The sequence below is a fragment of the Sorex araneus genome, chromosome 2, assembly GCF_027595985.1.
Source record: "Sorex araneus isolate mSorAra2 chromosome 2, mSorAra2.pri, whole genome shotgun sequence".
Taxonomy (NCBI): domain Eukaryota; kingdom Metazoa; phylum Chordata; class Mammalia; order Eulipotyphla; family Soricidae; genus Sorex; species Sorex araneus.
The window spans coordinates 285,343,356-286,496,788 of NC_073303.1; the positions used below are offsets into that span (position 1 = coordinate 285,343,356).

At 38.8% G+C, this 1,153,433-nt stretch overlaps 2 protein-coding genes and 1 pseudogene across 4 annotated transcripts; all 3 read left to right on the plus strand.

Annotated features, from left to right (window-relative positions):
• Positions 1–1,209: 1,209 nt before the first annotated feature.
• Positions 1,210–126,593, plus strand: MB21D2 (Mab-21 domain containing 2). Its single transcript, XM_004602999.2, has 2 exons — positions 1,210–1,821; positions 123,690–126,593. The coding sequence occupies exons 1-2, from the start codon at positions 1,617–1,619 to the stop codon at positions 124,952–124,954; spliced, it is 1,470 nt and encodes a 489-aa protein (XP_004603056.1). The 5' UTR covers positions 1,210–1,616; the 3' UTR covers positions 124,955–126,593.
• A 54,908-nt stretch (positions 126,594–181,501) lies between these two features.
• FGF12 (fibroblast growth factor 12) lies at positions 181,502–762,066 on the plus strand. 3 transcript variants are annotated; one of them, XM_004603002.2, is made up of 6 exons: positions 181,502–181,660; positions 181,844–181,986; positions 553,063–553,173; positions 587,470–587,573; positions 737,358–737,556; positions 754,880–762,066. In XM_004603002.2, the coding sequence occupies exons 2-6, from the start codon at positions 181,974–181,976 to the stop codon at positions 754,996–754,998; spliced, it is 546 nt and encodes a 181-aa protein (XP_004603059.1). In that variant the 5' UTR covers positions 181,502–181,660; positions 181,844–181,973; the 3' UTR covers positions 754,999–762,066. The 3 variants fall into 3 exon arrangements, with proteins under 3 accessions (XP_004603059.1, XP_004603058.1, XP_004603057.1); XM_004603001.2 differs by lacking the exons at positions 181,502–181,660; positions 181,844–181,986 and adding an exon at positions 398,404–399,000; XM_004603000.2 differs by lacking the exons at positions 181,502–181,660; positions 181,844–181,986 and adding an exon at positions 501,844–502,919.
• Positions 762,067–1,039,868: 277,802 nt separating this feature from the next.
• On the plus strand, positions 1,039,869–1,040,349 carry LOC129401577 (60S ribosomal protein L21-like; annotated as a pseudogene).
• Positions 1,040,350–1,153,433: the final 113,084 nt, after the last annotated feature.

Here is a 1,153,433-nt window from a genome sequence, read left to right on the forward strand (position 1 = left end):
GTTCAGGGATCCACTGAACAGTTTCCAACCCCTCCAAAACACTATGTCAATGGTGTTAGAAAACCAAGTTGAAAAAAGTGGGAAAATTAAGTTTAAAATAATAATAATAGCAGCTAAAACTTAAGTAGTTATTTTCTCAGGCATTGCAAGAAGTACCGATTGGACCTTATCTCATATGATCCTTCAAACAATCTATGAAATGAGAATTACTGTGTCCGTCTTATAAGGCAAGGCTTGGTTTGGTCTAGTTTCCAGGCCCAATGAAACAGTATATTTGGCAGTGAGAACCCAGGTAAGAAAATGAAAATGCTTCTATCTAAACCAGAGGTTGAGGAATAGAGAAGAGATGAGTTTTGGAAAATCAGGGAGAGAGACAACCTTTGTCTTAAGAACCAAGAGACCTCCTACGGATTTAAGTCAAAATCCTTATAGTCAGAGAAAACATGTGAGATCCTTTTCTGACTACAAGACCTCGGCTTAGAGGAAACCTGCCTTGTTAAGGAAGTATAACTTACTTGTAGAAGCCAGGACTTTAATCACTGTCCACCCAGATCCTAGCGCTCAGCCCGGCAAATAACGGGTGTTCAAATTGTATTTGTTGAATGAGACACTTCCCCCATCCACGCTAACACTTTTGTTTCCCCATCTTTTTATTAGAGCATGCTGGAGCTCATGAATCCATCTATTAATGCGAATGAGGTATTGTAAAGGACAATTAATTACCTAGCTCAAAGGTAGAGATATTTCACGGTTAATGTACAGGTCGGTAACGGGGCTGGTTTGATACGCTCAATCCTATTATGTTCAGCAATCAACCCCGAAGAGGGCAGGAGACAGATGTCATATTCCTTAAAGCAGGTTCCTTCACTATTTAAAAGGCATCGGAGTTGCTGAGATGGAAATGCGTCCTTAGAGATGCTTTCGCTCCGGACACCGCCCTGAAAATCAGACAAGAGGAAGACTCCCTTCTCCTTGAATGCGCTTGGCAAAGCCCTGCCCCCAAAGGGGGTGGAGGTAAAGAAAGAATACGTCCACACCTCGCACGTCTGCCGGAGTGCAGATTGGCAAGTGGCATACGCGCGCTAGACCTCTGTCAATTTATTTATTTTTCCTTTCCACTGGGTGCGCTGTCCCTTTAAATGGGGACGCCGGCGCCGGCTCCGTAGCCCGGGAGCCCGGCAGCTTGTTGATTTCAGAGCTGGTGAATTTCACATTGTTTCCACTTCACTTTCCTCGCTCCGGGGGCGGCGGGGCCGCGGGTTCTGGGGCCGCGGTTGCTGCTGCCAGGGGAGGGCAAGGACCTGCAGCATCAGGGACGGCTGGAAGGGGTGTCGGGGACACACACACACATACACATACACACGCGCACACACACGCACAGACACAGACACACACACACACGCACACGCACACGCACCCGCGCTGCAGTCGGCTCCTCCAGGAGCGGGGACGCCGGGAGCGCACAGCCCCGCACGGCCCGCCTCGCCGCCCGCGCTCCGGGCCGGGGCCGCGGCCCGGGAGCCGGCGAGGGGAGGAGGCCCCGGGGGGCGGGGTGGGGGGCGGGGGTGGGTGCCGCCGCCGCCGCCGAGCTGCTCCTCGGCGCCTTTTGCAGGAACATGGCGGCTCCCACCGCCAGCAAGGCAGCCTCCCTGGGCTGTAACAACAAGCCTGCGTTCCCGGAGCTGGATTTCAGGTCGGGAGCTCGGGTGGAGGAATTGAACAAACTCATCCAAGAATTCACCAAGCACGACCAGCGCGAATACGACGACCAGAGAGCACTGGAGATTCACACCGCGAAGGATTTCATCTTTTCCATGCTGGGTAAGGAGGGGGGAGAAAAAAAAAGCGCGGGGAGGGGGGGGAGTTGTATGTGTGAGCATGTGTGCATGGGTGCGTGTGTGCATGTGTGTCTCTGTGTGTGTGTGATGGGAAGTGGGGTAGAGAACCCTATTCCCCTTCGTGCGCTCTCGTCCCTCCGCGGTTTCCTTCTCCAAGCCGGGTGCCCGGGTTGGAACCATCTCTGCTCCGCCACTTCCCTTCATTCCGTGCCGCAAGCCCAGCCGCCTTCCCTGCCCTCCTTACTATACTTTGCGCCGGCCCCTTCCGAACCCCCCTCCCTCCTTCCCCGTTCGCTGTCTCTTTTGTTAATTTCTCACCGACCCGACGCTAGCGGGCAGGTACGGTGTCAGTGGTGGGACCGCTCTGCCCCGTGGCGGCATCCCGGGATCGCATCCCGGGATCGGGCTCCGCAGGCTCGGGACTTGCCCCTGCCCACCGCCCGGTCTCGGTCCCTTGCTGAGCTCCGGGCGGGCACCGAGACTGCTTGGCGCTCTGGGCTCGGCGTCCGAGCGACAAGTTGCTTCTTTCTAGTCTTTGCTGCGCGGCGCTGTCACGCCGAGCCCCCGGTGGCCCAACTTGTTGGGTGTTCCCTAGTAACCCGCCCAAGTCGGCCGGGCGCCCGGAGTTCCTGCAACTTTGATTTGCACATCGACTTGCCTTGTGAAGCCTTCGGAAGCATTTCCGGTACTTCTCCCCAGTCCCCAACTGGAGCTCGCAATTCCGAATTCCCATTCCCGGCCTCGGAGAGCACTGAACTCCAGGAACTCTGACCTACCCCGCCTCCCCTTCACTCTTTTGTGCATTGTCCTTGCGTTGCGTCCAGAGCCGTGTGTTACCCCCCCACGCCCCCTCCCAGTTTCCAGCCGCGGGGAGACGTCCGGATTAGAATAACGCCTTCACTCCAGCCCTTACAGGTCCTTGCGTAGATTGTTGGTGTGTAAAGGAAAAAATCATTAGCGCCAGGCCTGGGACCCGGGACCCGGTTTCGGGTGTCCTGTTCGGACTGAATGCTCTTGCGACCCGAGTGTAGGCGTGGAGGCTGCGCGCAGCTGGCGGTGGAACCCTGGTCTGCAGGGCTAACGTGGCCTGCGCTGAACAATTCGGCCGAGCGTCAGCGGGACTTTAGCGAAGCGCTGCCCCAAACGCGTGTCTCTGCTGCGCTCTTGCACAGACTTCCTCAGCCAATTTCCCGAGACTGGGAAAATTTGATTGGCAAAGGTCTTTGACCCCAGACAAGACAAAGCTTTCGCCTTTCCCTCGCCGGCTCCTTGAGTTTCAGCCGTCTGTCTGTCTGTCTGTCTGTCTGTCTGTCTGTCTGTCTGTCTGTCGCTAGTTATCCCAGACTCCAGGTTTTGTTCCTTCCTACCCCCCTCCCCCCCCTCCCAGTGAGGGGTCAAACTGGAACTCGGACCCGCTGCGGGAAGTTGAATAAAACATGTGAAAACTTGGGGTTGGTTTTTCTCCTTTTTCTCCACGCTCCCCAGGTGTAGCTTGTGGGACTGAAAAGCTCTCGGTTGAGATATTTGACAGTTCATCTCTCTTTAGATGAAAAAAATTTTTTTTTAAAAAAAGCATTTTTGAAAGCAGTTTTTAGTGGCAGCGAGCTTTCAGAGGGAGGCTCTCAGCCTTACACAAATCAGAAAATTAGAGCAGTGATGCGAATGTGAGGGTGTCACGCAGCGAGAGATAGCAGAATACTGAGAGTACTTTTTTGTTCTGTTTTGAGTGCCACACTCGGAGGTGCTCAGGTCTTATTCTTGGCTGTGTGCTCTAGGATCACTCCTGGTGGGACCAGAGGACTCGATGAGGTGCGAGGATTGAACCCTGGTGTGCCGTGTGCAAGGCTAGCACCGTATCTGCTGTACTATGGCTCCCACTCTTGGGAGCACTTCTTTAAGATGCTTAATCAGGCCACCAATCTCTTTGAATAAATAATAGAAATCTGCCATTGTGTTACAGCCCACAATCAATTCTCATGCCTATTGCCCCAGGTCAGTCACTCGATAAAAGGTCTATGCTATCAGTCAGTAGACCGGGGTTTGGGGGAGGAGTAAGTTTGAAGGGTGAGCTCATTAGAAACTTAACCGCAAAAACCCTACAGCTGATGCACAGAATTGGTGAATCCTTTACCCAGATAGGATGTGTGAATTATTCCCGGGTACTTAATTTACACATGTGCTCAGCGCAATAGTGGCTTTCCATGGCACTTCTACTAAATTCTCTTCTTTTCCGTTTTACCCAGTTGGCCTTGCAAGGGAAGCCCCACCCCCACCCCCAGAATTTGATACGTCTATCTGTGGGAGAGAAAATTCAGGAGAGTGTTGATTAAGTGATTACTCTTTTTTGCCTCTCTGGAATCTAGAAGGTTTGCCTGTGTGTGGTGCTTGTGGGCTCTGGTGGAACCCCACTTTCTATTAATGGGGTGCTGGCTGCTTTGGACAAAGTGAAGGTTTGGAGACAGCAAGGGTCCCCGTGTGTGTGTGTGTGTGTGTGTGTGTGTGTGTGTGTGTGTGTATGTGTGTGTGTGTGTGTGTGTCTTTTTCTAAAGTGGAATACTTGGCTTCAAAAACTGTCTCTCTCTCTCTCTCTCTCTCTCTCTCTCTCTCTCTGTCCCTCCACCCCCCCCCCCCGTGTGTGTGTGTGTGTGTGTGTGTGTGTGTGTGTGTGTGCACTTTGTTTCACTTGCCTTAGCCCTGAGTCTTTCATGAATATGCGAATGAGGTGTCTTACTGACCCTCAGCTTGTTAAGGTGTGTCTGTGGTGGCACTGGGCCTTTCTTTCTGGCAGTCCTGTGTATGGTGGTACAGGGGGAAAGTGGGGGGTGGGGGGTGGGGGAGTCTTCTTGTAAGTTATCTTGGCTCTGTTCCCTGTCAGTCTGAGCTGTACCTGAGGATTGTCCGCAGCTTAAGATCCCGTCACACAGAATGAAAATGGCAGAGGATTTCACTGCAAGCCTCTTGACGGAGCTGAGGGTAGCATATCTCTCTTTTTAGGGAGAGAGGTGGCAGCCCCTCTGCATAAGATTGTGAGCCTGGACGGAGCCCCTGAGCCCCCTTTTTTTTTTATTTCGTCTAATTTGGAGGAACTTTACCCAGAGGAGTAACGTGGTATGGATTTGTCATCATAAGTGACCAGAAATCTTCATTGTTCTATCAAAGCAGGGGTTCTGCCACGGACTGTGGCTGGATCTACCTAGCCTGAGGATCACTCTGGTCTCTGTGTTCTGTCTGGCCTTTTGCAGCTTGTACTGAGATGCTGATCTGCCTGCCTCTGCGGGCAGGTAGGTACTTGCTGGAAGCATCCAGACACACTGCTTGCTCTCTATACCTTGGTCTTTCAGGAGAATGATTGCTGTTATTATCTAGTTAATATTTGAGAGCTCGGATTGTGTGAAAGGCTGGCAGTGCATAATAAACACCATTTATCAAAATTCAGGGAAATTGCCAGAGTTCATTAATGTTTTAATAATATTTGGTATTTGCATAATGTCTCTGCCAACTCTTTTGTTATCTTCATTCTCTGGAGAGGTTGGACGGAGACTGGTTGTGTCCCCCTGCCCCCCCCCCCCCGGACAGATGCAGAACTGGGGGGTATGCAGAAGCTAGAGAAGCCAGGGAGGAGATGAGGTACTTTTCCCCCACCTCCATTCAAATGGTCACTACACCTGGTGTGGTACTTAGCTACGTCTTGTTTATTCGTCATCGTCTTGGGACCAGGGACTTCAGGAACACAGCCTTGGAGTCGGTGACATGATTGTGATTCCATGACACAGATAAAGGTACTAAAACTCAGTGAGTGTAAGAATCATCCAGGGAGCTGGAGAGATGGCATAGTGGATGGGGCACTTGCCTTGCACACAACCAACCCTGATTGATCGTCACACCCCCTGTGGTCCGTGAGCCCTGCAAGGAATGATCCCTGAGCACTGGGGCTAATATCTGGTAGCAGTATTGGTAAAACTCCCATTAGCCTCACTCTAGGACATGCTTTTCTCCTGCAAGAGACTATGTAGAATAGGGGAATTAAATTCAAAGCAGGGGCTCTTCTTACCAGAAGTTTCTTATTTTAGCTATGACTTCTTGAGTAATCCGAGCAGCGTCAGAAGTGATTTCTGAGCAGTCTGAGTTTGCTATTTTATTCTACACTAAGATCACTTGTGTGAATATTTGGTTGAGAAGATGCTGGTAATTTTAATGAAATGTTTAAATGCAGCAAGAGGCTGGGCTCGCCGTCTGCCTCTTACCGGCTGGGTGGTCTTGGGTTTTATTTTTTAATATGTTAAATGTGTCTAACACCAATGCATTCAGAATGGTTATGTGCATGTGAATTAATTTAGTAAGCGGAAAAGGAATATGTGTGTGATTTTATTATAAAGAAGTAGACAGTACTGGTGAACTAATGGGAATTGTTTCTGTAGCTTGGAGTGTAATTAGAGGCAGCCTCGAAGGACATGGGCTCTGACTGTAATGGACATGATTAAAGCCAATATACATTGCCATTTTTTTAAAGCTTATTTTGAATGCTGGCCATTGTGCTAGATATTTGCATATATCATTTAGTTCATTTAATTTTCTTCTAGCAACTCAATAAGGACAAATATCACCTTCCCTGATTTGGGCGTAAAGTAGGTGGTATCATCCCTTTTAAAGCTAAACACCGAGGCTTTCAGAAGACAGATACTTATACCAAGATCATAGAGAATGTGCATTTGAACCCTGATATGTCTGACTCAAAAGCAAATGCTCCTGTTCCTTCCATATGGGCAGTCAGTTGTCACTGCTCTTTAGTTAGACAACCCAAAAGTTCCTGGGAATAACTCCTTCAGCAGCTTCTCTGCAGGCAATCGGAGGCATTCTTTTCCCCTTGTCTGATGATCTGTCTCTATCGTACATCTCTCCCTCTCTTACTTTCCATGCATTCAGCAAGCATGTACTAAATGCTATTTTTTTTTCTTGCTTTTTGGGTCACACCTGGTGATACACAGGGGTTACTCCTGGCTCTGCACTCAGGAATTACTCCTGGCGGTGCTCAGGGGACCATATGGGATGCTGGGAATCGAACCCGGGTCAGCTGCATGCAAGGCAGATGCCCTACCCACTGTGCTATCACTCCACTCCCAGCTATTTATTTACAAAAAGGTCATTGTATCAATCCTGAAGTGAGCAGAACTTTTGAGCAATTTAACCTCCTGTCCTTTGTCCACTAATTCTAGAATAGTTTTCTTTGACTCTTTGTCTCCTTTTAGCCCCATCAATACCAAGAGTCCACTTCAAAGTTCTACACTTTTGCTGTGGTGCTTCTTCTGAGTGCTGTAAGACCTGCCGTAGTTTTGGGTGCTTTCTCTATCTTCAGAGCGGGCCCTTTTAAAACCCCATCTTCCCAGTGTTTTGCATGCCACTTTTCTCTCAATGAATTCATCCAGCTGCATTTATTGAGGTAGTTTCCTGTGAATTGTTGCCTTAAGGGCCTCTAAGTCTCTGTAAGTGCCTTAGAGTTCCAGTCTTTAATGTGCTATCCTATATAACACATGATCATCTCGCAGTCCATTTCAGCTCTGAAAACATTATGCATTGAGGGCAAGGAGGGCTCTCTATGAACATTTGTTTTTTGCTGCTGGTTTGGGTTGTTTCAGCTCTGCCATTGTTCTGGGCAGTGGCTGCCCTTCTTCCCAGACCCGAGAGCCCTGGCACCTTTGATGAGCCTGGACTTTCCCATGATGCTTTGGGCTGCCTGGGAGGGTGCAGGGCTTGTGATGAGAAGGGCCCCTTTTCTACTCACAGAAAGATTCGATTCTCCTCCAGGTGAGAACTAGTCCCTGAATGTGACGCTGCTGGTGCTTTCTCACAATTTGGAGTCTCTCCTCCCATTGTAGACCTAGAGACTCAGAGTGTCCGGAGCTTCCTAAATGGCCTGCTAAGCACTCTGACATCCTGTTCCCACTCGGCCTTCGGTTGGGCATTCCCTGCCCGACAGAGATGCCCTGAAGCGTGCTGTGCACGATCCCAGCTAACCCTAGCGGTTACACTGAGCTGCCCAGGCTAAGGAGCATTGTGTCTGTTGCCTCTCCTGTCACTGGAGTTCTGGACTGGAAGCGAGGAAGCCGTAGGATGGGAATGATTCGAATGATCTGAATGTTTACTCTGGGTCAGAGGTTGTAATAGGGCTTTGTATCATTGTGTCACTGAATGGTCCTCAGAACCTTTCAAGGCAAGGGACTCTGGGAGATTTCAGATTGGAAGCATTCAAGAATTTCCCAAGTTGACCAGAAAGGAAGTCCAAGGTCAGGCTGATGCAAAACCATTGCTTTGAACAGCAACTCTGTTCGCCCTCAAGGAATGGCAAACATGGAGATTCTAGCCCAGGCCTTCCCGTGACTTGCTCTGTGACATTAGGCCAGTCACATAGCGATTCTGACCCTTAACTGCTGAATATGTACATTGGAACCTCTCTGGGAACACCCAATTCTGAATGTAAATTTTTTGTGCAGGACAAAAGGACATTTCTGAGTTCTCACATCACCTGTTTTACCAGTGTGTGTGTGTGTGTGTGTGTGTGTGTATGTGTATGTGTGTGTGTTACCCTGAATATATATCTTAACCTCTTTTAGAACTTTTTGTTTTGTTTTCATCCACTCTCCCATGATTGAAAATACCAACTGTCACTGTCACTGTCATCCCATTGCTCATTGCTCATCGATTTGTTCGAGCGGGCACCAGTAACTTCTCTCATTGAGAGACTTATTGTTACTGTTTTTGGCATATCCAATATGCACGGGTATCTTGCCAGGCTCTGCCGTGTGGGCGAGATACTCTTGGTAGTTTGCCAGGCTCTCCGAGAGGGGCAGAGGAATCGAACATGGGTCCACTGCATGAAAGGCGAATGCCCTACTGCTGTGCTATCGCTCTAGCCCAGGCAAAAATACAAACATGAAAGTAAAATCACTCCTCACATTTTATCACTGTTGGTATGTTGATGTATATTTTTTCTGCATAAATGTGTTTTTATGTGTGATTATGTCCACTTATACATATATGGCTCTATAGACCAGGAATCATATTGGATGATGGTATTTCCCTCCCTAAGGTATTCAGTACACTGTCATCTGAGACAATTTCAAAACTGAGCTATAACCTGAGATCCATGGAAAGATGTTTTCCTCGCCTCATTTATTCATCACCTTTTATTCCACAGCTGCCATTCTGGAACCTGGAGCACATTCAGTGATTTCACAATTATGGGTGATGAGCTCGCACACTGCTCACCTTTGAGCATTTAGCCTGCTGTTGCATGCCAGCTCCTGTCTGCCTCTTTGCATGTTCTACCTGGGCGCACACCACAAACCACATTGGTCACTTTCTTGGCTGAGATCATCTTCTCTCTCTGGAATTTTTGACTTTCTGTTTGTTTTGGGTCTGGTAGTGCTCAGAAGTCACTCCTGGCTCTGCACTCAGGAATTACTCCTGGGGGTGCTCGAGGACCGTATGGGATGTGGGGGATCAAACCCAGGTTGGCTGCGTGCAAGACAGGCACCTTACCTGCTGTACTGTCTCTCCAGTTTCACTCTCTTTTTTTAAAATTGATTAATTAATTAATTCATTTATTTATTTTTTGCTTTTTGGGTCACACCCGGCGATGCATAGGGGTTACTCCTGGCTCTGCACTCAGGAATTACTCCTGGTGGTGGTCAGGGGACCATATGGGATGCTGGGAATTGAATCTGGGTCGGCCGCATGCAAGGCAAATGCCCTACCTGCTGTGCTATCACTCCAGTCCCAATTTATTAATTTTAATTGAATCACTATGTGGAAAGTTACAAAGCTTTCAGTCTTAAGTCTCAGTTACACAATGCTCAAATACCCATCCCTTCACCAGTGCACATATTCCACCACCAAGAACCACAGTAAACCTCCCCCACATCCCCCACTCCCCCACCTCCCACCCCACCTGTGTAGCTGATAAATTTCACTTTACTTTCTCTTTACTTTGATTACATTCAATATTTCAACAAAAAACTCACAATTATTGTTTGGAGTTCCCGCCCCCAAAGTAATGCAGCTGTTAGAAAGCATGAAGTCATGAAATTTGCATATAAGTGGATCAACATGGAAAGTATCATGTTGAGTGAAATGAGTCAGAAGGAAAGAGACAGACACAGAAAGATTGCACTCATATGTGGAATATAATGTAGCAGAGAGGTATGAGCTAGCAATGATGCAACTTCTGGCAGAAATTTCTCTAGACTTAGTTACTAAAATACTTAAATACAGAAATCTAAAACCTCAAGACTGCTATTGTGGCCACACAACCTCATATCTCTTCATTCTCTTTGGTTTTTTAATCTGGGTCCGTGGAAACAAAAACAGAACCTGTGCCCTTAAATGGGTGCGGAAAAATCATACCTTTATTTTTACTCGCCTCAAACATCAATGTAGTCTTTCCTCCCATTACAAATGTGGGTAATAAGCCATAATATAGTATTAATTATGCCTAGGTTTTGGGCTTTTATTACTAATAGGAGTCGCAGACACTTTGATATCACATTATGGCTGTTTGGTTGTTGCAGATACCTCAAAAACTCATTGCTGCTTTGATGTTGCAGTGGTTTATAAGAGGTGTTGCTCAATTTCATTTGATGCATTAATAAGCAATTGCCTGGCTTTCTCACAAATTCAGTCTTAAGAGGAATTTGGTGGGTTTTTAAAAATTTGTAATTTTCACTTTATTTGATTTACAATTATCTTGATTTATTTGATAAAAGTGAGCATAAAAACACGAAAAATTAGAAACCTTTCATAACTGTGATATAATGTAAAAGAATGAATTTAACTGAACTTAAAAATTATGTCTATAGAGGCACCGTGATATGCAGTGCTGCTCAGAATAGAGTTTCAGGTTTCCAGTGCTCCAACTCCACACTCATGCCGAGAGTCAATTCCCTCCACCAGTGCCCCAGCTTCCTTCCTTCCCTCCCCACCCCACTTCCTTATTAACTCATTTTTAAATATTTAATATTTTTTAGATTGGGACATATATTTCCAATTCAAAACTCTTACAGTTTGATGCTAAAAGTTTTGTCCTCTGCCTCAGTTTGATGTCCAAGGCACTTCCCAATGTCCCTGCATTCCCACCAGTCTGTAAAAGGCATTTTGCCTTTTTATGCTGATTTTCTTTGAAGTTCTGTGTCGCTTTATCCTTTGCATTTAAATATGCTATGCTTTGCAGGTGTCCATGGGCCTCTCCAGTCTGTCGGAGCTGTGTCTCAGATTCTAAAGATGGCTTGCTCGGACTCCCTATCTCTGCTTTGTTTTCCTCTTCCAGCTGAAATGCCACTTGACTCATGAAGCTTCCTTATCTCTTTCCAAGGAGAAAAACGAAGGGGGAAAAAAAAAAACAAAAAAATGTGCCTTCTGTGTTCTCCTAACATCCGTTCCCCTTTTATAGCTCAGCGCACATCCTTCCCCATTCTGCGAGTTAAAGATTTCCTGGCTTATTTATCACTGAGACGTCAATTGGGGCCGTGTATACAGGAGGTGCTTACAGAGTATTCAGTGAACTGATTTACTTGAAAAGAGTTCTTTGGTGGGAAGCTTCTGATGTTCCAGGTTCATATTGGAGTGGGTGGGGGTGAGCTCCTTTTAGGTTTGGGGGCCACACTGGTGGTGCACGGGGCTTATTCATGACTCTGCACTCAGGAGTCACTCCTGGCAGGGCTTTGGAAACTCTCAGGAGTGTCTTGCCAGCTGTACTTTCTCTTTGGCCCATCTGGAGTGAGCTCTTCGTGACAATTTCTCTTTATGATCCCCCCCCCCTTCTTGAAGTTGACACCAGTGCATACCACTAGTGGCTCACACTTGAATGTGGTTTAATGAACAAAAAATTGCAACATTGTTGTCAGTGTGTTAAACCAAGCCCTGCCATCTTTCCGGGAGTCAAGAAATAATCAATCTGATCTTATGTGGCAGAGAGATATGGGGGAGGTTTCTCTTAGGATTCTAAGAATAACATCCTTAAAATTTATGAGGCAACTCCAGAAATGACTCAAAGAATGACAGTTGCGTGTTGACTTTGAGTTGCGTTTGAGAGCTGCAAACAGTGAGTGGAGGGAACATCCCCTTTCTTGTAGACTTCATTCTCCCACGGGGACCCAGGAACTGAGCGGCCTCTTGCAGGCCCTTACCTGGGGTTTCACAAAACATAGAGAAGACGTAAGTCAACTTTCCATGAAGGGTTCCTTCTGCTCACCAGGAACCAACTCCCCAAGTGTCCAGATACCTACTCTGGAATCCAACTGTAGACATCCTTAACTATTGCTTTAATTTTTTGAGCTTTTTTTAAATATTAATTTATCATTGTTCATTATTTCCCCTCAGTGATAATATCACTTTTGTATGGGATGTATGGATTATGATGCTTAGTTACGTGGGGTCTGATATGATAGTAATCTCAGGACAGGTCTCTGAGTAAGGTTGTGGGTGGGGACTGAGAAATGGGGAAACTGAGATTCTAGGAGGTGATTCGACTTTGCAAGAGCGAAGTAAGTCCCAGAACAGGGCTTTCTCTCCATCTCGAGCACCTTCTGTCATAGCACACGGCCTCCAAAGAACCTGCAGGCTTTTCTTTTTTTTGGTTTTTGGGTCACACCTGGCGATGCACAGGGGTTACTCCTGGCTCTGCACTCAGAAATTACTCCTGACGGTGCTCAGGGTGCCATATGGGATGCTGGGATTTGAACCCGGGTCGGCCGCGTGCAAGGCAAACGCCCTACCCGCTGTGCTATCTCTCCAGCCCCAGAACCTGCAGGCTTTTCTTTGCCCAGACATCTTTCCAGGGCTGGCTGGGCGCCTCTGTATTCCCAGAATAAGACAGCTGAGCGGGATCCTGGGCTTTCCACGCTGATCGTGTGGGGTTGGGTGAGCCTGACGGAGGGTGGAATCGGTAAGTGCATGTCCTGTAGCTACGCGTTCTGCACAGCTGATTGTTAGGCCTTGCCCAACTGGTTCTTAAGGTCTGCATCAGTGTTTACAGAAGACCCTGGCTGACCAGCTGAGGGATCTCTTTAAGGGCAGCTCATAATTATGCCATTAAGTGAGGCCCCCACCTCCCATCTCTAGGAAACAACTCTCTGCTTTTTGTCCCTAAGTAGCTTTTCATGAATTCCCTTCTGCACCAGCTAAAGAGGCAGATAATGAATGAGGGACAGTGGTGCTGTGAGTCAGGGTGGCATGGAGATTTGATGTTCAACTCACTTTTTTTCTTTACATTTGTTTTCCCCTCACACAAGAAGACATGGTTATTGTTTCTGGATTAAGGCAAATAGGTAGTGGGAGTTGGTCTGGATAAGGTTTTTCTTTTCTTTCTTTTTTTTTTTTTGCTTTTTGGGTCACACCTGGTGATACATAGGGGTTACTCCTGGCTCAAGCACTTAGGAATTACTCCTGGTGGTGCTCGGGGGACCATATGGGATGCTGGGAATCGAACCCTATTCAGCCTCATGCAAGGCAAACGCCCTACCTGATGTGCTATCGATCCAGTTCCCTGGAGAAGGATTTTATTCTCACGGGTTTTCGGATAGTTCCAATGAGCCTTGTGTGGTGTTAAGCCTGCAGTCCGTCATTTATTTATTCACTCACGTTATGTTGGAGGGCCTGCCAGGTGCTAGCGTGACTATGGTGCAGTTACCATTGAAGAGACGAGTGTGGTGACTAGAAGAAGCAAAGGCACTACATCTATAGGAGTTTTGTTATGTGGGGAATGAAATTAAACATGCAAGTAGAGATGTGCTATTTAAAAAAAAAAAAAAGCAACCCCCAAACCAGAGTATTATGATGGAGGATAACTGGAATGAATGGAATGAAGTAAAGAGGATTAGAGAAGGCCTCTGAAGCAAAGATACCAAAATAGAAGAATAAGAAGCATTGACTACCTGCAGACTGGCGCTCAGAGGATTTCTAGTAGTTAAGTGCAAAGGCCCTGTGGTAGAGAGTAAAATTGAAATCAGCTTTAAAAACTGTATAAAAGTCAGCAAGTCTGACTTGGCCTCTCCCAGCAGAGTGATCTATAATTAGATCAGGCCCTGGGTGGATCCAGCGTGCTGCCTCTACCTGTCTTGGAATGTGGTGAGCTGCCCGCTGGCAGAGATTTTTGAGGTGGGGCCACCCAATGGCTTGGTTAGATTCAATGACTGGGGCAAAGGGAGGTGGTGGAGAGAGGTTGGATTATAGGTCCACAAAGGCTTTTTATAGCCATGTGAATCTTTGGTTTCATCTCCTATAACCATAGACTCAAAATTGTTCTGTCTTTGGTGATTTATAAGCCAAACTACTGTGTACATGTGACAATAATAATAACAACTATTTTTTTTATCATGTGGCTATAGTTTACCACTTTCAGATGCTTTATCTCATTTTTATTATTGTTTATTTATGTATTTATTTTTGGCCACACCTGACTGTTCTCAGGACTTATTTCTGGCTCTGTGCTCAGGGATCACTCCTGGCAGGCTAAGGGGACCATCTTGGGTGCTGGGTATTAAACCTGGGCCAGCAGGTGCCTTCTCTGCTGTACTCTCTGACCCCCAGTCTCATTTCATTTTAACGTTTCACCATGAACCTATGAAGCAGGACTATCTCCGCTTTTAGCTAAGAAGAGAGCTTTGGTCGGGTAAGACATTCAGTGGTGAGGTAGGGGAGTGGGGACAGACTCAAGTTGTTTGAAGCTAAACTCAATTCTTTATATTGTGCGACTTCTAAAATCCATCTCCCAGACCTTGCCCCACCTTACCCACCCTTTCCCCCCGGGTTTGGAAGGCTGAGGGTTTCTGGCCCAGAGCGAGGCACTAAGGATCCGCAGGAAGAACCCAGCCCACAGACTGACTGCAAGTCTGCACGTGCCCGTGATCCCGATTCAACTTGTAAGCACTTTTCTGGGCGGCTTCAAGATCATCCTTTTAGCAACCACAGCTGTTCCTAATAGCAGCTGCTTGTTGGGATTGTGTTGTGATTAATAAAGGAAATGCAACAGTTTGTTCTTTCCACGGTGCCTTTGGCACACGCAGCCTGCTTCTGTGGAGGCTGCTTCTGGGAGGAATGTGTGGAGAAGCAGTTTCCCATGGCTACTTCTGTTCTCTGTAAGATTCGATTGTGTGACCCTATGAACTCCATGGCGTTAGTCTACACACTGTGCGTGCGTGTATTAGTGTGCATTGTTGCTTAGGTGCTAGGGATTGAACCCCAGACCGTACACGTGCAAGGTGTGTGTTGTCCTGCTGTATTCCCAGCCTCGGCTGTTTTGGGTTTGACGGTTGACGTGACTCCAGGAAACGCGCCCTGGGGGGACCTCCCGGCCCGCTGTGGGGAGAGCTGGTCCATCTAGATCACAGCTGCCGAGCCCACCAGACACACGGATGAGGAACCTGAGCACAGGGCAGCGTGGTCAGTGACGCTGGTCCTCCTTGCTAGCGTCAGAGATGATGGTGTTGGATTTGCTTGCGTGTGTGGGGGATGGCGGGCGGGGAGTGGGGCTGTACCTGAGAATGCACCCCCTCTCGCTTTCTTGTCTGAAACAGCATCTCTCAGCCGCTGCTCGCCGCTTCCCTGTGCTTCAGGCTCCTGCTTGCTCAACCCTGGGAGGCTGGGCCCAGAGTTCCTGATTCAGCAGGTCTGAACCCAGCCCACAGGGTTTATGTTTCTGCGCTTGGGAGGGATGCGGCTGTCAGCCTGGGGGTCACCCCAGGAACAGCAGGACACCCCGGAAGGGGCCAGTGCTGGGTGACTGAAGAGCACCGGGGAGCATGAGGTTTGATGGCACATGCCCAGATTTTAAATTACCGAGTCCCATGAAATATTTAAGAAGTACAATGTGGCTGAAACTGTAGGTCAAAGAGAATGCCGTGGCTGCCAGTTTATGACCCCTGACCCGTTGTCAAGGAAATCCTTGCTCTGCCTGTTCTGAGAATTGAAATCCAAAAGGGGAGGTAGTTCTTGCCAGTGCAAACAGCTAGTTTGGGGGCATGATCGTTTCTTCCCGAGAAAGAAGGATATTTCTTCTCAGCCGGCGTGGGGATATAGCTTAGTTCGGTCTAGAGAGATGGCTACCATTTTGATTGCCTTCAATATTTCAACAAAATACTTACTATTATTGTTAGGATCACCCACAAAAGTCCGACCCATTAAGAAGGAACCATTACATACTGCTGATACTAAGATGACATTAGGTCGCGTGGCCGCTGCTGCGGCCGCGCGGTTCTGGGTTTCTGTCTAAAGTCCAGGGAAAAAGTTGAAGGAGAGAGAGAGAGATTTCCGCACGGGGGACCTGGCGGAAACTCTCAAGTCACATACTGCAGGTTGCTGGTGGGCTGCCGGTGTCCCAAGCAGCTCCATCCTCTTCGTCAGTCATTCTGGGGGTGCGGGCGCGGAGAAATGGGAAAGCCCACGTGGCTGCACTCTCTTTAAGTGTCCGATGTGGGCGGAGACCGGTACTTCCCCGCCCTCGATCCCCCGCCAGCCGCGCCCCGCACTTGGGTGCGTCTCTCCATTTTGTGCTCAGAAGTGGGGTGGATGCTGTGCTGTGCCCAGAGGTTGAGGGGAAGAGAGATAAATTAAAGAAAAAAAAAAAGAGAAACGCCAGGCCCCCGCTCGGGGGACCTGGCGGAAGCTCTCAAGTCACATACTGCAGGTTGCTGGTGGGCTGCCGGTGTCCCAAGCAGCTCCATCCTCTTCGTCAGTCATTCTGGGGGTGCGGGCGTGGAGAAATCTGGGCTTAATTATTGAGAATAAAAAACAAAGCCCCATGCTGGGAAGATGACTCAAAAGCACTGGAGACTGGGGTGGGGTGTATGCTTGTATATTGGGACCCCCGATTTTCTTCTGTCACTCCTGGTCCCCAAGTACTGCCAGAGGTTGGCCTGGTGGCCTTCAGCGCTCTTGGCTCTGAGCAGCTCTGGGTCAAGTCTTGACCCCAGAGTGGCCTCTGCATCCCCTGGGCATGCCTTGGGAGGTCCCTCCCTCTCCAGATAAGGACCCTTTTTTCTAGAAAGTAAAAATCTTCAAGAGATGACTATAGTTTTAGTGCCACTGGGAAGATTGGGAATTTTATGCCCGGAGTTCCTCCCCCCTCCGCTCTACTTAAGTAGAAAGTGGGACTAAAGGGGGCTTGGTCATCCTGAACCCTGACTTTACTTTGGGCAGAGTAGAGGTTAAGCAGTGTCTGCCAAGCGACGGTTCCTGCAAAGGTGTTTGCACCTGTGATGTCTGCTCGGTGGGGTCTGCCTGGTTTGAAAGGACGTCGCTTGAGAGGCAGAGAACTTGTTCCCAGGCAGTTTGAAGTTTCATTAATTGCTGTTAGATGAAGGATGCTAAATAAATGCCCCGCGGGCCATTTCTGGTGCGTTTCTGGTCTGTCATGTTGGCTTTTATCTTGTGATTTCTCCCTCTTGATTCCGTCTCTCTAGTTTCTTCCTGTGAAGTGTGTTCTTCCCTCCTACCGGTGCTGTTTCCACAGCCGTGAGCCCGAAGATGCGTGTTTTCAGCTCTGAAAAAGCCGGTTTGTTACATGGCTGGGGGCTGACTGGGCTGACCCCTGGATTCCAGACTCAGGGCCCCGCTAGTTGTCCAAGGAGTTGGTGTTTCGTGGACTAGAAGGTTTCCTGCAGGCCTTAAGGAGAAGGATAACGACCTTGCTCCCAGCTGTGAGTCTGGGGTCAGAGTTCAAGGAGGATTCAGAGAAGAGGAGTCTGGGCATTGTAAAGGGGTTAAACGGGTGGGGATCTTTTTATGGTCACTTTATTCAGCCCCAGTTTGCTGGTGGGAAATTATAACCCCATGACAGACTATGACTTGCTTAAGGTCCAACTGTTGGTGATGAAAATGATTTAGGGAAGCCTTTCCCTACTCTTCTCCAGGCATTGTTCTGAGTGATTTAAGGCTGTGAACCATTCAATCCTCACAGGGATCCTACAACTAGGGTCCCGAACCTGTCTCCACTTTCTGTCTATGAAACTAAAGTTGTCGGTTGCTTGTTTAAGCGGGGAGCAAAGGAGGAGACTCAAGCAAAGAGTTTCTACTCTCTGCTCCACCCAGCTGGGCCACCCGTGCCCAGGGAGATGCCAGGCTCAGATCAGGTCAGTCTGAACCTCCTCACAAGAGTTCTGGGTCAGTGACCTCTCCTTCACAGAAAAGATTTGCAGGAAGAGATGAAGTAGTGGAACCAGTTAGTTTCCATGGAATGAATTGATTTAGAAAGATGTTAGGGGTGGGAAAGAGAGCGTGTGTTCAAGAGAGCACACAGGCTGCTCCAGAGTGAAAGAAGCTATTCAAGAGACATAAAGAGAAGCGAATGTCTAGGTATGTGTTCAAGGGAGAAAGTGGGCTTGAGAAGCAAGCATGCAGTGGCTTTCCAGGAGAGCTTTTATACAGTTCTTCCAAATGGGTTTTTCCCGGAGTTTGTGTACATACGATTTCATCTGGGCATTGTTGCAGGGAAGCCTTTCACTGTTGATGGTCTTCTCATAGTCTCATCCCTTGCACTGCCAATGGTCTCATCAGAATCTCAGAGATCTTTCCGTGGCTTCCGCTTTTCTGAGGGGTCCACCCTTCTTCAGGTGAGGCCTTGGATGTCTGCATCTGGATAGTGTCTCAGTTTCTCTTCTTCAGGGACGTTGGGATTTGTATGACAGATGTGGTCTTCATGCCTTTGGACTGATGTGACCTCAGGGCTAGGAAATCTCTGCAGTTTTATTATTATTGTCACTGTCACTGTCATCCCGTTCTTCGATTTGTTCGAGCGGGCACAGTAACGTCTCTTAATGTGAGACTTATTGTTACTGTTTTTGGCATATCCAATACGCCACGGGTAGCTTGCCAGGTGCGATACTCTCGGTAGCTTGCCAGGCTCTCTGAGAGGGGCGGAGGAATCAAACACGGGTCGGCTGCGTGAAAGGCAGCCCTACCGCTGTGCTATCGCTCCAACCCTTATTATTATTATTTTACAAAAATAAATTTCCAGGCACCCCCTCATCCCATCTTCCTGCAATGAAGCCATTAGCATGGTGATCCTGTGCGTACTGCTCGTGGCTCATGCTTGGATGTCAGTTAATTAACACAAATTGCAGCATTATAGTCCACATGTCAAGACACTTAGCAAGCTGGATAGGGAGGCTGGATTCTAAGGCACTCAGCTTCTTTCTCCCTTCTAGAACATGAGGATCATCTCTGCCAGGCTGGGTGTATAATCGTGAGGCAGTACTAGACACTGCGGGCAGAGAATCACAGTGAGAAAATCGTGGGCAGAGTAGAAAGAATGCTTTTCCTGTCCTGGAGGCCAGATGCTAAAATGATTCTTCTGGCTTTTGGTCAGCATTTTTTTCAGTGTATCCTTTGGCTTTCCTTGGCAGCCTGTAGAACAATCTTTTGTTAACCTTTGAAGTTTATGTTCACTGTAAAGTCCATCGTAGGGCATTCATTCCTTTTTTCCTTTTTTTTTTTTCTTTTTGGGTCACACCTGGTGATGCACAGCGGTTACTCCTGGCTTTGCACTCAGGAATTACTCCTGGCCATACTCAGGGGACCACATGGGATGCAGGGAATCGAACCTGGGTTGGCTGTGTGCAAGGCAAACGCCCTACCTGCTGTGCTATCGCTCCAGCCCCAGGCATTCATTTCTTATCCATACTCTGCTCCTTTGGAAAGTGAGAGGGTGGCTCCTAGCTAAGAGATTGATTAAAGGCTGCATAAAGGGCACCAGGCCCTTGAGGTTGAATTAAATTAGGTCAGCTGATGAAGACACAGACATTTCTCTCCCCTATTCCAGTCTTCTACCAACCAGTCCTGCATTAGATTTTATCTTGTATTTAGAATCTTTAAGATAATGGAGAATTGGGAATAGATTTTTTTTTTTTCAGTGAAAGGCAGCAGATGCCTTTCAAATAAGGTGAAAGTTACTTTGAAATAATGATTCATCAGATGAGGTGGGTTTATGTGAATTCGGGAGTCTACTTTATTGCTGCAAGTACTTTGGAAAGCTGTCATTCTGTCTCCAATCGCCCTGCTTTGCAAGAAGGGCCTATGTGTGTCTGTGTGTACATGGAGTTTTCTTTGAGTATGGAAGCACATTGCCATCAAATTTCAAAGTCAGTTCCTGGGATGAGATGCCACCTATTGTTGTATTATGTCTTGGGTCACACCCAGTGGTACTGGGGCCTTTCCGGACTCAGTGCTTCTGTATCCTTGCAGCCAGAGGCAGTGCAGTAGTGGGAATAAACCTGGACTTCCTATATGCAAAGTTGGCTCTTAGCCCCTTGGGCTGTTTCTCAGGCTCAGAAAAAAAATCTTGATTTAAGTGTTCATAGTGTTCATGGAGCAGAAGATTGGAGTTAGCATCCTCAGACAAAGCATATACCCACATTTTTTACTTAAGATTTTCCTACAAGGAAAGCTCAATAGAAATGGAAACTTTCTGGATTGGTGAAACCATGTAGATGATGTTGCAATGCATGTGGGGGGAGGGGAGGGAATTTTATTATCTTTGGTTCTCGGGAAGAAGGGCTGATTGTAACTAATCCTTCCTGAGTGTCTGTCATTCCAGACCCACCATCTGCTTTTCCTGTCCCTGGGCACGGTTCTTTGGCCATTTAGCCCTTTCTCCTAGGAATTTTCCCTTCCCCCTTCACCTGCAGCTTCTCCTTCATTATTGAATCTTTCCTAAAATACATGAAATGAATGTATTCTCCATTGAAGCTTTCAACAGAGATCTTTTAGAACCTCTGGTCCGTGTCCCTTGTTCCCTCTTGCCCTCCGTCCCCATCCCAAAACCATGTTGTAGGATTCCTATAGGAGAGGGACAGATATTTGTACTATTAACACAAGATCATCAGTGAAGAGAAATACACAGCTATGACGGAGAAGCCAAGCCCCAAACCCGTCATGTCCTTCCTTTCCTCATTTGACATTGATGAGCATTGCCTCCTAGACTCTTCTGCCTTGGCAACCAACTCATTCTTTTTTCTCAGTTACCCTGTGGATGATGGACTTGTATTCCTTTGTGCCTGCTGTTGGCTCTTCTCCCTCATACGCTCTCAGTTTTTTTTTTTTTTTAGGACAGCACCAGTTTCTATCTCTGCTGCTCTCTCCCAGGCCTGTGTCCCCCCAGGGCCTCTTGACTGCCTTTTTGATAGTTCCAGTGGATGACCCAAAGGTGCCACAAACGGAGTATCTAAAGTGAATTTGTGCCCCAGACTTGCTCTTCCTGAGTCAGCCACACCATCAGTCACTGGCCAAGACAGGAGCTTGGCAGTGGTCCTGAGCCAACTCATCCTCCTGCCACAAAGCCGAAGAGGAACGGAGAGGGTCCATTCTGCCTCTCTCTGTAGATTCCATCTTCTCTCGTCCCCATCTCTTGCCACCCTAGTCCTGGTCACTGACATCTATTATGCAGATGACTGTGGTAATCTCACTGGGTTTTCTGCTTCCAGTTTTGCATCCTTGAGTTTTATTGTCCATGATGAGTCATCTTTCAAATATCCCTAAACCTTTCAGGGAAGCTCAGTACTCATCCTATACAGTTCAAACTCCTCTGAGTATTGCACAGTCTTTGGAGATCCAATTTCTCCTTCCATCTCCAGCTTCCTCTTCTGAGACCACTCCAGTTTTACCGAATGTTTCTTTGTCTACCATGACTGTGAGATCAGCATTGCAGCCTTCCTTAAAGTAAAAACCCGAATGTCCGAATGTACTTTGAAAGCCTGAGTGCTCTGTCTCCTAAATGCAGCTTCTTATGGCTTTATCTCAAACCTCAGATGCTTTAAGACTCTTGGTTTCAGCCATATTAGCCTTTCCATTAATTGGAAGAAGGTCATCCTTACCCTCGAAGGCCCTTTGCTGGAATGCCCCATCTGTGTCCATGCATTTGTCTGTGCTTCACTTCTACCTGCCCACAAGGTTTCAGTTCAATCAAATCACTTTTTTTTTTCTTTGAGGGCCACCCCTGGTGATGCTCAGCGGGTACTTGTGACTCCACTCAGGATTTACTCCTGGTGGTTCTTGGAGGACCATATGGGACACTGATAGTTGAACCCGGGTTGGCCATGTAGAAGGCAGATGTCCTACCCACTGTGCTATTTCTCCAGCTCCTCAACTAAATTAATTTTTGAGGAGGCCTTTCAGATTCTCTTGACCTGACATTCGAGCTTTATGGTATCTCAGCTGCAGGATCAATCATGAATTTGCAATTAATGGTCATTGATGTCTGACATTTCTCACTACCGTAAAAACTTGGTAACAGATTTCTCTATGTTGTTTGTCTTTCACTTGCCTGAAACTGTTAAGTAAATATTAGGGGAAGGTTCATTATATATTGCTGATGACTACTTTGCTTTTATTTTTGGACTTGAGTTTTAGTGGGGGGGGGTCCATGGTTCACAGGGAGACATGAGGTGTGCATCATTCAGGGGGACTTCCCTGGTGGTCCTGGTTTTCCACTTCTCCACAGCACAGTTATGGTATTATAAAATGTGGACCATAGAAATTATCTTGTTTAATTGTTTCCAACCTTTGTTTTTACACCTAAAAGTAATCATCAGAATAGTGGTTTTATTTTTACTATCAGTTCACCAGGGAAAAAAAGAAAGCTAGTATAAATTTAGATAATCTTGTAAAGTACCTTGAGTTTTATCACGATCATGATCACAATCACGAAATCCCGTTAATTGTCGATTTCTCGAGTGGGCTCAGTAAGTTCTCAGAAACGAGAGCTTGCTTTTAATTCTGTTTCTGGATGTTGGCCGTTAATGGGATTACACACACCTGGGTTCCTCTTCTGGTACCTTCATGTGTGAGGCCTGTCCGAACGTGTGGAGAGGGGCCTCGAGCATGGCTGTAGCTAGGTTCTGGTGGTCTTCGGCTGCCGGGAGCTCTGCTCGGGGTGGGGAGGGAAGCTTGAGCCCATCCCCTCCGAGGGGTCCCGGGGTGAGTTTCATCATAAAAACACACACATATGTGTGTGTGTGTGTGTGTGTGTGTGTGTGTATGTACATAATATATGTGGATACATATATATATGCACACATATATTACTGTATCACTGTCAGTGTCATCCCGTTGCCCATCAGTTTGCTTGAGTGGGCACCAGTAACGTCTCTATTGTGAGACTTGTTACTGTTTTTGGCATATCGAATATGCCACAAGGAGCTTGCCAGGCTCTGCCGTGTGGGCGAGATACTCTCAGTAGCTTGCCAGGCTCCCCGAGAGGTATGGAGGAATCAAACCCGGGTTGGTCATGTGCAAGGCAAATGCTCTACCTGCTGTGCTATCGCTCCAGCCCATATATACATACATATATATATATATATATATATGATAAATAGTATTCTATATACATGAGAGGTTATGCTGACTAAACATATGGATTTATAGTGCCAGTAACTAATTCCAGGGATCCCTTAATCGGGAATTAGCTACTTGATCTTGCACTTCACAGCCCCCCTCCACACACACACTTTAAAAAGAAATATTAATAGCAGATTTAGGTCTGTTTAACTCTAGACCCAATTTTCTATCTACTTATATCTGATTTGGCCAGCATGATGTTTGTATAAATTTTGGAGCTGCTGAGTGATAGTACAGCAGGTAACGTGATTGGCCTTGCATGCAGCGCCCTGGGTTCAATCTCTAGTTCCCCGAGCACCACCAGGATTGACAGAGCACAGTGCCGGGAGGTGACCCTGGAGCACTCCTGGGGATGACAAGTCCGTCCCTCACTCCCCACCTCCATCATATAGAAATTAGGAGAACAGAGCTCTTAGTTCTCCCTTAGATTTTTCTCCCTCACACCATACCCCATTTTTTTCCCTCCTATTATGTCTCGGGGCTGCTCTGTCATTTTATGGCCCCTGCACCTGCTGGGACAATGATACCCAAGCCTCCCCAAAGGTGAGTGCCAAATTGCAAAGACTTGCGAGTTGTGTTATTGCCTTTTTGAAACACTCCACGATAGCTCCTCCTAGTATCTGTGAAATGCCAACAGGGCACGAGGCTGCCAAGAAGGATTGCGTTCAACCTGAGTCCTTGGAGGTCAAATGTGTAGTTCTTTTTGTTGAAGTTCATTGTTGGACAGGACCGAACAGTGCTTTGATCCTTCTGGATGTGGAAAAGAGGTGTTAGTGCTGCACAGAGGAAGTAAACCAAGACTGGTTGTGGCGTGTGCAAGGCTGGCGGCACAATGGAAGGAAGAATGTGGACTTTGGAGCAGCTGACCTGGAGGGGCCCCGCTGAGAGCCGGTGACCATATGCAGATTCTCCTCTCTGAGGTTCTTTGCTTCTTTAGAAAAACAAGGGTGAAAGAACAGGTTCCATCTTTTATGCTTTGCTTCTTAAAGGCTTTGACGGTTTGATGGGGGGTGTCAGTGAGATAGGTTGGTTTTAAGGCTGAAATCAGTCCAGGTGTGGTGTGCTGTATGAAGCGTGTTAGGGAAATGGAGCTTCCCTGCCATGTTTTTGTTGAAAATCCTCCCCCCACCTTCCAATAGGATTAGTGAGTCTGTTTTTGAACAGAGAAGTAGAACAAAGTTGTCTGGATACAGATCTCTGTGCAAATATTTGGTTCGACATTCTCCTGACGAGATACAACGGAGTTCATATTGATTTCTTTCTTTTTTTCTTAATAAAAGCAAGATTTTCTGGGATACAGGAAGCAATTTTTCTCCCCCCTGTTTTTTGTAGTTTCTGAGACATTTCACAAAGTATAGGATTGACCTATAAGCAGGGTGCTTCTTCCAGCCACTGTTAATTCCTCCTGAAAGGGACTTTGGGAGAGGAACAGATCTATGCCACCATCAGGGGCAATAAAACTCTTGCTCGGCTATATACAAGGAAATGAGATCTAGCTTTCTTCTGCTGCTTTGTGGTTGCAGGGATCACACCCAGGACTTCACATAGACAGGGTATGAGCTTTACTGCAGAGCCAATACCTGGCCCTTAAAAAGGAGGATTTCAGTCTGTTGCTTATGTGATGTGGGGAGGTGGGGGAGACAGCCAGACAGCCAGACAGAGAATATCTGATTTGGTGATGGTTGAGGTGTATATTCCGGTGTGGGAGAATGTGACCTCCGGGACTTTTGAGAATTTAGGCTGGTGCTGGAAATTGAGTACCTGCTAGTAAAAGGAATAAGGGGGTCTTTGAACCCCCATTTAAGGTGGTCAGAGAGATTTTCCCAATAACCTTGAGAAGTGGGGCCGTGGAGAGACCCCCCAGGATCCGCACCCACTTCCTTTCGTTCCAACCTCTGTTGGGCTTGGTAACTGTGTGGAGCTCATATGAATGCTGAAGAACTTGCAGTAAAAGAGGAGTGAAAACCAAGAAGACTGTTGGGGGGGCTGGAGCAATAGCACAGTGGGTAGGGCGTTTGCCTTGCATGCGGCCGACCTGGGTTCGATCCCTAGCATCCCATATGGTCCCCTGAGCACTGCCAGGGGTGATTCTTGAGTGCAGAGCCAGGAGTAACCCCTGTGCATCGCCGGGTATAACCCAAAAAGAAAAAAAAAAGAAGATTATTGGGAAGACTGAGAAGAGCTGGGGTTGGGAGGGAGTCCTGAAATATCTGAGCAGGGTTCTTCCCAACGTTGTCTCACATTTTATGTTGGCTTGACTGAGCACAAGCCTAAAGGGGCACCCTCTGCTTCCAGGGAAGCTGCCTTGTGAGAATCCCGTAGCCCAAACCAGAGGGTCTGTTTCTCGTGGGGGATGGGGACTGTGTGTAGGTGGGGGGAGAAGAGGGCTTCTTAAAGAGTGCAGGGTAGAGCTTCCTCCCTCCTTTCAGGAATAGAAGCTCTAATAACATCCTCAGAAAGGGAAAAAAAAATGAGACGACATTGAGAACTCTGGGCACACTGTACACTCTGGCCTCTTTTATAAATTATTATTATTATTATTATTATTATTATTATTATTATTATTTTGTTTTGGGGCCAACCAGTGATGCTCAGGGCTTGCTCTTGTCTCTGCACTCAGTACTCAGGGATCACTCCTGGAGGTACTGGGACAGGGGGCATGTGGGGTGCCAGGGATCCAACCTGCATCCTCTGTGAAAGGTCTTACCAGCTGTACTATCTCTGTGGCCCCAGGTCTCTTGTTTGTTTGTTTCTTTGTGTGTTTGGGGGCCACATCTGGTGGTAGTCTGTGCTTACTCCTGGCCCACAGGGATCACTGTGGCAGTGTTCAGGGGATTATAATATAGGTGCCGTGAGTAGTATCCTAGAACGAGTGTCAGCATTGTAAGGCAATGCTGCCCCCTGGTCGTTTTAGTATGTTCCTGGATGTGTTTTAGTGACCTGTTGCTTCTCTGTGATATTGAGAGGTTGAGATGTCAGCAGAGTGAGAAAGGGTGAATACTTGGTTTCAGGGGAGTCCATGTAGAGGATGGAGCATAAAGCACGAGGGAAGAGCACGCTGGACTCAGACATCTGTTGGAAAGAGATGACCCAGCCCTGGGCAGTGGTCAGTGAACCTGCCTCCTCCACAGGCTGAGGGTTGTAAAAGATGTTTCCAGCCAGATAGTTGGTGAAACAGTGTTGTCTCTGGCGTGTTGGGAGACCCTGTTCCTTTTCTTACTGCATCCTCAGAAGCAAGTCACATTCCCTTCCTGTCTCTAGTCTATAAAATGAGGAAGTGGGATTGGGTATTAAACGTCTCTCTGGGAGTTTAGGATTCCATAAGTGGGATCATCTCTATTGATGTCACAGCTGTGGTCATGTAACTATACTAAGGAAATTGTGGGATGGATGAAGTCATGTGCTGTGGTGGTTGGTTTGGGTAGTTCCTTTTTTTTTTCTTTTTTTTTGGTACCATATCCGGCAGTGCTCAGGGCTTATTCTTGGCTCGGTGCTTGGGGATCATGGGCAGGGCTCAGGGAACCCTATGGAGTGGTGGGGATAGAACTTGAATTTGCCTCATGCAAAGCAGGTACTTGGCCCGCCTTGCTATCCACTCTGATCTCCTAGTTCCCTTTTAAAAAAGCATTTTTGTTTATTTTTGTAGCCCATGAGCATGCCGTAGTGTATCCGGCTACTCCTGGCTCAGTGTTGGTGGAGGGGACTCACTCATGATGGCGCTCAGAGGCCCCTGCAGTCTGGGGACTGACCCCAGGCCTCTTGCATGGAGAACTTGCACGCCAGCCCTAGGAGCTGTTTGTCCATTGGGTATTTCCTTTCTGAGGGAATTTCTGGAGAGCAGTTTCAGTTGTCCTCAGAACACTGGGCACAGAAGAAGCGAGTTTGCAAATGTTTTGGAGTTAATCAGGCAGCTAGCCAGGGCTGGGGGCCTACCCCCTTCCCGTTTGACTCCGACAAGCTTTCTGTGCTCAGCTCTTCTGCATTCCAGCCCCTTGCCAGGAGACAGACTGACAGCAACAGCTGTAAAGTCCAAGATCAGCCAACCCCAAATCTTGCTTGAGTTTTTGTCTCTTAATTGGCATTTCCTCTGTTCAAAAAGGTTCCTGCCACAGAGATAAGTTCAAAATGTCCATATCTTGCTTCGCAGGATACCAGGAATTGCCATCTGTCCATTACAGACCAAAGATAAATATTGTGACTTTGAAGGGTTTTCCTGGATTACGAAGAGCCTGGGGCTAGGGCTGTGGTTCAGCCCTCGAGCGGTATAGAGCCTTGCCAGCTGGCCCCAGGTGTGATCCCTTGCTCCAGCCCACTCCACACTAATGAAAGGAAGGAATGGCTTGCTTGCCCTGATTGTATACCCAGCGGGGCAGGGGAGAGAAGGGGGAATAGCCAGCTAGGACTCTTGCTGTGTTACTTTCTTCCTCCAGGCAGACCCTCAGCTTAACTGGTTGGCGGACATTGCTGTTTGCGTTGAGTGGTTGAGTAAGGCACATTCAAATGTGAGTCACCTTGCTGTATCCTGGAGTCAACGTGTTAAACTGTGGGAAAAAAAATCAACAAAAAGTTTCTTCTTTCTTGCCTTGGTGGCATTTTATTTTGTTTTATTTTATTTGGAGTTTGGGCTCAGACCAGCAGTGCTCAGGGATTGCTCTTGCCTGTGCTCAGAGATAGCTGCTGGTGGAACTCAAAGGACCATTTGTGATGCCGGGAATTGAGCCCAGGACATCCACATGCAAAGCAAGTACTATCTCTGCAGTCAGGATTTTATTTCAGTTACCAGTACAGTACCTGGATCCCCTCTTGAGGCCTGGAGAAGGGTGACTCATTAACCCCCATGGGACCTTTCACCTGTGAATGGGTGGTGGGTGAATAACCTGCCCCCCACTGTTGGTGAAATATGGGCTCAGGGCTGCCACTCTCAGTCTGTTGCTCCATGTGTGGCTGGCTTCATGGACTGTGTCTGCTAAGGGAGCCTCCAAAAGGCCCCAGGCAGTTTACAAGGAAGGTGACAGCCAAATATTTTCATGCAAATTAAGTAGGACACCAAGTGGGAAATTTGTCTTAATCTTCTTTAAATCCTCATAGCTTATTTGCCAAGGTTTTAAGTAATACAATTTTAGAGGTTCAGAGGTGTCTAACACAATCCCCACCCCACCCCCGCCCCCTACATAATTCTGTGCCCATTGTGTAACTCTATTAGAAACATTAGGGTAATTATAGAGCTTCTTTCTGCTTTTCAGTTACAGTAATATTGGCCCTGAGTCTGCCTACACTTGGCTGTATTAATAAGCAGTGACTGAAAATCTAAATGAATTTAGTAGATTGCTAAATTAGAATTATTTCTTTTTTAAGATTTTTTTTTTTAATTGAATCACAGTGAGGTCGACCCTTACAAAGCTGTTCATGCTTGGGTTTCAGTCAAACAGTGTTGCAGCACCCATCCCTCCTTGGTGTACTTTTCCCAGCATCAATATTCTGTTTTCCCTCCCACCCCCAAGTCCGACTCCCCAGCCTGCCTCTTCTCTCTCTCTCCCTCCCCACCCCTTTCTCCCCCTCTCTCTCCCCTCTTGGGCATTGTGGTTTGCAATACAGATACTGAAAGGTTATCATGTATATCCTTTTTACCTATTTTCAGCATTCATTCTTGTCCATCATGATTATTTAGGATGGATTCTTTACTCTCTTCCTTCTTCCGTTCTTCTAATCCAGGTGTTGAATATCACTTCTCTCTAGCCCGAGTTTGACTTGACTTGTGGAACTATCATTGTTGGCTCTGATTGTTTAAACAAATATCCGGTTGAATTAGAGAGCCACATCTAAAATTCAGGTTGCCTGGAAAGCACTGTAGCACTGTAGCACTGTCATCCCATTGTTCATCGATTTGCTCGAGCAGGCCCCAGTAACATCTCCATTGTGAGACTTGTTACTGTTTTTGGCATATTGAATATGCCACGGGTAGCTTGCCAGGCTCTGCCATGGGGACGAGATACTCTCGGTCGCTCTCTCCGAGAGGGATGAAGGAGTCGAACCCGGGTCAGCTGTGTGCAAGACAAACGCCCTACCCTCTGTGCTATCACTCCAGTCCAGCTTGAGAGCTTGACTGGAAATCTAGTCAAAATCTAGATTCTTGGCTTTTCATTAAAAAATTTCTGGCATCAGGAATCTATCTGCCTATGTGTCAGTTTCAAATCATATCCTTTACCCCAGAGATGATTTTAATTTTTCTCCCTTCATCTTCTATTCCTACCCTCCAACCCAGCTGCCAGATGGGGATCCTTAGGAGTATGTCCTTTATGTGGGATGGAAAAAAAATCCTGGCATAGAGTCTGTAAGTATATGTTGAATTGTAGTTGGGAGCTTAAGGAAAAGTCGCTCAGCTTGGTAACAGTGTGGAAAAGTCTCAGCTTGGTAACAGTGTGGAAAAGTCGCTCAATTTGGTAACAGTGTATTTGTTCTTTGTTAGGTAATGTTCTCATAGTTCTTTCTGTCCAAGTGGACATATTACATTTAATCTGTTATGCAAGAGAAGAAGGGTTCTGTCCTGTCTGAAAACCTGTGACTCATCAAAAGTTAAAAGGGTGACATACTTAGTTGTGCTCTTGATAAAATTACTCCTATTGCATTTGGCAACATGTGGAAACAGTATTTTCTTCAAAACAGATTAGACTTGATGAGTTAAATGAGACAAAGTATGTGAAAGCACTTTGTATATTACTGGGCACTGAGCTCATAAATTATTTAGAGATTTTTTTGAGTGCGTCATCCCCTTATTTAAATTTTACAAACAGACTTTTTTGTCTTTGCTCTTTGCCACTTTAAATCTGGCGTGACAGCCACTTAACCTCTTCCGGCCTTGTCCATATAGACGTACGCAGGCACATGCCAACCCACTGCGCTGCTTGGCGTAAAGTGCTCAGTGTTTATGCTGAATATGTGAATAGACAAATAAGGACTTTCAGGAACTAACGCATGCAAAATTGCAAGTAAAGAAAGCATCAGCATATATTCAATAGTTTGCAGATTTTCACTGTCACTGTCATCCCGTTGCTCATCGATTTGTTCGAGTGGGCACCAGTAACATCTCTCATTGAGAGACTTATTGTTACTGTTTTTGGCATATTGAATATGCCACGGGTAGCTTGCCAGGCTCTGCTGCGCGGGCTTGATACTCTGGGTAGCTTGCCGGGCTCTCTGAGAGGGGCGGAAGAATCGAACTCGGGTCGACCGCGTGAAAGGCGAAAGCCCAACCACTGTGCTATCGCTCCAGCAGTTTTTCATCTAAGCTGTTTTCTAAAAAGTTTCTTCTGGACACAGGCTGGGGATGTGGGATTGGCGGGGGCGGGGGTATGAGGGTGGACGGGCAGACCTGCTTTGCTTTTGCATGAACAGAGGTGAGGGTGGATTCGCAGCAAGCAGGTAATGGGAGGTCTCAGTTACAACTCGTGTGAGTCACAGGCTGCACAGAAGCACACTCCTCCATGGCTGGAGCTGCCATGATGATGAGAAGGGAGGGGAAAGGTGAGTTCAGAGGTGTGGAATTTTGGCACTGGAGGTGAATGTTATTGAAAATATGATGTCAGGTGTCTGAGAGCCCCTAGCAGTCTCCAGGCTCAGCAATTTCTTTTTCATCCATGCTGTGTGGAGACGGAGGAAGAGCAAAAGTCGAGGCCTTTGACTTTTCCTGTCTAAACATTGATGGTCCCCTTGATTCTCATGGCCCTTCACTGCATATCTGGGAGGGGTAAGTCATGTAGACAAAACATTCTTTGCCTTGGGCTGGAGCGATAGTACAGCAGGTGGGATGCTTGCGTGGCATGTGGTTGACATGGATTCTGTCCCAGCACCACATATGGTCCTCGAAGCCCACCAGGAGTGATTCCTGAGCACAGAATCAGGAGTAAGCTCTCAGCACCGGAAGGTGTGGCCCCCGAACCAAACCAAAGCAAAAAGACCCTCCTTCGTGCCTGACATACAGTTGCGACAGATGAAAAGTGGCAGCTGTCATTGTGACAGAAAGGATGTCCAGAGACTGGCTGGCTCAGAGTGGCAGCTGTGGGGTGGGACGTGGTGGCACTGGGTGTGTGGATGCATGGGTGGGGTGGGAGGAGGGGGTGAAGAGGGTGGGACGGGAAGGTGAGGTGTATTTTTTCATAGTCAAGATTGAAGTACATCTTTGGGGAGTGACCTGACAAAATGAGTTTAGGAATATCCAGTCAGGGCTTGCCTACCTATTTGACATAAATGTAAAATGGTTCCAGGCGAACTTTATAGAAGTCTGTGATGTGTATGTTTTATACTCTAAATAAATCTTGGGTTTTATCTTCCCCTGACTGGTGCTTTATTTCTTTGAGCTAAGTAGTTAAGCTATGATGAAAATGACCTCTAAAAACACAACTTCAGATGTGAAGAGAGTCTGTCACTGTCATTTCTCTGGCCCTATTCAAGACCCTCTTTGTTACCAGTTTTAACTACTGTGCTTGGGCACTCTGTCTCTGTCTCTCTGTCTCTGTCTCTGTCTCTCTCTGGTCGCCATTGCTCTGCTTGAACCTGCTACTTAGGACTTTCAGGAGGCATGACTTTCCCTGCGAGTAACCACCTGCCTTGAGGAGATGGGGTTGATCATTATGACTTCATGTCATAGTCTCACCCTATAAATCATTTTTGTTGAAATTCACTTGTTTCAAAGGTTTTTACAGATAGAAATCACTTGGCTTCATGGCTTTCAGGATTTATGAGTTTGTACCTGTGCAGTCAGGAAGAGGCCTGGGATGCCAACTGTTAACTTTATAGGTAAGGCGTTTCTTTAATTCATGGCTTAGGGAACAGATTGCATCAGACTCTTTCAGTCCCTAGAAAATTATGCATGGAGCTCAGATTTACCTTTTGCCGTGCAGCCTCATCAGGCATTTAAGTTAAGGCTGCTACCCTCTTAAACCTAGACTTTCTTTAAAGGACAAATACTAATGCGTTGTTTCCTGTTGTCTTGGCTCTTCAGGATAAACTCATATCATAACTATGTCAAATTTCTGGAGTTGAGGATGCCAAGAAAGATCATTTCAATTCTATTGTAGGTAGGAATGTCTCTTGGCATCTGTGATCTCTGAAAATAGACTTTATGAAATGATGAGACTTTTGATTTATCTGCACATTACTTAATCATTAGTGGTCTACTTAATCACTAGCAGTCTACTTTTTTTGAGGGGGTTATGGAAGGGGTTTCTGAATTGGTTCTCAGGAGTCAGAGGTGGAGGGGATCCTCAGCCAGCCAGGCCAGTTGTTCATGCATGGGCCTTAGGATGCCCTGTTACTGGTCTCTGTGGTGTTGGGGATGACTCAGCCACACAGGTGCTTCTGAGGGGTCACCAGGACTGCAACCAGAGAAGCTCAGGAGACTATATGGTGCTGGGGTTTGGACCAAGGTCACACACATGCTAGACAAGCGCCCTAACCACTGTACTGTCTCCCAGACTTAGCAGTTTACTGTTATTTATTTATTATTGGACAGTCTCTTGCCCCCACGCCTGGCTGTCTTCACTGGGGCCCCTCGGAAGGGGTGGGTTCAGTTTCCCTCCCTGCCCCAAGCAGGGCCCCCCACGGTCGAAGACCTCTGGAACCTAGCCACAGCCATACTCAAAGCCCCTCTCCATACATTCAGATGTGCCTCATGCATGAAGAAACTGGCAGAGGAGTCCAGGTGTGTGGGTCCCAGGGCTGAGATCTCCAAGCCTGCTCAGATCGGGACTGGGCCTCTTCTGCCCAGATCCCCCATTTTCCATTAGCTAGATGGTCACACCCAGAAATGGCCAACATCTAGAGACTATAAAACCAAGCTCTTGGAAGCTTATAGCCTAGTTCTCTCTCTTGGAGAACCTGGCAAGCAACAAATTTCGTGCCCACATGGGAGACCCTGGCAAACTACCCATGGCCTATTCATATACCAAAACCAGTAACAATGATGGGTCTCATTCCCCTGACCTTGAAAGAGACTCCAATGGGGCACCGTTGGGAAGGATGAGTAAAGAGAGGCTTCTAAAATCTCCGGGCTAGGACAAATGGAGACATTACTGAGACTGCTCAAGAAAATTGACGATCAACGGGATGATGATGATGATGATGATGATTTATTGAGTTTGGGGCCACACCCAGTGGGACTCAGGGCTAACACTTGGCTCTGGGCTTAGACATCACCTGGTGGGGCTTTGGTGATAATGGGGTGCCAGGGGTTGAGCTCAGATTGACTGTGTGCAAAGCAAGCACCTTACCCACTATACTATCTCTCCAGTTCCCAATAGTCTGTTCTTTCATCATTATAGATGCTTCAGCTATTTAGCCCGAGGAAGCATTTTCTTAGAAACAAGGAGGGGTGTTAAGAAATGGTTGGTTGGTTTTGTTTCTGTGTAGTCCAGAAATGAGAAAAAAAAAAAGAATAGTTTTTTTTTTTTTATCATTAACTGTTCTTTTTTCCAAAATAGCATGAGGCATTTCTTCTTTCTCAATCTCCCTCCTGCACAGAGAGGACATTTCTGCCATACTAACTGTGTTATCAGATTTTGAATACTACAAATAAGTAGTTAAATTGTGAAAAGATGTTTGAGAATGACTCATTTGAGGATAGAAATCATCTCTCAAAGTGACACAAGAGTAGAATAGAATAATGACTATTTGTAGTTTTTCATTCTTTAAAACACTCCATAAAAGTACGAAACAAGATATACTAAGGCTTCCTGATGAGTACCTGGGTACTCATAGTATTATTATGTGTGTTTGGAAGTACCACAAAGTCAATATCATTTTTTTTTAAAATCGGCCAGTTTTTCTGTGCAAACTATTAGCAAAATCAAGTACTCTGAAAGTATCAATATCCCCAATTCATCCACACAGAAAGATAATGCACAAAAATGATTTTAAAAAATAGAACAAAAATGATCTTAACAAGTTTCTGGTGGGGGCAAAAGACTGAAAAATAACATTAAAAGGCATTATTTAAGTGCGCTGCCCATTCTAGTTAGGTAGATGCTGTTAAAATCCAGATTTACAATGGTCCCCGAGGCCAGTTTCATTTTTATTGGAATTTATAGCTCTGCAGCCTTTCCAAGACAGATTTGAAGTGACAAAGTCCAGGTTTCGAGCTTGTGGCTCTGTGGCCAAGGAAGCTTTTTATACTCAGAGCCTGCATGTCCTCTCACTGTTCTTTGATCCTGCCCCATCCCTAGGCGGCACTCCTTCTGAGTCATCTGTGACAGTGGCTGATTTCCAGGGTCACTGACAAACTGCCTCCTCTGACTGAGAACTGCTTCCTGTTTGCATTTTATCACCTTCCCTTGCGGGACAGCCTCCCTCAGCCAAATTTTCCCCTCCCGCTGTGCAGGTGGAGGCAAGTGATCATTGGTCTCATTATTCTAATCCTTGCCTCGAGGGTCTGATCAGGGTCCCAAGTTTGATATTTATTCATGAGTAGCAGTTCTGTGACTGTTCTTTCTGACCATGGGGGGTGGGGAATGGGGGGTGGGGGGAGGGGATGGGGCTTATAAGTCTAAGTGTGTGTGCCAGGGTAGGGAGCGGAAATATTGCTAATCAAATCATATTAACAAAGAATGATAGGTAAGTCTTAGCACGAGCATAAATCATGCGCTATTTCTGCAGATTGTCTCACATCAAGAGACCTTAGTTGTGGATGTTTGATTGTTAGTAATTAAATTGGGTTTACGAGTATAGTCACAGCCAGTACCTTAGGACAGCCCAAGGACTTCTCCTAGCCTTCTCTCCCCCTTTCTTTCATGTCATCCCCACCACAGAACTGACGCTTGATCCCTTAAATCATAGTTAGTGCTTTGATCTCAACGTTCAAATACCCCCAATTTCCCCCAAACCTATATAATGATCTTTTAAGTGTCTGCTGCCTGGTGCCAGATGTAGCAGAAGACTTACTTCCTGGCTATTGCATGACTTTTTTTTTTTTTTTTAATTAAGGCACTGTGATTTATAAGGTTATTCACGTTATTTGAGCCAGGCATGCAGTGTTCTAACACAAGTCCCACCACCTGTGTTGATTTCCATCCACCAGTGTCTCCAGGCTCCCCCCCCCCCCCGCCCCCAGCCTGTGTCCTCAACAGACACATTTAAAAAATTATTCTGATAGTTTAGGTGTCCTACTTTCAGTGTCGTTGGCTCTGTGATTTAGATATTTACACAGACCACACTTCTGCACCACCTGTGTGCCCAATGTCGCTACCAGTGTTATTTCCCATTCGTCTCTCTCTCTCTCTTTTTTTTTTTTTTTGCTTTTTGGGTCACACCTAGTGATGCACAGGGGTTTCTCCTGGCTCTGCACTCAGGAATTACTCCTGGCAGTGCTTGGGGGACCATATGGGATGCTGGGAATCGAACCTGGGTCAGCCCCATGCAAGGCAAACGCCCTACCCGCTGTGCTCTCGCTCCAGCCCCATCCCATTTACCTCTTTTTACCTCTCCCCCTCCATGTCTTTCCTTCCCTGTCCTCATTTTTATGATCTAGGGTGCATAGTCCTTTTTCTAGCAAGTTTTTACCTGTCTGGGGTGGAACTACCCCTCTGTGCATCTCTCTTTCCCAGATTCATAGGTGTGTCCTTAATTTTTTTAGTTTTGGGGCCACACCTGGCTCTGTGCTCAGGAATCACTCCTAGTGGTGCTTGGGGGATCACATGGGATGCCAAGGATCGAACCCAGGTCTGCTGCTTGCAAGACAAACGTCCTCCCTGTTGTGCTATCTATCACTCAGGCCCCAGGTATGTCCTTTCAATCAATTCTCATCAGCTCTCATCACTTCTTGAGCTTCCTTCCACCCCTCCACCCCCCAGTGTAGGCTGCTTTGGCACATGCTGCGGGAGACAGTTGCCGAGAGCGGGTTTGGACACAGACATCTCCGTGCAGAGAAAAAGAAAGAAGTTGCCAGCGCCCCCTCAGAGTGTTTGTTTGACTTTGATCAGGGTGGAAGGGTTGCTGGTTTTCAGTCAAACGCCAGTGCTGTAGCTGCCCTGAGCCCCACAGCAGTTCGTTTTGATTTTTGATTGTAAAGAATCGAAAGGGGCAAAGGGTCAGCACATAATCGAAGAACGGTTTCTCGTTTGCATGGTAGAGAAATTAGGCATGATTGGTTTAAAATACAAACAATAACACCAGAGACAACGGTGCAAGTCTGCATTGGCTTCCTATTGTAGATGTTCAGCGCGAAGGTTGAAAGGGAAGGGAACGGTTCCTCTGCTGTCTTTCCATGCCAAGGGCGTGGGACCTGCTTTTCCACGTTTATCTATCTATGTCCTTGTGACTCTAACTGATTTTGACTCATGTCCAGCTCCTTTGCTGTGACAGTTTCAAATACCAGGAGACAGCCACACAAAGAGACCGACTTTGAGTGGGTTGTGAGATTTCACCTGGGTTTCATTATCACCTTCAGGCAGTACCAGTATCATTAACAGAACAGATTAAAAAAAAAATTTCTTTTTTAAAGGCAAATTCGAGACTTTCCTTGCTTGGTCTCCACAGTGAGGTGTCTCTAAAGGAGAATGAAAGTAATTGGGAGAGAGTCAAAGTCAGTCTGGGCCAGAGTGATAGCACAGCAGGGAGGGCAGGGCGCTTGCCTTGCATGCTGCCAATCTGGGTTCGATCCCTCGCATCCCATATGGTTCCCCCAGCACTGGCAGGAGTAATTCCTGAGGACAGCTGCGTGTGCCCTGTCCCCCAGCCTCCCCCCGAAAAAGAGCCAAGAAACTCTTTTGAGGTCAGAGAAATATTCAATAATCATACAACAGTGGAAGCAGAAACTCGCATTGAAAAGAGCAGTTGTGCAGCCGATCCCCGGGAGAGAATTTCAGTCTCCTGCTCCTTCTTATGAAATGACAGCGGACATAAGCAACTTCTCACGGACGGCTTCTTTCCCCCTTTTCTTGGCGGGGAGAGTCAAGGAACCTTCTTGACAATAAATACCAAACCTAGCTGGTAGCTTAAGCTAGAAGCACCCGCTTGACTTTTCCCTACTTGGCAGTTCGGTTCTATCTATCTCCTTCACTTTTCTTGGTACCTTAAAATAGAAGTGTTTGTATGCTTGCTTTAGGGAGTCTGTAGACATACTGGATGATAAACCAGAATTTTTTTCTTGTGTTTCTCTTGGAATGGTACTTAAAAGTTATAAACATGACTCATAACAAATGTGAAATGAGAACCCATCAAAGAAATACTTCTCTCATGAGGAAGGGAACCAGTGGGAAATAGGGCTTCATCCTTTTTTTGTACATAGACTTTTGAGGAACTGTACCTTGACAGGCATTGAAGAATATGGGAATAGTGCTGGTGGATTAGAAACAAAACTGGTTAATGACCCACAGTGCTATAAATCAACATTTGGGGCCCTTTTTCTCAGTCACAATTCATGCATTTAGAATGGAGTTAAAAAAAAATGAGAGGTGGGGCCAGAGTGATAGTATAGTGGATAGGGCATTTGCTTTGCACGAGGCTGACCCAGGTTCTATCCTGGGCATCGCATATGATCCCTTGAGCACTGCCAGGAGTCATTCCTGGGTGCTGAGCCAAGAGTAAGCCTGAGCATTGTGGGTGTAAGCCAAAAACAACAAAAATTGAGTGAGGATAGGAAGCAACTTCCTACAACTTGCAGATCAATGGTGATCAGCAGATCAAACCCAGGCCTATTTCCTAGAAAAGCAAGCACTTCTGAGTGTACCTGTTAGAAATTTTTCCAGTATGCCATTGAAAGTACATAGTGGCCTCCTTTTCCATATTTCCATGTGTTATTTATTTTTTTTTAATGATCTTGAGTGTTCTTGGTCTTGGCCATGGAGCTTATGTATCCATTTGTTTAGTTTGTTTCATGATTATTGAACATCAGTTTTGTGCCAAGTGACAATGAGAGAGATATAAACAGGAGGCAAAGGAACCGTGCTCTCACAGAACTCAGAGGTTATTGCAAGAATATCCGATGAAGAAGACAGGTTGTTCTTTTTAGGAATTGGATTTATTAAAGGAGAAGCACTAGGAATCATCCTCAGGGTTCCATTCTAGCTCAGGTGTACGCTTCTTTTTTTTTTTTTTTTCTTTTTGGATCACACCCAGCGATGCTCAGGGGTTACTCCTGGCTTTGCACTCAGGAACCACTCCTGGCGGTGCTTGGGGGACCATATGGGATGCCGGGGATTGAACCTGGGTTGGCCGCTTGCAAGGCAAACGCCCTACCCGCTGTGCTATTGCTCCGGCCCCTCAGGTGTACGCTTCTAAGGCGAGGACAATAAGACAGCTTCTTCAGAGACCGGCATTAAGGGCCCGGTGATTTCAGAGGCCAGGGTGGACATGCTGAGACTACTTCCTTTTGTTCACAGGACATAGCTTTCAAGTGATAAAATTTCATAGGTTCAAGACCTAGAGAACTCTATCTAGCCAGTTCGGCCATGTTTGGACCGAAACGAGGCCTACCTTGGGCCTCATTCTGTTCGCCTCCACACGTGCTCATGTCTTTTGTCTGGCTTGACCAGTTTGTGACATAAACTTCAGCAGACCTGCCCTTCTTCTCTCTAGCTACCAATGGTAGTTCACAGGCTGCTCAGATTTTTTTGTCACCGGTACTTTATTTTTTACGGCAAATTTATTTTGTGTATTTTAAAAAAAATGTTTTTTAATTGAATCACAGTGAAATACAGTTACAAAGTTGTTTGGGATTGGCTTTCAGTCATACAGTGTTCCAACACCCTTCCTTCACCAGTGTACACCAAGGTACATACCCCACCACCAGTGTCCTTAGTTCCCCTCACCCCACCCTGTCTCTATGGCAGGCATTTTTTACACCCCACACCCCGCCTCTCCTTTTTGGCATTGTGGTTTGCAATACAGATACTGAAAGTTTATCATCTACTTTCAGCACTCAGTTCTTGTCCAGAGTGATCATTTCCAACTATTATTGTCATACTGGTCTCTTCTCTATCCTAACTGCCCTCCACTCCCCCCCCTCCCCGTATACTTGCAAGGGTCCAGCTAATCCTCCTGGTCCCTGTTTTCTCTGGCCTTGGATATTAGTCTCATACTATTTTATTTTTTATATCCCATAAATGAGTGCAGTCATTCTATGTCTGGGTATTTATCAAATTAAATTTTTCACTTCAAATAATAATAGTGCTGGGTCAAACTGGCTCACCTCCAAACCATAAAACACAGTTGCAAGGTGTCATGCAGATCTAGCTTTATCTAGAAGAATATTCTAGAAGCTAGAACATGCTCTCCCCACTGCCACCATGTTGGGGAAACTGAGATACTGGCCCATCTGAGCTTAGCCTTGGGTCTCCCAGTGAGTCCCTATCATCCTAGGAGACTGTTCAGTCTTGGGATTCTTCTTTGTAATGATGGTTCTCCCTAGGATCCAGGTGAGGGACATAGAAGTTGTCTAGAAAAGTTAGAGGATGCTTTTGAGTTTGTCGTTTTGTCTATTTACAAATGTAGTGCTTATGACATACGATTAAAAATTAAAAGTGCTGGGGCTGGAGCAGTAGTAGCACAGCGGGTAGTGCTACCTGGCCGTGTGGGACCTGAAGGCCGGCTGGGACCAAGACCTCATGCACCTGGACCCAGGCTTTGTCTGGTTTCTTCGCTCTTCTGCTCCTTCCTCTGTCCAACCTGGTTCCTGCTTTTTTTTGAAATAAAGTTGGATCCCTGCTCAGCATCTTTCACTACTCTATCTCAGCTTCTGCAGAGCCCGACATGCGAGGATGCATTTGATAGTTTGTGAAGTTCCTGCTGACGTCCATCGCCCGGAGCCATCCCAGGGCACCTGGACCTTTGGGGTTCTCTCTCTCTCTCTCTGTCTCTCCCTCTCTCCTCTCTTCTCTCTTCTCTCGCTCTCTCTCTCTGTCTCTCTCTGTCTCTCCCTCTCCTCTCTCTTCCCTTCTCTCTTCTTTCTCTCTCTCTCTCTCTCTCTCTCTCTCTCTCTCTCTCACACACACACACACACACACACGCACACACATGCACACACACACATCTTATTCTCACCTCCACTGACCTCCCTCCCTCTTCAGAGCATTAGAATTTAGCTGTGAGGGGGGCGCTGAAAGGGTGGTTTTGAGGGAAAACTTAAAAGGCTTCCTTGCTGTGGGCATGCTTTACAATAAAGAGCTACTTTAATTGTTTATGACACTAATCAGTTGAAGATTTATATGCTTGGGGAAAATTTCCCTAGAACAATGGTAAGCTCCTGCCTAACAGTGGATGTATGTTAAGAATTTTTTTTTTGCGGGGGGGGGGGCTCCCACAGATACCCCTTTCTTTAGCCCTTCCAAGATATACCAGGATGAAAGGGTTCCCTCTTGAGGGATTCGATTTGCATAACTTCTCCAGTCACTTTTTTTTCCCAGCAGAATTGGTAATTTCATTAATTAGATGGGGGGGAGGGGGAGAAAGGGAGGGAGGGCGAGGGAGGGAGAGAGAGAGAGAGAGAGAGAGAGAGAGAGAGAGAGAGAGAGAGAGAGAGAGAGAGAGAGAGAGAGCGTGTCCTCAGAGAACACAGTATTCATAGGAAGGGACTGGAAGCAGCGGAGTAGCTGGGTCAGGTGGTTACTGATCTGAGCATCAGTGGAGCTGCCGCTTCCTCTCCCTTTGGTCCTCGTGGAGACCTTCATTTTAAGACTGTCCCTGCTGCCAGCTCTTTGCCTGTGGCACTGGGTTGGAAAGACAGGTGCTCCTTGATCCCTTGAAGTCTCCCCTGATGTTTTACTGAGTCCCACTGCGAGCACAGGGTCATTCTTCACCTTCCTTCCTAACCTCCAGGATTCTGTTGATGTTGGCTTACTTCAGTGGTTTTCACCTTAGCTTTAAGCCAGCAACTGTCGTGTGGATTTTAGAATCTGTGATGGGGTGGGAGGGGGTGGGCATTGGAGGGTGTTGTCAGGCCACTCTGGTGCTCATTCGCTTGGTGGTGCTTGGGGGACTGGAAGTTGAACCACATGCAAAGTGGGCACCTTACCCTCTTGACTGTTTTGCTGATGCCCAGAATCAGAAATTTCTTTGCTTGGCAGGGGATGGTAGTGGGGTTTGTACTACATCTGGTAGTGTTCAGGTTTTACTCCGTGTGTGTGTGTGTGTGTGTGTGTGTGTGTCTGCACTCGTGTGTGCAAACATGTGTGTGTTTGTGTGTGTGTGTTGGCGGGGGTGTGGTGTCCTGTGTGGTGTTAGGAATTCAGTGGGCTCAACCATTGCCAGATAAGCACTTTAACCCCTGTACTACTATCTCCCTTGCTGTAGCATTTATATTTTAAAGAGTTAAAGAATGCCTACTGAAGGTCTGTCCATATCTTCTTTAATCTTTCTTGCTGCTTGCTTTATATTTTTTGGTTTTTGCGCCATGCCTAGCGGTACTCAGGGCTTACTCCTGGCTCTGAGCTTAGGGATCACTCCTGGCAGGGATCAGGGGACCATATGGGGTGCCAGGGATCAAACCCAGGTCGGCTGCATGCAAGACAAATGACCTACCTGCTATGCTATCGCTCTGGCCCTTTCACCTTTGTTTCTTAAAATTGTACAGACACAGTGATCCTGGTCTTCAGTACAAAGTGGCCTCCCCATGTGACCAGCTTGTACGCGGGCTGGGACTGGGGAGTGGAAATAGGGTTTTCACAGTTAGGTCTGTGCGACATAGTTCATATAAATGCAGATGCTCAAAAGCCTCACTGGCTTAATGGATGTTTTTTATGGCTCTAACAAAAAGTTGGTTTTTCATGAAAGGTCAGTCCAAACCAGAAGAGGCTGCGGAATAAGTCTTTATTCTATAGAAGGTAATAGGCACAGACCCGATATCAAAGAAGTTGTTAAGCTTTTTATTTCTTGTTCAATTTTCTCTGTAGGGAAGACGGGTCTATAAAGGCACTCATCTGTGTCCACCTTTTTAATAACTTAGTCCTGCCTCTGAATTTGCTTAGGGGAAGAGCAGTCATAAGTAGATAATACACCACTGAGTCAAGAAAGCTTTTTGAAGTCATTTAATCCACTCTCTTCATTTTGGGAGGTAGGAGTCAGGGAGGGACTCTTTAGAGACAAACATTAGTAGGAGTGCTCCCTACCCCTAATTCATCTCCTTCTCCCTACCGTCAGGCTCCTGTAGGTGTAACTTTTTCCCAGTAGATTTATATGAAAGGAAGTTATTGTTTACTTGGGAACCCCAAATTCCTTTCGGCTGCTATCTTTGGCTTTTTCACGTTATGAAGACAGAAAAAAAATCATTTAGCATTTCGACATGGAAAGTTTTGGAGAGATAGACGCATAGAACATAAGGCATCAATTAGCAATATTTGCGTGTGTGTTCTATAGACTAGAATACCCAACTGGTTTTACTCACTTGTTAATTATTCTCGGTAATAAAGTTGCACTGGACAGAAGTTTGCTATAACTTTCTTGTGCAAGCATTTAGGTAAATATAGGTAGGTGAGACTACAGGGTGACAGCATATATTTGAGGAATTAAAGATGCGCAGTGTGGGAAGTTATGTGGTATGTGTATAAATACTTGCTGGCAAACAGATGCTTCTACCTGTTGTGTCACTGCTCTGTGTAGCCTGGGCAACTGGTGCTGTTAGTCCTTGAGATGGGCAGAATTCGGAATAGAGATGGGAGTCATTGAGGAAAGTTGCAGATTTGTCAAAGAATATGCCTTTTTTGGAGTTGGAGCAACAGTGTAACGGGGAGGGCTCTTGTCTTGCACATGGCCAACCCATATTCAATTGTTGGCATCTCATCTGGTCCCCGGAGCACAGCCAGGAGCCATTCCTGAGTTCAAAGCCAGGAGTAACCCCTAAGCACCACTGAGTGTGCTCCAAAAAACAAACAAAAGAAATACACTTGTTTGGAGGGGATTAATTGGCTTAAAATCTTGTCAAGCATTGAATGATTGTCTATTCCATTGCTTGGAGACTTTAAAATCAGATTTTAAAAAATTGTGGCATAGTTATTATTTTTTAAAGATAACTTGGACTCGACTGGGAGATATTACAAGTTGAATGTAATATGATATACACGGCAATCTCTGAGAATTGATTCTTCTAAGTGAGAACATAAGAGTATCCAGCCAAGGCCTGAAATTAATTTTCAGTGTTCTGGGTAGTACAGGGTCATGCTGGGACATTGCTTAAAACGTAGTAGCTTCTCATTCCTTTCATCCTTCCTCTCTCCCCATATTTATCCATAAACATGTATTAGTGTCCAATATGACTATTCACTCTGGGCAGACATAGATGTTGGGGTGGAAATACCTAAGCAGACCTCTATCTTCTAGCTTTACTCAGGAAACAAAATGTTACCATTGTGAGTTACAGTTACAGATGCTACAAAGCACATAAGAAGAGTCCCTAACCCACTTGTTTTAGAGCCTAGGGAAGTTTTTGGCGATAAATGGGTCCTGGAGGGGCAGTAACAAAGAGCAGGCAGACCGAGAGGAAAGATGGGGGAGAGAACAGCACATCACCCCGTGAACAGGAGCATTCAGAGAAGAATCAAGATTTCTCAGGGGGTCCCAAATAAATCGTTATCAAAATTTCTATCAGAAGACTTTAGACGGGACAGAGGATGAGCATTTTGAAGACAGATGCAAGGTGTGTGTTGTGGAGGACATACAGGAGGACATACATACAGGTGCCTGAGCTAGAGCAGGGGCAGCATTGACAGGAAGACTGGACAGGTTCAAGAGAGAACTGGAAGGTCAAATCAGAAGACGCACATTTCTGATGTGGGTGGTCAAGGAGAGACAGAAATCACAGTTGGCCTCCTGGCCGGTATCTTGGCCCCAGAACAACTGGCAGAGCCATTTACAGAAAAAGAAATACAAGAGGCAGAAAGGGGAGGCGTTTCTGGTGAGCCGGAGAGCCTGGGATTGGTCCTTTTGAGTTGGCAGTGAGGGGAACATCTGAAAAATCACACCAACATCCTACCTGTACCATCAGCGTGTAAGAAGTACTGAGTGTTGAATGGCAGAAATTGGGTTTGGCAAGATGGCTTTATTTTATTATTATTATTATTATTATTATTATTATTATTTTTAATTCGGCTGCCGGGAGCTCTGCTCGGGGTGGGGAGGGAAGCTGGAGCCCATCCCCTCTGAGGGGCCCCGGGGAAGACAGCAGGGATGCGGGCAAAAGACTCTCTGCCAAAGACCACCGGAACCTAGCTACAGCAATGCTGGAGGCCCCTCTCCACACATTCGGACAGGCCTCATGCATGAAGGTACTGGCAGAGGAACCCAGGTGTGTGTAATCCCATCAGCGGCCAACATCCAGAGAGAGACTTAAAAGCAAGCTCTCAGAAGATATCTTGTAACCTACTTCTCCCTCTGGGAGAAACTGGCAAGCTTCTGAGAGTTTTCTGCCCACATGGGACAGCCTTGCAAGCTCCCCATGGTGTATTCATATGCAAAATCCAGTAACAAGCGGAATCTCATTCCCCTGACCCTGAAGAACCCCCAGTGCAACATCGTTAGGAGGGCCGAGTAGAGATAGACTTCTAAGATCTCAGGGAAAGGACAAAATGAGATGTTACTGAGCCCACCCGAGAAATCGGTGATTAACGGGATTTCGTGATTCGTGATTATTTTTATTTTTTATTATTTAAATTTATTTATTTTTTAATTAGAGAGTCACAGTGAGGGTACAGTTACAGATTCACACATTTTCGTGCTTGTTTTCCCCTTATGCAATGTTTGAGAGCCCATCCCTCCACCAGTGTCCATTCTCCACCATCAATGAACCCAGTATCCCTCCCACCCCCCCCCCAACCCATCTCCCCCACCCCACCCCGCCTCTGTGGCGGGGCATTACAATTTGATATCTCTCTTTCCTTTTGGGTGTTACGGTTTGCAATAGGGGTATTGAGTGGTCCTGTTCAGTCTCAAGTCTACTTTAGGCATGGAGTAAGATGAAGATTAAACAACTTGCTTAGCTGGTGTCACAGAAATACTTACTGGTTTATTACATCCAGTGTCCAAGTCTGTAGAATCAGTCTAGAAGTGTTTTATTCCTGTTGTTGGTTTTTCCGATGAAAAAATTGTGGGAAAAAAATTTTGTAGCCGTGTTTTCTTGCTTGGAAAGAACTACTGTCTGATAATGTGGACCATGCATCCATGTGGGGACTATGCCCCATTTGCATCTCATTTGATTCCATCTGCCCTGTCTTACCATGATTAAGGCAACTCTCTTAGGCAAGTGGTTGCTTAACACAGTGGAAAGTCTTAATTACTCTTTAATAGCTATGTACAGCGGGAAAGTCAACTTTAATGCTTAATCATTTGGTTGTCTCGAGTAAGTTTTAGTATTCCATTTGTATATCCATAAAATATATAAATGCATATTTGGTACATTTTCATTTTCTTTCCAGATTTTAGTAGCACAAAAATATTTTCCTTTTAAAGCGTTATTGCTGTGTAAACACATGAAATTTAATGAAAAATTTAAATTAAAAATCCACCCACAGTCTTTCCATAACAACAAAATTCAAGCTTTGCTTTTTTTCCCCATTCCTCTCTATATTTTTAATTTACATTCATTTTCTTTTTTCTGCCTCTGTTTACCACATTGTTTGTTCTTTGATTGGTTTGTTCACTCATTCATCTACCTACACATCCTTCCATTCTTCCATTCTTCAAATAATCTGAGCGTCTCCAGCCAGTCAGGTTTCCTGAATAGTATTAGGAGGAATGTTCATGTCCATCTTCATGAGACTGACATTGGAGAACTGGAGTCCGTTGGGTGAGTAATAGATTAACAGGTGACAAATAAGACCTAATGGGAAAAGCATGCAGCTGGGTAATGCGCATGTTAGCCAACATACCGTGTGTGGCATGTACTGCAATACATCTTCCTCGTTAAATATCTTTTAATCAGGATTCTCAGAAGGAAGTAACAAAGCCAGTTCAGGCTAAATAAAGGAAGTCTTTGACAGGGATCACAGAGGTGTGATCAGAATATCAGGGTACAAGTGTCCCTGCTGTTGGCTGTGGAGCACTGGTTCCGCCAGGTCAAGGGGAGAGGTTTCGAGAGCAAAACCTTTCACCCTTCCGTGTCTGAGGCAGGCATTTTTCTCAGTGCTACAGAGAAGTCAAGGCGAGTTTTCTGCCTGCAGAGAGTGACACTCACAGACCAGGCTTAGACCTTGGGCAGAAAGAAGAAAGTCCTTGTATCTTAGGTGGTGACATGACTGACTGGTGTGCAGGAGGGCAGGGAGACCGTCGTGCATGCAATTGTTCCTTCGGGCAGGACTTTCCTGTTTGGAGCCATGACTGGGTTATGGATGGGGAAGGTGAGTGTGTCAGGATGTCTCCAGAGGCAGGCCGTGTCTAACCCCAGAAGCCTTCCCCTTCTGCCCAGTAACCAACAATTCTCTCTCTTCCTGTGCTATGACATGATAAACCTGGGAGGTCGCCAGGGGGTTCTTCTAGCCAGTAAATGCCTCGCTTGCAGAAATTCTCCCTTCGGAGATACTCAAGTGTCTCCCTCTCAGTGTGGGGCTACCCGCTGGAGTATTGGGAAGTGCTCATGTTCCCATCTACAAGTGACCGGGGACACGGACCTGACTGTGGGGCCCAGCGGTGTTTGGAAACCACCAGGGTTCCATCTGATTGTGCTTGGGGACCCATGCAATGCTGGTGATCAAACTCAGGGCCTCAAGCATGAAAGACAAAGGCTCCACCTCTAAAATCTCTTTCTTGAGCCCCTGCTTGTGTCTTTGTGAACTAGTGTTTTGGAATTCTTCTGCATAGATGCCTTAGGGTGGTACTAGGGGCAGCCGGGGTGCTAGCTTCAGAAGTGCACACACACACACACACACACACACACACACACACACACAACTCCCTTATTATGGGTGCCTAGGACAATGGGGTTGATTTCTAAAGTTTGGTGCTTGGCCTAGCAGTATCAGCTTGAGTGGTGCTGAGACTGAGGCAGAAAAGAAGGAAAGGTCAGAAAACAGTAGCATCTTTACAGGTGTGTGTGTGTGTGTGTGTGTGTGTGTGTGTGTGTGTGTGTTTGAATAAAACATTGATTGTGTGTGTGTGTTTGAATAAAACGTTGATTGTGGTCTCCATATATATTTTTTTCTTTTTGGGTCACACCCAGCACTGCTTAGGGGTTACTCCTGCCTCTGCACTCAGGAATTACTCCTGGTGGTACTCAGGGGACCATATGGGATGCTGAGAATCAAACCCGGGTCGGCCACGTGCAAGGCAAATGCCCTACCCGCTGTGCTATCGCTCTAGCCCCAGTCTCCATATTTTTAACATTTAATTTTTATTGAGATAATGCTGGTTTATAAGACTGTATGTTTTAGGGTCACTGTTTCACATCTTCTCAAAATGTGGCCACCTTATACCTACACCAGTATCTCTCTATCACAGTCCTGTGGACCCAATATTAAGCCCCATTTCTTTTCCTCTCTGATAACTTTATTTCTGTGACCAGAATCCAAGAATTTGCCCATGCCCTTGCTTTGCTTCTTTATATATAGCCCACACATGGGTGAGATCAGTTGTCATTTATCTTTCCCATTTTGGCTTATTTTTTACTTAGTGTATTCCCCCCACCCTTAGTTTTACTCACTTTGGATTTCACCTGTCTTCCTAATTGAGTGGTATTTTATTATATATATAATATATATGTGTGTATATAAGTATACATATATTTAACTCACAAAGGTTTTTTTGTGATCTTGGACTTTGGGCTCAATGGGACCGGGAGCAGAGATTCTCTGCCTACTTTCCACAATCTCTGCAACCCCACAATCTTTGTCACACCCATAAGCCACCTCCTGCTGGCGCCAGATAATCTTCTCATCAGCCACCCTCCAGAACTCATGGCTGCTTCTCCCAGAAGGGAGCATAAAGTGAGGCCCTCATAACCATGCCACCAGACTTCACACCAGGGGTGCCCCAGAGAGGGGTAGGTGAGAGCCCTCCCCGTCCCAAGGGACCTAGCCCCAGCAGCTGACCTCCACTACTCAGCTGCCACCATGCTCCAGGCCGCTTTCCACATGCTCAGGCCGAGCCTCACGCATGAGTGAACATGTTCCTGGACTGTGTGGCCGTAGACACATCATCATAAAGGGAATTATATATATATATATATATTATATAATATATCTGCCTCTCAGAGAGCCCTGCAAGCTACTGAGAGTATCCCGCCTGCATGGAAGAGCTTGGCAAACTCCCTGTGGCGTATTCAATATGCCAAAAACAGTAACAATAACAGGTCTCATTCCCCTGATTCTGAAAAGAGGAACCTCCAATCACTGGATAAAACAAGTAAGGAGAGGCTGCTAAAATCTCAGGGCTGGGACAAATGGAAACATTACTGGAGCCCACTCAAGTAAATAGATGAACAATGGGTGACAGTGATGCATTGATACAGTGATACACACACACACACACACACACACATATGGGCAACACTAGCATGCAACAGGGACAAATGGAGATGTTACTACTGCTCGCTTGAGCAAATCGAAGATCAACGGGAAGACAAGTGATACAAGTGATATATATATATATATGTATATATATCTCACTTCATTTCTGGCTTTTATGACGTAGGGTTTGTCCTCTCGTGGGATTATTTTTCCTGGTGAATTGCAGCTCTGATAATCATTGATAATGAGCTACTTTTTCATGAGCCTGTTGGTGGCCTGTTTTTAAAAAACATTGTGTGGCATCTTTCCTATGATGTGGTCGCTGATTTTTGCGTTTTGTTGTGGTGGTTGTGGTTGTCAATGCTCTGGCCTCTTGAAGGAGAGAGAGGGCCATGAAGAGTTAGAAATGAATGCCAACTCCCTTATTTCAGGCATCCCCTGATGCATGATTTTTTCCTCTGCAATGAAATATTTGTCCTTAAAGTCAGAGCTTTGTCCCTTTCAAACCCGAGTTCTCCAGGGCTAACACAGGGCAGGATTCGAGAAGGGAGCTCTGCTTTATTTTCGGGATGTGTTTGTCTTTACCTTTTTGATTGTAAGCTGCCTCAATTCCTTTGGCAAACCCTGTAGGGGTTTGAGTAATAACTAAGTAAATTTTCCTTTGTCTAAATCTAAACAGTGAAAAAGCTAGGCAAGGATTACTTCCATAATTCTGTCTTTGGGGAGACATACTTGGATCGTGATTATAAAAACAGAAATGAGTAAAATCTCTAGCTTATGTTACAAGATGAGTTCAGCTCAGCCTTAATCAATCACAACATTTGATTCTTTTTTCCAATATCTCAGAACCATGTGATATTTCTACTGAGTGCCTGGAAGTATTTCTAGTTACTGAAGTCTCTTTAGAACTAGCTGAATGAGTTTGGTATGTATTCTCCCTACCAAGAGTATGTCTCTGTTTTCTTACTCCTTTTTTTTTTTTTTAAGGTGGGGAGGTATTTCTGGTTCTTCACTTGGGAATCACTCTTGGCTGTGTTCAGGGGACCAGTGGGGTGTGAGGAATCTGGGTTGGCTGCATGCAAGGACGCACTCTGACTGCTGTACTCTCTTTCCACCCCTTTTGTCACTCTCATGAGAATGTGTCCATGCCCATTATCATGAAATGAACTTTCACCTGAGAGCCTTACATCAGTACTTCCTGGTTTCTATTCAGCTCACTAAGTTCATCATCCACTTCCATGTGCCCCTGTTCCTGCCATCTGGGTTTCTCTGACCCCTCTAGCCTGTCAGAGGACCTCAGAGCCTCAAACATTCTCTTTGTGCCTTCCTCCCCTCCTCATGCTCCAACTTTGCTCTTAGCCCCATATGGTGAGGCTGGATGTTTATGTTTTACTCCTGTATCTGTCCCTATGGCTTCTTATAAAATGTTTGCCTACTCCATGAGGACAGAGTCTGTGTTTCTTTGCTTTTTATTGTATCCCTGCCCATTCTGCTTCTTGCTCAGGCAACAGTATATGTTCAGGAAAGGTTTGTTATAAAAATAAAATGTATTCTTTATAGTAAGTTAGAAATTTTTGGAGATTTTTAAAATATATAATAAATTCAACCTATTTTTACTCAAGAATCATTTGAAGCAAGTTAACTTATGTGTTTTTTGGGGAGGGCCACACCTGGTGGTGCTCAAGTAAGCTCAGGGCTTACTTCTTGCTCTGTGCTCAGGGATCACTCCTGACAGGCTTGGGGGTGGGGGTGGGGCTGGGGAGGGGTTGGACATCTGGAGTGCCAGGGATCAAACCCTGGTTGGCTACATGCAGGGCAAAAAAAAGCCTTACCTGTACTCATGCCCTGGCCCCCAAACCAGTGAACATTTGTCCCTTCCCATTAAATCTGGTAACTGTCACCCTGCAAATATTTGTGACTTTCTATGCCAGGTGACTCAGGCACTACTGATGCAGAAGGGGTAGGTGGATTGTTTGTAGAAGTGATGACTCAGCCCCTGCCTTCGCATACATGCCCACCTGCCATGTAGGTTAAAGCTTTAAAATTGGAAATGTACACTTGTATAATCTCCACTGAGGACCTTCTCATTCCCTCCGAACTTTGCTGAACAAGAGTCTTTGCCTGCATGGGACAGCGAAGAGATGCTGTTATTCCTGACAAACCAAAGGATGAGTGTCTCATGGAGAAACTGCATCGGGCATTTGCTCTGTCTGTGGTTGTGGGTGGTGACCTCGCAGTCGAGTTCCAAGCATGGGAAGGAGAGCAGGAGAGTTAGAGATCCACGGGAGACCTCAAGGCATTTGATGTGCCTTTAGGTCTGCCTACTGCAACTGGGACTTTGCCTTTGCAACAGGTCAACACAACTGCATGAGTTGCGCTCATCCAAGTGGGAGCCGCTGGTGGTGCGCACTGGTGTTAGCGGTTGTTCAGTGCAAGAATTGCGTCACCCAGCTGATCTAGCCACTCTGTGCATAGCTGAGAGTCGGAGGCATCCTTTACCCGGGGATACTCAGCAGGGAGATGCACTTGGGCCTCAGAGTCAGGTTTTCTGACGTGCCAGGAGAGAACTGTGAAATTGAGGGGCAGCCCTGATTGCATGGCTTGGGCCTCATTGTGTGTCTAAGCCAGCCTGGGCTAAGATCATTAGTATTTGGTTGTGTCATTTATTTCATGATGATGATGATGATTAACCTTTTCTGGCTGGCCCTTGTGATAAAGCCCGGGCCCTCTCTCCATTCAGGCATCCTCCACCCGAATACAATTGCCGTGCAATTTATTTTCCCCTGGGAGTCACTCCGCAGGCCTCTAATAGAATGTGAAGGCTGCTGCTGCCTTGTTTCCTGCTGTTAGATTCCCTTTCTTAGCTCTGCTCAGCAGATTGTAGACAGTGCTGGTGGCGGCCCAGAGAGCCTGCGCTTCTCCATTATTCATCATGTTAGTGGCAGGTTGCTGTGACCTGGGCAGCCTGCAAGACGCTCATTGATGGCTGCAGGAGCAGCGACTCTTCCTTCCTGTCGGAGTTGGCCCTAGCCCCAAGTGCATGTGGAGGTCAAGGGCTGTTGGGGGAAGCGGTTTGCAAAGCAAAGAGCCTAATGTGGGTAATTGGCAGCCTTCCTCCTCTCATTTAAGCATGGGTGGGAAACCCAGGTGTGATTTAGCATCTAGATACGGCCAACCACCCACAACATTAGTTGTCCTGGGTTAGCTGTTAGTCTTTGGAGCTTGTTCCGGTGACGGAGGAGAGTGGAAGGATCAGAGCTTTTAGATTTTGTATCTTGTTCATCTCCACCCCTCAGTTCTGCCGTGTATCTCTCTTCATTTTAATTTCATTGCTAAAAACAGGCTGGAGCATTAGCACAGCAGGAAGGGTGTTTGCCTTGCATGCAGCCGACCTGGGTTCAATTCCTCTGTCCCTCTCATAGAGCTCGGCAAGCTACCAAGAGTATCCCGCCTGCACGGCAGAGCCTGGCAAGCTCCTCCGTGGTGTATTCGATATGCCAAAACAATAACAAGTCTCACAATGGAGACATTACTGATGCCCGCTTGAGCAAATTGATGGATAGGACAACAGTGCTACAGTGCTAAAAACTGCATTTGATGATTATCTGTGGTTTATTTTATGGACCCATGTTCGGTCAGCAACATGGTGTTCCAGACTTGGAGTTTCATTAGTCCAGTCATTTCCCACCATGATTTTGAAGTTTCCTTTGCTTCTTGCCAAACCTCTGGGTTATCAGCAGTGCTTAACTGGTACAATGGAGAACATGAAGGGTTCCATACACAGTCCTGGGGATGTTATAGTTTTCCTTTCCCTGGATATCATCCTGTGTGGACTCATCATTTTGATGACCAGAAAATAAAACCTAGGTAGGTCGTATACCTCAAAATGTGCCTACTCCCAACTCTGATGTGATTTCTTCTTTGTCGCTGATTTCCCCTGATGACTGGCTAGAAACCGGAGAAACAGCAGTGCCGGTGACACCCCTTTCTTCCTTAACTGGCAGTTGGGAATTTTATCATCAAGGTGTTGCAAAAGTCAATACAAACGTGAGTACACAAAATATTGATTCAGTGACAAGAGTCTAATGATGTTATCACATCCCCCCCCCTTTTTATATCTCTCATTACTCTAACTGCATTTGGAGAAAGTGTGGAGAAATTGATCTTCATCCATCTGCCTTAGTACGCAGTTCTGGGGGATGGGTAGGAGGGAACTTTGCTCTTCTCTGGTATGCCTGACAAATAATTCCTGTCTCATTTGGCTGTAAGTAGGTCATTTGACCTATCCCCAATGAGTCAGTCTGGTTAGATGATTGGACCAAGGGACATAGGAAATAGGATTACTCCAGAAGTACTAGAGGGAGAGAGATGGATGTTGAAGACTCAAAACAGTGATGATCCAACATCCGCTGCACTCAGACAGGCTAACTTCTAGTTCCAAGTGCCCTGATGAAGGGATCACCAAGAGGAAGTTCCCCTTGTTTGCCTCACCCCACCACTGGTGCAAAAAAGTTCACAGAATCACAGTTGGTAGAAACTAAAGGACTTTTCATAACTTCCTATTTCAGTTTCTGGTTGCTGCATCAAGTCACCACCAAACTTTATAACTTTTTTGAGAATTCTGTGCGACAGCACAAGAGGAGATGGCTTGTCATTGCCCTCTGACCTGTTTCTTAGATGCCAACAGGCCAGACAGCCTCCTCCTGGCTGCTCCCGGTCTCTCCCTTCACCTGTGCTATGTCTGCCTTCACTTTTTCTTGTAGTATCCAGCCTCAGTGTGAATTAAACTTCAGCATGGAAGATCAAGGCTGCCAAAGAGAAAGGTTCCAGGAACCAGGAACGGCCAGCTCCTTACGCCCTGCAGCTGACACTCTGCAAAGTCAGCTTTCTCTGTGGTGTGCTGTTGATCAGGGGCTCCCGGAGGCCTCTGGATTGAACACCTAAGGATCGTAGAGATAAGGACCAGGAGGTTAGTCGCTCCACTCCACAGCTTGGGAGCCGATCTCATGTGCTAGGAGAAAAGGCAGGTGGGATGGAGAAGAGACCACTAAGTAAATAATGGTTGGAGGGGTCTTTCGAGATGGTAGATGCGTGCTAAAAGTAGACTATGGACCAAACATGATGGCTTCGTGCCTATACTGCAAACCATAACACCCAAAAGGAGAGAGAAAGAGGGAATGTGTCTTTCACAAAGGCAGGGCGTGGGAAGGGGGTGGTGGTGGGAGGGACACTGGGAACATTGCTGGTAGAGAATGGACACTGGTAGAAGGATGGGTATTCGAACATTGATTGATTGAAATGTAATCACGAAAATTTTTAAGTCTGTAACTGTGTCTCATGGTGATTCATTAAAATAAAAGAGAAAAGGAAAGGAAATGGAAGAAAAGAAAAGAAAAAATAAAAGAAGAAAAGAAAAAAAATAAAAGAAGAAAAGAAAAGAAAAGTAAGGAAAAGAAAGGAAAAGAGAAGAAAGAACAAGGATCCCCTTCACTCCCAGATGAAAGACCCAAGGTGGAGGCCCCCTGTGATGTGAGTCCTTACCTGGTCCAGCCTGTAGTCACCACCCCTGGTCCCTTCTCTCCATCATCATTAAGCTCTGGGGATCCAGAGCAGTGTGGCCTGGGGTATACTGTCTGCACACCACAAATGAGAAGGGATGCATAGCAGCTTCTAGGGGGCTTTCCAGTCCATCTGCCCTCGCCACCCCCCACCCCAGGCTGCTGGGCTCTATTAGCTGGGTGCATTTCTCCCCCTGCTGGAGCAAGGACCCTGGTGAACCTGGGCTGAGCATGGTATGATCACCTGAGCTGCCTCTTCCTCCCATCACCCCAGTGCCCTCTTCTGAAAATACCGGGCTGCCGGCCCCGTGCTGTGGGAAAGCAATCCTTTAGCAACCTACTATTTCAGTAGTTGGGCGAGGGGTATTGTCTGCTCCTCCCTCTCTCCCCCAAGAGCTTCCTGCCATCTGCTGTGTGTGAGCCGTGAGTTTGGGAAGGGACTGCTTTCTGTGTTTCTTAGTGCCTGTTCTTCTGTGTTCCGGCATTCTGGGAGGAGGGTTAGCCTGCAACCTTCCCTCACACAGCTTGGGTGTCTATTTCTGGGTGAGAGTGTCAGAGAACATAGTGTACGCTCTCTTCATCTCCAGATGGGAATTGTCGGAGCTGGAGGGATAGTACATTGGGTAGCGCATTTGCCTTGCAGAGGGCTGACCTGGGTTCAATCTGCAGCACCCTGTATGGTGCCCTGAGCACTGCCAGGAGTGATTCTTGAGCACAGAGCGAGGAATGAGCCCTGCTGGGTATGACACCCCCGCCTCCCAAACTAAGAAACGAAGGTGGGAATTTTCTTCTCCTTCTGAGTTTCTCCTCAGATTTGTGGACAGATTGGGTTTTATAATTTTATGTTTCCTGTGATTGCCCAAATATCTCAAAGGTAAGCACGCTCTTCATGAAAATGCAGATCCTTTAATTTAGAATTCATTTGCATTCTGGAGCACCTGGAAGAGAAGGAATTACATTTTAGAATCATGCATGGGTCTGTTTATGAATGTGAGAGTGTGTGTGTGTGTGTGTGTGTGTGTGTGTGTGTGTGTGTGTATGTGTGTGTGCTGAGACTCATGGTTCTTAATATATCTGCTGGTGCTCAGGAGGTCATGCATATTGGGCATTAGTTCAGGGCCTCACACGTGCTAGACTTGTTTCCTGTCATTTGAGCTGTCTTTTGGTCCTTCTGTTCTTTTTTTAAATTCTAGTTATATAGGGTGCTGGGTATTGAACCCAGGCCAGCCACGTGCAAGGCAAGAGCTCTCTCCCTGCTGTACTCTTTCTCCAGCTCCTAATTTTTTAAATTGTTGCTATTCTGATTTGGGGCCACCTCTGGTGGTCCTCAGGGTTGACTCCTGGCTCTATACTCGGTGATCACTCCTGGCAAGGCTTGGGAGACCATCTGGGGTTCCTATTTTTAATGAACAAAAATGTGACTCCTGTTTACACACACACATGGTAATTTTAGTCATATAAATTTCAGTATACTTTCAAATGTGCCATTGCTTTCTTAACCTGAGCATTGAAAGAAGTTATGAGCCCTGGAGATTAAAGAATTACCTTAATAATATTTAAGGAAAGTCCCTGACACAGTGCCCTGTTCTTAGTTTTGCTGAGGTGATTTTATTATTATCTTTAGTACTAGCAATTTCTACGCCCTTACATTTTATTTTTCACTTTTGTTTCTGTAACAAATAAATAAATAAATACACAAACAAACAAATAAATAAATAAGAAGCAAGCTGTTTTACGGATTCACCACCAGGATCTCACCATTCTACAAGGAAGTGATCATTGACGTAAAGAGAGGGTTCGGCAGAGTGATACCATTTCACCGAAACTCTTCAGTGCCACCCTTGAGAATGTCATGTGACAGCTGGAATGGGAAGGAATGGGAGTGAAGATAGACAGTCGGCAACTACACCACCTCCACTTCACTGATGACATCGTTCTAATAACACCAAACATTAGCCAAGCGGCACAGATGCTGGCCAACTTTGACCGTGAGTGTGGAAAGGTCGGATTGCAACTGAATCTCACCAAGACAATGCTCATGAAAAACGAACTTAGTCCCTGACGTTCCATTTGTTCTCAAAGGAATGAACATCTCCAAATGCAGCAGCTATGTGTACCTGGGTCAAGAACTCAACATGAGGAACGACTTGGCGTCAGAACTGCACAGGAGGAAGAGAGCAGTGTGGAACTCCTTCAAGAGTGTGAAAGAAGTGGTTAAGAGGATGAAGAACCTCTGGCTCCGGGCACATCTTGTTGATGCCACTGTTCTTCCTGCACTAACATATGCCTCAGAGACCTGGGCCCTATGAAAACAGGATGAGAACGCTATTCTGGTCTCCCAAAGAGGAGTCAAAAGAGCTATGCTTGGAGTATCACGTTTCACTCAAGTGAGAGAAGGAATCTGGAGTTTGGACCTCCTACCTCCATTGACAATCAAGAATCGGGGATAGAGGATGGGGGGTGGAGGGGGAAAAAAAAGAATTAGGGATGCTGTCTCGTTTGCCAAGGCATCGAAAATCAGATAGGCTGGATACATAGTGTAGTTTAGAGATGACTGCTGGACTAGAGCTGTTACTGACTGGATTCCACGGGACATCAAGAGACCGCATGGCCACCCACCTACGAAATGGTCAGACTTCTTTGTCAAAACCCTGGATGAACGGTTTGAGGCTCTTCATATTCCTAAAGCGAGCAGATACCACTGGGCTATAGTGGCACTCGACAGGGACGAATGGAGATATTACTGGTGTCCACTCGAGCAAATTGAAGATCAATGGGATGACAAGTGATACAAGTGATACAAGTGCTTTTTATTTAAAATTTTCGTGTAGGGGGGCTGGGAGTGCAGGGGCGGAGTACACCTAGCAATGCCCAGGAATCACCGCTGACTTTCTATTCAGTAATTGTTCCTGGCAGTGCTTGGTGGAGTTGGGTTTGGGGGACCATATAGAGTGCCAGAAATCAAACCCAGGTTGACTGCATACAAAGCAAATGCCCTAGCCACTGAACTATCTCTCTAGCCCTATTATTTTGATTTTTTTTTTAAATAGGTGTCACAAACAGCTATGTTTGGGGAGGGGCTCAGGACCACACCCAGCTGTGCTAAGGTTGGGGTAATGCAGTGTTGGGAGGGGACTCAGGACTTTGAACACGTTGGCCTACTTTCTGTCACTTGAGTTCTATTCCTGGCCCCAGCCTTGGCTTTTCAAGGTGGCGGATATAGTCAACATATAGGACATGGGATTCATATATTACCCATAGGACGGTAGAATGAAGGGGGGCGGGGAGAAGTTAGGAGTCTGTTTCTGGAACCCCATGGCTGTTGCATACCCCAGGACTTCAGCTCAGATGTGTTCTAACTCTCTGTTCCTCCCGACTGACCAGTGAGAGTGTGGAGTCCTTCTCATCCTCACAGATACCTGGAGTGTCTTACGAGGGAGGAGCAAACGGGGACTTGCTCGTTGTTGGCCCTTCTGGTAGGATCTTCCATCTGTGTGATTCCAGCAATTTCCATTTACTCCTGAATCCCATTCCCAGGACGTGATCTCAGAAGTTAGTATCCGAAGGAAAATGGCCGAAGCTCCTTTGGGTTAGGAGTCAGATGTCCGATCCCGAGTTAGACCTGGTACTCACTCGCACTCCTCCAAGGATGGGACTCAGCAACCCCCGCTGCTAAAAGAAGAAAGTCCGGAGAGGTGTGAGCGATGCTGGATTGGGGCGGGGAAGGCTCCGGGCCAGAGGTGAGGTGATGAAGGGCTGCAGACGCTCCCAGCTGTCCCCCGTGACAGCTGCCTGCAGTCCTCTGCTCTTCTGCTGAGGGAAGCAGCTGCTCGTTTCATTCCGGCCTTTCCCTTCTCCATCTGTCAGACTGAGGAGACATGAATGGATTGAAAAGCTGCTGGGGGTAGGGGAAGCCATCTGATGTAGCTTCTGCCTCGCTGTCATCAGGGAGCGTTTTAAGTTGTGATAGCCTCCCTCCATCGACAAGGTGGCGATGTCTCCAGTGGCGTCCCTGTGAAATGGAATAGTGAACATTGACCCCGTGTGAAGGGGGTGAGGGCACTCGCTGGAAGCGAATCTTCAGAACTGGAATTGGAGTTGCCCGAGCTCCGGTGAGGGGGCCCGGATTCCTTTATTCCATGTTGAGGTCCTTCTACACGACTCTCGAGTTGTATTTCTCTTTCTTTCTATCCGTATCTGGAGGGCTCGGTTCAAGCCTTTGAACATGGGGTGCCATGTTTGAAAAAGCACTTCCGTTTTCCTCCCTTAAAGAACATCTTTTAAAAGAAGACTTTTAGAAAGCTCCTATGCACCTGTAAGCCTTAGCAAAAAGTCTCCAATACACACAGTCACAGGTGGCCATTGTCTCCTCCTAACTCTGCCAGTGCAGCCAGTGCAGCCGTCACTGATGGAGAAATGGCTGCTAAGCTATGGCGGAAGGTGAGTTCTAGAAGGGAGGATTTATGTCTCCTTCATCCCGTGTCCTCAGGGCTTCTCACAATTTGGGTTACACATTAAGTCTGCAAAGAGCTACGATGAATGAATTCGTTAAAAAGATAAAAACTCCATCAAGCCCATTACCAGACATTCATTCTGAGTTGAAAATTAACATCGGTACCCCCCCCCCCCCAAATTCCCACTTGGAAAATAACTCTCATTTCCCAAGACACAGACAGAATGGCAGGTTCAGGAAGGAGTGCATTAATTTCCTAGGGCTGCAGTAACACGTTGTCATAATTTGGGTGACTTATATGAACGTGTTCCCTTGGAGTTCTGAAGAACAGATGTCTGAAATCAGGGAGCTGGCAGGGTCCTGTATCATCAGGAGACTCGGGGAGTATCTTTCCTTGCCTCTTCTAGCGGCTGTGGTTGCCTACGGCCCTTGGCGTTCTTTGTCTGGGAGTGACATCATTTCTTCCTGCCTCTCTGTCAAAGTGGCTGTTTGAACTGGTTGTACTTGTGATCTCCCTCTTTGAGGATCAGTCATTGGGATTAAGACTTACCCTAACTCATGACAACCTTATCTTAACTTCTGTATCTACAAAGGTTCTTCCAAATAAGTTCACATTCCTAGATAGGGGATCAGTAGGATCCTTTAGGTCTTGAAGACACGTGGAGCAGAACACAGTTCAGCCTCATGTCATTCTGACCACTTCACGGTCCCCTAGCTGGTGACACTCAGGGATCACTCTTGGCAAGGCTGGGGATACCATATGGGATGCCCACTACAGGGATTCCTCCAGAAGCTAATTTTCTTTTCTTGGGCAATATCCTTGGGGAAATGTTTCCTCTGATTGGACCCAAGTCTAACTTCCATATTGGCTCCATCAACCCACATTCAGGGTGAGTGTGAAATTAAATAATTTCCTTCTTTGAGAAAGGGTGTCAAGGAGAATTTTTAAATTTTGAAGATGGTGTTCCTGTCTTCTAAGGCTTCTTCTTTTCCAGATCTTACCAATGTTTTCAAAACTTCATCTAGGATGTAACTTAATGACCCAGCTTCCTCCATGCTGACGGTCCTTTTTGTTTGTCGGTGTGTTGGGTAAAACTCACCGAGAACCTCCAGACACAATCAAAGTAGACACTTCTGCTTCCAGACCCACTTGTATTTAGTCATGCTTCAGTCATGCCATCCTGGAGGCCACAGAGCACTCTTGAAAGATTTGAATTGATTCTGGGTTTCATAGGATGCACTAAGCCCTTTTCCTCTCATTTAACTTTTAGGCCCTAAAATCAAGGCCTGACCCTTATGTGATTGTACTTCATCCTGTTGCACTTACCCGTGGAGCTGGCTCTAGGCTTCAGATGAGATAACTCTATGTAGTGTCACTAAGTTGTGTTTGGTGATAATGATTATTTGCGTAATAATGAAGCGCCATGGCAGAAGGGTAGAGGAAGGGACCATCATGATGCTTCTTCAGGCTAGATCCTGATGAAAACAGAATCCAGGTATGACTTGGGGATCAGAGTGAAGAAGACTCCAGTGTCATTCTATACTACTGAGTTGGGGGCCAGCTACTTCATACCTCTTCTCATGCTTGGGTGCTAGTCGGGTCCAAGTGAATGCTGGTGCCCCAACGCTTTCTGTTGGAAGGGTGTGCCCCATTGCATTGAAGAATAATGTGATGGTGAGAATCCGGAGGGGCTGCTGATAAACTGTGGGCTGCAGGGCCTGGAGAGCAGGACCATTTGGACTATTGTTTGTGACTTTGAAAAACTGCTTTGTAAAGTGGGGTTAATAGTAGATTGTCACAATACAGTGGAACCTGGCATTTACCATATTCTCAGGAAGACATGGGCAAGAAGCTAAGCATCAAAGAAGGCCATTGTGAGCTCAGGGTCACTTGCCGTGTACCGCCCCAAACAGGAGCCAAGGTCCACCTCTTTGGTTTCTAGCTCAAAATTCTTTCCTCTGACATTTCAGAAATCATAAACTGCTTTTACTTATTTTGATAGGGGGACATTCAAAATCAATACACCTGACAGTACTCAGGACTGTTACTCATCGTCCAGTGCTCAGGGGTCACTCAGGGGTCCTGGTGGTGCTTTGGGAACTGTAAGTAGTGCTGGGGATTGAACCAAGGTCAGCCATGAGTAAGGCGCCCATTTTCACTGTGGTTATTTGTGAATCTGTATTTGTTTACAGAATAAAGTGAATGAAAGAAACTGAAATTGCTACTCAGACTCTTCCTTGTGAGAACGTGATGTAGTATTCCCCTGTAGCACACAAGTGTTGATTTCAGATGTGTCTGGATCAGCTGTGAGAAACAGTGGGTCTCAGATTATGGACACATAAGGAGTTGCCCCCTTCTTGTGAATGTCAGAGCTGCTGTGGGGGTATCCAGGGAAGTGCTGCCCTGGCTCAGCTTAGAGGTTCTCTGCCCTTTCAGTGACCACCAGCAACCTGAAACACGTTATCTCCACTCACTCTGCAAGGTGGACTCTATTTTCTCTCCATTTCCTGTGAACTGGAGAGGTGCCTTGTGCCAACTTCCCTAGATTGCCACAATCAATATTCTACTGCCTTTACTTTTTTATGTGTGGTAATGATTGTTTCTCCTTTTGAAATGTGCTTGTTTCCCAGATCAATCTTTGCAACATTAAGCAAATGATAAAAGAATAAAAAGGAAGGAAGGAGAGAGAAGAAGAAAAGGAAGAAAGGAGGGATGGAGGGATGGAAGGAGGGAAGGAGGGAAGGAAGGAAGGAAGGAAGGAAGGAAGGAAGGAAGGAAGGAAGGAAGGAAGGAAGGAAGGAAGGAAGGAGAGAAGGGGGAAGAAGGAATGGAAGAGGAAGGAGGAAGGAAGGAAGGGAGGGAGGGAGGGAGGGAGGAAGGAAGGAAGGAAGGAAGGAAGGAAGGAAGGAAGGAAGGAAGGGGAGAAGGAGAGAGGAGAAAAGCCTTGTAGATCTTGTTAGGTTTCTGCTTAGAGTTAGAAGGCCTGAGTCTGAACAAGGGTCGGAAATTCTGTCTGGCCATGCTGAAGGGGGGAAGAAGGAATGGAAGAGGAAGGAAGGAAGGGAGGGAGGGAGGGAGGGAGTGAGGGAGGGAGGGAGGAAGAGAAGGAGAGAAGGAGAGAAGGAGAGAGAAGGAGAAAAGCCTTGTAGATCATGTTAGGTTTCTGCTTAGAGCTAGAAGGCCTGAGTCTGAATGAGGGTGGGAAATTCTGCCTGGCCATGCTGAAGAGACCCGGGCTGGCCTTTCTGCACTGGTCAACCCAGAGCCAAGACTAAGTGAAGAGGGAGGGGCTTCTTGATGCAGAGAACCACTTTGCCTATGGCAAGGACTCATTCCTTTGGCCTCTGCCAGGGACTCCAAATAGCCACTACATTCATTACCTCTCAGGAACCACCTTCTACCCCCTTTTATCTCTTCCCCATCCCATTTCTACAAGCTGAATTTCTTTCTTTTCTTTTTTCTTTTTATTATTATTATTTTGGTTTTGGGGACACAGCAGAGCTCGGGGCTGACTGCTGGGCTCAGCCCTGGTGGTGCTCCGGGAAACCCTATGAGGAGCTGAGGATCGAAGGGGCCAGCTCTGTGCAGAGCCACGGGCAAGTGCTGGACGGTTGCTCAGCCCAAGCCAAGTGGCTCTCTGCCAGGTCCCAGACCTGCGACTCCCCAGAGACCCCAGAGACTGGGTGCCAGGTACTCTTCCACCCCAGTTGATTCCGTGTGCGAACATGTCATCCGTCCTTTGGGGTCATCTGCATCCGCTCTGCTTTTGTTCTTTTAATTCATTCTGCCCATCACTCAGGGAAACTCTTCCTTGGTGTCACACTCATTTTCCACCCTTTTTTTTTTTTTTGCTTTTTGGGTCACACCTGGCAATGCACAGGGGTTACTCCTGGCTTTGCACTCAGGAATCACTCCTGGCAGTGCTCGGGGGACCATATGGGATGCTGGGAATTGAACCCGGGTCGGCCGCGTGCAAGGCAAACGCCCTACCCGCTGTGCTATCGCTCCAGCCCCTCATTTTCCACCCTAATGGCTCTATTTAAAAATTTTTTTGACATTATGATTTACAATATTAATAGTAGCAGGTTGCATGCATGAAACATTCTAGTTTTATATGCCATGAAACATATACCACAACCCCACCAGCCTGTCTTTCCTTCCACCGTTATCCCAGCCCCCCTCCCACACCTGGCCCTCTCCTTCCGTCCTTCCTGTTGTGATTTGCTTCCTACTAAGACCAGTTCTGAGTTTCTGTTGCCTTTGGGTACTTGTTTCTTTGTTCTGTTTCTTTACCCCACAGAGAGCTCTCCCAGCCCTACATTTCTTCTATGTTTGATTAGGAAATCCTAATCCAGTCTCATTTGGGCCGATGTTTTGCTGTTGGTTCCAGTCCATGATGGCTTTGTAACTTCTACTGTGTGTGGTCTGTACCCTGTAGGAAAAACCTAAAGGGCTTTGGGTTGTTGGTGTATGTCTTGAGAATGGTTTCTCCAAAAAAAAGTATTGGTATTTACAAGCAGACTTGGGAATGTATCTTGTATCCTTTTCAAACAAGTTAGACACTGTTCCGGGCTTGGTGATTCATAACTTCCATCCATTGATCTGCCCCGTATTTATTGAGTACCTTGTAAGTCTGATAGAGTCTGTGTTAGATACTGGAAGTACCTTTCAGAGGCTCTTTCAGACATTCACATCAAGTCAGATGAGTAATCCTATTCCAAGCTGTTTTGTTATTTTCATGGTGCTTTTATATCAGTTTTGCTATCTTGTTCTTTAGGTACCCCTGTTACTGAAGTAGACTCTATCATGTGAATTTCTAGTTTGTGTCTTTTGACACACTGGAGTGTAATAATATGACTTGGGAAAACCAAAGGGAGGGAGAGCAGAATGTATGGGACAAGTGATACGGTCTGGACACCCAGCAGGAAGCAGAGTCTGTAGAGAGGGTGATGGCTGCTGAAGCCAAAGATCTGTTTTCTGCATTGTGCTTGGATCCCACGTGCCTCTCGTGGTACATGCATGATAACACATGAACCTTACCTTTTGGTTGATTTTAGGGATTGCCAATTTGCAGGTGTTCGGTTAGGTTTTTTGTCTTTGGTTTTGGTGTTTTTGGCCTTCCTCATTGAATTAGGAACTGAATTGCTGGGTTCCCGGACAGGATGCATGCCCACCTTGTCTCCTGTCAGAGGCAGGGAGTTGGAAAAGACTTCTCTGCCGGAGAGGCAGAGTAAGAATCGATGCTGTGAGTCTCTGCCCTGCAGCCAGTTCCTTTCCTCTTTGGCCTCTTGTCTGTGTTTCCACAGGGGTCTGTGCTTAGCGATGCCTCCAGGAGGAAGGGAGCCCAGAAGCAGGTAGGATGTGCACGGGGTGGGATGATAAAAAAGTGTGGGCTTCCCTTTCGTCAGCTCAGCGCTGCCTTGGGCTGCTTCTGGCCTGGGTTTGGAAATGTGTAGCTACTTTTCCTCGGGCCGCTAATGAATTCTGACGGATGGTGAAGGCTTGCCGGGCTCCGCTGCCGTTCTTGAAAGCCCATCTTCCATGTGGAATTGGCAGGTTCATTTAATTGTTTGGGAGGCAGATTAAAAAAAAAAAAAAGCTTTGTTCCTTATTCCTGCATTATGCCATTTCACAATATCTCTTCTCCCACAAATTGCTGAGACCGTTCAATTTGGCCCTTCAATTGGTTTTCTCTGAGCAGATCTTTCCATTTTGATCCCAGGGCCTGTTCTTTTCACTTAGACATTTAGTCTATTGGTTAGACTTCTTAATCTATTCATTTAGAGGTCCTTTCGCCTCTCTCTTTTCTCTCCTTAACTCCCCAGTGAGAAGTATGTAACCGTGGATACTGTCCTGAAATGTTAAGGATTTCAGATGACCTGTTTGCGAGCTGTCGTCGTTTTAGTATTATTCTTTCTTAATTTTCCCCTTACATTTGAGGGTGTTGTTAATGATACTAGAATCAGTGATTTTCGCCTTTGTCAATTTCTTTCCCTCGGTAAATCAGTTCTGACACTTAGATCTCAACAGTTTTTGTGGGGTAAGACAAACACCTAGAAAACCATGATGCAGACTTCAAAAAAATGTGGATCTGCCTGCCGGCTGCTGGGCGGAGGTGCCACAGGCCAGCTCTTGGGGCCACACCTGGGGTCTCTTCGCTCCGGAGCTGAGCCTGGCTTCCTCGTGTCTTCTTATTTCTCAAGAAGGTGCTGGGACTCGTGGCGGATCTTCACCTGCTGCCAGAGTTAGCAAATGGCACCATTGAGTTTTCAACGCTGCAGACTCCAGTGTCTGACCCACTGTGCTCACGGGAAATGTACCACATCTTCCCCCCCCAAACTTGACCTCCAGTAAGACTAGGTGGAGACGGTGCTGTGCCCAGCAACCCCAGCGACTCTTCCAGTTTCCTCTCAATCTGTGGTTCAGAAAAGTTCTGGCTGTAGATCTCCGGGTCCCCTTTTGTCTTGCTTTATAACTTCCCCCCTCCTTGTCCACCCGCTGAATCAACCAGGAAGGATATTCAACGGGATACAGCCCGGGAGGATAGAGGTTCCTACTGAGAGAGGGACTTGACAGCACAGATCCGGCACAGAAGCCTGGCACAGACGCCTGGCACTGCTGTGGTCTGTGGTCTTCAAAAAGGTGAACCTCACTTTCCTCATTTGTGTAACAGTGATGACCTTGTTTCCCTCAAATAGGAGGATTTTGAGGATTGACTTAAAAAGAGAGAGCAGGGCCAGGGAGCTGGCTCAAAGGTCCGAACATATGTTTTGCACACAGGAGGTCCCGTTTGAGAGCCAATTCCTGTGGTCCCCTGAGCACAGCAGCGGGGAATAACTCTCAACGCTCTTGGGTGTGGCTCCAAGCCAAAGGATCCTCAAAGTGTGCATGAATGTTGATATTGCACCTGACGTTTAGCACAGTACAAAAGAAACGTTGGTAGCTATTACTTTTTGACTGGGATGGTTCATTCAGTGATCGAACCCCACTTGTAGCCAATCTGAGTTCTCAGGGAGGCTTGTAAAGACACGGTTATGCTGGTGAGTGTCAAATGATGAAAGTCACATGGCATGAAATTTTTTCATGTCACAGAGGCACTGTAAAGGCAGGAGTGTCCAGACTTGACAGGTGAGGTGGGGCTGACAGGTGAGGTGGGGGGAGGGAGGGAGGGAGGGAAGGAGAGAGAGAGAGAGGCCGCTGTGTGGGGGAGGGGTGTGCATTGATGTAGCCTGAGTGGGAGATCTCAGAAGGTAGTTGGTGGGTCTGACTGGTTTTAAACAGGCTGCGAGCCCTACCTCCACCTTTTTTTTCCCCCTCTCTGTCCTCCCATTTTCTTCTTTTCCTTCTCCCCCTCTTCCTTCTTTTCCCCTTCCCTTTATCCATTTATAGTATTGCAGTGAGTGGGAAATGGATCAAAAGCTCCCACTGTCCTCAAGAAAAAAATAGACTATTGGTGATTAAAATTACCTCAGTAGAGAGACGATGAGGGTTGGATTTGAGGTTGTGATCAGGAGAAAGAAAAGTGGTTGAGAGTCATCAAAGACGTGTAAAACCCGTGTAAGGCTCGGGGGCCTGGAAGCTATCTGTCTCCAGCGCATGAAGCACCTGCCTTGCAAATGTGAGGCCACAGGTTCAATACCTGGTGCTGCCTGTATGTGTTGCACCCAATCACAGCCTCTCAGCTCTCTGGAATTCCTGCTGTCCTCAGCAGTAAGACTGGGCCACTCACCCCTGTGAGCACCACTTCTGAGCTCTGTACCAACACTGCTTCCAGGGCCTGGAGCAATAGCACAGCGGGTAGGGCGTTTGCCTTGCACGTGGCTGACCCGGGTTCGATTCCCAGCATCCTATATGGTCCCCTGAGCACCGCCAGGAGTAATTCCTGAGTGCATGAGCCAGGAGTAACCCCTGTGCATCGCCGGGTGTGACCCAAAAAGCAAATAAATAAATAAATAAATAAAAAATAAAACCAACACTGCTTCCAACACGGGTGCCAGAATGTGTGAGTACAGCTGAGTGAATGGGACCCCAGTAAACACCAGTGTTGGGTGTGTGACTCCCGTTGTGGAAAGCACAACAAATGGCAGAAAAGGAGGTATGGAGACTCTGATACCCAGATGCTTGAGAAGATAGAGTCAGAAACATGCAGACGATTAGGGGATGCATCTAGAGACAGACAAGTATGTGGTGATGGGGAGTTAGTGCTGCAAATTCCAAGACCCAGCTAGGGAATTTGCTGGACCACTTGGTTCACCTGCTTTTTTATCCATCTTCTAGTTATATGTGTCATACTGATAAATTCTCATTTATCCTCATTGTTTTAAGTTTCCTGTATTTATAGCCCTCGGACTCTCGGGATGGCGAGAAAGAACATTTAATTTTTCTTCCCACTGTACGATGAGAAAAGATTGTTTTCCTTTTCTTATTTGAAGCCATACCTCATTCCCCCGTCTATTTTCCTTGCTTTCAAAATTTCTCCTAAGAAAATGACCTCTAGACATGTCACCGGGTACCGGATGCAAGCCTGCTTCAGCCAGAGTGCTGGCATATATTTAAGAATTCTTTACAGACTGCCAGTTCAAGCTAAGGAGCTGTTGCTTTGAAATATGAGCCCATTTGTTTCCTATGGCAATCTCTCCTCTTACAACCTTCTTTCCGGTTCATTTATTTTTGTAGCCATTACATCGATTAAAGAGCCACAGTATAAATAGTCCTGCAGGATGGGGCTGGGTGCTGTGCTAGGGGATTGCTGTCTCTGATTCCGCATGGCCCCTGAAGGACTCAGGGTGGCTCTGCCACCCGCCCCCTTAGCGCTCCCCGAACCGGTTGGCCTGGGTTCGTTCTGCTGCTTGCTCGTTTCCCTGTTGGCAGAGCTTGCCTTTGACCCTCAGCCACTGTGAATCACTGCGTGCTGGATCCATTCCAAATCCCAAGGGAGGGAAGTGGGAGGGGATAAAATTTGGCCCTCCTTGGACTGTCATGCCTTGCCACTGCTTAGCTGTCTGAGTGTTTGTTGATATTTCCTAGAAAATCCTGGCTGCTGATTTGCCGCTGGTTATTTAGTTCATTTGAGTGCAAAATGCCTTGCTTTTTCCTGGGGACATCAGAGGAACCAGTGATGAAACTTGGGCCCAGTTCTTGAAGAGAGCGTAGAAGGTGGAGGAGAGGAATAGTGCCGGGAAGGGTAGGGGGGAGGGGAGAGAGGGAGGCGCTGGAGTGATAGCACACAGGCAGGGCGTTTGCCTTGCACGTAGCTAACCCGAGACCGATTTCTCCCTGCTCTCAGAGAGCCCAGCAAGCTACTGAGAGTATCCTTGCCGCAGGGCAGAGCCTGGCGAGCTCCCCGTGGCATATTTGATATGCCCAAAACAGTAACAACAAGTCTCACAACAGAGACCTTACTGGTGCTCGCTCGAGCAAATCGCTGAACAATGGGACAACAGTGCTACAGTGATATTTGGTGCGGAGGGTGCAAAATAGGTGTTCCCACTGCAGTTCAAGGGCCTCAGGGTCTCTCTCAGCATTGCTCCGAGACTGTGTGGCCCCTGAAGTCGGACTTTACACCCCAACTTTGGTGCTCTGTGACTGTGCTCCATCCCCCCAATCCAATGACACCTTTAAAACAAGGACAGTTTAGTGATTTCAGTATATTTGCAAAATTACACAGTGATTCCCAGGATTTTATTTCCTTTAATTTATTTATTTATTGGCTTGGGGGCCATACTCAACAGTGGTCAGGGCTTACACTCAACTCTGGACTAAGGGACCCTGTGGTTCTGGGGAATCAAACCTGGGTCAGCTATGTGCAAGGCAAGTACCTACCTCCTATACACTCTCCAGCCCTTCACAAAAAATGTTCTTGCCAACCATTTTAATTGAGATGCTGTGATTGACAATACTGTTAATGTTCATGGATACATCACTCCAACACCACGCATTCCAGCATTGTTTCTGCTTCCCTCCACCACTGTTCGAAGGACCCCTCCCACCCCAAGCCCCATCACCCCAGGTAAGCTCAGTTCTATAAGACCAAATCTTCAGTTCAGTTACCTTTGGCCATTTGTTAGCAAAAGGTTTTAAGGGTCCTTTCTGCCATAACCTGTAAGAGTGTATACTTTTTATGGCCAAATAATATTCCGCAGTGTGACTTTCCCACCTCTGCCTTATAGGAGTAATGGCTTCAGTATTGGCTTCCTACGTGTTGAATTGTTCCACGAGCAGTATCTTTTCTACTGCATTTATGGAAGGTACCATTTTCATCACCATTTGCCCTTAAGGAAGGAGGCAGGGATGTCTCATGACTAAATAGCTAGCTTTCACTACAGGATCTGCATGCTTTTCCTCTTAAAAATAAGAGAAATACATGTGCTGGGGGAAAGGCATCTGGGATAGAGAAAGGACCACTAAGTAAATGATGGTTGGAGGGAGGGCTTGCTCGCGATGGCAGATGCGTGCCGAAAGTAGACTAAAGACCAAACACGATGGCTGCTTAGTACCTGTATTGCAAACCATAACAGGCATGGGTACTTGAACATTGTATGACCGAAATGTAATCATGCAAGTTTCTAAGTCTATAACTCTATCTCACGGTCATGATCACGATCATGAAATTCCGTTAATCATCAATATCTCGAGCAGGCTCAGTAACCTCTCATTTCATCCTTTCCCTGAGATCTTAGAAGTCTCTCTTGACTCTCCCAATGATGTCGCACTGAGGACTCTTTCAGGGTCAGGGGAATGAGATCCAGCTTGTTACTGGCTTTAGCATATGAATACACCATGAAGCTTTCAAGGCTGTCCCAGGTGGGCAGGAAACTCTCAAAAGTTTCTCCCAGAAGGAGAAGTAGGCTACCTGCGCGCTTCTGAGAGCTTGCTTTTAAGTCTCTCTCTGGATGTTGGCTGTTGATGAGATTACACACACTTGGGTTCCTCTGCCGGTACCTTCATGCGTGAGGCCTGTCCGAACGTGTGGAAAGTGGCCTCGAGTTTGGCTGTGGCTAGGTTCTGGTGGTCTTCGGCCGCCAGGAGCTCTGCTCAGGGTGGGGAGGGAAGCTGGAGCCCTTCCCCTCCAAGGGGCCCCGGGGAAGACAGCCAGGCGTGCGGGCAAGAGACTCTGGTCCTTGGCTCGTCCGAGTGCAGTGGTGTTTACAATTAATTGATCACAGCCAGCATCTCACGGTAATTCATTAAAAAAAAAAAGTACGAGAAAATAAAACATTTTTTTTGGTGGGGGGATGCAACAACCATAACCCTGGGACAAAGTTGACAAGGTCCTCAGTAAGTTTCTGTGGGTACCAGTGTCTTCAAAGCTGAGAGTGGCCGACCATTTGAAGGTACAAAGCCTGCTGCGTTTGGAGCCACCCTATTTGGGGGAGGGCTGGGAAAGTTGGTGCCACACCCTGCAGTGCTCAGGAGCAGCTTCTGGCTTTTTGCTCCGGGATCTCTCCAGGTGATGCCTGAGGACCTGAGGAGGGCTGGGATTGAGCGGGAACATACAGGGTAACTGGCTTAACCCCCAGGCTATTTTTACCTGCGCTGTGGAGTCTAGAACACCCTTGGGTCAGGGCAGCGCAAATGCCGCACGCCGCAGGAAGATGTGGGGTTGGGCTCTTGACCCACTGCCAGTTTTGGTGCTGCTGACTCAGACAGCGGGCAGGGCTGCTGCCAAAGCCAGGTTTTCAGAGAGTGGGCACCTGGGGCGTGGGGGTTGCCCAGGCCGGTTCTTGGTAGCAAGCACCCCCTTTCTACTGCTGGACTGTGGCAGCTTGGCGTCCAGCTCCCTGCACCTGTGGTGAGTGAAGGGATGAAGAGGGACCCTGGTGGGTGCCAGGTCTGAGAGCCCGGAAAGCCGAGTACGATGAATGTGCAGTAGGACCCCGAGAAGGCACCGAACCCCGCAGTGCTCTGAAGATGCCTTTGTCCTGCCAAGTCTTTCCCCCTTTCCCTTGTTCGGCCTCAGCTTTTGTCCAGCATCTGCCAGAGGACACTGTCCAGAGAGCCACAGGCTCTGGACTTGGGAAGCCTCACACACTCCCACAGTAGAATCTTAGTGAAATCCTAAGGGGGGTTTCTGTGATAGAACATTTCTGCCTCTGGAATTCTGTTACTCATTCAACAAGCTTCAGGCCCCACTGCCTGCCAGAAATTCACACGACTGCTTGCGTTTCTGCTCTCTTGGAACCTGGATGTTCTTCCTGGGAAAGCAGACCAGAAATAGTTGGCGTAACAACAAATCATCCTGGTGTTTCAGTTGTTGTTGTCATTGTTTGGGCCATACCCAACAGTGCTCTGGGCTTATTCCTGGCTCTGCACTCAAGAAGTATCACTCCTGGTGGTACTTGGGGGCCCATCTGGGATACCGGGGATCAAATCAGGGTTGGCCACGTGCAAGAAAAGGGCCCTACTTGCAGTACTATAGCTCCGATCCCAGCATCATGTTATTTTCTATTTAATACAGTGTCCTCCCAAGGACAGTAGATACAAGGGCCAGAGGGATTGCCCCATAGCTGGAAGCTGCTTCATGAGCGGAGGGGAGAAGGCAGATGGAATAGAGAAGGGATCACTAAGAAAATGATGGCTGGAGGAACCAGTTGGGATGGGAGATGTGTGCCGAAAGTAGATAATGGACCAAACATGATGACCTCTCAGTGTCTGTGTTGCAAACCATAATGCCCAAAAGTAGAGAGAGAGTATGGGGAATATTGTCTGCCTTAGAGGCGGGGGAGGGTGGGAGAGGGGGAGTATACCCTGGATATTGGTGGTGGGGTATGTGCACTGGTGGAGGGATGGGTGTTTGATCATTGTGAGATTGTAACCCAAACATGAAAGCCTGTAACTATCTTACAGTGATTCAATAAAATTAAAAAAAAAAATACAGTGTCATGGGGGAAGTAGAGCAGGGTATGAGGGGGAGGGGGAGGTTCAACTTGTAAACAGATTAAGAGGAGACTGGGAAGCCAGAATTTGCAGCTGGTTGGAGATGAGCTATGAGAACACCATGGGGTGAGTCTTCCCTTCCAGAGTTGTTCAAGGCAAGAGGGGCTGGTGAGGGGGCCTGGGTAAAGGTGGTGGGGGTGAGACTTTCCACCCCTCCAGTGGTCAGGAGACTCTGATGTATTGCTTTGCAACGAGAACCCTTTCAGGTCTGCTGGGAGACTGAGTCACACTCTACCTTCAGGCAGTCTCTCTGGCTGCACGTTAGGAGTCTTATGATGTTGGGAAGTATATGTGGTGTTTTACATACTTTCCAGAGTGGAAAGATGAAGCATTCAAAAAATACAGGGTCATGCCTGTGACAAGGGATGTTCCTAAACTTGGGGAATCTTGGACTTTTCTTTTGGGCTGCCTTTTCTTGTCAGTGGTTCATCAGAGGCCCCAGGGCAGAGACCACCTAGTCTATCCTGGTTGGCTGGGTGGGTTCACCCATAGCTTGGGCCTGGCTGGAACTTGGGGTTCTATTTGTTCTTGGAAGATTTAACAATGAGGACTAGTAGTTTGTATGCTTGGAGTCATAAACATGTGTGTATGCCACAGAGCTCCTGGATATTGGTATATCAAACTGTTATCAATAGATTTTTCCCATTTTCCAGGGTTTGCTTCAGATGAGACCGAGAAACTCAGAAGTGGACTTTTCAATCTGCAAAATTCTGAGTGTCACACAAGCCCCACGGGTTTGGGGGGCGTTGACAATGGGGTCAGACGGTAATCACATTAGCCACCGTACGAATGGGTGACTTGAGTGAGTAGGGTGCTGCTTTAAGGTCGTCATATCCCTGTGACAGTGCCAAGGCCTTCTCGGAACCAGGGTTCTTGCTTTGTAAAGGTGCCTGCAGTGTTTGGGATTCAGGCGGCAGCCGCGCTCCTTTCCCCTCCTCGTTAGATGTTTGTGGGATAGCTCTTTGGCAAAATGTCAGTGCAAACGTTTGTAGAGGTGGGTGAGCGAGTTAGAAAGCAGAGTAGACATCTGACTGGCAGGCTGCACGAAAAATGTCAGTCTCTGTGGGCTGAGCGGGTGCTCTGTGCACAGTTAGCACTTGACTTCTTCCAAATTGGCTCCGTGAAGTAACCTCTCTGTTTCCACACATGAAGTAGTTGAATAACTTTAAAATATGTGTGTAATGCCGGGTATGTGACCAGATGGGAGAGCGTTTCTTGGCTGATACGTGTAAACAAGCTGCTACTAATGTTAATGTGGTATAAATATTGTTGAGAGTGTACAGCGCTTGAAAGCGAAGTCTAAATTGAGTTTCCCTTGGAATTCTGTTGATGGCGCTTTCATTTCTGCATCAACTTCACCTGACCCTATTTGGCTTGAATATTTTCATGTTCTCTATGAAATGGAGGCCACAGTTTACATTTTTCAGGTGGTGTCTAAAGAATTGTTTATTTCCTCGTCTACTGCCCTGGGGAAAAGTGCTATGCAAACAGCCCTTGGATGTTGCAGTCACTAAAAAGCAAACCATCAGTTAGGTAGATGATTAGGTAGATAAGCTGGTTGAGAGTCTGGGCAGTTGGTCTGTTGCTCTCTTGGGCTGGGGGGGTTGTTTTTTCTGCAGGAATCTGGGTTTTGTGATGTTATCAGGTCTGGTATTCCATTTTCAGAAACTAGAAATGCAGGAAGATAAAGTAGTTACTGTGTGTTGTGAATCCTACTGGCCCATGCTCTCTGGTGTTCTCGAAACTCTTCCTGGGAGTTCTGGAACTCAACCTATTAGTAGTTTTTACCAAGAAAGAAGTTTTTGTTGCCCCTCCTTTTCACTGAGATACTCAACTTGATGTATAAATTTTTTTTTTCTTTTTGGGTCACACCCAGCGATACACAGGGGTTACTCCTGGCTCTGCACTCAGGAATTACCCCTGGCGGTGCTCAGGGGACCATAAGGGATGCTGGGAATCGAACCTGGGTCGGCCGCATGCAAGGCAAATGCCCTACCCACTGTGCTATCGCTCCAACCCCGATGTATAAACTATTAATGATAGTTTCATGCATGCATCCTTCCAACACCACACCCAGATCCCTAGCTACTGGTGAATAGCAGAGCCAGGATTTGGGCCCCATTTAATCTTAAAAACTCGTTAGCTGTTCACTGTCTTCTTCTGTGGGGAAGGAGCAAGGTAATGTTTTTTAAGCATGTCTCCCCAGATTGGATCTGACAGGTCTATTGTTCCTTAATATCTCCATAATGAAATGGAGAACTTCTGCCATTGCCTGATTATGAGTTTTCAACAGTTTATCAGGAAGGTAATGTTGAGTTTCTGACACACAGTCCTCTGGATCTTGTTTTGAAAAACACAGGGCACAAATATGGGAGGGGCATGTGCCTAGTGAATCCTTAGAGTTCCTCCAGCATCAGGGCCCCGATACCTCTGGAGACGCACGAGTATCTTTGCTGGTGCTTCTGTCTCTTTGGATGCTCGTCTTCTTCAACTGTGTTTTCACGCTCCGAGTAAAGGCATCAGAAAACCCTGAAACCAGGTTACTTGGGAATTTTTTTATTTGTTTGTTTTTTTTGTCCACACTAAAAGGTGCTAGGGGCTTACTCCTGGCTCCGAGCTCAGGGATAGCTCCTGTTGGGGCTCAGGGGACCATAATGGGGATCCCAGGTATCAAACCCAGGTCGACTGTGTGCAAGACAAGTGTCCTATATACTGTACTATGGCACCAGCCACCCACTCATTTGGGCAATCTTAATTGACATTTAATACCAGTGTCTGCAGGAATTAGGTGTTCATGCACAGATGGGCTCAGTGACTCTGCTATGTCGAGCTGTGAAGGTAGGGTAGCCCAGATTTTGTCTGTTCACACTCGCTATCACCAGTGGTAAGTGCTATGCATGTGGCTTGGTCAAAGGATGGTGATTTCTTTGATTTTTTTGACTGAAATGACATAACTTTCTTGTGCAGAGTATTTTTGGTATTTTACTAAAGATTTGGAGGCTCAGATAAGTATCTTTTCATGGGTAGAATACCTAAAATGTAGATATGTACCTAGATCTCTAGGTTCCACAAGAGATCATGCAAGGAGTGAGCTCAGAGTGAGGTGAGAGGGAACAGCATTCCAGGAATGAGGAACATGGAAAGTGGATTTTTGCATGTGTATGTAGGCATGGTGAGTCAGGTTCAGCGGCCAGGCGGGCAGGAGGAGCTAGGCGTGGTGGGATATTAGATAAGAAAACAAACAAATTACCAACACGGCTTACATTGTAGGTTATTTCAAGAACTCTAAGTCTGGCAGTTATTAGATACTCAATAAATACTGCTTTAACGTTATGACGGTTGCTTCTATTAGTGTTTTATTATGTATGTCCAGTGCAGATGGGGAAAAAACTTGTGAATGAATATGCTGTATTGTTTTATAACATCTATAAACAGTACAACTAGATGATGGTTGTTTCGTATCTGAACCAGACAGGTGAGAGGGTTGGGTATCCAATCAGCACGATTTGGGGAGAGAGATTTTGTTTTGAGGCCACATCCAGTGGTTCTCAAGCCTCACTCCTGGCTCTGCGTTCAAGGGTCAGTCTTGGTTCTGTGCTCAGGCATCATTCCTTGTGGTACATGGGGTATGAACGCGGTGCCAGGAATCCAACAGGGGTCATCTATGTATAGTACCCTGGATTGTCCTTCCAGACTCATAGATATATTTTTAGCCAAAAGAAGGGTGCAGGCTCCTGTGTGTCACTTTTTCCAGACTCTGATAGAGGGAAAGGCCATGGGACAACTGAGCTGTGGATTAGGGGCTACACAGGCCAAGGACTTCCTCATCTTTGCCATCTTTTGCCATCTTTCTGCCCCATGGGGGGATTGTATGATTGGCATCTAGAAGGTTCACTCATCAAGTCAGGAGCTGAGGAGGGAAGAACGTTTCTAAATAGCTATTGCGATTATAGACACAGGAGGGTCTTTACACAGACCACCCTTGGCTCCACTGTGACAGTCTTTGGGGTGCCTGGGACCACCTTGTTCTTTTCTCAGCTCGTAGTGGAGGGGAGTGGTTGGCATCTCTTTTTGGCCCGGACTCCTAATTAGCAGGGGAATAAAAATCCTTCCCCTGGAGATTATGTCATTTGAAGAATACGTGCCTGTCACCCCCTAATCCTTCTCTTACAGTTCTCTCTGTGGCTGCATCACTTACTTAGTCTACAACTTCCGAGCTTCCCAAGGAAACGGGGACAATGAATACATGTGTTTTCTCTTAATTTTGAAGCAAATGTACTTAGCCGCCAAATCTATAGTGAGTCGACGATCACTCTTGTCTAAGAGGCTGTTAATCACCAACTGTAACAGTTCCAAGGGGGGTGAGGGGGGGAATGGAAGGAGCTGAGCTTTCATCTTGTTGGCCTGCCTTTGGAGGGAAGCAGCAAAGAGGCTGCCAAGAGCCTGGCTGAGAAACGGGCAGGCAGGCTTCGCGGCGGACTTTCCCCTGCAGATCAAAAGAGGACTCCTTGCTTATTCAGGCTTCTCCCTTTCAGGCCCAAACATGGCCCAGTGTGAATGGCACCCTTGTGAGGGACAGGCCAGAGCGAGGCTGGGAGCTCACCCAGGGTGGGGGCAAGTTCCCTGTGCGAGTGGGGAGGAGAGTACAGAAGCATGTCCTGCTCCCCTTGATGGTCCTGGGAGTTTGACTTTGAGAGAGCTCTTGTAGCCGGGCCTGTTCTGAAGGGTCCATCGAATCTCTCGGGGAGGGCGTTGGCTGGCTCCCTTTGCCACAGGGAAGGGAGGAAGGGCTAGTCAGTCAAAGTGCAGGTCGCTATCAATTTCCGGGGCCCTCCTAGCTCTGTCACTGCGGTTGGTATGCTCGCCTCCCCAGTGGCGTGACCCACCACCTCTGACTCACCCATCAGCCTGGACCGGAGAGGAGCTGAGTGGTGGGAGAAGGGTTGAACTTTGCCACACATCTTGGGGCAAGAGCCTAGAGGCTGAAGCAATCCCCTCAGTTTGAGGGCCCGGCTCACCAGGACAGTGAAGATAGAGGACTTAAATTCCCATGAGCACTAACGCCCGTTGAGCGATCATATTCCCCCCATCACCACCAAAGTTTGAGAGTCAAAGGGAAGTAAAAGGATATGTGGCTGGGCGCTATGTCTGGCTCTGGTGAGCACTGAGGAAGGGGCAGGAAAATGAGAGGATCTCTGGCTACCTGTGTCTCTGGTTGGGTGGCCGCCCCGCCCCCCCCCCCCCCCCCCCCCCGTTTAGGAAGTTTCCCCACAGGCTTCCTTGTCTAGGGAAGCAGAACAAGGAAGAGTCAAGTTGGGCAGGAGTCAAACCCTCGGCATCAGACTTTGTTTCCACAGCAACAGATGAAGCGAGCATGCGCAACAGGAAGTGGTGGGTCCGCCCTCCCGCTCAGCCTGAGCCGAGGGCTGGGTCCCTCTGGAGTCTGTCCATTTGGGGGCCCGGTTTGCTAGTGGGGAGCAGCGCTAGGGGGCGCCCTGCCTGCTTCTGCTGAGAGTACGGTGTGGGCTGCTCACAAGCCTGGCTGGGGACTTGGAGCTTCTCTCCTGCAGCCTTCCTTTCGGGCGGGCAAGGCGGCCGGTCTTCATGTCTGTGGTCGGAGAGAAAATCAAAGCTCAGGACAGCGAATCCTCGCAGGCTGTATCCCTGGGTCGCGGGCAAGCCCAGGCGAGAAGACAGGTGCGCTGTTTAATGTCCAGATCGCATTTTCCCTAATCCCCCTGGCTTATCGTGTATAAAGGACCCAAATATGGGCACAGAGTTCACTGTTCCTAAGTATAGGAAGATATTCTATGAGATGACATGAGCAGATGTCCCTCCTGGCTCTTGATTGAGGGGGCCAGACTCAGTGGGTTATTGGGGGGGAACCACCCAGTGCCAGAGATCAGACTTGGGGCTCAGCCCTTTGAATATCCTCTCCAGCCCACTTGGGCTGATTTTGATTTTGGTTTGTTTTTTTTTTTTGGCCACACCCAATGGCCGTCAGGGCTGACTCCTGACTCTTAGCTCAGGAGTCACCCCTGGAGGGGATCAGGGGACCATATGTGGGGTCAGCTGCATGGAAGGCAAGTGCCCTACCCACTGTCCTATCCACTGCTCTACCCCACCCCCTGACCCCTTCCATTGATTTGGGGTTTTGTTTAGTTTCGTTTGGGTTTGGGGGCCACTCTTGGCCGAGGCCAGGGCTTATTCCTGGCTCTGCACTCAGGGATTACTCCTGGCAGTGCTCAGGGGGACCACATATATAGTGCCAGGGATTGAACCTGGGACTCCCATATGTAAGGCGAGTGCTCTCCCCACTATACTCTCTCCCCACCCCACCCTGACCCACTCCATCCCACCTCTTCTATTAATTTTGAGCTTCAAAGTCTACTAATTATCCCCAGGGTGCCAGCACCCTTCCCTCCACACTGTGCTCCCCATCCCGATTATTGTCACAGCAGGTGAAGGCACAGGTTCTCAGCACCCGAGGCTGGGGCGTACTCCCCTAAGATGTGCCAACACTGGGCTAGGCGGAGCTGGCTTTCAGCGTTTGTCTTTCCAAGTTCCACTGATGGATGGGACAGTGCAGTGACAAGACTTCCGTTAGCCAGCCGCCTTTGAGGGGATGGCGCCGCTGCCTGGAAGCAATCAGCCTTCCCATTGTGCACGAGGTACGGTTCAGACTTGTGGCATTCAAAGCCTCTGTGCTTGGCTTGAGTATCCTTTTGCCACGGGCCTTCCTTGAGCTCCCTGCCTGGCCTGCTGCCTCTTTGGCAGCTAAGCCAATTCACTCAGCCTTTAGTTACCCAGCAGGGACCCTCTTCTGCCATCTCTGACCTCACATGGTCCCTACCCCTGGGACTCACCTAGGGTGCTGGGTGAAGCTGAGGTTTATCACGTGCTGCAAACCAGGGTCCCCCTTTTCTTTCGGGGTGAGGTTAATAGTTCTCCAAGCATAGTGCATTCACTCGAGGCTCGTGGCAAGGTGTACCCTTCATCTTTCTCCTCCTGTCCACCCAGGTGCCAAGTAAAGCAGAGTGGCCGGGGGTAAGAGGAACCCAGGTACCAATCCTGATGAACAGGCCAGCCTGTGTGAGCCAGGCCAGCACTCCCACCTGACCCTCTGCTGCAGTTTCCCTCCCTGTAACTGTGTTTGGGCAGGGCCAGCTGAGCTGGAGGGACACTAGCCTTGTATGTCCGGGAAGGAGAGGCCGTATGGACCCCCATGGCCTGTGGCTTCCACCCTGATGACACGTGACTTCTTTTCCTTCTGACCCATCAGACGCTGAGGCGGCCTTAGTCTAGGTCAGTCTGCCCAAGAGCAGGGCACCTCTGTCTGTCCTGGAACAGCAGCTGAGCCACGGCTTGGACACCAACCAAGGAATTTGGATAGTGTCCACTTTCTTGGGAATTCCCCAGCTGCCCCTACAAACAAAATAAAAATGTTGTCGGAGTCTCCGTGTGCGCTTTGGTGGTCTTTCTCTCGTTCCCGAGGACGGCTGTTGGCGATGATGCTGAGGTGTCGCTTCTAAGCCTTCTTGCTCACACTGTCCTCACTTGGCTTTGGCTTTATTAAAAAACATGGTGTCGTTGGGAGCCACGCCTTGCAACTGGGGTGATTGAAAGGGAGGCACAAGCTTCCACATTTACTCTCCTTTTATTTCTGGACCATCCAGGATTTTTCCCATGCTCATTTTGTCATGCGGACTGGCCCATTCCAGATGGCGCACTCCAGTGCGTGAATGGGCGTGCCCAGTTAAGTGCGGGTTCTGGGTGAGCTTTATTCTCAGACGCGGTACTGGATCTGCACAGGGGGAATACCTGTGGGAGTGTAGAGAGGTTTCATCTCAGCCAGCGGCCCTGGGGGCTGGGCCATGGCCATGCTGCATCTGTCATTCACCTTTTCTCCTGAGCCTCCTTCAGCTGCATTCTCCTCGTCCCACGTCATTCCCCAGGATTCCTGTTGGTCTTTCCTGCCGCTGGTTTTCTTGGGTGGTCCACCTTCTACCTGCCCACTGTGGGGGACTCTTTTTTTTTCGCTTTTTGGGTCACACCTGACAATACACAGGGGTTACTCCTGCCTCTGCACTCAGGAATTACTCCTGGCGGTGCTCAGGGGACCATATGGGATGCTGGGAATTGAACCCCGGTCGGCTGCGTGCAAGGCAAACGCCCTACCCGCTGAGCTATTGCTCCAGCCCCCTGTGGGGACTCTTATTGCTGGTCACTCTCTAATCCTCTTTGTGCCCCTGGGGCCGTGTTTGCTCCAAAGGTGTGGCTACTTTGCTCTTGAACCCACACACCCTCCACGTCTCCCAGGCACCTTTCCGAATTTGCCCGTCCCTCCTGGCTCACGCGTCTCTGCCGCATTCTGTCAGATTCATCTGCCTTCAATTCTTTATTTCTCCGACAGACCCCCAGCCTTCAGGACCTTCTTCCTTTTCCAAGCTTTACGTCTCTAAGTGAAGCCTATTCTATTCCTTAGAATCACCTCCCACCTTCTCACCCCGCCATACACCCCTCATTCATATCCAGGGGTGATGTGCTGAGAACATGCTCTGTAGTTGCCTGAAGCTGTGCCAGTTCCAATCCCTATATGGATACTGTTGTTCTGTTTTGTCTTTGTATAAATACATGCCTTTGATAGAGTCTAGTGTACAAATTCGGCCCAGTAAGAAATTGGCAATAAGTAATAATAAGGTTATGTGACTGTATTCTTTTTCTCTGTTCTTGCCCTTCTCAAAATCTTGTGGTTTCAAGCCCCAAAATGACTGCAGGTAAGTGAAACCCTAGATCACGGGAACCTGCCGTCTTTGTTGCTGTGTGTCTGTTTATGCCACAACTTAAATACACAGCAAGTGTCCCTTTTCTACCCCAGTTGGGACAAGAATCCTGGTGCGTGGCAGTCACTTAGAGTCGCTCATGATGTTATATCAAGCCATTGGCTGAGCAGGAGTCCCTGGAAGGCATGGCAGGGCTGGAAGTGGTTCTCCAGCCCCTCTCCAGGGAGTTGTTCAGTGATAGGGAGCTGGCTCTCACCAAATGAGTGATCAGAAAGAGAAAGACTCAGAAGCTCAGTGCCCTCTGGAACTCATCTCGAAAGCATAAGGGTTTGTTCTGTTGGCCACGCTGACCAGCCCCCGAGCCTTTGTGATTGGTACCACTCAATGATTTGGCTTGCCAGGGGCTGGAGATAACGCCCAGAGATCACTGTACATGCACGAGGGTCTGAGTTTGAACCCCCTTGCCCTCTGGGCATCTCTTGGAGGTGGCCTTGGAGGTCTCCTATAAATACTGTGTTTGTGGTGTGATCACCATAAACATTATTGCGACCACAGCAGCGACACAAAGGAAGGGCAGAGGAAAGGCTTTTGAGAATACACTCTGGGCTTCCTGGATTTGGAGGGGTGGAACCTCACTTTGAGTCGGAATAAATCCTCTTGAAAAATTGTGCCAGATACAGCAAAGCAGCTTTGTCGGGAAGTCGGGATGGTCATAGGGTTCACAGCGGGTGGTGGAGGAGGGAAGAAAAGAAGAAAGGAAGGAAAAGGCCCAGCTGGTCCCTCAATCCAAAGTTCTGGTGGTGGCATTAAAGGAGCTTTGATTTTCTTTTTTTCAATTTCAACAAAACTCTGGCCCTTAGTTGACTTTCAAAATGTGGACTGACTATAAGTGTTTCTAATTTCAGTAATTTTCCTTTTATTCTGTGCAAAAAGGGGAACACTGCAGGTGGCTTTCTGAAACTTGCACACCTCAAGGTTTTGTGATCCCTCTCTTGAGCATCTTTTATGTCTGCGGGGGACAGTTAGACTTATTCTTTAAATGCATCTTGGATTTTTGACTTCCAGGCTAAAGATGCTGAAAAAAAAAAAACACAACAACAACAAGCTTTTGATCTATGTACATTACCTACCTCTCCAAATGCTTTGGAAAGTTTTGAGTACTGTTTTGCAAGCTCTTTTCTTATCTCTGCATGGGGATGCTTTTCATTTTTATTTTTTCCTCTCTCCTGACCATGGGGTGGTTTAATATTGCCTGCCTCACCACAATGACTTGTCCCCGAATGGTAAAATTTCTTAGATCTCTTTAAAGAGCCTGAAAACACTGGGGAGGAGAGGATGAGAGGAGGGTTTGAAAAAGAATCAGGAATGAGCTTCCTCCGACAACTTTCATTCTCCTCGGTGGGTAGAAGGTTGTTTTCTGTGTTGATTGACATTTTTTTTTTTTCCGCAGCTGTGCTTGGAGCCAAATTATTTCTCTGGATCTCTGAGGAAGTTCCTGTTCTGATAACAGACAATTCTGTGTTGCTTTTTTTGTTTTTTATTTTTGTAGATATCTGTATCTGTGTCTAGGTAAATACTTAAACATTCGTGTGTGGAGATGTACCCACCAGCACAAAACACTTTCCAGAAATGGCCGTATTTACTGGCCCTTCTTGCTCACCCTCGAATGGAAATGCGCATTGGACAGGGAAGCAATTGTAAATCCATGAGAGAAGTCACCAAGCCAAGTCTCTTTGGAGAGTTTAGGTTGATTTTCCTGAGCCTGGCCAAACTTAATTGTTGAGAATACTGCCACAGGTAGAACACATCACCTGGAAAGAAAACTCAGTCACGAGCAGAGAGATCAGTGTCCCCGCTGGTCAGATTTCCTTAGAGAAATGCTCTGCCCATCCAGGAAAGGAACATGTACACAGAAGGAGTATCTGCAGAAGGAACTTAGAGACCTGCTGTTAACGCTTCATTCCCTTCTGGTAGATACACCCTTGTGGAGAAGAAACTAGTAATCATTCGTCTTAAGTGTATGGTACTTAGCTATGGGTCTATCAGGATCTCGGATTTTATATTCTTTGGCTCTTACAAATTCATATCCCAATTCCTTGAACTCGCCACTGGAATTGTGTGTGGTAGTTAATTATCTATTATCTATGGGTCTGTTACAATCTTGGATTTTATATTCTTTGGCTCTTACAACATTCATATCCTAATTCCTTACACTCATCACTGGAATTGTGTATGGTAGTTGGTTAGCTATGGGTCTATCGCAATCTTGGATTTTATATTCTTTGGCTCTTAAAACATTAGTATTTCAGTTTCTTAAACTCCCCCCTGGGAAGTAACAAATACTTTTTTGTCAAGAGAGAGGGTGGTAGCTTATTGGCTAAGTGATGTGCATAATTAAAACAGGTAAAGTAGGGTTGCACTGTCACATCTTTTGGGGTTTTAATTTTGTATACATACATGCTTCTGCTCCTAACCTAACTAAGCCTGGGAGGAGAGGTGAAATAAAGGATCATGGTATCCAAATGGGAATTATATGTTGGATACCGTGGTTCTTTATTCTTCCTCTGCTCCAGGAGTCCTTGAATATTATTGGCTTTCCAGAATGAAGAAACAATACTTTGGAGCAAAACTGTTGATGCTTTCACATTTCTAGATTTGATTTTATACTTGGAGTAACACACAGTAAATTTTCTGGCGGTATAAGATATGTCCACAAAGGCTGAGATGCAGGGGTGAAGGCAACCTGCTTTAATCCCTGGCACTCTATTAGGTTCCCAGAGCACTGACACAAGAGTTGCCCCCAGCCAGCATGGGGTGAGGCCTAGAAGCCTCCCCCCACTCATAAAACAAAACCTAAAGTAAAAATATATCCATAAATTCTCTGGAACTCACTTCAAAAGATAAAGTGTGATTTAGACTTAGTGACTAAGTCTAAAGAATGCCAAGGTGAAAGTGATGACGTACAGTTTTAGACATTAGATTTTAGAAGGCAGCATTGCTTCCTTCCTTGGGAGCACTTGGCTGGTCAAGTCAGCTGCCAAGTCATGAGAACACCTTGTGTTTCCTGTCGAGCGCCCATGTAATGAAGAACTAAAACTCTCTGCTAACAGATCGGGACAACCTGAGGCTCTCACTGGCAGTTGTTGATGGTTGCCTCGGCCCCAACGGAAGTGAGTGCAGGTGATCAAAGCCCCAGCCAGTAACTTCCCTGTGCAGACCTGGGCTAGAAAAATCTTGCCATGCCCAATTTCCTCTTACAGAATCAGAGATTAAAAACTCTTTCTACTTGGGGATAAAAACTGTTTCTAACTTGGGAAGTCTTAGGTAGTAAAATATGGAGGGATGTTGCTCAGAGACTCCAGACTTAGGACATTTCTGAGAGTTTGTGAAATAATTCGGCGATAGAACTGTGATTTACAGTTACCAACGTCTTGTTTTCTTTGAAGTCTGAAAAATGTACAACATTCTTGAGTGCTTTCCAACATAGAGACTCACCTGGGGACGGAACATTTAAAAATATGTAGTCTAAAGCCCACCGGAACGATGAAATGCAGTGATCTAAAAAAGGGGGCTGGGAATTTCTGGGTTTTATCATTGTCTTTTAAGCCTGTGTGTGATGACTCAAATAAACAACAACCTGAATGTATCCAAGGCGTCACACACTGGGACCTTTGCCTTTCCCTTCATTTGATTCTGATAATTAAAGTTTGCAACGAATTATTTCATTCTAGTGCTTTTTAAGGGCATCCTCTTAATGTCTTCTGTGGTTGGAGCACAGACCTACAAATGGTGAAGTGCTTAATGCGTGTGGGGTCTTACCTTTGTCTTTGTCTTCTGTGTGTATCCAGTGAGAAATGGGGGACTGCCTGTCCAAGGCTGTGTATGAGCAGGACTAGAGGCTGGGCACAGGTTCCACATGTGACTCTTGGGTTTAATACCTGGTGCTATTCTCCAAAACAGGCGTGTTTATGTTCAGATCTTCTGACTTCTGCTGGCCCCATTAGAGAGAAGCAAGCTCAGAGGAGAATCAGTAACTATGGCGAACACTCTGGGGACGCCTTGTTGGCTTTCTAGAGTGAAGGAAGAACCGATACCTTCTCAGGTGAATAGCCTCTGACAGATTCCTGGGCATAAACAGAGCGTATTTCAAATGTGGGTCTTCATTGTTTGGTGAAATATATTGCTTACTTAAAATTGTGTTTTTAGTCTCCATGCTTAGTATAGTTTACAGGACGCATAGTTTGCATCTACTCCGTTTCAGTGTTCTTATTGTTTTATTTCATTTTATTTTATCGAACTAGCTTTGGCCTATCTCATTGTAAGAGTGTGTATGTTTGTCTAGGAGTACAGCCTCACACCTCTTCAAAATGTGATCTGAGCAATAGTACAGTGGATAGGGCTTGATCCCCAGCACCACATATGGTCCCCAGAGTCCCTCCAGGAATGGTCTAAGAGTGATCCAGGAGTGCAGAGCCAGGAGTAAGCCCTGAGCAAAGCCAGGTGTGGCCCCATGACCAAATAATGATGATGATGATGATGATGATGATGATGATGATGATGATGATGATGATGATGTTGATGATGATGACAACAATGACAGTGCTTAGAGCTTACTCCCAACTCTGTACCCTGGAAACTACATGCAGTGCAGGGAATTAAACCAGGGGTCAGTGCTCACAAGGCAATCACTTTAACCTCTGTACTGTTTCCCTGACCCATGGGGTTATTTTCTTTCAGCCTTTTCTCTTCCTTTGTTAGTCATTTGCTTTAGGTTTTGTTTGGGGGACACATTGAGGCAGGCTTAGGGCTTACTCCTGACTCTGTACCCAGGGATCATTTTTGTCAGGGCTGAGGGTGGGGTGGGGATGGGGCAGGAATCCAGCCCAGCTCAGCTGCAGGTAAGTCAGGGCCCTAACCACTGGACTATCTCTCTGACGGCTATAGATCTGTTTTCAATATGAGACCCCTCCCTGCAGTTTTCAATAGGTTCTGTATCAATTTGCTCTTCCGTCAACAGAGTACACATGTTCCTTTCTCTCCACACCCTTAACTTTTTTTTTTTCTTGGTCATTTTTATATAGGCCATCTTCACAGATGGGAGGTGAGATTTGATTTGCATTTTCCTCATCATACTGATACTGGCTTTTTTTTTTTTTTAAATGTGCCTGTTGGCCATCTTTGTCCTTCCTGGTGAAATGGTTGCTTAAGCTGTTTTTCCACCTCTGACCTTCTTGGTGAAATGGCTAGTTAAGCTGTTTTTATTTTTTGTTGGGTTTGTTCTTAGTGGTGATTGTTGAGTTTTGTAAGTTCTTTATTTTGGAGGGCGTGATTGTTGTTGTTGATGCTGCTGCCTTTTGTTGTTGTTTTGTTTGATTTGGGGCCACAACAGGGCTTACTCCTGGCTCGGAGGTCTCTCCTGGTGGTACTCAGGGGCCATATGCTGTGTCGGGGATCAAACCAGGGTCCACCATATGCAAAGCAAGTGCTCTACCTACTGTACTATCTCTCAGGCCCAATATTTATGTATTTTTATAGTATCCCTTTGTTACATGAATGGTGCAGTGTTTTCCCAGCATCTTTTCATTTTAATCATAAGTTTCATTTGCTGCACAGAAGCTTTTTAGTTTGAAGTAATTCCATTTGTTTATTCTCGCTTTTATTTCCCTTGGGACTAGAGTCAAATCCTCAAAGATAACTTCAAACATAAACTCTGAGACTATCTCTTTGTTTATTAGAGTCACACAGTGCTAACAATATGTCTAGACCTTTGCATTTTCCCCTGATTTAGTAATAAAAGGAGATGAGATCAAGGGAATATTGTGCTATACTTTTGATTAGGTGTCTTGACTTTCAACCCAGTTTTATCCACTGGAAGTCAAATATGAGCATTTAACCACATTTTCTGGTCACACTCTTACCTTATTCCAGCACCTCTAAGATACCCCAACTTTGCAGTGATACGCCATTTATTTTCAAGTGCCAAGGAGGGTGTAATGTACCAAAATTAGGAAGGTGCTAAGGAAAGTCCATTGAGTTTCTTGCAAAGAGGGGGCCTTTTCCAGTACGTTTTCTTGGTCTTCCACTGGAGGGCAGCGTTCTCACCCTGAGTTGCTGGGCCAACTGCTTGAGGCCAGGGGAGTTTTATTACACTCAAGCCCTTAAAGAACAAAGGGAAAAGATAAAATCGTGCAGTTTGCCATTGTGTGAATGGATCTGGAGAGTATCCTGCCCTGAGGAGTGAACTCAGTCGGAAGAAGGACAGACACAGGATGATTTCTCTCACATGTGGGATATAAGGAAACGGAGAAGGGAATAACCAATGGCCCAAGATGATAGAACATGAGAACTGGTCTGCAGAACGGAGTTGAGGTGGTAGGGTGGGGTCAGGGATGGGTGTGGAAGGGAGGAGGGGACGCTGAGACAGTGGTGGAGGGCAGCAGGCCTCTGGGTGTGGTGTGGGAACATTGGAAGTACGCAGTCCCATCGTGAACGATACTGTAAATCAGGGGTCTCCCAAAGGAAAAATAAAGAATCGCGCCAGACGAGAGTAGAAGCAACACATTTACTTCTAAGGTTTAGTTCCAGAGCTCATACTGCCAATAAGTGTTTGTTGTCTAATTAAATGATTTTTGGATTCCCTGGACTTAAAAAAAAAAAAAAGAAATTGAAGGAATTGTAGTAAACTGTTGTCATTTCTTTCTAGATTCAATAAGAGATTTGGTCACCAGAGATGGAACTTGGCACTTTTCTCTGGTTATGTGAAATATAATTTGCAAGTAGTGTTACATACCTAAATTTTTTTCCCCAACATAATGGCCACATCAAGTAAAATTAATCCTCTTAAATACCTAACACAGAGAGCAGTTGTCTTACATAATTCAGCAGACACTTCTCTGTGTCCTGGCAAGGAATTCTGGTCATACCAGTTTGTTTTGCTCATGATAAAATAACATTTCCTTGTTCTGAGCCCACTGAGAGGGAAAGGGTGCCCATACTTTTACTAGAGTCTACAACGGAACATCTGTGCTTAAGCACTGAGTGCACGTTATTTACAAAGTCAGTTATCTGAATGCAAGAAGAAATACCTTTTAATAATGTACAAGAACAATATGCCACCTTTTCTTCAGCTCTTCGTGAGACAGATTCTGTGCCACGGATCCATTTCCCTCCTTTTGGAGAGCTCCTAAGTGATTGATTTATAAATGCAACAAATGTGTAGTGAGGATTCCGGTGCTATTAACTAGTTACAAAGACGTTTTCTTACTTGGGGAGATTCTATATTTTAATAAGAAAGATAGTCTTTAAAATTCACATTTCGAAGGGGAAAAGTATTATTGGCATTTTTCTTTCTTTCTCCCTTTCTTTTTCACACAAAGGAAATGAGCTTGATTCTATGATTCTAGGACACGGAGGAACAGATAACAAAGGGGACCGGCCCAGGCTACAAGCTTTCCCCCTGAGACCCTAGTTCTGCACTGAGAAATGATGGATGAGTGTACGGCTAAGGACGTTTGGAGGGTCTGAGAGTTGGTGGCAAAAGAGAAGGGTCAGACAGAGAGAACTTGTGCATAGAGATGGCACAAGCAGTGATTGGGAGTGAAGTAATTTGGACTTTTGTCTGTCTTGTTTCCCCTTTTTTCCTTTTGATATATCTTTGGGGAAAGACTGTTCACTTCCGTAGGCCTCATCTCCTTATTTGCATAATGACGGAATGTGATTCAGAGGATCCAGGGGACTTCTCTCATTCACACAAATTGACCGAGCACTCCACTCATGTCCCAGGTAATCCGATTGATCTGTGTCATAAATGAATTAACTGGGATTATTGACTTCCACAGCAGAGACCCCCAGATGAGGCTACTAATGTCGCTCCCGCAAGTGGGAGGGTCATCGGAAGAGAGATAAGAGGGCTTAATCCTGAGGGGAGGAGAAGGCAAATCAGGAAGATTTCGGGGAGCCAAAGCCCATTTCCCAGAAGAAGGTCAAGTTAGCCAGGGACATCCGGCTGTTCTGAAACAGTTCCTGGAGACTGGGACTATCCATGGGGACCACGAGGAGAAGCATAGCTCATACTTTGAAGCATCAACACTCAGTCATGTTCTTTTATTATTTTGAGGCACCGTGATTGGCAGTCCTGTTGATGGTAAGGTTTCATTGATGTCCCCACACCACTCTCTCCATCATTGTCTCAGGATTCCCTCCATCCTCCTGCCCCCAACCCCCGCCCCCCCCCAGCCACAAAAGAAAAACCCAGATCTCCAAAAGCCCCAGTTCTCAGGATCCGCTTTCTCCATTTGTTATTCCTGTGTCCTTTTAACTCTGCCTGCACACCACTGCCCAAGGTTAGCGGTTGAAAATCCTTGCCCTGAGTCCCCTTGCTCCCTGCATCTGGGAAGAGTGGAAATGCTTCCCGTGCTCCTGCCTGACTTTCCATCTGTCAGAAAATGCCCTTTTCACAGCGGGGTTCTAGTGACTTAATTATTGTTTGTGGGCTATTGAAAAGTTCAGTTCAAGGATGAATTTCTATTGCAAAACTGAAGGCACGTCAGAAAGCTGTTTAAAAATGAAGTGGAAGGGTTTTCTTTACTCACCCTCTCCCTTCCCCTCCCTCCTCCTTTGCTTTTTTTTGTTTTTACAAGAAAGGATTTTAATGACTTGACTTTGCTACCACAGTTGGATCAGATTGTCAGGAAATTATGCTCCATGCCAGACAGAGAGAAGTAGGGATTCCTGTGGAGTTGCTCTAAAATTATTTTATTTGCAAGTATTTGATTTGAATAATTAATAGAATTTTTTTTTTTTTTGGTCAAAGCTGGCTCAGTAGCGGGCAGGAGACGAGACAGACCCTCAGCCTGGGGAAGAATTCCTAGAAATGGGGTCACTGTCACCTAATCTCAGTGGGAATTAGACACAGAAGTAACTATTGATTTTTCAAATACATTCCTGCTCACTGCTAAAAGAACCTGCAGCTCTCAAGACAAAAGACACAGCTTTGACGGGGCCATTAAAAATAGAAGACAGAGTCAAAATTCACAGAAGATTGTCTGCACTCACTATGCCTGTCTTCGTTTTGGTGTATGTGACGATGGTTAATATGATCATTGTTTGGGGGCATGACATTTAAAGGAAAGAATCTTAACAAAGCTGAAAGGAACACAGGTTTGCCTGGCAACTTTCACCAGCTGAAAAAGAAGAAACAGATCAGCTGGCAGGAGATCATTTCTTTAATACACTCGCGATGCAGATGTGTTTGGTATAAGCTGGCCCCTGTGTTTGGAATCCCCTTCCCGTGATTCCAAGAAGGCTCCAGTTGATGGTGGACTCCTTAGTCCATCTTCTTTGTTGCTTTTTCCAATATTGACCTTCAAGAAAATGTTATCGTGGGTCTGGGGTTGAAGCATAGCATGTGGGCTGTCTGCCTTGCACACAGCTGTCCTGATTTTTATCCCCAGTGTTTCATATGGTTCCTTCCCTTATTCCCTCCCTGTTTTCACTGTGAGGCACACCTGGCCGTGCTCGGGTGGGAGAATGTGGGACTGGGGATAGAACCCTGGGCCTCACCTGTCAGAGTCTCCTGCTTTCCCGAATGAGCTGCATTCCAGATCACCCTGGGATTTCTCATGCAGAATCCACTTTAGGGGCCACGGCTGGAGTTGTTTTCTCCTTGACCATTTTCCCCTCTCAGTTGGGCTCTCTAGCAGTCTCCTTGATCATAAATCGAAGTCGGCACCTGAGGCAGTGACATTCAGAGTGCACTGAGGCAGCGCCATCGAGCCAGGTGTGAGTTAGCTGGTCGGGAACCCCAGTGGCATTTCCTTGAACCCTGGCCTTCAGGTCCCTCCAGGTGCCTGCCCTTCCGCCATGCCATCAGTCCTTAGAACATCCGCATGTGAGTAGCAGAACAAATGCAGAGCTGCATTCGACTGACTTGAGGATGCACAGTTTGCCACAATTTACATCTCTAAAATTAGTAGAGAGGGGCTGGAGCGATAGTACAGCGGGTAGGGTGTTTGCCTTGCACGTGGCCGACCCGGGCTCAATCCCTGGCAGCCCGTATGGCCCCCCAAGTGCTGTTAGAAGTGATTCTGGAGTGCAGAGTCAGGAGTAACCCCTGATTATCGCCGGTACGACCCAAGAAAACATAAATAAATAAGTAAATAAATAAATAAATAAATAAAAATAAAGTAACAGGACTGTCTTTTTTAAAAAGTATGTCAGTATACACTTTTAGGACTGGAGTGATTCCACAGGAGGTAAAGTGCTTGCTTCAAGCAGCCAACCTCAGTGCGATTCCCATTTGCAATGCCCTCCTCCCAACACACACACACACACACACACACACACACACACACACACACACACACACACACACACACACACACTACCCAGCGTAAGTCCTGAGTACAGAACCAGGATGAAGCCCTGAGCAAGCATACAAGGTTGCCCCAAAACAAAAGATAAGTATATAAAATTAATTAGTCCACATTTTTGAAAAACCAATGACTTACAAATTGGTTGATTTATTTTTCACATGCCGTTCTGATATATAAATTAATGGTGTATGTCTATACTCAGTAGTGTCGGATTAGATGAAGTGTGGTCTTCGGTTTTATAGACAGGAAGGTGGTGATGACTGTGCAAAACTCATTGCAACAGTAAGATCCTGCTCCGTCCTTTTACTCAGTATGTATTGCTGAGTACCCAATTACCTTAAGACATAGTGGCTTAAAACATTAAACATTTAAGGGCCACAGAGATAGTGCATCTTACCTGGCAGGCAGCCACCTCTGGTTCAATCTCTTGCATCTGTAAGGGTCCCCCACAGACCCCAGGTGTGAACCCTGAGTACAGCCAGGTGTAAGCCTTGAGCACTGCCAGGGCCCACAGACAAAAGCAAGCAAACACAGCTCACGTCTTAGCTTCCATAGTTTCTTGGATCTGACATGTGGCCTTAGCTTACACGGTTTCTTGGAGTCAGACATTTGTGAGTGACTGAACCAAAGCAGTCTTGGGGTCACTCCTGAAATTGCAGACTGGGTGTTCTCACCTGAAAGCTTGTCTGGAGCTGGACACCACTGCAGGGACACTCACTCACACACATGACACACACATGACCTGTGGGCTCTGGCTTTGGGGGACGCTCTTGACATGCCTGCAGCAGTGGCTGGTCTCTCACAAGCTTTCTCTGAGGAAAACCGCAGACTGCCTGCACAGCCTCACCTCAGAAGCTTCGTGGAGTCTCTCATCCACGTGACCTCAGTGCCCTTCACAAGCCCTCCAGGCTCAGCATCTGAGGAGCTCCTCAGGGTGTGCACATCGGAACTGAGAATTGGACACTGGCCGTTCCCGGCACACCACACGGCCTCCCAGTTAGTCTTGTCCTGAGCGCTTGGTCATCTCGGTCATCTCGTCTACCCTTTGGCTCTGGTTCTTAAATGGAGCGAATAAAAACTCCCCAGAGATTTCAGCCTATTTTAGCACTTCTCAAATGTTAACGCACCGACAGATTCCCCAGGTCTCCTATTAAAACCCCGACTTTGGATTCCATCCGTCTAGGAATTCTCCTGATATTCTGCCCTTCCCCGAGCAGCGCTCTCCTCTAAATGCCCTTGCTTCCGCTCGGTGAAACCTGGAGGTGGCAAAAGGCACAGAGCCAGGCAGACCCCTGCTGCACTCTCCGTGGGGTCCGGTGAGCTCTGTGCTCCAAGGGGTACCACTGACCACAGCTCCTAAACTGGGCAGAGATAAATGTTCTGGGCAGAGGGAACTGGGAACGTGGCCTACTTCGCTTCAGTCAGGCAGGGAAAGGAGAGGAGCGAGCGAGGCAGGCGAGAGCGAGCAGAGCGTGGCTAGGGAGGCAGCTCACAGCTGTGAGCCTCCCCTCCTGAAGGATGGCGTTCAGACAGCAACAGCTGGGCGCTCCGAATGGAGGTAATTAGCTTGCACCAAGAAGGGGTGGGCTGAACACAAACAGTGCTTACAAGGAAACGTGCCAATGCATTATTCAGAGCTCACATGCCCCTGGGTGGGTTCCCAGCCTCCTTTCTGCATCTCTTTCTGCTCTTCCTTTTACACATGGACACACTCGGGAAAAACTTGAGACTGGCAGTGTGCTTCCTGGAACACAAGGAAAAGTAGAGCTGCAACAGTCCCATAAATGCTAACGGATTGGAGCATGCTGACCCTGGTTTTCTGCCTTTATTTTATTTTTTGTTTTGGGACCACACTCCACAATGCTCAGGGTTTTCTCCTGGCTTTGCACTCAGGAATTAATCCTGGTGGGGCTCAAGGGACCATGTGAGATGCGGGAGGTGGAACCTGGGTCAGCTGCATGCAAGGCAAGCTTCCTACCTGCTATACTATCTTTCTGGCCCCATATTTTGTCTTTTTTTTTTTTTTAATTCAGCCTGTGTTTTCCTACATACCAGTTAAAAGCAACCTGTTAGACAAGAACTTTTTTTTATTTTTAATTTCATTAATTTTTTCAGTATAATTCATTAGGTTTTGTTGGTTTCATTTGGGGACCACATCCAACAGGGTTCATAAACTGCTCTTACTCAGTTCCCAGGAGTCACTCCTGGCAGTGCTTGGATGATCGTACAGGAGATCAAGGGTCGATTGAATTGAAGTTGACCTACATGCAGGGTAAGTGCTTAAGCCCCTGCACTATCTCTGTGGCCAAAATTCACTCAACTTTTAAAATATCTGACAGGCATTCCATTCTCCTTAAAGTGAAGTAAATTGCTTATGAGCAATTCAAAAGCATTCAATCTGGTCAGTTAATTGCACTGAACTTTTAGGATAGTGTCGACTAATCATTTCCTCATCTTCCCAAAAATGATAGTTCAGTGCAAATGATTATTAATGACTAGTACTTCATTATTTTTTTCTTTCTTTCTTTTATTTTTATTTCTTTATTTTTTTTTTTTGGTCACACCTGGCAATGCACAGAGATCACTCCTGGCTCTGCACTCAGGAATTACCCCTGGTGGTGCTCAGGGGACCATATGGGATGCTGGGAATCAAACCCGGTCGGCCGTGCACAAGGCAAACGCCCTACCCGCTGTGCTATCGCTCCAGCCCCGTACTTCATTATTTCTTGAGTAAGCCTCCTCTCCCCACTGAGGAAAGTTATTCAGTGAAGACTACACAGACTACACAGCCCTTTTTCTTACGCTCATTTTTTCCACTTCCAGAACATTCTGTTTTCCAGGTTGGAATCAACGATAAGCTTAACAAAAGAGAACTTACTTGTTTTGTTTCTCTCCTCTTCCCCTGACATTATACAACACACACACACACATTGTGTGTGTGTGTGTGTGTGTGTGTGTGAATGAACCAACATAGTATGTAGTGAAAGGGGTTTCTTACAGATTGAATTCTGGAAAAAATTTCTGTAAGAAAACATATGGAACTCCATTTTTACATTGTACTGGTTCTAGGAGAGACTTGGGGAAGGGAATGAAGTCTCGCCTCTGCCATTCTGGAGGCCCAAGGGCAGCCTACAGCTGTGGAAGGCGAAACTGCTACTTCTTCAGCACTTACATGATGTGCACCATCCAGTGTCCTAAAAATGTGAGAGGATGCTAATTATCACCCCCGGTGTCCAGAGAAGGAAATCCAGCCAGTGTAGGTGAAACTGTTTCCCTTACCAGTGTGGTAGGTGATAATTGTCGGTCTATCCCAAACTGGCTCCAACCTAAAGTGTCCATCAGCACAGCACAGGTGTCCAGAGAAGGGGAAGGAAGGAATGATAGAAGACAGTCAGAGCTGACAGTGTCTCAACACCATTGCTGCACTTTGCCTTGGACCTTGGAGCCGTGGGGGACACTGAGATGCTTTCATGAACCCCGGTGTAGCAGAGTCCGTGATGGCTGGTGGACAGTGCTGAGCAGCATAACCGTTGTGTGAGGGTGAGGGTGACCAGGGCTCATGGAGCTGCGGGGGCGGGGGCGGGGGGGGGATGCGGAGTGGCACAGTTAGGTTGGAACATCCGCCCTCGGAGGGAACGAAACACAAACCACACGTGCAACCACGAACAGAGCTGGCACACTTCTAAAGAGTTCCCTGAGAAAAATGGGCACGCAGAGGCTTAGGACCCTTTCATTCATGTTAGCCAGAAAAGTAGAACCAACCCAAACAAGCCGGCATCCGCTGCTGAGTGGAGAAGCCGAGCGTGTCGGGTCCACACTGTGGACGAAGAGGGGAGCGTCTCTGCTGTCACGAGGAGCCCGTTACTCTGAGGAATTCAGCAATTCGAGTAGATATCCAAAGCAAGGTGCTGAAAGAAAGGAGCTCATTGCAAAGGACGCCACTCTCCTTGATGTGCCGTCCCCGAAATGGCCAGCCCCGGAAATTAACCTGGGCCCAAGCACATTTTTGTGGAGTTGCATCTTGGTCTTTTTTAAAACATTATTCTCAAGTGAAACAGTTGCATAGTGTAACCTTAACTCGCCAGGTAGCACTCTGCAGGGAGTGTTTTAATACTCTCTCTCTCTGCTATGCTACTTCCCAGGCTGTTGGCTTGTACTTTGGCTTGAGGGGTTCCTAATAAGAAATAATAGTAGTTTCGTTCAGCCAGAATTCAAAGAACATAAAACTTCAGTAATGAATTCTATACAGTGGGTAGGGCGTTAGCCTTGCATGCGGCCGACCTGGGTTTGATTCCTCCATCCTTCTCGGAGACCCCGGCAAGCTACTGAGAGTATCTCACCCGCATGGCAGAGTCTGGCAAGCTACCTGGCATATTCAATATTCCAAAAACAGTAACAATAAGTCCCAGAATGGAGACGTTACTGGTGACCGCTCAAGCAAATTCATGAATAACGGGACGACAGTGCTAATGAATTCTTATCTATGCATTATATTTCATACTCTTTTTCAAAATGCATTTGCCTTATTTATTTATTTATTTTGCTTTTTTAGGTCATACCCAGTGATGCTCAGGGGTTACTCCTGGCTCTGTACTCAGGAGTTACTTCTGGCAGTGCTCTGGGTACCACATGGGATGCTGGAGATTGAACCCGGGTCAGATGTGTGCAAGGCAAATGCCCTACCCGGTCCAGCCACACATTGTATACTCTTTCTGAAAAAGGGAGGGATGAGAAAAAGACAAAATCATTATTGATTTATTGGAAACTGTGCCTATGGATACCCTTTGCTGATCAGCGCCCAGTTCAAACCAGAGATGGCCTACTTTCCTCTATTTTCTATTATCTTAAACTTGGTCTTCTTGTGTAGAGGCTGGTTTAACACTAATGGAAATAGGATGCATTTTTTTTTTTTATTAAACTTAGCTTTCCTCTTTCACTGTAGCAATAACATGACAAGAAATTTTTCCTCTTCACTTGAAAATAGTTCTCATTCTCGCACACCATCAGTATATGCCTGGATTTACAAAACACCAACTTTTTTTAATGAACTAAGGCAGAGCAGAGAGATAGTCCGAGGGTAGGGTGTGTGTCTTGTATGTTGTGTGACCCCTGCTCAATCTCCAACAATGCCTTGCGTCCCATAAACATCAGCAGGAGTGACCCCTGAGCCCAGAACCAGTCGTAAGTCCTGAGTGCCACCAAGTGTGCCCCAGCCCAGCCCGCCCAATAACAACCAAAGACAAACTGGCAAAATAACACTGGCAAAACTGACCATAGAATAGAATAGGTTTGTCTCCTCGTTATGTTTCTGTCGGTTCCTGATAAGCATAATATGCCTGGCTCAGTTTTCCTTTCCTCACCACTGTCTTTCAAAACGAAGTGGTCAGCTGGATTCTGGACCTGAGTACAGCTCTCCAGCACCACGTACCAGTTTGTGTGAGTTATTTCAAGGTAAGCGTAGCCAGTTCTAATACAGAAAGAATGAAATAAATATAGAGCTATGTAAGCAGGGGAAAGTATGTGAGGGTTTTTTTTTTTTTTTTTGAGTGGGGGACTCGCTGGAAAACTCTCTCTAGCCTCTGCTTAATTTATTCTCTTAAATAATTTAGAAGCCTGAGGGCAAGAAAAACGAGTCATGGCTGGTGTGGTCAAAGTGGAATGACAGCACAGTCCCCAACACCAGCCCAAATCTGTCTCCCACTAGCCCACATCGCATTCCCTTTGTGTAGGTTATTTAATAAATTCATTTCACAACCCGTGGAGCACAGTAGGAAACAATGCAATTACTGAACCATAGGAACACAGCTGCCAACATCTTGTTGATTCAGAATTGTCCAAACACTTCCATGTGGGGGCAGGACTGATGCAATTTGCTGGTTCAACAGTTGACATTGATAAATTGGAGTTTCATTTCCTCAGCCTTCTGTTGGAGGTGCTAATGAGCATTGAAAGGCTGGAGAAACACAGGAGGAGATGCAGGGAGAATCCCGCCTGATCTCCATACTAAGTAATTGAGCCTGAATCGTGTGCACTTGACAATGCTAGGTAATAGGTGGACACATCGGAAGGCACAAATAAAGTCCAAATAAAATTAGTGCTGTGAACAATTTAAGTTTCATTGCAGACTCTGTGGGCTGATATCTTCCTTTATTGAAAAAAGAAATGTTTGCTTTTCCCACATCCTTTTCTGTTTCCTGAAATATTCTTTTCTATTTAATTGGGAAAAATGCCAAGGTTCCTTGGCTTCTGGAAAATGAGGGGGTTGGACCAGATCATCTCTGAGGTCTTCCATGCTCCATTTTTTTTTACTTGCTTGGCAGGAGAATTTGCCTGAAATGAATTGTTTTTCATTATGTGTGTGTGTATGTGTTTGTGTGCATGTGTGCGCGTGCTCGTGCATGCACCCGCGCACATATGCATGCGTACATGTGCACAAGACACGCACACACATTTCCCCAAGCCTCAGTTTTAATCTACATACTTTCCATTTACTTGGGTGTTGACTGTGTGCCAGTGACTGTGTTATGAGCTGGAAATACGGAAGGGAATAAATGGGAACACTTCCATCAAGGAACGCCACTCAGAAGACAGAATATTTGAGGTTGTTTCTTAAAAGGGTGAATGGAGTCTGGGAAAAATAAATCTGTGGGTGAACTTTGCTCTGTGTACTTCTCAAGACTTCCTAAATACCTATTGTGAGAATGTTATAAAATTAGGTTACACTTGGTGTGGAAACACAGGGTAGGGAGAAAAAGGAATGAATTTTGGAGAAAGGTTGGCAAAGTAAACATTGGTCAAAGGTTTTTAAAAAGGTGAAAATCCTAAATATGTGTATTTTACAATTTTCTCCTTGTAAACGTATACTATATCACCATCTTTCTGGACATCAGGTGTTTAATCTAGTAATTAAATTTAAGAAATCACCTACCCAGTGAGAATGGCCTATATCAAAAAGACTGGAAATAGTCAGTATTAGCAGGATGTAATGGAAAACTCATTCACTGTTGGTGGGAATGTCATCTGGTTCAGCTTTTCTAGAAAAGAGTATGGAGACTTCCTTTTTAAAATAAAAGTAAGAATACAGCTTCCATATGACCTAGCAATCCTGTTTCTTGGCATCTATCCCAAGAATACAAAAAAGAGTAATTCAGAAAGATGTACATATACCTGTGTTCACTGCAGTGCTTAATACGACAGCCAGGGTATGGAAACCAGTGACAAAGGATTAGATAAAGAATCTCTGGTCTGTATATACATTGGAATACTATACAACTGCAAGAAAAGATGATGGCTTTCGGTTCTCTGCAAGTTGGGTAAAATTGGAGTGTGTTATATTAAGTGAAATAGATCAGTGGGAAGGGACAAATATTGGATGATCTCAGTCATCTGTAGTATATTGAAAGACAAAACAAGGCAATAGACTTTGTTGAACAATGGCAAACCCTTGGTTTTGGATTACAAAACTGAGGTTGCCAAGCAGTGTGTGAGAAAGTGGGAGGGGAAAGGAGATGGACTAGAAGTAACATAAGGACTTTGATAGTGGTGAGGTGTGGTAAGAGACCATCAGCACCATTAACATTTGCATCATTGTAAACGTAACTCCAAATGCAAAACGTGTAAAAGAAAAGATTCATGTGATTACAATTTTATATGAAGACACAAGTATTCGCCTGAAAAGTTATTTTTTTCCAGAAATAAGTTTGATGGCAGGTCCAACTCTAAAACCTTCTCTCCATTACTAGAAATGACCTTTTTTTTTGTTTTTGCTTTTTGGGTCACACCCAGCGACGCTCAGGGGTCACTCCTGGCTCATGCACTCAGGAATTACCGCTGGCCATGCTCAGGGGACCATATGGGATACTGGGAATCGAACCTGGGTCGGCTGTGTGCAAGGCAAACGCCCTGCCCACTGTGCTATCACTCCAGCCCCACAAATGACTTTCTTATTTGAATGTATTACCTCCTCTTGAAAGATTTATCTCCAGTTCTTCACTTGCTCCCTCCTTTTGGGGAGATGGTGGTTGGGTCCATAGTGCTCTGTAGTGCTCAGGGGTTATTCCTGGCTCTGCCTCAAAAATCACTCTTAGCAGTGCTCGGGGGACCATATGGGGTGCTAGGGATTGAATCCCGGTCAGCCACTTGCAAGGCAAATACCCTACCCGCTGTGCTATCATTCTGGCCCTGATCCCTCTTATTTTTGATAATTCAGACTTTCCCTCATTTAACAAAATTTAAATCTTTGACCAAATTATTTGTTGTCTTGCTACATCTCCCAACTTTGTTTGGTAACTTTTTTTTTTCTTGTTTTATCCAACAAGTATGTGTTGAGCTTTTAGAATGAGGGTCTTGGGCACTGGCCAATCTTACACCTGCTCTACTGGTCTCTGCAAGGAGATGGAAACATGATTTTAAAGGGCGCACTTTGAATTCTTCTTTTGAAATTTAATGTCCTCAGGAATCTGACTGTATTCCTAGTGTTCTGCTGATTCTCTTGTTGAAACTGAGGAGATTTCTATTTCGACTCATTTCTCATAGAAACCATGTCTCTCTAAACATCTGTCAGTGTAGAAAGGAGTTGCAGTGATTTTTAATTGCTGTTCTGCCCCAAAAGTTTCTTAGACTTCCTGTGGAAAATCTTTCCAGGGGCAAGACATTCAGTTATGTTTTGGAATAGAAGCCAGTTGTTATTTTTATGATTTTTAATATTTTCTTACCCTTTTAATTTGTTTATGTTACTCAAGAACAGAATTGATTTTAATTAAAAAAATTAGCACGGGGAATGAGCTTTTAAAATTAGTCTTTTGCATATACAAATGTGTATCTCCAAGTCCAAGATGGCTATGCATAATTTTGTTTCAGCCTATTCAGCTGTCATTTCTAAGTTTTGGTGTACCTTGGAGAAATGCATGTTGTTCAGCAATGTTTAGATGCTGATAGGAATTCTACAGCTGCAAGTCATTTTAGGGCTTATTAGACATTTATTTACTCAGTGTTTTAAAAGCAAATTGGATCCAATTTTGTACAGCGTTAATTAAAGTTAACCCACCTCTAAACAATTTCTTTGCAGGTAATCCCAATTTTCTTTATTTTAAATATTACTTGGTTAAAGCATAATAACCAGAGTTCATTTATAAATAAACCAGAACTCGGGCTATTACTGTGAAATTATTATGCTTAATTTGTTTAAAATGCAAATTTAATTTTGAACAACACTGGCTTCTAAGTGTATCCGATGTGACTTATTATGCTCTATTCTATCATGTCTGTTTAGAAGAAACTGGAAAACAAATGTCAGTGATGGTTGGCAATAAATAGTATGATGGCCGAGCAGTCGTGTCAAAAGTGGGTCAGAGGGGGAAGGGAGGGAGTCTGACAGAGAAGGGGCCACTTTGGCAATCATAGCTGGAAATGACCACTGTGGACAAGAACTGAGTTCTGAAAGTAGGTAAAGGGATACATGATAGTCTTTCAGTATCTTTAGTGCAAACTCTAATACCTAAATGGAGGGAGGGGCTGTGGGGAGAGAGAGAGAGAGTGAGAGAGAGAGAAAGAGAGAGAGGCAGGGGAGGGAGGGAGAGAGAGAAAGCGAGAGAGGAGAGAGAGCGAGAGAAGAGAGAGAGCAAGAGTGAGAGCGAGAGAAGAGAGAGAAGAGAGAGCACGAGAGAGGAGAGAGCGAGAAAGAGGGAGAGAGAGAAGAGAGAGAGTGAGAGAGAGGCAGGGGAGGGAGAGAGAGAGAGAGAGAGAGAGAGAGAGAGAGAGAGAGAGAGAGAGAGAGAGAGAGAGAGAGAGAGAGATAAGATCCTGCCATGGAAACAGGCTTTGGGGGCGGGATGGGGACAGTGATGGTGGGGAATGTACACTGGGGAATGTACAATCATGAACAGCTTCGTAACTGTGTATTTCACAGTGATTCAGTTAAAAAAAAAAAAGATAGAAAGAAAGAAAAGAAAAACAGTGTCCAGAGTGAATTCTCCTGGTCTGTGCCCACATCTCCCGGCCAGCCCCCGTGGCCTTTGGAAGCTCTGCCACTTTGCCGTCCCTCCAGGCCTTGGTGGAGTGGAAGCTGGGACAGCTGGGGACCCTGATGGGGCTGCAGCCATGGAGGGGTCTCCCCGGAGACCTGACGGGGGCTGCGTGGGAATCTACTCGCATGTTTGAGTCGGACACCTGGGTTCCAAGGTCACACCCACGGACCATGTCGCGTGGGGCATTCTGAGCTCAGGCCTTGTTTACGGAACCTGTCTTTTCTCTGGTTCCCTCGGACCCAGGGGCCTCGAGCAGACGAGTGACAGCAAGACAAGGCGAGGCCATTGCCCAAAGTGCATGGTCAGGGGGTGGGCAGCAGGAGTCCGTGGCCAGTGGAGGCCAGTTGGGGCTCGCTGAAGAGGGCAGCAGCTGATGAACTCTGTGTGTCCTGCACAGGTTTCCGGGGTGGGATGGCAGGTGTGGGGGGGGGCTGCAGGGTGGGCACCCCGAGTGCATTGCTCCAGCTGCAGGAAGGGTGGAGCCGTGGCAGCCGGCGCCTGGGGCAGCAGCCTGAGCTGTCCCCCAGCCCCTTGCTCCTCAACAGTCATTTGCCATCTGTCGGAGGCGAGAATCAATACCGGAAGGAGAAGGTGACAGCTCGGGCGCTGCCCAGGGCCGGGCTGCACATCCGGCGCCTGTCATCTCCTTCCTTTACGGGAACTTCCACGCACCCCCCCTTCCCTGCAACACAGACCCTCAGTCCTCACCTCGGGGTCACGCATGACCTTGGGCGCGATCTACAACTCCCTGTGTTTGGGGGAGCGGTTCTCTGCGGGGTCTTGGAGATGGATTCCGATTCATTCTGCACAAAGTGCTTGCAGCATTCATTGAGGTCGTGTTTGTTGTTGTTGTTGTTTTTCTTTTTGGGTCACACCTGGCAATGCACAGGGGTTACTCCTGGTTCTGCACTGAGGAGTTACTTCTGGCGGTGCCCAGGGGACCATATGGGATGCTGGGAATCGAACCCGGGTCGGCCTTGTGCAATCACTACCCACTGTGCTATCACTTCAGCCCTGTCGTTTTTTTTTTTTTTTTTTTATTTGCTCCCTCATCCTCCTGAATTCTGACCAGTCCTCAGTCTGGGACTCTCAGCCTGCGTCTGTGGCACCTGCCCACGGGCCCGGTAGCTCCCACTTGGTACAGCCTCCGCCTGATGCATCGCCTCCTCCTCCCACTCAACTCCCTTTTTCTGTGTGGATCATCTCCTTCTCTCCTGCTCAGTTGCTAGGGACGCAGCAGTGGCCCCAGCTCTGGGCCTAAACCTGCTTCGGAGCACTCTTCGGCTCAGAGCCTGTCTCTCCCAAATGCCCCCCAGTCCGCAGTCTCCCGACGGCCCTGAGGGTACGTGGCAAGGCATAGACTCGGCCAAGCGGGCCACGTGGGCAGAAAGCGAGGTCATTCTAGACAGTCCGTCGTGATGAGTGCAGGGAGTTAGGGACGCCCCCTCCCCCCACCCCCAGCACTCTGCATGCAGCCGATCTTTTGTAAGCACTGATTTATTTTGCTGCTGAAGGCCAGCCTCAGGCAGAATTGGGAACTAGCCAGCCTGATGGGATGCAGTGATTTCCAACCCTTTTTCCTTCCTTTTAAAAACGGTGGGGCTCTTACTTCAAATGGCGGCATCAGAGTCAGTCCCGCCTTGTAAAGCAGCTCGGGAAGGGGGTAGGTGGCCTGGGTCTGCCCGTGTGCGGTGCTGTGCCAGTTCTTTACATTTTGCAGCCCTCACCCTGCATTCAGAGGGTCCCCAGGAGGCCTGGCCCCTGGCACGCACTTTCAAAGCCTCCGCTGCAGGGCAGAGTCAGTGTTTGGGGGGCCAGGGATACCAGTGGGAGAGCACAGGCCTCGTCTGTGTGATGCCCTGAGTTTGATCCCCGCATCACTGGGAGCAGTCCTGGGGTCTCTGGACCAGGAAGTGGCTTCTCCCCCAATTCTAGCTTTTCTGGGATGAACTCTGATGTTTTTCTTGTTTTTCTAACGGGAAAAGTAAGTGTTTGAAACTCTGACAGAGCTGTTGGAGTCACGGGAGGCTAATTCTGTAACTGTTGAGCCAACCCTTTTTGGGAGGCTTTGGTTTTGGCTTTGGCGCCACACCTGGCGGTGCTCAGAGGCGGCTCCTGGCACACTCAGGGGACCGTGCACAGCTTGGCCACTGAACTGGGGGGAGGGGGGCATCACACATGTAAAGTACTTGCTAGTCCTGTGTTCCATCTCCCCAGCCCGTGCTTTTCTCCTAATTTGAGGCTTAAACATCAGGTTGAACGATTTCTGCATGCCAGTCCTGAGATGACAATCATGATTTGTAACATCATTCTCTTTTGTCACTGTCCGTGTTCCCTCCCTCTGTCAACACTGTCTCCCCGTAGATGCTTTCTCCTCCAGGAAGCCCGTAACTGCTGCATTGCCTCTCTCCAGGAACACTGTGAGTCACTTGGATCCCCGGGTCAGCTCAGGTCATCGCTGGGACATTTCCCCTCCGACCGCCAGGTTCTAGCACCAAGAGCTGGATCCCGCCTCTCCGAAACTCCCTTGAAAGTTTGCTGGCACCGTTTGACTAGGCAATTGCACTGGCCCTTCATAATTATTCCTTTCTGACGTCTTTGGTTGAGTGCTGGTCTGGGCATTTAGGTAAACATCATGTAAATGCTTGTAAAAAGCATTTAAACATCATGTAAAAACATTCCGTAAAATGCTTGCATTCTGAAAAAGTGCATTTTAAAGAACACCCGTGCTGCTGTGGAAAGGGGTTATGAGCAGATGACGCCGAATCTATTTGACTCGGTTAGCGGGATATTAACTGGGGTCGTAGCAAAACTGAAAAGTAAAGCAGTGCCAGGGTAAGAAAAAAACTTAGGTTTTTTTTTTCAAAAAAGATTGAAGGTAGCTTAATATAATTTTATTCCCTTTTTTATGGTGCTGCCAGGAAGCAGACCCAGGGCATCACCCGTACAAGGTCTGAACTCGATCACTGAGCCTCACCCCCAGAATACAAGGGCTGTCATCTGAAGGTAGGGATGAAGTCATGGCATTTCAGAGCTAAGGATACACTTTACTAGAATCATAGAAAACTAAGTAGAGTGGAACACAAAGCAATACCCACGTGCCAGTGAGCACCAACAAGTGTTGACACCTTCCACTGCTCAGGTTTCTGCCTTTCGCTGTGTTTTAGTACATTTAGCCATTTCTTGGTTGTGTAAAATAGTAGCGTTCAGAGAAAACCACACGTGAGCCATGAGCAGTGCTGTTCTCACTGTGCTGACACAGTGCCTCTGTTTACCCGTCCGTCCATGCTCCTCTATTACAGTGACACATTCAGGCTCACACAGACTGTCCCTAGATCTCAGTAGCCTCACCCGAGACCGAGAACTCGGGGGGGGGGGGCGGGGGGAGGCCCACATGGTGAAACTCTATCCCAGTCTTTGAAAAACTCCTGGTCTTGAACCCACAGAGCTGCTATACAAGTTATACTACAAATCTCAACATATCAGGTTAATCAGTAGGTCATGTAAGAAACGGAAGGAAAGAGCCTTGACTGGGCAGATATTAGGAAGAAAAGAAACTTTTAGGAGTAGAATCGGCAGAGTTTCGACTTGCTGGGATTGAGGGGAAGAGAGGGAGAAGGAAAGAGGGAGAGAAAGAAAATGAGTGAATGAATAAGCTAGACACGAGAACTAGAAAGTACATTTTGGGAAAGCCGGTGTAGTTTGAACACACCCATTTGAATGCTAGAATCTTCTGAAGAGCTGCCAAGGGCCAGAGGGAGCTGTCCAAGGACCCTGATAGAAATGGAGATTGGCCTCACGGTGTGGGAGACTGGACACAGGTGTGGTGAGCACTATCTGAAGATGTGGTGAGATATTCTCTTGGATTTGAGGTGGATTTTGTTTCCGTGTTTTGGGGGGTTAATCAGTTTCGATTCCTCTGCCCCTCTCGGAGAGCCCGGCAAGCTACTGAGAGTATCCCACCCGCATGGCAGAGCCTGACAAGCTACCTGGGCCGTATTCGATATAACAATAACAATGGAGACGTTACTGGTGCCCGCTCGAGCAAATCGATGAACAACGGGATGACAGTGACAGTGACCATTTTTTGGGGTACACCTGGTAGTGCTAAGGGGCCATTCCAATCTCTGTACTCAGCAGTGACCCTTCGCCTTGTTCAAAATTTTAGAAACATTATTGGATTATTGGAAACTTTATTTCAGCCTTGGCTCTATGCTCAGAGATGATTTCTAGCTAGCTCAGGGGACCGGATGGGTGCTAGGGATCGAACCCGGGTCATCAGCATGCATGGCAAGTGCCCTGCCCATTGTACTATCTCTCTGGCCCAGTGTTCTCTTTATTTATTAAATGAGGAAATACAAGTGTCAAAAGCCAAGAAATAATTTACCTATATATCATATAAGTCATAACTCATAAACTGGACTCATTTTCAAACCTTTAAAAGAAGTAGTTTTTTTTTTAACTGTTGTAGTTAAGGTGATGTGTTTACAGCAGTGTTTATCTTTAAATCCTTGAGCTATAGTTACTGCACTTCCCCACCGCCCACTGGCTCATTACCCTCCACGTGTCCTTCTGTTCCACCCAGCCCACCTCATCACTCCACCCCTGACCTGCTTTCTACCCTCGAAACGCTGGATGCTTTTTGCATGCTGAGATGCTGGAACTTAATCTGACGTTTTCACCACTTCAGTAGAATCATTATAAACAGCATTTGGGATTCACCAACAAGCACTGTTTATGAAGCCCAAATCCATTTCTTATTCACTCTGAGAGGATAACTGTAAAATTAGGAATGATTAAAAGAATTTATCTCCAAATCTGCAGGTCTTTATTCATCTTTCTCACTAGAGCCAGAACATTCCACAAGGAAAATTTAGGGAACAATGCCCTCTAGTGGATTTACAGGAAACTACATCTGCCTCATCAAACATCCCTGTAAGCCTGTCTTTCTGTTAAAAATGGAATTAGGAATTTTTGATCTAAAATTTACTTGCATGACGAGACTTGTGTCTGTGCATAAATGACATTGTTATCTCTCTCCCGTTCTGCCTATCCCAATCATGCCACCCTTTTATTTGAGCCCTTTACTAACCTTTCTTAGGCAGGCGTCAGTGAACTTTGAAAAGAATGCCTGTCATTTAATCCTTTTCCCGACTTAAGTATAAAAACCCAACCTGACCGAAATTTTGGAAGCAACACAATAGGATTATGAGTGCCTGTATTTAAGTGGTTAGTGTCTAGGTTCATCTCCGTGACAGCTGATAGCTTTGGAAACCTTAGAATTCTATTCACACTACATTGTCTTTGAGTTCCAAGACTGATCTAGGCCTCTCTGCAGTCCCACGGCTGACACTCCCTGCCCCACATAGATGGTCCCCGATGAGGACATGCTAGTGTGCAAAGTGCCTCTGAGGATTCTTGATTGTTTGCACAAGCTTCAAATTGAATCGAGGACAAAAATCTGCCACTATCTCATGGGCAGTACAAGACAGTGTGAAAGAATATCTGGGAGCATTCGGGGGGGGGGGAGGTGTGTGTCTTTTTCCTTAAATGTAGAATGAGTGGCCAGAGAGGTTGGAGCTGTAAAATGAAACTCTGGTTGTGAGTAATGAGAATAAACCCATTCTTCCTGGGTTCACTCCTGAATCTCAATGATTATTTCTTTTCACCAAGTCCCTTTGCATTGAGCCTATCCTCATTTGAAGAGTAACTCGTCTCAGCCTTTGAAGAACTTAGAGAATTACTTGTACAGCGAACCCACTCCTCTGACTCGACAGCCTGCCTTTCTTGATTTTATGTAATTAAACTTTCTGTCTCCAGGTGGAGGAAGGTAGCATTGTCTTCAGTTTCAAGGGCATTTCAACGTGATTGGCTGCAAGTGCGCAGGTCTCTTGGAGATTGGGTTGTGGGTCCTTGCGGGGACATGGGGACTGTATTTCTCACTCGTCCCTTGCTTCGTAACACCCCAAGTGGCGACATCCCTGAAGCGAGGATCAGGTCTTTGGATTCTGTTCCCTGCATCTGTGCCAGGTGATGCATTGAGTCACCTTCGCCATTTGGCACTCGGTGACCTGATATCTGTCACAGCTGTTAGAGTAGCTGAACTTGAAGTTGTGTTCCGGCCTCAGAATTCTATGATTGCATCATTTTTTTTTTTGTAGGGGCTGCACATGTTTAGTTTAAACTTTATCCCCTCAGTCGAAGAGGTACCAATTTTGCAGTGGATTTAAACCACATCTGTCAACAATATGACGTTAATTAATTTTTTTTAAAGACCCAAGAGTTATTTCTCCCTTGTCACTGTTTTAATTTGCTTTTTCTTTTTTGTTAGTTTTTTTAAAATAATTTTTTTTATTAAAAACACCACGATTTGTAAGCATTCAGTGTTCCAACACCACCGGTGTGACCGTCCCCTTCACCAGTATCCTCAGTGACTCTCCCAACCCCACCTGCCCCCTTTGGCACATGGCAAGCCTGCTTTATATAGCTTATTTCAACAAATCTTGAAGAACTGACAAATAGGATGATCCGAAAACAAATCAGTACGTGCCAATTAGTGATGACTATATGATCTTGATCTATGTAAATGAGAAAATTAAAATCATTTCATACAATAGCATAAAATGCCTCTTTTAATTTACACGTATCTATTTTCAACTCTGGAATCTCAAGCATCTCACAGTAAATTTTATTTTCTACTTGGATCTCATTATGGTAATCATCATGTCTCACCTGTCATTATAACACTTTGTAGCCCTTCTGTGTTAATATGTTTTGGAGCTTACATGGACTAGGCCTACCTATGTAAAATTTCCCCTTGTTCTTTTTGGTTCTGGGGCGATACACAAGTCCTGTGCTCAGGACTTCATCTGACTCCATGCTCAGGGCTGACTCCTGGCTCTTTGCCCAGAGATCACTCCTGGCAAGCTCAGGGGACCATATGGGGTGCGGGGGATTGAACTGGCCCAGGCGAGTGGAAGGCAAGCGTCTCCCTGCTGGAGCAACGCCGTTTCTGTTCACTGTTTCTTGCGGGGAGATTGATTGAATCTTGTGACTCTTGTTTTGTTTTTGTTTGGGCTAGGAAGCCTCTGGTGAAAGAAGCTGTTTTCAGGGGCTGGAGGATAGCACAGTGGGTAGGTCGTTTGGCTTGCACGCAGCCGACCCGGGTTCGATTTCCAGCATCCCATATGGTCCTCTGAGCACCGCCAGGAGTAATTCCTGAGTGCAGAGCCAGGAATAACCCCTGTGCATTGCCGGGTGTGACCCAAAAAGCAAAAAAAAAAAAAAAAAAAGCTCTTTTCAGAATACCATCTTCCCGCTGACAGTTGTCTCACTTTTAAATTTTCTCTTTGAGTTCCCTGCTTGGCGGCACCCCTGTGGATTTTGGAGCACCCCGACCTGGTGGCCTACAGTCACGTGACCTGCTCTGAGCAGCACATCTCAACCTTCTCATGGGGCTGTGGTTGTTTCTCACGTCGGACTCTTTTGAAGTGAACCTTTTCAAGCTCAGACAAAGTGGATTTTGTACCTGGTGCTCAGCCATGATCAGGGGCGCAGAAGGTCCTGCTCTTGACTCATCCGACCGGCTCTCGGGACTTTTTCCCCATCTGTTTTCTTTGGAAATATTTGATTCCTTAGCCCTCCCTTGAGTTTGAAGTATGGGTACTGTTCTGCTTTGGAGCATTCCAGTTTTATATAATCGAAAGATTTGATTTACTCATTTTTAATTGTAACTTAGATAACATACAGTTGTGTTACCTTTTTTTTTGGGGGGGGGTGGCGGTGCCAGCTTACTCCTTCCTGGCTCTGCACTCAATCACTTCTGGTGGTACTCAGGGGACCCTGTGGGATGCTGGGGATGGAACTCTGGGTGGGCAAACACCCTACCTGCCGTGCTTTCTCTCTGACCAGTATTGTTAACTTTTATGGTTTTGATGTGCAAAGTTATTAGTTTTCCCTTTCCCTTTTTAAAAAAAAATTATTTACTGGAATCACAGTGAGATATAGCTACAAAGGTGTTCATGATTGGGTTTCAGTCATACAATGTTCCAACAACCATCCCTTCACCAGTGCACATTTCCCACCACCAATGTCTCCGGGACCCTCCGCACGCCCCACCCCCCAGACCTACCTCTATGGCAGGTACTTCTCTCTCTCTCTCTCTCTCTCTCTCTCTCTCTCATTCTCTCCCTCCCTCCCTCCCCCCCTCTCCCTACTCTTTCTCTTCCTCCTTTTGGGCATATGGTAAATTTTGAAATGCGAAGTCATTTGTCTCTCCACCACCGAAGTGCCCCAGACCTTCTAACACTGCCCTCCCGTCCCCTCTAATCGGCCTTTCTTCCCCCTCTACCACTGCTTGGCAATCTCAGTTCTGCCATCAAAGGCCAACGGCTTGTCAGATTTGATGCTGCCTATTCCCCTGTCTTATTTCTGTCTAGATCCTAGAGGAGTGAGATCATCCAGGATTTGTCCTTCTTCCTCAGACCTCATTCACTTAGCTCTGGTGCTGTCTAGTTCCATCCAAGTTCAGTAACCTTCAAGTAAGCTTTCACCTTTACTCACACCAGTGAAAGAGCTTTAAGGACCTGTTAACTGATTGGGTATTTGGGATTTTGTTTTGGCTTGTTTTGTTTGAAGCTCGAAGAGATGGATACTTGAAATAGCACTTGTTATTTCTATTATTTTTGTTTGGAAATTTGAGAATATTGATATTTGAGCACCATTTGAGTAAAGATACAGACAATTTAGGCAGGGGAGCACCATGATGAATAGGGAGTGTAATGGTGAACTATATGCAGAATTGATCAGTAACTGTCTAGTATTTAATTATTTAACGCTTCAAGACGACTCGTTTACTAGTTGATGTATGTTTAGCTCAGTGTTTCCCATAGTATGCAATAGCCTGTCCCAGGGGACATTGGAAAGATGGGGGTGGGGGATGGGGGACTATAGTAGACTTGGGTGCAATTGGGGGGGGGGGTGCTTTCTGTTCATTTTACAAAGGTACAAAGGTAGATCTCCAGGAGGGCACAGGGTTTATTTATTTATTTGGAAAGGAGGTCATGGGTTGAATAAGTTTGGGGACCACTCATTGGTTGGTGTAGACAGGGAGAGAGGACATCTACCAGTGACTTGGTACATCTAAGTATCCCTGAGGCCTCCTGAGTTCACCGTTGACGGATTCCTGGTGGAGTCAATTTTACACTGGGAGTCCTTCTGCCATTTGTTTCGTCAGCCACACACTGATAGCCTGAGAAGACCCTCAGTGACACACTCTCCCTCCCTCCAGAACGCTGTGGATACACAGCCCACTGGGTCTTGTAGCCACCAGGAGCCCAGCCCCCACCCCCGTGGAGAGAGAACTGTGACGCTCTTCACCCTGAGGGCGACCAGCACTCTGCAGCCACCTCTCGGCCACACGCAGATGAAAGCAGGACAGAGAGTCCACGGACTGCTAGCGCAGACATCTTCTGTTAAAAAAAAGTAATAATAATGGTATTTGTATCATTTTAAAATCAATGTCTGTAATAGATCCACTATGATCCAGGTGTACAGTGCATCAGGCGCCAAGCACTTTTTTTTATTTTTGTCCGTTGGCAGCAAGAGTGGATAAAAGCCACGGGTCGTAGTCATTTCTCAGAGATCGATACAAAACGCTGTTTATTTGGATTATTCATTAAGGGGAGTGAGGCGAGACATCGATTTCCTTTTTGTTGATCACCTTGACGCCGAAAGCCTTCTCGGCGTGTTTATTTGTGGTCAGCGTGAGGTGGGTCTGCGGAAAGAGCGGGGCCTTCGCGCCAGGGGCACCAGGGGCCGCCCCCCCACTCCTTTCCTCTTAGCCCTGGCGCCTGAAACGTGCATCTTTTATTTCATCTCAGCGGCAGCAAATGATCGCTGGATCCCTGTGCTTTGTGACAGCCGCCGTTCCCTGCCGGTCCATGCGCCCCACTCTGCTCCGTTCCGCTCCGTTCTGGTTCTGTCCCATCATATCCCAGCGCGTCCACTCCTGGTGTTTTCCCATTGCTCTGAAATACTCTTTCTGTCTTGGGTCAACCTCCCGGGAGCCGTCAGCTTCTGAACAGCAGGAGCTTAGCTCGAGGAGAGCCAATGGCAAAGCTCGAGCCACTGGGTGGAAAATATGTACAAGGACAAATAGGCCTTGGAGTGATGCTTTTCACCTAGTCTCACCATGCTGCTGCTTCCCTAGAACTTTTACTTGAGGATTTTCTGCCTGACTCCCAGCTTGAAAATCTTAGTGTTTGGAGTGTGGGCGCCATCTCCTGGCAGGTTTTGGAAATGACTTAGTGAAATAGTACACAGATTTCCTGCTAGGTGTCCATTTTTTGCTTACCAAAAGGGGAATTAAGTACACCCTCGTGATATTTTTTAAAAATCTGGTTTGATAATCTGATTTAAATTACATTGTAGTTGCATAGTAGTTTTTCTCCTCATCTCAGCCATGATTGTTAGTTGAAAATCAGTGCTTTAGAGAATGCCTTAGAATTAAATTTGTTCTGAGAAAAAGAGAAGAGTCTGTTACTATCAGATGGGTGAGTTTGAATGTTGCCTAGATTCATCCTTCCAGCTCTTCTGAGAGTGTCAGATGAATCCGTTGTTTTCAGACAGTGTCTTCTAGGGTCTTTCATGGCTGAAATCGACAAGCTTAGGTTGTCGTTGTCAATTTATGTTGTTATTGGGTCATCTTGAAGATTCCAATAACTGTCTCTAGACTAAACCATCTATTCATTCATTCATCTGACATCTCTTGAACTTTTGTGCGGTAGGTTCCGAGTCTTGCAAGTCGTCAGAGAGAGGGACACGGGAAGTTCCACGGGAAATTGGTAGCTGGTCTCACTACTCCACCAAAGAAAATGCAGATCAAGACATTGGATGGAGAGATTAAATCTGTCATCGTTTTAGAGGAACAGAGGCAGGGAAATCCCAAGCAGAGGCTGAAAGGGAAATACTATTTTTGTCTTTGAATTTGACTTGAAACTTCGATGTATGAGCGTGGTAATTCTTCTTGGCAGGTTGGTTCCTGATGTAAGCTAAGAACCTGGACTTCACCACATTGCAAACTTTTGTCTCCCCCAAGGTAGCTCCCTCCTATTTCCTTTGCAGCTGGAGGAAGAAATGCCTGCTTTGTAGTGTAAGTCTGGATTTACACCTCTCCAAAGCTCTCTCTCCAGTTGGAAGAGGTGGGGAAAGACAAGAGCTGGAATATCTACGGTGCCACGGATGAGTAGATAAGGTGTTGATCACTCATGCCCAAGCTAGCTGGTGTAGAAATCTAATACACTCTTTTTTTTTTTGAGAATTGTGTCAGTTCTGGTTTTATAAGACCCACAGGGACTAGATCTATAATTCGAACGTGGGACACAACAGGTCTTCTGTGACTGGCTTATGTCATTTCTGTCTAGATGATGGATGATGAGTTGTGCGTCTGAGGTGTTGTGCTTTCATCCAGAATGATTAGTGAAGCTGAACCTGTCTGCTACCATTTTGCACACTCGCTGTTTCAGACACAGGCATGACCCTGGTGTGGTAGCTCCGCTAGGAGGAGCCTCTCTTAAACACAGTGAACTAGAGCAGTGCAAGGGGAGAGGAGAGTCAGCCCAAGTGTCGTCAAAGCTGGCAGCTCCATCTCTCTCGAGGTATCAGTTCTCCAGCACCCACCCCTCCATCCTTCTGGGATGGGATGGGATGTGACCGCGGTGATGACCGTCAGACAGAGGAGCAAAATCACCATCCCGGAGGAGAGAGGCAGCCACAGCCCCCAGGAAACTGTGAGAACTGGAGACTGAGGCAGAACAGCAGTGACAACTCACAGAGACACACACACAGTGTGCTCACGTCTGCATATACGCTAGGAAAGAGGTCAAACCAAGCGCAGTCAACCGTAAGAATAATGAATCATGAATTTTGTATGTGAGAACACATGACAAATTTTCTTTATGAGTTAGATTTTTTTAAATTTATGATTTTTTTTTTCCTGCAGGGAGCACACATCAGGCTGTGCTCAGGGCTTACTTCTGGCCTGGTGTTCAGGGATCATTCCTGGCGGGGCTTGGGGGACTCTGTAGGGTGCTGGAGATCGAACCCAAGTCGGTAACGTGCATGGCAAGCCCACGTGTGCTGTGCTCTCTCTCCAGCCCCTGTGAATAAATAGCTTTGATTCTTTCAGGCAGATCCCACAAAGTATTTCTAAGTGAAATTATTTGACAATTAGGACTTCTTTAAAATTACACAGCGAGGGGCTGGAGCAATAGCACAGCAGGTCGGGCGTTTGCCTTGCACGCGGCCAACCCGGGTTCGATTCCCGGCATCCCATATGGTCCCCTGAGCACTGCCAGGAGTAATTCCTGAGCGCATGAGCCAGGAGTAACCCCTGTGTATTGCTGGGTGTGACCCAAAATGAAAAAAAAAATTAAAATTACACAGCGAAAAATACAGGACAAATGAAACAAGAATGGTTAACTGAATTATCAAAGATCAGTGATGTATACATGTGAGTCATTATACTTGTTAAGGAGAGAGGTTGCGGCCACATCTGGTTGGTGCTCAGGAGCTACTCTTGGCTCAGTGCTCAGAGATCACTCCTGGCAGTGCTTGGGGGACCTTGTGAGAGGTCAAGGATCAAGGCAGGGCCAGCTGCTTGCAAGGCACTAGCATCTGATCCTCTGTACTGACGCTCTGGCCTGAGCCATTATATTTTGATTTCTATTATTGGGAATGTTTGAAAAGTTCTCATGTAGGATCACTTTAAGACAAAGCCTTGCTAGGTATGGATCATTTTCTATCCTTCAGAGGAAGCTTCTTGCAGAGATAGGTGTGATTTCCCTAACGTGGCAGCTTTGAATGTGTGGTGTAGACTAAAGTTATAGTCAGGGCCGGAGCGATAGCACAGCCGGTAGGGTGGTTTTTGCCTTGCTTTGCATGCGGCCGGCCTGGGCTTGATCCCCAGCATCCCATGTGGTCCCTGAGCACCGCCCAGAGTAATTCCTGAGTACAGAGTTAGGAGTAACTTGGAGCTTCACCGTGTGTGACCCAAAAAGCAGTAAATAGGGGCTGGAGCAATAGCACAGTGGGTAGGGTGTTTGCCTTGCATGCAGCCAACCCAGGTTCGATTCCCAGCATCCCATACGGTCCCCTGAGCACCACCAGGAGTAATTCCTGGGTGCAGAGCCAGGAGTAACCCCTGTACAATGCCAGGTGTGACCCAAAAAGAAAAAAAAAGCAGTAAATAAAGTTAGAGTGTCTCCTTCTGATGGGCTCCGGAACTCAGGGAAGAGCTTCATGGTCCCCTTCGGGTTTTTTACTGACTGTTGTAAGAGAAGGCAGAGAATCATCTGTGTCCTTTTCTCATGTCTCAGAGTGCCGGAGACAATGACAAAAAGACGGTGCCGTATTGACGAAGGAAATAGACGCTCTTGCTTCAGAATTCAGTGAGAACTCCTTGCTCTGTAGTCCGGTATTTCCTTGGGGGATGACATCCCAGCCCCTCTCTTTTCGTCTCCCCAACTTCGTAGTAGACATTTTATGAGTTTGATTGTGAAAGGAAGGCTTTGCTGTTGAATTGAGATATGCTAAATGAGACTGTATAATCTGAATACAAGGGATGATTCTCCAAGTGGTCTTGGGGGAACCTGAGAGAAGTCAAGGGTGCTGTTGTGGTTATAACACTGGTGAAAAACTCCTCGAACATTTGTCTTCAGAGTTCAGTACACAACACACATATGCACAGGGGTGCACAAAAGCAGATGTCACAGCCCTGCTTCATTTGGGAGCAGGGAAGTCATTCATGCTCGGGTCTTATTATAATCCTTGACCTATTTTGCTTTTATACTTCATTCCCCAGGGATGGCTAAAATAGGACTCTAATCTGCCTTAGAAATCGTTTTTACTCCAAAATAGAAAATGTATTTTAATTTTTGGAGAGAGAATAAAAATATTTTCACTGTGTTCTTATAGTGTCTTACGTAACCATTTTAAAGGCCGGAAGATACTGAATTGTTTGTTCTTTGAGGAGAGTTGAGCTAGTGCTGCAAGGCAGCGTGGGAGCATGAAACAAGGATGGAATCCACCCGAATTTGGATCCCAGCTCCCTCTTATGGCCCTGCCCAGGGAACATGTCCTCTTTATCTTGATTTCCCCTTCTGTAAAATGGGAACAGTCCTGACTTCCTTGGAAGTGCCAAAAAAAGGGCTAGATGGGGCAACATGGGTGAAATGTCCAGCCACCATTCAACTCAGTGGGACGAAGAATGTGGAGAGGCTCTGCCTTCCTCCCACACACCTTGCCCACAGGCTCTTACAGAGTCATGAAGTCCCTAGCTCTATCGTTGCTACTTCTGCCCCCTCACGGTCAGATTTGGTCAGATTTGTGAGAGCAGGTAGGTGGGACACAGTACCAAGGACGAGGGCAGAACCCATTAGGTTTCTTACTGTCACTGGTTAGGGCCCCACATCGGTGGCCAGTGAGAGGCCACTTAGAGCTGTCTCTGTCCAGTCACAGGCTTTGGGGCAGGGCAGCCCCCTTGGAAGCCCCCTGTTGCGCATATTCCATCCCAGCTGCATGGAGCACTTGAGTCTCATCCTGCCACACACTAGCCTTGACCCTTCTGCTGGGGAGGCCACCTCATCCTCAGAGGCATGGGCGGGGCGGCTCCTGGCCATGCGCAGCCAACTGGGCTAGGTTATCCCATGCTGGGAACTGAGGGTGCAGCAACGCTGGGACCCTGAGGTGCCTGGGTCCGTGTGGGTCACCCTGCCAGTGCTGGGAGCACTCAGGCCATCCCTGTACAGCTGTGGTAGCCGCTAGGGCTGTACTGGCAGGAGGAAATCTAGTGCCACGATTGAATGGGGTCCCCACTGGGACCTGTGCTGTCTCTCCAGCCCCCTGTCATTGGCTGTTTTGGGGGGCAGGAAGTGCATACCCTCCACAGGAAGTGTTGTTTCAGATCCCGACTGGTAAGCGAGCCTTTTCTTTCTAAGTGAGACTCTTTTTATACTTATTTTTTACTTATTTTAACACTTTTTAAAAAACCAACTTTCTTTCTTTCTTTCTTTCTTTCTTTCTTTCTTTCTTTCTTTCTTTCTTTCTTTCTTTCTTTCTTTCTTTCTTTCTTTCTTTCTTTTGCCTTTTGGGTCACACCTGGCGATGCACAGGGTTTACTCCTGGCTCTGCACTCAGGAATTACTCCTGGTGGTGCTCAGGGGACCATATGGGATGCTGAAAATCGAACCCGGGTCAGCCATGTGCAAGGCAAACACCCTACTCGCCGTGCTATTGCTCCAGCCCAAAACCTTATTTCTATACAAGAACTTTTCTTACTTGCTGAAATCACAGGGGTTAAATGTCTATTCCTGATGGTTAGATAAAGAAATTATGATATGTGTCTTTACTAGAATAGTACTTGGCTATTAAGAAAGTGGAATCTTGGGGATGGAGAGATAATCCAGTAGGTAAGGCTCTTGCCTTGCATGAGTCAGACCTGGATTTGATCCCCAGCATCTCATGGTCCCCTGAGTCTGCCAAGGGTGATCCCTGAGCACAGAGCCAGGAGTAAGCCCTGAGCATTTACCACTGTGGCCTCAAAACAAAAAAAAAATTTAAAAAGAAATTTTGCCTTTTGCAGCATTGTAGCTGGAACCTGAAGTACCAAACAAAGAATATGAAGGAGAATTCTATCATGTTTTATCTGACGTGTATTATTAAATAGCTAAAGCAAATGAACTTTTTTTTTTAAGCACACAACCCATAAAACCCTCCTAGATTCTGTGAAAAATATTGATTATCAGAGGGAATTATTTAGGGGCCAAGGAAATGATACCAGGGACTAGTTTGCTAGTATGCTAGTTTGCTAGTTTAATTTACTAAATTACTTTTTTTCTAATTTACTAGAACTTTGGTTTTGAGTGCAGTGAGGTGTGTATTCATTAAGAGGTGTGTGTTGTATTCCTGAAATATATATAATGTTATAAACAAGTGGTAAGCCAATAGCGCTTTCATTTTTGAAAAAATCATTCAGTAAAAGCCCATTTTTCTTTCCCTGGCATTCATCAAATATTTGAAGGTGGATCTCGTAGCCTTCTTGAATTTTCTGTCCCCGAGGCCAAACAATTTTCATTCCCTTTCCTCCTCTGTGTTTTGACTACGACCTTTGTTCATTTTCCTCAGTGTTACTAATTTCACTTATAATTATATGTTCATGGCTATGTGATTATTTGATTAGTGTAGGAGTTTTTCATGCTTCTTATCAACTATTTCTGGCTCTCTGACTCCCAGCATGAGATAGAATTGCACTTTTTTTCCTTGGGTGGGATGGGACCAGGTGACTTGGGCCAGAGATTTGTGGGTGCAAATTACTTCTGATTATTATTATTTCCAGGTCCAAGGATCCAGCTGCTGAAATAGATCCTCTGGGACTTTCTTGTCCTCCAGCCTAGTGGCTATAAAATCCTCAGAGGGTTGTTCATGTCACCTGGGTCCTGAATTTAGGGAAATAGATTCCCCAGCCCACCCTGATAGTCAGTCCTGCAGCACGAGTGAGAATTGACTTTGCTGAGTGACCACACTGAGATTTCAGGTAACCCAGTATAACCTCAGCCAAACTTAATTGATGCCATTGATGTCACTGAAAATTATTCACAGGCAGTGGGGACTGTATGTGCCTCCCTGCAGCTTTGTGTTTCAGTACCTGTCCCCGTCCTTGTTCAGAGGAGACACCAGTCCCTCTACGCCACGTTGATGAATACATCAACCCTGCATTTTGAACTTCATCTCCATGGCTGCCACCTCCTGATACAGGCTTACTTCATTGTTCTTTTGCGAAAATGCAGAGCTCCGAGGCTAATTAAGCCTAGGAGTGACTCTGTGGTTTGCCCATTGATAGGCGAATGAAAGCAGATTGCCGGCCATCCTAGACAGGTCACGGCAGAGGCAAATCCTGCCTCATCGACTGAATTCTGAGTTTCTCCATGACACCCATATTGCTGGTTCTCTGGACAGGAGAGAAGACATCTATGATAAGATTGTGTTTCTTTTTTCCCTGGCTGCACAGTGCATGTGCAGCCTCTGGGACTGGGCTCAGAGCCTCACATTCGCCCTAAACACTTGTCAAGCTACCAGTGAGGACTTTGCTCTCCGGGGATGCCAAGAAGCAGAACTGTCAGCCTCAGTGTGCGGAGTCTGCCCTGGGGTCTCGTCCCACCCGGCAAAGTAGGTGAAGCCACTGAGTAAACTTCCAGGCCCTCGCATTGTAGATCTCAAATGGCAGACCAGATTGCCTTGGCACAGAAATATCTGCCTTAGCTTGGCCCTTGTCACCTTCGGAGCCATCTTCTTATCTAGACACCCCTGCTCCCACTATCCTGTTCTTACAGAACCATCAAGAGGCTATATTGGCTTTATTCTCACTTTCTGGTTGCTACAGAATTTATCTCTTAAGAAAGTATCGCTATATCACTTGTCATCCCCTTGTTTGTCTATTTACTCGAGTGGGCACCAGTAATGTCTCTATTCCTCCCAGCCCAGAGATTTTAGCAGCCTCTCTTTAACTCGTCTTTCCACATGATTGTAGGCTTTTTCAGGGTCAGGAGAATGAGACCTATCGTTACTGTTTTTGGCATATCAAATATGCCACGGGTAGCTTGCCAGGCTCTGCCTATGCGGGTGGGATACTCTTGGTAGTGTGCTGGGCTCTCCAAGATAAATATATATATATATATATATATTTTATATATATATATATGTACATATATATATGTACATGCAAGGCAACGATTTAACCCCTGTACTGTTTCTCTGGCCCTATTTTATATGTTCTTAAAATATGTGGGGGACAGAAGTTATCCCTGAGCACAGAAGTCTCATATAATAACCAAAGACTTTGGGAAAAAAATGTGTCTAATTCATAGCTTTAATTGCAAGACAAAATTTTATCTCTTTATTATCTTCCTCCCTTCAATATAATTGAGAGGATTTTGTTGTTGTTATTGTTGGGCAGTTTGTTTTAGAAATCTACCAGTACTATATAAGTGCAAATAAAGTAGTAATCTTATTTATCTACCAAGAACATAAGAAACTGCCTGCCTTCATTCTCACTAGGAGTGGAACCATGAAGCTAGGAGACCCCCAAAACCATCATTTCATTGTTCCCTGTGCTGATGCTGACTCTCACATTTTAGGTTGAGGGGCGGAGGTTAGTAATGACAAAGTTGAGTTCACTAGAATGCCAGGGAATCAGGAGCAGAGCTCCAGTTTTCACTTTCTGTTCTAAAAATAATCAGTAAGAGCTAAGCACGTGTCATGGAACTCATTTCTTCACGGATCCTGAGTCTATATAAAAGATCTTCTATATTAAGTCCCAACGCTAAGGTCTTCTGAAGTAGAAACTTTCATTAATCAAAATCAAGGCATTGCTTCACCACAGGGAGTTCAGGAGGCAGGTTAAGCTGATGTTAACGGCAAACACATGCCAGTGCTTGCATGAAGAGTCCCATGGGGTCATCAGCTGTTCTCCATCCCTCCTCTTTCTTTGCTCGCTGTCTCTGTAGTAGGTGGACATTTCCCCATCATTCTCCCTCATCATTTTGGATAGTTTACTAATAGCCAATGAACTGAGTCTCTTGTTTTTACCTTTCCTACTTGCACAGACCTCTTGGAGAGCCCAGAAAGCTATTGAGAGTATCCTGCCTGCACGGCAGAGCCTGGCAAGCTACCTGTGGTGTATTCAATATGCACAAAACAGTAACGATAGGTCTCATTCCCCTGATCCTGAAAGAGCCTCCAATCGTTGGGAAAGATGAGTAAGGAGAGGCTGCTAAAATCTCAGCCTGAGTGTAATAGAGATGTTACTGGTGCCCGCTCAAGTAAATCGACGAACAATGGGATGACAGTGATACAGTGACAGTGATACATGCACAGAAATCTTTATTTTTAGCTTTTGGGGTCATACCTGGCAATGCTCAGGGGTTACTCCTGGCTCTGCACTCAGGAATTACTCCCGGTTGTGCTCGGGGACCCTATGGGATGCAGAGGCCCGAACCCGGGTCAGCCATGTGCAAGGCAAACGTCCTCCCTGCACAGCAGTCTTTGCATTAGTTCAGAGGTGGCACTTGTTGGAACTGATGTTTTAGAGCCAAAGTATAGGTTAAAATTTTTCCCTCCTCTGCCCTTTTTTCTCTTGGGCCCTGGCTGTGTTTGTTGCTTCCTGGCAACGCATCTGTCACGGACGCTGATGTCAGCTCATTTTCGCTTAAACTCCATCCAGGGAAGTTTTCCAGGAGGGCACTTGAGTTCGTATGATGCCAGAGAAGGCTCCAATTTGTGTTAGCAAGTCATTTGTGAAACTGCAGACTAACGGGCTGCAACAGGCTGATGCCAATAAGGATGACACAAGGGATTCGTTTCCCGAACATTGTTGCCTCTCGGGGACTGTTTCTGACTTCTAGGATCTTAGCACATGAGCCTTAGCAATATTCTCTCTGAAGGAATAAGAAGTGTCCACAATTGCCCTAGGTTCTGAATTTAAGAACTGAGCCAGATATTTTATATGACTCCTTTGAAAGAGGATCCAGCATTTTAACCAGGATCATAAGCAACCAGTTGGAAGAACTTAGAAATACTTCATATATGCTTATATATAATTAATTATTATATAGAGTAACTAGGGAACAACTCTTACTTTAATCCAGTAGAGGGCAGAAGGGAGTAGTTTTAGCTTTTACTCACCTATGACCATCCAAACATTGTGACACTGTAAAGGTAAAATTCACTGGGCACTCTTACAAGCACAATATTCCCTACCTATAAATGCACATTTTTTTTCTATAGGCAGACTCCAGTCAGGGTACTCAGAGCCAGTCTGATCCCATCTAGAACAAAAGAAAGTAAAGAATTGTGAGTTACGTATGTTTAAGAGGGGGCTTAGATGTGTGTGCCAATAATAATACCAGTTCTACTTTACTGATAAATCAAAAGGCATGACTTCTTTGTTTTCCCATATTTACTTCAAGCATTCCGAATGCTGTAATAAAGCTAATTCAGAACAAATAAATATTTCATTCAAAACAATAAATATTTCGTTCCCAAATATCTCCCTTTTTTCTAGGGGTCTCCCGGTGGTGCTTGGGGATCTAGAGACCAACCACTCCTGTATGCTCAGCCCAGCAGTGTGGATGGGACATTTCTGTATGCAGGCCTGCTCTGGGGGCTCCAAGCCTGCAGCATTGTGGGGGAGCATGTGATACTGGGGGTACAACTTAGTGTTAGTTAATATCACGTGAGCTAGTTTCCTAAGACACATTTGAAAGTGATTTTTGCAACTCAACTCTGAACTCTGAGAAGTCAGTTTTTTATAGCTACAGCAAAACTTGGGATGGTAGTATTGTTACTTGGTAAATATGAAATTAGTACTGACATAACAGCAGAGAACAGATCTTTTGTCTTGGTATTTACGATAACTTTCTATTCTGGTTGCTGAATTTGGCTATTCCCCAAAAACCCTACTTTAAGAACATGAATGGTCTGTGCTGAATTTGTAGTGAATGCCTTGTTCCCTTGGGTGCTACCTTATATGTCAGATAGGGTGCCTCCGGAAATAGTCCCGGACTTGGAGTTATGATGGCCAGAAAGAGTCCGTGTAGGATGAGCAACCATGGAAGGGAGGAGAAGGATGTAGGGTCAGGTGAAGGGAGAAGTCACGGTTCTTTGATTGCACTCATGTATGGGATAGAAAAAAAATGTGATACAAGAATAATACCCGAGGACAGTAGAAAGAAGGGCCAGGAGGATTGGTTCATGGTTGAAAGCCTGCTTTGAGTGCTAGGGGAGAAGGCATTCGGGATAGAGAAGGGACCACTGTGACAAAGATGGTTGGAAATGATCACTCTGGATAAGAACTGCCGGCTGAAAGTAGGTAAAGGAACAAAATGGTAACCGCTCAGTATCTACATTGCAAACCCCCAAAGGGAGAGAAAGAGACAGGGCGGGAGGGCGGGAGGGCAGAAGGAAGGAAGGGAGGGTGAGAGGGAGGGAGGAAGGGAGAGAGGAAGGGAAGGAGGGAGGGAGCCCGCCAGCCCACCATAGAGACAGGCTGGGGAGGGGACTTTAGTGGTAGAAAATGGGCACCGGAGGAGGGATGGGTCTTGGAACATTGTATGACTGAAACCCTGAAACTTGAGCATGAACAACTTTGTAACTGTGTACCTCCTGGTGATTCAATTAAAAAATAAGAAAAGAAAAGAAAGAAGTCAGAACTTTTTCCAGGCTCAACTTCAACTAACCACAGGGAACCTGAACAAGAGGGATTTTTCTGAGTACACGGAACTTGGACACGTCCACATTTGCCTCTTACTAGACATGTAATCCCGCCTACCATCACCCCTGACACAGGACATGAACTTGGTTGAGGTGGGTGGTTCATGGGAGCCAAGATATTCCTCCAGGAGACTGTCCTCAGAGCCAGCAGCTGGGCCAGGATGTCCCTTTTTGAGGAGGGTTCTGACTGGCATATCACACACTGCCTGCACACGGCTGGCGTTGCTCCACATCACTATGAGACCCATCACACCATTATCACCCTCCCCATTACCGTACCCACCACACTCTCACCGCCTTCACCATCACGGCTGCAACCACCACATACCACCACAAAAATGAAGTGGTTCATATGTTTGGATTTAGTAAAATTAATCCACTTTTCTTTCAAGGATTTTCTTCAGTGAAACTGGATTTTTGAAATATTATTCATTTATTTTAGATTTGGGGTCACATGTGAAGAAGCTCAGGGGTTACTCCTGGCTCTGCACTCAGGAATTACTTCTTGCCGTGCTCGAGGGACCCTATGGGATGCCTGGGATCAAATCTGGGTTGGGAACATGCAAAGCAAGCGGCTTACCCATCATGCTGTCTCTCCAGCCCCAAGGTTTTGGAAAAAAATTGTCATTGCTAGTGCAAGTCACTGGTAAAGAATCCAGTGAGTATTAGCACAGTTTGATGCCATGAGTCTTGACTCAAGCTTGAGTGCCAGAAAGCTTTTTGGTACTGGTGGCGGTTTTTGTTTTGGGGTATGTTAACAGTGCTTATAGGCTGCGCTCAACTCGGTACTCAAATCTGTGTATTGGGTTACTTCTACTGGTGCTCAGAAAACCAAAAACAGTTCTGGGGATCAAAACTTGAAATTCTAAAAATGTTGTCCTCGATCAGGTTAACACTGCGAAAAAGGCAGACAGTATTTAGCATTCCTGTGAGAAAAGGCTTGACCGAACTACCCCCCCACACCCCCCCACACACCTGACCCCCATCCATAGCCCATATTGAAAATCTCTGATAGGTTTGGGCAGGGGAAGTTTAGGGAGAAATCTGCTCTGCAGAGGATGAGAAAAGCCTTGCTTGGGGCCAGAGCGATCATATAGTGGACAGGGCACTTGTTTTGCACGCAGCCACCCCAGATTTGATCCTTGGCACCACAAAAAGTTCCCTGAGCCCACCTGGAGTGACCCCCGAGCACTGCTGGATATGGCTCAAAAAACCAAAAAAGACACAGAAAAGCAAGCCTGACTTTATATAATGACAGCAGGGGTGGAGAGTGAGAAAAGAGGAAGTAAAGATGTTGAGGTTACATAGATATGATCTACGAGATTTATTGGCAGTCGGAAGTCAGGGAAGAAGGGTGGCGAAATAGATGGTGACCTCGGTGAAGACCAGCGGGAGGGGAGCCTGGCTGGGGACTAGAAGTCCTGATGCTTTCATTGTGAGGATTCTGCTCAAACCCTCCTCCTTGGAAAGGGATGGACTCTAGTGTAGATGGGAGAGAACAGAGTATCCTAAGTCAAGTGGCCCACGGCTGTTAAGCGCGTTGCCTCCGAGCGCCCGAGTCTCTGGGTCTGTGCTTGCTGTAATCGCGTCTTCTCCTTCTCTCTCCAGGCATGGTGCAAAAGCTGGACCAAAAGCTCCCAGTGGCCAATGAGTACCTGCTCCTCTCCGGAGGCGTCCGGGAGGGCGTGGTGGACTTGGACTTAGACGACCTGAACGTCTATGCCCGGGGAACCGACTACGACATGGACTTCACCCTCCTGGTGCCCGCCCTGAAGCTGCACGACCGCAACCAGCCCGTGACGCTCGATATGCGCCACTCGGCCCTGTGCCACTCCTGGCTGAGCCTGCGGCTCTTCGACGAGGGCACCATCAGCAAGTGGAAAGACTGCTGCACCATCGTCGACCACATCAGCGGTGCCACCAACTACTTCTTCTCCCCGACCAAAGTCGCCGACTGGTTCTACGACTCCATCAGCGTGGTCCTCTCGGAGATCCAGAAGAAACCACAGCGCGGGATGCCCAAGGTGGAAAAGGTGGAGAAGAACGGGACCATCATCTCCATCATCCTGGGGGTGGGGAGCAGTCGCATGCTGTACGACATCGTGCCCGTGGTGTCCTTCAAAGGCTGGCCCGCCGTGGCGCAGAGCTGGCTCATGGAGAACCACTTCTGGGATGGGAAGATCACCGAGGAGGAGGTCATCAGTGGGTTTTACTTAGTGCCTGCCTGCTCCTACAAGGGGAAGAAGGACAATGAGTGGCGGCTGTCCTTTGCCAGGAGCGAGGTGCAGCTGAAAAAGTGCATCTCCAGCAGCCTCATGCAGGCCTACCAGGCCTGCAAAGCCATCATCATTAAACTGCTGTCCCGGCCCAAAGCCATCAGCCCGTACCACCTCCGGAGCATGATGCTCTGGGCCTGCGACAGACTGCCCGCCAACTACTTGGCTCAAGAAGACTATGCGGCCCATTTTCTGCTGGGCCTCATCGATGACCTCCAGCACTGTCTGGTCAACAAGATGTGTCCCAATTATTTCATCCCGCAGTGTAACATGCTGGAGCACTTGTCGGAGGAGACGGTCATGCTCCACGCGCGTAAGCTGTCCTCGGTCCGCTCGGACCCCGCGGAGCACTTGCGCACGGCCATCGAGCACGTCAAAGCCGCCAATCGGCTGACGCTGGAGCTGCAGAGGCGGGGGAGCACCACCAGCATCCCTTCCCCGCAGTCCGATGGCGGGGACCCCAACCAGCCCGATGACCGTCTGGCCAAAAAACTGCAACAGCTAGTGACTGAGAACCCGGGAAAATCCATCTCTGTCTTTATCAACCCCGATGATGTCACGCGGCCCCATTTCAGAATCGATGACAAATTTTTCTGAGCGTTTCCCCTGCCTATTGTTCTCCTCCTGGCTGGTTCTAGAACTCTCTTCCTGTGCCGTGTGGTTTGTGATGCTGTCTTTCCGTTTTTTTTTTTTTTTTCCTTTTTCAATCTATCCAGGCTAAATGGGGTCTGTTAAGAACTCAGTTCTAAGCTTCCTGATTCTGCAAAACGTGCAGATTCTGAAAAGGTGTATCGCTATTTCATATTCTGCCTCTGATCTTTGTTTACTTTCTGTGGTCATTGTCACAGAACTTGTTTTATTTGTTCGGCTTGCTTTTCTTAAGGAGAACTTGAGCCATAAAAGAAATGCCCATGAATTCTCTTGCTTCTTTGCTCATACTTTGTACAAATTTGTTCAAGGGGATGGGGAAGCAAATCTCTTTTTGACAACGAGTTTTTTTGTTGTTGTTTTTATTATTTTCTCTTTTTAAAATGAGCTTTCATCAATACAGATATTTGAGGAGCATCTGAATCTCGGAACTATCTGAAAAGTTTGCTGGACTTATTTCTTTTGACCAGTGATCAGAGTAGTTTTTAAACCCCCTTACCATGGGCCAATACAAACTTTGAAAGTGATCAATGCTACAAATTGTGTTTTGCAGCAACTTCATTGAATGTAATTGTCCTCAGATCAGAACTTTGGATGGTTCGGAGGGTGTGTTTGACAACTTTAAAGACAAAGTTAAGGTTTTCAAATGGTAGTATTAGCATATGTGATTATTCAAAGCCTTATTTAAATCCTATTACAGAACATACCGTTATAATTGTTATTTGCACTAATGAAATCTTGGCCATTGTCAGACTTCCAATGTGTGTGTTTTAGTATAAATTGATGTCCACTGTGGAAATGCTGTCTTCTCTACTCCCCACCACCCCACCCCCCTCCACTTAGCCCATTTCTCTTAATGGACAGAATGGTTCTATATATTTGTTCAGTTCTCCTTTAATCACGGGAACCTATTTTTCCCTTTTTTGATATTCCTGGTTCCTAACTTACTGAGAGAACTTTTTAAAGCTTTATATGTGCTCAGAGACTTAATGGGGAGGTGGGGAGAAATACCTACTTGAGAGAGTAGGTGTCTTCGTACGTATTTCTTTGGGGGTTACAGAGGAAAGTGTTTTTGTAAAGTCTCTTTGCTTTTGCTGGGAATTTTGAGGAAAACTGTCAGCAAGAACTTGTAATCCCCTAGTAGAAGATAACATATCTGTTCAAAAACAGGTTTTGCCCTGGAATAGGAATGGGGAAATATCTCTGGGTAGCAGATTTCATGTGGAAATGGCCTGTCTTGATAAATGAAATTACTTGCCAGGTTGAGGGGCCATGGGAGTTTTACTTCCTATTTGGGTATGAACTGATGGCAAGGTATGTTTGGGTATGAACTGATGAGAGCTTAGGAGGGCTGGTGATCTCTCAAAGGATGATCATGGCATCTGTTCTCAAAAGATTTAGCAACAGTTTGGTTTTCATCTTGAAGGTGCAGACTCACAAGTTGGAATTTGGCTGATTGAAATCAGGCATTTGCGGTCTTGGGTTTTGCATGGGAATTAATGTAATGCTTATCAATGAAAATGAAATCATTGAACCATCTTGAGTCAAACACAAAAATAATAATAAAAGAAGCTTATTGGCCTTGGAATTGTGTTGTTCTGAGTTTATAATCTAGATATATATATTTTTTATTACCTGCTGTAACCTTCAATGACTACACCCTCGGGCCTGCCTTTCATACGCGATGCTCATGTAATACCCAGTATTTATTGGCTTTTTATTCACTTCTCTTGCTAAGACCTCCCTATTTTTTCATGACCTGTGTTCTTCTCAAGACGCCAGCCTCGACTCCAGAGACCTATCCTGCTTGTGGAAACTATTGTCACCATTTGTGTGATCAGGCTCATTAGTAAGGGATTGGTCATAGATAGGGTTTTCCTGCCACCCCAGTCAGGGCCTGCTCGTAGTCTAGCGTGCAGTGCTGCACAGGTCTAAATCAGAGTGCACCCTGGACCCGGGAGAAGAAACCCTTTGCCTCTGGGACTCCCACACCTGTCAGGTAATCATGACTGGAGCCAGCCTGAGGATGCACGTACCATGGAAAGCACCATGGACAGATAAGGAAGAGAAACATTAGCCACCACATAGGCCCGCTCCCACTGCTTACCACCCCCCTCCCCGTACTCGCCAGGCTCAAGGCTTTTCTTCGTTCTAGTTAAATGAGTCAATATTTATTTCTTTTAGCCAAAGTCAATTTAGTTCAATTTACTAAAATATTTTGTGTGTAGTGTTAGGCCAGATTATTCAGTGTGTTAATACTATTTCAGTTAATGTGTATCTCTAGGAGTAGGAAATAGAACCATAGAATATCTCTAGAAGCTGATGTATGCTATCTGATTTGATTAATTCCAAGTAAAATCATCGCTTCTACAACTAATAAAAATGTACCCACTGAAATCCATTAAAATTATGCTTTGACTATCTTAAATGCCTAAGTTAAAAGACACTGTATAAATCACTAACATAGAAGGCACATTAAAAGGTTTTGCTCCCTTAAAAGCAACCATAAAGTGCCGTAACAGTTTTAATTGGCATCACAAATACAATTAGCCATGTTGACAATGTTGTACATGTTGTTTGTAGATAAAATGCTCTTACAGCTGCATAAAGAATCTAGTTTCAGTAATCCTCTTGGTACTGGTTTTTGGTGTTTTTGTTTTCCTTGATACCTTTAGTCCCAGTGACAAGCAGTACAAATTTTTTGTTTGTTTTTGGGTCATACCCAGCAGTGCTCCAGGATAACTGAGCATCCCGGTGGTGGTTGGGGGACCATAAGGGATGCTGAGATAGAACCCAAGTCAGCCATGTGCAAGGCAAGAGCCCTGCCCGCTCTACTATTGCTGCAGCCCCTCAGTACACACTCTTGGTTAAATTTCATTAATATGTCAGTATTGGAAATTTCCTTTTGCCTCTTTGTTTTCCTCCTTCCTTCTGTCCTTCCTCTAGTACCAGGAACTGAATGCAGGGCCTCTTGTGAGGAAAGCATCTACTCTACTGCTCTGCCTCCCCAGCCCTGGATCTCGAAATTTTTAGACTTTATTATTTCTTTGCATAATATGCTGTGACTATCATAAACATAGGACTTTTAGGCCAGACAGCGTTGAAGACAGTATAGAAATAGGGAAGAATATGATACCTTTTCTTGTTCTGGAACTGAAGGAAATTATAGATTTGATAGCTATAGATAGATTTGATAAATTTTTGTCCTTCTGAAACCCAGAAGATTGGTTAAATCATGTGTGTCTCAAGGACAATATAAATTACTGCCTGTTGGAGTCATAAGTTTGGCATGATGCGGTTCATTGTGAGAATTTGCAGGTTGTCACTAAACTTATCCCAGCATCTTAATCCTCTGATGACATCTGATTTTATGAATTCCAAGAGTAGATTTAATGACCCCCCCCCCCGCTTTTCTTGCCTTCTCATCCAAAATAAAAGACAGATGCAAATCAGAAGGGAAAGATAATACAGTAGTTGTGGTAGTTGTGGCACTACTTTGCACAAAGCCCACTTCAGTTCCTAGGCATCATTTGTCACCCCTGGACCGTTCCTGGGTATAGATCTGGAGGCCCTGAAACATCACCAGCTGTGGTCCAGAGGTGCCTGAGCACAGCTTTATGGCATCATTCTCCCCTCCCCCTCCCCCCAAGATGCCAGCCAAAGTTAGTGTTTGAATGTATAGATCCAGATAGGACCAGATCTTTTAAAAAAACAGAAGACTCCTGTGATTTTCAGAAAACAAGGAGAAATAGGCATATTTGGTTACTTTGAGGAGTTCATTCCCAAGTGCTTGGAGGGACTTGTGGTGACAAGGATCTGCAGCCTCCATGCAAAACATCTCTCTACTCGTGTATTTTTAACTGATTGGATAGGATGATATAATTAATGTCATCACTAAGGAAAATAGCTAGCTTTATAAATACATCTCTGTGCTGCTCTTCCCTCCATAAGTAACAATATATGATCTAGATATTATTTAGAATAATTGCCAGTGGAAAATTACTTACAGCATGTCTAAAATTTTACATTCTGCTGAAAACACCTTTTTCAGAAAGTATAAAATAGGACTGGAGAGAGTTCAGGGTTGAGGTGCTTGCCTTGTATGTGGCTGGCCAACCCCAGTTCTATTCCTGGCACGAATCCTGTTCTCTGGGTACCACCAGAAATGACTCCTGAGCACACAGCCAGGAGTAAGCCCTGAACACTATGGACAAATAGTAAAATATATGTAAGGTAGATTTAAGTTGTAATAATTTAATTATAACTAAATTATATGCAGTGAGATCCCATTAGCAATAAATTTAACAGCTGTATCTTCCCTGAACTGCACCATTTGTTGTAGGTCACTGAACTTTCTTACTGATGCAGTGTGACCTTGAAGTTTGGGTTGACAGTTTGCAATGCACAGTTGAGTTCAGACACTCATCAAACATCAGGGAGATCATATGCCAGGGAGGGGGTGGGTACTGTTAGAAATAAGCAAGAACTTTCAAAATAGCCAGATACTCTTCTCCATATAAAAAGCATCATTGTTCAAGGGTCTTCACAGACACGTTTTGCCTCTATCTGGATGGCACGTTGGTGTCGGGATGTGGAACTTTCTGGGCCACTTTCCCTCTCATCTCAGAATGAATGATTTCTTCCTCTGACTTTGGTGAGGGTGGAAATATTGATATTCTTCATTCATTATCTACTGTTCCCCTTACAATAGCTAAAATGCTGAAGGTGGGCAGAGTTTATAAAAACTTGCTTCTTTTGAATGACATTCTCATGTATAATCTAGTAAAATTGGGGTAGCTGTTTTATTCTGAGTACTTCTGTCTCCAAATTAATTTTTGGTCTACAAATCCCTATCTCTACACACCTGGAAAGCTCTTGTTTACATAATATTTTTTACATAATATTTTTATTAAAAATGTATTAAGTGCACCAGCATATCGCATACCTAGGGAGCCACAACAAACATATATTGAATGCTTGATTGTACAGATCTTGCTAAATGCTTTATACTTGTGATCATATTCCAGAATGAGCATAAGTACCTATAACAACTTAACTTTTAAGCCAAGACTCAGAAATTAAATAACTTGTTCAAAACCCCATAGGTGATTGGTAGTGCAGAGCCAGAGTTTGAGCCCATTTGATTACAGAATTAAAACCTTTCCCCTGTATCTGACACTAGAATCTATACTAATTATTTGGGATGAATTCCTTTATGAGCACTTTTAAAAGACCTGCATTTAGATGACCAGATAAACCACAAGTAACAGAGCTTCGCTGTGTCTGTTTTATCTTGACCACTTGGATCATGTGTAGAAAGTAAATTTATTATAATTGACAGATAATTGTAGAAAACAGATGACCACGGTGGAAAACTTTCTGATTGGGATAGAAAATGGACCAAATGATTCTTCTGATTGAATCCCTGACCTCAAAGGAGTAGACTATTAAAAAAAAAACCCTTACTGTTTAGCAAAGTACTTTTTTTTCAAACTTAGGTAAAGAGATGTTTGTCATCTTTGAAAAGGACAGACTGTAGCATTGAGCACTTACATTTAAATATTCTTTATAGTATTGGAGAGGTAATTCACAGAGCTGCTTAAGATGTTCTGAGCACCAAGCTGGGAGTAGCCCCTGAGCACAACTAGGTCTAATTTTTTTGTTTGTTTTTTTAGGTCACACCCGGAGATGCACAGGGGTTATTCCTGGCTCTGCACTCAGGAATGACTCCTGGCGGTGCTCGGGGGACCATATGGGATGCTGGGAATCGAACCCGGGTTGGCCGCATGCAAGGCAAACGTCCTACCCGCTGTACTATTGCTCCAGCCCCTAGGTCTAATTTTTTAAAAAAATAAAACAGATACAAATGATAGGTGAACATGCAGGAATGGTTCCAAGGCCCACAACAAATTTAATAATTTCATTTAAAAAATGGGGGCTGGAGAGATAGCACAGCGGGTAGGGCGTTTGCCTTGCACGCGGCCGACCCGGGTTCAAATCCCAGCATCCCATATGGTCCCCTGAGCACGGCCAGGGGTAATTCCTGAGTGCAAAGCCAGGAGTAACCCCTGTGCATCGCCAGGTGTGACCCAAAAAGCAAAAAAAAAAAAAAAAAAAAATGAAATTCAATGAAATGCAAATATGCCATCTTTCTTTTAAGACAACTTGTATGATATGCAATTATTTTATTTGTGATATTTTAGAAAAATACCTTTAGGTGGCCTCACAAGTGTTTCTCAGGGTGCCCAGGGCTCTTCCTGGCAAATTTTTGGCCAACTAGACACCAGCAGTTCACTGCAAGGGCCCGTGGATGCGGTGCTGCCATAACCCTTTGGTGCTGGGAATTACCTCACAGCGCTTGGGGCCCTCTAGGTAAATCCACATCCGCCTGTGTTTGCAGGACCACGTGGTGCTGACATTAGTCCAAGGTGGGCCGTATGCCAGGGTACTATTTCTGCAAGCCAAAATATGATTTTTTAAAATGTAGGTATTTGTTAAAACTTTAGATGACTAAACCCACAGTACCATTATTGATGCTTACATTTTATAAATCTATGCATTCACTATCTGAATTTATAAATATTTTATAGAAATCAAATCTTTAGGGGCCGGAGTGATAATAGTACAGTGGATAGAGTGTTCGCCTTGCACGCAACTGACCCATGTTCGATTCTCAGCATCCCACATGGTCCCCTGAGCACTGCCAGTAATAATTCCTGAGTGCAGAGTCAGGAGTAACCCCTGAGCATCGCCAAGTGTGACCCAAAAAGCCAAAAAAAAAAAATCAAATCTTTAGAGCAGCTTTCATATCACCAAATTGAAACTGTGAAGTGATTTTATTATATCTTACATCAAGGGCCCCAAAAATGAGATGACATGATTGGTTAGGGCCATCGAAGTTGCCTTCAAATTAGCAGAAGTTAGTCCTTACTTCTTTCAACACAGCCTATACTTGGAGGAGTAAAGCAAGTTTCCATCAACTGTTCCAAATATATAGGAATAAATACATGTCACCAAGCTTCCATTTCACGTGCTAGTCATGAAGTAGTGCATACCGCTGGGTGTTTGTCCACAGCCCCTTCAAAAAATAGATGAAAATTTAACACATCCCATCTTTTACGACTGGCATGTGCTTCTTATGATGATCTTTGAAATTCACCAGGTGACTAGATGTTGAAGAGGACTCACTTGAAGGATGAACAATCTTGAGAAGACTAAGCTGAATCAATGTGCACCAACAGAGAGCACTGGAGCAAGAGCTGGATGACCTGTCCTCAAATTAGCTACCTGACTGGACAAAGCCCGTCGCTACTCTGAGTGTTTTTGTAAACTGAGGGGTGATGTTTATATCCTCCAATTTCCCCAACATGAAGAGCTGTCGAGGGAGACTGTACAAAACTAGAGACTAGATACAAGGGAAGCTTGACTGATGACAAATAGTTATAGGTAAATGCAGTCTGGAAATGCATGAGAAATTATTCTAGATGAGCTGAGAGGGATGGAATGGGCGGAAAGATCTTAGGATAGAATGAGAATGAGAGGACCTGGATTTTTCTAGTACTCTTCTTTTAATTTTTAAAAATCCATTCCAATGTCACATTGTTCTGAGAACTCTTCAAGTTCTCAGCCTCGTGCTCATACCATCCACCCTTTCTGCTCCCTCCGTGCACAGCTATGTGTGTCTACTTTTATAAAGCTACCGCTTGCAAAGGACTTTATTGGAAAATTTAAATCCATGTGGAGTATCAGGTTGCTAAATATAGCTTGAGAATTAACCTTGACAAATGCACTCAAGATATATATATATGTATATATATATATATATAGTATAATAATTCTGAAAGGAAAGATTTTTTTTTTGAGGGGAGATGGGTGAGGGAGTTGTGTGAAAAGCAGGCAAGACTCAATTGAATACATAGTGCATTTGCATTGGTCCCTATCTCCAGAGGTATTCTCATGGTGGGGCTCTTTGGACATTGTCATCCTTTTACATCCTGTGATGCTGATATAACAGTGGCCTGATTCCAGCCAATCAGGTCCTTCCTCACTGTCACATCAGCCTTCGAGTCATCTAGGGTTTTCTATGGGAATAGAGTGGAGATGATTAGAGCAAAGTAACAGCAGAGAACAGAACCAAGTGACATAAGCTAAGAACACCCCTCATTTTCACCATGAAGGTACTGATCTACGTTTCTGAATTTTGACATTGGCTACTATGACCTACAGTATTATACTTAATCTCAATTCTCATTTATTAGTACTATGATTGTTTTAGCTTTGGGCTTAACTCCAATGATGGGCAGGGTTTGCACATGACTCAGGGGGTGGGGGTGCCTTCTGTGGTACACAGAGAACCATGGATCACCAGGGATCAAACCAGGAGCTCCTGCATGCAAAGCATATGTGCCAGCCCTTTGAGCTATTTCTCCATCCTTGTATCATACTGGGGGGATATCACGTGGCGGTACTCGGGCTACTCCCTGTTTGACGCTTGGGGGTTCATATTCAGCAGTGCTGAGAAGCTGTGCAGTGCCGAAAATCGAACTTAGGCCTCCTGCACGCAAAATATGGACTCCTATCCAATAAGATGCCTCTCCATACACCTCCCCCTATGCCCATTGTTGTTGACAAGTTTTTTAGAACATTGAATGGTGCCAGTTCATTAATGAAGTTCTGTGTTTTCTATCTCCCACCATTCAATACCCTACAATCTTTTCCTAAGCACAATAACTTTGCGTTTCAATCTTTTTATGTAAAATTTCTTTAGACCTCATTTTTATTTAACCTTTCTACTATTTTTTAGAAATTTCATTCTTCAGGGGCTGGAGTGATAACACAGCGGGTAAGGCAGCTGACCCAGGTTCAATTCCCAGCATCCCATATGGTCCCCTGAGCACTGCCAGGAGTAATTCCTGAGTGCATGAGCCAGGAGTAACCCCTGTGCATTGCTGGGTGTGACCCAAAAAGCAAAAGAAAAAAAGAAGAAAAGAAAAGAAAAAGAAATTTCATTCTTCAAAGTTTCCCCACAAGCCAGCCAAGAATATTTTGACAAGCTTTCTGAGGCTTGTACAAAATTTGTATCAACAGGTTTTGTGAATAAATGTTCAAACTGCCATTTTAGGAATGTATTGGGATCTTTTGAAAGTCACTATGTTAAAAAATATTTTAAAATAAGTAATGATATCTCTAAAGGCCCTTTGAGATTTCTCAAAAGTCAGTCTAGAGAAAGCAAATGCCATGCCACTGTGTTGGGGAGTTAATGATGCATAATATTTCAGTGCTTAACTAATCAGTCCACAAACATTTATTGAACAAGTTATCTCAACAAATATTGCGTCCCTCACAGGAAGAAGGATGAGTCTCCAGCCTTGTGAAATTGTTTTAGTAAAGTGGAGTGAATGCCGGGAGTCCTTTATCCTTAGATCATCATCATCATCATCATCATCATCATCATCCCATTGATCATCGGATTTCTCAAGTGGTCTCAGTAACCATTCTCCATTCGTCCTAGCCCTGAGATTTTAGAAGCCCCTCTTTACTTGTCCTTCCCAACAATGGAGGCACTTTCAGGGTCAAGGGAATGAGACCCATCATTGTTACTGGTTTTGGCATATGAATACACCATGGGGAGTTTGCAAGGCTCTCCCATGTGGGCAGGAAACTCAGGAGCTTGCCAGGTTCTCCCAGAGGGAGAAGTAGGCTATAAGATATCACACGCTTCCGGGAGCTCGTTTTTTTAAGTCTCTGGATGCTGGCCATTGGTGGGATTACACGGTGCCGTGGTGGTGGTGGGCGGGGGGAGCTCGGGGGCAGTGCCTGGGTGTGACTGGAAATACTGGAAAGTGGGAAATATATCCTTTGATATTCTTAGATAGCAAAGAAATATAAAGATTTTATAACTCAGAAGATAAAAGATTGAATAGTTTTTGTTCTCTTCCCATATTAACATTGTAAATAAGACCATCTAAGTCTTTTACTATTAGCTGTTAAGTCCATATAATTGTTGTGGGCAGCTGGTACCCAACTCTGTCTTGGGAGCAGCCCTGGGTTAGTCACTGTCAGCCAGTTGGTTCTTCCATTTTCCATGTGCAACAACAACAACAGAAAGTGGTTTCACATTGCCAAATTACTTCTAGTTAAGAACCATTGCAGTCAGTATAATTCTAACTCTTCATTTCTTGCGGGTAAAGACCATTTCAGGTTCATTTTTATGACAAGCTAAAAGTAAGTAAATTTGTAGGACATACTGTTTGAATTAAATTTGTAAAGTCTTGTTATATCTTTCCATAGTCACTTCACTACATTACAGTCATCAAATATAATTTGTTATTATCAAAATACTTGCCTAAGTCATTAGTCTACCAACATTTCTAATATCTGGGGATAGCCAGCTTGGCAACATGGGGCTTTGTGTCACAGACAGCAAGATGGAGCATTTTCTTTTTTTTTTTATTTTTAAAAATTTTATTGAATCACGGTGAGATAGTTACAAGATTTCATGTTTGGCTTACAATCTCACAATGATCAAACACCCATCCCTCCACCAGTGCACATTCCCCACCATCAATATCCCGGGTATACCCCCCCCCCCTTTCCCACCCTTCCCCTGCCTCTAAGGCAGACAATATTCCCCATACTCTCTCTCTACTTTTGGGCATTATGGTTTGCAACACAGACACTGAGAGGTCATCATGTTTGGTCCATTATCTACTTTTGGCATGCATCTCCCATCCCAACTGGTTCCTCCAGCCATCATTTCCTTAGTGATCCCTTCTCTATAAGATGGAGCGTTTTCCCTCAAAGAACTTAGACTTTATTTGGAGAGACACTGACTGTTTAGGCATCTCTCCATAAGAAAGAGAATGCTACAAAAATGGGTCCCATGGAAAGATCAGAAAACATGACAGTCTAAGAAGAAGTCTTACACTGGAATATTTAGGGAAGTCTTTGAAAGACAATAGAAAGTCTAAAACTGAGTGCCAGAGAGATAATACAGCTGACTCGGTACTTGCCTTGCATGAGGCCTACCAGGGTTCAATTCATAGGACCCCATGCCCCTCCAGGAGGGATCCCTGAATGCAGAGTCAGGAGTCAGCTGTGACTGAGCCCCACGGGGTATGGCCACAAAACAAAACAAAGTCTAAAATTTTGTAGATGGTCAGGTTGTACACTCAAAGTGAATCTCAAAGAAGGTGTGAGGGAATGCTACATAGGGAAATGCATTATAAGAAACGCAGGCAGTTCTAGATCTTTCTTATATTTAGGTCTGAAATATGCTTCAGAGGATAGTTTGAACTTGGAAAATACAGAGATCGGAAGTGTGTGTGGAAATAGAATCTCACTTCTTCTTTTAACTTTTAACAGCTTGGAAATATTTAAGGCAGCTTTATAGTCCTTGAGATTCAAACGTTGTCATTGGAATGACTTGACTGCGGAATGAGTGTCACATGTAAGCTCTCTTTCACCCTGCTGATTTGGGTTGAAATCATTAAGGAACATCATCATGTTTGTAGCAATAGCTCATTTCCAAAGCGATTCAAGTTTTAACAGTAACCACTGTGGATGGTTCTCATTCAGAAATATTTCATTATGAATCCTGTACCCCAAACTGTCATAAAAATAGAAGCCTACCAGCATTAAGTATTTTTTTGTGGTTAGACAGTTAATTCAACTATCCAGTTGTGAACAATTTGTGAATAAAATAGCTCAGAATTGCAATTGGTTATCTAGAAAAGGAGATTAAATTCACTCTTGGTGTCTCTGTGTTCATAATACACAATCAATTCAAATATTGGGACTGGAAAGAAGATAGGAGGTAGGGCATTTGCTTTGCATGTGGCCAACCAAGTTCAATCCCCAGCACCACATAGGTGCCTAAGCATGTCTAGGAGTGCCTCCTGAGCACAGAGCCATAAATAAGAACCAAGCAGAGCTGGGTACGGCCTAAACTCCTCCTTAAAAAAAAAAAATAGATACTTTACTTAAAGTTCTTGCTGACTAGTAAGTACAGTGAATGATAATTAGTTTAAATTAGAATTATAGGCATGAAAAACATTATTAATAGTATTGTTAAACCACAAAATCTCAATCAATAAAAATTAAATTTAAATAATTTTTTGTAAATTCATCCATCTAATCTTTTGTTCTCTCCACATTTTTTGAACACTCCTTGGCAGATTCCATTTCTGATTGTATAGAATTCGTGCTTCTCTTCTTTAATGTTTTCACTTATAGTTTTTCTAGAGAAATTACTGAAGACCGACTCTTTAGTCATCTCAAAGTCTCCATGCGTTTCTCAAATAAACAGTGCAACAGACTGAAAGCATGCCTTGCACGTGAAAAACTGAGGTTCAAACACCAGCCATGCAATGTTCCCCAAACAACATCACCAGGAATTAACCCTGAGCACTGAACTGGGAGTAGCTCCTGAACACCACCAGTGAGACCAAGAAACCAAAACAAACAAATAAGCAAAAACAACTGAGTGGTATTGATATTGCTTAAGCCTCATCAAGAAGAAAACATCAAAATAATTGTTATTTTAGTTTTATGAAAAATTGAAATATAATTGATATATAACACTATTTTAGTTTCAACTGAACAGCATCATGTTTTTGATAATTATATATACTGCAATGTGATCATCACAGTAAGTCAATTAGCTTTTCTTAGCAACTTTGAAATTTGCATGTTTTTGTTGCTATGTTGTTGACTATAATCCCCCTTCAGTATATAGCTTTAAATTATATTGTAACTGCCATTTATTACAGAAGAAGAAATGGATCCTTTGATTCCCTTCTTCCATTTTACCCATCTAATCCCAACGTTTTACTTCTCTGACAATCACCAGTCTGTTTTTTAAAAATTTTTTTTTACAGACTTACAACTTTTGGTTCTTGTGTTTTGGGTCATACAATGCTTGAGAACCCATCCCTCCACCAGTGCCCATTCTCCACCACTGATGATCCCAGTATCCCTCCCACCCCTCAACCCCATCCCCCCGCCCCACCCACCTCTGTGGCAGGGCATTGCCTTTTGTTCTTCTCTCCTTTTGGGTGTTGTGGTTTGCAATAGAGGCAGTGAGTGGCCATCATGTTTGGTCTATAGTCTACTTTCAGTGTGCATCTCCCATCCCCAGTGTGACTCCCATCCTCGAGTCACACTTTACCTGGTGTTCCCTTCTCTATCTGAGCTACCTTTTCCTCCAGCGTGTGAGGCCAGCTTCCAAGCCATGGAGCCAACCTTCTGGTACTTATCTCTACTATTCTTGGGTGTTAGTCTCCCCTCCTGTTACTTTATATTCCGCAGATGAGTGCAATCTTTTTATGTCTGTCTCTCTCTTTTTGACTCATTTCACTTAGCATGATACTTTCCATGTTCACTAGTCTGTTTTATGTCTATTACCTTAATTAAATTCAGTTTGAAATTTTTAGACTGCACACTTAAATAAAAATATGATACTTCTCTATGTATGATTTATTTAAATAAGCATAATATCTTTGATGCCAATTCATGTGTCACAAGTGGAAAATTTTCACTATTTTTAATGATCAAGTAGTAAACATGCATATATGTATGTATATACATAGATTCATTCATCCATTGATGAGTACTTGCTTTAATATCTTAGCTATTGTAAATAATAATGTGATGAAGGACTAGAGCAATAGCACAGTGGGTCGGGTGTTTGCCTTGCAGGTGACTGACCCGGGTTCGATTCCTTTGTCCCTCTCGGAGAGCCTGGCAGGCTACCAAAAGTATCCTGCCAGCATGGCAGAGCCTGGCAAGCTACCCGTGGCGTATTTGATATGCCAAAAACAGTAACAACAAGTCTCACAATGGAGACATTACTGTGCCCACTCAAACACGGGACAACAGTGCTACAGTGCTACTGTGATGAACAGAGGAGCTATGGAGGAGGATGCAGGCAGTGGTAATAGTGTAGCTGCATAGCACAATAAAATAATAATATTTGTTCTATTGTTAAAAGTAAATCATTAAAGGGCTGGAGTGATAGTACGGTGGGTAGGGCCTTTGTCTTGCACGCAGCCAACCCGGGTTTGATTCCCAGCATCCCATATAGTCCCCTGAGCACCATCAGGAGTAATTCCTGAGTGCATGAGCCAGGAGTAAACCCCTGTGCATTGCCGGGTGTGACCTAAAAAGCAAAAATAAATAAATAAATAAATCATTAAAAACTACAAATCATTAGGAAAGTGTAGTTAGATGCTACCTTTTTTTTTTTTAAAAGAAAAAGTGATAGTAGTCAAAACAGTATAATATTGACTTCAGCCTTAGAGATATCTTTGGGGTTTCTATGTAGGGTAGGGAAACAAAGGCAAAAATAAATAATAGGATTACATAAACTAAAAGCATCCTCACAGTAAAAGAAACTATCACCAGCATGAAAAGACATCCTAAAGAATGGGAGATGATAGCTGTAAATCAGACACCCAGCAAGGGAATAATGTCTGGCTATGTAAAAGAACTCAGAAAACATAAGAACAGCCACAAACCCAAGCAACCTAATTTTTTGTAAATGGGTAGAAGATCTGAATAGACACTTCTCCAAGGAAGACAAATAAATGGCTGTCAGGCATCTGAAATATTTAGCATCTATTGTTAATAGGTAGTTGCAAAGCAAAACAGCTACTACTCTCACATACCTGTATTCTATTATTCAAAATGTAAGAAACTGCAAGTGTTGGGAACGTTTTGCAGAGGAGGCCAACCCAGCCACAGTTGGTGGGAATCTAAAGTGGTGCTGTTATTACGGAAAACAGTATGGAGATTGCTTAAAAGAAACAAAGCCAGAAATCCCATACAACATTGGCAATGTAGAGATGTCTCTTTGGAACAAGTTGCAATAAGCAGGGTTCTTAGGGGCGCTTATAATCTTCCTAGAAGGTGCCAGTGAGTTGTAGTGAGGGTCTAGATGGACACAATTTGCATTTAATAAAGGGAGTTTTCCTAGACTGTCACTGTCACTGTCATCCCGTTGTTCATCGATTTCTTCGAGCGGGCACTAGTAACGTCTCTCATTGAGAGACTTATTGTTACTGTTTTGGCATATCCAATATGCACGGGTAGCTTGCCAGGCTCTGCCGTGCGGGCTCGATACTCTCGGTAGCTTGCTGGGCTCTCCGAGAGGGGCGGAGGAATCGAACTCTGGTCAGCCACTTGAAAGGCGAACGCCCAACCGCTGTGCTATTGCTCCTTAGAAGGAATTTCCTAAGGGAGAGGAGGATGAGGTACATTATCTTTCCGTACTTCAAAGGCCAATGACCCCATCCCCTGTCCCCCACCTGCCCCCCAAATATTAATGATGCCCTTCATGATGCCCTTCTCTGCTATTACCATGTGTCTAAAACCAATCAGCACCTTCGCGCCTTGGACGCCCTCTCCTCAATCACAGCGAATGAGACAGACAAACCCTTCCCGAGACAGACAAACACAAGGACTGACCAGTAACTGCCACCTGGGTCGTTTTTATTTACTGAATATAGTAGCACTCCCCCACCCCCACGGGATTCCCAATAGGTGAGCCATTGTCCACACAGACATTAAGGAGAGTTGGGAAGCACAGCAACTTTCTGATCTGAGTGCTGAGAGTAGGTGGGGGATATTCGTGATAACCTGTATTCAAACCATAATGCCCAGAAGGAAAGAGAGAAGAAAAGTGCCTGTCCTAGAGGAAAGAGGGGAAAGAGGGAAGAGAAAGCGGGGAAGGGGGATTCATGGTGGGAGGGAAACTGGGGACATTGGTGGTCCGAAATGTTCACTGATGAAGGGGTGAGTATTGAAACATTGACTAAAGCCCAATCATTAACAGCTTTGTAACTGTGTGTCTAACCCTGATTCAATAAAAACAAAAGACATTCAACAGGTGCATGAAGGGTAGAACATTTTATATGCTGTCAGAAGGCACCTTAAAATATAAAGTCCTGATGGTTTCCTCTTCTATCTTGCCCATGTAGTCTCTACATCTGAAAGACCCTAAACAATCTTGTACTATACTTGCCTGGTGCATTTTTGCAACCTGCAGATAGTTGTTACATATTCCATTCTTTCCTGCTCTATTATTCTTTTCTGAGTGCAGTTTTGCAAACGCATACATTCTCAGACCTGAAATATTCTACCTAAATGCATATCCCATCCTGGGGGTGGAAGTGGGTTGTTGGGAGATAATTGCCTATAACCACGGAAATCTTGACTAGAGCCTCTTTGTGTAGCCTTGTTGGATTGAGATGTATTGGATTCGAGGTCCATGAAGGATTCACAGCATTATCTGCCTCTAGTCTGTTTTCCAGCCTCTATAGATTTTGACTCCTGATTTGTGTTCCCTGCTTTAAATTTTATGTTCAGGGCCTTTCCAACCTGACTATCGATTTCTCTGTTTGTTTGTCTGCCTCCCTGCCTGCCTGCCTGCCTACCTGTCTGTCTGTCTGTCTGTCTGTCTGTCTGTCTGTCTCTGTCTCTATCTCTGCCTCTCTGTCTCTGTCTCTGTCTCTGCCTGTCTGTCTCTCTATCTCTTACCTTTTTTTTTTCTTTTTTGGTCACACCTGGTGATGCACAAGGGTTACTCCTGGTTCTGCACTCAGGAATCACCTCTGGCGGTGCTCAGAGGACCATATGGGATGCTGTAATTGAACCTGGGTTGGCCGTGTGCAAGGCAAATGCCCTACCTGCTGTGCTATTGCTCCAGCCCATCTCTCTCTCTTATCCTCATATTTTCTGTGCTGTTCACTCTATTTTTAATTTCCAATTATTTTCCCTGAAGATGGACCTTTGTTTTTCTGGACGTAAATGCTTGGGGATTATATCTGAGATCTTCATGAGTTCATTGACCTGAGCACTTTTTAAACTGTATAACCTTATTTTATTTTTTACTTATCAAAACTCTTACCTTGTGAAAAAAATTATTTCTCTGTTTATCTTCAGATCAGTACAAACTGATTTCCCATCAGGCTCATATTTTCTTGTGGATGGTTTTATTTCTTATTGTGTTTAAGACATACCAGCAGATGTCCACACACAATTCTTATTCCATGTAAATTATGATGTTATTTATGGTTTAATTAAAATAATTTTAATATCTTTTTAGATAGAGGTCCTCATGAGACTGAAAGTACTTAATTTCCTTGTACAAATGAAAGACTCAAGAGGGCAGGATCAAATCTAAATGTTTGTTTCTGAGCTACTGGGGCCAGGCTGAATGCCTGCCACATATGATACAGTCAGATTACTTGACAAGTGAGATGGAATGAATGAGGAAAATGGCTTTGAAGGGACTTTTCCTGGCAATGTTTATCCTACCACAGCCACACTCCCCCACTTTGTGTCATATTAGGTAATGTGTCTCATTTTCAGGGAGTCTTGGTAAAAATTAAACCTTGTCATGTAATACCAGCCCACAGAGAATCCCTTGGATTTTGGGGGAAATGATTTTTTTTCCTGTGTCAGTTATTTGCAATAGTCTATGTGTGGTGGGCCAAGGATGATCTCTGGTTGAGAATGAAACCACATATGAAACAGGGGTTCTGGGTGGTAGGAGCTAAATTCTGCTTTTCACTGTAACAACCACAGAACTTCTTGTGCTTTACTACCGTGGGACAGCGAATGTGATGAGCTAGAAGTTTCCCGTTGCCCTTGTCCGACTTGTCCTAAATTCCTCTGTGTTCCAAGGGATTCAGTATGGTTCCTTCACAGTGCATCTCTTTTTTCAAACATTGATTTTGGTGATTGATTTTGTGCACCTTTTCATGTACCTCATATTTCAGAGTGGACTGTGTCAGCTGTTTACTTATAGCTCTGTGGAGAGTTCACTCTCCACACCCCTCTCCTATGCCTAATTTTCTCTGGTGATTCTTGAAATGATTTTAACTTGAAGACGTGTATATTTCCTATTTTTGCCTCGGGATTTTCTTTTATTCCTCATTTCAATTATTCCTCTTAATGGATAATGAAGTGGACAAACGTCTCTGCGTCACCATTTTACATTTATTCCGTTATTCTTCACTGTTTATCCATATGCAGAAGTTACTGATATTGTTTATTAAATTTACCAATCACACTCATAATTACTGCTCTTAAAGTTATTTTTAGAAATGTCTTGATTTCAAGAAGACACACATATTTTATTTTCATGCTTTATTTATTTTAATCAGTATTTGGTATTTTAAAAATATTTACTTCCCTAATCCTGGAGTTAATTTTTATGTAAGTTTTAATGTAAATGTCATTTGCTTATTTTTATGAATGACTAGTCCTCTAGCAATTTTTATGTCTATATTTTCCCCATTCTTATATAATAGCACTGTAGCACTGTCCTATTGTTCATCAATTTGCTGGAGCAGGCACCAGTAACCTCTCCATTGTGAGACTTGTTACTGTTTTTGGCATATTGAATATGCCACAGGTAGCTTGCCATGTGGGTGGAATACTCTTGGTAGCTTGCTGGGCTCTCTGAGATGGACAGAGAAGTAGAACACGGGTCGACCGCATGCAAGGTAAAAACCTTACCCATATATATATATTTTATATATATATACGTATATGGATGTATATATACATATATATATCTTCACGGCTGGAGCCTTCTGGAGCCTAGCCACATCCATGCTCAAGGCCCCTCTCTACACGTTCGGACAAGCCTCACGCATGAAGGAACCAGCAGAGGAACCCAGGTGTGTGGGACCCGGGGCTGAGACCTCCAAGCCTGCTCTGATAGGGACTGGGCCTCTTCTGCCCAGATTCCCCATTCTCCAGTAGCTAGGCGGTCACACCCAGAAACTGCCCTGGTGCCATGTAATCCCACCAACGGCCAACATCCAGAGACAATAACACCAAGCTCCCGACATCTTTTAGCCTAGTTCTTCCTCTGGGAGAACCTGGCAAACTACCGAGAGTTTCCTGCCCACATGGGAGAGCCTTGCAAACTCCCCATGGTGTATTCATATGCCAAAACCAGTAACAATGATGGATCTCATTCCCCTGACCCTGAAAGAGCCTCCAATGTGGCACCATTGGAAAGGACATGTAAAGAGAGGCTTCTAAAATCTCAGGGCTAGGATGAATGGAGACGTTACTGAGACCGCTCAAGAATTTCGACGATCAACAGGATGATGATGATATATATAAATTTTTCTTCCTACTTATTTTTTTTATAAAAAACTTTTTTAACATCACAGTTTACAAAATTGTTCATAATACAGTTGTTTCTGGTATTCAATGTCCCAAGACCAATCCCACCACCAATGTGACATTCTTTTCACCATTATCCCCAGTTTCCCACTCTGCCCACCCCCACATCAAGCCTGCTCCTCTGGCAGACACAAAATTATTTATTTTATTTTAAAATTTGTATTTATTTGTTTATTTTGCTTTTGGGGTTATACCTGGCAACGCACAAGGGTTACTCCTGGCTCTGCACTCAGGAATTACTCCTGGCAGTGCTTAGGGGACCATATGGGATGCTGGGAATTGAACCCCAGTCGGCCTTGTGCAAAGCAAACCCACTGTGCTATCACTCCAGCCCCCCAAGTCATTTTCTTAATTGCTTGTTGCAACAAAATGGCAAATGCAATTACCGAAATATAGTTCAGTCCATGAAACTTGGTATATCTCACAATGGGTTTTTGGGACACACCTGGTGATGCTCAGGTTCACTACTGCGTCTGCTCTCAGGGGTCTCTCCTCACAGTCTTTGGGGACCATATGGAGTGCCAGAGATGGAATCTCGGTTGACCGCATATGCAAGCACCCTACCCACTGTACTATTGCTTTGGCTTCTCTCCCTACTTGATAATTGGCAAAAACTGACTCTTAGAATGACTTTTCCTAGGTCTAGGAAGGTCGACCTCGTAAACTTGATAGTGGTGTGAATAAAAACCAAATTCCAATTTCTTGACCCCAATGCCAAATACTTTCAATTAGTCTAAGAGTTGCTTCGTTGAGTCTCTTTAAAGATCTGAAAAGAATATAAATTTTAAATTGACATACTTTCTACTACTAGGGGCCATCAGATTGTTTGGGCATTGTTTGTCCTGACAGAAATTGTAGGAATTGTTCGTTCATGAAGATATCTTGCCTTATCTTACTTTGCTCAGTTTTTTATTTGCAATCTTTATTCTTGCTGAGAAAGGGAATAAAGTAGGCTGTATAAGAAGTAAGTGGGATAATAAGTCCCTGATGTGATAATATTTTTGTCTATTTCTCCCTTTAGATCTATTAATATGTGTAATGAGAATAAGAGGCAGAAATTATTGAGATATAATTTTCTCCTTTATTTTGTATTTTATTATGAAATGAGAACTTTAAAATTACTCCATACCTTTGGGATAATAGTCTTCAAGAAAGTGAGATAATACTTCTCAGAGTCAGCATGTGATTATGGGACAGGAAATAAAAATGAAATTTCCCATGGAGTATTTTCGAACTATTTTTGTTGTGAAATGTAATACCATTCAGAAGAATGCATAAAATGTAAACATGCCATTTAACATCTACGTTTTTTTCATAGAAGGGAAGATTTAACTACCATCTAGATCAAGAAATAAAACGTTACCATCTCCTCTCTGGGTTTGTTCACAATTAAAGCACTTCTTGCCCTAAGAACTGTAACTTGCTAAATTTCTCTTTATCAATTTTCTAACTGTCTCTGTTCTTTTAGCAAATACTGTTTGGCTTGTGGTCTGGATTGTCTATAAATGTAATTACCCTTACTCTTTTGGTGTCTGTGAGTCCATTTGTGTTGTGACTTCAGGAAATGGTCCTTTGGTAATTTCCTGTGCCATCTGCTATTTCATTCTGTGAATATGCCATAACTTGTTTAACTCTTTACTGCTGGTGGATATTCAATTTGTTCCCTTTTTTTAGTCATTTAAATATTACTCTTAAGAACATTTTACTCATGTCACTTGGTACTCATGTACTTTATTTTCTCTCTCATTTTGGACTAACTTCACTCAGTATGATACCCTCTAGCTTGGCCCACTAAGTTGCAAATTGCGTGTTCTCATTTTTTCTAACAGCTATGTAGTATTCCACTGTGTAATTATGTAAAAACAGTTACACATGCTAGAGAAACATATACATCTCGATACTTGATGGATAGTGCTTTTTTAATTAAAATTTTTTTGAATCACTGTGAGCTACAGTTATAAAGCTTTTATGTTTGAGTTTTAGTCATGTAATGATTGAATACCCATCCCTCCACCAGTGTACATTTTCCACGACCAATGTGCCCAGTATCCACCCTGCCCCCATCATCCCACCCCTCCCCCTGTCTCTGTGGTAGAATATTTCCCTCTTACTCTCTCTCTCAAGCGAGTCTCTTGCCCGCACACCTGGCTGTCTTCTCCGGGGCCCCTCAGAGGGGATGGGCTCCAGCTTCCCTCCCCACCCCAAGCAGAGCTCCTGGTGGCCAAAGGATCACCGGAACCTAGCTACATCCATGCTCAAGGCCCCTCTCCACATGTTCAGATGGGCCTCACGCATGAAGGTACTGGCAGAGGAACCCAGGTGTGTGTAATCTCATCAACGGCCAACATCCAGAGACTTAAAAGCAAGCTCCCAGAAGATATCTTATAACCTACTTTTCCCTCTGGGAGAAACTCGCAAGCTACTGCGAGCTTCCTGCCCACATGGGACAGCCTCGAAAGCTTCCCATGGTGTATCTATATGCCAAAGCCAGTAACCAGCTGAATCTCTTTCCCCTGACCCTGAAGCCTTTAGAGGCTTCTAAAATCTCAGGGATAGGATGAATGTAGAGGTTACTGAGACCGCTCCAGCCACTCGACGATCAACAGGATTTTGTGATTCGTGATTCGTGACTTTTTCTTTACTTATGGGCATTATGGTTTGCAATAGAGATCATGAGAGGCTGATGGATACTTCCTGATCCATCAGCTCATAGTTGGGCATTTGGAAATAGGACTAAGTGCTTCAATAAACATATGTGTGCATGTGTATTTTTGAAGTAATGTTTTTATTTGTATTTCTCTTAAGCATATTCTGTTTGGTCAGTTTGATGATATACAGTTTTGTTAGTAGACAGAGTTCCTTGGGAGAAGAAGTGAATTATTATTGCAAGAGATCATTGAGAGGAGGTAAACCAGTGAGTTAGACCCAGGCAACTGGAAGCTCCAACTTCTTCCCCTGTCCTTGGAAAGTGTGTCTGCCCACCAGTCTCACACCCAGAACTGCTCAGTCTTGAAGAAGTGATGGGATATTGAGGTCCGAGTCCATATAATTGCATACATGGCTGAACCCTTTGAAAGTCTCCATGTAAATTCATGTTTTACTATGTAAGTAGAGATCTTATCTTGCCTCTGCAAACAAGCATGTTGTCTTGCTCATTAAAGAAGGGATCACTAAGAAAATGATGGTCGCTGGGATTGGTCGGGATGGGAGATGTGTGCTGAAAGTAGATAAAGGACCAAACATGATGGTCTCTCAGTATTAGTATTGAAAACCATAATGCTCCAAAGCAGAGAAAGAGTATGGGGGAAATAGTCTTCCATGGAGGCAGGAGGAGGGTAGGGCTGGGGGCTACACTGGGGACATTGGTGGTGGGGAATGTGCAGTGGTGGAGGGATGGTGTTTGATCATTGTATGATTGTAACTCAAAGATGAAAGCTTGTAACTGTATCTCATGGTGATTCAATAACATTTTTTAAAAAATTTAAATAATTTTACCTAACAATCTGGAGTGACCTGCCACTTTGTTTCTCCTCACCTTCTATGTGCAGTGGCCAGGTTCAACTTTCACCTGAAGCCCCTTACATTTTAAACCAACATTTATTATAACTTAAAGTTGTTTGATCAGGTCATTTTAGTGGAACAAACCAAATAAAATTGGATCTGACTAATTATCTCAGAACGTTTTTCCTATATATATGTATATATTCTTTCTTTCTACACTAAGTTAAAAATTGAATAACATCAAATCTAAAAGTAAAGAAGCATTTTCAGGTTTGGAACTTTAAAAATAGCCAAAATATGTTCAATCAATTTTTCCCCAGGCTCTGTTGGGAATCTCTGGTGATATAAATTGTTTCTAGTCTTGGGGAGAGAGCAGTGGGTAGGGAACCTGTTTTTTGTGGCTGACCTAAATTCAATCCCTAACTATCCCCGATGAGCCTCTATACCTCACCTGAGCACAGAGCCAGGAGTAAGCCCTGAGCACAGTTGAGTGTGACCCACAAACAAACAAACAAACAAGTTCAATACTATAATCAATTCTTTTGTTTATGTTCTTTCTGTGACAGTAATCAAATTGCTGTCACTAATCAGAAAATTTATTCCAAACTTCTAGTTATCCTAGTGGTAACAAAGAAACTATTTTGCTTTTGTGTGTAGTGGTTGCTTTTATTAGAGATTTTCAGAATGCTTTTGAGTCATTGGTGGAGTAGCTATTATGAAGTATCCTCTACAGTTAATTTACACATCACTTGTATCACTTGTCTTCCTGTTGATCTTCAATTTGCTCGAGCGGGCGCCAGTACCGTCTCCATTTGTCCCCGTCGTGTGCTAGTGTAGCGATTTACACATAATTTCATTTACTTGTGAAACATAATACCATTTTCTTACTAAGAGGAAAGGAAAAAAGCCTAAATGATTCTGAAGGATGAAAGACTAATATAGAATTGCTGTTTGTGCTTTTTCTGGAAATAAAAATTTAGATAAATTATTTAAAGATGTTAAAGATCAACCAGAAAGAAAATCTTAGAGATAACAGAAATTTTGGTGGTACTCAAAAGAGGGTCTGAGATAAACATTTCCGTGAACAACTCCATTTTATGAATCAACACCACCTCTTAATAAAAGGGGGGCATTATTTTTATTCTTTTTAAATTTCACTCCTTCTATTTATCAATTTTGCTATTATCACTCTTTTGTAGATCAGACTGCCAGAGACATTACCCTAAATGGCAAGATGTTCTTATTTGGTAAACAAAAATAACATTTTTGACCGCCAGGGTCTACACACAAGATCCATAACCCTGTACTGTGAAATGTAACCCTATGGACAATGAAAATACACTTAATTATCCACTGCCTAAGCTTCACTCCCCACCTGTTACTGAACACAGGACACATGTGACAGATATGAAGAATGACTGAATACACTGGCAAACTCAATACTGATGCATAACTATCCCATAAATATCATCCACTAAAAAGAAATACTATTATAAGCCAGAGTGCCTGGTTATATCGTTGCTCTTAGGTCATAGAGGCTACCTATACCTTACATAATCCAAAAATATTTCTGCTGATAGCCTCAGATAGATATCTCTTATTTCTCTTGACATACCCAAAAAACAAGATTGGTATTTGTGCCTTCACTTATTATGAAACACAGTTTCAACCTTGAAGCTTTAACTTGCCGTATTTATATCTAACTATACCTACTATATCTATTGCATGTGATTACTTACAGAGACAAATGTTTTTCTGCTATCATAGATGCATTAACTGCTTGGACACTTCCCTTGAAGTTCATTACATCACCAGAACAAAGCCTTTCTCTGGCAGTCAGTGTCCCCTAGGGGGCAGCAGAGGGGCAGTCAGTAGTTAACTGGCTGTGTCTTCAGGAGTCTTGATTTTTGAGGGGAAGCCCCTGCCTTAGAAGACCAGAAGACAAGAAAAAAAAATGAGGGGACAGTTTCTAGCTAGTATACAAGGAGAAGAATATTGGCTTTCTCTAATCGAATGGTTCTTGACTACCTGATCTGCAGTAGGCCCTCGAGGCCGTGTAATAAAGGATTTTCTGCTTAATGCGGTGTTAAGACATATACACAAGTAATAAAATACGATTAAGTGCCTTGAAGAAATGCACAAAATATTGTCGGAACTGAAAAACAGTAACTCTAGGAGAGAATAAGCGCTGGAGAAGGAGTGGGGAGGTTGAAGCCCTGCAAACAGCTCCTCAAATGATGTCTTTTTGTTCAGTAGCATTTAATCATAAAATTAGGGCCACAGAGATAATGCAGGAGGTAAGATTCCCTCCTTGCAAGACACCAGTTGGAATCCTGAGCACTACATATAGTCGCCCATACTTCACTCCCCAGTACAGAGCCAGGAATAGCTCCCGAGTACCACTGGGTATGGTCCTGTCCCCTCCCCCTCTCCTCTCTAAATATCAATTCTTTGTCAAGCCACATCAATGTGGTTCTCCCCGCATCTGTGTGAGATTTGTCCAATATGTGGTTTCCTCTCACATCTCACAAATAAGCACATTAGATTTATTGTTGTGCCTCAGTTGTTCCAGCATTTTTACGCACATGCACCCTTCGAAGAAAGAATGTACTGACCTGAGCAGAGTGGGTTCCTGCCTGCTTCCCTGAACTGCCAGGGCAAAAGCATCACCATCCTGAATGGGAATCAGCAGGGTGGAAAATGAGTGACTGAACGAGCACAGATTATTGTTCGGCATTAGATATGCTTTAGTTTTTAATTTACAATGTGGAGATTTGTGTGTGTGTGTGTGTGTGTGTGTGTACATGTGAATCAGAGATAGGCTGTTGGAATTTTACTCATATCTATTATTCTCTGGCACAATTGACTTCATTATATGACATTTCACTTAAAGTTGTAGTTTCCAAAAATGTATTTTTTTTTATGTTAAGTGTTGACTTACTGTATATTGCACAGCTGGGTAATGGTGAGCTATTTGGCTGAGCTATAACGTTCTACCCACATCATACACAGGGAAACAAGAAAGCCAAACTTGCCATCTGTGTATCTTCAGTCAGAAGCATAATTATGGACCCCTTTCATCAATAGTATTGGTTTTCAGGATTCTTTAACGTGGAAAGTATTGAATACCAGGCCTTGTGCTTCCATCTCATTAGCTCCCTCCCTAAGAAATGGAAGAATAACTTGGTTTGGAGACTATTGGGAGGTTTTGTTATCTGATTAAACCTCCAGTGTCATAAGCAATTCTAACTCCCATTCTGTTGCAGGCAAGTACATGGGGGTGTGGAGGAAGGACTTCACCAGGGAAGACAGATGTTGACTTATCATACAACCATTGCTTGTTGTTCCATTTTTAGCGCTTCTTGTGCATGTAAACGTTCTACATACTAAAGTATTCAGGGTTCTAGAGATTGTATAGGGGGTAGGCCCTTGTATGCAGCCAAGCTCGGTTCAATCCCAGATATGCAAATGGACCCCTAAGCACCGCCAGGAGTGATTACTGAGTACAGAGCCAGGAGTAAACACTGAGCACTGCTGATTGGCCCCCAAATGAAACTAAATTATAAGACCCAGATCTTTAGTTGTCTTGATACTTCTTAGATACTTTCTCCTCACTTGGAATATCTATCTATCTATCTATCTATCTATCTATCTATCTATCTATCTATCTATCTATCTATCTATCTATACTATATATAATGTAGTACATATATCATATATATATATCCATTCTAAATAAAACTAAGTGAAATTTACCTTTGTTTAGCTTGTTTGAGATTTAAAGCAATGTGAGATAGAGATATTAACATTGCATTATCCTATAGCTAAGAGTTCAGATTCTCATGGCCTGAGTGAAAAATCCCAGAATTTAGCTGCTGTTCCTTCCTTCCCTCCCTCCCTCCCTCCCTTCCTTCCTTCCTTCCTTCCTTCCTTCCTTCCTTCCTTCCTTCCTTCCTTCCTTCCTTCCTTCCTTCCTTCCTTCCTTCCTTCCTTCCTTCCTTCCTTCCTTCCTTCCTCTCTCATCTTTCTCTTTCTCATCTTTCTCCTTCTCTCTCATTCTCTTTCTCTCTCACTCTCTTTCTCTTTCTTTCTTCCCCACACCCAGTAGTGCTCAGGGCTTATTCCTAGCTCTGAGCTTAGGGGATCACAATTGGAGGGGTTCTGGGACCAAATGGGGTGCCTGGGATCAAATACGGGTCAGTACCATGTAAAGTGAGTGCCTACCCACTGCACTATCTCTCCATCCCCCTGAAATATTTGATATAAAGAACAGATTTCACTCAATCCCCACTTTGGTGCTATATAAAAGTAATTTTAGGTTTGTTAATGGAAGGCAAGGAAAAGTTAGATCCTTTAAGAGTAATTTTAATTGTTTTAAATATTTATATGTAGGAAAAAACAGGAGCTTTAAATTTTTTATCATCTACTTTTGTGAATGATTTCTCATCAACAATGACTATTAAGACTTTGAAGAGCTCATCATTAAGAAGTCTTGTCAGGTATCAGCTGGCAGCCCTTTCAGGAATTACTTTTAAGCTCACTGTCACAGTTTCAAGTTTGTCATTTTTGTCTTAGACATTTTAAAATAAAATTTGATCTGATATGGATCTGATATGGATCAATCAAATCTGATCTGATATGGATCTGATATGGATTTGTTTTATCATCTGCAGTCTTGCGGATTTCCTTCTTGCATTGTTTTTAAGGACAGGAATTCTCAACTGCAGTTAACAGTTATTTTTAAGACATATTAGAACTACTGAAACTTGCTATTAAAATGGAATAAATTAATACAGACAAGTAAGACATTTATTATCCACTTCCATTACGAAGGATTTGATTTATCTGAATAGAAGAACCTTAATCAAGCAGACTGATCCACATGCAGATTTTCATTTTCTTTCCTCGCTTTACTTCTTACATAAAAAAAAATTTTTTTTGGGGGGGGCTGGAGTGATAGCACAGCAGGTAGGGAGTTTGCCTTGCACACAGCCGACCCGGGTTTGAGTCCCAGCATCCCATATGGTCCCCTGAGCACCGCCAGGGAAAATTCCTGAGTGTAGAGCCAGGAGTGACCCCTGTGCATTGCCAGGTCTGACCTAATAAGCAAAAAAATAAATAAATAACCCCCCCCAAAAAAAACAAACAAAAAAGAAACCAAAAAAAATATTTTTTATTCCAATATATCAGTCATGCCTGATATGGTTATTAAGAATACATGCCATACATGCCATCCTTCCCATCCCATACATTTCAAAGTAAAATAATGTAGCTCAGAACAAACCAAGTTACTAATTATGACCTAGGAAAGTTGAAATGGTCTGAAACAATGCAAGCTATCTTAAGATTATTTAGAATAGAAAGAAAGAACTGCAAGTCCTGGATAGCAAGGGCATTGAGAGTGTTGTTTCCTGCTACACTTAGGAAAGAATTTATAATTTCTTTTATTAATGTGCTTCGAATTTCGAATTTCGTATCTGAGGCATAGTTAGGACGATGCATTGTCATACTGATTCTTATACAGAGACCCGTGTGATAGGATTGTCATTTTCCAAATAACTGCCACCCAACTTTGTTCTTCCTGATTGTTCTCAGTACCACTGATTTCTAGTGACTTTCTCTTTCTAAACTGTATCTAATATATCTGTCCTCTCCTGTGTGTACTATTTATTAGGAGTTCCCGACGTTTGAAGAGGAACAGAATCAACAATGGCTCTTTTCTTAGGAATAGATTTATTTTAGATAAGGGCACCATTTTTCTTTCTGTTATTCTAAATAATAGAAATTCAACTGCGTTCTAGTCTTTCATGTGGGTCCACCTCAGTGTTTCTGTTTGATTACCTTCTCTTTCAGTAGTGATTTTATCATTTAGAACACTCTATCAACCATGAGGAAGAGATAGTACAGATACCCAGCATGTGGCAGACACTGATTTGATCCCTCATGTCACATGGTCCCTAGAATCCCTGGAGACCTCTGAACACTGCAGGGTTTACTTAGGTAATACTTAGCACCCCAAGGCCTAAGGCTCCTCCTCGTTTAGCTTTCACCTAGTTGGCTGAAAATGAATGAGAAAATTTTGGGCTTCTCAAGCAAAGCTTGGGAGAATACCCCCTCCCTCTTCAAAACATCCAACATTGACCAAAAATTAAAATATAGCAATCAATGAATCTAGTATATTTTAATGAAAAGAGTGCCTATGCAATTCAGCTCTGACTAATAAAACATGTCTTTGAAAGACATTTGGGCAAATCAGGATACTAGGCCTGAGAATGAAAAGAACCCTGTATTCTGAAGTCTAATGGTTAGAATTTTTCCTGTACAATTGTATTTGCCAACATTTTTGATGTATTTTTTTTCTGTGAAATATGGCTAGGGGGAAAGATGTACTCTAAAATTGATGCCATTGTATGACTCTGATATAATCCTATAGTTCTATAAAGCTTAAAATATCTCATATTAGTTTTAGTTAAAATGAAAATCGAAGGATGAAGTTAAAAATTCTATTTTTAAGCAGGAACCATGATTGCCTGATAAGTTGTTGACACAAGTGCTTCTGAGAATGGAAGATGAAGTAATTACTCGTTTATATTTAAATAGACAAAGGAAAAGGTGAGTAAATGTTTACACAACTCCATTTATTCTAAAATTAAAGTAAATCTGTTCTTACCTATGTGTAATGATTGAAACAATTAGAGTCTCTCTCTTAGTTTACTGAAAGCAAAAATGAGAAGCTCTCATCATTGCAGGTGGGAGAAGGGGTTCTTACCAAAACTGGGTTCCCTGGTGGGGGCAAAGGGGGCTTGAGAATTATGCAGGTCATCTGAGTCCTGGTTACTTCACCAAGTGATGCAGTGATTTGGGTGAAGTAGGGATACAGGAAAGTACCCCCAAGAGATGAGGGTTAACATTTTCTCTTCTGCTTATCTCCATCCCCCCTGCAAGTGCTAGTGAAGTTGGCTGTGAGGGATGCTAACCTTTCACCAATCCCACAAGGCAGCTGTCAAGCTGTGCCTGGAATCTGTATGATCTACCTGGCTCAGGAACTGTTCCCTACACCAAATTCTCCTTGAGGAAACTGTGGACTCAGTCTGGAGCTAGGAATTGCTCTTCACACGAATAAGAAAGTCAGCCTAAGGTCTTGCCAAGGTTCTCGAGGATCGATCTTTGTTTTTTCTTACAGAAAAGAATTTCAGGAGATGAAATTGTGAAATAAATTTCACAAGTTTATTCAGATAAATGTAAGGGGAAAGAAAGGGAGAGAGAAAGAGAGAGAAAGAGAGAGAGTTCACATTAGAGGAGATGAATTAACATATGCAGGATTTGGGAAATGATGGCTACAACATTGAAGAGAGGAGGAAGGAGGAAGCCTGATAGAGTCAGAAAGACGCAGCAAGTAGATATTTAGATGATTGTTCAAGATGTGGGATACAAAGAGTACTAGAGATGAGTTTATAGTTGTTCTTGAGTCTAGTTGCATTCTTTATCAATGTTACACAATTCACTCCAGTGTTCCTATAATACATCTCCCTTTTCGGTTAAACAAGCTATCGGTATACATTTTCATATGCTGTAAATATTTAGAATGAATGCCAACATTAAGATTAAAGACATGGTGGGGGCTGGAGCGATAGCACGGCGGGTAGGGTGTTTGCCTTGCCCAAAAAGCAAAAAAAAAAAAGATTAAAGACATGAAGTCTCTGCTTCTGTAAGAAGCGAAAATATGTATTTTTTTTTTTTTTTTTGCTTTTTGGCTCACACCTGGCAATGCACAGGGGTTAATCCTGGCTCTGCACTCAGGAATTACCCCTAGTGGTGCTCAGGGGACCATATGGGATGCTGGAATTCGAACCCGGGTCGGCCACGTGCAAGGCAAACGCCCTACCCGCTGTGCTATCGCTCCAGCCCCAACATTTGTATTTCTTAAATGACTGATGATAGGTCAATTGATGAAGAAGTTCTGGGATGCTGGCTAAACTATACCCAGACCCCAAGTTCAGGTTCAAGATGTCTGTAATGTGGCCTGGAATCCAGTATTTTATAGGAGGCTCTCAAATGAGTCTGATTCACAGTCAAAATTGGAAACTCTGGCAAAAATACTTTTGTTAATGTTTTGAGGAAGTGGTGATGCAACTTAAAGATGGTGTGGGTCATATCAATTATGACACATCAACTATATTGCTGTTTGAGTACTGATTAGATGGTAAAATTAAACATTCCCTCTTACAGGATTGCTATTTTTGTGATGTGTTAGGATAAAGAGAAAGGAGAAGCTATGCAATCAGACTTGTGGAAGAAGGATTTAGTGGAAGGACAGGGACAAAATGAAGACCCAGTGCAAGATGCATTGGAAGAAAGGAGTAAGATGTGGTCTGTGAACAGTGGAAGCAGAATTTGTCTTCAACGCAACCCAGAACGGAAATCACAGTCCCCTTGGCCAGAAGCATAGGGGAAAACAAAGACAGAAGCATCTTCCTAAATGAAAGAAGTCATTTCCACGTCCTTGACTCTCCTTCCCTGATCTAATAACTGCAGGGAATCTATTAAGGGTTACTTCCTTGATATTTGCTCCCCAATTTCACCAGCTATTGCCTTATGAGTATCTTGGGAAGAATTATTTATTACCTCCAAATTGACCCTGTTGTAATATACATTTGCCTCAGCGTCTTTGAGAGGTACAGGTGATCAGCAATCCGCAGAGCAGCTTTAAGCACACTCAAACTGCAAGGATACCCCTGAGTAGCTTTTCCGTCTGAGAAATACAAACAGCTCCATCCATCTTACTAACACCCTAGGGGTAAGTGAGAGAACAATGAAAATGGTTTTGGGGTGGAGTGAGGAGCAGGGAGAGCCTAATGATATTTGATTTGTGCCCTGCCTTTGCCAAAAAGCATTACTGGGAAATGGAAATTGGGTGTGGTGAAACTTTCAACATCATAGTCTGTCTTTGCTGGAAGAAACCATAGAGACGACCTAGTTCATTGCCCTCTGAGTTCAAGAGAAAGGAAGTAAACTGTTTGGGTTCATATATCTAGTTGGTGGCAGAGAGAAATCTAGAATGTAGAACTTTTTTTTTTTTTGGCTTTTTGGGTTACACCCGGCGATGCACAGGGGTTACTTCTGGCTTTGCACTCAGGAATTACTCCTGGCAGTGCTCAGGGGACCATATGAGAAGGTCGGAATCAAACCCGGATAGGCCACATGCAAGGCAAACGCCCTCCCCGCTGTGCTATCACTCCAGCACCAAGAATGTAGAACTTTTTTTTTTGCCGTTTGGGTCACACTCAGCGATGCACAAGGGTTACTCCTGGCTCATGCACTCAGGAATCAACCCTGGCAGCACTCGGAGGACCATATGGGATGCTGGGAATCAAACCCAGGTCAGCCGAGTGCAAGGCAAATGCCCCACTCGCTGTGCTATCGCTCCAGCCCCCAAGAATGTAGAACTTTTAAAGCCTAGCTTAGTGTTCAATAAATGTTGGGCAAATAAGAAGGCATTATACCTTGTAAGCCAAATAAAATTGCTATTAAAATCTCATGATTATGTCTGTCTCTTTCTTTCTGACTCATTTCACTCAACATGATACTTTCCATGTTGATCCACTTATTTGCAAATTTCACGACTTCATCTTTTCTAACAGCTGCATAGTATTCCATTGTGTACATGTACCAAAGTTTCTTTAACCAGTCATCTGTTTTTGGGCACTCCGGTTCTTTTCCAGATTTTGGCTATTGTAAACAGTGCTGCAATGAACATACAAATGCAGATGTCATTTCTACTATACCTTTTTTGCCCCTCCAGGATATATTCCCAGGAGTGGTATTGCTGGGTCAAATGGGAGCTCAATTTTTATTTATTTTTTTGCTTTTAGGGTCACACCTGGCGATACACAGGGGTTACTCCTGGCTCTGCACTCAGGAATTACTCCTGGCAATGCTCAGGGGACCATATGGGATGCTGGGATTTGAACCCGGGTCGACCGCATGCAAGGCAAATGCCCTACCCGCTGTACTATCACTCCAGCCCCTCAATTTCTAATTTTTTGAGAATCGTCTATATTGTTTTCCAAAAGGGCTTAACTAGTCGGCATTCCCACCAGCAGTGAAGGAGGGTCCCTTTCTCCCCACATCCACGCCAATACCGGTTGCTTTTGTTTTTTTTTTGATGTGGGCCAGTCTCTGTGGTGTGAGATGGTATCTCATTGTTGTTTTGATCTGCATCTCCCTAATGATTAGTGATGTCGAGCATTTTCTTATGTGCCTCTGAGCCATCCAGATTTCTTCTTTGAGAAAGTTTCTGCTCATTTCATCACCCCTTTTTTTGTTCGGGTTGGCATATAAAGTAGCAAAATGGGAGACTAACACCCAAGAGTAGTAGTAGAGATAAGAACCAGGAGGTCTGCCCCACAGCTTAGAAACTGGCCTGACATGCTGGGGGAAAAGGCAGCTGAGACAGAGAAGGGAACACCTAGTAGGGAATGTTGGGGGGACCACTCGGGTTGAAAGCTGCGTGCTGAAAGTAGACTATAGACCCAACATGATGGCCACTCAATACCTTTATTGCAAACTACAATATCCAACAGCGATCGAGAACAAAAGGGAATGCTCTGCCGCAGAGGCAGGGTGGGGTGGTGGTGGGTGTTGGGGTGGGGCTGGTGGGAAGAATACTGGGAACATTGGGGCTGGAGTGATAGCATAGCGGGTAGGGCATTTGCCTTGCACGCGGCCGACCCGGGTTCAAATCCCAGCATCCCATATGGTCCCCTGAGCACCACCAGGGGTGATTCCTGAGTGCAGAGCCAGGAGTAACCCCTGTGTATCACTAGGTGTGACCCAAAAACCAAAAAAAAAAAAGAATACTGGGAACATTGGTGGAGGAGAATGGGCACTGATGGAGGGATGTAAACGAAATGCAAACATGAAAGTTCATAAGTTTGTAACTGTAACTCACGGTGATTCACTAATAAAAATTTCTAAAATAAATCTCATGATTATAACAGGACTCGAGAAGTAGACTGTACGAGAATCAGAGAAGTCGCTGGATGACTTGAACAACACAAAATTGCTTTCTTATGTTCTGAAGGCTAGAAAGTTCAAGGTAAATATGCTGGTCAGTTCAATTTCTGGTCAGGACTCTGTCTCACAATGGCTCACAAGCAGACAGCTACATCTTGTGTCAGGGGGTTGGGAGGATAGAGGGGAGGAGAAGAGAGGAGCAGGGAGGAGAGAAGAGTGAAGAGAGGAGAGGAGACAGGAGGAATGCCCTGATGCTCTTATACTTTTCCCATCCAACCAGGTTATTCCTTTTATAACCTCATCCAACCTGAGTTTCTTCCTTATAGACCGTAACTCCAAACACAGTCACATAGGATAGGGTAGGGATAGGGCTTCTACAAATGAAGTTTTGAGGGATAAAATACAGTCTGCAAGCAACACTCATCTTCAGAATAGCACTCATCCTTTTATACCCTCCTATTCCTGTGGTCAGTAATGAGTGAGAAGATGGCAGGTACTTAATCACAGTTAACAACCAAAATACTTTTTTTTAAAAGGGAGCAAATGAATTTATCTATAAAGACATATCTCTTCTCCCTTTCTTCTTTTTTCCTTCCTACCCTTCCCTCCCCTCCTCTCCCTTCCCTCCCATCGCCTCCCCTTCCCTTCACTTCCCTTTTCTTTTTTTTTTTTTACTATTCTTTTCTTTTCTTTGATGTTTTCTTATGGAGATAGAAATGGTCCAAGGGTAAAACTAACTCAATTCAACTAACATTGATGATACTCTTAGAGATATTAATGTAAATATTAGTTGACTTGAGCTGATTAGTGGTAGGAAGTTGTAGAGATCCATGATTTCTTACCTGAAATTCCAAACTCTAAAAATATTATTTAAAGTGTTACTTTATTTACATGGGCAACAAATTCACTTGATGCCAAAATCTGTCCTGTGCTGATGTAGGGATGTAAGGCTATTTATAGTTTACTATCCCACTTATGGAGAATTCTCATATGTTTTGCTGAAAAAATATTACAGTATTTTATTTGAGATTCTTACCCTAGATTTTGTTGGGGTATTTGAAATGCATTCTAAAAGGCACCAAATTAAAGTTCAAAGGAGTATGAATCCTTGAAATACATCTTGCCCCAAAGGTTTTAGACAAGAAAATCAGAGATTGTATTGAAGAAAATATTCTGTTCCAAAGATTGAAATTACATGCATTATGGTAGAGGGAAAAAAAATATCAAGGTTAAGCAAAAGTGACTATTGCCCAAAGCTCCTAGGAAATTAACTGATGCTGACATCATCTGAATGGTAAGGGTGAAAAGGTTGCATAGTTGAGCAGAAATGCAAATCCTACATCTCCCTGACTCTGATTATTGCAAATGGGGTCATGGATTTTTTTCAGATGAAAATTTTAGGTCAAAATATGAGCATCTGTATTGTTTAGGTTTCTGAGGAAGAGATCTGTAGGGATTTGAAACAATGTTTTTATATCAGGAATATGGTAGCTGTCTCATGTAGCTAGCTGATCTCCAGGGAGAAGTGTTGATCTCCAGAGAAAATCCTGACTTTTTGTTATTTCCTTTATCTCTTCTTTCCCTATTCACTTCTTGTTGGAACTTGACAAATCATTTTATCTATGTACCTCTTTAAATAAAAACAAAAGATCAAAAAATGAATGCCATGAGTGTGAATAACTTTCTTTACTATGTTCTGATTTGATGCACTAAACATTGATTTTTTAATTTTGTTTTCAGGCTATACCCAGATATGCTCAAGGATTACTCCTGACTCTGAACTCAGAAATTACTCCTGGCAGTGCTCATAGGACCTCATGGGGTGCCCAGGATCAAACTTGGGTTAGCTGCGTAAAAGGCAAGTGCCCTACCTGCTGTACCATCTCTCCAGCCCCCACATAAATATCATTTTCAAAAGACAATAAGTTCCACCCTGGCCTTATTTGGAAGGTCACTTTGAAGCAATATCTGAGCTGGAAGTTGGGAGTTATGGCTTCAATTCTGTCCTCATGTTTTGTTTTGTCTTGGAGCCACTCCCACTGGTGCTCAGGGCTTACTCCTGGTCCTGTGTTTAGGAATCACTCCTGGTGGATTAAAGGGTCCACATCGGGTTCCAGGGATTGAACCAGGGCCAACTGCATTCAAGGAAAATGTCTTACCTGCTGTACTATCTCCCCAACACTTGAGTTCAATCCTTGGTATTAATCTCCGTTGTGACCTTGAGTTGTCACTTTATTTTGTGACCTTGAATTGTCACTTTTCTCTCTAGACTTGATTCTTCATTGAGAAAGAGGCTTGAAACTAAAGGGCTCTGAAATCTGTTGTAATTAATATTCTACTTATAAACAAGAGGGTCATGGTTATTATCACAGACCCCAGTTTACTTCACAAATTGTAGCTTACATGCAACTTTCTCATCAGATCATTATAGACTTATAACAAGGCTGCCAGTATGTGCTAGGCAAATAGTATTATTTTTTTTTCTTCTGAAGAAATTCTGAAAGAAGGGAAGGTCACAGAGAAAACTGGTGGCTAGTAAAGAAAAGTCCTGAGGTGATAGTACAGGGGGTAGGTTTTTTTGCCTTGCATCTGACTTACCCAGGTTTGATCCCTGGCACTCCATATGGTTCCAGACTATAGTCAGAAGTGATCCCTGAGCTCAGAGCCAGGAGTAAGCCCTGAGCACTGTTGGTTGTAGCCCAAAAACTAAAAAAGAAAAAAACATGGGTTGGGGCAGAACTTTGATTCCTGAATAGCTTCAACTGTGTTCTTTCATTTGGTCTTTGATCTTCATACTACACCCATTTCCAGAAATGAATGAAGGGATGGATGTGATCTAAGATCCTTTCCTGCACTAAGATTTTATGATCAAAAGCAATATATGCTGTAAAGCAGATCTGCAAGAATTCATTTAGAAAGAATACTCTTTGTTACAGTTATGATTGTAACTAATTGAGACTTATCCAATCAAAAATACTATTGTCTTCGATAAATTCATCTTATTTCTTCAGGAAAAAAATCCATTTGAAGCCAGGTGTGGTGTTGTAGAAAAAGAAAATCACTGCTAGAAAAGTTAACGTTGAGATCTTGGTTCTGTCTCTTATTAGGGGTACAACTTTAGACAAGTGATGTCACTTTTCTGAGTTTTATTTCTTCAGCCTGAACATCATGAAATCTGTTTGATGGCATTGTTGGAAGGACTTAATGCAATAATGGATACAAGAGTTCTTTAAAACTGAAAGAACTCTGCATAAAAGGCGTTATTATTATCGTTATCATTATTATTTTTTAGAAGTCATTTCCATAGAACATAAGTGCAGTCTCTAGAGCTCCTTTGAGGCTCTGAGTGTACAGATTGCATTTAGAGATATATTTTATACTCAGTGTAGGGTTGAACAACAGCCAATCAACACTAATAGCCCTCGTTCCTTATTTACAGAGTGCCTTTCTTTTGAGCTCATGGCTGTTAAGAGCTGGATCCATCGTTCCTCAATCAATTTCCATTCAGTCATTAATTCAACTAATGTTTACTGCTCTGTGCCTTCTATGTGTCAGGAAATATTTTAGACAGAGGAGGTGAGTTGCTGAAATTGTTAACATCCTATGACATTAAGCTTCATAGGGAAGACTTTTACAAAGTTGCAGGCATAGACTGTCTGGGGTTTGGGAACGGCTTTCAGATCTTAGGGCAGATCGTTTGCTACATTGCGCTAAGAATCATCGTGTGTCAGGAACCGAAGCTGAATCCTTTGACTTTGAGTCACAAAGCTTCGTCTACAGCAAGCTGGGCCTTGGCATTATTTGCCAATAATGAGAAATGATGTCAGTGGCTGAAAGGCACCTGGTGTGACCCAGGTTACATGGGTGAGGTTTCTGAACTACTTCCATCTGCTTGGTTTCAGGAGCTTTGTAGAGGAAAGTTTAAATGTAGCTATTGATTGATAAAGATTTGAATCTGTCCAGAGCTGCCTCCTGCGGAGCTATTGCACCTGGCTGCAGACATATTTCACAGAGCTGCAATTTCGCTTTCATCCTCCCCAGAGAATAGGCTCTTTTTTCTAAGTAGAGGATTTTTAAGATGTTGGGATAAAAGCACCCTTTCATGTGCAGGTGACTCAGAGAACAGGGAGTCAGCAAGGATGTGGTAAGCTGACCCAAGGTGCTACAAAGGAGCAGGAAGCAGTTTCCCATTTTCCACCTTAGAGTCTCTTCAAGAGTTTTTCCTCTGAAGCAAGCATTTTCCTCTGCTCTGGAAATATCTCCAGCAGGGTTAGCCAGAACAGACAAATGACATCAGTCATTCGTACTGTCTTCAGTGAATTGACTGTTTGATAGACAACTTGACACATCTGCTGAGAGATTATGGGTCTACAGAAAGATACAGAAACGTCCGCAATGTTTTCCTTTTGGGTCACACCCAGCAATGCACAGGGGTTTCTTCCTGGCTCTGCACTCAGGAATCACCCCTGGCAGTGCTCAGGGGACCATATGGGATGCTGGGAATCAGACCCGGGTCGGCCGCGTGCAAGGCAAACGCCCTGCCCGCTGTGCTATTGCTCCAGCCCCCGAAATGTTTTCCTTTAAATGTTCATTTTGGGGGGGTTACAAAGAGCCTCCAAAAATAACCAGAAAGAGCCACTCATTCCACAAATGATTGTTGACTGTAAGGCAGGACCACAGACAGCTGAAGGACTTGACCACCACCTATGGTGGAAGAATGTGGCTAACAGGTTTTCCCGAGAAAAGGAGGAACATCTTTTCTTGAACCATTAAGCCCCAGCTAAAGGTGAGGATGCGGTTTGAGGTGAGATGGCCCTCCCTCCCTTCCTCCTTGCTTTAAGAGCTATATAAAGAGTTTACCCAGTCTCCCAGCGCAACACCTTGGCCCTAGAAGTGTCTGCCCAACAACCTTTTGCTTTTCACTAAAGCTTTTCTTGCTTGCAAGTCAAGTTCACCCTGGTTTCTGGCAGCCCAGTCTAACACTGATACAATTTGTTTACCCAAAACCCCCTCTTTAAAAGTATAAAGGATTTTGTGGACCCAGGAAAAGGGTTTTGTTTTTATTTTCTTTTGTTTCTAGAATATGATATATAGTTTTATATGTAAGAAACCTATTTATCTATAAACTATATGTAGTTTATAGATAAATCAATCTTCAGTGGGGATATAATTTTCTGTTATGTGCCACAGTGCTCATTGTGAAGAATGTTGCACTGTGCAGCTGAACAGTTAAGAGGAAATCTCAGGATGTGCTTTTATCACAAAAGAATCAAAACAAAGAACAGGAACAAGAGAAGAAAACTTTTCGATAACTGATAAATATGTTTATTTTTCTGATTGTGTGGGTGACATCTTCACAGGTGTACACATATTTTCAAACCCAGAGAGTGATATATGCTAAACATGTGAAGTTGTGTGTACAAATTATGTTTCAATCAAGCAATTTGAAAACAAGACAGATGGGAGGGTTGAGTTTCAGATGTCAACCAAGTCCTATCGCCAGGGAAGTAGAGGCATTTCTGGGCAGGTGGAGTGGTTCTGTGAGGTGGAAGGGACCACACAGCAGACAAGGTGAGGCTTGTGTTTTGTAAGGAAAGGTTCTCTTGAGTCACCCCATCAGCCTTCTATGTTTAATTGGATAGGAAACACTGGAAAACTTTGAAAGAACTATTTGGAAGCATTTCTTGCTTCTCTCTGTACATCTTAAATTCTTGGTCTATATATAGTTCCTATTTCATAATTTGCCAATCTTGTATATGTCATGGATTGCTCTGAGCGACTGGAAATCTGACCTCTTCTCAATAAAAATGTCACTGTAATCACTGATAATGAAGACTCAGTAAGATTGACCACAGGGTTTTTCCAACCACTATTTAATTGGGATTTCGTGTACATAACATAAAAATGTTTCTTTCGAAAATGGCTCTGGATTTTTAATAGCTGTAATTACTTATTAGTTATATTTTAGAAGTTTCCCGTATTCTTTTAGAATGCCCTTATTGATTTATAATTGATATGATCAACTGGTTCTCTAGTTTTCATTTAACTTATGTATTTACCTCTTAGTATCTGATCCCCCAAGAATTTCATCAAATGAGTATGTAGTTATAGAAAGATATAGGCATGTATACACATATATACATCACTGTCATCACTGTCAGCGGTTGGGCATTCGCTTTTCACTCGGCCGACCCCAGTTCGATTCCTCCGCCCCTCTCAGAGAGCCCAGCAAGCTACCGAGAGTATCGGTCCCTCACGGCAGAGCCTGGCAAGCTACCCGTGCATATTGGATATGCAAAAAAACATTAACAATAAGTCTCTCAATGAGAGACGTTACTGGTGCCTGCTCGAACAAATCGATGAACCATGGGACACATATATACATACATATGAAAATAGCTTTACTTTTCATAATAAAATACTCCAAGTCCCAAATTAGTAACAGTGTAGACTGGATCTGGCGCTGAGACATAGAGTAATGGGTATACAAGGCCTCTGCCATTTGGCAATTTTCAATGTGGGACAAATCACATACCTGGTGTGAGCCTAAATTTTCCTCAGGAAAATCTCTCCCTTTCCTATTGATGTGGGAGTGTGACATGGGTCTCTGAGTTGTCCATTGTTCCCAGGTTTTTCAATGTTTTCAAGAATGAAAATATTGAGTAATGAAGATGCTCAGACTCTGAGTTGGAAATAGAAAGGTTATAGTAAAGTAGAAGGAGAAGGGAAATGTTCCAACTGGGGAGGAACTTAGTAAAGGATTAGGTTAACTCTGACTGCTTGTGGGCTTTTTCTCGTTAAAAATAATTTTTTAAAAAATTGAATCAATGTGAGATACACAATTACAAAGCTTTAATGATTGGGTTTCAGTCATACAATGTTCCAACACCCATCCCTTCACCAGTGTACATTTCCCGTCACTGATGTTGCCAGTATCTCAACAACCCCTCCTCCCCCTGCCAGCCTGCCAGCTACCTTTATGGCAGACACTTTTTTCCTTCCTTCCTTCCTTCCTTCCTTCCTTCCTTCCTTCCTTCCTTCCTTCCTTCCTTCCTTCCTTCCTTCCTTCCTTCCTTCCTTCCTTCCTTCCTTCCTTCCTTCCTTCCTTCCTCTCTCTTTCTTTCTCTCCCTCTCTTTCTCTCCCTCTCTTTCTCTCTTTCTTTCTCTCTCTCTTTCTTTCTCTCTCTCTTTCTTTCTCTCTCTCTTTCTTTCTTTCTTTCTTTCTTTCTTTCTTTCTTTCTTTCTTTCTTTCTTTCTTTCTTTCTTTCTTTCTTTCTTTCTTTCTTTCTTTCTTTCTTTCTTTCTTCCTTTCTCTCTCTCTCTCTCTCTCTCCCTTTGGGCATTATGGTTTGCAATAAAGATACTGAGAGACCATCATGTTTGATCTTTTACCCACTGTCAGCATGCATCTCCCATCCAGAGCTATTGCTACCAACCATCACTGTCATAGCTCTCTCTTCTCTATCCCAACTGCCCGCTCCCCTGTTTGTGGGATTTTTGTAGGAAAAAATGGGTCTTTGAGTTTCTTATTGATTGGCAGGGAAAAGTGAGGGTTCCGCTTTCATTATGTTCAACTAAAATTTATTGGCATTGGTGAGGTACAACATCCACATTTGTACATACAATTCCATGGTGATTTTCTCACAAGGGTTAATGTCTGAATGGGGGAAACCAGTTTACATCCTGAAAGAAGAATGTCTATGAGAGATGAGTGAAAAGCATCAAATTGCACGGGGGGGGGATATGGAAAAACTCTCTGGAGGGTTTGGCATGTGCTGCATTTAGAATTAATCATGAAGAAAAGGTATATAAAGTCCTCAGGGCAGAGAGAACAGGATGGATGAAGGCACAGGGGTGATGGCTCATGGTGGAGAGAAGTTATTATCTGCTAGGGAAGATGGGACATGGGATGGCAAGAGGAATAGCAAGGGCCCTTTTGGGCTAAGTTGGTTTTCTCTCTTTTTTAAAAAAATTTATTTTATTATATTGAATCGCTGTGAGAAAAAAAATACAAAGCTTTCAGGTTTAAGTCTCAGTCATACAATGATTGAACCCTCATCCCTTCTGGGCTAAGTTGGAAATGTCACTGCTGCTAAAATATCTACTTTCGGTTGACTGCATAGAAGATGCAAGTAAAGCACACTTGCAGATCTTAGGGATTGGCAAAATTAAATCAATATTGTACTGTATTGTCTCTTACCCAATAGTCATTCAAAAATATGTATTATTCCCCTTTCAAATGTAGGCTTGTATTAAAAAGATGCACTGTGTAAACCACAATGCCCAACGAGAGAGAGAGAGAGAGAGAGAGAGAGAGAGAGAGAGAGAGAGAGAAGAAAAGCACCTGTTATAGAGGCTGGCAGCAGGGGTGGGGGGGTGGGGATGATGGGAGGGAAACTGGGGACACTGGTACTGGGAAATGTACACTGGTGGAGGGATGGGTGTTGGATGAAATCCAATCATAAATAGCTTTGTAATGGTCTATCCCACATTGATTCAATAAAGAAGTTTAAAAAATGAAATAAAAAGATGCAAGCTTTTTAATTGCTGGCTTACTCGAGTCCTTTTCTTATGCCAGGAGTTGAGAAAGTATGGAGATGTTGATGTCCTTCCATAACATAAAACTTTGCAACTGCTTATTTAAAAAGCCACCAGACTATTTTGATAAACTATCCCAAATATTAGCATATTCTTGAGCATAATAAGAGATCAACTCTTAGAAAGTATTTGAGTTTGAGTTCCTGAGCAGAGACATTCAGGTTATTTTTCATTTCTTGACACAGTTTTATGAGCATACAAATTAAACTTTCTTCATATTTATTATAGCAGCAATATACTGAAGACAAAACAAAATCAAAAAGGATAAAACTGAAGCTAGTATGGGGAAGAAGTGTTGAAATTCAGCGCATACATAATCTCCATGCCTTGTTAGTCCAACCCTTTTGTTAACTTGTAATCTTATGAACTTTAGGGATAATCACTTACAAGGTTGAAGATTTGCAAAGGTAGAAATAACATAGATAAGTGAACGGTGTATAGAATTAGTGCTATTCAACGGTATACTCTCTAGACTCCGTGCCAAATACTTTCTTGATCCTGCCTCCAGGGTAAGGCAGGTGGGAGAAATGAACCAAAGGATTTTCTGTGGAAGCAGAAGCCCAGGGAGAGCCGAATTGGCAGCGTTGCTATTCTGAAGGTTGTTCTAGAATTTATGGTGATAAGGAAGAGAGAGAAAATTCTAGCTGGAAGGTCAGAAGTTGAATCATGCTGATTCAGGAAGGGTGGATGCAACTACAAGTCAGATGCAAAACTGGTGGCCACACTGAAAGAATCAAGATTAAATTGCTGAGTGCATGAGGTCAAGGGTTAAGATAGAAATCTATATGACCTAGATTTTTTTTCTTGCACAGTCTGTGCTACTTGTTAAATCAAGATTGAACCCCCCCCCCCACCCCCAGGAGCTGTTCCGGGACAAAAGACATGTCTCGGAGAAAACGCATGTGCAAAATTCAATATGGAGTTATGTCTGACAGGACAAATAAAAATGTAAACAGTGGTGTTAAACCCTAGAAAGAACATGTCCTGGGCTTTGTTAAAAGAAAATAATTCAAATGGGAAGGCCCTTCTCTCAGATAATTCCTTTGCTCCAATAATGTAACCACCTAAAATTTCAGTTTAGAGCATTCATATAAAATTTAAATTCTGGTAGAAATTAAATGATAATGGCCATGATTCAGTGAAAATATTGCAAGTGTGAAGGTCCCATCCTCAATTCTGCATGCTTCCTTCTCATTTCTCCCTTCCAGCAACACCAGGCTACTTGCTTTATAATTTGCTCCACTCCCTTTCTCCAAGCTGAAACTTCTTCCGGAAATGGCTTTCTCTTTGCTGAGAAGATTTTGACTCCTTCAGGGAGCACTGCCGTTTCTCTAATTGGTTAAAAAACCACATTTCTCTATTAGGCTCCTACAGGGCTGTATTCTGTTTATCCAAATGCTAGGTATAGAAGATGTCTTACCAACTATGTGTCCTTAAGGTGTGTGCAAGAGCTAAATATTTAAGTTCTGAAAGTGACTGATTTGATTTCCAACTTTGTAGGTCAGACCTGTGTATTTGGATGAACAACATGCCTTTTAGAATCTCAGTGCATTTTCAGTGTTATTTAGGGGATTTAATAAGAGAGTAAATATAAGACACTGAACATGATGTCAACATAATTAAGATGATTGTTAAATTCAATATATGGAATTCACAATATAAAAGAACATAAAAACAAACTAATCAAGTACCTTATACTGATCTTTAATGACCATCTTTAACTGATGAGGTTTCACTTCCTATATCATCACAATCTCTTTTTAAATAAATTTTCTGTTGCCACACAAAAACATTATTCTCTCATCGTTTTTATTTGAGTGATTAAATATTGATATCTTAATATTATAGATATACAATCTGCAAAAATACTTATGTTAATTTTATAAACTTATTTCATGTTCTCAGTGATTATTTTTTGGAAGGTAGACAGAATTAACCCCAGGATTTCACATATATAAATAAGTGCTTTACCACTGAGCTCTGTCCCCACAAATCTCTTCTGAATCCTGATGTTCAGTTATTAATTAAGAAAGAGAAACTATCTTATTTATTGATCCTTTAAAACTTTAATTTGCTTGCAATAGACTGAGATTCAGCCAAATGTGGATCTCCAGCAGAAACTGCCTTGGTGTATGTTGAACATAGAGGTGCAATGTAACCACCTAAAATTTTATGTATTTTATGAACAGAGCCTTTTGGCCTTTGGTGTAGATATCAAGAAATGGAATTCCCTGATCATACTGAAGATCGATTCCAAGCTTTCTGAGGTGTCCATATTGTTTTCCAGAAAGATTGAACCAATCATCATTCCTACCAGCAGTATATGGATGTTTTTTTTTTCCCCCCATCTATGTCAACACTGGCTGTTTTTGTTCTTTGAGATATGTGCTAATCTCACTGATGTGAAACGATGTCTATTGTCTTGATTAGTATTTCCTTGATAATACATGACAATGAGCATTTTTCATATTCTTTTGCCATTTGTATGTCTTATTGGAGGCAGTTTCTGTTCATATCTCTCCCCCCCTCATATTTTTATGAGGTTGGTTCTTCTTTTCTTGTAAAGTTCTACCAGTGTTTCCTAATCATCCAATTTTGAAAATAACCAAGTGTCCAAGCACAGATGATTGGATAAAGAAACTATAGTACACATAAAAATACATAATAGAATCCTAGTTGGCTATAAGAAAAGACAAATCATGCAATTTGCTGCTAAGTGGATAGATCTGGAGAGTATCATGTTGAATACGGTTAATCAGAAGTAGAGGGACAGACGTAGAATAATCTCAATTGTATATAGGATATAAAGAAAGAAACACAGTAAGGAAATAACAAATGCCCCAAGACAACAGAAACTGAGAGCTGGTCCTTAATAGGAAGCTTACCACATGGAGGGAGGAGGCGTGGGGTGAGGGGAACAGTGGGACAATGGCAGAGGGTGTGGTGTTGGAATGTTTTGTGTATGAAACCCTGCCATTATCAATATTGTAAATCACAGTGCTTAAAAATATATCCCCAAACTCAAAAGACACCATTTTTTGGAGGTATTCCCATCTCTTTTTGTGCTGCCCAAAATGTCTTCTTTCTGTATTTACAAAACATTGGGCTCTTGGCACTAATATCTGGAGCAAATAATAGTGTATGTAATAATAGCAAATGGATGTAATAATGGCATGTGTAGCAATATGGAAATAGAGTTTACAAATGCACAGTAATGTATCTTGCAAGAATGCATCATCTTTCAATATGTGTTTCTCAAATATACTTATATTCAATTGAGAAGATACCACACTCATTGTTAGAAATGGAGAGGGAGTGGCTCTTCGTGTTCTGGGAGGATTTTTGAGAGAGGATTGCTAAATTTAGCTCAGGAAACTAGCATCTCACTTAAGAGGAGAGAGCCGTCTGTTCAGGAATAAAACCTAATATCAAGGTATTCCAAGTTCACTGCTTTAAAGGGAAGTAATAATTAGGACAAAACACAGGAAAGCAGATAGCATAATCAAATATTAATATTCTGATGTTATAATCAGGTATTGAATCTAAAATATGCAGAATATTTGTCATTCATGCTTTAGTTTGCCCAAATCATTCTTCCTTCCCTTGATAAGTCAGGTTGCTGACTTAGCTCACAGAGGTTTATGTAGCATGCAAGGAGATTGTCAATGAGTACTCTGTGTGTGTGTGTGTGTTTCTGTGTGTGTGTGTGTGTGCAAGCATGCACACTTACATATCTGTGGTAGGTAAGGGGAAGTGATCCAAAAGGGAGCTGAAAAATCCCAACAACAAAGAGAGGAAAAGTAATGAGGAAAGCACACGTTTAGGAACACAAGAGTGAAGACCATTGTTTCCCCAACCTGAAGATTCAGAGAGCAAAGGAAAGAGAAAGGTTTATACTCAACAACAGAAAATCCAGTACTTCCATTACTACGCAAAGCTGAACTTCATTTATTCTAGGAATAAAATGAATTAAATATCATCAGAAATTAAAATTCCAGGAAACTCTAGATTGTCATTTATTTTGTCATTCATTGATTTGTTAACTGATTCAGACTGTAATTATTTCTACTAGGTGCTGTATAGGACTGGAGTGGTAGCACAGCGGGTAGGGCGTTTGCCTTACATGCGGCCGACCTGCGTTCGATTCCTCTGTCCCTCCCAGCAAGCTACCGAGAGTATCTGGCAAGCTACCCGTGGTGTATTCGATATGCCAAAAACAGTAACAACAAGTCTCACAATGGAGACATTACTGATGCCCGCTTGAGCAAATCAATGAGCAACGGGATGACAGTGACAGTGACAGAATTTTTTGATTTCCAATATTTTTGGAAGATTTCATCTAATTCCTTTGCTTTTCGAGACTAAGTTTGTCCTTCTTTATACAACTTGAGTTGTTGACTTGATGTAGTGGGTAGAAAAGAAAGAAGTGAAAAGTCAAGAGGCAGTGAGACAGATAGGAAACTACTTTGTTGAGATCTATAATCTTTTACTTCATGTTAAGAATGCTGCTACTGGACCCCAAAGACTTTTTCACTTCAGTTTTTTGTTCATATTCAAGTGCTTTCAATGCCCCCAGCATAGAGCAAGGTCAGGTAGTAAAGGTAAGACATGGTTAATAAAACTGAGATAGGCTCACCAAGTTCCAAGCTCAGTTCTAAGTGATTTCCTTCCTGGGTTTCAAGTTTCTCATATAATTTTAAGGAGCTCCAGGATTACTAGCAGCCCTTTGAGCTCAGATATTGATCCAATAAAGGAATGTGACATTCCTATGATAGCCAAAACTACCAAACTCTCTAATGAGGTATGATACTGTGGTCTACACAGAGAAATAGCTGCTGGAATGGTTGGAAGAGTCTTTACACACTGATTTGTCCAATCCCTTTATTTTATGAAGGATGAAACCAAGACCCTTTCTAAAACATTTCTTATAATACCCTTTTAAGTATTACTCATTAATATCTTGCAGTTATTCAGAGGAAATCAAATAATGTTTATGGAGTGAAATTGGAAGAGATTTGAAATACCAAAGGTCTGCTTGTAGTATAGCAACATAAAGTAAAAATCACTTGAAAAGCAATAGATACTTTAAATGGAGAGATGAAAAGTTTAATTGCTATTTATTTATTTATTGTTAGTGTTTAGAAAAGATGCTTACAATGGTGTTAAAATATATGGTATTGATGTACAAACTTATACCATCAAGGTGCCTAAGAGCTCCTCTACCACTTCCCTGTGTCCCTTTAATAAGGTCTTTTTTATTCTCTACAAATCTCTACACCACCCACCCCACAATCCCATCCCCCAACCCTATCCCACCTCTGTAGCTGGCTATTTCCTTTTGTTCTCTCTCTCCTTTTGGGTGTTGTGGTTTGCCATAGGAGTATTGAGAGACCATTGTGTTCCATCTATAGTCTACTTTCAGCACGCATCTTCCTGAGCGGGTTCTCCTGAGCAGGTTCTCCAACCACATTTTACTTGGTGTTCCCTTTAGAGAACTCTTTTTGCAGAGTATTTTTCCCATAACTACAACACTTGGCCGCCTTAATGGCTAAGTCCAGTAAAGATGTCTCAGTGGAAATAAAAAGACAAAGCAAAACAATATGGAAAAGGTTTTTTTTTTTTTTTTTTTTTTTTGCTTTTTGGGTCACACCTGGCAATGCACAGGGGTTACTCCTAGCTCTACACTCAGGAATTACTCCTGGCAGTGCTCAGGGGACCATATGGGATGGTGGGAATCGAACCCGGGTTGACCATGTGCAAGGCAAACGCCCTACCCACTGTGCTATCACTCCAGCCCCGAAAATAGTTCTCTTTTTAAAAAACATAGACAATGTAAAAACTCATTGTTTCCCTTTTTTGGTAGAGTATCAGTATTGTCAGCAATTGATCACAAACCACCAAGTCCTTGTTAAGAATACCCAGGGGTTCAAACACCTGTGGGATCCATTATGCCATCGTATTCTTTTGCTATTATTTAATTTCAGTTGAGTGAAATTTCTCATTAATCTTTTCCTCCCTTTTTAATAGCAGGGTTTGGCACTAGTAATATGGCTAATTGCTTCATTTCTCTTTTACTTTGCCCCAGCCGCTTATGTGATTTGGGATTTAAATATAAACACAAATAGAAAAGTTCTTCACCAAGTAAGATGACTGTTTATGAAAGAAAATTTTATAACTATTCACCACACAAATGATACACTTGTGTTCCCAGCAATGAAGCATAATGTTATACACATTATGAAGGCTGTTTATTGCTGGCAACCCATTACTATAGTTACCATTTTGCAGCCCAAACATGAACTTCCTCTTTGATTTTATGAAATCAAGTGAAATAAACAAAGTTCCGAAATAATAGTTTTTAAAGTGGTATAAATAGGACAAATCCACCAACCAAAATAATGCACGTAAATGTGCCATTACGGAGAACACTGTAATGAAATAAGGCATCAAAAGACTGAACTTATCTTGTGTGTAACTTGCCACTGGACTTGGGAAAAGTTGTGTTTTCCCACTTTGGCTACCAATTCACTTTTCTGTTTTTGCCTAGTAAATGTCCACACTATAAGATTTCTGGTTTCTTTAAGTTTGAAACGGGGAGACCACAAGCTGCTGGTCTACCCTGAGAACTGGGTATTGACTCTTGTGGCTCAAGTGAATCGACTCCGTGATCATGGAAAAAAACTTGATTTCATTAAATGTATCAATTTGCTCATCAGATATATGCAGTCAGTTCTTGACAAATATTTACTCTATAAATTATAAGACTTTGATTTTATTTGTTAACTTGAACTTAATTTAAATAAATTATTTATTGAAATTTTGAGCCATACTTGAGGTGCTGGGGGTGAGGAGTGTTTACTACCTATTCTGTGCTTGAGGTCACTCCTGGTGGTAATTCCTTAACAGCAGTCCTGAGAGTTGAACAGGTGTCAGCTACATGCAAGGTAAGCAAGCAGCTTACGTTCTGTACGATCTCTCTTATTCTTGTTGACTTTTTTAGAACTACTGATTAGTGAACCAGTTTAATAATTCTGTTATATAATACATATATAATATAATACTGCTAATGGTAGAATTTCATACGTACACTGTTTATTACAACAACCTCCACCATTGTTCACAGTCTGCTCTCTACCCTTGCATTCATATATTTGGAATTTAAAGGGAAGTACAGGATGAGGAAAGGGCATAGCTTTGAGACAGTGTTTTTATAGGGCATCTTTAGGCCAAAAATGATGCATATCTGATTTATTTGAATCACCAAAATACAATGCTTAGATTTGCCTTTGAAATGATCCTAATCTGATTCACAAAGTTACTTTCACAAATCATTTTTTCATATCATTTTCTATCTCCACACAAGCTAGCCAATTGAAAAGTGTTATTTCCCAGTGTTCGGTGTTTATTTGGGATGTAAACATTAATTGGATTGGTACACCCCGTTACAAGTAGGCATCATGCCAGCATAACAGATGGGCCTTGAAATATCAGTTGATAGCTTCTGTATAAATGTCTGATATTGTCAAGTGGACAAAATGCTTAGTAAGAAATATAAAAAATATTTGTTAGTTGACCACCAGACACTCTATTCATGCATTATTTCTCTGCCCTTTTACTCTTCCAATGCCTTAGACTCTTTTTGTCTCCAAAAAATGTAATATTAAAGTGAGCAAATGATTCTTCAGCAAAATACATCCTGGTATTCTACATTCTTCTGCTACATTTTTTATCCTTCATTGACTATCCCTGTCTCCATTTTATTCCTGAACTTTGAGTTATTATCATTGAAACTTTATCACTTGCCATTTTCTTCTTAGGAAGACTGTTAGTTCACCTTCATCCAAGGAAGATAATGAAAAAAACCCAATACTAGGTAGTCAAAATATATTTTCTCCTCAGGCCTGATCTCTAGTACTTTAATTATCACATTTATCACTTTGCTATGTTGACTCAAAGTTTTAGTGTTCTGGAAGTTTTGTCATAGAAGGTGTCCTTATTTCTTTCACAGCAAATTTCTTCTCATTTTCTATACTCTTTGTGAAGGTACGGCCTTCTTATTGGTATGCCAAGAGATACTGGAGCTTAGATATGTTACTTATGGCTTTGCCTAAAAGTAAGCACTGAGAAAATTTGCTAACTACCTTGTGATGATCTTGCTATTTCTTGAAAATCATATACGATCAGTTTTATGCAGCAGGATTGCTGCCTCTCACTTTCCAAGGGAATTGACTCTGTGACCATGGGAAAAACCCTTAACTTCTTTAAATGCATAGATTTTTCTCATCCAATATTAAATAAGACCTAAATTCCACAAATTAGACTAGGCGCTTGAGATACAATAGTAAACAAAAGGAAAAGTCAGCAGTGAAAGGGTTTTTGTCCTTGGGATGTTTATATTCCATGAACATTTGTAACTGGTCCCTTATATAGAGACTGTGAGCTGATCACCAGTCCCATGTTACAGAGAATATTAATTCATAGTGGTGATTGACCAGATATTGTCAACAAAACAGTTTTAAATGATCAACTGTTATATTTAATTTGAGACTCATTTAGGGGTCACACTTGGTAGTGCTCAGGTTGTTTTTCTGGATCTAAGCTCAGGAGTGACTCCTAGCAATTTTTGAGAGAACTTATGTGCTGTAGGGAATTGATTGACTGCATTCAAGACAAGAGCCTGTACTGTATCTCTGACCTTTCCAAGTGTTACAATTCTTTAAAATAATAGATTGTAGGTTATAAGTGATGAATAAAATAATTGGCAAAAAGTAGGTCACAGACTTCTCTCAATTTATATTCAGCATACTAGGGATTGAATCAGGGTTGGCTGTACCCAAGGCAAGTGCCTCACATCCTATAACATCTCTCTGGCTTCCTCTGACTATAATTTTTTAAAATAATAGATCATAAGTTATAAATGATGAATAAAATAAAATAATTGGGTTAAAAAACTAAGTCACAAACTCCTCTCAATTTACATTCCACCTTTCTGAAAGAGCATAGTATATAGAAACAAACCTAGGTGAGCTGGCATCTGACTTGACATATTAGCAAGGCTCTTTTTATTGCTAATTATAATTCATACATTGATATTAATTAAACCCAATCATTAAAATGATTTCTCTGTGGTATGAACTAAAGCTAGAGACTCTAAATACATAGCTAGATAATTGCATGGATTAACCAGAATCAGGCAGCAGTATCAATGTTGGTGGTGATATTCTCATTCAATTGTGCATTATGATTAATATGGTCTTAGAGTTTATTCTCAAACTAGGGCAATCTTTGAAGGTAAATGAGGTCAGGGGAGCACCACAAGTATAAGGAATCTAGTCCCACCTAAATTTTTGCATATTCAAAAAACAAATTGCCAGGTTACTAGTTTATTTCCCCTTTTCTAAGTTACCACCATGCAGGTTCCTCACAACTAGGTAAAATGATTTCTTTTTAATATTTTCATAAAGCAGTTCTTCCTTTCAATCTCTTCCACTTTGTTCGTAGAGGGGGGTGTGGGTGCTGGATAAATAGACTCCTTTCTTTTTTAAAAAGGGATGAGAACTTGAAGTTTTCCAGCCCCTAATAAGAATGTCTATTTGTTGAAAATAATTTATTGAACTGACATATTAGGCATTTATACATACTGCAGTCAGTTATCTTTCATGTTTGTTGGGCTAGACTGGCAGTGGCTGGGAGCTGCTATGTGGTCAGGATCACTCCTGGCATGAGTAGAGGGAAATCGTTCTATGTTGGGGGTCAGATCCAGGTCTCCAGCATGCACTAGTCCATCAAGCTTTCTCCCTGGCCACTGTGGTCAGTTCTTACAGAAACTCTTCTTGGAATATACTTTTACCTTGATAAATGAAGAAACTAGGATCCATAGAGCTTAATCAAATTACTGAAGGTAGTACCATGAACAATAATTGCTGATTTGTATTTTAACCCACATCTGCCTGGTTTCCGATCACTCCAAACGAAGTTGCTGTTCACTATGCTATTTCTCTACTCGAATTAATGGCAGAGTATTGAGGAGAGATAAAGAGTCTGATCTCATCAAGTTACAATGGGGTTGAAGCACTGACCCCAGACCAATACTGAGAGTTTTTCTGTCTCCTTACATTTTCTTTTCTTACATTAGAAATGTAAGAATGGAACCTAGGTGCACAGGACCTGGGACTGAGATGTCCATGGCTGCTCAGATCGGAACTGGGCCTCTTCCACACAGATCCCCCATTTTCCAGTAGCTAGGCAGTCACACCCCAAAACTGCCCCCAGCACCATGTAATCCCATCAACGGCCAACATCCAGAGACTATAAAACCAAGCTCCGGAAAGCATGCAGCTGCGATGTGGCTGCAAGACATCGAATAGCCTACTTCTCCCTCTTGGAGATACTGACAAGCTACTAAGAGTCTATTGCCCACTCAGGAGAGCCAGGAAAGCTACCGTGGCATATTCATATCCCAAATACAGTAACAGATATATACATACATATCTATCGGAGACCCCACAAGCTACCGAGAGTATATCAACCACACAGCAGAGCTACCTGTAGAGTATTTGATATGTCATTGACAGTAACAATAGGACTCATTGCCCTGGCCCTGAAAGAGCCTCTAATCATTGGTAAAGATGAGTAAGGAGAGGCTACTAAAACTCAGGGCTGAGTGTAACAGAGATGTTACTGGTGCCCGCTTGAGTAAATCAATGAACAACAGAATGACAGTGACAGTGATACAGTGATACATTAGAAATTTGTATCTAGCCAAACATTCTATACAATGGGTTCAGAGAGTTAATACAACCGGTACAGCACTGGTTTTGCATGTGGCCTGCTTGGTTCAATCCTACAGTGCTACATATGGTCCCCTGAGCACTGCCAGAAGTGATGCCTGAACACAGAGCAAGGAGTAAGCCCTGAGCACTATGGAATGTGGCCTCCAAGTAAAAATTAAATCTGTAAAATGATAGCAACTTTTGTTGAGAAGCACTTTAGGCAGTTTAGACGGTTCCTGCTTTCCTTCCCATCTCCAGTCAGGTGAACCCCAGGCTTCAAAGATAAACTCAATGTTTCTCCTCCAGGAAGCTTGCTTCTCCTCCACTTGTGGTTATCCCTGCCTTATATATTATCTTTTAAAATTATTTGTGCTTCTATTATCTTTAATGATTAACTTTGTTTTCAGAGCCAAGAGATCATGTTTTATTCATACTTTAATTCCTCAGTGACTTATTTTTTTTTCTCTTAAAAATACAGGGAACAAAATCCTCCTAGTGTAGTAAGTAGGGTGCTTGTCTTGCATGCAGTTGACTTAGGCTCAATCCCTGCCACTCAAGATGGTCTCCAGAGCCTGCCAGGAGAAATGCCTGAGAAAAAAAGCCAGGAGCAAGCCCTGAGCACTGCCTGGCATAGTAAAAATAAATAAATTAATTAAAAACCAACCAAAAATACAGATAATAATAGTACTATTCTCATCGAGTTTTACAAAGATAAAATGAAAACACTTCGTATCCTGGCAAGGATAAAATTTAAACGCTCGGAATCATGACAGGCACATAATACTCTCTGCATGGTGATTATTACTATCATTATGGTCCTTGTAGTTAATGTTACATAGAAAAGCACACAAAAACAGTGTACAGAACATTATTCATTTGCAAACATTTATAATTTCTTATATTCCGGATGCTCTTAGGCAGCATGAATGAATCAAGAGCTCCCCTCTCCCCTTTTTTTGGTAACAAAGAGGGAAACCAATGAGGAAATGACTCTGATGCAAAACGGAAAGTAATCAATGAATTGAAAGATAAAGACATGATGACATTTTTCCTTCCAACCAAGTTCCCAGCAATCTTCAGATTGAGAGAATGAGGGAAGAATGCAGACTTAGAGTTTTAGTTAAATCCTAAGGAAAATACAAGAAATATAAGATTTGGATGCACACATATATGTACACATATATGCATTTCATGAGTGCTAGAAAATTTTGAAGATAATTCAAAGATAACTAGGCAAATATAGGTACAAAAAGGAAAATCTTGAAGTCTAGTTAGGACAATAGCAACTGTCCTTTTTGAGTTAATCTGGGAGAAGATTGGAAAGGTACATTGGATCCAGACAATGGAAAAATCTTGAATGTCAGACCACAGATTCAACTTTAAATTGGATTATTTTCTATTTATTGAGGCATCTGGTTTTTGAAATTGTGAACAAAAATAATATGAAAGTTTATGAACTAGTTGCCTCTTCCGGTTCACTGTAATTAATGGGGAGGCATTATATAAGAAATTCTTGTGAAGAAAATAAACAAACTGCATTAGTCTGTGGGGTGCAAGACTCTTAGGGTCTGAGCCTGTCTGCACCACGTGAATCTGATCAAGCATCAACCTTACATTTCCATAGGTAAAATAATAAATAATAAGGGCTCCTATAGAGACACTCTAATGGTACCTCCTTTCTAAAATTTTTTGAGAAGAAAAGAGCATATCATAGGATACTGTGTTAGAAACAAAAATGATTTGTCTCAATAAAATAGATCTTTTCCCCCCATGGGAAAACTCCTTCTTCTTCTTGGCCTATTCTTACATCTATGAACTTTAAAGAAAATCTTGAGTTCCCCAAATATCCACTTGGGCATGTAGTAGGAGAGAACGTGGGTTACTAGTAGCTTACCTAGAATCTGTGGTGCAGTACTGGGATGGTTTTCATCTGCCTGGGCGCCGCATCAAACGAGTCCTCCACTAAAAAATGTCCATGTCTGACTGAAACATCATGATGCCTATTTGTAATTGTGAGCTGGAAAATCCCAGGATGCCTTCTGGATCACTGAAAGAAGGCTGAATTATAGTCATTCTCAGGTCTGTTGTTGGTTGCATCTTTTATAGCTTGGAAGAGCTGGGATTCAATATCTATCATGGTGGGTTTTTTATGTTCTCTTGACTGTGTGATTCACTGGCTCACCTCTCTCGCTAGCCATTCTGGATAAGAGTTTTTTCTATGTCAATGCTTATTCCTGAGAATACAGTGAATATTCTCATGGAGAGAACCATCTCTTGGGAGAACTTGAACTATTGGAAAAAAAACCTAGTCAATAGATGCCCTCCTCTTTATTTTACATTATACAGATAAACTGAATATGACGTGGGCTTTAAAGATTCTCAGTTCGGGCTGGAGATATAATACCGTAGAGTGCTCGCCTTGCATTCAGCAGACCTGGACCAACGCAGTCAAGAGTGATCTATGAGAACAGAGCTAGTAGCAAACCCTGAGCACGGTCAACAAAATAACCAAACCGAAAAACTTTGTTATGCGAGACAGTGGTGGAGGGTGTGGTAGTGGAAGTCTTTTAAGCACGTCATTAACACTGGTGGAAATCATCGTGCCTTAAATCAAAGGAAAATAAACCGTACTCTGATCTGAACTTGGACTTCAAGGGATTTGAGCTCTAGAGTCCTCCTATACGAAAAGAAGTCTCTGCCCCTGCCCCTTCCTGAAAATGATCCTGCGTACAATTTAAAAGTTCTTATCCAGGAGGCGCCGCCTCATCTTCTGGGGCATCTGCTTTTTGATCGGTCCTTGCAAAGAAGCTAGAAAGAGCACACCCAAATGTCCTCAGTGGCTTTATTTGGAAAACTTTACACTCTAGAGCCCGTTCGCGGAACAGTTTGGAGGCGGAGGCCAAAGGATCTCAGGGAGACGACAAAATCGCGATTCTGGGCAGCAAAGCACTGGCAAAATATTATTAACCTTTGGGAGTTCCAGGACTCCCCCCACCAGCCAAACAGATGCAAATACCGGGATGCGAAGAGGACTAGTGGGGTGGTGAGGGAGGAGAGGGCGGGGACACACACAACACCTGGAAAGTTACTGCAGCAACTAGGCAGAGGACCCCAGATGGTGACTACCAAGTGTCATAAATCCCCTTCTCCCCCTCTCCCTTCCTGCCTCGGGAGTAACACTGAGCCTTTCCCGGAGACCCTGCTCTCCTCCAAGGCTTCCGTAATCCGGCCCCGAAAACCAGACAGGATTGCTGCACAATCCCAATCCAATCCGTTTTCTAGTTTGCAAAGGAAAATCCGGTCCGGCATTTATTTTTAGCAGCGCTTCCCTGTGACCGAATGCTACAGCTCATCAGCGGGGATAACTGAGGACCGTATTGGGGAGAGATGCGAAAAGGGGGGCGGAGGAGCGGAAGGCGGCGAATAGGGTAGGGGGGACGCCCTGCGCATGCGTGCCAGCGCCCATGCAAATCTGTACATCCACCGAGCAAAGTGGGATGATCTGTCACTACACCTGCAGCACCACGCTCGGCGGACAGCTCTGCCTTGCAGCTCCCGGACCCAGGTAAAATAAAATTAAAAAAAAAAAAAACCCGATTAAATAAATACATCGAAAACAATCCGAGCGGGCACCGTGCATGCTGCGCGTCGCAAACCTCTCACCCCGGAGAGACAATCTGCTGCTGGCGGTAAGTGTCCTTTTTGTGGCTGATTGCAGCTTCAAGATTAAAGAAATCCCATCTTTCAGGAAGCCCGAAAGGAAGGAAGGAAGTCCGGGCGAAACCAGCAGATTGGCTTCCTAGATTTGGGGATCTCCAGCGGGCCCACATCTTCCGGCCAACTTCCATTGAACTTCCCAGCACTCGAATAGGACCGAGATGGAGAGCAAAGGTATGTGGCTGGCCCCCACCGGAGGGTTTACCGTCGCCCGTGCGTGTGGCCAGGCAGTCCTCAGCGAGGGGACTGCAGTGCTTGGGGAGCGAGCCTCAGACTAGGTCGATAGGAGGAGATGCTCTGTCCATTGCAGTACCAGGGAAGTGTGGCAGGAAGGCGACTTCTTTTTTAACTCCCACAGCTTGGAAGACAGTGTTTAATACTCCATCAGTTGCGTAGTGAAGTGTGATGAGTGTTTTTTTTTCCTCCTTTTCTTTTGGGGTGGTGGAGGGGGGAGCCTCTAGATACTGGGGGTGGAGAGATCTGTTAGTAAAGCATCTTTCTTTTCTGTAGAATGGCTGGTATCATACATATATTTTTATTTGTCTTAGAATTGCTGACAAGCACGTTTGTCTCTGATATCCAATAATGCATTGCTATATTTGAAAAAAAAATGTTTGGATTTCTCCACCCCCAACCTCTGAAGATGGTATTTCTGGGTGTGTATGACCACATCCTACTGCATTTTGAATATGTATCAGCAGAGAAATTGGGTCTATTTGAAACTGTGCTTTAGAACTGACCTCTAAGAACAGTGTATCTGAGCACTCCTTGGCTCCCAAGCATAATGCATTACTTGCCCCGGACATGTATATATTAATATCCTTCTCCTAAGCAAATCTGCATAATGTGCACACACTGGTAAGCGAACTGTAGAAATCAATTTCAGATGACATATTTAATACACATAAACAAAATGGCTATGTAACTGTAAGCCTGGCTTTGGATTTAACTCTTATCTATGCAGGTCTCTTTCCTTTCCTCTTCTTCATCCCTAAAACGCCCACCAGGTTGCAAGAGCTTTGAGTGATGTGGTCAGATATCCAGTAGGAAACGATGTGTATTTAATTTTGGTGAAATCAAAAGAAATAATGCCAACTTTTGTGAAACTATATTCATTACCCTGAACTCGAGACGCTATATTTGAAGCAAGGTTTTATTTTTAAACCGGGAATGTCAGTCACTGTGGTGGTATGCTCAGGATGGATCAGGGAGTGGTGGTGGGTTACCTCTTTCTGACTGATTGATGAAATGTGCCGAGTGAGAGCAAGAATATGTTCAGCAAAGTATTCCAAGTAATTCATTAGTAGAGTTAAGTATTTGAACCTAGGTAATAAGCCTTAAAGTATGAGAAGAACTGAATAGGCATAGATGTAGATTAGCTGGCAATTTTCAGTTGAGACAAATTATTCTTATAATTAGCTGATGGATATGTTCGTGACTCACAACCCTGAGAGAATCCATTTCCATGTATATACATAAAGATATAGGATTACTAAATCTATAGTAGAATCCATTTTTAAATGAAAATCCTGTCCAGTCCATAATATTCTAGTTAATCAAATACTTTGGGGACATAATGTTAACACAGTATCGTTTTACTATGAGACATAGTGTGTGTGTGTGTGTGTGTGTGTGTGTGTTCACGTGCAAGCGGTCATGCTCGTGCACACATAGATGGACCCTTCTATTCGGTGATTAACTTATTTGACAAGGGACTTTAGTAGTGCTTCTAGTACAATTTATACACTAATTTCTGGTGTATCATAAAAAAGATTTATCTCTTAGAAACAATTTTTATGACCTTTCTTTGCCCATAAAGTATGCTACATGCCACTCAAAAGTTCCAGGTGGTTTATATTTCAGATCAATTAAAATAGTGTTTTAAGTCTTCTGACAGTTTGGGGAGTATGGGAATGAGAAATAATCTCAGAAATATATTTGAGAATAGATAGGCTGGGCTTCTATGCTAATATAGATAGTGATGATAGATACATGAATCAAATATGTGACCCAAACAAAGAATGATTTTCTTTTTTTGCTGCAAGTCAAAGTTGTGGTCATTTTGCAGAAGTAATATTACTACTACAGATGAATGACAAGATGGTAGGTAGTCCTTCTGCAAGCTAGTTCTGGAATTTCCTTCATATAGTTGCATTAGGTAGTGATCACATTAAGAGTGGGTATATACTTACTAGGCTCACATTTGAAATTGATGTAAATGGAAAAAAATAGAACATTTTATTAAAGAAAAAAGTGCATTAAGAGGAGTGAATCCATACCCCATTCTAGTAGGTGTATCTTTAGACTTTATACTGCCATGTAATAACTTTTTTACCCCCTCAGATTCTAATATAAATCCAACAAGACTTTCTCAAATATAAGTTCGTATAATTATAATTGTTTTCTAGAACTTTAAAATAGATTCAAAGAATGTTATTGCTTGATTGAATTGAGGGTTCATGAGTTTTTTATTCCAGAAAAAATATTGATAATGACTGCTCCATTTCATCTTGAATCCTATTTCCAGCATTACCTTTTACATTTGAAAATCTTTTTTAGAGCACTTTCCACAATTTTAGTCAGTGGATCGTTATCTACAAATGAGATTTTGTTTTTGCTTCCTTATTGGTTTACATCATTTCCTGTTGTTCAGAGTAAAGATTAGAAGAAAATAAATCAACTAACCTAGCAATAAATTCATAATCTAATTTCAGCTATCTTTATGCACAATCATAATTAATATTGTTTCAAATACTTAGGTTGGTGAACAGTATGAACAAATTTGACAGAATTTGTGTCTTGCAAAGGATCACAAACTGCTGCATAGTAGAATAATCTGGCATAGTAGAATAATTTCTAAAAAACATCCGATGCCTGGTCGCAACCCCATATTATTCACTTCAGCATGCTAAGGCAGAAGAGAAATATTAGTGAAAAATTAAAAGGAAAATACTCCCAAGTGCAGCAATGTTTGACCGGTTTAAACTCAATAATCAAAATCTAATTTACAGACTACTTTTTTAGAATTGCAGAATGTCGAGCCCCACTGTAGGTTTATTGAAAAATAATCTGATCTAAAAAAATCCCTCCGTGATTTAAAGACACATTGAAGTTTGAGAAGCTTTGATGTAGAGTGAAGAAAAAATGTTTCTCTGTCTTTCTTTCATTTCCTGCCATCTTTACTTTGTTAAACTGGGATCTCAGTTTAAGACTGACACATTAGAAACACCTGTAGAATTTTTAAAGCAAGATGAAGCCTAGACCAGTTGATACCTGTTATGGTTCAAATGGTGCTGGAGGGAATCTGGGCTTAGATATTTAAAGAATATCTCCATTTGATGGTAATAAATAGACAGAGATAACCATGAATGTAGACCTTTGCTAATTGTGATCTCCAGAGAAGAAGTATTGACATCATCTGGGAATTAGAAATGAAGGAATTAGAAATAATTTATCTCAAGCCCTATCCCACTGTTAATTATATCTGTATTTTGGCAGGATATGCTGGTTATTCGAATGCATATAAAAGTTTAAGAAGCACATGTTTAGATCTTAGGGAATTGACTGCATCTAAGAATGATGCCACCCTGGGCACCTCAGTAGAGATTAGATATTATTGCACTGCACAATATGGAAGTCCTGGTTATGTGATCGTGGGATAGCCTTAGCACTGGTTTTTCAAAGAAATGGAAATGAAGTGCAAAAGAAGCAGTTTCCTCAGTTTGAGATGAGGAAATGGACTCACTTTTAAATAGCCTCTCTGCTTTTTCTCAAGTCATTTGCTTTCAATCCCCAATTATCTTCAAACATTTATTATGTAAGTTCATTTTGGGCTCCTGACAATATTCTGCTATTAACCCATGGTCGTATGAATTATGCTGCTTAAATCAGGGCACATCTGAACAGAATGAGTACAGTATTACCTTATTTCTGTCATCATAAATCTCTGTTCAGTTCTTTGGAGATTATTTTGACATGTCCTTTGCTCCAAAATATCTTCACTGTGCTCCTTCAAATATAATAGTTTGGGCATACTTTATAGGAATATTGTCCTTCAAAGGTTGCATATTTTTTTTACAATAAGCATTGTAATTTATGTTTACTTTTCTTTCTTTTTTTTTTTTTTTTGCTTTTTGGGTCACACCCAGCGATGCATAGGGGTCTACTCCTGGCTCTGCACTCAGGAATCACCCCTGGCGGTGCTCAGGGGGCCATATGGGATGCTGGGATTCGAACCCGGGTCGGCCGCGGGCAAGGCAAATGCCCTACCCGCTGTGCTATCACTCCAGCCCCTATGTTTACTTTTCTTAAACTCAGTTTAACTGAACATTTATTGTGTCTAATGTATTTATTTCTAATAATATAAAAAAGTGCAATCTCTGATCTTAAAGATAACCCTATAAAATATACACTAATAAATTTAACCTCATTATGAGAATAACCCTCTTTTGAATAATCTGAACCTGTAACTTTCATGAGTCTTGCCTCAAACAAAACATTTTCACTGGCATAGTAAAGATTCAGATTGTGTATTGTAAGTTGAATAATTTTAATTAGCTTTTCATGCCAAGGTCATGCATTCAGTAAATTTGGAAATGTAAAAGTATTGCTACCTGAATCATCTGTTTGATTCCAGAATATAGAAAGAATAAACCCTATTCTCCCCATAGAAAACTGTACATGTGTTCTCAGTGAAGATGGAACTGCTCTGGGTATCATACCAGCTATTAAAGTTGAGCCAGAGGCATGAACTAACATAGAATCATCATTTTCTTTGCAACCAGGTGGGCCAGGATTGTTCACCTAGAAGGAGGAAGAAGGACATGTCGATGGAGGAGATTCTTTATTGTACTAGGGAGTGATTGGGGTTAAAATAGCAATAACTGAAACACGGAGGCCATTGTGGTAAAAACTAGTCAACTGCAATAAAACACAGGCAAAAGAACAGGCATTACACAGAGAGATTACTTCTCTTTCCCCAGCTCTGTGTAATCTTGAGAAAATCACTTTTCTTCTCAAAGATTCAAGATTCTTATGTTTAAAAATGTTCATTTTATTGAATTCAAAAAATTTACTGAACTGACACTTTGTTTCAGGCACATTGTACAATGCCCCAATGTAGTTATAAACAGTGTCTTGGTTTGCCCTGCAGGAGCTTACAGTATAGGGTGCTGCACCCCTAGGCACCCCTAGGCTGGAGAGTTGTGGATTTCAAACGCTGGAAATCTTCTCTATTCATTTTTTAGAGTTTTAGTAGGCTACCCAGGAGGTTAGAATATTAAGTCCTACAGTGATTAATGACCTCTATGGAGGCATTTAACATTTCACAGCAATAATACTTGCTTCTTGTTCCTTTTTGATTTCTTTAAACAAAATAGTTATATGGGAGAGCACTTGAACTCTAGCTTAGCATATAGTCTACAAAGAGTCAACTGATTAGTCACTTAGTAACCTTTACCTGGCATAGGTTATGATGAGGCTTGTTAGCATTATTACTATGTCTGGAATAGATGGCTAGTGATATCCTATTATTCCTTAGTCCTGCCCTTTTATGTCTTTAAGTTTTTCAAATACTGACTATTTTAGGTATGGGGTTTTGTTCCTACCAAGTGATCAATAATCCATATTGGATTTGTTAACTATTTTTCCTAATTTGTTACATAATAACAGTTATAACTAACACTCATGAGGTACAACTTTTCCCAAAGGACATTAAATATATGTAATGTATTATATATACTATATCTCCCCTAAATCCTGCAATTAGGCATTTTCATGTCATGTTATAGATGACAAAACAGAAGCTCAAGGTGTCTCATTGACAGGTAACTTCACCTTTATTTTTTTTAAATATGAATTATTATACCCACCTCAAGCTCCATAACGTATTCCGTTTATAAAAATTAAACTCATAGCAATAAAGCAATTAAAAGTTCTTCAGAATCGGGAAATTTCTGAAATTTCCCTTTATGAGCTATCCTTGTCTATTCATAAGATTGTACAATTCTTTTTGGAAGAGCAATTGGTCCTTTGCCATGCATTGCTATCCACCAGTCCTTTCCTTTGACTTGAGCTAAGAATTTCATTTACCAACAGCAATTTCTCTTTTACTTATTCTATACTTTCTATAATAACTGCTTGAGTACTTGACTTCTTCCCTCCCTATCTCTCCTATCCCCCATGTTGTTCAGACTCACTTTTGTGGTAGTAATATGATTGGTGGATAGGAGGACTGATGATATACTGGCCCATGCATTACCTATTGGGTGGTCATTCCTGGTTTCTTTTCATCAGGATACAGGGAGCTTAGGGTACATGGGAGTTGGATGGTTAAGAGGCACCCCACCCAGGTGATTAAATGGACTCAACTGTGAATCAATCGATGAGTGATGGGGTAGATAATAATAATACAATAACACATGACTGTGTTCCACATGAGGAACTCCATAGGGCTCATGAGACCTGGGCCTTGTCTTTTCATATGAACCACTTTCCTTTGAAAATGTTACCCATGGAGATGAGATTTAATTCTTACAAGCTTGCGATAGAAAATAGACATGTAAAATAGATGGTGAGTGTCTGAGACTAAGAAGACACATCATTTTCCCCAAAGTGTCTTCATCCTTATCTTCTCATTAGCATTCTTGCATGCAGAGTATGGTGGGAACTTTTCCAGGATCTATGTCTCTAGCTCTAATTTTAGTTTGCGCTTCTCTCCAGTCACTCTTTGAAATAGTTTCTGTCTCCTTGTCTTTGGGGATGTGGGACTCCCACCCAGCGAGGCGGTGGCATTTAGCTGCTGTGATGAAACTGACACTATGTTGGCAGGGGTCCCAAAGATCACCTGTCCCCTCATCACAGGTCTTTTTCTTTGTCCTTTCTCTTTTTTGCTTTAACACAGATTCTGCGCACATTTTATCTGAAACAAATCCTAGCCACTGATTCAGAGACAACAGATAATTGAAAGTGGGGCATTAACTTTGTATAAGAAGTAAAGGGAAGAAGCTACTCTGTGGTTAGATTTTTCTCTCTTTCTTCATTGTAAACTGGCCATTAGCCTGAGAAGTAGCCCAGAGGGACTAGATGGTAGAAAAGAAGAAGAAAAAAAAGTAAATCACCAACAAGAGGCTTTCATAGGCCATTCAGAAGATAATTATCCACATTTTATTCCCCTCCAAATGGGCAAGAGAAAAATCACAATACTGATTTGCCAATACAGGTATTTATCTTTCCCTACTCTATTCCTACAACTATCACTGTGAAACAGTGTTTTTGTTTGTTTCTTAAATTTTCAAAAACTGATGACAAACTGGCTAACAAATTCCAAGGCAAGGCAAAGTGAAAAACTCTTTAGCATTTTAAAAAATGATTTTTTTTACTTCCAAAAATATGCCCTTAGTTTTCCTCACATTAAATTGGACTTAGAATTTTTGTCAGAAAAACACCTAAGACACATTTTATTATTATTCTAGTGATTAAAATTTAGAAAATTTGAAATTAGATTATTTAAGTGGTTTTCTTTAAGGACACTTTTTCTCTCAAAATAGTTTCATTTTCAGCATTACTTAAAATTGAATTTGCTATCTTCTTTCTCTTTTAGGACTAAAAAATAAAAACTATTTGCTCTGTGTCAAAAGAAAGGTTTCCATGTAGCTCACAGCTCAGATGTAGGCTTATGAATGATTCAAAATGAGATGACATGGTTACTTTTTATTGATCATGCGAGTATAATGCAACTCTAGCAAAACATTTTAGTACTACTGAGACAAGGGAAATATCCAAAGCAATTTCAAAACATTGATGGGCATATTTTTCTGCTTTGCATTAGATTCCGTAAAGTTGAGTTTACAAACTGGGGAATATACATTGGTGGGGTCATGAGATTGTATACTCCATCACCAACGCATGGAGAACATGGAGCAGTTTTGATGAAATAAATCCAACATTAGACCAGATTCCAGAAAACCTGGATGTAGGTTCCAGTTCTTGTATTCTCTGGAAGAACCTTATAAAAAAATCTCTTCCTTTCCTTTGGATCTCCATGCACTAAGGTTTTGTTTATTTATTTATTTTTAATTTTCTTTTAACCTGTTTAGTCTATTTGTCCTTTAATTTCTGCTTTTTTGTTGCAAAAAAATTGCTTTTCCACTTTGTAATCTTCTTCTATTCAATTATATTTAGAGTTGGCGTACATAGGAGCTCAAACAGGGTGATCATAGTTACCACATTGAATTCTAAAAACTGCGTGCAGGTTTCAGTTAGCTTTCTAGTGGCCTGAGTTATGCGATTGAAGTTTGTGCATTAATAGCTGGGCTGAATAATTGAACTAAGTTGAGAAATTTATTTGGAACCAAGGGATTAAAACACGAAAATCAAGGAAAATCGGCTGTTTGGATGGAATCTGTAAGCTGTCCATAAGTCTAGATTGAGGTATGTGACTGAAGTGATGGGTGACTGACTACGGTGGCCTCATGGGAAAGACCCTGCCTTAGGAGGATAGTGCTGAATTTATTGATTCTTGGTTGATTCATTTTATTAAGGTAACACTGATTTATAAGACTGTGCATATCCTAGCCTTTCCACCTTTTATGAATGTATCATACCCATCATCAAAGTATCAAAATATTTCAACCACCATCCTTTGGACCCTCTTCATCCTTTTAAGCTTTTCTTCCCTACCCCCTTTATGGTAATCTCACTTTTTTTTATCTAACCAAGGGTTTTTTTTGTTTTTATTCCCTCCCCTGTCCTCTCAATTTGTCTTTGTCTGTTCCTCTACTTTGATTCTTGATCTCCTACATAGGAGTGAAATTATTTTGCATTTGTCATTCTCTTCTGAGTTATTTTACTTAGTACAACCTCCACCAGTTCCCTCCTTTTGTCATAAATGGTAATATTTTTTTCTTGTACTTGAATAGTATTCCATTCTATATGTATACCCACAACTTCATTAGCTACTCTTCTGAGTTTTTCCTGGAATTGAACTTGTGTGTGTGTGTGTGTGTGTGTGTGGCTTTTTTGGGTCACACCCAGTGATGCTCCAGTGTTACTCCTGGCTCTGTACTCAGAAATTACTCCTGGCATTAGTCGGGGGCCCATATGGGATGCTGAGGATCAAACCCGGGTTGGTGGCATGCAAGGCAAGTGCCCAACCCACTGTATTATTGCTGTAGACTCTGAACTTGAATTTTTTGGTACACGGAGCTGCAATGAATACAGGAGTGCACATATCTTTTTTGATGTCTGGGTTATTTTGTTCTTTGGTAGATACCTAGGAGTGAAATTACTAGGATCATATTTTAGAAATATTTTTAATATTTTGAAAAACCTCCAGACTTTCCACAGAGAATGGAGCATTTTATAATTCACCAACAATTTGCTATTATTCCCTTCTCTCAACTGTGCCAGCACTTGCTTCTGCTGTTTTTGTTGTTTAATATATGTATGCCATTCTCACAAGCATGAAGTGATATCACCTTGTAGTTTTGATCTGAATGTTCCTGATAGTGATATCAGCTTTTTATTTCCCACATGGCTGTTGGTCATCTTTGATGAAGAGTCTCTTCAGCTCTTTCTCCTCTGTTTTTGGATAGAATTGTTTGGGGTTTATTCTTTTGTTTTGGGAGGTTTTTTTTGTATCTTGGTTATTGCCTTTTGTTGGATGTGTGGTTATCTTGGAGATTTGAATTTAAGTCCCTATTCCTTCCCCAATTCCTGAATGTACTACATTAATTTGAGCTGGTCACTTCCTTGATTAGTGCTTTTTTTTTTTTTACAGTAAACAGGATTATGCGTTCTATTAAGGATCACTTAAGGATACTTTTGGTTTTCCTTACCCCTTTTGCTAAATCAGTGGCAGTTTTACTTAGTGAACTATAATTATGATTTGTAAGTTTTTCACCCTTATTGATATCTTTACAATTAATATTAGTTTACATCATTTATTTGGTAGATATGACTTTCTTCTCTCTTACAATCCTAATCAGCGTCTTTACCTAAAAAAAAAAGACAAACAAGGAGGTTTAGGGTTCCTCATACTGAGTACTCTACTGATGTTATAGAAAAGAGGTTTTCTTTTTTGTTTTGTTTTGCTTTGTTTGGGGGCCACACTCAGCAGTACTCAGGGCTTACTCCTGGTTCCTTGCTCAGGGATCATACCTGATGGGGCTCAGGGCACCATATTAGTAAAATATTATTAAAAACAGCTATATTCAGCCTTTTACTATTTTCAAATAGTTTAATAACAAACTGTTATCTTATATTTGATTGACTACAGGTTATTTTATATATTAGAAGCACTTTTTAAAAACTGAATCACTGTGGGGCTGGAGCGATAGCACAGCGGGTAGGGCGTTTGCCTTGCACGCGGCCGACCCGGGTTCTAATCCCAGCATCCCATATGGTCCCCTGAGCACCGCCAGGGGTAATTCCTGAGTGAAGAGCCAGGAGTGACCCCTGTGCATCGCCAGGTGTGACCCAAAAACCAAAAAAAAAAAAAAAAAACTGAATCACTGTGAGATACACAGTTACATACAAAGTTGTTCATGACTGGGTTTCAGTCATACAGTGTTCCATCACTGTCCCTTCACCAGTGTACATTTCCCACCACCAGTGTCCCCACTTTTCCTACCGCCCCCCTCACCGCAGCCTGCCTCTATAGCAGGCACTCCCCCCATCTCTCTCTCTCTCACTCTCTTGCTCGCTTGCTCACTCACTCTCTCTTGCTCGCTCTTTATCTTTTTAAGCATTATGGTTTTCAATACAGGTACAGGTAATACATGTTTCTCCCTTTACGTACTTTCAGCACTCACCTCTTTTCTAGAGTGATCATTTTAGAAGCACTTTTCGTTTCCAGGTGAATGTAATCTTAACTGCAAAAGTTTGAGAGGGTTAACAAAATGAATTGTTTTTTTTCTTTTTTGGGTCACACCCAGCAATGCTCAGGGGATACTCCTGGCTCTGCTCTCAGAAATTTTTACATCTACAAATGAGGAATTGGTTTTAATATGTAAATAATGGTAATGTTTGGGTAATGCTGATTGTATTATAAGTGCAAGTTTTTTCTTGTACAAAAATCTGATCACTATTTTACTACTGATCAAATATATACAGGCATATTAGCACTGGTCTTAGTAATACACATGTAATCATATATGATTAAATTGCACTTGAGCAAATATCTTCATAATTCATGGTTTTATGCTTTACTCATGTGAGACATTGAAAGGACTTTTGAGGAGATAACTGAGCCTTTGGAAATAATACTTTCACTTTGTACTCAGCACTGTGCTCTATGTATAATCCTTAAAACAGTCAAATGAAGCAGGCATTATTGCTATCTCTGCTTTTTTTTTTTTTTACATTGAAACTCAAGATTTACAGATACCAAGGAACTTGCCCAGGTGACAGAGTTAGTAAATGGCAGACTGGCTTTGTAGACTGTGAGCTTAACTATTAACTGACCATGTGAGGCATACTTTGTGTTGTCTGGTAAGTCACTTAGTTTTCTTTTGTTGCCAGCAAAACCTAATCCATCTTTACACGCACACAGAATGTGCACATTTTATAAATTAAATAAATTAAATAAAATAAATTAACCCTCAGGATAACCTCTCTCTGTCTCTTTTCTGATCTCAGGCTATGAGAATCAGACTTAGTTACTGTCAGGTAGGAGTTCTTCCTCCTCTCAGGTAGATTAAAGAGGTTCTGCTACTCTCATTGCTACTCTCATGTGCCTTAACTTGACTTTTGACACAGAGGTTTCCTTAACAAAGGATTGTAACTTCCTTTTTTTTTTTCTTTCAGTTTTACTTTGAACAGCTATCTTGCTTATTTGGAAATTTCAGTGGCTGGGTAGAGGACAACTCTTGAAATCAGACACACAAATATAGGACTAGTTAATCTTTGTGACTTAGGAAAATACATCTCTGTCTTTGCTTCTCATGTATGGCATTTTGAGATTCATGGAACAAGTAAAGAAAACATACTTTAGTAAACAACAACAACAAACCCCATAAAGCAGTAATCAATCATAGAAGTTGTTGCCTATGTGGTTATTATATGATCTTTACGCTTGTCACTTCCTCTCATTCTCTATGGAGATATATTCTTGCCTTAAATTCCCCACTTTTATGTTATCCCTCTATATAGAGCTAGAGCAGTGTTTGGTAACCATCTAACAGTCACGGTGAACATTTCTGATGTCAGAAGAGTTCTACATATTGCTACAAGCCATTGTCTTTCTTACTCGTATTGCCATATTCTTTCCTTCCCCTGTCATTGTCACACTTTTTCTTATGACCTTAACTGTGACTGATCTCAAACTTGGTCCAATTTTTCATACTTTGCACTATTCACCTTTGATTCTCTCATTAGTTTTCTTCTTTATTTTGCCCAGTTCTAGTTCAGTTACTTTTCTCTATTTGGAACAAACCACCCTAATATCATATAGCTGTGGTTTACAGTTTAAAATAAGATTTAGAAAAGACATTGTTTTGGATCAAGTTATAAAAGCAAATTAAAATGATTGATTATTTAATCTACAGATCTTTTGTATGTATGTGTTTGTGTTGGGAATACACTGATCTTTTTTTTTCTTTTTGGCTCATACTTGCAATGCACAGGGGTAACTCCTGGCTCTGCACTCAGGAATTACTCCTGGCGGTGCTCAGGGGACCATATGGAATACTGGGAATCGAACCCGGGTCGGCCGTGTGCAAGGAAAACGCCCTACCCGCTGTGCTATCACTTCAGCCCCTACACTGATCCTTATGATCAGAATTTTACTAATGTATTTCCATCATCTGACCTAAAATAAAATCCATTTTCCTCAGAAGAGAGAATTTGACTGTGGCGAATCCTGATATCGGTAATGTTGACATTGCTGATTAGGTCCAGGAAATAGTGAGGGCAACTTTTTTCCAACTTATGCTTTGTCAGGAGATTTGAAACTTAAGTGTGTATTATAATAACCTCTAGACTTCTTTAAAGGAAACCAGGAATTTCTAAGTATAGCTCCCACAATTTTTGGTTCAGTAGTTATAGGATGGGCCAAAGTGCTGCCATATCTAACAAGCTCTCAAAATATGATGCTGCTGCTAATTTAGGCTTTGTAGTTTGGGAACGACTGAGATCAAGATTTGCTGGTGCTTCGCTTTTTTTTGGTATACAAATAAATGTGGCTGAGTATATAGAGTGTCAGAATAAAGGAGTTTAGAGTAGCATTCTCGTGAAGGAGTTTCATAACTTAAGAGAATAAACAAAATCATATATAGAAAATTGCCTCATAATCATCCCAAGCCGTAGTGGTTAATAAGGGTTACAAGGATTCTGTTTTGGTTGTATTCATTTATCTATACCATGAACATTGCTCTCTGTTGAGACTATAAATAAACAACAACATAGATTTAATGCTCAAGGAGACATCCCAGATTAGCTTTTAAAGATAGACACAAACAGAAGCTTCACTGACAGTTGGCAATGTCAGTGGAAAAATGAGATTACATTTAAAATTTACTTTAATTTTATTTCTGTATAAATGGCTCTAGCTAAGTGTTGTAGGTCAAGAATTGGTGAATAGATTGTACCATCTACTCTGATACCAGCTAGTGACAAAAAGCTGACGCCTGAGTTTAGTCTCACAGAAGGGATAGAATTAAAATATTGAAATTTATTTTATCCTGTTGGAATAGTAAAAGAAAATATAGAGTCAATAATATATGTGTATCTGCTAGGAAGAGACTAATTGCTCAATTCATACAGTTCAAATATTTGTTGACTGGACACTCTTAGGTACTGAAAAAGGAAGTGATGAGATGAATTCTTTGTCCTCATAAAGCAGGTAGCACTGTCTGAAGCACTGTTGTTCATTGATTTGCTCGAGTGGGCACCAGTGACGTCTCCATTGTGGGACTTATTACTGTTTTTGGCATATTGAATACGCCTCGGGTAGCTTGCCGGGCTCTGCCATGTGGGCAGGATACTCTCAGTAGCTTGCCAGCTCTCCAAGAGGGATGGAGGAATCAAACCCGGTTTGGCTGCATACAAGGCAAACGCCCTACCCGCTGTGCCATTGCTCCAGTCCCATAAAGCAGGTAATATTGCAAATGAGATACAGTGATGAAACATGAAGGAAAGATTGAGGGAAAATTATAGAGCCCTGTTAATATAGAATATAGAGAGAAGATAGCTTACATTTGAAATTATTTCTTAATATATTCATCATTTAAAATGAAGATCCATAAGGATTCATAAGAAAACAATTTTATAATTACAAAGTTTCAGCTATCCCGTAGCTTTTCAAGAACACATCTATGGTCTAAGCAAGACATAGCTATAAGGACAAAGCAATAGCCAAAGGAAATGCTGTGATTCAGTACTTCACTCTACTACTGCTGACACAGTTCCTTGCTTAATTGAACACTGAGTTTCATTTCAATTCAGTTGTGGTTTGCAATCTTTGGAAATTTTGCTTTGAAATTTACAGACTGGCATTATAGGACAGGGACCCAATGAAACTTTCTAAAATGTGTTAGACTCAAAAATTGATTCCTAAAGATCTGTAAAATGTGAATCAGTATGAATTATAACAACAAGGCAAAAACTATTCAAGGCTTACAATCCATAGATGTTGCAACATTTTATATGGAGTTCCTTAAATTCCCCATTTTATTAAGAATACAAAGATTTGTATAAGAAATGTTTGTCTTGAACATCACTGTCATTCTTTTGGTATTCTATTCTATCTTCATTCTGCTGTTCTATCTTCCTTTAGGGAGGATAGAGAGATTAAGAGATGTTCCTGAATCAAATTCTGGTTTTGATATTTGTCTACCTACGGTAGAGGAGAGACTGATGATAACTATTCATAGAACCTTTCTGAGGATTAAATTGATAACAAGTGTGATTTGTTTTCTCATTTAGTATAACAAATATAACACAATGCCTGATATAGAGAAAGCATGCAATAAAATGTATTTTCCATGATCTCAAAGCTATTTCACTATAACTTCCACACAAAATCCTAGCCAAGGGCTTTTACCGTGTCTACTGCTTTGATGTTTACTTATCATTTAAAATTATTCCAAGCATCATACTTCTGTTTTGAGATTCTAGTTGTAACCCAACATAAAGTTGTAAAATACAGTAAAATCCATAAAGATGCTTGATTTTGGTTAGTCTTTAGGCTGTTCTAGGAAGACACTACTTGTCAAATTGGACAGCCATGATCAATAGTTGAAATCTTGAATAGCACCTTGTATTAAGAAGGTTTCAGTCTGGTTGATGAAAGATTTATGAAGAAGATTTTGAAAATGAAAATCAGCAGATAATTTTCATCTCATGACCATAAGAAACAGCCAGATGACAGGTACTGACCTGTCTTTTCTCTGAATAACCTCTTTTGATCTCAACTGGCCATCGCATCATATCTTGGTAGAGATGTAAGGGTGTTAAGGATCTCCAGGGCTCACAGAGCAGTCTCTTGTGCTGCCCAGCCCTTCAGAAAGGTTTCTAGGGCAAGAGAGGTCTAAAGACAATCCCTCATGAATAAAATCTGAGGTGATTTCTTTCTTCTCCTCTTCATTTTCACTTGCTATTTTTGTCACAGTTATTGAAAGTGTATTATCAAGGAAAGCAGTTCCTTTTCTTCTTATTTTGTTTTTTTTTCCTCCAGAGACAATTATTTTTAACTCTTTTTGATAATTCACCTCCAGATTCCAAATGATCTTCGCTTATCACCTGCCATTTTCTCAGCTTGATTTATTGATATTTCGCCATAGAAATAAAGCTTTTCACCCCTCATTATCATTCTTAGCACAAGAGCTACCTTTTCCATGCCACCTTCCTCCCAGGACTGTTAAATTGTTATTTTGGCTAGACCAGTATTTGTTAATGATGTTATCATGATGACGGCACTACTTTTCATGACCAAGATACTTGTTTATTTTTTTGCATATCTATGTTCAATACTTTAAACTCTGATTACTGTTAAGATTTTGCTTATTTACTGTTATTGAAGGACTGGAGTGATAGCACAGCGGTTAGAGTGTTTCCCTTGCACACGGCCGACCCGGGTTCGATTCCTCTGTCCCTCTCGGAGAGCCCGGCAAGCTACCGAGAGTATCTCGCCCACACGGCAGAGCCTGGCAAGCTATCCGAGACGTATTCGATGTGCCAAAAACAGTAACAACAAGTCTCACAATGGAGACGTGACTGGTGCCCACTCGAGCAAATCGATGAGCACCCGGACGACAGTGCTATTGTGCTACAGTGCTATTGTTATTGAAAACTGTCTTGTTTTTAATTTATCAGCATCTATTTTCACTATTTAGCTTCAACTCTCTGCAAATGTTACTCATCTCAAGACATTCAGATACACAAATATTTTATCAGATTCATCTTTTTGAAGTAATCTCTCTTGGGACCTCTGACTTGATTCTATGTTTGCTCTTTCCTTCTATGTTGTGAAAACTATTGATCTTCAGGTCTGCCTTTTCATCACCCTGGAAAATCTCCACAGGACTCTGCTTGGATCTCATATTTTCTGTATCGTCTGTATTTCTTCTTGGTTCACTTTCTTATTTTAGTTGAATAAAATTTCCAGTAGCTTCCTGAAAAAAAAATATATGGGTAGGGTGTTTGCCTTGCATGCAGTCGATCCAGGTTCAATTCCTCCATCCCTCTCTGAGAGCCTGGCAAGCTACTGAGAATATCCCGCCCACATGGCAGAGCCTGGCAAGCTCCCTGTGGCATATTTGATATGCCAAAAACAGTAACGACAAGTCTCACAATGGAGAAGTTACTGGTGCCCACTGGAGCAAATCGATGAACAACGAGACGACAGTGCGATCTATAATGAAATTTTATGGACTTGACATATGAAAATATACTCATTTACTCTACATATTTGGACAACAATTTAACTAGATATAGAATTCTCAGTTGAAAATCATTGTATTTCCTTATTTACACAGTCCCACTATAATGTCTTCTTCCAGATGTGTTCTTGGTGTTATTCTGATTCTGTTTTCGTTTGTTTTCTTTTGTTTGGAAGCCACACCTGGAGATACTCAGGGATTACTCCTGGATCCATATTCAGGAATCACTCCTGGCTATACTTGGGAGAACAAATAGGAATTTGGGTATCAAATCTCAATTGGCTGCGTGCAAGGCAAGCACCCTATCCGAGGTACTATCTCTCCAGCCCACTGTTCTGATTCTGAACATGCCTCATTTTTTTCATTTCTTTGCTTTTTTGTTTTTAAAAACATTTTTTAAAATTTTTACATAAATCACTGTGAGATACAGTTACAGACTTGCAAACTTTGGTGCTTACATTTTAGTCATACAATGATCGAGTAGTACCCATCCCTCCACCAGTGCCCATTCTCCATCATCAATGATCCCGGTATCCCTCCCACCACCTCCACCACCTCTGAAAATTTGTAGGATCTATTCTTTATTCTCAACATTTTTGAAAATGATTTTATTTTTACCTGTGACAAGTGGGCACTTAGAAAGCTTCTTTGATATGAAAACATTTTTTTATGTCTGCATATTTTGTCTGAATATTTTATAATTTCCTAGTTTTTATTTCTTCTTTTTTGTTGTTCTTTTTCAGATTTTTAAAAATCCTGCTGTTTAATGATATCCTGAATTTATTTATTTTATTTTAATACATTTTATTTGCATTTTTCGTCTCCTTTGCTCCTATCACCCTGCTTTTTAGGTAATAACCTTAATTTTATTTTCTAATTCCTTTGTTGAGGAATTAGAAATTAGGAAATTAGGAATTTTCTAGTTCCTTGCAATCTCCCCATGGCGTAATCATATCCAAAATACAGTAAAAGATGTATACATACCTCTCGGAGTACCCGGCAAGCTACCAAGTGTATCCCGCCCGCACGGCAGAGCCTGGCAAGCTACCCGTGGCGTGTTCAGTATGCCAAAAACAGTAACGATAGGTCTCATTCCCCTGACCCTGAAAGAGCCTCCAATCATTGGGAAAGATGAGTAAGGAGAAGCTGCTAAAATCTCAGGGCTGAGTGTAATAGAGACGTTACTGGTGCCTGCTCCAATAAATCGACGAACAATGGGATGACAGTGATACAGTGAATTCCTTTGTTACCTGGTGAGAGAGTGTGCAGCTGGCAGTGCTCAAGGATCATTCCTGATTTTGTGTCCAGGGATAACTTCTGGCAGTGCTTGTGGGACTATATGAGGTGCTGGGGAATGAACCCGGGTTGACCATGTGAAGGCAAGCACCTTCCCCGTTGCACTGTATCTTGAGCTCCTCTATTCTGTCTTTAATTTCTAATATTGGAGTTTCAGTATTCAAGATCTTTATTTGTTGGTTTTCTTTAAATATTTGATCACCTTATGTAATCTTGCTTCTCTTAGGGGAGCATGTGGAGAATATTAATATATTTTACAATTTTTCATCTCCTTCTTAGTTCTTTGTTCCTAGTAAGTATTTTTAAGTTGTTTACTTAAATTTTTGTCTTTTGCATTCGAAACTCTGCAGTTGTTATATTTGGATGCCAAATTTAAGGTAAGTATGGAACCTAAAACGGTTCCTGGAAGCTCTGGGGCTTATTGACAATGATCTTAGTTTGAGGATAATTTGTGTGGGATTTTCACTATGGAACTTCTGGTTCAGAATCTTTTAGTATTTTTTTTATTACTTGCAAGACTCCTCCAGGAAGACTCTCCTATCTGGGTGGTAAATACCAGCAACCAGGATTAGTATTTCTAAACAATCAGTGTGTAATTTTTCACTTATTCTAAGTAATATTTTTTTTGTTTTCTCTGCAGAGAGCATCTGTTCTGTCCTTTACCAAAAAGGAAAAAAAAAATTCAGTTTTCTACTAGGATTGGGGAGGGCAGTTACATAATGTCTGGGGTTAATGAGAATGTTTTAGATGACTTTTTTTTCAGGGGGTGATTAGTTTTTTATTTTGGCCACAACGAGTTGTGCCTAGAGTTCACTCCTGGCTCTATGAGCAGGAATCATTCCTGGCAATGCTCAGGAACCATATCAAGTGACAGGATTTGAACTCAAGTAAGCCCTAGGCAAGACACATACTTTACCTTCATCTCTCAGGTCCTTGAGATAATTCTTAAAAGTATCTGCAGGGATCCAGAGTGATAGTATAGCAGGTAGGACATTGCCTTGCATGTGGTCAACCAGGGTTCGATCCCTGGCATCCTATATGGTCCCCTGACCAATGCCAAGAGTAGTTCCTGAGTGCAGAGTCAGGAGTACGCTCTGAGCATCGCCGGATGTGACTCAAAAAGCCAAAAAGAAAAGGTGAAAAAAATAGAAAAATTACTTTTCACCTACCCACAAATTTTGCTCCTTTCCTCTTCACGTGACTTCTAGACGAACCTGGTATAACCACTGCCTAAGTGTTCGAAGATTCTGTCTTGTATGTTAGTTTCCTTTCTTCATCTGCCAACTGAAAAATCAGCTTCGTTAGTTCTGCTAAACACTTTGTCCTCATTAGCTTCTTCCCCATTTCTAAGATTTGGCATGGAGTTGTTTCTCTTCTTTTTGCTTCATCTTCATAAACTTATCAAACACAGCCACACACACCCCTTCCCTATCTCTTACCCCCAACTCCTCATTTTTATTAAACTTTTAATGGCATTTCAGGAAGGAATCAAAGTGAAGCCAGTGTTAAGTCTCCCATATTTACTTAGAAGTCTCTTTGCTTTCAGAAGATACCAGATACACTTGCTGAAAGATGTCTCATCTCAGATGACAGGCCATTGTACAGTTTTCAGCAGTGCTCTGGCAGGCTGCCTCTATTCATCCATTTTTTAGGATTTACTCTTACTGTGCATTCTTAAGTTGCTACACAACAGCATAATTTAAGAAGTACTGATTGAGAAAAAATATAGTTATATTACTAGTTAAAGCTTTAGATAATTATCAACATCATATCTTGGCAATTTTTAAATGTTGCCTTGGCATATTGGTTCAGTAATTCTTATACTATCCTGGACATCCATTGGACAATTAATATGAGTCTTGCCTTGCAGGATACTGGCAAGGTGTTAAATAAAGACAGTTTCTGACCACCTGAATCCTCCACACTCAAGTGGTCATTCTACCATTCTCAAGAGATGACTGCAAATGTCAGGAGACATTCACAAATGCTAGGGCCTTTACGGGATGAAAGGGATTAAATATGCCTCCAAAAGCATCACTTGGAAATGTGTCTCAGCTCTCACAAATCAAGCACTAATTTCCTAGAAATATGATCTTGCCAATTAGTAACTGGCAAAATGACTAACTCTCTAATACTGTAATAGTCATTCTGGGAAGAAGGAACTTTGAGTGTCATTTTCAGCTTCTTCATTTTACCTGGTAAAATGGAGGATGAGGGAAAAATGGAGTCAATCCTGGTCAAGTCAGAACTAAACAAAGGTTTATTGATTGCCATACTATGATTAATCTACTAAATCGTATTGAGTCTCCATCCTAAATTCCAGTCGGATATAAAGAAAATAAAGTATTTGCATTGCAGACTGTTAGAAATACCTGTTCTGAAAATTTCCAGATAATTTCTTTAAAAACAGGGTTTAGTGGGGGCTGGAGGGCTAGTACAGTGGGTAAGGCACTTGCCTTGCACACAGTCTATCCAGATTTTATCCCTGCCATCCCATATCATCCCAAAGCACTGCCAGGAGTGATTTCTGAGTGCAGAGCCAGGAATAAGCCCCAAGCAGTTAGGTTTGGAACATATCAAATCCTAAACTTCATATAATGTAATGGAGAGAGTGATTTGTAGCTATTATTATTTCAAAAGCAGAGTCATGGTTTAATTCATTTTCAGTCAAGCAAAATTGTTTTATTTGGATAAATGAGGAGGGGGGAGAGACACACACAGAGAGACAGAGAGACAGGGAGACAAAGAGAGAGATGCAAAGGTGCACATCACAGACTGAGATGTGGGCCAATTTCTAAGGTAGGAAAATGCACTTTTTATACCTTTACAAAGTTGGTTTTATAGTAAGGCTTTTTTTCTACCCAAGGCAATTAAAAAAGTCACAGTTTTAAGTTGAAAGAATATTGATTGAATTTAAATACAGCCCTGTGAATTCGAGGGACAACTTCCCCAAAGAAGCTTTGGTTATGCCACTTTGTTACATTTTTGAGCGTTTTCCATGTTTATGTTGTTTTGAAAGTACACAACAGATGTACAAAAGCAGAATTTAAACATTTTGGAGAGGCGGAGAATGTTGTCTTTAGCGAACACTTAAGAATGTAATGTATTATGTTAAATTTATGGTTTCGTGACTTAATTAACCATTAGAAAATGATATGATGTAGGGAAGCTAAGAACTATAAAAAACAATAGTAGTTCTTTATCAGTAATATAATGCTAGCAATAATTGCATTACTCATTGGAAACAAAATTTTAAAGAGATCTTATAGTATTCCAAAGTACCTTAAATTTTTATATCCACTAATAACTAGATTGTAACTTTTTCAATAAAGTTTTTCTTGGCCTTTCTCAGCTGAGTAAGTCTTTTCTTCCTTTGGTCCTCTGAGCCTGACCTGCAATGCCATTTTCCTTCTGCACCCTAGTATAGTTTTTGGGGGGGTTCATGTTAGAGTTTTTTTTCTAAAGGAAAGATTCTGTATTTTTTTATAATCCAACTTACATGGCAAAATTTAAGTGCACCACAGAAAATTGAAAGAATCAAAATATGTCTGTGATATATAACAATATTGCCTATTTGATTTTCATAGTATGTTTTTATTATATCTCATGTGTCAAAAGGCTAAAGAATCCAAGTTGATACATAGACAACACTTAGCTCCCATTTCTCCTTCCTTCTTTTTTGGTCAGATTTGGAAATAATGGATCATATTTCCTATGATTTCTCTTTGTCTATGTATGGCAGAGAAGCATCAATCTTCATCTCTAGGAAATCTAGTTAGACATAAAATTTTCTCTTCTACCTTATTTAGAATCTGTTTCTCTGCTATTTCCAACACAGGAGAAACGAAGTCTCTTCTCTGTTAGAATCTTCCCTTTATAATGTGTCTTGTTGCCAATTTTCTTATATTTCACGAAGACTGTTCCGAACACCTCATGACATTCTAGTTTTTCTCTTTAGATATATTCCTAGTGACTCCGAGTTACAGATTGCATTCTCTAGACCTTTTCCAAATGCTAACAGAGACTCCTGTCTAGGTTCAAAATTGTAACAATTCTAAAGCCATGACTTTCATTTCATTTGTTCTTCAAAACATCACAGGATTTCTATTTTGTGATGGTTGAGGATAGAGGTACTTAGTTATTTCAGCTCAAAAGCGACAGCTGATGATTTCCCTTGCACTTGATGTCTGTCTCACGTCTAGAAAATGCATCTTTGTGGCTGTCCTGCTTTTAATTTTTTTCTCTCAGTTCATCAGTCATGATGATGAATAGTCAAAAAGACTATTCATCCAGGTTAAATTAAGGTTCTTTTAAAATCAGTTCCTATGTTCACAGTTCCTTCATAAAATCAGTTCCTATGTTCACAGTTCCTTCTCAAACTTACAGGGTCAGGCTCCTTGAAGTCTTGGCTTAACAGGATACAGATGAGGGTTACTTTGGAGTGATGCTTTTTATTTAGTGATTTCTCTCCATCAAAGAAGCTGGAATGGGGCTGGAGAGATAGCACAGAGAGTAGGGCGTTTGCCTTGCACGCGGCCGACCCGGGTTCAAATCCCAGCATCCCATATAGTCCCCTGAGCACGGCCAGGGGTAATTCCTGAGTGCAGAGCCAGGAGTAACCCCTGTGCATCGCCAGATGTGACCCAAAAAGAAAAAAAAAGAAGCTGGAAGTTTTTTGTTGGCTTGTTTAGTTTCACTTAGGATCAGATTTGTAGTGTAAAAAAAAAAATCCGGATCCTGATTTAGGTCTGTGACCTTGGATATATCACGTTACCTTTTAGGCTTTTGTTTTTTATAAATGGAAGTGTTCTATCTCTGGGTTTGGGGGAAGAATTCAAGGAGAGAAAATATATGGGGAGTGCTTTGTAAAACTCTATAGTACCATATAAAAGCAAGTTGTTATTAATAGAGGTCTGACTATTCCCAATTGTTTCTGCTTCGTCAGTTAGTTCTGGATGAATAAATCGGAGAGGACAGGAAGGAAGGAAACAGCTTCAGGCTGGGAGTCGGGTGATCTGGAGTCCATCCTGGTAGTGTTTAGCACTCAGTCACCGACTTAATGCGACCTTGACAAAGTCACTTTATCCCATGGATTTCTGTTATATTATTAGTAATCAAAAGCGAGCTGAAAAAAAAGAGGTGCTTAAAAATCATTGAGCTTTTAAAATTGAATTTAGGCAGTAAGAGATATGAGATATTAATATTCTTAAGTGTGTATTAATCAGAAGCCATGCCAATTATGACTCTATATACAATTTATTTTTTTCTGAGAAGGGCCATGTCCAGCAGTGCTCAAGGCTTATACTCCTCGTTCTATGATCAGGGAAGGAGTCACTCCTGGCTGTGCTCTGGGGACCATATGTGGTGGCAGGTATCAAGCACCTTAATCCTCTGTACTATCTCTCTGGCCTCAAATAAAATAGTTTGAATACGTTGTTTTAAGATGTCATTTAATTTTTATTTATTTTTGTTTTGGGGCTTATTCAACTGTGCTGAGAGCTTACTCCTGGCTCTGCACTTACAGATCATTCCTGACTGAGGGGACTAAGGGGGCCAAATGGGATGCCAGGATAAAATCCAGATCAGCTACTTGCAAAGCAAGCAAGTGCTTTACCTATTGTACTATTTCTTTAGTCCTTTTAAGACATTGTCTTGAGTAAATGCCAAAGCTTCATCTTATTAGTACTGAAAATAAATAATAAATCGTTCATCCACTTGTTCCTTTCTATTATCTTTGGGAAGAATGTGTGTATATAAAGGGGGCATTAAGTATAATAACAAGAAATTCTGTATGAAAAGTCAATTGTCTCTAATGTGTAAAACATGTTTTGTTGTGAGATAGTCTCCCAGTCATTTTTCCAGTCACTTTTTTTCATCTTTACTTTTATTCAACCTAAAAGTATGAAGTGTTTGTTCAAAATCTAGCACAATCTAAAGCACCGTAAGTGCAGAAATGAATAAAACAATACCTAATAAAATGAATGATTGATGTAGTGTAGAAAGGAGCATGTATTAAAAATTGTGAGGTGAAAATTCCAAGAATATGAGATAAAGAGAGATTAATTTTGCTGAGGAGATGGAGAGAAAGTAGCCCTCTGAGTGGCTATTTTTACATATGAATATGTTAATTTAAAATGAAAAGTCTAAAAGAAACTAATAAAGAGTAATCGTTTCATTCCATATCTGCTTGTAAGGTGACTAATATTTATAGCTCATTAGTTTGTGATCACAAAACTAGGAGACCTTGGTTCAGTAATCCAACTTTACAGATAACCAGCAAAGTGTGCACTCCCCCACTTAAAAAATTACTTTTGTTACAAAAATGAAAAAATACAACAGGTGTCTTGGTTGGGTTCAGTTGTGGCCACTTTAATATCACCATTCCATAGCCCCAAATCTGGATAAGGGCAGCAAAAAGTAGACATTTTTCTTTCTATGGTAGATTTTTAAAATGGTCTCAATTTCTGCAATAATGATGTTTTTCTAGTAATGCTTTATTAAAAATGTTATATCCAAATCTATTAGTATGGTGCAATTTTACTTTCTTGAGCAAAGTGCTTCTTTTGGCACCAAATGATTTTCTTTATAAATTTTTCATTAATGTAACTGCATTATTACATTTTGTTTTAAGAATAGATTACTATAAGTCAACATCTGTATAGGCTACATTAAGTAAATGCCACTGAAATATAGCATAGATGTAACATATACCAGCAAAACCCTTCAAATGATTCTAATATTATATCTGTTCAAATATGATGAATAATATCCACTACTAAAGCAGGGAAATTGGGAAATTTGGTGTTGAATAGTCATTACTTCACCTTATTCTCATTTTCAGTGACATAACTTAAAACCGGGAGATCTTTCTTTTAAATAATGCTATTACAGAATTTTACATTTATTCTGTTTCAGAGGAAAGAAATAGTTTTATATTTTCTGTACCCGCACGGCAGAGTCTGGCAAGCTCCCCGTGGTGTATTCGATATGCCAAAAGCAGTAACAAGTCTCACAATGGAGACGTTACTGGTCCCCTCTAGAGCAAATCGATGAACAACAGGACAACAGTGCTACAGTGCTATTTTCTGTACATATTGACTAGCAAATCTTAAATTTCAGTAAATGAATACAATTAATCTTTAAAAAGCAAACTTTTCTATGTTTATAATTGTGATTTCTTGGTTATAAGATGTTATTTATGTATATTTAAAACATTGTGCTCATTTTCAAACATTGAAGTTGAGAAGACCTTATAAAAATAGAATATACATATGAACTAAGTACGTTAATGACTGATTGAGAGAACTAGAGTTGCTTAACCTGAAAAAGAGAAAGTTCAGGAAATGTGCTAATTACCATCCTCAGGATCCTAAAACAATTTTTGAGCAACACTGTAGTTTTCCTTTCCACTAAGAAGGCAGCTTCTTGTGTTGCATTACTGGTGATGAGGCATAACATGGATTTCAGTGAGGGGAACACTTTTTGAATCATAATTCACATCTTAAAGCAGGAAATAGTGAAGATCAGTTTTCTAAGTCACTTTTTCTTATGTGTTTGAGTAAAAGGATCTCCCAAGATATCTTCTAGTTCTATTGTTAGTTTTGAAGCAGATTGAAACCAATTTCTCTTGCAATAATAATGATTCAGTGAGCTGAAATACCTAGCTAAAGAGCCCAGTAATTGTCTGGCAACTCTTTACCATACAGAGAGCACACTGGAGAAAAACTTAGATGAAGGTGTATTGACTCAAACATCATGAGTGTCTATCTTTAAGTATTAATTCTGAATATTTGGCTTTGTAGTCCAACATGTAATGGATTTGATTGGTCATTACCAAAATAATGAGTGGGATGGAAGTTTATCCTCGGGATAAATTGGGAAATGTTTCTCTATCCAAGTATTGAAGTGATGCTTATGTTCTCAGATCAGTAACTTTCTGCTTTTGCATCTAAGGAAGAATATTTTTGTTGATTATAAACAAGTAGAAGTTACAAATTAAGGTATTTAATGTGTCCCAGGTACTCTTTTATAAACTAGAAATAAGCAGAGGAATGTGTCTTTTACACCCCTCCACAACTGAATAGATATAACTTGCAATTTTTCATGTTAGTAGTGGTGTTAAAAATTCCATAAGATATACCTTTGTGAATGCCACTTTTACAAAAAATGCATTCCTTTCCATGACTCCAGATTGTGTAGGCAAGGAAAGTACAAAGAAGTCTAACAGACTTTCTTGCAGAATATATAAAAGCAGTGCTCGCTTTACTTTTAGAGTTACATGCTATCACTATTTGGAAAAGACTTACGTTTGGTATAATTCCTATATTCCTAATTTAATAAAAATTCCTAAATTTAAATATAGATTTAAATAGTTCCAGAGCTGTAGACAACAGATAGATATACCTCCTTTGTTTATCTTCAAGTTCAAAGCAGTAAAATTTTATGTAAACAATTTTGTTTACATGCATATGTATACATATTTGTATTGGCAGCCATATTATCAGAAACTTAAGAGCTTAGTATGCTGTTACTAACCAGATCATTAAAATATGTCCTTATTCACTCACCAATATTTCCTGAGATATGTTATATGTGAAGCACTGGTCTATATAGAATAACAAAGGGAAATAGCAAAATATTCTGATTTCATTTAGTTCTTTGTGTGTGTGTGGTGGAGCTTAATAAAACAGGTTTATTTTTCTATATTCTATTTTCTATTAGATAGTGAGAGGGACAATGAGAAAATATAATAGGCAGGAAAGATAGATGCTAGAGAACATTGCATGAGGGGCTAATATAGAATTTTACAGAAGTAGGTATGAAATATCTACCAGAGAGGTGCATTTGGAAAAATATCTAAATTAGGGAAAGGATCAAACAATGAAAAAGCTCATCTAGATGATTGGCATCCCACGAGGAGGAACAGCAAATACAAATACGTGGAGAAGAATGAGATATAACCTTTCTAAGCAGCAAGAAGGCTAGCAAGTGAGAGAATGTTGGAGATAAGCTTTGTTGACACGAACTAGGTCTCCATCCTCATGGCCCATCTTTTCACCAGTGTTTCCATCATAGTCAAATCTTGGAATTACAAGAGAGTGCCCTGGGACCAGCCACTTCTCCCACTCCCTCTTGTAGGGTATAACTATTCACTACAACCAGTTGTTCCTTCAGACAACTACTTCTGAGCACTCTTGAATTCTGAGCCTGGGTTGAGAGTTGACCTGCTGTGAATGTCTTTGTCTATCAGAAATGAGGGACAATACCAGTACATTTTTCTTAGAATGTTTCAACATCTCTTTCTATGTAGTCAGAGTCTCACACTGCTGATGGGAAAGAAAAAAATGCAAATGAGTACGCAAATAGTGAAAGTCTAATGATGATTTCACAGGTACTGTCAGTACAGTGGATCCTTTGAAGAACTATTATAGGCCTGAAGCTGTTTTACCTTTCAAGGAGCTGGTCTTTTTACCCCACAAATGTTTTTCAGACCGGCTTCTTCTTCCCTGTCCCCTACTCTGCTTGGGGACTCATTGCATTGATCAATCACTGCATTAGTCTTCTGGAAAAAAATGAATTCCACTGCTTCTGTCCTCAGAAGTCAGCTCTTTTTTATTTTTTTACCCTCATCTTTAAAATTTTTTTTATTAGAGAATAACTGTGATGTACAGTTACAAACTTATGAATTTTTGTGTTTGCATTTCACTCATACAGAAGTCAGCTCTTTAATGGGACCTACTGCACTGAGAAAAAACTAAGTGGTGAGGGTGGGAAAAAAGTCTCAAAAATTGCTTCAGATTTCATGGTATGGAGGTGGCCAATTATCCTAGTGAATGCTGTACTGAACTTGACTTAGCCTAGCATCCGTCTCCATTACTGCTTTTTATTTTTTTGCTTTTTGGGTCACACCTGGCGATGCACAGGGGTTACTCCTGACTCTGCACTCAGGAATTACCCCTCGCAGTGCTCAGGGGACCATCTGGGATGCTGGGATTTGAACCCGGGTTGGCCCCGTGCAAGGCAAATGCCCTACCCGCTGTGCTATCTCTCCAGCCTCTCCATTATTGCTAACCATCTCAACTTTCTACAGTACACTGTAGATTATTGGACATTTTCCTCTTCATTTCCTTATATTCCTTTACAGATACTTATTCCTTTAAGTATCTGTAAACTTATGTGGCCTTGGTGACAAAATGAATCTATACAGAAATAGATCTGTATCACTCACAAGCTTCCCAGAATTAGTTCACTAAAACCTAGATCCCTGGTCCCTGAATAATGTTCAGGAGGTTTTGCTGGAAACTCCATAGGATAGTCACTTCTCAATATGGCAAGGAAGTGGAGGATCATCATGACTGGCTGATAGAGATAATATCACCTCTGTTAGTGATAATGAGGAAGGACTTTATAGTCAGGCTTTGTGCTTCTTGGTCCCCCATGGGCACAGTGACAGTTTGTCCTCATGAGAGCAATGACTCTTTTTTAAGATCACCTACCTGATCGGGATTGGGACTAGCTCTTGGTGGAAAAAGCACTGCTTCTATGAACCCAGACTTTCATCTTCTCTCCCCTCAGATGACCCAGGTTTTTACTTGCTTGCTCTTCCTCACTGCTTACTGTTTCTAGACATGCAAACACCCTAAAGCACCATGCAGTACTGCCCATGTGAAACCAATAATGGGTGAATCTGGTTAGAATTGCTGGAAACAGTCACTTGTACCAGGCATCTGTGTAAAAGCTTTTATGTGCTTCATGGAAAGAAGGAGGTGCATTGGAGTCTGGCCATAGGCATGGTGGCAGTGATGGGGTTTGGTTGTGACTACTTGGGAAAATGGAGACAGTGGTGGAGGCAAGGGCCCTCTGGTAGTTGGATTGATGTTGGAATATTGAAAGCTCATTACAACTGTGTTAGGAACAACTATGTAAACCATAGCGTTTAAATAAAGTCTTTTTTTAAAGGAGATGCAAATTCACAAGTGAGCAAAGCTCACTTGGACATAAGTGGACATTTTCCACTTTATCTCATGATTATAGGATGGTGGAGGGAATCCTGCTTAGTACCAAAGAAAAACAAATGCTCCACAGCTTTCTCAGGTCTATGGAGAATTTGTAGCCTGTTACTTAACCAAGGATCACTGCAATCCTGAAAATATTAGCATTCCCATTTTATGATGTAAAAGGATACCCACAGGAAAAATGGAGCCTACCAGGTAGACAGTGACTTGACTATGGAAATCATACTTTGGGTGAACAAAACTCCTAATAGAATTTTAAAGACAGGCATGACTCATAGATCCTGAGTTACTGTTCGTGAGTTAGCTAAAACTCACTGATTGCCTCTTAATATTGTAGTTGTTGTTTTTTTTCAGTGAAAATGGGGTGAGATATATATGATGAACTTACTATGTCTATGGACTTTATAGTAGGTGGTGGAAGTTTCAGAAGTGAATGCAATCTTCTCTAAGACCCTTCAGATTTAAGAAGAATATTTGTAATATGTGTAATGCAGACTATACTGGGAGACAAAGAACGCAAACATCCTGATCCTCCTCTATCCGGAGAATGAAGGCAAACCTAAAAGATCAACCTTGAGTTCTCTCTGAACAGAGATAGAGTTTGAACAGTCAGACTTTTCAGAGTAGAAAAAGAGGGAGTGGTTGGGAGACAGTGAGAGCAAAGACACAAAATGAAAGAAAAAAACCAATTAGGTTCTTGTTTGGCACAGTAAATGAGCAATGTAGTGCATATGACTTAGGACATATTAACTTGGAGGCAAAAGAATTATGCATTAATTTGCCTTTTATTAAATCAACCTAAATCTTTTGTACACTATCCCTGGTAGTACTTCATTATTGGATTTTTTTTTTCTTTTTGGATCACACCCAAGCAATGCTCAGGGGTTACTCCTGCTCTGCATTCAGGAATCACTCCTGGCGGTGTTTGGGGGACCATATGGGATGCTGGGAATCAAACCTGGGTTGGCTGCATGCAAGGCAAACACTCTGTCTTCTGTGCTATCGCTCCAGTCCCCATTGTTGGGTGTTATTTTGCCTACCAGGCTAATCTAAGATCCTGCTTTGGTCATCAGTGCCTCAGAGAATTTTCTATTTATTTATCTGCATTCTCAGGCATATTCATGCCTAGGGCATGTCGTTTTTCTGTGCTACTGAAGAAATATTCTTGACTTGGGGTTCAGCTCCCTAGGGAAGTCATATAACCTTCACTCCCTGAGGCCTTCCTGCTCACTTCCAGCCTACTTCCATTAGGCATATACCAAGTTTCAGTCCCCAGGAAAATATTCTCCTCCATTTAAATAGCCTGCACATTTTCATAGCCTCCTCAATGATTTCACTCTTTTTCCAAAAGCTCTGATCTTGAAATGCTTCTATTTTCCTCTCCAGAAACATCCCTGAGTCAAGGAAATTCTACCATTAAGTGACCTACTTCTGATAGTAAAGGAGAAAGAGAAGAATAAATGTAAGCTAATATGTTAGTAAATAGCTGGATCATCGTCAAATTAGCTGGTGTGTGAAGTTGAGTGAAGGAGAAGGGTGGGTACTCATCCTAGAAACTTTGTTGGAGTACGGGAGAGATGGAGTGGTCCCTCTTCCATGAACTCCAGGGAGGTTTGCCTAAGATTGGAAAGGCCTTCATATTGATCTGAATCAGACTTTTCTTACCTCCCTCATCAGTTATGAGCCTTGCCTTATCTTTCCTCGTGCTGAAACAAGCTGAACACGGCCTTCATTGGAAGCTGGTCAAGTTGTGCTCTTGCCTGGTCCTTTAGGTGTTCTGTAGGTGCCGTGTCAGCACTTCTGAGTCTCTGCAGGCATTCTCATCCTCTCTGAAGACTTCTTAGCTCATCTCAAGATGTCTCTCAATACTTCTCAGCTTACCACAGGCTCAGGCCTATCTTATTTAAAAATAAGATAATTAGCATATGAAAAGTCCTTCTCTCTCTCTCTCTCTCTCTCTCCCTCCCTCTCTCTCTCTCTCTCTCTCTCTCTGCTCCTTCCCTAATTCTCTCCTTCCTTTAGGAAACCTTTGCTTAAATCAGGACTTTGGAGTGCCTGAGAAAGAGCTTGTATATCTCCAGTCTTGTGATGGACTAGCCATTTGACTTTTAGTATATTCTTTAGCATGTTGCACTGTCTTCCCATTGTTCGTCGATTTGCTGGAGCAGGCACCGGTAACGTCTCTATTGTGAGACTTGTTGTTACTGTTTTTGGCATATCGAATACACCACGGGTAGCTTGCCAGGCTCTGCCATGAGGGCAGGATACTCTCAGTAACTTGCTGGGCTCTTTGAGAGGGACACAGGAATCGAACCCGGACCAGCTGTGTGCAAGGCAAATGCCCTACCCGCTATCCAATAAGTGGTCCCGAATCTCAAGATTTTAATTTCTAAAATGGTAACAGTGAAGCCAACCTTGAGGAAGTGCTCTTGTGAGGGGTCAGTAATGTGGAGATAAATTATGAAACAAAGTCCTTGTATAAATAGACATTAAAAATAAAGCAATTTTGGGGGCTGGAGTGATAGCACAGTGGGTAGGGTGTTTGCCTTGCATGCGGCCAACTCGGGTTCAATTCCCAGCAACCCATATGGTCCCCTGAGCCCTTCCAGGGGTAATTTCTGAGTGCAGAGCCAGGAGTGACCCCTGTGCATCGGTGGGTGTGACCTAAAAAGAAAAAAAAGCAATTTATTATTTTTCACATAAATTATTCAATTTATTATTATTATATTACATCCATGACCTAAAATTCTGCTTGTTTTTTCATTGTCTTCTAGTTAACCTGGCGACTTCCTATTCATCCCTTTATTCTCTGCCCTATATGGACATCTGTTTCTGTCTTTTCCCTTTTCCTCATCTTCTTCCTTCCCTCATCTTCTTTTCTTCCGTTCGTCTTAGTCCAATATGTTCTGACTATCCGTTCACATTATTCAGAAGTTATTTTATGTTTGTTGACTATCTCTCTCTGTTACTCTGGGAAGCTTCTGAGAACAGGGATAAGGGCTAAATCTATCTCCATGTTCATATTCAGGGCCAGCATAATTTAAACACTCAGATGCTGGTTAACTTTAGTTTTACATCTCCAACTTTTAAGTAGAACTGAGCACGGGCAGGCACTTTATTTTTTTTATTTTTTAAAATTTTTTTTATTTTTTAATTAGTGAATCACCGTGAGGGTACAGTTACAGATTTATACATTTTCGTGCTCGTGTTTTCCTCATACAATGTTCGAGAACCCATCCCTTCACCAGTGCTCATTCTCCACCACCAATAAACCCAGCATCCCAACGGGCAGGCACTTTAGAAGTATTAGTGTACTAAACTTTATAAAAACACAGATCTTCATTCTGCATTTGAGGAAACTGAAGCATGGGGAATTTAATTTGTTCAAAAATATATGGCAGGATGTACAGTATCTGAGATTTGAACCCAGGACATTCCCATTCTTCATGTCTGGGATTCATACCATTTTCCCTGTGATAATATTATATATCTTGTTTATTTGGATTATTATTATAAAGATATATATGAAAAATATATATGAAAATTATGTAAGCTACAAAACATTGATCCAATAAGGGAGATAACTTCCTTCATGTTAAAAGTGGTCTATCAATATTTGTCATGATAACCTAAGGACAGTAGACACAAGGGTCTACTGGAATATTGCTCCATCGTAGGAAGCCTGTCTCGTGTTCTGGGGGAGAAGGCAGCTGGAATAGAGAAGGGATCACTAAGTCAATGATGGTTGGAGGGATTGTTTGGGATGGAACATGTGTGCTGAAAGTAGATAATGGACCAAACGTGATAACCTCTCAGTTTCTATGTTGCAAAATGTAATGCCCCAACACACAGAGATAATGGGGAAAATTGTCTGCCCTTGCGGCAGGGGGAGTGTTGGGAAGTGAGGAAATTGGTGGTGTAGAATGTGCACTGGTGGAGGAATGGCTGTTCAATCATTGTATGACTGTAACTCAAACATGAAAGCTTTGTAACTGTATCTCATGGTGATTTAATAAAAAAAAAATTGTCATGATGATAATGAAAAAGAGAACACGGTAAACAATACTTTATAAGGATTTGATTGTCATTTCTCCCTGAGTTTAAATTATAAAAAAGAAGAGAATACTACTCATATTTATTTTGCATCAAAGGATAGCAAAAGTGGAAAATAATTTAGCATATGTCACCTCTGAAGTATGGTCCCACAGTTGATTTTCTGCAAGTATCAATTCTACTTGTGAGCAGCTGTTTAGAGCAGATGAACTTCCTAAAATGGCCCTGGAGAGAAAAAAGAAAACGGGCAGCTGCTTGACCTTTCACAAATGAAAAACCAAACAAACCCTGACCAGTTAGTCTTGATTGGCACGTTCGGAGTCAAGAAGCCTTTGATCAGTTTTTATAACAAATTATCTCTGATGATTACTCCCTGCCCACTAACACTGTACTATAGACATCTTAAAGCATCTGAATGTGTCTATTTTAATTCCATAAAGGCAGTCATCTATGGACAGCACGTGCTGGTGCCTTGCCCATGATCATCTCTGGGGAGAATTAGGCCTATTTCTACAGATCACCTGTGTTAGGATTATCATGAAGAGTTGAAGTATGCAGGGTATGGCACTCAGCTTGGATTTACTGATTTAGAATATCTGGGGTAAATTCCATGGAGTATCTTTTTAATTTAATTTTTTAAACCTAATCACCATGAAATACGCAGTTGCAAAGTTGCTCACGATTGGGTTTCAGTCATACACTGTTCTAATATCTGTCCCTTCACCAGTGTACATTTCCCACCGCAAATGTTCCCAGTTTCCCTTCTGCCACCCCTCCCCCACCCCTGCCTCTATGGCAGGTACTTTTCCTCTCTCTCTCTTTCTCTCTCTCTCTCTCTCTCTCCCTCTTTCTCTCCCTCCCTCTCCCTCTCCTTCATTTGGGAATTATGGTTTGCAATACAGTTTATGACAGTTTATCATATATTCACGCATATCCCTTTACCTCTTTTAGCACTCAGTTCTTGTCCAGAGATCATTTCCAACTATCACTGTCACAGTGGCCCTTCTCTATCCTAACCACCCTCCCTCCATCACCATTTGTGACAGGCTTCTAACCATGGACCAGTCCTCCTGGCCCTTGTTTCTACTCTCGTTGGATATTATTCTCATACAGAATTAGTGTTCTTAGTCTGATGGAGCTGCTATAACAAAATACCACAGACTGGATGACTTAGGAATAGACATTCAGACATTGATTTCTCACAGTTCTGGACATTGGAAATTGTGTGTTAAAAATCCCTGGAAAATCCAGGGTATGCCAGAACTGTCTAACTCATGTGATCAATGGAGGGAAAGAGAGACAAAAAGAGAGAAATCCATACATACAGACATAAAGACACAGAGACAGAGACAGAGAGATAGACTGGGACAGAAAATGTGTACAAGAGCAATGGGTCAAGAGAGCTATCTTCTTATAAGGGTACTAAATTCCATCAAGAGGCTCCAACTGTCATAACCTCATGTTGACTTAATCTCTTTCTATGGGTCTCACGTCTAAGTACCATCACATTGGGGCTGCAACATATAAATATGGGGAGAGGTGCAAACATTCAGTCCATTGCAGAGCAAGAGGTGGGACTGTGGTCATAGAAATGGAAAGAATACATTTGTAATGTCATGGAGAGAGGCTAGGGCAATAATCCAGTGGGTTGGGTGCTTACGTTGCATGAGGCTGACCTGGGTTTGATCCCCTGAACCTTCCAGGAGTGATCCCTGAGCACAGAGCCAGGAGTAAGCCCTGAGCATCACTGGGTGTGGTTCTCCCCCACCCCGCCCAGCCGTCAGCCCTACCCTACCCAGGCAAAGGAAAGTCTGAAAACCTGTCATGGAGAATGAGCTGCCTCTAGAATTTCATTTGACCTCTCCTGAAAGGATGCCATGTGTCTTTTTTTTCTGCTGGTTTTGATCAATTAATTGATGTTTATAACTGTACAGTAGCTTGGAAATTGAGTTTACATTAGAACAAAAAGGTATTCTGAAATCTGTTTTGGCTTGGTTGTGTCAGTGATTTCAATTCTGCTCTCTGTGCCTGTAGGAAAGGAAAACGGAATGAATTTTATGGATGGCCAGCATTTGAATTGCTTGAGAATGATAAAATGAGCCCTGCAGAGCAGTGGTTAAAAAGATGATGTATTAGGCATGTGAGTAGTCAACACCTGAATGATGGCAGCTGCCCCCCAGGAATTTTTTTCAAAGTTTGTGACAGCTGCTTAATATAGCCCCAAAAAAGAGAAGCATTTTCTTTAAAAGTCCTGTTTGGAGGTGCCAGTACAGGCAAGTGTGTCCTCTTTGACATCTCAAAAACAGTTTTCATGTCATTCATCACACCAACAGAACCACATGATTTTAAAACTATGGCAGCAGCTGATCTCTTGTAATCACATCACACCGTCCTAGTGTCAGTGTATACTGTGAACTGTAAGCCAGAAAGCTCTTGTAGATGGTATCCAGGACCCATTCATGTATCTAGGACATATTTCAGTTTAATTACCATCCAATTGATTAACATCACAATTCAGTATTAACACTATCTGGGTTTAGCACCAAATTTCTCAGACTATGGGTTTCACGCCCAAGATTACCCTCAATTTGAATGCCAACCATAAATTTGGGTGTTCCCTGGCCAAGATACTTTCTTTCCAAATGACTACAAATTTGAAGGAGAATTTCCATGATGCTGTCAGGTTAGTTAATTTAATAGAAGGATTCACTGAACTAAATACAACACTGCATTTACAATTAGACATAAATAATACCAATAGGAATTTGTTTAAAGAGAAAACCCAGAGGGAAAGGTCTGGGAGGATCGCAAGCATGGACCTTTCCTGTTCTTTGTGGCATTGGGACATCTCTCCATTCTGGTGTCTCTATATTTGAGCAAAGAAGCTTGCACAATCTCATTATGGAGAAGTTTTAATTAGAGTTTCATTACATAAATGACATTGATTGAATCATTGACCATTTGAATGAACTCATCCTTCAGTTCCCTTTTCTTCTCAAACTGTGTTTCAAAGCCCACATACTCTATTATAGAGTTGTTTTTTTCTGGCTCAGTCCACCTCCATCATGAGTTTGCACCTTACTTTTACTCAGTTGTGCTTCGAGGACCCATCATGAATTACAAAGATACTCATCACTTGGGAAATTTCAAGGATAGAGCCCCCATTCCAGGAACACAAGAGAGAGACCAATGACATTCTTTATAATATCTTAAAGTTCAAAAATTATATTTATTATTAAATGAGTCTAGCCATTGGAACTTCATACATTAGAGGAGGACTGGGTCTTAGAAGTTATTGAATTCAATCCTGTGCTTTGACATATGGGAAGGGGAGGTGACAGAGTTCCAGAGGTGAAGGGAATTCCTGACTTAGTTATAGCAATAGAGTCAGAACTGCAATCAGATGAATAGTTTTGGGTTTTCTCATCTGGAGCCTAGACATTTGAGACCAGTTTGGAAAGTGTCATAGAAGATGTCTATATCCATTTGGGAAACAATAAAGATCAGAGGGAGGGGCAGGAGAGAAAATACATATTTGGGTGCACACAGACATATGTACTAAGAGGCTTGTTAAAGAAAGGCCAAAGAGATGCAGAGGGCACTTGTCTGCACACAGCTGACCTGGTTTGACCTCCAACATCCCAGATGGCCTTCTACGCCCTGCCAGAAATGATCCCTGAGTACAGAGGCAAGAATAAATCTGAGCATAGCTGGATATGGCCCCCAAACCCAAATCAAATAAACAAAAAATGAGGCTTATAGAAAAGACTGTAGGTACCTTTTGTTGACCTTGACTATACTAGAGATGTTATCTTTTAGGACCTTTGCTGGAAGAAATTACTAAAACAAACAAAAAAATGGGATAGTATGTTCTCTATACCTGGAAAAACTCTTATTATGGGAAAGAAATGAACAGCTTGACTCTGTACTCAGTCAGTTCATGAGATAATGATGAACAGAAAATACTATATCCCACTTTTTAACATTTCCATTTTATAAAGAAGAGACAGATAGGAATAGCAGCATCATATTGTGACACTCTAGATAAAACAGTCTAAGAGTTTTTCAGTTTGTTTTTAATGGACATGCAAATGAAAAGAAATTGTGAAGAAAATGTGGTCTGTTGTATTGTGACCTTGGGCATGACCCTTTTTAGATTCAAAGATAGGGCTGATCAGATGATAATTATAACTCCAATTGCTTTTATGGTAAAATATATAGGTAGTCATTTTTGTTCCCTGCACTTCTCTTTAGAAACTTGCTTAAAATAAAATTTGTTGCAACTTGAATGGAACTGGAGAAGATCACATTAAGCAGAGTAAGTCAGAAGAAGGACAAATACCGGATGACCTCACTTATCTGTGGTTTATAGAATAACAGGATAAGAGAATGTAAGGGATACCTAGATTATCCTGAACCATAAATTATAGAAATGAGGACAGGAAAGAAAAGACATCAAGGAGAAAAGTAAGAAGAGATGATAGGAGTTAACAGGGTGAAAGGGCAATGTAGAGGTCTGTTATATCTAGATATCTAAACCATGGAGCAACAGCACTGAAGGCCTATGCTTCAAATAACAACCAGACTTCACAGTGAACCTGTCAAAGAGGCATTCTGGGGGGGGGAAATGGGAGTGAATCTGGGAACATTAGTGGAGGGAAGTTGACCCCAGTGGTGGAACTGGTGTTGGAACATTGTATGCCTGAAAGTCAACTATGAATAACTTTGTAAATCATGGTGCCTAAATAAAAAAAATGAAAACAAAATTTTATTTATAAAAGAAATATTTTAAAATAATATTTGAGATGAAAAAACTTTTAAAAAGAGCTTCCCAGGTAGATGACTCTTTTAAGACTTTCTGCACATTTTTCCGTTCATAATCAAAAAGGAAATCTAAATCCGATCAAGAAGAAACTTTGAAAAATAAGCATCCTCTGCTGCTAAGTCTTGTGTTTTCAGAGAATGGTAAGGGAAAACAGAGGGTTTAGTTGAGCAGCTCACTTTTGAAGGTGCCATAAATCCTTGTCTTCAAATACCTCTTAAGTTCTGATCACTTACAAATTTCAATTCAAAAATTTTGTCCTGAACTTAAAAACTAAAACAAAACTCTACCGACTCAAATTAAGCTCTTTTCTTCCTTTTCCATTATGCTCCTTTCCTGTCTTCTTAATTTGCTAAAGGCACTGTGATATACCCAGGTGCCTGATGAAGAAACTGAGAGTCATTCTCCAGACTTGCATTTTGTTACCAATTCAGCTTTAGGTGCTTCTCTGTCACCTTTAATTTAAATTGTGATGTCTCTTCAGTTAGCTTCTCACATTTCATCACCCAACTTGATCTTCAGTGATGGACAACTCATTGTCCTTCTGTTCCTAACAGCACCCCTTTCCCTATTACTATCTGCACAAACACCATCCTCTTCCCTGTTACATTTAGCCAGATGACTTTCAGTCAGGAATGGAATTGCTTACAGGGGCCATTTTCAGCCGACTACATTATTATTATTATTGTTGTTGTTGTTGTTGTTGTTATTATTATTATATTAAGAAGTCACTGTCATCCCATTGTTCATCAATTTCTTCGAGCAGGCACCAGTAACGTCTCTTATTGAGAGACTTATTGTTACTGTTTTGGACATATCCAATACACACTGGTAGCTTGTCAGGCTCTGCCTCACAGGCTCAATACTCTCGGTAGCTTGCCGGGCTCTCTGAGGTGGGCTGAAGAATCGAACTTGGGTCGACCGCGTGAAAGGTGAACGCCCAACCGCTGTGCTATCGCTCCAGCTATTATTATATTATTATTATTATCATTATTATTTCTTTTTTGGATCACAACCAAGGATGCTCAGGGGTTAACTTGTGGCTCTGAGCTCAGGAATTACTCCTGGCAGTGCTTGGGGAACCATATGGGATGCCAGGGATTGAACCCGGGTTGGCCGAGTACTATCACTCTAAGCCCCGAGCTGGATACCTTACTGAGCAACAGAAAACCTTAAGGACCTGGTCAGCTGAGTGTGACTGCAGGTTATTAAAAGTCTTGGTCTAAAAGAAATTCTCTAGCCTAATTAGGGCAGACTCCAAATCTTTCCACTCTGCTGGCATTTTCTGAGGTTGGTTTCTTAAGGATAGGGTTCCTTTTCCTTTTTATGAGTCTGGCATCTTACTACCCGGTAAATAGTAGGTGTTTATATTTTTTCATAAACCCAGAAAGTGCAAGACTGTCATCCCTTAGGTACTTGAGAGCTAGGAGACCCTTAGAGAATATTTAAAAGAGTCCAATCACTTATAAATGTAGTTATGGTTAAGGGTGAGGAGGCAAGTGACATTGTGAAGCAGAGCTTGTCTATCCCGGCTGTTCTGATGCCTCTCACGTCCCCTGTTGGGTTTCCTGCTGTGCAAACCTTGATTTTCTTTCTGTTGCGGAGTCTTTTCTTCTGTCTGCACCAGACCTCACCTCTCAGTCTAACCTCTTTGGCTTTCACCATGTAATGACCTGAATAACCCCTGTGAGAACTTGCTTCTTTTCATTTTCCTTTCTTTCCACCACATCCCAATCAAAGGCCAACACCTCCAGCTTTCCCGTCTGAGTCCATTCAGCTTATTGCATCTCTGACTCCTCTGACCTCTTCAAATGGGCGCTGGGCAGCCTCTCTTGTCCCCTTTTGTGCCACCTCTATTTTAGTCACCCAGACCCTTTCCATTTTGTTTTGCCCTCAATGTGACATGCATTTTCTCTTCACTCCCCACGCCCTCTAATTCTTTGTTGGAGGCAAGATTCAGAGCAGGGATGCTCACTTCCAGATTTTGCTGAGGATCTAGCTCAGTTCCTCCCCTGCTATATGTCTATTTCTGTTTTTTACAAACTGCTTTGTTAGCATTGAAGGAATAGGACACATGGGGTAAGCTATTTTTTTCTATTGACAGAAGTCCACAGTATAGATTTTTTTTTCCCTTTTGCTCACACCGGAGCCAAAGGAAAGGTTTGTTTTGTTATTTCCAGCTCTTAAACTGTGATGTTCTGCTAGCATACATACACCTGGTGGCAAAGAGAACGAGAGAGAGAAATACATACTTTTTCAATTCAGGAAGAATTACTTGCCCTGTCTTACCATTGTAAAATGTAATTTCTCAGACTTCACATCGGAGGCTCGTTCAGCTGGACCCCACAGTATCACAGAGCTGTTTTGAGAAACCACCCAAAGCAGCTATTAATGGTTTGGAAACTTTAGAACATTGAGATGTTTGGTTTTTAGTTATGATCTTTGAATATGGGCTTAGGATTGGAGCTAGAGCTTTCTTTCATGAGAAGGTGAACCCACATTTCCTTAAAGCTGAAGATAGTGCCAAACTACTTATTTTCTGGGTTGTTCAGATTTCTTGCTTATTTTCCCATGTCCCTCTTTGCATGCCTCACATATTAGCCTTCCTAGCTCCTCACATGAACCACCTAAGTTCAGTCTTCCTTATCTCCTTTATGCCCTTACTCCACCAGGGAATCAAATATTTATTTCTTACTTAAAATACTTGGTCTTCAAATGGGGGTCTAGAAGGTGTGTGTATGTGCATTCTGACTGATCAGATCTTCCAAAGCTACTTAGGGAAGCTGACTTCCATTTCTGAGAAAGTAATGCCAGGGAGTCTTTCGTATCCTCTATTGGTCTCTGGGTGGGCCAGTTTGCATTTAAAAACAAAGAGAGAGTGTGGTGATATTGCATGCCCAATGAGTGCCAAGGCATCCTGTTCAAGAACAGATCAAGTGGCTTTTTTTTTTTAGTTTCTAAATTTAGGGTTTCCTATTCTTTGGAATCATTTGCATCTGCCTGCTAGAAGAAAATGAAAAACCAAACAAAGCAAAAACCAAACCAAAACAAAGAGCCTCATAAAAAAAACTATATTATACTAGCTATTAAAGTGACTAGGCAATATTATTCGTGTTAAAACAATGGGAAATACAGCTCAAGGAGGAGTCTTTTCTCCGTGTATGTATGAAATGCCCTAGCTCACGGTCTGGGCACCTCACTGCACAGTCTTGAAGTTTGCCTTACACAACCTCTAGGGTTTCTCTTTTTATCTAGCCTCTTGCAGAGGTCAGATAAGAAATGACCAGCCTCAAAGTCATCTCAAGCTAACATTCACAGGTTATCATAAAAACTGAGCTCAGGTTTACCTCCAGAATTAGGTGTCATCAACACTCAGCACAAAAGGGAAAGCATTTATTTATTTTTGCAAATAATATGCAACTGCACTCAGCTCTTACTCCTGGATCTGTATTCAGGGATCATTCCTGGTGGACCATAAGGGGTTGCTGAGGATTGAGTCTAGGTCAGCCGTGTGCAAGGCAAGCACCGTGCCCACTGTACTATCTCTCCAGCCCCCTAAAGCAAAAAAGGATTTAGCTGCTGATTGTCTGGAGAGACTATAGTTTGAAATGAGAGGAAGGAGTGAAGCCACTATTTAGAATACTATTTTTCACTGGGAATATGGATCTTCATACTGCATGAAGCTAAGCAATCTCTTATAGGTGCTTGTGCTGGGGTCAGGAGGACAGACTGTCATTACGCAATGAGTAAATCCATCTGCAAGCCAGGGGCTTATTAGATGCAGTGTGTGTGTGTGTGTGTGTGTGTGTATGTGTGTGTGTATTCATACAGTATCTAATGAAAATACTGTTCTTGTATTGTCTTGCTAGGGTCAGTCTAATAAAATATCACAAACAGAATAACTTGATCACCAGAATGTCATTGTTTCAGAGTCTGGAGATTCAAACTTAGAACTGATGTGCCAGTGAATGGGATTTCAGCTAAGAGAGTTGTTACTTTTGAGGTGGGATTTCTCCCGGGGTGACTTACCCCTTGATTCTGGAGTTCCTGGCAACCTTTGCCATTTCTTGGAGAAGCCGCTCTGCCTCTGCCTTCACCTTCACTGGTTTTCTCCCTGCGCATATGAACACTCCTCCTTTTTCAGGACACTGATTGTATTGGCTAAGTGCCCATCTTCCATGACCTCATTGCATTTATTTATTTATATATCTACTTATGGCTGGAGCGATAGCATAGCGAGTAGGATGTTTGCCTTGCCCGCGGCTGACCCGGGTACGATTTTTCCGTCCCTCTCAGAGAGCCCGGCAAGCTACCAAGAGTATCCCATCCACACGACAGAGCCTGGCAAGCTCCCCGTGGCATATTCAATATGCCAAAAACAGTAACAACAAGTCTCACAATGGAGACGTTACTGGTGCCCGCTCAAGCAAATCGATGAGCAACGGAGGACAGTGCTGTTTATCTACTTATAGGGGGTGGGTGGTTGTTGGACCACACTTAGCAGCAGTCAGAGGCTACTCCTGGTTCTGTGCTCAGAGGCAGTCTTGGTGGTGCCCTAGAAACCTTATTGTGCTTAGGGAACTGAACTGGGGTTGGCTGTACACAAGGCAATGCCTTAATCTCTGCACTGTCTCCCCCACCCCCACCCAACCAATCTCATTTTACACTACTTTTAAAAACAATCTGTTGCCACACCCAGCATTGCTCAGGGGTTACTCTGGCTCTGTGGCCCTGACTACACTTTTTAAGACCCTGTTTTGAAATATGGTTAGGCTGGGCACAGGGAAAATATCTCCACCCCCTCTGCTTTGTTCTGAGGCTGAGTGAATAAATAAATTAATAGCAGACAGATTAAAAGAAAAAGAAGGCCAGCTTTAGTATCATACATGTGGAAACTTGACATAAATGCAGATTCTAGGGTGAATCTGCACCCTGTGTGTGTGTGTGTGTGTGTATTCATACAGTATCTAATGAAAATACTGTTCTTGTATTGTCTTGCTAGGGTCAGTCTAATAAAATATCACAAACAGAAAAAGGGGAGTCAGGAGTTGAGACCCTGAGGTCAGATGTTGAGAAGTGAGTGTTACACATGAAGAGGGGGAAGTGACTTCATCCTTACTCTGAGGAAAAAAAAATATGCTTTTGCATCTAGAAAGGATATGCTTACCAAGAACCTACATCTGAATGATACCTGCTGACCCCACTCAAACTATTTCTTCTAGATCATTAGAGAGTGATTGTTTCTTCAGTTGGGGCCCAAGATGAAGGGGTTATGGGAAAAGCAAGAATTTAGTCTTCAACCCCCATTAGTTCCACCTACTAAAGTGACATACACACACACACACACACACACACACACACACACACACACACACACACATATATATATATATGGCCCATCCTGATGAGCTTCTTGGAAAAAGTCTTTCTGTCCCCTTTTGGTCTAACACTTAAAGTATTACCACAGTAACATCTTAAGTTAAGACTTCAATATGGAACTTCTTGAGAACTACAGTACAGTCCATGTCATCACATATAAAGAGCCACTTGAATTCAGATCTTTACACTATTCTATAGAGAGAACTGGGGACTATGAAATAAGGAGCCTTGGGGGTGTTCTGACTCCTCTAACTTGCTCAGGGGCTCAGACACAGATCCGGATACCCCTTTGCGCTCTGTAAAGAGAGATCAGTGTTGTTAGCTCATATATTTTCAACCCTCGTCTTCTAGAACTCTGTGTCTCTTCCTCTGAGCTTCTCCTGTGCTGCCTAAGAAATCTTGTATTCCTTAGTGACATTGTATTCACCCTTGGCGTATAGTCTTGTGAGCTGGGCCAGGCAGTGCCTCATCAGACAGAGAACTCCGGGCATTTATTACGGTAGAGGGTGAAGAATGGAGTTATGTTTTATTTGAACATGTCAGAGGTTTTGAGATCTTCTAGTTTTGTGGATGTTTGGTGGGTTCCAGCAGTGTCTTCATTATCCTTTACATTCTTCAAATAAACTCACCTTATCAAAAGTATAAATTTCCAGTTTCCCTTTCCCTTGGATGTGTCAATTGTATGAGACAAATCCTGGAACTTTAGGTCCTAATAGAGTACAGACACTGATGTATCTCACTCTACATGGCCATTCTTAAGTATCATATGAAATGCACGTTGAATTTTATTTATGTTGTAACAAATTTTTAATATGTATGTATGACCTTTTGATCCTTATTTTTTTAAAAGTATATACATAGATGCATATTTTATCAGAGCTTAAACCCTCAAGTCCTGTAAGTGGACTCTCTTTTTCTTGTGGGAGTTTCTTCATGTCTCCAGTGTTCCTAGAATCCATTATCTGTGGCATAGACATAAGTACCTCTCATTTGGACTGCTTTCTAGGACTGTAAAAATAAATCAGGTGAAGTCATAGATAATGAGCAAAGACCTTTATGGACAAAGTGACCGTGTATTTATATTCACGCCTATTACTTTGGGCTGTTATTTAGTAGCAGCTTTTTGCATTCTTAGAACTGAGTTTGTGTAACAAATTATATAATCATCTTACAAAATATAAAATGTAAAAATCCTACATTCTATATTCTCATCATGTCACTATGTAGATGATCTTAAGCAGTCTTATTTATAAAGTTTAGGGGACCAGAGAGGTAGTACAGGGGGTAAGATGCTGACCGTGCAAACAGCAGTATTTCCATCCCTAATACTCCATCTCTCAAACCCTGCCAGGAGTAATCCCTTATCACAGAGCCAGAAATGAGCCTTGAGCTCTGCCACGTGGGACTCCAAATCTCCCCTCCCCCCAAACTTTCCTTTGCTTACTCTGCAAGTCGGAATAGTCAATGTAATAGAAACCGTGCACACTCATCCAGATTCATTCATGTGATTGATGTGATGGACCATGGCGCACTCCAGGTGCACCCTGCTGCTATTTTGCCCCAGGACTCTTCCAGGCCCTGCTGGTGCGCAGGCTGACACAGCTGTAGTCACTCCACTGATTTTCCCCGTCACTCACTCTGCCCGTAAGACTGATTACAGAATGATTCTGGTTTCCCTAGTTCATTTATTCCTTTTGACTCCTAAGACCAATATTCAATCACTGTATATTTTGTCGATAAAACTTATAGGCAGAGATGGATATAGAATAAAGCATGGAGAGGCTACCAAGATTTAGCAAGGACTTGGTCTATATTTCTCTACTCCCTTTGCCAGTAACTGCAAATCCCTGTGGCCTTCTATCCTCTCCATTAGTGCCTAAGGCTGGAGCGCAAAGCAATTGTATCTTTTCTTAGATTCCATTTGTCCCTTTGAGAAAAGTCATGTCTCCTTTCATGTCTGGTCCCTCCTATAAGACTTAATAGTTTAGAGCCTTCACTTGAATGAAATTTTAAATTTAGAAACTGGAGAATAATCATCTGGGATCATCTTTTATGTGCTTAAGTGTATTTTTAAACTTCTATTTTTATAAAAAAATTAGCAGTAAAAAAAAAGTTTAAGAATTGCATAATATACTATGCTCAACTCCTTCTTTGGGTTGTTAAGAACTGTATTCTAAGATTAATGCCCCTCCTTTTGACCCAGAGGATGGGCCTCAGATTGTGTGCTGTCTCAAGATTTGTTCCTAATATATACTTCACTGTCATTTATTTATCATTTACACAATATATTGGATACATTATTCCTGAATAAATAATGATATTCCAAGTGGACTCTGTACTTTCTAAATGAGTATCTCAAGAGCTGGGTCTACTGCTTCTATAAATTATATTGACCACTTTTTAAATCCATGGTGTTTTGATTATTAATAGAGCAGCTTACCCCAGTCTAATTGTAATGCAATTATTATGTAATTTTCATGCAATTATAGTATGTAATAAATTGTTATGAGCCTAGTAGCTGCCACGTGGTTTATAATAGTGTTAATATTTATGCTATTTGTATATAAATTAATTGAACCACCAATGTACCCCAAACCATCCACCACTATCCCTAGGTCCCTTTCAGTCTGCCTCATTTATCACACACACATGCACCTCCAACTGGGTAACCCTAGTTCTATTTTTAGAGTCCAAGGGTTTGTTTCTTTGGACACTGCCCATTAACCTTGCTTTGTTTCTTTATATCCACATACATGTGAGTTCATCTGACATTTTTCCTTCTTTCTCAGTTTATTTCACTCAAGATTATACATTAGTTCCTTCCAAGTTGCAGCAAAAGGCAAGAGCTCATCTTTTTCACAGCTGAGTAGTGCTCCATTGAATATACATACGAAAATTTATTTATCACCTCATTTGATATTGAATATTCAGGTTATTTCCTGATCTTAATTATTATTAGTACTGCAATAAACATATATATGTGTGCATATACATTTTTGAATTAAACTTTTGCATTCTTAGGATAGATGCCAGGAAGTGGAATCACCCTATCATATGATAGATCTGTCTCTTTACTTTTTTGAAAAGTTTCTATATTGCCTTCCAAAGAAGTTGAATCAGATGACAATCCCACCAACAGTGAATGAGGGTTCCTTTTTACCATACTTCAGCCAACACTGGTTATTTTTAGTCTTTTGGATATTATTTTCATTGATGTGAGGTGATACCTTTCTGTCATATTCATTTTGGTTTCCCTAATAATTAACAGTAATGAACACATTTTTATAATATTGATCTCAATATGTCTGTCTTCTTCAAGGAAGTGTCTCCTGCTCCTTTCCATATTTTTCAAGATGTTCTTTATTTTTTTGTTCTTTCTTTACTTTCATTTTTTTAAATTCTTTTATTGAATCACCATGTGGAAAGTTACAAAGCTTTCAGGTTTAAGTCTCAGTTATACAATGCTCAAACACCCATCTCTTCACCAGTGCACATATTCCACCACCAAGAATCACGATATACCTCCCCCCTTCCCCCCACCTCCCCAGCCCCCCACCCCGCATGTGTAACTGGTAAATTTCACTTTACTTTCACTTTACTTTGATTACATTCAATATTTAAACAAAAAATTCACTATTATTTATTTGGAGTTTCTCCCCCCTAAAGTTGATCTGCTGAAAAGAAAACATTTGATAATTTGTTTTCCATTGCTGAGAATGAAGAGATATGAGGTCAGGAGGCCGCCCTAGCAGCAGCACAGTTTTGAATTTCTGTATTTTAGTATTTTAGTAACTAAGTCCAGAGAAATGTCTACCAGCAATCACAACATTGTAAGCTTGTACCTCTCAACTACTTTATATTCCACATATGAGTGCGATCTTTCTATATCTGTCTCTTTCTTTCTGACTCATTTCACTCAGCATGATACTTTCCATGTTGATCCACTTATATGCAAATTTCATGACTTCATGTTTCTGACCCAGCAATACCACTCCTGGGAATATATCCCGGAGAGGCAAAAAGGTATAGTAGAGATGACATCTGCATTTCCATGTTTATTGCCGCTCTGTTTACAATAGCCACAATATGGAAAAAACCAGAGTGCCCGAAAACAGATGATTGGCTAAAGAAACTCTGGTATGGAATACTATGTAGCTGTCAGAAAACATGAAGTCATGAAATTTGCATATAAGTGTTCTTTATTTTTATTCAGTTTTGTAAAAAAATAAAATTTATAGCTGAATATTAGCCCTTTATCAGCTGTCTGATGTACAAGTATTTTCTCCCATTCAATCATTTTATTTTAGTTGTAATTACACTTGCAATAAAAAAAAATTTAGTTTTCTGTAGTCCTATTATTTTTGCTTTTGCTTCCTTTACAAGTGGAGTCAAATCACTGAAGACATCTCTGAAGTTCATGTCATCGAGGATTCTGTTTTCCTGGATGAAATTTATGGAGTCAGGCTTAATATAGGAAATTTTAACTTTGAATTGACTTTTGTGAATGGTGTGAAATAGGTGTTTATTTATGTATTAATTTTTTTATTAAATCACGGTGAGATAAACTGTTACAAATTTGTCCATGACTGGGTTTTGGTCATACAATGTTCCAACTCCTATCCCTTCATCAGTGTATATTTCCCATCTCCAATGTCCCCAGTTTCCCTCCTTCCACATGTCCCCCTCCCCCAATGGGCCTCATACACACAGCTCTGCCTCTATGGCAGACACTTTCCTTCCTTCCTTCCTTCCTTCCTTCCTTCCTTCCTTCCTTCCTTCCTTCCTTCCTTCCTTCCTTCCTTCCTTCCTTCCTTCCTTCCTTCCTTCCTTCCTTCCTTCCTTCCTTCCTTCCTTCCTTCCTTCTTCCTTCCTTCCTTCCTTCCTTCCTTTCTCTCTTTCCTTTTTTTTTTCTTTTTGGGTCACACCCGGCGATGCACAGGGATTATTCCTGGCTCTGCACTCAGGAATTACTCCTGGTGATGCTCAGGGGACTACATGGGATGCTGGGAATTGAACCTGGGTTGGCCGAGTGCAAGGCAAACGTCCTACCCGCTGTGCTATTGCTCCAGCCCCTGTTCTCTCTCTCTTCCCTCTCTTTCTTTCTCTCTCTCTCTTTCTTTCTTTCTTTCTTTCTTTCTTTCTTTCTTTCTTTCTTTCTTTCTTTCTTTCTTTCTTTCTTTCTTTCTTTCTTTCTTTCTTTCTTTCTTTCTTTCTTTCTTTCCTTTCTTTCTTTCTTTCTTTCTTTCTTTCTTTCTTTCTTTCTTTCTTTCTTTCTTTCTTTCTTTCTTTCTTTCTTTCTTTCTTTCTTTCTTTCTTTCTTTCTTTCTTTCTTTCTTTCTTTCTTTCTTTCCAGACGCTTTCCTTCTCTTGGGACATAAGTGCTTAATTTCTCTCTCTCTCTCTCTCTCTCTCTCTCTCTCTCTCTCTCTCTCTCTCACATGTGACTGATTGGTTCTCCGAACACCATTTGTTGAAGTTAAATCCTAGCTCTTTGTCTAGTTATCTTAGGGCTTGCTATTAGGTTTGGAATTCTCTATTTCATTGGTTTGATTTTATTCCAACTTCATACTTTTCTTTATTTTTTTCTTCTATACCGTATAATACAGTTTAAAGTCAGTTGTTCAATGTCTCTTATCTTCTTTTGTGTGTGTGCCAGAATTACTTTGGCTATTCAGGAATTTTATACTTCCGTACACATTCAGTAGTATTTGTTCTATGTTCTTTAAGAATACTATTGGAATTTTGATAATTATTGTACTGAGTCTGTATAATGCTTGGGAATTATGATCATTTTAATGATGATAATTCTTCCAATCCTTGAATATGAAATGATTTTCCATTTTTCTTATGAAGAGGTTTATCTTCATTTACCATAGTTTTATTTGTGATCATAGTTTTTGACATATGAATCTTTTCCATTGTACTTGATGTTTTTGAACACAATTTTAAATAGGATTATGGGGCTGAAGCAATAGAACATGTGGTAGGGCTTTTGCATTGTACGTGGCCAGCTGGGGTTGGTTTCCCTGCACCATGTATGGTCCCTCACACCTCTCTGGCAGTTAGCGCTAGTGCAAAGGTAGGTGTAAATCCTAAGAACTGGGTGTGGCTTAAAGACAAAACACAATTAAATTACATTTTTTTCTTTGTCTTCTAGATTGCTGATTTCATATAGAAATGTCACAGATTTTCATGTGTTGATTTTGTGATCTGCTGGTTTATAAGCTAATTTTTGGTCAGTGAAATTTTGTTTGTGTGTAGTCTTTAGAAGTTTCTACATGTACTATCATGTCATCTGCAAATAGTAATAATTTCACTTCTTCCAGTTTGAGTTCCTGAATTCTTTTTCCTTCCCAACGTGTGACTATTAGAACTTGCAAAACCACATCAGATAAAAGTGGTAAAAATAACCAATATTAGATTTGAATGAGTTGGATTCTAGAATTATATGTCTTGGAAAGATCTATAGATGTAGTCATAGGGAAGTATGTAGCCTATTGTAATTCAAGTTAATAGTATTCCTTGTTGCATTTTTCTCAGCTGGGGTTTCTCAAAATAATCTGCTAACACGAGCAAGTTATCTACAGAGAATAAATAATGACGAGAACAACCCCTAGTGTTCAGCAGGCCCAGAGAGGTCAATCGCCTACTCTTCTAATCCTCAGTCTGTAATCAAGATGTGATCTGAGTATGACCCTTTAGAGCCTTTAGCTTCAAGTAATAAACCATGTGTCTAAACTGGGGCAGCTACACCCCTTGTACAATGCCCTTTATTGTTTTTAATATTATACTCTGAAGTATGCCTTAGTTTTTGTATATTCAGTATATTTTGATACATAGTAGGCTCTCTTGAAATCCACTCTGAAATTGAGTAGGAGAGATACATTGAGCTAATAAAATAGATCAGGACCAACTCTTTATTCTTTATGGAATATTTCCAAATCTCCTTATTGCCAAAGGTTCTAAAACTTTATCTTTGTACCTGAGCTGCATATTTCTATGGTTTTGATGGGTTTCTTGGCAGAAGAGAAGCTCAACAATGAAAACATTTATGGAAATTTAAGCAAATTGATTAATTAAAAGGACAAAATAGAAGTTCACACAACTTCGCCTCCTGCTCTATCTTTTAAAGAAGCCTGTTTATGTTATCACCTCAACTCTTTGGCAAATATCTATGCCTTCTCACTGATGTGTCCTCTTGTGCTTACAGTGGTAAAATGTGATGATTAGTCATGGGTAAAGGCCATATGCGTCTTTCCAAGCTGCTTGACAATATGCATTTGAGGTAAACAAAGATGAGTATGAGGGTTTTAGCTTAGACTGACAATTTTGATGTGTGTTCATTGAAGTGGAATTTTGGGGTTTGTTCATTTCATATTAAAGAAAAACAAATACTCTGAAATTGTTATAACTTTATTTATTTGTTTATTTTGGTTGCAGGAGGACCTAATTTGATAGTTCTTTTTTTTCTTTTTATAAAAGTTCTGGAATTGTCCTCAAAGTAATTGTGTTGAGAGGTATACATTGGTGGGTTTGCCTCTCCTTGCTCAAACGTTATTGTTATGTCAGCCCTTTCTCATAACTACTGAAAACATCAATGTAATATTACTTCTCATCACTACCATAGACCTGCAGTTTGTTAGAGCAGACCATTGGACTGGAAGGCTAGGAAAAAACTTCTTGTCCTGACTTAGTCATCAACTGATTGTGACCAACTGTGTCAGCCCAATTCTTCCTGTGGATCTCAATTTCTTCATTGATGCGTTAAAGGGATTTGTGTATATGAGCTCCTTGTTAAAGCGACTTAACGATTGATTTTTTTAGTCTATTTTTAGATATTAAATTATGTACTCATTTAACATTAACTTAAAACTGCATGTTTTAGAATGGGATTTGGTCTTGCTTATCCAGATTTCTTAGGTGATATTGAAATCATATTTATTTTCACTAGCCAGAATCCTTATCTGTAGAGTTCCACATAACAGCTTCTCACCCAACTGAGTGGGTTTCCAGATGTAAAGAGCTATCACGTTCATCATTTTCTGCCATCTTTATGGAACTGTGTGAGGCATCATAAAGAGTATTTTATGTCTATATTATAATAGGAGAAAAGTCGAAGATTCGACTGGTCCTAAGTCACACATTTGGTAAGTGATGGTGGATAGTTATAGTTATTCACCCATTCACCCAGTGCTTCTTGTATTGAGTTAACTTTTTCTTTTTTTTGAGGGGGGGAGTTGGAGCCACACGTAGTGATGGTAAGGGCTTACTCCTGGCTCTGCACTCATGACAGTGCTCAGAGATCAATCCTGGAGGTGCTTGGTGTACCCTATGGGCTGCCAGGGATGGAATGCGGGTTGGTCGCAGGCAAAGCAAACACCCTGCTTGGTGTACTATCTCTTGGGCCCCTTCCATTAGCATGTTTTTTTTCCTTTTTGGGTCACACCCAGAGATGCTCAGGGATTACTCCTGGCTCTGCACTCAGGAATCACCCCTGGTGGTGCTCTGGGGACCATATGGGATGCTGGGAATCGAACCCGGGTCGGCCTCGTGCAAGGCAAACGCCCTACCTGATGTGCTATCACTCCAGCCCCTAGCATGTTGTTTTTAATGATTGACTTTGATGGATCCTATTTTCCTAATCCAGAAAAAATGACAAGTAATCTCTAAGAAACTTAACTATTAACCTGTTCTCCTCCTTGTAGAGTCTCTCACCTAAAATATATGCTTTATTGTCCAATAAAATCTATTCATTTGAAAGCATAAAAATAATCACATTAGCCTTTTAATGTTTTTCTAATATACTCTTGGAAGTTCTTTAGGATAATCTTAATTACTTGACCTATAAAATTAAGCATGTACTGGTCTTTGCCTTTTTAAACCTATCTTCTATGCTCATATTTTCAGTTATTTATTAGAAACATGTTTACTCTTAGTACTTCAATTTTCATGGTAGAATGTTAATGAAAAGCAATAGTTTTATCTGATCCCTATTTGAGATAATAATCACAGTACATATGAGTCAAGTCATGTACATTTGACTCTGCTCTTCTGTTTGATCCATACTCTCTCCCCTAAGCAAACATTTACTCATGTTCAGAGCTCAATCTTTCTTAATTTTCTGAAGTATTCTCTTGAGTTTCAAGGAGGATTGGACTGTGCCATCCTTTTGTTTTCCATTATACTTTGCATATAATTCTATGAGAGCAACAATAATACTTTATTCTATGGCGTATTACACCAGAGCTTACTAAAATTTGCCATTTGTGACCTTTTTTGCCCAAGATGTAGCATAGTCAAATGCCATCAGAAAGTCTCAGATTTTCTGGGAATTTAATTTTGAATTAAATTTTGAGTGTAGCCTGTTGCTATTTGATTGTGGTCAAATTTTTCACAATTCCAGCATTCAGTGACCACCTATTGGGTCGTGACCCATAATTGAAGAAGCGAAGCATTAGACTGTAGATACCTTGAAAGTAGGAAATTCAGTAAACACTTAGTGATTTAGCATTTTGTGAGTCAAAGTAATGTGCAATCAATAAATCTGTCCAGGAACACAAAGTCATTAACTGTATTTATGCTATTTTTAAAAAGGCTGATCTGCCTATGTATATATCTCTATATAGTACCCTTTCTTGAATCATATACTAGATTATTTGCAATTTCAGCAAAGTGTGCTGAAAGACTTACTAATGTTGTTGAGTCAAGCTTTAGAGACTGCTAAAGTGTCAGCTAATGGATGAGTTATGTATGTTACAGGCATTTGCACTGTGCAAAAACCTTCCCATTGCAGAGCTGAACAGGAGAAAATGGCTAGATATAAGCCATTTTTTGTGTCCAATTTAGTTTGCTCTGAAACAAATGCCATTATGTTGTTTTTAAAAGTACATGTACACAAAACTCTTGCTTTGTTAAGGATGCAATGTATATACTTCAGATTTTTTTAAAAAAAATCTTTAAAAATTAGCACACTTAAATACAAGGGTAAAGAATTAAGGAGTGAAGATGGGATTCATTTATAGTGTCCTTGCATGCTTGAGTCCCTGGATACCTGGATATTCTCCATCCCAAAAATTTCCAGAAGGTAAAAGGAGAGAATTAAAAATAAGATATTAAGATAGCAGGTGAAAAACTGAACATGCATATCTGACTTGGATTCCTTTGAAGCTGTTGTTTAGTTCATATTATTGAGTATACCCATATGATCTGACCACCTTCCCTTTTCCAATAGAAAACTTGAAAGAAATGGAAATACAGTGGCGATTAGAAAACGAGACAAGTGCTGCAATTTTTCCATTTCTGATAGATTTTCTTTTTTTAAAAAGAATTTAATCTCTGTATAAACCTTGTGCATTTAAATTGAAAAGTAACCTTTTTTGCCCCCTCTCCAGATACAGGCCAAATGTCATTTCCTTTAAATAACTTCTAATTGACTCCACCTATCTTGAAGAGCGACCATATCTCCTTAGCACTGATGACATATTTTAGAATTCTATTCATTGCTACTAGTTTGCATTTTTGATGTGTTTGTCTTCTGTCTTGTTTTCATGCTTATTCAATCCATTTTCACACTACACCAGAGTGAGATCTATCACCCATCTGGCGATCTGTCTTTCCTTATTCTCAAATTAAAATATCTTCGCTTTTCCACAGTTAGCTTTATGGAACTAATCAAGATTTGGTCTAGAAAGATTGTATAGAGTTAAGGTGATTACCCTGCATGTAATGACCAGCTTGATCCCTGGAACCCCATATTATCCCTCAAGCACCACCTGGAATGATTCTTCAGCACAGAGCCAGGAGTAAGTCCTGATTATTGCAGGGTGAGACCTCCATCTCCCACTAGAAAACTAATTAAGATTTGTAGTTTTACATTTAAATAGTATATGCATTTGGCTTATTCTTTATTCCTTATTAGACTGTAAGGTCTATGTGATAATGTCCTTCTCTGTTTAATATGACTGGGGTGATAGCACAGTGGGTAGGGTGTTTGCCTTGAACATGGCCAACCCAGGTTCGATTTCTTCATCCCTCTTGGAGAGCCCAGCAAGCTACCGAGAGTATCCCACCCGCACAGCAGCACCTGGCAAGTTCCCTGTGGCTTATTCGATATGCCAAAAACAGTAATAACAATTCTCACAATGGAGACGTTACTGGTGCCGACTCGAACAAATTGATGAACAATGGGACGACAGTGGTACATTGCTACCTTTTAATTAGCATATTCAATAATATATTTTTTCCGATTTTCACTTGTTTTTCATTGTGTTGAGGAAAGCTTATACCATGCTGCTACAGGATAGAGTGTTAAAATATGTAAATATAGGGGCTGGAGAGAGCACAGCAGGTAGGGCACTTGCCTTGCATGTGGCTGACCTGGGTTTTATCCCCACAGGTATCCCGTAGGGCCCTCTGAGCACACCAGGAGTAATTCCTGAGTGTAGAACTATGGATAAACCCTGAGCATGTCGGCTGTGGCCCCCAAATAAATAACAACAACAATAACAAAACTAGTCAATATATAATAGCTGTAGCCCTCTTTAAGCTTCCGCCCCTAACTCTCATTCCCCACACAGGGACTTCTACAGCTGTACTATATGTTCATTTACTCTGTGCTATACCTGGGATGTTCCCTGTCTCAGAAATACTTTCTCCCCATCTTTTTGCACGGTGATCCAATTATTCTAAAACACCTCTCAGGGGAGGCCTCTGCTGTGAAATATTTTTCATAGTGTTCTTGTGAAGACCTTTGCAGCAAACCGAATCTCTTTTCTGTGCTTTTATAGCGTCTTTTCTCTCAAATACAGTTTTTCTATTACAACATTTACTGCAGTTGTTTACATGGTTGTCTGCAACATGAGGTTGTAAATGTTTGTACTCCAGAACTTAGTGCAGCGCATAATATCTAGAAGATGCTTCCCTCAATGTATAATTGATGGATGAATGTACTATATAATGAATCATATTATTTTGAGTACTACATTTTAAAAAATAATTTTTGGCTTCTCTAACCACATACCAAGCTTGTTTGGGTGATAATTGTATGATGGTATCCTTTGTTTGTATGTATATATGTATATCCATTGCTGTTTCCCTTAGTATTTGTTGCATTGTCATCTCTTTTTGTCTGAAATCTTATTTTTAATATGCAAATGTAGTACCAGCCATACTCTTGGGAGACTGGTTATTTATTATTTGACTGAATATTAGTCTAAATTTTAGTACTCATAAAAATGGAGAAAATTCACTGTGAACTTCTACTGCAGGTCATTAGTTACTAGACTGTCAGGACATTTACATTTAATGCCTTGGAGAAGCCACATTTTCTTTCTGAGTTTCTTAGGTTAAACAAAGGCTTTGGAGCTTCAGTTCCCCAGAACAGCACTTTCAATGCTAGTAGTTTACATTATTACTGATAAATACAATCTAGTGCCAAAATCCTAAACTGTGGTTCCTATTTTATGAAAATGAGTGAACCACATGTTTTATAATAGTTCCTGTGTGTAGTATAGCTTTAGAATGCTAAATGAGAAGTCACTGTATCACTGTCATCCCATTGCTCATCGATTTGCTCGAGTGGGCATCAGTAATGTCTCGATTGTGAGGCTTGTTGCTGTTTTTGGCATATCTAATATGCCATGGGTAGGGATATTCCACAGGCTTTGCTGTGCAGGCGGGATACTCTCGGTAGCTTGCCGGGCTCTCCTAATATATACTTATATATTAGGGGCTGGAGACAAAGTAGACTATGGCCCTTGCCTTGCACATGGCCGACCTGGGCTCAATTCAAAGGATTCCGTATGGTCCCTGAGTCTGCCAGAGTACAAATCCAGGAGTAAACCCTGAGCATCACCAGATGTGGCCTAAAAACAAACAACAAAATATTTAAAAGGGGGAAAGAAATCTTTATTTTTGACCTGAGCCGTGGTTCAGTGGTAAAGTGCTTGATTTGCGTGCAGCTGACCATCTTTCAATCTCCAGTACCCCAAGCCCACCAGAAGTGATCCCTTGAGCACAGAGCCAGGAGTAAGCACTAAGTATCACTGGGTATAAACCTGCCCCCCCCACCAAAAAAAAAAACAACAACCCACCACCAAAACGTTTATTTCCTTGTAGGTATTTAAGATTTTTTGTTTTTTGGTCCTCACTTGGCTCTGTACTCAGGGGTCACTCTTGGCAGTGCTTGGAGGACAGTACATGGTACTGAGGACTGAACCAGGATTAGTCACATACAAGGCAAGAAGTCATAGCATTTATATTTATTCTTAAGTCTATATTTAGAGATAAATTTATGAACGTTCTGAGATGCAGACTTATAACCCCTCCTGAAATATTCTGACTATGAATGAATGTCCATCTCAATTGTGGCGAATTTGAAAATAATAACATAATTGATAACTTTTTGCTACTTCTGAGAGTGTATCCATGGACCAAAGATAAATTGCTAAGTATAGAAAAAACAAATAAAAAATAAGTGAAAGGCAGCTATAAAATTCAAGACAGTATACTTGTTAATTCTGAAATCAGAAGGTATAAAATAATATGACATTCATTTTCTTCATGTCTATTTTATTGTTATCAAATTCAGACTTACCTATTGTTTGGGGTTCTCTAATTTTCAAATATCCATTTATCTCTTCCATTTAACAAACACCCTATATTGGTTTTGTTCTAGTTCACAGTTCTATTGTATTTTTATTTATGAATTCAGGCAATAAAGAACTGTAAACAAGAAATGCGGGCTGGAGTGATAGCACAGCGCATAGGGCGTTTGCTTTGCAGGAGACTGACATGGGTTCGATTCCTTGACATGGGTTCGATTCCTTCATCCCTCTTGGAGAGCCCAGCAACCTACCAAGAGTATCTCGCCTGCAAAGCAGAGCCTGGCAAGCTACTCATGGTGTATTCGATATGCCAAAAACAGTAACAAGTCTCACATGGAGATGTTACTGATGCCCGCTTAAGCAAATTGATGAGCAATGGGATGACAGTGAAACAAGAAATGCAATAAGCCAGGCCCTTTGATAAACAATTCAGTTTCACCATTACTGATTGTGTGTTTTCTCTATGAAAGTTCTTCTTTCATAATTAATTGAATTCAATGCATGAGCCAGAAATTGTATTCTAGACCCAATTTAAGACCTTAGAAAAACCATACACATTTATTGATTTCAGATTTATTGTATAAGCTGATGGTACAGCCATTTGTTCTTCTTGTGGCCCAACTATGGTTCAAGCTTAATTAATTTTCTTACCATTTCCCTTACCATAATTATTCTCTGAACCATGATTTGGTCAATTTTCTCATACATAGACATCTTTGAAATCCTATAAGAGGAATTGTTTTTTTTTTCTTTTTTGGGTCACACCTGGAGATGCTCACGGGTTGCTCCTGGCTCTGCACTCGGGAATCACCCTTGGAAGTGCTCAGGGGACCATACGGGATGCTGGGAATTGAACCCGGGTCGACTGTGTGCAAGGCAAACATCCTACCCACTGTGCTATTGCTCCAGCCCCCAAAATCCTGTAAGAAGAATTGTATCAAATTCATTTTTACCTGACTCCTGCCCTCCCAGTGCAAATAGATAGCATACATTTAGGGAATTTTTAGAAACAATGGACTTCCGTAAAAAGTTTCAGCTTTGCAATATTTAAGAAAAACCCTACTAGTGATTACTCTGTAATAAACTATGGCCTGACTTTTTGGGATTTTTAGGATTAATGCACTAAAACTCTCACTCTCTAGGTGAAGTTTCTGGGTGAATCATTTTGCTTCATTATGCTTTCCTGTTTCTGCTAGTCCGTTTATGCCAGGTAGGTATTAATTAGTTATACAAAACAAAATGTTACTAAAATTTTAGAAAGCAGATGGCATAGAAACATTTGTACTGGAGCTATGTTTGCTGCAAATAATAATATATAATCAAATGTATACTTTTAAATGACATTTAGTAATGCTTATGGTAGTTTTATCTTCATTTATTAATTTTTAATTAATTTATTTTTATTAACTGAATCCCTGTGAGATACACAGAGTTATTCACAATTGGGTTTCAGTCATCCAATGTTCCAACACCTGGTGTGTGGGACCCGGGGCTGAGACCTCCAAGCCTGCTCAGATCAGGACTGGGCCTCTTCCGCCCAGATTTCCCATTTTCCAGTAGCTAGGCGGTCACACCTAGGGACTGCCCCCAGTTCCGTGTAATCCCACCAACGGCCAGCATCCAGAGACTTAAAATAAAGCTCCTGGAAGTGCATGGCCGAGACATCTTATAGCCTATTTCTTCCTCTGGGAGAACCTGGCAAGCTGCCGAGAGTTTCCTGCCCACATGGGAGAGCCTCGCAAACTCCCCATGGTGTATACATATGCCAAAACCAGTAACAATGATGGGTTTCATTCCCCGAACCCGGAAAGAGCCTCCAGTGTGGTATCATTGAGAAGGACAAGTGAAGAGAGGCTTCTAAAATCTCAGGGCTAGGACGAATGGAGACATTACTGAGATCGCTTGAGAAATTTGACGATCAATGGGATGATGATGATGATGATGATGATGATGATGATGATGATGATGAATGTTCCAACACCTTTATCTTTACCAGTGTACATTTCCCACCACCAATGTACTAAACGTTTCCCTCCCATCACCCCAGGCCCCCCAGCCTGCCTCTGTGGCTGGCACTTTTCTTCTTTTTCTCTATTGCTCTCTCTCTCTCTATTGCTCTCTTTCTCTCACTTTTTTGGGGAGTGCTTTATGGTTTGCAGTACAGGTGCTGAAAGGTTGTCATGTTTATCCCTTTACCTACTGCCAGCACTCAGTTCTTGTCCAGCGTGATCATTTCCAGCTATGACTGTCATAGTGGACTTCTCTCTCTTAACTGCACTCCCTGGGGGCTCCACCTCTTGTAACAAACTTCCAACCGTGAGCCAGTCCTTCTTGTCCTTGCTTCTGCTGTCTTTGAGTATTAGTCTCTTGTTTTGTTTTTTATTTTTATATCCCACAAAAGAGTACAGTCATTCTGTGTCTGTCCCTCTCCTTTTGACTCATTTCACTCAACATGATACTCTACATGTCCATTCATCTATAAGCAAATTTCATTATTTTATTTTTCATGGTGACTGTATAGTGTTCCATTGCATGGATGTACCATAATTTCTTTATCCAGTCATCTGTTCTTGGGCACTTGGGTTGTTTCTGTATTCTGTGTGTTGTGAATAGTGCTTCAATGAACATAGAAGTGCAGATGGCTTTTCCGAAGTATGTTTTTGGGCCTCTGAGGCATATTCCCAGAAGTGGTAATGCTCTGTCATATGGAATCTCAATTTCTAGTTTTATGAGGAATGCCCATATTGTTTTCCAAAAAAATTGGATCAGTCAACATTCCCACCAATAATGAATGAGAGTCTCTTTCTCCTTGCATCCTTGTCAGCACTGATTGTTTTTGTTCTTTTTGATGTGTGCCATGCTCTGTGGCATGAAATGATATCTCATTGTTGTTTTATTTGCATCTCCCTAATTATTACAGATATAGAGCATTTTTATATGCCCTTTGGTCATTTGTGTTTCTTTGAGGAAGTTTCTGTTCATTTCTTCTCATTTTTTGATGGAGTTGGGTTTTTTCCTTGTAAAGTTCTACTGGTTCCTTATATATGGTTGTTGTAGTTTTAATGCTGTGATCTAAGACTTAAAAGCTGAAGCTACATGATCCTAGAACAATTTTTCCAAGAAGTTTTACCATCTGACAAATTGTGCTCATTTAAAATATGAAGTGGATATACTTGGTGCTACTCAGTTGCTAGCACTTGCTTAAGTTGTGCTGAATATTTAAACAGCAACAATTGCATTAGGTTATAAGATCTCTTTATTTTATTATAGAAATATCTTTTATACTCCATGATGAAATATTTACTTGGCACAAAAATGAAGTGTTACAATGTTACAATGAGTAGTACATTGGGTTTACTTAAAAATTCTAGCCACTTCCATCTGCGTGTTCCAGAATCTGAACCTGGACAGTATATAAAGCATAAAAACCTGGAATTTGATTTTAGTTCACCACGTTCAAGGATCCAGGATGCCAAAAATATGTGTGAACATTTGAAACATTTTTCATTTGCTGCTTTTTACCATTTGATCTAGTTAAAAGAATGTATTGTCAATTGGCATACAGTACTGCCTTTAATAGAAAATATAAATACTGGGACACATTTCACATATTGACTACCTGAGAAATTGTTTTGTGTCCCACTGTTATTAAAGCAAAAAGTATAATGTTCTTCACTTGAACTAATCAAATACAATAGATTATAAATTGTGTATTGTAAATAAAAGTTCACTCTGTGAGTGCACATTTTGGTAAATATTTATTTATGTTAGCATTTAAAAGTTTAAAAAATATGCATTTGACCAGGATAAATGAGGTATGTTGATCATGGCTTTGCTTTATACCTTGATATTAAAGCTGGTTTTTCATCCTGGTATTTTTAAAAAAAAATTCTAGCCACTTCCTTTTCCACATACTTTGAGAGAAGTAGATAGAGAGAGTATATATTAAAAGGTGAGTTTCTGTGCGTTTCGAGACCCATGTCTACTGAGTCACTCATGAGTGGTAGGAACTGGAGCAGCTCCTGTGATGAGTATCATGATTTTTCTATCTAGCTGGATATTACTTCCTGCCAGTCTATCTAATCGAGTTATGCAATGCAAATGAAAATGCTAGGTAAATTGCAAAGCACATAGCAAATGGGTGTTGTTATCATTACTGTAGTATCTATATGTAGGAGTAAATGTGAAATCACTGGAAACAAGTTAGAATATGCTTTTCTTTAGCATCTCTTCTGCCAAAAATGTATATTGATTGCAGCTGGAAGGAAACCATTTCAGTAGGGAAAATGATACTGAAGAGGAGTCAGAGCCTTTTTTAATATTCTGACAGCTTGAACATCTTTCTTTATGTTCTGTAATAATAATCTAGCTTCAAACTGACTTCTCTAATGCAAGAGTTCACTAAATCAGGAAAACTACATTGCTGAATGACTCTCCTCAGATTGACGACCAGGAGAGGGGCAAATGAGATTAGACCAGTTTCTTAGACTCTGGAGACTCAGCTACTCTGGCTTTATTATAGACTTTGAAGGAAGGAGGTTAACTGGCACGTGAAGGACTAGGGAAGTAGTCATGCACACGCTGTGGGTTTAATTTCTTGCACCCTAATATATGCTATCTTCTGTGGAAGGAACTTTGGCCACACATTTGGCCTCCAATAAAGAGTTGTGTATTACCATTAGTGTATTCAGAAAATTGGTTCTCAAAGAGAAACTTTGACAGTCCCTAAATGACAGATATGTTCAGGCCTTTCATTCTAAATCCAATAATTTGTTTTAATTTCAATTTTATTTTAAATAAATTTGATCTCCCTTTGTGACAATTTGAAATTCACTCTGTTTTCCTTATAAAAGTATAGCAACAGTACAATGAAAAATCACACAGACAATACTAGGATAGTTACATCCTGCTGGTTTTGAACTTACATGTCAAACCCATCTCTCTATAAATGAAGATGAAATGAGTCTTACTATGCAATGTGAAGTGTCTGTCCGCATCATTCATCACTGATAGAACAATTAGGAGTACTTACATGGTTATATATAAAAAAGAGGCTTCAATAAAATTTGGGTACAAATCTAGCAATTTGGGAAGAATTAATCATCTTCAATTTGATAAAAAGGAAATATGGAAGCAGTGTTAGCTAATATCATGAAAGGGCTTACTCCTGGCTCTGTGCTTAGGGATCACTCCTGTGGTATTTGCCTGGCCATATTTGGTGCCAAGAATCTAACTGAGCTTAGCCGAGTACAAGGCACACACCTTTCCTGCTTACTATCTCTCAGATCCCAATATTTATTTTTCAGACCCCATTCCCACTCCCTACCATCTACCATTATATTAATAGCTATGCACTCAAAGATACTGCCACACAAATTACCTAACTTGATCGATATGTCTCTGATCCCCACAATCCCAAGCCATACTTGTCTGTTGTTTCATTGAATTATGGTGGGTGGTTGAAGCACTGAAATGAGAAGTAGAATGTTGGCCTTGTTTTCTTTACCTATTGACTTCGATATCTCAAACCTTGAAAGAGGAAAGATTGTCTCTAATCCAGCTAGTTGGTAGAAGTTTCTGGAAGGCTGGGTCTTCTAAGGTACTCTAGAGATAAACATGTCAAATAGCTAAGTTTTTGTGTGTATGTGTGTGCATTTCTTGAAGTCATTTTAAAATTAAAAGATATAATTCTGATTTGTTCCTTCATGTAGTAGGTAAAACTTTGACCATAAAAATGGACAAGGGAAATTATCAGCAGGGATATGAAAACAAATATTAATTATAGAGGTTTAATCCTAACCAGTAGTTATGTGGTGCTGGGCATCAAACAGGAGTCAGTAGCTTGCAAAGCAAGTGCACTACACGTGGTACTATCTCTTCCAGCCAGCTGTTGCTTGTTTTTGAAGTCAGGCATTATACTTGGAGAAAACATCGTAAAGGAATCCCAGCTTTAGGGCCCAGGGGTGTGGCTCGGTGGTAGAGTGTTTCCCCCACAATTATGGATCTCCAATTTGCAAGGCAGCAGCAAAGGAAAGAGATCGAGCAAAGGACAAAGAATCCTGACTTTTCTTTTAACTTCTACAACTTTGCAGTAGATACTTCATATTTTTCCTTTATTTTATTTTTTTCCCTTTTTTGGTCACACCTGGTGATGCTCAGGGGTTACTTGTGGCTCTTGCACTCAGAAATTACTCCTGGCTCATGCACTCAGGAATTACTTCTGGTGGTGCTCGGGGGACTGTATGGGATGCTGGGAATTGAACCTGGGTCGGCTGCATGCAAGGCAAATGCCCTACCCGTTGTGTTATCACTCCAGCCCCTTTTCCTTTATTTTTGCAATTTTAAAAAGTGCTACCTGTAGTCAAAGAGAAGAAGCAGTTTAAAGCCTGAATTATCTATAGAAGCCCCAGGACTAACCTTTGAATTTGTATAAAACTTTGAAAAAGGAACACTTTCTGACTATATTTAGGAAAATATGAGCATATCGAATGTCCTTTGTGGAGGACCCAGGTCAGAAATCTCTAGCAGCCTGTAGGTCAGTCCATGGAAATGATAATTTTTTGACACATTATTAATTAATGTGATATTAGATGCATAGATCTTTGAGTATGATGGGAATGTATCCTGATAAACCCACTGTAAACAAAAACATCATGTTAAAAGTGCATTTAGAGGTCCTAAATTTCTGAGCACCGTAACTGACATTAACCAACCATAAATATGCTTCAGACACTAACACTTACCTGCAGTTATATGAAATTATTTTTGGAAAGTTAATTTTTTAAGTATTGATTATTTTTTTTTTGCAATTTATTACATAGTTTTCTAAAAGTGAAACAGTCAGTGGAGCATTGGTTGTTTATCTTCATGATCTTGTGGTTGATCGGGAGCTGCAGGTGACTTACTGCCACATCACAGCCTCACGAGAGAGTAACATACTGCATATCATTAGCCCTGGAGAAAATCAAAACTCAAATTCTCACCAGAATTTCTACTAACTACTTGGCCTTCACACCACTGTAATGTTGAAAAAATAATTAAGTCCAGCTATCTTAAGTGAGGCTTGTCTGTGGCTAGTGGAATTATTAGAGGGTTTTAATTTGGATTTTGCAGTGATTCAGATTTGTGGAAATGAACTTGTAATGAAAATGAATGGCAGAAATATGCTAGCAAGCAGAATGTTGTTTAGTCTATCCCAGCAAACCTGCCTTTTTAATAATCCAAGGATATCAACCATGGAGAATGAATTGAACATGTCTTTTGGTGATATTTTATTGTTAGCCATGATTCTTTTTTTGAGACCAGCTGTGACTACCCCAGGGAGGATGACCTTGAGTTACTTCTTTCTCTTGGTTTTCCTTTATCTTTCTTACACCTTTTCCCCGGAAGCATCCCAGTGGACAGAGGCAGTGGAATACAGTGAGGGACTATGAGGCCTACCTATTCAGAGGGAGTGAGATGCCATAGTTCAGTGACAAGGATTTTACATTAGGGAGTGGTGTGGTGTGGATGAGTGTCTTCTTATAGTAGCATTTTTGCAACTTTAAGTTACTTACCCATCCTGCACAGTTTCTAAGTAGAAAGCCATGATTTGAACTGGCTCTAAAAACTCTAACTCTGAACACAGGTGCCCCGAGGAATTACAAGGTGTGAGCATCGGTAGTTTTGGGGCACAGAAGGTTGCCACTTCAAATGCCACTTGATGTTTTTATTACATTAATTGCATAGAACTCTTAGAGTCTGGTTGCTCCTCAAGTTGGGAACTAGTTCCTTTATTTTTAATTAATATTTTGTTTCATTACCTAAGACTTGTTATTTAGAGACACAAATTTGAAAAGATACAAGCATAGGGACTGAAATGATAGCACAGCAGGTAGGGCATTTGCCTTACACGCAGCTGACCCGGGTTCGATTCCCAGCATCCCATATGGTCCCTTGAGCACCGCCAGGAGTAATTCCTGAGTGCTGAGCATTAGTAACCCCTGTGCATTTCAGAATGTGACCCAAAAAGAAAAAAAGGATACATGCATGTACATATATAATGTTTGTTGTTTTATTACTTTTCATAACACCACAAATCTGTTTGTGCAGAGAATTTATTCTTCACATCAGTGACATAATTTTTATAGCAAAAAATGTACTTTTCATTTTCATGTATGTACTTTTTATTTTCAGTGTGAAATGGAATTTGGGTTTTGAAACCTTGCTTTCAGTCAAGTTCCTTTATGATTTCTGACATAAGGACTTGTCATATTTCTAATCTCATTCTACATTACTTATTCTAACAAATAACCTTTTGCATGTATTTGCCTAAACATCAGAGAAAATATCCTCAGATCTAATTTTCTTTTACATTTTAACGTTAAATAATTAAAAAAAAAAAGTTCTTGCTGCTTCCTCCCCTTTCAGAGCAATTCTACCTCATTCCCACTGTGCAGAATGGATCCTACGTAAAGAGCTTTTGCTATCTTTCTCCTGATTCTGTTTTCTTCACCTTGAGCATAGATCCAAGACAGAATTTTCTTAAAACTAGACTTCTATGTTTTTCTTTATTGTCCAAGAATTTCCATGTGAAAGGGATATATTCCGTTGCTCAGACATTAAACTAGAGGCTTATTTGATGCGCAGAGCCATTTATTAAAATAATCAGGAGATCTATTACTTAGACTCTGCCTAAATAAGGGCATATCTTCTACTTCTAAAGCCCATTATTTGGGATTACCCATTGAAATAGAACCAGTACATTACATATTGGCTCATGTGGTGATGGAGGCTTAGTGATTCCACAACCTGTTTATTCTAGCGGGTGAACTAGGAGAAAGCCTTCAACATAATTCAGTTTTAGTCTGAAGGTCAGAGAAATAGAAGGACTTTTTTTTCCCCCGAGGGAAGGAGAAAGAGGATATCTCACCTCAAGCAAAGCAGAACTTCTCTTTTCTACTCCTTTTTGTTCCGTTTGGTTATTTGAGGTCCATCTGCCTTGCTAATCTATCCGTTTCTTTGAGAAACTTTCACACAGCTCCAGAAATCATCTATCACCAGCTACTCAGACTTCCTTGAACCCAGTCAAGTTGACATATAAAATGAGTACCACAGTCAAGTTTTTTGGTGAAAAAGTTATTTTCCCCCAGAATGATCAGAATAAAATTCCCAACAAATGTGGGTTTGAGGAACTAGAGCTAATCCACTGTCAAGATTGTTCCATTTTTTCTCTATCACTTTACAGGACTTTCTTAGTTGGTCTTTTTCACTCCTGGGGCATTAGAGTCTACCATTTTTACGTAAGGAAGGACCAAGAACTGCATTGGGAAGGGATAAATGTTAGGGGAGAGAAAATCTTAGAGAGTGGAGTCAGCTATTTCCTTCTTGTTTGTTCAGGTGTTGTCAGACTTCAATTCCTGCCTCACTGGGATGGGGGGGAACACAGTGAGAGGCCTGGGGGCTTCTACTGCCTTTCTAGCCTTGCAAATACACCTCACGTATAAATACATCAGCAGGAAGTGAGGCCACATGCTCAGCCCAGATGCCAAAAAGAAATCATTCAGATATATTATTGGTTTCTATTGTTACTGTGAAGTAGGGTCAAGTTCTTTTTTTTTTAAGTATTTGGATGAGATATGTCAAGAGAAAATAAAGCACCAGAGATGTACTGACTCCTTGTCATTCAATAGTTTGTAACACTGAGGCATTGTCAACGATTTACCTTTTGTCATTGCAATTTCCTAGAGTACTACTGGGAGAGAAGGTACTCATTCTTTAGATTATGTTTTGTTGGTGGTGTGCACTCTCTCTTTTTCTCTCTCTATTCTCTCTTAACAACTCATCAACTGAATTTACCAGCCAGATTTTCAAACCTGACTGGGCCTGTGCACGGTCCTCTCATGGTATTGGCAACTTGCATCCAGACTAGATTACCAGTCCTTGAGAGCCATTGACCGACCGTGACTTATCTTTGCATCCTAAGTACTCTGCAAATGGCTCACTACCAGGGTTTCTAGAATGTATGAGTAAAGGGTTACTATAGAGCAAGTACAGAAGCCCATAAGAAGTCTCAAGAGAAAACGCAGTCACCTTTTGGGCCATGCTATCTGCAGTTCCTAATTAGATCATTATTTTTGGTATGTAGCCAGTGACTTGTTCGATTATGTTAACTGCAGTGGTAATTTTGTACTCAGTCTTCCCCTGGAAAAAATAAATCATTTTCTTTGAAAAATTATGCTACATGAGAGAGTAAGGCAGAAAAAATATTCTCTCTTTTTTTTTTCAAATAAATCTAAAGACCTGCTTTCTAGGGTAAAGCTAATACTCTCTAAAATTTCATTTACTAGTTACCATCCTCCGACCTCTGCTTCTCCCTGCTTTCCACAGCAGTCTTGGTGCAAAGGCTACTGCTCGCTCGGCTTCACAAAGTCATGGAAGGATGTAATAAAACTGCTGTCAGCAGCGTTTGGGTACCCAAGGGAGCGTTCTTGTGAACCAGCAGCTGATCTTGAGTTGATAGAAGGCAAACAGCAAGGCCACAAGAGCAGCCCTCTGAGGAATTGCTGGATATCTGACCACCAGCACTGGCCATACCTCATTTCTGCCTTCCCAAATGTGAATCGGGGTATCACCTACCTCACTGGCAGAAAACTACATTAGATAGCTATTTAAATCCAATACGCAGGAGCCAAAAATCATAGACCCCTGGAGTAGATTGGCCCTGACTCTTGGCAATCTTTAAAAATCACAGATGTGTCTGTTTGGATTCTGCCCTGCTTGATAAACCTCACAGCATCTTTGTGAGGGCACCGTTTTGCATCTGCAATTGCAACATGCTGTTAAGTATGTGCTCTGTTCTCCGAAAGGAGCAAGGATGGAGCGGGAGTAAATCCCAGGACACTCTCTAGGGTCTCATGGAGAAACAGTTCTGGAGTAAAACAGCCTTTGAAATCTTATGTTACCTTGTTACACTTATTGCTTTTGTGTTAGTATTTTTATCTCTGTGTTTTATTTATAGAGGAGGAACTAAACGTTTAAAGACTAAAGGTGTTGGTTTGATATATTGAGATGTGCTGCTCATTGTAAATTTGAGTTTATAAAATGATGCTAATTAAAACGTCCTTTATTATATAATACCTCGCAGATCTGAAGTTCATAGATTCAGGAAGTTCAGCTGGCCTGAATCCAGCTACAAACCAAGAAATTAAACCAAAGGCATTTAGAAGAGAAGCGGGTACCTTGAAGCCTGTATGTTCTCACTCCCTTTTCCCTCCTTCCCTAGACCCCCTTCGTGAACATACTGTGGGAGATTCTTGTACGGTCTAATATTATATGCAGTTCTAATAAACCTAGTCGTTGCTTTTTTTAAATCCCCAAGATGATTAGAGCATCTGAAGACAGGCAATGTATATAGAGAAAAGAGACAAATCACAATTCTCCTGGAAAAGACAGAGAAAGAAAAAGGTGATGAAAACCAGGACAAACCTCTATAAGCACTGGGGCCAAGTACTATAAGCACAGTCTCTCAGAAGACAGGAAGCCCTGTGTGTGTCAGGAGAAACACAGGACATCGTGGATAGTCAGTATAACTCTCTGCTCTATTTTTTTTTTTTTTGCTTTTTGGGTCACACCCAGCGATGCTCTGGGGTTACTCCTGGCTTTGCACTCAGGAATTGCTCCTGGCAGTGCTTGGGGGACCATATGGGATGCCGGGGATCGAACCCAGGTCGGCCGCGTGGAAGGCAAATGCCCTACCCGCTGTGCTATCGCTCCGGCCCCTCTGCTCTATTTTTAAATCATTGAATTATGTTCAATATGTGTGCATCAAAAGGAGCAGAAATGTATAGTGCATTTCAGCAATAATTTTGTGCTTGAAAGTAATTGTTTTTATGAACTTAAAGGGAAGAAGCATCTCTTAACTCACATAGGTAAGCAGAGTAGCAACCATTTCATGATTGTGTATTAAGCTCCCTCTGGTTGGCAAAAGTCTTTTGTTTTTTCACAGTTTCTGTGACCTTGGGCATGGGTTTATCTGTCAAGTATCAGAATTCTTTTCAGTAAAATGATTATCTGCCCTCCCTTCAGAAATGTTTTGTACAATTGGTAAGATTTTTTTGGGGGGTGGAGTTTTTTTCTTTTTCTTTTTACATTGTACCTGCCACATAATATGTACTTAATAGTTGTGGCTATTATTTATTTCCAGTTGCCTGTGATCAGTTACAAGTTAAATAGTACCCAGATGAATTACAGACTATACATCAAATTTTTACGATCCCATCTGAAGATGTTAGATGTTTTCTTGTTCATTGTGTTGAAAAATTTCACATGAACTAAAAAACCTATCAATGCCAAGGAGATTATACCACAGCCTTGAAGCAACTGATAGTCTTGATATATTTTGGGTGGGTTAATTCTTTGTTGGGTTAGGAGTGGTCCTGTACTGAGAATGACTCGTTAGCAACACCCACCAGATGGAGGGAGAGTCTCCATTCCCACCTTCATTGTTAAAACTGCCAAATTCCTAAAGATGACACTGCCAGATATCCCTGGGAAGGAATGGGGCAAATTCCTCTGATTTGAGAACATTTGTGTTAAAGAAACTGATGTGTAAATATCAAGTGTAGCATTTTAAATAGCAGCCACAAAGTGTTTTTTAAATTTACTTTTCCTTTGTGCTATGAGGCTCTGATGACATGTTTCTGCTTAATTGTAATTACCAATGTTCCTCTTTTCCCCTTATAATTTACATGTTCTTTAGTGACAGTTAAAGGAGAGTGAGAACAGTTTGAAATAGTATCTTAGACATTTTTTTTCCAAGTAAGGTTTCCCAGGTAAACTTCAATCACTGATTTTCTAGATGGCTCTAAATGAATCATCCTATATGCATCTTTTTCTCTGAGTCTTATGCCACATATTTCAAGAGAAAGAAGCAATTATTTTTTTCTAAATCTGGACAAAGGGAACATCTTTGCTGATGCACAACTTTTTTTCAGGTCCTATGCTTCTGGTGCAGATTATACTAGATTAAAAAATTTTTTTTATAATTTATTTATTTTTTAATTGGTGAGTCACAGTGAGGGTACAGTTACAGATTCACACATTTTCGTGCTTGTTTTTCCCTCATGCAATGTTCGACAGTCCATCCCTCCACCAGTGTCCATTCTCCACCACTTATGAACCCAGTATCCCTCCCACCCCCCTATCCCATCCCCCCCACCCCCCTCCGCCTCTGTGGCAGAGCATTCCAATTTGTTCTCTCTCTCTCCTTTTGGGTGTTGTAGTTTGCAATAGGGGTATTGAGTGGCCATCAGTTTTTAAGTTTTAGACAATTTGCTTTCTTTAATCCCCAGCTTCACTACTCTGCCTCAGTTCACCTCTCTAGCCCCTACCCCCAACCTCTGTCACATCATTATGCAGGACTCTGAACACCATCATTTTCTGTTGGCGTGACTCAGACTCCTGATAAAGTTCCATTGCTAGTTTCCTCATTTAGAGTAAATTATCTGCTTCTTTTAGCGCACATTAGTATGGAACACTGGTCCACCTATTTCTCACTTGGCCTTTAATTCTAATATTCCGTCATAATCAACATTTTCTGTCTCTTTATCCTGTCTCTATTTGGTGGCATTCGGTTGTGATTAATTTGGCTAATTGCTAGCAGAAATCTGAAATAATAGTGACAGCAAGTAAAAAGAGTTGATTTTCCTTTAACTTAGAAGTCAAGAGGGGGATGTGTACATTTATTAGGAATATATTTAGGCATGTGACGTATATGTGTAATAGAAGTCCAAGGTTGGGATGATGACATTTCGATTTTACCAGGCTCTCACTTTTCCTCTTTCCTTCTGCTCTGCTGTTCCTATTTGTAGATTCCATTCTCAAGGTCACTTCTTGGTCCAAAGATGTCTCTCTATAGTAGCTCTGACTCTGACAGCTGAGCTACAGGCTACAGGTGAGGGGAAAGAAGGGATGGGGAAAGGAAGGCTCACCAAAGGCATAACTTCTCTTTCTCCAGAATCTCTCTGAAGAGAGTTTTATGTACGTTTTAAAAGCTGTCTACAAGTGTGGCTAGGATATGCAACTGGGTACACTGCCAACCATCTAAAGATGTATTAATTAGAAGGACGTGAGAATAGACATTGCTCACACCTCAGACCTTTCTGCCACAGGGAGACATCTGAGTTTATATCATTGACAATATCTACACAGTGTATGAAGAGAGACTTCAGTAAGATGTCTTCAATGTTTCATATTCTGTACTGCAAAGATTCTGATCTGATTTGTGCTGCGTTATTATCCCCAATACAGGCTCCTTGTACTTAAGCAGAGAACTGGAAGGATTCTTTATCGTTGCCCCAGGGAACGAGAGGGAAAACTATAATATTTCTCTGAGAAGTAAAAAATGTGGTCAATCAATCTGGCTGACTATTTTTTCCCTCCTGATATTTTTCAGAGGTAATAGCTGAGTAGCTTTGGGCTTTCCTATATAGCTGGAAGTACATGGGGAAACATCAACATACATGCAGTGACACACACACACACACACACACACACATACACACACAATGAATAGTTTGACATGCATGCCAAGTAAGAAGTGCTATTTGGGTTTGTCAAACTGTGAGGCACTGTGGGGTGGGAGAAATGGTTAATATTCAAGACTCACCTATATCCTGTCCTAATTTGCCTGACTATTCCCTGACTCTGACTTTCTCAGGCTCTATATTGCATCTGAAAAATGGGGCTAGTGATCTTTAAACTTCATGTTGTTTTGTTCTTTTTCAAATATATATTAAATATGGCAAGACACTGTGGCAGGACACAGCCCATGTGAGCCTCGAATGAAATATCTCAAAAAGCATACGTAAATTTCAAATGATGCTGAGTTCTTAGTGAGGATTTTATCAGATCCAGATATTATTTAGTAATTTTGGCAACCAAAGGTAGTAGACTAAAAATATCTTAACATCAATCAATTATATCATGAATTCTCTCCTGTGTGACACTTGTACTATGTATTATCTATAATGCTAACAAAGCAGTACCTAGAAAGAACAACTAGATAATCTATAGTCTACAGTTTATTCCCTGGTCCTTTTACTTTTCCCACATCATTTCACAAAACATTGGGTTTCTTCATCTTCAGTTCTACATCTAAACTTCATTTGTAATAGACTAGAAAAAAAGCTGAAGATCCTTCATATATTTGTTTTGCATCATTCAGTATTTGTAGTCTGAGTAGCACCATGATCTTAAGAAGTCCAAAATAAGGAATAAGATATTGGAAGTTGTGGGTTTCATTTATTTATTCTGGTTTAATGAAAATTTGATCCTTTGTCTTTTTCTTAATTAGAAATGATTTGTATCAAGGTTTTCTTGTGGGATTTACAGGAACTAATTAGAATATTTTTAATAATACAGATCTGTACTGTGCTCCCAGAAGGGCACACAGCTCTGGAAGAGAGAAATAATTCTTTGGTATGTATTGTCAAAGAGATTTTATCTGGTTGCATGAGAAACAATAGCCTTTGAATTCCACTTTGACAGATGTTGTTGGGTGGATAAAGTGAGTCTGGACTAAGTACACCAGGCAGAAACTTCTGGGGTAGCCCCCAAGGAAACTTCGGAGTAATTGGGAGAGGAGTGTGTGTGTGTGTGTGTGTGTGTGTGTGTGTGTGTATGTGTGTGTGTGTGTGTGTGGTGTCTCCATTCCAAAAGAATAAACTTGAAGACAAGAACTGTGACTACTACCATTATCAAATAAACTTAGTTATGGCAATAACAGAGAGAACTTGGTGCTTTTCTGTTCTTATGCAAAAGAATGCATGAGAATGGTTCTGCCTACTCCCCTCTTTGTCACTTTCACTCTTGGATATGACATGGAAGTTCCTTAAAGAATATTTCACATTTGTGGATCATTTGGAATATGCTATTAGAGAATGGCTAATAAGTTTTGTGTCACATAAGTTTACCCTGGGGAAAGTAAACCATAGATGACATTTATTCAAATCAAGAGTGAATGTTTTAAATCTCCCTTGCAATAGTTCTAAAAGGTCGCAATTACACTCCAGCATAAATTCCTACTGTAGTCTGAATAGTCTATTTTATCCTATGATTAGCAAACTCACATGTCCTACCACTTGCCAAACACAAACACCTAGAGTGAGTATGAAATTATAGAGGTTGGGTCAATGCAATAAAGATAAAAATCTGAATGTGCAGAAGAAAGCTTTCCACACTGTGGTTCTCAAGCTTGAACAGGTAGCAGAATCATTAGTAAGCTTTGGTATGACATAGACCACTGGAGCTCAATCTCCAGAGTTTTTTATTTGTTAGACTTGTGAGAATTTGCATTTATCAAAGTTGTCAGGCAATGCCAATGCCAATGCTCTGTGGAGTCTGAACATTGAGAACAATTCTTTAAAGATACTACGAGCCATAAGCATCCTCTTGGGGAAAATGGACCAGATGCCCAGGGAGGATGTTTTCCTTTGCCCTCAGAGCTGGTCTGGTTTTTCTCTGAACAAAGCTGCTGCCCATTGAGTCTTCATCTTGCCATGTCCCAAAGAACCACTGCTTTCAGTAAGCCCCCCATTGTTCTTTATTTAATAGTTATTTTAATGGTGTTTTTTTTTCAATAGTGGTGCCCCTTCCCTTCTTGTACTCACCAATTGAAATTCATAGCTTCAGATTTCAACTAAAGGCTAGAGGCTTTCTTTGAGTCTTAAAAACAGAATGGACAGTTTGAAAAATATGCTCCCATAACTCCTTGCTTATACTAGTTTGAGACACATACATCATCTCCCCTCATCATATTGGCAATTTTATCAAATCCAATCTCTTCTCTAAGTATAAGTGATGAAAGTCAAGGAAGGCAGGATTTGATTGGGGCTTGACAGTCTCTAACACCAAGCAGGAAGTGCTAGGAAATGGTTCCTGCATGAATCCCTTTTAATCCCTTTCCCTCTAATTTGCATCATCCTAGAAATGAATAGTGTGACTGGAAGGAAAAGGAGCATGATTAGAGAATCCAAGTGAATTTGACATGTTGAGATTGAGTTGATAATTGGATTTTAGTTTCACATTTTAGAGTCTGACGTCAGGCAATCTATTGAAACTTTTGAACTTCAGTTCCATTCTCTGATATAAAGAATCCTAACTTTATATCTAGTTTCAATAAGATCCTGAACTTGAGAATTTTGGAAAACTGTAAATATACAAATTTTTCTGTTAGTTGCTTAAAGTTTCTATGTATAACAAAATGTTATGTATCTTCCTGATTAACCCTAAGTATAGTAATTTGAATACATTTTGTACAAAAACAACACATTGAGTGCCATGTATTCTTCATGTAATGTTGTTTATAAAAAAAGTGTTTGGGATTTTGTTTCTTTCTTGTCTTCAAAAATGGAAAAATGAGATGTAAGCAGGCCTATTATTTGCTATTTATAGTTGTTATCACTCAATTGCCCTTATCATTTTCTAATATAGTCAAATATACAAAACCAGATTGTAGGACAAGGGTTTGGGGTGGGTGAGGGGCAGGGTGATGACATTGAAACCCCTGTTATAGAGGAAGACCAACAATTTAGAGGAAACTCTCCCACCCAGGTTCACACAGTTGTTGGTACTAATTCACCTTACCAAAAACAATCATTGTCTATTTATCTAAGAATTTCATGTTATGTTCTTGATATCTTAGTTGTAAGGCAATAGGTTTCTATCAAGTAATTCTGTTCAAGTTTGAACAGTTTAGTGAATAAAAGTGAATAGTTCCTATTCAAGAAATTCAAGTGTTTTAAATATTTTTGGTTGGTGAAGTTTCATCTGAATTTATGCTTAGTAACTCTTAGTAGATGTCCATGAATAGAGGAAAAGAAATATACAGATTTCAGCTGAAATTTATTTTCTAGTATTTGGGTCAGTTGTATCTTCCTGGTATCCTGAGAAATGAAATAAGCATAATTCAGTAGATTCTTATTGTCAGAGTTAAATGTTGAGCAGTGAAACCTCTTTGCATTTTATATTTATGTATTAGTATTTCTCCAATAAAAAGCTAGGATTTGATAAGATAGAATATTACAATCTAAGATCATTAAACATACATTAATGTTATTTATTATTTTATTTTTATTTAGAAAAGCATTATTAGTATAATAATCATTTTATTTTTACTACTTATTATTAATTTACAATATTAAATAATTTCAGGGGTTAGTATAATACTTTATATGTGTGTAATTATAGCCACTCACTCTCACCATAGAACTTTCAGGGCCATCCTGCCACCAAGAAGATCCCTTACTCATCCCTTCCCAATTCTTCTGTCTTTCTTTCCCTCTCCCAAACTAGAAAAATTTCCAACAGGATTAGAAGTTTTTATAGTTTCCTTTAAGTTGTTTCCTTTAAGATTCATATTCCACATATGAATGAAACCTCTGAAATTTTCTTTTAATTTTCTTATTTATTTCACTAAGCATGATCATCTCAGCATACTCACCATCCATAAACTACTTCATTCTTTTGATCGCAAATACCTCAATTTTCCCTCAGAAGCTCTGTTAAAAAGTTTTCTAGGCTAGGGACAGTGGAATTTGCTAATGACACGAAGTTTGATAACACTTATTTGGGAGAAACATATTGATGAGGAAAATGCACTTACTACAAATGATTGCATTGAAATATTATATAATGCAAAAGTGGAGGAAATAATAGGTAGAGGATTGGCACAAGCAAAATGGAGTAGGCAGTTGTTTGGGTGGCTCAGTGACGCAATGCAAATGGGAATTCTTTCAAAATGAGTAGGAGCTCATAGGACTAGAAGGAAGGATTCCAGAAATAACAGGTATATAAGGGAATGAAGTGATAATGCTAAATGGTATATTCAGGTGATAAGTTTGGAATAAGGACATTGTAGGTTGGTAGTAGAATGTAGGAGAGGAGAGAGATAGGTAGGGGGCAAATTTTTGTAAAATGAGAAGGATCTCTCAGTGATCTGTGCTTCATTTTGGAGGTAGAGAATTTTTCAGTGTAATCTGGGACTCATGTGATATGACTGGTCTTGTATTGAATATTTTTATGCTGGAGATAGGACTCACCGGTAGAGCTCATGCCTTCTACATGAGGCCCTGCATTCAGTTCCCTGCATTGGAGATGGGGAACAGGGTTGCGTATGTAAGATACCTGCTTCCTTTATTTTCCTCATAACTTTTGATTCCTATTCACTTAAGTCTTTAAGAGAATAAAAAACACTGTCTTACTAGAAGTAGGCAAGAGAGGAAGTGAATAGGGTTTATGTTGCCAGGTTCTGAAAGAAAAAGCATTGGTTTTTGTTCCATCTTGCTTTTTTTTGTTTTTGTGGCACACCCAGTGGTGCTCAGGGATTACTCCTTGTTCTGTGCTCAGGGGTATTTGGCAAGTCAGATCATATGTTTTGCTGACCAGTGATTGAATCTGGGTCACCTGCATACAGGGGTAACCCTTTAAGCTCTGTGCTCTCGCTCCATCTCTTCCTAAACCAATAGTTTTCCCCAAAATCGCTAATCAAAAATATATTAGGAATGAAATATACTACAGAATAAATTCTTGATGCATCTTTAAATAAGGTTATAATTTTATGTGACAAGAATTCATAAGTAGAAACATGAAAATAAAATCTCAGTGTAAGTTTTGTAACATAGAAAACTCAGGATATTTATTATGATGCAAGCTAAAATAAGATGGAGAAAGCTAGATTGCCAAGATCATCTGTGACTGAAATTTTAAAATTGTTGCTAATTAAGCAAGAGGACTCTCACAGGAAATAATGAAATCTGTTGTATGTGGAAGAGTCAGTAAGTCTCTGCTTGCTGAATAACCTTATTATTGTTAGCTATAATAAACAGGGCAATGCTAGCCATTATACATGACTCGGGTTTGGGCTTGGGCAAGTAATTCTTTGCTGACAGATGAAGAGTAGATGACATGGCTTGCTGGGTCACAGTAATAAATTTTCCACTGTCTGGGGACTTTCAGTCAAATCAGGTGAAGACCACTTATAAGTGTATTGATTCAAGAACTGAGAAAACTGCATTGGGATAGGGCAACTCAAAAATCTATAACTTTGACATCCTTGTGCTGATGTCCAACATAATGCAGTGACCTTTCAAGACAGAAAACTTCCCTTTCTTCATCCCAAGCAACATCTATTCTTTATTCCAAATGATTTGAAATAATTCCAAGAGTGAATTCATTCATACACTTGAGAGCACATTTTGGGGATTAATCAACTTCAAGTTTGAGGAAACCCCAATTTGCCTTCTAAACCCATATTGTAAACTTAGTTTATATTGGATTGCCGCACAGTTGAAAGCCTTATCTCAAGGATAAAATAGTCTACATTTTGCAAGCATTATGCAAAATGCCCCCCCACCCTTTTCTTTCCATTGATTTCTCCTGCCACTATTTCTCAATTTTCAAGTTGCTGCTAAATTGTAGGTCACAGGGCAGAAACAAGAGTAAGCGATCAAGTAATGATAGCATATTTAAGAGATGCTTATTTACTTGGATAAGTAGAAAAAGACAACATCATCTGGCAATTTGGTGGTTTTCACCTTTCATGTTTTTTTTTAAATGAGTAGAGAATTAGGCCACACCCATTTGTGCTCATAACTTCCTCTGGTTCTGTGCTCTGTGATCAGTCTAGAATGAGCTCAAGGAATGCTATGAAGTGCTTGGGATCATATCAGGACCAACTACCTGCAAGCAAACCCCTTACTTTCTGTACTAACCCACTCGATTTGGTGGTTTCTAATTTTTATCTGAAGCACTATAATTTACACTGCTGTTAATGATACACAACTCTCCAACAGCACCCCTGATCCAGTGTGTGCACTTCCTTTAGCCACTGCCTCAGGGTCACTTCCTATTCACTCCCAAACCCTGGCCTGGGTAAGCTCAGTTCTTTAAATCAGTTCTCAGGTTCTGTAGCTTTGACCATTTGTTATTCTCTTAATGTTAGTTAATATCCCACATCCAAGATGAATCATTCTGTACCTGTTCCTTTCCTTCTGATTTACTTCACTCAGCATGATGCCTTCTAATGGCATGACTTCATTTTTTCATTTTAGCTGAAAGGTCGTTTGTTGTGTCTTGTGTATATACATATATGTACACATACATACATTTATGTATGTATATGGTGAGTTAAAAAGATGCTGCTTCTGGTAAAAGGGAAATATTTTAAATATTATGAATTATAAATTTGAAGATATTGAATAAATTCTAAATATATTTTTCCCTATCAGTCTGGATAGTTGAGACGATATTATAGTGGGAGGCATATATATTTTAATACACTTATTGACTCTCAACTATAACAGGGCTTCCGTTATTGTCCTTCCAGCACCTCTGTGGAAGACCACCGTCACTGTCACTGTCATCCCATTGCTCATCAATTAGTTCGAGCGGGCACCAGTAACATCTCTCATTGAGAGACTTATTGTTACTGTTTTTGGCATATCCAATAGGCACAGGTAGCTTGCCAGGCTCTGCCGCGCAGGCTCGATACTCTCCGAAGCTTGCCGGGCTCACGGAGAGGGGCGAAGGAATCGAACTCGGGTCGACCACGTGAAAGGCGAACACCCAACCTCAGCGCTATCGCTCCAGCCCCTAATTTTTAAAAATTATTTAGAAAATGAAATTTTTAGTATGTATTCCACTAAGCTACTAGTATCTTTTTATATTATAAACCAGTTTTTTATTACCATAAAATTTTATTTAATTTCCATCTGATGTATTTTTTAATCTTATGATTAGTTAATGTTAATAAAATGCTAAAGATAATGATGGAATACTGTGCCACATCAGAAATTAATTGACTTTCATATTAGGATACATTAGTTACAAAAGTAAACCTCACATGCCAAATATGTGAGTCTCCACAACCACTAGTTGTGGCCCCCAAACAAACAAAAATGAGGCTGTCTTTCTGGACTGTTTATTTCACCGGGAATATGGAAATATCAAGGTTATTAAGAGGAAAATACTTTGAGACATAAAACATATGAACCATTTCATTTGTAAATACTTTCAATTCTTCTTGAGCAGATTTGTTACTTAATTTGCTTGCTCATATATGTATGTATGTATTCCCATCTTTTTTTTTTTTTGTCTGTTTATTTTTTGGCCACATCCAGGGGTGTTCAGAGGTTACTCGTGGCTCTGTGTTCGGGAATTAGTCCTGGCAGACACTGGAGACCATATCGATTGCTAAGGATTGAACGCCTGTCTGCCTTGTGCAAGGCCAATGCCTTCCCTCTATACTAGAGTTTCCGCCCCATATTTCCATCTCATGTTCCAAGGAATTTGATAATGTGAAGCAACTCAATGATAGATTTTCATAAGTCCTCTTATAGCCGACGTCTCCCTCTCAGAGAACCTGGCAAGGTACCAAGAGAATCCTGCCTGCACGGCAGAGCCTCGCAAGCTCTCCATGGCATATTTGCTATGCCCAAAACAGTAACAATGATGGGTCTCGTTCCCCTGACCCTGAAAGAGCCTCCAATGCGGCACCACTGGAAAGGACGAGTAAAGACAGGCTGCTAAAATTTCAGTGCTAGGATGAATAGAGACGTTCCTGGTGCCCGCTTGAACAAGTTGATGATCAACAGGATGACAGTGTTATAGTGATACAATGAATTGTCCCTTATGAGGGTCTCAATTCACGTTTATTCGGTATTAAGAAAATAGTATCTTGATAAGTCACTGGGTTTCTTAAATTGAATATTTATTAAAAAATTTAATCTAATCTAGCAGTTCTCAAAATATTAAATACATGTAAATCTTTTATTCTATTGATGGAAATAAGCTGTAGGTTAGTGCTGGAAGGATAAATTGTGTAGAAAAACATCATCTGGCTCATTGATACATATGTCGTGTGGGATAGAAGCCAATGCCTCATTAAAACACCATATATTATAATTCCACCTTAATATTTATCTTCCATCCTTATCACTTCACACAAGGAATGAGACTACTTGGTTGTTCGTAATACATATGAACTGCCCTTTTTGAATTATTTATATGATGGATTACTGAGAGCTTTTTCAACCCCTTTCCAGGTAAAAATATTAATCATATAAGACTGAACTTCCAAAATAATTATTAAATGTAGACATAACTCATTCAGTCATAGCTCATCAAGAAAAATCACTGTCACTGTATCACTGTCATCCCGTTGTTCGTCAATTTACTTGAGTGGGCACCAGTAATGTCTCTATTACACTCAGCCCTGATATTATAGCAGCCTCTCCTTACTCATCTTTCCCAATGATTGGAGGCTCTTTCAGGGTCAGGGGAATGAGACCTATCGTTACTGTATTTGGCATATTGAATACGCCATGGGTAGCTTGCCAGGCTCTGCCGTGTGGGCGGGATACTCTTGGTAGCTTGATATTTTTCTTGATATCAAGAAAAAGATCATCCTTAAAGTAATGAATCCTGGTAAAATCATATTTAAGCAAAGTATTCAGAACATTTTTTGTGCCTATCATCTGTTGAGACTAATTATAGTGAGGTGTCCCGTCATTTTTTTTTAAAAGCAGCTTTATTCATATATAATATATATGCCATGAGTTTTCTCTTTTAATGCATGCATTCAGCATTTTTAAAATATAGTTGTTGTGCATTCAGTATTTTAAAAACATAAAATTGTGCATTTGTTACATCTATCACATTCCAAGAAATTTTCTCTACTGCAGAAGAGAGCCCCATATCTACGTAGGATTCACTTCCTACACCCTCTTTATCCCCCACCTTGGAAACCATTACTGTATTTTTTTTCTCTGGAGAGTTTATTATTTATGAACATTTCAACCAATAAAATTATACAATATGTGTCCTTTTGTGCCTAGCTTATTTCACTTATGACATTTTCAAAGTTCTTCTATGTGTAGTAGATATTGGTGTTTTATTCCTTTTTATATCAAAATGATAGTTCATTGCATGGATCTACCACATTTTATTTTTTTATTCCATAAGATATTTTCCAGAGTACTTCATGGATTGTCTTCTAACCTTTCAGAAGAGAACATTTCCAGTGGAGAAATCAGTCTTGAGTGGTTGTTCTTTGATTTATATTCATTGAAAATAGGTAGTGTGTTGGCAAATACCAAACTTCTTCAATTACAAAAATTTATGTTTCATTTGTAAGCTTCTCTTCTCCTGCTCCTTAATTATGTGTTGATTCTCTGTATTTTATAATATAATTAATTGATTGATACTGTGTCTGAAACCATAGAATTTCCTTGGATTAATAGGTTTTCTTCAACTACCCCCTTCCTTGCTCTTTGTCCTTGCTTATGCTTTATGTTCTTACCACTCTGACCTGTCTTGAATACAATTAACTCTAATCTCAAGATTTCATATATTCTGTTCCCACTTGGCATATTCTTTATTTAGCTAACCTTTTATCAGGTCATAGATCTCAGAAAGTCCTTACCTGAGCATCCTCCATTCTCCACCTTTGTTATTTTTACAAAGAAATTTATATTGGCCTTCTCTAGCACATAATGCAATTTATAATTGTGGATATATATGTGTGATCTACAACCTCCATTGAAATGTTTGCTCCACAAAGTCTGACTTTCATTTTTCAAAACCCCTGTTCTGTTCAATGTCGTGTACCTGGCATCCAAAAACAATTCGTGGCACACAGTATGCATTCAGGTGTTTGTTAAAGAGACAATTAGCTTTAATTACTATTTGCCTCCCACTGGCTTCCGACATGGCCTCTTTCTCCCAAACCTATCTACTGCTCAGTTCTAATGTGGACTGCAGTCTTGGCATTTCTTTATCCTAAACAAATAGTCTCGCTTATGTCAAAGTCGGCAGAGAGTCTCTTGCACGCACGCCTGGCTGTCTTCCCCAGGGCCCCTCGGAGGAGATGGGCTCCAGCTTCCCTCCCCGCCCCAAACATAGCTCCCAGCGGCCAAAGACCACCAGAACCTAGCTACAGCCATGCTCGAGGCCCCTCTCCACACGTTCAGATGGGCCTCACGCATGAAGGAACCGGCAGAGGAACCCAGGAGTGTGTAATCCCATCAACGACCAACATCCAGAGACTTAAAAGCAAGCTCCCAGAAGTGATATCTTATAACCTACTTCTTCCTCTGGGAGAAACTGACAAGCTTCTGAGAGTTTACTGCCCACATGGGACAGCCTCGCAAGCTTCCCATGGTGTATTCATTCATATGCTAAATCCAGTAACAAGCTGGATCTCATTCCCCTGACCCTGAAAGAGCCTCCAGTGTGACATCGTTGGGAGAGCTGAGTGGAGAGAGACTTCTAAGATTTCAGGGAAAGGACAAATGGAGAGGTTACTGAGCCCGCTCAAGAAATCAACGATTAACGGGATTTCGTGATCGTATGATCGTGATGTCAAAGTCAGCATTTCTAAAGTGGGTTTATCATTTTACTTCTCCAACTCAGTCTGCTTTTACCTGCCATCTTTTTTGACTTACTATCTGAGTCAGACAGCATAGAGATAGATGACACGCATAAATGGATGTGGTATGTACGTATGTATGTGAGTACATGTATATGTGTGTGTATCTTTCTAGTCATCCATTATGGATAAATTTCAATTATTTTCAGAGCACTAAAATAGCAAATACCTGCCCTAATAATTTAAATTTTCTGTTTAGGGATGTGTGTGTGTGTTTCGAGAACACAGTGGTGTTCAAGGGCCCAAGGACCACTCCTGGTGATACTCATCTTTATAATGTGGGTTTAACATTTCGGTACTCAGGCCCAGCAATTTGGTGCTGCCTAGACATGGTATCATTGGAAGTCACCAGTGCCACAACTGGCAGTCTGAGGTGTCATGTGATGCCAAGAGTGAAACTCAGGGTCTTACAAATGCAAGACACATGCTTTGCGACGTTAAATTATCTGTCTGGCCCTGAGTCTGAATTTGTTTTAAAAATCATAAACTCCAACTAAGTGTAGACAGTTCCTTGGTGCAATATCATTTCTTCAAGAAACACATGTTGCTTATGAATATGCTACAGAAAAATTTGCCACTGATAAATTGTTAAGCTGGTATTACATAATAATGCTTAACATTTTAGCACTTGGTAGTAAAAGTGAAAAGAAAAGAAAGAAAAAAGTAGTATTCCAGATGGATTAGTCAGGACCCCCTTTTGAGTCTCTCGTCATTTGTTAGTGTTGGCATGGTGACAGAGAGCACTGATGTCCTCCATCATTTTCTCTAAGCTACAAGTAAATGGCCCATAAAAAATGAACCTCATCACAAGTGCTATACTGACCTTAGATTAACATTTAATTGGAAATTCTCTTTTCCCTGAGGACTATTGGAACCATGTGAAATATATAAAGGGGCAATTCTCACTGGCAGGAGGTACTGTCCCTTGGTTAGCCTATGACAGTTTGAAGATACAACAACCCTCTGTTTTGAATAAGTAATATATGTGCATGATGCAAATTGCCTAAAAAATTAGTAAGTACCCCTTAACTCCCACTTCACCCAATCAGTTGCAAAAATCCCTTCTATATAGCCATCTGGAATCAATATACATAGGATACCATGAGCACTAATTTTAAAAATAATATTAACTCTAATTTTGTTTTTGACTTCCCTAAGGTTAGCTGTAAGTATATTTTTTCTTTCAGATGAGGTGATGTTTCCCGGGAGTGTCCAATTCTGGCATCTATTACTTAGGATTTCATAGTCTTAGGCAAGTTATTTCAATCTCCTCAGCCTGTTTCCCTCTGCAAGTCATAACTAGTAATTCTTTCCATGGGTACCACATATGGTTTTGGTGAGAGAGGGATGGAATATGTGGGAGAGGCTCTGAAAATATTTTAAACAGTAAAGAGATATATTTGAAAAGAGGATGATAATGTTGAGAAGTCAGGGAAAAATCTTAGATAGTTCATATCTTTGATGAAATGCTTTGATAAAAGTCTTGCTATAGAAACAAAACAGAGAATTCTGAATCTTCGTTGATAAATAAGCAAACAAAAATAACATTTTATCAGACACAAATATTTAATATATCCCTAAGATTATTTAGAGGAGTAAGCCAACTTTTTTTGTCAAGAAGTGGAGAGTATATTGAAGGCTTGAAAAGCTATGTGGCATCTGTTGTTACTCACCTCTACCATTGTGACAATAAAATAGAACTATGCCACAGTAAAACTACAAAAGTTGTCACGGACAATGAACAAACAAATGATCATATCCTGTGTCTCAATAAAACTCTATTTACTAGCACTGAATTTGAATTTAATCTTTTTATGTATCAAAACACATGATCATTTTCTTAGTTTTTATTTATTAAAAATGTAAAAATCTTTTAAAAATCACAGCTTATGCAAATATAGATTGTAGGTTATATTTGGTTCATAAGCTATGGCTTGGCAGCTGCAATTTAGAATATATTTGGATAAAGAAAAAAAAAACTTTTACCAATCTAAATTTTCATCTTCCTACTCAAGTTTGTAGCATGTGTTATACAGCGCTAACTTGTTAGTGTGAAGGTCCTCAGGCTCTTATTCTCTGAGCTCATTCTGCTTTCTATAAAGCAGGGAAGAGACATTTGGAATCTCTTAGGGGTTTTCTTCTCTCACATCTGATAGTTAGATAGCCTCCCTTTATTAGGCAGGGGACATATCTTTATTTCCATGTCGTATATAAAATATATCCACGAACATATTTATCCTGCCAGTCTTTTGTTATTTTTGTGGTGCTGTCGGGGATCACACCTGGTTTGACCCCTTACGACAGACAGCAGGGGCACTCAGTTCCAGGGATCAAACCCAGGACCTCCAAGGCCTATGCTCCAGCCGTTGAATCACATCCCCAGCTCTCCTGACAAACTGTTGGCTCCACTACTTCGAATGTATTTATAAATATTGATTTCTGCATTTTGATATATTTAGTCATCTTTGGTTCTCAAATTTTCCACGCTAAATAAGATGTTTGAGATGTGCATTAATTTGTTAATGGCTGCTGGATGTGACAGGTTCACTGGCTTCTTATCTTTACATTGCTCAATGAGTCTGAAAATGTTCTATTTTCATGGGAGCTTGCTTATCCAATATTTACTTGACTCTGGGTTGTATATGTCATACTAAATGAGCACATCAAAAGAAAAAAAAAAGAAAAAGAAACAAACAGGAACTAACACCTTCCTTGTAGGCATGTAATGAAACTTAGTTAATGATTCTAAAGTACTTTCAAAACTGAGGGTAAAATGTATTATTCAGTGGCTAAGAGCTATTATTGTTTATTATTTCTTCAAGAGATTTCCCAGTAGGTGTGTTGTTATTAGACTATAATGGCAGTAATTTTGAAACAAGTTATATTTGAGTTTGTGTGCAGAGTACATGAATCTACAGGATTACATTTTTATGAAATCTTCTCCCCCTTCTCCCAGAGACAGTAGCTAAACAGCATTTGCCTTCTTGGAGATGTCCTTGCAGTGAATTGGTATTTAATAGTAATATCACGATCAGAGTGAGAATCAGATTTTTTTTCAATTAGATTAAGAGATTTGATAGCACATTTATATTTATAATTTTCTTAATGTTGTCTGAATGGAGAAAAAAGTTATAACAAGTAATTTACTCATGCTTATAAGTGAATTTTAATGTTGGTTAGCATTAGTTTGGATAAAACTATTGGAGACAGTCTTCCATATTATATGAAAGAGCCAAGAAGGGCTCCCAATTTTCAGCTGTGGTGTCATTGTCATTTAACACCCACTTGCAAACATGGAAAGGTCAGTGGGTGTGAAGTGATAGAAAGAATGCTGGGTGGAGGTCAGCCACCCCTTTGGAGACCCAGCTCTAATGTTTCTTAGCAAATTTCTTCCCTCTCTAGGTTTCAATTTTTTACTCAGTTTGACAGCACTCTCAGTTTTTGAACTGTGCCTTTTGGGTTTTAAGATTCAGAAAACATACTTTAGGGTTTCTAACAGTAATTAAATATTTTCTCAAAAAAATGAACCAAATTAGTTCATCTGAAGATTTTTCACTGCTTAGAAAAGCATTTCAAAAATATTTTGTGTTCTTAAAGATGTCCTCCATGTTGGATTCTGCTTTTCTAATGAAGGGTGTGTGTGTGTGTGTGTGTGTGTTGTGAGACCGTGCGCATGCAAGCACACATGAAAACCCACACACGCAGCTATTAAAAACAATCTTTGAAGATTTCAATTGTAGTTTCTAGGACCATACACAAGTTTAATTCTTCAAGCTTATGCATGATAAAAGCTCTTTTAAATAAATAAAATATTCAATAAATTGCACTTAAAAGGCACTCTATGAAACTACCACTGGATAACTTGGCAAATGATCAAACTTATTATTTTTTAAAGTATCTTTTTATTTCCTAAACACCTATATAGCCTATTGTTATTTCCAGTCTCTGAACTCATTTGAAGTCATGTGACTCAAGTGGAAAAGAGAGACATAATATGCTTAAGTGTCTACTGTCTTGGGGAGTAAGTTAAGGCACAGAGAAGGGAATTCAGTAATTGCTGCTGTATTTGCATTTATTGTTTCACAAAATAAAGGCTTTTTTAGTGCTAGTTCTAAATCTATTCTTTTTTTTTGTACTCACTGTCAGTGCAAATAAATTATTCTTTAATAAACAAGGTTTTGCTTGTTTTTTTAAAATTCGGTGCTTAGACGTATATGTTGAATTACACCAATGCAGTAACACTCAATCTGGGGTTCTATTGTTTGAAAAATTCTTTGTCTTTAATAGTTTGCATGATACTTCAGGTGAACTTTCTGAAAGTCAGGATTCCCAGGGTGCTGTACTCATTATCTGCTACTTGTGAAGAAAATTCATTGACACCATGACTGGGGTATGATGGTCTCTATTAATATTTATAGGCCTTACATTCTCAGTTGCTTATACAGGAAAGAGAAAATTCTTTGCCGAGCTCGCTATGTTTATGGCATATTCTCTATGTTGGAAGGAAGGCAGCATGAAATGGTAAAACCTACCACTAAGAAATCCCTTCTCTATTGTGTGAACTTGAGCAAGTATTGTATCCTATGTGCATTTCAGTGTTCTCCATGCAAATGTGAAGTTTGTGCAAGGACATGTTTAAAAGTCCTCTTATCTGTAAAGTTATTAGGCTCAGAGCAGGTCTAAGCAAGTGGATTTGACCAGCAATAATTTAATGCCCAACAATGATCATTGTGAATATTGACCTTATATTAAACACCCTGCTACGAATTTCACTTTTACAATTTTGGACTTTACCAAAACTCCCTGAGAATACTATTACCCCATACCACAAAGTAGGAAAATGAGACAGAAAGTAGGGATGTGTGTCTTTCTGTAAAAGGCAGTGCCAGCAAGAAATTGAGGTGAAACGCCCACCTCGGCAGCTCACAAAGCAATATCAGTTTCATATCAGTTCTAATAATTCAGGGACCATCCCTTGGAATATCATGGAGTACTAAGATCAAGATAGCACAGATCCTTTCTCCCAGAGTTTATAGTTGTATTTAAGGGAATCAGACTATGAATGAAAGGGTTAAGAGAAATGTCAGTCTGTGCATTGGTTGGCAAAGGGGAGGTGCAGAACACGGCTGTTATAGGAATCCTGAGACGAGGGCAACGGGAACTTGGCACCACTGGAAGTGTCATTACAAAACCAGCCAAAAGCATTGTCAGCAGTTAGTAAGATTTCCTTTGCTTGATCCAAAGAATAAGAGCAGAAGAGAGATGTCCTAAAAGGAAGAGTAACGGTATCTCGGTATCTTCTACTCATCAGCTGTATTATTAGCCTTCCTCTGTTGAGGGAAGCTGATAGTTCAAAAGCTTCAGGTCAAACAAAGGTGCTTTTTTTTTTTTATCTACTTTCAGCACCCATCTACTGGTGGAGGGATGGGTGTTCGATCATTGTATGACTGAAACTCAAACGTGAAAGCTTTGTAACTGTATCTCACAGTGATTCAATAGATAAAGCTGAAAATCAGAGTTAAAAAAAAAAGAAAAGGTAGTTTCCAGGCATTTTGTACAGTCCAGTTTGTCTTTGACTTCCTTCTACTCTTCCATCAGCAACACTCTTCACTGCAGCTGCATCTTATCCTTTCCTGCCTTATGTCCCAGATAACATGAATGTATCCAAGTTTCTGTTTATTCTTTCAGTTTAAGATTATACAACTTTTGAACAACTTTTGAAATTTTTTTTTTGCTTTGGGGGTCACACCCAGTGATGCTCAGAGGTTACTCCTGGTTCTGCACTCAGGAATTACTCCTGGTGGTGCTCCAGGAACCATATGGGATGCTGGGAATCGAACCCAGGTCGGACCGTGTGCAAGGCAAATGCCCTACCCGCTATGCAATCACTCCAGCCCCCAACTTTTGAAAATTTTTGAAAAGGTGTTTCTGATAACACCTTTGTTGTTCACCTTGATATCTGTGTCTTTGGAGAGAAGTGCCTTGAAGTCACATCTGATGCTTGAAGGGTTTAGTCACCTTATGTTAGAGAAAGTCTCATTGAGCAGAGCAGTTCATAGCTACACCTTTTCACCCTTTGCCACATGAACTCTGAGACACCTCATGTACCCATATTCATTATGGAGAAACAGCCATCACTACGTACCTAATCAGAAAAGAAAAACGAAATATGTTGGAAAACATTCATGAACCATTTCTAAGAGTTGACATATGCAGATTTCGATGTTATGAAATCATATTGTTTGGTTCTTATTTTTGAGGCATACCTGCCTAAGCTTAGGGTATACTCTTGACTGTGCTCAGGTACCATTCCTGGCATGCTCAAGGGCCAATGTCATGCTGCAGATCAAGTTGGAGTTTAGGTGTATGCAAGGCAAGGGCCTCTGTACTATCTTTCTGGCCTGAAATGATGGTGTTTTATATTGGTTGTCAGCTTTGCACTGCTGCAATGATGTGTTGTCCAGCATAATAGCTGCTGGCAATGTGGCAGTTGGCACTTGAAATGTAGGCCTTAAAACGATATCAAGGAGATAAATTTCAGGTTTTATTTAATGTTAACTAATATAAATGCTGGGAGTATTTAATATAATATAAGCTCCCAGCCCCAAGCAAAGATCCTGTAGCTGAAGACCTCTGGAACCCAGCCACAGCCATGCTCAAGGCCACTCTCCACATGCTTGGACGAGCCTCATGAATGAAGGAACCGACAGAGGAACACAAGTGTGCAGGACCCGGAGCTGAGATCTCCAAGCCTGCTCGGACTGGATCAGGACTGGGTCTATTCAGCCCAGATTCCCCATTTTCCAGTAGCTGGGCGGTCACACCCAGAAACTGCCCCAGGCACCATGTAATCCCATCAATGGCCAATATCCAGAGCCTATAAAACCAAGCCCCCGAGTGACATCTTATAGCCTAGTTCTTCCACTCAGAGAACCTGGCAAACTACTGAGAGTTTCTTGCCCACATGGGAGAGTCTGGCAAGCTCCCCATGGCGTATTCGTATGCCAAAACCAGTAACAATGATGGGTCTCATTCCCCTGACCCTGAAAGAGCCTCCAATGCGGCACCGTTGGGAAGGACAAGTAAAGAGAGGCTTCTAAAATCTCAGGGCTAGGACGAATGGAGACATTACTGAGACCGCTCCAGAAAATGGACGATCAACGGGATGATGATGATGATGATGATGATGATGATAATGATGATATAAATGCAGGTAGATACTGGTGACTAGTAGCTACTATATACAGGAGGGTGGTTTTAATTTAACGTACCCAGATACTCAGAACTGACAATTTAGAAGGCACTAGTCTACTAGTGTTGAGGTTATATAGGTGTTTTCTTAGTCATATAACACAAAGAAATTGAATGTAGGCAGAAATGCCCAGAGTATATCATGGATTTAGATTTTATAAATTTTTGTTGGAAGTACACATATGCCATTTGTCTTCCAGTTCCTAGTTTAAATAGATTGATGCCAAAAATCTTCCTTAATGCATTGCTCCAGGTATTTGAGCAATGACCAAAAATACCAATTGGTCAAATTTGTGAAGATGGGCAAGCTTCTGTTTCTGGTATTGAGGAAGAGACTACTTGTGTAGTGAAGTTGATACAAATATCTTCAATTAAAAGTAGATGACCAGATATGTTTTAGAGATTTTTAAAAACATTTTATTGATTCACCATGAGATATAGTTACAAGCTTTTATGTCTGAGTTACAATCACGCAATGATGGGCACCCATCCCTCCACCAGTGCACATTCCCCACCACAGATATCCCCAGTATACCTCCACTTTCCCACCCTACCCCTGCCTGCATGGCAGACAATATTCTCCATACTCTCTCTCTACTTTGGGGCATTATGGTTCGCATTGCAGATACTGAAATGTTATCATTTTTTCCTTTATCTACTTTCATATCTCCCATCCTGATCAATTCCTCCAACCATCATTTTCTTAGTGATCCCTTCTCTATTCCAACTGTCCTCTCCCCGCCTGCTCATGAAGCAGGCTTCCAACTATGGAGCCATCTTCCTGACCCTTCTATCTACTGTCCCTGGATGTCATTCTCATGTTATGTTATTTTAAGCTGCACAAATGAGTGCAGTCCTTCTGCATCTGTCCCTATCTTTCCAACTCATTTCACATTGCATGATACTCTCCATGTCTATCCACTTATAGGCAAATTTCATGACTTGTAGATGACCAGATTTAAAAGAAAAAACTTATAATGAGATGTCAAGTTAAGGAGAATTATTTATCAATAATGTCTTTACATCTTAGTAGAAATTCAGTAAAGGAAGCCATTCCTGTAGCACAAAGATGGTGCCCCTTTGGCTTCCAGAAAATCACTTTTCCCCACATAAAGTGAGAAAAAATAACATGCTGAGATTTTAAACTATTTGCTTTCTTTTTTACTTTCTCCCTCTCTCCCTCCCTCCTTCCTTCCCTTCCTCCCTCCCTCCTCTCTCCCTCCCTCCCTTTCTTCTTGCCTTTCTGATTTTTGACCACAACCACTGGTGCTCAAGACTTATTAATGCCTCTAATGGTGTGTGACTGATACTATCACACACAACCATTTAAAAATATTGTTTATTATTTTTTGGCTTTATACCTGGGAGTGCTTGGGGGTTATACCCAGCATGGCATTTGGAGGTTGCTCCCAAGCAGTGTTCAGGGGTAAGTAATCTTTTTGAAAAGTATGTAATTTAGATAAAAAGAAATAGACTTTTGTTTGAATCTTATCTCCCCAAACCTATTGGTTATATGACTTGCGATAATCATTATACTTTCTTTTAGTGGACTGAATAGTGTTCCCCGCCACCCCCCAAATTCATGTTCATCCAGAACTTCAGATATTACCTTATTTGGAAGTAGGTCTTTGTAGATGCAATTAAGATGAGGTCACACTAGATTAGAATGGGCTCAAAATCAAATGACATATTCTTGTAAGAGGAGAGGACATGCCATGTGATGAGCAGGAAATTCTGGGTGATGACAAAGGCCAACTCCAGGGTAATGTGCCTCTGAGCCCAGAAATACCCCAATTGTTGGCAACCACTGGAAATTAACACAGAAGCTAGATTAGATTTTCCTTCAGAGCATTCAAAATAAACCAACTCTGCTGGTGCCTTGGTGCTAGATTTCTGACCTATACAGCTGTAAGAAAATACATTTCTAGTATTTTATGTCCCTATATGTGTACTTTGTATGCCAGTCCAAGGAAAAGAGTTCTACCTCTCAACTTAAATCCTTCTTTATAAAATGGCAATGATAACAAAAGTTTTCGGGACAGGATGAAATAAGGAAAAAGTGTGTCCATTGTGAAGTGTTCCACAAATAAATTAAATATATCAAATTCTAGAACTGGGAAATATATTATCAGTTACTGGGAATTATCTATATTTCAGAGTGTCAGACATTTTCTGCCTCTGCCCCAGGGTAGCAATAGGAAGGTATGTCTAACCTCATGTCTTTTTGCCTTCTTGAGATTTAAAACTCTATAGTGCTTTGCACAAAATGGGCTGGTTCATACATCTGTATTCTCTGTCAGTGTTTATCATTTACGTAGAACCATTTGTTTTCCACACAGATAAATAAAATGGCTATAGTTTAATAAATAAAATACGCACATCAGCTTAAAATAAAAACCAAAGTGGGTGTTTGCCTTCCGTGCTCAGCTTTTCAACTACAAATCACCATTTCCTAGTAAAAGCACAGTGTCATTCCTGGAGGCTGGATTAGATGGAGGTCAAGGAACGACATGTACCAAGAAGTAAGTCTAATCTGGAGTCCCAGGGGAAAATGTATATAAAGCATTATTTAGCTCGCCTCATTTTCTGATGGTTTGGTAAATATTGGCTGATTTGTTCTTATTGGTCTCCTGAGAGAACTGTGAGCTGTGTTCTTTTGTAACACAGGAGCTGAAATTGAGCAGTTCAGTGATTTACTGAATGAAACAAAAGGAATGGGTGGGATAGCCATAACTGGACTCTTGGAAATTTAGGATTCGACTCACTCTTGGGCTCCCAGGGCAGACCCACTGTGTGAGAAGGTCTTGAACAACCCCATCTTGTCCCTCCCCCAGTTACTAAAGTGCAAAGAACATTCTTAAACTTGAGTTCATTCCATCTTTATTGAAAATCTCCGTTTTCTCTTGAGCCTCTCAATTTCTGTTCCATTGCTTTATGTCTGAAAACATGATTGGAAACATAATTGACTACCCCCCCTGCCTTCATTATGCTGTGCCTAGTAGGGGATAGAAGCAATTACAGCAAATGTGGGAAGTTGCATGACATTCATCAGAGCTCAAGATTAGCTAGACAGGACCACTAGCTTTCAGCAAATGTGGCAGGAATGAGTTGGCTAGAACATCCTGGAGCTAAACTTGTCAACTGGTCTCACAGAAGAATGGGGAAAATTGCCATGTTGAGTGTAAATAAGGGTTCAATGTGCTGTTCAGAGGGATGTTTATAAGAGGCTTATTAGAGTTAAGCAGTCTATGTTAGAAACTGGCAGTGAGAGAGGGGCTGAAGTAACATTTTATCTTGATTCTTGGGCTAAATATAGTGATGGTTGATCTGAGATGAGTCAATCTCAAATGATCTGTGGTTTGCAATAGGTCTGTTGAAAGGGAAATGAAAAGCAAACTAGCATTAGATAATGAATGAAGGAAATCAGAGCATGAGAGAGATTAATGGGAAAGAACCCATGTTCTGAGAATAAATGGCAAAAAGAGTGAGTGGTCATGGCTGAGCAATTGGGGTATGAAAATAGGCTGAGAGCTGGAAGATCAGGACGTTCAGTTACTCCAGAATGGGCACCAGAGTCAGCAGAGCAATTTAGCCAGGAGAAAAAAGTTGGAGGAATGATACAATCATTAGACATGTGACAGTCGGGTCAGAGAGATGGCGCAATGGATGGGAGCGCATACTCTATAGACAAACTCAGGTTTGACCCCCAACAGCAGTGCTGGGAACAGTCCTGAGAACAGAGTTAAAGTGTAGTCAGAGCATACCCAGATATGACAGAAAAGAAACAGAAAGAAAAGAGAGGGATAGAGAGAAAAAAGAAAGAGAAGTAAACAGAGGAGAAGAAAAAGATGAAAGAAGAGGGAGAGAGAAAGAGAGAGAGAGAGAGAGAGAGAGAGAGAGAGAGAGAGAGAGAGAGAGAGAGAGAGAGAGAGGAAGGAGGCATAGTCTTCTCAGCTATTGGGTGCATGAGGGATGAAAATACCTAGAAGCAGGCTGGACATCATATAGATTCTTTTATACATTTGTTTTGTTTTGTTTGGGGCCAAACCCAGAGACGCTCAGGGCTTACTCCTGCCTCTGTGCTCAGGCATTAATTAGTCTTGGTGAACTCAGAGGACCATGTGGGGTGCCAGGGATAAAAACAACTTGGCCACATACAAGGCATATGCCCAGACTGCTGTACTATCCTTCAACCCCTCCCTCTATATTTTTATTAAAAATCTTTAGTGCCAGGGATCAAAAACAGAACCTCATTTTCTTTTTTCCCCCTCATTTTCTTTTTAAAATCGATATTTCAATTTGTTGTAGTTAGAATGGTGTGCCACAAAGGGTTAAACCTCTATGTTCTAGTTAAGCCCCAGTAAGTCATTTAATGCATGACCTTGTCTTATTGGGGGAATCTCTCTAACATTGATTTTCCTATCTATAAAGTATATATATATAAATTATTATTCTACATCCAGTGGTTATCAAATGCCAGAACATGGGTCAGTACTGAGATGCTACTGAAATTACCTGGGGTGCTTGTTAAAAATACATACTCCTATTCAGAATGAATTAAAGCCCAAACTATAAAATAAATAGAAGAAAACATGGGTGATATGCTTCTTGACATCTCCTTATAGTTGGTTTTGTTTGTTTGTTTGTATGTTTTTTGTTTGAGGGACACACCCGGTGATATTCAGGGATTACTCCTGGCTCTACACTCAGGAATCACTCCTGGCAATGCTTACGGGACCATATGGGATGTCAAGATAGAACCCAACCCGGGTTGGCTATGTGCAAGACAAGTGTCTTACCTCCTGTGCTATCTGTTGGCCCCTAGAGTGATTTTCCTTGGAATGGACTCCAATAGCAAGGGAAACAAAATAAAACATAAATAATTAGAACTACATAAAACCAAAAAGATTTTGTATAGGGAAATAAATCAATATAAGATTAAAAGGCACTCTCCTAAATGGGAAATGGATTTGCACTTTATCTGACAGTAAATAATAACTGAAATATAAATACCACATGAAGGTTAAACACCCCCCAAACCAGACAACTCAACTTAAAAAATGGACAGAATATATAAATAGATTCTTCTTTAAAGAAGACATGCAGATGGCTAATAAGGCATGAGAGATGTCCATAATCTTTTATTATTAAGAAATTTAAAATTCAAACAATATTGAGATACAGCCTCACACCTGTGAGAATGGTCATAATCCAAAAATAAAAAGAGGAAATACCAAATGTTCAAGAGGATATGGAGAGAAGAGAACACATATATACTATTGGTGGGAATATAAATTAGTTTAGCCATTATGGAAATCCTTATTGAATTACATTAAAAATTAAAAATAAAAATTTTATCTGATTCTGTTATCCTACTTTTGGGTATTTCCCATCAAAATACAAAAAAAACCCCACCAAAAATAAAACAACCTTCTACCAATTCTGAAATATATTAACTCCAGGTTTATTGCAGGTTCATTTACAATTGCCCAGGGATGGAAAAAATTCAAATGCCTGTTAGTAGACAAATAAAGACAACTGGCATATATAAATGATATATTTTTACTTAGTAGTAAAAAATAAAAATAAAATAAATCCTGCCATTTGTTAAAAAAAATGGATAGCCTAGAACTTATGATTTGTAAAATTTCTCAGATAAAGACAAACACCACATGATTTTTCATTTCTGTGAATAAAGAAAAACAATCAAGTGAACTAAATAAAAGAAAAATAAACATCAAGAATAAAAGATCAATCAGAGGTTACCAGAAGGAAAGAGGGAGAGTCACAGGGTGAAACAAGGCAATCATATGATGGATATGACTATACTTTAAGTGGTGAATTTGATGTAGTAAATATACAAATTGATTTTTAATGATGCAAATCTGAAACATATAATATACTATAATACAACATTACTTCAATGAAAAAATAAGTGAAAGTGAAAAATACATGATCCAAGATATATTCGCTAAGATTTTATGTGAAATAGGCAAAGGTGAATCCTATAAATCTATGTCTAACAAATTCTCTGCTCAATTCTTTGTAGGACTAAGATTTTTATTATGGTTTCTTCATAATTAAATTTCTATTTTTTATCCTCACATCATTTCACTTTGAGTATCTGTATTCATAGTCTGGGCTAATTCTCAAAGATTTAATAACTGACACATAATTTCATCATTAACACACAAAGATTTAACTACTGATACACTTTTTTTAACACTTGAAATTTAGGGGCTAAGTATTGAACCAAAGATCATTTTTATGGTAGCAGCATAAACCATCACAGCTCTAATGTAGAATTTGCTCTTCTTCAACTTCAGAGCCTAATTTTTGCAGAGGTAGAAGTTTGGCTTTACTGAAATCTCTGGTGTCTCCTTTATATGCCATGAAATTTTCTGAAGTTTAATTAGAAGCAGCTCTAGCATTTCAGACTCTTTAGAGAAAGTCTTTATGAATAAATAAAGAATAACACTTTTGTGATAGATAACTTTCATGCCAATGTAGGGAAAAAAGAAGACTTCATTGGAGTTCATTTCTAATGAAACAAAGCAACTTTAATGTGCAGGAGGTTATTTAGCGAAAATAATATAGGATTTCCATATTACCTAATTCCTCATAAATATTTTTCCCAATCTTTTAGAACATTGATTCTTTTTCTGTTAGAAGAAAAATAAAATATAAACTTTTTAACCAGTCATCTGTTTTTGGGCACTCCGGTAAAGAAACTTTGGTACATCTACATAATAGAATACTATGCAGCTGTTAGAAAAGATGAAGTCATGAAATTTGCATATAAGTGGATCAACATGGAAAGTATCATGTTAAGTAAAGTGAGTCAGAAAGAGAGAGACAGACATAGAAAGATCGCACTCATCTGTGGAATATAAAATAACAGAGTGGGAGACTACCACCCAAGAGTAGTAGAGATAAGGGCCAGGAGGTTCTACCCCACAGCTTGGAAACTGGTCTTACAGGCTGGGGGAAAAGGCAGCTCAGATAGAGAAGGGAACACCAAGTAGAGGATGTTGGGAGGACTCATTCAGGTTGGAAGATGTGAACTGAAAGTAGACTATAGACCAAACATGAAGGCCACTCAATACCTCTATTGCAAACTACAACACCCAAAAGGAGAGAGAATAAAAGGGAATGCCCTGCTGCAGAGGCAGGGTGGGGTGGTGGGGGATGGGGTGGGGGTGATGAGAGGGATACTGGGATCATTGGTGGAGGTGAATGGGCACTGGTGGAGGGATGGGTAAATGATCACTGTATGAGTGAAATGCAAACACAAAAGTTCATAAGTTACTATACATCACAGTGATTCTCTAATAAAAATAAATAAAATAAAATAAAATATAAAATCTTTCTAGGTTCTAACATTTATGATCAACGATGGACACCTGTTCTTATGTTGACATTACATTGCTGAGTGCCACACTCAGTGATATTGTAGACTCAACTCTGAACCTCATGCATGTTTTGGCTGTGCTTTACCACTGAGCCATACCACCAGTTCAAGTCTGTTCTTACATTGAAGATACTTAACTTAAAATGATACGGACTATTATAATTTTTCTAGCTAGCGTACAAGGAAACAATGTGGGAGAAAGTAAATTATTTTTTCAAAATAACTTAGAAGATATATCATTGCTGTTTTGATTTGCATTTCCCTGATGATTAGTGATGTGGAGCATTTTTTCATGTGTCTTTTGGCCATTTGTATTTCTTTTTTGAGGAGGCTTCTGTTCATTTCTTCTTCCCATTTTTTGATGGGGTTGGAGGATTTTTTCTTATGTAATTCTACTAGTGTCTTGTATATCCTGGATATCAATCCCTTATCAGATGGGTCACTGTCACTGTCATCCCGTTGTTCATTGATTTGCTGTAGTGAGCACCAGTAATGTCTCCATGTGAGACTTGTTACTGTTTTTAGCATATTGAATACACCATGGGTAGCTTGCCAGGCTCTGCCGTGCGGGCGAGATACTCTCGGTAGCTTACCGGGCTCTCCGAGAGGGACGGAGGAATCAAACACAGATCAGCCATGTGCAAGGCAAAGGCCCTACTTTCTGTGTTATAGCTCCAGTCCTTATCGCATCTCGGCCTTTTGGCTAATATCAAGTGCAGCATCTGTTCTTATCAGATGGGTATTGGTGTAAATATTCTTTCCCATTCTGTGGGCTCTCTCTGCATTTTGGTCAGTATTTCTTTTGAAGTGCAAAAGCAAATCAAAACAATGATGAGATATCATCTCACACCACAGAGACTGGCACACATTCAAAAGAACAAAAAAAAAACAGTGCTGGTGTGGATGTGGGGAAAAAGGGGACACTCTTTCACTGTTGGTGGGAATGCTGACTGGTCCAGCCTTTTTGGAAAACAATATGGACAGTCCTTCAAAAATGAAAAATTTAGCCTCCATATAACACCACAATACCACTTCTGGGAATATATTCTGAGGCTGCAAAAAAAGCATAGTAGAAATGACATCTGTACCTATATGTTCATTGCAGTACTGTTCACAATAGACAAAATCAGGAGACAACCCAAGTGTCCGAGAACAGATGACTGGTTAAACTTTGGTATATCTACACAATGGAATACTATGCAGCTGTTAGGAGAGATGAAGTTATGAAATTTGCTTATAAGTGGATAGATGTGGAGAGTATCATGCTATGTGAAATTAGTGAGAAAGAGAGGGACAGATATAGGACTGCACTCATTTGTGCAGTTTAAAATAACATAACATGAGACTGACACCCAAGGATAGTAGATAGAAGGGATAGGAAGATTGCTCAATAATTGCCTCATGAGCAGACAGGGAGACGACAGCTGGAATAAAGAAGGGATCACTAAGAAAATGATGGTTGGAGGAATTGAAGAATTGATCAGGATGGGAGATGTGTGCTGAAAGTAGATAATGGACCAAACATGATGGCTTCTCAGTATCTGCATTGCAAAGCATAATGCCCAAAAGTAGAGAGAGAGTATGGGGAATATTGTCTGCCATGGAGGTAGGGGAAGGATGGGAAAGGTGAGGGTATAAACTGAGGATATTGGTGCTGGGGAATGTGCACTGGTGGAGGGATGGGTGTTTTGGATCATTGTGTGGTTGTAACTCAGACATGAAAGCTTGTAAGTATATCTCACGGTGAATCAATAAAATAAAAAATAGCTTAGAATAAAATTAGTAGTCAGATAAATTCAATATCTAGTTCTTAGTTCTACATAAGTTGACCAATAAAAAAATCTTCCCCACTTACCAAATGTCCTAAAGGCAAAGTAATGATAATAGTAGATAATGTGAAGGATATATACACATTTGTATAGGAGTTCTAGAAAATAAATTAGAATTTCTTACAAAATTAAACATTAAATTAGGATAGATTTGTTCGAGCAGGCACCAGTAGCGTCTCTCATTGTGAGACTTACTGTTACTGTCTTTGGCATATCCAATATGCCACGGATAGCTTGCCAGGCTCTGCCGTGCGGGCTAGATACTCTCGGTAGCTTGCCGGGCTCTCCGAGAGGGCGGAGGAATCGAATATGGGTCAGCCGCGTGGAAGGCGAACGCCCTACCACTGTGCTATCGCTCCAGCCCCTAAATTAGGATATGATCCACAATTGAACTCTTGAATCTTTTGTCCGTAGGTAAATAAACACCATGTTACATAGAAACTGCACTAATGTTTATATCTTGTTTATTTGTAATGGCAAAATACTGAAAGCAGCCCAAATATCCTTTACCATATGAATGGTTTAACAAACTGTGGTACAGCCCCTTCTGAAATGCTACTTAACAATGAAAAGAAGCAAATTATTGACACATGCAACATTCTGGATCTATCCCAGAGAATTATGCTGATTCAAATAAAATTAAAATCCATTCAAAAATTATTGTATCTCTTTATTATCCTAAATGCATTATCATATAATTATTAGTTATTAAGAATTAAATATTTAAATGACACACTTAAGAGATTGAGAATTCATTAGTGGTTCCCCATGAGTAAGGAATAAAGCTGTGTGGTAGGCAGAGGAAGGTAGTATAGTTGTAATAGAACAGCATGTATCATTCTTGCAGTCTTAAATCATTATCTTGATTATGGTGGTAGAATATAAATTTACATCTGATAAAAGTGTGTAGGACTAAATACACATGAATTCTAGTCAAACTGGAGGGCTTGTGGAGTTTATAAATGTCACTGTTTGGATTGTGATATTATCATATGATATATATATTTTTTGCTTTTTGGGTCACACCCGGTGATACACAGGGGTTACTCCTGGCTTTCCACTCAGGAATTACCCCTAACAGTGCACAGGGATCATATGAGATGCTGGGAATCGAACCCGGGTCGGCTGCGTGCAAGGCAAACACCCTCCCTGCCATGCTGTCACTCCAGCCCTCGTGTAATATTTTTGAGAATGATTTCCTTGGAGGAAATTGGATTAATATACACTGGATTTCTGTATTATTTTTCACAATTGCATGTGACTGTATAATTGTCTCACATATAGTTCCTTTATTTTCAGCAGAGAAATAAAATTTGTTTTAAAAGAAATGAAAGAGCCTCCAATCTTTGGGAAAAACGTGTAAGGAGAGGCTGCTAAAACCTCAGGACTGGGAGGAATAGAGATGGTACCGGTGCTAGTTCAAGTAAATCAACGAACAATAGGATGATAGTGATACAGTGACAGTGATACAGTGATAAATTTTATGAGTGAAAAAGTAAAATAGCCAAAGTTTAAAATTCTTTGAACTATATAGAATTGAATAACGGGAAAGAATGAGTGAACTTGAAAATAGAGCACCTGTTACTATTTTCCTCCTCTCCCACATTTTATATTTTTTGTATCCTACTTTCAAGTGGGGTTTCTTTTCCTGAAATATTTCTAGTAGGGTTGCATTGATGGTGATGAATTATTTACACTGTCAGTAAAGCTCCTTATTCCTCCTTCAAATCTAAGTTTACTATTTTCACTTGGATTCTTGCATTCTGATAGTTCCCTTATTGTGGATTGTGGGGTGTGTGTGTGTGCGCATGTCTGTGTGTGCTTTAGTAAAGATACTGTATTTTTCTAATCTATGGTTTTTATTTGAACTTTTATTGAAATTTCTCCCACAATTTCTCTGTCTGTTGAAGTTTTTCTTATACTGAGCTCCAAATTTCAGCAAGCACCATGTTGACTACTGTTTAGAATATTCTCTGGGTAGTTTGTATAGATCCATTGTATTGCAACATTTTTCTAGGCAGTTGTCTTGATCTACAGAGTGAGTTCCTCCATTTCCCCATGATGTCTGATGTTTCTGTTTGAGTGGTCCTGGGTTGCTACCCTCGGTTACTAGGGATTTAGGACCTTGGACAGCCACAGGCTGCTGTGCTCATGCAGACACTGGCAGTTGTATGGGGAATCTCTCACTGAACGGGCTTAAGAGGCAGCTGGGGTCATCAGTCCCAATTGGTGACAAGGTATATAGAGTGGATGGTAAAAATAAGTCTGGATGACTATGAGGACATGGGAGCACAGCTACGGGGATGGCTAAATGAGTAATTATGTTTTGGGTTGCTTTGTCTGTAGCTGCAATGCCTGCTAGAAGTACACTGGAGGGACTGGATCTGTTTTCCAAGAAAATGTAAAAAAAACAAAACAGTCTTGATAACTGCCTTTAAGGGTGACTGGAACTCTCTCCAGTAATTCATCTTCAAGGATGGTAATTGCAGTTATTATGGAGAATGAGAGAACAATGTGGTATCTACCGCGAGGTCACGAGAGGTTACCAAGATGGTATATGCCCGAGACTCCAACCCAGTTTGTACCTTACAGTTTCTGGAGGCCTTTTCCATTTGAACGAAGGTTGTAAATCCTGCATCATAGGATCAGAGAACTAGTGTTTGATAGCATTGGGGGCCGCTTGCTCTACAGCATGAAGTGTTGTACCTTAGAAAGCTCATTCTGATCCCAGCCGATCTCAAGGATGGGCTTCCTTTCTTGGTAAGGCATTTCTCTCTGCAGTCCATCTCGATACTGTACCTCCCCCTATCTGTGAATATTGGTTATAAGGGTTTCAGTCAACGTCTCTGCAGATTCCTCTGAGTTTTGGTGTAGTGATCTAGATTTGCCGTGATCAATGGAGGAGATAAATACAATTTTTTTCCCATTTTTAAGCTGAACTTGGTCCCACTTTGTCTTAAAGAAATTTCAATTAAGTAAAAGACAATCCTGCTAATAAACATATTTCTAAAGACTGGACAGAAGGAAAATGAAAACATAGTGTTTAGCTTATTCCAAAGTTGGTGAGGATAGATTAAAGTATATACTTTACTGTACCTTTGAGAGTATATATTGGTATACTTTGGAAAGTAATTTTGAAATTATTTAACCCTATTAATTCATGTCTATAAGCTCTCCTATAAGGAAATCACATATGAACTGAATTTATGTGTAAATACTACTTATTGTACTATATAGTGTAGTATAGTACTTTGATAACAATGGAACACAAAATAACTCACATTAACAAAAGATTGACTTTTTGTACAGATGATTCAATGCAATAGAGCATGTGTTTCGCCAAATTATCATTAGCTGGGAAAGTGCCCAACACAAAAAAGTAAGTGCATAATATAAGATATATTACTTCTTATATAAGCCTGTGAAAATATTATTTTGGAAGAGAGCATTTAAGAATTTCATTAACTTCTCTTGATATTTGTGTTTTGGCATATTATTCCATGGCAGATCAATCAATGAATAGCGACATTTAAGCGAAAACTCTTCAATTGAGTGGTTGTATATTTAGGGGGTTCCTCAGCAGTGCTTTGGCACCCAAGGGTGCCCTACATTATACTGCCTATCTGACTTCCAGATTGGATGGTCGGGATGGGTGGGACAGCAATGCTCTGCCACTCAGCCCTCGGAAGTGTCAGGGGCCATCAGGGTCACATCTGGTATTCAGGGGCTTCCAGAGCGACACCAAGAAACACTCAGAGGTCATGCAGTGCTGGGGATCCAATCCGGCTCCTTCATATCCGAGTCAGGCAGGTCTGACCACTAATCTATCTCCATAGGTGGATTTTTAAATTAATTACGTTCATTCTTTATTTTTAGAGAAGTTTTGGACTCACAGGAGAATGACAGAGAAATTTCAGAGAGATCCCATATGCTTCCTGCCTCCGGATACACACTGCTCCACATCCCCCTCAGCTAGGAACATCCACACCAGAACGGTACATTTATTCTATCTACAAATGCACACTGACACATTGCTATCACCCCAAGTCCAAAGTTTCCCTTACAATAGGTGTTTCTATTCTAAGAGTTTGGGCAAATATAATGATATGTAACCACCATTATAGTAGCATCAGACTATTTTCACTTGTGTAAAAGTCCTCTGTGTCTTGGCAATTCATCGCTTCTTTGCCACTAATTCCTGACCACCTTTAAATATTTTACAATCTCCTCAGTTCCACCTTTTTCAGTATGCAGTCTTTTCTGATGAGCTTCTTTACTCAGTAGTACACATTTAGCATTTTTCCATATCTATTCATTTTCTGATAGTTCATTACTTTTTCTGTGCTAAATAATATTCGATGTTCTGGATGTCCTAGTTTATCCATTCACTTACTGAGGACAGCTTGTTTGATCCAAGCTTGGGCAATTGTGAATAATGCTAACATAAAAATATTTTTGTGCAGGACATAAAATTTTTCCTCAGTTGGGTAAATGCTAAGGAGCATGACTGTTGGGTTGTATCACTAAATTATGTTAAATTCTGTAGAATGTGTCAAGATAGCTTCTGAAGTAATGGTGCTCTATTGCTATTACCACCAGCTATGAATGAGAATCCCTGTTCAAAATAATTGCCAGGTTTGTGTCATCATCTTAAATGTTGGTCATTTTAACACGTGTTACCATCTCACTGTTGAATTAGTTTATACTTTCCCCTGACATATAATAATAATGTTGAACTTCTTTTCATATGCTTATTAAGCAGTTTTTTGGGGGGTCATATGAAGTGATGCTCAGGGGTTACTCCTGACTCTGCACTCAGGAATCACTCCTGGTGGTGCTCAGGGGACTGTATGGGATGCTGGAGAGGGAACCTGGCTCAACCATGTGCAAGACAAGCACCTTATCCACTGTATTATCTTGTCCTGGTCTTGCTTATTTAGCATTTCTAAAGATATTATTTTTGTATCACAAACTCACATCTATATTACCTTACCATATATGTACTGCCTGCGAGATTTTGAGTATTTTCTGTCCTTTCTGTGGACCTGTCCTTTGTACAGAGGATATGTAAAAATGTAAAAATGTACAGAGGATATGTAAAAATATGTAAAGCAGCTCATTCTCTCAGTAGCTTGCCGGGCTCTCCAACAGGGGTGGAGGAATCAAATCGGGGTCGGCCTCCTGTGAGGTAAATGCCCTACCTGCTGTGCTGTTGCTCCAGCCCATGAAATAAATTAAATAATAAATATGATTGTAGTTTAGGAAAGACTCATACTATATAATGTTGATAAAAATGGTCACTAGTTTACTAAGCAGGTTGTAAAGAATTTAATAATTATTCTTAGTAAACTTTAACATGTCCTAAAATGGTAGCTATTGTAGTGGTCATAGAAAATGTTATAAATCTGATTCATTACAGCCTCATGAAGGAAAAGAGTGCTTTAAGAGACAAAAATGCGTATAAATAAGGCTCTAGCCCAACAAAAGTATAATTAATCTTACACACCAAGCTACCCACCAAAATCTCAAGTTACTTATTGTTAACCTTTCACTTTTAAACCTGAAAACCTGTGAAAAATTCCAGTTTGAAAGGAGGTTTCAAAGTTTAGATACATGTGGTATTTGGTAATCATTTTGCCCATCTGTTATTCTCATTTTTAATTTTTTTAAGTATTTTTTGGAGTATTGTGTTAATGTTTCAAATTTTAATACTTTTTGGTATAATCTGGAATCTATACATGTTTTTGTTTTTTTGTTTTTTTTTTAATTTTTTATTGAGTCACCATGTGGAAAGTTACAAAGTTTTCAGGTTTAAATCTCAGTTATACAATGCTCGAATACCCATCCCTTCACCAGTGCTCATATTCCACCACCAAGAATCCCAGTATAGCTCCACCCCGACCCCTCACACCCCTAACCCCCCCACGCCCCTAGCCCCGCCCTAAGCCCCCCCCCCCGTGTAACTAATAAATTTCACTTTACTTTCACTTTGATTGCATACAATATTTCAACAAAACTCACTATTATTGTTTGGAGAGTCTCTCCCCTAAAGTCAGACCTGCTGAAAAGGAAGCATTAGATAATTTGTTTTCCATTGCTGAGGATGAAGAGGTATGAGGTCGAGTGACCACACTTAGCGGCCTCTCAGTTTTGGGTTTCTGTAATTTAGTATTTTAGTAACTAAGTCCAGAGAGATATCTGCCAGAAGTTGCATCGTTGCCAACTTGTACTTCTCAGTTCCATTATATTCCACATATGAGTGCAATCTTTCTATGTCTGTCTCTTTCTTTCTGACTCATTTCACTCAACATGATACTTTCCATGTTGATCCATTTATATGCAAATTTCATGACTTCATGTTTTCTGACAGCTACATAGTATTCCATTGTGTAGATGTACCAGAGTTTCTTTAACCAGTCATCTGTTTTGGGGCACTCTGGTTTTTTCCAGATTCTGGCTATTGTAAACAGTGCTGCAATGAACATAGAAATACATATGCCATCTCTACTATACCGTTTTGCCTCTCCAGGATATATTCCCAGGAGTGGTATTGCTGGGTCAAATGGAAGCTCAATTTCTAATTTTTTGAGAATCGTCCATATTGTTTTCCAAAAGGGCTGAACCAGTTGGCATTCCCACCAGCAGTGAAGAAGAGTCCCTTTCTCCCCGCATCCACGCCAACACCGGTTGCTTTTGTTTTTTGGGATGTGGGCCAGTCTCTGTGGTGTGAGATGATATCTCATGGTTGTTTTGATCTGCATTTCCCTGATGATTAGTGATGTGGAATATTTTCTCATGTGCCTCTGAGCCATTCGGATTTCTTCTTTAGGAAAGCTTCATGTTTTTAAAAGTACTTGTAAAAATTATGCTTATTTTAAAATAATTTGTTTTCAGAGAATATGGAATTTTCTTTTCTTTTCTTTTCTTTTAAATAATGTAGGAGTACTGCTATTTGTTCAGCCATCGACTAAGCTGATTGAATTGGGCATAAACTCCACATTACTTTTTTTTTTAAATTTTATCACTGTGAATAGAATTACAAAGCTTTCATGTTTGAGATTCAGCCATACATGCTGGAACACCCATCCCTTCACCAGTGCACATTTTCCACCACCCACATCGCAGTCCTCACCCTGCCTCTATGGCAGACAATTTCCCCAATATTCTCTCTCTCATTTTGGGCATTATGTTTTGCTCAAAATTTCCCACCACCATTCAAGCCTACCTGTCAGGGGCAGACACTAGATAATTTATTTTCCCTTGCTCATTTTGAATATCATGAGAGCTTGCACGGCGGAGATTGTAAATGTAAATTTCTAGATTGTAAATGGTTGGGTTCCAGAGACATCTCTGTAGGGCACTAATCCATCTTGGGATTCATTTGGGAGTCTCTGGGCCAGGGCTGTTGGTGCGCTGAGATGGTGCCCAGAGGCAAATTTTGGGCGTGACAGCCAGTCTGCTGGGCGGGTGGGGACACGCTGAAGGGCAGCCCGGGTCCTCTGGTGCCATGGGGCCTGGAGATTTAGTCCTGGAACCCGCACACGGCGGGGGGGGGGGGGGGGCGGGACGGAGGGTTAAGGGTGGGGCTTGCTAGTGAAAGCTCTTGCTCCCCGGGATTCCATCTGGAGTAGGCGGGGAGACTGCACTGCACCTGCTCCATTGGTGTGCTCCGGTGAAACTGGTCGGTATGGGGCCCAGAGAGATCTCTGGCACTGTGGTGTCTTCTAGAACTTGCTGCTGTGTCTCTGGGCAGGGCTGTTGGTGCACTAAGATAGCGCCGGGAGGCAAGTTGTGGGTGTGACAGTCAGTCGGCTAGGCAAGCAGGGTCACAGGGAGGGACAGCCCAGATCTTCCGCCCTGAATTTTCTTTTTGTATGCATTATGAAAAACTTTAGTGCTTGTCACTAATGTTTCCTATTAATTTAAGAAGGCATGAAAGAAGCTTGAATTTTCTTCCTATTGTTACAATAACCCCAAATTATAATTTTTAAAGTAGAGAAAATTCGGATGGGGCTTAAACATTTGGATCTACGTTTAATGTCACTTGCAATAAGAAATGAAAAGTTAAAATAATCACTGGTAGGCTAACACTCTTAACTGACTGGGCTAAACTGGAAATTGGTCCTCATGTTAGACTAGTGTGAGATTAAATTATTGTGCTTATGGAGGGCAACTTGAGCATGTATGTCAGTGTAGAAATATGCATCTTTTATCCCAGCAAATCTATGCTTAGAAATTTGTCCCTTTATCATGAAATAATCACAGTATCTTCTATAAAGACAAAACGTTTAATTTGAGATAGTGATTAGTTTAATGGGCTGGATCTATAGCACAGCAGGTAGGGCGTTTGCCTTGCACTCGGCTGACCCGGGTTTGATTCCTCCGCCCCTCGAGGGGAGCCTGGCAAGTTATTGAGAGCATCTCACCCACATGGCATAGCCTGGCAAGCTACCCATGGCATATTTAATATGCCAAAAATAGTAACAACAAGTCCCACAATGGAGACGTTACTGGTGCCCGCTCGAGCAAATCAATGAGCAATGGGATGACAGTGACAATGCCAGTGACAAATTAGTTTAATATATGACAGTGCTTCTATAAGGTGGATTCTTATGTATCTGAAACAATAGAGCTTTTTATGTGCTGCATAGATTAATCTCCAAGATATCATGTCAAGAAAGGCAGAGATACAGGAATGTGAGACGAGATTATAGCCTATTTCCTCTGCACTAATACATTCATCTTTGGAGAAATATATTTAATACAAAGAGGGTACTCATGAGGAAGAGGGTAGAGATTTTTAAAGAAAAGTTTCTTCAACCCAAGTGCCCTAGAACAGATGACTGGTTAAATAAACTTTGGTACATGTACACAATAGAATACTATTCAGCTGTTAGGAGAGATGAAGTCATGAAATTTGCTTATAAATGGATAGACATGGAGAGTATCATGCTATGTGAAATGAGTCAGAAAGAGACAGACAGACATAGAAGGACTGCACTCATTTGTGGAATATAGAATTACATCACATGAGGCTGATACCCAAGGACAGTAGATACAAGGGCCAGGAGGATTGCCCCATAGCTGGAAGCCTACCTCATGAGAGGAAGGGATAAGGCAGCTGGAATAGAGAAGGGATCACTAAGAAAATGATGGCTGGAGGAATTGAAGAATTGATCAGGATGGGAGATGTGTGTGGAAAGTAGATAATGGACCAAACATGATAACCTCTCAGTGTCTGTGTTGCAAGCCCAAAAGTAGAGAGAGAATATGGGGAACATTGTCTGCCATGGAGGCAGGAGGAGGGTGGGAAAGGGGAGTGTATACTGGGGTATTGGTGCTGGGGAATGTGCACTAGTGTAGGGATGGGTGTTTGATCATTGTGTGATTGTAACCCAAACATGAAAGTTTGTAACTATCTCATGGTGATTCAATAATTTTTTTTAAAAAAGAAAATTTCCTTATACAATGTGAATTTCATTACATTTTATAGGGGGCACACCTCAGTGGCCCTAGTGGTGTGGTCTTGACATTCAGTGTCTGGACCTGTGGTTATGGTATGTAGGGCAGGTTATGCTGGGCAGTCACTAAGACAACACCCAGAAATGCTTGGCTTCTATCCAGTACTGAAGATTGAACATAAAACAAGCACATTCTCCACCTTTGAGCTGTATCCCTGTCCCTATATTGTGAATTTTAAACAATTAAAGTGTATTACCTAACCAGAAAGTAGATTAGCTTTTTTTACATGATATGACTTATATGCAAGATTTCTAATAAAAGGAACTGCTTAAAACCAACTTGCTTCTTGTTAATAGTTCATTTTCCCAATATCTGTCTTTGAAAAAGAAGGACGCATTAATTTGTAATGGAAAATGGCTTTGAAGTTTAAACAGATATGAGCTTTACTGCATTAAAATAAGTTTATTATTTCTATTCATATGTAAAAAGCACAAAGTAAAAGAAATTCAATCCTTTCTCTCTGCTTCTGCTATTCCTCCCCTTTATCTTTTTTCTTCTTTTATTCTTGCTTGGCTTTCATCTAGCATTGATTGAAATATGATTTTCAAAGGGAGTCACCAAAATGTGGACACAAATGAATTAATATTTGAAGATTAATATTTATTATATTCTACATATGTTTAGCTTTATTTTATCAGTATTAATTTTGCTTTATTTGATATTTGCTAAAAGAAAATACTCTAACTTTACCAGGGGGTTGTTTGCCCTTGCATTTTTTATAGTGCTAATCAGTGCATTTCACTAATTTTTGCTGTCAACTCTTGAGAAGATATGCAGAATATGAGCTTAAAACATTTAGCTTCCTAATTCCATCCTGATCTGTCTCAGTCTGTTTTACTTCTATTGAATCAACCTTCTGTATAATATTGTGATAATCCAATCTTGTGATGGATTATAGACTCTTGGCCATGCTTTTAGGGGATGCCACAAAATTTTCAAACATGTGATTAGGCAGTGAATCCTGTTTAGTTTTCAATCTCCCAGAATTAGACTGGCAAAGAAGAGCTCGGATCTTTTCTACCTCAAGATATAATGACAGTGAAAAGGAGACAGGGTTAGTGGACTATCATGCCTACTTTTATTGGTCTCTCATTCTCATGCAGCATCTGCACCAGGAGAGACCCAGTTTTGTCTTTTCTACCCAGAACATCTACACTGGGCAAACAGGAAAAATACCATGGAAGTCTGACTTCTAGAAGTCATAATGAATCAGGCTTTCCTACAAAACACCAACCCTTCTGAATCAACAGCATTGTGCAGGTATTACACACCAGGCTCTTTTGCACAAAACAAAGGTCAACCGTTTTTAGAGCATAATACTTAGAAGAGGTTGGAAGTAATAGATCCTGGGGAACAAAACCAAAGCAGTAGCAGTAGTCACTTACTCTTATATTCAGCTGTTAAAATATCAAAATATATTTCAAGTAAACAGTTAAATCCACTGATTAGAAATTTAATGCCGCACTGTTAACAGAAACTATATTTGGCTTGCTTCAACTATTTGTCTTTTGTGTATAATTATGAAAAAAATGATACCTTGATGATCCTCTCCTGCCAGTTGATACTTTACTTTCTTGTCTTGCTATACCACTGGTTATTCTTATGGTTCTTTTTCTCGACTGGAAGGCAAGTAAACTGAGGGCAAGGGGTATGCTTTTTATTCTTGATCCCTCCCTGCAATCCCAGACAATCCTAGTAGAAGACAGGGTACATAGTTGTGAAACAGTTGCTATTTGTTGGATTGAATTAAATTATGAATGGTTTTTGATTATTAAATGCAAATAGCTAGAGGGGAAAGGTAGGAAGGGAAAGTCAGGTATGAAAATAAATAGATTGTGTTACTAATATATTAAACTCTGAATACAAGCGTCATAATCAAGTAAAGTGTTTAGCCATTCTTGGGTGTCAGTGAGAGGAGATATATCTATCTTTTTTTATTTGCCAATCTTTTATATTACACATGTAAAGAAAACAATGGGACCCTGACTTCAACCATGAGTGCATGTGTGTATGTGTGTGTGTAAGAGAGAGAGAGAGAGAGAAAGAGAGAGAGATCATGCATGCACAATCGGTTTATAGGATACTTCACAGATTCTGAAGCACATCTGTGCTTGCTAATAACCATAATTTATTCCTGTGACTATATGAGAATACATTTTACACATACTTAAATAAACTAAGAATTAGAGCAATTGGATGACATAACCATATTCTCCTAGTTAGTAAAGGACAGGGGACAGAATCAGGACTGGCCCTCATCCTGGGATGGAGTTCACCGAGAATTAACCTGCCAAAAATTTAGGTTATTGGCTCAAGAAGTAAGTGAAAACCTCTGGACAAGAACCGAGTGTTGAAATTAGGCAAAGGGACACACATGATAAACTTTCATTAATACCCAAGTGGGAGACAGAGAGAGAGAGAGAGAGAGAGAGAGAGAGAGAGAAAGAGAGAAGGAAGAAAAATCCCTGCCATAGAGACTGGGGAGTTGGGGTGGTGGGAGGGAAACTGGAAACATTGATGGTAGGAAATATACTCTGGGATGTGTGTTGGAACATTGTATGATTGAAAAACCCAATCATGAACAACTTTATAACTGTGTTTCTCATGGGTGATTCAATGGAAGAAAAAAAAAAAAGACTGGCCCTTGAATCTGTTATTCTAAAGAAAGGGGAAAGTAATGTTCAGAATTACCCAAAGCCCTTCAAAATCCACCTCCATTGTCTGTATGAGACCAGCCCTGCCCCCTCCTGTCCAGGTTATGATTCCTCTCAAACACTGTTGCATCCTTTGGGTGTGTAAGGGGTGAGTGAGAACTGAAAACCCCTGACCAAATGACCGAACTCATTTTTCAGTTAATTTTGCTTAGGATGTTTCCTACCAGATGACTTCTCTGTTGTCTGTTTCTTAGGCAATAATGCTAAGGACTGTCTCCGGCATGTTGACAGCACCCCGAACTCGGTTACTCAGCCCCAGTCTGCCCCTCGCTTCCCTTTGTGCTCTTTCACATCTGAGCTGCTGCATTCTGCTCAGTGCCCTTGAACTGAACGAAGCATGCTGTGTGAAATGATTACGTCTACCTGCCAGTTGGCACAAGGAAATCGTGCTGTGCATATTTATTTGTGCCCATGCCACTTGACAACAGTAAGATTTAGAATTTGGCTTGCAGTTTGAGGGAATTGGGAAGGAGGCTTTTTCTCAGAGGGCCTCTAACCAACCACTGTAAAGATCTGAATTTTCAATGCTAGTGAGCTACAGCTTCCTTCATGTAAGTCTGGCAATGGCTGATTTCTCTGTGCAGCATAACTGTTTAGAATGGCAAACATATACCTATTTACCTTGTTGTCCCAAAGATCATTTGCAAGCATGTTATTTACACTATTGGCAATAGAGTCATTACCCAACATCTTCCCAATATTTCTTCCAGATTTCTTGACATCACATCTGATTCTGAGATGATTTTTCTAACTAGAGATTGGGAAGTTTAATGTGTATGTATGTGTGTGTGTGTGTGGTGTTCATGCATGCTTTTTTTGGAGGGGAATGTGAGAGGTTGCACCATATCTAGTGCTGCTCAGATACCATAAGCAATATCAGGGATTGAACCAGGTCATCTACATGCAATGTAAGCATTTTTATCCCTGTACTGTCTCTCTGATTTCACATGTGCTCTAAAAACAATTGTATTTGGTTTTTTATTTTCTCTACTTATTAATTTAATCATGCTACTTCCCTACATTGAAGACAGAATTTTCCTACCAGTAAGATAATCTTCTTTGTAATAGGCACTGTGTTCCATAAATTATCTCTACAACCTCTAATTCTTAAAATATCCCCCAAAGAAGCATGGAAGCTATTATTCCCAAAGATCAGTGGGGACTCTAAGAGACACCAAACTACAATATCTAAGCCCATTGCAGTAGAACTTGAATTCCTGTTCTTTCTGTTTGTTTGCTTGGTTTTTGCACCACACCCTGTAATGCTCGGCAGTTACTCCTGTATCTGTGCTCAGGGATTACCACTATGGTTGGTTCTTATGGGACCATTTGTGGTACTGGGGATTGAATTGGGGCCAGCCTTGTGCAAGGCAAGCACCCTACCCTCTGTACTACCTATCCAACCCTAGAATTTCTATTTTGTTCTTGTTTAGTTTAACACTTTTTCTCCCCATATGCAATATTGCATAGTTTAAGCAAAGAAAATTTTATTGTTTTAAAAAAAGGTAATGATTTCAAACAGTATTTCTTATTGAGTAGCTATTTATTAGGTAAAATGCTTTTTGTTTGGAGAAAATGAATCCTCTATAAGATTGAGTAAAATACAGGCAGATCGTGTGGGAGAAAAATACAGACAAGACTTTGGGAGTGGGTGAAAACAAAGCAATGGATAAATCTAAAGTCAGACATGTATTACTTTAAAAAATGTGAGTTTTAAAAGGATATTTTAAGTCTTCCAGTATAAAGCACATTGCCCTAGTTAACCTGGCCAGAAGCATAGCCTTTCCATGTTAGAGTCAGATGGTGCTGGGACCCGAGAAGATGATGACCTACGAGCCTATCCTGGGACACAGACACCAGAACTCAGCCTCCTGATGCCAACTCAATGCAGTTCTCTTTTTCAGCAATACACTTTGATTACCCTCAAAATGTGGATAAGCCAGTATCCCATTTATTTACTGTCTTGTCTCAAAGGTGAATTAAGAGCTCACCAATTGGATACAGTTTTCTGAGCCTAGAATGGCATTTTAGGCATTTTGACTCTAATATACCTGAGAACTAATGGACAGAAGGACATATTCTTATTTTTTTAATATCTTTTAAAAAATTTTATTAAATCACTGTGAGATAGTTACAAGATTTCATGTTTGGATTACAGTCACACAATGATCAAACACCCATCCCTCCACCAGTGCACATTGTCCACCACCAATATCCCCGTTATACCCCACCCTTTTCCACCCTCCCCCTGCCTCCATGGCAGACAATATTCCCCATAGTCTCTCTCTACTTTTGGGCATTATGGCTTGCAACACAGACACTGAGAGGTCATCATGTTTGGTCCATTATCTACTTTCGGCACACATCTCCCATCCCGGCTGATTCCTCCAGTCATCATTTTCTTAGTGATCTATAAGGACATATTCTAGGACCTAATGAGCATTATAAATAAAATATGAATGTAAGATACAGACATAGACTACTATCCTTAGTGAATACTATATCCAGGGGAAGCAGAATCTATTAGGCATGCCTTTTTCTCTGGTCCAAGGACTGAATTCAGACCTCACACACATTCTCAGGGCCTCATACATGTTCTCTACTACTGAGACATATCCCCAGCCTCACCTATTAGGTTTCTTGGCCAGTCTTGGTGATTTATTAGGCGAAGAACTTGAGCTGTTGGTAGGAGGTATGCTGACTAGGCAGGGTGACACTTAGCCTACCATATTGCATAATGCAGAGTATATGCCAAGCAAATTATTCTCAGCAGGGAAGGATGCGGATTACTTCTTATGTATTATATCCACTGGGAAAGATAAAATATGGGTCCCAAGAGCATTTTTGGCAAACTCTCCAATTACTTCAAGGAGTGCTTATACGGTAAAAATCATGACTCTTTTATAATCTATTGAAATCATGAAAAAAATTTTTTACTTGGAGCGAGAGAGTGAGAGAAAAAGAATTTAATCTTGAACTGCTGAATCATGATTCTTTTTTCTAAATTCAGAGCCAGAATAGATTTGCATGTTTTGCCCAAAAGGACCATGGAGATGGGTAGGGAGAAATTGGGTGATAGCAGGAAGTAGAAGCCAAGTTCACTTGTACCTATGGGAAGTCAGAAGAGTTCCATGAGTTCTTGTCTTTCAGCATAAATGAACATTTGGGCACTGGTGGAGGGATGAATAAACAATCACTGTATAAGTGAAATGCAAATACAAAAGTTCATAAGTTTGTAACTGTACATCACAGTGATTCTCTAATAATTTTTTTTTTAAAAATGAACATTCTGGCCTGAAAGGATCCGTAGTTTTCCCAGTAGTTAATTTTTGTCCTACCAACCCACCTCAACTACATCTACTGGGTTACATAGAAGCCCTTGCCTAATCTGGACTGGGACCAGTTATCCCCAGGTTGCTACAGTCAGTCCTCTCTGCTCTTGCTAGAAAATCCAGCTATAGCAGCTGGAGATACTATTTTCTAATTTAGGACATGACCAAAGAAAGCATTGCTCTCAGATATACTACCAGTTAATTTTTTTAGTAGGACAAGTCTTTAGCCAGATCGTTTGAAGTGGAGAAAATGTATCTCAGATTTATTGCATAGTAGGAAAATTAAACAACATCAAAAGATTTGTTCAGAGAAAATGTCATGAGTTGGTTTAATATTCATGTTCCAAAACCACAGTCAGAGGGAGAAGTTGCCCTCAAATACACCATGTTGAGAATTCCCAGGAAAATCGCTGGTGTGTACGAGAGCCACAATCTCCAGACATTCTCAAAATTGTCAGCAGGATGTGTCCAGGGGAAAGTGAGCTGGGTTACCTGGGAGGGGTGCCAGGGAACACCCCAAAGTACTTCTCAGCCTCAGCACCCTACCCCAAGCCCCTGTTAATTTGGTCTCTGCTTTTGCGCATGTTCTTTCTGCTGTCCAGAAATGGCTTCCCCTTTTTTGAGACCTAACAAATATTTCCTTATACAGGGGCTGTGTTTCTTATATGTCTCTCCAGGTCTCCACCCCTAAGGGGAGGAAAGAAGATGAAATTTTTCCTTCATCTGTGATCCAAGATCATATGTATAACTCGATGTTAAGTAGTTAGAATGTTATATTACTTTTAATTGACTTTTTTTTTAATAATGTAGGAGTACTGCTATTTATTCAGCCATTGATTAAGCTAATTGAATTAGGCACTAACTCCACATTACTGTTTTTATTCTATTCTGAATGTTAACTTTATTTTATTATTTTATTATTATTTCCCCCCCCCTTTTTTTTGGATTCATTGTGAGATACAGCTACAAAGCTTTCATGTTTGAGCTTCAGTCATATAATCATCAAACACCCATTCCTTCACCAGTGCACACTTTCTACCTCCAAAATCCCTAGTATTCTCCTGCCTACGTCTGCACTACAAGCTTTAACTGCATCTTTTGATCTCTTTCGAGATTTATGGGTATCTGAAATAAGGCCAATAAAGGAACTTATATAGCTGAGTCGGAGGTGGTTTGTGGGTGTGTCTCTCACATACATAACTTTTGGCCATTTAATTCTTGGTAAACTTGGCCCCAAGTTGTTGGGGTCTGGCCAAAGGCACAACAGCAATTTTGGGGTATCTGGAAGTCTGAAGGCATCATCAAGCTACTGATGCACTTGCCCCACAGGTACAGGTTTACCTGCTGTTGGCACCATACCCCCTAGTTGACTATTTAACTGTAACCTTTAGTAGACATTAAACCAGGTCTTGTCTGTACATTTTCGATCCCTATAATGTTTTTAACACCTACTCAGGATTTAGTGGTTTTGGTAAATCTGAAGTCTTTTTTTGAAAGCTGTGCTTAATGAGTAAATATTCTAACTTTTTCTAATGTTTGAAAGATGGTCAAACTTTGATCACTGAAAGTAGACAATTGTAATTGAGCAAGGCTATTTTCACTTTTATTTTACCTGTAAATTTGTTTTGTTTGGGGGCTGGGGTGGCTGGGGCCAAAACTTGTTTTAACTCCTTTTTGTAACCAGGAATTCTTCCTGGTAGCACTTTAAGGATATCTGATGTGGTGATAGGGCTTGAATTGGGATTTGCAGCATGCAAGGAAGTGCCTTGGCCCCTGTACTAGCCTATTGGGCCAGAATTCGTGAATCTAATCTGAGAGTTTGAATAAGCCTGAAACTAAGATTTTGAAAACTTAAATTTCTGGTTCAAAATGTTATAGAGAATATTTCTGGCTCCACTTCTGAGCAGAATATTTAACATGCTATCTTTCCACAAATTGCTAGCTCTTTGCATCTTACTTTCATCTTATTACAGAGCATAATATACAATGAGAAGAGTTAATATGTAAAAAGACAACATTATGCCCTTTAATTTTTTAATTCTTCCTTTGTCTTTTATCTTCTTACTTTGAAATAGTGATTAATTTTTTTAAAAAATCTATGTATTATTGTCCTGTACATTCACCTCAAACCGGGTCCAGATATCTTGTACAAATCTAAGGTCAGAGAAAGTACACTGGGTTTAGAAACATCTATAGATTTAGAATATAATTTTACTCCAGCATTTTCTACTTAATTTAGCTCACTTTAGCATATTTTATAAGCTTCTCACATGAGCTTTCATCACATTAAGATCAGATTATAAGTGTTCTTTATAGTTTTGTTGACTCTATTGTAGAATAAGAAAAGGATAAGATAAGGAAGGATCTTGGGAATTATTTTAAAAAGTCCTCGACAATTTCTATGAAAAGTATTTGCTGTATTTAATTTGAACATTTCCATGGAAAATAATTTATTATCTTCTAAGTTGACAGATTCCTTTGTGTTAGCTGTTATTCTTCTTTTCTATCCTGGGAATATAGATATAATCATATTTACATTCATCAAAAGATATATTATCATATCCTCTTTCTCTCTCTATGTAAATGTATATAATAACCCTATTCTTACTGCAATATTTCAAATGCTTCTCTGTGTGTCTGGATTTAGATAGAGGGTAGGTTTAGAGTATTTATAAGCCACTGTGTTGACTTCAGACTGTTCAACATCTACTTAGTTCTTTCTTACTCTGGATTCACCTTATCAGCTTCTTCTCATAGTAAAATTTCCTCCAAAATCATGCTGCCTAATGATAGTTGGACCAACACCATGAGCATCACCTGAGGGCTTGTTGGAAATAGGATATCTTTGGATTCCACCTCACAACGATTGAAATGAATCAGCATTTTTTTCAAATTCTTCAGTGAGTTTTTTTAACATTTTAATTAATTAATTAATTAATTTTATTTTAAAAATTTTATTGAATCACCGTGAGATAGTTACAAGATTTCATGTTTGGGTTACAATCTCACAATGATCTTCAGTGAGTTCTATGGGCATTAAGGTTGAAAAGCATTGTTCCATCTAGATAGTGCCATAGTCATTGGAGCCTTTCCACGATTTTCACCTCAGTGCCAGAACTAAAGGAGGTGCTGCTGGATAACTCCCAGATCAGAATGCCCAAACTGAGATAAGGTCTGTTCAGAAGATGTCCTCTCTGGTTTTATGAGTCACATTGTCACCTGAGCAGGGACCAAACAGACTCTCCCCCACTTCCCCAGAATGCTGATCCTCAGCCTTCCTTCTGCCCAAGTTTCCTTTTCCAGAGGTATCTAGAGAGTAATCTGAACTTCTAATCAGATGACCTCAGATCATTTCCAATGACCTTTTCAATCCTTATTTCAGGTTCTCCAGATTGAAGGAAAAATACCTCCCTAATGAATAGATTTGTATTGACTTATTAATTTTCAATATTACATCAGAAACAGTGAACATTGTGCCTTATCATTCTAAATTCCCTTTGGATTTAATTGGACCATTCTGGGTTCACTTATATGGAACTGACATATATGTTCCAAATTTCTCTGTTTTCTCATTTCTGTCTTTTGGAAACAGGAAAAAGATATTTCACATCCCTCTTGATTTCCCTTTAAGTATTCAAGAGGACTTTTATGCCTCTGTCTCTGCCTTCTCATTTGTCATGTAAACATTCCTTCTGACTTTTCTCATATTGGATTTTTTCAGCTAAACACTCTAAGAGTGGGTGATAGAGAATATCATAAGTAAACTAATGAGCGTAAGCAAGATTTAGTGGTGGCGAGTCAAGACAAAGGACATTCACACAATTAATGAGGCTGCATATAATATAGCTGAAAAATTTTAATAGTGGCCATGCTGGGAAGTTATTATTTTTTACTTCCTTGCACATATAAAGCAGAGAAGCTATTGATATACTCTTTGTTTTGTTTTGGTTTTGTGCCACACCCAGCAATACTCAGGGGTTTACTCCAGGCTCTGCTCTTAGGTGGTGCTCAGGGGACCATATGGGATGCCAGGGATCAAACTGAGGTTGGCCACTTGCAAAGCAAGTGCCTTACCCACTGTACTCTCTCTCTGGCCCCTTGGTATTCTCTCTTTCAATATCAATGTCCAAATCATATTTTGAACATTATTTCCATTCTGCAATTTAGTTTCTTAGAGTATATTCTACATATACTTCAAACTGTAGAATTTGAAGAGTTTGTGCTTCAAAGGCATTGAGTACCCAGGGCTATTAAAATGACTGAATATTAAAATATTCATATTCATAATAAGTTTAAAGGTCATAATAATAAATCTAATATGAGAATTGTTATGACAATTAGAGTCTTTATAAGTTGATGAGGTTTATATATATATATATATTTTTTTCCTTTTTGGGTCACATCTAGCGATGCTCAGGGGTCACTCCTGGCTCTGCACTCAAGAATTACCCCTGGCTGTGCTCAGGGGACCATATGGGATGCTGGGAATCGAACCCGGGTCGGCCGCATGCAAGGCAAATGCCCTACCCACTATGCTATCACTCCAGCCCCAGATGAGATTTATATCTTAACAAACACTAAATTTTAGAATTATAGACAAGAATCACTTTTGTCTTTTGCATTAAAAAATAAAAAATGTGCCATAAAACACAAAAATATTATCAGTGATTTTGAAACTTCTGTGATTCTGAAACAGGGTGGCAACACTATTTTCTTTGCCAATGATTCAAATAATCATAATCTAAGAGACTTTTTTACTTTTTGGGTCACACTTGGCAATTTTCTGGCAATTTTCTGGGGTTACTCCTGACTCTGCACTCAGGAATCACTCCTGGCTGAGCTCAGGGGACCATATGGGATGCCAGGGTTCAAACCCAGGTCGGCCTCATGCAAGGCAAATGCCCTACTCATTATACTATCACTCCAGCCCCTCTAAGACTTTTTTGTGTGTGAAATTTCTCCACTGGAGAACAATTGCGTAAGGACAACTAGGAAATATAGGACTTCCAATATATTTACATGCATTCAAACCATAATATTTATATGGGCAATTTATGTGGCTATCCAAAAGTAGGGAGAGAGTATGGAGAATATTGTCTGCCCTACAGGCAGGGTGAGGGTGGGAAACTAGGGGTATACTGGGGATATTGGTGGTGGGGAATGTGCACTGGTGGAGGGATGGGTATTTGATCATTATGTGATTGTAGCTATATCTCATGGTGATTCAATAAAAAAATTATGTGGCTATATGTTATCTATGTTCTATGATTTCTGCAAGACTCCCAACAGTACTTAGGACCTGGGGCAGGGTCAGAGGTGGGGGTGGGTGAGTTCTGGAGAAACTTATTTCTGCTTTGTAGTTCTACCAGGATGTAGTGATGTGGTGCTGGGGTCCACCAGTACCATACCACGTATGGCCAGGGACCTCCAGGTTTACACACCCAGTGGTGTTCAGGCCCTTATGTGATGCCAAGGATAGAACTTGGGGCATACATTATAGCCTTTGAATGTCCAAACAGCCCAGGTGTGTTATATTTTGAAACAGAAAATTTGGAAAAGCAAGGAAGAGAACTCAAGGGGTAGAGGAGATGTTTATCAACCTTAAGACCCCAAGTTAGATCCCTGGCACTGCCTGGCTTCCTGATAACCACTCGTTATATCCCTGCTGTCCCCTAAGAACCATTGTCTGAGAAGCTCTGCATCAGCTGGGCAGAGCACTGTGCTCTCAAGCCAAAACCCTGGGCCCAGCATCTCAGGGAGTGGCCCCAGTATTCCAAACTCTGCTGGGAATGGGTGCGATAAGAACAATAAAAAACAAATTTTAGTGACTGAGCGATAGCACAGCGGGTAGGGCATTTACCTTGCATACGGCCGACTTGGGTTCAATTCCCAGCATCCCATATGGTCCCCTGAGCACTGCCAGGAGTAATTCTTGAGTGCAGAGCCAGAAGAAATCCCTGAGCATCGCTGGGTGTGACCCAAAAAGCAAAAAAAAAAAAATCAATTTTTAAATATCAAAGTTTTCTAAGGATAAAAATGTGTAACTATTATAAAAAATTTTTAATTATAGTTGATTATGCAATCATGGAGAAATTAAAATCATCCACAATCCCACTACTCAAACATTTAATATTTTGGTATACTATTTTCTCTCTTTTTTGGGGGGGAGGGGCTTAGGACCACACTGAATAGTGCTCAGGGTTGACTCATGGTTCTGTGCTCAGAGATCACTGCTTGTGGTGCTTGGGGAAACAGTGGTGCTGGGGATGGAGCCAGCGTCAGCCGAGTGGGAGGCAAATGATTTATCCATTGTATTATCTCCCTGAAGCGATAGCGCAGCAGGTAAGGTGTTTGCCTTGCACGCCGCCAACACTGGTTCAATTCCTTCGTCCCTCTCAGAGAGCCCAGCAAGCTACTGAGAGGATCCCACCCGCACAGCAGAGCCTGGCAAGCTACCCATAGTATATTCGATATGCCAAAAACAGTAACAAGTCTCACAATGGAGACATTGCTGGTGCCCGCTCGAGCAAATCGATGAACAATGGGACGACAGTGCTACAGGGCTACTATCTCTCTGGCTGGCTTTTACCAACACTTTTTGAGAGCATACCTGCTGCTGCTTTAGGGATACTCCCAGTTCTGTGCTCAGGGGATTGTTCCATCTGTGCTTGGCAAACCCTGTTATGCCAGGGTTCAAACCCAGGTCTCCTGTATGTGAGATATGCAGTCAGTCATTGAGCCATCTCTTTGTCCCCAATCATACTCTTTTCAAGTCCTTTTTTAGACCATGAAATGTATGTCACATATCATAATTGTTATTGTTGATTATATGCAATTCTATATAATTTTGTATTCTGTTTTTATTCTGTCATGGTTTCCTGTCATTGAGTGTACTTCAATTTTAATTATTGCATAATAGGCCAGTACATCACTATACCATACTTTATTTTGCCATTTATTTGCTGTTGGATATTAGGTATTTTTCAATGTTTCTGTCTTTTTAAAAATATATGTGTAATTTGATTGATTCTGTGATTATTTCTTTATGATGGGCAACTTGAGATTAAGTAGAAATGATGGAAGCGTCTTATATATATCTTACATGTCTGTGTTTAGTTTGTTAGTTAATTAAAATGACTTTCCACACATGCTACTTGGATTGAAGTAATATGTATGTATATGAACTTACATATTTTCAAGGAAAGCAAAAGAAAAATCCTTTGTTAATAATTGTTCCACAATCCTACAAGTTAATTACTTAGAATAACTTAAAACTATGATTTTTATGATGGGATATATTAGTTCTATACTTAGAGAAAAGGGAATTTTCCCATTTTTCCTAATAAAAACATACATGTATTCACACATGTTTTAGTATGTAATTAGCAGTTTTATATAACACTATGTGCTGTTATCAAATAATCTTTCAATTTCCTAGAGAAGGCTTATATAGTTTCCTCTTGTTCATAAAACAAAGTCACATTAAAAACAGACTATAGAATCCATGTGGGCAGTGATGGTGGTTGTTCAAGCTCCCCATCCTCATGAAATATTTGAATGGTACAAAATATTTCCTTCTCGTGACCTAAAACCGTAACTTACATTCATGGCAAAATAGCTAAAACATTCCATATTAGCCTTAAAGATCCTTTGAAGAACTTGATCCTAGCAACAAGAGAAACGAAAGTAAAAATAAACATGGGGGTTACATTACCTGAAAACTTGTGTGCAGAAAAGAAAATATAAAAGAATTAAAAGCCAATTGACTGACTGAGAACCTGATAAAGGGTTAATACCATAGGTACATAAAGAACCTGTACAACAACAACAATAACAGCAAAACCAACAAAAACCAATCTAATGCACAAATGAGCAGAAAATTTGAATAGAGATGTCTTCAGAGAACAGACATATTAAAAATTGCTCATTATCACGATTTAGGAGTAAATGCCTCTGCAGATATCACCTCACATCCATGAGAATGGTATGCATCAAAAGCAAAAATAAGGGCATTTTTCTTGCATGTGACTGACCCTCCTTAGATTTTCATTACCACCAGAACTAGCCTTTGAGCCCCAACTGGGTGTGACCTAGGCCCCCCATCCCAGTCAAAAACAAAAACAAAACAAAACAAAACAGTCGGGCTGGGAAACGATACAGCAGGTAGGGTACTTGCTTTGTAAGTGGCCAATTTCAGTTCATTTCCTAGTACCCCATATCGTCCTCCAAATCCAAAGATTTATCCCTAGGTACAGAGCTAGAAGTAAGCCATGAGCACTGCCAGGTGTAGCAACAACCCTGTCAAAAAAATCAAAGTAACAGCAAATATTGGAAAGAATGTTGAGAAAAGAAAAATCTTGTGTGCAGGATTTCTCTTTTGAAATGGTAATGCAAACTTGTGCAACCATTTTGGAAAATGGTGTGGAATTTTCTTGAGAAGCTAAAGATGAAGCTATTACATGAACCAGCAATGTTACTTTCAGGCGACTATCTGAATAATGTGAAGAGTTTTTTAAAATTTATATTAACCCCAGTGCTTATTCCAGCACCTTTTAAAAAACAATAGCTAAAGTATAGAAACTTCCAAAATGCCCATAGATGATTTTATAAAGAAAATGTCCATTATATATAATAGGATACTGTTCAGCTGTTAAGAAAAATGTAATTTAGTCATTCACAGCAAAATGGGGAAAGCCTGAGGGAGTGAAGCAAAGAAAAATAAGTCATAAGAGAACAGACAAGTAGGGGGTTATTTCACTTTTATGTAATAAGAATAGTCAATTGGACCCCAGGGAGAGAATTTAAAGGGGCGCTGGAGCACATGCTTTGCATATGAGAATCTTAAATTCAATCCCCAGCACCACATGGTCCCCTGAGCCTGGTCCCCCAGGGAATGAACCCCACCAAAAAAACAAAAAGAAAAAAATCTTAAATTTATGAATTGACAAAACAAAAAGACAAGTCATGGATATTGATTACAGAGGTAAATTTGCCTCAGGACAAGGCAAAGAGGGAGAGAGAGGGAAAGTGCAGAGGAGAGAAAGAGATTACGCCAATTAAAAGATTAATCTAGGCACTAAGAAGTGAACATTCATGCGATAGCTCAAAAACAAACTGACTCATAGACTTGAAATTTTATTTTAAACCTTTATACCTATAGCAACCTGAGGAAAACATCAATAAATGTGAGATGATTGATTTATACAAATATCACCAATACATGTGAGATAATGAATAGTTTACAGAAATAGCACCCCCAAACAAGACAGATGAATGAACTTAAACTAGTGTTTCTCTTTCCTGTACTGGTTCAAATTCTTTTCTAACCTCTAAATTCCTAAAATTCTTAATTTAGGAATTTTAAAATTCAGAATTTTAGCAATTAAACAACACATAAGGGCTATACTTCTTTTCTCTTATAGCCAGTTAAAAGCATTATGAATAGTCAGGTCCCCCGATACTATTATCTCAATTTTTGTCTGGATTTAGAAATATAAAGGTGGCAGAGCAAAAAATCCATTCATTCAATCTGTCTATATTTAAGGAGGGTTAGCATTTTAGATTTAACTATGGTGATTATAGAACCCTCAAAGGAAAATCCTTAAAATATAATTAAAAATGTGAACTGTCAATTTGAAACAAAGTAAGCCATAATAGGAATGCATTGAACACTATAGTCCAGGAGCAAGTCTGTCTGTGTGGAAAAGAGGAATATTATTGTTTTGAGGAAGGAGAAAAGGGGAGGAGTAAAGAATGCTGGGATGCTTGGGAATTTCACACCCTGTGACTTTGTTCCCATGAGTAATCCATCTGTCATTCCAAGGTTGATCATTCTTGCTACTGATAAGTGAATTAATTTACATTCCTTTATTTAAGGACCTGATTACAATTGTAAATTTAGAAGTGATGTTTTGGGATCTTATACATAATTCCTGAAAAAAGTTTGCAATTTTCAAGCCTGTACACAGTGTTGAAATTTTACTCATCAATAGTTTTCTGGATATTTCCAATAATATGAGTGTTGGTAGAAATATATCTTTGTGAATTTTTATACATTTGTGTATGTTGTTACATTTTGAACACTGAAATTTGTGAGAATTTTGTGCAGTGGTTGTTGTACATTTTAGTGCATTTTTTACTTATTCATTCTTATTTCCTTGGAAATGTGAGGAGTAATATTGCTTTAAACCTGATGAGTGTGTGTGTGTGTGTGTGTGTGTGCACACGTACGCATGCACGTGTGTGCACTTTAACTTCGGGCAAATATTTGTAGGTCTCTGAAAAAAAGGTGTTGAAAGTCTATAGATCAAAGAACATTTGTTCTGTAGAAGGGTACTGAGTAGACTGTTTTTACATGAATTAGGAACTCAAACAGAATAATCCAATTAGCTCAGGAGAAATGAGTCCTTTAGTACTAGTCACTTAGTCTTCTTTTTCATATCTGTGCAACTTTCTCATCACACTGTTCTAGGGAAATGGCAAAATCCCTGTGGTACACCATTGAGGAGGTTGCTTATGCTATTTTCTCTGTTATAAAAACCATTTATATGGAAACACTTATAAACAAAATAGGAAAAGACTTGGGCAATCAATAAGGCACAAATTACATGGTAATGTTACCAATCTCTTTCCCAAGAAATTTTTCAGCAAGGATATTGTATAAAGAAAGTCTTCAAGGAATAATTAACTTCAACAAGTTTTCCACTGGTCAGCATAAACTTTTAGGTTTGAAGTGAGAAACAAAAGAAGCGAAGCAAAACAAAAAAGATCAGCAAAAGAGCAATAAACAAGGAATAATACATCTTTCCAGCAAGAAAAATGAGCAAAGAAAGGTCACCATCTTGTGTTTTCGGTATTATTTATCTATCTCACAGTTTGTGGCTCTGAAGTATGTTATCCATTAATTAGTTCTCTTCCTTAGAAAATCTGGGAAAATTCAACTCAAAATAGTTATGTCAATATAAATCTCAAAATAAAATGTTGGGAAATTAATAGCATATTTATTTGAGGAGGTCTAAATATAAACGATTTATATTTATTTGATTTTCACTAAACTTATCACAAATTATTTATTGTCTTTTGTTTTAAAATCAATATAAGTTGACAGTTGAAGATGTATGAAATCCAAAAATAAGAGAAATAAATAACATTCATAAATTATTCTATAGATAAAACTTTTATTTTATACTATAGTATCAATATATATGTTTTGATATTATATTTTGATATAATATATCAATTCTACCTTTTATGTTATTATAGTGAATATTTTCCTATGCCATTTCCAATTCCACAAAGCATTCCACACTATAGATTCATCGTAATTTTTAATTTCCTTTATGAATAGTTTGTTTTAATTGGGAAGCATTGTATCCAGTAAATAAGTTCATTCAGATAATTCAGATATATGAATAATTCAGATAATGCCCATTACAGATTCTATTTAGCATTATATAACAATTTTTGATTTCTCTGTCAAATGATTTACTCCAGAAATCACATATGAACTTGACAAACTGACAAAAGAGTAGTCCCCAAACTGCAAAAGCCTGGCTCAAAAATGTGAAGAAAATATAGATAACTCTAATGAGTTAGAGTGACCATGGGAAAGGATCGTGGAAGGAAATACAGAGCATATTTCACCTATGTGGTTGAAAAATTGTTTCTAAGATGTAGTTCTTAGTCGACTTCTCTGGTTGGCTGGTTTTTGTGACAAAGAACTGGTTTAGGTTGCAACTCTTTCTTGGTGAGATGAATGGCATTTAGAGGACTATATGATAACATGGCATCCCCGCATAATTACAACTCAGGAAACCCTATGACTGTATTAGAATTGAGTTTAAGGGAGATTCTTTTAGAAACTCTAACTCATCTGTTTTTACTTGAATGCAGAGAAATTTTTAATACAGTGAACGCCAAGGAGGAAAATGGTAATCAAATAATTTTCCAAATTTATTTGAATGTGTGGATATTTTCCCCCAAACCCAGCTTTAACTGTTTCACAAATGACTAATATTCTTTGAAACACAGTTTGAGGGGCATTGCTCTGGCCAGAAGTAATTGCTTTCTTTCTGGCACTCCATTAGCTCTTATATCTATTACTCCCTCATGTCTATCCTTTTTATCTTACAGCAGAGGTAAAACCTGTGATGAACATTAGAATCAACTGGGAAAGATTTAAAAATTCTCCTTTGCTCTTCAGATTTTTTGGAACAGAGTCTCAATTACTGGCTTGTTTTGTAGTTTCCTGAATTGCTCCCTTGTGCCGAAAGGTCGGAAACTACAGTTTGATGTTACACTTTTCTGTATATGTTTTCAGAAATGTATCTCATATAATTCATATTCATTAAAGGCTAATTTGGAATCCTGTAGAATAGATTCTCATGAAACACTTTGTTTAATGGATGAATATAAATCTTAGGAAATAATAATGCAAAAAGTGTGAAAGTTCTATTTACAAAGATAAACAACTCCATAGTTGCCTTCTCTTCTTCTTTCGAAATAGGTAGAGTTTAAAAGTTAGGAAAAAATCTCACTAAGTAATGTTGAATACCTCCTGAAGATACTCTAATCTTTTATTTTTATACTATTTTATTGGGACTGGAGCGATGGCACAGTGGGTAGGGCTTTTGCCTTGCATGCAGTCGACCCGGATTCGATTCCTCCACTCTTCTTGGAGAGCCTGGCAAGCTACCCATGGTGTATTCAATATGTTGAAAACAGTAACAACAAGTCTCACAATGGAGACCTTACTAGTGCCCGCTCGAGCAAATGGATGAACAATGGGGCGACAATGCTACAGTGCTACTATTTTATTAAGATCCTGGGATTGACACTATTAATCACATTTTTCATACATCCATCATCCCAACACCACACCCATCAGGGCCAGTTCTCTACACCAGTGTCCTAAGAACCCCTCCCACCACCACTCCTTATATAAGCTGAATTAGATAGACACAATCTTCAGTTTCAATGATTTTGGCTATTTGCTGTTCTCTTCTTATGTTTATCCCACCACCTTCCCTCTACCACGCACAAATGGGAGAGAGTTTTTGTTTGTTTGGTTTTTGTGGCTGTGGTGAAACCTGCATACATATGAATGAATAGAGCAATCTTTCTTAATCTGGTAGTGGGAAACTATAAATTCCATGAGTGAGTGCTGTGCTCACTGCCACATGTCAGGAACTAATCTTTTAAAAGCTTAAGGAGTTTTAATTTTTTCTCACAAATAAATTATAAAGCAGAATCCTAAAACTTGTTGAGTCAGAAATTACCTGAGAGTCATTCTTTCAATTTCCTTCCTTCCTTCCTTCCTTCCTTCCTTCCTTCCTTCCTTCCTTCCTTCCTTCCTTCCTTCCTTCCTTCCTTCCTTCCTTCCTTCCTTCCTTCCTTCCTTCCTTCCTTCCTTCCTCCTTCCTTCCTGTCAATCCTTCCTACCTAATTAAGTGATAGCTATATTATATACTCTTTTCTAGGCTTTGAGACTAGATCATCAGTGATCAAAACAGGAGAAGGTTCTCCTCCTCATAAAATGAACAATTTAGTTAAGAAAAACTGAAATATCTCAGATGATAATAAGTACTGCACTGCACTGTACTGTCTGCACAGCACTGTCATCCCTTGTTCATCAGTTTGCTCGAGTGGGCACTAGTAACGTCTCCATTGTGAGACTTGCTGTTACTGTTTTTGGCATATCGAATATGCCACGGGATATGTACTAAAGAAGAAAAAAATTAAGTTGGATTTTCAACTTTACAAAATGTGCTTAACTTGACTAACTTGCTATGGAATGGATACAGTGATTGTTATTTAAAAATTAAACAATCAAGCAAGTGATTATTAAAAATATTGATCAAATACAGTAAAAATCTGTATTATAGAATAGGCATTGAAGTGAGGCTGTAATTTTCAAGTGAAAATGGGTTAAATGGGTTAAACTATACCTCACCAAGAAGATGATAGTCAAGTAAACAATTGAAGGAAGTGAAGGAATATCTCAAGGATAGATTTTCCAGATGCAGGAACTATAAAAAGCAGATGTTTTCAGACATTAGCACACATCTGGTACAGTACAGATACATTCAGGAGATTAGGAGTGGGAGATAAAATCAGAGGAGGAATATAATGTTTGTTCAGTTATTTTAATAATTTATACATGAAAATTATCCTAACTTCATAAATATAAAGGCATCCATGGAACCTTTGTGCCTGATGAATGACCAGACCCCGTCTAACAATTTATCAGGCTCATTCCAGTTGCTGTGTTGAGTAGTTCACAATGGCAATGAGTAGAAGCAGAGACCAATTAGGATACAATTTCAGCAATCTAGGTAAGAGGATGATGGTTTGAACTGGGATTTTAACAATGAAAGAAAAAGAGTCATGAAGTATTATGTAGATCAGGTTTTTAATCTATTGACCAGAGTAATGAGATTGAAGAGAAAGTGCGGTTTCCATTCTGGACCTATACCAATTCTCATCATGAGATTTTTCTTGGACCCCTGAATGAAAGAATGATTCCCTTTTTGTAACTGTAAACAATGTAACATAAAAGTAGAAAAAGTGATTTGTTTGCAACAAGTCCTCAATTTTTCATTTCTTGGACTCATTTACTTGGAAGAGTTAAGGAGGGGATATCTGAACCTAGAAGATAGTAGGATCAGACGAGCTTAGTTTGAGTCTTCTTCCTTCCAATACTAATTATTCAGTAATAATGAAAGGAGTGAATGCTCAAGAACTGAAGTCTCACCATATTATAGATGATAGTGACTCACAGTGTCACAATAAGTTGAAAATGTACACTAATGATCATGGATGATATTCAGAATATTTTACAAATGACTCAGTACTGAAACTGTTTAATCAGAGCAAAGGCAGCTGAAATAATAATGCCTTGCACCTTTCTCAGTACCAGTTCTGCTTATAATCAAGTATGAATCAAGCTTGATTGTAAGTTATATCTAAGCCATTGTAAAACAATCCAAGTGAGTGAGTGAGCACAGATTCGATGTCATTCTTTGTGTTGATGCTCAGAGGAACAGGGAAAAAAAGTATGAGGTAGTGTGAAGAATAGTTGTGACCTTCTAGATATGTTTTCTTGGTATCCCACAACTCATGAGAACTTGACTTAGAATTCAAAACTGATTAAGAATTGTGAAGCATTTAGTACAATAATAACTTCTGCTTTTTTGACCCTCCCTGTCCTCCCCCCGCCCCAATGTCTCCCACCTTAGTGGCTGTGTCCTCGCTGAATTTCAGAGTAGTCCAATGAAAGAAGAAATAAACTGATTGATAACAGTTTAGGGAATATTGTTGACCTCATAATGACTAGAGCATGAAATGTGGGAATCGGTATCTCCAGCCAGTTTTCATTTCACTAACTGGCAGAGCAGTCAAATGATCAGGGCTTCTTAAACTTTTTCCACTGATGACTTTTATTGTATTTTTATTTTTTGGATTTTAGGGCCACATTTGGCAGTGCTCAGGACTAACTCCTGGCTCTGCACTCAGGAATCCTTCTGGATGGCTCAGGAGACTATAAAGGGATCCTGGGGATCAGAGCCAGGTGGGCTGCATGCAAGGCAAGCACCCTACCTACTGCACTCTGGCCCCTCTTGACACTTTTTGTCCAAGAAATACAATATAGGTGAGCACTGTGAGAAACAGCATCTCAAATTCACTACACAGTTGATTTTGAATGGATTTGAGGTTGCACATTCAAAACTTTTCACTGTGGCCCAATTTAGATCTAATGCTTCTCCCACATTCCATTATGCAACCCTATCTGGGATTCTGACCCAGAATTTAAGATGTTAGATATACAGTAAATCACTTTTCTACACCTGTGATCCCTTCTGAGTGTGGGGCCTTTGTAGCATTACAGGGAACAACCAGCCAAATCGATGGAGTAGTGTCAGTCACGGGGGAGAAGCAATCTTGTCAATGCAGCCTCTTCATCTGCTTAATTCAATCGATGATTTGCTTTAGGAAGCTATTTGCTATCTGGGATTCGACCAGTGTGTTTCAGGTCTGAATGAGCTCCATTCCCACTCGAAACAATGATCTGGATCAAGATATGACTACTGTCCAAAATCAACACATAGGTTTACGGAACAACTATACAGAACTCACAATTTTAGTTCGTTGGACCTATTTGTACCTCAATCATTCAAAGCAACCTAGAGACAGAGAAGAGTGATAAAAACGTGATAGAGAAAAAGAAAACACCAGGATTTCCAAAGGAAACTGATAATGTATTTTATCCCTTAAGCTGGTTGTCCATTATAGCTCAGTCAAGTGATATTTTTTATGTCTTCCTACTTAAGCCTGCTTCACTAAGCTGGTTAAGTGCCAGAATATGGGGAACTGATCAGGTCATAATGGAGTTATTCTACATTCAATCTTTCAAAGCTGGTAAATCGGACAACCAAAGATCCATATTGTGCCTATACTGCTTATCAAATTGGCATTGGGTGAGAGACTTAAAACTGGGACCTGAATTTTCTCAGAAGACTGAATTATTTAACTTTCAGCAATGTTCAGGGTCACAGTAGAGTAGAAATAGTGGAATGACATGCTTTTAGATGCACAAGTGTTTCCACAGAGGGTCAAGAGGAAAGTACATGCTTCGACCTTGCCCAAGAGAACTGTTCACCTGACCATACATTCTGTGAGAAGATTCTACCATAGTAGAGAGGTTTCTTCGTTGGAAGCTCTTCATGTTGTGTTATTCTCTCTTTCAGAAAACATTCTTTCATATTGCTATGGAGCTATGCAGTTCATGTTCTGAATTGTGCTTCTACTATCTACTAGATGTGCAATTGAAAAATATTCTTTCTCAATATTCCCATTTTCTGATCTGTAGAATGGGGATGATCAGGGTTTGCCCCTAGCAGAACTGTTGTGAGGGTAAATTTAGTCGCTGAGATAGTGACTAGCTCAGGGAATGCTAAGTGTTTTTATTTGCAGGTATTAAATGGAGAGGTCCAGCAAGGAAATAATCACTAATGAAAGTGTTATGTCTGGTCTTTACATTGCCAAAGTTTTGTTGACAGCAGCCATGAAAAACAGGGGTCAGGAGGACTGGTCAATGTTTGGAAGCTTACCACAAGAGGTGCGGGGGACAAAGGGCAGTTAGAATAGAGAAGGGACCAGTATGATAATAATAGTTAGAAATGATCACTCTGGACAAGAACTGAGTGTTGAAAGAGATACTCATAATAACCTTTCAGTATCTGTATTGCAAATTATAATGCCTAATTGGAGAGAAGGGAGGGGGGTGCCTGTCACAGAGGCAGAGAGGGTCGGAGGGTGGGAGGGAAACTAGGGACATTGGTGATGGGAAATGTACATTGGTGAAGGGATATGTGTTGAAACATTAAATGATTGAAACCCAATTATGAGCAACCTCGCAACTATATATCTCACTGTGATTCAATTAAAAAATTAAATTAATTTTTTTAAAAAATTTTAAAAATGTTTTTCTATTGAAAGAGATTTGCTGAGCTGAGCGGGCACCAGTAATGTCTCCATTGTGAGACTTGTTACTGTTTTTGGCATGTTGAATATGCCATGGGTAGCTTGCCAGGCTCTGCCGTGCAGGCAGGATACTCTCGGTGGCTTCCTGGGATTCCCAAGAGAGAGGGAGGAATCGAACCCGGTCGGCCACATGCAAGGTAAACACCCTACCCACTGTGCTATTGCTGCAGCTAGTGAAAGAAATAGTGAGTTTAAATAAAATGAATGAAGAATGTACGGGGCAACAAGAGTATAATAAATGGTTTAAGACAGTGTATTGGAAACGAGACCAGGGCATTCATGGAGTGTGTGATGTGTCTAGCGTATGTAGTAGCAATCTGGTTACCCAAGAGCTGCCATCTGAACTGATAAAGAAACCGAAATTCCAGTGAGCTGCAACTTGAAAACTCACCTGTGACTTTTTTGGAAACCTCTTCTTCCAATTAGTTCAAACACCACCCATATCTTCCTTCCTCTATTTCTTAGCCCAAGTCTCAGTTTTCTTTCTGTGATGTTGAGGTATGCTCCAGTGGTGCATCTGACATGAGATTGAGTCCTCAAATAAGATCTCACAGGACCCAAGTGGATTTCTTGGGTGCTGCTGCACTGAGATATGGCAGATTGAAAATGAGATTTGCCCTCCCTCCCACACTGAAACCTTAGCTAATCAGCAGACTTCTTCCATCAATAGTTAGTGCTAGTTAATAACTCACTTTGCGGTCCCGTAATAAAAATTGCAAAAGTAGTAGCAAAGTGGTCAGAGATGAAAGGTGAAATTGTGGTAAACTTTGTGTGTGGGGGTGAGAGGGGGTGGGGTGGCAGGGAAGTGTATTTTTGTTGTCCTTGAAGCTGTGTCTTTGCAGTCTTATATGTCCCGGTAGTAAATATTTGTATTAACATGGCATTCTTACTCAGGTATCGGAATTGCTTTAAGATACCGGATACTGGAAAAGGAAACCTTATATTCCTGGGTTAGAAGGAAGACTGGGGGAAATTTTCTGGATCAAACCTGAGTTATATGTGCAATGCAAATGCCCTACCTGCCGCACTATCACTTTTTAGCAGGGGAAAATTCTTTTTTTGGAAGTTCTTCGGAAGTCAGGACCTGGGAGTGACATAGGACTGGGCTCAGATATTCACTCTGCATTTAAAAAACACCATGATTTTGGACCATTTACAGAATTCTTCTTTTTCTCCCTGTAAAAGAGTTTTATCACTGTATTACTGTCATCCTGTTGCTCATAGATTTTGCTCGAGCGGGCACCAGTAACGTCTCCATTGTGAGACTTGTTACTGTTTTTGGCATATCGAATACGCCATGGGTAGCTTGCCATGCTCTGCCGTGCAGGAGATACTCCTTGTAGCTTGCCGGGCTCTCTGAGAGAGGTGGAGGAATCGAATCTGGATCGGCTGCATGCAAGGCAAACACCCTACCACTGTGCTATCGCTCCAGCTCAGCAAAAGAGTTACCATATTTTTAACCTAGAATTCTCTGTGGTAATCAGTGAGATCACGAATCAAGAATCACGAAATCCTTTTGATCGTCGATTTCTCGAGCGGTGTCAGTAACCTCTTCATTTGTCCTGTCCCTGAGATTTTAGAAGCCTCTCTCTACTCTGCCTTTCCAACGATGCCACATTGGAGGCTCTTTCAGGGTCAGGGGAATGAGATCCAGCTTGTTACTGGCTTTAGCATATGAATACACCATGGGAAACTTGCTAGGCTGTCCCATGTGGGCAGGAAACTCTCAGTAGCTTGCTAGTTTCTCCCAGAGGGAGAAGTAGGTTACAAGATATCGCTTCCTTGCTTTTAAGTCTGGATGTTGGCTGTTGATGGGATTATACACACCTGGGTTCCTCTGAGGGCACTTTCATGCGTGAGGCTTGTCCGAACATGTGGAGAGGGGATTTGAGCATGGCTGTGGCTAGGTTCCGGTGGTCTTTGGCGGCCGGGAGCTCTGCTCGGGGCGGGGAGGGAAGCTGGAGCCCATCCCCTCCGAGGGGCCCCGGGAAGACAGCCAGGTGTGCGGGCAAGAGACTATCAATGAGAGTCAAATCAGTGATTCTCATAATCAGTGAGATAATGAGAATAAATCCATGGCACAGAGATGAGATAGTACCCAGTGGATGGTGCTCACTATTAATATACACGGATTTACTTAAATAAGCCTGATAAGCAAAGGTAGCAGTGTGTTGCCGGGGTCATACACCCATCTCCTCTCCAAGTGCACTTTGATGTCATCCTACTTAGAAACAGAGTTGCAGCAGGGCTGCAGCAGCAAATGGTACATCCCTCAGAGTTGACACCTCTCCTCAGCCTCATCCCACTCTATTTCATACCTTTGGGAATCCCTGTAGCCTCGACAAGCACACAAACACAATGTGAACCTAAAATTGGGGGAACAGGTGAAGGGTCGGCTTCATGGAGTTGGGTTCTTCTCGTCATACACATTTGACACAAATGCCATCTCCTCAGAAGGAACTTCTCTGGCCAAAAAATTTCAAATAGCCCCCTCTCTACCCATCTCAGCTTCTCTTCTTCTCTGACTCCATGACTCTGTTTTTTATCCTCTCTTTCTCTCTCTCTATCTCTGCTTTTGTTGGTTTCTCTTTGGGGGCCACATCCATCAGTTCTTGGGGCTTACTTCTGACCCTGTGTTTAGGGATAACTTTAGGTGGTGCTCAAGGCAATGTATTTCATGCAAGAATTGGCTGTATATAAGGCGAGTGCCTTAACCCTTGCACTATTTCTCTGCCCCCTCCTCTTTTTTATTTGTTATTTGCTTTAGGACCACATCCAACTATGTTCAGGGCTTACTTTTGCTCAGTGCTCAGGATCACTCTTGGTGATGCTTGGGGGGACCATTATAGGTACTGGGGATAGAACCAGTGTCATATGCTGCAAAGCAATGCTTTAACCCCTCACCATCTCTCGGGTGCTTCTGGTGAGATTAATTTTAAAAACAGCTTTAAATCCATAGCAAAATTTATCAGAAAGTGTAGAGAAGTTCCCACATACCCTGTGCCTTCAGGATATAATCTTCCTCATTATCTACACCCCTACCATATGGGTGCATTTTTTACTTGAAGAACCTACACTAGCATGTCACAAACACCCAAAGTCCATCAACAATATAGAGGCAGTTGGTGTCACACACTCTGTGCACTTAGACCAATGTATAACATGCATCCACCTTCCAGTGGATTCCAACTGAACAGAACATTTCCACTCCTTTAATAATCTTCTCTATTCCACCTATTCAACTTCCATCCTACTACCCCTTAACCCTTGGAAACTACCCAGTTTTTTTATTGTCTTGAGAGTTTTGCTTTATCCAGAATGGCATACAGTTGTTTCTAAAATATAATTTGTCATTATTTGTATTTACATATATTAAATTATTTGCTGGAGCAATAGCACAGCGGGTAGGGCGTTTGCCTTGCACACGGCCGATCCAAATTTGATTCCTCCGTCCCTCTAGAAGAGCCTGGCAAGCTACCAAGAATATTTCATTCACACAGCAGAGCCTGTCAAGCTACCCATGGCGTGTTTGGTATGCCAAAAACAGTAACAACAAGTCTCACAGTGGAGACATTACTGGTGCCTGCTTGAGCAAATCGATGAGCAACAGGATGACTGTGATACAGTGATGTTTCCCCCTTCCATTTGAATGGCCAGTGTCATTTTCTGACTTTTATGTTTTAGCCACACTTAGTGGTGCTCAGGACTTACTCCCAGCTCTGCCTTCAGGGCACCACATGCAGTGCCAGGGAATGAATCAGGGTCTACTGCTTACAAGGCAAGCATCTTAAGCCCTGTACTATTCCTCCAGCCCCATTTTTTTTTTTACATTTTATTCTTGGTGTTAGACTCTGCCTTGGCCCACTTAGCCCTCGAGAAATATATATTATGAAAACCACAATGCCCAAAAGAAGAGAAAGAGAGACAGAGAGACAGAGAGAGACAGACAGAGAAAGAGACAGAGAGAGAAAGAAGCACCTGCCATAGAGGCCATAGAGGTGGAATGGTAGATGGGGGGGTGGGGTGTGATGGAGGGAAACTGGGGACAACGGTGCTGGGAAATGTACACCGGTGGAGGAATGGGTGTTGGAACAATGTACGACTGAAACCTAATCATGAACAGTTTTTGTAAAGGTCTATTTCAGAGATTGTATATATGTATGTATGTATAGATAGATAGATAGATAGATAGATAGATAGATAGATAGATAGATAGATAGATAGATAGATAGACAGATCTATTAGATTATAGGTTAGAGTAAAAGTACAGCAGGTAGGGCTTTTTGCTTTCACAAGGCTGACCCAAGTTCTATCCCTGATGTCACCCCCATATAGTCTTCTGAGCCCACCATGAATGATCCCTAAGCACTGCCAGGTGTGAACCAACCTCACCCCCCGCTGTGCCCAAAAGAAGAAATATATATTGATTTCATAAATAAGCAAATCTTCCCCACCACCAAAATTTTTCTCATCCTTCTGCTGATGTAGAGAATTGGTCATCGAAGATACAGAAATGCAATAAAATATTGACTGGATTTTATATTATTTCTCAGCTGAAAATATGGGCACTGTATACTATGTATTTTAATTATATTGTTTAAGTTAATCCCTGTGACTAATTTCTGTCGTAGGTATGATTTCGCAGGCAATATGGGGTAGTATATAGTTGACTAACCAATTTACAGATTAAAAAAATAGATTCAGAGAATTAACTAATCCAAGATCACAGATATTGTAAACAGTGAAGGTAAGGCCTGCATATGATGGTAGGAGTCCAAAGTTGATGTAAACAATACATTCAGTTGGAATTTAGAGCTTAGGAAGCCAAGCTAATCCATTTCATTTCTTGGATCCGGAGCACAGTTGACTAATGTAAGTCTCTTGACATTTGCTCTGGTCCAGTTCACATTTAGACAGCACCTGCTATTTGCTATGCTTAATATTCCCAGGCATCACTTGCATATTCTTAGAAATCCCTTCTCTTAGGGTCTGCTCATGACCTACTGACACTGACTGCATTAACACAATCCCTGGGAGATTTGCAGGTGTGAGATACTATGTTTGAGAAATTAGACCCTGTATGGATAGAAAAATTAAAAATAAAAACAAACAAAAAAAACTTCCATGCCCTGAACTACTGAATCAGTGAGGGTTGTATATTGCAAATCTGCTGGTACTTTAGAAAGGGTACACTCATCTTTGTAAAGTGATAATCTCATTTCCGAGCACCACTAGTACTACTATTCAGAATTTTTCATGACACAAATAATAAAATATCAGTCCAATAGAGCACTAAATGGAGCTGAGTGTGAACAAACCAGCCTCCATGTACCAAAGAGTACAAGATACATTCTTTCACTAACGCATAGAAAAAGCAGCTTATTTTTCTCTTTAGTGGTGATGTTGGTATCTGAGGGACAGGGTAATGTCAAGTTTTTATTAGTATAGTCTGTTAGGGTTTTGTAATACAATTTATAGCATAGCTGCAATCATATAGTAACGAATGTTGCTACTGAGGGCTGATGTTTTACTACAAATCACTGCATTTCCTCTAGGGAAGTTGTGGGTGGTCAATTTTAGCACAACTGCAGCCTGCAATGTTCTTACAATAGGGAGCAAAGTGTTATCTGTTTTCTAGTATCTCTGTTCCAAACAGACTCAACCTCACTTATCCACATTACTGTTTCTGAGTATTTACCGCAGGGAACAGGCTTTTGACTCCTCCAGGTAGACCAGCGATCCCAGCTTTGTTTGCATCCAAATGCCAGGTTGTCATCTGACTGAGACTCCTGTTTTCTTGTAAGTTGTATTTGAGTCAGAGGATGAATTCAGCTCTTTAATCAGTGCATTTGTTTTCTGCTTTGTCATATACATAACAGGCAAGTCTAGCCAGGGTGCTGTTTGCAGAGGAAATCTTTCTGTGTCTGGAATGCAGAGCGGCCAGTTTCTCGGATTTCTCTTCTCTTTTTCCTCAGCCACCCTTTCATTTTGTTCCCGGTTCCATGCAGACTGTAATTATGTATATTTCCTTTTGTGCCACTTATAATTGTATAACATTTATGCATCCAGGATGAATGCAATTCATCCCATTGTCTCCCTGTTTTCTCCTTTGTAACTCAAGCTGTTTCCTTGTTCTCTCTCATTGATTCCTGTGCCACAACACAATCAAATGAAAATACAATATGTTGCACCTGACTTACCCTTTAAAATCACCTGCCACGGTGCTAATAAATACTGATGATTTCTTAGCGAGGCAGTCAATGGCAAATTATATCAGCACTGCAAAGTTCTGCCAGTAGTTGCTCTTTCTAGAATATTCTGTGGGATTAATATACTTGCACAATTAAAAAGAAACACACTGTGAGGATTCTGTGGGAAGGAGCAATTGCTATTCACCCAATATTGTTCTTACTATTTAAATTCTAGCAGCGCCTGCTAGAATTCTCTAGAGGTGCATTCTGTTGCCCTTCCAGAGTGGATGTAGGAACTAGTCCTCCTTGGGTACTCCCTGTGTTAAAAATGCTAGAATACCTAATTTATGTATTCATTCTTATCTTTACATATATTTTTGCTTAATCCTTATAAGAAATGTAGGTTTGTCATACATGCATGAATTTATTTAGTAAGCAAGGGAATGGAAATTTATAGATGTTAGATGATTTCTCCAGGACTGGAGCGATAGCACAGTAGGTAGAGCGTTTGCCTTGCTCGCAGCCGACCAGGGTTTGATTCGTCTGTCCCTCTTGGAGAGCCCAGCAAGCTACAGAGTATCCTGCCTGCATGGCAGAGCCTGGCAAGCTATCCTGTGGTGTATTCTATATGCCAAAAACAGTAACCACAAGTCTCACAATGGAGACGTGACTGGTGCTCACTCGAGCAGATCGATGAACAATGGGACGACAGTGCAACAGTGCAGTGCTACAGATGATTTCTCAAGGTTTTCCAGCTGGTTAAGAACAGAATCGATATTTGTTTTGATGTCAGTGGGCCCCACGGGTGACTTACATGAGGTGGGGAGGAGAAAGACGGTCACTTTCTCCCCAACCGCCTCTACCACCCGGGACCCAGGGTTACTGGGTTCTTGTCTCGCTCTCGGAAAAGAATTCCAGGAGTATACAAGCAGTGAAGTAAGTAGATTTTACTTAGAGGTTTCTGAGGGAAGGAGGAAGGGATAAGTGGGAGAGATAATAGTGGAAATAACGTGCTCAAGAGAGAACACAGGCTTTTCCAAGGGTGGAGGAAGCCCCTACACATAACCGAGATTTACACACAGAAGTATGAAAGCATGAAAGCACACATCTCAAGAGGGGAGATGCGGGTGACACATGTGTTCGGCCAAGTGGGCACAAGCAGCATATGCGCCCCGCCCCCTTCCTTTGTTCAAGGTGTCTTTTATAGGGTTTCTTCAACCTGCCCCCAGGTGGGGCTTCTATCCAGGTAAAAGTTCGTTGCTAAGGTTACCAGGGAGGTTGGGAGTGGTGATGGCCTTCTTTGGGGAACCTCCTGGGAAGGGGTCCATTATCCTCAGGGTCCGCTGATGGTTCCGGGTCTTTTATTTTCTTGAATCTTCGAGTCTTAAGAGTCTCCTTCCCAGAGACTCTGTTAAATCTCAATTTTCATTGCCAAGGGCCTTTCCCTATCTACCTACCTACATCAGTTTGACCCTCGCACTTATCCCCTTTCCACAGACTGCTTCTGTCTTTGAAAAAAGTTTAAATTCTATTAAGGCTAGCATGACTAATTGGATGTTTGGAGTTTATTTTCTTCTTAGTCGAAGTGGTCACTGCCAAGTTGCATGTACTATGTCTTGTAAAACCATATTCTGGGTTGTCTTAGCCTTTTTTTCCTAGTTGTGAGATAAAGTTGCTGAGAATGGGCAGTCTCACTTGTATCCTAAGTCTTTTTGCTACCATTTGGCTTTACAGTGCTATCAATCCAGTCTTTGATGTGTGTCAGTAAATAATCCGGCTGAGCAGCACAGAAGCCAGTTCTAGTCCCGGCATTGCCAACTGTATTCTGTTTACTAGGGAAAGCTTCAGGACCTTTCTGAGAATCATTAAACTCCATGACCCTCTGAGAATCGTCTAACTTTTCTATGATATCTAACTTTTTTCTATAACACCTAACTTTTCTATATCCTCTAACTTTTCTATAAATTTTCTATTTTTTTGCTTTTTTGGGTCACACCTGGCAATGCACAGAAGTTACTCCTGACTCTGCACTCAGGAATTACTCCTGGCAGTGCTCAGGGGACTATATAGGATGTTGTGAATCAAAATCGGGTTGGCTGCTTGCAAGGCAGCCCTACCCGCTGTGCTATCACTCCAGCCCCTTTATAACTTTTCTGTAATATAATGTAAGTCCTATTTCTTCATGGTGTTTAAGTACTGACTAAGATAATAACTGTGAAAGGACTTGGGAAAACATCAGAATACGTAGAAATTTATCCACGTAAGCCAATAAGATTTGACTGGTTCATACTCAGATGTTAGGCACTGCTGAGAAGGCAGATGTTTTCGAAATACAACATACTGCTCTGTGGTTTGCCTTCAACTCGTCAAATTGCTGCAGTAGAAAGTGCCTTTCTACTCATCGTGACAAAGATCAAGTCCCAACATGGACTCTAACAACTAAGTTCCAAATGCAGTTCCTGCATCAAAGGGCCACTATCACCAAAGAACCTGTTAGAAATTAAAAATGCTATTTTTCCCCATTTTTTACTGAGGTATCATGGTTTGCAATCTTATTATAATAATGTTTCTGGACATAATGTTCCAACACCGTACCCTCCAGTAGAAAGTCACTGACTCTCCGGCAAAGCTCTCAAGGTCCCCTCCCTCCCCCACCTACTCCACCCACTGGGCAGACTCAGTAGCCCAACTCTCACGTCTCCTACCCTTGTCTAGTTCTTATTCCCCGACTATGTTTCTTTATATACCATATATGAGAGAGATCAGCATGTGTGTACCCACTCCCTCTCACTGACTTTACTCATTTAGCATGATATCCTCTAGTTCCACCCACATTGAGACAAATTGTGTGATTTCATATTTCCTTAGAATTGAGTAGCATTCCATTGTATATATACCACCACTTCTTTTTTTTTCTTTGCTTCTTGGGTCACACATGGCTATGCACAGGGGTTACTCCTGGCTCTGCACTCCTGGTGGTGCTCAGGGGACCATATGGGATGCTGGGGATTGAACCTGGATCAGCCTCGTGCAAGGCAACCGCCCTACACGCTGTGCTATCGCTCTAGCCCCTACCACCATTTCTTTATCCACTCTTTAGGGTAGATGCCAAGAAGTTGAATTAAAGACTTAGAAAATGTGGTCTCACAGGAAAACACCTGCCTTACATGGGTAAGGCCCTGGGTTTGAGTCCTGGATGCACAAGAAGTAGAATTGCTGGGTCATATATGGAAGCTCAATTCTAAATTACAGATAACATTCCCACTGGTAATAAATAAGGGTACCTTTTCCTCTACATCCCCACCAGCATTGTTTGTTTCTACTCTCTCTGATATGTGGCAGTCTCACTCGTAGGAGGTGATAGTGCATTGATTTGCCCTTACTCAATATAAGTGATGATAAGCACTCTTTCATAAACCTATTGGTCATGTCTATGTCTTCATTGAGGAAATGTCAGTTTAGTTCTTCTCCCCACTTTTCGGGATGGGGTTGTTTATCATTTTTAGTCATTGTTGTTTTATGAGTACTTTATTTAACTTGTTGTAGTTAGCCCTTTGTTAGATGTATGATCAGCAAATATTTTCTCCTATAGCATGGCTTCTTATTCTAGCCATTGTTCCTTTACAAATGCATTTTCTCTTCTGGGACAAGGGAAAAACTGGTGGTGCTCAGAGATTACTCCTGGCTCTGCTCTCAGGGATCACTCCTAGCTGTGCTCAGGGGGCTCTTTGGAAGGCTGGGGATCAAACTGCTGCATCAGCCTGCCTGCTGTACTATCTCTCTGGCCCTCCACAAATATTTCTTCTTCCTTTCTTCCCTCCCTCCCATCAACCCTTCCTCCCTCCCATCCTTCCATCCTTCCTTCCTTCCTTCCTTCCTTCCTTCCTTCCTTCCTTCCTTCCTTCCTTCCTTCCTTCCTTCCTTCCTTCCTTCCTTCCTTCCTTCCTTCCTTCCTTCTTTCCATCCTTTCTTCTTTTGTTCCTTTCTTCCCCCCTTCCTCCTTGCCTTCCTTCCTACACTAGTTGTGCTCAGGGTTCACTTCTGACTCTTGTGAGGAGTGCTCTGGGATTACTCCTGGTGGGGCTCTGGACTATCTGGGGTGCAGAGTGGGGGGATCAACTACATGCAAAGTGAGCACCCTACCCACCATGCTATTGCTCTGGTCCCCATAACTGCAATTCCTTGACTCCAGTCTGAGCCTGCTGAGTTAGACTTTTTGAGGATGAAGCTCAGTTACTCAATTCTCTTTGTTTGAACGAGTCCTTCTGGAGATTATGATGCATGATGAAGTGTGAGAACCTCTGCTCTACTAATAGCTCAAGATACAACTTGGAAGTTTTGAACAGAAAAGTAACAGAGGCCAGGAAGACACATGGCAGAGAATAGGACTATAACGGGAGAAAGAGAACCTATACTGAAATAGAAAGCACCCCCCCAAGCCCCCACTTAATGGAGCAACCACAATTTATTTCAGTCATTGGTACCAGCTGGGAATGTGATCAGGTCCAAATGTAATTTTCCAAAAGATAAAAAAAATTACTGTCTCATAAACATACAGTGAACTATATCAGAGATAAATTTAATTCATTTTTGAGACATTAGCAGAATGATGAAGCTAGTTTTAGAGGGGGAAATTAGAGGCCAGCATATGATCAGTAGAAGAATGCTGAGATAAGATTTTTAGTTTCTTTTTTTATTAAGTAGTTAATGCCCACAGAACGATAAAACTATTTTCTAGGGCCTTATTTTGTCTATAGGACAAAATAATTTATAGTCAATCAAGCTTTGATGAGTTAACATCTAGCTTTAAAGAGTCTTGACCCAGCCTCATAGGACAGGGGAGGACTGGGCCCTTTTCTTTCCCCGCCCCAATGGGACTCTGAGATGATGCCACATCTGGCCACTGTCTATTTAAGCTCCCACATGGTCATAATCCTGAGACACACAAACGAATCTTGGACCCGAGCAACTTGCTGCAGCGATCTCTTCAGACCCTAATTATTAAAATTTTAGAATCCCTAGAGCATGGCCATGAGACATTATATTGTATCCATAACAAGCAATACAAAACACATTGTCTAGCTTTGCGTTTTCAGCAGGTATGAGTGGTGGTGGGTCTAGTCTCGATATATCGAAGGTAACTAAAGTAGAGAAAGAAAGTTTTGTGCAAATTTTTTGACACACAGGCAGGGGGAGGTGTGGAAGCAGAGAGGGGGTGGATACTGGGGATTTTGGTGGTGGAAAATGTGCATGGTGAAGGGATCGGTGTTTGATGACTGTATGATCAAAGCTCAAACATGAAAGTTTTGTTACTGTACCTCACGGTGAATCAATAAAAAAATAATAAAGAGTCTTGTCACTAATCAATAGTAAACAGTAACTCAAACAAGCTTGTATCCGTTGAGTCTGTGGCTTAGTGTTTAGTACAAAGCCTACTGTAGAAATGTTAGGCAACTTTACCAGGTAATACTTTTTTTTTCTTTTTTGGGGTCGCATCCAGCGATGCTCAGGGGTTACTCCTGGCTCTGCACTCAGCAATTACTCCTAGTGGAGCTTGAGGGACCATATGGGATCCGAGGATTGAATCCAGGTTGGTCTTATGCAAGGCAAGCACCCTACCCGCTATACTATCATTCTGGTCCCCCAGACAATACTTAAAAAAGACCAAAATGACAGATAGAAGTTTTTTGGTGTTATTTCCAATGTTTGGATTTTTTCCCCAAGCAATTATAGAAGGCCTTCCAATTTTAAAAAGAAAATGAGAATCAGAATTTACATGTGAAATTCCCCATTAACCAGTAAGAACTAAATAAAACATGCATGGGGACTGGAAACTATAAATTGACACTTTGCAATACAGGTATAAGTCATTATCAGATCCACAAACTCCAAAAATATTCTATTCATCCTTTGATGCCACTCTTTCTATTCATTTCCTTTGCTGCATCGAGTTAAGCTTTCTGTGTCTCATTATTAAAGCCTATTATCCAGCTCCTGAAAGCAGGGTCAACAGCGCAGTCTCTTGTTCAAATATCTTTACCAGATATTTTAGGTCTCAGCCCCCCTGTGTTCTTTGGAAAATTTCGGCAGCTTTGCTTTCTTTCAGCTTGCTTGATTTCATAGCTTCCATCTAAGAGGCAAGCTGCTTACCCTTTCAATATTTTAGATATTTAAGACGAGATTGAAAACGAAATGTGTCTAGGCGAAGTAAGACCCAAACCATTTAAATCCTTATTACAACATCCTAAGCAGAAGGATGTTGTCTGAGGATTTTATTTAAAAAAGAGGGTTTTTCTTCCTGCTCCTTTCTCTTTATTTTCTAGAATCTTCTACCCATTAAGCTGCTATCTCCAAGCCTCAGAGTGAGAGAGAAATATGCCATGGAACAAAGAAATTAATGTTTAGCTTTGAGTTATAAAATATAATTTTTAAATTGCACAAGAGAAAATATTGAACTCAATATATACTTTTATGGGATTTGTTTTTGTAGTTTTGAAATATTAACCACAAACAAAATAACTGAGAATTCCCTTATAGATCTACTCTTTCAACAGTCCTATAGTTATTATCTAAAATGTACCAGGCATGGAGTATATAGGAGTGAATGCAACAAAATGGAATTTACTATCTGTTGGGTGTGACTGGGCAACAAATCACCATGAATAAATGAATGAGTCAAGTGGGAGAAGGTACCACAGGAGAAAATGGCAGAGAGAACAAGATAAGGAGGATCATGGAGCAGGTGCAGTTGCTATTTTTCATCTGGTTATTACAGAAGAAAGTTCTCTCTGATGTGTGATAGTTGATCAGACCTAAAGGCAGTGAAGGAAAAGCCATGCAGGTATCTAGACTCTGAGCCAGAGAATAGCCTGTACAAAAGCTGACTTAGTAGGCAGCTAGAACAGAAGGCTGGAGAGACCAGACGACTTAGAGCTTCACTGGCCTCTAGCAGACTAAAGTCCATGAAGGGGAAGCCACTGGAGGGAAGCCAGCTAATGGAATCATTGTGGCTGGTCTGAATATAGAGTTGAGAAGACTAATTCAGGAAACAGAGGGACCAGTGAGGAGTCAATTGTGAGAGTTCAAGGGAAGGATGATGGTGATACAGACAACAATGGCAGTGGTGTTGGGGCTTGGGAGGTGTCGAGCAAAAAATTATCAGCTTTTGGATATGTATTTCTGAAATAGATATGTTAATTATTTTCTAATTGATCACCATGAGATGCTACAGTTACAAATTTGTTCATGATAGGGTTTTAGTCATACAATGTTCCAACACCTGTCCTTCCCCAGGGTACATTTCTCACCACCAATGTCCCCATTACCCTCCTCCACCAACTCCCCTGCCTCTATGGTAGGCACTACCCACCCTCCCATCCCCACCTCTCTCTCTCATTCTGGGCATTAATGACTTGCAATACAGACACTTATAGAAAAGTTATCATGTACATCCCTTTACCTTCTTACAGCACTCAGTTCCCCTACAGAGTGATCATTTTCAACTATTATTGTCATAATGGTCTCTTCTCTATTCCAACTGCTTTGGATATATTTTAATATTTTAACAGTGAAGCATAACTATTAACTATTGACATCAATGAACAAAAGATTGCAGCTACAATTATTAGAAGGGGTGATAGAGGGTCTGTGCGTTGAGCTGACATGTACCAAATCACCAAGACATGCCACTATCTTTCCCCTCAGGTCAAGTTCTGTAGATTAAGGGACGATTTGATCCTTGGATAAGCTTGAAGGGGTAGTAAAGAGAGGTGTTTTTTCTTTCTCTTTTTGTCTTGCAGAGGTAAGTACATGTCTCATCGAGAAATACTGCATTCTGCGTGATGCTAGGATCATGGAGGAGCACCAGATGGGTGAAGAGTATGAAAACATAGACAAAGAGCTATTGCCAGCCACTTTTATGATGACTAGGCAACTAATGACTTTGCCAACCCTAATATTACCTTCATCCTGAAGGAAATAATGGTAGTAGGAAATAATGCAACACACAACCCCTAAAAACCTGTGGTCAATGCCAGAAGAACATAATGGTTTTTATTTACCAGAGCCCATGACAGGACTGAGGCATGGGGAAAGTATTTCCACACCCATACCAAGTATTTCAGGGAGACACAGTAATGATGAGGGTTTCTTCACCAGAGCAAAATCTCCTTTCTTAGATAAGAGAACTTAACGGGTGCCAGAGTGATAATAGTGGGTAGGGGATAGTACGGTAGGAGCAATAGTGCAATGCTTGCCTTGCACGTCGCTGACTGGGGTTTCATCCTGGCAGCCTATATAGTCCCCCAAATCTGTTAGGTGCCATCCCTGAATACACACAGCTAGGAGTAAGCCCTGACAGCCAAGTGTGACCCCCAAAATCTGCCCACACGCACAAAAGAAGAAATTATCCTAATAGAGCTTTCTAAAAAATATATGCATTTTCCAAGAACACTAGGTCACGACTGATGAGTAGGAACTCCAGAAAAAACTGCTGTTTACCAGGGTTGAAGTGAAGGACAAGCAGGCAGAAGTCTGGAATGTAGAGTCGGTTAAGATATGTAAACACAGGGTTATTTGCCCTAATTGAGATTATCCTTGCCCTGAACTATGGATTATAAATTACTTTGTTCTGTAGACAAGATAAAATCAAGTAAAAATCTAGCAAAAGTCTTGACTATTTCATAGCCAATTAGGCAAAGAAGCATAGTCACTTTGTTGTTCATATACTTTTTTTTTTTTGGCTAGGACACAGTGATTTGTTAAGTGCGGTAGACAATAAAACAAGTGCTAATAGAAATCCTTTGAGTTCAACTTTTCCTCTTTGATATTCACAGACCCATCCTAGCCCAAGCTCTTAAATTCTTCACCTGTAAAAGGACTGGGGCAGAAAATATTTATGATTCCTTTAAGTCTAAAGGTATTGACGTTTCTTGCTGTATAACTTTGCGGGGAGGAGAGTTGGCCACAGCCTCCATTGCTCAGGACTCCCTCCTGGCTCTGGGGTCAGTGGTCACTCCCAGCAGTGCTTGGGGGAACATGTGTTGCTGAAACTCGATCAGGGCCTGCCGCATGCACGTAAAGCAAATACCCTAACCCCTGTACTATCTCTCTGGCTTTTGCTACACAACTTTTACAAAGTTAGCCACACTAGGGACTGGAGTTATGATAGCACAGCGGGTAGGGCGTTTGCCTTGCACACGGCTGACCCAGGTTTGATTCCCAGCATCCAAAATGGTCCACCGAGCACCTTCAGGAGTAATTCCTGAGTGCAGAGCCAGGAGTAACTCCTGTGCATTTCGGGGTGTGACCATCTCCCCCCCAAAAAAAAGTTAACCACAAGATACCATCTCTAGTCACTCTTCCCTATCACAGCCTTGCTCCTGTTGAGTTCTAAATAATATTTACTTGTGTGAGACTGATGAAAAAAAGGGTGATAGTAGACCCATGACTCTCATTGAGCTGGGAACCTGGTTTAGCTTCTTGCAACCTTTCCCTCATCAGTGCCGCCACTGATGTATATTCTGGTTCCTTTGGAAATACCATGTGCGTACATGAATGCTTCACATCCCTCCTCTTTTCCTTCACTCAGCTCTTCTACTTTAAAGTTGGGGGTTGAATATGTCCTGAAGCTAAAGACTCCCTGGGGTCTTGCCTGGTCCTTGTAGATGCAGCATTCCTGACGAGCTTTATATCCCTCTAAACTGCATGAACACTCAGTCTTGCACAGAGATCTTTCTAGTGCTAGGTGAATAGAAAACACTGAGGACTGAAGAAAACAAAGTTTCTCCAAGAGATATAATGATGGTCTGTTTTGTTAGGTGGATGTGTTTTTGTGTTTTTGCTGTTTGCATTAAACCCAGGGTCATACAATATAAGCACGAGCTTCACCTCTGATGCACTCTCAGCCCCCTTTAGGAGGTTGTATTGGGTGGGCGGGAGCATTTGAGGTAAAGGATCTGTCAAAGACATATATGGAAGGGAGGAGAGGAAGACCAAGGATGCAAAAGGACTAAAAAGTGATGAAATTGTTTGTCTGGTGGATCAGCTCCTTATTGAGACAAAGTTTGTGGTGTCATATTTAGATTTGTTTCAATTTGGAGGCCAAAAATGTTTATATTCCACAAAGCAACTAATTCAAAAGATTTAGTAAAGTGCATGTGATCATCTCTTTGATGTGTGGAATAGAAAGTAATAAAGCATGAGTAATTGTGACTCAAAGCTATCTCTCTCATTGGCTTTTTTTTTTTTTTTTTTTTTTTTGCTTTTTGGGTCACACCTGGCGATGCACAGGGGTTACTCCTGGCTCTGCACTCAGGAATTAACCCCTGGCGGTGCTCAGGGGACCATATGGGATGCTGGGAATCGAACCTGGGTCGGCCGCGTGCAAGGCAAACGCCCTACCCGCTGTGCTTTTAAACAAATGGAAGTTATGGTTGTGTGAGTGATTTTTGACAAATTGTTAGCAGCGTTTTACTTCTGTGAAGTTTTTTTTTAGGTGTAATGAAAAGGTGTCTATGTTATCCAATTTCTTCACACTGTTGGGAAAATGTTTTGAAGTTGACAAAAAATTTTCAGAACTTTATAAACATTTCTAAACTTTGTAATTTGTATTGACATAACACTTCGGTTAAAGATATATGAATTAAATTTTTCAGATTTACATTTTTTGGAGAATTGTATATGTTTGTGAATGAACTTATCTAAAACTCGCCAACAATGTGTAAATCAGTTTAGAAATAGTTTTTCAATATTTCAGACTTATCTTTCTTCTCTCTTTCTATTCTGATACAGCACACCTCCCAAGTTCAATATGCATGGTAGTTCTAGAATAAAACACTCGGATGTCTAGATTTTGACACTCACTCTATGCTATTTGCATGAATTAGATATCTTTAGCTTGAGTTTTATTTTGTTTCTGGATATTTTAATGACTTTCCTTTTTCTAACTTGAAGTAAAATTAAAGTAAAAATTATACAGTGAAATGCACACATCTTAAGTGTACACTTCGTTGGGTTTATATTCTAAACCTCACCTCTTCAGAGGTAATCACTTTATCATTTTAATGAGCATTGTCTGTTAATCTCTCTATATAAATACATTTATGTGCCACGTAATTTTACATAAGTGAATTTCATGATTATTTTAATTTTTATTTTTTGATGGAGCTAGGGGAAGGGTTGGGGGCATGTCCACAGTGCTCAGGGTCTACTCCTGACTGCTGTTGTCCTGGCAGTGTTCAGGAGATCCCATGTGGGGCCAGGGATGAATCCAGGGTCAGCTGTGTGCAAGGTCAAGTGCTTTAATTCTTTTATTTTTATAATTGAATCACCATAAAATACAGTTACAAAATTTCATGTTTGAGTTTCAGTCATGCAATGATCAAACACTCATCCCTCCACCAGTGCACATTTCCACCACCAATGTCCCCTTTCCCACCCTCCCCCTGCCTCCATGGCAGACAATTTTCCCCTTACTCTCTCTCTATTTTGGAGTATTGTGGTTTGCATTAGAGATACTGAGATATTATCGTAAGTGCCTTAACTCTTATATTACCTCTTCAACTATTGTTTTCCCCTTAATCTTTTAAGTCAAATGAAATGGAAGTCTTTCATGCTGATAGTTCTACATTGTCTTTTTATAAAGAGGGACCACACTCAGCTATGCTTATGGACTAAGAAACAGAGTTACTCCCAGTGGTGTTTGGGGAGTCTATAGGGCTACCCACTCCCCCCCGCACCCCCCCCCTCCGCTCCACAGTTCCAGGGAACCATGAAGTGTTTGGGATTAAACTAAGATCTGTGCATGCTATCAAGTTCAATCACTTGAGTTATCTATCCGGCACCCATATCATTCTCTATTTTATAACATATACAATGATAGTAATAGATAGTAATAATGAATAACCGTGCGAAGGAAGAATTAGAATCAGAAATGCCAGGCAGGAAAAAAATCTAAACATCCTAAAGAACTAGATCTAGTTTTGAATGTGTGGTGAGTCATGAACAAATGAGAAAATGTAGCAGTTTGTGGCATGGAAGGTAGATCACAGTCAGGTTCTGAGATGTCTAATGCATTATCATCATATTTTAATTGAGTGTGCTGCTTCTCTGTTAAAGTAAGTTCATATTACACTTGTATCTTGCATTTTATATTAAGTTTAGTTGGTATTTGAAAAGAGAAAAGGCCTTAAAATAGAACAACAAGATCCAGAATCACTGCCTCAGCGAAAGTTTAGTGACTTTGGGCATTTAAAATAAATTCTCCCACGACCATTTATCTCATCTATATATTTGTACCAACAATGCTAATCTTTAGTTTATAGAGTGAACCTGGACTTTGGTAGGTGCTGGAGAGTTACTCCTCTTTCATTTTCTTCCCTCCTTCCCCTTTAACTTTCCAGTAAAGCAGGGACATGCTTGCTCCATTGTTTTCTGCTACATTTCCCTTTTCACTGAAAACCACCATACAGTGTATGACCTTGAGGAGGTAATTTTTGTCCTCTGAGTATCAGCCACTTTCATTCTGTGGGGAGACCTAGCCATGATTGCAGAGAGATTTTACTCTTGTCTCTGACATTCAGTGCATTTGGGAATCTCACCTATTTCCTGGGTCAGTTTTTCTTCAACTGGACAGTCCTTTCATGCCTCTCAGGAATTCGCTTGCTATACGAGGTGTTCTGTATCAGATACACAGTGATTAGACTTAAGCTTAGAAATAGGCTAATATTACCGAAAACTACGTATATAACAGTGTTGGTGTGTTTTTCTTTTCTTCCCTGTGAGCTAGCTTTCTTTGTCATTTCAAAACATTATGACTTTCAAGTGTATGAGAATATTGTATCTCTGGCAATCTAGTGTGACCTGTTTGCATATAGTGTCTTATAATCCACTCTTATGGCAATTAATTTCTGATGTTATATTGCTAGCATAACTATAATTTATTTATTTTTAAAATAATAATGGTATACCCAAGCTTAGAAACTAAGCCAGTGAGACAAGAAATTCTTTTTGAAATTATTTTTTTAAATCATGGGCTTTCTGTGTAAACCCATGTCCTCCCTTGAACATGCATCTTGCTTGCTTGTCTCAACATATCTGTTTGTGTGTTTTCCACTCTGGAGAAGCTCATGTTCTTTCTTGAACACTACTTTGTTTCTTTCTCTCTCTCCCCCCCCCATATCCAAGTAAGTTTCAATTTAAAAAACGATCTTGTTTTACCAAAATAATAAATACATTTAGTTATCATGAATGACAAAGGTATCATGGTTTGGCTCTTGGCCCTGACCAGGTTGACAGATTTCCATGGATTTTTATCCCAACTCTTAGAGGCCCAGAATAAAGTTATGAAAAATGCTGGTATCAAATTTGAAGTTTTTATAAATTCAACTGCTAATAAGATAAAATGATAGCATTTTTGTTCTATTCTCTAGTGTACTATGAAATACTTGACTTTCAGCATAAGGAAAATTCTCGACTTTTTCCGGATGCTTTCCATATCAAGAAAGGACTCTTGAACCCGAATGCACTGACCTAGATATAAGTACTCTCCCACTTTCTAGTTGTGTAAATTGGAGTGTGTTAACTTTCTGAATCCAACATTCATCATATACTAATTGGGATAAAATCTTTGTTGTCAGATGGATAAAAGGAATTAAGGAATATAAAGAACTATTGTATCTAAAGTCTAAAGCACAGATGTCAGCATATAAAGTTTTTTCTTCTGATTCGTAAGAATGTTGGGGCTGAGTGATAGCACAGCGGGTAGGGCGTTTGCATTGCACTCGGCCAACCCTGGTTTGATTCCCAGCATCCCATATGGTCCCCTGAGCACCACCAGGAGTAGTTCCTGAGTGAGTGCAGAGCCAGGAGCAACCCCTGTGCATAGCCGGGTGTGACCCAAAAATAAAAAAACAAGGAATGCGACTATTCTTTAGTTTTATTATACAATACCATTGTATGGCATGAAAATGCTGTAAAACGCAAAGGAATCTTACATGCCTAAAGAAAACCAGTAGCAAAGACTGATCAAATACCTAAATTAAGTGTCAAACAGGGAGGACAAACAGAAGTTTGTTTCTTAAGCCAGCGAGAATAGTCCAAAGGGCTGCAGCTCATGTGGAGGCCCAGAGTTTGGTGTGTAGCACCACAGAGTCCCCAGACGACCACTGTGTGTTGTCCTGATAGCCCTGAACACCACTGGGCCTGAGCACTAACCCTTCAGGCCTGTGTAGCTGGGTCCAGTATTGCTAGGCTGGCCCCGGGGCCCCAGAGCAAGGCTGAGGGCCCCAGTGATTTCCGCAGCATTGCAGGCATCATTCTGATGGACTGATGGATGTGTCAGCAGAAATGAGCAGTGACTGTTCTGAATAAAGACCTCCGTTCCCTAAATTTCATACTGGAAGCTGAGTAGCACCATTAATTACCGCCAGAAGGTAATATCTGTTCATTGAGAGGAGTGTTGTAATGAAGAGGATATGAATAGCTTAATCTCTTGTAGTCTCCTTGCATTAATCTTAAAGCTGTAATGAGACTCTAGAAGTGGTGTGAGACTTGAGGTTTTCAATGAGAATGCAAGTTTCCAGGACTTAGACAAGTTATTTTGAATATGGGTGTATGTGTTTGTGTATGTGCTATGTATATAGCATATAATACATGCATATATTATATACACATGCATAGGCACCTAAACATTTTACACATATATGAATATATACAAGTATCACTCTGAGGAAAAGTTCCAGAGGTCAGTGATTATAAAAACTTTACATATCATGATGTTAGACTCTTTTTATCTCAATATAAATAACTTTTTCAGGATCCAGAGGATAGATCAGTGGTTTCATGTGCCTGATTTTCAAGCATAAGTCCATGAGTTTGATCCCTAGGACCACTGCAAGTATTGAGTATGACACTGTAAACTCTTCTCTCTGTGATCCTCGCACTGTAAATGATTTCAGGCCGGGTTGCTGCCAGGTGTGCTTCAAGTACCATAACTAAAGAGATATATACAAGTGCCATAACGCTGACTGTATAGCAACTAAAATGGTGTGTGAGCATTACAGCCAAGAAGTGTAACCTGGGCACGCCCTGGAGAGTGCCAGGGTGTCAACTGGTGAACACTTGAACCAGAATGTATGGATGTAAGCACAGAATGAAAAGGAGTCTGACCCTCAGTGAGTGCATAAGCAAGCCTCACAATGAAAGCAATGCACCCCTACCCCGCTGAGCACTGAAACTAAATGTGCAAGAACCCAGCTAGGCATGTGTGTGACCCCTGATCATTCATGAAAAGAAAGGTGGCAGGGAGAATGAATAGACTTTTAGATTTATAAAAGAAAGGTAGGAGGAAGCAAGTCCGAGTGGAAACCTTATCAACATAAAATATAGTCAACTTTTTAATAGAAATGCCTTGCACGAGTCTTGAACAATTTTACAGAGAAATTAAAATGAGTGTCTTTGAGTCTGCCGCTAGACACATGCACTTTGCAACAGAAACAAATGAGCCTTTATGGAGTGAGCACACTGGCAAGTATATTTACTAAAGTCTCACTACTAAAGTCAGGGCATCAATTTACTCTTTGATACCTTCATCTGAGAAAAATGGAGCTCTAACGGCTGGCTTCCTGCTGCATGTCATTTCAGCCGCAGTAACTCTGCAACAGAGAAAATGTTGGAGGCAATCAGGCTCTTCCTGGTAACATGAAAAGTCAAATTCAGAAACATCATTTTTGAATGAATTAATAATAACAATAATTATTAGTATAACTACTAGTTACTAATAATTTATTATCTTTTTATTTGCCTTCTTTTATTTAATACTCATAGCAAATAGTAGGCTGAATGTTACTATGTCCTACATGTAGATTAAATAAGTTGAGGTTCAGAACAATTAGCTTTTATGATTTTACAAAACTAGTAAGTAGCAGACCCAGGAATCCAGCGTAGGTAAATCAGTTTGCCTCAGTGTTTCAATGATCTGGGTAATTCTCTGCGTTAATTTCAGAGGATTTACATGTTTTTATATATTTGTCTTATCTGGGCATTTTACCCACCCACTTTAAGAAATAGTCATAAGAAGATGTTAAACAATGACTTCAATTATCCATTCAATAGATTACATAGTATCTTTGCACAGATACATTTGGCGAACTTTTAATATACAGTAATCGTGGCAACAACTTTTTTCTTTTATGACTTGCTCCCACTTTCCAATATTCAGTTCTTCTGTTTTGCTCATCTTGCCCAGTAAAATATTTTTCCTCCATATATTGTTACAGGTGCTACTTTAGACTCTCTTCACTTGCTCCTAGCAATGTCAGATTTTAACTTAATATACATGAATGTTTTCAATTAATTCTAGAAATCTCAATGTTTCATCAGTAAAGTTGGACTCTCAGCCATAATATTCTACTTCTGTAAGGTCAGTTGCAGAGTAATAATAATTGACAATGGATTCTAGTCTTCCCTCCTGTAGCTGGATGCTGGCGGTGGGGTTGTGAGCAGTGGGGGTATGAAGGGAGTTCATGAAGGGAAGGAGACACAGGTGACTCCCTTCTCTGGTATTAAGGAGCTGATGAGTGGTCCTAACGTTCCCAGAATTCTACAGGCCTTAGTCTCAAGGTTCTTATAAAGTCGAAGTCAATTTAGTAAAGCTGGTACAAATGATCCGGAAGCCTGGTGCCAAGTATTTGCTAGGTAGTTTTTGCATGGCGTTTTGGGTACTGACCTGGAAAAAACTGACTTCTCATGAAATTTGTTCCTTAAATATTGAATTAGCATTTGTTGTTACTACGCTTACTTTATTAAAAGCAGTCTGACCTTTTCTCTCTTGATATTGACTCTAACAGAATAAGCCTGATTCGGTAATGGGAATCAACTGTAAATAATTGAATCACATTTTATCTTTAACTGATCCAGTGACTTCAGCAAGACACCCAGTTAGGGCCTGGAATAAATTGTTGAAAAGCAGATGTCATATTCCAGATATCTGGTGCTGAGAATGTGGAGAAGCAGACTTTAGCTAGTTGCTGGAAAATGACTCATCAATAGAGAAAAAGCAATGTTGAATAATAGCCCGAGAGACTTCAGTCCTGCTAATGCATGTTAGTCAGGCAGAGGCAGAGTAGAAAGGAGAGAAACTGGTTGTCTTAGAAGTAGATAATTTGGGAGGAGAATATAACAGATTATACAGGTAAATGGGAGTACCAGATTTTTATCTGCAGAATGTGGTGCTAAGCTCAAGAATGGAGGATAAATAATGACTGGAACTATGACTAAAATTGTGGTGCATTGCAAAATAAATATATAGAGAGAGATAGAAAGATTGATATATCATCATCATCATCATCATCATCCCGGTGATCATCAATTTTCTCCAGCGATCTCAGTACTGTTTCCATTTGTCCTAGCCCTGAGATTTTAGAAGCCTCTCTTTACATGTCCTTTCCAGTGGTGCCACATTGGATGCTCTTTCAGGATCAGGGAATGAGATCCATGATTGTTACTGGTTTTAGCATATGAATACGCCACAGGGAGCTTGCCAGGCTCTTCCATGTGGGCAGGAAACTCTCAGTAGCTTGCCAGGTTCTCCAAGGGGGAGAATTCGGCTATAAGATGTCAAGTGCATGCACTTCCGAGAACTTGGTTTTATAGTCTCTGGATGTTGGCCGTGGTGGGATTACATGGCACTGGCGGTAGTTTCTGGGTGTGACCATCTAGCTACTAGAAAACAGGGATCTTGGTGGAAGAGGCCCAGTCCAGATCTGAGCAGGCTTGGAGATCTTGGCCCCGGGTCCCACACACCTGGGTTCCTCTGCCGAGGAACCGAGATAGATAGATAGATAGATAGATAGATAGATAGATAGATAGATAGATAGATAGATAGATAGATAAGACAAGCTCTGCATGTGAGAGAGAGTTAGGTGGCTCAACAGATAAAAAGAACTGAAAAGTTCTAAACATACAGATTAGAATCAGCTTCTGGCTTGGGCTCAGGTATAAGATGCAACTCTAAACCACAGGGATCTCCAATGTGTTTTCTAGATAAAAATTAATATGACTTCTGGATATGAAAATGAGTATGACTATTCTTCAATAGGCTCTGGTGCCCTTTCACCTGAGCTAGGAGAAAACTTATATACAGCAAGAGAGATGACAGTTTCTCCACTCATGCAGTGAGAGACCCTAGCCACTTCCCCAGGAAGGCCCAAGCATCTAAAGGGCTGACAAAGTTGTCGAGAATTAATATGGGAGAATTCCCATAACTCTATCATGCATAATTTTATCACTCATATTCAGAGAAGGAGCATAGGAAGTGCTAGAGGAGGCCCAGCTGTGGAATAAAGCCGGTCTAAGATCTTTCAGGTATTTTCGTTTTGTTTTTAAATTCAGACACATCTTAACTATCCAATTCTCTGGCTGTATAGTACATCACTGTGATGTTCCTAGGCGTTTCTAAAGAAGATTATGAGCTCGTGTGTGTGTGTGTGTGTGTGTGTGTGTGTGTGTGTGTGTGTGTGTGTGTGTGTGTACTGTGTGCTTTTCTTACTCTTCAGAGCAGTTTGGTAAGCTTTCTGAAGCTCATTAGATTGAATTTTCCCTAGGATTTAAATTATCAGAAAAAAAGATAAAACAATGACTTTAGGAAGAGTTTCCCTAAAGCCTATGAAACAAGCTAAATTTGACATTCAGGATTAGGAGATGTCTAGAGACCAAATTGTGCTGGCGACGTCTCTTCTCAACCCAGTCCACGTAGGCACACCCAGGACCCAGGGGGACTGCGGAGGGGGACAGCGACCCGGCAGCCACAGCACAAAGACGAAGACAGAGGATGGCAAATTTACAGTTATCTTTGTCCTAACCCATGTTTTCCAAGAGCCATGGTTAATATCTACACGTTCAAAGCAGCTTTGATCTGTTTCTGCTGTCACTGCGGCTTAATATCCAAGTTTAGACTTTCTAAAACTGTTATTTCTTACCTCTTTTGAAGGGTAGAAAACACCCACAAAAACAAGCCTACCCGGGGCCACAGAGAGATTGTACTGTGGGTAGTTACTGGCCTTGTCCATGGCCAACTGGGCTTGCTCCTTGGCATCAGATAGAGGCCCCCGAGCCCCACTAGGAATGATTCCTGAATGGGAAACTAGGAATAAGCCCTGGACACTGCCAGATATGTCTCAAATGCCCACCCTCACTTCCGATTTTTTTCTAACAATTATAAAAAACAAGCCAAACTAACTTCAGTGGGAAGTCTCACTCATTATGAAAATGATCCTTTTAGGACTAGCAATGTCTTCTCTAGAAAGGGAAATGGATCATACATATTGTGAAGATACTTTGAAAAGTATACATTATTTTAAGCAGCATGATCATTAACCATCTGCTTGTATCAGCTTATATCCTGCATCCCTTCTATGTTTTCCGCACTCTACATTAAGTCTTCATTTAACGTTTTCTGGTAAGTTCTTGGGAAATGCAACTGTTAGTGAAGCAACATATAAAGAAATTAATTTAACCACAAGTTAGATTGATATAAATAAGAGTTAAGATTTTATGGTATATTTATGGTCATCCACACATAAAATCACTCGTTTTAAATAAAGGCTGAACACCAACTGAAAAAATAATAGTAACTTGTATTCTAGCACAATACACCCAGTGTTGCTGATTTTATTAACAATGCACTGCCACTTTGTGCATAATGAATCGGTCTCAATTATTTCAATAGATAGCTCTAATTCAATAGCTATCTATTTGTATCTTTAATTGTATGTTAATACAATACAGATTTGCCATGAAGAAATAAAGGCTTAAAACATTTATAATATTAAGCAATAATTTGTATTTGTTCATTCATTTAGGCTGCCACTCATTGTCAGTCTACCTATTTCAGTTTACTACTGGGGGTAGCCAGAGTTTGTCTCAGCATCTCAGTGTCCTAAGGTGGGGACCAACCTGGAGTAGCAGTTCTGCTCCCACTCACTCAGACCCGGACAATTGAGACACAGTGAAGAACATGTACATCCTCAGGAGAGGCCTTCAGAAAAACCCATGCACACATGGAGACACCATGTCAATTTTATGTTGTGGCCTTTACTGGAAGTCAACTTTTAAAAAAATTTTCTAGTCCACTTTATATCAAAACCCTGAACAGAACAACATTATAACATTATTCAAAGATCTGCTTTCCTAGGTTCTGTAGAGTTGGAGAGAGTCAGGTTCCCTAGTGACTGCTAAAGAATTTGGAGATGCATATTAATTAGGCAGGTTTGTAATCTGATGGCAAACTGATTGCCACTTAACAATGTGTGTTACAAAGGTTTAGAAGTGGGAAAAATGAACACAAACCAAAGTAGTCAGGGGTCACTTTAAGAGAGTAGTAGGACATGAGTTTGTCTTTCAAAGAAAAGGAATCATTGGAATAATAAATGAGGGGCAGAATTTATTTATCTATCTATTTATTTATTTATTTATTTATTTAGTGGTGGGTGGGGCATACTCAGCTGTGCTCAGAGATTACTTCTAACTCTGCAGTCAGGAATTACTCCTGGCAGTACTCAGGGAACCATATGGAATGTGTGGATTGAACCCAGGTCAGCCACGTGCAAGGCAAGTGCCCTGCCCGCTGTACTTGAGGCTAAATGGGATGAGAGGGATGGAGGAACACACTGGGAACATTATAGATGCAGCAGTGAAGAGTGTAGATGTGTGTCTGTGTTGTGAAAGGGAAGAGAGAAATGAAGAATGAGGGTCTGGCCTGGGCTTACCCTTTGGCAATTCAGGGTAGATAAGGTTAAGTGCAGTTTAGCAGAGAGTAGCACTGTTTGTAGCACTGTCCTCTCATTGTTCATCAATTTGCTCGAGCGGGCACCAGTAAGGTCTCCATTGTGAGACTTGTTGTTACTGTTTTTTGGCATATCGAATACGCCATAGGTAGCTTGCCAGGCTCTGCCGTGCAGGTAGGATTCTCTCGGTAGCTTGTCAGGCTCTCTGAGAGGGACGGAGGAATCAAACCCAGGTTGGCCAGGAATCAAACTCCTGACTCATGCACTCATGAATTACTCCTGGCGGTGCTCGGTGCTCGGGGGACCATATAAGATGCTGGGAATCAAACCCAGGTCAGTGGCCTGCAAGGCAAATGTCCTACCCACTGTGCTATTGCTCCAGCCCTGACAGTAAGAAACTTTTTTATCTCATTTCACACTTCTTTGTTTTGACTAGTCTACTCCCATTTCTTTCTAATCAGTGCTCACCAGGACAGTGAAACAAAGTAATTTTTTAATTAAAAAAAATGTATTAGGTCTATGATTGCGTGACTTTGAAAGCATTCAGGCCAGGCTGGGGTGAAGCAGTTTGGATAGAGAAGGAACCAGTAAGACAGTAACCACTGGAAATGATCAGTCTGGACAAGAACTGAGTGCCATGAGTAGATAAAGGGATATCCATGATAATCTCTTATTATCTAGATTGCAAACTATATTGCCCAAAAGGAAAAAGAGAAGGGGGGTGGGGAGAGACAGACAGAGACAGAGACAGAGAGACAGAGAGACAGAGAAGAAAGGAAGAAAAGTGCCTGCCCTAGAGGCAGGTTGGAGTTGGGGGGACAGGAGGGAAACTGGGGACTTTGGTGGTGGAAAATGTACACTGGTGAAGGGACTGGTGTTGGAACATTGTATGACTGAAACCCAATCAAGAACAACTTTGTACCTGTGTATCTCATGGTGATTCCATAAAAACAAGCAAAACTGAACAAATTATTCAGGCCATCTTGGCCTCAAGCCCTCATATCTGCCTTTAATTCTCAATGTTGTTTGAACTCTTTTCGTTTCTCTTTGTGCTATAACAGTTCGAAAGGCTTCATCTTTGTCAGTATCAGTCCATTCCTTCCATAGCTTGTTGAATTTGATGTTAAACTGGTGAATAGTAATCCAGAAACAAAACTAAGGGCTAATGATATTGATACAAACTTTAAGAAGACAAATCTTTTGTAAAATTTTATAAGTCAGTTGCTTCCATTTATATTTATAGTACACACTTTGGAAGGGGGAAAAATAAACACAAATTTTTATATTAATAGTCTAAGCCAGATCTGCTAGAAGTCCAAAAATAACTTTATAGAGATTCTAAATACACAGTGATAATTATTTTTAAAAGCTTTGAAGCTATTTTTAAAGCTGTCATAATTTGAGTAATTCTGAAATAAAACAGCAAGACTTAATACAAAGGTGAATTACATTGAACTCAATTTAGCACCTGTACAGTTGTTATATATAGCTCTTTAATATTCAAGATTTTGTAAGGCTCTATTTTACTGGACCTAGCATTGTTTTATTTTCTAAAATTCCTGAACAATTATAATGTAGCAGAAATATTGTTACTAGGTAAAATGCTGTGTCTCTTAAAATACTTAACACTAAAAAAAAGTAAGGTGTTTTAGACATTTTGTATCCATTTTGTATCTTTGAGCTAATTTCATGTGATGGTTATTTTAAAGGATAATGTACTCATCACATTGATGGATTAAAATTTTGCCATGCCAGTTAGATTCTGAAAGATTCAGGGAAATTTTGAATTATAGTTTCTTAGACAAATTAAGAAGCCATCATGCCATTTAAATTCTGAAGGATGGAAAATTTTGGATTCGTCTAAAATGTTTTCATTTACATTTTAATGAAGATCTTCAAAGGCAATAACAACATATACAACATTTATCTTTTCTTTACTTGCAAAAGAAATGGATGTTTATTGAAGAAATTGTGCATAATCCTGAGTAGTGATGAGTTGAAAATGGAACTATTTTCTCCTTCTATAAACTTTTTTTGAATTTGAGCCGTATGTGTCAAATGTGGTCATGGTAGATTTAGAGGTAAAACATGTCCTTAGACTTAAAGGAGCTAACTTTTATTCTTTTGGATGTGGGCCAGTCTCTGTGGTGTGAGGTGGTATCTCATAGTTGTCTTGATCTGCATCTCCCTGATGATTAGTGATGAAGATCATTTTTTCATGTGCCTTTTTGCCATTCGTATTTCTTCCTTGAGAAAGTTTCTGTTCTTTTTATTGCCCCATTTTTTGATTGGGGCAATAAAAAGAATGTTGGTTGGATGTTTTCTTCTTGCAGACTCCAACCAGTGCTTTGTATATCTTTGATATCAACCCCTTGTCAGATGGGTATTGGGTGAATATTCTTTCCCATTCTGTAGATTGTCTTTGTATTTTGATCACTGTATCTTTTGTGGTACAGAAGCTTCTTAGTTTAATGTAGCCCCCTTTATTTATCTCTGTTTCCACTTGGTTGGTGAGTGGCGTGTCATCTTTGAAGATACTGTTAGCCTCAATATCGTGGAGGTTTTGCCGACATTGTCTTCAATGTACCTTATGGATTCTGGTCTGATGTTGAGGTCTTTAATCCATTTTGATCTGATTTTTGTGCATGGTGGTGTTTGGTCACGGTCTAAGCCCATTTTTTGCATGTAGCTGTCCAGTTATGCCAGCACCATTTGTTAAAGAGGCTTTCTTTGCTCCACTTCACATCTCTTGCTCCCTTATGAAAGATTAGATGTTCATACATTTGGGGTTGTGTGTAGGGATATTCTACCCTGTTCCATTGGTCTGCAGGTCTGCCTTTGTTCCAGTACCATGCTGTTTAATTATTACCACTTTGTAGTAGAGTTTGAGGTTGGGGAAGGTGTTGCCTCCCATTGTCTTTTTCCTAAGAATTGCTTTAACTATTCTCAACCACTGTTGACGTGGATATAGGGAGAAAGGGACTCTCCTACAGTGCTGGTGGGAATGCTGACTGGTTCAGCCCTTTTAGAAAACAGTATGCGCACGTCTCATAAAATTAGAAATTGAGCTCCCATTTGACCCACCAATACCACTCTTGGGAATATATCCCAGAGAGGCAAAAATGTACAGTCAAAATGACATCTAAACTCTAATGTTCATTGCAGCACTGTTTAATAGCCAAAATCTGGAAAAAACCCAAGTGCCCAAGAACAGATGACTGGTTAAAGAAACTTTAGTACATCTACACAATGGAATACTACGCAGCTGTTAGAAAAGATGAAATTATGACCTTTGCATATAAGTGGACCAACATGAAAAGTATCATGCTAAGTGAAATGAGTCAAAAAGAGAGAGACAGACATAGAAAGATTGCACTCATCTGTGGAATATAAAGTATAAAGTAACAGAATGTGAGGCAAGCACCCAAGAATATTAGAGATAAGTACCAGGAGGTTGGCTCCATGGCCTGGAAGCTGACCTCACATGCTGGAGGAAAAGGCAGCTCAGATAGAGAAGGAGACACCAGGTAAAGTGTGGTTCAAGGACCCGCTGGGGATGGGAGATGCGCGCTGAAAGTAGACTATAGATCAAACACAATGGCCACTCAATACCTCTATTGAATATCACAACATCCAAAAGAAGAGAGAGAACAAAAGGGAATGCCCTGCCACAGAGGTGGGGCAGGGGTGAGGGGGTGGGGGAGTTGGAGGGATACTGGGATCATCGGTGGTGGAGAATGGGCACTGGTGGAGGGATGGGTACTCGAGAATTGTATGACTGGAACACAAGCACGAAAAGTTGTAAGTCTGTTAACTGTACCTCACGGTGATTCACTAATAAAAAAATTTAATTAAAAAAATAAATAAAAGAGCTAGCTGTCTTTTCCATAAATGAGCTACCAATGGAAGTCAAGTATGCTGTAGTGATATGATGGACAAGAAGTGCTATGGGCCGAGCTAGTCTAATAGGAGCACTTGATAGTTTGAGTCTTGTGGGATGTTAGTGAGACCTAAACAAAGAGCTCAAGGATGAGTATTGATTCTGTAAGTGAAAGTGGTAGGAATTGAATATTTTAACAGGAGAACATTTGAAGGCCTTACTTTAGAGAGAGCATGAGAAAGTTAGGAAATTTTAGAACATCTAATTGTATAATTTCTGTTGTTTTTTTGGAGGTGGATAGTTTGCGGGGGGGAGGGTTGTGCTAAGGGGTCACTGTGAGTCTGCTGGGAGGATCATACATGGTGCTGGGGATCCAAGGATATCAGCCACATGCAAAGTGTCAACCCTTCTATTATCTCTGGGTCTCAAGAGTCCATTTTTGACAGTTTCACATTTATCATTTCCATCTCTTTTATTTAAAATTGGTAAACTGCATGGCTTGGAGGCTGTTCTCTCACTCTGGGCAACTCAGAGAAGGGAACAGCAAGTAAAATGTGGTTGTTGGTCATGTGGGGGAAAGATGATGCGGGCCAAATATAGACTAGAGACTGAACGCAATGGCCACTCAACACCTTTATTGCAAACCACAACACCTAACCAGAGAAAGAGAACAAAAGGGAATTCCCTGCCATAGTGGCAGGGTGGGGTGGGGGGAGACGGGACTGGGAAGGGGGGGTGGGATGTTGGGTTTACTGGTGGTGGAGAATGGGCACTGGTGAAGGGATGGGTTATCAAACTCTGTAAGGGAGAAACATGAGCACAAAAATGTATAAATCTGTAACTGTACCCTCACGTTGACTCACTAATTAAAAATAAACTATAAAATAAAATAAAATAAAATAAAATAAAATTGGTAAACTGGAGCCAGGGAGAGAATATAGTAGGTAGCTTGCCTTGAATGTGACCAACTTAAGTTTGATCCCTGGCACCAAATCTCATCCCCTCTGTCATCCAATATGGTCCCTCTATCACCTCCTGAGTGCAGAGCCAGGAGTAAGTCCTGAGAACTGCTCAGAGTGGCCCCAAAGCAAAAAAAAATAAATTAATTTTTAATTGGAATAGCGATAACATACTAAATAGTGTTTATGTTTATTCTTAAAATGAATATAGTTACTACTCCTTCAGCACCACCAATGTGCTAATACCCTCCAATCACTGTCATCATAACTGTCATCCCGTTGATCATCGATTTGCTCGAGCGGGCCCAGTAAAGTCTCCATTCATCCCAGCCCAGAGATTTTAGCAGCCTCTTTTTACTCATCCTTCCCAATAGTACCGCATTAGAGGCTCTTCAGGGTCAGGGGAATGAGACCCATCATTTCGGTGTTGAAATATAGTTTAGCACACTTTGGAATATAAGGTGTTCTACCTACTTTATTTACTTTCTAATAAATTGTGCTATTGGCACACATTGAAATTATTCTATATGTTTAATGGCAGCATAATTATCCATATAATTATAGTCTCCAAATGAAATGGCTCCTTCTGATTGAATATTTATGTTCAGTTTTTCTTCACTATGAAAGATAACATTTTAATAAATGTTTTACATACATCTCTGATTATTTAGTTACTATCAAAAATATTGTATATTTCAAATAAACTACCTCACCCTCAAACTCTCACTAATATGAATGTTCTTATAACTCTTTGTTTTTTTTTAAAAAATCATTTTATTTTGAACCATACAGGCAATGTTCAGGGCTTCCTCTTGGCTCTGCACCCTAGGGATCACATCTGGCAGTGCTCAGGCTTCCAGGGATCTATTGAAATGGTTCCAGGTTGGCCATTGAAAGACAAGTGCCTTATTCCCTGTTCTTATACTATCACTCCAGCTGCAAGCATTTTTTCTTGGGGATCACTCTTGACAGTGCTCTGGGGGCCATTTGTGGTATCTGGGATAGAAGTAGAAAAAACCACAGGCAAGGCAAGAGCCTTATTCCCTGTACTATCTCTCTTGCCCTTTGAAAAGCAATTATTTCTTAAGTTTCATGTGGAGAGCAGACTAATTGCTCTCAATAGGCTTAACTGACTTGGAATCCTACTCTCGTTTTAATATCATGGCACGTTGCTTTAACAAAGATTGCTCCTTGCTTCATTGGTCTCTAACTGGGTGCTTTTTTTTTTCTATTCTTCTGAGTCTTGGGTTGAATTTCAAGGAGAAGCTGAAGCAATTTCAGTCTCTGACCACGTTTTTTAAAAATAAGGATTTTAGTAACATTTTTTAGAACAATGTAGAGATTTTGACTCAATAACCAATTCCAGTGGCTCACTCTAATATCACAACGTAGCGACCCGCTTCAGCCAGGGAGGTGGCACTCTGGAACTTGAAACTATTTTTGCAATTGTTCTGACATTGAATACTTCCACAAATGGAAGGAAATAAACAAACTAAGAAGTGAGCTACTGAACTATGTGTCTCATTTTGCGGGGGTGGGTACTCCTGTTTTGATGCTCAGGGGTCACGCCTGGCAGTATTCTGGTACCAAAGGTAGTACTGGGGAACCTAGTGGGGTTTGGCCACAAGCCATGCAAGTCCCGTATCGCCTGCACTATCTTTCTCACCCTGTGTCCTATCTTAGTTTAAAAGCAAGGAGTGAGCAATACATTGAAAGTCAAGAGACCCAGTCCAGGTCTCCGTCCCTCCCTCCACTGAAAATTCCATGAGGATTACAAGCACACACTGTCATCTCATTGGCTCTCTGCTGCCTGTGGGAGTTCCCAGGAAGTACCATTCATCAGAGTCCAACTGAATGGATGAATGAGGCCGTGAGTGAAAGAGTCAACATTAAGCTTGATGCCCTTAGGAAAGTAAAATGTGGTTATTAGCACTGTTGCAGTTTTTTTTTTTTATTGTGGGGAAACTCTCAAGCAGTGCTCAGGAGACCTGAAGGAACCCCTTCGGAAAATCAGCCAATCCAGTTAGACGGTTCAATGTTCTGGACACGTGATGCTAAGGGGCTACAGGAACCACACCCCCTAAATGCTTATGGAGTCTCAGGGATATAGTCATGCTGCCTGGGGAGAATATGGGGTGCTGGTGGTTGCAATTAGGTCTTTGCACGTTCCAGGCATGCACCCTCCTGACCTCTGCATGAGCTCCCTGGCACTTACATGCCCTGAGCCAACTTGAGTAGGGAGATATTCATGGGGGTGAGGGTACACGCTCCAAATACCTGCTCGCTCTGGGGATGTATGTGCAATTTAGTTTTTAAGTGTCTTAACTATATCTTGAGCTAGGGAGATAGTACAGTGGCTAGGGCACTTAACTCACATACAGTCAACCTGAGTTTAACCCCTGGGACCACATAAAGTTCCCGGAGCCTCGCCAAAAATAATCCCTGAGCACGGAAACAGGAGTAAACTCTGAGCACTTCTGGGTGTGCCTCCTCCCCTCCAAAAATATATAGCTTATGGAAATAAGCTTTGAATTGATCAAGAACATGCCTCATCAGGGGCTGGAGGATGCAACAGGGTGGGTGTTTGCCTGTCATGTGGCTAATCTAGATAGGATCTCCAGCATCCCATATAGTCTCCTGAGCACCACCAGGAATAATTTCTGTTTGCAGAGCCAGGAATAAGCCCTGAGCACTGCATGCTATGGCCCTCAAAACAAACAAAGAACATGCTTCACCAGTGTTCCTCATCCTTGTTACCCCTGTGGGCCAGCACTTGCCCTGTATAACTGATAACAGACAAGCAGTTATAACCAAAGTGGTAGGCCAGTGGTTTCAACATTTCTACACTCATGGACAAGCACTGGTCTTGAACCAATGATGGAAAAACCAATGCTAAGTGGTAGATCAGTGGCTCAAACTTTCCACACTATGGACCAGCACTGGTCTTGAAATGATGAAGGAAAACCATGGCTCTATAGTTGTGTGTGTGGGGTGTGTGTGTGTTTGTGTGTGTGTGTGTGTGTGTGTGTGTGAGAGAGAGAGAGAGAGAGAGAGAGAGAATATGTTAAGGCATATTCTTTTTTCTTCAGTCTGTCTGTCTGTTTGCCTCTCCCATACAGTATTATTGTAAACAATAATTTTTATTTTTTCAGAGAGACAGCATCCTAATTTCTCTCCTTGGAAATTGTGTAGTACCAAGTCACAAAATTGCCTTTTTTCCTCACAAAAATTTCATTAAAATGTAAATAATCCTAAATGGAAATGACATTGAAATCCTGAACTCTAAAGATAATCATCTGTAATAGTTCACCTCTGTGATGAACATCAGGAACTTGAAAAAAAATTAGGGAAAACCATTATAAGAAAAGTGAAAGGAAAAGAAATCATAGACTTAAAGAAGTCTTGGAATAAAGATTTGGTGATAGACATCTTACAAATCAGGCAGCGTGGGAGGCCTTCGATTTATATTTTTAAATATGAGCAGATGGGCTGAGCATTCTTATAGAAAGTGGATGTGTGTGTCTATGTGATGAAAATGTAGTTCATGAAGGCTGTTCCTTTGCAGGTGGGAATAATATGAGCTTACTCACTTTGCAGTGATAGAGGAGCTAAAATCAACCCCCCAAAATATTTCACATATGGTGACCCAGTTCTTATTTTCTTATTAATTGTCTAAATAATTATTTCATTGCACTTGACATTTTGATGATAGAGGTAATTTTTTAAAAGAAATTTCAAAAATTTTAAAGAAAATTTAATGTTAAGCATTAACCACATTAGACATATCTTCACAGAACAATGTCTATTGTGTGAAAAAAGTGTTGAATATTGTGGGAGCTTGGGGAAGGCACAACCTGGCAGGCTACCATACAATCAGTGACTAAGAGCAACTGAGATGTTTCTCAAGTGTGAGTAGGCGTATTCATTGTTATTTTTTGTTGCCCTGCCTGAAAAGGTACTGTATAGTTGTGGTATCTGTATATATCTAAACCACAAAGTCATCGATACTGTCAGCCTGGGACTCAAACCACAGTCACTGAACTTGAAGATGATACCAGTTAAGGAAGAAGGCGTGGAGGTGAGAGGGTAACGGGACAAGGGTGGGGGAAAGTTGACACTGGTGGTGGGACTGGTGGTGGGACATTAGGTGCCTGAAACGCTGTTATGGACACGTTTATAAATCCTGGTGCCTAAATTTTAAAAAATATATAGTTGGAAGCAAAAGAAAGATAAATAGGAAGGTAAGAATGAAGATTCTGGAGCCCAAAGATTTGAGTTGAAATTCTGACTCTCTTACTGCCTAGTTGTATGGTCTTCAGCAAATTCTTCTGCTAGTGTAAAGAAGGAATGAAAAGCAGAATAGTATCCATTAACAGGGACTTTTAGGGAGGACTGAATTGGTTAATGCTATATATGTATATATATATATATATAATTTACATATATTATGTATTGGGAAGGACGAGTTGGGAAGGACGAGTAGAGAGAGGCTTCTAAAATCTCAGGGCTAGGACGAATGAGACGTTACTGAGACTACTCAAGAAATTCTACAATCAACGGGATGATGATGATGATGATGATGATGATGATGATGATGATGATGATGATATTATGTGTATATCGTATATACACGTAACACATACTATATAATGGTATATATAGCAATATATTAAGTGTAATTAATAAATACATGTATTTAATGTGTTGAGAAGTGTTCAACACATTAAAATTGTGCGCATAAGCTGTGAAATTGTGTTATCCCCCACCTCAAAAAAAGGATTAAAAAAATAGAAAATAAAATGCACTGTTCTTCCTTTCATACCTCATAATACTCTGATGTGCCTTCATCTTTGACCTTTTCTTTATTGGAGACAGATATTTACTCACATTTTCTGCTTGCTGTTAAAAAATACATCCTTTAAAAAAATTGCAACACTTTATAGGGCTTCACTAGCAACCTTTCATTATATTTTATGATTCGTTGAATAAATTCATGTTTATACAAACACTAAAGCTAACTCAATTTGTATATCTACAATTTTCTGACCCCATTGTGAGGTCAGAAAGATGAATACGATTGTTGTTAGATTGTATCCTGTGGGATTCAGATAGTCACATATCTAATTTTACAAACGTTCGCACTTCAGTCACATTCCTTTCATCTTCACTTATCTCCACATAAAACTCCTAATTTCAAGATGAGTTACTCTGTAACATCTGGCAAAATTTTCTTTGCTTTGTCCTCTGTTTCAGCATCATGTCTAAGCTAGTACACAAATGCACGCTCAATTCCAGATAAATTGGGCAGAATCAAGTTTCCACTTTGCTACAAAGAGCTCATCTGAGGGTTATGCTGTAAGAATTGAACACAATAGTACAGAGATTGAACACAATAGTAGGGAGGGCCAAATGTTTAGGAGGTCATGCACAGTGTCACTCAGAACCAATGGTTTGTCTGAAAAAGCTCTGTGCTTTCTCTACAGATGGCAATATATGCTTACAGTTTAAAAGCAGGAAAGTAGCCCTGTCAATGACAGATTTGAGACTGAATTGTTATTTTCTACACTTCCTACTTAGCATTATTAAAATGTAGGCACAGTCCTCATGCCATTAAGTATCCTTAAATGATACAGATAATGACTTTAATTATGACTTATTTATGATTTGTTTAAACATTCTCTTTGATATAAGCAGAGTTCTTTGTATTAAGATCATACCCTGACCTGGTTTCCCCCCCATCCCCCGACACCTAAATAAAACATTGCTCTTTCCTCTGAGTCACAAGGTACTTCCTTATCTCATGTTCTTTTCTAATCAGTCTTTCTCCTAAAACACTTGAGTGTTACAGAAAATGTACAAGACTTAGGGTCAGCTATTCTAATTGACAAGTCACTTCCTCTGATTTGGCTCTCTCATCTTTAAGATGGGGCAACACTCCCTTTCTTTGTTGCAGTATAGTAGGTATGCAGATGAGATGAGAAGATCAATGTCAAATAGTTTTATACATTATAAAACCAGGATTCTTCTCCCTGAGGTAGGCTGTGTTTAGGTGCCGAAAAAACAGCATTACCCAACTAACTGATTCCCCAGAGGATTTGTTAAAGTTTAACCCTGACTCACCCCTTTCCATGATGACCTAAATGATCTAAGCATAGAAGAATAAGGTTACTTGAATCTGTGAAAGTCCAATTTTCGAATGCCCATTAGGAAGAGTAAACCTATTAAAGAAAACTTTGGTCATTTCTTTCAAATTATTTTCCTTTTCCTTTTCTTAAACTACCTATCACCTTAGAGTGTAAGCAATGATATTAACTCAATAAGTTACAACAGATTAAGAACATCCAGAGTGCTGGCTATAGGTGCTCCAGACATTTGTTTAAATCCTCTTAAAAATCATATGAAAAATATATAGTGGGGTAAAAAAGGATGTTATTAGGACAAAAACCACTTAATGCATAGATCCAGGCTAGACCTTATATATAACAGTTTAAATAATAAAGAAAATAGACTTAGTACTCCTACTAAGAGCCAGAGCAGCAGGGAATGTGCTCGCCTTGCATGCAGCTGACCCGGGTTGATTCTGGGCACTTGAGCACTGCCAGGTGTGGCCCCAAACAGAAACATCCAAACCCAAACAAACCTCATGGTAAGTGGACCAACAAAATGAAAAGGAAGAAGAATGGCAAGACTCCAACCTGGATGCCCTCTAGTGGGAGTTAGAGAGCAGGAGCCATCTGAAGCGGGTGTCCTGGTGTGAGCCCTGCTTCTGCCGCATTGGGGGCGTTGGCCAAGCAAGTGTCCTTCAGCCCAAACCTGAGTTCACAAGGACAGATCCAACGCGCTGACTCTTATAAATTATTTAGAGCTCTAATAATTATAGGTATACTTGACATCAACAGCGCACAATTAAAATTTGATAAGTTTTGGCCTGAAACCATCACAATTAAATAAATAATTTTCTCACTCACACTTCTTTGAGCACCCCCGCCTTTTTTGCCCCATTTTAACCCTAGGAAATAATCCTCTACTCTTTATTTTGATGAGTAGCTTCTTATTCCTGAATTTCATGTCAGTGAAATTATACAGTATGGACAGAGCATGGGCATGCGAATCATGGTATGGACATACCATGATTTGCACATGCATCCGTCTCTTGATGAATGTCTAAATTAGCCATTGTTGCATAACAGATTATTCCAAAACTTGGTGTCTTAAAAACAAACATTTATCTCCCAGTTTCCCTGAGCCTCCCCTCTTTGGGAGAGTGTTACAGGGTAATTTTGCCTCAAGGTATTTTCTGAGACTGCAGTGAAGGTGTTGCCCTGGAATCATCTAAAGCTTTTACTAGGCGTGGAGGAAGAACTTCCAAGGTGCTTTTACCTGGTCCATCCTTTCTGGAAAACAATATGGGCATTCCTTCAAAAACTAGAAATTGAGCTTCCATATGACCCCACAATACCACTTCTAAGTATATATCCCGAGGGTGCAAAAAAGCACAATAGAAATGACATCTGTACCTATATGTTCATTATAGCACAGTTCAATAGCAAAAATCTGGAAAGATCCTGAGTGCTTGAACAGAGCACTGGTTGGAGAAACTCTGGTACATCTACACAGTGAAATACTATGCAGCTGTTAGGAGAAATGAAGTCATGAAATTTGCTTATAAGTGGATGGACATGGGGAGTATCATGCTAAGTGAAATGAGTCAGAAAGAGAGGGACAGATATAGAAGGACTGTATTCATTTGTGGAATATAAAATAACATTAACATGAGACTGACACTTAAGGACAGTAGACACAAGGGCCAGGAAGATTGTTCCATTGTTGGAACCCTAACACATGAGGGGGGAGACGGGAGAAGGCAACTGGAATAAAGAAGGGATCACTAAGAAAATGAAGGATGGAGGGATTGGTCGGGATGGGAGATGTGTGCTGAAAGTAAAGGACCAAACATGATAACCTCTCAGTATCTGTATTGCAAACCATAATGCCCAAGAATAGAGAAAGAGTATGGGGGAGATTGTCTACCATGGAGGCAGGGGGAGGGTGGGAAAGGGGGCATATACTGGGCATATTGGTGGTGGACAATGTGCACTGGTGGAGGGATGGGTGTTTGATCATTGTGTGATTGTAACTCAGACATGAAAGCTTGTAACTATATCTAACGATAATTCAATAAAATAAATAATGAAAAACAGTGTCTTTACCTACTATACAAATACCATGCTTTAAACAGTTTATATATATATAATATAGTATATATATTACTGTAGTAGATTAGGCTCCTATATGGGTATCCTTCAATTCCAGGTGAAATAATCTAAAAATTCCCCCATTGTTTACCGCTTCCCATCCATTTAAGCAGTAAAGAACCACTACAGAATGAGGAAAACTATGATAAGTAATGAGTCAAATTTCAAATAGCTCTTTAAGGGAGAAGGTAGAAAAAACACTATCAAAATATGAAGTATACTGGTCATAGAAACTGGGAGTTTGGGGCTGGAGTGACAGTACAGCGGGTAGGACAATTGCCTTGCTCATGGCCTACCGAATTCAATCCCTGGCATCCCATAAGGTCCCTCAAGCACTGCCAGGATGATTTCCTAAGTGCAGAGCCAGGAGAACCCCTAAGCATTGCAGGATGTGACCCACTCCAAAAAAAAGCCAAAAAATGAAAAAAAACCCTCAGAGTTTTGTTTTCTTCATTTTATCCTTTAAGCAAAAGTTGCTATGGAAAAGGTCAGAATCATAGGTTTTCATGATACACATGATCATTCTCTTTTATTGTTGAATATCAAAAACATCTAAGAGTACATGCTTCATCGATCTTACAAAAATTGCTCTGTATCACAGACAAGTTGTGGTTTTGTTTCTGAATCTTGCTTTCCCCATGCCCAAAATAAACAATAATGACTAGTTAACTTCTTTGTATCGTATGCTAGGAGCTAACCATCATAGATACACTATAGTGCTTAAAAACAATGAATGATACAAATTATCACCCCCATCCTTACAAATATTCCACTGAAGACCAATCCATAAACACTTTGGGAACATTCGAGAACCAGAGCCTCAATCCTATAAGACTGGGTCATCTTTCCAAGTTTAGCTTCCTTGAGGAATGAAGAGTGGTCCTCTTTATTACTTGAGTCTGAGATAAGGAAAAAATCTCTTCTCCATCCCCCCCAATTCTTGCTCTCCCTTCTTTTTGTTGTTGCTTTTGCTATGACAGGTTTACACAGTGGGTTGTGCTTTTCACTTCATTTGCAGAAACTTGCCAGGGATGCTTCTTCAGTTGTGCTTACACATTCCTGGTTGCAGTTCTCCAGAGAACTTCCACTTTGTCACAGTACCTAAGGCGCCTAATGGCAGAGTTTCTGAGTTCTTACTCAAGCTTGGTGGGGGTGGCAGGAGGGGGAAATGGCACCAGGAATTGAACTGCTTATGAGGCAGACACACTGCTATGGAGTTATTCCCAGGCTCTAGAAACACCTTTTCTAAATGTGATTCCTTTATTCCTAGAGCAATATCTTCATGCGCTTCCCTCCCTCTCTCTATCCTCTTCTCACACTTCTTATATGTGAAGTCATTCTAAGGACTGAAAAAAAAACTAGGATTCCCATTGGATAGTCCATAGCTTTTACATTTATTTCGCTTTGTTCGGTTTGGGGGCCACACTCACCTCTGCTAAAGGCTTACTCCTGACTTGTTATAGGAATCACTCCTGGTAGTGCTATAGGTGTGCGGGGGTCAAACTGGGATTAGCAGCAGACAAACAAAATGCCTTAATCATACTATTTCTCTGGCCTCTGTCTTTTTGTTTGTTTTGTTTGGGAGCCACAATGACTGTGCTAAGGGTTGACTGCTGGCTTTGCAATCAAGGATCACTCCTGGAAGGCTCAGGGGACCATATGGGGCACCAGGGATTAAATCCAGGTCAGCTTCATACAAGGCAAGGACCCTCCCTCTGCACTATTGCTCTGATACTCTACCTTGTTTTTTGTTTTTATCTTAGGTATTTATATGTTCTATAAAACCAAATGGAGATAAACATGAGTCTTTATTTTAAATTTTATGTAAACACTCAGGCATTTGGGGTGAATTGTCGTGAATGGTCTATTAAATCCTTTTAGAGTTCTTACTGGGGTAGGATAGTAGAAGACTTTTTAAAATACTCTAGGTCCATTTGTAGCATTATGTTCTTGTTATTTGCACTTATTGAGTGGCACTCACCAATATATTATTTTAGCAAAGAATCATTGAGTTTAAAAAAAAGAGTCGATATACTATGCAGTTTAGCTAACTTTGTATTCTTTTGTTATTTGTTGACCATTGTATAACTTCTGCGGCTCTTACATGGCACACTTTCCTTGATTATGTCATTCTGACGAGTTTTAGTGGCCATTATTCTTTCCCAAATCACCTGTGAGCTCATCAGCACCATTAAACAACAATAGGTACATTGAACTTGATCTGGATGTGATCCGCGTGGAATTTCCCATTACAAAGCTTTCTCAAATAGGCCTTAAGAAGAAGAAGTGGGTACTTCGGGAAGAAAATCTAATTAAGTGTTAGAGACCAAGGATCATTTACAGAAAGTTGTCAGTTTTATGTTTATGAGACAATGGAAGGAGAAGAACTCATTTTCTGCAATTAAAAAAATCTCTTACAAGAAGAAATAAAAAATCAACAAAGAAGGAAATTAGGAGGTATCTTTATTAATAACTTACATCCAGGTTATGGAGTACTATGTGTGAGCTCTCATGACAAATCCATTTCTGAACTTTCCTCCAGATTCTTATTTACTTCTGATTCATGAAGTGGTTCATGAACTCCTTAACAGTTTGAGTTTTTGGAGCCATGTAAAGGGAACTTCTTTCTTTTCAGTTTGGAAAGCCGGGGGACAGGGGAGAGAGATGTTTGGCAGTGCTCAGGGATTACTCCTGGCTCTGTGCTCACTCTTGGCAGGGCTCAGGGGAACTCATTGATCTTGTCAGTGTTCATATGTCCACTTCCCAAATGCATTCTGTCTTGCAGCTGTAATGGAGAAAGAAGTAGTTTTGCAATATTGAAATTAGTTTGCAACATATCAAGGTGTTGGGAATTGAACCCGGGTTGGCTGCATGCAAGGCATGATGTACTATCTCTCTGGTCTCAAGGAATATTTCCAAGTCTAGTGTAGTAAAGCTAGAATGCAGAGAAACCATGCTAAGTACCTCTGCTATTTCCACTGGAGAAAAACAGTGACTTCCTTTAATTTGACTAAGGTATGGCACACGTACCCATACTGAGCCTGAATTTCAGGTGAATGCACCAAGGTGACTGCCCAAGAGGGTCACCCATTCATCATCACCAGCTAGAATCAAGTCAAGTGGAGAAAAGAGGAAGATACTCTCCAAGCCAACTTTTTTTCTTCCCTGACTCCATGGACTGTTTATTGCTCTTGTTTATTATTTGACCAAACCTAGCACTGACTGGCCTGACTCAAGCACAGCCCTTTTGCCAGTGAGGACCGGATGTAGCTTGGTTGGAGGACAGAGCATGAGAGGATGGAGCCAGAGCAAAGGACCCAGGTTCAGAAACCAAAGAGGGGGGCCGGAGAGACAGCACAGCAGCCACCTGGGATCAATCCCCAGCATCCACTATGGTCCCCTGAGAGGAGCAGGAGTGATCACTGAGTGCAGAGCCAGGAATAATCCATGAGCATCATGAGGTGTGGCCCCCAAACAAAAACAAAAACAAAGAAAGAGGGAGGAGGGAATCCCACCAAGTTGCCTGGGGAGAGAAGCAAAAGCCAAGATGTGCACTAGGAGCTCAGGCCTTCTGTCTTGCGCCTTCTCTTGGTGTCCAGGTTCAGGACAAGAGGCCCCCGGCGAGCCCTCATCATCTGGTCTGGAACAGAGGGCAAGGGTGCCAGGCTGCAAGGAAGCCGCGTGAGGGCCAGAGAGCCCCGCAGCGGAAAGACGCTGCCTCAACAGTGGCCGGAGGCATTCGGGAACCTTCTAGAATAGAGTGGTGGGCACTGAGGAAGGAGGCTGATTTAAAAAAAAAAAAAACCTACGAGATCATTGCTGCTTCCTGGGGTCTTGGAAGAAGTGGAGGTCCGGCTTCGGATGTAGAAAAAAACTTCTGCCCTGCTTTGGTGTAGAGGAGCAAGTCCTCGGGGGACAGGAACGTGCAGACTTTCAATCCCGCCCCCAGGACCACCTTGTAGACGGGCAGGCAGACGCAGAGGCAGGATGTGACTGTGACAGATTTCTTCGGTAGGATCCTGGGAAGCCCACTCAGTTGCCTCTCTTCCCGGGAATAAGATGGATGCTGCAAGCTTTCACCTCCGTGGCGGGTGGGGGGAAGCCAGAGAGCCGAGGGCCGTTGGCCGGGACCCCCCGGGCCCCGTCTGCCTGGGGAGGACCGCGCGGCTCCCGTGCTCCCTGGGCTCTGGCAGCGCTCCCGGAGCTGCGTGAGTCAGTTTTGCGCTGAACCTCGGCATAATGGAGGAAGGTGCTATTTTTGGGCTAACAGGCATATGATCAGCTTTTTTGGGGCAGATTTCACAGGCCGCGATGTTTGCAGAAAGAGTGACTTTCCAGAAGCCCTCCCTTTGCACAGAAAACAATGGCACGGGCTCATTGTTGCCTCCCAGACGCCCAGGGCTTCTCGTCTGATCCAGTCCATTCATCGTGTGCGCAAGACCGGCTCCCGGCCCGGGCGTGGACGGTGTTTGTGTGCAGCTAGAGAGCCTCAGTCTCCCCTTCCGAGGCAGGGGAATGAAAGCAGAGACTAATTCGGAAGGAGTGGGGAGGCTCTGAAGCAGTGGAAGGTTAATGGAATCACAGAACCGAGATGAATAGAACCTCCTGGTTCCCCCTCCCCTTCTGTTAGGACATCATGTGCGTCCCTGCCCTTCCCTGGGTGCGTGCCAAAAAAAGCCAGTTACCAGTTTTACAACAGTTATGCCCAGGGACGTGTTATAGACAAACAATACTTTTTTTTTTTCTTTCTGAGATATTTTACTGCTCTTGCCTAGGGTAAGCATGTATTCTTACATGGGCTAATAGAGCAAACCCCAGGAAGGTGCTATAATTTATAGGAAAGATAATACAATGGTGTGTGTGTGTGTGTGTGTGTGTGTGTGTGTGTGTGTGTGTGTGTGTGTGTGTTGCTTTGCAGGATTGTGAACTTCGAGGACCTGAGGATACAGGCTTCATAATGGTATGAAGATCCTGGATGTGAAAATTGCTTTTGCGTGGTTGTATATGCTCTGGTGGGTTTTCTGGCTCCTAAAGGGAGCTGGTTATACCTGGGAATTACTCTGGACTCAATCCTGAGTTAGTCTGAGTGATGGAAGGTGATGATAGTAAAGTTCTATATTCTGCTGAGTTTTGTTCCTTCACTGTCTTTTTCCCTTTTTTTCCATCCTTAGCAACTTTATCAATTAAATGTTAGGGTCTGTCACTTTTGCTTGTTTCTCCCTCAAAGGAACCATAACCAAAACCTTTTATGATAAACGTACTACACTTATCTTATAAATGTATTCATAGGATGAATTTGGCTTATAATACAAATGCCAACATGCCTGTTGGGCTCTAATTGGATTTTTCAGGCAATTCGAATTCAACCTGTTCTGATTTGAGCCATTCTGATCCTTAGCCATGTTATCCATTGTGCCACTAACCCTCACATTGATTTGAGCTCTTTTGGTCCCTCCCACTGCAAAGAAAAACAAAAAAAACACAACCGGCCTGATGGTGGGTCCTACTCCCATCTCACTAAACAGTTTTGCTGCTTGCAAGGCCAGGTCCCTGCTTGTCATCATATAACCTGAGAGCCAGAAACTTGGAAGCTTGGTGGCCTGAAAACTCTGCTGTTCCCACGCAGGCTGCAGCCACTGCTCAGTTTAGCTCGAGGCGTTGTCATTTCACTTCTGAAAATTGTCACAGATCCACTGACCTCCCAGTTTCCATCTTGTGTCCCCATCACTGTTGTCACACATCTTTCTAAAGTGCAACTGTGATTTGTATGATCCCAAATCCCACTTTCGCCGCCTCCCTGTTCCCCATGGGGTGAAGTCAAAGTGCACCTGCCTGGCAGCAGCATTTCTCGGCAAAGGAGAGACCAGGTCCTGGTGTCACATGGGAGTTTCAAGACCGGCTTTGCCAACTACTGGTCGTGTTGATGCCGATGGGCACTACGGGTGGCTCACATGAGTTGGGAAGAGAAAGAACATCACTTTCTCCCGATCCACCTCTGCCGTCTGGGGCCCAGGGTTACTGGGTTCTTGTCTCGCCTCGCAGAAAAGAATTTCAGGGGTAGACAAGCAGTGAAGTAAAACAGATTTTATTTGGAGGCTTTGAAGGGGAGGAGAGAAAGAGAGTAATGTGCTCAAGGGATAGTGCGGGCTTCCCCAAAGACGGAGAAGCCTCTACACACACCCAGCATTAGACATGAACGTATGAAAGTACACATCTCAAGAGGGGAGATGCGGGCGACACATGTGCTCAGGCGACACATGTGCTCAGGCACCACATGTGCTGCCTGGCCACGTGGGTGCAAGCAGCACATGGGCTCAGGCAGCTAATGAAGGCTCTGCCTTTGTTCAAGGTGGATTTTGTTAGGTTTTTTCAACCTGCCCCCATGTGGGGCTTCTGCCTAGGTAAATTTCCATTGCTAAGGAGGTTACCAGGGGGGTTGGGAGTGGTGATGGTCTTCTCTGAAATTCCTTTCCTGGCCTTTTTGTTTCTGCTGGAGCTTCTCTGGATCTGTTGCTGATGATAGGTAAGGGTCTTATCAGGCCTTCGTTCCTGTTTTTTTCTATTTTCTGCAAGTTCGGCTTTTGCCATTGCCTTGGGACGGGGCCTTCCCTACCCTGCCTATATCAGTGTGACCTTGAGGGACTTCTTTGTGTCAGACCCCATCCTGCGGAGGGAGGAGAATGATGCTAACAACCTGTTGAAAGCCTTATTTCTGGTCTCTAGCACAAGCCTCTCTAATCTGGGAGGTCCTGACTTCCGGTCCTCTGAAGGGAGATGAAGCTGGTGACTTGCACAGCCAAGGAACTGTACGAAATTTCTTGTGTCACTTCTCTGTGGCTGCTTTCCATTGCTCCTGGGCTGTCTGGACCATTTTCCCTTTGATAAAAGCAGGGGAAGGGAAAGTAATAGACAGGCAGGTGTCTTAAGAATTTAGTGGGCTGAGTGCTGAGCCAACACAGAGGAAACAGTCCTGCTGGAGAAGGAACCACCACTGAAGAGGCAAGAGAGGAGCCTTGTCCAGGGTCCCCTGGAGCTCAGGCCTGCAGTCACCTGGAATTTGGACTTAGGGCCCCTAATACCATTTTAAGCTTTGGAGTTTTTGAGATCATCCGAGTCGCCCCAGAAAACTAATGCCAGTATCATGGTAAGGTAGATTGGTTTTCCCTGGGGTATTATTTATTTCCACGTGTGCTTTCTGTAATAGTCTCTAGGAAATTCTTTTTACCACTGTTATAGAAAGATGAGGGCTCCTTCTTTTCCTTATTCCTCATTTCCTCTGATGATGGCAAGCCCACAGCTTTCTTACAGCTGAGAGCTGTTTCCTACAGCAATCAGTGCCTTAAAGGAAACTCTCAATCCCTTTAAACAAGAAAAGAGGGGCCAGAGTGCTGGTACAGCACGGAGGGTGTTTACCTTGCCCACAGCCAACCTGGGTTCAATCCCCAGCATCCCATATGGTCTCCTGAGCACTGCCAGGGGTAACCCCTGAACATAGCTGGGTGTGACCCAAAAAGCTGAAAGCAAGCAAGCAAGCAAGTATGCAAGAAAGATTGAGAAAGCGAGTGAGTGAGCGAGAGGGAGAGAGAGAGAGAGAGAGAGAGAGAGAGAGAGAGAAAGAGAGAGAGAGAGAAAGAGAGAGAGAGAGAAGGCAAACAAAAGCTCTTGAACTCTTGAGTTCCCTCTGACCCTGTTGAGGTTGAAAATACCCTAAGTATGATATCCTTAGTCATAGTATATTTCAATCCTGGAGCAAATAATCATAGGTGCAATTGCACAGTTTGGAGCTTCAGAAACATATCTTTCTTTCTTTCTTTGTGAAGAAAAAAGGTTTTTTGTTTGTTTTAAAAAAATTTAGAAAAGTGTGAGGGGAGAAGAAAAGAAAGATCTGTGTTTAAGAAGAAAAACAGGCTTTTTTAGAGATCGGGAGTGAGAAGAGCAGAGAAGGGCGTTAGGGGAGAAGGTCATCTAAATATTTCCAAATTGTCCTAGCCTAGAGTTCTTTGCAAATATAAAAGTTAATCTGATGCTGCCACAGGGAAGGCCTGTGTTCTGCTTGCTCCTCTTCTGGTCCTGTCAGGACCTTTAGACTCTCCCGAAGCTTCTTTCCTGAGCCTGTCCACCCTTCTCAAGGGGGTGCCTTGGTCTCTGCATCTCCAAAGAGCTCAGGAGTTGTATCTCAAAGGGATGTGGCCTTATTGTCTTTGGGCTAGTTCAGGGCCCGGCAGTAATCTGTTCTTAAATTTTATTATTTTCCCAAAACCTGCCTGCAACATCTCATACCCGCACCTCAGATTTCACCCCCTTAAATCTTTAAGTTGTACATGGATGAAGCTCTGGCTTCTGTGATTTCTTCATGCTGACTGACAGTAAGGCACAGACTCTGCCTGTAGGTAAAGGAGTGAAATTTCATGCCAACTTAGTGTTAATGGGGTCCAGGCAATGGTTACTGGGTTTCAGAGTTGTGAGTCTATAAGAGAAATTAAACACCTTTTTAAAATGTTAGGCCAGGGAGGAGAAAAGCTTTACATAGCCTGAGTCAAATATTTTAACCCTTGAGATACCTTTGGAACCTGGAATAAAACTGATTATTTCCCACAAATACCAGAATCTTCGTACCATGGAATTCAGAACGCTGCTAAGGTCAGGTAAGGGAAGCATTTGTTGGAATTTTGTAAACTGCGAGGTGCTAGTGATGAATGAACAATCTTCTAGTTGTCGATTTATATGTACAAAATGCATACATGCAGAATGTACGAAATCTAAGAACATTTACTACAAGATGTCCTCTAGGACATTTGCCCAGCCTCTTTTTACACTGTGCTTTGCTGCCATCTTGTGGCGTTTTCTGACAGTCGTCAGAATTAGTATCAAGTAAACTGCTGTTGGGCATTAGGAAGTTGAATTAGCCATTCTCTTTCTAACTACAAACATTCAGAATTTTTTAAAGTTATTATTATTATTAAATGAAGATAATGAATTGAAAATTCATAACATCTCTCTATGTTCTTATTGTAACAGCATCGGAGGGACTAGGTTTAGAAATATCATTTGAAAAAATGATGGCAGGTGAATAGAGGTTAAACTCAGGCTGGTTGATTACAGCAGACACATTGGAGTGATACAGCCACTTTCCCTATCCAAGTGCCATCTACAAATATTCTTATTGAAGTTTCATCATTTGCTACATAAAATAATATCTCAAATATTCCTGTACTTCACGTGGCACCAGGCAATATTCTGGTTTTGTAAACCCTTTCCCTCCAGTTTTTTTTTTTTCATCTATTGCAGCTCCATGGGAATAGCCTATTTTTTGTTCTCATCATTTCTTGGTTTGGCCATTCAGTCCCTAGTCTCTCTGCGTCTAATATCTCCTCTTCCTTTCATTTTGCATACAATGCTGGATCCATTTTCATGAAGGATCTTGAGAAGCTGTACACGTTCATTCTTAAGAGTAAATTCTGGAGCCAGACTGCTAGGATTTGAATCTTAGCTCCCTCAGCTAGGTTCTGAGTGGACCATCTGTAGCACATTATCTAGACAGTTCATATTTTAATTTTCTCATCCGCATAATGGTGGTAGCAGGGCCTATCTACAGTCTGTATATGACAAAGATTAAATGAGCTAACCTGTATCAAAGGTTTCTTAATACTTAGTATTAAGTATTAAGTGTGGAAAGGTCAGACTGCAGCTGAACCTCAACAAGATGATGCTCATAAAAAATGAACTAGTCCCTGATGCCCCATTTGCTCTCAATGGAACGAACATCTCCGAATGCAGTATCTATGTGTACCTGGGTTGAAAACTCAACATGAGGAACAACTTGGTGCCAGAACTGCGCAGGAGGAAGAGAGCAGCGTGGAATGCCTTCAAGAGTGTCGAAGAAGTGGTTAAAAGGGTGAAGGACCTCCGACTCTGGGCACATCTTTTCGATTCCACTGTTCTTCCTGCACTAAGGTTTGCCTCAGAGAGAGACCTGGGCCCTATGTAAATAGGACGAGAACGCTATTCGGGTATCCCAAGGAGCAATCGATAGAGCTATGGTAGGAGTATCACGTCTCACTCAAGTGAGAGAAGGAATCCAGAGTTCCAACCTCCATCTATGGTCAAGAATCAGGGATGCTGTCTCATTTGCCAAGACATCAAAAATCAGATGTACCGGACTTGTAACGTGATTCAGAGACGACCACTGGACTAGAGCTGTTACCGACTGGATTCCACGGGACATCAAAAGACTGCGTGGCCACCCACCAACGAGATGGTCAGACTTCTTTGTCAAAACCCTGAATGAACGGTTTGAGGCTCTTCCTGCTCCTGGAGCAAGCAGATATCATTGGGCTGCACTAGCACGTGACAGGGGCAAATGGAGAGGTTACTGGCACCCACTTGAGCAAATCAAAGATCAACGGGAAGACAAGTGATACAAGTGAAGTGATAGTATTAAGTGTGTACTCATATTTTCCATAATTTTCTCTTTCCATGAGACTGTGAATTCCTTGGTTTGTCTATGTATTTTTAAATTCACTCCTCATTGTTACATCATAGTCATTTTATAACATTTTTGGTTAAGGAGATGAAGAGTCATGAAACTTTTAACATGTGTACTCAGTTCACTTCTTGGGATTCTCATAATATCAGCAGTATGTACCCAAGGCAACAATATAGTATCTGGTACTAAAATGTAAAGAAAATTGTTATGCTTATTTGTATTTGTAAAGTGGTGATTGACATTTATTGAGCATTTACTAAGGATTAACTCTGTTCAGATGCTTTCTGTGAAAGTCTCATAATACTGCAACAATTTTAGATTAGTATTAAGTAAAGCATTCTCATTTTTGGTTAGAGGAAACAAAAGTGTAGGGAAGTCCTTAAAAAGGAGACTAGATTGGAACCAATGCAGTTTTAAGCCACATTTCACATTACTCTGGCAGTGCTCAGGGAACCATTGGTTGCCAGGATGAAACCCAGATCTCTCAGATACAAAGGAGGAACTCAACCCTATGACGACATCACCATCCCAGAGCTGGAATTATTTTCTAACAAAATGATGATGAGGAAGACCTGGGAGATTGTGAAGTGGTAGAGCATGTGTCTCACATGTGTAAGACCCTGAGTTTGTCCCCACCACAACAAGACCCCCTGAGCACCACCAAGTATAGCTTGGATGGCCCCTGAGCATCTCCAGAGGGACCTCTATACCTGTATATAAATCAGAGAGGGAGTTTTGTGAGTTCCACCCATTTGTTCCATCATAACACAGAGGGGGGGAAACATCTAGACAACTGTAGTTAGTCAGGCCTGTCAGGGGCAGTTGCTTGGTTATCAAAGCATGCTTGCCCTGCGTACCTCACATCCTTAAACATGTGCAGATGTGTTGGAAGTGAATGGATGAGTGCAGTATGGCCCTATAAGCCTGCCTGCCCTTAACCTCAGCACCGTTTGGGTAGCAACATTATTTCTGTTCTGAAAAGTTCTTTCCCTTATTTTTTTTTAATTTAATGTAGAAGTACTGCTGTTTATTCAGCCACTAATTAAGCTAACCGAAGCGGGAATGAACTCCATATTGCTTCTTTAAAAGAAAACTAATTGGCTATCCAAAAGACAGACCGTTACAAAGCTGTTTATAACTGGGTTTCAGTCATATTTGTCATATGACTGAATATATCAGTCATATTCAGTCATATATTTCCCACCACCAATGTCCTCTCTTTCCCTCCCACCATCCCCCCACACCCCGCCCCCCAACCCCAATCTCTATGGGAGGCACTTTCCTTCTTGCTCTTTCTCTCCTTTTCCTTTTGTGCATCAGGGTTTGCAGTATAGGTACCAAGAGGTCATCGTGTTTGTTCTGGGCATTTGGTATTTCTATCGGGATGGTCAGGCTGGAGCAGCTTTTGAACCGGGTGGCAGCTTTGGGTTGTCGAGTCCTTTCCCTTTCTACCCTCTTCACTTGCCTGCCTCCAGGAAGGATTTGGGTTGCCTAAGGGAGATGGTGGCTGCCCCTGACCTACAGCTGATGTGGATGTGCTTGTTTACATTTCTCCCCGCCTGCTCCCTGATGAGACTTGTGGAGATTTGTCTTTCTAAGTTGAGGTCCTCAAAGCTGATGTGTTGTAAGGGATGTCAATGCTTTGAACCTTCTTTTCTAATGCCTCATTTCAATTCTGAGATAGTGAACATCAAACCACAAAGAAACTATTTTGAAGAAACCTTCCAAACCTTACAGAAGGCATCACGGCAGTCTTACTGCATCAGGCCTCAGCTTGCAGTAGGGTCTGATAATGAACTGTGATCGCTGATTTCCATTGCCCTTGGATTGTTGCAAGTGCGGTGATAGGATACAGGCCACAGAGGCCAACTATTTTTAAGCTCCTTATAGTAGGTAAAACCGTTGTTCCAGTTCAGTAGCATCTGGTCGGACATACCTCACTTGCTGCGCCAACCATGAGCTGGTGTTAGAACATCTTGCTAAGAATACTGGCTCCGCTGAAGCATGAGATGGACTGAGAAAAGTGCATTCTTGGGGCTATGTGAAGCCGCCTGAGTTTCCAGATATTTCAACAAAGACTCTACCTGGTCTAGTTTTCAGACTTGGTACTAGAATCCGGAAGAGATCACATGTCATCAACTCTATAAATCATTATTAAGCATCCTCTCAATTCAAGGAACATTAAGATGCCATGGAGATAGCATCCCTAAGGGGAATTCCATCTATCTCACACACCTACTGCACAAAATAGTTATCTTGCTTATTCAGTCAAAGTTTATTCAAAACTATATGTGATCACCAACTCTATGGAAAATGATGCCATGAATCATCAGGGCTACTAAATATGTTAAAGTTATAAAAGGCAAATATAAATATAAGCTGGAAATAATTTTGCTTCAAAATGGAAAAAAATGTACGAAATTTTTATCTACCAGACCTCATCATTTTTTCCAGGGTTTGCCAGGGGAGCTGTGTTTCTCTCAGACACCTCCAACTCAACTCATTGCTTCTGCAGAATTATGCCAATTTTGGAATCCTTCTTTCCATTCCCATTGTAGCTCCTCATTGGTCACTATGCCTTGCCTTCGCCTTCGTTCCTGAAACAAGACTCAGACTGGAGTCAGGTTTTACTGGCAATGTGGGGCAAGAAGGGAGAGTTATATTCAAAGTTCCTTTCCCTAAGCCACTGTTTGGGTTTATCATGGACTTCTTTTCAGGGTGAGCTCATTGCCACAAGCCTCAGCATCACATGTGTGTGTTCTTCTTTTCTCTCAAGCGATTTTATTGAAAAGCTACTACTCAAGGTGAACATATTAGAAAATAGTAACTTTGTGGGGTGATTAGGTCCTGAGGGTGGAGCCTTGTGGGCAGATTAGTGCTCTCTAGATGGGGACTCAGCTGAGAGGCTTTTCTGTGAACTAAATAGCAAACCTTTCCCAGAGACTGGACTGCACTGCCCTTCTGACTCCCCAGAGCCCTCGGGCAAATTCTATTCTTGCTTTTCATATCCTCTTTCCTTTCCTTCAGGACCATCTCCTCAGTTCTTTGGAGATAAAATTCTAATTTTAAGAAGTGATGTTGGGGGGCTGGAGCAATAGCACAGCGGGGAGGGCATTTGCCTTGCATGAGGCTGACCCAGGTTCGATTCCCAGCATCCCATATGGTCCCCTGAGCACCGCCAGGAGTGATTCCTGAGTGCAGAGCCAGGAGTAACCCCTGTGCATCGCCAGGTGTGACCCAAAAAGCAAAAAAAAAAGAAGTGATGTTGGGACGAGAATGATAATACAGAGAGTAGGACTCTTGCCTTGCATGCTGCCAACCCAGGTTTGATCCCCGGTATCCCATAAGGCTCACGGACCACCACCAGGAGTAATTCCTGAGTGCAGAGCCAGGAATAAGCCCCTGTCATTGCTGAGTGTGGTCCCAAAACAAAAATAAGAAAAGTAAAGAAGTTATGTTATTAAGAAAGCTTTTCTTGGGGCCGGAGCTATAGCACAGCGGGTAGGGCATTTGCCTTGCATGCAGCCGACCCAGGTTCGATTCCCAGCATCCCATATGGTCCCCCAAGCACCACCAGGAGTAACCCCTGTGCATCACGGGGTGTGACCCAAAAAGAAAAAAAAAGGAAAGCTTTTCTTGCTGTTGGAGCATTAGGACAAGGATAAGGGTGCATGCCTTCCATGTAACTGGCCCCAGTTCCATCCCAGACACTACATGACACCCCCTGCCCAGGCAACGCTGGGTATAGCTGGTGGTTCCCTAGAACCACCGTGATGGCCTAGATAATGCCACATACTTTGGGTCCCAGCAACTTAATAACTTCACATTTAGTACTGAACCACCAGCCAGTTGATTGAAAATCACCTGGAGAAAGTCTTGGCCTCCTGGGCATTGCTGAAAAGCTTCCCTCCCCCAGCAAAACCTGTCCTTCTATTAAGCCAAACTTTTATATTAATATTAATATTTCTTGCTGATATATAAATTCAAACTTTGAAAGATATAGGCACACTAAGGGGTAATCATCTCTTTCATCACAAGATAGATGTCATCACAAACATCTATCTTGTTCCACGATTTTCTTTTCCTATCTGAATGACTTACTTTACTTCTTCTAGACTTGCTTGGTCTAAGCACCCTTCCCACCCACTATTTCATCAAATAAGGAGACTGAGGAACAGAGAATGATGATTTCAGACTAATGCTCATTCCAAAGTCTGTGGTATCATCGCTAAGGAAGATTCATTTCTATAGCCATTTCTATGCACTGTAGCACTGTCGCACTGTTGTCCTATTGTTCATAGATTTGTTCAAGCGGGCACCAGTAACATCTCCATGGTGAGACTTCTTGTTACTGTTTTTGGCATATCGAATACACCACGGGTAGCTTGCCAGGTTCTGCTGTGTGGGCGGGATACTTTCAGTAGCTGGCCGGCTCTCTGAGGGGGGTGGAGGAATCGAACCCGGGTCAGCTGCATGCAAGGCAGATACCCTATCCGCTGTGCTATAGCTTCATTTCCATATTAATACCAATTTCTATATTGAAAACAGTAGAGTCAAAGTTGAAACAATTATGTAGTTTCTCTCTGTTTCATGATAGTTATGATATATATTGTTGTTAGAAACCAACACGCAGACCCTCTGTTTCAGTGTATCTGTGGTCACACATTTAAACTTGCCGAGTCCTAGTCAAGACACCATGCTCAGTCTCTCCCATTCTCTCTCTTTGGGTTTAGCATGACCTTTTTCTCTGTCCTGAATAATAAAATTGGAATTAACTTTGGTTCTTCTCAGTCTCCAATATCAAACCATTGGAAGCAGTTGAGAATAAGCTAGGATAAAGACGTGTCATATGTGCAGAATCTTAATTGTATGAATAAGTGTGGAACATGTGAGTTTCATATTAGGGTTGGGGGCCAGATAAAGCATAAGGATTTTATCTCCTCATGTCCTATATAATTTTCAGATGGGAGGCACCTTACTGTGTGAGTTGTCTAACCAATCATGATTAAATTTTTATCTCCTTGACCATTTTCAGCTTATATCACCTCTGACATATTTCATTAATCTTTGATAGACCTAATTTATTTTAAACTTAAATCTACCTGCCTCCATTCCACCACCCCAATATAGGAATTATCTTCTGTGGTGCTTGGGGCCTCAGCGGACAATCTTGGCAATTCTTGGATCCTCAGTGTTGGCCACTGTCTGGTGTTTGGGAGACCATCAGGCCACACCTGCTGGTATCTATGGGTACTGGATTAAAGTCAGTCCCTCACATATCTTGATATGTGCTCTACCATTTGCACTGTCTCCTGGACTTACACCCTGCACCTTTGACTTCTAACACAGCACTCAATGATAAGGCCAATCTTATTTCACCTGGTATGTAAAGCCACTTATGTGAACTTCACGGGTCTGCAGTCTTCATGTTTCTTTGACTTGTTTCATGACAGAACTTTGAGTCACAAATCTGACATGAAGCCATCAGCCCTGGCTTTTCAGTCCAAATGCCCTCATGTTAAGGAGCTGCAGGGAGTGTATCAGATGAATCACATGGTTCTCCAGTGTGTGTGTGTGGGAGGAAAGTTTGATGTTCAGTGTTTGACTCACTAAACATACAGACTTGTTTGCAATAGAAAATTAAGATTGATACCCCTAACATATTTTATTTCCTCAAAGGTGAGAGCTAGAGATTGTACTGATTGATATATCTGTTTACTCTTCACCAACATGTTTTAGGGAAAGTAATATAAAATTCAAAACCATGATTTGCCCCTTGGTGGCAAGATGGCGCATGTGCATTTTGTTTGTTAAGATCTTATCTGGTACAATTCTCTAGTTTATTGTGTGTTTTAATTTTATACAATTTTAATGAAGTAAAAAGTATTTTTTTAAGCATGAAAGTAGAAGTGATATTGCCCCAGTTTTACCTTTTGTCCACAGATTTTTTGAGAGCTGGTCATTGTATTGACTATAAGTCATTCTGCTTCTCCCCTATTCTTTAATCCTGTAAATCATATATTTCCATCTTGACACATTGGGCTATTCTGGACAGGTCACATAAATCCAATCAAATAATTTTTTTTTACAGCTGCCTTTTTTCATGAAGTATGGTGTTTTCAAGCTTTGCCCATGTTGTAACATGGATCAATACTTCATTCCCTTTAGTGACTGAATACTCTGTTTGTTTACTTTGTGTATTTTGCAATTTTGATTTTCTAGAATTTAAGGGTGTTTTGCTCCCACATTTAAAAAATATTGATTCGTGCTTTATTTTTATTAATAGGTATGCCAATTTTCAGGAAATTTTTCTCTCTCCTCTAGTGATTATGAAAATTTGTTTAAAGGTAGTAGTATTGTGTTCTGCAATGTTTGATATGGTTTAGCAGTGATAAAATTCAGCTGCCACTTTGTGGGAAGACATTGATATACAAATTAAATTGATTCGACTTAGGGTTATGCATACTTTCTCTTTCTTTTCTCCATCAATATTGAAAAGATGATTTAAAAATGGTTGAATCCACTACCCCTAATTACCAGCAGGTGGGTGGCCTAATGATCTCCCAAACACCAAATCGTGGCCAGCATTGAGGAGTCAAGCATTGCCAAGATTATCCCAAGCACTACAGCAGATAATTCTTATATGGGGGGGGGGAGGTATATTTAAGTTTAAAATAAATAAAGTGATTTATATACATAGAAGACTTATAGTGGCATGCCTTATTTTATTTATAACTGTAAGAATTTGTGTTTTCATTCCATTCACTTCATAAGTTTAATAATTTTATTAGTGTTTTCCAAAACATTATTTGCAGGGCCAGAGAGATAGTACAGTGGGTAGGGTATTTGTCCGGCACACGGCTGACCCGGGTTCGATCCCTGGCATCCTATACCTTCCCCAAGCACTTCCAGGAGTAATTCCTGAGTGCAGAGCCAGGAGTAATCCCTGAGCATTGCTGGGTGTGACCCAAAAAGCTAAAAAAAAAAGAACAAATCCCAAATGTTACTTGCTTGTTAATTTTATATATTGTTTCTGTATTTTCAGATTCAGTTTAATTTAATTTCTATTCTTTATAATAATTTCTTCTATTTGATCTATGTAAACTTCATTTACTCAACTTATCCTCAAACAGAAAAATCTTAGATATTGATTTAAATATTTCCTTATTTTGTAAATTGAGAGCTATAGCACAGCGGGTAGGGCATTCGCCTTGCACACAGCTGACCCGGGTTCGATTCCTCCGCCCCTCTCGGAGAGCCCAGCAAGCTACCAAGAGTATCGAGCCCGCACGGCAGAGCCTGGCAAGCTACCCGTGGCGTATTCGATATGCCAAAAACAGTAACAATAAGTCTCACGATGGAGATGTTACTGGTGCCTGCTCAAGCAAATCGATGAGCAACAGGATGACACTGACAGTGACAATGATATAGCACATATTATTTATTTCTAAGACCATCTTAAGCTAGCTTAAACAAAGGTACGTTGCTTCATTTTCATTAGCATACAATTTTTAAATAGCTTTAATTTTTTTGGACTATTTATAAAGTGTTGGGTTAAACTTCAAGCAATTTCTGATGTTCTTCGTCTTATTGAAGTTGAATCACTGTAGTTAGCAAACATATGTAGTGAGATAAAACTTCCAGATGATACTGAGCCTCGTGGTGTGGCTAGGTGGTTTAATGTTCAGACATGCGGATGCAGTGCTTCTTGAACCCAGTGATGATGGGGGTCACTGAGGTTACAATTGGTAGCGCTGGTGCCAGGAGCTATGCACTGGGCTTGGGGGTCAAACTCAGGGCCTCACGTGTGCAAGGCATGTGCTTCATCCCTTAGAGCCGTATCCCTGACACACGAATTTTATAAGTAAAAATATCTTTAGAGCAGTTTAAGGCTCAGAAAAGTTGAGAGAAAGGAACAGAAATTAGTCAGTGTGTACCGTACCCATGCGTAGTCTCTCTGATTACCAGTATCCCCTTCACCAGTTGCACATTCGTTATAATCTAGAGCCTCCATTGACATAACACACCCACGGTGCTCACAGTTTTTATTAGGTTCACTCTGGGTTTGCATATCCTGTGGCTTGGAATAAACTCAAAGTGAAATGGAGCCATAATTATATATCACAGAGTATCCTTGTTGCCCTAAAAATCCTCTGAGTTTTATTTATCCTTTTCTCATCAAATGTGGACCTTGTTTGTCTTTTTATTACCTCCATAGTTTTTCCTTTTAGAATTTCATGTATTTTGTTTAAGACAGTATGTAACCTTTTCAGATTTACTTCTTGGACTTGATCATATGCGTTTAAGGTTTAGAGGCCAGAGTGGAAGTACAGCCGGTAGGATGCTTTCTTTGCATACAGCTGACTCAGGTTTGATCCCCAGCACCCCACGTGGTCTCCCCTCCCCCGACCCACACAAGGAGTGAATCCTAAGTGCAGAGCCAGGGATCAGCCCTGAGCATGTCTTTGTATCTAGTAAAAGTTCGTTTTCTTTTAGTGCTGAATCATAATCTATTGTCTGGACATACCACAGTTTATTTATCTAACCACCTACTGAAAGACGTGCTGGTTACTTCCTATTTGGGGCTATTAATGAACAAAAACTAACTAAATATCCTCTAAATATCTAAGATCTTATGTAGTTATGTTTTCATTTTATTTGGGAAAATAATAAAACATGCAAGTTTTAGCATGAGTTCTCAACTTTATGAGGTACTGCTACACTGCCTTTTAAAGAGGCTGCACCAACAATTCCCACCAACAATGAGTGAGAGGTCCCCACCAACATTTGCTGTTGCTAGTATTTGTAACTTTGGATACATATTTATTGGTATCTTGATGCAATTTTAGTTGACGATTTCTCTTTCTTCTTTTTGGGGGTGAGGTGGGGAAGGGAAACACAACTGGCAGTACTAAGTACTTACTCCTGTCTCTGTATTCAGGGATAATTTCTGGCAGTATTTAGTATTTAGGAGCATCATATGTGGTGCCAAGGATTGAAGCCAGGACTGCCACATGCAAGGCATAAGGCCTAACCCACTGTGGTAACTATCTAGTTTCAGTTGGCAATTTCTTAATGACATATGTTTTGAAAATCTTTAAATACTTGCCATCTATGCATTCTTTTGGTTTAGCTTATTCATTTTACTTAGCATAATCAATTCAAGTTCCATCTATTTTCCCCAAAGGGATGGTTTTAATTTTTTAATGTCAGAGTAGTATTCCAATGAGGATACATACTGAAGTATCTTTATCCAGTCAGTCATCCTGGGATATTTAGATTGAGTGCATTTTTTTATGAGTCATTATTCACATTCTTACTGTTGAGTTCTAAGAGTTCTTTACATAGTTTAGACATAGTACCAAATGCATTAGATGCACATTTTGCAAATATTTCCCCCAACTATGTGCTTTTTATTCTCATTCCCTGGATTTTTACATAGACCAGAATATTTTAATTTTAATAAAATTGTCTTATGTGGTGCCAGGGATTGAATGATTGCCAGCTTGTCAGTTATTTCTTTCATAGACAAAGCCTTTGGTGCTGTGTCTAAAAATACACATCTATGCTCAAGGTCAAAAAGGTTTTTGTTTTACATTTTCCTTTCAGGTATATGATAAATACATTTCAAGTTAATCTTTGAGAAAGTTTTATGTTTTTGTCTAGATTTATCTTTTACATGTGAATATCCCATTGTTCTGGGACTATTTGTTGGATAAAAAAAGCTTTCTTTTTTCTATTGTACAGCTTTCTTTCCTTTGTCAAAGATCACTTGATTATGTGATTCTGTTCCTGGGCTATATTCCACATCATTGGTCCACACTTATCTATTTTCTCAGTAACGCAGTCTTGATTACTGTTAACATTACAGATAAGTCTTGAGGTTAATTTATGTCATTTCTCTGACTTTGTCTCCAATGTTGCATTGGTTCTTCTGGGTTTGTTGCTTCTCTTTCTGAATTCATATTCAGTTTATTATATTCACAGACAGTTGGTTGGGATTTCTACTAGACTAAATTTAATCTGTAGATCAAGTTTAGAAAACCAATATTTTGACAATATTGCAGTTTCCTATCCTGAATATATAATATTTCTGTTTAGTTCTTTGCTGCATTTTATTAGGGTTATGCCTATTTTGTTAAATTATATATTATCTATATATTAAAATATGTCTCCTATGTATTTTTTTAATTTATGCTTTTTAAGCATAAATAAAATGTGTTTTGTTTCAAATTATAGATGTTTATTTTTAATGTTTGGGAAAACTTTAATCTATAGATTAACTTTGTATTCTGCAATTTTGCTGAAAATCACTTCTTAGATTTTTAAAAAAGTTTTAATTAATTAATTAATTAATTTTATGAAGTGCTTTGTGATTTGTACTTCAAAATTCCAACATGAATCCCACCACAATTGCACTTTACCACCTTTCCACAACCATTATTTCCAATTTCCCCAACCACCTCTCAAGCCTGCCCCTGTAGCAGGCCCTGAATTATTTACTTTGTTCTAATATAGATTATTATAAAAATTTATATTGCTTGTTATACATAATTCCATAAAAATGATCAAAAGATATTTCCTTAGAAGAAAGTGTGTGAAGATTGTTGTATCTTACCATGGAACCATTAAGCCCTGCATACAGGAGATTGCCAACATGTTGTTGCAGATTAGACTTATGTGTTTATATTTTGTTAGTTGAGATTGGTTGTTTGCTGTCTACTTTACATCCCATCCAATGTGGTGTGCTACTCCTGGTTTATCAGTCATTAGAGCTTGAGATGTATCATGGCTGTGAATCATGCTCCAGGAATTCAAAAATTTTGAATGCAATGACACAGCTGGTGTTAAATTTTTAACTGGATGGTGACTTTGGGTGCTCCGGACAACTCAGTCTGGCAAGGGTCCGGAGGAATCTCTGCAACTTGTTGATTTCTTTCAAGATTTATTTACAACTCTCTGGATCATGGCCAGTTAATGAGCTTGCTTGACACCAGAGGCAGTTCATGGGTGTGACTGCTGAGGTTTCTGGAATGGGTAATTTTTTTAAGAATTACCTACATAGCCAAACATGTCATTGGAATAAATACAATTTTTGCTTATTTTTCCACCTTACCTAATATTTCCTTTGTGGTGTGTGTGTTTCTTATTTTATGAGCAGTATTTCTGGTCTGATGTAGAAAATCAGTAGTGAAAGAGGACATTCTTTATTTATTCTAGTTTATTGGGAAAGTTTAAAATTTTCACATTGTTTAGTAATTGTTACTGTAGTTTTTGACAACTATTCCTGATCAAATTAAGGAAGTTTCCACCTATTCTGAGCTTGATTTGTAATGCTTTGGAGTCAGAAAGTATGATAGCTCTGTAGCACTGTCGTCTTGTTGTTCATTGGTTTGCTTGAGCGGGCACCAGTAACGTCTCCATTGTGAGACTTGTTACTGTTTTTTGGCATATCGAATACGCCACAGGTAGCTTGCCAGGCTCTGCTGTGCAGGTGGGATACTCTCAGTAGCTTGCCGGGCTCTCCAAGAGGGACAGAGGAATCAAATCTGGGTCAGCCGCGTGCATGGCAAACGCCCTACCCACTGTGCTATTGCTCCAGCCCAGAAAGTATGATACTTCTAATTTTGTTCTTTCTCAATGTTCTTTTACTGATAGGGGTCTTCTGTGATAGTTATATGTTTTGGGGTTGCTTGCTCTGTTTCTGCAAAAAAATTGGGGGGATATTAATAGATATGTTATTGAATTTGTAAATTGACTTGAATTATAGGTAAATTTTAGCAAATACGTCTAATAAATGAATACAGAATGCATTTAAATTCATTCAAGTCTTATTTAATTTCTTTCAACAATCACTGTATCACTGTATCACTGTCATCCCATTGCTCATCGATTTGCTCGAGTGGGCACCAGTAATTTCTCCATTGTTAGACTTGTTGTTACTGTTTTTCGCATATTGAATATGCCCCAGTGAGCTTGCCAGGCTCTGCTGTGTAGTCGAAATATTCTCTGTAGCTTGCTGGGCTCTCCGAGAGGGACAAAAGAATAGAACCCAGGTCGGCCTCATGTGTCAAGCGCCTTACCCGATGTGCTAATACTACTAATAAAATAAACATTCCTAATTAAAAAAAGTAATATGGAGTTCATGCCCAGTTCAATAAGCTTAATCAATGATTGAATAAATATCAGTATTCCTTCATTTAAAAAAAATGTAAAAACTAAAGGAAAAGACTGCTCTATCTGAAGATAATTAAAAGCTCACGAAGCAATAAACACTATAAATTATACTAGGGGAAACAATTTTATATTTCAAAAGACTCTTAAAAACCACATAATAAGAATGCATGAAGGATAAGTAAAGCACAATGTATGGCACATCATAAAGTTCACAATTTAAGAAATACAGCTTACAAAATGGTGTTTTTTCTTAATTTACTTTTAAATAAATACTTTTTATTGTATAAAAATATTTTTCCTAAACCCGAGTGTCAGAGAACAGATGACTGGTTAAAGAAACTTTGGTACATCTACACAATGGAATACTATGTAGCTGTCAGAAAACATGAAGTCATGAAATTTGCATATAAATGGATCAACATGGAAAGTATCATGTTGAGTGAGATGAGTCAGAAAGAGAGAGACAGACATAGAAAGATTGCACTCATATGTGGAATATAATGTAACTGAGAAGTACAAGTTTGCAATGATGCAACTTCTGGCAGATATCTCTCTGGACTTAGTGACTAAAATACTAAAATACAGAAACCCAAAACCATGAAGCCGCTAAGTGTGGTCACTCGACTTCATACCTCTTCATTCTCAGCAATGGAAAACAAATTATCTAATGCTTCCTTTTCAGCAGGTCCCACTTTAGGGGAGAGACTCTCCAAACAATAATAGTGAGTTTTGTTGAAATATTGAATGCAATCAAAGTGAAAGTAAAGTGAAATTTATTAGTTACACAGGCGGGGGGGGGTAAGGGTGGGGGGACTAGGGGTGTGGGGGGGCTAGGGGTGTGAGGGTGCGGGGTGGAGCTATACTGTGATTCTTGGTGCTGGAATATGTGCACTGGTGAAGGGATGGGTGTTCGAGCATTGTATAACTGATACTTATACCTGAAAACTTTGTAACTTTCCACATGGTGACTCAATAAAAAATTTAAAAAAACAAATAAATAAATAAATAAAAATAAAAAAATAAAGAAACTTTGGTACATCTACACATGGAATACTATGCTGCTGTTAGAAAAGATGAAGTCATGACCTTTGCATATAAGTGGGCCAACATGGAAAGAAAGTATCATGCTCAGTGAAATGAGTCAGAAAGAGAGAGACAGACATAGAAAGATTGCACTCATCTGTGGAATGTAAAATAAAAGAATAGGAGACAAACACCCAAGAATAGTAGAGATTAGTACCAATAGGTCTTCTCCAAGGCTTGGAAGCTGGCCTCACACGCTGGAGAAAGGGGGCAGCTCTGATAGAGAAGGGAACACCAGGTAAAGTGTGGTTTGAGGATCCGCACGAGATGGGAGATGTGCACTGAAATAGACTAGACCAAACATGATGGCCACTCATTGCCTATATTTCAAACCACAACACCCAAAAGGAGAGAGAGAACAAAAGGGAATGCCCTGCCACAGAGGTAGGGTGGGGTGGGGGAATGGGGTGGGAGGGTGGGAAGGATACTGGGAACATTGGTGAAGGAGAATGGGCACTGGTGGAGGGATGTAAACAAAATGCAAACATGAAAGTTCATAAGTTTGTAACTGTACCTCATGGTGATTCACTAATAAAAATTTAAAAAAATATTTTTCCTAATTTTATTATTTCCTATAATAAAAATTATCCTATAATTTTGCTTATTCCTCTACTATAAATGGAGTGTATAATATTTAGTATCTACATATAAAATAATTTTACTTCTTCCCTCTCATTTTTGGTAGTTTTTATTTCTTTTTCTTTCCCATTTGCTCTATCTAGGGCTAAAGTTTTATGCTGAGTAGAATTTAACCTCATTATTTTCCTTTCTCTTGGGGATAGTATCTAATGCTCTTTGCTATCCATTGACTAGAAATAACTTACTCATATACTTTCCTACTTCTACTATTGCTTGTCATAATTGTGAGTCTGATGCTGTTTCCTTTGTCCTGACTATAAGCAAAATTCCTGTGTTTTTATTTAATATGGCACACAGTTTTTTGATGCCTAGATTCTTGAACTAGGTGACTCTAAATATTACAGTCACATGTGTTATATGTAGTAGAAACTGAGCGTGAAAAATTTTGCTCTCGTATTCATGAAAGATAATGTCTGTGAACTTTAATGTTTTTGAAATATATTATTATGTTTCTAGGCCAACACCTAGCACTACTCATGAACTACTTTCAGCCTAGTGCTCATGGTTTAACTCTGGTGAGAGACATGTGGTGACAGGGATCTAATCTGAGTCTTCATACAAACATGTGTTCCAGCCTGATGAACTATCTGCATTTTGCCCTTGTTGTACCTGTACTGGTCTCTCACTCTCTCCTTCCTTCCCTCCTTCCTTCCTTCCCTCCTTCCTTCCTTCCTCCCTCCCTCCTCCCTACCTCCTCCCTCCCTCCCTCCTTCCCTTTCTTTCTTTCTTTCTTTCTTTCTTTCTTTCTTTCTTTCTTTCTTTCTTTCTTTCTTTCTTTCTTTCTTTCTTTCTTTCTTTCTTTCTTTCTTTCTTTCTTTCTTTCTTTCTTTCTTTCTTTCTTTCTTTCTTTCTTTCTTTCTTTCTTTCTCTTCCTTCCTTCCTTCCTTCCTTCCTTCCTTCCTTCCTTCCTTCCTTCCTTCCTTCCTTCCTTCCTTCCTTCCTTCCTTCCTTCCTTCCATCCTTCCTTCCTTCCTTCCTTCCTCTCCTTGTAGTACTCAGTAAACTATATACAGTGCTGTGAATTCAAACCTTTGTTAGCCCATGCAAGAAAACATTTATCTTCTCTCTGATCTTTCTGCCCCTCAGACTATTTGTTCTTTTGAAAGCAAACCCTCTTCCTTTACACATGACCTAGTAAACATGATATACTACCATAGTACTTTCTTTATGATAATTTTTTTCTTTATTTTAAATGTGATCTCATCCTCCTGTTGTTTTCAATAGATAGTAATTCACATTTTGTATTGTAAACTGTCATTTTTATAAGTAAATTAAAATTTATACATATGTATCTTTTTCCTATTGTTAGCTTCTGTTTTGTTGTATTTCTAGAGGTGTTTGGGGGACGACATGTAGTTCAGGGAATAGAACTGCGGTTGGATATATGCAGGACAAGTTCCTTAACCTTTATACTACTTCTTGAGCTTACATTTTTTGCTTCTTTTCTATTAAGCATAACGACAGGGGCTTAGACATAATCTCTCCTATCTTAGTGTTTATATGCAATCAGTTACCAAAGTTCTATCACATAACCCATGGTCTGAACAATCATATCTGTTCTCTTATTTTTATCTGCATTGCATTTGCGATTGTTTATTCTTGATGATTTCTTTGGGTTTTTTTGCTTTTTGGGTCACACCTGGTGATGCACAGGGGTTACTCCTGGCTCTGCACTCAGGAATTACCCCCGGGCAGTGCTCAGCGGACCATATGGGATGCTGGGAATCGAACACTGGTCGGCCGCGTGCAAGGCAAAGGCCCTACCCACTGTGCTATTGCTCCAGCCCCTATTCTTGATGATATCTTGTCAGAACAATTTCATCCTCTTTATTTTACTTTAGAGAAATCCCTTGAAATCCTTCTTAGAGAATTACCTTTACTACATTAGATTACTACAGCTAAATTAGAAGCTGTCCATTATTTTGTCATGATAAAAGTTCAGGTTTCTAGCTTGTCCTACAAGTGGAATATTTAGTCTGATATGCATAATATATGCAATTATATGTGGGATGCATAACCTCAAATATCCAATTTCCTGCTTATTAAGAAAAAGTAGCAGTGGTTTGTAGTAGGACAGTAATATAAAATCCGAAAAAGATTTTTTTAAAAATTGGGATGTAAGTAACATTTACAAAAGGCTTTATTTTTCCTAGAAACAAATCAAGTGGACCTTTCCCCTAGTTTCAAGGAAGATCGTTCTATCTTAATGAGATATTGCCATAGGAACATATTGTAGATCATCAGAGATACAACACATTTTCCTCCCAGATTTTTAGGTTAATAGCACCAGTTTTTTTTTAATACTGTTTGTTGTTATTGATATGTAAAAATGTCAGTCCATGTGTTTGGAGAGATGTAACGCTGCAGTTCAGTAAATATACGCCTGTTGCCTGTCTTTCAATCTGTCATCTTCTCACACTGGAGGGTGACATTATTAAAAAATAGTTACTATCAGAATTAGTAATCATGCTCAGAATTTGCTAATATATACTTTCATGAATTCATTGAAACTTTTCTAGATATGGTAGATGAGTCATGGTCAGACCAAAAAAAAATACAGGTGAAAAGTCATACAGTTGGTGAATACAATCAACTGTATGGACATTGGAGACAATTAAATGGAGACAACCAACTGTATGAAGATTGGAGACAATGAAATGGACTCTTAGGAAGGAATTCAGAAATAAAAGGCCTAAAGGTTTCTCCAAGTGGGTCATTAAATTGTTAATTGTTAACAATATGAATGATACATGTCCTTATCTCTGGGCCTCTCTTTCTTCTATTTGTACATTAAATTGGGTAATATGTGAAGCATGTCTCAATATCTAATATTCTTTCAAAGATCTCTTGCTCAGGGCTGCAGTTCTGGGCATTGCCCAGCCATCCTTCCCTTTGCCCAGAGCTGGGGACCTTCAAGGCCACATCTGAAGATGTTTGGAGCTTACCAAGGCTGGACACAGTGAAGCTGGGGGTCTGTGTGGTGCCGAGAATCAAGTTTGGGTCAAGTGCTTACTAGGCATGGGCCCTGATTACTGTAAAGTCTTCTGACCCCTGGTTTTAATATTCTTAAATTAGAAAGTTTAAAACTATTTTCGCTCAATATTTTATTTTAAGCACATGAGTTAACTCTTGCCAAATTCGACCTTTAATTTGCTTCTTGTTATCTCTTGTGCCAGTCTGGTTGACAAGATCTCTAGGCCTGGCTCTGCATTATCCCCCATGTCTCTTGCATAATACATGCTAACACTTACGCAAAAGGAAATGAATCTGCTCTTGGATAGCGTTAAAAATAATTCACTTAGGGAATAAGTGAATAGCTAGGGAACTTATACTCAAGTCCTGCAATAATCTGGACATTTCTTTATTTTATTTTTATTTTGTCACTTATTTTCTAGTTCTCTTCACCTACCTTTGGAACCTTCACAGGCTTCTATTAAATTAAATAGCTTACACTTGGGAAGTATTTTTTTTTTTGCTTTTTGGGTCACACCTGGCTATACACAGGGGTCACTTTTGGCTCTGTACTCCGGAATTGCCCCTGGTGGTGCTCAGGGGACCATATGGGATGCTGGGAATCGAACCCGGGTTGGCCGCGTGCAAGGCAAACGCCCTACCCACTGTGCTATCTCTCCAGCCCCTTGGGAAGTATTTTTAAAGAAATATAACATTCTCTCCTAGCATGTGTTGAAGAAGAAAAGGTGGAAGGGACTATAAAGAAGGAAATTATTGGCATTGCACTGATTAAGAAATGGCAAAGATCAAATATTATGTCAGTGGCTCAACTTATGAATCTCAAACAAATATTTTGAACAATTATATATTGGTAAATGTTTAATGCAGATTTTAAGTTGCTTTGTACCCAGTACACTGTATAGAATCTAATATTTCGATGTGGCCAACTTTCTACAATGAAAAACTATGATTTGTTTAAATGCGGAGGTGTTTTAATTATACTATGTTTTTGCATATACCTTCACCTATTATAATGTATGATCCTGATTAATTAGAAACAACTTAATATAAATTAATAGTCAAGAAGTACAGGGAGGTGGGGGGAAGTAGCCCATCCCAACCCTGAGAAACCCTGGTGATTTCAGTTACAAAACCCACATACATGAATTTTCAGCAGATTATATATCAGGGAGGTCTGTCTTGAAACAGTGGAATCAGTCTGGTGGCTTCTAGAAGCCTTGACATTCATGTCCACACCCCAAAGCTGCCACCCAGTAAAAAAGCTACTTCAACTTGACCATCCTGATAAAAATAGTGAACACCCTGAACAAACACTATTACCTGTACTAAAAACTATAATGCACAAAAATTAATTAGAGAGGCTGGGGTTGGGAAGTGGAGTGTTGGGGGGGTGGAAGGGAAGTGGGGGACATTGGTGGCAGGAAATGTACTCTGATGGAAGGATGGGTATTGGGTCATTGTATGACTGAAACCCAATCATGAAAAGCGTTGTAATGGTTTAGCTCATGGATATCAATCACTGTCACTGTCACTGTCACTGTCATCCCGTTTCTCATCGATTTGCTCAAGTGGGCACCAGTAAGGTCTCCATTGTGAGACTCGTTTGTTACTGTTTTTGGCATGTTGAATACCCCACGGGTAGCTTGCCAGGCTCTGCCGTGCAGGTGAGATACTCTCAGTAGCTTGCCGGACTGTCTGAGAGGGGCGGAGGAGTCAAACCCGGGTCAGCCACGTGCAAGGCAAACACCCTACCTCTGTGCTATCACAATTTTTTTTAAAAAAGTAATGTGGAGTTCATGCCTGCTTCAGTCAGTGTAATCAGTGGCTTAATAAATAGCAAATACTCTTACATTAAAAAAATTAGTACAGTCAAGGAAATAATAAGAGAGACTAGAAGTTTGCTGGAGGAGAGGTTGGTGTTGTAAAGAAAAGAATAAACTTATGTGAGTTGGGAACACAGTTTAGTTCTGTTAGAGAATTATCTAAGAAATATCTGGTACATAGTGACTAACACACAAGAAGCAACATTTAATTAATGAGTCAAAAGTCAATGGATTAATTTGCCCCAGGACAGAGACCTTCCTTGCTCCACTGTCATTGCAAATTGCCTCTGTTTTCTCTAAGGGATTCTATGTTTAGTACACGAAGACCCTAATAGCCATCATAAATTTTCTTCGAATATATGTAGTGTTATAGGAGATTTGGGTGTTTCTAAAGAAAATTGTGGAAGTCAAGCTAGAAACTGGATGGTTACCTGTTTCTTGCCCCATTATCAGAACAACCTCTTCATCTCCTCCTCCTCCTCCTCCTCCTCCTCCTCCTCCTCCTCCTCCTCCTCCTCCTCCTCCTCCTCCTCCTCCTCCTCCTCCTCCTCCTCCTCCTCCTCCTCCTTCTTCTTCTTCTTCTTCTTCTTCTTCTTCTTCTTCTTCTTCTTCTTCTTCTTCTTCTCTTCCTTCTCCTTCTCTTTCTCCTCTCCTCTCCTCTCCTCCTCCTCCTCCTCTCCTCCTCCTTCTCTTTCTTTTTCTTCTTACTATCCTTCTCTTCTTTATCTTCCTTCTCCTACTCTTCCACCTCCCTAGAAATGCTCATGGATTACTCATGGCTCTGTGCTCAGGGGTCAACTCCTGGCAGAGCTCAGGGTACCATCTCGAGTGCTGGGGATCAAACCCAGGTCTATAGTATGCAAGCCAATAGTCTTACCTTTGCCCCCTGAACATCTTTATGTTTTATGGGTACATAGTGTATAGCACACATTCATTTATTGCTTAAATTATGAATAAATATTTACTGACTATAGTGTATGTATTTGTCAATGAGATAAAGTTTCTGCCTCCAAAAAAAACCTTATAGGTAAATGGATAGGGATTTAACCAGATAAATGTCATCAAATCTTTACTGTTCAATTTGGGTATTTATTTAAATTGTGAGAATATCTTTTTTTCCCTGAAAAGCAACTGTTTCTCATGACAAACATGTACTTATAGCACCCGGAGAAAATCTCTCTAAAGAGAAATGCCATAAACTATACTGAGATTTTTCATTGGAACAGTATTGTAATATTGGTAATATTGTAATTCTGTGTGGTGGTTCCCTGAAAACTCAGGACAAAAAGCCGATACTTTCGGGAGATGATTCCCAATTCAATGTAAGAGAATATACATGCTCTTCAAATATACCCTCAGCTGGAGCTCTTTATCCTTGCTCTTTCTGGTTTCCTATTATTTTAAAAGAACAGTCAAGTCTTGGGCAATGAAAGTTGAACCATGTGGCCCCATTTTCCAAGACAAATAAGTTCTCAGAGATTTTGAGAAGAAAGGTAGTTTCTCAGTTTTATCTAAATATAATTTTCATCTAAATATAGATAAGAATACCTCATTACAGAGCATTGTAAAGACTCTGTGATATATTATGCATAAAGCATCAAGTATAGTTCTTCACTTAAAATAAGAGCCAACTAAATTACAGTTATCATCATTTATATAGCAAACGGACAGCACAGTAGTCTTAGCTTTTTATTGTCTATGATCTTCCATGAGAAACCCAATTTCAGGTACATTCATAAATAAAAGAGACAAAATTATTATTTGACCATGTGCCAATTCATTCAGCAATGTTTAGTTATCTACTAAGAGCACCACAAAATAAGACACATTTAAAATCCACCCAGGTCACTTGTCATCCCATTGCTCATCAATTTGCTTGAGTGGGCACCAGTAACATCTCCATTGTGAGACTTGTTGTTACTGTTTTTGGCATATCGAATACGCCATGGGGAGCTTGCCAGGCTCTGCTGTGCTGGCAGGATACTTTTGGTAGCTTGCCGGGTTCTCCGAGAGGGATGAAGGAATCAAACCCAGGTTGGCTGTGTGCAAAGCAAACGCCCTACCAGCTGTGGTATCGCTCCACCTAGGTGCTTCAGCAAATAATACAAATAAGTAGATAATTAATTAGCAAAGAATAAAAATTGATATGTAAGGGGAAAGCCATTTTTAGCTCATAATTCCTAGATACTATACTAAAAGAAATCTGAGTCTGCTCAGAGAAAGTTTGAGAACTTGGATAGAAAGCTACTAATTATACATTCAGTTTTTCTTAGCAGCAGTAGAAAGAATCTAACCAGAGAAGATAGAACCCCAGTAAAAACAAAGAAAAGCATGCGGCCTTATCAACTTGGAGATACAAAATGGACTGCTTCAGTTTGTTTTAGTTTGTATTTTTGCTTTTCTGGCTCATTTCATTGAATTTGTTAACTTTTTTTCTCTCTCTCTGAAAAGAAAATGCATTGCAAAGCATGCCAAAGCAAAGCAGACTAGAACTATTTAAAAAATATTTCTTACTATTCTAGGGGTCCAAGCAATAGTACAGCAGGTAAGGTGCTTGCCTTGCATACAGCTGGTCAGGATTCGGCTGTGATACCCCACTGGAAGTGATCCCTGAGCAATGCTGGGGGTGGCCCCCAAAATAACAAAAATTTTCTTGCTAATTTAGATGACTATGTATGCAGGTAGCCCTCAGAGAAAAGCCGGGCACTTCTGACTTCAGACCTACTACAAAAGAGTTGCGACTTGAACTGACCTATAACCAAGTTAGTGAACTAGAAGAGGTGTCAAAGAAATTTTTTTTTTTTAGTTTTTTGGGTCATGCTTGGTGATGCACATGGGTTACTTCTGGCTCAGCACTCAGGAATTACCCCTGGTGGTGCTCAGGGGACAATATGGGATTCCTGGAATCAACCCAGGTCAGCAGCATGCAAAGCAAATGCCCTACCTACTGTGCTATTGCTCCAGCCCCTCAAAGAAATTCTTGATTAAAAGAAAGTCATATTGAAGTAAAGTAAGTGCATGCTCACAATCCATATCTATATTCCAAATCTAAGCTCTTCTGAAAACCATTGTTTCTCTCCACTCATCCATTCACCTTAGATCTGCAGCAAATTTAGTGACATGGCTTGAACTAAACTGACCTGAGCCTATTTATAATTTTTATTTCTGAGAATACTTGTAGATGTTGCTGCAGAATGTCTATTTTTACACGTTCTGTCCCAACATACTGGAATTTTGCAAATAATGCACATTGTCACTGTGTATTTTTTAAAAATACCATCTTGAACTTCCCAAACCAGAATTTCAATGCACATTTAATTTCAAGTATTTCAAACATGTGAATTTGGACATAAAAAATTGCAGGTGAGATGGTAATATGGAAGTTGTGGTCAGCAAGTGTCAAAAACATTATGCCAGTTTTTGAATACCAAGATAAAAATATTGGGAGGGGGCTGGAGAGATAGCACAGTGGGTAGGGCGTTTGCCTTGCACGCGGCCGACCCAGGTTCAAATCCCAGCATCCCATATGGTCCCCTGAGCACGGCCAGGGGTAATTCCTGAGTGCAGAGCCAGGAGTAACCCCTGTGCATCGCCAGGTGTGACCCAAAAAGCCAAAAAAAAAATATTGGGAAGCCTATGTTGTTCTGTAAAGAAGAACTATATGAGGGATAAAGGGAGTGAAGTAGTTAACAATATTTGCTCAAAATTTAGTTTGTATTCCTGAGCATGTGCTTAAATTTCCTTCTCCATGCAATTCTGAAGTCTGGGGTGTTTTCCTTTGAGTATAATAATGACCAGATAAAAAGTTTTTGAAAATAGTTATTTACATCCATCATTTGCTTCCTGGCAAGGTGTGTGGGAGAAATAGAGTTAGAAAAAGCAATTTCAGACTGTGTTTGCAACTTGCTAAGTGTTATACCATGTAAATATGATCTGAATTGGATGTCCCCAAGTGACTTCACTTTGAAAATGTAAAAGTTCATTCCTGAAAGAAAAATAAACAGACAAAATCACAAGAATCAGTAATTTATTTCATTTTCTCACCTTCCCTTAAAATAATTTGATGTTAACTAGGCTAATATAATTAATTGAAACATCCAAGATGTTATTTGTCGTGGTGGCAGCATGCATGTCTGTGTTCTCGAGCATGCATGCACTTTCTAAACTCTGCTATTGGAAGCACATAGCAAACATTAAGAAGCAGAAAACTTGGGGGTATGGTGCCACCAGCAGATCAACCTGTACCTTCGGGGTGAGTGCATCAGCAACCTGTTGGTGCCTTCAGGCTTCCTGATACCCCAAATTGCTGTTGTTCCTTTGGCAGGACCCAACAACTTGGGGCCAAGTTTACCAAGAATTTAAATGACGAAAAGTTAGATATGTGGGAGCCATGCCCACAAACCACCTCTGGCTCAGCTATTCAAGATCATTTATTGACCTTGTTTCAGAGACCCATAAATCTAGAAAGAGAGCAAAGGCCGCAGTTAATCTCAGTCCTGTGCATGGCTGGACAGACCAGGGTAAGTCAAAGGGTTGGACGGGGGCCCGCCCAAGCAGAGCCCCCAGCAGTCCCTTGCTTCCACAAGCCCAAATCACCACCATCCCCGTGGCCTGACTCCACCGTCTCAGGAGGGACCTCACCAAGACATTATCTGCCAAAAATTCAGATCTCTAGGCTTTCTTAGAGTTGAGATGGGCTACCTCCGCCACACTTCCCAACACCTCTGGAAGAACTGGCAGTCACATCCAAACCCCAAACCAGCCACACAATTGAAAAGCTACTTCAGCCTGACTGTCCCACTAAAAATGACCAATGTCCTGAACAAACACCATGACCTCTTAACACCTGTCTTGCAAACCATAATGCAAAAAGGAGAAGAGAGGGAGCAAGAAGGAAAGTGCCTCCCTTAGAGGGAGGCTGGGCGTGGGGGTGGGGTTGGGTTTGGGGGATAGTGGTAGGAGATGGGGGACTTTGGTTGTGGGAAATGTGTACTGGTGGAGGAACAGGTGCTGGATCATTGTTTGATTGGGACCCAATTATGAACAGCTTTGTAATGGACTAGATATCTCATAGATATTCAATTAAAAAAAATTTTAAAGTAGTGTGGAATTCATGCTCAATTCAATCAGCTTAATCAATGGTCGAATAAATAGCAGTACTCCTACACTTAAAAAAAGAGATTTCTGATAGAAAATAATTGTGTTTTCTTAAAGAGTAAATGAAAAGGTTGACAGTGAAAAAAAAAAGAATCAGGAAACTCTGGAATATGTCTATATCTGCTTTACTTTCTTAAAATACCCACACAATTAGTCTCACTGATTCCATGCTTGTAATGACTGATCCTAAGCTCCACAAATGAAAGTTTTATTTTATTTTCATTTCTTTAAAATTTATTTTGAGAGACATATGAACTATAACTGCGACAGCTATGTTTTTTCCAAAAGAATCTTTAGTTGTTTTCTTCAGACTATTACTGAAGCTACTTCCTAGAAATGTTATTTCCAATTCTTAGAGGTTTGTTAAGGGAATCAGTATTCCACCTATTTTACAGCTTATTCTTCCTAGGATATTTTATTGTTTTAGAAGAATTGCAAATAATATTAGTACGTTTATAGGCATTCTCTCTCACTGGAGCCCAACAATGAAACACACGTATTAGTTTTTGGAGGAAGTTTTTTGTAATATTCAGACTATAACCTAAGAGTTGTAGTTTGAATAGTTTATAGTTTATTAAGTTAAAAAGTTCATAGCAATAAAAATAATAATTTCAAAACCAAATCATATTTATGACAGCATCCTATATCAATTATAGAAAAGTTAAAAATACAGAAATAGAAATTAGTGATATTTGCAGTGTTTGAACATTCATAGGCATAGTTAAACCTTTTTTCTGAGATATTTTTTGCTTTGATATTTATAAATAAAATCTAATGACTAGAGATGCTAAGGACTTCCATGAAGTCATTTTGCTCAGAATGTCCACTTCCTAAGTTTATGCTCTGAGCAGCTATCGTCTACTGTTTATAGTCACCAATCACCCACCAAAATAATCACCAAAACATAACCATTAGCATATTTCTGTGTATATGCCTTCAGTCTTTTTTTTACCTTACAGTCTTTTTTTTTCCCCAGGTGGGTGGGAAATGGACTCACACCTTGAGGTGTTCAAGGATTGCTCCTGGCTCTGTGCCCAGGGATCATTCCTGCAGGCCTCGGGGACCCTATAGGGTATCAGTGATGCAAGACAAGTGGCCTGCTCACTGTACTATTTCTCAGACTCCTTCAAATGCATATTTAAAAAAAAACACCAACAATTGCTGAAAATCTTGTGTAGCTAGTCTTTTACCCTTATTATTGATGATTTTGGTTCTTGAATCTATTAGTTATTAAAATGGCCACAGTGGCACTTCATACTAACCTAGAATGTAGGTCTAATGTTGAATGTCTAGATAATATCTTGAATTAAAAAAATACAAATTAACAACAACAACAGAAACCACCAACAAACACTCTCCCAATCATGGGCTTCGTGTTAACACCTCTTCCTAGGCCTGCGCACTTCCTCAGCTGGAGGTGTCAGTGACGACAGGAAGCAGGTGGAAGAAGATTTTACCTTCAAAAAAGATAAAACTTCTTTTCTGAGTATAAGAACCCCAGATGTTAATACCTTCAAATTTTAGGATGTACCTTTAAGACAGAAATTTCTACTTGTGTTTAAGGACTAGATATTAATTTTTTAATTATTCATTTTTCAATGGAATCATCATGAGATACACAGTTTCAAAGTTGTCCATGATTGGGTTTCAGTCATACAATGTTCCAGCATCTACCCCTTCACCTGTGTACACTCCCCCCACCCCCCACACACACACCAGTCACAAGTTCCTGCGCCTCTCACCCATGCTGCCCTGCCTGCCTCCTTGGCAGACACTTTTCTTCTCCCTTTCTCCCCTCTACTTTTTTCTCTGTCTTCACTGCACTCCTTAACCTCCCCCCACCCCGACCCTGTGGCAACCTACCTTTTGGTACACATTTCTATTGTCTATTGTCTCATATTATATACATTTTTTATATCCCTCAAATGAGTACAGTCATTCCATCTCTCTCTCTCTCTCTCTCTCTCTCTCTCTCTCTCTCTCTCTCTCTCTCTCTCTCTCTCTCTCGACTCATTTCACCCAGCATGGTACTCTGTGTCTATCCATGTATAAGCAAATTTCATGACTTCAACTTCCCTAAAGGCTGGCAAGGCATTCCATTGCATAGAAGTGTCATCATTTCTTTCTCCACTCACAGATGATATATTTTAAACATTATTGGCCCCCATAGCCATGTCACCGGAATCTGTGCCAGGCTGTTTTCACTCGGGGCACCCCAGAGGGGTCGGGTGAGAACCCTCTCCGCCCCAAGGGACCCAGCCCCGGCAGCCGACCTCCACTACCCAACCGCCGCCATGCTCCAGGCCACTTTCCAGACCACACCATATTTGATGGAGTTCAGACAGTAAGCAACATAGAGAGTTAGATATATATGTATATATATATGTAAATATGTGTATGTATACATACCTCTTGGAGAGCCTGGCAAGCTACTGAGAGTATTCTGCCTGCATGGGCAGAGCCTGGCAAGCCAACCATGGCATATTCGATATGCCAAAAACAGTAACGATAGGTCTCATTACCCCGACCCTGAAAGATCCTCCAATCGTTGGGAAAGACGAGTAAGGAGAGACTGCTAAAATCTCAGGGCTAGGAGGAATAGAGATGTTACTGGCGCCCGCTCGAGTAAATCGTTGAACAATGGAATGACAGTGATACAGTGATAAAGTGATTATTGTCCAGTAGGTAATTTATACCACATCTTCATAAAACAAAAGCAAAACAAACCAAAATTCTTTTCAGATGTACTAACAAAACAGAACTCTTTGTGGCCGGAATGATAGTGTAGTGGGTAGGGCATTTGCCTTGCGAGAGGTCAACCAGGGTATGATTCCTGGTATGCCATATGATCATCCAAGCACCACCAGGAGTGATTCCTGAGTGCAGAGCCAGGAGTAACCAACCCCTGAGCATCATAGGGTGTGATCTCAAAAGCCACAAAACAAACCCCCAACCCCCCAAAAAACCCCAGAACTCTTTAAATGTACTAGTCTGTTATAGATCTGGCTGGGATAGGGAGGTGGTGGGAGAAGTTTGGGAGTTTTTCTTTGTGGAGAGTCTTTTAGTGCTATAATTGTTTCAAACACTAATCTTTCCTTCTACTCCAGAACCACAATAGTTTGTTGCCACAATTCTCCCCAAAAATACTTGAAGTCAAAGAAATACAGAACTCTGTTGATGACACTTATAGATGGTAACAAGTCAAACTAGAATTGGACCTTGGAATATACAGCTGTGAAGCCTTGAGTGTTTCCTACGAGTTTAACAATCATAATCTTAAGCACCTAGAACTTTTATTTAAATAAGGAAGGTAATTAAAGTGGAAAAAAAAGGATCAGCATCTGGAAAAAAATGTAGCTACATATCATCTTATTGAAGTTTTAATTATTTTTCTTACAGAGTTTTAAAAAGGGTTATAAGGTGTCAAAAATGTGCCCATTCAGAGTATACATGTGAGTAGTTTTTGTATTTTGATAAGAGAATGCAGTCATATTATTTAATTCTAAAACACTTTTTTTTTTCTTTTTGGGTCACACCCAGCGATGCACATGGGTTACTCCTGGCTCATGCACTCAGGAATTACTCCTGGCAGTGCTCGAGGGACCATATGGGATGCTGGGATTCTAACCGAGGTCTGCCGCAATAATTCTAGAGCACTTTTTAATCAGCCCCAAAGATACTTTAAACACATTGGCAGGGATTTTTTGCTTGTTTGTATTTTTGTTTTGTTTGGGGACCACAGCTGGTGATATCAGGGGTTACTCCTGGTTCTGCACTCAGGAATTATTCCAGGCAGTGCTGGGGGACCAATATGGGATGCTGGGAATCTAACCAGTAGGCCTCAGATTGGCTTCCTGCAAGGCAAGTGCCCTACCTGCAGTGCTATCTCTCTAGCAGTCAGTTCTAAACTAGTTTAGATGTAGCAAAGGCTTTCTGAAAGATCTTTGGGCATGTAATTTTAAATTTGAAAAAGAGTGAATGTTTCAGATTTCTGACACTCAGGACTTATTGTTTTTAATTTTTTTGAACGCATTCCTTTATGTTAGAAGTTCGGGCTCATCAATACCAAAACTTTTTGCTTCCAACACTACTATGTTAGGCAATCTGGCTGATTCCCAGGACATTCACATTCTACCTTGCTTTGACTTGAAAATGACATTCCTAAATCTAGTGTCTCCTTTCAGATTTTTTTCTCTCCTTCTCTCTCTCTCTCTCTCTCTCTCTGCATTTTAATCATGTTTAGCATTAATGCTTTCTAACTTTAGTTGAAATACACAACTTTTTTAAAATATATTATTTACTTTAAAGAGGCTATTACCAACTTTTAATGAAAAGAAGTCCAAATCAGTCACCCATTCTCTCTTCTGAAGCTCCCCAATTCTCTCTAAGATATATTTGATGTTAGTTTTTGGTTTACTCTTTGAGATGATATCAATGAATTTATGAAAATAAATATAGGCATTCATTCTTTATCTTAAAAATTATAGCATACTCTACTATTTTTATGAGCTTATTATACTTAGCAATACATTTCAGAGCTTTATTTATATCAGTGCATATCCATTCATTGAACTGTATCCTGATTAGATAATGAGTTTTAACTATTAAGTTAATGTTGCTCCTTGAAATAGATAATGTAGCCCTCTTGGGTTGACTTCATATTTTCCACAATAAACAACTTATACTCGGATATCTTAAAATAAAATCACTTTCCTTCTATTTGATTCAGATAGTTTATCATTCTCTTCCTTATAGATGATGTTCTCTGTATTTAGTCAAAACAACAGCTATTAGTGTTATTAGAAGAGAATGGAAAATGTCCAACTCAAACAGAAAATGCTTAAGTGCTATTTGTTTGAAGATTGTAGATAAATATGGAGAGACAGGCAGAAAAATCAGAGAAAACCTGACTTAACGAGGTTTTTATCAGAAAATAAACTCAAAATGGCATTAGTCTCCTACCCTCCACCCTTTTTTTCTTGAAGCTAGTAAGGTAAGATGTACTTATGGTAAATGAGAATTAGCATCCTTTAGTTAATGGTGATGACCATTGGACAGATTAGAGGTAAAAATAGAGCATGGATTATGGATGCTTTTTCTTTTCAAAACCAGGGTTTGTTCTTAGGTCAAGGCAGTTCTTTTTATTTATACCACTAAGTAGGCTATAACATTTACTCAGCATCGGACAATTGTACATTCGAATGTGAGGCAGCTGTTTACTTCTCCTCAAAAGATAGAGTGAATTCTTCCTTTATTTAAACCTCCACTGAGTTTTGCCAGTGCTCTCCATACTGCAAAGCTGTCTTTTACCTACATTTTATCTTACTTGCTTTACACATCTTTCATCCTTTGCTAGCCTTAAAAAGAAGGTAATTTCTAAATATTTGGGAGGAGGTGAATGGACGAGTGGCTGGATTAAAACTTACCTTGAAACCTCATACCTTTTTTCAGTGACATGATTTTTTTTTCTTTTTTTGCACCCAGCAATGCACAGGGGTTACTCCTGGCTCTGCACTCAGGAATTACTTTTGGCGGTGCTCAGGAACCATATGGGATTCTGGGAATCGAACTTGGGTCAGCCATGTGCAAGGCAAATACCCTATCTGCTATGCTATTGCTCCAGCCTCGTGGCATGATTTTTTAATTCCTATCTCAATGTGTATTACAATTTAATTTAATTTGCTTTCCATGCACTTTTTGATATTAGACTTTATAAAGAGATTTTGTTTTCTACCAATGAAAAAAATAATAGGGACAGGCAATTACTCCCTCAATAAGCTCTCGAACATATGGAAAAATGTTCTAATTCTCTCGCAATTAGACATGCAAGTTGAAGTGACATTATAATCAAATTGACAGAAATGAAAAGGTATAATAAGATGTTCTGATAATGAGACTATAGGAAAACAAGCCGTTTCATATATTATTGGAAAGAATTTAAAATTACAAACCTTCTGAAGAGAAATTTGATTGTTTCTAACCAAACTAAGACTACCTACGCACTTATGTTTGATCAAATGTTAAAAGAATTTATTGTGAAGGTACACATCCAACAATGTAAAAAATAGTGCAAGTGATATTAATGGGGCATTTTTTGTGATAGCAAAATATTGAAAATATTATTAAAAAGAGAATCTGTTCACTTCTGCAAAAGAAGCATAGGTTTTTTTATTTTCTTTTACCCAATCTTGTCATCAACTTATTCTTTAAAAACTAATCTTTTTCATTGGAGAATAAGTAAAAATATCATTTTCCAAAGGGACTTAAGTTACTTATTTTCTTTGCTATACTTCAGGGTGTTTTACCTTCTGTTTATAAATTAGCTAAATTCACTTATCATTACTTGTATTCCATACTGATGAGTTTTAATGATTTAATTAAGTTAATTTTAATTACTGATTGGTATAACAAATATTGGTGTGGTCCTAGGACTTAAACTTTTATTTGTTTTAGAGAGTGTCTTTCTACAGCTACAGAGGGTCACCCAAGCTTCACGGGGCAGTGCTCAAGAGGTCACTGCACTAATGTGGAACTCAACTCCCATCAGACGTGCTCCAGCCCTTAATCTAGCAAATTGGCTTTATAAAACCCAACTCTTTTTCTCTTTTAGAAAAAAAATAGGTTTTCTTTTATCCTTCCTAGTCTATTCCTCTTGCACTATCTTTCTCATTTCCCCCTTACTCACCTCCTAAGGTAACTGTTCTAAATTTCTAATTATCTACACTTATTTTTGTTGTTGTTTTCGGGGCACTCCTGTCTGTGCTGATGGTATCCTCCTGGCCTTGTGCTCAGGGATCCCTTTTGGCAGACTCTGGGAACCGTATAAAGTGCTGGGGATCAAATCCAGGTTGTCTACATACAAGGCAAATGTCCTACCTGCTCTATTGTTGCTCCTGTCCATTTATTTGGTCTTGTTTTCAAATGTTGGGGGTATATAAAAATGCATGTACCTTACATATTGCATATTCACCAAAATATTTTGTTTTGTTTTGTTTTATTTGGGGGGGGGGGCACACCCAGCATTGCTAGGGCTTATTTCTGGCTCTGTACTCAGGGATCATTCCTGGTGGGCCCATGGTCCGAGGCATGCAAGGCAAAAGCCCTAATGACTGTAGGCTATACTATAGACTCCATCCGATCCAAAATGCTTTTTTAAAATGATTTGGCTGCTGTGGAATTATATGTCATCTTAGGATTTGGCATTAATAATCATGTATATTAAATCCTAATAAAGGTAAGAATCTTTATTTTAAATTTAAAAAGTTGTGTGTGGTAGGATGGGGGTTGAGGATAAGTTTTTGTTGGTGCTCAGGGCTTAATCTGGGCTCTGTGCTAACGGATCACTCCTGAAAGTTAAAAAGTTAAACCCAGGTCAGCTCTTTGGTGTGTGTGTGTGTGTGTGTGTGTGTGTGTGTGTGTGTGTGTGTGTGTGTGTGTAAGGTAAATGCCCTTAACCCCTATACTATCTCGTCAGACTCTTGAACCACTTTGTTTTTAGTCTGTATTAAAATTCTTATTAATTCCTTTTATAACTAATCAAAGTATTTGAGACTTCAATGACAACACAAGTTCTATAAACATGACCCCTAACATACTGTCAGTTCCTTAAAATTTTTCTTTGAGATGAATATATTTGCGATGATACAATTCCTTTGAGAAGTATGCACTTGAACATCACATGAATAACCACAGCAACCATTTAAGCAAGATGCCAGGTCATGTGCATATATATTATAACAGGGTGGGTTTTCCTTTCTTGCCTTTTGAACAGTTTTGAATCCAGTCCGGGAGACAGAAGATTTTCATATAATCCATTCTGTAATCAAATACAAGAGCCCTGATGTTAGAGCATGAAGGAGCACCTTGTACCCAAGGAAGTTGGTTTTAGCATTTTTTCTTACACAGACAGATAATTAGAATCTTCAGAGCACTTTAACTTGCTTCACCTCATTTAATTCTGGCAAGAGTCTTGCCAGGTAGAGGTTCATCATAGATATGAAATTTGATGCTTGGGAGGTCTTGTGTGTTTTTAAATCACACACGAGCCTGCTTATTCTGTTCCAGATCTTCACATGTTATTCCTCTGCTATCTTTCAAGCAAAACATTTCCTTTAAAGAAATGTTTCTGAAAATTGGGTTCCAGAGCAGGAGAGATATATGGAAAGCTCTCTGACTCCATGGCAGCATGAAGGACTATTTTTAGATGTTTTCCTTTTGATAATTGTCTCAACCTCCATGGGGGAATTTCTCTGGGTAGAATCCCCAGATGAACCAAGTTTCTCACTAATTCCCGCGGAGACCGGAAAGAAGAAGGGCACTGCTCAGATTGTCTGGGGGCCTCAGAGCATCCCCAGTGACGACAATGCAGTGGCTTTAGTAAAATCTTCTAGGTCCTGAGGACACACGTGGCTCTGACCATACCCCACTGCCCTGGCAAAAGGACTTATGCATCTCATATCTGAAGACAGGCTTAGCTGGACCCGTCTTCTTGAGTCTTGAAACTGCTTCATGTGATCTTCCTGGTGTTTAATTCTAAAATGAATTAAGAGGACATGGAGTCAGGGCTGACTGTGGGCTCAAGAGGCTTTGAATGTTCAGACTTTCTTCCACCAACTTTGAGAGGTAATGAGTCTTCTGAAAGTAACCCCCACACGAAACTTCAGGTTTCTACTTCAAACTTTGGAAAAAGCACGAAAACACACAAACATGGTGTCTGAGAGAGAGGCCATGATTAAACTCTTTTGTAGAGATAAGGAACCTGAGGCACAGAGGTTAAATGATTTACTTAAGGTCATGTAAAGACTGAGAATTTGACTTTAGAGTGTTTTACTGAATTGCTGTGTTCTTTAGGGTCCTTTCATGTCTTAAGATTCTGGGTAAAGGGGCCGTCGGGGAGTGTAGTACAGCAGGTAGGGTGCTTGCCTTGCATGTGACCCACCTGGACTTGGTTCCTCAGCGCTCCCCAGGGTCCCAGAACACCACCAGACCATCCGAGTGACGTAAGGGAGTGATGTACAGGCAGGAGCAATTCCTGAGTACTGCTGGGAGTAGCCCTACTCTCAAACAAAAGAAAACAAAACAAAACAAAACAGGTCTGGGCACTGGGTAAAGGCTTCCCCAAAGGCACTGACAGTCTCTGGAAACAGACAAGTGAACAAACAAGCAAACGAGAAAGGGGAGATAGAAGGGTGGGAAAACGGAGGAGGGAGTCAGGGGAGCAAGAAGTTATGATAAGAGGAAGGAAGGAAGGGGGGCATGGAAGGGAAGGAGAAGGAAGGGAAGAAGAGGGAAAGAAAGGAGGGAAAGGAAGAAGAAAGGGAGGAGGGAAAAACAGGGAGGAAAGGAGGCAGGGGGGAAATTTGCTAAAGAGGTCGCTGATTGAAAAAAAACAAACAAACAATCCAACCAGGTCCTTTAGAATCGCCTGAGCTTACCGGGAATTTTTGGTGTTGGTGGGCAGAGACACTATCTACTAGAATATCACCCCTGAGCGATTTTAAAATTTCCCGCCTCCTCTGCCTCTCCTCCCCGCACCCCTAGCCTCCCCTTCTGGCCTCCCCCCCACCCCCCGTCACGTCCCCCCCGCACCTGCCTTCTCACTGCACCTGCGCTAAGCATTTCCCGGAGCCCGCGGCCGAGCGGCACCGCGACAAACAATCACAAACAAAGCCGCCGGGGGCCGCTTTCCCGCAGCGGCGTTTTTTCCGTGGAGGCAAAAGTGTCGCCTCGGGTGGAAAGTGACTTATCCAAGGTCACCGAGCCCGGACCAGGAAACATTCAGGTGTCCCGGACCACCCCTCACCCCCGCCCCATCCCCACCCGTTTCGCGCTCCGCCCACGCCTAGACACACCTTCTCTCTCCCTCCCGCTCCGCACCCCCCGGGGCTTTCTCCAGCGCCGCGTCCCCGCCTCCCCGTCCCCTCCCCCTCCCCCGGGTCCCCGAGGTGGCCTCCGGGGTCCGGCCCTTCCTGCGGGCGCTTCCCTTCCGCCCGATTCCCACGGCCGCTCGCCCTTGGCCGGCGCGCAGCCCGCAGGAGCGCTGCAGCCGCGGAGCCGCCGCGCGGGACCGCGGGGGGGACCTCGCCGGGGGTGCGGGCGCCCGGGACGCCGAGGATCGGAACCGCAGGAGGGTGGGGGGGGGTCCCGAGCATCCCGTGCCCCCCGCCAGCCGCCCTCTCGTCGCCAGGCAGCGGCGAGAGGTCACCCACCCGTCGTGACGTCCGCTGCCCGCCGCCTCCGGCCCGCCGCGAGTCCCCAGGTGTCCCGTCCGAGCCCCCTGGGGTGTGGCCGCGCCTCGGCGGTCCCGGGGGGCTGCCCCCCAGCGGAGCCGCGCTTCCTCTTCTGCTCCCCGCACCCCCCCGCACCCCATCCCCACCCCTGCGGCGGCGGCGGCGGCGGCGGCGGCGGCCGCGCTCCTGCCCCGCGCCCGGGCTCCCGGCGGCTCCATGTGCAAAGTGCTCGGCGCCCGGGACCCGCGCGCCATGGACTCGGGACCCCGCCGGCCCGCCGCGGCCGCCTCTTGGTTGGACCATTAGCGGAGGTGGGCGGGGAGTTGAGCCACCCCACACTCGCGCCTCTCCATGAAGATTCTTGAGCTTTCTTTGAAGAAAGGAGTGCATATGCTGCAGTGTCTCTGTGGAACGAGCCTGAGGTCCAGCAACAGCCTAAGTGGTGAGAAAAATGTTCTTTTCCCCACGCCCGGGATCACTGCAAATGCTCCCCCTCCTCCCCTTCCTCCTCCTCCCTCTCCTCTTGGTCGTCGTCGTCCTCCTCCTCCTTTTCCTCCGGGTCCCCAGTTTCCGCGCCCTGAGTGGTGGAAGGAGGACGCGCTGCCTTACTTGGGTCACACCGGCCTGACGCCCGATCTGGCTTTGCGTGGTTTTATTTCATTTTATTTTATTTTGCATTGTTTCTGTGTGTTTGTCTAACACTCCTGAAGTCAGGGGCACTTTAGGCAAGGTTTCAGCGCGGGCCGGGCGCCGGGAAGTGGAGCCCGTGGGTCTCTTTTTCCTGGGGTGCTCCAAGTGACCTCCTTTCGCACTTGCGCGCGCCTCTCGCCTTGTGACTTGCGAGGGCGGCGTGCGACCGGGAGTGGCTGCGTGTCTGCGCCGGGAAGTTGCTTTTGCCTTCGGCCGGAGAGGGGACTTTTAAAACAGGTGGCTGCAGACGCGGGTCCCTTTTATTTTTCTTGGCCCTGGCTGACAGGTAGGCACCTGGCCAGGATCCGCAGGGTGTGCGTCTGTGCCCTGGAGATCTAGCGGTTTCTGTCCGAGGTGCTGGAACAGAAGCCAATTAGTCTTGGGTGTAACCAATCAGGTCCCCGAGGAAAGGCTCCGGAAGGGAAGGCAAGTCAGCCAGGCTCCTTTAATGACCTGCGATACTGAGAAAAAACGGTCACAAGTTTTAATGAAAAAAAAAAAAAAGTCCAAGCTGAAACCAAGTAAGTGGAGTTCATTTCTGCGAAAGCCTTGCAAGGGTTCAGCTGAAGCATATTTTCCACTGTACAGCTCTATTGTTGTTAAGTGTAAGTTCTCTTCGAAGCCGTTGTGCCTATTAATATAGCGGATTCTAACCCATCTTTTAGTTGTTTTTGGTTTACTCTTTAAAACGTGGGTGTAGATTGTGAAGATAGGAAAGGAGATCCTATTATCTAATCAAGTAACTCTTTGGTAAAACAGTTTTAATCTCTAAATTCCAAATAATTTTAAGGTTCAGAAGTTTAGTAATAGTTTTAGTGGGTTTCATGTTTAAAACTTCTTATGCTATTTTGGATGATCTGATTCATTTTTTTTCTGTACCTATTTTCACTCTGTTCTACAGCTTTGAGAATTATATTTGGGAAGATGAGACTATTTAAAGATTTCATTCATCCTTTCTAAAACTTTGGCTTTCTGGTTAGGACTGTCTCGGTGAAAAATAAGCTATTTAAAATAGCTTAGTTAGATAATTTACATATGTGACTTACGAAAACATACACCTTTGAAATGAAATAACTATGAGCTCTATTTTTGCTTCTGTTCAATTAAGAAGGTAATTTGCACATTTGGCGCTAGGATTTTACGTGCTATAAGATATCAAGTCACTACAATATAAACTAACATGTATATGTATTTGTATTTCAATATGTATTTCAGTCAATGGAGGTGTATGTTAATATCACTTTAAATTTCTTCATCTACATTAAATGAAACATGTCAAGGTTATTACTTATATATGTTTGCTAGATTTCAAGAATGTGAGATGGATAAAAGATAGAGTACTTCCTCATGGAAATCTAGATATTTTATTAACCAACATGAAGAATCAGTTCCCAAATATTAACAAAAAGAAGAGATCACATGTGATGGGATAGCATAGATTGTTGAAAGATCATAAAACTTAGAGTCAGAGGGCCTCAAACAAATAGTTCAGCCTCAAACAAATCACCGAGAATATTTAAAACTCAATATTTTTATTAAAGTGGAAATAAATGATAGATTTAGCTTAATTTTTCTATCTTATTTAATCCTAGTTGTGGTATGTGCTCTGATAAAAACTATTGGACTTATTTTAACTATGCATTTTACTTGTGGAATATTTGGTTATTTATGGGAACTATCACTAGAGTTAGTCTACAAAATGGTATAGTCACAAATAGTGATAATGGTTTGTTCACACCTTTTCACAAAGGTAATACATAGGGAGCTCCTAAGAGACTGTTTCTGGAAACAACATTACATTACTATTGTTTAAATTCTGGCTTTTCATATTATAGATAACTTGCATGACCTTGTTGTTTCTCAATTTATACATAAATGTAAATTAGTATGTTAATTTTATCTACCTCATTGGTTGTTGAGAAGATTAAATGAATTAATAATAGAGATTTATTTAACTCTCAGTATATTCCAGGCATATAAATTAATAATTAAAATATATTTTAAGCATTATTGGGTCTCTTTTTAAAGTGGTTTATTTCGTGCAATTCATAGCACTAGCTTATGTGCATTAAAATTCAGGTAAAATTGTTAGTTATATTTTCCTGGAACACATTTATAACATTTGAACTGGAAAGCACTATTTTAATTTTTTACTTGGTTAAATAGAAGTATGATACTATGGATGGCATCATGGGGTACGATATTATGGCATCATGGAGTAAAATAAATTTGTGCCAGTTACTTTTCCATTATTTTATGGTTGTGGGAAGAGAGACCATAGGAAAGAGGTGACATCATTTGTTATAAGGTGTTAAGAGTACAGTGCATACCCAAGTGTCTGAAGTCCTGGGTTCAAACCCCAGCATAGAAATAAATGTTGTTTTTTAGTATTTTAATGGCTGTTTTTCTGGAACTATAAACTACTCAAATAGTGTGGGGTTTGTGTTTGTGTGTGTGTGTGGAGTGGTGTGGTGGTGTTTGGGCCACACCAAACTGTGTTTAAGGCTTACTTCTGGTTTGTGTTCATGTATCACCCCTGGCAGGCCGGGGAACCATCAGGGGTGCTGGGGATCCAACCTCAGTCAACTCTGTGAAAGGCAGTCTACCCACTATACTATCTTCCAAGTTCACCAATTCAACATCTTACTTAAATTTATTTAATAACTGTGGTTAAGAAAATACAATTTTTGAACTTCTCAGTATCATTAAAATATTGCTCCTGTCTTTCTTTTACATCATTAAATATTAATATTTTATATAGTGTAGTCATTATATTAGTTTATAAATCCTTTGTATGTCTGTAGAATAGTGAGGATTTGAGTTGACAGAACAATTGGACACGGTTAAATGAATTATTTAAAGCTACTTAACCCGTCTCATATGATCCTCCCTTTTTTATCCATTTCTCAAAATGTTATTTTTAATGCATATGGAACCTATCTATTAAAGACAATTAATAAGTTGAAAATTTGAAATAATTCTGCTTAGTGCGTGCGATACTTCTATTAACCTCATAAAATTCTAAATTTTCTTTCAAAGGAAAGGAAAGCAGATTAATCATTCTCTCCAAAGAGACATGCGCACAGAAGATTATGCCTGCCTCTATTTTATTGAAGGTCTAGCTGGAGAGAAAGTCGAAGCCAAGATCTATCCTCATACCAAGATAGGGTATGAAGGTTACAGGTTTCTTATTCCCTCAGTAGAAGTGCCACTGACTGTTTTAGAAGAGGGTGTATTGTTCAAAGAACCACACTCCCTGGAAAGCTGCATTGTGTTTCATTCTGCATTTTGGGTAGTAAGTCCCTAGCGACAGTAAAGTAAGTAAATGTATATGACTGCGCACAAACCCAGAGAGGGGGAAACTGTGATTGTCTCAGCATCAAGACAGATTTCGATAATCTGTCACTTGGGTCTCCTCCTTCTGTCTGTAGTCATAATTCTTTTGTGGTATCTAGTCAGTTATGAGCAACTGAGACTCAGCAGGAGGGATGATCAGATGTCTGAAGATTAATTTATGCAATCACAACCTGATTTGCCTCTTTCAAGTACAGCACTGCCGTCTAAGTTAAAATTGCTCACGAGCTGGAGAAATAGTAGAGCAGGTAGGAAGCTTGTCTTGCATGGAGCCAACACAGCTTCAATACCCGGCAATGCCTGTGGTCTCCCAGGCCCCTCCAGGAGTGATCCCAGAGTGCAGAGCCGGGAGTAAGCCCCGAGCACCAAAAACCATGGGAGGAAAAAACCCAAATAACTTCCCTCTTATGTATCCGGATCACAGAAAATACTATATATCTAAGGGGTATGGCACTCCAGGACAATAACCCATAAAAGAGTAGTTGCAAGGTAATTATTGTTTTAAACTTTTGTAGTTCTCTACTATCTTTACTTTTTTCAAAGATGTAGATCACAGGAACACTCTAAAGATCGAGATACTTGACAATAAGGTCTTTTTAATAGAAATTATTTTGAACTCGATTCATAGTTCAGAAATGTACCAAATCAAAAGCTAAATGACAGATTACCTCTTAAGCCATTTAATTGGGATTTCATTTTGTTTTAATTTTGCAGTATGGATCTCTACCATGTGTAACTTCTAAAAATAACAATTGGTTGTAGAATTTTTCTTTGACAGAGTTTTATGCCATGAACTTGAAATTCTCTTCTATTTCAATGGTGCTCTAACATCCAAAGTCAGTATGAATTTACGATGGAGTGTTCAGTCTCATAGCTTTTGTTTTTAAAGGTTCTTTTGTTGGAAATCCTTACTGCCAGAAAATTGAAGTTAGTCATTGTCATTAGTTTATCTTATAGTACTTTAAAAATGCATAATTGCCTGTAGTGTGCAACTGTAGTCATTACTACTTTAACTCCCAATGTTGCATTTTCTTATGGACACATTATAGGGTGACATTTCTTGATTCTCATTAAGGTAGGTGGGGCCCTGTGATTTGTATAAGCAAATGAAATGTGGATAGATATGACAGGTCTGAATTTCTTGTTGAGATTTTGGTCGATTGAACACAGTGAATTTCAGAAGCTTTTCTGCCGGTTATGCCCTGGCAATTGTTGCTCTATCAGCCCATGAACTTGAGTGTTTGTAATTAATTGAGCACTACTGTTCCTCCTGGGGACATTTAGTATAAAAGCTCAAACCCATGTGGCCTATGGAAAAAAGTCTTAAATAATGAAATGTGATGGAAGGTTATTCAACTTTGCTTTAGGCTCTTTCCAGCCAACATTTCAACATTCCTTATGATAGCATCTATCGTATATAACAAGTATATTAACTTAACACACTAAATTTTAAGGTTTTCTTATCACCCTTCTAGCTGGAGGGTGTCATAAGCTTAGAGAGTTCATTGTTTCTTAAATCATATTTTCTCCTTAAAATGTGATGAAGCTCCACTGTTGTTTGGGGTTACCCTTTTAAAGTAGGAATTTGATTATAAGGCCTTTAAGAACTGATTCGGTTGCTCTTATCAGTTTATGCAAAAGTGGAAACTGATGTGCCTCAAAATATATGTTGGCAAAAAATAATTCATATTACCTGAAACTCAGTTAAATGTGGCAGCTTCCATCACTCTTGCAGTTTTGACTGACAAATGAAAATGAACATTTTTTTTTTCAGTTCTCTGGGCCTGTAAACTAGGAGCTATGTATTGAGAAGGAACCCAGTAGTACTTTAAGATGAAGTGGTGGAATTCAGTATTCTTATCTAGCTCATAAAATTGCAAAACATTAGTGTGACTGTGGGTTATGTTCAGAAAAAGAGAGAAAAAAAGCCAAACTTTGTAGAAAGTAACTGAAGTCTAGTATATTTATATTATGCCAAATAACACTCCACTTTTACTTAGCATCCCTTTATCTTCCTGTCTTTCATCAGAAAATAGACATTTATGAAATGTGTCATATCATCTGAGGTTGTCATCTTTCAGTTTAACAAATCCAAAGATTCATGTCCAAGCAGGAGGTATAGTACTATACAGGCTAACTATTATCCATGCCCAAAGTTGAGTCCTTGCAAACTTAGTTTGTTTTAGTTTATCAACATCTTGCCTAGGCGAATGTTCTGTGATGATAATCACTCCACGAAAAGAATTGATTCTGCTAAGGATGTATGCTAATTGACCTGACCTGAGCTTGAAAAGTATTTAGGAATTCAGAAGGTAGCACTGGGTTGGGGCAGATGGGGCCTTTAATAGAAAGTAATAGTATCTTTAAAATTTTGCTGAAGAATATGTTTGAATAAAAATATGGTTCAGGTATTAAAACAAATTTTTTTAAAATTTATTTATTTTTAATTAGTGAATCACCATGAGGGTACAGTTACAGATTTATACACTTTTGTGCTTATGTTACCCCCATACAAAGTTTGAGAACCCATCCCTTCACCATTGCCTATTATCCACCACCGGTACACCCAACATCCCTCCTACCCTCCCCAATCCCGTCTTTAAAACAAATTTTGACAGAAGCAATTATCCTATAACTCAGTTCAAACCTATAAGGCATTGCTCATATTCACATATATACCTCCTCAATGGCTACTTTATATCTTTCCTCTTCCTATATTTCACTTACTCATCCACTTACTCATCGTCAGATATAATGTGCAGCTGTTTAGAAATGTGCGAGTTATATTCTCTGATATCAGAGTGATAAAGGGACTTCTAGGATGATTTGTTTTTAAATTTCCATGGACTACCTTAAAACATCAAAACTTTCCATTGTACAATTGAATGGGTGAAATTTCTTTCTTCATGCCACATTTTCATTGTGCACTGTGAGAAATTCCATGCCTGACTAGTTCTTCTTATATTCCCCTCAAATATTGTGGGGCTTGCATTTCCTATGGTTTTAATCAGAAAGATACTGTGAAGCTGCAAGACATTCTCACTGAAATAATCTTTCTTGTTTACACATAAGCTTCGAGTACCATCCTACCCCCTCCACTCATTACTGTTTATAGAAACCATAGCATTGCAGTTGGTATCACTGATTGCCCACGTTGTTACTTCAATGAAGCCAGCTGGGATTCAAATGCATGGTCCTTAAATAAAACTTATTGGCACAAAATGAAATTCTCTTTTTAGGGGAGGGGGTCGTTGCTAGCTGGATCATTCTCCAAGGCACTCATTATTTGCTTAAGTAGAAGGAACTTGAGTGTCTGAATCGCCGTGCTGGCTCCGTGTCTGACATTGCCCCAAAGCAGCATGTGGGTAGGTAGCAAAGTTTAGTCTTTATGATGCCACTCTAAAAGTGATAATGATGAACCTTATTTCTCTAATATAACTCATTGATTGGACCGTGTGGGTATTGTTTTAGCAAACAAAAGGCAAAGGCTACAGAATAAATTGTGATCAAGAATACTAGCCAGTGATGTACTGTGCCAATCTAGTGCTAGTTCTACATTCACAGGCAGCTTGGAAATGACCTGAAAATGATGTGAGAAACAGAGTGAAAGGAGAGTATTGCATTTGCTAAAACTGCTACAGAATGGAAATTGGAAGATCTAATCACTGTATTTGGTTCTTTTGCTACTAAATTGTACTGTTAAGATAGACAGGATGACATTTGTAATTATAAGCCATATTAAGACAGTAAGGATTACCTACGCAAAGCTTCCTGTCTTCAAATATTTGGGAGTTTTTTCAGAAATAATGATAAGTTGTTAATAGTGTTTAATGGAAGAAACTTTTGGGGCAATAAAGGCATTTTTTTATTAGCTGTGCATTTCTGTGCTGTTTCTAATAATGTATACATATTAACTTTAGTTAAATATAAATATATATAAATGATGTTTTGTGTAAAATTTTAGGTCATTTGTATTTTTGAATTTACATACTTATGTTTAAATAATATTAGATATATCATTTTTCAGAAAATCCTCCTAAAAATTTTATATTATCTTAGATATTGGTATCACATATAAACAAAATTTATGCTATAATTATGTCTATGCATAGTAACTGGATATGTAGATGACATCCATTTTTCTATGCCTTTAAATTTACTTTTTTTTAAATTTTAAATGATAGTCTTATATAGACATCTTTGCATGTGGTGATCTTGGAAGTGGAAGCCAGTGATAACTTCTTTCTTCTTCATTCTGCCTCTATCCTTAATCTTGCTTGTTTGTTTGCTTACTTGTTTTTTGGCCACACTGGTGATGCTCAGGTCTTACTCCTGGTTCTGTGCTCAGGGCATTCCTGTTGTGCTTGCAGGATGGTATAGGGTACCAGGGATAGAATCTGGGTCATCTCTGTGCAAAGCAAGCACACTATCCACCATGCTTTCACTCTGCCCTCTTCATCTTTTACTAGATTGTAGAAATGCTTAAAATAGAATTTAACACTTTTCTCTCCAAACTAAATCTTGACATGTGCAATTCATCTGATAGAGAAAGTTTGAATTTTTAGAGCTGATCTATTTTGCAGAGCACTCTGGATTTAGCCCATTAATGGAGTCAGAGAGGGCAGGTGTGTGGCCAACCCAGAAACTCAGAATATGTTCACCTAATATGCAGGCAGATACTGAGAGAGTCAGAGAGGCTGGAGATGGTGGTTTCATATTAGAAACTAATATAATTAGCTAAAACAATGCAAAAGAGAAAATCTGAATAGTCCTAAAGAAGCACAATGTTTTATCTTAAAAAGGGGAATATTGGTTTATATTAGAAAATATTATGGATAGTGCTCAAGTGTCTGTTAATGTGGACAAAACATTGCAAAAAAACCTCTGGACACATAAACATAGAAAATTTAATATAATTAGTCATTAATTCATTTTTGAAAAATGTGTGAAATCCCTTAGGAAGCTAGGAGTGGACATACAGTCTTTAAGCGAGTTAAGGACTATCAAAAGCACCATGGGTGAGTGCCATATACAATGCCACATGCTGAGAAGTTTGTCCTGCCTTTTGTTTCATTTTTAAATTCAAGCTAGTTTGTTTTTTAAGTTGAATTACCATGAGTTACAAAGTGAATCATGATTGTTTCAGGCATAGAACGTTGTGACACCAGTCCCTTCATCAGTGTCCACTTCCCTCCACCAATGTCCCTATTCCCCTCCTGCCCTCTAGCCTGTCTATGTGGCATACACATTTTTCTTTTTTCTTTTTAGGAACTGTGCTTTACATACTGTTACTGATAAGGTATCAAGCATATCATTCTATCTCCTTTCAGCAGGACTCTTGTTTAGAGGGACCACTTTCTCTATCATTGTTATAGTTATAGAATTCCTGGCCTATTCCCCTCTCCCCTCACCCTAGTAAGCCTCCCACTAAGGACCAGTTCTCTTACTCTTCATTTCTAATGTCTTTGGTCGTATTTTCCAACTATGTTCCTGTCCTAGCATTTACAACAACTGCTGTTAATCTGCTCTTCAGAGCGAGCTTCTATGGAGTTTTTTCTATTACCTACCATAGTCTTCATTTCTGCTTGTAGTTTTATTTTTTTTTATCATTTCCGCACTCATACTTTCTTCCACACTGCTGTCTTTGAGACTACCTGTGCTATTGTTTCTTTGAGCTCATGAACTGTCGTCGTAATGGTGTTACTAACGTCCTTGTCTGAGGACTTACTGCACTGGTTGAGCCATCTGAGTTCTTTCCCTCATTGAGCTTGGTGGATCTCTACACATCTTCTTCCTCATTGGGTGTGCAGTACTCCAGCCATGCTGTTAGTCATGTGAAATTTGGAGGAGCTGTTGAACTGTGCCCATTGAATTGGTGGAGTTTGTATGTGGAGATGGGTGGGCCTAGCTGGAAGGGAGGGAAATCCACCTGCCCCTGTTCGGAAAAGACCTTGGACTTGTAGGCCTGGTGATCTATCTGCCTGTAAGGGTGTAGTGGAATCTAGAGGTTCAGGAGCTATGGAGCTGCGCTCTCTGGTAGCATGTCCTCTACTCTTTACAGCCACAGAATACTTTGGCTCAGTGTGTGTGACTATGAGCTAGTTTCGTAGTCACCCTGTGCCTCATAAGTAGAAAAGTTAATTGTTTGGTTTCTAAGGATTGTTTATGTCTCTAAAACTCTTAGCCTGTGAACTCCTGAGTACCTAGTATTTTTCTCCTTTTCTTTCTCTTGCTTTTTATTCATGCTGGTGTTATAAAATAATGCACTTTTTGTGTGTGATTATTTGACCACCTACTTTCTCTTAACCTAAGGTGAAAAGTATGTACACCATGCTAAATCTTAGGATATATTAATTTTTTTGTATGTTTAGTTTCCCTTATTCTTTGGCTGGAGAGATAGCATAGAGGGTAAGGGGGTAGGGTGTTTGCCTTGCACGTGGCCAACCCGGGTTCGATTCCTCCGTCCCTCTCAGAGAGCCTGGCAAGCTACTGAGAGTATCCTGCCTGCACAGCAGAGCCTGGCAAGCTCCCCGTGGCGTATTTGATATGCCAAAAACAGTAATAACAAATCTCACAATGGAGACATTACTGGTGCCTGCTCGAGAAAATCGATGAACAATGGGACAACAGTGCTACAGTGCTATTTTTTAAGAAGGGACTTTATTTTGGGAAAAGGTAATAGCAGTTAAGTCAGCTTCATTAGCATACTTGTCTTTTCTCAAAACTAATAATTACCATAATTGCCAAAGTATTAAGAAAAGTTCTGGGTTTTACTTCACTGTTAGACATAACTTTATAATAATATTGGGGTGTTATTAGACTCTTGCTGGTAATGTGGATGATGTTTTTAGAGTGGTCACTCTAGTGGTGTTTTCGGAGACTGTGGAGGCCAATTTCCTGGTGTTCCAACCGATTGTATGGATCTGACGGATTCAGTGCTTAGCCTTATGGCATTGCAATACTTGGGAACCACCAAGGCCATGCTATTGGGTATCAGACATATTGGTATCAAACATAAAGGGCTTCCGATATCATAGACAGTTGTTCTACCTCTTAAGCTATGCCACTAGGATCTAAGAGGAATTTGATAACTAAAGTTTTAGAATCACACATACCACACTAACTTTATAAAACTTTACAAAAATTTTATTTTTAATTACTCATGATGTTCAAGCTTCAACTCTTATATTAATATATAACTTAGGAGATCTAGACATGATCTTTATTAAATTTTGACATTGTAAAATCAGTGTAACTGAAACATATAATTTGACCTCAGTTGTTTTTTTGTCTTTGCTTTTTGGGTCACACTTAGCGATGCTTCGGGGCTACTCCTAGCTCTGCACTCAGGAATTACTCCTGGTGGTGCTTGGGGAACCATACGGGATGCTGGGAATCGAACCCAGGTCTGTCGTGTGCAAGGCAAACACCCCTACCCTCTGTGCTATCGTTTCAGTCCCTGACCTCAGTTTTTAAAACTAAATCCACTTTCATTTTCAAGGCCTGAGAGGTTCAAGACCTGACAGGTTCTTTCAGTAGCCTTTGGATTTTTCAATTTGTTCGCTATGTTTCTTTTGTCAAGTATTTTCTAGGAAATACTGAAGAGATTTACACATACATTCCACAAGTTTCTCCTGGTGGATTTTTTTTTTTGCCTTTCGGGGATCATAGCAATGCACAGGGATTACTCCTAGCTCTGCACTCAGGAATTACTATTGGCAGTGCTGGGGGACCATGTGGGATGCTGGGAATCAAACTCGGGTCAGCCGGGTGCAAGGCAAACGCCCTACCCACTGTGCTATCACTCCAGCCCCACCCAGAGTCTTTTGACATCTGTAGTTTTTAAAAAATAATTTCTGAATCAATAATATGCAAAAACTTTGAATCATTCATCTTTTCATCTTAAGGAACAACCCATGGTGTATTTAAAATAAGTAACTGAATACCCAAGGAAAAGAGAAGTATATAACAATTCAGAGAATGGAAATCTGAAGATAGATATTAGAGAATTTAGAGCCCTCAGAAAATTTTCTGGTCTTTTAGCCCCTACTTGTCTATCTCTACATATTTGGTGTTCTTGTTTCTCCCTTGTTAGTAATTTTTCCTTTGTTTCTGGTCCCAAAGAGACAATGAGGATTTTGCTGCTTTCTTTGCAAGGTTTATTGCTTGTCTTATTTCTGGATGACAGAGAGCAAAAATATCCTGATATTATAGGAAGGACACTTATTCCTAGCACAGGACCTGTTTTGACTGCTCTTGATACAGAAACAAACAAGTAAATATAGTAGTTTGGATACTTTTCTAAATGCTAGGGTTGTTTCACTTTGAATGACACCGGGTGAGTAATGCTAGATATACATCCAAAGTAGCTTGTATTTTCCCACCATCTTTCAAAAACAGACACAAAGATGATTAGTCTGGCATGTTCTTCTTCACATGATCTCTTCTCATAAACCCTTGGGATAAATGTGATAGCATTTTATTTTAGAATAAAGGAAGATATTCAAGGGGCTTCCTCCTTGTAGAGGGAAACTCTTGAACTCAAAATGAACTTAACACTGCTCAAACTATATCCAATTTAAATTACTAAATAAAATACTTGGAACATTAGTTGGAAGCATTTGCCTTAGTAACAGACAAAAAAAGTCACTGAATTAAATTTGTAAAATTAGAAAAGCTTGACAAATGGGACTGGAGTGATAGTACAGTGGATAGGGCACTTGCCTTGCACACAGTCAACCCGGGTTCAATCCCTGGCATCCCATATGGTTCCCTGAGCACTGCCAGGATAATTCCTGAGTACACAGCCAGGAGTAACTCCTGAGCATCTCTGGGTGTGACTACAAAAAAATAGATAAATAAAATTGTCTTAAAAAGGCTTGACAAAGTAACTTCTTTGTTAAAAAACAAAACAAAACAAAAAAAGCAAAAGCAAAAAATAAGCAACAAAACAAAAACAAAAACACAACCCAAAATAAACCTGAGCTGGAGAGATAGTACAGCAGTGGAGGCAGTAGTCTTGCACTTGCTGGCCCAGGTTTGATCCTGCCAACCCATGTAGTCCCCAAATTCCTGCCAGGAGTGATCCCCAAGTGCAGAGACAGGAGTAGGCCCTGAACACGACTGATGTGGCCCCAAACAATAAATAATTTTTACAATAAGGGAAAATTCTAATTTATTTTAAATGGTATCTATCTATGAATTTTTTAAGGTTAGCCTTCTTAGTTACTTATTATCGGAACAGTTGAATAATTTAGGTTTGGAAAAGTAAAGACATTATGGGACACTACTTCATTTACATATGTGTTAAGTTAGAGTTTACAGAGACCAGCACATTATGCTAAGCAACAGGCCTGGACGAACCCGTATCTAATGTTTGAAATAGAGATAAGTTATCTCTGATAATTAAGCTCAACTGCTATAATTGTTAGCATCTGGTGAGTTAAAGTTCTAGTTTAAAAATTGCAACTTGGGAGGCCAGACTGATAGTAGGGCATTTGCTTTGCATGTGGCCAACCCAGGTTCAATCCCCGGCATTCCATATGGTCCCCCAGCACCACCAGAAGTAATTCCTGAGCACAGAGTCAGGAATAACTCCTGAGTATCACCAGGTGTGACCCAAAAAGCAAATAATAGATAGATGAGTAAAAAATTACAAGTTGATTGTTAACTTGCTTTCACCACTCTCAACTAGAAATATTCTAGTAGTACTAAAAATTATGTTAACTATCCAGGATGAATCATTATTAAAATTTCATTTTCCAAAACGCAATATACTGGGCTCTGTTGTTTCAATTTGAAATGGTGTTTATGACATTGGAATTGGGAGATAACAAGGTGTAGCAGGCAAAACACATTTAGTTTGTTTTTAAGGTTAGTACGGAAATGGTCAGACTAGTGCAGCAAACATTAATATACCTAGAACCCTGAAGACATTTAGATATATGCCTTAATTCCCATACTAGTTCCCGGGTCCTGATCATGTGTATTGACTGAGTGTAGCCTTTCTATATGTATATGTATGTATGTGTTTATATCCAGCACTATGTTACCTATGGAAAAACTCCAAGTCTGTGTTTGGATTTGAATGGATCAGAACAAGAAGGTTCCTGAGCTGGAGAGATTTATGGATCAGTAAAAACAATTTCTTTGGACTCAGACTATTACATAGTGAACTGGCGTCAAAGGAATTTGCAACATCTATGGAAAAATTGCTTCTTTGTGGGTCTGGCTTTATCGTGTCAGTGGAGCTGTAGGGACACATGAAGATGGTGTGAAGTCCAATTTCATTTCCCTTTGATTGTATGAGTCACCTTCTTGTCCTCTCTCTTGGGGGACCACAACTTTTGCACATTGTTATCTCACCTTTTGAGTTGAGAGAGAATGGTTCTTGGTTGGGCTGAAGCTCAGAGTAGAGTGAGGGCTTGAGACCGAAGCAGTTCCCTCTAGAGGTCTTATAGGAAAAATAAATGAAAGAGAATTTGCAGAGCTGAGAATGTCCGGTGACCTCAGATCTGTGTCAACTCATTCTGAGTCACCCAGGCCTTCTCAGCTGGCTCATTATATCCATAGCCTGGTTTCTTTAAAAGATGGAGGTATGTTTTCGCAACTAAACATTAAAACGGAGTAAAAGCTGGTTCTGATTCTCTCCATCTCATGAAAATTTTTTGGCTCATGACCACATTTTAACAATTCTAATTCAATGTTATTATTATAAAGGTATTATGAAGCAATAACACCTGAATTATAATTTTTTATTGAGGAGGTATCAGTGATTATATTATTTGTAATATATAAAAGATTCAGAATTCTTAATCATAACATTTATGTAACTTTTATTTGGCAGAAGGTACTCTGCCAGCTTGAGGCAGTTGTTTAAGTTCCCATGTCTGTGAGAAAATATTTCATCAGTGATGCAGGTTATTAAAGCTCTTGCTAACTTGGGGTATAGGAACTAATGACCTAGATTGAATTCTGGTTATTTCATTTATGCATATTTCTAACCTTTTGAGCCTTGAAATTACCATCTAGAAAGTGGGCATAGTCATCCTTCGGAGCATTGTTGGAAGTCCAAGTGAAATAGTGGATATGCATCATCATCATCATTATCCTCTCGATTGTCGAGTTTCTCGAGTGGTCTCAGTAACATCTCCATTCATCCTAGTCCTGACTTTTTAGAAGCCTCTCTTTACTCGTCCTTTCCAATGGTGCCGCATCGGAGGCTCTTTCATGGTCAGGAGAATGAGACCCACCATTGTTACTGGTTTTGGCATATGAATACGCCATGGGGAGTTTCCGAGGCTCTCCCATGTGGGCAGGTAACTCTTGGTAGCTTGCCAGGTTCTCCCAGAGGGAGGAAGAGGCTATAAGATGTCACTTCTGGAAGCTTGGTTTTAGTCTCTGGATGTTGGCCATTGGGTGGGTTCACATGGCGCTGGGGGCAGTCCCTGGGTGTGACTGCCTACCTACTGGAAAATGGGAAATGTGGGCGGAGGAGGCCCAGTCATGATTCGAGCAGGCTTGGAGGTCTCAGCCCCGGGTCCCACACACCTGGGATCCTCTGCCGGTTTCTTCATGCGTGAGGCTTTTCCGAACATGTGGAGAGGGGTCTTGAGCATGGCTGTGGCTGGACTCTGAAGGTCTTCAGCCAAGGGAGCTCTGCTCGGGGTGGGGAGGAAAACTGGAGCCCACCCCCTTTGAAGGATCCTGGGAAAGACAGCCAGGTGAGGGGCAAGACTTTCTGCCAAATGGATATGCAAAGCAGTAAAATTTTAAATGTGTAGGGACTGGAGAGATAGTACAGGGAGTAAGGCACATCCACATATGGTCCTCTAGCACAACCAGCAGTGATCTCTGAGCCCAGAGCCAGGAGTAAGTCTGAGCACTGCTGAGAGTTGCTCCAAACCAAACCAAACCAAAATTTAAAGTATAATTCAAATGTAACTTAACTGCTATTATCTTGATACATTCATAATAGGAGACTATAGAAGAGATAACACTAACTTCAATTTTATACTGTCTTAGAGAGGGAATAGGAGGAAAGGAGTTTTATCCACATGAAAATCACAGATCCTTTGAAATAAGAATTATATCTTCAAGTAGCTATCTTGTCGCACAAAATTTTTCTGATCTACCTTATGCTGCTTGAAAAGGATGTTATTCCTGTCTATACCATAGATCAGTGTTGAATTCCTGGGATCTTCAAATATTTTGTCTGAGATAGAGCAAATAACATACTTTTAGATAGGCAGAATCCAATAATAAATATCAGCTTCAAATGAAAGTAATTTAGTCCAGACAAAATAAAATAATAATAGTTCTTGGGAGTAATAGTAACCAGAAAATATTGTTCTTGGGTATAATAGTAACCAGAAAATATTGCTTGCAAAATAGTGTGCTAATATCTGCCCATGTAAGAGCTCATGGATTGCCGTGAAAACAAAAATGTGAGCAAAAACAATGCTGTAGGGTAGGTCAAGACTAATGGTAGGAACTATTCATCTTGGAAGCTAAAAGTTAATAAAAGATCCCTTCGCAAGGTGGTGGTGGTGGTGGTGGTGGTGGATTGTGTGTGTGCATGGGGTGAGGTGGAGGTGGGGGTGGTCAAGAGAGGCTCATTTAGGAAAGTCATCAGCTTTGGATCAGAAAGAATACAAAGTCACCTGCCCTCATAGGAAATGATGAGAAAGGACATTCGGATAAAGGGAGAAAAGACAGTAAGACACGGAGCCAAACAAGAGCGTGTGTTTCAGACTGAATTCTTTCCTTCATTCTTTTTATTCATTTGTTGATGGCCTACTCTTTGCCAGATACTATTCTAATTGCTTTGGATTTGGTGTTGAGCAAAGTAATGTCTATTTTAAGAGCTCAATTTTATAGTGTAGAATTTAAAAAAAATTATAAATAAGTAACTGGCATGCCTATAATATAATGTCAGGTGGTGGTGAGTACTATAAACATATTAAAGTGAAAGAGTAAAGGAGAGAAAGTCCTTTACATACAGAAGTACTCTCTGGGGTAAAGAAAATGTTGGTAAATGCCAAAGACCATGAAGTCAACATGAAGGAAAACTTGTTTCGGCTGGAAGGAGTGTTAAGTGCAAAGGTCTTCTTGCAGACCGTGGAAAATGGTTTAGAATTTATTTTGAGGATTATGGGAAGTTTTGAAAGGGCTTTTGTACAGCAGCATGATAAGCCATTTATATTTTAATGGATCCCTTTGGCTACCATATGAAAATAGACTATCAGGAAGGCTGTTTATGGAGTTATAACAGTCTGGCAAGAAAGTTGGAATAAAGTCATAATGTATTAGGTAATATGTAGTTTGATTTGTAACATATTTAGTACTACAGTATGCAGGAATTGCTAATCAGATGAGGAAAGTAGGGAGGTTAAGGGCTCCTGACCTGAGAAACTGTGTAAAAAGAGATATATTTTATTTAGTTGGCAAACAAAAAAAGAAAAGACTTGCTTAGCTCAAATGTTTTGTTTAGAATCTGTTAAATTTGACATGGGCTAGAAGAAATATTAAGTCTTGAACCTGGGATAAATCCCAAGTGGTAAGTACATGCCTTGCATAGAGGGGCTCTGGTTTCTCATTCCCACAATATGTGCCCTCTGGGCTTCATCACTACAGCAAAAAGATGAGGGCATGGAATTTAGGGGACTCTAGAGCTGAGGATATGAATGTGTGATTCATCAACTTGTACATACGGCTTAGCATCCCAGAACTAGTTGAGTCACATAGAGACTTGTTTTTGATATGGACAAGATTCACGAAAGAGCCTGGCAAGCTCCCTGTGGTATGTTCGATATGCCAAATGCAGTAACAATAACAGGTCTCATTCCCCTGGCCCTGAAGAGAGCCTCCAATCATTGGGAAAAACGAGTAAAGAGAGGCTGCTAAAATCTCAGGGCTGGGACGAATGGCGACGTTACTGGTGCCCGCTTGAGTAAATCGATGAACAACAGGATGACAGTGATACAGTGATGGAAAAGATTTCAGGATGAAATCTGTGGGTACCTGTTTTTAGCCATCAGAAGCTAAGTCCTACCAAAGAGGCTTCGAAGCAGTAGTCTGAGAAGTGGTGGGAGTTCAGAAGAGTGTGACACACATTAGTTAAGAGAAGAAAGTGGAATGAAAAAATGATCTTCTGGGTCCCAGGCTGTTTAGAGTGATCTGCAAATAGAATGAATATTTAGATGGGAAATCATTGGTGAACTTGACAAGCCATTTCAGTGAAGACTGGGTTGTGAAAATTTAATTTAAATGGGTCTAAGAGATTAGAAAGGTGAGGTGATGGAGACAACGGGTAAAGAAAAATGTCTGGGAGTTTTGCATAAAGTATGGGGAAATAGCTAAGGTATGATGTTATTATTTTAAATACAGTATCTTTCTAGGTCAATGAGAATGATTGACTAGAAAATCAAAAACTAGTGATGCAGGAGAGAGAATAAAGATAATTAATTCCAAGTTTGAACCTGCTATAGTCATATTCTTACTAAGCCTTCTTCCCTGGTAGTTCTTTTATTTTTATAAAGGTGTCATGTGCTTGTAATATTTTTTTTTAGTTTTTGGCCTATACCCAATGGTGCTCAGGGCTTACTCTTGCCTTTGAGCTCAGGGTTCACTCTGTGTTGCTAGGGAACCATATGCCATGCTGGGGATGTAACCCAGGAGTGCCACTTGCAAGGCAAGCCACCTTACCCACTGTGCTTGGAGTTTTGAGACGTTTCCCCAGTGACGATTATATAGAGCTAGATGCAAGAGCTCTTCCTTTAGGCAATGCAATGTTTTGTTGTGCTCGTTGGGGCCATTGGAAAGGCCAAAAGAAGAAACATAAATTTTGACATTAATATTTAATCTCTTACTTTTGGCTTTGCTTGCTTTGTATTTCCCTCCCTAAGCGTGATGTTAGCGGTGATGACTGGAGAATGCTAATGATTTTTGGAACCCATGTGATTTCTCTGGGGGGTGGCGGTGGTAAATCGTCTGAATTTTGCTGCTGTGACTAGAAACACTTTACAATTTTAAGTAGTTGCCCATTGAAAGACGATGGTCGTGTGCTTTTCTTTCTTGTAGTAATAAATAAAATAACCATGAGATTACCAATAGTCCAAACATGAACAAGAAATTGGGTTGAAGGTTTATAAATACATGCCCATATCATCTGTATGTTATCTTTATGTCTCTCTCATCACTAGCTCTATGCAAAAGGGAAGGGTGTTAGAGTCACCTTCTTTTCCATTCCCTTCCTTTATTGTTGTAGTAGTGATCAGAAATCGCTCACACTTTGTTTGGGTGCTCACATACATTTAGTGCAGTGCTGGTGAGGGTTCACTCCCAAACTACAATTCATCCTAAAAATGTACCTGTTGAGGAAACAAGCTAGAGGATAAGGGGAATCTGGGAACACTGATAGACAGAAGTTGACCCAAAACCTAATGTTAAAGCATTGTATGCCTAAAATTCTAGTATGAGCACAATTATAAACCATGGTGTCTAAATTAAAAGCTTATTAAAATACACTGTGAATTTTGATAAGTTTTGTGTGTTCTTAGGAAATAACATGTTATCTTTCTCTATTTCCAGCCTAGAGTAAAAGTTCACCAAATCACCATAAGGTGGAACATTTTTTTTTTTGATTACTACAGGTTTACAGCTATCTGTCTATCTTAGGATAGGTATGTAGTTGTTGATATAAATTTTGAGTTATAGCTTTACAAATGCACTTTCACACTATGTATCATAAATATCTCATAAAACTGGCCATTACACTCTAGCACCATTTACAATATAAGGTAGGGGTAGTTAAAATAACATATATGTAGATATAAACATATATTTATGCATCACTGTCCTCCTGTTGTTCATCAGTTTGCTAGAGCGGGCACCAGTAATGTCTCCATTGTGATACTTGTTGTTACTGTTTTTGGCATATCAAATATGCCACGGGTAGCTTGCCAGGCTCTGCCGTGTGGGCAGGATCCTCTCCGTAGCTTGCTGGGCTCTCCAAGAGGGATGGAGGAATCAAGCCCAGGTTGACCACATGCAAGGCAAACATCTACCCGCTGTGCTATCACTCTAGTCCTTACTTATGCATATATATATACAATTAATATAATATGTAATACATAAACATGTGTAAGTGGATATGTAAGTGACTATATTTGTTCAGCTTATTTTTGTTAGATTCCTTTAGTGGTTAAGATATTTGAATTATTGCTTAAGTGATTACAGAAACTCTGTCCCCTAAATTCAGTGTTTGAGTTTCTGTCTTGTTTTGTTTTGTTTGGGGGTCATACCAGTAGTGCTCAAAGGTCACTCCTGATAGTGCTTTGGGGACCAGATGGTGAGAGGAATTCAACCCAGAGTGTCACACATGCAGAGAAATTTCTCTAAGACTCACTATATTACATCCTTCACTTTGCAAAAATTCTGGACATATTCCTCCACAGTTGTTTGAGATCTGGAGATAAGTCTTAGAACTTTGTTATTTGGCACTCCAACTTTCTATGGATGTGTCCCAAAAACTTTAAAAAGAAATTATATAGAGTAAAGGGAATAGAATAAGGTTATATTGCACTCCCTACTCTATCGTGATCCCTATATACGTAGGAACAGGAAGAAGATGCTATCTGGTTTAGGGTAGCACGTTTTCTAAGGGATATTTTACACTGCAGCATGCAAGAGATATGGCTAGGAGAGCTGTGATAGTAATACAATTTGAAGTCATGACCTATAAGAAATAGATAAGGGACATAACAATTTTTAACTTGGAGAAAAAAAAAGATTGAAGTGAATATATTCTGGCAACTTCAAGAAAATGGATTGAGTTTGATAGGCAGCTGTGGATTTGTCAGAAATTTCAATGACTATAATTGCAGAGAACACATAATGCCTGTTTTGATTGCTTTTGACTTACCAGTTATTGTTGTTTTAGAGGCCGATGCTATCTGACTGAAGGGATACTGCAGAGGGATTTTAAACATCTAACATGAGGCAGAATAAGATGAACCATAGAATGTTTTCTAGATCCAGAGTCACACAACAGCTATGTGAGGAAGAGTTAGTGAATTTTCTGAGCTCTAGTCGAGGTTGAAGAAATATCCGGATTAAAAGGAGGAATAGTTACTTATACAAAACAGTATGACTAAAGAGAATTTTCAGTTTCGTTCAGAAGGTGCCTAGTAATTCATGATTTTCCATTTCAGTTCTCCAATAGTTAGGTAAATTCTGACTGTAATTTGTTCTATCATTCAATTCAGATTCAAGTCTGTCTGAGGGTTATAGCTTGGTGACTTGTAAAGGAAGAAACTTTTTTTGGGGGGGTGAAGGAACTGAAATTCATAAAAATAAAGGTATAAAGAAAACCTTCAGGGGGCTGGAGTGATAGCATAGTGGGTAGGGCGTTTGCCTTGCACGAGGCCGACCCGGGTTCAAATCCCAGCATCCCATATGGTCCCCTGAGCACCGCCAGGGGTGATTCCTGAGTGCAGAGCCAGGAGTAACCCCTGTGCATCGCCAGGTGTGACCCAAAAGCCAAAAAAAAAACCTTCATTATTTTTCTATTTATTCTTTACTCTGACACTACTACATTCACAGTACTTCTGACAGTAGATATGCAAGTTAGTTTTTACCAATACCAAGCAATTTTGCACTATCAGATGACTTGCCTACAATTTCACTCACATTTAACACTACCTATCAGATTATTTGCCCACAACTTACTCACATTTAATACTGGGGAGAGCCTCATCTACCACAGGTTAGGATCTCAGTCCCCAAAGCTAATCACACACACTTGTCAACTTTAAGTCCAGTTTATCATCTATGCTTCTAAAGATTCAGTTATTAGTAACAGATGCCTATGTCCTCCTCCTTGATGGGGATCGGGAGTCCGGGGTGGGGGGTTGGTGCTGGGGAAAGGATGAAGTAAAAGGGAGAATTTTTTGAAGCCTCTTCCCAGCCTGTTTCAAAGGGCAAAATTTACTGTATAATAATAAAGTTCTTTAACACACAACTCTGAATAAGTGGTAAATTGAGTGGAAGAAGCAACAATTGAATTTATAGGTCACTTAAACAATAACATTTGACATAGTTAACAGCTAAATGATTCTAATGCAGAGTTAATGCTTTATAATTTGGCTCATAGATTGATTCAGCTGGAGGGAAACTTAGAGACACTTAGTCCTTTTATAAATGAGCAGCTAAGGTTCTAAGAGGAAATCTGCTAAAAGACACAGTCTCAAAAGTGAGACAAATACTCTGGACTCCTGCCATCCATTATTTGAGTCGGATTCTCACTACTCTTCTCTTTGTCTCCTAAATTTGAAGCTTTATGATCACATCTGGAGGTAGTTGGTTGGTCGTTTTTCATTTTTCTTGGAAATAACTTTGTCTTGCAGTATCACTTCTTACCTTTACCATTCTGTGTGTGAGTTAAAACAGTTTCTTGGGACTGGCTTAGAAAAGTATCCTTATGAAGATTTTTTGCCACATCTAATGATATGTAAAATGCTACTATAAATAAACACCGTTATTCAAAGCTCTAGACACTGATGTAGCTCTTGCACAAGTTTATTATATATACGCTTCTTACATTATTTTTCTTTAAGTCAACATATTAAAATCAATTATATGTGTTTTTTTAAAAAACACATGTAAAATTACAAGTTTAATATTAAATATTTTAATGCTATCTCACATATATAATTTTTGCATTTATTTATTTATTTATTGGGATTTTGGGGTTATACCCAGTGGTGCTTATGGCTTACTCCTGCCTCTGCACCCAGGGACCACTCCTGGCAGGGTTTGGGGGACCATATGGGATGCTGGGGATAGAACCCAGTTGCCCAGGAGCAAGGTCAGTATTGCTGTTGGCTCTAGTTCTTGCATTTAAACTCAGTTTACTAATGAAAGCATCTGTAGTTCTTAAGGGGAAAAAAAAGGAGCTCACACACAATACATATGTTTCGAATGAATTCTTTAGAAGGAAAACTATTCAAAGAACATTTCCTGAGCTCTTTTTGATAATTGCAATGAGATGATTTCTCTTGAGATCGTTATCTTTGGGGCAGTGGATGGGGCAATGTTACATATAAACCACTTTAACCACAAAACATTCTGGGATGTGTTGAAAGATAGCTATACACAAAATTTTAGGTAGAAATAAGAAAATGTTCATGTTGAAATAAAGAAGGAACCAGAGGAAATTATAAAAGGATTATAAGAAATGTAATGATGTTAAAGATTCTTCTGCCATAGATAAACTTTTGTGTTATGTTTAAAAATGTTTTATTTAAATAATACATATAAATCATAAAGCTTGGTATAATTTCACAAAGTGAACATACCCATATAAGTGACCATTACGGAGAATAAAAGCATCACCAGTGAATCAATGTATTGCTCCTTATGCCTCCTTCCTTAACTTTCCCACAGCAGCAGTTATCTGCCTCTGAAACTAGATTTGTCTGTTTTTAAACTTTAAGTGAGGTTATTCCAACCTATTATTTTATGTCGGGTGCTTTGTTGGGTATTATGGAGATCTATCCACTATTGGATGTGACTATAGTTCAGTTTGGATTTTGTTGCTACAAATGTATCATACATTTATCATCCGTAGTGCTGTTGGCAACATTTAGGTTTTTTGTAGTTTGTGTTCATTATGGATAGTGCTTCTTTGATCTTGTGCCTTTCTTCTCATGAATTTATACAAGCCTTCCTATTGGAAATAGTTCTAGCAGCAAATTTTTCTGAGTCATGCGATATGCCTATACTAATGGAACTTTTGATGATGAAAAATAAGGATAACAGACTTCAATGATGAAGGAAGAGAATTTACAAAGACTTGTTATTGTCAAAAAATTTAGGTGTCAGAGAACTGTCTTCTATCTATATTGGAATAAGTATTGGGGGTATAGGGGGAGAGAGAGAGAGAGAGAGAGAGAGAGAGAGAGAGAGAGAGAGAGAGAGAGAGAGAGAATGCAAACAGGACACTTGTCTTGCATAAGCTAACTCAGGTTTGATCCCTGACACCTCATATGTGGTCTCAAGTTCCAGTAGTAGTGATCCTTGAGCAGAGAGTCAGGAGCAACCACTGAGCACTACGGGGTGTGCCTGCCTCCTTTGCAGGAAAGAAAGAAAGAAAGAGAGAAAGAGAGAGAGAAAGAGAGAGAACATGAATCAGGTATCTCGCCAAAGAATTTCTCCCAAATCTTGTTAGTAAAAGTAACTGACCTCCAGCTGAATGTGAGGCTTGGAAATTGTAGAGGAATAGTAATAAATTTGGCTTTATTGATTGACTTATACCGATTAACTCACCTTGATCCATTGCCTGCACCTAAACCTATTACTGTCTTGAAGATTACTAGAACCCCTTTAGCAATGAATAAAAGGAAGTTGCTATTAAATAGGTAATTAAATGGGTGTTCCTTTGCTGTGAAACAGTGAATGGGTTTCAGAACAAAGAGTCTAGTGAAAAGATCTTATGTGATGTATAGTTTTATATTTGTGTATGAAAATTGATATGTACAGAGAAAATTGATATTTTATTCATTTGTTGATTTATAATTCACCAGTGATTTTATTATTTTTTAAAATAATAACAAAAATTTATCATTAATAATGAAAATTTTTAGATTTTAATAATACTCAAGTTATTATTTTTGTGATTATTATAAAGAGGAAGAAGTGAAAATAAGCAGATAACATCTCAAGGTGAGCTTGCTCTTGCCAATTATCAGTTACATAAAGTGACATTTTTACCAGTTTTTCTAGAATAAGGGGAAGCCAAAGAGCAAGCATTGTGAGCTGCTGCAATTACAGGCAGAGTGGTGTAAAGAGATTTCTATGATGCATAAATTAAAACATACCATCATAAGGCTAACAGATCTAAAATAGCCCCAATTTGGTCTCTCATGTGATTTTATTTCTATCTCTAACCTGCAGTTGTTGATTACTGACAAATTCATTTGTCATGAAATTGGATGAGCTAGAGCACAGTAAGACTGAACATTCAGATGTTCTCTCAAATCTCATATCTATGCTTTATAGAGAGAGAAGTGGTCATGTGAGTGGGTTTTTTTTTAGCAAGACTTAAAAATAAGGTCACTCTATACCTTCAGTTTCCTGACAGTTTATTCTCTACATCAGCAAAATAGTTGCCCCTTCAATTGGGATTCACAAATTATCCTCTGTGTCTTGTAGTTGTTCATTATTTCATTTGATAATATGTCGGCATTATTAGTTTTTTTTTTTAAAGATTGAATGCTTTTGTTGGGCAGAACTGAAAAGAAAAAAACTCAACCAATTGTATCAGCTCCAAAATGTTATTGATAGAGGTTGAGCTCATGGACTACAGAGACTTGCATTTCACATTGAGTGTGACAATGTCTGTTCAGTAGAAGTTTTGCTAAGAGAGAAGGAATGTAAATGTGGTAGGAAGGTATGATTCAAACTCAAGTTCCGCAACATTTGGATAAGATATTTTCATTTCTTCTCCCCATTTTTGATCATGTTGGATGTTCTTTCTTGTACTATACCATTGCCTTATATATCTTTGATATTAACCCCTTATCAGGTGGATATTAGGTAGATAATTTTTCCCATTCCATGGGCTGTGTTTGTAGCTTGGTCACCGTTTCTTTTTGAGGTGTAGTAGTGGCCAATCAATGGAAGCTTACCACAAGTGTGTGTGAGGCAAAGGGCAGTTAGGATAGAGAAGGACTCAATATGACAATAATAGTTGGAATTGGGGGCTGGAGCAATAGCACAGTGGGTAGGGCCTTTGCCTTGCACGCGGCCGACCCGGGTTCGATTCCCAGCATCCCATATGGTCCCCTGAGCACCGCCATGAGTAATTCCTGAGTGCAGAGCCAGGAGTAACCCCTGTGCATCGCCAGGTGTGACCCAAAAAGCAAAAAAAAAGTTGGAAATGATCACTTTGGACAGGAACTGAATGTTGAAAGTAGTTACAGGGATGTACTGATAACTTCTCAGGATCTGTATTGCAAACCATAATGCCCAAAAGGAGAGAGAGAGATCAAGAGAGACAGGGGGAGAGAGAGAAAGCGAGAAAGTGAGAGAGCTCAGAAAAGTACCTGCCATAGAGGCATACCGGGAAGGGGGGTTGGTGGAAGGAGGGAAAATAGGAACATTGGTGGTGGGAATTATATGCTGGTGGAACATTATATGACTGAAACCCAATCATGAACAATTTTGTAACTGCATATCTCACAGGGATTCAAAATCACGAAAAACTTAGTTGACAAATTTTATTATTCCAAAAGATGTTACAGTTTAGATTATAAATAGCCTTATGAAAGTAGTAAGTACATAAAAGCCTTAGCTCATAGTTAAGAAACTGGGTGTATTTGAAGAAGTAGTTAAGACTGTATTTTACTAATTTGGATTTTGTTCCAAAGTACAGCTAGTTAAAAAGTTAGAGCTCTTTTAGCTGAAACAGAATATAGCTGAGTGTCCAGTGACATTCGTTCACTACTGCAATAGAGTATCTACTGGGTAGCTTTCCAATGTGCCACTGTCTATGTACCAGAAGAGGTAGAACAATGAACAAACAAAAATTCTTGACCTAATGCTCCTACTTTGTCATAAGAGCACATATTTTCCATGCAATTTTCACGACGATAAAATTGCCATGCTTTCCAAGCAGATGAAATAAAGAGATAATGCTAAAAGCATGTATTGCTGTTTCTTCACCCAGGAAGTTTCTCGAGGTATATAATGAGTTATGTGTTTCTTACCTTTAAATTTGCAATTAAAACATAAGTAAAACACACTATAAATTAAGTAGCATGCACATTGTTCTACAACCCTTGGTTATGTATCGCACCTCTCAAAGGACTCGGCAATGACTTGAACTGGACAAAATCATCTGGGAATAGTGAAGAGTTCAACTGTGATTGTATCCAGAGAAAAGCATTTCTAAATAGATGGGCTTGATCCTAGCTCTCATAATGGCTTGCAGAACTGCAGCCAGAGACTGGCTCAGAATGCCTGTGAAAACAGGATTTATTTGTATTTTTTGTCTAGATGTGGTCTTGGGAGGACAAATGGATGAAGAACCTGGAGCTGTTAAATGAGCAAAGGTCAGATCTATATAAAAGATCAGTTTAGGTGTGACGTAAGCTTCTGAGTCAGCGCTAGGAACAGTGGTAATAGTTAGTTTTTGTATTCCCTAACAGGAGGTGGCAAAATCAATGCATCTAGGGACATTCACCAGGTGAGGAAAGTGAATAAAGCTGGCTAGTTCCTAGACAATGGGGGAAAACTGTGAAAACAGGAAATTACAGTCCACTCTAAATAGGGATATGGAACAGCTGCTACTCGGCCCATCATTGATTCTAGACAGGCTTGGTTTCACTGGATTTTCCAGAAATCTAAAAACTTTCCAGAGATGCAGAAAATTCCATTATGTTAGATGTGCTGTCTTAATTTTACTCCTGTGCCAACTCAAATTAAAACTTAAAGCATGGGGGGCTGGAGCGATAGCACAGTGGGTAGGGCGTTTGCCTTGCACGCGGCCGACCCGGGTTCGAATCCCAGCATCCCATATGGTTCCCTGAGCACTGCCAGGGGTGATTCCTGAGTGCATGAGCCAGGAGTGACCCCTGTGCATCGCCGGGTGTGACCCAAAAAACAAAAAAAAATTAAAACTTAACGCATTGTTTTATGCAATTGCCTTAGTTAAATTCTTGACCTAATCCTTCTAACTTTGTTATAGAAGCACATATTTTTCATGATATTTTCATGACAACAGAAGTGCTGTACTTTTCAAGAAGATGAATAAAAGTTATAACAGCAAATTGTTCATCTCTCTTCATCTCTCTCTCTCTCTCTCTCTCTCTCTCTCTCTCTCTCTCTCTCTCTGGGGGGAGGGGGAGGGGAATGGAGCCACACCTGGCAATGCTCAGGGCTTATTCTTGGCACTGCTCAGTTATTACTTCTGACCGTTCTTGGAGAACCATATGGTATGCTGGGTTTCGAACCCAGGTCATGTGCATGCAAAGCCAATGCCTTATCTGTTGTCCTATTGCTCACCTTAGCTCTGGTTCTTGTTACAATTCCAGATAAAGGAGTATGCATCCTTGTCTAACTGAGTCTTTTGTCTTTTGTCAGTAACATATCTAGCTGTTTTATGCACTGCAGTCTGAAATTTTTAAAAATATCTTTTAAATTATGTGTTTCCACTGCTTGTATTTCTCAGTGACTTCTTGATTCACCCCAAATGAAATTGAAATAATAAAAGTATATAATGAAATTCAAATAATATATAATTGAAATAATAATGACTATAATGACCCTGTTTGCTACACCATCCTTATCTCTAGAGATTGATCTCAAAGTTTAACTTTATTCTTTCGTCTAGGGAACAGCGTGAATAGTTTCTTCTACCAGGAGTGTTCCACCCATCATCTATTTTTCCATTTATTCTTTAAGTTCCTATGCATATCATGGAACCCTCTTTACTTCACTCATCTTATACATTGAGCGCTATTTGGTTTAATTTATATATTTTTAGCTTTATATATTTGGTTTTGGGGCCACACCAGCAGTGCTTGAGGGGTACTCTTGGTTCTGTGCTCAGCTGTTGCTTGCAGGGCTACTCAGACCAGGAATCCAACCAGGGCTTCCCTCACACAAAGCATGACCTCAGAGTGTTGACCTTTCTTTCTGGTCTTACTTATTTTTCAGTTACTTGTTCACATGTTAATTAGCAGTCTCACTCATTGATTGTAAGCTTCATAAAAATAGAAATATATCTACCTTTATCACTTGATAGAACCAGTATTTAACTCATAGTGGGCTGAGGATCTAATACAAAGATAGGAATGAATGAGTCAAGTTGCTCAAGAGAAACTTGAAGTATCTGCATCTTTCATATGCTTATGTGGTACTCAATTCTTGGGACGCAAATCTTTTTAAATGTAGGTAAGTTACCTCTTTTAATATCAAATCATATTAATGACCTTACAGTGTAATTTAAATTATTTTAATCATATAATATTTGCTTAGATGTAATGCACACATAATATGTATATCTGGGCATAGACTTCTCTTGCTCTTATAAAATTATAAAAATAAAACATTTGAAAATAAAATAAGCAAGAGTCAAAGGATGAGATACCAGAGTCAAGCCATTTAATTTTATATGTAAAGCATGCTCCTTAACCCCTGTACTGTCTCTCTGGCCCCTTTCAAACTAATTTTTACAAAGCAGCTCAAGTCAAATTAATAATAATAAATAATATTGATGATATTTTACTAATACCAAATTGCCTCAGTTCAAATTCTGTTTTTGTTTATTTAGCTATTCATTTTTTATACTTCCGGTTTTTGTGCCACATTCAGCAGTGCACAGGCCATACTTCTGGCTCTGTTGTCAGAGATCACCCCTGGCATGACCATCTGCAGTGCCAGGGATCAAACATGGGTCTGCTGTGTGCAAGGCAAACACCCTACCAGCTGTAGTATCGCTCAGACTCCACCTATTATATTTTTAATCTTGATGGGTTTTGTGTATGGTGAAGATTAATACAAGAATATATGTTCATAAAAGTTTATTGAATAGAACGGATAACTTCTCAGCTTTGTTTATTGAGAATGTTGGACATGATGCCTGCTAAAACTTTTGCTTTCTGTATATATATTAAAATGCTTAATTTAATTATCTATCACACCCAATTTTTTTCCAGTTCAAGCTTCTCAGACAACATTATTGAAAAAGACATTAAAATGTTGCTTGAACTACTTGCTGGAATTGGAAATAGAGAAATTTCTCACTGTATATTTCCTATCTATTCTACTGTGAATGAGTTGTTGAAACAAATGTATGCTCTGAGTTGGGGGTTTCTACTATACATCTGCCTACAAGAGAAAATGTCTTCTTAGCATGGAGGAAAGAGCATTTTTGAGCTTTCATCATCACTCCTTTTTCACTATTTGAGCCACCAAAACAGTGTTTGTATGCCAATTTGATTTCATCTCATCTTTCCTTTGTGAGTATTCATTTTTAAAGTTTTTTCTTTCTTGGGGCTGGAGCGATAGCACAGCGGGTAGGGCGTTTGCCTTGCACGCGGCCGACCCGGGTTCGATTCCCAGCATCCCATATGGTCCCCCAAGCACTGCCAGGAGTGATTCCTGAGTGCAGAGCCAGGAGTGACCCCTGAGCATCGCTGGGTGTGACCCCCCCAAAAAAAGTTTTTTCTTTCTTTTTCTTTTAAGTATTTTTTAAAATTTAGGAAGCTTGTAGGGTCGGTAACAGTGTTGCAGTCATATTATATTCCAACACCAATCCTACTGCCAGTGTCAGTTGCCCTCCACCACAGCTCTCAAGTTCCTCCCCTGACCCAGCCTGCCTCCTTGACAGGCACATTGTAAAGCTAATCACTGTGGTTTGGGTGGGATATATATTCACAATGGAATACTATGCATCCGTAAGGAGTGATGAGATCATGCAGTTCGATGCAACTTTGTTGCAACTGAAGATACTATGTAAAGTCAGATAAGTCAGAGGAGAATGGTCAGTTAGCTGGATGATCTCACTTATCTGTGAAATACTGAGTAACATGACAAAGAGACGCAAGGCAGCAAAGGTGGCTGAACCCTTGACCCTAGATAACAGAAGTGAAAAGTCCAGGGAGAAAGAGAAATGAAGAGAGGGACCAAGAAAGGGTGCACAGGAAGTAATTGGGACCAGGATCTGGGACCTTGGATACATCAGTAATGTTGAGTTACATTATATATATGTGTGTGTATGTATTTAAAGCACAGAGGAACCATCACTTAGATTTTCAATATGCAAATATAGGCTGAGGCATTTGGATGGTGTCTCAAGTTCTCTTTGTAGAGCAGTCTCACAAGCAAATTAATGTTAATAAAAATCAGATGTCTCTTTTTTCGGGAGAATGGGATGATCCCCTTTGGATTAAAAGAGCCTCTGATGGTTGGGTGTTCTTTCGCATGGAGATCAGAATATTTGCGCCTTAGTAGTGATAATAGAGTGTGTTCACTCTGGGACACAGTTGCTTTCACAGTATCCATTCTCCCCAGGATGTCCGTCCTCTTTGATTTATCAAGACTGAAATAGAGTTTGTCATCTCATCGACCTCACTGGGCTGCTTGTGGGAATTCTTCATTTCTATAAGAGATATAATCAGATACCAAATCTTCTATTCTCACAATTTTGGATGTACTTTGAATTCATAACTCTATTTTTTTGTTATTGATAATAACATTTCATTCCACATTATCTCACATTATCCACTTAAGAAAATTAGAAAATTAATATCATTATCCTGTTTATTTTTAGTCCTAAGGGAGCACACCTCAGAATGTTTGAGTAGACTGCACGTGGATCCACAGATCAAAGTACAGAAACATGATTTAAAAAAATGTAAGACTCATGCTTTTCTTCATTGCCACGTTAACTGTCTTTTTTCTTAGTTGAATATTTATTCTTTGACCAAAAGTTTAAATGCTCACTCAACAAAAACATGGAATAATATGTTATTTTTCTCATGCGCATTTTGATTAGTTCTTTTCAGATCCTAAAACACTGAAGCTGTAATCTCTTCCATGATTGAGATTCAAGGCCCAAGTTTGAAAGGTACAATTATCCCTATAATAAAGTGTAGCACCCTCATTCTTCCTAGCAGGGAGGAGGTTGGATGTGATGATACTATTAAACTTTTGGGCCCAGGAGACCCGATTGGTTGCAACTTCTAAAATCATCTTATCTTCAAACGTGCTCTCTAACTCTTCATCTTTGGACAAATAAAAATATGCTTGAAGACTCCTTTACTATTCATCTTCTTAGTGTCTGAATAGGACAGGATGTGAGATAGGTTGAACAACATACATGGTGTGGTAGTAAAGATTCTCTGGACGAGACCTTTCAGGTATATTGACTTAATATAACTTAGGTTATCCACATTATTCTACTGAAACATCTAGACATAGACCAGATGTCAGGCTTTGCCTTCAAATGTGCACACTCAAGAGTCTGATTTCTCTTCATATTTTATAGTGTTGGCAACTCCATTCTTAGGTAGATTCCAGTTTTTATGTTTTAAGCTATGTTTATATTGGATGCTTCTTGATGTAAGCTGTGTGACTCCCACTAGAACAATTTTGACACTAATCAGCAATTGAAAGTCTCTGTGCCCAGATCACTTGTTGATTGATATTGTCCTTGTTAATCTCCAGCAGTCTGTTATAATGCATTCTCTTTTGACTTCATTTTAAAGAGGATATTGGTGTCATTAATCAGTGTTAGCTCAGCATGTTGACAAAGAAAACACTGCTTACTCAGAAGCAATTGGCATATGTCAAAAGTTAAATCATAAACAGAAAGGCAAACACCATATGATTTCAATCATGTATAATGCATCGAGAAATCAAATAAGTTAATTAACCAAATAAAACAAATATAAACTATTAGGCTATAAAAAAATTAGTGGTTCCCAACGGGAAATGAATGATTCAGTTAAAAGGGGTCAATTATGTGGGTAGGCCAGTTCTCTCGAAGGAAAAAATTCTTCTTTTTCTTTTTTTAAGTGGTGAACTTAATATAGTTTACACATGAATGCATACCTGAAACTTACATAATTATATAGTGCAATGTTAATTCAATACAAAGATAGTTTTTTTAAAAAGGGAATTCAGTTAAGCTGATTTTGATTCATTTCTAAGTTTTAATTGTATTGACCTGTTAGTTTTTAAAATGTAGGGCAAATACTATATTACAGAAGACTAAAACTTTTGTTTATTTGATACTGTTTATTTGATTTTGTTTATTACTTGATACTGCTATTTAAGGGCTCTCATGCGTACTATGGCATTAAATATCTTAAACATACCTAGAATAAAATAAATTTATTGCTGATTTCTAAGGCATGGTTGTATTAGGTAGAATGTTGGGTTTCCAATTGTTCTTTTTGGTGGCAGAAATAATTTCTCAAGCAAGAGTGAGAAAAAATGGTGAAGTGCATTGGTGAAATGCAACTCCTTTGCAAAGTTTCATGATCATCTGGTTCATCTTTCTTTGTCTCTATGACCATCAACTGTTTGCACCAAGATTATTTCAGTAGAGTCTTCATTAGAGTCTTTGATTTCTTTTCTCAATCTTCACATCTTCAAATTATTCTACATAGTGATGTTAGCTAAATATTCTCAGGATAAGGCACTGGAGTGGTGTACGACAGGTAGGGCATTTGCCTTGTATGTGGTCAACTCAGGTTCCATTCCTGGTAGCCCATATGGTCCTCCTAAGCCCACCAGGAGTGATCCCTGAACATTGAACCAGGAGTAATCCCTGAGCACAGAGTCAAGTATAAGCTCTGAACACCTCCATGTGTGGTCCAAATATTCTCAGAATACTGATGTCTTCTCTGTTACTGCCTTTCACTGTCTGCATGGAGACCCAGAAGATCTTTCTCAATCCATGTTCTATTTGTTTGTTAAACCTTGGCTGGCTCATATCTGCCATAAGCCCTTCCTTCTTGGCCAGAGTGGAGGTGATAAAATTCTCTGGGGTCACTGGAAAGATCACTAATGTACCTGAGTACATTAGTGGCCTCAGGTGCAGTTTTGGTGATACTTTCTGTTTGCTAAAGAATGTAGATTTCTAAGAATATACTGAATGACTTTTTTCTTTAAAAGTTAGTGGTGGGTCTAATTGATTTGGAAACCTTTGCAATAGGCTATACTAAATTCCTGAATACAAATGCTTTAGCATCTTTGGTACTCATATTTTTAGTCCTTAGCCCATCTTGTTCTTCTTATGAATATTATCTAGCTTAATGTTTTGGAGGATGGGGAATAACATTTAAATTTTTCAACAATGGTTACACAGATTGCAGTCAATCAATTCGATGTAGTGAATGAACCAGGAAGCATTGCTATGAGAAAATAAAACATGATTTTATTTAACTAGACTAGGATTATAGATTTATTATATTTACCTCTCTTTATACCCACCATTCAGAAATAAGAAAGATGACCTTATTTGTTTTAGTGTATTAGTTGGAAATGGGAGGTTTGTAATTTTTAAAAGTTAATCATGTTACTTAGTAACAAAGAATCTAGATAGTTCAGTCTCGTAGGTGTTTTAGAGTTAGACTAAAGAAAGGAGTTGACAAAGATTTTGTTTGATCTCACTGGGTCTCACATAGCAATTCTATCTGATCCAGATGGACCGGGACTCAGGGTAAGGTGGGCTGTTGCTCTGCTTGATGCTCCCTCCTAGCTCTGTATACCTCGAGGTGGCTGCAGCCTCCGGGGATGATGAGGAAGTTAGACTCATTGAGCCACTAATGTGATCTTTTGTGGCCTTCAAGAGACGTGGACATAGTATGATTCACTTTATCTAAGGGGATGGAGGGAGGCTTATAGATACTGCCTGTTGAGTAGAGAAGGCGTGTTCTCTCCAGCAGAAGAATCACTGAATGGATAGCAGAATTCAACATTGAGGTGAGCAAAGGTCTACATGATGTCTGGAATGCTTTCCCCATGACTTGCCTCTTGAAGGCTTTCATACTTAGTCGCTGTGTATAACGAGGGATGTATTTTGTTTTAATAATGTTGCTCTATAGTTAATATGGGATACTCATGTTTCAAGCAGAGAAACGTATAGCTTAAATTATAGAGCATAACATCAAGATAGTGACAATGAAATAAGTGCATGATTGAACATGAAAAAAACCTCTCTCTCAATATACTTTTTGCTTTTGGGGCCACACCTGGTGGTATGAGAGCCTACTTCTGGCTCTGTGCCCAGGGTCCACTTTGGCAGTGTTCAAGCACTGTGTGGTGCTGGAGGGTTAGACCTCACCTCCTGCATGGAAAGCATGAATTTAGTCCTATGAGCTATCACTCTGGCCCTGAGACATGTTTGCATTTAATACAAGTCAGCATTATGCTGAAAGAGTTAACATAATTCTAACAAATAACTAAATCAATACTCTACTAACAATATTTGCATTTTGAGTTCTCTAAGTTTCCTTTTCCTCTCAGTTCATGTTAATCTTTCCATTGCTTCCAGTATGCTGCCAAACTGTTACTTAAAAATTCTCTTCAATGTTTTGATTTGCATCTCCCTGATGACTAGGGATGTGGAGCATTTTTTCATGTGCCTTTTGGCCATTTGTATTTCTTTTTTGAAGAAACTTATGACCCCACAATACCACTTCTGAGAATATATCTCGAGGATGCAAAAGAGCACAGTAGAAATGACATCTGTACCTATATATTCATTGCATCACTGTTCACAATAGCCAAAATATGGAAACAACCCGAGTGGCCTAAAACAGATGACTGGTTAAAGAAACTTTGGTACTTCTACACAATGGAATACTATGCAGCTATTAGGCGAGATGAAGTCATGAAATTTGCTTATAAATGGATAAACATGGAGAGTATCATGATAAGTGAAATGAGTCAGAAAGAGAGGGACAGACATAGAGGGACTACACTCATTTGTGGAGTGTAGGGTAGCATCACATGAGGCTGATACCCAAGGACAGTAGATACAAGGGCCAGGGGGATTGCCCCAATAGAGAAGGGATCACTAAGAAAATGATAGCTGGAGGAACCAGTTGGGATGGGAGATGCATGCCGAAAGTACATAATGGACCAAACATGATGATCTCTCAGTGTCTGTGTTGCAAGCCATAATGCCCAAAAGTAGAGAGAGAGAGAGTATGGGGAATATTGTCTGCCATAGAGGTAGGGGGAGGGTGGGAAAGGTGAGGGTATACCTAGGATGTTGGTGGTAGGGAATGTACACTGGTGGAGGGATGGGTGTTTGATCATTGTGAGATTGTAACCCAAACATGAAAGCTTGTAAAAATCTCATGGCGATTCAATAAAATTTTAAAAAATTTAAAAAATAAAAGAAGGAAAAAAATTTGCTTCAAGAGCTGGAGCGATAGCACAGCGGGTACGGTGTTTGCCTTGCACGCGGCCGACCCGGGTTCGATTCCCAGCATCACATATGGTCCCCTGAGCACCGCCAGGAGTGGTTCCTGAGTGAAGAGCCAGGAGTAACTCCTGTGCATCGCCGGGTATGACCCAAAAAAGCAAAAAGAAAAAAAATTGCTTCAAAAAATTAAAAAAAAATCACTTCAGCACAGCAGTATGGTAAACCCTTCACAGATAATAAAGGTATTTATGTGAAGGGGTTGGAGAGATAGTCCAGCAGGGAGGGTACTTTTCTTGTCAGTGGCTGACCTGGGTTTGATCCCTGATACCCCATATAGTCCCTCAAGCAGACCAGGAATGATCCTTGAGTGCAGAGACAGTAGTAAGCCCTGAGCACTGCCAGTGTGACCTGAAAACAACAACAAGACAACAGCAGCAACAGCAAATTCAGTCAAAAGAGAATGCTCTGTAACAAGTTAAATCTAATCATTAAGGAGGGAAAATGAAAGGCATTGGCTAATGCTCCATTAATTTAATTTCAGAAATAGCCAGTTAAACCAGGAGACGGCCCTGAGAATAGCTCCGGGTACCTCTCCAAAAAAACAATCCAACAAGGAAGTAAAGATGAAGAATGATTTCTTTGTAATGGATGCACTGAAATTATGGATCCATGTTAGAATTTTTCTTTTATTTTTATCTTTTTGGTTTCTGAGCCACACCTATGCTCAGTGTTTCCTCTGGCTGTGTGCTCAGGGATCATTCCTGGCAGCGCTGAGAAGACTTTTCGGGTGCCCAGGATCAAAGCCAAGTGGGCTGCATGCAAGGCAAGCAACCCTGCCTGCTATACTTTCTCTCTGACCCCGATATTAGAATTTTTAAAAAACTGTATATGATGCTTTACCTTTACACAGTTCCATATGACTTTTTCATTTACTTCTGAAAGATTATTTTAATCTAGGAGAAAGTCTATGTTATTTTGCATGTGGACTTAAGCCCAAGACTGGGTTCAAATCCCAGATGTATCACCTACTAGCTGCAAGGTAACAGATAACCCCCTTAACCTGAGCTAACCTTGCAAGAATTAGTTACCTACATCTTGGTTGTGGTGGATAAGGGATATAAACATTGTGCTTATAAAATAGTAAATTCTTAATGCACTTTTTTTTCTTATAAAAGAAAAAGAAATTCACTTAAAAGGGTCAAAAGAATTGCTCATAGTTACAAAGTTGAAGTGGGACTCGGTGTCAGGTCCGTGGCTACCGAGGTTATCTTAATTTTGCCAGTTGTTGTTGGAACTATATTTAGACCTTTGACCTACATTTTTTTAATAAACCAGTGTGTGCATCTGTGAATGTTCTTTCCTGCTTAGCTGCTTGAAAATACAGCCTTTGGATGGCCGTATACAAAAGCTATGTCCTAAGATTTGAATAAAATCACTTCTCAGCCTTTTGGCTAGGATCAAGTGTCTAAGATTTGAATAAAATATATAATTAAATGGTGAAAATGTAATTGCTTGGCTACTGATAAGGAGGCATGAAAATTTACTTGTTGGGCATTTAAATTTCATCATGAATTCAAAGACATAATTGATCATACAGCATATCAAATTATTTATATCAATATGTGGCTTCAATCATTTTTATTTTTTACTTTTTATTTATTTTTTATTTTGTTTTGCTTTTTGGGTCACACCTGGTGATGCACAGGGGCTACTCCTGGCTCATGCACTCAGAAATTACTACTAGTGGTGATCAGGAGACCATATGGGATGCTGGGAATCAAACCCGGGTTGGCCGCATGCAAGGCAAAACACCCTACCTGCTGTGCTATCTCTCCAGTCCTCTTCAGTAATTTTTAATTATCTATGCTCACTCATCTATTACAAAAAATTTGTAGCTATTATTTTTTACACCAGGTTAAATTACCTTGTGTACACTTCTGAGATGTTTGCCTCGTTCTTTCAAAATTATTTTTCCCTTTGGGTCACACCTGGCTCTGTGCTCAGGGGTCACTCCTGGTAGGGGTGGGGGGGACCAAATGTGGGGACGGAGATGGACCTGGGTCACCATGTGCTGGGAAAGTCTCTTAGTTGCTGTACTATTTTTGGTCTTGTTTTGTTTGGGGACCGCGTGCAGAGATGATCAGGACCCCCTCCTGGGCTCTGTGCCCCTGAAGCCCTCCTGATGTTGCTTGGGGGTCCATAGGTGGTGTTGGGAGTCGAATCCAGTTGACTATGTACAATACACACAGCTTCCTGCCTGTACACTCACTTCCAGCCTGCTCTCTTAAATATTTTTAACTGAAATTAAGGTCTTATCTTTTCTGGTCTCTCAAGCAGTGCCCAGAGAGCCAGAAGGTCACTGTCCATGATAGGAGGGCAGCCCAGTGAGTGGCCACAACTAAGCTCTGAGGATGCAGTGATGCTCCACCCTGCTGGCTTTGAGGACCACCAGGGCTACCCCTACATGTTTTGGGCTTCTAGGATTTTCAATAAAGCTTGGGAGGCCTTGAGGTGTCAGAGATTACACCTTCGTGGGGCACATGCGCGGCATATACCTTAGCCCTTACATCATCTTATTGGTCCTCTTGACACTCCTTTGTTTCTTCTGCTCACCCCCATCTCAGTATCTGGCACACTTACAGAGACTTGAAATCCATTGGAAACGATGATGTTTTAAAAGAAATATAATTATATTGCATAATAAGTAGAAGAAAATAACTTGTATCCTGATAGTGATTTCACCTGTTCTCATATAGTTTCGATTTATTCTTCATATGTGCTCTTTATTTTTTTTTATTTATTTTTTTAAATTTTTTATTGAGTCACCATGTGGAAAGTTACAAAGTTTTCAGGTTTAAATCTCAGTTATACAATGCTCGAATACCCATCCCTTCACCAGTGCTCATATTCCACCACCAAGAATCCCAGTATAGCTCCACCCCGCCCCCTCACACCCCAAACCCCCCCATATGTGCTCTTTAGACAGATAACACTGCTTGCAAACTCTAGATCAGTGTCGTTTTCCTCATCTTTTGAAAGACCTGGAATGAAATGTTTTCTGTTTGTGCTTCCAGTTCCCTTCTTCACTCTCCTACTTCAACATTCTACCTATGCCTGGCGCTGGTAGAATTCTATGAGGGGCTCTGGCTATTGGGGGTGTCCAAAGACAATCTTGACAGGAGATGGAAGGGAAAGAAACAGTATATGGGATGAGAACTTATTCCGTTTCTTTTGGGAAACCCTCTAGCTAGCCAGTACTCCTTTTTGAATAACCTGCATTTCACAAAATTTTTTTTCTGGGTTCAGTGAACGCTCTTCTTGTCTTTTCAGGCAAGTAGAGTTCCATTTGGACTGGACCCAGGTTTCATACTCTTTGTAATAGTTGTTTTTTACCTTGCTGTTCCCTTTGTAATCAGTCTTTTGGTGAGTGAACCACCCTCAAACTATTCTCACTGATTTTTTCTATTTAGTTAAGCCTTACAAACTCTAATTGATCGGTAAAACCATCTTTGAATTTGTGCTTTCTTTATATTTTCTACATTTATATTAACATGTCTGAGAATCAGCTGGGAATATGCAGTTTCTCTATGATTTGTTCTTGGATCACCACATAAGCTTCATTGACATCTAAATAAGACATAAATCAGTTTATTGTATAAATGCATCACCTAACTGAACAGTCTTCTGTTTCCCAATTTATATATTATTAAGGAGAATGATCTCTCCTGGCTGTTTGTAAAACTCTGGCATGCTCATAGGGCATTATGTTTTACAATCCAGTTTCTTGATTTGTTTCATGTTTGTTTATAAAATCAATAGTTGGAAACTACTTAATTTTCAATGCATAGATAAGATTTCTTTAGTTACAAAACTTAAATTTAAATTCACTTAAACATAGGGGTTTTTTGTTGTTTGATTTTTAAAAATTCTAGTGTTGTTCACAGAAAGAGGATTATATGAGTGATGATAAGAAATTTGAGAAAGTGGGAAAAGGACTGGAAATTCTCCGAAAATTTAATTACTATTACTGCATCTTTTCCCTCCCTCCCTGCCTCCTGCCTCCCTCCCTTTCTCCATCCCTCCTTCCTACCTTCAACTTTCTTCCTTCCTTCACTCCTTTTCCTCCCTCCTCCTTCCCTCCCTCCCTCCCTCCCTCCCTCCCTCCCTCCCTCCCTCCCTCCCTTCCTTCTGTCCCTTCCTTCCCTTACTCCTCTTCTTTCTTCCTTCATTCCTTTTCTTCCTCCCTTTCTTCTTCCTGGCTTCCTGCTTTCCTTCCTGTCTTTCTGTCTTCCTTCTCTCTTTCCTACACCCTTACCCTCTCTCTATGGGCTTTGTCATCTCCTTTTTTTCATACTCTGAGCATACTTTTTGAGCGTTGCTGCAACCTGCTCTAGCTGTGTATCCAGAAAAAAAATGTAGGTGTTTTGTCCAGTTACTTCAGTTGATGAAAAATGCATAGAAAAGGTTGACTCATGTTCCTGTCCTTGCACATGACCATGTTCCTGTCTGTGCACTCATCACTGTGACAGAGAGAAAGTGCTGTGATTAGCCAGATGAGGACTTTGTGTGGCAGGACAGTCAGTACCCTATGACTGGGAGCCTTTTAAGAGTCACTTGCCTCTAAAGAGAGATGGATATTGCCACTAAAATAGGGGAAGAGATTCTGAACTGTGAAAAACAACAGATGTCCAATGCATGAGAGAAACTAATTTTTAAGTTTTAATTTCTACATAATTAAACAAAACCTGTTTTATCATATTACAGAGTTCTATTCATCCAAAATATTTATTTAGTACATTTTATGTGTCAGATTATGAAAAGACAAATAGGATATGCTCCCTACCCTTAAATTAAAAATCATCAAGTTTTCAGTAATTTACACTGTCAGCCAGGTTTTCTTCCATGTGCTGTGTAACAAACAAGCACAAAGCTCAGTAGTTTCCAACATAAATATTGGAAAATATTGCTTGCTTTCCGTGAGTGCTGCACATCTCAGTTTTATTCTGGAAGCCAATCTAAAGAGTAATCCGTAGCCTAAGTAATGCTATAGTGGGTTAAGTGCTGACCTGGGTTTGATCCCTGGCATCCCATATGGTCTCCCAAGAACTTCCAGGGGTAATTCCTGAGTGCAGAGCCAGGAGTTACCTCCTGAGCATTGCTGGGGCCAGGAGTTACCTCCTGAGCCTTGCTGGGGCCAGGAGTTACCTCCTGAGCATTGCTGGAGCCAGGAGTTACCTCCTGAGCATTGCTTGGTGTGCCACCTACCACCCCTTCCAAAAACAAACAAAGAAAGGATAAAAAAGACTAACTCCTATCTGGGACATGATGTTTTCCTGGGGCGGTGGGGAGTAAGAGCAAGAAGAATGCTCGAACCCATCCTAATGTTGTTGAAAGATTCTGTTTAGTCAGAGGACATAGGCTCTAAAAATTCCTTTTGTGGGGAAAAAGGGGAGAGTCACCCAAGCAATACATGGAAAGCCCAGGACCATGCCTGACAAATCTCAGCCAACTGGGTTGGCGGTTCTATGTGAGGGCCCAAGGATGCAGTTCTGCTAAGTCCTTGCAGGATCAGGGATACCTGGACCAGCCAAGTGGTGTTTGGGGGAGCCACACCCAGCAGTGCTCAGCATCTGCCAGAGTTGAAGCCAATAGTGTTTGTGACACTATGTGGTTCCAGAGATATAAACTGAGGCCAGTCACATGCTAGGCATGTGTTGTAAGCCCTGGACTACCTCTCTAACTCTGATGCTCCCGATTCTATGCTGAATGCCTGTCACATGATAAACTTACAGTCAGTTGTGTAGAGCTGGTGCCTTTGTATGCACAGAACCTGGGGCAAATCAGGTGACCGCAAGCAGAGAAGGAGAATCCCATTTCAGAGAGGGAATAGTGGTTGAGGATAGTAACCCAAACTGTGTAGCTTTATAAAGCAACTTGTGTTTCTCACACTTAACTCTTATGAAAAAATAAAGTGCATGCAAAAAAATTAAGAATTTCAGTCCCTTTTCTTTAAAGTAGGTGGAGGTTGGATGGAGGGTGGTCTACATAACACCAATGTTCATTCTGTAGTTAGTCACCCGAGTTCACTGCTCCGCTCTGTATTCTTGGATTTTCTCTGTTTCTTTAGTTTCTCATTTAAATGTAATAGAGGATTCAACTAAAACCTGCCTCTGGGGGTGGGGGTGGTTGGGTAGGGAGGGCACATCTAGCAGTGCTCAAGCCTTACTTTTGACTGCCTGCTCAGAGATCGCTTCTGGAGGGGCTCAGGCGTCAATGTGTGGGCTGACAGGTGTCAACCCCAGATCATGCAAGGCAAGGGTCTTACCCATTTTTCTATCCCCTTGGCCATTTATAAAACGTTTTTGGAAGTAGGCATGGAGATAAATCAGTGAAAAGATACATATACCTATCTCAACCATTCCAAAGATTGAGTTAAACCTTCCTGGTTTGAAGGGTTAGATATGATGGGGGATTTCTTTGTAATACGGTTTCATTTGACCTCCAAATATACCTTTTGTGCTTTCAAATAACTCTTTTCTGTCAAACATTTGTCTGTATCTTGAACACATCTTGTTAGGATTACAAGGATAATTAAACCCACAGACCCACTATCTTTTTAAAAAAAATTCTAGCATAGAAGCATGTAAGTTCTAGAATTATTTTCAAATACAAAAATAGCATTAAAGAAAAAGTAAATAAATGACTCTGGAGCTTGGCATGAGAGGTAAACATGAAGACAGGTTAAGGCTCCTAGAACAGGTGATATTTGGTCAGAATTGTGAGCAATGAATAAACAATATTTAGAAATTGAAGTTATAAGACAAGTGATTAGGATAGCAAGTAGGAACTCAAAATCATAGTGATATAAATTTGTTCATAAAAATCAAGGATATATTATGGAAGAAGATAAGAAGAAAGGCTAGATTATACAACCATGTTAGAGCAGGAGAGTTAGAAAAAATGAAGACTAGATTCTTGTTTTTATTTTTCGATTCTTCTTTATATAGTGAAAAAAAACATTCCGTCTCCTCTCCCAGTTAATATTTTTCCCTTTTCTTCTTTTTAAGAATTTTGTGTTATAGGTGTTTTGGGAATCCATGGAACATTTTATTTCTTCAACAGTTTATTTTGGAGCTATGGGCTTTTCAGTCCCTTTGTACTCTAGGAGATGGAAGAATTCAGAGAGGAAAAACTTAGGTAGAAACATAGAGTTTCATGCAGATTTCGTGTCAAAGCGTAATTGTTATCAAAGGAACGTCTCATTTCATTTTTGCTATTTGAACCTACATTGTATTATAACAAGAGTGCAGGATGACTGGTGAGGTCAATCCCAGTACAAGCAACCAGGAAAAAATATCTGTAAAAGACTAATAAAGAATGACAGTGTTTGAAAGATTTCATTATTAAACATTGGTAAAACCAAATAAGGTAATATCCTTTTTGTTAACAGGCAATTCTAATTAGCTTCACTGATGATATACTCCACTCCCCAAAAATGTGGCACAGATTTTTTACTGTTGAGTGTCAAAAATACATAGTTTGAAATGGTCACACTTTAAAAATTGCTCATCAAATTTTTAAAAATATTTAAACTGATAATGAATATAAACAAAAAACATATTAAAATTCAAAACAGTAAAATAGAATATAAATCATGGTAAGTGATTTTCCTAGAATGTTTGTTAATGTAGCACTATAGCACTGTCATCCCGTTGTTTATTGATTTGCTTGTTAATATAATTTATTATTATTATTTTGTTTATAATAATATACAGGTTTCATTGCTTGGGGGTAATACAAAAGAGCTTGCTTTTTGAATTTTTTCCTATTGTTAATATTGTTACTGAAAATATCATAGTCTATTCTAGGTGTCAGATGTGCTATTTATATTTGACCTATCACCTGAATAGAGGAATAGCTTAGGACTAAAGGCAATGACCCAGGACTGTCCAGGGGTGGGCAGTGTTTATGTGAGTTGTGGCAGCATTTGCCTTGCACAGGAGAGAGAGAGAGAGAGAGAGAGAGAGAGAGAGAGAGAGAGAGAGAGAGAGGGAGGGAGGGAGGGAAGGAAGGGAAGAGAGGGAGACAGAGAGGAAGGGAGGGAGGGAAAGGAAGAGAGGGAGAGAGAGGAAGAGAGGAAGAGAGAGAGAGGCAGAGAGAGAGGAAGGGAGGGAGGGAGGGAGGGAAAGGAAGAGAGGGAGAGAGAGAGAGGAAGAGAGATCCTGGGAGAAATTCCTAGCACTGGAAATCAAACACAAACCTTCCCCACGCAATTCAAGTCTGTGACTTGGTCAAGACATTTAGAGAGCATCCGGTCCCTGCCAAGTTCTTTTCTGGAACAAGCTTTGAAAGGCCGTACATTTAAGTAGAGAGGGGAGGAATAACTTCATGTGAGCTAAAATAGTTTCAGTTAAAATATGCACCAGTAAAATTAAACGGGTGGTGATGCAAGGTTGTGGGGAGGTCATTGGGATAGAAAGAGGGCCAGACTACATTTTCGAGCACTGTTAGTTGATGAGAAGGGGAGATGCGAGCCTCTGGCAGAAAAGCAGTTAGAAGATCCAGCTGTAGCCTAAGTGGCAAGAGACAGGACTTTGTGAAAAACACTAAGAAAAGACCACAGTGACCAGAGTATGATGAGTATGAGAAAGGAGATTTGTTTTCTCTTGTGAAAAAAAAATTGACCTTCCAGAGCATAAGTAAATGGTAATGATGGAAATTCATGATGCTGACCACATCCCACTGTTCATCTGATCCATTCAGTAGATCTGTTTGGAAGTTAAGGGCATTGGAGTGTGTTCATGCCATTCTTGGTGATGTTTTGAGTTAAAATAGAGAAGCGATCACTAAGAAAATGATGGCTGGAGGAACCAGTCGGGATGGGAGATGTGTGCTGAAAGTAGATAATGGACCAAACATGATGACCTCTCAGTGTCTGTGTTGCAAGCTATAATGCCCAAAAGTAGAGAGAGAGTATGGGGAATACTGTCTGCCATGGAGGCAGGGGGAGGGTGGGAAAAAGGGGGTATACTGGGGATATTGGTGGTGGGGAATGTGCACTGGTGGAGGGATGGGTGTTTGATCATTGTGAGATTGTAACCCAAACATGAAAGCTTGTAACTATCACACAGTGATTCAATAAAATTAATAAAAAAAAAAGTCTTCAGCACTGAACTTCAAAAGAATCTTTCTTACCCTTTAACTTTTTGAGTCTTGGAAAGTTAATTAAATAGGATGAATTTTTACTTTCAAATTAAATGCTTGATTTAGTTTGGGCCTTTTGATTATTTCACTGACTTCTTATGTAGTATTTATTTTCATTTTTACTTCAAGTGAGAAAACTCAAATTATACCCTTCATTTCATCACACATTATCATGGATGAATTAAAAATGCTTCTTTTTTGTTTTAGTGTTTCCTGAAATACTTTCCCCATTGTGTCCAATTCCACAAATGTTTCTTATCCCATCACTATTTGTAGGATATAAAATATGTCATATAGGTATGTCTTTGTGAAACATATATTATTTAATGTAGGAGTGTGTTTGTAGTTTGGGTGTTGTACCGTTATTTATTTCCTCCTGATTTTTCATTCAGCCCGGTGTATGGGGCCTACTCAAGGTGTAGGCATGCCGCTGTATTACTGCGCATGCATTTTTTTCTACCCTTCCAGACTCTTTTTCCATTATCCTAGTGATGGGCAAAGGAGGACAAGCACTGCAGGGACCGTTGCTTTATACATTCCACTAGTGACCTGCCTTCTATGCAAAACGGATTGTTTTGAGTAATAAGCATAGAGCCAATTAATTTCACTCAGCCCCGTTGCCGTCATGCTCAATTACAGTGTGTGAAGACACACACCTTCATCTCAGCAGAACAGGTGACACTGTGAAGATCAGTCTGTGCACTTATTGCTCAGGTACCATGTTTCTGCTTGCTGGAGAAGAAATTTAAAATGATGAAGGCAAGAAAGCACATGCTATGTGAGACACAAGTGAATTTGGACAATATGTACTAAAGCATTTATTTAGTTTTGGGGGTTGGAGATCAAACCCAAGGCCTCCTACTTAGCTGCACCCCAGGGCATGCATACATATTTTACATACATATTTTGACATACATATTTTACATATATACATATGTTATATACATACATATATTTAACATACATACATATATTTAACTTACATATAAACAGATTAACAAGTAGAGATGTCTAAATAGACAGGTTTTAGTAAATTTTCCCACATTTCCTAACCCTCGGCTTAAAGGTTCTAGAAACAGCAGTCCACATGCAGCAAACGCTCTTAGCTCCAAGTCTCTTAGCTCTGAGTCTCTACACAGTGCTCTCCAGTGGTAGGAGTTATGGCATCATGGAGACTCAAGGATAGACTTAGCAGGATACAAAAGGAATAGGGAACATTTTATGGTCTCAAAAGATATAGCAAAGCTCAAAAAATCAATGGGAACTTACTTGTAAGTATACAGAAACCAACCTGAAGAATTTTTTTTTTCTGTTCATTTTTGGTAACACCTAACAGTGCTCAGAGGTTACTCTTGTCTGTCAATCCACCTGGGTCACTCACTCTCAAGGATGCTCAGAGGACCATGTCGTGCTAGAAATTGAACCCAGACCTCCCAGCATGCAAAGGATGTGCACTATTCCTTTGAGCTCCCTCTGGTCCAGGAAGGGGCCTTTCCTGATCACTGCTGGGGCGATTTGAGGCACAAATAATGATGGTGTTAGATTTCAGTCTATAGGAAAGATATTCATGAGTTCATACTGGCACACATAAATATCTCAGTAAAGAAGTTAATGGAGTAGAAGTGATTGTTCTTCCTACAGAAGAATTCAGTTAATCAGCTTAGAGGGAAAGAAGAAAACAAAAAAAATCATCATTAGATAAGCCCCACAGTAATTGTGTATATCAGTAAGGTGGATATAAACTTTCAATGGGTAACTTTTTAAAGTGAAACAGGATTACTTGTATGGTTTCAAAGCATCTCTCTCAAGATATGTTTTAACTAAAAATGGAAATAGAGCTTTGTGGCACCCAAAAGGTGGCATCTGAATCAAGCTCTCAAACTTAAAAATAACTGGTAATAAATAACACTTACTGGCATCGTTAGCGACTTGAGTGATGATTTAAGAAAGACACACCATTATTTATGTGACTGTCATCCCCCACACTATGCAAAAGCTAGTCTAATCATGGGAACACGGCTTCTAGGAGTTACAGGACAAGCTGCACGATTACTGATCAGTATTCCTGAGACGTGCCAAGGACACCAAAGACAAGGAAAGAATGTGGGACTATTAGAGGCTGGAGGAGATTAATGAGAAATAACTAAATGCAATTTGGGATCCAAAATAGGATTCTGAAATATTAAAAGAACATCAACGGGAAGTTGGGTAAGACTTGAATTAAGATCAATAGTGTAGGAAGGGCTGGAGGGATAGCACAGTAGGTAAGGCGTTTGCCTTGCATGCGGCCAACCCGGGTTTGATTCGTCTGTCCCTCTCAGAGGGCCTGGCAAGCTACCCATGGTGTATTCTATATGCCCAAAACAGTAACAACAAGTCTCACAATGGAGATGTTACTGGTGCCCGCTCGAGCAAATTGATGAACGACAGGATGATAGTGCTACAGTGTAGGATAGTTTTAAAGTGCTGGTTATAACAATGTACTCTGTACATGGAAGGGGAAACTGGATGAACTAGGTATGGCAATTCTACTAATAGTTAAAACTTTGTATGCGCATAAGATTAACCTAAAAGTCCTTAGTAATAACAGCAATAACAATAAAAACAATAATAATAATAATAATTTCTTGAAACTGCAGAGGAAGTCTGGAACTTCTAGTTACGGGACCCCTTTAATTATGCTTATTTTCATGGTTGTTTAAATCTCCAGGTCAGTGTCTGTTTACTGTCCATGTGGTCACTCACTGTTGGAGTCCGTACTGAATCCAAGTGCCTAGTAGCGTTAGGGCACAGAAATTCCCTGTGAACCTTCTCCCGTTTCAGGTCATATTCACGTTTTGCGAGAGAGCTTTGCTGTTAGTGCAGAATTTGGACCTGGAAGTTTCTTTTCAAGTTGAGCTCAGCCTTTGCTAACAAGGACACACATGACATTGAACACACAGTGTAGTTCTTTGCACTCAAGGCATGTCTCTCTTGTAGGGAAAAAGTTATATATGTATACATATAATTTTGTATATGAAGAATATATACATATATATTCCTCAAAAGCCCTTTTCAATTTGTTTGCGTTTGGAGACCTTCTCCGTGGCACTAGCTCTGTTTCCTAACACAAGCACGTAGGAGGCAGCTACCATGTGAAGCTCCCCCTTAATGAGGTAATTGCTACATAACTTTAGCTGCTTTCTCTCCAGCAGGAAGCGCAGTCTTGCCCTCCCACGCTGCTTAATCTCCGGCTAAAGTGACGGTTTGCTGCCACCCTGCGGCCTTTTCTAGGTACTGTAAGATCAGGTAAACAACTTTTCACAGTGAAAATAGATCCAGGGACTTCTGGAAAATAGCCCTTGAAAGATGAAGGATCCTTCGGAATTCACCTAAAAAAATACTTGCGTTAGTTCAGAAGCTTTATAGAAGGAGAGTGACATGTTCTCTGCTGTGTATAATCGGTGTGTGTGGGGGGATGAGGGAATTCCATTGTTGTGAAATTTGCCTAACAGGAAAATTCTAAAACCTATTCAGCAAAAAGAGATACAGGTCCATCTTCCCTTTATTTTCTTTTGAAAAGCATGCAATAACGCAAAATACCCCCACCAAAACAAAAATCAAAACCTGTAAAGTAATTATGATAACAGCGACCATTAACATTTGTACAGAATTCCTAACAGGCCATATTTTTACCTTACATAAGGCAGAACATAACCAAGAAGATGAAGCCATTATTTTGTTCTGCATCTATATTTTTCACCTCATTTCACTTGGAGCTAATGTAACTTCTTTGCTAGTATAGATGCATTGCTTCAAACTTGGTGTTTGTTGGTTTAGAATAACATCTTTTTGGACTCAACATCGCTTTGTTATAAGAGGGATAAGAAAAATAAAATTTCTTAAATGAAACACTGTTATTGGAGGACCTGCTTAAGTTAGTGATGTTTTCATTCACAGTTTCAAGAAACTATATTAGATAGGACTTCCTGCATTGCAGAATCCGTATGGAGACATACGGATTTAAAAATTTCTATCTGATTTTCAGATTCATCTTCTATGAATGCAACTTTGTAATATAATCTTGCATCATTTTTACCTTGATGAATATCCTGTTTTCTCTGTAGTTTTATGTATTAGTGAATATATATACATATATATATTTCTTATCCATCTTGGTGATATCTCTCTATATATATATGAGAATAACACACATATATGTAACTACCTATAATAGTGAAAACTTTTCTTCATGAGGACTGAAAAAATTAAGTTAAAATTGATTGTAAAGCATAATAAAGTATTTACTATAATCATGGACTCTATTGAGATGAAGGCAAGGCATTTATTAATAATATGGAAATCCATTAGGACCAGGGAAGGAAGCTTTGGGAAGTAGAATCCCATTTGATTACCCCCTGTATAAAAACACATATCATAATTGCTCTTGCGCAAGTGAATGTATTATACACTCAAGTTTGTCTCCAAGTGTTAAGTGTCATCTTGGAGTGCCCGTTTTATCCACCCAATTCATGATTCTGTATGAAGACTCACAGGATGTTGCTCACTATTGAAGTTATTGAATAAAAAGGAAACTGGTGGTGGAAGCAGACAGCAGTCAGAAGAAGCCCGTGTGCAGGATTCTAATATGATTCTTGTTCAAGGAGGGAGCACACAGGAATCTTCTGTTCAGCAGATCAACCCCACCTCTTGCCTTGTTTCTGCCTATGAAAGTCCGTTAGCGGCAGCACCGAAAGATTTTCCTGTGGGACTGGTCAGGGGCACTTTGTACTGGGCAGCTGCCCAGACACCCACTTGTATCAGGGACTTGTGGAAGCACACCAGGCTTCCTGATGGCTGGCTGTCAAAGGTCACCCTGGCGTGTCTGCCTCTCCAGAGACAGATGCTTCGGGCCTTATTCGTTTAGTTTGATGCCTGGTACCCCAAACCCAACAACCTAGCCAAGGCTGTTTCTACAGATTCTGAGTGCAGAGTAAGCCTTGGATTTATTTGCTTAATATTGTCACATCCATTATTCAAATGCTGCATGTTTGCTACTTCTGGCTTCTATCTGTACTATTTGTATATTCATATATATTCATATACAAATAGTATATTTGTGAATGAATATGCAAATAGAATATTTGTATATATGAAAAGTGTAGTATATAAATTCACATGAGTATTTGTGTGGCACTGTAGCACTGTCATCCTGTTGTTCATCGATTTGCTTGGAGCAGGCACCAGTAATGTCTCCATTGTGAGACTTGTTGTTACTGTTTTTGGCATATCGAATACACTACAGATAGCTTTCCAGGCTCTGCTGTGCGGGTGGGATACTCTCAGTAGCTTGCCGGACTCTCCGAGAGGGATGGAGGAATCAAACCTGGATCGGCCACATGCAAGGCAAATGTCCTACCCGCTGTGCTATTGCTCCAGCCCGAGTATTGTGTAAGTTCTAAAAATAAATAAGTGAAGATGGGCGGTGGTGTGGTCTCTCTCACCTGCCATGTGTGTTCAGTGGCCATGAGCCGTTTTCCCCACCTCCATCTGCAGCCGCCACCAACAGACGCATGAAGGAGGGAACAGGGCCACCAGGCTCTTTGGTGATGAATTTTTGTTTATTCCATTCTCCCCACACCCCTGTTCCAGTCTCACTAAGCGCCCCATTCCAGTCTCATACCGCCCCTCATTCCCTTCTCCTCCTGTACCCCATGCTTATCTCCCCATGCTCTGTCTCTCAGCCTTGGTCTCTCAACCTCTGAAGGTTGGGGGAACAACTACACCAGGTGAGGTAGCACAATCAATGTATGAAAGCCCTTCCTTGCAGGGAAACTCTTCTAAGTTAAGACAAAGATCCCCTGCAGCTAGGAGATCACTCAAGGGCAGGTGAAATACCTTCTATGGGACCATTTATGGGTGTGTTTCTCCTTTCCTTAGTCCAACAACCATTTAAACAGTCATCTTAATCTTACTTCTTAATAATATTAGTCTACCTAATAATAATAGTAGGTAGCAGCTGCGTGACCTCTAGTAGTCTAGTTCTCCTTCTTGGAGAACTTTGCAAGCTACCGAGAGTATCCTGCCCGAACGGCAGAGCCTGGCAAGTGCCTGTGGTGTATTCGATATGCCAAAAACAGTAACAATGGGTCTCATTTCTGGCCCTGAAAGAGCCTCCAGTACGGCACTGTTGGGAGGGACGAGTAAAGAGAGGCTGCTAAAATTTCAGGGCTAGGACTAATGGAGACGTTATTGTGCCCGCTCAAGCAAAGAGATGAACAATGGGATGACAGTGATACAGTGAATAATATTAGTCATTTTGTATGGACACTACAAGAGATACATTAAACTTGTAGGGTGGCTCTCCTGGGAACATCTTGCTATAGATCCCAGACTACAGTGCTCAGGCCAGATAAGTTTTTCCTAATCCTAGCACGGTCCTAATCTAGTTGTTACTCTTTGGATAATGACAGAATTTTTCCATAACCATGCTCTTAATTTATAGTTAAATATTATGGTCCTTGGCCTGGCCTGTTTCGATGCCAGGGGTAGCTCAGAGATTCCCCTGGGTCTATCAAGTCTCTCGTTGGCACCCTGCTTTTGGGGTGCTAGGAACTATGGTCAACTGAGGCTTAATTCGAGAAAACAGATGCCCAGGAATGAATATTATTCGGAGTCAATTAACTTCCAAGTTACAAAAGCATTCACTGTCTTCCTGTGTCTATACAAAAAGGACAATGCTCTGAAATAAATTATGCAAAAGAACACAAGGGAATGAGAAAAGCAATATTTCACTTACAAATATGAAATCAGGGATTTCTGAGGAATTTGACTTTACAAGTCACAGGTATTGCTTAAGGGAAATAAGTGATTAACCAGTTGAGGAAGAGAGCACAGAGAAGTTAAAGATAAACACAGAGGAATGGGAGTGTTTCAGGAGCACTGTGAATGGTGTAATCCAATAAACCTAAGCTCCCTGAAAACATTTTCCTTAACTCTTTCACTATCTAGCCCCTGCAATACTTTCTTTTTTTTAGTTTTTGGGACACTCCTGTCAGTATCGGGTACTCCTGGCTCTGTACTCAGGAATTACTTTTGGGGAGCTTGTGGGGATGGAACCTGGATTCATTACATACAAGGCGAACACCCTATCCATTGTTCTCTCTATACCATCTTCACTAGCTAATTTGTATTTATCTTCCAAATAAGTTTTGCAGTATAGAAATTCTCCTACCGACTTCATTCAATAATTGGACTTCCCATTCCCACAGTTTTATTGAGATATAATTGACATATAACTGTGTAAATTTGAAGCGTCCAAGCATTGATTTAATACACTTACATAACAAATGCATTCGTGCCTTTCTGTTAGCTAACACATCCATTGTGTCCCGTCATTATTGTATCTTTGTTTGTGGTAAGAAGATCTAAGAGGTTCTCTATTAGTAACTTTCTATGTATAAAACAGCATTATTAACTATTTTCACCATGCTACACATTACATCCCAAGAGCTCATTCATTTTACGAAAGGGAATTTATATGCTTTAACTGAGCCTAATCTGTTCACATTAAGATGGTGAAGGAAATTTACATGAACATTCATCCATTGAACCCTTACTATATTATGTTAACTAAAAGTTGTGCTCTGTTTTTCTAACGATAACATATGTGATCTCTAAAAAGATAAAACCTAATTGTAAAAGAACTGGACATTTTCCCATTAGTTTTAAAACCATGAAAATTAGATGGAAGTCCACCCCACCCCACAACACAGTTTTATGCTTAAACATTTTGTATTTGAACAAAGACCATTTTTTTCTTAACCTTACCTCTAAGAGGTGTACTCATCTTTGCCGCTTCATGCCTTTCACTCAAAAAAAAAAAACCATAAAAAAAAACAGCCAAAGACTGAGCACCTTGTCTCCTTCATTCTCACCTTCTCCTCTGCAAAGATGCGCCAAACAGAGACTGCCACAGGAAACCAGAGAATGAAACAGATGAATCGTACCTGCTAGGGTTGAAGTGAGAAAAGAGAATAAAGCTCTTCCCTGAGACACTTCTTTCCTTTCTATCACTTTTCCCCAAGTGATTCTTTGTCATCCTGAAGATTTCCAGAAGCAGTTTCATGAGCACTCTTCTAGAACAAAGCCACACAATGTGGTCCTGAGAAAATGCCTGATGCTCGTTTGAAATAGAATTGACAACTGGCAATTGCAATTCCTAGCCTATGCGATGATTTTTTTTCCAATTGCTGAGTGACTTATGGACATTTGGAGTTCATTCCCTTTCTGCTACATTGTGGAATCTACTTGCTAATATTTTTGTTGAGGATCTTTGCATCTCTATTCATCAGGGATTTTTGTCCAATGTTCTGTCTTTTAGTTTTCTCTCTCTCTCTCTCTCTCTCTCTCTCTCTCTCTCTCCTTTGGTGTCAGGGTAATGATTGCCTCATAGAATCTGTTTGAGAGGAGGACTCCTGTTTCCTTCTCTGTTTGGAAGAGCCCAAAAAGGGTTGGAAGCAGATCTTTAAAGATTTGGAAGAATCTACTAGTAAACATAATGATTCAGAACTTTTGTTTTTAGGGAGACATTTAATTACCATTTCTTTGATAGTTATTGGTCTGTTCACATGCTCCAATTCCTCTTAATTCAGCTTTGAAAGTTTATAGTTTATATATGCATATAAATGTGTTTATTGGAAGATTTTATATTTAAGGTCTGGAGTGGTAGTATGGCAGCTGACCTAAATTTGATCATCGGTATCCCAGAAGTCTCCCCTGTCTCCACCAGGAGTTATCCTTGAGCTCAGAGCCAGGAGTAAGTCCTGCACACAGCTGATTATGTACTTATACACTTCATATATATTTTATATATTATATAATTTATAAGATAAATATATTTTTCAATATGTAGGTTTTATGGTTTCACGATGTGAAATTTGTATTTTAAGACTGGAAATGGGCATGTGAGGTCTTAATTTTGCCATATGTTCATATATCCCTCTTAAAATGTGTCCCTGCTAAACTCATTCAGGGTGCATTTGTCATTCAAAACCATAACAACTATTCTACCATGTTAATTAAAAAAACAACTGTTATTTCTCTGATATTCTGAGTGAATTCTAGTTTGTAAAATATGCATCCTTAATGGATTGTATATTTTCTCTTTCTGTTTGTTTTTTGGGTGGGGCACACTTTGCAATATTCGGGGACTATTTCTGGTTCTGCACTCTGGAATCACTCCTGGGGGTGCTCAGGGGACCATATGGGATGCTGAGGATAGAACCTGAGTGGGCCGTGTGCAAGGCAAACACCCTACTGGCTCTACTCTATATCTCCAGCCCTATATATTTTTGTAGTGAGTAAACATTAAGCTATTTTGCTTGCTTGGTTTTTGTTCTGGCAACACCTGGCGATACTCAGAGTTACTCTGGCTCTATACTGAGGCATCATTCCTAATGTTCTTGGGAGGCCATAGGAGGTGCCAAGGATCAAACCTGGGTCCACTGGGTGTGAGGCAAAAATTCTATCTCTGGGAGATCGCTCTGAACCTGAAGGTTACACTATTTTAGGCAAATATCTTGGTCCTTAATTTTAAAGCTGTGGCCCTTTTTATGTCATCTAACATAGACTCTGAACCTGACCAACTGTTGATAAATATATGGACTTTGACAAATTAGGAACAGCACTGTACAGGAAGTATACGTGGAGTTTCATTGTTTAGCTTTTTGCTACAATTCAGGTGACAATGAAAACTTTAATCCTCTGAGTCCAATAATCCTTGACTTTAAAAACCTCTTAGAATTATTCTTACAAGAAGCAAGATGAATAATTGGTGGGAAAGACATCAACTTTTAAAACAATGTCTGTATTCACGGTGGGTGTTTTGCGGGGTAAGAATAAAAAGCCTTAAAATGTCCAGCAGAGAAAAGAAAATTTTATTCCTTATTCCCTCTGCCTTTTATATTAGATGTAGGTAACGTTTATTGAACATTTATTTATTTATTTATTTGTTGCATTTTGGGTCACACCCGGCAATGTACAGGGGTACATTACCTGGCTCTGCACTATGGAAATACTCCTGGCGGTGCTCAGGGGACCGTATGGGATGCTGGGAATCGAACCCGGGTCGGCCGCGTGCAAGGAAACGCCCTACCCGCTGTGCTATCACTCCAGCCCTTGATTGAACATTTAAGTGATCATTGGTGGGATCAAGTTTATACACACTTAAAAAAGCATGGCTCCTGAAGGTCAGGTGCCTGGCATCTGTTGGGAGAGGGCTAACACATACCTGGGACTAGGGCTATTGCTACATGCAGGGTCAGGGAGCATAGGGAAGTGTTGACTAGGGATTCTGAAGGCAGATTAGCAGTTAGTGAGGTCCCGGGCTTCCTACCTGTTAAGGAAGCCTCTACTTTGGAGTCTAAAGGTTTACGTAGCATTTGTTTGAGCGTCAATTCCCAAAGACCTAACAGTCGTGCCATACATCTCCCCATCTCCCGCATATGTCACACTGCATATTTGTGTGTTGTTTGTTATTCAGCAAAACAGCAAAGCAGCTTTTTTTCTAGAAAGTGCAGTGTCTTTCAGTTGATTGTTGGGTCTTCTGTTTACTAACGTCCCCATCCCAGACAGGGCTGAGGGTTTTTCTGAGGTGCCCGAAATTGAACTCCAGGCTTACCCACCTTCCCTTCTAGACCCATATGATACATCTTATAGATGCATCATGAATTCACCAGGGAATCGACCGCTTCCTGCTGAAGTCACTCGTCTCAACAGCTTTGCTGCAAACCTCATCTCAAACCTCATGGGAAAGGGCCGTAGAGAACATGGTAAACTGATTGCCATTGTGCAAAGGAGGAAAATATGTCCTGTCCCCTGAGAGTGAGTCAATTCAGCAAAAGCTTTCATGGTAATCATGCAGAACTTGTCATTTAGGGGGTGAAAATGCTGACAATGATGTAAGAACAGAAACTTCATCATTAACAGTATTGTAAGTCACAGTGGCTCGGTAAACATTGGCGGGAAAAATAGCAAGAAATCAGGGCCTTGATGAGCCTGGGAGGGTGAGGGTCCCTGGTGTAACAAGAAATGCATATTTCATTACCATCTCTCCAGCCTACACATATTTATTTTCACACTGTTTTCCTCTTAGCATTCTGTGTTTGCAGAATCAGCCATTACTGCTTGGGTTTCTCAGGAAATCTAATGCCTTTTTTCACGGTTCCCCTCATCCACTTTAATGTAAATACAACACTAAAGCTTGGGTTTCATTTGGGTGAGCTTTTTGCTACTGTTTCTCTGATTATTTAGGATTAAAAGTTGTTAACTTTGAGTTCAGTTCTCCTAAGCAGGTGAAGATGGCTTGCTCAGAACTAGTCTGTTGTGGTCCAACGTATGGTTTGTTTGAGTTTCCCTGTAGACAGGAGTCTTTGCTGATGAGCTGAGCCTTACCTAGCTAGAAGATCTCCAGTATGAATCATCAGTCTTCTGTTCTGTAAGTTCCTTTTTCCTACGCAGGTTATTTTATTTCTGCATGTAGAGATAAAACTCTTCTTTACTTAGGAGAAGAATTATGCAGCTGCCAGGTCCCCTAGCAGATTTTCAGTGAACATTCTCCGTTTCATTGTCATAAACTAGTATGATTCTGAAGCTCCAAGCAGAATTAAAAGGCGTCCCCCACCCCCTTTCTAGCCCAATTTGGAGGGGAACAGAATTAAATTTGTATGATCCAAGTGGCTAGGACAGTTTGCTCACTTGGGAAAGAAAGTAATTTAATATTTTCTATTATATTTATATATTTTACATGCAACATTTTTATATTTTGTGTTTAATCTCCAAGCCAAGGTCAAAGATTGGAGCATCCTCTTTATTTCCTTTGCTTATTTTCTTGCCAATGTAATCAAAGATTTGATGTTGTCTTTTCTCATTAAATCCCTAGTAGTTATCAAAGTGTTCCCCAGTTCATTCGGTTCACAAAGTCTATCATTTTATCTTCTCTCTTATCCATCCAACTGGTCAATGTACTTCCATTATTTCTGTAAAATAAATTCATTTCTTTCAGCTTTTCCTACAAGACTAAAGATGGAATCTGATTTAATTCTCTTTGTAGCTTAAATATTTAACACAACCTTCCTTACATGGAAGGTGCTATCCATAGGGTTGGTATAATTTGAAAAAGAAAAACACAGAAGTGATCATCATTGTATTTTAACTCATTACATTAAATCACAAACATCTTCAAAATCATCCCCTCCTTTGGAAAGCAGTCAGCCATTCTAAAAAAGTGGTTGTGTTGTTACCTATTTGAAATATTATACATGGGGTGCAAAAGTACAAAACACACATTGTATTTTCTTTTTTTTTTTTTTTGCTTTTTTGGGTCACACCCAGCAATGCTCAGGGGTTACTCCTGGCTTTGCACTCAGGAATCACCCCTGGCGGTGCTTGGGGGACCATATGGGATGCCGGGGATCGAACCCGGGTCGGCCACGTGCAAGGCAAACGCCCTACCCGCTGTGCTATCGCTCCGGCCCCCACACATTGTATTTTCTTTTACAAAAAAGAGAAGGGTTTAAAATGTGTCTGATTTCCATGGCAACCAAGCAACTAATGTAATAGATGAAATGAGGTTTCCAGTTTGTTTCTATAACATGAAATTTTTCTTGAATATTTTTTGGAATGTGGTGTGCACAATTAGAAGGCATGGAAACAACTATAGCTGACCAAATTTTTCCTCTCGAGTGCCAGGGATTTTTTTTTAATGGAAGAGAATCAGAAATAGAAAATGAAAAAATTGACAACTTGTCATTTTGGGTTCTCCCCCTACTTATTTTTTGGTGGAGGGTGTTTGTGTGATACCCCACTGTGCTCAGGGATTACTCCTTATTCTGTATTTAGGGATCACTCCTGGTAATACTTAGGGAACCATGCATGATGCCAGATATTCATTAAAAAGAAGACATTTGACCAACATCATTAAACCTCTAAGAAAATCACAGCAAAGTAATTTTGTGTCATCACATGGCCCATGAACTGATCAACTCTCAAGGTAGTACTTGGTACCACTCATGCAGATTTCAGTTTGCACAGTGATTATTGGAGCAGGGCAAAAGTAAGGGGGAAAAAAGCTTCTGGCAGTGTGAACATAATGTGCACGCTCTATAATTAGGTATTGTGCTTTGAGGCAAATACTAAAAATCACATAGGCAGGGGATATGGTTTAGTGGTAGAGCACTTGCATTGCATTTGAATAGTCCTAGGTTCAATCTCTAGAACCACATAAGAACAAATTACAAAACTATCACACATAACCAGGGAGCACATGTAAGAATATTTAGAAAGCATGGTTACACTAACAAAAGTTTGTAATCTAGGTTTCATCAATAACGAATGAAATAAAGAAATTTTGGCAGTGCAGCAGAATCGTAGGAAATAAATAAATTGTGGTTCTAAATTACCAAATGCATGAATCTCAGAAATAGATTGAGTCACAAAGTAAATTTCACAAGATTACATGCAACATAGTAAATACATACAAAGCTTTACCAAGGTCTTCACAGATTCACTGTGTTTGGGTTTTTATTTTTTGGCAGGGCAGGGTGGGGTGGCCATACTCAGGGGTAACTCTTGGTTCTGCACTCAGGAAATGCTCCTGGCGGCGTTCAGGAGACCATATGGGATGCCAAGGAATGGAGCCCAGTCAGCTGTGTGCAAGGCAAACACTGTACCTGCCATGCTATTGCTCTGGCCTTTGGGCTTTTTCATAATCTCTAGACTCTGCTTATAGCCTAAATCCGTATTGTTACTTATCTCAAGTTCTTTAGAGTCCTGCAAACTTTGTTTTTATATAGCTCTTTTGTTTTTACATAGCTTTTTTTTCTCTCTAATCATATTGATACCAAATAAATTATAAGGACTATACGCTGATTTCAGTCTTCATGGCTTAGCAATATTCACCGATTTCACTTTTTAAAAAATTTTTATTAGAGAATCACTGTGATGTACAGTTACAAACTTATGAACTTTTGTGTTTGCATTACACTCATACAGTGATTGATTTCACTTTCACCATGATCGAACATAATGTATCCTGTTCATTAAACTGGTAATAATTTTCATAACCTGTCCATTCTTCCAGCCATTTCTCCCAAACCTGACAGTATTATCTTCAAATTATTTCTTTTTTAACATACTTATTATGTTATAAGAAGTTGTATAATATAAGTTGTGTTATATAAGTTGTGCATTCAGATAATATGGAGTTTACTATAAGTCATTCTGGGTACATGTTGTGTGATCACAGGAAATGATGTAGCTATTGTAGCTGTCAGTGTGAAAACCCTTGTGTTTGCAGTTTTGACAGTATACCAACACAACACTATACATACAACATAATCCAATATTAATGCAAATGCACCAAAACAGTGTTTCCTGTCCCCAAGTAACAGAAAGATTGTACAGAGAAAAGGGAAACAGGAGTGACCATATAAAACAAAGCACTGTGCACAGTGAAAACGAAGCACAGATCATTTATGGAACTTATAGTGATGGAATGATTGTATTTCATAAGCAGAGGCCAGGAAAAGTTTCATAACTGTGATTGTGCTTGAAGTGCTAGTAGGAGAGTAGAGATTGAACATTGGAAGACGCAGACTCCAGGTAAGGGACAGAGGTCCCCTCAGGTGTTGAATGTACAGGGTACACTGCAATCACTGGGAATGTTCTGGGCAAGGGTTCTGAAAGTGGGAGGAACTTCTGAGTTGATATGTAATTTGTAATTAGGATTATTGGAAGCAGAAATTGAGATAGGACTATAGGACTGGGTGTCTTGGATACTGAGTCACGGAAATATAGTCTATATCAATGCTCTTTTCCTCCCCACTTTCTTTAAACGCTGTGATTTGCAAAGTTGCTCATGATGCATTTGTTACAGGCATTCAATATTCCGACCCCAATCCCACCACTACTGTGACCTTCCCTCCACCACTGTCCCCATTTCCCAACCACGCCTCAAGCCTCACCCCGTAGCAGGCCCCAAAAATTCATTTTCTATTGCTTGTTACCATGAAATGTATAATGGAATTGTCAAAACAAGTCACTGCAGCAAAAGGAACTTTGTGAATATTGTTGTATCTCACTGCGAGGACATTAAGTCCTGGTCTGAGGGTTCACTCACTGTTGTTGAGCCGTCAGTGTCCATCGAGCTTAGTTGGCTTCTGCGTTGTATTCCCATGCAATCTTGTGTGCTCCTACTGGGATGTCAGTTTTTTAGAGTTTGGAGATTTTTCCCATGTGCTCCAGAAAATCCAGAATATTTAACCGGGCAGTGAGCTTCCATAGTTGTGGCAGTGGAACATGGGTGTGGCTGCTGTTGCTTCCAGAAGTATGTGAGGGCATTGGGGGGAGTCACCAGCTCTGACTTTGAGAAGGCCTGGAGTTTTCCGCAACCCCCTACACTCCCTCAGTGAACCTGATATTTTTGGCAGTTTGGCATCTCTTTGTGATGAAGTGGAGTCCAGCCATGGGCATAGTTGTTGGGAAACATTGGCCAGGTGTGAACTTGGGTCCCCCTCCAGAGATCTCCCCAGAGGTCTCAGCTGGGGACCTGTGTATCCGGCTGGCTAGTTAATCTCTAAGGAGATTTAGTTATGAATCTCTGGAGTAAGCCTGGTAAATGAGCTTACACAGCACCTTCCTATTTGGTTGCTTTATTTGGGTAAGCCTATTGCACTGTATTCATTATAGTTCTAAAGTCATTTCATCAAACATTAGGTTGCTAATTTACTTGGTGCCCATGTTGAGTTTTACCTGTGTTCATTATCATGTGTGATTTCCAGAATTTGCTTTGCAATAGAAAAAGGGGGGGAGGGCTGGAGCGATAGCATAGTGGGTAGGACATTTGCCTTGCACGGGGCCGACCTGAGTTCAATTCCCAGCATCCCATATGGTCCCCTGAGCACTGTCAGGAGTGCAAAGCCAGGAGTAACCCCCTGTGTATCGCTGGGTGTGACCCAAAAAGCAAAAAAAAAAAAAAAGAAAAAAGAAAAGAAAAAAGAAAAATTGGTTACTCTGCATTCTTTTTTCTCCTTAACAGTCCTGCAAATTTATCTATGTATTGAGCAGTCTCAGTCTGGTATATATCATGGCACAGTGCTTTTGTATTTGAGTGGCTAAGAAAATAACTTGGAAGAGAATTGCTATAAAATGAGTTAATCTGCGGCTAATTATGTTGTAGAACTCACCATTTTCCTTTTTTGTCTTGATACACGTTTATTCATGGAGAGAGTATATAAATGCAATGGAAAAAATCATGAAATTTTTAGAGTTGGAAGATTTAGATTTTATTCTAGTCTGTCTGGGTTGTTTGACTCTTGATCTTGTAAGATGATATATCAGAGTCCAATAAAAAAAAACAGTATTTTACTCAAACCATAATGCCTAAAATGAGAGGGAGGGAGAGAGAGAGAGAGAAAGAGAGAGAGAGAGAGAGAGAGAGAGAGAGAGAGAGAAGAATGGTTCTGCCATAGAGGCAGGTAGGGGTGGGGGGTGGAGGGTAGTTTGGAGGATGGAAGGAAACTGGGGACACTGGTGCTGGGAAGTTGCACTGGTGGAGGGATGGGTGTTGGAACTTTGTATGATTGAAATCCAATCATGAACAGCCTTGTAATGCTCTATCATGGTGATTCAATAAAATAAAACAATTTAAAAGAAACAATAATTGGAAAAGGAAAAGTAACATGTAGAAATTCTGTGTTCGTGGTGGGTCGCCACTCAGCTATAAAAGGAAATCTTGCTGTGTTTCTGCAAGATGGATGGAGCTACAGGTGGTCAAGGTAAGTGAAGTGTGTCAGACGGGCTGGACGAATGCAGGGTGATCTAGGATTCCATTCCCTCTGAGATAAAATAGGAATCATTCCCTAAGATTGACTTGACTGAAGTTGGGAGAAGCCCAGTGTAATATAGAAGTACAGATGGCAATTATATCTGGTCTAAAGAAACAGTAATGTTGTTGCTGGGGAAAATGTTATTTGTTTTCTTAAACTTTAAAAAAATTATTAAGGCACTGTGATTTTCAGAGTAATTCATTATTGAGTTTTAGCCAGACAGTGTTTTAGCACCAGTGCTGCCACAAATTGGACATCCCTCCACCAGTATCCCCAGGTTCTCTCCCATGGTCCTAGCGTGCCCTCTTGACAAGCTCGTTTTTAAGTTTGGTTGCTGTAGTTTGGATCTCCTCTTCAGTTTGTTGGCTCAGAGGTTTATGAAAACACACATAAGTGTGGTAAATAACCACTGTTCAAGGCCACTGACTGACTGCTACCTTGGTGACTTCCCATCTTCTTTCTCCTGTATTTTGTTCCTTCCCTATCCTTATTTCTATAATCTAGGGGTCAAGGGTAATCTAGTTACACCGCTCTCCACTGAAATCTTGCATTCCGTCATCCTGTTATTCTATATACCACAGATAAGTGGTATATACAGTTAAGTAATTTGTCCTTCTTCTTTTGACTTTTCTTAATGTGAAACCCTCTACTTCCATCCAAGTTACGGTGAATTGAATGATTTCATCCTTCATTGCAGCTGTATGGTACTCAACCACACACACACACACACACACACACACACATGCGTGCACACACACATACACGCACACACACAAACACACACACATCACCTTTATCCTTCATTATCCACTCATCTGTTGTCAAACATTTAAGCTCATTCCATATCCTAGTCATTAAGCTAATGGCTGAAATGAATAATGGTGTACATATGTCCTTGGATGGAATGTTTTTATGTCCTGGGATAGATACGATGCAGTGGAATTGCTTATGATAGCTTATGAGAGTCTCATGCTAGCTCTATTCTTTTTCTGGGAAATCTCCATACTGTTTTCCATATGGGTTGAAGCAGGCAATATTCCTACCAGCAGTAAGAGTTCCTTTTTCACCACATCCTTGTCAACACAGATTGTTCCCAGTTTTTAAAATATGTGCCATTCTCACTGGTGTGAGGTAGTATCTCATTGTCACCTCAATTTGGATTTCCTGGGTAAGTTATGATGAGCAATTTTTTTATGTGTCTGCTGGCCATCCATCTGTCTTCTTCAGGAAAGTATTCATTTCTGCTCCCCACGTTTTTGGTAGGATATTTAGATTCATTTTTATTGATCTTTAGGAACTACTTCTATATCTTGTACATTAATCTCTTTTCTTATGGGTTGATTGTGGATATTCTCTTCCATTCAGTTGGGTGTCTTTTAATTTTAGTTTGTGTTTTTTTTCAGTCATGCAAACTTTTAGTTTTTTTAAAGACTATTTTTTTGGGGGGGGGGCGGTGGCTCTGTTTCCTTTGACAATGGAATCATGTCATTGAGAATACCTTTGAAGTCCAAATCTTGGAGTAATTTTGCATATACTTTCCACAATGTAGTTTTTTGGGGGGGTCGGTCACATCTGGCCAGGATTACTCCTGGAGCTACTCAGGGGGCCTTATGGGGACCTGAGCTGGTCACATCCAAGGCAAGTGCTCTTCCCTGCTGTACTATCTTTCTGCCACCCCTAGCCCCCACAATATATTTTATTGGTTTTAGTTTGACCTTAAGGTCATTTATCCACTTGGAACTGATTTTATTTCTTTATTATTATTAAAATAATTTTTATTAGTGAATCACCATAAGGTACAGTTACAAACTTACGAACTTTCATGTTTGCATTTCGTTTGCATCCCTCCACCAGTGCGCATTTTCCTCCACCAATGTCCCCAGTATCCCTCCCACCACCCCCACCCCAACCCTTACCACCCCACCCTGCCTCTTCGGCAGGGCATTCCCTTTTGTTCTTTCTCCTGTTGAATGTTGTAGTTTGCAATAGAGGTATTGAGTGGCCATCATTCAGAACTGATTTTAGTGTAGTGTGAAATATGGATACAGCTTCATATGTTTACGCTATTTTTTTAATGCCATTTGTTTTTAGGTTTTCTGTTTTTATTTTTGTTTTGTGCTCCACACCCATCTGTTCTCAGGTTTACTTTAGGCTCTGTGCCCAGGGATCATGCTTGGTGGCCTCAGGGGACCATGTGGGCTGTCAGGGATTGAACCTGGGTAAGCCACTGTCCTATCTCTCTGTGCCTCCCCACCCCCATACCATTTGTTGAAGAGGCAGTATTTCATGTACCCAGATTCTTTGTTGAACATAGATCTGGGGATTTGTCTTTGTGTATCAATTCTAACCCACTTGTCAATAGGTTATTCCAATGCTAAGCTATTTTGATCACTATAGCCTCCCAGTATAGAGTCAAGTTAGGTAATGAGATACCTACCAATTTCTTATCTTTCAGTATGGTATTGGCTCTTCAAGGTGCTTTATGATTCCATACAAACTTTATTCTTGATAATCTTAACTATTGAGAATTACTGATAATTGTTGATTGATAATCTTAAATTCTTGAAGAATGTCATCAGATTGAGTTTGCATTGAATCTATCTAATAATTTAAAACTCAGTGCAGTCCCAGTCCAATCTACGCAATAATTTTAGCAAAGATCGAGATGAAGCTAAGTTTGCTGCTTGTGAAAGGACAGGAGATATGCTGGTGGAAGGTGATAGGAAAGGTGGATGATGCACCTCAGTGATCTGAAGTTGGGCGGTAGAGGGCAGCATTGGAAGAATATGAGGCAGTGAGTCAGAGTTGGATCTTTGCAAGGAGGAATTCAAAGGTGTTTTCTGTGGAGAGGGATTGCTAGGTGGAGTCAAGGATAAGATCATTCAAAGTGAGGACTCTGGTGAGCTGAGAGCTATTTTGAGATGGGCTATAACACTTGTATCACTTGTCATCCTGTTGATCTTCAATTTGCGCGAGCAGGTGCCAGTAACGTCTCTATTTATCCCTGTTGCATGCTAGTGTAGCCCAATGGCATAAGCTCGCTCCAGGAACACGAAGAGCCTTAAACCATTTGTTCAGGGTTTTGACAAAGAAATCTGATCATCTTGTAGGTGGGCGGCCACGCGGTCTTTTGACATCCTGTGGAATCCAGTCGGTAACAGCTCTAGTCCAGCGGTTGTCTCTAAATCACATTACGTGTCCAGCCCATCTGATTTTGATTCCTGATTTTCAGGATGGACTACATACATTCAGAGACTGACCATCCTGAGAAAGAAGAGAGGGGAGGAGCGGGAAGAAGGGAATATCTCAGCTGCTGACTACCACTGCTGTTTATGCTACTTCCTCTGCCTCAACTTTAAACACTGCATCCTTTAATACTCCCATAAAATATGACTTATTCTTCCAGACTGCCTGAATGCAACCAGTTTGATGCATGCATCATTTATTCTTATTCCATAAGATTTGGTGCTCAATAAGCTTTTGCTGACTTTAATCTTTTCATGAAGCATCATTATTAGAAATGGACACATTGAACCAAAAGAACTGTGTTTAACCAGGATGCCCCAATGTTGTACACCAAAATTGCAGACAAATACGGTTATCTATTCCGAAAGCATTTTGGTCTAGGAAATGACAATCTGTATTTGCATTTCGAAGACAGCAATATAGTTGACAAAAGGAAAGTTTCTATGCATTTGTGCTTAAGAGGCAAAATTATGGTTTGTAAAATAGTTATTTAATGCGTGTGAGTCTGTGCAGTCTGCTTAGAGTCTCAGTTCTCTGGAGATGAACCTGCAACATCCAGTGAAATGCACGGATTCCAGACAGATGCCTCCAGTGTCTGAAATCAAGATAAATTCTATCACTTGGCTGTCACAAAGGATGCTTTTTCAGACGTTATGGAGCAATTTGTTTAATGACACAATTGCTGGGCTGAGGAACAAATGACTGTCTTCTCTGTCACTCAGAATTTCTGGGGCATTGCAGAGAGCCACATAGTTGCCACGTGTGTGGTGTGTCTGGCTCACTGCAGCCTCGGTGGCCGAGAGGGAGCTGGGCGGTGACTCTGTTCCATGAGGCCCAGCTGGTCTCTGCTTTTAGGTGGGCCGTTTCCTTGGGACTGAGCTGAAGTTATTCTCACTTGATGTTGAAGCTGGAAGCAACAAAGTTTGTGAGGAACTTTTAAAATCCTACCATGTGTAACGTGGCATTGCATGATTCTGTTGCGGGGTCCCTTACAGAGAGGGCTGGCAGATGGCTCCTTTCAGGATGGCTCGGAAAAGAGGCAGATATCTGATGAACGAACATGGAAAAGATTTAAAAAAGAGAAGATGCCTTGCATGGTGAAGGATGTGACTTTATAGGCTGGGGGAAGTATCTGTTTAGTTAAATAGGTAGATAGGTCAAGCTTTCTGGACAAGAGGTTTCAACATGTTGGCTAGGAAAACTTAATAATAGTTGACTATGCAGAACAACAGAGCAAATGTCTTTTGAAATTACGAAATTTCTGGATTCTGTAGAGAGAACGGCTGGATTTCTGATTGGACTCCACGGTACACAAAAGAATCAGCTGGAGTCTCACTTCAAATGCCCATCTCCTGTGCTCTGGTCCCAGAAATTCTAACTAAGGGGCCAGAACGATAGTACAGCGGGTAGGGCGTTTGCCTTGCACTCAGGCGACGGGTTCAATCCCTGGTGCCACATACCTTCCCTTGAACACTGCCCAGAGTGATTTCTGAGTGCAGAGCTAGGAATGACCCCTGAGCAAGGTGGGGTATGATGCAAAAAAGGGAGTTGAAGGGAGGTAGGGAAGAAATTCTGATTAAATCATTGTAGGCAAGTCTTTTGAAGCTGGGGTTGAATAAAATATTCTAGCTGATTTCAATATAAATGCTATGTAATTTCTTTGACAGTCATTGGTGTTAACTCTGGAAAGGTATTTAAAAAACAATAAAATAAGATGTCTTCAGGAAAACATAATGGAAGAATCTTCATTAGAGCTTTACTTTAAAGGCTTGGATGGATATTATGTAAATTTTAATTTGAATTTGATTTGCATAATTAGCGTTCCTCTTCCCCGTTTTGGATTTCTGACTGCTTACACACACACATACATCCTTCACTTAAGGAAGGAAAGGTAGAATTGTCCTTCACTCTAAATTTCACCCGAGGACATATTCACGGTGCAGATATTTCCACTGCTCAGAGAATACCTAGGATGGAGAATTTATAAATTCAGGCTTCGCTTCAGTGACTGGAAGGTGTTCAAGCCATTTTAAAATATGGCTCTCTTAAACGTGTTTTGAGAGCTAAATGGAAACTGTCTAGTTCACAGAATTGAAGCATTTCCCACAATCCCCACAAGGTGGCGATCTCTCACCACCTCGGAATCTCTTATTCTGCAGCGGGCTTCTCTGGAATGGTGTGTACAACCGCAGAGAGAGAATCTGGGGAAATCCTGTCAGCATAATGGAACAGCCTTCCTTGAATTATTCTTAGAACATTAGGAATGACAATATACTCAGGTCTCTCCCCACTTGTTCCAGTCTTGTCTAACTGCTGAAGGTCACAATACATTGTTCCAGAAACATTGTTAGAATCAATTGGCTAGATACAGAAAGCCAAGACAACTTCACACAGAGACAAGAGGGAAAATGGCAAACGGGGGGATGAAGTGAGTTCTGAGCATGAAAAACATATAATCCTGCTAATGAACACACTCTGGGGGATTTGAGCAGAGAGGGTAAGCATGGCCGATGATGAATTCATGTTAGGAAAAAATTGGAACTCCCCATCTTTCTTCTTTTCCCCCCAAGGTCAACTCTCAAGGTCAAACTGAAGAGCACTGGGAGGAATTTGGTAGATATGACAAACCATAGCATGCTGCTCCATGGCTAAAGATCTCAGGGCAGCAGAGCTAATAATGATCCTTGTCCTATTTCTTTCTCACAATCAGTTCATGAATGTGCAAACGAATGTCTGTGATCCTCTAAAACCTAAGGCGTTGTAAAAGGCTAAGGGAATTCTGCAGCCTTGGGAAATCCCGGCTTTCTGACTTGGAGGACAGGTCTTTGTGCGCCTAGGAGGTACATCACACCTGGCAGGGACCGTTACCACCCTCCTTATACCAGCACTTCTCATCTGTTCCACCTGGTCCTCTCGCTGCACACCAGCTCTTGTCACTGTCCCCCTGCTTCTCATGAAAACAAGCTCCTGAGTCTTGCAGGCACATCTGGGAACATGCCAGGACGGGGACTTCCCATCCACTCCATTCCTGTGAAGCAAATACCTGCATTTGAAGAGAAAAGGCAAAGTCCACACCCAAAATGCAGGTTTCCCTGAGAAACAATTTTTAAAACAAGTAAGGTTTTTATAAGGACTATTGAAATTCATTTCTTGAATCCAAGTCTTAATTACCCTTTCTGCTCACTACGTTCTCCCTCAGCTTCGTAATCCAGATCTACATTAATTTCTGCCTTTACATATTTAACATTTGCTCCAGAGAGATAAGGGAAGGTGTTTGGCTTTTGAGTTATGTGTCTATGCTTTAAAGGTTCAGAATTAACTGAATTAAATCTAAGGAGATTGATAAGAAAGTCCACTGAAATCCAGGGGAGAGAAATAATTTGCTAACAATTTGCTCACTGTGACATAGCTAGTTAAGTGGCATTGGAACTCAAATCCCCCAGTGCATTTCTGTTTTGATTATGCTATCATCACACCCGGATCCTACCCAAAGCATGTGGAAGTTGGGGATGTATCTGGTATTTATTTATTGGATTGTGGTCGAGGCATATTTCTACAAGGATGAGAAATGTCAGCTGCGTTTCCTACCATCGGTGAACCTGCACTTATTTTGAGCAGAGATGCTTATAATTTTAATAGGAGTGTAAGTCTGATGACTTTATCAAATTGGTGTACACTGTTTTATACGATGGAGAACTGTTATCAGCCTTACAGGGACTGCTGAGTTGGTGTGACTGGTGAGCAAGGCCACCGCTTGCTTTATTTTCAATTTGCTGAGTGATTAACATGTATTAGAAGAGTAAATAGAGTTAGATTTTCAAAGGTGGCAGATGTTTGAAAACCTCTTACCATCTGCAAAACAGATTTAAAAGGATGCTGCCCTGTATCTTTGTGCCCTCTTTCTTTTTTATTTATAGTTATTCCAGAACCATGTTTTTTTTCAACGCTAGGAAATAGAAGAGGGAAGGAAAATCTTGATGTTCCGCACACCAAGAATTCCAGCTTAGGAGCTGGAGAGATAGAAGGAGAGTGAAAGTGTATGTCTTGCTTGCAGCTGACAACCTTTCGACCCTGGCAATCCGAAGCATTGCCAAACATGCACCCCACCACTACCAGAACTATTCCTAGAACTCCGGTGTTGAACTGATGGCCAAGAATTGATGAGATGGGCCCCCACCAAAACAAAAAAGAATTCAAATTTGTGACATTTTCCCTTTACAGTGAGTCTGTTAGTATTATTGCTACATGCAGAGAATGGTACACTTCAGTACTGGTCCTGTTATTCTAGAAATCCAGAGATCATTCTTGAATCACTCTATTTATCTCACTCTATGCCTCATCTTATGAATCATTAATTGTGCAACTTCTACCTTATTAATCTTATTTCCTTTACCTTGACTACTGAAAAATAGACTTTGGGCTTAAATACCTGACAGGATGATCCAATTCTCTTCTGTTCTCTCACCACTATATTATAAGCCCATTTGAGGTAAAAAATAGAATCTGGCTTTGCTCACCGTTGTATCCTCATATTTGGCATAATGCTCTACTCAAGGAAGGAAATTACTAAATATTTGTTGAGTGAAAAAGAACACGGATTTTGGGAGAGGATATTAAAGGGATGTCTCAAAAGGTATCTTTGCTGGAAGTGGTAGTCCCTGGAAAAGGTTTGATTTTCTTTTCAGCTCTATTGAGAAAGAATAAAATAACACTGGATTGTGCAGGACTTGAAGAATTGTAGAAATGATTTACCAATGGGGTCTCTAAAAGCTATATAATAAATACTGACAGTAGCACAATATATGTTAACTAGAAAAGAATGAAGATGGGACTGGGGGGCCTCTAAAAGAGCTCATGTGGTAAACAATTCAGTACAAATTTTCAGGGACTTTAAAATTCCTTCTTGATTCATAGACTGACGTCTGATCTGATTGTCCTACACAATTATCCGAAAGAAAGTGATGAAGGCAGACAGTTCCATGTTCATTCCACTGCGCCTTGGATAATGCTTGAAGACCCATTGCAACGAAAAGTCACAATTGTACGTAGACCTAGATACTTAGTGTTGCAGCTCAGGACGAAGTGGCCCTGGAGGATTGCCCATCCTCTATGACTCACTGGCCCAAACTGTCTTGTTTTAGCTTCAGCCCTGCGGAGGTGCTTGTCTCAGCCAGCCTGTGTTCCTTTGGAACCGGGGGGCTTTCTGAAGCCAGAGAGGCATGAAGTTGTAATGACCCGTTGAATGTCACCAAACATGCAAATTCACTTCCCTAGCAGCACTGCAAATGCCCAGGATGATGGACTGTTGTTAAAATAGAAATTTCTTTTTCTGGAATTTTGCTAAATTCAAAAATTTACACTAGTGTGTATTTCACTTCTTTGCACTCTCTACTTCAGAGCAGCATGCTCATCCTTCTCCAAACACTTGAATTCATTTGAATTTTACTTGTGTGTGTGTGTGTGTGTGTGTGTGTGTGCGTGTGTGAAGCAAGATAGTTTTTATTGAGCAAGCTTTAGTTACAGAGTCATGAAAAGAGCAAAAGTGAGGAATATGTGTTCAAGAGACAACCTTCTCCAGAGTGGAAGACAGAGAGAGAGAGAGAGAGAGAGAGAGAGAGAGACAGAGACAGAGACAGAGACAGAGACAGAGAGACAGAGACAGAGAGAGAGACAGAGAGAGAGAGTGTGTTCAAGGGAGAATCCAGAGTTGGAAGAGCAAGCTGTTCAGCAGGTAAAGACAACGTAGAGAGATGCAGAATGCAATTAAGTTCGTGGGGGAACAGGGGCTTGAGAAAACACGCCCATTCTAAGCATCTGGTTCTGCCTTCTACCCTTGTGAGACTATAGCAAGTGGCGTACTAAGCAGTGATCTGATTACACTTGCTCCAGAAGATAAAAAGATGGGGAAATCTCTGGCTATTTGTTTTGACTGATGAGGAAAACCAAACCTTTTGTCCCCTTTTCCTAAGAATAAGTTATGTCAAGTGTAAATCTCCAGGAAGCATGTAATAGTGATTTCTCTCAATATTAGTATTTTATTCTCTCAGGTCAATGTAACAAATGAGAAGTACAAACCTCAGGCTATAGGTGTGTAGACCAAGGAGGCAAGCCCAGGCTTATTAATGACCGTAACATCCGGGTGAGAGGGAGGGCTAATTAGAATTTTGGGAATCGTTATAATGTTATGGGAGAGAAGGGTCTCCTTTGGACTTATTTCTGGCATAGCTCTATTCCCTCCAATTCAATCCAAGTTGAATCACAGGCAAGATTTCATCCTCTCCGGTGGCTTAGTAGTATTTCATCATGCAGAGCCACCATTACATCTTATCCACGCGGATGGTTTTTTCTTTTTCAAATTAATTTTGTGGTCACACCCTGTGGTGCTCAGGGCTCACTTCTGACTCTGTGCTCAGGAATCACTCTTGGTGGAGCTCAGGAGACCACATGGGTGCTGGGCACTGAACTCAGATTTACCATGTGCAAAGGTGAGTTCGCTACCCACTGTCCTATCTCTCCAGCCCTCATCACTCGTATGTTATTGGGCACTTAGCTTATATATCTTCTTTTCTTAGAAGTTTGAACATGCAGAAATAGAAACCTTTACTCAGGACAGCTACACAAAGAAAAGACATAAACATTTCTATTTTTACTTTTGGGTTTTGGGTCACACTTGCTCCCAACTCGGCATTCAGGACTCAGTCTTGGCAGAGCTCAGGGGACCACATGTGCTTAAGGGCATCACACCCAGGTGAGCATCATGCCAGGGAAACACCCTACCTGCTTTACTACCCTGCACCAGCCCCTAGACTTTCTTGGAAGTGCAATTATTTGGAGCAAGTACTCTAATCCAACCCAAAGGCTTCCATAGCCTCGCTGCACGCTAGTCCACCCGGGGAGTATTTGAATTGTCCCCATGTCAGAGTCTCATTCTAGACTCATTAGCTCCATTCATTGCTTCCACAGAGGTTCTCCACATGGAACACACCGCAGCATCGCCCACACCTGGGATCTTGTTGGAATTACAACCTCTCTGCTGCCCCATCTTCCAAATGAGGAATGTAGGAGTAAGGGCCTTAGAATCTGTGTTTTAACGCAGCCTCCAGCAGATTCTGTATGTGAACTTTTTGCCAATCACTAAGGTTCAGCACTTGAGCTCTCTGCCTTTGTATGTCAAGGGCATGGAGGGAGAGCAAAGTTAGCCACAGAGGAGAGTGGGAGAAAGGACCACGATGACAGTAGTAACTGGAAATGACCACTCTGGTCAAGAACTGAGTGCTGAGAGTAGGGAAAGGGGTATGCATGATGACCTGCTAGTACCTGTGTTGCAAACCACAGTGTCCAGACGGGCAGAGACACAGAGAGAGACAGACAGAGATAGAGATAGGGAGAGAGGGAGAGAGAGACACAGAGACAGAGAGAGACAGAGAGAAGAGAGAGACAGAGAGCAGGCAGAAAAGTATCTGCCATAAAGGCAGACTAGGAAGCAGGTGGAAGGAGAGGAGCTGGGGTCATTGGTGGTAGGAAATTACAGTGGTGAAGCCCTGGGTGGTGAAACAGTGGAAGACTGACAGCCAATCACGAACAACTTTGAAACTGTGTATCTGACAGTGTTTCAATTAAAAAAACAAAAACAAAATCAAAAACACACTGAGAAGCACCATGCAAAAAGAAAAAAGAAAGGAAGTATTTTTTCCCCTCTGGTACTTCACTGTAATATGATGTACCATTTTATTTTATTTTATTTTATTTTATTTATTTATTTATTGCTTTTGGGGTCACACCCGATGATGCACAGGGGTTACTCCTGGCTCTGCACTCAGGAATTACTCCTGGCGATGCTCAGGGGACCATATGGGATGCTGGGAATTGAATCCGGGTTGGCTGTGTGCAAGGCAAACGCCCTACCTGCTGTGCTATAGCTCCACCCCCTTATGATGTACCATTTTAGACACCCAGGACCTCTTCTTATTCTTTTACCTGGGGTTGTCGTCTAGAAGGAGAGAAGCTTCTTGAAGAAGCAGACTATGACTGGAATATTCTAGGGTAATGTTCTTCCCTCTGCCTTAGAGCCCTAAGCATCTAGCACAGGGCCTGGTACTGAGCAGGTGTTCTGGAAAGGCCAAAGTGGAGGGAATCGGATGCTTGCTTTGCTCACGGCCGACCCTGATTTAATCCCTGGCACTGCACATAGTTCTCTGAGCACTGACAGGAGTAGCCCTGGAACACGGAATCGGGAGTAGCTTCTGAGCACCATTTGGTATGGCCCAAAAATAACAGAAAATTTAAAAAACTCACAGAAATAAACCAAAGCTTCTCAGGCTAATATAAGAAGTAGATTCTTTAGTTATGATATGGGTGTACTGTTTCATTAAATAATTTTAAAATCATTTTCTTCTTGTTTTTTTTTTTGGGGGGGGTGGGGGAATCACACTCGGCAGTGCTCAGGGCTGACTCCTGAGTCTGTGCTCAGGGGTCCCTCCCAGTGGTGCTGAGGGGACCACTTGGGTGTCTAAGGTGGCATCCAGGTTGGCTGCGTGTAAGGCAAGTGCCCTGCTGCTGTGCTATCACTCCAACCCGCCAATAAGCGATTCTTTGAATTTCAGTATCAAGAAGTTATAAAACTCAGACAAATGTCATTTATCACTTTGCTTCTGAAAACATGACGGGGAGGTCTAGCCTGGTAACAGATTGGAAATTACTGTGCACAGAAAAACATTACACAAACAGCAGAACTGATACAGATCAAGAAAGAGAAATTCTATTTTCAGGAAGGCACAGCGGCAAAAAGCAATAGCTCATTTCAGTCCTCAGTAACTTGCTTTTAAAAAGCACAATTTCTGATAGTGGGGAGGACCGAATCGTGCCCGGCTTCCTGCAGTTTGGAGTGAAGGGGTCACTGCACTCGGAAGCATTATAATGGGAAATCATAGAAACAGAGAACCAAAGGCCAAACTGATTTCAGAGGTTTTCCTGAGATTTCCTTTCTCTTTTAAAAGGCTTTTAATTTCAGATAAAAACTCCTACCATTTTTCCTTTAAAAATAAGATAATTTCTCCTCTAAGATAAAAAGAAAGCATTTTTTTTTCTTTTTAAGTGGTGGTGCTGCTCTAAAGGTGAAAAAGAAGTCTGAGATAAATCCAGGTACTATCCAGAATTTCTTTTGCCTACTTGCAACGTTGTCTGTATTCTGAACTTTCAAACTGTGCTTTAAAGATTCAAAACAAAACAAAACAAAAAACCCAGGGCTGAAGTGATACTACAGCAGATAGGGTGTTTACCTTGCACCCCACTGACCTTGGTTCGATCTTCAATGTCACATATTGTCTCCCTAGGACTGCCAGGAATGATTCCTGGGTGCAGAGTGAGGAGTAAGCCCCTAAGCACTGCTGAGTGTGCCCCACCTACTCCCCCAAAACAGAAGAGAAAAGATAAAGAACAGGCCACGCAACACTGAAGCAGTTCTATAGCTTCCAGTTCCACTGGGGAAACTGAGACCGAGAGACGAAGAAGAGTCATCCAAGTTGGGGCTGGGAGATGGGACAGCGGGCAGGGAACTTGCCTTGATTGCAGCTAACCTAGATTCAATTTTCTGCACCGTATATGGTCCCTGGGCTCAGCAGGAAGGACACTTGAGCACAGAGCCAGGATGAAGCCCTGAGCACCCCTGGGCATTGCTCTGTTACCCCTGCACCCTTCTCCCGCCCCCCCCACCCACAAAGAATTATCCGAAGTACCAAGATGTACCAGAGAGGAATAGTCCTAAGAAGAATATATAGATTCCTTTCAAATATCCGGTGGCTAAGATGTCACTGTGAGAAACTTTTTAGAGATCTCTGAAAAGTTGTCAGGTGAATGAAAACTGCTCAGTTCACTACATGGGGTGGGGGGGGGAGAATCCTTCCTGAGCTATGAGCCCTTCTCTGAGATTTGTGAAACAGGGTCTTAACCGGTGTTCCTGATGGCCCTAATGTCCTATTGGTCAATTTCTCCTTTCCTAATGAGAAATGCCTTGAGGTGGGGTTTATAATGAAATCAAATCCAACTAGTTTTAGGATCGCACCCACTGCTCTTTCTGGTCCTCAAGATCAAATGCATAACCTAGTTCCTGTTCCTGAACTCTAGCCACAGAGAAGAAGGACAGAAAGAATCAGCTCCATAATCAGACTGCATCACGGAACCCTTGCTTCCTCTCATCTCTCCCAAACACACATGCATGTTTACCTGTATGCACACACATGCACAGCCACAAACTTACTCCTTTAGCAAGTCCAAGTAGAATAATGGTATGGAATGGGCCAGTCTACATTCAGTGTAGACTGCCTGCATTCAGGACTACCTCCACCCTTTATTACTGAGAATCAAGAGAAATTATTGGTTTCTTGTTTGAATTTCCTCATTCCAGAATAAAAGCTTGATTAGACCATGATTTTCAGGGGGAACCAATGACCTGTACCTTCCTGATCAGAGCCTAGTCAGGCTTCTGCTTCCTGGTTTCATCATTTGTGCAGTTCCTTCCATGGCTCTGGGAGGGTTCCGATAGGTTCACATGTTCAAATGTTTTTATGAATTTGCAAATGTCAGATAACTAACTCGACCATCGAGGATTAAGGTTGCTGTGTGTTTCTCTGCACCATCTTCTTTTCCTATTGAAGGAAACTACCATTTCTGGGGTCTGACTCCAAGTCAATTGCCAATGAGTTGGCAGTCCAGTTCATTAGAGCTTAGAAGAATTATTAGCAGTTATTCTGGTAGTTATCCTGAGCAAATTATTGTCAGCTGACCTGCTGCCAAATGATCAGAAATTATGTTAATTGCTGGTGAAAACTGGCCAGAGGTGCAGAACCAGAGATTGCATTGTGATATTGAACTTATCACAATTCAACTTATCACATGTGGTATATAGGAGACATAAGTTAGGGGATTTAGACACATTTCCTTTCTTTTTTTTCCTTTTTTTAAAAAATCGTATCATTTTGAGATACAGTTACAAAGCTTTCATGTTGAGTTTCAGTCATACAATCATTGACCACCCATCCCTCCACCAGTGCACATTCTCCACCACCAATGTCCCCAGTATACCCCCCTTTTCCAGTGCCCCCTCCCCGCCTCTGTGGCAGACAATTTCCCCCATACTCTCTCTCTAATTTGGGGCATTATAGTTTGCAATACAGATACTAACATGTTTGGTTCATTACAGCACAGTTCACAATAGCCAGAATCTAGAAACAACCATAGGGCCTGAGAACAGATGACTGGTTAAAGAAACTTTGGTAAATCTACACAGTGGAATACTATGCAGCTGTTAGGAAACATAAAGTCATGAAATTTGCTTATAAGTGGATGGTCATGGAGAGTATCATACTAAGTGAAATGAGTCAGAAAGGGAGGGACAGACATAGAATGACTGCACTCCTCTGTTGAATATAAAATAACATTTGTTTTCAACATGAAAATTCCCAGCTGACCCAGATCCACTGTTTCAAAAGGCAATTCCCCTCCTCTTGGGTCAGTGTTACCTGTGTCAAAAATAAGGTAAAAATGTAGTTGATGTGTTTCTGGCTTCTCATCTATTCAATTGGTTAAATTGTTTGTTCTTTTTAATATCTTACCATTATTATCACTATTCCTTCGTAATAAGTATTCTTAATTCATAGTGTAAAGTCTCTCACCTTTTTTACTTTTCAAGACTCTCTTATTTTTCCGTGGTTGATTTCACTTTGATGCCATTTTGTACTTAGTTATGGATTTCAATCTGTTTGTAGGTCAGTTTTGGAAAGATATGTCTTTTTCAACATTGAGACTTCTAAATCATGGTCATATTTCTTATTTATTTAAATTTGTAATTAATCTGTTTTGTTGTTTCCTAGGTAGGCATCTTTTAAAATAGCATATTATCATTTCTATAATCTTTTATTTCATAGGAGTACTTCAATAATTTTTATAAGCATGGGATAGATTTAGATGCTGCTACAAAAGGTGTTTCTTAAAGTAGAGCTTTTCTGATTATTTTTCACCAGCATATTAAAAACATACATTCTATATTTGCATCTTGTAATCAACAGTCTTGCTAAATTAACTTTTAATTATAATATTCTTTGTAGAATTATTTTTTTATTCTATACATGTTATCATGTCACTATAACTCATTTTGTAGGCTATCACATATAGGCTATTAAAGGCCCTTTAGGAGCAAAAGGGAAGTAATGACTATCTTTGAGAGATTAGATGACCCTAACTTTCAGGAGCAAAATTTAGATGAGGTTGCATTACAGAGGACCTTGTTTTCATGTTTCCAGGCCCTTTAGAGAAGAAGGGGCCTCTTAGAACAGAGAGAGATGCTCGCCACTTAATTAGGCATTATTTGTGGAGAGATCCCTGGATATTGAGTCATTTCCATTGTTCTGTGTTTCATGTGCAACCCTGATCCATTTAATTACTTAAAATTCACTGGGTGCCTCTCTGTAATTACCGTCATGATCACTTAAGCTACTTCAATTTGGGAGTCCTCATCTCACTCTCACCCTACCACACACAGTTCCAAGCACAGAGTTCCAAATTCTCAAGCTCAAATTATTTTTCAAAGATGTCGAGCTTAAATGCATGCCTTTCTTAAGAACTCACAGAGCACAATAAAGTAAGCGATGAATTTTTCCTTCAGAAACATAGGATAGATATCTACACAACTGGGGATAAGATTTAAAAAAAAAACATGCAGAATTGTCTTTCTTTTGCTCATTTTTGTGAAGCAGAAGAGTTTAGTTCAGAGTTTTGCAGAACACTGGGGGATAATGTTACAAATAACTCTTTGGGGGAAGTGGTTTTGGAAGAATGGCGCAGTATCCTGAGTGGGCAGAAAGAAAAGTGGTATCTTCAGGTGGTTGTATAGTGTTCCAGTGAGCACTTCCCAGAGATCATCTGTTCATTCAGTGTCATTTCTATAAAAATGATCATAGGAAGGAAAAGACTCTCAGTTATAATGATAAAACTTGTCAATTTTTATAGAAAGATCACATAGAAAAAGTTGAAATAATTTATAGATTTACTAAATTGAGTAAAACATGGTACATATTTGCTATTTGTAATCTATTCTTTATGTATTTATATAAATATATTTCCTATTTATATCTCCATAATAAAGGAGATAGATATTTCCTACTTGCCTCATGAGTAAATTCACTATAAATTCCTATATATTTAGAGACAGCCATAGGCATATATGTGGATTATATTATTTCAGATAAATTGAGATAAAACATATTGTAAGGTTTTGCATTCTGTGTTTTATCTTAATGCAATTTTTATTTGGCACTTTTGATTGGGTAATATAATTTTTGAATATTGATTCATCTTTGTTTATGTCATCATTTTTAGTTCTTCTACCTTTTGGGGTGGGTTAGACTGTTAGTTTTTTACTGTATTTTAAAATGTATTTCAGATTATCTTCTAAAGTGGCTAAAACTGTCTTAAATGTGATCTACTATGCATATCCCATTAAGCCTACCTAATTCTGCTCTTCACTTTTCAAAATGAAAATCCTTTTAAGTGGTATATTTTGGAATATTTCTTATTCTTTAAGTCCCATCTTTACTGCCATCTCTTTCATATACAAATCAGGATTCCTGCAGTATTTTGGACACTATCTTACTAATTTATTCATCCCTGTAGCATAATTATTCATTAGGTTCTGTTATGTCTATTAGAGTTTCAAGTACTTGAAGCAAAGCTCAACATTCATTTGTGAGTGCTGATTTTGTTAGCACTTTGGAAAGTGCTTGGAATATGCTTAATGTCCATGAAGAGCAAAAGTTAATTTATAAATTAAGGTCTTGCAAAAATGGGGATTAGGGTAACTGGCAGACAGACCTTGTATTCTATGGTGCTGCCCAGGTGAGCACTGACAGATGGTTGGAACTGGAGTCACTAGCAATGGAAATAAAAAGGAGCCAAAAAAAAAACCCGCTGTGGGAATAACATCAAGCATTGTTTATCGATGTGCAGATGAAGGGGTATGTGCCCAGATGCAGGAATGTGAAAGAGAAAGTGAAAAAGAATGCCTCTTGTTCTTGCTTAATGATCAGGTGGAGATTTATGCTGTTTCCTTTAGGACAGCAGATGGGAGAAGTTAGGCTGGTTTGATATATTGAGTCTTATATTTCACTAACATTCCTAGCTCATAAGAACACGTGGTCTTATATAATAAGCTGTATTAAACTATGTGTAAGTAATTTATAGTCTTTTTGAGGCAGTTTATTCAGTCATTGTTTAATGAGTAAAGCTGAGATGCACTAATCCTCAGATGGTTAAAATTTTGAAAGGAATTTAAGACAGTGCATCCACATAGGAAAGGCTAGACTGATTCTCTGAGGAATGATGGAAAGAATCAAGGATGTCTGTTAGGAGGCTAGAAGTGATAGACAGGATAACTTTGCTCTCTGAAAATATCTGCTAGGAGGTCCTGCAGAAGAGGGGCTAGAATTATTTTCAGTGCACCCAAGTTGTAAATCTAGCTCCAGGGGAGATGGGCACTCTCTCAGTATTAGGAAGACATTATTCAAGGTAGAACAAATTTAAGATGAAAACGAACTCTTGGGAGAAATTGACCATCCATCAGAGGGGATTTTCAAGAAAAAAATAATCAGTAGATGAAGGAGAAGAACAGCCTAGCCTTCCAACCCCAGCATTCTGATTCTCTCAAAATTGTTTTCTGTTGAGCAGTTTTAGATTTCAGACTGATTTGTCACTTTTCCCTGTCATTTTTGATTGTAGGAAGTAGAATAATGGGTATAAAACAGTCACTTGGTTTTCATTAGCTTTCCAGACACATTCACAATAGAAATACTGGATAAAGTGGTGTGTGTCTTTTAAATTCTCCTTCACACTTCTTTTTTTAAAAATACAGCTTTACTATCAGGGAATCCAGCTATTTTGCTGCCCCTCCTATAGCTAAGATATAATCAACTGCTTTCTATTTTAACTTCTGAGTAAATCAACCTGATACAAACTTTTAATGGAAAGGTTTCACCTTCTCCTTATTGCCAAGTTTCTCTATTCAGACCCTGCTCTGAGGCAGTAGAGAGATTATCTCTGAGGTTCATGGAGGGTCAGAAGACAGTGTTTGCCTTTGTGGCTTTGATCCAAGTAATTTTTCCATTTAGATCTCATTTATGTCATCATTCTTGGGGCAACTCCTGTTATCATCTTTTCCTTCATTCTTCTAGATTACCTGGTATTTTCCAAGGAATGTTTGACGCTGGGAAAAGTGGCTGGACTCCATGGGAGCTTGGGGCTGACAGACTTTCTCAGATGTCTCTGCTTTCCGAGAATTTTGCACTTAGACCTATTGTTCGATAGACCCACGTTTTCAGAAATTTAAACATTCTGGCCCTAAATATGCATGGGATCAATATACTGGTTGCACTTTGGAAGCAGGTTTCTTTGTCTTTTTTGGGTTTCGGGGCCACATCCAGTTGTGCTCAGGGCTTACTCCTTGCCCTGTGCTCAGGGTACATCCTTGGTAGTACTCAGGATACCATATGTACAGCAAGAGATTCAAATTTGGATTGGCCACATGCAAAGCAAAGACCTTAACCCCTGTACTAGCCTCTGGTTTCTTGAATGTTCCTTAATATGGATTTTGTGTTCCCTTATTTTTGTTAATTACAGCTCACCTGAACGACTATCCTGTAACGTTTTCTGTTAAAAATAATAGTTAAATGAGTTTCCTCCTTTCTCCATTCAAATGGAGTCAGGTACATCCACTTACACATAACAGGAGCGCAATAACTTCTAACCAACTTTGATATTACTTTGAGAAACATTTGTACATTGTTTTTTTGTTGTTGCTTATTTGCTTTTTGGTTTTTGTGTCATACCTGGCAATACTCAGGCCTTTACTCCTTCCTCTGTGTTCAGGAGTTACTCTTGGAGAAACTCTGGGGACCATATGGGGTGCTAGGGTCGAACTCATATGCTATGTGCAAGTACAGAAGTGAGTCTGACCCAAGGACAGTAGACACAAGGACCAGGAAGATTGCTCCATGGTTGGAAGCCTGTCTCATGAGCTGGGGGAGAAAGCAGCTGGGATAGAGAAGGAATCACTAAGTCAATGATGGTTGGAGGGATCGTTCGGGATGGGAGATGTGTGCTGAAAGTAGATAAAGGACCAAATGTGATAGCCTCTCGATATGTATATTGCAAACCATAATGCCTCAAAGTAGAAAGTATGGGGCAAATTGTCTGCCATAAAGGCAGGGGGGAGGGTTGGGGTGGGGGGGGCGCAATACTGGGGATGTTGGTGGTACAAAATGTACACTGGTAGAGGGATGGGTGTTCGATCATTGTATGACTGAAACTCAAACATGAAAGCTTTGTCACTGTATCTCATGGTGATTCAATAAAATAATAAAACAATTTTAAAAAAAGAAGTGAGTCTGATGCTGACATCTTCTCTGATCTCAGTGAAGTAGAATATTTGAAGTCAGTATTCATTTGTAACGTTCCTTTACTTTACTTTCTACAAATTGTTCCAGGAGTGGGTGAGATAAACACCGTTCTTACCCCAAGGGAAATCAAGTTCGAGCTGGGAAAACCAGTAGATAGCAGTGTATAAATTTGAGTGTATAAAGGTGACTCAGCAGGCTTGAAGGAGGGGTAACACAGTGAGGGACTCATGAAATGGGTACCGGTGGAGTGACACTGCTTTGTGTCAGACACAGGTAAGATGCTACCAGGGAGGACCGTTACCAAAATCAGGTTCCAAGGTGGATTAAATGAAAAGAGCTGCCTCTGCGTTTGCATGAAATAAAGCGCTGGCATAACTGATACCTGAATTATGTTAATAGAGAAGCTTGTAAGGTTTTAGGTCTTTCAATGTTGGTTACATTCCAAATAGGGATTTTTCTTCTTTTCTTTATGGCAGTTATACTCTGAAGCTTTTCTTATTTTTATATTATTTTTTTAATTTGGTGCCCGCTCGAGCAAATCGATGAGCAATGGGATGACAGTGATAGTGACAGTGATTTTTAGTTTGGGATTACACATAGCAGTGCTCAGGACTTGCTCCTGGCCCTGTGCTCAGGGATCACTTCTGGTGGGCTCACGGGACCATATAGGGTGCCAAGCATAGCACCTGGGTCAGCCACATGCATGGCAAGGTCCCTATCCTCTGGAATATTACTCCTGCCACTTGGAAGGCAAGCTCCCTACCCACTGGATTATCACTCTCAGAATTTTTGCTTGGCAAACTAAAACTGTAAGAGTCAACATCTTACTGGGGTGCTTGTTTTACGTCATGTCAATTTCTTCATTTTATTTTCATACACGTGAACTTTTTACCCTCTCTTCCCCTCTCCCCCACTGCTTCCTTCCTTCCAACGACACCTTTAATGAGAACACCTGCTTCTGAAGGAGGATTGCCTTCTAGGAAATCAGAGTCAAGCAGAGGCGAGAAAATACGACCAAGACACATATCAATAAAATGCAAAGCAGGAAACTGCCTTTGCTATAAGAAAGTGCCATTTGTATTCAGAAAGGGAGTCCTGTTAGAAGTTCACAAGAGAAGTTGCGATTTGGCAGGATCCTGAGGAACTTGAATAAGAAAGCATTTTCTCCCTGGTGCCACTTTTTGCAATAGAAGCATCTTTTTGGTTTTGTTTGGAAAAGTCACAGTTTTTAGATATTCTCTATGACTGCTTACTTGGGTACTTTGTGTGTATCTGCTGTAGACATATACAATATAAATGGGGGCATAGTTTTTAGATTCCAACAGACATAAGAAGGAGCCAAGTCCCCAAACCTACTACTTTGCAGTGGCCGCTGGAAATGGACTCCTAGCTTCTTGGAAATAACACAGAAGAATTCTGCTCCCTGATGCTGAGAAAATTCCATTGATGCTCTCTGTCAAGGCTGCACCAGGAGCACATTTTAAGAGTCACTCAATGTTTCCTCTTAAAAAAAAAAAACTCAGTGCATTGTTTCTCTCCTCTCACAAACACATATGATTAGGCCACTACAAAACACTATGATAAACACTGTCATTACTTATATTTCTTTTACAGATGAAACAATTTTATTGTATTGATTAAGATTACCTTCAAATTGCTCTATCTATGTGTTTCAATTCAGATAACACAAATTATGTATAGAATATCCTCCAGAGGATTTAAAATGGTGTTTTTGTGTTTATTGAGTTCTAAATGTATATTAAGTCAGACACTATCACACTTAAAGAGAGTGTTATACTTACTCTCATTTACTCTCATTATGCTCTACAGATGTTATTGAAAAGTCCCAGGTGATAATACAAGCCACTACCATTTCCTCCACATACTATGTAGCATGAACTGTGCAATTATTTTAGTGCATTCTTGTGATTGTTTCTTAAAATAATCATATTGATGTTTTATTACCACTTCCAACGTGACTACCAAACTAAAGAAATATATTAGTCATTAAGCTCATGTTCTATAGCTATATGAATAATTGAAAATTTAAAATCAGGATTCTGATTGGCAGTCAAATCCTCTTCTGCTCTTGAGACATTTAGTTGTTTTGAATCCTGACACTTATGTAAGGGTCTCTTCTGTAAACAGAGCTAAGGATAAAAGCAAATGTGTGCACTGTCTCTCTAGCGCTTAATATTGCTTACATGGGTATGACCATCTTTCTATTGTATCTTTCTTTTTTTAATCTCTTACAATTCTGAGATAATCTAGGAAGTTCATAGGGAATGAATATTTCTATGATACTTGTTAGTTACTGATAGGGAGTCATTTGGGGGTAAAGTGAAAGAAAAATCTGTCTAGATAGTTACACCACTTTCTGTATATGAACCATTATAGATATTCAACAGCATTGTTTAGTCTTGTAGAGTATTTCTATTGACTTAGTCCATGGATTCCTATAAGAAATGCTATAGCTTATAACTATGGTATGATAAATATGCCATTGCTCTTAATAGCTGCTTATGAACAATAGAAGTTTATTTCTCCTGGTTCCGAAGACTAAGAATGCGAAGACACTAGCAGATTCCATATTAGGAGAGAGCTCACTTTCCAGATCAGAGACGGCCTTGTAGCTACCAAGTCCTATGGTAGAAGCACGGTCTCTGGGGTCCTCTCAAGTGTCCTTGCTCGAAATACACCACTTGGCATTCAGTTTTAGCCTATGAGTTTTGAGAGATCTCACGGCATCTATATAACTTCATGTCTCATCTACTTTACACCATTATTTGGTAATTTTTGGGAAGACTAAAACGGTTATGGATTTTTTTCTATGGTGTTCAGCACTCAACAAAGTATACCCCCAATGACTGCTGTTGCTAAGGGTGGGAGCTGCAGGAAGTGATCCCTGAGACCCCAAGTCTAGTGACTTCAGTGGAATCATAGACCCTCAAAAAGAAAGAAACTGAGTTTCTCCATTTTCAGGGAGAGTATGGTCACCCTCTCCTTTCAGATGTGAGGGGACTGGGACCTAGAAAGAGAAGAAAGACCGAGGATGTTTGGGCAACCTAATGATACAAGGAAATTAATGGTAAAAGCGTGACTAAATCCAGGTGATACCTTGCTGGTTCTGTGCAATTGCTTGTGTCTGTCCTTAGGAAAACTTATGAATATCGGTACATGTTCTTGTATATAAGAAACAGATAAATGTGGCCACCTGGAACTTTAAAAAAGCACTTGTAGGAAACTGTTGAGTTGGTGTAAGTATAATACATCTATAACTTGGTGTCTTGGAGATTTGTCTCATTTGCTGTTTACATCCATTTTAAGAAACTGTAATGAGTCTTCTATTCCCATATAATTTTAACATATTGAATTATAGCTTTATGTAAATTAATACAGTATAATGAATCTGCTACAAGCTCCTTTGTACCACATTTATCTCAATTGCTTTTATTAAAGGATGCAATAGTACAGGCCTTTATTGATTAAATTGCGTCCCAATCGCATTTTAAATGTCTCACAATCGTTCTCTGCCACCTTCAAGATGAGGCACAAACTCTGGAATCTCCCTGCATCTTCTTTTATGAACTCAACAAACCATTTATTGATGCTTTTCAAATACGGTGGATTATTTTATTTAGTTTAGTCATTCATCATGACCTTGTCATTTAAGTTACAAGTAGAAAAAGAAACACAGGCCGTCTCTGTGTTCTAAGGATTCCACAACCTGACACAATCCTGGCGTTTGACACTTCTCTGCTCTACCTATCCACTGCTTTCGATGCAGAAGGATTTCCTTTTTTTGCTTTCCTTCCAAACCGGGTTTACCAAGGGCTTAGGATGGCTGTGGGTGGGAAATCTGGAGGCATTGGTGGAAGGATGCTTCAATGTCACGGTGGGAGTGGTATTGGAATCTATTAGATCTGAAACTTTATCATTAACAGTATTATAAGTCACTATGCCTAAGTACAAACTGGGGGGAAGATGGAAGGTCCATGACAGAAAGATAACGAGGCTTAAGGCACTTGTATGTTGAACTTTGATTCGCATTCCAGGCGCCCCATATGGTACCTGGTGTACTGCCAGGAGGGATCCCTGAGCACAAAGCCGTGAATAAACCCTGAGCATCAGTGGGTGCTCCCTCCCATAAAACCACAAAAAATTAACAAAAAACAACCCCCCCCACAGAAGGACTTTTAAAGGTTTTTCTGGGAGATTATATCTGACTGCGTAGGCAGTTCTCATGTCATTCATTCCCTGAGGAAAGCTTCTGCTTGAGGATGGTTGTGTTTTCTTTAGAATATCTCAACACAGAGCCGCCCTCTCATTAGAATGTATTTTATTATGACCATTGTCACATAAAAGTCAAGTTCATTCAGGAGAAAGTCAGTTATCTGAAGTAATAAACATCTTCATTTTTATGCCACTCCATATAATAAGCATTTGGCATGTGGCGAGTGCCAGGCAGAAGGATGTGTAGCACTGTAGCACTGTTGTTCCATTGTTCTTCGAGTTGCTCAAGCGGGCACCAGTAATGTCTCCACTGTGAGAGTTATTGTTACTGTTTTTTGGCATATCAAATATGCCATAGGGAGCTTGCCAGGCTCTGCCATGTGGGCAGGATACTCTCGGTAGCTTGCCTGGCTCTCCAAGAGGGACGGAGGAATCCATCCCTGGTCGGCCGAGTGCAAGGCAAACGCCCTACCTGCTGTGCTATTGCTCCAGTCCAGGCAGAAGGATGAAGTAAATGAATTAAAATGGAGGTATAGATAAATGTAGAAAGTCAAAGGAACAAATACCTTAGTAGAAAATTTTCAAAACATTTTATCCCTTATCTTATCTTTAAATTTGGCAGGGGAGCGTGAGAGGCAAAGAGATAGTACAGCAGCTAAGGCACTTGCCTTGCAAGTTGGCAACCCAGGTTCCATCCTTGGCACCATATATGGTTCACTGAGATCTTCCAGGACTGACCCTTGGGCATAGAGCCACAAGCAAGCCCTGCACACTGCCACGTTTGGACCCAAATCACACCCCCCGCAAAACTGAAAAATATATAGATACACTATTTGTAGCTCTCATATGCCAGCGTGAGAGTCCAATCACACATGTTGAAGTCCTTGGCACTTTCATTTCTTCAATGAATTTTCCCCTAAGCTATGGTTGTTTTTAAAGATAACTTGCAGGCTAATGAATGCTCCAGCGACGAGTTGTGAATTTTACACTTAATTTAATCTTTAAAGCCAAAGAAGCGCAGGGGATGAACTAATTAAAGAAATTATTTATGTGACCATCAGATGCTTCAGCATCTAATACATATATTAAGGGTAATGCCTGCCATGAAATTACTTGGTGCCGAATATCCAGAGGAAAAGCTCCTGTCTTGCCTTTCAGTTCACCTGGATTCTGAGTGTGCTGCACCCGATGTTTTGCAAGCAGCATTAGCTGGTGAAGAAAATTCTCATTAACATCACAAAGAACTCGATATTTTGATGTTATTTCTGTGGTTACAGAGAGAATTGAGTCTTTCATCCTATGCAATAAACCAGCAAGAGAAATTCCTCTGGTTCTGAAGAATTGTGTTTCATTTGAAAATAGATGTTGAAGGAAGGTGAGGAGGACCGAGTGGGCAGTATGATCAGACAGAGGGCATGCTAATTGGGGCAACTGTCGGGAAGCGTTAATGTTCTTTAATGGTGATTTTATAATGCATTTGATCTCATCAGAAACAGGTACATTTAAAGGTGGAAGGGGAAGGAAAAGTCCAAAGCAAAAAACAAACAACCTTAAATGTAGATCAGAGCTGGAGTGCTAATGCCATCATTTATTTATCTAGGTTGTGACCTTGGCCACCTCCCTCACAGTCTGGCCTGCTTTCACTTGGTGCTCATATGAACGAGGCCTCTATTTCCTACTATTATCATGGGTGACAATAATAATGAATAACTCTCTTAATAGGTGATGGTGGGGACTCAAAGAAAAGTGTCCTCTACCTAAGGATTTTTACATTTAGAGTTTTTCAAAAAGCGAAGTCTAAAATTTGATCTTTGAAAATTAAATCTTATGTCAAAGATTCCACTTATCTTTGAATCAGGACATTTCAGTTGCCTGCTGGCTTCAGTCACCTATAAGGATATGAGCTAAGCAAAGTCGTCTCAATTCTTCTTAGACTTAAATTTCATAACCCTTATGATGAAGGCACGAAACTAGATGATTCTTTAGATTCCATCTCCCCTTATTTTCTGCTCAATGACTGTATATCTCTTTTTCTGGTGATAAATGTCTATGATTTTTATTTTCCAAGTGATCCCAAGAAACCAAAACGTTAAACTGTTTGCTTAGGCTCTTTCAATAAACTCACGGCAATTATGAATTAAACTGCAAAGCCTTAGAATTTACTGACTTAATGCTGCGTTGTCACCCTGCTAGATACACGTTTATTCTCTGGTTCCCTAAGATTGATACTCTGAAAAGAAAACCAGAGGTTGGCGTTTTATGGATACTGCCAGTATAATTCTTCTAAATTGTACATACATTTGTACTGGCAGTAGGAGAATCGGTTAGCAAAGCCACACATAGTTTAATTACACAGATTATGCAACAGGGGGCTCCCTAACAAAGAAGAAAATTAGTTAGATACACATGGAGGCCTGATTTTGCTTCAGAAGCAGAATAAATTCTGCTCGCAATTTTCAAGGAAGTAGAAACTAGATGCTGTGCTATTACAGGACTCAGTCAAGATTATAAACTCATGGGGATATCGGGATTGAGGATTATTTTTCTAATGATTGCAGGACAATGAATGTTGAGTGATTAGTGTTCTGTCCCATAAAGCAGCCATACTGAAGTCCTGGTCAGGTTTTCTGAGTGAGCTCAGGCCTGCCGACATCCCCTTAGTCTTGTCCAGTGCATCAGAGGAAGCTGACAGCTCTGGAAAAGGTCTGCAGAAACCTTTGTAGAGTTGTAGAATGAAAACAAGCCTTTGGGAAGTCACCAAATGTTAGTTCTTGCTTCATCCCCTCGATCTATGATCCTGATCGAATTTATTCCTCTCACAATATTTTTCTCTCTAGTAGCCGAGTCTTAATAGTAACCTCTCTCATGCTCAGCCCACAGGGCTATTTTCAAAATTCAATGGAAACACTTAATGTTATGAAATATAATAGAACTTTTTCTCAATCTGGTCTCCCTGTTGATAACTCCATTTATTATTTAGAAGAAAAAAGCTTACTTAGACATGCTTCCAGCTTCCTCAACTACAAGCATTTGCCACATCATGTTTCTCCATCCTGACCAGCTAGAACTTTTCAGATTTGATTTAAAAGGAAGAATTAAAAGAAAAAGAAAAAATTCAAAAGAGAGAAGAGTTTCAACAAATATCACTGTCATCCTTTTCTCTCCCCTTGAGCTAGTGTTCCTGTACAATTAAGAAATGACTGATCATTAGTAAGAGGGTGGAGCCAGATTTCCTCTACTCATTTGCTTAACAAGTTAAATGACCTTGGCCAAGATGCTTGCCTTTTTTCTTCCTGTGTTTCCTCATTAATAATGTTGATACCGACTCATAAGAATTGTTTTGAAAAGTAAATTGATACATATATAATGCTTAGGTCCATTCCTTGTACATTAGTACTAAAATGTTTTTATCTTTTATTTTAATTATTTTCTATCATTTTGGGCCTTTTTTAAGTGTTTGATGTTAAGTGATTTACTGTCAGACTTAGCTCTCTTAGGGAAAGTGCGTTTAGCCATGAACTAGGTGATGAACGATTATTCATATTACTTTAGTAAATTGTCACAAACCTTGGAAGTTGAAAAAAATCCTAGTTTCTTTGACATGAGAAATATAATTTTGGTGAGCATGCATTATGGTTAGTGCCATAGGACTTTAGATAGGTGAAGATATGTCAACAACTATGCAGTAAACTTCATTTTTAGAATGAAAAAAATGGAGACACAGAGAAAAGGAATAATTTGTTCAGGATTTCTTACTGGTGGGGTTTATGGCATGAGAATGCAATTTCGTTCAGTCAAGTAGTAGACCAAACAGAAAATTCTACTTCTATTGACTTTTCTGATGAGTTATCTCTTTGTTTATCTTAATTATTATAAAACTGTTGATTAATAATCATATAAGACTTCTTGATCTATTTTAGATATTTCTTAACAGTAAAGGAAAAATAACTCTGAATTTTACTTGAAATGGAGCAGCTTTTTAATTTTTTTTGCCATATATTCAGTGAACAAACACTTTATAATTTGTCTTCTTCTTTCCTTCTATTTGTGCGTCATACCCAGCTATTTCCAGGGTTATTCTAGGTTCAGAGCATCAGAGACCGTGCAATGCCAGGAATCAAACCTGGACTCTTTCATGTAAAGCATGCATCCCAGTTCATTGAGCAATCTCCCTTCATCATTTCTTATTCTTCCCCTACTACTTCCTCTACATTCACCCAGAGATAGAGAGATCCAGTTGGAACATAAATTGGGAGAACATAGCAGCTTTTGAGAGTATCACAGCTCTAGTTATTTGTTATCAGCACAGTTTTTGCAATGATGATAAATATCCCTTATCATTTTTAATTAAGTGATCATATTGAACATATTTAAATACCTTAAACTCCTTTCTGTTCTATTTTCAGTTCCTAAAACTGAATCTTAGCCCTAGATTCAGGATCTTCCAAAAATAACCTTCTATTAGAAGGTTATATTATACTACATAGCTGTTATACTACTACATAGCTACTACATATATTATACTACATAGACTTTCGCACTGTCATCCGGCTATTCATCGATTTGCTCAAGTGGGCACCAGTAAACGTCTTCATGGTGAGAGTTGTTGTTACTGTTTTTGGCATATCGAATGCGCCACAGGGAGCTTGCCAGGCTCTGCCGTGTGGACAGGATACTCTTGGTAGATTGCCTGGCTCTCCAAGAGGGACGGAAGAATCAAACCCGGGTCAGCCGCATGCAAGGCAAACGCCCTACCTGCTGTGCTATAGCTCCAGTCCATTATACTACATATAATTTTTATATGTCATGTTATATACTGTATATAGCCTTGTGTTATAAACAATTAATAGTATATGTCAATGCTAATGCCTTATATTAGTTACATTTAAAAAAGTTTTCATTTTTGAATGAGTGAACCAAAGTATATATGTTAAATGACCGTCTTTATTGACAGACAAATTTCTTCTCAGAATTCTTCCTAGTGCATATATGCTTATTCTTTCATCTTGTAGATAATCTTGTAGCCCAAGTAAATTAAAGTTTGTCAAGAAGAAAATGGAATAGTTGCCTTTTAAAATTCCTACCCTCATGAATTTGACAAGTGCCAATTCATTATTTATATTTCTTTCTCATCATATTTTGGGATATTTAATTGGTATGTTGTTATGACAGCTTTCCCCCCTCAATTTATAGTAATTTTTGCTTTTCTTTTAGTGGCTTCTAAGAAATGAAACCAAATATGGTATACTAAAAGCTATACCATGGGTATATGGATTGAAATCACTTCTTTTTTCCTACCATAAATTGACTTTCTAGATTTCTACCTGATTCTTGATTGTGGAAATGTAAGACCATGTAGCTGGTAATTACAACAGCTGAAATATTTGCTTTCCACACTCTCTGGTATGAAAACTTTAGTATCAACCCACAGAAAACTTTATGTGTAGAGATGGTCCTAACTCTGATATATTCTTGGCCCTTGAATCTTCTCTTTGGCTTTCTGTTCACCTCCCTTACCTTTTGTTTACTTTAAAGTCTCTTTTCTCAAAATGGGATGTTTCCTACATGTGAGTCCAGAAGTCTCCTAACCCTTCTCCACACCAATCCACTACGGTTTTGACTGATACCATCGGGGCTCTTTGCATTGGTCTTTCCTGGAAATCTTTCCTCACTTATATTTTAATAAACTAATCTGTTCTTTTCCTTACTCTAGAATACCATAAATTAGAGAAACAGTTTCACATAATCTTTGAACTGTTCATTAAAGAGAAGTTCCTTTATCAGCTGAGCCTGCCTTCACAACATCTCTTAAGGCCATATAAATGAAGTGTTAACCCTGTGATTCCTTCAGGGCATTATCTTGATTGGCTTTGTCTGATAGTCTCCTTGAATGCTGAACCTTGTTCCAGTCTACTGTTATGTTTTTCCTACTAGCAATCAGGTTTTCTGTTCATTGATCCTTAGCTCTACAGTTTCTTAAAACAGAAAAAAGAATTTGTGCCAAGCAGGGATTTGGATATGATTTATTATGATTTTGATTCATTCTCCATGCCCACAATGCTGGCCATAACCATCTCATGGAATATCTATCTTGATGCTGAGAACTCTTCCTCTGATCATTGCTTAAACTCTCTGATCATGGGAAACACATTCCCCCATTTTGTGAAGCGGTTTAATTCCTGTGTAGTCTATCTTTTCTCATATATAAATGCTTCATTAAATTCAGGCTTGCTGTTAGACAAACCATAGAACTTTGAATTTTTCAACTATTTGGAGATAGAAATCACTTTCTTCAATATCTTTTTCTGTTTCTAATTATTAAACTAGTATTTTGAGTAGGTTCCTGGGTTATTGGATTACAAACAGAATGGATACTTGTGTGTGAAATTTGAAGAATGTTTAACTCATAGGTTATCCTTAGACTTTTTTTTAAACTCTGCCAGAATTCAAGGATTCTTTTATAACTTCATTACTATCATAGTCACCATCAAAAATAATTATGTAGAGAGCTTGGATTTGAAGTCAACTACTAGATTTAACTCTTAACATGACTGAGCCATACTTCAGACTATTAATCTTCTTGCCTTCATTTTCTCTTTTTATTATTATCAATAACAGTATTGGTCATATGAAGTTTGGGTGTGAGCTTGAAACTAACTGTATAAAACCTAGTACTGTGCTTGGTGCATTACAAATGCCTAAATAAATCTTATTTACATCTTATTTCTGCCTTATTCTTTTTTTCCCCTCAAATACTCTCTTTGTTTTTGTTTGGGGAACTCTTCTGGGCTTTCTCCTGGCTCTTATGCGAGGTGTGGGGCCATATGCAGTGTAGGGGATCAAACCCCGGCTTGCTGCATGCAAGAAAAAGCACCTTGACCTTATACACTTTCCCTGGTCATGCCCTGAAATACATTTTTTGGGGGCTTTTTTGGGTCACACCTGGCTATGAACAGGGGTTACTCCTGGATTTGCACTCAGGAATTACTCCTGGCAGTGCTCAGGGATGCTGGGAGTTGAACCTGGGTCAGCCATGTGCAAAGCAACGCCCTACCTGCTGTACTATCACTCCAGTCCCTCCTTGAAATCTTTACATTTGACCTATACTTTGAGCACTGAGTTTTCAGTTAAGATTTTTGTGGGGTTCAAAAACAAGGTATAAGATCTTCCTGAAATTATATAAGGACTCTGTAAGGAAAAATCCAGTGACTAATTGACTAAAATCTAACTGTGATTCCTCCAGTTTGCAATGCAGGAGAAAAATCTTGTAGTAAGGGCTGACTCATCTTAGATAGACACCTTTGAAGCTCTCCGTAATTATATGTTATTTCCATGGTGCCTCAGATTATGTGCTCTGGCTTCAGCATTGACATGAAACTTTTCCATTAATTATAGATAGCACAAGAGAGACTGGATAGGGACATCGATATAAGACTTACTGAAGGGCAGTGTGCAACAAGGGAAATTACCATAAGGAGAGTAATTAGCTGCTAGCATCTAGATATCATGATAAAGTTCACTCCAGAGAAAGTTCACAACTTCCTACCAGTTTCCTCATGAGATTGTTTTGCTTTATGCTTTCTGACTTGCATTTTGTTTGGTAGAGCTCTTCCCTTTACATTCTGGATAATTGTCAGCATAAATGGATTCTTTAATATCCAGGTATAGTACCGAAAGGATCTGCTCTTCCTTGAGTTTTTAAATACACCTACCCAGTTTCATTTGCCTTTTTTTTCAGTATTATTACTAAAACTATGACTGTTCACTTTAGGGAATAACAAGAATGGTACAAGTTCATTGTGGTATTTTATCAGGGTAGCATCATCGGTGGCTGGAGCAATAGCACAGTGGGTAGGGCGTTTGCCTTGCATACATCTGACTTGGGTTTGATTCCTTCCTCCCTCTCAGAGAGCCCCGCAAGCTACCGAGAGTATCCCGCCCGAATGGCAGAGCCTGGCAAGCTCCCCGTGACGTATTTGATATGCCAAAAACAGTAACAACAAGTCACACAATGGAGACATTACTGGTGCCCGCTCGAGCAAATTGTTAAACAATGGGATGACAGTGCTACAGTGCTGCAGCATCATTGGAAAATCTAGTCAAGCTCCTTGTTTGATATACAAAAGGGATACCAGAAACACTCTCAGAGTAGGAACAGGTGTTTTCAACACTTTTTCTTACTTTTCTTTTTTTACTAAAGCCACCACTACTTAGATGTTGCTATCAGGGTGAAAGGTGATAGAGATGTATCAAAGCATGTCTGATGTTTGGTTTAAGGTAAAAGCTGAGATTGCTCTCAGTTAACCTGAATATTTATTACTTTTAAGTCAAACTTAAATCATAAATGTTTACAAAGTATCTACTGTAGTGAAAACACTATTCTTGATTGTTAGAACAGAAATGTAAATTATAGTTTTTAATCTTATATGTCTCATAGAATATTTAAATATTTTAATTTAGACTGAAATCTTTATGTTTCCTTTGACTTTTATCCTCACTGTATCACTGTTGTCCCATTGCTCATCAATTTGCTTGAGCGGATACCAGTAACGTCTTCTCCATTGTGAGGCTTAGTTGTTACTGTTTTTGGCATATCAAATATGCTATGGGTAGCTTGCCAGGCTCTGCCTTGTGGGCGGGATTCTCTTGGTAGCTTGCCAGGCTCTCCGAGAGGGACGAAGGAATCGAACTTGGTTGGCTGCGTGCAAGGCAAATACCCTACCCGCTGTGCTGTGTGTGACTTTTATCCTCAATAAATAATAAATGTTACTTATCTTTAAAAGGCCAGCTATGGCTGTTTCATTGTCTTGTCCCTTGTCCCTTCATAATGATAGGAGGAAGCACTGTCAAAATGTAGATAAAGGAACATTCCTCTTTTTGACTGCTGTGATCTTGACATATTAACCAACCAGAGACAATTTCTAGCTGACTTTCAGGGAAGTTTATTTTCAATGGTCTCTGTTTATAAAATGTCTGCATTTTCTACCATGGCTGATTATGTTGGCATTATCTAGAGTGGATTAATGATGACCTCAAGAGAAATATTCTAACGTTTTAAATGGAAATACTTGTATTCTGTTCCAAAATATAACTTCTTGTTTAAAATGCTATTAAAAACAGTGATTTATATCATAACCTCTTTATGAACTTCTGAGCCCTCAAGTGTGTGTTTATCTCTACTTAACATTTACATATCAGCTATTGGACTGGAGCGATAGCACAGCAGGTAGGGCATTTGCCTTGCAAGAGGCCGACCCGAGTTTGATTCCTCTGTCCCTCTCAGAGAGTCCCTCAAGCTACCGAGAGTATCCCACCCACACAGCAGAGCATGGCAAGCTACCCATGGTGTATTCAATATGCCAAAAATAGTAACAACAAATCTTATAATGGAGATGTTACTGGTGCCTGCTGGAGCAAATTGATGAACAACGGGACGACAGTGCTACAGTGCCACAGTACTACAGTGTTATCTATCATAAATATCTATCTTTGAGGCTGTAGACATCTGATTTAAACATGTCTTGTATCAATACCCACTTTGATCTTGTCTTTAATATGCCAGTTTAGAGGCAAAAATTAGACACAGGAGAATAGAGTTTTATGGAAAATAATACTTAAGTGAATGACTGAGAGTTTTACTGTGAGCTTTTATTTACTATCCCATAATTCTTGAAACTTTTTTGTTGGCTGTATACACTGCTCTAAAAGTTCTTTTAAAAATTTTTATGTGGTATGATTTTGCTTATCATAGCATTGTGACTTGGAAACAATTAGGTAAAAGTTGATATATTTAAGCCATCTATTCATTTACCCATCTGTATATTTATTACTTCTTCATTCTTTACTTTAGAAAACAGTGTATTTTTTTCAATATATTATTTTAATTAATTTACAAATTCCTATAGAGTAGTTCATTTTGCAGTAAAACTTAGGCTTAGTCAAACTTAGCAACTTTATTTAGGAACAAATTAGCAAATTATCCAAGTTCTATTTTTTCTAATTAACACTTTTTAAAGTGAATTCTCTAATCCTTCAAGTAAGAATGACCCATCTTGCCCAAACTCCTAGTTTATCCAGTGGTAGTTTTCCCTAACCAGTCTCTATAGTTTAGGTATTTTTCAATAAAATATTTGTCAATGTCAAATATCTATGGGCAAAAGATCAGTGGGTCCTTTACCAATTGTTATTTTCATAGCACCCGGCGCAATGTGCATGCAGAGGACTAAAATATGAATTTATTATAATTTTAATAATATAGTTTGAACATCAGTCATGTGCTGGGTGCTGTAAGAGACTGCTATTTCAAAAGTTCCATTCCCTGAAAATCTGCAACCTAAAATTAGAAATGGGAGCAAATAGGAATGGTCCATGGAGAAAGCAGATCAGTAAAGATGGGTGACAGCATGAACGTTTAGCAGCCCATTTTAAGGTCAGATTGATCAGATTCTGCAATTTAAAAAGGGACTATGCATTTTATCTAGTGTCTATCATCTTTTTTTTATTGCATTCTTTTTCTTCTGTTAGTGTATGTGTGGGTGAGGGAGAGAGGAGAGAGGAGAGAGGAGAGAGCGAGAGAGTGAGAGAGTGTGCGAAGAGAGGAGATAGAAACAGAGACTTAGAGGAAGGTGGGGAGACTCAGAATTAAAACTGTAGGTCTCAACGTCACAGACTGGTCAGTAGCAAAAGCTAGATACCCAATAGTTTGTGTACCCCTTTAGACTATGAAATATGTATATACATATGTATCACTGTATCACTGTCATCCCATTGCTCATTGATTTGCTCAAGCGGACACCAGTAATGTTTCCATTGTGAGACTTGTTGTTACTGTTTTTGGCATATCAAATATGCCACAGGGAGCTTGCCAGGCTCTGCTGTGCGGTCGAAATACTCTTGTAGCTTCCCGGGCTCTCCGAGAGGGACGGAGGAATCGAACCCGGGTTGGCCGCATGCAAGGCGAACACCCTACCCGCTGTGCTATCTCTCCAACCCATACATATGTATACATATGAAATATGTATATAAATATGTGTATAAATATGTATATAAATGTATATGTATATAAATATAAATAAATTTTAACAGGTGAATTGACTTTTGAGTTTAAAATTTCGACTAAGAATTTGAAAGGGTATTGAAAAAACAAAACGATCAATCTGGAGATGTAGGAGATGAACCTCATTTTTGTTGAGTTTATTTGTTCGTGTGTTTCTTTTTCTTTTAAAAGATAGACGGAGTCAAGGAATCATTTCAAGTGTTCAGAGTATTTACTGTATGCTAATTTATATTTAAAGCACTGGAGACAGAAAAGTAAACAACATAGATAATCTTTCTGTCCTTATGGGTTTCTGAGCATAATGGGAATCTTTATTCATGAGGCTCAACTTTCATGACGGAAGTGAGGATGAGAGATTTGGAGCCTGTACTCTGAGAACCAGTGGATATCCTCTCACCATCAGATGGAGGAAAATGATCAACTCAGCTCGCTAGCTCAGAAAAAGTGAGAGCTGCAGGGGAAGAAGATTTAGAAGACTTGGGTCCCCTTTCTTTCCAGTTTTGTTTTATCTCTTCAAGGTTATTTGCAAAATGTGGTGCCCTGCCAGGAGCAAATTGGAGGTCCCTTCATAGACCAATCTGTTATCTGTTTTTTTTTTTTTAATACTTTTTCCTCTGTGACATCTTCATTGACATGAGTCACTAAGGTCAGCAAACCTAGATTAAATTCGCAGATCTGCACTCATTTTTTGTGTGATATTAGAATAAATCACTTATTATAGTATTGTAGACATATAGAATTATTATCTCTTTACTTAATTTTCCTCATGAGGTTGTTGAGGGTCTCATTGAATTAATACTTGGAGATAGATGATTTTTTTAAATAGTGAAAGACCATATAAATATAAATGATAGTTACATTAATTTAATTAACAAATTGTAATTATTCATGGGATCATGTTTTTATTGGTATATCGTATATTTACTGCAGGGAGTTTGCTCTTTGCCAGATTAAATAATTTTTTTAAATAAAGCAATCTACAAATTATTAGAAAGCAACTATTTGTATTGCTTTAGCCAACCTATTTTAACTGACAATCTGGCAGAGAATAGCAGAGGGAAATAGAACTCCTTCTTGGACTAAATTTCATGGAGGAAATCATCTCGAGCACAGTAAGCTTGTGTTGTCAGAGCCTGGTGAGCTCATACTCACCAAATTCGAGTCAGGGGCCTGATCTCAGCAGCATGAACAGAGTTAAGATCTCATATGTTCCCAGGAGACAAGAACACTGATATTGACAATATTATAGTGATGCAAATTTTGCCATCATAATGTCAAGTCAATTATTCTTTGTAAATTAATCTCTAGTCTTTCTTAAACATGTATGTCCCAGGTTGAATAATGATGTCGATGAATCACAAAGTATGTTTTCCTGTTAGGGGAAATATGGCTTTTTTTTTTTAGCAGTGACCTTGCTATACATGGGTACTGTAACAGTTGTTTGCTTTCTAATATTTTATTAGTGCGTCTTCCTTGAGTCTTGCAGAAGTTTTTATTTGGTGCTGCTGTGTCTGCTATCACTGATCTAACTTGCAGATATACTTTAGCAATATTGAACAATTTGTCCAGTTGCATATATATGATGAGTGACCAATAGCCTTTTGTGATGAGAATGTCTTGAGGGACTGAGGGACAGAAGGTTCTGGGTGTCTATAGAGGTCCCCTTGGAAACTGAAACAGTGCTATGCTGCGATTTGTATTTAATACAAGGTTTCAAGTGAATCAGTTGGTCTTAATCATTTAATTTGGGAGTTGGAAAATTTTGCATATAAATAAGAACAAGTCAGTTAAAAAGCCCTGGCTTTTCCATTTAAAGTATAGAGAGATGATGAAAACTTCCTTGTTTTATTTGTTTAAATGGAAATCAAACATTGGCAGTGAAAATGCACACTGGTGAAGGAATGGGTGTTGGAACATTATATGGCTGAAACCCAATCATAACAAAAAAATAGTGCTTGTCTGCTAAGAAAGAACATATGTAAAGTATCTCCAAATCAATCCACTGAGATTTTATAACTAATTCTTTCAATTTTAATTTTGACTATGTAATTCCATGCTTGGAAAAGAATGTGTCTTGCTGAGCCAGAGTTGTTAGAGTTGTTATAGGTCATATGAACACTCTTGGTTCCAGAACCTAGAATATACTAGAATGTTAGGCTCTATCCCATTGTAATATATCTTATAAGTGGACACAAAGAAATACCTAAAGTAGAACTTTTGAAGAAAATAAAATGATTTGATGAATAATTTTTAAAAAATGGAAGTCAGAAATATAATTATCCTTTTGATAGTTATCTGTGAACTTCCTTCAAATCAATTAAAACGGCTTCTACCTATGGTGTCTTCAGAATTATAAAGGATTCTCAAATTGTTCAATAAAGTGTAAAATAAAATCAAAGTCACGCCCATTAAAATAACCAGATTTCCCCCCCCACCTAAATAATCAGTACATATTTAACCTCATTCCTATCTCCAAAATGCAAAGACAGTGCACAGTTACTGTCTTAGTTTTGAAGACGGATGAAATTGAGTGGGTCTGATAAGGAAATCATGTTCTAGATTGAAAAATGTGAAAAGCTAAGTATTGTTACTGAGTTCAGTGGCTTTGTACTTAGTCCTAGATGACTTCTTAATTTTCTCTATATTTACCTCTTCTTAGAGTATCTAGTGTAAGTGATAAAGTGGCTAAGGAGCCCAAAGCACCCTCGCTACAGGGGTGCAAGGAAAAGGCAAAGTCTTTGTTGTCTAATTGAATCGCAAACACCAAGTTCTTATACTAAAGATCTAAAGACAGAATAACGCCGCTCTCACACAGCTGGCATTTATTGTGTTTTGCTTTGTTCCTCAAATGCCCAACTTGATGTTGTCCTGTGAAGACAGAGAGAACTCCAAACAGCAATTGCCACCTGCTCTTTCATCTTTCCCCTGTTAGCACTTCTTTCCTGCACCTCTGGGCCTCTACCCTGGTTCGCTTCACATCAAAGCATATTCATTTCTTATGAAAGCTACAGGAAAAAAAACACAATGCACTCAAAGATGAGAGAATGTACACCTTTATTTTTTTAAAAAATTACAGGGCCTCTTTAATTTTCTTTTTTGGGTGGGGTTGACTACACAAGACTACTATTTTGGAGAATGTGCTAGGTCTGAGATTAAGTTTTAGTTTGTGTGCATCCACATTTTTGAAAAAAAAAAACATCTTGGAAGAATATTGTGCATTTTCTTAAAAAAAGAATAAATGCAGTCATCATCTCTTTCACTCATTTGGCATTTCCCAGTTTTCAAAATGCTTGCACATACATATTCAATTCTATGAGGTAGATAGAAATGATTATTCCCATTTTGAGGATAAAAAAGAGATTCAGAGTTTAGCAATGCTTTTCTCAAGTCTTCACTATACTCCCACTGTTACCAATTTCCCTGGATTCCTTACCTTAGCTGACCTTTTCTTTTGGGGTGGGGGCTGGAGCGGAGGGGGGTGACAGATCTGCAAAAGACAAGACCACAGTGCCTGCCACTATTATCAGTACCTGCCTTTTCAAAGTTTGAGACAATTCTGGTACCCAAGGTGGAAAAAATATATAAATCTTGGACATTTCTTTAATTAATAATGTTCCCAGTGGATTTTTTAAGTAATTGCTGTCACGTCATCCATGCACTTTTAATAGTGTTTTGTAGAATCACAACTCTACTCTTTTTATTCATCCACATAACTGTTTGTCTTCATGGACTCTGTGCTGTTTGTCTTCATGAACTCAGTTGGGATTTTCCCACTCAAACCACCTTTCCTTCCTGTGTAAGCCTCGTCCTCCTGATCTGCCAGGTAAGGGTGTGTCTGTTGCCTCAGTTAGTCTTAAATGCTGTTTAATGCCCAGGTTCTCAGCATACAGACTTAAGGATTTGTGTAAGCATCCTCTCAGGCCTCCAAAGCCCTGTTGCCTTTATGAATTTCTGCTAGGCTCACAGCTTTGTGCCTCACATTGAGAGTTTCTGGTGTCTCTCTGACTCTCATGTCTAATTTTAAGTAGTTTCTAGCACCTGCATTTTCTTTGCCCTCTATTAGTGTATTTCTAACATTCATCTGTCTGCTTGGAAATCATCCACGGAATCTTTTGGCACTACCTCTGATGATTAGCAAAGGGTGCCTCAAGTCGAGGTGAGGGTGGGGAGGCTGGGATATTTGAAGACAAGTTGGAGAGACTGCAAGTACAATAGCCACTTCCAGGCCTTGGATGGAATATTCCTTTGGTGTTTCCCAAATCCTTCTGCTCCATGTTAACTTAGGTGACATTATCTCCTCTACCGAGTTTCTGGCATCTTCCAGCAGTTACCGCAAGCACTTTGAAGACCCCATTGTACTTCAGACCCGACTCTCTGCCTCCAGTTACTCTCACGTCATCTCCATTGATGCAGGCTGCGCACTTGATCTCTCATTTTAGGATAGTTAGACCTGAGCCCGTTTTCCAGAAAGAGCCAAGCAATCTGCGATTCAGGAATGCGGAAACACTACCTCCCCGCCCCAGACACACATTCCAACCTTTACAAAATGAGCCAAAGGTGGGGCCCCACAAGAAGGATTCAAGAGGCCACTGTGACTTTCTCTAGTGTCCCCTGCATTCCTCCCCAAACCAAGTGTTCGAGCTCGTCCCACCGCCTCGTCCCAGCTCCCCCGACCCCCGTAGTCGTGGCTTTGCAAACCCAGGGTCCTTTAACTGGCCGGTGATTGTTTTCTCTTGGGGGAGGGATGGGACAGAGTCGACCCGAGCTGCAGTTCCCTCTCTCTGCCTCTGAGAATTTCTCATCCAAACCTCAATCACGTAGGATTGCGTAGAGAGGAGGAAAGGGGAGCGACACAAGACAGAGAAGGGGGAGTGGGGTGACGGGCGGGCGGGCGGGAGGAGAGGGCGTCTGGGAGCCGAGGGTGCCAGCGGGGGGAAGGCGGACCCGGGCGCGCTGCGCTTCCCTGAGCTCTGGGAGCCCGGGACCCCCCTTCTCCCCCCCAACCTGGCCCCACCTGAGCGCGCCTGAGCTCTAGGGCAGGTGGGCGAGCGGGGAAGGAGGGACTCCTGGCGGCTGCCGGCCGCGGGGTTCCACCCGCCTCCCCGACTGTCCTCTGCGCCCCGAGTTGCCTGCAGAGCCCGCGGTCCAGCCGAGCGCGTCGGCGGGGCGGCGCGCGCCCCAGCCTCGGCCGGTGAATGGGACTCCGCCCTGAGCGCCCCCTCGGGGGCCCGGGGGAGGCGACGGCGCCGCGCCGGGGGACGCCCCGCTAGCAGCCGGCAGCAAGTTGGCCGAGTTGGCGGCCGCCCTCCCCTGCCTGCCCCCGACCCCGGCTCCGGAGTCTGCGTCGGGTCCCCCCCAGCACCCGGGGAGGGGGCGCGCTCGAAAGGAGGACCCCCTGCCACCCCCACCGCCCCTGCCACCCCTCCCCGCGCCCGCCACCCCCTCTAGGCGCCAGACCATGGTGGGCAGCTCCGGGCCGGAGCCGCAGCCACCTCGATCCGACGTCGCCTGCAGCCAGCGCCCGCCCCACTCGAGCCGCCGCCGCGCGGGGCTTTGCAGCGCGCCGGTCACTTGCTTCCTCGGCCGCCGGGATGGGCCGCGCGGGACTGAGTGAGCGGCCTGGCGTCGGGCGGGTAATCCCCATCTGATCCGCGCAGCCGGGCGGGGGGAGCGGGAGACGGGGGGCTGCCGGAGCCCCGGGCGGGGTGGGGGGGCGCGGGCCGCGCGGCGATGACCTGATGCCGAGCCCCGCGAGGGCGCCCCCTTGCTCCGCTCGCTCCCTCTGAGCCGGTGCGGCGACCCGGGCGCGGCGGGGCCGCTGGGCGGGGAGCTCCCGGGCACTGAGCGTGTGCGTGGGGGGGGCGCCGGGCTGGAGCCGACCCCTTGGCGGCGGCGCTGCCTTTGGCCGCGGGGGGCGGCGGGTGGGGTGGGTGGGGGGGCTTCTTGAAACGACTGAGTCATTCCAGATTTTAGGATTTCCCTAAAATAATCACCAACTGTGCCCGGCTCGCGCGCCCGCCAGCGCGGCGAGGCATTGGGGAAAGCGCGCCCGGCTCTCGGGACCCCGCGCCGCCCGGGCACCCCGCCTCGCTGCTCCCGGAGGGGTGCTCGGCCCTCGAGGATCTCCCGCCCGCCCGCCCGCCCGCCCGCCCGCCCGCCTCCCTCGCGCCCCTCCTTCCCTCCCCCTCCGCCCGCGCCTCCCGCTCTCTTCGCAGCGCTGCCGGCGGGGAGTCGCGCTCTCCGCAGCTGGAAACAGCTGCCCCCGCCCGGCTCCCCTTGCCCCGACTCGGGGCTCCACCGCTCCCACTTGGCGCCTCTCGGAATCCCCGACCTCGGGCGGCGGGGGCGCCCCGGGAGCACCGCAGCCGCGACGATGCATTCCGTAGACCTCCCTGCTCGGCCGGGACGGACCTCCTAAAGCCCCAGAACTGCGGGCCGCCGCGGGGGAGTTCAAGCGCTGCTTTCCTCTCTTCCTTCTCTCTCTCTCTGGCTTGTTTTCTCCTGGAACGTGGTCTTCACTTTTTTTTTTTAAGTGTTTTTTTATTTTTGTTTGTTTGTTTGTTTTCTTTCCCGACCGGCGGGAGCCCGGCGGAGCCGCCCCGGTGTGCGACTCAGCTCCGTAGACGGGTTTTCTAGGTCTGTGTAGCATCTACTTTGGACACCTGAGCACGCTGGCGCCTCTCTCTCTCTCCCACGGGGGGCACGGCTTGTTGATTTGGACGTCCTCCTGCACCCTGGCACTTGCCACTCCGAACGCAGTGTGACCCAACTCCCCAGTCCCTTGCCCTGGACGCGGATCGCCGGGCGCTGCACGAGGCTAGTTTAGCTGCAAGGCCTGGGACCTCCCCGTCCCCCCACCCCCCACCCCGCCGCCAGCGGTTTGGGGGAAGTTTACATCTGGATTTTCACACATTTTTTTTTTTTAATTTGGTTCGCCACTGCCCAGACTGTGATTTATCCTTGTGGGCGCCGGGTTTTCGAGACTGCAGCCTCCTCAAATATTAGCACTGCCTTCCCGCGCCTGCCCCGTCCCTCCCGGCCGCCGAGGTCCTGCCCTGGTCCCGGCGGATCGCAAGTCCGAGGGCGCCGTGGAGCCCAGGGCCTGGGGCCCGCGCTGAGCAGCTATGGCTGCGGCGATAGCCAGCTCGCTGATCCGGCAGAAGCGACAGGCGAGGGAGTCCAACAGCGACCGGGTGTCGGCCTCCAAGCGCCGCTCCAGCCCCAGCAAAGACGGGCGCTCCCTGTGCGAGAGGCACGTTCTCGGGGTATTCAGCAAAGTGCGCTTCTGCAGCGGCCGCAAGAGGCCAGTGAGGCGGAGACCAGGTCAGTAGCAGCCCCCAGAGTGGGTTTCTCCAGACATTGATGCCCTTCTCCCCACCTCCAGGGCACCTGCGGGCAGCCACGGAAGGGATCCAGGAACCCCCTCTTTCATTCTGGGTGCCCCTCCACTTTAATTTCCAGACACCTCTCTTTTAGTTTGCCTATCAGTCAATACCTTCTTGGCTCAGTATTCAGAAAACACTTGATACCCCGAATTCATGGTTTGATTAGGACAAGGGCTCCATGTGGAACATGTAATACGCGTTCCTGGTTCCAGGTAACCTGTAGAGACCAGGGTTATCTCATGTTCTCTCTTTCTCTTTCTCACACTGTCCATCCATCTGTTCACCTATCCATCCATCTACCCATCCCTCTGTTCACCTATCCATCCATCTACCCATCCCTCTCTCCCTCCTCTTCATTCATCCATCCATCCGTCCACCCATTTATCCACTTTCAGCATACTTGTATCACTGTAAATCAGTACCTACATTTAAATAATTCTCCCTACATTTCTCATAACATTCAGCATAGTTTTGAACACATAAATGTACTTTGTAAACACCACCTGGACTTAATTTTCTTTTCCCCAGCAACACATCATTTCCACTTTCAGACATCCAAATCAATTTCTCACCCCATCTTCCCACCTGCCCATTCATTTCCTTCCTACATAGACTTCCTTTCCCAAATCCCTTCCTCCAACTATTTTCACGGTTTCCAAGGGCTCTGCTAGTTGAGTTTTCTTCCCCTTAACTCCCATTCGTTGCCTTCTCACTCGCCTAGGGGGATGTTAACAGACCAATGTGAATCTGCAGTTTGGTGCCAAGGAGAGTAAAGAAAACTTCAGACTTTTCAGGGTTATGAAGCTGGCTCTCTTCTTTAAACTCAAACTCAAAAGGTTGTTTTTATACAAGAACGTGGGTTAGTTTGACTTTCTGAGTGATTATCTCTAGCCTGCCAGGAAAGTGTCCCAACTTGAATGAATGAGTAAAGAATTGCTAAGTTCTGTACTTCCTCCAGACTTGACTGGCCTTCTGGGTATGACCTGCAAAGCACTGAGATGACTGGGGACCACTTTGATGCAAAGACTGTCTGGAAAACCTGCACTGGGATCAGTTTACCAATCAGGATGGCATCTTTGCAACTCTGTGGTGTTCTCATGGTTTCCAGGTGGAGTTCTGGGGCTAGCTTCAGTGAAGGGAGAAAAACACTTGTGAACTCTGGATGACTGTGGCTCTGGGTTAGGTTAGAAATTTGGGATTAAGTCTTGTGAAGAAACCATCTCATCTCCTTTCTTCATTGGTTCTGCATGGCATTATTTACTCCTTAGTGGGTTCATTTTCTTAGCCTGTAAAGTTCAGGAGTGAACAAAAATTATGATGATACCTATGTGGGAGCCAGGAGTGTGTGTTATTTTGCACCCAGTCAGCATGTCCTGTTTGTTTCTTAAGGATTTATGCAAAATATAGTTACTTATGATTAGCACAGCATGATTAACACAGTAAATAATTTACATAAGGAAAACTTAAATCCTTTTTGTTGTTGTTGTTGTACAGAGATCCTTTATAAGCTGTTTTCTCACTGTGTTTCTGCGGTCTTTAAAAAACGTTTTCAAGATTCTGAATGTGACTCACATATCAGTTTGGGGAATATGTTCTTAAAGTCTGTTTGGGGTCATTATATGATTCTTGTGAATAAAACCTACTTCATGTACTCAGTTAAAAACAAGTTTATAAAACAAATGATAGATTTTATTTGTGAATAGATATAAGTTTTTCTTATATCTATGAAGTTGATTTGGAGATGACTTATTTGGATGACTTAATTTTGCCTGGGAAGGGAGGACTGTCTTCTTTCTTCCTGGTGTCCTTTTCTTTAGCATCTCATATGAAAATAGAGAATTTAAGGCAATTGGGAATTCCTTGTTTTCTTGGGTGTTCAATTAATCTGCTCTTCTATCTCACCTACTTGGCATATGTCTTGGCAGAGAGGATCCTGACTGGTGACTTTCTTTAGTTGAAGTGTCATAGTAAGAGTCTGGAAGAAATATCACAGGATCTGCTAAGATATGCCCAGTGCAAGAGCAACATGTGTGTGCATTGCTGCACCCCTGGCTGAATATGTTCTGAAGCATAGCTTGGAATAATGGATATGTGGGGTGCTGAGAAGCTTTTGGGGAAGATGATAGTGTGCTATTATTGTTACTAACAAAGCCAAATAAACTGTTGATTTGCTGTCAGCAACCATGATTCACATAGCATGGGAAGAGCCTATTTATAGAGAGATAGCGCCATCCACATCTCCATCCAGAAAGGATTCTTTAACTGGATTGGGAGGCATTAAAAGGAAAACTATTTGGGAGAATCTGTCTGATAAGGTCTGGGATGATATTTTTACTTAATATTTGAATTATAACTGAAATCACTAACCCTCTAAGCCCCAGTCTTATGAATTACTAATTGAGTCACAAATGGCATAGCGGTTAAATGGAATAACTTGTGCTGATAAACAATTTCCTCTTCGAATTTGTCATAGAGCCACATGTTTCATTAACTAGACTTCCAGTTGGGTAAGGCTAAGATAGTGAAGCCAAGTCAAGTATTGGATGGGGAGGGCTATTGGTTATAATTCTGGTTTCAGAACCAACCCATTCAATGTCATAACATTCTGAAATGTGTAGTGTTGTGACTTTAATAGAGAACTTGGGGATTCCATGGCAGGACACAACCTCACATTGCACAGTTCCAAGGATGTGATGTGCATTAGATGGACTCAAGATTGTGTGGTAAAATTCAATTGCATGACAAATTCTAGAAGCAGAGTAAGTTGGTGGTTGAAATGAGATTATACAGCTAGAACTATGGCAAAACTGAGACTAGAGATAGATCCAATTTGTTTTTCTTGCCTATGATATTTGCCATATAACTCTGAGTGGTATAAGAATGGAGTACTCTTTGAGAAGCAATTTTGTGGATCATTTATTTATATTATTACTGATGATGATGATGATGATGATGGTGATGCTGATGATGATGACAAAGAGGATTAGTCATTAGAAGAGGAAGAGAGTAGAGGAAGTAATTGGTAAAAGGAGGTTGCATAGAATAATCCACTCAATTAGAGTTCTAAAAGGACAATTTTGCACCTAAGACACATAGCAAAAGTAAATTTGATGGTGAAGACATAGAGCGAGCACAGAAATTTTTAGCCCCTTGGCATTGTGTGGGCTATAGCTCTTTGGATACAGTATGTTGGTGACCTCAAACTGGCAAGTTGACCGAGATCATTCAGCTATAAGAAAACCTTAGCACATTTAAACAAAGGAAGGAACATTCAGTTTCATTTGCTTGGTTTGTATTTTGGGCCACACACGGCAGTGCTCAGGGCTTACTCCCGGCTCTGCACTCAGGAATTGCTTCCAGATGGGCTCAGAGGACCATACATGGTGCCTGGGATCCAACCCTGTTTGGTTGCATGCAAGACAAATACCTTACCTGGTGTTTTATCACTCCAGTCCAAGGGATGAACACTCCTCTGGTCGTTACTTAGGTCATTATGGGTAAATTTATCTGAATGAACCAGGCCTGCTGGAATATGTGCTTCAGTATTGATGAGGCTTCCCTTACTGTAGCTGGTCTGTTAGTATCCTTGTGATTTATTTGATGTATTTACTTCTGACATTTGTTTTACTTTTGAATAGAAACACCTGTACACATGATTGACTCCAAAATCTTTTCTATTTTGATGCAGAAGTTACTGCAGGTAGTGGATAGCATTCAAGATCAAGAAAGAGAAGGTGTTAATAGAATCTCTGAATGTTAGAGCAGCTGTAAACCTTGGAGGTCATCCAGTACCACTCTTATTTTTCAAATGAAAGCATCTGAAAAAAGTACAGAGTAATTGGATAAGTAAGATTATAAATAATTCAATTGATTTTGTGTTTTTAATGTTTTTCTGTATAATTTACTTCCTTTCTCAAAACAAGAGGGTTAAGGGGAAAAAAAAGTCAGCAATCAAATCATTCCTCACCTGAAAATTGTTATATTCATTTTTGTAATTTGAATGTCTTGTTTTATATTCATCTCTCTTTTACTTTATTTTAGTTTGTTTGTTGGAATTTTGGGGCCACACCCAGCTGTGCTCTGAGCTTACTGCTGCTTCTGTGCTCAGGCATTACTCCTGTCAGGTCAGGGCTCAGGGGACCATTCGGGGTTCTAGCGGATGAACGAGGTTGGCTGTATGCAAGGCAAGACCTACATACTGTGCTATCTCTTCACCTCCCTTCCTTAAAAATGATGTAGTATATAGTTTTACTAAATATTACTGCTTTTTAACTTGTTTTTTTGAGTCATTTGTGCTCTTATTAATTGGAGTTATTAAAATATTTCAACATTATTCCAACTTACTTTGGTAGATGATGGTATTTTTGCTGACACTTTAATTGAACTATTACTATCAAACATACCATTTTACAGAGATAAAGAAAGCAGCATTTAAAACAGACTTGAAGAATACTGATAAAGAGAAAATAATACTCAACGGATTATAAATTAGGCCTTTATAACTTAAATAAATTTAGTCAGTATATGGACCAAGACGGGATTTATATGATAGGTGTGGTTTTACAATTATAGCAATTACCTTCATTGCATATTTTTAAAAGTATGACTCATGTTTGCACTACAGAATCAGCCTAATTACTATTTGTCTTGATGTCTGTTAAACAAAAAAAATCAACAAAAACCAAAATTTTCTCATCAGAAACCCACCCTAGGATTTATATTTGTTTGTGTTTTTTAAACTATTTTTTCTATAGCAAAATTCTCATCAAATCATGTTTCATTGTAAGCCTGTTTGCAAATAGCACGTTCTGTGATCTCTTGCTTTCTTCCATCCCACAGAGACCTCATCCAGCCACAGCTCATGCTTAAGCCTTTATAATTTTAATGAAGATGATATTGTTGAGCAGAATTAGAAAAAACAATTTGCACGGAATGAGGCAGTTTCTGTAATTGATGAAACAATAGGAAATTTTGGAATATCTGTACAAACACTTTTACTTGTTACGTTATTATTATTATTTCACAGAGCTAGGATTTCCAGTAGGGAATCGCTATATTGTTTTTCCTCTTCATGAGAGGATGCTTATGCATGTTCATTGCAGCAGTGCTTTTATGTGGGGGACATATTAAAAGAGCTATTCATTTGCTTGTCTTTTCCTTAGTGGCTTTTTCCTAATGTACAGTTGTTATTGATGATTGTCGATAACTGTCTCTGACAGTCAATCTCATTAGATATAGGGACTCCAATAAGTAGACAACATTATAGATTTTGTTTATTGACTTACCCCTATATTAAAGAGTCTTATTTTGTCAAAAGTAAGTTCCACATCTGGGGACTTTAATTCTAAAGTGATCATCTAAATGTCTGTGTGTGTGTCTGTGAGAGTGTCTTAGGTGAATAAGCTACACGTATGTATACCATATCTAATAATAATTTTTTGTTGTTGCTGTTGTTTTGGGGCCACACTCAGCAGTGCTCAGAATTCACTTGCCACTTGCAGGGCAAACACCCTACCCATGGACTATCTTTCTAGTCCCTGTAATAATCATTTTAATAATAGGAACTAACTTGGAACTGTTTGACGTCAGAATTTAGTTTCTTCACAAATGTGTTCTTCCCTCCTTCCTTCCTCCCTCTTTCCTTCCTTCCTCCCTCTTTCCTTCCTTCCTTCCTCCTTCCTTCCTTCCTTCCTTCCTTCCTTCCTTCCTTCCTTCCTTCCTTCCTTCCTTCCTTCCTTCCTTCCTTCCTTCCTTCCTTCCTTCCTTCCTTCCTTCCTTCCTTCCTTCCTTCCTGTTTTTTTTTATGGGGGTCGCACACAGCAGTGCACAGGGGTTACTCCTGACTCAATCAGGACTCACTTTTGGCCGGCTGGGGGTGGGGAACACAGGATGCAGGGGATTGAACCCAGGTCATGCAAAGCAAGTCTTGTCCCTCTGTACTATCACTCTGGCTTCTGTGTCTGTTCTTTATTTCTTATAGCTACCCACTGACAGCTAATCCCACTGTAAAAATAAGAATGCCAAGATTCAAAGTGGCAGAGAGATAATTTCATGTTCATAGGCTTGGAAGGTGGCTAAGCTGTCACATGGCCCTGCGCCCACACACTGCAGATCAGGTCATTATCTTTGACCATGCTGAGTCAAGAAAATGGAATCTATTGAAATAACCCAATTTGTTTTGAAGCTGGACAACTCTTGTGGGGAGGGATCTGTGACAAGTTTCAGGAAGCACGGAGTGTGTTGGTGGCATTTGCTTCACTCTGCTTGTGATCAGGAGTGCTCAGGAAGGAGCTCGGGAGAGGCAGAGGGAGGGCAGGCACGAAGCGGGAGGCTGGTCTAAGTCTTTGGTCAGTACTGAAGAAGCAAGAGTCTGGCTTTGTTATGATGTGTGATCTAGGTCCCCTGGCTTGGATGCTCTTGTCTGTATGCCAAAAGCCTCAGAAATATCAGGGGAGGCCTCGTGGGAGCACCTAAGGGCCTGCTGGGACACTTGAATCTATGGGGATAGACTTTCTTGACTCTAAACATAAACAATTGCTTCAGGTGTTTTTGATTGTAAAGAAGTTGATACCAAGGTTAGGAAAGCCCTGTAGGATTTAGTCATTTTTGTTCCTTGGTTTGTTTTTATTTTTTGGTTTAGTGCAAGGAACGGAGTAGCTCAGAGCTTTAAGTTACATGCATGTCCGGACTTTGGTGTGGAAATCAGATTCTGGGGAATATTAGTTCTAGGAACATTCAGCAAGCTTCTTAAAAGTTTTTGTGCTCCAGGGTGCTGGCATCTAGCATGAAGTCAAGAAATGGCTCTCTGAGAAGTTATTTAAGCTGAGTGCTGAAGAAGGAGACAGACAAAGAGGGCTGGGGAATATTCAAGACAGAAGAGAACGGTGTGCAAAGTGGCGAGGAGCTTGATGATTTTGAAGAAGCTAATGTGTAGGTGGAGCCGTGAGAAGGAAAAGAAGAGGTACAGGCGATGTTAATAAGTTCGACAAAGGCTGAGTTGTGCCTTGAAAACCCTCAGAGGGATTTCGTATTTTAATCTAGGATTCGGGGAAGAGTCAGAAGTAGGAGGTGACATGATGTTCGACTGGCGTCTTTGAATAAACATCCTGGCTTTGGAGAGGAGAGTAGGTTGCAGAGGAGACAGAGTGGAAGAAAAGGAAACGTGAGAGGCTGGGCCACTCTTCTGGGGTAGCAGTACTCCAAGTGTGATGCTGAGGGCTTGGGAGCAACCTAGATCCTTTAGTTGGTGACAGGATCCAAGCTATTTCATAATGCTGCCTTGTAATAAGACCAGTGATTTGATTTTAAATTGTTTTGTCACAGGTTAACCAGTGCAGTTTGCCAGATACTATGTGGTATGTCTACAATCATCTGACAAGACTGTTCATTTTCTTCTCTTTTCAGCCACATGAGGCCCAGTTATCTTTACATATATCGACTACAATGTTATATCACAAACACTTGCACATAGCATTTCTGAAATTTCAGCTGATTACTCAGCCTGACATTAAAGATGTACATAAATATATAAAATACCTTTCTTCCCTTGTTCATAGTCAAGAGGCTAGAGCGATAGCACATCGGGTAGGGCGTTTACCTTACACGTGGCTGACCCGGGTTTGATTTCTCCCACCCCTCTTGGAGAGCTCCGCAAGCTACTGAGAGTATCTCGCCCACACGGCAGAGCCTGGCAAGCTACCAGTGGTATACCCAATATGCCAAAAACAGTAACAAGAAGTCTCACAATGGAGACGTTACTGGTGCCCGCTTGAGCAAATCGATGAGCAATGGGAAGACAGTGCTACAGTGATTCTTCCTTTGTATAGCTTTGTCTTGAATGTTCATTATGCTTCATTACAGTATGAAATCTGTGTTAATGTGTGGGGGGGTGCTGCCCAATAATATTCAGGGTCATAGGGACAAACTGTAATGATGCTAGGACAGCTACTCAGTACTCAGCCTGACCATACAGCACTGTTGAGGCTGCTGAAGCTCAGGGACTCCTGGGTTATACTCAGTGGTACTCTGGGCACATGGTGATGCTGGGGTTTAAAATCCAGACCTTGCATGTGCAAGGCATGTGCCTCTGACAGCTGAGTTATTTTCCTGGCCCTTCTGAGTTTTTTTTTTTATTATTTATGATCTTTAAAATTGTTAGTAAAGTTTTGTGATTTTTAACAAGTACGTATTTGAAAATGTTTGTTGTCATTGTTTTACATGAGAACATCGAAAGTTAGAAGCCACATAAACCAAACTTTGAGGGCTTACTCTAAATTAGGGAAAACCTATGCATCCTACATATCTTAATGGAGGATGTTTAGGAAAACTGAGAACAAAGAGTCTTAGAAATACCATTCAAGGCTATAGATAATGTTAACACAAAATATTAGGGCAATGGCAATGAATATGAATAAAAGTTGGTGGAGGTAGAATAAGAAGGATGTCATCATACATGTTTATGAGTGTATGGAGATCATGAATGTTAAGGTACCTGGGTGATTTCTGCTGAACAGTAGTTAGTGGCATCTTAGCTGAGATGGGGGAAGGCTGGGGAGAAATAGGGCTGTTATCAGTAAAATAATAAAATAATAAAATTCTCAACTATGAATCACTGTAGAGTACTAAACTCTTACTAGTAATATTTATTTTCCAACAGTTTTATACAATGTTGCAGATTTGTATAAGGCTATCTACTTTATTCATAGATGACTTTTTAAAATTGTTAAAGTCCTTTTCTTTGGCCACTGTCCATTCATTGACTTTCCTGTTTGCTTCCCTTGGTGCTGTTGCTAGGACCAGCACGGCACACACTGGAGGTAGTGCATGCTGAAGGTTGCACACTTTAGCTGTACTCGCAGATTCCCGGTAATGGTGAACTGGAGATCACGCACCAGCTGTTCCGACAGCAGTGACCACAAGGCCCCATCATTCCTGCAAAACTACTCACCCTCTCCCATCAATCCAGAGCTATTACTTTTCAAGGTTTACCCCTAAGCACTCATACTACAGTTAGAGAGAAATGTTAAGAAAGATGGGGGGAAAAACGTGAATAATTTCCCGAAAATTTTAAAATTGAGACAAAATATTTGTTGTTGATCAGACTCCCAGGAACATTTGGATTCAGCACCATAGATAGCCTCACAGGTGTGACTCCTAGTGGATTTTACATGTGTTTGGGCCAAGTTGGTTGACTTGGTACTAGCAAAGGACTTATCCAGTGGCTTCCCGCTTCTAGTTGTGCTGCTTTTAAAGTCTCTTCATTGGAGTTTGAGTATTCATAGTGTTTTCTTAATGTCTTTCTGGGGGCCGGAAAGGGCCCCAGTGCTCAAGGCCAAGTAGTTTCCTCCAGGAAGCAGTTTTGATTGCCTCTAAGGAGAAAAAAGACCTGGGACTGATAAGGTATGTAAATTGAATCACAAAACGTTATGCTTTGGAGATTATATAGGCCAGCAGTTCTTAGTCCTACCGCAAAGTGAAATCAACTGTGAGTTTTATAAAAAAAAAATGAGTAATGCCACACTCGAGAAAATTCAGTTTAGTGTCTTTACTCTGGAGTCCAGAAATCGATTGTCAGTTTTGTTCATTAGTTTGTTTTTAACCCCATTGGTGATTTTTATTGTGCAGCTAGGATTGAGAAGTTCCAACCTGCTCCTAGCCCTATTATTTCATAGCTGTGGTTCTTTAACAAGAAAAAATTGCTTTATTTATTATTGCCTTTAGGAACACATTTATATGCCTGAAAGTGTGTATGCTAATTGAATGATAATGAGCACTTCCTTTTGCTTATTTGTTGAATCTTTCAAGTGTTCTATGGCATCTAAAACCTGTGCCATTTCTGTGATATTTGGGTGCTTCATCTTCCTGTCCAGTATGTGAGTTCCTAAGGCCCATTTATCATCAGACTCTCCACCCTGATTTCTGGCTATGCCATTGACATTCTTTAATCACTATTACAGAAATGAGTACATGACCAACTAACTCATTGGGTATTACCTTTACAACAAGCTATGGGGTAGAAGGATTCTTAGGTTGGTCTCTTCACTTTCTCATAGAACATTGCTGAGATCTAGTGAGTCTGCAGCTTAAGTTAATAAGATAGGTTACTAGTGGATTCTGGCTTTGAACTCGGTTGGTTTTTACCATATTTTTTTTTCACTCTGCCAGTACTGGACACGGACTTCAGTTTATTTCTTTGGAAAACTAGACATCTAAGTGTTCTTTTAGCTTGAGAAGTCATCAAGAGTGCCCTTTTCCCCAGGAGAAACTCACATCACCAGGGCTATGGAATACCCATTGGATTATTGCTTCTGACTTAGATAGGCATTGCAAAAACTTTTCCTAGAGTGCTGGTGTGGGTATTGCTAGCTGTGCATGTTTTATCATTGTCTTGGGTTAACAAATATATATCTCTAAAATGTAAGAAAATATCTTCCCTTCCTTCCTTCCTTCCTTCCTTCCTTCCTTCCTTCCTTCCTTCCTTCCTTCCTTCCTTCCTTCCTTCCTTCCTTCTTTCCTTCCTTCCTTCCTTCCTTCATTCCTTCCTTCCTTCCTTCCTTCCTTCCTCCCCCTCCCTCCCTTCCTTCCTTTCTTCCTCCCTCCCTCCCTTCCTTTATTCCTCCCTTCCTTCCTCTCTTCTTTAATTTTTGGGCCAGCTGTGCCCAGGGCTTACTCCTAGTTCTCTGCTCAGGGGGTCACTCCTGGTGGTGTTCAGGGTTACCATATGTAGTGCTGGAAATGGAACCTATGTTGGCTGTGTGCAGGGCAGGTACTTTGCCTGCTATTATAGCTCTCTGATCTTACTCTGATCCTAACTTAGACCTGTTCTGTCCCTTCATTGATTAGGAATTAAATCCAGCATAATACAATATTTTAGTTTTCTTTAAAATAAAGGCCAGAGAGGATTTAAATGAAAAATAAAAGAGATTCAGGAAGGGAAAAATTATCTTGTACAAGTTTTTATTTTGAAAAGGCATTAAAAAATTTACCCGTGGCGTATTCTATATGCCAAAAACAGTAACAACAATTCTCATAATGGAGACATTACTGGTGCCTGCTCAAGCAAATCTGTGAGCAACGGGGTGACTGATTAAATAATTTGGGGGTCCATATCCAGTGATGCCCAAGGCTTACTCCTGGCTTTGTATTGAGGGATCACTTCTGGTTGGATTCTGGGGACCATATTATGGAGTGCCAGGGATTGAACCTGGATGAATCTTGTGCAAGGAAATTGCCCTACCAACTGTACTATTTTTCCAGTAACATAAAAGTAAATTTATTTTTTAAAGAGCCAGAAGAGATTTGGTTCTTGTTTTGTGGCCATACATTTTCGCGGTGCTCAGATCTTACTCATGTCTCTGTGCTCAAGGATCACTGCTGTCAGGGCCTGAGGGTCTTGTGGGTCATGTGCAAGGCAAACACCATATCCCCTTACTATCTTCTGGACTCAGAGATTTTTTTGAACTGCCAGTGCTCATGTTTACATAAAAAGTAATATCCTAAAAATGTTTCACATAAATAATTTAAATTAAGATTTGTTGTGAAATACTAACCTGCTATCAGGACTCTCTGTGGAGATAGGGAAAATACATGGAGTATTTTGGGGAAATTAATCTCAGCGGCATGAGCCAAAGATGTGGCTTCTTAGTTTTGTTACTGGTGATTTAAATATTTCATTTTAATTTTAAGAATTATAAACTGAACCAGATCACTTACTTAGTAACATAGAAGCAGTTTATACTCCTCAAATAATTATGAACAGAGGCTGGGGCTGGCAAAATGATACAAGTCAGGGTATTTGCCTTGCATGCAACTAATAACCTGGGTTCCATTCCTGGCACTCTGTATAGTCCCTGAAGCCCCATGAGGGAAGATTCCCGAACTCAGAGCCAGGAAAAAGCTCTGAGCACTTATTCTGGGTATGCCCACCTCAAAAATACCAAGGGGGGTGGGTTGGGGAAAGAACAGAGGTAATTTTAAATAAGTACCCCAACTTAGGAATCCATATTCAAATTTCCTGGTTAGAATAGTCATTAGTTAGATTCTGTTTTTAGACCAATAGTTCTCTCTGAACTGTTCACCTAATATCCATCCCACATGTCCAGTTATGTTGAGGAAATGACTTCAAGAAAGAATAGCTGTCCACCTTACCTAATGAAACCGTAGCTGAAAAGTTTGGCCAGCGTCTGACTAACTAGTATAAAATAGCGAATTAGGCAAATTTCAGACTCCATGGAAACCCACATTTCTCAGTATGGAGAGGTTTAAAGTTATCATCAGGCTTTTTTTGTTTGTTTTAAAGAATAACTGCTGTCGATTTTTATAGTCAGCATGGAAGTAAGTAGGATGTCAAGACGAAGTGGCAGGGAAGGTGAAGATCCAAGAGGAGCTGAGACTTCTAGTAAAGAAAGTTCTCTTGTGGAATACCCCTCCGAGACATAAGAGATTGATGTTCCCTTCAGAATAAAAGAGTTCCAGTTTGCCTTTGCTGAAACTATCTTTCCCCAGCAGATCCCAAGGCCAATTTCCTCTGCAGCCTTGGCTCCAGAGAGCCTCTGACAGCGTCTTGGTTGGGCTGCCTGTATGTTTTGTGCTCTGGTATCCCAAGAGAGGTCTGCCTACTCCTCCTTCTCCACCTACGGGCCCCGAGAAAAGCAGCAGTGAGAAGGAAACTCATTTTGAAATTTTATTTTTCCCAGTGTTTGCACTAAATAATCTTGCGACTCTTGAGCTGCAATTATGGATGGCTCAGGGGTTTTTTTGGAGTTCAGCGTTCCATTCATTATGACTTTGCTCTTGAAACCACCATCTTAGTTGCAATTGGCAAGTGGAGAATTCTTGCCTATTGCAGCTAATGCTTCCTTCTTTTCACCCGAACAGCCACCAATACAGTCCTGCTGCTACCTTTCTCAGGCTAAGCAGCCACCTTCCCTTTGAAACTGCTTTTTCCACTGAGCTGGTAGGTACACCTTGTGTGGGCTGGAGAAAAATGAGCTTTATGCATCTTGACGCATACTTGAATTCATGCATTTTCTGAAAATTTTGATTGAAAACTCTAACTAGGATTGGCACTTAAAGATTTTGCCTCGTGCCACTGCATATCGGCACTTGAGAACGTGTGTCTGTGACGTTAGCACTGAGTGAGTGTCTGCCTTCGTATGTTGATGCTACCGGAAAAGCAGAATTAGGACTGAAATGGAATGAGCCTCTGCTTCCTGCCACACCACAGCTGTCTTCTGTGGTAACTTGCCCAATGCTGGAAGCAAGGTCTCTCTTGTTCTTTTTCCTGAGTAATTTAAATATAGATGTTTTTTAGGATCTGTCGTCAAGTTATGTTGCCAGACACCTATAGAATATCTGTTTGTCATATGTTTGGGACTTGGATACAGCTATAATTAGGAAGTCCCTGTTCTTTTTCTATAAGGTAATATGTAATTAAGATTTGTTAACTCTGGCCAGATTTCTATTACTATGTTCTGAGCTGGAGTATTTCCTTTGTTCTCTTGGACAGTTCCTCCTTTAGTATCTATATTTGAAGGAAAACAATAATTCCTTAATTTGAGAAAATTAGCCACAATATAGCTTTTAAGAATGAACATGTAGTTCAAGGCCTGGCTGGCAACATGCTGTTTTATTATATATATATCATCAATATGAATTGGATGCACAGTCATGCTTTGTTTTTCACTCCTCGACATAGTGCTTCAGCCAACTCCAACCTTGAGACATTCAAGGTACATTGGCTGCATCTATTCATTTCAGTTCTTTAGTTTATAGTGGTTTATACAGTGAGGGATAGAGCTACCTTCAATGCTCATCTTTTGCTTACCCGGACACGGCCCCCCATTTATTCACTCGGCAGCCATCCTGTCCAGGACTGGAAACCCAACTCAATTCTCATGAATCTCTTCTGCCATATCTTCTCAGATCTTTCTTGGTTGAATGAATCACGGCCTGCCCCAGGCTTCATTTGATTTATCCCTGTCTTGTCAGTAGTTTAGTCTGTGTTGTCTCCTATTACTGCATAACTATCTGGTTCTGCACTGGGAGTGTGAGTTCCTGTAGGAAAGGGACTCTGTCATTTCAATCTCTCTCCATAGTAGGTGGTCAGAAATAACTTGCTAAAGTGAATTCATCTTGGATGGTGACTAATGTGCTCGCAGCATCAAACTCTCCGGGAGTTTGTGCACAAATATAAAAATGTGGAGCAAAGAATGGAACTAGAGTCTTAGGCCCGCATTATTTTCTTTCACTTAATATTAAATTATAAAATAATGTGAATCCATTTTCATTTGATATATAGTATTGGATTTTTTAAGTATTGGATACATATTTAGAACCTCTTATTTTCCTGTTTGCCTTTACACAACATCCACTTACTTCCTGTCTTTATGTCATGCAGTATCTACTATCTTTCACGGTAGAGTACTACTTATAATTGTAGTTGTCTCTGAAGACATGCCAGAAGAGGAGATATTGTTATATTTGTTTTTACCTCTCCCCCCTAAACCAAGAGGAACTGTGTGGTAGAGCCAATTTAGTAAATGGCCTATATAGTTTTTTGATTTGCTTTGCTCTCTTAGCATTAGATTAATGAAGAATAACCTTTGCCATTGATTTCAAATTTGTTTATGCCTGGCATTTACATTTAGGGTTGAGATCAACAAGTCGTTTTAGTGTAAAATACCCTTGAGGGGATATATTCACTCTGGTTTCACTTTCCTTGCTAAAGCTCTAAGTGATGGGGGAATTGATTGAGACTAATGAAAAAGCTTCTTTCTGTCAATTTTTTATAGCTCATTGGCTTACTTTTTCCCCTCTTCTCTTACTCCTAAAGCTATTGGTACCAGCAGCGTGCTGTAGTCCTCTGTGTATTCTTTTTTAGCCTTTTTCTTAAGATCCTAAGAATCAAAGAGAGCTCTGATTCAGGAAAAGGTAGCATAATATAGAAATAACATTAGACTGGTAGTATACTTGACCTTGAGGAAGTAAATTTTCTTCCCTTCAGATAAGATTTCTCATTTTCAGAATGAAGGGGTGACATCAGATGTTTCTGAGATATTCAGATGTATCATTCTTATGTATATTTTGGCTAATAATAATAGAGGATAGGTGGTTGGATTCCGAGATACCTATATGTTCAAATATGAGAAAAGAGTGTACCAATATGCAGGATATAAAATTCTAAAATATATGGCAGTTGTGTTAGAATAGGTTTGAGGAAATTTGAATTTTTGTTTAATTGCTCTTTTCTTGAGTCTGCTTTTAGATCTTTTAATTGAGCTTAAATTGACACTATTTTAAAATTTTACTTTTTTTAAAGAAAAGTTCTTGGCATTGCATTGGGCATCCAAAATAGATTGTTTCATAAATTTGGACTTCAGCATTGAAAGAATTTAATAGATGGTGAAGGTAACTTTTGTTTGAATGAAAAGTACTTTCATTTGTTAGTGGAATTTCAAAGAAAAGCTAACAATACAAAATAGATAAGAAAAGGAACTATGTGATACTGTAAAGTTGAAGGCTAATTACTTAATATTCTAATGTGAAATGTCCTATTAAACAACAGATTTAAATGTCACTGTCACTGTCATCCCCTTGCTCATCGATTTGCTTGAGCGGGCAATAGTAACGTCTCCATCGTGAAACTTGTTACCGTTTTTGGCATATCCAATATGCCACGTAGCTTGCCAGGCTCTGCTGTGCAGGCGAGATACTCTTGGTAGCTTGCCGGGCTCTCCGAGAGGGGCGGAGGAATCAAACCCGGGTTGGCCATGTGCAAGGTGAATGCCCTACCCACTGTGCTGTCGCTCCAACCCAGATTTAAATGTAGTAATGGAAATTTAGTAAAATATAAATAAAATGGTAGTGTAAGGAAAATGGGTAGTAGAGAGGAAAAATCCTGTCTTAATTATTAAGTTTTTAGATTTCCCATGCCTTTGTATACAACTTTTGATACACTTTCAATAAAGATTTCCTCATTGAAGGAAGGAAGAAACCACGTTTGTAAAAATATCAGAATTGACCTAGTCTTAGCATTTGTTATAATTGACGTCTATAATACAAAACAGTTGGCGAAATATAATTGTGTTCACTCGTGGTTAAATAAGATTTAGAAAGGAAGGACATAATTAAAATATTGCTTAAACAATAATTTTATATTCTGTGAATTTTACTCATATTTATGTATGTACACATATATGTGGGCTGGAGCCATAGCACAGCAGGCACAGTGATAGCACAGCAGGAATCGACGCGGGTTCGATTCCTCTGTCCCTCTCAGAAAGCCTGGCAAGCTACAGAGAGTATCCCAACCTGCACGCTCAGCCTGGCAGCTATCTGTGGTGTATTTGATATGCCAAAAACAGTAAAGAAGTCTCACTATGGAGATGTTACTGTTGCCTGCTCAAGCAAATCGATGAAGAAAGGGATGACAGTGCTACAGTGCTATGTATGTATGTATCTCTCTCATCTATCTATCTATCTATCTATCTATCTATCTATCTATCTATCTATCTATCTATCTATCTATCTATCTATCTATCTATCATCTATCTATCTATCATCTATATATCTATCATCTATCTATCTATCTATTTCTCTATCTATCTATCTATCTATATACATATACCTATCATCCATTATCATCTCTTCTCACAAGTATGGCTGATATTTCACCCATTCTCTTCTTTAGCTTTTCCATTTTTCAGTGTATTGGGGTATAATATACACAGAAAAATTTTTTCCTTTGCACCATTCATGTCATTTGGGCTATTTCCCTAGTTTACTACAAAGTGAATCTTTTCTTTGGGGTTGGGATGGGTGGCAGTTGGTGCATTCCTATGCTTGGGGCTTTCTCTAACCTGCTCAGCCATCAGTCATGGTCTATTTAGAGACCATATGTGGTTCCAGGGATTGAACTGGAATAGGCCATGTGCAAGGCCTTCACCCCTCTGCCATCTCTCTGATATCCAAGATGTTAATCTTAATGCTTTTGAGAAAAGAGATATTATTTTTTTGTTTGTTTCTAAAGTGAATGTCATAATAATCTCTAGAGGCTACACTATGGTTACCAAGTAAAAGGAATCTTTTGGAAAACAAATGATATACAATAAAATCATTAAAAATAAAAATAATATGTAACTCCCCCCGTTTCATCTGACAGGTCTGCAATATAATATTCTTAAGTCATGCGTGGAGAAATAGCTCAAAGGGATGGAGTGCATAACTTGTTTGTTTGAGTCCCCGAATTATGATCCTTGGTAAAACATGGTGCCTACATGCTGCTGAGTGTGACCCTGGTGACTGCTGGCATTGCATCTCCGGCCTGAGTACTGAGACATCAGCACTGCTGGCTTAGCATTGCATGGGGTATCCCCCACCCCCAGCATCACCAGGAAGCCCCTAAAAAAACCCCTAACTTAGATTAGGATTTCAGGGAGGCTTGTAGGAGGTCATTTTATCCCTACGCACACTATTATTTAGTTAACTGTTCTTGGAACTGCTATTTATAAGTGATTTGAGAATAGAACTTTATAATTTCACAGTGGGGATTTTATTACTTTTTAATGTTAACACAATTCTTAGGATTTTCGTAAGAGGTTTTTCACCTGTATTTTGAATTAAGTCTCCAGTTGGTCTAGACCTTACCGGAATTGATTTAGAAACTTTCACTGCTAGATTTCACAGCATGTGAGCTATATGCTTGAAGACCTTATTGTGTTTAATATTAAGAGTTCTGAGCATACCCTGGTTTGCAATTTCATTGTTACAGTCTATGCACTAATGTGATGAGGAGATAAACATTTTTCTCATCCCAAGACAGTAATTCGTTTTTGTCTACCTTCTGCTCATGTAAGCTTCATTTATCATTTACACCTATTTCCCAAGAAAATTCTGCACTTTATCCCTTATGTACCCACTAAATCTGTAGATACTTTTCTCATAACCTTCTCAACACTTATTGAAACTGTTTCTTGTAGTATAGGTTCTTTTGCTAAGTACTGAACCTGTTCGTGGCTAGGTCTATTTTCATGGTGGAATAATGTATTTAAATATGTGTGTGTGTGTGTATGTGCTTGTGTGAGTATGTGATTTTATTTTTTAGTTTTTTCCTCCCTTTTTTCTCTATCATAGCTTCTCCTTGGACATGTTCATCTTTATCAAGCCGCTATATTTCTGACTCACAAATTGACGTGTGGGGTCCTCATTCAGATTCCCAGTTATTTACTAGGTACATAACTCTCTGTAGCTCCACTTGTAACTCAAATGCAACTTTCCTCATTTTGCACTTATTATTTCCCTTTTTTTTGTTTCCATCTTGCACTTATTGTTTCCCATCATATTGAACACTGGCTCGGAGGCACTTAACAAATCTTTCTAGTTTTCTGAGACCAAGACGAGCTGGAATCCCCACTCATATTTCCTTATATGCCTCTAGCCATGTACCTCTTCAGTTTGTTCTCCACAAACTTGCAGTTATTTATTTGTTTATGTGGCACCAAATGGCACTATCTGGGAGCCAGAATAACATGAACTGTGGATAATCATGAACATCATGTAAATCTCACAATTTTTGTTCCATATTATCTTTTTCTTCTCTCTCTCATTACTGACATGATTTAGAAACTTACTTCCTCTTGTAATCTGGACTTCTATAAAGCCTCCTATCTGGTATTTAAAGCTCATTTTATTTGAATGCTTAATAATTTCTTAACATAATTGTTTTTGGTTTCAAACTTGGGTCTATGAGATGCAAGACAAATGCCCTACCTGCTATTCTATCTTTTCAGCCCCTACACAGAACTTAAAAACAAACCAGCCAACTCTGTTCCTTCTCCACAAAATGTTTTGTCAGGTTTACCAGTTGCTCACAAAACTCCTTTAAAATGGCGATCTCTAACTGATTTCCTGTGATCGGCACTGTCAGATTTGCTGTCCTCCTCTTTCGTCATCAATCTACAACCTTTAGGGTCTGGCTGGCATTTGACCCAAATCAGGAAGATGAGAAGAATGTTGAAGAAGATTAAATGTGAGTGGTGGGAACAAAACCAACTGAATAAAGATGGGGGCTGTCTGGCTCCCTGTCAGCAGTTACTGAATCAAAAAATACACTGCCCAGACGGCTTCCCCACCCCTCCATAAGGACGTTTCCCATGCAGTTGGTGAACAATGCATCCATTTTGGGTGTGTTTTATAAAAAGGAGACACAAGTATTTGAAGATTTTTAACCAATGAAGGGAATTAAGCTAGTGATTATGAGTCACCCTATGAGAGAGTTCTTTCTTTACACATCTGGGTCACTATAGTCCCTTATTTGGCTTAGATAAAATGTTTAAAAAGTTAAATGAGAACTTTAGAATTTATTTAAATATGGGTAGTTTTTTTATTGTTGTCATTGCCCAGACATTATGAACGATGGAACAAGTGATATTGTTTCATCATTTTATTATTTCTTATGTTGAATTTTTAAGCAGTTATCTAATTGTGATAACTAGTGTATTCTTAGCTTGTGTTAACCTGCCTTAAAACTAGTTAGAGAAAGAATGCACTTTGAAAGTTGCATTTGTACATATGCTTAATTTACTTAAAGGAAAATGCCTGTTTTTAAACATTTGTGTCCAGTAAACATTTAAGACAGATTTTAACTAGACTCAAATGAGATAGAATTTATTTGAAAATAATTATTGTTGTTGTTGTTGTTGTTGTTGTTCTTCTTCTTCTTCTTCTTCTTCTTGTTCTTCTTCCTTCTCTTCCTCCTCCTCTTCCTCCTCCTTTTGCTCCTCCTTCTCCTCATCTTTCTCTTCCTTCTCTCCCTCTTCCTCTTCCTCCCTCTCCCCCACTCATTGTTTTCACTTTATGAAAATAATTAAACACTAAATACCAAAACCTCTTCATTTTCTCTTCAAATTATAGGAGGGAAAAAAGTGTTGAGGGGATAGCATTGAAATATAAACAGCAGTTTACAGTCTTTTCCTAGAGAAAAGATTTAGACCATATGGTTCTAGTTTTCAGGAGAAAGCTGTGGAATAGATATTATTACATTAAGTCTTTTCTTATTTGTTGACCTCACAATTCTGTTTCATTCTATGATTCTTTCTTTCTTTTGTTTAATATTTTGGTTGTTTTTGTTTACTTCTCATTTTTTTCTCACTTTTTCCTTTACTAATTGGGTATCTTAAGCATCAACTAAGTGATGCATTTTTGCACAACTTTTTTTTTCCTTTTGGGTTACACCCGGCAATGAACAGGGGTTACTCCTGGCTCTGCACTCAGGAATTACCCCTGGCGGTGCTCAGGGGACCGTATGGGGTTCTGGGAATCGAACATGGGTCGGCTGCGTGCAAGGCAAACACCCTACCCACTGTGCTATTGCTCCAGCCCCCTGCACTACTTTTTAATTCCTAAGATATAGTAAATTTTTCCTTCATTCTGTTTTTATTTTTATATTTTATTTAAAATTAAATCTCTCATTTGTTATTAATTTGACTACTTCTTATACTGCTTCACAATTAGATAATATATGCAAGTTGCATTGAAATGGAAAAATCTGAATAAAATTATAATTTAAATTAATAGATTGTATTACATTAAAATTTTCTTCTATAATCCTGTAATGTTCAATTCTATTTCTATTTACTGCTATCTTGAAATGTATTGTAACTTATAGAGATTCCATATTAGGTTGTATTATTATTTTTTTTTTTGGTTTTTTGGGTCACACCCAGCGATGCTCAGGGGTTACTCCTGGCTCTGCACTCAGGAGTTACTCCTGGCGGTGCTTGGGGGACCATATGGGATGCCGGGGATCGAACCCGGGTCGGCTGCATGCAAGGCAAGCGCCCTACCCACTGTGCTATCGCTCCGGCCCCAGGTTGTATTATTTTTAAGGTAAGACTTCTAACTGCAGGCCTAATAACAGTTCAATATCTGGTCCTTCATTGTATTTCACTCTGTAAGATAAAGAACCGGAAGGCTGGAGTGATAGCACAGGATTTAAGTCACTTGTCCAACATTGCCAAACTCCAGTTTAATCCCCAGCGCTGAGTATGGTCCTCTGAGCACCACTAGTAGTAAGTTCTTGAGAGTAGAGCCAGGACCAAACACTGAGCACCAAAGGGTGTGACACTCCCCTGCCCTGCCAGAAAAAAAACCCTCCAGAGCATGTAATATATATGCAATATATTTCAATTTTTGTAAGTTCACATGTCTGAAATATGTAAATAAAATTTGATATAAATCTTGATAGCCTCTAACATAATGTTCAGTTTTTGTAGCTCAAACTCCATTATACTGATTTGGGTTGTTTTTGTTCTTTGCTTATTTTATGAACACTTATGTTTTATGTACTTTAATTACATGAAATAATTAAGAATGGTTGCAATCAGACTGTAAAGCTGATTCAATTTTGTTTCTCTCATTATTGAAAATAACTGTCCTGATTTATTGAAAAAAAAAAGAAGCAAGTGATAGAATGGAATTTGTGTAAACATTTAGTAAAGATTATTCGAGCAGAACTTGGCTTTCTGAATATATTAAAATGCATTTTCCTTTTCTAAACCTAGAAAAAAGGGAGAGGCATCCTTGAATGCCTAATCATCTTAATAAAATGGTTAGTTATACTTTCAGTTTATTTGAACCTTAACATTCCCCGCTTCGCAGGAGCTCCTAAACGGTCTTACACTTGTCACATCTATTCTCTGAAATCACAAAAGGCCAACTATGAAGTGTCATTCAAATTCTTCCTCTGAGATGTCATCATAAAATATTAACCAGCTTCTCTGCAGGGCTTTCCCACATGGATGCATGCCTGGGTATATTTTGATCCGCTGATAATCATGGAGTCTGAGCATAATCCGAGAATTTGCAGCGTAGTTATCTGAGACTGAGATACTATGGATAGTTCCCTCTGTTCTTCTCAAGGGTAGTACAGATCCCTGCTTGCCACTGTCCTTTTTATGTTCATGTAATTGTTATTCATCTTATTCTGCGATGCCATAGTAGCTGTTTCAGCCATCTGCAGTTTTAGAGACAAAGAAGTGCCTGACAAGTTAGTGCTGGCAATGCATAAAACAGTACAAACTCTGTGCCCAGTGCTCAAAACGTTTTTGTTACTTTTGGCTGTCAGCTTTTCACTCTAATTCCAGTGTTTTTTTCATTGTACTAGGTTGTCTCTCACAGTAGTCTCTTTACTAGTTATATCAGAAGTAGTTTTGTTCACCTGCTTAGCCAACTGCCCATTTTAAATTCATCTCTATATACTTCTGTTCATGCATTGCTGTGTATATAGAAAAAAAAAGTGGGGAAATGGTATTAATGCTAATCAGAACTATAATGCACTCTTTTAATGCTCACATTCTCTTTTACTTGTCTGAATTTGAGTGGTGATAGGACTTTATAGCTACAATAAATTTGAAGCACAAGAAAAGTAACTTTTGATAAGATCTGAATGTTGTTTTGGAGGGTGAAATGTCTAAGTTTGCATGTTGGTTCATAAACCTATCAGAACATAGATGAAATCTGTGTTTGGAAAACATGAGTAGTAAAATAAAAGTTAAATAATAATTGTTATAAACCATATATGATATATGCTCCTAGAACACATGACAGCTAGAGAAAACTGTGTACCCATAAACACACATATTTGTACATGCTAGCAAGTATAAATGCACAAATAACTGCACTGTCATGAAGGATATCAGAACCACAAAACGCACACATAATGGGATGTATTTCAGTCAGCTTTGGGCCCACAGTATTAGCTTTGGAGAGAGTGAAAGAATGCTCATGTCCTGACAATAGCACTCTGAAGGTTTGTGTTCTTTATCCATTCCTATTGAAAGCTTACCGTGCATTAGTAAAGCTTACCTCTATTCAAGGAACAGATAATTACTTTACTGAATTCCAGTTAACTTAATCTTAAAGAACATAAGTTTCTTTAATCCTTTGTCAGAGGGTCTTTGTCCTTAGTACACTGATATTTCTCCTGGTTAGCCTTTCCTCATGATCTCCATGAACTTCAAGCAGCTAAGGGCTCCTGTTCACCTGAAGCTTGCAATTCTTCATTCTCTACCACATGGGTTAAAACAATTCTAGAAGTTTCTGCCCTCTTGTACTCAGCCCTTTGCCAGGGTCTGTGTCATGGGAGGCGTACTATCCAGGGCAAATTGAGTTGAAGGTGGTATGCTAACAAGCCTGAAGAGTCACCCAGGATGTTTGCAAGAGTTTTGAATGTTGGTTAGACATGCGGGATTCTATGTCCATGTTCATCCCCGTAAGGTGTGATTCAGCGCAGGAGAAGGTGTGAACGGAGCTGTGAACTGGAGCCTACGTTACACCACTGTTTCCTGTTCAGTGAAAGATTGAGGAGCGTGGGGATTCTAAGTCATTAGAAAGAAAGGTCTAATTTTCAAGTATCAAAGCCAGTTAACAGTTACCTTGATTTATAAATTTTAATGCTTGAATTATGGTAGGTAGTTCTCTATTATTATTTTACCCTGTGCCCTAGTCCAAATCTTAGGAGTGGGTAGTAATACCTTAAATTTATCTTCCAAATGGGACATATCTATGATAAAATGCTATTTGAATTAGAAAAAAAATCATGTAAGTTCAGTATATCATAATAGGAAAATAAGTAGTAATAGGAAGCCAATGTTAGTTACTTGATGATTTTACATATAATCCAAGTACTCAGTGCTTAAGACATGGGCTTTTCCTGCCACAGTCACACTGAAAGTCACTAAACAACAATGAAAAATTCTCTCATACATGTGTTTGCACGCAGTTTCTGAAAAACTTTTCCTTCCCAGAATTTTCCTACTTCTCTCTCTCTCTCCATCTATCCACATTACCCTTTTCCTATTCTATACAGATGGGGACAAAAAGAAAAGATTAATGACTCACCCAAAATGAGTGATAGAGTCTGAAATTGGGTCAAGTTCTCCTGACACTTAACGCAGTTCCTATTTTGTTGTTCTCGCCTGCTTTTGTGATACACAGGGAAATGGCTGTCTGCTGTGCAGATGGTGCTCTAACAGACACCCCTAAATCTTGGCAAGTGAGAAACCTACGGCAACTCGGTGATGAAGCTGAGTAGATAGTAGATATTTAGTGCACTTCAATGTGATTTTTCTTCTTTGCAGAATTCTTACATATGTACTGGAAATCTTGAGTGAGAATGAACTGATCCAAAGTGAGCCTCCATGTATAGGAGCTTGTCAACACTTTTGCAACTGAATAAGAAAATGGACATCAGATCTTTTTCTTTTCTTCTACTAATAGTGCATATATATACATATATATCCACACATATACATACATATCCACATATATACATATACATATATATGTGTGTATACATATGTATATATATATATATATATATTTCTTTTAGCTGAGACCACTCTAGTGTTATAAATTTTATCTCTTTCTTCATAGGAAGAATAACTTATGTTTAATCCCTGGCTGTTTACAATTCTAGAGATGTATATCTTTCAAAGACATAAAATACAACCTTACTGCAATTCCCAGAATTTTGCCAGGAGTCAACTTTTCATTCTGTTTACTCCCAATTGTAACCCTCCCTTTATTCACCACCAGTCTCTCCTTACTCGCCACTCATTTCATATCATCCTAATCTGGTTTCTCCCCTACATAATAATACTGTTTTGCTAATGAGCAGTTTACCAGTTATAGTGAGTCTTTTTTCAGTCTTCGTTTTTATGACTCTTGTAGTGATCCTGTTTTTAATTTTTTCTCTTGACTTAATTTATGCTCTCATGTTTAACTCTCAAGGCTGAGTCCCGAGATTATCACTCATAACTTTACTTGCCAGAAGTCATTCTGGTCACATCCACATTGCCATAATGAGCATTCTTCTGAACTTTGAGTACGCTAGTATATCCAACTACCACTTGGCACCTTAAACTGTAGATACACCAAACTGAATCTGTAAATTTGCTCCCAGATTGTTCCTCTTTCAAAATTCCCTTTCTCAAGGAGTCAGAGACATAGTACAGCAGGTAGGGTGTTTTCTTTGCATGTGGTGGACCTGGGTTTGATCCCCGGCACCACATATGGTATCCTGAGCACTGCCAGGAGTAATTCGTGAGTGCAAAGCCTGGAGATGCCCCGGAGCATCTCCAAGACAACACAACACAACAAACAACAAAATTCCCTTCTCAAACAATAGCTGATATCCATCGATGCTTAGATCAGAGTCTTGGAATCATCCTTGACATATCAGGCTAAGTTTGACCATGACAATCTATAGAAGTTCAGGGACTGCTGACAAAGCTATTTTAGATTTGTTTCAAAATTGTCTTTTCATCCTTGATGTATTGCCACACCTGCATAGGAGCATGCAAGGGTCATTATCAGAGAAAGGATACATGTCCCCAAGTACACAGCCTGCCCCGCTGCCTCCCTCATATTTCATGGAGACACTCCAAACTCAGTGGTCACTAAGGATCACAAGGATAGAGCAATATTCACTAGGTCAGGAAATATAAATGCTGAGTTTTACCTTTTATGTCATGCTGGGGATATGTTATTTTTGGGGAAATATGTCACTTAAGGATGTATTCTATTTTCTCTTAAGAAAATTCTGGCTGTGCCATGGGTTCATACTTCCTCTTTCTATTTTTATAGCCCTCCCATGCATCTTTCTGCCTACTTACAATTAATAACTAAGTCAAGGCACTTTTACATTCAAAAGTATTTTCTGTCCCTAGAAAAATCTCTAATCCATGTTGGCCATCTCTGTATTAGTTTGTGACTGTTGTTTTCTAATTTGTCTTTATAGTTTGTCCTTATCTTTTCTTTTGCAGTCTCTAGTCAGATTTTATTTTATTTTATTTTTTTTGCTTCTGGGTCACACCCGGTGATGCACAGGGGTTAGTCCTGGCTCTGCACTTAGGAATTACTCCTGAAGGTGCTCAGGGGACCATATGGGATGCTGGGATTTGAACCCGGGTCGGCCGCTTGCAAAGCAAACTCCCTATCCACTGTGTTATTGCTCTAGCCCCTCTAGTCAGATTTTAAAATAGTTTTGATAATACCCTCATGCTTAAAATTTTTCAGTGTCTTTCCATTGCTTCTTGCCAATGTTAAAAGTTTATAGGCATTCCTTCTTTTAAAACTGTCGTGCTTTTATAGAATAACATTTTAGTAATATTATATAATCATATATTGATTTATTGTGGTTAATATATGGCCAATATAAATGATACAGTTGTGAATAATAAACATTACATGAGTTATCTGGATTGATAGCTTCCTCTAGTTTAATAATATCAAAAGAAGAAAAATATGTCTCTACTTGGAAAGACCAGCTGTTTTTTAAAACAGCTTTTCAGGTTTTTTAATTTTTCAAACATTCAGCTTATTTTATTATTGACCTGTTCTACCTTTATTATTATTAAGGTACTGTGATTTACAATATAAATAAGTATGGATTCATGCTTACATAATTTCATAAAATTCCAACATTATACTAACACTGGGTAACCCATTACCCTCCCCAAAGTCTTAGAGGTCTCTTCCATTCAATTCCTTCCAGTTTTGCTTTCTTTTAATACATAGTAATGCATTTTGTTATTGCTATAGGAAGTACAAAAGCAAACTACACCAACAACTAGCTAGTAAAGAAAGGCTATTATTGAAAGAAAGGTGCTTAAAATCAAAGGCTAGATTCGTACGATGGTATTTTGCTTCTTACAGCTGTGCACTAAAGTTCTGTATCACTGGCATGCATAGAAAGAGGTAGTCAGCTTTGGTATAATGGAGCACTGTATAATGTTTAGTTGCTGGATAAGTGCGGTTATTAGCTTTACATAGATTACTGTTTCTATCTCTTCCTGTATCTTTGTTTTCTTGTTGTTTGGTTTTGAGCTTTTAAATACAAAGTTTTCCAAATGACCCTTGCTTTCACACTGCTTTTCCAACATAGTCTCTAATATTTGGAATCGTTTAGACTGACTTTGAAACATGTTCCATTTTGAGTATGTAAACTCCAGGTATATTTTCAGTTGTTTAATAAGAGAAGTTTTTTGCCTTTGAACTTTTTATCTTACACTGATATATTTTGGGAACATAACTTTCCATTTCCTATATTTTCTCTCACCAACTGCTTCATCTAGCTAAATTCCTTCTTTCTTTTTAAGGCTTTTTACTACTCTCAGTCATTTTGGGTAGCTCTAACAGAAATACCACTCATGACAAGGCTTATAAACAACATATATTTATCCCTCGCTTTTAGTGACTGAGAAAACTGATGTGTTGGCACCCATAGATTCTGTGGCTGCTGGGAATCTTCACTGTTGCTATGGTCTTACTGTGGTTCTGCATGGTGAAAAAATCAGAGGGATCCATCTAGGGCTTCTTTTATAGAGGTACTGGATCCTACAAGAACTTTTATTATCTCTCTCTGTCTTAATGTGATCAACTCTGAAAGGCTCCATGACCTAATACTGTCGCTTTTGGAGTTAAGGATTTCAACACACATATTTTGAAGGACACAAACATTTAATGTACACTCACTTCCTAGAGACAAGGTCTGGCCCATCCTTTGTGGCAGCCAGATTGCCTTCAGACTACTTTTTGTACTGTAGTTAACTATTGTCTCATTTGGTTAAGGCCTACTTCTTGAGAGCAGACACCTTCCTGAGAGCACTTACCATAATTGCCTTGTTCACACCTGTTTTTCTTGGCCAAGTACCAAGGGCAGAGTCTTGATAAAAGTGAGGAGCAATGTCTGGGCTGAAAAAAGGAGGCAAGTAACAGAAATATATGCTTTGCCTTGTGTCTTCTCTTGACCTGAATTTTTGGGGACATAGGTGTTTTTTTTAACCTTGTTATTATGAAGTTTACTGAGATTATTATTGGTTTATGTAATATACACTGACAGAGTAGTTGGAGAAATATGCCAATCAAAATGTGTAACTATCTAAGCTGATGCTTTTCATTATGATCGCCACTACTAGCTAGTGTGAGTTTGAGTACTTGCACATGGCTAGTTTGAATAGAGATATATTGCAATTATAAAATACACAGTGAATTTTTAACACAGCATGCAGAAAAATAAAATATCTTAATAATTTTACAAGGATTATGTATGTCGGCCATGCTAGGCTAAATATTACAAAATAATTTTAGTCATTTAAAAATTAAATATTATTACTATGACAACTATACATTAACTTTGTAGCTTGCATCACACTGTCTTTGGATAAGCATTGACTTCAGTAGAGATTGCAGTATTCTTTCTCTTGTTACTCGACACAGCAGGAGATGAAGACATTCTGGTGAAATGAATTCCATATTCAACTGTGTTGCTAAAGAATCCCAAAAGGTCCTGTTGTACTCTTTACCACACAAATAGGTGTGATTTTCTCAGGGTTAATATTATTATTATTATTATTGTTATTAATTTTTTTACTATCTCACTGTCACAAACAGAATTTCTAGACAAGAAACTTTACAAAATAATAGCATCGTCTCCTTCTCCTATTTGAACTTTACTCTTGTAAAGTTCTACTGTTATATTTGTCTTCCATACTCCCTCTACTTGATTTTAGAGGGTTGCTTTGTAGGATTTCATTGAATCTTATGAAGCTTAATAAAATTTTAGGCTATGAAATAGCCTGAGTTTTTCCAATGTGGAAGAGGGTGTTGAAGCCAACCATTTATTATTTCGCCACCAAAATTAAGTTCCAGACTCTGAATTCCAGGAATATGCCAGTCCATTAAGCAATGAGATGAAATACGCTTTGCCTAAAGGTTTATCTGCAGCACAGTCAATTGTAACTCTTAATAATGAGACAAGAAACAGAAGCTTGGGCACCCGGAGCTGAAACTACACATCACCCACTTAATTATTAGCGGATATTAATTATAATTATTTAAAGTTGGAACTGATTTTATGTTCTTCCAGATTTCTGGCACAGCCTTTAATTTAAACCTTGTTATTAATTTCTAGTTACATTTCTCCACAAGTATTAAGCTCTAAAATATCTCTGCTATCTACCATTGTTGTTTTTGGTATGTGTTTAGAGCTGGAGATTTCATGCTATCTAATCATTGAAGGATAATAAAATAATCATCAAAAGCACCACTATACTTATTTTAAAACCATAAAATATATCCTAGTAATCAAGTTTCTTTAATCTTTTATGATAAATTTGAGCTTTGAAGAGAGTATCCAAAGTGGCAGAATTGAGATTAGAAGTATAGCCTTTTTCTCTCTAGTGCCATCTGCTGAAGAGTGGTGATTGAGAGAATATTGTTAAGCAGAGTTTAAGGAAGCCCTCTCAGGCATGTGTTATAGGCATGTGATATTTAAGAAAAAACATAGTCATATGTGCCTATGAGTGAGACAAACTCTTGCACTTTGTATGTTTGTTTCATTGTTTTCTTGAAATTAAGTGAAAGATCCTTTTCCAAAAGAACAAATATTTTCTTGTGCCCCTCAAGTTCTTGGGACTTCATTTTATTATTGAAGATGTGAATACTAAGAACAATTTTTTATATAGCAGAATGCTTTAATATGTATTTGTTAGTATATTTAATGCATTGCCATATAAATTATATAGGAAATGCAGACATAAATTATTGAAATTAACTATATACATATGTAGAGCCAGGAGAAAGAAGATTAAAAAAGGAAAGTATAAATAAATAGTATTTTCTTAAACTGGAGACTTATGCCCATCCTAGCATACCTTGGTGATCTATGTTCTAAGTGCAGAGAATGGATACCTACTCTATTGTTTTCGGAAGTTTTCAATTTAAGTTATTAAAATTATGCTCATCAGTAATCTGGAAATTGTTTGCCATCTGTAAAATGAGTAGTAATGCATTTTAAAAAATAAACTAGTGTAATAGTTAAGGAAGACATCCGAGGACCAGAGAGATAAGACATGGATTAAAGAAAGTGCCTTGTATGTGACTTATTCCAACATAGTCCCCAGCTTTACAATCACATGCTCCCTTGAGCATCCCAGGGTGTGGCCCTGTTGCCCCAAGCACCACTATGGGGACCTGGCTAACTCCTGGAACCGTAGAGCCCAAGGAATACTACATCCTCAAGGCCCTTCCGTTGAACTGCCAGTTTGGTTGTCTTTGTGAATCCCCGGGGAGAGCCCTCCAGCCTCTTGAGCCCCTTGGGAGCACTCTCAAAAGAAAAGGAGAAAGACTGATTGTGATGAGCATGTCACATAAAAGTCATTCTAGCTCTGGGGCTCTTGTTTGAACTCTAAGGAGGAAGGGTGAGGATAGCCTTTTCAACCGGTGGTTTATGGTCATGTAGGGAAAATGATATATGTTTTCATGTATTCGTCTTTTGAAAGCACTCAAGTAAATTATTTATTTATTTTTCCTTTAAGAATTAAAGTTTGGTGCCCCAGTGGCACCTCTTACTAATGGCCCCCTTACTTTAATCTCTTTGCATAATACCTGGTCCTGGCGTGCTCTCAATTACTGTGTAAATGGCCGCTTGGATCTTAGACAGGAACTAGTCCTGTGCTGGTGACACAGTCCTTCAAGATGTTGTTTTTTTTTTTAGTTCTATTTGGTTGATTGCATAGTTCTAGCTACAAACTAATTTCCAATATATTTTATTTTTAAAGCGACCCCCATAAGGTCCCATTTGTTAAAGAGAGGAGGCATTAGAAACATCAATATTGAAACAAAGTATTGATTATTGAAAATCTGAGTTGTTACCAAAGGACCCTGCCTCTCACTTAAAACTAGGCGGATCTGCTGGAGAGAATATAGCAACAGTAAAAATTAGAATGCAAAGTTAAGCTTTGAATCAAAGAAGTGCCAGGAATTAAAAGAAGACATATTCATAAGGAGGAGTCGGAACTGATTTCATGTACTTGTGGGGGTAGGGAGTGCCAGTAGGAGGGAGGTATCAGAACCATCCCTAGGCACGCAGAGTAGAACACTAGGTTTAACCTTCATACTGACACATGATACAGTACACATGATACAGACACATGACACATGACACATGACACAGCCTCAGGTCTGTCTTAGGTAGGCAGGTGGATAGATTTATCTGAGATAATACTCTATATGATAAATGGTGAGTTAGAAAATTTTCATCTTTCAAAGACTAGTGGAAGTAATGTGATTCTGATCTAGGTAATATCTGGAAAGTAAACCCATGACACTTCCTGGGTGAGGCACAGTATCAAATAGTAAAACATTAAATCATCACCCTGTTAAGCAGGAATTCCTGTCTTCAACATTAACATAAAAGCTTAAAGTTATGGAGAAGCCCACAAAGGTCCTGAGAGGACAATGTAAACTTTTCTTGTTCGTTTCAAGGCAGCAGCACAGTTCAACTCTTTCTGAAGAAAATGTCGTACTCTGTCAGTAGAAACCGTTCATGGATAAAACACAGCTCTTTATTCTGAGATGCATTTTAAAGATAAGAAAATTTGAATTGCTTAATGGTAGAGAACAGAAACAGAACTAAGTTGGGGAGAGTGTAGATGGAGAACATCTAACAATGATTTTATAGCAGTTGCAATATTAGAGAAGAAAAATTGGTGCATGTATTCAAAAGATGGCTATAAACAGTAGTAGAGAAAATAAATTTGAAATCAAGACAGGAGATCACTTGGAATCTCATTTTGAGTGACTGAGTGATAGAAAACATTTAGTGGCAATTTAACAAATACATAGTATACTTAGATATAGCAATAGCACAGCGGGTAGGGCATTTGCCTTGCACGTGGCCAGCCCAGATTCGATTCCTCTATCCCTCTTAGAAAGTCTGGAAAGCTACCAAGAGTATCCCGCCCGCACCCATGGTGTATTCGATATGCCAAAACTGCCAAAAACAGTAACAACAAGTCTCACAATGGAGACATTACTAGTGCCTACTCAAGCAAATCGATGAACAACGGGACAACAGTGCTACAGTACTACTTAGATATCTATCAAACACCACACAAACACTAATTTAGTGATATCTATGGAAGCAGGGGAAGTTGAGATGGGTAGAACATACCTTGTAGGCTCAGGTTGTGAGTCTGGTGCCTGGCACTGAATGCCTCCAGCATCAGCCCAGCAGTGAACCAATCTGATCTGTATTGTCTATCACATCCCCAGTATGAGTACCAAAGTATCATGCTCAGCACTACTGGGCCAAGGATCAACTGGAGGGTCCCTTCCAACCATCCAAAGACCACACCCACCTCCCCAAAAAGGCATGACTATGCTCACTGAAGTACACTATTTACAAAAGGCCACCTCTGGAAATGACCCAAGAGCTGAGACAGATGAGTAGATAAAGATGTGGCATATATACACAGAGGGATACTATACAGAGAGATGTAATCTGGCACTGTGCTACATGAGTAGGCTTTGGATGCTAAGTGAAATGTCAGTAGGATAAAGACACCAGATGCCCTAATTCACTGGGACGATAAAGCAAGAGAAATGTCAGTATTCAATGGAAACAAACTCTTAGACTTTGTCCACCGAACAGAGGTCACTAAGTTAGAGGATGGCTGCTGAATGTGTGCTAAGAAGGGTCCAGTGCACTGTGCTGTAGAGATATTGGCTCTTTGGTAGTAGGTATGTGTGGTAACATTGCATTCCTAAAACAAGTGTTTATATTCTAGTAAACCAGTGTTACCTCAATAAAAATTAAGTTAAAAAAATTGGCACATAGTATTACAATAGGAACAATGTGTCTTAAGATCAAAGAAGAAAAAGCTGATAAATTATGGTAATAAATTGCCTTACAGTGGCTTTGTCATCAGTAGTGAGGGATACTTGATAACTTTGAGGAAAATGAAGCCTTCACACCCAAATCAGAAATGAGATGGTTCTGATGAAGAAAGTATTGAAATAGAATTAAGGTTCCTGTAATGTTTTGATTCTGTAAAATATCTGAAGCAAGTATAGAAGATGTTAGTATATTTTAGATATGTATAGATAATTGATGGACTTTTGAGGGACAATAAAGAGCAGTAAGAGGGCTGGGCAAAAAATTTTAAGGACTGGACTGTGTGAGAGGTACAGGTTTTTGTATATGGCACCACATGGTTTCTTGAGCACTGCTGAAAAAAAAACTCTGAGCACTAAACTTGGAGTAGCTCCTGAACACCACAGGGCATAGCTAGTCCAAAGCCAAAAAAAGGGGAAAAGATGACATTTGGTGCTAGCTTAGGAACTAGAGTGTGTTTTGTATATGGAGGAGTCCGGGCACCTCATGGTCCCTTGAGCACTAAGGGTTTGAACCCAGTCCATCAAGCATCGATCTGAGATTAGCTCTCATCACCACCAGGTGTGACTCGTCCCCCAAATATATAGCAGGCTGCACTGTAGGTTCTAGAGCTAGATTGCCTGTGCTTAAGTCCCCAAAGCACTTCTATTATGAAATGTGGGACCTTTGATCATGACTTTATTTCTTTGTGATTCAATATCATCTGTAAAATAAGGAACAAGTTCCATAGACTTCATAAATACTATGAAGGAATGGATAAATGCTATGCATAGATTTCATTTAATAGTCCCCAATCCATGGTGAACTCTTACCAAGTGTTGTTGCGTGAACGTTCGTGCAATCGTGACGTCGGTGGGCCCCACGGGTGACTCTCGTGAAGCGGGGAGGAGAAAGACGGTCACTTTCTCTCCAACCGCCTCAAACACTCGGGACCCAGGGTTACTGGGTTCTTGTCTCGCTCGCGGAAAAGAATTTCAGGAGTAGACAAGCAGTGAAGTAACAGACTTTATTTAGAAGGTCTTAGGGAAGGAGGAAGAGATAAGTGGAAAAGGAAAACCAGTAGGAGTAACGCGCTCAAGAAAGAACGCGGGCTCCTCCAAAGATGGAGAGAGCTCTACACACACCCTAGCACTGGACATGAAAGCATGAAAGTACACATCTCATGGGGGGAGATGCGGGCGACACATGTGCTCGGCCACATGGCACAAGCAGCACATGGGCTCAGGCAGCATATGCGCGCACTTCCTTTGTTCAAGGTGGCCTTTATAGGGTTTCTCCAACCTGCCCCCACGTGGGGGCTTCTTTCCAGGTAAAAGTCCGTTGCTAAGGTTACCAGGGAGGTTGGGAGTGGTGATAGCCTTCTTCGGGGAACCTCCTGGGGAGGGGTCTATCATCCTCAGAGTCTGTTGAAGGTCTTATCGGGTGCAGTTCCTGTGTCCACAGGGTGGGTCAGTCTCAGGATGCTCCTCCCCGGAGACTTTGATGATCTAAGTTTCATTGCCAGGGGCCTTTCCCTATCTACCTGCCTACATCAATCTGAGGCGCTGAGATAGGAACGCGGAAGAAATGTATTGATTGGAGGACTAAGGCTTGCTCTGGCTCTTAGCAAAGGCAGAGGGCCTCGTGGACCTCCTTTTATTGATCATGGTAGCTCTAAAGGACGCAATATAGTGACGTCACCAAAGGCATCAAAATGTTACAGGGAGAACATTGAGACAATGGAAACATATTGTTTCCTTGTATGGGTAGGCCTATAGCCTCCGGAAAAGAATACAGAACTCAGAAGGGAAAGATACAAAACTGAAACTGAAACCTTCTACAGGCACCTGGATTTACATCCCAAAGACAAAGCTGGGCCTGCACCTGAAATCTACAATTTACAATATCAAAGGTCAGGCCTGGCTAACACCATCTGCATGTCAAAGACCAGCCAGGCTTCTGTGAGAGAAGGAAAAATTGCTCTTTTCAGTATGCTGAAATTATTTTTCTGAAGGCAGCTTGAAGGGGGAAAATGTTCAGCTTAATCCAAACCAGTCAGGACACAGGAGAAGTCTTGCCCATTTTCATGGGTCCCTATGTTCCTGTCCGTAGTACAGTACAGTATACATGGGCTCGCCCTGATAGCTCAGTCCAGCCCCAACAAAGTGCCATGGCTATCTCTATTATTTTTTAATGTATGGAATAATTGATCTTAAAAGAGAATTCAAGATGGCGCTGGAGCGATAGCACAGCTGGTAGGGCGTTTGCCTTGCACGCGGCCGACCCAGGTTCAATTTCCAGCATCCTATATGGTCCCCTGAGCACCGCCAGGAGTAATTCCTGAATGCAGAGCCAGGAGTAGCCCCTGTGCATCGCCAGATGTGACCCAAAAAGCGCAAAATAAAAAAAAAAGAGAGAATTCAAGAAATTAAAGTGAAAAAAATGGCAAATTTTTATACATCTCCAAATGATAATCAGGAGAATCTTTAACAAAGTTGAAAGCCCTTAGCAAAATACCTACCTGGCGTAGGAGGAAAGTTTTAGGACTTTATTATCAAAGTTTGAAGATGGAACCTAATGTGCATTCTAATTTTATTCCACTTGCCACCGTAAATATAGTCCACGAATTGAATGGGTTTTCCGAGGATACATTCATGCACAGGTCCTTAATTTATTCACTTATCTTTCATCTAATTGTAAAAGCAGAGATTCTAAAATTGAACTATTTGGAGGTGGTTTGGAGAGACACCCTGTGGTTCTCATGCTTATTCCTCAAATTATGTCCAGCGATCACTCTTGCTGGTACTTGAGGGAACATACTCAGTGCTGGCTGTTGAGTCTGAGTTGGCTGCACATAATGCAAGCATCTTAAGCTCCACACCATCTCTCTGGCTTTAAAATTAAATTTTTGTTTGTTTGTGGGCCACACCTAGCAGTGGTCAGGGATTCCTGCTTACTCTGAGCTCAGGTATCACTGTTTTTTTTGGGGGAGGGGTGATCACATTCAGTGATACTCAGGGGTTACTCCTGGCTCTGCACTCGGGAATCACTCCTGGCGGTGCTTGGAGGACCATGTGGGACGCTGGGGATCGAACTCACATTGGCTGCATGCAAGGTGAATGTCCTACTGCTGTACTATCGCTCTGGCCCATAGGCATCATTCTTGATGGGACTTGGGGGACCCTGTGGGGAGCCAGGGATGGAACCCAGGTAGCCATGTGAAAGGCAGATGATTTACATATGGTACTACCTTTCCAGCCCCCTAGTATTATTTTTTTTTATAAAAATAGAACCAAGATTAAGATTTTGGAAACAGCAATTAAAACATGTTATTTTTACAATTTTGGTTCTATAACAATAGTTAACATTTACTGTACATATTAATGTTTAACTGTTTTCCTAAATAGACTTAATAATAAAAATTTGATTGTTTGGCCACTCATTCCTCTTTTTGCCAGATCTGTCACATACAAATGAAAAACTATTGATGATTTTTCAAAGCTGTTACTGGGTATTAAAGTCAAATAAGTATCTTTCTCAAGATTTTGGAGAATTATGAGCTGGAGAAGTTATGAATACCTTAATCAGTTGCCTTGTAACTGACAGTGAACAATGCAGGTCCCGTCGCCTCTCCCCAATAGGTATCTAGAATTATAGTATGTCTCTTGAGAGAATTGTCTTGGTGTTGTTATCTAGAGCCTCTGGTTCATTTCTTTGTTTATTGGAGTTTGCATCTACTTGTCAGTGTGAGGTTCACGGGACAATATGGGGTGCAGAGAATCAAACCAGGGTGGTCCAGGTGCCAGGCCCATGTACCTTACCCACTTCACTATCACTCCAGTCCTTGTTGGTTATATTTTTCATCAACATTTCAACAATCTCTTATACAGTGGCTTACATTGTAATTCATCAAAAATTTTCTCCATTTTTCAATCTTAACTCTTTGAGGACAGCTTGTAAATACCTTTCTTACATGAGTTCTGTAGGTTTGGGAGATACTAAGTTACCAATATTGTCAGACACATGGAAAACCTGAAATTCTGAGGGGAAACCAGTTCATTGAGCAAATTTGTCTCCTATTTCTGTGTTGTGTTAGTAGTCATGATTCTAAACACTGGCATTTCATGATGGATACGAGAATCTTGGCTTCACCCTCATCGGTGCCATAGAGGAGGGGGATGTATTAAATAAAGGAAAGGAATGTGTACTTATAAATTAGGAATAGTTTTCTGAAGGGAAAATGTGTGCTGACAGTGATAAGACTAGAAGATAAGACTAAAAGGCAGATCTGTGTCAGGGTTCTTGCCTCTAGGAAGTGGTTTAATCTGTGGCTTGCATTTATTATATTTATTATATTTATTATAAGAAGAAATAAGACCAGGCCAAGGCAGAACATGTGCGAGGACTTTGTCTGAAGAGAAAGAAGCTGTGTGTGTGTTTAGAGCTTTCTGAGCCAGGGAAAGTAAATTAAGATGATGATGAAATGTAGGCAGGAGCCAGATGGTACAAAGTTCTCGAGGCCATGCTAAGGGTTTGACATTTTATTGTAAATAAAGTGGAAAGCCATTAAGGAGTTCAAGCCGAAGAGTGACATGATCCACTTTATTGAGTAAAATATTACTTCCACTGTAGTGTGTTTGGAAGGGGGAAAAGGGCATGAGTGTTAGTGTGGCGACAGTTGGAGAACAACTTCTAGCAACTTCTAGCCGGAGGCCATCAATAGCCCCGACAAAGAAGGGGGAGACAAGCAGACAGTTGGGCTCAACTTTCCGTTGTCTTGATTCCTCTCCAGTGCATCCCCCCTGAATCCACTCCAGGCCTGAATTTGCCACTGAGCTCTTGGAACTTGCCATTCTTTGTTTGCAGAGAGTGTTGCTTTTCGTCTATTCACTCTGGTTGATTCTGCACATTTTCCTGGGTGACTCTGAAAAATGAGGGGAAATATCACATTTACAACTATAGCATTTTACCTGCAGGTACTTTGGATTTGTGGTGTATGGGTAGATGAGGGAATTCCCCAGGTCTGCTGTCTCAAAATTCATTCCAGATCTCCTCTGAGATGCAGGACAGTTTTAGGACAGACGTGACTTTGTAGTAACTCCAGTGTCAGCAAACTGTCATTCCTGTGCTCTTCCATATAATGAGTCCTTTTTTTAAAAAAAATTCTTTTTTTTTCTCATGCTAAAAGTTGTGTCTGTGGAAAAGAGGACTGAAGGCTTACCAAGACACATTGCCTGGCCAAAAGAGGATGCTTTCATTTTTGTGTGAATAAGAGTGCCTGATTGTCTGCATTTGGTCCCCCCCACATTTTGTCTGAGGAGTCCAAAGTTGTGTGGTCAGCTGTAGTTTAATGTTTGTTGCTTATTACAGATTCCTTGCTTTGTTGTTACTACTATTTGGGGGTGGGAGATCAATGAAGGAAAAAGAGGAAGAATCAGCTTATTTGACTTCAAGTGACGGCTGCTGCTCCATGCTGAGAAGGGCAAAAAAGAAGATGGCATTTGGGTTCAAGGATCGAACCAGACATTTATGAGCTCTATAATTTTGCACAAACAACTTCTTCAAGCCTCAGTTTCCTGATTCATAAAACAGTTTCTGTGACAGTGCCACAGTACTTCCTAGTCTGAAGCTACACTGTCATATTTCTCCCGAATTCCTAGAACAGCCTTCAGAAGCAGGACCCATTCACTGAAACAATTTCAAATAACCAAATTAGGTGCAGGAAGAGGGAAAATCGCTTTCTAGATACCATACCGCTAGTTTGGGACCAAGCCAGGGTACCTCTGCAATGATGACAAATGGCTTTCATTTTCATTAGCTCAGCATGGAAAGATCGTGGTGTATTTGTCAAGTGCCCAGACAATAAAGATCGGAAGATGTACTTCCAGGTCGTCTCTCCTCTCCCTGCTTTATCTGCAGTGTTGATAGATGCACAATATCCTAGATGACTTTTCTGGTTCTAACATTTTAAAAAGTCTAGCATTATTTTTAATGTTTCATACCTCTTCCGGTCTGCGTTCTGCAGAGGTCATTCTTTTTTATGCAGGGGGAGGTTGGTGGTAAGTGGGTGTTGAGCCATCGGCAGCAGTATTCAGGACTTTATCCATTTATGCTCAGTATTCAGTCCTGGTGAGACTCAGAGGACCATATGGAATTCTGGAAATCAAACCCAGACCAGCCAGGTTGAAGGTCAATGTCTAACTCACTGTACCCTCTCAGTAACTTCATGCAGAGCTCATTCTTCACTTGCCTGGAAGTTAAGTTGGTTCCAGTGTTGGTTCCATTGTTCTTCTCCCATGGGTGAGATAGTCTGCAATAACCAACGGTTCTGACTTACATAGACTGGACATAATCAAATTCCCTTTTATGAGCAGGAATTCTTAGAAAGGCAAATGCATAATACGACTTTCCTCACTGATAGCTTCCAAAATATTGTAATCCTTCAACACATATTGCCTCATCATCAAAGTGGCTGAGTGGCTAAAGCCACTTAGGTGACAGCCAGGACCACAGTACTACCCACTCTATTTTATTCTTCTTTATTTCCCCCAGTTTGTTTTATAAGGTATTACTTCCATCATTTAATTTTGGACTTAAAATTCTTCTGTGTTTCCCCTATGACAGTCATGGCTTATATTTCTGTCTGAAGTGCTTGCTTCAGACCTGTCCTATGACATGTGGAAAAGAACTAATTTTAAATAGTTTCTGCTTAGTATTGGTCTCATCTAAAATTTCAGCTTTTATTTATGATGCATCCTTATGTTATCTAGTAATACCTATATGCATACCTATCACATGGAAAGGTATGCATACCTATTACATACATATCACATGTATGTAATACTTATATTACATACATGTGCATATTTATGTATATATAGACAAGGATGGAAATAGAGAGACATAGAGATAAGAGAGACTGGGTACAAATTAAGATTAAAAATACAATAGTAATTAATGGAATGATAGCACAGTGGGTAGGGCGTTTGCCTTGTACATGGCCAACCTGGGTTCAATTCCTCCATCCCTCTTGGAGAGCCAGGCAAGCTACCAAGAGTATCCCACCTGTATGGCAGAGCCTGACAAGCTACCCGTGGTGTATTCAATATGCCAAAAACAGTAATAGCAAGTCTCACAATGGAGATGTTATTGGTGCCCACTAGAGCAAATCGATGGACAATGGGACAACAGTGCAACAGTGCTAATCTTAATAAAATTAAGATTTTTACATATAGAAATGTAAACTCAAAAGTGTTGGATATGATTGGCTTAAAGGGTAAGGTAGAACTTGTTAGTGTTGCTTCTGGGACTTAAAGAGTCCTGAATTCGTCATTCCCTTTGTCATTTCTAGCCATGTATTTCTCCAACATCTGACTATACCCATGGGCTTGCGCAGACGCTGATCATGCTTAGCTCTGTGTTCTTCTGGGTCAGATTTCTAGCTGGTGCTACTCAAAGCAAATTCCCTGTTTATTCAATGTTAAGTTGAAAATGTTGCCTCACCATAAGAGTCTTTCTTTACTCCCTCTTACTGCAGAATTATCTTCCTGGTAAAATTATCATCCTGCTCTGTGACTTCCCGGCATTTTGTTTGTTCTTCTGTGACAGCACTTTTCATGTTCACTGCCAGAAAGATTAGTGGTGTGTGTGTGTGTGTGTGTGTGTGTGTGTGTGTGTGTGTGTGTGTGTTGACAGTGCAATAAGTGCCTTCAAGGCAGGAACTGTTTCTTACTCATCTTTGTACCTCATACCCATGTCAGCAGTCAATAAATGATATTTGAGTTATTTTAAATTTCCATGTGCATGCTACAGAGAAGCTGGGAGGGTAGGGGCCAGTGACATGAGAAGTGAAATTGGTTCAGGACAAAAACCCTATCCCTAGGGGCATTTTAGTTGAGCTTAGTATTCCTGTACTGCTCTGTCTTGTGCGCAGACTGCTTCAGTGAGGAGGAGACTCCAGGAAAGCAGGTGAAAGCAGGTCCTTTTCTCTCCATTTGGCGCTGAGGCTGTGTGAAGGTGAAGGATTTCCCATCTCAAGGTCACTCGACTGCCAGTGAAGTAGAAGGAATGCTGGGCTTTAGAAATTGTGCAGTTTATGAGGGATTGAGAAGATTGTGTTCAGAGATGGAGGGGATGAAGGGGAGGGGGAAGGTCTGGGACTGAAAATGGAAGTGGTGCACTGAGGACCGAAACATTATATTAGCCGGCTGCAAATAATATGTCTGCAGATCAGAAGCTCCTTGGAAACTCAGGGGTGACAATGAAATATCCCAGATATCACTTTTTTTTTGGTCAGCTTTCCCCGCTGATCCTATACCTGGCACTGTGTTGGGTGCTGACACAGAAAGATGAATGATTCAAGGTCCCTACCCTTGTGGAACCCCCAGTGTCATGAAGGACTGTCATGTAAGCAAATAGCTCTAACAGTAAGTGGACTTAGTTCCTAAGATGCGGACAAGGGACTCGGCCGGGAAAAGGGTCAGTCCTGCTTTAGGACATCAGAGAACCTGAGGAAGAAAACTGAGCCTTCAAGGCCAAAGAGGAGAAAGACGAGGATTTGGTTCTTCAGGCAGGGGAAACTGTACAACTCTGGAACTGGAAAAAGAGTTGGCAAACCTTCTCTTTAAAGACCTCTTAGGAAATATGTTAGGCTTTGCGGCTGCAGAGTATCTGTTGCAGTGACTTACCTCCGTTGTCATAGTAGCCATGGACAATGTGTGAATGAATGGGCATGGCTGTGTTCCAATAAAACTTTATATACAAAATTGGCAGAAGCAGAGAGACAGTTTGCCAACTTCTGGTCTAGAGGAAGAATGTTCAGGGAGCCTGTAGTCTGAGAGTGTCTGGTCTTAGCAAACATTTTGATTACTTTGCAGCTGGTGCTCCCTGTGCCCAGAATGCACTTCTTACACTCTTTCTTTCCATTTGTCTTTTCTTTTCTTGGATCTCCCCAGTGGTGCACTCTCTGTGAAGTCATCTGTGAGCTTCTCTGTCTGCAAAAATGCATGCATTCGCCCTACACTCCATCTCTTTTATTGCTTTCATTTTCATCAGAGCACTTACACTAACACTATTGTATAGAGATTGTTTATCTGTTTGCTTTCTGCATCCTACTAAAATATAAGTTTCATTTTTTTTCTCTGCCATGGTGTGTTGGAGCTCACTGTGCTGGTCTTTTCCCAGCTCTGAGTTTGCATTTCACTGTTGTCAAGGATTGGCTTTAATTCTGCCATCATGGGAAAATTTGCACCATGGAAACCAGCTACAAGGGACTCAGATTGGAGAAGTTTTAACAAAAATCTGGTTAACTAATATACCACTGGTTACCTCCTGTGTTCAGAGAAATGACCTCCCTCCAAATCCGTAGCTCAATTAATCCTTTAAAAAAATACAGCGTGTCATAATGTCTATTGGAAGAACATAGACAGGTTCTTACAGATTCGGAATTCTTTGGTAATTGTTAGTGCTTCCCAGGGATTTCCCTGGTCTTCAGGCAAGTCCCAGCTGATGTTTTTCTTCACCTCTATTTGTGGAGTCTGAGGACACATGCAGGATTTTGTTCTTTCTCTCTTTGTTATTTTGTGTCTGAGTCTTATAGGCTTTTCTAGAGATCACCAGGGCTACCCTTGGCAGTGATTTGCAGACTATACAGTACCGGGGATCAAACCCAGGGCAGCCCGCATGCCAGGGCTGTACTCCAATCCTTTGAGTTACCCCCTGGCCCCTGAGTGAAACTCTTTTCACCCTGCAAAGCACATTCTGTCAAGTCCTGCAGATACTCTGCTTCTTTACACGTTCCGGTCTATGAAATGTGCCTTTCCAGTGTCCCACATAGTGCACTGAGGGATTGAGGGGCTTCAGGCTTGCATGTCTTATACTAAGCAACATGTATTCTTAATGAATTCCCACAGCTGAGTGTGGCTATGATTTTTATAGTGTGTTCAAAAGCCATGATAAATTTTAGCCTTCTTAAGTGTCTTATTGTATCCCATTTAGGATTTGTCTGGGTCTTTGATTTGTGAATCTGTCCTCATCTTTACCCTTTATCACTGATTGGTCCGAAATGTATCTGTTCATGAACAATTTTCCAACCATAATAGTCTAATTTTGAAATCTGCAGCAGTGTGAAGCCCCAGAAGCACTTGACAAGAATCACAGTTAACAACCTCTTCAATCTCAGTTCCTTTAAGTGGGCTACATTAAACCTTAATACTGCAGGCCCATTTGTAAATCCATAGAGACTGATTAAAAAAAAAATCAAATTATTCAAAATCCATGTTTAACATTTACAAAGAACTTTGAAATTTCAGGATGCCTGCTAAATAGTCTTTTAAATTCCCTGTCCTAGGCATACACTAAGACACAGAAAAATGAACTTGCATTTAGCAGACCATCTGGCTTAGCCAAAGCTTTCCAGGATAGCGGGATTGGAGAGGACCTTGTCTTGTCAGGCAACATACCTTAGCACTTGGCGACATCTCTGTCCTTCAGAGCTGCTCTGCCTTGAAGTTTTGTAGTTTTTTTGCTTCTACCTGTTCCTCTGACCAATTATAGAATCTCCCCCCACCCCTTGTAAAAAAAAAATCAGCTAGACTACTGTTGAAGACAATTTACCAAAAGGTTTTTTTGTTTGTTTTTGTTTTGTTTTTAACCTCCTTCCCAGTAACTTTTTCCAATGCTCTGAATTCTAGCTCTTTGGAGCTACTTGGAACAAATTGGCTTCTTACCTCTGTCTCTTCTCAAGAAAGTGGGGGACAGCTCTCTTGCCCCCTGAGTCCTTCCTGTTTCAGGCCGCACGTCACCATTCTCTTAGCCTTTCTTCTTCTGACAGTCCTCTGTACCCTCTTGATGGTGGTTCTCTTCCCTCTGGACATATTTAAGTTTTGCCAGTGTCCGAAAAGGGAATGACAAGTGCTGGAGAGCAGCGAGGGCTGTAGATTCTTCAACAAATTTTTCCTTTTTATTTTCCAGTTCTGCAACCTTGGATAAGAGACAGCATTCCTATGAGTCATTGAATCTGAAAATTTAAAAAAAAAAAGTGCGCACACACATAGTCACACACATTAAGCTTTTGTAAGGACTAACCTGGAATAAAATCATCAGGAAAAATGTGTAGTTAAAAATAGGTAAAATAAAAATTGATAAAATAGAGCCAGTCTTTCTATTGCATTCATTCTCCTGGCATGGTGGCAAAGCTTGGATCACCTTTTTTTTTTTTTTTTTTTTTTTTTGCTTTTTGGGTCACACGCAGCGATGCTCAGGGGTTACTCCTGGCTCTGCACTCAGGAATCACTCTTGGTGGTGCTCGGGGGACCATATGGGATGCTGGGAATCGAACCTGGGTTGGCCATGTGCAAGGCAAACACCCTACCCACTGGACTATCTCTCCAGCCCCACTTGGACCACCATTATATTTTATTTTTACAGTTTTGTTTGGAGTTCCCAATTATGCTCTGAAAGTCCAGGTCCATCCTTGCAATTCTTGACCTGCATGACCCCCGGTAGTTCATTGAGAAGGTGTGATTGTGCTGTGCTGCTTGGGCTCTGCAGTGCCCCCTGCTCCCTGGTCTGCCAGAGGGTGCTCAGGGATTCCAGGCCTGCATGCATGACAGGCCCCGTAACAGGCTCTCTGGCTCTGCATTCTACATCTGACACGGGAGTTTTCATGGGGGCACTTTAAGTGGAGCCTGCAATTTACCAGGTCTCATAAGCAAAACTCACTTGTAGTATCAAACTTATCTGCACACAGATATACATACACATTTTTTTGTATATTCCTATAACCTCTCATCACCCTCATACTCTACTAGCACAACTCAGTCATCTATCCTCTCCTCTCTTTCTGTTTAGACGCCAATCTCTAGTTTGTATAAAATAGAGATTTTTTTTTTTGCCTGCTCTTGATAAAGGGAAGTATGGTGTTAATTTGATGTATGAGACAGATTGTTAGCCTAATACTTCCATGTGTTAGTTGAACATCAACAAGACATTTTTCTTTAGACCTCATTTAAATTTAAATTTTAATTATTAACAAAATAATGAAATATTAACTAATAATAGTTATTATCAAATCTGGGACCACCTGCCAGTGCTCAGGGTTTACTCTTGCTCTGTGCAAAGGCTTCACTCCTCAGTGATGCTAGTGGAGCCATATTAGGTGCCAGAGATTCCAACTGAGGTGGTTCCCATCCAAGGTGAATAACTTATCTCCTGTAGTATCTTTCTGGCCCTTTTAACTTTCTCTTTTGTTTTGGGCCCATTGCTGTTGTTACTTAGGGCTTACTCCTGGCTCCAGGCTCAGGACTCACCCTTGGTGATGCTGAGGATCGAACCAATGTGTGCCATGTGTAAGGAGAGCACTCAATTCATTGTACTTTCTTTCGGGAACTTTGAAAATGTTGATGAGGAGGAAAGAAGGTGTTTTGATGAAAAAAGGTATTATATTCCAAGGTCTTTTCTAATTCTGATTTTTATTGTCTTATCTCTGACATTCATCCTGACCCATGATCAGGTTCCCTTGGCTGTGACTGTTTTGGGTGCCATTGTACTCCTAGATAATTATTCTTGCTCCTATAGTTTAAGCCATCAGGAGGTCTTTCTAGATAGTGTCTCCAGTTCTTGCTAGTCTCAGTGTGTTGAATTTGAGCCTTCTGTTGAACTTGCATGATCATCCTACAGAGAACCAGGGTTGAACATAAGTTCCTATGCTTTCCCTGGTTTCCTATACATTTCTGAATCGTGTTTGGAGCAGTAAATACTACCTTTACGACAATTTTTATTTTAAAATTGCTTTAAATTTAACTGAAAAATTAAGTTACTATTTGTGACACTTCATAAATCAGTACTGGTAAATTATGCTTTGCTAAAGCCCATATATGTTCAGATTTCCTTAGTTTTTACCTGTTTTTCTAAATATTGTACAATAGGATATGTTTTCTAAACAGAATTAAGTTAGGTCACCTGTTTGCTTAAATTCCTCTAGACTAACATTTTCTCAGACTTCGCTAGACTAGAGGCCGGCTGTCACATAGAAACAGTTTTTGAGTTGGGATTTGTTACATGTTTTCCTGATGTTTAAATTGGGCTTATATGTTTTGGAGATCATGGATATAAAGGTCACTTCTTAACATATCGTGTCACAGATACATGCGATTAGTATAACGTATGACTGTTAGTGTGATGGTGAAGGGATGGGTGTTTGAGCATTGTATAACTGAGACTTCAACCTGAAACTTTCGTAACTTTCCACATGGTAATTCAATAAAAAAAAAAAATGACTGTTAGTGTGAGCCTTGATCAACTGTGAACCTAGCAAAGGTTGCTTGTTAAGTTTCTTTACTCTCAAAGTTACTGAGACCTCTACCCCACACTTCTATCCTGTTCTTTGGATGAAGTCACTGCATGATCACTGAAAGTGGATTTCTTATTCGCCTTTTTTTTTAAATGGTCAAATGTGGGTATATTTGACCCATAATGTTGGATTATTGTTGTCTTTTCCTCATCAGTTATTCAGGGACTCAGCATTCTTCCATTTTGTTGATGTTCCATGAGTTTTTGCCATCGAAATCCAGTCAGTGTTAAGGAGAAGAAAATGTGGAGGAGAATGTGTGCTTTTAAAAGCTTTGGCCTGAAAATGGCACATATCACTTCCACTTACATTCCATATGACACTCATTCATCTGCCAAACCTAACTGCAAGGGAGGCTAGGACATATGGTCTAGCTGGGTGCCCAGGAAAAAGAGGAAATGGATTTGGGAGCAAAGCTAGCTGTATTTGCCACACCATTTTCGAGAGCAAGAGATAAAAATCCGACACCCCTGATATACTAATATAACCATCATTTTCATAGAGGTAAAAAAATATTGGAGAAGCATGATCTTAGAAACAAGGATAAATTGAAAAAATTAGTTTACGAAGACTTATCTCACTAATCTTATTCTTATTTTACTGTTGTCCTTTGAGCATTTATTGAGAACACACATGTAGTTGCGTAGCATTTGGGAACTTCAGTACACATTATGTGGATATCAGAGTGTATTTTATTTCTAGAAAATACTATGAGTATTTTTCTTTGTCCTTTCTTCTATCCATTTCTTGTCTGTCTGTAATGGCTTGTTTCTGCTTACTTTGCCTATAAAATGGTCAGTCTGTAACACAGCAAAGTGGTAAAGTGATAGATAAGTTGCCTTCACATGGCCTTGGCAATGTATTAGTTCATTGCCCTGCTGTGCACACAAACCTCCATACCTCTATCCCTCATTGAACATCTATCCCACACTCATATTATGTAAATTAACTTCAGAATTAGTGTGATTCCTGAGAACAGTATGCTTTGTTTCTCTTTAGATATCTTTATTCCACAAATAAATTCTATATTTAATGAACGCATCCAGGATGCTACAGATGCCAAGAAGGTTCGGTTTGGGTTTGGATCATGACCACTGGTGCTCAGAACTTACTCCTGGATGACTCCTGGAGGGGCTTAGAGGTGGTGCTGGGATAGATACAGGGTTGGCCCCAGACAAGACAAGTGCTTTACCCTCTCTACTATCTCTTCTGCCCTAGATTTCTTACTTTTTTAACCCTTCCACTTTTTCCCTTTCAGGAGTAACATCTGTAGGGATCTTGATCTTGAACCTGGAGAGACTTACAGAGTTTGATAGATAGTAACAAGGGTGTAGACCTAGGCTTTCCACAGCACAGTCTAGCTCAGGTCATCTTTTCAGTGTACAGTCCGGTCTCCTTTGAAGCACGGACAGTGCAAGACATTCACTTTTATGAATCATCGCATAATTAAAATACAGACTCTGAGCTTGTAATCGGAGCAGACTCTGTTGCTCTCGAGCAGTAAAGCTGGATGCTCATTATCCTGAACAGGAGTTTCCAACCTGAATTCCCAGAGCTCCAACAGGGGGATAGTTTCACCATAGCAAAAGATGTGTTTAATTACAGCTACTGAAAGAGGAGCATGAAGAAAACAATCATTTGCAGGCATTAATTACTCAGCCGCCATGCCTCTTATTATCAACAAAAACATGACATCTTCAAGTGACTTAATCAAACTTATCGGAAGTAAAATATGAATTGTAGGATAGAGCTCTTTCTTCCATTCTATCATTTTAGTTCCTATTTCTTTCTTCTACTCTGTTCTCTTTGTCCGCTGTTCACCTTAGGGACTCTACAAGCTCAATTAGTATTACACTAAAACAGAAATTAAAAGACATAAAGTCTATTTCAGAAAGCTTGTTCTATGTCACTTTCCCCCTCATTTCCATAGAGGGAGAATTAGATCATAATTTTAATTAGATCTAATAAATTGTGATTTATATTTTAAGAAGGTTTCATACTTTAGATTCTACTCTTCCCTTCTCAGTAATTATAATTAAAACATAAGGATTGTTTTTACCACTAAACTGGAAGAAACAAATTTCAAATGTTGAATGGTTTTCTTAGGGCAACACAGCAATTGTGGTTCAAAGCTGGGTTGGCTAATCCTATTTCTAGAGTTTATGGGGTCTCTCTGGCACCTACCCATCAACCAGTGAGTCTTGTGGCAGAGGCATTCATCATTTTTTTTTAATTTAGCTATCTTCATTTGCAATAATCAAAGTTTCATAGAAGAGGTTATCTTGTACTGACCCTGTGTAGGACTTTTAGATGGTAATAAGGATACTGGCTATTATTTTTTATGAGTTTTTTTTGTCAGCTACATTCATCTCTAAAAAGTCTATGGCATGTTGGGATGGAAATCAGTGATTAAAGATGGAGTTATCACTTTAATTTTACCACTACTCAGGACAGTGGATTATAATGCACTCAAGCAATTGAGGGTCCCAGCAATTACTTAAATCACCTCCTACTTACTATTATTAATAATATTATTTAGTTAATAATGGAATTAATACTCACAATTTATTGACATTTAACTATCAATCATAATGCTAAATTTTACGTGTAGTTGTTTCTTTGTATTCCTTTTCCTCATTCTCAACTTTCTTACATCTTTTCTTCTGTTTAGAGCTGCCTAGAAGAAGACATGTTCGCATAGGCACTGTCTCATATATTTAACTGTCTCTGACTATCAAATTTGCCAAAAACAACCATCAACTTGTATTAGAGGAGCAACTCTATTCTCCAAATGTTAGATGCACTCACTGCTTAAGTACCAGTCAACAAAAAATAATTCTTTTTGGATCGAAGCATCAATAAATTTGAATAGTTTAACAGAGTACTTATTTGCATGTCACGTGAAAAAAGAGATTTGGTATATGTATTGGTTGGATAAGTGGGTGAGGGAAGAAAGTTGTCATTTGAAATTCAAGGTTTGTCCTTCTGGGAATAATATATTGCTACTTCAGCAATCGTAGGGCTTCCATTTTGCTCTCCGTTTTTATTATTGGAAGCAGCATTTTCCTGTTTCTGTTCATTTTTAGGAAATAGAGCAATAATGCATTAGAAGAATCTAATTTTTATCCAAAACTGAATTAGAAACAAAGATGGTAGTAATTCTGTAGAAATAAGATTGTATACAACAGCATCGCACTAAGAAGGCTTTAAATATTTGCTGTCTGATGTCCAAAAACCCAGATGTGGCATTCAAAGTTCAATTTGATGGTATTAGTTCACAGAGAGTTTTTTTAAAGTATAAAAGATTTTATAAAGTTTTTTAAAAGTATACACCTCTTCCTTGGTTGAAATATTTAGAGAAATATACATGACTTCATTTTTGTTTGTGTGTGGAATGGAGAAAGGACATTGGCCATATATGAACTCCTTTCTGATGAGGTATATGCTGAAGTGAAATTCATTTGCTCACCCTTTTCAGTGACATTTCATGGTCATAGAGGTTTTACTTTTCCCTCTGGTTCTCACTGAACCATTCTTTTGACTAAATTTGACCAGAATTTAAAATCCAGGAGTTTCTGATGGACAGTTCATATTCAGAAAGAATAGATAGCTGTCTTCTGTGTCCTATATTTCCTGTTAGAAGCTGGGGAAATATGATGGCAGTTTGTCTAAACAGACATTTTGGAATGAGACCATAAACTTGGTGATATCTTGCAGTCAGATATCAGAGAGGCACAAGGATAAGAGACAATTCATCTTTTCAGGATATCTCTGCATTTTTCTAATTGAAATTAACTTATGATTTACTTTTCAATTATGATTGCAAATACAGTGGGTCTTCCTTTAGAAGGGAAAATCAAAGATGCATTACTAAAATGTTCCCCTTTCAAGTACTTATTTTAATAGTTAAACTACTAGTATTTGGGTGTTTACTTAGAGAACTTTTTGACAATTTGCAAGTGTATATTTCTATGAGCCAAATAAAAATCTAAATAATCACTTCCTTTTGTTTTGTAGAACCCCAGCTGAAAGGAATTGTGACAAGGTTATTCAGCCAGCAGGGATATTTCCTGCAGATGCACCCAGATGGTACCATTGATGGGACCAAGGACGAAAACAGTGACTACAGTAAGGAACATTAACTTTTTGAAATCCACTTATAATCAAATATATGGCCCAGAGTATCTGAGACTCAAAACAAGGGCAGGCTGCCATTTGAACTGTTTATCTGACAGTAAGATGGTGACTTTTTCTTTACTCTTCTTGCTAAACTTTCTTTTAATGAAGGGGCAGATAAGGGAGAGAAGTTTTTATGTATAAATGAGTAAGTCGGGGACTCAAGAGTTTCAAAGGGACTCCATGTCTATATTCAGGAATGTAAGTATGTAAATATTCCATAGAAACAAGACAGACCTTCCAACCCAAAATGGTGTTCTAATCATGAAAGAAAATGGTAAGTATATTTTAACAATTCTTAGAATATAATTCCTGGAAGACACACAATTACTTCTTGAGGTAAACATTAAATACACACAATTTGTTACTAAATGTTATTTTCTTTTTGAGTAAGGGCCCGGTTACTAATTTTCAAAGAAATGAAGTAATTACAATTCTTTTTATGCTGTATGATAACAGTATAATGTGACATTTTAGAGCACATAGGATAGTAACAGTAGAGTAAAGATGGGTAAATATCACACCTTGTAGAGTTTAAAACAAATAGTGAAATATTAAGATCATTAGTATTGCTGGAATTTTGTCATAACTGATTAAATTATATAGTTGGCCAGTTTACTAATTAGAGAAAAATCATCAAGTTATGACAACATATTTAATTTTTAGATAAAAATTTGAAAACAAACATCAGAGCAAAGAATGACCATTCTTGTCATTGCTTTCATTTTTGCATTAGTATGTACAGACATTCAGGAGGAGTATTTGGCATTCTAAAATTATATTCGGTAGCATATTGCTTTTGAAAGTTTATTTGTATTCACTGCTCAATCTTTAGCTAGCACATAGTAGGAATCTATAAGTACTTATTTAATCAAGTTGCTTCCTAAGGGGTGTGATTTTGTGTTCATACTGACAGTCTAACCAAACTGCATAAGGTAATCTAAGACTATATTTTGGGATGAGATAGCTCTTACGTTAAAAATAAAAATTTAAGGAAATATTTATAATCCCTCAAGTGTAAAAATGTTCTTATCTACTCCTTCTAAGTTATTATTTTCCCACTTAATATTCCACATCACAAAATATAAATTACAATAAAGTAAAGATCTTATTATGAATAATTTCTTTTTGGTTTTCTGGCTCTCAGTTGCAAAGTAGTTGATTAGCTTATTGTGTTTTGCTTTGTTGGTGTTTATGTGAAGGCATCTTTGAGTGATTCAAGTTTTCAACTTAGTACAGAACAATGAGGATACTTTCCTTTTCATTGACTTCAGCTTAACTTGAATGTGGAGTTAGTGAAGCCACAGGTATAGATGGAAAGAATTGGGATTTCTTAGTTTTGTCATCTACACTGTTGGAAGGGAGTTTCCAGAGTTTATCTGAAATTTCCCCAGAAACAGAGCAAAGCCCAAGGGAACAGGCAGGCCGATCCAGATTGGTTAGAAGTAGTTTGATGAATAAAATCTTCTGAAAAACTGTCTTGGGTGGCCTCAAGACCAGTAAGTTTGAAACAGAAAATGTAATATGGGGTCAGGCTCTTGCTTTTTATGTGACTGGCCCTGGTTTGAACCCCAGCACTACATGTGACGCCTCCAAGCACCACCAGGATTGATCCCTGGATATAGAGCTAGGTGTAATCTGTGTTTGGCTGCAAAACAAAACTAAAAAAAACCAAAATAGACCAGGGGCTGGAGTGATAGCACAGCAGGTAGAGCATTTGCCTTGCATGAGGCCAACCTGGGTTTGATTCCCAGTATCCCATATGGTGCCCCGAGCACAGCCAGGAGGAATTTCTGAGTGCAGAGCCAGGATTAATCCCTGTGCATTGCCGGGTGTCACCCTCCCCCCAGAAAAACCCAAACAACAAAAAGAGAAAATAGACAAGTAAGTTTTCCATGCATCCATGCAACTCCTGCCTCCACCTATTTTTATTTTGCTTTGTGGTCACACTGAGCCTCCTCGCGATCTCAGCATGGGATATGGGATGCCAGGGATGGAACACTGCATGTGCGGATGTCTGCTGCATATGAGGCAAGCACTGTATTCCCTGTACTATCTCTCTGTCCCAAATCTTAATAGATATGTCACTGTCACTGTCATTCCGTTGTTCATCGATTTGCTTAAATAACATCTCCATTATGAGACTTGTTGTTACTGTTTTTGGCATATCGAATCCACCATGAGAAGTTTGCTAGACTCTGCCGTGCGGGCGGGATACTCTCGGTAGCTTGCCAGGCTCTCCAAGAGGGGCGGAGGAATCGAACCCCGGTTGATCTTGTGCAAGGCAAATGCCCTACCCGCTGTGCTATCACTCCAGCCCAATAGATATGTATATAATACATATATAAATAAGCACATATCTGTATATATATTTATATATACACACATATATATATAAAGAGAGAGAGAGAGAGAGAGAGAGAGAGGGAGGCTTTATACAGTCAGTCATGTATGATATATCCTTGAGGCAGCTTTTGATAATGTGCATTCCAAGGGGAGGGGATGAGACACCTCTGAGTGCCGGAGTCTAGCTTTCTAGTCAAGAGGCTTTTACTGTATTTTGATTGCCTCCAACATTTGCTAACTCTGATTACAGATCACATTATTTATTATTTCTTGATCACAGGTTTGTTTTCTATAGAATGAGGTAGCTGAAGATGATAGTAATAACATGTCAGGACCCTCACAAACTTAAAAAAAATTGTAAAATTATAAATTGATGAAAATAGATTCAAGCCCCAAGTAGGCAATTCCACAAGAGGTGACTGGAACTTGCACACTGGCCTTGGGCATGGAGCATCGGCAGTGTGGGGATGGCTAGATGCCAAATGGGGCAGAAGGGGCCAATTCTAGCAAATATTTTTTTGCATATTTCTAGAAAAGTGTTTCTGTTGTCTGTCCTTCAGCTGAGTCAGGGTAAACCTGATATGATACATGCATATTGGTATATAGACATATCACAAAGGGTACTTTCAGAAACTGAATCACAAATTAAAAAAAAATCATACTTTTTAAATTAAGCTAAAGTACTAGACATATTTTTTAAATATGTTATTAAAATTTAAAATATGTAAAATATAAAGATTACTAGGATAAACTTAGCAGAATTTTAATTTAAAGAACTAAGTATTTGGCCTCCCTGTGTGAATTCTTAGTAGCGGAGTTCTTGTTTGGTTTGTTTTATTTTTCATCAAATTTAATAACTATCCCGAATTTGCTGCTCTTATTTCCATTTTAATAACATTTTATAAAAATACTTTAATTATGGGGCTGGAGCGATAGCACAACAAGTAGGGCATTTGCCTTTCACACAGCCGACCCAGGTTTAATTCCTCCATCCCTCTCGGAGAGCCCGGCAAGCTACTGAGAGTATCTCACCTGCACGGCAGAGCCTGGCAAGCTCCCTGTGGCATATTTGATAATAAGTCTCACAATGGAGGTGTTACTGGTGCCCTCCCAAGCAAATCAATGAATTATGTATAATACTGTATAGGATTTTAAACTTTTTAATAAGTGAGAGCAACACTATGTATTATTTTAAGGTTTTCCCTTCTGATATTATAGTGGGAGAGATATATAGTATCATATAAGCTTATGATTAATATTTTATTTTTATTTTGTAAAATTTATTGCATAAATATAACATATGTTGATCCATCTTCTTTTAGGTAGATAATTATCATTTCTATTTCAAGGCAGCTCTAAAGACTATAAGTAAGATGTTTCTCATACATTTTTAAAAGGGCTTCCCTGACTATTTTTTATAATATCACACATTCTGCTGTATATTTGTATATTCTGATATGCATCTTTTATTATTCATCTCATAGCTACTAAGATCACATGACATAGATTCTTGCTGTTTATTTGTTAAGCTGGTTATAAGTATTTTAAGTTCAGAGATGTTGTTTTAATCCATTCTGTGTCTTTGGAACCCAGAATCACCTGTTTTTTCTTCTTTGTTTTTGCAACCATACCTGGCAGTTCTCGGGAGCTCCTCCTGGCTCTTTGTTCAGGGTTGCTCTCATGCTTGAGCAACTGTGCGGTGCCAGAGATCAAACCTGGGCCTCAAGCATGCAAAGTATGTGCTCAGCCCAATTCCAAATGAGTGGGTACTAAGGTTTCCCCTGATCAAGAAACAGTTTCCCTTACCAAAAGACAACCATCGGGATGTTCAAGATTTCAACTTGATTCAGCCTAACACTATTGTAGCTGGTGGGAGAGTAAAGGGTGAGAGAGAGAGTGCAGATAGACACCTCTCTGGCTAGGCGGGTGTGATTCCAGCACCTTCCAGCTTGGCCCATCCCAGCCTCACCAGTGAGGTGCCCTGGGAAGTTTAGATCCTGACTTCCCAGGTTTCCCAGGCTTGTTGGCTGTTGTTACAGAAAATAATGCCAGGAGAAGACAAATGGTGAATGAAAGTATTCTTTTTGGACTATGCAGGGATGGGGCAGGAGGCAGGGGAGGCAGCGGGGGTGGGGGGCAGTGAGGGAGGCGGTGAGGGAAGCGGGGAGGAAACCTGTTTCAGAGTTAACATGAATTTCTCCAGAGAGATCGTGAGAGCATTGTAAAGGAATAAGACACCCCAAATTCCTGCAGGTGACTCTCAGGAATTAAGTTTGCTTCATAAAGTTAAAGAGAATGGAGGTACACCAGGTTAGACAGGTGTGGGTGACTCTGAGACAGGGTGGAGTGTTACTCCCGCTACTAGGGCCCATTGCTAGGGCACTGTCGAACAGGACTGCTGAATCATCCCTTGGCGGCTTCTTGAAGAACTTGAGCTGCTTCTGTCTTTATGGAATTCACGCCACCTCCATTGCCAAGGTGACTTGCTACCCGTTTGCCTGTTTCCCTACACACCTGTAGGTGCTATATTCCACAGGAAAAGAACTCAGTCTTTCAACACCAACTCCTCTTCAGATGCTTTGCTTACGACCCTCTCTCTCAGAACAGAGATTCCCAGAACTCCTTTCTCAGGCTGGGCTAATTTTCTAGAGTGCTTCAGAACTCAGAACTATGTTTTCTAGCTCCCTGGTTTATTCACAAAGAGAGAACACAGGAAGAGCTTGGTTGAAGAGTTGCAAAGCAGAGAGTCTGAGAAGGACTGGAGAGTATCTGGAGAGTATCTTCTCCCAAGTGCCCATCCTTCCCAAATGCCCAGGTGTTCACTACCCTGCAAGCTTTTTGAAATTTCTTCTCTGGTGTTGTATGGAAGCTTCTCTACTGAGGTGTGATTGGTTCAAGTGATTGGTTCACTTCGACCCCTGCTAATTCTTTACTGGCAGTTGAATTCCATTTTCAGCACCCCGCCCTTCCCTGGATAGCTGAGTAAGAGAGTGGGACTGCATGCTCCCAGCCCTTTCTTTAATCAACTGACTGCTCTTCTTTGGCAAATGCTTCTTTCCTTAGGTACTTCTCCAAAAGCCATCACATTCACTTGACAAAAGACAATTTTATCACTCCTAGCATTTAGGGAATTCCATGCCATTTGGGAGCTCTGGAATAGGAATGATGGATGAGGTGCATATGTTTACGAGACATTTATTTGGGGCATGTGAATGATAGAATAATATGCCTTTATATGCAATCTATGTATTTTTATAAATCACAATATTCTATTTTAAATAAACTCTCTATCCACTCACCCCCTTTATTTAAGTAGAACATTTTATTAGAAAATAGAAGAGAAAGAAAAAGGAACTAGCCAAGTGGAGAGGAGCTTGGGATAGGACTAATTTAGCTATGGCCCTTTTTTTTAAAAAATGTGTGTTTTTAATTGAATCACAGTGAGATAATGACAAAGCTTTTTTTGGGGGGGAGGTCACACCTGGAATTGCACAGGGGTTACTCCTGGTTCATGCATTCAGAAATTACTCCTGGCGGTGCTCGGGGGACCATATGGGATGCTGGGAATCGAACCCGGGTTGGCCACATGCAAGGCAAATGCCCTACCTGCTGTGCTATTACTTAAGCCCCGAGATAATGAGAAAGCTTTGATGATTGAGTTTCAGTCATACAATCCCATCCTCCATTTTAAAATTACTGTTGTTTTGGGGACACAATCAGCAGTACTCAGGACTGACTCCCGACTCTGCCCTTTGGGATCATTCCTAGAAGGGCTTGGGGAATTCTATGTGAGGCCAGGGATCAAACCCTAGTAGGTGACATGCAAAATAAGTGTCCTACCTGCTGTACTATTGCTCTGGCCCTACTCACCCATTTAAAAAAAATGTTTCTTTTGAAATAAGTTTAGACCAGAACAATTATAAAGTAATCCAAGGGTTACTGTTTACTATTCACCCAGAATTCCCATATGTTCCACTATTTTTTGTAGCAGGAGTACAATGATCAAAACCAGGAAACTAAACTGGTTCAATACAGTTAACCAAGCAAAGACTTCATTCAGATGCCACCAGATTTTTTGACTGATTCACTCTCTTCTGATCCCATTCCCAAACTCATCTTTTAATTGAAAAACTTCCAATAAGGATGAAAATTATAGTTTTATTCAAGGTCTTAGTAGTAAATATAAAAGAGTGGTTTTAATTCTATGTGGCTTTGCAAAATAAAAAATTATAAGTGTTTCTGATGGTAAAACTCTTTTCTCCCCCCTTTACTTTGTATATAGTGGCAAATGCATTTGATATTTAAAAGATGTCTTGTTACTATTATTATCTGTTTGAAATAAGTTGTTTGGTTCACTAGACATCATTAGGGCCAACCAACCTTACCATAGCATCTTGGATAAAATTGATAAAAGCACCTGTTCTTTTGTTCATGGAGAAAAGACTAATTACATGTAATTGACTATAAAAACAAATGGATTTGTCAGCAGCAACAGATAAGAATCTTTGTGAATGTAATGATAACAAAAGATTCAATTCTGTGTTGGAGCACTGGTACAAAAAAGACAATTGCAGTTCTGAGAGTATTAATAGGAATATTTTACATAAAATTAGAAAGGTAATTATTCTGCTTCACTAGTTACAATATGAGAAAGATACATTTGAAGAGGTCAAACAATCTGGGGTGAAAACAATTAAGATATTATAACCAAATTCATTGTTCTCTTTTCATCTATGCAATATATATAACAAACCATTTGACTGTGGAAAGAGCTGCCAATGAACTAATATAACAGGCAGACTAGGGATTTTCAAGCAAATTCTCTAATGTTATTTGTAGTTTCTTTTTTTCTTTTTCCTTTGTCAGGAAAACCCTATTGGTGTGACAGGGGAGGAAGGTAATGGTGATGATGTTAGTCTTAGAACGCACAGATTTTTATGGTCCCTTCAGTTGTGAGATTTAAAAAAAATTGTTTTGGAACAGGTAATATATATATATATATTTATATAGCACAGAATTTTAAAGGTACAGAGGAAGCTGCAATTGAAAAAGTGTCAAACAGTCCGTGACAACTAGGAGCTGGACTGGAACGTTGGGACGTCCTAGCAGGCCATTCTATGTTTCTCTTGGATGTATCAAATTGCTCATAATATCAAATCAGACAAGGCCACTGGGTCCAGACAAAAGTAGATCCACTCCATACTATCTGGACATGCACAAAAACAAGAACATTGTCCAGATACAAAATGGACAAATATTTCTTTATCTGAACTTATGTGAGTAGCTGTTGTTTTACTCACATATACCACCTTTACCCTTGCTCGTTCTTCTTGCTTACAGATAGAATAAGACATTCAGTCATAGAGCTGCATCAGTAAAAAGCAGTTTGTCTCTCTCTTTTTTCTTCCACCTAGAAAATTCTTGGTATTATTCCAGGTAGTCTATGCCCTTGTCGACAATATTATATATAAAACCGAAGCCTATAGATACATACCTATTTATATTTTTAGTTTAACACCTGTTTTAAAAACTTGTCAGTTATATCTGAGTTTTTTTTCTTATTAGTATAAATTTAGATGGGCTATTTACTTCAGGTTTTGATATTTTCTAGTGCAAACAAAGCTATAAAGGATACTCCTAGAAATGTCACTTTACATGTTTGCTGATGGATTTGGACAGATACTGAAAGGTAGATGATTGTGTTAAGAGTTTGTATGCTTTTCACGAAAATGTGTAAATCTGTAACTGTACCTCATGGTGATTCACTAATAAATTTTTTTAAAAAAAAGTGCAGAGGAAAAAAAATAAAGATTTAGCAGTTAGCATTCATTAAGCACACGCATTTTTCTAGGTATTATTCTCAACAGGTGTCATAACATACAATTATTTAAAACATATATTTAGGGGCTGGAGCGATAGCACAGTGGGTAGGGCATTTGCCTTGCACATGGCTGACCCGGGTTCGATTCTCAGCACCCCCATATGGTCCCCTGAGCACCGCCAGGAGTAATTCCTGAGTGCAGAGCCAGGAGTAACCCCTGTGCATTGCCAGGGTGTGACCCAAAAAGCAATAAATAAATAAATAAAACATATATTTAAAAAAATTAAATAACCCTCAAATGTACCATAAAAAAAGAGTTTGTATGCTTTAGACCCCAAATAACTGTAAGGGTTGGAAACAGGAGGACATTGTATGGCTGAAACTCCGTTGTCTCTTGTCAACAGCTTGTAATTCATGGTATCTAAATAAAAATAAAAATTAAAAACAAAGTGTACGTATGTTTCAAAAATTTTGAAAATTGCATATGTCCTGTCCATTATAAAGATTTATATTGAGAATGTCTGTCAGTACTATGAAACTGATTCATTTTTACCTAAAAACATAGAATTTCATTTTTCTTATTTTTTTTTCTGTTTGGGGGCCACCAGTGACTGTGCTCAGGGCTTACTTCTGTCTTTGTGCTCAAGGATCATTCCTCTTGGTGCTAAGGAGCTCAGATGTAGTGCTGGTTTCTAAACCAGGTCAGCTGCATGCAGTGTGCAAGCGTGCAAGCCTTATCTGCTGTACCATCTCTTTGGTCCTACTTTTTCTTGTTAGGAATTAGGTTAAGTACTTGTTAATACATTTTAGGAGCCACCAGCACTTATTTTTTATTAGATGCTTGTTTATATATATTTCTATTTTACCTGCTTTTTCATTTGTAAAAAATGTACTTGTATTTTAAAAATAGTTCTTTTTTATAGAAGTTATAAATTTTCAGCTTATTTTGTTGCCTATCTAGGATTTTTTCCAAGTTTATTAAATAAATAAAATTATGCTATTTGTAGTTTTAAATCTATATAAAATAATGATAATGTAAAACATGCATAATTTTAACAAATATAATTTGAAATATACAGATACAAATTTTATATTTAAGTATGCTTTTATACCAGAATTCTTTTCTTTCTACTTAGAAAGGCCTTACTCATTTTATCATTACCAAAATTTTTATTTTGGTGTGGTTTGATAATGTAATAGTTTACTTTTTTTTTTTTAATGCTTGGAATTCTAAACTGCCAACACAGGGCAACAAGTTTTTTCAGATTTGTAAATATTTTTTATTCTCTATAGATTCACCATAAAAAAATTTCAGAATAATGTATATTTGTTTTAGAAATACAAAAAGAAGTTTAAAATAATTAGTCATTAAGTTATGTTTTATATATGAAGCCAAACATATGATTTTTTTTTAGTTTAATCACCAAAAACATACAGACATAGTCAAAGTGAACAGAAGCTATGTATTGCTAAACTATGAACAGAACCGTGAGCCAAATTGTTAGTTGAGCAACAAGATCCAGAGCATAAAGAATACTATGAAGGATTACAAAGATTTCTTCTCTTTTCTTAGCAAAGGATCTTTCTGGATAAGGAGTCCCCTTACATCTGTCAATCATATAACTTATAATATTCAATACAATACAAAGTACAGATCATACTAGAACAAATAATAGTCCTGTAATTGCATATAGCACAGCTCTACTTTTCTATTATTACTCTCCTATAGTATATGCAATTATAGAGCTATTATTTTTTTCTTGTGTCATATGTACTTTAAGAATATGTCATCAGTTTGTATGTGTGAAAGCACACCTACCACTTGAATTAAACAAAAAAGAAATGTGAGTTTTATTCTGCTGCTTTTCTTTAAGCAAGGTTATTTGCATAAACATGAGCAACACTTTTGTACATGGAATAGAGTTACTTTATAGTGTATTTCTTCTCAAGTCCAAAATTAATAGTCAGCCTTTTCAATCATTTCGCTTGATTTAATTTTATAAAGAATATCGTGCTTATTCTTTTGATAGCTAAAACAGTAATAGACATTTGTAAGACTTTTGTTGTTGTTGTTGAATGCATATTCAAGATTTTGCTTCCAGAAGATGTTCATGGAAAGGATGAACAAGAACCATTTACTTTTTTGAATAGTTTGCCCACTCATATAAAATTATAGGTAATAATAATATTTTTTAAAAATTCATGAGCTCTTATCTTTTTATTAAATGTGTTTATTTTTAAAATATTATTTAATTTTATGTTTTCATTGTAGTCTGGGTAATGTTACAGTAGTGTTCTAGTTTGTTGCCATAGGAGAAATGACTCTCACCAAAGGAAAAGGAGGTTTCTTTAGTAGCTTTTGTGACATGAGGAGGAGGGAGGTAGCATCCTTTAGAGGGCATCTGTAATTTCCCTTTGCACTCACATCTGTCAACACAGGAAGCACCTGCATAAATCAAGGACTGAGAATGGTCTGCTACAGGGTATATACAGAATTTCCTAAACTAACCTCATGGCTGGTTGAGATGCACCTGGATTCCTCTTTTCTGCCTGGCCCAGGGAATGATCACTGCCACCTGATTTCTTGGGGAACTGTATAACTAAGGCTGAGTGAAGTGTTTCTTTTGTGCTGGAGAAAGTCAGTTCAAACTCTTACTCAGTCTTTCCACACCTGTTGCCTTCCCACACAGAAAATAATTGCATGGAGATATAGTTGCTGAGACTCTACTCTCCAGATTTCTACTGTTTCAAGTTACTAGTGCAGATAGTTTCTTTCGTGATGCTGCACACTTAGGTATCTGATTTCTGATAAGGAACAAGTGAGTCTTTAGTTATTGTACAAATCAACATGGAAATTCAGATTTGCTAGCAGCCTTAGAGGTGAAATTGTCCCATTTTGATTGACTGCCTGAGTTGAGCTTAAGTCTAGACAGATATGTGATGTTTTAGAGTTTTTGCACATACAGCATTCTTTCCTGAAAATGGTCATCAGTTTTAACTCCTGCTAAGGCAATCCTTGCATTCATGTCTCTTCTCAACTCTTTTTTTTTTCATGGCCAGTGTGAAATCTCTATCCTCTGCAACTGCCTTTCAACCACCCACTCATCATTTCCTTTGTTCTACTGTATTGGAGACTGGTGTGTCTATTGACAGCTGAAATAGGCACGCTGGACTCCAATTTCTCATCTGACTTTGTGTCCTCCCCGCCCTCCCCATCAAAATTCAGCTTGCTTATTTGTACTTTTGCCTAGTACAGCACTGGATATTTTCCAAAACCTCAAACAGGAAGGCTATGCAGAGATGTTTCATTAAGCTGTCATATATCAGAGAGGAAAATGAGTTTATTCAAGTGAGGAATGTATCCATTTTCTTTGCTGCCTATATTTTCTTCCTGTCAACATAGACTCTCTACCCTAGATTTCTGAGTTTACCACAACTGTTGCTACCACTCAGTGTCTGTAAAGTCAAAATCACTGAATGCAGCTTTAAAGCTAAGTCAAAACCTTGAGTTTTGAGTTAGATAACCTTCACGAGTCCTGATCTTGTCCCTTACTTCTCAGTGAGATCATTTTCATTCATGCATGTATTTCTAATCATTTGGGTGCTTAGAGAAGTTGATCACTAAAGTCCAGTTTAACAGACCTCAGATTTTGAAAGCCCATAAGTTGGAAGTTATTTTTATTTTTACCTTTGAAAAACTTAATACTTTGAGACATCTTACAGAAAGATCAAAATTCTAAAAACAAATGTTAAGATAATTTTTGGGCTGAATTTGAAAATAATAGTAAATTCACATATAATCTCAAATATATATATACTGAATTCAAATATTTTCCAATTTTAGCTTGCACACAGCTATGGCTTTCTCAGTAGCTTCCTAACTTTTTATTATTTAGCTTGTTAGCTTTCTTGTTTGTGGTCCACAACCTTTCTGTTGCTCTCTCTTCTTTCAACAGTGTTCTTTCTATTTCACTCACATACCCACTATGCACAGAGGGTAGGGTGTTTGCCTTGCACATGGCCGACCCGGGTTCGATTCCTCTGTCCCTCTCAGAGAGCCTGGCAAGCTACTGAGGGTATCCCGCCCGCATGGCAGAGCCTGGCAAGCTACCCGTGGTGTATTCAATATGCCAAAAAGAGTAACAACAAGTCTCACAATGAAGACGTTACTGGTGCCAACTTGAGCAAATCGATGAACAGTAGGAGGACAGTGCTACAGTGCTACCCACTATGCAATCTCAAAACTCAAGTTACCTCCGTCTTCCTAACATGGCCTTTCTCCATATATCTAAATTATGCAATCTTTTCAATTTTTTAATTTGTTTTTAGGTCACAACCAGTGGTGCTCAGGGATTACTCCTGATTCTGCACTCAGACACCTGGTCACTCTTAGCCTGGTTTAGGGAACTGTATGTTCCCTAAACATATAGTTGTGCTGGTGATCTTATCTGGTTTGGGTACATGTAAGGCAAGCTCCCTACACCCTGTTCTATGGCCCTGCAATTCCTCATCTCTCGTTTTTATACTTTTACTCAAATGAGGTCTTTTTGAAGACCTTTCATGAAGACCATAAAGACCTTTCTCGGTTAACTTATATAAATTCCTGTCTTAACATTTCTGCCTCCCCTGGCAACATGACTTTTTCCACCCTCCAGACCATTCACTGCCATCTGATATTTATATCATCCTTGAAAAACAGTTTTCATTAAATTTTGCCTTTGAAAACGTTTTCTGCTCTTTTTAATTGCGAGTTCTGCTTTTAAATTCTGTATCACTGATACTTCTCTAAAAATTTTGTGTTGTTTCTTCTACATATACCATTATGTATATAACTTGTTCAATTTCTTTAGACTGTGAGTTTCTTAAGTACGAGAATTACCTGACTTTTCTCCGTTGGCATTTAAGAAGGGTGTAATAGTGAATAGGTTAATTATGGTAAAAATTACACAAGTCAGACTTCTATTCAAATTGAGAATCATAGTTAGGATACATTCTTCATAGGGGTAGGGAGTTTGGTCTGTTTTTTTTTTTTGTACTGTGGTATCTTCAACATCTAGATACCACATACTAGGTTTTTAGTATCATTGGATAAATGGGTGAAAGTGAATTCTAAGAATAGCCTTATCGGAAATGAATATGATCTTGTATAACACACCCAGCCTGAAGAATTAATGCAAATTGAATAACATTTGCATTTTGTTTTGAGAATGACAGACAATTTAAGAGAATTCAAAAGACTGAAGAAGGAAGTCATTTTCCATTATGAAAATAGGAAGAAAATTGAGTGTGCTCAGTCTGAAAGAGTGCACTCTATTGCAATAATAGTAAAAGAAGACATCTTTCACATATGAAATGTATCTTCAGGCATTGTGTAGTAATTACAGAGACATATTTTCTGAATCTGTGTAAATGATACCTTTATCCATAAGAGAGGGAGTCATTGTTTTTATTATTCAATCAGGACTCGAGGCTCAATTTAAGTGTATGTTGCTAGGAAAAAGATATCACAAACTATTTTTTTTAAAAAGCATATGGAGGTATTCTAAGAACAAATAAAAAGGGATGAAGGAGTATTTAGAGTAATAACAGTATATTAGAGTTACAGTGAACTAGACAATATTAAAGTTTCATGTTAATCTCCTGATTTTCAGGCTCTGAGATGTGTTAATTTGCTCAAGGTAAAAATATTCAGTGCTACTAAATTCTCCATTTCGTAGAAGTCATTGCTTGAGTGTTTGAACAAATCTGTCTATATTCTAAAAGTAGGTGATAATTCATGACAGTGGTGATTTTAGTGGCTCTTTAGATTAGGTATTCAGTTCATAGATAGGAAAACTTATAGGTAGCCTATAGGTAGTAAAGAGATATTAAGGATATCCAGATTATAAAAGAAGATTAGTTCTCATGATTTGAAGAAAATAAGATAATATGCTTAGAAAACCTTAAAGATTCTACCAAAAATGTACCTAGAAACAATAAACTCTTACAGTCAAGTGGTAGACTACAGAATCAAAATGCAGAATTCTATGGCATTTCTATTTGCAAATAATGAAATAAAGGAGAGAGAATTTTTTAAAAGTCCCATTCACAGTTGTGCCTCAAATAAATCCAGTACCTGAGAATAGGCTTAACAAGACAGGTGAAAGAGTATAAATCTTAACCTGAGAATAGGCTTAGCAAAACAGGCGAAAGAGTATAAACCAAGAGAAATGAAAAAGAGACTCAAGAAAAAGGAAACACATCCCTATTCATGCATTGGAAGGATTAGTATTGAGTACTGGGGGTAAGAGGGGTGGGTGTGCCTGTGTGTGTGTGTATGTGTGTGTGTGTGTGTGTGTGTGTGTACTTCGGGTAAAAGAGTGTGCCTGTGTGTGTAGAAAGTAATTTTTTAAAAAATTTATTTCTTTGTTTATCTCTTAAGATTTTTTTTTTTTTTTTTTTTTTTTTTGCTTTTTGGGTCACACCCAGCGATGCCCAGGGGTTATTCCTGGCTCTGCACTCAGGAATTGCCCCTGGCGGTGCTCAGGGGACCATATGGGGTGCTGGGAATCGAACTCGGGTCGGCTGCATGCAAGGCAAACACCCTACGTGCTGTGCTATCACTCCAGCCCCTATCTCTTAAGATTTTTGCAAGCATTAAAGCATCCGTGATTTGTGTTTCTGTGGATATGTCCTCTGCTGCTGAATATTGCCAAATACTAAAGTGCGTCCAAGTGGCAGGCATTATCATACATTACTCCCGTATCACATTTACCCTCCCAACATACTGCTAACAGCTGTAATTTACATATAATTTTGGATGTGGTCACTTAAAATTTTGTTGAACAAAACTTTTTCTTTTTTCACATCATTATACTTCCATGTCCCATGCCTTTGTGGCATTTGTTTAATGCTCTATCAGTTTGCAACTGTTTCTACCACATGGAGTTAATTCTACAGCTTTCATAAGTAATACATTTATGTTGATGTCATGTTAACTCTTTTCTGTTGTAAGATGAGTCATTGAGAGAATTTTAAGGGACTGTCAGTTTTGGGATAAGACAGTTACTTGTTATATATAACAGACATTCTATTGTATAGGAAAGAATCATAACGTGCTTTCTATCGACCTCTGAGGGTCAAAAGAACTAATAATGAATATAATTTAAACAACTGGCGAATATATGTTAATGTTATTTGTATTTGCATATTACTATATTTTGCCATGTGCTTTTATTGTTGCTTACAAAGTTTAATACTTATAAAATTAACATTTATAAAATATTAAAATACTTATTAAACACTGAATATGTCACGAGGAGAAAAAGTAAAGCAGGTAGGGCATTTGCCTTCCCCATGACGGACCCGGATTAAATCCCCAGAACCTCATGAGTCTCCTGAGCCCCACAAGGAATGATCCCTGAGCACCGCTGGGTGTTGCCCAAAAGAAAAAAAAAATATCTTTTGGATACATCTAGAATTTATTTGACTTTAGAGTTGGAATATTAATGTTCCATAAAATTTTCATTACAACATGCTGGTCTACCAAAAGCTTGCATTTGGTAGACTGGGAACACCTGTAAAGGTGATTAGAGGCCATCCCAAAAGCCTCTGTTCCCCTTGGAGAGCCTGGCAAGCTACTGAGAATATTCTGCCTGCACGGCAAAGCCTGGCCAGCTACCCATGGCATACACGATATGCCAAAAATGATGGTCCTCATTTCCCTGATCCTGAAAGAGCCCCCAATATGCCATCACGAGATATTGGGATGAACAGAGATGTTACTGGCACCCGCTCGAGCAAATCGATGAATAATGGGATGACAGTGATATAGTGACAGTGAATATTGTCAAAATGACAAAAATAACTCCCCTTTCCCCCAATAAACCAAAGCCATCCTAGGAAAAAAAAAATTGGGAGACTTTTCTTTTCCTGATTTCAAACTTTACTATATAGCTGTAGTAATCAAAATAATATGATACTGGAATCAATGCAGTGCATCAAAGGAACAGATTAACAGAACAAAATTGTGAGTCCAGAGACAGTTTGTCAGCTATATGAACAGTTAATCTTCGATAAACGAGTAACATGTATGAAGTGAAGCAAGGAAAGCCTCTTTAACAAACAGTGTTGGGAAAACCAGTTGGTCATGTGTCACATGCAACAAAATGAATTAAGACTCCTTTCTAATCCCATGCACAAAAACAATATAAAAATGGACTTTTATACCAGACCTGAATCCATATTTTATATTGAGGAAAATATAGGTATAACAGTCCTTGTCACCAAAGTTAGAACTATCTCCAAGGATTCAAAACTATTGGCCGAACAAATGGCACTACCAACAGACAAATAGGACTACAATAAACTAAAGCATTTATGCACCGAAGAAATGATGACCAGAATAAAAAGACAGCCCACAGTCAGGGAAAAAAATATTTTCCCAACACTCATCTGTTAACGGCTTAATGCCCAAGATGTATAAAACACTGGTAGAATTTTACAAGATAAAAACCACCAACCCATCAAAATAATGAGGTGATGATATGTAAAGAAACTTCCTCAAAGAAGGCATACAATGGCCAAAAGGCATATGAAAAAGTGCTCTGCATTAGTAATCACTAGGGAGAGGCAAATGACAAAAAGGAGATGTCACCTCACACCTGTGAGACTAAAATATACTGCAAAGGAAAAAAAAAACAACCAATGTTGGTGTGGACGTGGGGAAAAAGGGACCTCAAAAAGGGACCTGTTGGAAATGCTGACTGGTCCAGATTGTTTGGAAAATAATATGAACACTTCTCAAAAAACTAGAAATTGATCTTTCTTATGACAAGGCATTTGTACTTCTTGGCATCTTCCCCAAGGCTCCTAAAAAGATCTATTCAGAAAAGACATTTGAACTTTTATGTTTATTGCAGCTCTATTCATGATAACTGATGTATGAAACAACCCAAGTGCCCAAGAACTGATGACTGGATAAAGAAACTATGGTCCATATACACAATGCCATATGACTTGGCTATAAGAAAAGATGAAATCATGCAATTTGCAGCTGTGATGATGGATCTGGAGAACATCATGCTTCAAGAAGTTAATACAAAGAAGAGAAACAGGCACAGAATGATCTCTCCAGTAGGTGGGATATAAAGAGATAAAGTCGAGGAATAACAAAAGCCCAAAGGCACCAAACCTGAGACTGGTTTCTAGTAGGAAACTTCCCCCTTTGTCAGAGAGAAAATAAGAGGAGGAAGGGATGGGGGAGAACACTGAGCAACATACAGGGAAGTAGACAGTCTGATGAAAAGGTCACTTAGACAGTTGGGTGTAGTGCTGGAATGCTTTGTGCTCGAAATCCTACCATTAACAATGATGTAAACCAGTGTCTAGAATAAAATTAAAAATAAAAGAAATTCAGTGCTACTACATTCCTTACTCTTTAGAATAATTGCTTGAGAGTTTGCACAAGTTTGTCTATATTCTCAAACAAAATGTAGGTGATGATGGCAGTGGTGTTTGCTTGTGATTGTTTAAATTCAATTTATAGCCACTTACTAAATAAGGAATGTGTCATAAAATAGGTGGCTATGTAACTCGTGTTTGCCAACACGTACACCCCTGAAGAATAAAGTAAGAACTATATGTTTTCAATGAAGGATCTGGCAATAAAGAGTCATATATATGCCCAATATTATTTATTGGGCTATGAGTTTGGGGCTTATCAGAGAATTATATTTAATATTTACTGAGTACTTCTTAAGTGCCTAAGTTTAGGAATGCAGACTTATATAAATTGTATTCACTTAAGTCTAACAGCTTTATAAAATTTTCTATAATCATTCTAATTTTACAAAACATGAAAAAGAACTGAGGAAAATTGAGCTTTAAAGATTAGCCATTGGTGACACAGGTGTTAAGTCTCATACAGGATTTGAAATACAAAATCAGTTCCAGAGATACCTTTTTCTACTCTGCGTTTACCCTAAATTTATTGTTCCTGATTAATACTTCTTAGTGCATAAACTTATTCCCTACAGTCATTCTATCATACGGTGTGTATTTTAATGCACACATGTGTGTATTTGTATCACACTTGTCATTGTTCAAGGACTACTTCCGCCCTGTGCTCAAAGAAAATTCCTTGCGGTGCTCAAGGGATTTTTCAGCACCAGGGATCAAACATGTATTCAGTTAGTCTGTTGACCCATTGCTCCAGTCCCTCTGGCACTCTTTTACCAATAATTTTAAAAATATTATAAAAATTTGGTTTATAAAACAGTATGGTGGTTCATTTTTGACAGATTGAGTATTGAAATTGAGAGGATTTTTAAAAAATCACTGTTAAGTAGTTGAACTATAATTTGAATATTATTTTGGAAAAAGTGAAGCATTCTACAATAATTGTAAATATTTTAAATCATGCGCTTCATGGGAAATTTATGATATGTTGGTTGTTTTATGTGTGTGTGTAGGAATATGTGTAAATTTCCATGTATTATTCAGTAGCCTAGATAGACTGGTACTAAGCAGGCACATTGCCAAGAGCTAGTGAGGTTGCACATAGCCCATCTGCTTTCTCTGACACTAATACAGAATGTGTGTGTCCTCAGGTCATATATGTCTGGACTGCACTACTCAGCCCACTTCATATTATTATTATTATTGAATTTTAAAGATAACCAAAAAAAAAGCTCTTGCCATTGCCTCCTCCTAAGTATTGACAGAAGACATTTTTATTGCTCCTTTAGTAAATACCTAGGGTGAGTCTTAATACTTAGGAAACAATTCTGATATTTTGAACAATTCTGATATCTTAAAATATTTTAAATATTTAAAAAATATTTAAATAATTTTAAATATTTAAAAATATTTGAATAATTTTAAATATTTTAATTAAAATTGTTTAAAATTTTTAAAATATTTTAAAATATCACTGATACAGTGATATAGTGGCATTTTAGAGACGTCATGGATAGTCATATACATATCTCTATTTGTCAGTGATCATTTGGACAGATTACTTAGCACTTTGAAACAGTAGTTTCTTACCTGCAGAAAAGAGAACTACATGTAAAACATATATACATAATATCAAATTTAGCTTCATGGAAGGAAAGCATAAAGGGAATAACATATATGCTGGCTGAGTTGACTCAAAGTAGTTTTTAAGAAAGTGTAAGACTTGTAGAGGCTTTAAAGAATGGTGTGAAAAAAAACAACAACCCTTTTTGACCTTATATATAATTTCAGCACACTTTGGACTAGATTTGGCTTTTTTCTTCTCAAGGGAATTTGACCCACTTAGATAGATCAAATCCCTCTACACTCGCTATTTTCCTCTAAATTGATTAGGATGAACACAATTGCATACAGTCTGTTCTTTGCTTCTGATGATAATCTGATCATAAAATCACCATAAGAGGGGCTGGAGCGATAGCACAGGGGTTGGGCCTTTCACGCGGCCGACCCGAGTTCGTTTCCTCCGTCCCTCTCCGAGAGCCTGGCAAGCTACCGAGAGTGTGGAGCCCTCGCGGCAGAGTCTGGCAAGCTACCCGTGCGTATTGGATATGCCAAAAACAGTAAAAATAAGTCTCTGAATGAGACATTACTGGTGCCCGCTCAAACAAATTGATGAGCAACGGGATGACAGTGACAGTGACTCTTTACTCATCCTTCCTAACGATGCCACATTGGAGGCTCTTTCAGGGTGGGGGGGTGAGACCTATCATTGTTACTGTTTTTGGCATATTGAATGCCCACGGGGAGCTTGCCAGGTTCTGCCGTACGGGCAAGATACTTTTGGTAGCTTGCCGGGTTCTCCGAGAGGGAGAACTAGACTATGAGGCATTCGCCAAAGTGAATACATAGGGAAGTTATACTTCTGTGATAGCAGGTAACTTATCTGTCTTTTCTTATTGCTGTACAATGCCTAGAATATATATGGGGAATCAATAAATAATTCTAGTAGGTCATAGTGTCAATTTTGGAATCACGGTGTTTGATGTGTGGAGATACAAATCTAAACCATTCAAAACAGGTCAAAATTTCTGGGAGGAAGTTTTTGCCCATTGATCTTATGGGTGACACTTGTGCTGTTCACTGAATTCTTCAAATGGAGTGTGAGACAAGTCTTCTCTCTAAGACAAATTGGCTGCAGAGAATGAGTGATGATAGGCATTTGCTTTCATTATTGATAGTGATATGCTTCATTTTTCATCTTATGAGCGGAGAAAAAAAATCACATTGAATTGACTTGCTAATTATGCAAGTTTTTGAACATTTCTAAAGTAACACAGGAAAGGTTATATGATAATATCAGGGTTACAAGCCATTACAGCATATCTAGCAGATCTAAGACAAACACTTCTACTAGCTTTAGTCAAAGAAAGGGATCGTCATGGTGTTCACTTTCACTGTTGAAAATCTATAACATTTGCTGAAAATCTATAATGTTCACTCTCAGTACATGCTTACAAGAAAAAATCTTAAATCTCCAAGACCCCAAATGCAAATCAGTTTCCTAGGATATGTAATTCAGTGTGTGGGGGGGAAAACTCAAGCTGAATTTTTTGAAAAAATATGTATAAAATAGAGCATCCAACACAACCTCAATTATGTGAAATTTTGAATTTCATTATAGTATTTATTTATTTATTTATTTATTTATTGTTGGGTCATACTCAGTGATACACAGGGGTTATTCCTGGCTCATGCACTCGGGAATTACTCTTGGCAGTGCTTGGGGGACCTTATGGGATGCTGGAAATCGAACCCGGGTCGGCCGCATGCAAGACAAACACCCTACCCGCTGTGCTATTCCTCCAGCCCCTCACTGTATTTTTTAACGCTAGTTATTTTGGCTTACCAGATCCTAAGTGAGATGATATATAGTATTTTTATTTTTCATCATGATATTTTCAGACATTTAATTGAAGCACAAGATTGTAATTCCATCCTTTGTTCTGCCTTCCTAACGAAAGCTCTAGATTTGGAGGTTTAAAACCACCTCCAGCAATAACCGTCACATCAAGAATAATGCTTTGACTTATATTTTAGTATTGTAACAAGTGTTTCATTTAAAAATGATGATCTTAATCTTCATAACAAGTCAGTGAAGGAGTTAGCAATATTATGAGTCACCAAGTGACAAAATTTACATTTTAGAACAAGGGCTCTGGACGAAGAATTGTGACCTCTGAACTGAAGTTCAGTCCCCTAGTCTTGTCTCCTTCACTTAAAAACCTAAAGGGACACTGACATCTTTATTTTACTTCCTTTAGGAATTCAGTGTTAGAGAATTCAATTTAATGACCGCACTGTTCAAGCATCTACTCCTCTGTACTTTCTAGGTGGAACAAACAAACATGCAATCTCTACTTCTAAAAAACCCTAGTTTGAAGGTAGAACTTAGAAAAATACAAAATGTATACAAAGAAGAGTGTTGGACCAGAGAGAGAGAGAGACAGAGAGATAGAGAGAGAGACAGAGACAGAGAGAAACAGAGATAATGAGAGAGAGAGAGAGAAGAGTACAAGATTAAGGTGCTTACCTTGCATGTAGCTGACCCCAATTTGCTCCCGAGAACTGCATATGATCTCCTGAGGATCTCTAGGAGGGATCCATCAGCTTCGTGGTAGGATTAAGTCCTGAGTGAGAGTGTGGCCCTAAAACAACAACAACAACAACAACAAAAACAATGTTATGAATGCTGTATATGAGAATCTGGGGAGTTAAGATGAAGGAAAATAATTTGGATGAATATTTTATTGTACTGCAATTTATATAACGATATGAGGGTTGTAGGATTTAAGAGCTGATTATTGCTTTGTTTGCTGACTACTCAGTGACAGCATTATCTTGTTGAAATGTGGAGGAACTGAATTTCGTAAATGACAAATAAATGTCATACATAAATATTAATTCCGTGGCCGATGGAAGACGAATTGAATGGCCTTAAATTTTATCACAAATATTATAATTCCAAATGCTGTTCCAATAAAATATAAGATTGTAAGGAAAATAAACCTAAAACTAATCTAGGTTAAGATTTTGTGGATTATAATGTTATTTACTCTAATAAAATAGCCCCATTGAAAACATTTTGAAATGTTGGAAACAATATTCAACTTTCAGGGCTAACTTCTACTGAGAATGCTCAGATAATAAACTCTGATCTCTTAATTCTCAGTATAATTCTCTGAAAAGGTATCATAGTCATCCTGTTGTTCGGTCAATTTACTCAAGCAGGCACCAGTAACATCTCTATTCCTCCAGCTCTGAGATTTTAGCAGCCTCTCCTGTTTTTCCCAATGATTAGAGGCTTTTTTGGGGTCAGGGGAATGAGACCTATCGTTACTGGTTTTTGCATATTGAATACTCCATGGGTAGCTTGCCAGGCTCTGCCCATGTGGGTGGGGTACTCTTGTTAGCTTGCAGGGCTTTCTGAGAGGTATGTATAATATATATATTACATATATATATATATATATATATATATTACTCTCTATGATTTGTTGCCTACTGTCTGAACTCCATCAAATATGGTGTGGTAATTATAGGAAATGGGTAGGAAGTATCTTTATAATGTGTTGCGCAGCTGCTTTGCGGCCACGTGGTCCGGAAAGTGGCCTGGAGCATGGCGGCGGTTGGGTAGTGGAGGTCGGCTGCTGGGGCTGGGTCCCTTGGGGTGGGGAGGGTTCTCACTCGCCTCGCTCCAGGGTACGCCGAGTGAAAACAGCCTGGTGCAGAGTCTGAAAAGGTAGTTTGGTTTTTAATGGATCTTAAGATATAGTTTTCATTGCCTATTTTACAAAATTAACATGCATTTCAAAATAAAACCTGTCCTCTGTAAATAATGTACATAATTATACATTATTAAAAACAGCAAGGAGTCTGATTTTATAACTTATGAGGAAAGATACTAGATTTTTCTGTTGTGAAGGAGAATTTTTTAATGAGTTATTTTCTTCCTCCCTCCTTCCTTCTTCACTTCCACTTTCACTCTTCCCTTTTTACCACAGCTTCGTTGGTTGTTACATTAAGTGCCTTATGATATATTTTGTGTTGCTTATCACCTTTTGGTCACCAAAATAGCTAATCTGGATTGAAAGTAAGTTTAATAAAAAGATACATTTTTAATAGTTTTTCATAGTCCAATGTAATTTTATATCAATCAAACATCTTAGTTGATACAGATATTTTTCTTATTCATTCCTTCTAACCATTATCATTCTACACACATATGCACACACACCACACACACGCACACACCACACCAATTTCATATGTTTGCCCTTTCAGAATTTGTACAATGCAAATTTCTGAATATATTCTGTGTGCAGTAAGTGAAAATCTTCAATTTTTATTTATGTGATCAATTTTGAAAATGCAGCGTAGGGAAGCTGTGCACAAATAAGGTTAAAGAGACCATGACTGACTATTTATTTAGTGAACATTGGATAGAAATCCCTAATACCAAGAGGCTATGATAGGCAGTTGGAATAATGCACATTTCCAATGCTTTCAACTTGCCTGCAAAATAGTGCAATTTCTATTCACAGGTGAAATTACTTTCCCAAGAAAGTACATATGTTTGAAACATCATTTTTTCCTCCTAGTCTAATCATAACTTTTACTGGCATATAGTAAGTCTTCAATGAAAAGGCCTATGGGGGCTAAAGAGATGATCTAGTGGATTGGATACCAACAGACCTGGATTCATCCTCTGTACCTCGTATGGTCCCTTGAGCCTGCCAGGATTGATCCCTTAGAGCAAAGCCAGAAGTAAGCCCTTAGCACTGCCAAGTGTGACCTGCCAAAGCCCAAACAACAATAACAACATACACTTCTGAAAACAACAAATGATGTTTTAATCAGGGGCGTGATGTATATTTAAATGATGCTGTGTTAGGAATTTAACTAAGGCCATGGAACTTTCCACCAAAGTCAAGAATAGTGCTTTTCAGGCCTTTTATTTATTTACTTTGTAACCAAAAAAAGAAGTCTAGACTTTTTCTACCATGAAATAGTATTGAATAGTCAGATACTTAATTTAAAAATTATGTTTTGCATGGAAAAATTCCTACTGTACTTTTTGAAAATATATTAGACATTTAAGTGGTATAATTACTATGTTTCCTCCCTTTTGTTACTTTTTTAAGCACTTCTCTCATTTAAATTTCAACTTGAGATTGACTTATGTTTTATCACTATTGCATATGATAAACCATAAGCATATTATTTGGAGCACTGTGCTTGAAAACATAAATGTCCCATGATGAATGAAGATTGTATACAAAAGTTAATAAGGTGATAAAAAAATTACCGAAATTAATTTTAAATGGATGCAAATATTTATTTCTTACATTATTTTATATATATGATATGTATCATCTTTGAATATTTTTTGTATAACAGCAATTTTATATTTTCTGAATAAAATATAATTATTTTGTAGCTTAATTTGTCAAAATTAGTACCACTATTTAACATAGAAAAGTTTAATTTAGTCATATAATTTATAATTGGTGATTTCATACACATTTAGAATTGGTATCAAAATTTGAAATTTTTCATTGTATAATTTCAAGATTTTTCAAATTCATCACCCACTTCTTCCCGTAAATAACTTTGCTAGTCATTTTCACGGTGCTGTCATCATATCATGTACCCTATATTCATAATGTCTTTGAACCACAATGTTACAACAAATGTTTGCATCTCATGTGTCTTAAGTTATTGGCAGATACCCTTGTGTATCTTTTCTGGGCACATATCTTGAGATCAGGTATCTATCAGTCAATGTAGATTATTCTTGTATGGATTATTGAGCCCATTTGGTGCTGTTCCAGCTGCTTTTCTATATCTTTTTCCTAGAATTGGTGGCATGGTTTATTTTTTTCTCAGTACAGTAACAGAGGGGAAATTGCATAAGTTGCAATACATGACCTCTTTATTTCCAAGTGTCTACTTGTCTGCATTAACAGCTATAATCCAAAGCAAAGTTATATGGCTAGGCCCCATAAGGCTTCCCATGACAGAACATCGCTTCAGTGTATTGCAAATTTATATGCTAAAGTAACATAAATACAAGGAGGAATGTGAGTTGGCTGTGTCAGTGAAGTTCATCTGTGAGGACTTTCAAAGTTGCCATTTTTCTTCATATCCTTATTGTTGAACTATACTCAATAAATGAAAAACCCACATTATCTAATATACACAGTTTGATGTGTTTAGATATATACTCTCAAATCCCGATTTTAAGGATTTTAGTTGCATTCTAGAAGTTGGATTGCTGAATTTTGTGTGGCTCTTTCTTGAAAACTTTTGAAGATCCTCAATACTATTTTCATCTTTTGCTGCATCATTTTACATTCCCACCAAAAATGCAGGAATTCTAATTGTCCTACATACTCATAAGCACTATTTCCTTTCTGAGTTTTTAAATATGTTTTTATATAGACAACTGCCAGAGATGCTGGGTTCAGTGACTGGATGGTTTCATTCCTAGGCCTGCAGTGTTCACGTGTCACCAGAACCACATTCAGTGGTACTTGAACATCTGGGTTGTGCCTGCAGTGTGACTCGAGGCTTCACACATTCTATGCATGAATGCATGAAATACCACTGAGATTTCTTCTTCCCCAAACCTCCCCATTTTCTTTTACAGTGGTAATCCTAAAATGTATAATTGGCATCTCATTGTGATTTTGTATTTCTCTGAGGATTAGGGATCTTGAACATTGTTCATGTACCTTGGTTATGTGCAGATCTTCTTTGCTGAAATATTCATGTAATTTCTTTGCCAATTTTTAAATTTGATTTTTCCAAATTTTATTTTATTAAAGCACCATGAATTAAAAAGTTATTCATAGCTGCTTTTTTTTTTTCTTTTTGGGTCACACCCAATGGTGCACAGGGATCACTCCTGGTTCTACACTCAGAAATTACCCCTGGGGGCTGGAGTGATAGCACAGCGGGTAGGGCGTTTGCCTTGCACGCGGCCGACCCAGGTTCGATTCCCAGCATCCCATATGGTCCCCTGAGCATGGCAAGGGGTAATTCCTGAGTGCAGAGCCAGGAGTGACCCCTGAGCATCGCTGGGTGTGACCAAAAAAGCAAAAAAAAAATAAATACCCCTGGCATTTTTCAGGGGACCATATGGGATGCTGGGAATAGAACCCTGGTCAGCCGCGTGCAAGGCAAATGCCCTGCCCACTGTGCTATCACTCCAGCCCTTGATAGCTGTTTATTTATTTATTTTTTGACACATGATGTTCCATCACTGATCTGACCGTAAGTGTCAACTTCCCTCCACCTGTGTTCCTAGATTCTCTCTTTCCTCCCCCCTCCCCTAGCCTTTCCCCTTAGCACCAACTTGCTATCTTGACAGGCATCTTTTAAGTTTGGTTGTTAAAATTTCGGTTTCATGATGTCAGTGTTGTTGACTCTGAGGTTTGGATATTTAGCTCTGTCATTCCTTGACACAATGAAACTATGTGACTCTCGAATCTCTCTGACCACTACCTCATTGCTCCTCATCTACCTCTTCCCTCCCTTCCCCTTCACTCTCTTTCCTTATCCTCCCTATACTCTGGGACCAAGGGTGATCTAGGCATTTTTGCCTATCTTTAATTGGATTATTTGTTTTTGACTATTGAGTTGCAGGCATTCCTCATATATTTTGGATACTAACTTACTCTCAGACAAATGGTTTGAAAATACTTTCTTCTATTCCTTAAATTGCCATTTAATTTGGTTGATTGTTTACTTTGCTGCATCAAGGCTTTTTAGTATGATATAGTCTCACTCTTATATCATGGCTTTTCATTACTTGTGCTTCCGGTACCCTTACAAAGAATAACTGCCAAGACCAATGTCAAGAACTTTTCCCTATGTTTTCTTCTATGAGTTTGATAGATTCAGGTTTTATGTTTAGTTCTTTATCCCAGTTTGTGCATGATACATTTTAGCTGTAAGCACCCCATTTTATCAGTGCAATTTGAGGCAAATATGTTATTTACCTTTATACCTTTGTCCTTATTCACATCCTCCAAATATGGTTCAGTGATTGAATTAGGTTTCTGTAATCCCCCCAAGTATCATCATCATTATTCCAGTGTTCAAAATATAAATCATATTTATAAACTGGTTTAGAATGATATGTAATCACCAAGTGACTGAGAAGCCCGCGGCACTCTCTCTCGCCGCCTTTGTTCTGTGGTCTCTGGCCGCTTTCCCACCCGGGGCAGCCAATGCCATGGGTGGATGAAAGGAGAAAGGAGGGCCAGCCCGGTTGGTGATTAGTTGCTGTTCATTCCATTCTCCCCACGCACTTGTTCCAGTCTCTCTAAGCCCCTCATTCCCGTCTCCTTCAGTCTCCCTCGCTCATCTCTCCATGCTCCCACTTCCGCCTAGTCTCTAGTCTAGTCTCTCTCAAACTCCCCAGCACTGGGGGTAGCACAACCAACATATCAAAGCCCTTTCTGATCGTGGATCAGTCTCAAGGGCAAAGTGCCACTTAGGGGTTTTTCTCCTTTCCTGAGTCTAATCACTTAATTAACATCATAATCAACATCTTAATTCTACTTCTTAATATCAGTTATTTTGTGTTGACACAGTAAGCAATACATTAAGCTTGTAGGGTGGCTCTCCTGGGGATATGTCGCTATAGATCTCAGACTACAGTGCTCAGGCTAGATTTAATCTTTCCTAACCCTTGAAGGGTACTAATCCAGCTGTTACTTTTTGGATCATGACAGAATTTGTCCATGACCATGCTCTTAACTTATAATTAAGTATTATGGCGCTTTAACCTCATCCATTTTGGTGCCAGGGTAGCTCGGTTCTTTCCCTGGGTCCATCTGGTCCCTCGTTGGAACCCTGCATTGGGCGTGCTAGGAAGTAAGGACAACTAAGGCTTAAGTTGGGAGAACAGATGCCCAGGAGTGAATATTATTCAGAGTCAATTAATTCCAAAGTTACAAAAGCATAGCATTAACTGTCTTCTTGTGTCTATACAAAAAGGACATTACTCTGAATTAACTATGGAAAGGACTTAAGGAGAAGAGAAAAGCAATATTTACAAGTTAAAAGAGTCTGATTAGGAGATAAAGGTGATTGACCAGTTGAGGAAACAGAGCACAAAGAAAGAGGTAACAAACACAAAGGAATGGGAGCACTGTGATGGGAGTAACCCAATAAACCTAAGCTCCCTGTGGCAAGGCAGAAAGGACAAATCAATGTTATCCTACAGATGATAATTCCTTTTGGCAAGAACAAGGTAAAAGTGATGATTGAACATCAGATTAGATGCTTGGACTCAATTCAGCTGATCATTTTATTTTTATTTTTATTATTTATTTATTTATTTATTTTTTATTGAGTCACCATGTGGAAAGTTACAAAGTTTTCAGGTTTAAATCTCAGTTATACAATGCTCGAATACCCATCCCTTCACCAATGCTCATATTCCACCACCAAGAATCCCAGTATAGCTCCACCCCGCCCCCCCACACCCCTAACCCCCCCACGCCCCTAGCCCCCTCACCCTTAGCCCCCCCCCGCCTGTGTAACTAATAAATTTCACTTTACTTTCACTTTGATTGCATTCAGTATTTCAACAAAACTCACTATTATTGTTTGGAGAGTCTCTCCCCTAAAGTCAGACCTGCTGAAAAGGAAGCATTAGATAATTTGTTTTCCATTGCTGAGGATGAAGAGGTATGAGGTCGAGTGACCACACTTAGCGGCCTCTCAGTTTTGGGTTTCTGTATTTTAGTATTTTAGTAACTAAGTCCAGAGAGATATCTGCCAGAAGTTGCATCATCGCCAACTTATACTTCTCAGTTACATTACATTCCACATATGAGTGCAATCTTTCTATGTCTGTCTCTTTCTTTCTAACTCATTTCAGTCAACATGATACTTTCCATGTTGATCCATTTATATGCAAATTTCATGACTTCATGTTTTCTGACGGCTACATAGTATTCCATGAGATATCATCTCACACCACAGAGACTGGCCCACATCCCAAAAAACAAAAGCAACCGGTGTTGGCGTGGATGCGGGGAGAAAGGGACTCTTCTTCACTGCTGGTGGGAATGCCGACTGGTTCAGCCCTTTTGGAAAACAATATGGACGATTCTCAAAAAATTAGAAATTGAGCTTCCATTTGACCCAGCAATACCACTCCTGGGAATATATCCCGGAGAGGCAAAACGGTATAGTAGAGATGGCATATGTATTTCTATGTTCATTGCAGCACTGTTTACAATAGCCAGAATCTGGAAAAACCCAGAGTGCCCCAAAACAGATGACGGGTTAAAGAAACTCTGGTACATCTACTCAGCTGATCATTTTTGTTCAGTAAATGATGCTTATTAAGATCCTGAATATAAGTAGGTGGTACACTACTCCTCTCTTCATCTTCCTGCCCTCTTTCTATCTTTTCATATTCTATGTGTGATTTAGCTGTGGTTCTTATTTTGAGGCGCTTACAATCTTACAGTTGGTAGGAAAAACATTTTTAAGGAAGAAAATTGTAAATTGTGATAAAATAGTCTGGATGTTGGATCAGAACAGCTGGCAAGTGAGAGGAAACTTGGCAACTGACATGTCATTCTTAGCATGACAGGAGGTCTAGTATAAACATATGTAGAAAGCAACATTTGAAGCAGAGAAAATGAAGCAAGCGAAAACATGGAGTAAAATGATACGGAAATGGAGGTCAAGCTGTGGAGAGCAGGAAGTATATTAAAGTGAAGTGTTTTCCAGGGATGTATGCTTCAAATATCAGTATAACTATGTAACCTTGAAAACCAAGCTAGGGAAGTTTTAAGTCTTTCACTTATTTAGTTTATTATTTTATTGGCCTCCCAAGTGTTACTGATGAAGCCCAGGGATCTAGCTAGTGATTCTTGGTTAACCAAACCAGCCGTTCAGTGCAGGACCTAAGGCTGTGCGGTTACCTGGACCACCTGTTCTCAGCAGCTTCCAGGGCAGGGACAGATGATATTGTACAATTTCAGGGATTAAACCTAGTCTCATGCAAGCTAGTAACAACTATGCTATCTCTTGGCCCTTTAATCTTTTATTTTTATCCTAAAAATTGTTTTCATTTCAGTAAGAAAGCCCAAATTTCTAGAAATAGTAAATTTTCAACACCCTTGAAATTAACAGTATTTACTGGAGTAAAAATATGTTCATATTATTCAAACACAAATTGCAAAGGCCTAGTCTTAAGAGTTTTCATTTTAAGAACAGAGACAGATGTGAAAGGAAATAACAATAATACCATCTTCCAAAGTCATTACCAAGTGATATCCCTAGTGATATCCCAAAACTAAGCAATTATGAAAAAGGAAACAATTATGCCTGAAGTAAGATCATGGGACCATTGAGTAAAATAGGCTTAAAAGGATGAAAGTAGCCAAATTTGCAAGTGGGAAGTATTTCTAAAATGAGAGGCAAAGTGGGGGGTGTGGAGGATCCAGTTTTGTGAAGGATCAAGGAGGAACTTTGTAAATGGCAGAGAAAAATCTCTGTGAAGTTGGTTATCTTCGAGGAAATGAGGTTCAGACAATGAGTTGAAATGTATGTTGATACCGTTTAAAGAAACTATGGTACATCTACATAATGGAATACTATACAGCTGTTAGAAAAAATGAAGTCATGAAATTCTTTTATAAATGGATTGACATGGAGAGTATCATGCTGGTGTAATGAGTCATAATGGGAGGGACAGAGAATGATGCACTCATTTGTGGGATGAAAAAAATCATAGTAAGATACTAATTCCCAAAGACAGTAGAAACAAGGACCAAGAGGATTGTTACTCTTGGAAGCCTGTCTCAAAGGATTAGGGAGACAGCAGTTGGTATAGAGAGTTGGAGGGGATCACTCAGGATGGGAGATGGTGTGCTGAAAGTGGGTAAAGGACCAAATATAATGGGCTCTCAGTATCTGTATTGCAAACCATCATGCTCAAAAGGTGAGAGAGAGAGAGAGAGAGAGAGAGAAGAGGGAGAAGAAAAGTGCCTGCTGTTGAGGCAGACTGGGTGTAGGGGATGGGAGGGATACTGAGATGCTGGAGATATTGAGGCTGGGAAATGTATACCGATGGTGGAAGGATGGGTATTGGAACATTATACGACTAAAACCCAACCATGAAAGCTTTTTAAGCATATCTCATGGTGATTCGGTTAAAAAAGAAAGGAAAAGAAAAGAAATGTGGGTTGAGACCAGGTTGTGAAGGACATTGTAGGTGAGACTTTGGATCCACCTTACAAATACAGATAGACACTAACGGTTTAACAAGGGAAATGACATGTGTGTGTAGATCAAGTCTTGAAGAGTGATGTGGCCTAGTTTTACTATGATCTGGGACAGTCACTGTGAATATGGAGATGATAACTGGAGACTAATAATTCTTATTGTATAAGCATGGGGTTTTGTGATACAGGGCCAGATTATGTGCCACACTATCATAATATTTTAAAAAAAGGTAAGAATGAGCCACTTGTCACTTTTTGAGACTTTAAGGGCCAGATACATATCTTCTCAAAGAGAATTGCTCTTAACTTTGCCAGAAAAAAGGTGTCATATCAAATTTTACATTTATTTTTTAATGGACTTGCTGTTTCCCAAAGCATACCATCTAAAAGCCATCATCACTTTATGATTCACATAAAACTTTCATAGAAGTTCTTTGTTTGCTGCCTGCGTTTAACAGTTTTGTAACACTTCTCAGCTAGGAAAAGCTTTATAGTTGCTTTGTTTATTCCCATCTCACCTAAATGAATCTATGTTCTTAGCATTTGTCTTAGAAAATTTTTATTTTATAGAGAGACATGCACAATTTTGGGTTGCATTATTTTTCTCATAACAGTTATTGCTGATGTGCTAGGAAAATGGCGTAGAGGTCAGGAATGAATGCCTTACAGGTACATGGCTCATGATCCTTCATCCAGGCTAGTTGTGTGTCTAGAAATGGTTCCAGGGCCTCTGGACCCCAGAGCTATGTTTGGTAGTCAAAAACAAATAAAATAATGACACTAGAGAAAGGAATTAACATTGAGCTTTGTACTTTTCAGTACTTATATTTATTTCCAATACATCAGTACGTTCCTCATACAGAGTTTGTTTCCTAAATCTGCTTTTATTAGCTATTGGTGTCTGTGAAGATTAGAATCAAGTCTGTTTGGTACAGGGGAAATAACAAGGCCTTATTTTCTCACATAAAAGCTTGAGCTAAACAATTGAATGCTGGACCTGAGCTCATGCTGCACACAGTCCCTTGGGACCTATTCTTTACAGCTCACCTGCCACCACTCCCCTAGGAGTAGCCCTTGTTTTCATGGTGTGAAATGATTCAGTTACCCCATAGCCAATTCCACCCAAGCAGCCATGAGGGAAGGGTTGCAAGGAGGGCAAAAGACACCTATAAGATCATTTCAATGAAGCAGCTTGGAACATATAGCGACCCTAAGGCTGCACATCATCGACAGTGATCCTGTAGTCATAGGAAACTGCAAGATATGTAAGAAAATGTAGCAGGACCATATATTACTTTGTATGAAGCTGAGAATAGAGATTACATTTAAAAGGAAAATGATGAAATATGATGTTTTGCTCAGAATATCACAGTCGAGTGTTAGAAAACCATTGTCTAGACCCTGTTCTGCTGCTATGGATTCTTTATACCTTTGCGGTTGAGGGCCGAAGTATCGACACTTTGAAAAGCAGTTTTGCACAAAGTATTAAGCAAACTTGTGAACCTGAGCTCAATAGACATGACTGAAGTGATATATCAGTTTTTATATCAGACACTAGGTGCATATTATTGAAAAAGCAGATGAATCATATATTAATTAAAATTAACTTTTATATAGATAAAACATATACCTGTCTAGAAACCACTTTTAATAACATGATAATGAATATTCTACCAACTATACAGAGATTATTATGCCCATTTTACGGTTAGGAATTTAGGGAAGAGAAGATGAGTGATAAAGTTACATGGCTACTGACTGCTGGGATCAATGTCACTTGAAAATCTCCTACCTTTTTTATAATTCCATTTTTCTAATTTTATAAGCCTCAGTCTCTATACTTGAACCTCCTATTGCCCATTTGGTTAAGTATATTATGGTATTTTTCTTGATTTTACCTACAAGACTCCCTCACCACTTTCTCCCTAATGTGAACTACAGACTTTAATCTGAACTCTTTTTTATCATCCCACAGAACTACCTAACTTTATATAATGCTGAACTGTCATTTTATTCTGGATACTTCTGTGCACTAAGTCTCAACTTAGTCTAAATCTTCTGTGTCAGACATTGCCTGAATACTTCAGGCCACAAAGATCTTTCATTTTCTTGAACTTCTGTAACATAGGGAATATATATATAGAAATGCATATAGTACATTTAATTATAGAAATAAATTATACACTGTATCAGATTATTCCATATGTCTTGAATTTTCTCTCCCTGACTAGATTTTAAGGTCTTGTACTTCCTAAGTTATTTTAGGAACACAAGGACAGTGGTAAAAACATGAGCAGAATAGTTCAAATGAAAATTGAGTCTTTTATTGAGCCTCTACTTAGATCTAGTCTCCATAAATGAGAAAACAGAGCCAAAGAGCACTTCCCCCTCTCCCTTCCCCCCTCCCCACCAAAAATATCTCTGTTTCAGTTGCTAGAAATTGAATCCTTCTATACCTATAACATTTGGGATTTACTTCTTGATATTTGCTTATGACTACAAATTCATTTCTTACTCTTGCAGCAATTCTTTCAAGTTACTTATTTTCAAAAAATTTGTCTTTTATTTCCCCACTGAGTATGTAAAAAGTCTGGATTCTCAGATGCAAGTGAGATCCTTAGATATCATCTAATGTAGCACCGTTAATGCAGTTGAGTTTATGAGACTTACTGAAGTCACATAGATGATTAATGCTGGTGACAAAAATTCAGTTCTCACTCATCAACCAAAACCCACTGTTCTCTTTCCCAAGAAACAAGCATAATGACTTATTCAAAAGGTCACTAACACCAATCCTTTCTTTTTGTTCTCTCCCTCCAACCTTAGCCCTCTTCAATCTAATTCCTGTGGGCCTTCGTGTGGTGGCCATCCAGGGGGTGAAGGCCAGCCTCTATGTGGCTATGAATGGTGAAGGCTATCTCTACAGCTCAGTAAGTACCTTTCTCTGTGTGTGTGTTTGTGTGTGTGTATGCGTGCATCCAGGCATGTGAATGCACATATATCTCTGTCTAACATGTTAAGTGATAATATAACAACCATTATATTGGGAATGAAATTGGAAATTGAAATATATTATATTTCCTGACATAGTTCCTCAGAAATATCCTGAGCATTTTATAACTTAGCATGTTAAAGGTTATGTTCCATGGGGGGAAAAAAAACTAGTAAGCACTAATGTTGTCATTATTAGCACTGACTTGTTTTTCAAATTTAATAGTATTCTGATTCCTCTTTTATTATCAAGACAGTTTTTGCAGGGTGAGAAAGATTGTATGTACAGTGGTTAAGGTACTTACCTTGTAGGTGACCAATCATGATTTGATCGCCAGGCACTGCATATAATCCCCCAAGCATAACCTGGGTCATTCATCACCACAGAGCCAGAAATAACTCCTAAACCTTGCAATGTGTGGCCCCAAATCTTAAAAAATGGAAAAAACAAAAGTGAAGATAGCTTTTGCCCTGAGAGGATGTGACGGTCCTGGATGTTGTATGCGTATTAATGTATTTCATATGTGTAATCCCACCAATGGCCAACATCGAGAGACTATAAAACCAAGCTCCCAGAAGAGAGTGACACAGAGAGTCTCTTGCCCCCATGCTTTGTTGTCTTCACTGGGGCCCCTCGGAGGGGGTGGGGTTCAGTTTCCCTCCCGGGCCCGAACAGCACTCCCATGGCCAAAGACCTTTGGAGCCCAGCCACAGCCATACTCAAGGCCCCTCTCCAAACGTTTGGACAAGCCTCACACATGAAGGAACCAGCAGAGGAATCCAGATGTGTGGGACCAGGGGCTGAGACCTCCAAGCCTGCTCAGATCAGGACTGGGCCTCTTCTGCCCAGATCCCCCATTTTCCAGTAGCTTGGCAGTCACACCCAGGGACTGCCCCCGGTGCCATGTAATCCTACCAATGGCCAACATCCAGAGACTATAAAACCAAGCTCTCAGAAGTGCACAGCCACAAAGTGGCTGCTGGACATTTTATAGACTAGTTCTCCCTCTGGGAGAACCTGGCAAGCTACCGAGAGTTTCCTGCCCGCATGGGAGAGCCTTGAAAACTCCCCGTGACATATTCACATGCCAAATACAGTAACAATGATGGGTCTCATTCCCCTGAACCTGGAAGAGCATCCAATGCGGCACCATTGGAAAGGACGAGTTAAGAGAGGCTCCTAAAATCTCAGGGCTAGGACAAATGGAGACGTTACTGACTGCTCGAGAAATTTGATGATCAGCGGGATGATGATGATGATGATGATGATGATGATGATGATGATGATGATAATGATGATGATGTACATATTTTCTCTCTTATATGAGATTTACGCATTCTTTAGGTCATGATAATGGGCTTTCATTCCTACTGATAATCCTAATGATTTTAATGTCCACCTTGTGTACATCTATATTTCAAATGCAAATCTTAACATAAGACAATAGAGATAACAGGTCATTCTTCTGAATAATTTTAGTTAATTAACATTTACTTTTAATTTTTCTGTGTGGTTTTGGTGCCACTCCTGTCTTTGCTTCGGGCTTACTCCTGACTCTGTGCTCAGGGATCACTCCTGGCAGTGCTTGGAGGCCAGATTTGGTGCTGGAAATAAAACTAGGGCAGCCTCATGCAAGGCAAGTCCACCCCACCTGGCCCACAGCCTGCCACCTTGACAGGCAGAGTTTAAAGATTGGTGGTTGTAGTTTGGATCTCATGTTTTTGATGTTGTGGACTCTGTGATTTGGATCTATAGCAATACCACTCCCCCACATTACTGATATACCTGACTCCTAGACCCAGGCTTCTATTTCTCTTGAATGGAGAATTTTACTGTAACAAAGTTTTTTGTTTTTTTTTTTTTTTTGGTTATTTTCTTAATAAAGGACCCTACCGGGGCTGGAGTGATAGCACAGCAGGTAGGGCATTTGCCTTGCATGCGGCCGACCCGGGTTCGATTCCCAGCCTCCCATATGGTCCCCCGAGCACCGCCAGGAGTAATTCCTGAGTGCAGAGCCAGGAGTTACCCCATAACCCCTGTGCATCGCTGGATGTGACCGTCCCCCCCCCCAAAAAAAAAAGGAAAAAAATGAAGGACCCTGCACCTTAGTGAAACCAATAATTCCCTGCTCCGTAACCTGTTTGGGATAGCTAATTTCTGAGCCTTGCTCTTCACAGAGTCAAACTTGTCTCCTACCAAGAGTGACAGCACCTTATCTTGCTATAGTACTGCAGAACCCCAGGAAGCAAAGCCTGCATGATAGATGTGATCATTAGGGCTCCTACGTTCAAAACCATTCCCTTTCTGCGTAGGATCCCGGGAGTGAGTGCTGTTTTCAGTTTTGCACAGTGCGGATAGGACGGACTACTTACTGATAGGAACTGAAAGGAGATGTTATAGGGGGAGGTAGACCTAAAAGAGAATTGGGTGTTTCATCACACTTACACTGCTGGCTTTTCTCCGTTTAGGAGAGCATCGGGGCAGTCAGCAGTCTTGTGAGCACTTAAAGACAGGCTCTTAGCACGGGCTTTCTGGAAGTACTTTTGTTCCATATTCAGGCTTGAAGTCATTTGAAGAGCAGCTTCCTACTGAGGAGGAAACTGAGTACTTGGGTACACAGATCAAGGCCGCGACTAGAGTATCGGGCACAATGTGCACCGGGGGGAAAGCTGAAGAGGTCCAAACAAGCTGACTTATCATCAAAGACGAAAGTACAAGTGTCCCTGTCTCTCTAATATCCTGGACTTGGTTGGTAGTCACATTTAGGCTAGGGATTTTTTTAAATTTTCCTCTGATTTTAACCCCCACCCTCTGCCACCACATGTGAGAGGAAATAGTGGTGCATACTGAGGAACTTTAGAGGATAGTCTTGAGCTTCATTCTGAAATGCTTGTGTTTCTGAGGTGCTGGAGAGATAGCACAGTGGTTGGGCGTTTGGCGTTCGCCTTTCACGCAGCCGACCCGTGTTTGATTCCTCCACCCATCTCGGAGAGCCCAGCAAGCTACTGAGAGTATGGAGCCCGCGTGGCAGAGCCTGGCAAGCTACCCGTGCATATTGGATATGTCAAAAACAGTAACAATAAGTCTCTCAATGAGAGACGTTACTGGTGCCTGCTTGAACAAATCGATGAGCAATGGGATGACAGAGCAGAACAGAATACCTAATTGGATTATTGATGTCTCTGGGTATATTTTTATCATCATAATCAATTTTTTAAATTTTATTTTTACTCTTGGGATTTGGACCACACAGCTGTACTCCAGGCTCACTCCTGACTATGGTCAGGAGTATCACTCCTGGCAGCGTTTGGAGGACCAAATGGGATGCTTGGGGTCTAACCCAGATCAATGCTTGCAAGGCAAACACCTTTCCCATTGTTCTATCATTCTGGCCCCATAATTTACATTTTAAACCTTTGTTTCTCAGTATGTTTTAAAATTTCTTCACATGACTGAAAGCTTTTGCTGCTGTTTTTTTCAGCTGATTTGAATCAAAACATAGGTGAATGTTCATTTCTTTAATCATCTTTTTCCATTTGACCCTTTTAAAAAGATATACTCAGAAGCATATCGTTTTACTGCATTTTCATCTTCCTTTCAAACAGACTGTAACATGTTTTAGTGCTGAAGTCATATGGACTTTTACTCTTCAGACCAATTTGATTAGTTTTTACTTTAAAATAAAATCATATGATTCCCTTGCCACAAGTGATTTTTGAGTGCAGAGCCAGAAGTAACCCCTGAGCACTGCTGAGTGTGCCTCCCTCCCACCAAAAAAATTCACAAATTCACATTAAAAAGTAGTTATTTCATAGTTAAGTTATATTTAGTCAATATTTAAATTAAAAGGATGGAAGAAAGAGTTATAAGATTTTTGGTGGGATTGGGGTTAAAACATTGTGTCTGAAACTACTATGGATCATTTTGTCAATCAATGATAAAAAGAATAAAATCTGGTAATAATTTTGTAACAGTATACATACAGGAATGAATTGGACAACTTAGGAGCCTTGCAGATAAATGTGGGAAATTGTACTTACATATTTTGAGTAGGTTGAAATATATTTAGGCCATTTTTTATGTTGGCTAATACTATTGGCTAAAATATTCATCAATATTCATTATTTTATGAGCTTAGCACACTTTTAACTGACATTTGGTGAATGATAATGATTAAAATTTTATTAAAAGCTTATTTTTCTTAAAACAATTATTTGTTTACTTTATAAAATTGAAATAATGTTGAGAATGTTTTGGCCTAATATCATTCATTTATCTCTAAATTCTGATTTCTATAATTAGTGATTTTGATAACTAGTAAATTTTTTTAATGCAAGATAAACTATGATAAAGAAATTAAAGCATACTTTTCTTGTTCAGCATTAACTTTACTCACACCAATTATATTTGGAGTTCAATCAATGATTAAATGATAAGTCAGTAGATTCTAATGGGTATGTAATATTGTTGCGAGATTATCCTTTGTGATTGATCCTTTGTGATTGATCACATCAGCAGTGTAATTTACTGTGATGGGTGGGCTGCAGAGATATCACAGGGGTTAACCACTTGTCTTGCCCACGACCATCCTTAGATTGAATTGTTTGCATGATGTATGATCCCCTAAGCACTGCCAAGACTGATTACTGAGCACTGAAGTAAGCCCTGAGCACTGCCAAGTATGGCCCCCAAACCATATATACATATGTGCATATATGTGCAGTATGTAATAAAAACCTGATGACTCAAGATATATATTCATTTTTGTTCTTTCTAAAGGGTTGTCGATATGTACTTCCTTTTCAAAATACCTCTGTAATGTAGGATGAGTTTTAAAAGATTGTTGAATTAAGCCCATTCTGGTGAGTAACAGAACCAAAAGTAAAAAATTTAGGCCCAAACTCTATGAGGTTTTCATAATACCAGGCTGTGCCCCATATATATGTATGTATATATATATATATATAAGACACAATATATATTACAATATATATATTACAATCTTTCCATTGTGGAGCATTTTTCATTTCCCCCCTGAACTTTCATATAAATAGACTCTCTTGAGCCTTGAAATAACACTGTTATTACTACCGAATGGTGGATGCTATACTGGAAAACAGAAAAGTTAAGTGAGTGAAATGAGGTCACTCAGTGTAAGTGAAGTAGGTTAAGAAAAGTTCAGTCTTCATTTTTAAAACCTATATTGCTCATCTGGACTTGTTGTCCCAATTGAGGATGCACTACCCATACCATTACTATTTAATGCCAAAGCTCAGTTCTTTGAAAACAAGGGCAACCTATCCTGGTTTTGTGGAAAGCTTTATTTAGAGGTATCAAGAATACAATAACAACAAGAATGAAAACATTTCTCAATGGCCTCATTTCCTTTTGTACAATTTAGAATTCCATGCCTTACTCTGGTATTTCAGTGAGAGAAGACACTGATAAGATTCTCCCCCAAAGTGGATTTTATATTAAAAATAAGTCAAAAGTTACAGGGAAAATTGAAGTGGTCTCTGAGGAAAAAGAAAAGGGAAGGCCAATATTGAGAGCAATAAGTCTATTTTATGCCCACAAGCTGTGCAATTGAAGAAGGTGTATTTTAGTTTATCCCTCTGTCTTCCTTTTCTTTTCCACTATCATACAGATAAAGCACTTCACATTATTAAAGGTATGACAAATATTTTTTTCTATTTCTGTAGTCAAAAATAGCATCCATATTTTATACTCTAAAGTATTTATCTGTGCATTTCTTTTTTTTTCCTTTTTCTGCTTTTGTTAGAATTATTTGCTTTTAGGCCCTATTCTATTAAATGCAAATTATCTGAAATTTGACAACATATCTGATATAGAGCAATATAGATATTAGCACTGAATGCTGCAATTTCCATGTGAAATGTATCCGTTCAAATCTTGTTGATTTGGTTGATGGATATATTTCATGCAGTTTGATTTTGGCAGCATTCAGTGGCCATCTGGTTTCATTGTTTTTGTAATTTTTTTTTAAATTGGGACTACGTATTTTCTAGTTCAACTAACTGGTTCAACTTTGAATAGGTTATGAAACAGGAAAAGTTTTCAGGTGAAATCTGATTGTTAACACTTGGCTAAGGCTGATATTGTGTAGCAGATACTGTCATTTTCTAGTAAAGTAAATACTGCTTGTGAAAGTAGTAAAGTTGAAGCAAATATTAGCCAGCAAATCTTTCAGAGGAAGATACCTGGAAATATTTTTGTTCTGTGTTAAAAAAGAATTATAGATTTAAAAATATGTATCTCAAATAGAAGTACAAAAGTTTTCCATGTCAGAATTTTAATTTCCTCGTCAACTGACTTCCTGACTTTAAAAATGGAATATTTTTAAATGGGAGGCATATACAGAACTATTTCTTGGATCTAGTAGTGTCTCTGAAAAGTCTTTTACATTTGTGGAGACAAAGAGAAAGGGGGAGAAAGAACACCTTGGACATTAATGTCTAGTAATTTATAGAATTGTAAACTTTATGGCAGCTGAACATAAGGAAGTCAAAGAAAAATTGCAAAGACTTGTTCAGCAGTTAGGTCATTATATAGCCAGTGTAGCACTGTCTTCCCATTGTTCATCGATTTGCCTGAGCGGGCATCAGTAACATCTCCATTGTGAGACTTGTTGTTACTGTTTTTGGCATATCGAATATGCTAAGGGGAGCTTGCTAGGCTCTGCCGTTCTGGCGGGATACTCTCGGTAGCTTGCTGGGCTCTCCGAGAGGGACAGAGGAATCGAACCCGGGTCAGCCACATGCAAGGCCAATACTCTACCTGCTATGCTATCTCTCCAGTCCTATTGTCAGTATAGGACATATATACATATATATATTATACATATATAGACATATATATATATTCCCATTTTTTCTTGACGTTCCCTTGAATTTTACAAACTTTTTTTCTATTTTTTTAAATGTTAAGTGAATATTTTATTCACAAAACCTATAACTCATTCTGTTTCTTTAGTTTTACTCCAGTATATTTTAATGAACTAAAATGGGATTTTCTTTTAAAATGAAAATGTAAAAAAAAAAAATGGAATCCTGCCCACCTAAAAATCTGGCAGTTTTTGCCTGCAAACATTTGACATGTGTTCATGTATCCATCCGTTGAAATTAGGTTGTCTTTCTTCAGAAGGAAACAAATTATTTATGCTTTCAGTAAGGACTGATTGATGGTAAATACGCTTTATGGTATTTTCAGAGTAAGTACTATTGATTTTATTTTAGTTTACAACTTGTGGGAAATGTTAATAAAGACTTAGTCTTAGTTGCAAAACTTAGCATATGTGTTTCTAATAACATTCTTCATTGAAAATTAAAAATAGTATTACGCTTTGAAGAGCAACATTAACGAGGACCTTTACTTGAATCATTTGAAAATGATGCTAAATTCTATATTGTTTCTTTCTATATTGCCATTAGTCACAGTAAGTCAACATGTGGTCATATATGAGACATCTTGATTGTGTTCCTTTAGTCATTTATGAGTCATACAGTGTTAAGCAATATTTAAGAAAATGAACACTAGAACAAAATTGAATTTAAATCATAGCTCTATCCTTCCTTTGTGTTAATGAAGATCCTTCTAGATTTCATTACCTACCTGTAAAGTGGTTATACCGATGAAAGATTTTTCTGTGTGGAATTGTATTTAGGGTTGAATGAATAGATGCATGCAAAAAAGTGTACGTCAATTATAGTTAATTCTCAGTATTAGTCATAATCACCATCAGCAGGACCAGTACTGGTAATTAAAGAAGATAGTATGTCATCATTGAGTTTCATTTCATCAATTCATAAAGTTCAGGAAGGGTTAATTCTATCCCAACATCTAATGATAACTGTTTTGTTCCTAACCCAATTTCTTTATCCACCCTTCCGCCCTAACCACGGGATATTAAGTTGCATTGTTTGTAAATAGTTTTTATCAATTTGGGGGAAGTTAGCATCAGATGCAATACTTTATCTGTTGAAGAAGAATTGCCCTTAAAAAAAAAACCAGAAAACTAGATTGAGACCTCCAGCCATCATTTTCTTAGTGATCCCTTCTCTATTCCATCTGCCTTCTCTCCTCCACCCATGAAGCAGTCTTCCAGCTATCGGGCAATCCTTCTGGTCCTTGTATCTACTGTTCTCAGGAAATGTGTGCTGAAAGTAGATAATGGACCAAATATGATGACCTCTCAGTGTCTGTGTTGCAAGCCATAATGCCCAAAAGTAGAGAGAGAGTATGGGGAATATTGTCTGCCATGGAGGCAGGGGAGGGTGGGAAAGAGGGGTTATACCTGGGATATTGGTGGTGGGGAATGTGCACTGGTGGAGGGATAGGTGTTTGATCATTGTGTGATTGTAACCCAAACATGAAAGCTTGTAACTATCTCACGGTGTTTCAATAAAATAAAATAAAAAAACTCTCCATAAAATCTGTTCTACTTAAAAAAAACCCTAGATTGAGATCTGAGGAGATAGAAGGACTATAGCCACTTAAAAGTCCAAGGAGCAATCCATAGGTATTCCTTTTTTTACAACCATCGAAGTGGTTCATGAGGTCACACCTGACCCAACCTCACTTCTGAACTTTTTAAGTTTCCTAAGCCAACAGCTGCCTTTCTTGTGTGAACTAGTTTGTTATAATATTTTTTTAAAATCATAAATAGATAAAGTGATGGACCAGTTTTCAGAGAGGTCAAACTTTCTGAGAAAGCTAATGCTATGTTTGCTTCCTGCTTCTGTTGCTCCTGCTGAAAGATTACCCAGTACCTTTCATCTGAAGAGTTATAACTGTACTGTCACTTTCTGTTCAGACCTAATTCCCCAAAGAGATTCCCTGCCCTTACAAGTTTTTCTTCTTTTCCTGTTTTTCTCCAAAATCAGTGTAGGAATTAGTAATTCACATGTAAATGCTTCATGATTTTAAACAACAATAACATGAAAAGATATGGATCCATTTTCTAACTCTTTTACACCTCTCTCTTTACATAAACCAGTTCTTCAGCTTTGGGGTACTTTTCTTTTACAAAATGTCTCCTTATATAACTCACCGGGGGAGAAATATATTTTATATGATATGTCTATATGCTGTGGTGTTTTATAGACTCTAGGGAGAGGAAAAGAGATCAGAATTATGAGTGTTAAGTATAAAAAAAATTCAGTGGACTTTGAGCCAACAGTCTTATCATCGAGTCTGCAGAGAATTGAATATTTGAACAGAAAGTGCTGAGAAAATGAATGTTAAAAGGCAAAACGAAGCAGAAAAACTTTGTTAGGTGTCCAAATCAGAATAATGGTAGCGGAGACAGATCACAAAGTACTGCATTTTAAATCTTCAATAGCTTTTTTATGGTACACCTAATGCTTGTTTTGCATCACAAACGTTTAGTATCTTATGAGCTGGGAAATCCATTAGAAACATAGAAATGTATCTGAAATATATTAAAAGTGACATATTTCAACCACCTCAAAATTTCTTTTGAGGCCATGGCGAGTACAATCTGCCCTGGGCCGCTATGTCCTGGTTCATCCAAGAGATTCCCTGCATATGCCTAATTTGTTAGAGTAATGATTAAAACAAATTCTGTGAGCCTTAGGAAAGAGTTGGACAATGAATTGGTCAGTAATTATGTTTTCCTGTTACTCAGGTTGCTACATATAACAATTTAAGTGTTTTGCAGTGTCAGTATATGCACTAATTTGATCACCTTTTCCCTTTGATTTTCCTTCCCAAGACAAACCGTTAATGAAAAAGTTCTTGTGCTCACTTCTGAACATCATTTGGGAGGTTAATTAAATTGTACATAAAAGAGATGTTTACCACAGTGTTTTAAAGGGATCAGAAGTTCATGTTTTGTCTCATAACTAGAAGTCTGGAGATAGGAAATTATTGGTGTTGCTTCAGTAAGTGACCCACCGAGCCCAGGAGGTCCAAAGTTGTCACGTTTACTTACCTTACAAGTGAACTCTTATGACTCCAGGTAATGTGTATTTGCTGGGTAATAAAAGTCAAGGGACACAGAAAAAGAGAAAGTACCTACATTTGGAAAACATAGTTCTCCAGAAGACCCAGTGTGCATCCACTTATGGGAGAACTAGGTCACAATAGCAAGAATGTAGAGAGATGTCTACTTTTGTTTGATTATTTTAAAATTTTAAGCAACTTATATTGTCATATTCATCAAGCCCAGCAGTGATGATGCGAAGAGGCAGTGTGCCTGATATCTGACACACCTAAAATCTAAGTTATAATGTGATAGTTTTTTTTTTTTTAAAGGAAGGCTGAAGGAGCCAGGACTATCGCATAATGTTCATCTTTACACAGCCCACTTGAGGTAAATCCCAATCACTACATATGATCCCCAAACCCCAACATGAGTAATCCCAGTGTGCAGTCAGGAATAAGCCTGATAAGGTTCGACTGGCATGGACCAAAAACAAAAACAACAAAAACAGGAGGGCTGGACAAGATAGTTCAGTGGATTAAATGCGCTCCTTGCCCACACTGTACCCGTGTTCAATTCCCAGAGCCACCTGTACCATGTGAGACTCTAGGCATGGCCCTAAAACAAGATAAAAGACTTTAGAAAAAAGAGAACACATTAGCAGGTTAAAGCATAGGTCTACACCTGTGGGATGCCAAAGAGCTTCTGAATCACTATGACTATTAGCTATGAATAATATAATCATAATATGAATAGTATGAACTTGAAGTAGCAAACTAATTAGTAAACTCTAAAGACTAGAAGGAACAAAGGTAACCTGTAGTTTTGCTTATTTCTACATAGTTTAGGAATCACCTGCTATTTGGAGATAGTAATATTTCTACTTGCTAATTTTCTATTATTGATTGCTAGGTTGTTTCTTTTAAATTCATTGCGTTAGCTAGGATGAAGATGCATAAGCTTTACTCCCTTAACATTCTATTTCACTGACTGAAAAGCTGATCTCTCCAAGGAATTGTGAAAAATAATGAGGGCACAGCAAACCACCCTGAAAAAGACATTACATTGAATTTGTATAGATGTGGTTCTTTGTTGTTTCAATATAGCTTTTCTTAAAAATCTAGAAACCAGGAGCTTTTCCCAAGCATCTGTTTTCCCTATTTATTTAGAATTGGTAAGGTGATACAGGTTTTCTTGTAACTGTCACTGTCATCCCATTGCTCATCGATTTATTGGAGTGGGCACCAGTAATGTCTCTCATTGTGAGACTTATTGTTACTGTTTTTGGCATATACAATATGCCACGGGTAGCTTGCCAGGCTCTGCTCTGCGGGCGCGATACTCTCAGTAGCTTGCTGGGCTCTCCAAGAGGGGCGGAGGAATCGAACACGGGTCGGCCACGTGAAAGGCGAACGCCCTACCACTGTGCTATCGCTCCAGCCCACAGATTTTCTTAGGCACTGGAAATAAAATAGAAAAATGTTTCAGTGTAGCTATAAAGTAATGCAGAATAAAAAGAAAGCCAATTTAGATAAACTATCCATGAAAATGTTAATAAGTTGGCATTTTGCCAAACTCCAAATTAAGGAAAAAGAAATATTAGTAAGGGGAAGAATAAGCACAACATATTTGTAAAAATCTTTCTGTCATATTTTTCACATTTTGTTGGGGGTTCAGGGCAGTGTCAGAGCATACTTCTGGCTTTGTCCTCAGGTATTACTCCTCACAGTGCTTAAGGGATCACAGGCAGTTATGGGGATTGAACTGAGGTCTGCTGTGTACCAGGCAGGTGCTTTAACCCCTGTATAAATACAAATACAAATCCAGCCCCATGTTTTTCACATTTTGGATACCAGTTCTAATATTTCATTTATTTTCATTTGCTCATCTATTTCATTAAAAACATTTTCACTTTTGTGCTGAGTCTTTTTCAAACTTATGTATAATCGAAGTAAAATTTCCTCCTATGCCTCTTCCTTCTATCCTTTGCCCCATTTCCTCTTGTAACCAACCTATATTTTTGTTTCATTTTGTAAGTCTTGTTTGCTTCAGTTATTTATATTCCACATATGATTGATAGCATCTGGTATTGTTTTTGATTTTCTGACTTATTTCACTTAGCAGTTACCTTACATACCATATCTATTGTGGCAAAAAGCACAATTTTGTAGTTGATGTTGTGTATTAATCTATTGATTATATATATATACATATATATATATATCGCAGTTACCTTATTCAATCTTCTGTCACGTGCACTCCATATTTTGGCTTTGGTGAAAATGTTGCCATGAAACTCTTTGTGTGTGTGTGTGTGTTGTGTGTATTTGTGTGTGCTTCTAGGGCCAGAGAGATAAAACAAATGTCTTGCACGATTCCATGCAGTTAACCAGGGCTTGATCTCAGCACTGCATATGACCCCTTAGTCCTCATCTGCAGTGAACCCTGAGCACAGTGTTAGGAGTAAGCCCTGAGATCAGCTATATGTGGCCTCTGTCCCCAGACCCTGCATGTGATTTTATAAGTTTTGTAAGTGCCTAGGAGTGTTATTTCTGCATCATATTGCATTTCTAGTTTTAGATTATTTCCGTCTCATTTATTATGTATTCATATTTTATTGCTATATTATATATGTAGATTTCTATACTCTTTGTACTTTATTGCCTTTATTTCTATTTCATTTTTCTCTCTAGCTTATTTCTACATTAGTTTCCATGCTGTTATCCATATAAGTTGCACCAATTTACAGATATGCCAATTCTAAATAAGAGTTTCTTTTTTGTCCACATGTTTGACAACTTTTGATGTATTCAGTTCACTCAGATCAGAAACAAGACAAAGATTTCCATTTTTATCACTGCTGTTCGACATAAATTTGGACTTTCTATACATGCAGAACAATCAGGCACATATAAAGAGGCAACATTAACCAAAAATGTACTTATATGTAAGAGTTAAAACTATAAATCTCTTGGAATAACTCACATAGATATAATTTTGTGACCTTAGACAAAGTAGTGGTTTCATAGTTATGATACCCAGAACACAAGTCACAAAAGAAAGGTGATTTTGTTTTTATCATAATTTAAAACATTTGTGCTTCAAAACACACAAGCAAGAAATTAAAGACATCCCAGAACCAGAACAATTGAGAAAAATTTGCAAGTAATTAATCTAAAAAAAGTACATCTATAATAGACAAATCACCACAAGTAAAATATAAAAAGATAACCTAAATGTGCAAAGAAATGGAATAAAAATGTTTGTAAGGAATAATATCAAAACAACCTCTCTCAGTTGATAAGATTCTCCACACAATAGACTGTGAAAGAAATACAAATAAAGAGGTAGGAGATAGCTCAGTGACTGAGCGTCTGCCTTGCAATCAAACATGCGTGCACGGGATCCCCTGCTCAGGGAAGGTTGGTACCTAGCATATAGCATGCAAGTGTGCATGCTACTCCGGGAAGGCCCCTATTTCAACAAGAAAAGGAAAGAAATACAAACAAACCAAAGAGAAAGACAAATCAAAAACAAATTAAAAACAAGGAGAAACAACCTCATACCCATTAGGAAGATTATGTCAAAAAAGACACTTGATATTAGGTGCGGGTGAAATACGGCAAAAGTGGAATCTTCACTCCTCTGCTAGTGGAAATGCCAAATGATCCAGCGAATTTAGAAAAAAAGTGAAAGTCCAATAATTCTTCAAAAGATTAAACACAGAACTTCTTATGGCCCCACAATCTCACTGTTAGGAATATGCACCAGAGAAGTGAACTTTGTCCACAGAAAGGCTTCTGTAAAACACTTAGCAGCTTTATTTTATAATACCACACAGTGGAAACAACCCACATGTTTATCAGGAACGAGTAAGTGTTAGAACATGAATAAAGCATGAAAATATTATGTTAAAAGGACGTTGAAAAGAAAACTAAAGAAAACAGCCACAAAAGATAATATATTTGGCAAGAAGAGATAATACAGGGATTAGGGTGATTACCTTGCACATAGCCTGCCTGGGTTCCATCCCTGGAGCCACGTACGGCTCTTCAGCACTGCCAGTTGTGACTCTTGAACCCAGAGACAGGAGTAAGCATGAGTACTGTTAGATAATGAGAAAGAAAAATACATCTTTCTATATCTATATCTATACGATATCTATATCTATGTATATATTTATACACATATGTGTGCATGTAAATATATTTACATGTATATATTTACATGTATATAGACCAATAAATAAATATATTTTTATATAAAACATCCAAAATAGACAACTCTAAAGAGACAAAAATAAAATATGATTTTATTAATAATAAATTTATAATCAATATAATTTTTTTTTGGTCACACCTGGCGATGCACAGGGTTTACTCCTGGCTTTGCACTCAGGAATTACTTCTGGCGGTGCTCAGGGGACCATATGGGATGCTTGGAATTGAACCCAGGTCGGCCGTGTGCAAGGCAAACACCCTACCCGCTGTGCTATTACTCCAGCCCCTAATAAATATAAATATTGATTAGTGATAGTTGAATGAGAATTGATTACTTTTAGAGTATGAGGGTGCTTTGGGGGAGTAATAAAAATTTTCTTGAAGGTGATTGTGGAAATGTTTGTACAGATCTGTGACTGTGTTTAAAACCACCATGCTGTACATTGTGAATAAATGAATTGTCACTGTCACTGTCAATGTCACTCTCATCCCGTTGCTCATCGATTTCTTCTAGCGGGCACCAGTAACGTCTCTCATTGAGAGACTTGTTACTGTTTTTGGCATACTCAATATGCACGGGTAGCTTGCCAGGCTCTACCTCGAGAGCTCAATACTCTCGGTAGCTTGCCGGGCTCTCCGAAAGGGGAGGAGGAATTGAACTCGGGTCGGCCACGTGAAAGGCGAAAGCCCAACCGCTGTGCTATAAATGAATTGTATAGTATTTATTTGGTTCTTACGGCAATTGTGTTGTTATGTGTGTTGTTGATGGAGGGACTATGCCTGGCAGTGATCAGAGCTAGCACAGCTATATTCTGAGTTGCATGTGGTACCAGGAATGGAGTCCAGGACCGTGTACATGCAATTATATGTTCTACCATTTGAACCACATCCCAGGCCTCTCAGTAGCACTGTTATTTTAAAAGCCAATTTTATTTAAAATACCAATGGAATCATTATAATGATAGTTTAAAAAAAAGTTAGTTTTCCCTAACGGATTCAATTAGCATTAATTAGATTATATTTTTTATTTGCTTAAAGTAATGCAAAAGTGTGAATTTTCTCATAATTGGAGAGGGATGACAAAATTTTAGCACTTCGATCTGGGGGCAAAATTTGAAAAGAGGGTTGATAAAAGAGTAGAATCTGTTTTTATTGTGACATGAACTCTGACTGTAATCACCATAGGATGGTTTTAACCACAAACTACTAGCTATGAAGATCATTTTTATAATAGGATTATTTGTTAGTACCAATTATATGTTAATTTATTTGCTGAGTATGGACTTCAAAATTATAATTTTTAGGACTTCATATATATAAATAATAAGGGAGAACATTTGGGTAAGCGTATGTTTAAATCATAGATTTTTGTCTTCTTTTGACTCTATTTTAAAATGTTTTCTCATATATTTTTAAACATTTAGCACTTTAAAATTGAATCTTGGGGCTATTTAATGAAAAAGGTATAGAATATTATGTATCTGTTTAGCAGTGCACATTCTAGTCCCTTGAAGCAGAGGTCTTTATATATATTTGGAAACTTCAGATTATGGGACAGCTTAAGTATGAATATTTTAAGCAAATTTTAAAGTCCAAGCCAGTTTAATATTTAAAGATATATAACATCCTTTTGTAATTAAATATCTATTGTGGTTAATGTTAGAATGTGATTTATTTTTTAGAAAAAAATAGTGGCATCTGCTAATTCATCATTCATTTAGGAATTTAACCTTATAATCTGAAATTTTTATGATGCACAGAGTAGTAGATTTTTATAATAAGATGTCTCTATGAAGGCTTACCTTTTTGGGGGTGAGTATTTTAGCTACATTCAGGGGTGATAATGTGAATCCTGCTTTTGTGCTCCTGAGTGACTTGGTGGTGCTTGTGCGGGTACGTGGGCGAGCGATGCAGTCTGTGTATATGCGGTTCTGCGGATACAGCTGGGTCTATTGCATGCAGGACACATGCCTTAATCCTTACACTGTATCTCTAGGCCACACATGTTAAGACATCTTAAGTGTATTTTTGGTCTTCGTATCTGTATTAACAGATGGGCAATATTTTGACATTTTATTCCTCACAAAATAGACACAGGCATACTTGCAACTATTTAGGATAGATCATATGAGAATGAAAAAATGAAGTTGTTCAAACTTTTAAGTCTGAGATGAAAATGAATAAGGAAGTAATTGACCACATTTCAAATTATTTTGGGAGACTGATTCAATAGTTTAATATAGAAAATAAAGCTGCATAAAAGCAGTATCTTCAAAGAAGAATAATTAAACTTGTGTGTCAGCAGATAAAACTCTTTGATCACTGTTATTTATTTAGTTTCTTAATTGTATCTTAGTCTATCTATCTGCAAATAAGTTTTCTCAAAAACACTTAAATCTCCGTCCACATATTTCCCCTGATGATACACTTTTTTGACTTTGTTTTGTTTTTTAATTCTTTTTTTTTTCAGTAATGACAGATCATCCAAATCTACCAGTTCTATCTTTGCTATCTCTCTAGCATCATGCCCATTCTGGTTTAATTTTTATGGAATTTCAGTAAATCCTGACTGTGGAGATCAACTAGACTATCTGAGTGATTTCTTTTTCTAATATTTATGAAAATTAGAATCCAGTATGTACTGAAATAGCTCTAACACTGTGAACTTTGCTTCCTGAATTGTTTACTAAAGGTGATTATAGGATCATCTTATCTTTACTTTGCTTATTTTGCCCTGTTTCTGGAATCTGGAATCACTGAGAAGATAAATTTACTGCTTAGCAGTGCTGGAAACATTGTTCTAAAGCCATTGATTATTGTGAGATCAAACTAATTTTTCTATTTTATATTCTTTGTATCTTTAATCATCACTCATATCATATCCATATATGTGAGTACATATATATATTAAATATGCATATTCTGTATATGTATGTGTGCATATGTATGTGTGTATATTATATGTATATATAGAGAGATTAAAGGCATTTTATTTGCTTTTAAAATCTTCAGTATGAATCAGGCATTATTCTACATGATAGATTACACACTTTAAAACATTTTCCTGATATATTTAAATACAGGAAGTGATTCTAGTTCATATGACAATTTTAACCAGTAGTCTACATTGTATATATAGGGATTTATATTGCACAAGATCATTATTATTTAATAAGAAGCAATGAACAGTATAATCATTAAATTGCATAAATTGAAGGGAAACCATAAATCATTTGGCTTAGATTAGAAAACAGAAATCTTGAGTGTTTTCATTCTTGTCATTCAGAGCTCACACACATATATATGTTTTCTGAAATATGATAAAATATTTTATGAAAATGATAATTTATTCACTTCTGCACTTGGTTAGTCCTTGCTGATTACACAAAGAAACTACTATTCATGACCAGTGTGTATTGATCAGTGTATTTAAAAACTATCTGATAGTGATTTAATTTAAAATATTGATTAACTTGCCCTTAAATATAACAGTTTTATGACCATTATGGTGGTTTCCAACATTAGCTTTTAGCTGACTTTCTTATTACATATATAGAAATGTAGTATACTTATATAGTAATTTTTCATTGACATGATATTACCCAATAATAGCCTTGATCCTTACAGTTTCAATGGATAGTTTGAGTATCTGTGTTAACCTAAATTCATGCTAAATACAACTGGAAGTTACTTCTGAGCACAGGGCCTGGAATAATCTGAGGGCCTGCATTGTGACCCACATCTTCCTAAAATGCCCCAAAGGAACGTTTCATTGCCTCAGTAGTATTTGAATTTCTTTCTAAGAGAATCAATCATTTGTTCATTATGTTTTTTATTTGAAACAAAAATATTCACTGGCTTTTGAGTCTCCATTGATGAAGACAATGCTTAGAAGATGTAAGAACTCTGATGAAGAGTGTCTGGCCGGGAAAAGATATACAAGATAGTGGGAAAGCAACTCAGCCAGTATTTCTGGGAAGGAAAGGAAAGCAAAACCCCCAAACTGCATTATCTGTGTTATTTTTTTCTTCTGCTTAGTTTTTTAAATTAGTATGGGAATTAATTGAATTATTCCCATCTACTTAATTTCCATTTTTCTTTGGCTCTCTGGGTGGTACCTTTTATTTAAGTATCTAGAGATGGTACAGAATGTAACACTAAAAGACAATGCCATATTCTGGGAAAAAGTGATTCAAAGATTTTATTTAGTCAACCATCTGACACCTCTGTTCCTATTTTTTATATTCTTCTTGTTTTATTTCCATCTACTCTTTCTTCTTCCTCCCTTCTTTCCATTCTTCATTCCATTTCATATCTCACTTATTTTTATTTTTTTTCATGCTTGCAGTGCATCCTTATTCCTTACTTGGGGGAGCAGTAATATTTAGTGAATTTCCATTGAGCTCATGCAATATATTGAGGATCTAAATGCTTTGGGTATGTGTAAGGCAAAGAAGGATATTAACATATCCTTTCAAAGGAGCTAATAATCTGGGTAGATGGTACAAAAAGAAATGAAAACATTCAGGATGGGGTCAGCCAAAGTTCTAAGAATGGAATAGCAATAGCTCAGGTATTCAAAGTGGAATACTAGGGTTGTGAAATGGGGGCTATTTTAGAGTGTTGGCCTGGAAATACGTTCATATAAATAAGTCTGATTTGCATTCAGGAAAATCCTCATCATTGTAACCTGTTCTGAACTGTTTTTAGTGTCTTCTTACTCTACCACATATGCAGGATACATGTGATATCATAATCTTTTAATATTATGAACTGTTATGTTAAAATACAGTGGAGTGTAAAATAAGTGCTGTAGGTTCATTCATACAAATTTACCCCATATCTCTTATATTGTCACTGTCACTGTTATCCCGTTGCTCATCGATTTGTTAGAGCGGGCTCCAGTAACGTCTCTCATTGTGAGACTTATTGTTACTGATTTGGCATATCCAATACGCCACAGACAGCTTGCCAGGCTCTGCTGTGTGGGCGCAATACTCTCGGTAGCTTGCCAGGCTCTCTGAGAGGGGCGGAGGAATCGAACACGGGTTGGCCTTGTGAAAGGCGAAAGCCCAACCGCTGTGCTATTGCTCCAGCCCCATATCTCTTATACAGGAAAGTAAATGACAATAAGATGAAAAACAGATTATTTTCTAGAAATTCCTAAGACGAGTTCCTTGCTTATCAGGATATCATACTCAGAAGGCTTACCTCATATTTGTATTATGACAGGGTAGTGAATTGGGGTTGTAATAGAGAGGTTACATAGCAAAAAAGACAAGTGAAAGCAATGACAGTGTTTAATGCATAACAGCACAGTGTCTCTAGAAAGTTAAGGGATAAACCACAAGTGTGTATAATGTGTCAACTAGATGCAGAGTGTTAAGAGATTACTATGCAGGATTCCTTGCATATGTGTGTCTTGAGTTCTATAGCTCAAAGCTTTGGGGCCATTTAGTAGGAATAATAGCGCTATCCAATTTAACGACTCTTCAAGTTCTTATGGTATTAACTGATGGATGAAAATGATGACAGTAATTATGTTAATTAGCATATTTTAATACTGACTACATGTTTGGACTCTAAATTTATTCACTGAGTCATCACAGTGACTCCTTAAATTAAGTCTTAGTATTACCTACCTTGGACAGGTGAGGAAATGAAGATGGAGTAATTACCTGAGATTACCCACATGGTAGCTTAAGTTATTAACAATATTAAATGCTAATTTTCTAATAATGAGAAAATTTTGGTTAATATTTATTTATATAGTGTTTGGTAGTCTCAAAGCACTTTGATATCTACTATTATTTATGACTCACACAACACCCTCATGAAGTATGCTAAGTTGGGTTAATTTCTCCTTTTTAAAGAGATAAATATTTGAAGGTTCAGAAAACTATTCCTTCTAAGAACATCTGGTAGGAAGTAATAAAACTAACCTTCAACTTTCGATCTATTTATTTGGAAGTATAAGTATAGCTCAGTGCACTGCGATGTTCATAAAATAAACCCTCAGTGACATGTATAATTTGAGGCAGATTTCTGATGATATTGACTAAAATCTAATAGTTTTTGGTGCCTGAGAATGTCAGTTTCAGCCTCAGAGTAATTATCTTATGCATTGCACAATCTTCACCGGAGTTCCAGATAAATGAGATGTCACTGCACTTAACAGCATGGATTACTGTTGCTGGCTTTCGATTGGTTTCATCTGTTGTTGGGAGGAATTGTCATCTCTGCAGCAGCACACCAGGCAGGCATTTCTGAGTAGCACTGAGCCTCGGTTGGCAGTAGCTAGGAAAGGTACTTGTCCTAACCTGGCAAGGACATCCTTTAAATCAATGTTTTGTCAACCAGGATGACAGAGTCCCAATTTTGATGCATTTCATCGGCTTCATGAAGCCCATTTTTTTTCATTTTCCTCCCTTTTCTTTGCTTAATTTTTGTTTAGTTGCTGACAGACCATATTCATACACTTTACAAAAGAGTAAGTAAATTCCAATTATCATCTGAAATGCAGGAGAATTTGGTTCCAGCTTTAAAGGGAGAGTGATATATTGTTCGATTAAAAAGAATAAGAGCTATTTATTCTAAATAAGGTGACACATCATTTTCCTGGCAATTACAAATGGGAATTTAAAAGGGTCCCTTTAGGATTTTGATGAAAGAATAAGAATTGTTTGATTTGGATGACTTCCCATATTTAAAATCCTGTTTATCTGCCATGTGACTGAAATAATGCTGGAGAAAGAAAGAAAAAAAAACCATTATATCTATTCTTTCCCATTATGCTTTTATATATCATGATCTGTCTGCCTGGAGGTTCTTTATCCTGCTTAGTTAACTCTTCTTTATTTCTAAAGATAAGACTTTAATACAAGACTTACAGAAAAACTTTGCATAACTCTTTCTGTACTTTATCCACACTCTTGTGTCCTCAAAAATGCCATACTGAAAATCAAAATCATAATGCCCAAAAGAAGAGAGAGAGAGAGAGAGAGAGAGAGAGAGAGAGAGGGAGCGTTGGTGGTGGGAAATGTAGGATCGTGTTGGAACATTGTATGACCAAAACCTATGAAAAGCATGAAACCAAATCATGAACAATTTTGTAATTGTTCACCTTACATTGATTTAAAAGAATTAAAAAAAAACACCATAAAACAGCTATTGAGGAGAAATGTAAAACAAAGCAAAACAAATAAAATACTTCTTTATCTTGGAAACTTTTCAGTAATAAAGTCTTTATTGTCACTTTTCTTTTCTTTTCTTTTCTTTTCTTTTCTTTTCTTTTCTTTTCTTTTCTTTTCTTTTCTTTTCTTCTTTTCCTTTTTTCTTCTCTTCTCTTCTCTCCTCTTCTCTCCTCTTCTCTCCTCTTCTCTCCTCTTCTCTTCTCTTCTCTTCTCTTCTCTTCTCTTCTCTTCTCTTCTCTTCTCTTCTCTTCTCTTCTCTTCTCTTCTCTTCTCTTCTCTTCTCTTCTCTTCTCTCCTCTTCTCTCCTCTTCTCTTCTCTTCTCTTCTCTCCTCTTCTCTCCTCTTCTCTCCTCTTCTCTTCTCTTCTCTTCTCTTCTCTTCTCTTCTCTTCTCTTCTCTTCTCTTCTCTTCTCTTCTCTTCTCTTCTCTTCTCTCTCTTCTCTTCTCTTCTCTTCTCTTCTCTTCCTCTTCTCTTCTCTTTTATCCTCTTTTCTTTGCTTTTTCTTTTCTTCTCTTCTCTTTTCTTTTTTTGGGGGGTTCACACCTGGCGATGCACAGGGGTTACTCCTGGCTCTGCACTCAGGAATTACTCTTAACCGTGCTCCTGGGATCATATGGGATGCTGGAAATCGAACCCGTGTCGGCCACGTGCTAGGCAAATGCCCTACCCTTTGTGCTATCACCCCAGCCCCACTATCATTTCCTTAATTTTTTTTTCCTGGGGGGTGGCCACCACACCCGGCATTGCTCACCGCTTACTCCTGGCTCTGCACTCAGGAATCACTCCCAGCCTGTTTTGGGGACCATATGGAATGCCAGGGCTGAAACCTGGGCTAGTCGCATGGAAGGCAAGCGCCCTACTCACTGTACTATCTCTCGGCCCTTGTAGTCACTTTTATTCCCAGGAAGGGCAACACCCAGTGTGCTAGGAGCCTGGGGATCACTCCCCAAGAATCTCTAGCTTGGCAGTGAGGTTCTCAGGCCTGGGAGTTCTCAACTTCCACCAGAGGCCCGTGTTATATTTGGGAGGAAGCAGAGTTCCGTGCTTTCATCCCCGCACAGGCTCCTTTGGAAGGTGGATAGGTTCACTGTGCAGATTATGTCTGGTAAGTGTCTGTGGGCTTCTGTGTGTAGTAAGTTCAAGTTAATATAAAGTACACGCTTAGTTTCTAGTATCTCTACCCTTGAGTTTTAAATAGTTTGAATAATTGATCTCAGTGATAGATGAGTTTCAGCAACTATTTAAGTCGAGCTTAAAGTTGATTACGCTTGAATTTAGTGATATTTAAAGTGGATGATTATAATTCCATATGTGCCTCTGGTGGCCAGTTCTGGGAGGAGAGCCACCATGTGACAGGCTACGTAAGATTTTCCAGCCCAGGATATGGAATCTGTAGGTGCTAATAGCCATGGGACTGGTGTCTTCCTGAGCCAGTCCCGGGGTGGCAGAGAGGATTGCCTCTGCTCCCCTAGGCTTTGCGGGGGTTTTACGTGGCTTTTGTGAGAGATGATCACAAACCATCCAGAAAATGGGTCCCAGTGGGACTAATGGAGCAGTGAGTGCACGGAAGAAAAATATCGTGCATAAACATCTAAAACAGTTCTGTAATTCTGATGCTGAATGAGATCCTCCCAATAAAGAAACATCTACAACAATCCTGTCTGTGGCACCCTCTAAGGATTCTGAGTCTCAGAGTTGGATGAGTTTGTTGAAATACTGACTTAGTGTCTTGGAGATTGCATGGAAGACAAATTTAAGATTTCATGGGAAATGTAGGTCATTCCTCTTGATTGGAAGTACCCTTCTTCTCTTTAGTAAACTCACCCTGGAATGTTTAACTTTTATGCTTTTTTTAAAAAAAATGTTGGTTCTCGTTTTGGGGTCACGTGCTTAGGGGAACCCGTGCGACCTTGTGGATTGAACCTGGGTTGTCCAGATGCAAGGCAGTGTCTTTTCTGCTGTTCTATCTCTGATTAAGGGATGTTTAATTTATTAATAGTTTTTTTTTTTTTTTGCTTTTTGGGTCGCACCTGGCGATACACAGGGTTACTCCTGGCTCACACACTTAGGAATAGCTCCTGGTGGTGCTCGGGGGACCACATGGGATGCTGGGAATCGAACTTGAGTTGGCCGCGTGCAAGGCAAATGCCCTACCCGCTGTGCTATCACTCCAGCCCGGGATGTTTAATTTAATAATTAATTTACTATAGTTCATTCAACACTTCTGTGATATGGTCTTTTAAAAATTCTTTTACTCTTGGGTTTTAGTCAGAACTGTTGGTAATAATTTGCACCCAATGAAGTGAACACTTTTTATGTCTATCATACACTGTACTTGACAAATGCCAAGTTACATGACAAATGTGATGTGACAACCACAAGAAGTAAGATATGGACTTTTTCCATCATCCTGAAAGTTCTGTTCCTGTTCTGAGTCATTTTCCTCTCCCTCCTCCAATCCCTGGAAATCATTCCTGTGTTTTATTTAGCTACAAATGGTGTCATACAGTGTATCTTTGTGTGTCATTCAGCCTAGTCTTTTTCAGATTTGTCCATGTTGTTACTTTGTCAGTCGTTTGCTTCTTATTACTGATAATCTTTCTCCTGTTTTGAGATTTTTTTTTCCGGGGGGGGGGGGGTCATACCCGGCAATGCACAGGGATACTCTTGGCTCATGCACTCAGGAATTACTCCTGGTGGTGCTCGGGCAACCATATGAGATTCTGGGAATTGAACCCAGGTCAGCCGCATACAAGGCAAATGCCCTACCCACTGTGCTATCGCTCCAGCCCCCCTGTTTTGTTATTTTAAACATCATTCTAGACAACAACCTGCATACCTCCTCTAGTAAAATTTAGCATAAATGCATATTTCAAGAATTCCCATAAATGTAGTACGTTTCCATATGAGCAATTACAGTGCCTACACCTATTGTTTAGGTGGCACCAGGTTCGATTCCCAGCATCCCATACGGTCCCTGAGTGTAAAGCCAGGAGTAACCCCTGTGCATCGCCAGGTGTGACCATTCCCCCCAAAAAAGCAAAAAGCAAAGAAGTAAGCATTTATATACAATCAATTTGTATGCTAATCATAAACCATTCTCATGCAGAATTTGTCATCAACGTGAGTTCTGTTTGAATTTAAGGGCTGCAGTCAAAAGAGATATTATTTTATCTACAAAATTCCCCAGATTGGGGAATTCCCCACAGTGGATGGGGAATTTGCCTTGCACGTGGCCGACCCGGGTTAGAGTCCCAGCATCCCATATGGTCCCCTGAGCACCACCAGGAGTAATTCCTGAGTGCAGAACCAGGAGGAACCCCTGTGCATCACCGGTTTTGACCCAAAAAGCAAAAAAAGAAAAAGAAAAAAAATCCCCAAATTGATGGCAGCAGGAAAGCTTGACCATTCTTTAGTCTGCAATAATATTTCTCAATTCCCTCTGCCTAGCTAAACAATTTGGATGACCAAGTAAAAGTTACCTTCATGAAATATTTTGAGAATTCACCAAACAAAATTGTTGGCTCCTTATATTGTATTCCTCTCCCTGTATTGTACTCCTAAGTCACTGTTTTGTACTATATTTTGATTAATTTTAAATTCCATGTGATCAAATGACAAATTCACTTTTTCCATTTTTTGCTAAATCACATAATTCAGTACCTTGCCTAAAGCAATACTCAATTAAATATTTTTGAATAAATGATTGAACAAAGCTGAAAACTATTATTTCTTTTTCAGTAAAGATTTCTAAAGAACTAGGGTGCTATGAGTTTAGGTACACACTTGGAGCTTTGTTACACATACCTTGGTGAAATTGTACCTGTTGCCACAGTTTTTGTGCAGATTATATAATCTTCTAAATAGTGCTAAAGAATACATATTGAGAAACGTGGATATTCTTTTATTTTCTTTTTGGGTCACACCTGGCGATGTACAGGGGTTACTCCTGGCTCTGCACTTAGGAATCATCCCTGGCGGCGCTCAGGGGACCGTATGGGATGCTGGGAATCAAAGCCGGGTCGGCCACGTGCAAGGCAAACGCCCTACCTGCTGTGCTATTGCTCCATCCCGAAATGTGGATATTCTACAAGGTTTGAGAATGTATAGATGAGTCTGTAATTAAAAAATTTAGAACTTGCGGAAGTACAGAAGTGAAGTTTTGAAAAGAAAACAGTGCATTTTGCTATCAGTACCTGAAAAGTATTGAAAATATGACTCAGGTCAAATAGCATTGTTGATTTTTGTCTGATGAAAATTCTCTTTCAATTCTTAAAATCGTATCTCCTTCCTGGTCTTATCCAAACCATGAAGGAGATATTATTTTGAAAGCGTCAGTTTTCTAATCGGTCTTTCCTGCCCCCAGAAATGGTTTTTCTGTGAATTAATTATTGTAAAGCACTTTGCAAATCAAAGGCCTAACTAAATTCTAAGTGGTGTTAAATTGTGGGTGATGTGCCAGTGAAATACTGACAAAAGCCTTTATTTGCTAAAAACTTGCACTGGTGTGTCAAACTCCTTCTGTTGAACAGCACCGGTGGGGAGCCTTAGACATTCTTTTCTTTAGATTTGTGAATTGTCAATTAAAAATAATTATATTGTGGTACTCCCTACAATCCCACTCAAGGATTCTGCATTGAACAACATAGAATGTGGTCTTTGAGTTTCAATTAGCAAAGAATGCACTTTTCTCTACCCTCTTCTAACAAAGGATTACATCTAAACCAATCTAAGAATCCAAACTGCTGCTTTGGTGGGAGGGGCATTGTAACAATTTAGCTTTTTAGCATACTTTCGCAAAAGTAAGTGAACTGTTCTTGTTTGTGGACATATTCTTTTAGAAAGTAGTTTAACCTTTCCTGTTCATGGACTCTGCTTAAGTTATGGAAAATTATAACCAAATATGTCCCTCTCAGAGAGCCCGGCAAGCTACCAAGAGTATCCCACCCAAGCAGCAGAGCCTGGCAAGTTACCCGTGGCACATTCGATATTCCAAAAACAGTAACAACAAGTCTCACAATGGAGACATTACTGGTGCCTGCTCGAGCAAATCGATGAACAGCGGGATGACAGTGCGAGTGCGTGCTTTGTGATCATTATATCATCATCACCACTTTGGACGTAGGCATAAGCTGTACACAGAGTTTAGTATTTTAATTGTGCTTCATGGCATCAGTGTGTTGGTGTAAGGGAGAGTAAAAGGTTGGCAGTACATCTTGCTTTACTAAAATGAAGCCTGGATAATTAAACTTGCACAAAACAGTTTGAAAGAAGTGAGGCGGTTTCATTGAAGGACATTTTGCTGACTGCCTGGATTTTATTCTGTGTGTTAATCTGTATGTAACCCTGTGTTCTCTGTGTCTGTGCTGAAAGGTGCTCAGGTATAGCGATGTAAGAGTGCCAATGAACTAAGAGGATCAGATTAGTATTTCAATACATGATCATGTTTTCTCTCTTTTTTCTTTCTTTTGGTTTTTAGTGCATACTCAGAGTTGCTGGGAGCTATTTCCCACCATGTTTTTCTTCAAAAATGTAAAATTTAATTTAAGAGAGATTTTCCTTTGTCTTAAAATTTAATTACAAGACATAGCATATCAATTCTTAAGAGGTTTTTAAAGTTCATGCAGAATAACAGATTACTTATATCTGTGTGCTATATTTATGAAGAGCAATTATTTCATTTGATACAGAAAAGAATAATTTTCAAGCAAAGAATCTGAAACTAAAAATTGCATATATTAAACTCATATTTTGAGATTTTACTTCTTTATTGGCTGATGCGATAGCACAGCAGGTAGGGTGTTTGGTTTGGTTCCTCTACCCCTTTAGGAGAGCCAGGCAAGCTACCGAGAGTAGCTTGCCTGTACAGCAGAGCCTGGCAAGCTCCCCATGGCATATTTGATATGCCAAAAACAGTTGCAACAGGTCTCACAATGGAGACGTTACTGGTGCCCTCTCGAGCAAATAGATGAGCAATGGGATGACAGAGACAGTGACACAGTGATACTTCTTTATTCAATCATGAGATTCTTGAAAATTTGATCGAAAATGTCATATCTGTGTTTCATTGTTTTTATATCAGACCTGAATTAGAATGCTTGTCAAATATGAAAATGCTTTTGATAAGTAATTCAAGTACACTTTGATTTTGACAAATTATTTAAAAAATTGATTTTATAAAACATATCGACCATATTTCAAAAAATCTCTAGATATATCTTTAAAATGTATAAAATATTTTACCAGAATAATCTTTCTTGATTTTTTTTAAAGAAAAAATCACTAAGAAACCCCTCTTTAGTATCTGATCAACAGTGGTCCTTCTGTTTTTACATTCATCTCTTTTTAAGAAGTTGCAGTTAGAAGGTGGCTTCTAGCTGCAGCTATTTAAAATTTTTTTTTTGCTTTTTGGGTCACACCCGGCAATGCTCAGGGGTTACTCCTGGCTCATGCACTCAGGAATTAACTCCTGGCGGTGCTCAGGGGACCATATAGGATGCTGGGAATCGAACCCGGGCCAGCCGTGTACAAGGCAAATGCCCTACCTGCTGTGCTATCGCTCCAGCCTCTATTCATCTCTTTTTAGATGGACATAAATTTAGAGAAGAAATATAGATCTGAATTATGGTCATTCCACATTTGGGCGTTCTGTCTTTGAATTCTTAAGTTTAGCATATTTTCTCCTCTCACTCTATTTTTTTTTTAATCATAAACCTGTTGACCAGTACATCAAGAGATAATATCTAATATCTGTACAGACAGAGATAATGATTGGGTGAGTCTCCAGAAGTTTCCTGGAATAGAGATGGATGTAATGGATAATAAAAGATCTTAATGCCTCATAGCATAAATGTTCATGAAACCATAATACTGGATTTCCGTAAATGTAAACAGGAATGACAAAAACTGATTGTCTGCAGCATCCTGGAGATTTTCAGAAGGTCCCAATTAGGATTCTCTTATGTTAGTTCTGCCTTTCTATGAAAGAGGGAACACATGAGAGCTTAGTAACAGTGCAGGGAAAGAGGACTGGGTTTTTCCTTCCTTCTCTGCATCAGGAAGTCTCACAACTCCACCAGTGGTGTCACTGGAAAAAATATACCTATATTCGCATATACCTCTAATCTTGGAAGGCCGTTTAACCTGTCACCTTCCATTGATGTTATTTGAAGATAGAGTCTAGTGTAAGAAACCATGAGGGTTTCTGTCTCTCCAGAACAGTATTTTAGACAAATATTTTTGCTGTGTGGATAAGAAGTCTTCTTATGGTAAATAATGTGTATAGTTAATATATCTTATCTAGTACTAGAAAACTTATATTTATATGGATTTTTCCATTTGAAGATTATTATTGTTTACTGGTATTACTTAATAGCAGCAACACTTTTACCTGTCCAGTTATTACTGTCTACAACTGAAAGTAAATTGGAAAACTGGAAGAAAGCAGAAAAACAAGACTATAAGTTCTTAAAAGAAAAAATATATTGCCTTTGCCTGAAATTGCTTGCACTTTGATTATGAGATTACTTTCTTTCATATGATCTGATATCTATTGTTCTACAGAACTGCTTGTTTTGATTCTTTGTTTAAGGAAACGGGAAATTCTACATAAAAAAAGAGAAAGGAAAGAATGACAACAGTAACAGTTCATGACAACTAGGAAAAATATCCCTAAAAGAAATGAAAAGGCAGGGGGATGCTTACTACACGTTAGGAAAACATTTCCACATTCAAATAAATGGGGATAACTTGGAAGATACAAAACTGTCCATTTCCTTAATTAATAGTAAGTAGCAAACCAGAATATTACACAACTGACGAGTCTAGTTAACTAAGGTTTAAATGGAATTGTTCATTCCAGAAGCTCATAGAGTTTGGTGCTTTTTATAATCAAAGATGTCACACAGGTAGTAAATCAAAATAGTAGAATAACCCTTAAAAATTGGTACTGATGCTATGGAATGATGTGATGGAAGCTATGTTAAGTTTTATTTTAGAAAAACCTTTAAAATTAGGTGAGAACTTAGCAGTGGTGAGATGATTGGAAATCCTCAACAGCTTACACTTTATGTTTTCTTCTACTCAAAAATTGTAACAAGTAATTTTTAAGTAATTTTCTTGATTTCCCAAGAGAACTTTTTTTTCCCTCTTTATATTCTGCTTGTATATTTTTTTTCTTCAGGAAATATGGAATGGGGACATAATTAGATCAAACAGAAAACTTACAAAATATCTCTCCCACATTATCATCATCTCTTTTCATCTGTTTATATTAGAAATATGAATAAAATTCTGGGAGCACACTTGATCGAAACTACCTCTAAAGAAGTCAGTCATTCAACTAGAGTGTGTCTCTGTGTGTTTGTTATAAACACATGTATGTTTTTAGATATAAATAGTTGGAAAGAGTGTGTGTGGGGGGTCTGAGGGGTGTGACAGAGAGTGACTTTACAAACCAGGAAATTTCTTAGAGCAGTGTTGTTTTTATCAACATTTTTTCCAACCATGACTCCCTTCCAGCCTTATTTCCTTCTGTTCTACCATTTGGCTTCAGTGTCCTGACCCCTGTTTCTGTGGTTCTTATCTTTCATCCCATGGAACATCCTAGGAACCCACAGGGGGTCATATGGCCCCTGGGTGAGGAATGCTGCTATATGTCTTTAAAATATTTTTCCCAGATATGTCAGGAAAATAGACATTGAGATAATCTTATACATATTTGTATCATTCATCTTTTTCCTTTACTATTCTCCTGTACTTAATTTACATGACAGTAATTAGGAAGGAAGAGTCCTGACTTGGTAAGAAACATTGTTTTATGTCTGTGACTGTATGATGTCAGACATATCTGTAAACACTAAGAAAACAAATGTTAGTATTCTTGATGCTGTGCCCAGCATAAGTTACTGCACATGTGAAAGGATAGCACATGGTTTGAGAGTAACTAGTTTGGTCAATGGATGACAAAGTAAGCTCTTTGGAAGAAGTCGCATAACATGCTGAACAAACTTCTGATTCTTAACAGTGATTCTTAACAGTGGTAGAGAACTTGGTGGGAATGTAATTGAAATTTGGCATGACTTTTAGCTAATGTCATATTTCAGTTGGATGTAGTGGCATTTATTTTGAGTTTTCCACTGTGGAACTATTATCCCTTGCCATCCTGTTTTCATTTAAATGGTATTTTGAATTGGGTTGGACACATGGTTCCAATGCTAATTTGATACAAATATTGTCAACTAAAGAACACTTTGCTTTTATGAAGACCTTGGGAAAATACTTTTTCCCCCTTTTAATTAGGATTTGCAATCTGTTCCTCTTGGAGTCTATTGTTAAAGATTACATAATTTTAGTATATTTTTATTAAAACTTGGAAAGTATTTTATGTCTAATTTATTTTTGTCGATTTCTTTTCTTTATTTCTATAGCTTTTTCTTGTTTATGCTTATTAACACATACTTTTGATCTCTACTAGTAAGGATGTATTTGTTTTAAGTGAAAGTCCATTTTTTTAGAGAAATATTGTTGAAAACTCTTTTGGCTATAGTGCTAATAAAAAATGAAGAAAATAAGATGAAAAAGGTAGCAGCCACAGGATTCCCCAAATTTTCTGTCAATAAAATCTATTAAAAATGTTCTTGATAGTCAGATATTATTAATATTCTAAAGCACTATAAATCTTAATGGTATTCAATCAACAGATAACCATAGAAAAATAATTCATGTACAAATGACATACACAGTTAATGAATCAAAGAGGTAGTAAATCCTACTTAGTAAATAGGGCTTATGATTATCTACATGTAGATGATTAGTAGGCAATACAGTGAAGTGGAAGGGCTTAGAATGAAATATTTAAAGACCTGGGTCTATATTCAAGCTCTCTATCAGTCAAGTTATCTATTTTATTCTAATTTTAATTGTGGTCCTGTGATTTACAGTACTGCTCATAACAGTTTCATGTGTGTGTACATTTTTCCAACATCACACTCACCATTAGTGTCTGCTTCTCTTCACCAGTAAGAGAGATCATTCTGCATCTGTCTCTTTCCTCCTGACTTCATTCAACATGATACCCTCTAGGTAAATACACATAGAACTGACGTACATGATTTTGTCCTTCCTTACAGCTGCAGTTTTCCATTGTGTAAATATACAATTTATTGGCCCATTCATCAGTAGTGGAAATTTGGTTTGTTTCCATATCTTTTCACGAAGAGATGAGAAGAACATACACCTGCATATACCTCAGCTAGGAGTGATCCTTGAGCACAGAGCTAGGAGTAATCCATGAACACTGCCAGGTTTTGCCCAAAACCCAGGACGGGGAGAGAGAAAAATTGTTCTAAAGTTCTTTATATGATGAAAATTAAATGTTAGTGCCTTACTGAGCAGTGATTCATAATAATTTTACTTTGATTTGGTAACTGGGGTCATCAAAGAAGGTTACTTGACCAGAAAACCTTTTTTTTGGCTCAGACAGATTTAAGAAAACATTTTTTATCTGACTTCTTATAGAGATGCTTTAACCTATTAGTGCATTTACCACTTTTTCTTAAAAATACTATAATTTATCTCTTTTCTACTTATAGTAATGGATGATCAAAAAATAATCTAGATGCTCTGTCAACCTTTGTAAATTCAGTTTCTAGCATGTTCTTGCCACATAGTGTTACATAAACAGTTTCTGAACTTGAAATCTAGATGAATGCTTTTATTTTTTTCGTTACATTCTCAGAGCATTTTAGGTTTTGCATTATGACTAATCTTAATGATTCCCATCTATTTGGGGGTTAGGAGTTTCACTGCTTTGGCTAACTTTTCCTATGTAATCTGTTCTCACTTGTTTAGCTTTCAGAGCTTTTCTTATGTTTGGTGCTTCTAATTTTCCTTGATGTGACAGACCATATAACTAAGCACATTAAAACAATAAGCTAAATTTTACAGGCTGTTAGCTTCTGAACAATTTCTCAACAAAGCTATGTGCTTAGCCTTGTGTTAGACATTGTGTTGGTAAGGAGAATTGCAAAACACTGTTCCTCCCTGATTTAGGGAGACAATCTGTAAAAAGTAAGCACAGCTGAAGAATGAGATTATATGCATTCAATACTAAATTGTGAAGCACAAAAGAGTATAAAGAAAATATGGCTAAGGAAATTAGAAAATCAAGGAAAACTGAAGTTTTTATGGTCATTTATATGATTAGAATGAAAGCTTGAGAAGTTAAAGAGACTGAGTACATTGACAGTACTAAAGTTATTTGGGAATAATATCCAGTATAAGCAAATTTTAGGTTTCTTTTGTGTTACTTTAGTCATAGCTGCTATTAATTTCTTCTTGACTAGTTAGGATATTTATGTTTGGCTTATTATTAATTTCATGTTTACCAATATCTTTATAAATTGCCTCATTGCTTAGAATTCAATAGAATATAAATTGTAAGGAAAATATATTAAAAGTTTATCATGGATAACAGTGTTTTGCACAATAGAACTAACTCTCTGATTAATAAGTATACATCCTTGCAAAAGCATTTACATTTCTATACTATACAAATGTCTTTATCAGAACTCAGCACTTGATGTGAAATGTCTTCCCCTGAAATAGCCAAACCCTACTCTACTGTCAGAGAACTGCTTTTTGAAAAATTTTTATTTATTCATTTCTATTGAATCACCATGAGATACAGTTGCAAAGCTTTCATGTTTGAGTTTCAGCCATATAATGATAGAACACCCATCGTTCCACCAGTGCACCTTTTCCATCACCAATGTCCCCAGTATTCCTCCTCCCCCAACCCTCCCCCTCCCCCTGCCTTTATGGCAGACAATTTCCCCCATATTTTCTCTCTCCTTTCGGGCATTATGGTTTTCAATACAGATACAGAGGCTATCACATTTGGTTCTTTATCTACTTTGAGCACACATCTCCCATCCCGAATGACCCCCTCAACCATCATTGACTTAGTGATCCCTTTTCCGTTCCAGCTGCCTACTCTCCCAGCTCATGAGGCAGGCTGCCAACCATGGACCAATATTCCTGACCCTGTCTCTCCTCTCCTTGGTTGTCAGACTCATACTATGAGAACAGCTTTATAATTTGATCTCTTGCGAAGTGAAGAATGTTTGATTAAAAAGAAATTCTCAGAAGAAAATTGGAAAGGGGAGTAAAATACCTTAAGTAAACACTTAAAATGTGAATTAGTACCATTTTTAAAGGAATTATTGGAGAACAATAATGTAATCTGACTTCCAAAGGAGATGTAGCTCTTGAGGGATATTTTTAGGCCAGTAAATTGGAAGTAGGAAAAGCAACAAGGGGAATTTCTGTTGTCTAGGTAGGAAATGCTGAAGGGTGGGCAGAGTGGTTAGAGTGAGATTCAGTATATCTCTATATTGTGCTGTCAACAACTGTTGTTGAAGGGCCAGAATCTGTAAGGGAGGCGTTAAGAATGACACCAGGAATCTTTCTTTAGCCTCTAGAAACATGAAGGCAATAATCTGGTTTGCAAATAACTACACAACGTTTCATGATATCAGAAGCATTGAAATTATATTGACAAAAGACAGAAAGTAAAAGTAATCCCTCCTCCATCACACGTTGTATAATTTCCGGGCAGCTAGGCAATCCTCACTGCCCAGGTTGGGTGGTCTCAGGCCACTTGCCCAGCCAGGAGGGCCGGTGCCATGGGGCAGACAGGGAAGGAAACGAGGGCCAAGCTGGTTGATAGATAATTTGCCGTTTATTTCATTCTCCTCCTCCGTCCCTCCCCCCCGTGCCTGTTCTAGTCTCACACTGCCCCTCATTCCCGTCTCCTCCTGTCTCTCTTGCTCATCTCTCCATCTTGCTGCCCTGCTCTCTCTCTCTCATCTCCTTTCCAACTCTCTCCTCTCTCTACTCCCAGCACTCCCGGCCTCTACACCCAGTCCCAAAGCAAAATCAATATAAGAAAGCCCTTCCAGACTGCCCCATCAGGCTCAAGGGCAGAAACACCACCTAATGGCGTTCTTCTTCTCCTTAGTCCAATAACTAAATTAACATCTTAATATTAGTTATTTTTGTATGGACACAGTAAGAGATACATTGAGGCTTGTGGGGTGGCTCTCCTAGGAATATCTTGCCACCGACTCAGACTACAGTGCTCAGGCTGGATTCTCTTGCCTAACCATAACAGGGTTCAAATCTAGTTATTGCGTTTTGGATCATGACAGAATTTGTCCATGACCATGATCTAACACTAACAAGCCAGTGTTACCCTACAATACCAAACAAGGATTTCCATCCTAACTTCCCAAATTCCCTTTTTTGAAGCCTGTTTAAAACTTTCTTGATGGAAGTATAATAATTCTGTTAGTTTACATGTCTAAAATAATCAAAACTCTAGTTATGATTCCATCAACCAGTCAATTTAGCCAGACTGTAGAATGCACTAGGTTAATGGGCAAAAATCTGAGTTCTTTAATACTTCATGACTCAGTTATTCTGTGTAAACTACTCTAAGTGGAAAGTTTCCCCACTACAATTTGCCTTCAATTATATTTGATATGTAGGGTTTTATGATTTGGAATGAACTTTTGGAAGGCTAAAATATTGGCCATAATAGCAAAAAATACTTCTAATATCAATATTAAATATCAAAAATATTAAAAATTAAATATTAAAAATACTTCTAATCCTAAAAATCACTTTTATATCATGGGTGCCAGTATATATCACTGTCATCACTGTCATCCCATTGCTCATCAATTTGCTCGAGTGGGCACCAGTAACGTCTCCATTGTGAGACTTGTTGTTACTGTTTTGGTCATATTGAATATGCCACGGGGAGCTTGCCAAGCTCTAGGTAGCTTGCTGGGCTCTCCGAGAGGGATGGAGGAATCGAACCCAGGTCGGCCACATGCAGGGCAATACCCTACCCACTGTGCTATCGCTCCGGCCCCTATTTGTGATATATATGTATATGTGTGTGTTTATATATATGTGTGTGCATATATATGTATATATATGCATATATATATGTCTATATGGTATGAGAAATCCAGCAGCCAGGTAGCTGATAATGTACAATTAGGAGTATTGGGATAAATTGTTTTAAAATTCACATTTTAACAAAAAAAATTTCTACCCCCCTTTATTTATTTCATACCATGTATTGCTCAGGGGTTACTTCCTGCTCAGAACTTAGGGGTTGCTTCTAGCAATGCTTGGGGGGAATCCAGAGCTCCCACATGCACTTCAACCTTTTGTGCCATCTCCCTGACCCAAAATCATCTTGCCTTGCACGCAGCCAACTGAGGTTTGATCCCCAGCATCCCATTTGGTTTCCTGAACTACAACAGGTATAATTCCTGAGCATCGCTGGGTGTTACCCCAAAACTAAAAAAAAAAACCAACCTTATCCCAACATTGACTAAAGATCTCCTCCTTTTTGAAATTTGCATTTGCATTAGCCAGATTAATAGCATCTCTACTCTAAGTCAGTTATTCTATGCGTGTCTAAAAAGATAGAAGTATTATATTTAATTGAATATATCTAATATCCATAATCTTTAAGCTGTAATCCCCTCAAGAATAGGCACCAGTTTATGCTCTATCTCTTTCTTAACACCTAGCACAAAGTAGATACCCCAAGTTTTGTTTCATCATTAAGTGGGTCCAGGTACTTGTTAGTTGACTTGATTTTATATGATTAGTTGCACCAAAAAATATAACCTTGAAATAGTCTAGCATCATACTCTCCCAGCAGAATATATTTGCAAAGTGGTGGTTCATTTACTTCTTGCAAAAAGTTTTAATTACTAAGGATATCTTTGAAAATAATTATGTTGGTCTGACCCAAAAGGTGGTTCACAGCATGAACACCAAAAATAAAATTATAATTAGGTTCTAGTACAGTTTTGTTTTATTAGAGACTGTCATAAATGAAGCAAGAGTTGAATTTAAAAGAATTCCTGTTTATGATGAGAAAAATAACAGTACTATACTCACATGATAAATTCTTACATAAATGGTTGTTTATAAAAATTGTTTAACAGAAGAAAATTATATCTAATAATATTTTATTTACTCATTTCACTTATTCCCTATGGTAAGCTGATATTCTTCACAACTCATTGATCTAGAAAATAAGTTCTTGACACTAGGAGATTTGTTTGGAATTACGGTGAAAAGAGCACTAGATTTAGAGTCAGGAAGATTGAATAGCACATGCTTGATCCATTAATAATTGTATGATTGTGACCAAGTCTATCTATTTTGTAAAGGCTCAGATACTTCATCTGTAAATTGGAGACACATTCAGTCTCATGAGAATTCATTGTTTGCCTGTCACTAAGGGAGATATTGATTAAATGGGATGACGTATATTATGCTTTGTGGCATAGAGGAGCGATATATAATTCCTGGCGTGGATAGTGCCTTCATTACCAATTTATATTAAAACCCATATAAATAGTAGTATACAAGGACAGCTTGTTATGTTAAACTGTAATGTACCTTTGACTCCACAACATTTTGTGGAGTCTAACAGGAACATCTCTTAAGCCATCCTTTCAGTTTTTTTTTAGTTTTTAGTGCCTGTGTAGTAACATATATAACTTCAGTGTCACCTTCTAATACATTGGAAAGCTTCAGACTGCATAAAATCTGGGAAAATTTCAAGTACCTCTTGTTTTCTAAGTGAGTTTACTTCCCACCACTGGTCTTCACTCAAGCCTTCATATTACAGTAATGCAATGTATTATGAATTATTAGAGAGTTTAGATTTGAAGTTTTCTTCCTTTTTACTCCATAACTAAAGCATAAGACTTATGACAAGCATTACGGTACTCCTGTGGAATGGTAGGGAAGAGATAGTTACGCAGGGGGACTTGCTTCTCAAAACTGCAAATGGATTAGTATCTCATATTCTTTCTCTTCTTACCTTCTTTCTTCTTTAGTTCCCCTTCCCAGAGCTAGCTAGAGATCAAGTCATTGGGGCACCGAATTGTAAAACTGATGCTAAGTTTTACAATTATTTTTCATATTTCTGATGTAGAGATTATTTGAGAACACTGAATAGGAAAGAACTACAATTGGAACATTTTAGAAAATCTCTCAAAGTATTTGATTATCTAGAAGTAAAGATTTTGGGGAGTGAGAAACACATACAGATGTGCCCAGGGATTATTCTTATTTCTATGCATAAAGATCACTTGTAGTGAGCCTCAGGGGATTGATTATATGTGGTGTTGGAGATTGAACAGTGTGTGTGTGTGTGTGTGTGTGTGTGTGTGTGTGTGTGAAGTATGGGGGCGGGTACTGCACACTAAAACAAATCAAGTGCCTTACCCTCTCACTCTACTAGATTTCAAGCCCTAATTATGATCCAATTCATCGGTATTAATTGATAGCTTTGAAGGGGCAAGATATATCCTGGTCATCAAGGTACCCTGAATACAATTATTTCTTATTTCTTGCTACCAGGAACATTTCAATTTAGAATGGATGTTGGCATTCAAAGTGCTTATCATTGACTCCTCCCAGGTAGTTTGTAGTAAAAATAGATATACGAATCAAAATCGTACCAAATTATCTGTTTTATTATTTGTTGCAAATATACCATAACTAGAAAATTTTTCGGTACAGGACTCAGTGTTGCTCTGAGAAAGAAGTGTGTGTGTGTGTGTGTGTGTGTGTGTGTGTGTGTGTGTGTTTGCATGACTACTTCTGGGTGACTGAATGTAGACCTTCAAACTAGCACCTAGTCAGTAGAAGCACTATGTCAGCTACACCGATATTTTCTGACGGAGAGAGAATGAAGGAAAGAATGACACATCTCTACTTGAGCCTCAGATGCGAGAAAGCAGGCTTTGTTTTGCAGAAGTGCTATCTATGAGCTGGTACGAGGGGGAAAAGGAATGTTAGTGTCCAAGGATAAGAGGGTGAAATAGGGGCCGGAGCGATAGCACAGTGGGTAGGGCGTTTGCCTTGCACGCGGCCGACCCAGGTTCGATCTCCGGCATCCCATATGGTCCCCCAAACACTGCCAGGAGTAATTCCTGAGTGCAAAGCCAGGAGTAACCCCTGAGCATCGCTGGGTGTGACCCAAAAGCAAAAAAAAAAAAAAAAAAAAAAGAGGGTGAAATAGTCTGAACTGTGTTTTTCCCTCTGAGTTATGTTTTTTGTACTTAAAACTTGATAGTCGTATCCTCCCCCCCTTTTTTTCTTTTTAATCAAATCACAGTGAGATACACAGTTACAACGTTGTTCAGGATTGGATTTCAGTCATATAATGTTTCACTAGTGTGCATTTTCCACCACCAATGTCCCTAGTTTCCTCACCCCCACCCTCCAGCCTGCCTCTAGGAGTCTAAGAAAGACACCTCTCTTTCTCTCTGTGTCTCTGTGTCTCTGTCTCTGTCTCACTCTCTCATTCACTCTCTCTCTTTCCTTTTTAGCCCTATCCATTTTATACATCACCCAATGAACATGGAATTTTGATGAGTAAGGTTATCCTTCTTACTCTTCTTGCTTAAAGAAATAGCTATAGCAACTGAAATTAAAATTTTATAAGGGATCATGGTCACAAAGATTCACTGGAAATGGTGGTCCCTTCTCTATCCCATCTGCATCCTCCCAACATTTGATGTAGACTTCCAACCGTGGACCAATCCTCCTGTCCTGTCTTTCTACTGTCCTTGGGTATTTGTCTCATGTTGCTTTGTTTTTTAGTCCCACAAATGAGTCCAATCGTTGTATGTCTATCCCTCTCCTTCTGACTCATTTCACTCAGCATAATATGCCATAGAGATAGGCTGGGGGGAGGGTGCAGGAGGGAAACCTGGGCCGTTGGTGATGGGATATGTGCACTGTTGGAGGGATTGGTGTGGGAATACTGTGTGACTGAAATCCGACCCCATGAATAGCTTTGCAATTGCATCTTAAGGTGCTTAAGGTGATTCTCTCTCTCTGTATATATATATATATACATATATATACATATATATACACACATATATATGTAGCTATATATACACATATGTATATATACACATATATACATATATATATTTAGCTATAGATATATATTTGTGGTGGATATTGTGTCATACTGTCATCCCCATTGCTCATCTGATTTGTTCAAGCGGGCACCAGTAACGTCTCTCATTGAGAGACTTATTGTTACTGTTTTTGGCATATCCAATACGCACGTGTAGTTTGCCAGGCTCTGCCACTTGCGCTCCATACTCTCAGTAGCTTGCCGGGCTCTCCGAGAGGGCCAGAGGAATTGAACACGGGTTGGCCATGTGAAAGGCGAAAGCCCAACCGCTGTGCTATGGCTCCAACCCGGATATTGTGTGGTAACATTATATCCCTAAATCTAAGAAATGCTTACACCTTTGCAAGCCAATGTTACATCAATAAAAATAAGTTATGGCATTAAATAAGTTATTTAATTTTAAATAAGACACTCTTCTAAGAGAAATTTAGACTCTTATAATAAGAAGTGATAAAATTGTATAAACAAATGTAGCTAAAGTCCCCTAAAATTTAATATTATAACTAGTGTTTATAACTAGTGTTTATAGAAATTATTGTACTGTTGTATTACCTGGTTATATATAATCTAAGAAACATTTTTGTACTCATCTTTTAATTTAGAGTTCAGTTACCTCTCACTGTTATTTTTTCTTTGGGAGTCCATCCTCTGGAGCCAATTTTTCAGTATTATTTGAAGATAACTCCAGGAGGTGATTGGGGAACCATGAATGCCAGAATTGAATCAGGATTTCTGCATGCAAAGCATACACACTAGCTCTTTGAACTGCCTTCCTTACCCTTTTATATATATTTTTTGTAACAATACAAAATAAAATAACAGAAATAAGGCAAGTCATAATGAAAATCACAATAGAAGAATATTCAGTTTTATAAATTATTATAAATAATAATAATTTATTATTTATATGTGGAGGTGTTTTATTTGGGATCTATTATAGATGTTTCTTGCTGATTTCATTTATTCAGAACTTTTAGGTGGTACTTAATGATGTGCTGTATGTCAGTAATTACTCCGTGTAAACTTCTAATATCTTTGCTTTACCTTCATTATTTATTAAGGATCAGTCTGAGGGTCATCTCTTTTGAGAAGTATTTCACAATTATTCATTTCCTGAATTATTTCATAGATCTCAGAAATCTCATAGCACTCCTGGTAAATGACTGCCAATACTTACCCAATAGCACAAAGTGTTTGTTTTCTTTATGTGCGCATGTCTTATGCCTCATTTACTTCATGGGCAGAAACCAAGCACTGTTTGTGTCTAAACGTTCCCCTCTTTAGTATCTTACATGCAATAAATCCTTAATAATCATTAACTTTTTATTAATATTCCGTGCCTTGTGAGTTAGAAATTAAGAGGACTTTGTCCTTAAATTGGAATTTTAATTTATTTGAATATCATTAATCTTATAATTTAATTGAAATATCTGAAAGGTAAATTGGTTTCAGTGTGGTAAATTGGTTTCAGTGTCAGGGTCAAATAACTTTTTATTAACAATAATTCAGCATTATGAACCTTATATATTGGTTATTGTATAATTCATGAGAAGTATTGTAAATATATGGCTCAATTCTAAATAGAGAAACATTCTTTCATATTTGGATTTCTATCTTTCAAGCTATATAAGGAAATCAAAAAGATACAATTTTCTAGATTTCTGTCTTGTATTTGATTCTTATTCAGTTAATACAGATGAAATGCCCATTTATATCTATCACTATTCTAGATTTTGGCAATATTCACAGTGGGTAGTGCACTTGTCTTGCACGCGGCTGACCTGGGTTTGATTCATCCGTTCCTCTCAGAGAGCCTGGCAAGCTACCGAGAGTATCCCACCCACACGGCAGAGCCTGGCAAGCTACCCGTTGCATATTTGATATGCCAAAAACAGTAACAACAAGTCTCACAATGGAGACGTTACTGGTGCCCGCTTGAGCAAATTGATGAACAACAGGACGGACAGTGTTACAGTGGTACACTGCTATTATAGAAAAATGCAGACATATTTCTGCTTTTATGGGTCTTAAGTTCTAGGGTTTTTTTAAAGATTCTTAGAAGAAATCCCTCCTTGATAAGTGAGAGAATAGGTTTTTAAAATATTTCACAATCCTTCAATGGGCAAGAAACCAGAGTATGGTTCTGATATGTCATGGTTGCAACAGTTATGGACTAGATTGACTTTATGTAAATTGCTACAATCCCAGACCTGTATCTAGTATCCAGTCTTAAGTAAGTGCTATCAAAATTCTGGCAGTTAATTTGCCACAATATAGTCAATTGGATAAATTAAGTACTAGAACTTTCAGCATAGTCAACAGAATAATGAAAAATTTTAATTCAGAGTGTTTATGTTACTTATCTTCAGGATAGAACACTATATTAATCAAGAGAATGAAATAGAAAAAGTGATAAAAGAATAGACAAGTAAGGAGGAAAGACTACATGTGGTGAATATGGATGAATGGGAAATGAGTGTGTGTTTTACCATTCTTTTATAATTTTCTTTTGAAGAATATTCTAAATAAAATATCAGGGAATTAAAAAAATATATACTTCAATGGAACCTAATAGATAACCTAAAAATAGACCATCATCATTATAGTCAATAAGTCAAGTCTTTAACAAATGAGCGAAAGAAATTAATGAAATATAGATGCTGTAACATCCAGAAATCTATGTGCAAAAAAAAATTCCATTAAAAATAAATTTTACAAAAGTCCATTAAAAATTGTGTATCTAAATGCTCAGATTTTACAATGACTTTTTTGCACATAAGGCCAAAGTTTATAGACCTGAAAGAGAAATTTGATGTCAGACATTTAATTAATTTAAGGTCATTCTTGAGGTTGGGGAGATAGTGTAGGTGTTATAGGACATACCCTGCATGCAACTCACCTGGTTCAGTCCCTGGTTTCACATGGTCCCAGAAGTTCTTCAAGCTATAGCCTGAAGAACAGTGAGGCGGGCCTGTTTCTCCCCATCTACACAGGGACCAAGAAGCGCCACCTGTGGGCTATCGCTATGAGTGAGCCTAGGGTCCCCTAAGCTCTGCTTAGAAGACAATCAGAGAAAACCCATTCTCTGTGAAATATGCTATTAAAAGAATGAAAAGAGACAGACTTATTTGCAGTTCATATATCTTAGAAATATACAAAAATTCTCCTCTTAAAATTCAAATATAAGGAAACAAACAGTGCATTCTAAAAACGGGCAAACATTCTTACACTCCTACTAGATCCTAGCATATCTATATGGAAAATAACTTTTTACATCTGAAATGATGCTCAAGGTAGTTTGGCATCAGAGAACTACAAATCCAAATAACAGAATAGTAAGAAATAGCTGCTGGAATGGTTAAAAATGACAATATCAAATAATATTGAAATGTAGAAACAGCAGGCATTTTTGATGATTAGAAATATGAAATGGTTCATCCATTTTAGGAAGTTTATTGCTTGATTAAATATAAATTTCAATAATAATACTTAAAGATATCATGCATGCAAATAAATTGAAAACTTATGTCCATACCAAGACCTGCACATATGCTTTTGTATATCTGCTTTATTCATACTTTCCAGAACTCAGAATCCATAAATATATCTTGGCCTAAATGGATGGTAAATGGACTGTGATATATTGATCAAAGCAATAGGATATTATGCAGAGATAGAAAGAAGGAAGCCCAATAATTTTAAGTGTCTATTGCTAGTGAAAGAAAGCAGTATAAAAAGACTACATATTGCATGATTCAACTACCTGAGCTTCAAGAAAAAACACATACTTAACATAGAAATGATCGTTCATCCACAAGGGCTCCAGATTAGAGAAAGGAGAATAATCATTTCTAGACCAGAGGATGTTCTGGACATTGCAACTATTGTGTATAAAACTGATGGTGGTTATGACAATATGCACTTTTCAAAAGTTTGTATGGTCCATGCAGCTATAGAATACAAATAATAAGCCAAATTGTATTACAAACTTGTTAATTAAAATATGCCAATAATATATTACCAATTATAACAAATATATCATATGTCACACTGATAAAAGAAAAAAATAAGCAAAAATTATTATTGTGTATATTTGTAGGTATATAAAATCTTTAGTTACTTGCTGTGAATTTTTTTCTATAAACCTAAACTTTCCTAAAGAGTGAGCTGGACTGTTGAGTGTGGGAGATGAGTAAAAATTTAATCTGAATTTTTGTGAATGTCTATATGAAATTTGGTCTCTCAAAGGTATTTGCCTTCATACAGAATAAATATGAGGTTGCTCATGAAAAGCCACAATACAGAAATAGCATTTTTGTCACAGTGAAAAAAATTGAACCTTAAAATGTAAATAGTGAAGGGGCCGGAGCGATAGCACAGCGGGTAGGGCGTTTGCCTTGCACGCGGCCGACCCGGGTTCGATCCCTGGCATCCCATATGGTCCCCCAAGCACTGCCAGGAGTAATTCTTGAGTGCAAAGCCAGGAGTAACCCCTGAGCATCGCTGGGTGTGACCCAAAAAGCAAAAAAAAAAATGTAAATAGTGAAATAGTTTAATGCATAACCACCAAAAAAAAAAAAATCAACTATACAGAGCCAGAAGGCAGAAAATTCTATACTTAACAACACAGATCTACTAGAATCTACTAGAATCCAGATCTACTAGAATCCCCATTAATATCAAATTCATAGTCATTTGCAAAGGCTAATTGTTTAATTCTGAAATACAGCAAAGTAGTTACTCTTTAAAGAAAAATTCCCAGCTGCATGATCTCTTCAGGGGTGAGTAAAATTATACTTTGCTGTCTTTAGAAATGAGTAGGACTTTTTTTTAGGTAATACTCTTGTAGCTTTGTTTCTTCTTGTTTTCCTCAAAATTTATTTTATTTAATCATTTATTTAAAAATATATAAAATATTTAAAATATATATATTTAAAACAGCACTTTGTTCTGCCTCTTTTTTTTACCTAGGTAGTAGGAATGAATCAAAGTAATTGGAGTTTTTGTTTTATTCAATTAATAATTAGGTAATTGTTGAGAAATATTTGCCAGTAACAGATTAAAGGAAAGGTATTGAAAATCTGTCTCCCCAGTTCAAAACAGATTTTGTTCATTTATCCTTTATTTAAAACACCGTATATCATGGTAATGTTTTTAAAGTATATGCAGAAAAATAGATATGGTCAATGAGAAACTATAAGGTTCTGTTTACCATATTATTCTAATGAGATTAGCATGTTCTTGTTTCTTTTTCATATATATACACGTTTTTTACTTTTCAGTTTTTAGACCATATCCAGCAGTGTTCAGGGCTAACTCCTGACTCTGCACTCAGAGATCACTTGTTGTGGTGCTTGTGTGGCTATCTGCAAAGCAAGCATTCTTCCTGCTGTACTATCTCCCAAGCTCTTATTCTTGTCTTTAATATATGTAGTTATTAAATTTATGGGAACAGACCTATAAGAAATCTCTAAGTGGACTTTCATTTACATACCAGCATCTGCCTTCTAGCTTGAAGGGCAGCAGATTGGAAACACCAAAGACAGCCCCTCTCGGGATTGCAGAAGGGCTGTAGGGAATAGATTTGCATGGACCAAAGTGTCGTCTTTGTTGTTTTAGGTGAGCCCTGGGTGTATTTGACCCAGAGGACTAGCTCCAATTCCTCCACCAGTCTTGGGAGAGCTCTGAGACCTGTTGTTAGTTGCCCAGGCTGAGCTCACAGAGCAACCTGTAGCAGGTCTGGGGGCCTCTGTGAAATCTTTATGTTAATGCCTTATTTGACCTAGGAAATCATGAAGACATTACAAAATGACATTTTATAGTCCGGTCTCAGTAACTCATATTCCACATGTTTTCCATAATATCCTCCAATATCATGTGTTCCTGGAATCTTAAAAGGTTACCTTGGAGTTAAGAGTCTTTGTGAAGCTAGTCTGTTAAATCCCAAGGTATTGAGCCCTAAATCTCTAAGAAAATAGAGACTGCAAAGAACAGGGAATTAATTTATGTGATGGCAGAGGCAGAGATTGGAGTGTGCAGCTACAGACCCGGAACACCCAGGATGGTCAGGAAAGCCCTAAGGATTAGGAAAAGGCAAGAGAGTTCTTAGGGCTTTGGGAAGGCGATTGATGCTCTGGCTTCAGATTACAGCCTCCAGGACTGTGAGAGAATTCATTTCTGTTGTTTTAGCTACCCCCTTTGTGGTAACTTATCACAGAAACTGAGTCTACCCACAGATAAGGAATGTGAGAAGCTGTTAGAAAATAAAAAAGAAAAAAAAAAAGAAAGGAAAACCTGCAACTAAATTCTCAGGCCTTAACAACCAAGGAAGTAAATAAATACAGAATTTCTCTCCGGCAGGATATTCTCAAATGGATCTTGTAATGAAATAGAATAAAAATAAATAAAAACGGCTTTCACAGAAAACATAAATGTTAGTTACACTTTTAAAATACCTCTAAAAGAAATACATGTGATACTTTGGTTCAAAATATCAAACTTTTTTTTTCAAACATTTTTGAAACATTAATCACTTGGATAAAAATTAGGATATTCTTCTTCCTTTTTTGTCTGCTTTATTTTGCACCTATCAGTATAATCTAGGATAATATCAGCAATCAGCAATCAAATGGAGATAATAATTTCTAGTAACAGGATTGCTGTGAGGGTTAAGAAAATCATAAATATAAAACATTCAGAGTAGTCCTTAACATATAAAAATTTCTAATTCATTTTCGGTGTCACAAGTTTCTTCCCAGCTACTTAAAATTTATTGCAAGAGGCAGTAGCATAACTATTGACATTAAAGGAAGACAAGATAGGAAATGACAGTATGAATAGAAATATTATCTAATCACAGATAGTATTAACAGAATATATACAGAATATTTAAGCATTGATTTATTTTTTAATCTTACAACAAATAAGTAAAAAAATGAAGGCCAGATACTATGTTTTAAAATTTAAACTCTGAATTCTTATTACAATCTTATTTAATGTTAAGCTTTGACAAGGAAATAAATATGTTATCTGCTCCATTAACTAAAATTTGTGTAGAAAAAAACCTCATTACATTTGCAAAGTAGGATTCACAAAACAAGCTGCCAAAACAGCTGTGCTGTTCTAAAAATAATAATAATGAGTCTAAGTATAACGCATCACACTCTTGAAAAATTACATTTATGCTTCTTCAAACTTTAAAAATTGTTTTATATTTTCATCCTGTTGACATATTATAGAAATATTTTTGATTACATGTTCTATTAAGATAGCATTTTTTAAATCTTAAAGGAGGATCTTTTAGATAAATGTAAATTTTTAAAGTGTGTCATCATGGGCTAATTATTTGCATGATATAATAAGCATTTTCTGCTACCACACAATCTTTCAGAATTTGAAATCAAATTGAAAGCTGAATGAGACCCTTGGAGACATGAGTATTTTTCTCTCATTTAAAATATATAGAAACTGTGGGGCCAAAGAAATAGTACCGGGATTAAGGTGCTTGCCTTGCACGTAGTGGACCTGGTTCTATTCTCTGTACCAGGTAGTTCCTTGAGTAGCCCTGACCAAATCCACCCCAGGAAAGATCTGGGTCTAGACTCTGAGAAATGTTGGGTATGACCCACCCACACCTCCAAATATGTGCCAAAAATCTGGTGATGGGGTGCTGAGAAGATATCTCAAAGGACCAGTGCTCAAGCTTTGTATGTGGAGGCCTGGGTTTGATACTTCACAATCTCCCCAGAAGCCCTGCCCAGTGTAGCCCCCAAACAAGCAAATAAAACATGTGAAAACTTCAGTTCAAACCAGAGAAGTTATTTACAATATAATATGCAGTAATTTTTTAACAAATTTACCATGCCTTTGGATCTTTTGCTTTGTTTATTAATTTATTGACTGATTTGTTGTGATAGAGGTGTTGTCAAAGCTCAAACATTATTGTGATACCAAAAACTGTACCTATTACTACAGCACAGAACATTCAAGGACATAGGGTGGTAGAGTGAATTGAAGCCAGGCCTCACACATGCAAAGAACATGCTCTACCACTGATCCACATTTTCTTCCCCTTTCTTATTTTCTCTATGATGCAGTTGAGTCCTTTCTAACTAACATAGGGAAATGTCCACTTAGGATCTCTTGTTCAGAATGTGATTAATTCTCTTTTTCTGTATCAGTTGGAAATGTGGCATCTGGAGAGCAGTAATTTGAGTTAGATTACTTGCCGGTTATTTGAGTTAGATTACTCCGTCACTTGCCAGCTCTGGACTTTAATACTGCTGGACTTCCTCCATGTTCTCATCTATAGAATGGGATTTGTAGTGGTGATTACATTAGAGTGATGACATGTAAATCAGGTGACATAAATATATTAAACACTTTGAAGAGAATATGACTTGAATTAATTCTATTAAAGCAAACTATTTATAGTCCTAAAGAATCCTTCTGTGGACTCAAACTATCAAATGAGAGTCACATTACAGAGCCCTTGCTGTGATTAAATAAAATTCTCTATGGGAAAGTACATGATTCATACATGGGAATATGTTAAATGAAGATGATTTATTAGAGGAAATACAAACATAATTCAATTTTTCTTTTCTTGTCACTCAAAAATGTTTGCGTGAGAAATCTCCCTTATGATCTGGGTGAAACCATCACTTTTCTTAAAGTTGAATAGCAATGATAATTTATGATAAATAAATATAAAAATTATCCATTAGATATAATATAAATACCTCAGAGATTTTTCATTTCTCATTCTGTCATTGAGTCAGACTTTAACTGTACCATTTTTGTTGGGAAGATAGAAAACTTTGAAGCCTCCCATTTCCAGTATATCGACCCATTATGATTGCTCTATTTGAGTTCGTGAGTAGAAAGGCAGGAAAAGGCAGATAAGAGTTCTCTTATCAAAACTTTATTTTAGTCACCCTGATTTACAATACTGTCAATAATAGGATTTCATAAATTGTTCCACCATCACACCCCATATAATTTTCCCTTTGAATCCTCTCCCCTTACCTCCAATATCCGTGCATTGGTCATCTCAGTTCTGTAGACCAATTCTCAGATTCTGTTGCTTTAGACATTTGTTGTTACTTTATTATGCTTCTTTAGAGCTCACATATAAGAGATATCATTCCATATTTGCCCATCTTGGTTATTTCCAGATTTTGGCTATTGTGAATAGTGCTACAATGAATAGTGAAGCACAAATGTCTTTTCTGAATAGACTTGGGATAGATGTCAAGACTTGTTGCTTCACTGGGCCTGCCTGCCATGAAATTTTAGGAGTAACCTCCGGATTTTCCTTATAGGGATTCTTCAAAAAAGTTTCCCCACTGCTCTCTTGAACTGCTATTTTTTCAGGCAGTGGAGTCTAGTCTTAAAATTATCACTCCTGGGTTGAAGTGATGATAGCGCAGAGGGTAGGGCATTTGCTTTGCACGCAACCGACCCGGGTTCGATTCCCAGCATCCCATATAGTCCCCCAAGCACCGCCAGGAGTAATTCCTGAGTGCAGAGCCAGGAGTAACTCCTGTGCATTGCTGGGTGTGACCCAAAAAGCAAAAAAAAAAAAAAATTATCACTCCTTGGTCAGCCTCTGGTATTCCAGTTTCCACTCTGCATGAATTTTCCATGTTGAAGACCAGTGCTTGGATTCCTTTTCTTCCTTCTCTTCTGTTCTTGTATTGAAATTCTAATGTCTATAATCTATTTATTTCTACTATGTCCATGAAAAACACTCGACTACTTTGCTTGATCAGTTTCATGAATGGGTTAACTCAAAATAAAACCATTCCATCAGCTCCTCTAACTTGCTGTCCAGTTTTCTCAGGTGGAGATGTATTTTGTCATTGCTCTGCTCTGTCCCTCAGTAGGTGGAAAGGTCTAGCTTTCTTATTGACCCTATTAGATACCTCTTTCCCTAGGTTGTTAGAGATGAAGAAATGATCAAACCCTTCCCAACCCTCCAGCTTTCTATACTTTCATCATGAAACTTATAGCACTCTGTTAATTTTTGAATCATCTGCTTTTGGATTTTTATAGTTTTGAAAATGGATTATCATCATATCCTGAAACATTAATCAATATGTAGGTTTTTGAAAAATTGTATTCAATGCACAGTGTCTATTCATCAATCATGCTTCGTTTTCTTAGAGCTAGTTAAGGTAAATGCCTAGACAGAATAGTCATAGATAGGTGAAGTGTTTTGCTTGTTTCTTTGTTTGTTTTTTAAAAATCACAACATCAGGCCACTAAGTGGGGAACGTAGCATGGGGTGGAACACTGTCATAGCCAGACTCCCATCTGGAGACTGAGCAGAAAACTCCACAGCCTGCACCCATGCAGAGGTGGGAGAATGTTTACTCAAACGGCTCGTGGAAACACAGATGTGTGTTGCAGCCTACCAAGTTCCTACAGGCGCAATTCATAGCTACTGGTTATGATCTGGAAAAGGCTTTTTCCTCTCGGGAAACAAAACAGGAGATTTCAGGCTCTGCCTCCACATATACTCACCAAATAAAAGGGGACTATAGGATGAATGGTACATTAATTGGTGTATATCATATTAATTGACGTACATTAATTGATAGTTTATTAGCTACGTCATTGTCACTGTCACTGTCATCCTGTTACTCATCGATTTGCTCGAGTGGGCACCAGTAATGTCTCCATTATGATACTTGATGTTACTGTTTTTGGCACATTGAATATGCCATGGGTCAAGCTTGCCAGGCTCTGCTGTGCAGGCGAGATACTCTCAGTAGCTTGCCAGGCTCTCCGAGAGAGGAGGAGGAATCGAACCCGGGTCGGCTGTGTGCCAGGCAAACGCCTGCCCACTGCGCTATCACTCCAGCCTCCGTATATAAAATGATCATGTTGTACTCCCTAAATATATACATCTATTGTTTTCTTTTTGCTTTGGAACCACACCCAGCTGTGCTTAGATGCTCACGACGTGTGTGCTCAGGGATCACTCCTGGAGGGATCAGGTGTCCATATGGGATGCTGGAGGTTGAAGGCAAATGACCTACCTGCTACACTATTGCTCTCGCCCACTGTACATTTTTTTTTTAATTATAGAAACGCTTTAAGTGAAGGTCCCAAAAGGCAGGCAGGCACCACATAGAGTGTGCCTCCAATGCAGATCAAACATAATTCTCTGTTCACTTTTAGGAACCATTTTGTTCTTTGTGGGTTTGGTAATAGTTGTGCATGTACTTGGTGATATGGGGGTGCACCCAACTTAGTGCTTACTCCTGGCTCTTATGCTCAGAAATCTGGAAGTGCTGGGAAATGATATGTGGTACTGGAGATCCAGCCTGGCGAATGCATAGCAAGTTCCTTGCTTATTGTACTGTCTCTCTGATTCCAATTCTTTGTGATTTGACAAGAAAACATCAATTTAAAAATCAATCAGAATGGGGCAGAAATGATAGTGCAGAGGCTGTGGCCTACTTTATCCCTGTTTTATCCCTGGCACAACATACGGTCCCCCAAGAATTACCAGAAAGGATCTCCGAGCACAGAGTCAGGAGTCAGTCCTGAACACAGCTGGATGTTCCCCCAAACTTACTACATCAGAAACAAAAAAAAAACCTGGTGATCTATGCCTTAACTCTTTGTCAAGCCACATTCAAAATGTTGCAATTTTCTCTGGATGACAAGCATGCAGAACAAGTTTGGACAGACTTGTTCACTCTGTTTACAATAGATTTTCAAGAATTCATCGATGTTCTCAGATAGGTGTTGGATCCATTCATTCTAAAGATGCCTCCCCCTTCTCACTCAGAAATACTTCCGCTGAGGAGTATGTTCCTCCGCGGGGAGGGAAACCTCGGTGCTTATGATGAATTCCAGTCCCCTGAGTGAGGGACTTCCTTTACTGGGCTTTTGGTTTGGTTTGAGAATTTGAGTATATGTGAGGGTTTTTTTTTTTTAATCATTGATATTTATGGACCTTCAGTGAGTTGCTGACTTTAGCAGTGATAATTCAGTAGGAAGTCATCAAGTAAGAAATTGTTGCATCTCTCATAAAGAGTAGCTGTATTTGCAGAGATTTTTATTTTAGCAACATAATTTCTATTAGTTTTGGGTTCCAGGAGAATAAGACTTGAATCCAGCTCAATAAGGTGACAGACAGGAGACAAATTTTGTGAGGAGGCTGAGGTATAAAATTAGCTGGAGAGTATTATGATCCAAGCCGGTTTCACTATTATAATTTTCATTACCTTCCCAGAGAATGAAAAATAAAGTCCAGATTCCTTGCCCTGACATTCCTATTTCTCCACATGTACTCTCCAAATTTTATTTCCTATAGTAGTTCTCACCCTTAGCTACATTTAACCTTTACTTAACTAGAAGGTATTTCTGGTCCTTTCTTGAACAGACTTTTAATAACAGATTTTTCAGTTGTGTGTGTGTATGTTGTTTATCAATCTTTCAGGATACCACTCAAGAATTAAAACAAAGCTACGCAGCAAATGCTGAAACCTTTTTCAATTTCGAGAGCTGAAGATAGTTAAATCTTCTCATTATTTTTATGAATATACATACATATAATAATGCCTACAATTCTTATGAAACCTCTAGTATCAGGATTGAATAAGAGAAATAATAAACTAGACATCTTTACTTAAGTTATTTCACAACTCTTAACAATGTCTTTTTCCTTTAAAGATAATAAAGAGAATGTTCCCTAGGCGATTGAGCAGTCTTTTAAAGAAATATCTCAACTGTGGACACATGACTGATGACATCATTGGAAAAAACATGAAGGCTTAACGAATGACTAATGTGAAAGAAGCTGTTTGTAAATTTCTATGTTTTAAAGCAATCTCATTTCTTTATGCTTGTACTGCATCCCCAACAATTGAAAATCAGTCATGCCAGCTTGACAGAATGCTTCATTTGCTTAATGTCTATGACACAGTGTGGGTGTCTTGGGTACTTTTCTGGGGAAAGGTGAGATAACTGTATACCAAGACCATACTTGCTGACACCACTGTAAACACATTATCTTAAATATAATAAATTTAAAAATAATTCCACATTATTGGCCTTCACTTTTGGAAAACCAATCAAATTCCAGTTGTAAGAGAAAAGCAGCTCTTGATTTTTCTTTCTGTTTTTCTTGATTGCTTTCTCTCTCATCAAAGTCAGATATTAAATCCTTGTTGTCAAAATTACCACCAAACTTTATTACTACTGTCTTTGTAAGCATTTTTCAATTTTACTACTAGTAGCTTTTATCAAGTGAATTAATAGATTCTAATGAAAAATCAGGGTTGAAAGGGGAGTACAGTGGGTAAGGAGTTTGCTCTGCATATGACTGACTTGGGTTCATTTCCTGGCACCCCATACGATCCCCCAGACCCTGTCAGGAATGATTTCTGAGTGTGGAAACAGGAGTGAGCTCTGAGCACCATGGGATGTGGTCCAAAAAAAGAAATGAAAAATAGATAAAAAATCATAAGGTATATAAACACTTGACACATATGAAACATTTCATGTATTTTGCTATGTCACTGATTTTTTATATGGCTTACCATACATATGCATTTTATGTGTTTATACATTCATCATCAAGTTCCTCTATATTATTTTAATAAATCTGGCTTACTAAACTAATATGATTTTTTACAAAGACTGTTAGATTGGGTTAATTTTCACCCTACTTTCCCTAGTATGCTGACTGTGTATGGTGTAATCATAGCATAATTTCAGTATGTCTCTGAATTAAGAGATAATCTTTATTAATTCCATTTTCCTCTTACTTTCCCAGACTTTCAAAATAGAGTGTAGAAATGTTTATAGGATGTCACAAAAGGTAATTAGTATGTGTTAACCTTGAGGTGCCTATTTTAGATTTTATGTTTGTGAGAATCTTCCACAGCCTGTATAATTATCTGGCTAATGGTGATCAATCATTATGATGCTGATGACAGACATTTTTCATTGTTTCCAGCACTACCTTTTATAATCACTTACTTGACATCCTGAAGACTCAAATCCTTGAATGAATTCACCAAGCAGGAAGGGCACAGACCGCAAGCAGACAAACCAATCTTCTGGGCCTTGCTTTCTCAAGGTTGTGCTTAGAGATTGAATCTCTTCATCTATTATTTTGCCAGCATCTTTAAACATAAAATTTTATAGAGACAGAAATAAAATTGTTATAGTCTTGACACCCTCAGCGTCAGAAATACATTTATTTAATGCCGAGACCAGATCCTGCACAATGCTTGGAAATGATGCCCACTGCTTTGAAAATAGCTCGCTGTCTACACACAGACTAGAAGTGGACAAGTCAATACATCTGCCTGAGGAGAGAACTTTGGCCCCTGCAACTTAAATAGCAGTGCCACATGAGTCACTGGGGAGGCATGACCCAATATAGACCGCAAGTTACCTTCAGTTCAAGCAAAGCCTGATCCTTTCTTTTTCATTTGTCACTCACCTGCTCTCTTCCTCTGTTTCTGTCTCTGTCTCTCTTCCTCCTTTCCTTCTTTTCTTAATAGTATTTTATTCTTCTTCCTTTTCTCTCCCTACTGTAGTGTATGGGCTGTAGCAATAGCACAGTGGGTAGGGTGTTAGCCTTGCACACAGCTGACCTGCGTTCGATACCTCCGTCCCTCTCGGAGAGCCCAGCAAGCTACCAAGAGTATCCTGCCCTCATGGGAGAGCCTGGCAAGCTACCTGTGGCATATTTGATATGTCAAAAACCATAACAATGAGTCTCACAATGGAGACGTTGCTGGTGCCCGCTGGAGCAAATCGATGAACGGCAGTGCTACAGATATTGCTACTGTAGTGTGTGTATAGCTGCACTCTTTTTTTGGGGGTGGGGGTGGGGGTGTGGATTATACCGTGATATTCAGGTGCAACTCCTGGCTCTGCACTCAGGAATTACTCCTGGGGATTCTCTGGGGGAACATATGGGATGCCTGGGAATGAGCCTGGGTCAGCCCCATACAAGACAAATGCCCTACCCACTGTACCATCACTCCAGCCCCTATTGCTATGCTCTTACACCCTAGACTTTTTAGTTTTAGGAATGATAGTATCTCTCAACATTAAACATGTCCATAAACTTAGTGCCTAGTGCAAAGGTTTGGGTGGTTTTGCCATGAACACATTTACATATATTGGCATGGGTGGTTCAGTAGCTTTGTTAGAAAAGGAGACTGATACTCTTAAGTGAGAAAATCCATTCAAAGAGATTTCTTCACAAAAGTGATAAAGCGAACTAGTTTTTCCATCTGCAGAAGCATGGCCTTATATGCTTCAAGCCACAAAAAAAAAATCAGTCTAGCAAAAATTACTTTTAAAAATTTTTCATCACTGCTTTCTGCTTATCCATAATGATTTTGGAAAAGACAAATGGAGAATAAGATAATTTTATTTTTTTATTTTAAAACTGGATGAGCTTGTTCATAAACCAGGATATTAAAGTTATGGCTTCTCCTGTTTTGGCGGTCACAGTGCAGTAGATATGTGGGTGGCACAGGACCGTCCAGTTCTACTCATAAAAGAGACTCAGCGGTCGTACTCAGAATTTTCTTGGACACTCCCAGTGACAGTGTAGAGATTCTTTAGCACACTGGGACAAATCAAACAACTTGAAGTTGTGTCACAGATTAGCCATAAAAACATCTAACCTCAACGTTTTACAACCTTTTTATTTTTATTGCTTTACTCAAATAATGAAAATCCTCTTAAACTTATAGCTAATAGATGTGCATATAGTCCCCCTTCCCATTGTTATAGATATATGTAAATTAAATGGCATGGTTTTTACCTTTCTGATAACAAGTTCAAGTTTCTATGTTGTCAACCATGCCGTAGTACTATTAGATTACAGTCTGACGTAATTTCACAGAATTGACTAGACAAACATATTACCTCTCCCTTGCCCTTCCTCTGTCTGAAAGGGTACAAAGTTTGGCTTAAATGGATATATTTTTCATGATGTTTAATTGCTATAAATAATAGTCGTAGTGAGTAGAAATTTCTGGAGTATGTTACATTTTTATGAATTATTTTTTAAATTTAGATTTGAACCAAGTGTTTTTTTTTTAATTTTGGGTCACACCCAGCGATGCACAGGGGTTACTCCTGGCTCTGCTCTCAGGAATAACCCCTGCCGGTGTTCGGGGGACCACATGGGATGCTGGGAATCAAACCCGGGTCGGCCGTGTGCAAGGCAAACACCTACCCGCTGTGATATCGTGCCAGCCCCTTGAATGATTATTTTATTTTCAAGTATCTCAAAGGATTTAGTTGGACTATTATTTAAGTGTCACTCTGAATTTTCTGAGACTTGCCATAATTTTTTGTTAGCCATTCTTAACAGCACCAGTGGTAGAAAATCAATACCCTTTCTTCTCCTGAGTACCCAAGACAGGGAGAAAGAAATGACTCAGATAACTGACAAGAGTCCTACTCAAAAGAACAGATTTTTAAGAAGTCAGTTCAAGTTTTTAGAGTAAAACTAATAGTTCATAGCTTAGAAAACAGATTCTTTGCGGGTAGTTCTCTCACAGTTTCCCAAAAAAAATGTATCTTCCACTTATGTACTTCTTTCTGAGACATAATGAGCCTTTCTTATTCCTGGATAACATTATTTTCATTTTATTTTATAGTTTAATTTATATATTTTCAGTTTAGTTTATGCCCACTCAACACTTTCTTTCTTAGGGCAGATAGATCTAATTTGGGGATATATGTTGAAAAAGTCCCTAAATTTCGAACTTGAGTCAATTAACTGAAGGAAAAGTTAGGAATCAACAAGATAAAGTTTTGATAGTGGCACTGTCAGAAAAAGGGAAGACAAGTTGGTGATCGGGAAATGGGGGATCAGGGAGGTAAATAAATGGGATTATTTACTCTACAAGTATGAGTGGGGGAGGACTCTCATATAAATTTATTTAAACTCAAAAACTTGGGCCCAAAGCAGGCTTATTTTAGCCATGCTATTGTGAATTCTAGTAAATTGTTTGAGAATCAACCACAATACATCTAATTGATAAATGGTTACAAAATGCAACAACGCAAGATTGATATAGGTTCAGGAAGACTTAATGAATAAATTGTACAGGACATAGAGCAAGGGAATTGAAACTCTACATTTATATGAAACTATCAGTCATACTGCATTTTCACAAAAACAAAGACAAGAAAAAGCCCTACAGTGACAAACATGAGATTCATTCTTCCTTGGAGTACCATAACAATGCATTGATCTCTTATAAAATGGCTATCATGGTTTGTGCCCAAAGTTAATGACATTTAGATGGTACTTGGAAAGAGATTTGAGGCAATGTCTAATTGATTGATAATGGTACAGTTTTTCTAAAGCACCATTTCCATGGCATGGAATGTGGTAGCTTGCCAATAATTCAGCTGCAAAATCAGAGTGGCCAGAAAATCGAATTCATCAATTCGATAAATTGATGTTTGAATTAAGTATTAGGCAAATTTAGTGAAAATCTACTGTGCTATCAATGCTTATTTTTGTCTGTTATTCCCATGGAATTAGTGAGTGCTATTTTTCTTTTCCCCCTTCCCTTTTATTGATAATCTAGCAATGACAGGGAGGGGACAGCAGGGAGGAGGGGAGTCACAGAGCAGATACACAGCTTGAATTTGATTGTAGTGTTGACGGAACAGTACAAACTTGGTCGTGCTGCTTGCCAGGGGTCTCACACTTTATTTGTGGTTCTTGCACATGCTTGCTTCTAGTGTGCTGAAGACTGTGTATGTTGTTGTGCTGGGGTTCACAAATGGCGGGGTGGCTAGCATCAGGCTAGCATGGCACCGTGTGGAATGGTGCCAGACTCACAGTCTCATGTCTGCAAAGCAGGTGCTGTGCCACTGAACCATCCCTCTGCCCTCTTTCCTTTGATTTCGGTCTATAAACTTCCACTCAAGCACTGTCTTCCTCTAATCTGAAGCCATATATGTTATGTAAGCATTGAGGCAGATTTGCATTTTAGCCTATCTTTGCTTAAAATATGAATAAGGATATATAAAGTCTAAGATGTATTGATTCTCTAAGAGCTTTTTGGATTTGCCTCATCCAGAATTAGTTCATTGGCTTCAGGTAGGCATTCATTTTATTCCCCTTGCATTGTTTTTCATAGGGTTCTCCTATGTTTCATTCAAATTTAGATCAAAGTTGTTTCTTCTTTTTCCCAGGCTCACTCTGTTAAATAATAGAGGGGGAAGGGAGGGTTTTATGTTATTATAGCTGAATAGCAGGAGTGGAGAATTTTGAGAAAAATTCAGTTCTTTTGCTCATGAATTGATTTAACAGTGACCAACTAAGGTGCAGGAAATTAAGTGGCATATTACATGCAGCCTGAGGCTCCTTGGAGGGAAGAAAAATGCTTTCACTTTTCAATGAGCTGTGGGAAATTGTTCCAAGACCATCAGGCAAGGCTTTATTTCTGTGGGGAAAAAAGAAACTCTGTGGTCATCGGAGCAGAGGCCCTTGACTTTTACATTGTGAAAGGTTTCTACTGAACAGACAACTGGACTTGACTCCATCGACCTTGGGCTGCAGAGCTTTACTGCAGAGAGTTGGAATTGCAATCCACAAAATAATTTTATTTCGATAATGTTGCAGCATTATGAACATTCTACATTCTGTCATATTAAGTGAATAAAACACCCGGCCACTAACTTGAATGTGTCTGCTTTCCTTCACCACTTCGAATTGAATACCACTTAGTATTCAGACTCGGTGCCCCATTTCTTCAACTTATAAAAATTTACTGTAATAAAATCTTATTAACAAGAAAAATAATTTTATGTACCTGGAGATATTTTCTGCAGTGTTAGCTATAACTGTAAAAGATAGAAACAGAATTCTCTCTAATGGGTTTTATTGAATTTGAATCGCGTAAATATGGTACTTTACAATGAAAATAGTCTTGTAAGTCTTTTTGAACTCAGAGTTCATGAATGATCTTTATATTGATACATAAAGCCCCAGGAACATTATAAGTTTATACATATGCCTATAGGGATTTTTATGAAAGAAACATATGATTTTTATTGAGTAAACTTAGATTAAAAATCTAAGGTTTTTATTAAGTGTCTGTGATTCCATGTTTGCTATTAAAGCTTCCCCAACTGATAATGTTGCAGGAAAAGTGCAGGCTGGATGGTAATTATCTAAACATATAGAAATACATATGTAGACATATATAGGGGGTTGCTACCACTAAACCCATTGAACCTTTGCCTTCAATTCCACCTTTCAGAGTTAATTGCAGAGAATGAGACAGATTCCGTGCCTATCATAAGGAACAGTGCTTCCCTAACAGCTCTGGCAAGGGGCTGCCTGCCTGGCTTTTTCATTTAGCATCCTGTCAGCTTCCACCTGGCTTCCAAGAATTGACCAATTGTTACAAGTTAACATATATGTTAGGAACAGCAACTGAACTATCACACAGCTATGGCCCTAGGTGATGGTCAATTGGCAACTACCCTTGATGTATAGCATTGAAGTTAGGGTAACCTCCAGTCACCTTTGTGATCCCTATTGTCTAAACTAAACTAAACCTGCTTAACCCAGGGGATTTCCCTAGCTTTTGGGCTTTTATTGGGATGGCAATGTCCATAGGATAGATAGATAAATAGATATATAGACAGGCAGATCAAAACTATTGCACGTAGTTGGAAAGCCTTCTTACTCCTACTGCTGCAAATATTGAATCCCAGTGGAAATGAAAACAGATAACAAACATTCATAAGACTTTAATTGGTGCCCTTGATACTATAGAGGAATTATATACTATATAGGAATTTTACTCAATTACAGCACTTTGCATTTCATTTGAAAATGATGTCAGGTTTTCGGATAGTGTCCTGGAGTTCTGCAGGTGGAAATCATGCTGCTAGTTGGTCAGGTGGAACAATCAGCAGTGTAATGTTTGATGCCCTCTTAGTTGAAGTCATCTTTCCAAGGACTAAGACTCCATTAAGTCTTCCTTGTATACTTTGCATTTGGGGGTAATCTGTTGTGTCATTGTTTAGACAGCTGTCTTTGAGGTTTCACACGATCGAAAGGGGAGTGGAGCTTAATGCATGTTTCATATATAAGATTCAGTGCACCCGGCACAAGTTTCAGTGACATGTCACCACCAAAAAGAACTCTCTGTTTGTCTCTTTCCCATCTCCCAAACCAACAGGTTTTTCACTCTGTCAAAGTCAGTTTGGTTGTTTTGCTGTTTTCTGCTAGTTCATAAGCTTTAGTTATTTATATTTGACATCCAAATGAAATAATTTGGCAGTTATCTTTTGCTTTACCTCATTTAGCATAATCAACTCAAAACCCATTTTGTCCCAAATGATACATTTTTAAATAGTAAAATAGCGTTTCAATATGTGTATATATGTGTATATATACATATACATTTATATCCCAACTACTTTATTCTGCCTATGGACATTTAAGTTTAACCCATGTTTGGATTATTGTGAATACTGCTCTAAGCATAGATTCACACATATCATTTTGAATTAGTGTTTTCATGCCTTATGAGTGGAAGCACTGAATCATAGGGCATTTCCTTCTGTATGATAATTAAAGACACTCCATACCATTTCACATGGAGTCTTCTCCCCCCATTGCAGAGAAGTAAACGGTATCATCTACACAAATTACATTCACACCAACAGTATAGCAAGGTTTTCTTCCTTCCACATCCTCATTAACCTTACAAGGACATCACCAGTGGTGCATAGGGACCACCAGGGATACCCCAGGTTCTTGGCTGGCCATGCAATGAGTGCCAAGAATCAAGCTTTTGATGTGGTATATGCAAAACATACATGAAATCCATCACTTAAGCTATTTTCCTGTCCAGCTAGTCTTTGTTTTTATTGTTTTATATAGGTGATTCTGACCTTATTGTGTTTTTAATTTGCATTTTCCTGATAATCAGTGATGCAGAACATGTTCTTCATGCATCCGTGGCCTATCTTTATGTCTCTCTTGAGAAGAGGAAATGTTCCTCTTTAAATCTTTTGTCTGCTGTTTGACTGTTTTGCTTGTTAAATTGATTGATGGTGCTTTTGTTTTATAATGATGCTTTGTGAGGTGCCAGGGATACAACTCAGTAGTAGAGTGATTGCTTCACCTGTGTGAGATCTTGGGTTCAATCCCAGCACTGCAAAAAATATAAGTATACCATTGTAAAGTTGTGTGAGTTTTTTTTTATTTGTTTTATATTCAGTATTTTATTAGGCATACGATGTGCAATTATCTTCTCATTAATTGGGTGCTTTTAAATTCTCATCTGTTTTTGTCTATGTGATTTGTGATTCATTGTCTCATATTCAAGACTTTACTTCATTTTGAATGGACTTTTAGTGTATGGTGCTAATAGTCTACTTTTAGGTTTTCTGCATCCAACTCCCAGGTTTGCAGTTTTCCCAGTACCATTTGTTTCAGAAGCCTTTCTTTCTCCATTGATCTACGGACACTTTGATCTCAGATTACATGTTCATGTATGTGCAGACTTATTACCATTCTCTCTGTTCTGTCCATGGGCCTATGTGTTTGGTTTTGTTTCACTAACACACTACACTAATAATTATTGCATATTGTTTTCGTTTATATTACTTTGTAGTATTGGGTAACATCACGGGTATAAGGCCTCCATTTTCCTTTTCTGTTCGAATTGCTTGGGCTACTCAGGTTTTTGTGGTTATATTCATTTTTTAGAATTGCTTTCCTTCACCCCCTTCATTTTTCTTTACTCTCAGAATTGCTTTGATTAGTCGATTTTGTGGTTCCATTCAGTTTTTACAATTGCTTTTTTCCCTTTGAAAAGTTTATTGACATAATGTTTAAAAAAAAAAGTATGAGAAATTACCTGATTGTGAAAACAATTTTGATTTTGAAGCAGCTATACAATGAAGAGGTTATTTTTCTTCTTTTATAACTCAGGTTTTATTGCTTATGACTCAAATGCCAACTTGATTTGCCATAATTAATATTCACTGTATTTTTCTGAGTTTTCTTCCATTAAGTACTATAAAATATGTGTGGTGGGTGTGGATGTGTTTGTATGTGTCTTGAATATAGAGAAAACTGATTTTTGAGAAAAGCATTTACATAAAAACCAGTTGGGTTTTTAATGTAAGATTCTAAGATTGATACATAAGAAAAATGATGAATTCAAAGTTTTTAATTAATATTTGAAAAAATGAACTGCTTTCAAAGTTTCCAATCAGCATATTGATCTTATTGATTACTATCCCCTTTCATATTGCCTCCACTGATTCTGATACTTGCCATTTCCCTGAAAATTTGTGATTTATACCAGCATATCTCACCTGTGGGTCATATGGGTCTCCAGAAAATTCCAATGGAATCATAGGTGGAAAATGCATAAACTTGGTACCTCAACATAAGTCTAGGAAAACAACCATTGGTAAAGCAGGGGCATAGGGAGGAAATAAAGTTGGAAGAGATCACAACTGTAAAGAGTATGATAAATGCTTATTTAGACAATAAGAACTAAAGGAGAATTTATCTCTTTTTTTTTCTTTTTGCAAGAAACAATTGATAGGCTAGACTTTCGTGCTGCTTAATGATTTTCTTTCCCCTAGATCCTTTAAGTGGGATTCTCACCTGATATGTTTTTTGTTATTTAGGTGGCATAAAAATGTTTAAATATTCCCCCACTGCTGTTCATTTTGTAGATCCACTCAGCTTTTCATTAATCATATTACGCGTCTATGTTCTATACATGGTGGTTTCTCTGTACATGATATTGTGGGTGTTCCATGCTTTATAAGAAAAGGTTCATGCTGTTAATGAAGGATGTGTGAATAACCACAGGAGCATAGTATAACAAACTGGTAAACAGAATGCTATAAATGCTATAAAAGACCTGGAAACCAATTTAAATTGAGAGATCATAGAATTTTTCATACAAAATTGACATTTAGTCATGACTTTAAAGTTTAGCTAAGATTTTAGTAGGCAAAGAAGGCAAAAAATTCTAGGACTTTTCAACTTGAAGGAAACAGTGATTTATTGAGTTTTAACTTAATCCTTTCTTATGTACCAACTTCTTGTCTCCACAATGCAGAGAAAAAAGTGAAGGTTTGGATACATAGTACAGTGGGGAGTGTGTTTGTCTTACTTGATGCCCATCTGGCTTCAATTCCTGGCATCCCATAGATTCAGTGAGCACCCACAGGAGTAATTCCTGAGTTCAGAGCTAGGAGTAACCCCTGAGCATCACCAGCTGTGTCCCCAAATCAAAACAGAATGAACAAGAAATGGAAATATGTAGAAGTTTAATTTATTTTAAGGCCAAAGCAAGTACAGCAGTGGAACCATTGTAGTATTTGCTATGCCAGAAGGTCAGGTTTTTAAATTTTATTTATTTATTAATTTTTTAAGTATCATCTTGCATAGCAAAATAGTTGGCAAATATTTTCTCAAAGGACCAGGTAAACAAATGTTAAGCTATTCCCACTGACACAATATCTTTTACAGTTATTTATCTCTGCCTTGCTGGCACCAAAATAACCATAGAACCATATCTAAATGAATGGGCATGGTTGAGGTCCACAAAAATTTATGTTTTTCAGAACCTGAATTTTCCATAATTTACACAGTTTATAAAATGTTTTTTCGTCTTTGTTCTTTTATTTTTTAAAACTGGACTACAGATTCAGGTTGTGTTTAAATTTGTCCAGCGGAGCATGGTTTGCTAAAATTTGATGACACACAATAGGTGCTTAGTAAGTAATTTTCACGAGACATAATTGATAGCTGAGAAAACACCCAGCCCCTTCCCCAAAGCCGTTGTATCACAAAGCTCCCATGCCCTTCCTGGTCCATGTGAATGGCACTTCCTGGAACTGTGGATTCTGCAATTTGAGTAGTTGGTGGCACTGTACTTCTTCAGTGAAAACTTTGATATCGGGATCGGATGATGGAGAGATAATGCAATGAGTAAGGTGCTTGCTGTTAGAGCTTACTCCTATCTCAATGCTCAGAAGTCACTCCTGACAGGGCCTGGAGACCTATAAGGTGCTGGGGGTTGAACGTGTCAGGCACCTTCATATTGTACTATATCTCTGGCCCCCAAGCTCTTATTTTTAATTCTATCCATGAGAGAACTGAAAATATAGTTCAGGGACTTCAGTTCTTCATTATTACAGAACTTAAGCTTATTTTAAACACATTTATTTCTTGGGTTCTGTCAGAGTATATGTTTAACATGAACAAATAACTCATCTTTATTCTAGTAGTACTGTCAACTATATGTTGTACTTAGTGCACTTTTTGGCATTTTGGCTTGCTTTATGAGTCACACATTGTGGTGTTCAGGGCTTACTCCTGGCTCTGCACTGAGGAATCACTCCTGACAGTGCTCATGGGGCTATTTATAGTGCCAGGAATCAATCCTGGGTTTGTTGCATGGAAAGCAAGCATCATACATGCTGTTTTATTTTTTTGGACCCTGAACCTTTTGGCTTTTAATATGAATCTTGGGGCTAGAGCGATAGCACAGCAGATAGGGCGTTTGCCTTGCACGCGGCCAACCTGGGTTCGATCCCCAGCATCCCATATGGTCCTCTGAGCACCGCCAGGGGTAATTCCTGAGTACAGAGCCAGGAGTAACCCCTGAGCATCGCTGGATGTGACCCAAAAAGCAAAAAAAAAATGATTCTTTCTTGAAAGTCATTTTGTTGATGGAGTAATTAATATACAAACTGTTAAGCGAGTTTAGTGTGTGCCAAGAGAGTATTTATTTACTCTCCGTATTTCTAAATATGCTATGTAGTTTATGAAAACAAATCTCAATATACTAAATCCCATTCTTAGCAAGAGTGTAATACTTAATGAGATATTAGTTTGCATGATGGAAAGATTAATTCATTTGAACCTCCACAAGGGAGCTATGTTTCAGTCTTTAGAGATGAAGTATGACACAGCATAAGCCGTGTAAGGAATGTTTGCTATAATTCTACAGAACTTTTTTTGAACTTCATTTTTACTCTACTTGCCTATGCTCAGTGGTTTAAGATGATTTTGTATCAAATAATTGGAATAAGATTCTTGCTCAGATCAAAGCCTGGTGGGCATCTTTAGGCTAATATATGCTTTGCTTGCCCCTGAAGCCAATAGACTATTAAGTAAGATCTTGATTTTTAAAATGTTAGATTTTTTTTCTCTTTTTCTCATTTAAAACTTCTCTTTGGGGTGTAGCCCAAAAAGCAACCAACTAAATGAACTTTTATTTTCTGTTTTCAATTTAAAATCCCAGCATACAGCCAGCATCTTATTGTTTTGTTTAATAAAAACTTCTCAATTTGACTGTACCTGATAACTATGTGGAGAATTAAGATGCAAAAGAAATTCAATTTTGGACACATATAGATGTTTTATTGGTTTGAAGCACAGTACATACTATTAGTTTTTCTTTTTCTTATTTTTTAACACAATATCAGATATCTCTAATTGTAGTTTGTTTAGAAACCAGTGCTATTAATTGGCATTTCTAAAATTTTAATGTCCATACTAATCACCTGGGCATTTTATTAAAATAAAGGTTAGCATTTTTTCTGTCAGTCTGTATTTGGGCATTTATGAGATAGGCTTTGATGTTTTAAGTATCATAGTTTTGGAAAAAAATAAAGGTCCGATTTGTAGAAAACTTTTGTCTGTTAATGCCTCGAATAAACCATGTTCTATACAATAATTAACGTTTTGTTTAACTAGTTACTCAAAATGATTTCATGCACCCCCTATCAAAATGAACATGTTTATTAACATATTATATAACTCGACCCTACATTTATTGAACAACTACTATGTGTTTGCCATTTTGCCAGTATTGCAGAATTTCTATAGAGTAAAACAAACAAACAAAAGAACCAATGCCAGCAACAGCAACAACAACAAAACATGTGCTTAAGTAGCTCAAAAGGTGAAAATTAATTCTATAGTTAGTAGTGAAAATCTTGGGTTAGGTTCTGGAGCAATAGTAAGTACAGCAGGGAGTGTGTTTGACTTGCATGTGACCAGCCTAGGTTCGATCTCCGGCATCCCACATGGTCCCCCTGGCACCACCAGAAGTGATCCTTGAGTGCAGAGCCAGGAAGAGTAAGTCCTGAGCATCTCCGAGTGTGAGCAAAAAAATCAAAATAAACAAATAAATAAATACATGTAAAAGACTTTTAAAAAAAAGCAGGCATTGAAGAGAGAGAGTACAGTGGGTAAGGTGTTTGCTTTGCACGTGGTTGACCCGGGCTTAAACCCCAGTGCCTCCTGTGGTTTTCTGAGCAACATCAGGACTGCACTGATCCTGCCAAAAGTGTACTCAGGTATGATCCTCAGCTCATAGCCTGATCACTGCTGAGTGTGGTCCTAAATGAAAACAAAACCAAAAGAAAAAACATTGAAAATGTTTGAATATCCACTTACTTTGGAAACATGCCATTTTTTGCTAGAGACAATTTCTCAGGTTGCAGATATGAAGACCCTTTGATGTTGGGGCTTTTAACCTTCTGAAGGATGTATGTGTGATCGGGGTTGGTTCTTCAGAACCCTCCTTAATTTTGCTAATGGGTATATATAAAGTTACTAGAATTTGATGAAAAAACATTGGAAGTTAGTGTGGGCGGAATTATTTGTAACAGATATCTGTCACCTGGTGTACGGGGACAGTGACTTTTGAGACTGAGTGATGGAAAATCCATAGTAAGGGTAAAGAGACCTACCATGTTGTGCCACACGAAGGGAAATTTCATGCTGGGTAAAGCAGAGAAGGAATGGAAGGTGGGCAAATGCAGAATTCCTGGTACAGATCTGGCATTTTTAAACAACAAAGGGCTAAGCACTTTGCCCACTTTTTCATAGGTTGTATGGTTTGGGCCACAGCTAGAGGCACTCAGAACTTACTCCTGGCTCTTTGATCACTCCTGGCAGTTCTGGGGACCACACATATGCTATATGGGTTGGCACCATGCAAGGCGTGTGCCTTAACCACTGTGTTCTGTTTATCCCCATTTTATGTAGCAGGTGGCCTAGCCTCTGAAATATTTTGTAAATTCTGGTTAAGTCTTTGGGTTTTGAAGCGGTCTTGTGGAAGCACTTTATTTAGTGACCAACTGAAAAACTTGAGCTACGGATTAATAAAAAAACATAGACTTTTTGGAGAAAATTCTAAGAACATATTTTCCAGTTTATTCTCTTCTTATTTTAATAAGCCATATATTTCTCTGCATCAAGTTGTATGATGATTAGAAGCACCTAGTAATAAGTGAATATGTTTTAGGATTCAGTAGCACTGTAGCACTGTCGTCCCATTGTTCATCGATTTGCTCACGCGGGCACCAGTAATGTCTCCATTGTGAGACTTGTTACTGTTTTTGGCATATAGAATACACCACGGGTAGCTTGCCAGACTCTGCCATGCAGACAGGAAACTCTGTGGAGCTTGCCTGGCTCTCCAAGAGGGACAGTGAAATCGAACCCGGGTTGGCTGTGTGCAAGGCAAACAGCCTACCTGCTGTGCTATAAGGACAATAAATCTTATTATATAAACTTTTGACTATTTTGTGAGAAAACAGAAACAAATTTTTATTTTATACTTTTTAAAATTACTGTCATTCTGTATTATCTAGTATCTCCAGCCAGATTTTTTTTTTTTTCTATTTGGGTCACACCCAGCAATGCTCAGGGGTAACTCCTGGCTCTGCATTCACGAATTATTCCTGGCGGTGCTCAGGGAACCATATGGGATGCTGGGAATCGAAACCGGGTCAGTTGTGTGCAAAGCAAATGCCCTTGCACATTGCTTCAGCCCGGTCAGATATTTTTTGTTTGATTTTTTTTGTTTATGGACTATAACCATCCGTGGCTTATTTCATTACTTAATCCATTATTCTGTGCTCACTCCTGATGAACTTAGTACCATATGTGGTGCTAGAGTTGGCTGTGTATAAGACAACTATCTAATCCACTGTACTATCACTCGGACCCCTAAATATTTTAATGAAATAATTATTTTTGGCAATCCTCAGGGCTCATTCCTGGCTCTGCACTCAGGGATCACTCTTAGCCAGCTAAGAGGACAGACAGTATGTGGTGCTAGGAATCGAACCTGGGTAGGTTGTGTGCAAGTCTAGTGGCCTACCCATTCAGCCATATCTATTTTCTTGGTGGATTGGGGCACATACCCCATGTTGTTCAGGGCTTGCTTCTGATTCTGTGCTCAGGTATCACTTCTGGTGGTGCCTAGGGTATTGTATGTGGTGTCATGGTTAGAATCCACGGTGTTTTTCATGCAAAGCATGTGTCTTACCTAGTGTACTATCTCTTCAGCCCTCCAGGCAGATCTAAAAAATGTTCTGAAAACTTGACTTTATAAAAGTGACAACATGCAAAGCTATGTTAGCATACCCTTCAGTGCTTAAGATATGATAAGCTCAAAACATTTGTGTTAATCAAAATTTTTGTACTCAAAAATAGTTTTTAGCTATCTTTCAAGAAATTAACAAAGTAATCAGGACTTAGTTGCCAAGGGAATTGGAGGTAAAGTTTAGGCCTTCCCACTGGCAGATAACTTATGCAAAATAAATGTCAGAGTAAACACGTGGGGAATGTGTAATGGTTTAATTTACATGTATGGAGTCAGCACAAAATTAATAGCAGTCTGTCACCAAGGATTGCTAGCTAATTGCTGGGTTTAAAGTTAAGCAAATGAGTGTGAATTTTAACAACATTCTTTAAGAGTGTCTTTGGAAACTAGCTCCTTCTGTTTTTCTTGGTATACCTCACATTTCAAGTTATTTTCTGTACATAATTTCTAACTCTGCAACTACATAGGTGGTAGCCTTCATTGTCTTTGGCATCCAGCCTGAAAATATCAGCTTAAGATTTCTTAAGAAAACAGACCATGTGATGGAATTTTTATGTGATCTTGCTATAATTTCTTTTATTCAGATTCCTGTCCTTAAAAAAAAATGAAAACAGTCTAGCTTATCCTACAGAAATAATTGTGTCTTCTATAGCTTTTAAATTTTTTTGTTTGTTTGTTTGTTTGGGGCATTCTCCCAGGATTGCACAGGACTTACACCTGACCCTATTCTCATGGATCACTCTTGGCTCAGGGGATGATGAGGGATACTAGAAATTGAACCAGGAATAGCCACTGCAAGGCAAACAAACACCTTACTCCACCCCCGACTCCTTTTTTTTAATCCTTTCTGGCTCTAAACTCTTCGATTATATACAAAATTACAGGGGCTGGAGTGATAGCACGTTAGGTAGGGCGTTTGCCTTGCACGCGGCTGACCCAGATTTGATTCCCAGCATCCCATATGGTCCCCTGAGCACTGCCAGGACTAATTCCTGAGTGCAGAGTCAGGAGTAACCGCTACACATTGCCAGGTGTGACCAAAAATAAAATTACAAAAAATGGGAATAATTCATTTTCCTAATTTAAAGTCAAATCTTTAAAAGCTAGAATGTTTAAAAATATGTCTTATGTTATAAATGAAAGCACTCTTTAAATCTTATTATCTCCCTCACTTGTATATATATATATATATATATATATATATTCACATATATATTATCCAGAGGGGAATAATTTTTATATGTACCCATGTAAGATCTTTAGCAGGGCCATGGTATCTCAACAACCTGAAGACCCTTTAAATAAAAATAAACAGCATCAGCATGTGATTCTGCTATAATTTCTTTTATTCATATCTCCTTCCTTAGAAAAGATAAAACAGTCTAACTTCTCCTACAGAAATTATTGTTTTCTATAACTTAAAAAATTCTTTTTGTTTCTATAACTTAAAAAATCCAACATTGCACAAGATTTACTCCTGACCCTGTTCTCATGAATTATTCCTGGGTTCAGGGGACCAGAGGTTAGGACATGAGTGGTCATTGAAATTTCTGAACATGATTTATAAACAGTTAACATCTTCAGTTTCCAAGTCTTTTTACAATCTAGTGCTCTATCAGAGACCAGAGTGCAATGCTTTGTGGTTATAAAAATGGTACATAACTTATTTTTCTAAGTGACATTGTAAACCCTGGATCTTGGAAGATGTTTAAAGTTAGAGGCCTTTGATGGACTCGGGGAGTCAAAAACTAAGCTGCCAAGTGCTTTTCGAGACATTCATTTGGAATTCCCTTAATCTGCTTTTGTATTCTAGGTGATTCTTCTCTACATTCTTCCTTAGCTCCAGAACACCCTGGCGTGCAAGTTTGATATCTAGATCGAGGAGTCTGGACCCTTACCCTGCTGTTGATTTAGCAGATCCAACATGAGCAGAGGACCCCCTCCCCAACCGCCCCCCCCCAAGCTCTTAGTCAAACCGTACTTTCTTTTTTTATCTTTTTTGGGTCACACCCGGCGATGCACAGGGGTTACTCCAGGCTCATGCACTCAGGAATTACTCCTGGCAGTGCTCTGGGGATCATATGGGATGCTGGGAATTGAACCCAGGTCGGCAGCGTGTAAGGCAAATGCCCTACCCACTGTGGTTGCTCCAGCCCCGAAACTGTACCTTCTTGATGTAAGTCATCTTCCTATTTTTTGTGTGTTTTTACTATAGAGACACAGCGTCCTTCAACATCTCCCCACAATAGTGAAGACTTAAAACACAGAAACAGTGCTCTAGAGAAACCAGATAACCATTTTTTTCTCTAAAATTCTTCTGAACTTTGTATCTCAGTTTGTATCATATAATTGCCACAAAATTCAAGTGCAATGAAATATAGTTCCTTTAATCACCTGTGTATACTCTACATATTGAGATATTTGTAATGCACAAAATGATGCCCAGTTAAATCCAAAGAACTAAGATTTTCATTTAAATAAGTTACTTAATTAAACAAGTGCTGAGTGAAAAGAATCCCACTTACCCTGGCGTATTAACCGATAATTAGGCATTATTAATTAAAAACCGTCAGAATTTGTGGGGAGAGACAAATATGAATAAAATACAGTGGTTTTCTCTGTGGGCCAGTGATCTAATTAGTAAGTAGTTCAATGTACATGAATATGCCTTTGAATTAATTGATTAAATTTTAATTATGTGGCAATTTTCAAAGAGAAAGTCTAGTTTGTATACACGGAGACGTTTGCACATAAGGTCTCCAAAATCACATAAATTTTATTTATGACTTGGTAACATAATTATTGATAATTATCATAGAGATTGGCTGGAGCGATAGCACAATAAGTAGGTCATTTGCCTTGCACGTAGCCGCCCTGGGTTCGATTCCTCTGCCCCTCTTGGAGAGCCCGGGAATCTACAGAGAGTATCTCGCCCACACGGCAGAGCCTGGCAAGTTCCCGTGGCATATTCGATATGCCAAAAACAGTAACAACAAGTCTCATAATGGAGACATTACTGGTGCCCGTTCGAGCAAATCGATGAGCAATGGGATGACAGTGGTACAGTGATATCATAGAGATACTTTGAGAAAGATTGAATGGTGGGGGTGAAACTAACAATAAATTGATTGAAATTGGTTACTGGTTCTATATTAAACTTTGGCCAAATATTTATATTTTATTGTGATTTCTGTCTGCAGAAAATATCCACAATGAAGGCAATCAAGTGTTTGTGACAGAACTGAAGGAATGTCATAAAAATCTCTCCTACAAGTTAGGTTAATGACAAAGAATTGTTGCATTAGACCCAAAGTTCTAGCCTTGAATATCTGACTTGCTCATAATTCCAGCACCTGGCTCTGTCTCATTGCTGTCTCCATTGCATAGTCAAACTGTCCTTTACCTTTGCTTAAAGCTAGCTGGTTCCATTGCCTTGTTATAAAGCAAGGTGCACATCTTTTATATCTGACATGGAAGGAGAAATATTTCATTTTTTTCTCCTTTTGTTTTTTAAACATAGGCATGTTGATTTACAAAGCTGTTGACAATAGAGTTTCCTGCATCAATGTTCCAGCTCCGGTTCTGTCACTAGTCTCAGCATCATCCACCTAATGTCCCCAGGTGTCCCTGACTCCCAACAGCCCACTTCCTTAACAGACACATTTTGTTTTTTGTTTGGGGGCACACTTGATTGCACACAGAGTGTACTCATAGTTCTGGCTCAGGAATCATTCCTGGTGGTGCTGGGGAGACCATAGTGGGTGCTGGAGATTGAGCCTGACTTGGCTGCATGCAAGGCAGACCCCTTGCTCACTGTATTCCCTCTCTGACCCCAACACACAGGATTTTAGTCTTAATTATTTGTAGTTTTAGTCCTAGTCTCTGAAAAGTGTTAGTCTCATGGTTTGATGTATATACACTACGTGTCCAGTCTACCTATTTTCCCTCCAGACTACCTTCTCTTATTTTCTCCCTCCATCTCTGTCCTTCCTTGGCCTTTTCATTTCTATTATCTAGGTCTAAGGGTTTGCCCCTGTTTGAGGCATTACAGTCCCTTGCTTTGTTATTCTGTAGGTCACAGATAAGTGAAAACATGCAGTATTTGTCTTTTCCCTGACTCATTTCACTTAGCATTATGTCATGATATCCTCTGGTTTCATTCAATGTACGGTGAATGGCATTGTTATATCTCTCCTTACAGCTGCATAGTATTCCGTAAATGTTTTAAAACAACTTCAATTTATAAGTTTCCTTTGTACAAAATTATGAAAAGGCAACCATCCCCACTTTCATAGTACTTATAAACACTTCTTTAAAAATTCTTCTTATTCATAGAACATAGAACCTGTGTATTGTGGCAAGGCAAGTAAAAGACTTATTTCGTTTTACTCATATGCTTAGAGTTTTCTTGTTTAATCAGATTCTTTTGGGGTTTTATACTAACATGGTTATTTCATCCCACTCAGTATTTCCATTTTATGATTATTGTGGTATCTATTTTTCATGCATAAAGTTGCTTTAAAAACCATTCAGGCATGACCTTTATATCTGCTTTTGTCTTAACTTTCATTTATCACCTTAAAATAATAAAAACTAGAAATGAATTACAGTGCAATATTAGCCTATTGTGGAGTACTTTTATTATAAAGACTTATCCTTTTAATTTCATAGCAAAACTTTTTTTGATACTACACCCATGTTTTTCTCTTATGATTTTTTTGCTTTCATATTAGTCAAAATCAACTCAGTCAACTCTTTTTTATTTTATTGAATCACCGTGAGATACAATTACCAAGCTTTCATGATTGAGTTTCTGTCATACAGTGATTGAACACCCATCCCTCCACCAGTGTACATTTTCCACCACCAATGTCCCCAGTATCCCTCCTGCCACCTCCACTCCACCTCCTCCCTACTCCATCACCTTTTAAAAGGGACTAGAAAGGAATTTCCTTTGTGAATAATACATTAAAATAAGAAAAGCTACTATGGTTGGCTCAAATGCAACAAAGGATCTTGCTTGGATTCTTGAGAAAGATTTTATGCACCCTTTAATGATACATTCAGCTGATGAATTACAGTCACATAATAATCCTGAGAGTATCACAGATGAAGATAAATATACATGTAGCACACATCGTGTATACTTAAGTATGAAAAAATCTGGTTCTTTGGTACTGGAATATTTTGAAGTATGAATCAACATAAACTTTTTAGTGAAATTAGAGACAACAGTTTCTCTTTGTGGAACTAAAAGTTTCTTTCATATTTCATTGTTAGAGTTAGTTCCTAGCAAACAATTTGCAAATTTTTGCTATTATGGTCTTAAGCCACACAAACATTTTTGTTCTGTTGTTAGGGCAGGAGGGCTGGAGCGATAGCACAGTGGTAGGGCGTTTGCCTGGCAAGCTACCCATGGCGTATTGGATATGCCAAAAACAGTAACAATAAGTCTCACATTGAGAGACATTACTGATGCCTGCTCAAACAAATCGTTGAACAACGGGATGACAGTGACAGTGACAGTTAGGGCAGGGTCAGAGTTCTCCAAGTTTCTTGAATAATAACTAGTGCAAAAAGGGATGTGATCCCTTTTTCATATCTCCCATAAAATTTCCCGCTAACAGGAGGTAGAGACATGTTCCAATAACTGGAAGTGGGAATTCAGGTTTAAGAAATCTGTGGAAACAAACTTTGCATAGTTCATTGCTAATAAGTATGCAAGCCTAAAGTCTATCTTAACCATTTTTTATGAATGGATTGTTTTCCTATAAGGTATAACAGCTTTGATCATTGACCATCTATGAGATCCCATATCTATGAGACCTCCATAAGTAGCACTATAGCTCCGTCGACCCATTGTTCATTGATTTGCTTGAGCGGGCACCAGTAACGTCTCCATTGTGAGACCTGTTAATATTTTTAGCATATCGAATAAGCCACAGGTAGCTTACCAGGCTTTGCCCTGCGGGTGGGATACTCTCAGTAGCTTGCCAGGCTCTCTGAGAGGGACAGAGGAATCGAACCCAGGTCAGCCACATGCAAAGCAAACGCCCTACCCGCTGTGCTATTGTTCCAGTTCCTCCATAAATATGAAATGATTTTTGTACTTATTAATGTCATAGGTCAATTTAATTATAGATTGGCTACAGACCTTAAAAGGTGGAGTATTTAATTTCCTTTCTTCTCTGCAGTGCTTTCTTTATAAGTATACCACCAAAATGCTTCAGAGTAATTCTAATCTTTATATGTATAACATCTGATGGTACTTGGAAGACAGTTCAGTTTCATGCACCAAAACCCAGGGCTCTTGCATGCAAAACATGTTCCAGTTGGTTGAACACTGAAAATCCTTCACCTAGATCCACGTGTCATTGCCAAGACTTTTGATACTTTAAAATTGCCCCCAAAATGAGATAGTTTGTTCCAAATCTAATTAAATTCTGAAAAACTAGAAAAGACTTGTACCAATATTGTGCTAATTTAATAGTTTGAATAAACAGTTTACATGTTCTTATCTTTACATAGTGGCTTATGGTTTTAAAAAGAGTCAAGCACTAGGGATCTTATATTTTAGTCTATGTAAGCCATAATTGCATTTTTTTAATTTATAGAAAGCAACATAGTATGATATTTTTTAATATGTTACAGTAATTAAAATTTGTATTTAAAAATTAGGATTGGTGAAAACAAGTATGAATGCCATTATAGTATCTCACCAGATCAAAGTTATTTTAAAAAAGTTATTTATATTCATAGTGGCCAGCTACAGAAATGCTCATTTCCCATGTATTTATGTATTAATATAAATAATAACATCATCCATATGTATTCTGTTTCCCCCTGAATTTATTAATAAATAATATGTCAAGTAAAACTGTAAAGGAAATTAACTTTGTTTTGAAACATTATTTATTATTTTTTTTTCTTAAACAAGGTATCAAATTTTTTTAGTCCAATTGATATGATTGGTTGATAGAGCATACTGAAAGGAGCCAAAATATTTTTTGAGCTTAAAAATTGTTTTCATATTAATTGTATTAACTTCATAGATGCCCTGTTGCATTAAATGCATAGATACTCCCTATTGGAATGTGGATTTGTATATACCTTTAAAATTAAAGAATTATATATGCATAATTAATATACTTAGTTTTAATTTTACAAAATATGTACAAATTTTAATATATGAATTGATTAAAAATTTTAAAAATCTATAATTTATAGTACATTTATTAATGTAAACATATAAATAATTTATAATTAAAACATATAATTTATAGTATTATTAAATATGTACATGTTAATTAGTCTGTTACACTATATGTGAGTAAATGTAGCACTTCATTTGGACAGAGGGCATAGATTGATGAGAATAAATTAGTTGAAAACTGCAGAAAGATTTATTCTTACATATAATCTTCCTCTAAATAGAAAAAGAATCAGTGCATTTATGGTCAGATTATTGAAAGTTTCATTTTTTAAATATTGGTTATATAAATGTAAAAGCTAGAAATCAAACTGATAACACAGTTACATGGAAGAATCTCATCTTGCTGTAGGTAATTGTGTACAATTATGATAGAAAATAAGTATAGAATGAGGACCAGAGAACTGGGCTCATTCTGTCTGATCTAAATCTGAATAGTTATGGCAATGAATCCATCATCTGGATTAACACAAGTAGATAAGCTATAACAGAAGTGACAGTTTTCCTCCCCACCTGAAATCATGCTGAAAGCTCTATAAATCTCATTTAATGGGATTTTTGCCTCTCTGTAGAAAATCAACACAACTTCTTACCAATGAATGAGCTCATTAGCCATCATATAACCAGGAAAGATATTAACGGCCAATGGATAGGCTTTATAAGCATAACATACACCTCTCAGGAAACCATCTATATATTTGGCTATGTTAAGGTTAAATGTATCTGATTTCTTTTTTATGTTAAAGACAGAGTCAGAAATGAGAAATATTGAGTTTCATTATAATTGAATATAAGTTTTATGCTTACTTTTATAAATCTAAATTTGATTTACTTTTTATGAATAATTAGAGATCAAAAGACAAAAGAAATGATTATAAGAGGTTATATTGTATTTGCATTTCATATGGAAATTACAATTTGATTTTAATTCAACTCTTACTAACACTAAATGTGTGAATGTATTGTAAAAACATATGCAATGATATACTAATGAACATTATGCTTGTAAAGTATTGATAATTCAAACTTTCCTGGGAATTAAATCATCCTCCTTAATTTCCGTAACTCAACAAAATCACAATATACCTAATACACACAGAAATGTTTCCTCTCCTCAGATCTCAATTTTAATATTATCCTACCCTAACCTCTCTTTGATAGAAAAATTATAGGTGAGAAAAGTTCAGTGTTTATCATATCAATAATTAAATTTCTTCTATTACTTTAACAATAACAGTTGCTCTTGACTAGTTCTTTTATATCTAAAAGTTTATTAAATTTGCTGTTTTCTTAAAATTCTTGCCATCATTTTTTTAGAAAGGTGTTTAATTAAATTCTATTATCTAAATAAGGAAAACAAAGGTTAGCTGCATACAGGATTTTTTTGCCTAATAGATCACAGATGGGGAATGACGATTCTGAAACTGATTGGTGTATGTCCCAAGGTTAAGTTTTCCTCTAAATTTCACATCAGTGTCACACAATTTATAGCAGGCTATGCAGTATAGTAGAATTTTAGTAAAAATTTTACAATGTTATAATTTTCCAGGGCTGGAGCAATAGCACAGCAGGTAGGGTGTTTGCCTTGTACGCGGCCGACCCGGGTTCAATTCCTCTGTCCCTCTTGTAGAGCCCAGCAAACTACCGAGAGTATCCCACCCGCACGGCAGAGCCTGGCAAGCTCCCCGTGGCATATTGGATATGCCAAAAACAGTAATAAAAAGTCTCACAATGGAGACATTACTGGTGCCCACTCGAGCAAATTGATGAGCAACGGGATGACAGTGATACAGTGATACCAATATTCCAATTTGAAAATATTATAAATGTATAATAAAAATAAAATAATTATAAAATAATTATAGGAAAATACTTGCTTCTTTATGTGTTTTGATTTATTTAATCTGAGTTGTTACACTTTCAGTGTAAACTATTAGAGAAATTAAACTTATTTTTAAATTAAACACTTTATATATTCCCACTTGACCTTTTTTGTCACTGTTGGTATGGATGCCATATGCAGTGGGACTTAGGTTACCAGGACCACATTAGGTTGTCTTTCTTCAATAGAATTGGTTCCATCTCTAGTAACAAAGTCCAGGATTAATAAACTGTCCAGTCTGTATGTAAAATTACCATTTGGAATAGATGACTGTCCATTCAATTGAGAGGGATGGTTTAGATTTAGAAGCTCTGGAAAATGAGACCTATCTCTTTACCCAGAAGGATAGACACATAATAAGTGTACATTTATATGTCATTTGGTTATAAATAATCTCCATGTTCTGTATTCATTGAGCAATTCACACATATAATATATACATATATATGTATATGTATATTTTTCCAACGGAATACATTCTGTACAACTAAAATATTTACTGAACAAGCAACTAGTCTCTAGGATTTAATTCTTTGCAGTTACTGTTCTTGATATTAAGACTAAATTAGTTCCCTCAGGATATAATGAGAGCATGTGAAAAAGGCAATAACATGAAAATCACACTTCATATAAAGCTTTTATTATCATGAATTATTTCTCAACCTCCTTTTCTTCTCAGTTTTATTGTGTATCACAGGAATTAAGTAGTAGTTTTCTGACTATTTTTCTGATTATTCAGTAGCAATTATTTACCATTGCTGACATTGATCAAATTGAAGATAATCCTTGACGATAATGAATTTTTGTTGGCAAGAAAATCATCTTGACAGAGCTATTGATTCTAATTAGAAGCAACCAATCTAGGTACACACATTTTATTTCCTCTGTTCCTCAGTCATTGAAAATACCATGTCCTTTCTTAAAAGCATGGACGTTTTATTATTTTGTCAATGAAGAATTTCTTTCTTTGACTTATTTGAAATATCTCATAATTATAATGGTAGATATTAAGCTGCAATAGAAAATATGGTTCATCGATTAAGTAGTATTTGATGGTAGAAAATTTTAATTATGTTAAGCAATAATGCAGTGCCCTCTAAAATAATACTTTGTGAAGATTTTACAATTCAGAAGATTATTATAGAAAATTAAAGAGAAACTTTTGGATCATGTAAACACCTTAACTATCTGAAATACTCAGGATGCTTAGAGTCACATTTCAAAGAATGTGATAAGTGTATTCAGTGTTAGTACTTTGCGACATGAATAGCGATACTTCCTATATTCAGATAAGTTAAAGTTGTCAGGAAAGGTGAAATTAGTTGTATGGAGAACATGATAAATGGCATATTGAGCTACATCTATACATCCTAAAATAGTTTTGAAGAACATATTTGAGAATTGTCAAAAATGTCCTCTATAATAACGTTTCAAGATCAATCTATATCTTAAAACCTGTGTGATTCCTTAATGACTGCTTATTAATTTGCCATTTTTGAAATTAAGTCAATTCTCTGAATAAATGTATCATACTGAAGGTTAAACAAAATATGTCCCTCTAAGAGGTGGATGTCAAAAATTTGGCTCCATTTGTACATCAAGGAACAAAGTTGTATATATTGCTGAACCACTTGGTTTTTCTATCAATTCTTGTAGCTAATTAGAGTATTTTATTTACTAACATCTTTAAATATGAATCCATCTTCTGCTTTACCAGTATGGCACAAACTTTACTTTCAGGAGCTTTTCATTTACAATGTTCCTTGTTATTGGTAAATCTTATTTATAGTCTGAATCTACCACATTAATTATTCTTGAGCTCTTCACTAAGCAACTCAGACTCCTGGCAATCCTTTTAAGTTGTTCCATATTTAATGTCTTCTTCACTTTTTTCATGTAGCCCTCATTAAATATAGTAGAATCAATGGGCATGGAAAGAGTTAGTTAAATTATTGACCAAAAATTATTAAGCTCCTTCCAATAAGTTTTAGTTGTAGTTATCAGAAAGCTCTTAGCAAAATGTCGCTTTTGTGTGACATGACAGATCATGTCATGGCTATTTTGATACTGTTTTGACAGAGTGAAAGTTGACTGGCCTTTAAATAGTATTGTGTGCATGCGTGTGAGGTGAGCAAAGTCAATTGAGGCAAATCTGATTGCATGCATGGGTACCTGCAAAATACATGACCTTTAAACTAATTGATTGAATGAACATTTTTGTAGCCAAGATGAAAGACAAAATTACCTACAAATTCAATACTTCACAATGAAAAAACTACTCCAGAGAGAATAATGTCTTTTGGGCATGCCAAATTATTCGATCTGCTGCATGTTTAGGATGATACTGGCAATGTCCCATCAGAATTGAACTAGTAACTCTAGTCACCTTATCTTGGCAGTTGTCAGAGCAGCAAACATATCCTTCCTATCTTGTTTTGTTCTTAAAAGTGCCGTTAGACTTTCAGGCGCTTTAACACTTACTTTAATTAGAAATGGAACCTTTACATAAAAGACTTTCATATTGAAAAACCTAGTTCTTCAAATCCTCACCAAGAATATGTTTTTATCTACAAAACAGTAAATGTTCCAGGTTCTAGTCAAGAACCCTATGGGGTTCAGTATAATTTTTATTTGCAATATTTGATGGTAACTCAATCTCTTAATACCTCTAAAAATGATTTTATATGTTTATCCCATATCATATATTTATATTTGCTTCCTATAAGTTAAATATTATTTCCCTTGTATAGTTTTTCTTGGTCATTAATATCATTCTTTGTTTTCCTTTTAAGTTTTAAATAAACTCATGCTAAAAAGATAACTGGTAATTATCAATCTTTTTTTTTAAAAATTGAAAAATCTAATTTTTCATTCCTGATTGTTTAACCTGGACTGGAACACACCACTTTAAAAAGAGTGCTTTGAAAATTAAAGCTATGTTTTTCTGTTTAGTATTTTGAAAGTACCTTTCAAAAGTTCTGTCAGGTTGTATGTGAAATCTTGGAAGCTCCAGGAATTATATGTATCTGTGAACATAACACATAACACTTAATTTAAAAAATAAAATTATGAATTTTAATTTTTATTTGAAATTATAATAAATTCATAAGCACCACCAGGAGTAATTCCTGAGTGCATGAGCCAGGAGTAATCCCTGTACAAAGCTGGGTGTGACCCAAAAAGAAAAAATAAAAAAGAAGATATATAATTAATCTCATTACTGAATGTATATTTTATATATTTTTGATTATAAACAATAGTAGAAACATTAACATAAGATTTTGTGTACATTTTAAAGTATGTCTGTAGAACAAATTCCTGAAAGTAAAATGGGAAACAATATTTACAAATTTACTAATTTTCCAAATTGACCTCCATAGATGCACCACATTTATACTCCTTAGAGAAATCTATGTCAGAGATTAACTGGTTTTCCTGCTATGTGATCTTCCTAGTTGGTGATACTGAGTAAGCCTGTCGTCTTATGTGTCAGGCATGTAATAATCTCCACTAATCATATGCTGTCTGTACTTCAAATGAGCAGAGTGGAAACTTCCCCTCTGCCTTACCATTTTGGAAAGGAAAGGGGAGAGATTTGTAGCTAAAGATCTGCTTAGATTATGTTAAACAATTCGTAGTTCTTTGAAGTGTTTTGCCTTGTCCTTATTCTGATAATTGGGAAATGGGTTTGTTTTGTCCTACTCTAAGAATATAGTATATATATATATATTTGCTTATATATATATATATATATATATTTGCTTTTGGGGTCACACAGGGGTTACTCCTGTTTCTGCACTCAGGAATTACTCTTGGCGGTGCTTGGGTACCATATGGGATGCTGGGAATCGAACCTGGGTTGGCCTCATGCAAGGCAAATGCCCTACCCGCTTTGCTGTCGCTCCAGCTCCGACTCTAACAATATTTGATTCTCCACAATAACCATTGATGAATTCATATCTTCCATATATTTTTATCTCCTTTTGTACTGCTACACCTGATTCTCATTCAGTATATGATCTTCGTTGGTGCTTTACTTTAAGGTATTATTTGTAGACCATTGTTTCTTCCTGAAGTATGAACATATACTTTATTCCTGGTATTAGACTTAAGAACATACTTATTCTCTACCCCACCCATTGTCGGGATCTGTATCACTTAGGTTTTTTTCTGTCACTTCAGTCCAGATATCTTTGGAAATATTTTACCAGAGCATTTTTATTATACTCTCAGTGTTGATCTTTTCACCTAGGCTTTCCAAAATTATCTCTTTGCTGGGTGATATTTTTTTGTCTAGAAGTACTCATGTTGCTGATAGGAGGTAGTGATATACATGATACCCATTCAGTAAAAGCACTGCAAACTACAGGGCTTCAAAGGAAAATAAAAAAGAAGAGAAAGAGAGAGAGGGAAGAAAAGTGTCTGCCATAGAAGCAGACTATGGAACAGGACAAAGTAGGAGTGGGCGAGGAAGGAAACTGGGGACATTGGTGGCAGGAAATGTGCACTGGTCAAGAGACAAGTGTTGGAACATTGTCTGACGGAAACCCAATCATGAACAACTTTGTATATCTCACAGTGATTCAATAAAAAAAAAATGTACTCATGAGAACATTTTCTAAACTCTTACATGTTAAAAATCATTTTGGTTAATATCTAAAACTATATGTTTGTTAGCTTCCTAACTATTTTTCAGGATATTAGCTATTTGGGTCATTCTTTTATTTCTGTGAAGATTCTATGCACCACTATCCTCTACAATTGAATGTTGCTTAGAGGTAGCTAAGGTCAGTTTAATTTCTCCCCCTCTTGGTAATTGACTTGTTCTTATTTTCTGACAGCTCTGAAGGATACTTATTTATCCTTGAGGTTAGTTGCTTTTAAAGGACATATATTAAAGTTATGTCCTGTTTGTGACCAAGAACATCACTATCATATCATAAAATGAGAAAAATGTAAGTAATATTAAAAAATAGAGATAAGGACCTCTGAGAAATTTGAGAATTTCTTTTTCTGACAAAATATCAGACTAAGCTTTTCATAGGATTTAAACAGAGCCTTGAAGGATTAGGACATGAGAAGCTGGGAAGGAACAGGATTCACATAGACAGAAATGGGAATTTGTGTGAATTAATCATTGTGTGCTAGGTCATGTATTTTACTAGCTTCTGAGCAACTTGAAGTCAGCAAATACTTTTGATATACCATTTTCCCCTTGTAATTCCTAGCATAAATTTTTGCACAGAATGAGAGAAAACAATATTTATTCTTCCCTATCTTATTTGTACTATGTAAACATTTAAATTGGTTTTCATAATAAAAATGATTTTCACAAGAAAATTATATTAATTCAGTGTCTGATATTCCTGGTTAGTTAGGTTATCAGGGAAAATCAGATAAGTTATTTTAGCTTTATTCTAACATTGATTTCACTTACATTTTTAAAAAAGATTTGTTTTCACTGTTTAAAAGAAAATAATTTTAGTCTGTTCTGTATATATTCATCACTAATTGTGTTCCTATTGAACACCAAATATGAAAAAATCAAGCATGAATCAATATTTTCTTTCCCTTTCCTCCAAGCCTTATCACACAAATGGATTTTCTTAAGAATAAGAATTTTTGCATAAGGTTTATAATTAACACAAGTTCCCATTTCTGTCTATGTGAATCCTGTTCCTTCCCAACTTCTCGTCTCCTCTGATTTAGGGAATTACTTCTAAAAGAATTCTAAATTTTTATTTTCTTTTAAATTCTGTTGATGTAAGTTTGAAGCAGTATTAAATTGTAAGACAAACATAAAATCATGGAAGGATGAATATAACTACTTTTACAGGCAAAAGTTCCCTTTTTACTAAGCTAATATTTTAAATTGGAGAGTAATAATATCATGAGAGGGAAAGATGAGAACTTGAATCATTAAGTGCTCTGTGAAATCCAAAATGCTTCAAATTTCTATTTTTTTGTACTTTAATTAGAAGTGTTATGGTGACAAAAGGTGTATGAAAAACTAGAAAGCCATACAGCAATAGCTGATCAATCAGCTCATACAAAGTGAACTATTGAGCAACAGAAAACAAATAACCAGTACTACTTACTACTTATGCTACGCAGAGCCAATTCTCCAGATTTATTTCATTGCTCAATGTCTCAGATAATGAATTCTCAACAAATACTCACTTGAAATAAATCCTGACAAGTACTCCATAATCAGTCCAAAATTTAGTAGCACATCAATATATTCCGCCCCCCCCTTACGACTTTTCAATTACAAGAACATGTATTTGAAACCCAGACTTTGAAGATATATGGCTGTCCTTTCCATCTATACTGAAAATAATGAACACGAAAGGACCTTATCTATTAATATTCTAGCCCTGGTGTTTATCTAGTGATCTGCATCTCCTGGGGTGAGTCACTTTCTTTCTTCTGCTCTCTCTCTCTTTTTTTTTTTTTTTTGGCTTTTTTGGGTCATACCCGGTGATGCACAGGGTTTACTCCTGGCTCATGTGCTCAGAAATTAACTCCTGGCAGTGCTCAGGGGACCATATGGGATTTTGGGAATCGAACCCCGGTCGGCCGCTTGCAAGGCAAACGTCCTACCCACTGTGCTATCACTCCAGCCCCCTGCTCTCTTTTTTTTTGATGCTGACTAAATAAGATTTTTGGAATTTTAAGAGAAAGTGTCATTAAACAGCAAAACTTCACTTGTGCTTTTTGATGTGCAAATCAACCCTGCTACTAGGCAGAATTGTAAATAGAATCTCAGAGAATTAAATTAGTTATCTGTAGTATGAAGACTGCTGGGAATAGATCTGAAGTCTTTCTATTACAGCTTTATGACTGCTTCTGTAATTCCTCAGCAGCTTCCAAGTTTCCTTAAGGTTCCAAAATATACTCTAGTTCAGTGAATTTCTCTGGACATCCTACATTTAATCCTCCAGAGGAACAATATCACCAGGGATCTTTGGATAGTAATTGGGATGCGTGGTTTTCATGTGGAGAAGAACCTATGGCAGCTAATCTCCAAAAAATGTGTTAGAAGCTTCTCTACTCAGAGGGTAGCCTGGCACCCTGGCAAAAACAAAGCCCAAACAGAGGTTTTGGAAACATATGGAACAAATTTCTATTCCCACAGAATGAGGAAACTCACTGCTGAATTTTTCAGTCTCGTATTCTCCAAATGACACAGGGAAGCACACAAAACTGAAAATTATCAATCAGGCTCAGTAAATATCCAAGGGTGAATGCTAATTCCTTTCCATTCTCTGACTAAGTTACAAGTGATAGCACTCTTGGTGATGACATTATCAAAGATTAAGAACAAGAAAAAGAAACTGGGTTCAAATAGGTTCATTTTGTTTCTAATTACCTTAGATCTACTGACTTTTACAGATTTGTTCTTCCTTCTAATAGGACTTAAGAACAAATCCCCAAATCTTACACTGAATTTTAGTGAAGAGATAGATGATAGGAGAAATTGCTGCAACTCAACTTGTTCTTTCTAATGCCAATGTAGAAACAAAACTATTAATTCCACAAAGCTTATCATTCCAGCAAGAGTTTTCTCAGTGTGTGATAGATTGCTAATTTTATTCACCATGTAACTGGAATTACAATCAAATTTCAGGTTGGAAAACAAAAGCCTTGGTAAATATCTATGCATTGAGTGGGAGTCACTGTCACTGTCACTGTCATCCCCTTGCTCAGTCTCTCATTGTGAGACTTATTGTACTGTGTTTGGCATATCCAATATGCCACAGGTAGCTTGCCAGGCTCTGCTGTGCGGGCGAGATACTCTCAGTAGCTTGCCGGGCTCTCCGAGAGGGATGGAGGAATCGAACATGGGTCGACCGCGTGAAAGGCGAACGCCCTTCCACTGTGCTATCGCTCCAGCCCTTAGAGTGGGAGTAGGTAAAATAAAAGGCAAGAAGTTTGCACTTGACAATGTATAGAGTTGGAGATTATAGAAACAATAATCTTTTATGGAAGTTCAAGATTTGACTTAGCTTGTAAAACAGAAACCAACAAAGAAACCTATCTAGTTTTTCATACACCTTTTGTCACCATAACACTTCTAATTAAAGTACATGAAAATAAAAATTTGAAGCGTTTTGGATTTCACAGGACACTTAATAATTCAAATTCTCGTCTTTCCCTCTCATGATACTCTGTTACTCTTCAATTTAAAGTATTAACTTAGTAAACAGGGACTTTTTGCCTGTAAAAATAGTTATATTCATCCTTCCATGATTGTAATGTTTGTCTTACACTTGAATACTGCATCAGACTTACATCAACAGCATTTAAAAGAAAGGAAAATTTAGAATTATTTTAGAAGCAATAACCTACATCAGAGAAAATGGTAAGCTTAAATAAGGGTACGATTCCAGATAACCTTCCATTTTTCATGTAATCAATTTTAGCAATGTCTAGAGACTATACCTCTAAATGATTTTATTCAGGTGCTTGATGATGAGAAAAGTCAATGATTTTCTTAAGTAGGTCATCCTTAACGTACTTCAATTTATTAAAGCTTTCATTTTTTGTTTTGAAAAATCTTTGATCATTTTGAGCTATCTTTATTTTTCAATTCTTAATACAACCTCTCAGATCATTCTAATATACTGAATTATCAGATTTGTCATCTCTTCCTTTTCACAACATCTCCTTGGTATTTTAAAATTATACTTTCATGTTTTTACCCATGTGCCAGCATAAAACGTGCAAAAAAATGTTGCAGCATAACAAAAAACAATGCTTTTCTCCACTGCATACCAGTCTAACATAGGATTCATAAAAATTAGAATATTGAATAGCAATCTCCTATTTTTTCTGCTCAGTAAATAGTTATCTCTAGGACATTAGAATTATTTTTGCACTGTAGCACTGTCATCCCACTGTTCATTGATTTGCTCAGCAGGCACCAGTAACATCTCTATTGTAAGACTTGTTATTACTGTTTTTGGCATATCGGATATACCACAGGTAGCATGCCAGGCTCTGCTGTGAGGGCAGGATACTCTTGGTAGCTTGCCAGGCTCTCCGAGAGGGATGGAGGAATCAAACCCAGGTCAGCCGTGTGCAAGGCAAATGCCCTACTCTCTGTGCTATGGCTTCATTCCAGAATAAATATCAAGAGTATTTTTTCTAAATTATTTTTTATGATTTAAATTTTTATTAAAATTAAGTTTATTGTTTAGTAATATGTATGTTTCAGGTATACATTATTATAAATCAAAATCTGTATATACTACATTAAAAAAGTTTTTAATTGAATCACTGTGAGATAGACTCTTACAGAGCTGTTCATGATTAGGTTTCAGTCATACAGTGTTCTAACACCCATCGCCCCATCAGTGTACATTTCCCAGTACCAGTGTCCCTAGTTTCACCTCTCACTCCCCACCCCACTAGCCTGCCTCTATGGCAGGCGCTTCTATCTCTCTCTCTCGCTCTATCTCTGTTCTCTCTCTCTCACTCTCTCTCACCATCTCTCACTCTCTCTCTCCTTCCTCCCCCCTCTCTCTCTTCCTTTGGGCATTGTGGTTTGCAGTATAGCTAATAAAAGATTATCAGGAATATCCCTTTACCTGCTTTTAACACTAAGCCCTTGTCAAATGTGATTATTTCCAGCTATTGTTGTCATACTGTTCTCTTCTCTATCTTACCTATCATCTTCCTTACACACTTGTGTTGATTCCAACTATTGACCCATCCTCCTAGCCTTTGTTTCCTCTGGCTGTGGATATTAGTATTCACAAATGAATGCAGTCATTCACTATCTGTCCATCTCCTTCTGACTCATTTCACTCAGCGTGATACTCTCCATGTCCATCCATTTATAGGCAAATTTCATAAATTTCATGACTTCATTTTTTCCTAACAGCTGCATACTATTCCATTTTATAGAAATGCCATAGTTTCTTTATCCATTTGTCTGTTCTTGGGTTACTTTAAACTAAGTAGCTTCTGTCCTTCAAAAGAAACAGTGACCAAGATACAAAGACAGCCTAAGGAATTGGCAAGGTTATTCACCCAATATCCTTTTGATGAAGGGTTAATATCAAAGCTAGACAAGGAACTGGTTGAATTTTAGAAGGAAAAATCATCCAACCACATTGGAAAATGGGGCCATGAAATGAACAAAACTTTCTCAGAGAAGAAATTCAAATGGCCAAAGGAACATAAAAGAATGCTCTTTATCACTAATCATTATGGAGATGCAGAGCAAAACAACAATGAGACGTCATTTCACACCATAGAGACTGACACACATCCAAAAGAACAAGAGAAGCCAGTGCTGGAACAGATGTGGGGAGAAAGGGACTCTCCTTTTTTGGTGGGAATGCCGACTGGTCCAGCCTTTTTGGAAAACAATATGGACATTCCTCAAAAACTTAGAAATTGAGTTCCCATTCAACTCAGCAATACCACTTCTGAGAATATACCCTGGAGGCCCAAAAACACACAGCACAAGCACCATGTGTACTCCTATGGTCACTGTAGCACTATTCACTATAGCCAGAATCTGGAAACAATCTGAGTGCCCGAGAGCTTTTTTCTAAATTCTCGACAGATTTCAATGTCATTCTTAAAGTTTTGCTTTGCTTTGGTTAGGTAATAAGATAAAATTTGAGGCAATCCTTGTTCTCCCATATAATAAAGTATAAAATATAAAAAATGATGTAAAAGTCTAAAAAATAATAAAATCAATATGTTCTTTGTAGGAGAGTACAAAGAAATACCTAAGTACAGTATATAACACCAAATAAATTTCTGTATAAATAACTGATTCTGGATTCACCAAAATTTTACTCTCATAAATTAGCTGGGATACCTGTATTTCCTAATGTTAGAAAATAAATTGATAAATTTATATAGTTAAGAATGATATAGTTGTTACAGGATTGTACATAGTTCTTCAAGTTTATATAATAAGTATGCTAATGTCACTGGATTTATTAGCAAGATAGTAATCAGCCCTACAATGTACGAAATACTTTAAAGCTTACAACTTCCCCTTATTAGATGTCACTGAATTTTTAAAATAATTATGTAGAACATGCAAAGGAAATGTCAATGTTTTGGAGGAGAAAATGAAAGTCAATGTGATTTTTTTCATGCTTTCTATTTGTGGGAACATAGCTGCTAAATAAAAATATAGTATGAAAATTCTGTTCTTTGGACTTCATAAATAGATTTCTTTTCTAAAGCTGAATGAGAATAATAACTAGCTTCTTTATATTCCCTCACTATTCCAATTATTTATAATATCTCTTTCACATTTTTACAGAGATTTTCATTCACCTTGTTTTATGTTTTTATAGTTTTGTATTCTTGCTCTGAAGAATCTTTCATTAGTTTTCCAAATAAATAATATTGAATTATAATACTTGGCCTGTAACATTGGACCTCTAATCTGGTAACAGTACCTTAAAAACAATTTTAGTGTTTCTAAAAATCTTAAATCTGTAATAATCAGGTCATGTATGATTGTTCAACAAGGAGTTGAGAAACTGTAGAAGAATATTGGATCCCAAATATCTGTTTAACAGATTTTGACTTCTCTATATTCCCTGTGATTGAAGAGAGTCAGTTGAAAAGGTACTGGTAAGGATACTGTGCCAAAGATAAGAAGAAACAAAGGAAAATGATATTCACCTTTCCTTTCTACCAGCTTCATTTTTTATATGCACTGTAGCACTGTCATCCCATTGTTCATCGATTTGCTCACGCGGGTACCAGTAACATCCCCATTATGAGACTTGTTGTTACTGTTTTTGGCATATCGAATATACTACGGGTAGCTTACCAGGCTCTGCCATGTGGGTGGGATACTCTCAGTGGCTTGCTGGGATCTCTGAGAGGGACGGAGGAATCAAACCCAGGTCGGCCACATGCAAGGCAAACACCCTACCCTCTGTGCTACCGCTCCAGCCCATTTTTTATATAAAGTAAATAAACACTGCACCAATATTCCCTGATAATTTGGGACGATATTTTAGACTTCTGATATCTATTTAGTCTTTCATTACTTAATTTTGTGCACTTAATCCTCCAGAGTCACTGTTTTATAATTTCATTTACTTACATCCATAAAACGTACTGTACTTCAATTATGTGCAAGATGTTAGACTGTTTGTATATCATATGGGATTTGATATATGGATGCCTTTACTCTCAAACAACTCACAGTTGTGAGGTAGGGAATCTCATAAAATCATAAACTCCATATAGCGTAGGATTATTTAATTAACTATAAATGAGGCTATCGTTTCCTGTGTAACTAATCAGGTTGGTGTGAGAATAGAAGAACCTAAGCTAGGAAACATGGTTGAGCTCTGTAATTGTAAACATTTAACCTTTCATAATACCCAGTTTTCCTGGTTTTCTTTCTCTCGATACACACACAGTTTCAGCATCATAAGCAAACTTGGATAGTAGATTTTATTAGAGTATGACTTTCAATATTAAGATAATTGATTTCCTAAATTAGTGATAATAGTTCTGTTTTTATCTTTTTATCTTTAATTCTATGGGACTGTGTCATTAATTTTGCTGAGAAAATAAACACCTCAGGGTGCAGTTACTGAGATAAAGTTCCCATTATGTTTAACGTTCTCCTTGGTAAGCGTCAAAGGTACTGATCCTTGACAGATAGAGCTGAAAGTCTTGCTGAATAGATAGAATATCGTGGGAGGAAGAGCAGTTAGTCTCATGTCACTGTTTTCAACTTTCAGGTACCAGTAAAGTATGGAATGTAGTCATCATGATTGAGCACAGACACTGAATGACAATATCAGCACTTAGAGTAGATTTTACCCTTCTGGAAAGTGGTATTTGCTTGATTTCATCTTACTTATTTTCATTTTCTATTCCAAAAATATATATTAAAGCACTATGTTTTCCTATAGAAATACAGGGAAACAATTTAGAATATTGAAGGCATGTTCATTAAGAAAAAAATTACCTTTGCTCCAGCTACTTGCAATTTGACTTAAATGCTTCTCATTGTTAATTTTTGCCAAAGTTATAAACATTTCAAGCACAAGTTGATAATAGTGACTGTATCATAGAGATCAGTAAAAAGTAGCTGACTTGTATTTGTCAGTAATGGGTAATTAAGAATGACTCTTCCTTTCAAGACTGCTTTTATTTTAGTCAACCTTCCTTCAAATTCATATGCTCATTAGTTACCTCCTGTTCACTCACTGGGGTGTGATGGATTTCCAACAAAACTAGATGGAATTTTTTTTCCCCACTTTACCAGGTAGGTGAGAACATTTTCTCCTTAGTTTAGCTTGGATTCCAATATCTAACTGATAAAATACAGGTGAATACAGGAAGCAATCAACATGCATTTCAGTTACTGTTTTACTTCAGAAACAGGAAAAAATGAATTAGCATCCTTAAAACAGAAGCGAGGGCATCACATAAACTAACACAGGGACACTATGAAATTAGATTTTCCATGTGGATACATTGAATAATTATTCCTCCTGAGTTTTCTTTCTTTCTTTCTGTTATTTTTGGGGGGAGGGGGGCTGGGTGAGGTGGGTGGGGATGTACCACTCACCTGACTCTATTTAGGTGTTATTCCTGCTTTGTGCTCATAGATCACTCCTACCAGGGCACAGGTGACCATATGCAGTTCAGGGATTAAACCTGGTTGCACATGCAAAGCAAATGCATTACCCACTGCAACCACCTTACTTTCCTTTTTAATTTGTCTACTTCTTTGGGGATTGGGATACACATGTAGCAATGCTCCAGGGATACTCCCAGTGCACTGCTCAAGGATTTCTCCCAACAATGCTTCGGGAACGATGCCATGCTGGAGATTAAATATGAGTTTGCATAAGGAGAGCCCATGCACTAGCCCTTTGAGTTATATCTCTGGTTCTGTTTTTTTTCTTTTAATTGTTATTAAAATAGTTATTTTACTTATGGCAACATGAAGATACAATTTGGTTGTAAAACATTTCTAAGATGTGTTTATCCATTCGTTTACACATTTATTTGTGTGAGCAAACATATTCATAAATGTGAATTATTTATGGCTACAGTAATGACATTTTATTTTATTTTCACAAAAAGTAGGATTCTGTCTTATGCAGGGCCAGAGAAATAGTACAGAAGTTCTTGCCTTGTATGTGGCAGACCTGGATTTGACTCCTGGCACTACATATTGTCCCCTGAGCCCTGCTCCGAGTAATTTCTGAGTGCAGAGCCAGCAGTAATTCCTGAGCATAGCTGGTTGTGGGCCCTAATAAACAAAGTCTAAACAAAACAAACAAATCTTGCTTTGTTCCTATTTGAAGAACTTCAGCATGTTCACATCGCAAATGGAAATTCCTCTTTATGAAAATTAGTCATGGATGTGCTTTCATTAGTATTCAGATATGAGGTAATGATATTGTATTAAAAAGAATATGGGGCTGGAGCAATAGCACAGCGGGTAGGGCATTTGCCTTGCATGCAGCTGACCTGGGTTTGATCACCAGCATCCCATATGGTCCCCTGAGCACCTCCAGGGGTAATTCCTGAGAGCAGAGCCAGGAGGAACCCCTGTACATCGCCGGGTGTGACCCAAAAAGCAAAATAAATAAATAAATAAAATACCAGTACATTTCTTTAAAAAAATACCAGTACATTTCTTTTAAAAAAAAGAATAGTAATCACACATAAAATTATAAAAAGTCATTCTTTGAATTCGAGGAGGGGCCAGAGAGAAAGTACAAGGTGTAAGGGCTTAGGCTTAACGGTGCCTTCTCCATGGTGGAAAGCAGTTCCATCTCCAGTACCTTATAGGTTCTGAAGACCAATCTCAGCAGTTACCCCTGAACAGAGTCAGGAAAAAGCCCTGAGCACCACAGGGCTTGTATTCCAAGTCACAAACAAACAAAACCATAGACCAGGGAAAAACACATACCACTATGTGGGAGAACAATGGATGACTGAAACTGGGAGTTTGCAGAGCTACTGAAGAATGAAACCCACGAAACTCACAGGCGTTTTAGGAAGTTTAATTTCCCTTAATGATAGAGAAGAATCATTTGAGTCTTTTTGCACTGAGATATAATTTCTTTAATAAAAAATTCACATTTTCAAAATAAGTGCAACGGACTGCAGTATATTCATGATTGTAAAACTATTGCTACCCCCTTTTCCAATATTGAATTCAAGAAGAGATTCATTCCAGCCTGCCCCAACACCTGGTATCCACCAAATTATAAAACAATTCTAGCTATCTCAGTGGACTTGCCTTCTCTGGATAGTTCATAAAATAATGCATAGAATATGTGAACTTTGTGTCTTTTTCTTTCACTTTTTATGGCATTTTTAAGACACATCCATATGAAAGCAAACATTCACGTTTTCCTGCATATTTTTCCTATGGTGGTGGGTGGATTTGCACCATATCCGTAAGTGCTAGGCATACTCCTGGTTCTGTGCTAACGGATCAGTCTTGGTGTTATTCCAAGGACTAAATGTGATGCTGAAAATTCACAACATCTTTTTTGTGCCAGGCAAGAGCCTTAGTCCTTGTTCTCTCTCTAACCTAGTATCTTACTCTTTTGATAACAAAATAACATTCCACAATATGATTATATTTTAGCTATTCATTCATAAGCTGATGAACATTTAATCTCCTTGCATATTTATTTTGTTATAGATATTTTTGAACATATTTTTTCATGGAAGTATGTTTTAAGAACTTTTTGGTATAGATATGAGAAAGGAATAGGCATACCGTAACTACATGCTTAACTTTAAAAATTGCCAAATTAGTTTCAAAGTAATATATTCGGATTTCTGTTTTTTTTTTCACGTCCTCATTGACAAGGAAGCAGGGCAATGAGAATTTTTGGTCAAAGGGTCATCTACAACAATACTTTTAAGATTAAATATTAATTCAGTTTAGAAATAAAGTTTGGAATATGCAGTTTGCAATATCCAAAGGGAAATGCTGAGAGGTTATAATGTAAAGTAACTATGTTATTTTAGCTTGAAATTCCTGCTCGAGGTTATGGCAAGAGTTTCTTCCCTCTAACTTGTATTTGTGCAAGGCTATGTTTGTAAGAAATTACAGACATGGTGAATTATAATTCTTCTAGACATGGGGAATTATAATTCTTCATGGAAGAATTAGGACTTAGTAATTTAACAAGTGCTTTGGCTTATTTCTTTATATGACAGAGTTTAGAAGTCGCAGACCTTCCTAAAGAATGAGGTGTGGGGGGGTTAGAAGGTGTCAGAATGATATTAGAGCCTCACTACTAAGGCTAAATCTGGGTTGTTTATAGATTGTAGACAATTCAGAATTGATATTCAGGTTTCAATTTTACTTGCATGACCCCAGACAGCTAACTCATTTTATCTCATTTCATTCACTGTTCTTTTCCTTGTGATGTGAGTGTTCAAATAACCATTATAAAAATATAGAGACAACATTAAAGGATTAAACTCGCATAGCCAAAAGGTGGCCAGAAATGTGTCTTTTCACTTTACCAACATCGTATTAGTTAAATTTATATGCAGTGTACTAAGAGAAAAGGAAAGGGGGGGGGGATTACGTTCTTTCACATATGAAGAGGGGAATCCTTCACCTTTGTTTTCCCTTGACTGGGGTAGAGATGTGTATTTAAGGAAATGGAATTCTGCATCATTATCTTCATCACCATGACCGCTGTCATTACCCGAAAGCACTTTTTTAACTCGTTTTTGCTGAGCCATGTGTACACTGCACCTTGCAAATTTAGTTTTCCCCGGTCGTAAGAGTGGATTTGATAATTGGATTTCAGAAAACACTGTAGCAGCTTTCAAGGTATCTTACAAGATCCCAACCCCGAAGCAATCTCTCAGTGCTAAGATTTAAGATTGGGAGGTGGCCAAGGTGACCTTGATTTTGAGGCTAGCCAAGCTGCTGTAGACTTGCAGGATTATAACAGTGATTCAGTATATTCTGGAACACACTATATATTATTTCATTTTTACAGGGTCACTATCTTTTTGATGAAATTCATTACATTAGGCAGGAAAATTTGAAAATAGGTATATTTTTGCCACTTTGGTAACAATAAATAATGCTTCGGTGCTGCTATATTATTTTAGAATTATATTTTGTTAATAATATGGCATGTTTCTTTTCATCTTTTAAAAATAGGTTATATGGTGCAGGTGGAGGGGCATGAAGGGGCGGGTTGGGATACACCCGGCAGTGCTCAGGGATTACCCTTGCTCAGTGCTCAAAGGACCGTATGGGATACTAGAGAGATTAGCTGATTATTCTACTTTAATTATCCTCAAAACAGCTTATATCTAATAGACAGTTGAAAAACGATATGGAGATCGGGATGTGGCTTCAAAGTAGAGCACTTGTCTTGTTTGTTTGAGTTTCTGTGTTCAGTTCCTAACATGTCTCATGCATGCACATGCATTTCAAGTGTGTGTGCATTTCAAGTTGATGAATAGATAGGATCGATGGAATTTATTCAAAACTTGACGACTCTTTAATTATAATAAGGCATCATTAAGAATTTTGCTGGGGCCAAAGCTAACCAGGATTGTATCAAACACAGTATATGGATGATCATCTTACATTAATGAACGTTAAAATACATGCAAATGATTTATTACACCACTTAAGGAACCACAACTGGTTGCAGCTAAATGTATCACAGTGGGCAAAAATCTAAATATTTATTGATTCATTATTACGTTCTTTAGCTCTTTAGAGCAACAGAAGAGACAGTAGTAGAAGAAAATTGAGGAATAATATTGAAAAGTGAGACTCAGAATGGAACATGTATCCTAATACTTACTTGCCAATCATTTGTTTGACTACTTCCAGAATAGATTATTTTTCAAACTTCATTCCTGTTCAGTGGGAAGGTTTTATGATTTTTTAGAAAGTGGAGTCACAAAGTTTCCTTGGCAACCTATAATATTCAGTGTTTAGGCCCCTGTGTTAAGTAAAATGTGTTGGAGCTCCACAGCATTTTAAGCTACACAACTGGTTTTATATTATGAGATTCCAGGATTTCTTTATGATTTTATTTTATTTGAAAATATTAACCAGTTCAGATTCAGACTAACAATCTACTATATAATAGTACTATATTTTACCACTCATTATTGCACATATTTATGCCAAAAATTTAAGGTGTATGCATGTGAAACTCTTAAAAAGTTGTGCTGATGTTACTTTCAAAAAGGGCTTGATGATTATGCGGTGGTGATCTCTTTGTGGTTAGAATTGCAGTGAAGAATTGTTAGGAGGAGGTAAAGGTGGTGTTTTCAACTTAAAAGGAAGGAAATGATACTTGAAAAGGATTCTCAGTGGTATTATAATGAAAATATTGTAGGTTACATTTTGTTTTGACTTTTGGGCCACACCTGGCAGTGCTCAGGGACTTCTCCCAGCTCATGAACAGGTGTTGCTGCTGGTGGTGTCGGGAGATGATGTACTGCTGTTATCCAGACTGGGCCTCCCACATGCTAGGCATCTGCTCAACCTGATGAATCGTCTCATTGGCCTGAATTTTTGAGGCTTTTGCTGGTTTTCACTGTTGTTTACAACTAAGTAACATGTTGATCATAATGTTAATGTATATGCTCTTGATGTGGAATTAAGGGACCTCACCACCACCGAAGTGCCCAGAACCCTACACCAATGTCCATATGTTGCTTCTGGTCCTCTTCTTCATTCCCTTCTCCCTGAATTATTGAGCTTTAGTTTAACATTCATTTTTGTAAGTTCTAATGTTCAACTGTTTTTGCACAAAAGAATTAAATTGTGCTAATTTTCTTTTTGTTTATGAAAATCAAGAGTGAGTAGTCAATTTAGTGAAAGTAATAGCCACGTTGTTAGTTGAATAGATTTTCTGTTCTATTTTGTGATGGTAGATGACTTGAATGTGACCTTACTGGTGCCCACTCGACATATGACGGGAGCTACTAGCCAATGATTTCAATGTTCTGCTATTTTCACCAGAAAAGTATCAATGATTTTTTTGGAGGGGTTGGATGAAGTGGGCGGGGGTGTAGCACACACCTGACTCTATTTAGGGTGTACTCCTGGCTTTGTACATAGACCACTCCTACCAGTGCTCAGATGACCAGGTGCAGTTCAAGAATTAAACCTGGTTGACCACAAGCAAGGCGAATGCATTGCCCATTTACTAAATCTGCAACCATCTTACTTTTATTTTTAATTTGTCTAGTTCTTGTGGGGTTGGGATATGCATCAGGAATACTCAAGGGATACTCCCAGTGCACTGCTCAAGGATTTCTCCCAACAATGCTTACAGAATCATGCTATTCTTGGGATCTTCAGTGTATTATAAAGATAAGACTTATTCCCACAATTTTGTAGAAAATGTATCACTTTCCCATATTGCAGCAAGTTAGAAACTCATGTTCAGGAACAAATTGTAATTTATTTCTTTCCCTTTGGATTTTCAGGTGCTTATATTTTAATAGTGAAAAAAAGAATATGGAATCTAAGAATAAACATGTCCAAAGAGTTCATAGATTTTTTTCTTTTTAGAGTAATGCAATTGAATTTGAGATGGAGACTGATATTTCTCTAAACATTCTATTGTGCTATTATAAGCCAGAAAACCTTATCTGAGTTTCCTCAATGGAGTTGGCTATTATTAATACAGTGACTCAAGAATTTTGTTACTTATAAGGAAAAGAAATCAGGCTTTCACTGTTTTGTTTTGGTTTGATTTTGTTTGTTTTTCTTCTGCCCAGCTAGTACTAAGATGTTCTCCCATTTTTTGTCCTACCCAGTATGAGTCAGTACTTGAGGGCCACTCCCAGAAGTGCTCATGGGATTATGCTGGGCCACAGATCAAGCTCATCTGTCTTCCACATGTAGAGTATGTTCTCTGTCCCTTTGAAATATTCCTCCCCCCGCCCCCAGCTTTCCCAGACACAGTCTGGTCTGGGTTAGTTGTACATCTCCAAATCCTCATAACTTTTGAAACTTTATGGTATTCAAAACAATTATATCTTATGAAAATCAGCTATCTTTATAATAGTAGTTATTTGGAGCAGAGAGATAGTTTCAATGAATAAGAGTTCATGTTTTGCATGCAAGTGGTCTTATTACATCCCCACCACCTCATGGCCCCCTGAGCACTTCGGGGAAACCCCTGCCCAGAGTCAGGAGTAGCCCCTGACCAGTAGTATGAACCAAAGACTCAAACAGTAATAACAACAATAATAATATAAAGCTTGTCATCACTGGAAACAGGAATGGCATCCTAAATATGTTTGTAATATTTATTAACATGGATCATTAAATGCTGAGCTGAATTGTGTTTTACTCATCAATTTCTAAGACTAAGAAGATGTTTTATTATATTATCTTTGCATATCTTTCCCCCCAATTTGCTCCATCTTTAAGTTGCTTCTTTAAAATTTAATGGGTTCAGATCTCTACCTAACACCATGTACAAAAGTCAGGTCAAAATGGACTAAAGATCTCAACATCAGACCAGAATCCATAAGGTACATGGAAGACAAGGTTCGCAAAACTCTCCACGACATTGAAGCTAAAGGCATTTTCAAAGATGACACGTCACAGGCCAAGCAAGTGAAAACAGAGATAAACAAATGGGACTATCTTAAACTAAGAAGCTTCTGCACTTCAAGAGAAACAGTGACTAAAATACAAAAACAGTCTACAGAATGGGAAAGGATATTCACCCAATACCCATATGATAAGGGGTTGATATCAAGGATATACAAGGCACTGGTTGAACTCTACAAGAAGAAAACATCCAATCCCATCAAAAATGGGGGGATAGAAATGAACAGAAATTTTCTCAAAGAAGAAATCTGAATGGTTAAAGACACATGAGAAAATGCTCTACATCACTAATCATCAGGGAGATGCAGATTAAAACAACAATGAGATGTCATTTCACACCCCAGAGACTGGCCCACATCCAAAGGAACAGTAGTAACCGGTGTTGGCACAGATGTGGGGAGAAAGGGACTCTCCTTCACTACTGGTGGGAATGCCAACTGGTTCAGCCCTTTTGGAAAACAATATGGACGATTCTCAAAAAGTAAGAAATTGAGCTCCTATTTGACCCAGCAATACCTCTCCAGGGAATGTATCCCAGAGAGGCAAAAAGGTATAGTAGAAATGACATCTGCATTTGTATGTTCATTGCAACACTGTTTACAATAGCCAATATCTGGAAAAAACCTCAGTGCCCCAAAACAGATGACTGGTTATTTTGGTACATCTACACAATGGAATACTATACAGCTGTTAGAAAAGATGAAGTCATGAAATTTGCACATAAGTGGATCAACATGGAAAGTATCATGTTGAGTGAAATGAGTCAGAAAGAGAGAGACAGACATAGAAAGACTGCAGTCATCTGTGAAATATAAAATAACAGTGGGAGATTAACACCCAAGAGTAGTAGAGATAAGGACCAGGAGGTCTGCCACACAGCTTGGAAACTGGTCTGACATTCTGGGGGAAAAGGCAGCTCCGATAGAGAAGAGAACACCAAGTAGAGGATGTTGGGAGGACTCATTCGGGTTGAAAAATGTGAGCTGAAAGTAGACCATAAACTGAACATGAAGGGCACTCAATGCCTCTATTGCAAACTACAGCACCCAAAAGGGGAGAGAACAAAAGGGAATGCCCTGCTGCAGAGGCAGAGGTGGTGGGGGATGGGGTGGGGGTAGTTGGAGGTATAATGGGAACATTGGTGGAGGAGAATGGGCACTGGCAGAGGGATAGGTAAATGATTACTGTATGACTGAAATGCAAACATGAAAGTTCATAAGTTTGTAACTGTACCTTACGGTGACTCACTAATAAAAAATTAAAAAAAATTAAGAAATAAATAAAGAAGAAATAAAAGCATCTAGGGTAATACAGTAAAAAAAATTAGTTATTCGTACAACCACTTACAATTTTCTAAAGGCCCAGGCAGTTAGTTCCTGTGCTGTTGATGTCTCTTCTACCTTCTGACACTATGGGTATTTGGAGATGCGTCACAGTCTAAAGATACACAATACCTTTCTAGGTTGTCTTCCTGCCCACAAACTTGTATCTTTTAATGAGGTCTGTGGCCCATGAAACACATTCTTTAAATTCTAAATTTAGGAAGTGTAACACTTAAACCTTGTTATCATTTTTCAGTTCACTGTTATAATTTCTGTTTTCCATCAAAAGTGTTTACAAGAAAAAAAATGCTCATTTTATATAGAAAAGAAAGTGTGGAAAGTGCGTTTATCACAGAATTAATGTTTATTAAATAATTAATTATTCAAGTAAAAAAAGGATTTGAAGCATTTTATGTTTTGGTAGAATCTAAATAGTACTCAAGATAGACAAAGTACCAGTCTAACACCAGTTTCCAGCCCTCTTTTTTTCAAACCAACTTGGCACAGAAGGTTCTATTGAGTCTATCCCTCTCTCAGTGTTTGTGGCACGGTGTGCATGAATTTATTGTGTTTCATTTCACCTCATATAGAATAACGTTAGAGAATTACCTTATAAGATGACAAAGGATTTTCCCATATTATCCTCTTTAGAAAATTACTGGGATATGTAATATCCTACAGCTAGGGTTTTTTTTTTTTGCTTTGTTTTCTTTTTAATCCTTTAAAAGAAGCTGTTGAAATGATGCTTGTAGATTTATTTTTTTTGTTTGTTTTAGGACATGACTTACTAAATGTAATCAGCCTACTTAGCCAGATCTTAGTTCATAGAAGACAAATTAATTAACAAAATATTACATTGTTTTAATGCACTGGTGCCCACTTGAGCAAATCGATGGACAACAGGACGACAGTGCAACAGTGCTAATGTAGAAAGTAATTGGTGTTTGTGGAAACAAAAATCACAATTAGGAAATCCTCCTGGAAAGAATGAACTGAAATAGTTAAAAAATGAAAAAAAAGAAATGAAGTAGGAAATTCACACTGATTATTTTAGGTTAGAAGTAAAGTGAATTTTAGTGAAGTGAATAATGAGAGAGAAGTGTAGAAAGGTAGGAACCAGGTCAGGGACTGCCATTGATTCAGGACAGAGTAAACTGAACTATTCAATGGTGAGTCACTGAAGAATTCTGAGCTGAGGGAGTTTATGACCTGGCTTGCACTTTAAGAAGATTAAACTGCCAGCAGTATGTATGATGGATTGGGGTGGACAGGTACTAGAGCAAGGGAAGTTAGTTAGGAAGCAGTTTTAACAGTCCAGATAAGAAGTAATGAGAGCCTGAACTGAAACAGTGACTGTAGAACTGGAAAGAAGGAATTATTATAATATTGAGAAGGTAGAATATTGGCACCAGAAAAGAAGACAATGTGTGAATTTTGTTTAATATCCTTTTATCATAATTAGCAATGGAAAAATTGTATTTGTCTTTCATAGACAGACCCAAATATTGAGTTTGAAAAAAATTAAAATGAGCTCACTGAGAGATATTCAAATGCAAGTTGAAGTATTAGGTAGGTCACTGGAATATAAGATGGGTATGGTATACTCTAGAGTGCCATGGGATTTATGTCATTGTTGGTTATGGTACATGAATGAGCAATACATATGACCTCTCAGGGTCTGTGTTGCAAGCCATAATGCCCAAAAGTAGAGAGAAATTATGGGGAATATTGTCTGCCATGGAGGTAGGGGGAAAGTGGGAGAGGGGGGTACACCCGGGATATCGGTGGTGGAGAATGTGCACTGGTGGAGGGATGGGTGTTTGATCATTGTGAGATTGTAACCCAAACATGAAAGCTTGTAACTATATCTCATGGGGATTCAATAAAATTTAAAAAAAAATTACCTGGCAAAGGCATATTCCTAAACTGCACTCCCAGAATCTCCCACTGTGTGCTAAATCTACATGCATGATGATTTGAAAATGAAACCTGATGATTTCATTTCTAAAATATAAACAAGTGATGCTGTCAGTCAATATCTTCAAGATCTGCTATTATTTTCTAATGAATTTTGTTTCAGGTTTGGGCCTTAAAGAGTATCAATATCTGTGCTCATACTTTTCTTATTTATCAATTCTAAGTAGATTTTTTTTATTTTAAAAATAACAAAATTGTTATTTCTCTTTTTTAAAGAACATTTAGGACATTTTATTAATTTACTTAGGAAATCTCTTTGAGAGGAGATATATTCTTGGTTCTGTCATTCAGTACTGGGCAACCTTGGAAAATTATTTTTTAAATTTTTTTATTAGAGAATCACTGTGATGTACAGTTACAGACTTATGATCATTTCTAAAGCAATTTAGAAATACTTATTTGTAAAGGAACTGCAAAAAGCCAAACTGAAAAATATTATTCAGATCTTTTGATATTTGAAAATTAAACTTTTTAATTTGATGTAAAATGTCTAATTTTATAGCATTGCATCATCCACAAAATAAAAATATTAGTGCTTCTAAGTATGCCAACCAGCTACACAAGTAGCTATGAAATCTTGCTTTGGCATGAAGTGCATAGCAGGACATGAAAAGTGAAATTGGTTTGTGATTATGAAATTTGATTTATTTTGTAAAACATGAATGCTGCACAAACCCAGAAATCAAAGTAAGTCAAAGAAATTTGGTATTTTCTAACTAAAGTGATCATTAAAGGATGTTTTCCCTTTTTTCTTTTGCCCATATTTAGTGAAAGTAGTTTGCCTGTATCCAGATATGAATCATATATTCTAAATTAATTGGTCCCAAAGATGCCATTAACTCCTTATTATGTACTCTCCACATGTCACAAGTACCATCTTAACAGGTGCACTCCAATTTAACTTTTTTTAAAAAATCTGTACAACTTTTACCTTTTAGATTTATTAATACAGTATGTTTTTTGGTGCAGAATATTGGTACAGATTTATAAATAAGTCATAAATCTTAGATTGCAAATAGATATAATCTGACCTTGATTTTTTAATAATAAGTTTGAAGAAAGAGCTATATACACTGTGTATTTATAACACTTGAAAGAGAAATATTTTTTTTTAATTTTATTTTATTGAATCACCATGTGGAAAATTACAATGCTTTCAGGCTTAAGTCTTAGTCATACCATGCTGAAGCAACCATCCCTTCACCAGTGCCCATATCCCACCACCGAAAAAAAACAAAAACCACAGTACACCTCCCATCCCACCCACCCCCGAACCCCCTCCTTGTAATTGATAAATTTCACTTTACTTTCTATTTACTTTGGTTACATTCAATATTTCAACACAATCCTCACCATTCTTGTTAGGAGCACCCCACTAGTGTCAGACCTGTTGTGAAGGGAAATGAGAATGATACTGCGGCTACGCAGTTTTGGATTTCTGTACTTTAACAACTAAGTCCAGGGAGATTTCTTCCAGATATTGGATCATTGCAAGCTTGTAAACCCCATCTGTGGTCGTCATAATATGGCGGTTACCACGCCCTTCATCCCCGGGAAGGGAGAGGCGAGAGAGAGAAATACCTTTCCCCTCCTGGGCGGGCATGGGGCCGCGGCTTAGTTCTCTGGCTGGAGACATTCTGCAAGGAGCTGCCCATGTTGAATTTGGTTCAGTTGGGTCTGGATTCACGCTTGTGCAGCTGCGGAGGGGCCACACGTGCGTGCAGCCCCCGGGGTCACATCTCAGCAGTGGTCGAAAGAGAAATATTTTTATTTTTTTTTTCACAATAAACTTTTTAATATAAAGATAGCTAAGATAAAGTTTAGTATAGATCACCAAGGAGAATTTTAATTAATATGAAAAAGTTCATACATCACATAATGCAGAATTAAGTCAAGTGGTAAAAGTAAATAGTCCTTCAGAATGTCAGGGTCTTTTCAGGGGCCTTTACTACCCTCCAATAATGTACAGAGGCGAGCTGATTCAGTTATCTCCACAGTGGAGCGGGCATAATCACAGCATCTTAGATAGTTCCTTTCCTGAAATACCTGAGGTAAACTCATGTGTGCTGTAGTTCTAAGCACTGAAGCTAGCATTTTTGCCTCAGGCCAGCATAGACCACCACATTCTCATTACTCTTTTAACCACGTAAGCCCCAAACTTGTTCCTAACCTCCTATAAAAAGCCAATTGGCTTAATAAAAGTATCAGGACTACCCAGAAACATAGCTTTGCTTTTATATTGCTCACTGTCACTGTCATCCCATTGCTTATCGAATTGCTCGAGCGGGCAATTCAGTAATGTCTCCACTGTAAGACTTGTTGTTACTGTTTTTGGCATATCAAATATGTCACAGGTAGCTTGTCAGGCTCTGCTGTGTGGGCAAGATACTCTCGGTAGCTTGCTGGGCTCTCTGAGAGGGGCAGATGAGTTGAACCTGGGTCGTTGCTCTGATATTACAGCAAATAATTGTTCTTTATCCCAAGTCCCACAAATTCTAAGGGATCTCTTTTTTCTATTAGGTTAACTAGAGTCTTGATTTATTCCAAGATCAAATGACTTCTAGAGATCTGAGGTCTCTAAGAGCTGCTATTTGAAGTGAGTCTTGGGGTGAGGTGAGGGGTTTCCCAGTTCACTGCATCCTCCTTTTAGATTGGGCATAAAGTCATGAAAATGAGAGAAATATTTTTAAACGATAGTAAAATTTGAGTATAGTTTTCTTAATAAAACATGAATATGATTTTATTATATGTTAATCATAAAGTATTTTTTAAATGTTGCTAAAATCACTGAGACTTAACCAAGTATTTACTTTTATTTTGGCTTGAAATTAGTTACACTAAATATTTATCCATAGTAGCTGGGCTTAACTCCTGTGCCCACTTCCTCCCTAACTTAATTAGTCTTCTCTGCTTTGGGTTGATATTTATCAACAAAAGATACCAAGTGCAAGAGTGACAAAACTAATTTGAGAAGCATGGAGAAAAGTTATTTTGTGAGGCTAGAAACAATGACAGTAACAGCAGCCAAAGCAACAGCAAAGACACATGTAGTGTTTACCATATCAGATATTATTTGAACCAACATTGATCAATTGCCAAGAAAATATTTTTAATGATTATTCATGTATGTTCATAATACAGCACTCAAAATGTTTTCCTTAATAGATTATTTGATAGATGTAATAGTGGTGAATGGGCTGGAGTGATAACACAGCAGGTAGGGCATTTGCCTTGCATGCAGCTGACCCAGGTTTGATTCCTCCACCCCTCTTGGAGAGCCCTGCAAGCTGTAGTCCGAGAGTATCTAGCCCTCATGGCAGAGCCTTGCAAGCTACCCGTGGCGTATTGGATATGCCAAAAACAATAACAAGTCTCACAATGGAGACGCCAAAATAAAAGTAAACACTTGGTTAAGTCTCAGTGATTTTAGCAACATTTAAAAAATCCTTTATGATTAACATATAATAAAGTCATATTCATGTTTTATTAAGAAATCGATTGAACAAATCGATGAGCAATGGGACGACAGTGACAATAGTGATGAATATTAAATAGCAAACTCCATTTTGAGGCTAAGCGGTAACACTCATAAAATACCATTGTTCAGTAGGTTCCAGGTTCCAGGCACAAACCAGGATTTGGAAACTCACATGGGAGTCACAGGTGCCAGTCATAAATCTCAGGTACCTACCCACATGGGGAGACAAGTCTCTGCAGAATGTCTCAGCATATTTCTCTTCTCGTTGTCAAAGACCAAGTTCTAATTGAGAGCAACACAGTGAAATAGTTTTCTGTAGGATTCTGGTAGCATCTGAGCAATAAGAAAAGACTATTGTTCAGGCCTGGCTCCCGGACCTAATTCACACACCGAGGCCTAAAACATACCAATAGCCTTGCACAGGTGGAAACCCATTTCCACAAAAGGGTATATAAAAACAACACAAAAAGAATAACGCCAGAGAGATAATGTAGGGGTTAAGTTGTTTGCCTTGCATATGGTTCATTCTGTTTGATCACTGGTCCTCTGAAGCACTGCTGGATGCAGCCCAAAACAACAACAAAATAAAATAGAAAATAGAAAGGGTATGTAAGGCTAGCAAAGGACAGTACTAAGTATTTCACTCTCTAAATGCCTGCTTGTTCTTTGAGAGGGCCCCTATTTCCTTAATAGACTTTTTTGGTTATATTTCTCTAAGTAAATGATTTTATGAACTCATAAATCTAGTGTATCTAGTTGCCAACCCAAACAAATAGAAATGACAATTATCTTGTTGCATTTTCCACATTCAGTTATTAAAGAACTGACTCCCACCTCCATGAAAATAGGGAGGCTAGAGAACTAGTACAAGGGCTTGCCTCTCATGCAGCTGACCCATGTTCATTCCCTTGCACCACCAGGAGTGACTCTGAGCACAGAACAGGGAGTAAGACTTGAGTACTTCTGAGTTTAGCCCAAATCTTTGCCTCCCCAGATCATTTATCACAATAATACAATCTAGGAAAACACTAATGAATTGATCATTTGAAACAGTTTCTGTACAGCCCAAGTATATACTCTCTTTAATAGATTAAACAAACACTGCATTATCTTAGCTTTTTCATTTCAAGATGAGGCCTTGGAGATACTTTGCAGATCCAAAATACAATGGATTAAAACTTCTTTATGAAATAATGTGGAAAATTATCACTGTATCACTGTCATCCCGTTGCTCATCGATTTGCTTGAGTGGCACCAGTAACGTCTCCATTGTGAGACTTGTTACTGTTTTTGGCATATTGAATATGCCACGGGTAGCTTGCCAGGGTCTGGAGTGTGGGCGAGATACTCTCGGTAGCTTGCTGGGCTCTCCGAGACCAGCAGAGGAATCGAACCCAGGTCTGCCGCATCCAAGGCAAACACCCGACACACTGTGCTTTTGGAGGTTATAAGCCACTAAGCTTATCTGTTTAGAACAGTTTTTTTTTTTGGGGGGGGGAACCACTTGCAACTGGAAAGGCTGAATTGTTCCTGAATTCATGTCCCAAAGGAAAATAGGACGACTTCTAGGGATTCCAGATAATCAGGATGAAGTGAGAAGCATTTCATTTGCACATCTTTTTGGACAAGGGATATAAAGTCCCAGTTTCTTAGTAGCAACTGCTGAAGAAAGGGTTTGGGGGCTTGAGATTAATTGCTTCTAAGAAAACTTGTTAGTGGACTGTTCAGAAAGAGAAAAAAAAGATTTAGTTGGGGATTGCAAAATAAACTACAAATTAAATTTTTTTTCTTAAAACTACCCAGGATCTGATTTTAAAATGGGTGCTAGTTTTAGAAGAATTTTGCGTGAATGTGGAAAAGTATGAGAGTATATTCTGGATGTTGTTTTCTATCCTGATTTCTCTACATCAACATGATTAATAATTTTCTATAATATGAAGAGTTTAAAGGAGAAATTTCTGACTAGCACTTAAAAATAACATTTATTATGAAGCATGAAAATATTCTTAATTTTGTGGAGAGAAAGTATTCTACATGTGCAAATTATATGATAACACATTTCTTTTTCTACAACAATATAAAATCATTTACTTTGCATGCAAGAGGACTTCTGTTTTGCATTCACACTAAGGTCTAATAAAACAAATTCCATTTTACTGTTCAAGACAATGGACAGTTAAACTGGAATATTCAAGATTGAACTCTATTATTTAAGGTGCAGATAGAAAATAACTTGATGTAAAAAAAAAAAAAAAAAAAAAAAGAAAATAACTTGATGTGGCACCGTCCAATTTATAAGATATTCAGGTTAACAGTAATTTGAGAGCAGTTCTATATGCTTGGAAACAAAAGTAATAAGTTACATGGGAAAATTTAAATTGGAGATAAATTTTAAATTCTATGTAGAAAAAAATTGAGGTCAGTTTGTCCCAATAAAAATTACACACTTTGTAAAATTGGCCCAAGAATTGGTTTCAAGGAGAAAATAAGTATTTTTAAATTTATTGTGGAATATGTGTTCGTAAAGGCTTTGAGTCTAGCATGGTGCTTTGTCCATAGTAGCATTCCTGGTGAATTGGGACTTGAAATCTTTATGGGGTGCTGGGGAATAAACCCTGGTTGGCCACATGCAAGGCAAGAAAAAGTCTTACCCCACTATACTGTTTCTCTAACCCATATATTTAGTGGTTATTTATTTTACTGATGACTATGAAGTAGAGTTTTAAAGAAGAGGGTATGAAAGAAGAAATTTTAAAATTTATTCCTGTGGGGAAAGGCTTAAAGATATGAATGTTAGATGAAATTTTTAGAGAAACCAGAAAACTGTTTTTGTGTAGCTAAAGAATTATAATATATCAAAGGCTTGGATTTCCTTCATATGATTTTAAGAGACATATGAGAAAAAGAAAAAAGTGACAAAATCTTCTCATTAGGAGAAAATGAATTGAAGAAAATAAGGAGAACAATTCAATCTGTCTAAAGATTATCCTCAGCTATTTGGGGAGGCCACAAGAAACTTACAATTAGAAAACTGCTAAAAGAGAATGGATTTATATCTGCTAAGAATGTTGTTGAAAGGGTTCCGGCATTCAGTAGTCATGACCTCATTTTTTGGCTCTTAGGACCTATATAACTATGAACAGGACACTGAAGTTTTGAATCTAATATTATTGTAAATGAACAGTGAATTTCAGTTGAATAAACATGACTGTTTCTGACAAAACATAACCATCACATATAAGAAATGTTTACATTACAATGCTGCAAGTTAGTAGTTAAGAAAACCTTTTAAGATGGATAGAACAGAAGTTATTAGGTATTCCCCAATTGTATTCGTCACTGACCTAGTAAAACACACACGGAAATGAAAACTAGTCCTGGGGGTTACGTGAGAATGAAAATTGTGTCAACACCTATGAGCAGAAAGTTAAGAAAGTAAGATTAAGCAGAGGAGCTCCTGGCTTAATACTGTTTTGATGAGAGATGTCACGCAGTCCCACAGGACTTGTGAAGTTCAAATGACAACTCAGATTCTAGGTGGGAATGAGAAAGATGGCCCTTGAGGTGCTTAGTCATTGGTCGGTGAAGAGGTCCTAACTTTGGGTAGGGTAACTCTCCTCACTGGACCTTTGCAGAACTGAGAGATGGAGAAATTTCTACCAGCAGTGCTCCAGTCGCTCATAAATAAATTCTTCATTGTTGAATAGAGAGGTAGTGTGCACATTACTGTCAAAAACTATTATTTTCACATAGCTTCATTTGAATTGACATTCTGTTCTTTCTTAGAATAAATTTTGTTATAGCTTAGGTAATTTGGTGACAATTAAGTTGACACTATTGATGTACAAAGTTTCTGCTTACTACCACCACTGAAGTGGCCATGAGCCTCCACCATTGTCCTATGCTACCTCTGGCCTGCACTTTACAGAAGAAAGGCTACTGAAATAATTCCTTCCTTTCAAAACCATTCATATGCAGTCATAGCTATGAATGATATTTAGTTTTGTTCTAGTATGATATTTAAGAAAAGTCATATTTAGTTGACTTCAAATTAGATAATCTAAGGATACTAGTGGTTTAGCACTTTTAACAAGTTTATTGCCAATTTTTTTTCACTTTATTGGTGGGCTCTTATGCCCATTGCTTGATTTAACAACTGAAACTATGGAGGGAAATGTGACTCAATTGTAATTCGATCTATAGATTAGAACTCCTTTTTCTATTTTTATGAAAACATGCATACTACATTGCAGTGTTGACTTGGGCACTCTGGAAGAGCACCATGCTCTCTCCAAAAAAGATTTTTTTTTAATTGAATCACGATGAGAACAGTTACAGCGCTTTGAGGATCAAGACTCAGTCACATAATGATCAAACACCCATCCCTTCACCAGTGCACATGTTCCACCACCAAGAACCCCACTTCTCACAACCCCCCTGCCTGTGTGGAAGATGATTTTCAATTTAGTCTCTCTTTACTTTGATTACATCCAATTTTTGACAGAAAACCCACTAGAAAAAAGAATATTTTAAAATAAAAATTAAACACAGCAAGCATTGTGTGGAGAAAAGCTACTATGCTTATTCAGTCTTTGCATTTTTATCTTTCAGCTTTGATTCTGTATTTTCTCACTGATTAAGTATAAAGTATTGAATAATTGCTTTATATGACAGATTCCTTGTAGTAAATTGAATGTAACATTGAGTTCACATGGTTCTTGTGAAAAATAAAAGTAAATTAAAAGTGCTAGTAAAACTAGATGCTCATTCATGTAGATGCTTGAGACACAATCATGTAGATGTATGAATCCGATCTCCTTTGCAGAAGGGGCAATTGGTGGATTCAGAAATGACCTAGTTAAGAGTCTGATGGTCTGCTGACATCCACATGTTACCCATAAATTGCACTGATACACATGGAAGAAAGCAGCTGTTTCAGGAAATGTCTTACTCCTCTTCCTTGATCAGTTGTCTTGCCTTAACATTGCAAGAAGTTACCTAGTCTTGGACTTAGTGTTGGAGCCAGGCTGTACTCACAGTCACATGCCACAGCCTCACAATAATCCGTGCAGAAAGAAGCCCCTTAGGAGTAAATGGACCACAAGTAGACACTCTACTGAGATTAACCCCAGGGACACTGAGTAAATGATAACTTAGTATCAAGCTCTCTGCAAGTCTGAGCTATATGATCCAACTTCTGTTGGATCCCGGAGATACACAGGTCTCCTTACATTTAATGGATCAGTTCTTTGGCATATAAACTCCTCTGAATAATGGATACTGTGAATTCCTTAGGTGAAGCATTTGAGATCTAGTGAGAGACCTGGGTGAGACCCTCCCCTGGTCTTGATTCTTCCAAGCTGAGGAATCCTGGGTAACTTCTGTTTGTTTGTTTGTTTGTTTGTTTGTTTGGGGGCTACACCTGACTTTGCTCAGGGGTAACTCTTGACTCTGCACTCTGGAATTACTCCTGGAAATTGTGAAGGGACAATTTGGGGTGATGGGATCAAACCCAAGTCAGCTGCCTGCAAGGCAAACACCCTAACCACTGTACTATCTTTCCAGCTCCCTTACTTGACTTAAGCATTATTTGTCACTGCAAAGTGACCTAGTTACAACTTAAAATGGTGATGCAAATGAAATGAAACTAATATTTATACATGAGGATATAACATAAGTACTTGTAAAAACAAGAGCTTTATAATTCTCGTGAGGAGCATTGTTGATTATTGAGTTCCAAACACTCCGAAGGTGTTACCTTTTCAAAGGATTGCCTCTCTTGTTTATGCAGAACTCCCCACTGACTATAGATGCTGTCTCCAGAAAAGAGTAGGCGGTGCACTTTGAGCTCTAGCGCTGGCTTCCTGAGAAAACTGTTCTGAGGAAAAAGAGACAGATTCTTTGCAGCATTTTCTTGCCTGAAAGACTCAGCACATTGGACTTAGTACCAGGTTCTAAAGAACGTTTAACGCTGATTAAGGACTGGCAGGCCCATCATTTTTTTGTTGTTGAATGCTTTAGTTTCTGTGTCTGGGCAATTGTGAATAGATAGCTCTTTTGAAATTGTTTTCTCTCTGGATAAATACTCAGGAGTTGAATTGCTGGGCCAACATTTCTCGAAAAGTGAAATCAAAAACACATTAGTTAGCATGCTGCAAAAGGGTTCAAAGGTCATATCCTAACAAGGGAGGCTGAAGAAAGAGCAGAGTGCAAACTCCACTGGCCCCAGAATGCTCCAGGACATTTTATTTTTCTTTTTGTGTCACACCTGGCGATGCACAAAGGTTACTCCTGACTCATGCACTCAGGCGGTGCTCAGGGGACTATATGGGATGCTGGGAATCGAACCCGGGTCGGTCGAGTGCGAGGCAAACACCCTACCTGCTGTGCTATTGCTCCAGCCCCAAACAGGACATTTTTAAATACAAGGCACGGAGTTCTGAGTGGAGCAGCTGCTTTTAGGCACAAGCACTTGTTTGTAAAAAAAGTAAATCTCCTTTAATTCCAACTCTTTGAGGAACCTGTATGCTAACCATTTTATCCCCACCCCAGACTCCGAAACTGAAAGATTAGTATTCGAAGACATTAACATAATTTGCCAAAAACTCTTTGTTTTCTTTTCTTTTTTTCCTTTTTCCAATTTTTCCACTTTTGTGAATTTTATGCTCAAGAAAATGGGAAAGGAAAGACACTTAGTCTTGGGGATGCCACAAAAGAACATACACGGTTTATAACCTTTAGATGACAGATTTTGAAAGTGCTTTTGAGTTCAGGTAGGATAATAGGTTGATATTAAATGTAACCTTTGATTTTAATGGTCTTGTGTAGAAGAACCCTTCCTTTTGGCTCTGCAAATTGAACTATAAATTATTGGCCTAGTTCAGTACATTTTTTTACAGCAAAAGAGGTCAGACAGATACACAAAATATTTCTTGCCACTTATTTTATTGAAAATAACATGTCATTTGAATTTAACCATTTTTTTCCTCCCCACATTATTTTAAATAACAAGCTAAAATGTAATTTTTTCCTCGGAGCTAGTAGCCGGGCTACATCAGACTGAGTGATGTCAAATCCCTCCCCTCCTTCAGCTTTCAAAACTGTAAATTAACAGTGTCAGTGTGTATGCTCAGACTCAAGCTTATAACTAAATATTCTTCTTGTGTCTATTCTCTATGAGAGAATAACTCTCTCTCTCTATATATATTATTTATTTATTTTTAATTTTATTGAATCACCGTGAGATAGTTACAAGCTTTCCTGTTTGGGTTACAATCTCATAATTATCAAACACCCATCCCTCCACCAATGCACATTCCCCACCACCAATATCCCCAGTATACTCCCCCTTTCCCATCCTCCCCCTGCCTCCATGGCAGACAATATTCCCCATACTCTCTCTCTACTTTTGGGCATTATGGCTTGCAACACAGACACTGAGAGGTCATCATGTTTGGTCCATTATCTACTTTCAGCATGCATCTCCCATCCTGACTGGTTCCTCCAGCCATCATTTACGAGAGCATAACTCTTAATCCTGATAACAACCCATGAGCCACAATCAGATTCTTAGAATGTCAATTTGTTTTTAATCTCAGTCTAAAATGAATTAGACAAAATATAAGCTCAACTGTAATATAGTGTTGTGGGGTCGTGATCAAAAGACCACCCAGAGACCCCAAAAAAAGAATTTGGAGGAGTCTTAATTCACACAGGCTGGCGGACTGCCTGCTAGGCAAGAGTAGCAGCCTCAGAGCAGAAGCTCTGAGGGAAAAACACATCTTGGTGTCCGGTCACTTTCGTAAGCACCTGCAAATTTTGTTTATCCCACTTGGCCTTCAAGGATGAAGTAAGTGGTCAGTGGTAAGTCCATTGCAAGCACAGCAAAGCATTGTTACAGAACCAAGATTAAGTGGTGACAACAGGAGTGTATGAAGCAAACAATCAGTCATCTTTAACCATACCCCTTTAGGACGATCACCCATAGTTCCTGTTTGCAATTTGTGATGGACTTGGGGTCTCTTGTGGGACGTTCAGTGTACTTATGGGATAATGCAGTTAAATAGCTAAAAAAAAACAAACATAAAAACCGAAACTTTTTCTTCCCCATTTTCAGTCTCCCCTTTATAAGGCTGTTCCAGTTAAAGAATGGGCTGTTTGGAGGAACATGGTTGGCTGTGTGATGTTTCTCTGTATATGTGGGAGACTTTGTTTTGTTGCAAGGGTAAATTTTTGTGTTTCTTAGTTTTCTTGAAATGTGCAATTATGTAGTGTTTATTAGTTTCCTGGTCGGGGAAGAGGGAAGATGTTGCTTTGGGACATCTTATAAGGTTTATAAATGATCTCACAGCCTATCATAGTTTTTATAAACTTGACCAAAAAATAAATATTCATAATATCAACAGTTGCCATTGATTTTTTTCCAGAGTTGATCTTTTATTCCATCTACTCTCAATCTGTCTTCTTTTCAGTTAATTATATCATGCTTTCTTCCAGTTTGTTAAAAAAAGCAAACCACAATAAGAGTCTTGAAATTATCTTTAACTTCTTCATTTGTATATATTCGATTTATCATCTGTCAGAATTTTTTGTAGTTTCTAGTTTTTTTAATTCAAATATAAGTATACTCTGATTACTTCTTTGTGCATATTTTTCACTAGTGCGACCATCAGTGTTTCTATGGAGCATGAGAGTCACCTGCTAATTGGCCTTTCAACTTCTGCCATTGCCTCTTGGAACTTACACCCAAGAGTAGCCAAAGCAGCCTTTCAAAGTAGATCTGGCATATGGAATAATTTTTCTTTAAGTCCTGCAATATCTTTCTTTTTCACTAGTATGCAAAATCTTTACAATGACCTTCTTGGATCCTTCCCAACATTGCTGGCCTCATCTCTTTATTTCTCTCTCTCTCTCTCTCTCTCTCTCTCTCTCTCTCTCTCTCTCTCTCTCTCTCTCTCGCGTGCGCGCGCGCGCTTATTTCTCTTGGTAATCTTCACTTGTTTCAACTACTGTGACAAAAATCTATGGAATTAAAATTTTGGCAAACCCCCTTCCATCTTGGCACACCATTTTTTTGCTCGTCTCTTTTTTATCAGCACTATTTCCCCCAGTATATTTGCCATATTGGTTTTCTCTTTTACTTTTTCTACTGAAATCGTAAGAAGATAGAAATTTCAATCTCTTGCTTACTATCATTCATTTTGTAGAACAGTGTTTGGCTCATAAATAATGATTTGTAATTATTCAGCTATTTTTATGAGAGATGTTGATCTGATCCAGCTGAAAAACAATAATTGTTATTGAAGTTTAGCCTTTTGAAGTTCCAGGTGCCACTGTCCATTCTTCCCTCTACTTATAAGTTTTGATTTGAAAATTTTATTAACTTGAACATATGCAATGCTGCCTCCTTCTGAGATATCTCTCCAAAGCCTCTTGGATGACCAGGTCATTGCATCTTGACATATGGGTTCATGTACTTGCACTCTGTGTACTCCATGATTGATTTGACTTTCTGTTTTCAAGAGGTTCTTTCTGTAGCATTGGGTAGTTTTCTCCTGTATGGGGGCAGCTCAGTACCCATCAGAATCCTCAGAGGACTCTGCAGAAATCGAGTTTTCTCCTTCTCTCCAGTTTTCTGCTCTGTGGTTATAGCCATCTCATCTCCTCAAACAACAGTTTCTGCTTCTTCAGAGTAAGTTATAGACTCTCTGTTCTTCCATGCAATGCAGTTCCTTGCTTAAGAACTTCTTCCTGAAGCACTGATAATGCTCACTGGATCTGCTCTGCTTTTCTTAAGGATGCTTATTCATTGAGTGATTATCAATGTCTAAATATTATTATCTGGTTTTGGTTGTGTAAAATGAAAAGGTACAGTAAACACCATTACCCTAATGACAGTGGCAGTGATGAATGAATCTAATTGAAAGCCAGGGAGAAACTATCCCAATCAAATTTTAAATAAGTAAATAGTCAATGGAACATATAAGTGAAATAAATAATTAATGACATGTAATAATGTAACTAATATTTCTTATAGGACCTTGCATATTATCAACAGAAAGCGATACATTGTTATTCATAGGACTTTTTTGACTCCATCAAATGCAGTTTGACCTTGAGAAGGACACTGAGTCTTAATTTCATCATCTGTTTACTTGGGGAATTGAAGTCCTGCTGCTTTATCACACGGCTACATCAAGGATTAAGTGTGGTCATGGATATAAAAATCCGTATCTCTAAAATCCTGTGCTTATATGAAGGAATATTCCTTTTCTCATCATCAGTATCTGTCAAACTAGAAAATTCAGAGTGACACAAGATTCCTCCTTAATTCATTTTGTGTGTGCTTATTCTGAGAACTTACACAAATAATAACTTATACAAATATTCTCTTTTGAATACAGTTTTACTTTAACAACAAAAATTCACAGTAGTTTAAACAAGGTAGAAGTTTATTTCTATTACATAAATAGACCTCAAGATATGTTATTATAGCTTGCATAAGGTTTACAGAGGACATTGGGCACCAGTTTCTATGCTTTTGCTTTTCTGTTATCAGCAATAGCTTCCATCACCTCTTGATTCAAGATGTTGCTGTAATTCTCATCATTATATCTGAGTTGCATGACTGCATCAGGAAGAACAGAGAACTACAGAAAGTTTTCCTCTAAGCAAAATTATTTCCTCTAAATCATTTCCTAAATCATTTCCTATAAAATGATTCTTAATCATTTTTTATCTCATAACATACTTTTAAAAAAAACTCTGCAGTACCTCTATTTAGACAGATAACCATGAAACTTACAATGAAAATGGAATAAAGATGTATTTTTCTATAATATGCTATATTATAGAAAACAACCTATAATAACCTGTTTCAAATAGCTTTTAATCCAGTACAACAATATATATTAAAAGGCAACTTTCTGTTTATGCCACATGACTTTTCATTACTTATATGGAATTCCCTAAATGGAATTCTTTTAGGGAATTCTTCATGTTAGCTCAACATGAAGAAGTATATAAGGCGTATTTAATTTTTATACTTTATGTATACATAATGAATTACTCATAGACAGATCTCTACACTGGAATAGTTCAAAGAATGTACTGGAAGCAATCCTAAAGGGATTTCAAAACAGTGTTTTAAAGTGATGCTTTTGAAATTTTGGTGATAACATTCTGTGTGAGTATCATGGCACACATTGTCCTTGTCTTAGTAGATGATTTTTTTCTGTAATTTGCATCAAAATTATTTATCAAATTCCTTTTTCTCATTGATGAATAATTGCAAAAGTTATTTTTATCTGCATTCCAACATTATTTTTAATAATAAACTCTGTAAACTATATCCTTAAGATTTTCTCAATTTTCTCCACTTCTGTCTAGTAGCTAATGAGCTGTAAAGGAATGCCTAAATGTACTAAGACATTTTCTATTTAAAGGAACTTAGGGATCCTGAGATGAATCTTTTTTGTAAAGCAAGGAATGTTTCTGCAGTGGAAATAATTACCCTGTAATTTATCTGGCCTTAAGTGGGACTTTCCTATGTTTAGCTTAGTGAGTTGGGTGTGCACTGGTGTCCTGCAGGCATCTGACTGAGGCAAGTCCTCAGAGGTGGCAGGGAGCCCAGTTAAGAGGCAATTGCTCTCAAGACGTGACACCAGTTTCTCTCCACTCTAATTCATCACCCACTCTGATGCCAGAGAAATATTTCCTAAAAAACAAATCCACTCATTTCACTGCCTTGCTATTTCACTGCCTTGCTGAAAATCTTTGCGAGATTCCCCTTGCCTTCTGGGTGAATACCAAGTCTTTTTGAGAAGCACTGTGGGCCCCTGATATTTTGGCCCCAATTACTTTTCAGCAACATCTCTGTCATCCCCTTCTCTATTCCACATGTACATCTCTAGGCTGTACATCATTTCTCCCCACTCTCAAAGTTTACCAAACATTTCTTCTTAGCAGTTATTCATATTTATGCATTTATGCTCTGTGTCAAAGCTCACTTTTTCCTGAAAACTTTCTCTGTCTTCAAGCTTTGTGTCAAATATTTTTGTCCCAGCTTTTCAAAAGAAGTGAATCATCTGTCTCTTTAATACCACATATCTATTCTTGATTCTGAGAGTACGATGTTTACATTTGTCGTAATTATCATTACATGTCTGTCTTAGGCCAGAGAGGTATTATAGGGGTAGGATTCTTGACTTGCACACAACTGACTAGGGTTTGATTCCTGGCATTCCGTATGGTACTCTGAGAATTGCTAGGAGTGCCCTGAGCAAAACGGGTTGTGCCCCCCCCCATGAAAATAATACATGTCTTTCTTAAAATATACAACTGGATATTAAGTTTAGAAACACTATGAAACACTTGGATGTTTGCTGAATCCTAGGTACTATTGCATTGCGAATATTAGATCATCTCAGTAAAATAAGACCTTGTTATTTCTATTTATTTCATCAATGAATATATATTTCTTCAAGACATACGTATTCAATGTTAAAATATTCTAAAGCTCTTTCTCACTCCCACACAGTGCTGGGGTTACACTTATGATTCCCAGGATCATAGGATCCAAGCAGCACCACATTCTAGGGCCTCAGTATCAAACCATGAATCTGATGGGACAAATCACTGGGAGTGGCCCCTGGGTCCCTGAACACAGCTTGGGCAGCAACCTTACCAAGAAAGATATTTCTTCTGGTCATTCTCCCAGTCAAGTTTATATTGTGGAAAATGCTTAAGTTGGATTCACCTTGGATGAACCCAGGTCCGATTACTTTTCCTAATATAATACTTTTTCTTACTAAAACATGCACCATCCACCATCAGACAGGCCTAAGGATGTTGATTGAAAATGAAAACATGAAAATTTTAATAAATTGGCCTTCGACTCTCCAAAAATCATGTTCATACTTAGAATTCAAGATTCCCATCACTGAGGTTAGTGTGAAGGGAGTTCCGGAGCTATTTTCAAAGAAGGCTTTCAGGAATGGTTAGAACAAGGATAGTACTTCAGAACTGAATATAGTCTTCTTTTCAATTTAGTGGCAAATTGTTATCTTATTCCTCCTTCCAAGATTTTTTTTTCAATTCCAATGAGGAGTGTTTTCCAAACAAGAAAATAAAACATATAAATGGGATTCCTGTCATCCACCCTGCCGAACTAAAATGTTCATTGGTTTGTTTTTCAAAATGCACATGGAGGATTAGTGACAAAGATTCCTCAAATACTTTTTAAGAAAATTTCTTCTATCTATAATCCATTATTAGTATTTGCTTGAAGAAAGAGAAACAAATCATGGTTGCTCATATTCTTCCATCTCTTCGTTCTTTAGATCGTTTAGGGTTTAATTCTAGGAAGCTAATGTAGAATGTAAGGTGCATAATAAAGGTTTTTCATCTTAAATATAGCTACAATTCTAGGCACACAGTATTCACAAATCTGTTATAGTTGGATCTTCCAAATTATGTTGCATTATATTTTAGGGGGACTTGAGCAATAGCACAGTGGGTAGGGTGTTTCCCTTGCATGTGGCCAACCCAGCTTTGATTCCTCCGTCCCTCTCAGAGAGCCTGGCAAGCTACCAAGAGTATCCTGCCCACACGGCAGAGCCTGGCAAGCTACCCTGGCAAGCTATTGGATATGCCAAAAACAGTAACAACAAGTCTCACAATCGAGACGTTACTGGTGCCTGCTCAAGCAAATCTATGAACAATGGGACGACAGTGCTACAGTGCTATTTTTTAGGGACTACATATTTATTCACTTCCCCCAAATTTATATCTAATACTCATACTGCTATCCACTCAAAGATTGCATTTGTATTAATTGCCAGGAACAGTCCAAGCTTATAAGAGTAGGAAAGTCAACAAAAACCATTTCTTGTCAAGAAAAAAGGCAATGGGTATTGAAGCAAAGTTATGTAAAATTCTGGTGAATTATGGTTATTTTCAGTATAATACTGAAATAAAAGATGAAACCTTGACAGAGGGTCAAAGGCAACAACCCGACACAAAGATTACTGAGACATTTTTATTTTCTTATGATATAGAAATTAATAATTCTAGCCCCAGTAAAGTATAATTAATTTATAATACTTTAAAACTAAACTGGGGGGGGCGAAATCCCATATGGTCCGCCATGCACTGCTAGGAGTAATTCTTGAGGGCATAGCCAGGAAGTAACGTCTGAGCATTGCCGGGTGTGATCCAAAAACCAAAAAATAATAATAAGCTAAACTGATCTATTTTGTAGATTCAATATACATGTGACTATTTAAATCTAAAAATTTGCTATATAACCTTAAGTTAAAATTTTAGTTCCTAAATTAGATTGTATACAATTTAAATTCTTAGTAGTCACAAATAGCTTGTAGCTACTTTACTGATCAGTGAAGAAAAAGACCATTTTTATCATCAGAAAAATTCACTTGTGGAGCTTTCAGATTCTTGGTACAAAATAAGTAGAGTGTGTATGTATATGTATGTGTGTACGTATATATATATATGTATACATATTTATATATATGTACGTATATATATATATGTATACATGTTTATTATGTTTCTGAGGTGCTTGAGACAGAAAAAAATTGACTAATTCTTTATCTAAGTTTTTATGAATCACATTTTTTCTAACACTTTAAGTAAGTGAAAATTTTCTTTTACCAAAGGTTTACAATTTGGATCAAGCAATTATAAATAATATGTCATATTCTTCCTTTATTGTTAAATGAATTACTCAAATCAGTTGTCTTACATGACTAATTTTTCTAGGGCAACATAAAGTGCCAGCTTCCACTTACTCAAAGTTCAATCAGTTATGCAAGGGAGTCTGAGAACCTTCTAATTTAAAAGTGTAGCTTAGATCATGAGTGTAACAATGCTGAAGCCAATGCAAATGTGAAATGTTTTCATGTCTTAAGATACATAGATTTGTGTTATTTATAGAAAAGTTCAACTTGGTCTTATAAGTCTTAATTTTGTTGACACTTTTCAATAAAGCTGTGAGCAAATGAATGGAAATGAAGCTGTACCTCATTAGTCAATTTCACATAATTCTAATTACTTTACACTAGAGAACATCTTATTTAGAAAGATAATTAATTTAGGTCAAGGTGAAAAACAGGTTATAGAAAAAAATGCAAATAAAGTTGCAATTTATTAGGAGAGAAAAATCTTCAATTAATCCTATCAGAAATATCAACTAGAAATAAAAGAATATTTTTATCTAATGTCTGCATGTGAACACCACACACATACCGCATACACAAACACACACACATACACGCACTAAAAGTTTTTCTCTCTGCTTATAAATGGATGGACATGGAGGTAATCATGCTAAGTGAAATCAGTCAGAAAGAAAGGGACATACATAGAATGACTGCACCCATTTGTGGAATATAAAATAACATAATATGAGATTAACACCCAAGGGCAGTAGACACAAGGGCCTGGAAGATTGCTCCACATTTGGAAGCCTGCCTCATGAGTCAGAGGAGAAGGCAGCTGGGATAGAGAAGGGAATCACTAAGTCAATGATGGTTGGAGGGATTGCTTGGGATGGGAGATGTGTGTTGAAAGTAAATGACCAAACATGATGACCCCTCAGCACCTGTATTGCAAACCATAATGCCCCTAAATAGAGCGAGAATAAGATGGAGATTTTCTATGGTGCTGAGGCAGGTGGTGGAGCCAGGGGGAGAGGTTGGTGGTGGGAGGGTTATTGGGAGGGACATTAGTGGTGGAAAATATACACTGGCGAAGGGATAGGTGTTCGATCATTTTATGACTGAAGCTCAATCATGAAAGCTTTGTAACTATACCTCACAACAATTCAATAAGAAATAAATAAATAAGGGTTTTTCTCAGAAATTTTATAAAATGTCCAAAGTAACCATTTTGACTAGTCTGTTCCCCAGAATCCTGGAACCCATTCTGAAAAACTTAAAAATAGCTCCATTGATGAAATAGATTACCATTATACTGTCACTATCAAGCACCATTTATTTTCATCAGCACCATTTTTATTGATGGGGAAAAATCACAATCAGTATAAGAATATGTATAATGGGATTAAATGAGTTCTTTGTGCCGGGGATGTAACTCAAGTGGTAGAGCACATCCCACATATGTGTGAGGCCCTAGGTTTGATCCTTGACATTGAACAACCTTCTGAGCTCCATGTGTGTATAACACTGGGAATCCATGGACTCAAGCAAAATATAGCATCTTTCCCTGCATTAATTAGTGAGAAAAAGTCCACGAGCCTAAGACCAAGCATAGAGAGTCGTTTTCAACATCAAAGACTGATTTTTTTACAGTAGATTTAGGTTCACAAATACATTGGAAAGTACAGTGATTTTCTATATATCTTTTGCAAGCAAATATGCATTATCTCTGCCATTAATATTCCCCAACTACATGGCACATTTGTTAAATCTGATGAACTTACATCGAAACATCATAATTACCATAGTGCATGGTCTACTTTATGTATGTCTGTTGGATAAATATATATTGACTTTAATCACCCATCATTATAGTATCATACAGAGTGTGATTGCTCTAAAAATATTTTGTGCTCTCAAAATTCATTTACCTCTTTTGTCAATCCCTGGAAATCAGTGACTTTTCTGTTTCAATAGTTTTGCTTTTCCAGATATATTCTGGGAATCGGACAGTAAGCCATTTCAGATTGGCTTCTTTGGTTAGCAATATGCATTTGAAGTTTTTCCATATCTTTTTAAGTCTTAGCTCTTTTTTCTATTATGCTGAGTAATATATGATTCTCTGGATTTAACATAATTTATTTACCCATTTACCAGTTGAAGGATGTTTTCTTTATTCTCAGGATTTTGCAATTGTAAAGATTCTATGAACATCTCATGTTTTTAGAAGTTTTTCATGTGGACTTGTTTTCAACTACTTTGAGTGAATATGAAGGATCCTGATAATGTTTAGTCATGTGATTAAACCACTAAAATATATTCTAAAGTGGCAGTCCTGGGGCTAGAGAGCATAGTAGCAAAGGCTCAGATGCTTTGTGTCTACTCCTGGCTCTGAGCCCAGAGATTATTTCTGGTGGGCATGAGTGATCATTTGCGGTACCAGGGATCAGACTTGGGTCAACTCCATGCAAACGCAAGTGCACTACATTTGATTTCTTTTTCTGGTTTTACTGTGTTAAACAGCCAACATCCAGAAACTTTAAAGGCAAGCTCCCGGACATCCTATAGCCTACTTCTCCCTCTGGGAGAGCCAGCAGGCTACCGAGAGTTTCCTGCCCACATGGGAGAGCTTCACAAACTCCCCGTGGCGTATTCATATACCAAAACCAGTAGCAAACTGGGTCTCATTCCCCTGACCCTGAAAGAGCCTCCAAAGCGGCATCGTTGGGAAGGACAAGTAAGAAGAAGCTTCTAAAATCTCAGGGCTAGGACAAATGGAAAAGTTGCTGAGACCGCTTGAGAGATTCAGTGATCAACGGGATGATGATGATGATGATGATGATGATGATGATGATGATGATGATGATGATGATGATGACTGTGTTAGTAGTACTAGAAGATGTTGAAAAGGAGTAACGGAGTAACGGGAGGTGTCTTTTTTGTCCTGTTGCTATTACTGAGGAAACTTTATCACCATCAAGGATGATTTTTAGTTCTGGGATTTTTGGAACAATTGTTTATCCAAACAGACTATTAAGTCTGAATATTTAGATAAGTATGTGATTTAAAAATTTAAATTTTGTTATCAAATAAAGAAAATTTTTATGACTTTCCAAATCATGACACCAAATATTATTTAGGTCCTAAAATTTTTATTAGAGCCACAAATTCAATCTCTCTTCTTGGAAACTATGTCATCTTCTTAATTTCTGTTTTCTATGGATTTTTTTCCTCCACTTCCATCCAATCTATAAGTAGTGCTTTTTTAAATTTTTCTTTCAAAATCCTAAATTAAGTACTATATTTTACTCAAGTCATTCATATATATGTACATATATGTCTATACACATATATCCAATATCAATTAATTAATCTCATTTAGGAAATTATATATTTAATTTATTAGGCTCTAACTTTTACTTGTTATTTTAACTATTTTAGAGAAGTCAGAGTTACTAAAACTCAGTGTATGTTCTCATAATTTAACTATAAAATATCTGTTTATTTAAAGCTGATTTTGTAACTTATGGAATTATTTTTATGATGTAGAAAATCAGTTATTGAATACAATTTTATTTAATTTATTTAAGGATTTGTAGAAAATTATTTATATGGCATTTCAGACTTTTAAAAGTTGTTTTAATTGTGTTATAAAGCTTCTGATGAGATCATGTTTTGTGAGAGTCTATATATAAATTTATATTAGCTTAGTAAGCAAATCTTCTAGATGACCTTTCACAATCAACAATACATGGTATCTTTGAGCATATGATCATTCCACCCAAAACTTACATGTTTTAATTAAAGTTTTCTGTGGCTGTCAAAAGCGAAGTATTTACATAAATCATTAAAATACTCAAATAGCTGGGCTGGAGCGATAGCACAGCAGGTAGGGCATTTGCCTTGCACGCGGCTGACCCAGGTTCAATTCCTCCATTCTTCCTGGACAGCCTGGCAAGCTACCGAGAATATCCCGAAAGCACAGCAGAGCCTGGCAAGCTACCTGTGGCTATTGGATATGCCAAAAACAGTAACAACAAGTCTCACAATGGAGACGTTAGTGGTGCCTGCTCGAGCAAATCGATGAACAACTGGATGACAGTGCTTACATACAGTGCTTTCTCAAATAGCTTACCTATTCATTGTGTACACAAAAACCTGATTCCTCTGCTTCTGGGAGGAGTTATTAGTAGACATTATTACTTATCTAATCAACAATATGGAACATAGAGCATCGTTGTGATATCAAAACACTTAAAGATCAGTCTTATCATGAGACAACTAAATACATGTAACTCTTGGCTATCAATTTAATTGTATCCTTCCCTGTGTTCCTAATCCCACTTTAATGTTTAGGAGGTGAGAATGATACTGTGCTTTTTCTGGATTACATTTCTGGTAGAATTAGTCCATGTCAGCAAGCACTTGTTATTACTAAAATTACCTTTGTGAGGTTTTGATCATTGCTGACTTGTAGAAATGACACAGCAGTCAGTGAACCTAGGAAAATGATTTAGGGATTTATTTGGCTTCCTATGGTGAACATTAAGACATTTCTTATTGTCTAATATACATATCTCCTGGATCGAGTATTGAACTGGAAGGAGAAAAAATAGTACATGAAGAGTGTTTTCTGCTTGATTAGCGTTCTCATTTTCATTCTGACTTTATGTATTTGTGTTCTAAAACATGAGTAGTTTCAATTGTCTCCTGCATTGATCTTTTTAGCATGCTGCTTTGTAGAGTCAGGAAACAGACCTTTAATCTCTCATAAATTGACTTGATGGTTCCTCTTACAGCACCTGTATATCACTGACCCTTGACATATGAATCATTCCGGTCATTGACAAGATCATACTCTATTTTATCTGAATTGTGATAGTTTCATTCTTCTGGACCAAAGAATACGTGATACAATTACTTTCATATTTTCTGATTTCAGTGAGGGGGAAAAGAGGAGCAGTATAACTCACCACTGCTAAATTTATTTCTTTTCTCTTCACTCTTCCACATTGGTAAAGAATATTGTTTATTGTACCTTTAAATAACCACTTAGAAGTTTTAGTTTTTTTCCACATGACCAGATAAATCTCCTGTATTCCTGAATGCTATTCAGTGACCCTCAAAGCAATTGCTTGTTTAGCGGGTTTTTATGTCCTATATCATGTTTTTGGAGGAAAAGCACATACGCATCTGACCTACATCTGTCTGCTAGCTTCATAAAGCTACTTGTTATTTTTCCACAATGCGATTGTTTTTATCTTATATTCTCTTAGGCCCCAAGCCCTCTCAAAAGGAAAAAAACCAGAAATGACTCTGATTTTATTCTATCTGTTTTATATGAAACTTTATCCTTTGGATGAAGTATTAGATAATTAGATATTAGATAATTAGAACAAGGTTGGATATGAGCACACAAAGAATGGTCATATGCTTGGTGCCACTGAAGTGCCAAAGAAGGGGCTGAAAAGGTCAATATGAAATTTCTCTTTAAGAATAAACACTAACATCTTTATTATAAATAAGGATTTTTCTAAACTGCTTCTCAGTTTTTTATACATAGAGGGCTACTTAAGTAAAAATTGTACATATGCAAGCTGCAAGAATCTGTAAGACTCAGACTTAAAAAAATATGATTTTTTTACCTTTTTTTTATTGCTGGAATCTCAAGTTTATCTCAATTTTTCTTTCAGTATATTTAATGCCACTTTTAAGTGCTGTAAGTGAAAATATTAAAAGCAAAGCAATATCTCAACCCTTATTAAATCAGTGAACATTAGTATTAATTTCAATTCTCTATTACTGCATGATTGTCTTCCTTACTCTAATATGCAGTGTCATTTTTACTTACAATATAGGTTAAAGAATAAATATTCAATTAAGCAATAAAATTATATTGTCAATTTAAATGTCATTAATTCCTAATTACCATCAATGAACATTTCACTTCTAATTAGGTACTTGAAAACATTTTGGATTTTTGAAAAATTGAATGTTCGTAATCTTATCTATGTGATTAATTTGATTAGTATATCTTTTTTTTGTAATGAAGATGCTGAACCATTTGGATTATCTTTCTATTCTCGTCAAAATTTGCAACAAAGTACAGAACCAAGAAAACTGTTGGCAGCAAATATTGGATATTCAAAGATAAAGAATTTAAAAGAAAACAATAGCGTTGTTGGTTGACATTTAGAAGCCCTTAAGAGATTAATAAGGAACATAATCTGCCTTCTTTTGGAGAACACTTTACCAATGCCAGTCTGTCTGAGCCCTATGGAGTTCCTTGAACAGCAGTGAAACTTTTAGTTTTTGAGCATTATTTTCAAATGCAAGAATTATCAGTCCCTTATGATTTTTCTGGTGCTTACCTAAGAGTATTTTCTAAAACTTTATAAGGAAAGGGAGTATAACAAAGGAACAGTGCTGTTCAAATAGAATCGCTTAAACTATTAAATTTCATATACTTCACACTAGACTGGAGTGATAGTACAGGGGTAAGGCGTTTGCCTTGAACGTGGCAGACCCAGGTTCAATTCCTCCACCCCTCTCGGAGAGCCTGGCAAGCTACTGAGAGTATCCTGCCCACAAGGTAGAGCCTGGCAAGCTACCCATGCTGTATTTGATATGTCAAAAACAGTAACAACAAGTCTCACAATGGAAACGTTACTGGTGCATTCTCAAGCAAATCGATGAGTAACAGGATGACAGTGATATATATATTATATTATATATTATATATTAATTTTATATATAATATTATTCATTATACATACTTCACACTAGGTTTCTTCCCTATTACAAATAATCCCACTGAATACTAAACACATCTAAGGAATGTGAATGTTAATTATTTAGATGTGTTGCATGATTCCAAGACTAGCAGTGATTGAGCATGTTTTATGTAGGTATTGGGAAATATACAGAATTAAATTGAAATATGATATTAAAACAGCATTTTATTTCATACTAGGCCTTTTCTTTTTTTTTTTTCATTTTTTCCTATGTTCCCTGACATTTTCATAAAGAATCACATATTGGCTTTTAAAGAAGAGTTTATGCTTTCCACTTCATAGCAACTGATAGATAAGGACAGTAATTCATTATTATATATTTAGATAACTAACATCAAGTAAAATGTTTTTAATTACCTTTCCTTAGATTTCTAGTAACTGTACATCTTACCAAACAAAAACAGAGATCCCAAGGATCCCTTTATAGTCATATATTCCTTTACTTTTTTGAAGTAAAACAGTTTTATTTAAAGAAACGTGCTTAGAGAAATTAGAGGGGAGAGAGGGAGTGAGTGAGAGACAGAGGCAGAGGGAGAGACAAAGAGAGAGGAAAGAGAGGGATTTCAAGAGGGAACACTGACTCTGGGGCATGGGCGGAAGGGAAGGTTAAAAGTAGAAATCACAGGTTTGAGATGCAGGCCAATCTGCAGAATAAAGAATGAGCTCCACATGCCTTTACAAAACTGATTTTATGTGGACTTCTTCCAACCTGCCTCTAGCTGTCTAAATCTGTTACTAGGGCATTGGAAAGGGGAAAACTTTGCATTATAAAATGACATTTTATATTCTTCCTTTTGTGTAGAGGGGGTATTCCCTTAATTTCTATATCTGGGTGATGTCTTATCTTCTCCATCTCCATAGAACTTGGTGTTTGCATCTGAAAGAGATGTGGCCTTCATGTCTTCTTAGTTTTATCATTTCCCAAAAATCTTATGAGCAGTGCCCCTCTATTCATAAGGCAGAAATTATTCAGCAGGTAATTATGTTTCTTAAGACTCAACTCATTCACATACAAACTGTTTTCTATATCACAAAAGTAGACACTTGTCTTTGAAAATGTGCTCAAAAAAGAAAACCAAAGGGGCTGGAGCGATAGCACAGCGGGTAGGGCGTTTGCCTTGCACGCGACCGACCCGGGTTCGATTCCCAGCATCCCATATGGTCCCCTGAGCACCGCCAGGGATAATTCCTGAGTGCAGAGCCAGGAGTAACCCCTGTGCAGAGCCAAGTGTGACCCAAAAAGCAAAAAAAAAAAAAAAAAAACACCAAAATTTTAATGATGTCCTAGTTGGTATTAGTGTTTAAGATTGCCAGATTATCACAGAAAGCAAAATAGAATTGAAAGGAGTGTTATAAAACACTCAAGTCGTACAAAAAGATAGCATAGGATTTAGGAACTTGCATTGCATGTGACTGATTCTGGTTTGAGTCCCAGCACTGCTTATGGTCCCCCTAGCACAGCCAGTCATAACTCAAAAACAAACTAACCAAACAACAACAAAATAAAAGTCAAGTGTATCTTGTTGGTTCACATTGAGAATATTTTTGAAGGGAATAAATGTGCAGTATGTAATATTTTTGATACCAATCCCATCTACATTTGACATTCCTCATAGTCAAATTTGTTGCTACCTACTTTCATATGTGGTTGGTATTATCTTTTTGATTGCCGGCCAATTTAAAAATTCTACTGCACCATCAAATATTCTTACCTTATAAGTTCTAAATATTGGCTAGAAAATAGAGGTGACATTTCCTATATCTACTGTTTATAACCATCTCTCACTTGTAAGTTTCTACATCTTGTTCTATTCTAACACTCCCATTTAAGAAACTGTGCCTGAGTCATTTTAAAATATGTTATTCATTGAGGTCTTTTTAAAAAAATCTCATTTTTATGTGTAGATTTTGAAAATAGTCTTTGAATATCTTTTAAAATGAATAGAATCTGGTTTTTTATCTTTGAGAATTTAAATAGTATTGAATTGGAATAGAGCCTTTATGAAAAGTTAAGCTTAAGGGCCAAATCACAAATTAAATGTAAAAGGATTTGTTCTTTCTTCAGAGTTAAGATTCAAGGATGTCTTTTAAAAATACATAACCACTGGCAGACCTTCTTGGTCATTCCCGGGACCCTTAATATCCATTCTAGCTGACTCTGAGGTAGAAATGGGGGAAAGGGAAATTGGAGGGACACAGTGAAGAAAGTGGTGTTAACGGAAGGATTGCAAGTGTAGACTGTCACAGGGGCAGCCCAGGATGTCCCTGATAACTTGAGTAACATCGATGATGGCCTGGCACCAGAAGATAAACATTTTAGCGTTGTAACCCCCATTGACTGGTCTGTCTGAGTTCCATGCAATGGAAAATGCTCCCCATGCCCACTTTTGTTAAAATTTGAGTTTTTTGTCAGTCTCTGGACTCCTACTTAAGGAGATCCCTCCCATGATCTGCAAGTTTCTCTACCTTCTTTCAAGTAAAATCTATTCTGAATTTATTTATTCAGTTTCTGTCCTTACTTTACTTTGTCACTTCTTGATGATAAGTTCCTGAGTGCCTGTGCTTATTGTAACAATAGTCTCAGTGGAAATGGTGAGTCCACGGGTAGCTATGTGGTGCCTTACCCACTGTCCCGTTGCTCCGGCCATCTTATTATTCTTTTTTAAAAATAAATCTCTGACCAATTTGAATGGATTTCTTTTTTGTAAATTGTCTTATGAAATAATAAGAAGTTGTAAGCCACTGAAGGTGAAACGAGAGCGATAGCACAGTGGGTGAGGGGTTTACCTTACATGTGTCTGACCTGCGTTTGATACCTGGCATTCCATATGGTCCTCTGAGCCCACCACGTGTGATCCCTGAGTGCAGAGCCAGGCAGAAGCTCTGAGCACCGCCAGGTGTGGCCAAAACCAAAACCAGAAAAACAAAAAATGAACAGTTAAAACTATGCTTCAATTTCAAAATCTTCAAACATATTCCCCCTCCCTCCCTCCCTGGGACTCTTTTTTCCCTTTTGGGTTCTGAACCTACCCCATTGTGCTCAGTGCTTACTCTTGGCTCTGTTCTCAGGGAACAGTCCTGTTGCAAGCCCTGGGAACATATGTGGTATCACACCTGAGCTAGCCATGTGCAAGGCCTGCATCTTTTTCTCTGATATCTCTCTGGCCCCTCCTCAAGTGTTTTCAATTACTCTTTTAGGTGAAGCACAAATCCAGTGCTATGTGAGGTATGAGTAGAAGAGATGTGCTAGCAGGAATAGTGATGACCGTATATAACACATAACATATATGTATTAATCAAAACTGTGTGTGCCATTTGGTTAGAGGAGACTTGATGAAGACCAGTGTCACTTACCACAGTCAAATTTGACTACACAGAGGTGAGCCAACAGCAACTGCTTGGGTTAATAAACCACTGGAGGGAGAGGGAACTCTGTGATGGATCATGTACAAAAATTAATATTCAGATTAAAATGCCCTTGAAAAACAAAGAAGAGAATGGCCACTTCTCAACATGCGAAAGTGTTTCAATATAGAATGGGGACTCATTCATAGACAACGTGGATTTGGATATTAGATGTTGTTTTGACATCATCTAATATCAAAACAATAGTTGTTTTGAAAGTAAACAATTTTTACTTTGTTTTGAAAGCAAAACACATCAGTTGTTTTGGAGGTGAAGGATGACAGGGTGAGATTTGAACAAGACATTGAGACATAACCATGAAAGATGACCTGGCCTTAACCGAGGTAACTCATAACCAGTCTCCTTGACAAGAGATATGTTTGGTAAGAGAGTAAACTTAATGAAAGTCACAAATAATAGCAGTATTGATAAGGAACATGTACTCTCCAGGAAAAGATGATAAGGATTCATTACAATAATCTCATACAATTGCCCAAAATTTATTATTATTTTATATTCACTCTGAGAGTATAAAGAGATGGATAGAAATTAGAATTTAATATTTATTATTGTTTTATTTTTGTTTTATATTCAGAATTTATTATTGTTTTATATTCACTCTGATAGTATAAGGGATAAAAATTATATTTTAATAGCTCATTTATCAAATTATAGGTATCAATGATTATTCCTTGCACATGTATTCGGTTTTATAATTTACTATATCTTTTGTTTTGGTGGTGTCACCCTAGGCAAGGCTCAGGACTTACTCCCGGCTCTGCACTCAGAGTCACTCCTGCTGGGATTGGGGGATCATATGAGGTGCTGGGGATCAAACTCAGGATAACCTCATGCAAGGCGAGCACCCTACCTGCTCTTTTATAGCTCTGCACCAAACTTTCAATATTTTTTCACTGAAGTTAGCACATTTGTATTTTTATTCATCTCTCATGGGAGATATTTACCTGTTGGGTTTAAGAAGAGTATTTTTAGAAGAGTTGAGTTGGAATTAGAATTGGTTAGAATCCAAACATTAATATAAAGTTGTGTTATATGAAAGAGACATTGTAGCTGTTATTTTTCTTCTAAAATGTAGTTACTTTAAAAATATTTTTGAAAAACATATAACTTGTCTTCCTTCTTTCTAAATATTTTTGATGCACATGGAAATTTCTAAAAAACAAAGCTTTATGCCAACCACAACTTTAATGAAACATTTCTATTTGTTTATTTGTTACTGGGTAATTTATTACTTGTGTTATAATTAAAATAAATTTTTGACATTTTGGTCATCAATGGGGCTGTATCTATGTTGTGCTTACCCTGCAAGAGCTTCCAATGTGGCACCACTGAGAAGAACGAGTAAAGAGAGGCTGCTAAAATCTCAGGGCTAGGACAAATGGAGATGCTACTGTACCCGCTCGAGGAAATCGATGATCAATGGAATGACAGTGATATATATATTTATAAATGTGTGTTGCATCAGCTATACCATGTGGCACATTTGCACAAAGATGAAATTTTTTAACTGCTGCTTTTTTTCGAACATACCCCTGACAAGTGATGCTTAACTATTTTAAAGAAATTAATTACTGTCACTTAAATATATTCTTTTTATATACGTTCAAATTAAAAACAATTATAATTTAGGTAACAAGATTATAGTAGTGTTACTTTATGGTTTTTATATACAAAGTTACCACAGTTTCAACACCAGGAAAGTGCCCAAGACCCTCCACTCCTGCCCTCATGTCACTTCTAGACCGACTCTTCCTCCCCTAATGACTGGTCTTCCCACTGCTTATTAATCTGCATTCTTACATTCAAAGGCCAAAGATTTGTTATTATGCAGTATTGTTTTCTTGTTTGTTTCCTCATATACCACATATAAGCGAGATCACCCAAATATCCTTGTTCATGGAACTGATGTCAATTAACATGATGCCCTCCATTATAGTATACTTCAACATTTTGTCTTTTCTTACCATTGTATAACATTTCTTTGTGTATATATTCCTTTATCTATTCCCTATAATTAGACATTAGAAAAATATCATTAGTTATTTTATCCATATCATGACTGTTGTACTTAACACAGCAATGAATGTAGGTATGCATGTATCTTTTTTATTTTTTGTGTTTCAGATACAGTTTTTTAGTACATAGATGTACATTTAAAACTTTAACCATTGTTTGATTTTGAAGCAATGATATGGATTAAAACATAATCTCAAAACAGCTCTTTTTATGTCAATTCTGTAGGATCTTAGGAAATAAGACCTTCAAAACAGATTTTTAAAAAAACACATGCGTAATATTCCTTAACTCTTGTAAGCTACACCATTTCATACTTTTTTATTTATCCACAATGTAAGACAATTCCTTTTCAATCTCCTTCATTTTCTGTGGCTTTTCAGAATCCTATGCTCTCTGTTCCTGACACTCAAATACTCTGAACATATCAGCTCAAAGGGAAGAGAAAAGATTCTATATTCAAAGCAGAATATTCATCTCTCAGATCACTGAATATTGCTTAAAATGTATGCCATGACAAAATACCCCTTACTAGGTAGTTCAAGAATAGAATTTAATTTTCTCACGGTATCAGTGTCACATTATATCACTGTCATCCCGTTGTTAATCGATTTGCTCGAGTGGGCACCAGTAATGTCTCCATTGTGAGACTTGTTGTTACTGTTTTTGGCATATTGAATATGCCATGGGGAGCTTGCCAGGCTCTTCCATGTAGGCGGGATACTCTCGGTAGCTTGCCGGGCACTCCAAGAGGGATGGAGAAATCGAACTCTGGTCGGCTGCGTGCATGGCAAAGGCCCTACCCGCTGTGCTATCAATCCAGGTCCATGACAAGGGTGGCAGCAAGGCTGGCTTCCTCTGAGACTTCCTCAATGCTTGATTGACACTGTCTTGTTGCTTCTTCACATGTTCGCTTTTCTGCAACCCATAGGTGCAAGGTGAATTACAGGCATTATATGCACTTCCCAACCTCCTCTTTATGTAGTATAACCAGTCATGTTTATAGTTTAACCCCAAAGGCTAATTTTAGCTTAATTACATCTTCAAAGGACTTGCCTCTAAATATTGTCTAAAAGTGTACTAATATTGTCTCATACACTCTAGCAGTGTTTGGGCATCAGTGTATAAATTGGTGGGAGAGAGATCACTCATATTAAAAGAGAAGGGAAGGGCAGGAGAGAAGATGCTTAAATTTACATTTATAAACCACCTCATAGGTAAATTAATCAATCTGATAAGCATATCATTCCTACATGAATAAGTCAAGTTTTTCCTCTTATTTTGGAACTCAGAAGAATGCCTTTCTATTGAAGGGAGTGCTCTTCCTAAAGAAATCATCTAATATTTTTCTCTGTTGGATTCCTCAGAGCATGGAAGGTAAATTGGGAAAGGAGATCAGAAAAACTCAGAGAAACTCAGATTGATGAAATAGTTTGAAGCCCAGAAAGCTTGCAAACAGTTAACTCGTATGAAAATGCAGTTTTTGTGGGGTTTTTTTTGCCATTAGTAATCGGAGAACCAGGCAAGTCTTTTTCAATGTATTAGTTAACCAGTGTTAAGTGGAGGGAAGGGCACCTAGGTAATATATCTCCATCAATTCTTAGAAAGTGAAACATATATTCAATGTCATCTAAATGTCAGGCTTGTTATAAGAAATTGGTAATTGGGGTGGAGCTATACTGGGATTCTTGGTGGTGGAATATGAGCACTGGTGAAGGGATGGGTATTCGAGCATTGTATAACTGAGATTTAAACCTGAAAACTTTGTAACTTTCCACATGGTGACTCAATAAAGAATTTTTTAAAAAAAGGATAAATAAAGGATAACTCCTAAAAAAAAAAAAAGAAATTGGTAATCAATTTTCTTTCTTTTTTTTTTTTTTTTTTTTTTTTTTTTGCTTTTTTGGGTCATCCCCGGCAATGCACAGGGAATCCCCTGGCTCTGCACTCAGGAATTACCCCTGGCGGTGCTCAGGGGACCATATGGGATGCTGGGAATCGAACCCGGGTCGGCCGCGTGCAAGGCAAAGGCCCTACCCGCTGTGCTATTGCTCCAGCCCCAAGTAATCAATTATCTATGTGAAATTCTTCTAACCAGCTTGCAATATGCACATGTTGAATGGGCACAATTATTTAAATTTTATATAGGAAAAATATTAAAAAATCATAGAAATGAAGAAAGTGATAGGTATTTTTCCTCCCTGCTCATCCAACTATGTAGAATTAGCATTAAAGTCTTATATCTTATTTTTAAACAAAGAAAACAACAGACCCACTTGTTTTACTTTACTTTCTGTTACTCAGACAATGTAAGTTAATCCAGCTATCCTATTGTAAATCTGATATGAACTATATTTAGCATGGTATTATATCCAAACATAAACCATATTTATTAAATATACTATATGATAATATGAGCCATGTTTATTATCCCTTCATTTAAAAACATGAAAAGAAATAGAAATTAGAATTTTGAGATGCCTCTCTTCCTTGTTACACCAACGGATGTTTATTGAACCAAGTCACCCTCACTCCACCTAGTGGTAGCACTCTCCAATTGGAGAGTAAGTACCTCCACCAGAAAACAAAATGGAAAGGGAAACATAAGCAAAACTTTTTTGAGATTCCACCTAAGCATTTAGAAAGGTCAGAATTATCTTTCCCTAAATGTATTGGCTTGTATAGAGCACAGTGCATCAAGGTGTTGTGCCTAGAATTCATGCTTTTTGACCAGTTTTTTTGGTCAGTTGATCTCACTAATGGAATATTTGAATTCTGATTCCATTTGTTCAAATAACTCTATGACTACTGTACTATTAAAATATTTATTTCCTCACCTTCTTTCTCTTCCCTGTCCCTCTGTTTCATTCTCTAACTACTAAGTGCCTGCACATTTTTCAAGGGTCAAATACAATTTCTAAGAACTCTTCTTGATTCTGAGTTTGCCCCAAAAGATTTTATTGCTCACACTTATGACTCACCAAACTCATTGACTGTAAGGACTGTTTATTAATCTCTATCACTGTATCACTGTCATCCCGTTGCTCATCGATTTGCTCAAGTGGGCACCAGTAACATCTCCATTGTGAGACTTGTTACTGTTTTTGGCATATCAAATATGCCCATGGGTAGCTTGCCAGGCTCTGCCTTGTGGGTGAGATACTCTTGGTAGCTTGCTGCGTGCTCTTAGAGGGGTGGAGGAATTGAACCCTGGTCAGATGCGTGCAAGGCAAACACCTTACCCGCTGTGCTATTGCTTCAGCCCATTAATCTCTATATTATTCACTAATTATAACATGGTTTTAATTTAACATTCAGCTAAAAGTATGTATAAATTATATCATCATTTCCATGACTAGCTAAAAATTACATACAAACCACTATTTTATCAGTTCTACATAAAAATATCTTTACCTATCTTGACTGGCGCATCTAGAACTGGACTACAAGTAAAATATACATTGAAGTTTAAAGTGACTGCAAATATATGTCTACAGCTTTTATTGTCCTGCTTTTTCAAAAGTATAAAAAAAGGATTGGCTATATAAAATTTTTCCTTTGCTCAAATAAAGACTATACGTGTCAGAATTGAAAACTTGTCGAGTCTAGCATAATCTCTCCTTCACATATTGTTCTGCTCTCCCACACAGTAGTTTTAAATACAGCTTTTCAGAAGTTGAATGCTAGAAATTTGCATGCTGATTTTATTAGGGAAAATGGTCATATTCTATTCCGGATGAATGCAAGCTAAATTGGTGAGATGCTGTGATACTCACTTGGCTTTAAGTTAAGAGAGTGTTGAACTTGGCTTCCAATACTGACTCTCCCTTTTGCAAAATTATTGGGTTTTATCTAAACAACACCTTTGTTCCCCCTTTGAGACCATTTATTTAAGCCACACTTCCACTCAGGAGGAAAAAAATTAAAACTCAGAGCTGAAAAGTAGTTAAGAAAAGCAAAGACTCAAGATGGACATAATTAAGGAAGAAACCAAAGTCAAGTACCAATTGCTTATCAACAAGTGAACTCAGTTTTGAAACAAAAATTCTATATTACTAACCAAATAGAAATGTACTTTACTGTATGAATTTTAGAATTATTTTATGTACTACTTTGTACAAAATGGTGGGGTATAAAGACATGAAATGAACAGGAGCATCAACATTTTGGAGTGTATGCAAAATAGATTTACTCTTAAATGTTTCTTATGTCATTCTGAAAATATTAAGATCAGGAGAGAAACATTAGCATTCTATATACATCCTCAAGGCTCAGAATAACATTTGCTGCAGCTTTTGTTGGTAATTCATGCTGATGAATTTTATAAGTTAAAAATGTATTATTTAACTTTATGAATTTTTTGAATTTTAATTCAAGGAAAGAATAGTATTCCTACAGTCAGCTTACATAAAATCTTTATTATTTGTAACCTTTTGTTAATTCATATCCATGTTTTTTTCTGTTATATTGTTGGCATTTCGAGAAAGTATATTCTTATTTTTTTAAAGTTCCCCTTTTGTTTTCTGACAGACTAAATGATTACTTCATTTGAGACTATTATCTATTGATTGTTACCTGTAAATCTCTCAGATTTTAGTTATAACACACAGAAAGAAATAAGAAAATGATACTGGATGCAAAACTGGTTTTAAGTTGAACAAAAGATGCTTATATCTAAAAGGTGTCAATAATATAAACAGTATGTAATCAGGTTATTGAAGACATTTTGAACTGATAATGTTCATCCCTTTACTCCCTCACTTACTAATATTTATATAAAGCTATCAGCTACAAGGTAATATACAAAAGTCAAGGAGAAATAGAAAAAGAGACCATGACTCAAGTTGTATTCATTAAAGTCATAATTTCACATTTATGTAGTATGAAATAAAATTAATTATGTTATGAAGGGCTGGAGCGATAGCACAGCAGCAGGGTGTTTGCCTTACACTCGGCTGACCCAGGTTGGATTCCTCTGCCCCTCTAGGAGAGCCCGGCAAGCTACCAAGAGTATCTCACCCACATGGCAGAGCCTGGCAAGCTACCCGAGGCGTATTCGATATGCCAAAAACAGAAACACCAAGTCTCACAATGGAGATGTTACTAGTGCCCGCACGAGCAAATCGATGAGCAGTGGGATGACAGTGATAGTGACAGTGATGTTATGAGAACTTAGGAAAAGAAGAGTAACGGTTTATTTTCAGTTGCCAAGATAAGATTTTTTTGAAGGGAATTGAATTTGAAGCAGGTATTCAGATGAAGTGATATTTGGATTCGCCTATATTGATGGAAGGACTAGCCACACATGAAAGCGAAGCAGAAATAATAAATGAAATATCTGTGTAAATTGTGATAAAATTTGATGGGAGGTGGTCAAGTATATAACAACTGATTTAGATAGATGCGTATGTATGAGTTATTTTACCAACCTGATGGAAAACTTAAAGAACATTAATAATTCATGTAAAATCAAATAATCTGTCTTATGGATTTATAACGAAACATGGCACAAATAGAAAAATAGATAAACAGTTATATTTATAGAATCATTTCATGTGTCTACGTTTTTATTGGTCCTGAGAAGATGCTTTCAATATGCAGTTTTCCCTTTTTTTAGTTCATAACAGAAAATTCTCCGAATTAAGTCATAACTCCTCAATAACAAATGAATCAAACGCAAAATGTACATGAATAGGACCATTTAATAGTACAATAGCTATTAATATAGGCCTGCCTGTCCTTTTACCTAGTGTTCTTTGTTCACAAGTGCCAACTTCACTTGGAACAATATAATCTCTTCCCCATTCATCTCTAGTTAAATTCGCCAATCAAGTTTACTCATTTTTTCCCTATTTATGTGAAAATGGTCACACGTTTCGCCTTTGTAGACCCATTAGAGCAAACTACTACATAGTCAAAATGATTAATCTCATAATAACAGGCAGAGTAATTGGAGCGATAGCACAGCGGTAGTGTATTCGCCTTTCACGCAGCCAACCCGTGTTCGATTCCTCCGCCCCTCTCAGAGAGCCCGGCAAGTGACCGAAAGTATTGCGCCCGCACAGCAGAGCCTGGCAGGCTACCCGTGGCGTATTGGATATGCCAAAAACAGTAACAATAAGTCTCACATTGAGAGACATTACTGGTGCCCGCTCGAAAGAATCGATGAACAACGGGATGACAGTGACTAATAATTTGGTCGCAGACATTTGAGTAATGGGAAATGTATAAAATTATAACTAAAAATATTCTTCCTACCCATTCTTTTTTAAAGTCTCAGTCATATAATGATTAAACCGCCATCCCTTCACCAGTGCACCTGTTCCCCCACCAAGAACCCCATTGTACCTCCCTCCCACACCCCAAGCCCCGCACCTGAGTGGCCAACGATCTTCCCTTTCTTTATTCTTTCTATACTTTGAACACATTCAATATTTCAACAGAGAACTGATTATTATTATTTGGAATTTTCCCCCAACAATCAAACCTGCTGAAAAGGTTTCATTGATAGTTTGTTTTCCATTGCTGAGAATGAAGATTATAGGTTTTGGATTTCTGTTGTTTAAGCTCAGCTCACATCTAGACGCATTTCTATAAGTCTCTGGGTGCCAAAATGTGTTAGTAGACCTCCTGGATCATAGTCTTTAAGGAGCAGAGGGCCGGCCGTGTCGTGTGCAGCTGCTTTGGATCTTCCTACCCATTCTTAACCTAATGAAAGATATCAATCATAGCAAAGGCCTCACAAGGGAGAGATCAGTACTAGGGCTCAGTTCTTATCTGGACTCACCAGCTATCTAGCTACCTGTATTTGATTGTATCATTTCCTCCTCATTGTGGACCAGAATTATGAACTTGTAAAACTGAGAGTCAAAACTCCATACTTACAGTTCAAAACATCAAGAGTTCTATATTCCTCCAAAGGACAGAACTTATTATCTTACTTTGTTTTCAGTAGCTTTTATGCAGTCCAATGCGTGCTCCTTATCTTCGTATCTGAGTGATAGTATATTCAGAACATTATCAAGATAAATTATACTCAACAATTTAGGTCTTTAGACCTAAATTCAGGACTTCAGAGAAAAACGTACAGTAAACCAGAACTCTCTCTTTATTCCTCCTTCATTGTCAATGTGTTTACTTTGAATTATCCTTCTGAGAACTCATCACAGCAAGAAGCCTTGCAGCAAGGATTTTTTTAAAAAAAAAAAAACTCTTTTCACTTTCAGCTCTCTCAGAACTGTTTGTTTAGCATTTTTAGGCTGCTGACATGAAAGTGTCTAGTGTGACGTACATGCACAATCCGCTGAGACTGATCAGACACACGAGACATGGGGTTTTATTGTGCTGCTAGGGATATAATGTCAGGTTTCCGTCGGCTTCCACCTGCTGGGTACCTGCATGAAACCCGGATTCTTTCACTCTGCCTTTGAAAAAATCAAAGTCATTCCTTTTGGATTAATCAAAGGAACTGTAGTATCCGCTGGACCTCAAAGTCACATCACAGCGATCCTGCATGAGAGGTGCTCTGTAGTCACAGGGCATCGTTTCTCATTCACTGACCATTAGCGTCATTCCTCGCTGAAAGGTGTTTCAGTCACTGAGCATTGTAATCACTTCCAGGAAGATGTTTAAGTGGAAGTATCATTCAAACCCAATGAGCAAGCAACACAAGAAAATTCTGGGGTTGTTTGTTTTCAGTGGCAGTAGGGATAGTGATATAGCATTCTTTACAGTGACACATTACTCCAGGTAAAATCAAGCAGTGACATGTAGAAATGCATAGGTGCTTGTGTCATGGATGGGGGCATGTAATACAAATGATGGCAGGTAAAAACAAACATACAGATTTCTTCTTTTCTTAAAAAAAAAAATACCATATTTTGGAGGGGCCAGAAGAGTAGTTCAGCCGGTAAGGTATTTACCTCAAAGGTGGTCAGCCTGGATTTGATCTCTGGTACCACATATGGTTTCCTGAGCACCGTGGGGTATGGCAAAAAAAAAAAAAAAAAAAAAAGGACAGACAATAACAAAACAACCTATCTTAGAGTTACTAGTTAATGGATTTATTGTATTTATCAATTGCATAAAATTCAATTGTGTGGATATGCCAGGAATTATTTAACCAATGTCTCAAGGGACATATAAAATTATTTTTAGCAATTTGATATTAGAAATACTATAAGCATAGTTACCATAATATAATCTTCAATATATTCCATTTCATAATATTTTTTAGGTTTATATTTTTTAAAATTTGTTTTCAGGACACACTTGCTTGTACTCAGGGTACGACCTGAATAGTATTGTGGTTCTGGCTCTGCACTCATAAATTAGTTTTGAGAGACCATACAGAGGGGGTGGCAGCGACTGAACATGGGTGGGTGGTGTGCAAGGCAAACTCCTTACCTGCTCTACTATCTCAGACCATGCATTTCATAATTATACAACTCTGTCTTAAAGTTTAATTTTTTTAATTGGTGAAAGGGCTGGAGCCATAGCACAGCAGTTGGGCTTTTGCCTTTCACATGGCCAACCCATGTTCGATTCTTCCGCCCCTCTTGGAGAGCCCGGCAAGCTACCAAGAGTATCCCGCCCACACGGCAGAGCCTGGCAAGCTAACCATGGCGCATTGGATATGCCAAAAACAGTATAAACAAGTCTCACAATGATATATGTTAACTGGTGCCCGCTCGAACAAATCAATGAGCAACAGGATGACAGTCACAGTGTGACAGTGAATTGATGAAAGTCTTTATTTAGAAATTAGAAAATGAGGATATATAGAATATTTAGAAAATGAGGATATATACTAATTCCTTAATAATAATTCTTTGACCATATCTTAAACTTTGGTATTTATCCTGCTTGGAGTTTTCAGTTATCTTTGTTTGTTTGTTTTTGATCAGTATCTGTAAGAAATTTTACTCAGAGCAGATTTTATAAAATGTATTATTTATTTTTCTGCTTTAATCTTTTTCTTTCACATGTTAATTTATTATACATAATCAGCAGTTTACCAGATCTTGTTTGTATGTGTGTATATTTACTCTTTATATGTACATTCCATGGACTGGAACGATAGCACAGCGGGTAGGGCGTTTGCCTTGCATGCGCCTGACCTGGGTTCCATTCTTCCGTCCCTCTCTCCCTCTCGGAGAGGCTGGCAAGCTACTAAGAGTATCCTGCCTGCATGGCAGAACCTGGCAGGCTACCTGTGGCGTATTAAAAATGCCAAAAACAGTAAAAAAATCTCCCAATAGAGGTGTTACTGGTGCCCGTTCGAGCAAATCTATGAACAACGGGACACAGTGCTACAGTGCTATGTATGTACATTCCATCCAGAATAATGTCAATGATTCTGTTTTCAATTTCATTGATAGTTTCATTGGCCAGTTTCTAGTCTTTCAGTAAGTATATCCATTATTATGTTGTCTCATTCTATAATTTCGGTTCTAACATTAAAATTAAGCCTGAGGTGCCTGAGGTACACCTCTTTTATTTTTTTTCATTGATGTGTTAGGTGCATTTGACATTTTTGTCCAATTTTTCAAATTATCCTGGAACATTTGGTTACATAATTCATACATACTCATTTCATAATATCCAGGGGTGCTTTTTAAAAATCACTGTATCACTGCCACTGTCATCCTGTTGCTCATCGATTTGCTGGAGCAGGCACCAATAACATCTCCATTGTGATACTTGTTACTGTTTTTGGCATATTGAATACGCCACGGGTATTCAATACTCGTGTAACTTGCCAGGCTCTGCCGTGCAGGTGAGATACTCTCGGTAGCTTGCAGGGCTCTCCGAGAGGGGAGGAGGAATCAAACCCGGGTCGGCCGCATGCAAGGCAAATGCCCTACCTGCTGCGCTATCGCTTTTTAAAAATATATACATTCATTGAATAACCATGGATTACAAAATTACAGAGTTCATCAGGTGTACAGTGTTCCAACACCAATTGTGTTGGTGTTGGTAGGTTGGTTGGTTGGTTGATTGGTTAGTTTTAGTTTGGTTTGTTTTTTTGAGCCACTTCCTTTGTTCTTTATCTACTTTCCTTCAGCTAACTTCCTCAGTTTCCTGCCTGCCCGCCACCCTGCCTCTGTGGTAGGTGCTTTTCTCCATTGCTCTTCATAGTGTTCCGTTCCTTGGCCTATCCCCCTCTCTCCCTGTCCAGTGGCAGATTCCAGCTAAAAATCAGTTCTTTTTGTTTGTTTGTGGACCACACCTGGCTATGCTCAGGACTTTGCACTCACGGATCACTTCTGGTGGGCTCAAGGGACCATATGCGCTGCTGTGGATTGAGCTCAGGTTGGCCACTTGCAAGGCAAACACCCTACTGATTATATTATCACTGCAGCCCATAAGACCAGTTCTGATCCAGTTGTGTGTATAACTAGAAATACACTTTTCCTCTAATCCCAGTTCTCTTGTCTTCAGAACATAGAAATTTCTGAACTGTAGTGAGATGCATCTCCTCATCCCTTGAGTTCTCCAACAAATCATTAACAGCTGTTTTCTGTATTTGCAGACTCTGGGCTAGAGGCAAAAATACCACTATGTGCTACTTTGTCTCACTAGAAGGTGTTAAAGCCTTGAAAGTCACTGCATCAGTTTAATTCTGATTGATGACAAAACATATTCTGGAGATAGGGAGATGATATAAGGGATCAGGTGCTTTCCTTTCATGTGGCTTGATTCTCGGTACCACATATATTCCCTCAAGTACCACCAGGAGCAATCTCTGAGCACGGAGCTGTATCTCTGTCACTGCCATCCCATTGCTCATCGATTTGCTCAAGCGGGCACCAGTAATGTCTCCATTGTGAGATTTGTTGTTACTGTTTTTGGCATATCAAATATGCCACAGGTAGTTTGTCAGGCTCTGCCTTCCGGGCGAGATACTCTCGGTAGCTTGCCGGGCTCTCCAAGAGGGGCGGAGGAATCAAACCTAGGTCGGCTGTGTGCAAGGCAAACGCCCTATCCTCTGTGCTATCATTCCAACCCCGAGCACGGAGCTAGGGGACAAAAAAACAAACAAACAAACAAAAAAAACTAAGCAATGTTGGGTATGGCCCAAATACCCCCACCCTGACTCCAAGAAAAAAATCTCAAAATTCTTCAATAAAAGAGAAATTATCAGATTTCTGTGTATATTTCAAAAATGGCTGAATTTAAGACAGCAAGACAGATTTGATTAGTCTGATATGGGGTATAATGCAAACTCTGTTTTTGGAATTTGTGATAGTGTCTTTTCACAACTTATGCCTAGGCTACCCATTCCTTTTCTGATATCAAGTACCACCTGAAAAAACTAAGTAACAGAAATGAGAGCAGTCGACTGGGTGCTATTTTATGTATACTTAAATAACCTCAACTTTATAGTGAAATATGATTAATATCAGTGTAGAAATGATGAAACAGCCTCATAGAAATTTACTTATTCAAATTAAATATCAAGAATTTGAGTGCTTTGTCTGTACACAATATTGTATTCCAACTGAGCACAAGTTTGATTATTTTGTAACATAAATTTACCTTGTTGCTAGGTAAGATGTTGCAAAGAGTGTTAACAAAGGACCTTTATTTTTAGAGAAATTAGCTCAGTATTTTTCCAGTAAAAATATCTCAAAAGTATATAAAGATTCTCCTATCTGCAGTTCTTTTTAAGATTTAAAATTAGATGTGTTCTAGTCAAAGGAACTTCGTTTAAAAAAATGCTTCATTGGAGATAATGTCTTTTAGCATTTTCTTTGCTTCTTGTCAGGGTAGAAAACAATGGTTCTTTTGCTTGATTTAATATAATTATGTCTGACAACACAGTTGACAGAGAAACTGCTAATATACTAAAGATTTTTCAAGTTCTCTGCTCCTAAAAGCCATTAAAAGTGTTAGCAAACCAGAAATACCACAACCAAATATTCAAAAGTTATTACCAGAGGAATTATCTATCTCTGGGATTGTTGGGTGTAAATTACTTTGCAAAAATCATCATTTTTTTATTCCTTCTTTGACTAACCCAATAAAAATGGTTCCATATTAAATGGGGAAACTTAATTTTGTATACTAAAGGGTTTACAAAACCTTTATGTTTGAGGTTTTGGATTTGGGGTCACACCTGGCAATGCTTAGGGATAGTCCTGACTTAGTGCTCGAGGGACTATGTGGTACTAGGAAAAAAGGAAAAATCTAACCTGGGCCTCCAGCATGCAAAGCAGGTGCTTTAATCCTTTGAACTATATCCCCTACCCATGATTCGAGGTTTTAATTAGAAAATAAAATAAACAGAATATGAGAATCCTTTCTATCTAGCATTTATTTAAAAACATTCTTGTCAGAGGAGGAATCATTACTCATTTGAGATGGAAAGTTTAATTTTCTTAACAAGGCTTTCTTTAATATTTTACTTTTTACTTATACTGCCCCTGGGGCCATGTAATCTCGTCCACGGCAGAGCCTAGCAAGCTACCTGTGACGTATCTGATAAGCCAAAAACAGTAACAGTAACAACAACATGCTCTTCGTGTTCCTGGAGCGAGCAGATGCCATTGAGCTACAATAGCACGTGACAGGGGTGAATGAAGACGTTACTGGTGCCTGCTTGAGCAACTGATGAACAATGGGATGACAGTGACAGTGACTTGTAATGTGTTGGCATTTTTGATAGATAAGCTCCATTCTTGAAATCTCAATATTGGGGAGTTGGAGCTTACCAAGCAGGTTGTGAAGGCCATTGCCAGCGAAAACTCAGCCAACCGGGGCAGATGATTTAACCAGAGGATGCAGTGCTTAGAGGACCCTGATGTGTCAGTGGCCTTTAGGCCCATGTGACAAGTTCTTAGAGACCACCGGCCATACCCTAAATACTCAGGGGAACAGCAGTGCCACAAATGAGCACACGTATGCGTTCATCTCCAATCCCTATGCTATTTCTATTGACTCCTTTACTACAAGAACATACTCTACTTTATAGTCTACATATTCTACTTCATTCCAAGAATATTTTATAGAACTAATAAAAATATCAAATGTGAAAGTGACTTTTGATATAACCTAGTTCCACAAACATTTCTCTATTACATTTAACGAAATACGCAACCTAATGAAAATAGAGACTTTCCATTTAGGATATAAGTTAGAGAATAGTAAATATCCAGTTGTCTTTTTTTTAACCAAACTACTTAGTTGGATTAAATATTGAAAAATTATAATAACTAGAAAATATCACTGTCACTGTATCACTGTCATCCCATTGCTCATCTTTGCTCGAGCGGGCACCAGTAACGTCTCCATTTGTGAGACTTGTTGTTACTGGTTTTGGCATATCGAATACACCACAGGTAGCTTGCCAGGCTCTGCCGTGCAGGCGGGACACTCTTGTAGCTTGCCGGGCTCTCTGAGAGAGACGGAGGAATCGAATCCAAGTCGGCTGCACGCAAGGCAAAAGTCCTACCTGCTGTGCTATCACACCAGCCTGAATTATTGACCGCGGAACTTAAAATGTTGGAGGAATTAATCCAAATTAGAAGGTGATGCACATGTAATCAAACAGAATTGAGTTCATTTACTAGACAAATAAATATAAATGTATAGGATACTAGAAAAAAATTCTAACTTACAAACTCAGAAGCAGTTAAAAACTATCTACCTTTTCTGTGCATAAAATTCCACTTTGGAAATCAAAACTCCAAGAAATTCTCCCAAACATGCTATTTGTCCCTTCAGCCGAGATTCCAACAGCCCGCTGGTGCTTTATTCCTGTCCCGGACCTCCACACTGCTGAGCGCCCAGGAGACCAGGCCAGCTCCCACAGCTGCCTCCTTCTCACCCTGGCCCCTGTCCTCACTGCAAGAGATGACAAAGAAAATATGAGGGGAAGATAATTGGTGTTTTCCTTAAAGAGCTTGCAGAGATACATAGGCAATATAATGCCAGATATTGTTTAATTTCTGAAGAACAAATCAAGTTAAATTGTTTGCATATGCCAGGAATAGGCTGTAATTTTTGTGGGTAGGTGAAAGTGGTGTCTGAGATAGAGTCACATTCAAACAGTGACCTGAATAAGTTCAGAACGCAGGCCTTGGTGCTGTTGCTGATAGACACATAGCCCAAGGGATATGAATAGGACTTGAAATGGATTACAGGGGGCTGGAGAAATAGCACAGCAGGTAGGGTGTTTTCCTTGCACTCCACCGATCTGGGTTCAATTCCCAGCATCCCATATGGTGGTCCCCTGAGCACTGCCAGGGGGTAATTCCTGAGTGCAGAGCCAGGAGTAATCCCTGTGCATTGCCGGGAGTGACCCAAAAAGAAAAAAAAGAAATGGATTACACTTGTTGCCTATGAGAAAGAGCAAGGAGGACTGGAGAGCAAGTACAGTGAGTAAGACACTTGCCTTGCATGCAGCTGACTCCAGTGTGATTCACTGTATGTCCAGAGTGGTCCCAGGGCAGAGAGCCAGGAGCAAACCTTTGAGTGTAGCTAAATGTGGCCTGAGAACAAATATAACAGCAATAACTAAAAAAAAAGTGAAAGAGCAAAGAGTCCAGCCTCTAAAGTACAATAAGAGCACTTTCATTCAGTGCTCATTCATTTTATGGATTACTATAGCCTGAGTAGAACAGAAAAGACACAGTTATGCAAAGGGCAGAATGAAAATAAATCATAGTAATGTTACCATTTTACTCTGTTAGCTATGCTGAATTGCAGAAATGATCATTCCCTACTTGAGTTGGAAATCATACATTTTGCAAGTAAAGCAGAGGGTATAAAAATGATTGTGAGTTAATCATGCAGTATTTTGTAATAACCAGAAATGTCCTCCAGGTGGATGCCACTAAATTATAGACAGTTTAAAATATCTGATATAAATATTATGTAAAAGTTTAAAAGGCTCAAATAATTGCACAGATCATCATAGTTCCATCTCTACGTTCTAGAGTAAATCGTAAATGTGTCTTTAGTTTACAGTGTTCAAAGATGAGGTTCACAGAGATTAACTGATTTGTCGAAGTTTAGCTAGAAAATAATTGGTGGAAAATCAGGGGTACATTAAGAGCAGAGACTGGGATAGTTCACATAGCCCAATCAGCAGGCACCCTTAAAGTACAGAGTAAAGTCCTACTCTTTCCTCTTCTGTTTTTGCTTATGTTGCCCTCCACATCTAAGACCCTAAAACTATTTATTCTAGTCTTTCCTGAGCATACTTTTGTTTATTTTATAAACCATTCCATTCTTTCCTTTTGAGCGTATTTCTGCTTTCTAATTATATTCTAAACCCTAGGCTGTTTTGCCCAGGGGACTATCCTGACCCTTAGGGTTGGGTTTTTGTTAGGAAAGATCTCCCATTGTCTAGGAAAAGCAGAAGACAAAAAAAAAAAAGAGAAAGAAACAAGGCAGATGTGATGAACACAAAAAGAAATAGTCAAGACTGTGAAAAGGTAAAGAGGAAAAATTCTCAATTACATGAAATAATTGGAAAGAACATCTGTCCTGATCCTGCTGTACAGAGTAAAGAGAACAGTTTAAGAGAAGTGTAATTTGAAGATAGGCTTGTATGAACATGTCAAAGGACTTAGCATAATGAAAACACTTTTGGTACTGTTGGTATGGTTTCAACTATGAGACACATATGACATTTCTATGTAGACCCATTCAAATCCCTAAATGTGTCTCTTTATTCTGCATGTATTTATGTTTGAAGGAGAATGTCACTGAAGTGGAGACGAGAATGTCCAAGCCTAGTAGAATCAGAGGCTGTTTTAGGATGAAGGGTTTTCTCCTGGGAATGACAGATTCTAAACTGAAGAAGTGAGAACCTGTGTAGGATATTCATGGTCTTCGTGCAAAATGAAGAGTCAGGACAATATATAAAATGGGAATGATATGTCAGAGTATAAAATGGTGAAGTTGGGAATCAGAGAGAATGCCAGAGAAAGTAGGTAAGAATCAGAATGGATGGAGAAAGACAAGAAAGGGTCCTAATGGTTGCTTTGGGCTTACTTTATGTTCTAGCATTAATTTATAATTTGAGTTCAAATGAATGGTTAACTTTCTTATGCAAAGAAGGATAAGGCATATATATATATTTATACAGGCATATTAATGGATGTGAAAAAGAATTAATCACAGATTGATTTCTGCAATGTTGGGACAAAAACCATGTATTACATATGCTTTTAAAGATTAACATTTCAGTTGCTCCTTTTAACTTGTATGTACAAACAAAAGCTCCCCAATTCCAGAAGGTTTTCTTCTCCCCAGAAAAACAGTCACTCCCCATCTCTTCATCTTTCTGCTGTTGGCATCCATTGATCTATATTTGTTTCTGAATTGATCTATTCAGTATATTTTATATACATATTATATAACATATGTCTTCTTATGTTTTGATTTTTTTCACTTGACATAATGTTTGGGGGCTCATTCATGTTGTCATTTGAATCACTACTCCACTTGTTTTTATGAATGAGTAATAGTTCTATATCACATTTTAATCTATTCATCCATTGATAGAATTTTAATTGCTTCTACATTATGATTAATTTTGCTATGTACGCCTGTATATGTTTTTTTGTGTGTGTGAATATGTGTTTTTGTTTCTCTGAGGTGTTTATTTAGAATTAGAATTGCTCTATGATTTTTAATTGTATGTTTTAAAATTTTGTGGATCCACCAAACTATTTTCCACAATTGTTGAATTATTTATATTCCCACTAGCTATGCATGAGTTATTATTTCTCTATAAGTATCCTCACATACTTTGTATCAGTGTTGCAGAATAATCTTGGAGTAACACGTGCTATACTGCTTCATATCTACTGTGTTGGTCATATTAAAAAGAGATAATAATAAAAGATGGTTAACTCCATATTATTGCTGGTCAGAATGTAAATAACTCAGCATTTGTGGAAAATATCTTGGTAAGCTCACTAAATGGTTGTGGATCCACAAAATAGCTATGGACATATTTTAGACATTAATATGATTATTGTAGTTAATTTTATTATTTAAAAGGAAGTTCTCATATAATAATTTATCTTTAGCATACATTATCTTTATATTATATTTGCAATGTGTATTATTTAAAAGCATGTTATTTATTTTGTTAATATTTATTACACAATGGATATTTATAATATAGTTATAATTTATTATAATTATTATTTTAAAGTCTCAGTTATGTTCATAAACTACCTTTCCATATACCCCTTATCATTTATTTTAGTTAAATTTTGGAAGGAGCCCTTTTAGTAGTCTTTAAAATAAAAGACACTAGCATTTTGTTCCTGAGGCTCTCCATTAATTTGCATTGAAATATCACTGTAATACTTTGCAAATGAAGCAATTGAACTCTACCAATAAAGTCTGCAAATATAAGAGCATGTACAGATGTGATTTTCACCAGTTTGGGTCCTATATCTTAGTCACTTAGCTCCAGGTGTGAATTTAAGCCATGAATGCCTTCCACTGAACAGGTTAAATGGAAGGTATTTTTCCAGTATGTAGTAAACATAATAATGATAATTTTGAATGTGTTTGTCATTTAGGTTTCTTAAGGTAGCTAATTCTTTGCTTTTATTATGTTTATCACAGAAAAGGGAACTTCTTTCCATTAAATACATTTTGTTTGTTTTCATTTTAAGACTTTATTTTATTCAATTGCTTAAAAAAGTCATTGTAAATCACTAAACAAGACTTTGGCAGAAAAGATGATTAATGTGAGAGCCAGTGATCATGAATCAATAAATGTTAGTTATGGCATTGATGCAGTAATTTTTAGTATAAATTTGAATCAATTATTTGACCTTTTGGTGTTCACAGTTATCAAATAATGGAGTTGAAGATTTTTTTTAAAGATTACTTCTTGAGCCAAAACTGATTCTGTTTCATTAAAAAGCGAACGATGTAATAGCAATTTTTCTACTACTTATACCCAAATATTTTTAGTCTGATATTTTGATTATTAGTAAAAATTATGTCAAAAAATTAAAGAGACATTTACTGACATTATTCAAAGAGCAGTATTTTTAGTAATGTTGGTAATTTTACAGGGTTTGGATGTGTATTTGCCATTTTTCAATATAGAATAGTCTGTATTGAAAAAACATTAATGAACCTGCATTTACTGTGTTTTGCTTCATGTTAATTCCCAGGAGTATATATTTTATGGTAAGGACCAATAACATGCAAAACAGTAATTCTAATTTACAAAAACAGTGCAAAGATCAAAGTTCAGCCATAGGCAATGCTGAATGATACTCAACCTATGAGAGCCAGAAACCCGACCAGTTATGTTTTTGAAATCAGGTTGGTTAGAGGGAAAATACTGTTTCTTGGTGCATGAATATTTATCATCAAATGCTATTAGAAATGATGTGCTTCTCATTTCCTATTAATGGAGATATAAGGAGTACTACAAAGGATTTTATGCTCCTTGAATTTCAGGATTTGCTGATTCAATTTTAAATGTATTCTCTCTTTTTATATTTTCTGTAGGATGTGTTCACTCCTGAATGCAAATTTAAGGAATCTGTGTTTGAAAACTACTATGTGATTTATTCTTCTACACTGTACCGTCAGCAAGAATCAGGCCGAGCGTGGTTTTTGGGACTCAATAAAGAAGGTCAAATTATGAAGGGGAACAGAGTGAAGAAAACCAAGCCCTCATCACATTTTGTACCCAAACCGATTGAAGGTATGAAACGAACTTTTTCAAGACTGAACCATTGTATTAATGCCAATTCTGTTTTGTTCCTTTGCTCTGTAGAGCTTACTTAGAATGCTGCACTGTATCAGACTAAAGACTCTAAATCACAATAGTAATTCAAGAATGGAAGGAGTAAATTCTCTTATAAATATTTGACATTTGGCAAAGCACTGCTTTAGCATGAAAGCTTGAAAATGACTAATTTAGAAAAATTAGTGTTGGAGAATAATTTCACTCTTTTTTGAGCTTAATATAATTTCTCAGACCATACTCTTGAGACACCAATAATACTATTACTGTAGCACTGTATCACTGTCATCCCATTGTTTATTGATTAGCTTGATCGGGCATCAGTAAGGTCTCCATTGTGAGACTTGTTGTTACTGTTTTTGGCATATGCCGCAGTGGCTTACCAGGCTCTGCCATGCTTGCGGGATACTCTTAGTAGCTTGCCGACCTCTCTGAGAGGGACTGAGGAACCGAACCCGGGTCAGCTACATGCAAGGCAAACACTCTACCCGCTGTGCTATCGCTCCAAACATTTCAAAAGTATTTTAGAAATCTGTCTCGCCCAATATCTACATCAGTTGGAAAAAATTATCAACATAATCTATTAGTCTTTTTTGCATATTTAAAATAAAATTTTATGCTATTTACTTTTATTAATAAATATTTGTAGATCTAAATTTAGCTATTTTAGTTGAGCCAAAAGCCTTCTCCTCTTTTGAACACTTAACAGGAAGCAAATTTATTTCAAGGTGAGCAGTAGAATAATAATATTTTTGCTGAGAAAAACTATTTTTTCTAAATTTGTTCTGTAGGTAGGATGAGAATGTATCCTTGGAGTGACCATATTTACTGCATTCAGGCTGTTTTCTATTATTTTTTTTTAAGTATAGACTAAAACCAAGAGAGGTTTTGACATTTAACAGCTATCATTCTTGTCTAAAAATAATACATTGTAGCCACTTAAAAGTTAGTTCAGGAACCATAGAGATTGTACAGTGGGTAGTGCACTGACCTTGCATGAGGTTGACCCAGGTTCAACCCCAGAATCCCAGGTGTACCCCCGCAACACTGCCAGGAGAAATTCCTGAGCCAGGAATAGCCCTCTGAGCATCACTGAGTATGAGCCAAAATAAAAAAAAAAATATTATTTTAAGCTCCTTGTCTGATAAAATGAGAATATTGGAACAATTTGTTATAAATGTAATTTTGTAGGATCGATTTGTTTTGTAGGATACTTTGTATTAGGTATATATCTTATGTCTATGTAATCTATAATATTTATGATATATGTGTAATACATATCACATGATACATTTGTGGAGGATAATATATCATTGTTTTATATAAACACACACACATATATATACATATATATATACATATATATAATGTCACTGTATTATCTACGTACTAATCTACCTCACATGGCAACTGCAGGTAGGGCAACTGCCATGTGAGGTAGGTTAGTATATAGATGTAATGCCTGATGTAAGGACCTATAGCTATTGCAATGAGCAAGCATGTTAAAACAGTGCTTTTCTTCAAAGCCCAGAGCAGAATGTGACATTCAGAGTTTCTAGTCCCTCTCATATTCGCCAGTCCAGACATCTGTGCTTTTTACCTTACGACATGAAACTTTCTTTCCTGCAACACATTTTGTTTATGGTCTCATGTTTTTTATCCTCTTTTCTTCACATTTCCATTCACTCATTTGCCTAGAAATGAATAATGGTCCTTGTATAAAATTAATTCACAAGTCAATACTTCTTTCAGGGCTTCCCTAACTTCCCTGAAATAGAGTCAAACATTATATCATCACTGTATACATTTCTCTTGTCTAGAAATGTGATAAATTTATTTACTGCCATCCTGTTTTGTTTTTACATGGTTTGTTAGATCACTATTTGGATAAACAGAATGTTTTATTTTGCTCATATCTCCTGTATTTTGTAAAATATCTGGCACATCAGAGAGATACTCAAGAATTAGTTTTCAGTTAAATAAATATGTGAATAGACAAATGAACAGAGAACATGAAAACAAAGGACCATATGCGCCACATGCTATAATATCTTTAGATATATAAAATGTCCACTTGATATAAAATATAGAGGGCCTAATTTATTTATTTTTATTTAGACACCATGATTTACATTAATTTTAATATTAAGATTTCAGAAATATCATGTTTCTATACTGCATCTACCATGGAGTATCAGCTTCCTCATCACTGTCTGCAGTCCACTCTCACCTCCCACAACCACTTGGCAAACTCAGTTCTTTAATTAGACTCTGCTAGACTCACTACTGGCGGTCATTAATTTTCTTGCCATATTTCTCTATACTCAAGTATAAGATCACCTGTGGCTAGAGAGATAACACAGCAAGGAAGGTGCTTTTCTTGAATGATTCCAACCTTGATTCAGTCCCTGGTCCCCTTTTTGGTTCCCAGGCATTGCCAGGAGTCATCCTTGAGTGCAGAGGCAGGTGTATGCCCTGAGTGCCACCATTATCTCCCCAAAAAATAAAAAAAAAGTGAGATAGTTGGTATTTTTTCTTCTCTGTTTGATCTTCTGTGCTCAGCTTAATACTCTCCATTTCAATTTAAGTTGCAGAAAACTGTGGGATTTCACCTCTTCTTATAGCTGAGTAGTATTTCATTGTTTATATACACCCCGATTTTTCAGTGCATTAAACTGTTCTTGGAACTTGGATTGTCTCCAGATTGTGGCTACTGTGAATAGCCCTGTAGTAAATATAGGAGTGTAGATATATTTTAGAATTAGTTTTTTTGAGTTCTTGGGATAGATGTTAAGAAGTAGAATCAGGCAGAGTGATAATGCAGGCCATCCGGGTTTGATCTCCAGCATCCCATATGGTATCCCCCCACCCCACCAGGATTAATTTCTGAGTGCAGAGCCAGAAGTGATCCCTGAGCAGTCTGAGTGTGGTACAAAAGCAGAAAAAAGAACCCCCCAAAAAAAACAAAAAGACAAAAAGAACAAGTGGAATCAGTGGATTTTCTAAAACCCATTATTTTAATTAAAAAAATGTTCACGCTGTTTTCCATATAGGGTAACTTAGAAGATTTCCCCAAAACATCAGAGGAGGCTTCCTTTCACACCGTGTCCAGCTCATACATCCAACACAGTCTATTTGATGTATTCTCTTCTCACTGGTGGGTGGTGGTATCTTATTTTGATTTTCATCTCCCATTCATAAGTGAAGAAGGGCACTTTCATATATCTATCATTACGTTTTCTTTGAGAAGTGTAAAGCATACACCTCTGAATTCTGTACATCAAGTTTTACTTTTATTGTTTGTTTTATTTTTGGTTTTAAATACTGAGTGTTTTAAAAATTGTGGATATTAGTTCCTTATCAAATGTTGGTGAGCTAATATTCTCTCCCACCAGTATGCAACCTTTTTATTCTAGTCTTTTCTTTCATAATGCAGAAAATTTTATATGCTGTAAGGGGAAGAAGATGAGAAGTATTTTAAGCAGAATTCATATCTGCAAAAAGTTATAAAATTCTATAGTAAAATATAATATATATTAATAGAAGAAACACTTAGACAAGTAATAGGAAATGATAGTTTTATTCATAATTAGTCACATTCCTTTGTCCAAAAATGTTGACTTCTCTAAATACTTTTTAAAAGGATTTTGTAAATAGGTTAGCTTGCCACCATTGTTTTTATACAGTGTGTAGGCAATATATACCCCCATTTTTGTGTAGGGAATTGGCCTAGCTGAAGATAGCTCCAGAGTAGGTTTGTGTTCTTATTATACTCTGTTTGTTTGTTGTTTCAATAGTTATGCTGTTTTCTAAGTCCTGTTGCTTATATCATTTTGAACGTCAGGATTCCCCCAAATTAAGCTCTGCTAGTTTGAGGATCTTGCACTGATTACGTGATTATAATTATCCACCAGCCCTTTCCCTTCTCAATTTCACCCTCCAGCCTGTGTTTAGAATTTAGGAGGTGTTAATGAGGGGTTGTAAGGGCATCTATTGAGACAGATGGATGGACATGATATTTAAAGCCATGACGAGGTACATGCCACATCAACCTTTACTTACATAAGTCCCCTCCCTTGAAATTTAATGCAGCACTGCAGACTTTGCAAATCCCAGGTTTGCCCTTTCAGAGCATTGTTCATACTGCAGAGAAGTAACTCCCCCAGATTAAATTGTCTTCTTGGTGACCTCCCCCTTTAGTATCAGATATAGCATCCAAATACTCTTCAACAAAGAGCAAAATGCAGTCCCCTCCTTTTCTCCTCCCTCCTTCTTCAAAAAGCTCATTACTCAGCTCCTGCAGGTGGTTGAGTATTCAAAATCTAGTCGCTTTTCCCTAAAAAAGAACATGTGCACTTTCCAAAGATCTAAAATTCGAGAACTTAATCCTGTTTATGTTTCTAAAATAAAATTAGTATCGACTGAGAGCTCTTGCCTTAGAAATATTAAACAAAGAAGATGAGCATTTGTTTACCATTTTCCAACAATTTCCTGTGGGAGAGACAAGACTAGTACTTACATGCCAACATACACACATGCACACATAAAACTTTAAAGAAGTAACACATTGCCTGTCCCCCCCCCTTATAAATAATTTAGGTTAGTAGAACCTAACTTAAATCCCATCAGTGTCTTGTAACCTGATATATTCTTAAAAGACAAAAAAAAGGAAAGAAAAATCTCTGATTAGGTTTACTTGGGTTTAAATGAAGAATAAATAGGTCTTAAAATTTTTCTAAACAACAACAAAAATGTTAAGGGGCTGGAGCGATAGCACAGCGGGTAGGACAGGGAGTTTGCCTTGCACATGGCCGACCCAGGTTCGATTCCCAGCATCCCATATGGTCCCCTGACCACCACTAGGAGTTATTCCTGAGTGTAGAGCTAGGAGTACCCCTGTGCATCGCCAGGTGTGGCCCAAAGAAAAAGCAAAAAGAAAAAAAAATTTTTTTCTAAACAATCCCAATGGAAACCAGGTCTTTGATTCAATGTTTTCAAAGGGATCCTGTGTTTCTCGATTCATTTTAGTCAAATCTGACCATGAGAAACTTTTTTAATTCATTTAAATTATTGTGATAAATATATTGACAAAACCAAATTGAACAGAGAATAGTCACTCTAACACCATGTATATAGATATCTTATATATTTTACATTTCATGCTACTATTAAGATGGTTTTGTTTTATTGCTGATTAGATTACTATGTGGGCCTTGTAACAGTAATGCAGTTATTTAACTTGATCATGGAGAATTAAATCAATTAATCAAAGATAAATAAATGTACAACACACCTAATATGTTTTCTTAATGATTTCCTGAAACTTTTAAGGAAATATTTTAACATGTTATCTCTTAGTAATCTATGAAAATAAAATGTTTTTATTTTACTGCTGATTAGCATTATTAATTTTCAATTATTCTTCATAGAAATAACTTATAGGTTAGATAATGTATGATAGTCAAAATTTCATAAATCTATCAGATCAACACAAAATTCCTTTTACATTTTCCTTTGGAGTTTGGTCACTATGTTATTAGGTTTTGCAGAAGAGATTACTTCAAGGTGTGGCGCTTTGAGTCTAATATAAGATTTGACTCAAAGAAGAAAAATAATTGTATTTTCCAAAAATACATACTGTGATACCAAAACTGCAAAGAAATCAGAAGTCATAATGTTAAACTTCATTTAAACACAATGACAAATACATTTTGACATTTTTATTTAAACTAATTAAAAATAAAAATTCTCTTAAAAATATTTTTTCATGCCCAAACATGAAATACAGAAGACAAATTGTGTATTTGTATAAAAAATACCAAAACAAATATGTAACAAAACATACTGTATTTTCTTCTAATTGTTTTAATTATAGGAAAGATACTAGTTGCAATACACACATGCTCTGTCTTGAATTCTGGCTCTCAGTGGGCCTGTGACATTTCCTTCCATATCACTGTAATTATTCAAAGCAGCTGTTTCTGATTTGGAATTTATTTTTAATAAACCTCTCATCCCTCTTTTCCATACTACTTGTATTTCCATCGCTAAGACATATTACTTATGATCTTCTAAATGAAGACATACATATTTTATTTACAGAATCTAACTCCTTATGAGCAATACTCAAGGTCCGAGGGACCACTCCCAGCAATATTTAGCCCAGCATTTCTTGCCTAATGGTTTGATGCTCAGACCCAACCATATGGCACTTCTGGGGTCAGGCAAGGCCCCACCAGGGCAATATATGGCAGTGTTCATGGAATGAAATACCAGGCAAGCTGTCTTCCTGCCCCATTATAATCATTATTTCTAGCATACCGGGCACATTCCGTTGGAAATACGTTGCAGCAGAATCAGTACTTAAAATTCTCTTACAGTTCTAAAGGGATTGAATGTGACATTAATTAAGGTGTGAAATTGCTTCATGTTAATTGCCTACACCCTTTCTTGATATGCTATTAAAACAATTAAATATTTTTAATGCTACATTAACTAACTGAACAGTCTAACCTTTCCACTAACTGGAAATCACAAAGGGTCAAGAAAAAAAACTTGAATATGTTGGTAGTAATAAAAAATGAATCATACTTCATTCGTTTTTGATGAGAAATGCTAGAGGAGCTTCTTCATAGGGTGTCATGTACTTTGTCTGAATTGGGAGTTTTATTGCCTCTATTTTGAACACAGGATTTGTCAACAACTATAATTACACAACACATGTTTCCAACTTAGTCTTGAGGAGGAATTTAACATTAAAATACTTACACCCATTTCTCCCCGTAAATTTTAGGACTTCCATAATGATTTGCAAGACTACAACAGTAATATAAAAGTAATAATAAGTAGCAGTTGTACTACTTTATATTCCATCTGCAAGGCTCATTTTTATTTTCAGCATGCTTCCCTAAATAGAGTATCATTTGCTAGTCATTAACACTGGAGTGTGCTGGCAAAAATTATCATTCCCATTTGGAACAAGAGGAAACTGAGTTTAAGAGAGGTTAAATAACTCACCCAGGTTCATACAGCTGTAACAAGAAAAAAAAAAACAGAGCTATGCTTTATTTAAAAAATAAATAAATATTTTCTGCACTGCGATTTACAATCCTGATGGTGGGGTTTCCTGCACAAAACATTCCAGGGCCAAAATCTCCACCAGAGTGTCAGCTTTCCTCCACTGTCTCCCCTCTGTCCCCTCCCATTGTCCTCCTGCAGTGACAGGCTTCCTATGGAAGACCAGTTCTGTTTCTGTTGCCTTTGGGCATTGGTTGTTTCTTTACCATGTCTTTATATCCTAAATATAAGGGAGCTCATTCTGTATCTTTCCCTATGCTTCTAACTTCACTCAGCGTGATAATCTGTATTTTATTGTATATACGTAACCATAGTTTCTTTATCCAGTCATCTATTCTTGGACACTTTGGTTGCTTCCAGATTTGGGCTATTATAAATAGTGCCACAGTGAATATAAGAGTGCGAATGCCTTTTCTCAATAGTTTTGGAGTCCCTGGGGTAGATGCCAGGAAGTGGACTTGTTGTGTTATATGCATGCTCAATTCCAAGTTTGTGACAAGTGTTCATGTTGTTTTCCATAAAGGTTGTGCCAGTAAACATTCCCACTCATGGTGAATGAGGGGCCCTTTAGTCCTGCTTCCTCAGTAATGAAAAGGTGTTTTTTCTTGTTTGTCATGCATTCCAACCTCACTGTTTGAGATAGACATCTCATTGTTTTTATTTGCATTTTTGGTGAAAAGTGGTGCAAAGGATTTTTTCATACATTTTGGCCATCTGTATGCCTTTTTTGATAGAGTTTCTTTTCTTCATCTTTATCTCTGTTTTTTTTTTAATTTTTGATGGGGTTGGTAATTTCTTGTGAAATTTTACCAGTATTTTATATATCTAAGATATTAACTCTTTTCCAAATGAGTGTTGGGAGAACGTTTTCTCCCTGTCTGTACAGTGTCTTTTTATTCTGGTCATCTTTTCTCTTGCTGTGCAGAAGAATCTTACTTTGAGATAGCCCCATTTTGTTTGTCTTTGCTTCTGTTTGCTTGGACAATGACATTGAATAATTTAAGATGCCTCTTGATTCAATAACTAGAATTGGTCTACTTATGTTCTTCTCAACATAATTTATGAATGCAGATCAGATATAAAGATCTTTAATCCTTTTTGATTTGATTTTTGTGCATGTTGTTAGGAAGGAGTCTGAGGGGTTTTTTTTAAGACTAGTTTTTCAAACACCATTTGTTGAAGAGGTTTCAACGTCAAACTTTTTGCTACTTTATCAAAGATAAATTGTTCACATAACTGAGCATCTGTCTCTGTACTCTCAATTCTGTTCCATTGGTCTGAGATTCTGTCCTTATTCCAGTATCAGCCTGTTTTGATTATTATACCTTTATAGTATCATTTTAAAACGGTAAAAGCGAAATCTCACTATCTTCTTTTCCACTAGACTTGTTTGGTCTAGTGAATATCCTGGAGTTTTATTACTCCATATGAAATTTAACAGTGTTTGATCTATATCTTTACAAATTTCACGGGCATTTTTATAGGGACTGCTTTGAATTTGTATAGTGCTTTGGACAAGATTGTCACTTTGACAGTTATCTATCCTTCTGATTCATGAACAAAAGATATTTTCATTTTCTTGTGTCCTCTTTAATTTATTTCAATAGTGACTTATGATTTTCTTTGTATACATCATTCATGTCTTTGTCAACATAATTCCTAGGTATTTGATTTTCTGAGACACTCTTGTGGATAGGAGATTTTTTAAAAAATTTATTCTTGGGCTGGAGTGATAGCACAGTGGGTAGGGCGTTTGCCTTGCACGCGGCCGACCCAGGTTCGATTCTCAGCATCCCATATGGTCCCCCAGCACTGCCAGGAGTAATTCCTGAGTTCAGAGCCAGGAGTAACCCCTGTGCACTGCTGGTGTGATCCAAAAAACAAAAAAAAAAAGAGAGAAAAATTTCTTCTTCTTCTATTTCATTACATGCATATAGAAAAGCATGGGTTTCTGTGCACTGATTTTTTAATCTTCCAACTACTGTACAAATCTATTATTTCTAGTTTTTCTGTGTAGTCATGAGGGTTTTCTACGTAAGAGTTGTGCTCCTTAAAAACACAGTTGAGCATCCACTAAGTTTCTGAGGGAAGAGTCTTTACTAGGTTTGTAATGAGGAGTCAGTAGGACACTTGACAAAGTAATTTCAGAATGTTAGTGAAGACAGTTCTACTTTCTGAGCAATAGTACAGAAAGTAGGGTTCATGCCTTGCATGTGTCAGGGTTCAATCCCCAGCACCCCGTCTGGTCCTCTTAGCCAACCAGCAGTGATCCCTGAGCACAGACTCAGGAGTAAGTCCTGAGCACTGCCAGATGTGGTACAAAAACAAAACACGGAAGGAAGTGAGGAGGGAAGAGCTAAAAGGTCAACAGGAGGATTGTTAGAGAAGCAGTGAAAAGAAGGAAGAGAAGAGGAAGGAAATAAAAAACAAACAAAAAGGATCCTGATTCCCGGAGTCTAGGGTATATTCAAGGAGGAAAGAGGAAAAAAGATAAGTCACCTAGAAGTAATGGGAAAGCGAATTGGGTAGAGAAAATTTCGAACATTCAAGGAAATATATAAGCAACCCATGAATTTGGGGGTCAAGATTTTCACTATAGACTAATCAGGGAACTTTGTGTTTTTTTTTAGACATATTCAGTTACTTAATGGCACTGTTTAAAGAAAGAATTTTGAAGTTAGTTATAGAGGCAGTTAAGCACAACTCTCCCTTGTATGAATTGCATAACATTGGTAAAGTATACATGTTGTTTTTCAGTCACCTGAATGGCAAAATAAAAAGGCCAATAAAAGTATCTACCTTTGAAGGTCATTTGAATACTCATCATGTGTATGATGTGAAAATACATGCAAAACTTTTAAAAATGTGTTAGTTTTGGGACTTCCCAAGTTATATTCAGGGGCCCTGAGTGGCCACACCAGTGATGCTCCAACAGGCTAGAATTGCAGGAGGTGGTGCTGCCCCAGCCCTGTGATGCTGGCGGAGTGTAGAGGGCCACATCCAGGATATTCAGGAGTGTTTACCCATTAATGCTCAGGAGGCCACGTGATTCCAGTCATTAGACCTGGCTCTGGTACCCTCTGCCTATGCTATCTCCCTGGTCCCTAGACAATTACATAATATTAACTGTGATTAAAAGGATACCAGCTTTTTAGGGGAGAGCATACATGCCATGGTGTCTGCTCCTGAGTTCATTAGATTCATTTGTTTTATAAACAACAACACCTGAGATCGAATTTTTTTTCTTTTGGGGTCACACCGGCAATGCACAGGAGTTACTCCTGGCTCTTCACATAGGAATTACTCCTGGCAGTGCTCAGGGGACCATATGGGATGCTGGGAATCGAACCTGGGTCTGCTGCATGCAAGGCAAACACCATGCCTGCTGTACTATCGCTCCAGTTCCTGCGATGGCATTATATCATTTTATATATATATATATATATATATATATATATATACACACACACACACATATATATATATACATATATATATATGTGGAGGCCATTGCATTAGTTTTACATCTTGCAGGAGAAATTCATGATAACTAAAATTAAAGTGATTGTTGAATGTTCAGACTACAAATGGGCAATCTGTGCTATTATAAAAGCAAGGCGCGGCTGCATATTCTGATAACTGCATTTGCAACAGATGTGCCAGTGAAAGAATATAATGGGAAAATATTAAATGAAAAGCCTGCCCTGAAAAAAAATCCATCTAAAAAAGAAAGGATGAGGGTTTTTTTCTTTTTTTTTTAAACAAGACTTCAAAGGCCAGTGTTATATATTTGGTCTTTTTACATTCTAATGACATAATCATGAATTAAAAATACAGGAGCGAGAGGAGAGAAAGAGATAGAGACAGAGAGAGAGAAAGAGAGAGAGAAAAATTACCATAATCTTGTTACAAAATTAGTATTTTTTTTCTTTTTTGTGATACTGGGCCTACAGAACTTTCTAGAGATACAGAGCCAATGCGTCTCAGGCAGTCGTGATGATGGGACTACAGTGTCTGAATTCCCCCTAAGTCTGATCTGCTTATTATTCTGTAGACAAGGATTCTTAGCAAGTGATATGCCTTAAAGTAACGATAGTATATTCTGTGTTATTAAATATCTGTACTTATCCAGTGTCTGCAAATGAGGGGGAATGCTTCATTTAATGTATTTTTTTTTTAACTCTGAATGTAGGAATGCATTCCTTATTTATCTTTGGTGCTTGTTTAGTCTTTTTGAACTCACACCAAAGCAAAAGTATAGCCCTTCTCACCGTGTTGATTTGCTTGAATAAATGAGCTCACCTTTCAGTTGCAGCTCAAAGCATGCAATTTGCAACGATAGCACTTCTCATACATAATGGTGTCTCAACTAGGATGATTCCTAAGAAATTGAGGCTGGGTTTGCAAGGCTTTGAATAACTAGTAAAATTTATGACCAAGTTCCTGATAATTTTTTTAGAATCCAGCAGTAAGATTCAGGCTGACTGATTTTTCTTGACTTAACAGACTGTGTGTTTTGCCATGTAAACATGCTTAAACATTCTTCTAGATATATTTTGTGTTTGTTAATTGATTTGGGGGTCACACCCATCTGTGTTCGGGCTTCCTCCTGGCTCTGCACTTTGGCTGAGGGGACCATATGGCATGTTAAGGATGAAATCTGAGTTGAACATGAGCAAGACAAGCCTTACTCTCTCTACTGTTTCTCTGAGCCCTAATTACTTATATTTTAATAAATAAATCTTCCCTACACATTTTATAGTTGATGAATATATTAAGTCTTAGTAACTTCTTTCATTGTCAAATGGAGGCTGACTTAGGGCTGGAGAGGTATTCAGCAGTAAAGTATCCGCCTTGGTTGTGTGAAGCATTGGGTCCAATTGCCAGTTATGACAAAAGAATAGCAATAATCACTGTCACTGTCACTGTTACTGTCATCCCATTGCTCATCGATTTGCTTGAGCGGGCACCAGTAACATCTCCATTTTGAGACTTGTTACTGTTTTTGGCATATTGATTATGCCACGGGTAGCTTGCCAGGCTCTGCCGTGTGGGTGAGATACTCTCAGTAGCTTCCCCTGCTCTCTGAGAGGGGCGGAGGAATCAAACCCAGGTCGGCTGCGTGCAAGGTAAATGCCCTACCCTCTGTGCTATGGCTCCAGCCCAATAGTAATAATAATAATAATAATAATAATAATAATAATAATAATAGAAGTAATGTGTGGGGCTTGGAATTCAAGAGATCTTACATTTTATCCTTGTCAATCACATTCTTCACTACTTCTTTCTTTTACTTCAGCCCATTCTTTGATCTGTCCCTGTTTATCTAATATATTTTGCACTTCATCTGTTCATTCTATTTACTGATTTATCATTGTCCTTTTAAGGCTAAATTAACATCAAATGGCTAGTTTTTTTCTTATATATTTGTTTTATTCATCTCCCCATGATGGTTGGCCCTTTGTTTTTTGTGGGTTTTTTTATTTTTGTTTTTGTTTTTCTTTTTGGGCCACACTCAGCAATGCTCAGAGGTTGCTCTGGGCTCTGAACTCAGGAATTACTCCTGGAGGTGCTTAGGAGACCATATGGAATTCCAGGGATCAAACCCAGGTCGGCCGCATGCAAGGCAAATGTCCTAGCCACTGTACAATCGCTCCGGCCTGATGGTTGGCCCTTTGGATGTGTGAAATGCTTATTCTCCTGGCCTACACTTCTTTGAGGGCAGAGAGAATTTCTTGCATCTACCAAAGTGCCTTTTGCACACAAAAAAAATATGCAGCTGTTAGTCTAATAAGTGAACAATTTATTTCTTGAACTGTTCACTTAGGGGAATTAGCAAAAAATTCATTGAAATTTGGAATTAAACTGAAAAGAAGAAATGTAAATGAAAGTGTCAAGCATAGAATTAAAATAATGTGGTTTTAGTTTAACCAAATAAAAAAGGTTGATAGACTTCTATTTTGTGATCCAGCATACCGTGTATGAGCAACTCAAGATACTCTGCCTATTTAAGGAGGCCATGTCCAAGGAGATCGGGAAGTTTTTTTTATAACTTCCTACTTCATCAGAGTCATTTATAATTTTAGTTCTAGTCAGCGTCAGCTGAATGCAAGGCTAGTGCCTGAAGCCCTCTGCTAACTCTAATATTCTAAACTGTTGGGAAATTGTTGGTTCTTCCTATGCAAATAAGATCTCACTAACTGTAATAGTCATGTCTTTGTTTATATCTTCCAGCCAGAATATTTGTTTTTCTGTGTGAATTTTCAAATGATGTGTAATTTACATAAAACGTAGCAAACAATTTAGCATTGGAGCCATTTGAAATATTTTTTCAATATTATTAAGTGCATTACATATGCATTTTATGATTTTTATGGGCTTTATGGGATGGGGGTTGGGCCATACTCAGCAATGCTCAGGAGCTATTCCTACCTCAGTGCTCTTTAGTGAGCGTGGCAGTGCTTGAGACATCATATATAGTGCCACGGACTGAACCGAAAACTGAAGTCAGCAGCATGCAAGCAAGTGCTTTACTTTCTGTACTATCTCTCTGGTACCTACACATGTATTCTTTATTAATTTACCTGTTTATTTATATTTTGTTTGGGTGCCACACCCCATGGTGCTAGGGCCTATTTTGAGCTTTGTACTCAGGAATCTCTTCTGGCAGGCTTGGGGGAACAAGTGAAGTCCTGAGGATCAAAATTAGGTGGGCTGCATGCAAGGCAAGCACCATACTCACTGTACTATTGCTCTAGCCCATTCATATATGTGCAAGGCAAGTGCCATGCTCATATACTCAAGCCCATAGGCTTACGTCTGAAGTTACATGTATATTCTTCCAAAGAAATTAGAAAGCAACATTCCTTAAGAAAGTCCAAGTGTAAGTTTTAAAAAATTGTAGATCAATATATTGCATACATTTATGTTTTCAATGATTTGAGACACTGACTTATTGACAGGTCTGGGGATATTTGAGTCTCACAACTGAATAGGTGTGTGTTGGGATAAAATATTATGTGGCCGCATATGCCTATTTTCTCTAAAGAATAATTCTAAGTTCCCCAGAGCATGCACCAATGAAAAGCTAACGATTATATTTTGAACATATTAAAAATGCATTTTTTTATATTTAAACACTTTAACCATAACAGAAATTAAAGCAAAATACACTAAAAAAGGAACTTCTGTATTTCAATAGGATCATCTTCTGTCTGTTATTAAAGAAAAACAGAAACGTCTTTATGGGCAGCATCTGAAAATGACATTATCAATTCTTTCTGAAATTCCCATACACTTTGCCGCTTACACAGGCTGTCATGTTTGGATACTGGTGAAGTCATGCAGTGAAAAAATTAAACTTTATATCATATAGACACCTCTTGATTTTTCAATGGTGCACAGCTGTATGCAATATGACCTCAGAAAAACTAAACAAAAGATTTAATTATCAATGATAATTTTTAAAATATGTTTAATTATGTATACACATACATATATATTCGGAAATCATCATCATCATCATCACCATCATCCCATTGATCATCGAATTTCTCGAGCGGTCTCAGTAACATCTCCATTCGTCCTAACCCTGAGATTTTAGGAGCCTCTCTCTACTCGTCCTTTCCAACAATGCTGCATTGGAGGTTCTTTCAGACTCAGGGGAATGAGACCCAGCTTGTTACTGGTTTTGGCATATTAATGCACCATGGGGAGTTTTCGAGGCTCTCCCATGTGGGCAGGAAACTCTTGGTAGTTTGCCAGTTTCTCCTAGAGAGAAAAGTAGGCTATAAGATATCTTGCGGCCTCGAAGCCGCTGGGAGCTTGCTTTTAAGTCTCTGGATGCTGGCCATTGATGGGATTACACGGTGCCAGAGGCAGTCCCTGGGTGTGACCGCCTAGCTACTGGGAAATGGGAAATCTGGGCGGAGGAAGCCCAGTCCCGATCCGAGCAGGCTTGGAGGTCTCAGCCCTGGGTCCCACACACCTGGGTCCCTCTGCTGGTACCTTTGCATGAGGCTCGTCCGAACATGTGGAGAGGGGCCTTGAGCATGGCTGTGGCTAGGCTCTGTAGGTCTTCGGCCGCAGGAGTGCTGCTCGGGGCAGGGAGGCAAGCTGGAGCCCACCCCCTCCGAGGGGCCCCGGGGAAGACAGCCAGGTGAGCAGGCAAGAGACTCTCGGAAATGTGTGTGTGAGGGGGGGGATGGTAATATAACCCAGGGCTTCACACATGCAACACAATCACTTTACTGCTAAGTCGTATTGCTGGTCCTATTTTTTTTATACTTATTACTTTTAAAATTTTATTTATATATTTAAACTTTGTTTAAACATCACGGTTTACAAAGTTTTTCTTAATACAGTTCTTATGGGCTTTCAGTGTCCCAACACAAATCCTACTAGCTGAGTGACCTTTCACTATTATCTCCGTTTTCCCAGCCACCTCAAAGCCTGCCCCCTTAGCAGGCAAACAATAATTTAGGCACCTTTGCACCTTCGAGTTTCCTGCCAGGGGAACTGGTGTGCCGATGAATTTCAGCTGCTTGGCTTGCATCTCCTCAGAGACTTAGTTCCTGAATCTGAGTAGCAGGGCCAGTGGGCAAGTTGACATGGTGGCAGCTATGGGGGGGATGGTGTAACTATTTTAAAAAACGTTATATTTATCAAATTTTGTCCAAATCAGCAGAGCTAGAAAGTGGTCCAATAAAGATGTGAACACAGACGGTATATTTGTATACTGGTATGTTTAACCACTGTATCAACGTCACTTAAATTCTAGCCTTATTCAATGAGCTCGTAAGTGCCAAAGGAAGAAATTCCTTTACTGGAAATATCATTCAGAAGCATGGCAGATTATTCAATAGATAGAAGCACTTGACTGTGTATTCCTAAATCAAGATTGTAAAGAATGGGGCCAGAGAGATAGTTCAGGTGAAAATCACTTGACTTGCATGTAGATCACCTAGGTTTGATTCTCGGGCATTACCATCAATGCTCTGGCATTGAAGTTGTAGGAATTACTTATTCTTCCCATGCTCTAAATATTTTTATCTCAAGCACCACTGTGAAGATCCCTTAGTGTAGAGCCAGGAATAAGCTCAAGTACCACAGAGTGTGGCCCCCAAACCAAACTAAACAAAACAAAAAATGTCAATCAGTCCTGATATTTGAGTGAATTATCATATGTCTTTCATGTAGTCATATTTGTCAATCTCACAGCAGTATTATGAATCTGTTTTAATATACTCAACATGCTGATAGATTCTATCATACAGGAGTACCTGTGAAAAAAAATTAAACACTCTGCTTTCCTTGAAAGATGCTAACAACAGCCATAATAATTCATAGATGACTGAGCTTTTCATCCAGACAAGACAAAAGAGGAGAAAAGGAATAGTTTAATATCAATGTGAACCAAAATTACGTCACTGCATAATCAAATTTCCTACTGATGAATAAGAAGTCATGGATTGCATTTATTATCATGGGTGAAAGTAACCTGCAGCAATTGGGAATATCATATTGTCTTCTTTGTTAATTTTTTGTTTTTTTCTTCTCTGCCTCTCTTCCTTGACTATATATTATATAGGATACCCTGACAATTGGCAGCAAATATTTAGATTTAATACAATAATGTTATATTTCTTGTAGATTAGAGGTATAAGAACTTTCCCCTACCCAAACTAAATAGAAGGCTTTGTACTAAAATAGATATGTGTGCCCTTTAATTGTTATACCCCCAGTTATTTCTCTCTACGAACTCTGAATAAAAAACTTGTTATGAAAGTTAGCAAAGACTCAGACTGGAGTCTTTATGGAATTTGCCTTGGATACAGCTAATCAGGGTTGAATCCCAGGCACTCAATATAATTCCCAAAGCAGTGATTACTGAGAGCAGAGTCAGAGGTAAGCCCTGAGCACCACTGGGAATGGCTTCCCAAACAAAACCCCAAAGTAAACAAAAAACCTTGCAAATTAATAAGTTAATATGCAACTCAATAAGAATTTAAAGATTGTGATGGATAAAGATCATGAAAGAGAATCATATGTAACCATTATATATATGAACAAGTTATAATCCTTCATATGTAATGGAAAGAAAAGACAGCAGAGTGAATGCTATAAAATGAAATTTGAGATTTTCATTAAGGCAGAATTTGTGTCCACCATTTAATTAAGTAATGCTTGTGATTTTTCTTTCCAGTGTGTATGTACAGAGAGCCATCACTACATGAAATTGGAGAAAAACAAGGGCGTTCAAGGAAAAGTTCTGGGACACCAACCATGAATGGAGGCAAAGTTGTGAATCAAGAGTCAACATAGCTGAGAACTTTTCCCCTAGTCACCCTCTCATCCCTTCCCTTTCTCTTCCCTCCCCTTTACCCATGTCCTTCCAATTAAACCCACCCAAGGAGAGGAAAGTAAAATGGCAACGTGGGACCTAGTGGCTAAGTTTCTGCGCTCAAATCTTCCTTCTGTGTAGGAAAAAAAAAAGAAATGTACCAAAGCTTGCCTGTTGCAATGTGGTAGAAAATGCACATGCACAAAGATTAGTACATATCAAAGCAATGGAAAAATCAACTGAGACTCCACCAATATTAAAGTTAACTGAACTGTTATTAACAGAGGGCTATAATTGTAATGAAAACATACTGTAATAAAGATAAAATTGTAGTTATCTTAAAGAAGAGATTTTGGAGAATTAAACTTGTAAATCACCACAATTCCCTAAATAGTTTAACTCTGGATAATATGCTTTCTTTTTGATTTTGATGTATGCTTTCTTTTTGATTTTGTACTTTCTCTAGACCTCTGGAATTAACAAATAATTGCATTATGTTCCCAGAATATTTTCTGTTATGGTATTGAAGTTGTAGAAATGACAGTTCTTCCCATGGTCTAAATTATGTCATCAGAAATCATTTATCAAGAAAAGACTTTAAATTTATTTTTTAAGTTATTATTTAAGATTGGTTATACTAACCCATATAATGAACTTAAGGTATTTGCTGATTTGGTACCTTCGTTAAAAAAGAGGTTCAGGGGCTGGAGCGATAGCACAGCGGGTAGGGCATTTGCCTTGCACACGGTCGACCCAGGTTCGATTCCTAGCATCCCATATGGCCCCCGATCACCAACAGGAGGAATTCCTGAGTGCATGAGCCAGGAGTAACCCCTTAGTATTGCCGGGTATGACCCAAAAAGCAAAAAAAAAAAAAAAAACAGAAAAAAAAAACAAAAGAGTTCAGATTCTCAATTGGAAATATCATATTTTGTCAAGATATCATATTTTGTTATTTAGAAAAAATGCTGTTCTGGCAATAAGGTGACTTATGAGAATTATTTGTCATTGCCATGCTCAGGTAGTGATGTACATGTTATAATATTGTAATTTGTCCAATGTTCTACTTTGTGGACACCTTTGAAAGAACAGGTGCATGTATGAGACTTAGACAACTCAGACCTTCTCTTGCAGCAGGAAAGAAAGGGAGTTTGCATATGAAAATAGTCCTATAAAACTGATCAAAGAAAATTGTATTTGCCTTTGTACCTTACTAGAGTTTATGTATATAGTGTTTCCATGTACTACCAACAAACTGGGAGGCAGAGCTGTGACATTCCTAACTTACCAATTTCTGAAATCAGTGACTTGTTTGTTGCTGCGTGCTATTGTTTTTTATGTCCAGTTGACAATAACCGTCTCCTACGATACCGGAGGATATTTGTAACACACAAAACTATCAAGAGATAGGAAAGAGTATGGAATCAACAGCAGTGACTCCAAAAGATAGAATTGTATGAGTGATGCAAAAGAGTTTTTCAAAATGTGTAAGACTAGGCAAATATCGGAATACTAAAGTATTTGGAAAAAATTAGAAAAGAAATGATTGTCATGAAACTTTCTTGGAAAATTATAGATTTATTTAGTATACAAATCAAGAAAGCTATAAAGACATCCAAATCAAAACAAAACAGAATGTTAAAAAAATGTATGCAGATTTATGGATATTATCAATGAGAAGACTTAGCATGTTACTTCTCCTATAGCTCTACTGTCCAGCATGTATTGTTCCAAATATGACTCCCTAAAATATATACACATTGCAGAAGCTCTAGGTCCTTACTTCAACGACCTTGCCATTGGTTGCTGTATTCTTTCAAGGTCAATGTAGTTTCCCTCACTCCACACAATTGTTATTTCAATAGTGGTTTGTGTCCTTCACCAAGTATTCTATTTGTGTTTTCAGGAAGTTAGCAAAAAAGGAAATGGTGGAATTTGCCTAATGAGTTGCAAAGAGCAAAAGTTATGCATCTAGACAAGAATTTTGAACACACATTTGCAAGCAATATTTGTTTAAGCAAAATATTTGTTGAAGTACCAAATAAAGACATTTAATTTGAAAAAAATAGGAATATTGCTTTTCTAAGAAAATAATACCCTTGTGAAAAAATACATATCTTGTATTTTTCCTTGTCACTCTCAATTGATTCAACTTGATAGTAAACACACCTGTCATTTCCCAAGGACTAAACAGATCCCAAGAAAAAGCCTCATTTTCTTTTTAAACAATATTTAAGAGATATAGAAATTGGGACACAAGCTCATTTATAATGAAGTGACATAAGCTTTTGTGGTGATATAGATGTGTATATACACATACTACAATCTTATTTGCAATAAAATTGACAGTCTCATAAAACACTATCACTTATGCTGATTTCATTCTTATTATATTTTATCCACTAAGATACTATAAAATATGATATATGAATCTCAAAAAAACTCTTTTCTTTATTTTCAAAGGCTACCCTTTATTATGTAAATTCATTGTTCTCTTTTCCTACAGAATTGGAAAAACCCAAAATTTTTACCACCTTGTTTGCATACTCTTTTCTCCATATTACCTTAGCAAATTTTCACCACAGTAGAATGTTTTGGAAATTATCTCTGTAAGAGAATAAATTAAGAGCTTCATATTTCCTTTACAGCTTAGCTTGACAAAAATAATGGTTTAGAGCACAGTAAACATTTATTTAACTGATTGCTTTATAAGTGCATAAAATCTTTAATAGAAAAGTCAGTATTCACTAGATTTCCAAAGTACCAAATATAAGCATATAATTATTTTTCCCAAAAATTATAAATCAGGTTTAATAATTTTTTAAGTTTATTCCAACAAAAATAGCTATTTACTGTTAATAGCATTACTCCAATTTCTGGGTCTCAATCCATCCATTACTTATTCTTCTATAAATAAGTTTTTTGACTGCATTTGTATTTCTTCAGGAATAACTGTGACTTTTAGTAAAGACTCGTCATTTACAATGTACATACACATTAAGATGTGTTTATCCCATAACTCCTTATTATAATGTTTTAAAATCAATGAACTTAAGATTGATAGCTAAACTTTTGAGAATCTTATGAAATAGTGTTCTGTTCAATATACCTGATTTGAAGTTTGAAGTTTGAGGTATAGAAACAAAATGGTGCTGAAGTTCCATTGACTTATTCAGAGACATTTGTGCTTCAGGAAACCTAGGCTTGATCACATTAATACTTTGAGTTTTGAAATTTTTACTTATGAATTTCATAGCACATTTTAGTCACTATAGATTGACACTCTAAAAAGACATCCATCTGATATAAATTGTGGTGTTTTATGGGCCTCATTCTAACCTAGATAGCTTATTGGAAAAATTCTTCTACTTAAGAAAATGGCAATACTGGGGCTGGAGCAATAGCACAGCAGACAGGGCATTTGCCTTGCACGCAGCCAACCCAGGTTCGATTCCCAGCATCCCATATGGTCCTCTGAGCACCGCCAGGGGTAACTCCTGAGTGCAGAGCCAGGAGTAACCCCTGTGCATTGCCAGGTGTCACCCTAAAAGCAAAAAAGAAAAAAAGAAAAAAGAAAATGGCAATACTGTAGATCCATGTTCAAGATAAATCAGTGGTCCCGTGGAGCCACTAGCAAGCTAACAGAGTATTCAAAAAGAGAATTAAAATGTTTACTGTGCAAGGCAAAGTTTCAGGGTCCTAAGTTGGGGCCTCTTGATTTCTTGGTGAAGAAGCATGACTTCATCAACAGTAAATTTTTTTTAAATAAAGACCCAGAAATAGAAAATCTTCTATTCCACCTTCATGGCTTAGTCTAGAAGGCCTTGCTGTGAGAAGGTTTTCCATTGATGTTGCTTAATTTCATCTGCAAAAGGTGAAATCCACTCAACAGTAAAATCCCCTACTCATTTTAATATCATAAAAGGCTGAGATTATTTCTCTGTCATAAAATTGTAAATAGCATTTTTTAAATCAGATTCGCATTTAAAAGAGTGGATTGTTCTACAAATATATATGTGTATATATACATAAGCTTCTGAAATAAGGATATATTACATAGAGTTTTTTGACTTGTGGTCTTTAGTTATAGGTAGTCAAAAATTAAAAGATTTGAATGCAAAACTTTATATATAAATGTATATTTCTAATGATAGTAAAAATTGCCACTTTATAATAAAAAAGAAACTGGTAGGAACAAAAATGAAGCACATGCTCCTTCAGAATTTTAGTGATTCTGAATCCCCTCTTTGATCCAGAAGTTACTATTTTTTATTTCTAAAAAAAAAATCTTAATCTGTACATGCTTAATAATATGTATTCTGGGATTGTCATAACAGTCTGAATAATCTATGGTTAAGGACAAGAAAGAGATGCTAAATACAAATCTTTATCTTTCAGGATTTTTATTTGACCCATTAAAAATTCAGTATTTCATATCTGAATTAAATGAAAATTTCTCATGTTAAGTATGATATATTTGGCTTCAGTAAAACACAGAAGCACAAAATATATTTAACTTTATGATAATAGAATCAAATGTCAAAATATAAATGGCATCATTAGATGTTTTATTAGTTGGTTACATGTCTTTGTCTTTGCTCCAGGCAAAGCTTAAGGATGGTAGTGTTCATTTTACTTAAAGTTGCTCAACAAAAGTCCAAAATGTGCACCCATAATCCTAATTGGTCTTGGTTTCTTTATAAGTCTAGCTCTTGAAATCTTAAGAAATCATTGCCATTGAAATGTTTAATAAATGTTGTATGAGAACTGGGCAAATTAATGTTTCATTTTTGCATTAAAAACAAATTATTCAAATCATGTTTTTTGAGGTCAGATTTGTAAAGTGTTTATACATCACAATCTTATAGAGTAAAAAAAGCAATTAAAATCTCGAGATGCTCATGCATGTAGACAAAGCACTTGCACCTTTTTATTAACATTAAACTTCTTCGGAAGTCTCTTGCTTTTATTTAATGCCTTTATCCTATCGTGTGTGCTTTTAAAAAGAGCTGACGTATCTTACATAAAAATGATGAAAAATGGGTACCAAGTTAAAACATTTTTCACATTTTAGTCACAGAAATAGTCTTTCTAACTACATGTAGAAAATCTAGTAATTTGATTTTTGAAGATTAAGAACAAAAATATCTGTTGAAAACTCACAGAGACTTGAATGATTTTATTCATCAGAAACAATAGTCTAAATATCAAGGAAAATCATGTACATAATATTATACCCCAAACTATGTTTTATAACAGGTGCATTATTCATGTTTTGAAAGGAAAGACTGAAGGTTAAAAGGAGAATGGTTTCTATTGAGCAATAGAAGAGAGATGACTGGTCAAAATCCTCAAATATAGGAAAGAGCTGAAGAAAATTCATGAAAACATTACAAAACAAGATTTATTTAGGAAACACTTGGTAATGAAATAGTTTTCAGATGTAGAAATAGGAAAATGAATTCAAATTTTAAAAAAATGATAAACTATTCGAGGTAGTGCTAGTATGCAAGAGTGAAAATGATTATACTTTTTGGAGTTGCAATCCTACTTTCCCACAGTTACAACCATGCCAATATCCCACCAGCATATTCCATTGTGTTATTTCAGTCCCCATGTCTTACCCTTAGTAACCTTAATTCTGGACTCTTTTGACAAAATCTTTCTTCTTATTGGATATTGTGTATTGCCTTGCTTTGAAAAAATAATACACCCCATTTGAACGTTTATCCAGTATTATATTTCTACCACTGATTTATTTCACAAAGCAGATCCTGTTCAGTTCATTCCATGTAAAGTATTTTGTTTTATATATGTATATACATATATAAAACAAAAAACAAAACCTTATCTACTGATTTGTCACTGAGTACTGGGCACTTGAGTGGTTTCCAGATCTTATCTGAAATGCATTTGATACCCAAATGTTATCATTTTGAGTTTGAATTTTTTTTTCCTCAGGATAGACACCTAGAAGTAAAATTTCTGGATCTGTTTTTCAAGTTTTGAAAAGAAACTCTGTGCTGTTTTTCACATGGGCTGAACCAATTTACATTGACACAAGCAGTGAGTGAGAGTTCCTTTTCCTCTGCTTCCCTGCCACCACGGGTTTCTAGCTTTTTTAATATCTGCCTTTGTCACTGGCTTGAGCTGACATTTTTTTGATTTACATTTCAATGATAATTAGTGACTATGAATATTCTATATCCTTAGAGAAGTGTTTGTTCCCCAACTTTCACAGAATTTTCTTGTTTTTGAGTTTTGTGAATTATATATATATATACATATATATGTACATACATACATATGTATAGTAGCCCTTTATCATACATCTGTATGATTGCAGTATTTTCTTCCCTTTAATAGGTTGTCTTTCTTTGTGGGGGTGGTGGTGATAGTTTCTCTTAAATTCAGAAGTTTTTCAGTTTGGCTTAATTCAATTTATTCTTTCTATTTCTTTCCTTGCTTCAGACAAAAATGACTGTCACTGTCATTGTCATCCCATTGCTCATTGATTTGCTCGAGCTGGCACCAGTAACGTCTCCGTTTTGAGACTTGTTGTTACTGTTTTTGCCATATTGAATACGCCATGGGTAGCTTGCCAGGCTCTACTGTGCAGGCGAGATACTCTCGGTAGCCTGCCGGGCTCTCCGAGAGGGGCGAAGGAAAAGCAAATGGAACCTGACTATTAAACAAAAGGCATATTTCAAAGAACAATGGGAGAAAGTGAGAAGACCCAAACAAGAAAAAATACCCAGAATTCATATTTTTAAAGGGAAGTAAATTATTTTATATCAATATTTGTACTAAGCATCAATGGCCTGAAGTCACCAATAAATAGACTCTGAGTGACTGAATGGAGCAGGAAACAGAGCCCAACCTTCCTCTGTTTGGCAAAGACACACAGGGAGTGCAGGTTCACATGAAATGGTTGAAAGGCAATTATTCAGGCAAATGGTATTCTAGAAATGGTAGAAAATACTATATCGATAAAAAATTCAGGGTGAAAATATCATTAAAACGGGTAGGAATGGGCATTATATAATCTTTTTTTTTTTTTTTTTTTTTTTTGCTTTTTGGGTCACACCCAGCGATGCTCAGGGGTTACTCCTGGCTTTGCACTCAGGAACTACTCCTGGCGGTGCTTGGGGGACCATATGGGATGCCGGGGATCGAACCCGGGTCGGCCGCGTGCAAGGCAAACGCCCTACCCGCTGTGCTATCGCTCCGGCCCCGGCATTATATAATCTTAAGAAATCAATACATCAGGAGAACTTATTACTCATTACCTCAATGAACTAAATTAACAGCAAATTGACATATATATAAAGCAGCTACTAAGAGGTCTGAGGTAAGACACCAACAACATCCTGTTCTTACTATTAGAAAGATCAACCAGACCGAAAATCAACAAGGAGAAAACAGCCTTTTTTTGAAAGGATTTGAAAGAACTGGGGTTTACTATACTCTTGGAATTAAACTTGTGCTTGTTAGAGTCTTCTAATTTCGGATGGCAATATCAATGAGCTAAACTGACACATCTTTCGAGCTTTATAGCATTGCCACTAAGGTGAAATTTGTCTATGCTTCTCTAAGTTCTTCTGACTCCACATATAACAATGTCCTTCTTGGAACCAGATCTTTTTTTTTTTTTTTCAGAGACACCACATTTATAACATGTATTTTCTTTAGCAGTTCAATATAAAACACTGACTCATCATTATTAGTACAATTTGGATCATATGCTCATATTTTAAAGAAGATTGTGTCAGGAATTTGAGATGTGTTGACTTCATTAATAGAACTATTTGGATATATGTTCTTAGAAGTGTAGGTCTGCATAGATAACAGATGAACAAATGCAAAATTTTTTTTGTTTTTTTTTTTCATTTTTTTGTTAGTTGTTATTGCAATCATTAAGATTGACTCCAATTGCTCACATGTGCAAAACATTTTTTATTACTGAGGCACATCCCTGGTAAATATATAATTATATTGGACTTGATTTATTAAGAAAAATGGGAATAGATACTGAGTAGGTAAAAAAGGAAATCTCCATTATCTGCCAATATATTTTCTATGAGGACTCATTGGTTATCTAAAAACTCAAAAAATAAAATAGGTATGACTGCCATAAACTGTGGATGATAAATATATTAAAAATTCAATTTCCTGGGCATTGGCAAATGTCTGCTTTGCAAAAGGCACTGTATGTATCACCAAAGAAGAGATAAGCTGCACTTGCAAATAAAAGGGGTGCATTTTAAAAATATTTCGGTACAATTGATACGCCCAATGCATATGACTATCATGGAGAGAAAATGCAGATTACTGTTCTGAATCACAGGTTTATATCACATTTTGCAGGCCCATGGGAGGATAAGACTTTTAAAATTCTTCTCAAAATGATGCCCAAGCAGTCTTTGTTGATCTGAAATTCAAGCTAATTTGGGATCTCAAAATTAGCAACCTGAATTTTCTGAACTTTCCCTACAGATTATAGCATATATTTGAACACATGAATGGTGGAAAATATATTAATTTCCCACAGAAGCTTATTCAATTTGTGGGCAATCTGAGAGCTTTTTATAAATGTACTTCTTTATACGAAATAACATTTCCTGTAGCTTCAACCCATTGTTTTAAAATTTGTTCCTAAGTACTCTTCCATGACAATTTCAATTTAGTCCTCAACCAATAAAAGTCATACAAATGCTTAAAGATCTTTGTAATTTATTTTTCAAGCTTCCTGTCAAATATTCTCTACCCATGTGCAATACTTTTCCAGATATTTTTGTTGCTTTTACCATTCTGTTTTCTTGGCACAAGCTCTAAATATCTTGGAGTGCACTATACAGCAAGTTTCCCCACATACAATTTTTCTGATCAACAGATGGTCCCTCATTTGTGATATTGTACTATTATATTAAGATTACATTTGGTATACTGATTATCATCACTTTAAAGTTCACATTTATATCTCCTAAAATACCTAAGTGTTCTTTTTACTTAGATGACAAACTAAGGTGGATATTTGTTAAGAAATCATGTACCTTGAACCTTGGAAGGTCCCTATTTATCTCTTGATCATATTTTTGTCCTCTTTATATATTTCCAGATGGTAACACCACTGGCTTTAAGTAACTATAAATTAGTTGATATTTTTACCATAATGTATTGAGCAATGACTTTTATTGGCTAGATGACGTAGGAATTAACCTAGATTTTGTTTACTCTGCATAATTCATTAACTACAACAGCCATTGTAATACCCTATTTTGTGCTCTTTTATTAAGTATGACTCCTCCTATGCTATTGCTGATGGTCTACGCTACCATTATCTCAAAACACAAGTAAACTATGTCTGGAGTCACAGGTGAGCATGACATCAACCTTCTTGACTAGCTATGACCTATCTTAAACATTAAAGCTATTTTGGACCTTATTTTTTTAAGTGGCTGATTTATTATAAAATAATCAGCATAATTGTAGAATTGCAGGTGGCTTCCACTCCTCTACATGGAACTTGGATTTGAAAGCAAGAATTGAATGAGGCTAATTTTCACATCCTTGTGCTTACACCTGCCATTGCCCCTACATTTGTGTTCTCATCAAGTATAGGTAGTAATATCCCACATGAAAAACTCCACCTGCTGATTAATAAGAACACCTCAGATGATTTCATTTTAGGCCTTTTCCAGTTATTTTAGGAAGTGAAGGGACTGAGTCTGTTTTATTGTAGGAGCCTTTTAGTAAATCTTAATCTTTTATTTATTTATCTATTTATTTTTGGTCTACACCTGGTAGTGCTCAGGACATACTCCCAGATTTGTGCTCATGGATTGCTCCTGATGGGCTCTGAAGACCATGTGGGGTACTGGGAATCAAATTTGGGATGGCCATGTACAAGGCAAGTGTCTTATCCACCGTCCTATCTCTCCAGCCCCTTAATCTTAACTGTGTTTTAGAATTACTTAAGCACCAGTTCCAGATCCAGAAAACTTGATATTGTTGGCTTGAAGTAAAGAAAGGATTTTTCTCATCTACAGAAATAGAAAATCAATGAAATAAATGAGTACCTTCGCTATTTGGGAAGAAGCTTAATGATAGAACACTTATGTCATACTCGAGAGGCCTGTGTGTGATCCCTGTCACTGCTCCACATATTGTGTATGATTCCTTTATCCCAAGAAATGTGACTACTGACAGCAGCACCACAACAGTATCAATATAGACTCATAATAAAAAGCACAGCTAACATTTATGAAGTACTTTTTTAAAGCTGGATAAATTTGGATTACTAATAAATGACAACTATGAATGAGGCTTAGAGAAGAATCCTCCCTCTCTGATAAAGCTTACACAATTTGGGTAGCTAGTAGGTAATATTGGAAGCCCAGCCACTTGAATGTCTTCACTGACCCATTTCAATGTTTCTCCTATATCCTGGCATCTTGTCTGGTCTCCGAAAGGGCAGAGTGCTATAGGTAGAGATAACTTGCTAAGATATTTGACCTGGTCTTTCTGTTTCTGGAGTTCCGCTGTTTTGTCATTTATACATCAAGAAATATAGGATTTTACTTGATTTATTTTGCATTGCCCTAAGGAAGTATGTCCACATCTGGAACCAAACAATCATAGGACAAGCAAGAAAAAGAGCAATAGAGGTTGGTTCTCCCTAGAGGAAATTTCTTTTGCTCAGAATGTTGGCTCCCATGGGGTCTCGTTATGCCAGAGCATTCCTTCTTAAGAGTGGGGCCATGAAAGAGAAAAGGGGGGGTTGATGACATAAAGAGGAACATTTTCTTCATATAACTTGAGTCTGTGCTCAGGAATGACCCCTAATGATGTCCCGGAGACCATATGTAGTGCTCTGGATCACACAAGGGTTGGTTACATGCAAAGCAAGCACCTGGCCCCTTGTTATGTCTCTCTGGCTCTATAACCACACATATTTCATGATTGATTTCTAATTTTCAGTGATTCTATCACGATAGTTTATTAGATAAAACATTCCCCCCTTCTCCTCAAAGCCTAGATACTAGATGAATTATAAGACACTAGCTAAATGAAAATCAAATATCAGATATTCTAATATTCTACCCATCCTGACTTCATCCAACCTTGTTGACACGAGATCTAACGTGATGAAACACGACTTTCAAAATACATTTTTTAACTAGTATTTTAAAAGGCAAAAAAGATAAGAGTTACCTGTTCTCAGGCTTTCTGCTTCATCTTCTGATTCAGTTTTAGACTTTTTGGAGGAAAGTTGGTCCTTAGTTAAACATTTTAAAAGATAATCATAAAGTCACTCTATATGCCATTGCTACAGCAAGTGTTTCAAGATAAATATGAATGCTCAACATTTGTCGAAAATTCAATGCCAAAATATGTTAGTTTAAAAAGTCTAAAAAAATAACATTTCCAATAAACTTCTATACAATTTTGAAAAAATTAAATATATATTGCATATATATATATATATATATATGTTGCATTTCCCTCCCCACCCCATCCCCCGAGCAGAGCCTCAATAGTTGAGGACCTCTGGAACTCAGCCATGGCCATGCTCAGGGCTACTCTCCACACGTTCAGACGAGCCTCACGCATGGGGAGCTGGCGGAGGAACCCACGTGTGCGGGACCCAAGGCCGAGATGTCAAAGACTGCTCATATCAGGACAGGGCCTCTTCCATCTAGATCCCCCATTTCCCAGTAGCTAGGCAGTCACACCCAGAGAGTGCTCCGACCACTGTATAATCCCATCAACGGCAACATCCAGAGATTATAAAGCCAATATCCCACAATGCAGCGGTCTAATAGCCATCTAATAGCCTAGTTCTCCCTCTTGGAGAACCTGACAAGCTACTGAGAGTCTTTTGCTCACTTGGGAGAGCCTGGCAAGCTCCCTGTGGCATAATCATATCCAAAATACAGTAACAGATATGCACATACCTCTCAGAGAGTCCGGCAAGCTACCGAGAGTATCCTGCCCACACTGCAGAGCCTGGCAAGCTACCTGTGGTGTATTTGATATACCAAAAACAGTAACAATGGGTCTCATTTCCCTGACCCTGAAAGAGTCTCCAATCATTGGGAAAGAGGAGTAAAGAGAGGCTGCTAAAATATCAGAGCTGGGAGGAATAGAGACATTACTGGTGCCCACTCGAGTAAATTGGCAAACAACGGGATGTCAGTGACACAGTGAGATAGATAGATAGATAGATAGATAGATAGATAGATAGATAGATAGATAGATAGGTAGACAGACAGATAGATAGATAGCATGGCTTAAAGTATGGAACACACTTACATTGAAGACTATCATTCATACTTCTTTTTGCTGCTATTGTTTTGGGTGTGCTCAGAGCTTACTCCTATGTTTTGAGGTCACTCCTGTGGTGTTTCTGGAAACATACACAGTGCCAGTGCCTGAAATGGGATCAACTACAGGTAAGGCAAGGACCTTAACCCCTGTACTATCTATGTGTCCCCTCATGTGGCATTTCTTCTCTAAATCATTCACATTCCTTAGGCATCATATCAAAGTCATACAGATGGACACATCTCCAAAATCTGTATGTAGTCAAAATTGCTCTCCAAAATATTACTTCTCAGTATCTGATTACTAAGTATGAAATATAAAATTCCAGTAAAAATGCATATGTACTGTATCTTTCTTGACTGTTCCTCCAAAGCTTAATTTTATTTTAATTAAGGGACAGCTTTTATATTTAGATCATAAGGGACAGCTTTTAGATGTAGCTAAAGGTTTTCTGGAATATATGTAGTGATATGACTTTAGGAAAAATATATCTGTCTGGGTATATTCACTATTGTGTTTCCTCACACGCAGTATCAGATAATAGTTGAATCATTAGACACTTGATACTTCAATTTTTTCATATTTTTTTGTATTTTTCACATCTATTCTCTTGGACTGTGAGACTCTTAAAATTTAGGAGTAAAATTTGTTCAGTTAGGTTGGCATAAAAATTTTAATAACTGTTTTGAAAAGTGTGTCACATATGCAAAATGATCAATTATAAAATTTCAGTAAGAAATATTTTTAAGCTAGACATATCAAAGACAAAATTTTGGCATGGCAATTTTTTAGAGAACACTCATGAAAAATTCATTTTCTGCAAAACAATACTTGCCATTTAACTACAGTATGTAGCATTCACTGTACTACTGTTACTCCTTCCCCCATCTTTTTATTCAAAATAACTTTACCGGTGGAAAAATTTAAGCCAGTATTCTAAGTGGTGTGTGGGAGTTTTCTCTGAGCACATATCTTGTTGATATATAATGGGATATGTGCATATATTTTAACTCCTACATAATCTTCTAAACTGCTCTCCTGAAGTCTATATAGCATATAATCCAGTTGGATGGCTTTTGCCTGGGATTCTGGTCTTAATCATTTCAGAGCTAAATATAGTCTTTGTTAGGTTTCCATTTTAAAAGGAAAAAGTCCCTAATTGGGCAACTCAATCTTCACTCTAAATGAATTTTCAGCATTCTTTCATTACCCAGACAGTAAATGCTTTAAAATTGTATTGTTTAATATAAAATAATGAGAACCACATAACTCACTAAAAAAACTAATGCCTATATTAAAGGTGAAATGGAGGAAATTAATTGTACATGACAGTATATAATCCTAATCTATAAAACACTGTAGAATCTCAAGAATTTTTTTATTAGTAAATCATCATGAGGTACAGTTACAGACATACAAACTTTCGTGTTTGAGTTTCAGTCATACAATGTTCGAGTACCCACCTCTCCACCAGTGTCCATTCTCCACCACCAAAGATCCTAGTATCCCTCCCACACCCCCACCTTATCACCCCCCCACCAGCCTCTGTGGCAGGGCATTCTTTTTGTTCTTTCTCTCCTTTTGGGTGTTGTAGTTTGCAGTAGAGGTACTGAGTGGCCATCCTTTTTGATGTATAGTCTACTTTGAGCACATGTCTCCCACCCCAAACGTGTCCTCCAAGCACCCTTTACTTGGTGTTCCCCTTGCTATCTGAGCTGCCCTTTTCCCCCAGCATGTGGGGCTGACTTCCATGCCATGGAGCAAACCTTCTGGTACTTATCTCCACTATTCTTGGGTGTTAGTCTCCCATTCTATTACTTTATATTCTACAGATGAGTGCACAAAACATACCTCAATAGAATCGGGAAAATATAAATTGTATCACTGTCACAGTACTGAGGATGGCCATTCAGTACCTCTGTCATCCCATTGCTAATTATAAGACACTTCCTATCAATTTTCCATAATTACCACACCATATTTGCCCGCACGGGCAGAGCCTGGCAAGCTACCCGTGGCATATTCAATATGCCCAACACAGTAACGATAGGTCTTATTCCCCTGACCCTGTAAGAGCCTCCAATCATTGGGAAAGATGAGTAAGGAATGGCTGCTAAAATTTCAGGGCTGGGAGGAATAGAGACATTTTTGGTGCCCACTCGAGTAAATCAATGAACAACAGGATGACAGTGATACAGTGATACAGTGATTAAATTATATTTATCTATCAGGGGGAAATTTCTCTGAACCTCTAAGGATCCTTAAGGACAGGGAGGTCTCACCCTATGGAATGCAGTTTTCCTAAAACTTAGTATGATGATTCCCTTCGAATTAAGAAATAAGAATATCAACTGATAACACTCATAAAAGTAGTACAAAGCAACTAGAATTGCTTAAATGAATGGATTACTAAAGTGGACATACTATAAAGAAAAACAGATTTGCTAAAATTCTTATAACTGATGCTATCCTACATCAAACTGAGCTCATGCAATTCGAACAGGTAGAGAATGCAGCTGAAGTGGGCTGATGGCATCACAGTACCATCAGCAGTTACAGATACCAATGCAGTCTCAAATGTTTTATTACAGCAATTTTTTTATTTCTAAATATGCCATGAAATATTAACTGCTAGCTTATATTGGTACATTTATTCAGAAAGCAGAGTTAAAATCATGTCTCTGATGTGGTTAATCCATGTCAAATTCTAGTACATGTTCACCAAAAGAAATAAATCAGTGGGGACATCTGTTGACATCTTATTTGTGATAGCAGAGAACTGAAACCAGTGTAGGTGCCCTATACTGTAGATTTATGGAGGATGGAATCTGGAGGTACACATCTGCATGTACTGCTTAAACATTAAAAACCACAGACTAAATATAGACACAGTGACAACAGTAAATATTCAATAAAACAATACTATTGGAAAAGTAAGGACAGAATGAGTCATTCATGCAAAGTGTCATTGATATCATTTAATAATATACACACAGACATATTAAAAATTGAAACATAATAACATAGATCATTAAATATATCAAAATCTTAAGATGGCTATATAGGAGTATAAGGCTATATAGGAAGACAATATGGTGTGGAAGATGAGTCAAATATCTTTATACAAACCATTGAAAATGGCTCATGAGTTGAGACTGTAATTAACTCTCATTAATTGCGATCCAAAAGTTACAAGAAAATTTATATAAGAAGTAAATTATTGAGGCTGGAGTGATAGTACAGCAGGTAGCGTGTTTGCCTTACATGTGGCCAACCCGGGTTTTAACCCTTGCACCACATATGGTCCCACCAGAAATGATTCTAGGGTGCATAGTAGAAATTATCCCTGAGCATTGTTGGTGTAGCCCCAAAACAACCAAAAAATAAAAACAAAAGAAATAAAATCTGAAATAATGTTTGATATTTACTCCGTCTCACTCATCCTGTTTGAGATGTGCTTTTAAAATAATTTTTTCTTCTTTTTATCCTTTCACCATATTGCTTCCCTTCGTTTTCCTTTTTTCCCTTTTTCTTTTTTCTTCCCTTCACTTCCTGTTTGTATTTTCATATTCCCATCTCAACTTTTCATTTTCGCCCACATTCTGTTTGTCTCTCTGTTTCCCATCCCTTTATTATTTTATCTTTAGCCCTATTTATAGTAGTCATCTCAGAGATTAACACCTATTGAGATGTTCAAATCTCCTCTATAACACATTAATATCACGTAGTTAAGAGAATAGCTGGTTAACACCTATGCTGGTTTTGTAGGTAACTTCATCAAGACTACTTTCAACAAAAACTGCCTATGTTCTCCCACATTTTCTCCTTTCCTTATTAATCTTCCAGAAATGTACTATCAGCTTATTTTTCAAGCCTTTATTTAACCCTACTTCATGTCTCAAGAAACATTATTTAATGAATAAAAAATATTCATCAATTTAAGTGACAGATTTATATGACAGAAAGATTGATATGACGTGTTTAAATCCCGTTTCTACTGGAGAGGCATACAGCGAGTGGTTTTTATTATAAAAATTTAAACATTTAATTACAGGATATTAGATGCATTTCATTTTCCACAAACCTATTTGATCATAAAGTGATTTAGTAAACAGAATTAATAGCCAAGAACCAAATAACAAAAAGTTAATAACAAACCATCAATATCAGAGATGTCTAAGAAGACTATTGGTTTATATACCATCTTTTCAAGATGGAAGGAGGGAAATGAAGAAAATTAATTAAGAAAAATATTTAGTAGAATTTAAGGATATCTGTAATAATAATGAAAATGTAAGATAGTTGAGAAAAATTAATTTATCTGTAGCAAAAATAATCTGCAGGTGGATCTAAAACAGTCAGATATTTTTTTTTTAAATTAGGAAATGTGGGGCTGGAGCGATAGCACAGAGGGTAAGGTGTTTGCCTTGCACGCGGATGACCCAGGTTCAATTCCCAGCATCCAATATGGTCCCCTGAGCACCGCCAAAAGTAATTCCTGAGTGCAAAGACAGGAGTAAGCCCTGTGCATCGCCAGGTGTGACCCAAAAAGAAAAAAAAATTAGGACGTGTTTAATAAAAAAGCAGTATTTGAAACAGAAAAATGGGCCAGAAAGATAATACCAAAGGCATCTGTCTCGGATGCAGGTTAATTAAGTTCACTCCCTGGTACTTCATATGTTCTCAAGAGACTCTTACGAGTGAATTCTGAGCCAGAACCTGGAATAATCCCTGAGCACTTCCAGATATGACCCAAACCTTAGCCCCCCAAGTAAAAAAAATGCATACTTTTTAAGATATTATGAACAATGTAAATTATATACCAGATGATAGAAAATAAATTATATTCAGGAAAAATAAAAGACTTTATTTTGCCTAAGAAAACATCTTATTGCAATTAGTAAAATCAGCTAGAGATGAAACCCATCATGGAATTAATAAGAGATTATATTCTATCCAAGGTATAGATTCTATCTATAATATGATCTACTATATCTATGATATAATTATATTCATGATAGGTCATGGGTTGCTAGTAGATTTCAAATGCAGTGTTAAGTTTAATAACATTAATAGGGATAGAGAAATTTTCTTTTGTAACTTACTGATAAAATCCAAAATAAAATGAAATAAGATTCTAGAGATTCTAATAACCAAAATTACATTGAATCATCTTAGATAGTACTTTGATTCTGCCTAAAGTAACTTCAAGGTAATTATTTTTTTGTGTGGAAATTAAAAAAATGACTACTTCAATTCTTTTGTGTCAATTAAACTTGAAATTCCACTTTGTAGCACCTCACCTATGTTCACTGTTCTTGAGATTTATTCATTACTTTCATATTGAATAAACTGTACATTTAGTATTTTATCTAATACTCAGATAACTGAATATTAAAGCAATTTTATTTTTCAAAGTCCATAAATTAGAAAGAGCTCTCCAAATTGATATGGCCTACCACCCCCATTTCTGAAAAAAAAAAATGATTTCCTGTTCCCTTCACCGCACTTTAAAATCTAGTTTCATCTATAAATTCTGGTTATTTCAGTGGTCACCTGTTTCCAGTTTCCATCTGAAAATTCAGTAGTCTGATCAATGGCAAAAACTTATCCTTGGTAGTAAATAAATTGAAGCACAAGTTCTGTCAAATCCTTGCCATTTGAATCAACATATCCTCTAGCTTGCTTTTTATACACGAGATGTTTTATTTACGACGGATTCCTGTTAATTGATATAAATGTGATGTCTTGCTATCATTCTTCCTCCATGAGTACAAAATATTACTAAATATTGCCAATTTTGTTCAATAGTTTTATGTATCTTATACATCAGTTTCCACCCAAGTATTTAAAAATCAAATTCATTCCAGAATATTAGTTCTTAATTTTCTCCTACTTTGGCTCCCTGGAACCCAGTTTATTTCCTATGACCCTCTGTTCTACCAGTTCTAATAATTCTACCAGTGTTCTAACACTCGTCTCCCCCCACACCCCAGTTGAAGAAGACTGCTCTAGAATATTCATTCCATTCACTTGATTACTTTGATATACTTTTCTTTCACTCTGGACTTAGAAAGGAGGCTTGCTTAATTCCATAAAAGTGACTTTATCTTCTTAGAGTAAGGAGGGATTGCACACTATGTTATAAAGCCTGTCTTTTTACTTCTAATCTAAGTGTTCAACATGTTTTTGTAGAATAAGTTTTATTGGATCACCGTGAGATACTGTTACAAACTTGCATGATTACTTTTCAGTCACACAATGATTGAGTACACATCCCTCTACCAGTACACATTTTCCAGCACCATTGTTCCCAGTGTCCCATCTGCCACCCCACACCCCATTCCACTCCCTGCTAGAAGTACTTGCCATAGCACTTAGGCAAGAAAAGGATATCAAAGGCATCCAGATAGGAAAGGAAGAAGTCAAGCTGTCACTATTTGCAAATGACATGATACTATACTTAGAGAACCCTAAAGGTTTTACAGAAAAGCTCTTGGAAATAATAGGTTTATATAGCAGAGTGGCAGGTTACAAAATCAATACCCAATAGTCCATGGCCTTCCTATACACAAATAATGAAAAAGAAGAAAGAGATATTAAAATACAATCCCATTCACAATAGTGCCTCAGAAAATTAAGTACCTTGGAATCAGCTTAATTAGAGAGGTGAAGGACCTACACAAAGAAAACGACAAAACACTACTCCAAGAAATAAAAGAGAATACTAGGAAATGGAGACACATCCCTTGCTCATGGATTGGGAGAAATAACATCGTCTAAATGGTAATACTTGCCAAAGCATTGTACAGACTCAATGCAGTCCCTATAAGGCTATCCATGACATTTTTCAAAGAAATAGACATAACACTCCTGAAATTCATGTGGAGTAATTAACCCCCACGAGTAGCCAAAGCAATCCTTGGGAAAAAGAAGATGGGTGGCATCACCTTCCCGAACTTGGTTTTGATGCTATGCCATCTAGTTCAGAGAGGGCTGGCTCAGGCACACAGCCTCTTCCCAAAGGCACTTAAGATTTACAGAATCTGTTGTTTCAAATCTCGTCTAGTTGGAACTAATCTGTTTATTTCTTTTTCTTTTCTTCTTATTTCTCTTTACTACGTTTGGGTTGTTATTCTTTTTATTATTTAATTTCACTAATAAAGAGTGATTGCACAACAACCAAGACAGTTCTACTCGATGCTTCCCAATGAAAGAATAACCCCAGATCCTTCCTCATTGTATCCATTGTATCTATAATGCTCTCTATTTCTCTCTTCGCACCCAAAACCTCGTTTGGGCCCAGGTGTGTGTGTATCTTTTGGGCCTTGCTGGAAATAAATCTGTATTTCCTAATGGCTACTGATGGATCTTGTGATTATAATTAAACCTTATAGAAAGGTCAGTTGAAACATTGGCTTAAAAAATGGAAAGCGGAGGCTGGAGTGATAGCACAGCAAGTAGGGCATTTGCCTTGCACGAAGCTGACCCGAGTTTGATTTCCAGCATTCCATTATGGTCCCCTGAGCACGATCAGGAGTAATTCTTGAGTGCATGAACCAGGAATAACTTCTGTGCATCACCGGGTATGGCCCCAAAACCAAAAAAAGAGAAAGCAATTATGGGAAAGTACCTTAAGGTACTGGTGAGAATCCCCATGCATTACAGCTAAATCACATGACTAGCAATAGTCGGTACTGATACATAATGAAGACAGATACACCTTTAAAAATGTTCTGGAAATTTTCTTCTCTCACTAACTTTAGGAAAAAAAAATAAGTAGATCATCAAAACTATTTACAAGCTCTTATCGAAATCTGTTTTAAAAAGGGAATATGCATAATGTCCACTTAATTTTCAAATATATCTAGAGAGCTAATTTAAAAGTAGAATAATTTTAAAGTTGCATGACTGTTTAAACAAATGGGAGATACAATGGATTTCTTTCTAAGAAGAAAGTAATTCACAGGAATGGAAAACGGATCTCCATCTAATACAAAATTTCACCTGAGAGTTATTATTGGTAACTTATTGAGAATAGGGTACAAATTGAAATTTGCATTCACACACACACACACACACACACACACACACACGCTCAAAGAAGAAGTTAAGGCAAATGAAAGTTTGGTATAGATTCTCGTTTCATATTCATCGTCCTATAATCGTGATATCTCTCATAGGATAAAAGAAGTCGCGGTAAAGAATGTAGGTAAAAATGGGAAAATTCTATACCACTGGCCATCACAGTTTTCAAAAGAATTTTCACCAGTGGTGAGATCCATGATGGAACACTGCATTGTCAAAAACACGACTATGAATAACTTGACAATTTATGGTGCTTTAATAAAATAAAATTTTAGAGATAAAAAGAAACAATTTAAACAAACAAACAAACAAACAAAAAGAAGAGCCAGAGTCATAATTCAGAGACAGAGGCAAGATTCAGTGAGTAGCACACTTGCCTTGCACCCAGCCATTCTGGGTTCGATCTCCAGCACTACATATCATCTCCTGAGCCAGCCAGCAGTGTTTCCTCAGAAGAGAGCAGGAAAAAGACTTCCAGGCACCCCTGGGTGTGCTTCCCCTCACCCCCCAGACACAAATTTTATTTTTCATTTATTTTTTTATTTAGGCACCAACATTTATACCAATGTTACTATTAATGTTTCATACATACAATGTCACTGCAACTCCCTCCCTCCTCTTCCATGCCAGAGCAATTTTAGTGCTTTTTCCTTTCCGTTTGTCTCTCTTTTCCTATCCCATACTTACAGGGGCTTCTTACTGATAGGAGTTAACGTTGATAAAATAACCTATAAAATTCTGCCAGGGAAACTTGCTCTGTTTCCTGGCAACAGATGCTTATTTAAATTCCCCCTCCCCCCGGGGAGCCATGATTCATCATTGCTGCTTAAGTCTGAAGTGACATTTAACAATGAAGACCTTGAGGGAGTTGGAGCTTTCATTGGCCCAATGAAATCAATTCAGCAAATAATAACTAAACACCTACTTTGTACTTTCACATTCCGTCAGCCTTTGGAGAGCATGAGCCAGGTGTCTGGTTCAGAAAGTCAGAGACACAAACAGAACCACTGGTCCTACAGGAATGAAAAGTAGACAAAGAAATCATTGTGATACATGATGAAGTATATGGATGTGTCTTAATAAATAAATAAGTTAGATATTAGATGAGATAAAGAAGTGATTACTGAGGAGAAGAGACTATCATTCTAAACAGAAGTAGCATGAAAAAAAGATAGAGTTTACACAAATGGAAGGTATCTAGATACCTTCAAGGATACCTGCAGCATTATTAGGTGTGATTAAATAGTACTTACACCAGGACCATCTCTTATCAGTTCTTGCATATTTCATTGTTTTAATGACATTTACATTTTTTTCCTACACAAACATTAACATATAAACATGCACATACCAACATGCTTTCATTTGTATGAATTACATTGATTCTACCTTAATAAGTTTCCTTTTTTTTTTAAATGTCCTTTATTTTCTTTGACTTTCCTTGTTTACTTTTTGGGTCACACCCAGCGATGCACAGGGGTCATTCCTGGCTCTGCACTCAGGAATTATCCCTGGCGGTGCTCAGGGGACCATATGGGATGCTGGGAATTGAACCCGGGTCCGCTGCGTGCAAGGCAAGTGTCCTGCCCTCTGTGCTATTGCTCCAGCCCCTTAATAAGTTTCTTTAAGCTGAAATTACTCCAAACTTTTGAGCTTGATATCTGAGTGGTGTGTTTTTTAATAAAAGATAACTACAATTTTAAAAATATTTTTATAAAAATAAGTAACCATGGAATTAATTTTGAGCACTGATAGTGGTAAAATACATTGAGAGTCTCCATAGTGAAAGAGGAGGCAAGGACAGGAGGGAAGCCTCACATCATGGCTTTCGGTTTCTTAGTATGGATGGAATATTACACAGATATGAAAAGTCAAAAGTTCTGAAACAATCATCTCTGAACTCGGGAAATAGATACTATCCATCCAAGTATATGCTGGCTTAAATTAAATAAATAAAAAGTGCTACTCTACCTTTAATATGACTTTCTTTTTATTTATTTTTCTTTGTTTTTAATGTGGCTGACACTTTGTGGAGTTCAAGGGTTGGGGCAACTCACTGCACTGCTCAACTTGGCAATGAAGACCTGTTACTTCAGTGCTTGGGTGCAGTGATGCAGCTGCCTTATGCTGGTATATGGGGGGAGTACCAGGGTCTTTCTGCAATATTTGGGGTCACCTGAGATAACCTCAGTGGTTTGGGTTAGAAAAAGCATGGCATGTGGGGTGGGGAGAGAGATTAAAATGAAGGTGTTGCATGTGCCATGCATGCTTTTTACCAATTGAATTTTCTCCCACGTGCTTTCCTTCTCCCATGTACTTTTCTCCCAAGTTATTTTTCTATTAAACTTGCCATGATCCTCGAGGAATTTAATGCATTGTATGTGCAGCTTCCTTATTAAAAATTCTAAATATATTTATCTATGCTTCATTGAATCTAGTTATCCACAGTTATCTCTTGCCCCTTAGTGAATTTCTTTATAATGGAGTCTCCAAGGCTCTGTTATGTATGGAAAGTGTGCAGGGCAAAAATTTTGTAAGCTAAAATAAATGGGACATAGGAAGACTAGATGATGAAAGATTAGTAATTAAAATCTTGTCTAATAGGGGAGGACAGAGTGATTGTACATGGCTACTGGGCTTATCTTGCACACTGCCCACCTGGATTCAGTTCTTGGCACCACCTATAGTACCCTGAGTCCCACCAGGATCGATTCCTGAGTGTAGACCCAAGAGTAAGCACTGAGTATTGCCAGATATGGCTCAAAAAACAGCGACAACAACAAAACAAAAATTTATAATACTAAAGATCAAAAATAGTTACCCAGTTTTGATAACTACGAGTAAGTATGTATCGATAAACTGAGTGTTTTACCTGAGGAAATTTCAATGAGTAACACTAAATAATAACCCCCTGCCTTATTTGCATGTTCCAGTAAGGTAATGATGGTTAAAATGGATTTGGGATTGCTTCCACTCTTGTTTCCACAATAGTTATTCATGCATAGAACAGTACAATCTGTAGAAAACATCAATCAAATTATATTAGTTCCTTGCTGAAATGTTTCAGTATAGTTTTCACTTCTTGGGATTTAAGTTTTTTCCAGGATTATAGACAGAGTCATTACAGGAAAGGTGGTCCTGTGTGTTAACCACTCTATTGCTAAGAACCTAAAGACTGCCTAGAACATACTATCTACCAATACACTGGCGTGCCAGAATAAAAAGTAAATGAATGAGTTGACTATGGTTTCCTGGCTATTTTAGTTATTAAAATCAAGACTGAAAGACAGATTTCTTCAGAACTGAAGATTTTGTCTCTAGAACTGAGCTTACAAGAAGTGGGGGGCTTGCGGGAACACTCCTTGGGACACTGGTGGAGGGGACTGGGCTCTCCGGTGGCAGATTTGGCATTAGAATTATGTATCCATGAAATGTATAAATAACAGCATTGTAAAACTTAATACCCTAATAAAAACAGGTTAAAAAACAAAGAAAACAAATTGACAAAAAAGTAGAAATACATATTTCTTGCCTTTATATCTTTATTTCTACTATCTCCAAATATTTCTAATCAAATAAATTTTCTTATTTGACCACAATGCAGCTTATGAAAAAGGCATCTATTTTTAGAGATTTTATTTCCCTAACTATAACATACATATTTACTATATACTTGTAATCACAACTTTTGCTATTAGGTTTTTACCAACTGATCTTTGTAGTCTATTAAGGCTATTTACATAGATTCGTTTACAACCTAGCAGTTTTTATGTATCTGCTTCTTGTACATTTTGCAAAATAGTTTTGTTTCAAAACTTATTTTGACAAAGTGTGATGACATTCCAGAATTTTATAAATGGTATATAAAAAAAGCAAAGTGGAAGAAGGGGATTTAATTAATCATGTAAAGGTTAAGTAATTCTGATGTTGAGCAATGAGTATCGATTGCTCTTTTAAAATGTGTTTGGAGAATTATCATCATTGTGAAAAATATTTATCAAGGGTCTCTTGAAATCCATTCAAAAGCAAAGAAAAGATTGAAGAAGCTATGGTAAACAGTTAACTATTTTCCATATTAAGTTATTTCAAATATATTACTCTAGCCATAGGAAAAATGAGTTTTTCTGACAAATACTACAAATAGTCAATGGGAAAGTATGATATAACTCTGTATTAACCTGCAATGCTAAAGTGTGTCAGATGGAAAGGGATAGATACAGAATGATCTCCCTCATATGTGGGATTTAACGATACACAAGGTTACACATAGGTACATGTAGATAGACACAAGGGAACACGAAATGGCTAAAGACCACAGAGAAGAGGCTTACTGGGGGGAAATTGGCAGCTTAAACAGGAAGGGCCTTTGGTGGAAGAAACTGACCTCACTGGTGGTGGGTGTGGTTTTGGAATAATGTCTGCATGAAGCTATCTTTAACAGCATTGTAAATATCTCTATAAAGTGATTCGTTAAAACAAAAGATATTGAAAAGAGGTAGAGATATTGAAATTCTCACCAAACAAAACCTATCTAAATTCTAAGTAGTAATAGAATATTTGAATAAAATATTTCCTTGTGAGATTTTTTAAATTTAAATTTTATTTTAAATTGTTATTAGTGAATCACCGTGAGGTACAAACTTATAAACTTTTATGTTTGCATTTCATTTACATCCCTCCACCAGTGCCCATTCTCCTCCACCGATGTTCCCAGTATCCCTCCCACCATCCCCACCTCAACCCCCACCACCCCACTCTGCCTCTGTGGCAGGGCATTCCCTTTTTTTCTCTCTCCTGTTGGATGTTGTAGTTTGCAATAGAGATATTGAGTGGCCATCATGTTCGGTCTATAGTCTACTTCCGGCACGTGGCTTTCAACCCAAGTGGGACCTTGTGAGCATCAAAGGAAAGTGCTAGAGTGCATGCGCTCCGCTGAGAACCATTCCCCTGCGCAGCTCACAGAGACGGATGGGTGAAGGACCGGGCGAACGGAAAAGCAGGGCCCAGGCTGGTTGGTAGCCGTTATCTCTCTCTCCTCCCCAGCGAGGTCTGAGCTCTCCCCTTACAGCACAATCGTAGCCATAGTTTTGATCATAGTCCCCGTCAGTATAGTTCCCTCATCCTCATCCTCATAGTCCTCCTCTTTTTAGTCTTGTCTTCGTCATAGTCCCCACTCTCCCCTTATATCACAGTTATACAGAAATTGTGAAGGGTGGGAGTACACATAAGTGGGGTTGAACATTATCATAACAATAAGCAGAGGTAAAGCCTTTCTTTCAGAGGAAGTGCTAGGAGATTAACTCAAGGACAAGATCTCATTTGAAGGTTCAGCACTTGAGATTACTAGGAGATCCACTGAGGGGCGGGATTCCATCCAGGGTGTGTTGCTTTCTCCTTCCTTAGCTAGTCATCCATTTAAACCATCATAGTAAATTTACTTCTTATAATATTTCTAGTCATTTTGTATGAACATAGTAAAAGCTATATTAAGCTTAAAGATTAGCTCCTGGGGACATTTCGCTATATATCCCCGATTATAGTCCTCAGGTAGGTTAGTTTTTCCTAACCTTATCAGGATCCTTATTCAGTTACTTCTTTCTGGGTCATGACAGAGTTTGTTCCATGACAGTGAGCTTAACTTATCATACTTTTTATAGCACTTAGCTTCTTGCCTTTTGATGCCAGGGTAGCTTACAGCCCTGGGTCTATGGGTTCCTGGATGTTCTGGGTTCATCCAGTCCCTTCATTGGGACCCTGCTTTTAAAGGGCTAGGAACTAAGGGCAACTGAGGCTTAAATCAAGTAAATATGGATGGATGCCCAGGAGTAAGTATTATTTGGAGTCAATTAACTCCCATGTTACAAAAACATAGCATCAATCATCTTCCTGTGTCTATATAAAAAGGACATTGCTAAATGAACTATGCAAGTGACCTAAAGGAAATAGAAAAGCTAGATAGGATTATCAGTATTTGATGGAATTGGGTGTGCCTCAGGGACACTGTTGTGGGAGTAACTCAACAAACCTAAGCTCCCTGTGGGAGGAGCAAGGAGAACCCAACGTTATCCAACACTTCCTCTATTCATAAATTTCAACAGAACTTTGCTGCTCTGATGTAGGCACGTTTTTCTGTATATATATATATGTATATATATATACACATACATATATGTATATATATGGCTTAAGAGATTGTACAGTGGGTAAGAAACTTGTGCTGCGCATGGCTCACTTGGGTTTGATTACCAGCACCACATATGGCCCTTTGAGTATTGTCAAGACTGATCCCTGGCCACAAAACCAGGAGTAAGTCCTAGCACAGCTGGGAGTGCTTCCAGATCTCTCCACTCCATGCAAAAAAAAAAAAAAGGTCCACACAAAACCAAGCAGAAAACAATAAAAGGCATGGATGGGGTGGTCTTGAGCACTTTGGTGGTGGTGAATTGAGGTTTCAATATGCACCAAGAATATAAATGTCATCACCACTGTAACCATAGTACCTGAATTATAATAAACTAAAATATAAAAATGTAGCTAGGAAAATGGAAGATGAGTATTAAAGAATATAGCTTATAAGACAGATTATATATTACAAGGTTGAGCACTTGAGTAGTGTATTGAATAAATGGGGCAAACAAGAGTGTTTTTAGATGAAACATGCTAGACTGATCCAGTCATAAGTATAATCACAATAGTACTAGTATGGTAGTTCATGCTTTTATAACTTTACTTGTTATACCAACCTGAAAGAAAAAAGGGAACAACAATGAAGCAATAATTATCTACTAATATATTTTATAGATTTATACACCTATGCAACTTATAAATAATTTGAGTCAGTTTTTATCAGATTTTTAACATTATCCATACTTGTTTTTTCATTTGAAAACAGAGAGTAGATGATTCTTGGACTATTGCAATTACAGATGGGAAAATTAAGATGAATGAAATATTTAACAAAATGGTTTGGTTTGTGAATGTAGACAAATTTAAACAAAATTGTTAATTAGATACCAAAAGTATTTATATATGCATATATTACATATGGCAAGAGATCATGAACAACTTTCTCTCTAATCTTTGAAATTTAAGATCCTTTAAAGCTGGAAGTACATAAGGTCACTTCATTCTTTTATTTCCAGACCTGACTCCTAGTCATGTCATGTACATAGAGAATTTATAGTCTGCAATGTATTTCTCATTCATAAAATGATACATTTACATATTTATTAAATTAAGCTCATACATTCTATGTTCTTAGTTTAATAATCATAAAGCTATATTGGGACTAGAGCAATTGGTTTCTTGCCTTGCACAAGACTGAGTGGTGTTCAATCCCTGGCATCCCATATGGTTCCTTGAGCTCCACCAGGAATGATCCCTGAGTTCAGAACCAGGAGTAAGACCTGTGTATCATTGGGTATGATCCCCCATCATCATCATCACCATCATCATCATCATCATCATAATCCCAATGACCGTCAATTTTCTCAAGGTGTCTCAGTATCATCTCCATTGGTCCTAGCCTGAGATTTTAGAAGCCTCTTTTTATTCATCCTTCCCAAAGGTGCCACATGGAGGCTCTTTTAGGGTCAGGGAATGAAACCCATCATTGTTACTGATTTTGGCATATGAATATGCGACAGGGAGCTTGCCAAGCTCTCCCATGTGGGCAGGAAACTCTTGGTAGCTTGCCAGGTTCTCCAAAGGAGAGAATTAGGCTATAAGTGCTTCACAGACACACACTTCTGGGAGCTTGGTCTTATAGTCTCTGGATGTTGGTCATTGGTGGGATTACAGGGCGCCAGGGGCAGTTTCTGGGTGTGACCGCCTAGCTACTGGAAAATGGGGGATCTGAGCGAAAGAAACCCAGTCCCGATCCGAGCAGACTTAGAGATCTTAGCCCCAGGTACCACATACCTGGTTCCTATGCTGGTTTCTTCATGTGTGAGACTTGTACGAACGGGTATAGAGGGGCCTTGAGCATGGCTGTGGCTGGGTTCCGGAGGTCCTCAGCATGGGGACTCTGCTCAGGGTGGGGAGGGAAACTCAACCTACCCCCTTCGAGGGGCCCCAGTGAAGATAGCCAGGCAGGGGGGCAAGACTCATGATCCCCCAAATAGTAATAATTATAATAACCTCTAAGCTGTTTCACATGTTGTTGAGAGCATTATGGGACTTTGGTGTGTTCTGGGGACATTGTAATACATCAATCTTTTCTTACAGTCTTTCATAATGAACATGGAATTTTACACACATGAATGGAATACAAAGTTTAGATTCAACAGATAATGGAATTAATCAGTATCTATAAATCACAGGCTATGAGTAGTGATTTTTTAGTCTGTAGGGTACATGCATGTGTACTAATGACAAAATAGTAATCAGGTTCATTTTAATGTATAGCAGAAAGATAAAAAATTACCTTAGATTTTGATCAAATGCAGATAAAATCAAAGCCAATTGTATGTATCTGTAGCACTGCACTGCAGCACTGTCATCCCGTTGTTCATCGATTTGCTCAAGCAGGCACCAGTAACGTCTCCATTGTGAAACTTGTTGTTACTGTTTTTGGCATGTTGAATAAGTCATGGGTAGCTTGCCAGGCTCTGCCATGCGGACATGATACTCTTGGTAACTTGCCGGGTTCTCCAAGAGGGACAGAGAAATCAAACTTGGGCTGGCTGCATGCAAGTCAAACACCCTATCAGCTGTGTTATCTCTCCAGTCAACTGTAAAATTAGTATTTCAAACTACTTTAAATATCCAGGGGCTGGAAAGATTTCACAGAGAGTAGGGCGCTTTCCTTGCATGCAACTGACCCAGATTCAATCTCCAGCACTCCATATAGTATCCCAATACCCACTCGGAGTCATTCCTGTGTACAGAGCCTGGAGTAAGCTCTGAACATCTTCACTAATGGCCCAAAACAAAACAAAACAAAAAACCAAAACTAAACAAAAAAAGCAAACAAAAAAATAAATCCTTCTAAGAATACCTTGAAAGGGCTTCTGATTTTCTCCCCACATCATTTGTCCCATCTCCAAAAGTGCTCCCCACTCTCAATAAAAGCCTGTATTTATCTATATATATAAAATTTTATGATTAGATAAATTGCTTGCTTTGAAGATGGTGATATTCTAAACTCAAGAGATACAGATTTTATCAACAAAAAAATGGATTAAAGAGCTAGGACAATATAAAGCCTCAATAACTAAGCCACAACTACTCTGCTATCAGCATTTTTAAAGTTCATCTCAATGCATATTAATTTTTGATCAATCATCATTTAGTTCTCCTGAGGAAATATTTAAAGTTATCATTATAGGACATTCCTGTACAGTCCAGTAACTCTGTGCACATGTCTTTTCTAACAATTACCAAAGTACATTGTGTTTTTTTGTTTGCATTTCTGTCTCATCATATTGCAGGACACATTAAGATGGGACTAAATTTTGTTTGTTCAGAATTATGAGTTTCCAACTTTTATGCCTTAGGCACAGCTAGTACACAGAACATTTGAGTCAAATTAAAAAGAAAATGCATCTATCAATATCTTGTCTTGAATTTCTGCCATGTTAATTCCCAGACATGATTTTGCCCTAATCTATAATTAAGATCACATAAAGAAATTAATAAAACTGTGAGTTACTTTTCCACAGATGTATGCTATGACATTATAGCTACTGTCTCTATATTTTCCCTTCAGTTGTTCTGATGGTCCATGAAAAAATTTTTTTTGACTCTTATAAGAGTTCTTATTACTATCCAAATACTGTTATACAAATATTTATCTCTCATACATTAAGACAAGCTAAAGTCAATTGGGAATTATTTTAATTTATTTCTTTTCACGATATCTTAAGTATTTTTTATACTTTCACTCAAACATGCCTCTTCTTTTGGACACTTTTTTCTCCAGTTCCTTTTATTCTCCTTGTTTCTATATTCTCTCCTGGTCCTTTGCCTACTGAAATATTTATATTCCTAAAATAATTAGTGTTCTATATGATGCTTATATACATATAATACCAACATGCATCTCTTATAGACACTAACATTATTATAACATTTCTATTTTTCCTTACCGCTAAGCTATTTGAAAGAATTCTGACAAACTACTGTGATCTTAGATCATATTCAAGCCTTCTTATCATGAATCCTTCTTTCACTTGTTTCAATAGATTCTTAGAATTAGAATTTGGAGGTCAATTAATATGATTTTTTATACCCCTCTAAAATCCTTTGGCAGATAAATATTATTATTTCTGAACTTTATTATTATTTCTGCAGCAACGTGGGAAGATGCTGTTCTTGACAACATCGACGAGGAATACGATCTACTGGTTCAGCACCTCCATGTCTGTGCGAAGAATGCCAAGAGTGAGAAAGTCACAAACAGATGCCTGTCTTTGGAAACTCTCGAGCTCATTTGTCAACATGGTTTGGCATGAGCCTCAGGCAACCACAAGCTAATGTCCCAGCTCACAAAGCTGTGTAGAGATGCAATAAAGGAAGACCTCAAAGAGAGATCAGCAGTGTTGGCCAGTGCAGCAGAAGCTGGGAAAAGTATTCACAATGCTCGCTTGTCCTTCGCCAACTACAAGACCAAGATGACTGCCCTCCGATGTCCCGATGGATCTATCATATCTTCCAGAAAGGCAATGGAGAAAATTATTCACGACTTCTACTCTGATCTCTTTGACAGCCATGTCCACCTGCCCACATACCAAATTCTGCAGGATGGATATGTCGTTCCCAACGTTCTCCCTTCTGAAATCCGACATGCCATTTCGTTGGTAAAGACGGAATAGAATAGGCAGAACACTAGACTAAGGACAGCCATGTGAGCAAACCAGGTTCCGAAGGGGATTCAGCATGATAGACCATATCCACACAGTGTCCAAACTCATTGAAGTTTCGCAAGAGTTCAAGATGCCGCTCTGTCTAATGTTCATTGACTTAAAGAAGGCCTTCGATTCTGTTGAGACTGAGGCAGTCATTGAAGCCCTGGCCAAACAGGGCGTTCAAACTCAGTATATCAAAATCCTCTGCGAGCTGCATTGTGGATTTGCCACCAGGATCTCACCATTCTACAAGGAAGTGATCTTTGATGTAAAGAGAGGGGTGCGGCAGGGTGATACCATTTCACCGAAACTCTTCGGTGCCGCCCTTGAGAACATCATGCGACGACTGGAATGGGAAGCAATGGGAGTGAAGATAGACGGTCGGCAATTACACCACCTCCGCGTCGCTGATGACATCGTTCTCATAACAACAAACGTTAGCCAAGCGGCACAAATGCTGGCCGACTTTGACCACCAGTGTGGAAAGGTCAGATTGCAGCTGAATCTCAACAAGACGATGTTCATGAAAAACGAATTGGTCCCTGAAGCTCCATTTGCTCTCAATGGAATGAACATCTCCGAATGCAGCAGCTATGTGTACCTGGGTTGAAAAATCAACATGAGGAATAACTTGGTGCTAGAACTTCGCAAGAGGAAGAGAGCAGCGTGGAACGCCTTCAAGAGTGTCAAAGAAGTGGTTAAGAGAACGAAGAACCTCTGACTCCGGGAATATCTTTTCAATTCCACCATTCTTCCTGCACTAACATCTGCCTCAGAGACGTAGGCCCTACGCAAACAGGATGAGAACGCTATTAGGGTATTCCAAAGAGGCATCGAAAAAGCTATGCGAAGAATATCATGTCTCACTCAAATGAGAGAAGGAATCCGGAGTCTGACCTCCGTCAATGGTTAAAAATCAGAGATGCTGTCTCATTTGCCAAGGCATTAAAAATCAGATGGGCCGTCATGTAATGTGATTCAGAGATGACCGTTGGACTAGAGCTGTTACAGACTGGATTCCACGGGACGTCAGAAGACCTTGTGGCTGCCCACCAACTAGATGGTCAGATTTCTTCGTCAAATCCCTGAATGAACGATTTGAGGATCTCCCTGTTCCTGGAGCAAGCAGATATCATTGGGCTGCACTAGCTCACGACAGGGACAAATGGAGACATTTATGGCGCCTGCTAGAGCAAATCAAAGATCAACGGGACTACAAGTGATACAAGTGAAGTGATTTCTGAACTTTATCTTGACAAATGTATAAGCATAAAGTTTACAAAGTGAATATATTTGTTTTTTATTCTCTATTCTTCCAAAATTGGTTATTTTAATTCAGCAATTCCATTTTTATTTTTAAATATCCCATTTTCTTTTATTTAAGTTTCCAACTGTAAGCAATAATTTTATACACAAAGAATGCAATTTGATATTTTTAAAGAATAAATCAAGACAAAGAATCTGCATATGTTATTCTATTAATTATTTATGCAAAAGGCTACATTATATATATCTGAATTTACTTTTCTTTATCTTTCATGACCATTTCTTATGCAATTTCTTCTCTCATACACTGATAATACTTTTTCTACTACTCATAAATCCCTACACTTGAACATATGGATATTTACTATATGACTATGTACATCTTTTTTCTTATATTTTTATTCTATTAATAATGCACTTTTGGTTTATTACTAACTACTATGTGCATTAACCACACTAATCTGATGAATAGTACTTCCTTCTTACTTTTTCACTTGAAGTTTATAAATCTGCTCTACCGAAAATGTTAGCTATTAAATGTATGTGGCTGCTAATGACTAACCCAATTTGATCCTTAACACCACACATGTCCCCTGGTTTCCTCTAGGAGTGATCTTTGAGCAGAGTCAGGAGCGAGCTTTTAGCACCTCCAGTTGTGTCCAGAATAAAAAAAGAAAAGACTGTACACCCAACAATAAAATAGGTGTTAAAAATAAAATACGAACAGTACAAAATTAAGTAAAAAAAAAAGACAATAGCTATTGATTATATGTTGAAAAAATAGTTGGGATATATTGGGTTACATAAGATATATTATAAAATTAATTTTACCTTTTTTTATTTTACTAATGTGACATCTGGAATAGTCAAACTAATATGAGATCATAGCACGCGCCCGACCAGGGTTCAATTCCTCTGTCCCTCTTAGAAAGCCTGGCAAGCTACTGAGAGTATCCCGCCTGCACAGCAGAGCCTGGCAAATTGCCCGTGGTGTATTCGATATGCCAAAAACAGTAACAAAAAGTCTCACAATGGAGACATGGAAATGTTACTGGTGCCCGCTCGAGCAAATAGATGAGCAATGGGATGACAGTGCATTACATGTATATTTGAAATTGTCTCAAAGATTTCCCATAGTTATTTCAAAACAGTGACTGTTTTTGAAATTGTGTACAAAATAACATTTTCCCCACTTTTTTTGCCTTGGTCTGTAGACATCACTGATACTTATATCTCATAGCTATTTTCTATGTACCCTTATATCTCATAGCTATTTTCTTAATCCCATACTATCCCTTGCAATGAATTTTCTACTTAGGTCTGTATCTAGTGTATTCTCATTCTAATTTCGATCTTCTTTAATCTGTCATCAAGTCTTACTAAATTTCTTTGCTTTTTAACTTATTGTGACTCTACCTTTACTTTTATTTCATTCACATTCCTCCACATTAGAAATTCAGTAGTTAATTATATTTTTGCTTTAGAGTCCTTGATTCTTCAGACTATGCTTTACAACTTCTTTAAAAGAAAGTTCATTAAACATAAGCTTTACGTACCTCAATTACAGTGATTTCTTAATGAGTAAACCACACCTTTTTCTTACTATTCAGAACTACCCATATGTCTAATTTTGTCTTTGCTGCAAATGATTTCCTTTGAATTTGGTTTTAGTTATCTCAAGTCTTTCAAGAATTCCAAGTACAACTACATTTTGCTATCATTTCATCTTTGTTTATTGAAGCCAACATTTTCATTGCCTTAATTTTCATCTGTCTCTGCATTATCACTGGTCCTTCAAAATATTTATTGGGTAAGTAAATTTTTTAATAAGTTAATAATGACATAATCATGCTTTCTGAAATTAAGCATTTCTTTGGAAAATGTTTTTCTTGTAGCAGTAATACCCCCAGTTTTTGGTGAGGACTTATGTAGAAATTACCACAATGAAGCCAATGAGATTGACACCTTCCACCTCTTCCCCACAGGGTTTACTACAAAAAAATGAGGCAGATGCTGTAGTTTGTTTAGGTCACAAGCTAGTTTAAACAGCCCTGAGCAAAGGCTCCTTAACTTTTTATTAGGCGTAACCACCAATTCCCCGCCCGCTCTCATCCTATATAGGCCATCTCTCATGAGCACATGAGCAAAGTATAAACTGTGAGTGCAGTTGCGGTTAGGTACTCTAAGAATGTGATTCTAAGAATGCTTCCTCTTCTTGACAGGATTCTTTCCCTAGGCTGTCCACATTGCTGCCTCTAGAAGTCATCTACGCTGGTGCTCTTCCTAGCAGCAGATGTCCCGCTTAATCCCATACTATCCCTTGCAGTGAATTTTCTACTTAGGTCTGTATCTAGCAAGACATTTCCTACCCAGATCAAAGTTTTTTCTCTCAAGACTTTTCCTGGTCTACCTGTGCTTTCCCTTAGACATGTTTAACCAGGACATGGCCGGTATCTTAGTGCAATCATTTGCAGGCACTTTCCCATACCCTTATTTCTTTTTCCTTCAAACTGGATATGCAAATCATTGACTTTAGCCAAACCAATATTTCATTTGCTGATGAAAATGCTTAAGACAACAAAAAAGGAGCACATTAAAAATCAATGGAAGCTGCTACATCTGTATTTTTTTTAACACCATCTGTCTCCCAAGTGTTTAAATGAATCCAAATCCTATCCAGTTTTGCTGGTCTGCATCAGAAAAATGCTTCTCTGGCAATTTTAGGCGTATTGAACATACTTCAATGAGACAATTTAGGTGGGAAAAATCATTTCTTAGTGCATAACCCTCTAGGGATTATAAGGAATGCAGCTTAATTGGTTTATTAAGTAAAAGTTACACAAACCAGGAGCTTATGTTTGCATATGATAAATGGGGTGAACGATTCCTTTTATAGGTGCCTTGGAGAATGATTGACTCAGTTAGATAACTACTCTAGATAAATGAAAAGTAGCATCTGTAAATATATATATGTAAATATATATATGTTATATATATTTATATATAATAGCATCTGTAAATATATATCTGTAATAGCACCTGAAATATATATATATATTTTAAGCACGGGGCATATATTCAGAGCATAACAGTGAAAATTAAATCTGACTTAAGTACCTTATCAAGAGGTCTCATTCTGAGAAACACAATGAACAGATTCTAGATCTAAAATTATAAAATGCAATAAAATCTCTTCTTCCTTTTAGCAAGGCCATGGTCCCAAATATTATTATCATAACATAACCCTAAAATATTGCATTTTCAAATTGCATTTGTGCATATTGATATGCATAAAATGATGGTATGGAGCCTAGTTTATGGCTCAAGTAGTGGATCACAAATACAGAATGTGTGAACCAGCCTTGAGTTTGATTCTTTGACCTTAATGTATCCCTGAGTACCACCAGCTGCCCTTGTAGTGCCCAAGCACCAATAGGCCATAACACCAAATCTAGGGTCATAACTGCTAGGTGGAGCATCAGTGGGGCTGGCCAGGGGGTCCCCAAATGCAATTAGTATGGCCTCTACAGAAAACTTGAGTCTGGAGTTGTAGCTTTACATAATTGCAATCTGTATTTATATTATTTAAAGTTTAAGACTATATGAAGGTTGTGATAAAATATATGTTCCTAATATATATTTGATAAAATTCTATATGTAATGTTATATCATGGGAGCATCATAAAAAGCAAGATTAACTTTGGGTTGGAAAAAACTTTTAAAATAGCTCATAGTATATCATATCTTTATATTAAATTATTTTACATTAGACAATACATATTGGTTTTTATGTTAAATATAATATCTTCTATTTCTCAATCTTACATTTAAGAGATGGAGGTTCACTTCCCTCACACATGGCCACCTGATTCTATCTTTGGCACCTTGTGTAGTCCTCTGAGCCCTGCCAGGTATAATACCTGAGCAAAGAGCCAGATTAACCACTAAGCACATTGAGGCCCAAACAGTCAACCAAATAAAGACATGGAAAAATAATTAAGAAGGCAAAATAATTCTCCACAAAAGAGTTCTAAAAATTATCCATCTGGGTAGATGACCAGCTAGTTACAAAACCAACATAATCAGTATCCCACCTGGCTACTTAGGAGTACTTTAAAAGTATCTAGAAAGTCTAATTTCTAAGTCTGCAACACAGTGAAGAAAATCAATAGAGTGTCTAAAGGTGAAGCCGTGATTTGGGAAACTAACGGAAAATGCAGATAAATATAGTCTAGAATTTCCTGACTACAACAATTCACACTCAATTTAACAGGAAATTAAGCATGATTTTCCCCCCCAATCCTTTTATCTTCCTACATAATTAGTCATCACTCAGTCCAGAGATCTATTTTAGCATAGTTGTATTCTACAGAGTTATCAAGAAAATATAATGTGCAGTATGCTAGCATGAGATATAAATCTAATAAATTCAGAGCTATGGAGATAGCCGAGATAACTCAAGGACCTAAGGTACATACCGTGTGTGTAAAAGGCCTAGGATTGGATTCCTAGAACTGCATGACCACTTGGGTACCGTAGACTCAGCCCTGATGGTCTCCAGCACCTCTGGATGCAAGTAGCACTGCTTTCCCTGGTCCAAATACTAAGTTATCAGAACTGCACCCATCTGCACCCTGTACCTCCTCCCCATATTCTCTCTCTCACACACACATACACACACACACACACACACACACATATGCACACAATGAGACTCGTTATAGCTTTGAGGGCACTGCTTGGGAGTCTCCATCCAAAAAAAGTTAATTTAATAGGAATCAATTATATATTTTAATTTAAACTATTCTATGTTTCAGAAGTATGGGTATAGAAAAGAATACTTAATATTCTGTGTTACAGCGGTAGGGCATTTGCCTTGCACGCACCGACCTGGGTTCAATTCCTCCACTCCTCTTGGAGAGGCTGGCAAGCTACCAAGAGTATCTCACCCACACTGCAGAGCCTGGCAAGCCACCCGTGGCATAATCGATATGCTAAAAACAGTAACAACAAGTCTCACGATGGAGACATTACTGGTGCCTGCTCGAGCAAATCGATGAGCAACAGAATGACAGTGACAGTGACAGTGACCATATTAAATCTTGTGAAATTGCTTTTATGGGTCAAGAGAGATAGCTCAATTGGCTAAACATATGCATTGCATGCAGGAAGCCCAGGTTTTAATTCTGGTACCACGTAGTTCTATTTGGAGCACAGGGTAGTGAACTCTAGGTTCAAAGCCAAAAGTAGCTTCTGAATACTGCCTACCAAGTTGATCCAAAAGTTGTAACTCACATTCAAAATTATTTGTTATGGTTGAATTCTGTGCCACCCCTCCACCCTACCCTGAAATATGAATTCCGTCTCTCCCCAAAGAACAGTCTTTACTCTTACTACCCCTGAATATGTCCTGATGCGTTAAGTAACATCTTTGCAGATACAATCACGTTAAGCTGAGGTGATTAAGACTGAATTCATTATGGCAAGTTCCCTTATGAGTAGACAAACATCATGAATACTAAGATACACAGAGAAAATGTCAGGTGATCACAGACAGAATGGAGTTATGCAGCTGCAAGAAAAGCCAAAAAATTATGCCATTACTAGAAACTAAGAAACAGCAAGCAAGGAATCTACCCAAAGTTACAGAAGAAACACAGTCTTGCTGACTGAAACTTTAGACTTCTTGTCCATTTACTGTAAAAGAATTAGTTGTTTTAAGTCACCCACATTGTGGTAATTAGTTTTTGTAGCCCTAGTATACTATATACCTTTCATAATTATTAAATTTAAGTCATCAGGATCTACCCTGATTTGAACTTATGCCTCCAAAAATTGTGATAAGGAATTTCAAGGTAAGAGGAACTAATATAAGAAAGTCTACCCGAGTATGAAGAGAAGGTCCACTGGATAGACTTTGGAGTCCAGCTGGTTTGGGAACTGTAGGACATTATCAAAAAGGAATACTAGGATTGAAAAAAATGCTTTTCTTGCTTTGAATTATTTTATTTATTTCCAGTCTTAAGAAGAGTGGTAGAATGTGTACATATTTTATCTCTAAAGTAGAGAGATAAAATGTACACATATCATGGGGCTGGAACAATAGTTTAGGTGGCCATTAATTGTCTTGCTTTTGGCCAATGTGGCTTCAAACCACAGCATTCCATATGATCCTCTGGACCCTGACACGATTGATCCCTGAGCACAGAACAAAGTAAGTCCAAAGCTCGGCCAGGTGTGGCTCCCAAAACAAAACAAAAACTCATACATGTTACATAAATCAATAAAACTTTAATTTTCCTACTTTATTACATCTTAAAAAATGCTTAAGAAAAAGCAAACATAATAGGGATATTAATGATGATATTGAGGCTATACAACTCTATAATTATATTTAGAATAAATAATCATGTTAAGGATATACAACTGCATAACTCATGCAACCTTGGACTTGTGAAGTATTGTGAGAAATGCCTTTTGTTGACGTAAGTTATAAAACCTTGTGTGGTTAAAGTCAACCTCCTATCCTCCCTTCTTGGTAAATCATTTCAAGTCCATTGGAGATTAATCACTGAGGTTACCAAAGAGAAAATGAGTCAGGATCATGACACAGTCAGTGAGCTTTGTTTATTATCCAAAATTTTCAGATAAAAAAAATCTACTTTTAAAATTGTTTTTTTGAAAAATATTTTGCTATTCTCTTGACGCTTTGAAGCACTTACAGTCATTGTACGTTTTCATGTGCCATATTTCAAGAACAAAACACTTTACATAAAGAAGTTTATACATAAGCCTCTTCTAAGACTTTTGCAGATGATATAGCAAATTTAGAATGGCTTAAGGAACTTGGCTGGAATCACACAATGTTGTAGAAACTGACAGCTTCTCTTGAAATCTTGATGCAAAGCTTGTACTGAGCCACTATTGTCTTTTAATGATGAGATCTGGGTATTGCACATGTGGATTGCCAGAATCTCTTCTAGTTATTTTCTCTGACATCTTTTCAAGCAAAATATCCACTTTCACATTGTGTCATCTTTAAGAAGCACATGGTAGAAGAGTGGCTTTGAGACATTTTCTAACTGGTCTCTTTTCTTTATCTAAAGCACAGCTAACATCTCCTTGCCTGTTCTGGGACTTTTCCTCCATAATTGATGCACAAAATCTACACAGGTATAGCTCTTAAAATCTTGATATTACCTCATTCTTTACAACAGTGCAAGTTCCCTTATATCATTTATGTCAAGTTCACTCTCAAAGCTCCCAGAGTGCCAATAAATTATTATTTATTTACTAGCTTGCTTTACTGTTTGCACTCTTTAATTGTGTTGCATTAGTTAAAGGAGAAAAAGGAAGAATTCAGCATCAATGTATGAAGAGTTATTCAGATAAAAACATGCAGAATATTTCTGAAGGGCAAAGAAACACTATTCTTAACTTTATTTATCTTATTCTGTATACCACTTTTTTTTCATTTTAAGAAGGAATCTATATTATTTGTTCTGAATATCATAAGAATGTATCTAAATCAAACTAAATAATCATGTATACTTGAGATGGTATTATCAATGTTTGGCTACTCTTTTCTACAATTTACTTAGTGCTTGTACGCATTTCATTATTTTTTTTTACAAGAAGGAATAAAGTCTTTTTAGCCAAATGTTGAAACAGATTTGACATGCTAACATTTCTCCCTATGTATTTACTTTTCAATTATGATTCAAATGTGAATATGTAAATAAATGACATTTTCTAGCAATAGCTTTCATTCTCCTAAGGAAGTTATCACTGGAAAGTTTATGTATATCTGTAGATATACATATCTGTAGATGTTTTCTGCTGTTTGTCCTTTGAAATAAAATGTACATTTTCTTGAACTGCAGGAGATGATGACATGGGGGAAATAAATTGTCTCAGAAAAGAAAAGGTTGTTTAGCACAGCTGGTATGTGTGAGTGTCAGTAATCATCTAGGACATCATTGAGCTAAAGATTCTCCCACTCATCTTCAAAATAGTACCTTTATTCTGAGGCCAGAGAACACCAGCATCTGTCAGATCATTCCCTGATTAAAATGCCAGGCTCTCCACCTGATTATAAACAGTTACTCCCCCTGCCTAATTTTAATTTATGTCCAAGATGGAAAAAAGTTTAGAAATAAAAATGAGACAATCACTCTATTTTTGTTAGTCTGCCTGGACACTTACTCCTTTTCGATTGCATTCTTTTCAAAAGCCTTTGGGCTGTAAGCTGCTAGACAGAAAAATAAATGCCAAGGTAATCGTTAATGCTGAATCCTATAGAATCATTCACTCAAGGGACTTTCAGTATTCTTAAAAAACATGTCTGAGATTATGAGATTTTTCTCAAAATTTCATAAATGATGGTCAGGATTTTTTGTATACATATCCATTTATCTGAAGAGCTTAAAATTTTAAATAAATTTAATGAATAATTTAAGAAAATTCTTACACATTTGCTGTAATTTATATCCTCTCGATCCCTTAGAAATTATCATATTAGAAAGGCACAAGTAGGTCTTCAGTTTTGGATTCTTTAGATGAATCATCAAGAGATCAAGAGTCCTTGATAAAAATGCTCAGTAAAGATGCCTGCATAGGTCAATGGAAGTGACATCGAGGATAACAGATTTTAATCAGCATTCTATGGTTCAGTTTCTGACAATGACACTCAGAAGTTTAGTTTTGCTTTTACCATTTGAAGAAATTAAGCTCCTTGTTATTATTACCTTATGTGAAATTCTAAATCTACTAAATATCGGACTTATGATGAAGGACCTGTTGCGATAGGGATTTTAAGAATACAGAATGGAATTTGCTAGAGATGCTTGAAGGATTTCACTGAGTGAACAATAATTTTTACATAAAATCAAAATGGGCTGATTGTTAACAATGCAATTCTTGCAAATAATAGATTTGCATGACACTTGAGCAATTCATATTTAGACAAAAGATTTCCATCTCTAAAAGTGTAAAAGAGGCAATCTTACTGGCCACTTAGCTTCTAAAAGGTATCATGAAAGCACTTTGGGAAAAAAAGGAAGATAAATAAAATGAATGCCAAGCTTTCAAAAAGCTCTTGGCTGCTTTAGTTGGTAGACTCTGCAAAAGCACCCTTTCTCCCAGGATTTCTAGACTCATTCTTTGCATTGATTTTTCCAGTTTTAAATATAATTTGTCTCAGTTTTTTTTATTTTCATATGTTATCTTTGAAAGAATTAGATTTACATGTTGGTAAACCAAAAAGTACAAATTGAATAGTCCCTGTCACTGTCACTGTCATCCCATTGCTCATCAATTTGCTGGAGCAGACACCAGTAATGTCTCCATTGTGAGACTTGTTACTGGTTTTGGCATATTGAATTCGCCCTGGGTAGCTTGCCAGGATATGGTGTGCAGGCAAGATACTCTCGGTAGCTTGCCGTGCTCTCCAAGAGGGGTGGAGGAACCGAATCCAGGTCTAATATTTTGTGTATAAACATATTTCTCTCCACTTAGTTTACACATTTATAGTATTATGATCAATATTTTGGATGCTGACCTTATGGTACCATTTCCAGTGGAAAAAAAAAGCTGAGTTAAAAATAGTAGAAAGAGTAGCACTGTAGCACTCTTCTAACACTGTTCATCGATTTACTCCAGTGGGCACTAGTAACATCTCCATTGTGAGAGACTCATTGTTACTGTTTTTGGCATATCGAGTAGAAAGAGTATTTCTTTTAATTTAGTGACTAGATCTCGCATAAAAGCATACTCCCTAATAATTACAATGTGTCATAAGACTAAATCAGTTTTTGTTTTATGTCCAAAGACAGCTTGCTATTTTTCATGTTCCTATATATGTGTATACATTTGTATTTCCACCCACCCCCAAATAACCCAATGTTAGCATTTCTCTCATTATGAATTTAATTTGAATTATTGAAATTAATGTCCTGATTGTACTTTACATTATTCCAGTGCCAGAAATTCTGGTATTCAAACTTTAAACTAGGGAGTGACAGTTCCTGTACTTAATTACAAATGCTGATATATTATATTGTCTTCTTCTTCTAAGTCTTTCTCCTAGTCCTCTTCATAAACTGACAGATAATTATTCAAACAGTTCTGCTACTGCACATACAGCATGATAAAGACTAGTATACCATGCTTCAGCAGCTCCACAGTCACTTATCCAGATTAGAGAAAATCATGTTTTAACGAATTCTACTTTGAGGATCCAGTAAGGAGGGAGGAAGAGTTAGAATATGGCAAATTGCATTTTTAAATAAATCGCATGCTTTCCATTATTTAGTAACAGTAAGGAACTTATTTCACAGAGAAAGAAGATGCTGTTAAAATATTTTAGATCAAACAAACAACTACATCAGAGCTCTACTTGAGGTTGAATAAAAGGTTAAGGGTTTTCCTGCCTAATTTCTCTGTATAAGACTTCAGAGATAGGGGCTAGAGCGATACCCTAGTGGGTAGGGCATTTGTCGTGCATGCAGCCGACCCGGGTTCGATTCCTCTGCCCCTCTCGGAAAGCCTGGTAAGCTACCAAGAGTATCTCGCCCGCACAGCAGAGCCTGGCAAGCTACCCAGGGCATATTCGATATGAAAAAAGAGTAACAACAAGTCTCACAATGGAGACATTACTGGTGCCTGCTTGAGCAAATCGATGAGCAACGGGATGACAATGACAGCGACAAGACTTCAGAGAGGCACACAAACCAATATCAGAATGCAGAGACTGCTGGCAGAAATGCTCCTGAACTGTGTGAACTGAGCTACAGCCCCGTGCCACCCCAGGTAGGGAAGGGTTTTTGTCCCTTGGCCTTTTCCCCTTTGTGGCAGCATGGTGACCACATGGTGACCACCACCTTTCAGAGCCTCTTGGACAGAGAGATAGAGGTAGGAGCTCGCAGGGACGTGCTGGAAATCTTGTGATTGGGTTTGAGGTGCATAACAGGCCCTGCCCCCCGCCCAGACAAGACCCCGAGCATCCTCCCATGAACGGCTCCTCTGCTCCTGAACGGCCATGATCCCAGAGGCACACAAACCAATCTCAGAATGCAGCACTTGCTGGCAGAAATACCTCTGGACTTAATTACTTAAATACCAGAATTCCAAAACGACATGGCTGCTGTCACGGACACGAGACATCATATGCTCTTCATTATCAACACTAGGAAACAAATTATCTAATGATGCCTTTTCGGCAGGTCTGATTGTTGGGGGAAAATTCCAAATAATAATAGTGGGTTTTCTGTCAAAAATTGAATGTAATCAAGGTAAAGAGAGAGTAAAGTGAAAATCGTCTGCCACACAGGCAGCGTGAAGGGTGGGATGGGGGGTATACTGGGGTTATTGGTGGTGGAACATGTGCACCAGTGAAGGGATGGGTGTTTGATCATTGTATGACTGAGACTTAAACCTGATTTAATTTAAAAAAAGAAAAAAGACTTCAAAGTGGTATGTTAATATAATGTAATGAAATAAATTTTACTGACATTACACTAACAAACTATGTATAAGAAATTATGTAGGACTATGTGTGTTTAACATTAACAATTATTGATGCCAAAACTTAGTTTTAACATTTTTATGGTAAGAATACAATACCATCAACTTGTATATTTAAATATGTGATTGGGCAAGCAAATGTCCTTACTTTCAAGATACTCCAGAATAAATCTTCCTACCCACCCAAAGAATTCTTAGAAACCAGTTAAATTGCTCTATCATTGAATATTCATCAAGAGTATAAGATTATTGAGATTTTTTTAAGAGCAAAACCTTCAGTGAGCTACAACTGGAAGATCTTCAGATCTAGACTTAAGTGCCTTGAGTTCAAAGATTAGGATCTCTTTTAAAAACTGCAAGAATTCATCATGTTTTCACAAAAATTAATTTCTCTGTATATTGATCTTGTACTGGAGCAATAGCACAGCTGGTAAGGTGTTTGCCTTGCACGTGGCCGACCCAGTTTCAATTCCTCTATTCTTCTCAGAGAGCCCGGTAAGCTGCTGAGAGTATCCTGTCTGCATGGAGAGCCTGGCAAGCTACCCGTGGCATATTTGATATGCCAAAAACAGTAACAAGTCTCACAATGGAGATATTACTGGTGCCCGCTCGAGGAAATCGATGAACAATGGGACGACAGTGCTACAATGCTGCAGAATATTAATCTCATATTCTTGAACATAATGTTACCTTTTTCTTGAAGTGTAATGATACATTACTACTGTAACATTCTATATTGCTTTTAAAATCACTTTGCAAACTGAAGAGCATTTTATACTTGTATATATTTATATCACTTAATGTTTAAATTGATAAAGAAAAATATATTAGATATTTGTTAAAATGGCATGGAAGATATGATTTAAGACTATTAAACAGTAATAGGGTTATTGTAATGGGGGAAAACAATTGAATTCAATCTCCTAGAAAGGGGTCAACTTAGACTTGTTAATTAGCACAGTTGGGATGTGCTAATCAAAGAATACTAGAGGACTTCAAGGCTACAAAGTTTAAATGTGATCATATGTATATGCTTCTTGGTATTTATTGATATTAGACTCCTATCTTCTCCACAGAGACAGGGAGACAGAGATTTAGCTTTCCTGAAGATTATATTTAAAAAGAAAGGTCTGTGAGAAGGCTTACATCTCAAAAAGGCACAGGAAGACTTCGCAATGGCAAGTTTTAAGAAGTGTTCTAAGAAAAGGGAGGTTAAGGGCCTTGAGTCAGAAGGAAGTTTGTCTAAAGATTAGTCAGCTGAGGAGAACTATTAGAGAGGTGTTTGTCGATCAGCAATTTCAGAGGCAGTGCTACGCAATTCAATCAGCTGTCATCAATTTCCCTTTAGTTCTCTGCGCCTGTGTATTGCTCATCCTCATTTTGCCATGACACTTCACTGTTCTTAAGTTCAGTGTTGAAGATGTTAACAGAGAGTCCGTGATAAGCAAACGTTGTAATGGAATAATGACAAAAATTGACAAGAATACAAAAATATACCTTCTTTTCCCTGAAATTTATTGATGCCTTTGGCCAAATGAACCTGTTTATGCGGGGATCAGTATAAACAGACTTTATCCTTTGATTCAGGTAAATAAAGTCAGAGAAGTATAATGTTCGCATGTCTTTCAAACATTACTTCCTCCAATACACGCATGCAGCATCATGTGTCTCAGGCAGCTAAAATTTTCCTGGGTCTGTGGGTCTCTGGGTATATTTGATCATCCCAGTCCTATTAGCGCTGGACTTGCATTTTGATTAGATGCCTAAACTCAGAGTTGCTAAATAGCACTTGTTAAAATGACAAGGGCTGCGCTCTAAACATGCTAAAATGTTGAGTCTTACAGTATAGTTTTATTTAGCTGGTGACCCAGACACTCATCAACTCAGTGAATAATGAGATTCAGAGTGTAAATACAATATTCATAATAGTAAGATAAAAAAGAGCAATGAATGATTTTGTTTAATAAGTCACAGTTATAAATTACTGCCACACACAAATTTATCTGTTCATTTTAACACCATTAAATTTAGTAAATTTTGGGCTAAGTTTTCAAATTGAGTAAATTTAGTGAATTTTGGTAAGCTTGCTTATAATTTAGCAAATTTGTCATGTTACAGATACTCAGTATGTTGAGAGCTGACCCTATAACATGTGAACATTTTCATGGAAGGTAAGGGTCAGAGCTTGTTCTGGAAATCTGTTCTGCAGAGTAAGAGGAACAATGTGGAGGATTCTTTGGAATGCAAGTTTTGGAAGTACACAAAGCCTTGAATTTAAGTTCCTGACAAAATAGTCTCATATAAATTTATTTAAAAACCCTTTACTTTTGTTCTTTTATCTGTAGAAGAGACTTTGTGAGCAATTACTGAGAAACATGAAAAAACTCATGACTGGGGGCTAGAGTGATAGCACAGCAGGTAGGGCGTTTGCCTTGTACGCAGCCTACCCAGGTTCGAATCCCAGCATCCCATATGGTCCCCTGAGCACCGCCAGGGGTGATTCCTGAGTGCATGAGCCAGGAGTGACCCCTGTGCATCACCGGGTGTGACCCAAAAAAAGCAAAAACAACAACAACAACAAAAAACAACTCATGAGTGCTTCACACATAGTAAAGACTTTATAAACATCACCACTCTGAAGCTCAAGAGATAGACAGGCACTAAGGCTCTTCTCTTGCATGTGACTGACTCTGGTTGCGTTCCTTGCACTGTATGTGCCATGAACACTGAAGAGAGTGACCCTGATCACAGAGACAGAAGTAACCCCTGAGCAACACCAGGTGTGGCAATAAATAAAACAGCCGAAACTCAAATTTAAAAAGCAACAAAAAATAAATACTACCTTTTTTACTCTGGTATTTTCTTCTTTTTCCTTTGGTTACCAACCTATTATTCTTTCAGCATCAGCACATATTTTTTAAAAAGAGGAAGAGAAAGAAAAAAATTGAAGTTATCATTTTAAAACTAAAAAATCAACTTTGGTTAGATAAAGGTGTCATATAATAAAGTCTACCTATTTTAAGTGCATGGTAAAATTTGTTGTAATTGTTTTTACTGGGGGGGGCAGTGGTAGTGGTAGCAGCTGGTGGTTCTCAGGACTGACTCTTGGCTCTGCCCTCAAGGATCAGTCGGGGCGGGGGGGTGTGGGTTCAGGGGATCATATAGGTTCTGGGTTTCAAGCCCAGGTCATCTGTGTGCAAGGTAAGTGCCTACCTTCTGTACTATCCATATGACCCCAATACAATGAATTTTTACAGATAAATAATGCTATTACTACATTTCTATCATGTCCTTGAGTTCCTCTGTGATCTGTGTTCTTTCTCAGGTAAACTCCAGTCCCAGCAGTTAGTTACTGTATTATTTTGCCTTTTTGACAACACTGCATGAAAAGAATCAAGTAGAGTGCAGTTCTTGAGTGACTTCTTTCACTTAACATAGTGCTTTTGATATTTATCCATATTCTTTAGTTGGCTACTCTTTAACGTTGACATGAAAATATCATAATTCAAAAAATAAATGTTCTTATACACAGATTTATTTTCAGGTTGGATATGTGAATATACTCCAAATCTTTTAATATAAAACTTCATGCAGATATGAGATTTCATTGTTCTTTATTAAATGAATTCCTACAAGTTGGATTTCCAGATAATATAGTACGTTTAGTTTTAAAGAACTTCCTGTTTTCCAAAATTGCTGGAGGATTTTGCATTCCTCTCAGTAGTGTATCAGAGTTCCAACTGCTTTAAATATTCATTTGCTAATTCAGTTACTTTATTTTAGACATTCTAGTGGATGATCATCCTATCATTGTGCTTTGATTTGCATTTCCCAAATGCCTAATGATACCGAGCAATTTTTTTGGCTCTTGGCAATTTGTATAACTTCTTTTGAATATGTATATGACTTTATTCTGTTCAATTGATCTGCAAGTCTACCTTTTCTCTACTGCAGCACTTAACTTGGTAACTGTAGCTGTATAGTGAGTCTTGAAATACTGCAGTGCAAGCCTCCCATTTTTTTGTTCGTTGTTCTTTTGTTTTTATCTATCCCAAACATTTTCTTGCTCGATATTACTTTCAGACATAAATCAAGATAAAACTGACAAAAAAAGAAGGCAGAGTTCTCAGCTTGATTTTTTTTGGACTGAGCAGAAACACAGCAAGCCATGGGTGTCTGTCCGTTGCTGATGGGCTTTGCAAGGGGTATTCCCAGAGTTCCTTCTGACTACAAGGATCCATCTTACAGTGCTGTCAAATAGACTTGGGAGCTGGACAGGTATTTTCTTTTCTTTTTTCTTTGCTTCTTTCTAGTTTTTTGTGCCACACCCTACTGTGCTCAGAGCTTACCCCTGGCTATGCATATAGAGATTATTCTTGGCTGGTTAGAGGGACCACGCAGGAGGCCAAGGATTGAACATGGGTTGGCCATGTGCAAGGCAAGTGTCTCAACACTGTACTATCACTTTCAACAAACATGCTGAAGTGTCTCTTCCCGCCCTCCTACTTCACCTTAGCAAAGCTATTAGCTGGGAGTGGGTGGCGTTCACTTGAGGAATGTGCCCTCAGTACCTGTTACAGTGGTGGTATTGTAAAGTGTGGAGTCCACCTAGGTTGGCAGAGGTCATCAGGATGAAACCTGCTGCTGACTCTGAGCTTTTGTTCATATCATAGCTTCTCATCTCCTGTTCCAGTGTGGTAAGTATAAGAGTGTAGCGTTAGTTTAGCGGGTGTTTTACACACTCTCCTCTTCCCCAGGACGAAATCTGTACCTTGGGAATCTCTTCCTGCTTTTAATTTATTGTTCTTTGGTATGATTTTTTTTGTTTTTGTTTTTGTTTTTGGTAAATGTGTCTCCCTGTCTCCAATCCATGTGGAAGCTTTGTCATATCCCTCATTTATGAAGGTTTCTGAGAATTTTCTACAATTAATTAAAGGTTTTTTTGTTGTTGTTGTTTTGTGCTTTTTGGGTCACACCTGGCAATGCACAGGAGTTACTCCTGGCTCTGCACTCAGGAATCACCCCTGGAAGTGCTTAGGGGAACCTTATAGGATTCTGAGAATCAAACCCGGGCTGGCCGCGTGCAAGGCAAACGCCCTACCTGCTGTGCTATTACTCCAGCCCCCAATTAATTCAAGTTTTATATAGATTTTTTCATCATTACACAAGGATGCAAATAGAAGTTTTTGCTATTGGTTCTTTTGGGGCCCCTTCTCTTTCTAAATATTCCTTAATTATTTCTCCTTTTTCTTCCTTTAACCATTCTTTCACTCAATTTACAAGCATTTTGGACCATTTAATGTTGCATAATAAGTCACTGGATTTCTGCTTGTTGATTTCCAGCCTTGCAGTGTTGCATTTCACTTTGCATAACTCTTCTTTCTTCTACTGTGTCTGATTTGTTGAACTCATTTTATTTTTATGTTTAGCCATTCTATGTTTCTTTGTTATTAGATTTTCCTTTCTTTTTGTTTCTAGAAGACTATCTTACCAGGCCTAGTTATAGTATGGGATGTGAGACACTTATTTGCCTTAGAGGGAGTCACTTTGACTAATCCTGCATCAATCCCTGGCATCACATGTGATCTTTGTCAAGGATCACTGCTGAGAACAGACACAGGTAAAGCACCTGTGCACTACTGCATGTGGCCCAAAACTATGATCTTTCTCTCATATCTTCTTCTATATTCTTAACCAATGAAATGTTTTAACACATATTTTAGTATACGTTTTTAGTAATACCCTCATATTTTAATCACTGTATCACTGTTATCCCGTTGTTCATCAATTTACTCGAGCCGGCACCAGTAACATTTCTATTCCTTCCAGCTCTGAGATTTTAGCAGCCTCTCCTTACTCGTTTTTTCCAGCGATTGGAGGCTCTTTCAAGATCAGGGAAATGAGACCTATAGTTACTGTTTTTGGCATATAGAATATACCATGGGTAGTTTGCCAGGCTCTGCCCTATGGGCAGGATACTCTTGGTAGTTTGCCGGGCTCTCTGAGATGTGTGTGTATACATATATACATATATATGTATATTACTCTCTATGATTTGTTGCCTACTGTCTGAACTCCATCAAATATGGTGTGGTAATTATGGAAAATGGGTAGGAAGTGTCTTATAAAGTGTCTGAAAAGTGGCCGGAAGTGTGGCGGCGGTTAGATAGTGGAGGTTGGCTGCAGGGGCTGGGTCCCTTGGGGCGGGGAGGGTTCTCACCCGCCCCCCTCTGAAAACAGCCTCGCGTGGAGTCCATATTTTAATATTGGGGTATAATTTTATTAATCTGTGTTTCCTATTGTGGGTAACATTTTTTTTTACTTTACAATATGCTTAGTGATGTTTTTATTTGATGCACTGTGTATTGTGACTTTGAAATTGCTGCTGTCTCTGTTTTGTTATATTTCTAAAAATGTGTGAGAACCTTCTGTTACTTTACTTGAGTATTAGTTTGAGAACTGAGTTTTTCTTCTAAGCATTTTAGGTAGGTTCTAGGGCAATCAGGTATAAGGTCACTTTATGCTTTTGTTGTTGCTGTTGTTATCTGTGCCAGGAATTGAACCCAGGGCATTACACATAGAAGTGCCCACAGCTGAGCCTCATTCCTGGCCCTTAACTATACTTCTAAGGCATGGCATTTCCTGTCACATCTAAGTTTCTTTCTAGTCCTTAAGAATTCTCTCTCACCTTAGTGTAAGTCTTCTTGCGTATGAAGTCTTGGAAAGATGCATCTTGTCACATCTTTCTTTCTTTCTTTCTTTCTTTCTTTCTTTCTTTCTTTCTTTCTTTCTTTCTTTCTTTCTTTCTTTCTTTCTTTCTTTCTTTCTTTCTTTCTTTCTTTCTTTCTTTCTCTGTTTCCTTCTCTCTTTCCTTCTCTCTTTCTTTCTCCCTTCCTTCCTTCCTTCCTTCCTTCCTTCCTTCCTTCCTTCCTTCCTTCCTTCCTTCCTTCCTTCCTTCCTTCCTTCCTTCCTTCCTTCCTTTCTTTCTTTCTTTCTTTCTTTCTTTCTTTCTTTCTTTCTTTCTTTCTCTCTTTCTTTCTTTCTTTCTTTCGTTCTTTCATTTGGTGGTCGGCCACACCTGTGATATTCAGAGCTTACTTCTGAGATCAAAGATCAAAGATCAATTCTGGGGGCTGGAGTAATAGCACAGCGGGTAAAGTGTTTGCCTTGCCCATGGCAGACCCGGGTTTGATTCCCAGCATCTCATATAGTCTCCGGAGCACCACCAAAAGTAATTCCTGAGTGCATGAGCCAGGAGTAACCCCTATGCATCATTGGGTGTGACCCGAGAAGCCAAAAAAAATCAGTTCTGGAAGGTCTCCAGGTATCGTGTGTGATGCCAGGGATTTAGCTTGGCTACTTGCAAGGTAAGTAAGTGCTTTACCCACAAAAGGCCCTGGGGAGCATGTGTGGTGCCAAAGATCGAATTGGGTTGGCTGCATGAAAGATAAGTAGATAAGTCCAGTACAAGATAAGTGCCATACTACTAGCTGTTCCCATCATCTTTTTTTTTATTTTTAAATTTTTATTTTATCACCATGTGGAAAGTTACAGTTTTCAGGTTTATGCCTCAGTTATACAATATTCAAACACCATCCCTTCACCAGTGCCCATATTCCACCACCAAAATCCCCAGTATACCCACCGCCCCCGCCCCCCCACCCCAAACTGTATAACTGATGAATTTCACTTCATTTTCTCTTTACCTTGATTATGTTCCATATTGCAACACAAAACTCACTATTGTTCTTGGAGTTTTCCCCAAATAAAGACAGCCCTACTAAGGAAGCATTTGATAATTGGTTTTCCATTAAAAGATTGCATGTTTTCAGTTTTTAGAAAAACTGAAAAACTGGGCTCGGATGTGTCCCAGTCCCACAAGCCAGAGCCGTGTTAGTTGCTGCTCAGTGTCGCCAGGGCTCCATCTGGAGAAGGTGTGGCTGCACCTCCTCCATCCGGATCCCCGGTGTTGCTGGCCCGGTTTTGGGTCCGGAGCATTTCTCCGGCCGCGTTGCACACCAGAATGCCTGGCCTCTTCTTGTTCCCATCATCTTATAGCTTTAAATTCACTGTTTAATTCTTCAAAAGCTGCTTTTATTAAATCTCATTGGATATTGCTGTGCAGGTTGATATGTAGCAAAAAAAAAAACCTTAAATTTTTGTTCAAATTTTGTTTTTATATGTGACCCTTTTCAAATAATCTGCCTTGATATTTTAACTGTTATGAACTTGCTGAGTACTGGTCATGGGGTTTGTTCACCTTGTACTGTCCTCATGGAATTAGCCACAGAAACAAATCATAGCTAATTTCCAGACTCACCTCTTTTATTCATCTTTTAATTAGAGGTCACACCCTAATGCTGTCCATTTTTCAATGCCTAAAAATAGTTATTCCTGTAACATTTTTCAATTTTTTAAAAAACACTAACTAATTATTAAACCACTCAACTTTCCTCATGAGGAGTGCATCTTAGAACTTGAATAGGCTTTTTATTTTTCTATTATTATTTTTTATTGGATCACCATGAGATAGTTGCAAACTTTCATGTGAGCTACAATCACACAATGATCAAATACCCATCCCTACACCAGTGCACATCCCTGCCACCAACATCCCTGGTATATCCCCCCCCCTTTCTCACCCTCCCATTGCCTTCATGGCAGACAATTTTTCCCCATACTCTCTCTCTACTTTTGAGCTTTGTGGTTTGCAATACAGACACTGAAAGGTCATCATGTTTGGTCCATTATCTACTTCCAGCCACATATCTCCCATCCTAACCGATTCCTCCAACCATCATTTTCTTCATGATCCCTTCACCATTCCAGATACCTTCTCCCCTCCCTCATAAGGGAGGCTTCTAACTAGGCATTTTGAAGCTATAATAAGTAGGTCTTCTCTTGAAACTCCACAATCCCATGTGAAGTTTGCCTCCAGCTGATATCACTGGGCCTACTGAGAGGAAGGCAGAACCCCTCTCTACTGGGTTAGTCCCAGCAGACTTGTGTCATATTAAGAGCCCACACCCCTGCTCCAAAATCTATTCAACAAATTCCATGCTGACCACAGATATTTTTCCTGTTGTTCTGTGCGACTGGGCAGAGAAGACAGAGAGCAATCTCCAGCTTGAATCTTCAGTATCGTTCAGGTGCTCTAACTACAAGTATTCACCCCCGCCGCACAAAACGACCACTAGAAAACCAATAGGGCAAACATGTAGAAGCCCAGCCTGCTCAATGAGCACAACCACAATGTCAACAAAGACATAAGCAACAGCAGGAAATCCCCAGTCACTTTGGTGATGCTATGATGAAGACATTCAATGAGTTCAAAGAACTATAGCACAGGTAGGCAGCAAAGCACCACAAAGTATGAGACTATAAATGAAAAAAAAAAAAAGACTACAGTCAGAAATAACATAAATGAAGACCATGGTAGGTGATGTAAAATAAATGGTTAATAAAAGCTCTTAACAGTAGAATAATAAAAGATGAGCAAAAGGTCGAGGAGCTCCAAAGTGAGAAGGAAAAGCAGAAGGTGGAAAATAGTTTGAAAAGAAATGAACAGCATATCAGAGAACTATGGGATGAGATAAAGAGGAAAATCCAAGAATCATAGGAGTCTTATAAAATCAAGAAGGCAAATGTGATGAAGCAATAGACAAATTATTTTTAATTATGAGAACTTCCCAAAGTTGAAAAAAATTTTAAAAATTGTAAGAACTTCCCAGAGTTGAGGATTATAGGCACTGAAATCCAAGGGGCCTGAAGAGTCCCATTGAAAACAAACCCTATTAGGAAAACTCCCAGCTATATTATACTCATAATGACAAAATCCAAAGATAGAGACCGAATATTGGATATAGCAAGATCAAAAAGGAACTTATCTACTGTGTAATAATTGTGGCTAGGGAAATTCCACAGCTCTCTCTCTAGCTGCTTGTGTTTGGTGGTCTTGGGCCACTACCCCACCTGGGACGGCAAATGCCATGGGTGGAAAAAAGGAGGAAATAAGGCTGCCAGGCTGGTTGATGATCAGTTTCTATTCATTTCTTTCTTCCCACCCACCTGTTCCAATCGCCCTAAGCTCCCCATTCCAGTCTCACACTGCCCCTCATTCCTGTCTCCTCCTGGCCCTTATGCTAATCTCTCCACGTTCTGACTCACAACCCTGCACTCTCTCTCTCTCTCTCTCTCTCTGTTTCTCTCTCTTTCTCTTTCTCTCTCTCTCTCCATATCCCCACATTGGGGATAGCCACCACACCCCCTCTGGTATCAATCAACATGTGAAAACCCTTCTTCCTCTCAAAGGCAAAATACCACTTAGGGATATTTCTCCTCTCCTTAGGCCAATAACTTAATTAACATTGTAATTCTGCTTCTTAATATTCGCTATTTTATATGGGCACAGTAAGAGATACATTAAGTTTGTAGAATGACTCTCCTGGACACATTTCACTATAGATCTCAGACTACAGTGCTCAGGGCAGATTAATCTTTCCTAACACTAGCAGTGTCCTAATCCAGCTGTTACTATTTGGATCATGACAGAATTTGTCCATGATCATGCTCTTAACTAGTAGTTAAGTACTATGGCACTTTGGCCAGGCCATTTAGATGCCAGCGTAGCTCATAGCTTGCCCTGGGTCCATCCAGTCCCTCATTGGTACTCTGCTTTTGGGGTGCTAGGAAGTAAGAGCAATTAGGCTTAATTCAAAAGAACAGATGCCAAGGAGTGAATAGCGTTTGAAGTCAATTAACTCCCAAGTTACAAAAGCATAGCATTAACTGTCTTCCTGTGTCCATACAAAAAAGGACATTGCTCTGAATTAACTATGGGAAGGACTTAAGGAGAAGAGAAAAGCAATATTTGCAAGTTAACAGAGTCTGATTAGGAGATAAAGGTGATTGACTGGTTGGGGAAGCAGAGCACAAAAAGGTTACAAATAAGTACAGAGGAACTGGAGCACTGTTATAGGAGTAACCCAATAAACCCAAGCTCCTTGTGGCAAGGCAGAAAGGACAAACCAATGTTATCATACAACCTACCAAGGAAATCCCATAAGATAGACTGTAAATATCTCAAATTAAACTCTACAAGCCAGAAGAATATTGAAGTACATAGAACAAAAACTCAACAAAATGAACACCTTACCAACAACACTCTATCCAGCTAGATTATCATTCAGATTTGAGGGAACTATCCAGGGCTTCATGAGCAGGCAATAGTGGAGGGACTTACTAACCTTGAAACCAGTTTTGCAAGAAGCATTGAAAAAGCAGCTATCTTCCGTCCTTCCTTTCTTCCAAATAATTAATTAATTAATTAATTAAAGGACACGTGAAGCTCCCATCATATGGCATTCATGGAGTATATGGTTGCCCTCTACTAGATTAAGAAAGGTGAAACATATATACAATTTACCATCACCAATTGACTTTTATTGATTTATTTTCTGATAATTCTATTTTCCATTTCTTTAAGTTTTATTGGACTAGGTAAAATGAACTATGTCTTATATGCCCAATGAGGAGGCAGGCTTGTTGGTGGGATGGAACCTGGGGGTAGTGATGGGATTGGTGCTGAGATGTTCTATTCCTGAAACAACACTATTATGAACAACTTTGTAAACCACAGCGTCTCAATAAACATCCCCTAAGGGGGAATAAACCTATCATAAATAATAAGACAAAAATTTTTTCAATAATACGATTTTGATTATAACTTGACCTTTTCCATAAAATAATTAAAACTGGCTCAGTATTCCTTTCAACTAATAAGTGACTTCTAAGTGGTGGTTGCATACTATAGTGATATATGTTGTGGTTTAGAAAGTATTATATCTCTTTGGAGTCAGAAATGTTTATCTTTGACTCAAACTTTCCAATCCTCTAACTTTTAAAAAGCTACCCAGTCTTTCTTAATCTCAATTTACATCTGTAAACTGGTATTTTTTGATTTTTTTGAAGGCTAATATTCTTATATTAAGTGTTCAATAAATCTACTTCTTTGTTGGTATTGCTGTAGTTATGTTTAATTTGTAAAGCCTGTATTAGAACATGTGGTCAGTGTACTACATATACTAAAAATAAATTCCTGAGGGTTAGAGAGATAATACAGCAGGTAAGGCATTTGCATGCATACAGTTGATCTGGGGTTTCATCACAGAGACACCAGATGGTCCTCAAGTCCACCAGGAGTGATGACCAAGTGCAGAGCCAGGAGCAAGCCCTTAGTACCACCTGGTGCCATCCCCAAACAAAAACAATTCTCATAGTATAACTCCATTTGAAAAAAATCTTTCTGCACTGCCATTAAATGAAACACTACCCTACTAAGTGGGAGAAAATAAAATAATACACACTGTATGTAACAGGGATTATAAAACACAAAACTATGTGAAAATTATAAAACGCAAAACTCAATAAGAAAAAAGAAATTAACCACACCAAAAAAATGGTGCAAGGATCTGAATAGATAATTCTTTGAAGAAGACATATAGATGGTCACTGTCATCCTGTTGTTCATTGATTTGCTTGAGTGGGCACCAGTAATGTCTCCGTTGTGGGACTTGTTGTTACTGTATCTGGCATATCGAATACACCAGGGGTAGCTTGCCAGGCTCTGCCATGCGGGTGAGATACTCTTGGTAACTTGACGGGCTCTCCGAAAGGGGCAGAGGAATTGAACCTGGGTCAGCTGCGTGCAAGGCAAATGACCTATCCACTGTGCTATCGCTCCAGCCCTATATAGATGGTCAACAGGTATATATAAAGTTGAAATCACTGTTTACCAAGGGAATAAAGAACAAAATGGCAATAGGATAGCAACACATACCACTAAGAATTGTCTATATATTAAAAATAAAACTGGACCTATAGCACAGAGGGTAGGGCATTTGCCTTGCACGCAGCTGACCTAGGTTCAATTCCTCTGCCCTTCTCCGAGAGCCTGGCAAGCTACCGAGAGTATCCTGCCCGCATGGCAGAGCCTGACAAGCTACCTGTGGCATATTCGATATGCCAAAAACAGTGACAACAAATCTTACAATGGAGATGTTACTGGTGCCTGCTTGAGCAAATAGATGAACAACAGGAGGACAGTGCTATTAAAAAAACAGTCTAGAGACAATCAGAACTAGTGAGGTATGATGAAAAAGGAATCTTCATTTACATTGATGAGATTTGTCAACATCAGTCATTATAAAAAATGGTGTGGAAACATCACGATTATGATCACGAAATCCCGTTAATCATCGATTTCTTGAGCAGGCTCAGTAACCTCTCCATTGGTCCTTTCCCTAAGATCTTAGAAGTCTCTCTCGACTCAGCCCTCCCAACGATGTCGATGTCACACTGGAGACTCTTTCAGGGTCAGGGAAATGAGATCCAGCTTGTTACTGGATTTAGCATATGAATACACTGTGGGAAGCTTGCAAGGCTTTCCCATGTGGACAGGAAACTCTCAGAAGTTTGCCAGTTTCTCCCAGAGGGAGAAGTAGGCTACAAGATATCGCTTCTGGGAGCTCACTTTTAAGTCTCTGGATGTTGGCTGTTGATGGAATTACGCACACCTGGGTTCATCTGCAGGTACCTTCATGCGTGAGGCCCATCCGAACATGTGGAGAGGGGCCTCGAGCATGGCTGTAGCTAGGTTCCAGTGGTCTTCCACCACCTGGAGCTCCGCTCAGGGTGGGGAGGGAAGCTGGAGCCCATCCCCTGTGAGGGGAGAAGAGGAGGTGGCGTCCTGTAAAAAACTAAAGCACACAGAGGGTGCGTGCACTCGAGGGCTCTCCGGGCGGCTCTGTCTCACCGCCCACGTTCGGTGCTCTGGAACCACTGTGTATGGGCTGGATCGGGATGGCCATTGACCAAGGACAGGCGAAGGAAGAACGAGGACCAAGCTGGTTGCTGATTAGTTACTGTTTATTCAATCTTCCATCTTTCCCATCTCCCGCACTCCCAGCTCCGGGCTCTCTCTGGATCTACCCCAGCCTCTCGCTTCTCTAGTCTCTCCTCCTACTTGTCTCTCCCACCTTGCCCTCTATGCTACACCAGCCAGGTAGCAAAATCAACATAAGAAAGCCCTTCCTAAGGGCAGGGCATTCCAAAGCCCTTCCTGACTCTTAAGATGTTTTTCTCTTTTCTTAGTCCAAACACTCATTAACATCTTAATACTAGTTATTTTTGTTTGGACATATCAAGAGATACATTGAGGCTTGCAAGGCAGCTCTCCTGGCAACATCTTGCCACAGGCTCAGACCACAGCACTTAGGTCAGATTAATCATTCCTCACCCTAGCAGGGTCCAAATCTAGTTATCACTGTTTGGATCATGACAACATTTGTTCATGATCAAGATCTTAACTTATAGTTAAGCATTAGGCACTTTGGCCAGGCCCATCTCGATGCCAGGGTAGCCCGTAACTCACCGCTTGTCCTGGGTCCGTCTCGTCCCTCATCAAGACCCTGCTTTGGGGGGTGCTAGGAAGTAAGGGCAGCTGAGGCTTAGGTCGAGAGAACAGATGCCCAGGAGGAAAATATCATGTAGAGTCAAATGACTCCCAGGTTACAAAAGCATAGCATTTGCTAAGTCTTCCTGTGTCCATACAAAAAGGACATTGCTCTGAATATACTATGCAAAGGACTCAAGGAGAAGAGAAAAACAATATTTACAAGTCAACAGAACACTAAGAAAGAAGTTACAAATAAACAAATAGGAATGGGAGCACTGTAATGGGAGTAACCCAATAAACCTAAACTACCTGAGGCTATTAATCCTACAGCATCCCACCACGAAGTCACCTTCCCCATCGCTGTGGTGGCTTCCAGGATCTGGGAGCTGCACCCCCAGGTGGGGGACCTCATCTTGCTCGTCTCCACAAGAAGTGTCCTTACTCGGTCCCCTTCTACCCGGCTTTCCAGGAGGGAATGGCTCTGGAGGACTCTCAGAGGAGTCTTGGTTACCAGGTAAAGAATTCCAAAGTGAAACAGCAGGACAACTTCCTGAAACGCATGTCTGGGGTGATTCGTCTCTATGCGGCCATCATCCAGCTGTGGTGGCCATATGGGAACTGACAGGAGGCTCACCCCCATGGATTAAATCACGGCTGGCACTGGTTGGCACAAGTCCTGAACATGAAGCCCCTGTCCGATGTGACCGCCACCCTTCTCTTTGACTTCTTGGAGGTATGTGGGAATGCCCTGATGAGGCAGTAGCAGCTCCAGTTCTGGAAGATGATTCTTCTCATCAAAGAGGATTACTTCCCCAGGACTGAAGCCACCACCAGCTCTAGCAGTTCTTGGAGAAATGTCTGCAGCACAAGGAGATCCCCGTCCCCCAAAGGAAACATCTCATAAAAATAAAGTTTCCGTAGGGTCCAGGGAGTCACTGTGGCGCATCTATCCCAAGAACACATAATCTTATTTTGTAAGATTATGTACACACCTATGTTCATTATAATGTGGTTTCACAAAAGCCAAGACTTGGAAAAAACCCCAAGTATCTAATGTAGATGAGAAATAAAGAAATTGAGCAATCTCTATCGCTCAACTCTAAGAAAAGATGAAATCTTTCATGTTGCTTCAATCTGATGGACTCAAGGGTATCATGCTAAGTGAAGTGAGTCAGAAGGAAAAGGATGAATACCAAATGATCTTGCTCATATTTGGAGATAATAAAAATGAAGTCAGAGAATAGACAACGCTGAATAAAAACATATCCCAAGGTATCAATAAAACAGAACCAAGGCTGCCAAGATAGGGGTGACAGGAAGAAGAAGGGTTGGAAGAGTAAGGATTCTTGGTTCAATAGTGGAGGGATGTTGATAGTATGGAGATGAATATGTGTAAGTAGCATTGAAAACATGAAACAATATTATTAGTACTACTGTAAACCTTGATAGCATCATAAACATAATTTTAAAACATTTAAAAAATTAAATCATAATATGGATATCTTGAGGCAAAGATGATCTGTGTTAGATCTACTAAAACACTGCTGAATGTTTTTTATGACTATTCATGTATAAAGCTAGACTTTAAAATGTCTATTTTAGTGGCAAACTAAGCACTGTAGCACTGTAGCACTGTTGTCCCGTTGTTCATCAATTTGCTCGAGTGGGCACAAGTAATGTTTCCATTTTGAGACCTGTTACTGTTTTTGGCATATCAAATATGCCATGGGTAGCTTGCCAGGCTCTGCCGTGCGGGTGGGATACTCTCGGTAGCTTGCTGGGCTCTCCGAGAGGGATGGAGGAATCAAACCCGGGTCAGCTGTGTGCAAGGCAAATGCCCTACCCGCTGTGTTATCGCTCCAGTCCAAACTAAAATGAGATAAATTAGTATCTTTGGTGAAAAAGAGGAATATGAAGTGGAACAGTCATGTTTTAACCATTTTGTATTCATCTCTTTAAAATAAAACAGAATTCTGAAGAAGATAAGACAAAATTCTACCTACTGTGGTTTTCAGTTTTCTGGACCACCTTCAACAAATATTAAACATAAGTGAACTCTTAGATAAACTGATTGATAATCCTCAGACTGAAAAATTCTAATGCTGGAATTGAGAACAACTGAATTAATGCAACCTAAAATATGTAAACATATTTTTCAAGTGGTAGATAAACACTATTGACATAATAGATTTTATCACCCTTAAATATGCTGAGAAGCAAAACAACTGTGAAGATTTAGATTAAAAAATTAATTGTGATGTTTATTCTGCTTTGATTTCTGTTACTACATTTGATCTTCTTAATCTTATGGTTTCTTAGAAATGTTATTTCTTTAAACTAACATTTTTAGAAATGTTAGTTCTTCACCAAAGTATAATTTATGTGATTGTATTATAAAAACTATAAGAACTAGTTTTGAAAGCAAAGCATTTAGGTGATAGAGTTTGCCTAGTTATGCCTTTGGCATGATATATATATAATGACAATTAAATAATGTAAAATATCTGTATTATATATTTAAGTCTATTGAGGGAATTAGTATTTAAGTAATTTAACTTCTATTGTTTCTTAAAACTGGAGTAAATTATTTATAAAGTAGCAAAGAACCATGATTGATGTCCCTTTCTTATCTTTTAACAAATGCCCCGAGATAATGTAGATTATCTATGACTTCTTTTTCTGGGTTTTCACATGAGAGAAATAAATATAAACCTAGTACAAATGATTAAGCTAGCTTTTTGGAAGCTGTATGCTATAATATTTAAACTTGACCTCCAAACTTCTTCCATATTTGTATTAATTTTTTGTAGCTACAAAGCATGCCTGTAACAAAATGATTCACTCCATTAATATTCATGTTTATTTATCTTTGGAGGAAACAACATACTGTATGCAAAAAGTGAAGTTGAGTTACACTGTTAGTGGCTGACATCCACGAAACCACACCTACTCTCCTGGGAAAATGTTCATCGATCCTTTTACAGTTAAATTTTTTTTAAGGTGTGAAGCTTGATGTTTTTCTCTGTGGGAGGGTTTGACAAGGAAGCCTGAAGGAATAGTGAGGAAATATTAGATTTCCAGACTCAAACTTTTTATCAGGAAGGGAAGTTAAAGTGACATCTACGAGAAATTGCACTAGTTGACTTGAAAACTACATGATTAAAAAAGCAATCTTTGAGTTCTCTTATCTCACGGTAAGGCAGGCTTATCTGAAAAGATTGGGAGTGCAGAGTAAACGCTATCAACAGCATTGGAAGTCCCAAAAGCAGCTGCCACAATCTATTCTTTCACTGTTTTGAAACAATTGGTAACTTGCTTTATATTGTTCCATCTATACAATATGGTGAACCCCTTGCTTTGGAGACAAGAATCAAGAACTAAAACCATACACACACACACACACACACAAACATACACACACATATGCCAATAAACACTTAAAAAAAGTAAAAATATAAATCCTGTGGGAAAGAAATGCTAATCTATTCTGAGATGTCCGAAGGGAGACAACTGAATACCTAGAAGAAATAGTTAATTATTTTTGTAAGCCAAGAGAAAAGTAAGAAAAGAAGGGGGGGGCAGAGAAAGGAGAGTTGTGATAAATTAAAACTTCAAGAGAGACAAAAAGAACAAAGCTATCTATTGTTAGCACGCTTATCAGAAATGGAACTTTAAGCGGGGCTGGAAGTTCACAGTGGGTAGGGCGTTTGCCTTGCATGCACCAGACCCAGCATCCCATATGGTCCCCTGGGCACCGCCAGGGGTAATTCCTGAGCTCAGAGCCAGGAGTGACCCCTGTATAATGCTGGGTGTGACCCAAAAAGCAACAAACAAACAAACAAAAAGAAAGAAACAAAAGAAATGGAACTTCAAGGGATGGGTGTCCCTTCAGGGTCTGAAAGGGAGACTGGGTTGAGCTTCAGTTCACTTGCTCCCTGTTCCCAGAATCCTGTTCCAGAGCTTTCCACTCTGAAAGCCTCTCTAGCAACTCTGCGTTTTGAGCATGGATGTCCATGACTTATTGGACTAGAATAACTTATTGGATCCGGTCACAGGCTGTGCTCTGTGTCAACGTCCATTTCCAAGCTCACCTGTGTTTAATATAAGTGCTTCTGAAGTAGCTGAGTGTCAGGGAGAGGGAAGGAAGAAGTGGAGAAGGGATGAGTTGAGATTGACAGAAAAAAAAAAATCCAAGAGCTGAAGAAATAGCAGAAGAGGTAAGCAAGCAGACGACCCTAGTTGCTATCCCAATGGTACCCCAAGCACTGCCAGGAATAGTTCCTAAGTGCAGAGTCAGGAGTAACTCGGGAGCATTGCTGGGTGTGTCCCTCACTGTACCTCCCAGACCCCCCACAAATAATGCAAAACCAACCAAACAACCAAACCAATACAAACAACAAACAAACAAACAAACAAACAAACACAACATATCTGGTCTGCTGAAACTCCAATTCTGGGTACAGATGCATCCAAATATGGAGTTGCTGGGTGATCGCTCTTAGACGTCCCTTCCTTTTATTCTCTTCGATGGTGCGGGTAATTTAGTTATGTGATTATTGTTACTCGGCAGCCACTGAACTTCTCCTTCCCTTTCTCCCAGTCTCATCTGAATAGCATTATTCACTTCTAAATCCCAGGGCCTGATGGAAGGGTGATCACGTTCATCAAGGAACTGGGGAAATCCCCTCCCTCACTCCTTAAATTTCAGCCAGGGAACCCTACTAAACACAGGGAAATAATCCCAAGGAGTATCCTACAGCAAGGGAATGTGGGGCAAAGTTCAGATTGGCCTCTTCTCTCTTCCCAGTTGGACCACTTTGGAAGGAAAGATGCCGCCATGGAGGCCTGATTCAGCAGGCGCTGTCATCAACAGCGACCTAACAGACAGGCACCCTCTAGCCTCCAGCCTCCTTCCAGCTGCCAGGAAGTGGAGAGAGGGGTGGAGAGGGCCGTCTCCCTGAAGGGGAGCCAAGGGGAGTGAGAAGCTGACAGGCACCTCTCGGCCGTGGAGCGCCAGACTGCAGCTGGGCGCATCCAACAGCCCCCTGAAGTGCCTGCAGGGCAAGGAGCCCAGTCAGGGAGGGATCGGCCGTGCCAGGTTCTTCTCAACCTTAAATGCCCATTTCAAGGTGGCACAAACTGCGGAGTCTCTAAAAGAAGAACATGCAGTATCAAGGATGTTGAGCATTTCATTTTATGATCAGCTTTGGAAAATTCGAACCATCAAGCATGCCAGCTAAAAAATTAAAATTGTAATAGCCAGAAATGACACAGCAATAGCTGTTTGTCATGTTCAGGATGCTAGAAATGATGCAAACCATGCCTTGCTATAACCATGGTGAGGTACTAAGATAGAGCCAGGGATATAGGTTTAGAGGTAGAGCACATCCCTCGCATGCATGTGGTTCTAAATTCAATCGCTAGCGTGCCCTTTGTCCCCAAGCACTTCTGAGTATGGCCCCTATGATAAATGAATATGATGAGAATTGTTTTTCCCCAACTTTCCAGATTAAGAGCACTGTCCCCAGCACTGACAGGATTGGGCAGTGCTTCTTCCTCTGGTCTTAGAATTGAGTTTTGGTGCTAATCCACTTGGCTGAGAATTGCTATTGTGACAAGGACACAGATGTGACAGAAGCAGCAGGCCTTTGTTGGCTCCTTTGAGATTCCCAGGTTCTGCAATATTGTTTTCAGAATTAAAAATATGGAATAATAAAGATGCTCAGACTCAGAGTTGGAAAGTTGGAACTTCACGTAGGACTAAGTTAAAAGGGGAGTTTCGTATAATCCCTTTTAAAGGCTCTCTGATCAATTGAATTTCTTATCAATTGGAAAATGTTCCAGAGGATGTAGGGAGTTATAGGTTTGTCTCTCTGGTCATTTGCCTTAGGCATTTTGGGCTGCGTGCCTACATTCTTGGGCAGAATTTTACGGTCCTGGGTAATTCCTGGACTGTTAAGATAGGACCTTGGGGATGAAGTACTTATTAGGTGGTTGGGGGAGAGAAGCCACATCTGGCAAGAGAAAAGTATAGCTTCCTCTTTCACAGGCAAGGGGAAACTGAGGCTGCCTTCTTCAACAGTCAGAGGCACCCCCTGAATATCACTTGGAAGCTTTTTCTCTACCCAACTGCTCTGAACTCTGCAAGCAAACACAATGGAACTAAATAAAACATCGCAACCCAATGTGGCCAACTGGGCAGGAATTCTTAATACTTTTATGAAGATAAAAATCTGAGAAACAGTGGCTGAACACTGTTGAAGTGGAATTATTCTCTGAAAATGTTTAGTCATTGCTTTTCATGCCTTACCACCTAGACCGGAAGTTTATGTTCTAAAAAAAAATATGTTTAGAGGGGAAGAAAAAAATCTTTTTCAGCAGTGACATGTTGTAAAGGACTACCAACAAGATAAAGGAAAACGATTGAAGACCCTATGAAGAGAGATCACAACCTGTGTTCTATGCTGATAAACAGTTCAGTTTGGACTTGAGTTTTCCCATTTTCAAGCAAGATCAATGCATTCCTAGATAATGTTGGACATTAGATTTCCTCTCCAGAAAAAAATGAAAAGGCTTAGAGAATTTTTTTTTTTTTATCTCACTCTTACCTGGTTCTCCTGGTCCTTCTTTGGCAGGGGTGATTAGAGAAGGAGCATGAGCTATCATCATCACTGTCATCATCACTGTCATCCTGTTGCTCATCAATTTGCTCAAGCAGGCACCAGTAATGTCTCCATTGTGAGACTTGTTATTACTGTATTTGGCATATCCAATACACCACGGGTAGCTTGCCAGGCTCTGCCATGCGGGCGAGACACTCTCGGTAGCTTGCTGAGCTCTCCAAGAGGGACAGAGGAATTGAACCCAGGTCAGCCTTGTGCAAGGCAGACACCCTACCCGCTGTTCTATTGCTCCAGCGTTTAACTTTCTTTGTAAAATTTTGTATTGAAATACTTTTGCTTTACAAGTGTATATAGGCTTCAGGTGTACAGCATTATAGTTCTTTGTCTTTATAACTTATTATCCCAACCAAAAGTCCAGCTCACGCAGTCCTATCTTGATCTGTGTAAAATTTTGGTCAGGACAATCCCATTCCACCATGAAAAAGGGTTGGAAATAACTGGGTGGGAAGCTTTCTGAAGTTTTTCTGACCTGGTATTCCATTGATATGGTCATTATCAATTCAGGCTAGAATGTATTTTTTCTTGATGAAACATTTAGTTTGCTTCTTGGTGCATTACTAAATTGGGTTGTTTTCTTATTTTTGTTGTTGAGTTGTGTGAGTTAGTTATATATTTTGAATATTAACTCCTTGGATATTTGGGGCAAATATCAACTCTCTTTCATCATTAGTCTGCTTCTTTTTTTTTTTTTGATGATGACTTTTTTTTATTGTTCAGAAGTTTTAAGTTTGACAGACTCAAAAGTATTATTATCAAAATCCTGCTGTTGTTCTTCAGAGAAATGGAACCAAAAATCCTTAAGTGTGTGTGTGGAAGAAAGATCTTAAGTAACTAAAGCAATCCTGAAAAATAACGAACAAAGTAGGAGATAATACACAATTCTATAGTTTGGCTTCAAACTATAATGAAAAATGATAGTACTAAAATAGTACAATTGATTAACAGGGCAAAGTTGAGCATTCAGAAATAAACTCATACTTACATGGACAGCATTACAAATGAGCTCAGAGCATATATTGAAAAAACTAAAGTTTATTCTATAAAAAACAATGGGTCAAATTGACAACTACATAAAAATAATTAAATAATAATTATCTTATACTCCAAGCAAAAATTAATTAAAATGGTTCTAAATAGTTGAATTTGAGATCTGAAACCGTAAAATAAGGCAGCATAGACCTTAAAATTTTCAACATCTGCTTCAGTAATGTCTGGATTTGTCTTCAAAAGCAAAGAAAATAAAAGACAAATTTTAAGAAGGACAAAAGCCATCTTTGGTCCATTTTTTTTTTTAGTCCATTTCTAAAAAAGGTATTTATCTTATTAGTCTTGTTTATAGAATCTAGAGCCATATTCCTTTACAGGTATTCACTTTATTATTTCTTTTTATTTGTTTTTTTAAATAAAATCACCCTGAAATACACAGCTACAAAACTGTTCAAGGTCAAATTTCAGCCATACAATGTTCAACACCCTTCCCTCCACTAGTGTACATTTCTCATCACCAATGTTCCCAGTATCCTTCCCGCCACCACCCACCTACCCACTTCCCCTGCAACCTGACCTCTATGTTAGCTCTCTCTCTCTCTCTCTCTCTCTCTCTCTCTCTCTCTCTCCTCTGTTTGGACATATGGTTTGCAATACAGATCCTAGATACTGAGTGGCCATCGTGTTTGGTCTTTTATCCACTTTCAGCCTTTAGCTCCTATCCAGAGCTATCACTTTCAACCATTATTGTCATATAGGTCCCTTCTCTATCTTGTCTGCCCTCCCTCTCCCCCAGCACTTGTGGCTGGCTTCCAGCCATGGATTAATTCTCCTAGCCCTTGTTTCTACTGTCCTTGGGTATTAGTCTCATACTATACATTTTAATATCCCACCAATGAATGCAATCACTCTATCTTTGTCCCTCTCCTCTGACTCATTTCATGTAGCATGATATTCTTCATGTTCATCCATTTTTAAGTGAATTTCATTACTTCATTTTTCCTAACAGCTGCACAGTATTCCATTATGTATATGTACCATAGTTTCTCAAAACCAAGTAAAAACCTCAATATCAGACCTGAATTCATAAGATAAATAGAGGAAAATGTAGGCAAAACACTCCATGACATTTAGGCTGAAGGCATCTTTAAATATGAAACACCATTAACCAAGCAAGTGGAAGCAAAGATAAACAAATGGGAGTACATTAAACTAAGAAACTTCTGCTCCTCAAAGGTACATTGACCAACATTCTGAGACAGCCCACAGAATGGAAAACGTTATTTACCAAATACTCATCAGATAAAGAATTAATATCCAAGATACATAAAGCACTTCTACAACTTCCCAAGAAAGAAACAGCTAATTCCATTCAAAAATGGAGAGAAGAAATGAACAGAAAATTACTCAAAGAAGAAATACAAAAGACACATGAAAAAATGCTCTGCAACACTAATCCTCAGGGAGATTAAAATCAAAACAACAATCAGACTGGCCAACATTAAAAAAAGACAGTGCTGGCATGGATGCGGCGAGAAAGGCACTCTCATTCATTGTTGGTGGGAATGCCAACTGGTCCAGTCTATTTAGAAAACAATATGGGAATTTCTCAAAAAACTAGAAATTGAACTTCCATGTGACTCAGCAATACCACTTCTGGGAATATACCCAACGGGTGCAAAAACACTCAGTAGAAATGCCATCTGCACTTGTATGCTCATCGCAGTACTATTCACAATAGCCAGAACTGAGAAACAACTTGAGTGCCCAAGAACAGATGATTGGTCCAAAAATTTTATTATTTATTGCCTGTGATTATTTTCATTATCTGAATTATTTCTTTTGCAGTACAATTTTTTAAATTATGATCATCACTTAACATTACTTATTATTGCTATTGTTGTTATTGTTGTTAGGAAATAAGCTATACTAAAACTATACAAATGTCACAATTTCTTCTGGAACTCTAATTTGCCCATTTTATGATCTTATCAGTTTTAGAAATATATTTAAAATAAAATTGTCAAACCAAGGTCAAGCATATTTTCCTCATGTTTCATTACTGAACTTAGAAGTTTTAAAGTCTACATTTAACTTCATATTAATATGCTTTACAAATTAATTTTGTAAAAGATGTATAGAATGTATGTGGGTGACTTTTATACATATGAACATTTGCCTCTAATGCTATTTTATTAATTTCATGTATTTTGAAACTGTTCTTAGTCATACATATGAAATTACAATATCTTTTCAGAGAATACTTTTTTTATCATGTAATATTCCTGTTTAAAGCCGAGAGTCTCCTTTATTCTAAAATCTTCCTTGCTCTAAATATCTTTGATTAATGCTAATGTGGGAAATCTTTTTCCATCTTTTAATTTTAATATAAGAGCTTATAATACAGTAATTTTCTTATATGTAGTAAATAGCAATGCTTGTAATTACAAAGAATGAAATGCAAATTTCATACAGCCTCTCTTTAATTTATAGATCCAATTTTTCTAAGCATTTTTTTCTGCATATAAATCCATTTTTTATATTTTGTAGATTATGCCTGTAGAATAACCTTCCAAATTATGTTCTCTAAATAAACTATTTACTTACTCTTGCATAAATTAATTTTGGTATGATTTTCTCCTTTGACATTTTTTCTCATCACTTCAAATATGTCATTTCATTGTGTAAACCATTTTCGAGGAAACTTTTCAATCTTCTACAAATGTTTTTTCCTCTTTCTGTAATAAACTTCTTCCCTTTGATCGTCTTTCAGATACCTTTGTTGCAATACTTTTGGGATGTGTATCAATCAGTGTGTGTGTGTGGTGTGTGTGTGTGTGTGTGTGTGTGAGAGAGAGAGAGAGAGAGAGAGAGAGAGAGAGAGAGAGAGAGAGAGAATACACTGACATAGTTTCTATTGCCTACTGGCCACACCTCATAAAGTATGTCTCTCTATGATATTACTTTTTACTTGATATTTGCCAACTAGTGGAAGGTAGAGCACATTCTCTGTCATAATTAGACCTCATTTTCAGTTAGACACTGTATTTCTGGGACTTGGATGTGTGGTGCTGAATGTTTCAGCCCCTCTCTCTTAGTTCTAAGCCCAGCATGTGGTATTTAATCCTCATTACAGCAGTACATGTTAATTATAATGGTTGAGAATAATTTCTTCTTGGCAGGAATTCTCATTTTTGGAACCGATGAGACACAGAACTCTGCAGCAATATCTGTGCCAGATGTATAGTAGGTATTCCACAAAGGACAGTCCATTTCTTCTGGTCTCCACTTAGTGTTGTGCATCGAGGGGCTAATTTCAGGAGGGTATAAATATGCAGGCTAGGAACCCATATTCTTCTGTGCTAATATTGTTTTCAACATAGGCAGACTGTGGAGACTTCTGCTTTGTAATTCCATAATTACTTATTAACAGATTCTCCAGCTAACAAGGTCACCCTGACTTTCAATGAGACGAAGTGTCCTGTTAGAAGCTTACTGAGTTCTAGCTGTGTGGCTAATGTGGTTTCCAGGGTTTGTGGGAATCCTGCCACATTTGCAAGACTATTCACATTCCTCTTGTATATAGCTATGGCTCTATACATACATACCTTTTCTCTAAACATGCAGTCCAAACATATTTTCCCAGGGAGCCCTTTTTGAACTAATGATAGATTTTTTAAAATTCATATTTAAAACAGTGAAGTGAAAATATTGAATATGAAATCAAACATTACTTTCTATGTTCTATGGAACGATGTAGTGGTATAGGACATTTAGATAATAATTCTTGATTATTGATCAAGGTTATTCCCTAAATCAGAAAAGTACTGAAGATTAGCAGAAATGAGTATAATTACCTAATTAGAAAAACAAAGAATTCCTAGGTAGTCAATTCTGATCTGATTTTTTTCAGAATAATTTTATTTTCTTTATGATTCGTACATTGGATATTTCTAAATTTAGGCATAAAGTTGCTGGGCATTTAAAAATCAGAGCTTTAGAAAGATGACTCATATATTTTAGTGTTCATTTTAAAGAAGCACTGTATGGGAAATTGTTTTGTTGGAAGTAATATGTCTACTTCAAAATATGGATGCACATATGTGGTTGGCTAGCACTGTCATTACAGCATTGAGATATGTATTTCTCCAACTACCACCGACATGTTCCTTTTTCTCTCAGTACAGCGGCCTCAGGATTGCTTTTAGAGTCAGGATTTACTTTTTTTGCGCGAGATTTTTATTCGATAGTTCTGTTCTTACTTTGTTCTCAGGAAATCGCATCTCTCTTCTTTCAAAGAGGTAAGTTCTTTGTGTGTGTTTTGATTTCCTTAATATACTCTAGGGCATCAACCCCTTAAATGTCCATTCCCTGTATAGTCCATTATTCCTTCCATCTCCATTGGCTGCTGTCCCATAAACTACCAACATTCATGAAACTTTGGCACAGTGGTTGGGCATTGGCCTATCACGCAGCCAACCCGTGTTCGATTCCTGCACCCCTCTCGAAGAGCCCGGCAAGCTACCGAGAGTATCTCGCCCGCATGGCAGAGCCTGGCAAGCTACCCGTGCGTATTGGATATGCCAAAAACAGTAATAATAAGTCTCTTAATAAGAGACGTTACTGGTGCCCGCTCGAACAAATTGATGAGCAATGGGATGACAGTGACAATGATTTTTCCTATATACCACATTCTTATTTGCCACACATTTTACGTCAGTCTTTTGTCCTTTTCCCTCTGATTTACATCAAATGAAGCCTTAATAAAATACACCTATTTCCTTATTGGTGTAAATACACCAATTTACTTTTTTTTTAAGTTTAAATATTCTAAATTAAACATGGTCTAAGCCTTCATTTCTTTAACTAGACCAGAGTTGCTAAGATCCTTAGGCCTTCTTTAGCCCTTTTTCCAGGTATACTGGAAAATACTTCTGAATATTTTAATATCTCAAAATACCAGGGTTGTATCATTACTTGATTTTTTTCAGATTTCTACAGAAATATACCTCTATGAAGAAAAATACATTTTTCCCCACTCCAAATCTACAAATATGTATGCAAACTTCTAAATTTATTATAATTTTGGTTAAACTTAGTATTAGACATTTTCTAATGTATAATTAATGATTTTTAATAATTAAAAATATCCAATATCTGAATCATAAATAAAATAAAATTATTTTGAAAAATTTAAGATCAGAATTGACTACATAGGAATTCTTTGTTTTTCTAATTAGGTAATTATACTCATTTCTGCTAATATTCAGTACTTCTCTGATTTAGGGAATTACCTTGATCAATAATCAAGAATTACTATCTAAATGTCCTATACCACTACATAATTCCATAGAACATAGAAAGTAATGTTTGATTTTATAATCAATATTTTCATTTCACTTTTTTAAATATGAATTTTTAAAAAATCCATCATTGATTCTAGTTCACTTCATGATTCATTTTGTCATAATTTTGGATTGCATCTTTGATCTACCGTATCTTGCATATGATACTAGTATTGAACTAGTATATTAGTTCAATATTTTTCTGCATTTGATTTTTTTGTAGTATGCATTTTATTTTTTTAAGTAGTTATTTTCTATAGCATCCTAGAGAAGTTGGATGAATGCAGTATAACATCTTATTTCTTTGAAAATATCCGTGAGACTTTATTTTTTTCTTGTCGTACATTACCCCAGCTTTCTCCAGGTTGTTTTGTTCAGTGTCTGATTTTCACCTCCCTCTTCTACACTGGCTTTCTCCTGATATGTTTGAACATTATAGACTGAAAACCTGACTAGCAATTCTGTGTGTGCCAATGTTGTCTTAGTTGAATGATAGTACCGCTCTAACATTAGTAGATTCAATGATTTGTCTTAGAGAGCCACAGTATCCAAATATTTAGACTTTTTTTTTGTTGGGAATCAGACTCCATTGAGGAGGTTTCCTATACGTTGCCTTGAGTGTAAAGTCTGAGTTACAGTATTTGAGAAGTGAGAGAAGGCAGAGAAATTAGTGTTTTATGTGCATCAATTTATTTGATTCCCCTGTTTTTATAGCTCCATTGAGCTATAATTGTTCTTAGAGTGCTAAAATTGAGATGTCCTTTGCATACAGCTTAAACAGGAAAAAAATTGTTTATTGGTCTCAATACCTGTATTATTTGGTTTGCTTTGGCAAAAAAAAAATAGAATAGATAAATAGATACATAAAGGCACTTTAGTAAGATTTAAAGGAAAGAAATGAAGCATCATTCAATAAAATCCAAAGCTCTATTTGTGATGAAATAAAAGACATTGAGAGAACTTTGGATTTCCATCTCTCTTCGATCTACTTAATTCCACATCTAGTTTTTCTTCCTGGATGTTGCTATGTTGATCACAGGGGACCCAGACCTTCAACAGTGTTCAAGATCCACAGGGATAGAAAATATCTAGAAGCAACAGCTTTTCATATTTATTTAAAATCTTCTAAAATCCCACATAGTCTGAATGCTGACATAATTCCTCACTTATGAACAATCTAGTTGTCAAAATAAAAACCTATTTTTATTCCTCATAACCTTAGATTTTTTGCAACATTTAGTTCCACTGACCATCTTGTTCATATAGTTGTACCCTTCCTATATTATCTTCCTTCCTTCTTTCCTTCCTCCCTCCCTCCCTCCCTCCCTCCCTCCCTCCCTCCCTCCCTCCCTCCCTCCCTTCCTTCCTTCCTTCCTCCCTCCCTCCCTCCCTCCCTTCCTTCCTTCCTTCCTTCCTTTCTTCTCCCTCCTTCCCTCCCTCCCTCCCTCCCTCCCTCCCTCCCTTCCTTCCTTCCTTCCTCCCTCCCTCCCTCCTTCCTTCCTTCCTTCCTTCCTTCCTTCCTTCCTTCCTTCCTTCCTTCCTCCCTCCCTCCCTCCTTCCCTCCTTCCTTCCTTCCTTCCTTCCTTCCTTCCTTCCTTCCTTCCTTCCTTCCTTCCTTCCTTCCTTCCTTCCTTCCTTCCTTCCTTCCTTCCTTCTTTCCTTCCTTCCTTCCTTCCTTCATTCCTTCTTTATTTTGTTATCATCAATATTTATAAAGCATCAATTTTTAGCCAATCTCTCAGTTAGACATCAACTTTTCTTTTTAGACGAGGCAGGAAACTGAAATCAGAAGGGTGGGGAGTAGGAGAACATTTTAAATTATATTGTGCCTTCATTGATAACATGTGAAGAATTCCTCCTACTCAGTGAGGAAATGACAGGTTGTAAATTACCTCATGCTATTAGGGGCTAAAGCAGACAGCCAATCAGTCTGCCTGAATGCTTCCTTCTAAGGGGGCCTTGCTATTCATTATTTCAGGGTTTCTAATTCTCTGCAGAACATCTGGTTAATAGCATGTGGGCTTTGGTTCTGCTAGACTAAACACAGAACAGGAAAACCCTGTGAGGACGTGGACAAAGGTCCTTTTCCAAAACACCGGAGACAAGTGTTCCATTTGAGGGAGGAGATGGCCTTTTTTTATCTGTCACAAATTCTGTATTGAAGGATGAAAAGAACAACAATCACCGAGTGAGAGAGTGAGTAACCCCCACCCACTGTCACTTTGTGCCATTTGGAGAGGAAACAAACTTTTTTGGAAATGAAAATCCAATTTAAAGTTTTTAAAAGAAAGTTTCAGTTTTGTAAGGGAAATAGAGACTAGTTATTTATTTTATATTTACTTAAAATTAGCTCTAGAAGTAAATTTTAAAAGTAAAAGAAAAATAAAAACAAGTTTATAAAGGGAATTAGAATAAATGAGAAATCACTGTCACTGTCACTGTCATCCCATTGTTCATCTATTTACTTGAGTGGGTGCCAGTAACATCTCCATTCATCCTAGCACTGAGATTTTATCAGCCTCTCCTTACTCTTCTTTCCCAATGATTGGAGGCTCTCTCAGGGTCAGGGGAATGAGACCTGTTATTGTAACTGTTTTGACCATATGAATACGCCACGGGGAGCTTTCCAGGCTCTGCTTTGTGGGAAATGAGAAATATGGTCCATTAAAAAGTGAACTTTTGAATAAATGAATGAATGAATATTATGTACACCTAGCAGAACTGGAGTGAAAGCTCTGAACTGGACAAAATGTGCCATGCAGCATTCCTAGCTCAGGTCTTAAAGTTTAGTGTAGTTGAGAATCTTACAGTTCACTATTCTTTCCCATTCTGTGGGCTCTTTCCGTATTTTGGTCACTGTTTCTTTTGGAGTGCAGAATCAAAACAATGAAATATTATCTCACTCCAAAGAGATTGGCACACATTCAAAAGAACAAAAGCCACCAGTGCTGGCGTGGCTGTGGGGAGAAAGGGATGCTTCTTCACTGTTGGTGGGAATGCCGACTAGTCCAGTCTTTCTGGAAAACAATATGGATAGTCCTTCAAAAACTAGAAATTGAGCTTCTGTATGACCCTGAAATACCACTTCTGGGAATATATCCCAAGGATGCAAAAAAGCACAGTAGAAATGACATCTATATCTATATATTCATTGCAGCACTGTTCACAATAGCCAAAATATGGAAACAACTCGAGTGCCCTAAAACAGATGACTGGTTAAAGAAACTTTGGAACATCTACACAATTGAATACTATGCAGCTGTTAGGAGAGATGAAGTCATGAAATTTGCTTATAGGTGGATAAACATGGAGAGTATCATGCTAAGTGAAATGAGTCAGAAAGAGAGGGACAGATATAGAGGGACTGCACTCATTTGTGGAGTGTAGGGTAGCATCACATGAGGCTGGAACCCAAGGACTGTAGATACAAGGGCCAGGGGGATTGCTTCATACCTGGAAGACTGCTTCATGAGCGGAGGGGAGAAGGAAGATGAAATAGAGAAGGGATCACTAAGAAAATGATGGCTGGAGGAACCAGTTGGGATGGGAGATGCATGCCGAAAGTGGATAATGGACCAAACATGATGACTTCTCAGTGTCTGTGTTGCAAGCTATAATGCCTAAAAGTAGAGAGAGAGTATGGAGAATATTGTCTGACTTAGAGGCAGAAAGAGGGTGGGGAAGGGGGGAGTATACCCGGGATATTGGTGGTAGGGAATGTGCACGGGTGGAGGAATGGGTATTTGATCATTTTGTGACTGTAACCCAAACATGAAAGCTTGTAACTATCTCACGGTGATTCAATAAAATTAAAAAATTAACAAAAAAAGAGAAAAAACTCTTACAGTTAACAATTACTTTGTAAAGAACAAAAATAAATTCTGTTAGATTCAGTTTGACACAGAAGTGAGTAATCAATATTCTTTCTTCAAATTAATTTTTTAAGGTTGTCTAAATAATTTTATCTTATTTATCTTATTTATTTATTTATTTTAACTGAATCACTGTGAGATACACAAAGTTGTTTATGATTCGGTTTCAAGAGTAGCAATTTCAAAAGTTATACCCACCCAATATGCATTCACCCAATTAATACTAGATCCCCTATATCTTCAATTCCACTTATCTCCTTTTTCTAGAATATTAGTTCTATTGTTGAAATTCACTGGTTAGTTTTTTTTTTGTCTGTATAGTTTCCATATATGGCATGAATAGTTGAAATCTTCAATGTTTGTTATTCTGATTGAGTTCGCTCTTTATGGTTCTCTCAGATTCCTTCTATTTTGGTGTAAGTGACAACATGTCATTTTTAAATTATTATTCAATACTATTCTATTAGTGCATATGCCACATTTGATTTTTTTCCATCATCAACCATTTTCCTTCTACTTTTTGTTTGCTTTTTATAAAACTTTTGGCAAACTACAATGTTCTTATAACATAGAAATTTCAACCAAGTGATGTATGTGTATCTTAATCTAGGGTATCTAAATTGTCTTTTGAGAAATTTTTATGGAAGACATTTATGGAAGAGAAGAATCTGTAACATATTGAGTTATACTGCAGTATGTTTAGCCCATTGTACTTTTGTTTTGTTTTTGTTTTGGGACCACACCTGAAGATGCACAAGTGTTATTCCTGACTCAGGAATTATTCCCGGAGGTGCTTGGGGGATCATATGGGATACCAGGGATTGAACCCGGTTTGGCCTTGTACAAGGCAAGTGTCCTATCCTTTGTACTATCGCTCCAGCCACATGGTATGCTCAATATACTTTTAATTTAAAATTAAATTCTGCAAGGAAAATAGGCTGCTCACACACTGATTTTTCAATGATGCTCACCTATAACCTATATAATATAATGGAATGATACTTTTAAAAAATTACCCCTTCTGTCACAAAGATATTTGTGAAAATCACAAGAGGAAATAGGAACTACACTTCTTTCATTTTGTGTGGCAGCTGTAATTTCATATTTTAGCATAATACATAAGCTGTAAGACTTTTAAGCCTCCTGTAAATCATGCATTATAGAACAGAATCTTTTGAGACTTTTAAAAAGTTTGAATGTATAAATCAAAATAGTATTGCTTTTCTTTTCACTTAAAAATTAGTTTTTTGTAAGGCCACTGGAGACTTTCAATTTTTGAACGTAATAGTCTTTTTAATCCTACCATCCTTGATGCCTTTGCAACATTTTTCAAGCTCACCTTTATAAGAAGCTATACTGTTATGCTTCTTTGGTTTACATGACAAATCTCTGCTCTTATTTCTATCGTTAATAGTGTTAATAGCTTTCAGTGGCTTATTGTAAATTTCCTGTGTGCCTCTAATTTCCTGCCAACCTTTCCAATCATGATGCCCCCAATTTATCCACTGACTGACTTTTTAAATATATGAATTCCACTAGCTGTATAAAATGACTTCATCTTGTCACAATTCACTCAGTCTTGTCTAAAACAGTCATAATGTGCTGCTCACCTTATATTGAGAACAAACAGAAGCAAAGCTGTTTGAAACTTTCAAAACTATTTTTTGGTCTATGAAGCAATTTTGTTTTATAGCAGATTTCTGATGTTTCAAAAAGGCAAGCCAGAATATCTGGGGCTTTTCATGAGGAAAAAAAGGGATTATTTCTTGTTTCTCAATAGGGCATTTTATAATAATTTCAATTAAGTCTTAACCATTTCAAATGTGGCACAACCATCTTTGCTGAACTTACTTGTGAATAAAAATTAGTTGTATTCTAATCTGATTTTCCAAATGAAAATAAACCTTGAAATCTTATTTTAAGTTATATTTTAAGATAATTGCCCTTTAAATGAATTTGAAATAAATGCAGAGGAGACAGACATGACACTTTGAATGAATCTTCGTACATTACATGAATAATGATAATTGTGGCTCACACTTTCACAGATGAGATACATTTAATTGACAAATGGACTGCTAGAGAAATGACTTTCAAAACCCACCTCTCATTGATTCAAGGTTATGACTGATGATTTGTTTGCAATCATAATTTCCTCTTTCACCTTTGATAGCATTATATTTATTCTTTATGATTCATGCTAAGAAATTTAAATTATACATATTATAACCAAAATATGTGGGGTTTGTTGAGGATCAGGATATTACACTTTATATAATTAAGTGAAAAAACATAATTTACTAAGCAGCAAGAACATCTTAGACTGATTGTGAGCTTTTAAGTAATTATGAATTATATCTCAAAAAATATAGTCCACTTTGTGGAGGTTTAAAAGCTTGGAATTATAAAAGACTTGTTAAAATTCATTTCTACTATTCAGGGAACAGATTTATTTCATTGATTTGTGTTAGTGTCCAATTTATTTCTTGAATATATGCGACAGGGAGCATTATTAAAGCCAATGCAAAGTATATTCCAGGATGAATAAAACCATTCTTTATTCTCTCAAATACATTATTTTAATTCAGTGGAGATTTGTTTAGCTTGAGAAAGGAAAAAAAATAATGTCATAGACAGAAAAGTGAAATAAAGAATGAGACTGAATTGCCATAACTTATAACAAAACTTCAAAGAACGTTGGGCTTAAAATTGATACTGACAGGGATAGCACAGAAAACACTTGAACTTTACTTTGGTGATTTTAAAATATGTATGAAAACTATTTATATGCATACTCTTCTGGAGACTATGTACTGTACTTGAGTTCATTTGTTTAACAACATCTGCTAAGTATATACAGTATCTTTAGTTTGACTCTTAAAGAATTTGTAAACACCTGGAGATGCCTACACTGTGGAGGTTTCTTTCTTTGGCATGATTTAAAACGAAAAAAAAAGACTGGACAGAACAACAGTGCAGTGGGTAAGGCATTTGTCTCATGTGACTGACCTGGCTTTGATCCCCAGCACTCCATATGGTTGCGCTCTTCCTGAGTGAAGAATTGGGAATAAGCTATGAACACACACCACTGGGTATGGTCCCAATGCCATAAATAAATAAACAAACAAATAAATAAGTGAATGACTAAATAAATACAAATGAATTGCGGTCACATTTGTTTGGTTTTGGTTTTGGGCTTTAGGGGTCACACCGGGTTGTGCTCAGGGCTTGTATTCCTGGTTCTGTGCCTAGGGATCCCTTCTGGAGGGGTTCAGGTGACCAAACTCAGCGACAGGGATAGAACCGGGTCAACCCTGTGCAAAGCAAGTGCCTTTGCCACGGTACTCTCTCTCTGTCCCCTCATATATGCATTGTTAATGATGAAATCCACTTCAAAATCTATCAGAATTCTCATTATTCAAATACAAAATAAATCTAACCTTTTAAAGATGCTTGTCAAGATGGCGGGCTGGGGGATGGGGTGGGGGAAAGGGCGTGGAGAGGGTACCTGGGAACACTGGTGGAGGGAACTTCATACTGGTGGTGGGACTGGTGATGACAAAAACCCAACTTGAATTACTTTGGAGTCACAGTGCTTTAATAAAATTAAATTTGGGGGAAATAATAATTTTAAAATAATAATTATTAAAAACCCTGCAACCTTTTCTGTTAGTTCTTTTGTGTGTGTGTGTGTGTGTGTGTGTGTGTGTGTGTGGGCGGGGTATACTCAGAGATTACTCCTGGCTCTGTGCTCAGCAATCATCTCTGGCAGTGCTCAGGGGCTCATATGCAGTGCTGGGATTGAATGGAGTTGGCCGCATGCAAAGAAAGTGTCAAACCCACCCTGTACTATCTCTTGAGTTCCATTCTATTTTCATACCAAATCTTCTAAACTCATTATGGACATTGCAATTTCAGCCCCTTTAATCGGACCTAGTCGTGTTTCAGATGCTCACAAATTAATGTTTCTCAGCTCCCTGCTGTATTGAACAGCCTTCTCTATATTGCTAATTTATAGAGATTGCGAAGTTTCAGGTCTTTATGAATATTGTCCTTCTCAAATCTTTACCATTAGTTTTCTTTATCTCTTCTTCAGGTTTGTGGTAGGCTTTTTGTAATAGCTTCCTATGGCTCTTATAAGAAATTTACAGTCTTCAAGTTCAGAAGTTTAAATTGGGTCAGCACAGCTGTGTTCTTTCTGGAGTCTTCAGGGAAGAATCCTTTTCTTGCCTTCTGTGGCTTTCAGAGTTTATTCTCATTCTTTGGTTTGTAATAATATCACGCCAACCACAACTTCCTTGCCAACAACTGCTCTGACTCAAACCTTCATATTGTCCTCCTTTAAATATCTTTGTTATTACATTGAACCTTCCAGAATAGTCCACTTTGATCTCTTCATCTCAAAATACTTATTTCAATCACCATTTTGGGGGGTTAAAATTAACATATATAGCAGAGGCTTTTGCCCATCTTATTACCCAATCCCTTGAACACAGGGTTAGATATGAAATCATTCTCCAGTTACTCTATGTAGCAGTCTATTTTTGCTGACTCAGATGCTTGGTGTTTGTGTTCGAAATATTTGAAGGTATTCTTTTGCCAAAGATGTGTCCAAAATAAGATGATCTCTCTCTTTGCAAAGATATAGCTATATATCCAAAACACAAACTGAACAGAACTGAAAACATGAAACCTAAGTGGCGAGTTCCAGAACTTTGTCATGTGCCTGTCAAGTTGAGGGGTTGTGGGGGCAGAAAAGTGAGGGTTGTGATGGGGAGGCAACCTGGGAACACTGATGGAGGGATTGGTGTTGATGTATTGTGCGCCTAAAACAAGGCTCTCAGTAACTTTGTAAATCATGGCTCTTTAATAGAATTAATAAATTAACAAACAGATAAATGAACTAGCTACTACAGAGGGGAATAAAAGAGAAAAGAAAAATATAGGAACTCACATGGGTGGATAGTACAGTGGATAGGTGCTCACTGGGTTCTTTGCCAACTTTATTTGATGACTAGCATTGCATATGACCCCCAAAACCCAGGAGAGGAGTGATCCTTTAGCCTAGAACTGGGAGGAAGCTCTGAGCATCACAGAGTATGGCTAAAACAAATAGAAACAAATATAAGAAAGAAAGAAAAATGTCGTACTCTGAAAATGAGCAAAGAAAATGTGTCAATTCTAGCACACACAGTTTAGCTCAAATTGTGCAGTTCTGTTTAGATGTAGCTGTATATTTGGATCACCCATATTTAGATTTCAGTTTCTCCATATTTCTTTGTTGCTTCTTCATCTCCCTTTTGGTGGGTCTTCATCTGATTGATGTTTACATGTTTTTTTCTTATATATTTGTTTTTCTTTTTTGTTCTGTTGTTGCAGTAATCCTTAGCATGAATATAGTTTCTTTCTGTGCGTATGTATGTATGTTCATGCATTTCCTTTTGAAGTAAGTTTGAATATGGGCTTTTGGTTAAAATATGCTTAACTACTTGATTTATCATTGATTTATGGTAGTCTATAACTTTGGAGAGTGCAGCTTACTATTTCTATATGTGCAGAATCTCATAGCCTGGGAACGACATATCCATCCTGCAGAATTTGGTATGTGGGCAGGTGGATGTGGTTATCAAAGAGATCCGAGTAGAAGTCATGGATAACCTTTTCCATTGCCCTTCTGGAGGATGTGAAAGGATCCATCAGGACGTTGGAGGGCAGTCATTTGGTCTTGTAGCTGGCGAAGGACAGGCGGGTATTTCAAATGCTTTTCCTGGTTTCTGCTGTATTGCACAACACTGCTGCTCTTCTCCCATTTTCCTCCACCAATGTTCCCAGTATCCCTCCCACCATACCCACCCCATCCCCCACCACCCCAGCCCTGCCTCTGCGGCAGGGAATTCTTTTTGTTTTCTCTTCTTTTGGGTGTTGTACTTTGCAATAGAGGTATTGAGTGGCCTTCATATTCAGTCTATGGTCTATTTTCGGCACACAGCTTTCAACCAGAATGTGTCCTCCCAACATTCTCTACTTGGTGTTTACTTCTCTATCTCAGCTGACTTTTCCTCCAGCATGTGAGATCAGTTTCCAAACTGTGGGGCAGACCTCTGGTCCTTATCTCTACTACTCTTGGGTATTAGTCTCCCACTCTGTTACTTTATGTTCCACAGATGAGTGTGATCTTTCTATGATTTCTTTTTCTCAAAAAGAGAGAGATGAGTCTCTCTTTTTCTGACTCATTTCACTTAATAAGATATTTTCAATGTTGATCCACTTATATGCAAATTTCATGACTTCATAATTTCTAGCAGCTGCATACTATTCCATTGTGTAGATGTACCAAAGTTTCTTTAACCAATCATCTGGTTTTGGGCATTCCAGTTTTTTCTACATTTTGGCTATTGTAAACAGTGCTGCAATGAACATACAAATGCAGATGTCATTTCTACTATACCTTTTTGCCTCTCCAGGATATATTCCCAGGAGTGGTATTGCTGGGTCAAATGGGAGCTCAGTTCCTAATTTTTTGAGAATTGTCCATATTGTTTTCCAAAAGGGCTGAACCAGTCTGCATTCCCACAGCAGTGAAGGAGAGTCCCTTTCTCCCCACATCCATGCCAACACCGGTTGCTTTTGTTCTTTTGGATGTGGGCCAGTCTCTGTGGTTTGAAATGATATCTCATTGTTGTTTTAATCGGCATCTCCCTCATTGTTAGTGATGTAGAGTGTTTTCTCATGTGTCCTTTAGCCATTCGGATTTCTTCTTTGAGAAAATTTCTGTTCATTTCCACCTCCCATTTTCTGATGGGGTTGGATGTTTTCTTCTTGTAGAGTTCAACCAGTGCTTCTCTCTTCATTCCTCGCACAATCATGGAGGTGCTGAACCAGTCAATTGTATTCCTTGTCAATGTTGTCAAGGACAGCATCTTCCCCTATTATTGCTGCAATAGTGCCAAAGAGCTCCCAGTAGGTGGTCATTCTGGGAGTTCTCTTCTTAAATGTTTCAGCCCTTTATCCCCACTCCATGAAGTAGAATTTCACATGAAGGAGGCAGTGGTCTGATCCCGTTTGGACTTTTGGGAAAACAGCGACATTGGTCGGGCAAAACTGTCAATCGAATATGATGTTGTCAATTTCATTGTGGAGACTACCATATCCAATGTTTAGATTTGGCCTTCTGGAACTGTGAGTTACCATGAATGGTCTTGGTAGACATGATGAACTCAGACAGTCTCTCACCTTGTTCATTCCATTCTAGGCTATGGGTCTCGATGTGGAGTTCTTTGGGTAACGTTTTAGGTCCTATCTTGGTGTCAAAATCACCAACAATGGCCTTGTAGAAGTTGTGGTCTTCTCTATAGAACTTCTCCAGCTCTATGTAGAATTTCTCAATTTCTTCTTCATTGTAGTTGGATGTTGGTGCGTAGACGACGAAGATAGAAACTGCTGGCAACAAGCCACATCTATTCAAACGTAACCATCCGATTAGAGTTGTTAGGCATTCAATTGAATCAATGCTCATGGCCAAGTTCTTGTTGACAAGGACACCGACACCACCAACACCTCTACTGTCTCATGTTCTGAGGAACAGTTCTTCTCCAGTGTCAAAAACGACCTGATGTGTTCGATACCTTCTTATCTCAGTCAATCCAATTACGTCGTACTTGAACTTCTGCACTTGCACCATCAGGTCCTTGATGGATGCTTCTGATGCCAGCGTACGTGTGTTAAAATTGCAAACAGTCATTTTAGTCCTTCTTTGTTTTGGCAGCCTAGTTTGGCCCTGAGATTTTATCAGCCTCTCCTTGTTTGTCCTACTTAACACTGCTGTATTAATGGATCTTCAAGGGTCAGGGGAATGAGGCTCATTGTTGTTACTGTTTTTGGCATATGGAATATGCTATGGGGAGCTTGCCAGGTTTTGTCATGTGGGAGGGACACTCTTGGTAGCTTGCTGGGGTCTCCGAGAAGGATGGAGGAATCGAACCCGGGTCAGCTGCGTGCAAGGCAAATGTCCTACCTTCTGTGCTATATAAAGTATACTATAGTGCATCATATAATATATATATATGTATATATATATGCACACACATACATGTGTGTGTTTATATATGACAAATGTTTCTCCATTCACCTGCGGTTGACATTTATGCTGTTTCCATGTCTTGACTACTGTGAAGAAGCTTGATTTAAGCCAAGGTATGGTCATATATTTTTAAATTATTGTTCTTTTAGTCTTTGAATACTAGCTGTAGAACTGTCGGATGATCCTATATTTGCTTATTTTTGAGCCACAGATCAGTGGTGGTCAGGTCATACTCCCAGTTTTGTGCTTGGGGATGGCTCTTGATGGTGTTTGGAAGACAGAGAGGTGGGGAGGTGGTGTTGTTGGAGCTGTCAGCAGGCCTGAATATAGGACCCTACAGGTCCCACATATAAAACATTTACTAGAGTTCCTTGGTCCGCATCCCTAGCCCTCTATTTACTTTTCTAAGTAATCACCACACTATTTTCCAAAGAGGTTTTGGATGAATTACTTAATCAATTAAATTATTATTATTATTATTATTTGCTTTTGGTTCACACCTAGTGGTGTTCATGGGTTACTTCTGGCTCTGCATTCAAGAATTACTCCTGGCAGTGCTTGGGGGATCATATGGGATATTAGTGATTGAACCTGGGTCAGCTGCGTGCAAGGCAAATGCCCTACCCACTGTGCTATCCCTCTGGCCCCCAGTTAAAATTCTTGTCTTATATTGAGTTCCCTTTCCCCCATACCTTTGCCAAAGAAGGTTGTTCCATTATTTTTTAGAAGCCATTATCACAAACATGAGGTAAAATCTAATTGTCATTTTGATTTGATTACAAAATGTTTATTATTTGTTTGCTTGCAGACAACACCTGGCTACCTGGCCATCCTCAGGGGAAATTTCTAACTCTAAGCTTGGGGAACAATTCTGGTGATGCTCAAAGCACCATGTGGTGCCAGGGATTGAGCCTGGGCTTTCTACAGACAAAACATGTGCTCAGCCCTTTAAATTATTTCTTGAACCCTGCCTACAAAATCTTAAGTGATACTTTTTTCACCACTGCTGCAGTTTGAAATTAGTAAATTTTCAAGATTGCCATTGTACATAATGGTCAGGAAGGTAGCACTCAAACGTCATGTAGAGTTTTTATTTCTAACTAGTCACTTCATGTGGAGACTAATGCCACCCCTGCTCCCCCTTTCCGTTCTTTACTCATAGCCACTAGAGTACAAACCTCCAAGCCTATGTAGACGAATCAGTTTTAGCTTATTTGTTCTCTACTTCAGGATCATGTACTGTCATTTACCATCATCTTGCATTTCTTTCTTTCATGCCAAATAGGCTGCACTTTTAAATGCTTTCCTCTATTTAATAACACACATATGACTTGTGGAACAATTTTTAGTTTTTTTTTGCTTCCATTTTTATAGGACCAGAAGTCCTTTGTACTCTGATCCTTTGTCTTTTTAATTATATACAAGGCTTAAAATTCTTAAACCTACAATGTCATCTGTATTTTAGAGACAGAAAAAAAATTGAAGAACTCACCAAGTTCTGAAGAATGAAAATGAGTCTATGGCTGGTATACAATATATAACGAAGAAGAATATTAGTATAAAATCATGTCAATGGAAAAAATATATTTTCTCTAGGTATATCTAGACTGGAACATATATTTAGTCACTGTCATTGCTATGAATTGTGTGTCTGTGTGTTTCTGTTTTGTTTTGGTTGTAGAGTCATTTACCTAGCAGCTGCCATTCAGCCTGGTAGCTTCCTGAAGCAGAAAGTGAGGAGGAGAAAACAGACATTTATTTAACTGTGGTAAGAGGAAGGGGAATTTTGCCTGTTTGTAAGATTTAGAACATACAGAGGAACACATGGCATGTTCAGAGCAAGTGGATCTTCCTCTAAAAATTAGCACGTGGTATATTGTTCGTGTGTTGCAGACTGAGGTTGCCTAGGCACTTTCATTATTGTTTATGTGTTGTAAATACATTTACTGTAAATTGTGTGTTAGAGTACCGAGCCTCTCACACACTTGCACAAAAGTTGTACACATCTTTTATTTTCAGTACTTGCTAGAGTGAGTGGAAAAATAGAACATCTAGAACCTTTTGTTTAAAATTTGTAGAGGGGCTGGAGAGATAGCACAGCGGGTAGGGCGTTTGCCTTGCACGCGGCCGACCCGGGTTCAAATCCCAGCATCCCAAATGGTCCCCTGAGCACAGCCAGGGGTAATTCCTGAGTGCAGAGCCAGGAGTAACCCCTGTGCATCGCCAGGTGTGACCCAAAAAGCAAAAAAAATAAAAATAAAAAAAAAATTGTAGACTGTGAAACATTGGCAAAACAATATGAATTTTAGAAGGACACCAGGAAAAATAGATATTGGATGAATACTTCCATATGCGTTTAATTTTTCAAAAATAGGCTATTTGGTCTGTAAGGTCAGGTTATCTTAGGTGTGTGTGTGTGTGTGTGTGTGTGCATGTGCTTGTGTGTGTGTGTGTGTGTGTGTGTGTATGACTGTCATCCAGAAGTTAAAGATGATTGTGGTTAGCCTAGAATGATAAATAGGATGATTATGATTTTATTTATTTGCAGGGTGTTGTGATTGAGCTACAACAGTGATGCTCAGGGATTACTCATGACTTTGTGGTCAGTTTACTGCTTTAAAGTAAAGCTGACTCATATGCTAAAGACGAGGATCTAGAATTTAATGCGAGGGGCATGAGGGTCACTTTATGGATTGTTATACTAGATAAATAAAATAGTGTGAGGTTTTTATTGAGAGTGGGGAGCGAGCACTTTTGGAAATGAGACAAATAATGTGGGGAGAAAATCAGAAGCTCTTTTAAAAAGTAGGGTTTATTTATTTGTTTGCTCTTTTGTTTTTTTGTTTGTTCATTTTGAGCCATAAGTGAAGGTGCTCAGAGCTTGCTCCAGGCTCTGTACTCAGGGTGGTGGATTGTGTTATGTGGGTAACTATTTTAAATAATTTAAAATATTCTAAATATTTAAATTATTTTATAATAATTTAAAATATTCTCTCGGGCTGGAGCAATAGCACAGCAGTAAAGCGTTTGCCTTTCACATGGCCGACCTGTGTTCAATTCCTCCGCCCCTCTCAGAGGGCCCAGCAAGCTACCGAGAGTATCGCGCCTGCACAACAGAGCCTGGCAAGCTACCTGTGGCATATTGGATATGCCAAAAACAGTAACAATAAGTTTCACAATGAGAGACGTTACTGGTGCCCACTCGAACAAATTGATGAACAATGGGATGACAATGACAGTGACAGTGACAGTAAAATATTTTCTAAAATTTTACTACTCCTTTGAGTTTCCATCTCAAAATTTTTGAGTCTCCATCTCAAAATTTTTGCTACGTGTCCAGCCATTATTAGCATTCAAAATGCCATGTCTTTATGTCTGGAAATTGCCTTAGCAGTGCGCTAACTCTGTGACTATTCTATATTTTAATTTTTTTTTCCTGAGCCATGTCAGGTCTTGCTCAGAAGCTACTATTGGTGATTGGTAGTCAGGGGCGATGCAGTGCCAGGGACTGAGGCCGGGATGCTACACACAAAGCACATGCCAGAGTCTGTTTAACTCTCTCTGAACTTTTAGTTTTGGAAATGACTCTGCTATTACCAGAGCGTGCCTTATGTTGTGAGAGCTCTTAGCTTGCCTCGATGGCTTCTCACTCAGCAAGGTCAAACTCTTAGTTTCCCAACATTATAAATCTGAAATCCAAACTCTCTATGTGACTCCTATCTTGGCAAAATGCCTTTTATTTTTTTGCCATGATGACTGGCATTTTGGCTTCCCACACTAGTCTGTAGATTCGGTGGTTCATATCATCTCCTGTGAGCAACCTGCTCTAAGGTGGCTGGAAGAGTAGAAGACATGAGGGCGCCCCTGGAGCAGAACTAAGAAGAAGCTCTAGGGTAAAGAGATTTTTTTCTTTTTGGGTCACACCCGTGATGCACAGGGGTTACTCCTGGCTCTGCACTCAGGAATCACCCCTGGCGGTGCTCAGGGGACCATATGGGTTGCTGGGAATCGAACCCGGGTTGGCCATGTGCAAGGCAAACGCCCTACCCGCTGTACTATCGCTCCAGCCCCTAGAGTAAAGAGAAATTTGAAGTTCAAGTCTAGATAGGGATGATAATTTGCCCCAGTTATATAAGCTAAGAAAAACACATGCATTATTTTATGGGTCCAAAAGGCTCTGTTTTATTCCTGGCATCATATGACCTGTTCCTACTTCTAGAAAAGTGGAGGAAAAATCTCTCTCTCACACTCGCTCTCTTTCCCTCCCCCGCATCAGCTATCAAGCAGTGCTATGGGTAGTTGCAGGGGTGTGGGGGTGGCAGGGGAAGGGGGTCTTGGCCCATTCCTGAAGCAGAGGCCATAGTTGAACGTGCAGCTCTGTGCTCAAACTTAAGCTTGCAGTTTTGGTTGGGCACACTGGTATTGAAGACTCCCCACCCCCGCCCCAGTCCTAAACCTCCACCCTCCACCCCTGCCCTCACACCCTCAAAGCACATATGTTGTTCCTCTGTTTCCATGCAAGGCAGGGGGTCAAACTCCAACCATGTTTTCCAGCTTTAGAACGACCTCCACAACATCTGCTTTTTAAAATTCATTTACTAGTATAAAATATCCTTAAAATTTACGTACTTAAATTCCATTTATTATTTCCATACAAATCTTGCTTTTCTTACACATTTGAGTTGGAAGCAAGGGTAATCTGAGTTTGAATTTAGCTTTATGGGGCCTGGGCAATAGTGCAATGGGCAAGGAACTTGCTTTACCTATGGCTGGCTTGGGTTACATTCCCAGCACCCCATATGGGTGCTGGTTGTTGGCTCCCGGACCCCAGGAGTGATTTCTAAGCACAGAGCAAGGAGCAAGCCCTGGGTACTGCTGGTTGTGGTCCCCAAACCAAGTCACACAAGACCTGAACAAAAACATCTGAACTTCAGCTTTACAATTCACAGACTGTATGACTTCAAATTTGCCATCTCATCTTTTGAGCTCTTAAGTTTCTTAAGATATATATATATATATCTTAAGTAATATATATATATATATTACTTAAGAAGGGCTGGAGTGATAGCACCATGGGTAGGGCATTTGCCATGCACACAGCCAACCCGGGTTCGATTCCTCTGTCCCTCTCAGAGAGCCTGGCAAGCTACCGAGAGTATTCCACCTGTACAGCAGAGCCTGGCAAGCTCCCTGTGGTGTATTCAATATGCCACAAACAGTAACAATAAGTATCACAACGGAGACGTTACTGGTGCCTACTCGAGCAAATCGATGAACAATGGGATGACAGTGATACAGTGATACTTAAGAAGATGTCAAGACCTTTTGAACCCAGCTCCAAAACAATTTCAGCCTGTGGCATAATAACATGTTCATGTGTATAGGGTTCTAAACAAAACTAAAATTAAAAACAACATACGGCATCAATATTTTTGAGAAATCATTGGGTTATTTATTAAGTGATTGTGGCTCAGAAACTTCAGGGTGGGGCATGAGATTCTGAATTTCTGACAAGCTCCTTACTTGCATCTATATGGACTCTTTCAAACTTACATAGACATTATGATAACACAATATTTGACTTTTAACACAAGTTTACCATTTTCCCCTCTGCTAAGATCACTATCACTATCACTATCACTATCACTATCACTATCACTATCACTATCATCCCGTTGATCCTCGATTTTCTCGAGTGGGCCCAGTAGCGTCTCCATTCGTCCTAGCCCTGAGATTTTAGCTGCCTCTCTTTACTCGTCCTTCTCAACAGTGCCACATTAGAGGCTCTTTCGGGTTCAAAAGAATAAGACCCAGCATTGTTACTGTATTTGGCATATGAATACTCCACTGGGAGCTTGCCAGGCTCTCCCGTGCAGGCAGGAAAACTCATGGTAGCTTGCCAGGTTCTCTGAGAGAGAGAACTAGGTTATAAGAGGTTGTGTGGTCGCAAAGCGGCTGCCTCCTTCTGTGAACTTGGTTTTATAGCCTCTGGATGTTTCTGGATCTTGGCCATTGATGGGATTACATGGTGCTGGGGGCAGTTTCTGGGTGTGACCACCTAGCTACTGGAAAAATGGAGGATCTGGGCAGAAGAGACCCAGTCCCAATCAGAGCAGGCTTGGAAATCTCAGCCCCGGGTCCCACACACCTGAGTTCTTCTGCCAGTTCCTTTATGTGTGAGGCTCATCTGAACGTGAGGAGAGGGGCCTTGAGCATGGCTGTGGCTGAGTTCCAGAGGGAAACTCAACCCACCCCCTTCGAGGGGCTCCAATGAAGACAGCCAGGCACAGAGGCAAGAGACTCTGCATCTCTATGGACATCAACTAAAAAAAATTAGAATAGCTTTGGATATCATCTGAATATTTCATTTGTATTCAGAATTAAAATAGATTTAATTAGAATTACTTTATATAATTTAGTGACATTTTAAAAAATAATAATTGACCATTCAGCCTCTTGCTACTAAAGTAAAAATATGCACTGTCTTAACTTGCTTCCTACGTCTCTCCCTAAAAGAACCCCAAGGTGCCACATTGACTCTTTAGAAAGTCATCATAATGATAGGGCTGGGAATAGCCACTGTATTAAAAAGCCCAGTACAGGTGCAATGGGATTTGCTTTCAATTTCCATTAAACTTTCTCCTTCCTCTCAGTCTAATTTATGTCAGGTCCTAGCCCTATGAATCTCATATTAATTTGGACAGCTGGTAACTGCCTTGAAGCCAAAGAGTTAGAAGATGTTTTATTAACTACAGTCTTACCCTTGCAAACACACCAATACACACAGACTTCCTTCAGAAATAGTCAACACGCAGCTACATGCATTGCTGAGCTGATTTTCACATTCATTTCTTTTTTTAAATAGATAATTACTCTGCATTCTTCAACTTAAAAGTATCTTATGGACACAAATAATGAGCATTTAAAAAACTTTCTTGTAATCACCACACTGATTCTAACTTCTTAGGCTCCCAAAATCTTGTTATTAAAGATATAATGAGTTTACAGGTCAGTACATTATCTTTCTAATGGAAATCAGAGGTCTGTGTCAATTCAGGTTCTACAGTAATTTTGTTGTTGTTCATTTTCTTTGTTTATGTACCAAATGGGTGTGAAATCATACAATGCCTTTGTCTGATGTTTCAATAAGCAATAAGTCCCTCTTGAGCCATTCAAAGTGTTGTAAATGGTAGGATTTACTCTTCTTTTAAAGCTGAATATTATTCCAGTGTGTGAGATATATATCTATACATATCTCACATACTGAATAGAATATATATATGTGTGTGTATATATAAATAATCATATATATGATTTTGTTTTAGGCACAAATCATATATAAATAATCATATATATTATTTTGTTGTAGTCACTACACTTTACAAAGTTTTTCTTTCCTGTTTGTTGTTGTTCTGTTTTATTAGTTGTTTTCAGGCCACACCCAGTGGTGTTCAAGGCTGACTTCTGGATTTGTACTCAGGGATCTCTCTTAGTGAAGCTCAGGGGACCCTGTAAGGTGCCTGTGTTCGAACCTGGTTTTGGTGAAGAGCAAGGCAAGCTCCCTGTCCACTGTGCTGTGTTTCTCGCCTCACAAAACAGTTAACAGTGGAGTTTTGTGCCTATTCCAGAACCACACGCTCCACCAGTCACATCTTTCCACCATTATCACAGCTTAGTTCTCTCTTTTCACCCCTCTCCATGGTAAGCTTCCAAATGAAAAATAGTTCTAGGTTTCTATTGCCTTGACTATGTTAATTTTTCTGGAAGGACAACTATGAGGCTGATAAATTAGCCAGTGATTAGGTAGAATGGAGAACTAGTCTGCTAGGTGGAGGATATGAAGCAAAAAGATCATCTCAGGAACTCCCTTAAAAAGGTAGTTCTTAATTTTTTCCTTCTCAAAATGGAGTAGAATAGCAGAAACTCTGTCTTTGTTTTGCAGGTGCCTGGGTTCGATACGTCTCAGAGAGCCCAGCAAGTTATCAAGATTATCCCACCTGCATGGCAGAATCTGGCATGCTACCCATGGTGTGTTCAATATGCCAAAAACAGTTAACAACAAGTCTCACAATGGAGATGTTACTGCTCGAGAAAATCAATGAACAACGGGATGACAGTGCAGATAGACAGTGACAGTATGCAATAGAAAAGCATAAATTGAAGTTGTGAATAGAATGTCTCCTTTGAGAGCCGAGATGAATCGTAAGATCTAGTGGGTTTCTGCAACATTCCTAGATCCCTCTGGTCCCAACAACAGAGGTAAGAAATAAAGGAAAGAGCTCTTCTTATTTCCCCTCTCATCAGTTCAGTGGTTCCCAACTTGGGATAAATAAGTGTTCTGAAATCAGAGGAAGTTTCCATGTTTGAAAAATACCTATGAAAACATCAAAACAAATATATATAACAGAACACATATATTGGATGTATACTAAGAGTAAGAACATACAGGAATATTTAGGATAACTTTTATCTTGATTAGAATTAAAGTTAGTAAGAGAGACAATGGGCTGGAGCAATAATGCGGCCAGTAGAGCGTTCGCCTTGCATGCAGCTGACCCGGGTTTGATTCCTTCACCCCTCTTGGAGAGGCTAGCAAGCTACTGAGAGTATCTTGCCCACACGACAGAGACTGGCAAGCTACCCGTGGTGTATTCGATGTGCTAAAAACAGTAACAACAAGTCTCACAATGGAGACATTACTGGTGCCCGCTCGAGCAAATTGATGAGCAATGTGATAACAATGACAGTGACGGTGAAGAGGGACAATATTTAGTACTAACTCAGATCAGACACTTATTGATAACTTCTTGGGAATTTATGCTTTCTGCAATCCAGACCAGTATTAAAGCCTATTATGCCTAATATCTCTCTGGTCTTTCTACCCTGCATTTTATTTCATAATTTTTAACTTTGGTAACATTTATTTTACTGACTTCATTACCTCCATTATAAAAAGCTTTCCCATGAATTATTACAAATTTTCACATTAGCCAAGGAGTAAATTATTTCAGATATATAGTCTGTTAAAATGGACCCATTGGACACACACACGAATCTTGGAACCGAGTTGCTCTATGCCTCTGGACTGTGAAATGGGCCACTTTCACCAGGCTACCTCAGATGGGAGCAGGTGGTGATGTCTGTCCTCCTGCCCCTAGAAATCCCGGTGGCCACCATTTCCTAGAAGCCAACAAAAAGTCCACGTGGGAGCAGAAGCGGCAAACGCCAGGCCTCACAGGACAGGGGAAGAGCCAGCCCCTCTCCTCCCCCACGCCCCGATGGGACTCTGAGATGACACCCACAAACCGACCCCAGCTACTTATTTGGCTCCTACACGGCCATGATCCAGAGACATACACACAAATCTCGGATCCGAGCAGCTCACTGGATGACTCCAGACTCTAATTATTAAAATTTTAGAATTCCTAGAGCATGCAGCTGCTTTTGAGGCTATTCATAACAAGCAATACAAAACCAATTGCCTAACATTGCCTTTTTGGCAGGTTTGAGTGGCGGTGGTACTGTTGTCAAAGTATTGAATGCAATCATAGTAGAGAGAGAGTATTGTGTAAATTGCCACACAGGCAAGGGAAAGATTGGAATGGGGGGGAAGGGGGAGATACTAGGGATTTTGGTGGTGGAAAATGTGTGAAATGATGGGTGATTGATCATTATATGACTGAAACTCAAACATGAAAGTTTTGTAATTGTATCTCGTGATGAATCAATACAAAAAAAATGGACAAATAATTATCCTGGACATTTAATCATTGCAGAAACATTTTTGCATTAAAAATTCAAAGCATCTATCAGATTTATAGGACAGTGGATACACTTGTGTAAGGTTGGCCCTGATTTGTTTCCTGAAACCTCACATGGTCCCCTGATTTCCCCAGGAGTGATCCCTGAGCACCAGAACCAAGAGTAAGCCGTAAGTACTGCCAGGTGGCATCTCCCACAAGAAAAAACCCAAATCAAATGCCTTTATTTTAGATATTTGCAAAATTATGCTCACAGATAAGTGAGGAATGTGTTATGACAGAAATAGGATCAGGAGTTAGTGTTTTGGTCTAGGAACTTTCTAGTCTAGAATTTCAGGCTAAGGGTGCAAAGTACAAACATCATCACTTGCTACTAAACAGCAAGTGCATTATTTAAGTAGCTCATTTTTTTTTTGTTTTGGTTTTTGGGTCACACCCGGCAATGCACAGGGGTTGCTCCTGGCTCTTCACTCAGGAATTACCCCTGGCGGTGCTCAGGGGACCATATGGGATGCTGGGATTAGAACCCGGGTCGGCCGCGTGCAAGGCAAACGCCCTACCCGCTGTGCTATTACTCCAGCCCCAGTAGCTCATTTTTTTAATGTGTATTTCTAAAATGTACCTCAAAGTCCTGAAATATTTCTAAAAGTACTTGGGAAAAGATGGCATGCAATGCCTGAGTATAAATACACGCTGATAATGGCCCCTGTGATTGGGAAGAATTAAATAGCTTTGCGGCATGACAGAGTTGTGGGTGGCCATCAACTTTGCTAGCAAGATTCTTAACCTTATAGTCAGTACACAGTGTTCCTAAGCACAGTTTAAAAATACAAAATATGATTGCTCAACTTGTTTGTAAGAAAACACAGTGTTGTATGAATCTATAATATGCACTTTGAAATGTATAATTTATGGGGCAAGACTAATTCTGGTTACTCGTGCATAAATCTATAATCACTCTCCAATATATTTGCTATATGTAAGTATTTGCATAATCTAAGGACAATTTCATGTTGTTTGAAAGAATACTTCTTTAGTTATAAAAATGTGAAAGCCTTCTACTTTATTTCTTCATATTTTTACTGAGGATTTTTCTTTTTGAAATGTTACTTTTTAAAAATATGATTCTTGGGGGGCTGGAGCGATAGCACAGCATGGAGGGTGTTTGCCTTGCATGTGGCCGATCCAGGTTTGATTCGCAGCATCCCATATGGTCCCCCAGCACCGCCAGGAGTAATTCCTGAGTGTAGAACCAGGAGTAAGTCCTGTGCATCGCTGGGTGTGACCCGAAAAGCAAATATATATATATATATATATATATATATATATATGATTTTAGGCACTGTGATTTACAATACTGTCATCAGTGACAGGTTTTCATGCATAAAAAACACATCATGGCACCCCATGCCCCACCAGGTGATAAATCTCACTGGAAACTAAACTAACTCTACCTTTCTTTGTAGTTACTCATTTGAAGATGAAGTCCTGCGTTTGGGTGCTTCTGTGAAGGATCTGGAGTGCATCCTGCTGAATGAAGTTGGTGAGGTGAAGAGACACAGAATGTTCTCTCTCATATGTGGTCTGTAAAGAAACAAAGTAAATGGTAGAAGACATAGCCAGAGACAATAGAAACTTCCCACCGAGAACTGGTCCTCCGTAGGAAGTTACACCAAAGGAAATGGGGATGAGGGAAAACTGGGGAAATGGCGGAGGGAGGTGTGTCCTCTGGGGTAGGGTGTGGGATTGTGTTACGCCTGAAACCCTACTATTAATGGTATTGTAAACTTAAAATAAAAATAAATATCACTTATTTCAGACAACCAAAGAGCAATTATTCTTAAGAGGAGAGAAAAAATATTAATTTTATACACAATAGTGGGATTATATTCTAATGTGGTAAATATAGATGTTAGTATTATACTCTGAATTAAAAAAAAGTAAAACATATGGGGCTGTAGTACAGTGCTTAGGGAGTTTGCTTTGCACGAGGCAAATTCGAATTCAATCCTCAGCATCCAACATCGTGCCCTCTAGAATTAATTGCTCAGTGTAGAGCCAGCAGTAACCCCTCCTGAGGAAAGAAAAGAAAAAGCAAGAGTAAAACTTAAGAAAGTGATTTAATAAGTACTCCAAATCCAGGAATGAGTACATACAATTTATTTTTTATTTCATTCTTATTTTAAGCAAAAAAAAGAAAATCAGGTCCCTTCTCCCCACACAATGGCATGGATTGTTTTATGTCTTGGGGATGGAGAAAGTTGTGTCAGATGGAATGTGGAAGGTGCTCAGATAAAACCTGTCCTATTTCTCTAGTAGCCTTCTATTTCCTGCTTGAATTAGCCTAGGGACAAGAACTTCTACTGTGTTCTGAGAGTGTTTATGTTATTATTGAATATCTTCCTCAAACTAAACTAAAATACTTTGCCTTGTCATTTGCTCCTGAAGGCGAAATTCTGACTTTTGAGAAAATATAAAGAACAATTTAATCTCTTTTCTTCTGAAGACTATCTTTGCAGAATAAATAAAATACCCTAATCTTCTTTTGGTTTTCACATTTTATTAAACGTTGTAGGAAGTCATATACAATTCCTCTGAAAATATTACAGCTTCAATGTTTATAATCAACAATTTTAAATTGAAAATTACTTGTGACCAGAAATAAAAATTTAATACATTTAATTTAATATATAAATAATTTTATCACTGTCACTGTCATCCCGTTGCTCATTGATTTGCTTGAGCGGGCACCAGTAACGTCTCCATCGTGAGACTTGTGACTGTTTTTGGCATATCGAATACCCCACGGGTAGCTTGCCAGGCTCTGCTGTGTGGGCGCGATACTCTTGTTAGCTTGCTGGGCTCTACGAGAGGGGCAGAGGAATCGAACCTGGGCCTGCCTCGTGCAAGGCGAACACTATCCACTGAGCTATTGGCTGGAGCAATAGCACAGTCGGTAGGGCATTTGCCTTGATGCAGCCAACCCGGTTTCGAATTCCTCCGTCCCTCTCAGAGAGCCTGGAAAGCTACCAAGAGTATCCCACCCACACAGCAGAGCCTGGTAAGCTACCCGTGGGGTATTCGATGTGCCAAAAACAGTAACAAGTCTCACAGTGGAGACATTACTGGTGACCACCAGAGCAAATCAATAAAGAATGGGATGACATTGCTACAAGTGCTATAAATAATTTTATATTTAATTTTATTAAATGCATTCAATCTATTTTTCTTAAATATTTCATGTTAACCATACAATGTTTAGCAAAAAGGTTTTCTCTAGGTATTACAAATTATGTCAAAGTTAGTGACTATAATTTTAATTATGGAATGCTTTTAACCAATCAATGTTAACTGCTCTTTTTATCTAATTTCCCATCTGTTCTATCAGAAACAGGGAAAAAACGAACATTTTTTTAAAACAATTGCTTCATTCAATTATTCTTCAATGACCCTTATCGTTGCATCAGAACTGATTTTACTTTCTCAGAAAATTTGTAAGACTGAAAATTCTTAAAAAAATATTTGTAATGTATCAGATTGATAATTTTATCTCCAAAACTTAAAGGTACATGACTGACACTAAATTTTGTCAATACTACTGAGGACAAATAATTTGCCAGTCTCTACACTAATGGTACAAAAGATTAGAAATAAAGACCAGATTCATAATGAAGGATAGTATCTTATACAGTAGAGATACATCTGCACTATTTATATATCATGACTGATTCAAGATATACAGAAAACAAGACTATGTTTAGAGTGTTTTATGCAATGAGAAATGAAGGTAGATCGGGGATAGTAGATAAAATGGTAAGAAAAATAATTAGTTTCCCAGGTTGAGAAAAATGAAAGACTTCATTTTTGTAGTGATGGATGGCTTCCGCTACCATCACTACAAATGGACTTGAGTAGGTTGAAATGTAATAGTTTAAAGACAAATAAGGCAGGCAATAAGAGTGGAAGGAAACTGATTAAATGATAACACAGTTTCTCATTTGATGTGGATAAAATTTCGTTACACCAAAGTGTTAACAGGATCTGAGAAGGGGTGAAAATAGTGGATATGGTTTAATACATATTTTTGGATCAGTTCTCTACTACAGGATATTTTTTTCTTCCAATCTTAGTGGTCTGTTGCTTTGTTCAATTTTTGAGAAGTTGTCTTATTTTTAAAGGAATAAATAAGTTAACAACAGAAAAATAATTTACATTCTTTGAGGCACTTTAGACCAGGGACAAACCACACACACACACAAACACAAAAAGGTTATAGACTGTCTTTCCCTTTAGAAATTTGAATCTAAAGTAATCTTCTCCTTTGTCACAAATGCTTTAAGAAAAGCTGACTAGAGATAGGTTAATGAATGCTGTTAGTGAATGACCTTACTAGGTCCTCCAACCCAACGTTTCTACGATTCTGTGATTTTTCAGAGTTGCAAACAAGCCTTGCAAGTTCATGATAAAATTTGCAAAGCAGCTTATGATTTGCAAGGATTAGTGGGACTCTGAGAGCCCAAGGATTAGTCTTTATGTTTTAATGTGCCTACCCTCACCGAGAGAAATGACACTGCCCCTTCAGAATCAATAGGTTATGGACTTTCAATTATTTTTCCAGTCCAGACAGTACTGAATTTGTTATTATTCAGACAGGCCTATTGGGATCAAGGTCACCCGAAGCATTATTAGATGACAAATGAAGGGAAAGGTGAAGTTAATTGACCTTGTAAGAAAAATTAGGAATAAGTTTATAAAGACTTACAGCAGCTGAATGGAAAGTTGTCTACAACAGTCAGGAATCTGTTCAGTTTTATTTGCTCTTGCCTTTGAAAAGATATAATAGCATGGAGTGTTGTTATGAGAAATTCCTTAAGACAAAACCTGTCCTTGCTCTGTTATTTCGACACACTCCTTAGAACTGCTCTTTAGAGCTTAGATACCCTCAAAGAAGGAAATTGCAGATAAATGGAAGAAATTCTGAGAAGAAAGATAGCTGGGATAGGGGAGGAGAGGAAGCATATCCAATGCTGAAGCTTCAGGGACACCAAAGTGTGCATTCAGCAGGGGTCAGGTATTCAAGGGATTAAAATTGGTTTGGGAATCATGAATTTGTCTGTGGACAGCAGGGGGTTAATATAGGAAGAAATGCTATAGTTAGATCCCTCGTTGGAATCACTGCCTTCAAAGTTCCAAGGGAGAAGAATCTTGCTACCACAATGTTAAAGGGTCAGCAAGTACATAAGGCAAAAGTCTTATGCACATAGATTCTGGAGTCTCAGAATTCTTTATTGCTTGCAGTACACTCGACCTATTAGTCCTTATTATCCAGACTAGATTTTATGTTCAACATATTCATAAATGTTATCCACTAATATTTCACATTCTAGTCTTTGAAAGGGTTTTGTTTTCTCATACATCTGAGGAATGGTTAATAGCATATATAATGTTCATATATCCAGTTTTATAGCAACCCAATATAAAACACATATAATTTTTAATTTTTTTGTTTTACAAAACCAGAACAATTTCTTAATTTGCTATGCTCCATTTTTCTATTACTTATGTTCCATTTGGATGGCTGAAATGCCTGCTTTGTATTCTGACACAAAACGAACATGATATCATTGACTGAATTTCCATAGGTAGTGTGCAAATTGCAAAATGTATTTTGCTGGCATAGTGTTGATATTAATGAACTTTTCTGTGCTATGTGTAGTGCTAATATTATCCCATAGCAAAGTTGTAGAGTTTTCCTATATTGCTCATAAAAGACAAATGCCAATTAAGCCAAAACAGAACAAAAGTGATCTTCTCTTATAGGCAGAAAAAGTACCTGTCCATGGAAGGGAAGGTAAAAAATTGAGTAGAATTTCGGAATTTCTACTCTGAATTCAGAGCAAATGCAATTCAGGGTTTCTTCTCTTGTTTCCCCCAGTTTTTATAGCTTAGGGGGAAGTCAATGAGTACTAAAAGACTTCCAAAATATTATATTAGTGTAAATTTCAAAGACCTTAAAAATAAGGAAACCAATCATGGGGAAATAAAAATTCACTGTAATGCTTGTAAAATTTTAATCAAACAATTTATCTTTGAAGTAAAAAATACATCTGAGTAGTTTAAGACAGTTTTATAGGAGAACTTTTCTAATAAGGTTATTTTACTCCTTAAATAATTTTTTCCCTGTGACATTATTTACATATAAATTCTTTTGACCTCTGCAGACCACATCTCATCTTGCAAAGAAATATTTCAGGGAGTCTTATGAAAGGATGTATCAGAGGAACTACAGTAGGAAGACTCCCCACTGCCACATAATTTATTTATTAATTTCTTAGACAGATTCACGGCTTGAGAATCAACAGCTGAGAATGTGGGACCTTTTCATCAGGAAAAAGAGGAGTTGCAACAGACACAGTGACAGGCATCTGTTATGTCTGCCAGGGAGTAGTATGTTTCATTGATCAGAGTTTTCATCCTTCATCCATATCTGGAATTGAAGAAGGTGGTATTTAAATTGGAGCGAGTTAGAGGAATTTTTAAAATAAACTTTTAATTTAATTAAAAAAACTCATATACAACAAGGTTATTGGTATTTGAGTTTTTGGCATATAATGTTTCATTGCCAGTCCCACCACCAGTGCCATCATATTCTCTTTTCACCCCCAATACCTGCCCCAACCCTACCTGTCAACTTGACAGACACATTCTATAGTTCCAGTGGTTTCTGATCATGTTTTCAGTGTTGCTGAGTCTATGTTTGGGATATATGACTACACCATTCACCCATATCACCAGTATAACTGCAACCCTGGTGCCTCTTCACCCATCACTGTCTTGTCATATGACCCAGCAATTCCACTTTGGGGCATCTACACTTAGAACATAAACACACTCTCACAACATATGCACACATTATTCATTGCTGCACTCAGTACAATAGCTAAGAGATGGAATCGACTTAGGTGTCTAACAATAGATAAATGGATTATGAAGATGTGGTACATATACAAGGCAGAATCTATGCAGTTGCGAGAACAGTGAAACCATGAAATTTGCTGCAACCTGGCTAGAACTGGAAGAGACCACATTGAGTGAAGTAAGCCAGAGAAAAATAACAAAAACAGGATGATCTCACTTATGAGTGGTGTATACAATACATTTCCACATCCTGTATGAGGAAACGTATTAGAGTAAAGATCTATGCCTAGATCACCCTTGACTGCAGTGCTTAGAAGACTTTTTGCCAGTAATCATGACCTTAAAATTTCCTACCAATCAGGCTGATGTAAACAGTGTTACTGTAGCAGACTTGCATTGATGTTCCAATGATAAATTTGTGTTGTATCCATATGAATAATTACCTTAACTAAGTCAGTTCTATATTGGCTACCATTGCTAGTTTGGCAGTGTTGTTTGACTACAAGAAATCCAAATCTACTTTAATTCTTTTAGAATCAGAACACCTAATGTTATGGTAGGGTAGGAAATTTTCTGATATTGACTTAATTATTTCATGCAAAGTAATAGCAAAATTTCTGTGGAAGAAGATCAAAGTAGATTTTAAAAAAATCAAAATATAGAGAAAAAAATGATGGCAGTAAAAATTGGTAAATTCCCATCACATAAATTTGTGATTAAAATTCTCAACATTTTAAGAAAGTTTTGGCACAAATTTCACAATCCAGAGATTCATTCATTTATAAAATGTGCAAATATTTTCATGTCACATGGGAGTGTACTCTTAAAAATATAGATGGTCTAGGACATCCTATCCAAGGCTAACATCCTAGCTATTCGCAAGCAGTAGGACAATAAAACACAAGACTTCACAGAAGGATTGAAGGAAACATCTCAGTAGGAGACCAGGTTCTACAAACGGCAAGTAAAAACGCAACCACTATTAACTAAGCCTATCCACAATCTTTTTCGCAACAAAAGGAAACAGGGATACTCATCTTCAAGGGCCCTCTTTCATACCACAACAATAACATGAAGAAACAGCGAAAATCCCCAGTGCAAGCAGAGGACAATCAAAGGAGTCCGGAAACCTCAAGGGGCGTTTCCTACAAACTTGACCTCTCTGATAAAGGATTCAGAGTTGAAATCCTCAACATGTTCAATGAACTCAATGCAAAGATAGACAACTTCAAGGAAGACCTGGCAGAAACAATACAACAGACAGCCGACAAAATACGGGAAGAAATGAGAGCAGAAATAAAAAACCTTCAAAAATAAATGAAGAATTCAGTACATGAAATCAAAAACTCTCTGGCTGCCCTCAACAATAAGGATGACTGCAGCCGAAGACAGAATCAGTATGCCTGAAGATGAGCTGCAAGAGGCCTACAGGCAACAACAAACCATGGCAAGAGACCTCAAAATAGCTCTAGCCAGAATCAGAGTCCTAGGGGATGATTTCAAGAGGAACAACATTAGAATCATTGGACTACCAGAACCACAGGGAACCAACCCCAATGAAAAAGACACAGTCAAACAAATCATTGCGGAAAACTTCCCACAGCTGGACAATGCGGGCATCCAGATTCAAGGCGCCCGAAGAGTGCCAGCTAAAAGAGATCCTAACAGAAAAACCCCAAGACATATCATAGTTACAATGATGGACATCTCTCAGAGAGACACAATACTGCAAGCAGCAAGGTTCCAAGAAGGAAATCGCATACAAAGGAGCACCCCTTAAACTCACAGCAGATCTATCAGAGGAAACCCTCCAAGCTCGAAGGCAATGGTGGGATATAGTGAAAAAACTCAATGAAATCAACGCTTCACCAAGAATACTTTATCCGGCTAAACTCTCATTCAAACTAGAAGGAATCATACACTACTTTGGGGATAAACAACAGCTCAGGAACTTCATAGACTCAAAACCAAATCTAAAAGAAGCACTAAAGGGGCTATTGTAAGACAAGAACAACCCCTATAAGCACAACAAACCCTTGCACAAAAATGGCGCAAAATCCCATAACAATAATCTCCCTTAATGTCAATGGTCTGAATTCACCAATTAAGAGACACAGGCTGGCAAAATGGATTAAAAGACTGAACCCAACATTCTGCTGCCTGCAAGAAACACATCTGAATAGCCAGAACAAACACAGACTCAAAGTCAAAGGATGGAAAACAATCCTGCAAGCAAACAACTCCCTCAAGAAAGCTGGGGTGGCGTTACTAGTATCGGACAACATAGACTTCAGGTTGAAAAAGATTAGAAGGGATAGTGAAGGCCACTTTTTATTAATCACGGAATGTGTACATCAGGAAGAAATCACACTCCTAAATGTCTACGCACCCAATGAGGGACCAGCTAAATACATACAACAGCTGCTAAGAGACCTTAAGAAGGACATCTCGAGCAACACGATAGTAGTTGGAGACTGCAACACCGCACTGTCTCCTCTGGACAGATCAAGAAGATTAAAACTCACCAAGGAAATACTGGCTTTGAAGGAAGAAATAGAAGAGAGAGGGCTAATAGATCTATACAGGGCTTTATATCCCCCAAAAAAGGAATACACATTCTTTTCCAGTGCACATGGAACATTTTCCAGAATAGACCATGCACTAGGCCACACAGCATACCTCAACAGAATCAACAAGATAGACATTGTACCAGCTATCTTTTCAGACCATGATGCACTGAAAATAAAACTTAATCGTGGACAGATGCAGAAAACCAAATCAAACACCTGGAAATTAAATAGCTTGATATTGAACAATGAGTGGGTCAGGAAGGAAATCAAGGAAGAAATCAAAAGGTACCTAGAAACAAATGAGAATGAAGACACGAGCTACCAGAACCTGTGGGACGCAGCTAAAGCCGTTTTAAGGGGAAAATTTATAGCTCTGCAAGCATATCTCAGGAAGGAAGAAAGGGCCCACATAAATAACTTGACTTCACAGCTCAAGACGTTAGGAAAGGACCAACAAAAGGAGCCCAAACCAGGCAGAAGGAAAGAGATAATAAAAGTTAGAGCAGAAATTAACGACATGGAAACCCAAAAGACAATCCGAAAGATCAATGAAACCAAGAGCTGGTTCTAAGAGAAAATAAACAAGATTGATAAACCACTAGCAAGACTCACAAAGAAAGAGAGAGAGAGAACCCTTATAAGCCGAATCAGAAATGAAAAGGGGGACATCACAACAGAAACCAATGAAATTCAAAAGATCATCAGAGACTACTTTGAAAATCTCTATGCCACAAAACAAGAGAACCTAGAAGAAATGGATAAATTCCTCGACTCCTATAATCTCCCAAGGCTGAACCAAGAAGACCTGGAGTATCTGAATAGTCCAATTAACATCAAGGAAATTGAAATGGTAATCAAAAGTCTTCCCAAAAACAAAAGCCCTGGTCCAGACGGATTCACTAGCGAGTTCTTCCAAATATTTAAAGAGGACCTTTTGCCAGTCCTTCTCAAGCTTTTCCAGGAAATTGAAGAAACAGAAACACTCCCAAACAGTTTCTATGAGGCTCATATCTCCCTAATACCAAAAGCAAACAAAGACACCACAAGAAAAGAAAACTACAGGCCAATATCCCTGATGAACACAGATGCGAAGATCCTCAACAAAATATTAGCAAATAGAATTCAACAACTCATCAAAAAGATCATACACCACGACCAAGTGGAATTCATCCCGGGGATACAAGGATGGTTTAACATCCGGAAATCAATCAACATAATCCATCATATCAACAAAAGAAAAGATAAAAATCATATAATCATATCAATAGATGCAGAGAAAGCATTTGACAAGATCCAGCATCCGTTTATGATGAAAACACTCGCCAAAATGGGTATAGAAGGGACCTTCCTCAATATAGTCAAAGCCATTTATCACAAGCCTATGGCAAGCATTGTCCTCAATGGGGAAAAACTAAGAGCCTTCCCTCTGAGAACAGGGACGAGACAAGGATGCCCACTCTCTCCACTTCTGTTCAATATAATACTGGAAGTACTTGCTATAGCGATTAGGCAAGAAAAAGATATTAAGGGCATTCAGGTAGGAAAGGAAGAAATCAAGCTCTCACTATTCGCAGATGATATGATACTATACCTAGAGAACCCTAAAACCTCTACCAAGAAACTCCTAGAAACAATAGAGTCGTATAGTAAAGTTGCAGGCTATAGAATCAATACCCAAAAGTCCATTGCTTTCCTATATGCAAATAATGAGAGAGAAGAAATTGACCTTAGAAAAGCAATCCCGTTCACAATTGCACCTCAAAAAATCAAGTACCTCGGAATCAGCTTAACAAAGGAGGTAAAGGACTTGTATAATGAAAACTATAAAACACTACTTCAGGAAATAAAAGAGGACACGAGGAAATGGAAAGACATCCCCTGCTCATGGATTGGAAGAATTAATATTGTCAAAATGGCAATTCTCCCCAAAGCATTGTACAAATTCAATGTGATCCCTATAGGGATACCCTTGACATTCTTCAAAGAAATGGAGCAAGTGCTCCTGAAATTCATATAGAACAATAAGCCCCCACGAATAGCTAAAGCAATCCTTGGGAAAACGAAAATGGGAGGAATCAACCTCCCCAACTTCCAACTCTACTACAAAGCGGTAGTCATTAAAACATCATGGTATTGGAACAAAGGCAGAGCTGCAGACCAATGGAATAGGGTTGAATACTCTGACATACACCCCCTAATATATGATTATCTAATCTTTGATAAGGGAGCAAGAAATGTGATGTGGAGCAAGGAAAGCATGTTTAACAAATTGTCCTGGCAAAACTGGACAGCTACATGCAAAAAAATGGGCTTAGACCTCCATCTATCACCATGTACAAAAATAAGATCAAAATGGATTAAAGACCTCAACATCAGACCAGAATCCCTAAGGTACATTGAGATAAGGTCGGCAAAACCCTCCACGACATTGAAGCCAAAGGTATCTTCAAAGCTGACACGCCACTGGCCAAGCAAGTGAAAACAAAGATAAATAAATGGGACTATCTCAAACTAAGAAGCTTCTGCAACTCAAAAGAAACGGTGACCAAAATACAAAGACAGTCTACATAATGGGAAAGGATATTTATGCAGTACCCATCCGATAAAGGGTTGATAACAAGGGTATACAATGCACTGGTTGAACTTCACCAGAAGAAAACTGCCAACCCAATCAAAAAATGGGGTGATGAAATGAACAGAAACTTCCCCAAAGAAGAAATCCGAATGGCTGAGAGGCACATAAGAAAATGTTCAACATCACTAATTATCAGGGAGATTCAGATCAAAACAACAATGAGATATCATCTCACACCACAGAGACTGGCCCACATCCCAAAGAACAAAAGCAACCGGTGTTGGCGTGGATGTGGGGAGAAAGGGACTCTCCTTCACTGCTGGTGGGAATGCCGACTGGTTCAACCCTTTTGGAAAACAATATGGACGATTCTCAAAAAGTTAGAAATTGAGCTCCCATTTGACCCAGCAATACCACTCCTGGGAATATATCCCGGAGAGGCAAAAAGGTATAGTAGAGATGACATCTGCATTTCCATGTTCATTGCCACTCTGTTTACAATTGCCACAATATGGAAAAAATCAGAGTGCCCGAAAACAGATGATTGGCTAAAGAAACTCTGGTATATTTACACAATGGAATACTACGTAGCTGTCAGAAAACATGAAGTCATGAAATTTGCATATAAGTGGATCAACATGGAAAGTATCATGCTGAGTGAAATGAGTCAGAAAGAAAGAGAGAGACATAGAAAGATCGCACTCATATGTGGAATATAAAGTAGCTGAGAGGTACAAGCTTACAATGTTGAGATTCCTGGCAGACATTTCTCTGGACTTAGTTACTAAAATACTAAAATACAGAAATCCAAATCTATGCTGCTGCTAGTGCGGCCTCCTGACCTCATATCTCTTCATTCTCAGCAATGGAAAACAAATTACCAAATGCTTTCTTTTCAGCAAATCGACTTTAGGGGGGAGAAACTCCAAATCAATAATAGTGAATTTTTTTTTGTTTAAATATTGAATGTAATCAAAGTAAAGTGAAAGTAAAATGAAATTTACCAGTTACACATGCGGGGTGGGGGGCTGGGGAGGTGGGGGGAAGGGGGAGGTATATCGTGATTCTTGGTGGTGGAATATGTGCACTGGTGAAGGGATGGGTGTTTGAGCATTGTATAACTGAGACTTTAACCTGAACGCTTTGTAACTTTCCACATGGTGACTTAATAAAAGAATTAAAACATATATATAGATGGTCTATTAACTTTCAGAGAGTTAATATATTTCTTACACAGATACAGTGTGTATTTACCAAATACTTTCATTCTAGCATTGAATATAGCGGAGGTACAGTAACTTCATAAATGAAGTGTAAAGGCTAACATTACTTTAAACATGCTACCTTGCCTACAATAAAAATAAGAAACAGCAACAACAAAATATGAATTTATTAAGTGAAGTGACCTATAGTCACTTATAGACCTAAGTGACCTTCTGGCTAAGAGAATTCTGTCCAAGAGTGTTTCAGATAGCACCTTTGTTGTCACATGACTCTATGTGGTATGTAGTGAGTTACCACTGAAGACTTTGAGAATATGATATTAACTTAAAAGGTCAAAATGACTTGAAGGAACATTAATCTGATGGTGCTCTGAGGAACGCAGTTGGGATTTTTTTAGGATTTCTCTATGCCTTTGTTCCTCTGGAATTTTGAACCCTGAGAATTGTCCATGCTGACCTTATTCCAATTTGTCCAAGTTCAAGTTCCTATTTCAGACTGATTGCCACAATAGTTTTTTGAAGCTTTCCAGAGCTTGAAAAGAGGTTAGGAAACAAAGAGCCCTTAAACTCCACCAGAATGCTCTGGAAATAAAGAATGAGACCCATGTGGTCTTCTTCTGGCCTAAACTCCAATTTTCCTAGGTGAGATGCCTATGTAACTTTCAGAATTCTCTATTTCTCTTATTCTTACAGAGAGAACTGTTTTTTTTTCCTTTAAAGATTTCAAAAGTTGATAGTCCCATGAGGCTGGAGAGATAATACAGGCATAGAATGATTGCCTGGCACATGGCAGAACTTAGTTCAGAATCCAGCACCCTGTATGGTACCCTGAGCTTGTCAGGAATGATCCCTGAATGCAGACCCAAGATTAAGAACTGAGCACAGCTGAGTGTGGCCTAAATCTGAAATAACAACAAAAATAACAAAACTTATTGTCAAATTATTTCACAATTAATGTCAATTTAAAATTTGTTACCTTGAATCAAAAAAGTACTGTGTAAATTGAAGGTCAATTTTTATTTATTTTTCTATGGTGCCAGGCATGGAACAAAGGTCTGTTGAGTACAAAAGCAGCACCTTGACCCTTGTGCTATATTTCCGGCCCAATTTTTTATTTTGTTTAATAGTTCTTGGGTAACTTGGCTCCAGTGATGCTATTGTTTACAGTTTTGTTGTAAGAAGATACTTCCCTTCTACCATCACCAAAATGCCCAAGACACTTTACCATTATGTAGCTTCTAGTCTGTTTTCTCCCCCTATACTCTACCTCCCTGTGATTGATGGACTCTACTCTGTAACCAAAGATGAGTCATTTGTTTTCACTCCATATTATCATTCACTTAATTATATATATGTATATCTCACATATATATCACATATGTATTCACTTAATTATATATATATATATCACATAACAATGATCTCATATGACATTTTTCCTTCTTTTACTGATTTATTTTGCTTAACTCGATGTCCTCTAGCTCCATCTAAATTGCAGCAATACAAAATGTTACATCTTTTCTTATAGCTGACTAGTATTCTATACTACCACAATTTCTTTATCTACTTCTCTTTCATTGGGTATTTGGGTTGTTTCCAATGTGAACTAACATAAATAACAAAGCTATGAGTGTAAGCAAGGGTGTATCTTTTCTGGTTTCATATTTTTCACTTTACAAGACAATGCTTAACTTTTCTGAGTTAATTTTTCTGTGTTTCTCAGAATACGTGAAGGAGCTGCAGTGCTGGGTTATATGCAAACTGTATGTATAATTTGTGAGAAGTATTCAGAATGTTTTTCATAGATGCTGAATCAAACATACTTCTCACCAATAGTCAATGTAAGATTTTCTTTTATAAATTTATAAACTAAAAAAAAATTGCTACCATCCCTCCTGAAGACCAATTCTATATTTGACAACATGGGAATTTCACAAAATTTATAGTCATTTTTATTCCCTTCCTATAATTACCAATTTTTAATTAACAATAATAAACAATTAATCCAATTAACCAAAAAGTGATGACATTGACATTCTTGCAGTTTGAGATAATATTTACGTATTGCATGCATCTCAAAAACCAGCATAGATCACAGTAAAGAGAATAGACAAAAAAAATGAGAAGTCCTTCATAAATCACCTCCTACCCTTCAAGTTTGTTACTGATCTCCTTACTTGCATTGAGAAAAGATTATTGAGTTTCAGACCTAGGGTCACAAAAGGATGGGATACCAGTAGTGCCATAAACACAAATAAGTCTCTTTTCCCAGCATATTCACAACAATGACTAGACAATTTTGTACTCTTCATCCTCCATTTCTTACAATGCCAATACATGTCTGAGTATATTACAGCAGGCAGGCAGCAAAGACATGCAGATCAGACCTAATCAAAGAAAGTCATAGCACAACCTGAAGAAAAAGGAAAAGTTCAACCATTTACAGTGCTGATGTAGATTATAACTATAATTGGAAATTTTAAGATAGCTGATTAGAGCAGATAAAATTTATAGTACATAAATGCTTGAAACCTCAAGAAAATATCGCATTATAAGATAACTTCAACTCTGCAGAATTTAACCTCAAGATGTGGTAGAATACAGTGACTTATTAAGGATAAGATTTAAAAATCCTACAATAAACTCAAACAAAATTGATAAAAATTAGGAAGGCATAGCCAGAGAGATGGTATGGGGTTAAGGCACTTGCCATATCCAACATTATATGTTTTCTCCAGCATCACCCAGAGCAATACCTATTAGAGTCAGGAATAGTCCCTGAGCACTACTAAAATAAAACAAAAAAATGAGAAAGGCAAGTTACAGTTTTGCAAGATAATTCAGAAAATGTGATCAAATAAAATAAGACAGAAAAAAATTAATGAAAATGGGAATGAAGTGAACAGAGAATAGAATTTGAATAATAAGAATACAAGAAACATCAGGTTGTGTACAGCTCAATACATCTAGGTCAAGATGATAGAAAAAGCCTTGTAAACAGATCAGACCAAGTGGAGGAATCAATCAGTCAACTTGCAGATGACAATAGATGAATAATTCAGATGGAAAAAGTGATAAGATGCAAGAAATGAGGGAAAGAATCCTATGATAACTATTCAATTCCATCAGGAAAGTAATAGACTCAAAAAGACAGAAAATGTGAGATTTAAACTACAACCAAACTTTGAAATGTGTCTCGGTGACAGGTGTGGTAGGGGTGGGGGTGAACATGGGGACGCTGGTAGAGGGAAGCTAACACCTGTGGTGGGATTGGTATTAGAAGAGTGTATGCTGAAGATTCACCTATCAGTAACTGTAAATCACGGTTCCTTAATTTTTAGAAAGGGTCAACAAATGAACAAAAATAGTTGGCATCCAGAAAAGTAGGAGAGAGAGACAAAAGGAAATAGTGCTCACATAATGAAATACTAACATGACACTCTCCAAAACTTCACTTACGTAGTGGTGAGTTATTAATTTTGTAAAATAAATGAGTACTGTCATCCTTTGAAATTTTATGAACATTAAATATTTTTACTCTTCTAATTCTCTCCCGTTAATAGCTTTCTATTAGAGGATGCTGCATACTTGAGTAAAGGAATTAGATAAACTAATCAATAAGTAGTTTATCATCAGGTATAGGTGCATTTAATCCTAAGGTTAGTCTAAATGTATTCAAGTTATGGCCCAGTCTGAGATAGAGTTTAAGCAATGGTTTAATCTGAAGTACACTTAGAGGATTTTAATGTTGGAAGAATGTAGAAATAGTTGAATGACTACTAAGAGCTCTCATGAATTTTAGTTATGTATGACTAATTAGGAAAATGGAAATAGAGTTTTCATTTTATCATTATAGTCTTAATAAAGATTCCTTCCAATGGAGACTTCAGGAGATAATATCACGAGATAGCATAGCAGAAAAGTTATGATAATTTTTAAAACAAGTTGGCAAAAAAAATATTTTTTGATTGCCCCACCTTACTATTAACATAAAAACATATCCTCCAAATAATGGATTGTCTGTATCAAGTAAGAATTGACATCAAAAGCATCCAAGTATTCCTCTAATATTGATTATGTTTGTCAAAGCTTCATTATGAAATATGTTCTTCTTAAAATGCAGAATCCCAAGCAGGGAAAGGTTAGAATAATGAGACCATTAAAATGACTTACACTGATCATGATCAATTAAGATATATTATAGTAATATAGACCTTCCAGGAATCTGCTTCATTGGGATGTCTGTTTGTAAGACATAGCTCTTCCTCTTAAATAAATGTTCTGTCAATGTTTATGGATGTTATCTTGAAGGTTTAGATGATATATCCAAATTCTTCTGCAAGGAAAAAGAAAGAGAATGTTAGCAAGCAAGAACTAAAATCTTGAAAAAAGGTCACTGTTCCTTGGAGGAAAATTCAATTTAGCAATAATTTTTATGATCAAGATGTGATACTATCATGTTTTTGTGAAAAAGAAGAATATGGAGCAAAATTTAGAAGATTTGGTTATGAATCAATTTTAAAAATTTAAAGAAATATGGTCCTAGAAGAAAAGTACTTCATATTTCTTTTAACTTATACAATAATTTATTTAACAGCCAAGGTAAACTTTCTAATTTATCTTCAAATCAATACTGCTGGTTTTCAAAAGTTATATATATTTTTTTAGAAATGAGGAAATAACGGTCAGAAGAGTAAAGTGGTCTCTGGAAAGTTACTTTTATGGAAAGTGTCAGACCAAAATTAAAGTCCTTACTCATTTTTTTATTCTTCATCATCTCAACTTGAAGAGTTGAAATTTGAAATGATACACAGGGGCTGGAGCAATATTAGAGAAGGTAGCACATTTGCCTTGCACATGACTGACCAGGGTTCGATTCCCAGCATCCCATATGGTCCCCCGAGCACCGCCAGAACTAATTCTTGAGTGTGCCCTGTGCATCAATAAGTGTGGCCCAAAAAGCGGAAAAAAAAAATTATACAAGAAGCTGACATATTATGGTTAGAGAAGTGACTTTATCTGATATTTGTTTGCTATCACTACTGCATACAAAGGAAAAGATGAGATAAACTGGCTATATTTTGCATATTATAGATGAAAATTTTCTTTGCTAAATACCATATGAGTATAAAGGAAGAGGGAAAAATAACAGCTTATGAAAAAATCTATAAAAAGCAAATATACTAGTCTTTATTTTTCATTTCATAAGGTTTTGTTTCTCTTGCTTATTATAGAAGTCAGAAATTATATGCAATCTATAAAAAATTCGTAACTGTTGACATTTTTCAGGAGCTTGTAACTGTGCATTTTTGCATAATTAAAATGGAGGCATAATTACATGCATATCTTTAGTTACTCACATTATATTACTATAATATTTTTTCATGTCACTAGATTTCTATTAAATGGATATACACAATTTTACTTTCATTCTTTCCCATTGATATAAAAACTTTTACATTGTTCTCAATTTGTCAGTCTTTTGGACACCACAATAAAATTGTTCTTATTTTAAGAGGCCATTTGGAGGTTCTGACAGGAATGTTTTGCCACTAATATACCCTCTATTGAAGAGTGGTCTGTCTCTATTCAGGGAAGTCCGTCTTCTTTGACCCAGCATGCAACTTCAGAAGAAAAGCGCAAGAGTGGTAAGAGAGGAAAGGAACACCCACCTAGATAGTCAGATATGTGGAATCAACCTTGGTGATCAATGGGATGATGCAAATCACAACCAGATGATCCTCATATACAAACTGTTCTTGTTTTGAGAGTAAAACCAGCGATGAACAAAACCTGTCATGTGTGTGCTGAGCATCTTTCCTGGAGAACTGTTTGATTTTTCTCTCATTGTTTTTGGAAGGGTTTTGTTTTGTGGTTGAGTTTTGGTAGCGGTGTATATGTCTTGGATTTTAATCACATAATACATCATTAAAACCTGAAACTACATTATGGAGTTTGCTTCAAGTATGTTATGGGATTTCTATAACATACAAATCTTACTCAATTTTGTGTTAACATTTTTTTTCTTTTTGGGTCACACCCGGAAATGCCCAGGGGTTACTCCTGGTTCTGCACTCAGGAATTACTCCAGGCGGTGCTAGGAGGATTATATGGTATGCTGGGAATCAAACCTGGGTTGACAGCGTGCAAGGCAAATGCCCTACTCACTGGGCTATTGCCCTTGTGTTAACTTTTATCCATGATAATTGATGAAGATTCAATTTCATCTCTTTGCTGGTTGCTAACAAGTTTTATCAATACCAACGCCATATACTAAACAACTCAGTGTATATTTTATTGGTAGGAGGAATCTTAGGAAGCATAATAATCAGAGCACAGACAGGAGACAAAAACCATGCCAACAATTTGACAGAGAAGTTTTAATAGAAATAATTTGAATTATCTATAAAATGACCAGGAAGCATAAAAGAAAAAAAGAAATGTTATAAAAGAATTGGTAATTGCTGAAAACTCCTACCATAATAAAAGCTTTGAGAACAAAGTGGGAAAATAGAGGAGATAGCAAGTCAGACAATCGAGGAGCGGGTTCTTCTCTTTAACATTGACCACTGAGCTCAGAATAGAGGTCCTCGGACCCTCTGTGCCTAAAGACTTTGATTCCAGACCTAACACATTCGGGCATCCAGCGCAGCTACTTATAGCAATGCACTGGGACTGTGAACTGGGCTACAACTTCATGCTGCCCGGTGGTGGATCTTTCCTCCCCACCCTGTCTTCCTGCATGGAAAATAGCGGTGGCATCATCCACATGGCAGAAGCCCTCTTCTAAGACTCCTAACCCAGAGGTAGACGATTTTTACACTTGGGGCTCCTAGGGAATCATGGGAAGTGGGTGTAACTGGCAAGCCCTCGGCCCAGATAAATTCGGAGCTGCTGAGAGTGAAACGGACCTTCTGCACCTAAAGACTTTGATTCCAGAGACTTCTTACAGCAATGCACTGAGACTGTGAGCTGGGCTATGCAATTTCTGGCAGAATTTTCCCTGGACTTTATACAGAAATCCAAAACTGCCGTGTCCGCGTCACTTAACATCTATAATTGTCAGCAATGTGAAATGGTTTCTTTTTAACAGGTCTGACTTGGAGGGGGGAACTCCAAATAATAACAGTGAGTTTTTGTTGAAATATTGAAGGTTATTAAAGTAGCAGCCATTTCTCTGGACTGTGAACTAAGCAACAGCCCCACGCCGGCCAAGAAGAGGAAATATCCTTCTTTCCCGGTTGTTTCCTATTTTCAGGGAGAAACACGGTGTGGCGTCCACCATACTATGAGGCAGGGGAAAGGGGATGGGGGGGAAGGAAAATGAAAAAGGGGGAAAAAAAAGAGTCATGTACTTGGAGCAGTGGGGCTACATATCTCTTCATTCTCAGCAATGGAAAACTAATTATCAAATGCTTCCTTGGTAGTAGGGCTGTCTTTCTTGGGGGGAAACTCCAACAACAATAGTGAGTTTTGTGTTGAAATATGGAACATAATCAAGGTAAAGAGAAAATGAAATTAAATTCATTAGTTATACAGTTCGGGGTGGGGGGGCGGGGGTGGGGGGTATACTGGGGTTTTTGGTGGTGGAATATGGGCACTGGTGAAAGGATGGGTGTTTGAATAATGTATAACTGAGACATAAACCTGAGAACTTTGTAACTTTCCACATGGTGATTCAATAAAAGTTAAAAAAAAGAATAGAGTTCCTCAAGGTTCTGGGATTCAAGCCCCTAAAAGTGGAAACTGGAACTGGGGAAGCAATTGCTTCCTTGGTGCCACAGTGCTTACTGGGGTGCAACTACAGGATAACAAGCTAACAGAAATTCATTAGGAAAACAAAAATAGCAAGGAGTTCTGCTATTTCCTTGTAACCTTATGACCTCTTTCTAGAGTCATTGGCTGTCAACAATAAGTTATTAAAACAGAAGTCAGCAGGTCCAGGTCTTGGGTACCTTAGGACAGAAAGCTGGGTTGGAGGTGAGAAATAATCCCCTGCCTCCACAGCCCTGCTGGAGTTCAGCAGCATACATTGCCCTGACCAAGCAATGAACCAGTGGGCCTCCATGGTTAGTCAATACTGCCAGAACCCCAGCACTGCATGGGGGCTCCTTTCAAAGAAAAAGAACTCCTTAGTAACTGCGACTGATCATATGTTTGGGCCTGAATTGAAGAAATGGATCATTGCAGTATTATATCTATCTAGAATGAGCCACTCAGGGTTCCGATTCCCTTAATCTCCTCATTGGCCATGGAAATGGGAAGGTTCAATTCTAATGAAATCCCCATTACCATCTTTCTTATGCTTTTAAAAGAAGAGAATCATATTGAAAATCAAGATACATGGGCCAGACTTCTTACTCTGCCAATACACTGTCCATTATGACCCTGAACCAATTATTTATATTGAGTAGGCTCAGTTTGCTCTATAATCAAATGAAATTGTGTCCTTTTCCCTTATAAAGTTTTGATGAGTATCAAGATTAGTACTATCATGAAAGCTTTTTGTATGTCACCAAATTATTGGTTCTTTTCCAAATCCAGATAGTTTCCAAATAGAACAGGATGTATTTCAGCACAATTTTTCAATCTATTTCCTGTGATCTTATTATTACCAACTTTATATTGTATTAAATATATAATGTGTATTATTTATATTATGCTTAATATTATTTAAGAATATTTTATTGCAACTTCACCACCCTTGCTAGAGTTTTCCTCCAAAGCATATGTTTTGTATAACTAAAAATAGGTATAGCTTCCTTGAGAGTTTCTTCACATGAGAGTTTGTTATGTGTGAGCATGCTATGAATGAATGTTTATATGTCAATACCTTTATTCTACAACATATTAGACACTGCCTGGTTATAAAAAGTCTGATATTGAAAGCTCTTTGGGAGTAAAATGTCATTTTTTATTAGTCCTAAGCATACAAATCATAAACACACAGTAACTACTTGTTACAACATATATTTTCAGAAGATTTGGCAGACTTATATGTTCAATTATATGTAAGAAGTGAAGACAAGCCAAATATGACTCATGAAGAACACTGAAGAGTAAGATGGACTGTATAAAATAGAAATTTTATGATAAATGGTGGATTAGAAGGAAATATGTGTTCCATTTTTCAAGATACTTAGGTTTGGTTATTAGAAGTATATTTAATTGAAGTGTTTTCATTTAATGAGAAATATATTTACTTTGAGAGATTTGGAAAGATAAGAATAAGCAATATTACAATTATGGACTATATTTTGTAAGCCGAATTTGAAAGAAAAAGGTAGCTATACTTTTTTTCAGAATAACTGAAAAGAATAGAGATGCATCTATCACTTAAATAAAATTTACTGAATGCACACATAATATGAGCAAAGATGATTAGTACATGCACTAGATAAGGTCTCTAACTTTTGTAAGGCTTACATGTTTACTTATATAATCAGCAGAGGAAAAAAGAGTGATAATAATCTAGTGATGAAAAAATTAAGTGCATGGGGCTGGAGCGATAGCACAGCAGTGAGGGCGTTTGCCTTGCACGCGGCCGACCCGGGTTCAATTCCCAGCATCCCATATGGCCCCCTGAGCATCACCAGGGGTGATTTCTGAGTGCAGATCCAGGTGTGACCTAAAAAGCAAAAAAAAAAAAAAGAAAAAATTAAGTGCATAAATGGTGCCTTTTTATTCATTCATTGGACAAATTTGTTATGCCATTCATAATAAAACTGTTGGACTATATTATTGGTGTTTTAACAACAACAAATTTAAAACTATTACAGTCTATAAGATGAGACAAATACAAAGTGAGATAAATTTAACGAGTGTTATTTTGATGCAATGACCTACTCTCCTTGCATAACTCTTGCCATGGGTCTTCAACATGACAAGCTCTGTTTAAGAAGTACAATGTGAAAACGTAGTAGGGATACAGCAGCAGAAAAAAGAATGGCTAGAGAGAAGCAGGTGTGACCAAATGAGAATTTATGTAAATTATATTATGAAGCCAGAACTTTCTCCTAAACATGCTGTGAAGTTACTTGCTGTTATAACTAATTTATGGAATAAATTTAGCTCAGAGGGCTTCAATAGAATATTCCATTATACTCTTCTATGATTAACTCAAACAAAATATCTGATTTCATTTGTCTCTTTGTTTCAAACATGGTGACTTACAAAGCTATTCACAATACAGTTGTTTTGGGTATTCAATGGCCCACACTAATCACACCACCAATGTGACCTTCTCTCCACCAATTTTCCCAGTTTCCCATCCATTCCCCAAGCCTGCTCCCTTAGCAAGCAAGAAAGTTTACTTTATTTTGTTGTTGTTGCAACATATATCTTGTAATAGTGCTATTGAAGCCATTGTCTGAGGAATTAGGTGTTAGTTGTAAGGTGTTAGGTGAGTCTTCTGTGTTATTATTAAATGCATTGAGCTTACTGGGCTTCTCTGCAACTCTCCCATCTAATTTTCTGTGTTCCTACTGGGCCGTCAGCTCTGTGAAGTTTGGCAGTGTTGCCCGGCTGCATACAACAACCTGGAAAATTATCAGAATGTTTTAGTCCCCCTTTCTATAGCACACTTAATTTTTACTGTTGCTATTCGGGGGCTTTGACTGTGTTCAGTGCTTAATCCTGGGTCTGTGCTAAGGAATCACTCTCCTCTGGCTTTCAGTACCACATAGGGTGCCGAAGATTGAACCTGGGTTAACTGTGTGCAAGGTAAGCACCCTCCTGACTCACTATCCTATCTCTCTGGTCTCTGCTATACCTAATTTTAAAAACTTGTTTATTAACTATAACAATATAAAATATGTACAGATTTGAACTTTGAGATTTAGTACCTGCTTGACAGTTTTTCCAGTGCAGGGGATAAAAATCTAGTCCTTACTCAAAAAAGGCAAGTTTTTTACCATGGAACCACATCCTCAGCTTATTTTTGGCATATGTATGTCCCTAATACATTATTGTCACAATCAGAGCAAAAGACATCATTCTGAGAATTTTCTTATCACTTTTGCAATTCTCCTTTTTCAACCCTCCTACCCTGCTCCCAACCATGATAATCAATGATTTGATTTCTGTATCTAAATTACCTTATAATATAATCTAAATTACCTTATAATATAACGCTAATATTTAATATCCCTTCATTATATTAGAGAATATGTACTTCTATCATTTTTACTCAGTATAATTAATTTTAGATCTTTTATGTTATACCATGTCCAAATAGTTCATTTCTTTATATTGCTGAGCAGCAGTATTCCATTATTTATCCACTCACCTGCTGATGGATATGTGCTTTTTATCTGTTTCCTTGTCATCAGGTAGACTACAAAATATTTTTTCTTAAGTAAACTTCAGTATTACTTTCTTATGTCAGTATTTACCATTCAGTGGGCAGCAAACACATTTTGGTGCCAGTATAGCCGAAACACAAAGCCCACTAAACCTTAGGTTGTGAGTCTCTCGTGTTTTCCTAATTAAAGTCTCACCCTACTTCTCAGTAAGTACTTAATAGAGGAATAATGATGTGAGATCCCAAATCGCTAATGTTTGAATATAAATACAGAAGGACTACGGCACTTATCCAAGTATTTCTTGCTGCATCATTAATACAACTGAATTAATCTAGAGAAGGTTGGAAGAATGTCCATAATAACAGGGAGGAAATCAGAAGGGGCTATGACTCTCACTGGTGATCTGGGACCAGGGTGGGGGGTGTTTTTATCACATTGGCTGCAGTCTTTGTTTGCTTTCATTAAAGCAGAACAGTCTTCCTTTACTCCAACTCAAGTAGAAAGAAATTTTTTTTGAAGTCTAGGCAAAATTATCTCTAAGATGTCTTTTATTCTAAATATTCTTGCTTCTTCAAACTGTGTCCTATGGTGTCCTTTGTGCTCCCAGGAGCACCATCAAGGGAAAGCAAGAAAATTGAGTTGTTTCTGTTCAAGCAGGCACTTTCAGCAGAGCGAGTCTAGTTTCACCTCTTTTACATACTGTGACTCACAGGCTATTTTAATTTGAAGAAAATGTTTTGTGTATGAATGTAAAGCGTTTGGGAACAAAGGGGATACAATGTGAGATGGGTACATGCCAATAATCCTTCAGGAATAAAAGGTGGTTTTTGTGTATTCTTAATCTATCTTTCAACTTAAATTCAAAGGTCTCTATCACATTAAAATATAGTCAACTATTACTTCTATTGCTTAATTTGTATTTATTTATTTATTAATTTGCTTTTTTGGGTCACACCCGGCGATGCACAAGGGTTATTCCTGGCTCTGCACTTGGGAATTACCCCTGGCGGTGCTCAGGGGACCATATTGGATGCTGGGAATCAAACCTGGGTCAGTCGCGTGCAAGGCAAACCCCCCCTCTGTTGTGCTATTGCTCCAACCCTTCTTAATTCATATTTTTAATTTTTTTTCTTTTTGGATCACACCCGGCGATGCACAGGGGTTACTCCTGGCTCTGCACTCAGGAATTACCCCTGGCAGTGCTCAGGGGACCACATGGGATGCTGGGAATCGAACCCGGTTCAGCCACGTGCAAGGCAAATGCCCTGCCCGCTGTGCTATCACTCCAGCCCCCTGCTTAATTCATATTTAAATAGGGTTTTATTTCTCTTGTTGTTGCACTCAGTGAACCAATGCATGAGAACAAGACAACTACCCATGGTCTGAGCAAAAGTATATTAATGAATGACCTCCATGAAACAGCAATTTTCTGACAAAAAATATTGATGTATCCGGGCATTCTGCTTACAGGAGATAATATATCTCTGGAATTAGTTATGGCTAATTTGTTATCAGACCCTGATGTCTGTCAATGAAGTCTAACCCGAGATACTCTTCATTATCACTGTCATCATTGTCATCCCGTAGTTCGTCAATTTGCTCGAGCAGGTGCCAGGAATCCATTATATATGTTTTAAAAATATGCTACAAAGACTAATTAATTTATTGGGAACAAAAATTTTCTTCTTCATACTGACACAATACATTTAATTGTAACAATGAGAGTACAAAGGAAATTGTATTTACAGAGGGGAGCAAAAAAAGGGAAGGGAAACTTAGAACCCAGTGTAATTTAACCTGTCAGTAAGATGACATTTTTAATTAGTTATATATTAACAATTATTTGATATAACATCTCTTAACTGTATTCTCATATATATTCTCCGTCCCTCTTGGAGAGCCTGGCAGCTCCCTATGGAGTATTCAATATGTCAAAAACAGTAACAATAACAGGTCTCATTCCCCTGACCCTGAAAGAGCCTCAAGTATGGCACCGTTTGGAAGGATGAGTAAGAAGAGGCTGCTAAAATCTCAGGACTGGGATGAATGGAGCATTACTGGCTCCCGCTCGAGCAAATCGATGAACAATGGGATGACAGTGATACAATGACACAGTGAACATCGTTAACCACATATCTTCTCTAATATGACATTATCAATCTTAAATGTTGGGGAGTTACAGAGTAATGATCATTTTGATCCTCTGACTTTGAAGGGTTATTAAACAAATATTGAGTTAGATGCTGAGTGTTTGGATGGTTAGTTAAGTTTTACCAAATGCTAGCAAGCATAAACCTTGAGCATTCTCCCAACAGTGTTTATCTAACTGGAGTAAGTTGAACAGTTATTTCTATGCCTGCCCAGTTATATTATTATATAAATTAAAGTAAAATAAAATGAGTTAGGAATCTGTAGAGTCAAAGAATTAATACTGTTAAACTTCTAATGGTGTATTCATAAAAAAGAAAAAAACATGCAATTTATTTGAAAATACAATACCTGGTATAACTAAAACCATTATCAGAAAAAGAAATAAAAAGCTCAGATTATCTGGTTTCAAATTATACTACAATGTGATGGTAATAAAAATTGCACAATATTAATATAAAACCAGACAAAAATGAATCAATGAAACAAAAGTAAAAGTTGGAAATGAATCCCCAAACATATGGACAACTAAACTTAACAAGTGTTAAGAATATAAAACAGAGAGAGTTCTCTAACAAATTATACTGGGAAAACTGGACAGCCACATGAAAAAGAAACTGGCTTGTGATTTTTGACAGTACAGAAATGATGAGTACCATTTTTCTAGCCAAAAGAAAAGGAGGGAAAAAGCAAATCTAAAACCAGAATCTACTTCAGTGAAGGACAGATCACTGCCTCTTTCCTGATGAAAATGAATCAGCCATATTCTACTTCACACCATGCAGCTTGCTAGTTAGTTTCCTATTGACTCACATTTCCTTTCATGTAGTGAAGTACATCTCGTTGATCATTGCATTGAGTTTCTTTCTCTCCCTGACTCAGGAACACTTTGAGAACTAAAGTAAATGGGAATAGGGACTAACTGCAATGAAAGCACCATTGTCATTCTGCACCATTGGAGTCCTTTTTGGCGGTACTTTCTTGAGACAGAAATGTTTTTTCCTTTGGCTCATATATGGCTTTTTAAATTTTCTTTGCCAATATTATTTTTTATTATTTTCAGTCCAGTGTTTGGCCAAATTATTGACTGTAATCAGTAGATTTGTATACCTATGTCACTAGATGTATTATTGTTTGCTTAATCATTCATCCACAGAAGGACATCTGTGCTATTTCCATTTTGATTACTTCAAATAAAGTTACCAAAATCCTGTGGGTACAGGATTTTTTGAAGGTATATTTTTGTTTCTTTGAGATAACTGTTCAAGAATGCAATTTATGGTCTGTTTGGTAGTTGTATATTATATATGTTTTTAAAGAAACTACCACACTATTTAAAAAAGTGACTACCATTTCATAGTCTCAACAGTAGTTTAAGTAGTCAAGCTTTCATCATCTTCATAAGTATTCTGTTGTCGCTTCTTTTTTAGATTTTTGTGTATTAATATATTGAACATTTGTTCATGAGTTTAAGATCTATTCATGTGTTTGACCCAGTTCCTAATAGAATTTATTATTATCAGTATAATATCATTATAATAAAATGTAATTATGGATTTAAGCATCCTATTGCTTATATGATTGGAAAGTATATTTTTCCAGATCATATTTATCTTCATGCAGTCTTTCATAAATATAAGCTTTGATTTTTTTCTAAAGCTTAATTAATTTATTAATTGATTAATCAGCTAGACAAAGCAATGAAGGTAAGCTAAAATCTCATTTTTTTTTAACTTAGAAGACTTTATTTCTCACCCAGAGTCCTCTGGTAACTGACTGGCACTAATATGGAATATTTCCACTAATGGTCACAATTCACTGTGGTAGTGTATATTGCACTCAAAGCTCTCTAGCGTAGGTCTTCTCAATATTCAACACTGAAATTCAAGAATTTTTTATAGTTCATTGAAATAAAACATGGCTAAAAACAATCATTTTAATGAATTAATAATTATATAACAAGCTACAAAATAGCCTATATATAAGCTACAAAATAGCCCAACATGTTAAGTGCATCATAATTAATAATGCACATGTTACAAATAATTAGAAATTAATTTCTCTTTTTATATTGTGGGACTGGAGTGATAGCACAGTGGGAAAGGCGTTTGCCTTGCACGTGGCCAACCTGATTCGATTTTTCCACCCATCTTGGAGAGCCTGGCAAACTACCGAGAGTATCCTGCCCACATGTCAGAGCCCCGCAAGCTATACGTAATGTATTCGATATGCCAAAAACAGTAACAAGTCACACAATAGAGATGTTACTGGTGCCCGCTTGAGCAAATCGATGAACACTGGGACAGTGCTTTTTTATTGCGCTACACTTTGGTGGTTTTTGTCTATTTACAAGTACTCAGAAAACATCATATTTCACTTAATATTTGTGAATTTTTTTATCCAGTTGTGTTGTAATAGTATTTGTAAAAATTAAGAAATTTAATTTGGATAATACGAGATGAAAACTGTAACAGGTGTTTATGTTGGAATACAAGTCCTTAGAAAATATTTGTTCAATAGTTTCAGGTGTGGTCTTCTTTATAGAACTTCTACAGCTCCATGTAGAACTTCTCAATTTCTTCTTCATCATAGTTGGATGTTGGTGTGCAGACAATGAAGATAGAAACTGCCAGCAGTGACCGTAATAGTTTGATTCGGGTTATTAGGCATTCAAATGAATCAACTTCTTCATCAAAACCCTGAATGAATGGTTTGAGGACCTTCCTGTTCCTGGAGCAAGCAGATATCATTGGGCTACACTAGCAAGCAACAGGGATAAATGGAGACATTACTGGAGCCCGCTCGAGCAAATCAAATATCAAGGGGATGACTAGTGATACAAGTGATACAATAGTTTCAGGATCTTTTTCTTAACACTAATCTAAAACTCATAATGGACAGTCATTCTAGTCCTTCATTTTGGCAGTCGAGTTCGTCCCTGAGATTTTATCAGACTCTCCTTGCTTATCCTTCTTAACACTGCCATATTGAGGTCTCTTTCAGTGTCAGGCAAATGAGGCCCCTTGTTATTACTATCTTTGGCATACCAAATACCCCATGAGTAGCTTGCCAGCTCTGCCATGCAGGGGGTACTCTCGGTAGCTTGCCAGGCTCTCCAAGAGGAATGGAAAGAGCTATGCTTGGAGTATCACATTTCACTCAAGTGAGAGAAGGAATCCGGAGTTCTGACCTCCATCAATGATCAAGAGTCAGGGACACTGTCTCATTTGCCAAGACATCAAAAATCAGATGGGCCAGACACATAATGCGATTTAGAGATGACTGTTGGACTAGAGCTGTTACCGACTAGATTCCACGAATGTCAAAAGACTGTGGCCGCCCACCTACAAGATGGTCATACTTCTTAGTCAAAACCCTGAACGAACAGTTTTGATGCTCTTCGTTTTCCTGGTGCAAGCAGATACCATTGGGCTACACTAGCACGCGACATGAACGAATGGAATTGTTACCGGTGCCCACTTGAGTATATTGAAGATCAACGGGATGACAAGTGACAACCTAATTTGATATACCTTCCAATAAGTTTTTAGTCATTTGAGTAAATTTTAAGTGCTCATTGTTTATAGCTTATATGATGTTGCCTTTTACATCTATTATCTAACTTGGTTTTTACACAAAACTTCTCAGAATCTGGAATTAAAGTCAAGTTGTATTATAAATATTTATTTATTTAAATCACGAAAAGAAAAATCAGAGATGTGTTTTATTTTGGGGTCAGAGTTAGTGGTGCAAAAGGCTTTCTCCTGGCTCTGTGTTCAGTATCACTTCTTTTTCTTTGTAAAATTTTATTTTCATAAAGTTGTTCACAATAATAGATGACATTCAATATTTCAACACCAATCCCACCACCATTACACCTTCCCACCACTATTATTTCAAATTTTCCCACCATCACTCAAGCCTGTCCATCAGTCAGATGCTAGATAATTAATTTTGTATTGCTTGTGATGAATAGCATGAGACATGCTGCGGCCGCTTTTGTGGCTGTGCACTCCTGGAAGTCTAAAATTTTAAATAATAAGGGTCTGGAGAAATCTCATCAGTGAGCTGCTCGATTTTGAGATTCATTTGTGAGTCTCTGGATCATGGCTGTTAATGTGCTTAAATGACACCAGGAGGCAGTTTGTAGGCATGACAGCCAGGACTTTGTAGGGGCAGGGAGATGGGAAGGAGCAACCTGTCCCCATCCCTTGAGGCCTGGCGTTTGCAGTCACTGGTCCCATGTACCTACAGGGATCACTTTTGATAGGGCTCAGGATTGAATATAAGTATGCTGCTTGCTAGGCAAGTGTACTATCTTTCCAGTTCATAGAGATGGATCTACGTGTGTGATCGTTAGTGACAAAATTAATTTTGATTAACTAAGGATCACGCAAACACTTGATAGGGAATTTGAATTCAAGTAATGAAGCTTAAAACGGTTTCCCCCTCTTAGTACCAAATATATCCCCACATAACATTTTTTAACAAAATAAGAATTTAAAAAGTATTTGAAAATATAATCTAGCTCTTATAGATTCTCCTCACTCTCTTTTTATTTTTCATTAGAGACTTCCTGTGTGTAAGACCAGAGAAAGACTTTCGTTACTTAACTTGACTTAGAAAGGTATTCATTGTATACCATATTTTTTTTGCTTCCCATTGCTGAAAGCTGTTTCTTTGTTATCATGAAAAAGAAAGACAATTTTTATAAAGTTTGAGCTCCATTGACATAGACTTTTTTGATACAAAACTGCTGTTTTCATACTTATAGAACATTTTATTTTCTCAAAAAATGTGAAAAGACAACAGCAATTCCAATGTGCTAGGAAATTACAATATGGGTTTTGAATTCACTTGTCACAAGTGCTAAAGATTTAGAGTTTCATTTTGATTTTTTTTCTAGAGTGATGTACAAGTCTTTGAAGGAGCTTAATTTTTCTCAGTCATCCTGTTTCCCTGTGGAGCACAGAGACTTGAGGATTTTGTTCCTCAAAGCCTTGCCTTTGGGAAATACCAAGCCAGCACATATCACAAAGCCGCAAAATATCTACTGCTTCACTACTACTACCACATGTCTTGTTGGAGTCTCCATGACTTTTTGTACCTCAAAAAAGGCTGAAAAACATCAAAAAGTTATTGCTGGAATAAGAGAAAATAGAAGGAGAGATTACATTGCGTGAGTTCTTTTACTCTTTATCTCTAGTGTCTCGGTTTTTGGACAAGGCGAGTGAGATGAAAGCTGTCGCCTGCTGTCTTGCTGAAAGACAGAACCAGATTCATGGTGGTCCAGTACAAGATCTGAGCTGAATACTTCACAGTTAATCTTGGAACTGTCTCAGTCCCGTGCTGGCAGGGAAAAGTACAGCTGAGCATTCTTTTATGTACATGGTCCTGGAGGGGAGGGAAAAATGAATTTGAGGATAATCGTGACTTGAGAAAGGTTTTAAAGTGCAGTTCACAGTCTTACAAGTTTATTAAATTATTTCCAATCTTGCTGTCTTATGTTTTAGGGGACTTGTTGTGATATTCTTCATTGTAATGAGAGGCTGTTGAACCAGAATTCACAGAAATGGTCTCTCTGAATTTCTATGAATGTGGCTTTACCTCTAAAACTTTGACCAAATCATTTTGTTCGTTTCCCTTTTCATTTTCAATCTTGTTTCTCATAGGATTATTGTGAAGTTCAAATAATATTGTGGTTAATCTTAAAATACAAAGGAAAGCAAGGAACTGTTGAGTTTCTACAATAAAATATAATTTAAGCAATTATCTGTCACTTTTTATATTCTTGTAATCACATTGTCTACCGTATTTTGCTTAATAACATTGTGTCTTTCAATAAGCATACTAAGATTTGGTCTAATATTGTTTTATGGAATATTTTATTCATTTTATAGAATTAAAACAATTTTCTGATAGAATGATATTGGTGATAAAGAAGTATAACTTTTTTCTATTTCCATCTTTCTTGGCACTAAGAGACACATACTGGCTATTCATATTCACAGAGATATTATTTTCTGAAGTGTTCATCTAATATTCCAACTTGTTTGTAAAACAACTAAGAGTTTTATTATCATGAATATAAATCCATAGAAAATAGATTGCCTGTTATCCATTTCACTTTTCAATTCATACATTTCATTGAAGGAAACTCACTGGACTATAATAGATGGGTTGCTAAAATATAAATGAGATTTGTGTACTTATTTTTAATTTGGCCATGTACCCACTTGTTAATGCAGGAGAAATAATCAGCAAAGAAATGAAAGATATGCTTAGGTTAAACTAAGATAAAAGACCAATTTATTTTACCATTGAAGGAGGAGAGATGAAAGAATCTGTGTGGTTTGTGTGGTTTGTGTGCATCTTATTTTCATAAAATTAAATATATTCTATTTGGTCCACAAACACAGTCCTTAATAATTACGATTCTTCTTTGGTGTAAAATATAAAGAAAGAAGAGTAATTTCATGCCAATTACTTAAAGAGTCGACTCAATTTAAGTCAATATTTTCTTTAAAAACACATAAATGAAATAAGATAAATCAATGACAAGCTTGAAAAACTGTAAATGAGCAAACATAAATCACTGGATAGATTTAAGTAGCCTGTGACATATATACAAATTACTAAAATAAAGAATAATAATCTGGCCCTGGAAAAATCAATGCATGGAAGAAAAATAACTAAAAATTAATTTGGTTAGCATTCCTAGAAAGATTAAAATATAATTTGTTTATTAAACAAACACAATGCATAACAAAAGTGCTTATTTTATATGGCAGCAACAAGCTAAAAGAGCTTCCACTGACTAAATTTTAAAAAATAGCAGAAATAGAGGGAAGTTTACATAAATTTATTAGATCATTACTCACAATATTAAACATATGACAGAAAAAAATAGAACACCGAAATCCTTCTAAGTAAAAATCACGAATCACAAATCATGAAATCCCGTTGATCATCGATTTCTCGAGTGGGCTCAGTAGCCTCTCCATTCATCCTATCCCTGAGATTTTAGAAGCCTTCACTTGGCCCTCCCAATGATGCTGCATTGGAGGCTCTTTCAGGGTCAGAGGAATGAGATCCAGCTTGTTACTGGTTTTAGCATATGAATATACCATGGGAAGCTTGCAAGGCTGTCCCATGTGGGCAGGTAACTCTCAGTAGCTTGATAGTTTCTCCCAGAGGGAGAAGTAGGTTATAAGATATCTTCTGGGAGCTTGCTTTTAAGTCTCTGGATGTTGGCCATTGATGGCCATTGAGAGAAACACACCTGGTTTCTCTGCCGCTACCTTCATGCCTGAGGCTTGTAAAGTAAAAATAGGGAGGGGATATATTTTGAAGAAGCCAGAGAAGAAATATACTTAGTACTGAGTGAAACTTCAAAAATTGAAAAACACTGTGATATTATCTAAACTTTTATTTTATAAAAAGAATAGTTGAAGAGTCCGATGGAGAAAAAGAAACAGTGCTTATATAGCAAAGTAAAAGTACATGACATCAGAGAATGAGCTCTTTGTAGAAACTGATCCTACATGACAGAAAAACAACCAATGTTTCTATTTAATTCTTCTTCTTGTTGTTTGTTTATTGTGTTACACCCAGTGGGTGCTTAAGGCTTATGGCTGGCTCTCCTTCAGGGATCACTCCTGACAGTGTTTGGGGTGCTATACTAGTACAGGGACTCAAACTTTGGTTGGCCCCTTTCAGCCAAGATGAGCAGCTACCCACTGTACTATCTCTATATTATCAATTAAATGGAAGTGTCAAATTATCATTTTCTTCAAATATTCAAGGAGCCAAAATGTAAACATTTTAAAAAATTGGATGATGCAAAATTAAGATAAAATTCAAGAGGGAAAAAATGTGAAACCAGGAAATAATCTTCAATAAGATGCTAGCACTGCAATTTGTGCTGATTAAATCGCATTCAAGGGTGAGACACCAGTAGTATATGCCATCACCAACCTGCTAATGCTTATTTTGCATACTAATTATGAACATATACAAACACACACAAGTGTAGCATCTGCCATCAAATATGGTTGAGGTAGCAATTTTATCTTGCATTGGTAATCAAAGAAAAGACATGAATTCCTTATAGCAAACTGAAGAAAACTTATGGTTCACAATGCAACTTTTTACATCATTTTTCTATAAATCCTTCATTTGTTTTAAACTTCTCATTGTAAACACAAACTTTTTTTTTTTTGCCAAATGGCAGAAGTCAATCTCAAAAAGTCAACCCATAATGAATTTCTCAACTGCTTTTAATTGCTTATTTAAAAAAAATTGAAGAAACATAAAATTGGGCTGGCAAAAGAATAGATAAAATATCTTTGGCTGAAGACTATCCAATTCTGAAGAAATTATGAATACACAAAGGTAAAAACTTGAAATTAAGTGAGTAGTACACATGCTATTCTATTGCCAGAGCATAGGATTCTGCACTTATTTTTCTGAAAAAAAATATATTTCAAATTAGAAAATTACATAAAACTGGAGAAGGGATAAAGATGTCATGAAAGTGAAGTCACAAATCTATAGATCCAATTCTGAAAACTTGTAAGTTAATTTTAGTTTTCTTCCTTTCATTTTTTTTGTTAATATTAATGAGTATTCTTTAATTTAGAGCAACACATGTTCTCTAAAGTAAGTGACAGATTTTGGGTCTTTTGCCTCTGGCCAAACTCCAAATTGAAACTATATCCCACAAAATTGGAAAAGAAAATATTTAACTAGAAGTCCAGTCTTTGGGTAACAGACCATTACATGAATACAAATTTTTCATTTAGTTCATTTGGAACTGCCTGTGTTCTGGGCATTCTTTATGTCCAGCTGAAAAAAGCATTGATCAAAACAAATCACTCTTCCCCTCATCCACACCCAGACCAAATTTTGCTTGTAGGAGCTTAAGTATTCTAATAGAATACTACAATTAACAATTAACACAGGAAAGGTAACACACATAGAATATTAGAAGGTGATAGTTGTAGTCGCCTCTTAAAATTTGAAACCATAATACATAGTTAAATTTTCTGTATGACTACTAGCAGACTGGATAATATGCTTATTAACAAAATTGTTAATTTTATTGATTTTGGCATTTTTCCAATCTGTTCTTTAGATAGTGCTATTTTATATGTTTAAGTAACTGCTTCTGTTCATTTTCCTTTTGTTATGTAACAGTTTTCCTAGACTTGCCTATTCCTCCTGTTTCACTTGCTTGAATGCATTATTGTACCTGTCTGTCTACTTCTCCTCCTAAATAAATTGCATAGGGGAAAAAACTGATTAAATTTTCTAGAGTGTTACTAATCTAGAAAGACAGAGAATGAGCTGAATAAAGAACAATGCCCATAATTGACAATGGCTCTCTTTTTTTTTATCTTTCCTTTATACGTCTTCTGCATCTGGAAATTAGGTGTTTGAGGGTGAGGGCCTGTTAAAATATATTCTGTCCTCTGGTGGATCATCAGCTTTCATCTTGTTCATGGGACACATTGTTTAAGAACCTAGTTCTCTGACTTTTATTTCATTTGATAAATAAATCAGATTGAACATGATACCCTCCAGTTCCATTCAAGGTTCATCAAATTTACCAGACTTTTGTTATAACTACAGTGTTTTTTGTTGTGTATATATGTTATGATTTCTTTATCTGTTCATTTTCCACCGGACATTTTGGGTTGTTTTCATAACCTATTATACTTAGTATATAGTACATGGATTTAATTGGTGTGCATGCATATTTTAGAGTTGATATTTTTTGTGTACATGGGATAGATGTCAGGAAGTGAAATTATTGGTTCATATGAAGCTCTATAACTTTTGGAGGAATATTCCATACGATTTTCCTAAGCGTGCTATGGACTGGAGCGATAACACAGTGGGTAGGACGTTTACCTTGCACTCGGCCACCATGGGTTCGCTTCCTCCGTCCCTCTCGGAAAAGCTACCAAGAGTATCCCTTCCGCATGGCAGAGCCTGGCAAGCTACCTGTGACATATTCAATATGCCAAAAACAGTAACAAGTCTCACAATGGAGATGTTACTGGTGCCCGCTAGAGCAAATTGATGAACAACAGGACAACAGTGCTACAGTGTTATTTTCCAAAGAAGCTACAACAGCACCACCAACAGCAAATGAGAGTTTTCTTTTTCACTATCTCCCCACCAGTACTTGTTATTTCCAGCCTTTTTAATTACATGCCACGTTCACTCATGTGATACAAAAGAAGAGAAAAAAAGAAATACTTTTCACCCCAACAACTCTAGACCAAAATTTCTTTTTTTCACTAAATATTTTTACTTTTAATTTTAAGAATCTTAGATTGGAGAGATAGCTTAACAGACTGTGTGATGATTCACGTGTAATTACTGCCACCATATCACTTAAACTATAATTAGAAAAACTGAAGCAAGAAATGTATAGTATTGTTTCCATGCCCCAAAGGGTAATGTGTCTTTTTTTTATTATGAGTATGCATATGGTTTAAATCTGATCTGTAGTTTATCTAGTGTGGATTTTTTAAAAATAATGTCTTTTTCTCAAAAGTCATCCTGGGGAGAGTGGAATGAAATGTACATGCATGAAGAGACATTTTCTACATGATTGATTCTATACATAAAAAATACTTAATTCTATTGTATATAAGGTGATTTTCAAGTTTGGCCAGTTTAAAGCAACAGCAGATAAGAAACCCAAAATACTATACTGTAAAAGAGAATATTCAAGTAGCGAAGATATTTTTTGTTGATTTGTTTGCTTTTTAAAAAATTTTTGTTTTGTGGGGCCGGAGCAATAGCACAGTGGGTAGGACCAGGATTCGATCCCCGGCAGCCCATATGGTCCCCCAAGCACCGCCAGGAGTAATTCCTGAGTGCAAAGCCAGGAGTAACCCCTGAGTAGCGCTGGGTGTGACCCAAAAAGCAAAAAAAAAAAAAAATTGTTTTGTTTTGATTTGGTCACACCTACTGGTGCTGGGGCTCTGCTCAGACTTACTTCTGGCACTGCACTGGGGAATTATTCCCAGCGGTGCTGGGAGCTATGTGGGTTCTAGGTGGGTGGCAGGTTGGGTCGACCATGTACTAGGCAAGTGACCTCCTCACTGTACTTTTGCTCTGGACCCATTAAGTTGCCAAAATGTGTACTAAAATCTCAACAGTTATTTAGGAAAATCTAGATTTAAATAATAATGAGATACAAATACATATCCAGTACAATAAATTTGTGGTCCTATTTATTTTGTTGTTGGCAACACAATCCGCTGCGCTCAGTATTTACTCCTGGCTCCATGCTCCGGAATCACTTTTGGTGGGCCACAGGGTCCCAGATGGGGATCAGGGATGGAATCTGGGTCAGCATTGTGCAAAGCTAACATGTTGTCTGCTGTTCTCTCCCTCCAGTTCTGCAGTAGAATGATTTGTAAAAGTTATAAATACTTATTGTTAGTGAAGATTTAAAGCAATTAAAACTGTCATACATTGTGTGTGTGAGGGGGGTATTAATAGAAGTTGGTTGGAAAATTGGCAATATCTACTAATGTGAATTATTTGTAATGACCCAGCATTTCTACTATGAAGCATATTTTGAGAATGTATGTACTCAAAGACAAAAATTAATATTAAAGTTTTATTCATAATTGCCCCAAGGCTAAAAAAAAGAACATCTAAAAAAGAGAACACACTGGATATTGCCATACAATAAAACAGTATGCCAAAAAGAAAAAAAAAAAGAGAAAAGGAAATGATTGGGCTACTCCGGCAGATAAATGTCATATAGAAATGAAAAACAAAACTTTATGCAAAATTCTATATTGTGTATGATTCTGATCATTTGAAGTTCCAGAATAAAATTGAGAATGTTCATTGTCATTATAGGATACAAGTTTGCAAGGGACAATTGTCCTCAGTTTAATGAGCAACAAAATTATAGTTTGAAAAGAAAACACATAACAGAGAATGCAAAGTAAGTTAATTCCAAAATGCAAGAAGCTCTCTCCTGTAGCTAAATCACTCATGAGTTCCCTCAAACATTGCAGAGAAGAGAGAATAAAAACTATTCATGAAAGGGTACAAAAAACAATGACTATTTTTGCAAACTTTTAACAACGAACACAGTCTGTTATAGTGATTTAGAAATCCCAGGAGAGGAGTTCCAGACATGTTGGTAGCCTGCATATATTTGCTGCTCTTCTCAGAGTGTTACCCAGAGACAGTGGGTGGGTGTGGGACAAAAGAGCAAGAAGAGGTGTGAAGGAAATTCACAGACTTTTTTTGTAAGCCTGAGTAAGCAGCTTGCTGAGGTCAGGACATGGAAAGCCAGTAAAAGCAATCTCTCTGAGGCACTCTGGGTCTTCACTGAATGTGCTAGAACTAACACTCAGAGGTAGAGGGAAAGCACGAACTAGAGAAAGCCGGTCTCCACACACCGAGACTCCCTGCAGAGTGCTAAAGTGACTCTGAGGCAAGTGGGAGCATAGGAGGCTAAGGTACATGTAAAGGTTCACAGATCTGGAGGCAGAACGGGAGAGCAGAGATCGAAGAGACCAGGAAGAAAATTGGTACCCAGGCTTTCATGCAAAGCTATTCACACAGCTCAGAAAGCTGGCCTATTGGGTATAAAGCAAAATGCTACCTCTGAAATATAATCAGTGCTCAAATTCAAAAGTCTGTTAAAGGGAAAGTCTTACATAAAATACTCCCAAAGTAAACTAGTACTCTCTGGGGCTTGTATAAAGTAATAACTCTTAAACTATCTAAGGCCAGAGAATTGGTACAGGGGTTACAATTCTTGCCTGACATATGGCCTATCCCACTTCGATTCCTAGCAAAGACGCTGCATATGGTCTCCCAATACTATCAGCCATGACGCCTGAACACAGAACCGGAAGGAATCCCTTAACACTTCGGGGTGTGGCCTAAAAACTAGTTGGATGCAAATTGGATGCAAGTGGAGCTATTAATCTATGATTTTCATACTTGCATAAATACACTCAAATTGGTTAAGAGCATGTATTTAAAGTTTAACTCACCCTATGCAATTTGGGGGCTGGAGCGATAGCACAGTGGCAGGGCATTTGCCTTGCACGCTGCCGACCAGGGTTTGATTCCTCTGGCCCTCTAGGAGAGCCCAGCAAGCTACCGAGAGTATCTTGCCTGCATAGCAGAGCTTGGCAAGTTCCCCATGGCATATTCGATATGCCAAAAATAGTAACAAGTCTCACAATGGTGATGTTACTGGTGCCTGCTTTAGCAACAGGATGACAGTGACAGTGACAGTGATGCAATTTGAATGCAAAAAATAGTATATATTAAATAGACAATCAACCTTCAGTAAAACCTTTGACCTATTTTGGTAGAGGTATGTCCTAAGGCATTGTGCAAAGACCTATGTTTGAGGCAAACCATTTTTCATTGATAGTTGTTGTGTCAGCTTAATAATGAACTATTGGACATAGTTAGAAACTACAAGGTGGAATTAAGATGTATTATTTGCTCTTTCAAATTATACAAGGTATTACTTTTGAGATTTGCAAATCCATGACTGTTGAACAGAAAATCTAGGATGATAGAAGTTTCGTAAGTGCTCATAAACTCGTCATTACTTCCAAAAATAAAAATACAGTGCAGAAGTCTGGTAGAAACTAAGTACAAATCAAAATATTATTTCCCAGGTATTTCAGAAACTAGTGTGTCTTTTGGTTATTTCTGTGTGTGCCCTATTTCTAAAAGTGAGACCTCAAATGGATTGCATCTACCTTAGAGTTCCTATAAAGGCACTTTGGGGCAGGGAGTTAAGGAGCTTGTTTTGCATATAGCTGACCCTAGTTCAATCCCTGATACCATATGTGTTCTATAAACACCACTAGAACTGATCCCTGAACACAGAGCTAGACGAAAACCATGACACCTGTACTTTCTGTCTCCAAAGAATATGAAATAATTTAACATTGGTTTTGTTTACCTTGTATTAATTATTCATTGCAGTTAAATAAAATATTTTCCCTATATGGAATGTTTAACAATTATATATGTTTATTTTTGTGGGGAAGGAGAGAGAGTTCAGAAAGTAGGGTGCTTGCTTTGCAAGGAGGCAACTAAATTTGATCTCTGGCATTCCTATGGTCTCTGGAGGGTGATTCCTGAATGCAGAGCCAGACATAATTTATCCTCAGCATTGCAGGGCATAGCCCAAAATCTAAAAAATAATTAAATAAACACTGTGCACTGCGGTTGTGGCCCCAAACCTCAAAATTTTAAAAATAATAAAAATAAAATAATAAAGCAAATTTAAAAAGCTTAGAAAATAAATTTTAATTTTCAAGTCACATTTATGTAAATTACCTTTTACATTACAAAGATATTCAAGTTCATTCAGGTTGCCTATTGGGAATCAGTTTAGGGAAGAACTTTTGTGAAATGATTATAACACAAAGATAAAAATTGACCTTTGAGAGTTTGGATTACTTAGTTTTTAATATTGGACTTTAACAAAACAGCAAAAAATAAATTTAAAATCACTTATTAATAAATTATTTTTGAAAATACTGTAGTTGGACCTTGAATGGGGCTTCTGAGAATTTTCTTCCAGTAAATTAGAATATGTGTTTGTTTTAAGCTATGAACCTTAATGTTATTCATCCGTACATAGTGAAATTCATTTCATACTAACAATCTGGTGGAAGGGGGTGGTTAAGCTGTGTTGTGAATACAAAGTAATATTATAGAAACTGGTATAAACTACATTATCTCATACAATATTATTTTGGAAAAATCATTTCCGGAGCCAGAGAGGTAGTAGAGGGTAAAGATTACTTGCATGTCACTGACTCTGCAATCTGTCTCCAGTAGGACATATGGTTATCCCAAGCACTTCCAGGTACAAGCCCTGAGCATTGCAGGGTATGACTCCCCCAGACTCCACCCATTTTAATGAAACATATATTAGGGATATACTTTTAGTCTAGTTGAGAGTTTTTCTATTTGAAAAAAATAGATTTTAATACTTAAATTTTGAGTGCCTGTACATATGTGTGCATTGTATGCATATGTTTAAATTCTTTCTAAATTATTCATTCTTATCTTTAAATAAATACTCCACATCTGAGTTGTTTGGAATAAAGATTTTTTTAAACGCTTATATATTCCAGTAGCGATCAATATTTTTTATTTTTGTATGTAATGGTTTTCATGTTTTCACTTTGTACAAAGAGTTTCTTCCCCTCTGCCCTCTTAGAGGGGAAGTGACTTCTCAAAATTTCTTACATGTTGGTACCAAAGCAGATTTTATATCAAGATTCTTTCATTCCACTGATAAGTGAAGAGGTCTCTAATAAAGTTGAAATATTTGCTAAAAGTACTTTCATCATGATGTTCTATGATTTGCTTTCTAAATGTAATGATTATAACCTTCCCATTCCCGTTCCCATAGTATCGTATCTGACACTGATCTTGGTGATTGTAGAAAGAGGAAAAAGTAATATTGCACCTTGCTTCACAGGGCTCACAGTCTGCCATGAAGCACATGGGCAATTTTTAAACAAGGTAAAGGTAAATAAACAAATTTAACAATTATTGATTTTAGATGATTGGACTGGAGCTACCCAGTGGGTTTGCCTTGCACATGGCCTACCCAGGTTTGATTCCTCCGTCCCTCTCAGAGAGCCGGACAAGCTACTGAGAGTATCCTGCCTGAACAGCAGAGCCTGGCAAGCTACCCGTGGCATATTCGATATGCCAAAAATAGTAACAAGTCTCACAATGGAGACGTTACTAGTGTCCACTCGAGAAAATCAGTGATCAATGGGACGACAATGCTATAGTGCAGATGATTATTGCTATAATGCCATAAGTGACCATTGATAGTTAGATAAGATAATGTTTGATACATTTTATCCTGACCCAACTAACTTTAGAGCAGACTTTTTATAGTAAATTTACTTTAGTAAGAATTGGCAATTCATGTCTCCCGGAAAGTAACACTATTTTTTCTTTACTCTCAAGTATGATGCATAACTCACATCTACTCAGTTGCAAAGAAAAAGAAGATAGAAGCACAGCAAAGCATTGCAAAATAGTACCGTGCCAAAGAAAAAAATAAAATCTTGTGTTCTAGTAGTAAGAAAAAGCCCTTGGTTTTAGGAGGGGAAAAGGCATAGAAATATAGTATTTCAAGTAATCTGACAACCTGTTTTAAGGTATGTTATGAAATCTTTCACATTTCTTGTTGACATTTATTTATTTATTAAAAAATTATTAGTGAATCACCATGGGGGTACCATTACAGACTTATAACTTGTGTGCTTGTGTTTCAGTCATACAATGATCGAGTACCCATCCCTCCACCAGTGCCCATTTTCCACCACCAATGGTCCCACCACCCCCACCCCACCCCCCACCCCACCCCACCTCTGTGGCAGGGCATTCCTTTTTGCTCTCTCTCTCCTTTTGGGTGGTGTGGGTTGCAGTAGAGGTATTAAGTGGCTATCATGTTCGATCTATAGTCTACTTTCAACCTGCCTCTCCCATCCTGAGCGGGCCCTTCAGCACCCTTTACTTGGTGGTCCCTTCCCTATCTGAGCTGCCTTTTCCCCCAGCATTTGAGGCTGGCTTCTAAGCTGTGGAGTAATTCTCCTGGGACTTATCTCTGCTGTTCTTGGGTGTTAGTCTCCCATTCTGTTACTTTACATTCCACGAATGAGTACAATCTTTCTATGTCTGTCCCTCTCTTTCTGACTCATTTCACTTAACATGATATTTTCCATGTTGCTCCACCTATATGCAAATCTTATGACTTCATCCTTTCTAACAGCTGCATGGTATTCCATTGTGTAGATGTACCAAAATTTTCTTAACTAGTCATCTGTTCTACACTCGGGTATTTTCCATATTCTATCTATTGTAAACAGTGCTGCAATGAATATGTAAGTGCAGATATCATTTCTACTATACTTTTTTGCATCCCCAGGATATATTCCCAGAGTGGTATTTCTGGGTCAAATGGGAACTCAATTTCTAATTTTTTGAGAAGTGTATATACTATTTTCCAAAAGGGCTGAGCCATTTGGCACTTCCACCAACAGTCTGTGTGTGGTTGACTTCTATCTTCAGTGCATCGTGCTCTGCAAAGGTAGTTGATACAATTTCTATCTTCCTGGTTCTGTTGAGGTATGTTTTGTGACCCAGCTCATGGTCTATTTTGGAAAATGTTCTGTGTGCACTGGAAAAAAATGTGTATTCTTTCTTTTGGGGATGCAAAGCCCTGTATAGATCTATTAGCCCTCTCTCTTCTGTCTCTTCCTTCAAAACCGTGTTTCCTTGCTGAGTTTTAATCTTGTAGATCTATTTAGAGGTGATAGGGCAGTCTCCAACTTCCTGTTGAGTATTCTCAATAGGAAGTCTCCAACTACTATTGTGTTGTTAGCAATGTCCTTGTTAAAATCTGTTAGCAGTTGTTTTAAGTATTTAGCTAGTTCCTCATTAGGTACATACACATTGATGAGTGTGATTTTTTCCTGCTGTACATATTCCTTGACTAGTAAAAATTGGCCTTTGCTGTCCCTTCTAATCCTTTTTAATCTGAAATCTAAGTTGTTGGATACTAGCATGGCCACCCCAGCTTTTTTAGGGTGTTGTTTGCATGCAGGATTGTTTTCCATCCTTTGACTTTGAGTCTGTATTTGCTCTGACTGTCCAGATGTGTTTCTTGTAGGCAGCAGAGTGTTGGGTTTAGTTTCTGAATCCATCTTGCCACTCTGTGTCACTTAATTAGTTCATTTAGCCATTGACATTGAGGGAGATTATTGTCATGGGTTTTGTGGGTTTTGTGCCATCTTTCTGTAGGGGTTTGTTGTGCTTGTAGGGTTTTTTATTGTCTTACAGTAGCCCCTTTAGTCCTTTTTTTAAGTTTTGTTTTGAGTCTGTGAAGTTCCTGAGCTGCTGTTTATCCATGAAATAACATATCATTCCTTCAAGATTGAGTGACAGTTTAGCCGGATAAAGTATTCTTGGTGAGGCATTCATTTCATTGAGTTTTTTCACCATATCCCACCATTGTCTTTGGGCTCGAGGGTTTCCTCTGATATGTCTGCTGTAAATCTAAGGGGTGCTCTTTGACCTTGCTGCTTGCAGTTTTGTGTGTCTATCTGTGGCATCCATCATTCTGACTATGATATGTCTTGGAGTCTTTTTACTAGGGTCTCTTTTAGCTGGAACTCTTTGTTCTCCTTGGACCCGGATGCTTGCCTTCTCCAGCGCTGGGAACTTTTCAGCAATGATATTTTTAACTGTGGCCTTTTCACTGGGGTTGTCTCCCTGTCCTTCTGGTACTCCAATGATTCTTATGTTGTTCCTCTTGAAATCATCCCCTGGGTCTCTGATTCACCTCAAAATAAGAGCTATTTTGAGGTCTTTTCCCATGGCTTATTGTTGCCTGTAAGCTTCCTGCAGCTCATCTTCAAGCTCACTGATTCTGTCTTTGGCTGTGGCCATTCTACTATTGAGGGCACCCACTGAGTTTTTAATTTCATCTATAGAATCCTTAATTCGTGATACTTCATTTTGTAGCTTTTTTTATTTCTGCTCTCATTTCTTCCTGTGTCTTCTTGGCTGTCCATTCCATTGTTTCTTTCATGTTCTCTTTTAATTTCCTGGATGTCTGTTGAGCCATTTCTTTGAGTTCATTGAACATCTTTAACATTTCATCTCTTTATCAGAGAGATAATATTTGTGGGTAATGCTTGTTGAAGCGCCTGGACCCTTTTCATCTTCTCCTTGTGGTGGGGATTTTCATTGTTTCTTCATGTTTTTGTAGTAGTGTGATGATGGAACCTTCCAGTTCACTATCAGTATTACCCTCTTCCTCTCAGGTGCTCCTCAGGGGCTTAGGTGAGCTCTCTAGTGATGCTTCGGAGAATGTGTCTTTTTTATATTGGACTTGTAGAGCTTCTAGTGATGCCAGTATTACGGTGCTATTGGAATACGCTACTGGACTATTGTCCTAATGTGTTTGAGATGGCCAGGATAATCTACATAGAATTAGGTGACGGAAATGAAGATGTGAATTCCCAGTGCCAGGAAAGGGGAAAATAACTGCGGCCCCAAATAGGCCATGCCCACTTCTGCAAAGGCCACACCCACTACGCTATGTGGGTGGGGTGCCAGGTGGAGGGGCAGAAACCTGGGAGAGGGAGAAAACAGGGAGTGGCGTTGGAGGGTGGCTCAGGGGCGGATGGGATGGTGCTCTGGGAGATGGGGTGACTCAGGGTCCGAGGAGACGCCTGAAGTCCTGGTGCAGGGGAAGTGTCATCCTGGGTTCAATTACTGACCTGGGAGAGAGAGCAAACTGGGAATGGCGACGGAGGGTGGCTCAGGGGCAGATGGGCAACATTTATTTAGAGCAATATATTGACAATAACAATGCGTACAAATAGTCCTCAATTTGTACAACAAAAATCACACTGCTTCAGCTGAGGGCTATATCAGAGAACGTTCTGTTTACAATTAGTACAGGTACTTTAAATGCGACGTTCTTCTGTAAGTTAATCACTGTTGTATTCTGAGACTGATGGTCCATTACAAGTATGTTGAAAATAATAGATATGACCATATCACCAGAATGGCATTTGTGTGGCAATGCTGTAGAAATCATGTATTCCATACCACTCGGTTTTTAGTGGAATTAGCTATAAACAGCAAGACTTGCCATTTTCATTTACCTATTCTTGAATTATTGATGTAAATTTTGACTTCATTCCCCAGAGTCTGGTATTTAATCAGCTGCCAAATCTGTTTAGTTTGTCAGCTGTAGTATAAGTAGAGAAAATGAGACTTACCACTTGTTCTCCATTTCCTCAGACTTTACAATATTAAATCAGGTTACAGTATTGTTTCCCTTGAACAATTCAAGAATTCCACCCAGTTCTCCCAATTTTTCTTAATTCCATCCATTTTATGCCACCTGATTAACTTTTCAATAATACTAACTGTGTGCTGCTTTGATGTTCAAAAAGTTCCCACTAGTTTCTATTTTATTTATTTATGTATTTATTTATTTATTTATTTATGCCTTTTGGGTCACACCCGGCGATGCACAAGGGTGACTCCTGGCTCTGTACTCAGGAATTACCCCTGGTGGTGCTCAGGGGACCATATGGGATATTGGGAATCAAACCCGTGTCGGCCGCGTGCAAGGCAAACGCCCTACTCACTGTGCTATCACTCCAGCCCCTAGTTTCTATTTTATTTTGAAAATAAAATTCCCCAATGCTTTTGACACATGATATAGGCTTAAATCTTTTCCCCTTGAATATTTGTTCTTGTTATTCTTTAATATCCTAAATATTTGAAATCTCAGAACTCAAGATTCTCAACTTGATGCTACTATTTACCGAGGAGGTTCTTTTATAATAACATAAAACTCTTGATTTATCTACCTTGAAAATAACCTTGAAAAAATGAAAATATTGCAGGTCTTTTAAACATAATTCTAGCCATTTTTATGAGCCTTTAGTCAACCACTCACTTAAGGAGATTATTTCAGCTATGGTATGTATTTATCTATGTTAGAACGAATTGAACAATATACTAGTGTGACTATTTTATTCTTGTGGGATGAAACAACTTCTAACTTCTTTCTAAGATGCCTTTTTTGTTATTTATCTTATTTTCCTTTCTACTCACATGGACCCAAAATACATGCAAGACATTCACATCATTATTTATTTATTTTTTAATTGAGGTAGCATTGGTTTAGAAGAGGGTACGTGTTTTATGTTTTAGAGTTATAATCAACCATAACACACTCACCAGTAAAGTACTAGTATCCTTCTACCACTGCCCACAGAATTCTTCATTTCCATGACACCACCTTGGCATTCTCAATTTTGTCATCAGATCTTAAATATTCATTTTTATTCAATATTATCTGACTCTTGATTTGTTTCACTATATAATTTGGACTATGACATTGTTCTTATTCCTTCTAAATGATTTTACTTATCAAAAACCCTTCTATCAGTCTATGTTGCAGTAAATGTGAGATTTCATATTTTTAAGAGCTCAGTAGCTTTCCATTGTATATATAAACCATATCACATTATCTACTCAACTCTCCTTGGGCACATGCATTTGCTATTTTAAATGGCCATTCAATGAACACTTTCAGTTTTGGTTTGAATTTCCCTGATAATCAGTAATGATAAATATTTTGTCATGTGCTTACTGGCCATCTGTATGTTTTCCTTATAGAAGTACTTTTGGGGAACCAGAGATAGGACAGCCCGTAAGGTACTTAGAAAGTCTGCTATTCAAAGATAAGCTACCCATACCCCTACTGAAGAACCTACTGTAACTCATCACTATACAAGAATTTAATATGGGGCTAAAAAGATAATTCATGAACTGCACCACATTTTGAATGCAGGCAGTTTGAATTTGAGGCTCAGCACCGCCTGGTCCCTTGAGTATTGCCAAAGAACCCCTGAGCACAGAAGTTGGGGATAGCTAATAAATAATTCCCCAAAGCATCCAAAAATAATTAAGTTTTGCAAATCCATCAATTGCTTCCTTATTTATGCTTCTGATTTTAAACATCAAATAATTTTAATGGATTTCTAAAGTTTATCTATTATGCAACGTTTAAATCAAATCAAATAAGTCATCACAACATAAAATAAAAGGATTTGTGGATGTAAGATCAGATTTATGAACTTTTAATTTAAAAAAAAGAAATAACAAAGTTGGCTTGTAGATATTTTTAAATACTAGTAAAGAGCACATGTGGAACAAACTAATTTGCTAAAGAAGTTTTATAATCTCTTAAAATACCTTTTAGAAGCTGGTTAGGCTAGGAGCAAGAAAAGATTATAGTTAGTTAGCATAAAATTTCCCTTTATTTCAGTGTTATATTTTTTCTTATTTAATCATAATTTTGCAGTACTTGTATTTCCCTGGGAACTTTTTATGCAATGAGAAGTTGTTCACTGTGAATGTCTATTAGTAGACTATAGTACATAAAGTAACAGTTCATCAGAGTACATAAACAAAGAAAATAAAAAGTTATATAGCAAAATCTGGTTGAGCTAGCCATCAAAAGACGTATTTCATAACTCTGGAAATGCAAAATTCATTTATAGCATGATATCCCATTAAAGATTCACTTACATCATTTGTACCTGAATAATTTGCCTTCGTTTAACTGTTAATATATTGTTTTTATCTGGGGCAAAGTCCTAAATTCACAGATTTCTTAGTGTTTATTGTGAAATGTTATTCTACATGTACTAAAATATTAAATGATAGAGTCTTGGTTTCTCTTTTGATAATATTATTAAAAATGTTTTCCAGCTTAAATTCTATTGACCAAACATATGCTGTGTATTTATTATGTGACATATGTGAATGGAGCAAGTACTGAGAATCTTGCAATATCATGTAGGGGTAAACACACAAACAACTATGAAAGTACAGAGAGGGATTCATCCCAGCTTGAAAAGTTTGAGAAATCTTTCAAGAAAATTTTAGTTTGTCACAATGAAATTGATGCAGAAGATAAATAGTGAATTTCAGGTGGAGAATAAAGTGTGTCCAAAAAGAAAAGTTTAGTGTTCACTGGACAAAATAGTTTTTGGGTTAGAACACATAAAAGAGAAATAAAATTATTTAGAACTGAGGGAAGCTTTTTAAGTGATGCTGTATTTCTGATCACTGTCAACCCAATGAATTCACTGCTAACAGTTATATGAGATCACACACACGAAATCACCAGGAGAGTTTAACAAAGGGGCTGGAGACTGCAGAACAGAGAAATGGAAACACTAAACAATACTGAACTTTATTCTTTCAGCTCATTGGCTCTATATCACTGATACTCGCTTTCCCTCTGTATTTAACTTCTAAAGTATTTGTTTAGATGATGTTTGGACTTAACTCCACTCTCTGCAAGGTAATATCTAAATCTTTGGGGTCCCAGCATACCTTTGGATTCGCTCTGAAAAGAAAGGAACTCACAATGAACTCTCTGGTTATGTCTAGGTGACTCATGATGGAGACTGTCTTACCAGAAATACAAATCATATGATTAGAGACTTGGGTCCATATGATATTAAGCTCAGTGTCTAGTGTGGACATTAAGAAAAGAAATTGGGCTTAACAATATGGTCAATATAGCTAAATCAATCATACTTACACAGCAAAACTTTGGACATTAAGTTCAAGTGGGTGTTCGTGCTTGCTATCTTTTAGCATATCACACATCAATATCTTAGAAGGATTATGCAACTTTGGAAATAATTGAAGCTTTGAATTGAAGACACACTTTCCCCTGGTTCTGAAGGGCTTTTTTGTTGTTGTCATTCATAAAAATAATTAATATAATTCTTTATCCGATTCTGTGAATTGAATCTGAGGATTAATGAATGGCATTACCTAAATTTGTAACTAACTGGTCTGCTCACTTCAAAACTTGTGGTTGATATTTGAAGAGAAGGCATTTTACAATCTGCTCTAATAGGGTCACAGTATATTATACGTACCATTTGCTCTTAATGGAATGAACATCTCCAAATGCAGCAGCTATGTATACCTGAGTCGAGAACTCAACATGAGGAACAACTTGGTGCCAGAACTGCGCAGGAGGAAGAGAGCAGCGTGAAATGCCTTCAAGAGTGTCCAAGAAGTGGTTAAGAGGACGAAGAACCTCTGGCTCTGGGATCATCTTTTTGACTCCACCGTTCTTCTTGCATTAACATAAGCCTCAGAGACCTGGGCCCTACGCAAACAAAATGAGAACGCTATTCGGGTATCCCAAAGAGGAATAGAAAGAGCTATGCTAGGAGTATCACATTTCACTCAAGTGAGAGAAGGAATCTGGAGTTCTGACCTCCATCAATGGTCAAGAATTAAAGACGTTGTCTCATTTGCCAAGACGTCGAAGATCAGATGGGGCGGACACATAATGAGATTCAGAGACGACAGTGGGACTAGAGCTGTTACTGACTGGATTCCACCGGAGGTCAAAAGACCACGTGTCCGCCCACCAACGAGATGGTCAGACTTCTTTGTCAAAACCCTAAATGAACAATTTGAGGCTCTTCCTGTTCCTGGAGCAAACAGATATCATTGGGCTATATTAGCACACGACAGAGACAAATGGAGACGTTACTGGTGCCTGCTCAAGCAAATCGAAGATCAATGGGATGACAAGTGATACAAGTGATATTATACATTGCTAATTTTTCCATGGGATAAATTTGAGCTCAAGAGGATAGTAATATTCCTAATATTATACTATAATAAGCAGAAAAGCAAAATTAGAGTCATGGCTCGTTTCCTTCATCCAGTGATCTTCGAATCTTGCTCAGTATTGACTATAATCATACAGTGGCTATATTTATATACTCATCTCTACAGTAGAATTGTGATAAAGAAGAGACAAGGCAAGTAAAAGGTGTGAGTCACCACTGAGGATAAAACTCCCATATTATTAGATCTTATGTTAACATTGGTAGCTATCAATTATAGAGAATTTGATAGGACATTAGCACTCTGCTAAATACTTTGTAGTCAGATCTTATTTAAGGTTAACAGACCTTGACATTGTTACATTTAACAGTTAAGAAACTGAGGTTTATGGAATAGAAATAGCTTTTCTAAAAAAGAAAAAATAAAATATCAAGGAATTTGTCATAAAATGAATGATTCTGAAGACAACTAACTTTGGTTCTGATACTGTTTTGATCTGAGTTACAAGATGTTTTATGGTTCACTTTTTATTCCAATCTACAGGAAAATACTAGATTTGAAATTTAAAAGATGTCCTTAAATATAGCAAGTACAGAGATGCAATGTCATCTCCCTCCCTTATCTTTTTCTACTTCAATTTTATTTTGTGATTATGGGGTGGGGTCATACCTGGCAGTGCTCAGTGCTTACTCCTAGTTTGGTGCTCAGGGATCACTCTTGGCAATGCTCAGGGGGATTTATACAGTGCCCATGGTCAAATTGGAATTAACCACATGAAGACAACTCTTATACTATATCTCTGGCCTTCAACTTTGATTTTTTAAACTTGGAGCAATAGCACACCAGGTAGGGTATTTGCCTTGTATGTGGGGTTTGATTCCTCTGTCCCTCTCAGAGAGCCTGGCAAGCTACCGAGAGTATCCTGCCCCCATGGCAGAGCTGGCAAGCTACCCATGATGTATTTGATATGCTAAAAACAGTAACAACAAGTCTGACAATGGAGACCTTACTGGGGCCCGCTCAAGCAAATCAATGAACAACAGGACAACAGTGCATACTTATAATAAATATTATTTTCAGAACTACAATAAATGAGTTATCTCTCTTGTCAAATCTAGAGAATATCAATGTATATTTAACAGTGTAATAATACTCTAAGTCTAAGATAATACTTTGGCTGAAAATTATTTGGCCTAGAGCACATTCCTTAACCATTTGATCATCAAGGTTGTTTTATATTTTTCTGTTTAATGGAGATTGTAGTGGTACTAGCCTTAAAAGATTTCTATGAAATATAAACTCCTATAAATGCAAATAAGCAGGTATGTCTTTGTAAAGTTCTGAAATAAAATGCCTCGTAGAATGCATTAACATAAAATTGATTTCATAAATGACATAGAATTCATCTATAGAAAACAAAGATAGAGCAATCATCCTTTAATTTACCAGCATATGCAATAAACCTGTAAATTCTGGCTCCAAAGAAAAGCATAATTTTGCTTCCAGGCATATTCCAAATTGATCATTTTAGCTAATAAACATACAAAAAATGTACTAAAGAAGAAAATGGGGCATGTAGAAGTTACAGGGAAAACAAAGGAGCCAGATTTCTTCCTCTCAGAGGCCAGATTCTCCTTGCACTGCTGCTTTGCTCAATTCCTTCTGGCATCTACATTGTCATGATTAAGTAGGATAAATGTTTCACACTGAGCTTTGGAGTGTGCAACAGAAAAACAAGGCTGAATTACCAAGAATAGCAAAGAGCCACTCTAAATTACTTTGTGTTTCAAGGACACAAGTCTGTGCAGAGAGGTGAAAAGCAAACAAAAGAAAAAGACTACTTACACAATGAATACAAGTTGTGAAATTTAGCTTTTCACTGTGCATAGGACTAATAAGAAGATGTATTCTTCACTTTTAAATGACTTATGCCTACCTTCTCTTAAGGACTTGCTGTGAGTGCTAGGTTTTTATTTATTGGGATGAAACTACTGGGAATGGAGAGAGTTGAACAGGTAAGATGCTTGCCTTGCATCCAGTTTACAAAGGTTTGATCCCCAGCACCCCAGAGATTCCCAGAGTCCCACCAGGAATGATGTAAGGCCTGGAGTAAGCCCTGAGCACAGCTAGGTATGCCTCCCAAACTGAAAATCATATTGAAAAGGGGATTCATTAATCCCCAGAAAAGTGTGTGTGTGCATGTGTGCGCTTGTGTGTGTGTGTTTGTGCACATGTGTTTGACTATGCTTGTAATATTCATAGGCATAGTCAAAATTGTATCCAAAGAATCATATTAAGCTTAGTGCTTTATAATTTTTGTAATGTAGACATATATATATTGTTTCAAGGAAAATTTAAAAAATTACATTTGGTGAAAAGTTATAGCATAATTTTTGGTTGTTACAAAGGAAAAATAATAATAATCCAAAATTTACTTTTTTATATCTCTTTCTTCTCTTCTAAAACTGCAATGTTCTTGAAAAATATAAATTGTTTCACATTTATTTAGCAAGGCGGAAACTAGATAGACCTGACTTTAATAGAATAGTTTGTCTGACAACAAATGAAGACCACTCAAAACTGTAGCACTGTAGCTTTAGAACATAACTGCCCTCCCTTTGTTCATCAATTTGCTCGAGCAGGCACCAGTAATGTCTCCATTGTGAGACTTGTTGTTACTGTTACTGGTATATCAAATACGCCATGGGTAGCTTGCCAGGCTCTGCTGTGTGGTTGGGATACTCTCGGTAGCTTGCTGGACTCTCTGAAAGGGACAGAGGAACCAAACCTGGGTCGGCCGCATGCAAGGCAAACTCCCTACCTGCTGTGCTATCGCTCCAGTCCTACTCAAAACTGTACACAGACTATTCATATCTTGCTACAACAAGGGAGGTCCACCATCATTATCAGAACTGGACAGACAAAAAAGCAGAAAAAAAGAGTGAGGAATCTTGACAAGGGAAAAATAGGAAAATTTCATGCATGCCCTCAAAGACCTCTCTTGATTAAGGAAAGCTTTTAGTGGTCTAACAAGAACTAAAAAAAAAATTCTGTGTGATTAGTTGATGTATCACATATCTAATTTTCTCTGTTAATCCTAAAATGCAAGGGAAAGTAAGCATCAGGAAGGAGTTATTAATCAAATCTAGGTTGTATTGGACCCACTGTTACAACGATTATAATTTGACTTTCTGGCATTGATTACTGTGGTTTGTAGGTGAACTTCTTGTTGTGGTTGCTGTCAACTGTGGTGGTCGGGGAGCCGAGATAAGAGACCCAAGAGAAAAGGAATTGGCTGGAGGGGCTTCTTGCTCACTCTGGCAGAAAGGCACAGGGAAGCACCCCTAGGCCTCTTTCATTCAGTACCCTATGTATTGCACATCTAATGCACTCAGTACAGAGAAATTATTAACGGGGAAAAGGAGTTTACAGGAGGGACAATAAAACATCAGGGAATATTTTGTCCTGTTGAATCTGTAATCCAAATAGTCAACAAACTCAGGAGCGGAACGCAAAACCAAGGCATCTGGCGCCATGGGTTACAGCCCCGCACCTGGGTGCTAAGGGGATGTGAGAGAATGTCTACACTCCAAAACCAAGCTGGGTTGGGGCTGGAGGGATAGCACAGTGGGTGTGGCATTTCCCTTGTACCTGGGTTCGATTCCCAGCATCCCATATGGTCCCCCAAGCACCGCCAGGAGGAATTCCTGCGTGCAGGAGCCAGGAGTAACCATTGTGCAATGTTGGGTGTGACCCAAAAAAGCAAAAAAAAAAAAAGAAAAAAGAGAGAAAGGGAAAACTATTTCTATGTGATAGTAAGAGCTAAAAGGCAGCTAAAGGAAGAGATGTTTAACCCTTTCCAAACCAGTCTCACCCATTTTCATGGGTCCCTCTGGTCCTGTCCGTGTGAGGGTCAGTCTCCACCCGCTTATCCTAACGGTCTGGTTGGGCACCAATACTGTGGGTCATAATTCTATCTACTCTTTCTCTGGACTAGCCATGGTATTTTCATACTCACTGTCTCCTTAATATTGGAAACCAACAATGACAATTAGATTGATTATGCTTAGAACAAAATAAACTCCAATGAATTCAACAAAATTGAGTAGACCAGAATAAACAATATATTCAGGTTTTTCATGATGAGATTACCCCTTCAGCTTACTGATCTCACCATTTGAGATTAATAAAGAATCAACCCAAAAGAGATTGGAAGAAAATCCTGGTCCACTATAGTAGCTACACAGAATGTAGCTGTGAGGCAAAGAACTCTGTGAGGCAAAGAACTCTGTACACCAACCTATTCCTCAGTGAAGTACCTGATAAAAGACATAAAACCTCCTAGGTGGACAGAGAAAAGGACAAGGGTTTCCCAAAGACCAACTCTTTTTTCTAATGAGTTAGTATAAAAGGAATTAAAACCTTAATATACACTTGAGTCACTGTCACTGTTACTGTCATCCTGTTGCGAGTGGGCACCAGTAATGTCTCCATTGTGAGACTTGTTGTAATTGTTTCTGGCATATCCAATACACCACGGGTAGCTTGCCAGGCTCTGCTGTGCGGGTACAAAATATTAGTTAAGAAAGCTAATGCACTTAAATACAAAATATTAAGAATTAAGAATACACTTGAATACAAAATATTAAGAATTAAGAATACACTTGAATACAAAATATTAAGAATTAAGGAAGCTAACACAATAATACACAGACTCAATCATTTCAGAAGTTATGCGACTCCCGGGAGTCGCATAACTTCTGAAATTGTGCTGCAGGATTGAAGAGAGAACTTCAGCAATCTGATTTAAGGTCTTCATTGGAATCACAAAAGACTTGACATCTGTGAAAATAGATCTGAAAGTAAAATTCAAGAGCAAATAGCAGAGTGTGAATCTTTATGGAAAGTATCAAATCAATGATACTGCTCACAAACTTGAAACTCACTCAGAATGAGAAGTAAAAAAGGAAATTTTCCACCAGAGGTGGAAGATTTTATTACTGCAACCTGCAAAGAGTGCAATCCTTGAGCACAGCCAGCTGTGGCCAACCACCTCCCACCCATGCTGGGATCTAGGGGGCAACACTGTGATCTCATGGGAGCATGTAGTACAAGAGTTAACTCAGGTCCCTGAACATACAAGGCGTGTGCTCCTGACCACTGAGCTCTCTTGCGGACTTCTAAAGGAAATCTTCCTTTTGCTACAATATGAATAGAAATGGAAGTTGCTGTACTAAATGAAATAAGTCAGAAGGAAAAGGACAAATACCAGATGATCTCATGCACAGGTCTCTGCACTGTAGCACTGTCTTCCCATTGTTCATCGATTTGCTTGAGCGGGCACCAGTAACGTCTTCATTGTGAGACTTGTTGTTATCGTTACTGGTATATTGAATACGTCACAGATAGCTTGCCAGGCTCTGCTGTGTCAGCGGGATACTCTCGGTAGCTTAACAGGCTCTCCAAGAGGGATGGAGGAATTGAACCTGGGTCAGTCACGTGCAAGACAAACGCCCTACCTGCTGTGCTATCGGTCCAGTCCAGACTAGAGCATGTGGTCTCTAAATAAAACAAATTAAGGGACTATGCAATGTCCACTAAAGAGAAATTCTTAGACTCTGACACTGCAGTGACGTTACTAAGAGGGATAAGGAATGAAGTGAAGGGATGAAGGCCCAAAGGATTATAGTGAGAAGATGTGGTACTTTAATGGTGGAATGCTGTGGTAACATTATGCCCCTAAAATTATAAATGATTGTGGTCTTATAAACCAATCTTATCTCTGTACAAAAAATAAACAAACAATTAAAAGTATGTGTTGAAGAAGATGGACAGCAGTAGGATCATGACCATCTAGAAGTTTCCTTTCCTGTAAGTATGTCCCCTCCTTCCCCCATGGCTTCCTGTTATTCTATCTTGGTCAATATGGCAATTTCCAACTTTTATTTCTTTCCAAGAATTTAAGTGTGTCAAGAGAAGAGCTTCAGAAAAGAATTTAAGTAAAATTTATTTTACTTCTGAACTATAACTTTGATATAACCATGTACAAATTGTCACCCTCCTTGGAACATTCTAGAAAACAACTATGGATGTCTGTGTCCCTGAATGAGCAAAACTGAACCCATGGAACACATTTTGCAGTAACAAATTTTCTAGTAACACATTTTAGGTGAAGGATAGTTTTCCTTTTTAGCCACATACACTTGACAGCTATTTGCTATTGCAACGTAACTCAGTACCTCTGGAGAGGCACCGAATCATAGAGATTCTCAACTAGGTTAATGTGATCCTCCAGTCTCTGTTGTAAAGCACTGGTTCTTTGTGGTCCTTGAACAAGTAATTAAAACAACACCCCAAAGCTTCTTAGACACAGAAATCTTCATCTTTATCCCAGGCCCACTGAATCAGGAATCTATGACTTACATTCTGTAGGTAATTCTAATATATACTTCATTTTTTCTGTAGTAATGGTAAGAGGAAAAATAAAAGAAGGGATTACAAATGACTTGGCTTCATCCACCATATTTAAAAGAATAATGGAAGATTAAAAAAGAAAAGACTTCAAAAAATTACCTTCCATGTCATTTTGCTATGGTAACATATGAATCTTCTAAAGGAGAAAGAAAATAGACAGAAGTAGATGATATACATATTGCAGCCTTGTTCAAATGCTGCCCTGTCAACTTTCACTTTTGTAGATGACTAATTTGGTACTATGGGTTTATATTTTAAAATATATAATCCTGCTTATAGAAATGCAAATATGGACTGCATATATGACTCACAGTTTTTCAGAGCTAGTGGCTCTCCTGACTCCATTTACCACACTTCGTGGTACTCTGAGCACCAGAAAGTAGAAAGAGATGGGGACCAGCAATGGATTGTTAATGGTTCTCTGTGCTTGAGTAGTCTCTTTTCTGTGCAAATCATTTTGGTTAAGAGAAAAAAAGAAAGTAACGTAAGCGGGAAAAGTTCATCTCCTTCACATAACAGGTTCACGTTCTCCATCTGAGAAATGGAGTTTACTGTATTATCACGTCAGTGCTGGATGTGAGAGCACATGAATAAATTTGTTTCATAGGAGATTGCTTCATATATACATATATGTATATATATATTTGATCATTCAGTAGTTAAAAAATATACTATGTTGCAAATACTTTGAAAAGCATAAAAAACACTACACAAGTCATTAAAGTTTAGCATTTTTAAAGAGCTTATGTTCTCACAAGGAAGACAGGCATAACAACAAATGACAGCACAGTTTTGTTGCTATGAAAGAGACATGAATAATGAAGAAGGTGTTTTCAAGAGTCTCAGTTTCTGTCCTTAACATTTATAGATTGACTATCAACATCTCAGTCTGATCTTTCTTTCTTTTAAAGTAAATTAACATAGTTGCTCCCTTTAATTCTCCCTCAGGCTCATGTCTCCTCTCCATTACGTTCTCTACTTCACTGGTCACTGTTACTGTCATCCCGTTGCTCATCGATTTGTTCGAACGGGCACCAGTAACGTCTCTCATTGAGAGACTTGTTGTTACTGTTTTTGGCATATCCAATACACACGGGTAGCTTGCCAGGCTCTGCCGTGCAGGCTCCATACTCTCGCTAGCTTGCCGGGCTCTCTGAGAGGGATGGAGGAATCGAACATGGGTTGGCAGCATGAAAGGTGAAAGCCCAACCTCTGTGCTATCGCTCCAGCCCCACTTCATTGGTAAGCGATAGTAATGGAAAGCAAAGCTGAATGTGTGCTACATAGACAAGGGACTCTCTTTATCTTGCCAATGTCAGTAAAAACAAAACAAGAAAACAAAAAAATATCTTCCTTATCCTATTCTCTTAACTGGCACCTGTCTGGCTTATTAGTCAGGCTTTCTTCACTTCTCCAGAAGTGTAATGCTTTAGCTTTATTTAACTGACTGAGGTCTTAGGAAACTGGAAGATTCCTTGTACATCTGGGCTGTCACTCAGGCTCTTTCCTTTTGAGTGATTAAAGCATTGTTGCATGTGATTTGAAAAAGACCATCTTCACAGTTCTGCTTGTTCCCACTTAAACCTCCTTCACTTGATCACACCACCTGGCCCCATTGTCTTCTTTCCTCCTTGAGCAGAATGTTGCTCTCACAAACAAGAAAATTGTCCATCTTACTCACTGACTTATCACATGAGTTTTACAAAGTTTCTGTTACATAAAAGATATTCCATAAATGTGGGTAGAATGATGAACTAATGCTGCCATTACAGCAAAGAGATTCAAAGATTCATTCCATTTATGCATGACTCATTGAAAAATTAATGATATCTGACCTTGATCTTACATCCAAGTTTCTCATAAGCTATCCGATCTTAGAATGGATAGTTTATATTCAGATAAGAAGTACCTCAGGAACCATAACACACTTCCTTCATGGTGTGCTATTTGACACATAATTATAAACTTGTTGTTTTACTTAAAGTAAAGTTTCTAATTCCTTTAATTCCAAATCCCTTCCATTAAAATTCCACTGCTGCCTCTTCTGGTTTCATGTAGCAAACCATCCTACATGTCTTCTAATTAATGTTGTGACTTCACAGTGACAAACATAATAGGAACATATTAAAAATCTGCCTTATCCATAATTACCTCGGAGAGCCCAGCAAGCTATCGAGAGTATCCTGCCCACACGACCGAGCCTGGCAAGCTACCTGTGGCGTAGTCGATACGCCAAAAACAGTAACAACAAGTCTCACAATGGAGATGTTACTGGTGCTTGTTTGAGCAAATTGATGAGCAATAGGATAACAGTGACAGTGACAGAAAAAATCTAACTCACCCAATATTTCTCAATAATCGATGTTGGCATTATTCATTTAGCATATGATTCATGTTCTTATTTAATCATTTAGTGCATATTTACTTCAATAGTATCTTGTGCAAAAAAAAAGCACCCTTTGGGAAACAATGAGAAGAAATATAGTTCCATTCTTCTCTAAAAATGGTCAGCATAGAGTAAAAAGCGCCACATGACTAAACACAGATATAATCAATAACAGCATACTGACATGGAAAGAACTCCAGGAGTGACTGTGGATGAGGGAACTTCAACCTCTTCTCCCTGGATCAGACATTAAGTGATGGCTATGAGACAGTTGGCAAGTAATTTTACCTTTTTTCAGCTTTAGAGTCTTATGCTTAGTGAGGTATTTTAATTCTATAGCTGCTAAACGAAATCCTTAGTTTACAAAAGTCTCTGAAGATTAGAAAATTAAAATTGAAGCAATAATATACGTACCAATTTGCTCAATACTGAATAAGTAATTCTTACTGAGCAAATTTATATTTTAGTGAACATTCTTATAAATGTTATCAGATACAATCCACTCATAAGACAAAAAAGTGAGCAGTTGCACCAGAGTGGATAGTGACTGATGTATTTGCCCTGCATGCAGTCGACCCGTGTTTGATTCCCTTCACTGCACATACTCCCCTGAGCACGTTCAGAATGACTTCAGGTGCACAGAGCCAGGAGTACGAAGAGTATAGTAGGGTGTGGTCCAATCCCCCCAGTTGTGTGAGTTGTTCATGTGTTTCTGTATGTAGAATTTTCATTAGAACAGAATTTTAAAAGTAGGTATTGACAAAAGCAATCAAAATTAGAAGAATAGTATATTCTATCATAATTCAGCCTAACATTCTTACCATTAATTCTATTTTTGGTTCCGTTAGACCCTGTCTGGCTAAATTATACACTTCGGTGACACAGGAAGGTAATTAATACCTAAGGCAAGTCAAAGTTTGTCAGCGACCTCTTAAGCTGGGAGGCAATTTCCTCCTTGAAGTAGTGTTTTGGTATGCCGGAGAACCAGATAAGATCATGAGGTTGATGGAAAATTTGATAATGTGTATTTAAACTTTACTTAAATATTAGCATGTGATACACCATGAGTTTTAAAAACTAATCTTGATATCTTATAACCGCTGCAATGAATGCCTTGTTGACATTGTTTTTTGCTCTCCCCACTTAGATTTCACAGTCCTATTGTTTTATTTCTTTGTCTACCCCATTAGAGAAACGGATTATAAGAATTTATTCTATATTCATTCTCCTTAAGAACGCATTTTGTTTTTCAGAAGCTTTCAAGTCAGAAGGGAGATAATCAATAACTATTGTTGTAACATAAAACAATGCTGAACAAAACCTTAGGGGGCAGAAATACGTTTTTGTCTTATTTTTTTTACCAGTTATGTAGAATAATTCATATTCTTTTCTGAGCAGAATTCCTACAGTGCTTATACTCCTAGGAGTCATAACACTAGAGCTACTTTAAAAGAAATAACCACCATTTGGCTTAAGGAATATTAGGAAATTTTATTGGTCACATAGCGTCTTCTTCCTCCTTTTTTAAAAAAAAATACACCAGAAGCTTTTATTTATTTATTTATTTATTTAGCTTTTTGGGTCACACCTGGTGATGCACAGGGGTTACTCCTGGCTCTGCACTCAGGAACTATTCCTGGCGGTGCTCAGAGGACCATATGGAATGCTGGGAATTGAACCCAGGTCAGCTGCATGCAAGGCAAATGCCCTATCCACTGTGCTATTGCTCCAGCCCCACATAGCATCTTCTATTCTAAGTAGATATCAGGCAAGATGCTAATATAAGGCCACGAAATAAAAATGGTCACAGAAATTTTAGAAGTACCAATATTAGAGTATAACTGAGGTGCTTTCAAACCCATTAAAATCATGCTTTCAAATCAATCCACCTCTCATATTGAAAACAATAAGAATAATTTTCAAGTACCATATGTTTAGGAGTTTTTGTTTCTTTAAAACATCCTGACTGGCCTCCAAATAGTTAATATCGAGGTTAAGATGCTTGCCTGGTTTGTGGCAAACTGGTTCAATCCCAAGCACTGCATATGCTTCCCCAAGAACTGCCAGAGTCTGAATACAAAGTCAGAAATAAACCCTGGGTACTGTTTGGTATGACTCAAACCCCATCCTGCTCCACCAAGTAATTGAAAAATAGGAAGAAAAGAAGAAAAGCATCTTGATTTTTCAATAAGGTGTTTGTCTTGCACATGGCTGACCCGGGTTGGATTCCTTCTTCCCTCTCGGATTGCCCAGCAAGCTACCAAGAGCATCCTTCCCAAATAGCAGAGCCTAGCAAGCTACCCATGGTATATTCGGTATACCAAAAACAGTAACAAGTCTCACAATGGAGACGTTACTGGTGCCTGCTCAAGCAAATAGATGAACAAAAGGAGGACAGTGCTACAGTGCTATATACTTAAATTATGTTCTAAAGCTTCACTGTATATTGTATCACTGTCATCCCATTGTTCATCCATTTACTTGAGCATTTACTTGAGCAGGCACCAGTAACGTCTCTAATACACTCAGCCCTGAGATTTTGGCAGCCTCTCCTTACTCGTCTTTACCAACAATTGGAGGCTCTTTCAGGGTCAGAGGAATGAGACCTATTGTTATCATTACCTATTAGAACCTTTTTTATTCAGTTCTAAAGCTTATGACAGATAATAGTCCCTATGAGGAATAATGATTATTTAGGGTGAAATTAGTTGTTACATTATGTTCCCTTATCTGGAAGGAAACTCTTTTTCTTTATAACTGAGTCTTTAACAAAGTTTGAGGTTAGTCACAAAGAAGATGTCAAAGAAAGTAACACCTAGCCCACACCTGTAAGGGTAGAGGATAAATGTTGAGTGTAACAAAAATTTTTTAAAGAAGAAAGAAAATATGTATCATTGTCTAAGAAATGAAGAAAGAAGATTGTAAGAAGTGTTAAAGGAGCTTCTTTAAAGGAAAGGACAAACTTCCCAGTCTTTGCATTAACTATGGCACTCACTCAATGATGCTTATGGTTGTCCTCTACTAAATTAAGAAAATTAATTTACTTCAAGCTGCTAACGCATTTTATATGTTTTGAACAAGGAATAAACATCTCATTTATATTGACTGTTCTATTATCAAATTTCTACTACTATCCATATAGGTTTTTAATTGCAATACTTTGCTTAATGCAGACACCTAAGTATTGTCTATAATATAATGTTTTCTTTTCACCCATGAGCCACCTCTTGCTGGCGCCAGATAATCTCCTCATCAGCCACCATCCTGAACTTATGGATGCTTCTCCTGGAAAGGAGAAAAAAAATGAGGCTCCCATAACCATGCCACTGCACTCCGCACCAAGCTGTCTCCACTCGGGCGCCCCAGAGGGGGCCAGGTGAGAGCCCTCCCTACCCCAAGGGACCCAGCCCCAGCAGCTGACCTCCACTACTCAACTGCCACCATACTTCAGGCCACTTTCCACACTTTTTCCACATGCTTTCCATACACTCAAGTTGAGCCTCACACATGAGTGAACATATTCCTAGACCAGAATATGTCAGGAATATGTCACATATCAGGAATATGTTACATCATAAGACACTCCTTACCCATTTTCCATAAAATCATAGAGGCAAATATGTATGTATATGTATCCCTATATATGGGCTGGAGTGATAGCACAGCAGTTAGGGAGTTTGCCTTGCACGTGGCTGACCCAGGTTTGATTTCTCCACCCCTCTCAGAGAACCCAGCAAGCTACCGAGAATATCCCGCCCGCACAGCAGAGCCTGGCAAGCTACCCATGGCATATTCGCTATGCCAAAAACAGCAACAACAAATTCTCACAATGGAGATGTTACTGGTGCCCGCTCGAGCAAATCAATGAGCAACAAGATGACAGTGACAGTGACTACATATATATGCTATATATGTGCCCCTTGAAGAGCACGACAAGCTACCAAGAGTATCCCCCTGCCTGGCAGAGCCTGGCAAGCTCCCCATAGAGTATTCCATATGCCAAATACAGTAACAATAACAGGTCTCATTCCCCTGACCCTGAAAGAGCCTCCAGTCATTGGGAAAGATGAGTAAGGAGAGGCTGCTAAAATCTCAGGGCTGGGAAGAATGGAGACATTACTGGCACCCTCTTGAGTAAATCGATGAACAACAGGATGACAGTGATATAGTGATAATGTTTTCTAATATAAAACCAATATTTGCTTTCTGGGCTGGAGTAATAGGTAGGGTGTTTGTCTTGCACGCAGGCGACCAGAGTTTGATTCCTCCACCCACCTCGGAGAGCCCGGCAAGCTACTGAGAGTATCTCGCCCACATAGCAAAGCCTGGCAAGCTACCCATGGCGTATTCAACAAGCCAAAAACAGTGACAACAAGTCTCACAATGGAGACATTACTGGTGCCCACTCGAGCAAATCTATGAGCAATGGGATGACAGTGATGCAGTGATACAGTGATTCTTTTTCTTAGGAAAAAGAACTCAGTAGTTTCATAGATCTATATAAATTTTCCCTTTTAAATTTTCTTAATTCTCCCCACTCTTACTAAATTTTAGCTTTACCTGCTTTATGTAAATGCTGCAATATGTTAGCACAGCACTAGAAAATATTTATAACAGGAGAGTTATAATAATTACTACAGTAAGATCCAAGTGCAAAATACAATATATTGCAAGATATTTTAGATGCCAGAGCTGAAAACTTACATGAAACTAGGCATTAGTTTATATTCTATTAATTGATTTGAGATAGCACAGCGGTTGGGCGTTCGCCTTTCACGTGGCTGACCCGTGTTCGATTCCTCAGCCCCTCTCGGAGAGCCCGGCAAGCTACCGAGAGTATTAAGCCCACAGGGCAGAGCCTGGCAAGCTACCCGTGCGTATTGGATATGTCATAAACAGTAACAATAAGTCTCTCAATGAGACTGGTCTCTCAATTGCTACTGGTGCCGCTTGAGCAAATCTATGAGCAACGGGATGATACATAGGTTAAAATCATATAATGACCCATCATAGCAAACTGACTTTTATTGATTTAATTTCCCATAACCCCATTTGCCATGTTTTTTTTTTTATAGGTTTTGTTAGGGCAAATAGTATAAAATAAAGTTCTGTTAGGGAAAACAACATAATTCAAATTTGGAAAAACTTTGCAAATCGTGTTATTTATATATATATATATATATATATATATATATATATATATTGGTTTTGGGGTCACACCCGGCGATGCACAGGGATTACTCCTGGATCATGTACTCAGAAATTACTTCTGGCGGTGCTCGGGGGTCATACGGGATGCTGGGATTCGAACCCGGGTCGGTCGCATGCAAGGCAAATGCCCTACCCACTGTGCTCTAGCTCCAGCCCCTAATATATATAAATTTTAAAAATAAAAATTATGGAAGAATAAAAGATTCTACTTAGGCAGAAAAGTAAAGATTAAGGCAGATTTTTCATTCTGCCATCATCCAACCAAGGCATCCAAGGGAGAGAGAGAGTGTTAGAAATACAGAGGTAACAAGGAAAGGCCATCACTGAGCATGTCAGTCTGAGACCAAAGGGAAAAAAAATCCAACTAGATGATCCTTCAGCAGGGTACTTGTTTGAAAGGAAAATGACTTCCTTTCAGATTTCCCATTAGAATAATCAACTGTTCTTATCTTTCTGGAACTATGCCAGTCTGGTTCATTTGTTTGTTTTGAGGCCACGCCAGGCTGTACTCTGGGCTTGATCCTGGATTTACACTCTGGGGTTACTCCTCAAGGAACCATACGAGGTGTGGGATCAAAACCGAGCTGTCTGCATGCAAGACAAGCCCCTTAACCCTGTTCTTACTCTCTGACTCAGAATTGTATCACTCCTAACACTGATATTCTTGCTTCTCAGTAAATTTTCCAGGTAATTTACTGAGGTAAACCAAAACAAATCATCCTCTTACTTTCTATTATAAACCCATTATTTCTGCACAGAAGTGTTGCATGATTGCCGTGTTCCTATGGGGGTCTGGTGCACTGTTTAAAATAAATTTATTGTACTTATCACTCTCTGGAGTGGATAATCATAAGGTGAGGATAACTGCAGTGGTATTTTGTCATCAATAGTTCAAGCCAGGGGAAAAAGTAGTTTAGAGGCACCAACAATTACTTAGGTGAAACAAAATCAGATAAGGAGCCCTAAAAAGTAAGTGAATGGATCTAAAATTGTACTTTGAAAGTTTTTAGCAACCAAATATTGGAGACCAAAAATTAAAAGCCCACTAGTAAAGAATATCCATACTTAAAAGAATCTAAGTAGGTTCTGTTACAGTGCATGTGTAGGCAGGATGACAGGTAACCCTGTTAATGTTCTAAATCTCACCTACGTGATGGCTTCTTGATGGTCATACGCATCTCCTTGAGGAATCAGATGTCCCCATACAGATGGTCTAAAAGCATCAGCTCTCACATTCAAGACCAGAGAATCAAGGAAAGTAAAAGAGAAAATGGGCAGCAAGCACTAGCAAGAGCATCAGTGGAAGATCAGCAGGTCAAAGAGAGCGCTGGACATCAAAGGACACTGAACCCATACACATCAGGGACCACAAGAAACCTGGACAGAATGAGACACTGAGGAATAATTCAGAGTGAGAAGGTCACAGAACACCAAGGTACAGAACCAGCAAGAAACCCGTGTGGTTGAGTACTATGTACACAGAACAGCAAGGGACAAGATAAGCGAGAAACCAAGATGAGGCCTGGACACAGAATATTGGAGGACCCAAAACCACTTTCTTAAACTTTAAATAAAAAATGATTACGGGGGTGGGGGTAGGGTAGGGGGAGGTTTACCGTGGTTCTTGGTGGTGGAATATGTGCACTGGTGAAGGGATGGGTGTTCAAGCATTATGTAACTGAGACTTAAGCCTGAAAGCTTTGTAACTTTCCACATGGTGATTCAATAAAAAATAAATAAATAAATGATTACAACATATGGATTATTACATGCTATTTTTTTCAGAGAGAGGTCACACTTTCTTGTGCTCAGGACTTATTTGCAACTCTGTTTTCAGGCATCACTCCTGGTGGTGCTCTGGGAACAATATGGGCTATCTGGGATTGATACCTTTGCATGAGGGCCAACCTCTTGCAAAGCAAATTCCCTACCTTTTCTACTACTGCTCTGGCCTTGTTTCTTAGTTTGCTTTTTGTTGGCTTTTTAGTTTGCTTTCTTGTTCTTTTGTTCTGTTTTGTTTTGTTTTTATGCTTGTTTGTTTGCAGGTCACAGCTGGCGGTGCTCAGGCCTTACTCCTGGCTCTGCACTCAGAGATAATTCCTCACAGAGCTGGGAAGAACATGTAAGGTATTCAGGATAGAACTTTTGGTGAGCTGCATGCAAGTCATGCACTGATGTAGTATCTCTCTAGCGTCATTGTCCTCTTGTTTTACACATAATACCCAAAATGTATACTCTGGAGCTAAGGTCAGGTTTACAGTAACAGTTTCAAGTACATTGGTGGGCCTCTTTTACTTATTTCCCTCAATACATGGTAAATCTTATGCACCTAAATATTACTTTGGAGGTGCAAATAAGTGTATGTATATAGAAAGGAAGATATGTTTAAAATATTTAATATGTAGTCAAATGAGATGAGGTACTTTGCAACACTAATAACATAGTTACTCAATCAAAGATTCCTGTGGACAAAAAAACTACTAAGTGTCGACAGAGAAATGGGTATTTGCATGGATAAAAAGTACCAGTACATAGAATATCTTGTTGCAAAGGAAGAGAACATTAGCATAATAATAAATCCTGATATCTCTAACAATGGAACAACCAGAAGTTCAGATGCCTTTGAACATATGTATCATGAAGCATATTGTTTCATCCTCAAAGCACTTTAGTTAAGAGGACTTCATGCAAAATTCCATGGGATTCTACTAGACAATTGACCTGCTATCTTTAAGAAATTGGTATTATACAAAGAAGAGTATCCTCTAGTTTCAAAAAAGATCTTATAGGCATATAAAATTGTAACAGATGGTATTTGTTTGAGTCTGCTTTGTCTAGATATAAATATGCATTTAGGACAATGGAGGAATTAAATAGACTGGAGTTCATTGTACTCAAACATGCATTTTAATAATTTCTATAATAATTCCCTATCACTGTATCACATTCATCCCGTTGTTCATCGATTTGCTCAAGTGGGCACCAGTAACGTCTACATAGTGAGATTTGTTACTGTTTTTGGCATATCAAATACACCACAGGTAGCTTGCCAGGCTCTGCCATGCAGGTGGGATACTCTTGGTAGCTTGCTGGGCTCTCCGAGAGGGACGGAGGAATTGAACCTGGGTTGGTCGCATGCAAGGCAAACTGCCTACCCAGATAATATATTGACAATATATAGGAAAGAGTCTTAATTTTTAGAAATCATATGAAATACTAGAGAAAAAATATAAAGATGTTTGTTTTTAACTATAAAGTACTGTAACAAGGAAACTGAGGATAAAGTCAATTGTCGATATTAGATGTATGTGATAGGAAAATGGAGTTATACTGTTTTTTCTCCAAATTTGAAAAATATTGTAAGACTGAAAATGCAGCCTGTTCAAATTATAGGAATGACTTAAAATAGTATGCTTACTTTGACAAAACATAGTGAGTTAAGACTCATGAGAAAAAAAATAGTTAAGTTGGAAAATAGAAATAATTTGGGGGCTAAAGTATAAATTCTTCTATAAATTGAAATATACTTATCTATGACTGAAAATGTAGATTTGTATACAAATAAATAATACAGATAAGACACCATTGTGACCTTATGATTTTTGAGCTCTTGTACTTCGAAGGAAGATTCTCCTTGTAGGTATCTCCCAACAGACCGAGTCATTCACTTCATTTGCATTCCCTACACAAATCACATGAGTATTGCAAACTCTACAATTTTAAATTGAGCTCAATTATCCTTATTAATCTACAACTCTTTATTTGTAATATGATGTCCAAACGTCTGCATTATTTGGTGTGCACTGTTGAAAACATAGTAGATTCTTGCATCATCTTATTCTTATCTATATTAATGAATTCCTTTCCATTACACTATTTTCACATTCAATTACCTTATTCTTTACAATACAATGTTTATGTTAGGCTATAAGTCCTTTTCCATTTCTGCTATTATCACACCCTTATCAATTCTTATTTATTATTTCAATTTTTTTAACTCTATATTACCTTGGATTCAGACTCTATATTCTGCATCATGACGTACAACTTCATGCCACAGAAAAATAGATCTTAGTTACAGTTTTTAAGAACTCAGGCTGTGAATTTAAGCAGGATTAATCCAAAACCTGATTCTATGCATTTTAGATAGGCATAAACCACATCTCATTTGTAATGGGGGTATACTAATAGAGTACCTCATATGTGTGTGTTAGGAATTGAATTAGGTTGTATTTGTGCAATACTTTGAAAAGAGTCTAAAAACCACTCTCTTAGAATTTCCTCTTGGACTGGTCAGTTTGCATCTCCTGTTCCATCACTGGCTTCTTTCCTTGCTCAAATCCATTTCTTTGACCTTCCATCATAGGTATAATCAATTAATCAAATATTTTTTAACTTTATGCTTATTCTCTTCCATACCATATTCAGATTCCTTTGTACGATAAGTACTCAGGCTTCTGGCTGGATAACACTCATCAGTGGAGGCTACAATGAAACTCTACAAGGCTAAAAGTGACCTTTCTCTTCATTACTATACTAGAAACACACAGTGCTGATGTTAGAGCTCTGTTACTTTTTTTTTTTTTGAATCACCATGTGAAGAGTTACAAAGCTTTCAGGCTTAAGTCTCAGTCACACAATGATCAAACATCCATCCCTTCACCAGTGCACATGTTCCACCACCAAGAACCCCAGTATACCCCCCAATCCCCTCCCATGTGGCTGATGATTTTCACTTTACTTTCTCTTTACTTTGATTACATTCAATATTTCAACAGAAAACTCACTACTATTGTTTGGAATTTCCCCCCAACAATCAGACCTGCCAAGAAGGCATCATTTGACAATTTGTTTTCTATTGCTGAGAATGGAGAGCATATGAGGTCGCTGTTGTGGCAGCACAGTTTTGGATTTCTGGTATTTTAGTAATTAAGTCCAGAGAAATTTCTGCCAGAAGTCACATCATTGCAAGCTCATATCTCTGTTTAGTGGGACTTAAAAGATGGCAGTTGCCACGCCCCAGGGAAAGGAAAGACCAAGAGAGTAAAACCTTTCCCCTCGAGGGGCAGCATGAGGCTATAGCTTAGTTCACAGTCTAGAGGCATTTCTGCAAGAAGCAGGAACGGAGGAGCCGTTTGTGTGCATGTGGCCGTTTGGGGTCACATCTGGATGGAGAATGGCCTCTGTTACATTTTTACATGCATATCCATTGCATGTTATTTGATTGTACACACCAGCTTTCTCATAAATATGTTTGCACTTTCCTAAAGAATACGAGTTTTTGTAAATATCTGTCATAGCTCTACCTGGCATTAAACCAAGCATGTACTTCCTCTCTTCAAAGTTTGCTCTCCAGGCAGTGTTGTTTAGACATGCTTCCTAAATTAAGTTGTTTTCTTGCCAATAAAATCCCTTGCTTATATGTAGTAGCTTCTGTATTTTAGGAAGATATTGGGTTGATACTTAAACATCCTGTATATGTCTTTGACTGGATTATGCTTCAAATAACCCAACATGTGACATGGATGGAATATTAAACCTGCTTTATCTATATGCCATGGTTTAATTCTGATAAATAATACAAATAGTTCCTGGTGATATAGCATGTATATGGTGTCATCTTACAATGTATTAAAGTATAACTATTACATGCATCTAAAACTAATGCAATGCTATATGCCAAGTACATAACAATTAAATATGAAAATAATAGAATTTTACACAATTGTGTTATCTTGTTCCTCTTTCTGTCTCAAGCATAAAAATAAATTTGTGTGTTCAAATATATTATATGTGTATGTATACATATATACACATATATTTTCAGGACAATATAAATGAATAACAAATCAAATGTGAATAATATTCAGTCCTACTAGAATTAGTCTTTATAAATGAAGATCAGTGAAATTTCATTATGTAATTAAATATGATGATGTGGGAGCTGAGGAGATAGGTCAGGCATTTACCTTACATATAGCTGACACTGCAGTGGCGATCTGCAGTACCACTAATGGTGCCCCCAGCCCTATCAAGAGTGATCCCTAAGCACAAAGCCAGAAGTGAGCCCTGAGAATAGTCTGTGGACCTGAATTCCAAATTTAAAAAACTATAAATTTTTTGTTTAGATGTTTATAATACTATTTTTCTTGTATCTTTATATTTCATATTATTACATTTACATTTACATATTATTATATTTACATATTATTATATTTACCCAGGTAATGCGAAACTTTGTGATCTTGGACTCTGGGCTCAATGGCTCAACGGGACCCTGGAGCACAGATCCTCTGCCTGCTTCCCCCAGTCTCGGGCGACCAAGGGGTGAGACCCATAAGCCATCTCCTGCTGGCACCAGATAACCTCCTCATCGGCCACCCTCCAGAACTCACAGCAGCTCCTCCCAGAAGGGAGCATAAAATTAGGCCCCCATAACCATGCCACCTAACCCTGTGCCAGGCTGTTTTCACTCTGTGTACCCCAGAGGAGGGTCAGGTGAGAGTCCTCCCTGCCCCAAGAGACCCAACCCAAGAAACTGACCTCCACTACCCAACCACCGCCATGCTCCAGGCCGCTTTCCACACACTTGGGCCGAGCTTCACACATGAATGAACATATTCCTGGACCGCGTGGCTGCTTTGACACATCATCATAGAGGGAAATAAATATATATGCTCCTTGGAGAGCCCGGTACGCTACCGAGAGTATCCTGCCCGCACGGCAGAGCCTGGCAAGCTCCCTGTAGCGTATTTGATATACCGAAAACAGTAACAATAACAGGACTAATTCCCCTGACCCTGAAAGAAGCCTCCAATCGTTGGGAAAGACAAGTAAGGTGAGGCTGCTAAAATCTCAGGACTCGGACGAATGGAGATGTTACTGGCACCCACTTGAGGAAATCGATGAACAATGGGATGACAGTGATACAGTGATAGTTATATTTACACTATATTTCATGTTATCTCTTCCGTTTGCTACTAATTGCTTTTTCTCCATTTTACCTCAAGATCTGATTTTATATTTACATTCTTATGATTCACTAGTTATGGCTAGTTTCCAAAGAATTTAAAGAGGAATTTACCCAAAATTCCTTAATGAAACACTATGCTACAAATACAAGATTACATAGCCTCATTTCTATTTATCTTACTATATACTTTTAGTAATCATTATATAGACCTGTACAAATGCTGCAAAATTAGAAGATATTTTCCTCTTAAATACAAATATGTTTAACTGGACAAGGAGTTTCAGAAACATTCTTGGTATGAATGACTTACAAAGCGGTTATATGTTCCAAGAAGAAAAGTTGTTTGGTTCTTCTCAACTTGAGACAAGAGTCAGTATAGTTGGGTTGTGTGTTACCAGAAAGATTGCTTCCCATGTTGTAAAATATTTTTGTACGTGATATTTTGTGTTCCTTCTTCCCTTTTTTTCTTCCTCCTTTTCTTTCTTTTCTACTTTTACTGTAGATCCTGTATTATCTGAGATTTTACTCCCCCTAAGTTAAATACCTTTTGGAAATGCTACATTCTATGTTTTAGGGTCAAAAATCAGTAGAGATTCACTCTTTAGTGTTTTGTGCTCCTATACTAGATGTTCCATTTCATAGAGATAGATATTTTTTCTGAATCAGGGGTTCAATGTCCCTAAATTTGGACAGCAAATACATTGGTTCTAGTATTAGTCCCCCAATAAAATTGTTATTTTATACTAATTACTTTTCTGTATTTAGTCTCTTCCTTCTGATTTATGGAGGCCATTTATTTACATTTTGTTGAAACTTCCGGTATCAAGTTTATATTTGTTTACATTTTGTTGAAACTAAAGTCACAAAGCTGATTGGCAATATAGGTGCATTTTAGAAATAGCTTTGGCTAATACTACACTGAAATTTGAAGATTCAGCAGGACTATGTATTTGTGTAGTAGATATGGAATAAGATATGAATATAAAATTTATTACTTTTTTAGTAGCTGGAATATATAATCTAGTATACCACTAAGTTCTCAGATTTTCAATTTATTCATCTGTAATAGAGACAATGTGGATAATTAACAATTTCACAGCAAGAGGATTCATCTCTGAAAAACTAATTAAGCATACATTATTGTCATGTGCAATTCACACTGAAAATTTTACATTTTTTTCAGAAGCGCTTTCTTCTTTAAGTTAACATTTTGTAGACTGTTGAATTTCAATATTTATATAATTATGAATTTGCAATTTTATGATATGTGAAGTGCTTTGAGTTCTCAGAGAAAAAAATATTATGGAAATAGAACACATTATTAGTCACTTCACTGATGTGTGTGAATGTCTAAGACTCCCAGACACATCCATCTTAAAGGAATATTAACTTCAAACTACAAGAACTTTATAAATGCATAGCTAATAAACACTTTCACTTTCCAATGTGTTACTTTTCTGTTAAAATTAAAGCAAAAACAAAAAGTTAATATAACATTAAATTTATGATATTGTTACAAAGTGCTAGAATCAGTCCTTAAGGTGATATTAACTAACCACTTGCAGAACAAGTGCAGGGAATTTTAATAAATATCCTGTCAGTCACTAGTAATTATAGTCAAAGATCTGTCCATAAACATTTGAGCTATGTACATCTCATTATTATTTTAACATTTTACATTTGCAGAAAAATGAGAGCACTCAGGCATATTTTTAAGTTTCACAATACTTCTATGAAAAGAAAATTTAGGAATAATTATTCCTTTATTGTAAATGAGAAAATAGAAGCATAGAGAATTTAAGTAACTTGTTTGTAGTTATATTAAAGAGTTTAATTTCACAGTGTATTAACTCTACTGATGGGCATGTATAGAGCATGTAAGTGGAATCATTATTGTTCCAATTTGCTTTGAGGGCATATTTGAGGAGTAGGTTGAGCAGGTTGAAAGGGTACTTGAACTCAATACTAAGAATCTCAAGTATTTTTCTGGATAGAATTGGAAGAGGGGATGCTGCAGTTTCTTAAAACAAAGATCTTCTCATCAGAACTGTGACAATTCCTCATCAGATGATTAAGCAGTGTGACATGACAACAAACTGCAGATGAATAGGAATAGAAGTTGAGATGATCAAAATGCTCAGAGAATTTCAGAGAATAAGGCAATGTTAGCAAAATAATTAAATAAAACACGAATACAGAGAAGGCTAAAGTGTTACAGAAAATTTGGAAAAATCTCAGACTGTAGAGATTATGGAGGATAATAATTTAACATCACTCACCTTTAATTCTGAGCCATTTTGGATTTAGAATATGAGAGTCTAAAATTTGCAAATAAATAAGTCTGCTTAACACCTGGGGGTTGTGGTGTATCCAGACTAAGGTTAATTACTTTGCTGTATCTGAGTTAAGAAACCATATGCATTGAGACATAAATCTCTTGTGTGGACTACCTTAGTAAATAATCATGGAGAAGCAGGAAAGTTTAGAACAGAAAAGTTTGTGGGCAGCCTATTTTGAAAAAAGAAGGCAAGATAGAACTGAAAGTAGTTGTTTTGATCCTTTGTCCAGACTTGCTGATCATAAAATCATCAAAAATTCTTGTAATGAATGATTAAGAAGAAATAAGGAAAGAAATAAGGAAAGACACAACATTTTCATCAAAAGATGATTCTTGAGAAGTTAATTCATTGGGGAACAAGAAATTATCATTAACTGAAATTTCCTAACAAAATGATGTGAGTGCTTTCTTTTTCCATTTAGACTGTAGGAAATAATCAGCAATGAACTTGACCTACAGCAGGATTTCTCAACCATCGTATTAATGTTATATTTGACAGATAATTTTTTCTTATATCTTGTGCATTCTTTGAGGATAGCTTATAGATTGCAGGGCTGCTGAAAAAAAATACTTGGCCTTTTGTATTATCAATCACATCCTTAGTTTTGACAAGCACAAATGTCTTCACATATTGCCAAAATTCCTCTGGGGAACACACTCTTTCCTTTTCTCCCACTGAGAAACATTGCTAACTGGAGGAAGCTACGAACCATAGCTTTTGGGTCATCTTGGTGATCTGTTTTAATCTTGCTAAATTAATTGTGCATGATTGTCTACAAGTATATTACCTAACCTTTTCTTTTCATTTCAAGGTTTACAAGATCATTTTTCTCATAAAATGTTCAAATATTACGTTAGACCTGAAATTTTTGAAAAGACGTTGATGCCTGGGAGAGTACTAGTGAGAATTTATTGCACATAATTCTTTCCAACTGTGAAAGCATTTTCTTTGATTTATAAAAGGCTTTTAAAGCATTCTCTATCAGAAACAGAAGACTGTACTTATTTTATAAGGCAGTAGATAGAAAAAAAGCATCCAGTGATTTAAGATTAATTACAACCTAGTCATTATTGCCATTTCTCTTATAAAAGCACCAAATAATGTGTTCTATGAAGCTGCAGTTTAATTATCGGGTTACATTTATATCTGTTGGGATAAAAGGGGTATTAGGGAGATATGGAGTATAAAAAATTATAAAATATGTTACTACAATTTTGGCTAATACAAAGAGCACTAAACTTAAAATATGAAAATTTGAACTTAGCCCTGTATTAAGTTTCACCCTAGTTAGGGAGTTTCTCTTTTCCTTTCTACTTTCCAAAAAATTAAATAAATAAATAAATAAATAAATAAATAAATAAATAAAAGATTTGAACAGAGAGTAACTTATGCTTCAATATTCATTTTACATTGAGGGGGCCATAACCTTTTTCTAGGCTGACATGATAATATGTGAGACTTACAGCAACCTTCCACTATGTTACATGCTTGACTATATTGAATTTATTTTCTTTTTCTAAATCACATTTGTCTCTAATTTTGCTGATCTTGCGTATTAGACTCTGTTCTTTTTAACATATAATTCTGGGTTTTTTTTTGGTCAGATTTAACAAATTCTCCCAGAACTAAAATAGTCTCAAGCTTCAACATATAGATTTATATTCTTCCTTTTGATTGGGTTCATTATTCATGTTTTTTTATATTTCCAGTTCTAGATGGCTTTTGCAGAATTCTTTTGTGAAGGCTTTACTGGCTTATTTGCCATTATCAAAATGAAAATTTGAATTCATTCATTACAAATAATTGAAGAACTAAATTGAATCATGGAACAATTGGGCAATTCCAAGACGGGGGGTCAGAGAAATAGTTCAAAGGGATCAGTCATGCATTTTTTCCAAGAGAACTGGGTTTTATTTCCAGGACCACATATTGTTCCAAGCACCCCCAAAATCAGAACATGGAGTAGCCTTGCATCACTGCCAGGTGTGTCCCTGCCAAAACAAACAAACAAACAAACAAACAAGAAACCAACTGTGTTTCTGTCTAAACTATTTAGAATATGTATTTTTTAAATGCAAGTAAATGTTTAAGGAATAGATAAGAAATATCAATAATCAACGTAGGATGAAGAACCCAAAATACAACTTAGGTAGAAATACAAATTAACCATTTAATCAAGAAAATAATTTTTAGGGATTTTATTCATATTATTCTCTTGTTTATTATATTTTTATCACAATTATACTTTACAATGCTAAAAATTTTAATGCATATGCATGATTATATATCATAATCATAATTAAGCTATCTACAGATATTCTAAAAGTATGTTATAATTAAGCTATTCAGAACATAGACATTTATTTGGTTTCTAAAGTTTAATAAGCAATTTGAGCTATTCATCACTATGTTTTAGCATTTGTTGCTATTTTGAGAATTGGTGTTGCAAATCTAGACATAAAATTAAGAGATTAGATGATATTTTTTAGGATCTTTGATACAGTGTTCTTAACTCACTTTTTGGAAAAATTTGTATTGGTTTTCAGTATAACTGATTAACTAGCTGGAATATTTAATCAGACTGCATGAGTCAAAACCCCATTTTACCTCTAGCTATTTGTGTACTTGGACAGCTTTGTAATTGCTCTGTGCTTTTTTATATAAGTTTTGTAAAGTGGCATTAGTAAGTACCTACTCATAAGAATGTTGTGAATATTTAATGGCATAGTATAGTTTATATAAATATACTGTATATAAATTATTCAATAAAATGAATCCTTGATAAACATAGTAACATTATGTGAATTATATCCATGGCATATTCTTGTGAACATTAATTTATATATATGTATAGATACATATAAATTAAACTTTGCCTGATATCCTAAGTAAAATCTTATTTTACTACTATTATTACTATTTAAATGTTAATTAATTTTAATCATTCTATTTAATAAAAGATAAGTTCATCTTTCCCATTTATATAAAGGTGTATCTTATTCTTTGGTTTTTATTAACCCCCCAATTAACATAGTTATTTATATGAATAATAATATATGTAAAATTTCGTCCTTTGTGCAATCTATTTATCAAATATTATTTGTAAACTTTTATAATGCAAATTTAATTTAGTAGTGTGATATTTGAATACTCTCCTAGGTTAAATCTGCCATTGATACTTAGTGTAGAATGTTTTCTTATTTTTTTTTTGAAGTAAATAGATTTTATTTGGAGGGGTTTTGAGGGGGAGAGAGTAAGAGAGAGACAGAGAGAGAGAGAGAGTAACACACCCAAGAGAGAACATGGGCTTCTCCAAGAGTGGGGAGAGCCCCTAGACATATCCCAGCTTTAGACACGAAAGCATGAAAGTACACATATCAAGAGGGGAGATTCGGGCAACACGTGTGCTCAGGCGCCACATGTGCTTGGCTGGTGGGCTCAAGCAGCACATGGGCTCAGGCAGCATATGCGCTAGAATGTTTTCTTATCCCAGTTCTTGTCAGTTAAGCACTTATTTTCAAAGTCAAATACACCAGCAACTTATTTTTGTCCAAATTAACATGTTTTTTGTTTTTAATAAATTCCACAGATTTCTCTGAAAAATTCAAGTCTCAGTGTAAAAATATTTTAAAATATATTGTAAACAAGTAATTGTGTCTTCCCCTTCAATATCTAAACCTTGAATGTATATGACCGCTACTTATTCCAAGGGGGGAGTGCGTCACTAGTGTTTCTCAATTATGTTAATAATGAAAAGTAGTATTGAAATCAAATATTCCAGAATGGCACTCTTTATCACATATTAATGACATAAAATAAATCGTTAAGGTAACTGGAGATGTTAGTAATTAAGACTTTGAATATAATGTCCAATATTTTGGTCAGTATCACATTCTTTCTTTGATAAAGATAATTTGTTGATGTTTTGGGGCCACACTGGACAATACTTATGGTCCCTATGCTTAGGGATCACTCCTCACAGTGCTCAGGGAACAACTTGGGTTGCAAAAACTTGAATTCAGATCACCTGAGTGCAAGGCAAGTGCTCTACCTGCTGTACTATCACCACTCTGGCCCCTATGAGGGTAAATCCTGGATATTTGATTTTTCATGCTACAACATAACAATAATTATGGTTAATAATAATACTGAAAGATATATTCATAATCTTCCATGCTAAACCCCTCACATACTATATTTTATGTACCCTTCATTAAATGTAGAATGACAGAGATATTATAAAAAATGCAGATTATGAATGGAGAAGAGTATAAAAGCAGTCATTTGGAACTTGGATTCCAGAATCTCAACTTTTTGTTGTTGTTTTGCCTTGCTCCTATAATTCTTGTCAATAAGATAGCACAGCAGGTAGGGCGTTTGCCTTGCACGTGGCTGACCCGGATTTGATTCCTCCGTCTCTCTCCGAGAGCCCGGAAGCTACCGAGAGTATCTTGCCCGCACGGCAGAGCCTGGCAAGCTACTCGTGGCATATTCGATTTGCCAAAAACAGTAACAAGTTTCACAATAGAGACTGTACTCATGCCCACTTGAACAAATCCATTAGCAATGGGATGACAGTGCTACAGTGCTACAATTTTAAATTCTATGTCCCAAAAAAGGGTGCACTTTATTTCTGTGCCCTATATAGTACATGCATAGTACACACAGTGTACTAGATATCTGTGTTCATCATTACGTGAGCAATTAAAATCTATTGGGATTTTGAAAGAAAAGTTGATAGAGTATAAGGGTTAGATAAGTAGAAATAAAAGGATTCTGTGTTTATTATTAGTTTATTGGAGAGTTCCTGTGTAATTAGAGAACTGCGGTTTACTTTCCAGATTAGTTAAATCTTTATACCCAGAATTAAAAGAACAATAGAATTTAATAAAAGTCTTTCTATAATTCTTCGATGCTGTCCTACAATTTTCTATGGAGGACATATGGTTACTAGCTTATCATAGTTTCAAAACTTTTCTTCATAATTAATGTAATTAGAATTAAATCCCACTGGATTTTGGCATATGTCTTCTTCCTTATTTAGTTTACAGTACTGTTGCTATTTTTTTGTTTTTGTTTCTCTTGATATGCATTTGATAGAATCAAGGGCAGAGCACTGCGAAATTCCCTGGCCACATAACCCAGAAAACTCAATAAATCTAGTTTGTTAGTTAACTATAAACTAATAGTGCTTTCTGAGTCTTACATCTGGGATTAGTTGAAGTGTTAATATACTAAAAAGCAGCTATCCTTTCTACCAGAAGGGTATCCAGTGGCCCTAAATAAAAAGTAGTGGAATATTTTTTTTATTCTAGAGTAATTTTAGTACTTCTGGCTTTGGGTGAGGCTACATAACACCTCAGTAACATTTTGTTTTGTTTTGTTTTGGAGATATACCCAGTGATGCTAAGAGCTTACTTTCTGGTTCTCTGCTCAAGATTCACTATTGGCAGTGCTGGGAATGCCAGAAATCAAACCTGGATTGGTCACATGCCAGGCAATTGCGTGACCCACTGTGTTATTGCTCCAGCCCCAGAATACCACCTCAGTTACAATTTAATTATTACTCACAAATAAAAATAACAAATTAATTTATTTGTTGTAGTAGGAACACTAATAGATCTCAAATTATTGAATTTAAGTTGGCATTCGGTGGGAAAATTCAGTTTGAAAAACAGTTTTCCGTCTTTTCTGTTTAGTATGTTTAAAAAGCTGCAAGTTAAAAAAGTCAAATTTTCTCAAAAATATGAAAACTGTGGCAGAGTATCTTTTCTCCCACCAAAATGAAGCAACAGAAAGATGACCTTTACCTTTTTTCTCGAAAGGATATTGGTCTAAGAGACAGACCAAAATAAGAAAACAGCAGTTTTCAAGTCTGGACATTAGATAATAAAAGTCTGTTTTTCTTTAGTTGTTACGTAGAAGTTTCTTGCATGTGGCATGGGAGGGGATAAGCGAAGGGATTCTACAGAACATCAGACTTGAGGAAAGCAGCTGAGAGCCTGGGGCATTCAAGGTAGAGTAATGGAAAGATGTGATCTGTATAAAGAGCTTTGTGCTCTGTAGTCTATTCCCTTCAAGAATTAAGTAGAATAATTATCACAGCATGTGGCAGAGAAAACAACCTGAGGCGGGAAAAAGATCAGACTGCAAGAATGAAAGGTAACAGGGCCCTGCATCAAATAGACCCATGACGAGTGATGGCTCAGAAAAATTTTGAATTCGTAGTAGGGATTGATAGAGTATTCAGAAAGGTCTTGTCTTGGTAGCTGGGGCTGGAGCGGATAGGGTAATTACCTTGCACACAGCAGTCCTGGGTGAATCCCTAGTGTTTCATATGATTCCCTAAGCCCCACCAGGAGTGATCCCTGAGTACTGCCAGTTGTTATGTCCCATCTTCCCTCAAAAAAAAAAAAACACAAAATAAATAGAAAACAATATCACATGTTATCCTTTGCAAACCACTAATAGTTTTGCCACATATTCTAACTTTCATTGCTTTGTAAAGCCATTTGTTCGAGCAGGCACCAGTAATGTCTCTCATTGAGAGACTTACTGTTACTGTGTTTGGCATATCCAATAAGCACGGGTAGCTTGCCAGGCTCTCCAACAAGAGGGGTGGAGGAATCAAACCCAGGTCGGCTGCGTGAAAGGCAAAAGCCCAACCGCTGTGCTATCGCTCCAGCCCTTGTAAAGCCATTAAAAAGTGAAATAGTCAATTCGAGAAAGCAGAACACAGGCAGTATCTGTGTCACAGATCATAATTTGCCAAAACCTGTCCTGATTTACAGTGAATGGTAGAATGACGCTATAGTTTTCTATCAAAAGCAATAAAGACAAAAGTGAAATATTATGAATCTGAATTTTAAGATGTGAACAAATGAAACAGTGACTGAGAAATTCTAAATAGAAGTGGATACTTTTGTAAGAAACTGTGAAGCAAGGTGAGACCAAAGTCTACCAGTATTTTGAGATAAGGAAAAGAAAATTGTTGCTCTGATAAGACATCCCTGAATACACATACATAAAGAACTGAATTAAGCCAATTTCAGCCTTTGGACTTTATGCCCCTAGGGTCTCTGAAACCTCATCCTTTAGGTAGCCCCCACCTGAACTACTGGAACTCTTTACACTTCACCCTTTCCTCTGCCTTCAAGAAAATAAAGAAGGGATATTCATTCTAGATCCTGAAGACTGAAATATTCTGTTAAACTCAGTCTCATCTTAATAGTGATAATCTCTGTTTTAGCACTAATTGAACTGTATCCTTTATTCTTGCAAGGTGAATTTTCCTCAATACATCATATTTTAGTCATATGTGATTGCCTCATGATTTAAGTGAAACCTCTTCTCTAGGTGAAAATTAGTATACTAAGCTCTAAACAACATTTTATCTACAAAATGGTAATATAAAGTTATGACCAAAGTGCAATTGTTTCCAGGAAAATTTACCCAAGAGATAAAAATTATCAGATGACTTATATATAGACATATATTATCCAAGAAAAAACTCCAAAAATAAATAATTTTAACAAGTGATGAATTATAGTTAATTAAATAAGTTGATATTTGAAAATAACTCATTCTCAAACAGACTTAAAAGATCACTCCTTAGATCTTTAAAGGAGAAAAAAACAAAATGTGAAAACATCAAAAACTGTAAAATGAGAAAACAATCACTTTATCACTGTCACCCATCAATTTGCTCGTGCAGGCACCAGTAACATCTCCATTATGAGACTTGTTCCTGTTTTTGGCATATAGAATATGCCATGGGGAGCTTGCCAGTCTCTGTGGGCAAGATACTCTCGGTAACTTGCTGGGCTCTCTGAGAGGGAGCAAGGAATCGAACCCTGGTCGGCGTATGCATGACAAACACCCTACCCACTGTGCCATCACTCCAGCCCATGTATTTTTTAACATAATAAAAACTATCATTAGGGAACAAGGAGGGAGCACAGTAGTTAAAGAAATATAATTAAGTTTAAATAAATAGTTAAAGGAATAGCAAGAGATGTAGGGGTATAATACAAAATAGACTTTTAAACAAGGTTAGGGACAGACACAAAGTTAGTGTATCTTTTTTCAGTTGTTGTTTTAAGCCACCCCTGACAGTTCTTGTGATCTATTTCTGGCTCTGAGCTTGGGGTGACTCTTGGGGGTTCTCAGTAAGGTCATTTAGGTCTCTCATATACAGGTCATAGGCTTGGCCCATTGAGATATTTGTCCGCCCAAGCGTCTCTTTTTAATTAAAAAATTCCTAATTCCTAAGCTATACCAATTGTGAATCCAGAGTTAATAAAATATTTTAAAATATTGATGAATCTATAAGAAAAATAAGAAAAAATGAACCATAAGAGAGAAAATATTCAAATAACCCTCAGTTGCTAGCAAGTCAAACATATTTTAAAAATCTGAACACTTATTCCAGTTTTGAAAAAGTAAAACATTTCAACAAATCAATAGTCTTAAAATTCTGCATGTAAAATCCAGAGTGTACTCAAATTTTTTCAAGTCTGTGTGTCACTGATCAAAATGGATTCTGTGTTCATCTGTAGACAGGTCTGATACAGATTTCATGTAGGCTAGAAATTGAAACTGAGCCCCAAAACTTAGTATTAAACAAGTACACTAATCCCTGTCCAAAGCTAAAGACAAGAAGAGCATATATCTAGTCTTCTTCCCTCAAAACCTTACCCTTACTTTGTTTAGGCTCTTTGAGGGAGACTTGGAATCGGGAAGGAAGCCTTGAGAAAAGAGTGTTTCCACCTTTCTTCTCAACCCACCTCCGCTACCCAAGGAAATGTCTGGCATAAACTCTGAAAACAACCCAAGTCCCTAGAACAGATGACAAGTTAAAAAAATGTTGGTACATTTACACAATGGAATACTATGCAGCTGTTAGGAGAAATGAAGTCAAGAAATTTGCTTATAAATGCATAGAAATGGAGAGTATCATGGTAGGTGAAATGAGCCAGAAAGAGAGGGACAGACATATAAGGACTACACTCATTTGTGGAGTATAGACTAAAACAGCATGAGGCTGACACCCAATGACAGTAGATACAAGGGCCAGGAGGATTGCCCCATGGCTGGAAGCCTAATTTATGAGTGGAGGGGAGAAGGCAGATGGAATAGAGAAGGGATCATCAAGAAAATGATGGCTGGAGGAATCAGTCAGGATGGGAGATGTATGCCGAAAGTAGATAATGGACCAAACATGATGGCCTCTTAGTATCTGTGTTGCAAGCCATAATGCCCAAAGGTAGAGAGAGAGTATGGGGAATATTGTCTGCCATGGAGGCAGGAGGAGGCTGGATGGGGGGTGGTATACCGGGGATATTAGTGGTAGGGAATGTGCACTGGTGGAGGGATGGGTGTTTGATCATTGTGTGATTGTAACCCAAACATGAAAGCTTGTAACTATCTCACGGTAATTCAGTAAAATAAAAAATAAATCAGAACTGATAAATATGCTATGAGCACCAATGTCATACGGACGCATGTCCCACCAGCAACACCAGGCAGTTGTCAGACTGGCTGTTGCCCTCTTCTGCCTGGCTTTGAAACTGGCCAACCAACCAGCTGTCATGGAGCCATAGACTCAGGCTGGAGCAAGGAAGTGCTCTTTGCAGGCAGTCAAGTCCTGACCTCAGCACAGGCATTCAAGGTACCGTCATCCCTTGCAGAAAAGAGATGAGGGGGTGAAATAACAAAGTTTTATTTGAAGACATTTATTGAGAGAGAGAGAGAGAGAGAGACAGAGACAGAGACAGAGAGACAGAGACAGAGACAAAGACAGAGACAGAGAATGGCTTTGAGAGAACGTTATATGCAATTTCTCCTAGTGGCCTTGATCTGGAGTTCTCTGCATACATAAAACTTCCCCTGGGTTTGGGCTGAAGGGAAGTGCAGGTACAGTGGGCAGGGGGCTTTGCCTGCCTTGTTATCCCTGGCACTCCATGTGGTTCCCAAAGCCTCGCCAGAAATATTCTCAGAGTGCACTCAGCAGCGGAGTTATTTGTGAGATGCGGGGAAGGTCAACGTGCACGCTCACGTGACACTCTCTGCTGGAGGTCCGGGTACTTTCCCCTGGGCGCAAGGAGTAGGAACGGAGTCTTCCGTTTGTAGCCCAGGCAACAGGCCTTCAGCTATAGCACAGCGGTAGGGGGTTTGCCTTTCACGCAGCCGAGCCGTGTTTGATTCCTCTGCCCCTCTCTGAGAGTCCGGCAAGCTACCAAGCGTATCCCGCCCGCACGGCAGAGCCTAAAAAGCTACCTGTGGCATATTGGATATGCCAAAAACAGTAACAATAAGTCTCACGTTAAGAGACATTACTGGTGCCTGCTCGAACAAATCGATGGACAACAGGATGACAGTGACAGTGACAGCACTCATCAGCAAGTCCTGAGCCCCATGAGGTGTATTCCTCTACCCAACCCAAATCTGGGGTTGTCACAAGGAAAATCTTGGATCTTGATGGCCCACTTCAAATTCTTATCACAACCTTTAGTTTCTCCTTTTTTGAATGGCCTACCCTTCTTTGGGGGGTGCCTGAGTTTTTCCAGTATCAGCATCTTAAAGGGATATGTTCCGTAGGCCTTGGGGCTACCCCATGGCTGGATAAATTCTATTTTTCCTTTTCTTTTCTTTTTAAATGAAGCAAGATTGTTTTTATTGAACAAAATTTACTTAAAAAGATGTGAGAGGAAAGAGGAATATGTGTTCAAATATCAATGATTTTTATTTACTATTCCAATATTGATAGAACCAATACAGTGTGCAAGGAATGATAATGACTTATTGATTAAACATAATTCTTGTTCTGAAGTAAGATAAGGCAAAAAAATCTACTTTCCTAGGACTTCAGACCTATTGAAATCAGTTGTGTTTAAAGATGTAGTCAAGTTACAGATATTTTGCAAATGATTGATAATGAATGAGATGCTACTGTATGCAATGCCTTTTTTTTCCACACATGGCATTTTTTAAATATTTATGTTGTCTATGTTGAAATGACATCTATTTCACATATGTAGCGATAGCACAGGACTGGAAAGACAGTGCAGTGCGTAGGGTGTTTGATTTGCATGCGGCCGACCCGGGTTTGATTCCTCTGTCCCTCTCAGAGAGCTCAGCAAGCTACCAAGAGTATCCAGCCCTCAAGGCAGAGCCTAGCAAGTTCCCTGTGGCATATTCAATATGCCAAAAACAGTAACAACAAGTCTCACAATGGAGATATTACTGATGCCTGTTCGGGCAAATTGATGAACAATGGGACAATAGCGCTACAATGCTATGTATTGAACATGATCCTTTTTAGATTTCTCTAGCTAACTGCATGAGATAATCCTTATATTCTCAGGTTATCATTTGAAATATCTAATATTAATAATATTTTATTATTATAAATAATAATAAATAATAAAGTGGAATCTGACTGATTTCCACGGGATGTCAAAAGAATGCATGCCGCCTACCTACGAGATGGTCAGACTTCTTTGTCAATACCCTGAACAAACGTTTGAGGCTCTTTGTGTTTCTGGAGTGAGTAGATGACATGGTGCTACACTAGCATGCAACAGGTACGAATGGAGACATTATTGGTGCCTGCTTAAACAAATCAATGAGCAACGGGATGATAAATGATAGAAGTGATACAAGTGAATAAATTTTTCTAATATGCACCATTCTATTGATTATGCTGCTAACAGTTTAGGTATTATCTCTAATTCTTTTCTTTTCATTAAAAAAATTTATTAGTGAATCACTGTGGGGTACAGTTACAGCTTTACAAACTTTCATGCTTGCATTTCAGTCATACAATGATCGAGTACCCATCCCTTCACCAGTGCCCATTTTCCACCACCAATGATCCCAGTATCCCTCCCACCATCTCCATCATCTCCCCCCACCCCACCCTACCTCTGTGGCAGGGCAGTCCCTTTGTTCTAGCTTTCCTTTTGGGTGTCGTAGTTCACACTAGAGGCATTGAGTGGCCATTGTGTTTGATTTGCAATCTGCATTCGGCTTGCATCTCCCAACCTGAGCTGGTCATCCAAATACCCTTTACTTTGTGTTCCCTTCTCTATCTGAGCTGTCTTTTCCCCCAGCATTTGAGGCCGGCTTCCAAGCCACGGAGTAAACCTCCTGGTTCTTATCTCTACTACTCTTGGGTGTTAGTCTCCCATTCTGTTACTTTATATTCCACAGATGAGTGCAATCTTTCTATGTCTCTCCCTCTCTTTTTTTTTTTTTACTTTGATTACATCCAATATTTCAACAGAATACTCACTATTATTATTTGAAATTTTCCCCAAACAATCAGCCCTGCTGATAAGGCATCCTTTGATAATTTGCTTTCCATTGCTGAGAATGAAGAGTATACGAAGTTTCTGGTATTTTATTAATTAAGTCCAGAGAAATTTCTGCCAGAAGTTGCATCACTGTGAGCTCGTACCTCCAGTTAGTGGGCTCTATAAGATGGTGGTCGCCACACAGCCACCGCCACTGCTACAGCCGAGAGAGATAAACCTTTCCCCTCCTGGGCGGCATGGTGTTGCAGCTCAGTTCACAGTCTAGAAGCATTTCTGTAGGAAGCCGCTGGGTGCCGAAAGTAGTCAGCAGGCCTCCGGGATTATGGTCTTTTATAGGCAGAGGAGCCGCTTGTGTGCGGCCGCTCCGGGTCTCGTCTAGGTGGAGAACGAGTCTAATTCTTTTATGTATTAATAATTGATAAAACTGTACTAAAACTCCCTACTATGATTTGACTGATTTCTGTTAAAATATCATCAATTTTTACTTACTTAAGACAACATGTTTAAAAGCTTATAGATGTAAAATTTTTATATCTCTGTGGTGAAAGAAGTCTTTATAATTATGAAATTATTCTACTCAGAATATCTACTATTCTACTTATAGTTTTCTATTTAAGTACTTCAGAAGTACATTCCATTGAATTTTAACATAGCATAGTAACTTCCTTTGAGTTATTTACATGGAAAGAAATTTCATGTTTGACTTTTTGTCTTTCATAGACCTTATATTATACATTCTTTTTTAAAATAAAAAGCAAGCAAAATAAAAACCTAAGCAAATAAAAACCTAAAGTTTGAATTCATGTTCAGTCAGTCTAACAAATTTTTTATTCTAAAATACTTTTACTTCCAACCAGTATAATGTTGCACATAATTAGATCTATTAATTATTTCATTGTTTCCTTGCCAGAACTTTCTTTTCTTGCCTTTTTGTCTTTTTTAAATTTTCTGGGCTAATCATTTCATAAGTTTTGTTATATTATTTCATATCATATCTTATAATTAAGCATTTAACAATATTTAGTAGCGCTCTTGAAAATCTATAATTAACTTATCAGTATATAAAATTGTTTTTCAATAATGTGTAGTTGACTGAAACTGTAGTTTTGAGATTCACAGATTTGAAATGCAATCTGCTTATAGCATCCCGTAACAGACTTGCCTTTTAAAATACTAGATTGGTTACCTTTTACTTGCATATATCAACTTGATCTTCAACTGGAATACCTTCTTATTTGCTATGTCTGCTATTATATAAATACCATGAACTCCACACTGAATCTCTGTAGAATATGAAACTTGAATGGGATTTCATAGTTCTTTTAAAGGATGATGTATCACTGTTATCCCGTTGCTCATTGATTTGCTCGAGTGGGCACCAGTAACGTTTCCATTGTGAGACTTGTTACCGTTTTTGGCATATCAAATATGCCACGTGTAGCTTGCCAAGCTCTACCATGGGGCTGAGATACTCTTGGTAGCTTGCCAGGCTCTCCTGGAGGGGTGGAAGAATTGAACCCGGGTTAGCCGCATGCAAGGTGAACGCACTACCTGCTGCACTGTCACTCCAGCCCATAAAGAATAACGTAACTTTTGCAATTACATAATTTGCCAGACACGCATGTTTTAATTTTCTATATTTGTCATAATAACTACTGTTCTGGTAGGGAGAGTGCTTAGTTCTTAGTTGTACACATTTCTGCTTATTTAATATTGGAAGTATAAGTACCATTAACGTATATCCCCATGATTTGATAATTAAAAACCCAGAATAAAAATAAAGATCTTGAATTGGTACAATTTTATTTAGACAAATACTCCTCTTTTAAAATAAGATTTTATTTTTCATCTGAATATTTCTAAATTTCCATCTCTAGGTGCAATCTATGCTTGTTTTTAAGTGGTTTTCCTAATAAATTTCCTTGCATGTTGATGCATAGCTCCAAACACTCATTTATACCCACATGCATGAACACAAAAAGCAAATTATTTTATCCTTAAAATCAAGAAAAGAATCTTATCTGGGTCAAATTTGTTATGGCAAAGAAAATGAAAATTTCCAGAATGTGAATATGTAAATGAGGACAGCATAGGTAAGCAAACTCGAGTTTAGAGACTTAAAATTTAAAGCCAGTTATTTGTACCCCTAACGATAAATGACTAATCTGCCTCCATAAACAGGGAATTGAAACACCATGGGGTATTTTAGGAATAATGAATAAAGTTTAGAAAGTAATTTATATTTGCAAAGTGTTACATAAATGCTGAAATATGCAGATAATCTTAAATAACACTTAGTATATGTTTAATGATATGCCCTAAATAATTTTTCCTACTTTTTGATTTTGCTTTCCGGCCAAATGTAATATGATAAAAATTTCCATCAGACAAAGAAGCACACCTGAGAAGAGGCCTAGTAGTGAATAACATTTGTATAAATTACAAGTTTGAATTCTATTGACTTTTAGAGATTGACAGACATCTGACCTTTGAAGAACTTAACCTAACAGAGTATTTAGAGAGATACTCCATGGAGTTCAGTAAAAATCAATAACAAATTTCATTGCAGTTCTTATTCCCTTTAATGGCAAGCAACTTATTTTTAAATGTGAGAGAAAATACAGTATTTCCTAGTTCCTCAATGGTTGCACTAATCTGAATTCTTAAGATATACTTTCAATCTTCTACCTACACATAAAGAGATCTAATATACACTGAGCTCCAGTTGTTCCTAATGCTTTGTTTCAGAGATGGGAACTGACTTATTTGGTTTACTCATAGTAAATAAAATCTGTTAAATGTATGGAATTATTTCATAACATAAATTAAAAAAAATAAACTTAAGATAAAATGTAGTTAAATTTAGGTTAATATATACACCTTTAAAACATTTAATTTTCTAGTTCTAAAATAGAATAATAGAACATATCTTCAAATTTCATGGCCACAAAAGCAAACTTTAGATAATACATAAATAGCACAGCAGTTGGGCGTTCACCTTTCACACGGCCAACCCAAGTTCGATTCCTTCGCCCCCTTCAGAGAGCCTGGCAAGCTACCGAGAGTATGGAGCCCGTGTGGCAGAGCCTGGCAAGCTACCCATGCATATTAGATATACTAAAAACAGTAACAATAAGTCCCTCAATAAGAGACGTTACTGGTGCCCGCTCAAACAAATCAATGAGCAACCGGATGACAGTGACAGTGAATGTAAATAAAGCTACATTATGGTAAAACTCAAGCTTAGAGATTTTGTGTAATGATTTTCTATTCTTCCTCTCTCTTCCTTTTTTGTTTTTTTTTTGTTTTTTTTGTTTTTCTTCTTTTCTTGATTTAGAATATTCTAATATTTAAAAAGAAACCTAAATCAATTTAATATCTGACTTTGCTCTCCAATGAGTTGTAAAATTAAATGTAGTCTTAACACATACAATAGGAGAAATATCTAGTCCTTTAGAACTTTGGATCTAATATACGGAGGAAATATATTTGTGTGTGTGTGGCAAGCTACTGAGAGTATCCCGCTTGCACATCAGAGCCTGGCAAGCTTCCCATGGCATATTAAATATGCGTATTTGATATGCCAAAAACAGTAACAAGTCTCACAATGGAAACGTTACTGGTGCCCACCCGAGCAAATAAATGAGCAATGGAAGGACAGTGCTACAGTGCAGTGCTACAGTGTGTGTGTATGTATATATATATATATATGCATATTTATACATACATATGCACATATGTATATATTTGTGTGTTTGTGCATACAGGTATGTGTATGCATATATATCTATACATTTGTGTATATATATGTATAAATGATATAAGTTGGTAAATATTTTTCTGTAAGTATTTAGAGAATTTGAGATAATGGCCTCTTTCAAATCCAAATTTGGAATAAGCATAGATTGCTGTGCTAATATATTCTTAATAATCAAAATGATTCAATCAACTTTGTTAAGGATCACTGAACTCTTTTCTTTATGGAACCAATCAGTAATCACTGAATTAAAATTTTCCCTGAATTGGAATTTCTACACTTCTGTCTCATAATGTTCTTATACTTGCCAAAATTTAAGAGTCAGGTTTCAAACCACTTCCTATAAAATAGTACACATAAGTGTTTTACTAAATTCTGAATGCTTCACAAAGTTCTGAATATGTATCAATGGTCTAAAAGTAGTCAAATTTATCAAGGGCTAGGAAAGGTATTACAGTGGCAAGCTTGGGTTCAATCCCCAGCATCCCACATTGTACCCTGAGCACTATCAATAGTGAGAATAACCCCTGATCATGCTAAGTGTGGCCCCAAAACAAAAAACAAAAAATCTCATTAGGATTAAAAAACGTATTAACCTGTCTTTCTCATATCTGTAATGACTTGTCAGTATATGTTTCTAGTAAATCTGGCAGCAAAAAATAGAATGCCATGGATATGTTTCCTTGTATTTTACTAGTGAAAGATACAATCATATTTGTTTTTCTTCCTCTTTACCATATGCTGAAAAACACAGCATTTGTTCTAAAATCAGGACTGATTTCTAATTAGAAACTTTTTCATTTTAAATTTGGCACATATAAAAAAATAGAAAGCGCAAATATTTTTTTAAGTCTAAAATCTGCGTTATTTAAGCATAAACAAGGCAGTAAATTTTAAACCAGTGTCCATGGCAAATTATTTCATGATTCTGTAACAAATATTTTATGCTTGGTCTCTGGGAAATTTCCAGTCCATCTGCTTGAACTCAGAATTATTGATCATGATTTCTATGTAATGTATCACCAGTCTGATTGCCTATCTAAAAGTACACATTTTATGTAAATGTCACATGATACAGAAATTAGTTAAACTGGTTTTGAAAGTTTTGTGGAGATGTAAAGATAACATGGTTGAGAGAAAAAGAAAACCACAGTGGGTTTATGGGGGGCGCTCCCGCGTGAGGTCACAGGTCTCTAAAGAGGCCAGTGAGTCGGGTCCAACGTGGGATTGTATGGGCAACTTCTAGGGCAATTCATCTTGGGGGAGTGGGTGGAATGGCATGAAGAAGTCGCAGCCTCTGTGAACGCTATGTCAGACAGAAGCTTCTGTGCAAGCTCCCACCTAGAAGCTTCTGTGCAAATTCCAGGAAATCCAGTGGGAGGAAAAAACTCCCACATGGTTCCATGAGTTCCTTCTGCAGGTGCTCAACAGGGCTTTCAAATTCCCTTCTACCCTGAACCCCACAAGGCCAACCCAACCATTTTTATTGTGAATTAAAATGGCATTGTTTTGTTTAAGGATACAAGCACCATCTTTCTTTTTTTAGTATGATTTGTCAGATATTTTAAAAATTATAGCACTGTAGCACTGTCGTCCGGTTATTCATAGATTTGCTCAAGCGGGCACCAGTAACGTCTCTATTGTGAGACTTGTTGCTGTTTTTGGCATATCGAATACGCCACAGGTAACTTGCCAGGCTCTTCAAGTGGGATGAAAGAATTGAACCAAGGTCTGCCGCGTCAGCACGCCCTACCAGCTGTACTATCGCTCCAGTCCAACGTTATACCCACCATTAAGAAAACAAACTAGTGTCCTTTTCTTTTTTTTTGATACAATTGAATAAGAAAGATTGACATTATACTAGCATTATTGTTTTAATGGTGAGAAATCTCAATTTCTATCAAAAGAGTTCTGAATATTAATAATTAACTTTTGAAGTAAAGGTATTTAAAAATGTTTAAAATATCTTTTTATTAATTAAAAAGTTTCCAACTGTAGTTTTACTAGCTGTGCTTCCATTTGAGCCTCAATTGCTTCCTATATAAATTATTGAGACGACTTCTTAAGTAGGTTCTCATTCTTCACTATATTCTTTCCTTCATCTACACACCATCCTCCTGCTAGGATAATTACCCAACAATCGCCTCCATTCATATTCAACCTGGTAAAAATAACATCAAATTCTTCCACTTGCCAGAGGAGCAAGCTTTTACCTCCCTTATCTGATTTTTAGCTTTTGCTTTATTGAAAAAATGAAAACGGAGGCCCATATATAAACCCCAGGCTCTGCCTTCTCATTCGTTTCTCAGGAAAAGAAGTGACCACCTGGCTGATACATCTGGAACATTTTGGAACCAGAAGTAGATTCACCATGCCCTACCTCTTCCATCTACAGGGTTAACTTTAGAACCTTTTCTGAAGGTAACCCTGACAAAATTCTCAGCATTTTGCCACTGTGGATGGCATTGCTTGCGGCGTTTGTGATTGTCTTCTACTAGGTTAAGAAAGGTCTATTCATTTCTAATTTGCTAAGGGTTTCATACTCTAAAAATAATTATGTAGTGTTTCATCTACTGTGAAATTTGTTCTATATCTATTCAGGTGGTTTTCATACATCTATAGAGATATTTTAACTTTACTTATTTATGCAAATACTTTGAAGTTTTATCCTTGTTGTGGTATTTTTAGTCATAAAATCAACATTACATTTATAGAACAAACTGTCATTGTCATTGTCATCCCATTGCTCATCAATTTGCTCGAGCAGGCACCAGTAACATCTCCATTGTGAGAATTGTTCTTACTGTTTTTGGCATATTGAAGATGCCATGGGGAGCTTGCCAGGCTCTTCCATGGGGGCGAGATACTCTCGGTAGCTTTCCAGGCTCTCCAAGAGGCAAGCACACTTTTATACGTGTATAAGCCTTCTTAGACTTTTCTTTCAATTAGAAAAAGTTCTCACCTAATACTAATTTGTATATGTGTAAACAGAATTTGTAAACTGACTCTGAGCCAGGCTGTTTTCACTCAGGATGCCTCAGAAGGGGGTGGGTGAGAACCCTCCCCGCCCCAAGGAACCCAGCCCTAGCTGCAAACCTCCACTACCCAACAGCCGCCACACTCCAGGCCACTTTCCGGACTTTGCTTCTTCTGCACCGAGGTCACATGACATATTATAAGACACTTCCTACCCATTTTCCATAATTACCACACCATATTTGATAGAGTTCAGACAGACCTCTTGGAGAGCCCAGCAAGCTACCAAGAGTACCCTACCCTCATAGGCAGAGCCTGGCAAGCTACCCGTGGCATTTTTGGTATGCCAAAAACAGTAACAATAGGTCTCATTCCCCTGACCCTGAAAGAGCTTCCAATTATTTGGGAAAGATGAGTAAGGAAAAGCTGCTAAAATTTCAGGGCTGGGAGGAATAGAGGCGGTACTGGTGCCTGCTCAAGTAAATCGATGAACAACAGGATGACAGTGATACAGTGATATTAGTAGGATTTTTCTATTTCATAAAATTTTGAAGCATATTAAATTATCATTAATTTTAAATTTACCTGTATGTAAAACAGTTTATAAAAGGGAGACACATCACTTGTTAACTATTTTGAGTAATTTTAGGAATTTAGCTTTATTCATCTATCTGTGTGTACCTGTCACAAACTCCACAATCAAAAGAATTCTCTCTTCATGGCACACATCGAAAAGAACAAAAGCAACCACTGTTGGAGGGGATGTGGGGGAGAAAGGGACCCTTCTACACTGTTGGTGGGAATGCCGACATGTTCAGCCCTTCTGGAAAACAATATGGACGCTTCTCAAAAAATTAGAAATTGAGCTCCCATTCAACCCAGCAATACCACTTCTGGGAATATATCCCAGAGAAGCAAAAAAGTATAGTTGAAATGACATTTGCACTTATATGTTCATCGCAGCACTGTTTACAATAGCCAGAACCTGGAAAAAGCCCTAGTGCTCGAGAACAGATGACTGGTTAAAGAAACTTTGGTACATCTATACAATGAAATACTATGTAGCTGTTAGAAAGGATGAAGTCATGAATTTTGCATATAAGTGGATCAACATGGAAAGTATCGTGTTAAGTGAAATGGGTCAGAAAGAGAAAGACAGACATAGAAAGATTGCACTCATCTGTGGAATATAAAATAACAGAGTAGGAGACTGACACCCAAGAATAGTAGAAATAAGTACCAGGAGGTTGGTTCCATGGCTTGGAAGCAGGTCTCACATGCTGGGGGAAAAGGCAGTTCAGATAGAGAAGGGAACATCAAGTAGGCTCTGGTTGGAGGACCCGCTCCAGAAGGGAGATGCATGCTGAAGTAGACTATAGATTGAACACTATGGCCACTCAATTCCCCTATTGCGTACCACAACACCCAAAAGGAGAGAGAAAACAAAAGGGAATGTCTTGCCACAGAGGCAGGGAGGGGGGGGCGAAGGGAAGGGGGGATGGGTTTGGGAAGTGGGAGGTATACTGGGTTCACTGGTGGTGGAGAATGGACACTGATAGAGGGAGGGGTGCTCGAACATTGTATGAGGGAAGCACAAATATGAAAATGTGTAAATCTGTTGCTGTACCCTCATGGTGATTCACTAATTAATAAGTAAATTTAAAAAAATTCTCTCTTGAATGTGAGATATAAAGAAACATAAGGGAACAACAAACAGAGAAAGATAGCATTCCTGGATATTCTGTCTAGAGAACTTACCTTTCCTGAATGGGTATTGGATAAGAGGGGTCCTTGGGATATTGGTAGAGGGAAGTGAGTACCTTTGTGGAGGTGTGGTGTTTAATTAGAGCATTATTGACAGAATTAGAAGTCACAGTACTTCACTTGAAAAGGTAAAGAAAGAGGCACACAAACCAATCCCGGAATGCAGTATCTGCTGGCAGAAATGCTCCTGGACTGTGAACTAAGCTATGGCCCCATGCTGCCCCAGGTGGGGAAGGGTTTTTGTCCCTCGGCCTTTTCCCCTTTGCAGCAGCATGGCAACCGCCACCCTTCAGAGCATCTTGGACAGAGAGGTAGGAGCTTGCAGTGATGGGGTGCTAGGGAAATCTCGCGATGGGGGGTGGGGCGGGACTGGCCCTGCTCCCCGCCCAGAGGACACCCCGAGCTGATGCCTACAAATGGCTGCTTTGCTCCTGAACAGCCATGACCCCAGAGGCACACAAACCAATCTCAGAACCCAGCGGATGCTGGCAGAAATACCTCTCTGGACTTAATTACTAAAATACCAGTATTCCAAAACCGCATGGCCCAAACATCATATGCTCTTCATTATCAACAATAGAAAACAAATGATCTCATGATGCCTTTTCGGCAGGTCTGATTGTTGGGGGGAAATTCCAAATAATAATAGTGGGTTTTCTGTCGAAAATGGAATATAATCAAAGTAAAGAGAGAGTAAAGTGAAAATCATCTGCCACACAGGCAGTGTGAAGGGTGGGATGGGGGTGTATACAGGGGTTCTTGGTAGTGGAACATGTGCATCGGTGAAGGGACGGGTGTTTGATCATTGTATGACTGAGACTTAAACCTGAGAGCTTTGTAACTATTCTCATGGTGATTCAATAAAAAATAAAGAAACAAATAAATAAAACTTTAAAAACATAAAAAGGTAAAGAAAATATTTTTAATTTAAAATTTTTCACTGAAAGTATGATAACCATATAAATTTGGGGGGGGTGTCATTCTGCTGCAGAGAAAGGAAGAAATTTACAGAATTTTCATTAAAGAGAATTTTGATGTATCACAAGACTAATGGTATAAAATTAAGACATTCCACACTTAGTTGAGAATGCATGTGGTCAATCTGAATGAAAGTGAGAAAAGTCTGAGGTAAGCTGGTGTAATAATCTACCTTGTCTTGAACTGGGACTAGGCTCATGAAATGTCTCACCTTATCTATTACTCCAAATATGACAGATTCAAAGGTATATAAATCTCTGCCTTGTACTACTGAATTTTCTATAAATAGCCAACATTTTCATTTTTTATTACAACCTCTCACTAGTATAAATTAACTAAAGTGAAAATGTATGGTCTCAAGATGATGTTGGAACTAAGGTTCAGTAGTGAACCAATGGTTTCCTAGGGCGTGAATTAAGAACAGTAAGAGGGGAGGGGATCTAGATTCCAGAGCATAAACATCAATTTAGAGCAGCAAAATTGAGCAGCTTATATCTGAGCTACTTTTGAAATTATTCTCAAATACAGGTAATTATTCTTATTCTCCCACAATAGTACTAATATTTGTCTTCCCTTCACTCAAGGGAGTGCATCCATTCTTATCAATGAAATTACCTTCAGAAATGCAATGGGTTAAACAGTGCTTTTTGTAGATTATTTCTTGATCTTTAACAAGATGGCAGGCTGTTTAGAACTAAAGACAATTCTTTGTATTGAAAGAGTCAATACAAGAAAATTATTTTGTTGAGTTATATTTTTCTTATTAAATTCCATCTTCACTTAAAATATTTTTTAAGTTTTATAAACAGTGATAAATAATTACCACAGAATAAAACTCTTAAATAATATATGAATAATTAAAACTCTCAGTTTATAGTGAATATAGTGTTTATATTTTGTCTCTATGGCTTAAAAATCTGTTAGAAAATGACATCTTAACTCTAATTATTGCAGTATCAACGATTCATGTTGTGAAGATAACAAAAAATATACACGATTGGAGAGATGGCTCAAAGGATTGAAGCACCTAGACTGCACGTTTAATCCTAGGTGCAGCATATTCCTCCCTATGCATTACAAAGAAAATGATAATGAAGATTACCACATAGATGCTGGTGTGCTGATGTTCATCCCACCTCCTCAAAGTTACTAGAAAACAATAATAGCAAAAGACTTCTAAAGAATGAATCACATGAGTTAAAAATATGACAACTAGGTATCAATATTTAATTGAAAGAGATCTTCAACAAACTACATTTAAAATATTTTAACATTTTAAGTTTTTAATCACCATAAATTGCAGCTATAAAAATATTGCTTATTATGTTTCAGTCATACTATTTTTCAGCACCAATCTGATCTAGCCTTTTTGGAAGTCAGTAAACTATTTTAACCCTTCCTTATTCATAAAGGTGATTCGCAATATGATATCAACAAATGCTTTCATGCCATTCCATCTTGTACATTAATATTGCTCTACAACTAAGCATAGCCATATAAGTGTGTGATAATTCCATTCATTTTTTCCCTACTATACCTTCTATAATTGAGCACAAATAACTCTTTCAGATTTAACAGTTAGTCACCTTTAAAAAGAGAACTCTGAATTTTCTACTTTAAAAATATGCACGAAAATTCTGTTAATGTTTAGATGTTATTTAGGATTCAGACGAAGGTCTGAAAATGGTGCAGATGAAGTTTAAATTTCATGTTCCTGAAAAGGAAAATGCTAAAGCATTTTAGAAAGTGTCTTGACAACCAGTCACATTTCTTCTAGAAATATCATATGATTCTTTCTGTTCCGTCAATCCTCAATAATAAACACTGGGAATATCTCTCTGTGGATAGATAGCTTAAACTTCTCAGTTTGGGATTTTTGCTGTTATTTAATTACTTAATTTTCTGCTCTATAAAATATGATTTTCTTAGAAAACCATATAAGATTTATTAGGTTGGATCAAGGAGATATATAACTCAGTGTTATTTATATACATATATGTATATATAAAACTTCATTATATGTGACATATAAAATAATATGTTAATATATAATAATATTTTGATAATAAAATAATGTTCTATTGATGTAATAATGCTGTATGATATATATAATAATCCATATATCAGGTTATATGCCTTTCATGCATGTGAGTTTTGTCCCAGAAATTGCCATCCCCTGTTTCCCACAGTACCTCCAGATGTAGCCCTACTGTGGCTGCTCTGGTGACCTTAGCATTTAGCCATTCAGTCTGGTTCACTAACATCTCTGGAGTGTCCCCATTTACCCCCTGAGCTCTGCTTGGAGAGGTTCAGTATGTCATATTTGAATTTTTTGTTTATACTTCTTCTTTTATATATATACATATATATACATATACATATATATACTGTGTATAGGTACACATATATACACATATATGCATATATATACTTATATACATATATATGCTGCTTTTTTTATGGACATCTCTAAACATGATATTCCCATGCATATGTGCAGCTCTTTTTACTTTTATTGCACAAATCTATATATTTTTTCCTTTCTACATTGTCTATACGTGCAAGGAATATGCTTTGAATTTGAAGAACAATAAACAGATATTGTCCTGAAAAAATAAGCAACCTAAAAAAACACTAAACGATAAATGACAGGACTATGCTCAAGATAGAGAAGTATATTCTGGGAACACTTATCAAAGAATGATTCACTCTGTCTGGGAAATATAGGAAAGGCATTACATAGGTGGGGGTATTTGTGTTTAATTTTGAAGAGTGAGTAGGAGTTGACAAATAAGGAAAAAGGAAGAGAGAAAGAATATTCAGAGGAAGGGAACATTATATTTAGAGATAGAAGTCTGTGAAAAGACATGGTATACTAGAAGAACACTGAAAGAGATTTAGTTAAAAAAAAAGTGAGATAATGCTAACAGTACCAGTGTGCCAGATACATTGAAAGGAAAATCTGTAGGTCAATAGAAGTACTCAGAGAGAAGTAGGGGTAAGATACAATAAGGGTTTGGGGTGTTGTAGCACTAAATTAGCAGAAGAGCAAAAGAGTAGTACTTATGAAATTATTTATTAAGCATAAATTATTATATTTCATAATATGAGATGAGTTGATACATATGATATTGTTTTAGGGCTGATTTTCTTTTATTTATACATAAAGCTGTTCTAGTGGTTGTAATGGGACTACTATGGATGAAGAAAATGATCACCTCACATTCTCTAAAAATGACATTGGGTGTGGGTAGAGAGATAATATAGTGGGTAAGGTGCTTGTACTGCATGCGGTTAACTCAGGTTTAACCCCCTTCACAGCATAGGTTCTTTGAGAGCACTACCAGGAGTAAGTACTGAGCACAGCAAGGTGTGACCCAAATTCTCCATAAATAATGAAATTTCTAAAATGCCTTAAAAATACTCTGATTAGAAATTAGTCTTATACAAAACTCTCTCCCAGCTGGGAGTTTATTTTTCTTTTCCCTTATAATTTCCAATAATTCTATTTCAAAGTATAAAATTTAACATTTTGTTTTTCTTTTTGGGTCACACCCAGTGATGCACAGGGGTTACTCCTGACTCTGTACTCAGGAATTACCCTTGCGATGCTCAGGGGACCATATGGGATGCTGGGATTCAAACCTGGGTTGGCCACGTGCAAGGCAAATGCCCTACGCGCTGTGCTATCGCTCCAGTCCCACAAAGTATAAAATTTTAAAAATATTCTGATTCACAGAAATTATATCTGCTTTATAATAAATATTAGAAAAACAATGTGAATGTGAAGGACTTTCAATATAGGATGAACAGAATGAGGAAATGCACAGAACAAGTGAAAATAGGTGGTGTCATGTTATTAGTTTTTATTTCCTTTCCATTATTCTATTAGTTTCTGATCATGCCTTTGACTTTCTTTTTTTTTTCTTTTTTTAAATTTTTTAAAAATTTTATTGAATCACCATGTGGAAAGTTACAAAGTTCTCAGGTTTATGTCTCAGTTATACAATATTCAAACACCCATCTCTTCACCCATGCCCATATTCCACCACCAAAAACCCCAGTATACCCCCCGCCCCCGCATCCCCACCCCCAACTGTATAACTGATGAATTTCACTTCATTTTCTCTTTACCTTGATTACGTTCCATATTTCAACACAAAACTCACTATTGTTGTTGGAGTTTCCCCCCAAGAAAGACAGCCCTACTACCAAGGAAGCATTTGATAATTCCTTTGACTTTCTCTCCTAGACATCATCAACTTAAAAGTAGTTTTTTACTTTTTCTATTTTTTTTACATTTTTTCCTTATTGGTGGTTAATAAATATCTAATAAATGAATGCCTTTAAAATATAATGAATTAAAATTAATCACTCTCAAAAGTATGAATGCCATTGTGCTCAGTAATAAATTATAGTACATTGGTTGAGAGCTTAAAAGCAAGCTCCTGGAAGAGATTGACGAAGAGAGTCTCTGGCCCGAGCGCCTGGCTGTCTTTCCCAGGGGCCCCTCAGAGGGGATGGGTTCCAGCTTCCCTCCCCACCCCCAGCAGAGCTCCTGCGGCCAAAGACCTCCAGAGCCTCCGCCACAGCCATGCTCAGGGCCCCTCTCTACACGTTTGGACTAGCCTCACACATGAAGGAACCGGCAGAGGAACTCAGGTGTGTGGGAACCAGGGCTGAGACCTCCAAGCCTGCTCAGATCGGGACTGGGCCTCTTCTGCCCAGATTCCCCACTTTCCAGTAGCTAGGCGGTCACACCCAGGGATTAACCCTGGCGCCCTGTAATCCCACTAACAGCCAACATCCAGAGACTTAAAAGCAAGCTCCCGGAACCTCTCGGCCATGCAGCTGCGCCACATCTTATGGCCTACTTCTCCCTCTGGGAGAACCAGCAGGGTACGGAGATTTTCCTGCTGACATGGGAGGGCTTCGCAAACTCCCTGTGGCGTATTCATATGCCAAAACCAGTAACAATGCTGGGTCTCATTCCCCTGACCCTGAAAGAGCCTCCAATTCGGCATCGTTTGGAAGGACAAGTAAGGAGAGGCTTCTAAAATCTCAGGGCTAGGGCAAATGGAGATGTTACTGAGACCGCTCGAGAAATTTGACGATCAATGGGATGATGATGATGATGATGATGATGATGATGATGATGATGATGATGATGATGATGATGTTTGATAGCCTCTTTCGGAGATGTTTGTGAATTATTATTCCTGAGAGAAACGTATTCCAATGTACCTCACAAAAACTGAGACTAAATAGATAGTTTAACTAGAAGATAGACTGAGACTAAAAAGAACCAGATCATTCAGACCCACTAAGGTCTTTCTTTGATCCTGATAATAATAGAAAGATAATAATTTTTGAGACTATAGAAAAGCTTATGACAGGGGCTGGAGTGACAGCACAACAGGTAGGGTGTTTGCCTTGCACATGCCAACTCGGCTTCGATTCCCAGCATCCCGTCTGGTCCCCCTAGCCAGGAGTGATTCCTGAGTGCAGAGCCAGGAGTAACCCCTGTGCATTGCCAGGTGTGACCCAAAAAGTAAAAAAAAAAAAAAGTTTATGACAGTGTATAGTTTTCATCTACACATACTTATGTAGTAACGAAATATTTCCCGAGAAATCTTAAAAGTAGACAAAATAATCAAACTGAGAATATGACCGAAAAATCAGGGTAAATCTAAAAGCATGCTAATCATGAAAGTGGAAGAAAATGAGAAAATATTGAAGAAGAAAGAGATAAATACTACTAAATGCTGCCAACAGTCATATTATTCATGGAGAGAACATTTATTTTATTCAGTAACTTTGGAGTTTCTTAAGAAACTCCATAAGGAAAACTGTTTCAAGAAAGTAATGGACACCGTACTGGCTTGGTTTGAAAAGAAAGTGAGAGGAAATGACAAAATGGCTAAAGTTGCATAATTGAGGTCATTTAAAAATGGCTCTGAAAAGGTAGAGAAAGAAAAATAAGGACAGAGAATATATGGATCCAAGGAAAGATCTGTAATTTGTTGAGTTTTTGTTTTTAATCAAAGAGAACTTGTGCTACTTAAATTCCCATGAGAAGAATCAAATTAAAAAGATAAATAGAATTATATACCTTAGAATCATGACAAAGTAACATTTGTATTTAAATAAAGGCTAAAAAAATATACAACTATTGGAAGATTCACTGGAAGAATATTATTCTGAGTATTTCATACACCTAAGAAAGAGCTGCTTAAACAAATACCAACTTTTTAAAGTTAAACAAAAAATAAAGGATTATATTCTTAACATACTATATATATTACTGGCATATACCATAGACTATAATAGAGATTATATGATCTGCTCCATTTCCACCAATTCTATAGGCTATGTTAGTGATAGCACAGTGGGTAGGATGTTTGCTGACCTGGGTTTGATTCCTCTATCCCTCTCAGAGAGCCCGGCAAGCTACTGAGAGTATTCCACACCCACGGCAGAACCTGGCAAGCTACCCATGGTGTATTCAATATGCTAAAACCAGTAGCAAATCTCAAAATAGATAGTTACTGGTGCCTGCTCAAGTAAATAGATGTACAACTGGACAACAGTGCTACAGTACTACAGTGCTATGTTAACTTTTAGTACTTCATATTTTGCCTCTATCAAGCAAATAAAACAGATTGGAATGAAAATTGGATGAATTTATTACAGAAATAACATTTACCCTTATAAAATTGTTTTAAAAATATATAAACTCAGGCTAAAGTTTTTGCCTTAATCAAGCCCAGATTTGGTCCCTAGATGCATATATCATCTCCCAAATACTCCCAAGAGTTACTCCTGCTCATAGAGCCATAAATACCTCCTAAACACCATTGGATATAGTCCAAACTCACCCAAACATAGATAAACAACAACAAAAAAAACACATGCTTTATTATAAGTAACAAACTACAGGTAACATAAAAGCTGCTAAAGGTAGAGTGATGTCTAAATATCTAAGGTGAATATAGCCTATCTGATATTCCCTGTCTTATATAAGTGTATTATGCTTATAATCACTTAAAGGAAGTATACCTTTGCCACAATAAGAAATTGTTAAAGATGAAACAAAAGGATTTAAAAACCTCACCCTGAGGTAAAAAGATAGCTCAAGAAGTGGAAGGTGTGTTTTGTATGTATAAAAGAGAACCAGGTTCATCCTGAGCAATGCCAGGAGCAACCTCTGGGCAAAATCAGAACGGCCCATCAAGCACACTGAATGTGTCTCAAAATACAAAATCAAACAAACAAATAACACACAAACACACACACACACACACACACACACACACACACACCCCAGAAAACTATCGCAATTGAAAATCTTGTCTATAAGACATGTCTTTCTGCATTATAAAACTGATAAAATTTCATGTCTTCATTGGTTTAGAAGAGAAATACCCTATTTAGGGTAACTTCATATTTTCTTGTGCATATAGTAACACTTTTTTGTATTATGGAATTGCATGTACTCACCTAGGAGATAATTAGAAGACTTTCTCTAAACTATAAAAAAAATATACAATTCCACTCAGGGATAATTGTTTGATACAGTCCAGAAACTGTGTTTTCAATATGAACATAAATAGTTTGTTTTTGAGCTGAAAAGTATCACCCATCTATAATCACAAGATCTTTCACCTCTAAGAAATGTGCGATAAAAACAAAAACAAAAACAAAAAGAGCCAAGATTACCTTTCCCTTTCATGACAGCAAAATATCTCTTTTAACTCAGTCATGCATAGAGGTTAACTTTGATGGGTAAAGCAATATTTTTGGCCAACAAAGAAGCAGGATTGAATGTAAAATTTCTTTTTGGCTTTTGGCCCACTCTTAGAAGTGCTCTGGGTTTGCCCCTTACTTCTGAGCTCAGGGATCACTTCTGGAAAGGCCAGAGGACCATGTGGAATGCTCAGAGTTGAACTCAGCTAGGCTGTGTACAAGGCAAAAATAATGCTCTACCTGCTGTATTATCTCTTGGTCCTTTAAATAAAAATCTTTGGTTCCAGCTCACACCTAGTGATGTTCAGTGATTACTCTTCATTCTACACTCAGGAATCATTCCTGGCAGTGCTTGAGGGACCATATGGGATACCAAGGACTGAACTGGATCTGCCACGTCCAGGGCAAGTATCCCACACATTGTACTATCAGTCCAGTTACAAATTTAAAATGTTTTTTATCTGACTGTGTCATATTTGAAAGCAATATGAAGTCAAATTATTATTTTACCACACAAGTATTTGTAAACAATGCAAAGAGAATTATTGGCCATATCCTAAAACTTACAGTGTTAATATAGTGAGATGTGTTTTATTGGAAAATATTTGATTTTTATGGTTAGTTTGAGTTAATGAGGGACAGGACCTTAAAAGGTGCTTCTAGACAAATGAACACTGGGAACCTCATAGAGAGTAAAGTGGACTGGTTTTATCAATTAGAGTTATAATTTTTTTCCTGGGACAAAAGAAGCATACTATGCCATTATTTTGAGAAACTTAAGGATATTACTTATACGATTTTCTTATTATCTTTTTTGGGGAGGAGAGCATATCCAGTGTTGCTCAGAGCTTACTCTTGGCTTTGTGCTCAGGTGATGCTTGGGTGATCATAGACAATGCAAGGAAAGTCACTGTGCTCTCTGTTCTATTTCTCTGACCCAACACACACAAAATTACTTTTTAAGTCAAGTTTATAGAAGCAAACAAGGAAAGTTAGACAAATTCTAAACTCAAACTGTCAGCAGAGAAGTAAATTGCTTTTTTACATACACAAGTGACTGTATGTCAGGATGTCAGAGAAATGGACCAAGTATGACAGATAAAATGTAAATGTCATAAACAAGTGACTGTATGTCAGGAACTCAAACCCCAGAGAAATGGACTAAGCATGGCAGACAAAAAAGTCAATGTTATTTTCAATTAGTATTTGAAACTTTGATCAAGTGAGTAGCTAATGGAGATAACTCAAAGAGATCAAAGGAAGATAGCTTAGAGTCTTTAAATATCATTATTTGATTATATAAATTTAAAAAATTTAAATTATTATTCAACGAGACATATGTTACCTTCAAAATTAAGTAAATCATTGTTTTCTAATGTTATCGATGGGGTTAATTCATACCAATTTTGACTCTTTTGACAGACATTCCTCTGAAGAATAGTCAAACTTCACTTCATGACTAAAGAAAGCCATTAAAATATATAGAATTTGAACCTATCTAAAGCATATTGTGTACATCTATAGCATATTGCAACTCTGTGCTTCTTGGAGGAAATTTATCTTAGAATTACTAGTTTGTATTTCCAGAGACTATACATATTTTATATCATACATAAAAGTTTTGATGACTGACATACATTATTTTTTTAAGTAACATGTAATAATATGGTCATTTTATACTCACAGTGCCATCACAGGAGTACCAACATCCCTCCCCGACTGTCACTAGGTCCCTTCTCTCTTTTTATTAAGAAAAAAAGGACACAAATTATTAATTTTCACATAGATGTTTATTGAAGTTTTATTTATAGTTTCTAACAGTAAGAAATAACCAAGGTGTTCATTAGTAAGGAAATAGGTAAACAGTGGTATATCCGGCAATGTGTTGTTACTCAGTCCTAAAGTATAGTGAACTATCAAGCCATGGCAAATATGGAGGATAAGAAAAAGTGTATCATCAGGTGGTAGAAGGCAAGGTTAAGACGTCGCGTGTTGATTGGCTTCAACTACATAACATTCTGAAAAGGAGAAACTTATGTAGACAGTAAAATGATCAGCTACTTTCAAGGGTTGTAGGTGGAGAAATAGGCAAACAAGGATTATTATTTTTGCTTTGCTTTGAGTCATACCCAGTGGTGATCAGTTACTTCTTGCTCTGTGCTCAAGGTTCTCTCCTTGTGGGACTCTGGGGAATGAATGTGGTGCTGGGGAAGAATCAAACTAATGTATGCTGTGTACAAAGCAAAGGTCCTACTTGCTACTATACAGAACAAACAAAATTTATTTTTATTTTTTTATTATAATTTATTTTACTGAATCACCATGTGGAAAGTTACAAAGCTTTCAGGCTTAAGTCTCAGTTATACAATGCTCAAACATCCATCCCTTCACCAGTGCACATATTCCATTACCAGGAACCCCAGTATACCTCCCCTCACCCCGCCCCCTACCCCCAGCATGTGTAGCTGATAAATTTCACTTTACTTTTCTCTTTACTTTGATTACATTCAATATTTCAAAAAAAACCTCACTGTTATTGTTTGGAGTTTCCCCTTCCCAAAGTCAGACCTGTTGAAAAGGAACCATTTGATAATTTGTTTTCCATTGCTGACAATGATGAGATATGAGGTTTTGGATTTCTGTATTTTAATAACTAAGTCCAGGGAAATTTCTGCCAGAAATTGCATCACTGCAAGCTCATACCTCCCTTTTGCGGTCATCGTAAGATGGCGGCCGGGGCTCAGTTCAGAGTCTAGAGACATTTCTGCAAGAAGCTGCTGGTGCCCAAAGTAGTTTAGCTGGCCTCCGGGGCCATAGTCGTGCAGCAGCAGAGAGACTGCACATGTGCGGCCACCGGGATTACCAAACAAGGTTTATTTTTAGGGCATTAAAATTGCTTGATATGATACCATAATGTCATATATCTGCCATCAAACATTTGCCAAACCTCACAGAACATATAGCATTAAGAATCAGCTACTGACTCTGGACAATAATGTTGTGTCAGTGTAGGTATTGGTTATAACAAATATATCACTGTGGGGGTATGTCGATAATGGGGGAGGCCATTGTGTATCAGAAAGTATCGTATTGGAACTCTGTATTTTTGGCCAATTTATCTATGTACCTAAAGCTCATTTTTAAACAAAGGCTACTTAAAAGTCTTCTCAAATAAATTTCAAATCTTACGTCATGTGATACTTCCTTTCCTAAACTCTGGAGAAAGGATAGATGGAAAATAAGAAAAGGAGAGTAGAGTTTCTGACAGTGGAACAGTGGAAAGTTACAATAAATTCCTTTCATCGTTTTTGTAAAAATGCTAATTGCATTAATTCTAATATTTTGTGTATTAGTAATTCCGGTGTCAGGGATTGAACTCATTGCCTCACATGTGCCAGGCATGTGCTCTATTCATTAAAATCATAACTGGCCCTAGTTAACCTTACTCTCTTCTCTTGCTGAATGAAACCATTATTGTTATTAGGAAATAATATTCTCTAAGTGATTTTATTAAAATTACTGGAGCATTTCATCTAAAAATGTTTTGTAACCAATGCAGTTATATTGCTTTAGTAACACACTAAACTATAAATAATTTTTGCAGCATTCTGCTGGCATCATCATTTATTTAACATGTCATTTTATTTAAAATTTGCTTAGTTAGATATGTAGATTACATTTCCTTGCATATAGAACATAGTTCAAGATACCCTTAAGGAGAAAATAAGAAAAATTAAAAAATAGTGGAACTCTAAATTCATATTTTAGAATATTGTCTTTAGGCATATAACTGCATTTAAGTAATGAGGCTTTCTTCTAATTAAAATAGCTAATAATAATGACAATGATAATAAAGTTCCTCCCAAATTAGTCTTTCTTACAATCTGTTGTATCCCACTTGGAACTTTCGAAATTGAACTAAGATTGAAAGACAGGTGTCAGTTCTACAGCTGATAGTATACTACAGCTAAATCTCTCTATTCTTTCTCTAATAAGAGATAAAGAAAAATATCGATTGGTTTGTTCAAAGAACCAAAAACACAAAAGGGAAGCAGCTTTTTGAAACTCAAGAATGACATACGACATAGAATGTTTAGATATTCATCTGATCTTAAAGGATATAAGATTAAATACATAGCTCAGAAAAATCACAATGACTTAATCATGAAAAGCCACAAAGCACCTAAGGATGACGGGATACTTCTATTGCTCACAAAATAGCAGTTATTTAATTAATTAAGTTATTTTAGGAGATCATACCTGGTGGTGCACAGGGCTTAATCCTGATCTGTGATCAGTAATCACACTGGTGGTCCTCAAGTGGTCATCTGAAGTTCATGAGTTCTAACCCTTCAACTGTGTGCAATTTAAATGTCTTAACTGCTGTACAATCACTATGGTTCAAAGGCAATTTTTATGTTGTTTAAATCTAGAAGATTTTTTTCTTTTTTTTAAATCTGAGACATGTTATATCATTGAATTTTAGGGAACAGGAATATTCAGAAAAAAATTAAATTCTGCCACTGCTTATCTTTCTACTTTTAGCTAAAATTATTCCAAGTTTCTGTGTTTTGGTTTCTTCTTGAGCAAAAGGAAATGGCTGTCAATATTTCTTTCTACACTAATATGCTACGATTCTATTCTATAAAAAATACACTTTAAAGCCAAATGAGTAATGAAATATTAAAGAAAAAAAGAGGGAGAGATAGATTACTAAGCATTTTCCACCAGGATAGGTAGGGTTTCCACCAGGGTAAATATGCTTCTCATAATTTTAGAATGACTTGCTGCTTTTACAATTACATGAAAACTACACACTAAACTGTGACAAGGAGAAAAAAATTGGGGAATGGTATGTTATGATAATATACTCATATGATTTTTTTAAAAAAAGCTGCTTCTTTGGGCTAGGAGAAAAAATTCACACTTTGCAGCTTACTATTTGAAATTATCTTGTACAAAATGACTTGCACTCCTTCACCCTAAATAACAGCATTCCCTTCTATTGCACTAAAAAGATATATTTTTAAAGTTGAATCTCTTTGGATCACTGATTTACAAAATGTCTGTAAGACTCAGAGACTGCTAGAAGCAAGTCTGTCACCAAGACAGGAAGATTAATAGCAGGGATAGCACTCTAGATTTGACCCCCTGATAATCCAAGATCTCAGTGGAAAAACTACCTCAAAATTACTGTCCCTAAAATGTACTTATAGTGAGGAAGTAGGCCACGGAGTGGGAGTTTCAAGTCCTAGCAAAGAAGTTTGGAGTTTAAATGTATTTAATATTGAAGGATGCAAATGTCAGTGAAACTATCTACCTTTTTATTTGAATCACATTTCCGCAAGTAGTAGACAGAGCAGAGTATTATGGGAAATCCTAAACAGTGTAGTATTATATCATATTTTTATTTTGAGATTCTATAAAAATAGCCTTATCACAGCAGCCTCTAGTAACATGAGAAAAGCCAAGGAATATCTCCGTTAAAAAAGAAAAAAAAATTTAGGCCTTTTGGAGACACCATATGTCACCATCAAATCTTCAGCTTTCAAAATATTCATGGCCAAGGTATAAATAAATACAGCTTATTCATTCCAGCAACAGGGATTTCTATTTGTAGTAAAACATTTTCTGTGGATCTCCTAGCTGTAGATTTGCTCCTCCGTTATAGGCATTTGCTGTGGACTAGAAAGTCTTGACCCAAATATTGAGCAAGTCCTTGTAAATTTTTACTCAATAAATTTGTGGGAAGGAAATGAATATCTTGCAGCTTTGCAACTTGATTTGGAACTGTCTTGATTTTCAGAGCATTGTCAATGTAGTACTGAAACATATGTGGAAATTCTAATGGTACATCTCTCTCTTCCTTGTTTATTTGTTACTTCTGTTTCTCAGACTGCCTCAGGATAGCTCCCAGCTGAGGGAAGAAGCACACAGAACCGTTAACAGCTTGACTTCAAGGTAACAGACAAAACACTTGCTTGCACAATCTTCTCTGACATTTGATAGAAAATGGAAGTTAGAGAAGGGTGTGGAAAGAAGAAAGTTTTGTCTGTCAAGTGCTTTAAATCATGTGTAGAAATGAAAAAGGAGTGCTTACTCTTTTAAAGGCATCTTAACAGTAAGATTAAGACAACTGGAACTTTCGTTATGCTTAATTATATTCATCAACATCTGGTGATTAGAACACACGCATAAATTAAGATACCTTTAAATTGAATAAAGTAGGTGGCTTAATATATGCTTTGAATACTTTATGAGATGGGTATAAAATAAGTTGGGAAATAATATTACTGTTTTTTTAAAAGTCACAATTTAAGTAAACTAAATTATTTGTATGCAGAGAGGTATTTGAGAAGGTATATGGCAAGATTTCTATGCTCCATAAAGCATTGATTTCATTAAGCTGGACCTGATGGTTGAGTGTCATGTGACCTTTGCCATCCAGGATCTCATTTTATTTGCTCTTACGATTTAATCCCTGGAAAAAAGAACTAAAAGTTAATACCCGCTCAAGATAAGAATTCTCAACAAAATGAGGATAGAAGGAACTTTCTTCAATATAATTAGTCATTTACTATGAACTCCCAGCTCACATAATATTCATCACTTATAAACTAAAGATTTTCTTCTAAGATCAGGTACGAAGCAAGGTTGAACCACTATAGTTCAACATAGAACTGGTAGGCCAAACCATATCAACGAGTCAAGAAAAAAGATATTTAGCACATCTGTCTTGGAAAGAAAGAAGTCAAACTATCATTATTTGCAGATGACATGATACTATACTTAGAATGCACCAAAGACTACAAACTGACTCTTAGAAAGAATAAACCTATAGTGTAATGTGGCAGGTTACAAAATCAACACATGGAAATCAATGGCATTTCCATATGTAAACAATAATATAGAAGAGAAAGAAATTAAAAAAAATCTTTGACAATTATGCCTTAAAAAGTACCTGGGAATCAGATTAATAAAAGAGGTGAAAAAACTTATATAAATTAAACTATATATCACTACTAAAAAAAACAACAAAAGAGAAGACAAAGGTAATAGAATTATATCTCTTATTCCTTGATTAAACAGTTTAATATTGTCAGAATGATAATCCTTCACAAAATACTATGCAGACTTAGTGCAGTTCCTATAAAAATACCCATGACACTAAAAAAAATACATAAATCAAATGCGTTTGAGATTTTTACAGAACACCTCTATTGCTAGCCCCAGTAGCCAAAGCAATCTTAGGAAAAAAGATGGGAGGCTTTTATTTTCTCAACTTTATACTATAAAGCTATAATAATCAAGATAGTTTGGTACTGAAACAAAGACAGACTCTCAGAAACGGTCTCAATCCTCTTCTTCACATCATGCAAAAATGTCAAATCAAAATGGATTAAAGACCTGTCCATAAATTACTTTGGAGAAAACATGAGAGTATAATCTTTCATGACTTTGAATCTAGAGGCCTCTTCAATGATCTAATGTCATTGGCCAACCAAAGATAAACAAATAGAACTACACAAATTAAGAAACTTCTGCATTTCAAGAGAAATGATGACCAGCCTGAACAGTTACTCTGCAGACTGAGAGAAAATACTTGCCTATTACTTACCTGATAAAGGATTAATAACCAAGATCTGCAAAGCTTTTGTAAATACTAATAAGAAACAATAAGAAATGAACAGAAAATTCCTCCAAGAAGATATACAGATGACCAAAAGGTATATGGACAATGGTCTGCATCCTTTATTATCAGGGAAACAAAACTTTAAATGATAATCAAGAGGCTGGGGTGATAACACAATGGGTAGGGCATTTGCCTTGCACGCAGCCGACCCAGGTTCGATTCCCAACATCCCATATGGTCCCCTGAGCACAGCCAAGAGTAATTCCTGAGTGCATGAGCCAGGAATAACCCCTGTGCATCATCAGGTGTGACCCCAAAACAAACAAAAATAAATTAAAAAAATGATCATCAAAAAAATAATGAAACGTCATCACACACCAGTGAGACTGGCACACATAAAACTAGTGTTGGCAGTAATATGAAATAAAAAGAGCCCTCATTAACTACTGCTGGAAATGTCAACCTGCTCAATCTTTTCAAAAAATACTCCGGACACTTTTAAAAAAACTAAGAATTGAGCTTCCATTTAACATACAATTACACTTCTTGCCATCTACCATAAGGCTCAAACCCTTTATTCAGAAAGGACATTTGCACACCCATATTCATTTTCATCTTATTCACATTAGCAAAAATCTGGAAGCAACCTAATTGTTTAAGACCAGATGACTGGAAAAAGAAACTAAGGTATATATACACAATGGCCTATTACTCTGCTATAAGAAAGATGAAATCATGCAATTTGCTGCTAAGTGTGGATGGATTTGGAGAGCACCATGCTGAGTGGAATCAGCCATATAGAGATGGAAAGACCTCTCTCATATATGAGATATAAAGAAGCATATAATAGGGCAATAAGAAAAGTGCAATGACCATTGAACTTGAGTACTGATCCACAGATATGAATGAATAAATCTATTGAACTGAACATGGAGGTGACAGCGATAGAAAATTGATGGGGGAACAAGGCGAGTAGATTGTATGGTGTTAGAACATCATATGCATGTATCATATTGACAGTATTGCCAATTATGGTACTTAAAGTTAAAAAATATTGACGTTATTTCCATTGTAACATTTCAGGGTTCTAAACAAGCAAATGAGAAAAAATTAGCTGTTTTAACTAACTTCTTAATTATGAGCATCCTGTTTTTCTTGGTCTCTTTATCAGGCCTATGTACTTATAATATTAGATACCTATAAGCACTCTTATCTGAAGACATTATATATGCTTACAAAAACATTCACATATCTACAGAGTATCTGTCTTTTATTATCTGCAACTGCTGTGAGTTGTCAGCAGTTTATTTGATACATATTTATATTTTAAATATAAATAATAAACTATTGAGAAATTAGAACTTTTCACTAAACATTTAAATAAAGGATTTGCAATGTTTGTAAATAAGATATTTCTACAATAATTTATTTTTTTTTAAATCTTTTTCTAAAATTAATTATTAAATGTCACATTCAATAAATTTACTTAAGGTATTCTCTATATAATGAAATTTTAAATATAGCCTTCAGAATAATCTGAACAAATAGTACATTTTTGAGACTCCCACTAGTTTTCTATACTGTGTTACAACATTTATGAGTACCCACTGTATGTGAATAGCTATTCTGTCTTTAAAAATATCATTATACAAACCAAAACAGTTAGCCATAATCTCCAGTCATCAGGAAACGGAATGAAAAAGATGAAAGGTCAAACCTTCACATCTCTAAGTTCACTAGAGCTTTGTTCCAACATGCAAAAATGCAGTCCTTTGGGAAGGAGAAAAACATCCTATGAATAAATAGTTATGTTAGTGATTTGCTTAGAGGAGAAAATTACCTAAAAGTGAAGGCCATCAAAACAAAAGGAATTGCGGGGCTGGAGCGATAGAACAGCTGGTAGGGTGTTTGCCTTGCATGCAGCCGACCTGGGTTTGATTCCCAGAATTCCATATGGTCCCCTGAGCACCGCCAGGAGTAATTCCTGAGTGCAGAGCCAGGAGTAACCCTTGTGCATTGCAGGGTGTGACCCAAAAAAGAAAAAAAAAAAGAAATTGCTAAATAAATGAACTATTGTCAAGGAATGTGACAAAAATCTCTTTCTCTGAACAATCCACTCTTTTGTTTTGTTTGTTTTACTTTCAGAATTTAAAGGCAAAATACTTGGGGACAGAGCGATTGTGTTTACTTATTTAGCTTGTCCTGCATAGTCTTTAAATTTTTCATTGTATTTTTTTTTGCTATATTCTACATAAAAAGAAATACTTCGGCAAACTTCAAGAATTATGTTAAAATTCTAATCAAGCTTCTAATTTTTTAGAAATAGTCACTGTCACTGTCATCCAATTGCTCATCGATTTACTTGAGTGGGCACCAGTAGCATCTCCATTGTGAGACGTTTCCATTGTTACTGTTTTTGGCATATCGAATATGCCATGGGTAGCTTGCCGGGCTCTGGAGTGTGGCTGAGATACTCTCTGTAGCTTGCTCTCCGAGAGGGGTGGAAGAATCGAACCTGGGTCAGCCGCATGCAAGGCAAATGTCCTACCTGTTGTGCTATCACGTCAGCCCTTAGAAATAGTAAAAAATATTTTTCAAAGATTGTTAATTAGATTAAATGACCTATGAGAGATATTGACCATTTGTCCTATATCTGGAAAACTATAAATTTTTGATACCCGTAGGAATTCTAACAAGTAGAGTACAACACACTAAGAAGGCAATTAATAGACACATGTTGAATAAAATATTACAAGAAAGTACTTAGATTTCAGTTATACAATCAAGTGTTTACACAAGACACAATTTAGAAACCATTTGGTTTTTAATAATATTTACTTCAAAGATTATAATTTTGTTCAATCTATTTCAGTAATTCATTCTATGTATGTTTATTGAATAAATCTAAAGGATTTAAATGGCTTATTTTACTCAAGAGACATTTATATTTAAAATATGTAGAATTCTTTTAAAAGTTAATAAAAGTTAATAGATGAAATGCCTATGTATTTAAATAAAATTTTAGAGAAACAAACATGATATTATGCAGACAAAAGACAGGCTAATTTTATTTGTAACTCAGACATTTTTAGAGACACACTTACTCTAGAGGATAATAGTGGAAACTAGGTATTTGTACATGAAAATCCTGCACTTCAGAAAAGGGCATGAATTCATGGGAAAACAAGTACGTTTACTGAGGTGAAAATATTTTTGAACATTGAGAATGTAATATTATGGCTAAAATAGAAGATGCTAGATTGAACTTAAATTGGGAAACCTGAATGAAATAAAATGAGACTATGACATGTAGATAAAATTGTCTAAAAGAATATTTTCTAAAGATTCTATTTTAACTTAATTCAAATTATGTGATAAAGTTTCCAACGCTTTAAAAAAATAGTTGATTTGACTTAAAGCCAAATAAATCAGAAAATAAAAGATTTTTGTGTGTGATGGCATACCCTATTTGAGGTAGCAAAGAATTGGCTCATAATTATTTGTCTTGTACATATTCAAAGTCTGCTCTTACCAGTGTATAGATTGACTCCATGGGATAAAGGGAGACGGAGGGAAAACAATTGTCGTAAATAGTACCCCACAGGATTGTGGTAATTCTAAATTAAATGCAGTTGATTGACCTTGAATAAAGCTAGGGTGTCTTAAAGCAACCCACAGTAGTGCTTTCTTGCCAACTTTTTTGATTGTACAATTTTTGACAAATGATTAAATTTCTTAGTCCTCCTTTATCTCATACGGTGGTAAACTGCTACTATTAATAGACATTTCAAATTACTTTTGTCAGAATGAGATTATATACAATAATTAGTTCTATTCTTATAAATTTATTAGACATTAAAAGTATTAGTCAACATCATCCCAATTAAACTTGCATCATTATGATTATTACAACTCAATCACTTATGGTGTTCTAAGTAATGGTGTAGTAAACTAAGTTTATACTACGTTTGGTGCTGTTTTTTGAAATTCAAATATGTGGTGGCCTTAGTTTGATGAGGAGTCCCATAAACATCCCAAATTCTGGCAACATGACACCTGGGCAGTTTGCAGCCAAATAAGCCAAAATTCTATTTGTAGTCCAGGAATAAAAAGGGTTTTCTCATTAATAGCACAGCATGATCCCTGTACCCAATTATACCATATTAATTCTTTATAGTGCTTCTTTAGATGGTGGTTATAGTTAATTATGCAAACATTTTGCCTCTCTCTACCCCAACTAAATGAAAGCTTCTTAGTGAAGTGGGCTCAATAAAATTCACTTTTATATGTGTCTTCATTACTGATTTTTAGTAAACTCTCTATGAACATCATCGGGTGGTGACTGAAGAAATTAAATTTTAAGAAAGTCATTAACGATTTCACATTAAGTCACTTATAAATGTTTAACTTTTATAAATCATTACAGAGATATCTGTAAAATTATAAAGTAAGTTCACAAGCTCTTGGTGAGATACTCTTTATTCTTATGGATGCAGCACTCTTACAGAGTATCTTATTTCAGCGATAAAAATAATGAGACTAATACCACACTTTAACAATGATAATCAAGTTAGATGACATATTAAACAATGGATTTTTTAGTGTATTTCATATATTTCAGATGAATTATAAAGAATTTCTCTAGTTTCAGTGACCCTCCTGTCTAATTTATCTTTCTAATTTAGAATAGGTCATTTCTTGACAGAGTGCTAATAGAATAAGAAAAAAAGTGAGAATTAAGCATTGTAAGTATGGTAAGAAAAGATCTGAGAATAAGATTTTATTTTTTTTTCTATTTGGGCAGAGAAGATACATGTTTTAGTTAATTTTTTAAAAGAAGTCATAGCAAACTTGAGGGGAAGGTACAGAGATTTTCCATTTAGTTCTTACTTTCTCCCAACTCCACATTCCCTACATACTCGATGGCCAACATCCTAAGCAGAGTGGTACAATTGTTCCAATAGATAAATCTACACTGACAAGGTACAGTTAACTCAAAATTCGTGATTTACGTTATTGTGCGGTTTTGGTAAATTACATGCACAACGGACAAATCAATATTTTTCCTCTGAGTTTTTGTTTATTTGGGTTACATCCACAGGTGCTCGTGGCTTATTCTTTGCTCAGGGTTCACTACTGGTGGTGCTCCTGGGATCAAAAGTGGTACTCAGGATCAAAACCATGTTTGCCACATGCAAGGAAAGTGACTTTACCCACTGTACAATTTCTCTGACCCCCTACAATGGGAAAATATGCATGCATGCATTTTTATGGGACTACCCAGCATTTTCACTGTCACAAAATCTTCTGTGCTGTGACTTTTAATAGCTCCGCTTTCTGCATGCCTGTTTATCAGTCATTCTTGTAAACAAGTGACTCCATTTTAGTTGATAACTTAAAGCTCGACTTACTTACTCCTGCCTCTCACTAAGTCATGGTCACTATTGCATAGCGCAAGTAATATTCTCCATTTCCTTTTTCCTATAATATCATACAGTTGAAACCGTATGGTATATAGTCATTTAAAATTTTCCAAAAGGCAAACAGAAATAAATAAATGGACAAAAGCATTTTCACTTTGGGGCTCTGGGGGGTGACTCAGTGGCCCAAAGTGCCTGTACTGTGAGAGTAAGGCCACAAGTTCTGTCCCCTGTGCTGCTTGGGCGTGACAACCAGATGTGGTTACCTTGCAGTCATCACAACAACAACAAAGGGAATAGGAAAAAAATACATAAAATGGCAACTTTTGTATGCATTTAAGGTTTGTCTGTAATATTTAACTAACATTTTAGTAGAGGCTCAATGGTGCAAACCTGGTATCTCTCAATGCTGGGGCACCGAAGCGTAGTGCTACTCAGCTTAGCAGTGCTCAAAGTGCTTGGGAATTCCACTTCAATGAGCTCAGGGTGGCATATAGGAATGTAATATCGGGACTAAATTCAGAGGCTCCTATATACAAGGCATTTACTTTGTAATCCACCCCTTTGAACTACCTCCCCAGCCTGCTAACTTACTTTTTTTTTAATCATTAAATAATTGGCTATAGCAGTGTTTACCATTCACCTACTGAAGTACAACTTGGGTGCCTGCAAGTTTTGGCAATTATGAAGAAAGTTGCGATAAACATCCATATGCAGGTTTTTGTATGAACATAAGTTTTGAAACTTCTTTGGGTAAATAACAAATAGCATAGTTTCTGGGGAAAATGGTAGGAATATGTTTAGTTATGAAACAAACTGCCAAACCGTTTCCCAAGTTAGCTGCACCATTTTGCATGCCCACCTGCAGTGAATGAGAATTCCTGTTAACACACATCCTTGCCCACATATAGTGTTGTCAGTATTTCAAATATTGATTGTTTTAACAGGTGTGTGGTGGTGTCTCATTATTGTCTTCACTTGTACTTTGCTGATGATAGAGTGAAATATATTTTTCATATGCTGATGTGCTTTTTTTCTGTGAAGTATCTGTTAAGGTCTTAGGGGCATTTTAAATAACTGGTTGTTTTCTTATTATTTGAATTAAAAATTAATTTGATATTTTAGATAAGTTTTTGTTTATCAGAAGTCTTCTGCAAAATTCCTCCCAACCTGTGGCTTGATTTTTTTTTAATTCTATTGACATTGTCTCTTAGAAGTTTCTATTTTTAATAAATTCCATCTTACGCATTATTTCCTTTGTGTATCTTGACTTTGCTCTTTTAAAAGAAAAAACAAATTCTCCTTTCTCAAGGTTATCTAGATCTTCTCCTATTTATCTCTTAGGGGTTTTATAGTTTTGCTTTATATTTTAACCTGTGATCCATGTTGAGTTATTTTTGTAGAAGATTTAAGAATTATTCCTAGATTGTTTTTTCTTCCACATTTGTCTGTCTTAATGATATACCAATCAAGTTGTTGAAGAGGCTACCTTTGTTGCAGAATATTGCCTTTACTTCTTTACCAAGGATGAGTTAATCTTCTTTATATATACATCTGGACTCTCTGTATGGCTTCAGTAACCTATTTGATTATTTTGTTCACTAATACCATGCTGTTTTAATTTCTCTATAATAAATCTTAAAGTAGGGTAGCCTCAGTCCTTCAATCTTATATTTTTCTTCAATATTGTGTTACGATTCTGAGTCTATAATTCCACAAGAGAGACTTTGAGATCAGTTTGTCAGTGTCACAAAATACACACTCCAAGAATACCACTTAAGCCGATCATACTAGAAATCTTATGCACGCATGGTTAGGTTAATCCATAAAACCTGGTTCCATTTTTTCCATTTTGATGTTTTGCTCACATATTTTTGGTTTAAAGCTTTAGGAAGTTGTTAAATAACAGACCTCTTTCTTTTTCAAATTCAGAATCAATTGAGCAAGACAGCACAACAATTAAGTGGTTATAATGAAATAGATACACTATTTCTGCTAACAAAATAGACTGGTAAGTCAGCAATGTGACTTAGCTGTAAAATGAATGGCTTACATGAATGAGATGTGATTTGATCTCCAGCAGTAACTAAGAGATATGATTTTAAACCTATAAAAATGTCCTGGAATTAAATATAATTCTTTCAGTGAAGAATTTGAGTTTTCCTAAACTTAAGATTTGGAGTTGTGGAAAATAGTATTGATCCAGTGACAGGTTGTGTCCTTAAAAAATTATATTCAGAACAAACATGCTCACTTAATCTCTGTGAACCATGAACTTGGAGAAGCATGACCCAGGAACAAAAGGAGACTGAAGTGATTGAAACTTCATTATTCCAGTGTTTATTTGGAATTTCCTTATTGTTCTTTGCAGCTGTCTAAGATCTACTATTGTTTTCTCAGAACTTGACAATAATCAGTACACAATTTAATGTCACCCAGAGTATATTTAGTTAAGTTGTAGGCAGATAGATGGGGGTGAGGCAGGGTCCTGGTAATGAGCTTTTAGGAAATAATAGAGTTTAGGAAGGTATTTCTCAGTCCTGAAATAACCCAAAGGTATGAAGACCACATCTGTTTGAAATGCAAATTCTGAGCTCTTTGGAGATGCAGAGAATTTCCCAGAAAATTGTGGACCTCCTCCCCAGGAAAGAAGCTCTTAGAAAATCTAAATGTCCTGGTAAAAAAAATCGAAAGGAACAAGAACTCAAGGCTTTCCCTAGGACAAATGCACATTAACTTCTAAATTTGCAAGAGAATTTCAGGCCAAGACAATTTGGAGAAATTGTATACAACCTTCTCCCAAAAGACATTCTCTGCTTTTTCCACTGCGGAGAAGCCTCTTATGATCAGAAAAGAAGACAGTTGTTCAAGTGAACACAAACCATCCATTGACGGGGCAGAGACATGGGGATCTGAGTCATTATGTTAAGGCACTTCTCTTCCAAAGGTGAGCCTGTCTTTATTTTGAGAGGAGAAAGAGGGACTCTGTCTCCAGGCGATGCTCAGGGGAGTTCTGGGGCCATTGGTAGCAATGAGTCATCCCAGCATCCTGACTTCTCAAAAATCTCATCATCATCCCCAATTATAGGGCTGGCTGTGTTCTGCCACCTTTTCCTTTTGTTTGAGGCAGTCGAAGACAGTGGCCAGCCATGGAGGAATCTAGAATGCTTTTTGGAGCCACACACTTTCAAGCTGCTTCATTACATGACCCTTTTGTCTCTAATAGTCTTCAGTCTCTAGGTTCCATGAACTCTGTCTTGGACTCTCCCAGCTCTCTCAGCCCGGGGACAATTAGCTCGCCCTGTAGCAACAGCTGGAGCTCACTGCAGCAACTTCAGCTGGTGGCCTACTCTGCTCTCCCACTCAGGGTTCTGACCTCCCTGTCCTCACCTGGCCCTAGGGACTCAGACCCATTGCTGCAGCTGGCAGTCACCATGGCTCCAGGAAGTAGCAGCTTCAGCTGCCCGGGCATTATGGATACAGACACTAAAGGACTTGCCTGAAGTGATCTAGCAAAAGTCTCCCAAAGAGGATATTTTCTTAGGGCCCCATTTCAAAGGTCTAGCCAGTTGAACCCTTGTTGTTAAGATAATCAGTTGTTCCCAGAAGGCTCTAGAGACCCCACCATTGCTCCATTTTGTCCCCGGTTCCTAAAAATGGCTTAGGTAACTGTGACTTATCAACATGGCCCAGCAAGAAATAAATCTGCACCTTTGTGATCCAAATAACTAGAATTGGCCACAACACACCTTCCCTTCCTGGGACATGCTAAAATTATTTCATGTACACTGTATTATCTTTACATGAATGACTTAGAATGTTTCACAGACAAGTGCTGGAGTGATAGCACAGTGGATAGGATGTTTGCCTTGCATGTGGCCGACCCAGGTTCAATCCTTGTCTTTCCACAGGGTTACCCCAAGCACTACTAAGAGTAAATATGGGTGTAGAGCTGGGAGTAACCCTGAGCATCACCAAGTGTGACCCCAGAAGCCAAAAATAATTTATAATTAATCCAAACTATTATATGCATTTATCCTTTTATGCAATTGACTTAGAATATTTTATATGCAATTTATTTTCTCCCCAAACTGGGCACTTGTTTCCTGCTTATCCCCTCCCATTGTTATCTAATCTATAAAAGCATAAATTTTCTTGACTATACAGACCACAATGTGCAATAATAAGTATTCCTTAAGCATGCTTGACAGACCTCATTCTTTAGATGCCTCCACTGTGTCAGTCAAAAGCAATGCTACGAACTGTTCAATATACTTGCTTTGCTCTCAAACCATTTTGTTCTTGGTAAATTCTTTTACCATCCCAAGGTCCGACCTGTGGGGCCTGAGCTCAGGCATCTCCTCCTAATGCTTCATTATTCTGACTTTCTAAATCAGGCTCATAGTTCCATTAGGCCAAAGGCCTAACTGTTCAGTGTTGTGAGAAGCCTAATACTTTTACATTAAGCCCCACACTTGGCCAAATAGCCTAGAGGGCTCACTGTTAGGGCCCAATTATGCCCCTCACCCAACCTGGGGGGAGTGGGTAGAGGTCCTTGTTGAATGGGCCAGGTTGGTTAGGCCTATCGTGTTGAATGGGGCCACCTAGCTCCCAGGACTGGATGTGGGGTCCTCGACATCTGGTCTATCTCCTGGCCCCAAGGCTGTCTCCTTGGTGACACATACTGAGTAGTAACCTACAGAATTGGATCTTTTACATAAACATCATCTGTATGTACTAAGGCCAATATCAGAAAAGTTACTTGTAATTTGATTGTAATTTTCATAATATAATTTTCATAGTACTACATGCAATCGAAAATGGAGAAAAGGAGAAAGGTTTCATAAAAATCTCACTTGATAAAGACTAATGTGAGAAAGAACAGCAGGGTAGTGAATAAAATAGTTATCCTTAACTTATTTTTCATATATGTAGTGATTGACTAAGAGACACAAAACTAGAAAGACTATTCTTAGCCACACCTGTCTACAAGAGTTTAAGAAATTTGTTTAATTTATATACAAACAATAAACAACAGCTATTAAATTCAGGGAAAACAGGCAGGAGCTAAACTGAAAGTATTACTAATATGACATATTCCCCTGATAGTCACATATCTTGTGAAATATATCACAAAATTATTGATCTATTATTATAGGTGGGATTGGTTCTATGGGCCAGTGACTAAAGATCCCTTTTCTGATACTGTTCTTAGTGAGTACAGATCATGGTTATGTAAAAGATCCATAGAAAGTTCTGAAGTTAGACTTTATTTTCAGTCATATAAGCATAAACAATAGATTTTGTAGTATATTTTGGCCATAACCATGCAGCTCAATATGCCCTGAAATGTTCTTACAGGTTGGTCATTGTATGTAGATATTTAAATTTACTATATAAAAATCATTTCATGGCCAGAGTGGTAGTATAGCAGGTAAGGCTCTGGTGCTTGTCTTGCATGTTCTGAATCCAAATGGGATCCCTGACACTCCAAATAGATCTCTGAGGACCTCCAAGAGTGATCCTTGAGTACACAGCCAGAAGTACATCCTGAGCACTGCAAGATGTGGTTCCAAAACCAAAGAAGAAAAGGGAAATAAAATAAAACCAACTATTTCAGTTAAGTTTAAACCAGAGGTATTTTGAAAGTCATCTTGTCTGCATTGATGGGGCCATTTTCCCCCTTGCATTATATCCTATTTTTATATGTAATGATTACAAAATGCCAGTAGGATATAACACTCATGTATCCATGTTCTGAAGCTTTTTTATTTTGGAAGTTCTGTTTCACACAGTGGTAGGCAGCCTTTACTTAACCACTCTTGTTAGGTCAGCACAGTATCTCTGGTCCACACAGCTAGTTTAACCACACAGACTAACCAGATGCCTCCTTAGAGCAAGGACAGAGCAGATGATAAAGCAAGGACAACGCAGATGAGAGCAAGCAAAATCAAGCAAGAGTTTTAAGACAGATGAGAGCAGGTAAAGGCAAACAAGGTTTATAAGGCAGGTGATAGTATGCAAAACCAAAGTAGGGTTTTCACAAATACTATGTTTATATGCCTACCAAATATTCTTTTGGTTAAAGGAAGCCATGTAAAAATCAGAGAGAACACTGAGAGCCTAGAGCATGAATGTGAATGCAGGAAAACATGAGAAGGAGCATTGGGGGAAATAATTGATTCTGGGAAAATGAAAAAGTTTCTTTTATAATAGCACACGTACATAGCACAGCTGGTAGGGCGTTTGCCTTGTACGCCGCTGACCCGGCTTTGATTCTTTTGCCCCTCTCAGAGAGCCCAGCAAGCTACTTAGAGTATCCCACTTGCACAGCAGAGCCTGGCAAGCTACCGGTGGTGTATTCAATATGCCAAAAACAGTAACAACAAGTCTCACATGAAGACGTTACTGGTGCCCGCTTGAGCAAATCAATGAGCAATGGGATGACATTGACAGTGACAGTGACCTTAACTACAAGGGTATTATATTTTTCTTAATAAGCTTTTTAAAATGATTATCTCCAGAAATGCCTCCGAATTGCTCACAATATTATTAATTTTTTTGGCCTCTTTTCAATTTTCTGGCTTTCACATGTCCAGTTCAAGTCCTGTCACTGGGAACTCTGCTGTTTAGAAAATGTTTCTATATATTTGTGTGTCAGAATCTGATGGCCTTATTAAGAGAGACTCCAGAAAACTACTCCAGCATTTGTCTCAATAGGCTAGTGGTAGGGGTTTAGCAATTTAATATTCTTGAGAAACATTGATTTAAGCATAGAAAAAGTTGATCACTAATAACTATGATAGTTGGATTCTGTTTTAGGCTGTCCCAGGCTTACTTTCCCTTTTTTTTCATGGTTTTCAATTTTGAACGTAAATGGTTTTCCTCTCCTTGTTCGACTTGCTCCATTTCCTATTCATGGACATCAATAAATCTGAAGGATTTTGTGCTTCGGCTGACTGTGGGTGATTTACAATCAGTGGATTTCAATCCTTTGTGAATATCAAATAAGATTGTTTGCCTCATCAGTTAGCTTAGCCAATTTAAGAGAAAGAAGCTGTCTCCATGTTAATTAAATACTTCCTATATTTAAATGCATCAATCTAAATGTGATTCAACTCAGCAAACAAGTATGGATTTCTGTCTAATATCTTCAGTTAAAAATTTGGAAAAACAACGAAGATTTCAAAAGATGACCCAATAAATGTTTATATTGTCCAGTGAATTCTCTAAAATAGCAGACACTGAGTCTCGAAACCTGTTGGAGAGATAGTTGAGAATCTTTCGGTTTTTTTTTTCTTAATGGGTTATTGAAAATAGTAACCAGGAAAGGTAGCACACAGTAATACTATTTATTGTTGTTGCTGTATTTAATTTTTCTGGCCTTTACATGTCCAGTTCAACTAACTTGGCATTGTAATTAAGAATCTGTAATTCTTTGTGGCACATTTGGGGGCTCGCAGAAGACCAGATGGTCAGTAGGACCATCTTCAAAACTACTTGGAGATATGCAGAATTAATAGTATGGAAAAGGCAATGAGAATATGAAAATCTGTTCACTTTCTTTCCATCAACATTGCTGATATTAAGGACAAGAGTCAAAAGAAAGAATGGAAGAAAAAAAAAACTTTATTTAGGCACACTTAATACCCCTCTGAAGAAAGTGTCATTTATAAAGAATGTTTCTCTGGGACAGGAGATAGTGCAGTGGTTAGTACACATGCTTGCCTAGAATTCATTAGGCTCAGGTACAATTTCTACATCAATTACTGGGTGCAGCTCTGGAGGGCTCTTAACACCCATAGGTAATGTTCTGGAACCCATAGCACCCGTGGGGTAGACTGAGTAATCCCTACTATCAAGGCCCCTTTGCATTGAATTGCTAGTTTATTGGTTAAGAATTATAGGTGGGGTCTTGGGCCTCCTAAGCATTACTGGTGGCTCTCTATGTTCTAACCCCCAAGACTATTCCTCTATTTCTCATGATGATATTTTTATCAATCTTCTTTGTATAATGAAACCAAATCTAATATTCATGAACTGTAAGAATAGCAATTATAATTCACCGTAAAAAATGTATAAACCAGGTTAATTGAGAAAATGTTTTCAAGGTCATAGACTACTTGGCAAATGAGAACAAAATAATTGGTTTTGTTCACTCGATTACTTTTAGTCTTAACGTGTAAAGTGTATCTTTCTTATGTTCATTAAAAATGAAGATTATTTGAAATATTTATGCCAAAATATTCATTACCCAATCACGCTAATAAAAATAGAAGCTGTATTGGAAAGAGTCCATTTTTGTATGTGTGGATATTAGCACAGTTACTCACAAGAATACTCTGATTTTGTCTGTTGTAGTTTTGCCCTAATATTCTATTTTTTGCACAATTTCTAAAAAAAATTATAGTGTAGATGTTAAAATAATATCCAATATCCAAGAACTAGAAAGATAGTGCAATGGGATAGAGACTAGATTTTTAAGTGCCAACTCAGATTCACTTTCCAGCACAAGGACTAGAGAGATAGTATAGTGGTTAAGGCACTAGATTTTTAAGTGTCGACCCAGATTCACTTTCCAGCACTTTATATATATATATATATTGTCCTCCAAGCCCTGCTAGGGATGATTTCTGAGCAAAGAATCAGGATTAAGTGCTGAACACCAGTGTTTGTGGCTCCAAAAGGCTTTCTCTGTAAAATACTTGAAAATATGTAATTGACATTTACAAAAATCAACTATATATTTGATAATTTTCACATTAAAAATGAACGTTTTCAAAATTTCCATATTATATGATAAACCTTTCAGATTCTGTAAAGATGGTGAAATTTCCACATTTATACACAAGTGTTGAAATAAAAAAGAAATCATTGTATCACTGTCACTGTCATCCCATTGTTCATCGATTTTCTTGAGCGGGTGCCAGTAACATCTCCATTCATCCCTGTCGTGTGCTAGTGTAGCCCGATGGCATATTGGGGTCTCTTTCAGGGTCAGGGGGAGTGAGAACTGTTGTTGTTGTTACTGTTTTGGCATATCAAGTATGCCATGGGTAGCTTGCCAGGATCTGCTGAGCGGGTGGGATACTTTCAGTAGCGTGCCGGGCTCTCAGAGAGGGATGGAGGACTGGACCTCAGAAAGCAAAAATTCTTACAAAAAAAATTTGGGGGGCGGGGATGGTCACACCCATCGTTGCACAGAAGTTACTCCTGGCTCATGCACTCAGGAATTACTCCTGGCGGTGCTCAGTGGACCATATAGGATGCTGGGAATTGAACCCAGGAAATATGAGTATTTTTTAAAAGTTAAGAAGCTATTTTAGTGTGAAATATATTTAAAGCTTCAGAAACTGATGAAATACTAATGACATTTTAATTTTATACTATTAATTTGTAAATCGAAATACCTACAAAGAAAAAAATATCACACCCCACATTAGCTATGTAATAATTTATACCTTACTTGGGTCTTACATCACAGGTTACTGCATGAATTAGTATATTAAAATTTAATTGATTTTATTAAGAATTACTTAATAATTTGGATATTCCCAGACTAGCAATAATGCAAATATGAAATGAGTAGTCTTTCCAGTGGGTAAGACAAACACACAAATACTAATTATGTATCTTTTTTCAGTGAACTCTATAAGTGATCATAAGAAAGAGTAAGAAAAAATATTTTACCAAAGTTTCAAGCAATGTTTTATATAATATGCAGAATATAGATAATATGTTGGATAATATATCAGTGAAGGCCTTCTTTAAGCTCACCTCTGTGAGCTGTATTACGGATTCACCACCAGGATCTCACCATTCTACAAGGAAGTGATCACTGACGTAAAGAGAGGGGTTCGGCAGGGTGACACCATTTCACTAAAACTCTTCAGTGCCACCCTCGAGAATGTCATGCGGTGACTGGAATGGGAAGGAATGGGAGTGAAGATAGACGGTGAGCAACTACACCACCTCAGCTTCACTAATGACATCATTCTAGTAACACCAAACATTAGCCAAGTGGCACAAATACTGGTCAACTTTGACCATGAGTGTGGAAAGGTCGGACTACAGCTGAATCTCACGAAGACAATGTTCATGAGAAACGGCCAAGTTCCTGATGTTCCATTTGCTCTCAATGGAATGAACATCTCTGAATGCAGCAGTTATGTGTACGTAGGTTGAGAACTCAACATGATGAACAACCTGGCACCTGGACTGTGCAGGAGGAAGAGAACGGCGTGGAACGCCTTCAAGAGTGTCAAAGAAGTTGTTAAGAGGAAGAAGAAGCTCCGGTTCTAGGCACATCTTTTCAACTCCACTATTCTTCCTGCACTAGCATATGCCTCAGAGACCTGGGCCCTATGCAATCAGGATAAGAACGCTATTCGGGTATCTCAGAGTAATTGAAAGAGCTATTCTTGGAATATCACGTTTCATTCAAGTGAGAGAAGGTAGCCAAAGTTTCAACCTCCATTGATGATTGAGAATCAGGGATGCTGCCTCATTTGCCAAGGCGTCCAAAATCAGATGGGCCGGACACGTAATGCAATTTGGAGATAACCACTGGACTAGAGCTTTTACCAACTGGATTACGTGGGATGTCAAAAGAACGCATGGCCATCCACCTATGAGATGGTCATACTTCTTTGTCAAGACGCTGAAGGAATGGTTTGAGGCTCTTGGTGTTCCTGGAGAGAGCAGACTCCATTGGGCTACACTAGCATGTGACAGAGATGAATGGAGATGTTACTGGTGCCCGCTCGAGCAAATTGATGAGCAAGTGATACAAGTGAATATGCTAGTGGCATTCATTTGCATGGCAAGGAGGTGATTGGAACAAGAAAATAATGAGAAAATGCTATTAAGATATTCTAAATGTATATCAGTTCTTTTAGAAAGGACAAGCATGAGAAAACCATGAAAATGAATTGTTGAGGCATGTACTGAAAAGATATACTTCCATTGATTTGAATGTAAAGGGGTAATGGAAACTGGGCTTTAGGATATAAGTAGATTAGATCTTGTTCTGTAAGTTTGGATTTTATGAAATCAACCCCTGCCTCTTCATGTCTCTGCAAGTCTATATTTAGAAATTGGGTTCAATAAATGTCATTTAAGCATTTAATAAGTTTACTTCTTTTTAGTTAAATTACTAATTAGCACTCAAAAGCATTACTATCTATCTAATAGTATCCCAAAATCATTTTACTATCAATTTGATAAGCGTTTAGTGAAAGAATCTAGTTAGATTTTGAAATTTTAGAGATGACTAATAGAAGGCTTTTATCTTCAAGGAGCCTTCAGTAAAGTGAGCTGAAAAGCTATATAATCAAATAGATAAAACATAAATTTAATTTTAAAAATCAGATGTAGCTTTGTATAACTGCTGAGAAGCTCTCCTAAGCATTCTTGGTAGAAATCACAGAGGAAGTTACATGGAATTTTATGCTTGAAGAAAGAGAGTTTTCCATTCAGATAAAGTGACAGAATATTCTAGCATGGTGTTATAAAGGGCTTGTGTTAGATACTGAGTAAAACCAAGGACATATGATTATAACATAAGATTATGCTTACTTAAATTCTATTAGAAAGAGAGAGTACTGGGAATGCTAGAACTATTTACCTCTTAAGGCTTCTGAGAGAAGTAAACAAAAACAAAAATAAAAATGCACACTGGGGCCCAAGTGATAGTACAGTGGATAGGTGTTTCCCTTGCACTCAGCTGAACCAGGTGTGATCCCTGGCACCCCATATGGTCCCATGAGCCCATCACGAGTGATCCTTGAGCACAGAGCCAGGAGTAAGCCATGAGCACCACAAGGTGTGACCCAAACTTCCCCCTCAAACTCCCTCCCCTGCAAGAAAGATGTACAAAGAAAACAAAAAAGCAGTTAATGAATAATTTCTAGAAACCAGAAAATTAACTCAGTGATTTAAAGCACTTACCTGCAAGCACAAGATCATGAATTCAAACCCTGGTACTGTCACAGTTTGAACTCAGAGGATGGTTTTGTTGTTTAGGAACCCCCAAGGCCAAATGTGATGCTGTTAGCTTTATTCTGGTTCCATGTATTGCAGGGCATCCTGACCACTGCCTCACCTGGGGGGCCAGGTGAGGGGGGAACCATATTTTTGAGTCATAAATACATACATTCTTATAAGATAGAATCATGAATCCATATCTAAGAACTCTATTAGAGTCTCCCATATCACACAAAGAAGTTACAGCTTATCATGACAATTAGAGAGCAAAACTAGTGTTCCTGCTTTCACTATAAAAACAAAACCAGGAATTGAGGAGGCCCAAAGGGGAACTCTGAATCCTTAGCACTGAACTGACCTTGGTAGCTTGCCCTGAGTATCCCACGTTGAGGAGCTAGCAGCAAGCCTTGACAGGTGCCAAAGAGGAAGTTAAACCAATGAGAGCAAAGGGAGCCTGATTGGCAAGGAGTTCAAGGATCTAGACCAGCTACATATAAATTAGGAATTGGAAAAATAAATGGAGCTGGCAATCTCTGGGTTTGATCTTTTTGGTATTTATTCTGCAATGCTACTTTTTTATTTCAACAGTGAACTCAAATATCCATGTGAGGTTGAATAATTTTAAAGGTATTGGTAATAGTTATTCCATAAAAAAATTAATAATCCATGTTTTTACCATCAGAGTCTGTAGTGGCTGGTGACAATTTTTACCAGGCCACAGAGCTATAGTCAGATCTCCCTGGGTGTCATTAGCCCCACACAACCTCGCAAATGTGATGGAAATACAGAATAAATAGCTACAGAGCCATGATGTCATAACCGATTTAGTGCATTATAAAAATTAAATTGCTGCAAACCAACATTTACTGTAAATATTACTTTGTATAGTCTTAACTTTTAAAGCTTATTGCAATATAATTTACAAATATCTCAGCATAATTGATTTTATTCCTTTTGGATATGTACCTAGATGTCTGATTGCTAAATATAATTAGCTACATTTTTAACACTTAGTGTGACTTTTACAATATTTTCCATTTGACTATAGATATTTATATTTTCACTAAGGTTTGTTAGGGACTATTACTTTCTATTTTGTATTCTTGACTACCTTGTCAAAAATTAGTTGGCCACATAGGCATGAATCTGTTTCTAGTCTTAATTACTTTCAATTCTTTCTTTCCCATTCCCATTCCATACTGTCTTGGTTTCCATTGCTCTATAATGTAGAATGAAATCAAAAAGTATAAATTTTCATTTATTAAGACTGCTTTGGGGGGCTGAAGCGATAGCACAGCGGGTAAGGCGTTTGCCTTGCACAAGGCCAACCTGGGTTCGAATCCCAGCATCCCATATAATTCCTGAGTGCAGAGCCAGGAGTAGCCTCTGTGCATCACCATGTGTGACACAGAAAGAAAAAAAAAAGACTGCTTTGACTCATGTCCTTTTGTAACTTCTAATATGTTTTAATATTGTATTATTACTTATAAAATATAGGATTTTTTAGTTGGAATTGCAATTAATCTGCTCACTGCTTTAAGTAGTATAAACAACAAAATAAATTATTTTGTTTCATCAACACAGAGCACATTGACATTTATTTTTGTCATCTTCAATTTCTTTAAATTAATTTAAATTTTTTTAAATTAATAGTTAATTTATTTCTAAGTGTTTTATTCTATTGATCCAATTGGACTGGTAGATGTGATTGATTTCTTATTTTTCTGATAATCAATATATAAAACCAAACTGATACCTGTATGCTAATTTTTGTATTATTTGACAGTATTGTCAAAATTTATTTTTGACAATAAATTCTCATAGTGTTTTGGGAGGCTATTGGGGTTTTCAATATATATCTCATCTGCAAATATAGACAGTTTGCACAATAAAACTAAAAAAAAAAAGCCCTAATTTTCCTGAGCTGCTTTTGGGGCATTTTACTGCTTTAAAACTAATAACAGAATCTGTACACTAAGAAAATAATGTATGTAGTGTTACTGCCCTAAGTTCCTTCTTAAGTTTTCCAAAACTACCTTTGAAAAGTGTTTTTTTGTTCATTTGTGGGGGAGGGTTGGGCCAGATGACAATGCTGAGGAAATATTCCTGACTCTGCACTCAAGAATCACTTCTGGTGTTCAAGGCACTATACGGAGTGCCAGGGACCAAACCTGGGTGAGCCATATGCCATCATTAGTCATTGCCTATTCAGACTACCAAAAAGTGGGGAGGGTGTAATGAGAAATGAAGAGGTGGGCTAGAAATAACTATGGACATTGGTGAAGAGTCTTTGGTAACTTGATTGGTCCTAGATGTTAAATCATCTTTGAATCCAAGGGATAAATTCCACCTAATTGTGGTGTATAATCCTTTGGAGGTAATGTCAAATTTGGTCTACATATCTTTTGTTGGGGATTTTCAAATAGGTTCATCAAATATATTGGTCTGTAATTTTGTTTTCTTATTGTACTTATTGTCTGATTTGACATTAAGGAAATACTGATCTCACAGAATGAATATGGAAGTGTTCCCATCTATCTTCTTTGGAAGAGGCTGAGAAACATTTGGATCATTCTTCAAATTTTTAAAATTTTTTTATTAGTGAATCACAGTGAGGTACAGTTACAAACTTATGAACTTTCATGTTTGCATTTCAGTCATACAGTGATTGTTTATATCCCTCTGCCAGTGTCCATTGTCCTCCACCAATGTTCCCAGTATCCCTCCCACCACCCCCACCCCATCCCCCACCACCCCACCCTGCCTCTGCAGCAGGGCATTCACTTTTGTTCTCGCTCCTTTTGGGTGTTGTAGTTTGCAGTAGAGACATTGAATGGCCTTCATGTTTGGTCTATAGTCTACTTTCAGCATGCATCTTTCAACCCAAATGGGTCCTCCCAACATCTTCTACTTGGTGTTCCCTTCTCTATCTGAGTTGCCTTCTCCCCCAGCATGTGAGACGAGTTTCCAAGCTGTTTGGCAGACCTCCTGGTTCTTATCTCTACTTCTCTTGGGTGTTAGTCTCCCATTCTGTAACTTTATATTCCATAGATGAGTACGATCTTTCTATGTCTGTCTTTCTCTTTCTGACTCATTTTATGTAACATGATACTTTCCATGTTGATCCACTTATATGCAAGTTTCACAACTTCATCTTTTCTAACAGCTGAATAGTATTCCATTGTGTAGATGTACCAAAGTTTCTTTAACCAGTCATCTGTTTTGGGGCACTCGGGTTTTTTTCCAGATTTTAACTATTGTAAATAGTGCTGCAATGAACATACAAATACAGATGTCATTTCTACTATACCTTTTTACCTCTACAGGATATATTTCCAGGAATGGTATTGCTGGGTCAAATGGGAGCTCAATTTCTAATTTTTTGAGAATCGTCCATATTGTTTTCCAAAAGGGCTGAGCCAGTCGGCATTCCCACCAGCAGTGAAGGAGAGTCCCTTTCTCTCCACATCTGCACCAACACCGGTTGCTTTTGTTCTTTTGGATGTGGGCCAGTCTCTGTGGTGTGAGATGATATCTCATTTTATTGTTGTTTTCATCTGCATCTCCCTGATGATTAGTTATCTAGAGCATTTTCTCATGTGCCTTTAACTATTAGGATTTCTTTTTTGAGAAAATTTCTGTTCATTCCATCACCCCATTTTTTGATGTGGTTGTACGTTTTCTTCTTGTGGAGTTCAACCAGTGCTTTATGTATATCCTTGATATCAAGCCTTTATTGGAATGGTATTGGGTGAATATCCTTTCCCATTCTGTAGACTGTCTTTGTATTTTGGTCACTTTTTCTTTTGAGGTGCAGAAGCATTTTAACTTAAGATAGTCCCATTTGTTTAACTCTGTTTTCACTTGCTTGGGCAGTGGCGTGTCATCTTTGAAGATATCGTTAGCTTCAACGTTGTGAAGGGTTTTGCTGACATTGTCTTCAATGTACCTTAAGGATTCTGGTCTCATGTTGAGGTCTTTAAGCATTTTGATCTGACTTTTGTACATGGTGTTAGGTAGGGATTTTTTATTGTTTTGTTTTGGGGCCATACCTGGCATTGCTTAGGGATTTTGCCTGTCTCTGCTTTCAAAGATCACTCTTGGAGAGTTTGGGGGACCCTATGGGATGCCAACAATTAAAAGCAGGTTGACTACAGACAAGCCCTATTTGCTGGCCCAAAGTCTTCGATTTTTTGGTATAATTCATCAGTGAAGTCATATTGTTTAGGGATTTTTTTTTTGTGAATGTTTTTGATTGACTCAATCTCCTTATTCAGGACTGGTCTAATTATTGTGTATTTTTTCATGATTTAGTTTTGCTACCCTTTATTGTAGACATTTTCTCATTTTTACTGTCAATAGGATGTCATTCAGATAGATTCTTGACTTTCTTGTAAAGAAAGAATTTTCCTGAATATAAATACGTATTTAGTATATGCTCATAAGGAGAAAAGTACAGGTAATTCACATTATTGTCTTCATGAAGTCCTTCTGAGAGATTTAAAATTCTAATTGGTCATATCTGATTTATTCTTACTTGTAGCTGAATGTGCTCAGTTTGACTATTAGAATAAACATTTAGTTCTTATTTGGCTTGAGTAAAATATTTAAATCCAGTATTTATTTGCCAAATATCCATAATGCAATAAACATTTATGAAAGAGTTCGATAAAGTGCATTCCAATAGACAATTTTAATTTAGTTAATTGGAAATTCCTGCCAAAGTGAAGGGAAATTATAGATTTGCCTCCTATTCCAAAGAAATATTTGATAGGTCATCTGAGTTATACATTCTTCTTGTATTTCTATTTGAATATTGGAACATCCACATTATATTTATAATCTACATGAGAATTTTGTTAGTATATTTTTGTAATTTATTGCATCACAGACTGGATGTGAAGATTTTAGCAAGTAGCACAATATCTCATGAACTCACTAAATAATAATTCATAGGTAAATACTTATTATTTAATGTATCATTAATCTACTTCAAATAATACATTATTAATAATTTTATAATCAATAGTACTAGGGGGCTTTGAGTCACACCTGGAACTTATCAGTGAGTACTTATAGCTCTGTGAACTGATATCACTTCTGGCAGTGCTTGTTGATCCTTGTGGTACTGGGGTTTGTTCTGGGGCTTCTGGTATGAAAAACACACACTTTATCCTAGTAAAATATCTCTTTAGTTCCAACCAGTTACCCTTTGAGACATGTCTTAATTTTTTTTGGTTTTATGACATTTTTATGCTCTTGTGGGCCTCTTAAAAGAAAATTTTCTTTACTTTGAATGATGATGATGATGATGATGATGATGATGATGATGATGATGATGATGATGATGATTTGCTTTTTGGGTCACACCCAGCAATGCACAGGGTTATTCCTGGCTCATACACTCAGGAATTACTCCTGGTGGTGCTCGGGGGACCATATGAGATGCTGGGAATTGAACCCAATTCAGCCGTGTGCAAGGCAAATGCCCTACCTGCTGTGCTATCGCTCCTGCCCCCTATTAAGAATGATTTAAAAGTAATACTACATCAAATATGCAGTGGCTAAAGTGAAATAGTCACTTTAAATTATATTTATATCCTTTGAAAAGTACTTTAATATTTTTAAAAATAGATGTGGCATTAAGTATCCAGCATCTGGAAAGGGTTGGAAGCTCAGTATCTATATGGAATTAGTGTGACTTTGAATTTTATATAATAGTGATCATTGGTTCTTTGAAAAAAAAATTCTTCTTCTGGCACTTGATGAGGAGCCTATCCACGGTTTCTATTATAGGATAGTTTGATATAGGATAGTTACTCCAGTGTAAGTCACTGTCACTGTCGTCCCATTAGTCACTGATGAGACTTGTTACTGTTTTTGGCATATTGAATATGCCACGGGTAGCTTGCCAGGCTCTGCCCTGCGGGCGAGATACTCTCATACTCTCGGTAGCTTGCCGGGCTTTCCAAGAGGGGCAGAGGAATCGAACCCGGGTTGGCTTCGAGCAAGGCAAATGCCTTACCAGTGTAAGTAGAGTAACAAAAACAGAATAAACAACAGCAGATTGGAGGAAATGTATAAGAATAGTTTGGTGGGCTTGAGAGAGAGAGATAGATCAAGAAATAGAGCAGATACTTGACATGAGTAAGGTATTGAGTTAGACTTCAGGTACTAATTTGCCTTTGCCAAGCAAAGATGAGTATAACCCTAATGAGCACATACACCGGTGGATTCAGCACTAGATCATCAGGCCTGCACTACTAGGTTTAGGTCTCTGGAACGCTGCTGAGGTAGCCTCTATAGAAAATAGTTTGCTTTTATTTGCCATGTTTCTTTAATTGTAATCATGTAGTAGCATTGAAATTCCTGTTTTGTAATTACAGATAAATACTTTGAGTAGAAAAATATTTTTAGTGTCAAATCAAGTAACTTCTCCTACTAAGTGTAGAGGAATAGCAGAATGTTTCCTATTGAGATGTTCTGTTGTAATATGTACTAAAATATTCAGATAATTATTAATATTTGAACTGATGATAATATTAGATACTATCAAACTTCATTTTTCTCCACTAAACTTGTCACTTTATTACTGAATAATTACAACTTTCAAATTTTTTTCCAATGGAGTTGTACATCTTTGAATTCTGCATAAGCAAAAAACACCCAATAATTTTTTTTGGCAATATTTTTCTATTTGCAAAGAGATGTGGACAGTTTATAAAAAGTCAATTAAGAGAAATAAAACTATGGAAGTAACTTTCATAATTTATCTTTTTTTTTCTTTTATATATATTTTATTTTATTTTATTTATTTTATTTATTTTTTTAAATTTATTTATTTTTAATTAGAGAATCACCGTGAGGGTACAGTTACAGATTTATACACTTTTGTGCTTATACATCCCTCATACAAAGTTCGGGAACCCATCCCTTCACCAGTGCCCATTCTCCACGACCCGACCCGTAAACCCAGCGTCCCTCCCCCCCCCCCAATCCCATCTCCCCCCCACCCCACCCTGCCACTGTGGCAGGGCATTCCCTTCTGTTATCTCTCTAATTAGCTGTTGTGGTTTGCAATAAAGGTGTTGAGTGGCCGCTGTGCTCAGTCTCTAGCCCTCATTCAGCCCGCAACTCCCTTCCCCCACATGGCCTTCAACTACAATATAGTTGGTGATCACTTCTCTGAGTTGCCCTTTCCCCAGAACGTGAGGCAAGCCTCGAAGCCATGGAGTCAACCTCCTGGTACTTATTTCTACAGTTCTTGGGTGTTAGTCTCCCACTCTGTTATTCTATATACCATAGATGAGTGCAATCTTTCTATGTCTGTCTCTCTCTTTCTGACTCATTTCACTCAGCATGAAACTTTTCATGCCCATCCACTTAACTACAAAATTCTTGACCTCCTTTTTTCTAACAGCTGCATAGTATTCCATTGTATAGATGTACCAAAGTTTCCTCAACCAGTCATCCGTTTTGGGGCATTCGGGTTTTTTCCAGATTCTGGCTATTGTAAACAGTGCTGCGATGAACATACATGTGCAGATGTTGTTTCGATTGTACTTTTTTGACTCTCTGGGATATATTCCCAGCAGTGGTATTGCTGGGTCAAGTGGGAATTCAATATCTAATTTTTTGAGAATCGTCCAAATTGTTTTCCAGAAGGGCTGAACCAGTCGGCATTCCCACCAGCAGTGAAGAAGGGTCCCTTTCTCCCCACATCCTCTCCAACAGCGGTTGTTTTTGTTCTTTTGGATGTGTGCTAGTCTCTGTGGTGTGAGGTGGTATCTCATGGTTGTTTTGATCTGCATCTCTCTGATGATTAGTGATGTAGAGCACTTTTATCTTTGAATTAAAAAAGAATGTAAGGGAAGCCTAGGCATTTAGATTTTATAATTTATGTCAATATAGCGCTGTAGCAGTACTGTTGTCTTGTGGTTCACAGATTTGCTCGAGCGGGCACCAGTAACGTCTCCATTGTGAAACTTGTTGTTACTGTTTTTGGCATATCTTAATACACCACGGGGAGCTTGCCAGGCTCTGCTGTGTAGGCGGGATACCCTTGGCAGCTTGCCAGACTCTCCCAGAGGGACGGAGGAATTAAACCTGTGTTGGCCATGTATAAGGCAAATGCCCTACCTGCTGTGCTATCGCTCCAGCCCTTATATTTAAGTTAATTTCATTACACATGTCCTTTTCCCATTGTTCTCCTCTAATGCATAATTTTCACTGAGTTTAAGGATGTATATATATATACATAAAAATACTTATGCATTGCATAAAGTACCACTATCACTATCACTATCATTCCTTTGATTGTCGATTTGCTCGAGCAGGCTCAGTAATGTCTCCATTTGTCCTAGCCCTGAGATTTTAGCAGGCTCTCTTTACTCATCCTTCCCAACACTGCCACATTAGAGGCTCTTTCAGGGTCAGGGGAATGAGTCCCATCATTGTTACTGTATTTGGCATATGAATACACCACGGGGAGCTTGCCAGGCTCTCCCTGCAGGCAGGAAGACCTTGATAGCTTGCCATCTTTTAGCCTAGTTCTCCCTCTTATAGAACATGGCAAGCTACCAAGAGCTGTAATAAGGTAAATTTTAATAAAAATAAGAACAATAAGAGCAATAACTGCATTTAAGTTCTGAATCCAGTATTTTGGACTGGAGCAATAGCACAGCAGGTAGGGAGTTTGCCTTGCATGCGGCCGACCTGGGTTCGGTTCCTCTGTTCCTCTCGGAGAGCCTGGCAAGCTACTGAGAGTATCCCACCCACATGGCAGAGCCTGGCAAGTTAGCCACGGTGTATTCGGTATGCCAAAAACAGTAACAAGTCTCACAATGGAGATGTTACCGGTGTCCGCTGGAGCAAATCGATGAACAGTGACAGTGCAGTGACAGTGCAGTGACAATCCAGTATTTTAATAGATGTTAAACATCTATCTAGTTTTTTGTTTTCTCATCTACAAAGTTTAAAAAAGAAATAAAGGATTCTGATCAAAATAGAGCTTTTTTTTTTTTACCTGAAATCCATCAAAAAATGATTCTTTTCATTCTTAGCGTTGCTTAGCAAGAACACCTGTAAGTTAATGAACATTTCTTCGACTGGCATGAGTCCAAGGTAATTTTGAAAATCACCAAGGTAAGGTCACAACAAATTGGAATCTCATTTAAATTCAAGCTATTTACCTTGAATGACAGATTATATAGTACATATAGAAAAACCAATATAACAAGTATGTACGACGATGAACTTTAGAGCAAACTAATAATTCTAGTGGCAATAATTAATTTACAATACATCTGTGACAAATTTTTTAAAATGCCTAAAATAAAAAAGTTTTTAACTCTTGTAAAAAACTAAAGCTCGCCGAGGGGCGCGTGCACTCGCAGGCTCTCCAGGCAGCTCTGTCTCACCGCCCACGTTCGGTGCCCCGGAACCACTGTGTGTGCTGTCGGTCAAGGGCAGGCGATGGAAGGAAGAAGTCCAGACTGGTTGCTCGATCGATCAGTTTATTTCATTCTCTCTCTCCGCTTCTCTCCTACTCTCGGTCTCTTTCAGGATCTCTGGATCTGGCCCCCGTGGATCTTTCCCCCCAACCCACTCTTACAGCCTAGTTAAATCTCCCCAGTATGAGGGGGTCGGGGCGTACACGTACACATAGGTGTGGTCCCCATCAATAGGGTAAGGTTCCTTTCCCTTAGGGGATGCTTCTCCTAGGACTTAATTCTCTTTCAGCAGGAAGATCCACCCAAGGGCGCAGTCCCATGAATGTGTTTCTCTTCTCCTCAGCCAGCAAACATATAAGAATTCATAATATTAATTATTTTGTATGGACACAATAAGAGATGCATTAAAGTTTATAGAATTGTTCTCCTGGGGCCATCTCAATCTCAGACTACAGTGCTCAGGCCAGATCAGTCTTTGCTATCCCTGGCAGGGTCCCAGTCTCATAATTACTATTGGATCATGACAGCATTTGTCTATGATCAAGCTCTTAACTTATAGTTAAGAATTAGGCGCTTTGGCCAGGCCCATCTCGATGCCAGGGTAGCACGTAACTCACCGCTTGCCCTGGATCCTTCCTGTCCCACGTCGGGGACCCTGCTTTGGGGTGCTAGGAACTGAGGGCAACTGAGGCTTAAGTGGAGAAAGCAGATGCCCGGGAGGGAATAATATTCGAGACCAATTAATTCCCAAGTTATAAAAACATAATATTGTCTTCTTGTGTCTATACAAAACAGACATAGCTTTAAAGTAAATTATTCAAAAGGCACAAGAAGAGGAGAAAGGCAATATTAACTTATATAATATAAATTCAGTATCCTAGGAAGGTCTGACCTTGCAAATTAGCAGAGTCAGATTAAGGGAAAGCCTCGATTAACTCTTTTGGGGAAGAGAGTATGGGGTAGTGATTATAGCTAAACAAAGTGATGGGAGAGATTCGGGAACACCTTCATGGGTGAGACTGGGGTAAGCCTAAACTCCCGGAAAAACCGGGACAAGCTACTAGTGGCAAGGAGGGAAAGGACAAAGTAATGTCATCCTACAAACTATGACTATAAAATTTGTGACCTACTCTTTTGTATTTTTTTTTCTTTTTAAATTTTTTTCAATTGAATCACAGTGATATACACGTTACAAAGTTGCTCATGATTGTGTTTCAGTCATATAGTGTTCCAACCTCCTGACCCTTGTGTTTTGTATCAGTATTTTTACTTTATCTTTTTGAGTAAATTTGCCACAGTACTGGGAAATTAAATTTTTTTCATATTGATCCATGAAAAATCTTGTAAAGAGAAATTTTTGTTTTAATACAGATAAGAAAAATCTTTGGAAAAAATACTTAAAACTCTTTGAGTAGTTAATTAGTAATACTATGAATAAAATAACATTAAGACAATGTAAATACCATCTCTATATAGATGACAAGGAAGACATTTTCCAAAATGTTATGATTTGATTACAGAGTATAAGAACATCTTACCTATATGTTATAAATTCACACATTTTACCTTAAAGTCTGTTTCATTACATACCTAGACATCTGTCAAGAAGAGGCTTACTGCATATTTTATTCTCCTTGTTCTTGATTTATGGGGTATCTTATCATTTTACCCTAATAAATAGTAATAGAAAATTAAAGATAAAAAAGATTAGCTCAGGTGATAATACAGAGATTAGAACACATTCTAGGCATGCTCCTGAACTAGGTTTCATTCCCTGAAGTACTTGTTGCCCAAACATTGCCTGGTGTATTGGTAGAAGTGCCCCTGCCCAGCCCCCTGACCCATTCCTCAAACCCTCACTGGAGCATGGCCCAGGAAATTCCCAACACTGCAGGGCCCAAACTGAAGTGTACCATGCATCGATATGTCCATTGAACCACAGGCAGAGTTGAATGAGAATCACCAGTGGTACCCTCAAGCCTTCTGACCACCATCTGGGAAGTCTCAGCCAACTAAAAACAAGCAAAGGTAATCACATTCATCAAATGAGGGATTTTAAAAAATAGTACACAAATTATATTTGTGATAAATCATTGGAAGATTTTCCTATGCGATGAGGATGCCTGCTAAAAACCTTACTTTTAAATTTCTGCTGGAGGTGCAACTAGATTCAACTACAAATGTAACAAAGTATAGAAGAAGAGAAAAACTGTCACTATTTATAGATTCCGTTGTTTGTATGTACTAAATATAAAATTGTACGAAGCATTTGGATTGAAAAGTGAAAATGGTAGGGGCCAGAGAGGTAGTATAGCAGTGGGGTGCACGGTATTGCATGTGATCACCAAGCCCTGTCCCCAAATCCAGCCAGAAGTGATCCCTAAGCACAGACCAAAGAGTAAGACGCCAGGTGTGCCCCCCAGTCCCAAACCAATGAAGTGAATGTGATAATATTGTTGGGCACAGAATCAATTAAGATCAATTGTGTTGAAGTATAATTATAATTTGGGGTAAGGGCCAGAATTTTGCATCACCCCAGTGATTTTTGGAGTATGCTCCTGACCCCATCATTGGATATTGTTCTGGAAAGTGCTTAAAGGATCAAGCCAAGCTAGGGATGGAACCAGGTTCAGCTGCATGAAAAGCAAGTGCCTACACACCTGTATTTTGAAATTTTGCCTCAATTATAAGTTTGTTGTAAATTTTTTGTTTAGAAAATGGACACATTTATGAGAACAGGAGACTACTTAAGAATATACATACAGGGACCAGAGCTAGTACGGCAGTCAGGGTACTTGCTTTGCAGGTGACCAACAGGAGTTTGAATCTTGGCACCACATATAGTCCCCTGAACCCCATTAGGAATGACTCCTGAGCACAGAGCCAGGAATAAACCCTGGGCATCCCATGGTGTAGCCTCCAAACCAATGCACATAAAGGTCTTAAAAAATTACCAGAAAAACTAGAACATATTGTAAACAAAAATGAAAGAAAACCTATGGGAATATTTTGGAGTACTATGTTTATGAATTAGAAGACCAATGTAAGACTGTTGTTACATTGTAAGATTTTGACAACTTGGTCTGGATTAGAAGTGCAGCATCTTTCAGAAACCCTAAATCCCCAAATTTAGTTTTAGTGAGGGGTGGCTTATAGTCACTTATAAATTTATATATTAACATAAACAAATCAAAAAATTATAATGCAATTTAGAAGCAAATGTAATTGGAACATTCATATCAATAGATATCAATAATAACAGTTAATTGATGCAAGGCTACAGTTGATGTCTGGGAGAAAGGGAAATGGTATTGGTGCAGTTGTATGACTCATGGCATGTAAAGTATTAACATATGATAGATATGTTACAAATATTAAAAATATATAAAAGCTGTTACAAGGAAATACAAAGGCATAATTTGATTCAGTGGGGTGAGCTTTAATAAATAGGTCACATCAAATTGGTAAACAACAAAGTATATTATTAAAACTAAAGCATGCATCCAAGAAAAAAGAAGAAAAGACTGAGTGAAATATTTAATTATTCATATGTGACAAAAGATTTGTCTCTAAAATACTTGTTATTTTTAGGGCCATACCCAGCATTTCTCAAACTTAACTCCTGGCTCTGTGCTCAAAGATTGCTCCTGGCAGACTCAGGGGGTCATATGCAGTGATAGGGACCAAACACAGATCAGCCTTATGCAATGCAAATAAATCTCTGTACTGTCTAAAATGCATTTTAAAAGTTGTTAAGATGACCAATGTGTCTACCCAAAAAATTACAAAATGAGCAAAGAAACTAGAAGACATTTTACAAAACAAACTAGCCAAGTGCAAAGATACTTAGCATTTAGTCAGAAAAATGTGAAAATTAAAGAGAAAACATAATATCACTTCTTGTATGTCCAGTGGGTGAATTTTAAGGAGAAAATCATATTAAATTTTAATGCAGGCTATAACAACTTGAAATGTTGTGATTGCTAATTCTAATTTTTATACATATTTTGGGAAAAAATTAATATCACATAACCCTAAAATGATATGTGTTGATATATACTTTTAAATGTATTTTAATAATGATATATTTATAACATTTTAATTGAAATGTCATCAATATCATTAACTAATCATGTGTTGAAATACTTTATTGCCACAAAATTATGAAATGCAATAACATACCACATGGACTGTAAAAAAACACCAAGTTTAAGAGAGAATGCATACTCTAGTTTATATAAATTAAAAATAGAAAAATATTTTAATAATAATTACATTAATTAGTTAATTAATATTAACCCCATTGATTAATTTTCTATTAAGAGTTATTACTCATACATAAAGTACAATCAGAAAGTAAAGTGAAAGGACTCACTCAAGTACTTGCTATACGGTACATTAATATAGGTGCTGATTATTTGTGTTTGGTCTATAAAATTTAAATGCATTTTATATTTCTGCTAGTTCCCCCTTTTTCTTATGACACCTCAGTGGAAGCATAGAATAAAAATGACATGGCTGCATTAAGAAACAAAGTCAGGTGCTGGAGAAAGATAGTTTGGGAGGTAAGGTACTGGCCTTGAATTCAGCCAATTTGGGGCCAATCTCCAGTACCCAAATGCTCTGAGAACTGCCAAGAATGATTTTTGAGAATAGAACCAGGAGTAATTCTGGAGCAACACCGTGTGTGTTGCTAAAAGAGAAAAAAAGATACAATCAAAATGCCACCCCAAAACATTACTTTATCATTTGGTGTCAAATTTTAGAATTAGTTTTGGTTTTATTATTAAGAAGTATCTATTTATTTAAATTCTCTAATTAAATTTACATTAAAGGGCTAGAGAAATAGCACAGCAGCTCGGGTGTTTGCCTTCCATGAGTCCCAACTGAATTCAATCTCCAACACCACATATGGTCACCCCAGCATGGCCAGAAGTGATCCCTGAACACAACTGAGAATGTTCCAAATACGGAAATTAAATATAAATAAATTTACATTAAAATGCTGATAGTTTCCTTTGCGAAAAAAAATCATTGACTTAAATAATTTGATCCTGAATACATGAATAGTGTAAAAAATTTGGCACCAAGTTTCAATTTCAGTCTTCAAAAATATTCCTGTCCTCATCTTCTCAACAGAAGGTACATTTTGCTTCACAGTTCCCAGATAGTCATAAACTGAGAAAGTAATCTAATACAGATTCAGTACTGTGTAATTATTAGTCCCAGCCTGCTGAGTCAAAGTTCATTAGAGAAAGCATTAGGGAGCTGCATGTCTGTCACTGATTGTATGTGCAACATCTATGAACTGTAATGGGATTTACATGCACACAGTTTGGAGCATTTCAATAGGAAAATTTAAAAATAACCATTTTCTAACTGCAGTGACACACTGCAGGTTTTCCAGTTATATGGAACTCTTGGGGTCTAGATTCATTTAGCCTTTGACTTCATTTAGCACAATACACCCACAGGGAACCTTTATGGCATTTTAAGTGTGTTTGCTTTCGTGTATTATTGCTTACACAAACATAGAGTTGGGCTTGCAAGCTCAGGGTTTTCTTATATTTTTCAGGTCATAGTATTTTTCAGATTTTATCACAGACTTAGGCTTAGGAAGTTGGTTGAAGAGGGGCAAAAGCTGTTTTTATTATTGAGGAAAACTCAGGACTGCCTTAGTCTTATATTTAAAAGAAGTTTTGTTTTGTTTTTAATGAAAAGCCTTTTAATTGCAAATTTTACATACAAGAAGGACATTACCATATTTTCTTAGATCTTTCTCTGGGCACCTACGTTCTATATCTTTGAATTGAAACAAAGATGGTATAGCTCAGAGAAAAAAACTACTGCCCAAAATATGAAAAAGGAACAAATTCATCATCTTGAGTTAAAGTTAGTTAAAAAAAAAAACATTTGGTGCAGAAAAGAACTCTTAAATACTCTTTGTCCCTGAAATCTGGAAATAATTTCCCAAAATGAGCAAGGTTACATTTTTTGCAAGTTTTCTGTAACAGAAGCCGGAAGGCATCATTATCTCTAGTATTAGAGAATTTGGGGTCAAGAAGACTAGATAAACAAGCCCTCTAGCTTCTTTAGTGGTTTATAAACTCATATTCTTTTTAATTTTCTTCTTAGTTCTTTGTTGGAAAAGGTGTGAAGGGGCCAGTGTGATGGTACAGCGGGTAGGGCGTTTGCCTTGCACGAGGCCAACCGGGTTTCAATCCCCTGCTTCCCATACCATCTCCTGAGCACTGCCAGGAGTAATTCCTGAATGCAGATCCAGGAATAAGCCCTGAGCATCACCGAATATGACACAAAAAGCCCCCTCTCAATTTTTTTTTAAAAATATGTGAAGTTGAATGCTTTGGCCATTTCTTAGTGGTCACCCAAGTCTGTGATCCTCGTATAAATGAAGTGACCTTGTCTTTTTTCTCTTATTAGTCCCTTTGCTCTGGATTTAATTCCCAGATGAGGCAAAATAACTTAGAAGCAAAAGAGACCATTTTTTTTCTCCCCTACATAGTTAACATAAAATCTAGGCCACCGGTGCTAATAGGATGGTTAACGGAGAATTGTCTTTCTAGTTTCCAGTGTGATCGTTGTCATGGAGACCTTGATTAGTACGTTTCTCATCTTTTCTCCAGTGTTTTACTTTAGTAGAGAACAGCATGGTAGGTCTCCATCATTTACACAAAAGAGGGTGATGTCTGTATCGATTCAAGCAGAGTTTCAGTAAGCACGAGTCAAACTTTCAGAGAAATAAATCTAACAGTGATTTTATTTCAATTTTTGGTTGGCAAACAATTTTTATGAGACATAAGGTCGTGAACATATCTTGTATGTCAATACTAAAAGAAAATCTGCTTTGGACAGTGGTGGGTATCACCACAAATATACAGATCAGTGAAATTCAAATATTTTAGTGTATACCAAGAGTCCCTGGAGAGGATTTTTTTTTTTTAGAACTTGGATTGTTGATCTTTGTTGTTGTACTACAGCTGATTCCTAAACTTGGAATCAAGTTTAGGAATCTACAGACAGCTACAGATTGTTGTACTGCAGCTGATTCCTAAACTTGGCCTAAGATTGCATTTCCAACAAGTTGTGAGCAATGATGAATGGCTTCTGATCTTCTGAGAACCAATAGCAAAGCTGACAGTATGTTCTAGATAGAACTCTGTGGCTTGTCTCCCACTCTAGACAAACTCATGAAATGTAAAGCATTTTATAATTAAAAGATACTTTTGATTTACCAAATCAGTCATTTATTATCTAGACACTTTGGTGTGCTATTGCTTGCAGGCTTGACACACTACCTATGGATTGAGCACAGCAATTGAAACTGGCTTTTCTAGGTGAACAGTTTCGGTTATAGATCCTTTACTATCCCCGTGCTCTATTCCTACAGCATCTCAGTCTTTCAGTGCTCTATGGATGATTCCATAAGTCTCTGCGGCCTCCCCTTGCACCTGGATATTTTTATATGCAGATATTTTTAGTTTTATTGTGCCTTCTTGTACAATGTTCAATCTTCGCTGAAGATTTTCTATTAGGTCACTGTCAATTTGACAGCTACTTTTGAGACAAAAATGTAACCAAATTACTCCAGTTCAGCCACATATCCCGCCTCTCCTTTTGGGTGTTGTGTTTTGTAACAGAGGCACTACATGACCATCCTGTTTGGTCTATATTCTATTTTCAGAGTGCATCTCCCATTCTGTGAGAGTCCTTAAACCACACTTCACCTGGTGTTCCCTTCTCTATGCGAGCTGCCCCTTCTTCTAGCATGTGGGGCCAGCTTCCAAGCCTTGGAACCAACCTCCTGGTACTTATCTCTACTATTTTTGGGTGTTAGTCAAGCACTCTTTTAAATAAGTAATGTAATTATTGAGTTAAGTCCTTATAATTCCCCTCTACTTGCTTATGTTACCCTCTATATCAAAAACTCTAAGCAGTTTAGTTCTATTTTTCCCTGGATGTGCTGGTTGCTGTCCCATTATCTATTCTATTGTATATATTGTATATTTCACCATCCTTCTATTTTCTAGAAGTCTTCAGCTTGCTTATACACGTGGTCCAGACCTTGGAACTTTTGTTTAGGGGGTAGTTTCTCACAGAAACCAAAGGTGTGCTCAACATCTCTTTTTGAAGAATTTTTATTTACTTTAAATAATAGAGTAAATGGTAGATTTTATATTACCCTTCACAGAGGTATCCATAGGGTTTAGCTTATGAAGTCAAATATGTCCCATAGTTCCCAGTGCAGAAACTGAAGCTCTACTCATGAATCGCAATTACAGGAAGTTTGAATGACAGATATCAATACTGAAGGGTGATCAAGTGCCTAGCTACTAGCAATTTATACAAGAGAGGCAAAAGCAGGGCTGTTCTGTTTTACTTCAGGACTTTTTCAATATTTAACTTTAACTTCAATCTAAGCACATTTGGGATCTCAGAGGGTGTCGCTACTTTTAATCTACTTTAATTCATTATGCATGGCTTCTTTAACTTCATGCAGTTTCACTTATATTTAATAGAGCTACCTTTAACTATTCTGAAGAAACTTCTAGCCTGCCATTCCCTCAGCCTGTAATGGCACTCTCACTGCCATCCCATCCCTTGCTTCTTCTCCCATATATGGGACATCTCATATTTTGAGACATAACTTAGTTTCCCCATCCTGGTAGTTCTATCATCATCTCTCTCAATTATCACCCTCCTGCAGCCCCGCCCCCAGTCTCCAACCCCACCAGACATACCAAACACGTATCTTGGAAGCTTTTACAGCACTTATCACAGTTTGAGTTATTTTTCCATTTTCTCTCAGCACTAAGAGGGTACTTTGCATGCAGAAACAGTATTTTATTAACAATCTCATTGATTATAGAATAATGAGTTTGATTGATTATAGAATATCGAGTTCATTGGTTATAGAATAATTAACTTTGCATCAGGTCTTATGAAAGAGATTGGACTTAAAGAAAGAATAATATATATATCTCTTACCCCAGAGCAACTCCTAATATAAGATAAGACATAGGCATGCAAATGAAAAAGTATAAAATAATGTTGCCATTAGATAAGAGAAATCTATCAGTTTTCTGCCAGCACTAATAAAGCTAGAACCTACAAATTATTACTTCAGGAGGTGACATATAAAATCACTATATCACTGTATCACTGTCATCCCATTGTTCATCGATTTACTCGAGCGGGTGCCAGTAACATCTCTAGTTGTCCCAGCCCTGAGACTTTAGCAGCCTCTCCTTACTTGTTTTTCCAAATGATTGGAGACTCTTCTCAGTGTTGGGGAATGAGACCTGTTATTGTTACTGTATTTGGCATATCAAATACGTCACGGGGAGCTTACCAGGCTCTTCCATGCAGGCTGGATACTCTCAGTAGCTTGCCAGGATCTCATATATATATATATATATATATATATATATATATATATATATATATATATCACAGTCCATCACGCGATCCAGAAATATGTTCACTCATGCATGAGACTCAGGCCAAACACGTGGAAAGTAGCCATGACATGGCAGTGGTTGGGTAGTGGAGGTTGGCTGCCGGGGCTGGGTTTCTTGGGGTGGGGAGAGCTCTCACCTGCCCCCTCTGGGGTACCCTTGACGCAAGTCTGAAGGCATGGTTATGGGGGGCCTCATTTTTATGCACCCTTCTGGTAGAAGCAGCCGTGAGTTCTGGAGGGTAGCCAATGATGAGATTACCTGGCACCAGCAGGAGGTGGCTTATGGGTATGACCTCTGGGTCCCCGAAGATATGAAATCAATATTATAAAAAAATTAGGAGAGTTGGAATGACAGATCAATGAGCTGGAGTGCCCATTTTGATTAGTAGCAGGCCTGGGTTCGAGCACGATCCTTCACACACTGCTGGGTGGTACCTCTTAGCCCTGCACCCCTGAGCACTGTCGCCTGAGTGCTTCTGGGTCTAGCTCCAAAATGAAGCACTAAAACCAAACAAATCAGAGATTAGGAGGGGAAATGAATTTCCATTGAGTTTGTGTCATGTGCAAATCAAAAACGGTAGTTTCAGGAAACAGTCAGTTATTGGAATGATCTTTTCAAAGAAGGAACATTTTAGATAGAAATTCATGCTTTTAGCATCAAATAGTTTTAAGTCTAATTATTATCTAAAACACAGTCTTTTCTAATGGATGTGCAAATGGAAGATTTAATGAGCAAAAACAAAACAGAGAAAGAATAGAGGACATGCTGCCTTACCAAGAAAGTACTAATTAATCTCATATAAATCTCATTATTTAAAACAGAGAGAACTCAGTCTCCATCAGGACACTTGAGATTCGAGGCACTATCCTTTCTTGTAGAAATATGACAGATTTCTCATTATTATTCATGCAATAAGCACTTACTAAGAATCAACAATTTGCATGATACTTGACTGATAATTGTAGAAGGTACACCAGTGTGGAGATGAATCATTGTGGAGATGAAAAAGTTAGACAAGTCATAATAAACATATTCTTTGCACAAGAGAATATGTATGGCATGCAAGTGTGGAGCAGACAATAATGACTCACAACAGGGGCAATATGGAATTGCCATAAGAGCAGTTTGTTTAGTGAATCTTAAGTGCAGGATAGCATTTGAAATGAGGAAATAGAGTCTTGACTAGAGAGCAGAATAACAAAAGTCAGTGGATTTTAAAACTATTAAAGGCCTGAAATAGGGAATTGGCAGAATGTGGTTTCACACCAGGTCTTTATTGTTTACCTGGATGTGACCACTTTTAAGCTTCACCATTTTGCTGGGACAGCATCTTGCAACAAATTTCAGGACCTGAGTTGTGCATCTGACAAAACCAGCAGCATGTGAAAAATGGTATTCTGAGACAATTAGAATTCGGAGTTCCTTTTTCCTGCAAGATACATTTTTTTACCTCATTTTCTCTCAATTGAAATAAACCTATTACCATATGAACCTATTAGCATAGGAATGACACACCACTCTTTTTTATGCACTTTTAATGGCCATGGCATCCCCCATATATAGTCTAAACAGGATTGAAAGGAGGTGAAATACTAGTTCTTGGGGATAAAAAAAAATCATCCCTCATGAATATACCTTTCCACTGAGATGCAAAGATGTTCATATAAGACTCAGTGAAACTCTCCAGGGAGTTCCTCTGAGTTCTGCACTGCTGTGCTGATTCCTTTTAGATTTTGATAAAAGCTTCTTTCAATAAAACCTACGTCTTGTCCTAAGATTGTTGAAGGAACTTCTCCTATTTAGCAGCTCCATCTTGATTTGGGGATTCCTGCCTTACTGTTCAGGGATTTGAGCACAAGGAAACATAATACTGCCACTGAATAATGTTACAGCATTTGAAGATGATTAACTGAAGAACACCTGAATGAAGAATCAAAGATCAATGTGGGTTGATGCATAATGTCATTGAACCAAAACTTAAAGAGACTTTTAAACAGACAGCTCATTTGATCCAGGAGAAAGCCCTGAGCACCACCTCAATCAATAAAGTAATAAATAAGCAGTTTATTTAAGTTTTGAAAAATAGATTTAGTTGTCATAAACTTTTTTTAGAGCAGCATGTAAACTCTTCTGGTGCTATGGGACATAAATTATTTAAAATGAATTATGTAGATATCACTTAATTATAATAAATGAGGGCGTCATTTCAAAGATGTAAAAGCCTCTTCCATAATTGGCTGCATCAGCACCAAGAGAAGCCATACTTTGATAAGCCTTGTTTAAGATGTTATTTCTTTATGGCCAAGCTCTTTAGATCTGGAAGCACTGATGCAATATGCTGACAGGTTAGATCAACAGAACACACTGAGTGAGTTGACCTTTGCTTTTCCTTGGAGTGAAAAATATTTATGAGGCTAAAATTTCTCTGAGAGTGCAAAACCTAGAGGAGTGCTGTTACTCAGGCCTTGTCACTCAACAGAAAGAAAGAACAAGGGCATGAAACTTAGAACAGAAAATCTGGAAGGGAAGTTGCAGTTCTTTTGCTTACAAGCTGCTTGCCTAAGGTACTTGGTTTCTCAGACATTCAATTTCTCCCTTAAAATACAGGAAAGTTAATACCTGCATTGTTTTGAAGTCACTGTGAAGATGATAAGGGAAAAAAAAGTGCTTTATGCAATGCATGAAAATGTCATTTTATAGGAGTATCACTATTTAACTGAAATCAGTCTAGAAAAGAGGGCTTTAACTAGGGCGTATTAAACTAAGGCTCTTCTTTCTTTTGTTTCTCTTTTATTCCATATTGATCTTTTCTGCCTAGAGATCTTGTTTGTTTACATATTTTCTCTCTGTCTCTGTCTCTGTCTGTCTGTCTGTCTCTCTCTCTCTCTCTCTCTCTCCCCATCTCTGTCTCTCTTACTATCACTGTATACTGTATCACTGTCATCCTGTTGTTCATGGATTTGCTCGAGCGGGCACCAGTAAAAGCTCCATTTGTCCCAGCCCTGAGATTTTAGCAGCCTCTCCTTACTCATCTTTCCCAATGATTAGAGGCTCTTTCAGGATCAGGGGAATGAGACCTATTATTGTTATTGTATTTGGCATATTGAATACGCCACAGGGAGCTTGCCAGGCTCTTCTGTGTGGGCGGGATATTCTCGGTATCTTGCCGGGCTCTCTGAGAGGGACGGATAATGTATACCAGAAAATACAAGCAAGTATGTTAAAACCAAACACATGTATGCTGCTTTAGACACATCACTGTGTGTCTCAAAATTTCTTCTAAAACTCCAGCATTGAAAGTGACAGTTCTCACTCTTGCAACTTCTGTCATTGTCTCAAACTGCAAGATTTCTCACATCTTGTATTTGGTGTCAAATATAAACCCTCATGATATGATCATTGTCTCTAGCATATTGTAGTTAGTGCTTTTTGCTGTTTCTGTCACATACAGTATTTTTCTAAATAAATTGTAATATAGGGTTGCCTCTGTCAGAGCAACAGTTTGTTGTTTTCACAACAAATAGCTAAGAAGTCAGGAGCTTTTTTTCTGTAGAGGAAAACAACTTTCCTATCACCCCATTAATGCACCCTATGTGGAATAATGTCAACGTGTACCTAAGCACTTACTCAGATATATCTGCCTGTGAGTTAAAAAAAAATGAAATTCTTGGCAATCCTTTTATAACTCCCAACAAAGATTGCTACAAACTTGAGTATAGACATCCAAAGACAAATGCAGAAGCAATTGAAATTGTGAATTTAGCATGTTTAATATTTAAAAAATTCAGTAATCACGTGCAACATTAAAGGTGATAGAACTTTTTGTATCACAATTTAAATATATTTTAATTTATTATTACTATCCAAAAAAAGTGTTCTGGTAATCAGCATAATAAGACCTTGATAATACTTGGGAAAAGATAGAATATCTCAGAAATAGAAACACCTCCCAAGATAGCTCAATGGGGAAAGGGCAAGAAAATAAAAGTGTTTAAATACAAATTACAACATGCTGAAACAAGTTGTGTTAGAGACCTAAAAACATTGCTGCAGAAAAGAATATGCAAAATAAAACTGTGGAAATTGACTTAATTATATTAAAGAGAAACTGGAAACGTAAATTGACAAGATTGAGTAAATATTTTAATACAGAGGCAAGGAACTAAAAAGTGAACAGCAAAAACCAGCACCCAGGAACTGGGAAGAAAGTTCAAAGGGACAGAGACTGACATTCACAGTCTCCCAGTTTGATCTCTGATACTCAAAAAGTAGCCCTCACACACCTTTAGGCACAGCTCCCGTGCCTCAGCATCGTGCCCCCCCTCCCCGTGGCTTCACACCACTGAGACTAACCGCTGAAATATCTGCTTCATGCACTCTGGCTGAATGCATTACTCGGAGATGACTGAGGTCCTTCCGAACACCACTGGAAAGCCCCAAGGGAATGAATTTGTGGTGCCAATAATTTATAAGAAATTATGGTGTGAAATTAATTTTTGGAAAGGACTGTATTAATCATTTGAAATTTCTGAAAGGGTGTTTCTTTGGGATATTTAGTAGAACTGTCTAGGAGATGGTTAAGATAGATGTGTGTGAACTTGGAGGAATACCTGGGCAAAATTTAAGGATTGAATATTATTTATATTGTGTTCTTAATTAATCTTCAGGAGAGAAGATAAGAGAAGGGAGCATGAGAGTGGAAAATTGCCGCTAAAGGATACCAAAGAGAGTCAGAGGGGAGAAAAATCATAGCAGAGGGTTAGAGAGTATAGTTTGGAAAGAAGCTGCAATGGAAAGGATATGATTATACTCAATGGAGAAATAGGTTTTAGGAGAAAAATACCCCAACAATGTCCAGTACTGCTTGTCTACTCATGTAGAAAAGTATTTCAGAGCATTTACTAATTCAGCACCTACAATGACTTTATTGACATATATGCATTTGTTCCAAAAGAGTAGTTATGATAAAGCATTGTATTGTAAAATATAAGGAAACATATACACATGTTGGAAATACTAAATGGTTGACAACATAAAGAGAAAAAAATTATTGAATATCACTTGCATCACTTGTCATCCCATTTGTTGTTCATTGATTTGCTCGAGAGGGCACCAGTAACATCTCCATTCATCCCTGTAGCATGCTAGTGTAGCCCAATGGTGTCTGCTCGTTCCAGGGACACAAAGGGTTAAGAGAAGATATTTTTAGTGGAAAAATAAATCCCTCAGAATTTGCACAAAGACTTCATTGCATGCCAAATAGATAGCACAGGGGTTACGAAGCTTGTTCTGCATTCTGCGGGCCCCTATTATAATCCCTGGCAACACATGTGGTTCTCTGAGCACGGCAAGGGGTCACTCCTGAGAAGAGAACCCAAAATAGCCCCTGAGAACTGCTGGATCTTTAACCCAGATGAAAAGGTATATCTATCTTATTTTAGAGAAGGGACCACAAAGTAAAGGGTACTTGGAGGGCCTGCTCGGGATGGGAGTTGCGTGCTGAAATTAGACATGATGGCCATTCGATACCTCTATTGCAAACCACAACACCCAAAGGGAGAGAGAAAGTAAAACTGGTGGAGGGATGGGTACTCGATCATTGTATGACTGAAATGTAAGTGCAAAAGTTTGTAAGTCTATAATTGTACCTCATGATGATTCATTAAAAAAAATTAAGAAAAGAAAAAGTATATCTATCTTTTATTAATTTATATGTGTACGTATACATATATATAAATTATACATACATATATATTATCTTCTCTGCATATATATCTATGCAGAGCAGAGAATCAAATCCAGACCCCACACATGCAAGGCAAGTACTTTCTAGTGAGCTGCATTCCTAGGCTAAAACTGATACAAAGCAAAATAACAAAACAAAGAACTTGTATGGGAAAGAAAGAAAGGAAATCAGTGGATTAAAACTCTGCAATATCAAGAGAGACCAGTTCAGACATTGCAGTAGGAGTAGGGTGCTGTTTTGAAACTTATCAGGCCCTGATAATTCCAACTCATTCCAGGGGAGTTAGATGTAGAGAATGAGACAGGTGAGTGATGTGTTCAAGGAGCTGCTAGCCTCAGTAGCTGCCTAATCAAGGCTTTCTTGCGCTTTTCTTAGAATAGCATTCCCATCCTCCCCCCTGCCTTGATGTGTGCCATTCATTATGAGTTAGTACATAGAACAAAGGATAATCTTCGCACATCTGTGGTGTTGGAGGGTCCGATGGTAGGGTAGGTAAGTAATAGCCCTGAAGAAACTAGAAATGCTCTGCTTTTCTGCATAGTACTTTGGCATGTGCTAGGCTCTCTCAATTGTGACACCTGTAAATCTAAGCTTGAACTCTTCCCGTTTGGATTTTTCATGCTTAAGCATGGACTTTTCTTAGGAGGATATTTTCTGGGTTTCTGCACCTTTGCAGTACTTGTGACCCTAGTTTGCTTTAGCCAGAGTGCTGTCCAGGTCACCGGTCAGCATTTGCAGGGCAATTTCCCATAAGAAAATTGTTGCTTAAAATTTAGCTATAATTTTTTGGGGGGCTGGAGCAATAGCGCAGCAGGTAGGGCATTTGCCTTGCACGCAGCCAACCCAGATTCGATTCCCAGTATCCCATGTGGTCCCCTGAGCACCGCCATGGGTAATTCCTGAGTGCAGAGCCAGGAGTGACCCCTGTGTATCACCAGGTGTGGCCCAAAAAGCAAAAAAGAAAAAAAGAATTAGCTATAATTTTAAAAGAGACAGCCTATCTTTTGTAGAATGGAGTGAAGTGAATAAAGTTGTATTTCAGTGAAGAGAACTTCAGGGAAGTTGGGTGATATGTCTATTCACATCCAAATATATCAACCTGTGAGAAAAGTGTTTGTTTAAGCTCACTGATATTGTTATACAAAATTGTTTTTTTTAGAAAAATATGTTTAAAATAGAGTTAGTCACATTGAAGCAAAAAAATTGCTTGACCATCATATATGCTATTTAAAATATTCAAATACTTTTTTCTCCTTTCATATGTTTATTGTCCTTAGTCATTTATTTGGACTGGAGCACAGCGGGTAGGACATTATTTGCCTTGCATGCAGTCAACCTGGGTTCGATTCCTCCGTTCCTCTTGGAGAGCCCGGCAAGTTACTGAGAGTATCCCGCCCGCACGATAGAGCCTGGAAAGCTATCCGTGGCGTATTCGATATGCCAAAAACAGTAACAAGTCTCACAATGGAGACGTTATTGGTGCCTGCTCGAGCAAGTTGATGAACTAAAGGACGAAAGTGCTACAGTGCTAACAGTCATTTATTTAAAAACAAAGATACAACTTTTCAATTTTTCCCTTAAGCTTTAAGGAAACTTTCTTAACATAAAATAACTGGAATAAAAAATCCAATTGTTTCTGATTTTGAAGATTTCTCTAGCACATTAAAATGATATTGACAGATAACTTTCTAGAGATAAATCTTAACACTTTCAAGAGGAGTAAAGATGCATTTGTTTTCATATCAAGAAGAATGGCCCTTCAGAGAGGTCTATTGATTTCATAGAGATTTGAAAAAGAATAATGGCTGACTAAAATTAGCAGTCGGGGGTGAGAAATGATGCTGCTGTAACTTCTTAGTAAACACAAAAAATTAGATTAGGCAATTAAGGTTTCAAATAAGCCTGATTCTTGAATTCCTGCAGGAGAAATACCTGCATTCCACTCGGGTTGAGAAAGCACCTTGCACTTTATTAAAGCTGGAAACCAGAACAGTGACCAGGTCGAAATAGAACAAAGGAAAGTATTGAAAAAGTTGGTCGAAGGAAGGACAGAATTTAAATAAATATTGAAGAAGTTCAAGAAAAATAAAAAAAAACACATTAAATAAAAAGCAATTATATTTTAAAAAATCAAGGAAATGTATTTTTTAAAAAAAACCTTTTTTTTTTGTGGTTACAAGTTGCCCAAATGAAAATATCCCTGGCCCTACAATATTTGGAAATCATTTATTTAAATTTTTGTTTTTGTTGTTTTGGAGATATAGTCTGTGATGGTCAGGGGTCATTTTTGTCTCTGAATTCAGGAATTACTCCTGGCAGTGATCAAGGGACCATCTGGGATGGCAGGGATTGAATTCCGGTTAGCTGCATGCAAGACAAACACCTTACTCACTGTCTGATTGTTTCAGTGCCTGAAAAAAATATATTCCTGATTTTTTTATGACAACATGAAAAAATATGATGCTGACATTTTGTGAATTAAGAGAAAGACTTTCAAGAAGACAAACCATATGGTCCCCCGAGTCCGTTCAGAAGCTATCTCCGAGTGCAGAGCCAGGCATAAGTCTTGAGCACTGCTCTATGTGACCCCCAAACAAAACAGAAACTAAAAGTCAAAACAAACAAATAGAAACCAAAAACTGAAACAGAAAAAAAAAGAACTAAAGAAGGCAAAAAGAGGCTGGAGACATAGTACAGTGGGTAGGGTGTTTGCACGAGACCCATATGGTTCCCCAAGCACCACCTGGAGTAATTCCTGAGTGCAAAGCCAGCAGTAACCTCTGTGCATCGCAGGGTGTGACCCAAAAGCAAAAATTAAAAAAAGAAACAAAAAACAGATTCTAAACAGTGGCTTCCTACTACCGGATTACAGACTCATGGCAGTTAGCAGAAATTGATGAAGTATTTGACACTATTTTTGACATTACTGTGTTTTAATATATGGTGGACCTGGGTGATCTAGAGGTACTATTATAGGACTTGTGTCTTAATATATGGTGGGCCTGAGTGATGTAGAGGTACTGTTATAATTATATATAAATTATTATTTTGCTTGTTTTCAGGCCACACTCAGTTGTGGTCAGGGCTTACTCCTGGCTGGGTGCTCAGGCATCACTCCTTGTGGTGCTGGGACAAGTGGTTCTAGCAATCAAACTCTACATATAATTATGGATGGCCATGTACAAAGCAAGTGCTCAAACTGTTGTAATCTGTTTTAATATTTTAAGATTTTATTTCTGTTTGAAGGTCCCATGAAATAGTCGCAGTATTTTCATCAATTTACAGGTATAACATGATTGAAACCCACTGAGCTGTAAGTTCAAATAATAAGTTGTATGACCAAAAGAAAGCACTGTTTTCCCATTGTTCATCAATTTGCTCGAGCAGGCACCAGTAACATCTCCATTGTGAGACTTTTTGTTACTGTTTTTAGCATATTGAATATGCCACGAATAGCTTGCCAGGCTCTGCCATGCAAGCGGGATACTCTCGGTAGCTTGCTGGGCTCTCCGAGAAGGACGGAGGAATCGAACCTAGGTTGGCCATATGCAAGGCAAATAACCTACCTGCTGTGCTATTGCTACAGTCCAACCAAAAGAAAAGAGCAGTATATTCAATTAGTATAGTATTATGGAAATATTAGATATTTTCTGTTATTTCAGAGGAAAAAGTTTACTAATTTTCTTTAATTTTATTTTTATGAAAAGCTATGACTACAGGTAACTGAGTACATTTATTTAGTGTATTAAACATTTTCACCATTGGTCTTTAATGTAATTTATTTATTCTGTCCTTTACCCCTATAACATGGGGTCTTTTTTCTATAGGGAATACTGTTTAACATAAATCATTTCCTAAAAGTGCAGTGGTTTGTTTTAAGGGTACCACACAATATCTATGATCAAAGCACGTTAAAGTCCTTCCACTGTCCCTATGACCAGCCTCTCCACTTCCTCTGAGGTAGCTTTAATTGTGTCATCAGAGTTTAAGAGCTTGTTTTCATTGGATATTGTCTATTCCCTTGATTTTTATTTATTTGTTTAGTTAGTTTTGGGGTCACACCTAGCAGTGCTTAGGGCTTGCTCCTGGCTCTGTGCTCAGGGATCACTCTAAAAGGTTTGAGGGAACTTAAGGGGTTTTGGGATTTGAACGCAGGATGACCACATGCAAGGCAAATACCCTACCTGCTATACTCCAGCCCTTCCTCTAAAAGAATACCACTTATTTGGGGCTGGAGCAATAGCACAGCGGGTAGGACGTTTGCCTTGCACATGGCCAACCCAGGTTTGATTCCCAGCATCCCATATGGGCCCCTGAGCACAGCTAGGAGCAATTCTTGAGTGTATGAGCCAGAAGTAACCCCTGTGCATTGCCAGGTGTGCCCCAAAAAGCAAAAAAATAACCCCAACTATTTATAAGTATATTAGTCTGGTTTTGTCTTTCTTCTCTAACTTACCTCACTTAGCACCCCATTTTCAGTCCCATCCATGTTGTATTAAAGAGCAAGATTTACCATGTCTTATATCTAAAAAATATTTCATTATGTACGTATCATATGCCAAACTTCTTAATCTCCCATCTGGTATTAGACATTTGAGTTGTTTCACAATGTTGGTCGTTGTAAACAGTGTTGCAGTGAATATAGATCTTTGCTGATTAAGAGGTTTACATTCTTTGCATAGATATCTAGAGATAGAATTTCTGGATTCCATTGTAGTTCTATTTTTAATTTTTCAAAAATCTTCTCACTGATTTATATGAAGGTTGAAACAGCTTAAACTTCTACGAACAATAGCTGGGTATTCTCCTATTCTACATTGTGCCAGCACTTCACATGTAGATATTGATGTAGATAAATGTCATTTAACATGATGGAAAAAAAGATACATATACATATATATTGATATATATCCTCTCAGTATGAGAAAATATATCACTGTCATTTTGATTTGCATTTACCTGATTCCACTGACAATGAGAATTTTTTTTCATATGCCTACTCACTCATATGTCTTCTTTAAAAACGCATATTTTCAGCTTTTCTTCCAATTATTTATACTTATTTATTTTTTATCTTTTAGTCAGTGTTTTATATACTTTGGATCTTATTCTCTGTCAGATGTATAATGCATTGGTATTTTCACACATCCAGTGTTATTTTCTTTTTGTTTTTAACAATGGTTGTTTTATTTTTTATTTTTTTCCTTTATTTATTTTTAATTAGTGAATCACCGTGAAGGTACAGTTACAGATTTACTCATCTTTGTGCTTTTGTTTCCCTCATACAAAGTTCGAGAACCCATCCCTTCACCAGTGCCCATTCTCCACCACCAGTAAACCCAGCATCCCTCCTACCCTCCCCAGTCCCATCTCCCCACACCCCGCCCCGCCACTGTGGCAGGGTATTCCCTTTTGTTCTCTCTCTAATTAGGTGTTGTGGTTCGCAATAAAGGTGTTGAGTGGCCACTGTGTTCAGTCTCTAGCCCACATTCAGCCTGCATCACCCTTCCCCCGCATGGCCTCCGACCGACCGCATTGTGCTTGGTGATCCCATCTCTGAGTTGCCCTCTCCCCAGAAAGTGAGGCCAGCCTCCACGCCATGGAGTCAGCCTCCTGGTACTTATTTCTACTATTCTTCTATTCTTGGGTGTTAGTCTCCTACTCTGTTATTCTATATTCCACAGATGAGTGCAATCTTTCTATGTCTGTCTCTCTCTTTCTGACTCATTTCACTTAGCATGATACTTTCCATGCTGATCCACTTATATGCAAAATTCATGACCTCCTTTTTTCTAACAGCTGCATAGTATTCCACTGTATAGATGTACCAAAGTTTCTTCAACCAGTCATCTGTTCTAGGGCACTCGGGTTTTTTCCAGATTCTGGCTATTGTAAACAGTGCTGCGATGAACATATAAGTGCAGATGTCATTTCGACTATACTTTTTTGCTCCTCTGGGATATATTCCCAGCAGTGGTATTGCTGGGTCAAATGGGAGCTCGATTTCTAATTTTTTGAGAAGAGTCCATATTGTTTTCCAAAAGGGCTGAACTAGTCGGCATTCCCACCAGCAGTGTAGAAGGGTCCCTTTCTCCCCACATCCTCTCCAACAGCGGTTGCTTTTGTTCTTTTGGATGTGTGCTAGTCTCTGTGGTGTGAGGTGGTATCTCATGGTTGTTTTCATCTGCATCTCCCTGATGATTAGTGATGTAGAGCACTTTTTCATGTGCCTTTTGGCCATTCGTATCTCTTCCTTGGGAAAGTTTCTGTTCATTTCCTCACCCCATTTTCTGATGGAGTTGGATGTTTTCTTCTTGTAGAGTTCAACCAGTACTTTATATACCATTGATATTAACCCCTTATCTGATGGGTAACAATGGTTGTTTTTAGACCATAGGAACTTTCAGTCTGATACAATTCCACTGGTTTACTTTTGTTTGCCTTTCCGATGGATTTACATCACTGAAGACACCATTGAAGCCAATACTCCAATACATTGGAGTCCTTTGCCTATTTGTTTTATTTTACGGATAGAGTCCTAATAACTATGTCCAATCTATTTTGAGTTAACCTTCATGCATGATATGAGATCTTGATCCAATTTCATTCTTGTGCATGTGGCTAGCCATTTTCCAACAGAGACTTTCCTTCTTCCATTTTATGTTCATGGTATGTTTATAAAACGTACTTGTTATGCTACACATATATTCAAATTAAGCTGTCAATTTCTGATTCACTTCAAGGTGGAGACCCATCATACTTAACCTCTCTGGTGCCTAAATCAGCGATGCATAAAAGGTCGCTTTTTATGACCTTTAACCTGACAATCATTACCCAGTACTCTCTGATTTTCTTGGTTTGGGGACCACACTTAGTGGTACTCCTGCTCAATGCTCAGGGATTACTCCTGGCTGGCCCATGGAGCCAATTGGAGTGCTTGGATATTGAATCCATGTCAGTCATATGCAAGGCAAACACCTTAGTAACTGTACAATCTCTCCTGCCTCTGGTATTTCCATTCTTTTACAAAGGATAAGAGAAGGATAAAGGATAATTAAAGTTTCAATTTCATTTTTTCTGGTTATTATTTAGTGTATTTTTCTCAGGGTTTTTAGTTGGTGTTTTATTCTTTCCTTTTAACATGTTTATACACTTCTATTGGATATCCCTTGAAATTTTCCCACTAGGGTCACGTGACTTTTCTTATTTGCAAAACTTACTTGTTACAGTTAGATATCAAAAATGTTATCTTCCCTTCTGCAATTCCAATACTAATTTTGGCCATGCTGTCCCTGGTTGAAGTAGAAACACTAATTTATTTTTGTAGGCAATTTCATTACATTTTTCATGATAGCTTTTTTACTTTGAAATTATAAAAATTATTTCCCACTGAAGAGAAATAAAACATTTTCTTTCGTGTACTCATGGGGTCAAATGGAAGATTATACAGTGAACACATTCAACACCTAACCACTTCCTCTCCAATCACTTTGTCTCTTTTCTTTATGTCACCTTAGTAGTCATATCCAGTCTCCCTTGTTCGCCTTAACCCCATTTATTTAACTTAAAAAAGTCCCAAGGTTTTTCCTTTTTCCACATGCCACTACTCTCATATTCATTCATTAACTTTCATAGTTTTATAGGCAATTATTCCCACAGTTATATTTTTGGTCTGGATCATTCTCTCTAATTTCTTAATAATTTCTGACTGCCAATTTGAAAAATCCATCTGTATGGTCAAAGGGCATCTATAGCTCATTATGACAAACTGAATGCCAGATTCTCTCCTTCAAACATACTCTTTCAAACCACCTTTTCATTTCTGTTGATAGTACTAGAGTCATTTGTACATTTCATAAGTGCAAATATTACTCCACTTTACAGGATGTCATAATCCCTCTCACTCTCACTACCTCCATCCTTAATTACCCTTACCAAGTCCTCAGTGAACTGTATATTAATTTCTCCAATAACCACTTAACTGGCCTCTTTTTCCCTCTGGAATTTCTGACTCTGCTCTCATTAGGTAACTCTCATTAGATAACCAGGAAGACTATCTTAAATTGTTAGTGAGATTATGCTACTTCTAGACTTCTCACTCTGAACTTCCACTTTTGCCTCTAAATTGGGGTTCAACTAAGACATTCAAAATCCTAAGTAATTTTATAAAAATTTCCTCCTATCTCTTACTCATGTACTATTCTGATGATCACTCATTTTTCTCTAGATACTTTAAACTGAAATGATAATTAATACTGTTAGGTATATACCTGAGTGGGTATCATGGGTTGGTTATTTCTTCTACCAGGAATAATCCTTCTCGAGATATGAAAGAAACAAAAATGTTGCTATAATAGAATGTAGTCACAGATTTAATTTAAATAAACCTTTGATTAGAACTACGTAGAGATAACACTGAAAGGTAAGAATAAAATACCAGAAATTAGGGGTCTGGTTGGCAAATGTGGGAACTCTAGGGTGAAAAAAAAATTTTAAAAACAACAAAAGTAGGTAGAGTAATGATACTGGTTTAAAAGATGATGATATTTTCTAAGAATGAAAGGAGGCAAAACAGCAAAAAAATAGTACCTGAAAATGAGAACAAGAAATATAAGGCATTATTACCATCTTATGATAAGTTCAAAGGTGCATCGTTACAGACGTTTAAGAAACTAAAATGCCACCAGATTATATTTGTAAACATCACTGATAATGAAAAGAGAATAGATTATACACCAAGAGTAGAAGAAGACAGACCATATATGAGACACTACACTGATCCTGAAAAGATGCTTGTTGCTTAAACTGTTTGGTATAAATAAAGATAGAGATAAGTAAATTGTAAGGAGGAGAACTGTGGAGACTTCACTGAGCATATGAAGGATCAGTAGCAGTCATTAAAATTGTACTCCTTAAATGTCAAGATGATTCACTTGAAATGTCCAAGACTAAATAAAAAACAGAATATAGGCACTTAGGTTTTGTTTAATATTGATGGTAGTTGTAGTTGCTAGTCTAAATAATTAGTCTTACATATTTATAGCATTAATATTTAGAAATAATCATTAGACCTCATTGCACCTTCCTTTATTCAGGTTCAGTACTATGATGGATGATTTATAAAAAGTTCAATACTTGGATTTTTATTATTTGCATTAAACTTAATTTCTTAAAAATGTCCTTCCTTACAAAAATTAAGATTTTTTTTGAACAGAGGATATATACACATACACAACCAAGACACACTTTTAATTTCCAGAATTCAGAATCTGAAAAACAGTATCTAATAATAAGTGTATATTTAAGGCATTGTATCCCAAACAAGAAAGAAAAATACTGTATTATAACAACCATATGGGGACTATAAAACATTAAGCTCATAGATATAGAGTAGAGCTCTGTGTTTATCAGGGTCTAGTGATTGGAACAATGGGGTGGGGGATTTTGGTGAAAGGAAAGATCATTAATTATACTATAAATGAGTTTCAGATATTCAAAGTATAGCACGGCTCCTTTAAGTTATAATATTCCATGTGATTGAATGTTGTTATTAGAGTTTAAATGTTAAAACTTTAATTAGAATATAAAAGTTATAACCATTTGAGGTTGTATGATATGTTAACTTACCTTAATCAGGCAAATATCTACAATGACTGGCAATCATATATTTCAATAAAATGTGAGATATTCAACTATATATATTATCTTACTAAATGAAAAAACTAAAATCAAACAAGAGAAAAAGATCAATTTCCCTATTGCTTCTATGATTTCTACCCTTTCATCAGTTTAAAATATTCTAATATTTAAAATAATTTTTACAGATGAAATAACTTAAAAATGATGTAGATATTGTTAGAATATTGTGTTTTAGAAATTGAGTTATTGAATTACAATAGTATATTACTAATGGTATCAATTTTCTTACTGAATATGTCTTCCTTATTCATTTTAGCTTTGCTTTCAGACACTGGGAAAATTATAGTAGGGCCTATGTTGCTGTGGAGATTTCAACCAGTTACATTATACTTTGAGCCATGTAAGAAGGTTAGGTACATTAACTAGATTGTTAAAATAAACAAAAAAAAAAGAAAAACTCAATTAACACAAACTTGCCTCAATAGGTATCTTGAGATTCATGTTACAAATGAATTAAATTAAATTGAACTCTACAGAAATAGATTTCTCCAAAATGATGAAGACTATCAAGATTTAAATTTTTGCTACTTCTAGCAATCTACAAAAGGGGGATGCTAGAGAAATTTTGTTGTCCCTATCATTACACATATCCCTAATTACATCATTCAAACATTCAATTACTTCAAGTCTAAATCCTTGAGGGGCTGGAGCAAGAGTAGAGTGAGTAGTGCACTTGCCTTGCACACAGCTGACCCAGGTTTGATCTCCTGCATCCCATATAGTTCCCTTAGTACTCCCAGGTGTAATACTGAGTGTAGAGCCAGGAGTAACCCTTGAGCACTGCCTGATGTGCCCTAAAAACAAAAATCAAACAGAATCTAAATACTTGAAAATGTATAGTTTTCAAAATTGTCATCACTAGTACTATATCATCAACATGACTCATTCTTTGAATTCTCTGATCCAGCTTTTCACACACCTTCCCCTGCTGGCCTTTTTTGCTTGTTTTTAAAAAAACGAAACAAACAGATGAAAGGTCAGAAAAGTCAAATAAAATTGATGATGTTGTTGTTATTGCAAGTTGCTGCTTTAAGAATTTACTTTGACTACCCTTCAGGTAACTAAAATTAAAAACTTATTTATCATTGGTGGGGAGCTAGTAGACCCTTGCATTTTAGATGTCACTGTTGCAAAAAATCTTCAAAAGTTTGAGACTATACTACTTTTTGAACAGCGCCATTCACTAGAGAACTGTTGTCACAAACTAATAAGTTGCAGAGTAGAAAGAAATTGAGATAATTTTCAATTCTACTTGATGTTTCAGTGTGATTACACATGCTATTCTGCTTGGCTCGGTTACAGGAGAGTATTCTACTACTGCAATGGCCATTTACTATTCTTTGTAAAGTATAGTAAAGATAACGACTTAAAGGAAAAAAAGTATTTGCTGCTTTGACTTATCTACTGAATCACTTGCTCAGAGATAATGGATGCTCTTGATGAGTATTTTCAAGCATAGGAATTAGATTGGGACAAATGTGGTAGAGTGGGCACAGATAATGTTGTGTGAACATTGCTCAAGCGAGTTTTAAAAATAAAGGACTTAACTCATCTGAAAATTTGTATAATTCATATAGCTAAAAAAAAACACACAAAACAACCATGCCTGACTGAACAAATATCACTATCATGAATGACAAAAAGAAAATAGTAAATGAAATTTGTACTTGAAGCATGAGCTCTATGCTGTTAACTCTAGTATGAAGGGACAACACTGGTATCTTCTCCATAAACAAGGGAAGTAGCTATTAAGAAGGGACTTTTTTTTTTATGTCTTGTCCAACAAAGTGAATGGAGCAATTTCAGTGAGAGAAGAACTGCCCGAGGAGCCCCTGAGAGATAGTACAGCAAGTAGCGTGCTTGTCCTGCACATAGCCCACCAAGATTTATCCCTGGCACTCATTATGGACATCCTAAAAACCACCATAAATGATTGCTGTGTGCAGAGCCAGAAGTAAGCCCTGAGCACTAGCAGTTGTGAATCAACAACAAACAAGCAAACCAACCAACTAAAACCCCACCCCAAATAAAGAAAAAACTGCCTAGAGATCATCTTTGTTAGAAGAATAAATGACTGACCTTGCACACAGGGTGGGTCCATTTAGCCCTCTAGAGAACTTAATTCTCCACAGGGTATGTCACTGAGAAATAAGTCTGATAACTTCAAATAGAATCTGGATCTTTGGGCAAGTCTCATGCAAGAGGAAAATGTTTTCACTTTTGCAAGATTTTTAAGAACTTATTATTGACATCAACTAGAACATTATATTCCATATAATACATCTTGATTTAAGGGCATTAGTTCAAAACTTTAATTATTATTACCCTGAGAATGAGGCTCCATGAAAGGTAACTACTAAATTAATAATTGCTTCATGGAAGTTTTCAATTTATGTGTCACCTTCATGGAAGGTGTCATTTTTCATGCACTTTTTCCCTCATGAAAACGAAAAGCTGCAGGATGTTGCTTCTTATGCCACTCTGGTATTTAAACCTAAAATACAATCATTATCTCCATTTTGGACACCTCTGAAAAAAGAATATCCATCTCACAGTTAGAGGGCTATTAAATTGGTGGTTGAGTTTTCAACTACTTATTTATGTGAGAAGACATGTCTTAGTGCTGTCAGTGATAAAAAACAGAGAAAACAACTGGAGGTGCACATCTGAAACAACTCTACAGCCACAATCATAACATATACAAGCTTACTAGCGAGGAAACAGCAGTTTTATACTAGCATTAATTGTATTAGATATAAGTTTCTCAAGAGTTCAAGATATTCTATCATTAGATTTACTATGGTTATATTCCCAGTTATATTAAATCTCAATAATTTTAGGATATTTCACTGTATCACTGTCATCTCATTGCTCATCGATTTGCTCAAGCGGGCACCAGTAATGTCTCCATTTTGAGACTTTCTATTACTGTTTTTTGGCAAGTTGAATATGCCACGGGTAGCTTGCCAGGCTCTGCCATGCGGGCGGGATAGTCTCCATAACTTGCTGGGCTCTCCGAGAGGGGCAGAGGAATCGAACCCAGGTCAGCCGCATGCAAGGCAAATGCCCTACCCGCTGTGCTAATAAATTTTTTAAAAAACCAACCAAACAAACAAAAACACACTAAGAAAAAATAGCTCAAATGTACATCTTAGAGTTTCTTTTTCACTGGCATTGTGTTGTAAAACCTGCGTGTTCTCTGTCCCATGGCTCAAATGACCCCTCAGCTTCTTTCAAATGACCCACGACCTTCTCTGTCAGTATGTACCCTGCCTGCGTCCTCTTCGGCTTACTCCGGCCTTTGTGCTCTTAGCTTCAGCCCCTCTGGCCCACTGGTAACATCCGGGAAGCCTGTCAAGGGTCTTTTTCTTCTAGGTAACTCACAGACCTTATTTTCTGTGCAATATGTTTGGGGAACTTCACTTCTCATCAGTTTATTTTGATTGACCGCAGACAATGAGCCAAGACATTGTTATACATTGAGGATGATGGACTTTCTTTGTCTAGTTTTAGACTCATATTATTAGGATATTTATTTAATAATATTAGATTTAAAATGAACACAAATGCCATTATTAAAGTTGTTTTTTATTTCTTAGTGATCCATAAAATGTCTCTCCTATTTTCACTTACATGCTGGTGTAAAAAGATTGAAAGTAAAAAGGTGAAAACTAATCTAAACTGAAGGATCTTATATAAAATGGCCTCAGAACTAAAAGGTGTGTGAAATGTTTGAAGTACTGTAAGTAATTCACAGGACCAGGATGCGAAGTTATTGAGAGAGAAAATAGTGAAAGATCATTAAGAAATAATCTGGATCATACAGTAAAGGGCCCTTAAAAGCAAGCTGAATTTTATGTGTGCCAATAAATAAATTTTAAATTGGATCCAGTTTGAGCAGCCCTCTATAATATAAAACTTAGGAGGCAGTTTGGAGGATTCAGCTTAAAATATGAAGATGACAAATGAGAGGAATGTTCATAAAAGTAATTTTGCTGAAGGATGGGAAGACAGCATAGAGGTCAGGGAGAATGCCCAGGAACCTGACTCAACCCCTGGAACTACATGTATTCTACCACTCCGCCACACCCATCCAGTACTATCTAGTGCAGCCCTAAAGACCCCCGGAACTGAAGGACTTAAATAGTTCAATGTCCTTAGACTATAGCATTGAACCTCCCAGCTCAGTTGCCCAAGCATCGCTGGAAGTAGTCCTTGGATCCCCTAAGGACCGCTTAGGAGCCATCCCCCTACTGCCACCCCCATCTCCCAAAAAGACTGTAATCTTGGTGAGACATTTGCGTACAAAAGAATATCATCCTATGTGATCATTTCCAAAGGAAGTAGGCATGAAAATGGGGAGGGGGAGTGCTTAATTAGTTTTTATTTTGGTATCAGTGGCCCAAATTAACTTTTCTTTTTAAATTTTAGTATTAGTGGTTCAGCCCAAATTAACCTTTCTTTTTTAATTTTAGTATTAGTGGTTCAAAGTCCCTTGCACTTTCATATATAGTTTGGGTAACTAAAGCATTTAAAAATAGGGGAAGACTGAACAGTAAAGAATTCTGGCCAGCGGGCGCCGCAAAACCGGAGAATGCTCTGGGCCCCAAACCAAGCCGATATCACTGGGGTGTCCCAAAAGGAACAGGCACAGTCTCCCCGCCTTCTCCAGATGGAATCCCAGCAACCATGAGCTTCTACAAGCGAGGCTCCGGTATATGGGGACTGGGACTATTTCTCTGAGCCTTTTTCCTCCGATCTTTCCTGATATGTGAAGTGAGCAATGGAAAATAGATGATCTAGCATCTGCCCCTAGAAGGCTGGCTTGAATGGCGGTGGGAATATCCAAGCAAAATATAATGCCCAAAACTATAGAGAGTATCTGAACAATTGTCTGCCATAGAGGCAGGGTTAGGACTGAAATGGTAAAGGAAGGGATAATGGGGATATTGGTGGTGGAAAGTTTGCACTGGTGGAGGGTTGGGTGATTGATCATTGTATTGCTGAATATCAACCATGCGGCTTTGGGCAGAGATGCATCTGTAATACGCATTAGGTTTCTGATGCCCACAGGGATGAGGAACATGGGGCCTTATGGGATGGGGTTGGAGCCGGCCCTTCCCCCCGCCCCTTCCAGAACCCCAGCTGCTGCCCACGAACAAGCCTTCTGGCTGCTGATTGAGCTGCTTATGGGCAATGATCCCAGAGTCTCAGAAAGCTTGGAACCCAGTGGCTTTTGACAGAAATGCGTCTGGACTACGCATTAGGTTTCCTTAGGTTTCCGGCGCCGGACCACCCTAGGCGGGAATAGGTTTCTGTTGCGTGAACGTTCATGCAATCGGAGGCGCTGAGATAGGAACGCGGAAGAAATGCATTGATTGGAGGACTAAGGCTCGCTCTGGCTCTTAGCAAAGGCAGAGGGCCTCGTGGACCTCCTTTTATTGATCATGGTAGCTCTAAAGGACACAATATAGTGACATCACCAAAGGCATCAAAAATTGTTACAGGGAGAACATTGAGACAATGGAAACATATTGTTTCCTTGTATGGGTAGGCCTATAGCCTCGGGAAAAGAATACAGAACTGAGAAGGAAAAGATACACAACCGAAACTGAAACCTTCTTCAGGCACCTAGAATCTGCATCCCAAACACTATGCTGGGCCAGAGCCTACAATTTACAATATCAAAGGTCAGGCCTGTCTAACACCATCTGCATGTCAAAGACCAGCCAGGCTTCTGTGAGAGAAGGAAAAACTGCTCTTTTCAGTATGCTGAAATTATTTTTCTGAAGGCAGCTTGAAGGGGGAAGATGTTCAGCTTCATCCAAACCAGTCAGGACACACGAGAAGTCTCGCCCATTTTCATGGGTCCCTATGTTCCTGTCCGTAGTACGGTACAGTATACATGGGCTCGCCCTGATAGCTCAGTCCAGCCCCAACAGGTTTTGTGCCTTGGCCTGTTTCCCCTGGCAGCTCGGTTGCCTCTGACATCTTCCAGAGGCCTAGGGACAACCAGGGAGGGGCCTGCAGTGATGAGGAACACAGGGCCTCATGGGATGGGGGCAGAGCCGGTCCTTCCCCCGCACCCTGCCCATGTGAGACCCCAAGTTGCCACCCACGAACGAGCCCTCTGGATGCTGATCGAGCTGCTAATCCGGAGACTTATCAGGAGACCCAGAGATTCAGAAACAAAGCTTGGAACACATCTGCTTTGGGCAGAAATCCCTCTAGATTTCATTATTAAAACCTCAGTATTCAAAAATCGTGCAGCTGCAATAATGGCCACGCATCATCATAGGCAATTCATGATTAGCAATAGAAAACAAATTGTCTAATGTTGCCTCTTCAGCAGATCTGAGTGTTGGGGTAAGTGGGTTTGGTGTCAAAATGTTGAATGTAATCAAAGTAGAGAGAGTAACATGGAAATTGTATGCCACACAAGTAGGGGGAGAGTGGGGGATGACGGGGATACTGGGTTTTTTGGTGGTGGAAAATGTGCACTGATAAAGGGTCGGGTGTTTCACCATTGTATGACCAAGACTTAAACCAAAAACTCTGTAACTGCTCTCACTGTGTTTCAATAAAAAGAGCAATAAAGAAATAAAAATAAAAATAGGTAAAAAACACAAGGGCCAGAGAGACAGTATCACTTTATCACTGTCATCCCATTGCTCATCGATTTGTTCCAGCGGGCACCGGTAACATCTCCATTGTGAGATTTGTTGTTACTGTTTTTGGCATATTGAATATGCCACGGGTAGCTTGCCAAGCTCTACCATGCGGGCAGGATACTCTCGGTTGCTTGGCAGGCTCTCTGAGAGGGGCGGAGGAATCAAAATTGGGTGGGATGTGTGCAAGGCAAATGCTCTACCCGCTGGGCTATTGCTCCAACCCAGAGAGATAGTAGAGCAGGTATTACTTGCCCTGCATACAGTCAACCTGGGTTTATTTCCCAGCTCCCTATAAGCTCCCCTGATCCCCACCAAGAGCAAATCCTGAGTGCAAAACCAAGAGTAAACCCTGAATACTGCAGGATATGATACCAAAACCAACCCTCTTCCCCCTTAGCCCCGCAGAAAAATATTATAAAGGTGATTAACGAAAAGAAAAATACCACTACATTTATTTTAAATATCATCTTATTTCTTGTCTAGCATCACTTCATCTTTTATTTCTCCATGTCTTTTAGGGTCATTTCACAAATGTAATAGGTACTACAGACTATCAAAAGTAATTTCAGTGCAATTCTCTGTTTACATTGATACTCTCTTATCTGCCTATTAACAGCCATATTCAACATTTTGGAGCTAGCTGTTAATCAACCAGTCATTCACTTATTCACTCCTTAATGTATTCACATAGTATTTCTTATAATTCGGGGATTTATTCAGTATTTCATATCTGCATCTCTAGCTTTCATATCTCTTATGACTTGTAGCTTTATATGCACAAACACACACAAATATCAATTTATATACATATGTATAAATATATCTGGCTTAAAAAAACCTCTTAAGGAATATTTGACAGTAATCATTATTTTTGATCAAGTACTTTGATTTACAATACTATCAATGATGGTTTCTGTGTACTTATTTCCAAGGCCACAGACATTAGCCATGTACCCACCTCCCTCCCCCAAACCTCTCCCATTCATCCTTATGCCCCACTCAGTTCTGTAGACCAATTCTTCCACTGTGTTTCCTTTGGCCCTTGACCCTCAGAACCTTACTTAGTACCTTTAAGTTCCACCTATGATAAAGTGATAGAGATAATTCAATATCAACCCCTTTCTCTTCCACTGACTTCATTTAGCTTGATATATTTTAATTCCATCCATACCATAGAGAATTGCATTATTTTTTTTCAATCCTTGAAGCTGCATAGTATTTTATTGTGTGTGTGTGTATCTCACAGATTCTTGATCCATCCATCTGTAGTGAATATTTGTATTGTTTATATATTTTGACTATTATAAGTGCTGTAATGAGCATAAGTGTGCATATAACTTATATAACTTTTAGAATTAATCTTTTTGTGTTTGGAGGTAGATGACAAAATGTAGTATCCTTGAGTTATATTATAGGACCATATGGGGTGCCAGTGATTGAACTTGGGTCAGCCACATGTAAGGCAAGCACCCTGCCCACTTCCACTGTACTATCTCTCTAGGCCATATAGGTAGATAGATAGATAGATATAGATATGGATATATTTTTAAAAAGAGATCTTCATGTTGTTTTCTACAGAAGATAAACCAAATGGCATATCCACCAACAGTGGGTGAGGGACGTTTTCCCCTACATCTCTGCCAACATTGGCTGTTTTCAAACTTTCTGGTACATGCTATTCTCACTGATGTGAGATGATATCTCATTGTCTTAATTTGTATTTCCCTAATAATGAGTGACCATGAGTATTTTTTCATATGCCTATTTTTTTCAATTATTTTGAATCACTTTTGATAAGGCAGATTTAGAAGACAGTATGAGAAATAATCGAACATGCAGGTAAGAAAATATACTTGTAGTGTACATATACTCCTAGTTATATTGAAGAGTAAACCCTGGCAATAATTCATATGTTAGTGGTGTTCTTCATAAGTTACAAATGTATTAACACTAAATTTGAGTCTAATGAGAATTTCATAGCTCAGTCTAGGTACATCCATTGCAAAAATAACTTTATAAATATAGAACATGTGTTTTAAGGAAGCTAATTAAAAATATATACTATTTGTGCATCCACAAGGGCCTTGTGTTTAAAAGGTACTGAATTTGGTTTATTACTCTTGCTATCTTAGAACTATTGTTGCCATTTAAATTTTTTTTAATAAATTGCATACATGGAGTCCTACATTTTCATTGTATATTAGACCTTTAAATTATGTATACAACTGGGAAAGTAACTCAGTGTTAAAGAGCCTCCCTTGAATTTTTTAGGCCCTGGATTTCAGCCCAGCACTTTAAAAAAAGTTAAATTATGTATACAGTCTTAGATTTGAGAAATGGAGTTTTGGCCAGAATGCAAGAAACATAATTGGTAGATTCAAGAAAAGAACATAGATATGCCTTACTTGTCTTTCAAACTTTTTTTTTGAATAAAGATAATTCAATACTATCTAGAATCTCACCCAAAGAGGCTTTATGTTGATATTGTTTTAAAATATTGTCCTGTTTACACAATGGTAGCAATATTATTGTTTTATATTTGCAGTTCTGCTACATCATGCTCATCATCATAGTTCCAAGAACCCTCCACACCACCCCAACATTCTTTCTCACCTCTCTCCAAGACACCTCCACGCCCACCTTAGCAGCCTCAGATCAGAGTTCTATTGACCAGATCACTGGGTTTTCTTGGGGCATTGTCTAATTCATTGCTTAGTCTTCATAATCTGCATATGAATGGGATGATCTGGTATTTATCTTTATTTTATTACTCAATTCACTTAGCATGGGATCCTCCAATTCCTTCCAAATTGCAATAAATAGCAAGAATTCACTATCAGTCTAACTTTGGAGGTATGTGGGTTGTTTACAGATCTTAGCTATTGTAAATAAAAAAACTAACTATACTGTCTTAAGTGTTTTAGTTCATCAAGTGCAAGTTGATGAATTTAAACACACTATATTTAACAATTTATGAAGCACCAAAACACTCAACTTTTATTTTTCTTATCATTGAACACAGAATACTCTCTGATTTTTCAACAAATATTTAGCCTTGGAATAATCCACTAGACAGAAAAATATTGCACCGAACACTCATTCATACATTGCCTTGTGTCATTAAAACAGACTTTCTGAGTTCGTTGGTTCCAGGACACAAGATCATTACCAAAAAATAACGAAGCTATAGATATACCACAGAATGAGAAGGTGGATAACTTATGCAAATACAAACAGTAATGTTTTGTTTGGGGAGCACACCCAACGGTGCTTAAGGTTTACTCCTTGCTCTGTTCAGGTATCACTCCTACTGGGACTTGAGGATCCATGTATGGTGGTTGGGGGTTAAACTCAGGTCAGCTGCCTGAAAGGCAAATGTCCTATCCACTGTACTAGTGCTCTAGACCTTGAGTTGGTACTAAAGTGATGCTTACCATGATCCTGATAAGTGATAATGAGCAGTTTTCAGGTGACATTCACCATTTGCTGCTGTACCTGTCTTTCTTTTCTCTTCTTTCCTTCTTTCTATCCCTTTCCTTCCCTTCCTTTCTTCCTTCTATATTTGCACCTGGCTATCTGGTGGTTCTAACGCTGCTCAATGTGTATTCACTTAAGATACTTTACTCTCAGCCCAGTTTCCGATTCGCCCCAGCAGCCAGAAGTCACGCCCTTGACCCACTCTCGGCGCCATCTTGCCACAACCAGCAGTGAAGCATCCGAGCCGTTCTGGCAGGCACCACCAGCTGGAGATTGCTCTGGACCCCAGACCAGGCCAACAACACCGGGGTGCCAGACGGAGAAGGTACAGCCAGCATGCCTTCTCCAGATAGAGCCCTGGTGACACTGATCTTCTACTAACACGGCTCCGGTATGCAGGACTGGGACATCTCCAAACCGCACGGCCACTTATGCAGCTGCAAAACCTCTCCTGATATACAAAATATATGCTCAGGAATGGCTTTGCCACCCCTGAGGATCCATTATCCCAGAGGCACAGAAACCAATCTCAGAAATGCAGCGGCTGCTGGTAGATATACTCCTGGAATCTGAATTAAGCTACAGCCCTGTGCAGCCCCGGGAGGGAAAGGGTTTCTGTCCCTCGACCTTTCCCCCCCCTGCAACAGCATGGTGACTGCCACCATAGAGAACCAGTTGGACAGAGAGGTAGGAGTTTGCAGTGTGGGACAGGATGCATGGGGAATTGCAATGGGGGAGGCAGAACCGGCCCTACCTCCTGCCCCAATGAGACCCCGAGCGGTCGCCCATGTACAGCTCCTCTGCTCCTGAACATCCATGATCCCAGCACCACAGAAACCAATCTCGGAATGCAGCAGCTGCTGGCAGAAATAGCTCTGGACCTAATACCAGAATTCCAAACCTGGGCAGCTGCTTTCACGACCGTGCAACATCATATGCTCTTTGTTACCAACAACAGAAAACATACAATCTAATGATGCCATTCCGGCGGGTCTGACTGTTGGGGGGAAAAGTCCAAATAATGATAGTGAGTTTCCTGTCTAAAATTGAATGCAATCAAAGTAAGGAAAGAGTAAAGTGAAAATCATCTGCCACACAGGCAGAGGGAGACTGGGGGGGGGGGTGGGTATGCTGGGGTTATTGGTGGTGGAACATGTGCACTGGTGAAGAGATAGGTGTTTGAACATAGTATGACTGAGACTCGATCCTAAAAGCCTTGTAACTGTTCTCACGGTGACTCAATTAAAATTAAATAAAAATAAAGACTCCCCCTCCCAAAAAGATACTTTCTCTATTACACTCTTTGCTCATTTATCATAAATTAGCTGTCTATATGTGAAGATTTAATTCTAAATTGAGCTTATTTCCAAAATATAATAAAAAGATGTTGACGTGGCTGCTTCTCCCAGAAGGGAGCATAACATGAGGCCCACATAGCCATGGCACAAGACTCTGCACAAGCTATTTCACAAGGGGCCCCCAGAGGGGGGGCGGGTGAGAGCCCTCCCTGCCGGAAGGGACCCAGCCCAGCTCCGGCGGTCAAAAACCTCTTTAACCCAACTGCTGACACGCTCAGGTGAGGCTCACGCATGAGTGAAGTCCTATGAAACCCAGGTAATGTAGAACTTTGTGACCCTGGACTCTGAGTTCAATGAGACCAGGAGCAGAGATTCTGTGACCGCTTTCCCAGTCTTCAGCAACCCAGGGGTCACACCCATAAGCCACCTCATGCCGGGCCCCAGATAATCTCACCAGCGGGCACCATCCAGATACCACGGTTACTTCTCCCAGAAGGGAGCGTAACATGAGGCACCCGTAGCCATGCCACCCAACTCCATGTCAGGCTGTTTTACATGGGGCGCTCCAGAGGGGGGTGGGTGAGAGCCCTCTCTGCCCCAAGGGACCCAGTGCTGGCAGCCAAAAACCTCCATGACCCAACTGCCGCAAGACTCAAGGCCGCTTCCCACACACTCGGGCCGAACCTCACATGTGAGTAAACATATTCCTGGACCACATGGCCACTTTTGTGTCTGTGTGACACATCATAGACTCTCCCTACCCATTCTCCATAATTACCACACCACAATTGATAGGTTCAGATAGTAGGCAACAAATCATAGAGGGAAATATATATATATATATATATATACATATTTTCATATATATATATACCAAAGCTTACATATATATATATATATATATATATATATATATATATACCAAAGCTTACATCATCCAAACTTTAACAACATGTTACTGATATCCTATAGAATGTCTTAATGGCTCCTGCCAAAATAGAACAATCTTCACAGTTTCCCGTATGAACACTTTTTTTCCTATATGAACATGTAAACATGTTCAGCAGCTCTTCATAACATACAATACGAAATATATTATTTTGGACATGCTGAATTTGGTGGTAGGAAGGTGTAATGTTGGTGGAATTGGTGTTTGAATATTAAATATAATCAAATATTGTGAACTAACTTATAGAATTAAAAAATTAAAATAAATACATAAAAATGTCACATAGAATGTGATTTCTTTAGAAAAATATTGAATATTGATAATACTGACTACACTTCCACTTAACACAATATACTAAAACTCAGATGCTTCTCCCAATAAAGGAAATTATAGATCTCAGTTTACAATAGTCCCCAGCAATTATTGTTGGCTCTCTGACATTTTCTGTAGTCTATTCATTAATTTAACTTTTCTCTCTAGTTGCTATTGTAGCTTAAGTTGGTTATCCTACTTCAAATCATGTGAAAATTAATTGTCATGCAAGTCAATACCTTTGGTATTAAGTTCAAATTATATATAACAAAACTCTTTATAAACAAAACCACAATTATATCATTCACAAGGTGATAGGATCCAAGAATATTAATAGAAAATATTTTTCTGTCATTTTCAATGACATCAAATGCTAAAAGGTATTAAGTACAGATTATCCTTTACCCTCTTATAGAGTAATTCAAATGAAAACACTGATTGTTTAATAAAAACCCTTATCTAAATAAGACAGTATAATATAAAACAGAGAAGATCAAACAGAGATTTCAATACATGAATCTAAATGCTTAAATACATTTTTCTTAGAGGCTAAAATAATTATATCAGAACATAAATCTAGATGGCAACTAACCCCAAACCTGAAGTTAATTTGATAAGTTATAAACAGAAATTAATTAGATGGGGAAAAAAAGCTATCAAGTTTAAGTATTTCAAAGCAACTGACAAGTGGGTTCCCAGTTTTAAATTGGGAAATTCATTTTTCTGAAATAATAACAAAAAGTTAACACTCAAAACATCCAGGGCACTAACTGAGAATCTTGCCTGAGGTTATTCCCAAATTTTAAATATATTGTACCCTAAAAAAGGCACAGCCTTACCAAGTAGCTCCATGTAGGATTACATAGCCTCAGGTAGTTTAGGTCTTTTGGGTTACTCCCATCACAGTGCTCCAATTTTTCTGTGTTTATTTGTAGCTTCTTTCTTAGTGTTCTGTTGACTTGTAAATACTGCTTTTCTCTTCTCCTTGAGTCCTTTGCATAGTTTATTCAGAGCCATGTCATTTTTGTATGGACACAGGAAGACTTAGCAAATGCCATGCTTTTGTAACCTGGGAGTCACTTAACTCTACATGATATTTTCCTCCTGGGCATCTGTTCTCTCAACCTAAGCATCAGCTGCCCTTACTTCCTAGCATCCCCAAAAGCAGGGTCCCGACGAGGGACGAGACAGACCCAGGGCAAGCGGTGAGTTGTGTGCTACCCTGGCATCGAGATGGGCCTGGCCAAAGTGCCTAATGCTTAACAATAAGTTAAGAGCTTTCTCATGGACAAATGCTGTCATGATCCAAACAGTGATAACTAGATTTGGACCCTGCTAGGGTGAGGAATGATTAATCTGGCCTGAGTGCTGTAGTCTGAGTCTGTGGCAAGATATTGCCAGGAAAGCTGCTTTGCAAGCCTCAATGTATCTCTTTCTATGTCCATGTAAAAATAACTAGTATTAAGATGTTAATAGGTGTTTGGACTAAGGAAAGGAGAAAAACACCTTAAGAGTCAGGAAGGGCTTTGGAATGCCCTTAGGTAGTATTCCCTTTGAACCTGGCTGCCCTCAGAAAGGGCTTCCTTATGTTGATTTTGCTACCTGGCTGTGTGTAGCCTAGAGGGCAAGGTGAGAGAGTCAAGTAGGGCTGCAGGAGATCCAGAGAGAGGACAGAGCTGGGAGTGCGGGAGATGGGAAAGATGGAAGATTGAATAAACGTAGCTAATCAGCAACCAGCTTGGTCCTCGTTCTTCCTTGGCCTACGGCCATCCCGATCCAGCCCATACACAAGGGTTCCAGAGCATGGAACGCGGGTGGTGAGACAGAGCCGCCCGAAGATCCCGAGAGTGCACACACCCATCAGCGTGCTTTAGTTTTTTACAGCTCCAACCTGACATTCACCCAAAGTTTCACTTCCCCTTTTATGTTGGAAACCCACATTGCTTTCTACTTAAACCCTCCATGTCCCTAAGCCTAGTAGTAACCCTAATATAATCCTAACCCTATATCCAAGTAGTGAGACACAAAAGGAATAGAGTACTGTAGGATAACATTGGTGAGTTTAGGTTTACTGGATTACACCCATCACAGTGCCAATGTTCCCAAGACAGCCAACCTTTAAGCTTAACATATCTCTATTGTGGCTGTACAAAATGACTACAAAGATAATTTTTTTTGTGTGTGAAGTAAACAGATTTTATTTAGAGGTTTCTGAGGGAAGGAGGAAGGGATAAGTGGGAGAGAGAATAATAAGAATAACATGTTCAAGAGAGAATGGGGCTTCTCCAAGGGTGGAGAGAGCTCTACACACATCCTAGCAATAGACACAAAAGCATGAAAGTACACATCTCAAGAGGGGAGATGCGGGCCACACATATGCTCGGGCAACACATGTGCTCGGCCACATGGGGGCAAGCAATACATGGGCTCAGGCAGCATATGTGCCTACAAAGATTATTAAGAAGTAAATTTAAGATGATTGTTTATATGGATATGTACTAAGGAAAGGAGAAACACACCCTTACAAGAAATTCTGCCCTTGAGCGGATCTCCTAGGAGGATGAGATCTTTGTCTTAGAGGAGCTTCCCCAGAAGAAAAGGCTTTACACATGTAGATTATGACATCTCACCTAGGTGTACTTGCTACCCCCAACCTTGGAGGTTGGGCAGATAACTAAGTCTGTGAGACTTGGCAGAGGGAGAGAGTAGAGTGGGGGAAAGTAGGAGATGAGAATGAGAGGCAGTGTGAAACTGAAAGGGGGCACGCATTTCAGAGGTTAGCACAAACTAGAAAATAAACCTTTGAAGAGTACATTTCCCTTGTTACTAGAGGATGGTCAGAACAGATCAGTACTTGCCTAATGAAACAAAAAATAGAGTAATTCACAGCCAGAATTACAGTGTTAGTGTATAAGAAACTTTTAGGAGGAAGAATTAGACAAACATTTCAGGGGGTTGGGGAAACCCCCTTAAAAAATACCTCAGTTTCCTTTATCATAAACTCCAGGTGCTTTTTTTCTAATCTCTTTTTGTGATTCCAGCCGTAAGGTTAGGGCTGGTCCTTGCAGAACTTTGCTGTGTTGAACAGAAACTAGTTCAGCTCTTGATGCTGAACTGTGATAGCATACTGGATCTTCTTACAGCTACACTTTAGTTGTTTGTGTTCCTAGTAAGACTTAAAGAAGTTAACTACTCTAAAAAAAGATGCCTTTATATTCATGCAAAATTGGCTGTAAAAAATAGATAAAATTTTAGATATAATCTCTCTTGCCCCATTTATAATTCTATTAGAAAAGATAATGTCCCTACACTTTATACAGTGGTAATCTTAATCTCAAAGCAATTAAAGCAAACAAAAAAAAGTCCCAGATATATTGCCTCTGAAAAATAACCTTAAGCAGTCAAATGGTTGATTATTTTTAAAAGTTTATTTCCAAAATAAATGGAAAAATTATATAGTTGTGGTATTAACTTTTAAGATGATCATTTTTTTTCTTTGGGGGTAGGGTGGGCTTGGGACCACACCTAGAAGTGCTCTCGGTTTACTCCTCCTGTCTCTGTGCTCAGGAATTACTCCTGAAGCTGGTGCTCAAACTGAGGCCACTCATGTGAATAGCAAGTGACTTACCCCCTGAATGATTCTAACCCTGAATTTAGAAACAAGGAGGGCTACCTCTAAAACTTATGAAAATATATGAAATTTTGCTGCAAAAAAAGAAGTTTCCTCGAGACCAGAGAAATAGGGCAGTTGGTAAGGTGCTCGCTTAGCACATGCCAACCCAGGTTCCATCGCCAGCCTCCAGTATGGTCCCCTGAGCACTGCCAGAGTGACTCATAAGTGCAGAGTCAGGTGCAACCCTGACTTTGGGGACCAGACCTAAAGTCCCCAAAGAAACAAACAAAAGCTTATCAAAAGTTACAGTAATTCTATCAAACTTTTAATTTAGGTTTCTTAGAATAGATGTGAACTGGGAGCTATAGCACAGCAGGTAGGGCATTTGCCTTGCGCACAGATGACCCAAGTTCGATTCCTCCATCCCTCTCAGAGAGCTCCGTAAGCTACCGAGAGTATCCTGCCGGCAAGGCAGAGCCTTGCAAGCTACTTGTGGCATATCTGATATGCCAAGAACAGTAACAAGTCTCATAATGGAGACGTTATTGGTGCTTGCTCGAGCAAATCGATGAACAATGGGACGACAGTGCATTGCAGTGCTTAGAATAGATATCTTTTGGAGGTTGGATCCATAATATGGCAGGGCAATTACCTTGCACATGATCATTCAGGGTTTCACACCAGCACCCCATATGCTCCCCTGAGCCCAGCTAGGAGTGATCTCTGGTGACAGAGCCAAAAGTGACCCCAAAACTTATATATATATATATATATATATGTATATGTTCTGAAATTTCTTCCTATGTATACATCTATATTAAGATGTACAAAAGCAAGATGAGATTCTTTGAAGCTATTTTATAAAACCTGATAAGAGAAAATAAAATTAGAGATATCAAAAAGACATGTGTAAACTGGAGAGATGAAGACTCCAAATTGTCATATAGCCTCTCTACTAAAACAGCTTTGTCTTGAAAACTAAAAAGACCTACGAGTAAAGGCAAGACTGAAAGATTCTTACTCTTTTGGAGTTTTGTTTGGGGGCCACATCCAGGTATTACTCCTGATTCTGTGCCCAGGGACCACTCTAGCTGGGCTTGGAAGATGATATGAGGTTCCGATGATAGAATCCTGGTAGGGATCATGCAAGACAAATGGTTATCTGCTGCGCTATCTCTCCGATCTCACATTTCTTCATTAACGTAAGGTGTCCTACCACTTACCTAAAATCACAATTAGTCAGAGTGTGAGTTCTATTTCCTCAATTCACTGAAACCATCACATTATGATTCTACTTTCCTGTGTTTTGTCTGCGCCAAATGCTACTGGAGAGAATGAAAAAGGGTCAAAATGAGGCTCTCAGCATTTTTCACTTCTTCCAGTGACTTCATATCTATACACACACTGATTTCTATTTATATCTAAAAGCTATGTGTGCTGTAAATTGTAGTACCGTTTATCTCCGTGTTCTCTAAATTTCTATTTGTTTGTATCTCATTACTGTTTTTGGAATATTGAGTACGCCACGGATAGCTTGCCAGGCTCTGCCGTGCATGCAGGCTGCTCTCAGTAGCTTGCCGGGCTCTCAGAGAGATGGAGGAATCGAACCCGGGTTGGCCACCTGCAAGGCAAATGCCCTACCCGCTTTGCTAAAAACAGTGATAGCAAGTCTCACAATAGAGATGTTACTGGTGCCCATTTGAGCAAATCAATGAACAACTGGACGACAGTGCTACAGTGCTACAGTGTAGTTCATTAATCTTAATATAAAAAATTTCCATAAAATATGTTCATTATATTTTTTGTTTCTATTTTTCTATTCTAAAAAGTCCATTAGCTGCTTGTATAAATTCTAATTCTATTTCATTTCATGTATCTTATCTATTTACTGACACTTTACTGATTGTTCTGAAATTTTTGAGTGTCCTTGAAAATATGTAGAAGTGTATAATTTATTAAATAGTGTAATTTTTCAGTGAGTCTTTCTTGACTTCATATATCTTTTGTAGAACATTTTAACTATATTCCTAACTCCTTTGATTAATATGAGAAAATTCATATTTTATGTGATTATGAGAGCTTGATATTTTCTAGGTATTTGTTAATTTTATAACTTCGCAATATAACTGCAGTTTTACATATTATTTCATTTTTTCTCTTAATACCTGAAGGATCATTTTTTATCTCCACTAATTGATTATGATTTTGATTATTTGTATCTATATTTTATTCTCAACTGTAATTGCATCATCTATATTATCCTTTTCAAAAATGAAGTTTTAGTTCCACTGATTGTATTGTATCTATTGTATCTCTTTTTTATTCTTTATATATTCTGTAATATAATTTTTCCTGGTGCTTTAGTTAGGTTAAAATTTCTCTTTTATCTATATTCATAAATTCAAAACTTTGATTACTATTTTGATTGTTTGTGTTTACTAATATGTATATTGATATAGTCCAAACATCACTTTAGCTACTAAAGCAAACATTGCTTTAGTCTAGATTTTGACTTAATGCACTTTAATTTTCACTTTGTGAAAGATGTATCACTGTATCACTGTCATCCCATTGCTCATGGATTTGCTTGAGTGGGCACCAGTAATGTCTCCATTGTGAGTCTTGTTATTGTTTTTGGCATATCTAATACGCCATGAGTAGCTTGCCAAGCTCTGCCATTCGGGTGAGATACTCTCGGTAGCTTGCCGGACTGCATTTAATTTATTTTAAGTTTTTATATTAATTCCTAGGGCTGGAGTGAGAGCACAGCGGGTAGGGTGTTTGCTTTCCACACAGCCAACCTGGGTTTGATTCCTCCTCCCCTCTCGGAGAGCCCGGCAAACTACCAAGAGTATCTTGCCCACATGGCAGAGCCTGGCAAGCTACCCATGGCGTGTCCGATATGCCAAAAACAGTAACAAGTCTCATTTGAAGACATTACTGGTGTCCACTCGAGCAAATCGATGAGCAACTGGATGACAGTGACAGTGACATTAATTCCTTATGGTTTATGGCACGCTTCACATGATTTCTACTATTGTTTCATTTGCTAACATTTGTTTGTATGCCAATGTTTGTGATGTTCTATGCATATTTGGAATTAATACATAATATTCAGATGTTTATGGAATATTCTATGTACACTAACGGAAACCTATTGATTGCATCCTTTAGATCATCTGTGTCTTCCCTCAATTTTTGTCTACTTTGCTTCATCAATTATTCAGAGAAGACTGCTCAAGTATGCGGTTATAATTGTGACTGCCTCTCTCTTCAAATCAGTTACTGTGTCATAAACTGGAACTCTGTTGATATGTGCACATTTAGCATTTTAATGTTCCCTGTCTTGATATTTAAGCTATTTCATTTGTAGATCACAGATACTCATTTGCTTTTGTGTCAGGTCTTAAAATCTTTTGATTGTTAAGCTTTGATATATCCCCCTTAAAGTGACTACGGACATGTATAAATTAAAATATACCATCATTGAGAGATGCTGAGGTAGATAGGGAGGTTCCCTTGATGTGGCCAGCCAGTTTGATCCTGGGCACTACAATCTGTCCACTGTAGAACACCAGCAGGAATGATCCCTGAGCAGAAAGTCAGGAGTAAACTCTGAGTACAGCCAGATATGGTGACAAAACTAAAACTGAAATAACATAAAATATATACATGAATTTTCCCATGAAATTTCTAGTTGTTGCCTATTTGCTCTTCTGTTCCCATTTCCTCATTTTATATTTGATGAGTTAAGGTGAGAAGTTTTATTGCACACAGACTCTGCACTGAAAGCAATGTCCATGCATCACTTTAAAATAATTTAGTGGGGCTGGAGTGATAGCACAGCGGGTAGGGCATTTGCCTTGCATGCGACCAACCCAGGTTCTATCCCCGGTATCGCATCTGGTCCCCTCAGCACCACCAGGAGTAATTCCTGAGTGCAAAGCCAGAAGTAACCCCTGTACATTGCCAGGTGTGACCCAAAAAGCAAATAATAATAATAATAATAATAATAAATAAAATAAAATAATTCAGTTCGTTTCCAGTAAATTACAGATCCTAGTTTTGTAAAATCTTTGATTTTTTTGGTTAAATTTTATATTGGCATAATTCTTTGCATCAGGAAAAAAGTCATTGTTCTCAGCTATGATATTAGGGCCTATAAACATAACTAATTAATCAGTATTGTCTCTGAAAACTGTCTATAACAGAATAATAGTTGAAGGCAGTGGGTGTTTTGAGGAAACATTGAAATTGAGAATGTTTAAGTCATGAATGGAATAGAGTAAAATAATAATGAAGAGGTTATTTAAAATCAGAATATATATATAGTCTTAGTCTTAATCCTTATGATAGAAAAATTTTTAATGAACAATTCTGTGATTTTCTGAATGATTATGAACAAGGAAAGTTTGGTGAGACTTTAAAACTTAGGGGGTGAGAAAATTACTATATTTAGATAACTAAGTTAGAATGGACTAGAAAAGTAGAAAAATTTTTTAAAAATACATTTGCAATTAAAAAAAATGAATTAAATTGCCTAGTTAAGGTAAGGGAAGATACAGCAGATAGCAATAATTTAAAGTCTTGTAACCTGAGCTATTGAGATAATAAAGTCTGAATTGAGAGTTATTTCGGGGAAAGGATAATGAAATTCATTTTAGATTTGAATAAAATGCATGCGAGATAACTACAAGAATCTATTGAAGAAAATAATACTAAAGAATGGAGGATTGGAGACTGTACAGTCTGAATATTTTAAAAAGTACAAAACAAAGTTAAACTAAATTTGAAGCCTCCATAGGATGGGTGTTTTATACAAAAGGTCAAACCCAAATCCTTTGTTAACTATTGTTGGAACTGGAGTGACTAGAACAGATTTTTAAAAGGTCCCTTTGTGAGCTTCACAGAAGCAAATACAAAAATCAAACCAATCTTATGGGAGAAAATCTGGTGCAGCATTGCTCAAAGATAAAATAAAAAGAAAAGCCAGCACAAACATTTGCAATGAAATAAGGAGCATATATCAGAAAATAAAAACTGTAAAGGTAAAAATTTTTAAATTTAATCAAACCATTCATTGTGAAAGATAAGTAAATAATAAAATAAATTTTAATAACGCAACTGCCATGGTGGAAAAAGTAAAATAGAAAATTGGGTTACTCATCTAATTAATTATATTTCTTATAAACACGAACCTCACAAGTGTTACAGATAAATAGTCAAGATGTAATAATATGAATAATAACACTCTACTTCTATAGACTTTTAAAAAGGCTGGATACTCTTTTCATGTGACTGGCATAACCTTGATACTAAAATCACAGAAGGTGGTTTGATCCCAAGCACTGCAATAAAAATAGCACTGTCATTCCGTTGCTCATAGATTTGCTTGAGCGGGCACCAGTAATGTCTCCATTGTGAGACTTGTTACTGTCTTTTGGCATATTGAATATGCCATGGGTAGCTTGCCAGGCTATACCTTGCGGACGGGATACTCTCGGTAGCTTGCCCGGCTCTTTGAGAAGGACAGAGAAATCGAACCTGGGTCGGCCACGTGGAAGGCAAACTCCCTACCCGCTGTGCTATCACTCCAGTCCCAATAAAAATAATCTGTATAATTATATGACCTTCTTACTGGGTGAAATAGAGTCATATCGATTGTGATGGAAGGATATTAGAACTTCGATGGTGGGTATAGCGTGGCAAAATTCTATCCCTAAAACATATATCACTTATTTGTAAGCCAATGATATATGGCAGGGGAGGGAAGCTGGAGCCCATTCCATTCAAGAGGCCCCCGGGGAAGACAGCCAGGTGTGCAGGCAAGAGACTCTCTTGGGCCAAAGACCACTGGAACCTAGCCTCAGCCATGCTCAAGGCCCTTCTCCACATGTTCGGACAAGCCTCAGGCATGAAGGTACCAGCAGAGAACCCAGGTGTGTGTAATCCCATCAACGGCCAACATCCAGAGACTTAAAAGCAAGCTCTCAGAAGCGCATGGCCGCTTATATTTTATAACCTACTTCTCCCTCTGGGAGAAACTAGCAAACTGCTGAGAGTTTCCTGTCCACATGGGACAGCCTTGCAAGCTTCCCATGGTTTATTCATATGCTAAATCCAGTAACAAGTTGGATCTCATTCCCCTGACCCTGAAAGAGCTTCTAATGCGGCATCATTGGGAAGGCCGAATGGAGAGAGGCTTCTAAAATTTCAGGGATAGGACGAATGGAGAAGTTACTGAGCCCGCTCGAGAAATCGATGATCAACGGGATTTTGTGATTTGTAACTCTTGATATATGGCAAAAAATTAATTAAAAAATAATAATTTTATAAGAATTAAGCCACCTGCCAAAATGTAAACAACAACAACAACAAAAACTTTGTCAACCACTAAGGATATCAGGAGCTCTCTTTGATACAAAGGGTCCAAAAAAAATAATATTACAGCAAATTTTCCTTAAAATGCTATCTAATCAAAAGTCTTAGATATAGTATGAAGTGACAGTACAAGGGGTAAGGTATTTCCCCTGCTTGGCTGACCTTAGAACAACATATGAACTCCTGAGTGATCCAGGAATGATCCCTGCGTATAGAACCAGAAGTAAGCCCTTAATATCACTGTATGTATCCAATGCCTGCCCCAAAACTCTTACACATGATTGGGACAAAATATAGGTGCCAAAATCCTAGCCCTGACAACTACAGGATGATAGAAATATGTAAGATAAAAATATATGAATATATGTAAAATAAGTACATAAAAATAAATATGATTCTCGTTCACAACTAATATTATTTGATGCATGCTATTTATCTTATAGAAACTACTAGAATTATTAAGTTAATTCTAATATTGTGGATGCAAGATTAATGTGAAATCAATTTCATTTCCATATACCATATACATATAACTTAAATATTTGTTGTCAAATGTTGTCATTTGGGATTGTACAAGTATACAATTTATAACCTAATGAAAATGTATAGAAGATTTTATCAAATTATGAAATGTTTTTGAGAAAAAGATGCTCAAATTAATATAGATAATACCTATGTTAATAAAATGCAATTTCAATAGATCAGGTGATAGTGGTTTTCCCAAGGGGCAGCCTCTAATGCGGCTGTGAGTTAATCTTCCCTACCATATTCCATAAGAACCACAAATTAGTCTCTTATATGGAACACTTACTAGGGCAGCCTGACCAACCACTTAGACCAATAGTACATTAGCTCCTACTCCAATTAATATTACACCAAAATCCAAAAGCAACGGTGAGCACAAGAATCCAAATTGCAAAGGTCCCAATGGTAAGGCAATACAGAAAACCAAGTTTAATGAGTGAAACACCAGTTCAGATGACTCAATCAGTAATAATGAGCTATATAACCTCTTTAATCACTGTATCACTGTCATCCCATTGTTCATCGATTTACTTGAGCTGGTGCCAGTAACGTCTCCATTCATCCCAGCCCTGAGATTTCAGCAGCCTCTCCTTACTCATCTTTCCCAATGATTAGAGGCTTTTTCAGGGTCAGGGGAATGAGACCTATTATTGTTACTGTATTTGGCATATTGAATAAGCCACGGGGAGCTTGCCAGGCTCTTCTGTGCGGGTGGGATAATCTTGGTAGCTTCTTTTAATATACTTTTATATTAAAAGCTTCTTTTAATATTCTTTTATTTTACTTACAATAAAAATTTAACAGATGGTTATGGGTTGGTTTATATATATTGACCTTCTCCCAAATGAAATCCCACTTGTTTATTTTTGTTTGTTTTCTGTTTGTTTTTTTTTCCCTTGCAGTGCTGAGGATCTGACCCAGGGTCCCATACATGCAAGGTAGGTGCTCTACTACAGAGCCGCCTCCCCACCCCAAATGTGTTATATGCATCTTATTGGGTACACAGTGGGGAGACACTTTACTTAGTCCTTAGCTTGATAAATTATCCTGTTTCCTTGGGGAATGTATGAGATTTGATGGACTAAGAGCAAAATATCTCTACACATTTTCTCAAGTATAGCTTTAAAAATGGCAAGAACAGATGTTGGAATGAAATACAAACATGGAAGTTCATAAGTTTGTAACTATACCTCACAATGATTCACTAATAAAAAATAAAAGGAATAAAAAGAAATATTAGAAAGCATGCCAATATAAATCTGAAAAAATTTTAGTTGAATAATAGTTTACTATATAGATATATTGTCTAAACCACTAAAATAGGTACATTATTAATGGTCCCTTATTACTCAAAGGTTCCTTATAATATGAATGTCTATTCATCGCAAGAAGTCCAGTTTCCATCAAGGTTTCCCTTTATGTAATTCTAACATTTATTGGTACTGCTTAAGATGCTATTTTTTCCCTAGGACTCTTCTATTAGAATAAGCAACCTGTCTAATAATGAACTTAAATGGAGCTGCTAAGGATATATCAGGAGCTCAAAGGAACAGTAGAAAGCACCACTATAAAAATCAAGAGAATATGAGAGCCAAAATGAGGGAAATATAAACTAAAATATGAACAGGAATGGGAGACCTGAAAAACCTGGTTGGTGAAATGAAAAACTCACTGGATGGCCTCAGCTGCAAAATAACAGCTGCTGAGGACAGAATCTTAAGCTCCAGGATGAGATGCAGAGAATCTCCACACAAGAGCAGAAGATGAAAAAAAGCCTCAAAATAAACCAACAGATGATAAGAACACATTTGGTTGAATTCAAGAAGGACAACATGAGAATCATTGAGGAAGGAGAGTGGCTCGAAGAAAACCCTGATGAAGAAGCAACTGTCCAAGCGATCATTGCTTAGAAGTTCCCAGAGCTGAAGTGTACATACACTCAGGTCCAGAAGGCTGAGGAGTACCAGCTAAAAGAAATCCAAATAAAAGTATGCCAAGATGTATCCTAATCAGAATGACAAAGACCATAGATAGAGAAAGAATACTGAGAGCAGCAAAATCAAAGGAAATTACTTATAAAGGAGCATCCTTAAGATTTACAGCAGACTTATTTGATGAAATCCTCTGGGTCCAAAGACAATGGTGGGATAGAGTGAAAAAAGTCAATGAAATGAATGCCTCACCAAGAATACATTACCCAGCTGGACTTTTATTCATAATTGAAGGAACAATACACAGCTTCACAGGCTACAACTCAGGAACTTCATAGGCCCTAAACCATGGTTATAAGAGAAATCAAATGGACTACTTTAAGAAAAAACAAGCCCCTCAAATAAACCAAAATCTGCAGAAAAATGGGACAAACCCCCAAAGAATTAATCTCTATGAAGGTCAATGGGCTAAATGCACCAATGAAGACAGCAAGTGGCAAGATGGATCAGAAAATCAAACCCAGTACTGCCTTCAAGAAACACATATGAACACTCAGAGCAAACACAAACTCAAAGTCAACTGCTGGAAAACAATTCTACAAGCAACAATCCCTTCAAAAAAGCTGTGTGGTCAAACTAGTATCAGACCACGTTGACTTCAGACCGTAGAAGGTTATAAGAGACAGAAAAGGCCATTTCTTAGCGACTAAGGGATCTGTACATCAGGAAGAACTCACACGCCTAAATGTATATGCACCTAATGTGATGGGCAAAATACTTAAACAACTGCTCATAAACTTGAAGAGAGACATTGATAGCAAAACAATAATAGTTGGTCACCACTTTGTCACCTCTCAATAGAGCAGACATACTAAAGCTCAGCAAGAAAATACTTTATTTGATAGAAGAAACAAAGGAGAGGAAGCTAGTAGATAATGTATAACTTATCATCTCCCAAAGGCTGAAATACCTGAAGACTCCAGTGCACCTGAAACATTCTCTAAGATAGACCACATGCTGGTTCACAAAACACAATGCAACTCCACAAAATAAAGAGAATAGAATTGTATAAACTATCTTTTCAGATCATGATGCACTGAAAATAGAAGAGAATCAGTCCCAGAAACAGAGAATTAAATCAAAGACCTGGAAATTAAACTTCTCGCTACTGAACAACAAATGGCTTAGAGAAGAAATCAAAGAGAAAATCAAAAGATTCCTGGAAATAAAATAGAATTAAGACATAAGCTACCAGAACTTGTGGGACACAGCAAAAGCAATGTTTAGAGGAAAGTTTATAGTTCTGCAAGCATTCATCAGGAAGGAAGACAGAGTCCATATAAGTAACCTAACCTCACAGCTTAAGATCTGGGAGAATGACCAACAAAAGGAGTGCAAACAAGGCATGAGATAGGAAATAATAAAACTTAGAGCAGAAATGAACAAGCTGGAAGCCCAAAAAAAAGCCAAAAAATCAACTAAACCAAGAATTATTTCTTTGAGAAAATGAACAAGATTGATAAACCATTAGCAAGACTCACAAAGAAACAGACACAGAAAGAACCCTAATAAACATAATCAGAAATGAAAAGGGGACATCAAAACATAAACCAAAAAAATTCACACCTGATTCCATTAGGTGCATGGAGAAAAATGTAGGCAGAACATTCTATGACACTTAAGTGAAAGGCATCTTTAAAGATGAAACACTAAGTAGTGGAAGCAAAGATAAACAAATGGGGCTACACTAAGGTAAGAAGCTTCTGCACCTCAAAAAAAATGGTGACTAAGATATAGAAGTATGTAATGGTGAAAAATTATTTTCACAATAGCCATCAGATACAGGGTTAATATTCAAGATATATAAGGTGCTGAAGAACTTTACAAGAAAAAAATATTCCAAAGCCATAAAAAAAAATGGAGAGAAGAAACAAACAGAAAATTCCACAAAAAAAAAATACAAATGATCAAAAGGCACATAATAATGATTTATAATGCTAATCATTAGGGAGATAAAAATCAAAACAACCATGAGATATACTCTCACACCACCCGAGATAAGCACACATGAAAAAGAACAAAAATAATCATTGCTGGAGCGGATGCGGAGAGAAAGGGACTCACATTCATTGTTGATGAAAATGTTGACTGGTTTAGCATTTTTGGAAAACACATGAAAATTCCTCAAAAAACTAGAAGTAGAACTTCCATATGACCCAGCAGTACCACTTTTGGGAATATATCCCAGGTGTGCAAAAGCACATTCACAGCAGAAATGACATCTGTACTTGTATGTTCATTGAAAAACTGTTCACAATAACCAGAATCTGGGAACCATCTGAGAGCCCTAGAACAGATAACTGGTTAAAGGCTATGGTGCATCTACACAATGGAATACTATACAGCTGTTAGTAAAAATGAAGTCATGAAAATTGCTTATAAATGGATGTACATGGAAATTATCATGCTGAGTGAAATGAGTTAGAAGGAGAGGGACACACTGAATGAGTATACTTATTTCTGGCATATAAAAAATAGTATGAGAATAACACTCAAGGACAGCAAGGACAGTAGAAACAAAGGCCAGGAAAATTGATCCATGGTTGGAAGTCTGCCTCAAGGCCTGAGAGCGAGGGCAATTTGGAAAGAGAATGGACAACCATGATGATGATGGTTGGAAGGGACCACTCTGGACCCGAGATGTGTGCTGTAAGTAGGTTAGGGATCAAACATGATGGGCTCTCAGTATCTGTATTACAAACCATAATGCCCAAAAGGAGAGAGAGAGAGAAAGAGAGAGAGAGAGGAGAGAGGGAGGGAGGAAGGGATGGATGGAGGGAGGGAGGGAGAGGAAAGAGAGAGAGAGAGAGAGAGAGAGAGAGAGAGAGAGAGAGAGAGAGAGAGAGGTAAGTACCTGCCATAAAGGCATGATGAGATGGAGGGTGGGTGGGAGGGATAGATAATGGGGACATTGGTGGTGGGAAATGTACACTGACAGAGGGATGGGTGTTGGAATATTGTATGACTGAATCCCTACATGAAATCTTTATAACTGTATCCCACAGTGATTCAATTAAAAACGTTTTTTTGTCTCCTTTTGGCCGAAACCGCCAGCATCCAGTAAATGACAAAAATGACCAACACAAAGGGAAAGAGGAAGGGCACTCTCTATATGTTCTCTAGACCTTTCAGAAAACATGGAGTTGTTCCTTTGGCCACATACATGCGTATATACAAGAAAGATGATATTGTAGACATAAAGGGAATGGACACAGTCCAAAAAGGAATGCCCCAAAAGTGTTATCATGGCAAAACTGGAAGAGTCTATAATGTTACCCAGCATGCTGCTGGCATTGTTGTTAACAAACAAGTCAAGAGCAAGATTCTTGCCAAGAGAATTAATGTCCGCATTGAGCATATTAAACACTCTTGAGTCAAGACAGCTTCCGGAAATGGGTGAAGGAAGTGATCAAAAAAAGAAGGAAGCCAAAGAGAAAGGGACTTGGGTTCAACTGAAGCGCCAGCCTGCTCTACCCAGAGAAACCCACTTTATAAGAACCAACGGAAAGGAACCTGAGCGGCTGGAGCCCATCCCCTATAAATTCATGGCATGAGAAGTGTTCATTTAAAAATAAAGAGACTCCTGGACTATCAAAAATGGTTCTCTTCAGTACAAGTGTCATGTCTTTTCCACCACCAAAATTATTTAAAGCAAATTTTGTGTCCTAATAAAAAAAATTAAAAAAATTAAAAAAAATTTTGTTAATTTAAAAAAATATATTAAAATTAAAAAAATAAAAGATGTACAGAACAGTGAGAAAAAAAACACCTTTTATAAAAGTTTCCATTTCAATGCCATTAAATCCGTAACTGGCTGGAGCGATAGCATAGCAGGTAGGGCTCTTGGCTTGCACACAGACGACCTGGGTTCTATTCCACCACTCCTCTCGGAGAGCCCGGCAAGCTACCAAAAGTATTTCACCCGCACGGCAGAGCCTGGCAAGCTACTGTGGCATATTCGATATGCCAAAAACAGTAACAAGTCTCACAATGGAGACGTTACTGGTACCCACTCAAGCAAATCGATGAGCAACCGGATGACAGTGACAGTGACAAAGCCATAAAAAGAAAAAGATACTTAAACCTTAAACACCTTTTTGATAAGGTACAAGTGGAAGCAAAAAAGGCAATTTAAAAATTTATATGGTTCTAGAGTCAACAGTAACAAATGTGTGGGGTGTGGGTTAGTGGTGAAAAGCATGCTCGTACGTGTGAAGCCCTAGGTTCAAAGCAGCCTAACACTCTCCCAACCCACGATCTCCCGAAATATATGAAAACATTGAACACTTCCACCAGATTAATCCATTTTCATAAGTTAAAAAACACACCACCAGATATCAAAGCAAAAGTCATTAAGATTTTGTGGTTTCAGTCTAAAGGATCATCAAACAGATACACGAATCAAAGCACAACTCCTAAAAGTCAATTTATACAGAGAGAGACGTGACTTAGGACAAAAAATATAAAAAGTTGTTACTGCCTGCTCCAGACTTGGGGGTTGCTTGTAGTCTGCTCAAGGGATCATGCAGTGCCAGGATAGAGCACAGGCCACCTGATTTTAAACCCTTTGTTCCTCTATTGATTTTTCAATGCACTTGCTTGGCTTAGATCTTAAGATGAAAGTGATTTACAAAACTGCGAATTCTTAGATGTGACTCCAGCTGTCTTAGCTTCTATATCCCATTAATTGGTATCTAACTTTTCCACATTGCCACATGTTACTTCAACAATGAAAAGAATGCCATCTGATCCTTATACTCATCCTTCTGTTTCTAAGAGGAAAAATTCTGTATGATTAGGACATTCCTCTGAGTTTCAAAGCAATATTGTTTGCCCCATAGTTTCTATCATTTATCTTTTAAGGTAAAAAATATTCCTGTGAATTTAAAATTAGCATATATCAATCTATGTATCTTTATATTGTAAAAATTTTGGTGGCATTAATATGTTTAATTTTTATTCTCATGCTAAAGCTAAGTTATTCGAAAGAGTCCTCAATTTATTTGTGTTTGATATGGCATATAGCACTCATAGAGCATTTATAACTTGACTGTACATGTAAAGTAAAACTTCACTACTCAAAAATAACTTGGACAGAATTTGAAGTCACCAATAATTATTGTAATCTCAGGAGTAACTAAAGAAGAGAGCTGTCTGGAAGTCTAGAATGGGAGATTTATAAACTGGACATATAACATTAAAAGGAAAATGGTATTTTTATTCATTAAGTAGGAAAGTAACTTAAACTCATGATGGAACTACTATTTCATCATGAACTAAATACCTGTGGATAATGTTCACAATTCAGAAACTTCATATTGCATGGGAATTAAAAAATGATCATATCAGTCTTTGGTAGAGCTAAGAATTATGGGGGACATGAACACCAGTAAATGAATAATGTCATTTAAAGAACAAAAATTTATTTGAGAAGTAAGATATTGTGTCTAAAGTATAAGGGAAAGCTATCACAAAAGAGAAAAAGTTAAAGAGAATGTTCAGTTTTCCAGAGGACACCTATTTTAGGAAAATACTTGCAGAAGGTAGACACTTGAAGGATCATTGGATTATGAGAAATCCTGTCAATCCAAGAAAGTATCCAAGTTTGAGGATCAATAGTGGGAGTGGAAGTGAAAGAATTTAAGGCAAGCCTATGCAACCCAAGATTGCATCCCTTACTGACTGGAACCTGAGCTATATCTCAGAGGAAATTCTGAATCACTGCAGGATTAAGAGATGCTGACATCACAATGACATATTTTTCAAAGTCTCTATATTATCTTTTTTCCCCCCCAAAGCAAAAAAGCCTGGAAAAACAACTTGGTTAGCTTATGTCTAAATGTTCCCAGAGAGCTACGAATGGGGTTCCTGGGATAGTGAAGCAGAAAATTCCCAAGTTCTACCCAAGTTCTACTGGTACTCCTAAAAAAAGCTACCAAGGAAAATTGTAGAGAAGAAAGTAAATAAAACATCTGTGGAATGTTGTCATGAGAGAACCTCTGCCACAGGATGAGAATGGGATGACATATCTTTCAAATCAGGACCCAGGTGCAAAGATTTTCTTCTTGCAAAAATACAAATATATGACTCTCGGAGAGCCCGGCAAGCTACCGAGAGTATCTTGGAGAGTATCCTACCCGCTTGGAAGAGCCTAGAAAGCTCCCCATGGCTTATTCGATATGCCAAATACATTAACAGTAACAGGTCTCATTCCCCTGACCTTGAAAGAGCCTCCAATCATTGGGAAAAATGAGTAAGGAGAGGCTGCTAAAATCTCAGGGCTGGGACGAATGGAGACGTTACTGGCATCTGCTTGAGTAAATCAATAAACAACGGGATGACAGTGGTACAGTGATACCTTAAGATGAAACCATGAGAATAAAATTAACATGCTAGAAAAGATGTTTGTAAAATGTCAGAGGGAAGTCTGATAATTTTGTTATTGCCATTGTTTAGGGAAGTCATTCCACAGGTGCTCAGGGCGTACTCTTGGTTCTACATGCAGGGATCATTTCTGACAAGGGTCAGGGACCGCATGGGGTCAGCCCCAGGTCAGTCGCATGCAAGGCAATGGACCTGGACTGTAATATTGCTCTGACCCCCATGTTTAATATATTTTTTTAATTTTTATAATTTTATATTTACTTAAAGGATCTATGATTTATAGAATATTGATAGTTGAGTTTTAGGCAAATACTATTTAATTACCAATCCCACCACCAATCTCAATTTCCTTCCCCCAGTGTTCCCATATCTCATTCCCTGCACCCTCCAGGCCATCTTAACAGGCACATTATAAAGTTTGGTAGTTGCAGCTCAGATTCCATGTTTGCAGTGTTGTTGGATCTGTACTTTGGTACATATCTATAGCACTCTCCCACATCAACAATGTGATAAAAGCCCTGACTCCTGTTCCACCATGACTTCCCTTTCTCATCTTCCTTTCTCTCTTGAATTTTTTTTCTTTCTTTGTCTTTCTGCTCCCTAGGCTCTGGGGTTCAGGGGACTCTCTTTCCACCCTGTGGGCCCTGTACTGTGTGTGTTTAATCATTTTAAAAGAAAACTTCACCCAATGTTGGTTTGAGCTCAGTACTTCGCTTGGATACTGTACATTTAAAATCCCAATCTCGTGTTGTTGAACTGAAGTCTATCTTAAATGGATTTTGATGAAAGGAAATCAGACTCTGTGCATGACTATAAATGAGAGGGACTTTCAAATGGTTGTTTCATAATTTTCTATTTAATTTGCATTATATCTCAGGATACAATTTAATGATGTGCTAAAATTTTTAGTAGTGTTAGAGGAACATGCTGTTTTATGTTATTGTTCATTTGTCATTTATGTTGTCCCAAACAAGAGTGGTTTCCTATGGTTAATGTTTACATAGGCATTTCTCACCGCTTCGTGCAAGGATTTTTATATGGCATTTTGATTTATTTATGGTATGGCTCATTTCCATTATTTCATAAACATCAATATGGACAATTCTTTAGAAGTCCAAGAAAGATATTCAGACATAGAAGGGAGTATTTGTTTTTAGATGATGGGTATTTATTCACTTGAGATGGAGTTTTGATAAGAATTTTGATGGTGAAGATATTAAAAATGAAAGATAACCAAGGTAATCAAACAACCTCAAAATAAATGTTTCCACAAAGACAATGAATCAGGTCTCTAATATTATAAATATTGGACACTTATAGTACTTTATTCTCTTGCCCTGAAAGTAAATCACGAGAACATAAAAGTCTTGTCAAAACAGTAACAGATATTTCAACAGTTGACATGTTCCAGTTTCCTCCATCTTCTTTTTCCTTTACTATTAACTTTAAACTGAGAATCAGACTTCTCTGTATCTTATGTATGTAAGAATTTTAGGAAAATAAAGAACAGTATACTGTCATAATAGTACCAATATCTTTAAAGCATTCTCTTTAGACAATAAATCAGGTTAAATAACTTTTCTATAACAACAAAAAAGAAATAACTCTCTAATAGTTGCAACTTAACACATTTCTTTAGTAAAATAAAGAGTTCCATATAACAAAGCTTTCTTGACTTCCCTGCACCATTTCCTTAAGTTCTTGTCACATGAACTATTTATTATTGCCTAGCACAGCAGGAAGGGCGTTTGCTTTGCACGCAGCTGACCCAGTTTCATTCCTCTGTCCCTCTCGAAGAGCCTGACAAGCTACTGAGAGCATTCTGCCCGCACGGCAGAGCCTGGCAAGCTACCTATGGCATACTTGATATGCCAAAAACAGTAACAAGTCTCACAATGGAGACGTTACTGATGCCCACTGGAGCAAATCGATGAACAGCAAGACAACAGTGCTACAATGCTATGTATCAGATATGTTATCATTTCTTTGATGCTTGGAATATAGGTTTTAATATTGTTTATACTTGAGAATGCAAGATAAGAACCAATCTATCTGCTTCTTCCTTTCCAATTCCAACACATAATATCAGAATCTGGAAATTGAGTCTTTTTGATTATCCCCACAATAAAATAATACCTGGGTAAACATAGGCAGTTTACCTAACAATTGCCTTTAGATAATTCGGCTTACAAGATATCCTGGTGTAAACTGTGAAAATGACCAATATGATAGGATTTGAGACCTCCTTGAGCTATGTAAGTAAATGTGAACATGGAAATGTAAGTGAACAATTAGAGACAGGGAGAGAAAACAGAAGAGAGAAGCTCTAGACACACGGGCGCAAGGTTAAAATACCTGTTGAATAGAAGAGGGACTAAAGAAACAGAACATGAGAACTAGCTTGGAGAACTGTGCTTAACACTGGTGGGTGAACAGGGAGTTAGGGGAGGAGTGTGGGTACTGAGAGAATGGTGGGGTGGATAAAAAAGACTCACAATTCTAATTTTAGGAACAAGGAAGTTTATTTCTCCCTTTAATATATATCTAAGGTAATCTTTGAAGAAACAACTGTTTAATTAAGTAATTGTGGCTAAATTTTTACGTTGAGTTCTGATGTCTATTATATCACTGCTAACATAATATTTGTTACAAAAAAGAGTGTTCTTTTGTACAGTTAAAAGAACGCATGATTATCAACAGTGTTTTCATAAGTGGAGCATAAAAGGAGGTTAATTTTTAAGGTGTATCTTTAAAAAATTTCAAAGATTTTTATTATAAGCTATAGAAATTAGATGACTTCAAGGTAGAACAAAATCATTATAAGATTTAAGACTTTTCTTTTTCAATTCTGAGGTCACACCTGCTATACTCAGGTCATACTCCTGGCTTTGTGCTCAAGGATCACTTGTAGTGATGAATATGTGTTGCTGGGGATCAAGCCGGAGTTGGCTACAATCGAGGCAAGCACATGAATCACTGTACTGTCTGGCCCAAGCAGAAAAGGAATATGGGTGAAGCTCACTGATCAAATGCATACTTTCCGTGTGTGTTTTCTGGAGTTCAACCCCTAGGGTAACAGAAAACAAACAAAAAACCCTAAAAGTTCTGTTTTAGGATTGTTAAAGATCAAGTAGCAGAAACTATTAGTTATTTTACTAGAACATCACAAATGGAAAAAAATAGATTTTTATTTCTAATGAAAAAATTAATTCCTGGAGAAGTGAGTGTAAATTGGTGTAAAGTAGGTAATATGGCTAAGTCTTTGCTATGGAAGAGATGACAACTTATTTATTATTTTAGATGATACCAAATAAGAGAGACAATGCTCTTTCCTCAGAATCTAATGATGCTTTAATTCAAATAAATGTATATAAATGCCTAACTTCTTCCAAAAGTGTTGTTATGAAATCAGAGAATTCTAACGTTATTGATTCATTAATTTATGTCTTTTTTCTTAACATAAATCTTTGGTAAGTAGAAGAAATGTATGAAATATGATGCTTCTTGGCTCTGCAAATAATACAACATGGCAGGAGATAATAATTTAGGGAAAGTATTCCAAAAGCAATAAGTAAGCATATTTCACAAACACCCCAAAAGCACAAAGATATGTTGAATCAATTCTTTTTCACCAGGATCAACATAATTTTTAGTAGAAAAAATCTGACTACTTTAGAAAATATCGGTTTGCATGCTTAATTATTATAGAACAAAATCCTAACCTCATACCTTATGTAAAAATTAAATAACTATCTTAAATGTAAATGACAAAACTAAAAGTTATATAAGATATTATCATATTTTATAATGCATGGGGTTATTTGTAAAAATATATAATAGAATAACAAAGTATACTATAAACTTAATACTTTATTCTTCCATGATGAGAATCTCCATAATTTTTAGACCCTTAAATTCAATAGACTTGTGATTCTTAGAAGCTGCAGATGACTAATTATATAATGATTTGCCACTCTATACTATGAACTGCTATACAATAATAATATCCAGAAAATAAAATGTAATGTGAAGTAAGCCATTTTATTGAACTACATTTTATCTGAAATATTATTTGTAATTATTTAAATTTCTCAGGAATTCTGCTTCATGCAAATAATTTTCTACTGACAAATTTCATTTTATTATGCAAATCTTTTATTTCAAGCAACATAAATTCTATCTAACTCAAGCCACATAGTCAATGATACTGGATGTCATTATCTAATGGAAGACCAGAGATCCAGCCCCAGAAATGGATTAAATACAAAGCTTGTGCATGAGTATAGATGGATGGCACAAATAATCCAGTGTGATCCTAAAACCAAAAATCCCACAGCCAGAGCAAATAAACTGTAGTCACTTATGTGATATTGTATTCGTCTATTTAACATACAAGATCCCAAGGAAACATAGTCACCAAAATAAATTGAACTGCTATACTAACAGAAGAAATAGAAGATGGAAAACCAAAGAAAAATTTAATTATATTCTATATTTGTTTTTCAGTTCTAGCACTTTTATGTATAAACTAATATGATAAAATCTACTGTTTGTGCATATACACAATTCTGTTATACCCAACAACTATTTTCTATTACCCTGAACATTGAGTTAACAATATCAAACTAAAAAAAATGAAAGGTTTTATTCTTATTAGCCTCTGGTCATGACAATTTTCCCAGTCAGTTATTTTGCTTCATGTGTTTCTATTTATAGGAATAAAACTGAATGCATACTATTGATTCAGTAATATTAAACTCATATCCAACATCACTATAATATGCTTAAATCAAGTACTTTATCCATAAAGTACATCATATGTGGTTGATGTTTATAAACACTAAATAAATTATTTGGAGTCAATTTTATCCTACACTTGGAGCTTACAATTTTCTTTATATCTAATGTGAGAATCTCATATGCATAGTATAGATGGATTGCTTTTTATAAACTCACTCAGCATTCTGATTTTTTTGACTATTAAGTTCAGACCATTCATATTGAGGTTGATTGTCAATATATTGGTCTTATTGACATTTATTAATGATGGTAGAGCAAAATTAATTGGGGACCATACTGATATATGTAGAGACTGCTTCAATTGGATTATATGATGGGAGAAAAAGAGTTTGAGCCCCACTCTGGAAATAACTTGGGAAAGCGGAACCTAATAACTAGAGGATAAAGCAGGATGATTGATGCATCATAATCACTAAATTAAGAATAAAGAGGATTTTGGCAAAACTCACCTAACAGGATTCTTTGCTAAGGGCATGCCAGGGGAATCAGAAAACTATTGGAAATTAACAGAAGTGAGAAACAAAATCACAGGTCAAAAACAATCAGTTTTGGCAGTTGGGGAAATAAATGATTGATTTTCAAGGATGGGAAGTTATACGTAAAGCAATTTAGAAGAGTTCTTGTTAAAACTGAATTTGATAAGGAAGTGCATGGGTTAGTCTAGCAAAAGTTTCGGGAGGCTGACTTAATTTTATTCAAGCAAATATTCCTCTGTCAAGAGGAATAAGCATCTCTCTTCTGGTTAAGTAAGAACTTGTTTTTATTCTATATTTTATTTTCTTTTATAAATTAAACATCCAACTTTCACCAACTTCTTTTCATTTAAATCATTAGTAACTTCCACCTTCCTAGTTCTTAATTCAGCAAAAACTATGGCCATATTCTAGTAGCCAAAAAAATTTCTCCATGTAAACCTTTTCATACTATCTTCTACTCTTAACCGGATCTAGACTTTTGCAAAACAAAGAATTTGTGAGTTTTCTTTAAGAAAAAATCTTTCGTGAATACAAGTTTAGGGAGAAATTACTATTATGAAATAAAAATTTAAGAAATTTCCATAAATGAGCAAAAACTAGAATATTCAGCTCTTTTTTCTTAAATCACTTTGGAAATTTATGGGAGATGTTTACAGAAAAATTCTTCCACTGCAACTAGGTACAGAATATTTCACAACTCTCAGCAAGCCCTGTACTCCTGGGAGCCATGCAAATGATAGCCTCTAAAACTCAATCTCATTACCTTCATGGGAAGTCAGCATTTGTACTATTGGTTCTCTTTCCTTGTTCAGAGCTAAGATTCTAAAAGAAATACTGAGTGCTCTGCTTCCATTTTCTGTCTTTTTTCAATTCTGCGAGATGAACTCCACCTCAGCTGTGCCACTCTAATCTTGCCTCGACAACATTTGTAATTTCTCTCCTGCTGATCTAGTTAATACATTTTTGTATTCATGGACCAGCACTATAGTTGTACTTGGCCATCAGTTTATTTTCCTTTCCTTGTGATAGTTTTGTCCTAGTAGCCTTCAAGTTCTTATGTGTGTTTTTGTTACTTTCCCTACCTGACATTATTTGATTTTATTCTTGGGACCTTTAACAATGATTTTAGGACCTGGAAAATAGCTCAAGTTGTAGAACAGATCACTCGCAGTGAATGCAATCCCCAGAACCACGTGACCACCCTATGCTTCCCCCCCACACCCCACCAAGAATCTGGTGGTCCCTCAGCACCACAGAGCCTGATTACTGAACAGTTAGGGAGACAAAGCTGAGTTAAACATCACCAAAATGACCCAAATCTCAGCTCTTTCCCCATTCTCCAAGGATAGCTGAGTGTGGTATTAAATATATTTATTTTCATTCTATACACAATATATGTATGTATAACTTCTCTGCCCAATATCTTCTTCATTCATACATCTTAACCTTTGGCTAAAGCCTTATAATTTTGACCATAGTTTTTTCCTACATTCTAACTGCTTATCTGCTAGAGCAAATTTTCTTTTTTTTTTCTTTTCTTTTTTATTGAATCACCATGAACTACACTTATAAAGCTTTCATGTTTGAGTTTCAGTCATATAATGATTGAACACCCATCCCTCCACCAGTGTACATTTTCCACCACCAATGTCCCCAGTAGCCCTTCCCCTCATACCCTCCATCCCACCTCTCCCCCTGCCTCTATGGAAGACAGTTTCCCTCTTACTCTTTGTCTCTCTACTTATGGGTATTGTGGTCTGCAATACAGATAATGGAGAGGTCATCATGTTTGGTCCTTTTATCTCCCATCCTGAGCGATCCTCCAACCATCATTGACTTAGTGATTCCTTCTCTTTCTTAGTTGCCTTCTCTTCCAGCTCATAAGGCAGGCTTCCAACCATGGAGCAATCTTCCTGGCCTTGTCTCTACTATTCTTGGGTATTAGCCCCATATTATGATATTTTATATTCAACAAATGAGTACAGTCATTTTATGTCTGATCCTCTCTAACTTATTTCACTTAGCAAGATACTTTCCATGACCATTCACTTAGAAGCAAATTTTATGACTTCATCTTTCCTAACAGTTGCATAGTATTTCATTGTGTGGATGTACCAAAATTTCTTTAACCAGTCCTCTGTTCTAGAGCACTAGAACAGTCCTCTGTTCTGGAATCTAGCTGTTTCCAGATTCTAGCTATTGTGAACAGTGCTGCAATGAACATACAGGTGCAGATATAATTTCTACTGTAGCAAATTTTCTGAAGTAAGAACTTCACCAATTTATTTAAGGCCCAACAAAAGACTGGGTTTGGGGACATTTATGACTCTAGTGCTCAAATGGTAGAGCACATCCTAAGCATGTGTGAAACCCTAGTTTGATCCCAAACACTACATAATATAGCATAGATAGCTTTCAACGCTACTAAGTGTGGCTCCTGTGGTGGAGAGGAGGTGAATTAGGACGATTAATTAGTAAAATATTTATCAATAAGGCACTTGAAAACAGTGTAGTTAACACATCACTTTTATCTATATGTATGATTTTGCCTCTAAATTTCCTGAATGACGAAGCTATGTTGTCCTTGCCTCTACTTTCCTGTACCTATTTATGTGTACATGTATTATTAAATATTGCATGAAAAGTAGATGAATGAATGGAAATTTTCCATGAAATCTGTCTTGTGTGTTGCAATTTTAAAATATATGTCTCCTGGTAAAATATTTATAGTATTATATGATATGGACATAATATAGTAGTCTTACAAAATGTCAAATTTAACTGCATGTATTTTGATTGATTCAAAATAAGTCAGTAACCACTAAGCAATAAATTACTAACACTTAAAAATATTTTATTTGTCATGAATTTTATTGAAGATGAAATTGCTTTGTAAAATGATATTAAACATGCACAAACTTTGTCAGAGTAACTTTATTAAAAATTGTGAATAAGATACCTGAATTAAAAATTGAAAGCTTTCCCGATTATTTCAACAGTAAATTGTTGTAAACAGTAAACTCTTCTGTCTAGAATAAAAAATAAAAAATGTTCTTTGATGGATATTTACATTTGAACGCTATTTGTTAGAAAAAAATTTCTAGGTAGACTATATGCTGCACATTTTCAATAGAGAAACTAAAACTTCATATCAATTTATAGATGATGTTAATATTTAAGAATGTTTCTAGTATTGCAAAGCTATCACTTTTATTACATGCCTTCCATGTCACTATAAATCATTTTAGCCTCAATCATTTTCCACTCAAAGTGTAACCTTCGCCAAATTATTCTTGAAAACCAAGTACACATAGCATAATAAGAGGGGAAAAAGAATGTGGATGTTACCTTTATCAATTTAAGAATTCAGAAATCAGAGCATCACACATAAAACTAAAATGATTTGTAAAAAGAATAAATTGGGATAGGGTGGTTAAACTGAAAGAATAGGAGATAATGCACATTCGTGGGTGCAAGTAAAAAAAAAAACCTGTTTTAGCCCCAGTGGCCAGACAGAAACTTTGGGAGCCCTTTTTGGTCCTGTATCCACCTGCTGCCTCGCAATACACACACCAGTTGATACCAACTTTAAAACCTCCCAATCAGGTGCACTGACAGAATTCTGGAACCTGTCCCTTCTACTCCACCCCACCTCGTAAACCGCCCTCAGCCCCAGTGGCTAGGCCAGCACCCAGCATCAGCTATACTACTGTCCTTCACCCACCCCCCACACTCTGAGAATCGGTGGGAACCTACAGAGTCTTAAAATTCAATGCCAGAATACCTCCACAAATACCACGTTAACTCAACAGAAGGATCTACATCTATACCCGCCCATTCCATTGAAATACTCATATAAAATAATGGAAATACAGATCAACAGCCTTCAAATCTAATGGCCCTTTAACTTCTATTGGAGATACAGGCAGTGGCTGGATTGTTATTGATGAAATTGCAGTACAGACCTCAGAAAATTACAGAACATTGATATACCAGCCTCTATGTATGACGATTATACTTTTGAGAAAAAGCTTTGCCTTACTATAGGGTTTAGAAAAAAATAATATGTTTTTTTCCTACTTACCACATGTAACAGGATTCTCATCAGAAAATGAACATTCTCTAATCTATCCATTCAAATAGTTGAGTATTTACAGTATCATACAATAATCAAATATGAGATCATTTTAAAGACTTCATCAAGTTTTCTGCATAAATAGCATAGATACCAAGAGCTCTTATTTTTGTCCCTTACTATGTCCCTCTTAATGTGCAATGGTGGTCTCAAGAGAAATCCTATAAGCAATGACCCAAGAAAAGATCTAGGTCTTAAACTATGAACAGTTCTATCAGAATGCCCATTAAAGATAGTTATTTCTTGTTCATCCATTCATCCGTCGCTGTGGGCCGGCCAGGGGAACTGAACATACCCACACTTTGAACTCACACTTTCTATTCTCTGTATTCTGCACCACAATTGGTGGCTAAACCGTGCTGCAGTCTTCAGGGAAAGACCCGTGTTGCAATCATCATTTTATATCTTGCGTCTATTACTTATTATTTTCTTTGGTCTCAATTGTGCTCAGTAAGTACTGCACTGAGTAATCCTCCCTCACACACATTTTGGCATTTTGGGTCCCAGGGATCTGACTGGGGCTCTACACATGCCTCACACTCCCTGCTCCACAGAGCTACACTCGCTCTTACCTTGCATTTTGTATTTCTAATTCTACTTTCTGGGGCTGGAGTGATAGCACAGTGGGTAGTGTGTTTGCCTTGCATGTGGCCGACCCGGGTTCGATTCCTCCATCCCTCTCGAAGAGCCTGGCTAATACCGAGCGTATCCCACCAGCACTGCAGAGCCTGGCAAGCTACCCATGGTATTCGATATGCCAAAAACAGTAACAAGTCTCACAATGGAGATGTTACTGGTGCCCGCTTGAGCAAATATGTTTAAAGCATTTATACGTATTTATAATACGTATAAATGTATATTATAGATCATGGAAGAGATAGTAAAGAGATTTTCTTTATAATTATCCTACTTCTAGCCTTCACGTTAATCTTATAACTTCGTAAAAATGTTCTTAACATTTTGCCTTTCGCTGGCACATTTATTAAACCTTCTGAATCTATATTATTGTACTATATTAAAGTGACACACTCATTTAATACATTCACTCTTGTGTTATGCCTTTCTATGGCTTTGCTAAATGCATAATGACATGTATCCATCATTGTAATGCTATTGCTACACTCTCCTAAAAATCCCCTGAATGCTAAGAATTTGCCCTTTCACCTTGTATTCCTAGAAACCAACAGTAATTCAAGGTCTCTTAGTATTACCTTTTCCAGATCTTTGCATAGCTGGAACCATATGATATGTCCACATCTTTTCAGATAGGCTGAGTAATATGTGTCAAGAGCTGAGCAAGAGTAAACTAAAATGCCAGGTTAGTGTTAGAAAGAGTCAAAAGAAAAGTGACACAAATACCTTTAATCATTTACTATAGCATATAATAAATAAGAAATTGGACAGGAAATTTCACTAGTTTCCTCAAAATTCTATTAATTTTTTCCCCTGTGAAATGGCACAGGAATAATGTCAAGCATATCAGTGTAGATTGGAGAACTCTGACAAGGAAACTTTTGAACTAAAGACCTCTGATGTTCTATAGATCTGATGAGAAGTAATTTAGGAGTACTCTACTACTTCCCAATACTTCTGCATTGGAAAAGACCTAGAATGAAAAAGTACTAAACACAGAATCAGTATGGGGAAAATTCAAGTTACCCTAATAAGATCAACATGTCAGGGGCATCAAGAAAGACTTTATCTTTGTAGGCTCCAAATGAAAGCATTTGGGCTAGGAATTAGGATATACCTATGCATGATCACCTAGGGTAGGATGTGGCAGTGTGGCTCAATATTTCACTCTAATAGGCTTTAGACTGTAGGGTAAGTCGTATTTGGAGACTACTGATTTTCCTCATGAAGACTGACAAAGGGAAGAGGTAATGGTTAAGGCCAAAAGGTAACAAGTAATATTTGAGCATGTAAGAGGTTATGATTAGGATCACGAGATAAAATGTAATATTTTCACATAGAGATACACTTCTCAGCACACAACATTCTTTTATTTCCTTGATGATTTTATTTTTATCACTGAACAATATTATGTTCTATAGATATGCCAGTTTGCATATCTATTTATTTTAAAATAACATCTCTAATTAGTTGTTCTACAGTTCTACAGACTGAAGATTCATCTGCAGGTTTTTGTGTAGAGGTAAGTTGTCAATTCATTTGCCTGTCTACCAAGAAGGACAAGTGTTAGATCATATTTTAAGACTGGGTGGCTTCTTATAAACTGCAAGTTGTCTCCCAACATGAATATTCACTTCTGGAAGCTTAATAATAAAAGACAGGTTTGAATGCTCAAACCCTCTAGCATTACGTATCATCAGTATTTGGGATTTTAGCAATTTTTAAAGGTGTGTAGTGGTCATTGTTTAATTTAAACTGTCACTATCACTGTCATCCTGTTGTTCATCAATTTGCTTGGGCGGGCACCGGTAATGTCTCCATCCATCCTAGCCCTGAGATTTTTGCAGCCTCTCTTTACAAGTCTTTCCCAATGGTGCCACATTGGAGGCTCATTCAGGGTCAGAGGAATTAGACCCATTATTGTTACTGTTTTTGTCATATTAAATACACCATGGGGAGCTTGCCAGGCTCTGACCTGCAGGCAAGATACTCTAGGTAGCTTGCCGGGTTCTCTGAGAGGGAGAACTAGACAATAAGCGGTTGAGCAACCATGAATCCGTGTGCTTCCGCTTCCAGGAGCTTTGTTTTATAGTCTCTGAATCTTGGCCATTGATTGGATTACATGGTACACATTGTGGGTTTCACTGCCTACCTACTGGAAAATGGGGGATCTGGGTGGAGGAGGCCCAGTTCCGATTCCAGCAGTCTTGGAGATCCCACACCCGGGTCCCACACACCTGGCTTCCTCTGCTGGTTCCTTCATGCTTGAGGCTCGTCTGAACGCGTGGAGAGTAGCCTTGAATATGGCTGTGACTGTAACTGGGTTCTGGATGTCTTTGGCTGCCAGGCTCTGCTAGAAGTGGGGAGGGAAACTCAACCAAATAAATTGTTTATTTTGTAATTTCCTAATTGAACATTGGCAAAGGTTGAAAGTTTGTGTCTCCACAAAATTCATCATATATCCCCCATTGTGATGGTAGTAGAAGGTTGGGATTGCGTGGGCAATTTGGTGAAGTGATGAATGGATATTTATGAATGAGATTAGTTTTCTTATTTAAGTCACAAGGAACTTGTTTCTTCTCTCTACTCTCTGTCATGTAAAGATAAAAGAAGGGGACAATCCAGAACCTTTAAGAACATTTGCACCCATAGAAATCATAGTGGTATACTAGTCTCAGACTTAATATACAGAAATTGAGAAACACATTTCTGGTGTTTATAAGCTTTCTGATTTATGGTACGTTGTTTCAGTAGCTTGAGCTAAGATATACTAAACATCTTTTCATATGTTCATTTGATATTTCTATATCTTAGGTGATGACATATCTATTCAGAAAGTTGGACTATTTTATACTGGTATTTGAGTACTTTATAAATATTAAATACTAGTTTTTCAGTATATATGTGTTATGTAAGAATGTGGTTCCAAGGGCTTCTTCAAAGCATTAAAAAATTAAAAAAAATAAAAAAAGAATGTGGTTCCAATCTGTAACTTATCTTTTCTTGCAATCTTTTGTAAAGCTGAAGTTACTAGTTTTGATGAACTTTAAGTTACCTTTTCCCCTCATGGGATTGAAACCTTCCATGAAAAGAGATGGGAGCTTTCTTTTACATTGTCTTCTTCTACACTTACATTTAAATTTTTGATGCAATTTTAGTTAATTTTTGTCAAAGGCATAGGCTATTCAAGATTTTTTTTTGCTTCCATATTTCCAGTTAGCCCAAAACAAGTTATTTAAAGATCAGTTCTTTCTCTTGAATATTCCCTTGACTTCTTAGTCAAAATCAGTTGACTATGTTTGTGTTCCACAAATAGATTCTTAATTCTGTTCCATTGATGTTTCTCTTCATTTGTAATAGGACACTGTCTTGGTCAATACTACTCTGTATTAATCAGATATTTTCAATGTTCCAATATAATTTTTTCCTATTTATGGATTTATTTGAGTGGGGGAGGGGCACACGTGGAGGTGATCAGGTCTATTCCTGACTCTGTGCTTCGGGATCACTCCTGGACTCAAGGAACCATATGATGTTCCAGGGATCAAACCTGGGTTGGCTGCATGCAAAACAAAAAATGTGCCTGCTGTATGCTCTGGTCCCGCTAATATTATTTTACTTCTCTCATTATGTATTATTTATTATAGATCACTCAGATTTCCAGATAAGCCTAAAATTTGTCAATATGTGAAAAAATATTGATAATTTTTTTCTTCTTTAGTGTTGCCATAAATTGAACCCAGGAGCTTAAATATGAAGGCAAGTACTCTGAGTCACTTTCTGTTTCTAGGCATTTTAGTGATTATTTTTAATATAAACTTCAAAAACTTGAGGATACTAGACATAATATTGAGTAATTCACATGTTCTGGCATTTTTTCAAAAAGGCTGGAGCTGTGGACTTACACTGAATAGTAAATTTTGGCTGGTAGTTTGATTTATAATCAGGCACATAGAAGAAACACAATGGAGGAATGGGTGTAAATGGCTGAGAAGATTCATTATATAAATGGGGTATTCAAGTATGCACAGGATTTGCAGATATTTGTGTCAGTGTGAAAGCTCATCATAATGTAACTAGATAAATCACATCTTAATAAGGTGGTTAGGATGATGTATTCTGTGGACATCTGTCAATATGTTTTCTTATCTATCTGTTGTTACTTAGGAATTTGTGATAGGGGGTCATATCTGCAGTTTTGGTATGTTCAGTTCAGGAGTACAGATTTCCACTCATCAAGACTTGTCTAAGTTTGGTAACTAATGCAAATCTAATAAGGCTTTTAAAAAAAACCACTAGTTTGAATACTTAATGGGGCATTATTTCCCTCAGCATTTGGCCAGACACAGGGCATCAGACTGATTACTTAGAACTACTTCCATCAAGAGAAGTGAAATATTTTGTTTATCTCTGGAGTAGACATACATTATCTTTTCACAAAAAATTGATTTTGGCCAAAAAGAAAGTCAAAATTAATTTTAAAAAGGCATTTGATAATAAGTAATTTGAGTTGATAAACTCAGTCATGAAATGTATTATAAGTGGGGAGGGGGGGATGTCTCTTGCCCCTGTGCCTGGCTGTCTTTACCGGGCCTCCTTGGAGGCTGAGGCTTCCCCATGGCCAAAGACCTCCAGAACCCAGCCACAGCCATACTCAAGCCCCTCTCCACACGTACGGATGAGCCTCATACATGAAGAAACCGGCAGAGGAACCCAGGTGTGTGGGACCTGTGGCTGAGATCTCCAAAGCCTGCTCAAATTGGAACTGGGACTTTTCCGTCCAGATCACCCATTTTCCAGTAACTAGGTGGTTACACCCACAAACTGCCCCTGGTGCCGTGTAATCCCATCAATGGCCAACATCCAGAGACTATAAAACCAAGGTCCCTGTAGCTTTACATTGTATAGCCTAGTTTTTCCTCTCGGAGAACCTGGCAAGCTACTGAGAGCTTCCTGCCTGCATGGGAAAGCCTGGCACACTCCCCATGGCATATTCATATGCCAAAAACAATAACAATGATAGGTCTTATTCCCCTGACCCTGAAAGAGCCTCCAATAAGGCACCATTGGGAAGGACGAGTAAAGAGAGGCTTCTAAAATCTCAGGGCTAGGACAAATGGAGACATTATAGACACCACTCGAGAAAATCGATGATCAGCAGGATGATGATGATGATGATGATGATGATGATGATGATGATGATGATGACATTTCCCATCATCATGAATCTACTGGTCTAGTACAATGGTCTTTTTAAGATTCAGCAAGTAGAATATACTAACTTGTGGAGTTAGAACAATTTTGTCTAAAATATAGCATCTGATTTTAGAAACTAACAAGTATATTATTTTCCCTCATTCAAGATAGAAGTAGAGTACAAATAGCAATGGCTTTGCTCCTTAGTATACTTGTGAGGTAGTAGTCAATGTAAGGGGGAATGGGGAAGGCCTTGAAGCTTCTAGAACTGATCTTGACTACCAAGAAGATATGGAGTCACTATCACACGAGAGGTTAGGAGAAATATAACTATCATGTGGAGATAAACTGAGCTGCTGCTTATTCTTCATAGACCCTTGCCATTAACATCAATGAAAAACTACAAATTGCAGGCAAAAAATATATGAATGACTCATACCCTCCAGATATAAATGTTTGCCAGTCCATCAGACAAAGACTATGACCATCTATCATGTCTCTAAAGGCAACTAGTGTTGCCAATAGGTAGTGGAAAGGTATGTTTTCTTTATTGTCAGTTTACTTGCTTGTTTTTTGGATACAACCAGCTGTGCGTAGGGCTTACTCCTGGCAATGTACTTTGGGATCACTCCTAGAGATGCTCAGGGGACCAGAAGGATGCAGATTTACTTATTTTATTTTCTTGGCTTTTTTATCTGGGTATTTTTATTTATTTATTTATTTTATTTTTTCCAATTTTTCCCATACAATTTATATCAACACTGCGCTTTGCAAAGTTGTTTATGATGATTTGTTGACAGGAATTCAATATTCCGATACCAATCGCATCACCATTGCCTCTTCTCCCCAAAGAAGACATGTAAATGCGAGACAATAACAAGTAACCATTTGTGCAGGCAAGGATTGTTATAGTTATAAAAACAACTTCCTGTATTTTAATATAGATAAGTTTACGTATTGTATTAAGCAATTTCTTTATCTTCCCCTCTCTGATTTGACTATTATCTAACATAAAATGTGTTCATGGTAGTTAGTATTGCATTGGAATATTTAATTTAAAGATAACAAAGGAGAATGTGCATCAACCAGTTATGGAAGTTGGGAAAGAAAGTGCTGGGATATAGGCGCTTGTCTTGCAGAAGGCTAATCTCAGTTCCACCCCTAGCACCACATCTTGTTCCCCAAGCACTTCCAGAAGTGACTCCTGAGCATGGAGGTAGAAGTGATCCCTGAGCACCATTGAGTGTGGCCTCAGAACCAAAATACATAATTGAATTAAATGTGCAAAAAGTGATATACACACAGTAATTTTGCCAAAGATTATTTTATTAATAGATTAAATAATAGCTTTAAAGAGTATTTTATGAGCAGAAACATATATCTACATCTGTATTTAGTGATATATATATTTAGTCAATAAATTGCATTGTAATAATTTTGCTAAATTAGAGTCCTGAAAGGAAGTAATGTCATCCTTTTAGAGTGGAGTTATGTCATCTAAAATACAGAAATGGTTTGAATATCTGACTACTAAGAAAATAGAATCTGTACCTTAGTCAAAGTCACATTATCACAGATAGTTCAAAAAGTGCTATGAATAGTTGTTAGACTCTGCTTTGAATTCGGTAAAAAGATATGCAATCATATTTTACTCTCTTCCCAAATCATAAATTTTTTTCAATAACACAATTTTTTTCATATTCTTTTAAGCTGACCATGTTAATCTCCCTTTATTCTCTTTTTTTGCCTTTGCCTTTTTAAATTTTTTATTGCACCAACGATAAAATCCAGAGCCTCATTCAAGCAAGACAAATGCTCTACTGCTAAGATACATCCCTAGCCCCAATGTTTGACATTTTAATTTTATTTAATTATTTGGGGGGAAAGAAGGCATGCCCAGTGGTGCTCAGGGTTTAATCCTAGCTCTGCACTCAGGAATTTTTCTGGGGGTGCTGGGGGACCATGTGTGGCACTGGAAATCAAACCCAGGTTGGGTGCAAGCACCCTATCTGCTATACTATCTCTTTTGCCCTTGACATTTTAATTTAAAGTTTATATAATAGCAATCTCTAAATATGGTTAATAATTTTATCACTCCCAAAATCAAAATCTTGGTTTTTGTTTATCTTTTAAGCATTTTTAGATTGTAGGTGTCACCTGGCTATACTCAGAGATCCCTCCCAGCAGAGCTTAGGAAACCATATAAGGTGCCAAGGATCAAACCCAAGTGGCCAGGCATGTACCCTACTTGCTGTTCTATCTCTGTTTCCCTCATAAAAAATTTTTGTCACATTTTAAAAAAAATTTTTATTAGAGAATCACTGTGATGTACAGTTACAAACTTAAGAATTTTTGTGTTTGCATTTCACTCATACAGTGATCGTTTACCTATCCCTCCACCAGTGCCCATTCACCTCCACCAGTGATCCCAGTATCCCTCTCACCACCCCGTCATAAAATCTTGACAACTAGTAAGAGAACTTTTTCTAAATCGCATGTCCTGTAACTAATCAAAAGATATTTGCATACCAAAAATTATTTAAACACTCTAGTTTTCTCCCTACTGTTCCTGAATTTGAGGGACCCAATACCTGTGTAATTATTTTACTCTTAAGGTAAGGTTACATTTTCCCCACGTTTTGACTAATTTATCTTTCAAATAGATGCGCATTGCTAAAAGTGTTTAATTTGACTTTCCTTTATATTTTCTCCTTAAATAAAATCCATGGAAAATTGAGTCACATACATAATATTAACTGATCATGATAAGAAAAAAATTAATGTGTTTTACTTCTCTGTGTGCTCATTGAGATCTGATACTCTTTTATGCAATTCTAATTCCAATCAATTTCCCTGTTTATAATAGGTGATCTACACAGACACTTTTTACAAAAAAAGCAAGAACACTGATATTTATAGAACAAGTGATTTTACTATTTTATCTAGTAAATTATATTCACTCATCAAATACAGACTTATTTGGGTCCAAATTTCATCCTTTCTCGAGGATGTCATAGACTGCAACAGTGCTTTTCAAAGTATTTTGCAAATGAACATGAAGGAGACTGAAGAGATAGCACAGTGGGTAGGGCGTTTGCCTTGCATATGGCCAACCAGGGGTTCAATTCCCAGCATCCCACATGGTCCCCTGAGCACCATCAGGAGTAATTCCTGAGTGCATGAACCAGGCGTAACCCCCGTGCAATGCCAGGTGTGACCCAAAAAGCAAAAAAAAAAAAGGTATATGTAGGGTTGTCATCACTACATTTATTATTTCTTTCCTTTTGCTTCTATATCATAGTGTATCTCATTCTCCCCCCACCTCACCTCTGCCATAATGAGGATAGCAAAGACATGTCTGTTAGTATGGAACATGTTTGAGGGTACAAAGGAAGCTTCCTTCCTACTCTGCTAGCCAAGTGAGTTGGACTTTCCAATCTAGAAAACCAGTAGTGAGAATAATAGCTCTGATGCTGCTTATTTCAAATTTATATAAATACTTTAGTTCAGAGTTTTTCAACTGCTAATCTGTACACCAGAATAGGACAAGAGAAATTTCCCACCAGTTCCTAAAAAACTTATTTGCTTAATATATATTACTGAATATCTTAAATGTTAATGTATAAATACTATTGAAATGATTTTTACTTTTGCTTTGGGCCTAAAATTATTCCTCTTATTTTATCTTACTATTTTAAAGGTTGAAAACCATCAGTTTAATGGGTATACTAGATAAATTAGCAGACCACTATCTGATGAAACTTCTATGTATAAAAATAATTTCCCAAGAGAAAGTAGGAAGCTCTTATAACATTTGTGGACATTACATAACATTGTAGTTATTCAGTGAATTTTATAAATGAGGGAAATCATTAGCATTTTCAATTGCAGGAACAATTTTGACTCGGTTAAATGAGGATCTAGCTTGTTCCCCAAATATGACACATTTTATAGCTCATCTTTAACTTGGCATTTGCTGTGGGCATTTCATAGGCAACCGGCTTTTATCTTCCATAGGAAACAAGGCCAGGACTAAACTGGAAGCAATTGAAGACTAAAATCCTGTTATTGAATAATGAGAATAAAAGAACCAAGAAAACTTAAAAGAGTTCCTGTGAATCAATAAATGTAGTTTTGAATAATAACTGGGTGTATCTCCTTCTGACCTCTATACTTCATAACAGAGTAGTTTTGGAACTTATGAAAGCTTGTTTGTACTGAGCTGTAAAGTTTGGAAGTGTAATATTATTCTGCTTATTTTAAAAAAGAAAATTTGGGGCTGGAGCAATTGGTCCAGCAGGTAGGGCATTTGCCTGACACACAGCCGACTGAGGTTCAATCCCCAGCATCCCATATTGTCCCCCAGGCACTGCCAGGAGTAATTCCTGAGTGCAGAACCAGGAGTAGCCCCAGAGCATTGCTGGGTGTGACCCTCCCCCCCGAAAAAAATTCAAATTTCTGATAATTACAATTTGTCACTAAGCATCCTATATAAGTGATCCACTGCACCATTAGAACAAACAAATGTTCTAATGTTTGGGGCTGGAGTGATAGTACAGAAGGTAGGACATTTACCTTGCACCTGACCAAGCCTGGGTTCAATCCCCAGTGCTGCTTATGGTCCCCAGAATCCCACCAAGAATGACCCCTGAGTGCAGACCCAGATAACTTCTGAACACTGCCAGGTATCAAATTCCATTAAATTTGTGTCCATATTTTAATAGCACTTCCATTTAAAATATGACTTTGTAGTACTAATTAAAATAATATAATTTTATAATTTATTACAGATATTTATCAGATATTTTAGAATGCTCAAAATAATGTAAAACTTCAGAAATGCAGCTATTCAAAATAGTTAAAATTAAATTTTTTCACTTGAAAACACCATCACTGAGTACAGAGATCTGACATTATGGTAGGCTATTATATATCATTCCTACACGATATTTATCTAATTTTTCAGATCATAAAATCAAAGAGAGGTTGCGATTTCTACAAGAACACACACCAATTGGAAGAGTGGAAGTTTGAATTCGAATCTGACTCTTTCCAAAATCTCAATCTTCTACGTCTGGATTAAATTTTTTGTTCCTTATGACAAAAATAGCACTTCTATAAAACTTCAAGTAATATAGAAAACATATCCATCCACTGTCAGTTCAGTCTATTTACAGTGGTTCTCAAACTCTGCCAAGAATGTTTATTCATGCAGATCTTAACTTCCTCTCCAAGCTTCCAATTTGTGATGTCTGATAGGGATGGAATTTACTTTTCTAATAAGTTCCTGAGTGATGGGCTGGAGAGTTAGGACAGGAGAAAAGTTTTTGCAGAAACCCAACTCCAGTTAGATTTCTGGCACCATATATTGTCCCTGAGCACTGCATGTTGCAACTCATGAGCAAAGAGATAGAAATAACCCCTGAGCACTGCTGGGTCTGATCCAAATTTCAATTAAAAAAATATGTTTCTAGGTGACATTGATTGATGTTGCTGCTGTCAATAACACAAAGAGAATGCTGGTCCTTTAACTCCTTAAGAACTACAACAGGGGCTGGAGCGATAGCACAGCGGGTAGGGTGTTTGCCTTGCATGCGGCTGATACGGGCTCAATTCCCAGCATCCCATATGGTCCCCTGAGCACTGCCAGGAGTAATTCCTGAGTGCAGAGCCAGGAGTAACCCCTGTGCATCGATGGGTGTGACCCAAAAATCGGAAAAAAAAAGAACTACAACAAATGTTAGGGTTAAGGTTAGGGTTAGGGTGAATACCACAATAGACACTTAGTTTTTGGTTTGGGGGAGCACACTCCCTGGTGTTCAGGGCTTTCTCCTGGTTCTGAGTTCAGGAGTTACTCCTGTCAGGGCTCGGGTCACCATCTGTGGAGCTGAAACTCAGATTGGCCGAGTTCCTTACCTGCAGGGCCATTTTTCTGGCCCAATAAACATTTAAGTATATGAATTACATGAATCGAAGTGTTGGTTGTGTAGACTTGATAGGAGAATTCTTTTACAATGTGCAGGATCTCAAACCATCATAGTGTACATTTTAAATAACCTATACTTTTATTTTTCATTTGTCCCTCAAAAAATCTGAGGAAATATGGTCAGAAGTTCATATTTCCCCCTAGCCCTGAAGAATCAATTTTCTAAGTGATATTCCCATAATTTATGTACATGCTGTTGTGATATAGTTTCCACTGTCACTGTCATCCCATTGTTCATCAATTTGTTCAAGCAGGCACCAGTAATGTCTCTCATTGAAAGACTTATTGTAACTGTTTTTGGCATATCCAATACGCACGGGTAGCATGCCAGGCTCTGCCTCAAGGGCTCAATACTCTCTATAGCTTGCCGGGCTCTCCGAGAGGGGCGGAGGAATCAAACTGGGGTCAGCTGAATGAAAGGCAAACGCCCAACCGCTGTGCTATCGCTCCAACCCATAGTTTCCATAGAGGAGGCAATTATGAAGCTCTCAAGAAAACCAAGTCATAACCCACTGGTCATAGTTCTCTGTGTGTTCATAGTTTTTCCATCATTTCTCTCAAGTCGTTTATTTTCTTTGTATTTTATCCACTGGATTTTGTTGTTGTTGTTATTTGGGGTCCATAACTGGTGAAGCTCAGGACTTATGGCTCTGTGATCAGGGACCATACCTGGTACTGCTAGGGACCATAGGCCGTAACAGGAACGAAATCTAGGTCGTTCATGTACAAGGCAAATTTCTTGCCCACTGCATTATTTCTTCAGCCCCAAGTGCTAGTGTGAAAGTGAATTTTCCTGAGCTACTGGGTTCTTGAGAGTTGTTAGAGTTCACAGTCAAATTTAAGTAGATGGTTTTGGTTCCCTTCCCAAATGTTCAGGCCTCTCCTTTTACTTGTGTATAATGTAGCTCATCTGGTCCCTTATTACAGGGTCTCATATACATCTCTCTGCATATAAGACCCCTGCCAGATCCCTCTGTCTGTTGGGGCCTATGAGATGGCTGGGGGGCGGGAAGGGGGGCTTGTGGGAGTTGGTAGCATATGAAAGGCGAACTCCAGCCACACTGACCCTTTTTTTGGTCAGCTCCCTCCCCCAGCCATCTCATTATCTATTTTGATTGGTTGCCTTTTCAATGGGCCAGTTTTAAAATGAAGGAAACAGGGGTGCAGTGCTGCCAGTAGGTCAACCTGTACATGCGGGGCGAGTGCATCAGCAAACTGATGGTGTCTTCAGGCTTCTTAATACCCCCAAATTGCCACTGTGCCTCTGACTGGACCACGACAACTCAGAATCAAGTTTCCCAAGAAATTACATGGCCAAAAGTTAGGTATATGGAAGCCACACCCACAAACCACTTCTGGCTCAGCTATAAAACCTAATTTATTGGCCTTGCTTCAGAGACCCCTAAGAAAACGTTGAAAGAGTTCAAAAGTCACAGTTAATATCTGACCTGCTCAAGGCTGAACAGACTGGGGTAAAACACAGGATTGAGGTGGGGGTGTGAGGGCTTAGCCTGGAGCCTGTCCAAGCAGAGACCCCAGCAGCCATTTGCTTCCACAGTTCAAAATTGACACCATGCCCCAGGCTGGACTCCACCATCTCAGGGCGACCTCACCTGGATATAGTACTGTAGCACTGTTGTCCCATTGTTCATCAATTTGCTCGAGCGGGCACCAGTAATGTCTCCATTGTGAGACTTGTTACTATTTGTGGCATATCGAATATGGCATGAGTAGCTTGCCAGGCTCTGCAATGCAGGTGGGACATTCTTGGTAGCTTGCTGGGCTCTCCGAGAGGGGGGGAGGAATTGAACCTGGGTCGAATGTGTGCAAGGCAAACGCTCTACCCACTGTGGTATCGCTCCAGCATTATACTTTAGAAAAAACCTTTGATTATTTAACCTTTTACTTAAGATTCGAACATGGAGGAAATTACTTTCTACAAACATCACTGTCACTGTCACTGTCATCCCGTTGCTCTCTACAAACATCAAATGAATTAATGAGAGCTGCTCTTTAGAATCTAAAATAAAGAAAATCATAGAGTTAGTATCTATCTCCCCTATTTTAGCTAATTTCATTTAAAAACATTTACCTAAATCTCTTATTTAGATATCTTTGAAACTGGTCCCGTGATGAGTATTCCATGTGAAAGTGATTCATTAAGGAAGTAATCTCAGTAAAGAAACTAGAGAGGAGGGGGAGAGTGGTGAATGACACATACGGGGCAAAGGGACAACAAAGAAAATATGTGATTTTAGGCAAAATACCAACCTACTCCTGTTCCCTTCCCACACATGAACTTGTTGGTCAGGAAATGATACTTCCGTGCTTGCTCCATTTCCAGGCAAGGAAGCTGGGCTTTTCTACTCTGACACCAGTTGGTTTAGGAAAGAAACTCTTGGAAACTGATCCCTGGCATCCCATATGGTCCCCCAAGCATGGCCAGAAGTAATTCCTGAGCACAAAGTCAGGATTAACTCCTGACCTGAGGGTGACCCGAAAAGAAAAAGAAAAAAGGAAAAAGAAAGGAAGGAAGGAAGGAAGGAAGGAAGAAAGAAAGAAAGAAAGAAAGAAAGAAAGAAAGAAAGAAAGAAAGAAAGAAAGAAAGAAAGAAAGAAAGAAAGAAAGAAAGAAAGAAAGAAAGAAAGAAAGAAAGAAAGAAAGAAAGAAAGAAAGAAAGAAAGAGAGAGAGAGAAAGAGAGAGAGAGAGAAAGAGAGAAAGAAAGAAAGAAAGAAAGAAAGAAAGAAAGAAAGAAAGAAAGAAAGAAAGAAAGAAAGAAAGAAAGAAAGAAAGAAAGAAAGAAAGAAAGAAAGAAAGAAAGAAAGAAAGAAAGAAAGAAAGAAAGAAAGAAAGAAAGAAAGAAAAGAGATGCTTTAGACTCAGCTTGTCCCGAGAGGAGATTGAGAATGTTAGGGCATGGGTTGCCTGGGAAAGTGCCCACAACATGGGGACAGAGATCACAGAGAATTCGGGCAAAGCAAGCAGCAAAACCGTACAGGAAATCACAGATCTATCTATAGCTGCCCTGTTCCCACTGTTCTGAGATATGACACTTCCCGATGGTTTTTACCCCTGAGATTTCTTTACTTTTAAATTCCAGTTGCTACTCTTGTAGCCCAGACTTCTTTTGCTTCTGTCACAGTCACTGTCATCCCGTTACTCATCGATTTGTTCGAGCAGGCACCAGTAACGTCTCTCATTGTGAGACTGATTGTTACTGTTCTTGGCATATCGAATATGCCACGGGTAGCTTGCCAAGCTCTGCCGTGCGGGCTCGATACTCTCGGTAGCTTGCCGGGCTCTCCAGAAGGGGCAGAGGAATGGAACATGGGTCAGCAGCGTGAAAGGTGAATGCCCTACCGCTGTGATTCTAATATCATTAATTCTAACTTTTGGAAATAAATTCACCTGTTTCCTTTTTTCCCCCAGCTATTTACACCCACTTTGTGTAAACATTTAAGAGTGAGTGGTTTCCATAAAGAGTAGTTATAGGCTCTTCACTTCCTAAGTATCCTTTTGGGAATGTGACTTAATTGCTCCAAACATTTAAATACAGCATAAAGAGTGAACTGTGACCTGTTAATTAGTTTCCTCATGTTCTCTACAATCAAAATACAGTTTTTGTTCTGATATAGTATATCTTTATCCCAACTAACGTGCTAAAGGACATTCTCAAAACTCAGTCTCTTAAAAAGGATGAACTAGACCTACGTTATTTTATGTCATTTATTCTCTTTGGCATATCCTGTCCTCACTCCTTTCTCTGGGCATTGAGATTATGCCTACTCTTCTTGTTTCCACTGAAATGTTATTTCTCTTGGTGAAATTTGGGGTAATCTGAAATAAGTACTAAATAGTACCCTCCCCTTTGTTTCTGTATTTAATATGTATCTCTAATGACAGTTTCCTTCTATCATAGCATTGTAACATGTAAATCTGTTCCACAGATTATGACTTCCTTAAATCAGAGGTTGTGACTTGTATTCTTAGCATCCTAAAAACATTACCTAGCATATAGAAAATTTTATGGACTGGAGTGATAACACAGCAGGATAGGACATTCGCCTTGCACGAACCTGCCCCGGGTTCGATTCCTCCATCCCTCTCGGAGAGCCTGGCAAGCTACCGAGAGTATCCCGCCCTCAGGGCAGAGCCTGGCAAGCTACCTGTGGTGTATTCGATATGCCAAAAACAGTAAGAACAAGTCTCACAATGGAGACATTACTGGTGCCCTCTTGAGCAATTGAAGAACAATGGGATGACAGTACTATAGAAAATTCTAATAGGTCATTGTAAAATTAAACAAATGAAATCTTTGCAATCTATGTAAAAATTATTCTACGTACTTGAAACAAAGGTATGAAAGTGAAAATAACTCTAATATGCAGGTCAGCTAAAAAAAATAGTGTACATTTAAAGTGTATATGAAGGCAGTCTTTCCCTTGGTGAATATCAAGAATATATGATCTATGGGAATTTCATCTCAATATGTTGCTAAGTCTATTTTATAATGAAGGTTGTCATATGGTGCATCAGATATTCTCAAATAGTCAATTTTAGGTCAGCAATGGTACTGAAAAAATCATTTTTTACTCTAGTGCCTTCATTTTGCAATTTTCCCCTTTGGATTATTTTATCTAGTAGCTATGTAAATAAGGCTTATCATGGGAAAGGAAAATTATGAGTTAAGCAATAAAAAATAGAAAAAAGAAGTATCACCACATTTTTGCTATGCAGCAAAATATAAACAGATACTAAATGTGAAGTTACTTTGACCTCTCATTTTACTCTTATCATCTAAAAGAATAAAAAACTATAGACTGAGTAGATCTCCCTTATAGATAGTTAGCTTACACAAAAAGATATGGACATATAGATAGTTAAAGCCACTAATGTGTGGATGGGGAGATGGTTCAAAGAGTTGGTCCCAAATTCTGTTCCCAGACACTTCATGGTTCCCTAACCATGCCAAGAACAGTTCCCAGGTCCCTTCCCAACAACTTGCTGGGAAGTCTAAATTAAAATAATCCTCCTCCTCATCATCATCCTGTTGATCATTGAATTTCTTGAGCAGTCTCAATAATGTCTCCATTCGTCTTAGCCCTGAGATTTTAGAACCCTCTCTATTCATCCTTCCCAAGGATGCTACATTGGAGGCTCCCTCATGGTCAGGAGAATGAGACCCAGCATTGTTACTGGTTTTGGCATATGAAAACACCATGGGGAGTTTTCGAGGCTCTCCCATGTGGGCAAGAAACTCTCGGTAGCTTGCTAGGTTCTCCCAAAGGGAGGAGGAGGCTATAACATGTTGCTTCCAGGAGCTTGGTTTTATGTGTCTGGATGTTGACCGTTGGTGGGATTACATGGTGCCAGGGGCAGTCCCTGGATGTGACAAGCTAGCTACTGGAAAATGGGAAATCTAGGCAGAAGAGGCCCAGTCCCAATCTGAGCAGGCCTGGAGGTCTCAGCCCTGGGTCCCACACACCTGGGTTCCTTGGCTGGTACCTTCATGTGTGAGGATCGTCCAAATGCATGGAGAGGGGCCTTGAGCATGGCTGTGGCTAGGCTCTGGAGGTCTTTGGACTCGGGACCTCTGCTCAGGGCGGGGAGGGAAAAATAAATAATACAAAAAATAATCCTAATATTACAAATAACAAGATTTTAATGCCATAAAATAATATTGAACTGTATTGAAAGTAAGAAAATAGAAAAACCATACAATTTTCTAGCAATTGTCATTTGTACCCAAACCTTTGATTCCTTTGCTCTGGGGATAGTTTCACAAACTGAAAACTTTCTTTCTGAAGGCCTTCTCTGGGTACTAAAACACAGGCTATCAATGTTTTCTGGTGACTTTGATAGCCACATATCTACAAAACAACAATTTAGTGAGATAAGTTGATGAGTAAATGTTGCTGAATATTTACTTTATTTTGTAATATATCCAAGATGTTTCCTTGCAATTTTTTCAGATGATGTTAGAGAAATCTGCCTATAAGTTTAACCCACATGTTGATTATTTTTTAAAATTTTTATGCATCACACCCTGTGATACTAAGGGGATACTCCTGGCTCTGCACTCAGGAATCACTCCTGGTGATGCTCAGTCAACCATATGGGACCCTAGGGATTGAACTCATGTAGACCAAATACAAGGCAAACACCCTACTCTCTGTACTAATTGCTGTGGCCCCAGTTTTTTTTTATTAACTTTCTTATTTTGTTTATTTATTTTTTACTTTTTTTATTTTGTTGAATTACGTGAGATATAGTTACAAGATTTTATGTTTGAATTATAACCACACAATGATCAAACACCCAGTGCAAATTCCCCACCACCAATATCTCCAGTATACCCCCCATTCCCCACCCTCTCATGGCCTCCATGGCAGACAATAATCCCCATATTCTCTCTCTACTTTTGGGCATTATTAACTGTCCTATTTTCACTGAATTATCCTCATTCCACTTTAATGCTTTCAAGATTCCCCTGGAAAATAAACTTCTTACACATAATTTTACTTCAAAGTCAGATATTGAGGTAATTCAAACTTGAAATTTCTTTTTATAAAAGAGAACTATACTTTTACATTTACATTTAACACTGTTTTTAAAAAGTTATTTTTAAAGAATGAGTTACATTTATGAAATAATAATTAAAATTAGCACATCACTGTATCACTGTATCACTGTCATCCCATTGTTCATTGATTTGCTCACGCGGGTCCAGTAACATCTCCATTGTGAGACTTGTTACTGTTTTTGGCATACCAAATATGCCACAGGTAGCTTGCCAGGCTCTGCCGTGTAGGCAAGATACTCTAGGTAGCTTGCCAGGCTGTCTGAGAGGGGTGGAGGAATCGAACCTGAGTAATTAACATGTCCATGCACAATTTCACCAAATAGAGCAATTCAATAAGTATGCATTATGCATTATACTTGAATTTAGTTTTTAATAATAGACTTTATTATTATTTATCTTTCTCTTCATCTATCAGCTTATAGATACCATTTCTTCACATGATACTCTTCTGCCTTTAAAAAAATAATTTCCTTGCAATTTTTTTTATAGTAGCTACAACTTGCAACCTGCAGAGCACATTTAAATAGAAAAATACCAAGCAGTATAATACAGCTCCGGCCTTATTAGGAAACTCTGAGCAATGGGAGGGGTGGTAAGACCAGAACATGCCCGGGGGCTGGAGTGATAGCACAGCGGGTAGGGCGTTCGCCTTGCATGCGGCCGACCCGGGTTCAATTCCCAGCATCCCATGTGGTCCCCCGAGCACGGCCAGGGGTAATTCCTGAGTGCAGAGCCAGGAGTGACTCCTGAGCATCGCTGGGTGTGACCCAAAAAGAAAAAAAAAAAGACCAGAACATGCCCAGGCTGGACAAATAACTGACTGGGGCTGTGAAAGCTTTGCCAGCTGAGGGCAGTGGAGAAAGCCAACAGGGGATCAATGGGCAGTTATTTCTCCCTAGGAAGACACCAGAATTAATGGTGATTGTGTACTCTGCTCGAGGCAGGCCCTCCTCTCAGGCTCACATACTAAGTTTTTAACACCAATCCTGCCATTAATATTGTCTGATTTTGGACAGGGCACAGCAAGTGGGCTTCTCACCAGCACCCAATGGCTGAAGGATGGGTAGAGAGAGATGATCATCATCTCATGCTCATCAGTTCTAAATATAAGACTATCTGGTACCTCCTCACCTGTTGCAGAGGGAGGGAGGCCATCCTGAATAGCAAAGAGTGAATTTTTTTAATTTTTAAAATTTTTTAAAAAAATAAGGGGCTGGAGAGATAGCACAGCGGGTAGGGCGTTTGCCTTGCACGCGGCCAACCCGGGTTCAAATCCCAGCATCCCATATGGTCCCCTGAGCACGGCCAGGGGTAATTCCTGAGTGCAGAGCCAGGAGTAACCCCTGTGCATTGCCAGGTGTGACCCAAAAAGCAAAAAAAAAAATAATAATTTATTAGTGAATCACCATGAGGTACAGTTACAAACTTATGAATTTTCATGTTTTCATTTTATTTTCATTCCTCCACCAGTGCCCATTGTCCTCCACCAATGTTCCCAGTATCCCTCCCACCACCCCAACCCCAACCCCCACCACCCCACCCTGCCTCTGCAGCAGGGCATTCCCTTTGGTTCTCTCTCCTGTTGAATGTTGTAGTTTGCAATAGAGGTATTAAGTGAATAGCAAAGAGACCTTCAGCTAGCTGAATGTACAGCACCTTCCTACAGTGGCATTGTCCACGGAGGCATAGATCATGGAGGAGGGTAAGTGAGGCCACTCATGGTTCAGTCTATGCCGTCACTGGGCCAAGTGGGGCATCTGGATTAGAGATACTTACCAGAGTCACTACTAGACAAACACTCATCAGTCCTTCTTCACGGAATCTGTAGACACATGAGGTTCATGTGAACAGATTTCGCTAGTCCCACCTTCAGAACACATGATCTGATGAGGTTCACAACAACGTGGAAAAAAATGAAGGTCAGTACTTTAGGCAATGTCCATGTTGTGGTGAGTAGACATTTGGTTTGGATGTGAACCTCGCTTAAATTGGGGCCGGGGATCACTGATTTATCTTCACCCGGACTCTAAAGAACTCAAACACGGATTCCAGCTCTCATAGCAAGTAGATGCTATTAAAGTCAGGGATCCATGTAGACCTGAGCATCTCTGGTCTACATGGATCACTGTAGCATTTCCACCTGCTATACTTTAGACCAGGTGGCTGGGCTTTATATGAATAGGTCCCCTATAATATCCAGTAAGAAAGGGCAAGTGTGAGTCGTGGTGGTGGCAAGGTAGAATATCTCACCAGGAACATGGTACGCCCATATTAGGATGTCTGGGCACGAATAAAGATGTTTCTGAAGGTGGAGACTAGAGAAAGCTGCATGAGTAGAGAGGGACATCGCACTGTCTTATGATGCTGACCACGTTCCTGACAAGATTTCTAGCGCCTTCCATTGTTCTTCCAACTCCAAGCACTTTTAATCCACTTATAAAAATTTAAATAATATGACCAGTCACCTAGTATGTCCTGGAGGGTATTAAGAGGGAGGCTGGTTCTACCCTGCTAATTTGCCCTGGAGTATAACCACCTGTTTGAGAGTAGAGGCCCCCTTATAGGGAACATGGGGGATCATCTCTTTAACTTGGTTCTGGTTTGTGTAGGGACTGAACTGAATTATGTAAAAGTTATTGTCCAACTCATTGCCTCCCATCATCAGACTGTCAGAGGAGTGAGTGAACTTTGTTTTAGGGCCACACTAGTTGTACTCAGAGATTCTTTCTACCTTTTTTTTTTTTTTTGCTTTTTGGGTCACACCTGGCGATGCACAGGGGTTACTTGTGGCTCTGCACTCAGGAGTCACCCCTGGCAGTGCTCAGGGGATCATACGGGATGCTGGGAATCGAACCCGGGTCGGCCGTGTGCAAGGCAAACGTCCTACCCGCTGTGCTATTGCTCCAGCCCCTACTCAGAGATTATTTCTGGCTGTGTGCATAGGGATTAAATCTGGCTCTGTGCTCAGGGATCACTCTCAGTGATATTCTGAGGCTTTCAAGACAAGTGAGCTATCTGCTGTACAATCACTCTGGCGCTGCATTAAATGACTTTGTTTTGAATTTATGATTCCTTTTTCCATTTTAATTAATTTATTCTAATTAAATAATTAAATAATTCTAAAATATCATTTGGAAGATTCCTCTAAACACACATTTTATCTGGCATGTTCATTGTCAATGCATTAATTAAATTGCTTCACAATATAACTATTAAGAAATTTTTGTGCAATCCTTAGAGGCTTATCAGATTTATAAAATATGACCGCTAATCCTGTGGAGGTTATAATTCAGTTAAAATGATAGGCTAGTAGATGTCAAAATCCTGTATATTCTACTATAAGAGTTATACAAGTAAAATAATTTTATTATAAGGAATGTAAGTGATATTTCTAATTTGGGATAGAAATATGAATTCACAAAAGAGGAGACATTTGTGCTGCCAGTAAGAATTAATGGAATTTTATAAAGCAACTTGGACAAGGGCAATCTAAGCAGCTATGAGAAGATGTGGATGCATGAGCGTGAAAGAAGAGAGACAAGACTGAAAAGAAGAGAGAGCAATTCTATGCTGCTTGAGCAGGGTAGATATGTATGATGAGATGTGGCCAACTGATCTATTGGAGATCTCCAAGGACTCTAGTTTTGGTATCAACCCATCAAAGTCAGGTAACTGCTTGAATAAGCCAAACACATTTTCAGGATAGAAGATGATTCTTGAGTCTGTTGGAATCATGTGCATAAATACAAATGGGGTAGATGAGATGTAGTATTACCTGGCTGGATTTGATTGCCAGTTGAAAGGAAGTCTTCCATTCCTTTGAGTGAATGGAAGATAAACTTATCTAAACACCATGGCATTTAACTGAAACCATTAGTTGCAAACATTTTTTGTAATGAGTTATATATCCTACTGGACTTCTCTGAGCAACACATATGTACATGCATGAATGAAATACATACAAAAAAATACAAGTATAATTGTCAAAGCTTATCTTACTATTATATTAGTCGGGGTTTATTTCAACTGACCAAGGATTGCATAATTTATTTAATAAAGACTTAGAAGTTATAACTCCTTTTTTCACTCTTAGAAAAATGTTACCTAGAAAACATCTCCAACATTTAGTTAGTTTTCAGCTGGTGTGCTATAGCACATTACTCTAGGACAAACCTCTCTCAAGTGTGTGGCAATATTTATGCAGGTTTTATTATCACAACTTAATGCAACTGAAAATATCTGTCACACAGAATGTCTATCTTAGCAAGCTCTGTTGCACAAGGTGTCCTGTAACAAACGACTAAGAAACAACAGAGGAGAAACTGACACTCTGGAACAAAAAATATATCAACTTACTGAAATACAGGGGAATTTTAATGGCTGTTTGAGAGTAACAGGGAGTTTCATTACAATAATGACACATCATTGAAGAGTAGATAAGTCACACTTGTGGTAACTGGAATAGCATCTGTAGATATCTGTAGAATGAAGACATTGCTTTTTTATCATAGTGATTGTGGTATAGTAATCATTGATTGAGGTATAGTAATTATTGATCAACTCGGTGCTGGTTTAGATCATTTGTTACATTTGATTTTGTTCTGCCACAAATTCTAGCCTTAGAATTGTGTCATGATATCCCAAACATTGATAATACCAGGCTTTTAAAATTTGGGATTAAGACATAATTTAATTCATCTAATAAATGCTAGAATAAATAATGTGAGTAAACAAAACTTGGTCCATGAACACTTTGCTTTAAATGGCAAAGGAATTAACTTCTAGTTGCTATTTTCTGTTATGTATGTTAATGTGTGGGCACTGAAATGAGATTAAGTCCAAATTTCATAACCTCATTAAAAGTCTCAGTGGTTTGACACAACAGGAGAGGAGTTCACTCACTCCTCTTACAGTCTGTTTGTGGTAGGTAATGAGTTTAACAACCTCTTTTGTGTAGCTTCAGTTATAGATTTTGATTCATTTCTTTTCATAAGTTTGCCATCCAGTTTGGCAAGTAATAGTTCCATTGGTTTCTTTCCATCAATTGAGGGATGAGTTACAAAAGATAAGGAGAACTTCATGAAAATAGTTTTGGTAGGTTTTAGCCAATTCAGATATAAATATGTGAAATCCGAATATTTCACAGGCAGATATCCATCAATTGCATGACATCTGTGTTACATAGTATGTGGTTATTCTCTTAGAACTCTGAGATGAGATGTAGAATATGGGGACTTAAATATAACATACTCTGTGCTGGTGACACTGTATTGTTAAATTAGGACAAGCCTTCTTTAAGGAAGTTGCTAACAGCACAGAAAATGATCTAAGTAAATATACCAGGGTGGACAGAGGCATACAAAAGTATGCAGCATGAAATAGACCCAGGATTCAATACACTTAACTCAAAAGACCAGAAAGACTGGCATATAGAAGAGGCATTTGATTTAACACATTGGGACTTTTCATTTTAAAGTTACATACAAAGGGCAGAAGTTTCACAAAGACAGATATGATTAAAGTTGCATAACAATTAAAAATTCATAAAGGTTGAACTATTGCTTTGGGGCTATTAAGCTCTAACTCAGTGCAAGCTGAAATTTGCCATCAGGGTTCTCTGGTGACATGGTGCTAGGTGGGGATATTGGACCAATCAATCAATCTTTCAAGTCCCTTCTAGGCCTGCAAGTCTAGATCTTGTGACTGATTTTTAAACTGTAGTTCCTTGCTGTGAATAGACCAAACATCGCAAAATGTCTCACCTTATTTTAAATTTGAAAAACTACTTAAACAGATTACTCCTACCTTCTACCATTTGTTTGACATTGCCATAAAGATGCCCAGTTTTAATTGAAATGTCTTAAAGCTGTTTTAAAATGTCAGGCAAATAACTGTCCTTTCTTTAATTCTATATTTAGAATCACAGAAGGAAGAATTGGTTTTCTATAATAAGGAATGGCCTTGTGTATCATTCCAAGAAGCAATTCATTTGTGGGCTGTCAGCATTCTGCAACTGATATTTGGTGCCTCCAGGACTATGGGAGTCTAGGGAACTCAAAAACACCCTGGGTGATCTGTTGTCCCAATGAAGTTGACTCTAATTCAGCAGCTGTCTCTTGAAATCTTTCTAGTCATCTAACTTCTGAAGGTTTGATCCCATATCCTCAAATCTTACGCTGTGGAATGTTTCTGATAAACACGTCTCCCTGCCCACCCCCCCTTTCAAGGTATTGCATTATCTTTGTAAAATTGAATATTGATCCCTTTCACTCAGACAATTTTGAAGTCAATGGCAATTCTGAACCTTGCAACCAAGCTTAAAGACACAGTGTATAATCTTATACGTTTTCTTCATGCACTCCCTCAGTGAATTTAACTTTTATATCCAGTATAGTTTTTTTTCAAATATGACACGTATTCATAATACATAGCTTTTTAGAAGACAAATTAGAACGTTGGATTTTTCCCTTTTTTTGTTTGTTTGGGGGCCATATCTTAGATGTCCAAGGGCCACACTACCTCTGTGCGCAGGGTGACACCTTGCAGTGCTAAGGGGAATGTACACAGTGCAGGGATTTGAACCAGCATCGTGCACAGGACCTCCCTCACATGCTAGTCAGGTGTCATACCTTTGCACTATCTCTCTGGCTCAGATTTTTTAAACATTTATTCAGGTATTAGAAGTTCTTAGCCTTTGACTTATTCTTTAATGCAGATCACATATATTTAATCTTATATCTTCAAAACAGGGAGCCAAGGAAAAAGCTAGCCAGTTGGTAGGGTACACGCCTAGCATACTCAAGACCCAGTTTCTATCCCCTGCACAATATTTCCACTGGCACTGCTAATGTGTGGCCCCACGACCCTGGTCATAGCCCTGGTGGTCCCCAGGACTGCATTGGCAGCCTTACTCCACAGGGATTCATTCTACCACTCGCATCTATAGGGGTGGGCCTATTACTTAAACATTTCAAAATGAGAGCAAAGTTTCTAGTACTGCGTAAAATTATAGCCTTAGTGATGCTTTTTTGCACTAATAAGCAGAATGCTATACTAAAATCAGGTAAAGCATAGGGGAGAAAGTGATAAATTTTAATTGTGGTTAAGTTTTGAAATTTTTCTGAATGTTATCCAACTGTGAAATTATTGATGATCCCTTCGAGGGATGGTGCCTTCTGCAGAAAGTATACAACATACTCTACGTAATAAATTTTCAGTTTATATAAATAACTAATGTAATACTCTCCCAGTTTCCAAGGTAGCTCATTACTGTACCAGATAACTCAAGTCTTAGGAGTCTGCTCTACATATTAAAATTCTACTTGTATCTACTTCTGTCCCCTAAGGCCACTTAAGAAATTTATCATTTTACTTCTACATTTTCAAGAATTGAGAGGTTGTGACCAATGTAGCTTAGTGTAATTTATTGAATATAGTAACTACATTTTAAATTAGTTGTGGATATGCTATTCAAAAGCTTTTTCAGACTTTCTTTAATAGTACAGCGGGTTGGGTGCTTGCCTTGCATGTGACCAATCTGGGTTCAATCCCCAGCACTCCAAATGCTCCCACGAGCATTACCAGGAGTGATCTCTGAGCATAACATAGGAAAAATTCTTTAATTCTAACACCTGAGCACCTCCTGGTGTGGCTTCCAAACAAACACAAGGGTTTTTAAAATTAACATAAAAAGAGCTGAAAAATCATGTAGGTCTTCTGTAATATCTAAAGGCAGTCCATAAATTAAATTTATGATATGTTGTTTCACGCCTATTAAGGAATTACACAGCAAAATTTGTGAATAATGTCTATGAAACTTATCTAGGTTTTCTTTTACTTTCATTGCACTTTCTTAAAAAATTGTTTACTTCAGTTTTATTTCAGTTTACTTCAGTATTTTTAGTTTTCATGTACAGAGTTACCTGACCTTTACCAGGATTAAAGCACCCAAAATCCTCTAGATCACTTTTTCCTCTCTGTACCAACCGCTTCATAAACTACTTGTTAAGTTCATATATGCAGTAAAATACCAAAGGCTTGTCATTATTCGATAATGAACATTATATGTGTATGTATTTCTTTTTGAGTAAGAAATATATTATGAATATATATTTTTTCTTTTTGAATACAAGTTCTCATGTTTTGGGGGTAGATGACAACTGCTTCAGATATTTAATGTTTTAAGTCTTCTTTTCTGTTCCTCCTTCCCCTTCCTTCTCTGTCTTCCTCTCTCTTTCTAGGAAGAAAGTGAGTTAATGTTTTCTGAGTTAAATGTCATCCTGCTTCTTCCTTCTATGCGTTATCTGAATACAATCGGAGTCAGAAAGTTTGTTGCTCCATTAGTTCACATTCTGAGTCTATAAATGGATGAACGATTCGATGAATAAATGAATTCCATGAAGGTCCTGAGCATTGGCTTCATCACAAAAATCTTTTTCACCTTTGTGTTCTTTATTTTTGCCCAAGGTAATTTGTCTTTTTTACACAATAAGGGAGAATGGCCTTGAGCATGGCTGTGGGACTATATGGCAGTTTGTGCGTGTGACTGCCAAAGCCACTCTCCACAGGCTCAGACAAGCCTCACGCATGAAGGAACCGGCAGAGGAACCCAGGCATGCGAGACCCAGGGCTGAGATCTCCAAGCCTGCTTGGATCAGGACTGGGCCTCCTCCATCCCCAGACCCTCTTTTTCCAGTAGCTTGGCAGTCACACCCACAGACTGCTCCGGGTCCCTGTAATCCCATCAATGGCCAAGATCCAGAGGCTATACAAAACAAGCTCCCAGATGTGCGCAGCTGTGGACCTTTTATAGTCTAGTCCACTGACATGCCTAAAGCAGCACACATGTGTTTGGTTTTAACATACTTGCTTGTATTCTCTGATATACATTCTCTGTCCTTCTCGGAGAGCCCAGCAATCTGCCCAGATTATCCTGCCTGCACAGAAGACCCTGACAAGCTCCCCATGGCATATTCAATATGCCAAATATAGTAACAATAACAGGTCTCATTCCTCTGACCCTGAAAGAGCCTCCAATCATTGGGAAAGATGAGTAAGGAGAGGCTACTAAAATCTCAAGGCTGGGACAAATGGAGACATTACTGGTGCCTGCTCCAGCAAATCGATGAAAAACAGGATGACAGTGATGACAGTGATGACCCAATAAGGGAACTTGGCAACACATGGACATGTATACTTATTTTTTGGTTAAATATCTTCAACTTATTCTAAATCTTAAATCATAAGTAGTTTCTGAACCAGAGAAATTAGGTTCAGTCAGGTGCCTGTGACTGTGCATTTGATTCCTGGAACAGGCCCATGTGGTCAAGTATAATGCTCATACTACTACAAGAAGCACGTGATCTTAGTATGTACTGTATGTACTATGTGTGCTGTATATACTGTGGTAGATTCAAGTGAATGTGAGCTGTAACCTCAGTACTGCAATGACAGTGAAGGAGAGGAACAGGAGATAAGTTAATAAATACGCCAAAATGAAAAACAATCCAAAGATTCGGGGAAATTTTTTAAAGAGAGAAATAATAGCTTCCCGGTTGCTACAGTTCTTCTGTGTTTAATGGAAACTTATTTGAAGATGATTTAAATTATTTGACACTAGACGTATCCTGCCTTCATTCTCATAATCCCTTTCTGGGTTAGGTCACTTCCAGTATATATAGATTCTTTGAAACGTAAAATCTTATGCTTGTTCTTTGTAATGCAAATCATAAATTTAGAGTGCATAAAGCTTTTTGACATATGTGTCAACTCAGCCTCAAGTATTCTGAATAATTTTTATTTGTTATTTTTAAATATTAACAACAGACCATCATCTAGCAGAATGATTATAGTATGTATTTTATGACGAAGAGAGCTATGTATTGAGACTATTTGCACAAATTTACTTTCACCATGTAAATAATATTTTCTTCCTAATGACTTTGTACAAAAGATGCTATTAATATCAATTTGGTAATTTTAATTGGTGTCTCTTTGTGCAGGTATTTCACTGATATGTTTTATTAAATATCTGTCTGTAACCTTGTATAGTGCATTATCTAATCAACAAACCTGAGCGGTCCCTCTGGGGACACTCTCTCCTAAGACATTTTACATGCCCTGTCAAGATTGTTAAGCTCTGACATTTCATATTTATCCTGAAGAGTGATACTTCTAATTCTGCTTATTCTTTTACTTGAGAATTTATTGCAGCTCATAGAGAGCTGTTGATTGTCATCAAACATCTTGCAAAAGAATTGATGTGAAAGTTAGAGGTAAGGACACAGAAAAAGATGGATCAATGTGACTCTGAAAGACTATCAAAATACCAACTGTCAAAATTCCAGCATCTACTTTACTGAGAAATATTGCAGTTAGTTAGATATTCTACAATGCCTTGACCCCCATGGTGGAAAGAAATATAGTCCAAGACAAAAGATAAAATGTTATTCAAATCCTAAGGCCAGCGAGATAGCCCAAAGGACTAGAGTGTTTGCTTGGTATGCAGAAGACCTGAGCTCAGTCTCGCATTACAGGGTCCCAAAGCACCACAGGGTAAACCCCAGCAATAAATTGGGAGCAGCCCTTGAACACAGTAGGTGCGTTCTTCAAATTAAAAAGACAAGGAAAATTTCTAAGCCCAGAAACTCATCCCAAGACATACTGATCCATTAGTAGCTTAAATGTTATGATATTTTTCAGGCTGAAAGGGATCTAATTAACACCTAATAACCTTGTGAAGATGGGTCTAAGAAGAGAATTTCTTGACTATATCAAAGTACCAACAGCAAAAGATTTCTGAGCTGAAATATCAGAAATAAAGGAGTCTAGAAAAATTGTACCAGGGTTAAGGCTCATGACTTGCATGAGGCCTGGGTAATTGCCAGTATTGTGAGATACAATAGCAGCACAATATCTATTATCTCTGTTGGAAAAGAATGAATGTATAAGGAGTCCATGGTCTTCTTAGCACTATTTGGGGGGCCCCCAAAATCTATGAATATAGGACTGCACGCCAGTCTTTAAGTTTGTAACTATATAGAATATATTTATCATTGATTGAATATATGATTTTTTAATATGGATGGAATTTAAAACTGTTAAAAATATTTCCTTATTATAAGTACTTAAGATGAAATACTTATAATTAATTATAATAATGTCAATACACACTTTTGGGTACCTTTAATATGTATTATAAAATGCATTTTTGGATCATATTAGTGTGAAAAATTCCAGTTGCATAAGTGTAGATGGAAAACAAAACTTCAGCAATGATCATCTCCTGGATAATCTTGTTTTATTTCTGGTGACTTTCCATTTATGCTATTCTCAACAGACACTTTGCTGGCCAGATGGGCTATTTAAAAGTAAATCCTTTGGGATAATTTTATTTATTTATTTATGCATTTATTAAATTGGGAAGGGGACACAGCTGGCAGTATTTATGATTTACTCCTGTATCTGTCTGTACTTAGGTAACACTCCTGGTGCTGCTTAGGAAACCATGCACAGTGCTTGCTAGGGATTTAACCAGTGTCTGTCACATGCAAATAAAGTCTCTTAACCTCAACTGTCTCTCCAGTCCCTAGTTTTATTTGTAAAGAGCAAGTTATTATTGCTTTATAAAGAATATCACATAAGACTACCATGATGGAATTTTAGAATTTGTTTATTAGGTGAAAAATATAGAATAGCTTTATGTTTTTTTTAAGATAACAGCAAGATAGTAGCATGTTATCTTGCTCTAGTTTAACACCTGTCCTGGTTTGGGGCAATAATCATAGTTAAAATTGTCTCTTTCTTGACATCAATGAGTAAGCAGCTAAAGATGTGGCAGATGTTAAAATCATCTTCGGAGAAAACACAGAGGTGAACTTCATCAACATGGTAATCAGAAGTCTTGAATGCAGGGTAAGGTGTGAGTAAAAATATGGAGATGGGATGATAATAAGCATATTTAAACAAGCAACATTCCCTTAAAAGTGAGTAAAATCTAAAAGCTCTCTACCCCTGAGAAAATGCAGAAAAATTGCAATTAAGATCTGCATCAACTTCTCTGGGCAGTAATTTTGTAAGAGACAGTCTAGCTTAAGCAGCCGCAGGGAATTAATGGATCTAATGGAATTATGGTCTGCTGAATTCTAACCTTCGGGCTTTGTCTAACCTGTTGTTTGACCTCAAATCAACCGTGGAGCCGCATGTTTTCAGTCTTCTTGGGAGAAAGGGAGATAATGAGGATAATGCTGTTTATGTCCATCTATATTTCCCTACATTTAAACGAATCAGCTTACTACTCTTGCTGTTCTTTTGCAGTTTTTGTTGCTCAAAGAGCACATCCATGTTGTTTTCAAAATTATCTTTAATAATAAAAGCAGCATCGTTTTCCCTCTGTCACCTAAAACAGTTCAGACTGAGAGAGGAAGGGATTTACTAAAGGCCAGCGAGGATTTGGATGGTAGAGCTTGAATTGACATTCTTGGAAGAGTTAAAAGTTCAGGATGGCACTCAGCTACCCAGCTGTTTAGACTTCTAGGGGGAGATAGCAGATACAGTCTTTCTGGAATGACAGTAAAGCAATTGCTTTTACTTCCTTACACCTCCCTCCTGCTTTTGTTTAGTACCAGAAGGCAAATGTGCTACTTTTTGAAAGGTTTGCAGTGCCAGTCACATATGTGAACAGAATCTCTCTGCTAAAATGAGAAATGCACCTTTAAAATGTAGAAATAAGGTGTCAGCAGGAAAGCAACTAAAAGCGACAAAGTTTTAAGAAAAGCCTTTAGGCTACAAGAAGGTTGGTAAATTAAGGTGGCATCTAAGAAACATATTGGGCTTTGTTGGCACTAAATTGGGATGCCCACTGAAGCATATAATAGAAGAGAGTGCCAGATTGCTCAGGCCTGGTGATAGAGAAATAAGGTAGAGCTCACTATATCAGTGTATTTGTTCTTTATTGAAAAAAATATGGTGTTTCCCTAAAAGCATTAAAAATATCCATTTCTATAAAAGTTGGGCAGTTGATGCGATTGAGTGTTCTTAAAACTGCAATATAACTATGCGTCCTATCATATTTGATTCTTGTCTATCAAAGTCAAGACGCTTTGCCTAGCATTTGTAAATGTAAACAATGTTGTGTCTATGCAGACACTAGAAGTACAGGAGCAAGTCTGAGAGACAGTTTATTATTGAAGAGCTGAGAATTCTGTGATACCTCTGGTTCTATTTTTATTTTTGCCTTTACTAAACTGTGTGCCTTAGATTGTTCCACTTACTTAATTCAAATTATTTTGGGTATGAGTTTCCTTAGGAATTTAAAGAACAAATATGTCTACAGCAAAACCAGCATCAAAGGAGGATTATAATTATGTAAATATTAAAATAATTACAAAAATTGCTATAAATGAAATAATGTACGTATTCTGAAATGTATTAATAGAACAATGAGCATTTTCAGTTGGTGAGCTCACTTTGATTATTTTTCAGAAAAGGCTTTGTGGTGGGCAGGACTTTGGCCCCATAATCTTTCCTCTGGTGTAATCCTTGAGAAAACACCACACTATGTGAACAACAGAGGCTGTAGATTAAATTCAAATGGCTAAACAATTAAGAATTGTTTGGGGTTTGTCAGGTGGCCAGATGCAAACATGATGGCTCTTCAGAGTAAAGCTCCTCATACGTCTGGACAGGAAGAGAAGCTAGGAAGTTGCAAGAATTCCAGAAGAAGCAAAATGTGCATGACAAATCTGTCATGGCTGAAAAGGATGACATGAGAACTCACAAGCATGGATGTACATGTAAATGAATACTCTGCCAATAGCTAGCAAGGAATTGGGGATCTCAGTTTTAAAACCTGAAGGTAAAACATTTTACCAACAACCCAGATGAATGTAGAAGCAGATTTGGCCCTAGTGAAGTATAGCCCTCATAAGATTATGAACCTGGGAAACCAGGAGCAGAGGCTCCAATTGAGCCCAAGGAGAACACTCACCTAAAAGGCATTTGAGATGAGCCATCTGAATTACTTTCATCATCATCATCATCATCATCATCATCATCATCATCATCATCATCATCATCATCATCATCCCGTTGAGTGTCGAATTTCTCGAGTGGTCTCAGTAACGTCTCCATTCGTCCTAGCCCTGAGATTTTAGAAGCCTCTCTTTGCTTGTCCTTCCCAATGATGCTGCATTGGAAGCTCTTTCAGGATCAGGAGAATGAGACCCAGCATTGTTACTGGTTTTGGCATATGAATACACCATGGGGAGTTTGCCAGGCTGTCCCATGTGGGCAGGAAACTCTTGGCAGCTTGAGTTTCTTCCAGAGGGAGAAGTAGGTTGTAAGATGTCCCGTGGCCTCTTCGGGAGCTCTATTTTAAGTCTCTAGGTGTTGGCCGTTGGTGGAATTAACGTGGTGGCCGTTGGTGCCAGGGGCAGTCCCTGGGTGTGACCACCTAGCTACAGGAAAATGGGAGATCTGGACAGAAGAGGCCCAGTCCCGATCCAAGCAGGCTTGGAGGCCTCAGCCCCGGGTCCCACACACCTGGGTTCCTCTGCTGGTACCTTCATGCATGAGGCTCATCCGAATGTGTGGAGAGGGGCCTCTGAATTACTTTAAGCCTCTATATTTCTGGTTACTTGCTTTGACCTGGCAGAAAACTAATATAGGATTCATGGCTATCAATTTTGATTTAAGAAAAAAGGAGACCAAGTAGAGGGCTTCCCACACACTGGAGAAAATATAGGTAATGGCACAAAGAAATAATTCAAAAGTGATGCAAAATCAATTTATTCGCCTCATAAAACTGAGTTTAACAACTTCAGTTTGCTCATCTGTGTGTAGTAAGGAGAATTTTTCAGAGGCCTCCAGGGAAAGTGCCTGCAGGGAAAATACAATAGGAAAGGAAGTTGCTGATTCACTGGAGAACCTCCCAGCTCTGCACCTCTCTTCGGATTCAACCTTTCATATTTTACCTTAATCACTCCATAGGTGGAGTCTTGAACATCCTGTCTTTTAAAAGAAGATTTTTCTGCTTAAAACATTTAAAAATAATGAAACTTCAGCACTTGTAATGCAAATAAAAATTAAAAACAGAATCTCTGGAAGAAAAAATAAAAATCAAGATATGTCATAATGGAGTGATAAATGCACAAAGACAGTGGAACTGGAGAGGTGGTTGACAAAACTGAGTTTACCTGGAAGGTGTGCAGTTGTGGGCATCTTTGGATATTGGTGCTGGGTGTGATGTTGGAATAATCTACTATCTGTACCAATATTATAAATCATGGTTCCTCAACAAAATGGGGAAAATAAATAAATCAGATCAGCAATTTTTCCTTGAGGATATTATGGGGATCACTTCAGTTATTATAATTTTCTGCCAGTGACAAACTTGAAATATGCAAAATAAAACCATCCATGAAACATAATGGTTTTAACACATTCCTGCTCTTTTTAATAGTCCCAGGTAGTTGTTCATGGCCAGTGATAAGAAAAACTAAAAACTTGGTAGTTTCAATGTGACTTCTTATTTCTCTCAAGTTATCATCAAGGTCATTCTGTCACCAAGTGGAAAATTTCCACAACTGAAAGCTCCTTACTCTTAATGCAAGCATAGACAAATCATGGGGCTGGAGCACTAGAAATCAATGAGAGAAATCATTGATCAATGAGAGAAATACCTAGAAATCAGTGAGAGGATATTGATTTCTTCAAGCTAAAAGAGAATGCTGCCATGGGGAAACCGAGACCAGATGTCAGTAGCCATTGCCTTTCAGGATGGTGATATTGCTGCTGGGCTTTGTAGCTTCCTGGTTTTCAGTCCTGGACCAGACTCTGATGTAGGTCTCAATTTGATACCTGTCACTATAAAGTAAACTGAATGAGAGTGACAGTAAGAATTTGAAAAATCTCTGTGTGGTCTTCGACTCTCCTGAGGCCATGGCAGAAGTTGCTGTATCACCCCAAAAGGGATCATTTTCACTGACACTTGATAAATGCCAAAAGTTATTAAAAATAATAATAATAATATAGAATTATATTCTATAATACACGTCATAAGACACTCCCTAAACATTTTCCATAAAATCATGAGGGAAATACATATATATATATATATATACATATATATATATATATATATGCCTCTTGGAGAGCCCAGCAAGCTACCGAGAGTATCCCGCCCGCAGGGCAGAGCCTGGCAAGCTCCCCTTGGTGGATTTGATATTCCAAAAACATTAACAATAACAGATCTCATTCTCCTGACCCTGAAAGAGCCTCCAATCATTGGGAAAGATGAGTAAGGAGAGGCTGCTAAAATCTCAGAGCATGGACGAATGGAGACAATACTGGTACCCGCTCGAGTAAATTGATGTAAAATGGGATGACAGTGATACAGTGATAGAATTGTAGTCAAACATGAAGAAACGAGAATAGAAAAACATGGGAGATTTTATTATACACACCAGGAAATGGAATATATATCTACATCTCATTTTATAATACTTTCCTCTGAAAGCTTTGCTATTTGTGTCAGCAAACTTAATAAATAATGATTTTTCACAAGGTATCAAAGTCAATTTAAGTCTAAAATCCTTTATAATTCCTTCCTGAACCTTTAAGTAGCAAAACAAAAGAAATCATTTTCTTTTCTTTTCTTTTTACTTTATCTTACAATCAATACTATGTAACACTTATCATTGATTAGTTAGTAATGTAGATATTTATGAGTATCTAAGGCTTTTCATTAAGATTTATAAAATATAAGGTACTTTTTTTGATGTAGCACAATTATAAACAAATTGTTGGTTATACAACTAGTACAAGTCCCAGAGTGAAGAGAAAAGATGAAAAGTAATATTAATTGCCACTGCTAGAGAGTAGCTGCAGAGAGGCGAGGGAGATAGAAAAAGGTAAGGGGTTTACCTTGCACAGGGCTGGCCTGAGTTCAATCCCCAACACTCCATATAATCCCCCAAACTCACCAGGAATGATCCATGAGTGCAGAGCCAGGTGTTAGCCCTGAGCACTGCCAGGTGTGACCAAAAAACAAACAAAAAGAGTAGCCAATGAAATGTGAGCAAAGAAACAGAAAACAGCACAGGATGAAATGCAACTTCTGATATTTCTCTGATACTTATTAGAACAACAATCAACAAGCTGCAGACAAAGCAGAAACACGGTTTTCATAGCCCTAGCCAGTGGTGGCATCACACACTGTCATAGAAGGGTAAACCTAGCAGTGAGAGGTAAATTATTAATAGCCAACACACTCCTGTGCTTCTGAGTTCCCAAAGGAAAGATTCATTCCTGGATGTCCTGCCTCCTGCAGAACATATCATAGCTGCAATGAAGAATGAAATGAGTATTTTATTTTAGTTATATAAATCTTTGGTTGTCTGAGTCACAGATATCTCACATGTAAAATTATATATATATATATATAAATGTTTATGAATTTATAATATTGCACATCTTAGAACTAAAGTGTGTTCTTTAGTTCACACTATATGTAGCACCGTCATCCCATTGTAAATCGATTTGCTTGAGCAGGCACCAGTAACATCTCCATTTGTTCCTCGGATAGAGCAAGGAGCAAACCCCTGAGGCCTGCCAATTGTGGCCCAAATGCCACCCCCACCCCTCCAAAAGAAAATGGAATTCAGTAATTCAGATATTTATTCACTCAACAAATACTAATAACTAATCTCCTTGGACAAAATATTTAGCAAATAAACAATAGTACTTTGTTGTATGTTGGTTATGAGAAATAAGTAAATAATTATACAAAGCACCTCTATGATTAGCATTAAATAAATATTTAATAATGTTAACAATTATTGCTCCAACCCATAGCACAGCAGGTAGGGTGTTTGCCTTGCATGAGGCCCACAGTGTTCGATTCCTCTGTTCCTCTCAAAGAGCCCGACAAGCTACCGAGAGTATCTCTGCCTGCACAGCTGAGCCTGGCAAGCTCCCCGTGGCATATTCAATATACCAAAAACAGTAACAACAAGTCTCACAATGGAGACATTACTGGTGCCCACTCGAGCAAATCGATGAATAACGGGAGGACAGTGTTACAGGATTCATATAGGTAGAGCCGAGAATTCAAAATTACAAATAAAATTTTCCTACTTTATTTTCGTGTATATTATCTCCAGAAGACTATTTCAGAAAAAAAAGTATATGAAATATTTTTTAGTATTATCTGGTTTCCCAGGTCAAACAGATTCTGAAGAACACATAGGTATCTTACAACATTTTTTTTTTACTCAGAATTATGTCAAATATTTTGGGAGTATAAAACATAAAATTGCTTTTGGAATGAAAAATAAATGATATATTTGCAATAAAATGAAACTGATACTTTTAGGCAAATTATAAATTTCTGGATTTTAATATCTCTTTATTTTTATATCTCAGGTGCTAATTAGTAAATAAAACAAAATGCGGCTAACAACAGAATTGAAAAGAGAGTTTCAGCTAAAGATCAAGAAATAGAAAAGAATATCCCGGCGACCATGAGCTTCTACAAACATGGCTCCAGTATGTGGGGACCAGGACTATATCTCCAAACTGCATGGGGGCACTGGACTGGGCAGTTTCACCCCGGCCTCCAGCCCTCCCCTGACCCCGGAAGTCACGCCCTCAACCGGCCCCTGGCGCCATCTTGCCGCACTCAGCAGTGAAGAATCCTGGCTGGCGGGGACGGCACAGCAAGAATCCTCTGAACCCCAAACTGAGCTCATAACACTAGGGTGCCCCTTATGGAGCAGGTGCATTCTCCTGCATTCTGCAGATGGAATCCCGGCAACCATGAGCTTCTACAAACATGACTCCGGTATGTGGAGACCAGGACTACTTACGGCGGCCGCATGATCTTTCCTCATATACAAAAAAAAAAAAAAACCCTGTCAGGAATGGCTCCTCTGCCCCTGAACAGCCATGATCCCAGAGGTACACACACTAGTCTTGGAAACACAGCGGCTGCTGGCAAAAATGCTCCTGGACTGTGAACTGAGCTATGGCCCTGGTGATGCCCCAGGAGGGGAAGGGTTTTTGCTCTCAGCCTTTTCCCCTATGCGGCAGCATGGTGACCGCCACCTTACAGAGCCAACTGGACAGAGAGGTAGGAGCTTGCAGTGATGGGGCGCACAGGAAATCTTGTGATGGGGGGGGGCGGGCGGAACAAGCCCTGCTCCCCGCCCAGACAAGACCCCAAGCGGCCGCCCATGAATGGCTCCTCCTCCATTCCTGAAGGGCCATGATCCCAGAGGCACAAAAACCAATCTCCGAATGCAGTGGCTGCTGGCAGAAATACCTCTGGACTTAATTACTAAAATACCAGAATTCCAAAACCATAGGGCCACTTTCACAGCCGTGTGACATCATATGCTCTTCGTTATCAGCAATAGAAAACAAATTATCAAATGATGCCTTTTCAACAGGTCTGATTGTTGGGGGGAAATTTCAGATAATAATAGTGGGTTTTCTGTCGAAAATTGAAGTAATCAGAGTAAAGAGAGAGTAAAGTGAAAATCATCAGCCACGCAGGCAGGGGGAGGTGGGAGAGGAGGTATACTGGGGTTCTTGGTAGCGGAACATGTGCACTGGTGAAGGATGGATGTTTGATCATTGTATGACTGAGACTTAAACCTGAAAGCTTTGTAACTGTTCCCATGGTGATTCAATAAAAAAGAAATGGGAATAATTAAAATAAACCTACATATTGTGGTCTTAGAAAATGTTTATTCAGATGTGAGCAGACATAGGACTATTTCCTACAGTGCAACATTTATTATGACAAAGTGTATAAAGTATTTGCCATACTTGGTATTAAAAAAAAGAGAGTGAGATAGAGAAAGGAGAAAAATTATGTGTTCATGAAGTGTCTGCAGTGATAATTTGGTGCAGAATTGCTATGAATTGTTACATTAATATAGTTGAATTATTCAAGAAGATCACACAGAAAGTATCTGTATTCCTTTCTATTGAATCACTATAAATTTGAACAAATTATACAGTAAACACCTACATATTAAAATACCTACTAATAAAATAATTGCTAACATTGTTAAATATTTATTTAATGCTAATCATAGAGGTAAGTGCTTTGTATAATTATTTACTTATTTTACTTATAATTACTTATACTTATTTCTCACAACCAACATACATGTGACCTCTTATAACCTAGTTCTCCCTCTCAGAGAACCTGGCAAGGTACCAAGAGCATCCTGCCCACACGGCAGAGCCTGGCAAGCTCTCTGTGGCGTATTTGATATGCCAAATGCAGTTACAATGATGGGTCTCATTCCCTTTACCCTGACAGATCCTCCAATGCAGCACCGGTGGGAAGAACGAGTAAAGAGAGGCTGCTAAAATCTCAGGGCTAGGATGAATGGAGATGTTACTGGTGCCCGCTCAAACAAATTGATGATCAACGGGATGATAGTGATACAGTGACAGTGAACATACAACAAAGTACTATTGTTTATTTGCTAAATATTTTGCCCAAGGAGATTAGTTATTAGTATTTGTTGAGTGAATAAATATCTGAATTACTGAATTTCATTTTCTTTTGGAGGGGTGTGGGTGGCATTTGGGCCACAACTGGCAGGCCTCAGGGTCTTGCTCCTTGCTCTACTTGAGGGAACATTTGCAAAGCCAGGAATGATAATTGGGTCTGCCAGGGTGCATGACAAGTGGCCTGCCAGCTGTGTTGTCTTTTCAGCCCCAAATTTCTTTTTTACAGATGGTGTTTGAGTTGTGATGAGTTGTAAAGGAAGAGTTGCCCATTTTTTTTTTTTGTAATTCACTGTATTAAGATGATTTAATTCTGTTTAAAGAAAATGACCAGTTTTAGATATGACACTTTGGTGATGATTAACTTAGGTAACATTTAAAAGTACATGTACTCTTTAGAAAGAAAAATAAATTTTACTCTGAACTGATATCTTACAGAATGGTGAAATGATGATTAAAAATATTATGTTTCTTTATATTTAAATACATTTGACAATAGAAAAGAGATTTTTAAAAGTAATTTTATTTCTAATATCTTTCTCTTTCTATGTATTGCCTTAAGACACAAATGTCTATCTCTTCCCCATTAACACAGGTCATGTTCAAATCTCATCTCTTTTATGTGTTCTTGGATATCTTTGTCCAAATATATATGTAGATATAGATATAGATATAAAATTGAACACTCATTGCCCTTAAATCTGATTTATTGAGGGTGCATGTGATCATATAATTATATAATGGACAATTTTCTTTGAAATCCAGCTATAAGCTATTTTAATTCCTGAATGAATAAATCTGCTGTCCACAAGTAAATAATATATGATGGAAAATAAAAAGATCCAGAATCTCAAAATAGCTATTTAAATATTCTTCTACAGTTCACCCAAAAGTAAGCAGAGGATCAGGAAGATATTATAGGGAATGGAACATAAGACTTCCATGCATGAGATCCTATTTTTTTCCTGAAAGCATGAAGGACACTCAGAACAGCCAAGTAGGGTCTTGGAGGCCCTTGAACACAACAAGTATTGTCCTGGTGATCCTGGAAACAGATGGTTGAAGCATCACACATCCTTGACAGTAACATTCAATCCTTGGCCTGACTGGATGAGAATTGTTAGGAGGGGCATGGTGGCCTCCTGAGCACTGCTCAGGAATCCCCTAACACACACACAGAGAAATAAATACATAAATAGATAAATAACCAGAATAGAAGTTCAGGATTATCTTAAAATCAAGAGAAACAAATAACGGAATTGTTATTATCAGAATTATCACAACTGTTATAATTATATCATAATAAAATCAGAACTATGTACACCAAACTATAAATGTAAATAGCATTGTAAATAAATTACCTTAATTATAACAAATTTAAAAGCCAAAAGTATAATTTTAATAATTTAACAGTAATCACTTAAAACAATATTAGTAGTGCATGAAATGTAAGTGGAAGGTATTGGAAGAATTACTATAAAATAATTATTCTTGTGTTACTAAAATACAATGCTTTATATCTGTATGCATGGATCTGATAGCATGCTAACCCCAGCTGAAGAAAGAATCTGATCAGTGGAAGATAGGACAATAGAAATATCTAGATGGAAACCCGAAGAGACAAAAAAAAACATAAAATAAGTACAAGACCAAAAGATCAATATACATAAAAAAGAACAAATTGGAAGTCAAGAATTTCTCAAAATGTCTATCAATTCCTGGTGCAGTAGTTAATCAAGTTAAAATAATTTAAAAAAATCACTTTTAGGCATAATATTATGCATTTCATGAGAAACAAAAATCTTATTAAAAATAAAAAGAATAGCATCACTTCACAAAACAAAGAAATTCAGAAAGTAATGTAATGATCTCTTTGATGATTTACTAAATGGCTAAAGTACCTGGAAAACTATAAAAAGATTTATGGTATCTTTTCAAAATAAAGATATCATTCCAGTGAGAATGACACATATCAAAAACACTGGGAACATCTGAATCTGAATACGAATATGAAATGAATCTGTGTTGGTGTGAATTTGGTGAAAAAGGAACTCTCACCCATGGCTGGTAAGAATGTTGTCTGGTTCAACCTGTGTGGAAAACAGTATAGAGTAAACCCTGAGCACTGCCGTGTGTGTCCTACCCTCTGATCCACCAAAATCAGACCCCCCAAAAAGTGAGAGGTTTCTCTTGGTCCCTCAACATCAAATCTCATGAATTTACATAGAGGCGCACACTGCTATCATATAGGCTGCACAGATAAATCTCAACAATACATTACACATGACAAAAAACTTCCTTCAGAGCTATATTCTTAGAGGAGCTCCTGTAAGTACACAAATTGACATGACAAGACATCTTATTTGAAACAAAGAGCATGAAGATCTTTACTTGAGTAGATTCAGCTCACAGGTGAACAGGTGGTAACTTTCACATATTTACCTCCCCTAAAATTCCATACAAAGATTTGCACATGGTTATTTTGGAAAATTTATTTGTAACAGCCTAAACTGAAAACAACCCAAATTTCCCTGAAGAATTAAATTGATAACTAATTTGTGTTTATTCAAAAAAATAAAGGTATAGTTTTTAGCAATTGTAAAAAGAAGCCAACTTTTCAAGTAGGCTGCAAATTGGATGAACCACAAAATAATCAAGCTTGGGGAAAGCCAGAGAAGTAAAAACAAATAAATGCTGTTGTTACACTCGTATTAAAATTTAGAAAATGTTAACTAATCTACAGCAGCATAAAGTAGGTCAGTGGGGATATAATTAAACAAAGGATACTTTCAAATCAATATGTGGCTTTTCTTTTAGGAGGTCTTTTAGGTAAAAAAGAATATGCAATAGGAAACTTCATGTTAAAAGAGTTTGAGTCTCAGGGGTTTGCCTTGCACGCAGCCGATCCGGGTTTGATTCCCAGTATCCCAGATGGCCCTCCGAGCACCGCCAGGAGTGATTCCTGAGTGCAGAGCCAGTAGGAACCCCTATGCATCGCCGGGTGTGACCCAAAAATAAAATGTTTAAAAAAAGAGTTTAAGTTTCAGTGGCATCTGCTAAAATATGCTTAAAAGCTAAGTCTCTCAAGTTTATCATATGTACAGATATTTGTGTCACTGCATCACTGTCATCCCGTTGTTCATCGATTGACTAGAGTGGGCACCAGTAATGTCTGAAATTTTAGCAGGCTCTCCTTACTCGTCTTTCCCAACGATTAGAGGTTCTTTTTCAGACTGTTGTTGTTACGGTATTTGGCATATCGAATACGCCATGGGGAGCTTGCCAGGATCTTCATACTTAGTCTATACATCTTACTAAATAGTCTAGAGATCTTTCTGGTCAAGAGAAAATAAAAAGAAAAAAGAAAAAGAAAGACTTAAGACTGCCTATTTTCAGGATACCAACAAAATTTTAAGCTTGGAGAAAATAGCAGATCATTTTTCTAAGGTTGAATACATGTAGACTTTGACACGAATATTAAAGAAGACGTAATATGATTTGGAAAAGGTTGTTTTGCTTCTTTCGTAAGTGGGGACAGTCCTTTTGGAATGCTCAGGATCCCAAGGGTATTGCCCAGTGATTCTGGGCAATGTGAGGTGCTGAGGACATCGTACTCCTGGGACCCTACAGTGCCAGAGCTTACTCAGGACACCCTAGAACATTCAGTGACCGCCAGGATCACACCCAGGATCCTGGGACCAAGTGGTGCTATGGAAGAAAGTGTGGCCGGCCATGTGCAAGCAGGAGCTCTCTCCCCGTTCCATCACTGTGTTCCCCAAAGTCTGTTTTATAGCAAGCAGGGTATTGACTATGAAGGACGTTCAATTCACATATTAAGATTAGAATCATATAACTGCTCTCATGATGATTCAATAAATAAATTTAAAAAAGAATCATAAAAAATATACTGTCTAATGCTGTGCTCCATTATTAGTAGTTTGTTTTTATTCTTTCTCAATTATGAATCATTAAAACAATTTTATCATTAACATAGGCTTGTATTATTTTTGCTTGATGTCAGTTTCTCCCCAAACATTGCTAGTAGATCAATTTCCTTGAACTTGAGGACAAATAATGAACAAATTATCAAAATATATTCTTACAACTTTAGAAAGAATATCTTTCCTTTTCAGAAATAGATTCTTTAAAATGTTTTTGTAAAAAGGGAAGAACAAGGACAGAGATGTCAGAAAAAGTTTCACAGATGTCGTTGTAAATAAAATGAATAATGTCTACAGAAATATTTTTCAAACATTAAAGATTTATGCCATTTGAGAAATTATTATTATTATAAATTCCCCCATATCCAGTCTCAATAAAGAGGACATTTCACAGCATGATTTCCAAATATCTCTTTTTTTAAAAAATGTACTTGTAAGTAAATACCTCTCCCATAAGTGAAAATAAAGTACAGTTAATATTTTACCAATTACTTTCTGCTCAATTTGACTCACCAGCATATTTTTTTCCCTCAGTATCATTAGGTATGGACTAATGTACTCCTGAAGATATCAATACTTTAATACCAGTAACCAGCAAACATATTATCTACAATATAAAGAATAATTAAATTGATGGATGAGATTAAGTTTCCATAGCAACCTGAAATAAAAGATTCTTTAAAAAAAAAAAGTTGAAATGTATTCACAGCCTACTCCTGTGGCTGTGAGCTCAAGGATCATTCCCAACTGGTCTAGAGAATTATATGGAGTACTTGGTATTCAACCCAAATTAGTCACTGACAAGGCAAAACCTTACAGGCTGCACTATCCCTTCAGCCCTAAGAAATATATCTTATAGGACTGGAGCAATCGCACAGCAGGGAGAGCATTTGCCTTGCACGCTGCCAACCTGGGTTCGATTCCCAGCATCCCATATGGTCCCCTAAGCACCGCCAGGAGTGATTCCTGAGTGCAGAGCCAGGAGTAACCCCTGAGTGAGCATCTCCGGCTGTGACCCAAAAAGTTAAAAAAAAAAAAAAGTCTTAATTGTCTTTCTAAACCCAATGTTATCACATGGACACGGACTCTTAAATGTGAAAAAGGACCACTCTATGTCAGAGTAGGCAGGATATAATGTGAAAAACACATCAAAAGCCATTTTTGACTTGTCAAATGATTAAAGTGCCACAGATTGAATAATTCATCTCATCTCTACTAGTTTGAAAAGTAATGGGGTGACTTCTATTTTTGAGCTTTCAAAAAGAAATGCAGGTCTGCTTTTAGCTTAGTGAGACAAATTTTTAAATTTCCGCACATTTAATTTTTTGAAATATTACTTAAGGCACTGAGATTTACAATACATGTATTAAGTTACAATTCTGTAGGTCAGAAGTATGAGCAAGATCAGCTGGGCTCTGTGCTCAGGAACTCACTACAGAAATTAAGATCTTGGGCAGTCTAGACTATAACTTGGAGATGGTAAAAGCGTTCTGCTTTCAGGATCATTCAAGCTTCTTAGAACTGATTGAATTCCTCTAAGAATTCTCCATTTTTATCACTTGGGGCACGTTTTCAGTTCTGAAGGTTGCAGACTCTCTTTCACTGAAAGCCAAAATGGTGTTATCATGTCCTTCTCATGCTTAAAATTGTGTGCAATTTCTCTTCTATTAAGAACTAAAGAAAGTTCTGATTTTAATCCTTTGCATGATTAGCCTTTGGCCGCCAGGAGCTCTGCTCGGCGTGGGGAGGGAAGCTGGAGCCCATCCCCTCCGAGGGGCCCTGGGGAAGACAGCCAGGCGTGCGGGCAAGAGACTCTCTGCATCACTATCTTCTGAGAGCTTGCTTTTAAGTCTCTCTGTGGATGTTCTCTCACCGGAATCTAGCTACAGCCATGCTCGAGGCCCCTCTCCACACGTTTGGACTAGTCTTACGCATGCAGGTACTGGCAGAGGAACCCAGGTGTGTGTAATCCCATCAACGGCCAACATCCAGAGACTTAAAAGCAAGCGCTCACAAGCGCACAGCCGCTTCATGGCTGGGAGATATCTGTAGCCTACTTCTCCCTCTGGGAGAAACTGGCAAATTTCTGAGAGTTTCCTGCCCACATGGGACAGCCTTGCAAGCTTCCCATGGTGTATTCATATGCTAAATCCAGTACCTAGCTGGATCTCATTCCCCTGACCCTGAAAGAGCCCCCAGTGCGACATCGTTGGGAGGGTCCAGTGGAGAGAGACTTCTAAGATCTCAGGGAAAGGACAAAATGAGAGGTTACTGAGCCTGCTCTAGATATCTCTAGATATCCATGATTAACGGGATTTCGTGATCGTGATTAGTCAGGCTTATCTGTATCTTCTCCCTATTTGTGGTCAAATAGTCAGTCTTGAAGTGCTATCTCACTACATTCCCAGATTTGAGATTCATAGTTTTAGGTCCAATTTAGAAATTCTGGCAACCGCAACTATTCAATTGCTTTTTAAGTCTTAATATGCTGTTACATCTATGATTTTATTCACATGGCTAGCTTATTCATTGCTCTATGTAATATTTGGGGGAAAAGGGGACAAACGTTGGTTCTCCAAGGCTATTCCTGTTTCTGTGCTCAGGAGTGACCCCTGGCCATGCTCATATGAGGTATCAGGGATTCAAAGCAGGGTCAGCAGAATGCAAGGTAAATGCCTTAACCTCCATACTATATCTGTTGCCACTGCCCTGTATCGTTGTATGTTTATTTGATGGATACAAGGCTCATTTAATTATAACCAAATATTATTAATTTCCTATTTATTTACATTATAAGATGTGGTCAAGTACATTATCACCTCCAGAAGAATATAAACATCACCACATTCACCATATTTATGAATTTTTCCAACCCACTTTCTCTTTACCCTCTGGTTATGACCATATTTTTAGTTTGAGAAATTTTTTTGTTGTGTTTTTATAGTTCACTTAATTTGGTTGTTTACACTTCACATATGAGTGAAACTATCCATTTTCATGTTCTTTTAATATAAACACCTCAAGTTTCACTCATTTTGTTATAAAAATAAGATTATATTGTTTTTAATAACTGTGCAATATTCATTATCTATGTATATCAATATATGAATTTATACATCCATATACCTCCTTATGTATCAATTGATAGATACTTAGGATGATTCAGTGTTCTGGATGCTGTGAACTACTGCTATAGACACAGAAATGAAAATATCTTTTAAAATTAATATTTTCATGTATGTCCGGTAAATGCCTAATATTGATAAGGTTCAGTTTCATGGTGCTTTCATTTTGAAAGAACATAATTTCCATGCAGTTTTCCCAAGAAGCTGCACAAATTGAAATTCCTACCATTATACATGTTTTATTTATATATTATATATTATATATTATTTATACCTCTAATATTGTATAATATTTTGCATAGTTTTGTACAGTGTGTTATCATCTACACCCTCACCAATGCTTTTTTTTTAAACGTAATCTTTTCTCACAGGAATCAGATATTTCATCGAGGTTTAATTGTGTTGTTGTTATTGTTTATTTTATTTTATTTTTGCTTTTTGAGTCACACTCAGCTATGCACAGGTGTTACTCCTGGCTCTGCACTCAGGAATTACTCCTAGCAGTATTGGGGGATCTTATGAGATGCTGGGAATTTAACCTGAGTTGGCCGAGTACAAGGCAAATGCCCTACCCACTGCGCTATCGCTCCAGTCCCAAATGATAAATAATGTTTTATATCATCTCATGAATCTGTGGTCAAACAGTATATCTTCTTTGAAGAACTATTCATTTATTTTTGCCTATTTTTAAATATAAAATTGGCTTCCTATTTTTTAAATAACTATGTAGTGTGAAATCTCTCTATATATTTTGAAGTGAAAATCCCTGGTCAAATGTACAATGTACAATATATTTTTTTAATTAATGAGTTGCTTTTTTTTATTTTGCTCTTGTGCTACTTTCATCCAAATTTTAAGCTCTTCTGTTTTGTGTCATTTTAACTTAATGCTGTACCACATTATTTTTGTTTTTGTTTCCTTAGTCTGGAGTGAGTATCCAAATGCATTTCTAAGGCTCAGTTCCAGAATATATCACGTGGGTTATTTTCCCTATGTATTTACTGGCTCCAAGTCTTATTCAAGTTTTTAAACATTTTGAATTAAATTTTTTGTATGGTGTTAGTAGTCTACTTTCATTTTGTTTTGCACATGACCAATCTCATTTTCTCATTATTTGAAAAAGTTTATTTTCTTTGAATAAATTATCTCTAATAAGATATATTAAACTAATAAATATAGGAATAAGAATCAGATTTCTCTGATTACCTGAAATCATAAATCTTATATGGTAAAATTACCTCGGTTATTGAATTTTGGTACTCTATTGCCATTAGTTTTGTTTAAAAAATGAGCATTTCCAAAGCTAATAATAGAATACTAAATCATATAGGTGATATGATTTCCTAAATCAAAATAGGAAAGACTATCTTTGGATACCAAGGAAAACCTATACGGCATACTGCTCTTAAATGACATTATAACTAATGATTAGCCTATCTTCCATTAGCTGTTGAGGATAAAATAGAAAACCCAGGTGAAATGCTTGTAAACCTATGAAATACTATTTTAAAATGAATCATTTAAATTATTGAATGTGGATTCTTAACATCTTTCTATGTCTACAACATTCAATAAAGAGCTATTTTTTTAAAGAGGCTCTATGAAAACAATAAGGACTTTTACCATCATGGATCAATGCAAACATTGTATTTATTTTTCATTTTAAATATTTCACCAAGAGGGGAGGGCATAGAGATAGGACTAGGATTAAGGCACACGACTTTTATGCAGACCATTTGCTACCATATGTTCTCCCAAGCATCACAGCCCTGGAGCTGTCTCCTTAGTCCCTTATACAACCTTATACAACCAGGCCCAGAGCAGCCTTGCGTCTTTGGGATCCCACATTGAACCTCGTCCCTCCCGACAGCTGACAGAGAATTAATTATCAGAAGGAATAGCAGGGATCTCCTGAACACTGGGGATCAGACCCCCTACCCCCAAAACAATTCACTAGGAATTTAAAGCAATTCTCTACTTCTCACATTGCCTTCATCCATTTTGCAACGGGCTTGCCCTTCATCTGTACAGAGCTTTCCTTTAGATTTACATGTACTTAAGTGTTTCCTCAGGCAAGAAACTTTCTTGATAAATGAGGTGACGTGATTCAAGGCCAGACAACAGTGGCAGATGCCAACAAAACTGATAAGACGTTGTATGACTGAAATGAAAGCACGAAAGTTTGTAACTGTATCTCACGGTGATTCATTTAAAAAAAATAAAAATAAACTAATAAGAAACGGCTGCATTTTCTACCATCAAGGGAAGCTCTCCGGTAGTAGCTAACTAATAGATTTTACCGTGGAGATGGGGAAAAGTGAAAATATTTCTTAAAAAAATTGACAGCTATGCTCTTGGGACTGACAAAGCACCTTGGAAACTACCCCAAATCTACTGTCCAACAAGTGCATTAATGAAAAAACCAGAAAACCTTGTTAGCTGGACACAGTCACACTGATCTCTCCCCTCCTTTCTGCCCAGGAATGATCTATGGTTGCTGGTTTAAATTGCACCCTCTCAGAGGAGTACCTTGATAAATTCTAGTTTCAAAGGGCCAATGAAGGGCAAGTATAATGAGGTCTAGGAATCTATCTTTTCTAATAAAATAATCATGGAATTGAATAGCAAGTCAGAAATATTTATTATATTTCTTAAGTCATAAGACTAAACTTTGCGAGAACAAGGAGGAAAAAAGTCCCCCAAATCCTGATCATTTTAAGTCATTCTGGATATGAATTTTAGCATCTTATTTGCTGTGTCATCTTGAATAAGATGTTAAAACTTTTAGTAGCTCAGAAATTTCCTCTGTAAAATGAAAAGCATCATTATAACTAATAGCAATGCGGTGAAGATGAGCATTTTGATGATTTCTGCAGCGATTGCACTTGTTGTTATTATTATTGCTATCATCTTCCCTAAAACCCTAACGGTATCTGTGATTTAGCAAGCACCAGGGGCACAACTTACTCTTTCTGAACATCTCTAAACCAAATAATTAGACAACTTTCACTGGATCCCTATGGTACCCTCATAATAACAAAGTCCCTTTTTATACTGTAATAATAGGCAGCATAAAAGCATGAGGAACAATGTAATTGTTCCAGAATAAATTAAGCCAAAGCTCTATGATGGGGCTATAACAGCTGCTGAACAATACCAATCATCCCACTAAGCCCGCGTGGGGGTGGTGTCATGGACTAAGAACTTTCAGTACAATTGGCCTGGTAGGATTCTCAACTGCTTTCCCATCCCTTACTCAGGATTAATGATGGGGAAATAAAGAGACCTTGCAAAACTTTCGTATCCATGAAATTTGCTAGTTTGTTTTCCCCAAATATATACCTCTAAAGTAGATAATGCTTGGTAAAATATTTTGATTCTCTGCTTCAGGTTCTTTCTTTTATTTTTTTAATATGAAAATGAAAAGTTCTACGTAAGTGAATCCTTAAAATATGTGACCTATCTAGCCAAAGGCAACAATATTAAATTTGGCTAATAATATTAAGTTTGGCTAATGAACTCTTAGAGTGGAAGCTGGTGTCCACAGCCTGCCCTTTCACGTAGGAGGGTTTTGCTAGTAGTACAGATATTCCAAAGGAAACTTAAAAGGTTGAAGATTATTTTCTTTCCTACATGTTCGTTAGGCCTTGATCCCAGAGAATCAGAAACAAATCTTGGAATCCAGCCGCTTTGGGCAGAAATCCCTCCAGATTTAATTATTAAAATTCCAGAATTCCAAAATTGCACAACCGCAACCGCGGCCGCACGACATCATATGCTATTCATAATCAACAATAGGAAAAAATGTGTCTAGTCGAAGCTTAGTAGAAGCAGGACTTGTTCTATTTGCCCATGGATTACAGCATTTGTTCCACAAGGAAGAAAGGTAAATAGAGGACAATGCCTTTTCTTGCTTTATGCCAGCACAGCTACCTCAGACCCGGATCACCGGGCAACGTCCCTTGCTCTTTGTTGGCCCTTTGTTCTCATGAGCATCTGTCATTGCCTATGAAGAAAAGATTGCAAATGTGTGGCTCCCAAGGGTTCTGAGATAGAACAGGTTTGGGGGACCCTGGTCCTCTGAAGGAAATAGGGAAGGTTCAGCAATCACGCATCCTTATGGAATTATTCTCTCATGCCCTTACTTGCTCTTACCAGCAAGACCATCTGCCCCTCCTCAGGAGCTTCCCAAGCTCCACAAAAAAAGAGGTGGGTGAGATTTTCGCCCCCTCCCCCTTCTCATGCTTAACCATGTGCAAACCATGCCTAGGAACAGACATGTGAACGTGAAAACCTGTTTCTCCTTCTGCCAGCTGCTCTGAGCAGCTTTTTTAAAGCTATTCCCTGATAGATTTGGGTACCCTGTCCAGCACAGAGAAAGGGGCAGAGACAAATAAAGTGAAGGACATAGAAGTTCACTGGGAGGTGCAACTCTTCGAACCACTGGTGAAGTTGAGGAAGAGGCGCGCCATGTACTACGGGGCCTTTTAAGTTGTCTTGGCAGGGAAAAGGAAAAAAGGAACAAAGACCACTGGAACTAGTGAGCTTGGTCTGGCCTGTAGGGGACAGTTGTGAAGCAGCATGGAACGCAGCCTGGCGGCTTCCTGTCTCCAGGTGGACCATAAGCCCCGTCTTCCACTCTGGAGAGAGGGTGATCGGTGATTCTGGGAATGTTGCTGTCTCACCAGTTGGTCCCCATTTGGTCCAGGTTGCCATTTTGTCTCCGCAAACCTCACATCCCTTTGCTACACTATAAATATTCCTGCAAAAATTCATGGGCTCTTTCTGAAAATGTAGATTTAGCAATTTGCCAACCATCAAAGATTTTGCCCCGGAACTTAGGTTCACAGCAAACCAAAAGATGAAGGTAAATACCTAGGCAAAATACCAAACAGGTAACTTAAGACCCTAAGCTAGATGCTAGTCTTCTCTGAAACATCCTTGTCATTTGGTTAAGTAATGTGAAGATCCAGTGTTCCTATAACAACCTAAAATCCGAGCCATACTTAACCTAGTCTTCTATACTAAGGTCTTCCCTGGATGGGGAGTTTTTTTTTTCTACTAAAATAGACTTTTCTACTTCCACCTTTGAGTCTGAATATCTTTATTATTCAGTATGTTCATTCTTGAAAATCTGGAAGAATCTGGAAATTGTGGATGAACTCGAGTCTCTTCTGCATTTATTCAATATGTTCATTCTTGAAAATCTTGAAGAACCTGGGAACTGAACACAAGAGACTCTTCTGCATCACAAGGCTCAGAAAAGCCTGAGAAAATACCCCGCAATGATTAATTGCTGGCGGGTCTCGAGATACCATGTGGGTTGCCTGGGATCAAACCTTGTGTCAGCCATGTGCAAAGCAACAGCGCTACCTACCCAATGGGCCCAAATTTCTTTGTTTTTGTAGAGCCAAAGAAGCTGGGGTTTGTACCATTTTTTACAGTCTATTTTTAATTTTTATTGGGTTTTCAGAAATTTACTGAAAACGTCAACTGAGAATTCATCTCCCCAGTTTTTATGTCACTGTAGCCCACCCCAGGTAAGCAAATGCTCAAAGTCTTCTCAGTTGGCTTAACTAATCTTTTGGTGGGCTTCCTGACAGAATGCCCATAGCTTAGAGCATTTACTTTAGAAAACTTGTAACTCTAAACTGGATCTCCCTTTTTAAGTTGTAAATATTTTTAAAAACTACTTGCCAGTTTTACAACCCAAGAACATCTTTCTCCAGAAAGTGGGAGTGCTCTTTCTTAAAAGTCTCTGAGAAAGATTGCACCCCTATCTCTCAGTCTCCAGGATAGGAGTCAAACTTCAGTGGATGTTTTATTCCACAGTGCAAAAAAATTATTTCCTGCCATAAATATCTAATAAATTAATTTTTCCTTTAGATAAAGTTAATTAGCAAACACAGGCTATCCCTTCGATCCTCCGGTATTTTTCCACTAGCTTATCCGAGCACTCAAAATTCTTCTGTCTTTGTTTGTGGGTAGTTATATTCAAACTGATTTCTGACCTCTCTGTTCTTTTGGCCTTTATTAATCTTTCTTGACTGTTTAACTTTGTCTAGTGCAATTTTCTTTGTAGGATCTCATCTTTGAGAATCCTGCTATTCCTTAGGTTTTAGTCAATTCCTTTGCAACCTCAGCTCCCTGATAAGTGCAGGAAAAATTGTTCTTTGGCAAACTTCCCTAATATTTTGTTGTTTCAGTAGTGAAAGCAATGCTCTTTCCAGATGGTTTCTACAACTTAAGTAGAAACCAGAATTATTCTATAACATCCTTTTTGTCTCCAATTGAATGTATGCTCTACAATGAAAGCAGAATATTAGAATGATAGAACACACATTTGTAAATAGGGTATATGTTATATTGGGTAATCCTCAATAATTAATTCAAAATAACAGAAAGACTGAAAGAATATATGAACTAAGACTTAATAAACCACACTTTGGGAAATGTGTATGACTGAAGTCTATTTTCATCGATTAATAAGGATGCTGTGATTGAACCGCCATCAAAACTGGACAAACTATATAAAATTAAGGTGGGGGTCAGGAATAGGCTTTAGGGATAAATTACAAAAGAATGTATGAATGCTCCAGATGTCTCCAAACACTGAAAGAGCATTAAGTAGATTCTGTTGGGCTAAATTCTGAATGCTAAATTCAGCCTGTCCTATTGGCTCTGGAGGGTTGCTATTATTATTTTCTTTGTTAGGGTGGAAGTGAGAAGGGGAGAAGCACAGAGTAATCTAGTTAATTTAAATTGGTCGTTTAAAATCTAACCTATAGGAGGGCCAGCCAATCAGAGAGATAATAGACAAGGTTAAAGGGTGAAGATACAAACATTTAAAAGTGATGCACAGGTCAAGTAATCTCTTTGAACCCATGAAACTCTTATCATTAACAGTATTGTAAATCTTTGTGCTTCAAATGAATAAAAATAAAATAACTCCTCATTTATTTAATTTCAGAAATTGTGAATCTTCCTATCTATTGAATTTATGAATTATGTGTTTTAATAATCTACACAACTTTTTTCAGACCAGAATATTTTCTTTCTACTCCTATAAGGAAAAAATAAAAAAATGTGTCTTGAAAGAAATTCCTGATATACTCTATTTCTAGCTTCATTTTGATATTTCTATTAACATATCTCCAATTTGCTTACTTGAATCAAAAATGGAAGCCTAAATGTCACCTGGATGCATAAACTTGCATTAAATACTATTTATTCTTTTTATTCAAGAAAAACATCCTTTAATAAGTTACCATTCTATAGAAGAAATTAGTCATAATTTACAAAGATGAAAGATCATGATTTATAAGAAAAGAAGTTTGGAGGAAAAAACTCAAAATAAGAGCCAGTCTAATATTGCCATGCTTCCAATTCATATACTCAGAAAGATTTGAAAAGAAATCTTATTCACTTAAAAATTGAAGGACTTCTGGGAAAATTAAGATCCAATTCTAAAGTGTGGCACACTAAAAGTGATATAACCATGGTTTGAGTTTCCTTCAAAGTGACACCAGGTGAATTACACTGTACCAGTTCTGAAGGAAAGTTGCTAATAATATTAGATTTCAATATAATCCAGACTTTATTGTCCATAGTTCACAGGAAACATGGTAAAATATAATTTAAATTACAATATAAAGCAGTAATCATACAAAGCATTTATGTAGACTACTAGCACAGTGGGTAGGACATTTCCTGGGTTTCGATTCCTCTGTCCCTCTCAGAGAGCCCGGCAAGCTACTGAGAGTATCCCACCTGCACAGCAGAGCCTGGCAAGCTACCTGTGGCGTATTTGATATGCCAAAAACAGTAACAAGTCTCATAATGTAGACGTTACTGGTGCCCGCTCAAGCAAATCAATGAACAACGGGAAGGCAGTTCTACAGTGCTACAGTGCTATTCTAGATGTGGTTTTGTCAACAACTCAATGATAGACAGCACTAAAATTAATACAATGTAATTAAAGAGATTTTATTTGAATTTATGATTCAATAGTATATCAAATACTATTTTGTGGAAAATTGAAAATATAGTCAGTGTTAGAATATATTCACATAAATGTTAACCTTTGTGTGATTATAGGTATACGTAAGCACATATAGGTATAGATAATAAAGACATCATGTGATAATAATATTTTTAAAATATAAAGACTATATAATGAGATATAAAGAATATATGAGGGCTGAGGTGACAGCACAGTGGGTAGGGTGTTTGCCTTGCAGGTGGCTGACCCAGGTTTGATTCCTCCGTCCCTCTCAGAGAGCCCGGCAAGCTACTGAAAGTATCCTGCCTGCACGGCAGAGCTTGGCAAACTACCTGTGGCATATTTGATATGCCAAAAACAGTAACAACGAGTCTCACAAGGAAGACATTACTGGTGCCCGCTTGAGCAAATCAATGAACAATGGGAGGACAGTGCTATAGTGCTATATAATGAGATTACTGTCTAATGTGAAGGGCTATTATGACACACAGTCAATTGTGAGATAATTCCAACAATAGGGAGGTCAAGAACTGAAAAAAAATAGATTATTGTTCTAGACTCAATAAAATATGATATGTTTTAATTTTTACTGAAAAAATTAACTTTAGAAGTTACAAGTGTGACTGATGAATTTGGGTTGAACTGGGAGTTTGAACGATAAATAATGTTGATTCTTTTCCAATCTACTCCAGCCAGTAAAAGACATACTATGCCTCTTCCCATTAGAGTGAGGAGGTTAATTAATAAATATTTCTGTTTGTGCATTTGTGGGACAAGAGAAAGTGTATCACTCTATGACTCATTGTGGTATTTGTGAAGAAACACAGAAAATAATATACAAATGAAGAATATCCAGAGTATGCTGGTACAAATATTCTGGGGTGAAAATGCCCCAAGGTAAGAGCTAAGTTTGTTGGGAAATGTAAATATTTATGGGGGATGACATGTAACAGTATTATCACTCAAAATATGAGCTAGTTTCTCTATATACATTTTCTTCTCTTTTATTCCCTAAAGAACAATGTCTTCTTTATTACTCAAAATGTAAACAAGAAACCTTTAAGAGATCAGCCTAATATCATAAATACAAACACCTAGAAAATGACAAAATCCCGTGTCTGTAAGGTATAGTTTTCCCTCCCCTGAAGGGAACTGGATATGCCTGGACCAAGTGAGAAGCGAGCAGTAGAATGTGAGCCTCACAGCAAATGGAAGTTAGAGGGCAGGTAGAGGAAGAGGTTCGAGGGAAAAAGGCAATTAGAAACATTCTCAAAGGCTGTCCTTTTTCCAAATTTCGTGGTGATCCTAAAGACAACCTGCATTTAATGGTTTTAGATATTTGTCAGAAGAAAAGAAGTATAGGTTCCTAAATTCATTATAGAGATAAATGATTGCTTGAGAAAGTCAGAAAAACATCAAAGTATAAAGTTAGCTGCCTGGAAGGTTTGCTCAGATCAAATGGCAGCCGGCTGATGAAATAATGACATTCCCAGAATCAAAGATCACTCAGCCAGCCAATGCCAATGCGGAAGACGGGACTTAAGGCTGTCTGGGCACCAGGAAGTTACCTAGCTGCATTCCATGCTTCCTCACATTGACCCCCAACTACTGATCACAGAAGGCCAGACCAAACATGCTGGTCCCTCTGATCTTCCTTTTCCCGCCCAAGAAAATTTAAAATTCTTCTTAGCTTTTTCCAGGGTGTGACTCTACCACGGGCTGGAGCAATAGCACAGTGGTAGGGCATTTGCCTTGCACGCAGTCAACCTGGGTTCGATTCCTCTGCCCCTCTTGGAAAGCTACCGAGAGTATCTTGCCTGCACAGCAGAGCCTGGCAAGCTCCCCGTGGCATATTCAATATGCCAAAAACAGTAACAACAGGTCTCACAATGAAGACCTTACTGGTACCCGCTCGAGCAAATGGATGAGCAATGGAATGACAGTAATACAGTGATACAGTGATACAGTGTATTACTGTCTCACAAAGGGACAAGAGGGTTCTTTTGAAAGCACATCATATTGATGTGATGGGGAAATAGATAGGGAAGGTCCCCTCCCTCAAGCCAATGGCAATGAATTTCCCAGGAAATAATACTATCAATAGCACTGAAGTTTAAAAAAGCCAGCTTTGCAGAAAACAGGAACTAGGGCCAGTTGAAACATTCACCTGGTCAGCAACTGTAAAAAACTAAACTATGCTGAGGGGTGTGTGCACTCTCGGGCTCTCCGGATGGCTCTGTCTCACCGCCCGTGTTCGGTGCTCTGGAACCGCTGTGTATGGGCTGGATCGGGACGGCTGTTGGCCAAGGACAGGCAGAGGAAGAACGAGGACCAAGCTGGTTGCTGATTAGTTACCGTTTATTCAATTTATTCAATCTTACATCTTTCCCATCTCCCGCACTTCTTGTTCAGTGCTCTCTCTGGATCTACTGCTGCCTCCCTCATCTCTCTCCTCCCTGTTTCCTCTCTCGCCCTTGCCCCTAGGTTATACCCAGCCAGGTAGCAAAATCATCATAAGAAAGCCCTTCCTGAGGGCCAGGCATTCCAAAGTCCTTACTGACTCTTAAGGTGTTTTTTTCCTTTCCTCAGTCCAAACACTCATTAACATCTTAATACTAGTTATTTTTGTATGGACATAGCAAGAGATACATTGAGGCTTGCAAGGCAGCTCTACTGGGAACATCTTGCCAGACTTAACTACAGCACTCAGGCCAGCTTAATCATTCCTCACCCTAGCAGGGTACAAATCTAGTTATCACTGTTTGGATCATGACAACATTTGTCCATGATCAAGCTCTTAACTTATAGTAAAGCATTAGGCACTTTGGCCAGGCCCATCTCGATGCCAGTGTAGCACACAACTCACCGCTTGCCCTGGGGGTTCTCAGAAGTAAGGGCAGCTGAGGCTTAGGTCCAGAGAACAGATGCCCTGGAGGAAAATATCATGTAGAGTCAAATGACTTCCAGGTTACAAAAGCATAGCATTTGCTAAGTCTTCCTCTGTCCATAAAAAAGGACATTGCTCTGAATAAACTATGCAAAGGACTCAAGGAGAAGAGAAAAACAATATTTTTTTTTCTTAGTAAACCTAAACTACCTGAGGCTATGTTATACTACAAGCAACAGACCCAGAGAAGGCTGGACCCCTCCTCCTACAGAAACTCCAGAAGGAACAAAAGGTGAGGAAAGGAATTTCAAAGGCCTTTGACCACTCCCAACCCTACCCCACTTGGTAATCTCCCTAAGACAGACTTTTACCTTGGTAGAAGCCTCATTTGGGCTGGATGAAAAAACCCTATAAAAGCCACCTTGATCAAAGGAAGTGCCAGCATATGCTGCCCGAGCCCATGTGTTGCTTGTGCCCACATGACGAAGCACAAAGTAGTGTCCTCATCCCTCTTGAGATGTTTCAGTTTATATCTAATTCTGTGATGTGTGCAGGGGTTTCTCCGCCTTTGGGGAAGCCCTTGCTCTCTCTTGAGCACGTTACTCTTTACTGTCTCCCACTTTCTCTACCTTATCCCCTTCAAAAAGCTCCAAATAAAAACTGTATTACTTCACTGCTCATCTACTCCTGAAATTCTTTTCTGCAAGGCAAGACAAGAATCCAGCAATCCTGGGTCCCAGGTGGCAGAGGCGGATCGGGAGAGTGACTGTCTCTCTCCTCCCCACCTCACATAAGCCAGCTGTGGGGCGGGTGGACATCATTATTTCTCCAATTTTCTTGTGTCTGTCCCCCTGTCTGCACCTATCAGTGACAATGACTTTTTCCTGTTAAATCTGGGCAAGGGAAAGCCTAACTGAACACTCTGTTTGCACAGGCAGTGGTGTGAATGTGGAGAAGTTGATCTACGCAGATGGGGGGGTTGTTGGGATTGTAAAATTAGAGCACTTCAAAATTTCGCAGGTGTCTGTAGAGTCTGGGTGGGTGACCCAAGAAGAAAGAAACTAGAACTATCCCCCTGGATGTACATAATTGTAAAAGAAGCCTCTGCAAAGTACTGCTGGGAAGAAAGAAGCATGGAATTTTTAAAAGGCAAAAGAACGCAGTAGGAAACTGTGATGAGCCATTAAAATGCTCCAAGAGAGAGAAAAAAAAAATCCTCTTTAAACATATGGCATGCCCCTGAGAATTCAAAGCTAGTACATAACAGCACAAGTTCAAGGAAGAATTTTCTCCTCTGCCTTTTTGCCCACTCTAACTTTGGGGAGGAAGCAGGAAGAATGTAGGTGAGTACCAGGAGACAAAAATCCAACTATTCCCTGATTTGCCACCTTGGTCTGCAGAGGCTGAAATGGAAATAAGATTTGTGCCCACAGTCATTGTATGATTGCCTCTTGTCTAAAACTCAGGAGACAGCTTGTAACTTTGTTAGAGTTTCTGCTCAGGCTTGGGACAAAGAAAAACTATTATTTTGCTAAAAGTGAATTTTGGGGGTTGAACATACCTGATACTGCACAGGGCTTCCTTCTGATTCTGGTCTATAACCAGGGCTGGAGATAGAATCAGGGACTGCACTATACTAGACACAGACCGTCACCTCTTGTCTCAGACTTCTGCTGAGATTGATTTTTTTTTCATAACAGTATTATAACATATGATCACCACTCCTGAGTCTATGATTTGGTGAAAGTTCATACGTGCTCCGCTCCAGCACTGAAAGCCTAAATCCATGCTGAGGTGACTAGGTGAATTTCTGTTGTGCGAGTTTATGTTTCCAGATAGTTATGTAAGATCCTGACAGAACTTAAAGCAAACGTTTCTGTCCTTTCTACTTCCTTTGGAAATAGGGTCCTGAGAATATAGTTTTGCCTAGTAAACACGGTCATGAGGCTGCAGTTTTTTTTTTTTATTTTGCAAAGGGAGTAGCTATTGAGATAATTCCCTGAAAATATTCCCTTTCAGGACTTCTAAAAGTGAGATGCATCAAAGGCCAAACACTGAACTAAAAACAACCTTTGAGATCCTAATGTTATTAACAGGCATCCTAAATGTAGCCACAAAGGCAAAAGCAACTTTTCTGAGAATAAAGAATAACTGAGGTCGGTGTGCGGGGTGGGCGGGTGGCGGAAAAAAAAAAAAGAAGAACTGAGAAGAATAAAGTATCCAATAATGCTAACATCTGAGGGTACAGTGTCACCAACAGGTCAACCTGTGCCTGCAGGGCGAATGCATTAGCAGCCCGGTGGTGCCTTCAGGCATCCTGACACCCCAATATTGTCACCATGCCTTTGGCTGGACCCCACCAACTTAGGACCAAGTTTACCAATAAATTAAAGGGACAAAAGTCAGGTATTGGGGAGCCATGCCCACAAACCACCTCAGGCTCAACTATACAAGCTCATTTATTGGCCTTATTTCCAAGCCCCATAGATATATCTCAAAAGAGATCAAAAGCCACAGTTAATTTCAGACCCGAGCATGACTGAACAGACTGGAGTAAATCAGACAAGGGCCGGTTGGCCTGTGTCTTCCCAGGCAGAAGCCCTAGCAGCCACTTGCTTCTGCAATCCAAAATTGCCACCATACCCCAGGCCTGACTCTATCATCTCAGGACGGACCTCCTGAAGATAATCTGCTGAAAATTTGAGTATGCAGGTTTTGTGATTGAGATCTCTAGGCTTTCATGAAGTTGGGGTGGGCTACCTCCCCCCACTTCCCAATACACATGGAAACACTGGCAGTCACCCCCATGAACCAACTCCAGTGCCACCTTGTAAACCCTATTACTGGCCTTCATTCAGAGACTCATAAATAAATCTCGAAAGAGGTCAAAAGCCAGAGACACAGCAGCAAGTTCTGGAAGACACCACAGAACCAGAGATCTCTCTGGGCCCCATACTGAGCCAATTTCACCAGGGCACCCCAGATGGAGCAGGTATACTCTCGCCACCTACTCCAGATGGACCAAGAGCTTCCACAAGCAAAGCCCAGGTATGCGGGTTCCAGAATGAAAAATCTGTGCTGCATGGCAGCAGAGATTCCAGGTTGTCAATCCCCAGTTCCCCACTCACTCATAGACTTGGCTATCACCCCCATGATGTGCCTCCCAGTGTCATCTTAGTGCACCAAAGCCTTGGTCCAGAGACCAACTGAATTCCAAAATAGATTAGTGCCCTACAGAATTGTCTCTGGAACCCAACCATTTGCAATCTAGGATTCGAGAGGCATGAAGCTGAGGCACCCATGATATTCAAAATGAGCAATGGAGAATAAATGATCTAGCATCTGCCCCTGGCAGTCAGGCTTGAATGATGGTAGGAAAATTCAATTAAAACATAATGCCCAAAAGTAGAGAGAGAATATTGGGGAAATTGCCAGCCATGGAGGCAGGGTGAGAACTGGGATGTGGGGGATGATATACTGGGACACTGGTGATGGAAAGTGTGCACTGGTGGAGGGAGGAGTGTTTGATCATTGTACAGATGAATCTTGAACATGAAGGCTTTGTAACTGTAACTTACAGTGATTCAATTAAAAAAAAAGTAATGTGGAGTTCATGCCCAATTCTGTCAGTTTAATCAATGACTGAATAAAAAGCAGTACTCCTACATTAAAAAAAATAATGCTAACATCTCTCTGGATATTTAATTCAGTCCGACAAACTGGTTCTCTTTCAATGTTTTAATTTCTATTTGATGTCTTTGTAACTTCCAGGGAGTTTTAATTTTTAAAAATTGTTAGAAGTTTGATATGATTTTAAAATTTGGGCATCTTTGTGTTGTTAGGTTTTACTATTATAGTGTTTTCATGGATTAAACAAAAATTTAAGAGATTAGGGAGAGAGCACAAGGTTCAGGGGAACATGCTTTGAATGTGCAAAATCTTAGTTCAATACCCAGGTTCACCTTGAACATCACTGGGAGTAGACCTGAATCCCCTGAACACAGGGGGTATGATCCTGATACATGCCACACACCATTGGTCCTGGTGATCTCTAGCATCACAGGGCCACCATGTCCTTGGGCTGGTCTGGCCACTAAACAGTTTGGCCAAGTATTAGTAGTAGTGACCCACTCAGGTCCCCTGAGCAGTGCTTAAGTGGTCTCCTCCAATATATAAAAGTTCAAATGTGACTTTAAATCTAAATACAGAGAATGGAAGAAATAAAGATTCTGAATGTGTTAGCTTGAAACTTTTTATTGAGTTTTTTGGGATGTGGGCCAGTCTCTGTGGTGTGAGATGATATCTCATGGTTGTTTTGATCTGCATTTCCCTGATGATTAGTGATGTGGAACATTTTCTCATGTGCCTCTGAGCCATTCGGATTTCTTCTTTAGGAAAGCTTCTGTTCATCACCCCATTTTTGATCGGGTTGGCAGTTTTCTTCTTGTGGAGTTCAACCAGTGCATTGTATATCCTTGTTATCAACCCTTTATCGGATGGGTACTGCATAAATATCCTTTCCCATTCTGTAGATTGTCTTTGTACTTTGATCACTGTTTCTCTTGAGGTGCAGAAGCTTCTTAGTTTGAGATAGTCCCATTCATTTATCTCTGTTTTCACTTGCTTGGCCAGTGGCGTGTCAGCTTTGAAGATACCTTTGGCTTCAATGTCGTGGAGGGTTTTGCCGACCTTGTCTTCAATGTACCTTAGGGATTCTGGTCTGATGTTGAGGTCTTAAATCCATTTTGATCTGACTTTTGTACATGGTGATAGGTGGAGGTCTAAGCCCATTTTTTTGCATGTAGCTGTCCAGTTTTGCCAGCACAATTTGTTAAACATGCTTGTGTTGGCATGGATGCGGGGAGAAAGGGACTCTTCTTCACTGCTGGTGGGAATGCCGACTGGTTCAGCCCTTTTGGAAAACAATATGGACGATTCTCAAAAAATTAGAAATTGAGCTTCCATTTGACCCAGCAATACCACTCCTGGGAATATATCCCGGAGAGGCAAAACGGTATAGTAGAGATGGCATATGTATTTCTATGTTCATTGCAGCACTGTTTACAATAGCCAGAATCTGGAAAAAAACAGAGTGCCCCAAAACAGATGATTGGTTAAAGAAACTCTGGTATATCTACACAATGGAATACTATGTAATTGTCAGAAAACATGAAGTCATGAAATTTGCATATAAATGGATCAACATGGAAAGTATCATGTCGAGTGAAATGAGTCAGAAAGAAAGAGACAGACATAGAAAGATTGCACTCATATGTGGAATATAATGTAACTGAGAAGTACAAGTTGGCAACGATGCAACTTCTGGCAGATATCTCTCTGGACTTAGTTAATAAAATACTAAAATACAGAAACCCAAAACTGAGAGGCCGCTAAGTGTGGTCACTCGACCTCATACCTCTTCATCCTCAACAATGGAAAACAAATTATCTAATGCTTCCTTTTCAGCAGGTCTGACTTTAGGGGAGAGACTCTCCAAACAATAATAGTGAGTTTTGTTGAAATATTGTATGCAATCAACGTGAAAATAAAGTGAAATTTATTAGTTACACAGGCGGGGGGGGCTAAGGTTGGGGGGGCTAGGGGCGTGGGGGGTTAGGGGTGTGGGGGGGTGGGGTGGAGCTATACTGGGATTCTTGGTGGTGGAATATGAGCACTGGTGAAGGGATGGGTATTCGAGCATTGTATAACTGAGATTTAAACCTGAAAACTTTGTAACTTTCCACATGGTGACTCAATAACAAATTTTTTTTAAAAAAGAAACTTTTTATTGAGTATATTGTTAAACAACTTGAGCCAAAGATCAATTGGTAATTTCATCATAGCCAATTTGGCAATATTGAAAGTTCACTTGGAGAGTGAACAAACCATGGAAGGCAACAGAAGTGGAAAAAAGAAAGCCCAACCCATTGGGAGAAGGTCAAACTATTGCAATGAGAGATAATGATAACATGAACTGAAGTAAATGATGATAGAAAGAGGAGAGGAAGAAGAGAAAAACAGAAAGAGCGCAAGAGCCCACTTCTAGTGATTGATGAAATTTTGATAAGGTAGTAAGAGAAGACTATGATGATGTCCATCTTTCCAGTTTGTGAAACTGGGTTAACAAAATGACATTCACTGACATGTAGTATACAAAAGATACATAAATCGGAGAGGTGAGAAATATAATTTGTTTTTTTAGCGATTCAGTAAATATTATTTCTATTAGAAAAATTCATTGATGCAATAACATTTCAGATAGTCATCATTAAAAATTAACAATGTGCTACAGTGCTTGATATTGCAGATTTTTAGTTTAAATAGCTTAAATTCTACTAACATAAATAAGAACCACTGGGACTATAAACAATAATAAGAGAAAGGGAATTTCAGTTTGGATATGAGTAAACAATTGTTTCAACAAGGACAGAATAAGAAAAATAAAACGATATGGGTCACCAAAAAAAATAATTTTCTCATGATTTGATAAAATTCCATCAGATTTCTCTCCCAATGTTTCTGAAGTATTTCCTGACCCAAGAAGGTTTTCTCCAGCTCTTTAATAAAAATTCTGAGTCTATTAATACCTTAACTCATGTTTGATTTGCTCTGCCTGCTCTTAGAGTTATTAGTTGTCCACTTGCTCGTACTCACCTATGAGACTGTAATTTCCTAGAGAGAAGAAACTGGGTCATCCTCATCATTAGACTTACCTTGTATTTTGGTTTTTATATTGTGAAAACTATCTAATCTGCCACTACCAAACTAAAAAAAACTAATTTATGTTACTCAAAATTATTATCATTTTAATTTTAATTTTTTTTTTAATTTGGGGAATGTGCTAAAGCAGAGGTGACTTACCAATCTGCTTTCAGGACACTCAGTCTTATGAAGGTCTTGAAAAGCACAGATACAGTTATCATAAACTCCATGAAATATATAATTATCTTCAGTTTAAATAGATGAGATAATCTAAATTGAAAAAGGCATTGGTACCCATCTCAGATTACAGCCAATTAAATGAGAGGCTCTACCATAAACCTAGTTTTTTCTCCCCAGTATCCAATGCTTTTCTTACTTTTACAAATGTGTAAATGGCCTAAATATCTCTGTGGATTCAACAAATGTTTGTCTGTTTTAAGCTGTGTGATATGATAAATTATATAATATTTCTATTATGTACTGATAGAAGTTGCAAAAAATATATTGAGAAATATATACATTGTAAACACTAAAACACAAGGCTTACATGACTGTTTCTAGCAGAAAAACTTGGAATATTTTTATGACAGAGAAGTCAATTCATCAAGAATCCATTATAATCTGTCTGCATTCATCTAACTATATATTTCAAGAACATAAAAATGAACATGCGTATAAGTGAGAAATAGATAAATCTGAGATCAAATGGTAATATTAAATATTATTTTATTTGATAGAATAAAAAGTAGCAGAGTGTCTGTTAAGATAATCGATGATCGTTGCCGGCCTCCTAGTCCCGAAGCTCTCATCCCCAGGTGTGTGAGCCCCCAGTCAGCCCTGTCCACCCCAGCTCCTAAACATCTCGGGACCAGCAGGGGCCATGGCCTCCATGACAGGTGGCATGGCTTCCTGGGGGGCGGGCCAAAGATATTTCCTCCCCTCCCAACACTCCGGATTTGCATCTCAATCTCCATCACCTAATCTGTGGAGAACATCCTGGCCATCACAATCACAATAGGCCAATAGTCCACTAGCCTATTCCAATTCCACCAAAATTATAAGTGAACACAAGAATCTGTACAAGCCCAATATAAGAGATCACAACCTCCAAAGCTTCACTAGAGGCCTCACATAAATCACAGAGAAGCACCTGAGAGGAAGGAGGTATTCTAGAAGGGGAAAAAGGCGACTACCCTCTACTGAGCTCAGCTAGAATCCATTATCATAGCAAGAGGGAATAGTGGTAGAGAACTGGGAGGTCCCACCTCCATAATTCCACAACAATATGAAAAATCAGCAAAAGCCCCCACCATAAGGAGAGGATGAAGAAAAGATTCCAGAGACCTCAACAGGGGTTACCCACAAATATGATCTTTCTGATAAAGAATTCAGAGATGAAATGTTGAAGATGTTCAATGAACTCAAGGTAACGGTGGAACAGGCATTCAGTAAATTAATAAAGGACATGAAAAAAACAGTACAATGGACAACTAATAAAATGCAGGAAGAAATAAGAGCAGAAATTAGAAAGCTACAAAGAGAAGTGTCATGAATAAAAGTTTCTATAGATGAAATAAAAAACTAAGTGTGTGTCCACAACAGTAAAATGGCTACAGCCGAAGAAAAAAAATCAGTAAGCTTGAAGATGAGCTGCAGAAAGCTTATAGGCTTTCTGCAAATAATATAATGGCAATTTCTGTAAAAAAAAAAATAAGAATGGCAAAAGACCTCAAAATAGCTCTAGGGCAAATCAGAGTCTTAGGGGATGATCTCAAGAGAAATAATTTAAGAATCATCGGAGTATCAGAAGGACAAGAAAGCAACCCCAATGTAAAAAACACAGTTAAAGATATTGCTGAGAAGTTCCCAGAGCTGGAGAATGTGGGCTTACAGATCCAAGGAGCCTGAAGGGTGCCAGGTAAAAGAGACCCTAACAAAAAGACACCAAGACATATCATAGTCATAATGATGGATACCACAGTAGAGATACAATACCATAAGCAGTAATGTCAAAGAAGGAAATCACATACAAAGGAGTATCCCTTAGATTTGCAGCAGACCTAATGAAGGAAACTCTCCATGCCCAAAGACAATAGTGGGATATAGTGAAAACACTCAATGAAATAAATGCCTCACCAAGAATACTTTATCCAGATAAACCTTCATTCAAACTCAAAGGAATGATATACTATTTCATGAATAAACAACAGCTCAGGAATTTCACAGACTCAAAACCAAACTTAAAAGAAGGACTAAAGGGACTATTGTAAGACAAGAAAACCCTCTACAAGCACAACAAAGCCCTACAGAAAGATGGCACAAAACCCCATGACAATAATTTTTCTCAATGTAAATGGCCTAAATGCACCAATTAAGATACACAGAGTGGCAAAATGGATTCAGAAACTGAACCCAAAATTCTGCTGCCAACAAGAAACACATCTGAACAATTATAGCAAACACAGATTCAAAGTCAAAGGATGGAAAACAATTTGGCAAGAAAACAACTGCCTCAAAAAAGCCAGGGTGGCCATACTAGTATCTGACAACATAGATTTCAGGTTGAGAAAGATTAGGAGGGACAGCAAAGGCCATTTTTTATTAATCAATCACACTCCTAAACGTATATACACCTAGTGAGGGACCAGATAAATACTTAAAACAACTGCTAACAGATTTTTAGGAGGACATTAAGAGCAACACAATAGTAATTAGAGACTTCAACACTGCCTTATCATCTCTAGATAGATCAACAAGAATAAAACTCAGCAAGGAAACACTGGCTTTGAAGGAAGAAATAGAAGAGAGTGGGCTAATAGATCTACATAAGGCTTTTACATCCCCAAAAGAAAAACTACACATTTGTTTCCAGTGCACACGAATATTTTCCAAAATAAACCACATGCTGGGTTAAAAAACATACCTCAATAGAATCAAAAAGATAGAAATTGTTATCAACTATCTTTTCAGACCATAATACACTGAAGATAGAAGTGAATCATGCACAGATGCGGAGAACCAAATCAAACACCTGGAAATTAAACAACACAATGTTGGACAACAAGTGGGTCAGGAAGGAAATCAAGGAAGAAATCAAAAGATAGCTGAAACAAATGAGAAAGAAGACAGAAGTTATCAGAACCTATGGTATGCAGCTAAAGCCGTATTAAGGGAAAAATTTATAGCGCTGCTTGCGTTTCTCAGGAAGGAAGAAAGGGCCTACATAGATAACTTGACATTGCAGCTCAAGATCTTAGAGAGGGACCAACAAAAGGAATCCAAACCAGGTAGAAGGAAAGAAATAACAAAACTTAGAACAGAAATTAACAAAATGGGATCCCAAAAAACAATCTGAAAGATCAATGAAACCAAGAGCTGGTTCTTTGAGAAAATAAACAAGATTGATAAACCACTAACAAAACTCACAAAGAAAGAGAGAGAGATCCCTAATAAAATGAATCAGAAATTAAAAGGAGGATATCACAACAGAAACCAAAGAAATTTAAAAGATCATTAGAGACTACTTTGAAAGGCTGCATGCTACAAAAGAAGAGAATCTAGAAGAAATGAATAAATTCTTGGACTCCAACAATCTTTCAAGACTGAACCAAGAAGACTAGGAATAGCTGGATAGACCTATCACTATCAAGGAAATTGAAACTATAATCAAAAGTCTTCCCCCAAACAAAAATCCAGGATAGATGGATTCACTAGCAAATTCTTTCAAACATTCAAGGAAGACCTATTGCCAGTTCTTCTCAAGATTTTCCAAGAAACTCTCCCAAACAGTTTCTATAAGGCACATATCTCTCTAATTCCAAAAGCAAACAAAGACACCACTAAAAAAGAAAACTACAGGTTGATATCTATGATGGAAACAGGTGCAAAGATAATCAACAAAATATTAGCAAATAGAATCCAAGAACTCGTCAAAAAGATCATATACCATGACCAAGTGGGATTCATCCTGGGGATGCAAGGATGGTATAATATTCGTAAGTCAATCAACATAATCCATCTTATCAAATAAATAAATGATCAAAACCATACGATCATATCAATGGATGATCATACAATAGATGTAGAGAAAGCATTTTACAAGATCCAGTACCAATTTATGATGAAAACTCTCACCAAAATGGGTTTTGAAGGAACTTTCATCAATATAGTCAAAGCCTTCTACCACAAACTTATGGCAAGCATTATCCTCAATGGGGAAAACTCAGAGCCTTCCCTCCAAGATCAGGGACAAGACAAGGATGCCCACTCTTACCACCTCTGTTCAATAGAGTACTGGAAGAACTTGCAATAGCGATTTGGCAAGAAAAAGATATTAAGGGCATCCAGGTAGGAAAGGAAGAAAGCAAGCTCTCACTATTCACAGATGATATGATATTATATTTAGAGAACCCTAAAGCCCCTACAGAGTAGCTGCTAGGAACTATAGACATGTAAAGTTGCAGGCTATAAAATCCATACCTAAAAGGCCATGGCTTTCCTATACGCAAATAATGAGAACAAGGAAAGCGATATAAAAAAATTAATCTTGTTCACAGTCATGCCCCAGAAAGTCAAGTACCTCAGAATTAGCTTAATTAAGGAGTTAAATGACCTGTACAAATAAAACTACTTCATGAAATAAAAGAGACTGCGAGGAAATGGAAACATATTCCCTGCTCATGGATTGGGAGAATTAACATTGGCAAAATGGGAATATTCCCCAAAGCATTATATAGATTCAATATGATCCCGATAAGGATAGCCATGACATTCTTCAAAGAAATGGAACAAACACTTTTGAAATTCATATGAAACAACAAACCCCCACAAACAGCTAAATCAGTTCTTGGAAAAAAGAAGATGGGAAGCATCACCTTTTCCAACCCTAAACTCTACTACAAAGTGGTTTTAATTAAAACAGCATGGTACTGGAACACAGGCAGAGTTGCAGACCAGTGAAACAGGGTGGAATATCCTTATACACATCCTCAAATATATGATTACTTAATCTTTGATAAGGTACCCGCTCGAGCAAATCGATGAGCAATGGGATGACAGTGACAGTGACAGTGAAGGGAGCAAGAAATGTGAAGCGATCAAGGAAAGTCTCTTTAACAAATGGTGTTGGCAAAACTGGACAGTTGCATGCAAAAAAATTGGCTCTAACCTCTACCTAACACCATGTACAAAAGTCAGATCAAAATGGATTAAAAACCTCAACATCAGACCAGAATTCGTAAGGTACATTGAAGACAAGGCCAGAAAAACCCTCCATGACATTGAAGCTAAAGGTATCTTCAAAGATGACATGTCACTGACCAAACAAGTGGAACCAGAGATAAACAAATGGGACTATCTTAAACTAAGATTCTGCACCTCAAAAGATACAGTGACCAGAATATAAAAACAATCTACAGAATAGGAAAGGATATTCATCTAATACCCATCTGATAAGGGGCTGATAAAGGATATAAAAGGCACTGGTTGAACTCTACAAGAAGAAAACATCAAACCCCATGAGAAAATGGGGCGATGACATAAACAGAAATGTTCTCAAAGAAGAAATCCGAATGGCCAAAAGGCACATGAATAAATAATCTTCATCACTAATCATCAGGGATATGCAGATCAAAACAAAAATGAGATATCATCTCACACCACAGAGACTGGCCCATAACCAAAAAAAATCAAAAGCAACAGGTGTTGGTGAGGATGTGGGGAGAAAGGGACCCTCCTTCACTGCTGGTGGGAATTCTGACTGGTTAAGCCCTTTTGGAAAACAGTATGGATGCTTCTCAAAAAATTAGAAATTCAGCTCCCATTTGACCCAGCAATAACACTTCTGGAAATATATCCCGACGATGCAAAAAATATATAGTGGAAATGACATGGGTACTTGTATGTTCATTGCAGCACTGTTTACAATAGCCAGGATCTGGAAAAAAGCCGAGTACCCTAGAACAGATGACTGGTTAAAGAAACTTTTGGTACATCTACACAATTGAATACTATGCAGCTGTTAGGAAGCATAGTCATGAAATTTGCATAGAAGTGCATCAACATGAAGAGTGTCATGTTAAGTGAAATGAGTCAGAAAGAGAGGGACAGACATAGAAAGATTGCACTCATTATTGGAATATAAAGTAACAGAATCGGAGACTTACACCCAAGAAGAGGAGAGATGAGTACTAGGAGAATTGCTCCATGGCTTGGAAACTGGCCTCACATGCTGGGGGAAAAGGCAGCTCAGTTAGAGAAGGGAACACCAAGTAAAGTGTGTTTAGCGGGCCCTCTTTGAATGGAAGATGAGTGCTGGCAATAGACTATAGACCGAATGATGGCCATTAATTACCTCTATTGCAAACCACAACACCCAAAAGGAGAGGGAGAGAGCAAAAGGGAATGCCCTACCACAGGGGCAGGGTAGGGTGGGGGGATGGGACGGGGTTAGTGGGAGGGATACTGGGATCATTGGTGGTGGAGAATGGGCATTGGTGGAGGCACTGGAACTCGAACATTGTGAGACTGAAACGTAAGCACAAAAGTTTACAAATCTGCAACTGTAACTCATGGTGATTCATTAAAAAATAAAATAAAATTTTAAAAAAGATAATAGATGATCTGAAAAACACTATCATGAAGTTTGACCTAGTTCAAATTCAGAAGACATCAGTTCCATCAGAAAGCACTCATGAAATATTTGCGGAAAGGTAGTATTCTGTACTGTAAAAATAAACATAACATTTAAAGATATTTAAAATAATAAGAACTGCATTCATTTACCCCAATAATTAAACTACACATCAGTAATACAAATACATCTGGAAAACACCCAAATATTTTGAAATATTGAAATAGTGGTATCTCTTCTATTTAAAGATTTCCTGCAGATAAAGGAGGGAACACTTCCCCAACACTTTTTTTTCAGATCAGAATTATTCCAATTCTAACTAACCTAAGACATCAAAGAAAAGTGAACTATAATGGCTGGAACCATAGCACAGTGGGTAGGGCGTTTGCCTTGCAAGCTGCTGACCCGGCTTCAATTTCCAGCATTCCATATGATCCCCTGAGCACTACCAGGAGTGATACATGAGTGCATGAGCCAGGAGTAACCCTGTGCATTGCCAGGTGTGACGCAAAAAGAAAAAAAAAGAAAAAAGAAAAGTGAATATATAATCTCTGGAGTGGCAAGGGGAGCCCCGATGGTGAATTATAGACATTATCCAAAATAAACACATAAACAATAAAACATAGTATATTAGAAATGAAAGTATATATTTAAACCATTATTTATTATCAATGATTCTTGTTATCTAAGAAATTTAATTCAATACAATAAAAAGATTAATGGCATTCATCATAGCAATAGACTAAAAGATATGAACATTATCATCTCAATAGATGCACCAAAGGAATTGGTTAATATGTGCTATATGTTACTTATAAAACTCTTGGTGTGCAAGAATAAACAGGAACTTCCTCTATGATAATATAGTATCTATTAAAATCTTAAAACTGATATACATATTTCCAAGACTGCTTGCTCCATCTGATTAGAAAAATGCAATAATTCATCTCTTCATCACTCCAATCTCTTCATCACAACAATTTACCAGTGGGGAAACAACTATAAGGAAAAAACAAATACAAATAGGTTGGTAAAAGTAAATCAAAGCCATATTCACAGATGACATAATATAGAAAGCTTTTCAGTTATGAAAGTCAATATATTAAATTTGTTTTAATAATTTGAATTAAATTAAATATTAAGTTCTATTTATAATAGCACCAAAACCATAAATAATTGAAATAAATATAATGAAATATACGCTAATTTTTTATAATAAAAGCTATAACAAGAGAAAAATAAATTACACAAAAGAGTACAGATAGGTAATAATCAATTATCATTGTTAAAGTTTCAATTCTTTGAAAATTGTATGTAGATTCAAAGTAATCCAAATAGAATTACTCTAATTTTTTCTTTCTTTCTTTTATTTAGTTGAAGCACCATGATTTAAAATGTTGTTAATGATAGGGTTCCATGCATACAATGTTACAACATCTGGTTTTCTTTTTGGTAGAAATGGACAAGTTTTCTAAAATTTTACAAAAATGAGACTGATCTCAGCACTTAGTATAGAAAAATAATGTTAAAATTGAAAAGAAGTTTGAAAAATCATACTGCTTAATGCAATGTGTCAAAGTAATTTAATGGAAAGTGATGATCTTTCAATTAAAAAGCTGGAAGAGGGGCCGGAGCGATAGCACAGCGGGGAGGGCGTTTGCCTTGCACGCGGCCGACCCGGGTTCGATCCCCGGCATCCCATATGGTCCCCCAAGCACCGCCAGGAGTAATTCCTAAGTGCAAAGCCAGGAGTAACCCCTGAGCATCGCTGGGTGTGACCCAAAAAGCAAAAAAAAAAAAAAAAAAAAAAGCTGGAAGAATAAACAATACATTCAAAATCAAAACATATGCTATAAGACTATTTAACCATTTTTAAAAGGTTAAATAAATAAAATAGGTGTAACTAAAAAGTCTAAAATTATAAAAATTCTGAAAAAAATTTTTAACTGGGGTGGGAAAAGTTTCTTATACTATAAATGCTTTAATTACACAAGGAGAAACAGATAAACTGGGCTTCATGAAATTTGAAAGTGCAAATATGTATTTAAATGAAAATATATGAGTAGATCATTTGCAAGATATCTTTCTAATAAATAACTCGAAGACATGATTTCTAAAGAACATAAAACTCAATGTTATAGTAAACTATCCAATAAACAGGTCAAAGATTGAACAAGTCACCAAAGAAAATATTAATTATAAAAATCATTTATAACAGATGTTCAACATTATTTGTCATCATGAATGTGCAAATTAAATAAAAATCAACCCATAATATACACTATAACAGCTAAAATTGAAAACTAAGAGATAATATAAATATATATAAAACAATTGGACATTTCAAGTGCGTTGGTGAAAATGCAACTTTAAAGAGCCAATATGGAAAAAAAATTTGACTACTTATTTGAAGGAAAGCTTCCCAAATAGTGCTCAGGGACCCAGCTCAGCATTCTCTATGGTGCCCTGAGACTTTGGAATCTAACCAGTATCAGTTGCATCCAAGGCAAGCCCCTTAACCACTTCACTTTCTCTTCACCTCTGAGTTTGATAATATTCAACAAGGAAAATACCTAAAATGTAGCAATCCCACTTACAATCAATAAAAAACATGTATTTATGTAATGAACTTCCTAAAATACTTATAACAATTGTATCTGTAGGAGATAAATGCTGGGGGCTAAAACCCAAGTGTCATCAACTGCTGAATGAATAAACAAATCATAAACACCTCTTATATTAGAATATTAATTGTTATTTAAAAAATATACCAATAAAGCAATATGTTTATATCAGAGTAATTATATAGCATGCAAATAAGCTAGAAACAAACGATTACATAATGAATAGTTGTGTAATATACAGTTACATAATGTATATTATTCTGCAAAAGGAGACATTATAGACATAGTTATAAAATCAGAGTTGCCTAGGGGCAAAGGTAAAGGATAAAGTATTGATTAAAATGTTGGATAATGGAGCTCAGTAGTTATGGAAGTGTTTGGTCTTTTCCTGTGTTTTGTTTTATGTTTTTATATGTTTTACAAAACTCTTTGAATTAAATATCTACCTAAACAGAGATGAAATCATGTCTTCTTAAATGTAGTTATGTTATACCTCAGTATACATAACTTAAAATAAACAGAAACAGCAGTTTCAAGTTGTTTTCCTCCACTTAATGGTCTGGCCATGGGGGAAAAACCTCCTACTTGATGATTATGCCCAGAGACAAGAGAACTGGAGAGTAGGAGGACTGGTCCTTTGTAGGAGTCTTACTAATGTCAGGGGAGGGAAGGTAGATAAGCAAAGGGACCCACTATGACAGTGATAGAGGGAAATCCTCACTCTAAATGAAGACAGGGTACTGAAAAAAGGCAAACTGATGTGCATGGTACACTATAGAGTAATAGTATTATAAACTGAGCCTAAATGAAAACATGTAAACGAAGAAGAAAAACGTACCTACCATTGGAAGGTTGGTGGAGAAACACCAGTGAAGGGGTTGATGTTGGAACATTGTACACCAGAAACCCAATCATGAATAACTTTGTAATTCATGATTGTAATTCATGATTAAAGTTGAAATTCATGGTGTTTCAACTTTAAAAACCAATAAATCAATAAGACAGGATCTGAATATTAAATTTTTCATCAATAAAATGATCATTTCAAGCATTTCTAAATAATTCGTAATGTTCCTCCTGATGAATTGATTATGGCTACTAACTCTTCAAAAATAATTCTGAATTATAATTCATTATATTTTACTAATTTTTAACTAATTTCTTGAAGATTTTCCACCCAGGATATTCAGTCTTTCTGTAGTTTCAAAGAGATGTCTTCAAGGTATATCCATGGGTTGTGAATAGCTAAAATATGAAAATTTTATATCCTGAGCCTAAGTTTAAAAATCTAGTTTTTCTATTAAAAATTTACATTTCAGAAGTTAAATCATTTCTTATCAAGAAGAGAATCTGGAATTTGGGGGTTGGAGTTGCTCCACAAAAATATGTAAGAATGGAAGAAATTACAGGTAATAAAAATACACAAAGCAGCCTTAGTTTAATTATTAGAAATTAATTTTGTGTAAGGTGAATGTGATAATCTCTACACTACAGAAACTTCTAGAAGTTGATTTTGTGAACATATGGCATTATATTTCAGGCCATATAATGCCTAAAGTAATAAAAATTTCAACATGATTCAGACTAAATGAGAGTAACATTTTCTTTCAGAGGATGAATTTGTACATAATGGTGACTCACGTCTTGAGAAAAATTTTGTGCAAAGGGTATAAATGTCTCATCAATCATATTTCATCTATAATTTTATTGAAATAAATTTCCTTTATTGCATTATGTAGGTTTCAGGCATACATTACAAATCCATATTTGTGTATATTTTGTTAATTCACTACGAAGAATACAGTTCTATCACCATACAATGCCCCGTTACCTGATGACTTAGTATCCTTCTCTTCCTTCTTTGTAACCACTGTTTGAAAATTACTTTTATCACCTTTCACAATATTACTGCAAATATTCTAATGATTTTAACATGCTTTCATTCCCAACAACTGTTCGTATTTTTTCAGAATTAACTATCTTTAATACAATATATGTATGTATACATATATATCATGTGATTTTGATGCATTAATGACTCCAACTTAGCTACAAGTTCAGCTTCTTAAATTTTATTTACTTTATAAATTCCCCCTTTTCTGACTCTGCCTGTTGCTAACCGTACTGCTGGTATCTCTCTGCTTTGAATAATGGTCCTCCAAAATACATTTATAATTACTTGTATAAATTTTGTTTCTTGTTCCTGCTGTTGGACCTACCATTCTTCTTCTGGAACACCTTTGTCCTGCAACTCATATCTAGCTTTCAATTACTACCTATATATTTTCAAGAATTACCTTTTACAATATTTTCTTCTAATTCATAATTGCCAAGTTTAAATTCAATAATTATTCTCTATACCTCAGTGATACTTTATGCATATCTATAATTACACTTCTCAGATTGTAGTAAGGCATCTTTTCCACTTTTATTTCTCAGCATATTGGTACAATCTCAATGTTAGAGATTTTGTCTTATAAGATATTTTAAATAAAGATTTTTCTTATACTCACTGTACCTAGAGCAATGTTTGGTACATGACATACACTCAAATACTTATTAAATGCAATAATGAAGGGATGAAGGAATACATAGAAAAATAAATGAATAAATATTTGCAGCACTACTTGTCCTAGGTATATCTACACATAGGTAATATTCAGGTTTACTCCTGGCTCTGCACTCAGGAATCACTTCCAGGTGAGGGGTGGGGATGAGGAAACCAAACTCCCGATTGTTGTGCAAGCCCTGTATTTTATTTGTATAAATCCCCTTGAACATGAAAACTAAAACCAGTGACATTTTTGTACCTGGGAGAACACAATAAAATGTACTGACTTTGCATTCCTAGAATTAAAGTGCAAAACACCAAGTTTAAGCACATATGATAAAGTCGAACAACAGTCTACATTTGTGTAAGCCACTTAAACTGTTTTTTCAATATATTTGGAAAAAGCTCATATTTTCAATGTTTGCATTGTTTAGAAAAAATGATAGATTAAAAATGAATTATCTGTTTCATTACCTAAAAGTTTTAAAATATATCCTGAATTTAAATCATTATTTTGATATACTTCCTTGGCTTTTAATAGCATCTTGTTTGGGGGCTGGAGCAATAGCACAGCTGGTAGGGCATTTGCCTTGTACGTGGTGGACCTGGGTTTGATTCCCAACATCCCATATGGTCTCCCGCACAGCCAGGAGTAGTTCCTGAGTGCAGAGCCAGGAGTAACCCCTGTGCACTGCTGGGTGTGACCCCCCTCAAAAAAAAAAGCAAATAAATAAATAAATAAATAAATAAATAATAAAAGCATCTTGTTTTGGACAGCAAAGAAAACAAACAAAATATGTGTAAAATGGAAACAGGACAAATAGTGCAGTGTGGCATCTCGAGTGTGGCTGACTGGGTTTGATCTCCAGCACCCAATGTGGTCGGACACGCTCTATCATCCCTGAGCATATCTTGGTGTGACAAAACCCCCACTCCCTCGGAAAAGCATACAAGAATTCAAGCTCAATTTTCTCAGTAAATCAGAGGATTTTATACTAACCACTCAAAAACATTATTCAAGGTCATATTATTTAAAAAGAATAAGACTGCTGCTAGAAATGTTTCAAGGTATAACTCATGTGCTGTGTTAATTATGTCTAAAAATATTCCAAACTTTTTTTTCCTTTAGCACTTAAACATCTGTTGGTATATACAAAGATTCTGTTGAATTTCATGATAGATTAAACAAAGTTTCTTTAAAAAGACTATGACAATAGATTACTACTAAGATAATTGCCTAGAAAATGACAATGTGGAATGATGTAGTTTTTTTTTCTTTTGACATCAATGCCATATTCTTAAAAGACCTCTGTATTTTAAAATATATGAATTAAAAGTATCTTAATGATAGCCTACTATGATACAAATCTTAATATCAACAATCCAAAAGCTGATAAAGTTTTTAAAATAATTTTAATGACAGTAGATCAGGGCCTTCCAATGTATTTTGTGACATTAATTTAACTATAGGTATATTATTGTCTCTGAGCATGGCCATGAATGATTTCAGAGAGTAGAGACATGAGTAAGCCCTGGGTACCACCAAGTGTGATCCCCCAAAAAATGAACCAAGGGCTGGAGTGGTAGCAGAGTGGGTAGGGTATATTTGCCTTGCACGCAGCTGACACGGGTTTGATTATCAGCATCCCATATGGTTCCCCAAGCACTGCCAGGAGTAATTCCTGAGTGCAGAGTCAGGAGTAACCTCTGTGCATCGCCCGGTGTGACCCAAAAAAGCAAAAAAAAAAAATCAATAAAAGCCCAAATCAACAACATACAATTATAATCTAACTATTCAGAGCATAGTAAAATGTAACAAATTTGAGAAAACTATAAAATGCTATATACAATTTATTTTAAAATAACATATTTTAGCATTTTTGCTGAATCAACATTTAACTAGAATGATCAATGTTATAGTACTTCAGCTTGTTGTGAGTGACCTTTCTTTTTCTGAGACAGGGATGTGTTCATCAAATAATCTATAGCTTCTCTGTGGGATACTCAAGATTCTGAACCTCAGGACTAAAGATATTTTTCTCTGTGAATTAATATTATTTTTTTAAACTTTATACATGCTTAGTTTTTCCAAGTCTTTGTTCCTCAAGTTTTGTTAGGCAAAATTAATCAGTCTCTTGATCTAATAAAATCAGAGAAGTGTTTTTTCAGTTTCTTAGCATGGCCCTCTTTCCAGCTTTGTGTGATATAAGAACTACTGGACTCACATGAATAAAAATCTTTTCTCATAGGATTCATGACTCTTCAATCCCTAGATAACCTCTAGAATCCACAAATCTGTTCACACAGTACGTAACACTGATGACCTTTTCAAGGTTTTATTCTGTTTCTTTTGTTTTGCTTTTGGGAGCCGTACCTGGGGATACTCAAGGGTTACTTCTGGCTCTGCAGTCAGAGATCACTGGAGACCATATGGGATGCCAGGAATAGAATTCCTATGGACTGCATGCAAGGCAGCACCCTATCCTCTGTACTATCGTTCTGGCCCCTCTGTAATTTTTAAGACTGTTGGGACTGGGGAAATAGTACAGCAGGTAGGGCACTTGTCTTGCACACAGCCAGCCTGGATTCATCTCTGCCATTCCAATAGGTCCTCAAGTACTGCTAGAAGTGATCCCTTAGTGCAGAGCCAGGAGTAACCCCAAACCAAACCAAAAAAACTACAAAAACAAGAGTGAGTGCTGTTCTGTTACAAACTAAGCACTCATAGCTGGTAGCAGCTGGTACCAGCTTTGATGTCACTTATTTCCATTATTGTTTCACATATAATGATAAACTTTTTCCTTTTCAAGTTAATGTATCTTGGGGAATTATTAAATCTGAAGAAAGATATTTTATTTTCCATTTTCATAATTTCATTCTGGAAAAATAAATTTGTAATGTGATCATTCTGATTTTTCATTAGAAAACTTTTATATTATGTAGAAAATAACAAGGATATTACCTGACAGTGACTGGGTTCTGAAAATATAATAATTTCCTATTGATCAATAATAAATTATCATTGATTTAGTAGTTTTAAAGAAAAACTTTTTTTTTTAAATCTTGAAGTTTTTGTGTGTAAGGCCGAACTTGGAAAACCCCATGCCTCAGACATCTGGTAGAGGAGATCTAAGGCAATTCGGATATCTAACCAGATGTTAGATGCTCAGAGAACCATGTTTCTTGAAAACAAAGGGGACCCGCATTCCTAGAAATGTTATCTTCTTTAAATTTAAACATCCATCTGTTGGTCTGGCTTAGCAAGAAAACCCCCTCCTGCGATGACCTATACATTTCTCTAGCTTGTGCCTATATAAAGTGCCCTGTCCTTGCCAGTAACATATTCTATTCTAGGATTGTCCATCCTGCAGCCTTCTCTAATTAAGTTTTTACACTGACAGAGAAATTCGGTCTGGATTCTGGAAGCCCAACACTGTGGATTAAAGGGCAGGTATGGTTTACCATGACCCTCTTTCAGTTCTTGCAAGGATCAAATGACATTGTTGACCAGTTTGGCTGTACACTTGTAACTTTCCAGAGGAAGATCAGAATTCTAAGCTCATCCAAATGGTTAGTACAAGTAAATTTATCACAGTTGTGGACCTCATGAAGGCTTCCTTCTATAATTCAATGAGAAAAATCTATGTGACCTCTATACCACCTGGGTGGTCAAATCATACAAGTTTTTCATTTGATTAACTTAGAGTGGACTGGATTAATTATTTCTGGAAACATCCATTACTTTGTCCATATCCTATTGTCTAGAAGCAGTTACTGGTACTAACTGCTGAATTAGTACCAGTACCTCTACTGAAAAGAGAAGATTATGCAATCATGTATGCCACTGGGGATTTAATCTAGGATTCTGCCTCGTTCAGATAGTATGGAAATATTTTAATGAAAAAAGCTTTTTAATCAGTCAGTATGAATAGTATTGGGAACTGCTTAGCAGATTTTCTTTTAATAATTTACTTTGATCTAATAAAGAAGACCACATGGTTATACTGAAATGTTTCTTAGAAGATGGGGATGGCAGTTTCAATAGTTATAATACACCTTTTGCATGTGTGAAGTCCTGGAGTTTTCTGCTGCTACTGCATGTATTCTACCCTAATACTGCTGCAAGGGGTCTGAGATGCCTTGAAACCCAGGAACTGCCAAGTGTGGACATACAACAGCTATAAATAACAATGCAATGATGGTCCAAATTCTCATCCAAATATAGAGATCACGTTCCTCCACTTTAATCTAGATAAGTTTATGACTCACTTGTAACTGATAAATTTTGGCAGCTAATGTGTGACTTCACAAGAAAGGCCTGAACTAATTATATATTTTGTTTAGTTGGCCAGGGCACTCCATTTTGGAGTTTTATTCTACTACAGAAAAGTTAATTTCTTGAAGGTCTCCAGGCTGTAAGGAAGTTCAGACTCCACAGAGAGACCATGTAAAGATGCTTGGGTTGATGTTCCCTAGTAGAGCTTTTGGTCAATAACCTACACTATGGTTAAACAGAGAGTAGAAGTTTCTTCATAGATTCCAGTGTGCAAAAGTAAAATTTCCCCTCAGATGTCAAGTCTTCTCTACTGATGCCCTTTGTGCTGGGAATTAAAGAGACAAGTCATTCCTGCTGTTTCCTGTCTGCCTAATCCACAGGGTTTATGAGTTAGCACTGTCATCTGGTTGTTCATCAATTTGCTCGAGCGGGCACCATTAACTTCTCCATTGTGAGACTTGTTACTGTTTTTGGCATATCGAATACACCACGGGTAGTTTGCCAGGTTCTGCCGTGCAGGTGGAATACTCTCGGTAGCTTGCCGGGCTCTCCGAGAGGGATGGAGGAATCAAACCCGGGTCACTGTACACAGGGCAAAAGCCCTATCCGCTGTGCTATTTCTCCAGTCCAGAGTTTATGAGCATAACATAATAGTAATGCTAAGCCACGGATCTGTCCTCATTTGTTATGCAGCAATATTAATGTGATAGAGACCAATTTGAGGGTGGTGCAATTTTCTCTACTTATACAGGAATCCTTATCTAATCAGCACTAAATTACTAAACATGGAGACCTAACACATATTTTTAGAAAAATCATGACTCAACAATTATGAGGAAAAAATAACTATTTTTTATGAACTAATCACATTATTTTATAATTTAGAACTGTGCTTATTTTGAATTGAGTATAGTGGAATTTGAGACAAAGCTTAAATATTTTCATTTTTAGAGCTTGTGGAGGTCGAATTCAGATATACAATGCAGATATCCAATTCAGAATATTGCAGAAAAGATGACCTAAGGATGAATCTTGAATAAATGCGTTATAAATAAAAAGCAGTAATTGAAATTGGAGTAGAGGACTTGAGCAAATCATATGGTAGAAATGATTGGCATTGAATTTAGGCCAAAAGACAACCAACCACCTGAATGGGTAAAATATGGAAGTTTATAGGTGGAGTTAATAAAGACAGGTAGAAGGTAAAGAATTTAAATCACATGCCTGAAGTAATAAGAGTTTTAAGTGAATAAATTTGCAATAACTTCAAAATATCTTCTGTGCTTGTAGGAAAACGCATATACTGCTTTGTACTCTGGTTTGTGTGCCATATGAAATAAATGTGCACTATATGTTTAAGACATATGCGATAAAATAGATTTTAAAGAAGAAAGCATATTTTCAGTTAAGGAAAAGAAGGAGCAAAGCTGATTACCAAAAACATACAAACCAGAAGATAAAGCAATATTTGGAAGATGACATTTTGAGTTCAAAGAAAAGAAACTTAAATATTGCAATAAGAATACAGCACAGGTGGAATACTCAGTCTAATCTGCTAGGTTTACTTGCCTAAATAGTTGCCAAAACAATTAGCATAGGCATAATTTTTGTTGACAGGATGAGGGCTCTCAGAAGACTCCACCTTGGTCTGCCTTATTAGTAGTTGACAGTCTTAGACTAAGTGTAGAGAAATCACAAGATAAATGTGAAGTCAGGACTGAACTACACTGAAAATTTCCCTTTACTGATTGGTTAGGGTGCTTGAATAAATTTGGAGAAATATTTCTTTAGTGAATACAGCTATCTTAATCTTGAGATGCCTGACTGTGAATCTTAATTTTCACTATTAGTAATACTAACCCTTTGCATGCATTGCTTGCTTCAAAATAATAAAGCCCCAATTTTTCGTTTGAGACTCATAAAATTTTCATTTTGACATGAATTGTGTAAACTGCAGATGATTTTAACTTAAGTAGAGTCTTCCTTTGTGTAAAGGATTAATTCCATTTTTAAATTTACCTTTGAAATAAATATTTGACTTCCACTTATTCCACCTTGTTCTTTTCCTGCTATTTGTTTGCACACTCTGACTTTTCTTTTATGTTTTTTCGCTTTATCCTTATCTCCTCTAACCCTTTCAAAGTTATGCATCCTGGTATATCCTGTTATATCCTGTTATAAATTAAAAGTTTGACAAAATTTGTATAAGATATTATTATAATAGCCTTTCATTAAAGTGAATTTTATATTAAAGAGATGTGGAGCAATAAGTAAAAACTACCATTTCAAATGCATTTGTTAAATAATAGTAAATATGACCTACTCAAGTAAAATAAGTGTTTTAAGTTTCCTTTGTTTCAGTAATCAATTGACTACAATATTAATTTTCCTTTTTGATCATTCAATTTTAACATTTGTTATATAATATGAAATTTTTATTTCATTATAATTTTTTTTCTCTTTGGGTCACACCCATCAATGCACAGGGTTTACTTCTGGTTCTACACTCAGGAATTACCCCTGGTCATGCTCAGGAGACCATATGGGATGCTGGGAATCATCGAACCTGGGTCAGCTGCATGCAAGGCAAATGCCCTACCCACTATGCTATTGCTCCAGTCCCTCATTGTAAAATTTGTTCCTGCTGTTATTTTAAAATTCACATGTACAATTGCAGTCATGAGTGCTTATTCCATAAATGCCCCAATGTTCAATTATTAAGTCTTGTGCAATTATTTGAAGACTACCTTCAAAAAACTGTTGAAGTACATGCTGGTGGCATATTTTCTGAGTTAACACATTTTTGAGTATTGTTTTCTTTTTATTGGAAGAACTACTTAGCAGCAGAGGTCTTGGTTAGCATTAATTTATTTCAAAGTGAATATTTTCTCTTAGCTTACAGTATTGCTGAAAATCATAGTGTAATGCCATAGTTCATATTTTATCATTTAGAATTATAAATAGCTATTTTTCTTGAAGATATCCAGTGCTCATATATTTCCGTTGCATAACTTCAAAAATATATATTTAAATTTGCATTGTCATGTCATAAGTCAAAGACATATATCCTTATGCTATTTGTTCTAATCCATTTGTTCCTGTCTATTCAAAATGCCTCCATTCTCTGTATTAAAACTTTATTGTAGAAATTTTGAAATTAACACCTTTTTCTCATACTTTTCAGTTAAGTGAGAGAGTGTGTGAGAGAGAGAAAGGGGGTGGGGAATGTTTTGCAGAGAACACAGACGACTTCTCCAGAAGAGAAAAAGTCCTTTCTTTCAATTTTAATATTCATCTTAATTTAAAGTACACACTTGAGAAATTCCTGAATTTGGTTTTGTGTCAATGATATACATGATTATGTTCAGATTATGTTCTGATTTTACTGTGCCTGAAGTAGATGTATTCCCAATACCGCATTTTAGTTTCTCTGAAATTTTAATTTTATTCATTTCCTTTCTCTATAACATTTGCATATTCTTTTACCTCAAGCTATTATTTACATATATCAAGACATGGAGTTTATTTTTGTATGACTCTGATGAGGTGAATGATTTTATAAAATCATTTCAGCCTTATAAATGAAATTTAAGAAGAATTCTATATTGTTAAGTATTCCTTTCCCTTGATCTTTGGAAAATTTCAGTTCTTTCAAAAAGTCTTAGTATGTCCTCTGACAATGTGGAATCTGTATAAACTTGATACTTGCTACAGAAAAGGAGGTTGGCGGCTTTCATCTTATTTTTTTCTCTTGATGCGCTGTAAAATGGAATTCATAGATCTCAAGTAGAAAACAAATTAAAAAGTACAAGTTCCCATTAGTCTTTAACCCAGGATATATTTGCTTCTTAGTAATAATACTATTTTTCTCTTCTTCGCAACATGACTACCTGCTACTCTTAAAATAGTTACAATTCTTAAAGTTTGCTGCTACCGGGACATTTCATGTTTCTGCTTCTAATTAGAGTCCTTGTTCAAATAAATATCTGGAATAAATATTCACAGATATTTAATTGTCTACTACATGTCAAAGTGCTCTACTCAGTGCTGACATACAATAGAGATTTTAATATACCAAGAATATAGCATTTCCCTAGTTCCATTGATGATAATTGTTCAAATGAGAAAGCAGTCAAATCGCCACACCTATAAAAGTTAGTAATGGATTTTGATGAATGTCACTTAATCAGTAATTTATTTAGTCAACCAATACTAATGAGTACTAGTATTACAGATCATGTGAATTTATCAGTGAAGAAAGTAAAATTCCAGATGAATTAAAATTAAATAATCAATTTATCCAAAAAGCAAAATACAGAAAAGCAAAAGCTCCACAACCAAATAAAAAACATGAATGTTCTGTCCTGTTAAGCAAATTTTATTCTAGTGGGTTACCCATTATTAGAAAAACTTTAGGAGTTGGTGTGATAATACAGTTGGTAAGGTGCTTTCCTTGCATGCAGCTGATCCTAGTTTGGTCTAGGATATCCCAGATAGTCTCCCAAATCCACTGGGGATGACCCCTGAGCACAGAGTCAAGAGCAGTCCTGAGCACTGCCAAGTGTGGCCCCCAAACAGAAAACCAAAACAACAATAAGAGAATTTTAAATAAGATCTGAGTTCATCTAACTTTCAGAAAAGCTTTTTTTGATATGATATTTGTATGAAAAGATGAAGAATCAATACTAGTAGCACATCAAGTTATTAAAAATGAGTGGGGGGAGCAAAAAGACATTCTAAATGGATAAGCAACACAAAGGTCTGAAGACAGATTGGCACAGAAATGGATGCCACATTTTTCAAATCCCAGTAAAAATATCCTTTAAATATTTTCTTGCTAACTAGTTCTCTATGTGTATGCCAAAGTTATTTCTGAAATAAAAGCTTTGAATTTTTCCAAAAGAAGTGATGAAAATCTATTAGGTTATTCTAGTCAGTTGACATTTTAAACCAGGGATACTAAGTCCCTTTGTAAAAACAATTTCAGTTTCTTTACACTGTTTCTTATCTCCTGTTTTTCTCTTTTTCTGTCTTTCTGCAAGCTGCCTTTTCATTTCAGTCTATTGTCTCAGATTATTTTTTTATCTCATCTTTGAACTTGTTTCATAGATTTTTGTGTTTTGTTGAATTATATTGAGAGCAAAAAACAAGCTGTGTTAAGCTGATTCATTTTCTAATATAAATGTATAAATGAATATTATGTTGTATCTCTTGTTAGAATATCATTCAGTTTGTAGGCTGTTTTTTTAGATCTCATATCAGCTATATTGTTCAATCTCTAACCATTTAGAAAAGCAAATAAATCAACCTGGAGTTAAATTATATAGGATCGATAAATCAAACTCTTGAAAACTGAATTTCAATTGAGTTCCTGATCACATACTAGAAGTTAAAGTGAAACAAACAAGGTAAGCAGTGTATCTTGAGGGTCAAATTGATTATAACACTGTTTAATAATGATGCACATTTGTACATATGTATATGTGTATAATGCTTCTGGATATATGTGGATAGGCATATATTGGAAAACTCATATTTATTTACTTATAAATCTAAAACTATTATATTTATTTAGGTAGTTGCTGTAACTTTTAATACTAGACAAAGGGAGAAAGTTCACTCATTTGACATCACATTGGTAAGCATTGTGAAATTATTTTCACAAAACAAAAAATATGTTGACGTATAAATGACAATTTTTAAGTGATAATTTATGACCCCCATTAAAAAGGATACATGTTAGAGAACAATTTATTCCCAAATTATCTAATGTAAAAAGACTATCAAGATACTTATTTGAGTTTTTTTCTCAGCACTCAAAAAAGCTAACGCATGATAAATAGTCTAATTTCCATGAATATCAACAAGGATGTTGCAGGCACCAGGAAGTTAATTTCTCCACCTACATTTGTTTTTCACTATTTTGAATAAATTTTATTACTGTGAACATATCTCCAAAACTTGATAACCTTTGAGGGAACCTCTAACAAATGTTTGCATTTGCAAAACTCAAGATAAAAATTTTTATTGTGATGACTTCACAGACGACTTTTTTTTTGAGAAGGCAAGGCAGTCTTTCTATACAGTTCCTTTCATCATAACACCTTGAACTTGATCTAAACTTGGCATCAGGTGCAATTGGCAGCAGTTGAATCAGTGACAACCTTGTAGCTTAGGACTATCTTTCCCTTCAGAAGCAGCATGGAATGCAAAATGCCACTTTGTCAAGTTCATTTATTATATTTCTCATTTGTATGTTTTAAAAGGAAGAGATATGAAAAGTCTGCATGTACATAAATTTCAAAGCACAACCAGACAGTGATTTTAATGAGTAAAGATATGCTTATCTCTGGGGCTGGAGAGATAATATAAAGTTGCTTGCCTTGCACATAGCTGACCCTGGTTTAATACCTGATACCAGAAATAGCTTTCTAAGCACTGTCAAGAGTGATCCCTGAGCACAGACCTAAGAGTAAACACTAAGCACCGATGGGTGTGGTCCAGCCCCTCCCCACTCCACATTTGTTTATCTAAAAAAAATAGAATCCCTAATGATAGAACTTTTGTAACAGTGAAATTATTTGTGTTTAAAATATGTCTTAAATACTCTTTTAGAAAATTAAATATTTTGGATTCAAATTATTTCTCCTATAATATTTAGAAAGAAGGAATTGATTCATCATTTCCATACACACATTATTTTGGTAAAATATACATGAATAATCATATAAAAATTACTAACATTTTAGTTATATTCTTTTTTTTGTTTGTTTGATTAACTTTTTTATTTTATAAAGTAGTTCACAATATTTGATCACATTTGATATTCAAACACTTTCCCACCACCATATTTCGGGTGTTTCCATCCCAAATCCCAATCCCTGCCCCAAAGCAGAACTGAAATAATATAATATTTCCCCCTGAGGTTGGTTGCCTCCTACTTTGAATCCCAATAAGTGTGGTGTGGTCCTCTTGGAGTATGGGCAGGGTGTGTCCTGTGAAGTGTGGAGGGGCACAAATGCAGCCGCGCAGTCCAGGGAAAGGTTCACTGGTGGGTGAGGCTCAGCCCGAACATGTGGAGAGTGGCTGAGTTCTGGAGGTTTTTGGCAGCCAGGGCTGCGTCCCTTGGGGTGGGGAGGGGTCTCACCCGAGCCCCCCTCTGGGGCACCCTGAGTGAAACAGCCTGGTGTGGGGTCCAGCGGCATGGTTATGGCGAGCGTCATGTTGCTCCCTTCCAGGAGAGAAGGGTGTGCAATCTGGATGGTGGCCGATGTCAGCCGCAGCTTTGACCTGAGAAAGTTTTGGTTTTTGGTGTTTTTGTTTTGTTTTGTTCTCTGTTTTTTTTTTTAATAAATTTTATTGAATCACCATGTGGAGGGCTACATAGTTCTCAGGATTATGTCAGTTATACAATACTCAAACACCCTTCCCTTCACCAGTGCCCATATTCCATCACCAACCACCCCATTATACCTCCCGCCCCCTCCCGCCTCCCCAGTCCCCGCCCTTGAAAGTGATAAATTTTACCTCGTTTACGCTTTATCTTGGTTACATTCCATGTTTCAACACATAACTCACTATTGTTGCTAGGGTTTCCCCCCAAAAAAGAAAAGACAGTCCTACTGTCAAGGAAGCATTTGATAGCTCTCCATTGCTGAGAATGTAAAGATATTAAGCCCGCTGTTTGTTACATAACTTTTCTATTTTTTCCCTCCCCCCTCGTCCCGCGCCACCGAGTTCACGCCTGTTTAGTAATCACCACGCTGCCTGACAAAGGGAAAAAAAAAAAAAAACGAAAAAGATGGTTATTTCCCGTCATCAGCCGGCGTGGGGCTCTGGCTTAGTTGATAGTCTGGTAGAGTGTCTGCAAGCAGTTTCTGGAACCAAAAGTAATATGCTGGTATCGGCCCCGACTCAAGATTCCACCAGCGTCCCGCTGTTCCAAGTACATAATAATTTATTCCCTTGTATCCCATTCCCACGCCACCAGGTCCGTGTCAGCTTAATGGACATCATACTATAGTTAATGCCACGCCGCGTTTCTTCCCGAGAAAGAAGGATATTTCTTCTCAGCCGGTGTGGGGATATGGCTTAGTTCAGTCTATAGAGATGGCTACCACTTTGATTGCCTTCAATATTTCAGCAAAAGACTTACTATTCTTGTTAGGATTTCCCACCAAAGTCCGACCAGTTAAAAAGGAACCATTTCATATTGGTGATGATTAAATGACATTAGGTCGTGTGGCCATGGCAGCGGCCTCGCGGCTTTGAATTTCTGTATAAAGTCCAGGGAAAGTACAGCCAGAAATTACACGTCGCTACAAACTTTAACCCTATTATGGTCCCCCCAAAGTCCAACCCGTTACAAAGGAACCATTTCAAATTGCTGATGATTAGATGACATTAGGCTGCCGCGGCCTTCAGGTTTTGGATTTCTATATGAAGTCCAGTGAAAATTCTTTTGGTAATTGCATCACTCGCTGGCGGCGCCTGGGCCAGTATCTCTGAGCACACAGTTTGGAGGCATTTTGGGGGCGCCGCTCGTGTCCAAAGTGGTTCAGTTGCCTCTGGGGTCGATCTCGCTTGGCGGCACAAAGGAGCGTACCCACATGGCTCTGTGCTTAAATCTTAATTATATTCTTAAGCTTTCTACCTTAGATAAAAATAATTTAAAAGGTATAAAACTAACCTGGCTGTATTTACATTTAATAGTAGAATTTTGAGTGGATTTGCTAAAATGAGGGTAAAATTTCTTATATTATTTCCACATACTAAACCACTTTCCTAAAAATTCATAAGTATATTCATTATAGATCTCTGAAAATCTCATTTATCTCAACTCTCACATATGCATCTCTTATGTCAATGACATATTAGTCTTCAATGTAATGAAACTGCTATAAAAACATTGTCACTAATCATATTTATCTATTTTCTGCTAGAAAAATATTTCAAATTAATCACTGTATCACTGTGTTGCTGTCATCCCGTTGCTCATCAATTTGCAGGAGTGGACACCAATAACGTCTCCATTGTAAGACTTGTTGTTACCATTTTTGGCATGTCAAATACGCCATGGGTAGCTTGTCAGGCTCTGCCATGCGGGCAAGATACTCTCTGTAGCTTGCCAGTCTCTCCAAGAGGGGCGGCAGCGGAATTGAACCTGGTTGGCCATGTGCAAGGCAAATGTCCTACTCGCTGTGCTATCGCACCAGCCCATTTCAAATTAATATTCATTTCAAATTAATACTCAAGATTTTACTCAACATCAGCAAATTCATTCTGGAGAAAAACCTTACAAATATAAAGAATGTGACAAAACCTTCACCCAGTGCTCAGGCCTAAATCTGCATCAGGTATTTCATTCTGGGAAGAAAGCTTAGAGATATGAATGGAAATGGTGTTAGTAAATCAATTCTAAATGTCTTTCAGGTGGTACATATTGGAATGAAACTTCAGATACATGAAGAATGCAGCAGTTCCTTTTTCATGCGCTCAACACTTCAAAATTTAAGGATAGTAATATTATAGACACGGAAAAGCCTGTGGCATATTCGATATGCCAAATACAGTAACAATAACAGGTCTCATTCACCTGACCCTGAAAAGAGCCTTCAATATTTGGGGAAAATGAATAAGGAGAGGCTGCTAAAATCCCAGGGCTAGGATGAATGGAGATGTTACTGGTGCCCACTCAAATAAATTGATGAACAATGGGATGGCAGTGATACAGTGATACAATTTATTTTAGGTCTTAAGAATGTGAAAACTTTGTTCACATAAGGATGCTAAATATTTGGGTCCGAAACAATAATTGCTGTGTTCCTTAATCCTCAGCACCACATATGGTCCCCCAAAATCCCATCATGCATGATCCCTGAGCACAGAGTAGGAGTAATCAAGTCCCATCATGCATGATCTCTGAGCACAAAGCCAGGAGTAATCACTGAACATTGCTGGATATACTCCCTTCACCCAAAAGATAAGAATGGTTGTGGTTGCAGTGGTCCTGGGACTCTTTTTCCACATCAAAAGAACATTTTTCATAGGTGGCATAATTTTTTTTCTGGGATTAGAAGAACCAGCCTGAATAAAAAAATTTCTCACTAGAATTTAAATTTAAAACTGCATTGTTTACATTTTAACTACCAAATTACAAAACAAAAGAAACAAAATGAGTATAGTGTCTGGATCTATTTGACAAAATTAGCAGATAAAAGGAGGAAATGGAACTCAACGTATAATTTTATTTTAACTAGTATATGATATATCGAATAAGTTACACTGATAGTCAAAATCATGAACATGAGCGTGGATGGTGAACAGACAGATGAAGGGATTCATCAGTGGAAAGAATCTTTCTTCATCACTGTCAACCTAGGTGATCTTTTGAATTCTACTTAGCAATTCCCTTATGAAATACCATCACTCCAAATCACTTCAGTAGTATTTCTCACAAAGCTGATTTTCCTTGATGAGATTCCCCTGCAGTACGAAGGCATCTTGCTGCTACACCGCATGAGGCAGCTATTTCTTTGTCATCCTTCAAAGCTGCAGTAAGGAGGGCTTCTTGGACCGCTGCCCAGGAAACCAAATAGGAATGATGCTTGTTTCCCTCTGAATCATGTCCTGTTTGGTCCTTACAGTTGGGCTTGGGGAATAGAAAGTCTAAATTTCTAATTATTTATACAATGGCACAGAAGAAGCTTGGCACATCAGCTATAAGTTGTATAATAGACTTTCAGATCAGTTTTCAAAGCCAGTGGCTACTGCTAGGGTTGTTTGCTAAACTTTAATCAATGATCAATAGGGTCAAAGTTTGTCCACTTCTGACCAGAATTCAAAGACTATCCACAGAATGGGAAAGGATATTTACACAATACCCATCAGATAAGGGGTTGATATCAATGGTATATAAAGCACTGGTTGAACTCTACAAGAAGAAAACATCCAACCCCATCAAAAAATGGGGCAAAGAAATGAACAGAAACTTTACCAAGGAAGAAATACGAATGGCCAAAAGGCACATGAAAAAGTGCTCTGCATCACTAATCATCAGAGAGATGCAGATCAAAACAACTTTGAGATACCACCTCACACCACAGAGACTAGCACACATCCAAAAGAACAAAAGCAACCGCTGTTGGAGAGGATGTGGGGAGAAAGGGACCCTTCTTCACTGCTGGTGGGAATGCCGACTGGTTCAGCCCTTCTGGAAAACAATATGGACGACTCTCAAAAAATTAGATATTGAATTCCCATTTGACCCAGCAATACCACTGCTGGGAATATATCCCAGAGAGGCAAAAAAGTACAATCGAAACAACATCTGCACATGTATGTTCATCGCAGCACTGTTTACAATAGCCAGAATCTGGAAAAAACCCGAATGCCCCAGAACGGATGACTGGTTGAGGAAACTTTGGTACATCTATACAATGGAATACTATGCAGCTGTTAGAAAAAAGGAGGTCAAGAATTTTGTAGTCAAGTGGATGGGCATGAAAAGTTTCATGCTGAGTGAAATGAGTCAGAAAGAGAGAGACAGACAAAGAAAGATTGCACTCATCTATGGTATATAGAATAACAGAGTGGGAGACTAACACCCAAGAACTGTAGAAATAAGTACCAGGAGGTTGACTCCATGGCTTCGAGGCTGGCCTCACGTTCCGGGGAAAGGTCAACTCAGAGAAGCGATCACCAACTACATCGTAGTCGAAGGCCATGTGGGGGAAGGGAGTTGCGGGCTGAATGAGGGCTAGAGACTGAGCACAGCGGCCACTCAACACCTTTGTTGCAGACCACAACAGCTAATTAGAGAGAGAAAACAGAAGGGAATGCCTTGCCACAGTGGCAGGGTGGGGTGGGGGGGAGATGGGATTGGGGAGGGTGGGAGGGACACTGGGTTTACGGGTGGTGGAGAATGGGCACTGGTGAAGGGATGGGTTCCAAACTTTGTATGAGGGAAGTATAAGCACAAAAGTGTATAAATCTGTAACTGTACCCTCACGGTGATTCTCTAATTAAAAATAAATAAATTAAAAAAAAAAAAAAAAAAGTTTGTCCACTTCTTTTCTGCTGCTTAAGACTCAAAATAATAATACTAATTCCTTCTCTGTGTCTTTGTTTTTACTTTGGGGACACAACTACTTGTGCATAGGGCTTACTCTTGACTCTGTGTTTAGGTATTATTCCTGTAAGTGTTCAGGAGGTCACATGTAATCACAGGGATAAAACTGGGGTTGGCCACATGTAAGACAAGTGACTTAGCCCCTGTGATGTCTTTCTGACCCCATTTCCAATGCCTTTGCTTGCTCACTGTATTTAGTATTCTTTTCTTGATTCAGTTTACTCAGAAAAAACATTGTATCACTGTATCACTGTACTCCCGTTGCTCATCGATTTGCTCAAGCGGGCACCAGTAACGTCTCCATTGTGGGAGTTGTTGTTATTGTTTTTGGCATATCGAATATGCCATGGGTAGCTTGCCAGGCCCTGCCCTGTGGGCGCGATACTCTCGGGATACTCTCGGTAGCTTGCCAAACTCTCCAAGAGGGGCAGAGAAATCGAACCCAGGTCGGCTGCGTGCAAGGTAAATGACCTACCCGCTGTGCTATCACACCAGCCCTCAGAAAAATAATTTTTAAAAATCAAATCTTCAAAATTTAGACCAATAGATTAAGTAAAGTGTATAGTATAGTCATACTAAAATATATATGTTTATATATTTTAAAGGTATAAAAATAATACATATTTGTATATTATATATAAATATAATATTTATATATAGAATATGATGTTAATAATTAATATAAGAATGAATTGAACATTGAAATATCAGTTATTTATGTATACTTCTTTTCTCAAAAATATGCAGCAATCATTAATGTATGTAAATGCATATTCAATGTGTGTACTCATTCATGTACTTCTAGAGACTTGTTTATTTATTTATTTGCTTTTTTGCTTTTTGGTTTACAACTGTCAATGCTCAGGGTTTACTCCGGGCTCTGTACTCAGGAACTACTCCTGGTGGTGCTTTGGGGACCATATGGATTGCTGGTGATAGAAACCAGGTCAGATGTGTGCAAGGCAAATGCCCTCTGGCTGTACTATTACACCAGCCCCTGGAGACTTAACTTTTGTTTGTATTCGGTTTTGAGAACTCCAGTTTTTCTGTTTAATATATTATCAGACAACGGGAGGCATGAACATTTTCAGAAAAGTTGTCATCAAATTACCTTTTACAACTAACATAAATATGAGACAAAATAATACGAGGTGAGTTTGCTATTACTTTAACAATGTGTGAGAAAGGGATGAAAACTCTGTGTGAGTCCTCAACACACTAAGTTTCATCAACAGTGGTGAAACTTGTATAAAACAAAGTGCCCCTGCTGTGGCTGTGAACATATAGATAAAAATATCCTTCTGGCTATAAGGGTCTGTTTAGCTCTGATAACTCATTCCCGCCAATAGAAATCAACTCTCACTCTCTGAAGGACTGGCATAGAAGGGGAGTAGCCTCTACTTCCTGCTTGGGTATTTGGCTGCCTTCATTTTTATTACCCTGTTCTGTTTGGGTTTTTTGAGGGTTACATTCAGCAGTACTCAGTGTATAGTTCTGGCTCTGTGCTCAGGAGTCACCCCTTATGGTGCTTGGGAGGCCTTATGTGGCTCTAGGACCTGGTCCAGCCACTGGAAAGCAAGTTCCTATTTTACTGTACTATATGCCTAGCCCTTGATTGATTTGCCTTATTTAGAATCTGTTATATCCTTACATCTTAATGACAGTTGCAATAAAAACAACTGATGGATCTCACTTAATCTATGTTTCAATGATTCCTGTGGTTTAGTGTAAAAATTATCCCCAGTTAACTAGAACTAGAGCCAAGATCTCATAATGTAGTCTAAATTTATTTATACTTTGATGCTTTTACTATTAATTGGATGCATAAGTCTGATCTATTAGGTTTCTGACTAGGTTTAAACCTAGATCTTGGAGATATCGAAGAGAAGGGAATGATATAATATGGTGAAATAATATCATATCATATACCAGTACAAAAGAATAAATTTGAATTGAAAGTTTGAGCATCACTAGTTATTTCTTGCAGTTATTTGAGCATTCTCTGTATGAGTCTCACACCTGCATAATTCAAATAATGACCCTTTCTTTGTCTCACAAGATTATTCAATCAAAGTGATGACATGAAGGACATTTGTCTGTTTCAGAAACACAATCTAAAAATAATTTCTGGTAGGAAACATAGAAGAAAAATGCTAGTGGCCACTTAATTAGCAGATTTCCTCACCCTCTGCTTGATTTTAAATTATTTTTTATTTAAGAAAGAAAAGAGTGCCAGGGAAATAACTCAGTGGGGTGAAACACATGCTTTGATGAACAAGCCCTCAGTTCTATTCCTATATTACATGGCTTCTGGGAATGCCACAGATTGTTTCCTGGTGACCCCTAACACTATGGGCTGGAGGGCACCTGAAGAACTGTAGCTTAGACCATAGCACCTCTGGGGAAACCCCAAAATAAGTACATACATAAATACATTGATAGGAAATGAAAAATAAAAGTGCCTATTATATACAAACTTGATTTATGATCTTTCTTTCCAGTTTACCATTTACAATGCCCAAGGAAATTTATTTTTAACTTTGTATTGATGTCTTCTTATTTACAATACTATTAACAATAAATCTTTAGACATAAAAGGTTCTAGCACCATACCCCCACCACTAGATTTTTAAGTCTGCTTCAAGGTTCTTGGAAATTATGCAATTCCTTCTTGTTTTCATGCTTCTCTAGAGTGGCTATTAACATGGTTATTGCATGACTTTTTTCTTCTTTTCTTTCTTTTGGTTTTTGGCCCACTCCTGAGTGGTACTCAGGGTTTACTACTGGCTCTCCACTCAGGAATCACTCCTGGCATGATTTGGTGAACTGTACTTCATTCCAGGTTTGAACCCGGGTCAGCCATATACAAGGAAAATGCCCTACTCATTGTGTTATCGCTCAGGCCCCAAGGGTTACTTAATTTTTGACCAATAGCTTGTTTCTTTGAAAATATTTTGAAAAGAAAAAAATATTTTTGAAAAGAAAAAATTCCTGTTCAAGTTCTTGACAGAAAGGGGTATCTAATGATGTGATAGGAGCATAACCAAGCAGCAGTCATTCGAAGACAAGGCCCTTGTCAGTGGCAGCACAAAGGAGTGCCAAGCACAGCAATCATTTCCCAAAAAAGGATCAATTTCAGAAGGTGGGTCATCATGTATTCTCCAACCATCTCTCATTTTGGGTTTTGGGACACACCTAGAGATGCTCATGGGGTACCTCCTGACTCAGCACGAGGAAATAAGGCTTATAACCAGAGTCAATCAGAGCACAGTCTTTCTCTCTTTCTCTGCCTTCTTTCTTTCTCGGTCTCTCTACTTCCACCCCCCTCTCCTTCTCCCTCCCTACCTTTGTCCTTTCCTCCTTCCTTCTTCCTTCTTCCTTCTTCCCATAATTAGCTATTTTCAGGGATTATTCCTAAATCTGTGCTCAGGGATCTCTTCTGCAGGAGCTTGGGGAATCATATGGGTTGCAGGGGGTCAATCCTGGGTCAGCCACATGCAAGGCAAGCTCTTTAGCTGTCAAGACACGGTCTTACCCTCAAACACCTTGAGCGCTCTCTCCCTATTTAGGGATAATAGTTTTCTCATTTGTTGAATAGGCAACTTGAACTTAATATTAGGCTAAATGAATTAAAATTCTTCATGTCGGACTCTACAGATATCTCAAAGGATTGAGAGGCTTTGCATGGGGTAGACCCAGATTCACTTCCCAGTTCTGCATTGTCCATACTGCTATTAAAAACAAACAAACAAACAAAAAACCCCTAAAAGTTTAACCTCTCACTTCTTATAATTCTAAAATATTTGGGGCAACATATGGAAAACAGGGGCTGGAGTGATAGCACAGCGGGTAAGGTATTTGCCTTGCACGCAGCCAACCTGGGTTATATTCCCAGCATCCCATATGATCTCCCAGCACAGCCAGGAGTAATTCCTGAGCGCAGAGCCAGGAGTAACCCTTGTGCATAGCTAGGTGTGAACCGAAAAGCAAAAAAGAAAAAGAAAGAAAAGCAAATGCAAAACACTTGAAATTATTCTGTACAAATTGTGCATTAAACTGGAAGCAGCTTATTTGTTCTTTGTTTGGTAGAAACCACTATCCTTTGCCCTCGGCCTAGATGAGATCTGGAGCAGCCGCACACGACACGGCCACTCTGCTCCTTAAAGACTATGATCCGGGAGGTCTACTAACCCATTTTGGCACCCAGAGACTTATAGAAATGCATCTAGACTATAAACTGACCTAAAAGAACAAAAATCCAAAACTGCGCAGCCACTGTTGTGGCCGCACGAGCTCCTATAATCTTCATTCTCAGCAATGGAAAACAAACTATCAAATGATGCCGTTTCAGCAGGTTTGAATGTTGGGGGAAAATTCCAAATAATAATAGTTAGTTCTCTGTTGACATATTGAATGTATCCAAAGTATAGAGAGAATAAAGTGAAGATCATCGGCCATTCAGGTGTGGGGGGGAATATGGGAGGGGGGCATATTGGGGTTCTTGGTGGGGGAACAGGTGCACTGGTGAAGGGATAGGGGTTTGATCATTATATGACTGAGACTTAAACCTGAAAGCTTTGTAACTTTTGATTCAATAAAATAAAATTAAAAAAAGAAGAAAAAGAAACCACTATCCTTGTGGTTTTAGTCATTTCCCTCCACCTGTCAGTACTTAAATATGAAGATTAATAGTAGTATTATCTTTCTGTGCAACAGCTAATAGCCTCTTTATTGTTTTTAATGGGACATTTTAGAGGATTCCCGTATTTCCCACATTGCAGCATGTTTTTATTTTTATTTTTTTGTATGGTGCCTCTGATTTATCACAGAGCTCCGCAATTGAAGATAAAAATTATTTTTTAAATACCGAATAAATTTTTTGTCAATTAAATGTGTAATTATCATTACTGTTTAATTTTAGTTCAGCTGTAAATAACATTCAGATTGCAGTTAAAAGACTTGAGTCTTCTTCCCCAAGGGGTAGTTTTATACCAGAGCAGGAACAATTTTTTTCTATGTTTTGTGGCCAAATTATTACCACTTATTTTCAGTGAATATCCTATAATATGGTAAGGAGGGGAATAAAAGCATTGTGAAAATCATTATAAATCAATAGTATGCAGAGCAGATTTTCAGCCAGGACATATAGGTTCTTCGGTTCCGAACATAAGAGTGCTCTTTGAACTGAGCCACAGAAACTAATAAGGGCCAAACATGAATGCTATAGATTCTATAGATCGAAGAAAAGTATGGGCATGTCTAGCATATATTTAGCAAATAATGTTTCTAGAAGCTAAATAGAACTGAAAGTCAGAAAGTCAGTCATATTTCATTTGCAGTCCAGCTTCAGCCTTAAAATCAAGGCTATGGGAAATGACCTTCTTTCCTAAAATGCTCTTTCCTCCCATTTTATAAGAAATACTGATTTCCCACTTCATCCCAATAACACTTACCCAAATCTTCTAGCAGCAGATGCTTTCTTTCTCAGTAAATAACAGGACAATGTAGAGTTGTCGGATGCTGGAAGGCTCTTTGTTATCTGGCTTCTCCCTCACCTCAGATTACCCACTGTCCTGCACCCTGTAGTTATCACTGTGCTCAACTATAGGTTTTTCTTTTTCTTTTTCTTTTTCTAGGTTTCCTGAAACTCTTAACAACTCCCATCTCAGAGCTTTGGGCATTCTTCCCTTGCTGAAATATGGCTGCTGCTATTCTGGTTTTAATTGAATTTCCCCTGTTAGAGAGGTCTGTACCTTACTTAAATTACTTCATTGTATCCCAAAGTCACTGTCGCTGTCATCCCGTTGCTTATCGATTTGTTCGAGCGGGCACCAGTAACATCTCTCATTGAGAGACTTATTGTTACTGTTTTTGGCATATCCAATATGCCAAAGTACATCCAATTAATATTTTGGGGGCTTGTCTCACAAGTGATGTTCAGTAGGCCCCAGGATTCCTCCTGGTGATTCAGGCCAGAGGTTCAATTCCGGCCAGAGGCCCAAAGTTAAGGCGTCACTTGGGTTTGTAGAGCTTAGAATTTCCCAGGCCACCACAGAAGTGCTAAAGTGACTAAAGGCTGTAGGCAATGACACTCAGGATAGCATACAGTACTTTGGATTGAGTCAGTGCCAGATTATATATAATATTATATGTATATCATATACATAAAACATGTAAAAGATACTATAAATGCATCAAAATTAAATATGTATGTTATAATTTTTAAACATAAAATTATATATACCTAGCATTCATATATGTGATTTAATGTATAAACAAATATATAAACATAAGTGATAAATTGTTATATAGATATAATTTAAGTACAAATATATAAGCATACTATAACTTATATGTGAAAATTACATATAACTACATAAACATATTACATAAATTATATTGAAGCTAGGTATCTATATCTATTTATATATTTTAATTTATAAGTAACACATATTATACATAAATATATGCATGTGTGTCCATGTACTTAAAGTATAAAATATTTAAATATCTACAAGTATATAAATTTAATTTAATAAAAAAGCTCAACTGAGTGTTCCCTAATAGTTCCTCTAGCTATGGCATATTATAAGTGTTATTTATGGACTAGAATAAGTAATATAAATAACCATCTCTCATATTGCTTTTTCATATTATAAGCATACTCTTTAAGGTAATTTCTAACTCTAAAATTCTTAAATTTGTGGAAATACTTGTTATTTTTATTTTTTGTTTCTCATCCTTATTCTGTTTTATTGCTATTATGATGAATTCAACTGATATTATAGGACAATTGGTAGGGAATCCAAGAGAAAGTGCCACCAAAAGTAGTTAAAAATAAGGATGAGAAGCATTTTTCAACAAGAACAAGGGATAAAGAAAGAAAACAATGAAAGACAGTAGCAACTGGTGAACAGATTTTAATTCTCCTTCATGATGTGTTTTAAAAGAGCTGATATCATCCCACTGAATTGATTATTGATATGTCTTAGAGGAACAAAGGAAACTAGGTGTTTACCAGTAGCTGATGGACTTGTACAAGCTGAAAAATGAATCAAACTCATCCAAGAAATCAAAGAAATAGAGACAGAACTAATTATTTGACTAATTATTTGACAAGTGAAGTTCACCTCTCTTCTTACCAACCTCTTTCCCACTCCACCACAAATCTGAGTTCTGGGCACAATTCCCAAACTATCCATATCAATATGTTTATTATGACCAATAAACTGTCACTGTCACTGTCATCATGTTGCTCATCGATTTGCTCGAGCGGGCAGGAAGTATCGAACCCGGTTTGGCCGTGTGCAAGGCAAATGCCCTGCCACTGTGCTATCCCGTCAGCCCATGACCAATAAAAGGAAAATAAATAAATATTTGATTCAGGTGACTAGGCACCCAGCCCAAGTTTGTCCTTAATCATTACTGTCAATATGCTAAAACTTGATCATAGCGTCTTTTCTGTTTACAAAATTTTTGTATCAAGAGTTAAGTGAATTGATTCAGGAGTTCTGCAAAAAGTCCTGTCACTGTATCACCACTGACAGCATCCCAAGGAACAGTTTCCTGGAGGGAATAGTGAAAGTATGGCAGGAGTTAGTAACCAAGCTTATTAGAGACATCTTAGAGAGAACACACGTCAGAAGGCTGCCGGCTGATCCACAGACAGATCATCAAATACTAATCACAGAGGGCTTTCCTGAGAGTACAAAAATAACGGTGTGCTGAAGAATGAAAAGAAATATGGGTCACATTTTATCCTTTAGGCTTAAAGTTCTATTTTAAATGTGGGAGCTTTCATGTTCCCACTGTAGAATGTTCTGTGCTTTGCATAGAAGCATCTCTGTCATCCTGAAACTTACATCTTCATAATTCATTGGAGGTCCTGAAACATTTATAATATTGAATGCTTGTATGTGCTTTTAATAAGAACTAGCAGTTACTGAGTGCCTAATATAAATGGACATTCTTGTTGGTAAAATAAAAAATAGTCAATTTAATTCTAAAACAGCCCGTAAGTGTTGGAATCTATTTTAAGCCTACTCCCACCAAATGGTAAATTATCTACACAAATTTGCATAACTTCCAAGGAGCCCCTCGAATCAACTACTGTTCTAGATTTTTTATGTTTCTTTTTTTTTTTGGGGGGGGGAGGTTTGTTTTTCTTAGGGATACCACTTCTGATATGCTTCAGGGACCATATGTGGTGCCGGGGATTGAACTCTAGTTGGCCACATGCAAGGCAAAGGCCGTATGGACTCCCCTATTTCTCCGGTCCCAATTTTCTAACTTACTTTTTTACACAGTTGTATGATATTTTCTTACAGTCCACACAACGTGCCTATGAGACATCAGAACAGGCTTATTCCCATTTTATAACTGAGGGCAAAAAAAAAAAAAAAAACCAAACCCTCAAACAGTAAGTAATTTTGAGACAAATCTAGTCCCTCTTTCCCTAGGTAGTTATTGGCAGAGCCAGACATCAAGATTTCCTAACTAAATAATTTAAATATTTTCTTTTACACATTAAGCTATAATATCTAGAAATATGCTTTTTCTTATTAAGCAAGTCATCTAGGTCAATGTCATGGGATTTACAGAGGAAAAAAACTAATAAAATGTGATTGTAAAATCCTAGAGAATTGCTGAATGATGCAGTTTGTTATGCTTTCCCTTGCTGGCATGCATTCTGGAAATAAATAAGTCAGAGAGACATCCTGTGTTTGTTTGTGGAAGGGGAAGGAGGGAGGCAGAGTGATCCATTATGCATTGTTTCCCAGAGTAGGACAGAGATCAGCCAGCAGTGGCAGAGCCAGATTTTAAATATTCATGAGGATGTGGGTGGCTGCCCAGAATAGGTCGCACTTCAGGGAAAGGCATCCCACTCCTTATTGTCACAAGGTATAACAGAGAGTCCCAGACACCAAAACAGCCTCAAAGGGGGAAACCCGGGGTCCCCTTGACTTAGTCTTTTGGTAGTTTCTATTCATGAATAGCAATGAAGACTAGGAGAACGTGTCTGACAGAATTTTCAAAGCCATTTCCTTTG

Excerpts from the sequence above, each read along its gene's own strand:
- MB21D2 (XM_004602999.2), top strand. The coding sequence starts at position 1,617 with ATGGCGGCTCCCACCGCCAGCAAGGCAGCCTCCCTGGGCTGTAACAAC. Across the intron at positions 1,822-123,689 it reads TTTCATCTTTTCCATGCTGG|GCATGGTGCAAAAGCTGGAC; the intron begins GTAAGGAGGGGG and ends TTCTCTCTCCAG.
- FGF12 (XM_004603000.2), top strand. The coding sequence starts at position 502,721 with ATGGCTGCGGCGATAGCCAGCTCGCTGATCCGGCAGAAGCGACAGGCG. Across the intron at positions 502,920-553,062 it reads GCCAGTGAGGCGGAGACCAG|AACCCCAGCTGAAAGGAATT; the intron begins GTCAGTAGCAGC and ends TTTGTTTTGTAG. Across the intron at positions 737,557-754,879 it reads TGTACCCAAACCGATTGAAG|TGTGTATGTACAGAGAGCCA; the intron begins GTATGAAACGAA and ends TTTTCTTTCCAG.